The sequence below is a fragment of the Myxocyprinus asiaticus genome, chromosome 46 (assembly GCF_019703515.2).
Source record: "Myxocyprinus asiaticus isolate MX2 ecotype Aquarium Trade chromosome 46, UBuf_Myxa_2, whole genome shotgun sequence".
NCBI lineage: Eukaryota > Metazoa > Chordata > Actinopteri > Cypriniformes > Catostomidae > Myxocyprinus > Myxocyprinus asiaticus.
In genome coordinates, this window is record NC_059389.1 from 19,518,727 (window position 1) to 20,672,159 (window position 1,153,433).

The window sequence follows — 1,153,433 nt, forward strand, 5'->3', positions numbered from 1 at the left end:
ACTCACCCTCATGCCATCCCAGATGTGTATGACTTTCTTTCCTCTGCTGAACACTAATGAAGATTTTTAGAAGAATATCTCAGATCTGTAGGTCCATACAATGCAAGTGAATGGGTGCCAAAATGTTGACGCTCCAAAAAAGCATGTAAAGGCAGCATGAGCAATCCATACGACTCCAGTGGTTAAATCCATATCTTCAGAAGTGATATGATAGGTGTGCGTGAGAAACAGATCAATATTTAAGTCAATTTTTGCTAGACATTCTTCTCCCTGCCCAATAGGTGGCATATGCATGAAGAATGTGAATCGTCAAAAACACAAGAAGAAGAATTAGAAAGTGAAAGTGGAGACTGACTGAGCAGGGAGGAGAATTTATAGTAAACATCAACTAAAATATTGATTTGTTTCTCACCCACACCTATCAAACCGCTTCTGAAGATATGCATTTCACCACTGGAGTCATATGGATTACTTTTATGTTGACCTATGTGATTTTTGGAGCTTCAGAATTTTGGCACCCATTCACTTGCATTGTATGGACCAAAAGAGCTGAGAAATTCTTCTAAAATTCTTCATTTGTGGTCTGCTGAAGAAAGAAAGTCATACACATTCGGGATGGCATAAGGGTAAGTAAATGATGAGAGAATTTTCATTTTTGGGTGAACTATTCCTTTAAGTAAAAGTCTTTATTTGGTCTCTTGCTATCTTCTAGAAAAAACGAAGAAATCTCATTTTAGATTTTTCTTTCCCAATACACTTTTGAAGGGTGACTGCCTCCCATTTTTGAGTCCATAACCACATTATTTATCTCTTATTCCAAGAAACAAGGCACACTTTTAAGTGACATGTTTTAAATACCAGGCCTCAAATCCATCTATGTACAGTATGCAAAGAATGTCTGTCGTAAGTGAACATGCAGCACAGGGAGTTTATTGTCAGTTTGAGACCCTTCTGGCAGATGTTAGACAGGTGACATGTGAGGCAGCTGTTTAGAGCTGTCTCATACTAAATACTTGTGTCTTAGGCTGTGTTCCACAACTGACAGCAACTACTGCAACCGAACAGGACATGCACGTTTTTTTTTTTTACAGGAATCTGTTCCAGTCTCATTAAATTAATCATATGAGACGGCAGACAGTCTAATGTGGGTGTTGTATTGTAGACTGAAACAGCAGCCTAGGGCACTTCTCAAATTACAAGACATTGAGAAAAAACACACACACAGGCACACAAAGATGTAGACACACATGCGCACACCTTGCTTAGAGAAAAACAATAAAAAGAACCACACGGACACTGTTGTTAACAATAAACTAATCTTATTTTGTCTCTTTTTCTCCTTCTATTTACATTGGTACCTAATGTGCAAATTAATAATTTAGTGTAAAACTCTTAAATGAATACAAAATCATATTTTACAATTCTAAGGGGGGGGGGGGGGTGGACAAAGGAAGCAGTGGACATCCTTGGCCAGGAAAGACAAAACACACTCACTGAGACATAGCGTGGGTTACCTGGACATCACCGCACAGCAAAATACAACAAGCGTTGCTCTTACGATAATCTTGACTGTGGAGTACAAAAGCACTTGGTGGGGCCTTTGCTTAGTAGAGGCACACAAAGTGGCTAGTGCGCTTATTGAATCGCACAAAGTTCTGTGGTGTTTTGAGTGGCAGAGTTATGTGTAGCATCCTGATTTCCTAGCACACAATGAGGACTAGTGCTTTTTAACTGTGAAACCATTGTTTGTTTGGTGGATAGTTAGACATTACCCATGAATATAGCTGTTTTGTAAAAACATTTTACACTGCAGTGGTCAATGTTTTATCTATGCGGTCAAAAATAAATGCTAACATGTATCTTTGTACCTTGAAATGCCGAATTTTACATTTGTGTTTGTGGTAATCTGAAGTACAAGGTTAACAATGTGTCCTGACTACGCGGAATGCTAAAAGCCATAAATAAAATGATTTTTCGTTCAAGCAACGCACCCAACAAGGCATTTTGTCAGATGCTTTGTTTCTATTTTTGTTGCAATACACTGGGTAACTTAACCCACAGTGAAATCGAATTGGTCCAAAATACTGCTCTAAATAGTTGTTTATTAAACACCCAGTAGATATGTTCAGATTGGCTATGAATTTTGTCGTGCCACACTGAATTTGGTCACTGGTACCTTGTCACATTACACCTAATTAGGACACTGTGTTAGACTGCTGTGAAAAATGTTATCAGAAATAAATAATGCTTTTAGAATGCTAACCTGTAACAGGTAGATTTGTACCTTGAAATATCCAATTTTGCTAATAAGAGGACAAATGAAATGAGCGACCTTTTTTGACACATGAGAGGCTAGTACGGCAGTGTTAGCATGAGTGCTAGAGAATGTTGATGAACAGTTGCCACTTATAGCCGAACTGTGCCATTAATGAAGGTAATAAACAGCTGACACGTACAAGGTTTAACAAGCTTTCCACCTTTAGTCCACTGCTGAAGCATATAAGGGTTTGCATTTCATACTTATATCCTCAAGTTAGATGTTTTTAAGGTGTAATTTAGAATTTACTAGCATGACTCTGTAATATATTGCAAATACAGACAGCACTGCATGGAAGTCAACTCACTGTATCAGATGTCAAGTAGTACACAATAGTAAGGATTCATTTGATTTCATCATGGAATGCAAACCCTTCTATGAAAAGGCTTTATATTACAATATGCTGCAAGATGGAAAGTCAGTATATATATATATATATATATATATATATATATATATATATATATATATATATATATATATATATATATACCAGAAGGTCAATCTGAAAGCACATTTTGATATGCCACATATTGAGTATTTCCACTATAATGATCTTTTAACAGCAGACCTCTACGAATCCCATCCACATCCAATAGAATTATATGGGTAAAAAGTAGAATATGGCTGATATTATGAATGCATAGATAAAAAAGGAGGAAGGGATTGTGGTTGTTACCAAACTTATTGCTTTCAAAAAAAATTCCAGTGTTAAACAGTAATATAATTACTTCCTTTGTAATTATTTGCAATGCACAGCAAAAATCAACCCTATTCAATATTGAGATTCCAAAGAGCTATGCTGTGAAGTATTGCATTATAATGACCTCTAAAGAGAGTTTTCCCTTCCATGATTTGGGAAACCCCTTTAGAGAGACTGACATATGCTTTAACATCTCTTTCTGCAGGTACAAGGAGTCTTACAACACAGACTGAGCAAAATGCACAGACATGAGCTTTTACTCTAGAACAAGTAAAAGATTGAATTCATCGGACATTAGACAAACAATAACACAATCTCTGGCCAAAGCTGTAAACTGATTCTGGTTGCACTTCTTGTCACTGTAAAGACTAGGGTATACTTCGTTTTTCCGTGTACCGGCCCATTATGTATCTCACACTGTGCTCTAGCCTTTCAAAGTATACGCTTTTAACTGTAAACCTGTACGGACATGCTCGATGCATGCGCACTGCAACAGCTTTGTGATACTATTTAGTACAGTCAACGGGAGGAGCATGCGCAAATGACTGGCACAGATGCATACAGGTATGCAAGGCTAGAAAAACTGGGCTGTACACCAACAGTCCACACAGACTGTGCTGATGCACGCTCTGTGAGTGATACATAGCGGCATCGGAAAAACCAAAGTATACTGTAGCCTTAAAGCAGTGTTTGTTCGCTATTGAGAGTAACGTATCAAGAATACAAGGAGGCCGATCTCAAATATAGTAGGAAAATTTTATGCCAGCTCTTGTATCAATTGCAAAGTGCAAAAAGGTGGTTGTGTTGCCGTTCTTTCACACACACTTGTGGTGGCTGTATATCTGTATGTGTGGGGGGCTATCCGGGCCGGTGCACCTTCAACTCCCTTTCTCTGTGTTTTAGCTCCTCTCTATAACAGTAGGAGCAAAAGTTCTCCGTCTCAGGTCGCCCATAAAAGGTGCAGTTCTCCCTCCTGCAGCGTTTCTGCTGAAAGCAGTACATTGGACAAATGGAGCTCTGCCCTTTGGTTTTGTCTGGCCCAAGCCAGGCGTGGGGCGCCGGGTCCTCGTCTGCAAACTCCAGACAGTCCCGGATGTCACCACTGCTGAAGCCATTTGTGTAAGTGTGGGACTTGTGTTCCCCAGGCATGTTGTATGGGAGGGTGTCTACGGCATTGACGGTACGAATCCCAGACATGCGGGCTGGGCTGTAGCTCTGAGAGGACAGTGAGCGGTTTTGTTGGGGGTAGGTTGCACATGTCTTGAGCATGCCCACCACTGGCTTGTAGGACTTATCCTGGTAGCTGGATGACTGCATATTGACATCCCTCAGGTGGATGACACTGTGCCTCTGGATAGGTGGTGTATGGCTATAGTGAGCTGAAACAGGGACTGGTCCGGGTCTCTTAGCACCATTACTGGGGGAAGAGAAAGGGACAGGGGACATGGGGGTTGGAATGGGTATTAGGATGGGGGAAGCAGCAAGCTTTGGACTTCCCCTTTCTTGGACCATCACAGCCTGTGTAGGATTATGGCTGGGATGCAGTTCTGGTGAGCAGCTTTCAGGTGGAGAGCTATCTGAATGCTCCCTTTGGAAAATGCTCTCTTGTTCAGGTTTCTTCAGTGCCACACCATTGGTCTGAGATTTCTTTTCAGCCTCAGCTTTCCTCTTCTGCTCCTGCTCGGCACTGAAGCGTTCTTGGGCGCTGCTTAAATAGAAGCTGATCATCTCTTCGTGGAACTGGTGTCGGTGGCTGGTCAGCAGCAACCCAGCAAAAATGAATTTTCGCTCACCTTGCATGGCTGCCCGAAGAATGTTCAGGCTCAGTTTTACATCTGTGCTGTACTTCCAGTTGTCCAGAGTCCGGTCACCCGAGTTTTTGCCTGATCCGGACTGTCTCTCGACAGGTGAGCTACCAGAGGCATGGTCTGTAGGAGAGGGGCTGGTTGCCTTCTCTGAGGAGGACGTGCTGGCCGACTGGCCGGACTCCTCTTTGCTCCCTTTTCGTGTTTTAGAGTCCTTTTTCTTAGACTTCTGCTCTCCATTCTCTACCGTCCGACCATTCGTCAAGGTGGACTTGCTGATCTTGCCATGGACAAGTCCTCCAAAGCCACCCATATTCTTCTTAAGTTTGATACCAAGAGTCTTGCTAAAGCTGCCCAACTTGTTAGCCACTGAGTCCACCCGAGTTTTGTCTTTGTCCTTTCTCTGCTTGTCCTTGTCCTTTTCCTTACTTGACTTGCTGTTATTGATGTTGGAGTTACTGCAAACCGACTCCCGGTCCGAATCCATAGATTCTGCTAGAGACTGTACGTCCTCACCTGCAGAGGCAGTGGGCGACTCTGGCTGAGCCAAGGGAGCCTGTAAGACACAAATTAGCCATCAGGGCTCAATCAATCAGCACTGTTCTTTAAAAAAACTATATGGAATAAACCAAAGTAAAACCAATTATCGGTGGCCACTTACCCTTGTTTCAGATGGAATTCGAATCCATGTTACATTCATGTAATTGTGCAGAAGGTTAAGTTTAGCTTCTAGTGACAGAATAAGACTGGAGAGAGAAGACAACATTGTCAAACATCTCATTTCATATAAAAATATTGAATCAGTTTAAGAATATAACCTGCTGCAGAATTAAAACAACAGATGTAGACTTGGATTCCCCTATTTCTTGTCTTCTCCTACATGTCAGTGAAGAAATGGTAGAAATCCCAAACCAATTGAGATATGCAACTAGGAACTCAATCAGTGCATAAATCAAGTCACCAGAGTATGATAGCAATTAGTTTGTATTCTGTATCCCATTATAGAGACAATGGACTCAAGGCCAACTCATTACAGTTATTTCAGCACAGATGTTTGTTTTGGGTCTCTGTTCTTTCTTCTGTAATTCATGGTCTGTGCAGTGCTGCTGCAAATAATCGGGAAAGTTACTCAGTTTTGAAAACATCCTGCATACGTTGTCTTAAACTTATAACTCAATGAAGCAAAGTGTAATACTGATAACCGTTTGTACAATGTTCCTTGGAGTTATATACGTAGGTCTGTACAGGTTTTAAAATGAATAATGTCTGTCAAGAGCAGTTCGACCTCTGTGAGGACAATGTTGCCTATTACCAAGTGCTGGGACCTGCTGGACAGATTTAGCCCAATTAAATCCCTCATATGGTAGGGATAACATATAGATAAAGTCCTTCATATGGCCTTTACTCCACATTACCCATTCAACTACCCCTCATTCAGGCTTGAGTATGCTCACAAGTTATTCATTTACTTTTGCTAAGCTTGCTGTAGGGTTGGGTGGAAGATGAAAGATGATAGAGAGTGTAAGATAGGGGTCTTACTTTGCCAGCTTGGTGTTGTCATTGTCGTCCCTCCCCCACTCCCAGTCCCTCCCAGGGTCCACTGCAAAGTGCAGAGCTAGCAGCTTGTGCTCAGAGTCCGTCAATGGGATGACGGCTGGAAGGGAGGGGCGAAAAGAGAAGATGAGGGATTTAAATGTAATGTTGAGAAGCAGGATGTATTTCATGTAAGAGATGTAAGAGATGAGACAAACCAGACTGCACTCAGTTACAAAACAAATCTCATTTTGTGTTACACAGAGAAAAGAAAGTCATACAGGTCTGAAATAACATGAGGGTGAGTAAATAATGACTTTTCAGTGTGCTACCCCCGATCCTCCACCCCCTCATTACTAGGCATGACTGAAATGTAGATTTTTTTATACTCCAAGTCATGAGGTAAAATTTTGGATTCTGGTAAACTCTGTATATAAATAATACTGTATTTTCCAAGCCTCCAACACCTAATTTCACAGGAAACACATTTCAGCATTAATCAAGGGGCAGGCTACTCATACAAGAACAGGCCTTTTTTGACCCGTACCACTTGGGTGCGGCACTGTTTCCTGAAAAATATCCAGAAAATATCCCCATGCTCACTACTTCCCTGTTTTCCCTCTTACCGTCACTCTATTCATCATTGCACCTGCCTGGTCTATACAAGCCACAGGCAGAGAACTGAATGAGAGCAAAAAGAGAGTGTGGGTTGATAATAAAGAGAGATTTAAAGCGATTCAATCTGCATGACTGTTGGAAAATACAGCATGTTCAAACAGAGGATGTTCCAATCCCTTCTGTCCCTACACATGACAGAACAAACTGTCTTCTCTCCTCATGAACACCCTGCCATTTGCCAGGTGACTGCTGGGTACATCTCATGGTGCACCAATGATGAGCATACTGGTCTTCGATGACTCATTTAAATGACACTATGGGTGCAATCTTCAATGCAGAGTAGGAGTGAGTGACATAGAGTCACTAATGAATGTAAGTGTGTGTGTGTGTGATATAAAGAAAAGGTCAAGGATTGATGGAGTGTGTGTAGACAAGTGTATCATTTAGTTGTCTTCCACAGTAAGTGCACCCTCGAAACTCACTTCCTCCCTGTTGAATTTTCAATCAGCACACGATTTTCCTCCCACCCATGTCTTTTCAATTCACAATCCTGGCAACTGCAAGCGCCAAAAATGCCCAGCTGGTTGACTGAACATTTTTATCATCCAAAATCTCAGTCCACCCTCTAAGTTTTTCCAACTTTTACTCCAGCAGAACATTTTGTCTTGAATGAGCACAAGCCTGCAAACACTCCCTTTAGTTTATGTATGTTTCCACTAAAAAAAAAGGACCATGGTTTTACCATGGTTTTTGGACATAGACAATAGTATTAAATGTTTTTTTGAACACGTACCATGGTATGACCATGGTGTTTGGACATAAACCATGGTACTAGCATGGTATTAGCATGCACAGTAAAATCTTAGAGTAAAAGTGTGCTATTCTCAAAACCCCCTTTTATTTACAGTTGGCTTCGACGTCACTTGATCGATGAAGTTTTAATCCAAAATCTTCCCAGATCAAGTTATAATACTGAAATAAATAATAATTATTGTAGAATCCTTTAGTTATTACATGTTTAATGTATTTACTGTATATATTATGTTTACTGTGTATATACATTTGTGCTCAAAAGTTTGCATACCCTGGCAGAAATTTTGAAATTTTGGCATTGATTTTGAAAATAGGACTGATCATGCAAAAAAGTATAGTGATCATATGAAGCCATTTATTATCACATAGTTGTTTGGCTCCTTTTTAAATCATAATGGTAACAGAAATCACCCAAATGGCCCTGATCAAACATTTACATACCCTTGAATGTTTGGCCTTGTTACAGACACACAAGGTGACACACACAGGTTTAAATGGTAATTAAAGGTTAATTTCCCACACCTGTGGCTTTTTAAATTTCAATTAGTGTCTGTGTATAAATAGTCAATGAGTTTGTTAGCTCTCACGTGGATTCACTGAGCAGGCTAGATACTGAGCCATGGGGAGCAGAAAAGAACTGTCAAAAGACCTGTGTAACAAGGTAATGGAACTTTATAAAGATGGAAAAGGATATAAAAATATATCCAAAGCCTTGAAAATGCCAGTCAGTACTGTTCAATCACTTATTAAGAAGTGGAAAATTTGGGAATCTCTTGATACCAAGCCAAGGTAAGGTAGACCAAGAAAGATTTCAGCCACAACTACCAGAAGAATTGTTCAGGATACAAAGAAAAGCCCACAGGTAACCTCAGGAGAAATACAGGCTGCTCTGGAAAAAGACAGTGTGGTTTGTCCCTCCTCTGACCACTTTTGGTAGGTACTCACCACTGCTGACCGGGAGCATCCCACAAGCCTTGCCATTTCAGAGATGCTCTGACCCAGACATCTGGCCATAACAATTTGGAGCTTGTTAAATTGCTCAGGTCTTTACACCTGCCTTTTTCTCCTGTATTTAACATGTTGACTACGAGAACTGATTGTTCGCTTACCATCTAATCTACCCAGACCTTGACATGTGGTCTTGTTAGGAGATGATCAACATTATTAGCTTCATCTGTGAGTGGTCATAATGTTTTGGCTCATTGGTGTATACTGAATGTGTGTGTGTGTATACACTGATCAGCCACAACATTAAAACCACCTGCCTAATATTGTGTAGGTCCACCTCGTGCTGCCAAAACAACGCTAACCCGCATCTCCACAATTGTACAGAGCGGTTAGTTTCCGTACTTTGTCAGTTCGAACCAGTCTGGCCATACCCTTTGACCTCTCTCATCAACAGGGCGTTTCCGTCCGCAGAACTGCCACTCACTGGATGTTTTTTTGTTTTTGGCACCATTCTGAGTAAATTCTATAGACTGTTGTGTGTGAAAATCCCAGGAGATCAGCAGTTACAGAAATATTTAAACCAGCCCGTCTGGCACCAACTATCATCCATGCGATTATCTAATCTGCCAATCTTGTGGCAGCAGTGCAGTGCATAAAATCATGCAGATACAGGTCAGGAGCTTCAGTTAATGTTCACATCAACCATCAGAATGGGGAAAACTGTGATCTCAGTGATTTGGACCATTGCATGATTGTTGGTGCCAGATGGGCTTGTTTTAGTATTTCTGTAACTACTGATCTCCTGAGATTTTCACGCACAACAGTCTCTAGAATTTACTCCGAATTGTGCCAAAAAAAAAAAAAACATCCAGTGAGCGTCAGTTCTGGTGATGGAAATGCCTTGTTGATGAGATAGTTCAACAGAGAATGGCCAGACTGCTTCGAACTGACAAAGTCTACGGTAACTCAGATAACTGCTCTGTACAATTGTGGTGAGAAGAATATCATCTCAGAATGCTATTCTGAGATGCGGGTTGGCACTGTATTGGCGGCACGGGGTGGACCTACACAATATTAGGCAGGTGGTTTTAATGTTGTGGCTGATCGGTGTATATATAGCATAGGGTGGTCACACCAAAAATTGATTTAGGCTTTTTATGTTTACTGGACTTTTTATGAAGTTGATTGATAAAAATTATTCATGGCCATATTTTTGAAAACATCCTCATTATACATCATTTTTCACAACTGCCTAAAACATTTGCACAGTACTGTATATACCATGATTTTATAGGGATAGGTCAAAGGGTAGATTTAGGATTAGGCTTATGGGTGGGGTTAGGGGCTTGTATACCATTCTTATCAACCTCCCATCGACCAATGATTTTAGGGTAAGGTTGGGCTTACAGATAGGGTAAAGACTATGTTCTTTAATAGGAATGTTGTTCCAGGACCAACAAAAGGTGTTGATCCAGAAACAGATTTAACTTTTTTCACTGATAGCCTATCACTGTCTGGGCATTCAAAACATGACCGCTGACGCACTGGAACACACTGGCAACTTTCATCCAGCATTCTGTGGATCAAATTCTTGTGGAGTCACACCAGGACAAGCAAGAATCCATTCAAAGTCCAAACTGAATGAAATGTAGGTGGAATTTTCAATGCAGAGCACAAACTGTACACAACTGTAAAAAACACACTCTCTCACACACACAATAATACATGTGGGCAATCATACATAAAGCTAACCAACAAATACGCAATTGTACTTTCCCCACGTCACACACTCAGATACAGTTCCCACCACAGCGGGGTCAGACGGTGAATGTGGGGTTGTGTTCCGACTCCTACACTGCAGCTGTCCTCCCCCCCTTGGGCCACCATTCGTACTCACATGGACTCATACACACTCCATGCTTCAGCTTGCACTGTTGTTACCACTTGGGCCAGTTCCAGATCCAAACAACACTGCTGCCAGTTCTACCCTGAGGGACTGGAGCATAATGTATTTTGTATCCCTTCTGGCAATCATGTAGACCTGTCCTTGACTGACCCAACCTGGCTGTATATGCACGGACCATGACGTCAAGGGCCCCGCTCTCAAGGAACAAGGGCCACCAATTCAGTTTATTCCTGGAGTGTTTGTAGAAATGAGTTGTAGAGAATGAGACAGGAAATGGAGGCGGGGAGTGAGACAGATAAAACATAGGGGATTCGGCACCCATATGCTGTCTGTCTGTTGTTATAACTGAACTACTTTGTTGACATGTTGACAGACAACATTGCTCAAATGTGTTACACACCAAGTTTATTCCGTTGGCACGAGGGGGAGGTTGATGTATGTCGAAAGGGTCTGGCTGCACGACATGGCACAGACTCTGGAAATTTAGACAGGCAATGAGCGGGAATATATGTCATGTGATATTATCTTTTCGAGAGTGACTCAAAGCATTAATTCCCAAGCCGGGATCATTGTGGTTTTAGGCTTGATTTACCCCCCTCTGGTGGAAGATATTAATCACTGCAGTTGCACCCACCAAGGAAAACAATTAGTTGGCTTTAATCACACAAACCCTGCTTGTGCTCGATGAGGTGTGAATTCAAGTGTTTGGCATTTCTACCTTCGCAGCAGTGTATTTTACAGCCACTATAAACAATAATCATGTGGCTAAACAATGCGTTGTCCTGGAACTCCCAAACATCAGTAGAAATAAGATTGCCAACATATTTTCCAGCGCCACATTAGAACACACACACTTACGTAAACTGTATACGGAAAACCCTTTCTCGATCAAGTCAGCGCAAATCTGATTGGCTGGTTCCATGAAACTTTTGCAAGTAGACGGACACAGGACATTTTATCAGTCTGCCTGGAAGCAGAGTTGTGTTTACAAGGTTGATAGAATGAGCGCTTTTGAGGACGAAATAATCACAGAATTTGCCCAAGTTTGCCAGCTTAGTGACATCAAATCATTTAAAGATATTCAGAGTTTCGTTTGAGGAACGTAGCAGAAAGTATATCCACGAGCAGAGCTGCATTTTCTGCTTTGTTTACTTAGTTATGTCTCTGAAATTTTCTATGCTGAAATTTTCTGTGCTGTATAAATTATTTTTTCCCCCATGTCTGTCTTTTATTAAGGATACATCTCTGATAACCCCGCCCCTAAACACCCCGTAATGACAAAACCGACTATGATTGGTCTCTTTACATGTCAGTTAGATGGTCTTTCCTGACTAAATGGGTAGTTCTTGGCCAATTGAAGTGGCTACAGACCCCAGACCTATGCCGCAGTCACAGGTCTGGCTACGCGAGACTACGTGTGCCCATAAATTCAACAATACTTCCAGCTTTGGCCTCTGGGGGCAGTGATTTTAATTTTGGGAAGCACTTACTGATTTCAGCAACAAAACTTTTGATCTACTGTCGCTGAATTTACAGTGTGAACTGTCTGGAAACTGCAGATAATATCAGTAAATAGCCACAATAAAACATTATTATCGCTATTGTACCAGCAAACATCTTTACATCAGTGCATCTGTAATAACCTAGAGTGTAAAAGTAGTTAAATAAAATCTAAAAATCCCAGAAGGTCTTTGTAAGGCGTAGGCGTAGGACCAGGTGAAGGATTGGGATATTGCATATGTAATTAATTTAATATAAAAACAACAGAAGCCAATGGGAATTCCACACTATGATAGATAAACCTACGTGTGCATGTGTGAGTTTGAATCTAAGGATTGTTTTAACTTTAAGAAGATTGCGAAGAGCTCACTGTCACATTTCTGTCTCTGACAGAATTCCCCTCTGTAGCTCTCTTGCTTTTCCTCTCTCTTGTGGACACACACACACACACACACAAGAGTCCCAGTGTTCTCGGGAAACCGCTGGCACCTGAACACACATTGGGCAGACGGGCACTCCCTGGCAAACCCGAGCGGAAGATCCGGGGGTGGGTTCACCCACCGAGACAGCCAAACAGAGAGACCCTCTGTTGGAAAGTGAGAAGAGAGGGAGGTGGGTGTTTGGGAGGAGTAGATAACAGCCTAAACCAAATGTGGTGCACAACTGTCAGAGGTAATGCGGTCTCTAATGAGAGAGAGAGAGAGAGAGAGAGAGAGAGAAATAGAAAGAGAAGATAAAGAGTAACTTTCATTGAAAAGGGTTCAAATAAGGGCCTAAAATGGGACTTGCCAGTAATGCCAGTAAGCTTGTCAGAGAGCACATTCTTAACCTTCAGATAGTGTTGACTGTTAACCTCTGGAGGTCAAAATACACATGTATATGAGTTATATATTATATGTAACTATAACTATGTACATAACTATACTAGTTTAATTTTAAATAAGGTTATGCAACCCTGTCACCAAAATGTTGGAACATATCTAAATACAGTTTAAAACCCTGATTCATGTGATGATGTTATTGTCTAGCAATAAACATAAAACAAAAGACAAAATGTAAAAAAAAAAAAAAATGTATATATTAATTAATTAATTAACATGTAATGTGTTTTATCAAAATGAGTCAGAAGTTGCAATGGGACGTTTTTGGGGAAAAACTTTGGTAAAAAATTAGATTTTTCTTTTTTGTAGAATAGGTTTTCTATTTATTTATTTTTTTTAATCTTTCTTATTGTTTCAGTTTTAAAGTTTATTAAACTATTATTTCTGTCTTAATTATTTAATGTATGCTTGAATAAATATTCCAATTCTATCAGATAATGTCTGAAAATGGTCTGGAATCAACAGAGCCCATTTTCTCAAAAGCAAGGTTTTATGACAGCCATTATTTAAATGATTATATCTCGGCAATGGTTTGGGATAAAAACATAAATATTATACCATAAAAAAGCTGAGACATTCCTTTTTTATTTTAGTACATACACTATAACTCAAAATGCAATTCTAGGTCAGAGCTGTAGCCTAGTGGGCTGCGCTCATGACATGTGGTGCTGATGCAATGTGGGCGACCTGAGTTTGAGTCTCAGTTTGTGAGATCCTTTCCTGATCCTATTCCCACTCTTCTCTCTTTCATTTCCTGTCACCTCTCTACTTTCCCTATCCCAGTAAAAATACAATAAACAAAATAAAATTTGATTCTGGGTCAATGAATCAATGTCACATGTATAAAACCTTCACCAGAATGGGTAACAGGGTTCACTCAGTAGAGGGTAGCTAGTTTGGGACCAAATGCTTGACCATTTTTTCTTACAACAACTTTGGTAACATGGTTGAGCTCGACAAATGCAATTAACACTACAACTTAAATTAAATGAGATTATTTACTTGTCTTCATACCATACTGTAGAAAGGGTCCAAATTATCTTTCTTTGTGCCAATTTAAAAGGATGGTACATTTTGTGTAGTGGGGGAATTCATGCAGTAATATCTGATGTTTTTTTAAACTAGCTACTTTTCTGCTAGATTCATTTTAATGTTAAATAATAGTTTATCTAACATATTTAATAGTTTTTAACAAAAACATGGGGGTTGTGCCTCTAATGCTTAAAAAAAATTACTGAGACCAAATTTACCCTATATGTGGAAAGTGTCAAGAAAAGAATCAGGGCAAATGAGTCAGAGGGAGAAGGCCTTTTATATGTGTGTGAGTGGGTGTGCCTTTTGTTATGGAGTAGGGCCTCATGGCTCTAACTGTCTCCAGATGCACGGCAACAGATGACCTCATTCAACTCACCTCCCTACACCACACAAGCAAGAGACACTCCTCTATGGTATATATTTCTCACACATTCTCCACATCAGAACTTACCAATTTCCTGTCTAGGTAAAAAAACACACTCGGCTGAAAGGTGGAGGCATTCCAGACAAGAGCAGAGGAGTCAGTCATTCATATCCTGAAGAAATGTGACTACAGGAGAGGCCTCTAATCTGTCAACAAACTGCTGCTTCAAACCGACCACATGCTTATGGGGTCATTGGGTTTGTGAGGGGATGTGAGGAGGCTTTTCTGTGAAAAAGAGAAGGGAAGCGCACCATCTAGTGGGCCGAAGACTTAACAGTGCTGTTCTTTTTCGAAAGCATCACCCAGACATGTGGATTATTTACATAAACTACAGACAATGGCGTTTATATCAGTTTACACTAGAATCAAACCCATTTGTAGTACAAAAGCACATAAAATACTATCCATTTAACAGAAGACTTTAAAAAACATTAAAAGCAGATTTCTGTGATATGTCCAGAGATATCATGCCTGTCTGTCTATGCCTGGTATCCGTGTATACGTCTTTGCTTAGCAAATGCCCTGACTGAGAGAACTGCAGTGTGTATGTGTTTGTGTGAAGAGAACAGCTTGTACTGTAATGACAGCTTCAGTGTACAAGAGTGGTTGGGAGAGAAAGAGAGAAAAATACCTGGATCTCTGCCCACATATTGTTGCCATTCAGCTTAGACAACATCAACCTGTTGTAGTTTGTTTTACCTGACACTCAAACTGGCAACACTGCAGTGTACAAATAATTCTTTAGAGTTAACTAAGGTAAGTATCATAGTTACTGCTATACTTAAGAGATCTGGACAAACCCCTAACCCCTAAGTACTGAACTTTGGCACGTAATCCATCCCTCACCATATGTGCTACCAGTATAAATACCTCAAATCATGTGGCTTGTTGAGCAGAGATGTACTATTACTTTTCTAAACAATTAGACCTTTGATTTTCGAAAACCTAGACACATCTAGGTACCAGAACTTTTGACTTGGGTCAGTAAGCAACTGCATGACAACAGCCTATCATCATGTCAACAACTTTTATACGGCTAAGTAACAATAACAATTTAATCAGAAAATGTAAAAATGTTGTTTCTATATGAATTTGTGAGAGCAACAGATTTTCCTAAATGTACTACTGACCCATTACACTATTCAATATGGACTACAAGATACAGACAGATACAGACAGGTAGCTAATAATGTCCTTGACTGGAGCCTAACTCTTTGAGAGATACTGTATAGCTGAAGCTGTATATTAAACAGCATAATTCTTTACTTTTTCTGTCTCTGTCTCCGTCTCTCACTCTTGATTGACTGGGTTCTACGAAATGTGCTGTTAATAATTGATCAAAGGTAATAGGATTTCCAGTCTGCATTACTTATTCAGCAAGAGATGGAGTTCATATTGGTTTGTATGAAAATGTAACTCATATACACTAAAGAATGAATGAATGAATTAAGGGGAGGGGTGAACCAGCAAATAAAATAATTGCAAACCTCATTGATTAATAGAACACTGTACACTGCATACACTACAAATGAACTGGAGGTAATTTACAACAAAAATCGTAAAAATATTTTTAACATCGTCATCTACACTTTATTCCATTATTCCATCAGACTGCAAAGTGTTAATACAGGTTTATTCAAAATGACATAAAAAACAAAAAAATCTAAATAGTTCTTGTTCAGAACCTGTTCCATTTTAAAAAATGAACAAATTACTCTTATGCTCTCGAGCACCCCTTTACACCCTCAGTGCACCCTTTGGCTGAGCCCGCATCAGTACGAGCTCCACAGCGGACTAATACCCAACGTTCCCCGCTGCTGATCATCTCAACCAATCACAGCGGACTGGAGTTTCTGAGCCAGTGGAAAAAAACATGGTGGACGAGGCGATGTCAATCATAGATTAAATATTGATTTTGATAATCGATTTTGATAAATCACTTACATCACCAAAGTCTGGACTCGGAGTAAGACCGCAAGGGCTTAGGGTGCCATTTAGTACAGGGCCACACAGTGTGACCAGTAAAGTCAGATTCCTGAACTATTAACTCTTATGAGCCAGTTCTTTTGAATCTAAAGCACACAACATAAAGTGCTACCAGTGTAGTGTGATTTTCCAAATAAATTACTCTTATGAGCCAATTCTTTTAAATCTATAGCGCACAATATACAGCGCTACCAGTGTAGTCTGATTCCTGAATGAGTGAATCTTATGAGCCGGTTCTTTTAAATCTATAGCGCACAACATACAACGCTACCAGTGTAGTACAGTTCCCAAACAAATGACTTTTATGAGCCAGTTCTTTTAAGTGAATCTAAAAACATACAGCGTGACCAGTGTAATGTGATTTCAGAACGAATTACACTTTATTTTTAAGATTTAATTCTTCTTAGTATTAACTTAAAAACAATAGACAACTAGCATTGCTTAAATTTAGTTTTAAAAGTTTCATGGGTCTAATTAGCATCACTGCCAAAAAAGCATCCATCTGGAATGAAACAAATCATCTCATCACTATGATTAGTTGACCATAAAACCTTCTTTATTGGCTTTTCAAGCAACTGATCAAGCCCACTTACAAGGCTATATCATCTCAGTGCTATATCATTGTTTAATTTGCTCCTTTGCTGTGATTGGTTGATGGTGGGGTATAGCGTCTACCTTGCTCTCTCTGCTGGTCTCTCTGCTCCATGGACACTAGGGCGGAGAAGTGGGCCTGGTCGTAGGCCAGCACAAGCGGGGAACAGTGACAGCGGTTGGGAGGCACCTCCAAAGGCAGGTACAGCCCTCCAAAGGGAATGGGTGCAAAAGCTGCAAAGGAACCACAAAAATGGTTGAAATGCAGTAAGAGTTTTTCTTTAAAATGTAATTTCGGGGGGGCCTGGGTAGCTCAGCAAGTAAAGATGCTGACTACCACACCTAGAGTCGCAAGTTCGAATTCAGGGCGTGCTGAGTGACCAGTCAGGCTTCCTAAGCAACCAATTGACCTGGTTGCTAGGGTGGGTAGAATCACATTGGGTTAACCTCCTCATTGTCGCTATAATGTGGTTCTCGCTCTCAGTGGGGCACGTGGTGAGTTGTGCGTGGATGCCGCGGAGAATAGCGTGAGCCACCACACACGCTAGGTCTCTGCGGTAATGCGCTCAACAAGCCACGTGATAAGATGCGTGGATTGACGGTCTCAGGCAACTGAAATTCGTCCTCTGCCACCTGGATTGAGGTGAGTCACTACACCACCAAGAGGCACTTAGAGCGTATTGAGAATTGGGCATTCCAAATTGGGGAGAAAAGGGAAGAAAATCCAAAGAAAAGAAAAAGAAGAAAAAAATATGTAATTTTCAGTCATCCACTCCAAAGTTGGTGAATTCCCCCTCTTTACAAATATAATATTTTTCTAGCCTTATGACTCCGTCATCCTTTTATGTCAAATACTTTCATTTAAACAATTAATAACATTTTAAAATGGTATGTTTCAATAATTACAAAATTGCATGATCTCTACATTGCATAATGTCCATTGTTACTGAATTTGTTTTTCTCTCTCATTCACATATTTCCAAATATTTTGGCTATTGAATTAACAGCCTATAAAACAATTGCACCAGCACAGAAGAGCAGATGACAGCATTTCTCCAGATATGGAATGAGTTTATAAAAAAAAAAACTTAGCAACTCCTTCAAGCCAATTTAATAAAACAATGAACATTAGTCAGAGATTTGTGTCATACATCAAAAGTGGTTAATGTTCTATAAAATTATTATTATATCATTAATAAAGTTTTATTTAAAATCAAGACTATTTAACACATCCAGATATTATTTTTGTTAATATTATTATTAACTACACTGTAGCATTTGGTATTTTTAGCGTGGGAGCACGATACTGAAATGATGCGGAGCGTGAAGAGCGAAGTGCCCATCTGTGCTCGTTTATGGCGCAGGTATCCGTCACTGACTCGGCAACATCTGCATAACGGACGGCATGAAACAAACAATGTTCAGCGAAAATTCAAATGAAGAACACGATGGCTATATTAATTTGAAACTATATCAGATTGCAGGGGAAATTGTTATTTTTTTGCCCTGAGCCCCTGTTAATTTTCGACTCTGGATGGAACTAGATATGGAGATGAGAGATGTAACAGGTGTTTACACATCTCAAAATACACGTTTTTTTATTTGATTTGTTCATCTGTATCTATTGGTTTACTAATTCGCAGCTGCACCGCATTATGAACGTGGAAATTACGGGAATTATGAAAATTGTGTGCAATATCCACAATCCCGTGCCGAATTTCAGGCTCTGCAAACTGATTTATATTAAAATACTAAAGTTGCTCTGGTTCCCATCCTTTATGATTTCATTATACAAAAAAACATTACAATGCAATCTGCTAAATTAATGCAATGAAAAGCTGTCAATAGCATTTTTGTTTTCCATTTTTTTCACTCTTGTCATATAGGTCAAGGCAGGCCAATCAAAGGTCATCACAAGCCAACTTTGGCCCGCAGGCCCTAGTTTGGGAATCTCTGGGCTATAGAGACCTCTATTGGTTCTAGTAACAAACTGCATGTTTGCCAGCTGGGAAAGTGACTGTGGATTGAACTGTCTTGAGATGTGACTGATACCTACCTTCACCTCCAGAGTCTCTGAGCATGGTGTCAGCTATCACCACAATAGGTCTTCTCAGAACGTGAGCCAGAACAAACACATGAAACTCCTCCAAGCTCTCGTAAACTGGGTCTTCCGAGTTATCCACTCTACAGGAAACACATACACAGATTCACATGTTTGTTTTTCTTTCATGATGTGGACTTTGTAATGTCTAGATTTTAATACAGGTTTTAATACTAATCACTACTTACAAACATCTTGTCTTGTTTTTCAGTACAAATACTGTACCTAAACATCAGTAAAACAAGACGCAATATAACAAAAGATAAAAAGACTTGTTTTTAAGGAAATCTAACAAAATGTACTGAGGTTTATGCCTAAAACAAGAAAATACTTTCAATTAAAAATACAACCCCAATTCCGAAAAAGTTGGGACAGTATGAAAAATGCTAATGAAAACAAAAAGGAGTGATTTTTAAATTATATTCACCCTTTGCTGTACTGAAAGCACTACAACTAAACATTATATGATGTTTTACCTTGTGAATTTCATAGTTTTTTTTATGTACAGTAATTTCAAATCAGATGATTGCAACACGCTCCAAAAAGGTGGGACAGTTGAGTGTTTACCACTGTGAAACATCACCATTTCTTCTAATAACATTTATTAAGCATTTAGGCACTGAAGACACAAGTTTGTTAAGTTTAAAAAGTCCATTATGTAAGTCTTCAGCTGTACAATTGTACGGGGTCTTCGTTGCCATATGGTGTGCTTCATATTGTGCCACACATTCTCAATTAGAGATGATCAGGACTGCAGGCAGGCCAATCTAGCACCCACACTCTCTGCTTACACAGCCATGCACTTGTAAACCAGGCAGTATGTGGTTTGAAGTTGTCCTGCTGAAAATGCAGGGACATCCCTGGAAAGGACGGTGCTGGATGGCAATATATGTTGCTCCAAAATTTGTACATATCTGTCTGCATTCATGGTGTTCTCACAGATGTGCGAGTTACCCATGCCGTGGGCACTGACACACCCCTGGCCTATACAGACACTGGCTTTTGGACCTGATGCTGATAACAGCTTGGATGGTCCTTTTCCTCTTTGGCACGGAGAACACGACGGCTGTGTTTTTCAAAAACTATTTGAAATGTGGACTCATCAGACCAAAAAACACGGTTCCACTGTTCTACTTCCCATCTAAGATGAGACAGAGACCAGTGAAATCGGCAGCGCTTCTGGACAGTGTTGATGTAGGGCTTCTGCTTTGCATAGTAAAGTCATAACTTGCATCCGTGGATGCAGCGGCAAATGGTGTTGACTAACAAATGTTTACTAAAGTAATCCCAAGCCCATGTTCATGATATCCATTACAGATCAATGAAGTTTTTTAAGACAGTGATGTCTGAGGGATCAGAGATCACGCACATTCAGAAAAGGTTTTTCGTCTTGCCCTTTACGCACCAAGATTTGACCAGATTCCTTGAATCTTTTAACTATATTGTGCACTGTAGAGGGTGAAAGAATGCAATAATTTGAAAGAATGCAAATCACCAAAAACAAAAGAAGAGTGTGCAAGTGAAAGTGAAAGTGGAGATTTATCTCACCCACACCTATCACATCGCTTCTGAATATATGTATTTAACCACTGGAGTCATATGGTTTACTTTTATGCTGACTTTATTTCCTTTTTGGAGCTTTAAAGGTCTGGCCACCATTCATTTTAAGGACCTACAGAGCTGAGATATTCTTCTAAAGATCTTCATTTGTGTTCTGCAAAAGAAAGAGTCATGCACATCTGGGATGGCATGAGGGTAAATGATGGGAGAATTTTCATTTTTGGGTGAACTATCCCTTTAAGCTGGTATATAAGAAAGTATTTAAATGTTCAAAAAATGACACACTCCAACTTTAAAAGTGACTGATATTTCAATCAATACAGTAGGTCAAACCCAAAAGAGTAGTACTGGGTTTGAAAATGGTATGAGAAGCTCACAAGTCAAAAGGAAGTAGCTCATATTTAGATCTCACTTTTGCAATAACACATGTGAACCTGCTTATAGAGTTGAAAAAAAAAAAAAAAAAAAAGGGGAAACTATTTCTGTGCAATATTTTCCATGCCAGAAGACTTTGAGGCATGACCAAAGACCTGACGGTTGATGCTCTCACCTCCACACTGTATGACTCTCTTCATGTCCAAGAGAGAAGGGAAATGTAAGAGTTAAATTTCCTCTTGATGCAAGATATGGTCGAAACTCTGTCAATTATAATGCTTCAGCTTCAGTTGACACTTCGGAGGGGGGTAACCAAACCATACTAATTTCTGCCAGAACAGAGTTTCCACCACGCTGTAACCTGTGACCTAAAATGTACTGTTCATATTCAGCGTGTAGGTAAAATAGAATGTAATACTGCAGATATGGTCACCAGGTGGCACTGTCCTCATGACAAACACAAAGTGGCTTTTCATTTACCACAAGAGTAATAGGCTCTCTTGCAGCACTGTGAAGGGGCATTGGGTTCTTTTTTGTAGATTATAACAGTCCACTATATAATAAAGTTCTCTGGATGTTGATGGGTTTTCTATTTTGTGTAATGGAAGTGCACCCCTCGAAAGGTCATGCTTTGTGTGTGGCTACTGGATGGAGTTAATCTCTAGTGGCCTTTAATGGCAGTCTGAGTGCACTGTATGTGAGCTTGAGCAAGTCAGCTGTTGACTGGATTTCATAGGTCGCCATCAGTTGGAGTGTACTGCAATCAAAACATTCTTCTACAGTAGACATTATGTCTACTTCTCAATTTGAGATCTTATTTGTGATTTTTCTTCCCCATGGGGTTAGGGTGGATTGCAAAAATAGCAGATGTGTACCATTTGATGTAGTTGTGTTTGTAGTTAAATGGAACATCAACACAGTAGGTAGCAATGGAAAGACAACGAATGTGACATAATACGATGCAATTGTGTGTCTATGTGTAAGAGAGTGTATGTGGGTGAGCATTACCCTCCACTGGAGTTGCCGTTCTTGCTAAAGTGTGTGCGTGGCTCACTGGAGGCCAGCTTCAGCAATTCGTTCCACTCTCTTTCCCATTCCTCCTCAGTGTATACCAGCCCCGACTACAGAAAGAGAACGAGATAGAAAGTATATCATTATGCACACATCACATCTGAAGGAAACACACCCACACAGTTCTATATCCACCACCTCCTCACACTCCTATGTGCACATACACATTTCCATTCCATCCACTGTGCTGCTACTCACTAGGGCTGGGCGATATCACTAAAACAATTATATATCGATATTATTCAGAGTAGATCCCTGTAGCAATATTTTATTGAGCTATTTGCATATTTATACCATGTGCTAAACTACCATAATGAAGAAGCTGGCCATCTACGTAAATCAGCGTAAAATCTGAGGCCAACATTTCTCAGTACAGTCAAAACTGTTTCTATGAAACAGAGTTTGAAAATGCATTGATTTTGCTACCTTTATACATCTCATCCACACTGAAATAGTATTTTCCTCTACTGAAAACAAAGTTTTCTGAAAACACTCTCCATAACCCCATACTTTGGACAACGATGCCATTTTCGGAAAAGTGTGGACGTGGCCTGAACCTGCAGATTCACTCATTCTGTCATAGAAACACTATGAGTCTCTCTCAGTTGTGATCTAATTATGATATCATGATGCATTACGATATATTGAATCGTATCATACGTACAGCCATTCGTATTACGAATCATATCATGAAGTGCTTGGCGATACCCAGCCCTATGAATTTGCACTGAAATGGGTTAAAAAAGGCAAAAGAACCTTCATATTAAACCAAAAGGTCACTGATGCCAAGTAGATTCAGAGTGTGTATTGGAAGAAACTAATCAATATATTAAATCTAGTTGAAAATAATCAAGGCAAAACTAAGAAGTATGATACTTAATCACTTTCATTTATATGCACAAATATAGCAAAATGCTGTAATTAACATCAATATTTACCTACATAATTTTTACTGTTTACAAACAAATCGATGAAGCAGACGATATTTCAAATTTTTATGTGATGTGTATAAATAGGCTTTGAATTAAATATATATAAAAAAACTATATAAAAAACAAAAACAGAAAAATTTATTACGGGGGCATTTTTTGCACCCACATTTTGAATTTCAGGGGCAGTTTTGTCACCTTTGGTGGTATTTTTACCTCAAGCCCCCTTAATTTCTGACCCTGTTACCGACTGAGAGATGCTATTAAAGGGGTCATGACACGCTTTTTTTTATATATATATATATATATATATATATATATATATATATATATATATATATATATATATATATGTGTGTGTGTGTGTGCCTTGAGGTTCACTTATAATATTAGTAAAGGTTTTTGCACCAAAAACGTATTTGTAAAACATGATCATTTTCCATCCTCATTCTGAACCTCAGAAACGCTTGGTTTTGGTGCTGCTTCTCCTTTAAGACTTGACAGTAAACAGCCACTGTTATGATTGGCTCTCTGCTCTTTACTGATCTACTCTCTCTCTCTTTGCCAGTGATTAAAGATAAATTAGGCTTTGATGTGTTGTTGTGGAGGCAGTCAAATGCAAATGTGCACAATGTCCAGATGCACAATGTGGAGGAAGTAGAGAACGCATCGTTTTGGCAGCTTGGTTTCAACAAATTATCTTTTTGCAGTGAGGAGAAAGTTTGAGTTCTGAAACTTTCAGTATGTTTTTGTAGTACAATGACCTCTTATATGTCAAAAGATTTTGATTCCTCATGACATGACCCCTTTAAAACATTTCTGTCTTAATGCAAGGAAGGATTGTGAAACTAATCTAATGACATGTCTTTAGTAAACGTAACAGCCAAAATAAAAAAAATATCCCAATATTCAAAATCGGTACGTTTCCATACACTTTAAAAGTTCTATTTCAGTCGGACTGAAACAATAATTCGTCTTTTTTAAATGTAATATAAATGCTTTTAGCTTAATTGAAATCGCACCATTCCAATTTTTGCAAAGTCGGACTAACAGACCTAGATAATGCGATTGTAGCTCAGCTTCATCCAGCATGTATGCACAATTGGTCTCTGAGTTGTGCATGATCTACAAAAGACAGAGGTGACGCACGACATGCATTACCAGCACGTCCTCAGCTCACGTACTTCCTTCAAATATTTGATTACACATTGTGCCAAGTATACTTAGACAGACAAAGACTGATACCTGACTATGCGAATACTCACTGTAGCTCAATTTACTGCGTATGTAAACGTACTGAATTTTTCTTCAATTTACACTCACCTGCCACTTTATTTGGTACACCTGTACATCTACTTATTCATGCGATTTTCTAATCAGCCAATTGTGTGGCAGCAGTGTAATGTATAAAATCATGCAGATATGGGTCAGAAGCTTCAGTTAATGTTCACATCAACCATCAGAATGGGGAAAATTGTGACCTCAGTGATTTCGACCGTGGCATGATTTTTGGTGCCAGATGGGCTGGTTTGAGTATTTCTGTAACTGCTGATCTCCTGGGATTTTCACGCAAAACAGTCTCTAGAGTGTTTAGAGAATGGTGCGGGAAAAAAAAATATCCAGCGAGTGGCAGTTCTTTGAGCGAAAACGGCTTGTTAATGACAGAAGTGAATGGCCTAACTGGTCCAAACTGACAGGAAGGTGACAGTAACCCAAATCAAAATGCGTTACAACAGTGCTATGCAGAAAAGCATTTCTGGAAATACAACATGTCGAACATTGAGGCGGATGGGCTACAACAGCAGAAGACCCCTCCGGGTACCACTACTGTCAACTTAGAACAGGAAACTGAGGCTGCAGTGGGCACAGGCTCACCAAAACTGGACCAAAAGTAGACGATTGGAAAAACATCGCCTGGTCTGACAAATCTGGATTCCTGCTGAGGTACACAAATGGTAGACCCACTGCAGCCTCAGTTTTCTGTTCTGTGCTGACAGAAGTGGAACCCAACGTGGTCTTCTGCTGTTGTAGCCCATCCGCCTCAAGGATCGACATGTTGTGCATTCTGAGATGCTATTCTGCTCTCTACAATTGTACAGAGTGGTTATCTGAGTTACTATAGCCTTTCTGTCAGCTCGAACCAATCTGGCCATTCTCTGTTTAACTCTCTCATCAATAAAGCGTTTTCATCCACAGAACTGCCGCTTGCTGGATGTTTTTTGTTTTTCGCACCATTCTCTATACACTCTAGAGATTGTTGCGTGTGAAAATCCCAGGATTTGGTTGATTGGTTGATGTGAACATTAACTGAAGCTCCTGACCCATATCTGCATGATTTTATACATTACACTTCTGCCACATAACTGGCTGATTAGATAATCCCATGAATAAGTAGATGTACAGGTGTTCCTAATAAAGTGGCCGGTGAGTGTATATCAGCAGCAAAATTGTTGCAAACATATTGTGAATATTTGATATATCACCCAGCCCTAATTGAGAGTGTGCATCACTACACACACACATTCTAAAGGAAACACACCCACACACATTGTCTCCTCCACCCGCAAAGACTACCATGCACACAAAAACATTTCCACTTCATCCACTGCACTATACACCCACTCATTTTGTACAACTTTAAATCACTGATACTGTTCAGCAGAAGCTGATTCAAGAGCTTTGGGCCTTCAAGACAATGAAAACAGTGCAGCTAATAAAGAATTCAAGGATTTGCAATCGATCAGACTGCTGATTTCCTGTCCTCCGGTATGCTGTTACAGTAATAAGCTCTTACACTTAAAGCTGTGGTGGAAACGCAGTAGCTAATGTTCAGAGGTGTTTATGGGGAGAACCATTATGAAAGACACAGGAACTGTGGAACAATGTTTACACTTACAATTATCCTCCAGACAGATGGCTTCTAACCTAATCTATTTGCATGAACTGCATTTTTTGTGTTTGTAGTTAATATTTTAGCAGGCAGCTAAGGAAACAAGTTGAATACAAAATGAAACATGCCAATGAAGGTAAACACTCCCAACTACAGACCCATAAAACCTTGCGAATGACGTACTCAAATAAAAACAATATGGAAAAAAAGATTATATTTAACCATTGATTTAAAGTAGTTGATTATAAGTAATATAGAAACAAACAAAAACAATACATTTTAGGTTTATTGGTAAATATTCAGATACATACAAATATATAAGTGGTTTGAGAGTGTAGGGAAACCGACTCAGTTGCATCATCCACAATTAGGGCTGCCACTTTTGAAGTTGTAAAATACAAGACACTGTCTAGATTTGTTAAGGGGGGTGCTAAAACACCCTCTACAGTTTTAGCACATTGTAGCACAATGTGTGGACTTTTCAGATGATCTCTTACCCACCGTAGGCAAAATTTCCAATGACTATCAAGGTTAAATGATCTTAGATGATTTCGCCCTGACACCATTGGGCCAGCTTAAATACAGGGTAAATCAAGTCCCGTATTGATTAGATATGGGACGCACCATTTCATCTTTAAATATGGGATGATCCTGTATTTTACAGGATGGGTGGCAACCCTATCCACAATGCTTCATGCTGCAGAGCTCTTTTAATGCGATTTGTATGCCACGATTCTCTGATCATGGGTAGTGTACTTTTTCACCATTAAACAGAATTTTTTTTTTTTTAATTAAGTTGAAATAATGTGAATTGATGGCTTCAACAGAGCAATATCTCATCGATTAACAACATTGAAGCTCACTGTAGGGCTGTTTTCAATGTTTAAAAGTAATCATTAAAAATCAATTAGCCTATTTTGCGAATTTTTACTTCCAGAACCAGATTTTTGTGATCTTAAGGAATGGAAGCATGGAATACTTGAAGGAAGCATGAATGAGGAAACTACTACACTGGTGAAATAAGTAAGGTACAAACAGTGTCCACCCATATGTAAAAAACAAAAAACAAAAAAAAAAAAACAGATCTTAATGTCTAATACTAACAGATTTCCTTTTGGTTGTAAAAGTACCGTTCTAAGCTGTGGACCATTGAAAACTTTAAGTTTTCATCTGTCGGGAGTTATTGACCTCTTTGTTCTGTTGAGTCTGTTGCCACCTCCACCTCCTCTTCAGAGCTTCTCTCTCTGCCCCACTCTTCATCATGGCATACAGACTTTTTCTCAACACCAGATCTCTGTCATGGAAGCCCCACATACCTGGAACACACATTGACAACACATTATTCAGGAACTCACGACAGTGGACTGGAGCATTTATGGCCGGATTTTATAATCAGTGTTTTGCCAATGTATTTCACTACAGCTAGGCCATTTCTAGCTATAAGCCGCCGCTTAGGGCCCCCAAGCCACCCAGGGTTGGGAGGGTTACTTTTGAAATGTATTCCACTACAGATTATAAAATACATGCTGTAAATGTCATTTGTAATGTATTCCGTTAGATTACTCAAGGTCAGTAACGTATTCTAAATACTTTGGATTACTTCTTCAGCACTGGTAGATTTTTTCACTTGTTTTGACTATAAAAACTCTGCAAGTACAGTAAGACAAAATACACATATTAAAAATACATTCACTGAAAAACCTAAATATCTTATGCAGTTTGTTTCTAAAACAACACAAATCAAATTGATCTTTTTTAAGGATTTTTAGATATTTTTACAGGAAAACAATACAAAAATTATTATCAAGAATATGATTTTTGCCCTAATATCAAAGGCCTTACTAGAAGAAAAGAAATTATGATCCAGCATGAATTTTCTTGATAAAAAATATGATCATGCCTGGTAACGTGCATGTAAAATGGCTAGAAATAGCATTTTAGCTTAGCGTAAAGCTAACAATTTACACAAGGTTTATTTCTATTTCTTCTGCTCCAAACTTACTTCAAACTTACTTCTGTGTCTGCTCGTATGAATGTAACACATCAAAAGAAAGTGTTTTACCGCTGTTCAAATGCACTTTGGATCGCATCATTTATATGTATAAATGTTTTCCATCTGAAAGGACTAAATATTAAATGAAACAAACGACAATAAAATGCAAAGTAATCTCTTCAGTAATCAAAATACTTTTTGAATGTAACTGTATTCTAATTACCAATGTATTCTAATTAAATTGTAACTGTAGTGGAATACAGTTACTTATATTTTGTATTTTAAATACGTAATCCCGTTACATGTATTTCGTTACTCCCCAACCCTGAAGCCACCAGGGGGCCCTGCAAAGCAAGGTAGTTTTTTAATAAAAAAACTAAAAACATATATTATTAAATATACTAAAAGCTGTGACTCGCGTCATTCATGGGTGGGCCTAGGAGGACTCCAGGTAGGATTTCGCTTAGGGCCCCATATGCTCAGAAACGGCCCTGACTACAGCTGAAAACAAATCTTAGACTGAGAGGTTATCTTTTGTCCAAGAATACATTTTGGTAACACTTTATAATAAGGTGCCATTTGTTAACATTAACTATGATTTTTATTTATTTATTTATTTTTTTTATTATTAACTAACATTAACAAAGATTAATAAATACTGTAAAAATATATTGTTCATTATTTGTTGATGATACCTAATGCATTTACAAATTTTAAAGAATGGAACCTTATTATAAAGTGTTACCTACATTTATCTAATGTATTAGATAATTTAACCTAATGCACACACAAAAGAGTCACTCCTTAAGTCTTACCTAAAGAAGCTGCATGCAGAAGGCAGTTGCCATCTCCTGTTGTGGCTAGTGGAAGTAGCTTCTTACAGCTGATGCACATGGTGGACCACCAATTCAATCGACCTACGGAACATAAATACACTGTTATTCAAACATGGACTAATGATAAAGAGAATAAAAGAGTGACCTTGCCAAATTTCACAAAAAAGAGATACACGCAATACTATAGAATATATAGCTTAGTTTAGTTTAGTTAGCATGGATAGCTTAGAACATAATCTTCATAACATGCAGTAGAATAAGCAGTCCTCTGTTGTTCTGCCCTGAGGCTGTTTGCACTGGGCACTGACCATTCGCCCACACTTTTCTCTGGAGCTGATGCCGCGATTCCCTTGGGGTAAAATCTTCCTCCCACTGTTTCTGGCCACTGTCTAAAAGCTAAGCCCTACTAGCAGAGCCCTGAGGCAGTGTGACTGCCAAATGTATCATTTAGATTTAGCTATTTAGCATTTAGCTATCTGCTAAAGTCCCTATAAAGGTGCACTCAGTCATTTTTTTAATATGGCATCTTGGACTTACACTGACACCTAGTGGTTTGGATGCAGCATCATTCAAACGCAATAATTTTCAGTTACGAATGTCATTGTAGAAAGTCAGCCATGATTACTTTAATCAATGAATGAAAGTGTCCAATAACATTGAGGTTAATGAGAATAAGCGAGTAGTATTCAGCTGGTCATGTGATTCTAAAATGGCAGCCCCCATTAGGGGACCCTCTCCATGTAGAATAAAACAGCTTTTATAAGGTTACTGATATGACTGGAGTCTTTATCTCATGTGAGTGGTCATGATTTTATACATATATTTCAAAATTACAATTCATTTCTTTAGAAGTAAAACTTTTTTAAATGAGTAAAAAAAATGACTGAATGCACCTTTAAAGGTGCTGTAAGCGATTTCAGCCGTTCTGCTTCCAGACCGCGGACAAATTTTTGTTTGCTATTTACAGAGTCTAGAGCTGTCACAGAGAACAGTGAGATATCTGACAACACTAATTTCATTCATATATTTCAGGGAGTAGGAAATTTCTTTGCATACCTTTCCATGAAAAAAATCGCTTACAGGACCTTTCAGGCAAGTCAGTTAACTCTGAGGCAATCTTGTTTGTAAAGCCTCTAGCTATTTTCTATGTAGGAAGTAGGCATACCTGTAAAAGTACATCTCCTATCTAGTTGAATGTGGAAGAACCGAATTCTCCAAAACTGTTCGTCAAGATTACGATTCAGTAATATTTTTTAAATCTGCAATAAATTTTAGCAATGTTTTATTTTTGATAAAATTGCATTTTTCAGGCTGGTCCAGCTAATGTGTATGCACATTCCAGAATAAACGAACTCAGCTCTTGTGCAACGCAGGACTTCTATGCCTACAGCCACCATAGTGAGATGCCTCCCACTATGGCTGCCAACTGTTATTAAAATATATAAAAATACATATTAGCCAGGAATTCCAGTATGTTGGCCAAAATTAAGTATTTAGTTGGTGAAACGTCCTGTACTGAAGGCATAGTGTCCTGTATTGTGGCGGCGAAATGCTCAATACTTGCAATATTTGCACTTTTGCAAATTCATTTTAGCTGTTTACGGTAAGGGAATTGCGTTAAAATAGTGCTTTGGTATAAACAATCCTAAATGCATACATAAATCCCTTTACGAGTACTTGTAGTTATCCAGAGATTTGCTAAAGCTACGACAAATCCAAGGAATGCTGAGCCACATGGCCCTCTGGGAAATAGGACTTGATGGGCTATTAATCTCTCTGAGACATAGGCAGATGTTAGATAATGTCTTTATCTTTGTCTTAAATCAAAAAGCTTTGTGTTAGCATTAGCTATGTTGCTGTGCTCGTCTGAGATGTCAGCTTGGCTTTGCTGTTGATCCAAGATCAGGGTTTAGTTTTATTCTGTTGTGATGCCTCTACCATTCTAGTTAGTCTTACGTATTCTAAGATGAATCTTTGCTTATCGTCCAGGGTGATCTCATTCGTATTTGTAGATATTCGTATGCAACGTGTAGATGTATGTGCTGTTTCAGTGTTGGATGAGAGGCATAAACGTAACAAAATCAATGATTTTTTCAAACAAAATCGTATTACTTTGTTCGTTGCCTAAAATTTGACAGTGGCACAGCTTTAGAGATGTACAAATCTATATGAATCCTCTGATGGCCGTATGGAACTAAAATTCCCAGAATCTTTACGAGGATATCGAAAAGATGTTTTAACGACATGCAGATGGGACTAATAAAAGTATAATAATCTGCACTCATTGTATGGCTGAATTTAATTATCATTAAGGCTCAACAGGTATGAAATATAAGTGAAACACCATTTATGTTTCTGTGTAACATTAACATGCTCTACTCATTTATTGACAATTGTGTTTGCTGTCAGAATTGTTCCGAAACGTCCAAATCTTTAAACCCCGAAGTATTCGTAAACAGTTGTATGTCTCAAAAGTTGTTCAAATGTGAAATGAGTTTACGTTTTAGATGCTAACTTAAAATAATGTATGTATGACGGAACCACACCTTACGTACGAATATCTACAAAAGCTAATAAAATCATGTTGTATCATCTCTGACTGAAGAATTTTTGTTTCGATTCACTCATGCTCTGAACGGACATCAGCGATGGGACACACCAGCCTGCTCCAGGGCCACCATGGTGGATTGCTCAATGAGGTCACGCTCGATGAAGCAGCGGAAGTCCTCGCTGTACACGCTCAGGTCAGGCAGCTGGAATGTGTAGATGGGCATTTCCAGGGGGAACTGCTCCCTGGCACAATCCCCTGACACCTGCAGCCGGGCCAGAGACATGATGGCAGAGCTGGCATGGGAGATGCCCCGAGACAGACGCTTCTCTGGATTCAGACAGACACATAGAGAGAGAAAGAGAAAGGAGACAGCAGCTTACTAAATGTCTGCAGCTCTTCTTGAGAAATGACCTTACAATATACTGTACATAAAAAAACAACATGAAATCAAAATTGACCCTATATACTTTCTTAAAGAGGTCATTTCCAACACATTTTTAATGATTTTATATAGGTCCACTTATAAAAAAAAAATTGCTCAAAAACAGTCATAGTTTAGTTTTTAAGAGGATAGTTCACCCAAAAATGAAAATTCTCTCATCATTTACTCACCCTCATGTCATCCCAGATGTGTATGACTTTCAGATGTCAAAGTGGAGATTTAGAGTAAAAAAGGACTCTATTGTTCTGTTTCTCACCCACACCTATCATATCACTTCTGAAGACATGGATTTAACCACTGGAGTCGTATGGATTACTTTTATGTTTCCTTTATTTTGTATTGATTTATTCACTTGCAGTTTATGAACCTAGCTGAAATAATTTTCTAAAAATATTTGTTTGTGGACCTGAGTAGCTCAGCGAGTATTGACGCTATGAGTATTGGTCTCAATGGGACATCTGGTGAGTTGTGCGTGGATCACAGAGAGTATCATGAGCCTCCACATGCGGAGTCTCCACAGTGTCATGCACAACGAGCCACGTGATAAGATGTGTGGATTGACGGTCTCAGAAGCGGAGGCAACTGAGACTTGTCCTCCGCCACCCAGACTGAGGTGAGCAACCGCGCCACCACGAGGACCTACTAAGTAGTGGGAATTGGGCATTCCAAATTGGGAGAAAAAAACAAAAACAAAAAAAAACACAGTTTGTGTTCTGCAGAAGAAAGAAAGTCATACACATCTGGGATGGCATGAGGGTGAGTAAATGATGAGAGAATTTTCATATTTGGGTGAATTTTCCATTTAAGACCATTTTATACTCTCAGACGCTTATAATTAAACTTTTTTTGAGTCACGACTTCTAAAGAAAAAACCTATTCCATAATTTTTTTTATAATAATTTATCTAAATATAATACATTTATCCCACTCTGAAATGACTTATAATTTCTGCTGATGTAACCAAGGTTGTGTGGTCGTGGAAAATAATGTTAACCAATGATATCATAGCCTCTATTTTCACACATTATTTCTCATTGAGTATCACTTAAAAATGTCACATTACAAAAGTTAAATGCATTAAGAATGCTTTTCATGCTGTCTTTAATACTAATATGATCTAAAACTAAATGAAAGCATTAAATACTCATTTACAAAACAGCAAATAATCCAAAATAAGAAGAGTTTGCCCTACCTTGAGTGTTTTCCTCTTGTTTCTGTAGGCATTGCTCAGGCTTGCTGATGTGCTGCGGGGTGTTGTTACGCTCTGGCTGCTTGCAGTAACGGCCCTCATTGAAAACGTGGGGCAGGTTGGCAGTGTGGACCTGCCGGAGCTGCTCATAGTCACTCAGAGCGGCGCTTAGGTCCCAGTTTTTACCTGCGTCCACCACAAACACACATACAAACACAGTTAAGGATCATGACACAATGAACTTGGATAAATGTGGCAGAGAGCACAAATTCCAATTAATGTTAGAGATTCTATGAGTCAAATACATTCATGGCTTATTTTTGAATGAAGTCAATCATACACACATATAATTGTTTTTAGAATAAAAAGACACATAAGGCCAAAACATACTCTATGTAAGCACTTGGACCCCGACTCTTCTAGCTACGCAAGCTTGTTTTCGTGCACCTTTGCATTCCGAAATGTGTCAAACCACAATTTATAACACAGCGCAAGTATGCATTGGATTCTAAATGTTGCCACAAGGGGCATTACAGTGGAAATTAGTGTGAATCCGGATCCAATATGTTTATAGCAAGTTACCTGAATAAAAATACATCCAGTTTAATGAAACAGCAGGGGTGGATCTAGAATTGTTTTTTTTATGGGGTGGCAAGGGGGTGGTATAAGCGACTACGAGTGGTGACAACACTAAAGCAAGCACCCATGCGAAGATCTTATGGATTAAGGTACCAAGCTTCATTGCAACAAGTACTAGCTCATTAATTGGAGTCACTATCAAATTATAAATGTCCATGAATTTGCGATACAACTGCATTTCCACAGGAACCACATAGTAACCATTTTGATACTGAATTGCCAACATATAAAAAAATATATATTTTTGCATAATAAAAAATAAGTAACAAAATTTCTATCTCCAGAGCACCAAGACATTGTCTATCACATCAACAAATTCTAGATGTTCCTATGCTTCACATATAGAACCAGCAGTCTAGACTAAATGTCACCACCTTTGTAACAGCTGGAATAATCCATTTGAAAGCGAAGATTAACACAAAGTTAGATCTAAATAAAAATAAACTGTACAGAAAATTGTACTGTGGGGGGCAGTGCTGCAAAACTCATGAATATTAATTATGTTATGCATAGTAAAATATTATTATAAATTACCTGTTTTGATGAACAGTCATTCTTAATGACCGATTCAAGCACTCAAATAAATATTTCACATAATATTTCATCTCTACATTTGCAACTATCAGTCTAGGGATTTTGTTAGTCAGTAGATGAATACATAGATCAGCACTTTGATTAAGAACATGACTGATTGGGATTGGGTAGCTCAGCAAGTAAAGACGCTGACTACTACACCTGGAGTTGCAAGTTCAAATCCAGGGCATGCTAAGTGACTCCAGTCAGGCTTCCTAAGCAACCAATTGGCCTGGTTGCTAGGGTGGGTACAGTCATGTTGGGTTAACCTCCTTGTGGTCGCCATAATGTGGTTCTCGCTCTCAGTGGGGTGCGTGGTGAGTTGTGCTTGGATGCTGTAAAGCCTCCACATGTGCTATGTCTCCACAGTAACACGCTCAACAAGCCATGTGATAAGATGCGCAGACTGACTGTCTCAGACACAGAGGCAACTGAGATTTGTCCTCTGCCACCCGGATTGAGTCACTATGCCACCATGAGGACTTTGCCCAATTCCCAATGTGCTCTTTCCAGAAAAAAAAAAAAGAACATGACTGATTGATCTAGTGGTAAATTTTTGCCTTTAGTTTTTAGAGGGTTTGGATTCTAATTCGTCCAAATATAACTTTTTATTTTAATAAAATAAGATTGCATCTGTATGTCAGTGGATGGGTGTTACACATTAAAAATCAAATGCAATAAAAGATGTGGGGAAACAAGAGTAGCGGAAACACAGACACATTTATTGACAGTTCTGTATATGAAAGAACAGCAAACTCCGAAATTCAGACAGTGACAAACACAAACTCTCCGCTCTGGCAGTGGAAACCCGGAATGCGCCCGAGCGCCCACGAACGAGATGACACAATTCACGAACAACCCTCTCCCATAGCACAACCCAGCCATGAAACACTTACAGGTGCATCTCAATAAATTAGAATGTCGTGGAAAAGTTCATTTATTTCAGTAATTCAACTCAAATTGTGAAACTCGTGTATTAAATAAATTCAGTGCACACAGACTGAAGTAGTTTAAGTCTTTGGTTCTTTTAATTGTGATGATTTTGGCTCACATTTAACAAAAACCCACCAATTCACTATCTCAAAAAATTAGAATACATCATAAGACCATAAAAAAAAAAAACACTTTTAGTGAATTGTTAGCCTTCTGGAAAGTATGTTAATTTACTGTATATGTACTCAATACTTGGTAGGGGCTCCTTTTGCTTTAATTACTGCCTCAATTCGACGTGGCATGAAGGTGATCAGTTTGTGGCACTGCTGAGGTGGCATGGAAGCCCAGGTTTCTTTGACAGTGGCCTTCAGCTCATCTGCATTTTTTTGGTCTCTTGTTTCTCATTTTCCTCTTGACAATACCCCATAGATTCTCTATGGGGTTCAGTTCTGGTGAGTTTGCTGGCCAGTTAAGCACACCAACACCATGGTCATTTAACCAACTTTTGGTGCTTTTGGCAGTGTGGGCAGGTGCCAAATCCTGCTGGAAAATGAAATCAGCATCTTTAAAAAGCTGGTCAGCAGAAGGAAGCATGAAGTGCTCCAAAATTTCTTGGTAAACGGGTGCAGTGACTTTAGTTTTCAAAAAACACAATGGACCAACACCAGCAGATGACATTGCACCCCAAATCATCACAGACTGTGGAAACTTAACACTGGACTTCAAGCAATTGGGCTATGAGCTTCTCCACCCTTCCTCCAGACTCTAGGACCTTGGTTTCCAAATGAAATACAAAACTTGCTCTCATCTGAAAAGAGGACTTTGGACCACTGGGCAACAGTCCAGTTCTTCTCCTTAGCCCAGGTAAGACGCCTCTGATGTTGTCTGTGGTTCAGGAGTGGCTTAACAAGAGGAATACGACAACTGTAGCCAAATTCCTTGCCACGTCTGTGTGTGGTGGCTCTTGATGCCTTGACCCCAGCCTCAGTCCATTCCTTGTGAAGTTCACCCAAATTCTTGAATCAATTTTGCTTGACAATCATAAGGCTGCGGTTCTCTCGGTTGGTTGTGCATCTTTTTCTTCCACACTTTTTCCTTCCACTCAACTTTCTGTTAACATGCTTGGATACAGCACTCTGTGAACAGCCAGCTTCTTTGGCAATGAATGTTTGTGGCTTACCCTCCTTGTGAAGGGTGTCAATGATTGTCTTCTGGACAACTGTCAGATCAGCAGTCTTCCCCATGATTGTGTAGCCTAGTGAACCAAACTGAGAGACCATTTTGAAGGCTCAGGAAACCTTTGCAGGTGTTTTGAGTTGATTAGCTGATTGGCATGTCACCATATTCTAATTTGTTGAGATAGTGAATTGGTGGGTTTTTGTTAAATGTGAGCCAAAATCATCACAATTAAAAGAACCAAAGACTTAACCTACTTCAGTCTGTGTGCATTGAATTTATTTAATACACGAGTTTCACAATTTGAGTTGAATTACTGAAATAAATGAACTTTTCCACGACATTCTAATTTATTGAGATGCACCCGTATATAGGGAGGAAGCATCAACAATCGGCTCACCTGGTTACCACACACCTGAGAGCAATTAAGAGAGAGAGAGAGAAAGAGAAAAAGACAACATGCACAAACACACACATACACACTACATACACACAAACAATACCGTCGAGAAGGCCATCACAATGGGGGACATGGACAAGAGCGCGAGCTGCGGCAAAACTGCTGACCGCTACGCAACGAACACTTATCATAACATTCTAAATAACTCATTCCAGCACCAGATCGCCATTCAAAACACACACAGATGAAATAGAAACTCCAACTCAAGAACTGGAGATGTTTCATCTGGATTATACACATACCTGATGGCAGCTATATCAAAAAGTTGTGAGGACATGTCTCACCCCTCTCAACCCATAACTGACAGTGATGCATCTTATAATCATTCAGTGAATACTTGGAAACAACTGAAAAATACATCTTTTACCTCTTTTTTTTCAGCGTATTTGTCCATGTGGTCATTGTTGTTGAGGAAATAACCTCATCAACCCACGAGAGCCCAAACACTGTACACACGCTGCAATAGTAGGTAGGCAATTGGTCGAAGCTGTGATTGGTTGCTGCTGTAATCAGTCAATGGGTCTGTTGTCATTTGTGTGATTAGTGAGAGTTTAGGCAGTTTGACATGAATAAACCCCTACACAATGTCAAAATCAATGATAATATACTTACATTTATATTTAATCCATTTGGATACTTATGCTGGGGTGGCACTGCTTTTTCTTAGGGTGGCATTTGCCACCCCATGCTACCCCGGTAGATCCGTCCATGTGGTACAGACTTTTGACGCATGTTCAAACAGGCTCCACGCATCTACGTACGCATACTTGTGTAAAGTATTTTTCTGGCCTTACTTTGCATGTTAATTTGCATAACCACTGCAAAGCCCCTTGGGCCGGTAAGCAACCATCTAGCAACTACCAAGCAACCAACCAGAACACCCAGGCAAACCACACAGCAACACATTAAAACCACTGTAAACACCTTAGCAACTGCAAAGCAATGCTCTGGCAACCACCCAAGCATTATGGTGGCCTCTTGTGCATGGGCAAGCACCACTCATTTTTTCTTAAGAAAATGTAAAAATCTAGTCATTTTTAATGTTAAATTAATATTATGGGTTCAATACAAGTTAAGCTCAATCGACAGCATTTGTGGCATAATGTTGATTACCACAAAATATTATTTAGACTCCTTTTCAAAAATCGAGGTTACAGTGAGGCACTTACAATGGAAGTGAATGAGGACAATTTTTGGAGGGTATAAAAGCAGAAATGTGAAGCTTATAATTTTGTAGAAGTACTTACATTAATTCTTCTGTTAAAACTGTTTTATTATTTGAGCTGTAAAGTTGTTTAAATCATTTTTACATTCGTTTTAGTGTTTGTTGACATTACATCATCATGTAAATGAAGCTGTAAAATGTAATATAACTTTACATAGAAAAGGTTAAGTGATTTTACCACACTAAAATCATATTAACACACATATTGTTTACGTCTTGTGGCTATACTTTTGAAACACTGAGTATTTTAACGTTTACTTCAATGATTGGCCCCATTCATTTCCATTGTGTCTCACTGTAACCTCGATTTTTGCTTAATTTTGTTTTTTTTTTAAGAAAAGGAGGACCAAGTCAAATGCTCCCGTCATCAATACAAGATCTTGGCCAAAATTTAATGCAACTCTGGATGGAAATAAATGTTGTGATGTTGCATAAGTTTGCTGAAACAATGCCAAGACAAATGCGCACAGTAATCAAAGCTAAAGATGGTACTGATGATGGGAGAAAATCTTCTCCAGCACATCCCAATGACTTTCAATTGAGTTAAGGTCAGGACTCTGTGGTGGCCAATTCATGTTTGAAAATGATTCCTCATGTTCCCTGAACCACTCTTTCACAATATGAGCCCGATGAATCTTGGCATTGTCATCCTGGAATATGCCCGTGCCGTCAGGGAAGAAAAAATCCATTGATGGGATAACCTGGTCATTCAGTACAAGTCAGCTGACTTCATTTTATTGCTGCATAACATTGCTGAGCCTAGACCTGACCAACTGAAGTAACCCCAGATCATAACACTACCTTAAATCCAAACTGCATTTTTTTAATTTATTTTTTTGGCCAGGCATTGTAAAATTTTCCAGCATTTATTAATCTTGGTTAATGTCAATTTATAAATATACAATTGTTTATTGTTTGTTCATGTTAGTTCATATTGTATTAACTAATGTTAACTTACACAATATAATAATAAAAAAAAAATTAAGTATAAAAACTAAAAACTAGTATATGTTGAAATGAACATTTACTAAGATTATTAAGTATTGTTCATTATCAGTTCATGTTAACTAATGTAGTTAACTAATGTTAACAAATACAACCATAAGTGTTACCCACACAAAATAATAGTTTTAGATAGTTTTAATAGTATAGGACACTGCTGACAATGCCTGAAATTCAATTTCCACGACACACGTAACTGTGTAAATGTTTATTTATAGCAAAAAAATCAACGAAAACAAGAAGTTGTCCAGAATGTGAACACAGCACCTCGAAATATATATTTGTAAACAAATGTAAAGAATAAACATACCTCTTAGAGAGTAGAGATCTTTGCAGATAGTATGGTTTGGTTATCTTTCAGAATAATTGCTCATATACTCTATGTGAGATTTCTGCGTCTTTATAAGGATTTTGTCTGAATTTTTCCTTCCCCAGCAGATATGTTTTGAAAAATATTGCTTTGTGACAATTTGAGTTCTTTAAGGCTTATTTTGTGTAAAGGATAGCAGAAACAGCACTTGACAAATCTCAATTCTTGAGCGTTTTCTCAAGAATAATTTCCTGCGTTTCTGTCAGGCATGCGCATTATTCAGCAAGGTGTGCAATCTGTGTCTAATAATACTGTGAAAAGAAGCCCCGCTCCAGTTCCCAGCAATGCTAAGTGTTATAAATAAATTATGCAGATAAGTGTGTACTGCTTAGCTTTACTTCTTGCCTATTTAGATATACTGCTTGTTGTAACTTTCAGTTAATTGTCTTTTTGTGATTATTCAGAGTTTTTCATTTTCACCGTCATTGTGATTTGTATGTTAAATGATCAGGTCTACGAGCGCTGCACGCTCTCTTGAGAATGTGCGCAATAGAAGCCATTAGACTGCGGAGAATTTCAAAATAAAAGTCATCAATGTTTCTTAATCTTATGACTTATTTATTTACTTTGCACATGTTCGCGGGGCCCCCCAGGCACGTCGGGGCCCTAGGCGGCAGTCTGTTTCACCTGTAGTATAGGCCGGCCCTGTGGACGCTTGTAAATGCCATTCATTCTCAACAGCTGCAATCCGAACAGACCTAAAACCATCCTGCCTGCATGTAGCATGGAACCCATCAATCAATACCAATCTCATCGCAGTTTATGGATTTGTGCATCCTTTGGCCAGCCAGACATTTGAAAAGACATTTTAAGGTTTAATCGAATGACCTCTCGGCACCTCTGATACATGCGCTTTTGCAGTTTAAGCATTAGGCGTCTCAATCACTGTGCATAATGCGAGAGTGGGGAGCTTCCTGACCGTCTCCAGCTCTGTCTGTCCTATAGATCTTCAATTGGATTTTGCAGACATTATCACATATCGTGGACACAGTTTGACCATATAAAGAAAAAAACAATTCTTCTTATCTAAAGGTAGTGCTTTTAAATTCCAGAGCTGGAAGAATTTTCTGGTTCCAAATTCAAACACACCTGATTTCATTAAAAAAGTACCCACTGGGAAATTTTATAGCAAAAGCAAATCTGTTTGCTGGGTTTGAAACAAAAATATCCTGTCTATATTCATAATACGTTTCAGAGTTTAAAACAGCAAATAGCTGTCAGCTAGTGAAGGAAATATGTAATAACAATTAACTGATTCCAGCTGATTGGTATCAGCACTCTTAGTTTGATATACCCAATAAAAGGTTTGATTTACCAAATTATTAAAATGATGGTATTTATTTAGTGTTAGAGGCATTGTATTATTTAGGTTACATATGCTTTGATTAATGTGCATTGGGACTGTCTAGTGTGATTTGATTGATTTTTTTTTATTTGTTTTTTTTAGATTATTTACAGTGAAGTGTGTATAGAATTTCTCTTCTTAACATCAACCTGCCCAGGGAAGGCAGATGAAAATTAGCCATCTTGGCTAAATCTACCACATTTACTGTACATCAACATAATGTTAATTAATGTGTAACTGTCCCTAACAATTAAGTAAAAATTCACAAATGCACCAATACAACACTTTCATAATATCATAATATCTTCAATGCTACAATCAGGCCTGGATGGAATCTGCAGACTTTTAAATTTTTTTTATTTTCAGCACTGATATTGAGTGAAAATATGAGCAATTCTGAAAAATCGTTTTAAATATGGTAAAATACGTTAATCGAAAATTGGCAGGTGAAAGCATTATCATATTAGACAAAAATCTTTCATAAAAGAACTATTTAATATAAGGGTTAGGGATGTGTAAAACTTTGTTAATGATGGTTATGTTATAACAAAAAGTAAATCATAATTTAAAGTAGGGCTGCACAATAAATGACAATAAAATCACGATCTGAGCATGTGCTATTTCTAAACCACAGCAATCTTTTTTCTTTTTTTTTTAGAATTCTGTTGTTTAATTTTCCATACTGATTGGTGCGCATCTTTTTGCACACTGACAAGATCTCGCTAATCAGAACGCTGTGTGCAAAAAAGGCACCAGTGAGAGAACAGAACAGAAATTGGGAAGGTGAATGAAGAATAAAAATAAAAAAAAAGGCATAAAGAAATAACAGACATTATCATCTATCACTTATGCAAAGACAATACCGGAGAAGAACCTCCGATTTAAATTGCACTTGACCCAGACCATTAGTGCTTTGCACATGCAATTTTGCCAAACCCACTTGCGCCTAAACTTAGCGCATGCTTGCATGAAAATACCTAAACTTAATGGCCATACCCACTGACTTTGCATGTATGTCTTACGGCATAGCACTAGTGCTCTTAAAATAAGGCCCGAAATGACCAAAGAAAGAATGGGACTGGACAACTGAACCACTTTTATTCAGGTCTCAGCTGTGACTTGGCTAATGAATGAAAGATGCTCTTTCAGTAATTAACCTTTGCTTCTCTCATTAATCAGCTACTATGCTTTATCTACATTGGGATAAAGATAGAGATAGAGTTGGGATAGAGATTAATATAGTGACATTGTATAAATTGTTGAGCATTCATGTACTATAACATGATGGGATCCACATTTCATAACACAGTGAGCAAAAGTGTCAGAACATGTGGCACATTCAAGTGCTGTATTTGTGAGGTTATGTGAGTGTTAATGGAGTGTCTCTATGTAAAAGACAATGGATATTTTCAGAATGAAATACTTACTGAATACTGCAGAGTATTTACTGTATACTGCCTACTATTTGTTTTAAATAGTATGTAAACACAACCAGTTATGCAATGATAAATATTTCAGACAGCAGTATGCTACAAAGTTGTGACATCACCTCACCATGTTGCATGTCTAATTCAGCAAAATACATCCTCATGCAAATAAAATGGTTATTTGGCTGATTATTTATCCAATTTGTATTAAAATGTCTTGACTCTTCACAGTCTGATTAGATAATAAGTCAAAAAAAAAAAAAAAAAAAAAAAAGATTGCGGTTGATATTACCAGTTCATTTGTCACAGTACAAACATTCGAGTGCATTGTAGGATACAGAACCCAGAATAGTGGGCTCTATTGTATACTGTACATTTTAGCAAATGTAATGGGTCATCAAGGTATTCTATGCATACAGAAAATCGGCATATTATGCACAGTATACATATAACTATACTATACTTTACTGTCCAAATCAAGCATAAAACTTATACAAAAATGTCTGCCAGAGATGGCTGAGTCATTTTTCCCAGAACACCTCTAACCACACACAGGGCCTGTGCAGTGAGATTGTTACAGCTGGGATATGCATCTGAGATGTGACTTCAAGGCCCTTCCCACTTATCTTTCCATAACAACTTCTGTGATGGCGGTTTCACAGGGATCCAGTGGAGGGCGGGAGGCAAATAGACAGTGAGAACAGCCAGGTGAGATGATGTGCTAATGAGGAGTGACACTGACAGCCAGGAAACCATCCTTACCCTGACACTATCTATTAGTCATTCAGCCCTAAACCACAGTCAAGGCTAATCTGAGCCTTATGGCAGATCTTTCAATGGTTCTGAGTATTTTTGAAATCTGTCTTGTTATAACTGTAGCTAGTGATTTGATAAGTGAAAATATCATTGAATAAGATCAGTGAGAAGTTTAGTTCCTGTAGAGCCCCAGATGTTCTAAAACCAGATTGGTGGTTTAGCTTAACAAATATAAGATTGCCCAGCCCTAATATAAAGGTGGACAGCATAAACTTATCGGACACTTTGTGGCTGCAGAATATATTAATCATGCGTGACAAAAAAGAATACAGTATCATTACAAAGTCATTGGCAATCAAAAACGTTTGCTTTCGTGCAATGCTGCATCTACGTCGATAGGTGTCAGTATAAATTCCAAGACCACAAAAACAAAACTGCATTTTTTAAGTAGTTAAACTACAGGTAAGCTGTACTTTTGAAAGAGTAGTTAGCGACACTAAAGTTACTTACAAAAAGTAGCTTATTACATTAATATAACTACAAAATATTAGCTTTTACCTGGCAGTATTCACAAGACACACTTCACAGACAGCATGAGGCATCTCACACTAGGCTATGAGGAGGGTGGTGGGCTGACTGGAACAGCAGTCCAGCAGTGACCTGAGACTGAGTGAAGGCTAATGGGAAGGTGGAGGCCTGACTGGAACAGCAGTCCATCAGTTACCTGAGACTGAGTTAAGGCTAATGGGAGTTAGCTACCTTCAAATCAGCACTCTTGATTTGTGCTTGGTGGAGTACCTTACATGTGCTGCAGTCAGCTTTAAACATGTTTACACCTGCAGCAGCTCACACACCTGCAGAGTCTACATTTCACACTCTCAGAGCTGACCAATAAGTAACACACAACATGGGTAGAGGTGTGGAAACAAATTGAATCATTGCAATATTTTACCACACAATTTTATATAGGTATTCTAACGCCAATAGTCAATGCAATGTAGTTTAATTTTTCATATTTTTATCTTTGGGGAAAAAGAGAGATAGAGCACCACTCAGAGTAAGTGTGTGAGAAAATTAAATGTCAATGAACGGTCAGCAATGAATGATTCACTCAATTATTTCTATTCGACAAAAATGCAAACTCAGAATGAGCTAAGAATATAAGTCTATAAATTATATTTTTTGTTATTTACGTTCAAAGCTTTGAATGGTCTAGCTCCACAGTACTTAAGTGACCTTCTAGCACGCTATACGCATTACGATCACAAAATTCTGTCCTGCTAATAGTTCCTAGAATATCAAAATCCACAAAAGGAGGTAGATCCTTTTCCTATTTGGCTCCTAAACTATGGAATAGTCTCCCTAACACTGTTCTGGATGCAGAAACACTCACTGAGTTTAAGTCTAGAATAAAGACTCATCTATTCAGCCAGGCATACACCTAATTTACACTTCACCTCACAATTAGGCTGCTTTAGTTAGGTCTGCCGGAACCAGAAACATTTATCATGATCGATAACTCTGCAAAAAACTGAATGGCATCTACGCTAATATTATTCTATTTGTTTCCCTGTCTCAACCTCGGGATTCATTTCCCGAGGTTACCAGAGCCGGCCAGATCCAGCACCATTCCTGCTTGGTTTCGGACTCCACTGCTACGTGTCTCTGAGTGATGACAACTAAATGCAACCGGTGCCAGACATCATTTCAGTCTATTATGATGGACTTCAGGGGATGAACTGATGCTAACTCTATGAAAGCTAAAGGCTGTCGCATTGAAAGATTGTACAAAAAAACTGGACTCGTACATTCATTGGTTTATACAGAGCACATACTTAACTACCAAACTGCCCTCACTGCTGCAAGCTGCTCCAATCTCTCGTCAACCATTAAAACTCTAGATGCAGACCTGACGCACTTTTTGCAATGGTATATAAACTCATTAAGCCTCCAGAACATGATGTTTCTGGCTCTGATGAGCTTGTGAATGGCTTTGTTCAATTCTTCACAGACAAATTAAAGTCTATTTCTGAGTCTATTGCCAATGATACACCACATACATGTGCTCTCACACTGAGTCTTTGTCAGTCCACCAAAAAATGTCTCTGTATGCCTTTACTCCTACTACAACTTCTACTATAAGTGAACTAATTATGAAGTCTAATTCTACATCCTGTCAACTTGACCCTGCTCCCACCTCTCTACTTAAAATGTGTATTTATTATTAAATGTGATATTTCACCTACCATCACACATTTGATTAATTGTTGCCTAGCCTCTGCCACAATTCCAGCAGAAATGAAAACCGCTGCTGTTACACCCATTCTTAAGAAACCTGGTCTTGATCATTTAAATTTGAATAATTACAGGCAAATTTCAAATGTACCATTCCTAGCAAAAAAAAATTATACTTTTTAAAAAAAAAAACTGAACAAGTAGTGGCCTCACAATTGCAGTCTTACTTAAATTCTAATGGTCTTTTTGAACATTTCCAGTCTGGTTTCTGTCCATCACACAGCACTGAGACTGCTCTTCTACATGTGGTTAATGACATCCTCCTGTCTATGGATTCTGGGTCTACAAACATCCTAATCCTCTTTGATCTAAATTCTGCTTTTGACACTCTTTGCCATTATATTCTCATTTCTCACCTCTCTGAAATTGGCATCACTGGTTCAGCTCTATCCTGGCTTACTTCTTACCTTACTGACAGAAAATATTTCGTCACTATACACAAATCTACCACTGCTCCTCTAACACAAGATGTTCCCCAGGGTTCAGTTCTTGGACCATTACGGTTTATTATTTACATGCTTCCAATTGGTGACATCATACGTAAACATGGCCTTCAATTTCATTGCAATGCTGATGACATCCAAATTTACCTTATCACCAGCTCTGACTCACCATCTCTTCCTTACTCACTCACTGCATGTATTAGGGACATCAAACTACTGGATGTCCCTGAATTTTCTTAAACTCAATAACAACAAAACTGAAATATTATTAATTGGCTCCACTACTCAAGTAAAAAGAATGGACCTGTGCTTTGATATTGATGGGGTTCATGTTAAGCCCTCCCCTTCTGTCCGAAATCTTGGTGTTTTATTTGACTCCTCTCTCTTTTGATTCTCCTATTTCCTATGTTGTTAAAAACTCTTTCTTCTAATTACGGAATATTGCACGACTCTGGCTGATGCTGAAATCTTGTTACATGCTCTGATCACATCACGCCTTGATTATTGTAATGCCTTGTTTATCGACTTACCCCCCAAAAAACATTGCTAGACTACAGTATGTCCAAAATGCAGCTGCAAGAGTCCTCACCTTCACAAGGCACTCTGCCCATATCACCCCTCTACTGTATGATCTCCACTGGCTACCTGTTGCATCCCTTATTCAATTTAAAATACTAACATTTAAGGCTTTAAACAGACTTGCTCTGGTTTATTTGTCTGATCTATTTCACCTTTATTTGCCTACTCGGTCTCTTAGATCTTCTAAACTTGGCCTTTTGTCTGTTTTTTTTTTTTTTTTTACGTATCTTGTATCGTATATCATGTTATGAAATGTATTTCTGAAATGTACTTATTGTAAAGTGACCTTGAGCTTTGGGAAAGGTGCTATATAAATGAAACTTCTTTTTAAAAGGGAATACATAGACTGTCAATTAATTGCCAACAAAAGCCTTCATCAGCCAACTAACAAGGACAATGCATCTATGTGAACTTCTGCAGTTAATCCAGGATGGACTTCAAAGACATTAGTCATTAATCTTACAGTTCTTACAAAATCTTTGTTTAAGCACTGGCCCTTAACACTAACTTAGTTGACTTATTTTAAACCATGACTCGCACTACACACAAATAACTAATATTGGCATTATATTCATGCTGTTTAGCCAGAGGGGAACTGTCCCTCACAGTGAGCCTGTTTCTCCCAAGGTTATTTTTCTCCATTAACCAACATCTTATGGAGTTTTGTGTTCCTTGCCACAGTTGACTTCGGCTTGCTCGATGGTGTTCTAAATACAATAATTATTTATTTTATTTTTACAATCATATTTAATCAAACTACACAATAATGAATCTAAGACATTATAGATATTACAGTTTCATTTTCTGTTAATGCATGATTTTCTGTAAAGCTGCTTTGAAACGATGTGTGTTGTGAAAAGCACTATAAAAATAAAAACGTCTTGACTTGGCTTGTGTTCATGGCGTTCCAAACTAACATGTAAGAGCAGCGCAGATGTGTAAGAGCAGCTAGATGTGTGAATTTTCAATCATCCCTGTGACATTAAAGATTTGAGCCAGTAGGTAGCGACAAAAGACCGTCTTGTGTGTGCTATGAGCGAGTCAAGCTGACACTGACAAACTGTGTTCTCAGTCAGTGCACAAATTTCTCCGGATGTCTCTCACTCCATGATCGCTCGAATTACTACTACACTATAGCTGAGAAATAGAGTTAAACTAACAGTTTCAGCATTACTGCCAATCACATCTGAGAGTCGCGACAGACAGTGTAATCAAACAGACTCAGGGCACCTACCTGACACCCGCCGAGTTACATTTTCAACACGGCGGACAGAGAGAATTTCAAAATAAGAGTTCCCCAAGAAAACAACAAAACATTTTAATGTGACTGAAATACTCAGAGGATAATTCAGATAGCACGTATGGCAGCATCAATCCACGATCGGAGCAGATTACTATCACACTACAGCTGAGGAATAGAGTTAAACTTAATAGCTGCAGCATTACTGCAAGGTAATCACACACTCAGTCTCTCTCTCTCTCTCTTTCTCTCTCATACACACGTCCTGGTGTCACGGTCCTGTCACCTTATCAGGTTGGGTTTTTGTCTGATGGGACCGTGACATCATCGCCCTATATTCTGTCTTGTGTTTCGTGTATGTTCTTTGTGTGAGCTCACGGGTCCGGTTGTGAGTTACCGCCGTGCACTCTTCAGTCTGTCATGTCCATGTCCGGGCATGGTGTCTGGATCCTGACTTCCTGTCTGGTATGGTTCTGGTCTGTGCTGGGATCTGGACACTCATGCTCCATGTTCTGTTTGTTTTGTTCCAAGCATGTTGACGTTTTCACCCTCATGTGTTTCAGAACCATGATTGTTTCCATGGGAACGCTGATAATGCCAAATTTCAGCTGGCGAGAGGCACCTGCCCCTTGTTTGTTTCTGCCTATTTGAATCCCCTAGTGTGTCATGTCCTCAGCTGGTTTGTTGAATGTTGTTAGATGTAGTTCAGTATTGTTGAATGTAGTCTGTAATGACTGTTACGTGTTACTATTATAGAAAGCTGTTTGGTGTGAAGTAACTAACCTTACTCTCTCTGTCTAGATGGTCCTGTCTCATTTATCTGTTGGTTGTCCGCGTGTCGGGTGTGTGATTGCCTTCCAGTTTTCTGTGTGTCAGCTGGGTTTCCACGGAGGATACCTCTTTTTTGCCCACATGTCAGGAGCCAGATCACCCTTACCTGCTGGGTGTTGTTCTGCACCTCACTATGCTTCAACGGAGGATTCCACTAATCTATTCCTGACTTCCATAATGCACACACTCATTCTACGAACACACTCTTCATGGATTGCCCCTTGCGTGGCCATGGCGCGTGCACTTCTCAGAAATCCGCTCCTGCTGCTACAGCCGGTGCCAGGATCCTCGACATTCACAGTGACTACTCATATTTATTGTAAATAAATCCTTTGAACTGTTCCACTGCTCTTGGATCTGTTTGTCTTGCTGTCACTCGTTACAGAACAATCCAGTCAAGTATGGACCCAGAGGAGGAATCCACTCTTCGCTCCATCCTCTCTAAGCTGGGAGCTTTGCTGGGGCATCAGCAGGATCAAATCTTTGCATCTAACCGGGCTCTGGAGATGGTGGCTTCGCAGCTCACCTAGCTCACCTCTGTTGTGTAGCGGCTCCGCCTATCTCCCGATGCTGGCCCCTCTCAGGAAGCATCTTCACCGGCTCCAACAATTCCCCATGTTTCTGGATGCTCAGAAGCCCGTATTCCCCCTCCAGCCCCGTATTCAGGTGAGGCCGGATCCTGTAGCACATTCCTTTCACAATGCTTGTTGTTTCTTCACATCACAGCCCTCTGCTCTCCTGTCGGAGAGAAAGAAGGTGGCTTACGTAATCCTGCTCCTTACCAGAAGGGCCACTGATTGGGGAACCACCATGTGGGACAATGGACGTCCTTGTTGCGCTTCGTTCTTAGCATTAGCCATGGAGCTCTGCTGAGTGTTTGATCCTGCTCTGCTGCTGCCAACGCCCACGGTCACTGAGGCCGATCCCTTGTCGCTGCCTGCGCCCACGTTGCCACTGTGCGCTCTCCGGTGATGTCACGGTCCTGTCACCTTGTCAGGTTGGGTTTTTGTCTGACGGGACCATGGCATCATTCTCAGAGATCCCCTCCCACTGCTGCAGCTGGTGCCGGGATCCTCAACATTCACAGTGACTACTCATATTTATTGTAAATAAATCCTTTGAACTGTTCCTCTGCTCTTGTGTCTGTTTGTCTCGCTGTTGTTCGTTACACCTGGTTTCTCCAACAACTTGTTAGAAACAGTCCAATTTGTCGTTAATAGTTCTAAAGTGTTGTTTTTTAATTAGTAGCTGAGGCTTGGGTGCATCTTTCAAACTATCTACGGCAGACCTTGTGACATAAGAAAGAAGTTCCACACACTAGAGCGTTTTGTTTTGTAGATATTCCTTAGTTTTTCCCTACTCATGTATTTACTTGTTCGTTGAACTGTTGTATAAAAACAGTATTACACTCGCAATAATGCTGTATCGTTCAACTATCAGTACGGATGTGATAACTGATAGCTGGACATACAATACTCTTGCTTGTGTGATATTGCTTTATTGAATTGCAATACATTAAACAGAAAATATCACAATATTATCCTATCACGACCCAGATGTTGATATAATATTGCATTGCCAAGTCCCTGCTGATTCCCACCCCTAAACGTGTACATGCACCACTTCAACATATACAGAGATGATTGAGTGCATGTGGCCATTACGTAAATATCAGGGCCATTGAATGTTTGTGTGTGTGCGTGATGACTGGGATGCTGTAGTCATCTGGCAGGGTTGGCCCCTGTGGTAAACCTGTGTGCTCTCAGCCAGCCTTTGGATAATAAACCCACTTGATGTGGTCTGTCTCCCTCTCTCTTTCTCTCTCTCTCTATGTTTCCTCTTAATAGCATATCATTTCTGCGTCCTGCACGTATGCGTGGAGAAGATGAAAGTGGCTATGTCCGAAAGCTAAAAAATGCTGCCTTTACAATCCTGTGCATAAGGTTGTGTGGTTGGTGAATAAATAAATAAACAAAAGCAGTATATATTTTTTTATGAAAGTCTTATGATTCAATTTCTAATGAGAAATAAGCATTGTAGTCACAAATATTTGATTGGTTCTGTCTAACACGTGCTGCAATAAGATTCCAGCGACAATTTGTCTGTTCACACTGAATATGAAAGTTCACAATAGTAGCCTACATAAAGAATATGGCCTGCATACACAAAATATTTTAATGTCAATTCTATGAATTGCAATTCATCACAATTACAATATCAATGGAAATAGTAGACAGTTATGATTTTTGTTGTAGTCGTGCAGCTCTAGTTATGAGGAGCAGGATTTTGGACCAATGAGTTAATATTGGACGGGTCTTCCTGGGGCAACAAACAAAATATCCTGTAACTTCCTGCAGCTGGCTCTTTATTGTGCTTTGTCTGGCTAGAACAAAGTGTAAAACTCACTTGAATTTGTTCTAGATCATTAGATGTGACGTTATGTCCTTTCAACACAAAATGCTTGGCAGGTGTTTATCACGTTTACCGTCTCCGCGAACTTCCGAGTGCATATGCGAGATGATAACATTCCTGCCTTTTGCTTTCTGGGAATCGGCTTGCTGCACTAATAAGCTCTGTAGTATACAATAGATTACATAACCACATGCTGGGGGACAATCATCATTTTACTTCCAGACCTAACAAGTCATAAACGTGAAAGACTGAGCTTTTTTCCTGAGCCTATTCTGATACAAAGTACATTATGCTTGACTGAAGCTGGCCCGTTTAGTTTGGATCTCAGGGAGAGAATTGGAGGCACTTTATACCCTTTTCATTCTTAATGACATCTTGTTAGAGGCAAGACTGTTTTCATCAGAGTGAAATGTCAGCAGTGAGGTCATTAAAAAAGCAGACTGATCTCACAGTGAATTCGGAAACAGTAGTTTGACTTTTCTAGAGATAAACTCGGTCTATGCTTACTGAAGCTCGGATAATTTCGGAGCACTGCCCCCAGTGGCAGAAGCGGGAAGTGTTTTTGAATGTAAGGGCACATGTGAGCTCCAGCTTCCAGGTGAAATGTCCGCAGAGGGGTGCCAAAAGCAAGTTGTAAAGCAAGTTTTTTGCTGTAAAGGATGTACTGTAATAGAGTAAAGAGGAAAGCATATTTTATTGCATTTATAATGCTATCTATTAACACAGAGTCCACAGAGAGCAGTTTTAATGTACGTTAGCACAAAGATAGTAGGATTGCTTAACAACATTTAAAATAGCTGGTTCAGTACATTCACTGAGATATTTGACATGATTTATGGAGAATATTTGCTGGATCAGACACAGAAACAGAGCAGACTGCTAAATCTATGGAAATGCATACAAAGTAGCAGTTGACCATCTGGGTTTTGCATTGGTCTATAACGATATCTCAAGAGCAAGTTGGTGGATGGCTGATATACAGTAATGTATATATGTATACATCATACAATATAATGCAATAATACAATAAGAGATGGATGCAAAATTGTTGAAATGAAATTGAAATTAACTAGTGCTAACCAACCAAGTGGGCACTGTTACAGCCAAAAATCTGAGAATGGCCAAATTTCACTTGATCAATCAGTCTGGACAATTGTCACTAATACAGAGCAATATTAAACCGTATTTGGGTTTATTTGAAAGTTACATAGATACAGTGTTGGGTAGTAATGGACTAAATGTAATTTGGATTACATAATAAGATTACAAAATACATTTGTAATTAGATAATATTACTTTTTAAATATGTTATCAGATTACAGATTACAGTACTTTTTATGGATTACATGACTACATATGGATTACTTTATCTATCAGTCTTGACTTTAAAATGTAACAAATAATAAGTAATCCAAAAGTAATCAGATAGATAGATAAATAGGTTACGTAAAAAGGTGTAATCTAAAAGAAGTTACTGATTACAGTAACAGATTACATACATACATATACACACATTTATATTTATGTGTGTGTGTGTGTGTGTGTGTGTATACAGTATATATGCTGTATAATGACACAATTTTCATATGTGCTTGAAATGTGTGATGAGAGGAAGACAAAGGCAGAGGCTTTTCTCTTTACTTAAGCATTCATGCTACTCAATTAGTGTCAAGCTGCTCGGTCTCAAAACAGACAGGTCATTTCATCACGTGTTAATGAGCAGCGGGTGATGAGCCTGGAAACTAGGTGGCCTTGGCTAGTAAGGACGACACTTGCAGCTGGTGCTGAGCGAGGCTTTAGCTGAAGCAGGTGTGTGCTTGTGCGTGTAAGCACACTTACATTCACCCATAACCCCTTAAGTGGCTTAAAAAAGTGGAAATGTCATTTAAAAATTTTTTTTGTCAAGGCATCAGGCAACAGCATTTCCAGACACATTCTTCTCTCTCTTCTTATTTCTGGGCGAGTATGGTACTCTCTCACTCCATCGTTTCTTGAGAGAATATAAACTCCAAAACCTAATAAACTGCCTTACTGTTTTCTGTCTAGTAGCTGTCTGACCTTTTAAGGCAACATCAAACTGAAATGGAACCATATACTGTAAGTGAACTGTCTCAAATGCTCTACTGAACACCCCTGCCTAATTTGAGTAATCCCATTACTCAAATTAATTACTCAATTAACAAATAGGCTGAGTGCTCCCCACATGAAGTGTGAGAGACGTTTTCTTTTTTTTCCTCCTCTTTTCTCCCCAATTTGGAATGCCCAATTCCCAATGCACTCTAAATGGGTTTTTCCACTGCATGGTACGGTCGCTTTTTGGGGGTTTTCCACTGTAGATAGTACCTGGTACCTGGTACTTTTTTTAGTCCCCGCCCCCTTAACTTAACTGATGCCATTGATATGACAATGGGACGAGATTTGGGTTACTCCTATACATTTGAAAGGGGGAAATCGGCACGATAAATATGGCAGCTCTGGTCCCTCCTTACATTTAAAAGAGCGAATTGCCCTTTTGATAGAGGTATCACTACACTGGAAGTCCCACTTTACAGTTAAAAGAGCCAGTCACTTGTGTGTTTTGCTCCAGAATGCGTACAGTATGCGCATTACCTAGATCAGCCTTAGAAATAATTGTTTATATTGTTTACATTTACATTCAAAATACACAATTTATGATACCACTGTTGCAATAGCTGCCTGAATATGTTACCAATATGGCTGCCAAGTAACCTGACTTGCCATAAAATGACTTTGCTCCAATTAGCATGTAGCTAAGCTAACAATGCAATACTCTAGAAAGCGCAAAAAAAAAACAAAAAAAAAAAACAGCACAAACAAATATTGGCTGAAGTAGTGCATTCCTAATTAGAAGCAACTATTCTGTTTTGATACTGTTACATTCTAAATGAAATGGATTTAAAATGGATATTTCCTTTGACTTTGTCAGCCATCTTGGATGAAAATAGTTGCTGAGGTTGTCACAATAAATTCGATGGCCTTATCCGCGAATTATACATACAATGTTCCATTAGACATTGATCCATATGACACATTTGATGTGGACTTACGGTCCCATGGCCTTTACTTGACTGTAGTGTGTCACAATTGTCATTTTATGAAGAAAAGAGCGCTTGAGTGCACCACTTTGTGCCAACAATACATTGAGCTGATGGTGTCATTTGGGACAGGGCCTTAGATTGTGGCCAAAATGAGGCAATTTTTAAGGCAGCATCATTTCACTGCCTTTGCATCCAAATTGCCTATAAAGCTCAAAATGCTGTCTGGATAGGCAGCTCACTAGGACCTGAAACAGAGCCCTGTATTTAATCCTTCTCTTTTATTGAAGGATAAGCTATGCCACTCTTGTTGTTACATCTTTCCTCAAAAGGGTGCGCTCTTTTCTTCCACTAGCTCTATTTTCTGTCCTATTTTGTCTGTAGAGGGCATATTTCTCTTTTCTCAGCCTTGCCTACTTGTTTGTCTTTATGTCTCTCTCTCTCTCTCTCTCTCTCTCTCTCTCTCTCTCTCTTTCTTTGGCCTGTCTCCTCTGGACAGAGTACACCTCTGTGCTGGTGACTGCGGCCCTCCACTCCTCAATGAGTTCCACTCAATGGGCACAAAGGTCTCCCGGGGAACCTGCTCGTAAAGCCATCACACCAAGCTCTAAATCTGCCCCACCGCCCACCACGTGGGCCCTCCCTGCTGCCAATCAGAGCAGAAAGTAGATCAACACAAAACCCTTTTGCAGCAGAAAACCAGAACCCACGGGACCGTCAAGTAAGTTTGGAACGAGACGAAGGCACATGCACCCTAACTTCATATGACAAAAACAAGCCAAAAGAGACAACAGTTTGTAGAATACAGATCTAAGCATAGCACACTGCTATTATTTGGGCAACACAAAGGATAATAATATAATATAATATAATATAATATGGTAATACTTCAAAATAAGGTTGTTTTCATTGATATTAGTTCACTAGTATACTTAGTTAACATGAACTAATAATGAACAATACTTTTACAGCATTTATTAATGTTAATGTTAATTTCTACATATTATAATACATTTTACAGTAATAAAAGTTAAATACCTTAACCTTAGTTAATGCAACATGAAAAAAAGTGAATGAACAATAAAAAAACAATAGTATTTTGATAAATTAATGAAGATTAATAAATGCTGTAAAACTATAGGATTATATTTGTGCCAATTGTTTTGAACGTAACTTTTCAAGAAACTAATAAAAATATAAAATAAGAATGAATAAAAACAATCTGAAACGGAAAAAATAAATAAAATCAAAGTAAAATGTTTAACTTAGTCTTCAAATAAACATCATCCTTTGTTAATGATATTCTCTGCTTGCGTTTTCTGATCAGGATTTACCAATGCACAGCTAGAGTTTTCAGCCACGATTCCAAAGTTTTCAGTTACGCTCCCAGATTTTCATTCACAGTTCTGGCACAAAACTCCCGTATGGGCGGGGCTAACTGAGATGAGTTCTCATTGGTTAGTGAGTTTTTGAGTGACAGCTCTTTGACCTGGAAGAAGAGTTCAGTAAGTGGAAGGCACTCTGGTTCAGTTTTGCGTGTAAAAGTGCAAGAATCTGCAAGCTTCTTCATAATCCATTAATGTTTAGTGATGTATATTTAGGCATTTGCTTTTGTATTATATCTGTATTTTTTTCTCTTAATACTTTGTTGCGATGAGCTTTCAGGAGCAGCGCTGACGAATGCCGTCATCGTCGTCATCATCAGCAGGACACTCGAGGCAGCCTACAGGTAAGTCAGTATAATTAAGAGTAATTATCTTAAAGTCTAATAAAATATATTGCCTTTTCAGTTAAAGAGCTAGTATGAGTCCCTTAGAGACAGGGAGGGATTTTTTGTTTTTTTGGTGGAAACCATGGTTTTACTATAGTAATATTGTAGCAACAATGAATGTAGTAATGTCTCTGGTTAAACATGTTCCCTTGGTTCCCTGAGATGAAGGGAACGAGACATTGCCATAAGCACTATGGGGAAGTCCTTCTAGATGACCTTGTTGAAACCCTTATACAATCACACCAATCCTCTGATTGGCAATGGAGTCTGGGCCCCGCCCCTTCAGGTGCACAGTTGGCCTATATAAGTGGGCGCTCAGTCACCATTTCTTCCGAATTTTCTGACTGAGGGACAAGAGTGAGTCACACGTATTATGAAACTCTGAAGTAGTAGTGTGGCCAGTTTGGCAATGTCTCGCCCCCTTCATCTCAGGAAACCGAGGTTACATGTGTAACCAGAGACGTTCCCTATTGATTAAGTTCACCTGACATTGCCGTAAGCACTATGGGGAACGGTATCCCATCACACTGCACTACAGGACATTACACTCGCAGAGTTATAACACTAAAAATAAATATTCATAAGGAGTCACAGGCCACAGGCCAATGACTTATAAGTCATATTAAAGTGTATATGAATAATCCCACATGGCAAATGAATGTAGTCTGAGATCTTTATGAACCATATAGATATACACAGTATGTTTTATTAACCCTCTCACAACATAGTTGGAAAAGTAGGTTTTATCTCTTATGGGAGTACTTATGACTTTTAAAGGGGCAGTTCAACAGCATATAATTAGGTGGCTGTGTTGATTATAGTCGGTAGCCCGCCCATAACAAGGGCTTGAGCTTACCCGCTTGAATGTAAGAAGCACTCTATACAGAGACAACTTGTGAGGAGATGGATGCCACGTCCAGGTTATAAAAACCCATGAATGTGTTTTGTGAGGACCATCCTACTGCCAAACATATGTCCTGTTTGTCCACACCCATGAAGAGGCCATGCCTCTGGTTCAATGCACTTTGACACCAATAGGGCAAATTGCGCCCTGTGATTCATAAGCGAGGGTGATCGCATCAACGATCCAGTGGGAAAGCCTTTGTTTGGAAATGAACATTCCTTTTGTGCATCCTCCATAACAAATAAAGAGCTGATCCGACAGCCTAAACTGACGGGTGCGCTCAACATACATATGCAATGCCCTCATCATGGTATGCTGAGATAGTCACTACATAAACCTTGAGCATTGATGGGGTAAGACCAGAGTCTAGCTTCTCTTGAAGGAATGTCAAAATCTCAGCTATGGGGCAATTCACCGGGTCTTTACTTGGTGAAGAGCACCAACTTGCAAACACGCACCATTTAAGTGCACAGAGGCATCTCGTGGACGGTGCTCTAAACTGTAAAATGGTGTTCATCACCGACTGAGCCAATTCTGGCTTGTCTGCAGTGCTCCATTCAGAGGTCATAAGTGTAGGCTCCACAGCTCTGGCTGGGGATGCCAAATCGTGCCTTGTGCTTGAGAGAGAAGGTCTCTCCTCAGCTGTATTTCCCATGGAGGGCCGTCCAGTATTTCTATCACCAGGATTGATTGGGCCATTTCGGTGCAATTAACAGAACTATTTCCATGTCCACTCGGACTTTGCTGATGACAGAATGAAGGAGGTGCACCGGGGGAAACGCATACTTGCGTTTCGCCGGCCATTTGTGAGCCAGCGCGTCCACGCCCAGCGGGGCTTGGGACATGGAGTACCAAAGGGGATAGTGGGCATTCTCCGCGGAGGCAAATGAGTCGACTTCCGCTTTGCCGAATATTTCCCAAATCCTCATCACTGTCTGAGGATGAAGTCTCCATTCCCCTATAATGCTCCCTTGCATGACAACAGATCCACTCTGAAATTCAGATGGCCCTGGACATGTGTTGCACACAATGAGAGGAGATGATGCCTGCTCCATTGGAGGAGGCGTTGTGTCATGCTCATTATTTGTGGCGATTGGAGACCGCCCTGGCGATTTATGTACACCACTACTGTTGTGTTGTCCGAACGAATCAGAATGTGGTGATTCACGATGTCGGAATGAAAAGCTCTCAAAGCTAGAAAGACAGTCAGCAGCTCTAGACGGTTGATGTGCCATGCCCGTTTCACACCTGTCCAGGAGCCGAAAGTCGGCGTCCATCGCACACCGTACCTCAACCTGTGTTGGATGCATCTGTGGTCACAACTTTTTTTTGGAAAATTTGACACAGCATAACACCCTGTTGGTAGAAGGCTGGCGCTGTCCATGGTGCTAGAGCAGCCAGACAGCAGTGAGTCACCATGATGCACATGCAACCGAGGCTCCAGGCACGATGTGGAATGTGTCGCTTGAGCCAGTACTGGATCTCATGGTCTCATGTGTAACAGACCTAACGGTATGATGACGGATGCTGCCGGCAAAAAACCCAGCATTCTCTGAAATGGCTTCAGTGGCAATGTTTTCAACAGTTTGAACTGAGACAGATACCGAAGAATGGTCTGTAAACGCTTCTTAGTGAGGTGCACGCACATGCTCGTGAAGTTGGGACAAACTCATAAAAAGGAGATTTGCTGGCTGGGGAAAAGTGTGCTTTTCGCCCAGTTGACATTCAAACCCAGATTTTTGAGATGGCAAATCAGCAAGTCTCTGTGCTCGCCCAGTTGTGCCTCTGATTGGGCTAGTAATAACCAATCGTCAAGGCAATTCAAAACACACACACCGTTCATTTTCAATGGGCTGAGCACCACATCGATACATTTTGTGAACGAGACATACCGAAAGGAAGGACTTTGAATTGATACACAGTTCCCTCAAACACGAATCTCAAAATCCGCCTGTGATGCGGTGCAATTGGTACATAAAAGTACGCATCCTTCAGATCTATTGACACAAACCAGTCCTGAGGACGGATGTGCAATAAGATCTGTTTCTGAGTTAACATTTTGAATGGGTGCTTCGCGAGCATGCTATTCAAGCGTCTCAGATCTAGAATGGGCCAAAGCCCACCATCCTTTTTTGGAATGAGAAAATAACAGCTGTAAATCCTGCTGTGTGTGTCGCAGTCTGGGACAGACTCTATCACATTTTGTGCGAGACTGTGAATCTCTGCACGCAGAGCAGAGCGGACCACAGATTGCAAAATGCTGGTGAAGCAAGGTGGCCGATGTACAAACTGAATCATATAACCGTGCTCGATCATTTTTTAACACCCAGTCTGACACACCTGTGAGGGCTCACCACGCATTTGCGCAGCGGCACAGCGGGCTTATTTATTCACTCACTAAAGGAGATAGAGCGCCGCTCACCATAGGGATGCGGTTGAGCATAATGTGTGGGGTGCATGATACGTGAAGAGGAAATGGCCCTTTTTCTGAGAATGTGTGAGTGTCCCGTGTTTCAACAACGGGCGCTTTTTTCTCTTTGGTGAGAACAATCTCTGTTTGAGTAATACACACAGAAGCAACATTTTGAACAATGTCCCGTTCCCAATGAAGAGTATTGGGGAAGAGGGGAGAAAAACTGTGTGCCTCGAATCAAGCCTTCTTCGGCTCTGGACCATGAATAACGGTGAGCTCTGGGCTCCTCTTCATGGGGCTGGGCATGTCAGGAACGTTTCTGTTGCCCGGCCAGAGTTTTTCCGCCTGCGTGTTTTTCGTGCTGAGACGGCGGGTGCTTACACCTTGGCCATGGTTTGCATGGCTTCTGCTGCATTGGGGCAGCAAGAGATGGATTCTTTGCCAGGCGCTGACCGGAATTAGATCGGGAGCGTGCCGGGAAAGGGGAAGTGCTATTTCTCTTTGGCAGAAAGTGTTTCATCACTTGAGAGTGCTTTTGTGCTGTGATGAAGCGCTCTGAAAAGCCTTCTACGGAATTGCCAAAAAGACCGTCGGGTGACACTGGGGTGTCGAAGAGGGCGGCTTTCTCTGCATCACGCATCTCCGTGAGAGTTAGCCAAATATGCCGATCCAGAACCACCAGGTTGCTCATTGCTTTGCCGATGGCCTGAGCGGTAGCTTTCATGGCTCGCAGCACCAAATCTGTAGTGGTGCGGAGCTCTTTGAACAGCTCTGGATCGGAGTCTTGCTCATTCACTTGTTTAAAGAGCTTAGCTTGAAAAACCTGGAGCACCGACATGCTGTGGAGTGCAGAACCAGCTTGGCACGCTGCTGTATAAGCTCTTCCAGCCAGTGCAAATTGTTGACACGGCAAACAGTTGACATGGCTTGGAGGGGTGGGCGGGGCGGGATTTCCATCCCATGGCAGTGTTATGACAGAGGTGAGCTGCGACCGCCTGTTCCATTTGGGGAAGCTTTGAGTAGTCTTTTTCATTGGCGTGGTCCACTTAAGTGAGGACGGAAGCACCTCCGACCTGAATGCACGAAGAGAAAGGCGCACACCATGTCTTTGTGAGCTCTGCATGGACCTCAGAGAAGAATGGTGCGGTCTTCCGGACCATGGGCTGTTGACGGTGGCCTGTTTTCAAAAAACATTCATCTAGGTGAGATTTTCTGGCTCTTCTAGAGGGGACCACTCATGACCGAGCTCTTAAACCGCCCTCGCGAGGACGCGAAGAAGCTCCTTGTCCATGGCGTGTGCACATTCTTCACCCTCGCTGGGGGAAGAGGCGGCAACATCCTCTGTGAACCACTTGCCTGAAGCTGTGAGTGACACATCATCATCCCCTTCGTCAGAGCCACCAAACATAATAAGGCTGTGCGCTCCAATAGAGGGCCGGAGCTCATCACATGCATATTGCACAGAAGAGGGCATTAGATTGGACGTTCGGGGGGCTCGCAGGGCTTGCACTGGCATGAGATCCTCCCCTAATTCTTCCAGCTCATTCTCACTGCCTGGCCGTGCCTCCTCATGTGGTCCCTCAGGACTTAACACAGATGAGGCGGGTGGGAGGGCACGAGAGGCTGGATCTTCCCTCAGAACGAGGTCGATCCTAGAGCGCAATGTCCGGAGATTCATTCCCTTGCAGTGAGGGTAGTCTGTCTCCATGAGAGCTGCTTGTGCATAAATGTGGACCAGGCAGTGAACACAGCTCTCGTGCTAATCAGGTGGCGGGATGTGCCATTTGCAAAGGAAACACTTGCGGAACAACATCTTTAAAAAGATGCGTATCACGCAAGCGGCTCTTTTTGTTAATATTGTATATATAAAAAGGATACAGTAACTCCAGCAGGAGCACTGTGGGAAGCAGGTAGGAGTCTTCGCTGAAACACCGCGTTGATCAACAACGAGCGTCTGAAGTGAAGAACCTGTTCACCGAGAGCATCTTTGACGGCGATATGGAGAACTCTTCACTGGAACACACAAGGTAGCGGAAACCTCTAGGTGCAGGCGCTGAGCACAGGCGATGAGTCATCCTGTCCGCGCCTCACTAAGAATTCCATCTGCTGTAAGTGTATATCGATGGCGAAGCAGAAAGGGTTCCAAGACGAAGACGAAGTTTGTAGTTTTGACGGAAGAAAATTCGGAAGAAATGGTGACAGAGCGCCCATTTATATAGGCCAACTGCGTGCCTGAAGGGGCGGGGCTCAGTGTAACTATGGTAGTAGTTGTAAAACGTCATGGTTACTGGTGTAACCTCCATTCCCTGATGGAGGGAACGAGACGTTGGTGTCGATGTAGTGACACTAGGGGTCACTCTTGGGAGCCCGAGACACCTCTGGTCTTTGATAAAAGGCCAATGAAAAGGAGCTGGTATGCAACCACTCATTCAGGTTTTACACTGAGGAGCAGATATAAGGTCCAGCCATTTCAGCGGGTAGTTCAGCGTTGTGGCAGGAGGGACCAACGTATCGTTCCCTCCATCAGGGAACGGAGGTTACACCAGTAACCATGACGTTCCCTATCTGTCACTCACTCGATGTTGGTATTGATGTAGTGACACTAGGGGTCCCAATGCAAAACGCCACAAGGCTGAACTGTGTTACGTGAACTGGCGGTGTGTGGTGGGCAGACTTGCTGTGTGCCTCATAGCCAGCACACCAGGTCGACACGTAATCTCCCCCAACATAGTTATGAGTGTCGAACGGCCCTTTTTGGGGACAAGTCGACTACCCAGAGATAGAGACAGGCTTAACCCAGTCGTGGCCTCTTTCCCCTTCTCTTTTTCCACTCCCTAAAAAAGAAGGGGGATTATCCAACTGGGCCGCCAGGTCTAGTCGGGGGGTGTCCCTCCCAAGGGGAGGACACCGCGGAGACCACACCTCGCCCCAAGAGAGGGGGGGATATTTAAGTGGAAGAATACATCACATGGTCTTTCCAACCATGTGGAGAGCCTTCAAGGTAGATCCTGCCCAATGAGGGAGGAGTTACTACAACATGGAGACTGGGGCAGAGGGGCTCTGCCCAAGGAAGACGCAGTTTGCCAGCAGGGAAACGAACTAGTGGAAGATATAGATCACATGGGGTTAGCCTTACAGGGAACCGCCACATGCGGAGCACCTACCCCAGAACCGGGCTCTTAGTTAGCGTGTATACTGGGCCGGCAGCGAGTCTCTCCGAAAACTCGACTGCCACAGGGCTCGGAGGAAGTCAACCAGGGAACAACTTTTGTGAACACTACTGGGAATTAACAGCGCACGTCTTCAGCTCAAAAGGAGGTGGAAGGCGCTATGTGCAAGCGATACACCCGGCCGGCTATCCCGGGCTTATCCGCTTGTGTTGCGTGCCACTACCTGGGACGAAACCGGTTCCACCCGGAGGTTGTAGAACCTTGCAAAGGTGTTGGGTGTTGCCCAGCCCACTGCTCTGCAAATGTCTGTTAGAGAGGCACCTCTGGCCAGGGCCCAAGAAGCCGCTACACCACGGGTAGAATGGGCTCGTAGCCCTACCGGGGGCGGCATGTTTTGGGCGAGATATGCCATAGTTATGGCGTCAATGAGCCAGTGGGCGATCCTCTGCTTGGAGACAGCGCTTCCTTTCCGCTGTGCACCAAAGCAGACAAAGAGCTGCTCAGAGATTCTAAAGCTCTGCGTGCGATCCAAATAGATGCGTAAAGCGCGCACCGGACAAAGCAATGACAGGGCTGGGTCTGGCTCCTCCTGGGGCAGCGCTTGCTGGTTCACCACCTGGTCCCTAAAAGGAGTGGTGGGAACCTTGGGCACATAGCCTGATCGGGGGTCTCAGGATCACGTGAGAATAGCCCGGACCGAACTCCAGGCATGTTTCGCTGACAGAGAACACTTGCAGGTCACCTACCCTCTTGATGGAAGTGAGCGCAGTCAGGAGGGCAGTCTTCAAGGAGAGTGCCTTAAGCCTGCAAGGCTCAAAGGGGGCTCTCTGTAGACCCTGAAAAACTACAGAGGTCCGATGAGGGAACGAGGTGCGGCCTGGAGGGATTCAGCCTCCTGGCGCCTCTTAGGAACCTGATGATCAGATCATGCTTCCCTAAGGACTTACCGTCGACTGCGTCGTGGTGTGCTGCTATGGCAGCAACGTACACCTTCAAGGTGGAAGGGGACAGCCTCCCTTCCAACCTCTCTTGCAGGAAGGAAAGCACTGATCTGACTGCGCACCTCTGGGGGTCTTCCTGACGGGAAGAACACCACTTAGCGAACAGACGCCACTTAAAGGCATACAGGCGCCTCATAGAGGGAGCCCTAGCCTGAGTGAACGTGTCTACCACCGCAGGTGGGAGACAGCTTAGGTCTTCCACGTCCCGTCCAGGGGCCAGACATGGAGATTCCAGAGGTCTGGGCGCGGGTGCTGGATGGTGCCCCTTCCCTGAGAGAGAAGGTCCTTCCTCAGGGGAATTTGCCTGGGGGGAGCTGTCACGAGGAGCGTGAGGTCCGAGCACCACGTCTGGGCAGGCCAGTAGGGTGCTTACCAGGACGACCTTCTCCTCGTCCTCCCTGACCTTGCACAGGGTCTGTGCGAGCCGGCTCACTGGGGGAAAACGCATATTTGCGAATGCCAGGGGACCAGCTGTGTGCCAGCGCATCTATGCCGAGGAAGGCCTCGGTCAGGGCGTACCAGAGCGGGCAGTGGGGAGGATTCTTTGGAGGCGAACAGGTGCACCTGTGCCTGACCGAATCGACTCCAAATCAGCTGGACCACCTGAAGGTGGAGTCTCCACTCTCCCTTGAGGGTAACCTGTTGTGACGGCGCGTCCGCCGAAGTGTTGAGGTTGCCCGAGATGTGAGTGGCTTGCAGCGACTTGGTGCTGCTGACTCCGTTGGAGGAGACGGCGGGCGAGTTATGACATACAGTGGGAGCGCAGACCACCTTGGCGGTTGACATATGCTACCGCTGCCGTGTTGTCTGTCCGAACTAGCACGTGCTTGCCCTGGATCAACGGCCGGAACCTCCGCAGGGCGAGCAGAATTGCCAGTAACTCAAGGCAGTTGATGTGCCAACGCAGCCGCGGACCTGTCCAGAGGCCGGTGGCTGCGTGTCCGTTGCCAACAGCGCCCCAGCCCATTTTGGAGGCGTCTGTCGTGGCCATGACATGCCTGGAGACCAGTTCTAGGGGAACACCTGCTCATAGAAATGAGAGGTCGGTCCAAGGGCTGAAAAGACGGTGACAGACCGACGTAATGGCCACGTGGTGTGTCCCGTGGCGCCATGCCCGTCTCGGGACTCGAGTCTGGAGCCAGTGCTGAAGCGGCCTCATATGCATCAACCCGAGCGGGGTGGCCACTGCCGAGGATGCCATATGCCCCAGGAGCCTCTGAAAAAGTTTCAGTGGAACCGCTGTTTTCTGTTTGAACGCCTTCAAACAGGCTAGCACCGACTGGGTGCGCTTGCTCGCAAGGTGTGCCGTCAAGGAGACTGAGTCCAACTCCAAACCGAGAAAAGAGATGCTCTGAACCGGGAGGAGCTTGCTCTTTTCCCAGTTGACCCGAAGCCCTAGTCGGCTGAGGTGTGAGAGCACCAGGTCCCTGTGTGCACATAACGCATCTCGAGAGTGAGGTAAGATTAGCCAGTCGTCGAGATAGTTGAGAATGCGAATGCCCACCTCCCTTAACGGGGCAAGGGCAGCCTCTGCGATCTTCGTAAAGACGTGAGGAGACAGGGACAGGCCGAAAGGGAGGACTTTGTACTGATACGCCTGACCCTCGAACGCAAACCACAGGAAGGGTCTGTGTCGAGGAAGGATTGAGACGTGAAAGTACGCATCCTTCGGGTCTACCGCCGCGAACCAATCTTGATGCCGGACGCTCGCTAGAATGCGTCTTTGCGTCAGCATCTTGAACTGGAGTCTGTGTAAAGCCCGGTTCAGTACTCGCAGGTCCAAGATTGGCCGCAACCCACCGCCTTTTTTCGGTACAATGAAGTAGGGGCTGTAAAACCCTTTCTTCATCTCGGCTGGAGGGACAGGTTCTATCGCGTCCTTCCGTAGGAGGGTAGCGATGTCCGCGCAAGGTAGCAGCATTTCCGTCTTTCACCAAGGTGAAGTGGACACCGCTGGACCTGGGCGGATGTCCGGCGAAGTGAATCGCACAGCCGAGTCGGACGGTCCGGACCAGCCCTCGTGACGGACTGGAAAGCGCAAGCCATGCGTCCAAGTTCCGCGCAAGGGGGACCAAAGGGACAACGTCATCGGATGTACCGGCAGGTGGGGCCTCGCGGCGGGGCGGAGCTCGAGGTGCCACACCACATCGTGGCCGTGCTGAGTCCGAGGACATCGAAGCACTTAACTGGCTCCTTATGACCACCCCCGGAACAGCCTGGGATGGGGGAGGAAGAGGCTTGTCCTCGTGACCCGTGGAGACTGTCACATCGGGGGTGGATTTGTGCCACAGCTGGGCGCTCAGGGCGGGAGACCGCCGCTGGAGCGCCAACCTGCCAAATGGAGTGGTGGACGGTGGTCGTGATGCCAGCCGTACACACCGGATATGTGACCCAGGGAACAAGGAAACCACTCTTGCTGAGCTCTTGAGTACTGCAGCCACTTGGGCATGCAGTGCAATTAAATGCAAAAGGTAACAAAAAGATGAAGATCTGCTTACCAGCTCCAGAGCAGCGGGTTTCGTTGTCCCTGGGTCGCCCGTCTCAAGGGCGCTTTGAAGCCTTTCACGGGTTCTGGGCGGCCGCGAGATGGGTGGCATCTGCTTCCTGCAGTGGGCTCCACGCCGGGGCCAGGCCGAAGGGGCGGGCTGCGGCGGAGCCGGTGCAGACACCACAGGGGGATGCCCTCGGCGATGAGTAGATGGGGTGCGGGATCTTGAGCCGCGCCGGGGCAGGATAAGCCGGCTAGCATCCATCTACTGCTCTACCATCGAGAACTGCTGGGCAAAGTCCTCGATGGTGTCGCCGAATAGGCCAGCCTGGGAAATGGGGGCAGCAAGGAATCGTGTCCTGTCGGCCTCACCCATCTCGACCAGGTTGAGCCAAAGGTGGCGCTCCTGGACCACTAGTGTGGCCATCATCCGCCCGAGAGACCGCGCCGTGACCTCCGTCGCTCGCCGAGCGCAGTTCCTGCATCAATCCCGGGGCGGAACTACCCTCGTGTAGTTCCTTTAGCGCCTTGGCAGTCTTGCAGGAGAGCCATGGCGTGTAGGGCGGAGGCGGCTTGTCCAGCGGCACCGTAGGCCTTGGCTGTCAGAGACGACGTAAACCTACAGGACTTGGACGGGGGCTTTGGGCACCCGCGCCAGGTGGCGGCGCTCTGCGGGCATAGGTGCACCGCGAGCGCCTTTATCCACCGGGGGATTGCCGAATAACCCTTGGCCGCCCCACCATCGAGGGCAGTGAGAGCGGGGAAGCTGAAAAGATCGGGACCGGGCAGTAAAAAGTGCCTCCCGCGACCTTGTCAGCTCTTCATGCACTTCCGGGAAGAAAGGAACGGGGCGGGGCGTGGCTTTGAGCGGCGCCGCGAGCCCAGGAACCAATCACCGAGCCGCGAGGGTTCAGGGAAGAGCGGTGAAATCCACTCTAACCGATGCTCACGGCTGTCCGGGAAAGCATGTCGTCATCTCCGTGTCAGCCTGTGACTGGGCGATTGACCCCGAAGGGAGGAGCCCAGCTGAGGCTTCCGACTGGACGAGCCCGCTCTCCGATGCTGCGCTCGAGAGCTCATCACTTTCGCGGGCTCCGAATAAGAGGTCGAACTCGCCATGAGATGAGCCGGCGGACTCACCCGGAAGCCCGATCGGGGCAGATGAGCGTGCTGGGGAATGGGAGGTCCACGGGGGGATACCCGGCGGAGGCGGTCCTCTTGGGGTCCCCAAATCGCCCCCAGTGCTGCCGCGCTGGCCTCAAACCCGTGGGTAAAAGGACCGAGGCGGGAGCCTCTGGGGTGGCTCGCTTTCTTACGAAGGCGAGCCGCGACCGCAACGTTGCCATGGACATATTCTCGCAATGAGAACGTGATCATCCACGAACGCTGTCTCCGCGTGAGCAGTGCCCAGACACGAAAGACAGTGATCGTGACCGTTAGAAGGCGAGAGATAACGAGCACAACCAGGAATAACACACAATCGGAAAAGCATCTTTAAAAAGACGCGTCTTTAAAAAGACGTTCCGTGTGTGCGCTCTTTTAGAGAAATATATACTCTTTTAGAGGGGAAAAATGCTCTTTCAGAAAATATACTCTCTAGTTTTTCTGCCGACGCGCCCAGGGGTGTTCTCTGCAGTGCACCAGTGCAGAGGAGGGAGAAGCCGCTGAAATGCGCCGTCAGATCCAGCAGGTGAATGAACAGTAGTATTCAGCTCAGTGAGCATGACCATTCGGCTCCGAAGAGAAAATCTGAATGAGTGGTTGCATACCAGCTCCTTTTATACCCATATGTTCGGGGGAGTGGCATGCAAATACCACTCGCCAATTTTGATTGGCCTTTTATCAAAGACCAGAGGTGTCTCGGGCTCCCAAGAGTGACCCCTAGTGTCACTACATCGACACCAACGTCGAGTGAGTGACAGATAGGGAACCATAGTAACCACAAAATAATTTTAATTACCATATAGTTTTCATTTTCCTATACTATTACTATGGTTTGACTATGAATATCATGGTTAAAATATGGTTATTATAGTAAAACCATGGTAAATGTTAAGATTACTATGGTTTTTCTACAAATACCTTAGTGTGACAAGGTTACTGTTGTAAAACAATTTTTAATTTATTGAAAGGGAACAAAACTATTTCAGAAAAAAGAGAAAAAATTCCCTCCCTGTCTTATAAGGGTCTCCTTAGTGAGCAGAACAGTTTGATCTTGGTTTAGCCTGTTCTTTGATTATATTGTGTTTACTTGTTCATTAGTTGTAAGGACATAGTTATTCTAACACGATTAAGGAATGACTTATATTTGTATGGATTTAGCAAAGGAGAGTTCTGTCATTATTTACTTGTATGACTTTCTTCCATGGAACACAAAAGGCAGAGGTAACACTTTATTTTGATGGTCCCAAACAGATATTTAACTGACTATAAGTGACTTATCTGGCTTGCTATAACTAGTAAACAGTGTTTCAACAAACATTCAGTAGACTTTCAGTAGCCTGTATATAGATCTCTATTAATGACCTACTTACATTTATCAACTGACTTGCTATAGCTAGTAAACCGTGTTTCAACAAACATTCAATAGACTTTCAGTAGCCTGTATATAGATCTCTATTAATGAGCTACTTACATTATTGTTGGGAACATCAGTTCATTAAAAGATCATTAATAAAGATCTATATACAGGCTACTGAAAATCTACTGAACGTTTGTTGAAACACTGTTTACTACCTATAGCAAGTCAGTTGATAAGCTGTTATTTTGCTGCTGTTATACAGGCTATTGAAATTCTACTGAATGTTTGTTGAAACACTGTTTACTAGCTATAGCATGCCAGTTGATAAGTCACTTATAGTCAGTTAAATATCTATTTGGGACCATCAAAATGAAGTGTTACCAAGGCAGAATGTTATAATTCACTTTCAGTACTTTTTTTTTTTTTTGTTATACGTGGAAAGTAAATGGGGACTGAGGCTGTCAGTACCAAACATTCTGCCTAACATTTCCTTTTGTGTTCCATGAAAGAAAGAAAGTTATACATATGGACTTGAAATAAAATTAGGCTGTAATAAGCCATTTCTTTAACAATTTTTTAAGAGTAGCCACATTCACATTCTAGAAAATTGTGTTAGAAGTAATCACAAAACGAATAATATATATATATATATATATATATATATATATATATATATATATATATATATATAAACATTAATCATTTAGATCAGCCATTTGTTACATAGGAGTTCAAAGCAGTTTGTAGTGTTTAACTATAATCTCTTTTCCTTTTCATTTAACAGCACAAACAAAATTCTGATGACCCAGAGGATGGAGTGGTGGTACCAGAGATCCATTGTCCCTTATCATACTAGAATCTTGCTATTCTGCACAGATAAATACATCCCCTGACATCACCTTTGAATGACCTGGAGCTCCAGACACTATTATACTAGGATATTATGCAGACTATGTTCTACTAAATCTGTTTTGAGTTCTTGATTAAAACAAACACAATTCACAAGTACACAAACAGTTACACTTTATTAGACTACACTAGACACTTTACATACACAGTCTGTTCAGATCTGATATCTGCTATATGCAACTGCATTTGTTTTTGTTCCGGACTGGGCAACTGTCCACTATCCATATGATTGTCTATATGACTGTTATGTTACTGTTCTTTATTGTGAAGCATCCTTGAGCTCTGGAAAGGCGCTATATAAATTGAACTTATTATTATTATTATTATTATTATTACTCTCTGACTAGCATTCTGACAAACAAATGAATATTAATGCCTGATATTGCACTCATTACCACATAATATAGAATGCATAACTGTGAAGGAAACTGCTTATGTGACTAATATTCCACTAGGAATGTGCATCAGGCACATCCCACTTCACATTCAGGCTACAGCTGCTTGCCATTTCTTATATTAACATCATTTATGCTTCTGAAAATACCTGAGACCACTTGAAGATTATAGACAAATCAAAATAGTGTATTTGTTGGCTTTAAAAATATATATATATACTGTATATCTGTAAACCTGTCAGCTGTGTAAAGGGTAAGAATACAGAACTTTATCTCTAGACCAGAAACAGGTGAGTTTTATGGATGATAAATTATGACTGACAGCTGATGTCTGAAAATGAACATGAATTATCATTCTCTAGCTTGATTGCACACTTAGTGATGCTTGAGGTGAAGACATGTAAAATGATAAATGATGTAACTTATTAAAAAACAATATGTATATTTTTTGTATTGTGTTTTGTTGTCTGTATATTGTGTACAATGTGTTTATTATGTAATATGGATATTGTGTATTACATGTACATATTGTTCAGTGAATGTTGTGTATTCTGTATATCTTGTAACTAGATGACTGCAATGTTGACGGAACTGCACTAATGAAGTGATTTGATTTCCACAACAATTTTAATCAAGTTTAATCCATTCAAACTTTAAAATCAATCATTAAGCTGGTTTGTTAAGTCACATTTTGAAGCACTATTTAAAATGTCTTTCAACAAAAACATTTGGCTTGAATACCCATGCAATGCTATACCCTTGAAGGTCTACATCCTGTGAAAACAAGCTCCATGCTTGATTGCGATTTTCATAATCTGTTTAAATTCTTGAGAATGAATAATAATAAAAAAGTGGGAATTGTGATGGTTTGGGTGCATGCGCTAACAATGGGGTAATTAAATGTGTTATCGTGGTGATGGCATTCGTCAGTGCTGCTCCTGAAAGCTTATCGCAACAAAGTATTAGGAGAAAAAACAAATACAGATACAGTATAATACAAAAGCAAACGGCTAAATATATATCACTAAACACTAGGGGTGTGATGATACACTTAGCTCACGAGACGATACACGGTACTGGGTTCACGAGAACGAGATGAGACGATATTTTAACACTACCGGTCAAAAGTTTTGAAACACTTACTCATTCTTTATTATAATTTTTTTCACATTTTAAAATAATAGTAAAGTCATTAAAACTATGGAATAACATAAATGGAACTATGGGAATTATGTTGTGACTAAACAAAATCCAAAATAAATCAAAACAATGTTATATTTTAGCATCTTCAAAGTAGTCACCCTTTGCCTAGAATTTGCAGACATGTACTCTTGACATTTTCTCAACCAACTTCTTGAGGTATCACCCTGGGATGCTTTTTAAACAGTATTGAAGGAGTTCCCATCTATGTTGGGCACTTATTGGCTGCTTTTCTTTATTATTTGGTCCAAGTCATCAATTTCAAAAACTTTTTTTTTTATTTTATTACATTTTAGTTTTATAATGAAATAAATGAATATGGTGGCACAATTATATTTTTGTCTACAAAACTAATTTCAAACATTTAAGCATACGCCTTCAGATCAAAAGATTTTTAAGATCATGAGAAACATTTCAGTCAAGTGTTTCAAACTTTTGACCGGTAGTGTATATGACTGGAAAAATAGTCTTTTATTCGACTGAAAGTCACAAAATGCAAAACAATGCAGGTGCATTTTGAAATGTTTTAACTAATCAAATGAAATGAATGTCACTTCAGTTCTACTTTCTGAGTATGAATTATCATATGCAGTAAAAGACAGAACAATATGCAAGCACTGTAAAAGGTTTTGCCACAAACTCAACTGACTGGCTTCTCTCCTGTATGATTTCACATGAGTCTCTTCAGACCTGGTTGATTTTAGTTGAGAGCTGCAGTGGTTCTGTAGGTGTCTTTGCATAGTGCTTGTGTTAGCCGCGGTGTATGGCACTATTTTCTTACAGTGCTTACATATTGGCTGTGTTTTGTTTTGAAGGCTGCGTCCTCCGGAGGTCGCATTTGTTGGCCGCATATGTCATCGAGGCTGTCTCGTTTCATTTTTTTAAATTTATTTATTTTTATTGGGAATGCAAAAAAGGTTAACAATTGTATTGTATAGACAATTGTATTGTATCAATTGTAAGTGCATAGACATAAAAGGCTCTGACAATAGATAAAAATGCGACCTCCGGAGGACGCAGCCTTCCAAACGAGAAACAGCCTTTGTTCGTGTCTTGTCTGTCACTCTGTCGCCGTTTATTGTTTCCACCGGGTACCTAAAATGCTGCCACACAAACGATTTAAAAGTGGCGGGGCATCTTCTATGCTAATTTCACCCTCACACTCCGTCATGCTGATATCGTGAGACAGCTTTTCACCTCACGAGAAATATCACGTTTTAATATTGCGAGATCTCGTGGCACGAGATCTCGTCACACCCCTACTAAACACCAATGAATTATGATGATGCTTGCAGATTCTCGCACTGAACTGAACTGAACCAGAGCACCTTCCACTTACTGAACTCTTCTTCCAGGTCAAAGAGCTGTCACTCAGAAACTCACTAGCCAATGAGAACTCATGTAAGTCAGCCCCGCCCATACAAGAGTTTTGCAACAGAACTCCGAACGTAAATTCCAGGGAGCGTAACTGAAAACTTTGGAATCCTGACTGAAAACTCTAGCAGTGCTTTGATAAATCCTGATCAGCAAATGCAAGCAGAGAATATCGTTAACAAAGGATACTATATATTTGAAGACTGAGTTTAAATTTTGCCTTTGTTTTTATTCATTATTATTTAATATTTTTATTTGTTTCTTGAAAAGTTACATTCAAAACAATTGGCACAAAACTAATTCCATATAAAACATAATTGTTCATACTGTAGTTATTTAGTTTATGAAACCTAATGCATTAACTAATTTTAACAAATAGAACCTTGTTGTAAAGTGCTACATATAATATCATATAAGTAATGCTGTCAGTCGATTAGAATTTTGAATGACGATTAATCGCATATTTTTTTTTAGATAATTGTGATTAATCGCAGATTTTGAAAGTGCTGAAATACGACACTATATATACTTCTTTTCCTGTCTAAATGCATTTATTTTGTATATTAGGAAAGAAAACAATATGTAAAAATATAATGTTTTATTAACATTTTCCAGACTAAGCCTTCCACATTATAAAGATAGAAATGCACTAAAATAGCACCAATTCAATCACATTAGTCCCCACATAGGCTGGATTTTCATTGCAATGGGCATTAAATCTCCACAATATTAATCTGCCAGTAGACTGTGGCTATCTGCTTTGCTACAGCAATTGCGCAGATGCATTCACGATTCGCATCAAGGCGTTAGCACCAGTGTCAAGCGCCGCTTTGAACTCCACATTCTCTTTGAAGACTATCCCAAAAGCAAAATCTAGTAAAGCTCAGCAGAACATCTAACTCAATTAAGAATCAACCTGACAGTGGCCTGGGTAGCTCAGCGAGTTTTGACGCTGACTACCACTCCTGGAGTCGCAAGTTCGAATCCAGTGTGTGCTGAGTGACTCCAGCCAGGTCTCCTAAGCAACCAAATTGGCCCGGTTGCTAGGGAGGGTAGAGTCATGTTGGGTTACCCTCACGCGTGGTGAGTTGTGCGTGGATGCCGCAGAGAATAGCGTGGGCCTCCACACGTGCTACGTCTCCGCAGTAACGTGCTCAACATGCCACATGAGAAGACTGATGGTCTCAGACACGGAGGCAACTGAGATTCATCCTCCGCCACCCGGATTGAGGAGAGTCACTACGCCACCCCGAGGACTTAGAACGCATTGGGAATTGGGCATTCCAAATTGGGGAGAAAAAAAAAAAAAAAGGAATCAACCTGACTACATTAGGTTACGCAAAGGAAATTATTAAAGGGGTCATGTCATGAGAAATCGAATTAGAAATCAAATTAAAATTACTTACATTTTTCAGTGCGTTAGGTGTCATTAACAATGAACAATCATTTTCAACAGCATTTTTTAATCTTGATTTATTACAAGGTTAATTTACAAAAATACAATTTATTCACTCATGTTAGTTCGAAACGCATTAACTAATGTTAGCAAATTCAACTTTTATTAGAATGTTTTTTAGTAAATGTTGAAATTAACCAAGATTATTAAATGCCGTTGAAGTATTGCTCATTGCTAGTTCATATTACCTAATGCAGTTAACTAATATTAACGAATTCAACCTTCATTCTGTATTTTCCACACAAAACCTTGAATAACAAGGAAAAAAAATTTATGATAAAAAAATTATGATTGAAGTAGAAATACTTTAGCATCTTAAGCTAACAATAGCCCATGTTTTTAAAGTGCAGTGCTGTTAAAATTTAGAGTACATTACACAGCTTGTTTAACATACTATAACATTTTCTGCAGTCATTACAGCCATTTTTTGTATTCAAAGCAAGCTCAGCATTAGTATTGTAAATCAAACACACAGTTGGCACTATGAAAATTACTTTAAACAACCCAAGATGTCTTAAAAAAAATGCTGATGATCAAATTAAACACCATTCCAGCATCTAAAACTTAAATGATGTAAGAAACTTGCCAATTGATCTCAGACAAGAGAGAAGCATTACAAATGTGTCATTTTATGTAAAATATTCAATGACAAAGGCCGTATACAGCTGCCCAATACAGATATCGAAGAATATCAGACATTGCAGCAAAAGTAAATTCCGGTTCTAGAGCATCTTTCTAAAGAGTGCAGATCAGGCATCTTACCTTCCAGCAGGTCTCGTGCCAGACCCGGTTCGGCCCCCGTGGAACGAACAAAGTCTGACAGGACCGCGTCCATGTCCAGAGTCATCGAATCATGTGGCTGCGCTGCCTGCCCAGCAGCTTCACACTGTCATCTATATGAATATAAAAGAAAATGCATATAAATCAATACTAAGAATATATTATATTCATCTTCCTAATATAAAACACATTAAAGGGAGTTAAAGTTAAAGGGAGAAAGACAGGGAGAGAACACAAAATTAGGAAATTGCTGTTAAATCCCCTTGAACCCCATGGACCCAAAATAAGTTAACGCTTAAAACGTTAAAGTCCCCGGATACAGAAGTCAGGCATATGTGGTATCATTTAAGCTTAGAGAATACCACCACCATGGCATTTATGTTACGTAAAATAATAAAATAAAGCCTTAAAAAATTTGCGCCGCAAATGAGCACCACCTAGAGGTGATGATGTAAAAATATGCATATGAATATAAAAATGTTTCACATAGCACTTAAATAGACAAGTCATATATCAAATGAAAGCTCTCATCCACAGGAACGTGACTGTATTGTGACTGTTGTCACCCTTACACCACAGTTCAAATGATCTCTGTAAGACAACAAAGACAAACGTCTCATGTGTGCTCAAATCACTGCCTCTGCACACCCCAAAGTAGCCAAAACTCTATATCAGCTTTTACCTTAGAGTTTTTTCTTTAAATTGAGCAGTTTTTTAGTATCTGTGAGCTTGCTTGGTGAAATAATCCAGTGTTATATCTTAGATGTCAAGAGAAATTACAGTACAGCAAATAAAACATAAAAAAAAGAAAAAAAGAAAAAAAAAGAAAGAATTAAACCAAAAATGTGTCTAAATTCAAAGTACACTTCAAACAAAACGAAAATATAATCAAATTAACGAAGTGGTAAAAAAAATAATAATACCAAATCCAAACATTTTACCTTCTCCTTCTTCCACCGGCCCCTTTTGCAGTGACTTAAACATAAAAATAAAATAATAATAATAATAATTGTTTAAAAAATAAAATAAATAATGTACATCATAAGATTGTAAACATATACAATATTATTTATGAATAATTGGAATCATATACACTAATTGTCTGTAAAAATCTTTTATGCAATTAGTCCACTGTACAGTATGCGTGTATGGTGAGCTTTTAAATTTGGGAGTGAAAAATTGCAGGCAGCAGCCAAAAAATGCTGTTGAAGGGGTTATAAACTAATTTTGATGAAAAGATTAATCAGAGATGAATGTAGCCGGAGGAATGAATGATGTGCCCGAGAGGAATGCCTGGAGGCTGATCTCAGAACAGCTGACTGTGTAACACCTGAATATGATTAACTCACTGTAAGGATACGAATACTAACATACTCTCAAACTCCCAAAGATCACAGATAGCGGAGTTACGCCAAAGCTTTGCTGTAGGACACAGCTGTTAGGCATAATATGGCTTTATCAGAAAGAAAGTTGACATGCCATACACTGTGATATGCTATATTCCACTGGTCAAAAAGGGTCACAGGTCTGTCTTAAACGGTGTTGCAGATAAACAGATAATAGAGAAAAAACAATGCTAAATACAAATAATAAAAAACAACTAACCATGTAATCATGCATATAAAAATAAATAGGATTAACAAAGGAAAAAACGCTTCTCATATCTTTTGTTGTTGACATCAAAGGCCTCACCTCCAAACTCTATGGTATTTTTGTTAAAAATGTCTTTCACTTAGTAGAAGGTAGCAAAATTAGGCAGATGCCTACATGGATAGGTTGTGTAACCTGCCCTAATCCTTGAAAACCATAAACACATGTATGCAAGGTCATCGAAAACATAACCCAGACTAGACTGAAAACATGTTCATTGCAATGAGGATAATGGTTTAGTGCCAGTGACAATTTGTTTTGTATAGTGAATAATTGGCTTAATTAATGTAATGAATAATAAGAAAATATGTCAATGTTTTACATTTTTGTTTGTTTTAGTACGATAAGCAATTTTGCTACTGTGTTGACACTTAAACTAAAATCTGCATCCTGAATCCAAACCTATATTTCTATATTTCATTCAAAACTATTTTAAATCATTTAGCTAATTATAAATATTATGCATTCAGCTAATATGACTTCATATTAATTGAGAGATTACATGGAATATTTCTACGTTATCCACTCGTTTCCTGAACAAGAAAGTGTTCCTGTTTTCATTTTCCAGTCTCCAGTGATAATGTAATATTTCATGTATTAAATTGGTCAAAACTGTAATAAAAAAAAAGGGGAAAAAAAGCATGTTGCTCCATACTGTAGTGCTGATACTTTGGAGACTTGCGTCGACCATTTATTGACAATGCCTCACCCTTCAAAGTTTAAGGTATGGGTGGATTACGTGAAGCTATGAACTGACATGAGTTACGTTGATATCATTGTTATAACAGCCGACAACTGCACAAGTTGAGCCTGAACTCAGTTTTACTCCAACTAACACATAAAATGGTTGTTGGTTTACATCTGGAACGCTTATATTGGTAGTTTTCTCTTTTTACAGTAACCATGTTTTACCATGTAACCATCGGGCCAAATGAGGGCATACCAGTGGGTGTCAGGACCAGCTGCATTCCCACTGTCACTTCCAGGGCTTCATCATGCCTCCTCTGGGCTTCCTCGGGGCCAATGTTGTGTATCCATCGCACAACGGTACAGGTAGAAAAGAAAAAGCTTGAAAAGAAATTGTGGGCACATTACTTGAGTTTGCCTCTTGCTTGTGAAGTGGGCAGGGTGTGTGACGTTGGTGTACTAAGGTGTGTTTTAAGGCAATGCTGCGGGGCTATTGGCCTGATGGTGGGAGTGCAGATCAATTTTGGTCTCGCAGATCGAGGTCCGAGGCTATTGGCCCCTGCTGAGCAATTGATAGCCAAGGCTCTCACTGGCCTGATGGCTCACATTGCCCCCCTAGATTTTCCTTGTGCACCCCCAGTTTCGGTTGGATGATGAAAAGATCAAGGGGGCCCCCAATCTGTTCCCAACAACCACTTCCCGACCGTAAAGATAAAAATTTCCCCCAAAGATCGCATCCTAGTACCGGCCTTGCTGCTTTTTGTGGAGACTGGACCTAGAAACAGTCCAGCGGTAATTAGAATCATCATGGTGGCATCAATGGTTAGTCAGGAAAGCTGTGGATACTTAGATTTAAAATGAACTAGTAAAGTAAAAAATTTGAATAAAAATGGTGAAAAAAAGATATACTGTACACTTTCTTACATTTTCTTAAAATTTTGATGATAAACAAACAATAAACAAACTCCATAGGCACATTATGTGTCAACTCCCCAAATAAATATATTTGTGCTTTACTCAGACATTAAGTTGGGGTGGGTCAATAACCTGTTGCTTCTTTAGTAAAGCCAGTGGCATGAGTGTGCATGCGTGTTTGTTTATGGGTGTGTACACGCTGTCACATGGCCATTAGAGTGAGTCAGAGCGATGGACAGTGGACAGGCTGGTGTGATGTTCTCTCTGCCTTATTGCAACATTGTAACCCCATTCCCATTCCAGCTGAAGATGCTGCTTTCCAGCACTCTAATGACAGTATTTCCACTGCATGTGGCATTCTGAGCTATGCTGGCTGTAACATTCTGCTCAAAGCCTTTTTTGTCATTGCCTTATGAAACGTGCCATTGTTTGATGCTGATGAGCTCAGCGCACTCCAAACCAAGTTATGCTGGGCGGAGGGGGCAACACCTACGGGTTGGCTGCAATAATAGAGCACTGTTTATTCGCATGTGTGCGGCGTGTGGTATGTGAGTTGGTCAGGCAGCAGGCCAGTAGCTTCTGCAACTCGCATGGAGTGTGACACAAAAATGAGAGGAATGTCAAGCTGCCCACAGTGGAGAAAATAATCTTAAAATGAGAATTTTGTGGCTTTAAGACCATGTGTGTTAGCTTTGAGGTCATCTATATGCTAGTGTACTACTAAACATTGACAAAAATCACTTTCTTTTTTCATTTTCTCTTTAAGCAAAACAGACCCAAAATATTGATGAATTTGTCCAATCAAATGCTCTTTAGAATGAGAATGACCCTCCCACAATACCAGTCTTTGACTTTCAATTGACCATAGCTAAACAAACATACCACAATGTTAACTTTGCTAATGCTAATCCAAACTGAACAGTGAAACAATACACAGTAATCCACTGCACTTCAAGTAAAATTACAAAACTTGTAGCAATTACATCTGAAACAGCCATAAGTGAAGCCTGATTATCCCTGCAGGATTTAACACTAGAATAGATCATTTACTCTCTGAAAAACAAAGAACATCAACAGTAGAAACTGTATGGCTTCCACCAGTGGGTGGTTTTAATTTTTGTAACCAAAAAACCTTTTTTGATTAGATGACAGAATGACATAATCTCTAAAAGAGACCGTTGACCTTCAGTTGGCCAGTGTGGTTAACTGATAATGCATGAGATTACAAATATCTAACAATTTGAATGTTTTATTGACAACCTAATACGGAATTACAGTGTGTTTAACTTATGTAATGTGACAAATTGTATTTCTCATATTCTTTTTCTTATTAATCAGGATTTGATTGGATCGCTTTATGATATTATTGGTGGTCTCAGCTGGGACAAGAGAAACTATTTAGGAGAGGTGTGCTATTACTTTTTTGAATATCCGTCTGTACATTTTTATGTGGGTTTTGGCACCAAGTCATTATATCAAGATGAGATAATGTTTTTCTTTTCATATCCCTTGCATTATTTATCAGAAAACTCTGCACTTTAGTGGCAGTTTAGCTGACCCAGTTACACGTGTGGTATGAGCAGGGCTGCGTTGGGCCTTACCGTAAGCAAAAGTTTCAGCAAAGCACTCTGACCATTAACACAAAATCCCCAGCCATTCCATATTTAAACCATTAGAATGTACTTGGGTATAAGAGTTTATGAAGCACCTCACCCAAATATAAATTGCAGATCCACTGTCCACTAACTGGCCGATTCGGTAAAATATATAATAACCTTCATCCACTAAAACTCAAACATAAATATGTCAAAAGTCAAACCCTTAGGATTTTGTGATCTCAGCCAATTTTTCAAACTAGCATGTACTTTTAAAGATGGCAAGTCATTGGATACAATGCAATTTATAGGAGTTTACCCAATGATAGACAAGTGACTCAACTACTACAGACTACAGCTGTGGTAGTCATCAACAACGCGTTTCCGTCCACAGAACTGCTGCTCACTGGATGTTTTTTGTTTTTGGCACCATTCGGAGTAAATTCTAGAGGCTGTTGTGCGTGAAAATACCAGGAGATCAGCAGTTACAGAAATACTTAAACCAGCCTATCTGGCACCAACAATCATGACACGGTCCAGATCAATGAGATCACATTTTTTACCCATTCTGATGGTTGATGTGAACATTAACTGAAGCTCCTGACCCATATCTGCATGATTTTATGCACTGCATTGCTGCCACATGATTGGCTGATTAGATAATCGCATGGATGATTGTTGGTCCCAGATGGGCTGGTTTGTGTATTTCTGTAACTGCTGATCTCCTGGGATTTTCACGCACAACAGTCTCTAGAATTTACTCTGAATGGTGCCAAAAACAAAAAACATCCAGTGAGTGGCAGTTCTGTGGATGTAAATGCCTTGTTGATGAGAGAGGTCAACAGAGAATGGCCAGACTAGTTCGAACTGACAAAGTCTACAGTAACTTAGATAACCACTCTGTACAATTGTGGTGAGAAGAATAGCATCTCAGAATGCTATTCTGAGATGCGGGTTGCCGCTGTTTTGGCGGCACGAGAGGGACCTACACAATGTTAGGCAGGTGATTTTAATATTTTGGCATATCACAACAGCATATTTTTGACTAATGTCGTCACAGAGTCTGGGCTGGACTAGAATGCGTTGCATTCTGTCAGGTTAACTCTTTGGTAGTCTCACATGCCAGACTCTTGACTATTGGCATGACGTCTGGTGCATAATGTTGTGTATTTTGGATGAGAACTGCCCAGGGGTGCATTTCCCAAAAGCATCGTTAGCCAACTATGGTCACAAGTTCCATCGTTACCAACATAGTTCAACAATTTGGTGTTTGCCGAAACCGTAGTTCCAACGAACATTCGCAAACAGCATCGCAAAGTTGTGTGGTAGGAACTACAACTCCCCACATGTGGTTAGAAGCACAGTTCCCTGTTAGTTTGCTGTGTGGACATCATTTGACTTCGCCGAGACTTCTATATTGTGCATTCCATATACTGTATTTCTTTAATTCTGTCAAGACTTTGACCACGTTTACATGCACTTAAGAAAACTGTTTATTCCGGGGGTTTTCAAAAAGCAGTGTTCTGAAACGTCACATAAACCATGAATGCAGCCATTTAAGGGATTAAAGGCTGATAATAAAAAAGTACTTTAACACACATGGCTTCTGTCGGAGAACACAGCCTATAAATTCTGTCGGAGAACACTCTTATAGGTTTTTGAAGAGTCGCATGTGCATATGTCCTCAAGTATGTCGGGGGAACCCCAAAGTCTAATGTAAAGGGAAACACCACTATTTCAGTGCAAACAGCTCAATAAATGACAGTAAAGGACAATTCAACTGACACAGTCAGGAAGACATTCTTACTTTCTGTGTTCTCAATGGGAGTTGAGCAACCACCTCACCACCATGGTTATGTCTGAGGTCACACACTCACTAAAACTCAATCCTCTGCTCTAGTCCATGACTGACAGATGAGGAAGACTCAGGGTCAAATCCAGGCCTGCAGAGAGAGAGAGAGAGAGAGAGAGAGAGAGAGAGAGAGAGAGAGAGAGAGAGAGGGGAATGATTAGTGACCAAATCACTAATAAACGCTTATGCCCTAAAACTCAGAGTAATGTTGTATAACTATAGTGTGTCTATCTACATTATGCAACCATGACCCGATATCCCACTAACCCTCTTAAAAACTCTCTTACACTCTTACATCGCTGTTGTTTGTTTAAATATTTCCATATAAACACAGCGCATGAAGAACAGACAATCAGTAATCAGTGTAATTGACCATTTGCTAAGTCCTACCTTTAAAAACGTTGCTGACCAATGCAACCTTAGCAACTGTTACCATCTGCCATATTATCAGACAAGCTTTTATTATTTTTAAAGTAAATCTATATAGTATTCCTTTGTATTTGGATAGTTTTAAACATGATTTTACAACATTTTTCCAAAAATATGGTAAAATGTTGCCAGGGCACTTATAATGCTGAAACAAGTTACCTAAAAACAGTGCAGGGTAGTAATGGATTACATGTAATCTGGATTACATAATCAGATTATAAAACAGGCACATGTAATTGGATTACATTACATTTTATTGTGATCATAATCAGATCAATGTTAATTTTTTTTTGGATTACATGATTACATTCCATTATTTGTGTCAGAGTTTTTTGCTTTAATGTTATATTTTGGCCACTAGAGGCCCTCATTGTGTTTCATTTCAGTTTCCTGCCATTTTATCATGTGTTATTGTTTTCACCTGTGCCTCGTTCTGGGCTGTGTATTTAAGTTGATCACTTCCTTTTGTTTCTTTGCTTGGTTATTGATGTTCCTAGCCAGTTGCTGCCATAAGTCTGCTCTAGTTCTAAGTACTAAACTTTGAATGCCTTTTGGATTGTTTTTTCCCTGTGTTTATTTTTGCTGATTTTTGGTGTCTTTTTCCTGAGTTCTTTGGAGATTATTTTTTCCCTCCTTTTGGATCCTTTTTTGGACGAAAGATTTTTCTGTTTTGTGGTTGTTAGTTAGAAATTACTTTTTGTACCCTTTTTGCTATTTTTGTTAATAAACTCTTCTGAGTCCATTTTAAGAATGCGTCTGACTATTGGGTTCATCTCCCTTCTGTGGCTCAGTGGTGGAAATTAAGACTCTTGTGCCAGAGACTCAAGTTCGAATCCTGGCTCTGACAGAATAACCAAGCCACATTATGAACCCATCAGACGCCTAATGCTCAAAAACTCCTGGCCACAATTGCTCAGCAGGAGTCCACAATCCAACACCATGAGTCAGCACTAGTTCAGCAGGAGACTGTGATGGCTAAACACTCACAAGTACTGTCAGATCTCATGATTTCTGTCCGTCAGATCCTGGACCGGCTGCCCTCTTCTTCAGCTACTGCTTCTACTGCTGCCTCGGTATCCCTTCCGGATTCTCGAGTGCCTTCTCCTCTGATTGAACCTCGCCTACCTCCACCACAACATTTCTCAGGTGATACCAGTGCATGTGATGGGTTCCTGACTCAATGCTCTCTCACATTTGAATTACAACCATCTTCCTTCCCCTCAGATCGGGCCAAGATCGCATATGTTATCACCCTCCTTTCTGGCAAGGCTCTTTCTTGGGCAACAGCGGTCTGGAAGGCACAGGCACCCTTCTGTTCAAGTTATTCTATGTTTGAAAAGGAGTTCAAGTGAGTCTTTGACCACCCCCTCAGTGGCCGGCAAGCCTCTAAGAGACTTCTCACCCTCCGACAAGGTAATGGCGGCGCGGCTGAATATGCCATACAGTTTCGGACAGTTGCAGCAGGGAGCGGCTGGAACGACGAGGCCCTCATGGTGTGCTTCCTGAATGGTCTGTCTGAGGCAATCAAGGATGATATGGCTACCAGAGAACCTGCTCGTGATCTCGAGACCCTCATGGATCAAGCAATCCGGCTGGATAATCGCCTGAGGGAGAGAAGCCTCAACCGGCCATCTGTTTCCACATTGTCTGCCAGTCCAGCACTTGCTCCAATGCTACCAGTGCCCCACGAGTCCTCGGAACCCATGCAATTGGGAAGGACTAGGCTTACCCCGTCAGAATGAGACCGTCGCATGAGAGAGCGCTGTTGTCTATATTGTGGAGTGTATGGTCATTTTCGCTCTGCCTGCCCCGAGCTTTCGGGAAATGCCCAGTCCCGTACAGGCAAGGAAGGACTGTAATGGGAGTTACACGCACAGCTTCACCTTCCAACTCTGCATTGTTCCTTCCCATCACACTCACTTGGGGAGATCAAAAACACCAACTCCAGGCATTGATTGATTCTGGTGCTGCCGGGAATTTCATGGATATTTCCCTTGCCAAAAGTCTCCAGATTCCTATTAATTCCCTTCCTGCCCCCCTAACTGCAACAGCCTTGGATGGAAGACTGTTAGCTCCAGGGAAAATAACCCAACTCACTTCTCTCCTTTGTCTCGTCACTTACCAGCACCAGGAGAGAATGTGCTTTAACCTTATACAGACTCCAGAGTTCCCTATTATCCTTGGTCACCCCTGGCTCCTCCAGCATAACCCACACTTTGACTGGTCCACTGGCACTGTTCTCAGTTGGGGTCCCACCTGTCAGACTACATGCTTGACCCAGAACTCCCCTGATCTTGTTCCCGAGTCCCAAGAAGCCCTAGATCTGTCTCAAGTCCCTGCTCAGTACCACCACCTCAAAGCAGTGTTCAGCAAAAGGAAGGCCACCTCCATACCTCCTCATTGCCCCTATGATTGTGCCATTGAGCTGCTCCCAGGAACCTGTCCCCCCAGAGGTCGTATATTCTCTCTGTCTCTCCCCGAACAAACTGCTATGGACAAATACATTAACGAATCCCTTGTGGCAGGTATCATCCAACCATCCACTTCCCCTGCTGGAGCTGGTTTCTTTTTCGTTGGGAAGAAGGATGGCGGGCTCCGGCCATGTATTGATTACAGGGGCCTTAATAAGATCACTATTCGAAACTGCTTTCCCTTGCCGCTAATTACCACTGCTTTCGAAATTCTGCAAGGAGCCTCCATCTTCACTAAGCTTGACTTGCGCAATGCCTACCATCTCGTGTGCATCAGACAAGGAGATGAATGGAAGACCGCCTTCAACACGCTCACTGGGCACTATGAATATTTAGTTATGCCCTTCAGTCTCACTAATGCTCCTGCAGTATTTCAAGCTCTCATCAATGATGTTCTCAGAGACATGCTCAACCAATTTGTGTTTGTCTACTTAGACGATATCCTCATCTTCTCGAGTTCCCTCCAAGAGCATGTAAAACACGTCAATAAGGTTCTCAGACGTCTTCTTGATAACCATCTTTATGTTAAACCTGAGAAATGTGAGTTCCATGTGACCAAAGTCCAGTTCCTGGGATTCATTATCAAGCCTGGCCAGATACAAATGGACCCTCAAAAGGTTCAAGCAGTTGTGGATTGGCCCTCCCCCTCGTCGGTAAAGGAAGTACAGCGTTTCCTTGGCTACGCCAATTTTTATTCGCAAGTTCATCCGGAATTTCAGTACTGTGGCGGCTCCTTTATCTGCCCTCACCAAGGGGAACACAAACAGCTTTAATTGCGGACATGAAGCAGAGTTGGCCTTCAGCAAACTCAAAAGCCATTTTACCTCTGCACCTATTCTCATTCTCCCTAACCCAGATAAACCCTTCATCGTGGAGGTCGATGCTTCGGACGTAGGGGTTGTAGCTGTGCTGTCCCAAAGGGGGGAGGACAACAAGTTGCATCCATGTGCATTCCTTTCCCACCACCTTACACCGACTGAGATGAACTATCATGTAGGGGATCAAGAGTTTCTGGCAGTTAAGCTAGCGCTTGAAGAGTGGAGGCATTGGCTTGAGGGGGCCAAACACCCATTCCAAGTATTCACGGACCACAAAAATCTGGAATACATTCAGCAGGCAAAGTGACTCAACCCCCGCCAGGCACGTTGGTCCTTATTCTTCAACCGATTCAAGTTCATCTTATCCTACCGTCTCGGCTCTAAGAACCTAAAACCTGATGCTTTGTCCCGAGTATATGTAAACACTCCTCAGGAAGATTCTATTGCATCGAATATCCCCAGTTCCAAGATAATAGCTCCTATCAGGTGGGATCTGGAAAATACTGTAAAACAAGCCCAAGCCCGAGAACCTGACCCAGGAGGGGGGCCAACCCACTGCCTGTTTGTCCCTAAAGCTGTCCGCTCCCAGATCTTCCAGTGGGGACACTCCTCTGCTCTCGCTTGTCATCCTGGTACCTCTCGCACTCCTGAGTTCCTCCAAAGAAGATTTTGGTGGCCAACTATCAAGGAGGATGTGAAAACATTTGTAAACGCATGTCCCACGTGCAACCAAAGTAAGGTCCCTCACCGTTCTCCTCAGGGGCTATTGCATCCTCTCTCCATACCTCATAGACCTTGGTCTCATCTTTCCATGGATTTTATCACTGGACTTCCGCTATAACAAGGCAACACCACTATCATGGTCATAGTTGATAGATTCTCCAAGGCCGCCTGATTTATTCCTCTGCCCAAACTAGCCACCGTTAAAGAAACTGCTGAATTGGTTATAAACCACGTCTTCTGAGTCTTTGGCATCCCACAAGATATCATCTCTGATCGAGGACCCCAATTTTCCTCCTGATTCTGGTGGGCATTTTGTCAATCTCTGGGGGCTACAGTGAGTCTATCTTCTGGGTTCCACCCGGAGTCCAATGGGCAAACGGAGAGGCTTAACCAAGACCTTGAGACTACACTGAGGTGTATGGCAGCTAACAACCCATCCTCTTGGTCTTCCTTCATCATGTGGGCAGAATACACTCACAATACCCTTCGCTCCTCTGCTACAGGAATGTCCCCTTTCGAGAGCCAGTTGGGATACACCCCTCCACTATTCCCTGAGCAAGAAGTAGAGGTTGCAGTTCCCTCTGCTCAACAGTTCATTAAACGTTGCCGCCAGACATGGAAAAAAGCCCGACTCAAGCTCTTGAAGGTCTCTCAGCAGTATCAGCACCAGGCCAATCACAGACGCAGACCTGCCCCCACTCTGCGCCCCAGCCAAAGAGTCTGGCTCTCCACTAAGAACATTCCCTTGCGGGTGGAATCCCGTAAACTTTCCCAGAGGTTCATTGGCCCCTTCAAGATTGCCAGGAAAGTAAACCCAGTTACTTATCGCTTATACTTGCCTAAGTCTTTGAAGATAAATCCCACTTTTCATATCTTCTTGCGACAGGTAAACCTCCCCCTCCTCGTATCATTGGTGGCCAGCCAGCTTACACAATCCGCAGAATACTGGATGCCCATCGAGTATGTGGGTCCCGGCAGTATCTTGTGGATTGGGAAGGCTATGGCCCTGAGGAGCGCTCCTGGGTTCCTGCCAAGGACATCTTGGACCCCAAACTAATTCAAGAATTTCATGCTCGCAAGTCCAGTCATCCGGGAGGGAGGTCAGGAGCCGTTCCTAGAGGGAGGGGTCCTGTCAGAGTTTTTTGCTTTAATGTTATATTTTGGCCACTAGAGGCCCTCATTGTGTTTCATTTCAGTTTCCCGCCATTTTATCATGTGTTATTGTTTTCACCTGTGCCTCGTTCTGGGCTGTGTATTTAAGTTGATCACTTCCTTTTTGTTTCTTTGCTTGGTTATTGATGTTCCTAGCCAGTTGCTGCCGTAAGTCTGCTCTAGTTCTAAGTACTAAACTTTGAATGCCTTTTGGATTGTTTTTTCCCTGTGTTTATTTTTGCTGATTTTTGGTGTCTTTTTCCTGAGTTCTTTGGAGATTATTTTTTCCCTCCTTTTGGATCCTTTTTTGGACGAAAGATTTTTCTGTTTTGTGGTTGTTAGTTAGAAATTACTTTTTGTACCCTTTTTGCTATTTTTATTAATAAACTCTTCTGAGTCCATTTTAAGAACATGTCTGACTATTGGGTTCATCTCCCTTCTGTGGCTCAGTGGTGGAAATTAAGACTCTTGTGCCAGAAACCCAAGTTTGAATCCTGACTCTGACAATTTGATTACATAACATACATTACATACAAGTCTATTGGTGCGTTCACATCATGTCGGAATTACTGTAATTACAAGATTCCGACTTGTAAAAAGCGTTCACGTCTTCGTAGAGCTCGTAATTACAAGTTGTAAACTTGGAATTCTAAGAAAGGTCCAATTTGACATGTGAAAAGAACCAATATGGCAGCAGCCTCAACAGTTAAAGGTAGTGAACAAATTTATGTATAATATGCTATTTTATTAGGCCATTGATGCCCGGATCATTTCTTTTTGTTCTTACACATTTTGCAAAAACAGATAGAGGTGAATTAATGAAATGATAAATATTTTACTGTTATCAACAACAAAGCCATTTTGGCATTATAAGTGTTGCCATAGAAAGGCATAACTTATGATGTCTGAGGACGCGAACGGCTCCGAGTAGAACCTCTGAGTTGCCATCTTGTAATTACAGTAATTTCGACATGATGTGAACGCACAATCCCTATTTCTAATTTCCTATATAACAGTTCTTTTAAACTTAAAATACTAGCATGTTCTTATTGTGTTCTATATGATCATAATCAGATTACTGTTACTTTTTTATTGATTACATGATTACATTCCATTACTTGATTAAATTACAACCATTACATACAAGTCTAATCCCTATTTCCCTAAAAATACAAGTATGTTCTTATTGTCTTCTATTTTGGGTAACATAGAATTATTTTTTATGACCCTTAAGCACTTTACAAATAGCAAGTTTCTGTTTGATTTTATGTTTACTAATGTTTAATCAAAGGAGAGTAAATTGGTGCTTAAAACATTTACATTTAAATTTAGATTTTCATCAGAATATGCAATAAGCAGTGCTGGGTATAATCAAGTTACAAAGTAATTAGTTACTGTAATATAATTACTTTTTAGTCAAAAAAGTAGTTTAATGCATTACATTTTAAATTCTTGTAATCAGATTACAGTTACAGACTGTCAATTAATTTTATTACTTTTAAGTACATTATAGGGTTATGCTTACTATTAATATATTATTTATGTAGAATAGATAAATTATGGCCCCGTAACGAGTCATTGTAAAGGAGGTGCTGTATGTAACAATGAACACAAAAGAAATATAGACATTATTTTTAATTTGTTAAGTGGAAGTGTTTTTGAAAGTGACTTAAAAGTAAAGTAATTAGTAATGTGATTACTTTTCCAATTAAGTAATTATTAAAGTAATCTGATTACAATTTTAGGTAAATAATTAGTCATTTGTAGTAGTAATTTTAAGTAATTTATCCAACACTGGCAATGAGTAATTCAAAAATAATCCAAAATTAATCAGATTAGATTTAATTTCTTATTACAATTCAAATCATGTAATTTGTAATTAGTACCAGATTACATTTCACAAGTAATCTACCCAGCACTGCCTAGAGAAATATGCAGTATTTTTTTCGCATTTCCAAATCGCGAGAAGTTAATTTTATGGATTAAGTCAGCCCTCATTTCTAAATAAACACGTATAACAACATTAGGCATACCTACATTTGCTTAAAGGTTACCAAATTTATGTTAATTGATTTATGTATTGATTCAGGTCCCAGTAGTTCACAGTACCATAGTGAATGTGTTGTAGAAACATTAGGAACAGATCTGTTCTCTGTTCACACGAATGCTGTCAGTTGTAATCACTATCAAATGAGTTTTTTTTTAAACTGTGATAAGCATTTGGATTGATTCTGATAAGCAGACTGTGCAGTTTTTAATCATGTTATTGCATAATTTGATAATTTCTTTAAAGAAAAATGGCAGATAACAATGCTTTGCAATGTGACACTTCATTCCAGCCCACATACAGTAAGAATAATATCTGTTTATTTTATGAGCACATTTCGTGCAAAATCGTGCTGTTCGCGGCAATCTCCCATTCATTCCTGTGGGATGATCTGTAAATCTTGTTTAAGTGAGCAACAGTAACCAAGTGGGACGGAGCGTAGCAAAGGGTCAGTTCGCCCAAAACAGCAGTAGTTATAGCTAATGAAAAGAAAAAAATGTTTATGTTAACATTTGAGAGAACTATTGGCCTTCTACGGTCACTAACTTCCCTAAACATTGACTGGAAGCCCTTGAATAAGCCTGTATTTAGGCTTAAGAGGTGAGATAGACAGGAATGCAGTTAGACACATAGACACAGATGTATAAACATATGCGATCAGGACCTGACAATTAATGCTGTCAACAAACACTCTGACAGACTGCAAAATATCTGATTTCATACGCTTTCAAACATCTTCCACTCTAATGCAGATTTGATCAATGGAGCATTTCAGATGATAGATCAGAGTTAGAGATGGAGAAATGAGATATGAGCGAGAAAGGGGAGTAAAGACAGAAACTTCAGCACAGTAGTCACTGATGTAATGTATTACAGTACATGTGATTTAAACATGTACGAGTTCTCATTTCTCATGAAAGAGGAACAGCTGTGTCCTTTAGGAAAGATGACTTGGCCTGTCAACCATTCAATGATAGATATGAGTCACAATGAATTTGCTAAGGCATCTTTGTGATGGTGGAGTAAGTGTAGTGTACTATACTAGCTATAGGCTACTTCTGGGGACAAAATTGCTAAAGGAAAAACATATCCGCAGGTTGCAACAATAAAAAAATATGAAAACCCTTAGTAAAGGGCCAAGACAAAACATTTTTTATCCATTTCGTTTTTTGTTTTTTTTATGCATTTAAGCAACATTATGTCAAAATGGTACAATCTTACAAAACAAACATTAGTTCAGAAGTAATCCAAAAGTAGCCTAAAGCAATCAGACTAGATTACCTTAAAAATGTAATCCAAGAGATTAAATTACTACCTACAATTTTAGTCATGTAATTTGTAATCTGTACCAGATTACAATTCAGAAGTATTTTACCCAGCACTGACCGCCAGTGATGAGGTTTTAGGTAGTGTGAATCTAACCCTGCACTATATTTGATGCATCAGCAGCCCCAACTATCTCATATGGCAGCGATTTTCATAACAACAGAGCTGCTGTAACCTCAAGAACCAAAAAAACCTGACATACCCCCCTCGCAAAACATAATTCACAGCAGAATCATACAGCGCTCGTCTTCATGAATGTCATGCATTTCATCCAGCCCTTAGTATACCAGCTTACAACTCTGACAAGTCAATTCTACATTATCTGACTCTCATTTCAAAGCATTATACCTGGGAAAAGTGAGAGGCAAAGAGATGGACATCTAAATTAGCTCAAAGATCAAAGGTCATGATTTCCGGGAAGAGACATTGGTAGAAGTGGAGGGGAAATCAAGGGAAAATCCTACCCCTGTCAAATACTAACCTCCATGGAGAGCATGAAATGTTAGTATGCTACTATGCTAGTTTTACAGGCTAATCAATTTGTTATATAATTTTAAAGGAAATTAAAGAAATAGTTCACCCAAAAATGAAAAATTCTGTCATTATTTTAAGTACTCACCCTTCTATTGTTCCATACCTGTATGACAGAATTTTCAGTTTTGGGTGAAGTATCCCTTTAAGAAATTGAAAAACAAGGTATAGGACCTAGGGTATGGGACCTATGAACCACTATTTTTTAAAGCAAACTTTACAAAAGTCAATTTTTTTTTTTTTTTATCCAAATTTGAAAATGTAAAGTAAGGAAAAAGAGAAAAACATTTGGATTTTGAGTAGTGGAACCGTATATGTATACCATGTACTGTATCAGAGATTATTTAGCAGTCAGTGAATGTAGAAAGGAAATCCCGCCTTAAAGGTAAAAGAGCCAATCACCTTTTAGATACAGACATCGCCTGTCAATCAACTTGACAAGTTGCATTAGCTATACAAGCCAAGAAATTTGCATTTTTTAGCGTAATCTGAGGTAAAGGAGCACAATTTATTATTCCAGTGTTGTCAGATTTTATTGCTGATTTGAAATATGTTCTTTGATCGTAATCTTGACCAAACATTTTTGAGAGTAGATAGGAGCTGCACTGTCATGACTGTAAAAAGCCTCCCGAGAGCATTCTAAAGATGGCTGATAGTGGACTGACTTGCTAGAAAGACTTTGACTGTATATAACATATCATTTCCACTCACCAGTACATTGATACATGGACGATAATTGCAGACATTATGCTGTTTACGCACCACACTAATTTCAAGAGTCTGCAGCCTTCTTTTACAGTATTTATGAGCTCACATTACCAACCTAGAAAACATTCACAGAGAATGTGTGAGAGAAAGAGAGAGATCCACACTCTCGCCCACACCTACAATCTCACTTTCCACCTGGCTACAAACACTCACCTCTGTCACACTTCTCACAGTCAACAGAGAAGCCGTTGTAACCATCAACACAGCCACACACTTATTCATCAAATTTCCCTGTTCACCTGCTGATGACCAATGTTTCCACAGCTAAATTAAACAAAGTAACCTTTATAATTGTGCTCAGAGACTTCAAGGTTTATTTTAAGAGTGTGTGTGTGTGTGTGTGTGTGTGTGTGTGTGTGTGTGTGTGGGTGGGTGGGTGGGTGGTTTACGAGGACATTTGTTAGGTTACAAATTGGTAATTACAAGGGTATTATGCTATAAATGTGGTTTATGAGGACATTTCTAGTGTCCCCATAATTATACTAAACAAACATACTAAACAATGTTTTTTTTTTTGTTTGAAAATGTAAAAATGCAGAAAGTTTTTTGAGAGGGTTAGGTTTAGGGGTAGGGTTAATGTTAGGGAATAGAATCCATAGTTCGTACAGTATAAAAATCATTATGTCTATGGAGAGTCCTCATAATGATAGCCGCACCAACGCATGTGCGTGTGTGTGTGTGCAAGCTATTTTGAAATAAGTAAAACACTAAAAAGAGATCAAATACGAATCACTAACAATGTTAGTGCCACCTTTCTAGTTCTACATTTAAATAATAGTGGAATGGTAATGTTCAGTTATTTGAGTTTTTAAAAGTTTAAAAACATTTCTTTGAAAAGGCTTTGTGAAAATAGTTTTTTTTTGCATTTTCTGAAAAATGTGAGTGGCGCTTGCTCGTTTAAAAACTTACCACTACAATGCTAGAGTGTTAAGGGTGTTTACCAGGGCTTTGCTACGTGATTGCTATGGTGTTTTGGTTGGTTGCCAGTGTGTTGCAATGGTGTTTCTAGGGTGTTCTGGGTGGTTGCATTGGTACAGTATGTGCTTTCTAGTGTGTTTTTGTTGGTTTCCAGTGTGTTGTGATGCAGTTTTTAGGTGGTTGCTAGGGCATTGTATGTGGTTGCCAGGGTGTTCTGGGTGGTTGCTAGAGCATTGCTATGTGGTTGCCAAGGTGTTCTGGGTGGTTGCCAGGGTGTTGCTCTCTGGTTGCTAGGGTGTTTTGGTTGGTTGCCAGGGTGTTGCGATGCAGCTGCTAGGGTGTTCTGGGTGATTGCCACATGCCAGGGTCGTGCTATGTGGTTGCTAGGGTGTTTTGGGTGGTTGCCAGGATATGTGGTTGCTAGGGTGTTTTGTTTGGTTGCCAGGGTGTTAAAATGTGGTTCCTAGAATATTCTGGGTGGTTTCTAGGTGGTTGATGGTTGCCCAAGTTGCTATGTTGTTGCTAGGGTGTTTTAATTATTTGACAGTGTATTGTGATGCAGTTTCTATGGTATTATTTGTGGTTGCCAAGGTGTTTCTATGTTGTTTCTAGGGTGTTTTGGGTGGTTGCCAGGGCATTGCTATGTGGTTCCTAGAATGTTTTTATTGGATGCTAGGGCATTGCTACGTGGTTACTAGGGTGTTCTGGGTGGTTTCTAGGTGGTTGATCCTTGCCCAAGTCTCTATGTAGTCGCTAGGGTGTTTTATTTGGTTGCCAGCATGTTGTGATGCAGTTTCTAGGATGTTATGGGTGGTTGCCAGGGCATTGCTTTGTGGTTGCTAGGGTGTTCTGGGTGGTTGTCAGGGCATTGCTCTGTGGTTCCTAGGGTGTTCTGGGTGGTCGCCAGGGCGTTGGCATTTGGTTCCTAGGGTGTTTTTGGTGGTTGCTAGGAAATTGCTAAGTGGTTACTAAGATGTTCTAGATGGTCTCTAGGTGGTTGATACCTGCTCAAGTCACAAAAGGCCACCACAAGTCTCTATTATACTTTAGTTTATAGATATGGCTTGGATCCTCCTTCAATGTAAGTCAATGGGATTTTTCAACATCCGCCACAATTCTTATCCCTTAAAAAAGTAATAGCAAATCTCTCCTCGACAATTCACAAGAATCTAGATATCACTCATGTCCATAGCACCTAAGTATGCCTTAGCAAGCACCACTAAAGAGACAGACTCCACTAAAGCATCCAAGTTATGGACCTTTTCCCTGTGTTTGCAGTGACACAATATTAATTTGCCTTCTGCAGAGATATGCACATGCAACCGACACTGCTGTATAAAATGCGATGAACACACACATACACAATTGAATCCATAATTTATCTATGAATCTTAGATAAAGACAAGTTATAGAGGATTGCTGACACTCTTTGACATAATGAGTAACATCGATTATGCCTTCCAATAGGGACACAACCAGATCAAGCATCTCCGCAAACATCTGTGTATGTGGATGTGTGTGTGTGTGTGTGTGTGTGTTTTAAATTATTTAAGCTTTCCAAACAACACCTTCCACAGGTGTCCTTAAGGCACAGTACATATGCAATACAAACACACACAGGCGCTATTTACACTAAGTCTCTTTATGTGTTTTTAATAGATCGGATTGCTATCCCATTGCCTCATAAAGTCCTGTATGCTGTTGTAGTTACATTTGGGATGAGTTAAGTTCATGTATGTAGCCTGAACAAACAGATACACTTACACTTGGCTGAATCATGTCTTTTACACATCTCTAACCACCCTCAATGCGTCTTAGAGGGTGTTTACGTTTGGTCTTTTCATGATCGGATAGCTATCTGATAAGTAAAAATGCATGAAGTGACAAAGTGTAAATACCCCCACAAACACACACACCTGGATGCGATCCTACACTTTCAGCCTACAACATGCAGCAGTTTTGTGCGATTACCTCATAGACCTGTAAAGCTGAGGCACAGCTGCAGGTCTAGCAGCCCCAAGGAATTCTAGGATACATGCCCAACGATGAAAATAAGACACAGGACAAGTCGTGCAGTGCTCATTCACTCCATGTGTGCTTAACAAGGCCAGACTCACATGGTTTACTGTGCTGCCATCGATATGAGCCCCTCTGTGACTTACATACTAACTGCAAACAAGGAGGTAGGGTTGCAATGGTATGAGATTTTCACGGTATGATAACCATCTCAGAAAATATCACGGTTTCACAGTATCACGGTATACGGTATTACACAATTATTATTATCAGTTACAATGACCCTTAGTGAAAACTTTTTGTTTTTGTTTTTTTTGGTTGAACAAGTGCTTTATTATAATTGAAACTTGAAACCATATTTTTTTTTTTTTTAATGGAAGTATGTGTAAAAAAAAGTCTCCCTTTTGAAAATAAATAAAATAAATAGAATAAATAAAAAAGCTAACAGAATTATAATAATAAACCGAATTATAAACATGATAAAAAAATAGCATGTAACTATAACATGTTATATAACTAAAGCATGTTAATTTACATGTTAGCATAGCATGTTAAATGAACTACTAAATAAAAAATAACATCAGCTGTGTGAGCTTTTAAAGTAATGTCCTATGATTATTAACAATTAACATATACTGTAGGTGAGCGACAGCACAGCCAGACTGCTCCTGTCTGTCCCTTTAACTCAGTGGTTCTCAACTGGTTTTGTTTCAGGACCCAGATTTTACATTGGAAATCAAGTGGCGACACACCATAGAAAAAACGTAACCTGTATTTAATGTATCCTGGTTCACATTTCTTTTTATCTTGCATAGTTTTGTTCATGGTTTTCTAGTATAAGGGCATGCATCAAGTAACATTATTTTTGTTGTTAGGAAGTTTTCTCTCCCCCTTTTGAAAATTGAAGAGCATATTTATTAATAGGTTATGAGACCATTATTATACCGTTTGTTTCCTAATTTCAAACAGAACATACATATTACACAAGAGGAAAGGCTCCTCATAACCATGGTTAGGTCAATGTAGCTAGTCTTAAATAATAGCAATAATAATAACAAATTATACTATTTATGAAAAAATAAATACTAGCTGAAACACATTTTGAAACTTTAACTACAACTGCCACTGTTGATATAAAATTAGGTCTAACAGATTCTACCTTTAGATTATTTCATAAGAAACTATAACATTTTGTCAAAATATAACAGTTACTTTTACTCATGTACAATCGTGAAACAATTTTGTAAAGGTGATGATGCATAATGAAAAAAAAATCAGCGCATAGCACAGTGTTGCTCTTTTCCTCAGTGCTGTTTGGCATGTCAGGGCTGCCTACTGTTTGATGGGTTTGACTTGACTTCCTCCGTAACACTTTAAACTAGAAAAGTCTCACTAGAATTGAAATTGATCACATCAGTTTTGAGGACTGTGCTCCGCAATATCGAGGGAAGCCCGGTTGTTGCACGCGTGCATCAGAGAGCAGAGCAGATCATTAGCACAAGCTGGTTCCGTTACACTCGTGCGAAAGTGCAGATGAGAAGCCTTTAGCTGATTGCGAGATTATCATTAAATCTGCCTCGGCAGTCTAAATAGGCTATCACTTGGATGGCCACCGAAATATCTTCAATGGGAGAACCATGGCATTGTTCTTTCCCTGCTGTCCGCGACCCAGTCCGAATAGACCCGCGACCCACCAGTTGAGAAACACTGCTTTAACTCACACACACACACACTTATATCAGACCCCCTCTCCTCGCTTCTCTCTGACATTTTCTCTGCTGCATGTGTGTGTGTGTGTGTGTGGCGGAAGTTGACGAGTCTGACAGGCAGTCGAGAAGGAAAGGAGATGCGCACGCGCAGGTGAGATTCTCCGTCTGGTTGCATTTTTTTCTCAAAACCGTAGATAAGCAAATGTACATGGTATGATAACCGTCAATTTTCATACCGTGGTATACCGTGAAACCGGTATACCGCTGCAACCCTACGAGGAGGTATTCAAACACTTTCCAGACTCATTTGTAGTTTAATTTGAGTTATTTATCATTAATTGAAAAGTCCATATGAGTAAATATGTCATTAACTGAGTAGTTCAAGAATTATATAACAATACACTGATGAGCCAAAACAATATGACCACTCACAGGTGAAGTGAATAACATTGATCATCTCCTAACAAGGCCACATGTCAAGGTCTGGGCAGATTAGATAGTAATAAAACAATCAGTTCTCATGTTGAATGCAGGACAAATGGGCAGGAGTAAAGACCCGAGTGACTTGTTTACCTGGGGAAGTGATGGTACAAGGATGCACTGTGGGAAGACCACAAGCCGGTGGAGGGAGTTTGATGCTTTGGGCAATGTTCTGCTGGGAAACCCTGGGTCCGGTCATTCATGTGGATGTCAATTTGGCACGTGCTACCTACCTAAACATCGTTACAAACCAGGTACACCCCTTCATGGCAATGGTATTCCCTGATGGCAGTGGCCTCTTTCAGCAGGATAATGCACCCTGCCACACTGCACACATTATTCGGCAATGGTTTGAGGAACATGCTGAAGAGTTCAAGGTGTTGCCCTGGCCTCCAAATTCCCCAGATCTCAATCCGATTGAGCATCTGTGGGAAGTGCTGGACCAACAAGTCCGATCCATGGAGGTTCCACCTCACAGCTTACAGGGCTTGAAGGATCTGCTGCTAATTTCTTGGTGCCAGATACCACAGGACACCTTCAGGGGTTTTGTAGGGTCCATGCCTCGGTGGGTCGGTGCTGTTTTGGTGGCATGTGGAGGACCAATAGCAGATTAGGCAGGTGGTCATAATGTTTTGGCTCATCAGTGTACATACAGTGGCCCCAAAAGTATTTGGACACTTAAACCATTATCCAAACAATTCCTGATGGATAAAATCACACTCCAAATGCTTGTGTTACTGAATATTCTGTTTCACATTACAAAAGTAAAATGGGTTGTGAATGGCATTTCAACATGAACATGACTCTAAGAGTACACTTCAACCACAACCACAGACTCTTCAACAAGCATTACCGTATGTGGAGGAATATAAAACTAATTTATCCAAGACACATTTTTGCACATTATTTCTAGACCAAAAAACGATTTTAAAGCGCCCCAATATTCCTATATGCCTTGTACATTATTGAACACACATTAAACACAGCTATTCTCCATTAAACATGCACATTTTCATCATAAATCACTTATGCAATTGCAGCATAAGAAGAAGATTATGAAGATAAATCATATCAATGGAGTGTAATTATTAGGCACTGTAAATGGCTCCATTGCGGGCTCATTTGGCTCAGTCTCTGATTTAGTGTGTTTTTGTGTAGTGCAGACACTCTGTAGTAAGTTTACTATGTGTAGTGCATAAGTTCAGAGGTTCTCACCCTAAGAAGATCTTTCCTCTGTGTTGAGGCCTAATGCCACAAGAAGAAGGTAGAGAGAGAGAAAGTTAGAAAACGAAAAAAAACAAACAAAAAAAAAAAAACCACAGCAGCCTGTTTAATGTTTGGTAACAGAGAGTAACCAGTCCAGAGGTCATGAAAGACAAAAAGAAGGCACTATAACACCCTGCAAAACATACTTATTATTAGTAGTGCATGCATGCTAGATTATTTTAACCTAGAGGACGATTAAATGGGCGAAAAATATTAAGGAGAGGCTCAATCCATTTCTAGGGACCAGAATATCATAGAAACATTGGGGTGGGCTTGATTTAAGCCAGTAATCTCCTAGCAACCACCCACAACACCCCAGCAACTACATAACAATGCCCTAACAGCCAATCAGAAAACCTTAGCAACTGCATTGTTACACCCTGACAACCACCCACAAAACCTCACCACTCACATTTCATATTTATTCAGATATTCACACACTTATGAATATTCATGATACAGGAGATGTGGCCTACTAATGAGCACAGTTACACATTAACCATTAAAGACACTGTGAAATCGACAGGTGTAGTTTTCTTTGCTGTGTTGATGTATTTCTTATTATAAACAGGAAGTTTGGCCGGGACATATTGTAAGGCTTGTCAGTCTTTTTTTTAAATAGCCAATAGGGCTTTAGTTATGTAACAGCTATGACCATGACTGGCTACTAGTTGCAGGTGATAATTGTTGCAGGTGATATTAAGAGAGGGACATTTTCATTATAGAGGGCATTTGATTGGACAAAATTCTGTGTAGTGCAAGATGAGTCATCGATATATTTGGGCTGTTTTCCTGGAAGAGAAAGATTGCAAATTTTAAATGTGTTAAAAGTGCATTTGGCCAACATGTAGTAATACACTAGCATATAGATGACCTAGGGCTGGGCGATATGGCCAAGAACAAAAAACAAAACAAAAAATCACGATATATTTGTTTCATATCGTTCGATATCGATATTTATCACAATATATATTTAATACCATTAATGGGGGAGGCAATGCATTCCAAATGTTTGGTAGACCTCAAGAAGGAATTATACATAACTTGTTTATTTACAAGTAAACTCCAGATGGTAAGCTAACTTTAAAGTATTCTCAGTTAAGAATTAAATCCTACATAAGGTGTGTTTCGCCAATTTCATCACCTTCAGCTGATGTTTGACTCCACTGAAAGACTTTCTTGTGAAGCTCCACACTCCAGCTAAGTAGGTGACGGTAATACACCATAAGCTGGATTATCACAAGAAGAAGAAATACTTTCTTGCCTGTGACAGCACTATGTATCATGAAAATCATTTTACTAAATAGCACATAAATAAAAAGAAATTATGTTGATGTCAGAGTTGTTGCTGTGTTCAGTCAATAGCTGTATTGCATCATCACTGTAGTCTTGTTCGGTACACAACAATGTTAAATTAGCTGGATAGCTAGCTGCTAGCTAGCGGCTACCGAGCCTCATTGCCTGTTTCTATGCTAACAAGCTGATTTCATGAATGTGATTCAGTTAGCTAGTTGTGTGTATAACTTTGCCGAACTAATTGATATTTTATTCGATTAAATATCTATATCGTTTAATCACCCAGCCCTAAGATGACTTCAAAGCTAACATATATAAATTAAGTAGCCACAAACTCTTTATATATATATATTTCATGGGATCTTTAACATTAACACAGTTGTTCTTTCTAGTTTATCCCAAATCACCTCCTCCTCATGAATATTAACAAATCAGGAGGTGTGGCCTACTAATGAGCACAGTCAATTGTGGACAGTGTTGAAGCTAAAAATCACAAGCACTCCAACTGATAACCGATGAGGAACTTTTTGTTTTCATGATATTCAGGAATATTCTCATGGAGACACATAAAAGGACATGGCCTGATTTGTATCCAGAAGTATGCCTCCAGAGAATGAGGATGTGTGTCAGCAAAAATACGCTTGATTCTGCAGTGGCCACTGGACTCCCTATGGTTACAGTTATCTTTTGCCACTGAGATGCTTCTAGCCCAAAAAGATGCCCTTTACAAAACCATCCAATTAAAATATTACCCTGTAGAATTCAATGGAGACTTGCTTGCATACACTGGCCTGTTAGTCCTAAATATCAAACTAAAAAAATGTGTATATAGTCTGTGATGCTAATTCCTTTAGGTTAGATATATGCAAATAAGTTCAATCCTGATTTGCACAGCAACTACTACTACTAAGTATGAAAAGCATGTACTTTGCTTGTGATGGGGGAAAAAAACCAACTTAAACCAGCAAGGTGGTTTGCTGGTCTTAGCTGGTTTAAAATGGTCTCCCAGCCAGGCCAAGCTGGTGCCACATGGTCAGTAAGAGAGACCAGCTAACCACTTTAGGCTGGTTTAAACTGATTTAAGATGCATACTTCAAAAATCCATTAGAAATAGAGCGCCTGATCCGAGCACCCTTAAAGGAATAGTTCACCCAAAAATGAAAATTCTCTCATCATTTACTCATCCTCATGCCATCTCACGAAAACGAAGATTTTTAGAAGAATATCTCAGCTTTGTAGGTCCATACAATGCAAGTGACTGGTGGTCTGAACTTTGAAACTCAAAAAAGCACATAACGGCAGCATAAAAGTAATCCATATGACTCCAGTGGTTAAATCTATGTCTTCAGATTCAATATGATAGATGTGGGTGAGAAACAGATAAATATTTAAGTCTTTTTTACTATAAATGTCCACTTTCACTTCCGCATTCTTCTTCCTTTATTTTTGGCGATTTGCATTCTTCATACATATTGCCACCTACTGGGCAGGAAGGAGAATTTATAGTAAAAAAGGACATAAATATTGATCTGTTTCTCACTCACCTATCATATGGCTTCTCAAAACATGGATTTAACCACTGGAGTTGGGTGGATTACTTTTATGCTGCCTTTATATGTTTTTTGGAGGTTCAACAGAGCTGACATATTTTTCTAAAAATCTTTTAGGAAATGAGTAAATGATTTAGTTTAAACCAGCCTAAACTGGACTGATGGTCTCCTAGCTTGGTCAAGCTAGTCTGTTGGCTGGTTTTAGACTGGTTTTGGGACGTTTCAGCTGGTCAGGCTGGGAGAACTGATTCCAGCTGGTTCAAGATGGTTTCCCAGCCTGGCCAAGCTGGTGGATCTTAAAACCAGCTAAGACCAGCCTAAACCAGCTAAAACCAACTTAGGGCTTAAAGCTGAAATTCACACTAAATAGTGCACAATAATGTTTAAATAAACAGAATAAAGGCAACAAATGATGACAGAACGAACTAAAAACATCTATTACAAAAGAATGATGAAAACTGAAGTGATTTGGCTGCCTGGTCAGGGTGTAATGAAACAGCCAAGCAGTGAGTTGAGTGTTTGTTGTCATCGTGCCACCCCAGTGGCATCAATCCCCATTTATACGGACAGCACATTGCACAGCCTACCAGCCTTTCACAAAAGATGAGTGGCAGCCTCATCCACGGACGAAAGAAAGTCGTAGCCTACTGGTTTGGAGCGACTTTTGGAGTGATTAGGGTGAATGACAGAATTTTCTTTTTTGGGTGAACTATTCCTTTAATCGTACACCTAATCATATCTTGTTAAACTGCAGGTCGCAATAGGCCTCAGATGTGAACTGAAGGACTGTTTCTATGGACAACACAACCTCATGGGCTCACCTCAGCCCAAGAGGTTTCTGAAACAAGGTAACTGACTCTGCACCTGCACACCTGGGACTGGGTATGTGTTTTTGTTTTGCTGAGTAATATCGACCGACAACCCAGCTGCACAAGAAAGCATCTCAATGTGTCAACTAGTTCAATACAAACAATATATAGTCTACACAGTATTTTCCTCACTTTACAGATGGTCTTTTGTTCTAGAAAAATGATCTCATAAGCTGTTTGTGAATTTTCAGTTGTACATATTCAATAGCAACACATACAATATTCCTATTGTTTGATTTAACAAAACACACACATTGTTCTCCAACATCCCACTGTTTGGAACTGCCAAGTTACAGCTAATAATTAGAAATCAAAGCAACTTTTGATTTGATTGAATGCTTGGCCAACATGTTGAAAATGTGCGGTCCATTTGAACATGCTTAACGTGCATTCTTGTGTTGCAGTGGTGGCAACAAACTCCAGTACTCAAGGGGGCAATAGACTTGCCTTCAAAAGTCTGTGCTATTAAACTGGATGTGTTATTATTCATGTAAGTTAAATATATTGACTTTACCTGACTTGCTCAGCAATATTCTCTTCAAACTGTTGCTCTGTCATGATAGCAGTTGACTTGATAGAGGAAACTCACCGTAGCAGCGGACTGTACACATTATAGAATGTCCGCTAATGCCCTTTGCGGCAGCATTGACAACTCACTTGCGTTGTGTAAAGAATCAGACACATTTCGGAAGGTAACAAAGCACGAAATCGAGCCTGCGTACTTAGAAGCGTCTGCGTTCACGTATTTGCGTAAAGTATGTTTCGGCCTTTATACCTGGCCTATAATCACATTTTTTAGATATTTACATACTTTTTGATGCTTACATTGCAAATCCTTTTAAATAATCATTAATGATGTATATACTTAAAAATTAATTTTATATTTTACTCAATAGCCTTAAAAACAGTTAGCTATAGCTTTACCTTCTTAACTTTAGCATTGGTTAAAGTTAACTTGCAGTATTTTTGCTTAACACATTTTCATGTTTTCAAAAAACATTTTTATATCAAACAACATTTTATGGACTCGCTGCAGTACTGGGTCCGTGGACCTCCTGTTGAAGACCCCTGTTTTCGAAGACGCCAGTGCACTGTTATAGGTGGGACTGGGCAGAGCAATACTATGCAATATTTCGCACAGTGCCCGGATCGGGTGCCAAGCACACCAGATGGAGACTCTAGTAGACTGTACCACACCCCTCTGCTAGTTTGATGCCAGCTTTTCAAACTGGACTCTTATGTGCAATCTAACATGGTGATGTCATTATATGTTCATTTTTTCATTAGTTAGCTACTACTAGGTTTCTGAAGACAAATTAAAAACTAAAAACAATTAGTATAACATCATACCGTTAAGTTCCCTTTGTTTTTAAATGAATTTGGTGCTAAAACTTTTTAAAATAATAATATATATATATATATATATATTTTTTTTTTTATATATATTTCTGAGATTTAGCTACTGTTTACTGTGGTGTATTTTCTTATTTTGTTTTTTATTATTAATTATATATTCAAAATAAATATGATTTATATTTATTAGTATTACAGTGAACAGGTGAAAGAATAGACAGGATCGGGAAATGGCACAAGTCAGAATCAATCTCGGGTCACCCGCATTAGCGCCACCACACAACACATCTGAACATGCATTTCCCCCCCCAAGCCATGTCTGCGACATGCCAGCTTTTTCAATCAAATTAAATAAAAAACATGTTTGTCACAACGAAAAAAACCATCTCATGATGCCAGATTTTTGCATGATGACACATACAGTATGTGGAAAAGGCAAGCCATGCAATATAATCATCTAGTGATGAATAAGCCATGTTGTCTCTGTGACAGTGTTTGGCGTGTCTGCATTCTCAGGAACAGATTGCTCACTAAGTAAGATCATTATAGATACAAGACTCATTCACACATCTTTCATGTGGTTTAACACTTTGCTGCATGTGCCATGACGAAAATAAGGGGTTATCTTTATGGCTTCTATACAGAGAACCAATATTCTTTTGCATATGCACAGTATATGAGCAACGAATGTAAAATAAGTGAGCTGAAACTGGCTCTCACACTGACCCAGGGCCCTCATGCCATCCTTATTGTTAAGCACTGCTATTTTAAATAAAATAAATTAATTGCAGACTTTGGCTTATGAGAATGGGGCCTATGTACTGTAAATTGCTAGACATAAAAACAAATTAACAAGTCATCTCGATTTTAATGGTCACTCAGCAGGAGGCTATTCAGCACCTGTAGTGACCCGACTGGTAACAAATGGATTCAGAAAACAGGCATGCTGGTGAGACAAGTTCACTAGTTTTTAATAGAGATGAAATCATCAATTTACCGTAGTCCTGTGAGCAGTGGCGATTTTAGGGGGTGGCCTGTGGTGGCCTGGGCCACCCCTGAAATCTCATTGGCCACCCTGTGGCCACCCCAGAACTGATTGGTAGTTCATCATGTTCATCAACACGAGAACAAAGAACCAATAGAAACACCTGTCAATCAAAGATGACGTCTCAGGTCATTTGTTGATTCAGAGCCACACTGACCCAGGATCAGTTTTATATTTCTGACCATTAAAGTAGTGGTGGGACTGAAGCTGTGTGAGCTGATCTTTGATCAGTGGGGGGAGGGGCAGGCCGTGGGTGGCCAGGCAGGTGCCGCAGGTCGTGGGCAGCGGGCGCCAGGTCTGGAGTATAATGGTTGGCCAGAAGCACGAAGCTGACATGAGCTAGCGTCTACCTCCAACTTCCAATGAGTTGATGAGGTCGATTTGTGGTCAAAAAGAAAGCTGTTATTTGAGAGGTATGTTCATCTAATCTATCGTTTAATTTATCCCGAATTTCCATGTGAATGTGAAAAAAATTTTTCATTGTTACAGTAGGTAGGTTAAAGAGTAAGCTAGACCCTACACCACGTTCAGTATGTTATCTTTATATTGACATGAAATATGAAATGCCATGTTTTCTGATTTAATGACGGAGGTGTGTAAAGAGTTTTACAGATGTATATGTTCAACAGCTAAAGTTATATAAATGGCTAACCTGTGTGTGAAATGGAAGAGTTTGTGCTGTGACTGCACTTTAAATCTTTACATGAGTTATTTATGAGCTCTTTATGTGTATTATTGGTCAGTCAGAATAAAATCTTCAAAGTTTTTATACCTTATCTGACATTTTAAATATGCAGAGGCAGGGCAAATTGCACTTAAATGCCGCAAATGATTTGACTAACTATTTTATTTGGTAATATTCAAAGTAATTGATGCTATCAGAACATGTGGAAAATAAACCTGAGTATACACTGTAAATAGAGTTTTGTTTTTTACTGTATTCAGAGCTCAATCTGCAATTTTGGGGTTTCCAGACAGACACCTATAATCCCTCGTAGCCAATTTCACACACTGATTTGTACCCAATTTAACAATATTTCTGCTGGACAGTGCAGTTATAGCTAATAAATGAATGAATAGTTGATTGAATGATTGACTGAATTGCACCTCAATCAGTTATCACCTGTACTTGTATCTTTTTATGATTATACACTATACCTGATGTTATACGCAGATTAATTCTCTACAATGAGGATAGCTCTTAAAAATGTGTAAGACTTTTCCTAAACAATTACTGATTTAAAAATGGATGTTATGTTAAAATAACCAGAGATTCCCAGAAACTGTAATAGGTTGAAATAGAACAGGAATAGAAAACTGTCAAATGTCAAAACAACAATCTGATATTGAATACAAGCAATTCAGTGAATGCTAACATGAGTTTAAGAATTCATTTATTCTACATGTGTAGATGTTGAAGCAAAGCAATGTGATATTTACACATTTTGATCATGTGCCATTCATAAAGGTTCTCCCGGTATCGCCACCCCACACTAGGTCTGTGCCCCATCTTGGCCACCCCAGTAAAAATGTCCTGGATACGCCACTGCCTGTGAGTCACGTGTATGTGTGTTTGTTTTTAAGGAGTGGAGTAATAGAAAGTGATTCTGATTCAGATGTCACATCTTGTTCCAGCCTGATATCATAATGTCTGGTCTCTACACATGACTGATGAGGTAAGAGGCTTATCCAGTACATTCAGTCTGAGTTACAGTACATTTGCCAAAGCAGATGCATTCTGAGTCTGTGTACAGCTGTGAATACACCATCTCTTTTGAGGTTCTGTACAAGACAACATTGCAACGACAATGTCACACACACACACACACACACACACACACACACACACACACACACACACACACACAAAAACAATCTCAGAATATACATAAAAATAGAAAATAAATCAAAGCTGTACATTTGTTTAAAAATGTATTCACACTATGGTATGCTAATTTGTTGCCAAATGACCACATTTAATTTAGGGAGTCCAGTTTTCATATGGATATATTTTACATTTTGAATCCATGTTTATGAAAAAAAGGCTAATGACAACCTTTTACAGTCAGATAAAAAAAAGCCAAGAAGGAGAAAAACTGCGACTGATACTACTTCATCACAATAGAAATGGAAGGTCTATTTGAATGCATTCAATTGTGGAATTCAATATTCTATCGCATACTAAACATACTATATGCATACAGAAAATCTGCATACTATGCACAGTACACATATTATATTTTTCAGAAATACTAAGAGTAGTATGCTGTTCAAATCATCTCTGTCATAGTTCACAAATCTCCTGATTTAAAGAGGACAGTAAGAACTAAAAAGAAATTTTCCTCCCTTCCTGTGGGCTCTGAGGAATGTGCTTATTCCGAGATAAAACCATTTTTGTGTTCGTTTAAAGGGAATGAGACAGCAGCTTAAACTATGTGGGCACTACAAGAGAAACACACTGTTCCAGAAGTTGCAAGATGCCGACTCTATTGAAACATTACCCAAATCCTAAACTTCATACAAGATCACGAAGTTAAAGGGACTTTCTTTCTTCTGCTGAACAAAAATGAAGATTTTTAGAAGAATATTTCAGGTAATCAAACCTTTCAAGCTCCAAAAATCACATAAAGGCAGCATAAAAGTAATCCATATGACTCGAGTGGTTAAATCCATATCTTCAGAAGTGATATGATAGGTGTGGGTGAGAAACAGATCAATATTTAAGTCCTTTTTTACTATAAATCTCCAATTTCACTTTCACTTACACATTCTGAAAGTGAAACTGGAGATTTTTATAGTGAAAGTGAAGATTTATAGTAAAAAAAGGACTGAAACATTGCTCTATTTCTCACCCACACCTATCACATCGCTTAAGAAGACATTTAACCACTGTAATCTTATTAATTACTTTTATGCTGCCTTTATGTGATTTTTGGAGATTCAAAGTTTTGGTCACCATTCACTAGCATTGTATGGACCTACAGATCTAAGATATTCTTCTAAAAATCTTAATTTGTGTTCAGCGGAAGAAAGAAAGTCATACACATCTGGGACGGCATGAGGGTGAGTAAATGATGAGAGAATTTTCATTTTTGGGTGAATCTCTTTAAGATGCATTGTTTTCAGGAAAAGTAACAAAACAAAAAGAAACCTAAAACAAGGTTAGACTGTAATATTATTAAAGGAATAGTTCACCCAAAAATTAAAATTTTCTCATGAATGACTCACCTTTAAGCCTTCCCAGATGTATATGTCTCTCCTTCTTCAGCAGAACCGAAATGAAGATTGTTATAAGCACATTTCAGCTCTGTATGTCCACACAATTAAAATGAATTGGTGCCAGCAGGCTGCTGGCTGTTTGAAGGCATATTTAGGCAGCATAAAAGTAATCCACATGACTCCAGTTGATCAGTGAATGTCTTCTTAAGCAAATCGATAGGTTTGTGTAAAAATTAAATTGATAATTAAGGCTTTATTCACTTTTAAAAAACGCTTCCTGCTAGCAGTTGACGCATCACGGAGCTGTCGCATGACGTAAACCTGGTTGCGCATTCATGCGAGAAGTCGGAAGGGTGCATTTTGTTTACAACAGAGGAATGGACTTTGTCAGTTCGAACCAGTCTGGCAAATCTCTGTTGACCTCTCTCATCAAAAAGGCGTTTCCATCCTCAGAACTGCCGCTCAATGGATGTTTTTTGTTTTTGGCACCATTCGGAGTAAATTCTAGAGACTGTTGTGCGTGAAAATCCCAGGAGATCAGCAGTTACAAAAATACTCAAACCAGCCCATCTGGCACCAACAATCATCCATGTGATTATCTAATCAGCCAATCATGTGGCAGCAGTGCAGTGCATAAAATCATGCAGATACATGTCAGGAGCTTCAGTTAATGTTCATATCAACCATCAGAATGGGTAAAAAATGTGATCTCATTGATCTGGACCGTGTCATGATTGTTGGTGCCAGATGGGCTGGTTTGAGTATTTCTGTAACTGCTGATCTCCTGGTATTTTCACGCACAACAGCCTCTAGAATTTACTCCAAATGGTGCCACTGGAAAATATGATTGGTTAGCAAATATCCAATCGCATCTGAAATGAACGTTCTCATTGGTGGATCAGCTTAGTCGGACTGTCTGTCTTGCCAGTACCATCAGTTGCTCTCCCGTCTCCCACCTCCCACAGCTCTGTGCACGTTTAGAGAGAATTTCTGTACACTTTTTAAAATGATAATAATTAAAAACAAAACACACAATTCACTCAACGGCGCAGCGGCAGCGTGTTATTAGATTGAAAATGTTCCGGGTCAAAAACCTACTCGTTGTACTGGCAGCCATACATATCATCATTTATTTTAGGTGGATATACGCAAAATCCTAAGAAAGACAGGTGGGCATACGGCGTATGCCTGCGTAAGCCATAGATTACACTACTGACATCTGGGATAGCTTTAAGGTGAGTCAATCATGAGAGATTTTCATTTTTGGGTAAACTAATCCTTTAAAACTGAAGTGGGTAATTTCTGCAACACTAGTGTCAAAACTCTCCCCGTCTTCCATTGGCTGCACAACAGATAGTTCTGCCTCAAACACTCTGGATGGGCCGTTCAAACAAACAGAGCAATTTTTATAATGCCACAGTGCTTACTGTTTTAGATTAAACCAACCTACGAATGGCTTACTTCTAGTTGTCGCTGCATATTAAGATGGGATACAAGAAATAATTTTTGTTTATGTGTTTAGGCCATTTGTGCTAAATACAATTTGTTTCATTTTTTCTTTTTTTTTTTAAATCAAGGAGGGCCAACAGTGAATTTCAACAAAGCACAAACATAAAATCTGCCCTATTACTTTAAATGTATAGTATTATATGTACATAAGGTACAGCCAAGTATATAGATTGTAATATACACCAAGGAGTACGTTGAAGCTAATGTGATACAGTTACACTGGACACAGAACCGCAGATACAGGAAGTGCCTTCGCTGTCGGAACCTGCTCGTAAGCAGCACAGTCAATGACTGAATTTCAATGCAGGGTAGAAAAGCTCAGCCTATTCAGCCTGCAAATCAATCACTCACTCCCTATCTCTCCTACTTCAGCCACAATGGTAAGCTTGTGTTGCTGGTGTGTGTGTGTGTGTGTGTGTGTGTGTGTGTTTGTGTGTGTGTGTGTGTGTGTGTGTGTGTGTGTGTGTTGGGATGGATGCTAAAAGCCGGACGGAAGTATGGGAAAGAAGATTCGTACCGGATCTGTTGAAGACTCAAGCTATTATCAAGAGCAATTAAATGTGTTTGGTAATAACTCCAGTCATACAAGGGCACCATCTTCAGATATGACCAAACAACTGATTCAACCACTCAGTGTTCACTATTTGACAGCCACTATTATTTGATAATCAGGATTCTATTAACGCAAATAGTAATATTTAAAAGCGAACCGAGCACCTGAGCTGAGCATTCTGAGAGAATGAATAAAAGCCACATCGAAATAAATTATTAACCATTACTAACTGATAAAGCTGCCCATTTGTTTTCTTTTCACAACTGTAGCTTTTACGGATGTGGTTTTATTAATTTTAGATAGGTTTATAATGTTACTTTACCTGACACCCCTGCTGAAAAGACCATCTTAACCAGCATGCAATTCCCATGGTCTAGGCTGGTTTATGCTGGTTAGTGCTGGTTTGGTACTTGTCTAGCTGGTGGACCAGCATAGCAATGCTTTTCACTAGCTAAACCTTGCTGTTGAAGCTTGTTGACCAGCATGGTCTTTCTGATGAAGCTGGTTAAGCTAGTTAAAAAGCCTGGTAGGGACACCAGCACACCAGCATAAGCTGGTGACCAGCAATGCTGGTCTTTTCAGCAGGGACATTACCAACAGGAAGGAAAAATCATAAATGAGATCTCTTTAAAATCTCGAATGTTTCTCCAAGACAGCTATGGAATTATATGAAGAGCAAATCGAGACTTTTACTTATGTCTAAATAAATAAACTATGCTATCCATATTAATTTGATAGCTTGTTAGCATCTTAGCAGCCGTTCACAACTGACACATTTTAGCATTCAAAAATAGCTAGACGCAGCGCACTAGGGGCTCTATTTTCATTCTTGTGTTAAGTGCACCGTTATACATTATGACCGCACGCTACATCTTACCACTTTTCATGAGAGCACTCTAATTAGTAATCTAAGTGCAATTTTCATCACTGAAAGTATGTAAATGTATGGAGTATGTACATAAACAGTGGGTATATTCGCAAAAATAAATATGAGGTCCATGTAAATGAAATGGCACAAAGCCTAGTATGCCTTTTTTGTGAGAAATTATTGCGCTTAAGATGTCTGAGAACCATGGCTATTCTCAGCGCAAAGTCTGAATTCAGTCTGTGCATTTGCAGTTTAGGGATTCCACCAGTAGGTGCAATCAAAGTGCATGCTCAAACTCTAGAATTAAAATGGCACATAAAATTATGTCCCTGACAATTACAGGTAACACAAGTCTAGTGTTGTATATCAGTTGATCACTATGTTTAATTATACTTACATTCTCTTTAATTTAGAAGCCTACATCCAGTTAGCCCTGACAAACACCGCCTTTTCCACATGAGTCATAGAGATATACCAGATGTTCAAGAAGGATGCAGTTACTACGTAAAATACCGTAAGACACAAATGGTCTATATTCCTATTGTTCAGTAGCTACCAACATCTTTATTTACATTGTTTGCACTTTGTGTGCACAATTTCACCAACCCACTTACGCCTAGACTTAGTGCATACTTGCACGAAAATACCAAAACTTCATGGCCATGCCCATTGACTTTGCACGTATGGCGTATTGCATAGCACAGCGCTTAAGACATAGTGGCTCAATTCGTCTTATAAAGCAACGCACATGGCATGAAACACTGAAAAAGAATAAGACGCATCGCTGTGGTCAAAAACATCCAACTAGTGCATGTTTACGTAGCCTAACATGATGAAACAAACAAATCGAACTCGACAAATCGTAACGCTCAAAATGGCAACAGTAGGTGACTGTAGTTCCACCTTTCAGGAGTCATCGGCTGTTTATTTACTCCAGAACACTGTGCGTGCATAGTAGACAGAAAAATACTATTTTTTTTATGTGATTTGAGCAAAATTCTTGACAAACAGGTTTGGAGATTTCAATGTTTTCCCATTAAGGACTGTACTAACTATAGGAGCTGCACTCGTATGTCTATTGCCTACATAGAAAATAGCTGCCCGAAGGCATTACAAAGAAGGCCACTTAGTAAACTTACTTGCCTTAAAGGCACTGTGGATAAGTGGTTTGAGAAAGGTGACAGATGTGGGGAAAAACCTTTTCATCATTCCTCCCCTCCTTCCCTTTCTAACTCAAGTTTATGACGCATCAACCTATGAGCTGCCACGTGATGCATTTTGGCAGTCAGACCTGTCTGGGTGTGAGTCTTTTTTGTTTCTGACAGACAGCTCAAAAATCCAGTTCTCACAGCAGCAGATGGTGCGACCAGCAACAGGTGTGCACACAAGCCTGACAGGAAGTGTGACATGTAAAATATGAAGGTGCCTTTTGGAGCCGGATACCTGCAAATTGGGCCCAGTGTAGTACAGCATAACTGGCTTTGGCTGGCCTGCATTCACTGGGACACTTCCTGTCTATTTTGACCTTAGTATGCCCCAAAAACAAACAAACACCAGTGAGAAACCAAGACAACATGTGCATTAGATATTAATGAGCTTCCGAATGATAGGATATAATGATAAGGTCCATTAAAACTAATGCATTTGGATTGCAATTGATTCAAGTAGGGCAAGAGAATTATACTGTCCAACGAACCAATGAATGAACACATTTTCCTCACACATGGTCAGATACATACTGTAATGATACTGCATTATGGCATTGAGAAAGCAACACTGGACACACCATGAGTCTGCGTTAGGCTGTAACACTACATACAAATATGGCAGCAAGCATGTTACATATTCCTGGGAGGATTAACTGCAATACGAACAGATAGTTTTCTCCAGGTATTGGAAAAAAACTCTTACATTTCTGATGTTGCCATTATAATGGCCCCTTTTATCCAACATAATCAAATGGAAAGTCAACATGTTGCTACCGAATGATCTGGTACCCTGACATCGAACCCATTCTGCTGAGTTAGTGACAAGCGCCATCACCCATCTCACATCTTTTCATCAGTTCAAATGTGTTTACTTTTTCCTTTGGCACTACTAATAGTGTGTTGCGCAATCAGACTCAGAGACATGGTTTCTTGTCCCACGAGAAAAACATTGACATTTCTGATTCAGATGGCAATAAAATCACTAACACCTGTGAATGTCAAAATTACCTCAGGTCCCCACATAAAACAAACACCATCTGAAAAAGTCTAGTGCCAGCAAGAGGACTTGAGTAGCTTTAGCACTATCTCCTGGTCTAGTAAAGGCTCTGTGTTCGGGTCTGGGCTCTCCACTGATTGGCAAAGGAACAGACAGAACCTACATTGCTTTGAACGCAGCGGTAGGGTGGGTCGCTTGCGCCAGAACCGGGTCTCTCCTTTTCTTTCTTTCTTTCTCTCTCTCTCTCTCTCTCTCTCTCTCTCTCTCTCTCTCTCTCTCTCTCTCTTGTTCCTGTCCTACTTTTCAGCTATTTGAACAAGAGATCAGCTGAAACAACATCAGTTGACCTGACTCTAGAGAAGAAAATCTAGGAAGAAAATAACTTCCCTAAGTGATACATAATTTGTTATAGAGTGACATATAGAGCAAGGTGCTGGACAGCAATGCACCCACTCAGTGCAATTTCACAGCTGAATGTCGACACTGAGGTGCCAGGTTGTCTATAGAGGGAAAACGACTTTCGCAAAATGACTCAAATGAAAATAAATTGGGGTTACAGTAAGGCACTTACAATGGAAGTGCATAGGGCCAGTCCATGAACACTAAAATACACATTGTTTCAAAAGCATAGCCCCAAGATGTAAACAATGTGCATGTTTCCATTATTTTAGTGGGATAAAATGTGTAATGTTTACGTGTTGTGGCTATACATTTGAAACAATGTGTATTTTTGCATTTATGGACTTTATAAATGAGGGGCAATTCAAAATAATTTTTTCTGGTAGTCAAAATTAAGCCACAAATGCTGTTGATTGAGCTTAAAGGTGCTATATGTATGATTGACAACAAGCGTTTGAAATGGGTAAAATTCAAAATATTGGAGAGTTGTCTGCCCCACCCCAGACTCAAAGCTCATGCGGGTTGCCAGAATGTTGACATGCAAATTAGCCAACTCAGCATCCATTTTAAAGGATTTCTGGGCTTTAAGCTGTCTCCATCTTCCAAAGGCATCTCCAATATTTATCCTTGTTTTACTATGCCTCTGGTCATGGTGGAGTTTAGACGGATGGCGAGGCTTTTTAGGTCAGGTGGAATCTGTTATCTCTGATCCAGTTCGTTTGCTGGCTTCCATGGCTGCAGCACGCAGTGTTGTTTGCCTGCAAACTTGTTAAAATCTGGGAAAACGGCGGTGTCGAAATACTATTGGTGAGTGGGCAGTGGGCGGGATCACACAGGCCAAAACATAAACAGAAATTCCGGCCCGGAATGGAAAATTCAAAGTAGAATATACTGAATATACTATTGTTATCGGAGAAGCCAGTAGTTCAACTTAGCATGTTTCCTAATTCTCTAATGACATATTATGGTAATTTTTTTGATTTAGTACAGTAAAAATATTACATACAGCACCTTTAACTTATTGTATCAGGAACATTCCTTTAAATTTAAAGTAGTGAGGGGGCCTGGGTAGCTCAGTGCTAAAAGACGTTGGCTACCACCCCTGGAGCTCGCTAGTTCACTAGTTCGAGTGCTGAGTGACTCCAGCCATGTCCCCTAAGCAACCAAATTGGCCCGGTTGCTAGGGAGGGTAGAGTCACATGGGGTAACTTCCTTGTGGTCGCTATAATGTGCTTCGTTCTCGGTGGGGCACATGGTGAGTTGAGCGTAGTTGCCACAGTGGATGGCGTGAAGCCTCCACACACGCTATGTCTCCGTGGCAATGCGCTCTACAAGCGACATGATAAGATGCGCGGGTTGACGGTCTCAGATGCGGAGGCAACTGGGATTCGTCCTCCACCACCTGGACTGAGGCGAATCATTACGCAAACACGAGGACTTAAAAGCACATTGGGAATTGTGCATTCCAAATTGGGAGAAAAAGGGGAAAAAAAGAAATAAAAATTTTTAAAGTAGTGATTTATCGATATATTGAACAGGCCAAAAAATTACATACAGCACCATTAACTTATTGTATTCGGAACATTCCTTTAAATTTAGCCGATATTTGACCATTTTGAGAGTATCGTTGTCAAAATTGAACCTTGATATTGCTTTAATTAAACTGTATTAGTATAAATCACATATATATCTGCATTATATAAGCAATCGGTCACCCTGCTCTCTAGTTATCGATATGTTCATCAGTCATTGAAAACCAATATCAGCTGGCTCTTGATCAGTTTGCTTGTCTGGGCAAACTAACAGTTGTCACTTTTTTCCAGATGTTCAAGGTTTATATTTAGGATAAGAGAGTGTTATCAGTCTTTATCTTTACCCTTGTCGAATTACCATCAACAGCCAAAGCTCAATGCAATCCCTTGAGGTGTTCCTGACAAATAACAGAATATGGATGCTGCTTTTGAGGGCTGTGTGGTGCTTTGATAAGAGCTTGGCTTTTAACCTCAGACAGATTGTATCGTTTGACCTTTTCTTTTCGAAATATTCTTTACCTTACAAACAAGAACTGAATACCTTAAAGGACCAAATATACTTCATACGAAATCGAAGAACAAACGGGTATGACGTCATTTAGAACTAAATCTGGCCAAAAAGACTGTGTTTTTGAATTCGTATTGGTGGTTCATAACAGCTCGCCTGGGCAAACTTTTAGGAAAACTTCTAATCGACTGCTTAACACTGCTTACTGCCATTGGTCCATGTCATTGGTAGTGACCTGAAGCTCCACCTACCTATATGCCAACAGCTCATTCTGTTTATGTTGTTCAGTCAGTCAAAATCAGTCAACAAGAAAACACAGGCGTGTAGAATTATTAGCGAGCTGGTGCAAATTTAGCTACATCTGTAAGATCGTTCATGTAGAGACATTTTCCAAGACCATGTCATGCGATTTCTTTTGTTTTGTTTATTTAGTCTACAAAAGAAGTCAAATCTACTCAAATACTCTAAAGTGCCCATTTACTCATGCGCCATCTGCAGGGAAAGCCATTTACACTTCTGCTCAAAGTAAGCCTATCATCATTCTTTTGTCTTTATTCTGCATATTAACACTTTTATAAACTTTAGCAGTATCAGTGCCATCAAAAATTACAATAACAGGGTGTAATAAGCGCATATTATGGCCATATATAAAAATGTAACTCAAAATGTAAACAAGACCAATGAAACATTTTCTACTGCATATAGTAGTATATTACTTTAAATCATCATCGAGTGGTTAAAACAGCTTCTTTTTCCGACTTCATGTGAATTCTACTCATAGAATGAGGAAAAAGTCATTGATAACATATTTTAATGTCACAATAGTTAAGGTTTTACTGTGCGCCCTCATATTTAAATGTACTTCTAAACTCCTCCCACAGCGGTGTGGCAGGTGTCTGAATGTTTGCAAAAAGTATACTCATGCTAGGCTGTTAAAACTTCTTTTTACCTCTGAATGAAGAACAAATAAGAACTTCTCTGGAAGTATATTGAGGCCTTAAAGGTGAAGTGTGGTTTCCCAAACAATCTCTTTGCACTTTTCAGGCAAATCAACCAACAAATGGTTTACTTATAGCTGGGATAGAGGAAAGTATTTTCACAGCAAAAATCACCATTTAATAATTTAGTGAAATTGATGCTTGGATATGCTTTTTGGTTCATTTTTAACAATAACACTTCACAACCATACCGAATTAAGGACATGCTGCTTCACAAAGACAGTGAAGCTTAAAAGGATAGACTTAAAAGAGCAAAAACTGAAGACAGGCTTGAAATTTCATTTTTGTGTAAGACCCTGTTTACACCTCTTATTAAGATGTTTTGGGTGATCCGATCACGTGTTCAACGCTAAATACAAGTGTAAAAGGGGTCCAAAACATTTTGTGTTCAGATCACAAAAACAACATACGAAGGTAGTCAAAAACGCATGTGACCACATCACATTTGAGGTGTAAACGCTAATCAGTCCTGATGCATCCCAGACAGCAGCGAAGCCCCACTCCTCACCTGTCAACCACTGCACTAAAACAAGTGTTTCAACTTTGACGGTTATGTGTGGTTTAAAAAGGAAATTTGTCCCAACTAAAAATTTGAAAATGTGGATACATACATAAACATGAGAACTTCATAGATCTTCTTCAATGTGTCTATCAACATGCAGGGACACAGATAAGAAGCACACACATTTGAAGCTCTGCTAATAGAGGTACTTGACTAAATGTAGCGTTCAACTGCATCTAGGAGAAACAGCACACCGGTTCTTTCGCACTTTCTTTGTCTTTTATGACTTTTTCCCAGTTTATTATCATGACCTGGTGATTGTCATTATGAATCAGAGACCCTCTTCTTGAACTTCGATCATATGTAGTCATAGGAGACACATTTAAGCTCATTTTAGCCCTCAACTGAAACCCCACAAGCTCAGTTGACAGTTACTTTCCATGGCAACATGGAATGTAAACAGAAGTTAGCCTATGGGTCTGCAGTCTTACATTTTTGTCTTAAATTAGAACGATCTAAGTTTTTATGCAAATGACTGAAAAGGTTAGGACCAAAATTTTAGGCCACTAACTTGTAAGACTAGTCGAAAACAGTTTTATGCAACCAGACCCAGGTGTAAACAGGGTCTAAGAGGTCAGACAGACAACTACTGACCCATTTCTACCTCTTTAATGCATGCCAAAGTGTTGTAAATGTGTGTCATGAAAACAGGTCTGAATGTCTCTATGCCACCTTAGACATTAAAAACTTTAAAATGATCTTGACAGCGCAGCCTAAAACTTCTTTAGTGGCGGATGATGTTTGACTCGCTGACAACATTGCAGAGTCATTCCAGCAAGAAAATGATGGTTGAATCAGTCCTCCACTGACTGTTCTCTAAGTTCTCTCACATCCAGACCATCTAATCAAACTTTACAGATAAGAAATGTCAAATGGTATTGTAAAAAGAGTGAATGAATGTGCCTGACACTGTTGCATGAATGACTTTAATTTCAACATGATTACATGGGAAATCGACATGTTGGTTTCGACTGTTCATATAGCATGAAATCGACCCCATTCTGCCGACTTACTGACAAGTGCCATCTCCCATCAGATATTTTTGCATCATTTCAACTACGATCACCTTTCCACTGGCGCTATCCATAGTATATTGCATGAGCAACCTCTGAGACATGGGTTTGGGTCCTGTGGAAACCAGGAAGTCATTGTGTTCATATAAATAACATTAAGTGCAATTTGGGAGGTTGCATTTTCGCTCTAAAATAACATTTCTACTCCACTGGCGGTTAGGTTTAGGGTTGGGGTTTGGGCTAGGGTGTAGAGTTAATAAATTATGCATTTCTGTTGATCATATTACATCATTTACAACTAAAAATATAGCTCGCTTTTGGCGCAACTCTGTGGACATTTCACAAGGAAACTGGAGCTTACATAGACTCATATTTTCAACAACACTTCCAGCTTTGGCCACTGGGGGCAGCAATTTGAAATTTGGTAAAGACAGACCAATTTCAACAGCAAAACTTTTTACCTACTGTTGAATTCACAGTGTGATTAGTCTGAATTATTGCTTATACTCTGAACAAACACCTAAAATGAAGTATTTAAACCATGGCCTGTTTATGCTATAGACTTGAACGATACCTCAAATTGTGCATCTTATTAAGAAGAGGTGTGAACACATACCTGTATCTAGAGATCAGTATCAAACATGGGAGTTCGTTTTTTACTTCGGCCAGTAAGCAAGCAACCAGATCACCATAGTATTGTGGCAACAAGCTTTGCATGGGCAAGCACCATTTCTGTTTTCTTCAGAAAATGTAAAAATATATTTTTTTAATCATTCCCGTCGAGGAACACATCCACTAGCGCTAACACTCTTATCAACCACCTTATATGTTTATCTTCTAGTTGTAGAGATGGTGTTTTGTAAGAGGTTTCCTCTTCAGCTTTTGTCTTTATTTGACACCAGCAATTCTGTTTTGCAAATCATGGTTTAAGTTTGTGAAGGGTTGTTCTCAGATTAGTTAAAAAAGGAACCTCATACAAAAGCTAAAATGTGCCTTATCAGAGTAGGAGTGGCACTGACTTTGTTTTAGCTATGTCTCGACAACAACTGAGTGAGAAGCAGTTCAAGATGTTGACATTTTCCTGTTGCTATCGGACCGCAGCTGACAAATTTGGGTCATATTGCATTCATGAATTGACATTTGAAACTTGAAGCTCCATAGTTTGTCTACATGTGGACTCAAAAGGTCTTAGGGATTTTTATATTTTTGTTTTCATTTAAAGCTAGAAATAAACAAAAAGTTTGATGATTTTGAAAAATGTAAAACAAAGAAAAGTTATTACGTAAAATTAAGAAGTAATATTTAAGATTCTGCACTATTTATAGGTCACTAATCAAATGTAATCAAATTTGTGACACTGACCATGTAAAGTTCTTCATACAAAAAGTCCAATTTCCTTGCCTCCACTGAAGCTAACAAGACGCTCTTTGGAGCATTCTGGGATAACATGGATATCAGGTTTTGGCCATTAAAGCAAAATGAGGACAAACCAAATACTATGAAATTCTAAAATTCATGTACATATTTCATTTAAACTTTTATACTTTTTTCAAATTGCTTTATGCTGATAATATAATTTGTAATGAAATGTTTTTATTAAATTACACACACACACACACACACACACACACACACACACATATATATATATATATATATATATATATATATATATATATATATATATATATATATATGACCCCAATAGGATGCAAAATACAGCTGTGACTGATGTGATTATCTAATCAGCCAATCATGTGGCAGCAGTACATTGCATAAAATCATGCAGATTAGGGCCAGGAGCTTCAGTTAATATTCACATCAACCATCAGAATGGGGGAAAAATGTGATCTCAGTGATTTCGACTGCAGCATGATTGTTGGTGCCAGATGGGCTGGTTTGAGTATTTCTGTAACTGCTGATCTCCTGGGATTTTCATGCACAACAGTCACTAGAGCAGGGGTAGCCAGTCCTGCTCCTGGAGAGCTACCTTCCTGCAGAGTTTATTTCCAACCCTAATCAAACACACCTGAACCAGCTGATCAAGGTCTTCAGAATTACTTCAGGATTACTTGAAAATTACAGGCAGGTGTGTTGGAGCTGGATGTTTTTTTGTTTTTGTTATCATTCTGAGTAAAGTAAAAGTAAAGTAGTTTAGCCAACCCTGCTCCTGGAGAGTTCACTCAGAATGGTGCCAAAAACAAAAAACATCCAGTAAGCGACAGTTCTGAGGATGGAAATGCCTTGTTGATGAGAGAGGTCAACAGAGAATGGCCAGACTGGTTTGAGCTGACAGAAAGGCTACGGTAACTCTGTATCACTCAGTACAACTGTATTGAGCAGAAGAGCATCTCAGAATGCACAACATGTCGAACCTTGAGGCGGATGGGCTACAACAGCAGAAGGCCACGTCGGGCACTTTATTAGGACCACAGAGTTCATAATAAAGTGGTAAGTGAGTGTACATATATGTGCACACATCAATTACAGTTGTATTTTACCAATACAAACTAACCATACCACTTGAAAATGACTGAAGTTTCTAGATACACTTACAAGGGTGACAAGGTTTATTTCTCAATTAATATAGATTGCAATTCAGATCAATACACTGCAAGGACCCTTCATGATGTCATAAAGGAGGAGCAGGTGGGTGAATAAGTAAACTTTATATATTTCTATACTCACTGGAACAAACTAGGGCATTCCACTACGTTAGGAGAATTTTTGCATGCTTCAACTGGGCAGAAGTAGGACATGAATTAATACAATCTGATGAAACCAATAGCATAGGAGGAAGGAAAGGCAAAAAGAAGAGTATTTATGCAGATGTTTGGATCAGACCGACTCTCAAAAGCAGAGCTACTCAACTTTACAAAGCACAAGTGGCACAAAGCAGGTGTCCTTTAGTCTCAAGGGCAGCACTCCTAATTTTCTTTTTGCTGGAATTTTTAAATGCTGCTGTGGATATATTATGGTACAAGCAGTGTAGCAGAATCTCCTGACACTTGTCTACCGATGCACAGTATATACAGTAATATTGACCAGCCCTGCTCCTTATTAACATGATAAGAAATAAAGATTCTAATCAGTCCTAAGGAAGCCATTCTTTCAGGGTTCTGGTTTCACCTTACCCCAATAGGATGCGTTTCTCATGGGGCGTTTACATGAGATGTGTTCTTGCGTTCAAAAACAGCTAAACAGAGTTCAACAGAATAGAAAAGAATGCAGGGGTCATGAGACGAGTTTTTAAAGTTGGACTATTTTTAACTTTTTGACACATCATCTTAACAATGCAGCGCTCATGGCGAGATACTCAAAATACATTCTGAGATGCGGAATAATGGCAAAAGACATCCAACAGAATGTGTATGGCTGTAGTGCCAGAAATCGTAAGAAATTGTACGTGTTGGCTTGTACAAAAATGTACAACTTTTACTCCCATAGAAAAAATAAACAAACCAAAGAACTCTGTTATTAAGATTTTTCTAATAACAGAGTTATGAGACTAGGGCCCCGTTTCCACCTGGTATTATGATGCGTCTCAGGTGATCCGATCACATGTGGTCAGGTGAGACACATCACTGTTTACATCTGGTCACTTAAATGCGTCTCCTGTGACCACTTGTGATCGGATTTGGAGGGATCTCTGTTTCATGACGACATACATCAATCACTATGTCAATGTGTTACTGCGTGATATTAAAGCGCAACAAAGTCAGAAATGACAAAGAAAGTGCGAAAAACAATGGTGCGCTGTTTCTTCCAGATGCGGTTGAAATTTTATCTAAGCACAAATGCAACGTCAAGCAGAATTATCCATTATTCTACTGAATTGCATGTATTAAAGGTGCTTCAGTCATTCGTGCTTGTCATCTGTGTTGATATCAGACACACTAAAGATCCGTGAAGCTCTCGTGATTGCGTATGTATCCACTTCTTAAAATTTTCTGATCGGATGGTAATTTCCTTTTAAAGCCACTTGTAAACAGCAAAGTTTAAACTCTTGTTTTAGCACAGTGGTTGATTGACAGGTGAAGGGCGGCGCTACACTGCTGCCGGGACGCATACAGGATGGATTATCGTTTACACCTCAAATGTGATCTGGTCACATGCATTTTTGACCACATTTGTATGTTGTTTTTGTGATCCATTCACAAAACTGTTTAGACCCTGTTTAGACCTGTATTTAGGGCTGACCACATGTGATCGGATCACCCAAAACACTTTCTGGTATCTTAATACCAGGTGGAAACAGGGTCAGTGTTGGAAATGTTCAAACTCAGAGCAAGGTACTCAACCCTTTACAAAAATCTGATATATGGCAATACATGTAGAACACATACAATATGCATGTTCATGTTTGTATATACAGTATATACTGTATAATAAAGTGTGTAATAAAGTCCCACCCAGAGTTTACACTTTCCAGCTTTTGTGGCCTTGAGTTGCCTTGAAATCAATACTAACTTTATTTCCACTTTTTATACTAATGCAGACTTCTTGTAAATTCCCGTTAATACCTTATTGTTTAAGAGTCATATGCTCTGTGTCAAGAAATAATAATAATAATATATATATATCAGATTATGTGCATAACCTACCGTATTAAAATGCAAAATCTTCAACAAACCTCTGTAATTTCCAAACCCAGACATGGCACCTTTATGTACTTTCTGTGCTGATTGTGGGGAAAAGCTTGGATGAATTCTGCACAACAGTTTTAAATATGGTAAAACATGTTAAAAAGAGCTGAAAGTACTACACTCTTATTGCTAACTGAAAGCATTATCAAAGTAGCCCAAAATATTGAAATCTATCTACACAGCCTTTATTCAAAACTCTCTCAAAATGAAAATAAAATGAGAAAACACAAATAAAGGGCTGGGATATGTGTGGAATTTTGTAAATGTAAGATATTTGCAATTATGCAAACATTCGCGGACCTTTTGTAGGAATTTTCAAATGACACTATTACTTTCCTTAATTTATTAATGATCCAACCAGGTAGTCCAATTAAAACCAGACATGCGACTTAATCATCACCTGCTGCCATAGAAGTTCTGAGTGAAAGTCACCCTTTTGTGCTGATCTTTTGACCATCAGGCTCAAAACATCAGCCCCAAACAGCCCTCAGGCCTCCATCACAAAAGCTTTTCAAACTGTCCTCAAAATACAGCTAGCCACCTCCAAATTGTTCCTCAACCTTACACAACAGAGTCCTGACATGACCTGACATCAGTCAGATTAAGTGGTATATTTTGCCTGACAGGGTCTCATTCCGAGACCCACTGTTCTTGGTTCAGTCTCCAAGCTGTCGCCCAGATTCCTCACCCCTCTTTGAGTGCTTCCACAGACTGTCAGTCAGAGGCTGAAGTTTGTCTGATGATCTTACTTATGAACCTTATGAGGACAAGCTGATATTTCTTGAGGACACTAGGTAATGCAGCTGGCAAATTCTACCGAAGTCCGTACCAGCTTCATAAAGCTACAGGAATATGGGCAAAAATATATGGACTCCCCCCTTGTAATTGTTTTGCAATTTCAGCCACACCCAATACTAACAGGTGCATAAAATAAATTATACAGCCATGCAGTCTCCTTAGAATGGCACTTGGGTCTGTCGGTCTGTCATGGATGCTTTGCAAAGAATGTGAGCTGCTTGTCAAAGGCAATTTCTGTGGAGAAATGCAACAATAGGAAATGCATTATATCCTTTTGGTTATATCACATAATTTCAACCTTATCATCAGGTCCTGTTAGTCACCATTTCACAAGATTCAGTTAAAAAGGATTGAAGGAAACATTGTGAACATCTTTACATTGTGAATCAGTTACCATGAAAAACTTCTAGTCTGTATAATTTGAGTATTTGGTTTGTAAATGTCTTGTATATCTATGGTTTCATGCTCACAGCAGCCAATAGTTGGATTGGACACTCAACATTTGACATCAGCAACTAAACATACGGGAAGCATTTTCTCCTCCTTTTTTAAAGTTGATAAGCCCATTGATTTTGCTAACCTAAAATTCTTTAAAGCAAATGCCTGCAGGTAAAGCTCACGTGTCATTTTATTTTAGTGCAAGAGTTATAATAAATTTTTTCAAACAGAATGCAAATCATCACACACACAAAGGTCTAAATAAATATTTGAGTTTTGCTAAGTTTTCCTCCCTCGATGTTGTGCTGGGTTTTTCAGAACCGTCGTTCTCAGAATCATCGTTGATTCCCCTGGGATAAAGCAGGAATAAAAACACTGGTTAGTGACCTCATGGATTTCAGTCTTGAAATTTCAGAGATCCACCATGACTAATCAATTCCCTTAACTCTTAAAAGGTCTTTCGGAATGATGCTGGGTTGATTTCCTGATACAGGATTCCCAATTCCGCAACTATAGCTTTGGTATTTTAACAACTAGTGTTGTCACGATACCAAAATTTCAGTAGTCATTACCGATATCAGTCAAATTCCACAATTCTCAATACCAATTTCGATACCACAGAAAAAAAAAATAGGTCATATGCTACTGAACACACTCCTTTAGCCTATTTAAATATTACATTGCAGTGGTAAATACTGTAAATATCTTCTAAAGAAATGAAAAGTAATTTTTAAATATATGTATAAAATCATGACCACTCACATGTGATGAAGACTCAAATCATACCAGTAATTTTATAAAAGTTGTTTTATTCTACATGGAGAGGGTTCCCTTTTGAGGTCTGCCATTTTAGGATGACATGACCAGCTTAAAACTACAGTAACCACCCAGTTTGTGGACACTTTCTTTCATGGTTTAATTTACATTTATGCATTTGGCAGACGCTTTTGTCCAAAGCGAATTACAGTGCCCTTATTACAGGGACAATCCCCCTGGAGCAACCTAGAGTTAAGTGCCTTGCTCAAGGACACAATGGGGGTGGCTGTAGGGATTGAACCAACAGCCTTCTGCTTACCAGTTCAGTGCTTCAGTCCACTACACCACCACCACTCCAATTTAACTATGGCTGACTATTAATAGTGATTTTCTACATTGGCATCAGTGACTGAAAACTACCGCCTTTGAATGATGCTGCATCCACACCGCTAGGTGTCACAGTAAGTCCAAGACGACATACAAAAAAAATTACTGAGTGCACCTTTATTAAACCTTGCTTCAAGTTTTTTAAGTTGGACCCTATGAAATTAGATTTATTTTTTCCAAAATTCCACGATTTCTTTTTTTCTGAATTCCACGTTTTAAAGTTTAACTCAATTTCATTATCAAAACTGTGTCTAATCAAATGAATCCAAATTACTTTTCAACATACCATTGCAATTTTTGCATTATCAAATGAAAAATCCTCACAACTAAATCAAAACATTGGTCTTAAAAAGCATCACATTATAAATGAAAACATTGATGAAAATTTCTATTCAACACAACAGCACTTTGACGCTTGTTTTATATATAATAATAATAATAATAATAATAATAATAAATGTGACTAAATGCTAGAAATATATTTCTATCACAATTTCTTTTATTTTGAATCAAACTTTTATTTTGACGCGAAGGCTTTTCCGGTTCTGCGTTATTGCCGGTACAGACATTAGTTATATGACCCAGTATGATTATTGAAGCACAAAATGCTGCAATTTAATTATATAAATATAAAGTCTGCAGGCGCTGCACGCATCACAGTGAATGAGCACTCTGTCATCTACTACAATAAGCACAGCGCCCAATGCTCAAAAAATGTGGTTTTTTCAGCATCAGTGGCTTCACATATTCACTTTGCAGCACGTAGTACATGCAGACTGTATATTTACTTCATCAAATCTCATCCATTTGCGGTTTAATAATCACACTAGGACATATCACAATTTTAATTTGATTATTTAATTCAATTCAGTGTAAAGGAGTCACAGAACAAGCACTCATAAACGTGTAGCATTTGAAAGCAGCCATCTGTCATCTGTCCAGACCGGACCGAATTGAGTTGGTGCTCGGTACTACAGGTACACTAGAAACACTAGTATCGTTACATCTTTTTTTATTTTAGTATCGACTTGGTACAGAAGTAACGGTACTTTTGACATCACTACAAAAATGTAACAGATAAGGTTAAAATCTTACTCCTGGGCATTTTTATCAGTACTAGGGGTTTAAATATTTACCCTGACAAAGATTTAATCCAGTTACTTTTTTTCCCTATATGATGCAGTCTGGGTCCAAAATTAACACCAAATGTGTGTAGAAATTGGCTTCATGGCAAGCAAATAAACTTTTTATCCAGTGTGCCTAATTTTGTTTTCTCTCCAGAACTCCATGCATAAATATGTGGATGTTTCTAAAAAAACAACAGCAACAAACGAAATACGAGGATATATTATATATTATTAAAAAATGCTAAATATACTTTGAAATGGCCAGTAAAAAATATTTATGGCTGGTAAAATTTCTCTGTTGACCTGCTATTGGCAAGTGTGGCATAATGTTAATTTTGGGTCCTGGATGCGATGCATCATGAAGTCTGAAATTTTGCTAACAATTCAGTTAAATTTGATTCAGTTATTTTAGTCTGACTCATAGTTATTTTCAAAAATATATCACAGGCACAAATGTACAGTAACTGGAAGAACAATTTACACAGTAATGAAAAAATATTGACATAAATAATACATCAGGTTCAATAATTGTAGTTTGGATAAGAAATGAATACGCATTACGCATCAGTTTAGACGGCAAGAGTACAGTGCAATAGAGAGATCGAGAGAATTAATGACAGAGATCATAAGAGGGAAACCTGCCCCATCCGGAAAACTACTCTGTGACCCGGACAACCCATCGTCATTTTCGCCCTCCTCCCTGTATCTTTCAATCACTCTCTCTCTCTCTGAACCATTCCTCCCAACAATCCCTTTCGCCCTCTGGATGACCTCTCCCCGCCTGCAGAGAGACCACTTAACATTGCTTCCCCACCTGTGGAGCCACGAAGGGAGCGGGTAGCACTTTAAAAGGCCGTGCAGTGAATGAGCCCTGATTGCTGTGGACCGCTTGACTCATTTCATCTCATCTCAAGGACTAAAACTTTTGGAGAATGAGGTGGGAGGCAGATGGAATGCTATAGAAAAAAAAAACAGCCAGCTTCTGCTTTGATGGGATGAGCATGCTTTGTAAACCCATTTGAGCAACACTGCAAAGGACTTGATAATCTTTACATAGCCACAAACACTCAAAAGAGGACAACACCAGTCTTTCTCAAGCTAAATGGAGAATACATATTACAGCTGCTATTTAGTTGCTATATTTAAACCACTATCCTTTTCACACTAAATATAGTCTTATCTAAATAAGGCATTCTAAAATGTGAAGCTTGTGATGCTTTATAGCACTAGGGTTTTACATTTTATAAAATGTGTATATGATCATTTGGGTGGCGTTTACCCATGCAAAACTTGCCCCCATGATGCTAAGGTGTTGTGAGTAGTTGCTAAACAACCGGCGTGGTTGTTATCAGTTTGGTACAGTATGTGTGTTCTCGGTGGTTGCTAGGTGGTTGGTTGGGCATTCTGGATGGGGGCTAGGTTGTTGCTAGGGTGTTGCTGCACAGTTGCTAAACAATTGGAGTGGTTGTTAGCAGTTTGGTACAGTATGTGTGTTATGGGTGGTTGCTAGGATGTTGCTTGGGTGTTCTGAGTGGTTGCTTGGGTGTTCTGGTTGGGTTTTACCTGGTTGGTAGGGTGTTCTGGATGGGGGCTAGGTGATTGCTGGGGTGTTGCTGAGCAGTTACTAAACAAATGGAGTGGCTGTTAGCAGATTGGTACAGTATGTGTGTTCTGGGTGGTTACTAGGTGGTTGGTTGGGCATTCTGGATGGGGGCTAGGTCGTTGCTAGGGTGTTGCTACACAGTTGCTAAACAATTGGAGTGGTTGATAGCAGTTTGGTACAGTATGTGTGTTATGGGTGGTTGCTAGGATGTTGCTAGGGTGTTCTGGTTGGGTTTTAGCTGGTTGGTAGGGTGTTCTGGATGGGGCTAGGTGATTGCTGGAGTGTTGCTGAGCAGTTGCTAAACAAACGGAGTGGCTGTTAGCAGGTTGGTACAGTATGTGTGTTCGGGATGATTGCTAGGTGGTTGCTTGGGTGCTCTGAGTGTTTGCATGGGTGTTCTGGTTTGGTGGTAGCTGGTTGGTAGGGTGTTCTGAATGGGGGCTAGATGGTTGCTAGGGTGTTGCTGTGCAGTTGCTAAAAAATCTGAGGGGTTGTTAGCAGGCTGGTACAGTATATGTGTTCTGGTGGATGCTAGGTGGTTGCTCATGTGTTCTAAGTAGTTGCTAGGGTGTTCTGGTTGGGTTATAGGTGGTTGGTAGGGTGTTCTGGATGGGGACTAGGTGGTTGCTAGGGTGTTGCTGTGCAGCTGCTAAACAATCGGAGTGATTGTTAACAAGTTGTTACAGTATGTGTTCTCAGTGAATGCTAGGTTGTTGCTAGGGTGTTCTGGATGGGGGCTAGGTGGTTGCCAGGGTGTTCTGAGTGGGTGCTAGGTGGTTGCTAGGGTGTTCTGGGTGGTTGATAGGGTGTTCTGGATGGGAGCTAGGTGGTTACTGCGCAGTTGCTAAACAATCGGAGAAGTTGTTAACAGGTTGGTACACTATGAGTGTTCTGAGTGGTAGCTTGGGTATTCTGAGTGGTTGCTAGGGTGTTCTGGTTGGGTGGTAGCTGGTTGGTAGGGTGTTCTGGATGGGGGCTAGATGGATACTAGGGTGTTGCTCTGCAGTTGCTATAAAATCAGAGGGGTGGTTCGCAGGTTGGTACAGTATACATGTTCTGGGTGGTTGCTAGGTTGTTGCTCAGGTGTTCTGAGTAGTTGCTAGGGTGTTCTGGTTGGGTGCTCTGGATGGAGGCTCGGTGGTTGCTAGGGTATTGTTGCACAGTTGCTAAACATCTGGAGTGGTTGTTAGCAGGTTGGTACTGTATGTGTGTTCTTGGTGGTTGCTAGGTGGTTGCTCGGGTATTCTGTTTGGGTGCTAGGTGGTTGGTAGGGTGTTTTGGATGGGGGCTATGTGGTTGCTTGGGTGCTACTGTACAGTTGTTAAACTATCAGAGTGGTTGTTAGCAGGTTAGTACAGAATGTGTGTTCTGGGTGGTTGCTAGGTGGTTGCTAGGGTGTTCTAGGTGGTTGTTAGGGTGTTCTGGATAGGTGCTAATTATGGTGTTATGGATGGGTGCTAGGTGGTTGATAGGGTGTTCTGGATGGGTGTTAGGAGGTTGCTAGTGTTTACTGGGTGGTTTATAGGGTGTTCTAGATGGGGGCTAGGTGGTTGCTAGGGTGTTGCTGCGCAGTTGCTAAACAATCAGAGTAGTTGTTAACAGGTTGGTACACTATGAGTGTTCTGAGTGGTAGCTTGGGTATTCTGAGTGGTTGCTAGGGTGTTCTGGTTGGGTGGTAGCTGGTTGGTAGGGTGTTCTGGATGGGGGCTAGATGGTTACTAGGGTGTTGCTGTGCAGTTGTATAAAATCAGAGGGGTGGTTAGCAGGTTAGTACAGAATAAGTGTTCTGGGTGGTTGCTAGGTGGTTGCTAGGGTGTTCTAGGTGGTTGCTAGGGTGTTCTGGATAGGTGCTAATTATGGTGTTCTGGATGGGTGCTAGGAGGTTGCTAGGGTTTACTGGGTGGTTTATAGTGTGTTCTGGATGGGTGCTAGATGATTGCTTGGGTGTTGTGGGTGGTTGCTAGGTGTTTGCTAGGGTGTTGTGGGTGGTAGATAGTGTGTTCTGGGTGCCGAACAACCCCTAGCACCTCCATGTATGCATGTATGTGGCATATTTTTAGGGGTCAAATTGGAATTTTTGAGGAGGGGGAATTTTTGTCTGCAGGACATAAAACAAAGTGACAAACAAACGGCCAATATTTATTTTACATTTTTTAATCGGAGGTGCCCCAATTTAAACCCTGCCTATATGTATCAAATAACGCACAACATGTGTTGTGTCTTTTTTGCATTTTACTAATTTAACAGTTTCATTACAAATTATATTATTATCATAACAGTTTGAGTGAAAAGTTGAACAATATTGAATAATAAATATAAATTCTAACAAAAAACTGATGATCATGTTATGCAGCGTGATTTGAGAATGTTCCAATGATCTTGTGTGCTTCAATTAAAGCAAGACAATCTGACATTTTGTATAAAAGGAGTTAAGTGTGCCAGTGCTGGCACACGTGTCATAGGTTGCCAACACCTGCTCTGTGATATTCTGGTAAGTCTCTATAGGATTTTTGACCATTTTTTCCCATACTATTAATTCTAATAACTTAGAATTAAGTAACATCAGTTCCACTGAACCTTTTAGCTGGTAAAGTGTTTGTGACATGGACAGAATTCCATGTAGCCACTGATCAGTTGCCAAACATTGTGCCCTGGTGCCCCGCCGCACACAGGCCCTCAGTAGCTGTAACAACCCTTGGTTTCCGCTTTGGTGCCTTGCCCTGATTGTTCCATCTGTCTCCAAACCATTTTCCTTTCTCTGTTTTGAAAAGAAAAAAAAAGGCTGGAGTCCTGCAGACTAGGACAAAGGGGGAATGCATCTCAAACAGTCTGGTCAAGGTCATATTTGCTCTTTTATGCCACCCACTTTGGTGAGGCATTTAATAAGATGACACAACAGTCAGAGAGGACTTTCTGCCTTTGAAATAGGGCGGCTTGTCTGTTGCGAATAGCAATGGAGCACAGCCTTATGTTTGTGAGGAAATGCGATGCCTTTCTCGCATCTAGGTGGGACCTGTTTGGTCTTTTTTAATTTCCCCTCTGGGATCAATCAAATTTCTCTTTCTCTATCTATCTTTCTGCCATATCCTAATACTTTGAGTTTAACATCCTACAAGTCCCTGGTAGGATTTATGGCAGTCAGCTCAAATTGTAAATCAATATTTAAGGGATAATTCACCCAATGAGACTCCTGTCATTATTTACTCACCCTCATGTCTTTCCAAACCTTATGACTTTCTCTCTTTTGTGGTATGCAAAAGAATATCCACAATCTTTTCCATATTATGAAAGTGAACAAGGACTTTGGCTGTCAAGCTCCAAAATAACCCAAAGTGTCATAAAAGTAGTCCATGCTACTTGAGTGCTATGTGTTTAGTCTTCTGAAGCCATACGGCTGTGATTGTGTTAGGAACAGGGCAACATTTAAGTCATTTTTCCTGAAAACTTAACATCACCCCTAGATCTAATTGAGAGAAGTAGAAATGTCTGATTTGTGAACAAATCTCTTTTGAGTCAGATCTTTTCAGTGAATCGATTAATCCAAGTCACAAAACTGGTTTGAATGATCCTGTTCTTGAGTTTAATTCTTTGAGGTACTTGGAAGTTCTTTGAGGTACCAGTAGAAGCAGTTAACATCTCACTAGATACAAAGATTATTAGTGAATAACAACTTCAATTTCACTTCTTCCCTTACAAAATCACTAATGTATGGCTTTAGAAAACTTGAAATATAGTCTTTTATAATACTTTTATGGTGCTTTTTTTTGTTTGTTTTTTTATGTCAATTTAGAGCTTAGCCCCAGTCTTGCCACAATATTCTTCAAAGATTCATCTTTTGTGTTTCACATTATAAATTAAGTCATACAGATTTGGAACTATATGACAGTGAGTACATAATGACTTTTTGGGTGAACTATTACTTTAAAAGTTTGCAGGGCCATATTTTTATTGCAGTATTGCAAATAAATATTACTTGATCATTCAGGTGTTTTTTTTTTTTTTTTTTTTTTTTAAATATTGCACAATCACCATGACTGAAGGGTCAAAGACAAAACAAGGAGATGGATAGCATTAACCTATATAAAGCCAGTCTACACAATAGAGGACATTGCCAGAAACGTCTACCTTAGAATGTGTGAAAATCTCCCCTTATAGACAAGCTGTTAATAAGCAAAAGGAAAAAAAAAAAATCAAGGGATTCAGTGTGCCTAGAGGTGTCAGCAAGTCAGCCAATGATCTTGCGGGTGCTGTTTGATGCTAAAACATTTGGACAAGTGCTTGATGAAGGCAAAGTCTAAATTCAGGCCTACGTGTAATAACCTGGTTATGGTTAAGAAACCATAGCAAACAATAATTGGATCATAACATAAGTGATGGTCTATTTTAATCCTAAAATGCATATGTGGTTCAAAAATGGCACAGCCGTCTAATTTTAAGAATTAATTTTACATGAAGTGACCTTTTCATCTGACACTCCAAGTATTCCTCAATTAAAGGTATAGTTCACCTAAAAATGCAAATTCTCTCAAAATGTACTCACCCTCATGCCATACCAGATATGTATGACTTTCTTTCTTCTGCAGAAAACAAATTAAGGTTTTTAGAAGAATATTTCATCTCTGTAGTTCCATACAATGCATGTGAATGGTGACCAAAACTTTGAAGCTCCAAAAAACACATAAAGGCAGCATAAAAGTAATCCAAAAGACTCCAGTGGTTAAATCCATAACTTCTTAAGTGATCCAATCAGTTTTGGGTGAAAAGAGACCAAAATATAACTTAGTTTTCACTATAAATCTTGACATCAGAGTCTCCTTGGTGATCATGATTTCAAGCTCAATTACACTTCCTAGCGCCATCTAGCACTCAAGCACTAGGAAATATAAGAAATAAAAGAAAAAGGAGCCACATTTTGTTCTGTTACTTACCTAAAATAGAATCGATCACTTCAGAAGACATGGATTTAACCAATGGAGTCATGTGGACTACTTTTATGCTGCTTTTATGTGTTTTTTTTTTTGTTTTTTTTGGAGCTTCAAAGTTCTGGTCACCATTCACTTGCATTGTATGGACCTACAGAGTTGAGATATTCTTCTAAAAATCTTCATTTGTGTTCTGCAGAAGAAAGAAAGTTATACACATCTGTGGTGGCATGGGGGTGAGTAAATGGTGAGAGAATTTTCATTTTTGGGTGAACTATTCCTTTAAGGTGTCTTTGGCCATGTAAACTTACTTTTTAAACATTTAGTTAAATATTTTTTTTAATTATAAGAGAGTTTGCATTACTACCCCTAGAATGCATATGTGGGTCATATATATGTTTATGCATTTAACACTGGTATTATACGTGTAATACTTTGTTTTTATTTTCCATCTATTATGTAATTAAATATACAGTATGTTAAATATCATGTTCATCTTCATATTTATGTGCAGTGTAAACATACAGCAAGTTGTCACTCAGCCGATGCTTTTATCCAAAGTGCATGACATTAGACTAATTACATGGACAGTCCCCATTAAGCAACCTGAGGTTAGATGTCTCCTGGACAATAAATGAAATAAAATTATCATTACAGTTATTTTTCCTTATTACTGTTGTTTTATATAAAGAATAAGCATCTAGATTTCACCTGGGTCTTTTTTGACCCACATATGCATTTTATGGGGGTAAAGTAGCAAATGCATTCTAGGATTAGTGACAGAATACCTCCTTACAATGGGTTTTCAAGCCCTGAGGGCTTGTATTGCCTATAGACAGATATATAAAACATATAGGATAGTCTTTCAACACGTTTAAAAAACAACATCTGTTTCAAACTTTATTCTTAAATGTGTGCAAATGCATACATTTATCATTTGTTGAGCATTATGAGGTAATAGAGTTTGATAGTGTTATTAAATAAAGCTGTCATAAAGTGTTACCTTAAAATCTAGCTTTTTTATTAGGGGTCCTTGGGTCTGTAAAGGTTGGAAACCCTTGTACTAGATCATCATAATCATTTGTTATTAAATCCTTATACAAAACTACTTGCTCTTTTGGCCTGCATCAATGCCACAATATTCCTTAAGGCAGGAAAAGGCCACAATATCTCCTAAATCAACTTATAAAAATAAAAAGTAAACACACAGCCCAGCTCAAGGGTCTAAACGCACCATTGGCAGACAGCTCTCTAGGTGGGCTGTTTACAGGCAGCTACAGCACCTACAAAGTAGGCTTTATCTTAAAGGCATCTTTCCTATATAGGTTGAATAACCAAAGAGCCTCCTTGACATATATAAACTAGAGCACGCTGATTTCTGCGTGCGTATAAAAGCAATGAAAGAGAACCAACTATACAAACCGAATAATTTCATCATCCTCTTCTTACAACAAATGTAATATAATTGAGCATTATTTTTAATCCATAAACGGATTTTTCTTGTCAGCGCTGTTACGCAACAGTCACAACCTATACTAATATATAAAGACATATAATATCTACAGACAAGGACCATTTAATTGTCTCGCAAAGCATTTGCTGGTGAAGCACTGGAAAGACGCCCTTACCTCAGATCCACCAAAATATTCGGCATTTTTTTTTTTTTTTTTAAACCCAAGATCCTTTGTTCAAACCGGCCACGATTGGGGGAAAAATAGGCTACTGTATACCCGCAAGATGCGCCGTATAGCGGTCCGGGCACGTCCAGAAATACAGGTGCACCTGCCCCGGGTGCGCAGTGATACAGCTTTATGCGAATATTCTTTACCCCGAGAAAACAGAAAGAGGTGTACTTACTGTTCCTCAGTCAGTCCTTATAGTATTCCTCATCGTCCATATATCAGTACGCTCGCGAGTGGCTTTAAAATCATATACCCGAAACAGCCCCCGTCCGTCTCGCTGTCGCTGTTTTCTCTCACATCCTCATGTCATTCACAGAAGCAGCAGTTGCACCGAAGACACGCCCACCTCCCTCCTGAATGACGTAAAGGAGCAATAGACTCCGCCTAGTTACCGCCATCTCGCTCACGCCTCTTAAATGACGTAATAATGAGATCCAGACTCCGCCCACCGCTCGAAAACAGCTGTCCATCAAGACTGCTGGCTCAGTCTGTTTGACTAGGACTCAAGATGAAATGATTAATTCAATAAATTATTCAAAACTTACAATTAAACGTCCAATTTCTATAAAACACAATTATTATTATAAAAATTTCATTATATGCAAAAACTAGTAGGCTACTCAATTTCATAATAATAATAATAATAATAATAAAATCCAAATGTTGTTTTTTCATTATAATATAGGCTTGGAGAATAGTATGAGTCTCCACATGCTGGGAGTCTCTGCGGTGTGCACAACGAGCCACGTGATAAGATGCACGGATTTACAGTCTCAGAAGTGGAGGCAACTGAGACTTGTCCTCTGCCACCCGGATTGAGGTGAGCAACCGCGCCACCACGAGGACCTACTAAGTAGTGGGAATTGGGCATTCCAAATTGGGAGAAAAGAGGATAAAAAAAATAAAAAAATAAAATAATATAATATAGGCTTTATTTTCTAATAAAACTTTTCAGAATTCTAATTTAACCAAAGAGCTTTTTCTTTTTTCTTTCTTTTCTATTTTTTTTTAATTTATTTATTTTTTTTATCATAATGGAGACTTTTCTCAAACGTCAATCAAAAAGGTTGGAGCTGGTGTGACAGTGAGTGCCATGTTTCTTCCTGTACAAAATAGAAACATTCAAATTAAATGCTTGAATGCATTTTTTTCTCTCCCCTTTTTCTCCCCAATTTGAAATGGCCAATTCCCAATGTGCTCTAAGTCCTTGTGGTGGTGTAGTGATTCGCCTCAATCTGGGTGGCGGAGGATGAGTCTCAGTTGCCTCCGCGTCTGAGACAGTCAGTCCGCGCATCTTATCACGTGGCTTGTTGAGCGCGTTACCGTGGAGATGTAGCTCCATGTGGAGGCTCACGCTATTCTCCGTGGCATATCCACGCCCAATTCACCACATGCCCCACGGATAGCGAGAACCACACATTATAGTGACCACGAGGAGGTTACCCCATGTGACTCTACCCTCCCTAGCAACCTGGCCAATTTTGTTGCTTAGGAGACCTGGCTGGAGTCACTCAGCACGCCCTGGATTTGAACTCGCGACTCCAGGTGTGGTAGTCATCAATACTCGCTGAGCTACCCAGACCCCCTCTTGAATGCATTTATGATTGTTTTTAAACTAAACAACGCCCAAATGAATTATTGATTTATGAAAGCGTCTGACCAGTGGCAATAAAGTGATATTTATATTGACGGCAAGATGATGGCGTCTGGTACTTTCACTGTCACTGCCTTTTACAGCTATTTGTCATTTACTTGAGATAACATTCAAGTTAAAAATGTCCAATATCAATTACCTGTTTGATTCATATTTTTAGAAATTCAAATTAAAGTTTTTTATCTGTGTTGGCTTGTTTACCAATTCGACAATGCAATCATGTGACATTTTATTGAATTCAATACGTTTGGTATTTTGCTACCATTCATCTGAATAAAGCTGTTGATGTTGTAGTCCAAAAACCCGAAACATAATTAGCATTTTTTGAGCCATGGGTTCCCACTGGATTTTCATATGGGTTTTTATACTGGCAGTTTTGGAATTATGAGTAAAATAAGGTCTGTGATTAGCATTACTTTTAGATATTTGGACGTTTTGATCTACAACACAAACTACACAAATTATGTTGCTAATAAGTTGCTAGCAAACAACGGTTTTCTGTTTCGTCAGGCACGTTCAATCACATGTTTGGTATTTGTAGTCCTTTTCTAGCAACTCGTTAGCAACAAGTGTGAAATGTATATTGTAGAAAAAAACGTCCAAGTATCCTCAAGTAATGTTTACCACAGACCTTGTTTTAAATTGACAAACTCCATTATAAAAACCCATTGGAGAATTGACGTTACGGCTGAACAGCTCTAAATCGCCTGTCGTTTGAATACATAGACCTACAGTAAACATTATAATCTACATATTTACAGGCTATTTGGCACGTCATCGTGATTTTCTTCATCTGAGCGTACGTGTCATGATTTTTTGTATTTTAATGGTTTTATTTGGCCAGTATGGCAAACTCTTTGGGAAATTGTCTGTTAAGTATTGTCATCTGTTGATAGGGAAATCATACAATAAAGAAAAGAAAGTTATTGCAATTAAAACAAAGAAGATCCTTTGGATGGAGAGCTCACATTCAGTGCACTCTGACGCTCTCTGCTGGCAATTATGACCTCATAGTTTTTCACTGAGGTCCCTACAGAGTTGATTGTAAATAAACATGATTTCACTCTTTGAAATCTTTTATTGCCTAATCAAATTGTTCTATAAGACACTGTTTATAAAATTGTCTCTTTTTTTTATTTTTATTTTTATTTTTTTTAACTCATTTATACCAAAAAGGTATAATCTTTATTCAGATAGGGCTGGGCCTCAATTCTAAGTGTTGTAACCCATAACAAAACATATGAAACGGAAAACACCATTCCTACATTGAAGTACAATGGCAGCATCTTTTTCATTTTTCAAATGATGTTTCATCATTTTTCACTTTGGAAATATTAGGAGAAGTTAAAACAGATGGATTTCATATACAGAAAATTCCTGGAGGGAAACAAGGGAAATGCAGCAATCTGCAAGAGTACTGGGACTTCTGCAACCCAGACAGCAAAATCCACACTAAAGTGGCTCTACACCAAGAAAATTAGTCCCAGTCAAAGCCCTGTCCTTAATAATCCAGAGAGAGAGAGAGAGAGAGAGAGAGAGAGAGAGAGAGAGAGAGAGAGAATAGAGAGAGATCACAGTTTCACAGTTCCGAAACGATCATCATTTGTTTGCAGATGCTATATGGTTACAGCAATGTCATACATTTATATGTGTAGTTTAAAGGAATATTCTGGGTTCACTACAAGTTAAAGTAATTTTTTCCTCATTAAAAAAGTTTAACTCACAGAGCACTCACATTAAAATGAAGACTCCAGTCATATCAGTAACCTTATAAAAGCTGTTTTATTCTACATGGACAGGGTCCGCACATGGGGGCTGCTATATTAGAATCACATGACCAACCGAATACTACTTGCTTAATCTCAGTAACCACCCTGTCATTTGACACTTTCACTCACTGATTAAAGTAATCATGGCTGACTGTGAATACTACATTTCTACAATGGCATCTGAAACTGTAAACTATTGATTTTAAATGATGCTGCATCCAAGCCACTAGGTGTCAGTGTATGTCAAAAATGACACAAAGACAAAGTTACTGAGTGCACATTTAAGGTTAATGAACAGCATTTGGGTAACAGTGAGGCACTTACAATGGAAGTGAATGGGGCCAATCCGTAAACGTTAAAATACTGTTTCAAAAGTATAGTCACACGACGTATACATATGTGTGTTAACATGATTTTAGTGTCATAAATCACTTAATAACCTTTTCTGTGTAAAGTTTTATCCATTTTACAACTTCGTTGCTATGACGACATTATGCACACAAACCCTGTATCCCCGCAAAAATTACGATTTAAACAACTTAACAGCACAAATAATACACAAGTTTTAACAGAAGAGTGTATGTAAGTGCTTTTATAAATTTAGATGTAGATTTCTGCCTTTAAACCCTCCAACAATTGGCCCCATTCACTTCCACCCTAAGTGCCTCACTGTAACCCAAATCTTTGCTTTTTAAAAGAAAAGGAAGGATGAGTAGAAATTATGTTTTGTGGTAATCAAAACTGTGCCACAACTGCTGTTGACTGAACTTGTATTGAAGCGTTCTGGTACTTCTTGGGGCCAGGGTATAGCCTATGCATGTACAAAATACTCTGTAATGATGTCTGGTTAAAACTCTCATAAATAATCATTATATTGTAACAAAAAGTTATAAAGTGTCAATGGAGGTTATTTACCAATTACAAGAACACTAGCTAAGCTACTGTATTTTAAGTTTGTGTATAAAAGTATTGTTCTTCATTTATATCAAATTCGCTATGGACCACAGAAAAGGGTGGAACCCAAAGTCTTGTTGACCAATCCCCTTGTAACCAACTTGTAGGGCAAGTTTTGTTATTTAGACGGCCCTTTGTCATTGGCAGCGCAGGACTGACCCACTTTGTTGAATGGACTTGTCTTTACACCGCGAATAGATGCGTTCCAGAACATCGCGAACGATGAACGCTGATTTGAGGACTTTGCTTTTATTATCATGCTGTTTCGGTTTTATTCAAGCCAAATCCGTGCTGCCGTCCTGCGCCAGCGGACAGTTCCTTCTTAAAAATCAGTGCGTTTTATGTCATCCAACCTGTGCGGAGTGTGAGGGTCATGAGCTATTCGAGTGCACCGCTTGTGGTTTAGGTAAATGATACTTTATTATTGTGTTCTGTTGCTTGACGCTGAAATGTCTATTGAATCAAACAGGTGCTTCAGTTGGGACCATTCTTAGGGGCCGTTCACGCCGAAAATGTCATTGCACTAAAAATGCTATAGGCAAATAGAGCACGTAGGTTTCTCGAGGCGCGTTTGTAACAGTTGAACGTTCGCTGAATATACAGCGAGACGCGGCGCAGGGTTGATGTTTACGCTGGAGAACAATTCGCGAAAGGATACATAACGAGTTCTGTGTGAACGGCCCTTTAATCCCTGAGCGATCCGCTGCCAGTGCGCATGCGCTGATGAACTGCGCTTCTCTGATTTTTACTTTATACTCAAGGGAACATTGAGACATCTAATGTAATTCAAAACTATAGCAAAATATTCAAGGGAATAGTTTCCGATCCCATCATAATTTAGTCTTCGTGTTATAGTGTAATTACATACGTAAGTAGCCTACTGCGTAATACTGATGAGCTAGATGTAATTAATATGTAATTATTTACTCATTATCATTGTGCCAGTAATATGTATGGACAGTGTAATTGGTGCTATTACAATTGATGTTATATTTAAAATTACTTTCCAAACTGCAGTTTTAAAACTATTTTTTTATTTAATTTGGGCTGGTTTGGTCAACGGATATGTGGCAGCATTGTGCAGGTTCACAAAGGGGTTTTCCAAAAGACAATTGTGAAGGCAAACCTCCCAGTTCTCCCTGCACAGCTGCTGTGGTAAAAAAAAAAAAAAAAAAAACAATGAGGCGGCTCTCCCTATTTATCAAAGTAACAAAGACTGCTTACCTCAAAAGAGAGTTTGCTTAATGACCTCGAACATGAAAGGGTCTTTAGCACTTTTAATTATGAGAAGAGCTGAAACTAATGTCATTTTAAACATGCCATAATTTAATTTACTTGGATTTTGAACAATAATTGAATCGATACTCAAAAATATACTTTAAACAACCATGCATAAGGTAATTTGTATACAGTGAAGTATTCTTCACACTAAATGTGAAGATAAGGTTGTGTTTTAACAAAGTTAAAAAATACCTCAAGTTAACTGATACTTACAACAGTAGCCACTGGCATTAACGTTTCTTTTGTGTATGCCTCAGTCCACACACTGCGAAGAATTCCATAAAAAGAAAGTTTATTTTAAGATTTAAAGGAATATTCTGGGTTCAGTAAAAGTTAAGCTCAGTCAACAGCATTTGTGGCATAATGTTAAATACCACAAAAAATTATTTGGGCTCACCCCTCTTTTATTTAAAAAGTTTTATCGACTTTTATCCCTTTGTATAAGCCATTTCCATCACTTTAATGCGCATTTTAACATTAAAAATGTGAAGGGGGCCTCAGCAGATCAGCGAGCCCATGGGCCCAGAGGTACCTTAAAGCACCCCTGTGGACTGGCCACTGGGGCTGAAACAAGTAGAGCAAGGAAGGCTGGGTAGTTTGATGCACTAACAGCAAGTTAAAGGGATAGTTCACCCAAAAATTTAAATCATCTCATAATTTACTCACCCTCATGCCATCACAGATGTGGATGACTTTCTTTCTTCTGCTGAACACAAACAAAGATTTTTAGAAGAATATCTCATCTCTGTAGGTCCTCACAATGCAATTGAATGGTGGCCAAAACTTTGAAACTCCAAAAAGCACATAAAGGCAGCATAATAGTAATCCTTACGACTCCAGTGGTTAAATTCATATTTTCAGAAGTGATATGATAGGTGAGGGTGAGAGATCAATATTTAAGTCCCTTTTTCCTATAAATCTCAACTTTCACTTTCACATTCTTTTTCTTTTGTTTTTGGCGATTCACATTCTTCCTGCATATCGCCACCTACTGGGCAGGGAGGAGAATTTAGAGTAAAAAAGGACCTTAAATATTGATCTATTTCTAACCCACACCTGTAACATTGCTTCTTAAGATATAGATTTAACTACTAGAGTTGGATGGATTACTTTTATGTTGACTTTATGTGCGGTTTTGAGCTTCAAAGGTCTGGTCACCATTCACTTGCATTGTGAGGACCTACAGAGCTGAGATATTCTTCTAAAAATCTTTGTTTGTGTTCTGTTGAAGAAAGAAAGTCTTACACATCTGGGATAGCATGAAGGTGAGTAAATGATGAAAGAATTTTCATTTTAGGTGAACTATCCCTTTAATAGTAGAAGAAAAATAAGCAAACTTTAGTGGACAGTCCTTAGGAATCCAAGCCCCTCTTTTGAATACTGTTTGGTAAGCGTTCATGGCTGCCATCCCTTCTTTTCAGCCAACTCAAAGAAAAGTGTTGTAATTCTTAATTTCCCTCATTGTTGTCTGATGTGGAGAAGGGGGGAGGCTGTTCACCTCATGCAGCAGTGTGTGACAACTACAATACTGCCAAAAGTCCCCAATCACTCTCAATTGCCCTTGTTTACATGCCCTGTCTTGGCAAAAACCTATCAGTCAGAACCCTGCTTCTGATTCTATTTAAAGAAGAGTTCATGATAGACACAAGCAGATGATGATATCTGTGTTTCATGTATTAGTGTTTTGCATGGGAGACTGAGCATTAGAAAGGCTAATTTATTCTTACTGGGCAAACAGGCTTTGTTTAGTTTGTATCAAAATTATGACTAAAGTTCTAAATGAAAAAATATTTATGTTTTTGTTCTGCTTAGGTCCCATAAGTCTTTGGTTGAACAGATAAACTTTCCTCAAACTCATGCCATTGGTTGAACCAATATTGCTGCGTCAGGCTGATCAGATACTCAGTGCAATGTTTGATAGCATTAGAGCCACAGTGTTACACTTTTTAGGGAAATCAACCTATAAATGGCTTACTTATAGTTGTGTCTGAAGATTAAGGGATGGGAGCGATTATTTTAACATAAAAAAAAAAAATACACTCTTTAGCTTTAAAAAGAAGCCATTGACTCATAAATCCACACCTTAATCTAGACTCTGGTCAATTATATTGATAGTTTGAATGGAGGGGGTTAAAGTCCCATGTTAATTGGATTTTGTGGTTGATTTCAGATGAGGAGGGGAAGGAGCGTTTCCTGTACCAGGGTCATTGCAGACTCTACTGCCCACGAGAGTTTTATCCAGACCGAGACCAGTACACCTGCCATCCATGTATCCCCGACTGTGAGATCTGTGCTGATGCCAACGTGTGTGCCAAATGCAGGGAAGGTTACAAGCTGCAGAGTGGCATCTGTCTGACAGTCCTTTGCGGGGTTGGTAAGTATATATCCTTTTACCATGCACAAATTTCTCTCTTTGTTCTGTACTCATTATGATTTTATAACAGACATTTATTTCTCTGCTAAATATCTCAGGTATTCCACCTTTTAATAAAGATCAAAAGCGACAAGAAACTAGTTAAGTTAAGTAAAGTTTGTCAAGATAAACTTTAATTTGGGCTTGACAAAGCCTTGGCTGAAAGTTTAAACTAGTTTCAAAAGTAGAAGTTTGATGGTTATACAGACATTATAGCTAAGACAAATCGCCAGCTAGCATGCTTGCTAGGTAGTCAGAAAGACCCTGTGTCTGAAACCGCATACCGTCACAGTATGTACTGAATTTGATGAAAGACATACTTCACCTCGGTATGCATGCGAGTAGTCTGAGTAGATTTCGGACATGCTTCATCGGGGAACATGAGCATTGTCCCATGACCTGAATATATGATGTAATGACAACAACTGTGGAAATAATCCACTCTGGTTTTGTTAAACAAGCACCATTTAAGCACAAGAAACAACTTTCTTGGTATACAGTATATAACACTTACAGTTGAAAAGAGCCGTCCGACTCGCAGTTCAACGCCATTTTTTAAATCCAGTGTTTTGAACGTGACGTCTCCTCAGCTCCAAAGGGATTATAGGAATGTAAAGCGTCCAGTCGATCCACACTTCAGAATCTCGGCAGAAATATTAGGTCATCCGGGTATTTCTCGCTTACTGTTTTATGAATACTGTGGATTCAGACATACTACTCCATTGGCATACCGTTTTTAGCATATTATATAGTAGGGAAGTATGGATATATTTGACACAGCAATACTGTAAAATAGATCAGTCAGATAAACCGTCAGATAGACAGAGGGATTGATGAATGGGTGGATGGATGGATGAATGGAAGGATGGATGGATGGATGAATGGGTGGGTGGGTGGATGGATGGATGGATGAAGAGATTGGATGGATGGATGAGAGATTGGATGGATGGATGGTTGGATGGATGGATGAATGGATGGATGAAAGGATGGAGGGATTGGATGGATGGATGAAGAGATTGGATGGAAATATGGATGGATGGATGGAAGGAAGGAAGGATGGATGGATGGATGGAGAGATTGGATGGATAGATGAAGAGATTGGATGGACTGAGAGAGAGAGAGAGAGAGAGAGAGAGAGAGAGAGAGAGAGAGAGAAAGCTATTTAAAGCAGATTCATTGCTTTTTGTAGATTTGTTTACTTTGAAATTTTTTGACAGATGGAATTTTAATTAACGAACATTTCGTTGGCCCATTTGAACATTCCATCAATGTAAATCAATGGGATTTTTATGATTTTTGATAATCCGCTGTACGAAAACTGTTAGTCTGATCAGTTAGAAAAGACATAGGTGCTAGGTGGTTTCAAAAGTCAAAAGAGTCCTCCCCCAAGATTCTTTATTCTGAGTGGGGCCTATAGATAAGACCCTCCTCCAATGTAATTCTATGGGATTTTTGCTTGTTTTATTTTCAGGCATTTTCAGTCTTATTGTTTATATAGCACAACTCTCCTCAAAAAGCCGCACAATTTCAGGCATCATTCATGTCCGTAGCACAAACAGTGTGAGCCGAGTTACACAGCAAAGTTTAATACTACCCTAAGTATGAGCAATAGTAACAGTGATGTTTTCAAGCACCAGTAATTTTTAAAAATTACTATATTTTATATATATGCTTTTGGCATCAGATATTGATATACCTTTGTTTGTACTGCAGGCCAAGTTCAGGATCCGGACACTCGAGAATGTATAGACTGTGGTATTGGCTGTAAAACATGTTCCACAGGTAAATAACATGTACTTTAAACCATTTTTAAAGCTTTTACTTGTTAATTTATGTTAACAGAATAGTTTCTGCCATCATTTACTCACCCTCCTATTGTTTTAAAACCCATATGACTTTCTTTCTTCTACGGAGCACAGAATGTTATGCAGAATGATGGCTTCAGTCACCATTCACTTTCATTGTATGAGAAAAGGATGCAATAAAAGTGACTGGTGACTTACAGTAGACTAACATACTGCCTAGAACATGTCTTTCTGTGTTCCATGCAAAAGGAACGAAGTCATACTTTTAAAGAGGAAAAATAATCGTAAAGTAGTCCAATGAATCATATTGTTATCAGGCACTGGGTTCTTACTTTTATTACTCAGATGTGGAAACCGGTTGTTTTCCTGTTATTTGTCTGTTTTAATATTTATCAGTGGCGTGGGTATAACACTGAATGTTTTATGCCCACAACAGATGACCCGGAGGTTTGTAACAGCTGCACAGATGGCTACTTCCTGTAAGTTTTTATTGTTTTTATCCTATGCTAAAGCCTTTTGGTGCTTCATTTAACCATGGTGCATAGACACTGTGATGAGAACAGAGGTCTGATTGTGTGTTATGGCCTCCAGCTATTGTGTGCATCAGATTTCACTTTTAGTTAAGTCTCGCCCAGATACCTGATATCCACGCTGCTCGACATAAGAGGCAGCTCTTATTAGTTTTTTCCAAGAGCTCACTAAATCCGTCTTCTCTCTTTCTCTCTCTCTCTCTTTGCACTAATTAGAGTTTTTCTGGGTTTATTTTGCACTAATGACTGGCTGGCTGTACATTATCTCACTTATTAGACATCTACTTACCAATTAAATAAATCTATGGACATGAAATATTGACTTGAGTTGAAATCACTTTATTAGCTACTTGTATAGGCCATGAAGTGATACAATACATAACTTAGCTATGCAGAAATAAGATTGCCTGGATCAGTTTTCAGTCAGTGTTGCTATGGAAAATGTTCATTATTCAGCAATATTTGACCAATTAATATTGCAATTGACCAATCAGTATCAAGTATTCCCGAGAGCCATGTAATCTCTTCTCACTAATTTGAGCTCCGGTTCCCTTCGCTCGGTTGAAGCTGAAGGACTTTCTTTGCTCAGAGAGTTTGAGAGTGTTGTAAGAGAGGCTGGATTTGGAGTCCTGACTAATGAATGTCCACTCAGTGAGGAAAAGAGCAATGTTAATCCCCTCTGAAAATTCCACATACTTTCATTGTGCTTGCACGGTTGCCATGGCAGCTGTTGTCTCGCTCAAACATCTTGGTTAAGTGTTCAGTTCCAAAGTGAGGCACCTCTGTGTCTCACACAGAACACTTGATCGGCCATGCTCATCAATGCTGAACTAGACTAAGATGTGTGTTTAACATAGTGCAAATATGTGGTTTACATTGTTTTATACCATTAGTTTTAAGTTTCTTTGATTTTCCTTTTTAAGTTCTAATACATACAACTCAAGTCAAAAGTTTGGACACACCTGCTCAGTTTTTGTTATTACTAGTTTCTACATTTTAGATTAATATTAAAGTCATCAATGCGAATCTTTGATGGATAAATACGAGCAGCAAAACTGCCACAGGTGTGCCATGGTTTTAGACTGGTGTGGGTTGGTTTCTCTGGTTACTGATCACCCAGACTGCCTCTGTCAAAGCAAAACCAACTCATTGCCCTGGGCTGCCATAGTCACAGCTTTCATTATACTCACTACCCTGAAGGAGGAGTTTGGTGAATCAAAGTGTTTCTTTGATCCAAGAGTGAGTTAACAAAGGCAATTGCTACTCAAGTTGCTCTAAAGTCTTTTTTATACGGTAATGCCATAAGCACAGTTGGTTACTCTACTGTAACTTGACGAGTGATAAGACTGAAAACACATTGATTTTGCTACGTTTAAGCCTCTTATCCACAATGGAACAATGTTTTCCTTCACCAAAAATGGAAACATTTGAAAATGCTCTCTAGTCCTTCATACTTTGCGAAACAATGACTTTGGGAAATGGTAAACAGCCGAAAAACTATTAGTGTGAAAACACATTAATTTCCCCACGTTTACGCCTGTCATCCACAGTAGAACACTGTTTTCCTCTAATGAAAATGAAATGTTTAGAAAGCGCTGTCCATTACCACATACTATGGAAAACGGTGACATCAGAAAACAGAAAACAGAGTTTTTCAATGAAAACGAATTAAAGCCAAGTCCACACTTCCATTTGAAAATGCATACATTTTCGCTATGTTTATGCCTCTTACCTACACTTGATCATTGTTTTCCTCCACTAGAAACTGAGCATTTTGAAAATGCTCACCTTTACTGCATACTTTGGGAACTTTTTTATCAGTCGAAAAAGTATTAGTGTGGATGTGTCTGCTCAGTGTTTAAACAATGCATTGAATGTTAACCCTCAGTGTGTGACAACCCGATTGTTCATTATCTCTCTGTGAAGATACAGACACCAGTGTCGTCAGCACTGTCCCCAGAGGACCAATGAGGACCGGGGTAGGGGACTGTGTATCAGCTGCCTAGAGCCCTGTCTAGACTGTCGGAGTGATACACTCTGTCTCACTTGCCAGCCTGGATACTTCCTGAACAGTGTGTATACTGCTTCCTCTGAACGCCTCACTAAAGTTCACTTTAGATTTCCTGTCTGATAGCCATAGCTGTAAACTCACATTACACTGGTTGGTTAAATCTGGCCTAAAGCATTCACAGTAGAGTCCATTCATGAAGTCATTCAAACTCACGTAAGTTTTAACTTAAAATAAAGATATTTTTATGATATTATATTATAAGATCATTTTGTGTGCTTTATAGAGGAATTATTGGTGTGCGTAGCAGCACTGTGTTGCACACTCATTTGAAAGGTAAATGAAGGCCATATTGGTCATTGGATGCAAATATGGTTAATGCAAAATCTGTGAAGATCAGCGCTGTGAATGTTTATGGGATTATATATATTCTGTACTTAGTAACATACTGTAATACATATACACATTTACAGTGGGGGTCCAAATGTCTGAGATTGCCATTGAAAATTATTGCTTTTTTGCATTTCTCTAATTTAAAGGAATATTCTGGGTTCAGTACAAGTTAGGCTCAATCAACAGCATTTGTGGCATAATGTTGATAACACAAAAAATAATATCGAGCTGTTCCTACAATTTTCATTACAAATATGAAGTGAAGCTGGGTTGCAAAATTCATGTACTGTTTTTTTTTTTTTTTTTTAATTTCTTAGTATTTGGTGTATGTCTCTTTTTTTTTAATAACAGCATGCACTTGAGCTGGCATGGACTCCACAAGTTTATGCAAAACCTGATGATCCATGTTGTCCAGCATGATTTGAGACTGTTCTAAAGAGCATCTTGTGTGCTTCAGTTGAAAAAAGGAAATCTGATCTGTCATACAGTGGAGTTAACATGGTCACACATTTGCTTTAATGTTATTAGCTTCTTAGAAATAGTGCAGAATTGTCAAAATCCTAAACCTTTCTAATTTCCAGGTTTAAATTATAGTTGTCAATGTGGTCTCAGATTTTGGACCCCATTGTATATGCTTGTGTGTGTGTTTTATACTATATTTCCATGTAGGCTTCCTCTCTTTTTGCTCTGTCTGCCACTTTCTCTGTCTCTCACTCCATGCCACACATTGTTTAAGATCCAGTTTCTGATCTGGGTCATTAATTCATGCCTGACCAGTCATGTAGAATGTCTAGAGACGGTGGAAGAGAGAGCGATAGATAAATGGAAACATTCACAGAGAAAAGAGATTTATGTGAGATGTTAGATGTGAAAGAAAGTTAAGATGAATTGTTCTAGTGTTTGTTACAGATTAGAGAAAGATTCAACTTTACCATGCTTTTACTGATGACAGCTGAAATGCTGCCACTTTTCATGTCACACTCAAAAATTTAATATACAGTCTGGTAAAGGTGAATTATTTACATGTTAAAATATTTTCTTCTATTTAAGCTTAATAAACCGAGACAACTGTAAGTAAACCATTCATAGGTTGATCTCCCCTAAAGCAGTATTTCCTGTGGCGCTCTGTCGCTACTGAATTTCAAGCGACATGGCAAAGGAAATGTAAGCTTGTTGTTAAAATGTGAGGATATAAAAAGAGGACGTACCGCAAAATTAGTCCAAAACACATATTTCTAATGTGTTGTGTTTGTAGGTTGTGCTCAAAAACGAAGATACAATGCAGTCTGATTCATGAACAAATGACTCCTATAATCTGGTTATTTAAATGAATCAATCCAAACAACTCTTCAGCTGGCAAATTATCGGTTTGAATTCATCTGATGAATCTTTCACTGCAGGCTTTTTCTTAAAGGTGCAGTATGTAACAAGTTTCATGTGATATTCGCCTTTTTTTTTGCCAATGTGTGAATGGCTTGTAACGCAACTTAAAAAAATGAGCCCTTCCCGGACTTCCAAGGTTGCCTATTAAAGCCTGTAGACTGATTTTCATGCAAAGGGAGCGGGTCGCTTTTGCCGGGAAAATCCAAAGGATGTGACGTTTATGCGCGCTCCCGAGAGCCTTGCCTCAGTAATAGCTTCTCTTCCGCTATTAAACAGCGACAACAAACTGCAGCACTAGGTAACGTTATCTTAGAGATGGCATCCAGCAAATGTCCGGCTCCCAGCACAACACCGACTCCTACACAAACTCCGAGTAAGCCAAAAAATAAAAACAACATTTATCTACTGAATCCCGTCTGGCTAAGCGGGAACGTGATCGTGGTCGAGCAAAAACTAGAGTGAACATCGGCAGGGCATTTGATTCCTGGAGGGACCTTCGTTCGGTAGGTATGATCATTAGATAATCCACACGAAACACAGTGTTACATGTGGCCACCAGTACATGACACAGACTTGATGCAGACCCATTGAGTCAAAAGGCACTCATTCTGTGAAATCTCATCTCTAAAATCATGTCTGCAGGTTTGCATGTGTAAATAGTTCTTATGTACAGTTATTATGTTTTATTTGTTTGGAGAGGGTTTTGGACACGTGGAGATGTTTTTGGGCACTATGAAAAAGTATTATTGTAATGCTATAACTTTTGATTGCTTTGTCGTATCAACACAACATTTTTCTCAGATACAGTTGACATGATTGGGAAAAACAAAAGCAGTTTTTTGGAGCCACCTTATTTAAACCCTGAGATATATACTGTAATGTCAAAACAGAAAAATAAGAAAAAATAAAATGTTTGGCTCAGTTGTTTTTGTTGAGATTCTCAGAATGTCAATCATAATCTATATCATTAAAAATTTGAAAAGTTTTCTTTACAGTGATACCAAACACTTGACCCTTCTTGTTCATTTTGTCAAGTCATAAGCCTTTAATTTTGGGAATGCCACTGAAACAGGAAATCTTTAAAAACACCCTCAGAGCTTACAGGTTTGGGGGGTGGGGGGGGGGGTTATTTCTGCACGTTTTTGCACCCAATTTTTCTGAGAAAATGGTATAAAATTAAGTAAAATCTACTTAACTTCATGATATAATATTAATTAAAATATAAAGACTAAAATTAACTTAAACATTTCAGTTAATACAGTACTTAAATAAACTTAGTGAAATTTAAATGAACATTTTATTAGAAAATGTCACCTTTTGAACGTTCCTTGTAATCGCATGTTTAATCATGTACCACATGATATATGAACAATTTATAAATTAAACTAATTTAATTATATTTTAAATCTAATTTATCATGAGTATTTAGATTTAAACTATCATGATAGTACCAGTTTAATTAATTATAAGAAGGATTAAAAAAAGTGAGTCTGTAGAGATATGTTCAAACCTTTCTAATATGTCATACATATAAGAACATTTTATATGTTCTGCCCATCAGATGGCACCTGTGTGAAGGAGTGCCCACCAGACACATTCAGAGACACCAGAGGGTGGCGTTGTCAGCCTTGTCACAGCTCCTGTCAGACCTGCCACGGCCCTGGAGTAAGAGACTGTGACAGATGCAGCGGGTGGAGCCGGCCAGTTTATGGGAAGTGCCCAGTGATCAGCTGCCCGGAGGGCCAATATGTTGATGGTGAGTGGTGGAACTTTAACACCAAAAGTCACAGCAATAATTTCATTTATTTGTCATTTGTTATTAGAACAACAGTTTGTAAACTAGGAAAGTAATTACCTTTTTGCTACTATTCCAAACTTGCTATTTTGTTTCAAGTTATCTAATAAAAAATGCCCTATCCCCAGACTTCCATTGTAAGTGCATTACTGTTAACACAATTTTGGTTTGTTTTTTTTTCATAGTCAGAGACAAGTTTAAATTATTGTATGTGGTAATTGGTGTAAGTCTGCCCTCTTTTGGACACATGGCAGAACTAAACTGTGATAATACTAATCACTGGCTCATGTCCTAAGATTGTGCAGTAGCCAGTTATGACCATGTATTTTTTCTTATTCCGAAGGGGAGAGTCGCACCTGTCGTTATTGTGATGCATCCTGCAAGACATGTTACGGACCCAGGACTCAGAACTGCATCACCTGTGCTACTGGTAATGTATAGGTTAGCTTTCCTCTAACTAGCACCTGATAAAAATATCCAAACTCCTTTTTAATGAGTTCTTGCTTCATAGAACTTGACATTGCCTGACATTGGCTATATGGGAGACCCGGGGCTAGTTGTCACACATGGAAGTTGTCACAAGGGCTATATTGCAGTAATGATAAGGTTTTGAGTCAAATGTCCAATTGCAGAAAAGTGTGTGTTTTCTGAAGTAAGGGTTTAGTGTGTTGGTTTGTAACACATTTCAAAACCCTCAGAATGATTCTTGTAAATTCTATCCTCCAAATTAAAAATACAATATTATATTATTGTAATTGCTGTTGTGTGAACAAGTGGACACAAAACCACACTTGTATATACAGTACAGTACATTCAGGTAAGGGTCAACTATATAATGTAGGTAGATTTTAACTGAAAGGTTGAACTGTGTTCTATATCTAACAACAAGACACTTGCCTGCTGAATTAGTTTGTTTGTTTGTTTGTTTGTTGACATCATTTTTGCAGGTTATATGTTGGAGCAGGAGGCAGTATGTGTAGACCGCTGTCCTCTGGGTTTCTATGGAAACAGCTCCAGTCTACTGTGTGAGAGATGTTCTGCTAACTGTGAGGCCTGTGAGAGCAGAGATGAGTGTGTGAGCTGTACGACAGGCATTTACCAGCTCTATCTGTTTCAGGGCAGCTGCTGGTCAGAGTGTCCAGAGTAAGTGTCCAGGTTTTAACCTTTTTTTGTGCAGAAAGTGATGTGCATCAAGCAATGATTTATTGTGTCTAGAGTGGAAGAACTTGATCTGCACTAAGCCCAAACCTGAACCCCATTGAACACCTTTTGAAAGAATGCCGATTGTGAGCCAGGTCCCATCACACAACATCAGTGCCTCACCTCACTGATGCTCTTGTATCTGAATGGGAAATCCCCACAGCCATGTATAGAGTGAAACTATTAGGGAGGACCAACCCCCTTTGATAGTGGTTTTGAAATTAAATGTTCAGACAAGTACATATGGGTGTGGTCTTTGGGTATCAACATTCTTTTGGACACCTTCTGTTTGTTAGCTAATACAGGGACATTCATACATTTGTAAGTGTGGCTTAAAGGGTTTATACGCCCAAAAATGAAAATTCTCTCACCATTTACTCACCCTCATGTCATCCCAGGTTTGTATGACTTTCTTTCTTCTGCTGAACACAAATGAAGATTTTTAGAAGAATATCTCAGCTCTGTAGATCCATACAATGCAAGTGAATGGTGGCTAGATCTTTGAAGTTCCAAAAAGCACAAAAAGGGCAGCATAAAACTAATCCATAAGACCCAGTGGTTTAATCTATGTCTTCAGAAGTGATATGATAAGTGTATCAATATTAAAGTCCTTTTTCCCTAAAAATTGTTCTTCCTGCCCAATAGGTGGCGATACGCATAAATAATGTGAATCACCAAAAACAAAAGAAGAAGAATGTGAAAGTGGAGATTTATAGTATGTTTCACCCACACCTATCATATTGCTTCAGAAGACATGGATTTAAACACTGGAGTCATATGGATTACTTTTATGTAATTCCAACATAGTTGTTTAAGAAATGAGAAGCTACAGTTGTGGCCAAAAATATTGGCACCCTTGGTAAATATGAGAAAAGAAGGCTGTGAAAAATATATCCTTTTGGTCTTTCATTCAAAATATTCACAAAAATCTATCCTCAAATAGATATCAAACAATTCCAAACACAACACAAGTTTTATCAAAAAACAAATATTTTTGTCAAATGTATGTGTGGCACAATTATTGGCACCCTTTTGTTCAATACTTCTTGCAACCTCCCTTTGCCAAGATAACAGCTCTGAGTCTTCTCTTATAATGCCTAATGAGGTTGGAGAACACATGGCAAGTGATCTGAGACCATTCCTCCATACAGAATCTCCACAAATCCTTCAAATTCAGAGGTCCACACTGGTGGTCTCTCCTCTTCAGTTCACAAGTTTTCTATGGGAATCAGGCCAGGGGACTGGGATGGCCATGACAGAACCTTGATTTTGTGGTCAGTGAACCATTTTTGTGTTGATTTTTATGTGTGTTTTGGATCATTGTCCTGCTGGAAGATCCAACCACAGCCCATTTTAAGCTTTCTGGCAGAGGCAATCAGGTTTAGATTTTTTTATCAGTTGATATTTGATAGAGTCCATGATGCCATGTATCCGAACAAGATGTCCAGGACCTCTGGCATAAAAAGAGCCCCACAACATTAAAGATCCACCACCATATTTAACTGTGGGCATGAGGTACTTTTCCATATGGCTACCTCTCTGTGTGCGCCAAACTCATCTCTGGTGTTTGCTGCCAAAAAGCTCTATTTTTGTTTTATCTGACCATAGAACCCGGTCCCATTTGAAGTTCCAGTAATGTCTGACAAACTGAAGACACTTGGGTTTGTTGTTGGATGAGAGCAGAGGTTTTTTCTTGAAACATCCCAAACAACTTGTTGTGATGTAGGTGGCGTCTGATTGTAGTTTTGGAGATTTTCTGACCCCAAGACCCAACTAATTCCTGCAATTCTCCAGCTGTGATCCTTGGAGAATTTTTGGCCACTTGAACCATCCTGCTCACCATGCGTGGAAACAATATAGACACACATTCTCTTTCTGGCTGATTCATAACATCTCCAGTTGATTGGAACTTGTTCATTATTGCGCTGATGGTGGAAATGGGTATTTTCAATGATTTAGCTATTTTCTTATAGCCACTTCCCATTCTGTGAAGCTCAACAACCTTTTGCCACACTGTCACGGCTCCAGTGAGTTTGTTGGTTTGTTTTGTATGTTTTGTCATTTTCTCACCCCCCTGTCTCGCAGGCACGGCGGGCATGCATGATTGGCGTTTATATGGGAACACTGATTGTTCCCGGGGGAACGCTGATCATGCCACTGATTAGTGTGCCGAGCAACACCTGTTCTCTCCTAATTCACTCCCTTCTTAAGTCTGTCGTGTTCTCAGCGTCTTGGCATTGTTGTTGTTTAAGTCTGTCTAGTTGGTCCTGTCTTGTGTATCTGTTGGTTGCGTGTGTGTCGGGTGTGTAGTTGCCTTCCACTATTGCTCCGTGTCAGCTGGTCTTCCACGGAGGTTACCTTGTCTCTGCCTGTGTGTTGGGAGTGAAGTTCGCTCATCTCTGCTGGGCATTGTTCGGCATCTCATTAGCTTCAACGGAGGATTCTACGAATCTGTTCCTGACTTCCACAATGCACACACTCATCCTACGAACACACTCTTCATGTTTTGCCCCTTGCGCGACTATATGCGCACGCCATTGGAGATCGCTTCCCGCTGCTGCAGCCGGTGTTGGGATTTTCTTCATTCCTCAACCCAGTGACTGCTCATTATTACTGTTAATAAATCCTTTGAACTGCTCCTCTGCTCTTGGGTCTGTTTGTCTTACTATCCTTCGTTACATGCACATCATAACTTTATTCTTTGGTCTTACCCACTGTGATGGATGACTAAAAGAATCTGGCCTGTGTGTACCCATGTAAAACAGGAAGTCATGGCTGAACAATTTCATGTTCCTTGTCACCCAGGTGTGCTAAAAAAATTTAAATATGAATGGGAATATACTTCAGATATATTTTACTCATAAGAATTTCTAGGGGTGCCAATAATTGTGGTAAACGTGTTTTGGAGAAAAATATTTATTTACTTATGAGATTATTCCCACTTTCATTTACTTCAATTAAAGGTTAGATTTTTGTAAAAATCTTGAATGAAAGATCAAAAGGAAAAAAAAATAAAGACATATTTTTCACAGCATTCTTTGCTCATATTTACCAAGGGTGCCAATATTTTTGGCCAATATTGTATGTATGTCTGATTGTGTTTCTGTGACAAGGGCGTGCACCCCTAATTTATCATTGTAAGGGAGAAATGTGAGAAAACGTGCTGATAGTATGACTTGTGTGCAATAATAAACAAGAAGGAAATAATTATGTTAAATTTGTTGAGAGTAGAAGTGTTTTAGAAAGTAACTTAAAAGTAAAGTAATGGGGGCCTGGGTAGCTCAGTGGTAAAGACGCTGGCTACCATCCCTGGAGTTCGCTAGTTCAAATCCCAGGGCGTGCTGAGTGACTCCAGCCAGGCCTCCTAAGCAACCAAATTAGCCCGGTTGCTAGGGAGGGTAAAGTCACATGGGGTAACCTCCTCATGATCGCTATAATGTGGTTCGCTCTTGGTGGGGCACGTGGTGAGTTGAGCGTGGTTGCCGTGCTACGTCTCCACATGTGCTACATCTCTGTGGCAACGCACTCAACAAGCCACATGATAAGATGTGCCAGGTTGACGGTCTCAAACACAGAGGCAACTGGGATTTGTCCTCTGCCACCCGGATTGAGGCGAATCACTACACGACCACAAGGACTTAAAAGCACATTGGGAATTGGGCATTCCAAATTGGGAGAAAAAAGTAAAGTAATAAGTAATGTGATTACTTTTTTGATTAAGTAATATGGAATCTGATTACACTTTTTAGAGAAGTAATTAGTAATTTGCAGTGGATTACTTTTTTATTACTTGCCCAACACTGATAATGACTGCAAGAAGTGTTTGAAATATGCAGCAAGTTAATACTGGAAAATCACCAACTAGTATCTGTTGGCTTTTGTTTCAGAGGCTATTTTGAGACGGAGCTAGGATCATGTGAACCCTGCGATGAACTCTGTCTGACCTGTGATAGCACCAGCACACAGTGTCTTTCGTGTCAAGAAGGCCTTCATCTGGCTAATGGGCAGTGTAGGCAAAATTGCGCTCCCATGAACTATGTGGCGGATGACGGCACTTGCAGACGCTGCAGTCCTCACTGCGATGCATGCACCGATTTTGCCACCTGTACAAGTGAGTGAATGAGATCCTGTGAAAGATTTCACTATCAAAAGAATACCAAAAAGCACCATGGTATTACCATGTTTTTTGGACATGATACCATCAGGGCTCCCTTGGTCTTGGTAACGTGGAAATATTAAGGAATTTTAACCCTGTGTTTTCCAGGCCTTGCTAAGTCATGGAAATTAATCAATATTAAAAGCAGGGCTGTCAGTTGTTTAAAAATTGTAGTCAAATTAATTACATGACATGCCAAATAATTATATTCTTCAGCTCAAAAGGGGGTGCTGTGTCGCGAATTTGTTTTACGCTTAAAATGTTTAAGTCTCTGAATATATAAGTCAGGCATATGTGGTATCGTTTAAAAGCTTAGAATCTGAACTTTTCATAGATAACCTCTTTTATAGATTACGTCTGCATTTATGTTACATAGAATAACAAAATAAGTCCTGAAAACATTCGCATTGAAAATCAGCACCACCTAGAGGTCATGTGGTAGAAATATTTATATGAATATTAAAGTCTTTCAAATAGCATTTAAATATATATATATATATATATATATATATATATATATATATATATATATATATATATATATATCATATGTCAAATGAAAGCTCAAATTCTCAGGACTATGGTTGTACAGTTTATTATGTTAAATCCTAATACCACAGTTCGAAAGATTTTTAAAAGAATCACAAAGTGAAATATATTTTCTGTAAGACATCAAATAAAAACATCTCTTTTATGTGCAGATCACTGCTGCTGTAAGCCCCAAATAGCCAAAACTTTATATCTGCTTTTACCTTAGGCAGTTTTCTTGAAAATTTGCTATTTTTTACTTGTTTGTGAGCTTGCTCACAAGTTTAGGGGGGTCCTAAAATTTTTTACCAAGATTTGGCAGATAGTCAACAATTAGTCTAAATGGTGAGCTTTTAAATTTGAGTGTGAAAAATTGCAAGCAGCAGCCCAAACATGCACCAGAGTTGAAGAGGTTAATCAAATTAATCACAATTAATTGCTTATATAATTATTTGCTTAGAAAGGCCCCCAAATAAAGATAATCCAATATAAATGATACATAATTATTCAAATAATTATAAATATAATATGTAGGGCCATTGGATATTCATTGGTCAAAAATGATGGGAACTGTGTACCATGGTACATGTATATGGTAATTTTCATGGAATACACTTACTTATAAATGTATTTCTTTAATGCACTTTAAGTTACTTTGAATTAGTGTTGTCATGGTACCAAAATGTCAGTAGTCGGTACTGATATCAGTGAAATTTCACGGTTCTCGATACCAATTTCGATACCACAGAAAAAAAATTAGCTTATATGATAATGTGCTATTGACCACACTCCTTTAGCCTATTTAAAGTTAATTTAAATTTCAATGTAATAATAAATTAAAAGATGTTTCCTTCAAGAGTTTCTACTGAAATCTGTTTTATTTTTTCCCCAAATCCTTTTTCCCATTTTTTTATTTATATTTCCAGAATTCCATGTTTTAAAGTTTAATTTAATTTCATTAACAAAATGGTGTCTAATAAAAAAAATTAAAAAATTAAAAAATCCTTTACATTTAAAAACTTTTAACAGGTAAAATAGAACAATTACTTATCAACATACCATTGCAGTTTTTTTACTTTTATTCAGTACAAAAGCACTCTTGCTTGTGATATATTATTTAATTTTTATTATTATGACAATCATTGTTCATTATTAATTATATTATTATTATTATTGTTATTATTATTATTTCTACAGTGAGGATTACATTTTACTATACAGTTATAATATATTTCTGTTGCAATTTCTTCAATTTCAGGTGATTAGCTTTTATTATGAATAGAAAAAAAATATTTTGACATGTATTTTTGCCGGAAGTTTAACTTCGGATAAACAGCTCACTACATGGCTCAGTGTGATCGTTAAAGCGCAAATGCTGTGATTTAATTATATAAATTATATAAAAATAACTAGTGCTCTGCTCTGTCATCTCTCATAAAACGTGAATGATTCTCATAGTCTGTGGAGTTTCCAGTATATGAGTGGTCTGCTTCACACATTCATTTAAAGCTAATGTAGCTCATACAGACTAAGATTGCAGCATTTCGTGGTTTAATAATCACACTAGGACATATCACGACTTTAATTTGATTAGTTGTGCATTGCAGTGTAAAAGGAGTAACAGAGCACATGCTCAAATAAGCGTGTGAGCATTTGAAAGCCGTCTGTCAGTAAGACAGAGTGGGGTACCGAATTAAGTCTGTGTTCGGTACTACCGGTACTGTAGAAACACTGGTATCATTACATCAATTTTATTTTAATACCGACTTGGTACCAAAGTACCGGTACTTTTGAATTAAAGCGTCTGTCAAATGCAGTAAGTATGTCAAATGTAAAACGTAATCATTCAGTACCATGGTATTACTGTCAAATACCTTGAACACTGAACACCTTAACAGAAAGGAATGTAATTTGTTTTCCCACTAATATTATGTGTTATGTAATGAGTTTCTCATTTGCTTTCAGGGTGCAGCTTTCTCTATCTACTCCTGAACGGTGCATGTAAAGCCGTCTGTCCAAAAGGCTACTTTGAGGATTTGGACCAGGGAGTGTGCGTGAGCTGTCATCCCACCTGTGCAACCTGCTCTGGGCCTCTCTCGGATGACTGTGAGACTTGTTCGGCTCTCACCCCAAAACTCTATGAGGGCATGTGTTTGGAAGAATGCCCCGTGGGAACTTATTACCAAACATCTGATAGAGAATGCCAGGGTGAGGTATTAGCTGTATTTATTTAACACTAGCAGATTTCCATTTCCATTTATTCATTTAGCAGACACTTTTATCCAAAGTGAGGAAGGATACAACATTTTCAGCTAGAAATTGTGTTTAATGAGTGCAGTCTCTATAAAATGATAGATATGATACATGGAACCCTGTATGATGTTATAATGTTAATTTCAATGCATGTTTTAATGCATAATAAACATTATTTAAACATGAATAGATTTTAAGTGTTATAATGTATTAAAGTGGTAATTACACTAATTTATGAAAAAATTTTAATCGAATGAATTACTTGGTATGCCGATTAATTAATTGCAATCAATCGCATACATAAAGATTTGCTTAGAAAGTGCCTCAAATAACAATAATTCAATATGTAATGATTAAATAATTATAAATAGTTATATTTAAATTATAAATAATATATATATATATAATTTAAAAAAAATACAGATAATTAAAATGCATTACATTATATTGGCACACGAGGAAAGCACTTAAAAAGACAATACAATAAATGGCTTTAGAAAACAATATATTTTTTATTTCCATATTATTCAACATAAGCCTATCATTGGTCTATGATCAAACCTATCAGAATAAGAGTTCGACACAATTCAGCTCTACTGATGGATTAATCTAATTTTTAATTCAGAACATTAACATTCTTTTGACTGTTGCATATTGATAACAACTCTGATCTCTCACATAAAGCAACAGACAATGGATTTATCCAACAGCCCACCAAATGAACGCAGCAACATATAGCCTATAATGCCACTGCATTACGGTTCTGAGAAAGTATACTTATAGCTAACAATTGTGTAGCCATTGCTGATTTGGCTCAATATCGCTTACTATCAATATCGCTAGCTTATTGCGATTTTTGTTCTCACTAGAATTTTTCTGCTGACAACATGACTATTTTAGACGGTATATGGATGGACTTACTAACCATTAGCAATCATGTTCAAAGAATGAAACATGACTGCCCCCTATAGATCATGCCTGTTATTTGCTGCCTAATACCATATGATGCAAAACATTTTTTGGTCACGCATTCTCAAAAGCCACATCTGTATTGTGTATGGAGCAAATCCATTTGCCATCATATTTTACAATTTCAGCTGCTTTTCAGTAAGCAGAAAACAACCAAGCGAGTGCACAAAGTTTAAAAACAGCATTAGCCAGTAGGCTATTAACTCACTTATGGAAGTCTAGTTATTTATAATGTATAGAAATTTGTGAATTTGTGGTTATGTGTGGTATTTGCATTACATCATTTGTATAATAATCTAAACTGCCTTTTAAAACCAGAGCTATGACATCATAGTGAGTTATTGCCGCTTAAGTTGGTAAGTTGCTGGATAAATCCATTGTGTGGTTGCTTTTGCACAAGAGCAGTGTTGAAATAAATATGATATGAGACTAAAAATGAGATGAATCCATACCGTACAATGCAACAACACGCATGTGCATAATATAAGTATCTATATTGTATCAAATGCTTAATTAAATAGTAGTTAAAGACACCTAATATAAAGTGGGTCCATGTATTTACTTATCTGTTACATTTATTGCACCGTAGAATGTCACCAGACCTGTGCCCGTTGTGAGGGTCCCGAGCCCACCCAGTGTCTACAGTGTGAAAAGGGTCTGGTACTGGACCCCAACACCATGATGTGCGGGGTAACCGGGGATTCGGACTGCCCGCCCAGAACATTCCTCCAAAAAAACCAGTTCACTTGCCAAGCATGTCATCGACTCTGCCAGTCCTGCGATGGCCCTGGACATGGCGAATGCCAGACCTGTGCCCTGCCCAACTACCTAAACAGTACGAATTCCCTGAAGTCAATACTTTCCTTTTAGCTACTGCTTTTCTTTTGTATGCATCTGAATGCATTGAAATAAGGCAAATAATTTCAATGTGTATGAAGTTGGCAATTGTTCCTACTTGGTTAAAGTGCTTCTCAGTTGTGGTTTGCTTTTTTTTTTTTGCTAGGGTTTGCCATTTAATCCCTCTTTTTGATCTACAGTAGGCCTAACATAGAAAGGAAAGACATTGGGTGTGTCTCATCCCACTCTATAGTTCCCTCTGATGTGAATCAGTATATCATGTAATTAAATACGGGCACTAGCAAAGGCTTTGATTCACTAAACACTGGTAAATAATGACTCAATTACCTGCGACATGCATTAAAATGTAGCAGGTATTTATCACTAACATCTCTGTATAACATACTATGACGATATCCTTTTGGTATCATCTTCTTTGTTTATCGTGCATATTCGTTTTAGCTTTTAAAAAGTTCAGTGAAATTTAAGCAATATCACTCAAGCAAGAGTGCTGTTGTGATTGGGCCTGGAATTACAGTTGTGCTGATATTCAGTACAGCAGTACGTTTCAAAGTGTGATTGTGATTTTATAGTTCTAAAAACAAGAATGTTAATATTAAGTAATGTACAGTTGCAGACAAAATTTAGCTAGTAAGTTCATATATTTTTTCCCAGACAATGAACAATGTTCCAAAAGAAGCCTTAGTAGCATCAACCGTTGCCTGTCGTGAAGCAGCAGACAGACCGACAGACGGTTACCAACCTGGGCTCATAGAAACACGTTTCTATACCTACATTTTTACAGTTTTTCTTTTTACGTGGCTCGTTGTACGTATTGCATTAGTTTCAACAACAATGACTTTTAATCACTTTCGCACAAATCATGAGTAAAACGCCATATTTTCAGTTTATAAACACTTACTTTTTGTCCTGTTCCTCACACAATGCTCATCTAAACTCTTTCACTATAGTACATGTTAGGGCTGGGTATTAATACGATTCAAAAGCTCGATGAAAATCGATTCCAATTCTGATTTCAATTTGATTCAATATCAGTTCATATTGGCATTTTATATTTGTATTTGGCATGTCCCTTTTGCTTACATATGAAAGAAATTCTCTCCCAGGCAGCTAATGCTGTAATTATATAGGGGACCTTCTAACTAGGAACATTTCGAAATTATTCATTTTACTAATTATAGTAAAAACAGTCACATTTTGGCTTTTTAAAAATGAACTAATCCATGTATTCATTCAGTATATAAGATATTGTATTTGACATATTATTTTGTGTTAAATGTCTATTGCTTAATTACATAATTTGTACTACTTACAAGTATTTGTTGAACACATGCTAAAACCTTTGTCTCTTTAACAAACCCGGCATTTCTATAAAGAGCGTCTGTAGATAAGTTCATGTTAAGGAGAGAGACTTGAATGGCTTTATCTCATCTGTGCCATGCATGATGCATGTTTTTGATCTACATCTGAGAACAGAAAGGGTATTAAAAGAGACATTATTCAATGACAAATGGGTCGAGTGGTTCTCGTCTTTGGACACACATTACACGGACCAACTTTTACTCGCAACACGCAATGAAAGGATCTCGCTGCTGAATACTCCACCACTATACTACACAATCACTGGTGAGTGAAATCTGAACATTTGCCATATTTGTTACACATAGCATGAAATTTGGTTGCAAATGAGAGTGATTTCCTCGCATTGTAGTGGAGGGCTGCGCAAAGAGTAAACGATCGATCTTGGGATTTAAGAATCGATATCGAGATTGTTCAAACGAAGACCGCAATGGGTTTGTGTAAGAAACAAATCGATAATTAAAACATTTTTAACTTTAAATCATTGTTTCTGCCCACAGCAGTATTGCTGTTTGAAATGACCTAACTCTCACGTGACGTTTGTTTCTCTGTTGTATACAAAGTGCGCAATTCTGACTTCTCACATGAACGTGCCATCAGGCTTATGTCACGCGACAGCTCCGTGATGGGTCGACTGGTAGCAGGAAGCATTTATTAAAAGTTAATAAAGTTTAAATTATCAATTTAATTTTTACACAAACCTATCGATTTGCTTCAGAAGACATTCACTGATCGAGTGGAGTCTTGTGGATTACTTTTATGGATCCTAAATATGCCTTTTGGACCGTCTAACACCCAGCAGCGTCATGGCACCCATTCACTTGCATTGTATGGACATACAGCGCTGAAATGTGTTTATAAAAATCTTAACTTCAGTTCTACTGAAGAAGGAAAGACATACACATTGGGTATAGCTCTAAAGATGAGTAAATCATAAGAGAACTTTCATTTTCGGGTGAACTAATTCTTTAACCTCAAAAACCTCATATGTTTTGCTCTCACATTTGCTTTCTATGACACTACCGGTAAGGTTTTCGGTCAGGTTTAGGTTAAAAAACCTCATCTGTTTGGGAGAACATTTAACTCAGCTTTTAGTGCCATAGAGTGGACATTTCACCTTGGAACTGCTGCGACACATGTCTCCCTGGGCAGTGTACTTACTGCTGAAATACAGTAGGGTGCAGACTGACACATGATGTTTTGTGTAAAATCTATTTAGATTTTCTTCTTATGCAACACCTTTAGCTTACTGGTCTTCATGGGAACCTGTGTTTTTGTGTTGTAGATGGCTCATGTGTAAGCAAGTGTCCAGCGGGTACTTACAGTGCCCATGAAGAGGCTGATGGGGTAGAGCTTGGTTTTTGTATGCCCTGTGATCACGTGTGTACCACCTGCATTGGAGCATCTCCAAGAGACTGTCTGAGCTGTGCACCAGGCTATCTTCACCTTCTCTCTCATCTCTGTGTTAGTCACTGTCCCACAGGGTAAGACCCATTTTGTTAGGCTAACCATCTTGTCAGCCATATGAGCGACTTTTAGTCCACTCTTTTGTACATGTTTCATAATCTTTGGACACACGTCATGGGTTGTAAAATGCAAATGAATAAATACAGAGTCAGCTTTTAAACTTGATGCCACTTATAACCACAGTCAAGGAAGTTAAAGCATGGGGATCATTGGGTGTTGGATGCAGATTAATAAAGTCAACTGTAAACTTGCTGTCACTTATACTGTAACAACAGCCAAGGATGTTAAAACATAGGGGGTTAACAGAGGAAATATATGAAATATATGCTAAAATATATGTTAAATATTTGAAAGCAGCCATTTGAGTAGAATTTCTAATATATGCTGTATATAATGTATATATTTTAGGTGTACCTAATAAAGTGCTCAGTGACTGTATATTCTTCCTCAGGTACTACAGCTCAGGTGAACGCTGTGAGAAGTGTGAAGGTTCCTGTAAGCAGTGCTCAGGTCCAGGGCCGGATGCCTGCAGGGTATGTGCACCTCCTCTGCTGGACCTGCAAGGCACCAGGCAGTGTGTGGAACAATGCCCACAGCGCTTTTACGAGAGCGAACATAGCTGCAAACAGTGCCATACCAGCTGCCAGTCCTGTACAGGTGCTTCCACTCATCCACATGATCTAAAATCGCAGATTTCAAGTCAAGTCTCAAGTTTTATAATTTTGTCAGTCTAAGTCAAGTACTAAATCTCTTTTTGTAACACTTTTTTGTATGCTGCAGATTAGTTATATGAACCAGTTGCAGTACAATTAATTTCATTCAATCAAAAAATGATTCCTAGCTAAAGTAAGATTTAAACAAATGGTTTAAATTAGATTTATTTAAATTTGCTTAAATTTGTATACATATACAATTAGTTAAATTAATACCAAAGCAAATGTAGTTGCTTTGCCATTTTATTTAAGTCTTAAATAAAAAGTCTTTAGTTAAGTTGAGCACGTTACCGCGGAGAACAGCGTGAAGCCTCCACATGCGCTATGTCTCCGTGGTAACGCGCTCAACAAGCCACGTGATAAGATGCGTGGATTGATGGTCTCAGACGTAGAGGCAACTGAGATTCGTCCTCCACCACCCGGAATGAGGCGAGTCACTACGCCACCACGAGGACTTAGGACACGCATTCCAAATTGGGGAGAAAAAGGGGAGAAAATAAAATAAAACAAAAAACAAATGGCGGCTGCCGACTCCTCGCGCTTCTTATTGCTTTGTGTGTCATAGGTTTTTGAACAATCACAGGCTGCAGCACCTCCCACAGTCCCTCTACGCCCCCAAAAGTACCTACCCCAAAGTAAGAGCTAAAAATGTTCCTTAAAACGGCGATATATAATTCCTCAGGTGTGAAAACGACGAAAAGTACTAGCCACGGGGAAAAAGTAACTAAAACGTGCTTTAGACCTGCAGTGGGAAAGGGCCTTATATCTGAATGTGTTCGAAGTGGACAAATCTCAAAACAGTTTGGACCCAGTTAAAGCTGTCTTTAGCGTCGTCCCGTTTATTCAACATGTCAACAAACATGTCAACAAAGCTTATTGGCACCATTTTCACAGGAATTATTTTTTATAAAAACAGCTCAAGACAATAATTATATTCTAATTACTTATTCAATACTTTGCTCTCCTTTTTTAACAAACATGAAAGAACGTGCACATTTTGCACTTATTTGCAAAGGGGAAAAATTAAGTGAAACAGCTGAAAATAATAAAGACAGTGGGTAGGGAGATGTGGGTGAAGTTTTATTTTATTTTCGAATTATTTTTTGTCTTCTGCTTCCCAATATATTGTTCTCCTCTTGAGCTATCTCTGTATTTCATTGGCTGTACCTCATATTCGGTCTCTCACTCGTCAGGACGATGTGCAAACCTGATGACAAGATGTCTAGAGATCAAACTGGTTTGAAATCTGTCGTAGTGTCAGCGACTGGTCTCGGCATGTCGCAGGAGTTGCACACACTACAAGACCATTCGTCGTGAGATCTAATACTTATTGTAGCGGACCAGTTGCAGACTCAAAACATCAGAGGAGACGAGCTTGAGTCGTGTAGTGTAAACTAGGCTTTAGGTGACCAGGATGTCACTTATCCAACCATTTGATAAGTACTATTCCAAATAACTGTCTGATGTAATATCAGAACATCACATCAGGCTCATATATGCGAGAATTGTTTTTACAAGCAATAGGTTATGAGAGGGCGTGCCATAGCGTAAATAGTGTTCCTGTAGTCTTTATGTTTTACAAGGATAAATATTTTTTCAGAATATTGTAATTCTGTTTAGATACAAGGCACTCTCTGTAGCTTTTTGCTACGCATCTTATCACGTGGCTTGTTGACCACGTTACCATGGAGACATAGCGCGTGTGGAGGCTTCACGCTGTTCTCCACGGCATCCACGCACAACTCACCACTTGACCCACCGAGAGCAAACCACATTATAGCAACCATGAGGAGGTTACCCCATGTGACTCTACCCTCCCTAACAACCAAGCCAATTTGGAGACCTGGCTGGAGTCACTCAGCATGCCCTGGATTTGAACTTGTGACTCCAGGGGTGGAAGTCAGCGTCTTTACCCAGACCCTTTACCCGCTGAGCTACCCAGGCCCCAAGCAGCTGCCATTTGTAAACAAACTTGTAGCTGCTAGCCTGCTACTTAGAGGATTGTGCTAATTTTACAATCCCCTTAACAGACATAACATAAAACCAACAAAGTATCCAACTGTAGGTGGGAAAAGTACTGGGACTGTAGGTGGGGTAATTTTGTGCATGCGAATGCAAGACGGAAACGTCTCCTCGGGTGTCCTGTTCCTCTTAAGAGTTCTCATTTGGAAGGTACTATGGGAAAAGTACTGGGACTATAGGTGGGAAAGGGGCTATTGGGCTTGTAGTGCCACATTAGTGGGGCACTGCCTAATAAAACAAGTGTTTAAACTTGTTTTTAAAAGTGTCTGATATCAGCATGCAAGGGCACCGATATGAGAAGCATGCACATAAGAAGATCAGTTACAGATACTGCACTAAAATATCTCAGAATTATGGTCTTTACGTAATGATTGCTTCTAATTATTAAATTAAATTATTAATCAAATTCAAATCAAAAATCAAATCAAATCACTTTATTGTCACACAGCCATATACACAAGTGCAATGGTGTGTGAAATTCTTGGGTGCAGTTCCGATCAACATAGCAGTCGTGACAGTGATGAGACATATACCAATTTACAATAACATCAAATTAACACAGCACAATTTAAACATCTGATATATACATAATTACACTCAATATACAAATAATAACATACACTGTACAGTATACAATATGCACTATATAGATACACATTATTCAATAAAAATAAAAAATAAAAATATATAAAAAAAGTATATATATATATAGAATGTACAGTATTGTACTGTATTGACATTCAGGCTGTCGGTTGATAGTCAGTTGTTAACAGAGAATATAATATAATAATAATATAATTTATGACAGTCCGGTGTGAGATATAAGAGTAAGGGTAATAAAGTGCAGTGCTGATGTATTTGATCGTGGGAGATCAAGAGTCCAGAAGTCTGATTGCTTGGGGGAAGAAGCTGTCATGGAGACGGCTGGTGCGGGTCCTGATGCTGCGATACCGCCTACCTGATGGTAGCAGTGAGAACAGCCCATGGCTCGGGTGGCTGGAGTCTCTGATGATCCTCCGAGCTTTTTTCACACACCGCCTTGTATATATTTCCTGGAGGGAGGGAAGCTCACCTCCGATGATGTGTATGGCAGTTCGCACCACACTTTGCAGTGCTTTGCGGTTGTGGGCGGTGCTACTGCCGTACCAGGCAGAGATACAGCCAGTCAGGATGCTCTCTACAGTGAAGGTGTAGAACCGTGTGAGGATGTGGCGGTTCATTCCAAACTTCCTCAGCCGTCTCAGGAAGAAGAGGCACTGATGAGCCTTCTTCACAACGACTTCAGTGTGGATGGACCATGTGAGTTCCTCAGTGATGTGGACACCCAGGAACTTGAAGCTGCTGACTCTCTCCACTGGTGCTCCATTGATGGTGATGGGACTGTGTTCTCTGTCTTTTCTTCTGAAGTCCACCACAAGCTCCTTTGTCTTACTGACACTGAGGGAGAGGTTGTGCTCCTGACACCAGTGTGTCAGAGTGTGCACCTCCTCTCTGTAGGCTGTTTCATCATTGTCAGTGATCAGACCTACCACCGTCGTGTCATCAGCATACTTAATGATGGCATTGGAGCTATGTGTTGCCACACAGTCATGTGTGTACAGGGAATACAGGAGTGGGCTGAGAACACAGCCCTGTGGGGCTCCAGTGTTGAGGGTCAGTGAGGAGGAGATGTTGCTGCCTATTCTAACCACCTGGCATCTGCTTGACAGGAAGTCCAGGATCCAGCTGCACAGCGAGCTGTTTAAGCCCAGAGCCTGGAGTTTCTCATCTAGCTTGGAGGGCACTATGATGTTGAATGCTGAGCTGTAGTCTACAAACAGCATTCTCACATAAGTGTTCTTTTTTCCAGGTGGGAGAGAGCAGTGTGTATTGTAGATGCAATGGTATCATCAGTGGAGCGGTTGTTGCGGTAAGCAAACTGCAATGGGTCAAGAGAGAGAGGCAATACAGAGCAGATGTAATCTCTGATTAGTCTCTCAAAGCATTTGCTGATGATGGGGGTCAGAGCAACAGGACGCCAGTCATTTAAGCAAGTTATTTTTGATTGTTTTGGAACAGGCACAATGGTGGATGTTTTAAAGCATGTGGGGACTACAGACAAAGAGAGGGAAAGGTTGAAAATGTCCGTAAAAACACCAGCCAGCTGGTTCGCGCACGCTCTGATGACTCGGCCCGGAATGCCGTCTGGGCCCGCAGCTTTGCGGGTATTCACCCGTCGGAAGGATCGGGTTACATCCGCTACAGAGACGGAGAGTGAACTAACCTCTGTAGCTTCAGCCGCGAGAGCTCTCTCCACGAGGGCGGTGTTATTTCCCTCGAAACGAGCTTAAAAAGTATTTAGCTCATCCGGGAGAGAGGCAGCGGTGTTCATGGCGGAGTTTTTATTCCCTTTAAAGTCCGTGATGATGTTAATTCCCTGCCACATGCTTCTAGAGTTGGTGGTGTTAAACTGTCCTTCAATCTTGCTCCTGTACTGGCGTTTTGCGGTTTTTCGGAGGGCATAACTGGCTTGTTTATGCTCCTCTGCGTTCCCGGAATTAAAAGCGGAGGTCCGCACATTAAGTGTCGCGCGAACATCGCTATTAATCCAAGGTTTCTGATTCGGATAGAGCCGTATTGTTCTGGTCGGAACCACGTCCTCTACGCACATTCTGATGAAACACATTACGCTATCAGCATAAAGCTCGATATCGTCATCAGAGGCGGACCGGAACATCTCCCAGTCCATGTGATCAAAACAGTCTTGTAGCGTAGAATCTGATTGGTCCGACCAGCACTGGATCGTTCTGAGGGTGGGTGCTTCCTGTTTCAATTTCTGCCTGTAAGGGGCAGAAGCAGAATGGAAGAGTGGTCCGATTTGCCAAATGGTGGGCGGGGGAGGGATTTGTAGCCATCCCGGAAGGGAGAGTAGCAATGGTCCAAAACCCAGTCCCCTCGTGTGTTGAAACTAATGTTCTGGTGGTATTTTGGTGCGACTGATTTTAAACTGGCTTTATTAAAGTCCCCGGTCACAATGAACGTGGCCTCAGGGTGCACGGTTTCCTGCTCACTTATACTCCCATACAGTTCCTTGAGTGCCCGGTCTGTGTCGGCTTGTGGGGGAATGTACACAGCTGTGATAATGACCGCTGTGAATTCCCTCGGTAGCCAGAATGGTCGACACAGAAGTATAAGAAATTCCAGATCAGGAGAGCAGAAAGACTTGATAGAATGTACGTTCCTCTGATCACACCAGGATTTGTTGATCATAAAACATACACCACCTCCTCTACTTTTACCTGAGAGGTCTTTCGCTCTGTCCGCTCGGTGCACAGAGAACCCTGCGGGTTCAATGGCTGAGTCTGGAATCTCCGCAGACATCCAAGTTTCCGTAAGGCAGATAATGCAGCAGTCCCTCGTCTCTCGTTGGAAAGAGATCCGCGCTTTCAGCTCGCAGAGCCTGTTATCCAGAGACTGAACATTTGCCAGTAGAATAGTGGGTAGCGGGGGTCGATTTGCGCGGCGTCTTACTCTGATGAGGATGCCGGCTCTGTTTCCCCTTTTCCTTTTGCGCAGACAAAGGGCTCCGCTGGCGTGTTTGTAAACAGCGGGTCGGCATTGAGGAATGTGAAGTCCGGTTTACGGTGTGAAATTGCTGAACCAATGTCCAAAAGTGTTTGTCTGTCGTAGACAATAAGTCAGACAACATCCAAGACAAAAAACATAAGAATTGTGAACAAAACACTACTATGTTGTGTCGGAGCTCACAACGCAGCAGCCATACTCGGCGCCATCTTGAGTCCTTAATTCATTATTAAATTAATTAATTATTATAATTAAGAGAAACTGTGTGCCGGTTTTTAGCGCTTTCTTTCTCTTCTTTTGCTTTTTTGTGCTTTATTAACATTCAGTTATACACAGACGTAATGATTGATGTATGTCCTCATGAAAATGGATCTTAATACCAGGTGTAAACGGGGTCAGAGACTCTCCCCTTGAAATCCGAAGACAACTGGTCAAAAGAGATGACCAGGTGTAAGGCCGATAAACCGTTAGACATTCATTTCCAATGGAGAGTCGCACAGGGGCTGCGTGAGGTTCCGACCATCTCTTGGTTAGGGTTGCAAAATTCCAGGAATTTTCAAAGTTGGAAACTTTCCATGGGAATTAACGGGAATATATGGGAATTAATGGGAATATATGGGAATTAATGGGAATAAACAAATAAAATGGCAAGTTAGCCTATAACAGGGAACTTAAATGTAGATTATAAAAAAACATCTTGCAGCATAATCTTGGTTAAAACAACCAGATTTAATACAAATTCAGTTGAATTTCTACCCTGCGCATTCCTCAATCACATGCACACAGCACACTACTTACAGTAGGCTACTTACTACAGCAGGACTATTGAAGCCACACTACTGCATTTGAGCCCAAGGACTACATCCAGTCAAGTAAGTTTTGATGATATTACTAGGGTAAATATATTTGATCTATGGTATTAAAGTTTAACTAGCAAATACTAAATCAAAATGTGTTTATACAGTAGCTAGCTAGCCAGTAAATCAGATATGCTAAATGTAAGCTAGCTAACACCATTTCATTGACAATTTAAGAGGCTAGCTATCATGGTGCTAGCTAGCTCAACTGTGATGCTGTTTCTTCTGCCTTCTGCTAGCCAGTTTTCTGTTATCATACAAGAACATAGGTTATAGTTTGATTAAGCATGCTGATTGAGGAGTGTTCATCAATTCATCTAGCCTATTTGTATTCATTTGTCCTGCATCAATTGTAAAATATTTTTACCATTTAATTATATTCCAATTGTTTAGCTAACTATTTATATATCTGTGCATGGCACTGCATTAGTGTTTTTTACAAGCTCTTTTCTAATCTTTTTCTACAGAACAATGCCACATGCGCCATCTAATGTGTGGATACATTTCACCTCAGCCAATGTAGAAGGAAAGGCTGTGTACATTTGCACATACTGTGCAAAGACCTGTGTTAAGAATGCCACAAAATGCAGCAGCATATAGCCAAGTGCCCAAAGTTTTTTCCAATATTTCCAAAATTCCCCAGCTTAACTTCCTATGGAAAGTTTCTGGAAAGTTTCCGGAAATTTACCAGAAATTTTCCACCCCTTTGCAACCCTACTCCGGATGCAAAATTGGTTGGATCCGATTTGCGTTGAAATATTTCAACTTGTGTGGTTAAATCCATATCTTCAGAAGCGATATTATAGGTGTGGGTGAGAAACAGATTAATATTTAATTTCTTATTTATTATAAATCTCCACTTCAACATTCTTACACATTTTGAAAGTGAACGTGGAGATTTATGGATGTAAATGAATAAATTAATTTAAGCTTGAATAGTCAGTGGTGGATTACAGAAAATTACTTTCAAAGTTTAGAAGTTTAATGTCCTTGAATTTTGTGGAATTTTCGACCTACAGGTGCATCTCAATAAATTAGAATGTCGTGGAAAAGTTCATTTATTTCAGTAATTCAACTCAAATTGTGAAACTCGGGTATTAAATAAATTCAATGCACACAGACTGAAGTAGTTTAAGTCTTTGGTTCTTTTAATTGTGATGGTTTTGGCTCACATTTAACAAAAACCCACCAATTCACCATCTCAAAAAATTAGAATACATCATAAGACCAATAAAAAAAACATTTTTAGTGAATTGTTGGCCTTCTGGAAAGTATGTTCATTTACTGTATATGTACTCAATACTTGGTAGGGGCTCCTTTTTGCTTTAATTACTGCCTCAATTCAGCGTGGCATGGAGGTGATCAGTTTGTGGCACTGCTGAGGTGGTATGGAAGCCCAGGTTTCTTTGACAGTGGCCTTCAGCTCATCTGCACTTTTTGGTCTCTTGTTTCTCATTTTCCTCTTGACAATACCCCATAGATTCTCTATGGGGTTCAGGTCTGGTGAGTTTGCTGGCCAGTCAAGCACACCAACACCATGGTCATTTAACCAACTTTTGGTGCTTTTGGCAGTGTGGGCAGGTGCCAAATCCTGCTGGAAAATGAAATCAGCATCTTTAAAAAGCTGGTCAGCAGAAGGAAGCATGAAGTGCTCCAAAATTTCTTGGTAAATAGGTGCAGTGACTTTGGTTTTCAAAAAACACAATGGACCAACACCAGCAGATGACATTGCACCCCAAATCATCACAGACTGTGGAAACTTAACACTGGACTTCAAGCAACTTGGACTATGAGCTTCTCCACCCTTCCTCCAGACTCCAGGACCTTGGTTTCCAAATGAAATACAAAACTTGCTCTCATCTGAAAAGAGGACTTTGGAACACTGGGCAACAGTCCAGTTCTTCTTCTCCTTAGCCCAGGTAAGACGCCTCTGACTTTGTCTGTGGTTCAGGAGTGGCTTAACAAGAGGAATAAGACAACTGTAGTGTCTGTCTGTGGTGGCTCTTGATGCCTTGACCCCAGCCTCAGTCCATTCCTTGTGAAGTTCACCCAAATTCTTGAATCGATTTTGCTTGACAATCGTAAGGCTGCGGTTCTCTCGGTTGGTTGTGCATCTTTTTCTTCCACACTTTTTCCTTCCACTCAACTTTCTGTTAACACGCTTGGATACAGCACTCTGTCAACAGCCAGCTTCTTTGGCAATGAATGTTTGTGGCTTACCCTCCTTGTGAAGGGTGTCAATGATTGTCTTCTGGACAACTGTCAGATCAGCAGTCTTCCCCATGATTGTGTAGCCTAGTGAACCAAACTGAGAGACCATTTTGAAGGCTCAGGAAACCTTTGCAGGTGTTTTGAGTTGATTAGCTGATTGGCATGTCACCATATTCTAATTTTTTGAGATAGTGAATTGGTGGGTTTTTGTTAAATGTGAGCCAAAATCATCACAATTAAACGAACCAAAGACTTAAACTACTTCAGTCTGTGCATTGAATTTATTTAATACACGAGTTTCACAATTTGAGTTGAATTACTGAAATAAATGAACTTTTCCACGACATTCTAATTTATTGAGATGCACCTGTATGTCCTCCCTCGCCCTCTGTCTTGCCTACACTCCAGAATAACCTCAGATTGTCTTTTTGAAAGAAACAGTGGGTATGTTTCTTCATGTGTTTGTTGTTTGCAGATAACACTCCTCAGGGTTGTGTAATGTGTGACTGGGGCAGCGTCCTGCAGGGCGGGGTGTGTTACCCTCGCTGTGAAGAGAGCCGCTATTACTCACAGAGTGTAAGTGCTAATGTGAGAGTGTGTCTAGGTTTGTCATTGTTCTGTGTATTAATGGGAGTGCCTTATCAATTACTGCTTTTTATAGGGAAAAGTGTCATAAAATGTTATAAAGTTTACAGCTGTTATCAATACTATTTCTTGCAAGATTTCAGATGCCAGTGGCAACAAATGTTTTGTTATCTAATTTTTTATTGATTGATGTCGAAAATATGGATTGCCCTAGAAAATTAAATGGCCAGTGTTCAGCCATGCAACTCTATGTGGTGCAAGCTGATAGGTTCTTTGACTTGTTATCTGTTAGCCAGTTGACTCGCTTACATGTGACATGCTAAGCCAATCGGCTTGCATGGCATAAGCTGATTGGTTCTCTGATTTGTTATCAGGTAGCCAATCATCTTGCGTCTCTCTCCATGTGTATTATTTTAAATGGCTCCATTTTGCAATTTAGCTAGTTTCTCTGCAGCACGCTGTGAGAGTTTTTTTTTTTTTCTCTGAAAATACAATTTGCTCAAGTGGTTTGCTCAGGGTTCCTTTTATCAGCTTGTATGGTCTGCTTTGGCCATGACACATAGAAGTGTGTCTTAATAAGGTAAGCCTTAGCCAAATCTGACTGGCACACATCGTTATCTTAGGTCATTAGATTAAATAAATCCACATATAGCTTGTCAGGTATACATTATGAGTTCGGTCACTAGCGTTTAAGCTATTCAGCTAAGCAGGTTGAGGCACACATAGAAATTTAGTTCATTAACATTACGCCATTAGTCCTCTGGCCTAGGCACACCTAGCTTGCATACACTCTGTGCGCATGTCTCTTCGGAGCAGCAGCAGTACGTAATTTGTTTTGGTGGTAGATCTGCTTGGTTGGGGGGTTTGTTTTTGTTATGCATTTGTGCAGCTTTCCTGCTTTGGGGTTTTGTTTGTCTATTTGTGCAGCAGCATGTAACACATGCTATTTCTGTATGTATGTTTTTTTTTTTTCTAGCAGTAACAAGTCTCTGTACTTGCTCTGCAGCAGCAGCATCGTAGCAGATCTGGTCCACCAAGACCAATATTCTTTCAATATGTCATACCCACATTCACATGCTTTCCGAGAGTCGGCATAAGTGAACTACTAATGGCAAGCATTCTCTAGCAAAATAAAGTGATCATGTTCATTTGGTGACACAATAAAAATTTGAGTGTAATATAACGATATCAGCGATTAAAACATGGATGCATATGCAGTTTCAGTACAGTATGTCGAGTATGACTTTCAAACAAGTAAAACAGAAGTACATAACTGATAACACTCAGAGAACACCTTTGTTTAATAGTCATTACGTATTAATCACTGATTTTGTGCTTTTTAAAGAGAAACAATATCAAAACAGCTGCATTGTATTATATAAGATTCCTATTCATCAGATGTTTAAAGAAACTTTTGTGTACTTATGGCCTTTTCTTTCTATTGGAGCTCTTTCAACACATCTTTGCAAATGACTGGTTTAAACTGGTTCTTCAAACATGCTACTCTTCACAAGAATATCTTCAAGGAAATACAAGGAAAGTACAACATTTAATATCCTGTGTGTCTTGGCAACGAATGTTAAAGAGTGAGCAACAACATCATAATATTGAAGAAACTGACAAACATAAAATCAGACACATAAACCAATTTCAAATTGAACTATTACATATTTGGCACATTTTCATATACAACAAATTTACTGGGGTTATTTACATTATATTTAGTATATAATGTATATATTTTAGGTGATGTGACTATTTTAGGTACTTTTAAAAAAAAATTTAATCACTTTTTAGCTGTTTTGCAGTTCACTTAATAGCTCACAAGTCAAATAGTTTTAGATGAAGTATAGGTGTAATTGTTTATTTAACTTGCATAATGTTGAAAACATTGTAGAGTAGTCAAAGTAATGGAGTTGTACTACTGGTAGTGCTACTTGTATTGTGTTGTCCATTGGCTTTATTGTTTCTGCTTGCACTCATGTTTAAGTCACTTATGTCATGTGGACCGTTTACAGTTGCACCCATATTGTTACATGTCACTGTGTAAATATACAGTATCCCTACAATCAGTCATTTCTGAGGACTTTTTTTTTTTCTAGCAAACAGCAATTTTTAAACAGAGCAACAGAAACATGCATCTCTGTCTTTGTTAGGGGGACTGCGAGCCCTGTGATGAGTCCTGTAAACACTGTTCCGGTGCTGGTCTCCAGAGCTGTCTCACCTGTCACCCAGGTTTCGCCCTACATGCCATTGACCGTCAATGTTTACCCTGTTGCCAGCCTGGGAAGAGGGACAGAAAGTGTTGTCTCTGCGATTCAGGCTCAGGTAGTGGAAAGTTTTTATTTTAAGCCTTTAAAGGAGTTCATTGATTCCTGTGTCAATGTGTGATCTATGAAGTAATGATTAAAGGCATAGTCGATATAAGGAATTTTCAATGTTTAATACAAATTAAAGGTGCACTCAATGTTCATGCTGTCTTGGACATACACCGACACCTAGTGGCTTGGATGCAGCATCATTCAAAATCAATAGTTTTCAGTTACAGATGCCAATGTAAAAATTCAGTCAGCCATTATTAATTTAATCAATGAGTGAAAATGTCCATTAACAGGGCAGCTACTGAGATTAAGCTAGTAGTATTCAGCTGGTTATGTGATTCTAACATGGCAGCCCCCGTGTGCGGACCCCCTCCATATAGAATAAAACTGCTTTTATAAGTTTACTGATTTGACTGGAGACTTCATCTCATGTGAGTGGTAATTATTTTATACATGTTTCAAAGTTACAATTGATTTCTTAAGGAGTACAGCTTTTTTAATGAGGAAAAAATTACTAAGTGCACCTTTATGCTCTATCAACAGCATTTGTGCCATATTTTCAATTACCACAGAAATTAATTTCAAATTATTTTCAGTTTTTCATGGTTACAGCAAGGCACTTACAATGGAAGCCAGTGTTATGGAGGGTTAAAGCTTTTATTTTTGTTAAAGCACACAGGAATTATTCAGTAAAAAATGTATTTCGGCTGTAAATAACACTGATAACACTGAAATCGGTGAAAGTTCTGCTGCCGAAATTGGTCAGTGCTTATTGAAATTTGAATCGCTGCCCCTAGTGGCCTAAGATGGAAGTGCTGACTCCCAGTAAGATGTCCACATAGTGGTGCCAAAAGTGAGTTATTTTTACTTTAATAATGCAGTAGTCAACAGGAATGCATATTTTATAAACTCTATCCCCTAAACGTAACTGTCAGTGGAGTGAAAATGTAATTTTAGAGCAAAAATGACAATTTAAATGACTTAAAAGCTCAAAACATGAGTTTTAACAGAAGAATTAATGTAAGTGCTTTTATAAAATTAGAAGCTTCACATTTCTGCCCTTTAACCCCTCCAAACATTGACCGCATTCACTTCAATTGTAGGTGCCTCACTGTAACCTTGATTTTATTTTATTATTATTTAAGACAAGTCAAAATTATTTTTTTTTGTGGTAATTAACATTATGCCACAAATGCTGTCCACTGACTTGTACTGAACCCAAAATATTCCTTTTAATTTCCTTGAGTGGAGTGCTCCATGTAAAAAAAAAAATAAAATAAAATAAAAACCTGTTCTTGCACATTTCATTCAGCTACTGAGTTTACCGGCATTACGTGGCCTTGACATAAAAGTTGAAAGAGAACTTTACACAGACATGGTTAAGTGATTCTGTCATATTACTCCCATGCCAACACGCAAGTTTAAGCGTTGTAGCTAAAAATGAAGGGACAACTTGAAATTATTGCAGTTTGTTGTATTAAACCAAGAACATTCCTTATATGAAATATTTTATCTTCCAGTAGGGCTGCACAATTAATCGAAAAACGAATGCCGATTACGACGGTCACAATTATGTAATTGTGAAAACTGACGATTATTCAATCTAAGTCTACTGTTGCGTTAATGGTTTCTATTTAGAACGCCCCCGTGGGAGAATAGCTCCCTAGCACCCCCTTGCTGATCATAAGATGGGGCGACTTCTTTGCCCTAAGTTGCAACCTGTGACTGTAGAGAAAGAGGTCCTGGCACTTGAGGAATGTGGGTTGCTGTGGCTCCTTCAGGTCCAACACAGTGCTTTGGCTCTGACTTCACATAGACAGGAGGCTGGAAGGGCCCGGTCCAATCAAACGGCTAGTGAAGACTTGCCCTAAAGGGCGCTGGCTGAGGGTCAATCGAGGAATATGAACTTTGTTCCTTTTGCTCGAGTATATCACACCCGTATCCTTGGTGCATATCCAGAGGATACCCACGGCTCTGTGAATCCCCTTGTTGGACTCCGAGGTGGGTGGGGAGCGGAAGTAATGAAACGAAAATAACAAACATGGCTAACCAAAAAAAAAAAAACCTAAACGACTAAAGTTGGAACAGAATGTGGATGATGACTCTGATACTTCTTGCATGTTCTCCCAAAAAAGTGAAAATTGGCAGAGATTTAGAATCTGTACTACTTGACATGCCTCTGACTAAGCTGTCCCCTTTTGCAATACAAAAAGATATCTCAGGTATAGCAGGGACAGTTAAAGATGTGAAAAAACTACAGTCTGGACAAATACTGGTGGAATGTTCCAAAACAAATTCATGCAGATAATCTAATGCGTGCTAATACGCTGGCCAATGTTCCTATAAAATCCTTGTATCATCCATCTCTAAACAGCAGTAAAGGAGTTATCCGTACCAGAGAGCTACAAGATATGGATGAGGCTGACATAGCATCGGAACTGAACCGACAAGGTGTAACAAATATTAAAAGAATTACGATAAAAAAAGAAGACCAGATGATTAAAACAGGAACTTGCAGAGTGACATTCAACAAACCACAACCACCAGGAAGGATCCAATTTGGATATCTGAGTGTACCTGTCAACATCTTCATTCCAAACCCCCTAAGATGTTTTAATTGTCAAAAATTAGGCCACAGCTCTGCAGGATGTAAAAACAAGTCCGTATGCTGTAATTGTGGAGAGGAAGGACATGAGGCTGTACAAGACTGGCAAAATGCATCAACTACGCAGATGATCACTCAGCCTCATCAAAAGTCTGTCCAGTTTGGATCAAAGAGAAGGAAATCCAGAGAGTAAAGTGTATGGAGAGAGTGAGCTACGTTGAAGCACGCAGATTGGTTGAGGAGTCTCCTGCCTTTAATATAAGGAAATCTTACGCCTCTGTGGTAAAACCAATCAGGAGCACTGCTGAATGCCAGACAGACTTGACCTGGGTGAATAATGACAAACCACAATTCATAAACAAAAATTCTAACTCTGCTAAAAAGAAGACTCGAAGCACCCAAAGCCAAATTACAATAAGTCAGACCCAAGTCACTGAAGAACTAAGTCTGTCAGCTATCTCAGAGGGAAAAAGACACAAAGTAGTAAAAGAACACAATTACCAAAAGTTAATCAAGGAAAAAGATGTCAAAAGACTGAAATTTCAAAGGATATTGAAATGAAAGAGGACATCACTTCTCGTAGCCGTAGCTTATCTCCTAAATGCAGAAGTAAAGGGCATGTATCGGTTTTGCCTACTTGAGAATGAATAATCGCATTATTCAGTGGAACTGCCGAGGGATTAAAATAAATTTTGCTGAACTGCAGCGTTTATCTACTGTTGTTAATCCCATTGCCTCTTGTCTTCAAGAGACTCACTTGGTACCAAGCAGCCCATTGACCAATTAAAGATCTTTCACAAGTTTTCCTTTTGAGTGTAGCCATGACCAGACTGCTTATACATGATGCCGTATTGGTCATTCCAGACTTACTCGTATGTTTTTATTGAAAGGGGAAGTGCCACCAACATGTGGTTTTTGTCAGACACCACTGTCTATAAAACACATTTTATTGAAATGTCCTACATTTAATGCCACTAGGCAATGTTTTTACTCAAAGTTTTTTAGTGGATGTTTTCAAACATGTTTCACCAGGGAACATTTTTAATTGATCAAATATTGAAATGAAAGATCTTTATATAATGTTCATTGTGTATATTACTGTATTATATATCGTGTATATTACCTTTTTAAAACTACCTTGATCTTGCCATGAAAATAGCCAGTGATGCTGACATGGCAATAAAAATAAATAAATCTATTTAGAATTTTTTTACAGCGGTTCAGTTTGAAACCAATCCCAGACGTGTGCGTTGAGCAATGAAATGACAATGGCCAATCAGAGACGCAGTGAGTCTTCAGTCCAATCAGTAATGACAACCAATCCTTATGCGCAAGTTTTAAATGGTCTGAAGTGCAGATGCTTGTTTACAGTATGTTTCATCTCTGTTTACGATGGCACATGTAAATTAGTGCTAAAGAAACATCATCTGACACTCAAAAAGAAGCTGTAGAACAAAGGTGTGCAATTTAATAATTTTCAATTCAGTGTCTCACCTTTTTATTTACCGTAGGTAAACAAACCGCAAACGAGCAACGCAACAAAACTAAAACGATCCCGACCGTTATAATCAAGGTACAGACAAGATCTAAATAATTGACTTACTGTGTTTAAACAGCTATATTTATTATGAGAGCATTTGTGAGTGCAGAACTTTGTCAGTGAGCTCCAGAACTGCAGTGAGTGACAGCTTCAGTCATTCTAAGTTTGAATATTGTTGCATTGCTCTATTTTTGTGTACAATTTATTAAAAAGAATAACAGTTGTATTTATGTATTAAACAGTTATAAAATGGCTTGTTTTGAAGTCAGCTTATTTTGGATGTTTCAGACATAGAAAAAGTCTTGAATGTCATATTTCACGGACCATCTTCGTTATCGCATCTGCCCAAATAAATACCTGTTTGACCCACAACTGCTGTTGGTAGATTGAAATATTAACGAATCACACAAACTCTCAAACTGGCTGATCTTACCTTCCAAAGTGCAACCACTGTGACAGATTTGAGGCCAAATATGATCTAACAATGTTCTTATGCGAACAAGATCACAATACGGGATTTTAGGCAGGGGCAAGGAGCCTACCCCCGTGCAGGACTGGACTCAACCGGTGGCGGTTGGGTGGTGGAGGTTGCTGTGTTAGCACACTGAAACAGCAATGTGATTGAGCAGACTTATAAGGCAATGGCTTACATTTGATTGGCTAGGAGTTACCTAGCTAATGGTGCGATGATGTACAGCTGCTAGTCTTCCCGCTAGAACTACGCTGCGCTTACATTAACATTTAACAAACATTTTTACAGTATGTAATGCTTAAAAGTAACTGCAGCACAGCACATAACCTGCTGTTCTGAAGAAACTGGAAGCGGTTGGCTGCTTAGTGACGTCACAGTAATTTCATCAAATAATCGTCATTAATAATCACGATTACAATATCAAGGGCAATAATCGACAATTATGATTTGTCATAATAGTGCAGCCTTAGCTTCCAGCTTAGCCTTGTATCAAATGGTGCAGTTCATGTGGATTTGCAGTCTTATGCCTTAGTTTGCATGTGTCCTTAAAGTCCAGGAACCATAGGGCATCCTATTTGTCGTTTTAAGGTTCAAAATGGTACTCGCAAGGATCCACAGTGTGCCCTTTTGGCAGTTAATGCACCATTACTTTAGCAAAGTTTGGACATAGATGATGACCACAAGGGCTAAATGCACCACTTAGGACAGGAGCCTTTTCGCATTCATTGTACTGGTGATGTATCTGAGCAGGAAATTAAGGTACACCGTTTATTGCTGAAGTGTGTTTAAACCCTTTCTCATATCCCAGCTTAATATGCAGAGATAAATTAAGATCAAGGCTTGGTCACATTTACCTTTGCACGGCGAAATTCCATGGGCGAAATACAGCAATTTCAATGGGAACATGTGCGATAAGGAATTTTGCTGGGTTAACTTCAGGTGCCAAAGACATTTCCCCACAAAATTTTGCTTGGGGTTCAAGTTTGGTGACCTTTGACATTCCAAATCCCAGCATTGAAGAATAGAAAGTTTCTTGGTTTGGCATTGACCTCTTTGTGGGCAGTGCTTCGTACACAGCTACACTGAATATTTACACTGGACGAGGAAATGCATTTAGCGGTGAGTTTCTTTTACAACTTCACTCTCAAAGTATAAAGTGCTGCATAAAAACAAGCAGCTGCTTAGAATTTAGTTTTTGCGGGTTGCACACTTCTCTTCACATCCGTGCAAAGGTAAATGTGACCGAGCTTTAAGACATTTGTAGGTTGATTTTCTCAAAACATCAACCATGCTATTAAAATATTGCTCTATTTGTCCGAGAACCCAGACCAGCCTGACACAGCAACACTGTCTCAACCGATGGAGTGAGTTTAGGACTATCTGTATGTTTGACCAATGGAAGATGTGTAGGGGTTAGAAAAATTTATTTTTGCAATTACGTTGGATGACGCTAGAAGACCAGAAAATAGACGCTTGAATTTCATGAAGTTTTGAAGTGGAAAATCCCTCTAATGCTCTCCTGTTTTTCACAGCTTTGTGTATTGAGGCCCCTGCATCAAGTGAAAGCCAGGATGAAGTTGTTCTGAGATCCCGAGCGATACAGCATACCACTGCAGCCTTACCTGCTGCTCTCCTGCTAGCTGTAGTGCTGGCACTAGCTGTGTTCGCCCTGGTCCAGGCCCGGGCCAAGAAATGGTTATGCTGGAAACGGAGCTATGAACGACTGAGTGGGGTGGCCAGAGCGCAACCCAACCCTCGGCCTATGCCCCACGGTGTCCCAGAGCCAGAGGACAGCGGAGATGAAGCAGATGTGGTCTACACCAGCCGAGACGGATCTGTGTATCGGCGCTATGGTTTCATCCACGAGCCAGATACAGAAGAGGAACCGGAGGATGAAGACGCTAATGAGAACACACACCTTAACAGAGCCTAAAATGTGGTCACTAAACAATTAAGTTCTACTAATTCTTTACACGCACACTTCTGTGGTCGAAACCCACTGGATTGGAACTCTGTATAATCATTGGTAGCATCTTTTTATTGTTTAATTATGCTTTTATTCATATATACTGTATGTATTTATCTGTCTTTTCAGAATGTTGCCAGCAGTAACGATGTAGATTGTTTGTGCTATTGTAAAATAATTCTTTAAGAGACATTTGGTTACACTTTATGATAACATTCATTAACTAATTTCATCAAGTCATTAACAAACATAATATAATGCTTAACAGATCAGTCCTAGATGTAAACTAAATTTCATGATATGGCTTTTTGAAAGTACATTAATCTTAGGCCTATAACAATAATATAATGCTTGCTAATGTTGTTATTAATGAAGGTTACTGTAAAGTGTTACCAAACATCTGTTATTTTTAGGGCCATATTAAAGGTGACAAATAGTTTATTTAGAGATTCAAGCATATTTTGTTAATAAAGAATAGTCAATCTATTTAAAAAAAATAAAATAAAAAATAAACATTTTGGTCTCTTAATTTGCGGTTTAAATTTGCAATCTCACTACATTTCAAGATCTGTTCACTTCAATTATGTGAATCAGAAACCCAAAAAACTGGAATCAAGTTCATACAAAGAAATTCTGCATTCTGTTGCACCCAAAAGTTCAAGATTGGTGAACTCTGACCTGCAAACGTGTATGACGAGAAGACGTGTGACTAACAGAACATTGAAAGGTCACGCACACTGACCTCTTGGCTTGTACAAAGAATAAATGTTTCAAAGCTGGATGTTTTTTGTTGTTTTAGGCTAGTGAGAAGATGGTGTATTTTGAATATAATGTTATTTGTGATTGTATATTAAAACTAGAAGCCCTGTCGATTATATGTCTGAAGGCAAGTCCACTTGGTGACCATCTTGACCGAAATCTCTAAAATGGCTGGTCCGGATTATGATCAAAGAACATTTCAAATCAGCAGTAAAATCTGACAACACTGGTGTCATAAATTGTACTACTTTAGCTTCGATCACACTTTAAAAAAAAAAAAAAGGTATTTTTCATGATGGCCCAGCTAATGCGCTTGCACGTTCTTAAGTTGACTGACAGGCGATGTCTGTATGTAAAAGCTGATTGGCTCTTTTATCTGTAAGGTGGGACCCCCAAACGCTATACTGGGCATTCCAATTTCTCCAATTCATTTAAACACAAGTGCTCAGTCTCAGGCTAAATAGTCTATGTTTTCAACCGAGTTTGGCTTCCTCTTTTTAACACACACATTATTACCCTAATTCCCATAATGCAAGACAGAAAAGTTTCTTAAATGACACAGGCATGGTCACATAGTCTTAGAGGAAGTATGTCTTTTGCGTTTTGTCTCATTGTGCAGCAACAGCATGTCCACATGATAACGCCATACGTGTGGGGTTTTTTTTCTAGCAGTAGCAAGTCTCTGTACTTGCTCTGCAGCAGCAGCATCATAGCAGATCTAGTCCACCAAGACCAATATCCTATCAATATGTCATACCCACATTCACATGCTTTCCGAGAGTTGGCATGAGTGAACTACTAATGGCAAGCATTCTCTAGCAAAATAAAGTGATCATGTACATTTGGTGACACAATAAACATGTGATGAGTCTGACAGATTTTGCAACCACTCTTGTGTAATATAACGATATCAGCGATTAAAACATGGATGCATATGCAGTTTCAGTACAGTATGTCGAGTAAGACTGTCTTTCAAACAAGTAAACAGGAGAAGTACACTCAGAGAACACATATGAATAATAGTCATTACATATTAATTAATCACTGATATTGTGCTTTTTAAAGAGAAACAATATCAAAACAGCTGCATTGTATTATATAAGATTCCTATTAATCAGATGTTTAAAGAAACTTTTGTGTACTTATGGCCTTTTCTTTCTATTGGAGCTCTTTCAACACATCTTTGCAAATGACTGGTTTAAACTGGTTCTTCAAACATGCTACTCTTCACAAGAATATCTTCAAGGAAATACAAGGAAAGTACAACATTTAATATCCTGTGTGTCTTGGCAACGAATGTTAAAGAGTGAGCAACAACATCATAATATTGAAGAAACTGACAAACATAAAATCAGACACATAAACCAATTTCAAATTGAACTATTACATATTTGGCACATTTTCATATACAACAAATTTACTGGGGTATTTACTTTAGTCAATTTATGTGGTCTGATTTGCATTTATTCTGGTTTATTGGGACTAAGAACATTGTTTGGGTAGTTGTCAAATAACGTCCTTTTCCCCACAATATGCTAATGTACAAAGACAGTATATAATGTATATATTTTAGGTGATGTGACTATTTTAGGTACTTTTCACCTTTTTTAATCACTTTTTAGCTGTTTTGCAGTTCACTTAATAGCTCACAAGTCAAATAGTTTTAGATGAAGTATAGGTGTAATTTTGTTTATTTAATTTGCATAATGTTGAAACCATTGTAGAGTAGTCGAAGTAATGGAGTTGTACTACTGGTAGTGCTACTTGTATTGTGTTGTCCATTGGATTTATTGTTTCTGCTTGCACTCATGTTTAAGTCACTTATGTCATGTGGACCATTTACAGTTGCACCCATATTGTTACATGTCACTGTGTAAATATACAGTATCCCTACAATCAATCATTTCTGAGGAAAAATGTTTTCTTTCAAACAGCAATTTTTAAACAAAGCAACAGAAACATGCATCTCTGTCTTTGTTAGGAGGACTGCGAGCCCTGTGATGAGTCCTGTAAACACTGTTCCGGTGCTGGTCTCCAGAGCTGTCTCACCAGTCAACCAGGTTTCGCCCTACATGCCATTGACCGTCAATGTTTACCCTGTTGCCAGCCTGGGAAGAGGGACAGAAAGTGTTGTCTCTGCGATTCAGGCTCAGGTAGTGGAAAGTTTTTATTTTAAGCCTTTAAAGGAGTTCATTGATTCCTGTGTTAATGTGTTTCCTGTGTCAATGTGTGATCTATGAAGTAATGATTAAAGGCATAGTCAATATAAGGAATTTTCAATGTTTAATACAAATTAAAGGTGCACTCAATGTTCATGTTGTCTTGGACATACACCGACACCTAGTGGCTTGGATGCAGCATCATTCAAAATCAATAGTTTTCAGTTACAGATGCCAATGTAAAAATTCACAATTCACAGTCAGCCATTATTAATTTAATCAATGGGTGAAAGTGTCCAATAACAGGGCGGCTACTGAGATTAAGCGAGTAGTATTCAGCTGGTTATGTGTTTCTAACACGGCAGCCCCCGTGTGCGGACCCCCTCCATATAGAACAAAACTGCTTTTATAAGTTTACTGATTTGACTGGAGACTTCATCTCATGTGAGTGGTAATTATTTTATATACGTTTCAAAGTTACAATTGATTTCTTAAGGAGTACAGCTTTTTTAATGAGGAAAAAATTACTGAGTGCGCCTTTATGCTCTGTGGACAGCATTTGTGGCATATTGTCAGTTACCACAGAAATTAATTTCAAATTGTTTTCAGTTTTTCACGGTTACAGTAAGGCACTTACAGTGGAAGCCAGTGTTATGGAGGGTTAAAGCTTTTATTTTTGTTAAAGCACACAGGAATTATATATATATATATATATAGCTGTATATAATATTTACACATCTATATATATATATATATATATATATATATATATATATATATATTAGAGCATTTGTGAGTGCAGAGCTAGTGCCCGACCGATTTATCGGTAGGCTGATATTAGCCTTTCACAGATATCGGTATCGCCGCATATGTTTTCCGATATGCGCAGATATGAAAACTTTTTTTTCAGAACATATAATGCAGAAAACAATGCTTGGGGTGATTTAGAATTGGTGTCATAACATAGTTTGTCCAGCAGAGCGCACTCCGATTCCATTGTTTACAGAGCTGAGCTGACGTGCTTCTGCAGACAGTGCGGAGTTAAGCAGTGTCTTCACGGTAAATAACTTCAGTCTAAATTGTCTGTTCAGTTTGACTATTTAATATGTAAAATATTATAATTTACTGTATGTGGGCCAATAATTTAAGCAGTAAAGACACATATTACATGTCTGCTGGTAGTTTTTGGTTTTATGCCTCAATGTTCAGGCTTTGGAAGTGTGTTAAATGTGTGAGGATGTGTATACATCCCAAATGTTTACATGTGTATACATGACACACAGGCATATTGACTGAAATTAAAACTGTTTTTGTCAATAGTTAGAAAAGAACCTACATATATTTCTTCACTTTAAACCATAGATGTACCTTTATAATAACATTTAGTAACATTAAACATTATTACAGTATGTAATGCTTAAAAGTAACTGCAGCACAGCCCATAACCTGCTGTTCTGAAGAACCCGGAAGCGTTTGGCTGCTTAGAGACGTCACAGTAATTTAATCAAATAATCGTCATTAATAATCGCGATTACAATATCAAGGGCAATAATGGACAATTGTGATTTTTGTCATAGTCATGCAGACCTAGCTTCCAGCTTAGCCTTGTATCAAATGGTGCAGTTCATGTGGATTTGCAGTCTTATGCCTTAGTTTGCATGTGTCCTTAAAGTCCAGGAACCATAGGGCATCCCATTTGTAATTTTAAGGTTTAAAATGGTACTCGCAAGGATCCACAGTGTGCCCTTTTGGCAGTTAATGCACCATTACTTTAGCAAAGTTTGGACATAGATGATGACCACAAGGGCTAAATGCACCACTTAGGACAGGAGCCTTTTCACGTTCATTGTATTGGAAATGTATCTAAGCAGGAAAAAAGAGTACACCGTTTATTGCTGAAGTGTGTTTAAACCCTTTCTCATATCCCAGCTTAATATGCAGAGATAAATTAAGATCAAGGTTTGGTCACATTTACCTTTGCACGGCGAAATTCCGTGGGCGAAATACAGCCATTTCAATGGGAATATGTGCGATAAGGAATTTTGCTGGATGAACTTCAGGTGCCGAATAAATTTCTCCACAAAATTTTGCTTGGGGTTCAAGTTTGGTGAACTTTGACACTGATTCGCAGCGTTGAACAATACAAAGTTTCTTGGTTTGTCATTGACCTCTTTGTGGGCAGTGCTTTGTACACAGCTACACTGAATATTCACATTGGACGAGGAAATACATTTAGCGGTGAGTTTCTTTATAACTTCACTCTCCAAGTATAAAGTGCTGCATAAAAACAAAAACAAGCAGCTGCTTAGAATTTAGTTTTTGCGGGTTGCACATTTCTCTTCACATCCGTGCAAAGGTAAATGTGACCGAGCTTTAAGACATTTTTAGGTTGATTTTCTCAAAACATCAACCAGGCGTGGATGAAATGAAAAGTAACGTAAAGGGAGGAATAATATTGAATGCGCAAAGAATTAAATCAAATGAGGCAAGAAATAGAAGAGAAACTGAAACAGTAATGATAGAATTTCAAGGGGAAGAAATACCAAAAAAAAGTGATGTTAGGGTTGATGAGTGTGAATGTTACGTGGAAAGGAGGAGGCGGGAGGCAGGTTGCTCTACTCACAGGTTAGGTTTCTTTAATGACCACACTGCTCTCAACTTTACAATAATAACTTCTTCCGTAATAGAATAATAATCTCTGCAACTTAACTATTATAAACTCTTAGCTTCACAAACATAACTCTGGGGACCCAGTCTCTCTCTCCTTGTCTGCTGGCGGTGTGGCTCTTGTATGCCGCTCTCCCCGTGCTCACTGTAATTAGAGACAGGTGTTAGACATAATCTAGCACAGGTGCAAGCGCCCTTACCGCTTTCTCTCTCTCCGGAGAGACGCTTGACCACGCCCCCGCTGCCACAATGAGTTATACTGTGAGAGAATACATGCCAGGGCCAATGAGATGTTTCAATTGCCAAAAGTTCGGACATGTTGCCTCAAGATGTAGAGAAGAACATAGATGTGCATGCTGTGGAGGGAATCATGAATATGGGAAATGTGGGGAGGGAGTGCAACCAAAGTATTCTAACCGTGGAGAGGCCCACAGTGCTGCATATAGAGGATATGAAGTAGTAAAACAGGAAATAGAGATACAGAAAAGGAGAGTAGAGAAAAAAATGACATATGCTGAGGCTGCAAAACAGATTAGAGGACAAGAGATAGGTCAAACTTAAAGCAGAAATGTTGGTAAAAGCATTGGTCCAGATGCAGGGGTCAGGGAACTTAAATGAGGAAGGAAGAAGGAGGGAAATAACAAAGGGGAATAATTTAAAAATACTGGAAAGGAGCGGGGAAATGGAAGATCAGCCAATCAACTTTCCATTTACTCTAGAAGAAATGAAAAGAGCTTTAAGTAAATCAGCCAATACTCGTACATCACCAGGGAAGGATCAAATAGGGTATTTAATGCTGAGACATCTTAAGGATGGGGCAATGAGGAAACGTCCTGGTTACTTTCGTAACCTCCGTTCCCTGATGGAGGGAACGAGATGTTGTGTCGATGTAGTGACACTAGGAGTCACTCTTGGGAGCCCCAAACACCTCTGCTTTTTTGAAAAAAGGCCAATGAGAATTGGTGAGTGGAATTTGCATGCCACTCCCCCGGACATACTGGTATAAAAGGAACTGGTATGCAACCACTCATTCAGGTTTTGTACTGAGGAGCCGAGACCAGGTCCTGGCCATTTCAGCGGGTAGTTCAGCGTTGTGGCAAGAGGGACACAACGTCTCGTTCCCTCCATCAGGGAATGGAGGTTACGAAAGTAACCACGATGTTCCCTATCTGTCACTCACTCGACGTTGTGTCAATGTAGTGACACTAGGGGTCCCTATACAAAATGCCACAACTAGCTGAACTGTGTTACTTGAACTGGCGGTGTGTGATGGGAAGACTGCTGTGTGCCTCGTAGCCAGCGCACCAGGCTGTCACGTAACCTCCCCCAATGCTCTTATGAGCGTGGAATGGTCCATCAGGAACAAGTCGACTGCCCAGCTATAGGGACAGGCTAGCCCAGCCGAGGCCTCTTTTCCTGACTGGGAGCCATAAGTGTCTGCGTCGGGGGGTGTCCCTCCCAAGGGGAAGACACTGCGGAGACCACACCCCACCCAAAAAGAGGGGGGGTATTTTGTGTGGAATGCGTCACATGTTCTTACCGAGTCTTGTCAGAAGTATGTCATGTGGAGAGGTCCCATGGTAGGTCCTACCTGAAGGGGGAGGAGTTTTTACAGAGCATGGCGACCGGGGGCAGAGGGGCCTCTGCCCAAGGAAGATGCAGTTTGCCAACAAGGAAACGATTTTGTGGAAGATATCACATGGGGTCGCCTTCGGGGAACCAGCACATGTGGAGCACCTGCCTCAGTACAGAGGCTCATTAGCGCACGTACTGGGCCGGTCAGCGAGTTTCTCCGCAAACTCAACTGCCAGAGGGCTAAGGAGGAAAGTCATCCAGGGATCACAGTCTGTGAACACGACTGGGAGACAAGAGTGCATGTCTTCACCTCAAGGGAGGGTAAAGGCACTATGCGCAAACGGTACACCCGGCCAGTTGTCCCAGAACTTACCTGCTCGTGCCTGCCAATACACGGGACGAGACCGGCTCAACCTGGAGATCGTAGAACCTCGCAAAGGTGTTGGGTGTTGCCCAGCCCGCTGCTCTGCAGATGTCTGCCAAAGAGGCACCACTGGCCAGGGCCCAGGAGGCCGCCACACTCCTGGTGGAGTGGGCTTGTAACCCCGCAGGGGGTGGCACGTCCTGAGCCTGATATGCGTGATGGCTTCAATGACCCAGTGGGTGATCCTCTGTTAGGAGACAGCGCTCCTTTCCGCTGTCCACCAAATCAGACAAAGAGCTGCTCGGAGCTTCTAAGGCTCTGCGTTCGATCCAAATAGATGCGTAAAGCTGGCACCGGACACAGCAACACCAAGGCTGGGTCTGACTCCTCCTGGGGCAGCGCTTGCAGGTTCACCACCTGATCCCTAAAAGGAGTCATGGGAACCTTGGGCACATAGCCCGGTTGGGGCCTCAGGATCATGTGATAGTAACCCAGACCAAACTCCAGGCACGATTCGCTGACAGAGAACGCCTGCAGGTCCCCTACCATTTTGATGGAAGTGAGCGCAGTCAGGAGGGCAGTCTTTGAAGAGAGTGCCTTAAGCTCAGCTGATTCCAAGGGCTCAAAGGGAGCTCCCTGTAGACCCCGAAGGACTACGGAGAGGTCCCACGAGGGGACGAGGCGCAGTCTGGAGGGATTCAACCTCCTAGAACCTCTCAGGAACCTGATGATCAAGTCGTGCATACCATCTACTGCATCATGATGAGCCTAAATAGCAGCTACATACACCTTCAGGGTGGAGGGGGACAGCCGCCCATCCAGCCTCTCCTGCAGGAAGGAAAGCACTGATCCGACTGCGCATCTATGGGGGTCTTCGCGCCGGGAAGAACACCACTTAGCGAACAGACGGCACTTCAAGGCGTACAGGCACCTCGTAGAGGGAGCCCTAGCCTGAGTGATCGTGTCTACCACTGGTAGGCCACTTAGGTCTTCTGCATCCCGTCCAGGGGCCAGATGTGAAGATTCCAGAGGTCCGGTCGCGGGTGCCAGATGGTGCCCCGTCCCTGAGAAAGAAGGTCCTTCCTCAGGGAGCATGAGATCCGAGAAAAACGTCTGTGTGGGCCAGTGGGTTGCTACTAGGATGACCTGCTCCTCATCCTCCCTGACCTTGCACAGGGTCTGTGCAAGCAGGCTCACTGGGGGAAACGCATATTTGCATAGTCCAGGGGGCCAGCTGTGTTCCAGCGCATTTAAACTGAGGGGTGCCTCGGTCAGGGCATACCAAAGTGGGCAGTGGGAGGATTCCCTGGAAGCAAATAGGTCTACCTGTGCTCAACTGAATCAACTCCAAATCAGCTGGACCACCTGAGGGTGGAGTCTCCACTCTCCCCTGAGGCTAACCTGATGTGACAGCAAGTCCACTGCAGTGTTGAGGTCGCCTGGGATGTGAGTGGCTTGTAGTGACTTGAGGCGCTGCTGACTCCAGAGGAGGAGATGCTGGGCCAGTTGTGACATGCAACAGGAGCGTAGACCGTCTTGACGGTTGATGTACGCTACTGTCGCTGTGTTGTCCATCCGGACCAACACGTGCTTGCCCTGTATCAAAGGTCGAAACCTCCGCAGGTTAAGAAGTACTGCCAACAACTCTTGGCAGTTGATGTGCCAACGCAGCTGCGGGCCAGTCCAGCAGCCAGCGGCTGTGTGCCCGTTGTATTCAGCACCTCAGCCCGTCTTGGAGACGTCTGTTGTAACCACAATGCACCTGGAGACCTGCTCTAGGGGAACCCCTGCCCGTAGTAATGCAAGGTCGGTCCAAGGGCTGAAGAGGTGGCGACAGATCGGCGTGATGGTCACGCGATGTGTCCCGTGGCACCATGCCTGTCTCGGGACTCAAGTCTGAAGCCAGTGCTGAAGCAGTCTCATATGCATCAACCTGAGCGGTGTGGCTGCCGCTGAGGATGCCATATGCTCCTGGAGCCTCTGAAAATGTTTCAGTGGAACCGCTCTCCTCCATCTGAATGCCTTCCTACTGCGCACTCTCATTCGTGAGGCATGCTGTCATCGAGACTGAGTCCAACTCCAAACCGAGAAAAAAGATGCTCTGAACCGGGGAGAGCTTGCTCTTTTCCCAGTTGACCCTGAAGCCCCAGTTGGCTGTGGTGCCAGAGCATGAGCAACTCTCGAGAGTGAGCTAGGATTAGCCAGTCATTGAGATAGTTGAGGATGCGGATGCCCACTTCCCTTAGCGGGGCAAGGGCTGCCTCTGTGACCTTCGTGAAGATGTGAGGGGACAAGGACAGGCTGAAGGGGAGGACCTTGTACTGATACGCCTGACCTTTGAAGGCAAACCGCAGGAAGGGTCTGTGTCGAGGTAAGACCAAGACGTGGCAGTACGTGTCCTTCGGGTCTACCGCTGCGAACCAATCTTGATGCTGGACGCTTGTTAGAGTGAGTTTTTGCGTCAGCATCTTGGACGGGAGTCTGTGCAAAGCCTGGTTTAGTACTCACAGTTCCAGAATTGGTCGCAACCCACTGCCTTTCTTCGGTATGATGAAGTAAGGGCTGTAGAACCCTTTCTTCATCTCGGCTGGAAGGACAGGCTCTATCGCGCCCTTGCGCAGAAGGGTAGTGATTTACGCATGCAAGGTAGCGGCATTCTTGCCCTTCACTGAGGTGAAGCGGATGCCACTGAACCTGGGCGGGCGACTGGCAAACTGAATCGCATAGCCAAGTCGGACATCAGCCATCGCAACGGATTGGAAAGCGCGAGCCATGTGCCCAAACTCCGGGCGAGGGGGACCAAGGGAGTGATCACGTCAGACGTGCCAGCGGATGGGGCCTCACGGTGGGGAAGAGCTGGAGGTGCCACGTCGAGAGGACACGAGCCCCGTGGCCATGCAGAGTCCAGGGACATTGAAACACTTACCTGGCTCCTGCCGCCCATAATAAGATTAGCTGAGGAGGGGAGAGGAGGACTCTCATCCCCGTAGTCCACTGGAACCAATCCCGTGTGGACGTGTTTGTGCCACCTCTGGGCGCACGGGGTGGGGGGTCCACCGCTGGAGCGCCAAACCTGCCAAAATGGGACGGTGGATGATGGTCATGACGACAGCCGTGCGCACCGGATATGTGACCCAGGAGACGAGGGAACCATTCTTTTGTCAGGCTTTTGGGTGCCGCATCTTCCTGGGCATGCAGCGACAAAATATTCTCCTCCCGATCCTCCACCGGGGAGATGGAGTGGTCTGTTGACCAGCCCCAGAAAAGTGGGTCTCCTCGCCCCTGGATCGCCTCGAAGGGGGTGCTTCTAAGCCTTCCTCGAGTTCTTAGCGGCCGGCCGCGAGATGGGTGGCGTCTGCTTCCTGCGGAGGGCTCCACGCCGGAGCCGGGCCATGGGGGTGGGCTGGGGTGGAGCCGCCCTTGTTTCTGCAGGGGGACGCCCTTGATGACGAGCAGACAGGGTGCGGGGTCTTAAGCCGTGCCGGGGCAGGATCGTCTGCTTCTTCACCACCGAGAACTGCTGGGAAAAGTCCTCGACGGCATCGCCAAGCAGGCCAACCTCGGAAATGGGGGCGTCAAGGAACCGTGCCTTGTCCGCCTCTCCCATCTCTACCAAGTTGAGCCAAAAGTGGTGATCCTGGACCACCAGGGTGGACATCGCCTGCCCGAGAGACTGTGCCATGACCTTCGTCGCCCGCACCAGGTGGCGGCGCTCTGCGGACACAAGTGCACCACGAGCGCCTTATCAACCTGGGGGATCACCGAATACCCCCTGGCCACTCCACCATTGAGGGTAGTGAAAGCGGGGGAGCTGAAAGACCAGGACTGGGCAGTAAAAGGTGCCTCCCATGATCTTGTCAGCTCCTCATGCACTTCCAGGAAGAAAGGAACGGGGGCGGGCCATGGCCGGCACCCTGAGCCAGGAACCAATCGTCGAGCCGTGAGTGTTCAGGGGACAGTGGAGGGTTCCACTCTAGCCCGATGCTCACGGCCACCCGGGAAAGCATGTCCATCATTTCCGTGTCGGCGTGAGACTGGGCAACCATTCCTGAAGGAGGAAGCCCAGCCAAAGCCTCTGTGTCAGACTGGACGAGCCCACTCTCCGATGCTGCGCACGATAACTCATCATCTTCCCGAGCTCCAAACGAGAAGCCGAACTCGTGCTGAGACGAGCCGGCGGTCTCGTGCGAGAGCCCGATCGGGGCAATCGAGCATGCTGGGGAATGGGAGGTCCATGGGGGGATACCCGGTGGAGATGGTCCCATTGATATCCCCAAATCGCCCCCAGTGCTAACCAACGCGGCCTCAAACCCGTAGATAGAAGGACCATTGCGGGGAGCCGCTGCAAGCAAGCTGCGACCGCATTGTTGCCATGGTCATGTTCTCGCAATGAGGACATGACTCATCCACGAATGATGTCTCCGCGTGGGCAGCGCCCAGACACGTTAGACAGCGATCGTGGCCGTCAGAAGCAGAGAGATAATGACCGCAACTAGGAATAACACACAAGCGGAAAGACATCTTTAAAAAGACGTTCTGTGTGTGTGCCGCTCTTTTGTGAATGAAAATATACTCTTTTAGAATATACTCTCTTATTTTCACTCTGCTGAAGCGCCCAGGGGCGTTCTCTGCACTCCACGGGTGCAGAGGGGGAGAAAGCCGCTGAAATGCGCCGTAAATCCGGCAGTATTGAGGTGCATCTTTGGGGGGAATTGAATTAAGTGCACTGAATACAACTGCTCGGCTCTGAAGAGAAAATCTGAATGAGTGGTTGCATACCAGCTCCTTTTATACCCATATGTCCGGGGGAGTGGCATGCAAATTCCACTCGCCAATTCTCATTGGCCTTTTAAAAAAAAAGCAGAGGTGTTTGGGGCTCCCAAGAGTGACCCCTAGTGTCACTACAACGTCGTGTGAGTGACAGATAGGGAACTGTTGACACTATATAATAGAGTATGGGAGGAAGGTAGGCTTCCAAAAGCATGGAACGAAGCTATAATAATTCCTATTAGGAAGCCTGGGAAGGATCCATCTAAGCCCACTAATTATAGGCCGATAGCCCTTACTTCGAATATACGTAAAATTATGAAAAGGATGGTCACAGAAAGGTTAACATATTCTTTAGAAAAGTAGAGGACTAATAACAAAATACCAGAGTGGATTTAGAAAAGGAAGAGGAACAATGGATCCTATTGTATGTCTGGAAAATTTAATTAGAAAAGCACAGATAAATAAAGAATCAGTTGTATATTTTTGATGTTGAAAAAGCATATGACATGATGTGGAAAGAGGGACTTCTGATAAAACTAAAAATGATGAATATAGGAGGAAGAATTTTCAAGTGGATAAAGGATTTTATGGGAAATAGGACTATTCAGGTAAGGGAAGCAAATGAAATATCAAATAGACATGAAATAGAAAATGGGACTCCACAAGGAAGTGTAATATGTCCATTAATGATTTCTATAATGATTAATTATGTTTTTTCTCAAGTTCAACCAGATATAGGAAGATCTCTTTTTGCAGATGATGGGGCAATTTGGAAAAGGGGAAGGAACATTTTGCATATAAATAGAAAGATACAAGAAGCAATAATAAAGGTAGAAAAATGGGCGTATGAATGGGGATTTAAATTCTCAGTAGAAAAGACAAATACAGTAGGAAAAGAATTCTCCCAGAAATGAACCTGAAAATGTATGAAAGAACATTGGACAGGGTGAAAGTTTTTAGATTCTTAGGAATCTTATTTGACACAAAAATAACATGGGCAGATCATATAAATAAAATTGTTGGAAAGTGTCAGAAAGTAATAAAAATCATGAGGAGTTTAAGTGGAGTGGAATGGGGCTATATATGTGATAATAATTAGGTATATGATTGATTATGGAAGTATAATATATGGGTCAGCATCAAAAACTTTATTGGATAAAATAAATAAGATACAAGCTCAAGCTCTGAGGCAGTGCAGTGGAGCAGTAAAAACAACATCCATATCAGCTCTGCAAGTTCTGACAGGAGAGATGCCACTAGAAATAAGGAGGAAACAGCTAATGATTAATTACTGGGTCAATCTTAAAGGGCATAAAGAGGAACATCCTACAAAAATGGTGATACAAAAAAGCTGGGAACAAGATGAAAGAAATAGTTTTGAATGGGCTAGTAAAATATATGCAAAAGAAATGGGGATTAATTGAGTCAAGATGAGCCCAACAGTTGAAATCCCAGAAACAGAACCGTGGGTACATAAGACATGCATATGTTGGAAATAAAGAAAACAGGAAGAGGGGAAATAGATTTACCAACAGAATTTTCAATCCATGTCAGTGTTAATTACCCCCAATATATACAAATATTTACAGATGGGTCAAAAGATCCAGAGCATCAGACAACTGGAGCAGCATTTATAGTACCAGAATGGAAAGAAAGTGGAATAAAACAAAGTTCAAACTATTTGGGAGTATATGAAATGCTGGCAATATTCATGGCTTTACAGTGGGTAGAAAAAAACACAAACCAGGATATATTTTAGTATGTTCTGACTCTGTTTCAGAATAATTCGAGAGGGTACAGTAATTAGGTTTATGTGGGTTCCGGCACATGTAGGTATAAAGGGAAATGAGGAGGTGGATAAATTAGCAACTTCCAGCCGTCTCTCGGTTGCTTGGTCGAGTTATAGTGACATTCTTTCATAGGAGCACTAATGCTAATAAAGTTTTCAAAGAAAAACAAATGTTACTGAACGTACCCTGTCGCAAACTTAAAATTGACTTGGTGATCAGGTGGAACAGTGCACTGGATATGCTTGACAGATTTTTGGAACAACAACCACAATCTCAGCTACACTGCTTTCTCCTGACGTCCGCAGGAGCGAAAATGATCTTTGCACCCTGACAGAGGCAGACATAAGGGTGGCAGAGGACATCATGAAAGCTCTTCGGCCAATGAAGGCTGCAACGCTAACGATGTCTGGGGAGAGTGCCACTACCCTATCTGTCATTGCACCATTGCACGCACAGCTACTTGAGGAGATGCGCCAGACTACCAGTGATTCCACCGTCATTAAGGAACTCAAATCTGCCATGCACAACGACTTGAGGTTTAGGTATGTTTACAAAAACAGCTAGTACTATCTATAAAGTGTAACACCTGTGTGACAACAGATTACATATTACATTACTGGTTAGTTGTAAATGTGTGTGTGTGTGTGTGTGTGTGTGTGTGTGTGTGTGTGTGTGTGTGTGTTTGTGTGTGTGTGTGTGTGTGTGCACATGCCGTAATGTAATTCCAATGTGCTTGTGTAATCTTTCAAGATATGCAAATCTGAAAGAGAAGCTGCATGTTGCATCTGCACTTGACCCTCGTTTCAAGACCCTTCCATTTATCTCTGACGAGGACCGTGAGGACACATTCACAAGATTGATTAGTGAGACTGATCACTCTGGAGCAAGTTAAGACACCTGATGTAAGTTGTATAAAGTTTTAAAACTGAAAGTGTAAACAAAACACACAAAATAAATCTTTAATTTTTGCTACGTTTATCTGTTATTCCACAAGGAAAGCTCAGACTGTCATTTATAGACAATTTGGACATTGGCAGATATCCATACTTTGTAAATTGCACATAAATATAGTAAATTAAAGTATAGTAAATTAAATTAAATCAATTTGCTGTATGGTAGAAATGGGCAACACCATTGAATTCCATTGTGAGTAATTTACATTTTCCTTGTTTCTATCAGCAGCAAGGACCTGATAGTGCTGGTATTGGAGGCAGTGCACCTGTACAGGAGCAAAAATCCCTTGGTGATGACCCCTCCCCGCCAAAGAGGTCAAAAGAATCCTGTGCATTGTTGGATCTGCTTGGGGCAGCCTATGCACCAGTGGCTACAGGGACCAGCACTAATGCTGCAGACAGGGCACTGAAAGAAGTCATCAAATACAGGGAAGTTACACCTGAACCTTTCTCAGGAGATCCACTTAAGTGGTGGAGTATGCATGAGGGAGAGTACCTCCTTTTGTCCCACCAGGCAAAATGCTATCTTTGTGTTCTAGGAACCAGTACCCCAGCTGAAACGATCTTCTCCACAGCTGGTGACATTGTAACAGCTCAAAGATGTTGTCTTCTACCAGAGCATGTTGACCAGCTCCTTTTCTTGCAAAAAAGTTACAGTCTCCAAGTGTTAGTTTGACCCAGTTTCCTACAATGTTCATAGGCTTGCAGCCTCCATGTTACAGTTAATGTGTTGAGATTTTATATTTTGATTAATGTAAAGTAACCTGATCCTTTTTGAACATGGCATGTGACTGTTTTGACATGCCCATTTTATTTTCAACTATCATTTTGAATCAAAATTCTGGCTACTCATATTGTATGCTTTTGAAATAGAGACGTGGGTTCTGTTTTAAGGAATATACCCATGTGAACCTGAAATAAAGAGTTTAATATACAGGTCTGTGACTATCTTCATTTATTTTGATTAATTCACCATTTGTAAACTGGTGTTCCCTGTACAGATTTAGAAACATCTCTGCAAATAGTATTACTGAATTTCAGATTTTTATTGAATCTAATTGAATCAAATCAAGAAATCTAATTGAATCGGGGCACCTGTGCTGATACCCAGCCCTAATTGTAATGGCAATAGAAAGACGTCATGTTCTTATTTAACAGATTATTTAAGAAGGCATCCGTGAGTAATGTGACCACGCAGTTTAAAACTTAAATAAATATACCTTAATAAATAATTAAAATATGGTTAACAGAGGAGATTAGAGCGAGAGTGTGCAATGAGAGATTCCCTATCTCTCTCGCTTCATCCTCCTCCTCTTCTTTCTTCCTCCAATGGCTGGTTCAAATCGGCTCGCTTATAGTGTTTTACAAGTCAGTAACAATTTGCACAATGCATAATGGCAGTAAGGCTACAAGTACACAGTACCTTGAACTCTAACCAGATTATCTATTCATATTTAGACAGGTCTATGAGTAGTTCAGTACTGATGCCCATCATTTTAATCCTGTTCTGTGTGCATTTGTTCAGTTTCCAGGTAAAAACTTTAGGCTACATGAGAGCCCCTTATGATTCACATAGCGTACATTCACGTTACATGCATTTATTGCATCACTTTCATTCATCTCTATAATTGAACATCAATACATCTGGAACTCCGTCTTACTAAAGCCATAATTATTTCTTTAATAAATTCTGTAATAGTTAGGTAATAAATGTTGGCGCCTCGACAAGGTTACAAACAACTTCCATGTTTGTCTGTATTTCCATCTTATTTTCATTTTGAGAAGACAAACACCTGGACATACTGACCAAAGTGATCAGCATCTTTGGACTGGACAGTTACCGTACAAAGCACTTAAGTTCAACTTTATAATGAGCGATCTACGCGCTGGTTTGGGAAACAAACATTACTCCATCGTAAAATAACGATGATCATTAAAGCCTAAGTTGCAATGTTATCGTAAAGTGACCTTGAGTTTGAAGAAAGGCGCTATATAAGTATTATTATACTTATTATTATTATTATTATTATTATTATTATCGGGACACCCAGCCCTTGTTAGTCTGTTTCTGCATCTTTGGGTTCTCTTTCCCTTCAAAACAACTCTGGAGCTCTTTCAAACAGACATCAAAAAATGTGTAGAAGAGTTTGACCCTGTAAAATTCCTCCAGTGCGTGTGGCTTATGATCCTCAGCTGCTGATGCTGAGCAGTGCATCAATTTGCAGGTATTTTTTTTCATCTTCCATATCCAGAAATGACATCAGGAACATCAATACCTGCTGCCTCAGCATAACTGGTGGCTCTTTCATAGATGGTCTTGAATTCCTCCCCAGTCCTTAGCTCTCTCTCGGTCAAATGACTATACCACTCAAGGTGGTGTATGCAGCTCCCAAATCCAAGTGAAACATGGATTGGAAGCCATTGCTGTTTCAAGAAAGACAGGAGTTGGCATTTCCAATCAGAGCAAGAATTCAAAGTTGATTGAATGCAGCAGTATTTTTGCTGATTCAAAGGTGGGACTTGTTTTATTAGTTTGGTCAGAATTTCATAACTGCTGGCAGGGTCTTCTCTTAGGTTTTCAAAGCCTTCTCCCTTCATGCCCACAGAATGTATCTCCAATGGACGCTGGTCTGGAAAAACTTCTTTCTGTGTCTTCACAAAAGAAGCATGCTGATTTGAGGAGTTAGCTATCAAAACATAAAGCTTTTCCACCAAAGCAAAAAATCTAGCCAAAATAATTTTTGACTTTGCCGATTCCGTGAGCACTACATTTAGGCAGTGTGCCTGGCAATGGACAAACAGCATTGTTGTTGGATTTACAACTGAAGTCCTTTGTAGTGACCACTCATATTAGCAGCCCCAGCATATCCTTAGCCATATATGTTTTCCACTCTGTGGCCATTCTCATTGAGAACTCTCATGACTGTATTCTCAAGCTCCTCTCCTATTGTGGAAACTACAGGGCACAAGTCAATGAAGTGCTTGTATATTACCATCTGATGCATAAATCTTTCAGCAAATGATGCTTGCTCCGTATGGGAGATGAGAGTTGTTTCATTGAGTAAAACTGATAAAATCTTGGATTTCACTGTGTATGACTTTTTAAATGTACAAATCATGGGCTGATATGATGTCATCACCACAGAAGACTATTCCTTTTTATGCCAGGAAAAATTTATCTACAATTGTACAATTTAATTACATTAAAATAAACGAAACCACAGGTATTGGATTCTCTGTCTTTCCTATTCACTGCCAACCAGCTTTTCTCATCTAAAACAGGTTAAACTGGATAAAATAACTGACAGTTCAGTACAATAAATACAGCTGAGTAATTGGAAATTAACATGAACAGTATGTAATTAATTCAAACAGATGAAGCCACCTTTTTTTTTAAATGGTTAGCTACACAACAAGTTAATAACAATAGGGCCTAACTCCATTGACGCATGATCTTTACATAAATATAAAACAATCAGCATTACACAGCACTTATTATGTAAATAAAATAATTGAAAACATAGTGGTAAACAGCAGTACTTAACAAAATATTCAGCAACAAATAATGTGGAGGGTATTCTGTGTGAAACTCAAAAAATCATTCTTTAAAACAGTTCATTTAAATGAATCATCTGAACAAACCTATTGACTAAAATGAATTGGACTTCCCAATGCTTCATATGAGAGGGACTAGATGGTTCAGGAGAGCTATATATATATATTAATCAATATAAAGAGCAAATTAGGGGAGCCCGTTTGATCAGTTCTTCTCCTTGGATAGTGTGCACATAAACAAAAATTCCGGGACATTTTGCAAATGGAACTTTATTTACGGGTGGCAACTTGACACGAGTGTTCTTTACAGCACACGCAGATATACATGTTTAAAAGCAGCTGTCTGGAAGTCAAACAGTGCGCAGGTACCGAATTGAGTCGATACTCTGTGCTACGGTCCTGTAGAATGAACAAAAAGCATGCAGCCCCCAGTTTGCGAGCTACTGCTATAAATAATCGTTACTATAGTCCAATTAATCGTTAATTTACTTGAATCTTAATTACTTTCCCTTGTGTGCCCCGTTCACACCGCCAGCGACACACAGTAACAGTGACAGGATGTGGGAGTTGCGAGCAACACAACCAAGTAAAGAAAACTGTTACTTTTCTGCAAATGACGAATGACATTCAGGAGTGACTACCAGTGAGAGTGAAGACAGCAGAGCTCATGTCAGGCACGTGCAGAGGGAGTGGCTTTAGGGGCTCGAGCCCCTGCCCTTTTGTTGAGGTGCCTCTCCCAGGTGTTCTAGGGTGTGCAAGTGCCACCCAAAATGAAAGCTTGCATATTATGTATATTACGCTGAAACTTTGATGCATTGATTACAGAATTTAATAATCAATTATTTTGACAATAATAATACCAAATTGAGGTGTAAGGTTTCTCCCTTGTTCGTGCAGACATAACTGAAACATCAGGGAAAAGTCAATCAGCCAATCCAATTCACAGTGAGAACTTCGGTATGTAACCCTGATATTGAAGTACTGTGTCTAAGTTAAAGACCTTTTTATCTTTTGCTGGAGTTTGGAAACATTACAGTATGTGTGGTTAATGTCATTCCATTGGGCAACACAGCAAAAGGTGCGGGCTATATATAGTAAGTTACTGTATCCAACATCAGCTGCAGCGCACACCTAGTGCTCCTGTCTTTATCCTGGGAGACTTCAGTCATTGTAAACTAGAACTAGTAATTTCTGGTTATTAACAGTATGTTAAATGTGCTACCAGCAACAAAAGAGTACTTGACAAATGATAAGGGAACATAAGAGGCTTATATTGCTAGATCAAGGCCTCCTTTAACAAATTCTGACCACAACACTGTTTATTTAATTCCAACATAAGACAATTCTGAAGAGATGTAAACCTATGACCAAAACAGTAAATGTGTGGTCAAAGGACAGTGTAGAATCTCTGAAGGGATGTTTTCTCTGCACTGACTAGGATGTTTTCTATATATATATATATATATATATATATGTGTGTGTGTGTGTGTGTGTGTGTGTGTGTATACACTACTGGTCAAAAGTTTTGAAACACTTGACTGAAATGTTTCTCATGATCTTAAAAATCTTTTGATCTGAAGGCGTATGCTTAAATGTTTGAAATTAGTTTTGTAGACAAAAATATAATTGTGCCACCATATTAATTTATTTCATTATAAAACTAAAATGTAATAAAAAAATTTTAAAAAAGAAAGTTTTTGAAATTGATGACTTGGACCAAATAATAAAGAAAAGCAGCCAATAAGTGCCCAACATAGATGGGAACTCCTTCAATACTGTTTAAAAAGCATCCCAGGGTGATACCTCAAGAAGCTGGTTGAGAAAATGTCAAGAGTACATGTCTGCAAATTCTAGGCAAAGGGTGACTACTTTGAAGATGCTAAAGGTTATTCTAAATGCTAAAGGTTATTCTAAAGAACCTTTAAAGGTTAATCTAAGGTTCTACGTGTTGTGCATTCTGAGATGCTATTCTGCTCACTACAATTGTACAGAGTGGTTATCTGAGTTACCATAGCCTTTCTGTCAACTCGAACTAGTCTGGCTATTCTCCATTGACCTCTCTCATCAACAAGGTGTTTCTGTCCGCAGAACTGCCGCTCACCAGATTTTTTGTTTTTGGCACAATTCTGAGTAAACTCTAGAAGCTGTTGTGCGTGAAAATCCCAGGAGATCAGCAGTTACAGAAATACTCAAGCCAGCCCATCTGGTACCAACAATCATGCCACGGTCCAGATCACTGAGATCACATTTTACCCCATTCTGATGGTTAACATTAACTGAAGCTCCTGACTCGTATCTGCTTGATTTTATGCACTGCACTGGTGTCACACGATTGACTGATTAGATAATCCCATGAAAATGTAGGTGTATAGGTGTTCCTAATAAAGTGCCCACTGACTGTATATATACACCGATCAGCCACAACATTAAAACCACCTGCTTGTGTAGGTCCCCCTCGTGCTGCCAAAACAGTGCCAACCCGCATCTCAGAATAGCATTCTGATATTATATCCTTATCACCACAATAGTACAGAGTGGTTATCTGAGTTACCTTAGATTTTGTTAGATTTTGTTAGCCAGCCCGTCTGGCACCAACAAACATGCCACGCTCCAAATCACTGAGATCATATTTTTTCCCCATTCTGATGGTTGATGTGAACATTAACTGAAGCTCCTGGCCCGTATCTGCAAGATTGTATGCACTGCACTGCACTGATGCCACACAATTGGCTGATTAGATAATTGCATTGATGATTGTTGGTGCCAGACAGGCTGGTTTGAGTGTTTCTGTAACTGCTGATCTCCTGGGATTTTTATACACAGTTTTCAACAGTCTCTAGATTTTACCACGAATGGTGCCAAAAACATCCAGTAAGCTGCAGTTCTGTGGACGGAAACACCTTGTTGATGAGAGAGGTCAGCGGAGAATGACCAGACTGGTTCGAACTGACAAAATCTATGGTAGCTCAGACAACCGCTCTGTACAATTGTGGTGAAAAGAATATAATCTCAGAATGCTATTCTGAGATGCGGGTTGGCGCTGTTTTGGTGGCACAAGGGGGACCTACACAACATTAGGCAGGTGGTTTTAATGTTGTGGCTGTTTATATATTTGAGTTTATTTAATTTTTCATTCTATTATGCCATTCGCAGTACTTCATGGGAGTGTAGTTCATTCCCTTATAAAAGACATGAAGTACACAGTCTTGTACCTTTTCCCTTTGATCTGATTGTACTTTATTAATTCAAATTAAAGCTTGTAATGTGATTCAAATCAGAGCTTTTGTTCATGGCTTTAAACGCTTTTATGAAGACTTCTATGAAATCTCTATGGAAACAATGAATGGGAAAAATACTTCCAGTACAAAGACAGCAGAAAAAGTGTGTGGGCATTGTTGTGCCCAACAATCAACAAAGCGATTCATGTACTTGGAGCATAAAAAACTTCATTAATTTTAATAGAAGTGATCTAGTTTTTCACGTTACTTGCTATATAGATAGATGGAGTGTTACTTTAGGGATTACATGCCATGCTAGATGATCAATATCAGTGCTTCTTAATACTGTTCCTAGAGGTCCAATAGAGCAGCACTTTATAGGTGTCACACCCAATTCAGGTCATTGACTGAATGAGTTCAGTTCAGTCAGGTGTCAGGTGTGTTAGATGGAGATATCTAAAATGTGCAGTGTTTGGGGGATTGAGAGAACACCGATTATGCAAAACAATAGCGGTTGTATGAAAACTTTAGTGTGTCATTCTGCAATTGCTAATAAATCTAGCCCTTTAACAGATTTAAAGAAGTCCACCAGGGTGTCACATCTATACCTAGTCCTAGACATGAACTTCTGATATGATGTGATCATACTGTATGATTATTCCCAGATATGATGAAATCATACAATCCAGCCAAGTGGGATATACACCCTGATCATACTAATGCACACAATATTGATTCAGTCTTTACACACGAAAATCTTTTCATAGACTGGTGGACTCTATAAAACACAAACATTAGAAGCATTTTATCCCGCAGCAGTGCTTAATGAAATCTTTATGTCTATCTCCACAGTAATGAAGTGATGTGCAACCTTGCTCCTCTATTTGTCACCATGGATGATCCAGAGATGGTGGGGGCAGCAGAGAGGCGAAAGCTGTCATTGCAGTTGTTCAAGCACCTATAACCTTTAACTATGACTACTTTATGACTACAAAACTACTTTTAAAGCTCAATACAAAGTACAATACTGACCTTATCAATATTTCTATTTAACTTGCTCCAACAGAAGAAAATAAGAGGATTTTGGTGCAAAACAGATTATACTGTACACTGAATTTCTGCAACTAGAGTCTGTTCACTGATAAATTGGACACATGATAAGCTAAAGGACTGGCTGTTGACCAATAGATTATAAACTTCTCCAATGCAAAGAATGTAAAGGCATACTTTAAACTAAAGCCTTATCTGACTGACTACAAAACTGGTAACATAAAGATAAGATAATCAGCTGCATTTGAAGTCAACCTGAGTTTCAAATAGCAGTTTAAGACACTCTAAGGATTACTGAATTATTTTAAATGACCTTCACCGTTTCATTTTTTATATTCTGTTTCAGAAACACTTATCAAACTTTTTTTTTTTTTTTGCTCTTACTGACCATACAGAGAAAACCACACCTTTCTAGCAGCTAATAACCACACCTCTGCTGAGTGATAATAATTATTATGCACTTTCACAGTGCACAGCCCTTCCCCTCTGTGTTTGATTTGCCTTCTTGCAGTTATTGCCTCACTTCCGTGGTATATGAACCTAGGGCTGTTGCATAGCTCACAGACATTGAGTTTAACTCATCTGACAGGTTTGGCCTTGAGGTTATAATAATCTTAAAGCACTGAAACATGAGATTTCACGAGAAAACTCTGGGATTATTCTCCATCCTTTCTGTGAGTATCATCGTCTCTCTCCTCTTACTGAACTCTTCAAGGAAAAATTGCCCTCAAAAGGCAGAACCAAACTTGAATCACTTACTTAAGCAGGACATTGGAGAACTAAAGGCTTGCTCTGCAATTATCCAAGGAGACATGGATGGAATGGACAACGAAATTTTCAGGAAGCTCCTGGCCTCCAAGAAAAGAACATCACTGCTATTAGAATCATTCTATCTTAATTCAACCAAGAACTGTCAATCCTACATCAGAGACAGAGGGTTTCTGACAGTTCCTCTCAGTAAGGAGGAGAAAGATTTCCCTATTGCCTATTCCATGGTGATCCATGAGAAGATCGAGATGTTTGAAAGGCTACTGAGAGCCATTTACACTCCTCAGAATGTGTACTGCGTTCATGTGGACCAGAAGTCTCCTGAGATCTTTAAAGAAGCAGTTAGGGCCATAGTGTCTTGCCTGCCTAACGTGTTTGTGGCCAGCAAATTGGAAAGTGTGGTCTACGCCTCCTGGTCTCGAGTTCAAGCGGACATCAACTGCATGCAGGATCTGCTCAAGTCACCTGTCCAGTGGAGATATCTGCTCAACACCTGCGGCTCTGATTTTCCCATTAAAACCAATGCAGAAATGGTGTGGTCTTTAAAACATCTGAATGGGAAGAACAGTATGGAGTCTGAGGCCACAAATGATTACAAAAAAAGGCGCTGGCAGTATCATCACAATGTTACAGACTTTGTGATTGAAACCGACGTTAAAAAGTCGCCTCCACCAATAAAGTCCCCCATGTTTTCAGGAAATGCTTACTTTGTAGTTTCAAGAGAGTTTGTGGACCACTTCTTCAAAAGCAAAGAGACTCAGGATTTCATGGAATGGGAGAAAGACACGTACAGTCCAGATGAGCACATGTGGGCTACATTACAGAGGATGCCATCAGTGCCGGGATCAAACCCTCCCAACAGCAAGTACGAGCAATCGGACATGAACGCAATTGCTCGTCTGGTAAAATGGAGCTACCTTGAAGGGGATCTAAAAAATGGGGCTCCCTACTCACCATGCACTGGGGAACATAGACGGGCAGTATGTGTGTATGGAGCTGGGGACTTGAAATGGATTGTGAGGCAACACCATCTCTTAGCAAACAAGTTTGACCCAGAAGTAGACGACATCGCAATCAAATGCATAGAGGCTTTTTTAAAGTACAAAGCTATTTATGGTCAGTCATTACTAACTGTTCAAAAATCAGATATAATTTTATGACGCTTTTACAATATACTGTCTGAATATTTCTATAAATATTGTAAGGCAAGAATCTATTTATTGAATATAATTTAAAACATACTGTATGTGAACATAACTTTTTATACAGACATATTATTGATAGGTTGATGAAAACTGTCCAATAAATTTAAGAAAAAAATAATTTGTGTGGATTAAAAACAATAATAAACAACCATTTCATGTAACAATTTAATATTTAATGTAAGGAACTAATTAAATTAAATATGTCTAATGGCACAAAATGTTTACTCGCAAATTAAATCTCTCAAAAATGTTTAACGGTTAAAAATGGCAGTTGGACATCATCAAAATCCTTATTTCATCTCAGTATCAGTTGTGTGTAAACATTCAGATTAAGTCTGGCTACACTATGGCAATAATAATGAAGAGAGATAGTGTGATCAGTGACAAAACTAGCCTATTGTTCTCACATATACAGAACTGTCCAAAAACATTTGTCAGGTTTTAGAATTAGACCTGAATAATAAAATCACTGATAATTAACATGCAGGTAAACTTTGGGTCATGAAGTAACAAATCCTGAGGCAAGGAAACAAGTAACAGGAGGAAAATACTCAAAGGATTAGTTATAAAATAACTGTGTAACCATTTCCTCAGAATAAATCTTAATATGGACTAAACATAGAAACTTAGTCATGAATATATAAAACTTTTGATAAAATCTCTTCCTTTTCAAACTGCTGCAAACTAATTCATTCATCGAACCAAAACTGTCCAGAATGTTAAAATTCCACTTCCTTACTGTAACAGGTTTACAGCTTGTAAAGGGAAATATACAGAAGTAATAAAATATGTCAAAGCATGCCTTATGGTGCCCTCTATTGGAGTTTTTTTTAAAAAGATTAAAGCCTATATGACTCCAAAGAGAATTTTGAGAATATTGTGCACTGTAGAGGCAGGGCAATCTCATTTGGGAAACGTCACTCTAGAGATTTTTATTCTAAACTTTATTCTCTCTCTTAACCTAAAGCTTGTCAGTCTTCTGATATGATCATTTGTGTGTTTAACTGCAATATTTGTATTATTATATTATGTTATAAAAATACAGTATTAGTATAGTTACATTATATATAGTATTTGTATGTGTGTGTTTTAGCCCAGGCTGGGTGATTCTCATGAAACTAAGCTTGAACCATGTTAATGAGTATTTCTATGTAAAAATCATTATAAAAATTCTAATCATTATAAATTTCTAAACTTGAACACAATAGATATACTTGTGCTTTATTGTGCACATAAAGATTACAAAGGGTTTATTTTAGATTTACAAAGAATTTTCAAGTTCTAGCTTAAAAATGAGGACCATAAATGTAGTATAAACAAAATAATCATTTACAATAACAGTGAATATTTCTCTAATGTGCACACTTTTGGACTAAATGTTCATTGGTTGTTGTTCACTGAAGCCTTCTAGAGAGACAAATCAGCTGGAGTTTACACCACTGTATAGGCACAGTATGTGAATCTTTATAACAGTTTCATTTTCGTGACTCATTTTGATGTTATGAAATGTTGACAAATTAAGAAATTACTGTTGTAGTAAAATTTCTATTGGTAAACAGTGGCCAAATATTGAAGCTGGAGTATTAAACCTTTCTTATGATGTACTATAGTTTGTCACAACCAAGAAGTGCATAGTGATAACATGCAGTAAATGTAAACAATACAGATCATAAGGCCACCAGCGATTTTTGCGTGAGAATGGTTCATGTTTTTGTATCTTATCAATGCTTCACTCGCCTGCTACAATAATGTAATGCATTTTAATTATCTGAATTATTACATTTATAATATATACATTATACTGTAGTTCTAATTATTTAAATATAACTATAATTATTTATCATTATATATTGAATTATTATTATTTGAGGGTCTTTCTCAGCAAATATTTATGTATGCGATTAACTGAGATTAATTTGATTAATTAATTGGCATATAATGTAATTCATTTGTAAAAAATTTAATAAATTGACAGCCCTACTTAAAATATTAAACTTCCCACTTCACCATTCCTATTGCTCAAATGGCCTGACCTGACAATATCAGCCCACAAGTAGACCGGCCCACTGGGAAAAGTCCTGTAGCTCTCTAAGGCCAGTCCTTCCCTGACTAAAGGACAATACACAATACATGGGCGGAAAACAACAACAACAACCTTTCTTTTCTGCTGTATTTCAGTGGAACGAAGTCAACTTCTAATGTTTTCTTTATCCTATTAATTATGTACTTATTTTACCTGTGGTAAAACCTACAAATTAAATCTACTGCAGACATATATGTTTACAACCTATGTGTGATTCAAATGCGTCCCCTCACATCTTTGCAAGATTGCTTGTATAAACTGCACACTGCAAATATATTCCACTATAATCTTAAAACAAGATATATTTACTTTACAAGCAAAATGGCATGAGATATTAAGTCTTGTTTTCAGAGAAATCTGACATAATTTAGTGAACTTTATGCTTAAAACAAGAAAAAATCTGCCAGTGGGTTAAGTTTTCCCTTAAATTTAGTTAGATTTCTCTGAAAACAAGACAAACTATCTTATGCCATTTTGCTTGTCAAGAAAATGTATCTTGTTTAATGTTTAGATTTATGTATATATAAAATACTAATTAAGAAAATATTTTTTTTGGCAGTTTTACCTTCTTTTATTCAATTGGCTGGAGAAAACAACTTGTACTTGACTCGAAACACAACAACTTTTAGGCATGTTTTTCTTTCTAAAAATAACCATATTTATTGGACACGCCTCTTAATTTCCCCCATAGAAATATATGGATGTCTAGTAACCAGGTTTCGTTTCCCCCACGTATAGCCAGTCCCTCCCTTGCCTACTGTCTGTACCTGCCTTCTTGCAGTTATTACCTCATCTCTGTTATTTGAACCTGAGAACCTGACAGTGGTTTCCTCTCCTTCTGACCTAATAAAAAATGGGATTCCACAAAAGGATTCTGAGAATATTCTCCATCCTTTCTGTGAGTATCATAGTCTCTCTCCTCTTACTGAACTCTTCAAGGAAAAATTGCCCTCAAAAGGCAGAACCAGACTTGAATCACTTACTAAAGCAGGATGTTGGAGAACTAAAGGCTTGCTCTGCAATTTTACAAGGAGACATGGATGGAGTGGACAACGAAATCTTCAGGAAGCTCCTGGCCTCCAAGAATAGAACATCCCTGCTATTAGAATCATTATATCTTAATTCAACCAAGAACTGTCAATCCTACATCAGAGACAGAGGGTTTCTGACAGTTCCTCTCAGTAAGGAGGAGAAAGATTTCCCTATTGCCTATTCCATGGTGATCCATGAGAAGATTGAGATATTTGAAAGGCTACTGAGAGCCATTTACACTCCTCAGAATGTGTACTGCATTCATGTGGACCAGAAGTCTCCTGAGATCTTTAAAGAAGCAGTTAGGGCCATAGTGTCTTGCCTGCCTAACGTGTTTGTGGCCAGCAAATTGGAAAGAGTGGTCTACGCCTCCTGGTCTCGAGTTCAAGCGGACATCAACTGCATGCAGGATCTGCTCAAGTCACCTGTCCAGTGGAGATATCTGCTCAACACCTGTGGCTCTGATTTTCCCATTAAAACCAATGCAGAAATGGTGTGGTCTTTAAAACATCTGAATGGGAAGAACAGTATGGAGTCTGAGGCCACAAATGATTACAAAAAAAGGCGCTGGCAGTATCATCACAATGTTACAGACATTGTGATTGAAACCGATGTTAAAAAGTCACCTCCACCAATAAAGTCCCCCATGTTTTCAGGAAGTGCTTACTTTGTAGTTTCAAGAGAGTTTGTGGACCACTTCTTCAAAAGCAAAGAGATTCAGGATTTCATGGAATGGGAGAAAGACACGTACAGTCCAGATGAGCACATGTGGGCTACATTACAGAGGATGCCATCAGTGCCGGGATCAAACCCTCCCAACAGCAAGTACGAGCAATCGGACATGAATGCAATTGTTCGTCTGGTAAAATGGAGCTACCTTGAAGGGGATCTAAAAAATGGGGCTCCCTACTCACCATGCACTGGGGAACATAGACGGGCAGTATGTGTGTATGGAGCTGGGGACTTGAAATGGATTGTGAGGCAACACCATCTCTTAGCAAACAAGTTTGACCCAGAAGTAGACGACATCGCAATCAAATGCATAGAGGCTTTTTTAAAGTACAAAGCTATTTATGGTCAGTCATTACTAACTATTCAAAAATCAGATATAATTTTATGACGCTTTTACATTATACTGTCTGAATATTTCTATAAATATTGTAAGGCAAGAATCTATTTATTGAATATAATTTAAAAGAAAAAAAGAAAAAGAAAATCTGCCAATGGGGTAAGTTTTCCCTTAAATTTAGTTAGATTTCTCTGAAAACAAGACAAACTATCTTATGCCATTTTGCTTGTCAAGAAAATGTAACGTGTTTAATGTTTAGATTTATACATATGGATGTCTAGTAACCAGGTTTTGTTTTCCCCCACGTATAGCCAGTCCCTCCCTTGCCTACTGTCTGTACCTGCCTTCAAATCAAATCAAATCAAATAACTTTATTGTCACACAGCCATATACACAAGTGCAATGGTGTGTGAAATTCTTGGGTGCAGTTCCAATCAACATAGCAGTTGTGACAGTGATGAGACATATACCAATTTACAATAACATCAAATTAACACAACACAATTTAAACATCTGATATACACATAATTACACTCAATATACAAATAATAACATACACTGTACAGTATACAATACGCTGTTTTTGTTTTTGTTTTTTGTTTTTTACTATATAGATACACATTATTCAATAAAAATTAAAAATTAAAATATATATATAAAAAAAGTATATATATATATATATATATATATATATATATATATATATATATATATATATATATATATATAGAATGTACAGTATTGTACTGTATTGACATTCAGGCTGTCGGCTGATAGTCAGTTGTTAAGAGAGAACATAATATAATAATAATAATATAATTTATGACAGTGAGATATAAGAGTAAGGGTAATAAAGTGCGGTGCTGATGTATATTGATCATGAGAGATCAAGAGTTCAGAAGTCTGTTTGCTTGGGGGAAGAAGCTATCATGGAGTTGGCTGGTGTGGGTCCTGATGCTGCAATACCGCCTACCTGATGGTAGCAGTGAGAACAGCCCATGGCTCGGGTGGCTGGAGTCTCTGATGATCCTCCGAGCTTTTTTCACACACCGCCTTGTATATATTTCCTGGAGGGAGGGAAGCTCACCTCCGATGATGTGTTTGGCAGTTCGCACCACCCTTTGCAGTGCTTTGCGGTTGTGGGCGGTGCTATTGCCGTACCAGGTGGAGATACAGCCAGTCAGGATGCTCTCCACAGTGCAGGTGTAGAACCGTGTGAGGATGTGGCGGTTCATTCCAGACTTCCTCAGCCGTCTCAGGAAGAAGAGGCGCTGATGAGCCTTCTTCACAACGGCCTCAGTGTGGACGGACCATGTGAGTTCCTCAGTGATGTGGACACCCAGGAACTTGAAGCTGCTGACTCTCTCCACTGGTGCTCCATTGATGGTGATGGGACTGTGTTCTCTGTCTTTTCTTCTGAAGTCCACCACAAGCTCCTTTGTCTTACTGACGTTGAGGGAGAGGTTGTGCTCCTGACACCAGTGTGTCAGAGTGTGCACCTCCTCTCTGTAGGCTGTTTCATCATTGTCAGTGATCAGACCTACCACCGTCGTGTCATCAGCAAACTTAATGATGGCATTGGAGCTATGTGTTGCCACACAGTCATGTGTGTACAGGGAATACAGTAGTGGGCTGAGAACACAGCCCTGCGGGGCTCCAGTGTTGAGGATCAGCGATGAGGAGATGTTGCTGCCTATTCTAACCACCTGGCGTCTGCTTGACAGGAAGTCCAGGATTCAGCTGCACAGCGAGCTGTTTAAGCCCAGAGCCCGGAGTTTCTCATCTAGCTTGGAGGGCACTATGGTGTTGAATGCTGAGCTGTAGTCTACAAACAGCATTCTCACATAAGTGTTCTTTTTTTCCAGGTGGGAGAGAGCAGTGTGTATTGTAGATGCAATGGCATCATCAGTGGAGCGGTTGTTGCGGTAAGCAAACTGCAGCGGGTCAAGATTGAGTGGCAAGACAGAGCAGATGTAATCTCTGATTAGTCTCTCAAAGCATTTGCTGATGATGGGTGTCAGAGCAACAGGACGCCAGTCATTTAAACAAGTTATTTTTGATTGTTTTGGAACAGGCACAATGGTGGATGTTTTAAAGCATGTGGGGACTACAGACAAAGAGAGGGAAAGGTTGAAAATGTCCGTAAAAACCTCATCTCTGTTATTTGAACCTGAGAGGCTGTTTTAAATCTCACAGACAGTGGTTTCCTCTCCTTCTGACCTAATAAAAAATGGGATTTCACAAAAGGATTCTGAGAATATTCTCCATCCTTTCTGTGAGTATCACCATCTCTCTCCTCTTACTGAACTCTTCAAGGAAAAAATTGCCCTCAAAATGCAGAACTGGACTTAAATCACTTACTAAAGCAGGATGTTGGAGAACTAAAGGCTTGCTCTGCAATTGTTCAAGGAGACATGGATGGAGTGGACAACGAAATCTTCAGGAAGCTCCTGGCCTCCAAGAAAAGAACATCACTGCTATTAGAATCATTCTATCTTAATTCAACCAAGAACTGTCAATCCTACATCAGAGACAGTGTTTGTGTTTGTGGCCAGCAAAATGGAGAGTGTGGCCTAGGCCTCCTGGTCTCGAGTTCAAGCGGACATCAACTATACGCAGGATCTGCTCAAGTCACCTGTCCAGTGGAGATATCTGCTCAACACCTGCAGCTCTGATTTCCCATTAAAACCAATGCAGAAATGGTGTGGTCTTTAAACCTCTGAATGGGAAGAACAGTATGGAGTCTGAGGCCACAAATAATTTTTTTAAAAAAGGCGCTGGCAGTATCATCACAATGTTACAGACTTTGTGAATGAAACTGATGTTAAAAAGTAGCCTCCACCAATAAAGTCCCCCATGTTCTCAGGAAATGCTTACTTTGTAGTTTCAAAAGAGTTTGTGGACCACTTCTTCAAAAGCAAAGAGACTCAGGATTTCATGGAATGGGAGAAAGACACGTACAGTCCAGATGAGCACATGTGGGCTACATTACAGAGGATGCCATCAGTGCCAGGATCAAACCCTCCCAACAGCAAGTACGAGCAATCAGACATGAATGCAATTGCTCGTCTGGTTAAGTGGAGCTTCAATGAGGGGGACGTAAATCATGGGGCTGCTTACCCACCATGCACTGGGGAACATAGACAGGCAGTATGAGTGTATGGAGATGGGGACTTGAAATGGACTATGAGGCAACACCATCTCTTAGCAAACAAGTTAGATCCAGAAGTAGACGATGTAGCAAACAACAAGCATAGAGGCTTTTTTGAGGAACAAAGTTATTTATGGTCGGTAACAAATATACAAAATCTGATATTTTATAATGCTGTTCATAAAATGTTCGATAGCTGTCTGTGTATTTTTGCAAATCTTGTTAGTATGAATCTTTTTTTTTTATTATTATTGAAATTAATTTTGATGTATTTGTAAGGGATTAAATGCATTTTTCTAGTTTCTTACTGGTCAATAAACTGTGCAATAATATAAATCTGTACAACTAAGAGAAGATCAATCCCTCTGTGTCATGTTTACATTTAATGTAAACGAACCTGATTGCATCAGGATATATCTAACAGAAATTGACCTTTAACATAGCCTATTAATTTCATATTTCACAAAATGTTTATTTGTAAATCTACAAATCACATATTTTCACCTCTGCCCATTAGAGTGTGTCAAAACACAAAGTAAATTCATTTATTTGACTCTACTTACCATTATTGTTATAACAAACTTACACTGTGGTCAGGGCTGTAACCAGGGTTTAAAAATGAATGAGGTCCATGGTGGGGAGCCAAGAATTGTACCAAATTACAGTTATGTTTTTTTCAATGACGTTGTGAAACATTAACTACTAAAATGAATGAAATAGCATAGACTTCATCATGGCCAGTGTTCGCATATTTGACATATTTCATACTGTAGTCTGTTTTTACTTTTTTGGACATTTCAGATAATGTCATGATGATCATCAGGGATAGATTTAGACTCCTTAGTGCACCTGGGCATGAAGAAAAATAGTTTTCTAACAGAAGATATATGTTTTTTTTTTATGTGCTATTTTTCACAATTATAAATAGCTCATACTATAGCTGTGTGCCAGCAATTGTGAAACAGTTTCCTTTGAGACACAAAACTTTCTTCCTCCAGGTGGTGCTTGACAGCTCAGAAAACCAAATCCTTCACTGATCCACATTCAAATTTCAGGATGCTTTTATTTCTAATTGGATTTTTTTTTTTTTTTTTTTTTTTTACACTGGATAGTAATGAAAATAAAATAAAAATAAAAAACAAAAAAACAACCAAACATTAATTGCAATGATTCTTACCTGTGGATGGAAAACCCACCGCAGCAGTTTCTCTACAATCATTTCTTAAACTCCTCATCCACCCAGTAATAATAAACAACTGTGACTGGTCCATCCTGACCAGCACTGAGAAAAGTAACAGGTGCCAAGTGACAGTGCCGTCAATGTGCTGCTTTGTTTTTTAATATCATAGCAGATCTTGTACACTGTAATATAGTGTATTGTTTATTTTTTGTGCTCCTAAGATCATCTAATATGATTCATGTTTTATAAAGACACTATCTGTACTACTGATCTTTTGTAGTGTCTAGTAGTGTGTCTGTTTGGATCTGCCATGTAGCATTAAGAGTAAAGGTTTTGACGACACATTTCAGTCAAGAAACTTGGTTAAAATTAAAACAGCAGAATCATACAGTCAGCCTGGTTAGCTATAAAATTAATGATCAGGACACTCTACAAATGGGCAATTTTCAGCTGTTGACATTTAACAAGACACTTCAAGTTTATAACTGCGAGAAAATGACATGAACCTTAAATCACAGTATTCATCATATGGCGTCCATTTCTTTAAAAGTTTGCAGCCTTGGAGCTTATCTGTATGTGCTTGATTCCATGCTCATGAGAGCTGTGACTCTGGTCCCACCCTGATAGTAAAACGAAGTCTGAATTTGCTACGATTGCTCCGAGTAATGTGGCCGTTATCTGATTGGCTTGAATAGACGATGGGTGGAGTCCAAATATTTGTAGATTTGTGTGCACGTCTTGACGCTAGCGTCTCAAACTCCTTTGGCTTGTTTGATTTTACCGTTTATTTTAGCCACACTACGTCACTATTCTGCTGATTCGCAATGACTGGTTGGAAAATGTACCTCTCCACTTCCTGTGAATTGATGTATTAATGTACACTTATTTCCTGTGCCGTTTGAAGTGCCCTACTGAACATGTACGCTCTCTTTGGATTGGAATCGCCCATAAAATGGCTGAATACCATGTGAAGTCCACTTCGCTGGACCCTAACGGTCGATTGGAACGCACCTCTAGTCTCATGCATGTCTCCACTGGAGCGCTACCTACTGGTGTGGCGGTATAATACCATGTGATGAACTAAATTAGAAAAGTTCTAATAATCCAAAATAATATAGGAGGTGTCTGATGTTATATGAAACTTTAATAACGGCTTTTCTTAACCCATTACATATACAATCATTTCTCATCAAGTGATAAAAAACGACTGCGATTCATCCTGGCCAGTGCTGAGAAAAGTAACAGGTGCCACCTGACAGCAGCTTGTATGTGCTGCTTCAGCAGCGGTCTAGACCTCCTGACAGTAGTTTACAGCCAGTTAATGATATAAAAACTCTTTTAAATAAATATTGAATTAAAGATTCAGCACTGTATCGTGAACTTGTCAGAAATGAAATGACCCAAGGCAATTGCAGTTGCGTGTTGTTCAGTTGTAGATACACTCACTGAACACTTCATCAGGAATACTATGGTCTTAATAAAGTGCCCGACGTATTCTTCTGCTGTTGTTGCCCATCCGCCTCAAGGTTCGATGGGTTGTGCATTCTGAAATGCTATTCTGCTCACTACAATTGTACAGAGTGATTATCCGAGTTACCATAGCCTTTCTGTCTGCTCAAACCAGTCTGGCCATTCTCCATTGAATTCCTAACCCTCCTTTTTTAAAGCAGGGACAAGTGCATTATGCCACAAATGCTGTCAATTGAGCTTAACTTGAATTGAACCCTGAATAGGCTATTTATTCATTAAAATGCTTAAAAAGATCAAATAGAAAGTCTTGCTCTTTTTTTCACTGTTCAACATGTTTATAAGGCAGTGTGGTTGGTAAGACAACCCATTTCATTGTACAAATTGCCTTGTAAGGTATTGTTTTGATAGCCTTTATTTACTTTTTAAATATTATAATTCTAGATGTTTAGTCATTGAGTTAGTAGGCTACTCTTTTTTTGTGCGGGACTGTGTGTTGTTATTATTATTGCATTACTAATTTAACCGTAATTAATGACTTCCCTTATGAGAATTTACTTTCTGGGAATATTCACTCAAAGGAGTCTTCTTGCAAACCTTTGAAACTTGCAGGCCAATTACAAGATCGTAAAGTGGCAATATGGCGGCCTCAACTGGTGTCTAATCTAAAAGACAGACACAATATATCTAGATGAATTTTGGGTCAAGGCTATCAGAGCATTAAATTAATTTTAAATTCTGTCACGTTTTACTCAACCTCATGTTGTTCCAAACCCTTACGACTTAATTTCTTACATGAAACACTACAGTCAGAATGTTAAGGAATAACATCCTCACTCATCATTCACTTTAAGTCCACAATGCAGAATATTAATAGCCTAAAAATAATGCACACAATTTCCTATTTTGCTCTAAAGGACTTCATATCGTGATTGTAGATACCCCACTCTGTAAAAATGTCCTGTTTTTCTTTAGAATCAAAGAGTAGCTGCAGAGTGTTTGTAGCGCATTCAGTTGTTTCAGACAGAATGACAATGTGTGGAAGTTTACTTGCAAGAATGTAACATACAAGAACCCCACCCTCCCAAACCATTTAATGAATATGCAATAGTTTCCTCGATCGTTTTGTCTTTGAATCAAGTTTGAATCTTATGTTATATGAGACGTTTAGTGAGCAGATAACAAACAAGGCAGGACTGAGGCACTAAAAATAACAATTCAATCATAAAAATATATTAATCTTTCTCCTTTATCACCTTTTGAATATAAATATAGATATTTAAATGTAAATGTAGAACATGCAACAACTAGTCCAAAAAAACGGAGTGCCTTAACTATGAGCAAGATACAATAGGATCTAGAACAATGTTGACAGGATCTACTTATTGAAATGATACATAAAAGGTTATTAAAACACTTGACGCACAGAAATCAGATGCCATCTGACAGGCGTTTGGCACACAAACACAACATTGTGAGAAAAAAAAAAAAAAAAAAAAAAAAACGGTTCCATAATGTAATAGGCAGTGACGGCCTTAAAGGCACTTTTTTGACATCAAGATCTTGCGTTCTCCAGTTAAAATCCGACACATTCATTTATTCCTCCAGCTCACTCTGGCACTGTAGCCGTGGGAATCTCCACTTTTCCTTGCATGTCCTGGTCAATCCTAGGGGGAAAAGAAAATGTACAATGATAATGTACAGCGCTCAGCTTCAAAACCATGCCAAAATCTACACAAACACTAGCTGACATCAGCCGAAGTTCAGTCGATTTGAAAAGAACTTCAGCTCTGCAATAACGCAACATTGTTTTAAACAATTTAATGACATCATAAAGGGATAACAAAATGGTCTCATGACTTTACACTGAGAGGGTTAGTTGATCATAAAGACATATTTTGATTGAGTTTAAAACATTACTGTACAAACTTAACAAGCAAGGCGAGTATTTTAATCAATTAATGTGGAACAAGTCAGTTGATTCTGCAGTGTTCATTGTACAAACTGGCTTACCAAAACAAACCCCTCTGAAAGTTGATACTCAAATTCAAAAAATTTCACTTGTATTTGAGTCTATAAACCTTGAGCCCATATCCCGTAATTTCTAAATATTAGTTATAATGCACCCAAAAAATTAAAAACTGTCATAATTTACTTTGTCATTTTAAACCTTTCTGACTTTATGCAGAACACAAAAAGTGATGTTTTAATGTAAGTCTCGGTACGTTATTACAACACAATGGCAGTGGATAGTGCTCACTTTAAAACTAAGAAATATGAAATTTAAGTCATTTTTCATTGAAAATCTTGACTTAAGTCAACAATAGAGGCTCATTCACAGTTTAAGTTAATTGTTTTTAGTGCTAAAAGAAGGATCCCTATTAGGGTTGTCAATTGATTCAATATTGTAAATGAATTAACTGCATGAGATACCGATTAATTAATCAAATTAATCATATATATATATATATATATATATCAGTTCTTCCTAAAAAGGTCTCCAAATAAACAATGATATAATAATTTAAGCAATATACACTGGCGGCCAAAAGTTTGGAATAATGTACAGATTTTGCTCTTATGGAAAGAAATTGGTACTTTTATTCACCAAAGTGGCATTCAACTTATCAAAATGTATAGTCAGGACATTTATAATGTGAAAAATTACTATCACAATTTGAAAAAAATTTTACAATTTCAAAAAGTTCATATTAAAAAATCCTGTAGCACTTGCCATAAATGTGGCTGTCTTGTCGGGCACTTCTCATGCACCTTACAGTCTATCCTTTTTGTTTTTCTGTTTCAAAAGTGGCTTTTTCTTTGCAGTTCTTCCCATAAGGCCTGCACCCCTGAGTCTTCTCTTTACTGTTACATGAAACTGGTGTTGAGCGGGTAGAATTCAATGAAGCTGTCAGCTGAGGACATGTGAGGTGTCTATTTCTCAAACTAGAGACTCTGATGTACTGATCCTCTTGTTTAGTTGTACATCTGGCCTTCCACATCCCTTTCTGTCCTTGTTAGAGCCAGTTTTCCGTTGTCTTTGAAGACTGTAGTGTACACCTTTGTAAGAAATCTTCCGTTTTTTGGCAATTTCAAGCATTGTATAGCCTTCATTCCTCAAAACATTGATTGACTGATGAGTTTCTAGAGAAATCTGTTTCTTTTTTGCCATATCTGAATTAATATTGACCTTAAGACATTCCAGTCTATTCATACTGTGGCAACTCAATAACAAAGGCAATGTTAAGCTTCATTTAATGAACCAAATAGCTTTCAACTGTGTTTGATATAATGGCAAGTGATTTTCTAGTACAAATTAGCAATTTAGCATGATTACTCGAGGATAAGTTGTTGGAGTGATGGCTGCTGGAAATGGGGCCTGTCTAGATTTGATTAAAAAAATGACTTTTTTTAAATAGTGATGGGTGCTGTTTTTTTATATCAGTAATGTCCTGACTATACTTTGTGATCAGCTGAATGCCACTTTGGTGAATTGAAGTACCAATTTCCTTCCGAAACAGCAAAATCTGTACATTATTCCAAACGTTTGGCCGCCAGTGTATATACAAATTATATATATATACACACACACACACACACACACACACACACACACACACACACACACACACACACACACACCGATCAGCCACAACATTAATGTTGTACTAATATTGTGTAGGTCCCCCACATGCTGCCAAAACAGGGCCAAACCGCATCTCAGAATGCTATTTTGCTATACCACAACTGTACAAAGCGGTTATCTGAGTTACCGTAGACTTTGCCAGTTCGAACCAGTCTGGCCATTCTCTGTTGACCTCTCATCAACAAGGCGTTTCCATCTGCAGAGCTGCCCCTCACTGGATGTTTTTTGTTTTTGGCACCATTCGGAGTAAACTCTAGAGACTGTGTGTGAAAAGCCCAGGAGATCAGCAGTTACAGAAATACTCAGCCATCTGGCACCAACAATCATCCATGCGATTATCCAGTCAGCCAATCGTGTGACAGCATTGCAGTGCATAAAATCAAGCAGATACAGGTCAGGAGCTTCAGTTAATGTTCACATCAACCATCAGAATGGGGAAAAAATTCATCTCAGTAATTTGGACCGTGGCATGATTGTTGGTGCCAGATGGGCTGGTTTGAGTATTTCTGTAACTGCTGATCTCCTGGGATTTTCATGCACAACAGTCTCTAGCATTAACTCCGAATGGTGCCAAAAACAAAAAACATCCAGTGAGCGGCAGTTCTGTGGACGGAAATGCCTCGTTGATGAGAGGTCAACAGAGAATGGCTAGACTGGTTAAAACTGACAAAGTCTACTGTTACTCAGATAACCGCTCTTTACAACTGTGGTGAGAAGAATGGCATCTCAAAATGCTATTCTGAGATGCGGGTTGGCGCTGTTTTGGCGGTAAAAGGGGGACTTACACAATATTAGGCAGGTGGGTTTTAATGTTGTGGCTGATCGGTGTGTGTGTGTGTGTGTGTATATATATATATATATATATATATTTTTTTTTTTTTCCCAGATAATTCAAAGACATTATATTACTGTGGCAGACATGTAAAGGATAGATTAGACAATACAAAATTTGGCTTTAAAAGTCAATAAATTGTTTAATTAATTGCTGTATCATTGAACATAAATCTATCATTGGTACACAGTCCACAGCAATCCATTTTGCAACTGAGTTCGTCAGTCTGTAGACTTGGGCTGCTTTCACAGGATGTGTTCTTGCATTCCGTCTGTATAAATGCCTAAAAGGGACACTTTTGGAGCATCTCACTGTGGTTGCATAGCATTTCACAGATTTTCAGTGTCTCTAGCTATAAAATGCATTTTTTTGGATGCTGTCAATATAAATGTAGTTTATAAAACTTTTTTTAAAAATGTGTCCCGAGACCTGTGCACTCCGCTCTCTCCAGCAGTCTTCAAAGAGTTGTCGGTTTGTTGCCTGTACAGCTGCGTGTTACCTGTATAGCTGGAGTTGTGCTGACTGCCACCAACAGACTGAGACTCGCAAAAACAGAGTTGGCCTTTCAAGCTTGAATTGTTCAGTTGGTAGGAAAATTCCTTATTATGGAATTTTCGTGCGGTCAGGTAGCATGATTAATTGTGTAAATGTTTTAACACATTTTTTATATAATTAAACACACTGAATTAATGTGTTAAATCAGCAGCCTTAACCACAACATTATTTAAAGCATCTCCTTTTCTGTTCCGCATAAGAAAAATTCATATGGGTTTGGAATGACAGAATTTCTATTTTTGGACAAGCCATTCCTTTACCATAAAAAGAGGTAAATTACATATATTTCTAAAGCTTGAGACACATCTCAAAATATAAATTAAGAGAATCTTCAACATCTTTAAATACAAACACTTCAGGAGTTAAAAGAATGAAATAATCTCATCCCTTATGACCGCTACTGTCACAGATTTACACAAAGAATGCGAATATGTGTAGGGGTGGTCAGTGGTGGAACATGCAGCGAGCAGTGAGAATGTGCATTGGCCAACAATGCATTTCATACAAATCATGTGCTATATGGAAGACAGTCAAGACAGACGTGAACCACCTGTGACTGAAGTCTTAAATTCTACACCATAAAGTCTGAATGTATTAGCATGGTCATACATACCATATTAACAGTAGCGGTACTGAGAGGACAGAACATCAGAATCGAAATCTGGGATGTTCATTTTAAACACATGCAAGTTAGTACATTTGTGCAAAAACAAAGTTCAGTAACAGTGCCACGTTTCAGATTTAGATTCAGTAAATCCTGTTTATTCTATGACACTGATTTTCAGTAGCCTCTTTGGATTTTGTAATGAAAGTTGATTCCAATGTGATGGAACTTTGAAGAGAGTCAAAATGGTTGCTGTTGGAAATTTAGTGTGACAAAACGTGCTCAGCACAAATTTGAAGGTGCACTCAGTGATTTTATTGCTAATTGCTAAACTTTTAAAAGAGAAATGAATAGTTAAAAAATATTTTTTAAATGATTTGCACTCATATGAGATGAAGACTCTAGTCATGTCAGTCTTAGAGAAAAAGCTGCTTCATTGTAAATATATTGCTGTGCGCACATTCATGAGTGCCGCCATGTTGAGATCATATGACCAGATGGAAATCACTCGCTTTATCTTGATATCTCCCCTACAATTGGACGCTTTCACTTGTGGAATGAATTAATCATGGCTGACAGCAAAAAGTGGATTTCTACAATGGCATCGGTAACTAAGAACTTGATTTTGCATGATACTGCATCTACAGCGCTACAGGCTAGGGCAGGAGTGGGCAAAGTTTTTTGGTACAGGGGCCACATCGGGAAATGCGGTACCAATCAAATTTTATTCTTTTGATGAACTTAAAATACAATACATAGAGTTGACTTTTTATCTGACCTGTTACTATACTGAGGCAACGCCACCTCGATGCTCAAGGTTGAATTTCAAACTGCATTAAACTCCCTTGAAGGGCCCTGTTTCAGGAAGGGGAAGCCCCTCGAAAGCTCTATCCAAACGAAAGTGAGAAAATTAATCTTTTCTCGAAGGGCCCTTCCACAAGACTCTTAGCCAAGCATACATTCATTCAGTAATGCAATGTTCCCTTCAGAGTACCCACTTCAAGGGCTCGGAAATTCAAAGCGAGTAGGGCATAGAGAGGATCACTTGCGATTGGAATCCGCCCCGGTATGCCATAGCACACGCTGTTAAAGGCACCGCTTCCTAATTTTCTTTAATACTTTCGTGATTTACAAAGAAATCTCATAATTTCTTTTAAAGTACACTCTTTTGATTGCAAGCCCATACGTACATGTTCGCCGCATGCACACTACGACTGCTTTGTGATACTCTTTTAGTACAGTGGACAGCAGGCGCATGTGGACTGACTGCATGTCTAGAAAAACTGGGCTGCACGTGGACAGTCCAGCATACTGTCCTGATTATCTTTTTGGCAATAATTTAATAAATTCTAAAGTATAAAAAAGTATAATAAATACTTTTGAATCCACAAATTACATTGATTTTGTATAATAAAGAAATTAAGGCAATTTCTCTTAATACATTAGTAATTTTGCTGTTTACTTGGAGAACGACACAGACAAACCCACCAATGCCTAAATATAAATGCAAATCACTATGTAAAGACTATGCCGTAGTTTCAATGCAGAATTATAAACCACCGCAACAAACAGAAGTATTACTGAGTGCACCTTTCACAGTGCAACACCAAATATGAGCTGCATTTGCAACAAATGATAACAGTAAGGATGGCACACAGAAGTAAATGAGCATCTTAAATGGCAATCAAGGTGGAAAAGAAGCTTAAAAAGCTATTTTTTGGTCCAATGACAAAGTGCACACTGAATTCAGTAACACTGAAAAGCCAAACAATCAGTTGTTAGTTTCGTGCAATGCAGATCATGTCTACAGAGATTTTTCAGGAATCTCTGGAGTAAAAATACAGATACCTTTTACGTTTTTTCCTAGTTTTTTCCTCGTCAAACCTTAGAGGAAAGGCAGGGAGAAGGGGTTAGGGCATTGAAAGTTTCTGAAGATATCACAGCCAATAGCAGGTAGCACTTGGGTGCAGATAGGACTTTATCAGTAAACAATTATAAAGATTAAATACTGCTAAGTGAAGAGCATCTGAAGAGGGAATAAAACAAAACTTTTTTTTTTAGTCCAACTGGTTGAGAAAGTTGTTTCAGTGAAAGTTATATACGGTAGAAACTGAGAATTTTCTGCAGAAAAAGGAAGTTGTTCACTAATAGGCAGAGCAAAGATTATGAAGCATATTAAAAGGAAACTTACTGTTTAATGCACTCTGGTATGGAAACATACTCCATGGGGACAAGCTCAGCCAAGTCTGATAGGCTGTACACATACTTGATTTTCTGGCTAAATTTTGAGCTGTAAGTGGAAGAGGTTTTATAAATTTAATAAGGCTGCATTCACTTCAGGAGATCAACAGCTGAAACATACAAGTAACTAGTCATGATCTGACCTTATAAAAGGTTTTGTGAGGGCCAGGAGGGTGCGAATAAACCAGGATGGGTGCACAATTATCAAAGACTTCAAATTCTTCCTTAACCTGTGACACAGAACCATGTTGAGTCAATTACAACTGAATTTATTTTAATAGACAAAACAAGTAGTTTTAAAACAAATAATATGCATCAAATTGTCATTTTTGACCCACATATACACTCACTAAACACTTTATTAGGAACACCTGTACACCTACTTATTCATGCGATGATCTAATCAGCCAATCGTGTAGCAGTAGTGCAATGCATAAAATCATGCAGATACGGGTTAGGAGCTTCAGTTAATGTCCACATCAACCATCAGAATGGGAAAACATTTGATCTCAGTGATTTCGACCGTGACATGATTGTTAGTGCCAGATGGACAGGTTTGAGTATTTCTGTAACTGCTGATCTCCTGGGATTTTCGCGCACAACAGTCTCTAGGGTTCACTCAGAATGGTGCCAAAAACAAAAAACATCCAGTAAGCAGCAGTTCTGTGGACGCAAACACCTTGTTGATGAGAGAGGTCAACGGAGAATGGCCAGACTGGTTCGAGTTTACAGAAAGACTGCGGTAACTCAGGTAACCACTCTGTACAATTGTAGTGAGCAGAATAGCATCTCAGAATGCACAACATGTCGAACCTTGAGGCGGATGGGCTACAACAGCAGAAGTCTCGTCGGGCACTTTATTAGGACCATTGTGTTCCTAATAAAGTGTTCAGTGAGTGTACATACTAGGGGGGAAAAGTTAGCCATGCATTTTGGGTTCAAAAGTCATTCTAACAGTCGCAATTATTGCAAAAGCTACTTAAAAGGTTTGTTATTTTGTACTGTTATAATTTACTCACCCTCATCAGAAATTACATGTTTGGAATGGATTTTTTTAGTGAACTATTCCTTCATTTTTTAAACATGAACTTTAAACTGTGTTGGTAAACACTGACAATGAGATTCTTCAACAAATTTTAAACATTTTCAAAATCAAGACATCAGCGAGTCTCACCTCCGATCGATTTGCTGATAGCACTTCCTGAGCCAGCCCACACTGGGCATCTTCCGGCGTGAAGTGGCTCCATTCAGATATACAATCAAATAGTTCTCAGCTACAAGCATCTCTAGAGTTCCTATGACATACCTGAAAGAGGAACAAGATCCTTTAATGTTTTGAGGCATCAGATGAAGACTTCATTGTTATTTTCAAAGTTGCTTAAAACATAAATTCTGACAACATAGTCTACATACATTTCACCATAATTTATTTGGGGTTGTCTGTTAAACCTCTTTCAGAGACTACTGCATCACTATTAGTGTGGACTATCACTTTGTTTCACGGCAGTTTAATGCTATCTCACCAGTTTAATGTAGTTTCATCTATTTTACCCACCCGTAACATAATCAACTGTACAATAAGGAACAAATTCTGATAGTCAAAGTACTGGTTCTAAAAGAATACTATAATCATACAGTCTCTATTGACACACAGGAGAGGAAGGATTGACAAACTCGATTTCGAAATAACAGATAAAGCAGAACTTACTTGAAAAGATTATCCATGATGTATCTGTAATTTGGTTGATTACTCTCAGGCATGAAGCAAACGGCAAAGATGATGATAGCATTCAGTCCATCACCATAGTAACCTGTAAAAAAAGGGAACCAATTCGATAAAGCTACCAGAAGTCCTCAAGATGAACCTTTCAACATTAGCTTGCAGTTTTATAGCAATTAAACAGGTTGACTCATTCGATCCAACAACTCAGCCTGGAGTCTTTGTAATTGTTCATTGTATAACAGAATGCAAAATGGCTTTTTAAGAATGAAAACAACAGCTGTTAGATTGTGAAAGGGAGGGGGGAGGACTAGAAGAAAAGAGAGACAGATGGTAACCGGCTCTTCTGACTGAGGGATGTTCTGGAAGGGCTTAACCAGCCACTTCTTTAGTCATGACAGGTTTGTGGTGGTATTGCCCCCATCAGTGGACAATAAATACTGCAGTACTACTCTAAAAAAATAACAGGAGGTGCTGTTCTATGTGTAAGCATGCAGCTAAATGCCATCAAAACCATACAAAAGAAAACAAAAATACCGTGGCAGTACCAAGGTACAGTAATGGTATCAAATGATAACATCATACTGCCCTAAAAAACACAAAGCACAGTAACTCCAACACTGAAACCGAGAAAAGTGTCTTCAGCTTTTGACAGTAGCATAATACTATTACCACATTCAATGTACCATATTTGCATGGTACTCTAAAGTTCTTTAAAGCATATCATGCTTCTTCCTTGATATATGTAAGAAAAAAAAAAAAAGTTTTACCACAGAACCATGTCCAAAAAATCTTTTCAAACATGCTTCCTTAAAATAGGAATCGACTTCCTGTATGGTACTAATACAAAATGTCCTTGTGTCTATTGACATTGAAGGTACAGATAACACACAGCATGCATGGGAAAGGAAAGGTGCGGTCACTGACCTCCGTGACTGATAACTCTCTTGTAGGGCTCGATGGCCTTCATGTCCACTTTGTGGTCCTGGTCTCCGATGCGGAATACTCTCCAGCGACGGCCCTCCTCCCGTTCCTCAGGGCTGGAGTACTCCCGCACCGACTCCACTCCTTTACACAGCAACTCTGTGCTTTTAGGCTTTGGGAGGTCATCTGACAAGGAATATGAAAGGGACTTATTAACACTTTGCTTTTGTGTGAATGCGTGCCTGTATTTTGCTCTTTTTTAGGGTGCAGCCTTAACCGTACATGCATTTATATGATTAAGAATGACAGTTTTTGATTTGCTATAAAACAGAAATTCAGATATTATTGTGGCGATCTACTCTGTCAAGTCTTCAAAAAAATCTAAATTGTCCTGTGGTCTTTTGCTGTAGCCAAACAAGAATGACTTCAAATCCTATTACAAGTTGGGATTCACCGATGTATTGATGGCTGATATTTATTGACCAATTATTGACCAAATTAAAACCGTTGGCATATTGGTTATAAGCATGAAAACGCAGATATGAAAAACGAACGGTTTATTAATAATTCATTAGTTACACACTTTGTAAAAACTCAGTGAAATCAAATGCACAATCCAGAAATAATAATCGCCACAATATGTAGAAGGGTTGGCACTCCTAAGAACATGTCATATTTAAAGATTGGCAAGAACTGTCGTATCTTGCAAATCTTTATTAGCTTACAGAATTTCAGTCAAAGATCTTCAGTCATTCTATTCATTTCTCTGAAGATTCTTCAGTTGCATCACTTGCAAGCATAATACTGTTACCATCATGATTTACCTGAGAAGTTTTACCAATGATGCTGGCAATGTGCTCAATTGAACCAGATGGCTAATGTTAAAGGTGGTGGACATCCTCCTGCTGGCATGAACTGAAATTTTTTTACACTAACACTACATATCAAACCACTTTTATTGACCTATTGGACAGTTTGATTCACCAAAGAACCTACGGCAGCCAAAACATGAGATGACATTAAGTTCTTCACTTTCTTTGTGACCACACCAGTGTGTTTGCTAAATCAAAATTCTGTGATTTGAATGCACTTAATTTTAAAAACCCTTTCATTACTGTTCTGCATATCCCTATTCTCATTTACTAGCGAGTCTGGTACCTTTCTTATATGCCGTTTTCATGGGCGTGAATTATGAAAATTGTGAATGAACGTGCACACGCCCCTATTTACGAACGTTTGGAATGCACTAACATACACGTTGAACTAATAAATCTGGGAAGTACGAAGGTTCGTGAATCTGAAGGAAGGTTTTCGTGAAGGTCCATTACTAAGAATTTACGAAAATGACGAATTTAAATATTTACGAAAGATTCATGAATGAGGTAAGTGCTTATAAGCCTGAAGGAGGCAGTTTTAAAATGCCAACAGATGTGCAAAACATTGACACAATAATTCAAAAAGCAACACTCTTCCAATTTTATTTAAAAAAAAAAAGTAATGCTGATCAGGACACCAAAAATGCGCTTGATTAAAAGAATCAGATCTGATGAGATTGGAGGTAAAAACATGCAGAAATCAAAATCCAACCATCGACAACATTTTCCAACACAAAATAGTGGATAATGCCTGATTTGTAGTTGCATTCCATACCATACAAAATGGGTGACATCTCAAAATGAAACCACAACAAATAAAAGAAATCAAGGCTGTTTATTAAGGATTTGATCAGGGTTCGAATGAAAGTAAACAACCATCCATGTAACCTTACCACAAACCGCAGGCCTTTGGCCTGTCGCAAACCAATGAGAAGAAATAATCCTTCCAGCACAGAGAGAGCAGAGCAGAAGGACAGAAATACAAGAACACACAACACTAATTTACTAAGTAAAATAGTACAATGTAAAATTGTAAAATTGTACAATGTCTGACCCATGTCCATGTAATGTTAGTATCTAGCAATGGGGCATCAAAACTAGAGGAACATTTCTACTACTACAGTTTTTACTATAAAAGAGTTTGTGAGTTGACATGACTGTACAAAGGTTACTTGATTAGATTAGTCTGGTTGCTTTTTGGGATTATATAACATTCTGCAGTTTTCTTTAGAGTTGAAATGTTAAACATAATGACACAAAAAGTAAATAAAAACTGAACACCACTGTCATACCTTCCCACTCAAACTCGTTGCTGTTGTCGGAGGGGGTGTCTATACCATCCAGGTCCAGTTCTGTACTGTCATCCAGCTCGTCTGAAAGGACCGATCCCTCACTGTGGTCCAGATTCAGGCTGATGTCCGGGGCCAAAAGTTTCTTTTTGGTTTTCTTAGCACTGTTCAGTCCATAAGATTGCGGAGCTGCAATTAAGGTCAAAGAACAAAAGCTCTACCAGATCATCTACAAAATACACAGAAGATCATAATACAAGTCTAGACCATAAACAAAGCATGAAAGCTTTTTGTGGTCTAAATTACTCATCCTGAAAGTACCAACAAATGTGTATATCATAATGGCCTACCAGGTGCTCCATCAGCAGATCTAGAGAAGAGCTCTTCATCAAGCTGAATATCTTCCTCCTCAGGGAGTGGCCTAGCAACCCAAAGAAAACATGTTCAACATTACAGTATTACCGTAATAATTTGGATAACCACACACTAGGGCTAGGTAGTACGATAGTAGACATCATGTGACAATATGTAGGTGTTTCTTCAAGCACTTTTAGCTATGTGGACTTCTGGAAAGTGGTAAAATATTTTCTTTTTGTTTTTTTCAATTTGTCTACTGACAATGTTCAAAAATGTATGTATATACATCACAGAAGATGCATAAAATTCTCACCACAGTGTCTCACATCTCAAAGTCTGTATAGTATGTATATAATTCCGTGAAGGAAATATGAGTTTTAAAGTTTTTGAAATAAAATTAAGTACCTGCATTTAATTACATTTGTAGTTACACTTTTTTCTATCCCAACCCTTACCCTTAACCTATCCCTACTCCTAAACTTACCTGGTCCTCAACCTCAGTAGCAGCAAATGTGAATCTTCTGATAATTTTGCAGAACAACATGTAGTTACACAATTAACACATTGTTTTGATTATTTAACTCTTTTTTAGATTGTAATAGCTTTAAACATGTCATAATTTGTATTGTAAAATATTGAAAGTCTGAGTCAAGGCTAAAACCTTGATAACCTAAATCAAATCTACACATAAAATGCATCTGAAAAGTACCAGAAATAAATGAAAGCATGGTAAAAGGTTTTTTTACGGTAAAAGGTTTTAATGCGACTTCCTTATAACAAATGAAATGTTGAAATCAATCTGCTGAAAAAATAGAAAATCAATCAAAAATCAACCCCTGGGACATGAAATAAAATAAAAAAAACACCCATATAGTGTCAACTGGAAGAGATTCTGCGATGCCGTTTAAACCACAGTATGTCAGCGGTGCAATTTTAAAACATCCCATTCAAATATGTGGTCACGTGTGCATATATTGGCTATTTTACAATGTTTTTTAACATTGCTCATCCAATCAGATTTTTTAATGTATTACCGTTTTGAGTCTTCTGCTTTGAAGCAGTAATAAATAAATTAAAACAGCTGTTTTAGCCCTGATGCCAGATGACTCATTAATTTGTTATGAATAAACTTATAGTTCAAACTAAAACAACGAGACAATCAAATGAGATGAAGTACTGTATCATTTATTTGTAAAGCATTTCACCAGATTATCAAAAAATAGGCATTGCTACATGGTTATGTAACATATACTGCATATACATAAAAATAAAATACAAATTTAGTTTCCAATAAAATTAACTATATTGTTATATATATATATATATATATATATATATATAATCACTATGATATAAAATTACTCATACGGTGATATTTCGGTCATACTGCCCACCTTTATATGTAAAAATACCTTCCTACCTGGGAAAGTCCTCATCTTGCCACTCCTCCTTTAGCTCCACCCCTTCCATTCTCAGCCGCGCCTCTGTTGTAGCTACCGACTCCTGGTGCTCAAAACTGAAGCAAAAAACAATGAACAAATCCATTAAGCAACCGTTTCAGCTATGAATCACATCTAATTACCTGGGCTGATCGCAATGTATAGCATGTGATTCACTCACTAAAAAATCCAATACATCTGTGTTGAAAAGGGCCAAAAGTACAAGTCCGATATTGGTTGACACTCATTCATTGATGCGGCATTTATCACAAAGCTACAAACACTTGAAGTTACTGCAAATCTACCTCCGAAACAAGTGAAAGGAACTCTGAATTACCAAATAAGACCATTGCTTTAAAGTGTCCGAGACTTTAAGATGCAGTGTATCGTGGCTTATGCCACGATACGCCGCAAGAAATAGTAAGAGTAGTATGCTATTCTGAACACAGCCACATTTTTCTGTGCCAAACACAGCCCAAAACGAGATAGCAAGTAAAATGACATTTTCAGTACTTTAATCAGAAGTCTGGCCTGTTTAATGTTGTGCTGTTTGTTGTGAGTACATAAGGCTGCTATGTCTCATGATTTTAATTAATTAGGCCCAGCAAAAGAAGTTATTCATCCACCAGCTGTTTAGGCATTTCAAAGAAATACTGACACTCAGATGTGAGGGGGAGACATGGACACTGGTTAACTGTGGAAGGGAGCTAATTGCCATGCCATCCATGTGGTAGTCGTCATACTCCTCCAAGGGGACTATTTGCTCCTCTTTATATGCCACCCACCCCTAGCAAGTTGAGTCAAGCTGCAATTCACACTGAACTGTTTGGGAAAGACTGTGTCATCATGGGACACAACAGGGCATGTTCTCTCATGTCACTGACTTAAGTCCTTGGAAAAATAGGCTTTAAACTGTTCTGTTTAGTTTGGGCTTGGATTACAAATCCTAAATGCAATATAATGTAGGTGACTAAAATGTAAATGGGTGATTGGTACTAATATCACATAATCTGACATTACTTCCATATCAATTGTCACACTGGAAATGGTAGGTCAAGGTAGGTTCATTGCATTATGAGATACAGTAGTTTTCCTTGCAAAGTGCTCTGTTGCCTACTGCACATTTTGGATGATGTAGAAGGATAACCAGGTATTCCATACAGAAAGTTGCATACTGGACACACTATATAAATACTACATACACTACACATAGTAAGAGTATAGTGGTGTGCTATTTTGCAGCCACAGCCCTTGAATTTAAATCTAGGCTTTCAGTGCAATTCATGCCATTAAGGAAGCAGTTTCACAATGAATCATACATTACGTGGCAGTCAACTAATAATACCAATTGACATTTTAAAAACACGTCCACGCACGAAAGCCAGAACCAAGGAGGTCTAATACCAAGAAAAAGCTCTCTAATAATATTTGCGATTTAAATTTTGCTTGCAATAAATTTTGTTTCATCAGGATACACGGTTACTTTTCAAAACATGATCTGACACTGAATACTCAAGCAGCCTAATTTACACTTAGAAAACTCCTGATGTTGCTATAACAATACAAAAAGCACTTGCCAATTAGCTTGAAGTGAAAATCAGTCCTCCTTTCCTGTTTAATTAATCAATCGTACGATCATGCAGAACATCTCAGGTTTGTAAATCCATAAGGATCTCTTTCTCAATGGTGATGAGGCAGTGATGACAGCCGACTCGTCAGCAAGATCTCGCGCTCTTTCAAATTGCGTACATCCCTTAAAGCAGGACTGTGTCACTCAAGGCCAGCTAGAAGGCCTGGACTGGGACATATCCTAAAGATCACACCCACCAAGAACAAATAAATCAATCTGATTGGCTGATGAATCTGACAATCTGTCTTTCGATGCCTATTCATTTGCACTGTTGAGGGATTCTGTGGAATTCTGAAGGCCTGACGGGGTGGAGCTCAGACTCACGCGCTGCTTCGGCTAAGGAGCTCGGCTTCAGGCATGTGATTTGTGAAACAGTTGTCACACTTTGCTTGTAAGCATCGAGGAATAAATTCTGATAGGATAAACTTTTTGTTTTTTGCTATTCGTTTGTAGATGAATTAGGTGTGGAAAGCAATTCAAAATACATTTGCAAAAAGGTCAATGACAATGAAAGGATGAAAAAATATTTATTTATTAGGCATATTACGCCAGCAGAGAAGGCTTTGCTGGCCCCGAGAAATCGGCACTGCTATTTTGAATGTAGCCAAAATGTCTAAATCACACACTGCACACTTCTCTCTGAATTAGACTTTATGAGGTATGTCAATTTGAAGTCCCAAAAATGCCAGGTGGTGAATATTTTGTTGAAGCTATACAAATGAACGCAACATCACTCGTATTGCTTGTTCAATACTTGTGTGCAAATTTTTCAGTGTTAAAATACTTTCTCTTATCCCAGCTTAAGATTCACAGACAACTATTCTCTTAGTAAGCCATTCATAGGTTAATTTTCTCAAAAACAGTAAACACTGTGTCTCTGTGGTGCTATGAAAATTTCCATTTGTTTTGAGCAACCCGTCACATGAGACACAACAACACTGACTTCGTCAATAGCTTCAGTTGGGGCGGTGCTATAGCTGTGTTCCAAATGATGCACTATACACTATGCACTTCCAATATACACTATGCACTCTGCCATGTAGTGTATTTCCAACGCACGCGGTGTTGCCGCTAGCTTTAGCGCGTTAGCCAACCTCAGTTCATTACTTGTATCTCAAACAACGCACATATTCACACAGCATGGGGTGACAGTAAAGCATTCAAGCATTTGTAAGGTGCTGTCTTTACTGAAGTTTCGCTAGTTGCTACATTCTCCATTATTTACAATTGTTTTTTCAGACCAGCAACTCCGCTTCTTCCGCTACGTACGGCAAGCCGCAAGCACTGAGTGCATGATGGGTTGAACCATTTTGACAGTTGAGGAAATACATCATCTGGGTAATCATAGTACACTTCTTTTTGTTGCATTTTCAGTTAACATACTACTCACACTCCAAAATGATGCAGAGTAGTGCAGAAGTGTGCGGTTTGGGACACACCTTATCCGTTTGATCAATGGCAATCTGGGGCGATTTCCAATTGGTGGCTCAGAAATTGCACACTTCAGCTTTAAACGGTAGGAATATATGGCCTGCAGGCTTACCTTTTGCATGCCACCACACCCTTGAAAAGGTGACAATAAAAGATGCATAAAAGATAGTGACAGCCAATGGCTGCATCAAAACATAGTGAGCTGCCTACTTAGACATCATTTTGGGGCATAATAGGGCACATGCAGCAAATGCTGTCGAGTGATTCCCTGATCCTATTTTACTCCAAAATCAAAAGAAACAAATAAGAAGTTATATTTTTACATAGAAAATAAAGCTTGTTTTAAGATTTTTTGTAACATTATTTTCAACGACAAATACGCACATTTGACTGCCCAAGTATCATTACCGCAATGCAAAGAAGATGGTCACTATGATATTCTCATTACCACAATGTAAAAAAAAAAAAAAAAAAAAGAGATAAATAATTGAAATTGTAAAGAATTTGTACATCCCATGGTACTGCCTTTTATTTATGCTTATTTTAATATATGCAATAAAACATTGTTTTTTTTACTTTAAAGGCCAGTTCACACCAAACCCCATTTTTTCGGTGTAATTGTTCGTTCCAAACGAGCTTCTGAATGGGAACAATGGATTCCTATGGCACTTTTCACATCTGTCAGACAAATCGGCCATCTATTTTTTTTAGGGAGAGTGGTATGATTTTTGTACACTTTATTTTACAGTGACCTTGTTACACATATTACATGTATTGACTAATGTAATAAAAGTAAATTATGCATAATTACAAGTAACTAACCCTAATCCAAATTCTAACCCTACAGTAAGCACATGTTGTTAATTAATATTACTCAGTACTTACTTGTATAACTACACTGTAACAAGGACACTGTAAAATAAAGTGTAACCCATTTTTTTTTTTCCTTCGGACTGCGATGAAATCTGACAGACCAATGAGATAAGAGCTTATTGCCATTCTTCCAGAGTCACTGCAGCTGCTCAGTCCGGCGCGTTGGTGGTGCTATTATCAACTGGCAAACACCTGCACTGGATGTGCAGCTAATACACACCCCTGAAAATTAAATACTTAAAAATAAATAGTTGCAGTTCATGAAACCTATTTACTGCAAACATAAATCCGGTCTGTTTAAGTCCACTTGTTTTTGTCTTAATGTACATTATTTAATATGTATATCACTGTGCCTGTTATATTCTCATGGCATTAAAAATAGCAGCAAGTGACTCCAGCCAGGTCTCCTAAGCAACCAAATCATCCCGGTTGCTAGGGAGGGTAGAGTCACATGGGGTAACCTCTTCGTGGTTGCTACAATGTGGTTCCCTCTCAGTGGGGCGCTATGTCTCCACGTTAACGCGCTCAACAAGCCACGTGATAAGATGCGCGGATTGACAGTCTCAGACACAGAGGCAACTGAGATTCGTCCTCCGCCACCCGGATTGAGGCGAGTCACTATGCCACCACGAGGACTTAGAGCGCATTGGGAATTGGGCATTCCAAATTGGAGGGAAAAGGGGATAAAAATAAATAAATAAATAAATAAAAAATTGCAGCAAAGTTCAGCAATTCGTTTGCACTAAGCTCGCAGTAAAATATCCCATAAAAGATTTGTTTCATGCAATGTTTTACTGTAGACAAACGAATTGCAGAACCACACTGCTATTTTTATTGCAAGGACAATATAACAAAGTCACTGTTCGAACTGAGGAGGGGTTTGGGCGGTCCTGGACCCCCCATAATAGGGGTGGGAATCACAAGGTAACTGGCGATACGATATATTTGGTATATACTGCGATTCAAAACTACGATATTGTGGTGATGTGGAAGAGTGACATCTGTGGAGAGCGAGGCCGGGAAAGGAAGAACGGTAAGGATTGACACCTGTGGGAAATCACCTCTAAACAGCTGTTTTGTGTTGCATAGAGAGCTGGAGAGGGATAAAAGGGCAGTCCAGACCACCGGAGAGGAGAGAGACGCACGCAGCAGAGTTGATCTGTGCATTTATGTGTTGTGCTGAAAAGCAAACAATTGTTGTAGACTGGAAAGTGTATGAATAAAAAAGATTTACGTTGGATTGTTTGCCCGGCTCCCGCTTCCTCCTTCATAAAAGAGCTAGAAACGTGTCACAGATATATTGCGATATTACACTCAATGTTTCTCATTCGTCTTCATCGGACTTGTCGAAATTGTTTCCAAATCATCAAATGCATTGTTAAATTTATGTAAATGCACCAGTTTACAAAAAAGGCCAGTTTATTTCCTAATATCTATGTACAATGCAAAACCAGAAGCATATAAGAACATAATGGCTCCCTATTTCTGTGGTTATGTCAATGCAGCTAGTCTTTCTAAAAATAAATTATAGTATTTATTAATACAATAGTCACCTAAACACTTCAAAAACATTATTTATTACAACACAGTTTAAATACACAGAAGTATAATAGATTTCACCTAAAAGGCTAGGCTATTTTATATGTTACTAACATTTTTGTCAAAATACCTCAGTTAATGTTACTACTGTAAATCATAATAAATTTTAGCAAGGGAGGGTGATTATGTGTAAAGCATGATAACTGCACCTTCTAAGGGACTGTTGTTCAGTTCCTAGATTGATATGGCAAAGATAGATTTTTCCCTATCACCACAATATTAATGTGGAAAAATGTAAATAATATTCATATTTGACGTGCAAATATTGATACAATATAACAAGGAAAAATATCATGATACTTTAACATATCGATATTTTTTCCCACCTCTACCCCATAAGGCCAAAATAACGTAACTAGCGGGGTCCCCTGATGTTTCACCAAAACTAGAAACATAAAACTAGATTTTTTTTCCCCCCATAATGTTTGCGTTGATACAATGCGTCCAATATCGGTCCCAGTTTTCATAAATAATCCAAACCAGATTTTTTATGTTGGAAAATTCTAAACGCGCTCGAGTGCGCCACACACTGTTTTCTGTTTTTACAGACTGTGACTGAGTGACACCGGCAGAGTGGATCCTCATTTTCATCTCACAATAACAGTAAGGTATAATTCTTTTTTAATATATGATTGTTGGTACTCCTAAATTACAAACATAAAAAAAAATAATAATCTTAGAATTGAACCATCGCTAGAGGTTAATTAATATGCACATAGTTTTGCCAGTATTTTTCAAACACTACATGTTAGCTCAATATCAAACAGCTATCCATTTAATACATGGATGCAATGTGGAGAAATATCTTTGTCCATTTATTATGCTCTGCCAGTGACGAGCGGCGCTGCCTCATTATCTTTAAATATGCAAGTCAGGTGGATAAACGATAGCAACAACAGAGAAAACAATTCAATAAAGCATTTTATAATGTGCAAAAATGAGCTACTTCTTATTTATAACTCTACCATACACTATGCATCTCAGCAACGGTGACCACTATTTAAATTCTAAAAATTATAGTAATTATTGAGCCCAACATCTTACGCTTGTCTTAAAGCTCATTAAAATATCAAAATGACCAAGTTCAAACACTATATTGAATTATTCTATGAATTTTTGGCAAGGATTCATGCAGGTGTTCTCGGGGAATCATGCGTGTGTGCGTCTGATGTGCACGAACGTCCTTTTTTACTATAAGCCTCCACTTTCACATTTTTCTTCTTCTGCTTTTGCTGAATCGCAATCTTTGTGCATACCGCCACCTACTGGACACGAAGGAGAATTTATAGTAAAAAAAGGAGTTAAATATTGATCTGTTCTTGGGGGCTGGGTAGCTCAGCGAGTACTGATGCTGACTACCAAACCTGGAGTCGCGAGTTTGAATCCAGGGCGTGCTGAGTGACTCCAGCCAGGTCTCCTAAGCAAACCAAATAGAGTCACATGGGATAACCTCCTTTTAGTCACTATAATGTGGCTCTTGCTCTTGGTGGGGCGCGTGGTGAGTTGCGCGTGGATGCCGCGGAGAACAGCGTGAAGCCTCTACACGTGCTACGTCTCTGCGGTAGCACACTCAACAAGCCACATGATAAGATGCGCGGATTGACGGTCTCAGATGTGGAGGAAACTGAGATTCGTCCTCCACCACCTGGATTGAGGCGAGTCACTATGCCACCACGAGGACTTACAGCGCATTGGGAATTGGGCATTCCAAATTGGGGAGAAAAAAAATATATATTGATCTGTTGCTCACCAACACTCATCATATCACTTCTGAAGACATGGATTGAAACACTGGAGTCATATGGATTACTTTTATGCTGCCTTTATGTACTTTAGGAGCTTAAAAGTTCAGTTTACCATTCACTTGCATTGTATGGCCCAACAGAGCTGACATATTCTTCTAAAAATATTCGTTTGGGATGGCATGAGGGTGAGTAAATGATGAGAGAATGTTCATTTGTAGGTGAACTATCCCTTTAAACATTCTGTGTAAACTTTAGATGAAGCTTCTGTGCCAGTGTAAAGATGCCTTAAGACGCCCAACAATGTTGCCTAGAAAGTCAGCTCACTGTGTTTTGAGACACATCCAAATGTGATAACGTTACCTTCCATTGTGTTCAACTGAAGAAGAGAGTGTCGGCTGCAGTCGGACTGGAGTTGAAGTCCTTACGCTTGTCGACGCTTGTTTTTGTCCATTGTCTGGAGTTGCTGCTTCCTGTGGCGGATCTCCTGTTATGATCGGACTGTTTCCATTCTGCAGTAAATTCCCTGTTGAGGAGTCCTCAGATATTTCTTCTCCAGAATGAACCGACGACAATGGTGATAAAGGGCTACTTATATTTCTGTTGTCCAGCGTCTCGGATGTCCGATTGGGTGTGTCTGATTCGGGATTACCTTTGTTGGCGTTCATATCTTTTGGGTCTGTCTGGTTTGAGACTTCTTCAGACACTATGACATCTGTGGCCATGATCGATCACGTCAGTGAAGCGATTATATATGTGATCGATCAGCACAAGCACACAAAACAATTCTTTAGCACGAAAAACAAACCTTAATATCCAACTACACAACCAGTCCAGACTTCACATAGTCTTGGGGTTCTCTGATTTGTCTTTACACTAATATAAATGAGATACTGTGGCTATTTTGTAGGTTGATAAACAATCGTGCCCCTTTAACTAATGTTGCCGTGTGTGTTTAGTGGGCCAGCGGTGCGCAGTCTGTCCCTTTTCCTCTCCTGCTTCCTTTTTACTGCTTGACTGTTAGTCAAACAGATATAACGGTGAGAAATAAGTGTCGATCATATCAAAGCCCACAGAGTTAACACTTCAAACGCCGATTACGGTTTAAAGGATAGTTATTACAGCTGACAAACTCCACAATCCCATCTCAACGGATCCTTGCCGGCCGTAAGACTTTTTTTTGGAAGTGTTTGGTGAAGTGGGGTGAAGTGTGACTCAATAATACACGCAACTTCCGGTCAGAAATTTGATCACATTCAAAACAAAAGTGACACATAAGTTTCCTTATTAAAAGTAACGGATGAGTTCAGAATTTCAAACAGCGGCTGTTTGATCGCATGGAAAAATACAGAGACAGCTGTTGAGGACTTAATAACAACTGAATAAAAACATTACATTAAATGCGTCAGATTTATACATATACAAAAATATTTGACGGGTGTTCCTTTTAAACCAGAGAATATTTAGCAGAGACGGGCCACTTCTATTTAAATGAATGGGAGAAATTGGAACGCCCAACGGTCAACGGATGTAGAAAGGAAGTCCCGCATTACAATTAAAATAGCCTATCACCTTTTAGATACAGACATCACCTGTCAATCAACTCTACAACGCGCACGCGCAATAGCTATACAAGGCGGGAAAATTGCGTTTGTTAGCGTAATATGAGAAAAAGAATCGCAATTTATTATATCAGTATTGTCAGATTTTATTGCTGATTTGAAATATGTTCTTTGATCGTAATCTTGGCCAACCGTTTTTTAAATGTTGGTCTTTCTTCATTCAAGTAGATAGGAGCTTCACTGGCATTGTGCCTACTCTAAACTCCCGAGAGCTTTCCAAAGATGGCCGACAGTGGACTGACTTGCTAGAAAGACTCTTTTCACACGTCCGCGTTCGCGAAGCGGAAGTCGTCATAGTTGGGTAAACGTGAACGGGGGACCACAGCAAATTAAATTTTTGCTTGTGAACCCGTTTGCTCCAACAGCAAACGAAAAAAAAAAAAAAAAAAATCAACGGTTACGCTTTCAAGCAGCTTTGCAAATGCAGAAAAAAATATACAGTGCTGGATAACAGCAGTAAGAAGAGAGAAACAGGCCAAAATTTCTGTCACTTCCTTAGCAGCTGTGTTAGAAACCTTATGGCAGGTATTGAAACTGATTTTTTTATAATTATTTTTTTTATTATTTATTATTTATTCCAGGGCACTGGTGTAGAATTGGGAGAGATGTGGGGCACACGTCCATCCCACATAAAGCACATAAATGCAGCATAAAATTAATCCATAAGACTCCAGTGGTTAAATCTCTGTCTTCAAAAGTGACATGATAGATTGTGCTCCCTTTGAAGTCCCCTGCGAAGGCATGATCAGCGACTTCGCAGGGGACTTCAAAGGCAGCACGATCTATGCAGTAGGGTCGTTCCAAACAGATTTTCCAGTAAGAATCGCATAAAGAGTGAGTTCTGATTGACCGTTATTATCTTTCACCCGTCTGAAGCTCTCACAGTGGAGGGTAAGTGTGTGTGTGTGTGGGCTGGTTATGGATTAATGTTGCGTTCGGTTCTCAAGTCTTTAGAAATGCTGGCCGATATTGAGATCGCTTCTCAGTTTTCCCCGGTAAGCGCTCTGACATGAGCAGCATGTTGGAAAGGGGTATGTGTGAGTGTGTGTGGCTGTAAACTAAAGCCTATTGGCGAGTCGTTTGACATGTCCCGCCCCACTTTCTGTTTCAGTAGGAAATAAAACAGTAAGAAAAGTAATCTGGTTTTTAACAATTTTGTATTAGTGTTTAGTAATTTGCAGTGAATTACTTTTTTTTTTTTTTTTAATAATTTGGACAAACAAATGATAACGACTACATCAGTGACTATCAGCGCAAGTCAGTTTAAAAAAATGTAATCGTAAAAATTTCGAGTTTAAATTTAAAAGTATAAACAGTTTAAATGAAAAAAAAAAAAAAGCAGAATTGTGTACATAAAAAATTTACCCTTTTTTAAAAGAAATTTAATTGTGTAATGTTTAACAAAACTAAATTAATAAAACTGAAATGTGTAAACTTTAAAATTATTTTTTGAGTGTAAATAAAAAAAAAATTAATTATCATCTTGAGAAAACAAAGAAAGAAAAACTGTTATTTTAAATGTGTGTGTATGTATGTATATATATATATATATATATATATATATATATATATATATATATATATATATATATATATATACGTTTTGTTAGTCTGATCAATAATGAGTGAAGAAACATAGGCCTACTAAAATCTCATTATTTGATATTACTTCCGGTTAATTTGTCTTATCCACAGACAGGATACAATTTCGAGAGAGAAAGGTTGTATGTAAGTGACATAATGAGGGAAATCGCTGTTTTTGAGGTCATCAATAAAATAATTGTACATTAGATGGCGGCAGAACACTATCAGATGAGATCTTTACAATAAATGTCTGTTCCTCATCTTTGACAAGATGAAACTTCTTTATGTTTGGGAATAAGAAATTATAATGCATTCTAATAGCATATTAAATATTTCTTGCAAGATGAGTGTTTTTATACATTTTAATTGTACATTTTGTTTTATTATTTTATCTTTAACTACTAATATACATAATGGGTCAGTTTATCTTTACAGTAAACTATCCAAAAAAACTGGACAGCTAATAGATAATAATTAACTAATAGACTGTTTACTTATTGCTTACAAAAATGAAGCTGTTTATTCTTAGATCAGTCAGTGATGTGTTAGAATTCTATATGCAGAATCTTAGTCTTCAATATATATATTTACATTTGTTAGACTTTTTACTATTCAAAATCCAACAGTGAATATTGACACTGACAATATCTCATTTTAAGCAATGACAGATGTAACTGTCCTCTATGCACTTTCTATCAGTGGACTGGCAGTAATTAATCCAGTTGTGTGCTCATGTAACATATAATATGAAACCTCTAAAAATGGAGATGGATTTATTTAACATATCTTTCATCTAAAAAAAAAAAAAAAAAAAAAAAAAAACATAAAACAAAAGAGTCGATTATACGTAACATAATATGCAGCACTTCAGGGCAGGGTAAGCAGCATATATTCGCAAAACTAGAATTAAAATACAGCTTTTTTTTTAACCAAAAGTAAGATTTTGAAATATCTAAATAAATAAATAATTACATAAATAAATAAAAATAGTAAAGGGTACCGTAAAGATAATTTCCAAAAATCAAGTCAAGATATCAAATCAAGAAAATGACACAAAAAAAATCTGAATGTTCAAAATTAGCAATTAATGAGGGCAATTAACAATACATTTAAATGTAAATTTATAAAGCCCTTTATTATAAACAATACATATGTAAATCAATTATTAATAATAAAACAAATTATGTGAGTGTAAATATTTTTAGTTTTTTAAACAATATAAACAATTATAATATTAAAAAAATCAATATTCCCCCAGGAAGTGATACAATTAATGATGAAGTCCATGATTTATTAGTCTTGTCTTATTATCAAATGAGGTTACTTCATGCTGCATGATGAGAACGAGCAATTAGTATATGCAAATGAGAGAGGACTCTGAGCTTTCACTAATTTTGTGACAGAACAAAGAAAAATGTGCTAAGGTGACTGCAGCCCTGTATCGAATATAAGGCAAAATAATACATGCTATTATATATGTGGTTACATCACACAAATTTTTGTATGTTGCAGAGGTCTTCAATGCAGCATCAGATTTAAACAGATTTTTCGGTTTATCTAGACATGGATGTTTTAATGTCTTGATTGCTTCTGGCTATGCGAGACTCCCTGATAAATCTGAATGCTGCCCTACAATACCACAGATATCTCAACTGTGTGCACAGGATCACTGAGCATAATCTCTAATTAACATACTGCTATTTGCTCTGTCTGATCGGACGGCCTCATTAAGTTACTGATAATCGCAGAATATTCAAAGTTTACATTACCTTTTGGTTTCTGTTTGCAGAGGCTTTGTGCAGGCGTTATTCACAAATAAAGACCAGATGCTGACTTTGATGTCTGAAATTTTGCACAGATGCGTGTATCCGGCCCATCAGAATTATGTGATGATTGGCCTAACATTTCTCATTAACTGGAGCAAATTTGCTTAATAGGACATTAAATAGGGTTTAAGATGTTGCAAACAAGATATTTTTCTCGTTTTGTACTTTGTCTTCTTTCTTATTTACCTTTCTTTTTATTGAAAAGAAGGTAAAAAAGAATGTCTTATTTTCTTCCTTACTTTTAATCTATATCCTCCAGGGGGCCCGTGGACAGATACATAAAACATACTGCATATTCTTAAAATTATTGTTACTATTATTATTATTATTATTATTATTATTATTATTATTACTAACATAAAATTATTCTATATTTTTATATAATTTCATTTCTAATAATAATTTAAAAAAATCAAATAATTTTAAAATAAAATACATTAATTTAATAATTAAAGAATGTGCACATACTGATCTGTCAAGCATTATATAAGGTAAAAATGTTTGATAATGTTTTTAATTAATGAAAGTTAATCTAAAGTGTTACCAAATAAAATTGATCCAAACTACATACATTTTTAAATTGAACACGTACATTTCTATATTCATTTATTTTCATTATGTTTGTATGGGGGTCCCTGAGTGTGTAAAAGTTGAAAACCCCTGTCTTAAAGCAACAGCCTTAATTAAAAGCATGCTAACAAATTATGTTAAAAGGGTAAAATACATTACAAAAACTAGTGGGATTAATGAAATATTGATTTGCTTGCATGCAGATGAGTTAATACACTAAAATATGCTCATTCTTCACAAATGATGCTTTCTCCCCTCCTCAAACATTTGGAAACCTGTGTGTGATCAGGAGAAACTGACGTGTTTTCAATGGGATTTGATTCAGTTGACAACTGGAGTGAGTATTGGAACCTTTTTCTCTCAGTTAGCGTTGTGAATGTTTCAAAAGCAAACTTTCTTTCCCTGAGTCAGGGCACAAGTTCCACGCCGAGATGATTGATGTTTTCCTCTTGTGAAGCACAGCAAGATGATGTGACTTCTTAATTTACGAGGACATAACAAGGAAACTATTAAGCAAACATATTTCCATGCTTCAGCTGGCATGAAAGAGCTACTCAGGGCGAGAAAGCCAGTGCTTTGGTTTTCAAAAATATAATTGCCTAAATGTATACAAGTTACTCAAAGCAAGAGTATAAATTGCACTAACGGTTGCACTAACAAAGCATCACTCAGTCTGCAAATGTAACGGGCTGTTAAAGATGGCCATATTCCATATAAAGCTACTGTAACAAAAGAAATTAAAAGGGCAACTTGTGTTTTTCTCCACTAATACCAAGAACCAATTTAAGCAATAATATCAGAGGATAGAATATCCAATTTCCACAAGTGGGGCAGTGGGATTTAGGCTAGTTGAAGTACATGTCTTAATGAGAAAAGACAAAAAAGAATTCATGTGCATGATTTATGCAGTCTGTTTCTAGGAGAACATGAATAATTATTTAGGATTGCTGAGCCCAAGAAGGAGGCATGGAGAAAGATGTAGGGAAGAGAAACGGTTAAAATATTTAAAAGAAGTAGTTAAATGAATATTTAAGGGATAATGAAATATTTAGGGGAATCAAATGAGAAAAACATTTAAAACAGCATTATAAATAATAGTGAGAGTTGTAAGAGAAAGTGTATATGATTGCCATAAGGCCTTAAAAATTTGTGCCACATGCGCACTGGTGTCTGATCCCGGCCTTGGCAATTTGTTTTCCATTTGCTGGTCGTTACAGGGGCACGGTCAGTACGTGGCTGGCACGTTGCATGGGGAATATCAACTTTTTGTTGAGAAAGATTCGGATGGATGGCATGGTCTCATACAAGTGGAGGGCAGGACATTGGCATTGACAGGAAGGAGAGATTAAGTTTTATGCCAGAGAACTAACCTCCACCAGAAGAGGACAAATATAAACTCAGAACAGTGTCTGAATAAAATTAACTGGTGTGGTTCTTTTTGATAACGCCATCGCATTGATATCAACACATTGTTGATAGAAAAAATATGTGAAATAGTTTTTTTTTTTTTCTTCTAATTACACTACTTGGATATGGAAATGAAAATGGTGTCATCATTCCAAACCTGTATGGCTTTCTTTACTCTGTGGAACACAAAAGGAGAAGTTTTGAAGAATGTTTCTGCTGCTCTCTGCTGTACAATTAACAGTGTTGGTTTAGTTACTTTAAAAGTAATCCACTACAAATTGCTAATTACTTTTCTAAAAATTGTAATCAGATTACAGTTTACTTAATTGGAAAAGTAATCAAATTACTAATACTTTAATTTTAAATTTTAAGTTTTTCAGCTCAACGAATTCAGAATACTGTCTATATTTCCTCATTGCTGATTCTTGCACACAAGTCATATGCTCAGCACCACGCATTTCACCCTCATAGTGACTCATTAGTGACTCTTCTGCTGTCGCAGAAATTCAAACAGACATATGAACATAACTCAATTTTTAAATGTATTCTACACAAAAAAATACCATTTTAGAAATATGTAACACAAGTACTGAATTTAAAAGTAATTGAAAATCAGTAACTGTAATCTGACTACACGAATTTAAAATGTAATTCATTACACTGCTTTTTTGACAAAGTAATTAGAGTACAGTAATTGATTACTTTGTAATCAGGATACATCCAGTGACCACTGAAAATGAAAAGAATATTCCGGGCTCAATACAAGTTAAGCTTAATCTACAGCACTTGTGGCATAATATTGATTATCACAAAAATTCATTTTGAGTCATTCATCCTTTTCTTTAAAAAAATCAGATATCTGGGTTTCAGTGAGACACTTACAACGGAGGTGAATGGGGCTAATCCGTTAACGTTAAAAAAAGCACTATTTCAGAAGTATAGCCACAAGACAAACAATATGCGTGTTAACTTTATTAAAATTATTTCATAAAATCACTTTTCTGTGTAAAGTTATAGACAATTTTACAACTCTGTTACTATGACGATGTAATGTCAACAAACCCTAAAACGACAGTAAAAAAGTACGATTTAAAGAACTTTACAGCTCAAATAATACATGAGTTTTAACAGAGGAATTAATGTAAGATAAAATTAAAAGCTTCACATTTCTGTCTTTAAACCCTTCAAAAATTTGCCCCATTCACTTCCATTGTAAGTGACTCACTGTTACCTCAACTTTTCCTCTTTTTTCAAGAAAAGAACGGATGAGTTGAAATATTATTTTGTGGGAATCAACATTATGCCACAAATGCTGTCGATTGTGCTGAACTTTTATTGAACCCGGAATGTTCCTTTAAAGTGGATGTGGACTATAGGTCCTGTCAAGCTCAATAAGGAACAAAAAACACCAAAAAGTATCATGATCATAACCAAGTACATACAGCTCATCCCAAGTCTTTTGAGGCCATATTTAAACTTTGAGGATTGATTTATATTAATTATTCACTGAAAATTTTGCAAAGAAGTTTACTTGAATTCTATGGAAAAGAGCAGCTTTGACATTCTGCTTTAAATAACTCCATTTGTATTTCACAGAAGAAAGTCCATTATGCCGCATACCACAAATTCACAGATTATCGCATTATTTTTACTGTATGGTATATTGGCTCGACAATATATTATCGTTTGTCAAATTATAGTAATCTATAGATGTTTTCCTTTATACTTTTTCTCTATTTAGAGAAAGTTCAATGTGACAGTAAGTAGACTGTTCGTATAGGTTGGTCCTGTGTTCAAGATATTGTTTTCTAGTAACAGTCATTTAAATTAAACAGCCTCTTGTTTAATTTCCATTTCCAGAACTGAAAATAATTAAATCGGCAAACAAATAATTAATTGAGTCAATGAGAACAATTAGTTCAAAGATGCCTTTGAGAATTGGCCGTGCATAGTGACTTGGTTAATTATCATACTACAAAATAATTGAGTGGAGGAGCTCTGTGTTAATGTGTGCTTGTCTGTGTGTGCATCACACTCTGATACATTCATGTACATTTTAATATATATATATATAAAATCAATGTTACAATGAGGCACTTACAGTGGAAGTGAATGGGGTCAATTTCTGGAGGGTTTAAGGGCAGAAATGTGAAGCTTATAATTTTATAGAAGCACTTACATAGTAAAGATGTTTAAGTCCTAGTTTTGGTGGGATTACAGGGTTTAAGGCATTACTTCGTCATGGCAACAATGTTGTAAAATTTGAAATAACTTATAGGATATTATACACAGTGTTGTGTGTAATGCATTACTAAGTAATTAAGTAAGGGATTACTCTTAATTTTTCAGTTATATAATTACAGTTACGTCTGATGTAATTGTGTTAAATACTGTATAGACACTTGAACAATTCTATATAAAACAATAGTGAATTTAATTTACTCTAATCATTGCATGTATTGCCGCTGTCCTGCATTGGCCCATGACAAAAGTAATGCAGTGACACCCATGTTAAACTCCATTATAATGGGGGCTGAAGGTTGTGACACTAATCGCACTGGCCTACACAGCCCATACATCAGTGTGTGTCTCTGTGCTGACAGCTGTGCTGTATCTGGGGATCCGGACTGCTGGTGGGGCTGAGTGATCGGAACTGATGCTGTAACCCTGTCCGCAGTCGGAGATCATTACCTCTGTGACTGATGTGTTGGGCAACCCCCAGTGAACGCGTTTCTTTCCCCTATGCTGGGGCGGGTGCCTCGGTCCCATGAGGAGAACAGACACAGCCCTTCACGTTCTGTTAGTGTGCTCGTGGCTTATGCGTAAAATCGGGGCCTGTTAGTGCGCACACGCCTTGGCTTGTTCTTCATCATTATTTCTTGTATCATTCGTCTTCTGTGCCTGGCTAAGGCAGTTGGATACTGCGCTTGAATTAATCAAAGAACATATATATAAAATTCTATATTTTGTCACTTTATACAAAAATAAAAGCTTTAAAGAAATCCAAATTGAAATTTTGTGGCTTTAATCAAAATGTCTGTGAGCTTTGATGCCATCTACGTAAATGCCAGTACACTCCTTACAATGTTTTCTCTTCCTGGAAATGGACCAAAAATATGAATTATTCATCTTGCATTTAAGTAGCCTATTGGCTGTATTAAAAAAGGGACAAACCCTTTGATATGTCCCACTAAACTTTTGGTTTCAATAGGAAATATTTCAACACAGCATAGAAAAGTACTTTTGCCAAGTGATTTCATTCAGCCTTAAAGCGGAAATGTGTAACCTTTTCAGTGTTAAAATACTTTTCCCATACAAGCTAAATATTGCAGAAACTACTGGTAAGCCATTTGTTGGTTAATTTTCTCAAAAACTGTAAACACTGTGTATCTGAGGTGCTATAAAAATTTGATTTGATTGTTTTGAGCAGCCCGTCCAGCCCGACAAAACAACATTGACTCAGCCAATGCAGGAGTCAGTGGGGGGTGGGGCTATAGCTGTGTCCTAAATGACGCACTGTACACTATGCACTTACAGTATACACTATGCACTCAGCCATGTAGTGTATGTATTTGAAAGTGTAGTATTGTCCTAAATGGAACACAACAGTTTTTTACTGCACGGAAACATTTTCCATTTAACAGCTGATGGAAGTGACGTTTCAAATGCATGCAATGTGTTTCCGCTAGCTTTAGCGCGTTAGCCAACCTCAGTTCATTACTTGGATCTCAAACGACGTACATATTTACACAGCGTGGGGTGATGGTAAAGCATTCAACTTACTTTTGTAAGGTGCTGTCTTCACTGAAGTTTTGCTAGTTGCTACATTCTCCACTGTTTACAATTGTTTTGTCAGACCAGCAACATAGCCAGGTAAATCAGCCCCTTCCGCTACGTACAGCAAGCCGCGAGCGCTAAGTTCATGAAGTGTTGAATTGTTTTGACAGATGAATCATTTGGGTAGTCGTAGTACACTTCTTTTTGTTGCATTTTCAGTGCTAACATACTTTGCACAACTTTACAAAAATTTTATTTGCCTCCTTCCATACTAATAACCAGTTATATTCAGAGGTAACCTTTCAAGCCAATCAGCTTCAGTATCAGTTAATGCACCATCGATTAATGGTGACTTAACATGCTATCGAAATGATCGTAAATACAAGTTTCCTACTCGGAATTTGCACATGAACGACCCCTCAAGTCGTAATTACGACTAGGAAACTCTTTTTAATAATTTTGATACCCAAGTTTCTGAAATAGGAGGAGTCATAAACTTTCAAAATGGCGGAGGAGATTGCGGTTTTTGTAGTGAAAAACAAGTTTTATGAATTTTGTAAAATATAGCTAATTGTTAGTCCTTGCTGTTTTGGTCATATTCATGTATGTATGTCAGCAACTATTTGACGCATGTTGTACATTTTTACACTGTGAAAATAGCTTTTCTATTTTTTGTTTTTTTACCAAAATTCAATTATTGTCAGCAAGCTAACTGAGTAAAATGTATTGTGGTGTCAGAATAAAAGTTCCTCAAGAAATATGTATGAATAAACCTGGCAACGTCCATGTTTCCTTTCTTTCCGACAACAGAGCACTTTAATGTGATGTACTTGTAATTACCACTTCAGAAGTGGGAAGTAGGATAATTCCTATAGCACATGAAGGCAGCATAAATCCAAATTACTGAAGGATCTCAAAACAAGTGAATGAACCACAGGGCCATATATAAAAATGCAACAATGAAGGAGCAGAAGATGGAGTTGTTCTACACATAGGTAAGTAGATTTTAGAGCTTTCATTTACGAATAAAATGTTAGTATTGGTCATATATTCTGTAGATGACACTGTGCGATTTGTTCCGTTCCTTTACTATATTGACAAGGGTTGGGTTAGTCATATAATCGTAAAGATTATAATAGCATCCCTAATATAAGGCATTAATAATATCAAGACTATTTTAAGATATCAGGGAGAGATTTTCTATGTACCAAAGCATAATACCAGAAAACCAAAAGTTTTATTATGTTTAGTGCCAGTCAGACACAAGTCTGAGTTGTTGTTCAATGGTGGCCTCAGAGGGCCACAATCCAGACTGTTCCTCTTGCTATGACACTGAATGTAATATAAGGTGAATCTTACAGTAATTTACAGCCTAGGCAGGATATAAACCTTAAGTCAGATTTTACTATTAAGGTGAAGTGAGGCGTTGCATGATACACTGCAAGTGACGGTGTGGTATTTTTTTTAAACGTGCTCATAAAGCAAAATAATAGTAATTTTTCCTCTTAAAGGCGATAGATAGATGACTTGGCAGCACTGTTACAAAACTAATGACCAGAGCAGACCACTGCAGCTCAATTGTCCAACCAAAAAAAAAAGAGAAAAAGAAGAAAAAAAAAATTCTTCATTTCACAGATGTAGCGTTTTTAAAATGCACTATTTAATTTTTCCATTTACAGCCCCATAATTAAAACTTCTGACCCTGTGACCTGAGGGGTCATTTCCTATGATAATGAATTGTATCTGGTCATGAGTTTGGGAAAGATGGCATCCAGATACACCTTTAAAGATAAACTGATAGTGTGTAGTCAGACAAAGAGTCATTTTCGTAAAACGAATAAGAAATATTTAGGATTTTGCACTAGGTCACCAATCATATAAGTAAATTTGTGACATAACTCCTTTGTATGAAAGGACATATATTTTTGCTTCAGTTGAAGAACACAAGATGCTATTTGGAAATTCTTGTTTTACATTTAAACTTTTAACTCATATTGTTATGTAGACATTATAATATAGTGTATAATTTAGTAAAAATAAAAATAAATAAATAGCAAAATAGACAATTTTTCTTATGTAGCCCCAACTGTATTTATTTACCACATAACATCATACCTTTTTTAATTCTATCTGTGGTAAAAGATACATAAAAGTTTTTTTGCAAAACTGACTCAGCCACCAAATACAGGTATGTAATTTAGATGCTTTGAATTGCATTGGTGGGTTCAAAATTGTGGATATAAATCAATGTGATCCTCATTGATGGTTAGTATCACTGGAATATTACCCTCATAATATTAGCTCATCATAAATTTTAGTTATTTTAGTGATTTGACATGGCAAATGCGACGCAAAATGTAATATAAATATGAACATAAATACATAAGAAATGAACGAAGACCCTATGAACAAGATTTGGCAAAAAAAAACATTTGTTCCTCTCCATCTCAGCGATTTGTCTCACTGTCAGAAACTCTGGACGTTTTTGGAGGCTTGTCGAGCATGCTGTCAGCGCCTCCCGTTTGAAGTTTCCTTGCTTTGACTTCAGAATTCTCAGGATATAAGCACAAGCTCTGTTTGAGCTTTTCTGTGTGGGAAAAGCCTATTGACAACCGGCAATCCATTGATCTGTAGCAGGGGACAGAATGTGATGGTGTTGCAGCTAAACTTATAATTGCATTCTCTGCCACCCCTATCATAAATGTTTAACTGATTACCAGTGCATAATGGCAAATAAACAGCATGGGTGAATCCTCAGTTACTACCTCGCTGTCCTGGTTTTCCTGTCTCATAAAGAATTTAGCATATCCTTCACAACCAAACAGCAAATGACTACAAAAATACTTACCCTTTTCTTTCTTTAAAGGAAACAAAGATGAAATAATTTCTCTCTGGTTACTGAGACCTCTCTCAGTATTTCAAGTGATAGTGACCTAAAAAGGTTGATCAAAGCCTGTTGGAACTCAGAAGCCTGCAGCAAGCAATAAATTGGACCATTCGATGTTTTCGCACTGACAAATTATTCTCCTGAGTCCTAACATTCTTGGTAGCAACTCAATTAGCTGGAGACAGATGTAGCAAGTGTTCAACATTTAATGTTTAATAGATTTTTTTTTAAATATTTTAACGTTCCTAGCCCTAGTTAGAATGGAAATGCTCCATTACGTGAAAATAATAACTATTTGCTTATAATTCCCACATAAACGGTGAGTTTGCGTGGTGTACGTGACACCATCATATCAGCCCAAGATGCTTCTCGCTCTGTTTAAATCCCTGCAGGCTATTCTATCGTGCTGAAGTGGCTCACAGCATCTCTCCTTTCATGTGGCTGTTAAAAGACAATATTTCCCCCTTTTTCGTGGAGGATAGACTTTATCCAGACACCATTCCTCCTGCTTTAGGCACAGATAGTCACAAAAAGAAAATTTGACTGAAAGATGAGTGGAACAAACCAAATAATCGCTGAAAAGTCACATTAATTCACATTTGCTGCACTCGGTTGGAGTGCACATATGGCTTTTCTTTAGGTTAATTTGATACACAAAGCAGTTTTGCCAAAACATTGCATTGCATTCACGTATTAAAGGAATAGTTCACCCAAAAATTACAATTTTGTAATTATTTACTTACCCACATGCCATTTCAAACCTGTGTGGCTTTCTTTCTTATGTGGAACATAAAAGGAGAAATGTAAATCGTTATTTCAGTCCATCTTTTTTATTCAGTAGCAGTTAATTGGGACTCACTTTTAAGCTTTAAAGTAAAATAAATAAATACGAATAAAAAAAAAAAAATTATTTCTCGCAACTCATGCGTCATAATCCAAGTCTTCTGAAGACATATGATCTGAATTTAACAACAATTCTGAATTTAAGTAATTTAAGTATTTTTCAGTGAAAATCTTGATGTCCGTTGTGCTTTCAAGAGCGCTAAGAGAGAAGCCACTCATTAGCTACTCATCATTTTCACTAGCCAAAATCCCTTGTCCCACAAAAAGTGATAAAGGTAACTGGAGACTTTAACTGCATGCATTTGTTTGGACATTTGGTCCCACTTTATATTAGGTGTCTTTAACTATTTTGTACTAACATTAAAATACATGCAATACAATGTATTTGAGTAACTACATGTCTCACAAGATTCACATTTGCTGCTACTGAGGTTGAGGTATGGGTAGGTTTAGGGCTAAGATTAGGGTTAAGATTAGGGTTAGGGTTTAGGCATAAGATTAACAGTGTAACTTCAGATGTAATTAATTACAGAAACTTTTAATGTAAGTACAATTTAGCTTCAAATTCTTCAGTACATAGTAGTTAAAAACACCTAATATAAAGTGGGTCCGGAAATATTTTTTTTTTAACGAGAATTATCTGAGTTTAGCAGGACTCTTAGAGATTTAAATCATCTCTTGGAATATCTAAAAGCAAACATGACTAGTCAGAACAGGAGTAGGATAGAACAGGAGGACTTCATACCCCTTGATTCAAAATTGTACAGGATTTGCCCTTATTAGAGTTTACCATTGTTCTTCCATGTTTAACAGTGGCATTTGTAATGATAAGGCCAGAACCACAGGTAAGGTCAATGTAGATAGTCTTCCTTAAAAATAAACTCTAGTGTTTTTATGAAAAAACTAATAGCCTAAAAACATTTAGAAACTTTAACTACAACATTCACAGTTGTAATAAAAATCGAACTGATTCGCCCTAATAGATTTGATATGAATCTGTAACATTTCTGTCATAATACTAATTAATGTTACTACAGTAAAAAACTTGATACATTTTAGTAAGGGTGATGATGTGTAGATTGGAATGTCTTGTGATTTATGTTGGTAAATGCCACAGTGTTGTTTTCCCCTTTTCCTCATCAGTGCTGTTTAATTTCATTTTAAATGTTTGACTTCTTTCAAACTGTAGCTGTAACGTAGATCAGTCTGTGTAACATTTCTAATGGGTTGCATAAGTTTTGTGATTTGCGGCGCAATATCGAGGGAAGCCTAGTTGAAGCCTAGTGTTATCAGCTCTGTGCTATCCCATCTCATCTGTTTTTATTTTGTTTGTTTCTTTTTGGAGCTCGAAAGAAATCTCACAATGAACTGTTGTTGTATGGAAAGGAGCCAGGAGCATGGCCACAAGGGTGTCACGGGTGGCAGCTGCCACCCAAAAAATGAAATTTTAGTAATTTATTTGCACATGAAGAAATTGTTAATATATTAGGAAGAAGGAAATAACAGTACACACAGTAGACCAGCAACCATGGATGGCATGTCCATGTTAGCAATCGCATTTACTCAAAAAATACAGAATCAAACCAATTGTACAATACAGTGCAAAGTGAATAAGACATTTACTTATTGCACACGTGATGCGCTTTTACTTTGAAGTTGCAACAGAGATTATTTAGCAGAGATGGGCCACTTCTATTAAAATGAATGGGAGAAATTAGAATGCCCAACTGCAGCCAACGGTCAATGGATGTAGATAGGAAGTCCCGCCTTACAGGTAAAAGAGACAATCACCTTTTAGGTACAGACATCACCTGTCAATCAACTCGAGAAAAGCTGGGAAAATTTCGTTTTTTAGCGTAATCTGAGGTAAAGAAGCACCAATAATGATACCAGTGTTGTCAGAGTTTACTGATGATTCGAAATATATTCTTTGATCGTAATCTTGACCAACCGTTTTGGAGATTTCAGTCTTTCCACATTCAAGTAGATAGGAGCTGCATTGGCATGACTGGCAATAGCCTCCCGAGTGCGTTCCAAAGATGGCCGACATTGGACTGACTTGCTAGAAAGGTGTTCGGCCATTCGCCCCGTTTCGCAGCTGGTCCACCAGGAAAAGTCCAGGTTCTCCCAATGGCCAGTCGGCCCCTGATGCTAGGCAAATGTTATAGTGTTGAACGTGGCCTAAAAGATGACAGGAATTTTCCTTTAACCAATTAGCTCTTTTGTCCTGAACAGATAATGCATTGTATTATCAGCAGTGCCTGCCTGTCCATTGTCACTGAATTGTGCTAGAGACCGGTATCTTGGAAAGACCTAAATAGATGACATGCTCTCGTTGAATTATGTTGCCACAAAACTAATCACACCAAGATGTATGTGTCCGTATAACATATCTGCATCAACCTGCCCCATCTATCACTTTATCAAAGGGCCAAGGTTCTGCAGTGACAGGAGTATGTGCTTAAACTCTCATTGTTTTGGAGAGGGCATGTCATATTAACCCTGGGAAATGAAGTTGTGCCAGTGAGCTCGCAGCCAGATTTTTAACGGTGACTGATCTAAGTGCTTTTCAAGCATCATTTATCACAAATGGCTGGACGGTCATGTGGTATGGCATAAAGATGTAACTGATCTTCATAACTAGACTAGGCCAGTATGACTGTTATGTGTTAAGACAGATGAACAATTTAAAGTACAGATGTTGATCGAAATAGATAGTATTAAGTTTTATTAGCTGATTATCACCAAAGCGGGATATTCTACTGATATACTAGTATTTAAAAACAAATCTGAATAAAAATAATATATGAACATTTTTGACATAGCACTCTTTCATCAATGAAATGCCCCACAATGATTGCCACACGTAAATGTTGCATTTATGCATTTTATTACCATATCACTAATGAACATTAATTTATTGGACATTATCAATATGTACAAGTTTTTTATTTCCTTACAGACTAACTGTAAAGAGTAAAAGCACATCTGATGTTGCTAACATAAAACAAATGTTAACGAAAACATGTAAAAATTGTCAGCATAGCACACTTTAAACAATTAAATGTCCGAATGATTGCAAAACTTAACTGTTATGCGTTTTATTACCATGTCAAATATAAAAAAATATTTTAGTTTAATAATATGAATATTAATATTGGTGGGCATTATAAATATGTCTAACTTTTTATTGTATTGCAGACTTGTTTTAAATAGATAAAGCAGATCTGATGTTACTAAACTCGTATATCAGTATTAAAAGCAAACGTTAGTCTAAATGTGTTAAAATTGTTGGCATGTCCTACGATGACTGCAAAAATTAAGTGCATTACCATGTCTTATACAGAATGAATTGGAATATTTATATGTTTGGCATTATCAATAAGTATAATTTTTATTGCATTTATGCAGACTAATTATAAAGACTTACAAGCTGTCAGGAAAGGTTATGCATATAAAAGCAGACCTGATACCACTAAACATGAGCACTGCTATTAATGTTAAATGTTGTGTAACAGATGACAGCCTGGGCCTACATGATGCTTTTTATTGAAAAACCTTATCTTTAATTACATTTCAAATGAATTCTCATGGTTTATTTGTTTTAATGTTGGTACTGTACATTTCAAACTTAGGAACATCAATATAAAATGCCAAACTCTGCCTTTCTGGCATAATTTTAAATTTAAGATGTGTCAGCATGTACAAGCGGGAAGCTTTCATTTTTTTTTAAGATTACTAAACCAACATACAAGTCAGTTAAATTACTGAACACAAGACAGAGTCTGAGTGAGTGAACTTTCTAGAAAAATCAGACCTCAAACAACCCATTTATCACCCTGCAACAACATAATAATCCCTCTGTTGCCAGGGTTAAGTGGAAAGCCAATACAATATTGACAAAATGTCAGTCTAGCTCTGGTAGTCCTTGCTCACTGCTTATTTTTCATTTATTTAAGGATACATTGTGCGCAGACAGACACGCAAGTTTATCACTCAAGGTCAAGCCTTCCATTGCCGTGACAGGCTTAAGTTTCATTGATTCATGTTTGACATAACACAGCTTTATACTAACTCGGAAATGTCTTTGTTAGTGGGCAAGATTACTAGTGGCCAAATGTTTGTGTTGTTCATTTTATGCAGTACATATAAGGTACAAATTTAAGTACATATTTATACAGTACATTTTTAAAGATGAAAATCATATTAGTTCATTTTCTGTTATCACAATTTCACAACATACACTACCGGTCAAAAGTTTTGAAGCACTCATTCTTTATTATAATTTTTTTCACATTTTAGAATAATAGTAAAGTCATCAAAACTATGGAATAACATAAATGGAACTATGGGAATTATGTTGTGACTAAACAAAATCCAAATAAATCAAAACTGTGTTGTATTTTAGCATCTTCAAAGTAGTCACCCTTTGCCTAGAATTTGCAGACATGTACTCTTGACATTTTCTCAACCAACTTCTTGAGGTATCACCCTGGGATGCTTTTTAAACTGTATTGAAGGAGTTCCCATCTATGTTGGGCACTTATTGGCTGCTTTTCTTTATTATTTGGTCCAAGTCATCAATTTCAAAAAAAATTTTTTTTTTTTTTTTTTTTGTAATTACATTTTAGTTTTATAATGAAATAAATTAATATGGTGGCACAATTATATTTTTGTCTACAAAACTAATTTCAAACATTTAAGCATACGCCTTCAGATCAAAAGATTTTTAAGATCATGAGAAACATTTCAGTCAAGTGTTTCAAAACTTTTGTCCGGTAGTGTAGGTGATTTCAATTTTAAACAATTTCACTACTTTGGTCTGACCATATGTTAATGAACATTAAAATCTGGAAAATTCTTGAGAAAAATTCAGTGTTTTTATTGTTTAATATTTCAAACATAATGTTTTCTAGGAAAATATTGATTTATTTAGTAAATACAGAGTAATATTAATTAACAACAGTACTTACAATAGGTTTAGGGTTAGAGTTTGGTTTAGGGTAAGTTGCTTGTAAATATGCATAATTGTTGTTATTACTAGTCAACATGGACACTGTAAAAAAAAAGTGTTACCATTTTTGTCTGTGTCTCAATTTCATTTTCCATCCTGTTAATCCTTTATAATAGGTATTTTACTAACACAAGACAGGTCCTTAATGATATATATTTGGCCACACTACAATAAGGTTCCATTCATTAACATTAGTTAATGCATTAATTATCATGAACTAACAATGAACAACATATTTTTTACATAATTTATTAATTTTTGTTCATTTTAGTTATTAAAAATAGTATTGTTCATTGTTACCTAATGTTAACAAATTGAACTTATGACCTTAAAAATGTATTACTGTATGTTGAAATTAACATTAACTAAGATTAATAAATGCGTAATAAGTATTGTTCATTGTTAGTTCATGTTAACTAATGATGTTATCTAATGAAACAAATGAAACCTTATTGTAAAGTGTTACAAAAATGTACGCAATTCACTTTCATAAAAAATTTCCATCAAATTGAATTATGTAATCTTTAACTAAATTAAATGAATAAAACTTAAATTAAATGTTTAGTTTGTTTATTTAATTTTGTGTATGATTACTTATTCCAATAATGAAATTGAAATGCATAAATCTTTAAATAATTTCTTTTGAGTACATGAGCATTTTAAAAATTCATTGATGTTCTGTGATATTAGTTGACATCCTCGTAATCTAACTCTAAAATCCTCAGTGAGCAATGACTAACTTCCGCTCTTTATTCCATCCTTTTAATGTTCTTGTCATTGTGTAAATAATCAAGTTATATTAACAAAGTGCCTGAGCTTGACCGGAGCATATTTTTCTGAAAGTCCTAAAATACTTCCTTAAATTACAACACACAAGTTGCAGAGCTCAAAATGTACTGTATACAGACAATGTTCTGTGAAAGATGACCACACAAAAAAGAAAATTCCTTGTTTTCAATCATTTTTTGACAGGTGAATTCCACAAATAGTGGCTCCTGGAAAACCAACAGTGACCTGAAATTGACCTTTTGTTTTCACACCTCCTCCGTTGTACAAGTGCAGTCTTTAACTCTTTCATTGTTCCATTGTTCATTAAAAAAACGGACCTTTGCCAACTCTCAAAGGTATTTCAGATCTTTCTATTTCTCTTTAGAGAGTTAGTCTGGCTTTAGCAAGGCACATATCCATTGGTTTTAGCGCTGAATGCAGCTGTGAGTGGGAATTGGCAAAAGTATAACAGCTTTTATTGCTATACATTGGCTCAATGGGTTCGAGACTACCACTGTGCATAATTAACGGCCAATGAAATGTTCCCTTGAGTCAATCTGTCTGCTTTATTAACAAAGTAATGTGGTTATGCTTTAATTGGGTCTTTTATTGTTAGCCAAATGAGATCAAATGATAGAACACATGGCTGCAAAGAGGAGACCATTAGTGGTCAGAGGCTCTATAAATAGGTGTTAGGGAAGGTGTAATGTCTTCATATCCTGCCTGATGTGATGGGTTTCTGTTTGTTTGCATGTCTCAAGGTTGTTCCCTGTGAAAGTGACATGTTTGTATATGGCTAGCAAAACTATGGTTTGTTTAAAAGGAGTTTAAGTTTCGGCCGTGAATGCCCATTGGTCAATATAGCTTTTCAGCAATTTAGCAACATCTATAAACTCATTCCCCAGCACAAAATTTTGTCCTTGATAATGTTTTTTTTTTTTTTTTTGCCATTGAAAAACAAAATAGTAATTGCCAATTAATCCATTTAGTAGAAGGAGGTAAAAATGAAATTTGTTACCTATGATTTTGGAGCAAAACTACAGATAAAAAACAAAACAAAAAAAACAATAGAAAGGTGTCAGCATCAATATTTAATGTTTGCACAGAGATAGGTAGGTCTATTACTAAAATCAGTTAACTTCAGCACCCTTTGTTGCATTATATGCCAATGGTGGGAGTCCAAAAATGGGAAAAAATAGCTTTGTTTTGTTATTCCAAAGTTGGAGTGCCTATAACTCCTGAAGTATTGAAGATATCTTGTATCCTTTTAAATTCTGGTTCAGAACAAACCTTTTTTTTGTATCAGGACCTATATGATTCAGTCCCAGAGATATGGGGTTCTCAGTGTGGCTTCATCTGAATTTTTAAATTGTACCCATTTTCAATTATCAAAAACCCATTGCGGGTCACATGGTATGAAGCTACTTATTCTTGTCCAACAAAACAAAGGTCTGAAGCAGTGACGTGCACAGACCTTAACAGGGGCAGGGGTGAAAGGGAATGGACAGAGTGTGAAGAGAAATCTGCCATCAATAGTTGTTGGGGGGTGCTGTAGTACCTCCGCTTAAATCTCCGCACTCTTAGAGGCACCTCCACTTAACACCTTTACATTTGTGAAGGGCACCTTTAGATTTATGAAGGAAAGGGGCAGGGGCTTGTGTCCCTGTAGCCCCCGTTCTGTGCACGTCAGTGTTCTGAAGTACAGATAATGTTGAAAATACCTTTGTTTTTAAAAATAAAAATAAAAATGTCAAAATTTAGATTTTCAAGAGTCTAAAAATACACTATAACTAAAAATAAGCAACACAGTTTTTTCAGTTAGTTACCAATATCTAGTTTTTTTATTTCAGAAAATAACATCTGCAAAGTTCTGGAATGCATCAGTAGGGGTCCATGCACCAAAGGTGCTGAAACCTCATTGTATTTATAAAAATTTTCTTATTATACTGTATTTGCCCTAAAAGTGTCTGGGCATCAGAGACCATAAATTGTAGTGATCTTAAACCTGGTAATTAATTTATGAAAATGAATGAATTTGTTAGTGTGGCTTCTTGCATGTAGTAAGGCATGATACATAATTCAAGTTGGCAAAAGCAATAGCGTGCTGCTCCTTTTTATCACTGCTTCTTACCATAAGGTACAACAAGAGCATTCTGTAATCGATTGCATCAATTCAAGGTCTTTTGTAAACTAACTGAGACGAAAGGCAAACATATTACATCTTCGCAACGACAACTTTGCTCGAGCACGATTAAAAACTGACGTTTGCTATAGCTGAATGTTTTACCTGAGGCAGAACCAGCCCTTACGGCTATAGAATAATGACTGTGTTGTCATTGGGCTGTCAGATTTAAGACTGATTAGTCATATTTCATAGAGCACACAGGAGATTTCTGCTATTTTAACTGATTGCGATGACCCACATAGGACATATTTATCCTTTAAAACATTGTAATTAATCATCATTTTATTTTAATGTACAAAATGTTTTTCTTATACTCATTTGGTGATTGTTTTTTGGATGCGCTGAGGTAGTTGACTCTAAATGTCTGCAGGGCTTTCATTTAATTAAGTCTTTTCAAGTGGAGGAAATGATGTGAAATAATATGAGCACTTAATAGTGAATTGCAAGTCCTATTCTGTGTATGTATTTACTTGGAAAGACTTGGGGAAAGAATTTTTAAGTTTTGCTTAGGTGAAACATTTGGATCATAGATATTTTGATATGGTCATTCGTTGGTCGTTTCCATTTTTATAGCCAAAATCTTTAGCCTCGAATGATCAATCTGCAAACAAACATGGGGTGTATTAGTATAATTGTGAGTAGCATTAAAGAGGCTTGGCCAAGTTCTTCATTCAAGGGTGTAGATAATTAGTATAATTTTGTTTATTCCGAGTTTCCTGCCAAATTTGTAAGAACACCCAGTGGAAAAGAAAACCTGTTGTGAGCGGATAATTATTTACATCTTTCCTGTGGACAACATGTGCTTCTTCTCCTGGCAACACATGTTCAGTCTAAAATGTCACAGAAGTTTCGTGGATTATATTGCTGCGTTTCGGAGGGCCAGTTTTCCACCTGCCCAAACTACTGTTTGCACATGGAAGGCAGCCAGACAAAATCAGCATTTGGAAAATAGCTCCAAAGAATTACCAAGGGGCATCGGTGGAGAGTCTGAAACCATTGCATTATTTAAATGCATGTCCAGAAAAGTTCCAAAAACAGATAGGAACATAAAAGGGCAACTTTTCTATCACAGTATAACTGGAGACATTAGGTCAGTTCCAAACTCTAGTGAGCTGCCTCAATGCCTCAAACCATATGCGTTTTTGCATCCAAAACAATATGCTACCTACATATATATATATATATATATATATATATATATATATATATATATATATATATATATATATATAAAATTATTTTTTATTTTTTATTTTTTTTTGTGCATAATCTGAGGTAAAGAAGCACAATTTATGATTCCAGTTTTGTCTGATTTTACTGCTGATTTGAAACATGTTCTTTGATTGTAATCTTGACCAAACGTTTTGGAGATTTCGGTCTTTCTCCATTCAAGTAGATAGGAGCTGTACTTGTATGCCGCTTGTTTACATAGAAAAATAGCTGTCTGAGAGCATTTCAAAGATGGCCGCTAGTGGACTGACTTGCTAAAAAGACTTTGCTTACAGTTAGGCTATATTCAGCGTCTCGTGCGGAACCGCTGTTTTTTTTTTTAGATGCAATGTCAAATTAAAAAGAACTTTAACTGTTAAAAATGTGTCTCGAGACACCTGCATTCTGTTATATTTGTTGAATTGTGTCTAGCTTTTTTTAGTGCAGGGAGTTCGATGCGAACAGCCTCTAAATGCTGAATTACACTACACAACTTTTAAAATCTGATCTGAAGTAAACAGTGGTAAAAGACATCTAATAAAAAGTGGGTCCAAAGTGGGCATCACACCAAACGACCGGGGATTACACACTATCCGAATGTCAAGTCAATCTAATCCGAACACAGACTCATCTCGTTCTAGGAGATGCATCACAGATGTAAACAAACATGGATAAGGGAACTGGCTACTGAAAATCTGCTTGCGCACCATACAAATAGCACTATTCACAAAAAGTGCACTGGAGATTTAAATCCAATAAAGGTGATGCAAGAAAATCAAAACAATAATAAGCATGCATATACACTCACTAGACGCATTTCCACTCTCAGGCCAAATGAGGGCATGCTAGTGCATACCAGGGCCAGTTGCATTCCCACTGTCACTTCCGGGGATTCATCGTGCCTCCTCTGGGCTTTCTTGGGGCCAATGGCCTTTGGCCCGCCGATTACCCTTGGGCCAAACAAGGCCAACTGGGGATTGAGGCACAGTCAGTGTCAAAGGTGGAGTTTCACCGAATTTGCCAGTTTGTGTCTCCAACGCACCACGGTACAGGTTCAGGAAAATTAATAAATTGCGGGTACAGTACAAATCTATTAAAATGCACAGTGGACAAATCGGTGCCCAAAGATCATGGTTCGAGATCATGGATGGTGTGCTGGGACATCGTCCTGCTGTTAGAGGAGAGACCACTCGGGACACCATGGCAGTTACAGTCAAGAGTTGTCAACACTAACTTATCTTGCTAGCTAGCTAATGTTTACATATGACATTAACTTGATATTCTAGATAACTAGATAACATGATACCTCAGCTTGAGTTTCCCTCTTGCTTGGGAAATGGGCAGGGTGTGTGACACTTGCACCAGGGTGGCATATTTAGAGCAGGTTTTAGGGCATCGAGACTATTGCCCCGGCTGGCTAGTTGATAGCTCTGGCTCACACCGGCTGGATAGTGGAAAAGCGACTACTGAGCACTTTATTAGGAACACTATGGTCCTCATAAAGTGCCCGATGTGGTTTTCTGCTGTTGTAGCCCATTCGCCTCCAGGGTCGACGTGTTGTGCATCCTGAGATGCTTTTCTGCTCACTACGATTGTACAGAGTGGTTATCTGAGTTACCGTAGCCATTCTGTCAACTTGAACCAGTCTGGCCATTCTCCGTTGACCTCTCTGATCAACAAGGCGTTTCCGTCCGCAGAACTGCCACTCACTGAATGTTTTTTTTTTTAATTTGGGGTACCATTCTGGGTTAACTCAGGAGACTATGGAGATCAGCAATTATACAAATACTCAAATCAGCCCATCTGGCACCAACAATCATGCCATGGTCAAAATCACTGAGATCAAATTTTTTTCACATTCTGATAGTTGATGTGAACATTAACTGAAGCTCCTGACCTGTATCTGATGATTTTATGCATTGCACTGCTGGCACACCATTGGCTGATTAGATAATCACTTGATTAGTAGTAGGTGGACAGGTGTTCCTAATAAAGTGCTCAGTGAGTGTAAATGGGCACAAAAGTTTGTTTTTTTTAAGTTTAACTTTACATTTAAGGTTTTGTATCGATACTTTTCAGTACTAAATGAATTACAAGTGTGTTTATAATGGACATTTGTCTTGCTTTGTCTCCCATCTCTGAACATGTCACAATACATTCCTTCTCTGCGAAGGATACATGCAATGCTGCCTTAGAATTTGGCCAAAACGATCTTTGGATGCAGCATAATTTAGTTGCCTACATTGTGGAACAGTCCTTGCTTCCTGAACACGCCAAAGATGCCTTAAAATGCTCTCTCTGTAGGCTGGTTTTGGAACAGAGCAATTTTCTCAGAGCGTAGTTTACCACATGCCTGAAACTGGGCTGCAAGGACATCAAATACACCTTCAAGGGATTCCAGAGGCCCATTTCCTGTGGTCTTTTATTTTTCTGGCATCAACTGAGAATTACCTACATACTAGGTCTCAAACAAGTTAAACCCTCTTCTCCAAAAATAATGCATCATTAGCATCCTGCCAGAGATGGATGGTGACTTTATGCATCAGCTGTTGGTCACCAGAGAGTAGAACCAGGGGGGGTTGCTCTTCTCCGTTCCTTGGCCTGCATGCTGACCTGTCCCTGGTTCTTAATTAACAGTCACAAGGCCATGACCCGAAAAAGAGTGTACAGAGAGACACAATCCAAAAAAAAACCCAAACTTGGCAGTCCCATCGTCCCCAAAGAAATTAGGGCCGGTAATCATTTAGACGTGACCCTACATGAATGGTTAAACGTTATGGATGCATACGGTTCCATCTTCTATCCTGATTCTGCATACCTGCCTGCCCGTGTCAGGACAAAAGGGCCACGGTTGGAAGTGTCCAATTTTAGTGCGTGGCCCTCACGCTTGACAGGTCAAAAGTGACGAATGGCAGCCGTTCCTGATAGAAGGTTACATTTAAACACAGCGCAAGGCAATGAGTGGGAATACTGACTGCTTAATCATTGTCAGGGAAACTAATGATAAGGCATCATAAGACAACAGGATAGCATGACAGATCACGCACAGTCTCGCACACCATAATCACCCGCTGTCTGTCTTCCCTCGCATTCATCTTTATTTTGCAAAGACATGCACATATTCCGTGGCCACTTGAATGGATACATCAGCTTGTCAGTGACAATGTCACACAAAAGCTTTATTTAAATTGTACATAGCAGGGGTCTTTGTTGTGGCCTGGATGATAAATGGAAAAAAAGAATCATGATAAAGAATGTCTCGGCTGCACTGAGCTCAAAAATTGAGAGCCATACTGCACTGCAAAAGAGCAGAAATAAGCTTGCAGTGTGGAGATCTCATTTAGTTGTACACAAGTGAATTTGTTAAAATTCAAATATTGTATTGCTATGTGTTAGCATGACTTTTGACGATTTATAATAGTTTATAAAAAAGGGTCAATGACAAACAAGGATGTCTGAGATGATGAAAAGGAGAAATATTTAAATATTTTTTTTATAAAAGTAAAAAAAAAAAAAATCCCTTAGATCCTGAATGCACTTAAACTCAATAAAGTTTTCAAATATATATATTTTCATGGAGTTACTCCATTAAACATGAACTAACGTAAAACGTCATGAAAATGTCAAAAGTCATGAGGGCCTACAAAATGGTTTCCTGCACGTTCATTGCACCAAATTATGCCAAACTACTGATCACAAAGAATTTCAGCCTTTTATTGAGACTTCTTTCTTCATTGCAATCTCCAAACAGTTACACCACCTAGAGATTTTTTACTTGAAGCCCTACAAAAAATATCAAAATGAGTTTCTAATTCAGAAATTAAAAACATATGTATCATAGAAGAGGTGTATTCAAGTCATTGTCTGTATAAACTGTATTTGTAACAGATCTGGACTAAAACAAATGATAATAAAAATAAAAAATAAAAAAATAAAAACAGATGAAATCAATCTAAAAACACTTTGTTTATTAACTTTGTAAGGACAGATATTGTACAGGACATAATTTTAATTCATGTGGGATTGTCACCAAATGGCTTTAATTAGAAGCAAAACAGCTCTTTTCCTCTCATTTTCAACTAAACATCCAAGACTGCTGTGTTACAAATCTGTCGCACCTGTTGTAGTAATTTCAAAAACACACAAGTGAGAAGAACAAACAGTAAATAGGCAAATATCGCAAGGAGTGATAGTGGCATCTTGACAAGTCTTTAAGTAATCCCTACAAGAACGAACACCCTGGGGCTGCCTGGCTTCATTGCTTAAGTTGTTGAGAGGATAGCATTACAGCACATTATGGCTGCATATGAAAGCTTAGACAGCTGCCTAATCAGTTAATGGCTTAAAAGATAGTGTTTTTGAATAAATGGAACTCTAAAGAAAACTGGTCTCAGATCAGTTCCAGAGACACCTAATTTTCATCCTACCTCCTTATACAGATTCCGAAGGCAACATTTTCCAGCTTTCGGACACAGCCTATGAGAACAGCACATTTTTTGCATGTTGGCGAGCAAGGAAATACAATGGAGATATCAACTTCAACTCTATTAATTTAGTAACTTGCTCAAGAATTGTAAATGCTATTTCAGTTTAGTTGTGTCTCACGGGTATGCCTATTCTGATGGCTTAGAAAATACAAAGTTTACATTTTAACGTTTAAATTTCACATTTTCTTGGAAGAACTAACTGTAAGGCTAAATACCACTGCTTATTGTTATTAGGGATTTGAACAAACCCCTAACCCTGAGTATTAAACTTCAGGATGTTACTTGTGATAAAATCGTCTGGCTTGAGGAGAGGTGTATAATTACTTTTCTAAACAATCAGACATACGATATTCACCTGGTGGACAAAAAAATAAAATAAAAGAAACATACAAATAAATCACTTATACTTACATTAAAGGTGGAACCCGAGTCATATCTATGGCCCAAAATATCAGAGACTTGATGATGGGCTCTTTGGGCCAATAAGCAACCAACAAGCATCCACTTAGCAACCACTCAGAACACCCTAGAAACCTCAAAGGAATGGACTGGCAACTACCCATAACACCCTTGCATAAGGACAATGGCACCTTAAGGGCAAGCACAACTCACATTTTCTTCAGAAAACATGCTGGTTCATGTTTCTCCAACACTGTATTGACAACTCCTCCTCATTAGTAACAGGCCAAGCCACCGACAAAGACAACCTCCACCTAGCTCTAGGTTATGTGGACACCGAATGTCCAGGAACCTCAAGGACATATAACTCTCCCAGATTAAACAATATTCACTCCCTGTCAGACACCCCCATTCCCAAAACTGCCAAGCCAGTGGAAAATGGGCCCCCGCACGGCCCCCTCTCCATGTTTGACAGAAGAGTGGGGGAGATTACTTTGGCCTGAAGGAAAGACCAGATAATGAAATAATCTTTAATCTCTGTCCCTTCCAGGCACTGGCAACACCTGTTATCACTGATGCCATTGTGCAAGAGGGCAGCGCACAGCCCCATTTTAAGACTGGTAATTATTGGACTAATTATTCACATAGGTGCTGGGTGATTACTAACGCTCGTTCAGGTGAATGCGCGTCCTGCGCGGCACCAGATGAGACCAACGCGGCTCTCCGGAACAGTTGCTCCTATTCCGCTTTTCCCCTCCAGATATTTGACCTCTTGTGTTGTTTGCAATCTGCACTCGGGGAGCGAAAAAGCAGGCAAAAACTTTTAATTGCTGAGAAACATCGCTCAAAGACACAAGCTTTTGCCATCTGTTAAGTGTTTAGATAGACTTTTTTTTCTTCTTATGTGATAGCAAAGAGGATATGTTGTTTTTACAAAAACAAAAGAGGAACAGGGTTTGCAACTGTTTTTCCTTTGCAAACAGATGCTTTCTGCGCAGGAAACAACACTTATTTGGATTACACGCATTGACAAGTTGTTTGTGGTAAACTGCGTTGTTGGAAAAGTGGAATTGCTGCAAAGCAAATGCAATGAGTGCTATGTTGCACTCAAGAAGTGCAAAGCTTCCATCATCCTATTAATATTTTATGAATCAAATGATTATTTTTGTGTTTAAAAGACTGTATATTTAATTAGGGCCTGGAAGGAATATGGTGCCTTTAAGCCAGATTTAACTGTCCTCAGACTGAATTTAATTCAATTAATGGTGAGAGACCATAGTCTCCTTATCTTTGTTGAGAGCGACAAAGTATTCATTAATTTTTCATTCTCTTCCACCAGCTTTGAGGCAATTAACCAATAGCCCTACATTTTATTCCATTTTTGTTCTAAAAAATTATTATTATTTTATTTTTATTTTTTACCCAGAAAGATATCCAGTGCTCATTATTGAAGCAGAAATGGGCCTCCTCTTGGCATTATACCTCTTGTATGGCCAAGCATATAAGGACACCCAAACACCACACCAATATGTGCTTGTTGAGCATTTTATTTTAAAGCCCTTTTTGGTCCTCCCTTTGTTACTATAACATCTCTTCTGGGAAGGAATAGTTCACCCAAAATGAAAATTCTGAAAATTTACTCACCCTCATGTCATTTCAAACCTGTATAACTTTCTGTCTTATGCAGAACACAAAAGGAGATATTCTAATTAATATCCCGGTCCGTATTTTCTACAGTACAATGGCAGCTTAAAAAAAAAAAAAACAGGTTACGGATTAGGTAAGTATCATAAAATAGTCCATGTGATTCGTACGTCATATTCCAAGTCTTCAGAAGGCATGTGATTGGTTTTACTGATGAACAACCAAGTAAATTTTCTTTGAAATCTTGATATCCATTGCGTGATCATGAGTGCTATGAGAGAAGCTTGTTTGCAGTGGCTTGTGCTAAAAACAATGCAAGTTCTCATGTGAACATGAAACCTATTGTATGTCTTCTGAAGACTTGGAATATGACGCACGACTACTTTTATGCTACTTTTGGGTCCTTTTTCAAGCTTTAAAGTGAGTCACTATCAACTGCCATCGTATTGAAATGAAGGACCAGGATACTCATTACAACATTTCCTTTTGTGTTCTGCATAAGAAAGAAAGTCAAACAACTTGAAGGTTAGTAAATTTTAACAGAATTAAAATTTTTGGGTGAACTATTCCTTTAACTACTCTCAAAAGTATGTTATCATTGACATTATGGAGTCTTACTACAGCGACTATTGGAAAGTTTTCAATCTACGCAATGCCATTTACTGCATTTTCCATAATTATCAAGAATGATGCCAGTCGGCTATTAGAAGAAACAAATCAGAGGAATTTAATGACCACTTTGAGCCACTACTGTAAGTGTTTGAGCAACATTTGGCAGATCAAAGGTTAAGTGAGAATTAACATTTATCCCTTTAAGACTGCTTGGTGAAAATTTGTTTGACAGCAATAATGTCCTCCCTTCTTTAAAACTCAGATTGTCTGACTTATAAATATGAATGTCTGCATGGCTCGGCCCTCCGCAAATCCCCGGTGGTCACTCTGTCTTCTTGCATGGAGTATGATGAAGCATTCAAACATGGGGAACGTAAGTGACAATGACACTACAAAGCTCAACGATGAAGCAAGACAGTATCTCATTATGAGGCAGGGCTGTTAATGATAAACCATTGCATGACAAATAGGAAAACTTGGGTACACCTAATGTCCTGAAGGAACCAGATCAATATTTTTGCCTTATGCATTTTGGATACTTGCAGTGAATAATTTTTCTTAGAATGGTTGAATTTGTTTTTCTTCTTTTTTTTTTTCCTCTCTGATTTGGAATGCCCAATTCCCAATGTGCTCTAAGTCCTTGTGATGGCATAGTGACTCGCCTCAATCCGGGTGGCGCAGGACGAATCTCAGTTGCCTCTGCGTTTGAAACCGTCAGTCCGCGTGTCTTATCACGTGGCTTGTTGAGTGCGTTACCGCAGAGACGTAGTGCGTGTGGAGGCTTCCCCTCTATTCTCTGCGGCATCCACGCACAACTCACCACGCGCCCCACCGAAAGTGACAACCACACATGATAGCAACCACAAGGAGGTTACCCCATGTGACTCTACCCTCCCTAGCAACTGGGCCAATTTGGTTGCTTATGAGACCTGGCTGGAGTCACTCAACACGCCCTGGATTCGAACTCGCAACTCCAGGGGTGGTATTCAGCGTCAATACTCGCTGTGCTACCCAGGTCCCCTTTTTTTCTTCATTTTTGGCACATTGTGACACAGAAGTTGTATTTTGTGTGTGCCAATACAGCTTTCTTTAAGACCCCATAAAAAAAGATTGACAAGCACAGTTTTATTTCCTGTTAGGGCAGAACATATGGAAGGACTTGTGCCTGTTTTAAAAAAAAAAACAGTTGTAAATTAAAAGCAAACTACGTAAATTTAGCGACAATTTACATGGTTCCTTACACGTATCATGGCAGTTCTGAGGTGAAATGTCCACTGTGTGGCGCTATAGGCAAATTAAAATTTCTCCCAAACAGATGAGGTTTTTTAAGTTACTATAGTGAAAGTTTTAAGATTTCAAAAGATAGCATTGTGTGAGGACCTGGGTGAAAAGTGTTTAAAAACAGTTTTAACTTATGATTTGTGTGAAAGTGAATAAAAGTCATTGTTGTTTTAGCGCCTCTAGTGTTCATTTCACCAGGAAACTGCAGCGATGCGATTCTATGAGAGATAGCAACTATAATGAGAATCATCACTGAGAATTATAAACAACTCAAAAGTAAAACATCTGGATGCATTAATGTAATGGATAATGTGCATGAAAATTAAACGTCACAATGCAACAAATCTTAATGGAGCACAAATTTACTTTCGGCAAAATATACAACATATAATTTCAAATTTTTATCTTTTGATTTTGGGTTGAAATATAACCCAGACATGATTTTGTGGGATTCCCCTGTCTATTATAATTTTTTTTTTTCTGAGATTTTCCTTATTTGATAGGTGGAAGATGAATATCAAAGTTGACAAAAAGAACTCCTTGCCACCCTCTTGCTGCCTAGCTTATAATTATTAGTGAAAGATATTGTCACTTCAGTAAATCAAGCTCATAATCAAGACAAACACAAGACTAAAAGCTCTTCATGTAATGTGCAACTGTACTTGTATGCATGTGTGTATTTGTTCTAGAGGAACAGGGGCAATTCTAAAATGATGGATTTGAATTGAAGCTTCAATAATATTTCATCTTAGTTTTCTTGCTGTATGAATACCGTACATTGTAGATATACAGTACATCACTACTTGCTATCATATCTGTGAAGATGGATGCCCACAATCTGAACTATGAGGTGGGGGTAATGGTTTTACATTGCCGGCCCATTTTTCCACCACAAGCAAATGTTCCCTGCCTTCCCTTTTATGCACACAAACATATACATTAAACACACACTGCAGACACACACTCGCGTGCAAACGTCCACATCCACCCACTCACGCGGACGCACACACATTTTAATGAGTTCATTAGCCCATTGTATCTTCTGCCTCATCTGAGTGGGTCATATCTTGATGAATGGTGTGTGTGGTGCCTTGCTCGGGGGTAGGATTTCAGAGCTTATGTGAGAAGAGAGATAGAGGAACCAAATCTGGATGGAGCTAAGAAAATAAGAAAGAGGGGCAAGGTGTTTGGACCACTAGAGAGTCCCCCCCATCCCCCGCATGAACGCGGCATCAACAGAGACATTAAGAATCTAATGTGCTATTATTCTCCATTGTGCCCTAAGCTTTAAACATCTGTCCTGTGGGTGTCTGCAGTAATAGACAAGGGCTTTAGGACCTGTTTCTGAGACTAGACATCAGCACTCACGAGGGCCCTTGACACGCCGGTGACTTAATCTGCAACTGATTCCACAAAATTGACATTGTCTAGAGAGTAAAGCAATCACCAGAACTGGTGTTATGGAGCATTTATATTTGAGCTGGGCTTCCAAACAGCAAATCTTGACCTTTTCGAGGCACCCCACTGCCAAACTCCATTTTCCTACCCGAGTCTTTCCAAACTTCCTTGAAGAATTATGTTTGTCATTGGACTTGGCTCTTCTTGAGGTGGATTGTGGGTTTAAATGTGCGCTGAGCAATCTGTTTCACCTAATACCCCGGCAGATTTGGGACCTGAAAGAAAAAGATGAAGGATGAAAAGTAGAAAAAGGACTGAAACACTAGAGAGGGGGATATATTTCTGCACTTGAATGATGGAAGGAGAACTTTGGACAGATCTGGTGTGCTGCCGAGTCATTTTGGTATTTGGGACTGAGCTCACAGGATGTCTATTATGACATGTGGCCACTGTCATACAAACAGTCCAAAGGGACCAAGATGGACTCCAAACAAAAATATTGTGCATGTACAGCCATAACATAATGTGATTTCCCCTGCAAATATTTCAAAATTGGAGTTTTATGGCATTTAGTCCATTTCTGCTAGCTTTGAGGCCATCCTCTAGAGTACTCCTAAAAAGTTGATGGCAGCACAATAAATCTTAAGATAACGTATAAATACATGATGTATAAATACTTTCAAATGTTAAAAAAATTATATAATACTATAATATATACAGAATATATACATATATATATATATATATATATATATATATATATATATATATATATATATATATATATATATATATATTCACGATTGTGAGATATAAAGAAATAATTACTTTTTTTGGGGGGGGGGTATCAAGGCACCGATGCAAAATATATAATAATATTAAATTTAAATTAATAGAATAGAATAGAATAAAATAGGCTTTATTTTTTATGCATAAATATATATATATTTTTTTTAATGCACAATAATTTATTTTTTGTTTTCATTTTGGGGTGAAATATGACTTGGACGTGTTTCTGACTGGCTTCGTGAAATTCACCCTGATTTGGCAACACTGAGATCAGCTAACTAAAAGTGAATAAAACACTTTTGCAGGTAAACATGGTGCATTCCACACTTATTTAACTTATCTGTTATTTTACATGCTGTAAGGCTGAATCAGTTCTGTACCCCACCCCCTCCTGCTTCAGAGACCCCCTGCATCCATTACACCCCACTTGGGGCTGGAGATACACCTTCATGTGAAGAGTCCGGGGGGTAATTCAGACTCTAGGCTTAATTAATCTTGTGTCTGATTTGATGAATGGCTCCAAAATAGAGTTGTAATGGTGTGATATCTCTGCGCTCTGAGGCGCTGCTGTTGACAGAGGCTGTGTGAAAGTCAAAACAGGGACTGCTTTTACACAGGGCTTTGTTTGCAAAGTTCCTCCACTCTACAGTCCAACACGTGCACACACAGTCTCAATATACAGCCCTTTGCCCATTTCATGCTGTTACTCGGTTTTGACAAAAAATTATTTGTTGTCTGTCTGTAAAGAAAAAGCATAGAGCCTCAGGGGGTAGACACATTAATGTGAGTAATCTAATGTTGATCTTTCTAATGAGAGGTACTTAAATTATTTTAAACATACTACTCTAGTTACACATTTGGGACACGTGCAGGTTGACTTTACAATGTGTGTAAAGGCATCAGCATAGCAAGGTCTTCATAATGGATGGTTGTTCATTGGTTAATTACCTGTACATCCCACTAATTCCCAAAACTGTATATTTGGTGAATTGTTTCAGGAGTGTTTTGGAGTGTGTTTACAATTTTTCTTACCAAGTTCAATATAAGTTAAACTCTACCAACAGCATCTGCGACATGTTGTCAATTACTACAGAAAATAATTGAATTTGGACATTATATGCATTTTTTTTTTTTTTTTTAGATTGATCATGTACTTACAATGGATGTCTATTGGCAACCCATTGCACTAGGAAAATGCAAAATATTTAGTATTTTTACCTTAAACTAGGCCTTCACAACCCGGTCTCATGACAAGTCATACTAATAGGATGAGATAGCAAAATCTTAAGAAATCGTACGAGTTGGCTAACCCAACCCCCCACCTAAGTAATTATAAAGTCTAACCCATTACCCAAACCCTAAACCTAAGCATGAAAGAAAGAACATCCTGAAAGAAAACATCAGGATTTGAAACGAGACGAGGGAATCTAATTACATGTTCTTGACTCAAGTCACTGAATAAATAAACTTAGTAGAATGATTAACCAAATTTGTACACAGTTTCCTTTCTTATCCTCCTGAGATCCGAGCATGACTGCTGTGAGCATTTTCCATTCCCCTTTTTGATTTGTAACTAGTAGCCCCTAAGAATATATATATGTATATATATTTAGAACAAATAGTTTCCTAAAAATTGATGGGACTAAGTTGTGAAATTTTCAATAATACCAAGCTATAGAAAGTCCGATTGTTTTTCTTTTTCTTTTATTTTTTTTTTTTTAATAAAATTGTTTATTTTGTTTCCAGGAGTGTTGTTTGAGACACTAAAGACATTACATCAGAAATTTGCATTTATAATTCCGATTCAAAGTAATGGCCAGCATCATCCAATCACTGCCAACCATGTTAAAATAAAATTATACATTATAAATTCTGAATCTATGTACTGATTACCATTAACCCATGTCTGTCAAACATGTTGAGTGGTTCAAACAGCTTCTGCAGCCTGAAACTGAACTTTTGACTTGATGTTTGGATTGAATGCACTTAGATGCATAGGAAAGATATAGGATGCTATTTTGCTACCTAATTAGAGAATGACTTAACTTTGAGTGTGCTGTCTGTCTGCACTGGTCTCAGAACAGTTTGAAATGCACCTTATTTTCATCCTAACTCCGTATACAACTTCTGAAAGCAACATTTTCCAGCTTTTGGATGCATCCGTTAATTCTCAATGTGGAAATGCACAGTGAATATATGATATTTTAAGGAAAATTATCCTGTAGTCCATGTACGTGGTGTGCCATTTCTCGATAAATTAATGAAATTTTTTAAATGGCATATCAGATGAAACTAGAGACTCTTCTCTTTTGACTCAAACAGGTTTTAATGTAAAAACTTAATTAGGTTTCTTACCAGATGTAGTTTTGTTGCCGTTTCTCCCAAAGACAAACTCAGCTGAGATCGGCGCCATGTTGTTTTGTCACATGACTCGAAAGTGAATAGTTTATCCCTTCAATGACAGCCCAGAGTCTCCTGAACTGAGATCAGTCAGTTTAAATGAATTTAAATTACGCAAAGCCTATAGCAAAGCCAAAACGTAATGTCCACACATGTGGACACAGGGTCTCAGGAGGTTTAAATACAGTTTTTGATAGGAGGCTAGCTAAAATGTATTGAATCGATTTGAAATTCTGTTTGGTTGGTCTAAAAGTCATACTTTTTTGTAAGAATCAAGTCGTTTAATATCTTACAATTTCAGGGGGCCTGTGTAGCTCAGCGAGTAATGACGCTGGCTACCACCCCTGGAGTCACGAGTTCGAATCCAGGGCGTGCTGAGTGACTCCAGCCAGGTCTCCTAAGCAACCAAATTGGCCTGGTTGCTAGGGAGGGTAGAGTAACATGGGGTAATCTCCTCATGGTTGCGATAATGTGGTTCTCGCTGTCGGTGGGGTGCATGGTGAGTTGTTCGTGGATGCCGCGGAGAATAGCGTGAAGCCTCCACATGTGTTACGTCTCCGCGGTAACACGCTCAACAAGCCATGTGATAAGATGCGCGGATTGACGGTCTCGGACGCAGAGGCAACTGAGATTCATCCTCCGCCACCTGGATTGAGGCAATTCACTACACCACCACGAGGACTTAGAGCACATTGGGAATTAGGCATTCCAAATTGGGGAGAACAAAATATATATCTTACGATTTTGCCATTTTGTACGAATTAATGTTATAAATGATTGAGTTGTCATGAGACTATGTTGGCCTATGAGTAAACAGTGTAATAGAATCGCATACCCAGCTTGTCTGTGCTGTTACATCCACATCTCCTGTTATAACCATGTAAAGACGGCAAACCTGGTAACTTTTGCATTATATGCGCAAGGATCTTTTGCTATTATTTACATAGAGAAAAATCTATCCACAGGAAATATGTGGGTAATGTATAGTCAGACATTTATCTGCCTAGAATAGTACTCCCTCTGCTAAAAGGATGATTTAGAAAATGTTACAGCTCAAATAACACACTTTTGTTTGAAAAAAAAATAATATCATTAAGTGATTTAACTAAAAAAAACTAGCTCTAACCATTCTAGAATTGTAATGATAAGTCAGCGAAATTGAGATCCATGTGCAGCTTTAATCATAATAGATGTAGTAATAGAGACCAGCAACAGTACTATCAAAGGAAATCCAAAGTGGTAGTAAATAAACAGGCAAGAGGTCAGGGCAGGCAGCAGACAATCACGGCAGTAATAGTAGGCAGGCAGCAACGGATCAAGACAGAGTAAATGGACCAGGATGATACACAGATAATACAGAAAACTCAGAGAACGCTTAGAAATGTCAGCCAGGGCAAAACAAGACTTCGCAATGACAGTGAGAGACTTAAATAGCTGAGTGAATTGGAAACAGGTGAACAGGTAATCATTGACAGGTATGGGGATTATGGGAAATGGAGTCCAGAGAGTTAAAGTCAATCTCCAGGTGATGGAGCCCTCTGGTGGTGAGTGGGAGGAACAACAAAGGCGGGATTCATGACAGAGCCCCCCGAGCAGCTCCTGAAGCGAGGAGGCAGGTGACGCTGGGGTCCAAAGAAACCAGGGCAGATCAGGCAGACGGCCAGGAGACCAAGGGAGCCAGAGCAGACCAGGCGAACGGCCATGAGACCAGGGATACCAGAGCAGGTCAGGTGGATGGCGAGGAAACCCAGAAGACCAGAGCGGATCAGGCGGACGGCCATGAGACCAAGGGGACCAGAGCAGATCAGGCAGATGGCCAGAAGACCCAGAAGACCAGAGCGGACCAGGCGGATGGCCATGAGACCAAGGGGACCAGAGCAGATCAGGCGGTTGGCCAGGAGACCCAGGAGGCCAACTCAGGGTATGGACTGGATCAGAAGGCCTGGTTGATGACCACAGAGCTGAAACATGGTCAGGAAGCCTGGGTGGTGACCCCAGATTGGAGACTGGAGCCATGGAAGACTCTGAGGGCGGAGCCGTGGTAGGCGGAGCTGTAGGAGGCTCGAGAGGTGAAGCCATAGAAGGATGAGCCGTGGAAGGCGGAGCCGTAGGAGGCTTGAGGGGCAAAGTTGTAGAAGGCAGAGCCATGGCAGACTTGAAGGGTGAAGCCGTGGAAGGCAGAGCCATGGGAGACTCAAGACTAAGAGTCTAGGATGACTGGGAAATGACCTCAGTGGTCGTGAACATGAGCAGAGTCTCAGGAACGACCTCTGTGGTCATGGGCATGAACAGAGACTTGGAAAGACCTCTGTGGTCGTGAGCATAGACAGAGACTCAGGTATGACCTCTGTGGTTGTGGGCATGGACTGAGACTCAGGAACGACCTTTGTGGTCATGGGCATAGACAGAGACTCGGGTATGACCTCTGAACGGAGTTGAGATCCCTGTGCAGCTTTAATCATAATAGATGTAGTAAAACAGACAGGCAGGGATTCAATCACCAGCAACAGTACTATCAAAGGAAATCCAGAGCGGTAGTAAATAAACAGGCAAGAGGTCAGGGCAGGCGGCAGACAATCAAAGGTTATATCCAGGAATTCAAGGCAGTAATAGTAGGCAGGCAGCAACAGGTCAAAACAGGGTAAACGGACCAGGATCATACACAGATAATACAGAAAACTCAGCGAACGCTTAGAAATGTCACCCAGGGCAAAACAAGACTTTGCAATGACAGCGAGTGAGAGTGAGACTTAAATAGCTGAGTGAATTGGAAACAGGTGAACAGGTCATTTGACAGGTATGGGGATTATGGGAAATGGAGTCCAGAGAGTTAAAGTCAATCTCCAGGTGATGGAGCCCTCTGGTGGTGAGTGGGAGGAACAACAAAGGCGGGATTCATGACAAGAATGCATTGCCCCATAGACTTCCATTGTAGGTGAATTACTGTAAACAAACGTCTTGAGCCAAAATTATTTTCTGTTGCAAAGCTTAACCTTTTTTTTTTTTAACCCAGAACCTGGAGTTCTAAGCTAATTTCAATTTGTAATTCAGCTCTAAACAAAGATGTCATAAAGAGTGTCATCTTCTTGTTCAATTACTTGACAAGAGGATCGTACATTTCCAGTAACCATAAACACTCCTTTCATTTGTCTTTTGTTAAGATGTCTCTGGGAATAGGATCACACAAACAGATGAAAACAATAACAATTACGCAATTTAAAATATAAACCTCACGCATGCATTATTAATCCCCCTGTAAAATACATTTCTGCCCAAATTATTGACAATCTGTTGTGCTGAATGAAGGGTGGGAATATCCCTGACACTGACAGTTGTTGGTTTGGGATAATAAAGTAAAACCCACCTCTTTAATCTTTAATGGGCCCTCAGTAATCCCCTAGTTTAACAGGCAGACCCTAAGGGAGTGTTTCTCTGTCTGCAGTACTATAGTGCAATAGAGAGGCAACACTATCCTTTGATTCTCAGCTTTGATCCGTCCAATGTGATGCTAATTTCAGTCAAATTTCAGCATATGGAAATTTATACTCCTTTTGTATGCTTCTAGTGTGCGAGTTGGTGGGTGGGTGGGTCTCTGCAGGTGGGTTATTGTCTCTGGAATTTACTGATTCGCCTTGCCAAGTATAACATCTTGCTGGCCCATGTGCCTGGTCCAAGAAAGCCATAGCTGTTTTAAAGGTTAAGGGCATCAGTAAGGCTTAAACTGTGGGCTTTTTCTGGCCACATGTAATGATTGAGGGATCAAACTATCATGAGTCACACTACAAATCGTAAAGGCTTTGTGTATATGTGGCAGGAGACATTAATTTATGCTTATGTCTTGGAGTGTGGCTCAATTTGCCTCCTTGTTCAGTAGTTAGCGTACTAACCAGGGAGTCTGCCATTTCAAGGGCTTTGTGCATTGAAACGTTTGCTTCCTAGAAATCACTAGATTTATGCTCAAGGTCATGACACTATGAGATGTTTATTAGAAAGAGAATTTAATTCTGATATTTCTAAAAATGCTCTCTTTTTATTGATCATTTCTTTACTGTGCAAAATCATGATAACAAGGATGTCAAATTAAGAATATCCCCTACTGACAAATAAAAGATAATATAAGATAAAAAGAGGAGACAGTTTCCTGTACTCATAAAGTAATGATGCCAGAGTTTTTTATTTATGGAATTGTATATTATTTTAATAAGGGGGAGTTATGATGGGATAGTGTAGAAACATACAGTGTCTTGTTAACCATAACTGTAAGTCTTTAAAAAATATATTATGTCCACTAAAACATATATATATATATATATATATATATATATATATATATATATATATATATATATTACTAAATACTAGCTTTTTATATACAGTTGTGCTCAAAAGTTTGCATACCCTTGGAGAATTGGTAATATATGAACCATTTAAAGAAAACATGAGTGAGCAGGCACAACACATTTCTTTTATTTCTTATGGGATTCATATTCAACTGTAGGTTATAACAGAATGGCACAATCATAAAACAAAATATGGCAACAAAGAAAAAAATGAAATGACCCCTACTCAAAAGTCTGCATACCCTTAGTTCTTAATACTGTGTATTGCCCCCTTTAGCATCCATGACAGCATGCAGTCTTTTGTAATAGTTGTCTATGAGGCCCCAAATTCTTGCAGGTGGTATAGCTGCCCATTCGTCTTGGCAAAATGCCTTCAGGTCATGCAAAGTCTTTGGTCGTCTTGCATGAACCACACATTTGAGATCTCCCCAGAGTGACTGGATGATATTAAGGTCAGGAGACTGTGATGGCCACTCCAGAACCTTCACCTTTTTCTGCTGTAACCACTGGAGGGTCAACTTGGCCTTGTGCTTAGGGTCATTGTCGTGCTGGAAAGTCCAAGCGCGTCCCATGCGCAACCTTCGTTCAGAAGAATGCAAATTGTCTGCCAGTATTTTCTGATAACATGCTGCATTCATCTTGCCATCAATTTTCACAAGATTCCCCGTGCCTTTAGAGCTCACACACCCCCAAAACATCAGTGAGCCACCACCATGCTTCACAGTGGGGATGGTATTCTTTTCATTATAGGCCTTGTTGACCCCTCTCCAAACATAGAACTTATGGTTGTGAACATAAAGCTCTATTTTGGTCTCGTCACTCCAAATTACAGTGTGCCAGAAGCTGTGAGGCGTGTCAAGGTGTTGTCGGGCATATTGTAACTGGGCTTTTTTGTGGCATTGGCGCAGTAAAGGCTTCTTTCTGGCAACTCGACCATGCAGCTAATTTTTGTTCAAGTATCGTCGTATTTTGCTCCTTGAAACAACCACACCATCTTTTTCCAGAGCAGCCTGTATTTCTCCTGAGGTTACCTGTAGGTTTTTCTTTGTATCCCAAACAATTCTTCTGGCAGTTGTGGCTGAAATCTTTCTTGGTCTACCTGACCTTGGCTTGGTATCAAGAGATCCCCGAAGGGATTGAACACTACTGACTAGCGTTTCCAAGGCTTTGGATATCTTTTTATATCCTTTTCCATCTTTATAAAATTCCATTACCTTGTTACGCAGGTCTTTTGACAGTTCTTTTCTGATCCCCATGGCACAGTATCTAGCCTGCTAGTGCATCCATGTGAGAGCTAACAAACTCATTGACTATTTATACACAGTCACTAATTGAAATTTAAAAAGCCACAGGTGTGGGAAATTAACCTTTAATTGCCATTTAAACCTGTGTGTGTCACCTTGTGTGTCTGTAACAAGGCCAAACATTCAAGGGTATGTAAACTTTTGATCAGGGCCATTTGGGTGATTTCTGTTATCATTATGATTTAAAAAGGAGCCAAACAACTATGTGATAATAAATGGCTTCATATGATCACTATCATTAAATACATTTTTACATGATCAGTCATATTTTCAAAATCAATGATAAAATTTCACAATTTCTGCCAGGGTATGCCAACTTTTGAGCACAACTGTATACTAGGTATACAGTATATACTAAATAGAATAAATACTAAATACTAGCTTTTTATCCACATTTATTAAAAAAAACAAAATCAAAATAATCAAAATTTGCATATTTGCAATACTCAAGGAGAAGTTGGAAACACAGAGCTGGGGACAGACCAAAAGGCATCCTCATAAAAAAAAAAAATAATAATAATAATAATAATAAAAACACTTAAAAATCAAATAAAGTTACTGGATTTTTGCTGATGATTTAAGAAAATTGCCTATAAGAACAAGTCATAAATGTTTGCATTAGCTATTCATTGTTAAAGTCATTGTTTTTGCATGTTAATGAGGGTCACAAAAGGCACCTTTATTGCTTATTATTATTGTAATATATTATTCTTGGTTAATATGAATTTTTACTTATACTAATACAAATACATTTGTTACATTAAAAAGGTGTATATGTTAACGTTAGTTAGCATTATAAACTAACATTAACAAACAATAAATATAGGATTTTGATAAATAAAAATGATCCAAGATGTATAAATGCTGTAAGAAAAATGTCAGTACATGGTGCCTAATGTATTAATTAATGTTAATAGTGCATATTCCTAACAGCACTGAACATTTTAGCGGCTATAACGAAGATGCATGATTGTGTGTCATAAAGCGTTATTTTTGGTAAACATTAGTTTTAATGCGTGACCTCGTAATCGTGGCACAGGTAATTGAGACATCACTGTCACAATGGTGCCTGAATTTGTGTTTTCGATATTCTGATTCACATCACTGGTAACTAGAGAGCAAATGAGACACAGCCTTGGCATGACTAGCATGTAAAGCTAACGAGCTGGTGAATAGAGAGCGCAGGGCTTGATGGCAGATGGGCTCTATGTGTAGAGACGGATGCGTGCGCAGGTTATTGGAGGGGCACAGAGATGAGATTCAGAGGCTTTGCCCAGCCCATAGACTTGATTAAATCTCATCTCTATCAAAGCATCGTGTTGTGAGCGGACATGCCATTATTCATGGGCCTGGGGTAATTATAGCCAAGCGGTCGTTAGGGCCAGGCAGTGGGGGGAGGGTGGGGTTTGGTCAGAGTGATGGGACCCTGATGGGTCCTCTAAGCTCCTGTATCTTCAGGCTACCAGGAAGCCTGCGGCATTGCTTAAATTCACAGGGATCTATGCAAAACTGCTATGGGTGGGCCCCCACCTTCCCTGGACCCATTGAATATGCTATACTAAAGAGGAACTTAGTGGGCCCCCTTGACATAGGGCCTTAGACAATTTTTTTCAAAATAAAAATTATGTGACTGTGGTGACGTTTTTGCTAAATTATAATACGTGGCAGTTCCAAGGTGAAATGTCCACTGTATGGCACTATAAGTGTGACATTTTTTCCCAAACAGATGAGGTTTTTAACGTTAATGCACTATCGAGTTTTAAATCTACAAATCCTACTTCCCTAGCCTAAACCTTAAACCTAAACCTAACCAATAGTGTAATAAAAAGTAAATGTGACATGAAAAACGCAACCACTTTATTTTGTGGTGCTTTTATGACTCTTTCGTCTCACATGTCGACTCATGTGCTCTTTAGGACTCGTACCCCGATCCTCTGCATCAGTTGAGTTACTGCACATTTGACTGCATTTAAACAAACTTGTAAATGCAATGCACTTGTAAATGTTGGTTATTTAATGCAAATGTTAAAATGTATCAGCAGATAACTCATGCACTATAGTAACATTGTTTAGATGTCATAAGATAGCATTGTGTGAGGAACAGGCTGAAAAGTAAGTGTTTATAATTGATAATATGCGGTTTTAATCATGATTTTTGTGAAAGGCAATAAAAGTTGTTGTAGGAGCTCATTTTTTGAAAGGATATGTACAATTTTGCAAAAATGTTACACTCAGTGTAAGCCTGTTTTGGCATTTATTTAAAGAACTATGGTAACACTTTTCAATAAAGTTCCATTTGTTAACATTTTTTAATGCATTAGGTATCATTTTTATTTTATTTTTTTAGAATTTATTAATCTTTGTTAATGTTAGTTAATAAAAACACAATTGTTCATTGTTAGTTCATGTTAGTTAATAGTGCATTAACTAATGTTAACAAACACAACTTTTGATTTTAAAAATGTATTATATGTTGAAATTTACATTTAGAATAATACATGCTTAATAAGTATTGTTCATTGTTAGTTCATGCTAACTAATGTTGTTATCTAATGTTAACAAATGGAACCTTATTGTAAAGTGTTACCAAAACTATGTATAAATGCAAACAAATATTTACAATAGTTCTTGAATAACCAATGTTTACCTGTGGTATTTGTAGTAAGACCATATAAATCACAGGTAAAACCTTAGATCTATGTAGCTATGGTTTCTATAAAACAAACCATGGTATTTGTTATGCACATTTTTACATTTTAAATTGTATAGAAGTGATAGGAAAGTAGTTTAAATACATTTAAGGCAAGGATGTGACACAGTGACTTTATGTGAGGAAGACGTCATTGGCACTGGGCAGAGAGCAGTTGGTTTAAACCCTCAAATGTCAGTCTGTCTTCTGTCTATAGAAAACACTTTATTTTCCTTCCTCTCTCTCTCTCTCTCTCTCTCTCTCTCTCTCTCTCTCTCTCTCTCACACACACACACACACACACACACTCACACCCTGACAAATACACTCCTGCTATGTGATAGATTAATCAAGATGAAGAGCCACTTGTCCTCTTCTGTTCATTCTGACAGTGCTGTCAATCATGTCAAACCTGCTTATCTTGTCTAAAAGAAATCTCAATGTGAGAACATTGGGAAATCTTTGCTTTAATTTTATTAGATAATACATTAAACAAATATAGTAAAAGTGGCCAGGCAGAGAAGATTTACTTCATGTGGGAGGATCAGAATTATTTACTGTGCTGTACACTCTGAGGACAACGAGAGATAATTTATCTGAAAAAAACAAAACATGCATATTGATATGCCACAGTGTTTTTGAGGACATTAAAATTGTTGTGTGTGTGCGTTAAATTGAGAAATGATTTTTTTTTCTTGTTTTCTTTCATTTATCAATTTTAAAATAAATATATACAAACATATTTTTTCTACATCATAAACTAAATACAACATTTATTTATGAAGGTTATCATGATGGGAGTTACACATCTGTATAATATCAAAATGGTTTATGTGTACAGTATACACTGCATATTCTGTATAAGATCAAACATATTCAGGCATTTGTATTTATTTTATTTTTTTATGCAAACTGTATTCATAGCAAACAAGACATTTTTAAAGTGATAGTTCACCCAAAAATGAAAATTCTCTCATCATTTACTCACCCTCATGCCATCAAGGATGTGTATGACTTTCTTTCTTCTGCTGAACACAAAACAAAGATTTTTAGAAGAATATTTCAGCTCTGTATGTCCATTCAGTGCAAGTGAATGGTGAACAGAACTTTGAAGCTCCAAACAGCACATAATGACAGCATAAAAGTAATCCATATGACTCCAGTGGTTAAATCTATATCTTCAGAAGTGATATGATAGGTGTGGGTGAGAAACAGATCAATGTTTTTACTATAAATCTCCACTTTCACTTTCACGGTATTCTTCTTTTGTCCCCTGGGCAGAGAGGATAATTTTATTTGGAGCTTTAAAGTTCTGGCAACCATTCACTTGCATTGAATGGACCTACAGGCTGAAATATTCTTCAGAAAATCTTCATTTTAGCACTATTTTACTTTAATTTCTCCAGGAGAAACAATTATCAGCCTGTTGTCATTTGTATCAAGCTATATGATGCTTTCTTATGGATTACAGCTATTGTCAGAGATAGAGGGTGAGTTCTTCCCCCATGTCAGAGTGTTATATGTGGGGCTGGCTGAAGAGACCCATGGGGTTTCTGCTGCAGGAAGAGGGAGATGATAGGGGAGATGGAAGTAAGTAATTAGATCCTTGGGTGAGAAGAGGTCTCTTAGACATGGCTAGTGTTGTGTTCCTGGCTGTGTGGATCCACTCCAGGCTGTGCTAGCTGGCTCTTTGAGCTTCAATGGCCCACGGTCCTGAGGATGTTTTCCAGAATGACAGCCCGCAGAGCTGGGCCGTCCCTCGAGACCAGCATCCAGTCATTAACAACTGGCCATGGCGAGAATATATGAGAGAAGAAGTTCAATGCAATCAGGTCTAGGAGCATCTGCAAAAAACAGAGCAGAGCATCTCTTTTAGTGTCTGTTTTGGATTGTAGACATACAGCAATAACAAGTTGGCGGTCAAAGGTCAGATTCCTTTGTTTGAGTGGAAGGGAAATGAAAGTATCATCTCAACGTCTTATCATCTCAATGAAGCCCTTAAGCTGGAAAAACAAGTTTGTAAAGCAGCCAAAAGCTGTTATGGGGAGTAAGCCTCACTAGCTTGGATTTTTTTTTTTTGTCTCCCAAGGGATATCTGTATAGAAATGGAAATCAATGAGAAGTGTCAAGAGAAAAAGAAATATGTACCTGAGTTTTGACTGTTTGCAAACTTAGTTTTAGTAGCTTTACACACCGTTTTGATAACATTTTTATGTATGGGTTTTGGTGTACTGAAAAAATGACCTGTAAGGACCTTTTCTCTGGACAAATGGACTGGGTTTCAGATTCATAATCCATATTTCTACAGTCTTAAAAGAATGTTCCAGGTTCAAAACAATTTAACCTCAATTACAAGCATTCATGGCATCATGTATATTACCACAAATAGTAAGTTTGACTCATCCCACATTTATAGTATTTAAAAAAAAGCAAGAATCGTGATTACAGTGAGGCACTTACAATGAAGTGAACAAGGCCAGTCCATTAAAGTTAAAATACACACTGTTTCAAATGTATAGCCACAAAACGTAAACATTATGCATTAACGTGATGTTAATCAGGGACATACCAGCGTTACTGGGTTTACCAGATTACTAGGTTTACCAGCGTTACGTTGTCATGACAACAAAGTTGTAATATTGGATATAACTTTACACAAATATGGTTAGTAAGTGATTTTAATAACATTTATAATGTGTACATCTTGTGTCTATTCTTTTGAAACAGTATTTTAACATTTATGGGCTGGTCCCATTCACGTCCATTGTCTGAGCATTACTTTACCGCAATTATTGCTTTTTGTTTTTAAACAGATGAGGGACAAGTCAAAATTATTTTTTACAAATGCTGTCGATTGAGCTAAACTTGTATTGAACCCAGAACATTACTTTTAACTATTCATTTTTTGGGGCTATTTGCCACTTTTAGTTGATAGTACACTGTAAAAAAAAAAAAAAAAAAAAATACAGTATACAGCATAGAAGAGATAGGAATGCAAAGGATGAAGAGAAAAGGAGAGAACTGAATCGTAAAATGATGCGAGCCAGAGTTGAACTTCAATTGCCTCCTTGAGCACTCCGGCTCAGTGTGTTAGAGCATGGGTGCCAACTAGTGATATACCGACATATCGCCCAGGGGTGCGAAACTCGTACAACTACATAACTCACTGCTTAACCACCACAGTAATATGCATTGTTGAAGAAAAATTAACTAGCTAGTCACGACTGTTTCTGAAAACCGTAGTAATAATGTTGTACATCCATCTTTTGAACAACGTTGGTTCAACAATATAGAGCTGTTGTTAATGATGTTACGCAGGGGGTGGAGTAATAATTTCTGCAAATATTAAATTATAAAAGCTCATCACTACATGTACTCCAGAAAGCCGTTTAATGTGAGAAAGCTGCTGAAGACAGGAAAGCTGCACGCACTGTGTAGATACATATGCTGCAATAGTGGAGTTTCCCTCAGCATCAAACTTTTTGTGTACATCTGATTTGTTTATCGACATTTATATTGGCATTGGCATCGGCCATTGAAAAACCCATATCGGTCGATCACTTGTGCCAACCACTAAGCCAAACTACGACTCAGTTATCTTATTTATAAACATTTCATTATTTAAAGAGTGGGATTTGTACCTGTAATGCAGTATATACTACATATGGTCTGATCTGTTTTGTGTTTTAAACCTTTTTGTGTTCAGCTGTGTAAAAGTATGGAAATACATGTATTTAAAGTCTAGGGGTCGTAATGCTCTCTCGAAGATCTCCATTTATTTTTTACTGGTCTCAGTGGTGCCATTCCAGCCAACTGCTGTGGACTCAGCATCTATTCTAATTCAGTCAAACAAGCACACCATTTCTGGCTATTTGGCCCCTCCATTAAGATGACTTAAGTGATTTTCTCTTTGCGTGTGGCTTAAGTAAATCAAATATGTCTCTCAAGCCCAGTTATTAAAAACAGTGTCCTTTCGTTCGCCCACTCCTGTTCTATCAAAGCACAGTAATCCTGATTTACACAGTTTAAAACCTCCTACCTACCTTCCCAAGGAGAACAAGTAATTAAATTGGTACTTTTTACAAGTCGTACTCAATAAATCTGAATAAATTAACAAGGCATTACTAAGACTGCTACATTAAATTTGCATAGTGTATTTAATGAATATGCAACTGCAAGTAAAAAGGTCTGCTACTGTGAACCCTCAGAATTAGCATAACTACTTCCAGCATGTTTCTTAAATAATGCTCTCATTTGCACATCACTGAGTTGGCTAATTCTAACTTCAGTCAGGGTAGCCTTGTAATTAAGACTCTTGCTTTAATTTTTAATGAAGTTTGTGTTACATCAATCTTGACAGTAATGAGCGGGACATGGAAACAAAAAGGCTTCTAATAATTAAATTCACAAACCAGTTCTAGGGATAATAATTCCTGAGGAGGAATTACATGACTAATTATTAATTAAATATTCATATTGTTGCATGGGCTCACTCACTTAACTGTGCATCTTGTTGCCAGTGATGTCAAGATGTAAACTGTCATTTCTATCGCCACATCGATTCTAAGGTCCCAGATTTTAGTGTATGATTAATCATGTTGACACCGCAGATGAAATGCTTTTTATTGGCCCCATTTATTAAGCCATTTTACCTGAGTTGGTTTAGCTCCTGGTGAGATTAATTATGGAGGTTTAAGTACATAAACAAACCGGCATTGGAATGGGCAGAATATTATTGCTGGAATGATATCAACATCTGTTTACGATGATGCACGCATTAGCATTATTTCCCCTATACTTTGTTGTTCACATCCTGTTTTTCATAGGGACTAGGAAAATTAAAGAATTACCTGCTGAATAAAAAAGTTTAAGATGGTTTGCTGGTCTTAGCTGTTTTAAGCTGGTCGCTGAGCTTGGCCAAGCTGAAAAGTGCACAAAAACCCTCTAAAACCAGCTAACAGACCAGCCTGAACACAATTCTGTAGGTATTTTCCAAATTCAAAGTAATTCCTTTGGTATTACTGAGTGTTCACATCACATTTACCAATTTTACATCAACCTGAGTGCAAATACGATCTTGTGAAGTACAAATCTTCATGCTCTCTTTAAAGCATATAGCATTACCCTTTCAGCCTCATCCATTCGCTCTGCATTTATCTAACAAAAATTTGCAAATGGCTTATTTAACAGTATGTTGTTTTTGACCTTTTCGAATTGGTTATTATCCGCAACACATAGCCGCACTTGATCTCTCTCTGTGGCCTAAAACTGTCCATTTTAACATCATTAAGGTGCTGAAATGGTCTTCACATCTTTGCAGTCTTTGGTCCCAATTGAGGTTTAAAAGCAGAGTCAGATCTCCCCAATTTAAAAGGCAGCGTGGCTAATTAAGCTTGGCTAATCAGCTGGTCTGTGTCAGCCGAGTTTTAGTGTCTGTCTCAGCAGATATTGGTACGAAGTAATGGCGTTAGGCTAATTGCCACAATGAGGATAACTGATGCCTGCTGAAATTTGCTCTGTCTCTCGACTGCCAACGCACATCTATTGACCACAAGAGAGAAAACTGAATCCCTACAGCTACTCGAACACAGATTGGTGTTTGCATATTTAGAGGTCTAGCTTTGTTGAATGTGCAGCTGAAAGCTCAAATTTAGTTTAGGAAAAAGTATAGTTAGTTGCTTTGGATAAAAGCATCTGCTAAATGAATAAATGAATAAATGAAAAGGTATTCTGCTCAGATAAACAGCTTAGCCCAGGAAACCATCTTAGGCCATGTCCACAGTAAGAAGTTTATTTTAAAAACACATCTTTTTCTCTACGTTTTTACTGTGTTTTTGACATTGTAAACTGAGCTTTTCGAAAATTTGAAAACGCTGTCTTCGTGTTGTGGTGTGGACGGGGGAAATGGAGATATATGCAAACGATGACGTATTTGTTGTCATGTGTTGCAGTCATGTGATCTGTTCAACCCAAAACAATCAAGATGGTGGCCAATGTTGTAGTGACGTTGTTGTGTCTGCTATTCACTTTAATAGCGTTGTTAAAGATAATTGTTTCTTTGTACAACCTTCACAATGCGAATTCCTTCAAAGGCAATGGGAAGTTTACACAGAATTGCTGTCCGGCAACGGAACACAAGGACAACTGTGTTTCAGACCGTACATGGAACGGCATTTTTCCGCATGCACGGTAAGAGGATTTAAGAGTTTTTATACATTTCAGTGTGGACAAGCAACTTTTGGAAAATGCTTGAAAACGGCAGTGTGGATGGAGAGCTTTTCGTAAATCGTTTTCAAATATATATACTTTTTTTTTCTTTTCTTTTTTTTGAGTAATGAGTAATGCTAGCCTATGGATTATTTGTTAACATTAGCATCTTCAGTGGTCAGATAACTGAGACTCCATAGTAGGAGGGTTATTATTCTAGTCATGCAGTAGGCCTACCTTTTGAACTCATCATAATATCCATTGCTAATACTTACTGATTGTGCTGTTGTTGTTGTTTTCTCTCCAGAAATGATGTCGCTATCTGAAGGATGATGCCAATAAGAAACTGGCTTCCGTTTGGTAGATGTACATTTCAAAGGAAATGAAATTCAGGACAAAAAACTGACAAATTGATTACCAATTGACTACAACTTTTGGAGATCTGCTACCTGACCCAAGCCCAACAGGTTTTTCAAGTTTAACTTTGGGTTTGAATCGGGTTTCTTATTAATGAAAAAATAAATAGGCCTACGTAACTTGTTTCGTGCATACACTCTCACTCACAGACACGCACTATTGGACAAGTATAGGGGCTGATCACACTGAATGTGCTTTTGCACGCATATGCACTGTTTTTTTAACTGTTTTTCTACGTGCTTCAATACAAGTTTGGCTGCAGTTTCATAGTGAAATGTCCAGTGGGGGGCACCAAAAGTGAGTGAAATTATGTTGTAGTCAGATGAGGTTTTTAATGTGACTATTAGATGGATGTTTTAATAAGTAAAACATACCTCCCTTACCTAAAACTTTAGCCTAAGCCTAACCGATAGTGTACTAAAAGATTAATGAGAGGTGCACAAAACTTACCCTACCCTCTTCTCCTTATCCTAAACCCCATATTTAAAGATACAATGATCTGTCCCGTATTCAAGCTGGTCAGATGGTGTCACGGTGAAATCGTTCCAGATCGCCAATTTACATTGATATAAATTGGAAAATTTGTAAAGGACTGTCTGAAAAGTCCACAAATAGTGGTAAAACTGTGGAGTTTTTTCTATATACAGTGCATCCGGAAAGTATTCACAGCGCTTCACTTTTTCCACATTTTGTTATGTTACAGCCTTATTCCAAAATGGATTAAATTCATTATTTTCCTCAAAATTCTACAAACAACACCCCATAATGACAACATGAAAGAAGTTTGTTTGAAATCTTTGCAAATTTATTAAAAATAAAAAACGAAAAAAATCACATGTACATAAGTATTTACAGCCTTTGCCATGACACTCAAAATTGAGCTCAGGTGCATCCTGTTTCCACTGATCATCCTTGAGATGTTTCTACAACTTCATTGGAGTCTACCTGTGGTAAATTCAGTTGATTGGATATGATTTGGAAAGGCACACACCTGTCTATATAAGGCCCCACAGTTAACAGTGCATGTCAGAGAACAAACCAAGCCATAAAGTCCAAGGAATTGTCTGTAGACCGCCGAGACAGGATTGTATCGAGGCACAGATCTGGGGAAGGGTACAGAAAAATTTCTGCAGCATTGAAGGTCCCAGTGTGCACAGTGGCCTCCATCATCCATAAATGGAAGAAGTTTGGAACCACCAGGACTCTTCCTAGAGCTGGCCGCCTGGCCAAACTGAGCGATCGGCGGAGAAGGGCCTTAGTCAGGGAGGTGACCAAGAACCCGATGGTCACTCTGACAAAGCTCCAGCATTTCTCTGTGGAGAGAGGAGAACCTTCCAGAAGAACAACCAACTCTGCAGCACTCCAACAATCAGACCTGTATGGTAGAGTGGCCAGACGGAAGCCACTCAGTAAAAGGCACATGACAGCCTGCCTGGAGTTTGCCAAAAGGCACCTGAAGGACTCTCAGACCATGAGAAACAAAGATTGAACTCTTTGGCCTGAATGGCAAGCGTCATGTCTGGAGGAAACCAGGCACCGCTCATTACCTGGCCAATACCATCCCTACAGTGAAGCATGGTGGTGGCAGCATCATGCTGTGGGGATGTTTTTCAGCGGCAGGAACTGGGAGACTAGTCAGGATCGAGGGAAAGATGAATGCAGCAATGTACAGAGACATCCTTGATGAAAACCTGTTCCAGAGCGCTCTGGACCTCAGACTGGGGCGAAGGTTCATCTTCCAACAAGACAACGACCCTAAGCACACAGCCAAGATAACAAAGGAGTGGCTCCGGGACAACTCTGTGAATGTCCTTGAGTGGCCCAGCCAGAGTCCAGATTTGAACCCGATTGACAGACCTCTGGAGAGATCTGAAAATGTGCACCGATGCTCCCCATCCAACCTGATGGAGCTTGAGAGGTTATGCAAAGAAGAATGGGAGAAACTGCCCAAAAATAGGTGTGCCAAGCTTGTAGCATCATACTCAAAAAGACATGAGGCTGTAATTGGTGCCAAAGGTGCTTCAACAAAGTATTGAGCAAAGGCTGTGAATACTTATGTACAAGTGATTTTTTTTTTTTTTTTTTATATAAATTTGCAAAGATTTCAAACAAACTTCTTTCACGTTGTCATTATGGGGTATTGTTTGTAGAATTTTGAGGAAAATAATGAATTTAATCCATTTTGGAATAAGGCTGTAACATAACAAAATGTGGAAAAAGTGAAGCGCTGTGAATACTTTCCGGATGCACTGTAAATGTTCAATAAGATCAAACAATGTATGAATACAATCATAAAGACAAGTACAGGTGAAGGAAAAAAATAAACAAATAAAATAAATAAATATTATTAAAAAAAAAATAAAAAATATGTATAAACCATCCAAAATGTATGCATAAATAAGATAAAGAAGACAAATAATCTAAAAAATTAAAATATATTTTTAACATATTAATGATGTATTTATATATATATATATATATATATATATATATATATATATATATATATATATATATATATATATATATGTCATGGGTCAGGAAATTTCTGTTGGGCCTCATGTATTCAGATAGAAGACAAAGGCAGGCCTAACACAGTCGTAAAATCTAACTCAGTCCACCACATACCTAGGTCATAAATTATACTGATAAAAATCGCGCCAAAATCAAACAAAGGGAGTCCAAAACAGACTACAAATCCCATGAAGCCTTGCTCACTAAAGGATCAAACTCTCAACTCCTATTGGATGAGGCACACGACAGAACGCACCTCAACCATGACATCATCAGGAGTAGAAATACCTCTGAAATGCTTCCGGGATTTGCTTCCAGCAACTTTGCTCGCCGTGTGTAGAAGCAGCTCATTGCTGCTGTCAGGTGCAGCCTCATGGCACAAGGAAGTAACGTCCGACTTGAAACTGTGGCCATACAATCTCCATCTCACTGGATGAGTTGAGATTACTCTGTTCCACCGAACACTCTAACGGATCCGAAGGAGACCACCGAGCAATCCGCATCTTCATCCGTTTGCCTGCAGAAGTGAAGAGAAAATATTTCTCTTCCCTCTTCAGTCAAGTCAACGTCGCTGATTTCTCCGCCAGCCCGCCGAGAATCAGCAGCCGTACCGCCCGCCGACAGAGCGAGGAAACGGCCTCCCGTCATCACCCGAGCCTCGAGGAACTGAGTTTGAGTTAAAGAACGGATGAACACACATTCTGCATCCTCATGCGATTCAAGTAAGAGGTTTACGTCTGGGCAGAGATAGAATATTATAGTGTGTTATTCTTGTGTACCAAGGTTATTGCTTGTACAGTTTACGGACCGCCATGTCCGCTCATTGTTAATACTCAGGGTATTAATTATCAAGAATTTGATTTGCTGTATTGTGGTCCAACCACATTGGACTGTTGTGCATTTTCGCCATCGCGGGTGAGACTGGCAAACTGAGTTTATCCATTAAAGAATCAAAGAACGCGGGACGGTTTATGAGCCGTCCACCGCGTCTCTGAGTGATAAACTAACAGCTGCTTTCTCTCCCACGATCGCGAAATCTGCTTTGGGGCCGTCACTTTATTCTCTCTCTCTCTCTTTCTCTCGTACTAACCACACACATACACACACACACACACACACACACACACACACACACACACACACATGCGCGCGATCCCTCACAAACATTCTCGGACACATTTTTGGCTAGTAGATAGCTTTGTGATAAAGCTCAGCTTTGTCCCTAAGCTATCATACAAGCGGATACACGCGGTAACTGGTAGACGCCATTGACTGGTTTCTCTCCGCCCACATTCGCGGCCATATTCTCTGGCCGGAAGTCTCGTGTGACATACTCTCCACGAGAGTCACGTCCGCCATTTTGTGCGCGTCCCTCCTTACACACACACACACACACACACACACACACTCGCTCGCTCTCTCACACACACACACACACACACACCCTCATGTGTTATAGGATTATTTTGATTTCCATATCTAATCATATCACTGTTTAGTTTGTAGCTGTAAGTCGGAAGTTTATTGACTGCATTGTATTAATTATTAATTTATATTACTGCATAAATAAACTCTGTTATATTACAAAGAGAAGGTGTTTTGGTTTGTTTTACATACACCTGTGTCATGCTGACGGGATGTCAGTTCTCGGATTCAAGCCTTCATTCATTGTTTTTTTCCCGAAAATCGATATTCTTCGGATGTCGATTTTCCTAAGAAAACAATCTAATATTGAGACTGTTTTACTATCTGGTTATTAGTCCCTGATTCCAGGGTGGTTCCCCGTCAATGTTAATCCTTATTAATATTCTATTGATTTTTGATAATTGATCATTATCTTTGATGATTGTTGAATTTGAATGATCAATAAGCTAGTGTTAATTTTAATTAATGTTTCATTGATGTTAACAATTAAAGATTATCTTTGATAATTGCTGATTTAAAGGATTAGAAAAAGCTAACATTGATTCTTATCAATGTTCTATTGATTTTAATAATTAATAATTGTCTTTGATAATTATTAATTATTGCTAATAACCAAACCTGCTCCTAAACGTAGCGCACTACATTTACTGGAGCCACATATGAGGTTTTAATGAGTTAGATTCAATTAATTAATTTAAATATTAATTAATAACTAAATAAATAATTATTAATTATTTCTGATAGTAACACTGATCTAAACAACCAGTAAAGCCCTAAATTTCTCATTTTAGCATATAAGAAAGGATATACAATTTTTATTAATAATGCATATTAACTCAATGCATTTATTGCTAAAACTGTGGAGGATGTGGTTAGGGGCCGTGAAGTGTCCCTTATTTTAAAACTTCAAAAGTGGCAACCCTATCTGTAATACAACCATAAAAAAAATATTATTTTTCAGATGATGCATTTGAGTAAAAGTGAAAAATAAGTGTTTATAGTCATAATCAGCCATAGTACATGTGAAATGTGTGAAAGTGAATAAAACACACAGTTGTTGTAGTGCCTCTAGCGTTCATTTCACCAGGAAACTGCACCAAAACAGAGAAAAAAATTTACTTGCTTGAAGAAGAAATTATAAAGAGTGAGAGATTTTGGGTTCGGGTCTGCCTCGGGCCTAAAATTTGACAGTAAATTGCAATATATATCGAAACAGATGTAGTGAAATAATTTAAAATTCATCACCAAGTTCAGTTCAGTTAATTGTGTAAGCTAACTAATATAATTTCCATCTTCATCATTTGTGAGTTGAATGTTTTACCCAGTACATTAAGACATTTATGATGGGGAAATGGAAATGTACTGCGTAGGTAAGATCCTTTCGGGAAAAAAGGGGTTGAAAGGGCATGCTGCTTGATACTTGATACTAAGTGTTTTAAAATATGTTTATGGGGATGTGAAATGTGAAATGAGAATGAGGTGCCATCTTCAGTGAAGAGAATGGTGCTGTTCATATAACCTGCTATTCACTTTGTGTTGTAACCACCCCTCAATATTAACATTTATTACAAAAGTATTGTATATTTCCTTAAGGAGCTTGACTCTTTATGGTGTCATGACATTTGGAGTAGACTATACACAATATACTTCTCTCTCTATTAATTCACACTATTTCATGAATTTAAGTGGATATCTATGGAGACCATTAGTAGAAAACTAGGGTCAAAGTTCACCTAAAGCCATAACTTATGCTTCTGTTCACAATGCAGCTGTGAAATAGGCATTTAGTCAATATTACAAGTCTAGGACATTCAGCTCAGACAATCCTTGTGACCAGCACTTGTCATGTGCATCATTTACACATCACATTAAAGGGAGAGTTCCCCCAAAAATGCTACTTGTCATTATTTACTCATCCTCCTGCCATTCCAAACCCATATGACTTTCTTTCTTCTGTGGAACACAAAAGGAGATGTCTGGAAGGATGACAGCCTCAGTCACCATTCACTTTCATAGGGGCCAAGCACCGAAGGTGCTGAGGCACCTATTGTTTTCGTTGGTTTTCTTATTATTATTAGGTGCCAAGCACCGAAGGTGCATAGCCCCTATTGTATCCATTAGTATTATTATTATTATTATTCTGCTTCTTCTTCTTCCTCTCAATGGGAGTCTATGGCAGCCCATAGAACCATTCATAGGAAAATTATTAAATTTGGCACAATGATAGGGGTGGTCATGAATAGTCCCAATAGCAAATTTGGGACCTCAAGGACAAACTCCATAGCGCCAGTCCAAAAAATTACATTTTCTTTTGCATGTATCTTTTGAACTATTTGTCCTAGAAACAAAATAAAATAAAAAAAATAAATTATCTGATTACTGTCCTCTTAATGATTCAAATGAACCCCCGTTTATTATAACTCCGCCCATTACAGTAGCTGCCATCTTGGATAATGATGTTTACAGTTAAAAAGTTTCAAGTCCTTCAAACTTTGTCCAATTTGTCCAAACAATGGCTCAAAATAATCTCCAGACCAAGCCGCAGAGAAATTATAGTTAAGAATTTTAATTTTCGCCTTTGTTGAAAAGTTACAGCAGTGCAAAATTAACGAGGTCGATGTAAAACTGGATGTGAGGCTGATTTGTCCTATCGAAACAAAACTTAGCATGCTTCATCAGGACCATAATCTAAGGGTACATGCAAAGTTTGGAGACAGTGCCACCTATGGGTCAAAAGAAAAATAGCTATTTTTGCCTGTAACTTGAACCGTCTGTCCTAAAATCATAAGATTCTGTGGGCCATGAAGATTTCAGCAATACCAATTTTTCCCATATCAACTATACTGTCTCTCCACCAAATTGAAATTTATTACAAAATTATATATCTTTTAAATACATTGCAGATTTCAAAGAAAATTGGTATGCATCATCAACATCATTGCCTGATGATACTTGAGCAGTTTGGAGACAGTGGCACCTATATTTCAGAAGATAACCTATACTTGAGTGCTGACTCTAACCTCAGGAAGTCTCTTTGCCACTCAATGGGCATGTCAGCTGAGCAGCTCAGTGTGTTAAAGCACTGATTTATAGTTTGATAGGTTGTGGGTTTGATTACCAGGTGGACCAGTTTTAAAGGGTATATTGTATTGGAGATCTTTGTATTGTTTACTGAATAGTTGCAGGGCTTATCACAGATCATTTCTGTTTGCAGGTATACTTGTTCTGTTTTGTCTTAGTGTTGTTGTTCTGATATACAGTATATGGGAGTGATATCTTTTAAAAGGATTGAGAAGTTTGGAAACATCATCACATGTAGTTCAAAAGAACATGGTCTGTTTAGCATGGTTATCATGCTACATGCTATGATAGCTTAGCATGCTAATCAGTTAGCAAGCTAACTGTTGGGTTTTCTGTCTTAAAAGGCTATTTGATCACAATGCTATCCGTAGGGCAACATTAGCTTAGCATACTAATTGGTTAGCATGCTAATTGGTTAGCATGATTACCAACACATTTGTAAGGTTATTTGATCACAATGCTATCTGTAGACAACATTAATTTAACATGCTAATCAGCTAGCATGTTAATCAGTTAAATGCATCATGACCAGTCTGTTCTTTCTTTCTGCTTTGTTTGATATCAGCCATATCAGCATTTTAAATCGTATTATTTTTTTTATTCAAAATCTGCTGACTCTCAGCTTGGTATGTCTCTTTAGCGCCTGTGAAACTTTTCTGTTTCTGTCAATTTTTTGGTAACTTGTGAAGTAGAGTGGTGTTGCTTTGTGTGTCATATTCATGCAAATTGTTGTGCTTACTATGGTGTAATGCTTGTCATATCTGAGATTTTTTTATTATGTTTAATTAATTGTTGCTGGGCTTTTCCCCAAGCAAATGTTTATTTTCCCTTTTGTTGAAAAGTTACATGAATATGAAGTTGATCATTGTAACAGCTGTGCTCGGCTGTGATTCCTCTACACTTGGTATGTCCTTTTGTTGATTAGTAATTCTGTGTAGTGTAGTGGATAGCACACTGAACTCTAGAACAGAAAGTCATGGGTTCCAATCTGTTGTGGGGTGTTGTAAACTGTGAGATCTTTGGGTTGTGTTTAATGTTGTGCAATGGTTTCCATGGTGGTGCTTGGCCCTGTCATGGCTGCTTGCAGCTATGTTTACATCTGCTTTTCTTAGAAATTAAGAAATGGTAAATTAGGCCTTCAGTCCCTAAGCATTCTGTGTGATCTACAGAAGAAAAAAAATACTTACAGGTTTAAAGCTACAGTGTATAAGTAAATTACAACATCATTTTTGGGTGAACTATTCCTTTAATACGGTTGAAAATCTCCTCATTATTGTGATTTGATTGAAGGTCTAAAATGGACAACAGCATTCTTCAGCCCCATTTCGGCTGTTACAGATCAGTCAGTGATGCATAATGTTAAGCTGAATCAACATTTATTGGTGCTCATGCTTCGATTAGTTTGCCCCTGACACAGTAATGAATCTGAGGCTAAGTGCTTAGTAATCATTCAGTTTAGCACAATTGGCCGTACCAACATTATAGTAATCATGCCAGAATCTGGCTAATTTCTAATCTTCTCCAAAAATTACTCCTCTGATTTTGTAATTAGTGCTCACTTGCCTAACTGACAGTTTAATTGACTTGATTAGGCCAAATTGGGTAATGGTTAAGACAACCTAGTGAACCGTTGGTTGGCACGGTGGCTAATTCTGATCATCTGTGTTGACTGCCCTGCCTGTAGATAACAAGACTAGAATGATTGGCTTTTAACATCTACTCTAGGCCTGTATTTGCATATAAACTTCAGAAAATAATTTACTTATTTGGTATTTTTGTCTTGTTTTTTTCTTTTTCTGTACAAATATCAAAATATTCTTAAAAAAGATAACAAAGCAAAATTACATAAGATATTTGCTTTAAGAGAAACCCAACAAAATTTAGGAACGCTTATACTTATAACAAGAAAATTAACCAATGATGTAAATGAAGAACATGTTTATTTTTCTTACCCCATTGGCAAATAGATTTTGTTCTCGTTTTAAGCATGTTAGATTTCAATTTCTTGTTAGATTTCTCTGAAAATAAGACTTAAATGGATAGTTCACCCAAAATGACTTTATTTCTTCTGCTGAACACATATTTAGATTTTTAGAAAAATATCTCAGATATGTAGTTCCATACAATGCAAGTAAATGGTGGCCAGAACTTTGAAGCTCCAAAAAGCAAATAAAGGCAGCATAAGAGTAATCAACACAACTCCACTGGTTAAATCCATGTCTTCAGATGCTAAATGATAGTTGTGGGTGAGAAACAGGTCAACATTTAAGTCCTTTTTTAACATAAATCTCCACTTTCATATTCTTCTTCTTTTGTTTTTGGCTTTTCCCATTCTTTGTGCATATCGCCACCTACTGGGCAAGGAGGAGAATTTATTTATGTATTATTTAAACACTGGAGTTGTATGGATTACTTTTATGCTGCCTTTATGTGCTTTTTGGACCTTCAAATTTCTGGCCACCATTCAATTGCATTGTATAACCCTACAGAGCTGAGATATTCTTCTAAAAATCTTCGTTTGTGTTCAGCAGAAGAAAAAAGTCATAAATATCTGGGATCGCATGAGGGTGAGTAAATGTTGAGGGAATTTTCATTTGGGGTGAACTATCCCTTTAATAACTCAACTTTTCTTTACATTACAAGGAAAGTGCTGTTGCCTTCAAAAGTGGACTAACCGACTTTATTCATGCCAGCCAACCACCAAGGTGAGCTTACTTTGCATAACCATCCAGCCACTAAAAATAGTTCTATCTCACTCTCTTTTGTTCTGTTTTTCTTACTCTGTTGCTAAGGAAACTGCTTTTTGAAAGTCAATTATTTGGGCTTGTAATGGTTTTTGCCAAGATAGGGGAATTGGGCATTTTCCTAACTTTATGAGTGAGGCCCTTAAAGCTACAATGGTGCAGAAGTCATACGCAGGCATGGATGATTTGTATCATCCAGAGGTACTTGACATTTGTCAGATCTGCACGCTGTGGTTTTTCCTTTATAACCCCAGCACGGCACGCTCCCCCGATGAAGCTCGTCTTCACCGCCTCGACAGCTCTGACAGCAAATGCGATTAGTTTCTTCATTTCTTCTGCATAACAAGCCCACGGTCAAAATTAAAGCATGATAAGAAGGCAATTGAAATTGGATCACAAAGGTGAGCCACCTTGAAGTTGCAAAGAACAGGTGATCGCGAAATGCGAAAATCTTTTTAAATTGTAAATGAAAAGCATATTTTTAGAGAGTGACATGCTAAATTGTTTATGCCATGAAAAGGATTGTGGTCTATTTTCAAGGTTTATCTTTAGAACTTGGTATGACCATTTTTGAAGGTTTTGCGTAACCATTTTGTGCAGAGTTGATATCAAAAACAGGTAAAAGTTATTCTTTTTAGTTCAGCAGTTATAGGAATTCAGCTTAGTGGGTGAATTTATTTTTCCAAAATTTCTGAAGTGCATACAAATGCATGTTTAATAAGAACTGAATTTCAGGGGAATTTGATACACTGGTAGATTGATGCCAACCAGCACATTACATATGCCCCTTCTAACAATAATCCTGTTTTTGTGATGCATTTCATGTGTACAGTATTTCCAATTTAATTTAACATGGCAAACTCTGCTTGTGCCATTAATTCCTAATCTCTGATGTGGTCTGATTTGCACTCCACTGGTTCACCATTGGCTTTCCAGTCAGATCCTCCTGAGAATGTCATTACATGGAATGTAATTAGACGAACAGACCATACGTCATGATTATATTTAAAAGAGAGTAAATCCATTGAACCATAATCTGTGATTGTATTGCACATAAACCATAAATAGAGGAGGTACTGACCTTTAGAATTGTCTATCAGACATGGTCCTTTGTGTCTTTGTCATTTTTATACAGTTTTTTAATACAAGAACCCTGCCACAAGGCATTAAACAGCCTCTAAGGACTAAGAATATCATTCCCGAAAAACAACAATACTCTTCTGGTTCGTTCTTGGAAAACATTTTATGCGATGGTAATTGACTATGTGTGGGGAAAAAAACGTTGTATAGGAAATGAGATCTCTTTAATATTACGTAACTATTGAGATGTCTTTAATATATTTCTCCTAGTCAGCAATGAGATGCCTCAAACAGTCTCAACACTCTCCAAAGTCTACAATCAAAAGTCAGAGATTTCAATATGAACTGTGATAATGTAATTTTGAAGCTCCATACACTCAAAAAAGTTATTGTTAAAGGTACAAAGCCACCACTTGTTTTGGGTACATACAGTATTTGTAGCCTTAAGCAGAAAAAAAGGAACAAAACATATAAATGTACATTTAAAGGTACATAATAGGTCTGTAGGATACAATTATGTACCCACAACATTTTTTAAAAAGTGGTACAAAAAAGATCCCCTTGAGGGTACACCCCAGTGATGGCACTTGTACCCTAAAAATGCAATTGTCTCTTTTTTGTGGAAAACATTTCAAATTTTTCGTCATGTCTCGTTACTGATAATTTTACATTATTTGTTAATATACTATGGATAGTTCACCCAAAAATGATTTTTTTTTCTCCTCATTTTCTCACCCTCATGCCATCCCAGATGTGGATGACTTTCTTTCTTCTGCTGAACACAAATTAAGATTTTTAGGAGAATATTTCAGCTCTGTGGTCCATTCAATGCAAGTGAATTGTGACCAGAACTTTGAAGCTCAAAAAACAAATAAAGGCGGCATAAAAGTAATCCTTATGATTTCGGTGGTTAAATCCATGTCTTCAGAAGTGATATGATAGGTGAGGGTGAGAAACAGATCAATATACAAGTACTTTTTACTATAAATCTCCACATTCACTTTTACATTCTTCTTCTTTTGTTTTTGGTGATCCACATTCTTTGTGCTTATCGCCACCTACTGGGCAGGGAGGAGAATTTATAGTAAAAAAAAAGGACTTAAATATTGATCTGTTTCTCTCCCATACCTATCATATCACCTAAGAAGCCATAGAATAAACAACTGGAGTCGTATGTATTACTTCGTGCTGCCTTTATATGCTTTCTGGTGCTTCAAAGTTCTAGTCACCATTCACTTGCATTGTAAGGACCTACAGAGCTTAGATATTCTTCAAAAAATCTTTGTTTGTGTTCAGCAGTAGAAAGAAAGTCATACACATCTGGGATGGCATGAGGTGAGTAAATGATGACAGAATTTTCCTTTTTGGGTGAACTATCCCTTTAAATACAGTATAGGCTCTTCATTTTTAATTGCATTGCATTGAAATACAAAACAGCACATGAAGAATCTCCCTTAAAGCTTTATGACTATAAAAATGTATATTATCATCAAGATACCTCTGTTTCATTATAACAATGCCTTCAATGGAAACTGTCTGAACTGATGGCACAAGAGCTGGTTATACAGGAGTTAGGTTATATGATTTGTCTCATGGACTGACTCTTTTCTGTTGGTCCCTATGGAGGTTTTTAATACAGGGCTACTCTCCCTGGACACACTCTGTAAGGATCTTCTGTATTATTTATCACACATGAGCTTAGTGGCCTGTCTGATGTCTTAATCATGCTGCTCTCAGGCTACTGAAACATATGGGACTACATGGGACATATATAGTTCTTTAGGACTTTATTTGTATTGTTGGGGACATTTTGAAATATTTTAGTTCTTTGAGTTACCTTTCTTTAAATTTATCAATGAAACATTTCCTCTAAATCATTCCATCCTGAAATATACTTAGCTGAATGTTTACCCCCAAGAGCGCAAACTGGTCGCCGAATCATTAAGTGATGGTATGTTTCACAATGAGGCCAATAAGTGCAGACAGCCACTCATTGACATGCTCACCAGGGGCGCAAAAACAGGCTATACAATATATGCAACGCATAGGGGCACCGAATCCAACATGATCACACAGAACTTGACATGTTGCTCCAGAATGTTCCAGGACCCTGAAATTGACCCCATTCTGCTGTGTTACTGTCAAACAAATCTCCCATCAGACATCTTTGCATCAATTCAAATATATACAGTTAATAAAATATACATTCTGTTGACTGTATTACATCATTCAGAACTAAAAAACAACTCGCTTTTGGTGTCACACTATGTATGTTTCACCCTGAAACTGAAACATAGTTGTGAACATACATTCAACAACACTTTCAGCTTTGGCCACTGGGGGCAGTGGTTCGAATTTCACTAAGCATGGACCGAATTCAGCAGCAGAACTTTCTACCTGCTGTTGCTGAATTCATATAGAGGAACTGGCCGAAGACATCAAGTCAGATGGTGAATCAACCTCCCATCCCCCAAAACACTCAAATGGGTGCCATTGTTTATATTCCACTTTTTATATTGCGGCCACCATTAATGGGAAGTTGTGCCCCTGATGCTCACACTGTTTTTGTAGTACTTTTTAAATTTGCCGTTTCTAGCTATAAGCGGCCGCTTATCGCCCCCGAGCCACCAGGGGGCCCTGCAAAGCAAGGTAGTTTTTTTTATTTTTATATAAAAAATTATTTTTAAACATACCAAAGTCTGCAAGTAAAATTCAGGCAGCCGTTTTGGCTTAATTAGAGAGTTATTGGGGGCCCCCTTGTGGCCTGAGAGAGAAGGGGGAATGTAAATGCAAGGAGAGAGTTGAAGCTAGATGTGACATGCATGCGTACACTTAAAGCATTTTTCATCATCATGAAGCGCACCTAAAAGTCGGGAGCAGAAAAAAGAAATGGAAGAGGAGGAGAAACACAGCCAGAACACTGGTAAGAAATGAATGTAAGCCAGCTACCTGGTTAGATCATTTTTGTTTTTCGTTCGTTGTCATGCATTAAACTGCAACAATTAGTTAGCTAATGTTTTGCAGTAGTGTCCTGTTTTTTAAAGGTACATGCTTTCAGACATTTCTGCTAGCTATAAAACTAAGGTGTAGACAATAGACATACTGCAGTGTAGCTAGCCAAGATTAGCTCACAAACGCAATACTATCTTAATTTCAGTTAGTTAGCTAGCTAGCTGACAGTAGTTGCAGCACAAGATGATTCAGTCAACCAAATTTGTCTTGTCTGCAGTAGTTTCAGCTGCCATATTGAAATATTTAGGGACATCAAAGGGAACTGGGGATTCAGGTACACAAATAAGGAGGACTCCAAGTAGGATTTCACTAAGGGCCTCTATATGCTCAGAAGCAGCACTGTTTTGGAAATTATGGAATACATCAAGCCACAAACAATTATGGAAAAAACATTAAAAGGACTGGATATTATGTGTAGACACATTAATTTTTAGTGATAAGGTATATTTGACTTTCAAAATATCCAGTGCCTTCCATGCAGTAATTCTTCTTCAGGGTGTTACTGTTGTCTTTCCCAAATTAGAGTCAGTAGAGTCCAAATGTAGTGGCCATCACAGTCACCTTGCAGTTCAATTTTCCCATAATCCTATTGCTCTTGATTAGACACTTCTTGGCTTCAATAATTGATGGAAAGCTTTCGATCAACAGTTTTCTTGGAGAAACAACGCAATAGTACCTCCAAACTTTTCTCGTGCCAGTCAAGGGGCTCTTTCGTGTTGTTAGGCAATAGTAGCCACGGGTCTTTGCCGGCATAATTAAACAAGCAAAAATGCCACCGTATATGCTTTCGCCATTAGCATTCTTTAGCAAAAAAGCCAAATATTCCATTACAGCAAATTCCTGCACGAGACGCTTTGCTCTGCCCTTTGATTAGCCATGGATTAATAGTACCATTCCGGCTTCCTCCTATCGCACACTGTTTTCGGCACAGGTTAGCGTGTCTTATTATTAAACAAATGAGTTAGTGCCTGGAAATGTGTCATGCATATTACATTGCAGTAGGAGGTACACAGGGCTGCGAGGAGCTCAGGAAAGCTCTGCCATGCTCAGTTGACTGTTTGCCTGGCCCTATTAACAGCACCATGATTTACTGGGGGCCCCTTGTTTGTGCTCAACAATGGAGATGCTGTTAATTCAGGCTGGTGTAAATCAGGCCCAATTAAAGTATTTGGATGTCTGTGACAGGCCCTAACTGCTTAAAATGATACTCAGCCATAAACAAAGACGCAGGGTGGGCAGGGACGACGGAGGGTGGTCTAACATGAGTTAGCGAGCAGGAGCGCACCACGTCTTAAATATAAAGCCTATTGTGTGTTAAGTGGCTAACCTCATTAACACAATGCAAATGAAAGGCAAAAACGTAAGGGCTTTCTCCATTTGAATTTTTATGGCGTTTGATACGTTGTGTAGCTGAGGTGTCACTCCAATCATCAGAGTACTTCCTGTTATTGTGGCAAGGCCAAGGTTACCCTATGGATAACTGGTTCTTTTCTTGTAAAATACTTTTTTGTGACTTAGAACAAAGCAAGTCTAGGCAGTTTATCTGGACTTGTGTCTGAAATATGTATCCACCCCTCATTATCCCATTACCTGCCCTCAGGTTACACTCCACATTGTCTTGACATTAAAAAAAAGGTGTTGTTGTTTATCAGTGCGGTAAACGCTAATTTAGGCTGGGGTGTATGGCATGCGGCTGTGATCTTTAGCAGTATTAGTGGCGTCCTGGGAGACCGAGTCGTCCCCAGACGCACGAGATGAAAGATAGATGCAATGCCCCTTGTCTGGTCCCAGTTTGCTAAGTGCCTCTCGCTCATTATCAAGGTCTGCATGAACATGTGGGCTGCACCGAGCCGCCCAGCCTCTCCTGATCATATTAAAAGCAGAGCTCATCTGATGACAGCATGCTGTTTACAACTGGAAGTGATATTGAGGAGGTGTGAAGTTGAATGGTTTATAGATGAGGGAGGGTCATGGTTGTATGTCGTTAACCTTAAGTTGTAAATTGAGGTTTTTCTGACAGAATATTATGTGTATGTTGTCATTTGATTATTGTGGGATGCTTCTTTGTGAAATCTTTACTTTACAGGCTAGGCCACCAATTTATAGGTTTTATTATGAAATTACATTATTTCAGAATCTGAATCATCATGTGGATGGCCAACTTTGTATTCAAAGATGAGTAAAGAGAGGGAAAGACATGATGTGGCAAGAAAGGACAGAATGGGATTGGGCGATGTTGTGAGCTGGACTTGAACTGTGTCACCCGTATTAGAACCTCAGCTCAGTGAAAAACCTGTATTAAAAGGATAGTTCACCCAAAAATTAAAATTCTCTCATCATTTACTCACCCTCATGCCATCCCAGATGTGTATGACTTTCTTTCTTCTGCAGAACACAAATGAAGATTTTTAGAAGAATATTTCTGCTCTGTAGGTCCATACAATGCAAGTGAATGGTGGCCAGAACATTGAAGCTCCAAAATCACATAATTTAAAGGGTTTAATCTATATATTTTCAAACAGAACAATAACAGATCATTAAATCTTTTTACTATCAATCTCTGCTTTCACTTTAACATTCTTATTGTTTGTTTTTTGGTGATTCACATTCTTCATGCATATTGCCACCTACTGGGAGGGAGGAGAATTTATGGTAAAAATCGACTTAAAAATTGATCTGTTTCTCACCCACACCTATCATATTGCTTCTGAAGATATATATTTAACCACTGGAGTCTTAGGCATTACTTAGGGATTACAAAGCTGAAATATTCTTCTAAAAATCTTGGTTTTTGTCAGCAGAAGAAAGAAAGTAATACACATCTGAGATGGCATGAGGGTGAGTAAATGATGAGATCATTTTCATCTTTGGGTGAACTATCCCTTTAAGGGTTTATAGGCAAATCAGTAAAATCAGTAATGATGCAAAACTGTAAAACTGACATGCTCACACTGAATTAGCTGGCAGAATGCTGATAAAGGCACAACAAAATCAGAGTAATGGCCAAAAATGTAGGTGCTTTGATTGGGTCCTTCTTAATCCATTTATCACCTTTGCCCGATAACAGAGCAAAGTTTAATCCTTTTATATAACCTTACACTCCGTCAGATTTCAGAATAATCAGTATAATATTGTGTATTTAAATGCACTGCATGCATTAAAGCATGTGCACTAGGCGACAGTTCTGAATACCTTTATTTTAATGATAAATAATAAGGGACTTTGTGTTGATATGTCTCTTTCTTTCAAGGGAATTGAAGACAGATCAACATGACTGAGGACTTTGTCATGTTTCGTGTTATATAATGTGTTTGAATAGACTAAGAAAGTGACTGAAGGTCATAGGGGTCAAAGGTTAAGTGCACTCAAGGGGCTCTCTGTCCTGTTCTGAGTGTTACAGTTCATTTCATTTGACCAGACATATTGATCTATGACATGTTTGCATATTGTATGTGAATGAGTAATGCAGAGTTAATCTCATATGGATCTAAATAACTTCATCAACGCCCACCCTTAAATTCACATTGTGCAGTTTCCCACATTTCAAATCTCAATTTCCCTCATTTTCTCTCAGAATAACCAAGCTAAGTCTGAAAATACCCCTCCAGTTCATACATGAACTCTTTCATCTTCTTTTTCCTGCCTAAATAATTTTGTTTTTCACAAGAATTAACTTTTAATATTTTATAGCACGGATGACTGTGTAGTGCGTAGATAATTGCATTACTTCAACCATGGACATGTTCCACTTCCGGACTAATATATATATATATATATTTTATTTTATTTTATTTTTTTTTTTTTATATAATTCCTTGACTTTGCTCACATATGGTATCCGAACACACACACACACACACACACAAAAATACTGACCATTTTCTTATAATTTTTGTTTTTGTTTGTTTGTTTGTTTTATTTCACATTGTTACACTTGTTGTCTTCCCGGTCAAAAATGACCGGCCATTGGAAATGAATGAATTAGAATACAGAAATATTAAGTGGAGCATCCCAGTCCTTTAGATGAGCACATATGTGGATGTGTGTTTGCAAACACAAAGTCCTTGGTCATGTGCGCGCGCACACACACACACACACACACACACACACACACACACACACACACACAAACACACACAATGTGTGTTGAGTGCCCTTTTGTACATCGTCTTTCCATGTTCACTCTTGGAGGAATATTTCAAGGTCTACTCATCATATACTGTTGTGTTTGGGCTCTTTTGAATCGGGATAGTCTGCTGTAAGTTACGATGTGTCATTGTCATGACATGTCATATGTATGTTTCAGGAAGTTATAAGGAAAAACATGACAAAAAGACACTCCTGTTTATTATATTTATGTGTGTTAGTGGGATTTTCATACACTAATACTCATTGCAATTTGGCCTCTGAGTGAAACAAATTTTGCTCATTGCATTCTTTCCAATGATATATAATGCATGGGTATCTCATCTTTTTTATGGTTTTACCAATATAATTGTTGTGATAACAAATTTGCAAATGATGAGAACAAAACAGTTCTTATTTGTCAGAAAATTAAAAGGCATAATTTATTATGTTTGGTAGGATCAGCTATATGCATTGTAAAATCCAGATTATAAGATTTAAAATGACACGTATTTTGTTCAGATCAAGCAAGTGGTTATAACTTTATTATGTAATTAGAATATTATTATTTTTTCCGCAGGAAGTGCCCCCCACAAGCTGGAATGAGCTCAGTTCAATGAATCCTTCTATCAATAAAAATATATGTATTTTTAAAAACATGTTCAAAAAAGAAATACAAAACCTGTCATAATTACTAAAAAAGAAGTTGCTAAAAAGATCTAATGCAATATCTTGGGATAATATATGCAAAATAAGAAATTGATAAACAATCTTAGTGTGTCGGTCATTTTTGACCGGGAACACAAAATGTGTTAGCACAAAATGAACACAGCACAAGGGTTAAACCAAAAAGGGTCAAACAAATACTTTTGTCTTAATTTTGAAACTGAAATCTATTTTATTATTATAAATTGAAGCCTAACAAAATTTTTGTGAATGTTTTGCTTAAAAAGTGTGCTTGTGCTATATCATTCTTTAAAATAAATAACAGCTGAAATATTTGGTTAACTAATTCAATAACATTCATACATTTTTAATTTTGTGGCTAAGTTGTCCAAATACTTTTGTGCTACTTTTTGTTTTATGATTCAGTCACCTTGTTTTGGTAGTGAATTATTTGGAGGTTTCATACACACACACACACACACTTTCTGGTCACAATCATTGTTCCTGCTGTTCTTCTCCATATGGGCCCAATGAACTGGGGAGAGCTGAGACCCTCCACATCCACATGTTATCACTCACACACATGCACATATGTGCACAAAGACATACAGGGAGATAGACAGGTGTCGTTCATTTTAGTAGTGATAACCAGCTGTGTGTGCCAGATGTCTACCAAACACAGGTGGGAGTGGCAAAGACCTTTACATACACCTTTGACTTTACAGTTTCTTTATTTCTTCTCCACACATATAGTCTAAAACATTCCTGCATATGGTCTTAATTATGTATTGCATTATGTCCATCTGTGCCTATTTTAAATTATATCAAATAATAGTAATCTTTACAGGAGAAGGTGGGCAATGTGGTGAGTGGTGGAACTCTCCATGGTGCTGAAACACCCTTTGATTCTTAATATGCTGCGCAAATGTTTGTAGTACAATGTATTGGTTAGTAGGCTACTGCCTTACCAAGATATAAATCTATATAATATAATTAACAGATGACTTGTCAGATTTTATTTCAAACTTTTTTCAAACTTTTTTTGATGAATGTAAAGAATAATTATGATAACAGAAAAAAATGTGTGCCTGTATTTTTATACTACTAATATTTTAAAGCGAGACTTCAAAACGCAATGCAATGTTATCAAATGTGCATTATAATTTGGTCATAGCTAATGTTATATATCATAGGCAATGTGTTTAGTACAATTTCCCATGGGAAAAAATAGCTCAGTCTTGTTTTTGCAATAATTTGTAAGATTAAACAACATTTTAACAATTTTACACTGTATACATGAAATATGCTCATTATGCTTTAAGCAAAGAAAAATGTTTACATCCAATAATCAGCCTACCTGCATGCTTCCTTATCTTTAAAACAATAAAATAGACAAATAAATAGAATATTATGTCTTCTGTCATTTATCCCTCTCTCTCTCTCTCTCTCTCTCTCTCTCTCTCTCTCTCTCTATATATATATATATATATGTGTGTGTGTGTGTGTGTGTGTGTGTGTGTGTGTGTGTGTGTTATGTTTGAATAATTCCACTTTGTTTTTGAAAAATAATAATAATGACCTGGACAAATGAGTCCTGACCGGCCTTTTAGTAAAACCCCTTTTGATTCCCTTAACGTCCTAACCTACGCTCAATTAAGACATCCTCCACACCTGATGTGCTGTATAATGAATGCTTAATTTATGTAATTAGTCCATTAACTGTAATCCCAGCATATGTTCGGCATGCCCTAAAGGCGTCGTTCTCCCAGGTACTTCTTTTTGATGTCACTGAAAAGCAGCTAATTAATTTTACATGCATACTAATACGGGACTCAGTTAAGAGGCTAACCTATGTATTTATCTCCGTAACCTTTGTGGGAAACAGAAGGAATCCTGCGAATAACAACGGAAACATTGTTCAGTGCGCATTCATGGCAAATATTTATGAATTAAGTATGTCTTAGGCTACTATAGAATTAATGACGATGATAATGTGTAATTATAAGCATTTATAAAATATGTACACATTAATTGCTTGTAATTACTATATAATTACACAATAAAATGAACACTAATGCTAACCACTACCCCTGTATTTTTTTTTTTTTTTAAATACATGTATTAATTTCTTATTGCTTATATAGGCCACAAAGACTCTTGTCAGACCCAGTTCTGTCTGTAGCATACACTTATGCAGTGCAGTGATACCGCTAACAAACCATAAGCCCATAATTAAAACAAAGTCCATCAAGTAAATGAGGGCAGCGTGAGATAATAGCGTTTAACTGGATTGGCGCACGAGCCCCTCCCCTATAGTTTTCCTCGCCACTAAAAGGCTTTTGAGCATCATAATGAGAGCCCTCTCTCTGTTAATTAATTGACATTCTCTTGAATATTCATACGCCGCTTCACAAATACGCTCTTAATTGCACCGTAAAACATCTAGGGGGAAGGAAATCGCCACAGACTTAATTAAAACAATGTTAGTCGGATTAGGATTAGACAAAGGTAAAATGAGTCCGATGAAAAGGTGTCCCTACATGTTACCTGCAACTGTAAATGCTCTCTGTGTTTTCCCTCCCATAGCCATTATGCAATGAAATAATGCATCTCACAATGCGTTTTTAGGATCTGGTGAGCTTTGACTGAATGCTTTCTGAGGGGAATGCGCGATATAGATTTATAGTTGTTTTAAACATTTGTTTGATTGTTCATTAGCTTTTTAATTCCCAGACAAACATATTTAATAATCCTCAAAAGTGGCCACATATACATTATGACCACTAAAAACAAAATTGATTGCTTCGAATCCGATACTGCTTTTCATAAAAATAGTTTAAAGTGAATTATGTTGCATTGTTATTGCACAGTGTCTTAAAATACTAGCTAACTTTAAGATTTTGATTACATGCACGTGTGTACAAATGTTTGTATTAACAATGTCAATTACACCGCCAGCAATTGCAATTTGTTTATTCATTAGTTCTTTGGTAAATCTACATTGCCTGCAGAGAGAGGAGACTAATAATGCGATGAAATACACATTGAGTTTACTGAGAGCTCAGCGGGGTTCGGCTCGACAGCAGGTCTGACATGCACTAAAAAGAGACTAAAGAGTTATGGGGCTTATTATTAATTCTGAATAATAATAATTATAATAATAATAATTATTATTATTATTTTATATTAGTTATAATAATAACAGTAATAATAAAAATATTATTTGTATTATTATTAGTACAATTAAAATAATAATAGTTTTTAATAATAGCTTAAGAACAGAAGCTTATTAATTATCAATTATCAATTATTATTATTATTATTATTATTATTTTATAATAGGCCTAATAATAACAACAATAATAAACATTATTATGATTAATATTATTATTACAAATAAAATAATAATAGCCTAATAAGAACAATAATGTATTAATAATCAATAATAATAATAATAATAATAATAATAATAATAATTTATAATAGGCCTAATAATAACAATAATAATAAACATTATTATGATTAATATGATTATTATTACAAATAAAATAATAATAGCCTAATTAGAACAGCAACAACTTAATAATAATAATTATTATTATTGATTATTAATACGTTGTTGTTCTAATTAGGCTATTATTATTTTATTTGTAATAATAATCATATTAATCATAATAATGTTTATTATTATTGGGATATATATATATATATATATATATATATATATATATATATATATACACACACACACACACACACACACACACACACACACACACACACAAACGTATATTAAAAAAAATAAGAGAAAAAAAACTTGGTAAAGTTATATATATATATATATATATATATATATATATATATATATATATATATATATATATATATATATATTTTTTTTTTTTTTTTTTTTTTTTTTTTTTTATTTGCTAGGCTACTACTTTCTAAAATGTTATATATTCCAACATTCCAACACAGATTTTGGTTGTGATGCCCACTGCTTCCATGGTCGCATAAGGCAGGCCGAATATTTCTTCTCTGTCCCCTGTTTTTTCCTGGGTGGCAGCATATCCCAAAGTTGATTCAGTTTGACAATATTGTTTCGCTATCATTCGTTGCCTTTACAATGAATGGCATCGATCCTCTTTTAACAACATTTGTTTCCTATTGTGCGGCGGAGGGCAGACGTGTGAAAGTGGCTGTTTGATTCTCTTTTTCATCCCAGTGACCTTAGCTTTTGTGTCCCATCACCCTGGGAATGTCACGCCTCACTACTCTACTTTAAGATTCTTCAGAAAGAGCCGTTTTCAGACGCACACAAAATTGTTCTGCCCCCCCAACCCAGCAGTAAAAGATACTTAAGACTAGAGCCCCCGGTTCACAAGTGCAATGCAATTTGGCTTAGACGAACCTTTGTTCAGCTTGTACAAATGACGAAACTCACTCGCACATTATACAGTTGATCTACTGCTGCAGAGACTCAGAAGCCATTCAGGAATCGTGGTGGCATTTTCAGTGCGCCATTCGAGCATGCCCTATCCATAGCGCACTATAGGGCGAGGGAGAGAAGAAAAAGCAGCAATTCTTCTGTGAACAAATACGTGCGGCTCGTCTTCGTCACATTGGTTAACCGTTAAGTTAAGGACAAAGCTGATTTCCATGACAGCTGCCGGAAACTTTATCCGAAATAAAATGGAAAATGTGAAATGAGTTGGGTGGTCTCTCATCACAGGTTGATACTGTGCCATTGTGCGCACGATTAACTGTGAAAACATTTGCCTCCGTGTCTGTGCAGGGTCAGCTGAAGCGCACAAAGGCATGTGCAGGTCATTTGCATAAAACTGCATATTTTACGCGGTACAAATGTAATTAAAAGATTTGGTAACACTTTGCATTACAGTGTTCAGTACATATTACGTGTAAATGGTAGTAAAATAATTACACATTACACTGCTATGATTTTGCATTCACATTCAGTTATTTTGCTTTCCGAGTGCATCCTTTCTTTCCTTGAACCCTTGAAAGTCATATAGTTGTTTTTCATTTGTTGTTGTCTGGGTAAACATTTGGGTAAAGAAATAAATACTTTTTATGAGTGGTAGTCCACGCACACACAAACAAACTCTCACAGAAGGTGTCGGATACTTTATATCACACCATCAGAATGGCACATTTATTGAAGAATACTTGCTCTGTCGCAAAACCTCGGCTTGATCGACGTTTCTTTCCAAAAGACAGCCTCAGAAGAACTCTGGAAAACTTCTGGTGAAAAAAGCCTGGAAAATCGGAATCCTTTGGCCCTTTTCTGTCAATACACAAACAGAGGAATGACAAGTTCAAAGAAGTACTTCATGGCGCAGTGAGAAAAAAAAAATGCTACATAAAAAGGGCCGTTTTGAAGACGCAGCGTGGAGCTGCATGACTTCCTAGCTTGGAAAGAAAGTGTTTTTGAGACGGTGATTGTGTGGCAACCAAGGAAACTATAACGCTTTGCTTGGTACTTTCCTCCTGTTTTGTAAATATTAGCTGCTGCTTTTTTCTTCTTCTCAGGCTCCCCCCCACCCCCCACCCCCCCAAATAGAGCATCTTCCAAATAGGCATTAAAATAAACAATGCATATTGCTCCTAATCACTTGTGTGGTTTATTCTATTCGTGATCCGTCAGAGCAGTCAGGGGTCTCATTGGTGGATTTATGGTGGAAAATTTGCATAAATTATGAGCAAATCCGCGAGAGCGTGTGTGGTCCATGCATTGCAAACTCACCAAGCGGAAAGGTGGCCCTTGGTGAGCCTTGAAAAAAAAAAAAAAAAAAATGGTTGAATGGCCATTGCTCAAAATAGGCTTCCATTTGGTTTTCACATTCACATAATTGACTTATGGATTTTTTATACAGTTTTCACAACGCCGCTCTGAAGGCTTTATTTGCATATCTGAAGTACTTTTCAGTTTGCTTTACATAAACACAAAAGGCCGCCTGGCATCATGAAGTTTCATTTCAAGAAGTTTGTTTTGTTTGTTTGTTTTGTTTAAATGTTTGCGCATTTTCTTATGCACCCTTCAGGTCACGCTGGGTTGGGGGGGGGGGGGGGGGCGACGCTAAAAGAGTTTAACTTTCATTTATCTTACACCTTTGAATTAAATAAAACGTTTAAAAAGCTACGTCTTTTATTTATTTTTATAGCCTGTATTATTTATTTGGCAAGCAAACTTTTAAAGGCAAATGTATTTACAATTTTACTTTATTAGGCTATTCTACATTGACAAATGTTGATATATTTAATATGCTTTTGGTACGCATAGGTCGTGTCTATTTATATTTATCCTTTAGTCTGGATTGTGAAGAGGTTTCTCAAGTATTGCTGTAGGATGTGCTCACGCATTTAAAACTGCAGTAATGAGACTCTCTAATAGTCGGACAACAGATTTGACTACATTTTTTAAAATAATGCGAATATAAATCATTGGCAAAATTAGCTTTGATAATTTGTTCACACTTCACATTAGCGTTTGAGTTAATGTGTATTTGCATAAGTAAGTACCGCGTAATAACGCATTAACTACCTGTAATTAATGTGTAATTATTTTGTAGAGCTGCTTGTAAGTACACTTTATCTTTTTTATTAGCTTAAACATACACTGTAATGTAAAGTGTTACCGATGTTTATTTTTTGTATTTATTTATTTATTTTATTTTATTTTATTTTTATCTACCGCCTTAATGTAGTAAAAATGTGTAGCCTAATATCATCCATGACAACCGCCAGTAGATAATTTCCTTGTTGCTAATAAACATATGCTTATGGAAACAGGCATATGGCTCCCTTGGCTCATTAGATAACGTGGGGCTCTGGTTAGTCCTGTGGAAATACACAAAAATGTGTTATTACACGGTTCAATTTAAAAGGCGCATATTTACGTTAGGGTGCAATTGACATTTTTGCTCTAAAGAGCCCTAACAAAGCAGGCAAAAGTCATATGAACTATGTCATGACAGCAAAACAACAAAAAAGTAACTGTGCCAATACAATGCAAACTGCCAGCAAGTTGCAGCCAATTTCCATGTCAAACATCCCATTGCTCAGTAGCTCCATTTGTACGTGTGAATTGTAGACCAAGCACCCTGCGAAGCACACAGAAAGGTTCACACACATACCTTCACACACTGCTACCGGGTGCCATCGCAGTTCAATTCCGGTTGCCGAGCCTTTTCACCCCTTTGCTCTGTCTTCAAATGGAAATGATTTCTATTGGCCCAAGGTGTCCATGTAAATAGGTGTAAATGAAACCAGATTATGCCTTTCTCCCAGCCCCCCTCCTCCCAAGGCGATTGTCATGTGATAGCAAAGAAGTGGCACATTAATGAAGCGCCTCTACAGGGGTCTTTTCTGCCCATGTCGCCACATAAAACTATCAGATGGTTAGAGGAAGGACATGGAGGCAGCCACTTAAATCGTCTTATCAAGATAGAAGGAGAGAGAGAGAGAGAGAGAGAGAGAGAGAGAGAGAGAGAGAGAGAGAGAGAGAGAGAGAGGGGGGATCTGGTCCATTCAAGCTGGCCTGAGAAGAAGGAAGCTCCACTTCTGCCTTGAGATCATCATTTTATAGGACGAGTCTTGGCGTTCCCTCACAGAAACTGCGGATCGCGCATCAGCATAGGCTACTGAACTTTCATCCCACTGAAACTTGGGCGGGCTGCATATACGGTAAAATCAGCACCATTTTTTTATTTATTTTTATATTTCATGACCTTTTGAAGAATTGTGAAATACTTCTGTTGGACACATAAATAGAACTGCCACTGAATTTGTACAACAGAATTTGGAAAGGATGCCTAGACCCGGGAGAAACACTTATAGCGACCAGAAACCTCCGTACTCCTACATTTCGCTCACCGCTATGGCTATACAGAGTTGTCCGGAGAAGATGCTTCCTCTTAGCGAAATTTACAAGTTCATTATGGATCACTTTCCGTACTACCGAGAGAACACTCAGCGCTGGCAAAATTCCCTCCGCCACAACTTATCCTTCAATGACTGTTTCATTAAAATCCCCCGCCGCCCGGACCAGCCGGGCAAGGGCAGCTTCTGGGCTCTCCATCCCAGCTGCGGCGACATGTTCGAGAACGGAAGTTTTCTGAGACGCCGCAAACGCTTCAAGGTGATGACAGCAGACCACCTGGCACCCAGCAAGCCCTCTGACGCTGCCCACTACCTGCAGCAGCATGCCAAGCTGAGGCTCAGCGCCCTGGCAGCGACGGGCACCCCTCTCCCCCAGATGTCCAGCTACAACTTGGGAGTGTCTCAGCCGTCCACGTTCAAGCACCCCTTCGCTATTGAGAACATCATCGCCCGAGAATACAAAGTGCCAGGGGGACTGGCGTTCTCCACCATGCAGTCCATGTCCGCCGGGTATCCTCTGCACAACCAGCTGACCACAGCTTGGCCCCATATGTACAGCACTAGCGTGATCGACAGCGCGGCGCCCATCACAATGACCAGCAGTGATTACAGTGCCTATGGCGTGCCCATCAAGTCCCTGTGCCACGGGGGACAGACCTTACCAGCGTTCCCAGTCCCGATCAAGCCGACCCCGGCGTCGTTGCCCGGCCTGTCGGCTTTGCCGCACCACATTCCCGCTTTCCTGTCGAACTCTCCTCAGTCGCTGAGCCCGACGTCCCCGCAGACAGCGACCAGCCAAAGCAGCCCCGCCACCCCGAGTGAGACTCTTACGAGTCCCTCGACGCTCGTGTCGGTCGCTGTGCACTGACACAAACAGGTGTCGTTGCCTGAGAACTAGGCCTCTTGGTCAACTCCTACTCCAAAGTTGAATTTTAATTATAGACCTTGAAAACGTATGTCTAAAAAAAAAAAAAAAAAAACTCGCTACAATCAAGGGAAGAGCTATCTATGTTGCTGTGACATTAATTTATGTGTATGTGTTTCATTTGAAGTGTTGCTTTTGATGATTCTAATCACATGGATCGAACACGGATATGTTGTAAAATGGTCATCGTTTTCCAAAATATCAATGTTCAATTGAACTATTCTGAACTATTCTATTTACGTCTTTATTTTATTGGTTGACTGTTGACAAATTCCAAGCAAGCACTGAAATCTGTTACATGTCTAAACTGCAAAAGGCAATTGCTAGTAATTTGACAGATTGTTGTCTATTCAGACCATTTCATTTTTTTTTTCCTTCTTTTTTTTTTTTTTTTTTTTCGTAAATAATTGTACGTTTTCCATTTGGACGAGAATTACATTTGCCGGCTTTAATTGGACGGCTTGGAATGCTCTAATTTTTCTTGACAACTAAACTTTTGTCTCAGTCTGCATACCAAATATAACCTACATGTCCACTTGATTTTAAAACAAACACACACACTGAAACAAGTACAGTATTTGCTACTATATCAAACTTGAAAAACAAAATAGATTTAAAGGATACCTTTATCGCATAAGGCGACGTACATTTGTGAATAACTGCAAATAAGTGATATTGAATTGTGTAAAATGCACTTTTTAGTTAGATGTTTTACATTTTCTCGATTTTGCAGGAAATGTTTTGTGAGCGTTTAATTTAAAGCCGTGGTGACCATGTGTATTAAATGCCGTCCATTTGTACTTTTTGTTCAGATATATGAAGCATGCCTTTTCCAAACTTTGTGTTGTTTTGCTGCAAGCATGCGTGCTTTTGAAAGCTGTGCAAGACGTCTGCATTAAATTATAAACTTGGTCATCAGAATATTTTTTCATTAAAATTGTGTAAACCTATACTTTTTCTCTTGTATTCGTTTGTGAAAGTAGTAAAGGGCTTTTTCATTTTCTCCACACAGACAGCACACAATGTAAACAACGAGAATAAGCAAATTATAATAATTATTATAGGCCTAATTATTAAATCTGAGATAAATATTGGAATACTGAAATACAAACTATAGCCTAAATATAGCTGGACGCCTAGCTATACATATTTATTTGATTTAATTTTTTTCTCTTCGAACTTTATTATAGTAAAACGATATTACATACGTTATTTATTATTATTATTATTATTATTATTATTATTATTATTATTATTATAACGGGAAAAAATATGTGCGTATATCATAGCTTATATTCACTAAGTATCTTTAACTACATAAATTCGTTCGGTAGATCGGGCATGTGAGCACTTTTTTTCCCGATCCAAACACATACGTGCCCCTCGAGGAAAACCCACAACCGACAGACTAAAATAAATGAATGAAACACTTGATTAGGATGCATGAAGTTACTATTCCGCAGTCGCAGCATAGACAAGCAGACTCATTCATCAGCACAGGCACTCATTTTAAGCTTTACAGAGACTCCGACACGTCGAATTTAAACATGTGATTTTTATTTGATCGGATGATGCAACAGATGCATTTCTTAGAGAGAGCGACTTGTTGCAGTAATTCATTTTTTTAATGATTTGTATTAGTTTCATTTTATTTTGGAATTTGACTTAGGCTATTTTACTCTTTCCATCAGTTTATTATTGTACATAATCTATTTAAAATAAACTCTCAATAACTATTTGACCGTAAATGTAAATACACATTCTTACTTTTTAAGATATATATATATATATATATATATATATATATATATATATATATATATATATATATATATATTATTATTATTATTATTATTATTATTATTATTATTTTATTATTTTTTTTATTTATTTATTTTTTGCTTTTATTTTGGTTTAGAATTTCCCAGTATGATTTCACGTTCCTTTTCAACATTTTACCTCCATTTTCCATTTTTACTCTCAGATTTAATGGGGGGGTCCATTCATAAAGGATATGTCGCGGTCATAATGCGAGAAACAGGTGCATTGTTTGCGTCCCCGCACAGAGAGCAACAGCATTCTCTTGGATATTAAGCAAATACATTAGAATTCCGTCACTTTATGCAATTGAGCTGATCAAATAAAGGGTCTCTGGCCACTTCATTCACCCTCATTCACTTGAATAGAAAGTGCAAAGAATTGCAAACTTAGACTGGGCCACCGATGTAGATTTAGTCTTTTTTCAGAAAGACAAAAAGGCCGATTTCTCACAAACACATAGCTGACTGGGGGACTAGGAAACGAGTTCTGAAACCCCTTTGGAATTTAAATCCAACCCCTCCCCCTGAGAGACTGTTTGCACAACACTGCAAGTTTTTTCTCCACTCTTCCTCTTTTTCCTTTTCTTTTCTTATTCCTTTCTTTTCTGACATTGTGTTGCATTGATGTTTACTCTAGGTTATCATATTGATTATACAGAAGTGTATGTTTAGGCAGTCTTTAAAAAAAAAAAAAAAAGTGACAATATGAAGAAACATTTACTTAAACCAGTAAAATAAAGAAATAAGAAAACGGATAAGAGTTTAAATCAAGTCATTTTTAAATAAGAGAAATAAATGAACAAATTTCATAATGAAAAAAAAATAGTTATATTTTAACTTGTATCTGTAAGATATATATAATATATATATATATATATATATATATATATATATATATATATATATATATATATATATATATATATATAGTGAGGTAACTATACTGCATTTTTGGCTACTTATTTTGGGCTACTTCATTACTACTGCCTTTATGTCAGCAACATTTGGTGTACACTTTAATACCAAGATGTTATAGAGGATTACAATTATAATAGATAATTTCATAAAGCAATCCCTACTGAATAAATCACATGAAGCTTACTTTGTTGTAATTTATTTATTTATTTATTTTATTGAGTTTTTGGTGTGGAAGTGTGTGTAACTGGGGAAAAAATTATATATACTAATATATAATAATATTAAAAAATATACAAAATATAATAAAATATAATATAAATAATAATAATAATAATAATATATTACAGTTTATATATATATATATATATATATATATATATATATATATGTGTGTGTGTGTGTGTGTGTGTGTGTGTGTGTGTGTGTATTCCAATTACACAAAGAGAGACAGGAAAAGAGAGACATGTCTTCACTCTGTGCATTTCCATGCTTGCAAATCTGAACACCTGTAATTTCATGTTGGTTGTCTGCCCTCTTCAAATCCACACTGTCACGCAAGTCATCTCTACCATCCCTCTGTTCACCACATTATGCTGGAGAGCAGAAGCATTAGTTGGTTGTGATTCTCGTAATAACGAAGGGCCTCTGTTGTGTTTGAGTGGGTTTTCTCTGTTCATTAACACCAACGTGAACTCTGTTATGTAAGCAAAGACAAAATGATGCCCACCCCACCCATCCACTACATGATCCACTCCTACCAAGAAGAAGGTCATCCTAAGCAGGGGGGATGAAATATAGAGCATGCCATACAATACCACAATGTGGTAGTTTAATTAAAAGAATTCATTACAGTGGGAGCCCAAGGTAATTAGCATGCATAATTTATGATTTGCTTAATGCATGCTGGCCAAGGCGTCAGTAATAAACTCGACTTAACCTCCAGCGGAGAGAGAGATGAAACAAAGGTGTTTATTGTCAAGCAATAAGTCAAATCCAGGAGAAGTGTTTGACAGAACTTTGGTTGATACTTGGCTTTTGCTGAACTCGGATGACTTCATTTGTTTTTGCAGCAAGTGAGAGAGGACTTGCTCGTGAACTTGCGATCAGTCAACAGTAGGTAACACATAAACCATTGGTGTTGTTGTCAGGTACATGCAATGTTGGAACTGGATGCTTTGAGGTGCAAACCAGTTTGTCAACCCAACAATTTCAAATTTACATCACAACACAAAGGGTTAAATCCTTTGAAACTGACAGAATGCAAATCAAAACAAGTCAGAAGTCTGTTAGTTGGCTGAAACTTCTATATGACTTTTCCACAGATAAATCAGTTGCAGAAATACAGACTTGCAGCAAGAAGTCTCATCTGCAATAGCAACACCTTACTTGGAGTTCTCCAAAGGACTTTATTGACAGAATGAGGCCAGGTTTTGGCTCAGTCCACACTCTTTATGTTTCCACTCATATTATGGGCTGTCAAAATACTGTTGGTAAAAGCTTAAAAAAATAATCGACGCTAAGCAAAAGTTGCATCTAGTTTACTCTGCAAATGTGACAAACTCCACTGCTGAAGGAAGAAAGCATGTGCTTTGCTGATGGCTATTGTTCTTTCTACTTTGCAGCCACACACTGATTATTACTAAAAACAACTGCAATAAACAAATATATTTATGCGCTCTTGCAGTGCATTCTTTGCAAAAATGAAAGCATTCAGTGAGGTAGGCACTATTAGATCTGACCTATTCTTATTGGAAGTACTTTATTAGATATATAAATGAAATAATTTTTGGGCAATTTTGATTTTTGAAAGTAACTGTGCAGAATCCATGTGTCATAACTACACATTTTGGCTAATATCATTAAAATACATTGCTTGAGAGTTTTTAAGACTAAGTGGACTGCTCCATTAGAGTTCAGGCAGATCTCAGAAGCCTGTTTCCAGGTACGATGGAAATCGGAGAGAGTGGGGTTGGGACCGAGAGGAAGCATGACTGGGCCGAACACCCATGTGTGCATGAAATTAGAATGTCAACATCTGATTCATGCTGGTGGGCAGTGACTGTGAAACAAATTATGTCAGTGGGAGGTGTCTGCCATTTTTTACTCTGAAGAGGCTATGAGCTGAATGTGGGACAGGCTTGGATTCCTACAGATATAGACAGAAAGAATTGGGTGATTCTCACCAAACCTGTCAAGAACAATGTCCATGCCATATTTACTCTAATCCCAAATCAAAATATACATAAACACAAAAACAAAAATATATACTTTGCTTAAAGAAAATGAAGCCTACATTAAGGACCATTAAGATGTTTTGTAATGTGACATTATTTTCAAGACACTTAAGCACATTTTAACCCATAATTCTCATTACTGTAATGCGTCCAGACATTTTACTTTTACTATGCCCTTTGTTTTCAATGATGATACTTATTACCATAACAATTATTATTATTATTTTTACTGTATAACTGTTTTAAAGTAAAAAATCTGCAAAAAAAGGAAGTACCGAGTGAGGACTACTATGATGTATAAATACATTTTAAATAGTGTTTTTTCACACTGCGGTAATGAGAATATCATAATGACCATCTTTTCTGCACGTTGCGGTAATGAGAATTGGGGGCTAAAATGTGCGTAACTGTCATGAAAATAATTTCACAATTAAAAAAATCTTAATGGCCCTAAAATTAGGCCTAATTTTCTATATGCAAAGTATAATTCCTGATTTGTTTCTTTTGAGTTTGAAGTAAAATAGGACATGGACATGTTTTGACAGGTTTCTTGAGAATCACCCAATCAAAATTCCCATACAGCCATCTGAAATATGGCAATATACAGTACGTAAAACACATATTTGAAATATATGTTCTTACTGTATATGGTTTTCACTTATTTAAAACACTTGTACATATATGGGACATATATTTTAAAAATACTTCGGAAATGTAACGTATTTACCCAAATGCTAGTGGAATTTGAATATGCATACAGTACATACAACCCCAATTCCGAAAAAGTTGGGACAGTATGAAAAATGCAAATAAAAACAAAAAGGAATGATTTGTAAATTATATTCACCCTTTGCTATATTGAAAGCACCACAACTACACATAATATGAAGTTTTACCTTGTGAATTGTATTATTTTTTTGAAAATGTACAGTAATTTCAAATCAGATGATTGCAACAAGCTCCAAAAAAATTGAGACAGGGGCAATTTAAGACTAATAACAATTTGACGAGCTGAAATAACAAGGCGATGTGAAACAGGAGATGTTAAACAGGTGAGGCAATTGTGTCATAGTATATAAGGAGCCTCCAAAAACAGCCTTCAAGAGCAAGGATCGTTCAAGTCTTGTCAATTTGCCAACAGATGCTTCAGCAAATAATCCAGCACTTTGAGAACAATGTTCCCCAAAGACAAATTGGAAGGATTTTGGGCATTTCACCCTCTACAGTGCACAATATGTTTAAAAGATTCAAGGAATCTGGTCAAATCTTGGTGCGTAAAGGGCAAGACGAAAAACCATTTCTGAATGCGCATGATCTCTGAACCCTCAGACATCACTGTCTAAAAAAATATCATTGATCTGTAATGGATATCATGAACATGGGCTTGGGATTACTTTAGTAAACATTTGTTTATCAACACCACTTGCCACTGCATCCACAGATGCAAGTTATGACTTTACTATGCAAAGCAGAAGCCCTACATCAACACTGTCCAGAAGCGCTGCCGATTTCACTGGTCTCTGTCTCATCTTAGATGGGAAGTAGAACAGTGGAACCGTGTTTTTTGGTCCGATGAGTCCACATTTCAAAAAGTTTTTGAAAAACACAGCCGTCGTGTTCTCTGGGACAAAGAGGAAAAGGACCATCCAAGCTGTTATCAGCATCAGGTCCAAAAGCCAGTGTCTGTATAGGCCAGGGGTGTGTCAGTGCCCACGGCATGGGTAACTCGCACATCTGTGAGAACACCATGAATGCAGACAGATATGTACAAATTTTGGAGCAACATATATTGCCATCCAGCACCGTCCTTTCCAGGGATGTCCCTGCATTTTCCAGCAGGACAACTTCAAACCACATACTGGCCGGATTACAAGTGCATGGCTGTGTAAGCAGAGAGTGTGGGTGCTAGATTGGCCTGCCTGCAGTCCTGATCATCTCCAACTGAGAATGTGTGGCGCATTATTAAGCACACCATCCAGAAACGAAGACCCTGTACAATTGTGCAGCTAAAGACCTGCATAATGGATGAATGGGGGAAAATTCCACTTTTTAAACTTAACAAACTTGTGTCTTTAGTGCCTAAATGCTTAATAAATGTTATTAGAAGAAATGGTGATGTTTCACAGTGGTAAACACTTGTCTGTCCCAACTTTTTTGGAGCATGTTGCAATCATCTGGTTTGAAATTACTGTACATAAAAAAAAAACACAATGAAATTCACAAGGTAAAACATAATATAATGTGTAGTTGTAGTGCTTTCAATATAGCAAAAGGTGAATATAATTTACAAATCTCTCCTTTTTGTTTTTATTAGCAATTTTCATACTGTCCCAACCTTTTCGGAATTGGGGTTGTATATGCTCAAATTTTAAATTTGTTTATATGTTCATATCACTGAAAAAAAAAAATTTTGTGGTGAAGTAAATATAGCAGAAAATATGAAGTGCTTTCTAGTAGTGTAGTGCAAGTGTGAACTTGAAAACATTAAGTAAAGTCTACATTTGTACTCAATTTAAAATTGTAAAAATGAATGCTCTTGCTTATAAGTAAATATTATTTATGATTGTTTGTTATCTTACAATGCGTCATCATTTATGAATCCTAGAAAACCATGTCACATTTATTTGCTAATTTGAGTTAATTTCACAGGTAATTAAATAAGTAAATTTTAATGAACTTTTCAAAGCTGGTGTTCACAGCATGCACTGACTTGAATAATGAATAAGCTTGCATGGGTTAACGAAGTTCTTGTCTTGTGAAGTCTGAAGTTCATTTTCTACTCAAAATTACCCATTAATGATCAAAATAATATCTGTTGAAATAACATTGTTTACAATAATGATTTACAGTAGGTTGCTATCACAAGTAGTCTTTCTATTAAATTGATGCTGATTTGCAATCTGGTATAAATAATTTTGAAGTCAAAAAATCAACGTATCTAAACATTAAATAATAATTATAATAATAATTACCTAGCCTCTTTTTTGGATTTTATTTGCTGTCTGTACTTTTTCATTAAATGTAATCAACTGTTCTGCCTCTGAAACAACTTTAAACCTTTTTCAGCTGGCTTATTTTTCAGCTCTGCTTTTCCAACCACACATATAGAGACCACTCTTCTCCATCCAGTTAGTTCCTTATGGATCAGCTCAAATCTCACCCTAGTTTTTTCTTGTTTATTATTCTGTTTCACTCAGAAATATGTCACATAACAGAAGTAAAATAGGTTGATAATACTATTTTATGTGAGTTGTAATATTATATTTAACATCATTATGAAAAAATTATAATTTCAGACTTTTAAGAACAATGACAGATATTATCTAAACCGTTTCTTCCATTCAGGTGCACCTGGTCTCTCAGCTTATTAAGATGTTAAACACATTTCCTCCCTGTTAGTGTTAATGGGGCTAACTTAGAATAGCAGGGGCAGTAAAAGAGGGCCTAATTGTTATTCAAGATACATATGTGTATTGTCTCAGGAAGGTGATAACAGGAACCATTAGCTAGGATCTTAGTTTTTAAAGGTCTCTACTTTCACCTGAGCAGAGGCTGTCCTGTCTTACCAGTTCATGAGGTCAACTGAACGGCAGTCTCAAAGCACATTTGTTTGATTTCACTACTTTGTACCTAATTTATCACAGTGTTGCATCGAAGGCACCTAATAGCATGTCAGCTAGTCTCCTCATGGTAATATTAATTATATCCTCTCTAAGATGCTGCAATATTAGCTGCTGGAAGAGTTTCCTGCAGGACTTCTTTTGAATCCCCAGATGTTTTAGAGAGCTTTGAGGATTGTTGTTTATATGTTCAATTTGAGAACCCATAAATTAACATACACTATATTGCCAAAAGTATTCGCTCATCTGCCTTTAGAGGCATATGAACTTAAGTGACATCCCATTCTTAATCCACAGGGTTTAATATGACGTCGGCCCACCCTTTGCAGCTATAACAGCTTCAACTCTTCTGGGAAGGCTTTCCACAAGGTTTAGGAGTGTGTTTATGGGAATTTTTGGCCATTCTTCTAGAAGTGCATTTGTGAGGTCAGACACTGATGTTGGACGAGAAGGCCTGGCTCGCAGTCTTCGCTCAAATTCATCCCAAAGGTGCTCTATCGGGTTGAGGTCAGGACTCTGTGCAGGCCAGTCAAGTTCTTCCACACCAAACTCGCTCATCCATGTCTTTATGGACCTTGCTTTGTGCACTGGTGCGCAGTCATGTTGGAACAGGAAGGGGCCATCCCCAAACTGTTCCCACAAAGTTGGGAGCATGGAATTGTCCAAAATCTCTTGGTATGCTGAAGCATTCAGAGTTCCTTTCACTGGAACTAAGGGGCCAAGCCCAGCTCCTGAAAAACAACCCCACACCATAATTCCCCCCTCCACCAAACTTCACAGTTGGCACAATGCAGTCAGACAAGTACCGTTCTCCTGGCAACCACCAAACCCAGACTCGTCCATCAGATTGCCAGATGGAGAAGCGTGATTCGTCACTCCAGAGAACGCGTCTCCACTGCTCTAGAGTCCAGTGGCGGTGTGCTTTACACCACTGCATCCGACGCTTTGCATTGCACTTGGTGATGTATGGCTTGGATGCAGCTGCTCGGCCATGGAAACCCATTCCATGAAGCTCTCTACGCAATGTTATTGAGCTAATCTGAAGGCCACATGAACTTTGGAGGTCTGTAGTGATTGACTCTGCAGAAAGTTGGCGACCTCTGCGCACTATGCGCCTCAGCATCCGCTGACCCCGCTCTGTCATTTTACGTGGCCTACCACTTCGTGGCTGAGTTGCTGTCATTCCCAATTGCTTCCACTTTGTTATAATACCACTGACAGTTGACTGTGGAATATTTAGTAGCGAGGAAATTTCACAACTGGACTTGTTGCACAGGTGGCATCATATCACAGTACCACGCTGGAATTCACTGAGCTCCTGAGAGCGGCCCATTCTTTCACAAATGTTTGTAGATGCAGTCTGCATGCCTAGGTGCTTCATTTTATACACCTGTGGCCATGAAAGTGATTGGAACACCTGAATTCAATTATTTGGATGGGTGAGCGAATACTTTTGGCAATATAGTGTATGTTCTGACACTTGCAGGAACATCTAACGTAGTGAAGGCATGCCGAAGCCTTCAGACTCGGCAGGACTGCACAGTTTCAGACAGAACCCAGCATGATTTTATTCCTCGTCCTATTCATCATGCTTCAGGCTTCAGCTCTGTCAGCCTAGGCCTCCAGTCAAAATGCAGAGTGCTTATCCTTATTAAAATATTATACACATCTCGGCTGATTCTGGCCAATGGCCCACAATGTTAAATTCCGGTGACAAGTAATATACATTTTTGATTTTTCATAGTTGTTTTATTCTTTACATTGTGCAAAAAAGCAATGAAATAGTCTATTATACATGTTTAATATATGTACAGAAGGATTTAAGGTACAGTATGTACCTTACTTGGTGATATGTCTGTAATATTCGTTTACATATACACAGCTGTTAACCCCCAAAAATCAGCTTGTTTGAAAAATCTAGTTATTCTCCACTTTTGACATCAAACCTTGAAAAGGCATTCGCACAATACATGCATACATTGGATAAGCCGGTAAGAATGGCAGTAAATGTGTTTACATGCAACACGAAATCGGGGTAATAGGCAAATTTCTACTCGTGTCAAAAACTAAGTTTTCATGGACACCAGAAATCAGCTTATTGCAAGAAAGCAGCATATTGTGAGAAAGCAATAGTGTTCCAGTTTACATGCACAATGAAAGCTGCCTACTCCTTACTCTCGAATACATGCGGCTCCGTCAGTAAGCAGCATTCTCCACAGCAACATAATTTCCTGTAATTGCACTGCAATAGTGGGGTTTCCCTATATTGTTAAACACCGGGATTCCACAAATGTACCAGCATATACACAGTGAGGAACAGAATTATTAAATAGAATTAATTAGAATTACTGAAAAATAAGTTTTGCACCTGTATTATTAAGAATTATTTTTAGAGTTGAGAGTCACTGAACACTGATTAACTTAGTAAGCCGACAATGAGCGTGTTTACATGCACACCAATACGCTGATTACTCCCAAAAATCTGCATATTTAAAAAATCCCACAATGAGTCCATTTACATGTATACCAATAGGCTGATTACTCTCTAAAATCAGCTTATTTAAAAATATCTGACAAGGCAAGAAATCTGAATTTACATGACATTTGAAATGATCACGTTATTCTCTACTTTTAACGTCATACTGTGAAGAGGCATGCGCTCAACACGTGCGCATATTGGATGAAGTGGTAAGAACACAGGGTAAGGTGTTTACATGGCACGCAAAATCGTCGTAATGGGTAAAAATCTACCCGTGTCGACCGGGTTATTCATAAGTCGTTTATGGACTTTATGCCAATAAAGGAACACGGTTTATTGCGTTTACATGTAATAAGCACTCGTTGTTGGCTTATTAAGCATAATTGGTGTAAGAACGTGCATGTAAACGAGCTCAATGCAAAAACCCGGGTTTACATAACATTTGAAATAGTTGCATTATTCTCTGCTTTTGACATCAAACCGTGAAGTGGCATAAGCATAGGGTTGGGGAGTAACGAAATACATGTAACGGAATTATGTATTTAAAATACAAATTATTAGTAACTGTATTCTACTACAGTTACATTTTAAATCGTTGGTAATCAGAATACTGTTACATTCAAAAAGTATTTTGATTACTGAAGAAATTACTTTGCATTTTATAGTCATTTGTTTCATTAAATATTTAGTCTATTCAATTGGAAAACATTTATCCATATAAATAATGTGATCTGAGGAGCGTTTGAACAGCGGTGAAACACTTTCTGATGTGTTAAATTCACACGAGCAGACAGACGGCACTCTCACACTGTTATGAGTGAAAAGGTGGATATGATGTCATTGAGGAACTTTTCCTTTGATAGATCAATAGAGAGAATCCACATACAGTAAGATCAGAAAAAGATGTCATTGTGTAAGCTCTGTGGGGTTTTGAAGTAAGTTTGGAGCAGCTGAAATAGTTAATCATGTGTAAAATGCCATGTGAACATTTAGCTTTATGCTAAGCTAAAATGCTATTTCTAGACCCTTTACATAAACCTGTTACCAGGCACATTTCTGTAATTTTTTTTTTACTATCAAGAAAATAATTTTTTCCCCCTCTAGCTAAACCTTTGATATAAGGGCAAAGATGTACAGAAAAAAAAAAAAAATTATTGTAGAGAATTTTTGTATTATTTTCCTATAAAAATATCTGTTTAAAATTAAAACAGGTGGGGAAAAAATCTGTGCTGAAGAAGTAATCCAAAGTATTTAGATAACATAACTAACCTCGAGTAATCTAACAGAATATGTTAAAAATGACATATTACAGCATTAAAAGTAACCCTCCCAACCCTGCATTCACACAACACGTACATTCACCTTGAATGCCAGTTAAGGTGTATACATGCAACACGAAATCAGTTAAATGTGCAGAAATCTTCTCATGTACTTTTTACATGCAAAGGTAAAATCAGCGTAAAGGTATGGTCACACATACTTTCGCGTGGCGAAATTCCGCTGACGAAATACAGTCATCTCAATGGGAATACACGTGCAACCGTGAAATTCGCACGATGGACTGCTGGTGGAGAAGAATTTCCCCTCACGGATTTTGCATGGAGTTCATGTTTGGTGAACTTTGACAGGTGAATTTGCCACGCTGACCAGTGGGAAGTTGCGTGCTTTTGCAGTGACCTCTGTTTCGGCGGTGCTTCATACATAGTTACACTGAATATTCACAATGGACGAGGGTATCATTTTAGCAGTGAGTTTCTTTTTAACTTAATTCTCAAAGACTATAAAGTGCAGCATGAAATAGAATCTGCTTGACAATTATATTTTGTTTCTGGTTTCACACGCACTTAACGTCCGCCCACGCCATCTTTGGCCACGGAATTTCACCGTGCAAAGGTATTAGGTGTGGCCGTGCTTAATAAGCACAAATCTAAATGTGACGACCTGTTTATTCTGTTTATGATCTTACACTGATAAAGGAAAACTGTTTAATGCATAAATATGACCACTTACGTTGTCAGCTTATTAAGCATAATTGGTGTAGGAACGTGCATGTAAATGCATTCAGTGTATTGTTGTGCGTGTAAACGTGCTTTGTTCATGAGCTCACTTAAATTGTGGAGCGAATTTAATTGAGTTTTTTCATTCTCAGATTAATATACTCAAAAAATATCTGCCACTCTTCTTCTCCCAAATGAAAACACCCTAACCATAGTATTGGTAATAACCCAAACATAATATTCTGTAATTGCTAAAGTCAGAGCAAAATCTTCCTTGAAGTGGGTTGCACTAGAGAGGTAAAATATCTGCTATAGCTTCCTCTCTCTCTCTCTCTCTCTCTCTCTCTCTCTCTCTCTGTCAAAGCTCATTTAACAGCAAACATAAACATCTCCTTTTAATGATGAGAACTAGCAGATTTGGCACGAGGGTGTTTGGGTGCTAAAGGGTCTTCCCTGCGAGGCGTTAAATATGTTAGGACAGTAACAGCCTCTGTGGATTTTGTAGTATCCCTGCTATTTCCCCTGTCGCGACAAGCTAATCTATCACTGTAGATCTGTATCTCTGATTCTGTAGTGGTAACTAACACCCCGCGCAGTCACTTCAAAGGCCAGCTGGGCAGCATAGGTGTGGGAGGGAGGCTGGGAGAGCTGAGGGCTACATCCAGGGGTGGGAAAGGGATGATGCTGATTAGTGGTGTTAGAGCAATCTGCTATGGGGGATTGGGTGGGGCGTGGGGGAGATTTTCCAGGAGAACTGTGGCTGGAGAGGGAGCGCATTGGCTGGGGATTGGGTCCTTGAGGTGTGTGCCTTGACAGAAGCTATCTCCTTATCCTTTTCTTTCCTGCTCTCTTGGTATTTCTTTTCTGCTGTTTCTTCTTTCCTTGCGCTGGATCAAGGCACCACTAGAGCACCAGCGATTCATTGCATATATAGGAAGTCATTGGTAATTGCTACTCAGCAGGGTTTTGGGAAATCCAGCTGCATTGGAGAGGGTCTAACTCTATATCCCAAGCTCTTTTGTAAAATAATGTCAGTTCTGATCTTCTCTGAGTAAAAATGTATGTGGTAAAACTGTGGTTCTCAATTGCTGAGACGTGATCCCCCAAATGCCAGCAGTGTCATGCCCTCATCCTCAAAGACCATGAACAAAACTATGCAAGGTAAAAGAAGATATGATCCAGACTACATTAAATAGAGTTTCACTCACAACTAGGGTTGCCACTGTCCTGTATTAGTGGAAACTTCCCTGCATTTTGCGGCTTGGTCAGATGGTAAAATGCGGCGAAACGTCCCGTGTTGGAGGCACCGTGTTCCGTATTGAAGCTGCAAAAGTCTTAAGGTGGACCATACAATCATTGGCTGCAGAGAGCATGAAACCATTGAAATTCAAGAGATATTTAGAAACTATTTACAAAATATATGACTTTACTTATGAAGCCTATGTTATGTTAAAGGAATATTCCGGGTTCAATACAAGTTAAGCTCAGTTGACAGCAATTGTGGCATAATGTGGATTGCAACAAACATTTATTTTGACTTGTACCTCCTTTTCTTAAAAAAAAAAAAAAAAAGAAAGAAAGAAAGAAACATCTTGTTTACAGTGAGGCTTCTTATAATAGAAGTGAATGGGGCCAATCCGTAAACGTTAAAATACTCACTGTTTTAAAAGTATACCCACAAGACGTAAACAATATGCGTGTTAACATGATTTTAGCATGATAAAATTGCTTACTAACCTTTACTATGTGAAGTTATATCCAATTTTACAACTTTGTTAGAATGACGACATAACTCCGTAAACCCCAAAATTGGCCCCATTCACTTCCATTGTAAATACCTCACTGTTGCTTTTTTTTTTTTTTTTTTTTTTTTTAAGAAAAGGATGGACAAGTTTACATTTATTTTTGTGGTAATCAACATTACGCCAGAAATGCTGCCAACTGGAGCTTAACTTGTATTGAACCCGGAATACTGCTTTTATAATTTTAAATTTTGTTGGGCCTATGCAGTTTGTTGTTATATTACTACATTTATGGAAATTTTTTCTTTTTCTACAAAAAATTATTTTGGTACTGTAGGGTCGCCACTCTGTTAAATTTTTAATCAGGGTCCTGAAGCAAAACCTGAGATCCATCAACTTCTGAGAAACATCCATCAACCCCTGGGCTTCATCATAGCACACTTCAAATCTACACTATTCAATAGCTGAGGAAGCTGATAGTTGACTAAAATGGACATACAGAGGGATTCCTCATGATGTCGAATAACAAGGCCCCATTGTCCCGCTAATGTAACTCCATCGGTCTTTGATCCAATCCCATGTTGTGACGATCAGTGTGAAAATTCCCCGTCAAGAGCACGATCCACTACTTTGTCTTTTGTTATCGTGATAATCTGCCACATTCAAATTCGACTTTGTTCTTTTGTTTCTTTGTCGGCCGAGCACAATGCAGGGTTAATTAGCAGCTGCTGCAGCTCCCTGCGTTCCTCCACTGTTAATCACACTTCAAGTGTCCTCTTCATAGTCAGCGACTCTCATCAATGCTTCACTGCAAACACTGCCAAGGTCTAACTATTATCAAACAAACAAATTAACAAACAGAGTGTCATTAATCCCATCTTGAGGTACAAAAAATCACATCTGTTCATGGTCAGCATGAAAATGTTGTAGTGTAATTATATGTGGATGATATTTAAACCATTGAAATGTAATGCTGAAAAGTATAACAAAACATTTTAATGCAAAAATACATAACTGGAAGGAGCAGTACTGTAAACAATGATTTTTAATGTCAGATGGAAGTTTATGGTTTATGTGTTTGTATTTTGGTAAAACTATGTTCATAGGTAGTTATTTTCTGGAGGCAGGCCAAAGGCCAAGTGCGTTTCCATGTTTGTTGTTTCCGACACTGTGATGTGACCTTTGGTAGTGTCAGCATGTTTATTTAAAGGACTAGTTCACCCAAAATGGAACTTTTGAAATAATTTACGCACCCCCATGTTGTTCCAACCCCATCTCTTTAACACAAAACGAGATGTTGGGGGAATTTTCCAAGTGGCTGTTTTACATACAACAAAAGTGGAAGTGATTTACACTGTTTATCTCCAAAAATTACCCCTTAGTTTAATATAAGCTGTTCATATGATTCATGCACTGTATTTCAAGTCTTCTGAAGACATACGATAGCTTTTTGTGAGGAACAGACCAAAATAAATGGGAAAAACAGTCAAAAACTACCTAAATTCTGGTCTGTTCCTCACACAAAGCTATTTTGTGGCTTCAGAGGATTTGAAGTGTACAGTGAGAGTATATGCTAGTGTTATGGGAATTATATGGTGCTTTTTTTGTCCATTGTGGAGCTTGTAGCCTTTTCTTTTTTTCTTTTTTTTATTTATGGAAAACCTCAAACATTTTGCCTAAAATCTCCTTTTTACAGTATAGGTTAATTTTGGTTTGAGTGACATAAATAAATTCACCCCAATAATAATATTTTCATTATAAGCGCACTATTCTTTTCACATGTGATGTTACATTTGCACTTGTATTTGTGAACAGCATGCGATTTGGAGCGAAGTGGTGCACAATGTATGTACACAATTCATTTTCTGTACTTCATACCTCAGTTCAGAGTTCTCAGTCAGTTCTTATTTGCTTTCTTTCTTTATTTCTTTCTTTCTCACACCGGATGCCAAAGCTTTCCACATATCACATACTTTCTCAATATTACCCTTCTTCAGAGCAAGATATCCACATTCCCTGGTGGTCTAATTTATGTTAAGTCACCAACCTCCCCCATGGCTGTTTTGGAATGTCTGCGAATGGAGACTGCATTGGTTCAGCCTAGCGCTGTGCCGGAGTCCCCGGTGAGATTACTCTCCACGGGGAAAGAGCCACTCACCGAAACCATCTGCAAGTCCATGGGGCAGTTTGGGAGGTTCTCAACCCAGCTTCTTGTGCGAAGCAAGTAATTAATTTTGATTCTGCAGAAGTCAATGGCTGTCCTTGGATCAGTGGCATGTGTAATATGGAAACGGTTCCTCTGAGAATACATTTGTGTTATCCTGGAAGTGGACAGTGAAACTGTATTTTGAAGTTAGGGAACTGCCGTTTCGGTGAGAGAAAAAGGCATGTAACTCTAGTAATATTTGGTTGCAGGTTGTGCTTGTTGCTCAAAACAACTAAAGTTCACCGTAAAAAGTTAAAACATACAGTTTTCACCTTTAGAAGCTATTTCTTTGTAATCTGACCCTTAAAATTACCTTCAGTGGTGTAACCTAATGTAGTCAGGTTGATTCAGACATATTAAACAAAGTCTTTCTAGCAAGTTAGTCCACTGTCGGCCATCTTTGGAATGCTCTCGGGACAGTTCCAGTCATGACAGTGCAGCTCCTATCTACTTGAATGGGGAAAGACCGAAATCTCCAAAACGGTTGGTCAAGATTACGGTCAAAGAACACATTTCAAATCAGCAGTAAAATCTGACAACACTGGAATCATTGTGCCTCTACCTCAGATTACGCTAAAAAACGCTTGTATTGCTAATGTGCATGTGCCTTCTTGAGTTGATTGACAAACAATGTCTGTATCTAAAAGGTGATTGGCTCTTTTATCTATAAGGCGTGACTTCCTTTCAACATCTGTTGACTGTTGGGCGTTCCAATTTCTACCATTCATTTAAATAGAAGTGGCCCATCTGTGCTAAATAGACTCTGTATTAAATCATACAGTCATACAGTTAATTTAGAAGTTTCCATATTTTTAGGTTACCAGACAAAATATTTTTTCTTTCATGATTACTTTCCAAGTAAAAGTAAAAGCAAACTTTATTCTAAAACAAAGCCAATAATATGAATAATAAAATAATCAAATAAACAACCAAAGACAGGCCATCTATATTGTCTAGACCATGATATAACACATGAAATTAATTTTGTTTATCTTCTCTGTATGTGGACCTCGGGGTAATGTGTGTTAGTTACTGTATCTGTTTACACTTCTAGATGCTAATGAAGCTTTAATAAACAAGAAATGGTGCATTCCTGAATTCAATACCAATACACTGCAAATGCAGTCCCAAAGACACAAAGTTCTCCAAGGAGCGTTTTCATACCCCAATCGTAAAAAAAGAATGTAGGTCATTTTAATTAACAAAGGCATAGAATGATGAAATATGATGAAATTAAGAAAAGCCATTAAAAGCAGAAATGCATTTCCAGAGGCCTCACCCGTGTGAATGTATTAATACATTTTATCTGATGCTGGTGGATATTCTGATATTTTTGTCTCTTGTTTCAGTATTTTTCTCAACATGTGATACTAAGATCTTCAAAAGTCAAAAGGGTACTTGACGCCCTTCTCAACATAATTTACATACCCACAAGTTTCTGCACATTCCACAGTTGGATTGACTGGATTGACTAGTCTTTCTCTATTCCTTCTTCAAAGATATCTCTATTTACACAGGTCTGAATCCAACAAGGAGTAATCTACTTGGGTTTTGTTTGAAGTTAACTATTTAAATGTGTAATTGGCAGTTATTGTGTACAAATAGTCTTGTTAAGAGTTGTGAATCTACATCAAATTAAGTACTTTTCTTAGGTGTTTGTGTGGGACATGTTAGGAAATGGGCTGGACAAGTAAAATGAAAAGTGCTTTTAAGTATTGAGCAGTAAAAATGAGACCCTTCATCATGGTTGGTTTGTAATGGAACACATGTAACAGGATTAAGTATTTATAATACAAAATATTAGTAACTGTATTCCACTACAGTTACAATTTAAATCGTTCATAATCAGAATACAGTTAAATAAATTAAAAAAATATGTTGTCTGCTTTGTTGGAATACATCCATATAAATGATGCAATCTGAGGAGCGTTTGAACAGCCGTGAAACACTTTCTTATGATGTTTTACATTCATACGAGCAGAAAGAGGGTGTTTTCACACTTTTACGAGTGAAAAGGTGGATATGATGTTATATGATTAAAAGATGATGTCATTCTGTACACTCTGTGGGGTTTTGAAGTAAGTTTGGAGCAGCAGAAATAGTTAACCTTGTGTAAATTGACGTGAACACTTAGCTTTAAGGTAAAATGCTATTTCTAGCCCTTTTACATGCACCTGTTATCAGGCATGGTTATATTTTTTTCTATCAAAGGAAATCCACATTAGATGACATCAGATTTTTTTTTTTTCTCTAGTAATATAATTTAAATTAGGGCAAAGATGTACTGCCAAAATCTTTATGATAATTGTTTTATTGTTATCTTGTAAAACTATCTAAAAATCCTTAAAACAAGATACATTTACAGTGTTTTATAAGCAACACTGCATGAGATGCTTATTTTTTTTTATTTTTTTCAGAGATTTTTTTATATATATATAAGTGTATTTTGTCTTACTGTACTGGCTTTTTTTACTGTAATTTTTTTCCCCACTTATTAACTTTTTATAGTCAAAACTGTGAAAAATCTGCCAGTGCTGGAAAAGTAATCCAAAGTATTTAGATTACATTACTGACCTTGAATAAAAGTAACCCTCCCAACCCTGCCCTTCACTCAAAAAATATTATATTTTAAGATTAACTCATAATGGGGGGCCTGGGTAGCTCAGTGGTAAAAGACGCTGGCTACCACCCCTGGAGTTTGCTAGTCCTAATCCAGGGTGTGCCGAGTGACTCCAACCAGGTCTCCCAAGGAACCAAATTGACCCAGTCGCTAGGGAGGTTAGAGTCATGTGGGGTAACCTCCAGGTTCATTCTCGGTGGGGCGCGTGGTGAGTTGGGCGTGGATGCCATGGTGGATGGCAGGAAGCCTCCACACACGCTATGTCTTCGTGGCAACGCGCTCAACAAGCCACGTGATAAAATGCGCAGGTTGGCGGTCTCAGACGCAGAGGCAGCTGGGATTTGTCCTCCGCCACCCAGACTGAGGCGAATCACTACTCAACCAGATGACTTAAAAGCACATAGGGAATTGGGCATTCCAAATTGGGTGAAAAAAAAAAGAAGAAAAAAAAAAGGCCTTAAATATGTAAATTTTAAATAAGGAAAAAAAATGAAATAAAAAAATTTCCATGGTTTTACTATAGTAAGACAAACTAGTAGCTATGGTATTTTGGCCATAATCTATGTAATTATTATTAATATGGCCAATGTTTTATATTGTTTTTCATTTTGTATTGTTTTTACACATACAGTAAAAATTATATATTTAAAAAGACAAAACATATATTTTTACTATAAAATGTTGGGAAAAAAAAAAACCGTTTTTTAAATGGTATTAATATAGTGCTATTGCCTTATAATTTGTTGAAAATTTGAATGTATTGGCAATATTATTTTTTGAAAAGTAAAATGAAGAACATACAGTCTCCAAAATGCCATCCCATATTGCCAAAAACATAATTACAGCATTTTTCTCTTGTAAATTTCTGGCACATCAGCCATTTTTTTTTAAATTTATTTTTTTTTTTTAATTAAACATTATGAATATTATTATTGTTATTTATTTATTTATTTTTTAATGAGAAGCCATCCTTGGCTTCAGCTGTGGTTATTATGGTCTTATAACAAATACCACAGCTAAATATGGTTACCATGCATGAACTATTGAACATTTTCATAATGTGGATAAATATTGATCTAAGAATTTCCACACTGCCAATTGTCAACCAGCCAAGAAAGTATGGCAATGCTGTGCCTCCTGTATGTTAGCCAGCCCAGCTCTATGTACAACCAGTGTAAATAACCTCTCAATAACAAACAGAGGAATGTGGGAGACTGTGTTAGTGCGAGTAAGCCTGTACCGGTTCACATTAATGACACTGTCAATGGGGCCAATGCAATACTCTGCTAATTTCTTTTCTTTGGCTTCATTAGGTGGCACTGCAGAAGACAAATAAATCACTGAAGCAAAGTGAGAGAGTGAGAGGCCTGTTGTTTTGTCACCCAGGTCAAAAAAGTCAAACAAAGTCACCTCTCTTGGCCCCATCGAAGACTTCAGCAAACAATGGCCATGGTTCTATTATGCGGGCAATGGATGTTTGGAAAGGATGGTAAAAAAACAGGTAAATCGGACAGTTTGTTTAGGCGTAACAATCCAAATGTTTTTCACCCTGACAGTTCCAAAAATGCAAATAAGAATATTTTTGAACATTTTAACTTTTTTGTTTTTTGAAAGAAGTCTCTATTCCATTCCTTTCCCCCCTGCCCTTTAAAACTCATCATCACCAGGACAGCGACCACAGTGATTTGAAGAAGGGCTCTTGAGCAGGCACAGGGGCTTTGGATTGGCCCCTCTAACACCATGTATCTGGGAGGGGGGCCACTTACTCTTTTGAGCTCTTCTCCGGCGAGGCTGTAAATCGCTGGCCTCTGCAGGCCACAGATCAGCTCCTGAAAGCAGGCATGCATTTTCAAAGGCTGGGCTGACCCTCTATGATATATGGCCCCCGCCGAAAACAAGTTAGCCACGGCCAGTGTCTTTGCACCTGGGCCATTATCAAGCGATCGGGATCATCTCCTCTCACCACACATTCAAATGTACAAGTAGCAGATTAGGCTGACTCAATCTTCTTTCCTTCTGAAGGATAGGGTGAGGGAGAGAGGGAAGGAGAGAGAAAAGAAAACCCCTCAGACTTCAAAAAGAGCTCTCTCCTTCTGTCCTTCCGAGAAAGTGAATGGAGCAGGAGATGAAATCGGAGGGGGTCTTGTGTATTCAGAGAACTAATTCAGAACTGATTCCTCTAATACACTCCTGAAACACTTTTAATTGTGTTAGTTTGCATTCAAAAGGCGCGCTTGCAGCTTTTAATTGAGGGCGCTTTGAAATAATTGAAATGTGTGACTTTGTGGGGGACAACTTAAACAGTTCTAATGTGCTTTGCTGGTAGGTGCTGGCTGCCTTTTATTCCTTCATTCTGACACTGTGTCATTTTGAAGAGGTCTTTGTGCTCTCTTCTCAAAATAAAAAAGCTATCAAGGTTTGGCAGACTGATAGCTACATTGTCTGAAACGATACGATACACTATACCTAGTGATTGCAATTAGTTTTAAACAAAGCTCTCATTGTAATTAAGTGTGAATGACTTTTAAAAACAAGAGGATTGTAGCTTTTAGTTAATGTCTGTTCACATTGAGGTCATCTACATGTATATTAGTGTGCACCTAAAAGTTGACAAAATTCTACTTTTGCAGATATACACATTCAAAATGTATCGTTTGTCTTCCTGGAAAATGGACCAAAAATATTGATGACTCATCTCGAACTCATGGGCGTGTCCATTATATTATCCAATAAAATTCTCTCTAGAAAGAGAATGTCCCTTCTCCTAATACCACCAGCCACTTAAGAGCAATAGTAAGTTGCAAGTCGTGATTCACCGCTGTGATGTAATCAAAAGACTATTTGCTGTTGAAAAATGGAACAAGCCCTTCAATTTTGCTCCACGGCCTTGTGACAACATTAGCCCAACCAATGGTATGAGTCTGGGGGCAGGACTATCTGTTTTAATGAACAATGATAGATGGGGGGAGTGTTTGAGAAACCAGTTTAGTTTTAGCAATTCAGAGATTAGCTCTCATTAAAGTAGATTGTTATCTTGATCTTGACCAAAAAAAAAAAAAAAAAAAAAGAAGTAATATTATTTTATACATTACTTTATATTTTTAATAGGGTTGTCAATCAGGGGCCTGGGTAGCTCAGCGAGTATCGACTCTGACTACCACCCCTGGAGTCATGAGTTCGAATCCAGGGCATGCTGAGTGACTCCAGCTAGGTCTCCAAAGTAACCAAATTGACCTGGTTGCTACAGTGGGTAGAGTCACATGGGGTAACCTCCTCGTGGTCGCTATAATGTGGTTCTCGTACTCAGTGGGGCGCGTGGTGAGTTGTGCGTGGATGGCGCAGGGAATAGCGTGAAGCCTCCACACGCGCTACATCTCCGCGGTAACATGCTCAACAAGCCACGTGATAAGATGCGCGGATTGACGGTCTCAGACGTGGAGGCCACTGAGATTCGTCCTCCTCCACCCGGTTTGAGGCGAGTCACTAAGCCACCATGAGGACTTAAAGCGCATTGGGAATTGGGCATTCCAAATTGGGGAGAAAAAAAAAAATAGGTCTGTCAATCAATTAAAATTTTTTATTCAATTAATTACATAACATGCTAATTAATTAATCTAATTAATCCAAGTAATTGCATATATCAATATTTGCTGAGAAAGGTCCTCAAATAAAGATAATATAAATTATACATATATATATAAAAATTCAGATTAAAATATATTGCATTATTGTGGAAGACAAGTAAAGCATTGATTAGACAGTATAAAAAGTGGTATGTTTAAGTATGTTTTATTCCCATATCATAGAGCATAAGCCTACAGTTGACAGAAATACATTTTGCATTTGAGTTTGTCAATCTGTCCTGTTCTCATAGGACGCATTCTTATGTTCTTTCTGTACTGTTTTTAACTACCGTCAGTGTACATATGCGTTAGATGGACCTCACTGGTTTTCAGCGTAAAAACAGCATGTTTTTAGGATGCTGTGTCAAGTTAAAAGTAATGTAAACTCTGAAAACTGCATCTCACAGTAACTGCATTTGGGTGTACTTCGTCTAGCTGACAAGAACACATCCTGTTTGACTGGCTCTCATTCTGTGGCTGCGCTGCTTTTGAGGTTTGTTGGGGTGCGCTGACTGCACTCTGCTGACATGGCTCGTAAAAACACAAAGTTACATGTTCTTCAAGCTTGAACAGTGTAAACCCTAAAGTTGTCATTACTGGAAATATCAAGTTGTCTAAATTAATTATTACTTGAAATGTCAAGTTTTGGGTTCATTGAACTTATTCATCTAAAAAATCCATAGATTTAAGATTTTAAGTGTTACCAACTCAAAACTTTTGAGTACAATATTGAAGCTATGGGTAGTAAACATAAGCCTTGCACTAGAATTATTTATGTTTCCTTTGTCAAAGGGAACTTATAGGGGCATTCAACTGATCACAAAGTATAGTCAGGACATTACTGATGTAAAAAACAGCACCGTCACTATTTGAAAAAAGTAATTTTTGATCAATCTAGACAGGCCCCTTTTCCAGCAGCCATCACTCCAACACCTTATCCTTGAGTAATTATGCTAAATTGCTAATTTGGTACTAGAAAATCACTTGCCATTATATCAAACATAGTTGAAAGCTATTTGGTTCATTAAATGAAGCTTAACATTGTCTTTGTGTTTGTTTTTGAGTTGTCACAGTATGCAATAGACTGTCATGTCTTAAGGTCAATATTAGGTCAATAATGGCAAAAAAGAAACTGCTTTCTCTAGAAACTCGTCAGTCAATCATTGTTTTGAGGAATGAAGGCTATACAATGATTGAAACTGCAAAAAAAAAAAAAAACCTGAATATTTCATACAAAGGTGTGAACTACAGTCTTCAAAGACAAAGGACAACTGGCTCTAACAAGGACAGAAAGAGATATGGAAGGCCAGATGTACAACTAAACAAGAGGATAAGTACATCAGAGTCTCTAGTTTGAGAAATAGACACTTCGCATGTCCTCAGCTGACAGCTTCATTGAATTCTACCTGCTCAACACCAGTTTCATGTACAACAGTAAAGAGAAGACTCAGGGGTGCAGGACTTATGGGAAGAATTGCAAATAAAAAGGCACTTTTGAAAAACAAAAAGAAAAGGTTAGAGTGGGCAAAGAAACACAGACAATGGACAACAGATAATTGGAAAAGAGTGTTATGGATCTTAACCCCATTGAGCTTTTGTGGGATCAGCTAGACTGTAAGGTGCGTGAGAAGTGCCTGACAAGACAGCCACGTCTATGGCAAGTGCTACAGGAAGCGTGGGGTGAAATGTCACCTGAGTATCTGGACAAACTGGCAACTAGAATGTCAAGGATCTGCAAAGCTGTCATTGCTGCACGTGAAGGAGTTTTTGATGAGAACTCTTTGAAGTAGTTTAAGAAATTCTGAACATTTTTTTTTTTCAAATTGTAATAGTAATTTGACTATACATTGTGATCAGTTGAATGCCACTTTGGTGAATAAAAGTACCAATTTCTTTCCATAAGAGCAAAATATGTACATTATTCCAAACTTTTGGCTGCCAGTTTATATATACTGTAAAATTAATCTCTGAGTTTTTGGAAAGTCAATTTGTTTTCTCTTACCTCGGCAGTAAATCAAGATTTGTTTGAACAACAACCTCACCTCATGTCTTGTGTTAGAGAGCCAAGCTTTGCTCACACTGGCACAGCACTGTGAGCTGTCAATCTTTTCCCACCTCTTTTATGCCTTTTTCTTTTAAAGACTTTTATTTGTCATGGCAAGGTCTGCTGAGTGTGACAGTGTGTTGTAAATCTGTCTTATACTAGGTTACTCATCCACGTTTCAGCCTTATAATGGATCCATGTTGACGGGAGGTGAGTGCGAGGAATATTTTGGTGGATATCGCAAAAGATATTGGTGTATTAATGTATTCTCTGGATTATTATTTGATTCATGCATTTTCTTTTATTTCTAAGCATATTTCAGACATTACACCTTTCAAATGGACATTTTATCCCATTCAAGTCAGTTTATCATGCAGTCTGCTGTTGCACGTTTGCTTCATGTTTCAAAGCAAATCCTTGAAAATGCTCCTTTTCCTCCATGAATCGCTCTTTTTCTCGAGTCATTCTCTTTTGAATCATTTTAATCCTCAGGGGGGCTCAAACTCTGGCTGTCATTTCATCGGCCGGTGCCAACGCTCAGGCTAAGAATAAAACCAACGTAGCGTGAATATCATTCTGTGGCCGCATGAGCTGCCCTGGTGAGCTGTGGGTTTGAAGAGCAAAGCGTCACTGCCCTCCCTCAGAATGCCTGCCATCTACTCAGCAACCCAACAGTGAAAGGACCACCCACTTAGGCTTGAGAGGGGATTTCAGCCTCCATGGCTGTTTTGGGCTTTAGTCCCTTTTTGGACACTATTTGCTGTTCGTCTGATTGTGTTGCGTTTCTTTCACTGTTTTGGTTCTCAATGTCATGCGGCTTAGTTGACGTTGTTTTAAATATTCAGACAAGGGAAGAAATGGAATGAGTGTTTGTGGAGAGATGTCCAAACCTAATGAATTGAAGATAAGATAAAGTCAAGTTTTATGTTCACTTTACGAATTTGGTGTCATAGATAATCCTTGATTTGGTCACCAATTTCAGTTTATCGACCAACGATGTGGAAGCTACATATCCCATTCACATCGGCAAAAACGTTCATTTTCTAATATTCTTTGTAATTGCAAATGAAATACATTAGAGCATGTAGAAATAGATTTTGGAGCACTACTTGCTAGAGGGACCTTATTCTGTAGTTAGTAAAAAGTCCCAGAAGGTGCTCTTTGGTTAGGGTCAGTCATTGCATGTATAAAAAATTATAGTCCAAGGCACTTCTTCTGGTACAAATGTTAAAAAACTGTCCAAACAATTTCTGTATGTGACAAGCCACACTAAAACAAAGGCATATTAATGTTTGTACCACAATAAATGTCCTGGACTATAATTTTTCTACATGAATGCATTGTTTGATGCAATGCATGATATTATTTTTGGTACGCAATATCTTCTGCAGAACCTTGCCTACCAACTTTGCCGTTTTGACTTTATCAACCAACTTTGGGCTTTGAAGTAATTGTGACCCCCTTCCTCTACCAACTAATAACTAACAAGAAATAGATTTTGGAGCACTACTTGCTGAAAGAACCTTGTTCTGGTTGTGAAAAGTCTCAGAACGACCTCCTTGTTTGGGTTTCAATCATTGCATGCAGAAAAATGATAGTCCAAGACACTTTGCCACTTTACAACTTTGCCGTTTTGACTTTATCAACCAACTCAACTTTATTGATCAGCTCTTTCCCCCATAAACAAACATTCATTGTTTAAAATAATTTGCAATTGCAATTTAAAAACATTAATGCACTATATATGCACAGCATGATTGTATATCCTTTGCAGAGTACTGCCCAACTATCCAACTTTGTCTTTTTGGCTTTATCGACCAACTTTAGACATGGAAGTGAATAGAAAAACCCATTCCCGCCACATACAAACTTTAATTAAAAAAAAATAATTTCTTGATTATTGCATTTGAAATACTTTAGGGCATTGTTTGGAACAATTTGATACGCAATATCGTTTGCAGTGCATTTCCCACCAACTTTTCCATTTAGACTTTATTGACCAACTCTTCACGTGTGATTGCAACCCCCCTTCCACCAATCAACAAACTTTTTATTTATTTGCAGTTGCTATTTAAATGGATTGTTTATGTGTTCACAGCATGGCTGTATGCAATATCCTTTGCAAAACAATGCCCAGCAACTTTGTCTTATTGGCTTTATCGACCAACTCTGGACAAATGATTTTAAACTCTTTTCCACCAACAAACTTGACTCTTTTTTAATAATTTGCAATTGCAATTTAAATACAGTACTTTAACGCATTGTTTATGTATCCACAGCATGGCTGTATGCAAAATCTTTTGAAGCGCAATGCCCACAACCTTTGCCTTTTTGGCTTTATCAACCAACTCTGGACATGTAACAACAAAACTCATTCACTAACCGCCACCAACAAACTTAAATTTTCTAAGGTACTCTCCAATTGTAATTCATATTCATTATGCAATGTATATGTATCCGCAACTTTTTCTAGCATGGCTGTTTGAATATCCTCTTCACCATGCTGCCCATCAACTTTGCTTGGCTCGCTATGGGTAATACTCTGTGAGGTCTTGTATGTTTGGATTCCCAAATTCAGCGCTCCACCCTCACACATTTGTTCCCAACTCCCCGTCTTCATTTACAACCTGTTTTAATCAACACTCCTCACAAAGCGCAACAAAACAGGGGGAGGGGAGCGATCTTCCCTGTTGGGGTCTGACATCAGCGGCAACATTGTGCATGAACCCTTCGCTATCTCCATCCCCTAGTGCAATATACAAATAATCATTTCCATATGCAGTGGAAGGGGTCATGGCATTAACAGAGGGAGGAATGCTTTTGGGGGGAAATATTGTTCGGCAATGACACAGAAGTAATTTGGGTCTCGCCGAGTGATTCCATCAGGGCCTTTTGTCGCCTCAAAATGTTTGACCCTGGGGTCTCTGTCACCCCTGTTAATGGTCGCTAGAGTCTTGTGACAGTTGGAGAAAGTAAAACATCTCACAACTAATAGCGGGCCTCAAAAGGCTCCGGCATAAATATTTAAGCGCTCTCAGCTTGTCCCAAATACTAGGGGGTCTCCATGCCTTGTTTGCACATAATGCAAGTTTGAGTGCAAATATGAATGCGTGGAGAGTGCTGCCTTGGCTACACATCACCGATTTGTGAGATTTCAGGATAGTTTTCAGATTTAACCAGTGGAATTTGAGAGACAACAGAATGAAAAACAATACGGTCATTAACTACCCTTCTTTTAATCAACCCGAGATTGGTGAATGGCATTATATGGGTCATACTGAATACAAACATGGTTTTAATCCACTTATGTCTTTGGTCCAAAACTCCAGATAAAGATTTAAGTCTAAAGTAAAACAGATTAGCAATGTGATCTCATTTGCGGCGTGTTGCTCAGATTACATATATCCTTTCCTCATTGTAGACCTCATTCTAGGGACACTCATAAGACTCCATTTCTCAAAGTAAACTTAATTAAATATAGGGGCCGTTGAGATGGTTTGACGTGCCATGAATGATCGTCTTCGTGAACAAAGCAGTTACACAAGCCATCGAATTATCTCTGTCAAACTTTGGTGTAATCTGACCTGATCCTCTTAAAAATATTTAAATGAAGACATTTGCACATCAATGGGCTCCATGGCAACCTTGTGTATATTCTTCTTCGGGGTGCCTCTTTAACATTCAGCTTTAGAAAAGCACATCTCTTCCGTCATGTTTACAAACAACAAAACAAACAATTCCTCAAAGAAGGAGCTGAAGTATTTTAAAACATCATGATGGATGGAGAGAAAAATGTGGATAACTGAAAAGGAGTAAAATAAGACTACTAAGCTGTAGGGGGGAAAAGGAACGCCCTCTCAGCAAAGATGTGAATTCAGTCTGTTTGATATCGTCCTTCAAAGACCCCTGTCTTTTCCCTGATAATTTGTCAGAAAGTGTTTTAGAATATATTTCAGGCATATCAGAAGTATGAGGTAAGGTTGTTTCTCACTGGTCTGTGTTGCTACGTCTAAAAGGGAACAACTCTCCCCCTAGTGGTCAACATAAGTGTCTGCATCCTGTGTTGAACACACTGTACACATGCAGCGTGTCAGTGTGTACAAAAGCTTTCCCCTTTGGAACATGGCCCATATCTTCCTTTCCAAATAAAAAGTTAGATGCAAAAATAAAATAAAAATTCAGGTCAGGAAATACACCCAATGTGCCTGCCTTTGCAACCGCTGCCATAAATATGGAGATATTTGTGAAAATAATAGCACTTCCCCATGTAGTTCATTTCCATACTGGGAAAACTGTTATGTATTAATATAGCTAGAGGCCTAATTGAGTTCTGGGAGAACGGATTAATTAATTTGTGGCTAATAGGCACAAGCATAAGAAAAAAAATCTTTACTTTTTCACTCAGTCAGAGCATAGAATTTTTAAGCAATGAATGTAAATTATGCAGATTGTGTTGATTATACCGACAAGAGAGAGTTCTGTGGGAGGCATCTTAAAAGACGTACTTTTCCTGACATGCAACCAATTGAACATTTCCATAATTAAATCATGTTTTTCTTACATTATGTTCTGTTTGGCTTGAGTCCCTGTCATATATTTATTCAGTTCATAGTGAATCTTTAAACCTTTACACCTTGCTGTACTTTCTTTAAAATAAAGGTGCTTTAATGATTATTCGCAGAACCTTGAACCCTATAAGAACAATGTTTTCTCTATGGAGTTCTTACATAAGTTCTCACTTCATCTGACAGAGGGGGTCCCCCATGGTCTTTTCGTCATACGACTGAGAGGCACAAGGAAAATCTAGGTGAGCAATGACCAAAAGTGAGCTTTACATACCAGAATGGAGCCAAACTTGAACGCGATTTTGAAAATGCAATACTGAAATAGCTATTTGACTGTTGGTTAACATTATATTTAACACTTTACGTTAGTTTTCCCTTTGTTGATGGTTTATAAAGGGGTTTATAAATGACTAATAAGTCATTTACAAATGCATAATAAATCATTTATATGCTGTTATAACAAAATGCATAAAAAGAGCAAGTTTCATCCAATACTTGCCAAATAGTGAGCATTTTAACTTACTTGTTATAAATGCTTAATTAATAGTCTTAATCATGCTTATATTAATCAGAAACAGAAAAATCCCCTAATTCATGATTTATGTCGCAAAATTTAGAATATTGCATGATTTATGTGACAATGTAGCAAAATAGACAATTATAGTGAGATTAAAAGTGAGAATTATGTCATTTTGCTACAGTCCGCTTTGTGTTTATATTAAATACTGTAATGTCTTGACTCAATTGTGTTTACACTTAACTTGTCATACTGATGTCATAAGAATGGTTTTACCTCGTCCTAGTTACCTAAAGTCTTCTGATGAACATAAAACCATACTGAACTTTTGTGTACAGGTTTAGAGTGTTGGCAATTCCTTAATAAATGCTTTTTCACTTTATATTAAGGTACATTTTTATAGATTACTATTGAGTTGATGTTGAGTATGTGTTAATAAGCATTTATAACATGTAAGGTAAAATGGCTCACTATTTTGCAAGTATTGCGTGAGAGTCACCCTTTTGTGCATGTTGTTATAAACGCATATTAATGATTTATAATGCATTTGTAAATATTTTGGGGATAGGCCAATGAAAGCTTGAAATTATGCATACAGAAACATTATAACGCATATAGGTTGCTTAGTAAGACAATTCCCTTCGGTACATCTTGCCGCAGTTCCTATACTTCCAGGGTAGGTTTGACAGGCCTCAGGTTGGCCTTATAACTCTAATTGTAAGTTGATAGCCATACAGAAATAGAGCCAGGGCACTGCCCATCAACACAAAATCTGTCCCAATCAGCAAAATAACAATTAACAAATGGTGATTCAGTGTCACCTTGCCATTTTCTGCAGACATCTCCCCCAACATTTTATTGAAGAAAGATTTAAATACCTACACAAGCTGAGTTAGGAGGGGGCTGTTTATTTATTTTTTTATTTATTTTATTTTTTTATAACACGAGGCGAGAAAATGGAAAGTGTGTCAAAGTGAAAATAAGTCCCAATAAGTGGCATTTTTACTTATTTAATTGCAAAAGCAGCCCAAGCATTTTACAGATAAACCTATTAAATATTAATACCTACTAATGCCAGCCTGTGTAGATATGCATAGGGTTGCATTTCTGGCCTGGCAGCTTCTAAACTCTCTGTGGTCTGTATCCAGCTTCTCTCTGGGCTGTAAATCAGCACATCTCTTCACATGTGATAATTCTCTAAAGTTAAACAGCCATAAAAGCCTAAGGAACTCTGACCTTCAGCATCTAACTAAGCAAGGAAAGCCAATGATGTGTACCGGTCCGCAGTTACGCCGTTTGAGTTATGATAAACTATGGGCCTGTGGTTGCTAAAAAATAACAGTATGTCTTCGTTGACATATATAGGACTGGCAATTCAAAGCGATCCCAATTTATTTAGCACTAAAATATTTTATTATTGGCTATAAAGCATATGGCAGAGGGGAGAGGAGAAGGACGAGTCTTGGCAGTACGGCACCTCTGGCTGCATTGTTCTCAGACGAGGAAGAAGTGTCTAAACTTATAAAGCCACTTTTAGTTATCTGTCAGTTTGTCTGATGTTTAAAATGAGCTCTGGTTTCCTGTATATATTTATTCATATTTTTTACGTCTGAATGTTTGTAATTTTAAAATATTTAAACATTTTATTCCATATTTATTTATGAAAAATTATTAATTATTAACATTCTAATATATATATATATATATATATATATATATATATATATATATATATATATATATATATATATTATATAATTTATTTAAATTTGAAGCAAACACATTGCTTCCTTATTAAAGCATTTTAATAATCAACAGTAAAACTGAATAAGTGTGTATTGTTTTCATTGAGTGGCAAAGCAAAACACTAGGGCTGTGCATCCACTAAACAGTCAGTTATAATGCACATGGCCTCTAGCGTCCTAGTGCTGAGTGTCTCTATTATAGTGTGGGGACATTAACAATCCCATAATGCATGCAGACTGTTAGGAAATAAGCCCTGGCTGCATCCTCTGCCATCTCTGCCCTTCACAGCTGTCATGGCAAGATCATAAACAGCATTTATAACAATCTGGCTTTGGGGTGAGAGAAAGCCCCCCTCCACCCCACAGTAGAGCTTCCATTCAACTACAAAAGTCAGATGGTCAGGCCACAGGCTTTATAAAGATACAGTTTCTCTAGTCAATTGGGCATATTTATCAGGACAAAAATGCCTCCAGATATGACACAAATGCATCCAGAATTCAAAATGTGGGGGCAAAAAAATACTCTCGTAATGTATTATTATTTTTATTGGTATCTGATATAGCCTAGTTCTTAATATTCTATTATATATCTAGTTATACATGTTATGCCATTAAATATAAGGTGATGTTGATTTAAGTTTTAGGGTAAGAAGTAATATTAATTGATTAAAATGAGAACAAATTAATTCATTACATTTATATATTTGACAAAAACGGTTGAGACAATTTGTTTTAGAAAAAAAAAATATGCCCTCATAAAGCTAAAAAAAAAAAAAAAAATGGCTGAAATTCAAATCCAGGGGGCAAATATTATATATACAGCTCTGAAAAAAATTAGGAGACCACTGCAAAATGATCAGTTTCTCTGGATTTACTATTTATAGGTTTGTGTTTGAGCAAAATTAACATTTTCGTTTTATTCTATAAAGTACTGACAACATTTCTCCCAAATTCCAAATAAAAATATTGCCATTTAGAGCATTTATTTGCAGAAAATGCCAACTGGTCAAAATAACAAAAAAGATGCAGTGTTTTCCGATCTTGAATAATGCAAAGAAAACAAGTTCATATTCATTTTAAACAACACAATATTAATGTTTTAACATAGGAAGAGTTCAGAAATCAATATTTGGTAGAATAACCCTGATTTTCAATCCCAGCTTTCATGTGTCTTGGCATGCTCTCTACCAGTCTTTCACATTGCTGTTGGGTGACTTATGCCACTCCTGGTGCAAAAATTCAAGCAGCTCGGCTTTGTTTGATGGCTTAAGGCCATCCATCTTCCTCTTGATCACATTCCAGAGGTTTTCAATGGGGTTCATGTCTGGAGATTGGGCTGGCCATGACAAGGTCTTGATCCGGTGGTCCTCCATCCACACCTTGATTGACCTGGCTGTTGCATGGAGCATTGTGCTGCTGGAAAAAACAATCCCCAGAGTTGGGGAACATTGTCAGAGCAGAAGGAAGCAAGTTTTCTTCCAGGATAACCTTGTTAGTGGCTTGATTAATGCGTCCTTCACAAAGGCGAATCTGCCTGATTCCAGCCTTGCTGAAGCACCCCCAGATCATCACCGATCCTCCACCTGGTCATCTAATGGTTAGACGGAGACCTGGAGAGGCCTTCAAGCCACTGTGTCTCGCACCCACTGTGAAATTTGGTGGAGGATTGGTGATGATCTGGGGATGCTTCAGCAAGGCTGGAATTGGGCAGATTTGTCTTTGTGAAGGACGCAAGAATCAAGTATATACAGTATATACCCACACAAGCACATATATATATATATGTGTGTGTATATATATATATATATTTATATGACTGAAAGCACTAATATATATACACACACACACACATACACACACACACACACACACACACACTTGCAAGCTTCAAAACAAATATGATCTCATCAATATGTCTGTTCAATATTAAAAAATGGTGTAAAACACTGAAGGGAAAATATGTCAAATAATTTCTGATACGAATAAAAAAATATTAAATGTAATCATATAAACTTAATTAACTTATGCATTTTAATATTCAAAAGTGAACAATCTTAAACATTCAAAAATATTACATAATCAGAAAAATATCATGAAAAATGATTTCTATTAAAAATAGTTATTTTTGGGGGCCTGGGTAGCTCTGCAAGTAAAGACACTGAGTACCACACCTGGAGTCGCAAGTTCGAATCCAGGACATGCTGAGTGACTCCTGTCAGGCTTCCTTAGCAACCAATTGGCCTGGTTGCTAGGGTGGGAAGAGTCACATTGGGTTAACCTCCTCGTGGTCGCTATAATGTGGTTCTCACTCTCGGTGGGGCATGTGGTGAGTGCCGCGGAGAATAGTGTGAAGCCTCCACATGCGCTAGGTCTCCGTGGGTAACGTGCTCAACAAGCCACGTGATAAGATGCGTTGATTGACTGTCTCAGACACGGAGGCAACTGAGATTCGTCCTCCGCCACCCAGATTTAGGCGAGTAACTACGCCACCACGAGGACTTAGAGCGCATTGGGAATTGGACATGCCAAATTGGGGAGAAAAGGGGGAGAAAATACAACAACAACAAACAAAAACAAAAAGTACTTACACAAAATCACAGCGCAGGAAAAATTATAGGCCGATGTCATGCTTGAATGTTGATTGTAAAATTAACCAAAAAAATAGTTATTTTTATATAAAAATATATATAAAAATAAACCTGTTATGAATGGCTCAGCATTAAATCATACACTTCTAGTGAAGTGTATGCAAATGAAACCAACTTAACAAATCAATTAATTTATTATTGACATCATATGACTGGTTGACCTGTATGAAATTTCCAAATACACTATTGATTGATTAGTTAACATTTGACTAATTAGTTAACCATAATCCTTTTAGAAGAGGACATAATGCGCATTCCCATATTTATTTGCAAGCTTTTATTCAGCACAATCAGATAAAACGGCACAAGGTTGAGACAACACATTCCCCTCCTAACAAGAATTTAAGAATTTAAACTCAGCAGAGAGAAAATCTTTCTAGGTACACCATTAATCATAATTAAGCGAAATGTGACAGCTTAGAGGCCTCTTTGCCAAACCACCCCCTCTCGTCCTAAAGGAATACTGGCTCATATCTCAATTCACACGGCTCAGGTGAAAAATAAGGTGCATAATATGAGTGAGTTTTAGCATTAGTATGACGGGTGCATGCCGTTTGGCCTTGTATTAAGGCAGATCATCAAGGGTTTTGACCTCTTATAGTGGAGAGCCCAGAGGCTTAAAAGGATGCTGGTGTCTCTAAGTTATCTATGTCAGCTTGGTAAATCTATGACTGTTCTTTGCACAAGGCTAAATACCATTTAATTTAGCCATGCTCCCATATTTATCTTCATCCAGTGATTAATGGACTTTGCACAACTCTGTTTTATTAAAAAAGATTCCTTCTAAATGTGGGAGAATGTTGTTCCTTTTTTTAGCCTGTTAGTAAAAGATAATGTGTTTAACAAGAAAAAAAAAAAGAAATTGTTTAATTTATTTTTAATTTTTTGCTCTGTGGTTGCTAGGGTGTTCCTGGGGTTTTTAGCATGTTGCTATGGGCTTGCTCTGGTGTTTTGAATGATTTTAGCGTGTTGCTATACAGTTGTTCTGGTGTTTTAAACGTTTTATAATGCGATTGAACTCTATCAAATCCAGAGTTTATGGCAAATTTGTAGCAAATTTGCTGCAAATTCGCCACTGATAATTTTCACAGGCAAATGAGCTTTGCGGCAATCTTGCGGCAAATTGTCCATTGTTGCCAAAGGTTTGCCGGAGGTTCACCGCTAAATTTCTGGCAAACATTTGCAGCAAATCAAAAGCTCATTTGCATGTGAAAATAAAGAGTGGCAAATTTCTGAAAATTTGCGGCAAGTTTGCGGCTAGATTAAATTTTTTTGTAAGAGATGTTGCTATGCGATTGCTCTGGTAATTTGGGTGTTTTTAGCATGTTGCTATGTGATTGCTCTGGTGTTTTGAGTGTTTTAGCACATTACCGTGCAGTTGTTTTGGTGTTTTGGGTGTTTTAAACGTGTTGCTATGTGGTTGCTAGGGTGCTTTCTGTGTTTTCAGCATGTTGCTATGTGGTTGCTTTGGTGTTATGGGTATTTGTAGCATGTTGCTGTGTGGTTGCTCTGGTGTTTTTAGCATGTTGCTGTGTGGTTGCTCTGATGTTTTTAGCATGTTGCTATGAGGTTGTTCTGGTGTTCTGGACATTTTTGGCATGTTGCTATCCCTTATAAAAATATAGAGTTCTTGGCAAATTTGCCACTCTTCATTTTCACTTGCAAATGAGCTTGGGATTCACCGCAAATGTGTGCCCGAAGTTTGCAGCTCTTCACCAGTAGTGGTAAAACTGCAGTAAACCTTTGGCAACAATGGACAATTTTCAGCAAGTTTGCCACAAAGCTCATTTGCATGTGAAAATAATCAGTAGCGAATTTGTGGCAAGTTTGCAGAAAATTTGCCAAGAACTCTAGATTTTTGTAAGGGATTCGCTTGGTAGAGTGTTTTTGATGTTTTAGCAAGTTGCAGTGTGGTTGCTCTGGTGTTCTGGGGTGCAACTATGGTCGGAAGTTCCATCATTACCAACGTAGTTCAACAATTTGAAACCATAGTTCCAGCGAACATTTGCAAACAGCATTGCAAAGTTGTGTGGTTGGAACTACAGCCCTCCCCTTAAAAACTCGAGAGTTGCAAACTTGCTGCAAATTTGCAGCATATTTGCCACTCATTATATTCACATGCAAATGAGCTTTGCAGCAAACCCTTCATTGTCGCCAAAGATTTGCTGCAGGTTCACCACTACAGGTGAAGAACTGCAAACTTCTGGTAAACATTTGTGGTGAATTGCAAGCTCATTTGTATGTGAAAATAATGTCAGAACTTTCAATTTTTGTGGTTACAAGCATAATTCCTTCTTAGTTTGCTGTGTGGACATCATTTGACTTAGCTGAGACTTCTATTTTGTGCATTGCATACTGTATATATCTATCATTCTGTCAAGACTTTGACCATGTTAACATGCACTTAAGAAAACTGCTTATTCTGGGGTTTTGCAGAATGTGGCGTTCTGAAACATCACATAAGCACGAATGCAGCCATTTAAGAAATTAAATTATTTTATGAGAAAGCGCTTTTACACACTCTGCCTTTGTCAGAGAACACAGCTTATGTGTCCATTTTAACACATTAGTGGCATTCTTATAGGTTTTTGAAGAGTGCACAATTGTGTATGTGCTCAAGTGCACCATGGGAACCCCAAAGTCTGTTATAAAGGGAAACCGCACTATTGCAGTGCAACGTATCTGTCGCATTTACATAGTGCACGCAACTTTTGTGTCTTCAGCAGCTTTCGCGCATTAAACAGCTTTCTGGTGTATGTGTAAATGAGCTATTATAATTTGATATCCTCAGAAGGTATTACTCCACACACTGCATAGCATCATTAAAAACAGCTCTATATTGTTGAACCAATGTGGTCTGAATGATGGATGTGCATGTGCGACATAGTTACTACAGTTTTGGGAAACAGTTGTAACTAGCTAGTTAATTTCTCCAACAATGCATCAAACTATGATTTGAATGGGAACCGCACCCCTGGGCATTTTTGCCAAGTTGCTATGTGGTTGGTAGTGTATTCTTGGTGTTTTTAGCATGCTGCTAGAGTGTTCTGGGTGTTTTTAGCATGTTGCTATGTGGTTTCTCTGGTTTTCTGGGTGTTTTTGGTGTGTTGCTATGTGGTTGTTAGGGTGTTCTCGGTGCATTTAGGGTCTTGCTTGCGTTTGCTATGGTGTTCCTTATGTTTTTTGCTATGTGTTTACTAAGGTGTTCTAGGTGTTTTAAGTGTGTTGCTCTGTGGTTGTTAGGGTGTTCTTAGTGTTTTAGCATGTTACTATGTGCTTGCTCTGTTTTTTTTTTGGGGGGGGGGGGGGGTGGGCAGGTTGCTATACGGTTGGTAGTGTATTCTTGGTGTTTTTAGCATGCTGCTAGGGTGTTCTGGGTGTTTTTAGTGTGTTGCTATGTGGTTGGTAGGTTGTTCATGGTGGTTTAAGCATGTTGCTGTGTGGTTGCTCTTGAGTTAGCCTATATGCCAAAGTCTTACACTTATGGTTAGGGTTTTGTTCAAATCCCAAACCCAATGTATGAGCAATCACTATACAATAGTGATGCTTGCCTTAAAATCACAGTTTTATTTATGTGCATTCCATTTAGTGTGCTAGGTTTTGTAATCATAATCATATTTACAAGAGGACTGGAAGATTTGTTTATGTGGGGGTATGTTTAACCTGTATTCCAGGCTAAGGAAGAAGATGAATTAGTTAGTATACTGTTATGCCATCATGGGTTCTCTTGGGAGTTCCCACCCGCCTCTCATCTTCCTACCACTGATAGACACAGTAAACAACACATGGATACACAATCTGAATGATGTTTTTAAATCCTATTAATCTTCTTTTTTCAGAGCATCCTCACACTTTCCGAGTGCTAACAATGATGTACGGTTTGTTTAAGTACTGTCTTCATAACAAAATGTACACCAAAAAATTATTTTCATGTCGACATTTTAAGCAAGACATTTAAAACATATAAAATTATTAATTTAATGAATTGACCGTGTCACTGTTAGGAGTTATTTATAGCACTTAAGACAACAGTCAAGTTTCAACTGTGTTTTTAGTAAAATAGTTGTTTAAAGTTCTAGAACGGATCTAGAAAGGGTGCTTTAGGAGGGCAATGACATACAACAGGGGTGCAGGTAGTCGACAGGGGCGGAGGGGGGTGAGGGTTGTTGTACTTGCGAGTGTGTTTCGCGTTTCTTCTTTCTATGCATATCATCCACTCAAGCACATTGTGTTAGGGTTAGGGTTAACGCAATACATTTTGACTGTTTGCTTCACTCGCCCTTGGTTGGGGGGGGGGGGCATAGGGATAATTTGGGGGTGGGTGGGGGCATAGGGATAATCTGGGGGGGGAGCCCACCCCAGCACCCCCCTAGATCTGGCCCTGCAGCCATTTGTAACTGCATAAACTAACCAAATACTTTAATACTGTTATACTGAACTCTGCAAAAAAATAAGGGCTCTAAATATTTTGACAGTAAACGAATGCAGGACATCTGGTTGGCGAGAAAATCTATTTGCCAGATCTCGCAGGAAAAACAAACAAACCGATCTGACAAAACATTTGTTATTGTTTCCACTTTTGTCTCCTGTCTTTTTACTGGCACTTACTACGATCTTCTTCTTGCACTTCTTTGTTAAATCAATGGCTTAATTGTGAGTGTTGCCACCTTGTGGACCCACTAATTAATGCAAATAATTCCATGTGCATACCAGGCCATATGCGTTCAGTGCTGATGATGAAATTTGTGTCACACGTCCTGTGATCGTCCTAAAATTAAATTTGTACTCCACTGACAGTTAGGCTAAGAGTTGGGGTTTGGGTTAATATAATATGCATTTTTGTTTGTTGCATTACATCATTTTCAACAGAAAATACAACTCGCCTTTTGGCGCAAGTAATTCGAATTTCCGTAAGCACAGACCAATTTCAGCAGCTACCTTTCGACTTTCTGTGGCCAAATTCACAGTGTGATGAGCCTGAGAATAACCTGCAAACTGGACCAGAAATTATGCCGAAAGTCAAAAGTCTAGCTATGCGAGACTAACAGAGAATTAACCATTGCCTCTTAAAGTTGGCCTAGAAAACAGACCCTTAAGAACATACATGAAAGTCGTGAGTCATGAAGCACTTGCACCTTCTTACACCAGTGCTAGCTTGGTTTGAAACCCAGACAAAGCTGATGGATAGCAAGCTAAAGGTTACCTCGTGACCTTCAGATGCTGTGAAGAGCTGTTGATAAATGCCCCAAAACATGTTTTTCTCCACTCTTTTTGTTTTCTACTGCCAAATGAGTGTTCTCCATCCTTGGAAAGGGGGACATGTTAATTGCCCTGTGATGCTATAGCGCTGTGAAGCTGGATGACAAAGTGAGCATACCATCTGTAGCAGCTGCTAACTGGAGGCAAATGCCCTGGGAGCCTGCATACTGCATACTGCACTGACACAAGCCCTGCGAGCTCTGAAATGTGTGGGGTGAAACAGGTCCAGCACTCCCACAGGTTAAATAATTCAGCCCTTTAAACTTGCTGCAGACTGTACAAGCCACTCAGAGGCAAAAATCTTCTCGGAGTTTCAGACACAAGACTTGAAAGAGCTACATGTGTTCCAATTAGGTGTTTTGCCAACCAACAAAGCAGATGACTCCATTCATTTGTTGCTGTGACCTGTTAACTAGGCAGGTGTATCTTTGGAGTGGGTGTATAAATTTACTGAAGTCACAAACCAATTGCCATTAGATACTTTAAGCACAGTTCCATTTTATGTGCCTATTTACTTAATTTCAAACTATGTTTAAATTCAAAACTTAATTTTAAACTTTAACAGGGGTTTCTGTAAGTCAACTGGTAGAGCATGGTTCTAACAATGGCAATTCCCCACACATACTGATAAATGTATAGGGGGTCCCCAGCTAATATATATATATATATATATATATATATATATAATTTTTTGACTGGTGTAAGAAATACATAAATTATGGTGAAAACCAAAATATTAAATGTTATGGATCAACATTTACTTAGTAATCCATTATTTTGTAGAGGGTGGTCAAAATGACAGTTTTTGCCTATGCTTTTGGAGCAAAACTACAGGTAAAAAAAAAAATAACCGTTGAAAGTTGGTAGCATCATTATTTTATTTTACACAGAGATAGGAAGGTCTATTAGTAAAATCAGCTGACTATAGCATCCGTTGTTGCATTATGCCAATGGTGTGTGTCCAGAAATTGGAAAAAAACACTTTTTATACTGTTTTCCCCAAGTTAAAGTGTCTAGAAGCCTAGAAACTCCAGAAGTTAGGGGTTAGGGTTATTTTTCAGGCCATATTTGGTTAAATCCCAAAGATATAGGGCTCTCAGTGTGGCTCCATCTGAAAATTGTTAAATTGTACTCATTTTCAATGGTCAAAAACCAAATATGGGTTACATTGTATGAAGCTAGTTTTTCTTGTCCAACAAACCAAAGGTCTGAAGTACGAATGATATTGAAACTAGAAATGTACCATTATTTATTCACACAAAAACTATAATGTAAAAATCTCACCTGTGCTTAAAACGTTCAGAACACTGGTTGTGACTGTTGCATTTCTGTTAAATGGACAAGCACAATCTGTGCTTCTGTCACATTTCTAGAGCATGATATGACACAAAGTGAACAAGAAAATAAGATCCATAAGGAAGTGAAAAGTGATCTCGAAGGAAAGTCCCACATGGCCAACAGCCAGATTCTGTTTGATTTCATAAATAATTTGAGTCATTAGGGACACACATTGTTTTAGGCTTAAACATGTTGTTTACTGATGCCACATGTTTGAGGGACAGACACCACTGTTAGTACACAATAAGAGGCCTTCAGGATTTGTAGAGAGTATCTCACCCTAGGCTGCCATACTTGGCAAAAATATAAAAGACTTCTGGGAGCGCTGGATGTGTTTGTGTCTGCAGTTATTCTTTATGAGTGTCTAGTGTTAGTCCAGAATACCTAGAGGTGTTTTTGGTCCCATCTGATTGATCAGCATCCCCTCAGAACATCATCTTAGATGCATTAATGAGCCACGCCTCCTCAAACGATGTGGGGAATTAATCAATTCTTCAAATATGTCTGTCCCAACTCGACGACACCTGTTCACCCTCTACATGGCTGCTTGGGACATTTAATTATTTAAGCACTTTAGATAAAAAGCCACTGGTTTTCATTAAACATCAAATTTACATAAATCAATGATGCATGGGTCATCTATATGGGTTGGTTTTAAGAAAATTATGTATAATGTTTATTGAAACATGTTATTGTAATTTTATTTATTTATATATATATATATATATATATAATTATTATTATTATTATTATTATTATTATTATTATTATTATTATTTTTATTTTTATTTATTTTTTCCAAATGTAGCAAGCTCATGTATTTGAATTCTGCATACAGTTTTGCAAGACTCAGAGATGGCTTTTGAAAGATTTATAAGTTTTACAGTAAAGTTTCCATGTAATTAGAATAATATTGTCTTTGAACTCAATTCCTGCATTCTAAAATCATTTGATTGACATTTTTGTTTATTTATTTTTCAGAAGAGTAGTTGACATGACAATCAGTGACAGCAGTGTCCTAGTGTGATATGCTAGAGTTCATCTCAAACTATTTTATTTCCCTAATGCTTCTATAATTGTTATACAAGCAGTTTTAACGACCCCATATTTATTGAGAGACTACGTGAAATATTTTTAATTTAAAAAACTTATTTAAAATCACCTAAAAAAATTAAATTAACCTAAGATTAAAATGCACCAGGTGAACACTCAAAAGAAATGTAAACCATAGCACCTAATATGTTATTTTCCATTATACTTGTAAAAATGTAAACTTAAAATCTTAATGTCCATGTTATTTGTCAACTAGTTAGAATTTTTTTTTTTTTTTTGGACTAATTTCTCCTTTTGCTGCAGATGTAGGCTATTTTGTGTCCCCCTAGTGGAGGGTTTATGAAAAAGCAAAACAAATGTTTTTAATTTAATCGTTCACAAGCTAAATGTATTTTATATTCTGCTATAAAAAACAATACACAGGGGTCTGGGTAGCTCAGCGAGTATTGACGCTGAATACCACCCCTGGAGTCGCGAGTTCGAATCCAGGGTGTGCTGAGTGACTCCAGCCAGGTCTCCTAAGCAACCAAATTGGCCTGGTTGCTAGGGAGGATAGAGTCACATGGGGTAACCTCCTCATGGTCATGATTAGGGGTTCTCACTCTCAATGGGGCGTGTGGTAAGTTGTGTGTGGATCGCGGAGAGTAGCATGAGTCTCCACATGCTGGGAGTCTCCGCGGTGTCATGCTCAGCAAGCCACATGATAAGATGCACGGATTGACTGTCTCAGAAGTGGAGGCAACTGAGACTTGTCCTCCACCACTCAGATTGAGGTAAGTAACCGCGCCACCACGAGGACCTACTAAGTAGTGGGAACTGGGCATTCCAAATTGGGAGAAAAGGAGATAAAATAAAAAAATATACACAACTTCATCACCTCACTCAAACAAACTCAAATCTGATTTATTCTGTCGTGTTTGATCAGAATTACATCTATAATCAGAATCTTAGTCAGTGGAGAAAAAGATGAAAGATTTTTATGTCATTGCCAATGGCCATAATCCCACTCCTGCTCTCTCAACAGACTGAAGAACTATATGAAAACAATAAATGTAATTCCATTTCCACTTCACATCCTGTGAGGCATTTGATATGAAAAAAGGAGATCTCATTTGAAAGTGCTGGTTTGATTCAAGCATCACCCTCTCTGTGAGTCTCATGCGAGCTGATGACGGCTCGCATGGCATATTGGGTAAAAATTTAAATAAAAAAAGATAAAAAATTATGTCGTGCAGTGCGCGATTTTTTGCGCGATGGGGCGGGAAGCGCATGCACTGCAATCTTTTCTGTGGTTTTTCCAGGCAGCGTTGTGGCCCTCTCACACAAATATGAAAAAGTAATTATATTTTTCCCAATTTGATGTTCAGCATCCCTGAAAAGAGAGTCACTTCTCAGTAAGTAGACCTAATAAGGGGCTTTTCACACAGGACGTGTTTTTGCGTTCTTTGTGAGGCATTTAATTATTGGTCTATTTAGGCTACATGTTGTCGTTGTTATTATTATAATTTCAGCAGCTCACATGAGCATTGCATTTTTAAGATGCTGCATAAAGTTAAAAGTGCCTGAAACTTCAAGAAACTTGTCTCAAGACCGCTGAGTTCTTTTCCATTTCTTTGCAGCACTCTTTCTAGCTGTTTTTGGATGCAAGAAAGCGTCCTGTGTGTGCAGTTATGTTGTCCCGCGCTTGTAAATAACAGGGTTAAGCTGCCCTGCTCATCCTCTCCACAATACACTTCAACAAATCAGCATGCTGCCAATTAGTAGGCTATGTCTGAAGCAAACATATGCCCCTCCTTTTGTTTAGGATAAAAGTGCATATAGATGGTATATATTGCAGAGGACAAAAGATTGCTGAGTGTTTGTATGTAAATGTTTAATTAACCCGTGTCTAGATGACTGTGATAGTACAGAGCTCGGATATTAATCCGCCTGTGCTGCAGACGGTAGCGCGCAGTATGACATATTAATTGGAAACACGTGTTTTAAATATAATAGCCAGTAATTCACATCATAATGGGACTTGTTTGTGTTTGTGCTTCCTCCAGTTATTCTGGGGCCATAAATTTTACAGCAGGGTGGACATTAAATAAAAACATTTAAGCTTTAATGAAACAAAACATAAATTGACAATAAATAAATAAATAACAGACTAAATTAGTGAGCTAAGCAATTCTTGTATGATTACTATTACACATGTAGTTTTTATTCTCTCTTATTTGAGAGACTACATGGAATATTTATACTTTTAAAAATAATTTGTCACTCTGGGTGTAAAGCAGGGGCGAGGCCAGAAATTTCCAAATGTGTAGACCTTGGTGAAACAAGGTGGACCTCTATTCTGTGCCTAATTTCATCGTGAATATAATGAATCGCGCTCCTTTCCTCAGCCTTTATGAGTCAATATTTGCTCATTTAACTAATACTTACACTGTAAAAAAAAAAATTCTGTTGTTTTTACAAAAAACCAACTGGCAGCTGTGGTTGCCAGAATAATGATGTAAAAAAATACAGTAAAAATTTTAACAACTTTACAGCACAACCTGTAAATTTTACAGTTTAAAACTGTTGTAATTTACATGACCACGCTGGCACTGTAAAGAAGAAAACAAAATTCTGTTAAATTTACAGTAAAACAAAAGTTATAAACTTGATATTAACCTTCTGAAACTGTCAAAATCTGCTTTTTACTTTAGAAGGTATTGTTAATCACTGTAAAAATTACAGAAGAGCACATGATGACATGAAGTTCACCAATAGTGGCTCCTCCAGGAGCAATGGCCAATAAACATATAGAGGCAGTGCTCAGTGTCACTCACACAAACACTAAACACCATCGGGGTAACACATGTGAAATTTAAATAATGCAGTAAACATTAACTAAACTACATCAGATATAGAACAGAACACCCCAATGTATATAACTGATATTATTCCCATAAAATATAATGAAATATGATGGGTCATGCAGCGAATTGTGGATATGCCCGATTTTTGTTTTTTTACTGTAATTTTAACAATAATTTACTGTAAAAAGTGCATGTACTTTCTTGTTAAACAATGCAAATTTGTACAATTAATTATACAGGAATATCATACTTTTTACATCTAAAAAATGCAATTTTTGCAACATTTTATTGTAAAAACTACTGTATTGTCTTTTCAAATATATTTAAAAAAAATGTACTGTATATTTTACAGTTAATACTCATTAATCAATTGAAGTTTTTTTCTGTAGCATTTTTACAGTCTTTTACCGTTAAAATTTCAGACATTTTGTACAGTGTAGAGTTGCATAATTACATGTACAATAACAATAATTATTTGTTTTTTAACAATTATTAATTATTAGAAGTTTGTCTTAATAGGTCATATTGTTGCAATTGTAATGGGGCTGTCTCTGTGTTGTGTTGAATAAAGCACTCGACTGACACCATCGCCTTTGGTGGATTTTATTCTGTTTAAACACATTGAAAAGCGGTGGTCAGTCCCAATAATCATGCTCACGCATGTTCCACCACAACCACTCTCTCGGCTGGCGCAAATCTTAATCTTTATGTATGAACAATATAGAACAGGTATACAATAATTACACATATTATTTCAAATATACACTTAAGTAGTACTTAATCTCTATGGTGCGTTTTTCAAAAGCATCGTTATCTAAGTAAAAACATTTGTATATTTACGAGAGCTTTGAACCACTCTTAAGTCCATTAAGTGCAACTTAAATGTATCTTTCTCACATCTTTCACAGTTTATCAAAGACAAAGGGACATTGAATAAATTCTATTAATATATTTTGATCATTGGAAAGCCATTGTACACTGTTTCAGAGGATAAAAAAGCATTGAAATCAACGGGCAGTCTCCAAAGACTGTGCATGCAACGTGATAGGTCTAAATTAGGTCTAAAGATAAATCAAAATTTACATGACACATAATACAGTATAAGGTTTTATTGGCCTTATTTGATAATCGTAACTATGATAGCAATAGGAAGATTATCTTATTAAACAGACTTCTTTAGACATATGTGATTAAATTGACCCTGCAGTTTAAAATGTAAATAAATAGGCCTAATAAATAAATAAAATACATTTATCAAAGGAGGTTAGAGTGAGTGTGCAATGAGAGATTCCCTTCATTCTGTTTAGAAAGGTCTATGAGGAGTTCAGTACTGATGTCCGTCATTTTAATCCTGTTCTCTGTGCATTTGTTTCCAGCCAAAGAATCAACACAGGCTATGTGAGATCCCCTTATTATGATGTGATGCTCATCGGGTACATTCACATTACATGCACTCCTTGCGTCACTTTTATTAATCTCTATAAGCTGAGCAAGCATCTGAAACCCTGTTTCACCAAAGCCCTAATTATTTATTTAATTGAATTCTATAATAGTTAATACATTTCGGTGCCTCAACAAGGTTACAAACAACTTCCATGTTTGTAAGTATTTCCACCTTATTTTCATTTTGAGAAGACAAACACCTGGACATATTTGCCAAAGTGATCAGCACCTTTGGACCGGACAGCTCCCATAACGAAGCACTTAAGTTCAACTTAATAACGAGCGATCTATGAGCTGGTTTAGGAAACAGGCGTTACTCCATCATAAAATAATGAACGATATCAGTTAAGATGATCGTAAAGGCTTAAGTTGCAACGTTAACAGGAAACCCAGCGTTGGCTATTTCCCCAAAGATAGAATCTTTAAAATCTGACAACTCTCCTTTGGCTTACGTTCTGGACTTCGTGGAGCTGCTACAATGTCGCAAAATATTTATTTTGATTAGTAGTCTATGTAAAATAGGAGGTCTGGTGAAAAACATGAGAGAATCAGATGTTTTATTTAACAGCTGTCCTATAGAATTGGGCGATGTTACATTCAAACGGAGGCTAAAGTGTAGACAAGCACAGAGGAGAAACTTCTTGTTCAAGAACCATTTCTGAGGTTGTAGCTTCTGAATTATGACACATATCTGACAATACACCTGTCGTCCCAATGTCCTTGCATCCTGAGATGGTCCGAGAACATATTCTGTGTTTTCATAGATGACTCTGTTCCTGCAAATTGTTCCCAGATTACGAACAGTGAAGAAATAGTGAGAACTCATCAACCCAATCTCATGAAAATTCTTACATAATTTACAAGTTGGCTATTTTGTATTGTCTCGCACAATGTTGTTCGCATAAACTCGTACGACTTCATCACGTGCAAATTCACGGATGTCTAATGCAGAAGTAAGTGTGAGTTTTTTTGTCCAACAGCGTTTCTTGTCATTTGTCACTCCGAGAAGTTTAAAGGTTAAGGACATACTTATTAATATTATGCCCTTACCCAAACCCCTCATCTAAACTTAACCAATCAGTAGAGTGTGTAAACATGATAGGAAGCTTTTGTGTGTGACAGAAGTAAGTAATAGTATTAGATGGAAACGATGTCTAGCAACATCATTGGCTGTAGTGAAAGTCGGAGGAATTCAAACGAGTGCAGTCGCACGATATCATACGAATTAGCCAAATTTAATAGAAAGTCGTACGAATCCATGATGATTTCGCCGTGAGAGTGTGTTGGAACTCATCATATGCGCATGTTCCGCGAGACACGCTCGCACCAATAAACCTCTAAACACACAGCGAGTCAGAGATGTGCATCGACGGCTTCTCTTTCGTCTGTTTTCCAAAATATGATCAAGCATGCTTCTTGAAACGTGTGTATTTGTGTCTAACAGCGTTTCTTGTCATTTGTCACTCCGAGAAGTTTAAAGGTTGCCTGCCACACAGTTGTGGGTAGATGACGCTAATTTCATACCCTGCCATGTCACCTACAGAAACATATACCTCACTCCCACGTAAAATAATAATAATAAATTAAGTGAGACAAAGCGTGGATACATTAACTTGGTGCTAAGCACAGTAAGCGGATCTGTTTACAGGCATGACTGCAGAGAGCTGCACAGTGCAGAGAAAATGAGCGACTCGGTAATAAGCACGCCGCAACACATTTCAGTTCATCATAATCATATCAAATTGTTTTGTTTTTTTTTAAACACATTTTTCTAACTATATTTATATCAAGAATATGATGATTATCTTGCATGTGAGCTATTTTGCGTGCGACAAAATGCATTTTTTTTTTTATTTGCAAACTGTCCTTATATTCCTGCAGTTTTGATTGGGTGGACCAGCCATCAGTCTGGGTGGTCTAGTGCTACTCTGGCCCTTATGTGGCCTCACGCCTGGCATAAATGTTATTAAAATCACCTAAAATGTACCAGATGAACAGCTTATAAAAAATGGTGACCTGTTACAACACATAAAACAGCACAGCATTTGCCTTGTTAAATAAATAAAATAAATTGACAATAAATAAATAAATAACAGACTACATTAGTGTTCTAAACACCATTGGTGTATTTTAATTAGGCTGATTCTTATTTTTATAAGGACCTAGAATCCTTATTTAGAATATTATCGGGGCCATCACTAAAATTCACATGGCCTGGAATAAACATTTTTTGTGTGGACCCCTCACCCCCCAGGCTAATGTGTAGATAGAGGATCTAAGTTGGTCCCCCCATCATCACAGGGCCCAAAAAACGCTCCCGGTTGTCCCCACCCATTCCCTGAATGATGGCCCTGAATATTATAGGCCTGGATTATGGGATATTGGATATTTTAAGAGCCTAAAGATCTTCTCTAGCAAGATGCATTGACCTGTATTTAATTTACATATGGATGTGTTTTGTTTTATATTAGCTAATAATCACATAAATATCTGGATGTATAAGTGATTACATATAATAACACAGAAGTATTTGAATAAGCTTAAAATAATGTAGGCTAAGTCCTGTTTTAACATCTCATATACCTCCCAAAATCACAAACCGCACGAAGAAGGGCACGAAGACTGCCGTCCCTAAGGAGCGTGTTGTTTTGCCTCCGAGGTATGATTTGGGTTCACTGAGTTTTTTTATTTAATCACTGTGCGTGATGGCATTGTGCACGCATTTGGCGGAGATGGCAATTACAAGCGCCAAAACCTGCCATTCTGTCCGCGCACAGTGACGTGTTCCCCAGGGCAGTTGAAACAGGGGCGCGCGGGGGCAGCCTTTCCCGCCTTGAAAGGGCTGACAGAGATTCCCCTCAAGGAAAATATTCTCCAACTAAAATACAGCAAAATATACGCAATGGATGGATACCAGGTATTTAATGAAGACTGAAGAGGTTTGTAATGGTTATGAGGTTACCTTTACTATTTAAAATAAATCTAAACTGTAAAAAAACTTGAATATAACGCTATAAATTTCCTTGAGACTAATTGTAGTGAATTGGTAGATCTGTACATGCTAGTCTGCTGTATAGGCCCGTTGTCTCTGACAAAAATAATTTTTTTTAAAAGGTCACATACTATTTTGTAGTACACTGCACATTCACTTAAAATTCTGAAACTTTTTGTTGTTTTAAATATTTGCCTCATACGAATAGACAAACACCCTTTGACACATCACACACAATGAAATCCTCATGAATATTTAATGGCATTAAATATAAAGACTCTGCGACTTGTTTCTACTCTTGCTGTTTGCTCCCCTGCAGATAGGGACGTTAAAGCTAACCTCAGCGGCTCACAGAAAACACAGCGCTTTTGAATCCGCTATTCTGAGCGCATCGAGCAGAATAAAAACACCCAACTCTGGAAAACTTCATTTTAAAGTCAACACAGGTATTTAAAGGAACTAAGATAAGTGGATTTAAAATAAAACACGACAAAAAGAGCTAAACAAACTCCTCCCTTATTGAGTAAACATGTGTTGACAATATGTGTCTTTGTGGCTCTCAATCTTGTGCTTTTCAAGGTGGCCTATTTCGCCTCCTCATAATGTCAACAACTTGATAACTATTAAAAAGTGGTTTAATAATTATGAATTGATACATGTGATCAATTATTCATACCTATCATGAACTCTGCCTTCCTAAACAATTATAGTTTTGGCAAATGACAGCATGAGAAGCTGTTCTTGGTATACTTTCTGAGTGCTTAGGGAGACAAGGTGACGTGGGAAGGCACTGTTTGTGGGAGGAAGGATGAACCCCGAGGAGACATTCAGGGAAAGAAATGATATGATCTTTTCACAGCCGTCTCGGAAGTACAGTATGCGAAAGATCATATTGTCAAGTCTTTGCACGTCTTCTTCCCTTGGTTCTTTTGTTTTCTCCACGCATCTAAAATAATCCCCCAAGCCTACAGCAATCACAGCAACACACGTCCGATTCAGACGGGAAGCAACTAGGACGGGGTGGGTCCCTGGTCCCGCGTACCAGGGGAAAGTGACAGGCTGTCTAATTGGCAGTAATCAAGCAACTGAGCGTGTTGAGTGACTGTCGCGATCAGAAAAGACGTGTCATTGACCCACAGAAATAGGTACTGCCGTAGGCTGCATATTAGAGTATATCTACCTGCCTTTGCTAGAGTAGCCTAGTCTCTTTGGTCAATAACAAAAAGGAGAGAGAGAGAGAGAGAGAGAGAGAGAGAGAGAGAGAGAGAGAGAGAGAGAAAAGCCACGCTTGACAACTTTCCCACCACACATAAAAAGGAGCCGTGTTCTGAGGATAATGCTACATTATTCTTTTTTATTCTTTCACTCAGAGCTATTGCTTTGAATTACAGAGGAATCTTTGTTAAAAATAAGAGGGATAGGAATCAAAAAATCATCAGAGGGAGTTCTAGATAGGGTGAGGAGAATGTATTTTTGTGCTGGAACCAACATTTGTGAAAGTTCCATCTCCTTAAGCAATTATTAGCGGTGATAGTTTGACATGCTCAAGAGTTGTCAACAACTGACTTTAAACAAAGTACAAAGCAGAAATAAACAGAGCCCAGGGCAAAATTAATTTGGGGACTTGCCGCCCTATGAATTATAAATGGCTATCTATTACCGCAGCGAATGGTGATACCAGGAGGTCTCGTCAGTGCAGAACACAGTTGCAACGTGTCTTTGCAAAGGGCGTGATGGGGTGAAATAAAGCAGGCATAGAGAAAAGGAGTCAAAGACACCATCTTTTTTGAATTGGCTGCTTGCATGTTGTAATGGTACCAAATGAATGACCCTCCCTGAGAGAATGAACTTTCCATAACTGTGGCCCATTTGAAAATTATGCTGCCACTTCTCAGAATGTAAAATGATGATCAGAGATATTCTGAATATATATATTCTCTGCTGTATTTTAATCAACATTATCACACTGCACACTGCTTCCGAATGATCATATAACCTGAAATCCACCCCAATTCACCTGAATTACATAAGATAAATCCCCCATCAGACTTTTTTTCATCAATTAAATAGTATCCACCTTTTCCTATGCTGCTACTTATAGCGCACCACACCAGCAGTCTCCGAGACACGGGTTCTGGTCCCATGGAAACCAGAAAGAAATCGTGTTCACATAAACAATGATGAGCTTGATTCTGAGGTTCCATTTTTTGCTTTATATTTTTACTCCACTGAAGGTTAGGTTTAGGGTTGGTGTTTGGTTTAGGGGCTAGGGTTACTAAAACATGCATTCCTGTTGACTGTATTACATCATTTACAACTAAAAATACAACTCGCTTTTGGAACCCAGCTGTGGACATTTCACTCGGTCAAAGACACTTCCAACTTCAGACACTGGGGGCAGTGGTTCGAATTTCGTTAAGCACAGACCGATTTCAGCAGCAGAACTTTAAACCTCCTGTTGCCAAATTCACAGTGTGATCAGATTTTAACACTGAGACTTTCTTAACTACGCTGTAAAAAATGGTAAAAAAAAAAAAATTAATATATTTAAAAAGACAATATGTGTAGTTTTACGGTAAAATTTTGTAAAAATATTTTTTTAATGTAAAAAATATGATTTTTCTGTATAATTAACAGTAAAAATGTATATTATGTTTATCAAGACAGTACATGTACTTTTTACGGTAAATTATTGTTAAAATTACGGTAAAAAACAATAATTGGACGTTCCCAGAATTCCCTGCGTGACCCAGATCATTTCATTATATTTTATGGGAATAGTTATGTTTCTTCTTATTTTTAATATCAGTTATGTACATTGGGGTGTTCTGTATTATATTTGCTGTAGTTTATTTAATGTTTATTATGTTATTTTAATTTCACATGTGTTACCTGATGGTGTTTAGTGTTTGTGTGAGTGACACTGAGCACTGTCTCTGCATGTTTATTGGTCATTGCTCCAGGAAGGGCCTCTATTGGTGAACTTCATGTCATCATGTGCCCTTTTGTAATTACTACGGTGATTAGCAATACATTATAAAGTGAAAAGCAGATTTTTACAGTTTCAGAAGGTTACTATATCAAGTTTATTATTTAATAATATAAATGATGGTAATGTAATTTATTAAGTATAAATTAAAAGTTGGGGATTTAAACAAACCTCTAGCCCTAAACATTAAACAGCATGTAATTCTCCCCTGCTACGAACACTAATGATGACTTGAATCGAGCAGCTTGTTGAGGAGAGGTGTACTGTTGCTTTTCTGAGTGATCTTACATATGATTAATGTCTGGTGGATGATAAAACAGCAGAAAAAAAAATTCCCATAGACTTACATTAAAGGCATATCCAGGATCAAGAATATGAGATATATCAGACTTTGGAGGTGGGCTCTTTTGACTTGGGCCAGAAAGTAACCACTCAGCAACCACTGTGTTTCTGCAGTCTCTATGACGAAACATCTTCTCTCTTCTGGAAACCTTCTCTTCATTTGCAGGTTTGACAAGAAAGGTTCCCACCTCTAGAGGTTCAGGATTTATACTGTGAAAAAATACACACCTTCAGAGAAGTTTACTTTCCTTTTATTCTCAGGATACAACAGTGGCACACCGTTGACCCCTGTCAACAAAGAACTGGGAGAACACTCACCTCCCAGAGGTAGTTTTGTTTGAAGACATATGCAAGCCAAGGTGGTCAACATTGATAAAAGCCATCAGCCAGTCTATTTGACAAGGGACTTGTAACTGCAGGACTTTGCGTTGTGCTGTTATCTCTGAGAGGGTAAAATACTTGATTGGCACAAGGGATTGATTCTCGGATAAAACTTAAACTCCCAGATTTCTGTCTCCATAGAACTCCACCAAAGGCATTTTAGGCCAACCAACCACATCCTGAGACATCTTTTTAATGGGAAAAGGAGATACAGGAACTAAGGAGCATGTAGCAGGTACTCCCAACTGGCATGTAGCAGGAGGATTTTTACATAATTTCAAAGTGAAATATTTCATATCAGATATTTTCAATTCAAAAGTGTACGGATTTATTCGGACTGATTGTCTGTGGAGAACGAAGAAACCATCCCTGATGAAAAGGCAAATCTTTTCGCTACACCTCTGCACACTTCAAAAAGGCTGTAAATACAGTCAGTACCAAAACACTTGAGAAAAAAAAGGAAACCTCAGATTTTATTTGAAGTCAGCCCAACATTTGCTCTCAAAGTAATAAAGGATCAACAACGCTATGGTCTGACTACTCGATTGTAGTCATTGTCAGGTCTTGGTAATTACTGGATTTTTCAATATGCGTAGCCTGTAATCGCTGTTGTAATTAAGATGTGTTAACCAGTATATTTATTTAGCATTAATGTGTAGTATGTTTGAAGTGACTTGAAATAGCATTGTTGTGCAAGTGGCACACACCTAAACAACGAACCCTAAAGGTATTAAATATATCTGCAGTTTGTTTTGAATTAAAAGTAGCTGTATCAAAATAAATTGTAGAAGTAAACAACATTAACAATAGGTGAAAGAATTCAGCAGCTTATGAGGCCCCTACAAATCTATTTTTCTATTTATTTATTTATTTTTGTGTGTGGAAAAATCTGAATTATTCATGATAGATTCACCAATGTCTTAATGTCTTTGACAGTGATTAGAAGAAGGTTGGCATGTCATTAAAATATGTTTGAAAAAGAAAGAGACTGTTGAAAGTCAGGCCAAGACAATGGTCAAACCAAAGCCTAACATTAGCCTGAGCATCTTTGAAGCAGCCCTAGTTTTGTAGACACGTGATAGTCTGTTATGCCTCCAAGACACAAAGACGAAAGGTTTGAAGACCAAAAGGCTTGCTTGTGTTTTGCATATGCATCGTCCTACATGATGGGGCCAGTGCAGCAGGGAGGGGCCAAACATGAGTGATCCTTACTCTGACGCCCGTCATCTTGCAGTCATTTTGTTCATTATTAAAATGAACACTTTGTTCCATTATCCATAAGAGACTATCAGTAATGTGTTCATGGACTGCTTCTTTCTTTGGTCAGACCTGTCAGAAGCGTCTCCACACTTGAAGGGATGCCAACTCCACAAAGACTCGAGATCAGGTAATTACCGCTACATACTTCACATCGGTTTTGGCCAGCTCATTGATGTATTTGCATTTTCATGTATAACTGGCACCAAAACATGGCAGTTTGATGTCATGGAGGACTTCAGAGAATGAGTTTGTACAAAGACAGAAGAAGACCACAGGAGGGACAGATGGTGGAATGTCGTACTGAAACATCACACTAAAACATCCCTTCTTCATACATTCCCTTCTTTGCTCGTTCATGATAGCACATGGTGGTGTCGCAGAGCCCTTTTTGATTGATTATTCAAAACAAAACTCCACAGCAAGAAGCCCAGCGTTGAGCCAGTAGAAGAAACCAAATAGCAAAGGAGTGAGGAGGTCTAAGGATGGATACACTTAGATATTTTTTTTTTGAAGAGCTACTTAGTAGCCAACGGCGAGCACATACTTATGCTTTCAGATCCTGTTTTAATCTTGCTTTTAATTATCTGCTTCCTATCCTAAAGTTAAGTTCTCCATATGCCAGAAAGGGCATTACAGAGTGCTTTGAAATAAAATGTAAGCATACATTTATTTTTATAGTTTAAAGGACTCAAGGCCTTGGCAGAAATACTAATTTCAGCACTGGAATTAATAAGCATTGGGACACTTGAGCACCAGCCAAAGAGTTTACAACTAAAAGCTCAATATTTCAGTTGAGACATATCGGTAAATATGTCAGTGATTTTGCTTTCTCGACCTTTCTTGATCACTTTGAATTATTTTATGCTGACTTGTTGCAGAGCCCTTCAAGCTACTGTATGTTTAAGACACTAAACTTAAATTAACAAAATAAACAAACAGAGGTTTGTGGACCTTTGTGTACATATACTCAAGGTAGCAGAAATTACAATAGGAACCACAGTAGATATTTTCCTCTCAAAGCAAGTAGGCCCTACTTTATATAGGTAGTTAATATTAAATACTTTTGGAATGTTGACTTATCCTGCGGTGTGACATAATAGACACATAATAATGCATCAAATATAATTTTTTTCATATTTGCTTGACTTAAAATGGAGAGTTGCATTACAGATGTTTCTTAAACATTTTGTTTAACTATCTTAAATTGTTGCACCTATATTAAGTGATTCGACAGGAAACTGTTGACAAACATCTGTGCAAAAAAATCAGTACAGTCACCCAATTTCCTCACAAGTAGACACCCCTATAGAGCAAATCAATCATACCACTCAACTTCTCTGGAAAAAGAATGAAATATTCAAACTTATTTAAAATTGCAGATATAAAAAAGAATATAAAAAGACCATCAAAAATGAAGAAGAACAGTCACACTGTCTATTAGCTTATTAGCAGCCAAACTTTGAGGCCTGAATATTTAAGCCTTTCTTCTTGATTTTCCTGTGTCCCATACATGCCCACAGAGCTCCAGTCCTCTTAAAACATGTTTATAATGATGTTCATTCATCAGTAATCGGTCTGACATTATTAGCATGTTTGACCTTTTTATCCCACCTGCACCCTCAGGCTCCAAGCACCTGATTTGCTTTATCTCTCTCTCTCTTTCTCTTTGTCTCTCTCTCTCTCTCTCTCTCTCTCTCTCTCTCTCTCTCACTCACCTAGCAATACTTCAAAACTGCATTAGAGTGCGAAAGTTAGCATATTCCAAAAAAAAAAAAAAAAAAAAAAGAAAGAAAAAAGAAGAGACCCCAGCGTAGGCCATGATTAAACACGTGGGGATCACAGTAGGTAGAGCAAGATGAAATTTTTACAAAGCCCATGTCTTGATCTGTGGTGTCATTAGCATTGTTATAAAAAAAAAATTAAAAAACAAGATGAGAGAGAATAGATTGAGATTCACTTGAACTTGAGCGCTGATCATTAGCCAATGATTTCACATTCCAGAAATGACAAATGAATCATTGCTTTCAAGCAGAGCTCTTATAACTATTTAATTACACACAGTTTTGCCACTAAAATCCTTGTCAACATGATCACTGCAGGTTTGAATTGTAACCCACACAAATACAGATATAGATACAGATATAGATGTACATCTAAATGTATATGCATCTATACTGCAGTGGGTTATAGAAAGGCCTCTAATGATGATGCATTAACTACAGTAGTGGAGCAGAAGAGACAAGTGTACGTGTTTGTGCACACGTTTTTTTGTCCTCTTTTTGTGTGGGCATATCATACTGCGTGTTTTTATTTACAATGACTGTTAATTAACATGCCTTTTAAATTCCCTGTTGTAGTTTGTATTTGCAGTGCTGACAGATAGAGTAGTTTAGCTGTGCATACCACTTCGGGACAGGAAAACAAAACTGGTGATGCTTCTGTTTTTTTTTTTTTCTTCCTGTATTTTACCGCTTGTGTGGGATTTGTTGGTTAATTATGAAGCAAGAAAGGCACAATCATAATAATAAAATGGGCACCCAAAAATGAAATTTCTGTCATTATTTACTCACCCTTGTGTCATTTAAAACCTGTATTACTTTCTTTTCCATGGAGCATGTTCCTAGAAGAAGTTTTGAAGAATGCATGTTTCTTTTTTCCATATATAACTATATAGTGACCAACAGGGTGCGAAATGAACTATTTTGCTGCTGTTGAATGCCCAATTTAACCAGCCTCTCTGATTTTTCATTCATATAGTGTAAAGATTATGTTTTGTGTACTATGTATACTAAATATAGTATGTGTGTGACAATATATGTCGCAGACATATTGTGCGGGCGATGCGCACAGGCGATCTCTGGACAGTGGCAGATGTCACAGCGGGGTTGCTGAACAATCTCTTTTGGGCCCCCACTGAAACCCTAACCCACCAAAACGTACCTCCCTACACTAAACCTTAAACCTAAACCTAACCGATAGCATAATAAAAAGCAAAAGTTAGGTGAAAAATTGCTAAAGCAACCACCTTATTTTTTGGTTCTTTTATGACACTTTGACTCACATGTTGACTTGTACTCCGGTCTTTCTTTTCCCAATGCAATGCTCTATCAGTTCAACTACAGCACAATTGAATCAAACAAGCTTTTAAATGTAGTTGGTTATGTAATGTGAATTGCAAGTCATGTAAGTGTTTAGATGTTATAAAATAGCATTGTGTGAGGAACAGGGTGAAAAGTGTTTATGAACTGATAATCTGCCGTTTTACACGTGATGTCAAGGTTCAGCCACTTCTGTTGGTTGTGTTTTTGTTGTTTTGAGTTCTGACACTAATGTTTAGTGTCTTGTCTAGTCTGTGTGAGAACACACGGCTCACCTTTTTGGCATTGTCATACGTTCTCGTCTTGTTGTTTATTGGCACGAGTGCATTGCTCTTATGTCATCCTTGTGGCATGCACTTGTGTCAATTTTTTGTGTCTTTCTCTTGCGACCTCGGGTGCGCTTCGAGTTGCACTTGATTTGTACTGCGCATCCAGGTCGCGATTTTTTGGCATGTTGTGCTGGGGTTCGGCCGCTTCTATCTTGGTGCCTGTTTATTTGTGGCAAAACCCTCGCACAAATTTCCTGTCTCGTCTGTCGTTTGGCATGAGCACATGCTGCCTTGTAGTCTCTGGTGATATGCGCTCATGTCATTTGTGTGTTTGTGTCTGTGAGAGCACGTGGCTTTGTTTAGTTTTTGTATTGCCATGTGTCTCTCAGTCTTGCATCATACACCGCCTCCTTGTCTGCTCATTATTAGTTAATTTGTTTCACCTGCCCCATGTTAACCTGTTTTAATTCTATCCCTGTATTAGCTCCTCGTGTATGCTGTCCTGTGCTGGATTGTTTCGTTCTCATCTGTCATCGAGTGCTCGTGTCTTCTGTATCCCTTCCCTGTCAGTTCAAGTTTGAAGTTTGGTTTTGTTTTTCCTTTTTCTCCATTGTGGGAATTTTTGGTTATGTTTTTTTATTATTTAAATAAAAGCTCATTGTTGCCATCTACATTTGTGTCCTCCCTTCAAACATCCCATTCCGTGACATGTGATTTATGTGAAAATGAAGGTACAAGTGTAGGTATAAATCAAAAATCGTAGAAAGCATGCACATCCAAACAATATAATGAATACAGGTGCATGACCAAAAATGTATGTCCACAAAAACTGCAGGAAAGTCAGCACACTGTTGCTCCCAAATTTATGAGCTCACCACAGAATTGACGAACAATGTGACATTTCAAGCTACATACTCTTCATCAGACTACAAGTGTAGGTATAGTAAAACTATTCTATGAGACCAGGTTTGCGAATTAAAAAAAAAAAGTAACCAATTGGTCATAAAAGTAATAGATCAGTTGCATGCTGAAGTTTAGAACTTTTTTTGGTTTGTTCAAATCCTTAACCCTAAGTTTGAGCAATAGTAATAGTAATAGATGCTTTTCTGAATAAGAAAGTTTTCTTTGTATTTTTCAGGCAGGGGAAAATGGCACCATGCCTGTGCAAATCGACCCCCGCTACCCACTATTCTACTGGCAAATGTTCAGTCTCTGGATAACAAGCTCTGCGAGCTGAAAGTGCGGATCTCTTTCCAACGAGAGACTGCTGCATTATCTGCCTTACGGAAACTTGGATGTCTGCGGAGATTCCAGACTCAGCCATTGAACCCGTGGGGTTCTCCGTGCACCGAGCAGACAGAGCGAAAGACCTCTCAGGTAAAAGCAGAGGTGGTGGTGTATGTTTTATGATCAACAAATCCTGGTTTGATCAGAGGAACGTTCATTCTATCAAGTCTTTCTGCTCTCCTGATCTGGAATTTCTCATGCTTCTGTGTCAACCATTCTGGCTACCGAGGGAATTTACAGCGGTCATTATCACTGCTGTGTACATCCCCCCACAAGCCGACACAGACCGGGCAATCAAGGAACTGTATGGGAGTATAAGTGAGCAGGAAACCACGCACCCTGAGGCCGCGTTCATTGTGACCGGGGACTTTAATAAAGCCAGTTTCAAATCAGTCGCACCAAAATACCACCAGCACATTAGTTTCAACACACGAGGGGACCAGGTTTTGGACCATTGCTACTCTCCCTTCCAGGATGGCTACAAATCCCTCCCCCGCCCACCATTTGGCAAATCGGACCACTCTTCCATTCTGCTTCTGCCCGCTTACAGGCAGAAACTGAAACAGGAAGCACCCACCCTCAGAACGATCCAGTGCTGGTCGGACCAATCAGATTCTACGCTACAAGACTGTTTTGATCACGCGGACTGTTCAACACCATACTGCCCTCCAAGCTAGATGAGAAACTCCGGGCTCTGGGCTTAAACAGCTCGCTGTGCAGCTGGATCCTGGACTTCCTGTCAAGCAGACGCCAGGTGGTTAGAATAGGCAGCAACATCTCCTCATCACTGACCCTCAACACTGGAGCCCCACAGGGCAGTGTTCTCAGCCCACTCTTGTATTCCTTGTACACACATGACTGTGTGGCAACACATAGCTCCAATGCCATCATTAAGTTTGTTGATGATACGACGGTGGAAGGTCTGATCACTGACAATTATGAAACAGCCTACAGAGAGGAGGTGCACACTCTGACACACTGGTGTCAGGAGCACAACCTCTCCCTCAATGTCAGTAAGACAAAGGAGCTTGTGGTGGACTTCAGAAGAAAAGACAGAGAACACAGTCCCATCACCATCAATGGAGCACCAGTGGAGAGAGTCAGCAGCTTCAAGTTCCTGGGTGTCCACATCACTGAGGAACTCACATGGTCCATCCACACTGAAGTCATTGTGAAGAAGGCTCATCAGCGCCTCTTCTTCCTGAGACGGCTGAGGAAGTTTGGAATGAACTGCCACATCCTCACACGGTTCTACACCTGCACTGTAGAGAGCATCCTGACTGGCTGCATCTCCGCCTGGTACGGCAATAGCACCACCCACAACCACAAAGCACTGCAAAGGGTGGTGCGAACTGCCAGACACATCATCGGAGGTGAGCTTCCCTCCCTCCAGGAAATATATACCAGGCGGTGTGTGAAAAAAGCTCGGAGGATTATCAGAGACTCCAGCCACCCGAGCCATGGGCTGTTCTCACTGCTACCATCAGGCAGGTGGTATCGCAGCATCAGGACCCGCACCAGCCGACTCCATGACAGCTTCTTCCCCCAAGCAATCAGACTTTTGAACTCTTGATCTCCCACAATCAAAATACATCAGCACTGCACTTTATTACTCTTACTCATATCTCACACCGGACTGTCATAAATTATATTATTATTATATTATATTCTCTTTTAACAACTTACTATCAACCGACAGCCTGAATGTCAATACAGTACAAAACAACCTACTGTACATTCTATATATACTACTATATATACTTTTTATATATTTTTTATTTTTATTGAATAATGTGTATCTATATTGTGTGTATTGTATACTGTACAGTGTATGTTATTATTTGTATATTGTTGTGTGTAATTATGTGTATATCAGACTTGTGCTGTGTTAATTGATGTTATTGTAAATTGATATATGTCTCATCACTGTCACGACTGCTATGTTGATCGGAACTGCACCCAAGAATTTCACACACCATTGCACTTGTGTATATGGCTGTGTGACAATAAAAGTGATTTGATTTGAAAAAAAAAAAAAAAAAAAAACAGTGAAAAAAGAAGGCAGACAAATCTCTCTCACATGTTTTGCATAATGGTTGTAGGCAAGGTACCATATCTCATGATCTATTTCTGTGCTCATTTGCAATGCTGAAAGCAACATAAGTGTCTGTCCAAACAACATTATGAGTGACCAAGGTGGGTATATGTACTTATATTTTCAATACCATTTCAGTAGTTCACAAGTTAATGTAATCTTGCTTAGAGGATTGTGTAAAATGTTTGTGGCTCACTGTTCTGGATGAAGGGATCGAGGCTTGACCTGAGCACGAATACCCTCCGGACTTAGATTAGTTATTAATAAATAGATAGAAGGAGAATGGGGAGGTGGAGGGATGCCAGAAGACTTGACAGCATGTAGAGGTAAGCAGCTGTGTATATACGCTTACTCTAGCGATGTGATTGGTTGGATTAAATTACCTTGCTTCTCCCGAACCTTGTTTATAAAACTCCATATCAGTAGTTCACAAGTTTATGTAATCCTGGCACTTGCCGAGCCCTGTGAGAGGTGGGCAGAGGTGCCAAGGTATGATAGAACAAGCGGGGGCCACTAGTGGAGGCAGCCTCGCACTAGGGTCCGCTCGGGGGATAGGAAACTGGGAGGTGTAGAATAGGTAGAGATGGAGAATGAAAATAGGCGGAAGCACTGAAGAGACAGTGGTAGTTGCGGCTGCATGGAAATGTACTCTGCGAGAGCTGAAAAGCGCATAAGGGCAGGGTCACTCCTGACAGAGGCGTGAATCTTAGCCACCCGGACCGAACCTTAAATCTCGCTCCAGGCTTGGTGAGTTCGACAGATGGGCCCGTGCAGCTAATGGGCGAACCCCAAGGGATGGAGCACTGCCCCGCTCGAGCAGGCGAGCCCAACCTGCGATCGAATGGAGGATCTCACTGCATTCGACTGAGAGAGTCCTCTGAGCTTTGAACGGGAGAGCCCACGATACAAATAAATGTGAACAGCTCACTCAGCATTCGGAACAGGAGAACCCTCGCTGCGGTTTGAACAGGAGAGCCCTTGATAGATTGTGCTGGAGGAGTTTGACCTGATCGTCCTGAGTGTAGGAGAGAATCCTTGCCGCTTGGAACAACCTCAGCCTCTCCTCCTGACAATGGGGGGGCCCTCACAGCATTCGAATGGGGGAGTCCTCACTGCACTTTGAATGGGGGAGCCTACAATACAAATAAATGTGAGTTAGCTCACCCTGCATTTGAGCGGGAGAACCCCCACTGCGATTCAAACGGTAGAGCCCCTTAGTGCTTAAGATGGGCCCATCCTGCGTTGTGGGATGGGGGGGCTTCTGGACTGGCCAGGGTGGACCCCTGTTGCATCCGAACAGTGGGGCCGGCCCATTGGGAAGTCGAGGATGAAGCAAGTGTCCCCCTGACCCTGAATATGAATGTTGTGGTTAGTTGATTAGGGCTTGATGTGCTTTCCTGATATGAAGAAGGTTGGTTGAGATGTAGCCGAGATATGTGTTGGATGACCAGCGTCCCAGTAATCATATTTGGTGTTCGGGCAGGCCTTTGTGGGCTGCTGTGGTTGTGGCACTGATGTGAAAGAAATGGCTAGTTTATCTGAGATGCCGGAATTGACCAGGACGGATTTGAGGTGTTTTTGGAACCAGAATCGGGATACTGCTCGATTTTTGTCGATGACGAAGAGGGGATCTAGAGGGGTTTTGGTTTGGGATCCTCTGTAATGTCGATAGTGGGCTAGCGATTAGAAGGGCTGGATGGGAGTAGGAAGGTTGAAAATGAAAATTGGGTGCCCTCTTTTGGTTTGGTCTGTTTTGCTTTGTTTGATGAAGTATCTGATGTGTCATTGTCTAGGATGTGGAGGTCCAAAATGGTGGGATGGAGTCTTGGGTCGAATTTTGTCGTGGTGGTGAGTTCAGAGCAATGGAGGAACATGGCGTCTAGTGTTTTTGAGGTGTTTAGAGAAATGTAGCCCTGACAGAGAGTGTTTAGGCAATGAGTTACTAGATCGATAGTAAGTAGTTTTTTGGGGGAGAGGCTTCTTGGGGTGTGAGGCGAAGGAGGATATGGAGAGGAGAGAAAAATCTGGAAATGGCAGATTGTAATTTAGGTGGAAATCTTTGAAGCATTTCCAAGCTGTCCGATATGTTTGTAGGGTTAAGGGGGAAAATTGCTTGAAGAATGGGGTCCTGGGGGGCGTGGAGAAGGTGTCTGAGAGGGTGATTTCTAGGAACTTCAGTTCTGAATGGGGAGGAACTGTGGTTGGTGTCGGGTTCACTTTTAGGGCCAAGGCTTTGGATCTCTGAAAATAAAAGTGAGAAAGAGTCAGAAATATGTTTTTTTGAGCCTGGAATGTGTTCTGCTTTAGTTATGGTTAGCTGAGGAGGGATTTGGGATGAAGTTCGCTTGTGGAGGAAGCCTCGTGCAGAGAACGGTTCCAGAGTAGGAGAGGTTAAAATGGTAGAAGGTTGGGGGATAAAGTGAAGAGGGGAATGGGTCTGGAGCGGGGTTCTCCAGCGGAGGCAGCTTCACATGGGAATCTGCTCTAGTGGCCCATGGATAGGAAGGGATAGAGGGATGGATGTAGGCAGAGAGAAAAGGTTGCGTGGAACAACTAAGGTGTCTGGAACATATGTTAGGCAATGTCAGGATGCGTGCTTGCATGGGCATTTGTGAATGTCAAGAAAATTGCTTGCGTGTGCATACAAACAACGGTATTTAGAGTTGGTTTGTCATGAAATTGGAAGGCACCTGAAACTGAGTGCCCAGATGAATACCGTAGTTTGATGTTTGTTAACTTAAGCGTATGGTTTGGAGCTTTGCCGATTGTTCTCAAATGTAATGCGAGTCATTTCATAACTCTGTATTATTGGCACGGGGTGACTCGTCTCGTTTGACGAGGATGTATGAAATTGTAAGAGTTTGTGCCTGAGAGTTGGATTTAATAGATAATATAAGAGCACAGCTTACAGTAGTGTGATGAATAAAACGATTTGTTTATATTGATGACTTGTAATATATTCTACAGAAAAGCTGAAATATTGGAGTATAAAGCAAGGTGTCAAGCTGAGTCGTTCAGTGTCAATTTAAACCTGTTACTTTAAACTTGGATGTAGCGTAAAATTATGACAGATTATTGAACGCTTTTAAAATCATGCAGCAATTAAGTTGTATGGTCAAGCTTGTAAGTAAAAGTTTGTAATCCAATGATTCGGGCAAAAGTAGAGAAGACTGTCTGTAAAATAAAACGATTTTACCTGCGTGAAGCGTTTGTCCAAATGGGAGGAGGGAAAGTCATATTATAGTGTAGAGCTGAGTGGAAGTTTGTAGCAGCGCTTGCTTCGTGTTATCGAGGCTGCGCTACGAGGCAAGCTCGAATGCTGAGAGGAGACGAGGCGAGTTTGCGGAATGATTATGAATCACACTGCGTGATCCGCCTCTTGCGAGGTAATGAGGCTGACAGGAATCACTTGTGTGGGAGAACCAGATTGTAACGCTGGGGAGCGTTGAAATGGTGATTGAATTAAATAGTTAATCTTTTGTTTCCCTCGTGTTCAAATTAAGCTGTAATAGGGCTCAGGTTGAATGAAGCCAGAGCAGCGCCCGTTCATGGAGGCAGGCTTACACGATGGACCACTCCAGGTGAAAAGTTTAGATAAGAGAACATGAGCAGTCGTAGAGAGGTTTGACATATATACGGAGCCGAAGCAGCCAGTTTGCGGAAGCAACTTCACGCTATAAACTGCTTTGGCAAATGGAGCATAGAACGAAAGACAGAGTAAAATATAACACTTAACGTGGCAGCGGTCAATACTGCAAAAATCAAATGAGCTTCTGTTAAATAATGAGATTGTTTGGATGGAAAACTGTTCTGATGAAGGAGAATGCTTTGCAGCGAAATTGTGTCGGATGACCGAGTCACTGCATGGGTCTGTTCGTAGGCAATGGGCGGGGCAGAATGAACTCGACGCCATGTAGAGGTAAGCGGCTGTTTATGCTTACTCTAGCAATGTGATTGGTCGGATTAAATTACCTTGCTCCCCCTGAAACTTGTTTATAAAACTCCATTAGAATTCATATAACCAAGTGTATATCCGGGACAGATACACTACTGGTCAAATGTTTTGAAACACTTGACTGAAATGTTTCTCATGACCTTAAAAATCTTTTGATCTGAAGGCATATGCTTAAATGTTTGAAATTAGTTTTGTAGACAAAAATATAATTGTGCCAACATATTAATTTATTTCATTATAAAACTAAAATTTAATTAAAAAAGAAAATGGATGACTTGGACCAAATAATAAAGAAAAACAGCCAATAAGTGCCCAACATAGATGAGAACTCCTTCAATACTGTTTAAAAAGCATCCCAGGGACTTTGAAGATGCTAAAATATAACACAGTTTTGATTTATTTGGGATTTTGTTTAGTCACAACATAATTTCCATAGTTCCATTTATGTTATTCCATAGTTTTGATGACTTTACTATTATTCTAAAATGTGAAAAAAATAATAATAATATATATATATATATATATATATTATAAAGAATGAGTAAGTGTTTCAAAACTTTTGACCGGTAGTGTATCTCCAAGATACTCCTGAGCTAAATCAAATCTGCAAAGACTGTAGTGAGCTAAATATGTCTGAAAAACAACTTCAACTGATACAGATATATATTTTTTGTCTCTTCCTGTTTTATCTCACCTCTTGATGTCTCTCTGATATTTCCTTCTTCAAAGCTGCAACCCTCTACTTTGCCCTAGGGTTAATTAACATGCACCAAACTCTGAATGATCAGAGAGAATAAAAAAGCTCAATAGGTTAAGTGTCACAGGGGAAACGTGTTGTCAGCCATGGATTCCTCCAGCCCCAATCCCCTTGTTCTTTTCAAAGTGTTACGATAGGACAGGCAGCAATGGATTAACAGATACTTCTTCAAAACTTTACATTCGCCATGCCAGGCGAAAATTAGGTATTTTTGGTTTCAAACTTTGACATCTTGCCCTTCTGACTTACTGCATGAGAAGACACAGCAGTCCCAATTAACAGAATATTTTCCCAGTTAACCCTTGGAATTGTATAATGGGGCAAATAAACTGATTTTCAGGGGCAGTTTTACTTTTATTTGAGGAAGCAGTACATTTATCAGAATCAGATTTGTTAAATTCATAGATTTTCATATAGCAGAAACCTACACTGTAATAAATGTTTTGTCAGGTAAACTAAAAATGTGATTCATGTGGTAACATCTAAATTAATTGGTTTTATTCAATTTAAAAAAATGTTATCTGATCTGACTAAATTTACCTGACATATTAGGTTAGATCAAGTAGAAATAGATCCTTGACATAACAATTGCAGGCTATCACTTTTTTCAGTGAATACTGATGGACAGAATGAGTCATCCATTTGTGTAAAATACCTCAGTTGAAATACTGATTATTTCAAATATTGAATAATGAAAAAATTATATAATTAATAAAATATAATTAACCCTGTAAAGCTTGAAATATGAAAGAATTGACCAAAAATTATTATTATTATTTTACATTAAACTGTTTTTTGACAAACTGTAAAAAGAAATCGCAAAAAATAAATGTTTGCATGTTTTTTTATTTATTTTTTTATTATGTATCATATTTGGTACATATGGCTTTAAAGGTCATTGTCCTCCTTAGGCCCAGCAATCAATTTTTTGTGTAGGACATTTGTTATTTAAGTTTATTTTAGCCCATACATGCTACAGTGGTAAATCTTGGGGTATTATCAGAGGACTCCCTGAGCTTTTCAGAGATACCAAATCTTTGAGAGTTTGTTCATGACAACTTCCTCTCTTTGGTCTATAAATAAGGATTGAAATTTATCACAGTTCAATTCAGCACATCAAATACAATATAGATAAAATATTCTTTTTTTTTCAATAAACAGTTTTTATCATATGTATTTTATGCACCAAACACTATATTGACATTTTAAAAAGGGAAATTGTAAAACTTTTTTCGCTGGGTCTCAGCAACTTATCGACTCGGTTACTGTCGTAACCTCCGTTCCCTGATGGAGGGAACGAGACGTTGTGTCGATGTAGTGACAATAGGGGTCACTCTTGAGAGCCCCGAACACCTCAAATCTTTCAGAAAAGGCCAATGAGAATTGGCGAGTGGAATTTGCATGCCACTCCCCCGAACATACAGATATAAAAGGAGCTGGCTCGCAACCACTCATTCAGGTTTTGTGCTGAGGAGCCGAGACAGGGTCCCGGCCATTTCAGCGGGTAGTACAGCGTTGTGGCAGGGGGGATACAACGTCTCATTTCCTCCATCAGGAAACGGAGGTTACAACAGTAACCGAGATGTTCCCCTTCTGTCACTCACTTGACGTTGTGTCGATATAGTGACACTAGGGGTCCCTATACAAAACGCCACAATTAGCTGAACCGTGTTACGTGGACTGCCGGTGCCGGTGCCGGTGCAAGCAAGCTGCTGCGTGCGAGGTAGAAGGTGCATCGGTTTGCACGTAGCCTCCCCCAATGCCCCAAAAAACGTTGTGTAGTTCCCCACATCCCTAGGGGGGGAAGAGACGTATCTAGTATGGAAGCAGGCCGTGCCAGCCTTTTCTCTCTATGTTTTTTCTCCACAGAGTATTCAGTTATTCGGCTGGGGCCATTTTAATGCTCAATATATGCGCCGGGGAAGGTGTTCTTTTCCTATTCTATTCTTTCAGGGGGAAAAGACCCCGCGGAGACCACATCCTGCCCAGAGGGGAGGTAACATGTGGCAAGCACGTCATGTGGGCTCAGAGCCGCCCATGGAAGAGGCGTGGTGGTAGGTCCTGCCTGAAAGGGGAGAAGCTCTACAAACATGGCGACTGGGACATAGAGGGCTCTGTTGAAGGGAGACGCAGGTCTGCCGACTGGGAGACCGTACTGCGGAAAATACATCACAGGGGGTTACCGGAGTAACCGGCACCTGTGGAGCACCTACATCAGTAAGGGCATATTAGCACACGTACTGGTTCTGGCTGTGAATTCCTCCGCTGAATTTGCAAGCCACAGGGCTAGGGAGGAAGGACATCCAGGGTTCACGGGTTTGTGAACTCGCATGGGAAAAGAAGCACACATCTTTGCCTCTTTGGAGGGGAAAGGTGCTGTATGCAAGTGATACACCCGGCCAGCTGTCCGTATTCCCGAACTTACCTGTTCGTACCTGAGAGAACATGGGACGAAACCGGCTCAATCCGGAGATTGTAAAATCTCGCGAAGGTATTGGGTGTCGCCCAGCCCGCTGCCCTGCAGATGTCTGCTAGAGAGGTGCCATGGGCCAGTGCCCACGAGGATGCCAGACTCCTTGTGGAATGTGCTCGTATTCCCGATGGGGAGGGCACAGCCTGGGCCTGGTATGCCATAGCGATGGCATCCATGATCCAATGGCCAAGCATCTGTGTGGAAACAGTGCGTCCACTGTGGAATTGAGGTTTCCCGGGATGTGAGTGGCCCGCAGCGACCTCAGTCGCCGCTGACTCCATAGGAGGAGACGTTGGGCAAGTTGCAACGTGAGCGTAAGCTGACTTGGTGATTTATATACGCTACTGTCGCTGTGTTGTCCGTCTGGACCAACACATGCTTGCCCCGGATCAACAGCAAAAGCCTCCACAGGGCGAGCAATACTGCCAGCAATTTGAGGCAGTTGATGTTCCAACACAATCGCAGTTCTGTCCAGGAGCCAGCGGCTGCGTGCCCATTGCACACGGCACCCCAGCCTCGCTTGAAGTTGTCTGTCGTAATGACGACACACCTGGACACTTGCTGTAAGGGAACTCCTGCTCATAGAAATGCAAGGTCTGTCCAAGGGCTGAACAAGTAGTGGCAGATCGGCATGATGGCCACACGATGTGTGCTGCGGCGCCATGCCCATCTCAGGACTCGAGTCTGAAGCCAGTGCTGAAGCGGTCTCGTATGCATCAACCCTGATGGCGTGACTGGTGCCGAGGATGCCATATGCCCCAGGCAGCAGACATCTCGCTCCCTGGGTCGTCCGTCTCAGGGGCGCTTAGTAGCCTTCTGGGTCCTCGTGCCGGCCCGTGAGGTGGGGGGTGTCAGCTTCGCCCTATGCGAGAAGACGGGATACGGGATATTGAGCCGCGCCGGGGCGAGAAGTGTTGTATAGCCTCCATCTGCTTCCTCACTGCCGAGAACTGTTGGCCGAAGTCCTCGACGGTGTCACCGAATAGGCCGATCTGGGAGATGGGGGAAAGCGAACCTTGTCCGCATCCCTCATCTCGACCAGATTCAGCCACAGGTGGCGTTCCTGGATCACGAGGGTAGACATCGCCTGCCCGAGTGCTCGCGCCATGACCTTTGTCGCCCGGAGGGCGAGGTCGTTCGCCGAGCGCAGCTCTTGCATCACATCGGGATCAGGACTACCCATGTGCAGTTCCTTTAGTGCCTTGGCCTGGTGTACTTGCAGGAGGGCCATGGCATGCAGGGCAGAGGTGGCCTGACCAGCGGCGCTGTAGTCTTTGGCTGCACTTTGCGGGCACAGGTGCACCGCAACCGCCTTATCCACCTGAGGGACCTCTGTATACCCGTGGACCGCCCCGCCATCGAGGGTAGTGAGAGCGGACGAGCTGGGAGGTCGGTTTCGGGCAGGAAAAAGGTGCCCTCCACGACCTCGTCAGCTCGTCGTGCACTTCCGGGAAGAAAGGGGCCGGGGGGGCGTGGCTATGAACAGTGCCCCGAACCCAGGAACCAATCATTTAGCTGTGAGGGCTCAGGGGAGGGTGGAAGTTTCCACTCCAACCCGACAAACGCGGCGGCCCGGGCAAGCATGGCGGTCATCTCGCCGTCAGACTCAGACTGGGCAGGCCGACCCGATGGTGGCAGCCCAGTCGAGTCCTCGACATCTGACATTGCCAGTACGCTCTGCGATGCAGCGATCGAGCACTCATCCCGCTCCGGAGCTCCGAAAGGGACACTAAGCTGGCCCTGGGGGGAGCTGGTCTCCTCTCGGAACTCGCCGGGGGCAAACGAGTGTGCTGGGGAATGGGAGGTTCACGGGGATTTACCCGGCAGAGCCACACCCATTGAAGCCCCCAAATCGCCTCCAGCGCCAGCCGGGCCGGCCTCGTACCCGGAGGTAAAAGGCGAGGCGTGGGGGGCGGCTAGAGTGGCTTTCCCCCAGAAGAAGGAAAGCTGCGACCGCAACGTTGCCATGGTCATATTCTCGCAAGGAGAACATGAACCATCCACAAACGCTGCCTCAGTGTGATCACTGCCCAGACACGTGAGGCAGCGCCCGTGGCCGTCGGAAGCGGAGAGATAGCAACCACATCCAGGAATCACACAAAGACGGAAAGGCATCTTTATAAAGACACGTCTTTAAAAAGACGTTCAACGTCAATATGTGTGATTTCATAGAGAAAATATACTCTTTAGCAAGAATATACACTCTTTTAGCACTGTCGAAGCGCCCAGGGGCGAAATCTGCACTCGTCATGCAGAAGGAGAGAAAGTCGCTGGAAATGCGCCGTATATCCAACAGCATACGCTTCTTAAGAGGTGAATGGGACAGCAGTAGTATTCAGCTCACTGATAGTACAACCGCTCGGCTCCGAAGAAAAAATCTGAATGAGTGGTTGCGAGCCAGTTCCTTTTATACCCGTATGTCTGGGGGAGTGGCATGCAAATTCCACTCACCAATTCTCACTGGCCTTTTCTCAAAGATCTGAGGTGTTCAGGGCTCTCAAGAGCGACCCCTAGTATCACTACATTGACACAACGTCGAGTGAGTGACAGAAGGGGAAGGTAAGATTACATCATAATAGATTGTAATATAAAATAATGAGATTTGTATAATGACAGAGCAGACTAAAAAATATTAGTTCACACTTTAAATATATCTTATAAAAAGTATATATCCGTATTTTCAAAGCAAAAAATGTTTTTATTTTTTTATTTTTTTGTCTTTGTAGTGGGCATAAATGGAATGTAATGGTGATTAAGAGATATACCTCAAAAGCCTGTTGTATCATATTTGATACATGGATTTCAACATGCATTTTCAATAAAATAATATACAAAATTTTAACCAGGCACAAGTTGCTTATATTAACCAAAGAGTCATTTTAAAATATCAGTAACAATATAATCATTACTGTCACTTTTACGTCATTAAATTCAGCAAAGATTTAATATAAAAAAAAATTAAAAAAAATTTAAATAAAAAAAAAAACTAGTGCATGCAATAAAAAAGCGGACATTTTTGGAAATTTGTTACAAATATTTTTCCTTCAAAAAATGCCCAGAAACATCTATCAGGTGGTAGCAGATATAGTACATTGCAGACAACAGGATTTTCAGCAAAATTATCATTGTTAATGATGCACAGGCTTTAGAAAATAGCGTATTGAATTTGATACAGGCGGCGTTATAGGGTTAATTTATTTCAAATAAATTCTCAAACTGAACAATTTTGGCTCTTACTTATAAAATTAAATCAACATCAAATTACAACAAAAGTAGCTGTAAATAGTGCATAAAATATCATAAAAAATAAACACACTGCTAGAATACATATTAAATAATTGTTGGATTCTTATGTTAGAATATATATTTTTCTACTGTCTACAATCATAGTAGATTATAGTTTGCAATTTCAAATTTTGGAGTTATTGGGAGTGTATTCTTCACTTTAAGTGTTTTTCAGAACAGATTTGAGCTTTTTTCCCCCATTAAATAACACTTTATTTAGCTGCAAATGTAATAACACTCCCCTCTGACACAGAAAAATACAGATATTTGACAGGTCCCTACAGTGTCTGCTGAGGCCCTAAACCATAACCAAACCCATAATAATAGTAAATATACCAAATGTTAGATAACATAAAAAAATAAATAAAAAAAGAATAGATGAATGCACCACAGGGCATTTTTTGTTTTGCAGATTTTAAACACTGGGGCCATTTTTGTCACTTTCAGAGGCATTTTTGCTCAAAGCCCTGGTTCATTTCCAGACTGATCCCGTTGGAAGTCAGCATCAAGAGGTCAATTTGTTTGCATATTAAAATCAGTCTCTGCTTTTGAATTTCCAAACTGCCTCCCCAGTGGCTGAAGCTGTAACTACAATTGAATGCATGCACACCTTTGCATGATGCGCTGCACAAGTACATGAGCAAACATAATCTGAATGAAACACACGAGTGCACTATACAATAAGGGACAAGGGATGTGACATCTAAGGCACTGCAAGGCAGATTTTTGAGGCATGAACCTTCACCGCATGGTGGCACTTGCCAGAAATTCGGCACAGCGGAGCTGAATTTTGAGGCCAAAATATTCGGAACTAACATGCCGATTTCCTGCAAGATCATGTTGTAATTTTTGACCTTGTTCAAGAGTCATTGCAGATCATTACCAGTATCTTTGAAGATCTTGTAATATGCTACAACTATAACATATTTTCATCCTATTTTGTCTTTAAATGCATTTTTAAACATTTCTTTAAAACATTTCTTTAGAAATTATGCGTATCACAATAGGATCTCATAAGGTAAGTTGGCCTATTTTACGTTCTTAATCTTTTTCCTGTTAAGGACATCAAGGAGATCTGGTTCGTATGTTGTACAGGTAAAAATGTTTTTTCAGTGGACTAATTAATACGCTCTGCTCTTCTCTTTCACTGGCTTGCGGCTGACATTTGGTTCATGCTTGAGTGGATGTGGGCCCGCTTTCCATTTTTTTTGCATGCCGTTAATGCTGTGTGTGTAGTTTAGTGTGTGTGTATTATTGTGGAAATGACGAAGGCACTATAGTGCATGGCCTCACAAGGACACTGGCGACGGGCCTGTCTTCACAAAACGGGATTAAGGTAGCGTGACGATCGTGTATTAAAAGCACTTTGGCAAAATCCGGCTGTATTCCCAGGTTAGGAGTTCAATGGCAGATGGTAAAATTCACAAATACACAAGGGGACTATTGCAGCTGAAAGTGGGAGGTCACGTTCTTTACAAATGTCATTGTGTTTTGGTCAATATATGCAGGGTTCGGTCTTTAATGTTTTTTTTTTTTTTTTGAAAATTATTTTTAATTTAAGATAAACATTCAGAGCACCATTTAGCGTAACATAAATGTTATGCAAAGCATGATTTGTTAAATTAATAGGATTATGTAGGTTATAAAATTGACCTGTGACATTTTGTTACATTTACAGGAGGCAGAAGATTGGACATTAGTTTTTCTATCCATATTCCCTGGCTAAATTATTATATTTATTAAAAATGTAATTGCAGTATTCTTAGAGGTTAAATGTATGATTTATGTGCCACTGTGGCATGAACATTGAATTATCAAAATCAGGAACTGTTTTCAAACAGGACACTCCCCCCATCTTCCATTGGTCAGGCAAACAGATAATAGTCCCACCTAAAACACAAAAATGCCATTGGTTGATACATTTTTGCTAAGTTCAGCTGGAAATCAACATATGTATGGCTTTTCTGAATATTAAGCTATTAGGAGAAAGAACACCGATCAGCCACAACATTAAAACCACCTGCCTAATATTGTGTAGGTCCCCCTTGTGGCACCAAAACTGTGCCAACCTGCATCTCAGAATAGCATTCTGAGATACTATTCTTCTCACCACAATTGTACAGAGCGGTTATCTAAGTTACCATAGACTTTGTCAGTTTGATCCAGTCTGGCCATTCTCTGTTGACCTCTCTCCTCAACATGGCATTTCCATCCATTGAACTGCAGCTTACTGGAAGTTTTTTGTTTTTGGTACCATTCTGAGTAAATTCTAGAGATCAGCAGTTACAGAAATACTCAAACCAGCCCATCTGGTGCCAACAATCATGCCACGCTCCAAATCGCTAAGATCAAATTTTTTCCCCATTCTGATGGTTGATGTGAACATTAACTGAAGCTCCTGACCTGTATCTGCATGATTTTATGCACTGCTGCCACACGATTGGCTGATTAGGTAATCGCATGGATGATTGTTGGTGCCAAACGGGCTGGTTTGAGTCTTTCTGTAACTGTTGATCTCCTGGGATTTTCACACACAACAGTCTCTAGAATTTACTCAAAATAGTGCTAAAAAACAAAAAACATCCAGTGAGGGTCAGTTCTGTGGACAGAAAGGTCAAAGAGAGGTCAGCAGAGAATGACCAGACTGGTTTGAACTGACAAAGTGTACAGTAACTCAGATAACCACACTGTACAATTGTGGTGAGAAGAATATCATCTCAGAAAGCTATTCTGAGATGCAGGTTGGCGCTGTTTTGGCGGCAAGAGGGGGACCTGCACAATATTTGGCAGGTGGTTTTAATGTTGTGGCTGATCAGTGTATATTAAAACTGAAAAAATATACACACTTCACTTTTAAAATAAGGACAGATTTTGAGTTTGAGTCCTAATGTCACATCTATTCAAACAGAAACCATGTGGCTATCTTAAACCCTGTTTCCAGCAGCAATTGCAGATTTTCAGTCTCCGCTCATTAACCCTAAATCACTCAGGAAGAAAAGGCCCCATGAGTTTCATAATGAGTATTAATATGCAACCTCCCGTAATGTTTGCCTTAACCAGTTCTCAGGAAGTTACAATTACAAATATCTTGTCTGTACACACCAAGAATGGAGTCACTGGCTTGTACAAACAAGCCGGAGAGTCGCGGCAGCTGAACAGATGATTAGAGCCACTTCACAAGCAATCATGATTAGTGCCGTTGGCTTTGCGCCACCTTCCCACATACTTAAACACAGACTTCGCCGCATGACCAGTACAGAGGAAATGGAAAAGAAGCCAATGATTTGTGTACCAGGCTAAAATACATTTTTTACAATCTGGCAACTTCTCCCAAAAATATGGAAGTATTCAGGGGAACTGTAATAATCTGAAGAACAATAAATTTTTTTAACATAAAAAGGAAAGCCATGTTGGAAGCAGCATACAAAGTATCAAATGTGTAGATTTGTTTATATATAAATTTTTAGGGGCATGAGTATCTCAGCAAGTGAATACGCTAACTACCACCCCTGGAGTCGCGAGTTCGAATCCAGGGCGTGCTGAGTGACTCCAGCCAGGTCTTCTAAGCAACCAAATTGGCCCAGTTGCTAGGGAGGGTAGAGTCACATGGGGTAACCTCCTCGTGGTCGCTACAATGTGGTTCTTGCTCTCGGTGGGGCGCGTGGTGAGTTGTGCGTGGATGCCGCAGAGAATAACTTGAAGCCTCCACACGCACTGTCTCCATGGTAATGCGCTCAACAAGCCACATTATAAGATGCACGGATTGACGGTCTCAAACGCGGAGGCAACTGAGATTCGTCCTCCACCACCCAGATTGAGGCAAGTATATATACCACCACGAGGACTTAGAGTGCATTGGGAATTGGGCATTCCAAATTGGGGAGAAAATAAAATACAAAAATAAAATTTTAGACACATGGGCAAGTACTTACACAAAAATCACAGCCGCAGGAAAGATTATAGGCCTATGTCATGCTTGAATGTTGATTGCTAATTATTATAGCAAGCTGACAGAAAACAAATCACATACTGGTCATGTAAAGATGCAGCATACAAGAAGTGTAGACTGTGATGGTGAGAGATCAAAAATATAAAACATCTAGTTTATGAGCTATAATTTAGTCACAACTACACCAGAGTTATTATCATTTTAATGTTTGAATTTAGTTTCTGTTTCGATTTCATTTTCTATTTGTCCTTTCGATTTAGATTTGGTTTTATTAGTTTTCGCTCTGTGACTTTAATTTTCATTTTAATTTTAGTATTTTAGGGCCAAAAGTTAACTGGTATAATTAAATATGTTTAATACTGTTCAATTTGTTGTCAAGCGTTCTTGCAAACTGGTGGTTAGAAGACAGGTTGAACAGGATTTTTATTTTATTTATTTTTTTATTATATACTGTGTACTAGTGATGGGAAGATCAGATCATTTTACTGACTTGGATCTTTGAGTCTCGTTCAGCAAAATGAACAAATCTTTATTCAAGTCATTTTGTTCATTTCGTTCATTTGAGCAGAAATAAATAAAAAAAAAAAAATTTTCAATAGCCAAATCCCCCCCAACACGTCTATTTATGCAAACTTTGATTATAGTCCCAATAAGGAAACAATGATAATGCAGCCAAAGACAAATTATAAGAAACAGAAATGATTAGTTTACCTCTGGAATCTTCTTGTCTGAGTCGTTCATTCTTTTGTCACATGAGTGTATAGCGTATACGGCTGTTATGTGACAAAAGAACGAATGACTCGGACCAGATGACTCGAGAGGTGAACTAATCATTTCTGTTTCCTGTGTGCTGTTTCCTGTGTGAGCAATGCATAGCGATTTTGTGCGAGTATATTTACACTGAAAATGCAACAAAAAGAAGTGTACTACGAAAACCCAGATGATGTACTTCTACAACTGAAAAAACTGATTGTGGAATGTTGCACAAATTCATGCACTCAACAGTTGTGGCTTGCCTTACTTAGAGGAAGGGGCGGAGTTACCTGTAGTAAGTAATGGTGACTGTGACAACTAGCGAAACTTCATTGAAGAAAGCACCTTACAAACAGGGTTGGGAGTAACGGAATACATGTAATGGGATTACGTATTTAAAATACAAAAAAATTGTAACTATATTCCATTACAGTTACAATTTAAATAATTGATAATCAGAATACAGTTACATTCAAAAAGTATTTTGATTACTGAAGAGATTAATTTGTATTTTATTGTCAGTTGTTTAATTTAATATTTAGTCTATTCAGCTGGAAAACATTTGCCCATAAAAATGATGCAATCCAAGGAGCTTTTGAACAGCGGGGAAACACTTTCTTATGATTTGGTTCATTCATATGAGCACTTTCACACTGTTGTGAGTGAAAAGGTGGATATGACGTCACACACGGTCTCTCGGGCGGACGATGTCCACATTGGTGGTCCAGGAGTGCCACCTTTGGCTCAACCTGGTCGAGATGGGTGAGGCCGACAGGACACGGTTCCTTGCTGCCCCATCTCCCAGGCTGGCCTATTCGGTGACACCATCAAGGACTTTGCCCAGCAGTTCTCGATGGTGGAGCAGTAGACGGAGGCTATCCGGCATATCCTGCCCCGGTGCGGCTCAAGATCCCGCACCCCATCTGCTCATCGCCAAGGGCGTCCCCCTGCGGTGACTTCACCGGCTCCGCCGCAGCCCGCCCCTTCGGCCCGGCCCCGGCGTGGAGCCCACCACAGGAAGCAGACGCCACCCGTCTCGCAGCCGCCAAGAACCCGTGAAAGGCTTCAAAGCGCCCTTGACGGGAGACCCAGGGACGATGAAACCCGCTGCTCAGGAGCTGGTAATCAGACCTCTCAATCCCCCGGTTGAAGGCCATTTGCATTATCAACTAACTTGACCACTGGCTAATCTTAGCTTACTCTCGGGACATGTTGTGCGCACACATGGACTTGGTGCTCTCACGCCACAGCCGACTAGGGCTTCGGGTCAACTGGGAAAAGAGCAAGCTCCTCCCGGTTCAGAGCATCTCTTTTCTCGGTTTGGAGTGGGACTCAGTCTCTTTGACAGCGCGCCTCATGAACGAACGCGCCCAGTCGGTGTTGGCCTGTTTGAAGGCGTTCAAACAGAAAACAGTGGTTCCACTGAAACTTTTTCAGAGGCTCCTGGGGCATATGGCATCCTCAGCGGTGGCCACCCCGCTCGGGTTGATGCATATGAGACCGCTTCAGCACTGGCTTCAGACTCGAGTCCCGAGATGGGCATGGCACCACGGGACACATCGCATGGTCATCACGGCGGTCTGTCACAGTCTTTTCAGCTCTTGGACCGACCTTTCATTTCTACGGGCAAGTGTTTCCCTAGAACTGGTCTCCAGGTGCGTTGTGGTCACGACAGACGCCTCCAAAACAGGCTGGGGAGCTGTTTGCAACGGGCACGCAGCCGCTGGCTTGTGGACAGGCCCACAACTGCATTGGCACATCAACTGCCTCGAGTTGTTGGCAGTTCTGCTCGCCCTGCGGAGGTTTCGGCCGTTGATCCAGGGCAAGCACGTGTTAGTTCAGACAGACAACACAGCAACGGTAGCATATGTCAACCGCCAAGGCGGTCTGCACTCTTGTGTGTGTCACAACTCGCCCGCCGTCTCCTCCTCTGGAGTCAGCAGCACTTCAAGTCGCTGCGAGCCACTCACATCCCGGGCAACCTCAACACTACAGCGGATGCGCTGTCACAAAAGGTTACCCTCAGGGGAGAGTGGAGGCTCCACCCTCAGTTGGTCCAGCTGATTTGGAGTCGATTCGGACAGGCACAGGTGCACCTATTCGCCTCCCAAGAATCATCCCCACTGCCCGCTCTGGTACGCCCAGAACGAGGCCCCCCTCGGCATAAACGCGCTGGCACACAGCTGGCCACCTGGCATGCGCAAATATGCGTTTCCCCCAGTGAGCCTACTTGCACAGACCCTGTGCAAGGTAAGGGAGGACGAGGAGCAGGTTGTACTGGTAGCACCCTACTGGCCCACCCAGACATGGTTCTCAGACCTCATAATCCTCGCGACAGCCCCCCACCCTTGGAGTATTCCCCTGAGGAAGGACCTTCTTTCTCAGGGACGGGGCACCATCTGGCACCCGCGAACCTCTGGAATCTCCATGTCTGGCCCCTGGACCTGCGGTGGTAGACACGATCACTCAGGCTAGGGCCCCCTCTACGAGGCGCCTGTATGCCTTTAAGTGGCGTCTGTTCGCTAAGTGGTGTTCTTCCCGACGGGAAGACCCCCAGAGATGCGCAGTCGGATCAGTGCTTTCCTTCCTGCAGAAAAGGTTGGAAGGGAGGCTGTCCCCTTCCACCTTGAAGGTGTACTTTGCCGCCATAGCAGCACACCACGATGCAGTCAACGGTAAGTCCTTAGGGAAGCACGACCTGATCATCAGGTTCCTAAGAGGCGCCAGGAGACCGTGCCTCATTCCCTCAGGGGACCTCTCTGTAGTTCTTCAGGGTCTACAGAGAGCCCCCTTTGAGCCTTTGCAGTCAGCCGAGCTTAAGGCACTCTCCTTGAAGACTGCCCTCCTGACTGCGCTCACTTCCATCAAGAGGGTAGGAGACCTGCAAGTGTTCTCTGTCAGCAAAACGTGCCTGGAGTTCGGTCCGGGCTACTCTCACGTGATCCTGAGACCCGACCGGGCTATGTGCCCAAGGTTCCCACAACCCCTTTTAGGGACCAGGTGGTGAACCTGCAAGCGCTGCCTCAGGAGGAGGCAGACCCAGCCCTGTCATTGCTGTGTCCGGTGCACACTTTACATATCTATTTGGATCACACACAGAACTTTAGGATCTCTGAGCAGCTCTTTGTCTGCTTTGGTGCACAGCGGAAAGGAAGCGCTGTCTCCAAGCAGAGGATCGCCCACTGGCTCATTGACACCATAACTATGGCATATCACGCCCAGGACATGCCGCCACCGGTAGGGCTACAAGCTCATTCTACCAGGGGTGTAGTGGCCTCCTGGGCCCTGGCCAGGGGTGCCTCTCTAACAGACATTTGCAGAGCAGCAGGCTGGGCAACACCCAACACCTTTGCAAGGTTCTACAACCTCTGGGTGGAACCGGTTTCATCCCAGGTAGTGGCACGCAATACAAGTGGATAAGCCCGGGATAGCCGGCCGGGTGTATCGCTTGCACACCTCCTTTTGAGCTGAAGACGTGCGCCATTAATTCCCAGTAGTGTTCACAAACTTTGTTCCCTGGTTGACTTCCTCCGAGCCCTGTGGCAGTCAAGTTTTTGGAGAGTCTCGCTGCCGTCTAAGAATCCTGTTCTGAGGTAGGTACTCCGCATGTGGCGGTTCCCTGTAAGGCTAACCCCATGTGATATATATCTTCCGCTAATTCGTTTCCCTGTTGGCAAACTGCGTCTTCCTTGGGCAGAGCCCCTCTGCCCCAGTCTCCATGTTTGTAGTAACTCCTCCCCCGTTGGGTAGGATCTACCTTGAAGACTCTCCACATGGTTGGAAAGACCATGTGACGTATTTTTCCACTTAAATATCCCCCCCCTCTCTTTGGGCAAGATGGTGGTCTCCGCGGTGTCTTCCCCTTGGGAGGGACACCCTCCGATTAGACCTGGCGGCCCAGTCAGATAATCCCCCTTCTTTTTTAGGGAGTGGAAAAAAAGAAGGGGAAAAGAGGCCACAACTGGGTTAGCCTGTCTCTATCTTTTGGGTAGTCAACTTGTCCCCAAAGGGCCATTCGACACTCATAACTATGTTGGGGGAGGTTACGTGTCAACCTGGTGTGCTGGCTATGAGGCACAAAGTGGTCTGCCCACCACACACCGCCAGTTCACATAACACAGTTCAGCCATTTGTGGTGTTTCGTATCGGGACCCCTAGTGTCACTACATCGACACAACGTCGAGTGAGTGACAGATAGGGAACGTCATGGTTACTTGTGTAACCTCCATTCCCTGAATGTGTCCCTCCTGCCACAACGCTGAACTACCCGCTGAAATGGCCGGACCTTGTCTCGGCTCCTCAGCATAAAACCTGAATGAGTGGTTGCATACCAGCTCCTTTTATACCCGTATGTCCGGGGGAGTGGCATGCAAATACTACTCGCCAATTTTCATTGGCCATTTATCAAAGACCAGAGGTGTCTCGGGCTCCCAAGAGTGACCCCTAGTGTCACTACATCGACACAACATGTTGTTCCCTCCATCAGGGAACGGAGGTTACACAAGTAACCATGACGCTTTATGCCAAGATAAAATGCTATTTTTTGCCTTAACATGCATCTGTTATCAGCCGTGATTATATTTTATAATGAATTCTATAAAGAAAATTCACGTTAGATCATAGCTTTTTTCTCTAGTAAGGCCTTTGATATTAGGGAAATATGTGCTGCATACATTTTATTCTTGATGAGAAACATTGTTTTCCTGTAAAAAATATCTAAAAATCCTTTAAACAAAATAAATTTACTTGAGTAGCAAAACTGCATAAGATATTTTGGCTATTTTTCAAAGAATGTATTTTTTTACAGTGAAGTGTATTTTCTTACTTTATTTACTTGTTCATAGACAAAAGTAGTGAAAAAATCTGCCAGTGGTGAAGATGTAATCCAAAGTATTTAGATTACATCACTAACCATGAGTTATCTAATGGAATACGTTACAAATTAAATTTTACAGCATGTATTCTGTAATCTGTAGTGGAATACTTTTTAAAAGTAACCTTCCCAATCCTGCTTACAAATGTGAGTTTATTGCTTTACCATCAATCCCCACTTTGTGAATAATACATCCACTGTACATTATTTGAGATATAAGTGTTGAACTGAGCTTGGCTAGCATGCAAAACTAGCAGCAACGCATCGCGTGCAGCTGAAAAACAAAGAATGCTTGTGTGTAGTAAAAAAAGAGTTAAGTGTACTACACTATGAAAATTCATACACTACATAGCTAAGTGCATATTGTATAGTGTCATTTGGGACAGATAATAAGTCTTCTATTGTTTTGCAAGCTTAATTTTGTCTACATGTCTTCAGTATGCAGCATTGCTTCTATACCTCTGCTTATGGCATAAAAAGAGGCTGAGAGAGAGGGAGCTAGAGTAGGAGAGAGGATGAGCTTAGGCTTTGCCACGGGGAGATCTTAAAGCATCAGCGCACAGGGGAGAAAGAGACGGGGCTCCTCGTAGCAGCCCTAGAACAGACAGGCCTAAAGCATTACATACTGCTGATCACACTCACTGAAGGAATCTGAAGTGCCTGTCCTTTCTTTGTTCAGCGCATCAAGACAAGTTATTGTTTCCAACCGTGTTTTTTTTTTTTTTTTTTGCTGGCTAAAGTACTATAGTTTGATACCCCAGCCCAGTATAAGATATGAATGTCATAGTGCTCCTCACAGGAGACTCGACATGCCATTAATTACAATAGAGTTTGATGTTAGCATGCTGCCAAGCTAATAACACGATACCTATGTATCTTATATTAATAAAAATACAAAGTACACACAAATATTGAGAAATAAATGTGTGCTAAAAAGAGTTTTTGCAGATTTTGTTGATACTTTTCGATACTGAGTGAAATATTTTATATTTAACATTCAACACACACTATTACGCTTTTGTTTTAGAAGCACTGAATATGCTACGTTTACGCTTCTCATCTATATTTGAATGGCGATTTCCTCCGCCGAAAGCGAAGACTTTAGAAAACGTTCTCTAGTACCGCAAACTTTGGAAAACAGTAATGTTAGGAAACAGCAAATGTGGCCTTAGAAGTGGACAGGGCCTTAGAAGGTGGCGTAATGTTTCTGCCTATTGTTTGGAACAACTTTCACATCAGGAGTGCCCATGATACCTTAACATGCTGTCTAGGAAAGTAGCTCACTAGGTTTTTCAACAGAGCTTCTAAATAGAAAGACCTTTACATTTATTCCTTTATCATATGTTTTTATCCACACACACACACACACACACACACACACAAAACTCAAAGGACCCAACAACATTAGACAGAGACAGAGTGTGACTGTTTTTCTGTGTTATTGTTTCAGCCAAAGTCTGTGCCGTGGTGACAGAATGGCACTTAGCAGAGCTTCCTCTGTTGTCTGAGTTTGAGCCTCATTGTCTGAGTCAAGGAAGCTGTCATGACAACACCAAAGGCACCAGCCCCTTCTCCCCATCCAGAGAACGGCCGCTGGAGACACATCTCACCATGTCAGTCCTTCAGCGAAGCCCGTCTGCCCAGAGGGAAGTAGAGAGGCAGGGGTCGGTGTTTACCATACGCACAGCACCGCTAATGAACCCACAAGACAGCCAATACCTCAGAAATATAAAATAATGAGAATAAAGGAAATATTAATCAAACGGGCGTACTCTGAATGCATGTTTTAGGTAGATGGTGAGGATGCGGAGAAGCTCTTCTGGCCTAGCCTGTGGAAATACTGTTTTTTGAACAAGAGAACTGGAAGGCTGCCAGATGGAGACAGACACACACATACACACACATGCACAGGGTAAAAAAATTTACTTTTTGTCTCACCTGCCAATAGTGTGTGAGAACTGAGGAATGTGTATGAATTGGCCATAAATATTTCTTACCAGCCCTGAAACTGTATTTTGAATAATGTTAATTGAAAATTCATATTTTTGTCATTAAGTTGTTTGTTTCCTTGTACTATATTGGGCCATTGTATATAATATAATATAATATAATATAATATAATATAATGTAATATATTTAGGGCTTCAATCGATTAATAAATGTTTTAATCAAATTAATTAAACGAAATACCAAATAATTAATCAAATTAATCGCAATTAATCCCATATACCAATATTTACTGAGGAAGGCCCCCAAATAGGTAAAGTAATTCAGTCTAAACAATACAAAATCATTCAAATAAAAATAATAATAATATATAGGGCCTATAATAAATAAAGAAATTTAAATATTCAGTTTGAAATGCATGAAACGAGTAATGCATTGATTAGAAAATTACAAAAAGTGGCTTTATTGTTTGTTTTTTTCCCATATCACTGAGCAACCCTACAGTCAACAGCAATCCTTTTAGCAATTGAATTCACCAATCTGTCCTTTTCTCACAGGATAAGTTCGAGTTTTGTCAGCACTATTTTTAATTGTCGGTCTATGTATGTATGCATCAGATGGACACATCTGAATCTTGAATTGTTCTGATAGTAGGAAAATACTTACTTTTATTACAGAATTTACATATGGGTCATAGAACATAATAATTTTTTTAATCTTTTTAAAATGTAATTAATAGCAGTAAATTAACACGTTAAATCGACAGACCTAAATATAATAAAATATAGTATAGTATAATATAATCGTTTTGGTGGTTAAAAACAATCACATAAGCTTCCCAGATAATTTACTATCAGTTTTGTCCCCAAGTATTTAGGGTTAATACATATATACTACTTTTATTGCAGACATTTAAAAAAATATATTTACACTCACTGAGCACTTTATAAGGAACACTATGGTCCTAATAATGTGCCCAATGTGGTCTTCTGCTGTTGTAGCCCATCTGTCTCAAGGTTCGACGTGTTCTGACATGCTCTTCTGCTCACTACAATTGTAAAGAGTGGCTATCTGAGTTACCGTAGCCTTTCTGTGAACTCGAATCAGTCTGGCCATCCTCTGTTGACCTCTCTCATCAACAAGGTGTTTCCATCCACAGAACTGCTGCTTACTGGATGTGTTTTGTTTTTGGCACCATTCTGAGTAAACTCTAGGGACTGTTGTGCGTGAAAATCCCAGGAGATCAGCAGTTACAGTAATACTCAAACCAGCCTGTCTGTCACTAACAATCATGCCACGGTCGAAATTACTGCGATCAAATTTTTTCCCCATTCTGGTGGTTGATGTGAACATTAACTGAAGCTCCTGACCTGAATCTGCATGATCTTATGCATTGCACTTCTGCCACACGATTGGCTGATTAGATAATTGCATGAATAAGTAGGTGTACAGGTGTTCCTAATAAAGTGCTCAGTGAGTGTATATATTTAAAAAACAAACATTGCTCCTTTAAATAGCTCCAATGTAATTAGCTACATTTTGTTAGTAGCTTGTAGTGTTGCTGACTACTTTTCTAAAAGAGTAGCTTGACTGTTTTTGATCTACTTTAAAACTGTAGCTTGCCAAGCTGCAAGCTACTCATAATTTAAAGTAGCTTCCCCAACACTGGTGCATACACGTCCTACTATCACAGAGAAGCTCCCTGGCCTAGTCCATAATTAAATACCCAACACTGTACAGGAAGTCAGGCAGGCCATGGGCATCAATACAGAAATCAAGAGGGGACGAAATCTGTAAAATACAGTCCCCTTTTCGAGGAAACTGCCATCTGCCAGTGCCTCAACAGCTGCGCTCTTTTGCTAAATCAAAATACCTATCAGAGTTGAAAAAAAATAATAATAAAAAAATTCAGGATTACAGTGAGGCATTTAAAATGTAAGTGAATGTGGCCAATACGTAAATGTTAAAATACTCACTGTTTCAAAAGTATAGCCACAAGATGAAACAATATGCATGTTAACATGATTTTAGTGTGATGAAATTATTTACTAACCTTTTAAGGGTAAAGTTATATCAAATTTTACAGCTTCGTTGCCATGACAACGTAATGAGGTAAACCATATAACCCTGGTAAACAATGATTTATCACAAGTTTTAACAGAAGAATTCATGTAAGTGCTTTTATAAAATTATAAGCTTCACATTTCTGCCTTTAAACCCTCCAAAAATTGGCCCCATTCACTTCCATTGTAAGTGCCTCACTGTAACCTCCATTTTTGCTTTTTTAAAGAAAAGGAGGGATGAGTTGAAATAATTTTTTGCTGATTTTTTCAGCATATTTTGTTTCTTGGTGATTTTGTGTGACTTAAGAAAACAATGATAGTCTATGGGAAAATCTTGATTTTTAAGCACATTTTGCTTTGGGGTGACTATTGTGTGACTTTAGCAAGCTGTGATAATCAGTGTGCAATTGACTATCCATACTGAATTTTGTCCATATCTATTATATATTTTTTCACTTTAAGATTCACAGACAAATTCCCTGCTCTCAATGCTTAGCTTAATGTAATCATATTTGAACATACTTGACCACTTGCCATTTGAAAACGTCAGTCATTCTCTCTTCCTGTACCGACATGTTTCAGTAAGGCCTCTTCCCATTGCTGTGACTGGCTGTGGTCTCCTTTTGACATTCATGGGCTCTAGGTCTTATCTGAATGATTGAATGCCGGTGTTTGCCGGGGGTAAATTGCATCGTTTCAGTCGGGGAGAGAGTTCCCTCTGGATTCTGGTCCCCGTGGGCCAGCCTTCGAGAAGTACAACATGTTGTACATCCACATAAAAAGGAAAAAATATGAGAGGTACTTTCCTCTTTATGACGCAGAAATTAATCTGTCACTGGAGCTGGGTGTAAATCTCAGGCCTGCTTTGCAAAATACTGTTTTAACCCCCTTTACTCTGTATTTTATATTTTATTGCCAATAAACATAAAACAGCACAAAGGGGTAATGTCCTCATCAATATTATCACAAAATGATAATACATTTTAAGGCTTATAAACTTTAGAAGGAATATCATCCTCAGGTGAAACACAGTGGATCTGAATGTAGGTCTCTAACAATTGTGTCCAAAAGTAATCTGTATCATTAAAGTAGTATAGTACTGTGATTGCAGTGGTCATGATACTGAAATTACAGAAATTTGTGACACATTTTTTCTCCTAGTAACATACAGTTGCCTTCATTTTTGTACCATTTATTTTTTTCCATTTGCTATCTTTATATTTGAAGCATAGATGTATTATATATATTTAGATTTCATAGATTTATTATATATAGCATACATGTATTATTTATAAATAGTTACAATAGTCACAATACTAAAACACATTTTCTATTTTTTTTTTTTAATCCATGCAACAGCTAAAATAGCACTGTTGCACTATACAATTGCAAATTATTTTATTTGGGCAAAAAGTAATATATACAGTTGAAATATAGATTTGTGACCCTATTGGTGTCATTGCAATGGGGCAAAGGTCACAAAACTAAAATTTCATAATCTTTTTTTTTTTTTTTTTAGCATCATCTAAAATTGCTCTCACTATTTGTCCATAGTTCTGTAGTTTTGAACTATATATTTTTCATAATCATAACAAAACTTAGATTTTATTAATTTTTTAAACACTTTTTCCCCCTCCATGCAACAGCTGAAATCGTATCCATTTGTAAACTGTATCATCATGGCTGACAACCCTGATAGCACACGTACATCACCCAGACGTCTATTTGATGTGTGTTTACATCTGGAAGACATTTGTTTTACATTGTTTTCTGCAATACATCAATAAGTATGTCTTGGATGTAAATAAGACATTCAGCAGATGTCTTTGAGACGTTTATGATTTAGAATGTTTGTAAATCTGATCTCTTTAAGATGTTTAGCAGATGTTAATTAGATTGTGATGCTTTCCAGATAAAAAGATCTAAAACAGACATCTCGGAGAAGTACGTGTGCTATCTGGGTTGACAGAAAGCTCTGACTTTGTGAAGATGCGGCAACCTATTTATAATGAAAATTGACATTTTTAAATCCTGTCCTATCCTTCTTGAAAAGTTCCTCTCTCATTAGGTTTCTCTCAATCTCTGAAGGAAGGAATGAGGCCTGTTGGGGCAGTTAGAATGAATTGTCAAATCTTCGGCGGATCACTCACCCTCAGACACCACAAACTAAACAGGAGAACGATCTAGTGGAGAAACCTCATTCTGGTATGCTAATCATGTTAGCTGGAGGTTAAATTAACATTTTTAATTAAAAAATTAGCACCAAACAAACACAGCAAAACACACTAATGATTAAAACATCTAAATAAAGCCGCCTCAATGAAGAATGAGCAGAAGCAGGCAGCGTGAAAACGATTTTATTGCTCCCATAAAACACTTTGAGCAGGAATTCACATCATGGAAATGATTGGGTGTTAAAATACGACACGTGATTCTCTCAAGTATCCAGTTTGTGAAAGAATTTTCTAATTAACGTCTTTATGTAGTTATGTGTAAGTGCAATATATTGAGTTATGTAAAGCATATTTAATTTGATCAAAAGTGGAATATCAAAACATTAGGGGAAATGCTCTCTAATTCGTGAGTTACAACTTTCTAATTTATTTTGGAATTTAGTAATGGATAAAATATGTTAATTTCATTGGAGATCAAACATTAAGTATTTGTTATTAAATGAAAAATAATGATTAAAAGGCAGTAGCAAACATCAAAGTAATCCCAAAGCAAGCCATAGATGGTTTCCGGCGGTTGTCCAGACTTACAGATGCTGTGGCTCATTGCCCTCTAGTGGACAAACATACTAAATGCATGTACACTTTGCAGCTGCCTTATATTTTACCGTGGCCTCCAAACAGTGTTTGGACATGTCATTGCATGAGATAACAAAATATCAAACCAAGTGGCACAAGCATACTTTATCAAGCTTAACATTTCACAAAAAGAAGTTAGCTTTTTTTAATTAGCCTAAAAAAACAATAGAAATACAAATACTGTTCAGAATTAAGTATTCTGTTACTTTCTGGTTGTCAAACCTTAGTGGAACATGTACATAGTTAATGAGATGAGCTTTAGGGAAACTAACTTCATTCCAAATGGCATAAACAATGCCTTCAGAGGACACTTCGAAAAAGAGAACAATCGTTATAGGTCATTCCAAACAGAATTTCCAATACAAATGACTTAAAAAGTGAGTACTGAATGACCATTATTTTTGAGCCAGACACTTTTCAGCCCTCCGAAGCTCTCGTAGTGCATGGTAAAGTCTTCGAAGGGACTAGGGATTATGAATACTTCCAAACAGAACGTGCGCTTTGTGACCATTTTGTTTAAAGTAATTTCTCAATTAATTGACTAAGAAAAGTGAAGTTAGTTCTGAGAAAAGATCACATGTTTACAAATGCCACTTTCTAATGCAATGATATTCATACATTTTAAATACTTTTTAGGTACCACTGTACAATGACCACACTTTAAACCCTAACGCTCAAAACAATTAATTGTTTTTAGTAGGGAAAACATTTAATCATACAAATTAGTTCAAATAAATTAACCTTGATGAGTATTTAGAATGTTCTCTTTCTTTTGAGTTCACTCACTGAGCAATTACTATGCTATTCAAAGCATAGTGTTTCCAATTAGCATGCATTCAGCATGCTAGCATTCACTATGCTAGCTAGTTCTATCTAGTACTAGCAACCCACATGGCAGACGGACTTGGCCCGAGTGTGGCCTCAATCTGGCACTGATGGCCTCACGTCGGGCCAAAGTTGGGCCATGTCTGGCAATGGCGGCTCTGCATACGTGACGGCAAACAACATGAGGGCCGATTGTTGGTGGGAGTAGTGTGGCCCAGATGAATCATGGGCCACATTTGAAAAGTTACATTGATTTTATCTTTTTTTTTTTTTTTAAATGGATTCCTAGATTTGATTATTCTTCTTAGAAATAATAATTTTAATAAATGTTAGAATAATTGATAATCAAAAAATCAAGACATTGTTCATTGTTATAAGTCTTTCGTAAGCCACCTGCATGACCCATGTTTGTATATAATTATTTTTGCCATCACATTTGTTAAATTTGGAAAATGTTTAATATTTACTAAAAATAGGTCAAGGTTGGTCAAGATTACATTCAAAGAACACATTTAAATTCAGCAATATTATCTAACTACAAAGTTATAAATTGTGCTTCTTTAGCTCAGATAAAATAAAAAAATGAAATAAAATAAAAAACTCTGACTGGTTCAGCTAAAGCGCATGCGCGTACACGAGTTGACTGACAGGCGATGTCTGAATCTAAAATGTGATTGGATCTCTTACCTTTAAGGCGGGACTTTCTTTTCTACATCGAGACCCTTGGCAGTTGGGTGTTTAAATTTAAAATGCTGTTCCCGCCAAATGTGAATCAAAACCACAGAGGCATTTGTGTCTGTGTGCCACTTTTTTCTTCCATGAGTGCTGCGAATTAAGCGATGTTTCTGTGATAACACTGCATTGCACTGTGATATTATCCTTGTGTCTTCTTGTAAGTTGTTATTTCTGTAGTCTAATGAGGAACGAGACCACTTTCAGTGTTTTAACGCTATCACACAAGGCCTACCAAACACATTAATTAACTACTAAGTTATTGCGGTGCCTGATATATATTGTAATCATAATGAAACAGTAATCGATTGTATTATTCAGATGTAGTCTGTTGCACCCAACATTGACCATAAGTAACTTTATCTCACATCTCCAGTGATGTAATCAGTTATAATTTACAGTGCTTTATTGTTCAGTTGCTTATCTTCTGATAATGCAGCATGATATAAAAATAACAAGTGCAGAAATGTATATATTTTTTAGTATGCATCTATGTAGTACACCAGACATTATTGTGATTAGAATGGTGATTAATAACTATCAGTGTCTTAAAACAAAACAGTTTAGGGATTTTTAATGTATATCTCTCATTTTCCTTCCCTGCAGGGGCTGTTTTTGGTGTCAATGAAAATTGAAATTGAGACAAACTGACTTCGGTATGGAGAGTAATTGGACTTATAACAGGAGCAACATGAGATGACAAGCATTAAACAAAGTTTAATATATTGTACAAATGAATGTACTGTATGTGTCCACCAAACAAATCAGATGTCGTCAAGGCAATACAAAATGAGGAAGAACCTGGAGAAGGATGGATCCCACACACCACGCTAGAATATTCACATCGGGTCAGTGCAATCTTATCTGTTTATATTGAGCGAATCAAGTGATATCTCTGTGTATTCATTAGTAAACATGTCATGTCCCACACATGTAGAATAATATCTTACATTGACTTATCATAAAGCCATACAGTATAATTTCACATGTTATGTCAGAGTTCTGTCCAACTGATTAATCTGAAATGTTGCTGGTGCAAAACAATGGACTGTATGGGGACAGTCCTTTTTTTGTAGATAATTACAATGAAACAAGGTTAAAGCTACCTGAAGATGTTGAACACACAGACCCTGGGACAGAGGATTCTCCAATAGAAGTCAAACGATGAAGAATGTAAGTTATCTTTATTTTTTTCTGTGTGAGAAAATGTATGATATCCAACCAAAATGTAATAAAGTGCTTCATTAGACCAAAGAACATCCTTTTTCCTGGGGAAGATGAAGTCGAAAATTACTTCTTAAAAGCTAAACAAAGTAAAATGTAGGTTTCTGTAGCTTTTCCTGGTTACATTTTCTGTAAAAAAAAAAATAAATAAATAAAATAAAACATTGATATTATATTTGTTTATCTCTCTCTCTGTATACAGATCACAAAACTGTCTAGTGCACCAAACATCTTTTACTCATTTATTCCTCACTCCCAAGGGTATTTGTTCACCCTTGAAGTATGCCTTGGCAAAAATGAAGCCAAAGAAAATGTAAGTTTCGGTTGCATTTTACTTTTTTTCCTATAAACAATTTATGAAATGTCTATTATATTTGCCTGTCACTCTCTTTCTGTACAGACCAGAAAACCTGTTTAGTGCACCGAAGATCTTACACACATTGGTTCCTGACTTCCAAGGTGATTTCTTCGCTAACAAGAAACCAAAGCCAAGGAAAGCGTAAGTTTCAGTTGCTATGAGTTTGTTTTTCTATAATCAGTTTATAAACTGTCAATTAGATTTCTCTCTCTCTCTCTCTCTCTCTCTCTCTCTCTCTCTCTCTCGTTTAGTGTGCAGACTAGAAAAACTGCCTAGTGAACAGCAGATTTTTCACTCCTCTCTTCCTAACTCTCAAGGGGCTGTCACCACTGAGAAGAATGTCTTGGCAAGACCAAGGAAAACATTAATTATTTATTCAACCTGTAAAATGTTCTGATATGCTTTGTTCTGCAAACCACTCCAGTCACATTTATTTATTAGAGTGAAATCACTTCAGATAATGTTGATTTGTCTGTCATTAACTTGCGACTCGATTCTTTTTTATTTGTTCACCAAAAAGATTGATTCACTGATTCGTTAAGTGACTGTTTTTGTAAAAAAGAGTCTTTAAAGGAATAGTTACCCAAAAATGAAAATTCTCTCATTATTTACTCACGCTCATGCCATCCCAGATGTGTATACCTTTCTGTAGGTCCATACAATGCAAGTGAATGTTGATGAGAACCTTGAAGGTCCAAAAAGGACTTGGAGGCAGCATAAAAGTAATCCATATGACTCCAGTGGTTAAATCCATGTTTTCAGAAGTGAGATGATATGTGGTGAGAAACAGATCAATATTTATGTCCATTTTTACTGTAAATCTACACTTTCACATGCTGGTGTGGAAGTGACTTCCACACATTCAGCCACATACTGGTCGGGGCTGGTCAAAGGTGGAGATTTATTGTAAAAAAAAGGACTTAAATGTTGATCTTTCTCACCCACACCTATCATATCGCTTCTGAAGACATGGATGGAGTCATATGGATTACTTTTATGCTGCCTTTATGTCCTTTTTTAGACCTTCTGAGTTCTGGTCACCATTCACTTGCATTTTATGGACCTACAGAAATTAAATATTCTTCCAAAAACCTTCATTTGTGTTCTGCAGAAGAAAGTAAGTCATACACATTTGGGATGGCGTGAGGGTGAGTAAATGATGAGTTTTCATTTTTCTAACCAACTACCATTTAAGCCATTGACAGCGTACTGAGTTGTTCATGACCGAAACAAGTGTAATTATACTTTATTAATATTTGCGTGTCTACAAATCTACCAAGAGAATTTAGCAGTGTTTAAGCATTATAAGAGTTTTTCCCACAAATCAAAACAAGGCATATCTTTAATTCTGTGAACTGCTGTGTATGACTATACAAAAGAAAACAATATGGCCCAAAAATTATTTGAAGTTCAATTACATCCTGATGAAATTGTCATGTCATAAGTTACTTTTACTCAGAATTTATCCAGCCCCTTTCTCTTGTTAAACAAGATTGCTGAACTAAAAGAACGACAAGCCGTCTCTGCTCGTTCAGTCAGTCAGCAGATCCTGATCTTTGCTCGTCCTGCACTTGACCCTGCTTAAGCACCCCTAAATAGTATCTAGCAATGCCTGTGTTTTAATGGTTTGTATTTATTTATACATTTTGTGTCCTTAGCTGCTGTGAGGAAAAAAATGACCTGACATGCAACACCACCGACCAGGAGGCTGAAGTTAATATAAAGAGATGGCTTCAGTTTGCCCCTGAAAGAGATTGAGGAAGGAGGAAGCGGTTGAGGATAAAAGAAGGGCAGGACACTTTTAACTTGCTAGTTTAGGACAATTCTGACTAGACTCTCTCTCTCTCTCTCTCTCTCTCTCTCTCTCTCTCTCTCTCTCACACACAGACACACACACACACACACACACAAATAAATGCAGCTATTAGGGTGGGCAATAAAATAACTACTGATCATACAAATGTATTGTTTTTTATCTGTTGTTTGATCCCTTTAATTTGTTTAGAATGTGCATATGTATTGCATGAATGCAAGGCTTTCCTTTTGTCCCCTCTGCAAATGTATAACTGTGATTATTGGAAAACATTGAATTTATTGCATTTTACCTGTTGCAGGTGTTAATTTTATTTATTTTAGTTCAGTTTAGTTGGTTTATTTTACTTTTAGTTAAGCTCATTGTAAATGTTTTGTGTATGTGCACTGAACAAAAAACACAAAATTAACAAAATTGTAATTTGTCTAAAGGACCTGTTATACATATATATATAGACACACACACACACAAATAAAACCTTTCATGCAGTAGTTGTTTTGTGGTTTATTCTACATGTATATGATTTAAGGGATATTATGGCTGAGAAGAGATTCTGTGCAGAAATGAGGTTTGGGTGTGGCTCAGTTATGGGGTTTCTGGTTAAAGGCTGGTGTTGATATGGTATACATAAGGCTGAGATTCAGTACTGATATTATACATGTTCTGGCCCAATGCAGGGCTGGTTATGTGCTACTGATCGGCTGAGATTTGGGCCAGTTATGGCCCACGCATGGTCCTTGTCTGAAATCCGGATCTGGGTCACTATAGGGCCGTAATTCATTGCTGTATGTGGGCCGAGCGAAAACAGATTATGTGGGCCGGAGCTGGGCCAGATAAAAATAGCTATGTTCCTCTACTTGGAAGTGTTTAACTTGAGCTTACATGGTTGTTTTAAGTTTAGCCAAATAGTTAAATTTAAAGTTAATTTCCATTAAAATGTATGAGTTAGCTTACTCAAAGAGCAATTAACCTACATGTGTAGTACAAAATCAAAATTAACTTAAACTTGGGAGTTAATTAACATAAAAAAAAAAACCTGATTGCCTCAAATTCTTTCAGTTCTGCTAACTTATTAGGGTTTACAGTGCAGAAGCAATCACATTCCCTAAATCAACTGATATTTAGCTTCTAAACACCACATAGAAATTCACTCCAACACATCTTGTCTGTAACAAACTAAAAAAAAAAAAAAACAGCCCATGGAGAATAATATTGTGTTACTCTTTTATTCCTTAGTAAAGAAAACTCATGTCTGCCCAGAAAAGTACAATGTATATAGTTGTAACAACCAAGTACTTCAGTTAAAATGTGCCAGTATCAGTTCGCTTTATTGCTGATCTGATTAATAAATGAGGTTCAAAACCAGATATGGCACATTTAGATCTTATAAAGGGCAATCGTCCTTAATGGAAAACACTGGTTATTTCCAGTCTAAGTGAGTGCATGTTTACTGATTGCCTGTATCTAAAGCTGCAGCAGGGTAGGGACTATATTCAAGGCCAGGTGCAGGAGATGTATGTCTAGCCCTGCACAGAGCTCAAGTCCTTCTCGTGAGCCTTCCTGGCGACTGCCGGGAGCCGTGATGGTCTGGTTTAGTCGTCTCCTCCACACAGACTCAACAGGGCCCTCTGGTAATCTCCCTTTGTGTGCTCCTGAGAAAATCACAGCACAGAGATGTCAGACATACAATTACGGGTCAAAGGTTTGAACACAAATGTATTTGTTTTTAGGAATTGTTTCCAGGGAATATCTGACCCCCCAGGAAGCAAGGCAATTAGCCACCTAGGCATATAACAATACAGGCCAAGTCACAAAACACCCAGTCATTTGTGTGTTACTGAAACGTACAGCTATGGTTTGGTACAAAGACTTCCCGTGGTGGGCCTTGAACTCTTGTCTGATCTTCTTTAGGTCCACCTCACATCGGGACACCATGATTCGGGTCAGCAACTTTTCCTTTGCACCTTTGCTCTAAAAGACAGAAAGTATGCAATATAGACACTTAAAAGAGTTCCGTGCCTTCTGATGCAACTCTAGCGCAAGCCATCTGCAACATCAGCAGATAGATTACAAACCCATTAAAGCAAAGTTAGTGGATGAAACACATTTTACCTTCATGGCGTCTTGCAGTCTGTTGGCAAAATAGAGCTGCTTGTTTTCAAAGCATTGAACTGCCGGAAAAGAGAACAGAGAGATTAGATTTGGCTATTAGCATTGAAACTCTTAAAAACCCAACTTGACCTTTGATTTTATTAGAATAATATGCATTTAAGGCCATGTCCACACTAATCAGTTTAAGTTGGAAACCTTTGTTTTCAGTTTCCTAACGTCATCGTTTTCCAAAGCATGTGGTTATGGAGAGTGTTCTTTGAAAGTCTTCATTTTTTGTGGTGAAAACGCTGTTCTAGTGTGGATGAGAGGTGCAAACATAGCAAAATCAATGCGTTTTCATTGAATTAGATGCGGGCGTGGCCTGTATCTTAAAAACATTCTCTAGTTTAAAAAAACAGCAAGGAATAGTATCAGAAGAAGAGGAAGATTGCGCTGAGCGGTAGAATGATATCGGTTTCTTATCAAGAAACTTTATATGATACTGTATGCTTTCACATATTCATTTTCACTTAGCATCTAGACAGTTGATAATGTTTACAGTCATGCAGCCATTGTTAGAGCAAAGCCTTACCCAGTGTCAGGAAGGACAACTCTAGATCTCCTTTCACCTCCTTCCGGATGCTCTCCTGCATGTCGTAGGGGCTATAACTCTTGTATCTCTCAAACACTGCAAAAGCAAACATAAACCCACCTTATTTTATGATATATGCAATATGCCCCGCTTTGTGCCTGCCTGTTAGTGTCAGGGGTCTTGTTAGCCTTTCAGGCGGAGCAGTAAGCAGGGCATCATCCACAAATGGACATGGAACATTCATTACGTACACAGTACCATATAACGAGAAAGAAGGAAGGATTAAAAGTCTCAAGAACCTTTCTGGAGGTGAGGAACACTTCTCTCTGACATGATGGAGATCCAGGTCTTCACATCAGTGCCTTTTCTTTTGACTCCAGCATCATACAAGGCCTGCATTGAAGAAGTTAAAATATATACAATATCATCAACAATAATTGTAAATATCAACTGGATGATTGGATGGATGGACGGATGGATGGATGGATGGATGGATGGATGGATGGAAGGATGGATGGGTTAGGTTTGTTTACATTAGAATTTTTGACAGTTTGAGTTTGAAAAGTCTTGGCCCATTAGAACATTCTGTCAATGTAAGTCTACGGGATTTTGGGGATTATTGTGTACTAACGGGAAACCGATCACATTGAAATTTTGCAGCTCTCATCCACACTAGAATGGCGTTTTCCTCCACTGAAAATGGAGCGCTTCGAAAGCACTTTATATTCCGGCATACTTTGGAAAACGATGACATTAAGGCTGGATTACACTACATGACTTTAACATTGATTTTCGCCAGCATTATCAGTCGAGCCGAGTTGGTGCTAGTTGAGGCTAGTCGGCTTCAGTCAGAGTCAACAGATTTAACTGAAAATGATGGTACTGACTCCAATTTTTACCCTCTGACTATGATTCCATCTAGTATGTTTGATATTTTTGAGCTGACTTCCTCATCTACAGAGGAAATCTTGAAGTGTATGATGCCAACGACTCAAATCTGAAGTCATACAGTGAGCAGCCAATGGATATACACCGATCAGCCACAACATTAAAACCACCTGCCTAAAATTGTGTAGGTCCCCCTCGTGCTGCCAAAACAGCGCCAATCCGCATCTCAGAATAGCATTCTGAGATGCTATTCTTCTCACCACAATTGTACAGAGCGGTTATCTGAGTTACCATAGACTTTGTCAGATCGAACCTGTCTGGCCATTCTCTGTTGACCTCTCTCATCAACAAGGCATTTACGTCCACAGAACTGATGCTCACTGGATGTTTTTTGTTTTTGGCACCATTCTGTGTGAATTCTAGAGACTGGGGCGTGTAATCCCAGGAGATCAGCAGTTACAAAAATAAAAACCAGCCCGTCTGGCATCAACAATCATCCATGCGATTATCTAATCAGCCAATCGTGTGGCAGAAGTGCAGTGCATAAAATCATGCAGATACGGGTCAGGAGCTTCAGTTAATGTTCACATCAACCATCGGAATGGAGAAAAAATGTGATTTGGAGCGTGGCATGATTGTTGTTGCTGGTTTGAGTATTTCTGTAACTGCTGATCTCCTGGGATTTTCACACACAACAGTTTCTAGAATTTACTCTGAATGGTTCCAAAAACAAAAAAAACATCCAGTGAGCAGCAGTCCTGTGGACGGAAATGCCTTGTTGATGAGAGAGGTCAACAGTGAATGGCCAGACTGGTTCGAACTGACAAAGTCTACGGTAACTCAGATAACAGCTCTGTACAATTGTGGTGAGAAGAATATCATCTCAGAATGCTATTCTGAGATGCAGGTTGGTGCTGTTTTGGCGGCACGAGGGGGACCTACACAGTATTAGGCAGGTGGTTTTAATGTTGTGGCTGATTGGTGTATATCGTGCAGGGCAATGTCTGGCTGCATCTTTCCACCCAAGAACACACTTAAATGCACCCTTTGCCCATTTCTTTCGCAACTCAGAGTAATGCAGAGTAGCAGCGACAACAACAGCAGCTGTTCCCATAACCATATTTGTGTGTTTCAACTTGAGTTTGTGATCGGTTCGGGTTGGGATTGACAGTTGGTTAGTGTGTGATCCCCAATCGTTTGGTTTGCGATGACCAGTTTTTGTCTGCAGCGATTTTCAAAGTCATTAAGTGTGCGATGCCTAGTATCACTACTTTTTAAATCTGTTCAGCGGCCTAAGTCAGAACAGTGTGAAGGTCTGTGCCGAGTTTGGTGGATGTAACTCTAGAAGTTACAATCGATAACGTTGGTCTTGGTTTAGGGATTTTGGAGAAACCCTTATCCAAGTCTGTAGAGTAATGATATGTTAGATTATAAGAACAGCATGTTAGAGTTCTGATCATTTTTATTAATTTGTCAATGCTATTTTATTGATAATTGTTTACATATTATTTTTAAGTAAGATTCAAGAAAACATAGCTGTTTCTTACTTAATTGATAAAAGCATCTGTTAAATGACTAAATGAGAAAATGACTAAATGTAAATTATAAAGATTGGAGAATATGGCAACAATGTTTGTGTTGTGTAATCAGTCTTTTGGATGGAACTGATGTATGTTGAACCAGCATATTGAATCCAGATGATGATTTGTAAGCTATTTATGAAATGCTGTGTTAGCAAAGAGATTTTAGATATATATTTTATTAAGAACATTACAAATGATACAATCAAAAATACATATAAAAAAACTGTTTCAGAAAACATGTCAGGGTATACGTAAAAAATATAATTAAAATACGAAAGGGATTCAACACAAATGACATGACAGAAAAAGATTTTCCATAGTAAACGGTTGCAGTGTTTGTATTGATTTTCTGATTTTTACTATTGGATATCGTTTCCAAGTATGTACTAATTTCAATTTTAAATAGTTCAAATTCAGGCATTTTTTCCGTCCATTTAACTTTATTTATATAATAAAGAGCATTTTGATAATTAAATCACATATAAATACTACATTTTTATCATTATCAATTGAAATATATTTGAACATAACATGAGATTTTTCAATATTAGCAACAATCTTGGCTTCTTTTTTAGACATATTTTTTTTTTTTTTTACTTTCTCCAGAATACTTGGAGAAACATATAAAGAAGTTTATGGAGAGATATAAATGGCAAAAACTTACTCTAGCATCATCATCGATTTTCTGGTAGTCAACGATAGAGCTGGGACTATCTCTCTTGGTCTGATGTGGAATGTAGTCATGTGTCCATTGTGATTTGGGAAAGTTACAAATGGCACATTAGACAGAAATCATGAAGATCACAACTGACTATTAATTCAAACTTAAATTGTACTTCATGTTCTGTATTTAATTCAATTTATGTCCATCTACATGAGAAGAAATGCTTTGCCCCACCTGAACCAAAGCCAGCAGCAGTTTAGCGAAGTCTCCTGAAGTGTCACCAGCAACGTCCTTCTCCAGGTCCTTCTTGAACACTGTGATGGGACACACAGGTTTATTCCAACAACAAGACCATAGTTGGTACAGTAGAGCTCTGTAGTTACAGAAACGAACACTTACATTCCTTGTAGACTTTCTTAATCTCGATGAGCTCTGCATTGCTTCGAGAGCAGACAATTTCAATCAGGGTCTCTTCATCTGTCCCCAGACCCTGCAAACACACACAACAGTATTATGATTTACAACAGGACATATGCACCGGAACACTCAAACATACACAACAGTTATACTTTACAATTAATTCCCTATAAAACCAGCATAATAAATAGAGTTATACCATTGAAATCATCTTTAATGCTTAGAATACCTTGACAGAGGCTTTGATTTCAGAGGCATCATATTGTGCAGTGCTCTTCATGAGGCCTAGAATTACTGTTTCCAGAGAGCCAGACAGCGCCCCCTTTAGAGCTGAGATCATATCCTGAAGACGTGTGATGAATAACCATTATTACAGGAATTGGAGAGGGATAGATATTGCAGTTGCTAAACACAGAAGGACTGTATGTAGTATATTTCCTGACCTTCTTGGCTCTCCTCTCATATGCAAAGGCGATCTCTCGTCTTTGGTTATATGTCCGTTTGGTGAGGATATCAATTATGGTTTGCTCATCCACCCCTAAAAAAAATTGTCATATTTAAAAAATTCAGATACCAATTTAAGGGATAGCGCATCAATAATTGGGACAATGCACATGTCTTTTAAAAGCAAAGTGTGTCATTTTTGCGTCACTAGTGGCTCCAAACAGAACTGCAAAAATATTGATTGTTTCAAACAGATTTCCCAAGCAATGCCCATTCGGAAAAAAATGGCATTAGATGGACAAACTTCAACAAGTTTTGTTTTCGACAAGTCAATGAAGAAATGGCTTATACATTAAATTTTTTTTTTTTTTTAAAGATACCTTTCCTTTCAATTTATAGATATAATAGTCAGGCAACCTCTGACTGTTTATGGATGTTATTTGAGTGTATACAGCAGAACAGAATATAAAGGGTTGGAGTAGGAGTAATCTGGTTGCTGCAATGAGGCGTTGGCCTGGAAATGTTCCGCATGTGGTTAAATTTCTTCCAGACAGGATGATGACTCACTTCTACCAGTGCTGCTCATTGTGGCCAACTTAGGCTATATTATGGGGCATAGCACACAAAAAAATGGTACAAGTCAAATCTCACAACTAAAACTAAATACCTTTTGTTTTTAATGGCTTTTGATACAAAGACAAGCACAAAAATCTAGCAAACATATGTCTGACCCTTCAACTTTCATCATTATGATGATTTATCCCAACAGTGGGCAGCTATTTAACTTTCTTACCTTTAGTTTTGATAGCAGTCTCAATTCTGGCAGCATCTTTATCAGGGTCAAAATCACCCACTGGCACCACAGTAGGGTAGGTGGGCTCGCCCTAGGTTGGAACATGTTCTAATATTAGAATTTAATTATATACATATATATATATATATATGTATACTGAATTTGATATAAGGTTTATATGAAATTTTATATATAGTTTTGATTATATAGATAGTTTTAATATGGTCATGATATAACTCCCATTTTGCAACATTTTACAGCAAAATAAAGTTTTAGCATTTTCAATATGTAAAATGAGTGTATTAAAACTTACACCTCCCAGATTCAGAGTGAGTTGACCTAAGAACTCAGAAACCAGAGCCATCCCTGATGTCCTGTCAAGAGCAGTTACACCAATTAACTCCAATGATATGTCACTATATTAAATTTTTAGTAACTTCATTTACATACTATATTGCCAATGCAAACCAAGAAAAAATAAATAAAAATAAAATAATAATATTATAAAAGTCAAAATAAAATACATTTAACATGAAATAAATTTTACATTTAATGAATCTGTAATAATTAATCTGAGTAATATCTGGATTACAGTGTGAATTGGTTGATCTATTACATTTGTTTGCTGCAACTTAGGTTGAACTGAGAGCAGACTCAATCTTTATAAAGAAGACTTTGAGTGTCTCACTATCACATGCATTAAGACTTATGTAATGTACAGTTGCAGAAAGCAATGGTCATGCTTGCTCACAAGGAGAACAGCACTTTACTCCATTGCATTAGCTTGTTTTTAAGGAAACCTGAGTCACCTCATTCTGTCATAATGCCATTAATCACCAGACAAAGCTTTTGTAACAAAAATACCTTGTTTTTCATACCCTATCTGAATTCACTGCAATTAACTTTTTTGTAATTTTATTTTTTATTAATATTATTATTTTTTAGACAAAGTTTTCAAGTATGTTTATGGTCAATTCTGCACTTTTGGGGCTTTTATTCTAATAGTAAATTACATAAACTATAAACTTTCAACAACATTATAATTAATGACAGAAAACCCTTGAAAAACTTGTTTGCTGGTTTTCCCTAAAGACATGGAATCTCCCAAAAATGCTATTAGTTATACACAACAATCTTCAGTTGCTAGGCAATAAGACCACAATGGATTCAAAGTAAACTGTAATTAAAAATAAAAGGCATCTGGTGAAAACCAGGCACACCCATGTGAGTGCAAGCTGGGTAATTTCTCAAGCATGTAAGGCAGATCTATGACCATCTATATGTCTCAGTCATGTCTCACAGTCCTAAGGTATGAGTTTTAACAAACATCAGCAGTCTGAGAAGTTAAAAAGGAGTCTATCTTGAGAAGTCTCTTTTATAAGCAAAAAAAAAAAAAAAAAAAAAAAAAAAAAGCAGCACTGTTAAAAGCACAGAAGTTTATCTCAGAGCAATACATCTTATAAACAGATTGTAAGGACTCCCTTCCCTGTTTAAGGAGTACGTTTTAGGTATGCAACTTCTTTTAAAGTAACTTAAAGAAGTTAAAAGTAACCTATTTTCTTACAAGCATTCTTTTACTCACAAAAGGAGCTATAAACTTACCTTGGTGACCAACAGAGCAAAAGTGCAGAATAGTCCCTGCTATGCAGTGTGAGATGGGTGTGGTGGTTAAATACCGGAGGCGGTGCTTATCAACAATGCTAAGATTCTTTTCTCCCTGCCATCAAGCTCAAGTCCCACCCTTCCACTCTGCAAATGGAGGTGGGCTCCTTCTCACTAGGACACACCCCACTCACTCTTTCCACCTCATCATAGTCTGGATAGATTTCACAATGAGTTTATTTAACCTCAGAACAAAAAGCAAATGGGAAACTGCTGCCCATGGATTCTCATTTGAAATGAATGAACTTCAGGATGTGGTGCATACATTGTTACAATAAATGCAATAAAAACAATGGATGTGCTAAAAAAAGACTGGTCAATGTAGGCTATTTTTGAAACCTGAATAATACTGCCTTTGCAGACTGTATACAGAGGTATAACATCCTCTAAACTAAGATGGCTTTATCTGGTCAGGGTTTGAAGGCAACATAGATGTAAAACATGATATCCTACAAAATCCTGTGCCTGCAGTTAAAAATGGCATCTGATGGAGCAGTTCAAATTTTATCAAATAATTTTTTGTTTTCAACTAATGGAAAAACAACAGAAAAAAAGAACACTATTTTTAAACTTTACCCTGCTTTAATTCTGGCAAAGATTATTTCCAAATATACCAAAAAATCTTGGTCTAGCATGCCATTCACAAGCTTTAAGTGTTTTTATAGAGTTAATATAACAGGTAATAATAAGTGCTTTAGAAATGTAACAAACAGGGCAATTACACAAAAAGTTCTCCATGTATCAATGAAAGTTATACAAACAGCAATGTATAAGTTCTTTACAATTCAAGTCCACACATCAAGATGAGGTCCTTTCACTTTCGTTAGTTTGGCTTTTTTTCAAGTCGTTCATCAGCTTGATCCTCATCTTCTCCATCCATTTCTTTCTCTTTTTCTGACGGTTCCCTTTCTTCTTCGGTGCTTGATTCTGATTGGCTGCTCCTGCTTGGCTGGTTTCTTTTGGTGGTCTGATGGCAGTTTTTGTTCCTGGGCCTTGCTGTGGCCCTTTCCCATCTTTTGCCTGTATGAGAATAATAATAATAATAATAGAGTTATATTTAGGGCCGTCAAATTAATGTGCTTATCTACCGTCCGAAATAAAGAATTTTCCTACCATTCAATTCAAGCTTTTCAAGTAGGTAAAGGAGGCAATTCAAGCATTAAGTACCACAGTCATGTCCGCAGTCAGTGCAGCCTTCAGAGTCCCGAAAGCATCTGCTGGACACTGGACACATTCTTGGCGTTTTAAACAGCTAGGCAGAGCGCAAAATAATGGAGCAGAACACAGAACGGTGCAAGATGGCAAGAGTTTCAATTTGCAGAGCTGAGACTCTGGAAACGGCAAGATGCTTTGCAACGGCCATGCGACTGACACACGTGTACATAGAAGAGCAATTAAAACATACTAAATAACTGAATACAACGTGGGTCCTGTATGAATGGCATTTTGTATTGACAATTTGATTAACAAAGTGGATTGCTCTGGACTGTAGGCTTATAATCAATGATATTATAAGCAATATTTTGACTTCTAAAGCCAAGTTTTGTAATGTCTATCGGTGATGTGTTTGAATTACCTTAATTTGGGGATTTTGCACAGCAAAGACTGATATATGCGATTGTGATTAACTATTGTGTAATTAATTTGATTAAAATTTTTTATCATTGACAGCCCTAATTATTTTGATGAGTCATGCCATAACACCAATTGGTGGTTAGCAGCTTTCTTCCAACACCTTAGTTATCAGAAACGGCTAAATCCAATAACGGTTGACCTCTAGAACAAACTGTACGTCTATTTCTTACAGCCTTGTTTTCATTTGAGAAAAACTAAATATGCTTCTGAACTGTCTAGGGTCTATATTACTTGTTACTGGAAAAGCTACAATTTTAAATTGACTTTGATGTGGTCTTCTGCTGTTGTAGCCCATCCACCTCATGGTTCTGATGTGTTGTGCATTCTGAGATGCTATTCTGCTCACTACAATTGTACAAATGGTTATCTGAGTTACCGTAGCCTTTCTGTCAGCTGGAACCAGTCTGGTCATTCTCAGTTTACCTCTCTCATCAACAAGGTGTTTCCATCCAGAGAACTGCTGGTTACTGGATGTTTTTTGTTTTTGGCACAATTCTGAGTAAACTCTAGAGACTGTTGTGCGTGAAAATCCCAGGAGATCAGTAGTTACAGAAATACTCAAACCAGCCCATCTGTCACCAACAATTATGCCATGGTCAAAATCACTGAGATCACGTTTTTTTCCTCATTCTGATGGTTGATGTGAACATTAACTGAAGCTCCTGACCCGTATCTGCACGAATGTATGCACTGCACTGCTGCCACACGATTGATTAGATAATCGCATGAATAAGTAGGTGTACAGGTGTTCCAAGTGCTCAGTGTACATTTAGTCATTTTGTAGACACTTTTATCTAAATTGAATAACATATGAGGAACATAACACAATTTGTCACACCAAAGTCAACAATATCTCTAAATTCAAACAGTAGCTACTAGTCAGGTTAGTTGTGTCACTTTTAAACATACACAGACATTTCCACAAGCAAACCTTTATATTAGAACAGCTTAAGTCACCTGTCTCTACAGGCACGTTTCAACAGGACATTTAGAGCAGTGTGCTCAATGGAATTACACAATCTCTGACACACAACTCCAAGCTTTCGGCAGTTGTAAAGACATACATTTTTTGCCTACTATGATTCAATGAAATTTTAAGAGTCATGTTTCCTCAAGCTGTGCCTCAGTCAGCACCAATGCAATGTAACATGACTCAAGATTGTTACAGAGTGTAGAGGACATTTATGATGTTCAAGACCTGTACCAGCACAAGCCCATGCTGGAGAAATGCTAGACCAGCCCATTAAGACAACAATCACAATCAACACAAATGTCTTGGAAATACCATGTCCTCATCAGACGCAATGATACTTCTTCCATGTAAATCAAAGTTTTTGTCCTAACTAACCGCAACAAGCGACAGGATATTCTGTCATCGCTTTGTTTCTATATCTGCGGAATAGTGCTGGGTAGCCCCGCCCACTGTGAACTCTCATTGGTCCAAAATTACGCTCATAACTGTACATTGAACATCAAATATATTCTGACTGACAGTGATTGTGCTCCATTGTGCAGCAGTTTCATGTTCAGTGTCGAAAGATTGCAGGAAATGCAACAATACTGTATTAAATAATGCATTAATGGAAGCTCAGTATGTTCAAGATATTAGAGACAGTGTAATCAGACAGTGTGAATAAGTGAATAAGATATTAAACATGCAAACCACACAAAGGCAGGTTGCACCATTTTACATTTAGTTACACCACTTGGCATTTTTGCTATTAAATAATTGTTTTTCTTAGAACATTTGCGATCCATCCGGTGGCGATCGCCGCAGGGCCCTAAGGATGGCCCTGTTGCTATGTGGTTGCTTAGGTGTTCTGAGTAGTTGTTAGCACTTTTCAATAGCCGCTTCTCCATTATCGAGCCAGTGTGAGCCAGGGCTGTCAGCTGGCAAGCGGGGGCCAATTGCCTCGCACCTCGAGACCAAATTCAATATGCATTCCCGCCTTCGTGCCAATAGCCCCGCAGTGTTGCATTAAAACCCGCCCTTAACACGCCGCCCTGGTGCCAGCGTCACACAACCTGCCCATTTCCATTGTGTACTTTTTATTTTTCCCAAACCTGTACTGTTGTGTGCTGGATACTCAACATGGCAAGTTCGGCGATCTTGGTGCTGACCCTCTGACCTGACTCAGAGAAACTCCACCTTTGACATTGACCACGCCTCAACCCCCAGTTGGCCTTGTTTGTCCCAAGGATAATCAGTGGGCCAAAAGCAACTGGCCCCAAGGAAGCTCCAAGGAGGCACGATGATGACCTGGAAGTGACAGTGGGAACGCAACTGGCCCTGGCACACACTCATTTGGCCCGATATTGGAAATGCAGCTAATGTGATTGCAAGGGTGTTCTGGAGTTGCTAGCTGACCCAAGTCAAAAGAGCCCATCTCTATGATATTCTGGTCCCTAAATATGGCTTGGGTACCTCCTCCAATCTAAGTCTAAAGGATTTTTTGGCCTGTTTTACTGTCCGCCAGTCAAAAATCGCAAGTCCAATCGATTGGAAAATTAATAGTACACCTTTCCGCAACAAGGCGCGATTCAATATCATTATGTCTAAGTTTAATACTTATGGTTAGGGGTCTGTCAGCAATAGTGATAGAGTCGCTTGTCTTACCAAAACACCCCTATTAACTTGTGCAGTGGCAGAAGCAAAAGCTGGTACAAAAGTTATTTAACTTCTGTTGCACCATCAATTGTTACACCAACTTCTACCTGGCATGACTAAACATAAGCATTCCTGATAGGCAGATGAGGGTGAAAACTCTGTGCAGGAATGTTTTTTTTTAGAAGATCATGGAAAGGTCTCAGCCCAGAGACTGTTTATGTTGGCTGAGGAGGAGTGTTTTTGTGTGTATGGATATCTTTGAATGAAAGGTCTAGCTCTCTTTTAAGCTTTACCAACTATACCATACCACCTCTGGAAACTATTGGGGACTAAGAAGGAGAATCGATTTGAATGTTGCTTGCGTGATTTACACCTAGATCATTCACATTAGCACCATGGTTCAATATCTGGAGCACACATGCTGACCACTGCACCACAGCCAAGTAAAAGAAAAGTAATACCTGAGGGGGTGGGCGTGGAGGGAAGGTGCAGGGTGGTCTGTTGTGTTTCTGGTGGAACGGCAACACATGCAAGGGGTCCAAGGGAACCCAGGGCACACCTGTCGACACAACAGGGGGTCCGCAGTGCACGTTCTGCAGGTGGTAGAGACTGCGAGCGGGCTTGTCTCCATCACTAGCTTTGAAGATGGTCACAAATCCCTCTCGTGGTTTGTGGACCAGCAGGTATCGTCCTTCCTGTAACCTGGGGAAGTGTTAAAAGGCACAAGCACAACCTTATACACATTTGATAGCTTCTTTATAAAATACCACACTGGGAATTTGTAACTGATGACACAAGCTTTCTAACACATTGTTCAGCCTAAATGTTCTGAGCATGTTAATTTCTCCATGCATCAGTATGACAACCTGCCATGAGGGTGTAAACTAACCAATCAGGTTTAAGCAGACAGATCACACCACACAAATGCTGAACTGCAGTTCTTTGGCTGGAACACATACTGTAAATGAATAAATAATATACAAATTTACAAAAGTGAAGGAAAGAGAAAAACTCACGTTGAGACTTTCTTCAGTAAGTGGTAGAGGGTGTTTAAACATCTAGCTGGCCTGAAAAGGAAATACTGAATCATATTAAAAGACATTCAAACTCATTTGGAGAGATAATAATTAGTTATACACTAGTAATAACCTGTAAACAGCAGATATTTAGTCATTTTGAGATTAATCATAACCTTGTCTTTTTGGCAGATTTACAACTTGATTCCGAAAGTACAGTGGCAAGAAAAAGTATGGGAACCTTTTGGAATTACCTGCATTTATGTATAAATTTGTCTTAAAATCTGGTTTGATCTTCATCTAAGTAACAATAATGAACAAACACAATCTGTTTTAACTAATGACACACAAATTAGTGTATTGTTCTTGTACATACTGAATACATCATTCAAACATTCACAGTGTAGGTTGGAAAAGGTATGTGAATCCCTAGTCTAATGATGTCAACAAATGCTAATTAGAGTCAGGAGTTGGTAAACCTGGCATCCAATTAATAAAACAAGAAAGGAGGTGTGGGTTAGAGCTACTTTGACTTATAAAAAGTACTCAAATATTTTGAGTTTGCTATTCAAAAGAAGCATGGACCATGCCTTGCAAACTAAGAGATCTCAGAAAGCCCACAATCAAGAATTGTTGCTATGTATAAAGCAGGGTTACAAAGTTATCAGAATCAGCTTTATTGCCAAGTATGCTAACACATACAAGGAATTTGTCTTGGTGACAGGAGCTTCCAGTGTACAACAATACAAAAACAGCAGCAAGACATAGATAATAATAAAAAATAAAAAAGATTATACACATACGTACACACACACACATACATACATACACATGGGTAGTATCTCGAAGAGCTTAGATATTCATCTGTCCACAGTTAGACAAATGGTCTATTAATGGAGTCATTCAGTACTGTGGCTACTTTCCTTAGAAGTGGCCGTCCAGCCAAGATGACTTAAAGGGCACTCCGCTGAATGCTAAATGAGTTTAAAAATAAATAAATAAAAGGAGCCCTAGAGTGACAGCTAAAGACTTGAAGGAATCATTGGAACTGGTTATCATCTCTGTTCATGAGTCTACTATAAGGAAAACATTAAACAGGCATGGTGTCCATGGCAGGACACCATGAAGGAAGCTGTTGCTTTCCAACAAAAACATTGCTGTGCGACTGAAGTTTGCCAAAGACCACATTGACACATTACAACACTACTGGGAAAATATATTGTGGACTCATGAAACTAAGGTTGAATTGTTTAGGAAGAACACACATCACTATGTACAGTTGTGCTCAAAAGTTTGCATACCCTGGCAGAAATTGTGAAATTGTGAAACCGGGCTTTTGTTGTTTGTTGTGTGGTTGTTTCAAGGAGCACAATACGATGATACTTGAACAAAAATTAGCTCCTTGGTTGAGTTGCCAGAAAGAAGCCAATGCCACAAAAAAGCCTGGTTACAATATGCCCAACAACACTTTGACACACCTCACAGATTCTGGCACACTGTAATTTGGAGTGACAAGACCAAAATAGAGCTTTATGGTCACAACCATAAGCGCTATGTTTGGAGAGGGGTCAACAAGTATTGTGCTCCTTGAAACAACCACACCGTCTTTTTCCAGAGCAGCCTGTATTTCTCCTGAGGTTACCTGTGGGTTTTTCTTTGTATCCCGAACAATTCTTCTGCCAGTTGTGGCTGAAATCTTTCTTGATCTACCTGACCTTGGCTTGGTATCAAGAGATTCCTGAATTCCTTAATAAGTGATTGAACAGTACTGACTAGCATTTTCAAGGCTTTGGATATCTTTTTATATCCTTTTCCATCTTTATAAAGTTCCATTACCTTGTTACGCAGGTCTTTTGACAGTTCTTTTCTGCTCCCCATGGCTCAGTATCTAGCCTGCTCAGTGCATCCACGTGAGAGCTAACAAACTCATTGACTATTTATACACAGACACTAATTGCAATTTAAAAAGCCACAGGTGTGGGAAATTAACCTTTCATTGCCATTGCCTGTGTGTGTCACCTTGTGTGTATGTAACAAGGCCAAACATTCAAGGGTATGTAAACTTTTGATCAGGGCCATTTGGGTGATTTCTGTTATCATTATGATTTAAAAAGGAGCCAAACAACTATGTGATAATAAATGGCTTCATATGATCACTATCCTTAAATAAAAGACAGTATTTTTGCATGATCAGTCATATTTTCAAAATCAATGCCAAAATTTCACAATTTCTGCCAGGGTATGCAATCTTTTAAGCACAACTGTATGGTGTAAAAAGTGCATGCATAACAACATGAAAACATCATCGCAACGGGGAAAAAATTAATTCCCAAGTTTATCAAAATATCCTACAGGATAATGTCAGGGTGGCTGTATGCAAGCTGAAGCTCAGTAGAAGCTGAGTTATGCAGCAGGACAATGACCCTAAACAATTAAGTAATTCCACTACAGAAAGGCTTCAAAAAAAGAAAATCCACCTTTTGGAGTAGCCCAGTCAGAGCCCAGACCTTAACCCAATAGAGATGCTGTGAAATGACCTCAAGAGAGCCGTTCACACCAGACATCCTAAGAATAAGCCTGAGTTAAAGAAGTTCTGTAAGGAAGAATGGTTCAAAATTCCTTTTGAACATTGTGTCAACCAGTTATTGAATCCATGTGTGCACTGTGAATGTTTAATGGAATGTGTTAATCAAAGTTATGGAAGATTATAATTGTTTGTGTGTTGTTAGCTTAAGCACATTGTGTTTGTCTACACTTTTTGTAACTTTGATGAAGATGAGATCACATTTTCTCGTCACTGTATTTCTTTCCATTCATTTTTGTTCCACAGGGATTTAATAAAATCCTGCATAAGAGAGCTCTAAGCCATAAACCAAACCAACCAGCTCCGAGGTGATTCATTGCAAACTTTGATATGAAAATAGTATTTGAAAATCAGACAAAACACAAAAGGTAGAAGACTGTTTACTTATCATCTTTAATGAGGGAATGAACTAAAATCCCAAGAAGCATTGTGAATGACAAATAATTGAAAGTTGTTGATTATAAGTACTGAATATATTGTAATTGTATTGCAAAATATTCAGATATACAAATATATGAGTAGTTTAAGAGTGTAGTGAGACAGACTCGATTGCGTCATTCACAGTGCGTCAGAGCAGTGGGTGGTCGATGTAAAGCTCGTTTGGCACACTTTTTTTGCCATGAATCTGTGATTGGTGGATTGTTTACCTTCAGGATCACAGGTAGTGTAGTTCTTCACCAGAGATTTGGCAATTAACAATGAAGATGAAATAACGCGGACTGATGGCTTAAATAGTAGCATTTACCATCGACTAACAACCTTTGAGCTCATTGTAATTCTGTATTTAAAGGTTTATAAGTTATCATAAAAAATCAGTTGCCCTATGGAGAAAACAAATGCCATTTTAACTAGACTGTTACACCCTATTGTTAATTTCATTTCAGCTATTTTGCGTACATCTCATTTGCTGTCATTACAGTTTAATATGTATTATATTGGCCATCCTGCTCTCTACATATCAGTAACAGCCTTTAAAAAAACATATTAGTCGAATACTTATAAAAATAATATTTCAGAAACTAAATCTAGAAATCTAAAACTAAATGAATTATAAAGGAACAGCCCAAAATGGTCTAAAAGCAGGATTTGCATATTAAAGCTTTACAATTACAAATACACTCTATCTAGGACTGTCTTACACGGGCACTCGAGGTCCACAGACTCACTCACTTGAAGTCACAGGTGATGTTCTGAATCCAGTCATTTTGCAGCTCCTGGATCTGAGCCACTTCTGAAGTATGTGCATTAATGCGACCTACACACACACACACACACACACACACACACACACACACACACACACACACACACACACACACACACACACACACACACACACACACACACACACACACACACACACACACACACACGTCAAAACATTTTTCAAACAGCTAACCTTTACATGCAGATCGTCCCATAGGTAATTGTTAATTAGGATGTGAAGGATTGCTCATTTCCTCTCATAATAATCTTATAATCTATAATTTTTGTAGTCTAATCTGATAATACCTTCATTCATTAGCCATATCGGTTAAGATACATTCCTATTTACTGTAATGCAGCCAAAAGCTAAAGAATTCAGAGCCTTTGACTAGTAACATGTCAACGGGTCCATGCAAATTTGCCATCATACCATGGAAATCCAAACCAAAAAGACACGCCACAACCTGTAGCACAAAATCACTCTGTTAGAAAATGAGAAACTTTCTAATGTTGCAATAGCTGCTCACTAAAACAGTGTCTGTCTATTGCAATCTGTGCCTCATAATTTTTCACACGAACTGTCATTCAGAGTTCATGTTAGAATAAAATGAGCCCCACCCCTGTTTGTTCATCTGATCATGGGAGCCACTGCTCTAGGCCAAAGAACACAAGACGGCATCAAGGAAAAAAAAAAAAGATACACTGAGCTGCTCATCTCTAGTCACCGATGCAGACCTTTAAAATTCAAAGCTCCACCCACAAGCAAAATTGCACTGCCGTTTAACCGCCTTTATGCACGGCTCTCTGAAATACTTGATTCTGATTGGTCAATCACGGCATTCTATGGTCACAAACATTTTTGTATCATGATTGCTAAACTGTATATTTGACCGTTGTCCCGGGCAACTTACATAGCTGTGCTAGTTTCATGTGTCTTATATTACTCTTTCGTCGCACGAAACACAATAATTTAAACTAAAATCAATATTGCATGTCCGTTTATTTATTTATTTGTAATAAACAGGATAATGTAGTCATTACCCAGCAAAATACACCCTTTAGGGTGATACAAGCAGTGTAGATGCAGCATAATGCAAAAACAGAAGTTCTCAATTACCCGTGTTACTGTAAAAATTAAATTACAGCAGATTATTGGGATAAAGTGAGAAATATTCAGCTGGACAAATAATCTCAACATGGCAGCACTAATGAATGTAAGTTATGAATAGCCAGAACCATGTGTAGAACAAAGTAGTTTTTTTTCTGATACTTATATGACTAGAGTCTTCACATATTTTCAGAAACACTACTATTAATATTTCTGTAACAGGACAGGTCGGTATGGGAATGAGGAAGCATGGTTCAGGTATCTTCACACACTTTTATTTATGAGGAATAAATGCTCTTTAACGTAGCTAAACACTCATGCGTCGCACACCTGTGCGTCTCTCTCTCCCTTGACTCTGGAGTGGGCTCCTCTTATCGCTCTCCCTGGATTACTGCAATAAGAAACATCTGCTAGACCTAACTGTCACTCCTGGATGAATCCTTACCGCTTCTTCTCTCCCTGAACGGACACTCACTAACCACGCCCTCACCACAATTGATTTCTGTTTAAGTTTAATCAGAACCGTTTGATTATATACACTATCTCTTATCAGATGAATAGTTGATAGAAACACACTTGTGACTGCATAAGTGCATCCTTTATTAAAAAAATAAATAAAATAAAATAAAATAAAAATTGAAGTCACAGCGAGGCACTTAAAATGGAAGTGAATGAGGGCTAATTTTTGGAGGTTTTAAAAGGCAGAAATGTGAACATAATTTTGTAAAATTACTTGCATTCATTCTTTTGTTAAAACACATGTATTATTTGAGCTGTAAATTTGTTTAAATCATCATTTTTACAGTAATTTTAGGGTTTGTTCACATTACATCATCATGGCAATGAAGTTGTAAAATTGACTATAACTTTACACGTAAAAGGTTAGTAAGTGGTTTTATCACACTATAATCATGTTAACACAAATATTGTTTATGTCTTGTGGTTATACTTTTGAAACGGTGAGTATTGTTTTATTTTTCTCCCCAATTTGGAATGCCCCATTCCCACTACTGAGGTTACTCACCTCAATTTTGCCAGCAGCCATATCATCCTGTAGTTCAAGACTGGTTACCTACTGAAGCTAAGCAGGGCTGAACCTGGTCAGTACCTGGATAGGAGACCTCCTGGGAAAACTAAGGTTGCTGCTGGAAGAGGTATTAGGGAGTCCAGCAGGGGGTGCTCACCCTGCAGTCTGTGTGGGTCCTAATGCCCCAGTATAGTGATGGGGACACTATGCTGTAAAAAGGTGCCGTCCTTCGGATGAGAAGATAAACCGAGGTCCTTACTCTCTGTGGTCATTAAAAATCCCCCCATTGGCCCTTATCAATCATGGCTTCCAAATAATCCCCATCCATTAATTGGTTCTATCACTCCACTCTCTCCACCAATAGCTGGTGTGTGGTGAGTGTACTGGCACACTATGGCTCCCGTCGCATCATCCAGGTGGATGCTACACACTGGTGGTGGGTGAGGAGAGTCCCCTGTTCACTGTGTAAAGCGCTTTGAGTGTAGTGTCAGAAAAGCGCTATATAAATGTAACGTTCATTCGTTCATTCATTCAATGGTGGTGGAGGACAAGTCTCAGTAGCCTCCGCTTCTGAGACAGTCAATCCGCGCATCTTATCACGTGGCTCACTGTGCATGACACCGCAGAGACTCCCAGCATGTGGAGGCTCATGCAACTCTCCGCGATCCACGCACAACTTACCACACGCCTCATTGAGAGCGAGAACCACTAATCGCGACCACGAGGAGGTTACCCCATGTGACTCTACCCTCCCTAGCAACCGGGCTAATTTGGTTGCTTAGGAGACCTGGCTGGAGTCACTCAGCACACCCTGGATTCGAACTTGCAACTCCAGGGGTGGTAGTCAGCGTCAATACTTGCTGAGCTACCCAGGCCCCCAAAACGGTGAGTATTTTAACGTTTACAGATTGGCCCCATTCACCTCCATTGTAAATGCCTCACTGGAACACAGATTTTATTTTATTTTTTTAAAAGGAGGTGCCATCAATATTATGCCACAAATGCTGTCGATTGAGCTTAACTTGTATTGAACCCAGAATATCCCTTTAAGTGGGGCAAGAAATGTTTATTGTAAATATTAATAAGTGTAGTGATTCATTGAACATTGGCGTCTTTTATCATATTGCTGTTGTTGCCATTTTATAAAAGCAATAAGCCACTTTATGTCTTGCGTTTTAGTAATTTTACTATGGTAAAGGTGTGTTATTAGGGATTATTACTGCTTTAATCTGCTTCTAAAAGCTGAATGCAGCCTCGGTTAAATGTTCAGAGACACAAGGCCTTCTCAAACTGAGCAAAAATATGTACAGACTCCCCTATGTGAGGATGCCAGCCCATTCTGTTATCTCTACGGTGTGATCCTGGCCTAGACCCACAGAAAAGACTAGATTCCTTCTCTAAACCTAGAGGAATCTCGAAACAATACGATATGTTAACAGCGAGGCTTCGCTGCATTCTTCTGTGAAGTTATTTTTACCTTCAGGCAGAAACTGCTGTCAAACATATGAGCTTTCATAAAGCAATAGTTTTATCTTATTGCTTCAGAAGACTTGGAATAAAAAGCCAAAGTCGTATGGGCTACTGTTATGATGCATTTATTGTGCTTTGCTGTCCTTTTTGGAGCTTGACAGCCCCTGGTTCCAACGTAGTCTCACAGAAAGAACGTTAATGTTTTACCGCAGTTTCCTGGTGAAATTAACACTAGAGGCACTACAACAACTGTGCTTTTTATTCACTTTCACACAGATCACGGGTACTATGACTTTATAAACACTTATTTTTCGCACTATTACTCACCCACTGCTATGTTATGATCAGTGTTGGGTAAGTTACTCCAAAAAGGTAATTAATTACTAACTAATAATAACATCTTCTCCAGTGTAATTAGATTACTGTACTAATTACTCAGTCTGAAAAGTAACTGCATTACTTATTACTAATTACTTTCTAAAACCCATATCAACCTCGACCAGATGAAAAATATAAGTATAGACATTTGTTCTTTTAATTCTTTCAAATAATTCATATAAAATCTAATGAATTATTCATGAACTGGTCAAAGAATTTAAGGGTGCTGCATTAAATTAGAAAACATACATTTTAACATTAGACATTAAGTTCACTATTGTTTTATATATTTGTTCTATAGTCTATACAGTATTTAACACAATTACATCAAAATTAACTGTAATTAAATTACTGAAAAATTAAGAGTAATCCCTTACTTTACTTTTTTCAATAAAAAAGTAATTTCATTACACTAATTAGTTATTTAGTAATGCATTACACCCAGCACTGGTTATGATATCAAAACACTTTAACTCATCATTTGAAAAACATTATCTTTTAACGCATGTATTTCAGACCCACCTATAATTCCAAATGCGATTATCCTGCACAGTAGCTCACCTAATCGAATGTTGTTGGACTTTGGACTCGAGACTGAGCCTTAAACCTTGCCAAGGACGCTGGTAACAAAAAGGAAAATTAAGCAAAAGTGCCATAGAAGTGATGTGAAATGACATGGTTGCTTCAGTAAATGTGCTTTTAAATGTCGAATTTGCTTTTAAAACACTATCGGTTAGGTTTAGGTGTTGGTTTAGGTTAAGGATGTCTGTTTTGTTCACCACTCATTTATCTTTTAGTACACTATTGGTTAGGTTTAGGTTAAAGTTTTGGGTTATGGAGATACTCGATACTTTTACTCATTAAAACATCAATCTAATATTCACCTTAAAAACCTTGTCTGATTACAACATCATTTCACTCACTTTTGGCACCCCCTGCTGGACATTTCACCAGGAAACTGCAGCCAAACATGTATTGAAGCACGCAATTTTAGTCACAATTTCATGAGATCAGGCTGCCTGGTTCCCATCCATTTTCATTGTATGGAAGAGAGCAGCTCGGACAATCTGCTAAACTTCTCCATTGGTGTTCTCATTAGAAAGTAAGTAATATAACTTGGGAACAACATGAGGGTGAGTAAATTATGACAGCATTTTCATTTTCAGGTACTCTATCCCTTTTAGTCTGTTGTGATGTTATAGACTCTATACTCCAATGAATACAAAGCTTACTGTACAATACATAAACTTCACTTATGATGTTTTTCTAAATGATCTGTGGAGCAGAAACAAGTGTGTCCTTTTTACTCTCACTACTGATCGTGAAATCCACGTTGCCAACACTCTCACTGAGATACCAAACATAAGGTCGCATTCTTTTGCAGCCCTTGCAAAATTGAAATGCTAGTAGCTATGGAAACCCTGGCTCCAAACAGTGAGTCATGAGAGAAGCATGCTGGGAGTTTGTGGGAAGTTCACTTTGTGCTGACTCTCCCTACTGTAACTGACACTCACAGAGAAATATAGATTTGTAAGCCTTTTTTCCCAGATTTTTATTTTATTTTATCTGATTAAAAAGCCAAATAAAACTCATTCTACAGTTTGACTTGGTTGCTGGTAAATATCATGTATCTTTAAATGTGAAGGGTGCCATTTCTGCCATTAATGTCTCGCCAATCCACACACAGATTCAGTCATTATAAAAGTCCTAACCTTTCGGAACAGTTCATATAAATACCTAAAACAAGGTAAAGAGATGTTAGGCAGAAGAGAGAAAAAAAAAAAAAAAATATCAGTTCTCTTACTTATGAAAGACACGGTACTGGAGTGCAGAAGTTTCTCGGCCCACAGCTGACAGGCCTCAGTGTGGGTCAGACTCTCGGCTCCGTAGCACAGCTGATACTCCAGCTTTGTTAAAACATGTACTGGTACGGCCTAGAAGAAAACAGATTCAGGGATTATCAACTCACACACAGCAGTTAAGAGTCACTGTGCTGTTAAAACAGAGATAGACAGTTATTTAAGCGAACAGAAGTGGATTTCAAGATTTTACCATCTTCTGCTTTTAGTGTCAAGAAATTCTGATGTGTGTTTGTGGCACACTGACTGGAAAGAGTCTGTTAATACACTGATAAGCCTTAAAAGCAGTCTACACAGCTCTGCACAGGAAATCAGATTGTTTAAAGAAAGGGAGTGGTGGATGTTACTCAATCCTGGATAAAGTACAAACAAAAAAGCCTGGCATATACGCACACTGACTGTATAATTAAAATCCAATGATTAAGTCAACAAAGGACTTTGAGAAAAAAAAAAATCACTGACAAGGATGACAAATATAAACTAGATAGGTAAAGTTTGTCAAGGCAAATGATGGTTATACAGACATTACTGTAAGACAAACATGGGAGTGATGCAGAAGTGCTAGTTAAACAGAGAGACAGACAGAAGGTAGAATGACAGAGACAGGTAGAATGATAAATAAATAAATAGATAGACAGCCAGACAGATCGATCGACCGACAGACAGATCAACTTAAAGCAGATAAAGGACCTTGTGTCGGTTTGTTTACATTTGAATTTTTGACAGTTGGAGTTTGAATTAGCAAGCATATCGTTGGTCCATTTGAACATTTCATTCCGGAATTAAAAATCCCATTCATTTCTTCCATAGACGAATTGATTTTAAACACTAACTTATAAACCTTTAAATAAAGACCTACCATGAGTTCCGAGGTTATTCATCGATAGTTTATTGCTTCCGTTGAAGCCATCTGTCTGTGAAATTTCAACTTCATCGTTTAAAAATCGTCTTTAATAGCAGAATTCCTGTTGAACAACTACATTACCCATGATCCAGCAGAGAAAGTTTCACCAATCAGAGAATTGCATCCAACAAAGCCAGCGAAATAAGCTCAGAAGCGACCGCCCACTCCCATGACACACTCTGAATGACACAAACGAGTTGGTCACCCTGCACCCTCAAACTACTTAAATATTTGTGTATATTGGAATATTTAGCAAAAAACATCAACTATTTTGTTTCTGTACATAATCAACAACCTAAAAGAAATAGTTTTATATATTTCCAGTTTTATATTGGATTACGTCATTTGAAATGCTTCGTGGGACTGCTGTCCGTGCTCTCATAAAAGACGGTAAATCCAGTCTTGTCTTTTTGTTGGATTTTCAAATACTTTTTTGCCTTAAAACAAAGTCTGTAATGTTGTGTTTCACCTCAGTGCTGGTTGGTTTGGTTCATGCTTTACAACTCTTTTATGGAGGTATAACGGGTAAAAGATGGGCAAGGAGGCGGCGGGAACAAGCAGAACAGTCAACATAAATTTAATTACATAACTGAACTTAAACATAACATAAAACACACAGACAGTGTGGCCGCGTGCATCTCTCTCTCTCTCTCGACCTGGCGTCCCTGGCTCCTCTTTATCCCTCTCCCGCTGATTGGGCTGATTCAGTGCCGGGCGTCCATGGTTTCCTGGTCTTCCCTGCTTTTCTGGAGCCCTGGGAGAGATGAGGGGAGGGAGAGGGAAAGAGCGAGGGGAAGAGAGAGGAGAGAGAAAAACTTGTTCGCCGGTCCCCAGACACACCGTCGCCTCGTCCTCAGCCACACCGTCACCTCGTCCTCAGCCACTCCTCCTCCCTCTGGCGGACGACAGCCGCTCCTCCCCTGGCAGACGGCAGCGAATTCTCTGACCCCTGGCGGACGGAGCAGCTCCTCCCCTTCCAGGCGGAAGGCAGCGGTTCCTCCAACTCCCGGCGGCCAGCAGCGACTCCTCCGTCCCCTGGCAGATGGCCGCGACTTCTCCCCTTCCCGGCAGACGGCAGCAGCGAGGACTCCACGACAGCACATCCCTCCTCCTTCCCGGGTTTCGGCACCAGTGGGGAAGGAGGCGGGAACCGGCTGAACAGTCAACGTAAGTTTTAATAACATAAATTAACTCAAATTAACTTAGACACACACAGCGGCCGCGTGTGTCTCTCTATCTCTCCCGAACTGGCGTCTCCGGCTCCCCTTTATCTCTCTCTCAAGTCCAAGTCTTTAAACAATCAAGTCCGAGTTGAGCCCGAGTCCAAAAGGGGCCGAGTCGGACTCAAGACCGAGTCCATATCATGCGAGTCCGAGTCGAGTACAAATGAATCTGTTCAAGAATCTGAATTAAAATTATAACTATAAACTCAACATCAATATTATAAGCTAATTTTAAATTTCACAACTAAGAAAAACAGTTTGTCAATATAAAAATGTAACAAAAACACCTCTGTTGCATTTCATATATACATTTTATGATTAGTATCCTGCTGAACAGACTTCAAATTGGTTTCAGAGTGAAAGCATATGCTTTAGGTGTATGAAGACAAAACTGTCCTTCAACACCATTCTTATTGCATTCTGTTGACATTTCAATTATTTGTTGCTTTTTCCCCTCCACTCAAACATAGACTAAGTGAAAGCTGCTTTAGTCATTAGAACCAAGGTTATTATGTTTCAAATTTTAATTTCGTTTTTATTTCTACTTCATTTTCAATTTGTCAATTCAATTTAATTTAGTTTTATTTAAAATGATCCCCATCTAAAGAAATAATACAATAGTCTGTACTGAGATTTTTTTCTGAATCTGCCAACTGATTTGGGAAAATACAGTACATACAAATGAGTCAACACAGTAGTAATTAGCACTCGCTGAGAAGTTATGTCTCATGATTTGACTGCAAATGCTACATCCAAAAACACTGGAAAAGCCCACTGATAATATTAGGGCCATGTCGTCATGGACATGATTTTCACTATTATTTTATATAGAACTGTTCTATAGTCTATACAGTATTTAACACAATTACATCAGAAGTAACTGTAATTAAATTAAAGGTTAATTTGCGGGAAACCACACAATGCAGGGCAGTTCTGCGTGCTGCTTGTGTACCTAAATCCCTGATGCGTCCGTGTGCTTCTCACAGAAGCTACCGCAGAAGATAACTGATATTTGCTTAAGCAGCAGCCGCATTGGTCTGCAATCAGTCTGAAATCTTTAAATACCAACCAAATAAAATGTCATTGAGCTCTTCTTTAACCGCAAAAACATGGAGAATAATAATGTCGAGTCATAAATTTAACAGAATTGTCCTTCAAAAGTGTCAGAGATATAGGTTAAAAAAAAGACGTGCATAAGTTACCCGGTGGTTTACAATAAAAATAAACATTTCAAAAAAAGATGTCATAACCAACTAAATTCATCTTGTAACATGAAGTTTAGCTTCATACACAAACTCTGTCATCGAATAATACATTTATTTTATAGTCTGTAATCAAATTATAAACAAAACATTTCACTGCACGAAATATCCTAATATTTTATTGTGAATGGTTGAATGTTGTGAACGGTGGACAAATGCTGTAAAAGAATCAATTTTAAGCAGCTCGTCAATGCTTTGAAAATAGCCAATCATTAATAAATAGGTGCTGTTTATCTGTTTAGAGTTGCTGTCTGCTTTAGCAATAACACTTTTTTTCCGACTATTTAAAAGGTTAAACAGTTGGTTCATCGCGCTATTATGGACCAGTTCAAGCTGACAACACTGCATAGACCACAAGAGACTACAGAAACCTACATATGTAGATACATTACGCCTAAAAAGACTTAATATCCAATATTAATACTATTTTTATGTATTTTTATTTCGATATGCTGTTTTTAGTAAACTGTGAGAGACACGATGTGGGTGACTTGACTCAATCAAGTTCTGGATTTTAAGTTTTTAACCACGATGAAACCGCAATGCGAGCACCGTCTAGGCTGCAAAAACACCTCATGTAATTTTACCAGTGTGTAGGTCCCGTATCATGTGAAACTGCCTTGTTTAGTTTCTATTACATTGGATACATTCCCATCTTTATGTTTTCGTCATGCCAGCCACCTCGTCAGTCGATGTTATACAGTAGTCTCTGTAGTAACATTCAAGCGTATTGGCTGACTGATGAGTGTGTCTGTGCGTTTGTGTGTGTTTGCTTAAACACAGTAAAACAACTCTGGCTACGTCTACGACTTCAGGGGCTAATACAGCTACACGCAGACAGAGATGTGTTCATTAATTTCTGTTTTGTTATTTATTTATTTTTTTCATTGCATCACAAATGTCATGGACTTGGATAAAAAATCCCGAGTCCCAAAGGCTCGAGTCCAAGTCAAGTCCGAGTAAAAATGCATCCGAGTCCCTGACAAGTCCAAGTCCATTAAAACTGGACTCGTTGGAGTCCGAGTCCATACTCAAATACCCCAACTCTACGGAGCACCATCCAGACTGGCTTACTCCCCCCCCGCCACCTCTGGAGGGGAGACACTTCCCTTCCGGCCGTTCCACCAGCCGAAGGTCCACCCCGCCTCCTGGGAACCTGTGGGGGACGAGGGGAGAGAGAGGGAAAGAGCGAGGGGAAGAGGGAGGGAGGGGGGGGGGGGAGAGAGAGAGAGAGAGAGCGAGAGCGGAGTGAGAGAGAAAAACTCGCTCGCCGGTCCCCAGACACGCCATCGCCTGGTCCTCAGCCACTCCTCCGACCCCTGGCAGATGGAATGGCTCCTCCCTTTCCTGGTGGATGGCAGTGGTTCCTCTGACTCCCGGCGGCCAGCAGCGACTCCTCTGTCCCCTGGCGGATGGCCGCGGCTCCTCCCCTTCCCGGCGGATGGCAGAGGCTAGGACTCCACAACAGCACATCCCTCCTCCTTCCCGTGTTTCAGCAACAATGTAATGGGTAAAAGATTGGCAAGGAGGAGGCGGGAACCAGTAGAACAGTCAACATAACTTTAATTACATAACTTAAACATAACATAAAACACACAGACATCGCGGCCATGTGCATCTCTCTCTCTCTCAAACTGGCGTCCCCGGTTCCTCTTTATCCCTCTCCCACTGATTGAGCTGATTCAGCACCAGGTGTCCATCGTTACGGCCCGGCCATGCCCTCCTCCTCGTCACAGGACGATTTTATGAAAATCTATAAAATAAATAAATGGGAAAAATACTTCCGGAACCCAGATGGCTGAAAAAGTTGGCGGGCACTGTTGCACTCTATTACGAGATGGCAACTCGGAGGATCTACTAGGAGCCGTTCACTTCTTGGGAACACAGAAGTTATTGGTTTCTATGATAAAAAAATGGCTTTTTTATTCATAACAAGAAGAATATTTAGTTCTACGTCAATTCATCAACCACCTTGATATGTTGTTGCAAAATGTTTAAGAACAAAGTAAATGTTCCAGGTAACATTAACATAATAAGATGGCATATCAAACAGAAATATGTGCTCACTACCTTGATGGCCACTGCCATATTGGTTATTTTCACATGACATCATGTCTGTCAAGTCAGAGCTTTCAAAGAATTCCAAGTTTACAACTTGTAATTACGAGCTCTACAAAAATGTGACACTTTTTACAAGTCGGAATCTCGTAATTACAGTAATTCCAACATGAAGTGAACGCACCATAAGTCTATGGGATTTGTCTGATTTTTCATCGTCCTCTGTGCAAACAACCTTTGGTCTATTCAGTTAGAAAAGATATAGCACACTATTCCAGAACAGTCTCAAGGTCTATGTTGATTTTGGTGGATGTAGCTTGAAAGATCTAGGAGTTAGTGTTAGAAATATTGGTCTCAGTTTAGGGATTTTAACAAAAGCCGATCCTCGGGTGTATCACTCAACCAGAGCCAAAAATGTTCAGAGAGTCAGACTTGTAGCTTAGACAAACATCATTCATTCATTACTTGGCTCAATAACTCTACTCTCTCCTCTCCACCAATAGCTGGTGTGTGGTGAGCGTACTGGCGCACTATGGCTGCCGTCACATCATCCAGGTGGATGCTGCACACTGGTGGTGGTTGAGGAGAGTCCCCTTTTCACTATGAAAAGCACTTTGAGTGTAATGTCAGAAAAAGCGCTATATAAATGTAACATTCATTCATTCAAATGTAACATTCATCATGTGTCCACCTCACCCTGAAGGTTTCTCTGTCGTGTTTCGGGTGGGCAATGTGCACACTGCTCCGCACCATGAGTAGAACGTCCTGCAGACTGTAGAGTTTGTAAAGAATGCTGCCCTCTGTTGGAGGATCATAGTCCAGTTCATCCTCTGCACTCACCTGAAGATCCTTCTTCAGAAGACCTGCAAGTGAAACAGACACACAGCTTTTAGATCCCTAAAGCCGCAACTGAAGTGGCATATACTACAAAAAAGATGCAGATTTTAGATGTTGCTAATTGTCTTTCATTTACACAGAGCCAAAGCCACATCAGAGCGGATTACTTATTATGGGCACTGACACAGAGGCTACAAAAGTCCAAAATTAACAAAATCCCAGATGCAGTTTATTGTGCAATCAAAATCCCAATAATAACGCTGCTTAACGCAGGACTTTTACAGGAACAGTTCATCCAAAAATGAAAATTGTCATATTATTTACTCACCCTCATGCCATCCCAGATATTTATTACTTTTTTCTTCTGCAGAACACAAATGAAGATTTTTAGAAGAATATCTCAGCTCTGTAGGTCCATACAATACAAGTAAATGGTGGTGAGAAATTTGAAGGTCCGAAAAGCATACTGTATAAAGTCAGCATGAAAGTAATCCATACAACTCCAGTGGTTAAATCCATGTCTTCTGAAGAAATATGATAGGTCTGGGTGAGAAACAGATCAATATTTAAGTCCTTTTTTTCTTTACTTTCACTTTCACATTCTTATTTGTTTTTGGTGATATGCATTCTTTTTGCATACCACCACCTACTGGGCAGGGAGGAGAATTTATGGTAAAAAAGGACTTAAATATTGATCTGCTTCTCACAAACATCTATCATATGGCTTCTGAAGACATGGATTTAACCACTGGAGTCTTATGGATTACTTTTATGCTGCCTTTGTGCATTTTTGGACCTTCAAAGTTCTGGCCACCATTCACTTGCATTGCATGGACCTACAGAGCTGAAATATTCTTCTAAAAATCTTCATAAGCTGCCTTAATAATATTAACAGAAGAAAATAACACTGACTAAAATGCTCAATTGAAATCTTAGTAATCTGATCACTAACGTTTTTTCTGAGTGGCTAAAAGCACAGAAACGGGGGTCGGCATTGTGACGTCCTCGCCCTGACCCTCTTTGGACTCCAGGTATGAAGTGACACACGGTTTGACCAGCGAGTGTGCTCTGTGTTCTGTAGGTCTGTCTTCTGGGACCTGCGGTTTCAGTGGCTCTTGGTTCTTGCTCGGAGTGGGTTTCAACATGGCATCCTGCATCTGCAAAATCTGCCCAAGCTGATCGCACTCCCCGGAAATTCTTTGCCTTTTGACACCTTTTTTTGTTCCTTTGTCCAAAGGGTTTGTTGTGGCTGGGTCTGGTACTTTGGGAGAAGACACTTCTAAAGATGGTTCAACTATCAGGGTTTGGGATCTCTGCGGGGTGCCAATGTGATCTATAACCAGTCGGTCCTCATCAGAGTCCGAATTGTGATCCAACTTGTCTTTCGTCGTCATTCTTCTTGGTCGCTTGGCAGGGGGGCAGTGAACAGAGGGCAGCGCTCCTATCTTCTCTCCTGAACTTTCTTTCACAAGTTCTTTCTCTGAAACAGCACTTTCATCCAGCACACCATTTCCCCCATCAGTCAAAGACAAGTAGGATTCTCCCTGGATTTCAGTCACTGTAGAATCAAGGGGTTCTGCAGGATTGTCTATGGAAGTTGAGTTGTTTTTCATTGGATTTTGAGAATTTGTTAGTTTCTTGGGGCTTGAGGTAAGTTGAGAAGGAGCTTCAGCTGCATTTGTATTGGCTGTTTTTGGTTCATTCTGTTCTTTCACCTTCTTGATGGGCTTGCAGGACTCCCCAAATGACTCTAGGTCAGTTAAATCCACCTCAAAATCCATGCAAGCATCATCAAATGCAACAACATTTCTGGAGCTTTTCTCCTGGGCAAAAAAAAAAATGTAATATTAGTGTTGGGCATACTCTGATTACAAAGTAATTAGTTACTGTAATCTAATTACTTTTTACATTTTAAATTCTTGCAGTCAGATTAAAGTGACTGACTTTTAATTAATTACTTTTAAGTACATGCGTTACACATATTTCTGAAGTAATATGTGAATTCACATGTTTATATGTACGTCCGTTTGCATTTCTGTGACAGCTGAAGGGTGTGAGACAATGAACGAGGAAATATTGACATTATTTTGAACTTGTTGAGCAGAAAAACAAACTTTCCTATGAAAGGTGTTTTAGAAAGTAACATAGTAATTAGTAATCTGATTACTTTTTTCAGATAAAGCCTGGTAATCTAAAGTAATCTGATTATAATTTTAGAGAAGAAATTAGTAATTTGTAGTGGATCACTTATTTTGAGTAACTTACCGAACACTATTAAAAATCTTTTAGAATTTATTTTTTATATATATTTTTATTCTTAAACATTTCACTTACAAAAAATCCCACGGTAACCACAGTTTTATGCCAAAATACCATAGCAACTGCAATTATTGTTCCTGTAAACCTATAATAAATTAATATAGCATCTCCACTCTGTCAGCAAAAGGAAAAAGCAATGTTTATATTTTATGACATTGGTGGCTAATATAAAGATTTAGGGTTAGTTTTTTTTTTTTTTTTTTTTACTGTAGTAATAATAACTGTAGTAACTACAGTGTTTTAGTGGACCCTATGCTTACCATGATAGATTTTTAGCCTTTTTACTTAAATCTACTTACAAGTGAGGAATACTTCAATACAATCGATTGTAAAAATAATTATTATTGTTATTTACTATATGTATTGTGGTCGCAGGAGTGTTCTTTTTACCTTAATGAGTTCATCTTACCACAGGTGGTGGGTCCATTTCATTACAGAGGTCTTCTGATGTGAGGAAAAATATGGGTCGAGAGACTGTCCTCTTGAGTGCCAGTTTCACACTCTCTTCATGGAACAACAAACTTCTCTCTCTCCAGCTCATCTCGGTCACCAGCAGAGGAGGATCTATGTACGCTGTCTTGCTCTGACTGTTGCCTTATTAAAAACCATAATATTTACTGTGATGGGCTGTTCTTGATTACAATAATCTGCAATGACTGAAAATAAAGCGGTCTCTGAAAACCACTAGTGAAATGGGCTTGTTTACAATGGTGTAATGCAGTGTATGATTTTGCATCAGACAACTATGAAGAGTTCAAATTCACCCTTTTTTCTCCATTGAAATTTGGTGGTGCTGTCAATCTAATAAAATTACCTGAAAATCAATGGCTATGAGGCTAATGCAGATTTTGATTCATATTCAAAACTCAAACGAACAGTGCAGTTGGCTTCAGACCACAAACAACATGACCAATACTGACACTTGGTGACCCCTCACCTCTGTTAGGATTCATTTTGACGCAAACGGGCAGCTCCCATGCTTCGCTGAACTTGGAGTCATTGTTCATGAGCCGGATTAAAGCCTCTTTGGATAAACACACATGTGGCTCGTATATAGCGCTGAGTTTTTCTGCATTACTGTCACTGCTGACAGCCTGCAAACAATTAAGAGAGATCAAAATTCAGATTCAAAAACTCTGATTTATTTCCTAAATATGGTAGATTTATTGTATTGTAAATTCTATTAACATTCTATTGTATGCTTTTGTCACAGAGAAGTTAAACTAAGTGCAGCAGTGCCCTCTAGTGGTTGACTGTACGTCTAGCGTTAGTTGCAGGATTGTTTTAACAGTATGCTAGACTGCTCATACAAGCTAACAATTACACATATTATGTTATGTCCAACTAAAAAGAAACTAAAAATTAAATCACATAGTCACAAATACTTACAGCGTGTAAAGAGCTAGCTTTCTTAGCTGGTGGAATAACAGATGAAACGGTCTCATAGTCAACAGCAAGCTTGGTGTTTTCCGGCATCAGTTTTTTCTCTATCATGTCTATTTTACCCTGAGTAGAAAGCACAGTTAAGATAGATGAGATTAACAACTATATACAATATATTACACATTTAAGGGGAAAAACCATAAAAGATACAAAAATAACTACCATTGCAAGAAGTTGTTTCTCAAAGTTGAGAGAGATGTCACATACAAACTTTCCTCCGGTCAAGCTGGTAATTTCTTGTATGCTGTAAACCTGTGGGTAGCCCTTCATATGTTCCAAACAGGCTGTGAAATATTCCTGTGAGCAAAAATGTGCAAAAATATCAGCAATCGCCTACAATTCCAATAACTGCAAAAAAAAAAAAAAAAAAAAAAAAAAAAAAACTGTCTTTAGTACAGACAGAACATAAAAACCCCCAAAATGAAACAAAATGAAAACCAAAAATAAAATGAAAAAAAAAAACAAAAAACAAAGCATTTCTTTGGTATAGACAGAACATCTGCATAGTAAAAAAAAAAAATTTTAAAAAAAGAAATGAAAACCAGAACAAAAAAATAAATAAAAAAAAAATAAAACAAAACAAAAAAACAAAATGCAAAGAACAAAAAAAAAAAAAACACATAGAATGTCAGAATGTCTTTAGTACAGACATAACATTTACATAGTTAAAAAAACAAAAAGAAACAAAATGAAAACAAAAAGATAGAAAACGAAACAAAACAAAAAACAAAAAGCAAAAAACAAAAACAAAAACAAAACACAAAGAATGTCAGGTCTGTGCACTTTTGCGTCCATTCCTTTTTCTTTTTTAACCCAAAAATGAAAAACGAAAAATTTGTTTTTTTTACTTTATTGGTTTTAACACTGATGAACAGAATAAGCAGATACAAATTAATTTTCTGTAGACTATCTCATTTTCTATTTAAAATGGAATAAACGAGATTGGGGGCGGGGGGGAGTCTCAATTTTTGTTTTCCTTCAGTGTTTAAAAAATTAATTTACGCCTTGAATATTTGATACGCACATGTGAGCGGCACTGAAACGCCCCTTTCATCTTTTTGGTCTACTGCCTTCAGCTAGAATTCAAGTTGGGATCGCTCTGCAAATTTGTCTCAATTTTCATTAAATATTGTCCCGAACCACAACTAACTGTAAACTATGCATGGCACAACATGGTGTTGCTGCGAGATATTGCCTCTAATGGACGACGCGTGAGAGATCACAAGCCACATCACTTGGCCATATGCTGACTGGGAGTTGGTCTGTTATATATTATTTTTATTTTTAATAACATTGTATGATTTTGTAGTGACTGTAGTGCCACGTACCATTGATAAATGTAATTTAAAAAAGTTGCGTCACTTTGTATAAAAGCCCCACGAGTTAATATGGGTTAACACAAGTTAATTTATTTTTGACATTTAATAATATATTTACTAAATGTTCATCCAGGCTGAGGCAATTACATCGGCAGCACACTCTATCAGCAATCTACGGCTTGCAGAAATGAACATTGCACTTATGGAGATAGGGATAGTCCTGATTTTACACGCCGTGTCCCACGTCCAGACGGACTTACAGTCAGGACGCCTTGTGTCCAAATCTTAGCTATTAGAATTTTATGTCCTCTGCAATCCATGTTCATGATGCCTAAGCATTAATTTAGCATTTGCTTTTATCCAAAGCAAAATAACACTTTTTTAATTACATTTATCAATGGGACACGAATACACAGGTACTACAAAATCATACAATGTTATTAAAAATAAAAATAATATATAATAGAATAGACCAACTCCCAGTCAGCATATGGCCAAGTGATGTGGCTTGCGATCTCTCACGCATCATCCATTAAAAGGCAACAACACCATGATATGCCAAGCAGCAAGATTCTAATACATATGGCATGCACAGGTTACAGTTAGCGGTGGTTTGGGTCGTGACAATATTTAATGAAAATTGAGACAAATTTGCAAAGCAATCCCAACTCTAATTCTGGCTGATAGGTTTAAGGCAGTACAGAAGACGGGGTGACCAATCAGATAAAAGGGGCGTTTCAGTGCATGTTCAGTTACATGTGCATATCAAATTTTCAAGCCGTAAATTAATTTCTTAAACAATGAAAGAAAACGAAAATCAAGCCATTTTCCCCTTTCTCTTTATTAATTTTTAAATAGAAAATGAAATAATCAACAGAAAATTTGTTTGTATCTGCTTATTCTATTCATCAGTGTTAAAACCACTAAAGAAGAAACCACATTTTTTGTTTTTCATTTTTGGGTTTAAAAAGTAAAAAAGAATGGATGCAAAAGTACACGGACCAATGTCTTTAGTACAGACAGAACATTTACATAGTTAAAAAAAAAAAGAACAAAACAAAAACAATGAATTTCAGAACGTCTTTAGTACAAACAGAACATTTGCATAGTTTAAAAAAAAGAAAGTAAAAAGTCCACAATACCTCCGTGTAGCGAGTGCCACCCGAGGGCATATAGTTGTACCCATTAGCACATGCTCTCGAAACATCTTGCAAGTACTTCATAAACTCTGCCACCTCATTCCTCACACGCTCACACAGCAAATTCTGATGTGTTGCAATGAGAGACAACATTAACCACAAATAGCCTTAAACATCCATGAACCATAATCAAACAAGATCAAGTAAGGCCCATTTTATCACAGTATTATCAGGACATGAGAAGGTGTACTGTACCTTTGAAGTTGTTTGATACATCTTATTCTTTAGTATGCCCAGATATGCTCTTCGGTCCTTTACGTTAAGGGTGGAAAAGCAAGGGTAGGGCATCATGGGCTCAGGGAACGGCTTACTCTCATTAGTCTTCACAGGGTTGGGTTTAACATCACTTTGAGATTGTTTGCTGTCAGAGATGGGCTCAGCTGCTTCATTGCTTTTACTGGTGCTGGGCTCTGAAACTTCTTTCTCACACTTTGGTTCTAATGAGGGTCCATCTGGCTTTTTCTCACTGGTCTCTTCACCCTTTACATCAGGGCTTTGAAGGAAATGATCACAAACAATAAGATACATAATAATAATATATCATTATGGGAAGGCAATTTGCAATTTCAATGTTAGTACTCATAGCTCTCCACACAATAACAACTGATCTCAGTGTCCCTTACCAAATTTCTTATGATTTTACAGTAGTAACGTTAAAGTGGTATTCTGGCAAAATATTGCAGATTCATACGTCTTCTATAATAAGGCATGCCAGTAAATCTACTTAATTAAAAATTACATTTAGATTCTGTTTAGGCTACTATTTTTCAATAAATACCATTGTACACATGGCACTGTGTTCTCTAGGGTCTAACTACAATTACCACAGTTAAACTATGGTTACTACACGAGAACGATCATAAATATGGGCACTGGGCAATCAGTTTTCTCTTACCTTTGTAAAAATGCATACAGTTCCTGGATGGTGGGCGCAAGAGTGAACTTGTCAAAAACATCTCTAGAGAACACAACCGGACTAGGGGCAGGAGCATCATCCCTGATGACAAATAATCACAGTAAAGACACCACTTAAAAGTGAACAGAGCAACCTGACATTATGCTTAATAACCCATAAAAAGGTATAACTATAACAAAGCGTTCTAAACTCTGTTGACTGGTTATTTATATTGTTCCACAGACAACCAAATAAACTCACAGTTAAAAATAAGACGCGTACGCTAACAGAATTGTATCGTCACCTACCATTTTAACTCCATGGCTGCAGATGTATAAAAGTCTTTGATTGTATTTCACATCATGCTGGACAGTAACGGGATTCACTCAGTCCTCTCGCACGTTGACGTTCCTTCATAACAACAATGCGTCAGTACGAATCCTCCGTGTAGAAACAAACCATGACACAAAGGTTCCGCTCTGAATTTGTTTATTTTTTTATTTTTTTTACTTGCCAGTTTAAAAAAATAATTATCACAATATATATTTATTCGCAACCAATCTAAAGGTATTATTACAATAAAACTGTTTTAACGTGGTATGCGCCTCCACCCTCATTAACAAATCTTGACTTATTTTTAACATCCAGCTGTGAAATTTTGTATGGAACTTAAAGGAATAGTTCACCCCAAAATAAAATCATATTTACGTGTTCACGCGAGTCACAAACTTCTCTCATAGGCTCATGAGTGTGCAACGGATGTCGTGGTTTTAACAGAAAATTTTATTTAATTTCTCACCAAAACCAATCATACGGCTTCAGAAATGACACAGGTGACGCATGGACTACTTTTATATCAATTTTGGGTTATCTTTATTTAAAAAATAAGGCACTATCCACTGCTATTGTATTGGACGGCCTGTGACATTCAATAAAACATCACATTTTGTGTTACGCAAGAGACTATTTAGCCCAAGACCACTTTTATTTATTTATTTATTTTTTCTCCCCTTTCTCCCCAATTTGGAATGCCCCATTCCCAATGCACTCTTAAGTCTTCATGGTGGCATAGCGACTAGCCTCAATCCGGGTGGCAGAGGACGAATCTCAGTTGCCTCTGCGTCTGAGACCGTCAATCCACGCATCTTACCATGTGGCTTGTTGAGAGTGTTACCGCTGAGACATAGCGTGTGTGGAGGCTTCATGCTATTCTCCGCGGCATCCACGCACAACTCAACACGCACCCCACCGAGAGCGAGAACCACACATTATAGCGACCACGAGGAGGTTATCCCATGTGACTCTACCGTCTTTAGCAACTGGGCCAATTTGGTTGCTTAGGAGACCTGGCTGGAGTCACTCAATATGCCCTTGATTCGAACTCGCGACTCCAGGGGTGGTAGGCAGCGTCTTTACTGACTTTCCCCATTAAAGTAGATAGGAGCTGTACTTTTATTCTGTTGTTTACATAGAAAATAAGTGAGTGGACTGACTTGCCTTAAAAGGCACTTTGGTTCCACATAAGAAAGAAAGTCACATGGATTTGGAATGACATGGTGTGTAAATTCTGACAAAATTTTCATTTTTGAGTGAACTAATCCTTTTAAAACTATTTGAACAGAGCTCTCTCCAGTTAGATCTCCTTGATTTGAACCTACTGTAGGATTCAGATCATGTATACATGAATTATTGCAATATTTACCTCTCATGAAGGCCTACCATGCTAAAAATGCTGGTCTCCCATCCTGGTCAAGCTGGTGTTGAGTTGATTTAGTCCAACTTGACCAGCTAACAATTGCCCAAAACCCCTCTAAAACCAGAAAACCAGACTAGTCTGTTTTTGTTTATTTTTTTTATAAATTTATTTTTTACAGCAGATCATTTCTATATATTTCTTTAAATGTTTAAATTGCCTCTTTTTCTCATTGTAAAAAGATGTGTAGGCTTGAGCTGGTACTTTTCTCGCTACTATTACACAGCTCTCTGGAATATTCGATTCTGATTGGTCAGTTGCAGCACTCAGCTGTCAGATACTGTAATTCTGAATACAAACTGATGTTTGATCGGTCATCCAGGTATAGTGGGTAATCTTTCCTTGTGTGCTCCTGTTCTCTTGTATCTGGTACGGATAAGCTAATGGAATAAGTAAAGCTCAAATCAATATTTCATGTCCATTTATTTATTTATTTGGTAAGTTGCCATGTAATAAGCGGAATAATGTACAGTCCCACACCACTCCACCTGACCACACTTCCAGGTTTATATTGCAGTAATGACCAGCTGACTGTACATTATCCTCAGAGCTGGGTAGATTACTTCTGAATTGAAATCTGGTACTGATCACAAATTACATGACTAAAATTGTAGTCAGAAATGTAATCTATGTGATTACATTTTTATTTTACAAGTAATCTAATCTGGTTGCTTTTTGATTACTTCTGATCTAATTCTATTTTATTTGATGTCACATACATTTAAGTAGGATAAGCTTGTACCATTTTGACAATGTTGCTTAAATGCATTAAAGAAAGCTTACTTAATAGATCAAAATCAGAAGATCAGATTTATGTTTTATGTGTGTGTGTGTGTGTACAGTATGTGTTGTCTTTTTCTGAGTGACATAAAAATGGAATTTAAATTGTTCAGTCGGATTGTCATTTACATGTAGAATGAAATTCAATCCAGAATTCAAGATTTACCGAACGTATATCAGCTGTAGAAAGGGAACACAAAATTATGAACAATTTACTGCCTTTGCCCGATTAATATTAGATCATGTAATCCATAATAAAGTAACTTTAATCTGATTATGAATACTTTAAAAAGTATTAAATTACTTTAAAATGCAATTTAATTTTATTACATGTACTTTTTGTAATCTGATTACACAATCCAGACTACATGTAATCTATTACTACCCAGCACTGATTGCCCTATACATATCCCATTTGTATTAAAATTTGACATTTTTGTAATTTTATAATATTCTGTTTCTCTTATTCTCTATTCTTATTTCTTTGTCTTCCTTTTTTCCATTTCTTTGAAGGTTGTGTTTGAACTTAAAACAGCTACTTCTAAAACAATATAATCTACATATAGAAGTATGACACACATTGAATAAGAGCCCATTACAAGCGGTAAATTTTATTATGGGATAACAGCACATAAAGCACATCTAAAATCGATGTGACCAATGCACTTTTAATAAAGGTAATATTAAAGGTACAGTTTCTAAGTACAATATAACAACATTCATATTAGAATGAAAAGTATTTAAAAGACAACATTAAATTTCTTATTTTTCTTTACAGCGGTATTTACAAAATGAATCAAAATACTTATTTTCATATTTAAGAATCGGACAAACAGAAGGAGCAAAACCACTATTGAGAGAGACTATCTCCTAAAGAGAGTTCCAAAGAGCTGAATAAAAAGGTACATGATCGACTGTCCCCATTTTAAGATCAGTAGCAAACATGTGACGTAAAAATATGTGACAACCAAAACTGTTCTATGCTTTTCCCCCCGCAGTTGATGATGCCGTGTGAGGAGCACAATCCAACCCGTCCTGCCCAAGCCCTCCCATTCAGCTCATATTAAACAGACAATGGTAAATAGATCCAGATTCGTAGTATGCATAATCTTACATACATAAATGAACACTTCAGTTACATTGCATTAGTCATTTGTTTTGTAATTATCAACTTAAGCCTAATTGGCAGGAGTGAATGGGAGAAAACAGAGTGGATTGCCTATTGTCCATCATTTTGTCTCTGCAAATATCCAAACAGAGTTCTGCCATTCACCCAGACATCCAACCATAGTGCAATTGACTGGACGCAAAAATGCATGTCCCATAACCACGTTTCAGTTGCGTTGTTCGGAGGAGAAGCAAAAAGGAACATCTGAGACAGAGAACTTCGACTGATCTCTGTCGGTAAGAAATACAGGACATTACAGGAGACAATAAAATGCTGTTTCCATGGCTATGAACAAACATGAAATACCTCATTTACACAAAAAGACAGCCATTGAAAAAAAAAAAGTTGGTAACACAAGACAGAAGTCACCTACATGTGCAAACACAGTCATTTGAGTACGTCGAGAGCAGTGAAAAAAATAACAACGAATGAATATAGTTTCTGCATCCTGTACCACTGAGAGGCACTCAGCGTAGTTTGCTCTGTATTATTGCAAGTTTAATCTGCCTTGCTACAAAGAGAAACAGGACGTTTTGCACAAAACCTCATACAACTGCATTTGTCCTGTACAATTTCGTTATAACACTTAACCATTGTGTGTGTATAATGAGACCTTATGAGTGAGTAGATGTTCAATAGAAAAAAAAACGAATGCTTGCAAAGCTAGTCTTTAGAAACTACTGCGTACGAATAACAAAAAAAGAAATGGAGCGAGCCAAAAAGTGGCTAAACATCAAGACAATCCAGTCCTTCCAGCGTCTGATACTAAGTACTGGTAAACGTTTTGTGTGTGCGAACTGGATTAGAAACAGTTCCAGCTACAAGTTTGAACAATCAAAAATAAACACAATACTGCTTCTTTTTTCCATTTTGTTTTTTTTTTCCAAGCATGAACAACCTTCTTCATTGCGAAGATTCAGAAATGCAATGTTTAATAGAAATTTGCTTAGCCGATACTGCTTTTGCTAATAATCTTAAAAGTTAGAAGGAACCTAGCCGCGTCCCAAGACTAGCACACTGATACAGGTACTTGCTTGGTATTAGAAAGCTAAATTTACCACTATCGTTATCTTTATCGTTATCATTATTATCATTAATTATCGAGTCCTAATATCAATAATGCATCAATACTCAGTGAAATGAATGGACTAAGAGGGTGGCCTAGTCTATGAATCCATAATTTTTGTTCACAAACGTAACTTACCTAGCACCACACATCAGTATAACACAAAAATGTATGTCAGCACACCCTACCGCTAATCGAACTAAGTCTAAAATAGAGAAGTGTACTAAAAACAGAGTTATCGTACAGAAAGATGTCTCTGATAAACAGATAAATATTTGCACTGAGCAGGTCTTAGCAGTATTTTCATCTTACCTATACAGACAGAAGTTACAAAGTTAGTTTTATACATGTGATCAATAGAGCATTAAATATCGTGAATTAAAAGCCGAAAGGTGAGGAAGAGAGGTAAATAAAGCTGTACAGTTTACAGGGCATTTGACGTCCGTAGTTCTCCACCCGGGAACAGAACTAGTCAAATATACAAATAAAACAAAAATGACAACCAGAGAGTGGAAAGAAATAAGAGAAAGTGAAAAAACAAACAAATGTGATACATAAGAAATGTATTTACATGCAGATGTTTAAAGTCTATGCACAAAAATGAATAATAATACACCATATATATTATTGCTTGACATTCAATTATGGCTAAAGACTTTTTTCTTTTCTTCTATTACTGTATCTAAACATATTTCACTTTTAATAACATATCAGCTGTGCTTTTGGAAAGAAAACTCTCATTTAAAAAAAAGAAGAAGAAAATAATGCAAATGATTGATGTACATCTTAGTAACACTTTAAACTTCAAATCAAAATGCCACCACAAGCATGACACATTAAATCCGTTGATCGTAAATATCGGAATATTTAAGTGCCTTCGCTAAAGTTTACAGAATTAAAACGGTTTACGTAAAACGTGAGTGCATAGGCCTGTTTGCATAAATCTAATTGAATCGTTAACACTGATGTGCATTGTGTCATGCTTGTTCAGCTATTCAAATGGTTCAAGCTCAGTGCTACTTAAAACATTTTAAATCCTGGGAAAACTTAAGATCTTACATACAATTCACCATCTGACCCTGCTGCATCTTATCTTTTAAAGCCTTGTCTGGGTTTTGACCTTAAGCATACATTACACATAGCACAAACACACACATATCTTGTAAACGCACTCTCGCAACCGCATTCAGACATATATTGCTTCTCACGAGAATAAACAAGAGGAAACCACATATTTAAAAAAAGATAGTTTCCCAATTTACAATAATGAACGATGGAAAAATTATGGATCTTCTACCAATAAAAGAAACATACCACTTTTCTCGTTACAAATCTAAAATACCACAGATCCAGAGATGTTTAAGTACCTTTGCTTGTATTAGAAAAAAAAAAAGTCTAATAAAAACTAACACTGACAAAACATAACATGCAAAAAGTGGCTTCTTCAATAGCTTTTGTGGTGCATCTAGGTGTCGTACAAACTAACTTCAGGACACGTCGATATGAGTAATTGGACAGGAAACAAAATTACAACGATCTGCTGTGCATCAAAGCTTGTTCATTAAAAGGGGACTCCACAGCAGTGGTTACCCTGTAGAAACCCGTATTTGTTACACACGATAGGCAAATTTGCCCATGCGGACGTTTGAAGGTGGAGCAAATCATGAAGAGGTATTTGGCACATAGACTCAAACAATTATGAGTGACAATCCGAACATCCCAATCCAGAGAAAAAACAAAATAACTAGCCAGAAAATAGCGTAGCACATTCGTAGTACGCTTGAGGTGGTTATCTTGCTTTGTTTGATTTTAGGGAATTAGATCTTGGAGCTTGCTGCGTGATGTGATAAACCAGCGGCCTACGGTGCGACTGAATTAAATGACACTTTCGCATTGTTTATGATGTATTACTGTCTTCTTTTGGCCTGACAGCTCTGACGCTAGTGAATAACAGGCTATAACAAAGCATGCAAATGGCAAAAGATGATAATCAGGAGGAAAACTAAAGAGCCACTGAATAGTGGCAGGCATATTCTTAAAGGGATAGTTCACTCAAAAAAGAAAATTCTCTCATAATTTTCTCATTTTCATGCCATCCCAGATGTGTATGAATGTCTTTCTTCTGCCGAACATAAACAGAGATTTTTAGGAAAATATCTCAGCTCTGTAGTTCCATACAATATGAATAAATGGTGACCAGACATTTGAAGTTCCAAAATTTACATGAAGGCAGCATAAAAATAAACCATACGACAGTGGTTTAATATATGTCTTCTGAAGCGATGCAATCACTCTGGGTGAGAAACAGATACATTTTTAAGTTCTTTTTTATTATAAATCTCCCTTTCATTTTCATTTTCAAAATGTGAAAGTGAAAGTGGAGATTAATAGTAAAAAAAGGACTTAAATATTGATCTGTTTCTCACCCACACCTATCATGTCGCTTCTGAAGATATATATATAACCACTGGAGTCGTATGGATTACTTTTATGCTGCCTTGATGTGATACTTGGAGCTTCAAAGTTCTGGTCACCATTTATTTGAATTGTATGGACCTACAGAGCTGAGAAAGAAAGAAAGAAAGTCAAACACATCTGGGATGGCATGAGGGTGAGTAAATGATGAGAGAATTTTCATTTTGGGGTGAACTATCTCTTTAACAGATGAGCTCAATTGGGAGTTTTAACATATCATTAGGTTCTTTAGTCAGCACAAGAACCCAGGTTCTGTTCCAAAACCTAGTAAGCTGCCTTGATGTTTATTATCTACATAGACAGCTACCTTCTAGAGGAGCATGACTGAAATGGAACCTCATAAGTGACTGATTTCTGACTGATTACTCTCCCTAAACCTTGTTGTACAAGGACCTAAACTTGAACCGGGATTGTCGTTCACAGTTGATGATGTACTGTAGTAATCACGACTTTGAGGGATGCAATCAATGAATTTCACAACCAGTAACAAGAATAATATTTTCGTCAACAGTATTCTAATGTAGTACACATAAATATAATAAAAGATATTTTATTAGCTGTACTGACCATGATCATGCTATTGAGATCAAATAGAGCTGGCTAACATAATTAAGTTAGTCAGATCCTTCCCTGAGGAAAATACTTTGTGTCATAGGAAAAACTATGTGATTAGGAAATAAACATAGTGTTTAAAGAAAGATCAGCAAAAATAAAGGCAAGAAGCTACCAAGATCAGTTCAAGGTGTGTCAAAACATCTGTTAGCAGGTCGTTGAAGTTATCAATGAAGTATTTTTTTTCTGGATTATATTGGAATTTGTATTTTTTATTTTTTTTTAAATGCCACAACATCATTTTACTGGAATGTTAAAATAATTTTTTTTTTTTTTTCACTCTAAAAAAGCAGGAAAGACCACTATGGCACATTCAAGAGACTTAAAAACACGCACGACACACAACAGTTAAGTATTCCAAAAAATAGCACTATTACTACCATTGTCTTGTTCTTTGAAAAATCATAAAAAACACACACAAATTCGAATTACTTATTGCAGGATTAAGTGCTAAATCATCCTTCCTTCTTTCCCTTCCGTCTTTCATAGGCTTCATAAGCACTGTACAATGATACAAAAATAGAGGATTTCAACCAGACAAGGCTTTGAATATTTTTTCTTTTCTTCTGTGTTTCACTCTTACGTTCCAGACAAACGTTGTTGCTGGGCAAAGACATTCACAAGAGCCGGTTTGAAAAGAAAATTCGTATGAAAAACACTTTTATCCCAAGTCCAGGTGGAGTAGAGTGTGTATCTAAGAATGGATGAAAGGATGATCAAAAAAGGTTGCCAGATCAACCGTTTATAAACTAGATCAGACTCGTCTACAAGAGTGGTGTAAAATTGTCAAGCTGTGGTCATGTGGCACACCACCACTAGATGGAACCATTGAACAGAGGCTGACGTATTGAAATGGCTGTGCAATTCATACACAGACCCCAAACCCTTTTTGTTTTATAGGAACAAAGGTCCTATAAAACAACTGCATTAAACTGCCATTCACAAACTGATTTATTCGATAGACTGGGTGTGCTTGAACCCTTTAAAGGGATAGTTCACCCAAAAATGAAAATTCTCTCATTATTTACTCAACCTCATGCCATCCCAGATGTGTATGACCTTCTTTCTTCTTCTGAACATAAATGAAGATTTTTATAAGAATATAAAAATTCTAAGTATATAAAAAAAAGTGAATGGTGGTCAGAACTTTGAAGCTCCAAAGAGCATATAAAGGCAGCATGAATGTAATCCATCCATATCTTCAAAATTGATATAAGAATGGGTGAGAAACAGATAAATATTTAAGTTCTTTTTTTTTTTTTTTTTTTTTTTTTTTACTATAAATTATATTCCCTGGCCATTAGGTGGAAATGTGAATCAACAAAAACAAAAGAAAAATGTGAAAGTGAAAGTGGAGATTTATAGTAAAAATTACTTAAATATGAATCTGTTTCTCACCCATATCAAGACCACTAGAGTTGTATGGATTACTTTTATGCTGCCTTTATATGCTTTTTGAACCTTCAAAGTTCTGGCCACCATTCACTTACATTGTATGGACCTGCAGAGCTGAGATATTCTTCTAAAAATCTTCGTTTGTGTTCAGCAAAAGAAAGAAAGTCATACACATCTGGGATTGCATGAGGGTGAGTAAATGATGAGAGAATTTTCATTTTCATATGAACTATCTCTTTAACATGCCTCCCAACAATTTGGTAGTCTACATTTTGAATTTTGATTACATGTTGAAATTGAAACCTTTTTGTGATAAACTCACTTGGATTGAGGCATCTCTACTATGTGGGTGCTGTATGTTAAGCACAAAAAAAATAAAAAAAATAAAAACACTTCTCATGCTGAGTGCCGAAAACGCAGCGCAGATCTAGAAACAGTTTTCCAGCACTGAAGCTGTTTCAAAAATAGCTCCCTCCCAAAATGCTTGTGATCATCCTTTGCCCAGCACCAACCTCCGGCTCGCACAAATAAATACACAAACATGCACACAAACACACACCCATCCTCAGCAGCATTAGGGTTTTCTAGCACTCGTTCTCCATAACCGTGGTATTTATACATGCAACACATCACTAGGTAAATATACAAGTCTTAAATTAAAGAAAGGTGCAAATAAAAGTGCCTTATCCATTTTTCACAATTAAGAATAGTCTAGCTACTAATATCATACATGTTATTTAAAATAGATTCTATAAACATAATTTTTTTTTCTGTATAGTTTATACTTATGACCGTATACCCTGTAACACGTTAGAAAACAGGTGGAATGGACCCTTGCATTGCATGGATGTTGGTGGTCAGACCGTTGCATTACATTAACACCATTCCAGAGAGGGACTTAATAGCAGATGGCCTTAAATGATATCACTAAGCAACTATGGTAGATGGAGTCTCAGACAGCTAAAAGTAATAGCGCTTTTTGCGATGTTTTAACTAGAATTACCAGAATTCTGCCTTCTTTTTTTTCTTTTTTCTTTTTTTTTTGACGATTGTCCATAGAAAGGTGCTGCTTTGCATCACCAAATGGCAACTTGCTCTGCTACACACTCCTTCTCCATTACTCTCCCCTTTATCTCCTGTATTCCTCTCATGTCGTAATCTTCTTTGTTCGCTGCTGGTTTATAGTCTGACATCAAGACTTGTCAAAAAAAAAATCAAGAGCAAAGAAGGAAATTAATGGCTGAGCCAGGACCATGCATACCGTACGGGCCACAAGCTACGTACATTTCTAGGTAGACTTTTCTGAAACGGTTGTGATTATACAAACTTAATTGAATTTCTAAAAAACATTTTTGTTTCATTTTTCTTGGCTTGAAAAGGCCTGTAAATTCTGTTGCTACAACTAAAAATGTTTAAAATGCTGGATTCAGAAGAATGTGCTCTGGGAGTCATTTTCCAATTTGGAAACAAGCCAAAACAATTTATGCTGATCGTGACAAATCGCCATGGGACTGCTCTCGAATCGTATGCATGGACTTTACAGGTTCAGCCAAAGAAAGAGAGAGAGAGGGAGCGTATGAAAAACAAGTGTCTTCATCTTCTCATCCACTCCCCTGGGCTCCAAATCCCAACTATGTCAGTAAAAGGAGGGAACAAACCCCAAAAATAAACCACTGGAGTCAACCCCAGCCCATTACATCCTCCCAAAAAAAAAACAAAAAAAAAAAAAAACACACAAAGAAAAATAGAGAGAAAAGTGTGTGTGTGCAGTGTGTCAGCCGTCCAGGTGTGTGTATGTGCAGGGCACTGGTAAAGTGTCTCAGATTTATGCTTGACATTCCCCTCGGTGTGAATTCCCCTGGGTGGGATGGGCACGGGGAAGCACTACCCATCCACAGGCATGGACTGCTCAAAGTCTGATCCGAACAACTCCTTGTACAATGGGGGGAAGTGGGCACGGACAATGTCTGGATATATTGCTTTGAATGCTGTCAGCTTTTCCGTATGCCTGCTGCACAGAGCACGCAGTGTGGAGACTTTGCATATCAACTGCGGAGAGAGAAAGAGAAAGAGAGAGAGAGAGAGAGAGAGAGAGAGAGAGAGAGAGATCTGTTATTTTAATGTGGTGGACCCTGTGGTACTGGGTCAAAAGGCAACAGGCAGACCCTCTAATCCACAGACACATCACAGATGGTCCCAAGTTTTTACTGATAACATTAGCTAATCTTTAGGTTGCCAGACCAATATAACTTAAATTAATTCATACATTAACCATTTAAGCTCTGAGGGAGTTTTTAAAGATCTAAAGAGGTGTTTGGCATCATTTTAAAGAATATATATATATATATATATATATATATATATATATATATATATATATATATATATATATATATACAGGTGCATCTCAAAAAATTAGAATGTCGTGGAAAAGTTCATTTATTTCAGTAATTCAACTCAAATTGTGAAACTCGTGTATTAAATAAATTCAATGCACACAGACTGAAGTAGTTTAAGTCTTTGGTTCTTTTAATTGTGATGATTTTGGCTCACATTTAACAAAAACCCACCAATTCACTATCTCAAAAAATTAGAATATGGTGACATGCCAATCAGCTAATCAACTCAAAACACCTGCAAAGGTTTCCTGAGCCTTCAAAATGGTCTCTCAGTTTGGTTCACTAGGCTACACAATCATGGGGAAGACTGCTGATCTGACAGTTGTCCAGAAGACAATCATTGACACACTTCACAAGGAGGGTAAGCCATAAACATTCATTGCCAAAGAAGCTGGCTGTTCACAGAGTGCTGTATCCAAGCATGTTAACGGAAAGTTGAGTGGAAGGAAAAAGTGTTGAAGAAAAAGATGCACAACCAACCGAGAGAACCACAGCCTTATGATTGTCCAGCAAAATCGATTCAAGAATTTGGGTGAACTTCACAAGGAATTGACTGAGGCTGGGATCAAGGCATCAAGAGCTACCACACACAGACATGTCAAGGAATTTGGCTACAGTTGTTGTATTCCTCTTGTTAAGCCACTCCTGAACCACATACAACGTCAGAGGCATCTTACCTGGGCTAAGGGGAAGAAGAACTGGACTGTTGCCCAGTGGTCCAAAGTCCTCTTTTCAGATGAGAGCAAGTTTTGTATTTCATTTGGAAACCAAGGTCCTAGAGTCTGGAGGAAGGGTGGAGAAGCTCATAGCCCAAGTTGCTTGAAGTCCAGTGTTAAGTTTCCACAGTCTGTGATGATTTGGGGTGCAATGTCATCTGCTGGTGTTGGTCCATTGTGTTTTTTGAAAAGCAAAGTCACTGCACCCGTTTACCAAGAAATTTTGGAGCACTTCATGCTTCCTTCTGCTGACCAGCTTTTTAAAGATGCTGATTTCATTTTCCAGCAGGATTTGGCACCTGCCCACACTGCCAAAAGCACCAAAAGTTGGTTAAATGACCATGGTGTTGGTGTGCTTGACTGGCCAGTAAACTCACCAGACCTGAACCCCATAGAGAATCTATGGGGTATTGGCAAGAGGAAAATGAGAAACAAGAGACCAAAAAATGCAGATGAGCTGAAGGCCACTGTCAAAGAAACCTGGGCTTCCATACCACCACAGCAGTGCCACAAACTGATCACCTCCATGCCACGCTGAATTGAGGCAGTAATTAAAGCAAAAGGAGCCCCTACCAAGTATTGAGTACATATACAGTAAATGAACATACTTTCCAGAAGGCCAACAATTCACTAAAAATGTTTTTTTTTATTGGTCTTATGATGTATTCTAATTTTTTGAGATAGTGAATTGGTGGGTTTTTGTTAAATGTGAGCCAAAATCATCACAATAAAAAGAACCAAAGACTTAAACTACTAAACTAAACTAGAATTACTGAAATAAATGAACTTTTCCACGGCATTCTAATTTATTGAGATGCACCTGTATGTATATATTTATGATATTGATTATGATAAATTCTGAGAGTCTCTGCCAAAGAAACTTAAAATAATTTATCCTAGTGTCCAAAAATGTCTCCAAGTGTCCAAAAGCCTCTCCAAACAAATAAAACATAATGATTATACATAAGAACTAATTACACATGCAAATACAACAATGACTAAAGATATTCTCTCTCTCCAAAGCATGCAGGCATGAGTAACCAGATCTCATTCAGTTCCATTCTGTGTCATTTGAGCCATCATTGAGTCATGTACTTGGCGCCATCTCCTGGTGGTCATATGTAATTAGAGCAAACAATCCTCCACTTCTGGTTGCAGCGATCTGAATCCTAATACGATTGGTTTAGCATACCATAATGCTGGACAACGCACTACATCATTTCCAATTAAATCTTCTGATCCACGAAAGCTAGTGTGTTTTTAGCCAAATAGCACATTATGTGCTGTGTGCACATTGTGCTTCGAGTGGATTATCTAATTATCTATGCATCTGATTACGTTGTGTGTGGGCTCGTTTTAAAAATAATCGCCTCTTCTAAATAATGGTATGTGATATTGTATGTTATATTTATTTTTATTGAAGTTAAAAGTGAAAACGCAGCATATAAGCAACACCTGTTGATATGTAACTTGTATGTCAAAGACATATACTTAGCTATTACTTGCTATATTTTTGTCTGTGAGTAAAACAAATAAGCTGGTTGTATTCTACTTTTAATTTTTTTATTTTTCGATTATATCCCTTATTCTGTTGTGTTGCAAATGCAAATTTTTGAATGCCGTTTAATGTTGTCTTTAAATTATTAATCCTTAATTTATTAGGAATTGATACATAAGACATTGGTCTAATACCATCATTTGCTGTTTCTTTATGTTTTACCTTTGTCAGTATGCCATCCTCTCTGCGGTTCTTCTGGAGAACATGTTGGAGGGCCAGCTGGATCTTCTGCTGGAGTTTCTCCACCTTCACTTTCTCTTGGAGCCAGGACCGGTCTAAACACAAGTGAGGTTTGTTTTTAAGCCATCATTAAAATAAATTACAGTATATAACTGAACATACTGTTCTGTATATGCTGCTGAAAAGACTACAATAGCTTGCCACCAGTGTATGTTGTGTTTTGAATGCTCAACCACAGCTGTCTTCTTTACTAGCTTAACCAGCAAGACTTTCTTGTGAAAAAAAAAAAAAAAAAACCCAGAAAGAACATTCTCATCAACCAAGTTTTCTGGTTGACTCAATGGCTTTGCTTATCCACCAGATAGATCAGCACTAACCAGCATAAAATGAACCAGTTTGAACATTCAGAAAAAGGTGAAAAGCTTGAATTTAATTACACTATGAACTAAAGTGACCTTTAAGTTGAGTTGGAAATATCGTAATAGTCAGTTATCAGCACATTATTGGAATTCTAGATGATACCCGAGTTGTGATGTTAGAAGAGGTGTGTCGGCATGAAAGATTATGAAACACAACTCTGCAGTTACTGATTTTGTTAAATTTTATGTCAGTGCTTTATTTCAATAATGTTAATTTGTTATATATTTCAAAGATCTTGTAGTCGACTAAAGAAAATCTAATGACTCATCCTTCACAGTTTGCTTGATGCAAATTAATGTATAATTTTTTAGATACTAGGGATTTCCCAAAACCATTTGTTTTTGAGAATGAGTACGAGTACCGTTACTTCCTTTTTGGTACTCACCAATACCAATACCAATACCTGTTTTTTTGTTACATTTTTACTGAATTCAATATCAACAGTTTATTTAAATTTTTTCATCAAAATGGTGTTTAAATAAATGAATTCATTAAAACATTAATTAAATGGAAATTGAAAAATGTATTTTCAACATAATATTACATTATTTTTATCAAATTAAGTGCTTTTATACAGAACCTCTTAGCACAATCCAAAACACAACATTGGAGTTAATTTTTTTTTTTTTTTAAAGTGCTGCATAACAGAACATCACAGATGTGCGATACTGCTTAAATATAATACTGTACAATAACTATTGATTTATTATTATTATTATTAGTAGTAGTAGTAGTATTACAGTGAATATTACATAACTATACAGTAGTGATATATTTCTGTTGTACCTTTTTTTCCCCATTTTAATTGAGCTTTTATTTTGGCGGAAGCTTTTATTTTGAAGCCCTTTGCGATTCTGTGTGTTTTTGACAGTAGCTTCTCACCTCCAAAATAGCAGGTCGCTACTAAACTGCAAAAGGCTGCCATTTAATTAAATACATTTGTAGTCTGTATATGCCTTGTGCTACTAAGTGAATTAGCGCTCTGCTCGCTATCATCTGCTACAAACAGATCATGCAATATTTATTATATGTTAATATTACATTTTATTATATTTATTTAATTAAATGCTCATGATAGTGTTTTCTGTGTATGAACCAAGGAGCTCTAAAAGGTATGATCTCACTAATTCACTGCCTTTGCGGTTTAACAATCACACTAGGACATAACGTGATTTTAATTTGTGCGCTGGATGTTTATGTAATAATATTTGTATGTCAGATGGTATTGGTGGTTTTTGGTATCTGAGCATTTTTATGAGCAAGAGTACAATAATATGAGCGTGGTATCAGACCTGATTCCGATACCAGTAACAGTACTGGGACATCCCTATTAAACACCATGCATTAGGCTTATATTATTCATAACAATGAATGCCCAACTTGGACATAGGAGCTTCCCAGATACACAAGAATGCAGCATAAATGTATGGTGGATTGGCACAATATAAAACTAGTAAATAGGCGGTTGTGTGTAATAGTTTTTAACTTGCTGAGTTGGGCTTACCTGCCGACATCAACACGAAGGCGGAGAACAGGGCAATCTCATCTTCAGAGAGGTGCATAGAACACAAGTTTTTCCCAAACTCGAAGACGGAGCTGATCAAGTCGTCGCAGCCTGTTACCGTGGAGACGAGAGACAGATAGAGAGACAGAGAAGAGTGTGAAAAAACAGACACAGACAGGATCGAGACAAAGCAGGAGACAGCGTTGGGTAGACACTTGCTCTTTTAACATGAGGTGTCGGGATGGCACTAAGTGAAAAAAATTAAATCCTACAGCATTACATAATGCTTTTTCCTGCTACACTATTTTTCATCTGACTAATTGTGCCTTGATGAATGAGAGGGGTTATATAACCACGACAGGGGTCACTAACAAGACCTTCAATAAAACCCATGACCCATGAGTTCACACAAAGACCGAGAGATAGTCTAGAGCCGCTGGCGTTCATTTCACAAAGGCTTGGAGAACAGATGCAAGCTTGTTTAAAGCGACACACAAACGACAGAGGAATAAGATGCGGTTGTTGTAAGGCTGAGGACATCCACACAAATAACATGAGATATGGTTTAACGCTATCCACACACACATCCTTCTTGTATTTAGATTTCTCCTGTTTGGGTTAGATCTGGCATTTGAATAGCTTTCTATCACAAAAGGTTTCGAATGTGCATGAGGAACTACACAGATGGAATTTCACTAATGTCACTACATTCAAACGTAAATGCTATTTTCTTACACAAGCGAAACTCAGCAGCTGGGCTATGGCGGGTTTGATAAAATGCTTCAAGTAGACACTCAGTCTTGCTAAGGCTGTTTCCAGACGCTCGCCATATGCAGCGGCTACAGATGTGGAACTGCAATACTGAGTGCCATTTTCATCAGGGACAGCTTAAATTCAATATGAAATTTTTGTAGGATGGAAACATTGGGAATTGTTTAGATGGTAAAATGTGGTCTACTGTGTATATGACAAGTGGTTGGAAGGGAGGGAATATTTCCCTGGAAAAATGTACACTGATAAATCATTCACAATAAGACAAAGAACATCTATTAAAGAGATAGTTCACCCAAAAATGAAAATTCTCTCATCATTTACTCACCCTCATGCCATCCCAGATGTGTATGACTTTCTTTCTTCTGCTGAACACTAATGAAGATTTTTAGATGAATATTTTAGCTCTGTAGGTCCATTCAATGCATTTGAATGGTGGCCAGAATGTTGCAGCTCCAAAAATCACATAAAGGCAGCTTAAAAGTAATCCATAAGACTCCAGTGGTTAATTTCATATCTTCAGAACTGATATGATAGGTGTTGGTGAGAAACAGATCAATATTTAAGTCCTTTTTTACTACAAATCTTCACTTTCACATTCTGAAACTGAAAGTGGAGACTTATAGTAAAAAAGGACTTAAACATTTATCCGTTTCTCACCCAAAACGATTGCATCGCTTCAGAAGAAACATATTAAACCACTGAAGTCTTATGGGTTACTTTTTAGCTGCCTTTATGTGATTTTTGGAGCTGCAACATTCTGGCCACCATTCAAATGCATTGAATGGACCTACAGAGCTAAAATATTCATCTAAAAATCTTCATTAGTGTTCAGCAGAAGAAAGAAAGTCATACACATCTGGGATGGCATGAAAGCGAGTAAATAATAAGAGACTTTTCATTTTTTGGTGAACTATGCCTTTATTAAAGAGTATAGGTCATTTTTTTTTTTCATTTCATTTTAACTTTAAAGAAATAGTTCACCCTAAAATGAAAATTCTATCTCACCCTTATGTCATTCCAAACTCATATGACATTTTTTCTTATGCAAAAAGGCAATACATATCTCAGTCCTTCTTTTTAATACAATGGTAGTTGATAGTGACTCAGTTTAAAGCTTAAAAAGGGCCCAGAAGTACCATAAAAGTAGTCCATGCAACTTGTTTGTCATATCCCAAGTCTTCTGAAGGCATACGGGCTGTTGCGCGTTTCATGAGCGCTACGAGAAAAGCTTGTACACAGTGACTTGATATGTTCCCATGAGAACGTGCAATATTTAACACACAAAATGTTCCCGCGCAAAAACACCCTTTTTTCCATGACTTTTCCATGACCTTTCCAGGCATTAATGATTTCTGGAAGCAGATTTTCAAAATCATTTAGACCAATTTGTGAACCGTTTCTATTCATTCTTTAGCCGCATTTCCACTCTCGGGCCAAATGAGGGTGTGCTAGTGTGTGCCAAGGTCAGTTGCATTCCCACTGTCACTTCAGGGTCTTCACTGTGCCTCCTCTGGGCTTTCTCGGGGCCAATGGCCTTCACGTTTTCCCATGGGCCAAACAAGGCCAACTGGGGATTGAGGCGGGGTCAATGTCAAAGGCGGAGTTTCGCTGAACTTGCCAGGTTGTGTATCCAGCGCACAAAAGAACAGGTTCGGGAAAAATTTTACAAAATTGCGGGTACAGTAGGCTACAAATCAGTTAAAATGCACAATGAACAAAGAGGCTTTAAGGCAATGCACCGGGGCTATTGGCTCGATGGTGGGAACGCAGATCAATTTTGGTCTTGCGGCTCGAAGTCCGAGGCTATTGGCCCCGGCTGGCCAGTTGATACCTCTGGCTTGCACTGGCCCGATAGTGGAAAAGCGGCTATTGACTCAAAAGTACAATTCACTGACAAATCACTATGGCTTGCAAGTAAGTTTTACTCTAAAGAAACAGCAATTTATAGCACATGAATTATTTTAGAGCATAAAAAACTAGAAAAATGCATATTCGGGGCCTGGGTAGCTCAGCAAGTAAAGACGCTGACTACCACACCTGAAGTCGCAAGTTCAAATCCAGGGCGTGCTGAGTGACTCCAGTCAGGCTTTGGGTAGGTAGAGTCACGTTGGGTTAACCTCCTCGTGGTTGCCATAATGTGGTTCTCGCACTCAGTGGAGCACGTGGTGAGTTGTGCATGGATGCCACGGAGAATAGCATGAAGCCTCCACACGCGCTAGGTCTCCGCGGTAACGCGCTCAACAAGCCACGTGATAAGATGCGCGGAGTGACGTCTCAGACGCGGAGGCAACTGAGATTCGTTCTCCACCACCCGGATTGAGTCACTATGCCACCACGAGGACTTAGAACGCATTGGGAATTGGGCATGCCAAATTGGGGAGAAAAGGGGAGAAAATCCAAAAAGAAAAATGCATATTCACTAAAGAAATTTGCTGTAGAAATTTTCCTATAAAAACATTCCCTGATATTTCCAGGTTTTACATGACCACGGGACCCCTGAAAGTATCATGCGGGATATTCCTTTTTTTTTTTTTTTTTTTTAAACGCATAAGAAAAACAAGTAATATGTGTTTGGAATAACATGAAGTTGAGTAAATTATGACAGAATGTTCACTTATGTAAAATATCCCTTTAACTTCAGGTGTGGCGGATATGGGAAGCTAGTGCCGACCCATTGGCCTTTGTTTGCATCATGTGCATGTGTGCATGTGAAATACAACTCGGACTCCGCCATGGCTTGCAGTTAGGCAAATTGGTTGGGTTCTAACAATATTTGAATGCTGCTGCCACATGTGGTAAGGTGTGGCTCATTCAGTCCTTAACAAAAAGGACGTAAAGAAACTAAACATATAAACATAACATTCCAAACACAAGCAGACTTGGAAAAATCCTTCCCACTTCGCATAACAAACACAGGTTCTTAACTCACCTAATGATTTAAACACATCAGGCCCAGCATACTTTCCGTCGAAATAGACTGTGTTGTTCTGAGGGTCGAAGGCACGGCACATTCTCACGAACACCACCTCCAAAGAGCCTACACGAAAGCGAGAGAGAAGCTTTTATTAACCAGAATTTGCTCGTTCATAGCTTAGGAGACCTAATTGAGCTTTTATTTATGTTGACATATTGTAAAAGTGTGGTGCTATAAAATTAATGTGGAAAGCAAAGCACAGATAATTTAGCTTGAGAATTCAGATTGAAATCTCTGACTTTTGATTGCAGACTTTTACATATCTTGGTAAATTTATGCAAAGTGAGAAGGCCTATTCACACCACATGCAAAACAAGTCGCTAATGGAAGGTCTATTCACACCAAGACTGAAATAAATATTTGTTGGGATAAAATGTAGCTGCTAAATAATAAAAATAATCTATTTCATTCCTGTACAATAATCAAATTTGCTTTCATGTGAATGCTTAATGCATGTGATTAAAACTGTTTACTTATATTAGGAATATAATAAAAATTACCTAAAAGAGCTCTTGGTAACACTTTACAATAATGTTTTATTTATTAACATTAGTTAACACAATAGTTAACATAAACGAACAATGAACAATACTTTTATAACATTTATTAATATTGGTAAATGTTAATTTCTACATACTAATACGTTTTTACATTTATAGTTGTATATGTTTTTTTGTTTGTGATTTAATGCCATGCCAGTTTCCATTGCTATTTGAATGGCAAAAGTTGTACAATTCCTAAGGCATTAAATAATGTTAACAAATATGACCTTACTGTAAAGTTTCCATTATCACGAACAGATAAGTGATATGTTCACCAAGTCAAGAGCAGCATTTGCCAAAACAAATCTGCCTACATTTAAAAAAAAATATGTTGTGTTGTCATTGGTGTTATTGTTGTGAGTGAGAGCAGTAATTCTACAGCAGAGAGCTTTGGTGAGCACAGGCTTAGAGGAAAAAAGCCATGTAATAGAAGCCTTTACGAAGATACCGCTGGTTTAAAATGTCATGTCAGACTAGAGCTCTCACTCAGTATTTTATTCATTTTGGCCGTGTCTGGCACAAACAGAAACACTGAGAGCTGTTGGGATCATGATGGGGACAGTGTGTGTGTGTGTGTGTGTGTGTGTTAGTTTGAAACATTTTGTCCCATCATTTGTGAAGAGACAGTTTGCAATGCTGGATATCATCTCAATAGTGCACTATATTTAAGAGCTGACGGAGTGTCCTGATAAACAATGTTTTCCTGTAGACATACACATATAGATAACAGTCAAGGCACAGTGTTTCCTCGTGTGTAACACAAACTGTGTTTGGAATGGAATACTAGCGTACCCTGAATACTGATGACTATTTTTGAAAAAGTGTGTGAAACAGTATGCAGAATGACAAACATTTAAAACAGCAGTATGCCACATTATATTGCATTTTAATTCAGTGAGTGACTTATGGAAATAAAAATAAAAATTCTAAATGTTTAGTTCAATTTTATGAAATATTTGTCAGTCCAATCAAATAATGAGTGAAGAAAAAATATTTTTTTGTGTTTTGGTTGATATTAATTCCTAATCAATCGTCACGCTAGAAAATTAAGGTCGAGTGCATTGCGTTGTGGAATATACTATGCGCAGTGTGCTCTGGTTTTATATTGCTCATTTTGGCAAATGTAGTTGGCATGAAATGCATAGTAAACATACTGCAGAAATAGTGAGCGTAATAAGGTATGCTATTTTAAACATAGCCACAAACACTGCAGCACAGGATTATTTGTGATTAAGCCCTGTAAAACAAGCAAGGATGGGATGACAGTGATGTAAACACACCACCTGTACCTGCTTTGAGTAGCACTATCTGATCATTCTGACAGAGCTCCATGAAGCCGTCGATGCGCTTGGCAAACTCCACCACATACTGAATGGCCTCTGTGATTTTTATGGCACACAACTGCCACATGACTTCTCTGGGCTAAGGGGAAAACACAGCACAAATATCCTGTTCAGTTTAAATGTCCATTTTCAACTTTTGGCCATATTCTTAACTTTTGTAGCATTTTAGTTTTAACTCGGAAGTCCACTTATAATGTTAGTCCATAAACAGTAAAAATTTAGTTTTCATCACCATTTTTTACCTTCTCTCTGACCCTGTTTTAGTACTGTACCTTTAAAGATTCTATATGTAAATGACCACTGTTATGTCTACATAGTACATCAAACTCTTATTACTGTTTCCATGATATGACCTTTAAGAGAGCCCTCTAGTGGCTGTACTTCCTGTATGTGTAACCAGTAGGACATTTACTATCCCAAAAACATTGGCATTTCAATGTTCCTGCAAGTTTACAGCATTAAGTTGAATACATCTTGGAAGACTTGCCCAAATCTGTTTGTTTGTCTTCAGAAGTGTGTGTGTACCTTGTTCTGGTAACTCTCCACCTCCTCCTGTAGGAAAGCCTGCCAGGTCATTTGCTGAAGCTCTTCTCTCAGGTACTGACATGTCTCCATGTGGGACTTGGAAATGTTCTGGGCCAGATGCTCTGAAACACAACGCACTGTCAAAATCCTCTGTCATGCCTGAATGCATTAACTGTACAGCCATATTGAGCTGGACTAAATATATGCATATACAGTATGTAATATATATATATATATATATATATATATATATATATATATATATATATATATATATATATATGAAGAGGTCGTTCCAAGTTGTGGATTCATTGCTCACAGAAATGCTCAGGAGTAGATCTTTCAATAGATGCAGTGTTTTAATTGAGTCTCCAAACAAGGAGCTGCTTTTTGCGGCTGTTTTTGATTTGTAGTCCATTAAGAAGCTTGTTGACCATTTGCATTCCTATCACCAGTATTAACACTGTGTACTAACAAGTTACAAATTGATAAAAGTATCTCTTCAGTATTAACTAGAGTTATTGTCCAAACCAGATTCTGTCGATCGCAACTTTTTTTCTTTTTTGCTGCGTCATGCCGGGTGGTCCCACCCGCTTCCAGCATCTGTACATCAAATATGTTCTAATTGACTGTGATTGTGCCACGTCGAAAAGCATTATTGCGTTCAGATTGCTTGCCACTGGAATCTTATCGCATTGCGTCTGGTTAAGAGATGGTGTGAGAGACGGAAAGAAAATAGGGCAATACTACAACCTTGATATTAATGTGAGGATAGTGTGTAAATTCATGGAAACAAAGGTCATATTTGTGTTCAGAAGGAAAGAGCAAATGGAGATGAGAGAGTGAAGAAAAACACAAAGTATAAAAATTCAATAATGTTGAAAACACATCTGTTAAAAGAAGTCCCAGAACAGGAGGGGAACCTAAAAAAATGATTTCCCTTGGCGCGTGCCCTGCTGGATCCTGATTGGCCCTAATTAATGGAAACTAATTAGAAAAAAAAGAGGTTCTTTTAATGAGTCTTTGAGATGAGTCTCCAACCTACTGCTATTTTAAGCCACCTTCAGCAACGTTTGCCCCACGGTTGAGTTCTTCCCGTTAGTATACCCTTTCCCCAAAGCTGCTCTACCCCAAATCCTCTGGAATTTTCACTTACCCAGCTCAGCCATGGAGACTGTGGGGGACGTCTCTCCATTAGTGAAGGAACAGTAGGGGAAAAAGCCTGAGCCAGGGGTGAAGTCGCAGATAGGCTCTGGCTTGATGCCGTTGATGTCCAGACCGGACTGGTCGGGTGAGGGTTGGATGTCCAGGTAGAAGCTGCTGACGGCCGAGTCTGGCTTAGTGCCGTCAGGCGTGTGGCCGTTCATGTAGCCGCTCAGGTCGTCATGGAGCTCGGTCAGGCCATTGGTGGAGAGGCCGTAAGTTGGGGTTAAGGGCTCTGCTTCTCCTGGCTGCTGCTGGTGGTCCCGCTGTTGCTGTTGGAGCCGATGTTTCTGCACCTCTGCATACAGGCTGTCCCGCTGTTTCTTCGACATGCGGCCGAACTTCACCGCTGTTATTGAAAGACGATGCATCAAGAATTAAAATCTCTTCTCTCAATTGTGACCACTTTCCCAAAATATGACCAGATGTGGTCAAACAACCCATAAGAAAGACTTATTCAAAAATGAGAACTCTATAATATCTCAACTGTTTCTCCAACACAGCAATGAGATAAAATGGAGACTTTTACTAAAGTCTTTTGCTTCTCAGATTGTTCTCCTGAGAAAAAAAAAAAAAAAAAACAGTAATGTCACATGTCTCTTCGAGAGTTTCAGAACAATGTCTCAAACTGTGTTCAGATTTGTCAAGATACCAAATTCTGCAATCAAAAGATAAAGACACATCAAATTCTTCCAAGACAAAATTATCTAAGCTATGCTATCCACAATTAATTTTATAGCTCTATACTCATACTATGTCAGCAATTGTCTCAGGAGAAACATCTGAGACAGAGTTGATACTTAAATTAAATATATATAATAACTCCATGAAATCTCCTGATCTATGAAAGAGCAACCTCTGAGCAATAACATTTTTCCCAGGGAAGCTATATCTAGGCTGGTGAAATTCGTTTTTTTCCCCCCATGACATTGAATGGTGCCATGAGCTTATTACAAATACAATATTGCTGGTAAAACCTGGGTTATTTAAAAGCACAATGGTGACTCTTGGCTTGCTACATGTTGGGATCAAACCAGCAACCTTTACCAGCCCTGGGCCATAACTACTGCACCAAACCACCACTCTTAAAAGCTATCAAATAGCTAATCAAGTGTTACGTCCCCACAGCCCACTTCTTTCAGAAAATACACAGGAAATAAAAACAACTTTACCCTGTAGCCATTGTTGCTGAAGAAACAACAAAAGACCCAATCTCCTTTCCCTCTAGAATTGCTCTTTGAACAGAAGCTTAATGTACAGTAGAAGCATGCAGAGTACGACTAACTCCGGGGAGCAGGTTTTAATGTCGCTCAGAGGGTATTAACAGTGTATTGGGTCAAAAAAACTGCTCCACTCAGTAATAGCATTAGTTCTTTGCTGCTGTCTACCTGCCAAAATGATCCCAAAAAAAAAAAACAAAAAAAAACAGCAGACCCAACTAGAATGAATCATCAATTTACAAGCACTCACAAAGAGCTACTTGCTCACAGAACCCAGAGGAAACAGCATAGAGACTGTTTTGCTTAAACAGAAAGAGTAGCTGCAGCTTCAGTCTTTGAACTATTGGGGTGTGAAAGGAACAGGGGAGAAGATATAGATTTAAAAAAGGAGATGAAATGTGAGGAGAGGAGACAAGATGGGAGGAGACAAAATAAAATGTGAGGAGACAAAATGAGACATAAGTAAAAGAAAACAAGATAAATGAGGAGAGGAGAGGAGATGAGATGAGATGTGAGGAGAGATGAAAAGATCCAACATGATGAGAGGAGACAAGATGAGACATGAGGAGAGGAGACGATGAGACGTTAGGAGAGGAGATGAGATGAGATGTGAGAAGAGGAGAGGAGAAAATATTAGACATGAGGAGATGAGATGTGTGAAAGGAGACAAGATGAGAGGATGTGAGGAGTGGAGACAAGATAAGATGAGAGGAGACAAGTTGAGACGTAAGAAAGAAGACCAGATGGGGCATGAGGAGAGGAGAGGAGAGGAGAGGAGATGAGATGAGATGTGAGAAGTGAAAAGATGCAACATGAGGAGAGGAGAAATTATGAGACATGACGAGATGAGGCGTGAAAAGAGGAGACCAAATGAAACATGAAGAGAGGAGACAAGATGAGACGTGAGAAAGGAGACAAGATGAGACGTGAGAAAGGAGACAAGGTAAGACATGAGCAGAGTAGACGAGATAAGATGTGAGGAGAGGAGACATAAAGAAAGGAGACGAGATGAGATGTGAGGAGAGGGGACAAGATGAGAGATGAGAACAGGAAACGAGATGCAACATGAGGAGATGATACATGAGGAGAAGATAAATGATGAAACATGAGAAGAGGAGACAAGATGAGACATGAGGAGATAATGCTTGAGGAGAGGAGACAAGATGAGACATGAGGAGAGGAGACCAAATGAGACATAAAGAGAGAAGACCAAATGAGACGTGAGGAGAGGAGACAAGATGAGACATGAGGAGATTGGGCATGAGGAGACAAGATGAGATGTGAGGAGAGGAGACAAGATGAGAAATGAGGACAGAAAACGAGATGCAACATGAGGAGATGAGGCGTGAGGAGAGAAGACAATATGAGACTTGAGGAGAGGAGACAAGATGAGACATGAGGAGAGGAGTGGAGACAAGATGAGACATAAGGAAAAGAGACCAAATGAGACATAAAGAAAGGAGAAGAGATGAGACAAGATGAGAGATGAGGACAGGAATCAAGATGCAACATGAGGAGATGAGATATAAGGAGAAGAGAAAAGATGAAACATGAAGAGGGAAGGCAAGATGGGACATGAGGAGAGGAGACAAGATGAGAAATAAGGAGATGAGGCTTGAGGGGAGGAGACGAGATGAGATATGAGGAGAGGAGACAAGATGAGACATGAGGAGATGAGACAAGATGAGACATGAGGAGAGGAGACAAGATGAGACATGAGGAGATGAGGCGTGAGGAGACGAGATGAGACACGAGGAGAGGAGAGGAGACCAAATGAAACATGAAGAAAGAAGATGAGATGAATTGTGAGGAGAGGAGCCAAGATGAGACATGAGAGGAGGAAATTAGATGCAACGTGAGAAGAGACATGAGGAGAAGAGAAAAGATGAGACAAGAGATGATTTGTGAGGAGAATAGATAAGATGTGAGGAGATGAGATGAGATGAAACATGATGAGAAAAGACTTGATTTGCAGGAAGAGTGAGAAGTAGAGAGTTGGTATGCAACACTGAAAATGAAAATATGCTTGGTGAAGAGTAAGGAGTGCTAGAAACTCTCAAACAAGATTGAGACCAAAAAAGTTTAAAGGCAAAGTAGTTTTGCTCGAATGAGGTGTATAGAAGCAGTGCAGGATTTGCTCTGAGCTTGGGTGGAGGCCTAATGCTATCTCAGACATGTATGTTTGTAATGCACTGTGTTTCTGTGCCCGTGTAAGGAAGGCAGATGGGTACTGGTGAGTGAAGTCAGAAGTCACCTTGCCTGTCCTGGTTGTGTGTGAGAGAGCAGCCCAGTACACTCAGAAGACCTGGCCTGATTTCATTCTCCTGTCACAGGCCGTAGTCACATAGCCCAGCCGGAGGCCCAGCAGGGGGCCTCCACAAATACACACACACACAAACATACTCTCACCTGTGCTCCCATTAATGCTGCTCACCTGCATTGGCTTTAATGTGCCTGTTTTTTTGTTTTATTTAATGATGCTCATTTAATAAAAGCTACTTGCTGACACATTCTCCACCCTGAGTGAGTATGCCCTGCAGTCCACAACTACAACTGCCACTTAAATTCATCTTGACACACGTTTGGAGAAAAATTAATGAGTAATGTGCACTGGCTACAGAACAACTACTTTACTAGATTTATTTGAGATGGCAAGACTGGGGACATTGTAACTTTAAAGAGCCATATTTTACTACACTTTTGTAGCATTTTATTTATTTTTTTCACTAAAGTCCATTTACAATAGTAAAGGTTTCTTACACTAAAACCTGTTTTAATGTAATTTCACATAATGATTTTCTAAAATTTCTTGGAATCAGGTTTTTGCAATGGGACGTTCATACACAGTGCGTTACAGCATTAAAAGCAGCTATACAGAACTAAACAGAAGACATGTTTGTAGGCAGATTGACTCCCATACACTGTTGCTGTTACACACACTCAATTGTCCAAATGTCAAAGACTATCCATATGTAAATATGCTTATTGTGCTCTCAGATTCATCTGATTGGTCTATTGTTTTAAAACTGACAGTGATCCACTGCGCTGTATGTCAAAAGTTGCACTATTTTTAACTTTACACTGTGCTTATAGTGCTACTGACCTGTGACCATCCAGTGCATGCTTACAGCACCTAAGACTTCTATATGTTAATGACCTCTGTTCTGATTGGCTAATTTCCTTTGCATATGAAATAAGTATTTTTTATTTTGCATGCATTTGATGTTCTGTGTATGTGGAGACTCAGTTGTCCCTCTGGTGTCTGCTGCACTGGACATAGACTCACCATCACGTGACATGCCCACGGCCAGACACTTCTGCAGCCTGCAGTGCTGGCAGCGGTTCCGGCTGGTGCGGTCAATCAGGCAGTTCTTCTGACGTGGGCAAGAGTACGCCGCATTGCTCTGCTGACTCCTCCTGAAAAAACCCTACATGCCCGAGAGACAGTTGGTAAAGCCATGCATGTGTCCATACAAAAAAAAAATGTATTTCAAAGTATTGCAATATTTTCAAGGTTCCCATGGTCGTGGAAAACCTGGAAATGACAGGGAGTTTTAAAATTATGATTTCCAGGCCTGGGAAAGTCATGGAAATGAATGTAATCTTAAAAAGTCACGTCCAATTTTATAGTTCATTTTTAGAGAAATTGCACTTTTTTTAGGGCAAAAATTCGAATCCATTGGAAAAGTTGGGGGGCCTGGGTAGCTCAGCAAGTATTGACGCTGACTACCACCCCTTGAGTCGTGAGTTCGAATCCAGTGTGTGCTGAGTGACTCTAGCCAGGTCTCGTAAGCAACCAAATTGTCCAATTGCTAGGGAGGGTAGAGTCACATGTGGTAACCTCCTTGTGGTCGCGATTAGTGGTTCTCGCTCTCAATGGGGCACGTGGTAAGTTGTGCATGGATTGCGGAGAGTAGCACGAGCCTCCACATGCTGGGAGACTCCGTGGTGTCACGCACAATGAGCCATGTGATAAGATGCGCGGATTGACGGTCTCAGAAGCGGAGACAACTGAGACTTGTCCTCCCACACCCGGATTGAGGTGAGTAACCGTGCCATCACGAGGTCCTACTAAGTAGTGGGAATTGGGCATTCCAAATTGGGAGAAAAGTTCAAATTAATTGGTCAAAGAGTTTGAGAACCCTGTATTTTACCTCACATTACTGTATCGATATTCTAGTGTCAAGAATCAATATTTGATTTAAATTTCTCACATTAATATTTTTTGGGGAAAAAGATATTGAGAACCATTCAGAGCAAGTTTTTGATAAGTCTGAAGCGTGAAAAGAAAATCGTGATGTTATCGCATTGTGACCCAATTATTATTGTGTGTATTATCGTGTCGTCAGGTCCCTGCTGATTCCCACCCCTAGTCAGTGCCTTATGGGCACATAATATTACACATAAAAGGCCCATAAAACAACTTTTTTTTCTGTTGGAAAAACAACTGCATAAAACGGTGTTGAGGTAAACGCAATTTCTGAACAGATGGCAGCAATTCTGCGAATGCTTGTCACAGTAATATAGACATGTTTATCTTTTGTCACAATACATCTGAAGAACATACACTTTGCAGACATAACATCTATAAAAAGCAGTTTGAAACAAGCATTTTTTCCTTGTTAACAACTGGCATGGTGAGTTCCGAGGCTGGTGAGAAAGGTATAATGACTAGTTTGTGTGAGGTTATTAATGTTGAACAACAAAGCCGGAACCCAGTGGGTGCTGGAGGGGGATGGAGCGGGCGCCCACGTTGAGTTGATTTCTCATCTCTTTGACTTAATGAATTGATTCCAGCTCGTCATTAACACACCCCATTCCATAGCTCCATACACATATGTCTTAATTAGTTGCTCATTGGCTGTTTAATTACTAGAAAACAGCTGACAGCTGCCAAGTTGCTTTCTAATGGCAGCCATTATGAAAGTGGGGTAGGACTGCCGGTGACAAGCGGCGCTCCTTAATAATGCTATGATTTATGGGCCGGAGCGGTGTGCTCGCACATATCATTAAATGTCTCTCTGCCTCGAGTAATTAGTAACCATTAAAGATACATTTCAGTAGTTTATTCTTCAGGCTTGCGCATTTGCTTTATAGCACAAATTGAGTGACTGAGGGAGATGTTGAGTCTATTGTACGGAAAAACAAATCAAGCATGTTTCGTAGCAGCATTCACCAGTTTATTTCTGCCGAGCCCACTCGCGGAATGCTAACAAGTCTTCCCGGTGACAGGCAGCAAATAATAATACACAATAAGCACAAAATTCCTCTTTGCTGAGTGGACGACGTGTTTGAAAAATGCACTAAAGGGGAAGCTTCAGTGAAAAAGTAGCAAAACTGCTAACGACATGCTGTTATTCAAAGCACTTCCACTTTTGATGGTTTTAATAAAAAAAGAGGCAAGCACAGCTGAGACAACTGCTCCTAGATTTGGTACAAGAAAAACAAGTCATGGGAATCGCATTGTCTCTGTAATTGTGACGCGCTTACCAACATGCTAACTTGACTGACTATAGTATATGAGTGATTAAGAGTGATGTGTTTACAACTTTGAAGCTGTGTGAATTCCTCAATGCATATTAGTAGCATTTATTTTCCCCTTTGAAAGAATGACTAGGGATGTCAAAAGAACTGGTACATTGGTACCAAGTTGATACTAAAATAAAAAAATAGTGTTCACTATGTTTAATTTTTGCAGTGTTGTTAGTAGGATACCGAGTACAGACTCAATTTGTGAACGTTCTCTGTAAAGAGTAGCTTTTGTGAACATGCAAATGAGTAAATTATGATAGAATTTTGATTTTTTTGGTGAACTACAACATTACTGACAAGACAAAAAGAAAACCATTCACTACTCTTAATCTATTTATTTGTTTTTGACTGTTTACTGGAATAATTACATTCAAAACTTGAAGCGAAACTTCAGCTACATGCCACTGTTAAAATTAATATTCTAGGGTCAGTGAATTCAGGGATGAGCCCAGACCTTTGTGTCTGTGGATATAGGGGACCAACCTTTGATGAAATATCGAAATTTAATACTCTTTATAAAAATAAAAAAAAAAACGTTTAAACGATACATCTGTGGGGTGTCATAGTACATCTACACTAATAGGTCACACTAACTTTTGTCTCAGCCTCAGATACGCTCAAAGATCAGAAGTTGCATGCTTTTAACACTATGTACTTTAAAATGTGCTAAAAAAAAATCTTAGTTTGATGTTCATTGTGTACAATTGAAAAAGTAGTTGCAAGATTTGGTAAAGTTTGCAAAGTTCATGACATTGTATCTTAATAAAAGAGTTTTGCAAAAAAACAAAAATGTCCTGGCTCGTGACTTAAAGTTCCTCAAGCCAACTGTATATATTATACTTTTTGTTTTTTTTGGGTTTTGTATCTAAATATTTGGTTTTTCTGGATGGAGCATCTCAACACTCTTTCCAATATCTCACCAAGACAGGTGTTTTGACCGTTCACACACAGCCACAATCACGAGTCGCATGCCCGCACATACGGCTTTTGAGTCTGTATTGAGTTGGTATTTGGTATTATCGATACTGTAGAAACACTGGTATCATTATATATATATATATATATATATATATATATATATATATATATATATATATATATATATATATATATATATATATACACAGTATATGTATATAAAACAAGAGTAAAATAATCAGGGCTTAAGCCCCGTAGCCCACCCTTAGCACCACCCCTGCATTTTAATATTAAAATGTTTAATTAAGTAGAGTGTTCAATAACATATTAGTGTTTGTTGCGATATCGAAATTGGTTCAGAGCACTGATATTGGTATCAACCACTGAAATTTTGTATTGTGACAACTCTACAGTACTAAGGACATTTCACTGCTATTTTCTGAAGTATATTATTTGTTAACTTTTCCCACTTTTTCATTGTCACACACACAGACAGTTTTTATTTTTTTACTTCTTACCTTGCAGCCCTCGCACGTTATCACGCCATAATGGATGCCTGATGATTTGTCTCCACAGATCTTGCAGGGAATTATTTCGATTTGAGCTGCAGAGAAAGAAAAGAGAGAGGATACTGTCAGGATTTTTCACTGTCACCAGTCAGTGTGCAACACCTCCTCCATGGCTGCATGTTGTGACATGAAACTGCACAGAGCTTCAAACGCATCACATCCCTGCCACCCAGCCTCAGCTGTGCCGTGTTTGGAGGAGGCCATCTTGACTTTAAACAGAAAGCACTGCAATCATGATGTCAGCTCGCACCGTTGAAAAACGCACTCTCATAATAAAGCACTGCTCCTTCCTGCAGAGCCTTTGGGTAATAATACAGGCGGAAAAAATGTGTGACAAGGAGCTGCACTTAACCACATGACCAGGCATTTTACACCACTGGAACATCACTTCAAAGCTGCCTGTTAAACTTCAAAGCAACAATACCCCAAACAGAAAGTTTTACTACCAGCGAGACACAGTGGAGTCAAACTGCAGTGTGGATTAGAGGCATAGGGTTGACACTGAGGGTAGACAGTGACACGAAGGCTTGCATTTTTAACGTGATGTCATGAGGATAAGGTGCCCAGAGTGTAATTTTGTAGCAGTAATGTGTTTGTCAAGGGGAAACGCCTATACGCCATATCCCTGGTTTGAAGATTTGAGACTTTTTAAAGGGATAGTTCACCCTAAAATCTCTTATTTACTCACCCTCATGTCGTTTCAAACCTCTATGACTTTCTTTCATCAGTGAAACACCAAAGAAGAAGTTTAGCGAATGTGGGTTATTCTAATTAAACCTTTCAAGAACATTTCCCTGGCCCTATTTTACTCCAACATCAAAATAAACAAATAAGAAATAATATTTTGCATATAGAAAATGGAGCCTATTTTTAGTGGAATTATTATTATTATTATTTGTATTTATTTTTTACATTGTGACAGTATTTTCATGCTAGTTACGCACATTTTACCCGCCCAATTCTTATTACAACAATGCAAAAAAAAAAAAAAAAAAAAAAAAAAAAAATAGATGTAATTTTTATATTTACATGATCACAACATGAAAAACAAAGATAAATTATTTAAATTGTAAAGTGTTCGTACATCATAGTAGTACTCCCTATCACTTTTGCTTATTTCATTTTATATAAATAAGCGTATAACACTTTTTTTTTTACTGTATTTCTTAGATTCAGTAAAAAATAAAAATGTTACAGTAATGAGAGTCATCATTGAAAACAGTGGGAATAGTAAAAGTGAAATGTTCATAAGCATTACGGTAATGAGAGTTGGAGGTAAGATGTGTGCAAAGTGTCGTGAAAATAATGTCACAAAGCAAAACATCTAAATGGGCCTAAATATAGGCTTCATTTTCTTTATGCAAAATATAATTGCATATTTTTTTTGTATTGATTTGGGGTTAAATATGACCATGGCATTTTCTTGACAGGTTTACAATCAGCAATGTCCATGCTGCTCTCTTCCGTACAATGAGACAATGAAAGTGGATGGTGACCAGAGGCTGTCAAGCTCCAAAAATTATTAAAAAAACAAACAAAACAAAACAAATCATTAAAACATCGTAAAAGTAGTCTACATGACTTGTGGATATATTCTAAGTCTTCTAAAGCCATATTACAGCTTTCTGTAAGGAACAAACTGAAATTTCAGTTGTTATTAACTGATATTCACTTCTATTGTATACAAAAGAGCAGCTTGTGATAACTCCTTTTGTGTTCCATGGTAAAAAAAAAAGATGTGATTTCAAAATTACATGTTGTGATTTTTGGGTAGATTATTCCTTTAAGCTTCAAGTCTTTCTGGACATTGCAGGGAAGTGCACTTTCCAGTACAGTAAGTGTAGTTGCTTGGTCGAATCTGCTTGATAAAGTTACCTAAACTAAACCTCTGGCCATTGCAAATAGACCTTACCATGCAAGAGTTTAACTCCATATTTAGCTGGATTAGAGCTGAACAGTCATTGTTTAATGTTGCCTAAGCATTTTATTTCTACTTGACAGAAATCGCTCCCTCTAGTTCTGTTAGATCCTGAGCCAGAGTTCCCCGCAGCTACTTGCCTACCTCCAGCCAAAATACTGTGGCTTGATAATATTTTAGTGAACCTTTTAAATCCAATCGTATGGAATTAAGTTGCTCGCATCAAATTTGCCACCACCGAGCGCCGCATTCACGGCGGCCATGAGCACATTTCATTATCTGCCTGTGAGCTCTTGTTTTGTCATCCGGATAATGTCACTGTCCTCACGGTGTGGCCTGTGGTCTCTCTCTCCCTTTCTTGCTCAGCTCCACACTGCTGATCCACTAACCCTCTATGCTCACAGCCAGTACACTGCCATCCAGTCAACGTGCTCTTGCAGCCTGTAAACAGCATATTAGCCTACATTTCATGTCGACAGCAGAGTGCTCGCTGATATGAACCATTCCCATTCTCAAGAGAGCTTCTTCCACGCGCATTGCCGCGTTCGAGGTTCTCACTCAGCAATGGCTACTGCCAAGGTGCTTTATAATGTAAAATAATATAAAACCCGTACCGATCATATTATTTTATCATTAATTTTTAATGAGGAATGCATAGTTATTTTGCTTCTGTTAAAAAAAAAAAAATGCACGGGCAGTGCACTGTGTTGTTTGTTTTCGTGTTCTCTCGGCATGAGCATTAGCGCGCCAGTGTGTTCCTACTCCTTTAGCATTTTCAGCCTCATTACTTACATAATTTGTTCTGACATGCACTCACAACAATCGAAGCATGCTGTAATTAAGGCTGGCTGTGGTTGAGGGCCAGGAGAGAAGCTGCAGTACCAGGTCCCTTCCAGAAGGTGGCAGTATAAGGCTGTGACTGCGTACTAATCCCAGCCTCCACGTTCTGCCCTACAGGCTGAAAAGGCTTGCGCCTCCACACTGCTGGCATGACACACAGGCCTGTGGGTTTGAACTTGGAGCGCCTATCCATCTGCCTCCCCAGGCACTGCTCCGAGGGCCCCTCATTTTACCCAGAGAGAATCAGGTACTCTCGCTGACAAAGCTCATGCCACATCAGGTGAACATACAGGAAGTGAAGAGGGCATAATGCTGTGCTGGCCGAAGAGATTCGGGTCTGCCTAACTCAAATACTCGCCGCTCTCTCTCGCCAGGCCTCCACATGAAACACTCACAAAGCTCTTTGTCTCCTGCCTGGCTCTCACTGTGGGTTGCCGTGCCGGATTGGTGCTTCCTTTGTCTCCGGAGAGCGCTAAACCAAAATTGTTCTGCTGAAAAAATCCACACAGCAACGGTAGGACGGGGAGCAATTCATTCAGCTCCAGTACAAATACACTCGCATAACACAAACTGAGATATTCAGCATGAATAGTTTTATATTTTTACACTGGATAACTGAATAATTACCCTTACAAAAAATACCATGTTATTTACTGTTTTTTGGACATGGTACCATGGTAATACCATGTGTTTTGAACACTACCATGGTGGAAGTACTTTAAAGTATGTAAATACCATGGTATATGAATATGGTTATCATTCAGTACCATGGTATAACCATCTGATACCATCACTGTACCATGGTACTGCCACAGTACTTTTTGTTAGGAATATTTGGGGTTCACACACCATTTTACCAATAAACTGGTAAACAACATCATTGTGGGAGATTTCACTCACAAAGAGCACTTTCTAGCCAGTGTAGTATGAATGTAATATATTTTTTAGAGTTGAGCATAACTTGGAAACAAATTACATTCACAAAATATTTCTGAAAATGGAAATGATCATCATTTTTTCACCCTCATGTTGTTTTAAACCTGTATGACTTTCTTCTGTTGAACAAAAAAGTTGATTTTAGGTAGAATATCAGGCAGAATATTAGCCTCAGTCACCATTCACTTTCATTGGAAAAAAAGATGCAATTAAAGTGAATAATAAATGAGGCTATTCTGCCTAATATCTGTTTTTTTGTATTGCATAAAAGAAATAAAAGTCATACAGGTTTGGAACAACATGAAAGTGAGTAAAAGATGACAGAATTTGTATTTTGGGTGAACTATCCCTTTAAATGTCCATTGATTTCTATAACTTTGCCAGAAATTACAGTTTTAAAATTCTCTGAATTTTCCCGGTTTTCCATGACCGTGGAAAACCTGAATAAAGCTATTGTGTCTATCAATAATATACATTTTTCTTAATAAAATAAAAAATATTTTAACACCATATACAAAAGGTAGACTGGTGCTACACCACATATTAGCATTATTAAACTGCAAAAGGCTACTATATAAATAAATAAATATGTGGTCTGTATATGACTCGTGCTAAAAAGTGAATTAGTGCTCTGACTGCTGTCATCTGCTACAAACAGAGTATGTGATGCTCATAAATGTTTTCCATGTATGAGCCAAGGATCTCTTAAACGTATAAACAGTTTGTGCAAACTATCTATTTATCTCATTAAATCACAGCTTTTACTGTTAAATAATCTCACTAGGACATGATGTGATTTTAATCTGTGCACTGAATATTTACGTAATGACATTCGTATGTCAGATGGTATCGGTTTTTGGTATCAGAGCATTTTTACGAGTACTAGTACATGACCATGGTATTGGACCCGATTCTGATACCAGTATCGGTGCATCCCTAATTAGCAGGCATGAATGTTACACAGCACCACTAGAAGAGATATCCTCAGCCTACAGGCTACTTCAAAGAGGCCATAAACACCCAGCACACAGTAAAAGGGCACATTGCAGAGGTAAATAGATCAAACCCTGGCACTAAATGACACCCTCAGCGCCTGTATATGTCACTGGGGAAAACAGAACTGTGTGGCAGCAAAGAGCAAATGTGATGCAGCTTGTTAGATTGGCCGCTCTGTTGTGACTTCCTGAAGCCCACTTCAAGGTCACTGAGTCAGAGCCGACAGGGAGAGAGGGCCCTGAGGAGAGAGTGACATGTCACTTTGCTGTCCCCTCTGTCTCCTAATGCTATCTTTTTCTCTGTCTATCGCCCTCCATCCCTCTCTCTCTAAGCCCCAGAAATGAAGAAGAAAAAAGCTATATTTAATTTATTTTAATGTCTTTCCAATTGTACAAACAATGGCCAAAAAACAAATTACTTATTTAAATAGTAATTATATAATTATTTAAATGTATTTTGAATATATTTCAGTTATTTTTGGTACTTTTTTGCATATTTTAAAATCAAAATATATAAATATCGTCCAAAATACATCTTAAACAATTCTCAATGTAAAGACCTGTTTCTTGCCTTTTTAGTACTTTGTTATATATTTTAAAATAACAACAAATTTTATATATTTTAACGTATTTATAATATACTTAATATAATATATTTATATATCAAATAAAATATATTTTCTGTTAAAATAATTATTTTAAACATGCTGTTTTATGTTAAAAAACATTATATAGGGTTTCCGCTAAGAAATTTGGGTGCCAGCCAATGTTTCCAAGACTGATAATGTTTGCCGGACAAATTGGTAAAAATCTGGTATTTTCATTTTGGTGTTTATTTTGCACTGTAACGTGATGGACTATGCATAATAATGTGATATAATAATGACACAGACATTATTATTCTACATTTGTTCTATATAGCTGCTTTTCTGTTTTAAAAAAAGGCTGTCATGGAATTAGCCTCTAATAAAAAAAATAAATAATTAAAAAAAAAACATTCAACAGGAGCAAAAGTGGGCAAAGCAAAAAAAAATAAATAAATAAAAAATAAAATAAAAAGAATTTTCTACATGTCCTTTCGTTAACAAAGAAATATTAAAATAACAAAAATCGTTAGGTCATGTCTAGGGCTGTGCGATATGAATAAAATGCTTCTATCTGACACATGCATCTGTGTTTCATGTAAGTGACACGTGCGCTTTCTCTAGCACGCAAGTGCACGTGAGTCCAGCAGGCTTCCCGAAATTTACAGGAAAACCAGAGCGGGATCACTCGTGCTACTTAATCACTTTTGACCCAGAGAAAGCCCTGAAGAGAAAAAAAAAACATCTCCACAGCAAAAGACAACACCCAAACAAGTCAAGAAAATGAAGAGGAGCTTGCTATTAAAACAGGTGTGACATCAGGTGTGGGTTCAATCTGTTTTACCTCCTCAAAATTTTGGTCATTTATGATTTTACAAGAAGGTTTATAATTATTTGATATTTATTTTCTGCAAGAAGTGTTTACATAATGTTGGTTATTTTCTGCAAGAAGTGCTTATTTTCGTTTTTTTTATAGGCCTATATATATGTTTGTAGCCTATTATTTTCTTTGTTCCATTGCTTTAGGAAGATTTTGAATTTCTTGAGGAAAGTTTTTAATAATAATAATAAGGTCAACAACATATCAGACTGAAATGTGTCATAATGTGAAATTTAGCATTATGGTAATGATTTTAAACTAAGTTGAGTGTTATATATATATATATATATATATATATATATATATATATATATATATATATATTTTTTTTTTTTTTTTTTTTTTTTTTTACTTTGATTATTGTCAAGTCCCAAATAAAGAGAAAATTTAGAGGAAGTATTTAATTCTCTGACTGGATTATCCAAAATATAGGCATTACATTATGGTTATTTAATATATAAACCAATTTTAATTGATTAAAAAATTGGCTATACTCTGTGATATATATCGTTATCGTGATATAAAATTACTCGTATCTCATCTCCAGCATACCCTTTATAGCCCTCAAATCAGATCTCATGGGAGGAAGAAAAAAAAAACTCAGCTCCTGCAGAAGTCCCTCTGTTTCTGCTAACATCAAACACACTTGTCACTTGCTCACCAAATGCGCATTTTAATTGGTCCAGCACATAGTTCATGCACATAAATTCAGACTGAGGCCATATATCATAGCCCACCGTCAGTCGAGACAGGTGGCGACTCTGACTGCTTAGCCATGCTATACTACAGCTAAAAAACACAGCAATAATGTGTCCAGATTAGAGTTGCCAGATCTCACTAGAAAAACATGCAACCTGATCTGACAAAACAAGCACAAAATAAGACTTGCCTCACCAATATAAACCTTAATAAGCAACCCCAGTTTTGTTTAGTTTTTTTTTCTTTTGCGCAGAATGTTAGCCTCAATCGCCATTCAGTTTCATTGTATGGCAATACAATACATAATTTTGTACATTAATTTTGACTTTACTTTTTGTAAAGTCTTCTCAGAAATTAAAAATGCAAAGAATGAAATCAGTAGCAAAACGTGGCTCATCAAAAAGCGGAGACAATAATCATTTCACTGTAACGTGTGCTAACGGCACGGTGCTAACTGTCACAGTTGCTCTGCAGTCTTTGGCGCACCGCTGACATCAGCATCACAAAGGCGCTCATTCTCCGAGCTGAGCACTTTTTCAGCGTGTTTCTTAAATGTGCTTTCGTCTCATTTGTACCTGAGGAGTTTCGTTCAGTGAGTGAGGCAAAAAGTATGATGTTGACACAATATATTGAAGCAGTGTGAAATATTCAAGAACGTTCGCTCGCTAATGGAGGACTCTAGCATTTGGCTAAACGCGTGTGTGGGGGAGGGATGATTGCTAACTGAGTGCTCCTTACTGTCTGCAGATACAAAACAAAGCTTTTTATACTTCTATTCAGCAGTATAACATCTTCCTTGTTTGTCTGATGTGCTGACTAGCAAAGCACCAAAGCGCTAACAACACTTTTGTGCCACATTTCCTCCTATATTCAAATCAGCACAAAATGCCTCTAGTTATTCCCGATCTGGGCTAAAATCTCACTGAATTGTTAGCATAACCTGGGCAACATTTGTCAACTTTTAGGAGTACACTAGCATTTAGACTGCCTCAAAGCTATTATACATGACCTGTATACAGGCAATTCCAATGAACTAAACTGGACTAAAAACTATGTTTTCATGCCGTTTATGGGCTTTCATGGGGTCTTAAAAGCTACATTGTTTAATTTGGCCTTTAATGGAAGATGCAGGGAAATGTTTGAAATTAGTTTGAAAGCAGCCATTATTTTTGCAGTTATGTTTGGTGCCGCCAGAAACGCAGAAATAACACACTGCAGCTTTAAAAGCAGGAATGCCATGGGCCTGCATAACTCTCTGTTTTTCTTTATGTGAGAGAGTGTGTGTGTGTGTGTGTGTGTGTGTGTGTATGGAGGAGGTTACTAATGTGGTTACGTGTTGACAGTTGTCAGTGACCGCATGACGCAAGCCAGTGAGCTCATGTCAGGGGATTATGTAAGTGATTGGACAGCCATGCTGGAATTGCACACAGCGCCACATTACAGCCAGATTAACAACGGTCCTTCGGGCCAGAGAACAGGGACAAACGACAGTTTAATCAAATTCCACTGAAATGTTTCACTGCTGTTCCAGATTGTTTCTGTAAATAACACAGCCCATGTACGTTATCCAAGTGTCCTCTGTGGTACAACACAAACCGCTGGTGCTATTCGGGTGGGTTAAGTATAGGTTTAAGAAAATATGTCAGTAGGAATAACTCCAGTTTAGGAGATCTGGTAGCTTTTCGGTTTGTTTTACGAGATGAGTGATGGTTTTACAAAGAGTAAGAATAGTCTAAAATTGATACTTACTGAGGTTATGTGCCATAATATAAAAGAAGTCAATATATTAAGAGTTTTTAGAAAATGTGAGTGGTGCTGCCATTATGCTAATATGTTGTGGGGGGTTGCCAGGGTGTTGCTATGAGGTTGCTAATGTCTTTTAAATGGTTTTTTAGCATGTTGCTATGCGGTTACAAGGGTATTCTGTTTGATTTCTAGAACATACAGTAAATAGAGCTCACCCCCATGTCTCTATGCTATTCTTGTCCTTAGATATGTCTCAAGTCCCTTCTTCAATGCGAGTTAATGAGATTTTTCACCGCTTTATCATCCTCTGGGCTATAACAGCACAAACAGTACAAGATATGCACTTTAGTTTCATCCTTAGGTTTAAGGGTTTTTCCAAATCCCTAAACATGAGCAATAATCAGCCTGATCTCATGACAGTTACGTGACTATGGGCAAATTTTTGCTAATAAAAATAGCAAAATGCAGTTTCCCAGTGAAATGTCCAGTGGGGGGCGCCAAAAGGGAGTGAAATAGTGTCGTAATCAGACAAGGTTTTTAAGGTGAATGTTAGAGGTTTTAATGAGAAAAACATATTCCCTAACCTAAAACTTTAATCTAAACCTAACTAATAGTGATCTAAAATCAAAAGAGAGGTAGACAAAAAACAGACATCCTTACCATAAACCAACATCTAAACCTAACTGATAGTGTTTTAAAAGCAAATGCGACATTATCAGCACATTTTCTGAAGCAACCACGTCATTTTGTGTCGCTTCTATGACAATTTCGGCTCACCAATCAGCTTGCATACTTGACTAGCATCAAACCGCTGTCTTCCGAGTCCAAAGTACAACACTCTATCAGGTGAGCTAGTACAGAAGTTGAAGTCACACTGGAATAAGAGTGTAAATGTAGGTGGGTCTGTAATACAAGCATTAAAATTTATCATTTTTCAAATGATGCGTTAGAGTAAAAGTGCTCTGGTATCATAACATAGCAGTGTGTGTGTAATAGAGTGAAATATAAGTTAATGAAGTCATAATCAGCCGTTGTAGTTGTGATTTTTGTGAAAGTGAATAAAACGCAAAGTTGTTGTAGAGCCTCTAGTGTTAATTTCACCAGGACACTGCAGCAAAATGTAGAACGTGGCATGTAAAACTCAGTTTGCAAAAATTTAGTAATAGTAACATTCATTCTATGAGACTAGGCTGGCCATAATAATAGTGATACTTGCCTTAGCATCATTGTCTCCTGTTATCTGCCCAAACAATGTCCTGTTGTAACATAACAAAAAAATAGTTTCTCTATACTTTTCTTTCATTCCCATTTGAGCACAAACGAGGGAAGGTTATTTGAATGTTAGATTCACAGGACAGCCATATTCCACAGGCACAGACGGAATCGCATAAATGTGTAATTTGTTTGGGGATTATCCTGTAGCATGTTGGCCTATTACCATGAGACATCAGTGACAGCATGTGCTACACCGGATCTGAGAGATCACACGTGATATCAAATTAACCCTATTTAAACACTATTTATGATCCAGTAAAAAGTCAAAATAAATCTAACATTTTAAAGTAAGGTTCTGTACGTTAACATTAGTTTTTTTGCATTGTCAGATTTTATGAATAAGCTGATTTTTGGAAGCAATCAGCGTTTGGGTGTGCATGGAAATGCACTCATTGTTAGTTCATTTTAACCATTGTTAACTAATGGTAACATATACAACTCTATTATAAAGTGTTATTAAATTTTGCGACCATGTTTTTAAGCATGCAGACTGATGTAAAAAGAGCCATTCGATCACATGGGTTTGTTTGCTTGCAAGCCTGCGTACATGTTTGTTTGCTCTTCTTGCTTAATTCTTCACTTTTAATCACAGTTCGCTGTCATGATCCGCAGACACTAGAGACAGTCTGAGAGCTGAGAAGATCAGATGAGATAAGGATGAGAGAGTGACAGACAGAGACAAGAACTTCTCATTCTTTCACTCTTGTTGCTCCTGTGAATCGCTGAAGTGGTGTGTTGGACCCAGGGCTGGCTGCTTGCCTTTGGGCAGCTTTCAGGAGTGAACTCATGCATGCATCTGTGTGTTTGTTTTTGTGTGAGGCCATTAATTTTTCAGTGCCACACACACAGCTCAAGATCCCTCTCAGCAAACAGCAGCTTGTGTTACCGTACTTCGAGATGTACCCGACTCAGTCAAATGCATTTTGACATGCCATATACAGCAGAGTTCACGAGCGTAGGAGAGTTTCCCAGTCGCAGTATGGAGACATCTTACTTCAAGTGCCTGTTTCTTCTTTATTTATTCTGTGCTGGAGGGAAGTCTCACTATATTCACAATGATTTTGTAGGCAATATAAAATTAAAGAAAGCAAGACTTCACGCAAAAATGAAAATTCTGCAATTATTATCTCACACCCATATGACATTCTTTCTTGTATAGAACACAATAGGAGTTATCTAGCATAATGTCCAACCTTCTCTTTCCCATATAATGAAAGTGAATGGTTACCACTAATGTCCCTGGGCCCTATCCACCTGCACTGTATGGAAAATGCAGGTCTTTTGGAAAAAATACTATGAAAGCTTCAGGCCCAGATGGTGTCTCACCTGCCTGTCTGAAAGTCTGCGCTGACTAACTGGTCCCCATCTTCACAAAGATCTTCAATAGATCACTGGAGCAGTGTGAAGTTCCCTGCTGCTTCAAATGCTCCACCATCATTCCGGTCCCCAAAACAACAAAAATCACTGGACGTAATAACTACAGACCTGTTGCTCTCACGTCTGTGGTCATGAAGTCATTTGAGAGACTGGTTTTGGCCTACCTGAAGGACATCACTGGACCCCTGCTGGACCCCTTTCAGTTAGCCTACTGAGCAAACAGGTCTGTGGATGATGCTGTCAATATGGGACTGCATTATATCCTGCAACAACTCGACAGACCTGGGACTTATGCAAGGATCCTACTTGTGGAATTCAGTTTAGCCTTAAATACCATAATGCCTGATCTTCTCTCAACCAAACTGACCCAGCTCTCCGTGCCCACTCCAATCTGTCGATGGATCACCAGCTTTCTGACAGTTAGGCAGAAGCTAGTGAGACTGGGGAAACTTACATCCGGGACCCTCACTATTAGCACTGGTGCTCCTCAGGGATGCGTTCTTTCTCCACTGCTCTTCTCCCTGTACACGAATGACTGCACTGCAAAAGACTCCATTGTCAAGCTCCTGAAGTTTGCTGACGACACCATGGTCATTGGCCTCATCTGCGACGGTGACGAGTCTATATACAGATGTGAGGTTGATCAGCTGGCTGTCTAGTGCCTAGCTCAACAACCTTGAGCTGAACACATTTAAAAAAATGGAGATGATAGTGGACTTCAGGAGAATTCCTCCACCCACCATCCTGAACAGCACTGTGGCAGCAGTGGAGTCATTCAGGTTCCTGGGCTCTACCATCTCTCAGGACCTGAAGTGGGACACCAACATAGACTCCATTGTGAAGAAGGCTCAGCAGTGGTTGTACTTCCTTCGCCAGCTGAGGAAGTTCAACCTGCCACAGGATCTGCTGACACAGTTCTACTCGGCCATCATTGAGTCTGTCCTGTGTACATCTATAATTGTCTGGTTTGGTTCAGCCACCAAATCAGACAGAAGGAAACTACAACAAGTCAAGACTGCTGAGAGGATTATTGGTGCCCCCCTGCCCACCCTCCAAGACCTGTACTTCTCCAGAGTGAGAAAACGTGCAGGTAGAATCACTCTGGACCCCACTCTTTGAACTGTTGACCTCTGGCCAGCACTACTGAGCACTGAGCGCCAGGACATCCGGGCAGAAGAACAGTTTTTACCCTCAGCCCATAGTGCAATAATGTAAATACATATGTCATGTACATATGTAATTCATATATTTAATTCAATAACTGTACATACCCCTACCTTGCACATACATTACCACTTGCACATGTACATACACTATTCTGTTATATGTCCTATTATTTGTATGTCTATTTATACTCTTACCTTGTTGTATATTCTGTGTCTGTTATGTTTGTACTTGTTTCTCCTATCACCAAAAAAAAAAAAAAAAAAAAAAAACGAATCATTCTGATTCAGATTCTGAACATAACAGCTTTCAGTGATTTTACTGCACATTTCTGGACATTAAGTTTAGAAAATAAAGTGTCATTGGACTATTTTCGTGATCCTTCCACATCTCTCTACTCGCAAGTATGCAAAAACTACGTTAAAGTTGCTGAGTTTGATTCAGTTCAGTGAATCCATTCAAACTGTCTGTTTCAGTGAATCAATTAAAAACTCTGATTCAATGATTCGTTTGTGTCATCACTCAGAAATGTTCATGGAAGTCTCTGCATGGTATGTTTCACATATTAAATGTTTTTGTAAAAATACTTGTAGTTAAATATTGCTGTTTATTACTATTGTTATATTGGTGCAAATTAAAATACATATTGTACTTGTTTGTGATCATTTAGTAAAAACTAGTGTGGGAAACATACCTATTTAATTAACATGATTATTTTAAAAATAATGTACTGTTCTAATATTCTAATCTAGTATTCTAATATTAAACATTTTGGTAACACTTTACAATGAGTTTCCATTCATTAACATTAGTAAATGCATTAGGTATCATGAACAAACAATAAATAATATATTTTTACGTTGTGGCAAAGATTGACGAGCTTTCTGGCTGCGAGTGCGAATGAGAGTGCACTCTTGGGAAAAGAACAAAAGGATGGGGGTTACGCTGCAGACAAGTTGTGCGGAGAGTAGCATGTGTGCAGAACTCTCTCCTCCTCCCTGCCATGACACTTTCACCTGAGATTTCCCCCTTTCTTTTACCTGTTTCTATTTCTCTCTGTCCTCTCCATCTCTTCTGTTCAGTGACAGGCAAAGCACTTCCATTGGAGCAAGGAGCTCTGGAGCCACAGGGCACACCACCTCTAACTGTGGCACTGTGCACCTGGTTCCAAAGGGATGGAGAAACAGGAAAAGGAAAAAAAGAAAGACGGAGCGAGAGGTTCATTTGCAATGCATCATCGTCTCCGCAGTGTTGCTCCGACAAACACAAATCAAACGTGCAAGAACACTCCGCGAGCATAAATATTTATCTCTGATTTGAAAGCAAACCATATTGAAGTCATTACCACAATCGCACAGTACATCAAACATAATTTAGGGCATGATTTTAGCATCTAAATTAGTTATTTGTTCGTAAACTGTCAAAAAACACTCACAACAACTCACCATATTCCGCTAAGTCTCTATATTATTCTCGTCCCTAGATATGGCTCAGGTCCCTACTTCAAAGTAAGTCTAAGAGATTTTTTTCCCATTTTATCATATGCCAGACAAACCCCTAAGTCTGATTGCTTAGAAAAGAAAGGGAAGACCTCTTCTTAACAAGCTGCATTATTCACGTCTATAGCACAAACAGTATGGGATGAGATACACATCAAAGTTTCATAGTTTGAGTTAGAGGTTTGTTTAGGTCTCTAACCAAGAGGTGGAAATGAATTCTTGTGTGCAGTAAAGATTATGCAGCAAGAGCTCACCATATTCTATTTTTGTTTATGAATGCCATGTGTGGCAAAGCTTGACGTTGCACATCGTTGAGACTTCACTGAAGCTGGAACATCAGAAGAGCTCTTTTTGGAGTCATGCTCCCTCTGTTTTATTTTGTGTCGAAAGAGGCTGCTTTTTGTCTGAAACCAGTTTTGCGACTGCTTGCGAATATGAATGGGACATTGCCAGCACACATTTTACCAGTAGCTTTCCATTCAACACCGGAGTGAAGAATGCCCTATGTAATGTTATATTTGAATATTTACGATATATTTGCAATGATTATGTTGACAATATAGCTGGGATAGGCTCCAGCACTACCCGTGACCCTACATAGGACAAGCGGCTATAGAAGATGGATGGGTGGATGGATGGATGATGGCAATATTAAATTAAGCAACATGGTGAATCTTGCGATTATTTCAATATACTTTTTTGGACACTGAATTTTCTAAATACTGTGCCATTAGACTAGTTTCATGATCCGTACTTGTCACGCAACTTGCGAAAAGGGCAAAAACAGAGCTGGCAAGTTTATTTCCATTTGGTTCAAACCATTTCAACGAATTAATTAATATTTCAGATTTAACGATTTGTTAGCATCATCGAAGATTGTGTTACTATATACTGTATATTGAGTTCTATTAAACTTTTTTTTTTTTTGCGAATAAACACAATTTGTCATAGTTAATTGCGATTAATCGCAGATTTCGAAATTTCACTCTATATATGGTTCTTTTCCTGTCAAGATTCACTTATTTCCTTCTCAGGAAAGAAAACAAAACAACATGTAACAATAATAATTTATTAACATTTCTTCCACAGTATAAAGATAGAAATGCCCTAAAATATCACCAATTCAAGTAACATTAAATGTTTCCCAAAGTCTAAGTGGGAGGTTGACTAATTGAAAGAACTATGCATTGCAATAGGCATTAAATCTCTTAAACTCTCATCCTCCACAATATTAATCAGCTGGCAGACTGTGGCTATCCACTTTGTTACAGCATTCGTGAAGCCGCATTCATGATTCGTTTCAGGGCATCAATACCAGCATCAAGCGCCACTTTGAACTCCACATGAAAAGCACTTGTAAAAAACGTCTCATTCTGTATTTTCGTGATTGTTAAGACTTGATGTGCTGACCATCTGGGCTTGTTTTGTACAACAAAAAGTGTTAAGAGGTCCTTTTCCCATCATTTAATCACTGACATGGCTGTTGTGTGTGTTTGTGGTGTGTGGGTCTGTGTAATGACTCTGGGCAGACACACTGTAAAGGTTCCGCCTTTTTCCAGCCAGTGTTTATGCTGGTTTATGCTTTATTAAGGGTAAATGTGTTAACTGTAATTAAGAAAACTTAAAGCGTTAAACTTTTTTAATTGCATGTGCAACACATTAACTTTGACAGCTCTATTCAAACTGGAGAAATGAATATTGTATGTATTGAAAGGTTTGAATATTTATAATTCATAATGATTATTAAAGCAACATAAAGTTAAGCAACATTGTGAATATTGTGATTATTTTAATACCTTTATGGCCATTACGTTTTCTAAATACAGTGCCATTAGACTAGTTTCACGATCCTTCATTGTGGCGCAATTTTCAAATATGCAGAAACAGAGGAGGAAAGTTCATTTCCATGAAGCAGTTCAAACCGTTTCAATAAATTGATTCATAATTACCGATAAGGGATTTTTGAGATGATACGATACAGATTTTAGAGAGGGAAAATTCACAGATTACCAATATGGTGGCCGATATATAAAGTTTTTGAGCTGGAATGAAAACAGACTTTTCTTTGTGGATTTTTCACCGATTTTTGACTATGCAAATGTACTCAGAAGGCTGCTTTCTTAAACAAATATTTTTATCAAAGAATATTTGACATTATTATTATACATTGTCAACAAATTCTAGAAATGAACACTGAGAAAATAAAGAATAAATAAAAATACAATAAATAACTAAATAAACATCAGTACTGTATGTTTAGTATCAGTCAAATGCTGACCATTTAAATAAAGAATAAATTCAAATAAAATAAATAGCTAAATAAACATCAGTACTGTTTAGTATCAGTCAATTACTGGCCATTTAAATAAAGAATAAATAAAAATAAAATAAATAGCTAAATAAACATCAGTACTGTTTAGTATCAGACAAATGCTGACCATTTAAATAAAGAATAAATTCAAATAAAATAAATAGCTAAATAAACATCAGTACTGTTTAGTATCAGTCAAATGCTGACCATTTAAATAAAGAATAAATTCAAATAAAATAAATAGCTAAATAAACATCAGTACTGTTTAGTATCAGACAAATGCTGACCATTTAAAAAAATAATAAATAAAAATAAAATAAATAGCTAAATAAACATCAGTACTGTTTAGTATCAGTCAAATGCTGACTGTATTAAAACTGCCGAGTCAAGAGATAAACAGCGGCAGGCGTATTACACCGTATTCTGCTATACAAGTTCAGGGGAAACTTTCAACGGTGGAAAACCAGACTTTTAAATATTACATTTTATAAATGCTGCGACTGGAATTGTTCAGTTGAAGGGGGTACCAAACTGTGAATCCTGAACAAAACAGTTTGGTGAATACAATCACGTAACATGTTAGCTTCCACTCAGCTGACAACAATGAAAGTAGCTATGTGATTAGCTAGTTAGCTATAAACTCGTTGTCACGGAGAGTAAAAGACAGATGTTGTTTATTTTACTTTCCAGCATTGTCTCACCAACTAGGTAATAACACGTGAAATCAACACTCAACAGACACAATCCACCACCGCACCGTTGTCTGATGAGCTGCAAAAAGATGCTCTGATGTTTACCTTTCAATCTGCTACATTACTGACTGCACTGACAAACTATAGCTGGCTAACAGCAAACATACATGAGTGACATGGTTGTCAGGGACAAGGTTAATGTTATATTAGTTATATTGAAAAGGGAAAATGATAGGGTCATTGTTTATTAAGTTTCCAGTATGTATTTCACAAACTAGTTAACAACTTACCATGATGACACCGCTGAACTCCGCCCTGTCTGCAGAGCCATCGTCAATTCGATATATCGGTCGGGCACTATTTCATATATTAACATGGTTAAGTAAAAACATATTTAGGTAAATACTGATGCTTATTTTTATATTGCTTCATATAAATGGCAATGATTAAATATCACCGTTCCTATAAATCTCCTACAGCTGAGGAGATTTTGCGCTTTTGGTAAACACCAATCAGATCTCACCGAGTTCTCAGGGGAGCCAATTCGACACAATAAATGACAAAACAATAAAAATGGTGGAATGAATATATTTATAATGAAAGGCTAAAAAATAACAGCCAGTGCGATTACACACAGGAAACCTTTGCACAACAACAAAGAGACTTGTACCGTTGCACAGGGGAATTCTCTTTCCATGCGCTGTTGATACATTAGCCCTGTAATTGCTGCATTAGTATGCAATTCCGCGAGAAGCATCTTGGCTGTGGATCTTCACGGAATATGATCTGCACAATAAAACTCCCCCTCCGCACAAAGACATTAATGTAACAACTGCATCACAGGGTGCATGTGTGTCTGTATTGGGTTGTTTAAGTTCTTTAAGGACAGACAGGAAGTGTGAATGTTCACTCATGGAAAGGTAGAAAACAGAATCTGAAATATTCCCTATATAGTGGATGCCACATAGTCCACTAAATAATAATTAAAGTCACCAATAACATTAATTGATATGACTTAGGAAAGAGTGAGCTGTATTCCTAATCCCTAATAATACTATAACCACCCACATACACCAACAACAACACTGATTAACTCAAGCCAGTTGGGAAAACAACTTCTGACTGATTTCTACAGAGAACATTTCCACAGCAGCCAGCAGGGTTTCCTAATGGACATAGTCAATGGGGTAAAGTGAGTCGACCTGTGCTGGGTCTGTAACACCTGACTGCACAATGTTCTATCCACAGCACTGCACGGTTTCCCTTGAACACAGATACACTGTACAGCCAGTAATCATTGTGCAATGAATTAAATACGGGGTAAACATATAAAAGTGTGGTAAAGCAGTTTCAAATATGGCTTGCAGTATGGCATTCATGTGCACTTCTTTGTAGGAAATTTAAATGCGAGACCATTGTTCAAATTTATTCAGATTGATTTCAATACGTTTTGTATAGTGTTGCAATTTATCTCAGTGCCATGGTGATATTGCAACACCCGAACCTCAAAATTCTGGCACTGTGCCACAAACAGTAGTAACCGGCAATACTATGACTACAATAACGTATACAGTTGGAGCTTTTCCCATTTGCATGCAAAGTTATGTTTGCAGTAACATAAAATAACCCAATACAGATTATACTTTACACTTTATAACCCAATGCACTTTATAAGAACTGACATTATTTAGCCATTAAAAATCTTTATATATTGTTTAATAGATCAATAGTTCATGTGCATTAAAATATGAAGTGAATATATAAATGATCATGACATTTCTAACTGCACATATTGTATATTAGCCATCTGTTGTCTATTATTTCAATTGCATATATATAAATCAAGCATAACGTAATAATGCTTAATGTTATTAATGAAAGGTATTATAAAGTATTACTATATATTTTGCCTTTTATTAATATTATATAAAAATAACAATTTCATATAAATATATAATATAACATAATAACTTATGTGTGTGTACAATCAAACTGTTATATAAGTTGTTATTGCACCTTTGTGTAAACTAAAGACATATATATATATATACACACATATATATATATATACACTCTGTGTGTTATTATTTATTTTGTTGTTTTTAAATAGTATTCTTTAAAGTTACAGCGGTTGCTGTGGAGTAGTTAAAAACTGAAGTTCTTTGTAAGCCACACATGGACTGATAGCCTAGGGTCTGTGCTAATCCCGGGTTCAAGACCAGATTTACTTATCTTATTGTCTGTTTGGATACATGTAGAAAGTAAACTACATCCAGCAGATTAACAAAAAGCCATTTTGCACTGTGGCTGCTACTGACACTGTCCTGTAAGATCATTGTTGGTCATTTGTTCATACTATACTGTATATATATTTTACATGATATTTAACCTATATTTGTCACCACGATTGTGTTTTAAAGGTATAATCATTGGAGATACAGTTACATAGGGCGGCAGCATTCATTATTACATGATAAAATTTATTATTCAACTTAATTACATTATACAGTAGCCTACAATAGCGTGAGTGTAGATCACAATAGTGTGGAACATTATTGAATGGGTTCCCTCTCTGTCATTCTCCGGTGTTACGGTTTAACTTGGGCTGAGTTCTAAATAAACTTACTACATAATGTTAGCATCCTTGTACATATGAAAATAAGTGGTATAATTAGCTTGAACAGCAGAATGATGCAAAACAAAACAAAAAACTTACAGAGGCAGGAGACTGGTTAAAAAACAATATGATCAGCACAATTTCACACAGCATTATCAGTTTGAGCTATTAGGCGGCAATAACAGTAACAAGCAGATTTATGTTCAAATTAGGTTTCTTTATTCGGTGTGAAATGGTGCACATTTTGACAGAATGTTAACGGCATGTTAACTTGTGCTTCACGTTCACAATATTATGGTCTTGTCAGATTATGACATTGTATGAAATCTGAACATCTTTTTCTCATTGAAATCAATTGAAATCAATCAGTAATTTAATGAACAACAAACTGCCAGAATTAATAAAGCCATACTGAGTTTGTTTGTTATTAATGCAAATATATTTTTTCAATGTACAGTACTGTGCAAAAGTTTTAGGCACTTGTGAAAAATGTTGCATAGTGAGGATGTCTTCAAAAATAATGAAATGAATAGTTTTCATTTATCACTTAATGTCATACAAAGTCCAGTAAACATAAAAAAAAGCTAAATCAGTATTTGATGTGACCACATTTGCCTTCAAAACAGCACCAATTCTCCTATGTACACCTGGACACAGTTTTTCTTGGTTGTTGGCAGATAGGATGTTCCAAGCCTCTTGGAGAATTTGCCACAGTTTATCTATCTATTTAGGCTGTCTCAATTGACATGACATCTGTTGCAGGGCTCCCTGTTCTTCTAATGTACTCTTTTCTATTTGCAAAAGTAATGTTTGTGAGTCTAACGTTTACATTTCCTACTGACACACTAAAGCTGAAGATATAAATAACCATCTTAAGACAAGTGCTTTTGTGAAACATCTTAAGTGCATAAGACTTTTGCACAGTACTGTATGTTGCTAATGTATTCGATCATGTTCTTGCCTGGCAACATGTGAGTCCCCACTGCACCTTTTTCAGCTCAAACAAAAGATATAAACACCTCCTCCCCCGTCGAGTTCAGGTGTGAATCGCTGAAGCTCTGGGTGTTAAAAACTTCTGTCTGATAAGAAATGTCTAGATAAAAAGTGATAAAGGGTTCTAAAGCCCTAAATAAGGCACTAAACCGATTGAAACACGGATCTGTCCTGACATCCTCTACATATAAAATAACCATAGTATCACCATGGTATTTTGTAGTAAAATAATTGTAACCACAAGATTTAACATGGTTACTATATTAACACCATATTACTGTAGTAACACCATTGTTAATATCATCAAATCTGTTTTCCGCCAAAAAATAGTAATAAAGAAAATATTACGAGTGGAGTCAAGAAACTTCTACGCCAAATGCAGAACAGAACCCTGGTCGTACAGACACTGGCACACTGACGTTACGCTCCAGGCCATTTGAGCAACACTCTCAATGCACTTTGTTGTGTATTTCTGTGTCGCCAATAGACTATTGGGGTTACATCTGAAATCAAATAGTCACTCCGAAAAATAATCAGTATTGTCAAGCTTTGGGGCAACATTTTATTAACTACTAATAAAATACTACGACAGATAATGTATTACAAAGCTCGTAACCTACAGGTTTGAACTGTATATCGTTTCTGGTTATCACATGTGTAGTGTAAAACTCTTAATGCATGTATTGGGACAAACATTATACAAATAATGTGGTCACAATACTTCCAGCCTAATTCATGTAATGGAAAATTGAAATTATTTTTCAAATATTGATACTGTTCACTTTTTCTTTCGTTTTTATTGTCAGGAGAATATAACATAATATGACCCAATGGTATACATATAAATGAATAAATTCACATTTGATAATCCTGATTAAAAAAAGAAAGTATGGGCTAGCCTATTGGCACATTAATAGAAAGCACAGGTTTAGAGTCTTAACAGTTTCTGGAAGTCACAATTGTTTGAATATGCGGTCTAATGATGCTCACTCATAACGTCTGTGCATATGTGTAAAAATACTCACAAATGATAATTCTCTCTAATGAAATGTGAATTAATAAATGCAAACAAATAACTCTCCAATGCGTGGACGTCCTCGTGAACGCTGAATGCTGCAGTAAAGTCTTTATCATGCGTATCCATTACTACGTTTAGCCAGAAAATAAATGTTGTGGTGTTTATAAGTTTGTTGTTCTTCTTCCTTGTCTTTTGTTCTTTTTTATGGCGGTTGGCAAAACAAGTGTAACTTGCCCTTACCGCCTCCAACTTAATGGTCGTTACATTGGCAGAAAGAGCTCTGAGGCATTCAGCTCTGGCCTGTTGAAATTCTATGGTTATAGCACCCCTTAGCGGTTTAGAGCTGCTAATGAGCTGCTAATGACTCATTCACGCCGTGATCGCGGCAGTAGAAAGCCTATTCTGAATGGATACCCACTGTATGTTTAGGGGTAGGGTTAGGATTGGATTTGGGTTAGTGCTTAGTGTAAGGGTTGGGGTTGAGGTAGGGTTAGGTTAACGATTAGGGGTTAAGGTTAACAGAGTAACTACAGATGTAATTAAATGCAGGTACTTTAAATGTAAGTACATTGCAACAGCACGTATGTACATAATAAGTACATTGTATCAAGTGATTAAGTACATAGTAGTTAAAGACACCTAATTTATAGTGGGTCCTATTATTTTAATATTATTATGAGTGGTATTATAAAACTGTTTGGAATCATAATACTTTAGCTGGTATATGGTCATGAGATATGATTATAGTGTTGTGACAACCCCATTAATGTATGTTTTCTACCAAACTATTGCAAGGTGTTTGGTTTCTAGCATTAACTGGTTAAACCATGTCACGCTGCATTTTGTGTATGTGTGTGTAGGCATGCTTGCGTGTGGCTTTGCTGATATAGCTGAGGGATAAAGTGTTCCATTTACCCAGAGACCAGCTCTGCATTTCTGCTCGTTTCAGGGGAATCTGACCAAACACCTGGCCTGCTTCCTTACTCAGCCATTCCGGCCCTATCCAAGTCTGCATTCACACATAAATCATTAGCCAATCTTGTCCTGCCCAAATGTCTAGTAATCCTCAGATTTTTAACCGCCCAACTCACAAGCAGTTCGCGGCTCGTTCTTGTTGTCCTCTTGGGCATACTAGCCAGAGGCGTCTTGCACCTATATTTTTGAGGTGAACTATCCCTTTAATTATCAAACATACACATATTGTTTTTTATTTTATTTTTTATTTTCAAAAAGACATTTCTGATACTAGCCAAATGCTGTCTGATGTGATCGGCATTTGCTAAGACATCATTTCAAACAGGCTGCCTTTGCCTGACTGTCTGCAAGCAGACGGACTTGGCTTTGTGTCTTTCAGCATACAGTAGGGCACACTCATCGCCCCCTGCCCCAGCTGGCCCTGTCTGTCAGCCCCAATAATGTCTCCAGTCCTCTCAGAATGTGTCACCCTGTTAAACATCGTATCAGTTTACATAACAAGCGCTGTGTCCTGGACTTCAAGGTCAAACCCGTTCCAGTAATTGCCTTTAATGTGGCATATAGTGTGGAGCTGACAACCACACCAGGAATGCAATTATTAAATATCAAGCAGAAATGACAAAAACAACTAAAATTACACGCATGCTCATTGAAAGGTGTTGTGGAACTCTGGAATGTGCTGCCTGGCTTCATAGAAACATGATTTCTACAAGATTTTTACATGGCTTGTTGTACGTATCACTGCAGTTTCCTGGTGAAAGACTTTTATTTAATGTTTGCATTACATAAACAACTCGATTTAAAAGCTTGTTCAAATTAGATCAAATTGCACGGTAGCTCAGCTGATCGAGTGTTGCACTTGCGATGCAAAGGATGGGGGTACGAGTTCTGAAGTGTTGACATGTGAGCCAAAAGTTTTTCATGTCACATTTCCTTTTTTGACACTATTGGTTAGGTTTAGGTTTAAGGTTTAGGGTAGGAAGGTAGGTTTTGTTGATTTAAAACTCGATAAAGTATTAACCCTAACCTTATCTGTTTGGGAGAACATTTCACTCGCTTTTAGCACCACACAGTGGACATTTCACCTCGGAACTGCCGTGATATGTGTAAGGAGCCACGTAATATCATTCTGCAAAATGGTCGCCACAGTCATGTTTTTTTTTAATGAGATCAGGCTCAGAGTGTGAGTATATTTCTAACCTAGCAATACATTAGGGACAGAATTGCTGAAAAATCTCCTCAGACTACCAAAACCTCTTTTTTGGGGGGACATACTCAAAATGAAAAGCTGTTCATAGCAGTTTGATCAGTCTTGTGAATAAAACGTAATATATATATATATATATATATATATATATATATATATATATATATATATATATAAAATAGAGTTGGAAATGGATAGGATTATTCGGTAGTAACTAGTAACTACATTTTTACATTTTCTGAAGAAAATGTGAATGGTGCTTGCCCTTGCAAAACTCACCACCACAATGCTAGAGTGTTCTGGGTTGTTTTTAGTGCGTTATGGTGTAGTTGCTAGTGTGTTCTGGATGGTTGCTAGATGTTTACTTATGGGACAAAGTCAAAAGACACCCAAAATGTCTATGATGTTCTAGACTCTAGATATGGCTTAAGTGTATTCTTCAATGTAAGTCTACATAATTTTTTCATCGGTTTTATCATCCGCCAGGCAACAATCGTATGTCCGACTGCATAGGAAACAACAAGCAGCATTATTTGTGGTATATTTTATGTCTGTAGCACAATTGGTGTGGGAAGTTTAATCCTTAGAGTTAGGGGTTTGCTGAAATCCCTTACCCTAAGTATGAGCAATAGTAAAAGTGACACTTCCCTAAGCATTCGCCACTAATTTGCCATAACAAAACAATAAGTCATCAGTATTTTACCATTTGAATAGCTTGGTATAGCATGGTGTGTATTTGTATGTGTGAAATGGTGGGTATTTGTGTGTATAAGGCAATGGATTCAACACTTCTAGCCTTGATGAGAAAGCATTATACCACTTCTCTCTATCTCTCTCTCTCTCTCTCTCTCTCTCTCTCTCTCTCTCTCTCTATCATGCTGTCTTGCTCACCCCTCCAGCTACCTGAGAGTGCTGCTCTCTGTCAGTGCAGGAAAAGAGCAGCCAAGGACAGGCTAGATGAATGACATCCATGGCTTCACCAAGGCACTTGAAAGGATGTGTGACTGAGACAAATGGTCCTTGTTACATTAGAAGGTGATACCGAATCCTGCCATTCTCTGATGGAGCCCTGATAGAGCTGTAACCAGACGCACCCAACCTTTCCACAGATCCACCGTGTCATGGGACCTCCGAAAGGCAGAGTTCTCAGGCATTCAGCTGAGGCGAATGCTATCTCTCTCTTACTTTCTGTCTGTCTCACTCTCTTTTTCTATATCATGCTGAGTCATTAACTGCTGTCTCCCAATGCCTGTTTGCTTAAAGTTCCCAGACCAGTAGGTTTCTTTTGTCATGACAAGTTAAAAGAAAGAAATTGAGACACGTTAGGAATATTAAAGGAATATTCCGGGTTCAATACAAGTTAAGCTCCATCGATAACATTTGTGGCATAATGTTGATTACCACAAAAAATTATTTAGACACATCCCTCCTTTTCTTAAAAAAAGCAAAAATCTGGGTTACAGTGAAGCACTTGGAAGTGGGAATGAATGGGGCCAATCTGTAAACGTTAAAATACTTCATTTTAAAAGGATAGCTACAAGATGTAAACAATACTTTATGTATGTTAACATGGTTTTAGTGTGGTAAATTGCTTACTAATCTTTTCTTCATCAAGTTATATCCAGTTTTACAACTACACTGTCATGACGTCGTAACGCGGAACAGTAGCCCGCTGCAAAAAAACTATTTAAAAATGATTTAACTTTACAGCTCAAATAATATACAATTTTTAAGTGCTTTTATAAAATTATAAGCTTCAAATTTCTGCCTTTAAACCCTCCAAAAATTGGCCCCATTCACTTCCATTGTAAGTGTCTCACTGTAACCTTAATTTTTGCTTTTTTTAAAGAAAAGGAGGGACGAGACAATACAAATTTTTGTGGCGAAATCAACATTACCACTAATGCTGTCGATTGAGCTTCACTTGTATTGAACCTGGAAGATTTTTTTGCATTGTGATATTTATTTTTAATAAAAAATTATGCACATTTATCCCCAAATTCTCATTACTGTAATGCAAAAAAACTCACTGTCATTACTGTAATATGGAATAAAATTTAAATTATCCTAGTAGTATTTGTTGGATTGCCTTAAATGTATGCCGATTGAAAAAAAGAGTAATAGTTTTACAGTAATGACACATTACGGTAATGAGAGTTTTTGGGAGAAAATGTTCTTAATTAATTTTTAAGTCATTAAAGATAATTTCACAATGCTAAAAATCTTAATGTTCCTAAAAATTGGACTCATTTTAATATATATACATATATATATATATATATATATATATATATATATATATATATATAATAAAATGAGGCCTATAAATATATACACTGGCGGCCAAAAGTGTGGAATAATGTACAGATTTTGCTCTTATGGAAAGAAATTGGTACTTTTATTCACCAAAGTGGCATTCAACTGATCACAATGTATAGTCAGGACATTAATAACGTGGAAAAATTACTATTACAATTTGAAAACAATATTCAGAACTTAAACTACTTCAAAGAGTTCTCATCAAAATATCCTCCATGTGCAGCAATGACAGCTTTGCAGATCCTTGGCATTCTAGCTGTCAGTTTGTCCAGATACTCAGGTGACATTTCACCCCACGCTTCCTGTAGCACTTGCCATAGATGTGGCTGTCTTGTCGGGCACTTCTCACGCACCTTACAGTCTAGCTGATCCCACAAAAGCTCAATGGGGTTAAGATCATAACACTCTTTTCCAATTATCTGTTGTCCATTGTCTGTGTTTCTTTGCCCACTCTAACCTTTTCTTTTTGATTTTCTGTTTCAAAAGTGGCGTTTTCTTTGCAATTCTTCCCATAAGGCCTGCACCCCTGAGTCTTCTCTTTACTGTTGTACATGAAACTGGTATTGAGTGGGTAGAATTCAATGAAGCTGTCAGCTGAGGACATGTGATGCATCTATTTCTCAAACTAGAGACTCTGATGTACTTATCCTCTTGTTTAGTTGTACATCTGGCCTTCCACATCTCTTTCTGTCCTTGTTAGAGCCAGTTGTCCTTTGTCTTTGAAGACTGTAATGTTCACCTTTGTATGAAATCTTCAGTTTTTTTGGTAATTTCAAGCATTGTATAGCCTTCATTCCTCAAAACAATGATTGACTGATGAGTTTCCAGAGAAAGCTGCATAAAGTGTATCTGGACTTTATATGCGATCATATGTTGTGCATGTGCTCTTTATATGTACAATAGGGTTTAACCATGGATTTAACAAATAAAAAATATTCATTCTGCATAAAGTGAGATTTTGTCCAATATATATATATACATGTTTAATGATCCCAAAAACAAATAAAAAATATTTAATCCACGAATTACACTACCTTCTTTTAAGAAAAGTGCTTTTTTAATTATTTTTTTATGTAGGCTATAATCATTTATGGCTTTTTTTCTCTGTGCATGAATGCAGCAAGTGATATCGGAAGATGTTATCCGCAACCACTAATCAGTGTCAGTGGTGGTTTTTTTTATGATTCACTAATCATTAAGGTGTTGATTTGCCTTTGGGAAACTGACCAGCAATTTTGTGCCACTTTATCCTAGAGCAGAAATCGAAAGCAACAGGCAGTCGATTAAGTGAGATAATTCCGCTATGAAATTCTCTATGTGAGAGCGGAAATCTTTACCAATCAAATGCTCAATTATACAATGGAGGCATGAAAGCAGAATGCTGCACCTGCAAATTAGGACACATAGATCTGCAAGATCATACATGTTTATTAGTTTTGATGCAGGGATTTTGTATGTGCGCTCGCCGGGATTCAAGGAAATATGCTTTGTCAATGTACAGTATCATTAAGCTAACATATTCAATTGAGGGTGCTCTAACGTTCGCAGCCCTGCAGCCTACTAGCTCACCTTTTGCTGCGCTACCATGTTCTCATAAAACATCCTCATGCTTTCTGGCAATGTGATGCTTAAGATTCCAAAGGGAATCTTTGCTAACTCTCACAGTCTCTCCACTCCCTTTCGATTTCTTCTCCTTCCTCGTTCTTTGCTTTGATTTTTACTTTGCATTTATGTATAAGGTTTGCAAATTCACTAAAACAATGTTTGAACCCCACAACCTCAAGCCTATTGCTTATTTAGCAGATTACCAAACCAGCATATCACAAAGTGCATTCTGGGTTGAGTGAGCGGCACTGAGCGGCCTGAGCGAGTGGAGTGGAATCTTCAAAAAGGCGCTCTCTGTTCAGGTGAAATTATCACAGCTCCACTCACATGCTCTGTTTGGGGGAGGACGGATACATAACTTGAAAACGAATCATTATCTCCCAAAAAATGGGAGAAAATTGTTTTAATTTCATCTTTTCTACACCCCTGTCCCCTAGTTATAACGCTTGCTTCACCCCTAATTGAGAGATAGCTGGGGGAAAGGGAGAGATGAACAATTTATAGGCTGATGAAATGCCTTTGTGTACAATAAAAGACACGTCTAAGTGCTGCCGTTCTTCAGGATAAAGAGCTACTGAAGCATTTACTGCGAGCTTCTACAAACAGATTCACCGCTAATGCGAATCAATCCAATTCAGATTAGTCAATATTTACCTCTTAAAACATAAATAGCCAGGCAAATTCAGGAAACGTTGAGATAATTCACTCTGGAATTTAGACAGATGTCTGTTGTAAAAGCTTATACGTTACCAGTCAAAAGTCCAGACACACTTCACTGAATTTATGTTTCTCATTCTCAAAAACATTCTTAAAAACCATTTGATCAAAGGCATCAGCTTAAATTCTTGAAATTAGCTTTGTAGGCAAATACAGTATAAAATGTGCCTGAGTTGGACGAGATAGTGAAGGAAAAGCAGCCTACAAGATTCCAGCATAAATACGAACTCCATCAATACTGTTTAAAAAGCATCCCAGGTGGCACCTAACCCTAAACTTTGAAGAAGCTAAATTATTGAATATTTTGATTTGTTTGACATTTTTGGTCACTTCATAATTCCTAAACTTCCATATGTGCTATTTAAGAGTTTAAAATACTTTACAGTTATTTAAAAATGTGTAAAATTGTTATAATAAAAAAACACTAGGTCCACATTTTGACTTGTAGTGTATGTGTTTGCATTAAGTGCAGTCACTTGGCTAAATGACAAACATTCCTTGATCTTACAGTGTGAAATGTGGTCTCACACCCTCTGCTGTCAAACAGAGTTCATAGATGTCTTGCAGCACGCAAATCTAGTCCTCAATCTGAGTGTTTTCACAACCATGCAAATGCTGGCCTGGTTCCATTCTGCATGCCAGTATTATATAGCCATAAGAAAAGCATTCTCTAGCAATAAAGGAAGCTCGTGTCAGCCTGGGTTTGTGTTTGAGAATATGTGTGAGTATGCTACCTCTAGCTGAACCTACTGTACCTAAATGTGTTGGGCTGGTGACTGAAGCAGGGAACCCTAATCCCGGCCAGTGAAAAGACACGAGGAGATTAATGACTGCATAAATACAGCACAAATCCTTTGGAATTATACTGAAGCACAGAGCCACATTTTGCAGGTAGGGAAAATGCTATTAGAGTCAGCTGATTCACTGTAAATCCTGGGTACCTGAAAGCTTTCTTGGGCTTTCCCTGACTTGCCTCATTAATATGAGAAAACAGAGTCGTTTGAGGATAGAGGATGCTCAGCGTTGAGGCATTTAGGGAGTTTTAAGATCATGTCATTTGGAAAATGACAGGACAGAAAAAGAGGGGGGTTTAAGATTATGGACTTTATAAAGATATATATGTTTTTTTAATTGCTCCCTCAATATCAAACTCGATTTTTACATTTTCTAAAGAAAATGTGAGTGGTGTTTGACCCTTTAAAATTTTGCTGCCACAATGCTAGAGTGCTGTGAGTGGTTGCTAGGGCGTTGTTATGTGTTGTAAATGTTTTAGGTGCATTCCGATGTGGTTGCTAGGGTGTTCTGGATGGTTGTTTGCTGGCCCAAGTCAAAACAGCCCATACCTAAGTCCCTATGATATTCTGGTCCCTAGATATGGATCAGGTCCTTTTTTAATAGCCACTTTTCCACTATCAACTGGTCAGCCGGGGCCAATAGCCTTGGACCTTGAGCCCAAAATCAAACTGCATTCCCACCATTGGACCAAAAGCCTCGCAGCATTGCCCTAAAACCCACCCTTAATATGCTGCTCTGGTGCCAACGTCAAACACTCCATGCATTTCACAAGCAAAAGGGAAACTTGAGCTGTGGTATCAGACTCTGGAGACTAGCTAGCCCTCGAAATGAACAGATTTGTACTGTGCCCACAATGTGTCCACATCTTAGTCTTGACAGATGCCGTCAATCTGATGTTGTACATTTTCATCAGCCCAAATATTCAGAAGAACCCTTATTTCATCTACTGACCAGTAGTAACGATTGCCCATTCTCAGTTGATCTGTTGAGATAAGCTGGTAGCTAGATTTGAAAAATTGGGAAATTAGTATCTTTGTGCTGACACTCTGACCTGACTCAGTGAAACTTCCCTTTGACATTGACTGTACCTCAATACCCAGTTGGCCTTCTTTGGCCCAAGGGTAATTGGCGAGCCAGAGAGCTTGGCCATTGGCCCTGAGGAAGTCCAGAGGAGGCACGATAAAGCCCCAGAAGTGAACGTGGGAACGCAACTGACCCTGGCATGCACTAGCACGTCCTCATTTGGCCAGATAGTGGAAAAGCTGCTAATGTAAGTCTAAGGGAATTTTTCACCTGTTTATTGTCTGCCAGGCAAATATTGTTAGCCTAATAGCATAGAAAGGTAATAGCTGGTAAAAAGGTAATCTCCTCAACAAGCCATGTGATTTGAGGTCTCTTTACGTTCATAGCACAAGAAGTTTCATGCTTCGTGTTTTTATACCTAACCCTAAATGAGTAATAGGAATAGTGATGCTTGGCAAGGAACTCTAAAAAGTATCTTTGCAAAGCAGCTCCATGGAAGAATATCACTGATAGCGAAAGTACAAGATTAAATCATCACCGCAAATTAAAATCAAACCATTAGCATGTCCTATTGTGCACTAACCACTTTTATTTTAAAATATCCCTGCGCAGCTGAACTCTAAGAGATAAACCAGAGAAATTGGAAAAAATAGGGCCATCCAGCCGTCATATCTATGGGCTTAGGTGGTATATTGAGAGACCCCCCTCCATGCTCCAAGGGGCTGTTCGTCAGCATCAGTACAGAGAACAACCCCATGGCTAATGAGGGGTGACATGGGCCCCTCTCAGAGGGAAGCTCTCCAGGCGGGACCCCTCCAGGCACATTCATTAAGAGATGAAAAGACGTATCCTGGGGCAGCACAACCGTCCGCCCAGATCTGGACATGTTTAATTTGAAAGACCTGTGAAAAATGTCCAGATTGGCCCACAATATGGGGAACAGAGTGCAGAGAGCCAATAGGATATATCATTGAGTTTGATTGGCAGAAGTTATTGGGAGGTCGCCCATGATGAAAGACAACAAAATTCCAAATAAGATCAACAGTGCACCTTAATCAGTAGTGATCGTCATTTTTGTGCTGCATGTTTGCCATTTTCTTCTTTATTTTTCTTTGTTATTGGGAAAAATGGGGAAGAAAGAAATCATTTGAATTTAATTATACAAGAAAAAGACCACGGGCCATTGGAATTGTGCACTGCTAATGAGTCAGGCGCTCTGCATGTAGGCATTGTATCATGTTCCCTACACATCCTTTTATCCAATTGTATTTTCATGTATTATCGTGGAATCTCAGGAACGATGGTGAATATGGTATGTGTTGTTCCCCTAACATACTGTATCTACATTATAATTTATGGGCTGTAGTGTACAGATCCTATGAAATCAAAATTGGAGTTTTGTTGTTTTAATTCATGTCTGTTAGCTTTGAAGATATCTATAAATCGACAAAATTAATCTTTAGCAGACTGCCAGTCTCTCTCCTCTGGCAAAATGGACTAAAAGAGACTGATGGCTCATGTTGCTTTCACTCATTTTGTCCAATAAAATGCTCTCCAGAATGATAATGTCCCTCCTAACGCCACATACTTCTGACTAGCAGTAGCAAGTAGCAAATCATGTTCAAACAAAAACTAAAGTCTATTGGCTAGTTTAAACAAAGGAATAAGAATATATTTATTGCCCCAACTTCTAGTTTCAATAGGAACTACATCAACACAAGAAGCAAACCGCACTCGACAAAAGATTTTATGTGGTCTATGATACCTCATTGGTTCTTGAATCAAATTTGTTCTCATCACAGCTGTTCAACGTTAGCTTTACAAAGTTAATTATTTGTAACCAATGTCTCTTTGTGCTCGTTAGATATGTAGAACCAATTTCAGTCATTAGCTACTCCTAACCTTTGGAGCTTCCAATCCCGGTTGAATTTCAGATTTGTACATCAAAGCTCACTTTTCATATTTAGATGGGTCCTCGAAATTACACTCAGTATTGGGAACCTGCAATTATTTGTATAGCACAGATAGAAACAGCTCTTCTAACTTTTTTCTTTCAGCCAAAATCCCATGGGTTTGCAGTAAAGAAATCCACTCCAGTGCAATCCAAATATAGTTAACACTGCTTCCCAAAAAACTCTAATTCCGTGCCAAGAGACTAGCTGCGCATGGAAAATGCAAATGGCTTTTCCCTTTTTTTTTTTCGCATTGTAGATTAGATTTCTTTGGTGGCTTGACGTACATGCTGAAAGAAGCGTATTGATTGCTACGGGGAATGAAATCAAACGTGCTCGAGTAGAGTGAGCGTGACTGCTTTCTTCCGTCACTAATTGAAAGTTAATTAAACAATCGATGTTCTCTGGCCTGGCCATCTTAGGTCACAGCTTGTCCAGTCCCTTTGTTAATGGGCTCTTGATGTTGGGCGAGTTCTGGCAATTGGAGTCTCATTGCTGTTCAGAATTGAAGAGAATGGATTGTGTAATGATTGTAAAGATGGATGGAGGGAAACAAGGTTTTCACACACTAAGTAGAGGACAGCGCATTGGTAGGATGCAAGCCTGGAGAATTAATTGGCTCTAATGAGGGAATAATTTATGAAGCAGAGATGCTCACTGTGAGAGATAGAATATGGGCGTACAGTGGATCTCACCATGACACATAACCATGTGGTTGCAATGTAGTTTCTTAATGGACCAAATTGACCTTTTTTGTTTAGGGGTTTGTTCAAATTCCTAAGCTGAAGTATGAACGATAGTAACAGTTATGCTTACCATGGCAAGCACCACTAAATTACAAAGTACCTACCTAGCATGACATTGTGCTTTTGTTGCAAACACGCCACATTGCTATGTTGTCCTGATGTTATTTTATGGAAACTAGTGAGCCAAAGAAACATCTAGAATGGCTTAAAACTTAAAATACGGTTTCCGTTTAACAAAGTTTGACACTGTGCTCTTGGGGGGCTGTCCTCTTGTTGTCCCACTGGCTAATGATTAGTTTCAGATAAATAAACAATGACAGTAAGGGGTATTTAAGGGTAAACAGATACTCTGGTGTAAACATGATTCAGAACGGACGATCTCCTTACTTACAATACTGAAAAAAGACACCTCATACAGTCTTACATTACCATGCTAGTAACCCGAATCCTTAATAACCCCCACTGCTAGCACTACAGTCTGTTTCAGATGTGACTCAATGTCATGGAAAATCTGTGACAGCACCAATAGAGATTCATAGCCTTGTCAGGCCTATGTCTTCTTATAGAGAGATTACAGCAAGGACGACTATATCTTCTCAAGACCTCCTCGCACATGGGCCATGGATGTCAGATTTATTGTTTGATAGAAATATAACATATGAAACACTCCAAACGTGGCTTTGAGCGATAGCAATAACCTTGCACGCACCCAAGCGATGATTAATGGTCGCACGCACGGGCGAATCATCGGGGGTGGAACATGCGTGAGACAGTTTGGCTAGCTACTGCGGAGACTGAGAAGATATCCTAGCATTGTAACAAATTGCATTGTCTGTTTATTCCAGTTGGAGTTTATGAAAGAGACAGGCAAACAGGAGTTTGATGTATTGGCCCCATGTCACTATATGGCAAGCACATTCACACATACATTCATCTCTCAGTTTAGAAGCCAAATGATACGTCTAATTTGCTGCAAGGCAACTGTTCCAGCTGTCAGATAATGGAGCTTGACTGTCAGCACTGGTGTGTGTGTGTGTGTGTGTGTGTGTGTTAAAAAGGTTGCACACTTTTTTCAATTTACCCTTCTGTTTGAGTGAATTAGAAAATCCACATTCCATTAGTGGTGATGATTGACATGTCTTTTTTCCTAATCAAAACCAAAAGCAGATGTAAAAAACGGAAGTGAGAAAAGGAAAGAGAGAGGGGAGACAGTTGACTAGGGTCGGAAATGCATCTTTTCCCAACAGCTGTCTAAACTTGACATCCACTCCCTAATAATTACAATGCCATGAATTTGCCTCAAAAAACTTCCTTCAGAATTCACTTGAAAGAAGTCTGTTTCTCTCACTTATTAATTAGATGGAGCAATGCCTTTTTTGTAATATATCACAAGCTTTCTATCTGCCTCATGATGTTATAATGACATTGCTGTCTTTGAATCTCCACACCAGACAAGAGCCAAAGGCTTCGGAACCCACGATGCTTTTTACCTTCGCCCCATGAGACCTAAAATGGGTTAGGTTAGATTCTCAAACAGAGTGTCTCCCACTTTGTCTTTCTTATCCAAACACAAATAAAGACACTCGTGTAAATCCTAATGCTCTGAAAATGCATCCTATTGCATCCTCACCTCATTTGATAGCAGTGTATCATGCAGGCTTTGGGGTAACAGCACTGAGGAGATTTCACCAAAAAGTGAAACATATTTTACATGCACTTTAAAAGTTCTATTTCAGTCAGAATAAAGCAATAATTCATTCATTTGTCTTTTTATAATGTCATGTAAATGCTTTAAGGCTCGATCACATTTACCTCTGCTCTGAGAAATTAGTGGGCGAAATACATTAATTTAATTGGGAATCAGCACAAATTGTTTTTTTTGCCTGATGGACTATTGGTGGCAAAGAATTTCCATATGCAAATTATGTGTGAGGTTCAAGTTTGCTGCACTTTAATATATGAAAATTTGCAGCATTGTAAATATGACCGGATTTTAAGTCCAACTGAAATTGCACCAATACGATTTTTGCGAAGTTGCAAAAACAGACCTACAGTAGATCCAACGATTGTTGCTTGGCTTCATCGAGCATGTAAATACGTTATTTGGACCACAAACAGTCTCTGCATTGAGGCGCAAAAATCATATACGCAATGTATGCAACGCATAGGGGCGCCATATTAAGGGGGGCCTGGTGGCACACCAAGGGAGCGCAATTGGGACCACCCCCTGGAAGGCAGAAACGTTCAAGGGGGAACTCGACAGAGCAAAATATTGTGACAGATAAAGACAGAGAATAAGAAAGTGAGAGAAGGACAGACAGTAGCAAGTAGAGGAGAGCTGGAAGAGAGACAGTCTTGAAAATTCTAGAAAGAAGCTAAGCATGCTCAGGTCTTGAAATACCATGCAGGGATTAAACCGAAACCAGGCTTACAGGTAAGTAAAGTCAAGTGCTCTGCTCAGGTGCTGACCTGAACCCAAAGTTTAGGTAATTCAGGTCCAACCTCACCTCTTTTCTGGTTAACTGCTTACCAGTGCTTGTGTGAGTCTTTGTAATTGGTACCCGGTGAAGAAACATTTCACCTTCTGAGGTTATGATGCAATAGACACCATATGCATTAATATTTCACCCTCAGACAGGACAACCAAATGTCCCAATGTCATACGCCAGGATTCTCTTATGCTCTACACTGCAAGTTACATTTGTATGTTTCACAATGATCCATGACTCTGTGCAAGCCACAAACCTAGTGCATGTAACAACATGACATCATGTCGTGGTTCAGATGGTATGACCTCACAGTGGTGGAATATGAAAAGTGTATGTTCTTGATTATGCCTTTATTTGAGTGCCACTAATCGAAGTCAGATGATAGTTTCTGAAATTCTGAAAGCACGCCAAGGAAAAGTTCTACGTTAAAATTTTCCAGAGGACAGCTGGAACATTTTATTGATGCTAAAGCCATCTGCTTGAGCTTCTGCGCTTGTTTCGTCAACAAGGTAATATTTAAAATCTAATGATTACATTTGTTTTTCAGGAGAAGAAGCCAATGAGAAAAGAGATATGCGTCTATGAAAAAGAGCATTATGTAAAGTCTTTGCAGGACTTTTAAAACACCATGACGGTAATGACATTGTCAAAGAACACTAGTCTGTATACTTAACCAATTTTGGCATGATCAGGCAATGTCAGTAACCACAATGTTATTTACAACGTCTTTTCTGGGCTCTAAAAAAAAAAACACCATATCACAACAATAATAAGCATATGTTGTCAAATATTGCTAGTCCACATTCCTTACCAATTTTGGCATGATAAGGCAATGTCATTAACCAGGCCTTTACAAAAATTGAGAGTTCATGGAAAATGGCCGCAAACTTGCCATAAATTCGCCACTGATTATTTTCACAGGCAAATGAGCTTTGCGGCAAACTAGTGGCAAAATGTTCATTGTTGCCAAAGGTTTGCTGCAGGTTCACAAGTACCAGTGAAGAGCTACAAACGTCTGGCAAACATTTGTGGTGAATCACAAGCTCATTTGCATGTGAAAATAATGAGTGGAAAATTTGCAGCTAGTTTGCCAGAACTCTAGATTTTTTGTAAGGGAAGGGATACATAAAAAGTCTTTTCAAGGCTTTAGAAAAACACCATATAATGACGATAATGAGCATATAATATTAATCTGTATTCTTTAACAATTTTGGCCTGACCAGGCTTTGTCATTAACCATATACACTACCGGTCAAAAGTTTTGAAACACTTGACTGAAATGTTTCTCATGATCTTAAAAATCTTTTGATCTGAAGGCGTATGCTTAAATGTTTGAAATTAGTTTTGTAGACAAAAATATAACTGTGCCACCATATTCATTTATTTCATTATAAAACTAACATTTAATTAAAAAAAATAAAATAAAAGTTTTTGAAATTGATGACTTGGACCAAATAATAAACAAAAGCAGCCAATAAATGCCCAACATAGATGGGAACTCCTTCAATATTGTTTAAAAAGCATCCCAGGGTGATACCTCAAGAAGTTGGTTGAGAAAATGTCAAGAGTACATGTCTGCAAATTCTAGGCAAAGGGTGACTACTTTGAAGATGCTAAAATATATCACAGTTTTGATTTATTTTGGATTTTGTTTAGTCGCCACATAATTCCCATAGTTCCATTTATGTTATTCCATAGTTTGGATGACTTTACTATTATTCTAAAATGTGAAAAAAATTATAATAAAGAATGAGTGTTTCAAAACTTTTGACCAGTAGTGTATGTCATATGTCAACAATTGCCTCAGGCTTATTATTCTTTAAGAAAAATACAAGTGATGTTGTCACGGTCCTGTCACTCTGTCAGTCTGGGTTTTTGTCTGACAGGGCCATGGCATCATCGTCCCATGTCTTGTCTTGTGTTTCATTGTCTGTCTTTGTGTGAGCGCACAGTTTCGTTTGTATTCCTTGCCGTACACACTTCGGTCTGTCTTGTTTCGTGTCTGGAGTATGGTGTCTGGGTCCTGACCTGTCTGGTTCGGTCAGGATCCGGAGACTCATGCTCCATGTCTGTCTATTATTGACATGGGTGCATCACGCTTATGTCATCTTGGCAGCATGAACTCGCATCAATAGTTTATGTCTGTCTCTCACGAACACTCGTGTTGTGCTCACATTGTGTTGCGCGCCCAGGTTGCGAGCTCTCTTCATGTTGTGCAGAGGTTCGGACACTTCGGTCTAAGGTGTCGGGTGTGTGTGTGGCCAAACTCTCGCACAGGTGTCCTGTCTTGTTTTTGCCGCCTGTTGTATGCATTGCATGCCGTTTGTTTCGCAATGTATGCTCAGGTTTCGTTTAGTGTAAGAATGTGTGGCATTGCTTTGTTTGGCGTCGCTACGCATTCTCTCGTCTTATATGTCGGTTGACATGGGCGTATACTGCCTTATTGTCTTGGTGATGTGCGCTCATGACATTCGGGAGTTTTGTTGTCTTGTGAGAGTAGGTGGCTTTGTTTTGTTTCTGTATTGCCGTGTGTCTCTCTGTCTTACGTCATACCCCACCTCCTTGTTTGCCCATTATTAGTTCATGTGTTACACCTGCCCTGCATTAACCTGTTAGATTTCCTTCCCTATTTTATTCTCCCTATGTGTGCTGTCCAGTGCCAGTTTGTCTTGTGTATTCGGTCGGTCCTGTGTTATCCAGTCGGTCTTGTCTGTTGGTTGGTCCCTGTTGGTTGGTCCGTGTTTATGTTTATTCCCTATCCTTACCAGGTCCGGTCGGTCATGCAACCAGTTTCCCCTGCCACAGCCTGGATTGCCTTTTTCCCCTTTGGGGTTGTTTATATGTTTTCCCTCTCATGGGAGTTTGTTAATTTTTACCATTTATTTTCTGTATAAATAAATTCCTGTTTTTTTGTGAACTCTGCGCTTGGGTCCTGAGCCTCTCTCATTCCCTGCATCCTGACAGATGTAGAAAGCATCTAGTGAACATTGGTGAACTTTCCACATATTTGGACCTCCAGTACCCAGGATGTTTCTCCTGGGCCTCAAACCACCATACAACAACACCATATTTATTTCTAAATACTCATTCTATTATGCAGCGACAATTTTGCTCTCTCCTTCACAATCTCAGCATACAAATTGAGTTTGATCAGAGGAAAAAACAAACAACTGGCAACCCCGACACAGACTATCGCGGATTGCTTAGGGAGTTTTTTCGCAGAATAGGCCGTAGCAATGCTGCTCAGCGCTAGTTAAATTACAGAGAGGGCTGCGACAGGGGAGTCCTCCAGCAACAACTGTCGCAATTCTCCCAGTGTGTTTGTCAACAGCGAAGCCTGCCTATAATTGGCATAATTGTCAGGTTAGAGTAAGGAAAACACAAAAGCAGGCTCATTTCGCTCATTTTGGCACGACCAGGCCATTTCATTAACCAGGACCAGGGATTTGGAGGTACTTCCATATAGAAAGAGAGAGAGAGAGGTTGATAAAAATGGCTGCCTCTTATCTCTGCTATGCATATGAAAGGCTTATGCTGTCTCTATGACAGACTATACGCCTCGTCACTGTGGGATTCACTGAGGTAGAGTAAGGCAAAGGACAGAGAGAGAGCGAGAGATGAAATACCATAGGGAAGGCTAGGCTTCATTTTATACGTTTAAGTACATGTGTAGGTGTGTGCAATTGTGCATATGCGTTCACATGTGTGGCTATGCATTCGTGTGGGGGTGTTTAGATAGAGAGAGAGAAAGCGAGCGATAAAAAGGGGGGATAAGAGGAAGAAAAAAACAAGGATGAAAACAGATTTTCTTTTCTTTTATTCATCTTGGCAGAGGTTCAGCCTTTTCAACTATGTTGTCAAAACAGAGGAGTGTGCATTTCTATAACAAGCTCAAATCTGCCCCTTAATCTGTAATGAACACTTAATTCAAGACATAAGATAGCACCTATAATTGCAATAATGAGGAAGGTTATTTGAAGAGCCAATCATTTTCATTTCTATGCACTGTTGTAGTGGTTATTCATCTTATTAATCAACATTCTCAGAGCCTCTTCTTTTGTTTCTTTGCTCATGCTTCATTCCCAAAATAAACAAGACGTCTCTTTGAGCTACAGCTGTATAATTTGTCAGCACAGCAAAGGCATTTATCTATAAATTTATATTCAATTTGAGGCGCACTGGTGTAATGAAAGCCAAATCAAAAGCGGAGAGAGTATTATTTTAATCAAATGCAATGCCGGCTGCCTGGCAGGGTGTGGGAGGATGGGTCATGCCACTATATAGTTCAGGATGGAGGACTATATTCAGCTTGGTCTCATAAACATTACGTGACTGTGGCAACATTTTTCCCAAAATAAATTACATGCCTTATTAAACGTTTTGTTTCCCAGTGAAATGTCCAGTGGGGGGCGCCAAAAGCGAGTGACATTGTGTCGTAATCAGATGAGGTTTTTAAGGTGAAAATTAGATGAAGGTTTTAATGAGTAAAACGTACCTCCCTAACCTAAAACTTTAACCTAAACCTAACTAATAGTGATCAAAAATCAAATGTGAGGTAGACACAAAACAGACATCCTTACCCTTAACCAACACCTAAACCTAACCGACAGTGTCCAAAAACAAAATGAAAAGCACATTTTCTGAAGCAACCACGTCATCTCGCTTACGTGCTTGACTGGTCTTAAACCACGATCTTCCAAGTCCAAAGTCCCATAGTCTATGTGGTGAGCTACCATGGAAGCTAATCACATTGGAATAAGTGTGTAAATGTAGGTGGGTTTGTAATACAAGCGTTAAAATGTATCATTTTTAAAATGATGCATTAGAGTAAAATTGTTTCTATATCAACATAGCAGTGTGTGAGTAATAGTGTGAAAAATAAGTGTTAATAAAGTCATCATCAGCCACTGTCGTCGTGATTTATGTGAAAGTGAATTAAAGGCACAGTTTTTGTAGCACCTCTAGTGTCCATTTAGCCAGGAAAATGTGAAGAAATGTAGAATTCGGCACATAAAAGTCAGTTTGCAAAAATTAATCTGTAGTATTACGTTCCTGTCATGATTCTGATTTGTTAATAATGTGTTCAGTACTGATTGTTTCTGTGTCGTGTCCTCATGGCATAGAGAACATTCTGACATGTCTGTTTTATTACTCTTTAATTGGATCATGTCTAATGTTCCTTTTTTACCTGACACGGCATCTAAAAAACGCGGTGCTCCTCTGTGAGGTGCTGAAAAAAAAACAGCTGGACACTGTGCAAAGGTCAAAGACGTTAGTCTAGAGCATGTTTACATTGATAAACAATGGAAAAAGAGTGCACACCGACACAAAAACACATTCCGTGTGAACAGCCCTTTACTCAGTCTCACCGTTTGTCTTCTTGTCCAGTAAAAATTTCTAAACATCCTTAAAACAAGATATATTTACTTGAGATGCTAAATTTATATGTTACAAAATTACAAGTCAAAACTATTTGCCACTGCGTTAAGAAAAATAGACTTGTTTTAAATTACTCCAATGGCAAAAAGTACCTCACAAAATTTTGTTAAAATTCTCTGAAAATAAGACTTTAAGGTGCTGTAAGCGATTTTTTAATGGAAAGGTGCGCATAACATTTTTCTGCTCCCTGAAAGATATTAATGAAATAAGTGTCCTGAAATATCTCACTGTTCTGGACTCTGTAAACAGCAAACAAAAATGTGTCCACGATCCGCGGACAATGACGCTTTCTACCTGTCAATCATTTTGCGCATTCTCATAGTATTATAGGTGCAGCAATTTACTGAGGCATAATGTGTTTTTATGCCATGTTGTTCATAACAGTTGTCAGTTTAGGGTGCTATTTTACTACTGTTTCTGTTCTCAATAAAATTTATTTTGGTATCTTTGGAGTTCAGGGTTTTGGAAAGAGGGGGCGTGGCTAATCCAACGGCTCAGTGTCATGGAATTAGAACGGCTGAAATCGCTTACAGCACCTTTAATATCTCATGTCAATTTGAAATAAAAATGCATCTTGTTTTAGAGATAGTTTACCCAAAAATGAAAATTCTCTCATCATTTACTCACCCTCATACCATCCCAGATGTGTATCACTTTCTTTCTTCTGCTGAACACAAACGAAGATTTTTAGAAGAATATTTAAGCTCTGTTGGTCCTTACAATGCAAGTGAATGGCGACAAGAAATTTGAAGCTCCAAAAATCACATCAATGTCAAAAAAGTCGTTTTTTACAATAAATCTATAGCTTTGAACACAGGCTCCCTGTCTTTGCTCTTGATGCTCTTTGCTCTGTATCTCTCAAGAAAAAACTAAGACATTTGAACAACATCATCCCCTATGTGAAATCCCATTCTTTAAACCCTGAAATCAGAGGATGACCCATCAAGAGCACTCGGTTTCATTCGGTATAAAGGTGTTACCATAATTTCTGTTCTCTATAGACCTAAAACAAGAGCCACTCATGGGGCTTAGAGACATAGTCTTTAAATCCTGACTTAAACTGACGCCTCTGATCAACCAACCAATCCATTCAATGCTAATTAAAGGAGGCCACTGAAGTGAATCCTCATCTGGCTGAAAACAAGTCCCTTGAAGATACCAGTCCAATGCTTATTCTTTTAAAATGGCATTATGAGGTGTGCTTATTTCTTTCAATCTAAAAGTCTTGATAGAGAGCTGATATACTGATACTACAACCCTACTCCTAAAGGTCCACCTTCCTCCAGACTTTAAGGTTGTGTCTAGATGGTAACTTTTATTATGTGAAAAGTCTTGCAAAATTCACATGCGACATTCATGCACTGTGTTTACTTGGAGTCTGGCATCCATCCTACCCCTAGACCTAAAGGATAATTTATCCTTTTTGGGCAAAAAGACTTCTTTTAGTTTGCCTAAAAATTATGACGAATGGTTTTGCTCTGCTGAGGTGTTTGGGGATATTTTTCCTGTTTGTGTACATCTCTGAAATTCTTGGTCTAGCAGAAGAGCTTAACTAATGATGCATAGTCCGCCCGAAAGCTGACAATCTTCTGTGACGTCACTCTCAACAAACTATATTTAAAACAATGTTGTGTGTATTATAAATGCAAGCTTTGTTAGCCTAGGATGCTTTAGTTCATTCAGGAGAAAAAAGTTGGTCTTCTTCCACTGTATAAATTAGGCTTAACTCTGGAAGCGGCAAATATGAATCTTGCCAGAATTTCACAAAATGTACGTTACCATCTAGACACGATGGTAAATCATTGTAATTTTCAAGTAAATCTAAAGATGATGATTAGCTGGTTCAAGTGTGTTAGAGTTGGAAATAAACTGCAAAAATGTGGACATTCAGGAGTAGCTTTGAGTACCCAGGTTGAAACTCCAAGTCCAAAATCCCAAATTGACCCTTCTGCTAGTATTTGCTAAGCTAAAAGGGAGTCAGATCCATGCCAAGTGCAATGCTATCACCGGGGAGTCAAAACAATTCAGGTAAAATCTGTATTTTCCTTCAACGCCCAGCTAGGCTTTTAGCATCCGCTATCAACAGCAGCTGGTAGGATATTACAGACTGCCATTCATGATACAAAATAATGTTAGAGCATTTTTGCTGGATAAGACGAGCTCTGACTCAGGTATCTCAGTAGGTACACCTTTTGAGTGGTTGATCTGGTCTGTTCAACTAAAGGAATAGTTCACCCAAAAATGAAAATTCTGTCTTTCGTGAAACTGGAGAAATGTTTATGAATATACTGTTTTTTTTTTTTTTTTTACCATGCAAAAACAAATGCTTTCATGCTCCAAAAAAGATGCAAAAACACCATAAAATTATCATAAAAATAAGTCCAAACAACTCATGTATTATATAGGCTATATATATATATATATTAAAAAAAGCCTTCTTAAGCCTTATTATAGATTTGTGAGAGAAAAATTAATTTTTAAGGAATATTCCGTGTTCAATACACGCTTAGCCTTACTGACAGCATTTGTTGCATGATGTTGATTACCACAAAAATTCATTTAGACTCATCCCTCCTTTTTTATTAAAAAAAGGAAAAAAAGAAAAAATTATGCTTACTAATCTGAGCGAATGGGGCCAATTTTTTGAGGGTTTCAAGGCAAAAATGTGAAGCTTATTTTCATTTTATAAAAGCACTTACATTTACTCATATTAAAATGTATGTATTATTTGAGCTGTAAAGTTGTTAAAATCGTTGTTTTTACGGGATTACAGGGTTTACGGCATTATGTCGTCATGGCAACAAAATTATAAATTGAATATAACTTTACAGAAAATAGATTACTAAGCATTTTTTTTTTTCAAACTAAAATTCTGTCAAGGCATATTGTATACGTTTTAGTATTTTAATGGTTATGGATTGGCCCCATTTACTTCCATTGTAAGTGCCTCACTGTACCCAGATTTTTGCTTTTTTTTACAGAAAAGGAGGGAAAAGTCTAAATTAATTTGGTAATAATCAAAATTGTGCAATAAATTCTGTCGACTGAGCTTAAATTTTGAACCCAGAACATTCCTTTAAGTTGTTATTCAATGAAAAATGTGACATCCATATACGCTCTCTGTCCGATTCATGAACAAATTGTTCTTTTGAATTAAATCTTTTTAACAAATCTGCTAAAACAGAAAAAAAAAAATAAATAAAAAATGTTTAAATGATTTGTTCTTGAACATTCTGTAAATGGGTTAGACAGAATGTAAAATTTTTGGGTTAACTATTCCTTTATCTCACAGGATTGTGAAGAGGAAGTGTGATATTTTATTCAGATACTGCCAATAAATGGTGACTGACCAGCCAGGCCAGATACGTAGAATGCTCCCTGCGTTTACTATCACTTTCACACATAAAAGTTATTTACATTGTTCTCCCGCCACCTCCTCCCTCCAGAAATAGTCTCGCAACCACCCTTTTGAGCTCTTTGTTTAATGCATTGGTTTTTGGGGACAAATGGATAAAGGTGGTGCGACTTGTGGCGAAAACATCAATGCAAGGCAGCTGTCCGTCAGGGCTGTGATGTGGCTGACAGAACAGGAAAATGTGCAGTATGCTGATAAATATTTAATGCAAACTAATGCAACGCAGGACTCTTCCCCACTGGCCAGAGGGAGGGGAAATGAGAGCAGGTAATTATTCCAGCGCCCGAAGGCCAAAAATGATGGAGATTGCAGAAAGCAGGGATATTTAGCTCTGCAAATGAAGGCTTGCGTTCTGAGCCTTCTCTCGGTAGGAAGTGGGAGGTGAGTGTGTATCTGTATCTGTGTGTGTGTGTGAAAAAGAGATAGATGGAGCTGGAGAGAGCCTATGCAGGCGGTGGGTCTTGATAAAGAATGATTACATAATGCACTATCCAACATACTGTGTGATAACACTGGAGCTCTCTGCATCCCCGTGCCCCCCAACCCTTTCCTTCTCTGTCCATACAAACCATCACACACACACACACACACACACACACACACACACACACACACATACGCTGGCCTGAGTAGAGAGCAGTGCCTGAGGCAGCAGTCAGTGTAGATTACTGAAAGGAATCCTCGACTAGTGGTTTGAGATCTCTTTTCTTCCTAAAAGTAAGCATAAGTTAGTAAGTTTGTTTTGAGAAATGTAGTTTTGAGATTTGAACCCAAACTCAATCTCATTCTACGTGTACAGTAACAACTGGGGCTGAGCTATATAGCTAAAAAATCTGTAAATCTTTTTCATTTTTTATATGTTTGATATATATTGATATTTATGTAGTAGCTTCTGACATGGCTTAAAATTTTAATTTTTTCCAGGAAGTATCAATTCGTCCAAACATCCATTATTGCCAAAAATATTCAAAATATTTAATAAAATTAGTAAAATACAATACAAATTTAGTTTAAACAAAGATTAAGTGTTCCACACTGTTTTTCACTAAATGAACAATGACAAATTATATTGAATTATTAAAATTTTTTGCAGGGTACATACTGTCAAAAACATTTGAATACATGTAAAAATGCCTAATTGAGACCTCACTGAATTTATTTTTAATGATGATGCAAAGGGATCATTGAATCAGAGTTTGAAACAATTCATTGAAACAGTTTGGACCGATTTACGGAAAGAGATCACACTTTCAAACTCTAACGACATTGTTGCTACTGAAGTTAAATTCAGACCTCTCTGTCTTAACGCTCTCATATTCACAAATTGTGAGAAAAGGAAAGATTGTAAAACTAGTCTAGTGGCATGGTCTTTAGGAAACTTATCTGACAAAACAGCACGTTAAAATCATCGTACAGTTTACAATGTTGCTTAATTTTATATCACCAGCAAAATCTTAGCGAATATATCGTGAATATTCAATACGTCGCCCAGCCCTACTATTAGGGCTGTTATGGTGGCAATATTTTACCACTGCGTTGGTAAAGGATCAATCACCGTTGGTGAACAGTGTCATTAGGTGGTTGAAGGGTGGGGGAGGGAGTGAAATCATGTGTTTATTGTGCATCAAACTTTAACAAGTGCATCATTCAACACAAAATAAAAATGAAACCTTTTGTAAAATATCACAAAATACAAAACGTTTTGGTTTACCGTCTGTTATTGCTCTATACAACCTATCTTAGACGTCAGTAACATGTACACGACAATGGTTAAAAATATTCCAGACTGTAAGATACTCCAACCTGATTTCATAAAAAGTCGTACATAATTTACGAGTTGGCTATTTCGTATGATCTTGCATGATTTTGTTCGCATAAACTCATACGACTTCATCACGTGCAAATTCCCAGATGTCTAATGCGGAAGTAAGCGTGAGTTCTGCGAACGAGGCGTTAAGAACATTATTATTCATATTATGCCTTTACCCAAACCCCTTATCTAAACTTAACCAATCAGAAGAATGTTTAAACATGATAGGAAGCTGTTGTGTGTGACAGAAGCAATTGTCGCGTATTAGATGGAAACAATGTCCAGCGACGTCATTGGCTGTAGTGAAAGTAGGAGGAATTCAAACGAGTGCAGTCGCACGATATCATACGAATTAGCCAAATTTTGAAAAGTCGTATGAATCCTGACGACTTCGCCATGAGAGTGTGTTGATACTCCAATATTCAACACAACTAAATATCACTAAACAGCTGGACAATAATTAAATAGTTCAGTCCAACCTTTGCTGGAAGTTTTTCAATTGTCAGATGCATGATTTTTTGCGAGTTATGATGTTTCCAGCTGCACTGAATACACATCCAGAACACGGTGTTAATCTCGTTAATGAAATTAAACATTCAAACATTGTTGACGAAAATATGACGAGAAATAAACAACACCACAAGATATTACAAATGCACTGACAATGTTTTAGAAGAAGAAAAACCTTGTTGAATAAAACCTTGTTTATTCAAATCATCATTTTTTCAGCTAAAGTGCATGTTGAGAGATGAAAGCACCAACCCCTTGTAAACTTCAGCACTTTTTTAATCACCTATTTTCAAATGCATCATATATATATATAATATAAACAAGCCATCAACAGCATAAATATAATATTACAACTTACATCTGCAATGAAGCGAACGCACAAGGGAGCTTGAACAGCTGAACTTGTAGAGAAAGTATTGAGAGGATTGCCCCATGCACGATCCCTGGTAAACTGAAGCACTTTTAATCACCTATTTTTAAATGCGTCTGATATATATAGCCTATATATATGCCTAATCAGCTATATCAACAATATTAATATACTATTATAACTTCAATCTGAGAATCAATGAAGGCAGCAAATTCACAGCTTGAGTTCTAGATAGAGCGCAAAACGGACGTGAGCCCTTTCTTTCATGTTGTTTGTTGACATGAATAAACTCTCCTGTGCGTGAGTTCATTAAGGCATTTCGAGATTGTAACTCAAGTCGGGGACAAATGGATATGTAGTTGTTATACCTAGTTGTGGTGTGCGTTTGGCTTGAGTTGCGCGCCAAATGCGTATACACCGTTACCATAACAATGCACTCTGTAGCGCAAAATCAAGAAGTCTCTAAAAAATGGAAAATTAATACGACCCTGTCATAAAGAATCCACAACACAGATACTAAAGATCTAATAGTTCATTAATCTTATTAAATGACAGGAATATATTTCAGGTTTTCATAAGGTCTTTTATGTAAATTGATACAGTATGTTTACGTCACGTGCATAACCGCCGGTGGCACTCTTCCACCGTGGTTGGGCGGTTGTCACAGTGATGCTCGCAGCACTACCTACTATCAGTTGATAAAAACTATTGTAGCACTATTCTGAAAAGAAAGTCCTTGTTGAGGATTGTACCATAGTTGTAGATCAGAGTGTACCAAAGTAGTAAAAATTGTCATGTTAGATAAGGATAGGCTATTTCACTACCACCTTCCTCCATTCACTTTCATTGCATTTTCTTTCCATACAATGAAAGTGAATGGTGACTGAGGCTGTCATTGTCCCTAACTCATCTTGTGTTCCACAGATCAAAGTCATACAAGTTTGGAACAACATGAAGATGAGTAAATGATGACAGAATTTTCATTTTTGGATGAACTATGCCTTTAACTTGCCACAAACCAGGCAAACAAAATGTTCTTCCTTAAGCTTGGCTTGTTTAACCTCGCTGTAAGGTCACTCGCATCACCTTTCCCCTCCTGTAGTCCCCAGCATAGGCAAATCATTTCTGCCACTCTACTCGGTTCCTATGAAAATGTAACCATGCCATTTGGATTCACACATGCTCCTTAGCCAGGGCGGCCACGCGCTGGCATTGAAATTCCTAATTTGCCTGTTCGCCCCGGCCGATGAAGGAAATGAACGGTAACAGGATTCTGATTTGCTGGATAACCTTCCACCTCTGGAACCCAGCTTCCTGTCCGGTCAGAGCATTCTTTATCATGTTAATCTGAGAACGTGTGCAGTGTGGATGCTAAGCAGGCATCCCACCTATCCGTAGCCGAGTCTGGTGGCTTTGTTACGACCGAAATGTCAAATCTAATGCATATCAATTACAGATGAAGTAGCTGTTTAGAGGTCAGTATAGAATGTAATGTAAAACAGTAACTAAATTTACTACGGTGGGACTTTGTTAAGTAACCTGAGAGCCGCATTGTGATTACGAAGTTCAAACATTTCTGATAATGTAATGCACAAATACTACAGTCTATTTTTTTGTTACATGGAAGCAATAAAGTAATATCTGTTTAGAAGAACATGAGGGTGAGTAAATGATGAAATTATTTTCATTTTGGGTGAATTATTCCCTTTAAGCTCAAGCAAGAATTGCAGCAGTAGGGAGTAAAGTAAAGAGAGAGAGTGTAACGCATGAGTTGTGGGTTTATGGAATAGGCCTCCCGCTATTAGAGGCAGCAAAGTACAGATCTGTTGTTTGGAGGCAGAGTTAGTGCGGAGAGGGGCACACAAAGGTTCTCTCTCTCTGTTTCCTGTCACCATCGCTGTGTGAACACACGTATTCACACTTGCACACACCTTTCCCGCACAAACTTGTCTGTTTGCTAGCCTGCTGCGCGCTGAATACCACACACAGCTACTATCATTTCACCTTACCCCTCAACAAGTTAACAAACACAGGCACAAACAAACACACACACACAAGCTCCGCAACACTCCACATACACACATGCAAATTCCCGTTTCACATAATTAAATGCATAATTTGGGACTGCGATAATTGCATCCCTGCAGTAGATCTACTGGGCTGCGCAGCATGCTGGTGCGGGAAACAGGGAATTACCCGCCGGGTCCAGCGCTCCTGTCATCGTCGCACTTACAGAGAGCCTGCTAGACTACAACAACATGCTGGGATGTAGACAGCACATACGCACATACTTACCGTATTTTCCAAAAATAAAGTCGCACCTTAATACAAGTCACACCTGGTAAAAATCAGATAAGTCGTACCCATGTATAAGTCGCACTGATAGAGGTTGCATTCGGCAGGCATTTGGATTATTTTTGGGTTTGGTTTAAAGGAGAGCATCTATTTTAATTAATCGTGTGTAACAGTTTTTCATATTCTGTTTATGTTTCATGAAAAAAGCAACAAGTAAGCAACATCTGTATATAACATATGTAACTCTATGCATTGCCTGTGCAAATAAACAGGTTTAAGTCTGTGAGAAAAACAAATATGCTTGTTGTATTCTATTCATTCATTAACCTTAACGACTGTCGATCATGGATATTTCTTATATTTGCAATCATATTTGCTATGCACTAATTGTCTGGTTCACTGACTGAATGTTTTTTAATACAAGTGTGATGAAAGGCAATTTTGTGGGCATGTGAGGAGCTGTGACTGATAGCAGTGTAGAGTTTGTGAGAACTGTAATGTTATGATGGACAGAATATTTAAACTGGTTGCATAAAATACTTTGTAAAGGCAAAATACTCTGAACAGGCTGCTTTAAAATGCTACTACCATATCTATGACTGATGTATTCATCTGTTTGTGTGTAAGCATATGTGCTTTGGTGTGTCTGACCGGCCGACATTAATTACGTTTAAATCATGTAAATAAGTCGCTTTGGACTATAGGACCTTTCAGATGATGACATTTTTTTTTTTACTTGAATCCCAGAAAATATGGAACGTACAGACTCTTGCCCTTTCACACCTGTTATCTAATTGTGAGAAAACAGATTATTCAAAAGATGTGAACGAGTGGAATTATCAGTCGCGGCTTGTTTTACGAATTCTGCTAATGCAAGCGCACACTTGAAAAAAATCAGACCTATAACATTAGTTAATTATTGCATTAATAACATAGTACACTGTATATAAAACCAAGTCTTTTTAATATATACATCCTTAATATTGATATATTAAAAGATTAAATATCCTCCAAATAATTAAAATATTTAATATATGCAACTGAGCAACTTGCTAAAATGAATGAATACATCTCTCTCTCGTGCGCGCATGCACACTGATTACGCATCATTGGGATTGTGGGGGAGCTGCGGCAGACTGATCGCATATAACTTGTATAGGAAAAATATATTTATTTAAAATGACATTTTGTGGAGTAGGTGTGTCAAACTCATTTTTAGCCCAGTGCCTGTTTGGACTAAATGCCACCTAATGCGGGCCGAATTATGTATCTGAAAAAAAAGCATTATCACAAAGTAGGCCTGTGTAGTAATAAAAAAACGGTATGGATAATTTTAAATACTTGTCTGCTTCACCGTCAAACTCCAGCAGTATCAAATCTGTATGAATGCATCATATCTAATAGCTTAATCAGCCAAGAATCAGCAAGTCCCAAAACCACAACCCACAACTACCCATACTTGTTAGCGAATTTATTAAAAAAAACAACAAAAAAAAAAAAACACACAAGGCCCAAGTTGCTTATAAGTATGGACTCTGCATTGGGCAGGCAATAAAATAAAATAATAGTAATAACTTGAGAATAAAATGGTGGGTAAATCAGGTGCAACACAGGCCTGTCCATTGGGAATTCTCCCAGTGCTCCTGATGGCCAATATGGGCCTGCTGGACGATAAATGAGATATTCACGATATAATCACGGTAATTTTGCTGGCGATATAAAATTAAGCAATATCATGAATATCACAATGATTTTAATGCAATTTTTATTTTGCCACTTTGTTTCCAAAAGAATCTGTCATTAGCAGTGTTAAAAGGAATAGTTAATAATTATCGATTTATTTTTTACACAAACGTATCGATTTGTTTCAGAAGACATTCATTGATCGACTGGAGTCGTGTGGATTACTTTATTGCTGCCTAAATATGACTTTTGGACTGTTAAAGTGCTGGCACCCATGTACTTCTATTATAAGGACCTGACAGAGCTCTGTCTTCTTCTAAAAATCTTAATTTGTGTTCTGTTGAAGAAAGACAGTCATACACATCTGGGATGGCATCAGGGTAAGTGAATAATGAATGTTCATTTTTGGGTGAACTATTCCTTTAAGTAAGTTAAGTAATCTACTCAAAAAGTAATCTAATTAGTTATCTTAAATTATAATCAGATTAATTTACTGGTAACTTAATTTAAAAGTAATCACATTACTAATGACTTTAAAGAAACATTATTTTTCCATTCAACGAATTCAAAATGTTCTATATTTCCTCCTTGCTCATTGTCGTACACTATTAAGCTGTCACAGAAACACAAACATACATACATATGAACATATTAATTAATATTAAATGTATTACACATAAATTATATTATTTTAGAAATATTGAACACAAGTAATTTTAAAAGTAATTACCTTAACTGAAAGTCAGTAACTGTAATCAGATTACAATAATTCAAAATGTAATGCTTACACTACTTTTTTCTTAAAAGTAGTTAGATTACAGTTACTAATTCAGTCAAACTATCCAATCACAGTTCATTTGATTAATTTCACAATTCTTTCACGATTACTGACGTTGACAATTAATCAAAATAACATCAAAATATCGTTCTTCCTTGTGTTTATTTAGTGAGTAATTGTGGAAAACATGACTTTTTTAATATGTTTAACTAGATATTTACTTCTACTTGGCAACAATGGCTGTTTGGTTGAAATGATGGTTCCTCTGATTTATATATACAGTATATATATATATATATATATATATATAAGATTTTTAAGCCATTTCAGAGCAAAAACAATTATTGTATCAATATATATTGAATATCGACAATAGGCTGAAAAAAATAAATACATTATTTAACTATATTGCGATAATTACAAAATCATTCTCCTCCCCAATTGAAGATATAATCTTGATTTCTTTTTTGCACACAAGAGCGCATAGCAATGCGAGAGTTAATTCTTGACAACTTGTCAACAAACAACATGGACAAAGGGTTTGCGGAAAAAAGAAAACAATGATCCAAAATGAATCTTTTATTACTTTTTAATTAATTACTTTTTTGGATCCTGGTTTCCAATGAATCACTCTCCTTTTGGTCTCTTTTGCAATTTCACTGGCTGTTGATCATATGCGTACATCTGATGACTGGTCGGACAGACTTCAAACCAGTTTGAAATCAGTTTCACATTTGTTGTAGCACCTGTGAGCTGAGCCAGATGGGGGTGGAGACAGATGTGGCAGATTCGCAGGTGTTATTAATGGCATGCTACCATACCAAACGACCTTGACGGAGCGAGCCACCCACCGCAAGAGCGAAGGCGCATCCGAACTGTATTTAGACAAAAATATGAGGCACCGGGAGGGGGGTGGGGGGATGGGGGAACAGGGTGAGATATCAATGCCACACATATCCCTCTAATCCCATCTCACAGACTCAACAGCAGTTCCGCCAACATTCCCAGAACGTTTCCACAACCAATCAAATTTTACATTGCAATGCTCCATGCTCCAAAAATAGATCCTGCCGCACCAGCACTAATTCCATAAAGCTCAATTTGTTTCCTGCACAATGGGAGCCCTGGACTGAAATTAATCTTTAAACCAATTTTTTTGTGGTTAGTTTGTAAAAGTAAACCTCTAATCTTTGCATGCTTTACTCTCTTTGTTTGTTTGGGGGATGTGCTGTTATGATTTAAAAATCAATGAGGCAGCCTTGAAAACATAACAGACATATTATCTGTTGCCTGTGGAAAATATAATATACACTGTACAAGTAATCTGCCATAATGTAAACACATCCCAAAATAGATAAATAAGACACCATTTTAAAATATATCGGCCGTCCATTTACATCAATGAGACTAAATAACTTCTATTTATAATCATTACATTTCTATAAGAACTACGGTATATAAATGGAGCTCTGAATAAATCCATAATCTATAATCAATAAAGCCAAAATGGGGCTTTCGGTTGTTTGACTGGACTGAACAGGAATTAAGTCCAAACCCGGCCCGTAAACGGGACCTTGTGACCCGACCGGTACTGTCAAATTTTAATACCAAACCTGACCTGAACCTGAGATCTTTCTCTAACTTTTTACATTTCCTCTCCAAGCAAGGAGACCTATATGCACAGATTCTTGCAGCCTTAAAAACTTGATATTTATAATACATTTTTTCCCCTATTAATTACAAATCCAGACGTGATGCTATCCCCAGAGTCGTACATGCAAAACTGACCCAAACCAAGTCTAATACCCAACAGCCTATAGGAGCCCTATTATTAACATAATAATAAAACCAGTGAGTTGTGATTCCCCAGAACATACCTATATTTCTTTCTTTTTTAAGTTATATTTTTTGGGGATTTTACTCGTACTTGGGTCACCCATGATGCTACCATACCATATGTCAGAACACTGCCCAAAAGGCTACGGCTCTAACATCTAATACCACACAAAGTTTAACGCATCATTTTATTTAAAAATATTAATCCTGAATATGAGTCCTACCCTGTGGCCCAGCCACAACAGAAGTATGCTTCATTGAGCTCACTGTGTGAGTTTCACTTTTATTCCTCCATTCGAGAGGCATTTTATATTCTGTGCTTAAAAATGAGGGTAAAACTGTCCCAAGAAGTGTTTAAGAATTCATCATTCTCATACAGTCCCCCTTTCTTTATATTTAAAAGGGAAAAAATGTTTAGGGCTCAATTCATTCAAGTTGGAATTGATCAATAATGCAGCGCCGGCTCTCAGTCTGTCTGCATATGAGAGAATAGAAGGAAAGAGTATATTTTTTATTATCAGCTCAATAATTACCGCAGGGATCGCTAATGAGAACCGCACCGTAAACGAACACAATAGCACGCACTGTTTACTTAAGGTTGCTCAAGCTTGGGAAAACAGAAAAACACACACACACACACACACACACACACAAATCCCTTATGTATAAATTATGAAACTCCCTAAACCTCTAAACCAAGCAACAACACACTCCCTCACAGATCAAAGACTCAGTCTAATCAATGCCTATGAAATATGTCAAAGATCAAAAACGAGACTCCTCGACTCGGCCAGGTGCCCATTACTGCTCTAATGCCTCCCAAAGCATTTTCACACCCTTCTCATCAACAGCTTTGTTTACAATTCATTCTCGCAATTAAAGCTAGCTGGAGTCTCGTGCTAGAGTAGCCATGAGATTCAATCGTAGCAGCGGCGGAGAGAAAATACAGTAGCTGATGTTAAAGGCGATCAGCCTCTGATCTGGTTTAATCTCTGAGATGTTTATAGCACATCACTGTAATGAGCTTCAATGAGCTCCATTTTTTTTTCTTCCCCTCACATGCATTTACACTGGTTTAGAAAGAGCTGGGAAAAAGACAGCGAGGTAAAATGCATTTTATAATAAAGATATTTGTGCATATGCAGATTCTGGTGTCTGTTTCCTTTTGCCATTTACTTGTTAAATCTAAACTGTTAAAAGCACAATACGTGCTGGCGAGATGAGATCAGGCAAACAAACACCCCCACACATGCATATGCAGTGCACAAATGTTTAATTTCTCTATCCTTTCTATGTCTTTCTTTGTGGTCTGCACACATGCACAAACACACACACACACACACACACACACACACACACCGCATGCAAGCCACCACCTACACAAAAGCACTGTGCACATATCTTCTTCTCAACATCTCTTACACATCTTGCGACAAATCTGTGTGTGTGTCACAGACATTGTGGTTACATAGTCACGTCAGGCATGTTTTGTCTCAAAACCTCATAGCGAAACCTCTATCTGTTCTTAGAACTTTTTTACAGTGAAAAATCAAGATCACAGCTTGATTGTCTTGCACACTGGTACCATTTACACCTTGCATTAACATGTGCTCCATATCTGGATAGCATCTGGAGATTCTTTAGCTGGACTGTATTTACACCTTGCAGTCAAATGCATCTACACTGTGATCGGATAGAGATCCGATAAAAAATGGCCACACAAAATGGAAAACGCTACTGTACTTACATACTACATCAGAGGCTATAGTAACACAAAATTCTACATCTTTTGACAAATTTAAAAAATACTGATGGATAATTCAATTCTTTCCATTACTTTAACCTAATGCAACCCCGCGCACATGCGTGGCCGTTGTATTTATACGCAACACACAATTTAAATTCAATTAAACTGACTGATTTCAGTTCAGGAGACTCTAGGCTGTCAGTAAAGTGTTAAACTTTCGACACATGGAGTCATGTGACCAAACAACATGGGCCCGACCACAGCGGAGTTTGTCTTTGGGAGAAACACCAACAAAACACATAATTTAGCCCACATAATGCAGGCAGTCTGTCTGAAAAGAGATTCCACTCTTTGTTAAGACAATATGCCATAATTCACAACTGCCCACATTGTGTAACTGGTAGCGGAGTGATGGTATTCATAGAGTGATACTCTTAGAGGAGTGTTGGTCTGAGAGGCTTTCATAGTGATTCACAACGCTCTCTATGGACAAGTCTCTGTGGACTGTGTCCTTCAGTCGACATATGAGATAAATTAATCCAGCTATCATTGCCGCTCCAGTCCCTCGAAACTATTGATCAAAACAAAACAAAAAGGTCACATGAATAACAAAAAAAAGATATTAGTATCTTTGTCTTGTCTTCCAGCAAAAATATCTTAACATACTTAAAACAAGATAAATTTAGCTGAATTATATTTTCATAAAATATATCTTATCTTGTTTAAGGAATTCTCACCAAGTGTATTTTATCATTTACCTGTTCTAAAATGTATTGATTTGCAATTTAATTATTATAATATTTAGATGTTTTCTTTTATTTTACATTAAATACAATATTAGCATAACATTTTTTATTTAGATTTTAAATACCAATTTATATATTCATTTATGTATTTATCTATTTTAATAATTATTTAATAATGACATTATTAATAATAATAATTTATATTGTTAGAATTATTATTGATTTATTTTATTCCTTACAATCATCATCATCATCATCATTATAATTTTATTCCCTATTTTCCAACAGCCATTTTTTGCAGTGCATTAGGATGCTTCTCAGGATAAGAGAAAGACAGAAGTGTAGATTCCAAGTTCACTGCCTCTGTGCTGATGCGGCTCTTGTTCGGGATGGACAGCTTCACAGTGTGCTTCCAGGCAGAGGAAAAGAAAGAGAGAGAAAGAAAGAGAGAGATAGAGAAAGTGAGCAAACAAGAACCTGTGTTCAGCAGAGGGAGAGCTCTCATCCAGAAAAAAGAAGCCCAAGGGGACCAAAAAAAAAAAAAAAAAAAAAAAAACAACCTTCAAAACAACAACAAAACACCACTGGCTTTCCAGAGCGGACACTGGGTGATTGCCAGAACTCAACATAATCTCTGAGAGAGAAACAGAGAAGAGAGGGAGGAAAGATGGGAGATGTTTAGGTGTTAAAAGAGATATATTAAACAAGAACGTAAAGAGCAAACAGTGAGTTTAAACTAGAGTTTTCTGAAGAAAGGTGAGCAGTGCTAGCCTGTGTGTTTTTGGTGGTTGCTCACTCATTCAAGTCAAAAGAGCCCACACCCAATTCTCTCTGATATTCTCCTCCTTAATATGGCTTAGGTCTATTGTAACAAAATGAGGGTGAGTCAATGATGTCAGAATGTTCATTTTTAAGTAAACTATCCCATTTATACTTCAGATTAGGGGTTTGTTAAAAATCCCTAACCCCATATGAGCGATTGTAATAGTGATGTTTGCCTTGGCGAAAGAGACAGAAATATAGAGACCTGTACAGTCAGTCTGAGCCTCATCGGTTTAGGCATCTCATTCCTAATCGTTGCAGGGTTGGGTAGAATGGATGCTGACATGCAAACTGCTCCACGCAACAGGGAATGAGCTCGTAATCAGTAATCAGACTGTCTGTTTAAACGGTAGGGGCTCTGGGTTTCACTCTGACACAGGTCAAGGGCCTCTTCACAGTCCCTCTCCCCCACTGTGGTAAACCTGTGCATAGCAACAGAGCAAACAGAAACCCTCTCCACCACCCCACAGGGCTCCAACGGGCAAACAATTCCTGTCATCTTCAATATCCTTGTTCTCTTTTGACAAGCAAAGCTATTGCTTCTAATTGATTTTGTTGTGAAATGTTATTTCAAAGGAATGATCCTGTAAAATGAATGCGGATATCGTATTTCCACAGAATTCTGTGTTAATTACACCATTTGCTTGTGTTCCTACTGAATATATTTAGTTCTTTTCAGAACATTTTAAAATGCAAGTTTAACTGGTGATTTTATTGCATGCTTTAAATAAACAAAACTGGAAAAATCCTTTCATCTTCATCATTAAAATGCAGGCATGACTTAATTTCTAATAAATATATGTGCATATAAACATTTCTGAGGTCGGCCTGGAAGAGAATGGTTGGCTTTGTTGTAGTGTTGTGGTTTGTTTACAACACAGCAGGCCTAATCAAAGAAACCTTGAGATACAATTTCACACTTAGGCTGCATGTGGACTTCTCAAAGACAACAAGTCGATGCTTCTCGTGCTATCAACTGCTGACATGTTGCTTTGTGAAAACTCTGATGGTGCGTTTACACTGACAACGATTAAATCGCTGGAGATCACAAAGTACATGCCACTGTTGCTAGAAGGCATTTCTACTCATCTGCGGTCTCCAACTATATCACAAGCCGGATATCATGAGCTTCACTGTCTGCACACGCATTGGTAGTCATCGTGTTATGTTGCTGTGTGTTTGTAGAAACTCTGCTCAACTTGGTCAAATCACCAGTCACTCATGTCTAGAGACAGACCGCTAAAATTTGTTACGCATATCAGTTATCAGACATTTCAACATAAAAATTATCAGTAATGGTATTGGTCATCCTAAAACAACATTGACAATATCGGTCAAATCTACTCGCCTCTAACCGTCAACTCTTATTGAAAATAAATTATTTCTGGTTACTTTATCGCTACCAAAATTGGCATAATACCAGATTCCTTCCCATCAATTTGTGCCATTTCGCTTTCAATTATTATCCAATTTAATTAAAAACAGGTGCTTGATCAAGGGAACATTCTGGATAAGAATGGAACAACAGGACCCTTGATGGCCTCAGCAGGGACCCCTCTAAATCAACTCAATGTTGCTCCTCTCGTTCTGCAATCAAGCCTCCTACTTGAAGCAACTTCTATTGTTCTGCCCTTCCTTCCTCTATTTCCCTCTCTCTCTTCAGTCTTTTTCACTAATCTCATAAAAATTCAGAAGGATACTCCCACATTTTGCTCCTCTCTCTCCTGCCATTCTTGAGAACATTAAAGCTGATCTCCAAGGTGAAGAAGGGAGGATGAACTCCCTGGCTTCTTAAGTATGCACTCTGTGGCACCCTGTGCCTCGCAGTGAACCAAAAACGAGGACTCTTTTTTACATGACATACCGTTTTTGTGTTTCTAATAAAATAAAATATAAAAAAACACCTTTAACTGACTTTAGCCCTTATACCTGAGTTCTAAACCTTTCAATGTGCCATCAAGTACTTAAAAGACCTTTTGATGTATATAGAAATGTACACATTTGTAACGTCAGTCGTAGATTGTCAGTGCAATATGAAAAGGAATAGAGAAAAGACAATAGCTCTAAGAATAGGGATGGGTCATTCTCACGAAACCATTAAAATACCATGGCAGTGATGATTTTAAATATAAAACATGTAATTTAGTAACATATATAAAAATCATAATAAAGATAATCATTTTCTCAACCTTGCACAAAGAGTAATTTCAACATTCAGCATCCAGCTCTGTCTGAATGTATGTTATGTTGTAATTTAAACAGTAAAATGAAAATATTCTGAAAAAAAGAAATGGATGTTCTACTATACAGAATGTTTTCAAATTTCCTCCGCAACATTTTTAAAGGACTGTTTACACACACAGTGAATTTTAAATAAAGTTTGATTTTGAGTGAAGCAACACATCTGCCAGTACCTTCAAGATGGCCACCAGGTAAGCAGATCTCTTTATATTTCTTCAGTTAAACATTCTCTTGTGAGACTGCGTACACGACAGTATTGATTATCATTACCGACACAGGTAGTTTCCACATTTAGAAAAATGTTAGATTTAAACATTTTCTATAAAAATATACTACATTAATGTCTAATTATGTACACTGAGTAAAATGTTGCTTAGTCATCATGGCTTCTTCATTGTTAGCAAAACATTCTAAGGTTCCTCATCCTCCGCAACACCATTCTCCCTTACCAGTACAATTTAAGGCCAGTTGCGATAGAGAGAGCTTCTGTTTCGGTAATGAGAATTTAATCATACAGACTATTTTTAAATATATATTATGAACTATTAATTTAAATATTATTTACTAACTGTTGATATTTTCTTTATGTCCTGTTTTATTTCAGGCAGTCAGCAAGTGACAAAAAGAAAGCTTTAGCGAAGGCTAGGCTGACAAAATTCAGAGAAAAAGTTTACACCAACCCAGAACTGCTGGAAGAGTACAGAAGGAAGGAGAGAGAGAGGTTAGGGGTTGGAGAGGTTACAGCAAGAGTAATCATATATATATATATATATATATATATATATATATATATATATATATATATATATATATACACGTATATATACGTATAGTCTATAGGAAGCCTATGTCCTCATACAGTATCTATAGGAAGTCAGTACCCTTCAGTGTTAGGAAGTCTACACATGCGAGCGCGCACGTCCACACACACATATACACACACACACACACACATGTTGATGCAGATATCCTTATGAGGACTCTCCATAGACATAATGATTTTTATACTGTACGAACTATAAATTCTTTCCCCTAACCCTAACCCTAATGTCTTTAAGCCATTCAGTCCTTATTATAGGATGTGTACACACACACACACACACACACACACACACACACACACACACACACACACACACACACACACACACACAGTTTTTAAGCCATTCAGTCCTTACTATAGGATGTATACACACACACATACACACACACACACACAGAGTCTGTAAGCCATTCAGTCCCTATTGTAGGATGCACAAACACACATACACACACACATGTTGGTGCAGCTATCATTATGAGGACTCTAAATAGACATAATGATGTTTATACTGTACAAACTATAGATTCTATCTCCTAACCCTAACCCTACCCCTAAACCTAACCCTCACAAAAAACTTTCTGCATTTTTACATTTTCAACAAAACATCATTTAGTATGTTAGTATAAACCACATTTATAGCATAATACCCTTGTAATTACCAGTTTATAACCTACAAAAATAAACCACTTAAACCTGCCCACACACACACACACACACACACACGCACACACGCACACACAGAGTCTGTAAGCCATTCAGTCCCTACTATAGGATGTGTGTACACACACACACACACACACACACACACACACACACACACACATGCATGCACAGTCTGTAAGCTATTCAGTCCCTACTATGAGGGAGAAAAAATCTGGTACTACTTTGACGACATAAAAGCCATCATCCCAGAGCCACAACCTGTCACATACTCAGCTCGACACTTCTGTGTGTTGTCTGAGATCTGGGCAAAGTACACAAACAAACATGTGTAAGACACTGGAATTGGAAGGGGGATAGATTCCCAGATTCTACACATCTGCTCTTGTTAGCATGGTTGTTCAGAATTAATGCACTGTGACAAGTATTGACAAATCAGAATGTGGTATTTGTCCTAGGTGGTCTGTAATTTTTCAGTGCCGTGGTAAAATGGTTTACGTCTTTTTAGCATATGTTCTAATGTTGCCCTGTTTAGCCCTGTTCTAATGTTTTTGTATGTGCTGTTTTTATTCTGCTTTTAGCCTATGTATGTTATGTACTTTTGAAGCACTGCAAAATGAAATTGATTGAACTTGAATCCATGATTGTGCCAATATTATCTCATTTATTTTCTATATTAAATGTTATGTTTTTAACCATACCTCAGTCCCAGTATACTTATTATCATTACCGAAATCATCAACCTCATTTCTGAAACGTATGTATCATTACCGCAACAGGTGTTCATTTAATGTTGATTTAATGAATGGAAAAAAATAGTAGTTGGCTTTTAAATGCATGTGCAGAATCTATACACTATGTTCTTTCAGGTTTGCCACATCATTTTGAAAATATGTCAGGTTTCAATAAAATATAAAAAAATATTAGGTTGTAGATTGCGGAAGGTGTTGCGGTAATGAGAAAAAACAGTCAAAATCAAATAAAAATGTTAATTTAAAAATATATATTATTTCAGAGTTTCAAGTAGCTGTGCATGACTGTTAATAATAAATTTTTAAAAATGTGAAAATGTATTAGCTTTCCTAATGGTTCTGACGTTTTCAGACTGTTGCGATAATGAGATTTTTAAGGACTTGTTTTGGAAAACGTGTTCAAAAAGGTGTTCATTTGTCAGTAATTGTTTTTAAATTAACGCTCACAAACACTTCAGACCTTGTTACTAATGCCTAAAAAGGAAATTTGTTGATGCAAGTCTTTTTAAAAATGTCATGTTTGAAATCTTTGAAACCAATCGCTCATATACCTCAGTGGATTCTTTGTACCTGAACTGTGTGTAAAAAACATGCAGAATAATGATCATCAACACATTGTATAACATGATGGTAATTCAATACAAAGGGTGAGAGTCTTACTCATATAGGCAAAATATTATCCACGTCTGCTCAGCAGAGTTCTGACAAACGTTGTTTCTTTCCTGCTCATCTGGGATCGCCATCATACGCTCAAAATGTAACCTTCAATACATTAGGATTGAGATCAAAATTGTTCCCAGATCAGTCCCCATGGGTCAGAAGTAACTTGGCAAGCCCCAGAGGTCTCTGTTTATGTCACAGCAGGGTCATAAATGAGTGAGAAGAGAGGAGACAATCAGATTTCATCTACCTCCTCTGGGTCTCCCTCTGTCTCTCAATTTCTCTCTCTCCAAACACAAACAACCACACTCTTTCATGCATGCCAGCAGTGCAGATAAGATTACCGGCAAACCCTCTGCAACCCTTTCTGACTCTCGTCAGTGAAAACAGGTCAAGACTATGAGCTCAGAAGAAAGTTGACACCAGTCCGAGGGAACCGGGATAAGAGATCTGACATCTTCAGGGGAGAATGAGCAGGTTTGTCTCTGGGTTTATCCTCTAAAATGATTTGATTTACCCAGGGATTAATAGCATAAAAGCACAGGTTTGCAGAGTAGGGCTCCTAGGAGCTCCAGGGAGCAGGGTGGTCGTAGTCGGCACTGGGAGCTTCTGGCTCACCTGTTCAGGGACAAGGAGGCTGCCCAAGCTCTGATCCAATAGACCTGAGTTGCTGTTTCACGCATTTCCATTCTTTTGTTTTTGAGTTTGACAAAACGCAAAATCAATAATGCTTTTTCTCCATTTCCTCTTTGATGCAACTTCAAAAGGCCAGTGGACGGCTCTCAAAGAAGTGTTCAAGAGAAGAAAGAAGGGGCAAGAAAGAAGATAAGGAAAAAGACACCCTCCAGATATAAAAAAAGCAAAGAAAAGAAAAACTGAAGGGGCAAAACATCGTGCTTGGAATTGAAGTTGTAAGAGAAAAGCCCAGTGGATCTGGGAGCACCTTCAATCACTGCTGTGGTTTGCCACGTTGAACCCGTGTGAATGAGAGGAAAGGGCACTGCAATCTTGCACGCCAATCTCATTGCCAGCTGCACCAGGAGGGGTCAGCAGGGTGGGCACAACGCATACACAGCCCTAACACACACATATTGTGCAGTTACTGCTGCATTTATCTCTATACACACAGCTAATAAGCAGCAGTAGTTCAGTCAGGGTGCACCTTTCACCCAGCTCAGTGTTCTAGCACATAGAGCATTTGTGCATGTGTGAATTTCATGTGTGCATGCTCTGTGTGTAGGTGCAGCTGGACCTGTGGTGAATTTGTTATCAGTAAAGTATGTTGAGAAGGAGAATCCTGGCAGGCCTGAAATACATTCTGACAGCCAGCGACATCAAAGGCTTTCTTACGATCATGCTTTTAAATGTGGAGCTGGAGTCAACGTAGAAAATTACTCCAAAGGCGTGAGACGTTTGTCCGTCTGAATATTTACATTGCCTTTTAACAAAAAACAACACCTAGTGCTTCATGAAATCTGCAGAAAATGGTTAACAATTAGAAGAGATATATGAAGCTAGGTTAAAATGTTTATGGTCAACATTAAACAACATTTTCAGCCCACTTTACTTCTGTTATGCAACATTTTTCCTAGTGAAACAGGATATTCAACTGATTTAATCCACATGGTGTTCCATACCAGAGTTTGCAGCAAATTGTGGAGGACTTCTCCCTTCCTTAAACACTGAAAATCATAGTTTGAATCATTGTTTGAATCGTGCATAATAAGCGCAAATTTAATTGTACAGGGACAGAAGCATTTGATGTAACAAGGATGCTTTTTTGGATGTGAGGATGTCTTGCCTGCCAAGACAGTGAAACGAGACTGGCACATGGGATTCATGCCAAACTGTCCGAGGCGCCAGGGCTCAGATGTAGCGTGAGGATGGGTGTGTCCGTGCGTGGCATGGGTAACCAGAAGAAGTGCCAGACTACAATCCTACAGAGAAACTCACTCTCCATCTGTTTTCCACTCTCTCTGTCTCTCTTACCATCTCCAGACAGTCTGGTTACTTGTCTTATTATACACACACACACTTTCTCTTTCTCTCTCTCTCTCTCTCTCTCTCTCTCTAACACACACACCATTGGAGCCAAATCAAAAATCTATGCTCTCAATGGCCAGTCAATATCTCATTAAGCAGTCACCGTGCCCAAGTTGGCAGGTAATGCATTTCACAGCTCGAAAAACACACTCATAGACACCCTTACAGTCTCTCTCTCTGTCTATTTTACTCTCTCTCTCTCTCTCTCTAACACACACACACAAACACACAAACACACGTCACACACTCTAATAACCTGTGGAAATGGCAATCCGTTTCTTTTACAAGTTGTTGTGGTGGAATATGGTTGCTCAAACCCCCCAAGGAAAAGAATGGGAGACAGTGTGTGTACTGTATGTGTGTGTGTGCAGACTCTAAAAATACAAAGCTCACTTCCACACATCCTGGATTGATCCCTTGGTTTCATCCAGTCCTGTCTTTTGGCAGGACTAGACTATGGATTAAACTGTGGATTAAACTTGGGTGCTTTACTGAGCTGCAATGAATAAAAATATTAAAGTAACCTCATTGTGCAAAATTCTGGCATGGTATAGGCCAGAAACATCCCCAAATGTGTTTGTGAAAAAAGTATGCAAACATGAATGCTTAGCAAAAGAATTGCAAGCGTGCAGGTCCCATTTTACATACTTAATTTGTGTTCTTGCTTTAGTGTGATTAATTATATTAAAAATAATGCATTAAAAAAATATATACAATTATCATGCCTCCTGACCCCTACATAAATTCTGAAATAAAAGTATGCATTTTCCTATAATCTGAGTGATTCAAGTTTGAAGTACAACTTGCAGGTTTTTACGAGCTGTGTCAGCAGGGGGCAGTCAGCAAACATCACAAGCAGCACAGTCAGAGACTGAGAGCAGGTCAAACAGACCTTGACAGCTGGATGAAGTAAAACAGAATGCAGGGGTCTCAAGATGTGATTTTCGAAGTTTCAACTACTTTTAATTTGACACAGCGGCCTGAAAAATCACTGTTTATAATGCTGAAAACCAGTGAACACTCCAAAAGCATCCGGTGTATACAAACAGTACAGTATATATATATATATATATATATATATATATATATATATATATATATATATATATATATGTGCCCGAAGCCGAATACCTCATTTGGAAAGGCATGAATAATGACTGCAAATGGAATAACGGATTCATCTGAAAAATATAAAACATATTTGAATGCCTGATTATCCAAAAAGCACAAGGATAAACATTTCCAAAATTACAACGAATTTATGAATCTGTGCAGCCAATATTTCTTAAGTGTAAACTTTATGAACGAAAATTCGCACTTTGTGATTTCAGATTGGTTGGGCGTGGCGTGGAAGTAGAGGCGTGGCCGAGCGCTGGTTTGTGAATGGAGAGCGAGGACAGGAGGAATGAATGGTAAGGACTCACACCTGTGCGTAATTTCTCTGACAGCTGTTCTGTGTTTCAGTGAGCAGGGTTGGAGAAATAAATGGGAGACGAGAAGCTAGGAGGGAGAGAGAGAGACGAACCTGTGTGTGTGCCACTGCTGAAAAGCAAACCGCGTGTGAATTTTAAGTTGTAAAGAAGTGTGAATAAAACTTACCTTAGACTGTTTAGCCGGCTCCCACTTCCTCATTCCTATACCCACAAGAGTGTGTGCTACACGCGGTCTTAACTCGTTTGTGGTCTCTGTTAATTGTGCGCGCCTGGAGTTTGTCAAGTGTAACATTAACTAAGATGCAACATCATATACACTTTCCACTTCTTGAAATATCTATGTTAATGAATCACACGATACAAACATTATTTTCATGTATGTATTTATAGCCTAAACCTGAGCATGATGTTAAATTCCTGACCTGAAGTGATTTAACATCTTTCGTCTTTCTGTCACTTAAAGTTCACCACATTTATATCCACATCAACGATTAATAAAAAATAAAAAAAAAAAGTTAAAATGCTCCATAAAGGTTTAAATGCTGCATAGTTTATTCATCTATTAGGAATATTGCTCCTTATGTAAAACAAAGAAACTGAAACATGCTCTGTCTTTTCTTCTTCTTCTTTAAAATGTGCTACATTTGAAAATGTTAAGTGTTCTTGAATTCTGGTAAGGCGCTATATAAATGTAACATTATTATTATTATTATTATTATTATTATTATTTAAAGAGGCCCTATTATGCTGTTTGGGGTTTTACCTTTCCTTTAGTGTGTAATATAACTGTTTGTGCATGTAAAAGGTCTGCAAAGTTACAAATCACAAAGTCCACACCTAAGGGAGTTACTCTCTTCCACAGAAAACACTGCTCCTGAACTGCCTGAAACGCCTGGTTTGCAGTCCAGCCATTACTTCCATGACATAGCTATGTCACTATGTAACATATTTGCATAATGCCCACCTCAGGAATGCACTGCTCAGGAAGCCTCAGAAGCTAAAACTCGATTATGGTAAGGGGCGTAACATTTCCGACACACACTCTAAGCGGTTGACCAATCACAACAGTCTGGGCCAGCTGACTAATTAGAGCAGACTGGACTTTTCGGAAAGGGGGGCTTTATAGAGACAGGAGCTACAACAGAGCGTTTCATACAGAGGGTGAAAAGAGGTGCTGCAGCAATGTACAGTACGAGAAAAATAATGAGTTTTTTGAACATAAAAGCATGTAAACCTATTCTACTAGACCCCAAAAAATAAATGTACGAACCTTTAAATGAGCATAATATGGGCTCTTTAACTAAATAAAGGTGTTCTGCCATAAAAAGTCCTGATAGACTTACGGGAGTTTCACCTGTTTGTAGGCTATATTGATTTTATTTTCATTTAATTTTATTCAGTGTTTGAATTTGTATTTATTATTCACTGCAAAATGTGTGCTTGACATATCAAATTTTGCTTGACACCTCTTGCCTCCACAATAATGTTGTTATACATGCACAGACAAACGAAAATTCTGTTTCATGCAGATATTAATATCTGAAATACCAGGAAAAACCACAACATATTGTATATACAGCATAAACAGCATACTTAATACAGCATGAATCAGCTTAAACACCGGTTGGAAGGGCGGAACCTTTGTAAGGTGTCCGCCTGGACACACACACCTGAAACACATACAGCAGTGATTCAGTGTCAGTGATAAAGTGATGTGGAAAGGAGCTCTTGACGCTATTTGTTGTACAAAACAAGCCAGATGTTTTTGTCTGCAAGCGCTTTTCACGTGGAGTTCAAAGTGGCGCTTGACGCTGGCTTTAACACCCTGATGCGAATCATGAACGCGGCTTCATGATTGCTGTAACAAACCGGATAGCCACAGCCTGCCAACTGATTAATACTGTGGAGGATGAGAGTTTAAGAGAGTTAATGCCTAGAGACTAGTTCTTGCAATTAATCTTGTTCTTTCAATTAGACTTTGGGAAACGTTTAATGTTACTTGAATTGGTGCTATTTTAATGCATTTTTATCTTTATACTGTGGAAGGCTTTGTTTGGCAAATGTTTATAAAGCATTATATCCGCAATATAATATAATATATATATATATATATACACTGTATATATATCATAATAAAACATTATTGTTTTGTTTTCTTTCCTAAGATTGAAATAAATTCATTTTGACAGGAAAATAAGTATATTTATAGTCAAATCTGAGCACTTTCAAAATTTGTGATTAATCGTGATTAACTATGAAAAATATGTGATTAAAAATGTTAGTCAACTGACAGCACTAATATATTATTATTTATATGCGATTATTGTGATTTATGCGATTAATTATTCGGTATGTCATGAATTAATTCGATCAATAGTCCTAATAAAAAGACAAAAACTGACTACAGATGAAGACAGATGGTAATGCTCATTATAGCGCCCCCTTGCTGCAGCACTAAGAATACATTTACTGAATTGCATTTCACATTTACTGTAGGAACACAAAAATAAACTGAAATTGAGCTTGCATAACTACTTGTGCACTTGTGTTCACGTACTTGCAAAAAGTGTGTTTTAGGCTACAGTCATTAACCATAATGTCTGGTCCACTTTGCATAACAAGAAACGCTTGGTTAACAAACATGTGAAAAGTCTGTTTCAAGCCATCGTCTTTAAACACAAGGCTTGGTCCAAATTGTAGCTTATCCTGGCCAAAAAACTACACTTGGACACGAAAATACCACTGGAGTGACATGTAAAATGACCGACCACAGTTTATTGTTTTAATGTGACAATTATGGTGGTCTTTGGGCATGCTATGTCTGAGGCTGACACTAGTGCTTGTTTAAATGCCGAAACTTTAGGCTGTCGATATGTGTTAAATGTTTCATGTGAACAAATTTTGCGTTCATTAGCGCCATATGCAGTGGCACTTACATATACATAGAAATGACTCCATCCCTCCGTCTACACAACTTTCCTGCAAAATCACAGCAGAAATAGTCCACTTAACACTTCACGCTGGCCAGTAATCTCGCTCTATTTTTAACCCTCGCTGGTGGGCTTTATTTTTCCTTCACCTTAATCTGATTTTGCCTGCGCTCTTTCTGTCCTTTGTGGCTAACTGGATTATAGTCAATCTTGTTAACCTCTGCTGTGCTGTCGAGTTGCCCAGAGAATCACACTAGTCAAGAGCACTCTACATGCCCACAGACTAAAGAGAGAGTGGTAACAAACCACTAACGTTCACTTCAGTATGCAAATGTTATTTGCTTTGAATTTGTTTGTAAAGTACATGCACGTTTATATTCAGTCTGGCCTGGGGTTTTTAAAACACGTGAGGTAAATTCTTGTCATATACGTTAATAAAACTACCATTAACAGATTTCAAAAAGCAATTCTCGAACGCTCTCGCACTTTACCTCTAATTGAAGGGTTAATTACCACCCAGATGAAACAAGCCTGTATTTTTTTTGTACATCAAACAACTTTAATAATGTAATTAATATTTTGAGTTTGCATCTAAATTGTGTGGAGCAGGCTAGCTCATTTGCATAGGGTAATGAGAGGGATGTTTCCATTACAGGTAATTAGGTGCTTGAGAGGCAAAGGTATGGTGAAGAGGCTGGGAAAGAGGAGAAGAAAAAATTCAGTATTGTATGACAGAATAAGGAGGTGTTAGCATCTGTAATGACATGCCTGTCAAATGGCTAGCAAATGCTTAGTAATTGGCAGATATCAAATAAATGTGGTTTCATGGCAAAATCAGTGTTGCAGTCAGTTCAGTGCTTTGAAAATGTGTATTATATTTGTAATATTATTATGAGATTAAGCTCTAGGAAGCTATCTAAACAACATTTTACGAATGCTCTTTCCATTTCCTCGTTATTCAAACCAGCAACTGCTACTGTTCTTGGTCAGATGCAAAACGAGTAGCAGTGTTTGATTTTTCAGAAGAAGAAACCACATCGCCTTCTCAAAGATGCAGTAGATCCATCAAATAACATGCAGGCAAATAGTTAATTATGTAGTAACACAATGGATTACAGCAAGACTATAATATAAAACCAGACGAAAAACAGTAACATTAATTCTATTAAGACATCTATTAAACATCTATTTGAAAAATAAACTTTTGTGACCATTTCCAAATGAAATCATGCACAAATACAAGATGTTCTCGATAGGAAACATCCAATACTACAAGATTCCGGCAAAATATTGTGATTGAGTAAATTAAAACAGTATCAACTGCTCTAAAACTTTAGAATATCAGCGAAGAACGCTGTGAACGTGTTGTGGAAATGTTTTGGTTCTAAGATTGTGGATTCCTCCAGTCTTCCAGATCTCTATTTTCAGTGTATCAGCCTCTCCAGAACAACACACATATCAGACCCGGGGTCAGGGGCTATCTCATACACCTGCTTCAGCTCAAAAACTCACACACACACAGACACACACACACAGACACACACATACACATACACATACACACACACACACACACGTTGGTGCGGCTATCCTAATGAGGACTTTCCATAGACATAATGATTTTTATACTGTACGGACTATAGAGTCTATCCCCTAACCCTACCCCTAAACCTAATCCTCACAAAAACCTTTCTGCATTTTTAAATAAAAAACAAAAAACAAACATCGTTTAGTATGTTTTTTAAGCGATTTGAATTATGGGGACAATAGAAATGTCCTCATAAACCACATTTATAGCATAATACCCTTGTAATTACCAGTTTGTAACCGAATTTTTTTTTTCCTTATAAACTAAACCCAAACCCAATCACCCACCCACCCACACACACACACACACACACACACACACACACACACACACACACACACACACACACACACTTGTATGATCTTACTGTATCTATGGCAGCAGCCTAAAAACCCTCTGTGCATAGGCACTCTAACATCAGAATCAGAATCAGAATCAGAATGAGCTTTATTGCCAAGTATGCTTACACATACAAGGAATTTGTCTTGGTGACAGGAGCTTCCAGTGTACAACAATACAAAAACAATACAAAAACAGCAGGAAGACTTAGATAATAATAAAAAATAAAAAATAATGATACACATACGTACAGACACAAACATACATACATACATACATACACACATACATGCACACACACACTCTCTAACGCATGCAAACACTGAAACCCACACACACATGCTCTGACAAGATGTGCACATTCGGCTTGCTGGTGAAGGTATGAACGAGCACATCTGAACACTGAAAGATCTTAAAACTTGCTCATAAACCGATCATTTACATCATTAGTCTATGCACGTCAACGCACTTGTAATTACTTGCAAAATGAAGTTAGAAAATTTGCATAAATATTTTATTACCCTATATCCACATAAATCTGTGCATATTCATGCCATATCAAAAATGCATTTTGATACGGCATTAAAAAAAACAAAAAAAAAAACATGCATAAACACATAATGTACACATTTGAGTGTATTTAACTGATTTTCTGCACATTGATGGTCGAGTTATGGAGTGGTTCGATGTTTTCGTAATGGAATAACTGGGAGTGCAGTGGAGGTGAACTGTTGAAAAGCTTTCGGAGGGAGATACACAGAGTGTGTGTGATGGAGAGGAGTGGTGTTACCACGGCTCAACACCAACATCCATTGCTTTTTCCACTTTCAACACCTCTCGTCTAATGCAGAATGACAGCTAAGAGTGTATGTGTGTGGAGAGAGAAGAGGGGGTGGGTGGCCGTACAGTGCATGTAAGTATGGAGTGTTAATAGATTTGAGTAAGTGTTTGTTTGGGTGTAATTCTTTTTTTTTTTCTCAGTGTATATGTTAGAAAAAGAGTGACAATTCAAAATAGAAATGAAAGATTAAAGCATGTTACACACATAGACAAAACAAGCTAAATGTTGTGTTTTAGTAAGTGTTTCAGTGTAAATGTGTTTTTCGATGTATATATTTGCAGAATGACAGTACAAAGTACACAAAAAAACCCTAAATGTTTTGTTTTAGTAAGTGTTTCAGTACAAATGTGTTTTTAAATATATATATATATATATATATATATATATATATATATATATATATATATATATATATATATATATATAGTATACATACTGTATACATACTATATATATTTGCAGAATGACAGTACAAAGAAAATATTAAATTTCATTACACAAACAAACAAACAAAATCTTTGTTTTAGTATATGTGCATGAGAGAGAAAAAAGAGAGATGGACCACAAAAGAGCAAGTTATCTGGCCCAGGGGTGGCTTATGTGTGTTTGAATGTGTGTCATGGATGGCGGGGGTTGGGACCGCCGAGAAGGATTACAGAGGAAGAATCAACACAACTATAGTAATGTGGCGCTCTCATCACTGTTCACGACCAAAAAAATAGGTCAGTGGAACATGACACACGCCAACGTCACCCAAACGACCAGCAGCAAATGCGTCCTGCGTCCTGACTCCAACTCTCCAGTACCTTACCTTTGACAACACACATACTCTCGGTCCGTCTCTGACTCGGGGCAAGAAGATTACAAGAAGATTCCCTTGTGTTTTCATGCATAACCAAAAAAGAAAAAAAAAGAGAAGGAAACTTTGACCACCTTAACATCAACAACACCACGTAGAAAGCACAACTAGACCCGTTCTAGGCAGGTTTCCTGCATAAAATGAAATATTCTGTTTGTTTTCCATTTAAGCCAAGAGACTGGGTTGAAAATTATTTATTTTCTGCTCAGGAACAGAAAACCAGAGAGCAGCTTAACAGCATTCTTTTTATATATGTTCAGCAGCTCTCAAACACATATTTCTTATTTCCCTCAATAGCTGGAATAAAATAACTAACCTCATTTCCTTTGCAGAATAGAAATATATGACTGCACAGACAGAGCCAGAACTTAATTCCGCCGTAATAAACACATGCACAAACCAGCAGCACTCTCTCTCTCCCTCTCTTTATCTCTTTTTAAACAAGCCATTCAAACGGAGAGTTGGCTGACTCTGAATAAAGCCCTTTGCAGCTCTACTTGCTTGCAAGAAAAGGAAGTTGGCAAAACCCCAGCATGCTGTCTCCTCTTACCTTTCATAGCTGAAATCACAAAATACATCATTAAGCCCGGCAGTCCATAGGCGAGCTGTTTTGCGAGTGCTAGCACGAACCCTCCACTGCTGTTTCAGCAGCAGCTGGCCAGCATTGCTCTGCCGCTCAGCTGCGCTTGCATGACCACACCAGAATCCATGTGACTCTGACATCAGCGCTCCCTCTCCCTCAGGCCCCGCCCCTGGGATTTGATTGGCAAAGGAGGTGGCCAATGAGAATGGAGGGGCAGGAGGAAGGAGGCTGGCTCTTTTCCTGCGGGCTGCAGTGGATGTAACTGATGGGATAGTTTGGGGGGTCTGTCACCGTCTCTCGCTCTTTATCGCAAGCAAGAGGGAGTCATAACAGTAGCCCAACACCAAACAAGTTTTCCTTTTATGTACCTTCGGACAGGGTGGTAGGGTGACTGCAAGAATGTTTAGTGGAATTCAAAAAAGGAATGACATGGTCAAAAAGGTCAAATGGCAAAGAATGAGTGAATTAAGCTTTTTTATTATGGATAAAATAGTTGGAATTTGTTATAGGCTAGATCTTAGTCAGGGTAGAAACCATATTTAATTTGACATGAAATAAAATGGGTCTGCGAGAAACAGATGTACAGTTTGAAAGACATATTTTCAACTGAACAAGTACAACCTGACTAAGGTCAAAATACTGGTACTATAAAGTGATACTATTTGAGGAAAAATAGCTTTAGCTAAAAAAAAAAAAAAAAAAAAAAAAAGGAAACATTTTAGGCAATTTTCCATCTATTTCCTCTTTGCATTGCACATAGGCTATTTAACATAGGCTGTATTTGAAGTATGCATACAGTTTGAACCAAGTCCATTCTCTCTCATTTGTACCCATACATCGAAAAAGCAAGCTCTGACGCTGATTTACACTACCGGTCAAAAGTTTTGAAACACTCTATTATATATATATATATATTTTTTTTTTTTTACATTTTAGAATAATAGTAAAGTCATCAAAACTATGGAATAACAAATGGAACTATGGGAATTATGTTGTGACTAAACAAAATCCAAAATGAATCAAAACATCTTCAAAGTAGTCACCCTTTGCCTAGAATTTGCAGACATGTACTCTTGACATTTTCTCAACCAGCTTCTTGAGGTATCACCCTGGGATGCTTTTAAACAGTATTGAAGGAGTTCCCATCTATGTTGGGCACTTATTGGCTGTTTTTCTTTATTATTTGGTCCAAGTCATCAATTTCAAAAACTTTTTTTTATTTATTTATTTTTATTACATTTTAGTTTTATAATGAAATAAATGAATATGGTGGCACAAGTATATTTTTGTCAACAAAACTAATTTCAAACATTTAAGCATACGCCTTCAGATCAAAAGATTTTTAAGATCGTGAGAAACATTTCAGTCAAGTGTTTCAAAACTTTTGACCGGTAGTGTATATACACCTATAATGTTGCTATGTTCCTAATGCTTTTGGCCATTTTTTTAATCCATGCCAATAAAGCTTTTGAATCTGAATCTAAATGAAAGGGTAGGTGGATGTGGCATAATAATAATAATAATAATAATGTCTCATCTTGGTGTTGTGGCAGCAATCTCTCTTTTCCTATGTGCCTATTAGACAGGCAGATGAGACTGCAAGCAAAGATGTTTCAGAGAGAGAGAGAGAGAGAGAGAGAGAGAGAGAGAGAGAGAGAGAGAGAGAGAGAGGGATCCTGGTCGTTCCTCTGACCTCCCTCCAGGAGGCTGGTTTCATCCTTTCCTCACTTGCTGCTCTCTGTCCTGCCTGCTGCGAGAGACACTCACACTGGCTGCCCTGGCAGCTGAGCTGCAGAAGATAGCAGGACTGAGAGAGACTCATACTGATCCCTCCACCACACAGTGACTGTCTGATGAGTTTCACTATCTTGCCATCCTTTTCATTTTCTCTCTCCAGTGCTCCGTCGGAGACCCCGTCCCATCCTTCGCCCCCCTTGCGATCTCTCTCTCTCTCTCTCTCTCTCTCTCTCTCTCTCTCTCTCGCTCTCTCTCTCTCTCTCTTTCTCTTTCTAATAATCTGCTCAGGGGTCTCAGCAGCTGGCAGATCATGATTCTGGTCTTAGAGAAAGCTGGATCTGGCCAAAAATCCAGCTCCATTTTGAGTCTAATAAATAAGCCCCTGCTCTTTTCGTCTGCTCTCTGGACTAACGTGAATCTGAGATAGCCTTATTTTAGCCCTCTAATAATATATTTATATTGAACTACTATTATCTTAAAACAATATATTCCATTGTGGCTCTTTTTTATGTATATGTAAATAAAATGTTAATTTCTGCACTAGCTTCTGTATTACTCCAGCTACCATTAGAAATTAACAGTGTGATACTGCGGATATTGTTGGCTTTTGTGTGATGAATTGCTTATGTTCCTCATTTTGAAGGTCGCTTTGGATAAAAGCATCTGCTAAATGACTGCTAAATGTAAATGTGATCATTCTATTACAAAAATGAACCATGGTATCCACAGTTTCCATCAAAATACTGTAGTTACTACAGTCATTTACTATACGAAAACTGTGGTAAGTTGGTATAAGCCACTAGGGGTGGGTAAAAATATAGATTTTCCGATGCATCGCAAACTTTATTTGAACAATCTTGATACGATTCTTATATCCCAATATCGATCTTTTACTCTATGCGCAGCCCTACACTACAATGAGAGGAAATCACTCCCATTTGCAAACCAAATTTCGCGCTATGCAACTAAAATGTATATATTTGGCAACTGGCTGGTAAATGTTCAGATTTCACTCACCAGTGAATGAATTGTGTAGTACAGTGGTGGAGTATTCAGCAGCAAGGTCTTTTCACTGCGTGTTGAGAGTAAAAGTTGTTCCATGTAATGCGTGTCCAAAGAGGAGATCCACGCGACCCATTTGTCATTGAATAATGCTTCTTTTAATACCCATTCTGTTCTCTACAGTCAGTTGTTGATCACAAACAAGAGAAAATAAACATTTAAATCTAATCATGCATGGCACCAAGGAGTCTCTCTCTCAGTAACATGCGCTCGTCTACAGATGCTCTTTACAGAAATGCTGGTTTTGTTAAAGAGACAGTACCGGTTTAAACAACATGTTCAACAAATCATTGTAAATAGCTGAAAATAGTACAAATTATACAATTAAACAAAAAACAGAATTAAACAAAACATAGTAATTTATTGATTGAATACATGGATTTGTTAATTTAAAAAAAAAAGAAATTTGACAAAAATGATGATTTTTTTTTATTTTATTTTTTTTTATAAAATATAATTAGTAAAATTAATATTTTCATAATGTACCTAGTTAGAAGGTCCCCTGTATATTTAACAGCATTAGCTGGGAGATAATTTATTTCATATGTAAGCAAAAGGGACATTATAACTAAAATATACCCATATGAACCGATTTTGAATCAAATCGAAAGATTGTGAATCGGAATCAAATCGATAACCACAGTCAATAAAGTCAACATGAAACTGCATTCACAACGCATTTTACTTCCGCACTGTTACATATTTCTGAGTAACAATACAACGGTATTGAATGAAACAATAAAATATAGGACAGGACTACGGTTGGATAATGAAATGTTGATGATATTATTGATACACTATTTAGCACAACCTAGCTGAAAATATAGGTATAGTTCCAGAGCAAGTTATTACATTTTGATGAAAGATCACGAAGACAACATTTTCTTTTTCTTTAAACATAATGTGTACTGATTAAATGTGCACAATAAAACCAGGAACTTGTATGAAGTAAATGGAGGTCAATTTTGATTTAATGTCGAAGAAAAAAAAGAAAAGAAAAAAGCGAGACGAACATATTCCATTATTATGGTTTTACAATGGTAACAATATCTTTAGTAACTATGGTATTTTTATGAAAACTATAGTTATTACAGTACATTTTTGCAATGGTGTTTTTATTTATTTATTTTTACTATGAAAATTACTATTTACCTGGATGGCTGTGGCTGCTATGCTAATTTAACACTAAATGAGCAGGAATAACTGTGCCATGAATTCCCTGAATAAAAATAAATAAATAAATGCAAATACACCCCATCCGATGCCATAAATCTCCAAAATTAGCATCTGATCATGACCTCTTGCGTGTTCAATTAGGGGCAGGTGAAAATAAATTAACTCATGTTATGTCAAGACTAATCCATCAACGTCTCCACTTAATAAGCAAAATATAATTTGGAGTGGTGGTGGCGTAGTGGACTAAAGCACTGAACTGATAAGCCAAAGCTTGTTGGTTCAATCCCCAGAGCCACCACCATTGTGTCCTTGAGCAAGGCACTTGCTCAGGTTGCTCCAGGGGGATTGTCCCTGTGATAAGGGCACTGTAAGTCACTTTGGATAAAAGCATCTGCCAAATGCATAAATATAAATATAAATAAAATATATAAAGAATTTCCCCACCTTGATTATCAAATGAGGTGTATCATAGCTGAAAATTAGTAGGCGTAAAGTTGCATTAGCAGCTGTTTAGCTTGTGTCACGCTTTGGAGTTAGCATTAGTGTTAGCGGTGGGCTGTTAGGCCTCTTTTAAGCTACTGTGTTTTTGACTGCGTGGTGCTTGCATTCTTTGAATGAGTCAGTCCAACTGCAGCTTGCGGTAAGTTTAAACTGCTTCGCTCTGTTGTGATACTTGAGGTCGACAGGCAAGCAACAGTACTGTGGTTAGAGCAGGAGGTTGCAGACTGCTGAGAGTATGGCTTTTAGAAAACAGCTTGCTGTAGCCTCTGGGCAGTGCAGTTGAGCTGTGCACATTTGTACGCGGAACAGAAAAGGCTACAACTTTGCAAAAACTAATGCAGCGTGTTTTCATCTCCTAAACCTTTAGATCTGAGCAAGATAACCCTAGTTTAGACTACAAGTGAGTTATCAGTAATGGTTAAAAAAAGATCTGTGGTTTCCAGAGAGAGAATAACAGATGAAAAGGAAGGTGGAACGTTTGTCTTATGGTTTATGATGTACTGTGTGTGCACGTGCGCTATTCTACTGTTTGTCTGCAGCTGAGGGTTTCTGTAGCTCATACCATGACTGAATGTTGAAATGGTAATGTTTCTAAACTTTTATTACCACATATACCACCACTACGCCATTGGTTATATAGTTGATAATGGTGAGTATATCAGAAAACAAAAACTGATATACAAAGGCAATGACATTGCTAGGTATGGAAATCAGCAGGGACTTGGCGATATGCTATTATAATGATATCGGAGCTGTGATATGATAATATTGCTATTATTACGATATTGCAACATTTATTCTCATTAATCTTCAAAAGGTATTTGGTGCTTTGCACAAGAAGTGAACTTCCTGCTTTACTTCATTGTAGAATCATATAAACAGCATAGAGTGTAGGTCCGGCAGCGTAGGATAAACAAAAAACAAAACAAACAATACAAAACCAAACAAAGCAAAACAAACAAAACACACAAGAAAACAAAACAAAAGGAAACAAAATGCAACAAAACTAAACTACACAAGATGAAACGAAACAAAACAAAACGAAACTAAACGAGAGAGAGAGAAAAAAGTTAACTTTGGCCTTTACTCTCTCCAAAAGGCAACTTTACCAAGGCATTCCATGGTACAGCATGTCAAACCTCACTCAGTAATTTCCTAGTATGTCCCCAATCAGTCACTGGAAACGTCAGCATCTCAGAGGTGTCAAAAATCAAACTGTGAAGATTTCCAACCAGCACTGGAGGAATTAAGTGGTGTTTATGACAACAGCTGCCACCAGACAAGCCTCATCTTTTCCACTCTGTGCCCAGGAATGCATTCCCTCCCTTCCATTACAGCTTTCATAACCTTGAGCAAACCTGTGGAGTTGGATGTAGAAGATCCATATGTAGAAGATGTCACCTTTTCTCAGTGTTATTATATTGAATGGCTTTATTGTAAGCAGTGACGCTTTATCATCTTTGGCCGAGTTGCACATATTCCTGAACCAACGTCTTTGTCAATCCTCGTATCCTTGCTCATCCTTGTCGCATGTCATTTAAATCACCCTGTTTTGCCTCCATCTTATAATCTGATTCTGTACAAGGTGTTCTAACACATCCAATATTGGGCCAGCATGGGTGTATCACTTCCCAGCGAGGACCAAAGGTGGACTCTGTCAACCCTGTTTCCTGTCTGTCTCTGTATAAACACAACAGCCCTAGTCAAGTGTCTGACTCTCCACCTCCTGATTAATTCAAGCAAATGTATTTATTGTAAACAACCCCTGTGGGATGGAATTCAATTGAGAGGGGATGCAGAGCATCCACTGGTGCCCCCGAGGAGCCAGGCGGAGGACTGCAGCCGATAATGGGCTCATTAGCAGTCTGTCAGTAGCCATCCCACGCACAGGCAGAGCGAACAGCAGCTGATCCTCTAGTCTCTTTAACTCCTGCCTCTCTGAAACACTGAAACTGCTAGCTCCTTAGAGTTTAGAAAGCTTTTTTTCCCATCTTTAGAATCTTTTAACATCTACAGTAGCTAGCATGTCACTGAAGATGACATGAAATCAAAATGTATTCTTTTTACGTTCTTATTAAATGTTCCAGGACTTACTGAGCATAATCCTTCTGTGCATGTTAGTCGAAAGAAACAAAAGTTTATTGTAATAGGCTTTAAAAAATGTCCAACCCAGAATGAACGTTAATAATGTTTTTGCAAACTGAACTCTACGTGCCACATTCTACATTTTGCCGCAGTTTCCTGGTGAAATTAACACTAGAGGCACTTCAGCAACTGAGCGTTTTATTCACCTTCACAAAAATCTTGAGTACAGTGATTTTTACATTATAAACACATATTTTTCACTCTATTGCTTACACACTGCTATGTTGATAAAAAACTTTTACTCAAGTGCATCATTTGAAAAATACATTTTAACGCATGTACTACAGACCCACCAAAATGTACACACTTATTCCAATGTGATTAGCTTCCGTTCTAGCTCACCTGATAGAGTGTTGGACTTTGGACTTGGAAGACCGAGGCTCCAGCACAGCCAAGTACGCATGCTGACACTTGAGCCGGAAGTGTCATAGAAGCGACATGAAATGATGTGGTTGCTTCAGAAAATGTGCTTTTCATGTTGCATTTGCTTTCAGGACACTATTGGTTATGTTTTGGTTAAAGTTTTTATCTAGCATTTTATCTCACCTTAAAAACCTTGTGCGATTAAGACACCATTTCACTCACTTTTGGCGCCACTTGCTGGACAGTTCACTGAGAAACTGCAGTGAAAAGTGTAATGAAGCACATAATTTTGTCTTGCAAAAATGTTGCCACGGTCACGTAATTTTCATGAGATCAGGCTGAAAATGTCACAACTTTCTCCACCTTTTCTGGTGATGTAACCAAGGCTGTGTGACTTCAATTTTAACCAATAATATCACAGCCTAACATTTCAAGAGCCAGTGAAATCCTAATGGATAAAATCAAGTCCTATATTATTTCTAGGGATGTACAAAACTACATATTTCCACTAGTTGGCTAGTTGGTGTCAAGGAAGACCTGTATAACCAGCTGGTTTAGGGTAATTCCCCCAAACACCAATCAGACGCAATTCTTAAAGGTATATGGACCCTTGCTAACAATAACAGTAACTATTGGACTGTCAGTGCAATAAATCCCTCTCTGAGAAGTTTAGTCTCTAAATTCTGTCTGAGGGGTCGTTCACATAGGAAATGACACATTCTTCCGATTGCACTGTTTTTTAATCCTTTGTCTACGTATCCTACAAACTGAATCAGATCGATGCATTTGGAGCATCTAACTTTGGTTACAACACATCATGGGCGGTACTAGGATGCAGTATTTGGATCCTCATTTTGATCCTTAAGGTGCAGTCACACATACCTTTGCACGGCAAAATTCCATAGTAGAAGATGGTGTGGGTGGCTGCTGTGCGCATGTGAAATCACATAACAAAAAACTGCCAAGCTGCCTCTTTTTAATGCTGCACTTCATACTCTCGCAGAGTGAAGCTGAAAAGAAACTTGCCGCTGAAATGATATCCTTGTCCATTCAGTGTAGCTGTTTACAAAGCACCGCACACACAGATGTCACTGCCAAACCAAGCAACTTCCTATTGGTCAACGCAGTGAAAGTTCATCGCAAAGTTCACTCCACGCGAAATCCGCGAGGGGAAATTCTTTGCCACTGGAAGTCCACTGCATGAAATTCGCAATCGCATGGATTCCCATTGAGATGACTAATGCAAATGTATGTGTGACTGTGCCTTTAGGGGTGGGGCACAAATAAATCTAGTGGGGCAATGCCACCCTTATACCAGACCATGCAACACATCTTTCTAGTGTTCATGTTATTTAAAAAAATAACATTTTCATTTTTACATTATTAATCGCATTAAATGTGCTACCTTGACAGCCCTATAGATACAAGATAAATTGATAAATTGCTTTGGATTAAAGCTTCTGCCAAATGAATAAATGTAAATGTACAATAAAGCTATATATATATATAAAAATAAAAAAAAAAACACTAGATAAACTGACTAGTCGACCTAACAAACTAACTCATTGACAATCCTGACCAGGTCAGAAATTAAGTGTGGCTTGGGGCAGAAATGTCACAAAAAATGCTCCTGAAATTCAAAATGTGGGGGCAAAAAAATAAATAAAAAAATGCTCGTAATGACTTTTATCTGATATAGTTCTTAATATTCTATTATAGTCCTAGTTATGCATATTATGGCATAAAATATGAGTTGATTTAATTCATAGGGTAAGCGGTAAGAAAGGTATTTGTGAGAATGTGTATTAACTAATTAATTCAACTGACATATCTGACAAACAAATGAGACACAGTTTTTTTTTAAATGGTTAGAAAACAAATATGCCCTCATAAATGTAAAACAATGCCCCTTAAAATCAAATTCATTGGGAAAATATGGCCCCTTTATATAAAAGTTAATTTCTGACACTGATCCTAATTATTTCCCAGAAATATGTCACATTATAGAAGGTAAATGTGTTGCAAATGTTGTCTTAAACACTATGGTAATGCCTTTTTGCACCCTGATTAGACTACACTGCAACATTGTCACAGTTTGAGGTCCCTTGTACCAAAAGTATCCAGTAATGTACTATGTATTATGTTTCTCAACACCCTACCATCTTATTACAGCACATCTGTGTGCTCCAGTCACCTACACTTTGTTTCAAAATTCATTGTATGTTCCTCTAAAACCAGAGAAAAAGAGAAGAGAATGAACGCTTCACAGAGGTAGATGCCACATACATGACAAGAGCTTCCTATACTAGAGATCAAAGATGGAACTAATATCAGTCTATCAACAACATGCCAACAATAGCATGATCACCGAGTCTTAAGTTACATGCTTTATCTGAATACTGTAAAGCCAAGTGTTTTCTGTCACAGACCACCCTGACTGGAGAGAGGACAGATATATAAAGTGGCACCTTTCTCTCAGTAATTCAGAGAGAGACTGTGGCAGCCAGTTCCTGTAAGCTTCAAACCATTACTGAATTAACAAGTCCCCCCTAAATACACACTGAAAAACTTCAATATAGATCAGTTTAATATATACTCCGAAGAGTGCGGGGGCACAATATCAAACCGTAAGCGCACGAGCCCGTATAAAACAATCATAAACCAATTTAGAGCCATTCCAGGCAATTTCCTGTGGCTTCCATCTGAGAAGAGGACTTCAATAAATCACTCCGACAACAAGGGGAATATCTATTTCCAGGATAAATAGACAAGACTATTGGGCTCCTTTTCTTTGAAAGAGAGGGAGACGTTACAGAGGGAGTTCAAATAAGAGAAACAGTGGAAGGTTTCAGAGATGGTGAAATTGGCATCATGGCACTCAACTGCCTAACATCTCCTTTTGTGTTCCACAGATGAAAGGTCTTACGGATTTGGAACAACTGTAGCCGTAAATGAGTAAAATGGTGAGTAAATGATGAGAGAATTTTCATTTTTAGGTGAACTATCCCTTTAAACAACCCTATATAGCAATATTTCAATCCAGCATTGAAGCTTGCCATGAACAGGAAGTGTTTGGTTTCTGATTTGGTCAGTAGTACTTCATATTCATGGAGAGCTCTGGATGACTGGTTCTTGATCCAAAATACAGAGACGAACATGAATGGATGCCTGAAAACAAAGGTTAAACCCAACATTAATGGCTGTGTCTAGATGGTAAACTGCATTCTGTGTTCTGCGAAACTCTCATGAAATGTGTATTTGCTGCTACCAAGGTTAGGGTTAGGGTTAGGTTTAAGGGTAGGGTTGCTGCGGGACTCCAAATAAACACAATGTATGAATGTTGCATGCAAATGTTGTAACATGTTTTACAGAATGAGGGTTACCATATTGGCACGACCAACATAAAAATAATAAAAAAAAGTGCTCCCACTAGCATCGAACAGAATTAAAAAATGGGCCACTTTCTTCGTTAGCACGGCATATAATGACACTATGCTCCAAAGAATGACTCAGCCTCAGTTTGGCAAGCAATTACCTGAAAATAGGCCAATGAGATTGGTTTCATTTCAAATTTTAGATTTCACTTTGGGAAAAGGTTTAAAATAAATTATTGCCAAATACCCACTTTTATACTAGAACATTCTTAGTCTTCATAAGCTACGTATCAATAAAGTTACATTTTCACTTTTTACTTTTTTAAACGCAGTTGTATGCCCTTTATTAAAATGACACTTCCCCCAAAAAATTCAATTCCGTCTCCTCCAAACCAGTATGCTGTTATATTTCCGTGGACACGATAGGAGTATTTTTGAAGAATCCATACATTTTCGCTGTAGCTCTCAAATATGGCGCCATTAGACATGTCGCAGCAGGTTTGACAATGATATCTGGTCAAGAGACATGAGGAAAAAAATAACAGCATGCAGGTTTGGAATGACATGAGGGTGAATAAATAATGACATCATTTAATTTTTAGGTGAACTATACTTTTAAACGACCCTATACAGCAGCATTCCAGTCCAGGATTGAAGCTGGTCATGAACAGGAAGTGTTTGATTTCTGATGACCCATTTCTTTCATTGGTTGGTCGATAGCAACTCCTTTTTATGTAGAGCTCTGGTTGATCGGTTTCTGATACAAAATACAGACATAAACAAGACTGGACAACTGAAAACAAAGACTAAACCCAACATTAATGCTCGTGTCTAGATGGTTACCCATATTCTGTATAACTCTAATGGAGTATGAATGTCGCATGTGAATCTTGCGAGACTTTTCGCATTGGGGTTACCATATACAGTACATGACCAATACACAACCAATATCAATACCCTTGTAGAGATCTAGACAAACATTGCTCTCACAAGCATCAAAAGAAATCCAAAAATGGGTCACTTTCTTTGATAGCAGAGCGTATGATGACACTATGCTCTTAAGAATGACTCCACCTCAGTTTGTAATATTTGTATCTATTTAGCTACATTACAGTAAGAAAAAAAAAAAAAAAACTATTGTATTTCTTTGACATCAAACCTGATGGGACATGTCTGATAGTGCCATATTTGAATTAAGAACTACAGCTGTGGCCAATATTATCAGTGAATAGCAACTTAAATTTTGGGCTGTTCCTCACATTAAACTATCATATGGCTTCAGAAAACTTGGAATATAGCACACAAATCCTTTAGACTACTTTTAAGCTGCTTTTTTCCCAGTTTGGAGCATGAAAATTCTTCAAAAATAACACCATACAGGTTTGAAACAACATGAGGGTGATTAAATGATGACAGAATTTTCATGTTTGGGTGGACTATCCCTTTAAAACTAGATATAACATAATATATGGTTTCTGACTAAGAAACATTTGCTTTTCCAAAAACACTGTCATTTGTAAAACCATCAAAACGTAATTGTGCTGTAAGCAAAGATTAATAATCAACTAAATCAAAGGAGCCAAGTCATCAGACGTAACGTCTTGAGCAAATACAAACAGACTTGCCAAGAACAAAGTGCAGGGACCAGAGACAGAGAGCTCTGTTTGACGTGTTACTCAAACAAATCCAATCCTCCTCTACACGGAGAGCGTGTTTCCTTCAAATTAAATTTGAGCCCTTCCAGGTATTAATAATATGGAGACATTTGGCAGTAAACAGTTTGATAAGCATTAAACTCCCCTTGTGCTCGGTCTAATTGAAAACATCAGATGGCCCCAAGCGGCTGTTTGCTCGCTGTTTCCATCGATTCCATAAATATACTGTATATATATATTAATGATGCTTAGAGGACCAGGGTGAAAATATATATAAAACAAATGACAATAACTGCTTCACGTACAAGATCTGATTTGAGATAATATCAACCATAAGATTTAACCAAGTGGTGGATTTATGTTTCAGTACAGTAAACGTGTACCGCAATAAAGTTTTAATTGTCTGTTTTAGGACTTATCACAATTATGACAATTAATTGTCATAAAAAAATGGTCATACTTCTTAAGTTGTATATGTGCTTAATACATTTAAATCTTAAGAATTTATGTTTTTCATATTTAAATTGGAATCATATAATATAAAAAGGACATATTCTTTTCTTTAAGGCTTTAAAAACTTGAAAAATATCCTTTAGGGGTAGAATGACATGAAAAATAATCTCTCTTTTTGGTCAACTTTACTCTTGGTCAACTTTACATTTATGCACATTACACTGTTTTTGTTTTTGGAACCCAGCCATTATATTATATTATATTATATTATATTATATTCTTTTATATTATATTATAGATTTCTGTCAAATATTTTTTCACTTTTTATGTTATTTTAAGGTTCTCCAAAATTTTCAAGGCAAGATTTAAAAACAATGTAATTTTCCGTTTGTTCCTGACCAATTTAGCTTCAGAAAAATTGGAATATAGTGCACAAGTCATATGGACTACTTTTATTGTGCATTTTCTTCCTTTTTGGAGAGTAAAAGCCTCAGTCCTTTTACAAAGAGAGCAGCTCAGACATTCTGATAAACTTCTTTGGTGTTCCACGGAAGAAAAGAAGTCATATATGTTTGAAGGTGTGTAAATTAAATTTTAATTTTTGTGTGTACTATATTTAAAGGAAGAAAAAAATTTGTTTTTCTGTGTTAAAAAATATCTCATCTAGGCCAGAAGTGGAAGATCCATCCATAAGCCTTTGGAAAGAGAGTTGAAGAGAAGGAGACACAGAAGACAAGGAGAAGAAGGAAGGGGAGCCTTGCATGGGACATATAACCATGTACCAAGGTCTGAACCATGGCCAGGCAGAGGCGCTCTGCATTCTAATGATCTCTTTCTTCCTCCCTGCGAAGCCACATAAAACTCCCTCTCTCTGAAAAAAGGAAGCAGAGGTGATTGGGAGGGGAACCTCGCCAGCGTCTCTACAGGAAGTAGGGCATGTGTTTTGGGGTGTGATAATTACGGTCATAACTAGGCATGAGGGATAGGTAAATGCCCTTCTTATCCTTCATGTGGAGCGTTGGCAGTCATGGTGACTATCGCGTGCAATGAGCATGATTATGTTTTTTCTTCGTGTACTGCTATGAATACTGTACAAGCCTCAATGACTGTTGAAAAGGGCAGCGGGGGAGCATGGCCTTTGAGGAGGGAAGTTAACGAATGAACTTCATTATTGAGGAGCAAACCGGGGAGACCCCCTGGAGCGTGTGACGTATTACCCCGTGTCAAAAAATGCACAATGCCCTCCCCCAACGCAAACACTTGCTCCTACACATCCTCAATGCCAAACGGCTATATCAACCCTGAAAGAAGGGATGGAAAGTATCAAAGTTTACTTAAGAAAGTGTGTACACAATCAAAGTTACGCAAGAAAATAGCAGCTGTACATAACAACAAAATGGAAAAAGAAAAAAATATCTCTGAAAGAAGGAATTGGTAACTGTTAAAAAGTTATGTGTTTAGTTTTTTCAATGTTAAAATACTGTCTCCTATCCCAGCTTTTCATATAGAGCTATAATTAAGCCATTCGTAGGTTGATTTCCACGAAAACTGTAAACACTGTGGCGCTTTCAAAACATTCTGTTTGTTTGCGCATCCAGACCAGGCCGACATAGCAACACTGGCTCAACCAATGACATTACTTTAGGGCAGGACTACCTGCTTGAAAATAATTTTTCAATTTATCATTATGTTTGCAGTTCCGTTAGGTAATGTTAGTGACACATAAATTACAAACTTTACCTTTATGATGGTGCAAAAAAAATAAAATAATAATAATTATGCAAGAATTTGGAATAATGGAAATCGTCGAAAACCAAAAACAACTCTAAAAGATGGAATGGGTAAACTATAAAAAGTTTACTTAAATGGCACATGAAAAATAAAAGAAGAGAAATGCAAGAAAATGGCTGCTGTACATAATAATAATAAAAAAACAAAAAAAAACAGTGAAAACCAAAAACAACTTTAAAGGAAGAGATAGGTAAACTATAAAACGTTTACTTAGAATTTGGGGTGTAACGACCTATTGATCTGGTTTGATACATTGATCACAAATCCAACAATGCTACGTCATCGATGCAACATGTAAACAGCGATGTATATATTTTTAAGAGGCACTTTTATTTTGACACTCTAATGCCAGTCACGTTCGTACACATTTCCGTCAGGCGATGCAGCAACCTTATGATATTCATCATATTAATTTTTTTTTTAAGTACCTTATTTTGTTGTGGATGTCCCAATGTGGATACTGGATTTGCACTTTGCAGAGAGCTCAATAACATATTCAAATTAAATTTTGATTGCATTTATGAGAAAATAAAATTGTGTAAAATAGGCATATAATATCATAATATCGACCACAGGGCCCTGAATCAAATTGAAATCGCACTGTGGCAGACTTTGAGGTATCGGCAAACATTGTATCACTGGCCAAGATAATCGATATAAGACTGTTTTGTGATTAAACTTGCGACTTAAGATGCCGTGTGAATAAAAAAGAAAGAAAGAAGAGAAACACAAGTAAAGGGCAGCTTTAAAAAAAAGACAAAAAAAAAGACAAATGGCAAAGACCAAAAACAACTCTAAAGAAGAGACGGGTACACAATAAAAAGTTTACTTAAGATGGCGTGTGAAAAAGAAGAGAAATGCAAGAAAATTGCAGGCAGACGTAACATAAAAAACAAACAAAAAAAAAATGCTGAAAAACAAAACCAACTCTAAAAGACGAGATGGGTAAACGATAAAAAAGTTTACTTAAAATGGTGTGTGAAAAAGAAGAGAAATGCAAGAAAATGGCAGCTGTATGTAATGACAAAAAAGAAAAGAAAGGAAAACATAAGTCTGAAAGACGGAATTGGTAAACGAAAAAAGGTTTAGTTAAGATGCCGTTTTAAAAATAAAAGAGGCGTTACAAAAAAAGAGGGCAGCTACAAACCACAAAAACAATGGGAAAAAAACAAGTTTAATTGAACATGCATGTATGTTTGTTGCTACCAAAAGAAAATGAAAGTTCTTTGATGTATGAAAGTACTTTCCTACTTATAAGGTCAAAATGTTTTTCAACCACAACTGTGCCATGGAATGACTTGCATTTGTTTAAAGTCACAGGTGCATCACTCTTCCATTTCTACCACATCACTCTACCATGGAAGTGTGGTCTGCAGAGACCTCCAGTTCTCTGAGTACAAACTGAACTCATTTATTAAGATCTGCATCGTCTTTGGGAGAGTGTAACTTTCCCTCCAACTAAAACATCATTATAGTCATACAAAAGACTGTAGCAATGGGAGAGGCTTTCTCTTCAAGATTGAAGGAGTTCTTGAGGCTACAATACTCCTTGATTTGGGCCAAAACAAAGTCTTTTTCGTACTTTCTCTTTCTTTCTGTTTAAAGCTTCTGGTCAGAGGGCATTTGGCTTTTCTGTTTTACTGTTGACTTATGAGGATGCCAGGGGTATTTGGGAGCTATTTATCACAGGCCTGGCTCATCCTGCACCCTCACACATTAGTAATGTTCTCCACTGAGGAGTAGGCCTGTCATGGCTCTCTTCCCCCGGAAACTTTCAACAAGGTAGGTCATGGCGAGGCTTCACGCCTGCCCCACTTTTAGTCTTTTACAGCCCCTTTAAGTTCGCCCAGGCCCACTGCTGACAGAGCTGGCCTAGGGGTATTGTGAGCAAAGAATGATGCAGAGAGCAACAGTGGGAAAGGATACAGAGCAGTGTTTTCAGTATAGAAGACAGTATAGAAATTCGAATGCCAAATTACTGTTCAAAAAATGTATATTTTGTAGATTTAAATGTATGCATTTTACAGACACTTTTCACATACCGTTCACACAGAAAGCATCCTCACATTCAAAAACAGTTAGACACAGAGCAACATAATGGAACAGAATGCAGGGGTCTAGTGACACATTTTTAAAAGTTGGACTTGACTTCTTTTGGCTTGACACGCCGTCTTAAAAGCACAGCGCTCATTGCACGAGTTAATAAACATAACAATGTCACAATGGTCAACAACTTCCAACTATGTTTACATAGACCAAAAAAGTAAAAAAAAAAAAAAGAAAATAGAGTAGACGGACTAGTCTAGCAAACTAGTCTGTTGAGTCTTGTCGATTTTCTATTTAAATTTACACATTTTGCAGACACTTTTCACATAGCGACCGTCCAAATAGAACACATTTTGCAGTGCAGAGGTATGAAACAGAAAGCAGAATTCTTGATATATGTATTTAAAAGTTAGACTTTTTAACTTTTAAAAAAGTTCGACTTTTAGATAGAGCATCCTCAAAACAGTGCTCATTGTGCGAGGTGATGAAAAAACAGCAAAAGCGTTGCCATGGTCAAAGATTTTTTTTTTTTACAGTTTTAATAATATGAAAAACACAAACTCAATCACCATACATTGTGGATGTTTGTTGGGAAACAAGGTTCCAATAATCAGCAAACAATTGGGCAAACCTCCTTGGGGGAGTTAAATAAACAATGAAGAGATGGTCCGCACTCCGATAGTAAACTGGTAATGCTTTATTACATATCTTTTGGGGGGAAATGGACACAGATGTTTCGCCACTTCCTCAGTGTGTAAAACAATCATCATATTCACCCTCTTTTTATATACAACCCACATCTCTGTAGATTCATTACATGACTTTACTTATTCAATCATGATTTGTCACAAGACAGAATCAATTAAATGATCACCAGGTGCTAACAATAAAATACACACAATTAACTCTCAATAGAATTTATGGACCCAAGTACATCTGAATGCAAATTTACAAAATCACCACAAGTCACACACAAGTAATACAAAATATACATGATTTTATACAATCACTAAACAAGAACAGTCAAATGTGAAAGATCCAATCATTGAAACATCAGGTATACACTGTCATTAATCAATGTTAGTGTTCACATTTTTAATTTCTGTTGATGTCCTATGCCAAAGAATATATATCGTCAATGGAATGTTTAATTATAATTGGATCAAAGGAAAATCGGTAGGTCTAGTTCTTCAAGCAGATTATTCGGGGTAGTGCTTTGAGTGTATAAATCCAGAAAGCTTCACATTTTAACAATTCATTATTTAAATTGCCTCCTCTCCCTTTGAACTTCCTCTTTCCCTATGCATTCCAATTGTTTAATGCTATGACCCATCTTATTAAAATGTCTTGCTACTGGAGACGTTATATCTTGACGTCTAATAGTTGACTTATGTTCATTAATCCTAAATTTTTGTTGTTGTAATGATTTACTGATATATATATATATATATATATTTGGCAGGGGCATCTTAACATATAAATTACATTTTGAGTTGTATTATCAATGACTTGATCTTATAAATTTTTTTTGTTTTTTTTGTTTTTTGTAAAAGGACATATAAAACTCTTTACATTTTATGAAGTTTTGGCAGGCAGCACAATTTCTACATGGAAAACAGCCCTGTATAAATGCTGTATTTTTCTTTCTTTTTAGAACATCTGAACTGATTAACATGTCTGATAAATTTTGTGTAAACAATGGAGAGTTTTGAAATGTATTGTTTAATGATACCTCGGATGATAATATATGCCAATGTTTATAAATAATAGATTTAATCGTATTGGTATTATCATTGTATGTTAATGTACAGTTCACTGAAAAATTGTTCTTCTGTTTGGGGGAAGGTTTTTGTTCAAGCTTTTCTCAAGGGGAGTTGGATGGTAACTATCTGCTGTCAATACTGTATTTTTATTTGTTGGCTTACAAAACATGGTTGTATGTAACGGCTCATTATTAAATAAACAATCATCACCCAACCTTAAGACCACTTCTTATGTCTCTTCCACTTTCAGATTTGTCATTTTATTTTCGGTTTGGAAGACAAATGCTGTTTGAAACCAAACAGGGATTAAAGGATAAAGTTGCTGTGTGTCGACCTTGATTCGGTAATCCAATACAATATGGGTAAATGTACATTTTAAACATACATTTGTCTCAAGCACACAACTCCTCCAGGAGAGTAATCTCTCTGTGTTATGACAGTGTCTTAATGCGGCACACAATGAGATGCGTTTCCTTCTGCAAATCAAACTTAACTTTCCTCCTGAACTACTTGTAATCTGTGAGAGTAAGAAATGCACTACTGAAGAAGTTCACACAAATGAAAATTATGTCATCATTTACTCACAGATTTAGTTCCAAACATGTGTGATTTCCTTCCGTGGAACACAAAAGGTACATTTGGTACATTTCCAATACAGTGAATGTGGACTGAGGCTTTCAAGCATCAAAAACGAAACAGATTCTTGAGTTTTATTTGGCAGTTTTTACACTTTCGTGTTTTGGTCCACAGTGCATATGGCAGGGTGCGACCGATTTGAATTATGCAAGCAGAAATTAGAGAGGCGAGTTCTTTAATGACCATCTGTTGAAAAATGAAGTTGATCTTTGGAGCGAGTCCACCACATCATTAAGGAGTCTGCCACTTAATCAGAATGGATACAAAGCCAGCAAGGTGCTAAGTGTGCAGGTGGAGTCGCACTGACAAGCCGTGATACATTAAAACACACTGTGAGAGAGAGGAGAGCTGGTACAGGTATAGGGAGAATGGAGCAAGCGAGAGGAACAATCTGAAAAAGCACAAAACAGATATAGCAAGATGCATTTTTATTGTAATTTTTTTCTATTTCTATTTCTTTGCCCACTCTCCTTCCTTCCTTCCCTCTGTATTAAAGGAATATTCTGGGTTCAATCCAAGCTCAATGGACAGCATTTGTGTCCTATGTTGCACATGCTGGACTTATCCTTCCTTTTATTTAAAAAAAAAAAAAAGAAGATAAATCCTGGGTTCTACTTACAATGGAAGTGAAGGGGGCCAATCTGTAAACGTTAAAATACTCACTATTTCAAAAGTATAGCCACAAGATATAATCACTGTAACCTCAATTTTTGCTTTTTTTTTTTTTTTTAAGAACAGGATGGACGAGTCGAAATTATTTTTTGTGGTAATCAATATTATGCCAAAAACACTGTTGACTGAACCCCGAATATTCATTTAATGTAATTAGCTGCACTACAAGCGAATCACAAAAAAAGTAGCTGACTACAGAAGCTATTTAAAGGGGTCAACACCTTTTAACCCCTTTAATACCTTTTCAGTACCTCTTGAAACACCACTTTCCTCACAACTATCAATGACTTAATTTACTATTTGCAGTCATAGCAGATAAACAGATAATGGACACAAAAAATAACAGATGAAACTAATCAACACCCTCATTTATGCAACATAGTTATTAGTTATTTCACTGCAAAAAAAGACAACATAAATGTCATGCAGAGACTTCTGTGCAGGAAACTGATGAGTATTTTTTATATTATTATTTATTTTAACCAGTTAATTTACATGAACCATTAAAACGAACAGCTTCACTAAAAGGCAAATGTCTTCCTATGCCTTTAGTGACAAAGAATACTTTCTAGGACAGTGTGTTGGATTATAACTTCAGTTTGCAGCCTGATCTCATAAAATGTAATTGACAATGGCAACATTTTTGCAAACCAAAATTGTGTGCTTCATTACACGTTTGGCGTCATCCAGCGGGGGGCACCATAAGCGAGTGAAATGATATTGTAATCAGATGAGGTTTTAAAGGTGAATTTAGATGGATGTTTTAATGAGTGAAACGTACCTCCCTAACCTAAAACTTTAACCTAAACCTAACCAATATTGTTCAAAAAGACAAATGAGACGTGAACAAAACTGACATCCTTATCCTTAACTAAAGCCTTATCCTAAGCCAATTTGACATGAAAAGCACATTTACTGAAGCAACCACGTAATTTAGTATCGCTTATATGGCAATTTCGCTTCACTTTCACTCAAAGTGTCCTTGGCTGCGCTCGAGCCTCAGTCTTCCGAGTCCAAAGTATTCTATTGGGTGAGCTATCGCGGAAGTTAATCACATTGGAATTAGTGTGTAAATGTAGGTAGGTCTGTAATACAAGCATTAAAATATATAGTTTTTCAAATGATGCATTAGAAAAAAAGTGTTTCAATATCATAACATAGCAGCGTGTGAGTAAGAGAGTGAAAAATTCATATTTCTAAAGTCATAAACAGCCATAGTACTGAAAGTGAATAAAACACACAGTTGTTGTAGTGCCTCTAGTGTTAATTTCACCAGGGAACTGCAGCAAAATGTAGAAAGTGTCACATAAAACTCAATTTGCTAAAATGTAGTTATAGTAACTTTCATTCTATGAGACTAGGTTGTCAGTTTGCCCTAGTGTAAATGTGAGAAGAAAAAAAAAAGAAAGGAAAAAAAAAAATCACTTATGTACTTTTAAACTATGTGGCTACTCACTAGAAAAACATAATGAAAAGCTTTGTTAAGTTAGTAGTCAATACTTTTAGTTAGTTATTCCCCAACACTGTTAAGGTGGATGACATCCAAATGAGAATCTTCCTTTATAATGCTGAGGCATGAAATCCTTATTCCTCGTATCAATTTCATCCTAATCATGCTTCCTCACTGCTCAATAGGTCTAAACCTCAAACACATATAGGATAATAATTCACAAACCTGAATGCACATGCATATCTACTGTAATGGTTATATGATCACTTCCAAAAACTTCCATGGTGTTTTGGACATTTCAACGATGTCATCTTTGAAATAACTTGGAGTAGCATGTAAATGCACGGTATATGAATATTGTTAATATACTGTAGCAGAATAATGTTTGAAAGGGTTACAATATCGGGTCAACCAAGAGTGTAAGCTTTTGGTTGAATCTCATAAAATGGCGTTTGTAACCCAATTTTCTTCTGTTTACAGTGATGCATAATTGATTGGATCATGAAAAGTGGGTGTTTCATAATAGAATACAGCAAACCTAAATGCAGCTTAACAAAAACAATGACTAAATAGCTGTTTGGCTATTGGTTAACTTTATCCAATAGCCTGTGTGGCCTAGATTACATGTGGGATGTGGAATAACGTACTGTACACTGACGAATCAACACACAATAATACCAGGAGAATGTATTAAGAGAGTAAATAGCATCCATTTAGAATTTGCATTGACTTTAAACATCCTTTTTCCATTCTGCTTGACTGATCGAACAAAAATGGCTCCATTCACTCTGAGACAGCTTATGCAGTCTGTTCCGACTATAAAGTGCTTTTCCAATGGTTTCTAAAGTATCTCTAATTCGAAAGAAGGATCTCTCTGAAAATCACAGTCTTTTGCATGGTTTATTCAACAAAATTACAACTGAATAATTTAGAAACAGAAGTTTTACATGATAATTATAGTTCCCATTATTTCAGAAGTGTATAATTGTCTCTTTACTTTTACAGTTATTGCCACTGTAAATCACATAATAAAGATGGTTTGTGAAAAGGCAGAATTTTTGAGGTGGAGGCTGCCAGTTGAGCATAATATCCTTTTTCCTCAGTGACCCAACTCAGACTTGATATAAAAACCCACCCAACAAAGTTCTTATTGGAGGAATCATACAGGCCTGATACATGTGGATGCATGACTGAATGTGTATGGGGCCTGATGTGATAGAGTTTTGTTTGACTCAAATAACAGCAAGTTAACTAGACATTCATGATGAGCATAACTATATATTCCACAGCACATAAAAAACAAAACAAACTGTGGTCAGTTGCTTTACATGTCAGTCAGGCGGTCTCTTCACTCTAAGTAGGCAACTTCAGCTTTAATAAATTAACTTTTGAATTGAAATTCAATTCCTGTCATTTAAATTCAATTTCCAACTCACAAATTGAAAGGGAACCAATTCTAAAATCCAGAATTTTGCTCTGAATGTGTGTGTGCGCCAACATGTCTGCTCACATGCACCTGACCGTAGAAAAAGCTAATGATGGTGCAAGGACATTTCATCAGCACCATCTTAAACATCAGCAGTCATCCTCCATCAGTGGCGTTCATATCTGCTAGAGCCAGATGACCTCCGCTTCTGTCCTGCCCCATGAATCAAAGCCCTTATTTCATGCTGACACGCTGCACTTGTCTGCCACTGGACAGCTGTGCGAGACAAAAAGTGATGAGAAAGTGAGAAAGTGGGGAGTGACGGATAACCCATGTTAGCTCGTACAGGGCCATACTACTTCGCCGAGTGGTGTGCAGGTGTGGCTATGGTGCTGCCCAAGTGATGAACTACATGCCCGGTCAGTGCCAATGAAAGCGCGTAGGGCTGGGCGACAGTGCTATTATCATTAATGTAAACAAAATTAAAACATTTCTGTTAACTGAAAATAAACTATAATTATATCTATAAATAACTATAATTGATTTTATTTTTTAAATACATAGTATTTTATAACATTTGAAGCTTTTGCAACCTACCTTCATTAAACATACAAATGCCATTAGATAGTGATAACCCTTGATGATACTTGACATGTGAGGGTGTTAAACGTTATTATTGTGTATATACTGTGCGATGGTAGAAATGTGCTATACTGTTTATAACATGGTAGACATATTTGCTATCACTGACAGACTCTATTAACACAAAAGATCGACAAATAAACATGGAGTAGGCTAATATGAAAGCGCAGAGTGAAACGCAAGATGACGAGGAAAAACGTCCTGGTTACTTTTGTAACCTCCATTCCCTGATGGAGGGAACGAGATGTTGTGTCGATGTAGTGACACTAGGGGTCGAGCCCCAAACACCTCTGATCTTTGAGAAAAGGCCAATGGGAATTGGCAAGTGGAATTTGCATGCCACTGGTGCGAGACGGGCAAACCATTGCGTGCCTCGTAGCCAGCGCACCTGGCCGTCACTTAACCTCCCCCAACGCTCCTACAAGGGTCGTACGGTCCCCCGCACCTCGGGGACAAGACGACTGCCCAAAATGGGGACAGGCCGCCCCAGCCGTGGTCTCTTTTCTTTTTTCTCCCCAAAAAAGAGTGGAAATCGTTCAGCTGGGGGCCATAAGTGTCCACGTCGAGGGGTTGTCCTTTCCCAAGGGGAAGACACTGCAGAGATCACACCCTGCCCGAAGGAGGCAATTGTGTGGAAATATGTCACATGGTCTTACCGAGTCTTGTCGGCAGTGTCGCATGTGGAGAATTCACCGTGGTAGGTCCTACCCAGAAGGAATGGAGCTCTAAAAACATGGCAAACAGTGGCAGAGGGGGACTCTGCCCAAGGAAGACACGGGTTTACCAATGGGTAAACGTGGAAGATACATCACACGGGGCTACATACAGGCAACCAGCGCATGTGGAGCACCTACCCTTGCACAGGGAACAGGTCCACCTGTACTCGACCAAATTGACTCCAAATCAGCTGGACCACCTGGGGGTGGAGTCTCCACTCTCCCCTGAGCATGACCTGCTCTGACAGCATGTCTGCCGCGCTGTTGAGGTCGCCCGGGATGTGAGTGGCTTGCAACGACTCGAGTCACTGCTGACTCCAGAGGAGGAGACGGGGGGCGAGTTGCGACATGCGACGTGAGCGCAAGCCATTTTACCTCAGTGAAGGGCGAGAACACCGCTGCCCTGTGTGCAGAGATCGCGACCCTTCTGCGGAACGAGCGCAGGGCGAGCAACACTGCCAGCAACTCGAGGCAGTTGATATGCCAACGCAGTCGCGGACCTGTCCAGGAGCCCGTGGCTGTGTGCCCGTTGCACACGGTGCCCCAGCCACGCTCGGAGGCATCTGTCATAACTACGATGTGCCTGGACACTTGCATTAAGGGGACCCTTGCCCGCAGAAATGCAAGGTCCATCCAAGGGCTGAACAAGCGGCGGCAGATCGGCGTGATGACCACGCGATGTGTGCCGCGGTGCCATGCCCATCTCGGGACTCGAGTCTGAAGCCAGTGCTGAAGCAGTCTCATATGCATCAACCCAAGCGGCGTGACCGCAACCAAGGACACCATATGCCACAGGAGCCTCTGAAATTGCTTCAGTGGGACCACCGATCTCCGCCTGAATGACAGGCAGTTTAGCACCGACTCGCTTGCGAGGCGCACCATCATAGAGACTGAGTCTAACTCCAACCCGAGATTCTCTGTACCGGGGAGAGCTTGCTCTTTTCCCAGTTGACCCGAAGCCCCAACCGGCTGAGGTACTTGAGCACCAGGTCCCTGTGTGCACACAACAAGTCTCGATAGTGAGCTAGAATCAGCCAGTTGTCGAGATAGTTGAGAATGCCCACTTCCCTTAGCGGGGCAAGGGCTGCCTCTGCGACTTTCGTGAAGACATGAGCCGACAGGGACAGACCGAAGGGGAGGACCTTGTACTGGTACGCCCGGCCCTCGAAGGCGAATCGCAGAAAGGGCCTGTGCCGAGGTAAAACTGAGACGTGGAAGTACGTGTCCTTCAGGTCTACCGCCGCAAACCAATCATGATGCCGAACGCTCGCTAAAGTGTGTTTCTGTGTCAGCATCTTGAACGGGAGTCTGTGCAAGTCCTGGTCCAGTACTCGCAGGTCCAATATTGGCCACAACCAACCGCCTTTCTTGGGCACGATGAAGTAGGGGCTGTAGAACCCCTTCTTCATCTCAGCTGGAAGGACAGGCTCTATCACGTCGTTCCTCAGAAGGGTCGCGATCTCCACACACAGGGCAGAATCGTTCTCGCCCTTCACTTTAAAAAGATGCTCTCCGTCAGTGCCACTCTTTTAGTAGGAAAATATACTCTTTTATTGGAAGAATATACTCTCTTAGACTGCTGAAGCGCCCAGGGGCGTTCTTTGCACTCAACCGGTGCACGAGGGGGAGAAACCGCTGTAATGCGCTGTAAATCCAACAGCATTCTATCAGAGATGTGTAGGGCTTTACTGGTTGTTTAGATCAGTGTTACTATCAGAAATAATTAATAATTATTTCTTTAGTTATTAATGAATATTTAAATTAAATAATTGAATCTAACTCATTAAAACCTCATATTGGGCTCCAGTAAATGTAGTGTGCTATGTTTAGGAGCAAGTTTGGTTATTAGCAATAATTACTAATTATCAAAGATAATTATTACTTATTAAAATCAATAGAACATTGATGAGAATCAATGTTAGCTTTTTTAAATCCTTTAAATCAACAATTATCAAAGATAATCGTTAATTGTTAACATTGATGAAACATTAATTAAAATTAACACTAGCTTATTGATCATTCAAATTCAATCATCAAAGATAATTAGCAATTATCAAAAATCAATAGAATATTAATAAGGATTAACATTGACGGGGCACCACCCTGGAATCAGGGACTAATAACCAAATAGTAAAACAGTCTCAATATTAGATTGTTTTCTTAGGAAAATCGACATCCGAAGAATATCGATTTTCGGGAAAAAAACAATGAATGAAGGTTTGAATCCGAGCACTGACATCCCATCAGCATGACACAGGCGTATGCAAAACAAACCAAAACACTTCTCTTTGTAATATAAACAAAAGTTTATTTATGCAGTAATATCAATTAATAACTAATACAATGCAGTCAATAAACTTCCGACTTACAACTACAAACTAAACAGTGATATGATTAGATATGGAAATAAAAATAATTCTATAACACATAAGGTGTGTGTGTGTGTGTGTGTGTGTATGGGTGTGGGTGTGTGGTTAGTACGAGAGAGAGAGAGATGACGGCCCTAAAGCCTATTTCGCGATCGTGGGAGAGAAAACAGCTGTCAGTTTATCACTCAGAGACGCGGTGGATGGCTCGTAAAAGTCCCGCGTTATTTGACTCTTTAATGGATGAACTCAGTTGCTGTCTCACCCACAATGGCGAAATTGCACAACAATCCAATTTGGTTGGACCACAATACAGCAAAACAAATTTGTGATAATTAATACCCTGAGTATTAATAATGAGCGGACATGGCGGTCCGTAAACTGTACAAGCAAAAAAACCTTGAAACACAAGAATAGCACACTATAATATTCTATCTCTGCCCAGACGTAAACCTCTTACTTGAATCGCATGAGGACACAGGTAGAATGTGTCCTTTAACTCTGACCTGGTTCCTTGAGGCTCGGGTCATGATGGGAGGCCGTTTCCTCGCTCTGTCGGCGGGCGGTACGGCTGTTGATTCTTGGTGGGCTGGCGGAGAACTCAGAAATGTCGACTTGATTGAAGATGGAAGAGAAATCTTTAATCTCTTCACTTCTGTAGGCAAACGGATGAAGATGCGAATTGCCCGGCGGTCTCCTTCGGATCCGTTAGAGTGTTCGGTTGAACACAGAGTAATCTCAACTCGTCCAGCGAGATGGAGATTGTATGGCTACAGTTTCAAGTCGGACGTTACTTCCTTGTGCCACGAGGTTACACATGAGAGCAGAGTTGAACTGCGTCCACACACTGCAAGCAAAGTCGCTGGAAGCAAATCACGAAAGCATTTCAGAGGTATTTCAACTCCTGATGATGTCATGGTTTGAGGTGACGTTCTGTTGTGTGCCTCATCCAATAGGAGTTGAGAGTTTGATCCTTTAGTGAGCAAGGCTTCATGGGATTTGCAGTCTGTTTTGGACTCCCTTTGTTTGATTTTGGCGCGATTTTTATCAGTAAGATTTACGACTTGGAATGTAGGGGCCTGAGTTAGGTTTTTACGACTGTGTTAGGCCTGCCTTTGTCTTCTATCTGAATACATGAGGCCCAACAGATGAATGGAACGGCAGAGGGATTCAGCTTGCTGAACACAATTGCTCGGCTCCGAAGAAAGAATCTGAATGAGTGGTTGCGAGCCAGCTCATTTTATACCCATATGTCCGGGGTAGTGGCATGCAAATTCCACTCGCCAATTCCCAATGGCCTTTTCTCAAAGGTCAGAGGTGTTTGGGGCTCCCAAGGACGATCCCTAGTGTCACTACATCAACACAACTTCGAGTGAGTGACAGATAGGGAACTTGTTATTAAGGGGTGTTGTTTGGCACAACACAAGGCAAAGTATATTTTGTTTACGGTTGCAGCATTACAATTTGCTCATGAATATAAAATTCAACTGATGTGTGAACACAGGTGTTCGCATATCAATTATATTATAACAGATTCAAATATAGCTCATCAAATTAGAATTACAGACTGATCACACTTTGAATTTGTCAAGAGTAGGACGAAAGTTTTGCTGGTGAAATCAGTCAGTGCTGACCGAAATTCGAACCACTGCCCCCAGTGGCCAATGCTGGAAGTGTTGTTGAACGTATGGGCTCGTGTGAGCTCCAGTTTTCAGGGTGAAATTTCCACAGAGTGGCGCCAAAGGTGAGTTGTATTTTTAGCTGTAAATGATATAATACAGTCAACAGGAATGCATATTTTATTAACTCTAACCCTAAACCCCAACCCTAAACCTAACTGTCAGTGGAGTAAAAGTGTAAAAATAGTTTTTTTGTGTTACATAATTCACTGAATCATTACAAAAATGCATTACCACATACCCAGATAGCACGTACATCTCCAAGATGCCCTTTTTTATCTGGAAAGCATCAAAATATAATTAACATCTGCTAAAGATCTTAAAAAGATCAGATTTAAAAATATTCTAAATCATAAATGTCTCAAAAACATTTGCTAAATTGACATCCGAGACATACTTATTGACACACGCCTTAAAGACATATTGCAGATTAGCAAACAACGTAAAAAATACGTCTTCCAGATGTTAACACACACACATCAAATAGACGTCTGGGTACATCTGCTATCAGGGTAGTTATTTAATATATAAACCATCTTTTGTTGAAACTCCAGTAAAAATAAATACTGCATATTGTGATCCAATACTGTGAAATAAAATTACTTATACCATATACCATTGTTTTAAAAAGTTTGAAGGGGTGTTTGCAGGGGTGGGAAGTAAGACCAAAATCTTATGGTTGTACTTCCCACCACTGCAAACATGCGTCTGTCCAATAACATCCACTGCACTCTTTAAAGTTGTAATCCACCTTAGCAGATGGAGCTCCACATTCTAGCCACAAAAGCAAGCAAGCTTTGTGTGAGTGACACATGCCACTTGCTGTTGTTTTTCCTGGGCTGACATCTCTTCACAACAAAGCCTTTCAGGTTCAGAGGGACACACAAAGGGACAGCACAGCCAGAGAAGTGCTGATGTAGCTGAGGATGGCACAAAGCATGCTCGCCACAGAGGGGAAAGAGATTAAGTGGCTACAAAGAAACTGAAGGGGGTCGAGTACCCATCTCTGAGTGACCCCTACTGTAACAACCCTACGCAAGGCCCCAGACTGGTCTAAAAAGACACAAAAGCAACCGTCATGCCAAACCTCTTTCATTCAGCCTCCCTCAGCCAAAGCAAGTGACTGGAGGGCAAAAAAAAAAAAAAATAAATACAAAAATTTGACACAACTTATGCAGAGAAGTGCATTCACTAAGGTGTATTTGCAATTCGGCAAAATGGCTATCGGTAATGCTTTCGCTGAAAAATGACGAGCTGTCATATTGTGTTGGCGGAAATAAAAGTATAGAGGGAAAGAAAAGAAAATGATAAAAATCATTCTGTCCTAGTTTACGGCAAATAGATGTCTCTATTGATTTCTTTTTTACTGAAGCCACCCATCCTTCTTTGTTGTAAATATATTGACCTATTTCTGATCAATTTTGGCAACCTATTATGGATTAAAGGAAAGTGTCCAAAATAAAAATACTATTTCCATGGCACAAACAAATAAAAAAAGAAAAAAAAAAAAAAAAAAAGATGAAACATAATCCATTGTGAAAACTGTAGAGTGACAATTTGAATGCTCTGCCTTTTTTCCGGCGAGTGTCTGAAGGTGGAAAAACTTGAGTTTCTGAGGCATGCTGAGAACGAAATCGCTTCGTCAGAGAGCGTACTCCCGGGATGCGCTGTCCATTCAAAGCAGTTTCCTGACGAGCTTGTTTTCACTTCATTTACCAAGCACTTAGCCGACTGGAGAAACAAAAAATATACCACTGCATGATGTGGTCATCACTTCTTATAGACGACACATAACAAATTGCTTCCATATGTAAGTCTGTACAAAACAATATGTTGAAGGTTGTGGCATGATGACTTGGCGGGTCTTTTTTCCCCCAAGTCGCTCTTAATTCCGTTCAGTGTTTTATGTCTAAACTTTCCAGCCCTTCATCTGGTAACCATAACCAGTCTTGGGACGAAATCTTTGTATAAATGTCTCCTCTGAGAGGATGTACTAAAAACAAAGATGATTTCAAGTATTTAAACAAATGGTGATTCCAGGGCTACACTGTTCAGCTCTAAATGTTTTGTGTGTGATTTATTCAATGACATTTTTTAAAGGAATTTCTATATTTCTATAGGACATTTTCAGGGCAAATGACATAAACAACATGATTATGTATAATAAATCCATTCAGTGTTAGATTAGCCATAGAAGGCTCTCATCCATGTTCAAGAAAACTACCTCAATTATCAACTTTTAAAGAATGATTCATGACACGCCGTAAAACACTGATGACATGGAAGTTCTGATCATTAATCATACGAATGAGAACCATTTTTTGCAGTATTTATTTAGTATTTTTTTCCTGAAAGAGTAGTTATGCTTTTTTAGTGCATCTGTTTGTTCAGAGTGGTGGCTCTACAGTACTTGCTTAAAGACCCTTTGCTGGTTTAAGCTAGTCTAAGCTGGTTTAATATGGTCTACCAGCCGGTCCAAGCAGGTCTTCAGCTGGTCTCCTGGCCTGACCTGCTAAAAACTACCCAAAACAAAGTTGGGAGACCAGTTAACTTAAGACCAGAAAACCTGCTTATTTTTTTTTTTCAGCAGGGGACACATTTTACTAGCAAATAAACACATTTAATATGCAGTGTTTTTCTTAATTTCTCTACAAAAAACTTTTTTGTCCAATCAAATGCTCTCTAGAATCAAAATGTAAACTATACTAAATGTCTACTGAGAATGTCACTTCTAAAGCCTTAGAAATGTGGCATGTAAATATGAAAACAACCATCAGATATGCAATATGCATCTTTATTGCTAAAATTATTGGTCCACATACAGTAAATTATCATATTTGACTTATTCAATATTAACAATAACAGCCCGTTTCATTTTAACAAGTTACTTACTGCATTCACAATATATACATATTTTAGAAGTATTAGGCCTACACTATTTTTATTTGCATATACTTTATATACTTGATTATACAGTACATGCTGCAATGGTGTAGACAGGGTTTTGTTCGGTTTGTCCCGTTAGATATTATATGGTGGTCTTATTAATATAAGATCATCTTTAGATCATATTTGGCCTCATATCTGTCACAGCGGTTGCACTTTGGAAACTAAAAACAGGTGTTTGCAATCAGTTTGTAGGATTTTGTGTGGAAAATTTAAAATATACCAATAGCAGCTGTGGGGCAGTTGGGTCTTAACAGAACAAATGCTGTAACAATTATGGTGATCCATGAAATATCATAATTTATGTCAAATTCTGAGTTTGTCCTGATCAACTGATCCTGATGGAAATATAAAGAATCCCAAATCTCTAATAATCCTTTGAAAACAGGGTGTTTCAACTCCACAAACAGCACTTTTGGTGCTTTTTAAGCTCAATTTGAATAAAGTGGCCATTGCAAGCTGCTCTATTCTGGGGTGCCAATAGAACCTCTGTAGAGCGTTTGTTTGTTAACAGTAACTCTATCTAAGGCTACATCCACATTAATCTGGATACATCTGAAAATGGTGTTTTCGTTTTCGAAACGCTCTCCATCCACACTGCCGTTTTCAAGCATTTTCCAAAAGTTTAAAGTCTGAAACTTATGAAAATTCTTAAATCCCCTTACTGCGCATGCGAAAAAGCGCCATTCAATGTATGGTCTGAAATGCTATCATCCTCGTGTTCCATCTGGACAGCATTTCTGAGTAAACTTCCTGTCGCATTTGAAGGAATACAATGTGAATATTGTGCAAAGTAACATTTATCTTTAACAATGCTATCAAAGTGGATTTCAGGCACAACAATGCCTCTACAACATGAGCCACCATCTTGATTGTTTTGGGTTGAATGGATCACATGACTGTGTCACATGACAAAAATACGTCACAATTTTAAGATATCTCAATTTTCCCTGTCCACATGTCACCAGTCTTACTCGACTAGCCTTGAGCAGTATTTGAACCGGCGATCCCTGGCATGGGAGTCGGATGCACTAGCAAGGAGGCTATAAAAACCATGGCCTCTACCCTCGGTCGCTAACGCATCTCTTAAGGCCAGTAGAGTGAGGTTTGCACACTGTATCACGTACCAGCTGGCTACCTTTACACCATGTCCTAACCAGAAACAACGCAGCGACATGCGATAAAAGGTATCTCTTCCATGCTAAACAGAGCTTTTGTCCTAACCACCCCCGACACACAGCAAGCGACAGGGCTTTCTATTTTTGAAATGGTTTCTATTTCTGCGATGTCATGCCAGGCAGGACAGTCAACAAATGGGTCTAAAATGATTCTTTTAACAGTATATTACAGCTGGCATCTCACTAGCTGGTATAGAACAACTTGATTTTGGCTGAGGGTGTCACACCTACCGAATGTCGTGCTTGAGGTCTCGTTCTCTTCAGTGTGAGCACACCGGTTCAGAATGGCACAAGGGTGACATACTGGCTTATTCAGACTTTCTCTCCTCTTCCCTGTCATGTGGCGATCAGCAAAATAACAACAGGAGTAACATGTGAACATCAACCATGATAACAGACTGAATTTGGAAACGATGTATAATGCAGCTTTGCTCTGTGTATGTGTGTGGTTGTTTATTTATCCCCTCGGGTTTGCTGTAGAAAGTGTATCGCCATACACAGCTTCAGTGAGAAAATGCATTCAATAAACACACTGTTCCGTCTGTGATTGCTCTGATTTCTAAATTTATTGTCAATTATCCTCATCTTAGTGTATGAATATCATGGTGTATCATCGCGTCTGGTGTGGACAGACAGATAGCTTATCTTATTGCGTCGCATCTGGTTAGGACGAGGTGTTACACACACAAAAATGTGAAGACACATTTTCAAATATACCCACTTGGGTGAGCATTTTCGAAAAGCTCAGTTTTCGCTGTCAAAAAACGCTGTCTGAGTGTGGACGGAAGGCCAAAGCGTAGAGAAAAAGATGCATTTTCAGACAAAAATGTATTAGTGTGGACGTGGCCTAATATTCTATTGGATATTGAAAAAAAAAAAAAAAGGATGAACCGTTTGATATGTCCTGCCAATATTCCTATTTCTACAGGAAATCCTTCAACACCGGACAGAGAATTGCATTTGTCGTGCCATTTCATGTGGTTGCCAGCCCTCAGGCGAGTGGGCATCTTTCATATTGTTAATATTTCAGCAAGGTCAGCCATAATGTCTTAATCATTTGATTGAGATTAGCAAGGTTGCCTCTCTGTGATTCTCTGAGCACCGAATGGAGCAGTAAACAAATGAACAGGCAGGGGAGAGGCCATGTTTCTCAATAAACACTGACACAGGCTGTCCTCGCTATGGAGACAGATAAGCCTTCTCTCAACTCTCTCTCTACCATTCTCTCTCCTTTTTCCCAGACTCCATTTCAATGAATCTGTCTTTCTCTCGCTCCCTCTCTTTATTTATTTCCCCCGCTTCCCTTTTTCTCTCGCACGGTGGATCAGTGACTCAAAGTTCCCGTGGTCATGACTAACCTGCGCAGGACCCAGACGGGCTCTTCTAACACACCGCTACAGCTGTCACTCTCTCTGTGCCGCCCTAAACAAGCAAATACTTCATTTGCTCAATACCTGTCATCCATGACTAACAGCATCATGGCACCACAATGCATTAGGAGAGAATAATTTTTGATAGAATAACAAACCACGGCGTAATACTGAGCCCATTTATCTTCGCCGTTTCAGGCCCGAGCTTCTGACAACTTCGCAATATCACATAAATCTAGGCAGTTTTCCATATTCGTGCAAGCAAATTGATTGTGTGCTTATTATTTGGTGTTCGCCAAGACATTAGAGATGTTCACATGAGAGGATCTGTTTTCTTAAGGACAACATGAAATAAAAAATTGAGTTTTGAGGCCATCTACAGTATATGTACTTGTAAAAGTAGCAGATATACATACAGTGCATTCAGAAAGTATTCAGACCTCTTCATTTTTTTCACATTTTGTTATGTTGCAGCCTTATGCTAAAATGCTTTAAATTATTTTTTTCACATTAATCTACACTCCATACCCCATAATGACAAAGAAAAAAATTTTTTTGATAACTTTGCAAATGTATTAAAAAGAAAAAACTGAAATATCACATTGACATATGTATTCAAGCCCTTTGCTATGACATTTGAAATTTAGCTCAGGTGAATCCCATTTCTGTGGATCATCTTTGAGATGTTTCTACACTTTGATTGGAATCCACCTGTGGCAATTTCAATTCATTGGACATGATTTGGAATGGCACACACCTGTCTATATAAGGTATCATAGCTGAAAATGCATATCAGAGCAAAAACCAAGCCATGAGGTCAAAGGAACTGCCTGCAGAGCTCAGATACAGGATTGTGTCGAGGCACAGGAGGAAGGCTACAAAAATATTTTGGCTGCAATGAAGGTTCCCAAGAGCACAGTGGCCTCCATAATTTTTAAATGGAAGAAGTTTGGAACAACCAGGACTCTTCCTAGAGCTGGCCGCTCAGTCAAACTAAGCAATCGGGGGAGAAGGACCTTAGTAAGAGAGGTGAACAAGAACCTGATGGTCACTCTGGTTGAGCTCCAGAGATCATGTGTGGAGATGGCAGAAACTTGTAGATGGACAACCATCACTGTAACACTCCACCGATCTGGGCTTTATGGCAGAGTGCCCAGACGGAAGACTCCTCAGTGCAAGACACATAAAAAAGCACATAAAGGACTCTCAGACTATGAGAAACAAGATTTTCTGGTCTGATGAAATGAAGATTGAACTGTTTGGCCTCAATTCCAAGCATCATGTCTGGAGGGAACCAGGCACCGCTCATCACCTGTGCAATACCATCCCAACGGTGAAGCATGGTTGTGGTAGCATCATGCTGTGGGTGTGTTTTTCAGCGGCAGGGATTGGGGGACTGGTCAGGGTTGAAGGAAAGCTGAACACAGCAAAATACAGATATATCCTTAATGAAAACCTGGTCCAGAGCGCTAAGGACCTCAGACTAGGCTGAAGGTTCACCTTCCAACAGGACAATGACCCTAAGCACACAGCCAAGACAACGCAAGAGTGGCTTAGGGACAACTCTGTGAATGCCCTTGAGTGGCCCAGCCAGAGCCCGGACTTGAACCCAATCGAACATCTCTGGAGAGAACTGAAAATAGCTGCCCACCGACGGTCCCCATCTAACCTGACAGAGCTTGAGAGGATCTCCAAAAAGAATGGCAGAAAATCTGCAAATCCAGGTGTGCAAAGCAGCATTTTAGCATAAGGCTGCAACATAACAAAATGTGAAAACAATGAAGGGGTCTGAATACTTCCTGAATGCACTGAACCCATAACAAATTGTATAGTGCATTCTCCTTTTGGACTCAATTTATTTACCAATCCAGTGCTGTCTAAAATAGCTAATCATGGTACACAGCTGTGATGTAAACAAAAGCCCATTGGCCATTAAAAAAAAGGGAGTGGGACAGTCCTTTTTCAATAGAAAAAGAAAATTGCATTTGTCAAAACATTTCATTGAGTCTTTAAAGCTGGAGTGTGTAATTGTTTTAATGTTCAAAACACTTTCTCCTATCCCAGTTTAATTTAAAAACTTCACCTTAAAAAGAATAATAAAAAAGAAAAAATTAGCCACACATAAGAATACTGATAGAAGAATATTGTCTGAATTAGCACTACATAAAAAAAAAAAAAAAAATTGTTGATCTGTTTTTTTTGCTTTTTTTGTTGTTATTTTGTTTTTTAGGGGTGGAGCGACTTGGCGAGACAGACAGTTTCTCTGGCCAAGGATCAGCCCTGTGATAGCAGAGCTGGGAGACAAAGACACACATCACATAGATGAAAGATTAAAGCCTAGTCTACTGCCAGTAATCACCTAGTGCATCATTTCAACATGTTCTCTCATCCTCCTAGACAGGTTACAACACTTGCTCATCTCACTGAAGCGGAGACTGGACTCGACTGTAGCCTGAATGTGAATACATGACACAATCGTAACATTCCACAAGTACTTTGAACTTTATATAGATGCAATTATATTAATGTGGCAATAATTAGCAATGTCAAATAACCATATCTAGGGAACAGATTATCATATAAACTTGGCGGTGTACTACCAAGCACCCACCAAAAACACCCTAGCAACAGCATAGCAACATACTAAAAAACACTCTAAACACATTAGTAACCGCACAACAATGCCCTGACCACCACCCACAACACCCTTGAATCATGGTGGTAAGTTTAGCATAAGCAAGCACCACTCACATTTTCTTCAGAAAATATTAAACTCTAGTTATTTTTTCTTATCCAAGAAGCTTAAATAAAATAACTCCCCCATACACACACACACACACACACACACAAAAACTTATGCACTCAAAAGGACCTTTAATGGGACCATTAATAGGATGATATTTTCTTATTTCCTTGGAACACCCTGTTCTTAACATGAGACATCTAAGCACTTAATTCCTGTTGAGTCTTGTGTTTTTCCTCTCAAACAGCTATTAAACGACACTGTTTATCTAAGGAAAATAGTTTGCTGCCAGAATGAACCGCATGGCCTTGCAGTAGCACCATATAAAAAGGCTGGTCATAAAACTGTCAAGTTCAAACGTAAAGTAAAACCATACATGTAGCTGAGCTATAAAACAGAGCTTGTGGGAAGAGTTTTACAGTCACTGTTTATGCCACATTCTAAAATTACTAGAGACCAAGCAATGAAGGGGTCGTTCACAAAAAATGTGTTTTTGCATTCGTCTACACTGTTTTAAAATAATTTTCCTGTATTTTTATATCATACTAGTCAATGCTTTTTCAGCATCTAGTACGATGAGTACAGCATTTTTTAAGCCACTCTCTCAAATTAAAAGGGCTTAGATAGTTGCATTCTGTTCCATTCATTGTGCCACATTTAGATTTTTTTAATATAAGAGCCTGTTCTGTGTGAACAGCCCCCAAGTCATTTCCAGCGATACAAACACCATGCACCATGGCACAATCCGTCAGAGCCTGTTTGTTTACTGCATTTAAATTACAATTACATTTATTCATTTAGCATACGCTTTTATCCAAAGAGACTTACAAATGAGGAATATAACAGAAGTGGTTCATCCTTAGCAGGCAGATACGAGAATTGCTGTTATATTTACATATTTTGTTAAATTGCACAGAGAAGCACAAGAAGAGAGGAAGGTGAGAGACAGTCATAAAAGAATGGATTGAGAATGTTTTGCATTAGTAGGATTGGGTCAAGTGCTTGCGAAAGAGATGTGTCTTTAGATGTTTCTTAAAGGTGGCTAGAGAATCAGCTGCTCAGGTGAAGTTTAGTAGGTCGTTCCATGAGGAACAGTTGAAGTGAAAGTCCGGGAAAGTGATTTTGTGCCTCTGTGAGGTGGCACCAAGAGGCACCACTCACCCGCTGATCGTAAGCTTCTGGAGGGCACAGACCTGAAGTAGTGAGTGTAGATAGGGGGGTGCGGAGCCAGTGGTCGTTCTGTAAGTGAGCATCAATGCCTTGAACTTGACGAGCAACCATTGGCAACCAGGGCAGACAGTAGGCATAAAGTGCGTTTTCTTGGGCTTGCTGAAGTCCAATCGTGCTGCCGTGTTCTGGATCAATTGCAGAGGTTTGACTGTACATGCAGAAAGTCCAGCCAGAAGAGCATTGCAGTAGTCCAGTCTAGATATAACAAGAGTCTGAGCAAGGCCAAACTGCAAGGTCACGGCTCCGAAAAAAACAATGATTGAAATAATTTAATCAATAAAATTATTTGCATTCAATCAATATTGACAGGACGATATATCAGCCAATTTGATAATTAAGCTGCATTTTGGCTGATTAAGTGTTAGTCGTTCCTTGCATTAATTCCAAAATCTTCCGACAGCCTTTTGAACGGCTATTTATTTGTTTGTTTTTTTTTCTGTTTTCAATGTTTTAGTGAATTGTGAGAAAATGTAGTCATTTTTAGGTTGTATTATGTATGTATTGTCATTATGTCGGCCACCCTGCTCTGTAGATATCGGTATTGGCAATAAAAAATAAAAAATAAATAAAAAAAAATAAAAAAAAACATGTCTCTCGACCACTAGCAATTCATCTGTTGTCTTGTTTGAGGTTAAATTCAATCTGAACATTATTTTCTAGCAATAGCACTTGGCTGTAGTTCGGCTTTGTTTCTGTGGCACTTCAGAATGTTATTGAAATTGTCCAAGAGATGGCCGTTATGGCAGGTCATAAAGAGGAGAAGTGAAGTATCTGTTCTCTTCCAGAAAGTTCTGGGGCTTATTAAGGGATAAGCATGCAGCCAGGGAGTGTGTGCCTGCTAGCCATCAGCTACCCTATAATTTATATTGATGATGGGGACCCGTGGCCCGCTTCCATGGTTTTGATCATGCAGGCAAGAGTATGGAGTTGAGCCTGTTGAGTCTGTGTGATATGTGTGTTGTAGGTGAGAGTTTGCAAGGAGTGTGTGGGTCAGGTTTAAGGATAGTAAAAACTGAAATCACCTTCACTGTGGGGGCCAGCCGATGGTCATGATGAGGAAATGGCTTAGTAAACACACTACATTTTTTCATTAAAATGTAAAAATTTAAAAAATGATTTCTGGAAGGTTTGGGAGTAGGGTTAAAGGGATAGAAAATTACATAAGCTCAAAAAAAAAAACAGAAAAAAACAAAAAACAAAAAACAAAAAAAAAACAAAATAATATATATATATATATATATATATATATATATATATATATATATATATATATATATATAGTTGTGCTCAAAAATTTGCATAACCTGGCAGAAATTGTGAAATATTGGCATTGATTTTGAAAATATGACTGATCATGCAAAAAAAAACTGTCTTTTATTTAAGGATAGTGATCATATGAAGCCATTTATTATCACATAGTTGTTTGGCTCCTTTTTAAATCATAATGGTAACAGAAATCACCCAAATGGCCCTGATCAAAAGTTTACATACCCTTGAATGTTTGGCTTTGTTACAGACATACAAGGTGACACACACAGGTTTAAATGGCAATTAAAGGTTAATTTCCCACACCTGTGGCTTTTTAAATTGCAATTAGTGTCTGTGTATAAATAGTCAATGAGTTTGTTAGCTCTCATGTGGATGCACTGAGCAGGCTAGACACTGAGCCATGGGGAGCAGAACAGAAATGTCAAAAGACCTGTATAACAAGGTAATAGAACTTTATAAAGATGGAAAAAGATATAAAAAGATACCCAAAGCCTTGAAAATGTCAGTCAGTACTGTTCAATCACTTATTAAGAAGTGGAAAATTCGGGGATCTCTTGATACCAAGCCACAACTGCCAGAAGAATTGCTCGGAATACAAAGAAAAACCCACAGGTAACCTCAGGAGAAATACAGGCTGCTCTGGAAAAAGACAGTGTGGTTGTTTCAAGGAGCACAATACTTGTTGACCCCTCTCCAAACATAGCACTTATGGTTGTGACCATAAAGCTCTATTTTGGTCTCGTCACTCCAAATTACAGTGTACCAGAAACTGTGAGGCATGTCAATGTGTTGTAGGGCATATTGTAACCGGGCTTTTTTGTGGCATTGGCTTCTTTCTGGCAACTCGACCATGCAGCTCATTTTTGTTCAAGTATCGTTGTATTGTGCTCCTTGAAACAACTACACCATCTTTTGACAGTTCTTTTCTGCTCCCCATGGCTCAGTATCTAGCCTGCTCAGTGCATCCACATGAGAGCTAACAAACACATTGACTATTTATACACAGACACTAACTGCAATTTAAAAAGCCACAGGTGTGGGAAATTAACCTTTAACTGTGTGTGTCACCTTGTGTGTCTGTAACAAGACCAAATATTCAAGGGTATGTAAACTTTTGATCAGGGCCATTTGGGTGATTTCTGTTATCATTATGATTTAAAAAGGAGCCAAACAACAATGTGATAATAAATGGCTTCATATGATCACTATCCTTAAATAAAAGACAGTTGTTTTGCATGATCAGTCATATTTTCAAAATCAATGGCAAAATTTCACAATTTCTGCCAGGGTATGCAAACATTTGAGCACAACTATATATATATATATATATATATATATATATATATATATATATATATATATATATATATATATATATATATATATGTATGTGTATATATACACTACCGGTCAAAAGTTTTGAAACACTTGACTGAACTGTTTCTCATGATCTTAAAAATCTTTTGATCTGAAGGCGTATGCTTAAATGTTTGAAATTAGTTTTGTAGACAAAAATATACTTGTGCCACCATATTAATTTATTTCAATATATAACTACAATTTTATAAAAAAATAAATAAAAAAAAAATAAAAAGTTTTTGAAATTGATGACTTGGACCGAATAATAAAGAAAAGCAGCTAATAAGTGCCCAACATAGATGGGAACTCCTTCAATACTGTTTAAAAGCATCCCAGGGTGATACCTCAAGAAGTTGGTTGAGAAAATGTCAAGAGTACATGTCTGCAAATTCTAGGCAAAGGGTGATTACTTTGAAGATGCTAAAATATTACACAGTTTTGATTTATTTTGGATTTTGTTTAGTCACAACATAATTCCCATAGTTCCATTTATGTTATTCCATAGTTTTGATGACTTTACTATTATTCTAAAATGTAAAAAAAAAAATAAAAATAAAAAAAATAATAATAAATAATGAGTAAGTGTTTCAAAACTTTTGACTGGTAGTGAAAATCAGTTATTATATTCAGCCAATATAAATATATAAAGGCTAATGCCTTTTTAAAATATTGGTCATATTGGACAGATATTGGAAGCATAAAATATAAGGGTCAGTTTATTTACATTTATTACATTTTATTTTCTGCTGAAAATGTTTATTTATTTGATATAAATTTATAGATTTGAGATTTCAGTGTGAACAATTTATTTATTTATTTACTTTTTATTTATTTATTTATTGACTACAGACTAAGCAATACTGATTTATAATATCATTCATATCGATTATTGGCCAAAAATAATTATCAAAAAAAGAATGATCTGCTATTGGTATTAGTCAAAAGTTCTATATCAGTTCATTCCTAGTATATAATATCATGCTTTGGGGGTTAGTCATAGGTGTGTGTGTGTGTGTGTGTGTGTGTGTGTGTGCATGTATATGTAAGCATGTGCAGGAGCACACTCCAGTTCGGTTGCTTCCATAAATCCATTATTGCTACCTATGTGGTCCAGTTGATTGTAAAACACACATTTCCACAAACCCTTCACCCCCAACCCACACTACATATCGCAGAGTACATCCTACAAACCTTCAGCCAATCCCAAATGATCCCTTCATTAAATTTCACATGAAAAGACATTTGAAACCCATTTTCTTTCCACAATGGTATGTATTCTCAAGTTAAACAGGACCTTTAATGAGAAACAAATGTGAAGTACAGCATGTGATTTCTGTGCCACTAGCAGCACCAAACGGAATTGCAATAAAGGTTTTCTGAAAACTCCCCCTATCTTCCATTGGCGAAAAAAAAACAAACAAAAAAACAGATAGTCTTAAATAATGAACTCATTATTCATTCATATTCATTATTCATTATATACTTACTCACTATTGCTGTCTGGCTGGTTGGGATGCTCATGCAAACATAAAGCAATGTTCTGATAGCGCCACAGTGTTTACACTTTTCGGGGAACTCAACCTATGGATGGGTTACTTATAGTTGTCTCTGCACATAAACTGGGATATGATATAGTATTTTACCATTGAAAAATTACACATAAGGTTCATTTTGATGTTATGTTGACTTTTAAAGCCGTCAAAATACATTAGCACATTATGAGCACAATAAAAATGCCAGATTCACTCAAAGCCGGCAGGACTGTTCCTCTATCCATTATGTGTCTTTTGAACCCTCTCTCTGTTGAACAACGCCCCTTTGACCCATGCCCACAGCCTGCTGCATGTCGTTTTCACACTTCAATCTCTAACTCTTTCTCTCCATCTCCCTCTCTCTAGCTCTATCTGACATGCATCATTAGCATTTCTTTCATTGAGATTAAATAGTGAAGTCCGGTCTATGGCTTTGAACCCTCTCACTTGAAACATTCTTTGATTTCGGTTCCCTCAGTTAAGGAGAAGTGATCAGCAGCGTAATTAACATTAGCAATAGGGCCCTGCAAATGGGATGAAAGACCAGCAATCCACCTTTACTTTGGCTGAATGAAGAATTCAGCTATAACTGGCTGATTCTGAAACCTTTCAACAAGTCAAGTCAATGTGGACAGATGAAAAGATGACAAGATGATCTCTCATTAGATACATTTACTGCTGACTAAAACTTAAAACATATGGGACAAATATTGGCCAATGCGAATCGAACAAGTGTCCTTTCATTCTGAAGCTGCTCTGACTGAACTGAGAAATGCTGGTTTCAGATTTTGTGCTTATTTAGATGACCTGCTTCTTCATTAATAAACTGTACAGTAGGAAATTATATGAATACATACATAAATGCATGAAATAAGATTGATACAAGGATCTAAAAACTAAATAAATGTATAAATGCAGTTTTATATATTGCTTTAGAAGCTAAGGTGTGAAAATGAAGCAACCTGCAACGTCAACAAAGGAAACTGAGATGAAGTCACCTGATATAGTTAATCTGTAGGATGCACTGCATCTCGAAAAGGTCACGGATACAACTTGTCTGATCCCTATCTTTCTCAGAGAAAAGCAGCATTTTTAACCTCGCCCACAATGGTCACATGCAGTCTGCATCCTTGTTTTCAAAGTAACAAATCATATGATCCCTATGAAGGATCAAGATTGATCAAATTAACAGTATCAAAGAAAGTACAACATAGATGTTTGCTTTTGCTTTTCTTAGTAACAGCATTAGCTGTAATTAGTCACAATTAAAAAGTACCTAAATAAAAAGTGCCTATTAAAGAGTAAGCAAAGCAAAGCAAAACATAGCAAAGCAAAGCAAAACAATACACACAAAAAAAACAAAACATAGCAAAGCAAAACATAGAAAAGCAAAACAAAGCAAAGCAAGGCAAAGCAAAATATGAAAAACAAAACATAGCTAAACAAAACAAAGCAAAGCAAAGCAAAACAAAACACACAAAAAACAAAACATAGCAAAGCAAAACATAGCAAAACAAAACAAAGCAAAACAAAACATAGCAAAACAAAGCAAAGCAAAAAAACAAACAAAAGAAAAGCACACAAAAAACAAAACAAAACATAGCAAAGCAAAGTGAAGCAAAACAAAACAAAACTGTGGGACAGCTGAATTACCTCTGGTCTTGTTAAATAAACAGTAGCGTACAATGTCGTTCATACAATTTTAGCCTCTTGACCTCACAGAACAAATAATAGCACACTGTAATTATGGCCTAAAAAGAAAATATATGACTCACAAGTGTGTGTCTTCTTGGTTACTGAAATACCTGCAAGAAAGAAATAAAACAGATTAAATACATACAAAAATAATAATAAAACAATAAATAAAAACATATTAAAAATAGTGTGCATATTTTTCAAGATAATGCAGTAATTCTCAAAACTGTACAATAGTCAGGTCATTTTATATAATGCTGAAAGCTATATAAAATACAGAGCAGGCTGACAGCATATTGGAACGGAGATGCTGTAAGCTGTGACATTGACCGAAGGCCAAGAGCTAGCTTCGACTGTGCTAATGCTTCCTCGCACTGCCACAGGCTGTGCCTAAGCAAGGTCAGGCGGGTCAGTATGTTGCTGTCACACCGACCAGCCAGTTGCCTTGCTGTCACAGTTGACCTCTACGTAATGTAAATTAACAGAAAATTGCACACAGAATGCTAAGCATATCTGTGAATATGTTCTGTTGGCGTAGCCCAGAAGCACTGGGTGCAGCTTTATGTCTGACCTTATAAAGCATGACTAATGCCACAGCATCATGGATGAATGTGTGTGTGTGATTTGCCAAAAACTGAGGGTCCCATGTGGACCGAGCACGCTCATGCTCTATGGGCCAGAGCGCACTAATAGATCCCACTTGTCATGCGGAAGCAATGGCTAATTTTTCTACAGCTTGCATTTGAAACTCAAGGGACGTCAAGCTGACATGATTCAATAATTTCACAGAAAATAAAAGGGTCTGGCCAGAGATAACAATGCTTCAGACAATGTTTGAGAGAAAAGGGTATGAGCCAATGAGCAGGCACACATGCAGACAGTCACACCTGAGGACAATTCAACAAAACACAGAATGGGCATACAAGCGATATTTGTTGCATTCCGGTCAAGCTTCAAAGATTGACAATGCTAGCGCCAAAAGTACCTTGTCCGATTACAGCATTACACAAAGACACAAACAAGCAACACATCTCCTGTTAGAAACACCAACAATCAAATCACAAAGCGCTCAGTGTCTGGTTAACAGCAGTTACTGGACTATGATGTCAAACTGGGGCTAATGGTGACATTGGACTATACCCACCTGCCATATTCTATATATATATATATATATATATATATATATATATATATATATATATATATATATATATAAATAGCCAATACCCTTTAGTTTACATCACAGCTGTGAACTAAGATTTGCTTCTTGCTATTGCTAGTCAGACATAGGTGATATTAGGTGGAGGGACATTCTTATTCTAGAGGTAATTTGATTGGACAAAATTTTCAAAGACTGACGTATCCAGTGCAGGATGAGTCATTAATATTTTGGTCTGTTTTCCTAGAGGAGAAAGACTGTGAATTTTAAATTTAAATTTAATTTCTGTCAGCTTTTCAAAGTTTACCAGCATATACATATAGGTGGACTAAAACACTAACACACATGGATTAAAAGCCTCAAAACTCCAACTTTTGATTTCATGGGGTTTTTAAGGGAATATTTTTGGTGTAAAAGTGTGGAATTATAACAAAGAAAGTCCGAGGGAATAAGCCATTTATCCAATCCCTGTTATCTGGGCCAGTTTCTTTCCTGGCTAGCCCTCAAATTTCACAAATGGAGAAAGTGAAGGCTGTAGCTCAAGCCTTCATGCTGTAGTCTTGTTTTAATATCTGTCTGGGAAAGGGTAGAGTCAACAAAACTGGCCATGTTCTAGTGGCCTATTTATTAGCTTTAGGAATGTATTTTGGTTGATTTTGGTTTGGTAATGTTATACCATTTACAGCATTCATAACATTAATACCTTTTTCGCGCAGTGTGGAGTGGCCAATGGAAGGTTTCATTAGTAGATTGGGTGAAAATAGCTCAAACTTGAAACTGAGCTATTTCTTAGGAACACTATGGTCCTAATAAATTTCCCAACATAGTCTGCTGCTGTTGTAGCCCATCCGCCTCGAGGTTCGACGTGTTGTGCATTCTGAGATGCTATTCTGCTCACTGCAATTGTACATCTGTGTGGTTATCTGAGTTACCATAGCCTTTCTGTCAGCTCAAACCAGTCTGGCCATTCTCTGTTGAACTCTCTCATCAACAAGGCATTTCTGTCTTAGTTATTGTATTTTAATGAAAGATTACAAAGACACAATTTTTTTTTTTTTTTTTTTTTTTTTTTTTTTTTTTGTAATAACACACCATTTAATTTTGAACAATAAGATCAGGAACATTAATTAACCAAGTAAATAGGGTCAATTTTGATTTCATGTTGACTTTAAGTCTGAGAGATCCTGACAACAAGATTTAATGTTAGCTTTACAGAGACAGCTTTGAAAATGTGCTGGTGAAAGTATAGCTGAGGAGTAACCACAAAAAAAAAAAAAAAAAAAACGGTACTAGGTAAAAAAACTAAACATATTTGTCACCACCATGTGACAAATGGCCACTCAAAACATACAGCATGAAACAAAACAGGTTGGGCTCTGTTGTTATCAGATGCCTCATGAACTCAAGAAGACTGCAAGGATAACGTCAGTCTTTGATCCAACTTCAGTCACTATCACTCATTCTTGTCCTGTCCTCCCTTTCTCTCCATGCAATCCCCATCCTTATTCTTTAGCAGTATCAGCTATCTGTCTTTGATCCTTCCCAAAACACAACAGCTCTTCTGTCAATGTCACTTAGAGATATGAAAACCAATCTTAACACACACACAAGAAAAATGCACTTGCTCGGAAATCATTACTGTCAAAAAGAGGACGCCGGACTCAGAAAAATGGCCTGTTGCTGGGAGAGAGTGGGGAGGGGTGGAGAGAGAGCCCATTTCCTCCTCTAGGTGTCATTGAGAGGGCTCTGATTGGAGGGTGTAAGGGGAAGGGGCCAGGGAACCAATGGGTGAACAGCATTTGGAGCTGGAAGGGGTCTGGGTCTAGGCCCTAACACCAGTGAAGCCTGCCAGGTTATGTCTACTCCACTGGAAGACAGGGTGATAGGTCAGTTTGGAGGTGAATCCATCCTTGACAGATGGAAAAAGCTTGTCCAGCCTTCTTCAAAGGACAACATCAGGATTGCTGTTACAAAGCACAGTGCAATTATTTCAGATGTGGCTCTGACATAAAAATATGCTTGTTATCAGTCATGGACTTGAAAGTCAACTCAAGGCTAAATACTTACTCATTATAATTTCCACTTTTTGCAACAGCCAACATAAAGGTCATGTTTTCTGATGTGTACATATGAGTCATACAACTGATTTAGTCTACATTCAAATAATTCTATCCATACATTTGCTCAATTATCATATATTGCATTTGCTAACTTGATTACTTTTAAAATAAGTACTTTTGTACAAAATAACAGTATTTCACATATTAATATATATAGTGACTCTCAGGTGCAAACAATACAGTTAAGAAAAAAATATTCTAAGCATGTCCACGGCCATCATTCTTTTTTTTCTTTTTTTCTTTTCCTATTGTAGATTCCATATGCTTAGCACAATGATGACTGTTTGAAGTTAACCTTTTGCACATCTGCCACTGAGGGGCAAACCACCTGCATTTCTGCCAGGTAAAGCTATCTGTATGGCAGATGGGCGACACGTGGTGACAGTGTCACACTGATCTAGGCCCAGCTTCTTCTGGTAGAACCTTGTCATGCTCATTTTTAAGAGAAATTGAAAACTGATCTCAAATCTGCCTAAACAGGCAGGCAGGACCTTTTATTCCTTATCCAAATCCCAGAGTTAAACGATAAGAAACATGACAAAACTAGTCACTGATCAGAACATAAAGCATGTGTGTAGGGTCAAAATTGTTGCCAATGGCATGTAAATTAAGAGAAAGACCATGTCTCCGACCAGCAGACAATATTAACTTTTTTGCATTTTAGCATTTTGCACTCTGGAAGCATTAATTCTTTAGGGCAAGAATAGTAAAATGGTTCTGCCGCCACCCAGCCACCGGCACCCAAGCCCTGTGTCTGCTGGGCAGGCAGTGCATCATAATTCCAGCTTTCTTAGTGCCTGACGGCGAATGATTATCATGGATGGTTATCACCGAGGCCTCTCCGGCAGGGTGCTGATGTGCTGTGCCGGGGTTCGGCACTCTGTGACATTCAAAGTCTCCTTCATGTAATGGAGCTGTCCCCTCACTGAGCTAATGGGAACGATCCATTTAACCTGTGGCAGAAACACACAGACGAGGAAGTTCCTAATGTGAGGCCAGTCCTGTGGGGGGTACTGCTCAACTTTATCAGCTCCCACCCTCCGGCTGCTGCCGGTCAGACTGCTTGATTCATTGACTGCTGCTTCACACTTATCCTCATTCACTGTTCAGTCTATGAAGACTGCGGAGGGGGAAGGACAGTGGCTCTCACAGCCATACAAGGACATGGGCTGGTATAGACACCACCTGACAAGTGACAACTGAGTGGGGGAACATGCCATAGATGGAGATGGGTGAATTGCTTGAGGGTTGGTTGATACCCATTGCAATTCTGTGTTATATTGAAAAAGTGGACCCTCAGTTTAATTTAGGCATCTTAAGATAGTAAGAAACGGTCCTGAACTAAGTGATTTTAGGCCACGACCACACTAATACATTTTTCGGTTGAAAATGCATTGATTTTGCGCCTATCATCCACACTGGAACAATGTTTACCTCCACTGAAAAATTTAAAAAATGCTCTCTAGTAACACACACTTTGAAAAGCGATGACATAAGGAAATGGAAAAGGGATTTTTCAATTGAAAACATATCATTATGGATGTAAGAAGCCTTAATTGAAGAGCAAACCTCCATTTTAGGTACTCATTGTTATATGATAAAAAAACAGTTGCTGTACTCAAAGTCATTCTCTGATATAATAGAAGAGTGCACAATCGGTTTTAGCTAGGCATCGTAAAATGATTAGAACAGATGCTGAACTTAACCTAATTCTATGTTATAATCAAAGAGTTGATCACTGGTTTTTGCTAGGCATCGTAAAATGGCAAGAACATTTGCTGGGCCTAGCTTCTTCTTCTAGTAAAACCTTGTCATTCTCATTTTTAAGAGAAATCGAAAATTGATCCCAAATATGCCTAAACAGGCATTATTAATTTATTTTTATTTTACTTTGCATTATTTTTTAGTAAAACATTGGTTTTAGATAGGCATCATAAAATTACAAGAACAGTTACTGACTGACAATTGCAAGACTTAACATCATTATATGCATTTCTAAGAATGGACCATTAAATTTAGGTAGGCATCGTAAAATGATTAAAACTGTTGCTGGACTCAATGTCATTTTACGATATAATCAAAGAGTGGATCATTGGTTTTAGGTAGGCATCCTAAAATGAAGAGAACAGTTGCTGGACTTAACGCCATTCTATGTTATTTGAAGAGTGGAACATTGGTTTTAGGCAGGCATCGTAAAATGGTAAGAAAAGTTGCTTGATTTAAAGCCATTCTACGTTATTCAAAGAGTGGACCATTGGTTTTAGGTAGGCATTGTAAAATGGTAAGAACAGTTGCTGGATTTAACATTATTTTACATTATTCGAAGAGTGGACCATTGGTTTTAGGTAGGCATTGTAAAATGATAAGAACAGTTGTTGGACTTAACATCATTATATGTAATTCGAAAAGTGGACCATTGGTTTTAGGAAGGCATTGTTAAATGATAAGAACAGTTGCTGGAGTCAATGTCAATATACGATATAATCGAAGAGTGGACCATCGGTTTTAGGTAGGCATAGTAAATTGAAAAGAACAGTTTTCAATGTCAATCTAGAATATAATAAAACATTGGACTACAGTTATTTTTATTTTATAATCTCATAGTGCTAATTTTGCACACAACCACTTTGTACTTATGAGTCATGAGCAATAAGCCTTGTAACAGGTTACAGTAGATGTTACAGGGAAATTCTGATGGACTACAACTGTTAAAAACACAAGCCACATATGACTTGGCACATTTTGAAAGATTTTCCTTCACTTATGTTTGAGTGTGTGGTACAGCATCAACAAAATACATGATTATGCTATTATAGAAAACATTTTGGTCTCACAGACACAGATGTCTTAAATTGGTCATAAAATAACAAGCGGTGCACATTCTTTTGCAGATTACACTTACTTGAGCATGTCTCCATAGCTTGAATAATGCACAGTAAAGTCCTGTCTAAACATACAGTACTTTGCACTGTATGGATAACATCACCTTTCTTCAATAATCAAAAATTTAAAGGGATAATCCACCTAAACAACGAAAACTTAGTCAACAAGTTAATCCAAATCTGTATGACTTTCTTTCTTGCATGGAACACAAAAAGAAGATGTTGGGCAGAATGTTAAGGACTGACAACCTCAGTCCCATTCCCTTTTAATGTATAGAAAATCAGAGGCAACATTCTTCAAAATGTGTATATACACACACATTTTAGTGTTTTGGATAAATGAGTAACAAATACAGTAATATAGTGCTGGCATCCCTGTCGTTTGGCATAAATTATTCTGAAGTCAGGAAATGTATGTGCTATGGCCCATATGATTTTAGTAGGTTATGATATCCTTCACATATGCACACTAATGAATTGCATATACCATGCATTTTTATGCTATACTACCTTCTTACATTGTACATAGAGTTATTCAATCAGAACAGAGGACGGATCTCATCCAAGTTTTGTTCCATCAAAGTCATTCCGACATTCTCTTGCCCATTTTGCTCTGACACACTTAGCCTTATTATACTTCATAAACTTTCAAATGCAAAATGCAATGATTAAAAAAGCTTGATGATTTTCATCATCTCCCCTCCTAATATTCTAAAACACTTAAGGAACTCCGTGGAGAGGCTTTGTGTTCTCCAGGGAGGTTCAAGAGAAAAATGACTTGTTCATCTCCAGGCGCTGTTATTTCTGGTCATTTCTAATTGGTTTTAACTAAAATCAAGCCACCATGGCTAGCTCCACAGGTTCCCACTGAACGATATGCCATCTGACATCTCCACAAATAGCAGATTTACATCCAAATTAGTTTTAGAGGACATAGAAATTAGTCCTAGTCCTAGTGTCATGATGAAAAGGAGAACATGACTAGAAACAGAAGAGCAGAAGTTTGTTGTGGGGAGCGTAAAATAGAAGACCACTGTAAGCAAGTAGAGGCAAATATCTCAAAGGAAATAGGGATCTCAAACTACCAGCCCCTAAGCCAAAATCAGCCTGCAAGATAGTTTCATATTGATCCTCAAGTGTTAATAGTTTATTAATAAATCCGACCCACAAATCTATTTTCATTTTCTGCATTTTTGTAATTACCTGGCCTCCAGGTAATTTAAGCTTGGGAACCCTGATCTAGAGGTCACAGACAATCTGAGAATCAATTTAGATTCAAGAGGTTGAAGATCCAAAACTCCACTCTATCATCCAAAGCAAAGAACTGCTTTATTAGGCTCAGGACTCTCCAGGTAAGTCCCTAATGTTTCCTGGTGGCTGGTGACTAATACATAGCAGCAAAGGGGATTGACGTTGGCCCAGGAAGGGCATATGAACAGCAGGCATGGCTGGCAGGCAGATTGGAAACTCTGATGGAATTTTAATTGTACCGCAGGGAGTCCGGACGATAAGCGGCATTGTTATTGCTAAGATGCAGCACAACATAAGCTCATTCAGCCGAGTGCTTAAACAAACAATGATTACGGCAAAGCGGTCCCACAACGCAGCACAACCATTACAGGCCCAGACGCAGGAGTTTTTAGTGGCACTCATGTGAGAATAGAGTAACCAGCTGATTGCATGGAAATACGGATAATGCATAGTTATTCTTTGGAATGCTGACTCTACGCTTGCTTTGCCAGATTCAAACTAACGAGGGTTTGGTGTTGCAGAGTAAAGTTAAACTCATGACCGTTTTCAACAAAAAATGGTGCTGAAACTCATGCCACAGTCAAAATTCAGACAGGGGATCTGCAAACCTCTCTCAGATATGACTCACGTTTTTACTGACTTGAGAACCAAATGACAAAATACTGTAGCATTATAACGAAACGTAACCAGTCTTACTCCTAGTTACTTAATACTATATATATATATATATATATATATATATATATATATATATATATATATATATATATATATATAATAAAATAAAATAAAATAACATCCAAAATAATGGGCCAATAATGTTAGTGATTCCTTGTTCGAGATCTTGTTGGATGTTTAAAGTTCAAGTACAGAACCAGTTTTTCTGACCCAAAACCACCTGTGGAACAGTTTTAGAATGAGCACTGGTAGAAAAGTGATGTCGGTCAAAAAGGGGTATCAAAATTTCTACTGTGCACAATATTAGTGTCTTTTTCCCACTCAGATGATCAGTTAGCAGTCAGAACTGAAGGGTCGGTGGACCACTGTCCTCTCCCACACTCCACTGTTCCCATTCCTCAGTAATCTGTCTGTGATCCCTGACTGAGATCCACATGAAATCTGAGCCCACCATCATAAACAAAGCTCCTGGCTTCAATAGACCACCCTGAAAAACACACTTGACCGTGGCCTTGGTGACACAAAATGTTCAACTAAAGTCACCAATTGAGCCATATTCGTAAAAGCGAAAAATCCTCAGTCTGTGCTGACACGTTTGGATATTTATCCTTTGCTAATATTTCCCATGCTAAGAAATACATTCCATGTAGCACTTGCATAAAACTCAGAAATGTTTGCTTCACTATGAGAAGCTAAATTTGCCCTTGGGGGAAGGTCAGGACGGGAAGCGTACAAGAGAAAACAAAATAATTGAATGAAATTATTTATCTATTTATTTAACAAACCAAAGTCATCTCCTTGGGTAGAGACTGGGCCTGCATTAAGCAACTGCTGACATGAGAGAGTAAGCAATCTTTCAGTGAGTGTGAGGAAAATTGTGGTGTTGTGGTTTGTGGTTCAGCTAAGGATTTTGAGTTTTATGTCTTCCTCACCAGACTTCACACTCCTTACTGCTCATTAGATTGACTTAACAAAATACCAAACATATATATGGAGGCATATTTACCATTTCGAAGAGCCAAGAGCTATTTCAGATTCCCATTCATCTTGCAAACTAGCCAGCTCTGGGAAAGCATATGTAAGATGTTAGATCAATATATTAGATTTCTTTTAGCTACAACATAGCCAGTCTTTTTACTTTCATATCAATTAAAGGGATAGTTGAGCCAAAAAGAAAAATTCTGTCGCAAGGTCATTGTATGTTATTTGAAGGCTTAGAATATACTGTAGCACTACTTTGGACTATTATACTGTATAATGTATTTTGGACATCTTATACGGGTGACTCGATTTTGTCAAGATGTATTCCTAGATCAACATTTTTGTTGAACAACAAGAGGATATTTAAATGATGACAGAATTTGGGTGAACTATACATTAAAGCAAATTCTTCTCAATTATGCAGATAATATGCATTTTGAGCCAACACAAGCATAGCAGAAAATGAATCATCTGGAAAAAAATGTAATCATCCTGAATAGTAATAATTTATGTATCAGAATGTGCTCGTTTCAGCAATAGCACCCACTGATGTAGTGGAAATTATTTTGTTTGTCAGAACAAACTGTCCTTGCAGGGAAACAACAACAAGAAGCATCCACAGACTGTCTAAAGGAGCCATTGGCTCCTGGGACTGCCAGCAACTTTTGGAGCCCGGTCTTCCCTGCTGAAGAAAAGAGACCAAACCAGCTGATTTGCTGGTCTCTGGTGATGGTTTAGGCTGATCCACCTTGGCGAAGTAGGTGTTCGGGTAGTTTTTCTGGCCGGCAAGTTGGTCTCCCAGCCTGAAAAGTGTCCAAACCCCTTTAAAACCACCAAACAGACCAGCCAGGCCAGACTTGGAGACCAGCTAAGACCACCTTAGGCTTGCTTAAGCTAGTTTTGTCAGCATGGTTTATGAATCATAACAAAGACAAGAAATTTCATCCCAAAGTTTCCTGGGTATGTGAACTGCTGTTGATTCATATCAAAATGTCAGTGTAAAAGCCAAAAAAAATAAAAAATAAATAAATCAGCACATGTATCAATTTAATTTTTGAATGCACCAGTGTGGACTGCAGCTGAAGCACTTGCATATCTTCTCTTTCATCTTTCAAGCTACTGAGTGTGTGAACTCTGAAGCTAACGTCGTCCTGAGGAGAATGGGTCGTCGTACTTTCCAAGGCCAACCACATCTAAAGCAGTGTGTCTACCATGCTTCCTTGAGCATTTCACTTCAAATGTTCGCACATTAATTTCACTTTTTTTTTTCGCCCATCCACATCCTCTCATGCTTTCTGCTCTTCCTCCCTCAGAGACCTTTCCAATGTTGAAGCACACAGAATTTTAAGATAGTGGGTTGAGTGCAAATGAATTAAACATCCCCTATTATCCCGGTCGGTCACTCTGTCTAGTCTGCAATACAATTCCCGCTATCCACAGGGACATTCAAAAGTTGCTGCCTTGATGCTAGGGTGTTGTTTCTATGTAGTTGCTAGTGTTGTGGGTGTTTTCCAGGGTGTTACTATGCAGATTCTAAGTTTGTTTTGTGGGTGTGTTTTTTTTAACTGTGTTGCTATGCGGTTGCTATTAAATTTTGGGTAGTTGCAAGGATGTTGTTAAGTTCTTTTGAATGTTATTTAGAGTGTTTCTATGCTGTTGGTAAAAACATGCAAATTTATGGAGGTGGGAGCAAGAAATGGAAAACCCGGAGTGGAGTTGGAGCGGAGTGGTAACAGAATTGTTTTGTGAGGGGAGGGGAAATTGCTGTCACACCACTCCACTCACATACTCACATACAGCATGCTTTCATTCCGGTCTTAGCTCACTGAATTGGGAAAACGTAATGGTGAAACCAGGAGAAAGAGAGTCTGCTCTGTCCACATCCTGCACCGGCCAATAAAGCTAATTGCCCCGGCAAACCTCTCAGGTAATAAAGCCCCCTATTAGATGAATTACATGTCTGTCAATCCTCTAATTAATGTCACAGAATTACTGCATATCCCCTGGTCCAGGAGCAGGGAGGAAATATCAAAGGATCTCTCAAGATGTTTGCAAGCATACACGGAGGGAAAGGCAGGAGAAATTCTCTCACAACTACTGTACATGGCCGCAGTCATGCCTGGCATATAATCCTGCATCTATCTTTCATGTTTTTCATAATTAAAACCTGAGAGCATGACCAGCTCTCTTCCCAGTGTTCTGTGAAGATCAAAGGGTCTCTTGTTATAGAGGGGAGTTGATCAGAGTAGTCACTTTCCAGCCAACGGGGTTATGTCTTAATGCTTCAATATCCTACAATTATTTGGGCGTATGTGATGTGGGGGGGGGGGGGGGGAGTGAGGTTGATGGCGATCGCACAATACATAAACTTGATCCCCTCTCTAAAAGAATATTGCATGACTGGAACAAGCAACATCCATCTTAAACATCCAAGAAAGACACTGAATGGACAAATTAATGTATAAATAAATGACAAATTTTCTCCAGAAAATGGGTGATGCAAAAGTCACTTTAGCTTTGGTGTTCGGGGTGGTTGTTAATTTGTTTACTGACCCAAGAAAAAAAAAAAAAAAAGTCTCTATGATATTCTTATCCCGAGATATGGCTAGGGTCCTACCTTAAGTGTAAGTCTATGTTTATTTGTATGTGTTTATTCATCTGCCAAATGAAAAAAGAACATCAAAAGTAATAGCACACTGCTCCTAAACAAGCCATAAATTATCTGTGTAGGGTTGCACCAGCTGTACGTAAGTTCTCACGTAATTAGGACGTAAAGTTTACACTAAGGGCTTAGTAACTACTAGTTAGTTTGTAACTAAGTCAGTGCTTAATTTGGTTGCACCACCTGTTATTAAGGCAAGACTTAACTAGTAAGTCGTAAGCTCTCCGTAAAGTAATGCGAAGTCACATAATATGACGTTTACCTGTATTGATCCAATAAACAGCCTTCAAATTTGTGCACAGAAGTGTTAAAAGCTGTGAACTTCACTTTGATCTTGTTACGGTTGATGTTCAAACCTTGTTTACTCATGTAACTGTCAGCTATATTAAATTATATCCCCATTAAAATACGATATGTAATAAAAGTAGATTTGATAAATAGTATATTTGCCCTGTGTAAATAGCAATATATAGGCTAGGAATTGTATATAAAATAAATAAGGAGTGATAAATAAATACTAATACAACAGGCTGGAAAAATAGACATTTATTCATTTTAATATCCTATATATATTTTGAATGTGTTGTAACTTGACACTGAGCGACGCACCCTGAAAACTGCACCGTTAGATAGGTTTCATGCTGAAGAGCCGCTTAAAAGTAAAAAAAAAAAAAAATTCTCTCTCTCTCGTAAATGTAAACGAGTGTAAATGTCAACATCATACTGTATGTTGAAAGGACTGAAGCCTATCATGCCAAACATGAGCTCATTTATGTCATTAAATATCATTCTGCTTTTTTATTCCAACCATAACTCCTGGTCGGAGGCTTCTGTAAATATTTAGTTTATACGTAGGGTTACATCCTACCTAAGTTTAATGGTGCAACGCTCAAATATTTAGTAGTGCGTAAATTGTGACTTAGTGCCCATTTACACCACAACTAGGCTAAGTTGTAACATACGTACAGCTGGTGCAACCGGCCCCTGAAGATTAATTTATGTTTGTAGCACTTATCATAATACTTAAGGTTAGGGGTTTGTTTAAATACCAAACCCTACGTATGCACAAAAATAATAGTGTTGCTTGCGTTAGCCAAGTGTCACTAATCAAAATAATAATTTTATTATAATAAATATATTTCCTAATATATGGTAATCTATGTTCCCAACCCCCCCGAGAGAACAATGAGGTTGAGGAAACACAAGGGCACTAAAATATAAAGAGTCTCCCAATCAGAGAAATGGGGCCATTAATATATTAATTTGTCCCATTGACTCAAAAGAAGCATAAGCCTTTGGGGCTTTCTGAATGAAAGCATTTGCAGAATAAATCTCACTTTCTCTTCTGACAATGACACAAATTCATTCCCACCTCAGGAAATAAGCCTTGGCATCGCTCTAAAACTCAAATTTGTGTTCTGAATATATGACTAGTATTTACTCAGTGAGAGTCAACTCTCAAACATCCACTTTTTCTTAGTAGCCCTATGGCTGTTTTGTGATTTTGTTAAACAGTAACGAAATCTCAAGAGTATCAGAGTCTTAAACCACACATCAATCTAGAACCACTTGCCTCATAAGACATCTAGTCATCTATATGCTATAGTGTACTCCTAAACATTGACGAAATACAGTTTTAGCAGACATTCACATTCAAAATGACCAGCAAGTAGCAAATCATGGGTCATGGCAAACTTGTGGCAAATTGTCTAAAAGGCCATTGGCTTACACAAATCGAGAGTTCATGGCAAACTTGTGGCAAATTGTCCTTTGTTGCCAAAGTTTTGCTGCAGGTTCACCACTACCAGTGAAGAGCTGCAAACTTCTGGCAAACATTTGGGGCAAATCACAAGCTCATTTGCAAAATAATGATGCATTCTAGAGAGCATTTTCTTTGGACAACATTTTTATACGCCTCTGTGTCTCAGTGCGTATGTGTGCTAAAAGTTCATTTGTCAACCAACAGATATTGGGCTCTATTTTCATGAGCGTGCAAAGCACAATTTTCGTGAAAGTGCTAATTCTAAGCACAGTTTTCGTGCCAGCGCGAAGTGCAAATGAGCGTGGGTGGGAGTGTTTGCACTACTCTGGGTGTATGCGTGCAAACTGTGGGTGTACTGTATGTTAATGAAGCGACACAAAGTGCAATTTGCTATTTTCCTGAGAAATAGGTCAGTGTGCTAAGATGTTTCAAAAGCAGGTCTTATCTCAGCGCAAAGTCTAAAGTAAGTTCCTGCATTTGCAGTTTGGAGATTCCACCAGCAGATGGTAACAAAGTTCATGTCCAAACTTTGAAAATATTGTGAAACATGAAATTATGTCCCTGACAATAGCCGTTTTACGAAACCAAAAATGATTAGATTTGTGTTAAACTATTTATAGGTCATGAATTATTATTATTGTTATGTTTATATTTTATGAAATGTTTGGATTTGGTATGATTTCTTGACCATTTCATTTTTTAGTTATATTTTCGTTTAGTTTGAAGTGTAATTTGAATTTAGAAATATTTTTGTTTATTTTTTTTCCAATAAATGAATAACTTTTTTCAAAATACAAATTGACTAGTAGAAGTGAAGTACATGCCGACACAATCACTGTTAATACTAGCCATGATTTGTGTGTCAGTAAATTATTAATGATACTTACATTCTCTATAATTTAATGGAGCGTAAATCCAAATCCTGATGAAAACATCATTTGCCATGCTTATAAAAGGAGCGTGTCACTGTCAAAGAAATATGCCTGACATTCAACAAGGATGCAGTTAATATCACTGGTGCTTGACAGAGAATGGACTATATAATAGGACGCAGATGGTGGAATAACCGGAGAAGAACCTCAGAATTAAATTGCACTTGACCCAGCCCATTAGTGCTCTGCATGCATAATTTCGCCAAACCCACTTGTGCCTAGACTTACCACATACTTGCACAAAATTACCAAAACTTCATGGCCATGTCCACTGACATTTTTACGCTTTATTGACTTAAGGAATAGTGCTGCGCCTAGCGCTAGTGCTTTGAAACTAGGGCCCATTGACTAAAAGCCACAAAACTCCAATCTGAATTTGAATGATGTGTTAAAATCTTTGATAGAAAGAGATTATGCAAATTCTATTACCTATAGTATGTGTTACGCACAAGATTCCAAGGGATAAAACTGTGTCTTTCTGTGGCACAGAGCTTGCAAAACAAACCCAATATGCGTAATCTAGTTTTCTTTTTCCCAGGTCAGTGGGTCCCGAATCTTGTTAATGTTTTATCGTGTACTTTAGCTCACTATGGTACTTTAGGAGGGCGGCTGCATGGCTGATGCCACCTTTTATACTTGTTATTTTATTATTATTTATTTTTTTGTAGGTAAGCAGGCTGCTATTTACATTCATACACCAGCCTCCAATGTAATATGTGTGCTATGTGAAGGGTAAAAATTTCAATGATTAATTATTCATTGAAGACCTAACGAAAGCGATTGACGAGCACCGTTTTCTTTCCTGTGTTGAACCATTTCCTATTGAAACAATAAGTTTACGCTAAACTTTAGTTACATCAAATCAATGACCCATGATTTGCTACTTGCTAGTCTGTGGCAGGTGGGATTCGGGGGAGGGGCATTCTCAATCTAGCATTTGATTGGACAACAATATGTGTAGTGCAAGTAGAGTCACCAATATTTTTGGTTCACTTTCTTACATTTTAAATTCATATATCCAATGAAGGGTAATTTAGTCAACTTTGAGGCATACACTAGCATACAGATAGCTTCAAAACTAATAAACTAAAATGGACTAAAAGACACAAATCTCAAATTTTTGAAGTGTGTATAAATGCATCACTCTACTGACTACCTGGACCTAATGCAAAATTGTTATTTCATTGTGCAGCGATGAGCCAATTGTTGGAGCTGGTACAATGTGAGGTTTTTTGTTTTTTTTTTGGAAATAAATGCAGATACTAAAACTTGAATACACTTGAAATGTTGTTTCAGGATTTCTTTGAATTACATTTAGCAAAAAATAAAAGCAATAGTATGACTCAAGGTAATCTGTTATTGCAAAAAAAAAAAAATATATATATATATATATATATATATATATATATATATATATATATATATATATATATATATATATATATTGTGATTGTGAGTTATTACACACTACCTCTCAAATTATGTCGCCTAAATTGATGTTTACAAGGGCCTATACCAAGAACAGTCATAAAACACTTTTTTTTTTCACATTTTGAAAAGCAGTGCATAGTCATGCTGCGAAAATGCTTACAATGAAGCTTTCAAATATGTGGCGATCTCCAGCTTGTAAGAAAATAAGAGGTTAACCGCAGGACATAGCCATAGAGCAATCCATACGTTTTCCACGACACATAAAGGAAGTAGCCTTGCAGTCCAGTAATTATTAATGACAAAAGTCTATAAGCATTCTATTATGTGCAAGCAGCTGTCATAAACATCTTAATTAATTTACAAAGCAAGCGGCTGGGGAATTACGACAATGTGAAAATCTGCTTCCCTCTGCCGCTCCATAGCACTGGAACAGATCGGGCTTTTAAATTTTTAAACACGTCTTTCATGTTCTCCAGAGCACAAAACAGCCTTTGAACAGTAAAGCTTGTTAGGAGACGCACCTAGCAGTGCCACTAACTTTTGGATTGTCCCATGGTCATTTTTCCATGAAACTGTGATGAGGCTTTTGGGTTCTGGCTCAGTGTGTAAGGTCTCTTTATTTGGCCTTTGGTATAGTGCCAACTTCCTTTTGCCACTAAATACTTTCTAAAGCTTAATCCATCCAATCCATTGTGCTTTCATTTGCAATTTCCTTTTAATGAAAGGCACTCTTTGTGTGTATTATTGTATAAAATTATACTTCATAAGATCTAATAAGCTCTAATTGTTGGTACAGGTTTGTATTGTTACACTCTGTAAACCCCATCAATGACTCAGAAAACAACAAATGAAAGACAAAAAAATCAAAATATAAAAGATGACATTTAATCCTTAAAAACAACAGCTGTCATGGATATGATTGCATAAGAATGCCTTCTCTGGAGAAAAACAGAGAGAGAAGCAGGGGCTGTGTGGACCCCAGGGGACAGGGACCGAGGTGGCACTACCACATTGTCGCACTACGGACTCTCAAATGTATTCCAAATCTTCATCTTACCACAAACAAGACATTTCAAACAGAATTCTAATTATTGTAGTCGAGCTCCTATATTAACTGAAAAGTGTCACAGCATGTCGATGTCAGGCAAACCAAAGAAGTTCTATGAAGTCTAGTGCATGTATAACAGATGTTGCGTATGTACAGTATATATTTTCTTTTAAAGCCGCACATAACGAGCAAAGTTTTAAACCCTTGTTTTAGCAAAATGGTTGATTGACAGGCGAGTAGGCGATCCTTCATTGTTGTCCGGGATGCATCAAGTAAGGAATAATTGATGCCGGGCCACTGAATTATTGAAAAATAATGCACACCCCGAGGTGCTAATGCAGCCACCACGTGCAGCGGAGTCAATTATTCTGCTTATACCACGGTTACCACACCTTAAGACATCGTTCAGGATTTTATATCAAGAAATTTTCTGGTTTTCGTCCCTAAAATGCTCTAGTTAGTGGAACTAGTTTCTTCCTCCATGGATTCAGCGTCTAGCTTTGATACAGCCCGAGACTTCGTTGCTAGTTCGAAACTGTCACTTTAGAACTAGCAACAGAGGATGTGCTGCTTTCAACATTAGAGTAACGTAGCATGTGCATGTGTGTGTGTGTGTGTGTGAGTGTGTGTGTGTGAGTGAGTGAGAAAAACAGAGAAACAGAGAACTTGCGTGTGGAATTACCTGTGTTTGATGCGGCTCTCGTCAGCAATAAGATTGCTTCAAATTGTCAAGATGTAAGTTTAAGTATACTTCTCAGCAGCGATTGTCACCATTCTTGTGTTAAGCTTTTCTGTTGCTAAACAACTGTTTTCACCCCCAAAGTGTCGTAGGGGTGCGCTGACTTTGATCCTGTATATGTTTGTGTGAGAGCGAAAGAGAGGGGAAGGGGGAGCGTGAAGGTGTTTTCCACTATGGGAGGCTGATTAGAGCGAAATACATTGAAACACTTGCACATATTAAAAGTAATTTCGGATAATATAGAAACTGTTGTATTGCTCAAGTCTCAGGGGTGCGGCTCTGTTTGTTGGAAAATAATTGCACACATTAGAATGTCTGTCAACCAATCAGAATCAAGCATTCAACAGACCCGTGGTATAAGACAGATTCATGTTTACACTACAAATGAGATGTGGTCAAATGAGTTTTTGACCATTTACAAATATTGTTTGAGTGATACAATCACAAAATGTTTTGGACTGTACACCTGTATTTAGCACTGACCACTGGTGATTTGATCACCCAAAACAAATGTTAAAGGAATATTCTGGGTTCAATACCAGTTAAGCTCAATCGGCAGCATTTGTGGCATAATGTTGAAAAATTATTTCGACTCGTCCCTTCTTTTCTTAAAAAAAAAAAAAAGCAAAAATTGAGGTTAAAATAAGGCACTTACAATGGAAGTGAATGGGGCCAATTTAAATGCAGAAATGCAATGTGTAATTTTATAAAAGCACTAAAATTATTTTTTTCAGTTAAAACACATGCATTATTTGAGCTGTTAAATTTGTTCAAATCATCATTACCGGGATTATAGGATTTATGGCATTACATCATCATGGCAATGAAGTGGAAAAAATGGATATAACTTTACACAGAAAAGCGATTTTATCACACTAAAATCTTTTAATAATATCGCTTTGTGACTATATTATTGAAAGAGAGTATTTTAATGTTTACCGATTGGCTTCACTTCCTTCAATTCCATTGTAAGTGTCTCCCTGTAATTTTCAGATTTATTTATTTATTTATTTATTTATTTTAAAGAAGGAAAAGTCCAAATAAATGTTTGTGGTTAACAACATTATGCCACAAATGCTGTTGATTGTAGCTTAACTTGTATTGAACCCTGAATATTCCTTTAATACCAGATGTAAACAGGGTCAGAGAGACACGCAGTAGAGGAAGTAGATCCAAAGGACATTTTTTTCATGTTGATTCAAAAGGATGAATTAAACTGGAAGATAGTATTGACTATTAGTATGCTAACACTAGCATCTCATTCTCAAAGACTCTCTCTTTCTCCACCCCCGTATATTTGCGTAACCTACTCGGTGTGACAGTGTTCAATGCTAAAGCACACCCAAGGCTGGTGATCAACGTCAGCATTCAATTCACATTACAATACATTGATTTGACGCTTCCTAACCTTGTGAGTCTTTACTTAATGACTGCTAAAGGATATCCCAGTCCACAACACTTTATGTTACTTCAGGCTGAAAGAAGACTGAGCAATGTGTGTGTGTGTGTGTGTGTGTGTGTGTGTTTGCGCGCATGTGTGATTGCATTATTGCCAGGACCTAAATTGGGGAGGTGCATTTAAGAATGGCATTACCCCACCTATGATTCAAAAACTAAATGCATGATTTACAGTTCGTTAGACTAATCCATTCCATTTCATTTGATTTTTTCCTCCCCAATTTTATGCCATAAGTATCTGCAATGTATCTTATGGTTCCCCCACCTCCAATATCCCAATTTAACTTCTGTTTACTGTCACAAACTGATAACCTTCTGTTAACCCTACAAATGATTCCAGTTTCTAATATTACATAAAATTCTCATTCCAAATATGTTTCCATGTGGATATTTATACAGAGATTGCTTCAATAAGCATGCTTGTTTATATGCTGCAGCTACATTCATCTTGATGTCTGACATCAGGGCAAAGCAAAATCAAAAGCAAACAAAATGAAGAAAAATAAAAAAAGGCCTCAGTGCGAACACTCCAGAAAGGTCACCTCCTTTCCAGCCTTACAGCTCTGTAGCCTCATTCCATAATCATAATCTGATGTAATGAAGACAGAACTGTGTGGCATCTCCCTTCCTGTGTGACCAAGATGGTATCTCCCACTCCACTGTATGCAGTGGGGGAAGGAGGGTGTTTTTTTCTCCGTTTTATGGGGAAAGCCTGTCAAAACGGATCAGCATCGCTGACATGGCACAGTAACACACTGACCCACAACCCGCCGGAGGAGAACGCATGTGTTGCTGTGCGAGAAGAAGAAAAATAAATTAATAATAGTAATAGGAAAAGAAGCTATCGATTTATGTAAGAGTGTTAGTCATTGCACACTGGCAGAGTGGTGTAGGGGCTCTTTAATTATTTCTCAGAAGCCAGACGAAATCAGTGTGGCGTAAAGAGACTACATCGATTTCATCGGCGCTCTACAGCAAAGTACTAGAAAAAAGAAGGAAAGTGTTTTTGTCTTATAACAGAGCTCTGAAACCCAGGGCCACCCAAACAAATAGACTCAAGAGCCAAGTTAAGGAAGCTGAAGTTGGAATAGAGAAATACACTGTCTCAACTGGGGACTGGATAGCAAATGATTTAAAATGTGTGATGGTGCCATGCACAGCAGTGAGCATCAGTGGCATAACCAATATTGACATTGAGGGGGGCATGTCAACCAAAATGGTTTCTCTAATTGTCAATTCTCAAATTATCTTGAATATATGGCTGTATCCTTAGTTAATGCATATTGCCCTGGAATGTCGAGCCGTTCGAGTTTTGCCTGCAACTTGATTCCATTCCTACTCCTTTTTCCCAAAAGGGTCCTGTCACACTCTACTGTCTCTGTATAGGTGTTCAAAAGCTCCCTCCAAAAAACAGCAACCAACATGGTCGGCTTGGATTGTAAACAAAGTGGGAAATCTTAACTTTAGAGCACTTGTTCTTTACCGAAAAGGCCAAACACAAGAGTCATAGACAGTGGCTAATACCTCTGCATCTGATTTATCATTGGAGGATGAGTTGCAAACGCAGTTGTGGTTCACTCTGGGTTGAGGTAGTTGCGCATGTTCTTTTGGGGGCACTCAAATTAGCTCCCTGTGTGTATTTCCTGTCCACAAAACTATCTAGTTTAAACAAGACAACAAACAAACAGCAAAACAACTTTCAACTGGATGGAAAACGGTACTTGTGAACAAGTAGGTGCACTCATTAACATGTTAAATGGCCTTCAAGGTCTTTCATTCAGATCTATATAAAGACCACGAGAAAGAAAATAGCATACTAGTCCTCACTGGCTTGCAGCAGTCAGCTGATCCCATTAACATACAGTAGCACCACACGAGAGCGCGCAACCATGAACCAAGCATAAACTCATTCACCCCGGAGAGTGCTGCAACGTTGCATGCATGCATACATACATTCATGCATGCATTTGCCTTGTCTAGCCAGACAAGTGGTAGAAACCCCTGTTAAAAATGCATTGTAATGGAAAGGGGGGCTCAACTGAGAGCTAGACTAGTGTGAATGCATCTCAGTTTGCTCTGTCCACGACGATCGTGGCACTTCCATAATTTACAAGCGAGGTGCGGAGGCGGAGGGAAAGGCCAGGGGAGTGGGGTGAGTGAGCTCACGGCCAATCAGCTTTGGCCATGTGCACGGAAAAACATCTTTGCAGCCAGTAGGGATGGGTTGACTAGTCCAACACAAGATAAAACTAGATAGAAAAGTTGCGTCTTTAAAATGAACCTCTTTAAAGCACTGCTGCTACAGCCTCACACATCCAAACGGACGCCTTCAGTGGATGATATATTGTGTATATGCATCTTTCATATGTGTTTTCAGTTACAAGTATGTCTTTTTGTTGTTTGACAGATTGAATGAAATCTCTTCAAAGATGCATACAGAGAAATTGCATAATCATTTATAATCCTTCAAGTTGCACAGTTAAACCAGTTTTATACACTAACCTGCAAACTCATCAATGTCACTTTCAGCAGATTTCTGTAGAACACGTGAGTGGTAAATGTCACAGAAACACCACAATATGATATGGTTGTATAAGTTATTGTGTTTATCATATCACATTTGCTTTTTAAGACACTGTCGGTTAGGTTTAGGTTTAGGGTAGGAAGGTAGGTTTTGTTGATTTAAAACTTCATAGACCATTCTCTTTAAAAATCTCAACTGAGCGCCACAGAGTGGACATATCACCTCAAAACTGCCTCAATATGTTTAAGGACCCACATAATATCATTTTGCAAAAATGTCCCCACAGTAACATAGTTTTCAAGAAATCTGGCTGAAATATCCCTAGTGCACCCAATTCCAAGACGTACAATTGCTTGGCTATGGACGGCATCAGGTAACGACGAAAACAGATGAAACAATGGCCTCCTCTCCGTCATTTTACCATGGTAGTGGAGGACTATCCTTGCAGATACAGATGGAATAGTCTCAGCACTTTAGAGTTCTACTGCTTTGAGACCAATGGCATTGTTATTATTCATCAGCTAAGCTCAGCTAAACTCCAACACTGCCGTGCTGAGCGTCTTTATATATACACTGTACCTACACTACAGAGACATAAGCCACTTTTTACCACATTGCTTTGATAAAAAAACATATTACCAGCTATTTTACCAAAGGTAAATGCAACAGAGGCATATCTAACGGTCTGTGATAAACAGCTTGCTCACTAAGCAGCTTATCTAGGGTGGGTGTGTTTTTAATCTAGTTATTAATGCCGTAAATTAGCTCGTATAATTGAATGTTCATATAACATCACATCCTTCCCAAAAGAATTACTATTGGACTGCTTATAATAATATCTTATTTCCCAGATTAATTTAATTGAACTTGAGAATAATTCCATCACTCGGTTAATTCTGGATACAAGAGGGATGGTGTGTATCTTTGATAAGGGGTCTTTGTTTGGTAATAGAAGCACCAGTCATTTGGTACATGTTAAAGACAAGTGTGCATTACAAGACAGAGGGTCATCTTTTAAAGACTCAAAAACTTTTGTTTTCTGTTGCGTTGGTGCGCACTTTATATAACTAATTGCAGTCTAGGTGTCAATTAGAAGAATAATCCACTGATGATTTGCAGTTATTTTAGGACTGATTTGCAGAGAACAGGAGAAATCTGGATGTTTGAAACCAGTTTGAAATTTGACGTAGTGTCTTGCGACAAGTTGCAATGTTTTGCAGACTAGAATAATGTTGTTGTTGATGGCCATTTGCTGCGAACTGGTTATGATCTGGGGCTTTATGCTGCAGGCTTAAAGGTGACATGCCATTTTTTTTAAATGTGTTTCTCCTATCCAACCAATAGCACGTGTTTGGGGGTTGGATATCTGTTTGCTGACTAATGAAAGACAGGGAGATTATTTAGGATACCTATTTTTGCAGTTCCATTCAGTCTCACTAAAGGTCTAGAGAAACACACTTTTCCTTTAAAACACAAGCTTCTGTCTTGTAATGTGTGCCTGGCTTCAACAGTACCTGATTGTCAATTGTAAGAACAAAATGTGTTTTTCTTTAATTCAACTACAGCTATATAAACTTGCCAACCAAACATCACTTAAGAATACAACCCTGTATCAAAATGTTTCTAAAAGTAACCATTTCAAAGGTGTATAGCAAAAAATAAACTGGAGATTTCACTTTTGTGGCCGGCTCTGACATCTCACAGTTGGGGTCTCAGAACATAGAAAAAATGCATTGAAGTTATCAAAATATTTTTCCTTTAAAGCAGGAAGGAATAAACCCGTGGAGACAGTAAAATGGGCAGTAATTCTCTAGAGCACTTCCCCCCTCGGACTAATGTCTGTTTTTGTCGGTGAGGGTAATATAGATGAAAGATGCAACATAACACATTTTCTACGTGGACGCAAAGACAATATGCCTGTCATTATGTATATTTTAGAAGAGGTTACAGAATCAAACTAATTATAAAAATGACTAAAAATTCATTTGTTTCACGATCTCGAAGCTATTTAAGGACGTACAGTCATTGAAGTGTCAGAAACTACATTGCAAATGCGGTGGGTCCTACAAGCCTGAGAACAGTAGTAAAATTTAGTTAAGAAAATGTAGTTAAATATCACTTGTAAGCAAATTATTTTATTTTATTTATTTATTAATTTTGTTTTTGTTTTTTTTGGGCATCATTTCTAGTCAAGCTGTAATTTTGCCAAATTATGCAAAAGGTTATTTATACGTACATATTCATTAATTGTGTGTATTTAGGGTACATAAAATGTCTATGAAATTGGTCCCAAAAATAGTGAAGAATATTAAATATTTCTTGTTCGTTTTACATCATAACATTTCTTGGTTTATATTTGTCAAAATCACACACTTTTCTGTTTATTTCCAGGTTAAATCAGCTATTGAACACCAGATTTCTGTGATTTCAGAATTTTTGACTTTACTCATTTATATTCAGTACACTGAAGAAGATTAAAAAAAAATAATAATAATTGGTTTAACTTTAACTTTTAAATTTTGGACACTCGTTCCACACGAGAGTTTCTTTGAAAATACATTAAACTGAAGGCTCTACTCAAATACTTTGTGTAGCAATAACCTAAATGAATTAAGTCAAGTAAACTAACAACAATTTGATCTGATCAAATAACTCCATTGAACCTTGCAGCTTGTTGCTAGCTAGCAACAAAATCATACAGTACATTACGCATATTGTATACAACCTTTTGTACTGTATAACAAGTATGGTGCTGCTGAGAGTTTACAGATCCCCAATTAGTCATTATACTGATAATCCCTCAGTATTAGCTTCATAAGAAAAAACAATACACACTGACCCAACCTCAACCAAACCATTAGCTCTTCTCCACAATGGAAACCTTAATTTTTTTTTTACCTAACAGAACCTTCTGTAAATCCCAACATTATAGAACATTAAACACTAACAAGTATCCTACTTGTTTCATTTTATGTAGAAATACATTAAAATAACACTTTATTTTAAAATGTACTCTACCAATCAAGTCAAATCAATCAAAGCATTCAGCAATACATTGATGCAACAAATATTATTCACATAGTCCCAACACAATTGGATTAAGTAAACATAGATGGATTGTACACAATGAAATTACGTTTTGTGTAAGAATGTAAGAATTGTGTTGCATTAGCTCATTTTAAATAAGTGCATTGAGCAAGCAGTAAAAATCAAGTTGAGTGAACAACATCTGTTAGAAGTGTGAATCCATTTCATAGCAATGTGATCATATCACTATTTGATGACTGTGTTGATTATCACTTGGACTTTACGCAATATAATTATGTTCTCATCTCAAACATAAATGTGTTAAGTTGATTTCAAATATACTGGTTTAGTATTTTCAATAGAGATGCATTCTCTTTTTTTAGTGTCCCTCCACCAGCTCTGTGATGTGAAAGATTTAGATTTTCTTGGACAGTTTTTTTGTGATGATGCAATAAGAGAAGGAAAAACAAACAGGAAAAAGGAAGAGGAAAAGATGAAAAGGAGGTGGAAGCAAAAAAAGACAAGAAAATAAATGGTGTATATGCCAAATCAGGTCTGATTAATTTATTGACTCCACATGCTTCCGCTGACTCAAAATGCATTTTCGTTGAGATGCAAGAAGCCATCTGAGACAAAAGTGATTAATTTCATAACCGATGAAAACACAAAAAGGCAATCTGAACATGGGAGAAACATGGGAGAAAGATTATTTCATAAAATCTAAATAAATAAATAAATAAAAACATAACACAGAAAATACATTTTCAAAAGAAAATTGCATGGAAACAAATGTGACCATATTATCTGGAGGATTCTTTTTTTTCACCCTTCCTCCACGTCTCCTCTCCCCAGTCTTTAGAAAAGAGAAATTTATTTCTGCCTTCATCTCTAAATTGGATGCAATTTATTGCCTCTCTAAAGCTCATTTTTCACCGGCCGTGGCAGCCAATGTGTATCTGCCTCCTCAGTGTGGCCTCGGGTGCTAATATGCAGAAAGTGGCCGCGGGGAGACGCAACTCGGTGAAGGGGAGAGGGGAGGAAAGTTGGGGGATACAGTCCAAGAATCAATCCATGATCAGAGAGAGAAAGATGAGTGTGTTTGGGCGCCATGTGATGTCAGAAGGGGCGAGAAAAGGTTATGGGTGTTTCTTCAACTTCAGTATCAACACTTTTGGCCCTGCAGACATTTAGAAAATAAACTCCCTTAAAACACACATTTCATAATCTCTCTGGTTTATTAATTTGACTACTAACCATGTCTACAGTGTAATAAAAAACATGTATACATGCATTAAAGGAGAAATCTGTCAATCTTTTTTTTTCCTTTTTTCTTCTGAAAAGTCATAAACATTTCCAAAACAATATTATTTCCACCACATCTCAAATTATGTATTGTGTTTAATAACATTCTGTGGTGGAAATGACATTTTAAACAGTTTTGGAATAAAATGGCTTTTTTGACTTGCTAAGGCTAATTTTGTAGCTAGCATTTTATGTAACGTAAATACACACAAATAATATTTTCACACTTTTAGATTAATCTGACACAATTACAGGTTGATTCAAAATGATGCAGAATAATATTCTGTTACATTATATTGACCATTTGATTTTTCTTCATTTTCTTCACACATTACATTTGTCAAACTTTTAGAAGGGATTCTAACAATTGTTGGTTGTTAAGGAAATTATGCCACAATTGAGGGACAGTTGTAATTTGTGTAAAAATCTACATAAATCATAATTATAAATACATTATTATTTATAATTATTTAATTTATAAATATATAATTTAATGTACTATTATTTATTACTATTATAAATGTATATGATTATTTATATTAATATAATAAATATTTATATGTATTATTTATAAATATTATTTATGTAATATTTAATTATTATTATTATTATTTAAATATAAGAATTAATAATTATGTTATACTATTTACAATGATTATTTATATACATGATTATTTCACCCATTGTGTACATTATCAAAGTTTTAATGGATTTTCATATTTTGAGACTGAAAGTCTGGGTCTTAGATAAGTAAGACTTAAGTAAACCAATAAAATCTACTAGACGCTTTGGATAAAAGTGTCTGCTAAATGTAAATGTAAATGTACACATTAAAATAATTTTAAAAATAGCAAGAGAAAAGATTCAAAGAGTTAAAATCTCTTTCCGTTTTAATAACCTAATTTAAATTTGTCCATAGTTGAAGAAAGACCCTTATATACAGTAACTGTTGGACTGAATCAGAGAAACCCAAGCAAGAAGTGCAAATCAGAGAGGAGGAGAAACAGGAACATCAGCAACAACAACAACAGAACACTGAGTGATCATGGGAGCATCATGCAGTGTTGTTGTGTGATTGTATAGAAGGGCTGATTGTCATGTAGATGGATAAACATGCAGGCAGGACTGACATAAGAGAACAGGTTGCTGTTCAGTGGACCCATCTTGTGCACGTTGTGCGGGCAGAGCATCACATATCAGCCATGCCTGTGTGCTTCTCTTTCACAGGAAAGTCAACATGCAGCAAACAGGAAACACAAAGGCAACTGTCTCTTTTTAACAACAGAGAGTTGTGGGATGTCTACTGTGTCAGCTACTGTGCAACTGAGTCTTACAAAGTGACTTAAATAAAGTGATTTAGCTTCACATGTGAAACTGCAGGGGTCAACACATGGCAAGCAAACAATTCAGAAAGTCACTTACTGATTACTAACTGATAGTAATGACAGTTGTTCTATTAAACTGTTCAACCCTGTGGTCTTTCAAAGTCAGCTAGCATATGAATAAAACACAGGAAATTACATTAGCTTTATTTACTCTGTCAAACCACAGTATTGCACTTTGTATCTCACTCGCCCTCACACTTTCACTCTCTATCTCTGACATTGACATTAAACACACTCCTACTCGCACACTTCCTCTGTTAGCTCAAGGTGCATTCCATCCAGCAACCTTGCTGTGGAACTTCTACACGAGGCGATGAATTAGTATCACATTTCCTTTGCTGACAGCTGACACAGTTGGGCCCAGGTGATATACCAGACATGACAAGTGATTCTAATTAAACGTTAAGGCTGAGGATATAAAATGGCAGGTAGGGAACAAACTCTGTCCGGCCAACCGGCACATGCTAGTCCTAATCTGATGAACCAGGCTTGCCAGGCCCAGCTCATCGGTTCCATCAAACTCAGGCCTGACTCCCAGGGAAAAGTGACAGTTTTCCGCCCAAGGGGAAGACGGTACTTGGCGTACCCCTGCCCATTGCAAACAATAAAAACGAAATGTGAGAGCCAGAGTAATGCGAAACCAGACTGAGCTTCTGGGCTTTGTGAATTTGTCAAACTGTTGTTCTGCTGAATGAAGTACAAATGAAGTGTCGCCACGGTTGTCCCCAGGCTTAGGTAATACCTGTCAGACTTCCACTTGTTTTAAGGCAGAAACTGCAACCTGAACTCACCTGGAGCCAGAATGACAAGAAACATACACATTTAGCTTCTTTCTTGTTTGCAGTGACACTGCAGTGTTTCTCCATTTCTATGCCTCAGCAGAGACGAGGGAGATGTGTTTTGTGTATCTTCTTCAGAAAGAGTACATAAAGTGACAACAGACATTGATTTTCGGAATTCTACGAAAAAAAAAAAAACATTGGCACTTAAGGAAAACACCAACAATGTTTCATTGTGACACTGGACTACACTTCCAAAAATAACTGTGTCTCAAATGAAGCATTATTCACAGTACACTTACACTATATACTTAGCCATCTAGTGTATACATTTTCAAAGAGAAGTATTGTCTTAAATGGAAAACTACACTTTATTTTTTACAACACAGAAGCTGACATATTTTAACTGACTGAAATAACGATTACAATGCTCTGTGTTGCCACTAGCTTTAGCGCATTAGCCATTACACTCAAGGGAACATTTTTCTTTGTTCTTCGCACAGCGCTACAAAGAAAGTAGAAGCAGTTAAGCAAGTGAATACTGTTTGAGAACATTTGGACACCGCCCATGTTTACATTCTACATTCATGTCTCTAATGCTATAGCTAACATGCTGAATGTGGCCATAAAATGCACTGGTTAACATCTGTGGACCAATTTGAAGAAGAAATAAGGTGCTTAAGGCGCTTTCAAACTTGGTCCATTTCAGGGGTCTGAGTGCGGTTCCTGGGATTTTTGGCCCATATGTGAACAATCCAAACAATCTCAGACCTCTTTAAAACTAACCGAACCGAGACCATCTCGGGAGGTGGTCTCAGTACGGTTCGCTTGCATCTTTCTTCAGTGTTCTGTGCAAATGAAGACTCAAGGGTTAGAATGGCATGTGACAGTTAAGAGATTACACTAGGAATGTATTACTATTGTTTTCAATGAATGGATGTTGCCCGAAGCTGTCAATAGATAAAACCATGATCATTAGTATTTTATGTGGGTCATACAACTAATCTACCGTAATACATGATTGAAATTTCTTGAAATTTGCCTTTAAATACAGTATTATTGATATAACAATACAACACACTCAGTTAAATGCATTGTTTTCCCCTCTTAATGTATAAAAACAAGTATGTAATACATGTAATACAGCTCTTTTATGATGCAAAAGATCAATAAAATATGCTTGTACTGTACTCATGCATATTATTCATTAAACATGTTTAATAATCTCACAAGTTAATATGTAGAGCTAACTGTGCTCTTAACACTTAATATCGCCATAACAATACAAATCATTATCCATTTTGTCTTTTAAAAAGGGTTTCACAAAAACAACACAGTGTGAACGCAAAATGGACTGGAGACCCCGTAATGGGTCAAGTGGACCAAAAAGAGATCTGAGCCCACTTTAGAGTTCACGAACAGAGTGAACGCAAAGAGAACTGGATCCTTTTTATCTCGGTTCAATTCTTGGTCCACTTAAAGGGGTCTGAGTTTGGTTATTTTAAAGAGGACCCAAGTGTGAAAACACCCTAAGAGCCGGTACAAAGTTTTCTTGAAAGTTTACACAGGCATAAGTGTTTCGAACCAACACAGCAAACTCAAAAATGCCTTCTTTTTGGCCAGATTTTGTTCAAAATGACCATTCTTTTTTCGATTTCGCTAGAACTATATTGACATCTTTAAGCCACCTTTTCACCATCTCCGACATTTGTGTACGACTAAGGCATTTCCACTGCTAGTGTCAGTCTCGATGAACTTTCAATTAATGGATTGTATTTGTTGAAATGGAGAAGCCTCTCACAAGCACGATGCCAGAGCACCCAGTGTGAGATCAACTTGTAGCACTCTTCTTCTCATTACATTTTTCAGTGTGAACACATTATGAACACTATTTAAACTATGTGTAAAGTGCAAAGACATTTACAATTTGGGATGCAGCTAATGTTCCATGAGCACTATAGCCATCAGGGAGGGTCAGAGTTAACCCAGACACAATTTGTTAAGACTTTTCTCTCCTTTCCCAGAGTAAAGGCTTATCAGCTGATGGCCCATCATCATCAGGGTTGCCAGTGTCACTAGGTGGGGGAGAATGCCAGTTGGCGCTCGTCAGTAGTAGAACGATACTCAGGAGCTCCCCAGGAATCTGTATTTGATCATGTAACTTCACACTCCAATGCCTTCCTCCTCTCCCCCAACCAAGAACAAGCTAACTCAATACATCAGACTTTTTGGCATTGTTGTTTTTAACACTACAACAGTCGGAGCCAATACCTGGCATCCGTAGCTGACTAACTCATTTTAAACAGCAACTAATGAGGGATGTAATGCTTCTGCTTGCGAGTTGTGCTTGTTCTTACAAGCTGAGGGCAATACTGAATTGGTTTATCATTCAATTAGTGTGTTAAGATATGAGCATAAAAGGTAGAATTATTGTGTTATGTTGGCTTGACATAGCCAACACTGTTATTCGACAGACATGGTTTAGGGTTTTTCCAAAATCCCTAAACCAAGACCAAAACTATTTATTGTAACTCCTCCTAGAGCTTTCAATCTACATCTACCAAACCTGGCACAGACCTTCAGACTGTTCTAAACTTAGTGTGCAATTTATTTTTTAACTGATCTGACTTACAGTTTTACCATAGGGGACAATAAAAATAAATAAATTAATTAATTAATAAATAAAAAAAATAAAATAAAACATAGACTAACTTGCTTGCTGCATATTGACTACACATTCGAGAGTGGCGTAAGGGCATTCAAGTGATTGTTCTAGAGCTTGACCCTATCCCAAATGGCGCCCTGAGCCCTCACAGTCCTCTTTGGTGATGCAATATTGAATGGACTGCTAGTTATTGGACCAGTGAGAAGTCTGGATCAATGTAGGATTCACAAATGAGCACTCTGAGGGATCATACTCCATGCTAGAGCTTGTGAGCACCCTTCTGAACAATTAAGTGACACCCTAGATTCTTGTGGACAACATGGACTTGTGAAAACGAATGCCACAAGACTGCAAGTCCACATCAAGAGTGCCATTAGGTCCAGGACCCTTGTTGTGATGTGCTTAGGGGCCAGAGAGTTTCTGCCTGGGTGTGGTACTTTTGATAAATGAATGAAGAAGATTTCATGCAAGTTTTCTTTTTTAGAATGCTTTCAGTCGTCTAGTGAAAAGATGAAAGATCAGAGCTGAGATTCTTTCTCTCATGACAACCCAACTTGCTGAGCTTCAGCTTTGACTGAATATGGAGGGTAAAGATGATTTAACTGAGCAGCCAGGGAATTTTTTTTTCTTTTTTCTGTGCCATCAAGCCAAGCAGCTCTGAAGAGTACATCATGATTTATCATACAATATCAGTTCTCACCCACTGCTATGAGGAACAATTTTACAGCCAAGTAGAGATGAGGGTTTGACAGCAAAGGGGCCTGGTAAGGTGTTTGAAACAGAACCATATCAGAGTGTTTGGTAACACTGCATTAGGCTGATCGAAGGTCAGTTATGCAGTTCCTTTTATATGGCTTGAGCATTGTAAATGTTTAATGTGCCATTGAACTGTTCATTTTGAGCTCCAGACTCCTGCTGGCACTTTTCAGAGAAAACACACTAAAAGCTTCCTGTATTGTCGGGCCCTGAAGGAGGGATGCAGAATGAAACACCACTCTTTAAAACATTTTTTAAATGTTTTTAAATATAACTCAGACAATTAAATATAATTTACATATTTCTGTTATCATTTCCCCCTAATGTCATTTTATTGTATATTAATTGTCCCCTCCCCCATTTTCATTTAAATTTGTAATACTTAGACACTTACATTGTTCTATTTTGTTTTATCTAATTTTATGAATTTACAATATTTCTTATTGTTTATAAATTCTATAAATAAACATTGCATTTTACACATGAAAGTGCTATAAAATGATTTAAAGACTGCATTTTAGGCATAAAAGTGCTATACAAATAATTATTATCAATTTACACATCAAACTCTTAATTCAAAAGACCAAAGACAATGTGTAGGGTCTAATGAAATGCAAATAATATTCTTAAGATATTTTTTGCCAAATAAAGTGCTACACAACAGAGCATCACAGCATACATGAAATATGAAAATGTTGATATACAATATATATATTTGTGTGTGTGAGTGTGTGTGTGTGTGTGTGTTTATGTGTTCGTGTAAGTGATTAATTGAATATAACTATTATTAATATATTATTATTATTGCTGTTGTTTTTGCTATTATTACTATATCGGTTATTAGATTTTACTATATAGTAGTAATTTCTTCAAAATTTCTTCAATTTCTTAACATTAAATGAAGCTTTAATTTTTGGTGAAAAACATCATGGTTACTTGTGTAACCTCCATTCCCTGATGGAGGGAACTAGACGTTGTGTCGATGTAGTGACACTAGGGGTCACTCTTGGGAGCCCGAGACACCTCTGGTCTTTGATAAAAGGCCAATGAAAATTGGCGAGTGGCATTTGCATGCCACTCCCCCAGACATACGGGTATAAAAGGAGCTGGTATGCAACCACTCATTCAGGTTTTATGCTGAGGAGCAGGTATAAGGTCCGGCCATTTCAGCGGGTAGTTCAGCGTTGTGGCAGGAGGGACACAACGTCTCGTTCCCTCCATCAGGGAACAGAGGTTACACAAGTAAACATGACGTTCCCTATCTGTCACTCAATCGACGTTGTGTCGATGTAGTGACACTAGGGGTCCCTATACGAAACGCCACAACTGGCTGAACTGTGTTACATGAACTGGTGGTGTGTGGTGGGCAGACTACTGTGTGCCTCATAGCCAGCACACCAGGTCGACACGTAACCTCCCCCAACATAGTTATGAGTGTCGAACGGCCCTTTTTGGGGACAAGTCGACTACCCAAAAGATAGAGACAGGCTTAACCCAGTCGTGGCCTCTTTTCCCCTTCTTTTTTTCCACTCCCTAAAAAAGAAGGGGGATTATCCAACTGGGCCGCCAGGTCTTGGCCTGTCCAGAGGCCAGTGGCTGCGTGCCCATTGCAAACAGCGCCCCAGCCCATTTTGGAGGCGTCTGTCGTGACCACGATGTGCCTGGAGACCAGTTCTAGAGGAACACCTGCTCGTAGAAACGAGAGGTCGGTCCAAGGGCTGAAAAGACGGTGACAGACTGACGTGATGGCCACGTGATGTGTCCCGTGGCGCCATGCCCATCTCGGGACTCGAGTCTGGAGCCAGTGCTGAAGTGGCCTCATATGCATCAACCCGAGCGGGATGGCCACCGCCGAGGATGCCACATGCCCCAGGAGCCTCTGAAAAAGTCTGAGAGACCGCGCCATGACCTTCGTCGCCCGGAGAGCGAGGTCGGTCGCCGAGCGCAGTTCCTGCATCAAATCTGGGGCGGAACTACCCTTGTGCAGTTCTTTCAGCGCCTTGGCTTGGTGGACCTCCAGGAGAGCCATGGCGTACAGGGCAGAGGCGGCTTGTCCAGCAGCACTGTAGGCTTTAGCTGTCAGGGACGACGTAAACCTACAGGGCTTGGACGGGAGCTTAGGGCGTCTGCTCCAGGTGGCGGCGCTCTGCGGGCATAGGTGCACCACGAGCGCCTTATCCACCGGGGGAATCGCCGTATAGCCCTTGGCCGCCCCACCATCGAGGGTATTGAGAGCGGGGGAACTGCGGAGTCGGGGCTGGGCAGTAAAAGGTGCCTCCCATGACTTTGTCAGCTCCTCATGCTCTTCCGGGAAGAATGGCACTGGAGCGGGGCGTGGCTGCTTTGAGTGGTGCCACGAGCCCAGAAACCAATCATCAAGCCGCGAGGGTTCAGGGGAGAGCGGAGGGTTCCACTCTAACCCGACGCTCGCGGCTGCCTGGGAAAGCATGTCCGTCATTTCGGCATTGGCCTGTGACTGGGCAATCGTCCCCGAAGGGGGAAGCCCAGCTGAGGCTTCTGCGTCCGACTGGACAAGCCCACGCTCGAGAGCTCATCATCTTAGCGGGCTCCGAACAAGAAGCCAGACTCGCCGTGAGACGAGCCGGCGAGCTCATCCGGAAGCCCGATTGGGGCAGACGAGCGTGCTGGGGAATGGGAGGTCCGCGGGGGTATACCCAGCGGAGACGATCCCATTGGGGTCCCCAAATCGCCCCCAGTGCTAGCCGCGCTGGCCTCATACCCGTAGGTAGAAGGAACGAGGTGGGGAGCTGCTGGGGTGGCTTGCTTTGTTACGAAAGTAAGCCGCGACCGCAACATTGCCATGGTCATATTCTTGCAGTGAGAACATGAACCATTCACAAACGCTGCCTCCGTGTGGGTCACGCCCAGACACGAAAGACAGCGATCATGACCATCCGAAGTTGAGAGATAACGACCGCAACCAGGAATAACACACAATCGGAAACGCATCTTTAAAAAGACGCGTCTTTAAAAAAGACGTTCCGTGTGTGCGCTCTTTTAGAGAAATAAATACTCTTTTAGAGGGGAAAAGCTCTTTCAGAAAATATACTCTCTAGTTTTTTCTGCCGAAGCGCCCAGGGGCGTGCTCTGCAGTGCACCAATGCAGAGGAGGGAGAAGCCGCTGAAATGCACCATCAGATCCAGCAGAGGTGAATGAACAGTAGTATTCAGCTCAATGAGCATGACCGTTCGGCTCCGAAGAGAAAATCTGAATGAGTGGTTGCATACCAGCTCCTTTTATACCCATATGTCCGGGGGACTGGCATGCAAATACAACTCGCCAATTTTCATTGGCCTTTTATCAGAGACCAGAGGTGTCTCGGGCTCCCAAGAGTGACCCCTAGTGTCACTACATCAACACAACATCGAGTGAGTGACAGATAGGGAACAGTTTGCTATATGGCCTAATATTGTGAATATTAAACAGAAAAAGGCTGTGATTTAATTAAATAAATACAATATATAATAGTCTGAACATGCTATAAAATGAATGTGCAACAGCTGAACGGTTGAGCCGCTCATATAACCGTATAATGAGCATCACTGTAGGTGTGTAGTAGATGACAGAGTGCAGAGCACTCATTCACTTAGAAGCATGCAGTGTATACAGAATATATATATATATATATATATATATATATACTTAATCAAGGAATTCATAAGGCCCTATATCTAAAATTAGTTCTTTAAGGTAATCTTCTTTGTTCTTTTCTTAGACATTGTTTTATAATGGCTAACTGAAATTCGCTGTGTGTTAATAGCAATGATTAGCCTTTCATAAATAAGCATAAGACAATCATTTCTGCTAAGAGCGCTCTCTGTGATTTTCAACCGTGCACTCTCCTGGCAACATCTCATTCTCTCTCTCCTATGTCCACTTCGGTGTCACTATTTTGGGTGCATTTACAAAGCTGCTGATGTGATTACAGAGGCTGATGATTGCGGTTGCATAACAAAATCAAATTAATTTACTGCCCACAACACGACAGGAAATCACTCTCTCTTTTCTTCCCCTCCTCTCTACTTGGCTTGCTCCTGCAAACAATATTTCCCATCTGAAGCCCCTCCTCCATCCAGCGTGCACATATTCACACCCACATCTACCCTGTCCATACAGTCCATTAAAGTCACATCGAGGAGATTCTGTGCAGAGGCAAACAAACCACGACCACACAGCACCGCCAAACTTGGAAGGCAAGGGGGTGTGGTGCCACATTTGTATCTGCAGACAGAGTGAGGCAGGGGATTGTGTCTGGCAGGGGAAAAGGACTGGAGATGGTGCATTCGTCCAGGCATGGATGGAGGAGGGGTGTGGAAGATCTGGCCTCAGCTCTCTCAAGGGCCCCTGAAGGCTGGGCTGCAGGAAGTGAAGTTGGCATTCAGGCCAGGCACCTCTCCATCACACAGTCTCTCTGTTTTTGTCCTCTCTCCACTGTATCTCTGCCTCTCTATGAAGAAAAGACTGCCTCTTCATGATGAAAAGCACTGGCTGCCTTGGTGTAGCTCCATAGAGTGAGTGCCAACTTCATGCACACACTACTGTTATGGGAGCACTGAAAGACCGTCCTACAGTGTGCACAGCCAAAGTCCTTTTAACCCTCAGGGGTCGACGGACGCGTCGGCGCGTCCTGCTGGATTTGGTCCTCATATCAGTGGAAACAACTTAAAATACTCCATCATTTTTGGGCATACAGATAAGTGTAAGACATCATTAAAGACTATAAAGGGTCTACTTTTAATTGTGTACACTCACATTAACAACAAAACCTTGTGCTTTTGTAAAATAAATAAAATAAACAGGGAGCGCTTTCAGCCGTCTCTGTCTCCACAAGCATCTTTCTGAAACACGTCACAAAAATGAACTGAAACTCAGTGAATACTTATCAGACAAACATGAAACATATCTCTAAAGAAAGCTTAAAATGTCTACTTTTAAATAAAACAATTCAAATGTAAAACAAATATTCTCCTGCAATGTAATCTGTATGAAACAAAGCGATGTACAGTTTCTCCTGGCTCAGCTAATTATCGCTAATGTGATCACACCCACCAGCAGAGCGCGCTATTCATACGGTAATATGCTGAGGCGATCAATGCAAATGGTAAACGCCCCCAACAGTGCCTTAAAAAGCATCAAGTTCATTCACTTTCCAGCGCGTTTGGAAGATGGCACGCTACACAGGTGAGGAAGCTCCTGGATAGTGACGAAGAGTTCACATTTTCCTCAGAAGAAGAGCGGGAATCCGATGAGGAACGTTTGCATTTTGAAGAGCGACTTGATCCAGCCGAGGATACAATTTTGGATGAGTACGTTTTACTTGCATTAGTTGACATGCTATTTTATATAAATATGTACATATTTTACTAGTTGGACTATTTCCAGAGTTGCCAGCCAGTATTCAAAGTATTGAAATTTTAAAAATGTCCTAATAGGCAAGTTTTAGTTACATTTAAATATTGTTTCGGCTAAAACAGGTATTTAAATTGTATGCTGTATGATATAAATATGATATGTAATATGATATAAAAATAATATGAATATTTAGATTATACGTATTTTAACTAGTGTTTATGCTGCCTCATTATCATCAACGAAGCTTGTGCTTGCAAATATCTGTTTGGGTGTAAATGTGTAAAATGTGCTGTAAATATACCCATGTTAGAAAATAATCATATTAGAATGATTTCTGAAGGATCATGTGACACTGAAGACTGCAGTAATGATGCTGAAAATTCAGCTTTGATCGCAGGAATAAATTGCATTTTACAATATATTCAAATAGAAAACAGTTATTTTAAATTGTAAAAATATTTCACAATATATCTGTTTTTGTATTTTGGATCAAATAAATGCAGCCTTGGTGAGCAGAAGAGACTTCTTTTAAAAACATTAAAAAATCTTACCGATCTAAAACTTTTAAACGGTAGTGTAGGTCTAAAATGTTTTAAGTAAAGTCTTTATGTAAAGAAAATGTATAGTCAGATTACTTCTTTTAACTTAAACTTGATTTAAGTCAGAGGAAGGGTCTTTGTCTCCTCAGGTGTGAATCACATCAATATTCATGATCATCCATGCCTCCTCGCATATGGCCTTTCTAACATTAAAAGTGTTACAAAAGTTAAATGACTATATTATTTTGTATGAATGCGTGATCAGGATGGTTTTCACACCATTTTGTAGCAAACAAAGGCTACAAGATCCAGTTCTCAAAAGTCTTGAACAAATGTTTAGTATGTGTTATATGGCCTTATTTCAGTGACTTAAAATTGTTGTTTTTTCAAAAACCATGCATAAACGTTCTTTTCTCAAAAATACAAACATGTACATACATGTCACTCACATATTATTGTAGCCCAGTTTGTGCTGAATACAGTGTTATCAAACTTTAGCCATTAATATGTTTTTAAGCAACTGAAAAAAGCAAAAATGTCAAGGCATGTCAAAACTTCTCCAGGGCCCAAAACACCCTCAGACCCCAGAGGGTTAAGGCAAGCCAGCTTATTTAATCATATACATCAGGGATAATATCTGACAACAATGGTTTAATAAACTATGCTTCTTTATCTTAAATCATACAGAAAATTTGAATTTTTCAGGCGGGTTTAGCTAGTGAGCATGCGTGATCTAGAATAAACAAAGAAGCGATTGCCGCTTTAAATTTCACAATCAAAAAGGCCATTGGCTCTTTTAACTGTAAGGCGAGACAACAGCTACCACATTTAGTGATACAATTTCACCAACACGTCCATATGCACTGAAAAAAAAAATAACTAGTAAGTTTTAATAAAAAATTATTTTGCAAGTTTTTGCACATCGTTTTTCTAAGTACATTTTTATGTTATAAAATAAAAAATAAAATCTACTTAATGACATAATACTGAAACAAAAAGTTTTTTTTTTTATTTAAGTTTATACAGTAAAAAATGTAATGGTACTTAAAATAACAGAGTAAAAATTAAATAAACCATATATACAAATGTTTCACATTTTAGACTTTCCTTTAAAACACTACATAGTCATGCGGTACTGTAGCTTTAATGCATCTGGTGTTTTCTGTGAGGGGACATCACATTGCATCATTGGTGTAAAAAACAAAACATATTTATTTATAAGTCTGGGTCATCTTTGGACAGGATGACACTGATGTTACCACAACCTGCTCCGTAAAACTTCTCTCTCCCTCGCAGAGAAAAATAAAAAAAATTTGAGTCCAGCAAAAAAGAAAGGCAGAGAGGTCTATATTTGTCTAAAGTCCGCCAGCACCTGAGGCCCAGCGCGGACGAAAACCCTACGTTTGAAATGAGTTCCCCTCAGAAGCTCTAAATCATGAGATTTGTTCTTATTGACTTGGCTACACTGTCCTAAAGTGCTTTTTAAATGACACCAGAGGGAATATCTCAGTGCCAGCTACACATAAAAATATATGAAATCTAAATGGAGACCATAAACTCCGGTCTGAAACAGCACTTTATGCTCAATAAATAAGATTCATGGAAAGACAGAGATGGTCATTATCCCGCAATAGTCCCATTGCACAGCTTGTAATGAGCTGAGGGGATCTAGCTGTTGTGATTGGGTGTGATGAGGCCAATGTGTTTATGTGTGTATACATGTTTATATGTATCACTGTATGGTCATCCATCATTAAGTCAATCCACCAATCAGAGTGAATGTAAATAGTTGACAAATGGACATAAATATTTTTGTTTCCAAATCACAAAGTTTTTTTCATGGTAATATTTATAAGAATGTATAAAAGAAAGCATATATTTTAGATGCTGTGGGTGGTCAACATTTCTGTGCAGATTTTCCACAATTTTTAATTACTTTTTTGTTGGTCTGTTAAAGGAATAGCTTACCCAAAAATTTGAATTTTGTCCTCACCAATGCTGTTATGTGTTAAAAATCTTCCCTTCCAATGTAGCTTTTTAAATCTTATTTGTGCTTGTGTATTTTCAAATATGTTGCATTTCAATTGGCAACGAGACACGCAAGAACACATGCTGTTTGACGTCACTGATGTCAAACCTTGCATTACATGTCTTTAGTTACAAAATTTTAATACGTAAGTGGGGATACGACTTGAGAGGGGGAAATTTGTCATATGGACTATATTTGTGAAGATGTTATGTTGCATTTTTGTCCTTTTTGAGGCTTGACAGCTTCTGGTCTGTCTACTTTAATTGGGAAAAATGTTCCTGCAATGCAAAAAATAAATTATTCCAAGTACAGTTATTCCATGTAGTCTCTCAATTAATATGATGAAACTGCATGTGTAGTAATAATAAAAGACTGCATTTTTAATTTTTATTTTTTTTAACTGTTTGCATAATATTTTAATAGTAATAACAATTTGCAATAGGGCTCTATTTGAAAACAATAATAAATGCATTAGATATCATGCACTAACAATAAGCTATATATATATATATATATATATTGTTTTTTTTTTTTTTTTTTTTTTTACAGAATTTAGTAATATTGTTTAACCCATTAAGCTCTGAAGGTGTTTTTAAACTTGTCCAATGCCCAAAATTAAAGGCTTTTAACTCTACAAAAAAAAAAAAAAAAAAAAAAAAATTGTCAATTGTTTATTTTTAATGATATAGATTATAAAAATTTTGAGACTCTCAGCCTAAGAAACTGCTGAAAAATCACAAAAAAGAGCCAAATATTTTTTTTTACATTTATTATTTATAAATATATATATATATATATCAGGGTGTAAACAAGGTAGTTCCAAAAACTGCTTTTGTTTTGCTCCCAATCATATCACCTGTAACTGAGTAAAATGTTGTGTTTATACGACAAAGCAATCAAAAGTTATATCTTTACAAAATATATATCTATATATCCTAGTGTCCAAAAAAATTTCCAAGTGTGCAAAAGCCTCTCCAAACAAATAAAACATTATAACTGGACACAAGAAGTAATTACACATGAAAATACAGCAATGACTAAAGGTATGCTCTCTCTCCAAAGCATGCAGACATGAGTAGCGAGATCTCATTCAGTTCCATTCTGTGTCATTTGAGCCATCTTTGAGTCTGTGTTATGTACTTGGCACCATCTCCTGGTGGCCATATGTAATTAGAGTGAATGATCCTCTCTGCCCATATTTGGATGACTTCCACCTCTTGCTGCAGTGATCTGAATCCTAATACGATTGGTTTAGTTTTCCATGACTCTACACAACCTATTACATAATTTCCGATGAAGTCTTTTGATCCAGGAAATGCCAACGTGTTTTTAGCCAGAAAGCACATTATGTGATGTGTGCACATTGTGCTACGTGTGCATTAGTTAATGATCTATTCATTCGATTATGTTGTGTGTGGGCTCATTTTAACAGGAATACCCTCATCCATGTAATGATAGATGATATTTTGTGTTATTTTTATTTTTTGTAAAGTTATAAGTGAAAACGTGGCTTATAAGCAATACCTGTTTACATGTAATACCTGCAAACTTAGCTATTATTCGCTATATTAGTGCATGTGAGTAAAATAGGTTGTATTGTACTATTTGAGAGCTTTACAATGTCATATGACACATGGCTATTTGATCAGTTTGATATTTTTACCGATTACAATAATACAGGATGCACAGTGCAAAATTATTAATAAATAAATAATCAACATGGAACAATTCTGATTTGTCTGCAAATTTCAAAGCACTTGTTCACTTTTGCCCATATTGCCTACATGCATTGTAAAGTAAAGCTTCTAAGCTTTAAAACGATACCTATTTTGTGTTGGTCAAGACTGTAGTTTCTGAAAATACAATTGTTCATCGTACGTTTATGTTAGTTCTTAATATACAGTAAATTAACTAATTTTAGCATAATTCACTTTCATTTTAAAAATGCATTAGTATATGTTGCAATTAACATTAATCAAGACTAATAAATGCTGTAAAATTATTGTTCATTGTTAGTTCATGTCAACTAGTATTGTTAGCTAATGTTAACAAATACAAACACATTGTAAAGTATTACCAAAATAATTTTAGATGCTGTGACATCTCATGTCTATGCCCGTATGCATGTGAGAATATGTGCAAATTGCTGACACATGTAAACAGTGCATTTTACCTGCCCGGCACTTTTTCTGAATCTATAAAAGAACACAAACGTTACGTTTTCCATATCCTGCAGGTTACGTAACCTTTTACTCCAGCTCTTTCTGAAAGTCTGAAAGCTTAGCTCTGTTTGGTCTGGTTCTCCCTCGTGGCCATGGTGAGTCTGCAAGCAGGAGAAGATCTAACATTTTCTGACAGCAGATATTCCAAACACTTCCAGAAGAAAAACTTTCCTTTCAACATTCATAACCTGCCAGATCCTTCCCCACTCCCCAATCAGAAACCAACTGTTCCAGCACTCTTAATTATTGTGTATTAATGTTACACAGTCTGAACCTCAGCTGACGAGGGCTGACTCTCTTCTTCACACTTGTTTAAATCTTTCTTTTCTCCTTTTACTATATTTTCACTCCTTTTTCTGTGTATAATATTTCTCTAGGAGACAAAATAAACCTATTCAAGCAATTTAAAACAATTACTCTCAACTGTTGTCCAAAGAGAGGCGTATTTGGGGGGCTAACCAAATTAGGCAGATGCCAACATGGACAGGTTGCATGACACCCACTTATCCTTGAAAATCATGAACAAAGCATGAAAATAAACATGGTTTGTGCCGACCACAATGTGTTTTGTGCAGTGAATTGAATTATCCGGAACCTGGGAGTGGTGATAGATGACCAGCTTAACTTCACTGCCCACATCTCATACACCACCCAGTCTTTCAGGTTCATGCTTTACAACATCAGGAAAATCAGACCTTTCCTGTCTGAATATGCTGCACAGCTCCTGGTCCAAGCTCTGGTCATTTCAAGACTGCACTACTGTAATGCTCTGTTGGCCAGATCTCAAACCACATAAAGACATTTGATTTAAAGACTCTAAATCACAAATCTGCTGTTGTTTATGCATTTACAAAATTATCAATTATCCTATTTAGTTTATATAATTAGACATATTGTTGGACCTATGTAGTTAATGGTAATATTAATAATTTCAATATTTTAATGTTAGTTTTCGAAAAACAATTGTAGTACTGTGTTAGGTCGCCACTTGATGTCCAATGTAAAATCCTTGTCCTGAAGAAGAACCGCTGGAGAACCACTAATCTAAATGACAACCACAAAACTAAAACAAGTCTTTAGAAAAAAACTATGGTTATAACTATGTTATGCATGTACACTGCAACAAATATTTTGTGCTTCTGATACTCAAGTTTAGTGCCTCTAATCACTAAAAAAATTAAACTAAGCATTTTTTATTGAAGATGTGATCTTTTCTAGAAAGAACGGACCTAGGCACTGTGCCATCAGGCAAAGAGAGAGATTTCACAAGCCCGTTGAAGCTGTTTGTACTTCAGAAAGAGATGAATGCTATAATTTACAGATGGATGGTTGCAAAGCAACATGCCGCACACAAACACATGTGCGAGAGAAAGAGACGGAGAGAGAGAGAGAAAGAGAGAGAGCAAGAGAGAGAGGGGACCAGATGCTTAGTCCATGAAATGACAGCCATTAACTAATCAGCTACAGTTTATGTAAGTGTTGAACATCTTTCAAAGCAAATTGTGTACATGGGTTATCAACTAAATAAAAGCATTCTCCTGCTCACTGCCTCCCTCTCATTTTATGTTCATTATATCATCATCTGGCAGCCGCTTCACTGCCATCCTTTAGAGTGAAAATAGAGTAAAAGAGAGATAGAGTTATACCCTTAATAATTGGCTTTCAGAGGCTGACTAAAATCAAATCTGACAATGGCTGAAACATTAATAACCACTGGATGCCTCGCTCACTTAAAACTGAAACACAATGCTGATTCAGACCAATGGATTTCTCCCTAGTCTGTCTGACAAAGGAAGCTTAAGTGTTAAGATTAGTGATCGACCGATGAGGGTTATTTAATGGCCGATGTCGATGGCAATATCCAGAGAGCAGGGTGGCCGATAGGCCCATACAATGCTGATATATCACACAATTTAATATAGTAAATAACATAAACATAAAATTGCTAAAAAATGAATGAACTCTTATTAAGCACTATATTTACTCAATTTCACACTAAACATTAACTTTGTAAAAAAGAATCGCTTTTACTTTTAAGTTTCTCTCACGCGCGCATACGGATCCAGCAAAAGCAGCAATCTCCTGACAGTTTAAATGGCCTGACGGACTGACTGTCATAATTTGTGAATCAGAGGAATTTTTGATCCTGATCCTGAAGTTTTGATTCTGGCTGATGGAATACACGCTTCAGAGGAAGATATTAGATGAGCGCTCGACGGGGAGAAAACGCTGGATTTTCGTGAGGTTCGGGAATTACATCTTTTTAAATGAGATATCTGCATATTTTCAGGTGGTATATAATAGAAGTTTTATTGATATTTGCCTTTTATCATTAGAAAAGTTACAGGGAACTCCTGAGGAGAGGCTGATGGGATATGTGCTTCATGAATATGAGGTCAATAAATGAGTGCTCCACAGGATGCTGGATCTGCTGAAGTTGTGTGAGGTTGGTTTATTACATCTGTTTAAATGAGATATGCGCATATTTGCAGATGGTATATATTAGTTTTATTGATATTTGCCTTTTTATCATTAGACAAGACAGTTAAAAGTTACATGGAACTGTTGAGGAGAGAGAGGGAGAATGAAACAGGCAAGCATTTTAACATCATGAGCTCAAACGGCAGTCTATTACTGCAGTAACACAATGGCACGTAACAACAAAACAAACCGTGACTGGTCGTTTACATGTCTCAGTGGCTTCACATGCAAGCAGGCAATTGTCAGCACCCTCAAGAAACAAATTGGCCAAAGGGGAAAATAAAAAAAATCAGAATATCAACAGATTTATTGGCCTTGGTGATATATTGGTTGACCACTAGTTAAGATACATGCCACGCTTCACCTCTGTCTTTGGGAGCATGCACACAACGCCAGTGCCAGCTGTGGTCCGAATAATGTGTATACATACAGGATGAAACCAAGCAACAATCACTTAGACTGTAATATCATTAAGTTATGTAAGTCCGACTTCACTAAAATCAGACCGATTTCAGTCGGACTAAAGCGTTTACATTATAAAAATAATTATTGTTCAGTCTGCCTTAAATCGAACTTTTAAAGTGCATGTAAACATACTGACTGTTAAAATCTGTAAAAATCAAATAGCTTTTCGGAGCCATGCCATAAAAGTTTACACATGCTGTTAAGAGGTTTTGAACAATGCTGCTCATGTGGGTAATAGAGGTTCAGATCTAGCCTGAAACATTTCCCATTACCATTTCAACATCACTGCATAATAAAGAGTCAAAAGCCCCAACAAATATCTCAAATTGTCCATTCTGTTGTCCAAGTCAAATGAGCCCACCCCCCCAATTCTCTTTGATATTTAGGTCCATAGATATTTTGGTCCCTCGTTCACCATGGGATTTTTTCCATCGTTTATCATCCATTATCCATAAAAAAAGGTATGTTCGATTACTTAGAAAAGTAATAGCACAGCTTTCTTCAACAAGCCACATGATTCGAGGTATCATACATGCCCATAGCATAAACGGTGTGGGGACATTTTCCGCCAAAAATCGTGGAAAAAAATATTCAGCCCTACAAAATCTACATGGTAGATGGACAATATCTACATACATGGTAGATACTGTCAAGAGGCCTGAAGTATCAGTGGTATGATATGTCATCTGCATATAGTGTTTAACAGGTAAAGTGCCTAACTGTAGGAAAAATGCATTTCGCTTGAATGTGTTTGTGGCTGAGGACATCCAGAACATTACACCGCTGAGAGCACATCAATGCTTTGTTGAAGATGTATTTCCACCATTGTCACTTACTCTCTAAGAAAACAACACTTGATTTATAACAAAATCTTTCTGCATTCAATCCGATGACTCTATTGAATCTGCAAGACTATTTTTGTGAATGTGTGGGCTTGTTGTTTTTTGAGGGATCTGTTTTTCATGTTAACAACCTTAAATTGATTTTAGCAGCGTGTATGATATCATTGTGGAACATGACTGTCTTCCATTGCACCAAGAAGCATCCCTCATCTATTTAGCCATTCTTAGAATCAGTCAGGCCGAGCGTGTTCTCAGAAAAAAAACATCTCTTTGAATCTAGAAATTGGTGCATAATTGACAAAATTCTGGGGTCTGAGTGTGGTTAGTCATTTCATTACACGATTACTGCAGTCACAGTGATTTTTTTGTGAAAGAATGTAATACACAGGAGGACACAAGGGGTTTCTGTCTGCAAGTGAATTTAACGTGACATAATATCATCAGTCTATGGGTAATGTCATTAACCTCAATGAAATGTCCAAAAGGTTCACCCTAAAAAAAGTGGACCAAACTTAAAATGAATTTCTGGCTGTTTAAACATATTCATAGATAAGAATTAGTGTTTTCGTTCATGCTAAACGGGTGCCATTTGAGGTAATAATACATGGACATTTTATATGTCTTAATACACCAATTACGGAATATTCAGACTGATCACACTGTGAATTCGGCAACAGTAGGTGGAAAGTTCTCCTTTTGAAATTGGTCTATGTTTACCGAAACTCAAACCACTGCCCCCAGTAGCCGAAGCTGGAAATGTTTTTGAACGTATGGGCATGTTTGAGCTTTGGAAGTTTGCAGGTGAAATGTCCACAGAGTGGCACCAAAAGTATTTTTTTTTTTTTTTTTTTTTTGTGAATGATGTAAAACAGTCAACAGGAATGCATTTTTTTTTTTTTTTTAAATATTAACATATTTTATTATGACTTCCTGGTTCTCACATGACCAGATCTCGTGTCGCTCTTAGTAATGCTAGAGGAAAAGGTTTGACAGGTGATTACGCTTGAATTGATGCAAAAATGTCTGATGGCCAATGGCGCTTACTAGTAATTCAGCAGAATAGGGTTTATTTCAAGATACATGAACTTTCAGAATGCCAATTTTCCATGTAATCATGTTGGAATATTAGAGACAACATCTATTGACTGTATGAAAAATTGGTTTCATATTTGGTGCATTACATATTTCTAGTATTGCACCTAAACGAAAAATTCTGAATCTGAAAGGGCTTTTAAATTAACATTTGTGTTAAAATAACACAAATTATTTAAACACCATAACACTTTTTAAAGTGATTACAATAATTCTTTCTTCAGTTGGTCTTACTACAGTAACATAAGCTCCATCAGCTTGTACAACCTCCGTCAATATATCATCATCATCATCATCATCATCATCATTTACATTAGATCTAATTAATTGATAACATGCACACTGTTTTCTACATGTGAAAGATGCTGTTATTAAAAGTTAATTCAATGGTTTCTGTTGGCATTTTTGGCCAAGATATTCGGCTCGTTTTCTCTGTAGGTTGAAAACCGAAAATGGCATTGTATTGCATTCATGGTTAAAATTTCTATGCATCCCTATATAATTCTAAATTTACATTATTTGGTAGATGCTTTTATCCAAAGCAACTTACAGTGCATACAAAGTATACAATTGTATCAGTTTTCATATGTGTTCCATGGGAATCGAAAGTATGACCTTGCTGTTGGTAGAGCCTAGTTCTACCAATTGAGCTATAAAAACAAAACATAAACATGTACGTTCTCATAATGTTGTAGTTGCATTATTGAGGCTTACTGCCATTATTAAGCCATGTTGTTCATAACAGTTGTCTGTTGTGGGCACTATTTTGCTGCTGTTGTGTTAACACTTTTCAATAAAATTGTATTTGTTAGCATTAGTTAACAACATTAGTTAACATGAACTTATGGTCAAAAAATACTTGAACAACATTTATTTATCATATTTAATGTTAAAGGTGCTGTAAGCGAATTTTTTTCTACTCCCTGAAAGATATTAATGAAATAAGTGTTGTACGATATCTCACCTGCAGGGACGTGCTGTCCATAGAAGCAAGGTAAGCAGTGCTTACCTCAGTGTTTCCCAACCACTGTGCCGTGGCACATTAGTGTGCCATGAAAGATTGTCAGGTGTGTCGTGGAAAATGATCAAATTCCACAAAATAAATAAATGCATGAAAAAAAAATAATAATAATTTCAGGGATCCAAACTCCTCACCTTTCGGAGAAATTCGCCGTTTTGAAACCATAATCGGTCACTTTTGTGATTGTGAAAAGCAATTATTAATGTGCAAAAGTGAGTGATATTTATACGTGTTAAGGGTTTTTCACATGACACATCAGCGCTGCAGAATACATTGAAGTCTATGAAGTGACGCCACTTTACACCAAAGTGTTTTTCACACACAGGTTTTTGCTTCACCAATAATGTCTTTGAGAGTACTAAGCAACAAGAAATATTTAAAAACTGTCCAAATTTGTAAAGAGACATTGAATGTCTCTTAATTTTTAATTAAATATTACCTTAACGTTTACGAATATCAGAGACCCTAGTTACTGAACTAATTTAAATTCATCAAGAAAACGCTTAGACCTAAACATAAACTTCATGTCCTTTTATTACTTTCTGCTATCAAAGCAACTGCAAGCTTTTTCCAAATATGTTTCCAATGTTTATTGTGCACACCTCCCACTTTTTTACGTGGCAAACTCGTAAAATCGCCCCTCTATGACGCTTTCTGCAACTCTTGTCATGTGGAGGGCAATGCGGCACTTGATGCTGGCGTTGAACGGAGCATTGACGCCTCGACTCAACTCATGTGAAATGTGCTTTACAATGACGAAAGAACATTACTGAAACTCAATTATTATTATTTGTCTATTATTGTGGTCTTTTCTGATAAAAGCCATGCTCAGCAGTTTAAATAGGCTACTGTAGGAAAATGATACCGTAGATCTGCTTTGTGTTTATAATTCTTATACTGAAGTCAGTAGATTTGTAGCCATGCAAGTTTTAATAAAGGAGAAGGTAAGGATGTTATTGAAACTCACTATTATTAGACTATTATTGTTGTCTTTTTGGATGAAAAATAATGCTCAGACTGAAGGAAGACTATAGATCTTCTTTGTTCTTTTAATGCTTAAACACTATAAAGTCTCTTGGTAGATTTCGGTCATGAACGACTCAAAATGATTCACTGACTCACTCATAGCACATAAGATGCTCATTTGTCGCCACCTAGAGACATTTCCAGAAGGGGTCACTGAACTAATCAGTTAATAAAATTGAACAAATTTGTGAAACAGAGGCAAGCCTCACCAAAATACTCTTTATTTTGCAGCTAATTCTGCACAATTGTAAACTTGAATAAACTTGAATCACTAAAATAGCTGGAATTGGTGCTTTTAGCTTATTCTTTAAAAAAAAAAAATATCCCCAGAACAAATGTCCGTGGACCAGTGATTGTCTTACCTTTTTCGCCCCTCATGAGTTTGCATCCCTGTAATTTGTTGTGGCATTGCAAGAACAAATCTACAAATTATAAAATAAGCAAATTTGTTGTTTTTTCATTACCCATTTAGCGCTCTTGCCACCTGTGACCTCACACAGCGTAGCCTACCCATTGTTTTTATTTATTTATTTTTTTGCATAGCCGAATTTCAAACATTACAAATAAACACGCTACTAAGACGGACAGAAAACATGGACAAGTTCTTGAAAAGGAACAATATTGGTGATGGTTAGCCTATGTGGGATTGTGGTGTGCCGTAGAATTTTTTAGTCGTACAAAGTGTGCCGTGGCAGAAAAAAGGTTGGGAAACACTTTCTTACCTAACAGTAGGGTGAAAAGAAAAATGACAATATTAAATATTTAAATGTAATTGTTAATATAAACTACTGTTTTCGCTCAAATTCGTCATCTTCCATCTCAGTTGAGCAGCACAGACAGTTATTCATTTATTTGCTTAGGTGCCACACTCAGGTATAAGCACTTTATGTTATGCTTTCTCTGATTCAAAACATTGTTTACCGTCCTTTCATTTAACACTGTAGGTTCATTCAAATTGAATCACGCCCGCTACTACAAATGGCCAAGTTAAGCACCAGAATGACTATGCCAATCAGAACGCTCCTTCCGTCAGTCACGCTATCTGATAGGCTAGATTTTTGTTTCGCGTCAACTCTTTCAAGTTCACATAACTAATGCGTTATTAAGCACTAAAATGAATATAGTGTAAGCATCGGTGACCTACCGGGATTTCACAAAGTTGATTTAAATGGAATCGAGAAAGAGAGGCTATTGACTCAACAAGCAGAGACTTTTACAACAAAGTGACGGAGATGTTCATTCGCAAGGAGAGACGCATACATTTTGTGTTCCAGTAAAGCTAAGTGTAACAGTTATGGAAAGGAGGAAGCTGGGGCCAGCTTGACAAAACACATAGACACTTATTGTTGCACTTTTCAGTCGCACACAGCAAGGCCGCTTTTCAGCAGTACACAAAAGGTTTGTTTTTCAGCAACACCATACTGACACGCAGACCCGCACAGACAGCTTTGTGCATCTCTCTCGTCTGCCACTGTCTCCTCTCCATTAATACTCTCCGCCCCTCACTGGAACGCAAGACCGGTGTGGCACACAGGTGGACCTCATTCGCCACTTATCTTCCTGGCCTCACTCTGGCCCAGCCGCCGCTCGACCTGCCATGCTCGCCACAGTAAGTTAATATATTTATTAAAAATCTGTGTTATTGATACTAGGTCATAGATACTAGGTCATTGTTTCTGGTCAGTATGAGGCTATGAAGTGGTGATCTGGCAATCATGTCCTTGTGTTATGGTCTGTATGTTTTATAGTTCTAACGTAAGGGCACAGTGTCTGTTTAAAGAATATTATGGTATTTAGACTGCCTTGTCTATGTTACATTTGCCTTGTGCATTCAGGTTTAGATTGTTGTCTTTGGTGGTCAGATTAGTTAATTGCCACTGTCCATTCCAGTGTTTCTGAACTGTGGGAAGAGTGACGTGTGAGGCCTATGATGAAACTAGTAACTGGAAATCTTTTCTTTTTCTTTTTGTTGTATGTCAAAACAAGCTCTTCTGGCACTATGGTTCATTGTATGATTTAATGGACATAAACATGCTCTGCTCAATATATGAAAACTTTTAATTTGTATGATATGACCAATATTACTGTCCTGAATTTAAAACAATTTGGTCATGAAGTTCGCCACTGTGACATTGTTTCCATTGACTGGTGGGTTCTAAAGTCTCGTACACACATGCAGCGACTTCCAGTGACAAAGCGACCTCATCTCATTCATTGACAAAGAGAGCTGGCGACTTCCAGCGACACGAGCGACAGCAACCTCTGACGACTAGATGTGGGCATGGCGAGCGACACGACAAAATTGAAAAAAGTTTAACTTTATGCAAATGAAGAGTGACTTTTGGGAGCGATGACCAATAGGAGTGAAGAAGGTGTTAGTGGAGCTCATATCGTCTGTCTCCTTTTGAGATAATAGAGTCAAGTGCAAGCAAGACAGAGGAGAAGTTAAAGTTTCTGTGAGCGATTTCTCTGTGCTATATGAGTCATCTGTAACCGCATACATGGATATAATAAAAAATAATGCGTGGAAAAGAAATTGTCGGCAGTCTGACTGAGTTTGATTCGTACATTGATTGTTCTTTCATCTTATTAATGATGATGCAATGAGCACTGCTGCTGTTCATATAAAAACACTCTTTCCTGCAGAATGTGGATTTTAGGGACAAGAAAACTGATTCCTTGTCAAATTAGAATGAAATCGTAATTTTACAAGCATCTGCGATCATATTTTCAGAAGACATGGCCAGACGGGCAGTCCACCAATAAGGTTAGAGCGACAGCAGTAGGAACGTCCACTGGTGACTTCACAATACAGAGACTAGCGGCATCAAGCGATAAAGTCGCTGCATGTGTGTGTACGTGGCTTTAGGCAACAATTTACGTCAATAACATTTCCGTGACGTAACACTCACCCGTACTGTATGTGTTTTTTGGGAACATAGTTAAATAATGTGTATTAAAAATCTTTGATGCTTGACCAGTCTCAAAGCCCATGGCACGTGCCTGCTCAACTGTCTCTGTGACAGCACTAGACTCTGTAAATTGCGAACAAAAATGTGTCCGCGGACAATAACGCTTTTGACCTGTAAATCATTCTCAAAGTGTTGTAGTTGCAGCGATATATTGAGGCTTACTGCCATTTTTAAGCCATGTTGTTCATAACAGTTGCCTGTTGAGGGCGCTATTTTGCTGCTGTTGTTTTAAACAACCGTTTCTGCATGATGTCGCTCTCAATAAAGCTCATTTGGTATCTTTGGGTGGCAGAGATTTGGAAAGAGGGGGTGTGGCAAGTTCAACGGCTCAGTCTCGTCAAAGTAGAACGGCTGAAATTGCTTACAGCACCTTTAATTTCTACATATACTAATTTATTTTACAATAAAAGTTGTATGTTTACATTAATGCAATATGAACTAACATTAACAAACATTGATTTATAGTATTTTGAGAAATTACCATTAACCAAGATTTATAAATTGTTTATAAATTGTTAGTTCATGAAACCCAATTCATTAACCATTGTTAACAAATAGAACATTACTGTAAAGTGTTATCAAAATGTTGAACATTTCTGCCAAATGCATCCAATAAATGTTATATTTTTCTATATTTTCTTTGTTTTCACTTGATCTAAAAGTAAAACACTTAACATATTGGCACATCACTATTCAGACCATCGTTGGCAAGATTAACAAAACTGACCCTCTCAGCAAATGGCTGTGGCAGTGTGAAATTTCTCGGGCTTGTTGGCTGAGGGGATGAAAGTCGATGAAAAGAAAAACAGATGAGATCCACATCCCAAAAAAGAGCCCACTGCTCTAATCTCCACATTGTAAAAGCAAAAAAAATGACTGACTCACATTTACATTACCATTTGTTTGGGCTTTTTCTTTGCCTTTTTTTTACTTCACTCTTTCCTGTTCCTCACAAATTTCCTTTGCTGTTTCCTCTGTCAGTCTTCCCTTCCAGTCTTTCCAAAGATGAAGTGCTTTGGAAATGGGCTCTTTATTTGAAAAGAGTAGGCAGCGAGTCGTGGGGGTGTTTTAATCGCTTGTATAAATATTTGCATTCGCATGGCCTGACCCCCTGAACGGCCTATTACTCTGTCTCTCTCTCTCTCTCATTCTCTCTTTCTTCCCCTCTCGTCTCGGCTCAGGGCAGACACGCTTCTTTACCTCTGCCATTCATCTATTAAGCATCTCCAGGGTTCCCACTCTTTTCAAGGCACAATTTATTTATTTTTTTTCAGGACATTTCTAGAACATTTTATGTGCCCAATGGGTGTAATATTTTAAGCATATACACACAAGAGATCATGATGTATATTCTGGTTATTGGATGCTTATTTTTATCTGAATTCCACATTTGAAATTTTAATTTAAATGTATTATCAAAATGATGTCTAGTCAAATAAATGTATCAAAACTTAAATAAAACAAAAATAGAATTATTTTACTTTTATTTTCAAATTTTTTAACATTGCATTATTTTTATTTTAATAGAATATATTTTATTTTTTACCAAATAAAGTGTTTTTATTCAAAATACTCATAGCACAATCCAAAACAACACTGGAACCCAGAACTATTTTTGTCAAATAAAGTGCTGCACAACAGAATTTCACAGATTTGAGATATTGCTTTAATTTATTATTATTATTATTATTTAATTGCATATACATTAGGCCTAAATTACTATTAAGTAGTAATATATTTGTGTCTTTTTTTTTCCTCAAACATTCGTTTAAATGAAGCTTTTATTTTGCCGTTTCATTTTATTTATTTATTTATTTATTTTAAATATATGTTTATTTTTATTTTATTTTTATTAAAAGTACAAAAATTTTACAAAATTAAATGTGATGGTATTTTATTACATTTAAATGTGTACATTTAAAAATTATTACTTTTTGAGTGTATTTTCCAGGACATTAGTTATTTTTCTCATTATCCATTACTGGAAAATTGCATTGCAAAATTACAGGTTTTCCAGGACGGATAGGAATCCTGATCTGGTTCCCTCCAGTCGTAAGATTACAGAGTTCCTCAACAGCACAGGTCAGCTTTGATCTGACTCACTGTTCATGAGGTACACTGCCTATAAAAAAAAAAAAAAGAATAAATAAATAAATAAAAAAACAATTCATCATACCCCTTTGGAATAGTCCCTTTTTTTTCTTACAGCCTGAAATTAAAACACATTAATAAATTTTGCCTACAAATACATTCAAGTAAAAAAATAAAATAAATAAAAAATAATAATAAGGCTGATGATGGGTAGGTGGTTTACTTTTCAGCACAACAACCCTAAACACATCACCAAAAAAACAACACAGTGGCTTAAGGATAGGAAAGTGAAAGTCCTTGAGTGGCCAAGTCAGAGTCTTAACCTGAATCCGATAGAAAATGTGATGTTTTGTTTTTATTGTTTATTTCAGGTGTTAAGACAAAAAAAAAAAAAAAAAAAAAAAGTGACTATTCCAAAGGGGTATGATCAGTTTATACAGGCACTGTATCTTAGAAGTTGGAGCACAGCTTCCAGATATTTTTTTTCCTCTGTCACAAATAGGACATGTAACTTAGATGTTCATTGAGTATGAATTTCATTGAGTCTGAATTTTCCATTAAACACTGAAGGGTCTGGCTTTGTTGTTACCATTAAACAGATAATTCACCCGAAAATTAAAATTCTGTCATCATTTATCCACCCTCATCCCTCATATTAAGCCAAACCTGTCTAACTTTATTTCTTCCATTTAACAAGGCAGAAGGTTAGCCACAAGTTATCTTTTTTTTTATTTATAATTATTTTATTTATTTATTTTTTATGTTAGAATAGTAGATGTTGTGGACCAAACATAAGTAGTGTTTGGGTGAATTTCCCCGACCATGTTCAGTCCTCCCTGTCTGAGAGCGGTCTCCAAAGAGAGTGCGCATCTTTAATTGTTCGGCGGTAAAAAGACTCATCACAATTATACAGCATTCAGCCAGACTCTGAGCTCATTTAACACGAGTCATCAGGGAGCCAGAATCCACTAAATACAAATTCCACTTCTACCGCTCGAGGGCAAAAATACCCTTCTTCTTTTTTTTTTTTTAAGATTAATAAGATAAGAGATAAAAGAAAATCTTAAAGAAGGAATTAAATTATGATACATTGGTTGAAGGTAGGTATCACTCACAGTAAACAGAGAACAGTTTAACCCTTTATATAGAGCTTCGCTGATGATGGTTTTCTCTAGTTTTGGTGAGATGAATCACTATTATGCTATTTTATGTATTGAAATACATAAGGTTAAACAAGGATAGCTGGAGCTGTGGCCTAGTGGTTGGTACACATATTCCGACACATTAAGTATTGGTGCTCATGAGAGAGATGAAGGTTTGAATCTGGCCCATGTTGCGTCAATGTGTTTCGATCCTCTTCCCCTCTCTTCTGTCCATCATTTCCTGTCATTTTTCCACTTACACTATATCCTGGAGCACGACTGTCCTGTGCATGGTCCATTTCCCTTATTGATTTGTAACTAGTAGCACCTCATAAATATGCAAAAAAAAAAAAACAATGCAGCAAATAGTCCAGAGCAAATAGTTTTCATGTACATAACAATGTAAGTGGACAGCGGGAATAAACTGTGAAATTTTAAATAATTCCAAGCTATAAAATGTCATGTTACAATGCATTTTTCCTACTTTGGCAACAAAATCTCAATGTTCTCTCTTTGCACTGTCAAACAAACAAGTGATAGCCAGTGCTGAAACATTTTACCGATTAGAAATTAGCATAATAACTTTTGATAGGACGTTTGGATTGAAAGCACTTGGTTTCATAGGAAAACTATAGGATGCTCCCTTGCTCCCTATTTAGTGAATTACTTAACCTGCAGTGTGCTGTCTGTCTGCACTGGTCTCAGAATAGTTCGAAATCCACCGTATTTTCATCCTAACTCCATATAAAGCCTCAGAAAGCTTTTTTTTTATTTTTTATGTTAAAATGCACATTAAATATAGGCTTCTAATGAAAACCTTGTGCTATTGTACACAATAGTGTACATTGTGTTTAGCAGAAGAAAGAAGGTCATACACATCTGGAATGGCATGAGGGTGAGTAAATGATGAGATAATTTTAAGTCAACTACTCTCATGGCGGAGTAGTTTTAAAAGAATATTTCTGAGCAAGTGAGGTAAAATCAGTATATTCACTGCAACATAGCTGAATTATAACACATCCAATTTAATGGCACAGACTTTTGAAGGCAACTCTGTTGCCCCCTTGAGAACTGAGGTTTATTTCGGCCACAATAACGCAAGAACGCACGTTTGTTTAACCAGATCGTGCACTGGCCAAGTGCTCGCATCTGGGTACACATATGTGCCTAAAGTGTGTTTCTGGCCTTACTGTTTACTGTGTGAAAGATGTTTAAATTTATGTACAATTTTTTTTTTCATAATGTTCACTGTTGGCTGTTCACAGAAAGCAGACTTCCTTCAGTGAAACTGTGAATTAGTTACAACAGTCACAAATGTCTTCAGAAAATCATGTATTATGAACAGGACATTTTATGATTCTCCAGATATTCAGAAAGATGTTTAGTAAGTCGTGTGACACCTGTGGTTTCCCTCGGTCTCCATAATGCCCTAGAAATCATCACAGAGTTTGACTGTAAATTGAAAGTGCCCACTGACACCATTTCCTTAATTTCATATGAGAGTCATCTGAGAGTCATCTTTCCAGATTTTCTAAAGACTCGACTCCCCCTGCATTGTCGAATGTAAACATAACATTTCACTGTCCTACTGTAAACTAAAGCAATATGCGTAGCAATATGCGTAGCCCCCAGGCAATGTTTACACTCGTACCTGCAACCCTCTGACTGAACTGCCCTCAGACGTTTCTTCCTGTGCATGTCATCCAAACCCTCAATGCCTGGTCTTCAAACAGAGCTCGAGACAAACACAAAGCAAACAAGGGCTTTTTTCTCAAAAAGGACGCACAGGAACTATGAATAATAGAATCAGTCAATCTGGTTCACAACAGGCTACTGGTCTGAATGATTTGTGGTGAATAACAGCTTATATTTTGCTCTGTGCCTCACATAATGCTGTCATATACTGTATCTTCAATCGACTTGGAATGTACCGCACGAGTCATAAGAATAACTTTTTTTTCTCCCAATTTGGAATGCCCAAATCCCAATTTGCTCAGTCCGGGTGGCGGAGGACGAATCCCAGTTGCCTCTGCATCTGAGACTGTCAACCCGCGCATCTTATCACGTGGCTTGTTGAGTGCGCTGCCACGGAGACATAGCGCGTGTGGAGGCTTCACGCCATCCACTGCGGCAACCATGCTCAATTTACCACGTGACCCACCGAGAACAAACCACATTATAGCGATCACGAGGAGGCTACCCCCATGTGACTCTACCCTCCCTAACAACTGGGCCAATTTGGTTGCTTAGGAGACCTGGCTGGAGTCACTCAGCACACTAGCGAACTAGTGAACTCCAGGGGTGGTAGCCAGCATCTTTACCACTGAGCTACCCAGGCCCCCAAGAATCACTTCAATTTTTATGATACTTTTACAGTGATTTAATGTATTTTTTAAAGCTTGAAAGCTTCAGTTCCCATTCATTCATTTGTGTGTTCCACGGAAGAAAGACATATGAGTAATAATAAACTAAATAATAAACTAAGTAAGTTTACAGCAGGGATGCACCGATACCTGATCCCGATCGGACTCCGATACCTGAACTCTCGGTATTGGCTGATACTGATACGATACCAGTGATGTACTTTCCTTAATCAGATTAGAATATCTATATTTCACTGTGTGGAAGTGATTGGGAGTACTCTTTTATGTGTAAAGAAACACAACCCTCTAACTACACATTTATTTTGCGGAAACCTCTAGGAAGAACTTCGAGTGTTTTTTCGTAGACTTCACACAAGTTTAATCCACTTTTCATTCAAAATCTTGTCAATACTCCTCCGGTGCTGTTCTCAATGGATGTAATAAGCGAACTGAACTGGCAAATATCTACATCTGAGATGGAGTTCTTGTTTAGCACTCACATAGTGTGCGTGCTCTGAAAGCTAAAAATAGCAGCACATCACGAGCCCTGCGTGTGCTCGGAGTACGTCAACATTCAGTGAAGGGTTCTGCACATGCAGACTATATATTTATTTATTAAACGTAGTCTTTTGCGATTCACAAAACTATTTTATGTCTTCAAGAGACTTTGAATAAAATGCACGAGCCATATGGCCTACTTTAATGTTACTTTTATGGTTCTTTTATATCACTAGCACATGATAGCGGATTTGGATCGGGGTCACCGGGCCGATACCCGATCCGGTTGAAAACATCAGTATCAGAGCCGATACCAATCCAGGTATAGGATCGGGGTATCCCTAGTTCATACAAACAAGGCACATCTGCAAATTTAAGTGTGCATTCACAGTGTCATTTTCTAACTATTTCTACAGCTAATTTTAGATCTTCCTGAAGACTGGTATCACAGGTTCATATTCCATTGATTCTTTTGGATGGCATCCATGATAATAGCATCATTTATAAACATGAACATCCAGATGGTGACAGGCATCAAAGCCAACCTAACTCCCCTGTAATCTGCACACTGGCTTCCACTGGAAGCACACACCTCCATTAAAATGAATAACATGCTGTTACTGCTGCCCAGCCCTCCCCTCCCCTTCAAAACAAACACTGTAAGTCGCCCACAAGCTCAAGAAGACAGTTTAAAATGATGGTCCATTGGCTTTTGGCCTGTTCAAAACTCTGTCTGTTTAGCAAATAAAGCAAATATGATACTCAGTTTACTGTATACTATTCAAAATATTTTATGTATGTCACTTTATACATCGTTACGGTATACATGTTACAGTAAACATTTTGTGTCAGATGGCCTTTTAATCATCTATCTATAGGTCTTGTCACATTGATTCTCTCTCTTGGATAATGTTCTTATTGTATGCAATCCTCGGGGCGGCAGAGTCATGCTGCCTTTACTCAGAAAAGCAGAGGGAGAGAGAGAGCGAGAGAGAGGACGGGGGGATTAGAGCCTCCGAGCTCCCAGCGCCAACCATCAAATGCTCCTTTAGGCCCCGTATGGGATTGAGGAGTCAGCAACACTGCTATTTCCTGTTACCTGCGGACCACGAAACGCTTGGCCAAGCACATACAAATGTGCTCTATTACGAAGGTCCATGTGATGAATGTATTCTGCTTAAATTTAAAAGAGAATCATGCCTTGTGATTAACCGCACAATAACAACTACTACAATGAGCAGGAGAGCTTATAAATTAGGAGGGCCAAGTGCAAAGCAAAAGAGAAGTGGATGTAAATACAGAGTAAAAAAACAACACATGCTGTTACTCTCATAAATCAGCAAGATACTCATTTGATTTGTGCAATCTCAAATGGAAGGTGTAATTAGTGGTGTTTGCGGTCGTAGCATCAATATTATAACTGCTCATCATTAGGGTTATGGCTTAGAGGAGAGGTTTTAGTACTATTGCTTTCTTAACACTTATGTTTTATGATAAAAACAACCGTTTTGATCAGGTCAAAAAAGGTCCTGTAGAGTACAGTAGATATACAGCACACCTCTCTTTTGGTTATACTGTGCACAAAAAAAAAATAAAAAAAAATCTTAAAAATAATAAAATATCCAAACATTCTTAAAATAAATAAATAAATAAATACATTTAGCGGAGAAGTACAATGACATAAGATAGTAAGTCTTGTTTTCAGACAAATCTAACAAAATTTTGTGGGGTTTTATGCTTAAAAAATATATGCCAATTACATTTTATTTATTTTTTTTACCCTACAAGCAAATAGTATTTTTTTTTTTTTTTTTTTGGTTAAAAGCATATACATTACTAAATTTAGTTAGATTTCTCTGAAAACAAGACAAAATATCTTGTCATTTTGCTTCTCAAGAAATCTTTTCTTGTTTTATATATTTTCTTGAAAGAGCACCACCTATATGTGTCATGACGGCACCGCACCTACGTTTTAATCACTCACACCTGCAGCTCATCTTCACCTTGTTTGGACACGCACTTAAGCCGCACTCTCACCCTCAGTCATCGTTTAGCCTTATTGTAGGCATCATGGACTTTCCCTCGGTTCTGGCAATGTGACATTCATCATCTCTGCAATTCGCCTACCTGTGCTTCGACGCCCTGTTCAGTTTCTCAAGATAAGTGACTTTGTATATACCAAGTGTATGGCATGCTGGCTTTACTAGTATTCACCCCACTTGTGTGTTGATGAACTGCTTGCTCTTACAAGATTAACGATTAACACAAAACAAAGCTTGAGTGAGTCCTACATATTGACATTAATTACTCCTTGTCTGAGTGTTAGTTCCTGGTTACACTTCACCCCGCTATGTCTATGCTGGATATGTGACTTTGTTTACATTGTGTGAACCTCAAGCCTTGTAATTTATACCAACCTCCCTGTTGAATAAAGTAACTCACCTTTATGCCAGCTTGAAGCTTAAGTTCTGTTTTCAGCAAGTGCTGTGTTTTTGTTTCCTGTTATGGATCCGTGCCTACTACCATTGCCCTGTGTTTGACTTAAGTCTATTGTCAAAGATTTTATTCCTATCCTGTGATTCCCTGTATACACAACTTACCTGTTTCTCCTGAGCTTCCTTTTAAACTCCCGCATTTGGTTTCATCACAACTCCCGCGTTGGTGTCATTACAAAATGTCAGAGTGGTACTACTTGTTTACGGTAGATACAGTAAACCCTTCATTTTGAGTGAAAAAACTGACAATTTGAATACTTGCATATTGCATCTGTTAGAAACAAATACAGAATCATGGTTTATATTCTAAAAGACTTATATCAGAATAACGAAAATGAGCAAAAACAAACATTGACTTTTATTAAAAAGGTCCACCACAAATATCTAGCAACCATTTATTAATGCCCAAGCAACCACCTAGCAACACCTCAGTAACCATACAAAATACCCCACATTGCATAAACGTAAACAAATATCAAGCTCAGAAATTACCACCTTAACAGGACCGTTAAGCAGACTTGCAATTTTTGTCTGATGGATGATAAAACAGGAAAATAAATATACAAATAAAATAATCACATCACACAAATCACAGAGACTAAAAAAAAAAAGGACTTAGGCCATATCTAGGGACAAGAATATCCCTGAAATCTGGGGGCTCTTTTAACTTGGAACTAAAGAAGCGGCTAGCTACCACTCAGAACGCCCTTGCAATTGCATAGCAAAGCCCTGATAACAAATCACAACAAAGAGTTTTATACGAGCTCCTCTGCTATGTATAGCTAAAATGTTCCTTGTCGGATAGCAGAAAGACATGCAGCATATAATGTTTTGTAAAATGTATTTTTTTTTTTTTTTAGAATGTATGACAATAAATATTTCCTACACAAATATACTGCTTAATCCCATGCTTTTGCACTCTTTCACAGAGATCCGCTTACTGAGTATCCACTGACCTAGAATAGTCCTCACCCTGCCTTTCCTCATTGGAAACGCTCAACAATAGCAATAAGCCTGATCCAGGATCTTACATGGGCATCTATTTGGTTTTAGAACATGACTTTTGACCTACAGTAGACTGCACTGTGGGCTGGGTAGAGAGAAACCCATTGGTCTATGCGAGACACACAGTGCCTTTAACAGACTGTGAACAGCCCTCACACTCCCTTTGCCTCCTCTGGGGAGTGGACTGGACAGAGGCTAGTCAGCAAGTGCCAGGTCTGTCTAAGGACCAGGGGCTCTTCTGGACACATTGGCCCCCGCTGCTGGGTGAAGACTCAAATATCAGAGCCCTAATGTGGAGAGTCGTTATCTGTACTTCTTGGCTATGACGTTGACCTCATACAGTGAAGGTGGATAATAGGTTATTGGGAAAAAATACCAGCAGGCAAAATTGTGAGCACTCCTATGCCTTGTGCAGTTTCTTCTGGATTTGGACGTATAGCCCTGCTGAAAAAGAAAACCATCTTAGGCTGTTTGCTGGTCTTAGCTGGTTTAAGAATCGAACTGGTCGCCAACCCTGGCCAAAATGGGGTCTAGCTGGATTAGTTGGTCAATCAGCTGGTCTTCCAGCCTGTCCAGTTGACGAGTGCCTAAAACCCCTCAAAACCAACAAACCAGACCAGAATGTTCAGACTGGGAGACCAACTAAGACCAACTCAGGCTAGTTTAAGATGTTTTTTTGTTTTGTTTTTTTTTTAGCAAGGAATCCTAAGTAAAAGTGGAACAAATTAAAACATGTCCACATGCCAGCAAATCCTTATCAGAGATCACGATTTCTTGGGGAGCGATGGAAGACTTCAGCAATCGAAAACTTGGGGAAACAACCCATCATATCTTCCATTAGGAGTCTGATGGTATCAATGTATTTGGCAGTTAATCTGGAGATCAGTGCTCCACAGTGAAAGAGAGATAAGCAGGGAGTTCTGTTTCTGAAAGTCAGAGGGAAAAATTAGTTAACAGCCATTAGACGAAAGCCTTATCCTTCAAAGCCTGAAACAGAGCAAGGCAAGAGGACATAGTGACATACTGAAGACAACATGAAACAGCTTTCACAACAGACTGATAACACTCTGAATTCTGCAACGGTAGGTTGAAAGTTGTACTCTTGAAATTGGTCTGTGGAATTTGAATCACTGCCCCTAGTGGCAGAAGCTGGAAGTGTTGTTGAACACATGGAAATGTGTGAGCTCCAGTTTACGAGTGAAATTACTTATGATGTAATACAGTCAACAGGAATGCATATTTCATTAACCCTACCCCCTAATCCAAACACTTAACCTAACCGTCAGTGGAGTAAAACTGTAATTTTAAAACGAAAAAGCAACCTCCGGATCCTGCTCACCATTGTTTACATAAACATGTCTATTTCCTGGTTCCCACTGGACCAGAACCCATGTCTCGGAGGTTACATGGCAACACGCTATCAGTAGCGCTAGGCTAGAGGGAAATGTGCTCGCACTTAAACTGATGCAAAAATGTCTGATGGGGGATGGCGCTGGTCAGTAATTTGGCTAAATGGGGTTGATTTCAGGGAACATGAACTTGCAAAATGTCGATTTCCTGTGTGATTATGTTGTAAGACTATTTAAAAAAGAGGGTAAATTTTGATTTCATGTTGACTTTGAAGTCAAAAGCATTCAGAAAAAGTGTGATGTGCTACCTAACCATTGAGGGGGGGGAAAAAAAAAAAAAAAAGAGAAAGAAATACTACCCCTTTGGTGTACCTCAGGTGTCTGTTTCAGGCCTGTGCATTTGTCAAACCATAATGGAAAACCCAGAATGATTGCATTAACTTAATAAAAGCATCACCTATTATAACATACTGTAGTGCTGTGGCTCTACTATTAGTACAGTGGTTATTTTATCAGGTATCTGCAGCTCTATTCGTCCCTTACCTCTGCTCCTTTACAGGCATCCTCTGCCGCTCCTTGTGCTGCTTGCTTCCCACACCCCCTCTCTAATTACCTGCTTTACTGTATCTGCAGTCCGATAAAATGCTAATTTTGCAGCGCATTATTTCCTCAAGGCTGAACAATAAGCAACACAAAGCCGTAGCCTTGCTGTCTGGGGGAATGGAGGGAGGAGGGGTGGCAGAGAGATGTAAACTGAGAATAAAGAATGAATAAGAGGGGGAGAGAGAGGATGGTTCTCCCTTAACAGGGCTGTGAAGAGCGCAACATTATGTGGAGGTCAATGTGAAGAAGTAAGAGTTCATTGATTGGCCATTTGAAAAGCAAACAGCAGTGTTGAGAGACGGTAAAGTGATGGTCTATCAGCAGAACATAGAGGCGGCTGGGAGCAGGCAGGGTCAGAGAAGACCCCTGAGACAGTGCTAGCAGACTGCGAGAGACGGGCAGGGTTGCAAGACACTGTATCATTTAAACTGCACCTGTGGAACAGAGAATCGCAAGCCCAAGGGAGATGGACAAATGTCTTTCTTGGTCTGAAATGGCATCAAGTGTGAACCATATGTGCCTGAATCACAGTATGTTTTTGCTATTACATTATAACACTATACTGTGTGTGTGTGTGTGTGTGTGTGTATATTTGTATATTTATATATATATATATATATATACAGGTGCATCTCAATAAATTAGAATGTCATGGAAAAGTTCATTTATTTCAGTAATTCAACTCAAATTGTGAAACTCGTGTATTAAATAAATTCAATGCACACAGACTGAAGTAGTTTAAGTCTCTGGTTCTTTTAATTGTGATGATTTTGGCTCACATTTAACAAAAACCCACCAATTCACTATCTCAAAAAATTAGAATACATCATAAGACCAATAAAAAAAAACATTTTTAGTGAATTGTTGGCCTTCTGGAAAGTATGTTCATTTACTGTATATGTATTCAATACTTGGTAGGGGCTCCTTTTGCTTTAATTACTGCCTCAATTCGGCGTGGCATGGAGGTGATCAGTTTGTGGCACTGCTGAGGTGGTATGGAAGCCCAGGTTTCTTTGACAGTGGCTTTCAGCTCATCTGCATTTTTTGGTCTCTTTTTTCTCATTTTCCTCTTGACAATACCCCATAGATTCTCTATGGGGTTCAGGTCTGGTGAGTTTGCTGGCCAGTCAAGCACACCAACACCATGGTCATTTAACCAACTTTTGGTGCTTTTGGCAGTGTGGGCAGGTGCCAAATCCTGCTGGAAAATTAAATCAGCATCTTTAAAAAGCTGGTCAGCAGAAGGAAGCATGAAGTGCTCCAAAATTTCTTGGTAAACGGGTGCAGTGACTTTGGTTTTCAAAAAACATAATGGACCAACACCAGCAGATGACATTGCACCCCAAATCATCACAGACTGTGGAAACTTAACACTGGACTTCAAGCAACTTGGGCTATGAGCTTCTCCACCCTTCCTCCAGACTCTAGGACCTTGGTTTCCAAATGAAATACAAAACTTGCTCTCATCTGAAAAGAGGACTTTGGAACACTGGGCAACAGTCCAGTTCTTCTTCTCCTTAGCCCAGGTAAGACGCCTCTGACGTTGTCTGTGGTTCAGGAGTGGCTTAACAACAGGAATACGACAACTGTAGCTAAATTCCTTGACATGTCTGTGTCTTGATGCCTTGACCCCAGCCTCAGTCCATTCCTTGTGAAGTTCACCCAAATTCTTGAATCGATTTTGCTTGACAATCATAAGGCTGCGGTTCTCTCGGTTGGTTGTGCATCTTTTTCTTCCACACTTTTTCCTTCCACTCAACTTTCTGTTAACATGCTTGGATACAGCACTCTGTGAACAGCCAGCTTCTTTGGCAATGAATGTTTGTGGCTTACCCTCCTTGTGAAGTGTGTCAATGATTGTCTTCTGGACAACTGTCAGATCAGCAGTCTTCTCCATGATTGTGTAGCCTAGTGAACCAAACTGAGAGACCATTTTGAAGGCTCAGGAAACCTTTGCAGGTGTTTTGAGTTGATTAGCTGATTGGCATGTCACCATATTCTAATTTTTTGAGATAGTGAATTGGTGGGTTTTTGTTAAATGTGAGCCAAAATCATCACAATTAAAAGAACCAAAGACTTAAACTACTTCAGTCTGTGTGCACTGAATTTATTTAATACACGAGTTTCACAATTTGAGTTGAATTACTGAAATAAATGAACTTTTCCACAACATTCTAATTTATTGAGATGCACCTGTATATATATATATATATATATATATATATATATATATATATATATATATATATATATATAACTTTTTTATGGAGTAGGGGTGTGCAGCAAAGCCATGGCTTAAACCGGAAGTGTGTAAAAACTAAATGAAAAGCCCATTTTAAATGTGAATCTATTCCATTTATAGTTTCCATTGGAAAAAAAAAAAAAAAAAAAATATGACTTATATAATTTATAAAATTAGTATTATTATTTCTTCATCTTTTTTGAAGTCATTATTCGTGCCTTTCCCAATAAGGTATTTGGCTTCAGCTACATCCCTAATATAGGATAACACTTTTGAGAGAGTCAAGAAAGTATTCCCATAGAGGCAAATATCATAGCCCTATTCCACCGACATGGTTCTGGGGTTGGTTCCTGCGCCAGTGGAAATTCTCGAACTGTTCTGTGCATTTTCACCACTGTAAAGGTCGTTCCGGGGAGAATCTGGTTCTGCACTGGCCCCAAAAGTGTGCTGGTCACTACACAGAATCCGATTACATCAGAATTTTGTCACCAGGTATTTTTGCAAACAACAACAGTAGCTACAGTCTGCAGCAAGAAGTACTTATTCACTCTATAAGAAAAATAAAAACCCCACAAAAATGTCAGACATCTAAAGCATTCAGGAAACGCGGAGGAAACGAGTGCTCTACTTGTGATATGGTATTCTACAGAGATCCAATATAAACTAGAGATTTCAAAAGGAAAAAAAAAATCTACGGATAGCTCCGGCAAGAAATGACGTATGCGGGCTTCAATCGAACGATTGATCAAATCATAAACAAATGGAAAACTTTAAAGAGAGAACAGGGACCATAAGACAGACCCAAACAAAAGCAGCAGTGGAGGGAGCAACAATGCCTTAGACTCTTTGCTCGGACACCGACAAGCCAGCTAACTAAGCAGGGCATTGAATTCAGTCAGTCTCACTTGAGATAAACACTGAATCACCAGTGTCCACGACATCTGATCTCTGTAATTAATTATATTTGCCAACTATGTTAGCTTTCCTAACACTCTTATTATCTTATTTTGTGCATTGTTTTGTTCAGTAAGGGGACTACTCACTTAGGATGATCACTGCTATCTGTTATGTAAACCGGTGGGATTCTCAATCAAGACGTAAACATAACATGATATGCAATGGCAAAAATCCAAATATAACCATCTGCTACACCAATGTTAATAACGATTCCACTGTTACAGTTTATAGTTCTTAGCAAGATAAGCCACATTAAAAAGTTTATATATAATAATGCAATTACGTTACCTGTCGTCTTGGGAGTAGTATCGTCTCTGGCAATCATGTTCAGCAATGTAACAATTTTGGATTGCATTTCTCTGTATTTTTAAACATGTCCTCAAGACGTGACATCTATGTTTTTGAGGTAGTCCCCTAAAACTACCAAGTAGCCACATAACCTTTTACATCACCATTCGGGTTTCAAGTCAGGGGAAAAGCATGGCCAGTTTGTGATAGGCTCCAGATTGCCCCGGCTGTGAACCAGCCAAGCACAGGCAGGAGAACCATTGTCATTTTGGTGGAAAATTGGCACCAATAGCTGCCTTTGGAACTATTGGTTATCTGCAGAAATCAACGACAATAGTACAGAGAGAGTGTGTCTTTTTTTCTCCCTTTGTTTTTATTAATGGGAGTAGACCCCAACTCCCAATTTGATGGCGAAATAGTTAAGGGCAGACCAAACCAAACCCCCATATTAAAGGTCAAAATGCCCAGCCCCAACATCGCATCCTAATACCGTCCCTACCCATGAACTTGCTGGTGCTAGGGCCATCCTTTACCAGTGAAGCTACGTGAACTCTTAAAAAAACACTGCACCACAGCTCAGATCTTTACTTTTTTTCTTTAATTTATTTGTTCGATCCATTGATCGCTAATTATTTTTTCATTCTTTTCAGCAGTCCTAATCCAAACTTAAACAAGCAAAATAGAAGGACATTACATGCTTCGCTGACAACTTGGGTTTACCATCTTTTATGTTGTGGTCTCTGGATTAGCTGCCAGCTCACATGGCACACTTCAGAAATCAAACAGTTTCATAGTTGAATGACTTTTGCTTTTTAATAGCTTTACTTATGCACCTCATTTATTCCTTTCCAACTCATGATTCACTAATTAACCAAATATGTTTTTTTTTTTTTTCTGGGCCTTCAGGACCACTGGAGGAACTCTTAAACTGGAGGATGCTTGGGTAGTGGAGGTGGAGGTGGAGTTGGAGGGGGTTTAAAGCTCAATAATGACTGCAACACTCTCACTCCTCCTGAAATAGACAGATTTCAGTCGTACTGCTGAGCTTCCCCTTTTTGGTCTGTGATAAGCTAAGCTCTGAAAACTGAATGGTGATCCAAACACACAAATCTCTTACTCTGCTCTGCATATACAACACAGTTCACATTGTACCACCGCACTCGGTATATACATTAGAAGTATGGGTGAACAAACTTGTTAAGAATTGTCTTGACTCATTACAGTATAATGGACATTATAGCGACTTGAATTGTGCATATTAAAGTCAAAGGTGAATAGGAAAGGGAGTTAAACAACCTTATAATCTTTTTAAACCTGTAGAACAGAGTTTGAACCATAAGGAACAATGTGGGAATTCTGTCATTCCAAGAAAACAGAGATTGAAAAGGCATGTGAAACACTGAGCATTTGCAAAATGGTTGGCCTTCATTCAGTTGGATAAAAAAGAATGTTACGTCATCACTCACATTAACCTTCTTGTTCTGGACTTCCTACTGACAATGTCTGTTTCCAGTGAGCCAAGAATGAGGGCGTGGAGGAAGAGGAAAGGTAGGTGTGTACAGATATTTTCACGACGCTGTTGAAAAGAACAACATTTCTGGTCACTAGCATATGCTGTGTTTTGTATGCTGGTTTGCTGATGTCCCTGCCAGGATTCTTACCGACCTTTACAAGAAAGAGTTCCTTGGTCAACAAGCTTCACCAGACAGACCATGCGTAAGTTGGGCCAACCGGAGTTGACAGATTTAAAAGAAAACAGCATAGTATATGATGGGTACCAACTCTTAGACTACAATTCCAAAACCGGAGTATATCAAACATTTTTGATATCTTAGAGCCAACTATCCACAAATACATAGGAAATCTCATATTGTATGATGCTCGGTAAGTCACACAGTAAGCAGCCAATGGAAGTCGAGTGTGCGAGGTGACAAACTTCAAGAAATGAAGATGGTGAACAAGCATTCAAAGTGGAGCTTAACTTTTTACACCACTCACCTCAAACTCTCGTAGCAGTCTCTAGAGGCAATACTGGCAGCGTATTACAACTCAAGACCGCAACCAATTGTGCTTGGCCTGTGCCTTTTGCAACTCTGAATGCAAAGTAGCCCAAACATAAACAGCAAGACTCCCATAAATATTTGTTTACATCTGTCATGCACCTTCTAGAATGGGGAGTGCATGTTTCTGTGTTAGTTTGTTGTGATCTGACTCGAATTGACAATTGGGTAATATGTGTGTGTGTGTGATCCCTAGTTGTTTGGTGTGTGATGGTCAATTTCTATCTGTAGCCATTCACAAAGTCAGTAAGAGTGTGATATCTAGTATTTTAAACAACCTGTTTCAGATTTTAAAAGTTGTGTAGCATATTCAAACCTTAAATCAGATTTTATGTAAATCCAAGTCAAAATTCAAATCCATTTTGGTATTAGCTGTCAATAAACGATAGGTTAGTTTTATAAACATTGACGAAGAACAATCAATTTTATATATTTTGTTGTCCACAAATCTCTATTTTTAGTCTATGGACTTTAGTCAGAGAAGTGCCATATTTAACTTTTGACAAGAAAGAAAACGAGGCTGTGAAAGATAGACTTAAGCACAAAGTATACTTTGGTCAGGATGTACAGAACATGTGACATAAATTTTGTCATCAACAGAGTGCTTGAGCACAGAAAGCATGCAGACTTATTTTTCTAACAGCGCATCAGGGTCAAATGAAGTATGCTTTGAAAGGCTAGCGTTGGACTGTACGCAGACACTAAGCATTTGGGTCAAAATCTATACTTTGTGCTTTACAAGATTTTCAGTTGGTTTCAATGGGTTGTACTGTTCATTAAATTGGTGTTGATTATTCAGCTGACAAAACGTTGACAAGACATATTTCCAAAAAAAAATGTCAGTAATATTTCATTTTCAAAAATAACTTTAAAAAACAAGTTGTAATAATTAGATGTGATCTCTTTATACAGTGTATGCCATTTGAAGAGATTGTAAGTCTATTCCTCACAGCCTCATTTTCATTCCCTTCAAGAATTACTATAAATATGACACTACTCTTAATAAGGTCTATTGTTTATGACACTCAAGTCAATTTATTTGCAACTTAAGTGTGATTAGAGTCTGAATCAAATAGTTCCTATCTCTGGGTGTGTGTGTTTTACACCCTCCAGCAAGCCAACTTCCTCAAGAGGTGTCACTGGTTGGAGAATAACTGTGTAAATCTTTTAAGAGTGGTGCAGGAGGCAGAACAACACGATGTCTGCATATTTAACCCTACCCCTTTAATTTAAAGCAGGGTTTAAGGGTGTGGAGATTTATTGGGTATTACATAATGCACTTGCACTCACTTAACATTGTCAGCCCAGAGAGGGACCGCAAAGAGAGAGCTCTTCAAATTCCTTTCATCTTAAAGAACACCCGTATCTCCTAAAGTGAAAAAAAAAAAAAAAAAAAAAAAAACTGCAGAAATTCTTCACTCTCTTACTCAGCAGAAACACACCAGTTCTGCTTGAAGACTCGAGCCAGAAACTCATGAGAAATGCATTCAAAGGCCTGCAGTAACTTAGTACCACATAATCTGCAGCATAAAAATGCTGGATTTTTCCAAGAACTTCACTTCAGACAAGAAGCACTCAGCTATCTCTTCTCCCTGGGAGGCGTCTCCACCAAAATGTGTTAACGTGGCGGCTGGGGCATGTCTGCTGCTGCATGCGACGGATAATCCAAAGTATTCCTGCAATGTCTGTGAGCTACACCACACTACACATTCTGCATGAATAATCGTGGAAGAGCCGCATAAATTTACATGGTCTTCCATTGCCAAGAAAAGTCAGGAAAACCATTTTGCAAGAGACATGACATCAAATGAAATGTAAACCGCATAAGAGGCAGAGGAATGTTAGGGTGCCAGGAAATGCAGGCATGCATTTATGGAGGTATTCTGCTAATATGTTACAGCATCCACTCACCCATCATAGCCACATTGAAGGAATAGTCAACATAATTGTTCAACAATAAGGACACTACATGTTCAGTAAGGTGAGAATGAAATAAAAGCTCTGTTCCAAAACCTTGTGAGCCACTTACAGCCTACATTGGCAGCAACCTTTTTAAACCCATGTCCACACTAATCTGTTTAAGTTTGAAAACGCATTAATTTAGCTACCTTTATGCCTTTCATCCACACTTGAATGGTGTTTTCTTAGCCCAAAAATGCAGATTTTCTCCATTATCAAACTCATTTGGAAAACAATGATGTTAACACTGTTTCCGCAATTTGGTACGACTGCATTCATATCAACAGCGAACTGTACGAGATTTCACATGAACCATACCCAAGACCATTTAACTCGGGTCCATTTGAAAAGGTGGTCTTGGGTATGGTTCATGTGAACTCTGGTATGGTTCGCTGCGGATATGAATGCAAACGTACCAAATCGCGGAAGTGATCTGCTATTGATGATGTATAATTTGTGTCTTTACAGGCTACCGATCGCAATTATAATGGTAAAATGCATTGCTCATACCTGCTTGTGTCCAAATAAATCGCCTCCAGAAAGCAGCTCACATTCATCACATCTCTAGTGACGCATCTGTGGGTTTGTTGTAGAAAAACGCTAACATTCTTTACATCATTGCACATTCAGTGCATCCGTGGCAGACAAAACAAGTGTCGTTCTTACATTTAAAGTTTTAGTGATAAATACAGAGACGAATACTTCAGTAACACAATGAAGCTGATGTCTTCTTGAGCTGTTACCTAGCTATAGTAGTAAACAGCTGTTGCTTGTACTCATGTTTATGAAGCAATCGGACCGCAGTTCGGACCCAAATAATATGATGTGAACAGAAACCAGCAGGGGCAGAGGGAGGGGGAAGGAAACAAACTGGGGTTTGGTCCAAGCAATCGAACGAAGTGTGAAAGCACCCTTATAATCAACACGTCTCTGTCAGCCTTCTTGGATTTTTTTCTCCACTGTGCTAATCGCAAAGCATTCTCGGATTGTCTTTTCTGCAAAGGATACATGCGTTGTTGTCTTAAAATTGGACTAAAACAAGGTATTTTGGAAGGCAGCATAATTAAAATGCCTACTTTTTGGAACAACTTTCTATGAAGCTTGCCTATGATGCCTTAAAATGCTTCCCTTGTAAGTAGCTCACTGTGTTTTGGAACAGAACAAAGGGGTATGTATAATTAGCACACATTTTTCCAGGGTTACAAATTTTTTTAGATTTTCTAGGTGGAATTTTGAAGTCCTTTTGCCATGTCAAATTCCAGTGAAACTGTTTTCATGAAGGATCTTCCTGATGTGGTATTGCACAATGGCTGTGCAAATGAAATGATCACAGTAATCAAGAATCACAATAACGCTCTACACTTCTCCACTATACTTCCTGATTATTCATGAGAGCTTTTGAGAGGAGATCATATCAGATTTGATGGAGACCCGTCAGAGTCTGACTGACGGGCCACTCCAAGACCTCTAGCTTCCCACTTCACAAACACACTGCCAATTTTTTCTACACAAAGTTCCTTCTGCAATCAGCAACAGACTTGCGTGATCTTGCGCGATCCCCCTTTAATGCCTCCGCCAGACAGCAGACACTGCCCATGCCAACTATCTCTTCCTCCTCTATTCTCGCCTATTGTCTTTTCATTGGCTCTCCTTTTCTTGTCTTTTTTCTTCTCTCCATCTCTCTTCCCCTCTCTTCTATGGATATGTTCAGAAGATAATCCCACCATGCTACTCTTCCTGTTTTTTAAAAAACATATTATTTGATTTGACTGCCAAAAGTTAAACCATTTTACACAAAAATGGAAAGAAAAATACTTAATACCTTAATAAAAGTTTTGGAATTAAATGTATGTAATAAGACCTTGAGACAACAAGGCAACATACCATTTGAAATGTTTCTCATTGCATTTGGTTTCTCATACTATAAAAAAAGAAAAAAAAGTAGACAGTATGCAGTGTATACTGTGCTATATGTAGGAGGCTAGCATTCCATTCTGAACAGTGTTTTTTTATTTTTTATTTTTTTTTTTTTTTTTTTATTTAGCCATAGCTCCTCCCCCTAAAATATCTGCTCCTATCCTCTTCTCTTTTCTCCGTCTGCTATTGCATGTTCTGTGTTAGCCTCCTTGTTTTCCCAACAAAGCTGCTACTGCGTCCACCGTCTGGCACAGCTGTTCAGGCCGGGTCCCTACGGCCTCTTAAAAAAGGCAATAAATCAATCCGGGCACTCAATACAAGCGGGAAATTGACCAAATAAAGTGGCCCAAGATGCTTATGTTCACGCAGATGATTTTACAAATTGGCCATCTATTTAGACTGGGGACTGGCAAATTCACTGGCTGGATTCAGTCCATTAGTGTTTCTCTCTGTCTCTTTCCCTTGCTGGCGGTGCTTTGACACTCACTGGTGTCATTTCACCAGCACAGATCAGCATATTCAGCAACCATACACTGGATTAATATGGATTCCTTGCAATCTCATTTTTAAAACGCCATGCAATTACTTGATGAATGCAGTTTTTTTTATTTTTTTTTATATTTTTTTTCTGTGTTAAAATATTTTTACTATTAAAAAAACAGGAGGTTTGGGTGGGACATGTGTTAATTTAATTTTTATTTATTTTTGTACTTTATTTTTGTAATAGCCAATAGGTTTTAGTTAAGTCACAGCCATGAACAATGAGTTGCAGGTGGTATAAGGGAGAGGGACATTCTCATTCTTTATTAGACAAATATCTGTGTAGTGCAGACTAGGGATGGGCACCTCGGAAGGTTCCTCAGAAGTGACAGCAATGATCGATCATGAAAATAATGATCGAAAATGAAAATGCTTGATGTGACCTTTCACTGAATTCGAAATTCAGTGACAACTACCTGACAACTATACACTACGTATCAAAGAGGGGCCTTATTTTTTTTACATTTTGAGATTGATTACATTGTCATTTTCAGTGGTACCTTGACTGTCAACAGAGACATCTCATAGCAACCAAACTGAAATGTTTGTTTTACAGGTTTACAATAATCAAAAGTAAGTTTAATCCACCATGTTTTGAACATCTGTCTCTGCACACGTTTGCTAAACAGGTTTCATTGTCATATAATGTAGAAACTTTTTGACAGGGGTCATCATGGGCATTCTGACCGGTCAGGAGCTACGCAGCCACTTACAAAGCAGGGTGACATGCACTGTGTGTTGTGACACCTTCCTCCCGTAACCATCATTATCATTTTCTGTGACTTGTTCCACAGTAGAACTTCTGTCGGTTCGGACCAGACGGGATAGCCTTCGTTGCCCTCACACATCGATGAGCCTTGGGCACCCAACACCCTGTCGCAGGTTTGTCCGTCCTCAGACCACTGTCAAAAGGTATCGCCACTGCTGGCCGGAAGCACCCCACAAGCCTTGCCATTTCAGAGATGCTCTGACCCAGTCGTCTGGCAATAACAATTTGGCCCTTGTCAAAGTTGCTCAGGTCTTTACTCCTGCCCATTTCTTGTGCATTCAACGCGTTGACTACGAGAACTGATTGTTCACTTACCATCTAATCTATCCAGACCATGACATGTGGTCTTGTTAGGAGATGATCAATGTTATTTGCTTCACCTGTGAGTGGTCATAATGTTTTGGCTCATCAGTGTATATTGTATTGTAATTTGTACTGTCATTTTAAGATTTTATCAGGTTTTTAATTTTTTTATACAAAACGTCTGCATTTATATTTATTCTTTGTTTTGTTTTTTTAACAGACTATTGGGATGTTGAGCACAATGTTTTTTTCTTTCTTTCTTTCTTTTTTTTAAGTAATGTTCTTTGTCTTTCTCTGTGTTTTAATGTTGATATACTGTGCAATTACAAACATATTATGGCAGCATGAAGTAACTAAAATGAAAATTAGAACTGTATGCTTTATTTGGTAAAACAGTTTTCCATTCATTTGCTTGTAGCCTTCTCTGGATATAACTGACCAGTTGTCCAACACACAGTGGACACAAGTGTCTTCTTGAAAAAAATACTCCTTTTTCTGTTTTTTTTTTGTTGTTGTTGTTGTTGTTGTTTTCACATAAATAACATGTCGAAATTCACGTTTCAAATTCAGAATGTGCCTAGCTATTTACCTGCCCCTATTTTGACACACTAGGGTCATATTTCACCATTTGTAGCATGATTGTTATTGTAAAGCTGATTCCAGACTGCGGACTTCATTTTAGTGTGTTATTTGTGCTGCATTCTGAGTCCGATAACAACCTCGAAGTCAACCAGCCAGCAAATCTGTGATGAAAAATGAGAAATGCTACAGGTGTGCCAGCAGCTGTTTGCAATTTATCTGTGCGCTGCCTTTTTTATGGTGCCTCCAAGAAATTCTTTTTTTTTTTTCTTAACGTGCATGTACGCATGTTTGTGTGCCAAGCCAAAAAATATATCCCTATCTTTTCTTCAATCTCTAGGTAACAATCCAGTTAATAAACTGAGGTACCTTTTAGGTTGTTCTCTCCATATGCTATCTCCAATGACTAACGAAGTGATTGCCCGTTAGTGCTGATCTTCCTCCTCTAGTTCCTTTATCTGATGTCACAGATAAGCATCGGTGAGAAACAGTGCGGTACCCAGAGTTCGAATCTCAATACTGTCATCTGAGAATTTAATTTAAGGTACTATGGCAACTGATAACAACTCCAGTATCTGAACATCATCAGATCTGTTTTCCACTACAACAGCCTTGAGTTCTTCTACAAATAACTCTAAAGAAAAATAAAGTGTCAGAGAAATTCAACAGAAGTGGCTCGAGGAAAACCGGGCCCCGTCCAGCATGCACTGAATCATAAAAGCATGTTTTATTGATGAGAGATCAGCGGTGTGGTTTCTTGCTTAAATATTGAAGGCTGATTGCAAAGATAGGAATGAAAGTCTTAAAACTGGTTCCAGTTCTAATTCCACTGAATGATTCTGGTTCCATAACTGTTCCATTAAAGGAATGTCCCGGGTTCAATACAATTCAAGCTCAATCAACATCATGTACTCTCTCTATATACAGGTGCATCTCAATAAATTAGAATGTCGTGGAAAAGTTCATTTATTTCAGTAATTCAACTCAAATTGTGAAACTCGTGTATTAAATAAATTCAATGCACACAGACTGAAGTAGTTTAAGTCTTTGGTTCTTTTAATTGTGATGATTTTGGCTCACATTTAACAAAAACCCACCAATTCACTATCTCAACAAATTAGAATACATCATAAGACCAATAAAAAAACATTTTTAGTGAATTGTTGGCCTTCTGGAAAGTATGTTCATTTACTGTATATGTACTCAATACTTGGTAGGGGCTCCTTTTGCTTTAATTACTGCCTCAATTCGGCGTGGCATGGAGGTGATCAGTTTGTGGCACTGCTGAGGTGGTATGGAAGCCCAGGTTTCTTTGACAGTGGCCTTCAGCTCATCTGCATTTTTTGGTCTCTTGTTTCTCATTTTCCTCTTGACAATACCCCATAGATTCTCTATGGGGTTCAGGTCTGGTGAGTTTGCTGGCCAGTCAAGCACACCAACACCATGGTCATTTAACCAACTTTTGGTGCTTTTGGCAGTGTGGGCAGGTGCCAAATCCTGCTGGAAAATGAAATCAGCATCTTTAAAAAGCTGGTCAGCAGAAGGAAGCATGAAGTGCTCCACAATTTCTTGGTAAACGGGTGCAGTGACTTTGGTTTTCAAAAAACACAATGGACCAACACCAGCAGATGACATTGCATCCCAAATCATCACAGACTGTGGAAACTTAACACTGGACTTCAAGCAACTTGGGCTATGAGCTTCTCCACCCTTCCTCCAGACTCTAGGACCTTGGTTTCCAAATGAAATACAAAACTTGCTCTCATCTGAAAGGAGGACTTTGGACCACTGGGCAACAGTCCAGTTCTTCTTCTCCTTAGCCCAGGTAAGACGCCCCTGATGTTGTCTGTGATTCAGGAGTGGCTTAACAAGAGGAATACGACAACTGTAGCCAAATTCCTTGACACGTCTGTGTGTGGTGGCTCTTGATGCCTTGACCCCAGCCTCAGTCCATTCCTTGTGAATTCACCCAAATTCTTGAATCGATTTTGCTTGACAATCCTCATAAGGCTGCAGTTCTCTCGGTTGGTTGTGCATCTTTTTCTTCCACACTTTTCCCTTCCACTTAACTTTCTGTTAACATGCTTGGATACAGCACTCTGTGAACAGCCAGCTTCTTTGGCAATGAATGTTTGTGGCTTACCCTCCTTGTGAAGGGTGTCAGTGATTGTCTTCTGGACAACTGTCAGATCAGCAGATTGTGTAGCCTAGTGAACCAAACTGAGAGACCATTTTGAAGGCTCAGGAAACCTTTGCAGGTGTTTTGAGTTGATTAGCTGATTGGCATGTCACCATATTCTAATTTTTTGAGATAGTGAATTGGTGGGTTTTTGTAAAATGTGAGCCAAAATCATCACAATTAAAAGAACCAAAGACTTAAACTACTTCAGTCTGTGTGCACTGAATTTATTTAATACACGAGTTTCACAATTTGAGTTGAATTACTGAAATAAATTAACTTTTCCAAGACATTCTAATTTATTGAGATGCACCTGTATATATGCAACAGAAACTGATACAGTATATATATTAGAGCTATCAGAATTAACACATTAAAGCATGCAATTAATTTAAAAGGTTTAACTTTTTAATGTTTAATGTTCTTTTTAAGGTTTAATTTTTCTTAATCACGATTAACACATTTACTGTTAATACAGCATAAACCAGCATAAACACTGGCTAGAAGGGCAGAATCTTTATTAGGTGTCTGCCCAGAGTCATTACACTAAACCCACAGACCAGTCGTGTCAGTGAACAAATGGACAAAGGAGCTCTTGACGCTATTTGTTGTACAACACAAGCTTAGATGAAATTTGTGACAGAAATAAAATATTTTTTCAGCCTATGTAAGGCACATTTATTTACCACAGAAGCACATCAAGTCTTAACTATCACCAAAATGCAGAAACAGACATTTTTGTCTTTTCATGTTCAAAGTGGCACTGATGCCCTGAGGCGAATCATGAATGCAGCTTCATGACTGCTGTAACAAAGTAGATAGCCACAGTCTGCCGGCTGATTATTATTGTGGAGGATGAGAGTTTAAGAGATTTAATAACCAATGCGATGAATATGCAACCTATGTGTGGACTAGTTCTTTCAATTTGTCAAACTTCCAGTTAGACTTTGGGAAACATTTAATGTTACTTGAACTGGTGATATTTTAGTGCATTTCTATCTTTATACTGTGGAAGGCTTTGTTCCCTATCTGTCACTCACTCGACGTTGTGTCGTGACACCTCTGGTCTTTGATAAAAGGCCAATGAAAATTGGCGAGTGGTATTTGCATACCTCTCTTCCAGACATACGGGTATAAAATGAGCTGGTATGCAACCACTCATTCAGATTTTCTCTTTGGAGCCGAACAGTCGATGCTCACTGAGCTGAATTCCCATGGCTGATCATTCACCTTTGCTGGATCTGACGGCGCATTTCAGCGGCTTCTCCCCCTTCTGCACTGGTGCACCACAGAGAACGCCCCTGGGCGCTTCGGCAGAAATAAAAGAGTATATTTCTCTAAAAGAGCAGCACACACGGAACGTCTTTTTATAGACGCGTCTTTTTAAAGATGACTTTCCGTTTGTGTGTTATTCCTGGTTGCAGTCGTTATCTCTCGCCTTCTGACGGCCACAATCACAGTCTTTCGTGTCTGGATGCTGCCCACACAGAGACAGCGTTCGTGGATGGGTCATGTACTCATTGCGAGAACATGTCCATGGCAACGATGCGGTCGCGGCTTGCCTTCGTAAGAAAGCAAGCCACCCCAGAGGCTCCCCGCCTCGGTCCTTCTACCCATGGGTATGAGGCCAGCACAGCTAGCACTGGGGGCAATTTGAGGACCCCAATGGGACCACCTCCACCGGATATCCCCCCACGGACCTCCCATTCCCCAGCATGCTCGTCTGCCCCGATCGGGCTTCCGGATGAGCCTGCCGGCTCGTCTCACGGCGAGTTCGACCTCTTATTCGGAGCCCGCGAAGGTGATGAGCTCTCGAGCGCAGCATCAGAGAGTGGGCTTGTCCAGTCGGATGCGGAAGCCGTAGCTGGGCTCCTCCCTTCGGGTGCGGTCACCCAGTCACAGGCTGACGCGGAGATGACGGACATGCTTTCCCGGCAGCCGCGAGCGTCGGGCTAGGTTGGAACCATCCGCTCTCCCCTGAACCCTCGCGGCTCGATGATTGGTTACTGGGCTCGCGGCGCCACTCACAGCCACACCCCGCCCCAGTTCCTTTCTTCCCGAAAGTGCATGAGGAGCTGACAAGGTGGTGGGAGGCACCTTTTACTGCCTGGTCCCGATCTTTCAGCTCCCTCACCCTCAATACCCTCGACGGTGGGGCGGCCATGGGACATTCGGCAATCCCCCAGGTGGATAAGGCGCTCGCGGTGTACCAGAGCGCTGCCACCTGGCGTGGGCGCCCAAAGCTCCCATCCAAGGCCTGTAGGTTTACGTCGTCCCTGACGGCCAAAGCCTATGGTGCCGTTGGACAAGCCACCTCCGCCCTGCACGCCATAGCTCTCCTGCAAGTCCACCAAGCCAAGGCGCTAAAGGAAATGCACAAGGGTTGTTACGCCCCGGGATTGATGCAGGAGCTGCGCTCGACGACTGACCTCGCTCTCCGGGCGACGAAGGTCACGGCGCGGTCTCTCGGGCGGCGATGTCCACCTTGGTGGTCCAGGAGCACCACCTTTGGCTCAACCTGGTCGAGATGGGAGAGGCCGACAAGGCACAGTTCCTTGCTGCCCCCATTTCCCAGGTGGTCTGTTCGGCGACACCATCGAGGACTTTGCTCAGCAGTTCTCAGTGGTGAAGCAGCAGACGAAGACTATCTGGCACATCCTGCCCCGGTGCGGCTCAAGATCCCGCATCCTGTCTGCTCGTCGCAAAGGGCGTCACCCTGTGGTGACTGCACCGGCTCCGCTGCAGCCCGCCCCTGCGGCCCTGCCCCGGCATGGAGCCCACCGCAGGATGCAGGTGCCACCCGTCTCACGGTCGGCTTCCAAGAACCCGCGAAAGGCTTCGAGCGACCCAGGGATGATGAAACCCACTGAACTGGAGCTGGTAAGCAGACCACTCCATCCCCCGGTGGAGGGCCGGGAGGAGAATCTTTTGTTATATTTGCATTTAATTGCGCCACATGCCCAAGTGGCTGCGGTACCCAAGAGTTCAGCAAGAGTGGTTTCCTTGTTCCCTGGGTCACACACCCGGTGTGCACGGCTGTCATCACGACTGTCATCAGGACATTTCATTTTTGCAGGTTCGGCACTCCAGCAGCGGTCTCCCCACCTCTGCGTGCCCAGCTGTGGCACAAATCTGCCCCTGATGTGACAGTCTCCACAGCTCACAAGGACAGGCCTCTTCCTCCCCCGTCCCAGGCTGTTCCGGGGGTGGTCACAAGGAGCCAGGTAAGTGCTTTGATGTCCCTGAACTCAGCACGGCCACGACACGGCGTAGCACCTCAGGCTCCGCCCCGCCACGAGGCCCCACCCGCCGGTACATCCGATGAGATAGTGCCCTTGGACCCCTCGTGCAGAGCTTGGACATGTGGCTTGCACTTTCCAACCCATCGCGATGGCTGGTCTGGACTGTCCAACTCGGCTACACAATTCAGTTCACAAGGCATCTGCCCAGGTTCAGCAGCATCCACTTCACCTCGGTGAAGGGCGAAAACACCGCTACCTTGCACACGGAGATCGCTACCCTCCTACGGAAGGATGCAATAGAGCCTGTCCCTCCGGCTGAGATGAAGAGGGGGTTTTATATCCCTTACTTCATTGTACCGAAGAAAGGCGGTGGATTGCGGCCAATCTTGGACCTGCGAGTACTGAACCGGGCTTTACACAGACTCAAGATGCTGACACAAAAGAGCATTCTAGCATTCTAGATTGGGTCGCAGCGGTAGACCTGAAGGACGCAAACTTCCAAGTCTCGATTTTACCTCGACACAGACCCTTCCTGCGGTTTGCATTCTAGGGTCGGGTGAATCAGTACAAGGTCCTCCCTTTCGGCCTGTCCTTGTCCCCTCGCGTCTTCACAAAGGTCGCAGAGGCAGCCCTTGCCCCTAAGGGAAGTGGGCATTTGCATCCTCAACTATCTCGACGATTGGCTAATCCTAGCCCACTCTCGGGATGTGTTGTGTGCACACAGGGACCTGGTGCTCTCGCACTTCAGTCGGCTAAGGCTTCGGGTCAACTGGGAAAAGAGCAAGCTCCTCCCGGTTCAGAGCATCTCTTTTCTCGGCTTGGAGTTGGACTCAGTCTCGTTGATGGCACGCCTCATGAACGAGCGCACACAGTCAGTGCTGACCTGTTTGAAGGCGTTCAGACAGAAGACAGCGGTTCCACTGAAACTCTTTCAGAGGCTCCTGGGGCATATGGCATCCTCAGCGGTGGTCACTCCGCTCAGGTTGATGCATATGAGACCGCTTCAGCACTGGCTTCAGACTCGAGTTCTGAGATGGGCATGGCACCGCGGGACACATCGCGTGCATATCACGCCGATCTGTCACTGCCTCTTCAGCCCTTGGATCGACCTCACATTTCTACGGGCAGGCGTTCCCCTTGAGCAGGTCTCCAGGCACGTCATGGTTACGACAGACGCCTCCAAAACAGGCTGGGTGCTGTATGCAATGGACATGCAGCCGCCGGCTCATGGACAGGCCCACGGCTACGTTGGCACATCAAGTTTCTGACAATTCTGCTCACCCTGAGGAGGTTTCGGCCATTGATGCAGGGCAAGCATGTGTTAGTTCAGACAGACAACACAGCAACGGTAGCATATGTCAACCGTCAAGGAAGTCTGCGCTCCCGTTGTATGTCACAACTTGCCTGCCGTCTCCTCCTCTGGAGTCAGCAACATCTCAATTCGCTGCGGGCCATCCCGGGTGACCTCAACACTGCAGCGGACGTGCTGTCATGGCAGGTAACCCTCAGGGGAGAGTGGAGACTCCACCCTCAGGTGGTCCAGCTGATTTGGAGTCGATTCGGGCAGGCACAGGTAGACCTGTTTGCCTCCCAAGAATCCTCTCACTGCCCGCTCTGGTACACCCTGACCGAGGCACCTCTCGGTATAGACATGCTAGCGCACAGCTGGCCCCCTGGACTTCGAGGAGCACGTCGTCCTGGTAGCACCCTACTGGCCCACCCAGACATGGTTCTCGGACCTCACACTCCTCACAACAGCCCCCCAGCAAATTCCCCTGAGGAAGGACCTTCTTTCTCAGGGACGGGGCACCATCTGGCACCTGCGACCAGACCTCTGGAATCTCCATGTCTGGCCCCTGGACATGACGCAGAAGACTTAAACGGCCTACCACCTGTGGTGGTAGACACAATCACTCAGGCTAGGGCCCCCTCTACGAGGCGCCTGTATACCTTTAAGTGGAGTCTGTTCGCTAAGTGGTGTTATTTCCGATGCGAATACCCCCAGAGATGCGCAGTCAGAGTGGTGCTTTCCTTCCTACAGGAGAGGTTGGAAGGGTGGCTGTCCCCCTCCACCTTGAAGGTGTATGTGGCCGCTATAGTGGCACACCACGACACAGTGGACAGTAAGACCTTAGGGAAGCACAACCTGATCATCAGGTTCCTGAGAGGCGCCAGGAGGTTGAATCCCTTCAGAACGTGCCTCATTTCCTCATAGGACCTCTCTGTAGTTCTTCAGGGTATATGGAGAGCCCCCTTTGAACCCTTCCACTCAGCTGAGCTTAAGGCACTCTCTTTGAAGACTGCCCTCCAGACTGCGCTCACTTCCAGCAAGAGGGTAGAAGACCTGCAAGCGTTCTCAGCACTGAGTTGCTGTGTCCGGTGCACGCTTTACGCATCTATTTGGATCACACGCAGAGCTTTAGAGTCTCTGAGCAGCTCTTTGAAAGGAAAGGAAACGCTGTCTCCAAGCAGAGGATCGCCCACTGGCTCATTGACGCCATAAAAATGGCATACCATGCCCAGGACGTGCTGCCCCCAGCAGGGCTACGAGCCCATTCTACCAGGGGTGTAGCGGCCTCCTGGGCCTTGACCAGTGGTGCCTCTCTAACAGACATTTGCAAAGCAGCGGGCTGGGCAACACCCAACACTTTTGCGAGGTTCTACAATCTCCAGGTGGAACCAGTTTCATCCCGTGTAGTGGCATGCACAAGCAGGTAAGACCGGGACAGCTGAAGACGTGTGCTGTTGACTCCTAGTAGTGTTCACAAACTGTGTTCCCTGGATGATTTCCTCCGAGCCCTGTGACAGACGAGTTCACGGAGAAACTCGCTGCCAGCTCAGTACATGTGCTAACTAAGCCCTGTACTGGGGTAGGTACTCCGAATGTGGTGGTTCCCATAGGTAACCCCATGCGACGTATATATCTTCCACTAATTTGTTTCCCTGTTGGTAAACTGCGTCTTCCTTTGGCAGAGGCCCTCTGCCCCAGTCACCAGGCTCGTAGAAACTCCTCCCCCCGTAGGGTAGGACCTACCATGGGACTTCTCCACATGACATACTTCCGACAAAGCTCGGCAAGACCATGTGACGTATTTCCACTTAAAATACCCCCCTCCCTCTCTAGGTGGGGTGTTTTCTCCGCGGTGTCTTCCCCTTGGGAGTGACCCCCCCCCCCCCCCCCCCCCACCGACGTAGACCTGGTGGCCCCAGTCGGTTAATTCCTTAACACTCATAACAGCGATAGGGGAGGTTACATGTCGGCCTGGTGCACTGACTACGAGGCACACAGTGGTCTGCCCGTCACACACCGCCAGTTCACGTAACACAGTTCAGCCAGTTGTGGCGTTTCGTATAGGGACCCCTAGTGTCACTACATCGACACAACGTCGAGTGAGTGACAGATAGGGAAAGTCCTGGTTACTTGTGTAACCTCCGTTCCCTGATGGAGGGAACGAGATGTTGTGTCCCTCCTGCCACAATGCTGAACTACCCGCTGAAATGGCCGGGACCTTGTCTCGGCTCCTCAGCACAAAACCTGAATGAGTGGTTGCATACCAGCTCCTTTTATTCCCGTATGTCCAGGGGAGAGGTATGCAAATACCACTCGCCAATTTTCATTGGCCTTTTATCAAAGACCAGAGGTGTTTGGGGCTCCCAAGAGTGACCCCTAGTATCACTACATTGACACAACGTCTCGTTCCCTCCATCAGGGAATGGAGGTTATGCAAGTAACCAGGACATTTTGGAAAATGTGGGAAAAAAAAAAAACATTATATTGTTACATTTTGTTTTGTTTTCTTTCTGTAAATAAATGCATTTTGATAGGAAAAGAAGTATATTTATAGAGTTAAATTTCAGCACTTTCAAAATCTGTGATTAATCATGATTAACAATTGTAATTCTATATTTTTCAGATGAACAAGTTGCTAGTCAGAGTTATTTTTTATGGTAATCAACGTTATGCCACAAATGCTGTCGATTGAGCTTAAGAAAGGCAAGCACACTAATACTGTAAATATTAGTGTGCCCGCCTATTTACTTTATAATATGAAATAAAATATTATAAATAATTTTTATTTATTTAATTAATTGTATTGATTATTTACCAAATTTATAAAAAGAATAAAATAATCTGAGTTGCTAATTCGCTAACTGGACTTCACTGATTGCGCTGTATGTTTGTTGTTGTGCCCTGTATTTTATTATTATAATTTTTTTTTAATCACATTCAATTCAGACTGCAGGCTCACGTCTCAGCTAAAATATAAATTATTTTGCCATGATGCTTTAGATTAAGTAGCAGCATATGCAATCAAGTATTTTAGAACAGTATTCCATCCAAACAGGTGGAAGAAATGTCCAAGAACCGTTGTCAAGAAAATTATTTGGCTCCAAAATGGAACCGGATCTGAATAATAACTGGTTTTAGATTCCAAAACCTACACAAAGGGCAACGTTTTAAAAGACATGTGCATGTACTTCAATACAATGAAAAGAGATGTATAAAAGAGGGTGTTCAAAAGCTCAGAGCTGATAAGAAAGACTCCACTTCATATCTATTGTAGGAGTGGAGAAAAGATACAGTCACAATTCGAGGATGCGTGTGAACTTCCACCACCCTGAGACTAATGCATTCTAACCATATGTTTTTTTTTTCTTTCTCTCTTTCCTATGATGTTTTATGATGGTTGCTTCATTAGTTCTGCCCCCCCCCCCCCCCCCAAATATACAATACATATAATCTCAATAGCAGTTGCTCAGCTGGATTGTCTCACCTGAGCTGTAAATGTTATGTGATTAATTAATCACTTGGAGCCACCAGATAACGTCCCAAGCCCATCAAGTGACTATCCTGAGCTGCCACATCAAAGGAAGCAAACAAGGGAAAAAGTCCCTGGCAAATCATCCACTATAATATGATGAAATATTTGCGATGTATACATTGCTTGAAACAAATTTTCTTTTGTAAGAATACACTGCGACAAAACTGAATGGCCATCAATGGAGAAAGACGAATGTTCGTTTATTGCACATTCTGGCTAATTTTATTATGCTTTCAGCTACCATTGACTGTACAGAACTCTGAGCTCTGTATGAAGCATTTTTCCATGTTTAAATCAATTCAATAGATTTTTGCAGACTTTCTCAGTGCAGCAAAATGTAGAAAAGGTCCCCATATTCTGTCTAATTTTGGTAATGAGCAGCACAGCAGAGTCAGGCAACCACTACCCAAAGCTTTTAAGAAGTAGCCGTAACACAAGACCACATTGTCTTCACGTGCGCCTGTTAAGAGATCAGTGCAAATTCCTATTACACACATCTGAGTCAGAGGTTTCTGCTCTGCGGGAGACAATCTCGCACAGTAGGCCCAGCAAATCTGATTTTTTTTTTATTTATTTTTTTTATGTATATATATATATATATATATATATATATATATATATATATATATATATATATATGTAATACAATTTTGAGGGATGTGATTTAAAGCTCTGTTGCACCACTGTAACCTTGTTTTTCCATTTCGACTTATTTGACTTTAATATTTTACCATATTGCATTTTTAGATGCATTTTTTTTCCAACAGTAATTGCGACACTATTACAAATATTTAAATAATACAATAGAGTTCAAGCACTTTCATTTCTGACGCAATCAATTATCTTGTTATTTCTCAATTTCAGCCCGTTAAATATTAATATGACTCTGTAATGAGGCTGAATAGTCCAAATCGTTCACTGTCCCTCGCGGCAGTGCAGTGGTGGACACAAAACCATGATGAATAAAAGCAGCACATTACAGCTCTCTGCTCTGCCCACTCGGGGCTTTTCTGGCTACTTTGTCTTCTGGTTAGTGGTGGGAGAGTGCTTCTGCCTGCAGGTGCTGCGCTTAATAACTGCATTCTTCTGCTGCAGCACACATGGAGCATACTGTCGCGTTGAGTTAGCATGCCACAACACGTCTCAGTCTGTGCATCTGCGTGGGCGGACAGGGGGTTCATCTTCAGGAACATTTCATTCGCTCTGGAAAACATGCATGTTTCCAACCTTTTCGGAGCTGTTATCCTGATCTGTGTTACAATTATGTGCGTTTCTGTTGAGTAGCTGGAGTGCCATTACCGTATTATCATAAAACCAAGTTCATCCACAGCCTCTTAGCCATATAGATGTCTTTATTTTGGGATTTAATGATAAAGACAATAGAGAGGGACAGGAAACTATTTAGGGGAGAGAGATGGAATAGGATTAGGACATGTTGCAGGATGGAATCAAACTTGCATCTCCCACAGCAGCACCACATGCATGTAATCTGGAACATGTAAACTGCAAGGCCTAGTATAGTCAATTTTATGTTTTGTTTTCACTGTAGCACTCCAGAAACCAGACTCTATTATTTTTTTTATTTTTTTATTTTTTTATTTTTTTTACTGCAATAAATAAAAAATAAATAAATACAAAATAAATAATATAAAAAAGACAAATGATTAGAATGGCCATTCTTCAAGTGCATTTCATTAGCTCTGGAAAACTTTGCAAATTTCAATCCTTGTCTAAGCTTTTAACTCTGAGGGTGTTTTGGGCCCTGGAGAAGTTTTGACATGTCTTGACATTTGTGCTTTTTTCAGTTGCTTAAAAACATGTTAATGGCTAATTTCAGATAAAGGAACTAGCAGAGACATGGATGATCATGAATATTGATATGATTCACACCTGAGGAGACAGAGACCCCTCCCCTGAGAGAGAATGAATGTGAGGAGACTTAATGATTGAATGATTGAGATTATTCACAAAATCAAGTTTAAGTTAAAAGTAATCTGACTATACATTTTCTTTACATAAAGACTTTACTTTACTTTAGACCTACACTACCATTTAAACATTTTTAGATCTGTACGATTTTTTAATGTTTTTAAAAGAAGTCTCTTCTGCTCACCAAGGCTGCATTTACAGTGCAAAACAGTGATATTGTGAATGGTGACCAGACCTTTGAAGCTTCAAAAAACACAAAAAGGAACCATAAAAGTAATCCATATGACTCCAGTGGTTAAATCCTGTCCTAAATCTGTCTTCAGAAGTGATATGATGGGTGTGGGTGAGAAACAGATCAATATTTAAGTCATTTTTTACTATAAATCTCCACTTTCACATTCACATTCTGAAAGTAGAGATTTACATAAAAAAAATGTTTTTATAAAAAAGTATTTCTAATAATAATAAATAAAAAATAATAATAATCTGTTTGCTTCTGAAGACAAACATTAAACCACTGGAGTCATATGGATTACTATAATGCTCCCTTTATGTGCTTTTAGAGTTTCAAAGTTCTGGCCACCATTCACTTGCATTGTATGGGCCTACAGAGCTGAGGTATTCTTCTAAAATTCTTAGTTTGTGTTCAGCAGAAGAAAGAAAGTCATACACATCTGGGATGGCATGAGGGTGAGTAAATGATGAGAGAATTTTCATTTTTGGCTGAACTATCACTTTAACCTGATCTGTGACATCTATGTGTGTTTCTTTTAAGTTTTAATTTTTGGTTGTTTTCTTGTTTTGTTTTTTTCCTCCCTTTTTTTTAATTATAGACACAACAGAAAATGCACAGGACATTATTGGGGAAAAGAAAGAGAGGGAATCAAACCTGTGTCTCCCACATCAGCACACAGCTCAACGCATCTAAAGTATGTGCAACTAAGCCACGGAGTAATTTTTTACTAAACAGTACAATATCAGAAACCACACCATTTTACGTCAATAAATAAATAAATAAATAATAATAATAATAAATGATTTGCATTTACGGAAAGAAATAGAAGTGTAGGGCAGCCAATGAATAGTGATAAAATGTTTCTTTGACCAAAATCTAAAACCTAAATTGTAGGTTTATACCATGGGTTCTGTATAAATTAAATAATGCATCTAAGCCACTTTGCCAATGTCAAGATACTGAGAGCGTGTCTTGTGTTCAATCAACAGCCCCATTTAAACCTGGTACTCACTGTACAGTGTAAAGATGGATAAAAATAGGTCTATGCAAAGAAGACAAGACCACATTTCCCAATTAAATATGCAAATACATTTAATAAAGAAGGCCAATTGCAATATAGTATGGAAATACAGTAATATGATGATGTCATCAATGTTGGTTACATTTTGAATGCTGAATATTATATCAATATTTTTGTACAAAAAAACTAAAATACTTAGCACACCTGAGCTCGAAATAATCGAAAAAACTAAGTTTGTATAGTCTGTACTGAACGTTGAGTGGTTCAAACTGAATTAAAGGAATACTGTAGTTCACCCCAAAAATGCATGATTTAAATTTTAAGATTTTAAAAAGATTTTAAAGTCTTTTTTTCATGCACACCGTGTGACTTCAGAAGACTTGGAATATATTTTATGGTGCTTTTTTTTTTTTTTTTCTCAAGGTTGAAGGCCTAAATCCTCTTCATTATATGAAAAATATGCTAAAAAATAAAATCACCTTTTGTGGTCAATATGAGGGTATGTATAATAATAAAATTTTTATTTTTGGGTGAACTGCTCCTTTAATTACAGTGGATCATTATTTTGTGGTTATAAAAAAAAATAAAAACCCTACCCAGAATGTTTCAGGAATATTAATGCAGTTCTGCCTCGCAAGCACTTTAATAACAGCAAATGCTAAAAAGCGAAAAAGACAAATAATTAGAATGGTCATGCTGAGAGCAGAATGAGAAGGAGTTGCGGTGCTATCAGTTTTGATTAGGAAGCAGACGCATCGGCCTCAGCTGTGCAGAGAGTCTTTCAAGTTGAGGACCCCATAAAATGTCTTCTTCCCAATCCAATTAGCCTTCAGTCCTACCAGAGATTAAGCATCTGAAACTGTGTCCGCTAAACGACCGCAGATGAACTGGCCATATCATAGACTCTTCCTCTGCCAAACTGTCACCCCTGCAGTGACCGCACAATTGACTTAACTCTATTTCTAAAGTCAGGCTAAGAGGGTGTGAAATAACCAACAGTTAAACCACTTATAAGAAAATAAGAGAGGGTTATCATAAGGTCCATGCCAAACTCACATGATGAAGTGACCTTTTTTAATGAGGTGTTGCTCTGGTGAACTGCTTATGAATGTGCTTCTGCTAAATGATCAGCAACAATGTTTTGTAATTTATGAGGATGTGGACCTTCAACCAATAGGCTTTTAGGGACTATTTACACTTTTTGCGTCTTGATCGATCGGATGGCTTTATTTTGATTGGGTGTGCACATCTCATTTACAACTTGGCCACTTAAATGTGTCCCCACAAACTGGACAGATATCTATTATTTTGCATTATATGCAAATATAACAAGGTTGTTGGGCAGTGAAAGTTTGCTACATCTGACTCCTAAAAACTCAAAACAGAGGGCAGATAAAATTGCTTTGATGACTACAGTATGCATTTTCTGTCATCTTTGGGCTCCCAAAACACACAATCTCCATCTCGTTTGCAAACAGACAAAAAGACACACATGCACAAAAATGCACTAAGTCAGCAAGGCTTGGCAAGTATCATACACTCATTCATCTTCATCCTTTCTGTTCCCATGGTAACAACTGAAATCTTAATTCCCTCTAGAACTTTGGTAGAGCTATTCCCTAATTTTTTGCCATAACAAATAAGAAAAAGAAGTCCTGTGAAAATGATAGACCATGTGATCAGTATTGTGCTTTAGTTGTCTTTGCCCCTTACTTTAGCAGCTTTCTGTACCAAATTCTATTTGAATGGGGATTGTTACAGATCCACAAGTGCTGAGAAATGTGATTATGCTCTCACTACTGTTTGGGTCAAGCATTCAAGTTGGACTACCCTTTTCTGGTGCCTGAACACCTCCTTTAAAACAGTGCAGCAAATGGGGCAAGTCTGGGTTTAGATACTACCTATATATATATATATATATATATATATATATATATATATATATATATATATATATATATATATATATATATATATTCATTCTTTTTCCTCATTGTTCAACTAGACATGGTAAAATCCAGGTTTCCCACTCCTTTGGCAAATTAATTTAACTGACCTTTCAAGTTGTTTGGGATGATTGGATAATTTTTTTTATTTTTATTTTTATTTTTTTAAATAATTTTATAGCCTCCTGAGACCCCACATCCACATATGTGGACATTACTTTTGATGAAATATTTTAGACCAGAGCTTAAGAAGGCAATTTTGTATTCACTATTGAAATTTCAATGACTTTTCTATGATTTTTAAGATTTTTTTAATTTATGTGACTTTCCCAGACCTGGAAAAAACAATCTTGAAATGATCTAATAATTCCAGGTTTTCTGTGACTGTGGGAACCCTCATGAGAGATTACAAGAAGTCTTTAAGGCACAATGCAGGATGGTTTTTCAGATCAAACTTCTGTGTTGTCCCTCTATTCACCTTCCATCTGAAAGACAATGTACAGGGACCCTTGTATCATCTTAGAGGCAACTGCCATTTTTATGCATATCGCTATATTCAACTACTCCGCCAGCTTCCCTCACCAATATCCCATTGAACTACTGTCTTAAAACTCAATTAAAGCCATGACCTAGTGGTCTGACACATTGAGCTGTAGGGCTCATAGCTTCAGTCTGACTTGTGCCATTTCCTAACCCCTTTTCTTTTCCTGTTCTCTACTATCCCATATAAATAAAAGTGGCAAAAAGGCACAAAAACACACAAATTCAACACAAAACTGGTCTGAAGTTAAATCGAAAGAGCAACTCCCACCAATCCAGACAATTACTCCAATGGTCTGACATCCTTCCCAGTCTGGCCCTTTGCCAGTGGGCTGAAGCCCCATTGTGTGTTCATTGTGTTTCCTCTCTCCAGAACATACATCATGGCTGGACAGAACACTGTGGTGGAAATAAAAGGGACAACCAAGCGGCCGTATTAAGTACAACAGCGTGCCATCCATAACCGTCAGCATTAATAGCCACGCCGGCCATTTAATTTTTCATCTACAGTGAGGCCAATTAGAAAGAGTTGAAACAAGCCTTTGGAAGGATGCCCATAAATTTACAACCCGGTGTCACACAACAATGTGCAGTTTCCTTCCCTAACCGCACATCCTAGAATTAATGGTTTCAGACAACATAATTATCCAGGCTAATTATTTTTGTCCAGGATCTAAAGATGGCGACAGTTTGATGAACAAATGAAGTAAGTTGGTGCTCATCCACGAACCTTGTGTCAATAGTTACACTGAACGTTGCCGTGGAAACTGCAAACAAGGGAAGCACCAGACTTGCATAGTCTTGCAAAGTTTTATAAAGAGTTCTGTCTAGAAAAGCCATGGAAGCTTGGAATACACTGCAAAATTCTGCAAATATTGCAGACAGTAAGGAATATTAATTTTAACTGTGTAGGAATAGATTGTATTGGTCATGATTTAAATTTGTAGGCCAACTCAGATGGCGAATTCAAACACAACTTTTGAAACTGTAGAAACATAAATTCAGAACAACTAGCTATATATGGACTACAACTACCACAAAGATGTGTGTTTGAGTGCTTGACAAATTGGACACCTTTGTATAGTGTTTATGTGGCCAAATATTTTCAAAATCCACATGTGAGGTATGACTGCATTTAATTTAGTTGTAGAACAAAACATGAAAGTCTAACCTCAGATGCTATTTAAATCATAAATCAAAGACTGCTATTCTAAAAATCCTTAGGGACCCATGGCTCAAAAAAAGCATATTCTCTTCTGGGTTTTAGGACTACAAACTGAACAGCTTCATTCGTTCAAAAAATATTTAAGGGGTCATGACATGAGGAAACAAATTTTCCTTGATCTTTTGACATATAAGATGTCATTGTACTATACAAACATTCTGTAAGTTTCAAAACTCAAAAAGTTCTCCTCACTGCAAAAAGAGCATTTGTTGAAACCAAGCTGCCAAAACGACTGTGGTAGACATTTGCATCTGGACACCTCCACAACAACACATCAACACCTACTTTTTTTTTTCTACCCTTTTCACCTCAATTTGGAATGCCCAATTCCCAATGTGCTCTAAGTCCTCGTGGTGGCGTAGTGACTCGCATCAATCCGGGTGGCGGAGGATGAATCTCTGTTGCCTCCGCGTCTGAGACCGTCAATCCGCGCATCTTATCACATGGCTTGTTGAGCGCATTACCGCGGAGACGTAGCGCATGTGGAGGCCCACGCTATTCTCCGCGGCATCCACGCACAACTCACCACGTGCCCCACCGAGAGCGAGAACCACACATTATAGCGACCACAAGGAGGTTACCTCATGTAACTCTACCCTCCCTAGCAACCGGGCCAACTGGTTGCTTAGGAGACCTGGCTGGAATCACTGACAGAGGGTCAGAATAAGGGTGGAAAATGAGCATTTTTTACAAATATATGACTGTTTATTGTGCAAAAAAACTTTACTAATAATATAACTAAACCTTAAGGAACATTTTAAAATAATAAAAAAGGCATGTCATAATCCCTTTAAATGAGAAGAACTTTTTTTTCAGGGTCCTTTAGTGGCCAATATCCAATTTATTTCATAAATTTGAGCTGTATTATTTTATAAATGTATTTAACATGAGTGCTGACACATTCCATTAAGGATAAGCTACAGCTTACTGTAACATGAGCTCAGAAAATAACAAACTTCCCCAAAAACAAGAGTTTGCAAAGCTAGTGGGGAACTTAAGTCCACTACATACAGAAGAAGCAGTTTTTATTTTGCCTTTGTGTTTTAACACAGGATATGTCAAAATGTGCAGGTGCATTAACAGCCTCTCTTTGTCACACCTGCACTGAGAACTGCTTTCGCTCAATCTCTGTACCTGTTGAGTCTTGACCTCTCTGACTGTCGCCACTAGATCTCGCTCACATTAAATATAGAGTCTCTGAGTCTTTGTTTTTGTTCTATTGGAAAATTTTTGGATGAGGTTTTTATTTATTCTCTTTGGTTTTAGGAAAATGAGAACAATCCCCTGATTTCAATACTCTGAAAATTGCTGGCAGGGCAGTTGTTCAGTGGGCACAAGCAGGAATATTGTCCCAGGCCCTCTGATGAGGGGTGCCCCACCAAGGTCCTCTATGGCACAACCTACTCAATGGGCCCAGGGTAGAGGGCACCCACCCATAAAAATGTTGTCATAAGCCTGTGAAATTTAGTGATGCTTCTTCCTGCTGGGAGAGCTGAGATGCTTGCAAAATTGCAGAAAAAAAACAAGAGTGGGATACTTTTAAGATATTAGGGATTGCACCATCTAGTCGATTAGTTCTGCCACTAGCTGTCATGTTGGGTCCGTGTTGATCATTTGAGGACCAGATGATTCAGTTGCACATGCCAGTGTAGCTATACTTATAAGTGTCCTTAGTTTTGTATAAAACCCTATAACAGCCAAATATATTTGGAAAAATAATGTGAAAATCAAGCAAACATGGAGCACAAGTAAAAAAAAAAAAATAAATAAACATGTTAAGAGTGAACTGCGACGCATTAGCAGCGGAGATCGTAGATGGTCTGATGTCTGAGTTCATTACTTGCACACTCTCCGTCAATGCAACACTGAACTTGACAAACACAGCAAAGATCACTGATGTTTAATGTACTGATGCATACATTGAGTCATTTACAGAGGTTAAACATTGACCTGCCTGACTACTCGACCAGTCGAATACTATTCTAGACAATGAATTGACTACTAAAAATGAGTAGTCATGCAAGTCTAAGACACTCAATGCAGCTGAACTAAACAGACTAAGCTTCAATGATAAAATATTTACATTCAAACTGATCAACTACTAAAACTGATTCATTAGCGCTTGACAAATAATGCAAATACCAACAGGAGCAAAAGCTAATGTATTTTCCAGTATTCTGACATGACTGGGCAGACGTAAAGAATCTTAGCCCTGCCAATCGCAAAGCCCATAAGTGTAAGCCAGATGTGGAGGCACATGCCTGTACCCCCCAAAACTAACACTCACAGCCACAACTCTCCACCCACCCCCAGTGCAGATTAGTCTGTCCTGGGGAGAAGAGATAGCACTTGAGGGGGGTGGGTTTCATTTGGCTCCTAGGGCTCCATGACGAGAACAACTCCGCCTGTGCAGTAATCAACAACACAAGTGAAAAACACCCTATTTTGAACAGCGTGGCATCCTAATGTAAAAGTGGCATGTGGGCACATTTGAAGTGGGTTTTGATTGATCCCCAGCTGCTTGGGAAATTGTCCGCCATCCCTGAATTCAGGTCAGTGTGATAAGCATTATGGGTAGGGTCCTTCAGGAGCGCCCCTCTGCGTGCACCACTCCAGGTGTGAGATGTGTTTTGCGGGTGATGTAGGAGTGGTCACGGCATGATTGGAGTGGTAGAAATGCACACTGGCAACTTGTATCGCCGAATTTATGTGTGAATTGTTCAAGAAATCACTTGTAAGGTGATACATTTTAACGTTTACATTACATAACCAACTACATTTACATGCTTGTTTGAGCATGATTAAATTGCGTCATTGTTTAACTGAAAGAGTGTTACATTTGCGATGCAAAGGACCGGTAAAAGTTGCAGAAAAGCACAACAAATGGTTGCATCAGCAACTGTGTTTTTCATGTAACATTTGCTTTTCATGGCACTATCGGTTAGGTTTAGGTTTCAGGTTTAGGGTAGGGAGGTAGGATTTGTTGATTTTAAACTCAACAGAGCATTAACCTTCAAAACCACATCTATTTTTCATGTCACATTTACTTTTATGATACTACTGGTTAGGTTTAAGGCCTTTGCACACCAAAGGCATTGCAATTATGAGAGGCGAATTGCTGATGAATGGCCTTTTCCCATAGTAAGCGAATGTTCGCCATAAACACAGTCGTGCCTTTACAATAGGTGGCGCTAATCGACAAGCAATTTTACTCTAGTACAGTAGGTGGTTAAACATATCTTTGAGCTGGTCCACCCTCTGCCCATCTCCAGGTTAGAAGAAATAACCACTTGACAAGTTTTCAACCAAACAAGATTTTCTCCCCTTTTCTCCCCAATTTGGCATGCCCAATTCCCAATGTGCTAAAGGTCCTAATGGTGGCATAGTGACTTGCCTCAATCTGGGTGGTGGAGGACAAATCTCAGTTGCCTCCGTGTCTGAGACAGTCAATCCGCACATCTTTATCACGTGGCTTGTTGAGTGCATTACCGTGGAGACCTAGCGCATGTGGAGGCTCACGCTATTCTCTGCGGCATCCACGCACAACTCCCCACGCACCCCACCAATAGTGAGAACCACATTATAGTGACCACGAGGAGGTTAACCCAATGTGATTCTACCCACCCTAGCAACCGGGCCAATTGGTTGCTTAGGAAGCCTAACTGGAGTCACTCAGCATGCCCTGGATTCGAACTTGCGACTCCAGGTGTGGTAGTCAGTGTCTTTACTTGCTGAGCTACCCAGGCCCCATGTTAATGACTATTAAAAATAACACAGCAATAACGATTTTGTGGAGACACATCCACGTTTTTGGTATTCAAAGCCACACAGAGTGCACTGCAAGTAACAGCAATAGTATTAATATTATTAATATTTGGCGAATACAAACACTTAAGATTCGTAAAGTTTTTTATTAAAAAAGTGATAAGGCAAAGAAGCAGCGATATACTGTATATTATATTAGAGATATAGGAGAACTCACGTAAAATGAAATGCAAAGGCAAATATGGAATAAATTATTAAGACAATCCACATAAGATCATATCATTATTAAGAGGACGCAAGGCAGTGATGCAGCAATATCATTTACATGTTAAGAGAACCCATATGAGAAAAACATGTTTCAGTTTTAAAGGCATTTCATGCAAATAAACTACACATCCTCACTGCTGGTTCAGGATTTCTTCCTCGAGTTACTTCACCGTTTAATGTAACACAAATGTCTGTGCTTTAGTGCCACCAATTGCTCTGGTTCTGGTAACTTTAACGGCTTCTGACATGTTTTATCTAAAGCTTATATTTTATTGGTCAGGGCATTTCATCATGGGGCAAAGAAAAAAAATAAAAATCAACACACTCACCGTAAAAAAAGTTTTGTGTTGTCGGCGCGATTCGGCGTGAATGTTCACTCCAGGGGAGAATGTATCATAACGAATCAATTGTTTCGATTCATAAATGTTGATTGAGGCAAGAAATCGTGCCGAAAATTGCATTTGGTAAAGGCCTTTAGGTTTAAGGTTTAGGGTAGGGAGGAAGGTTTTGTTGATTTAAAACTCGATAATAATAATTTTCATGAGATCAGGCTGACACTAACAATAAATTCAAACATACATATTATATTTTTAGTCATACCTGCAATGGAACAAAATATTAATTTGGTTAATGACATACATGATAAAGTTTGCAAATTAATGAAATAAAAATACTATTTTTATTTTGTTTAAGGGTAAATCTGAACAAAGACTTATGCTATTAATATTCTTCAAATTAACTTCAGAATGTTAAGGACTTTATTTGTAGATGTTTTATTATTTGAAAGCCACAATTATGAATCCCAAACACACTCATGCTGAAAACAGCAAACGACTTCTGCATGGTGCACACATTTACATCTGTGCCTCCTCCTCTTGTTCTCTTCCAAACCTGGACCATAATCAAAGACTTCCACAGGAGGAGGAGAGAGCAATGACGAAAAATGTAATAAAAACTACATGAGCAGTCATCCATTTCTAATGGAGCTTCTTTAAATCTTGAAAGGGAGACTTTCAAAAGTGCATTAGTCTTTTCCTTTCTTTTTTGTGTCCCTTTAATGCTTTCCCACAGAAATGTATGCAAATCTCTGGATAATACTAACTGCGATGACAAAGAGCCAGTTCCTCCCTGAGTCTGTGCCATCCAGACACAGGACTGCTGGCCAACCCAGACTCTACTCTCAGACGCTTTCACTTTATCTATTCTGTGTGTGTTTAATAAAGTCATCTTAATGTCTGCAGTATGACAGATCAATTTCCTTTTCATAATAGCATACATATTCACAATTTTACACATTTTAACATATTTAACTTTGTTTTGTTATTATTATTTATTTGTTATTATTAAATTATAATTAAATGTTTACACAAAAAACGTAATTAATTGTCTATTTATATTATATTATTAGAGATAAAATATTTGTTTTTTTATAGTAAAATTGTGCATAATGTTATATATAAATATACAGTATATATATATTTCAATGCAATGAGCATTGTAAAATTCTGACAACACTGCTTGATTTAGCCATACACATAATTTGTATGCAAAATATACAAACAATGTATTAGATAATACGTTCATAAAATCGATCTTATCCCAAACACTTCTGGCACAAAAAAGCGAGACATTTTAAGCTAATTAAAATTTTAAGCAAAGCAATCACAAATAAAGGCATAATATTGTATTGCAATGCTAGTTTATATGGGGTGACTTAAGTCAGTGTCTCTGACTTATACCTATAATTTATGTATTTCATACGATGCATAACTGATGCTAAATATAAATCCCAAAGAGATGTTTCTTCGTAGTGTCTGTCTGCTAGAGTGGCATTGTGTGCGTGTTTATGTGTAGGCTGTATACTGTTGTCAATGAGTGATCTGCCTCTGCGTTTGTTCACAAACTACTTTTGATTTCTCCACCCAATCCCTCCTGGCTCTTTCTCTCTCTCTCTCAATCAGAAGAAAAGCCCAGTAAAATCTCCTCACTGGAGTGCAGGAAAAAAAACACCATCATGATCCTCTCTTGAGGGAAATCAGATCTGTATAAAAGAGCCATCCCATTCACTCTAGGATACAGATACAGACCCGCCAATGGACACAGCGACAGGAAATGATAGTATCACATCAAGAGGAATAAAGAGTGGATTATAGCAGGCTAAAGACACTGCAAATAGCATGAAATAAAACTTAGAAATACTGCAGGAACGAAATGCTCCAGTGAAAACAACTAGGGTTGGGAATCGAAAACATTTCATTATAAAAATGGAACTGAATTAATTTAACAACGTTTGGTTCCGTTGGTTCTGGCAAAAGTTTTTAAATTGAACATGATGAGAGAAAAGGAATGGGTGCCATGAAATCAAACAATGAAAAAAACAAATATATATTTCTATTATGTTTTTTTTTCTCAATGGATGTATTTAACAACAATCAAACATATATATATATATATATAAACAAAATGTGCCAGAATTTAATTAATCGTGGAATCAGAGGTGGAATCGGAACCAGAAGTAATTTTTTTTAAGATCTTCATCCCTAAAATCATTCCAAAGAATGTTTCAAACAAAGCCTTCATTACAAGGCGAAGGAAACCACGGCATCCACAGATGAAGGTCTATGGGTGACAAAAGCTGGGTCTCAAAACCTAGAGAGTTACCTACTGTATCTAGACAGCATTTTTGGGCTTGATACCCAAAAATACTGTCTACGTAGTCTGCTCACTAGGTTTTGAGACAGAGGAAATAATACCACTTATAGCGAGCCCTGCCCTTGGTCAAAAACCAGAAAAGTAACTGCTAGAGTTAAAGTTCAGGACATGCACATTTTCCCAGCCTATTTATCCGTAGTGAGTGAACAGGACAACAGGCAAGCCATTTCTTCTTGTCAATACCCACCACATCCATTCTCACCTGGCTGACACCTTTTACTGGTCAAGGGATGAATCAGTCACACTTACTGTTCTCCCCAGGTAGTGTAAACTAAAAAAGCACATCAACATGAAGGAGGACTACAGTGTTTCCCTGTCAGCACCGGCCCAGAGGGTATAGTGAAAAATCACCATCGATAAAATAACATTTTTCAAAGAGTGTCACAGCTCTTTTAATCTCCGTCCGACACAATGGATGGCTTCTGGGATGCGTTTCATTTCATCTGAACACAAACAATCTTTCAAAGGGCTTAATAACAGTTACACAAATGAGCATCATTAATTACCTGCTAATGGAGCAATGACTGTGCCACCTTGTTCCACGCTGTTGTTGCGCTGGGAGATCAGACCAAAAGGCTATACACATTTGTGCATGTGCGTTAAGCTACTGTACTTGCCACTTTTTTGCACTGTAAAATGTAATAATTTTTCTTCTGTTTTTGCACAAAGATATCACATGACTATCACTATGCTAATATTAAGCCAATATTGCGCATTATGGAACGGATAGTTCTGGTCCTGGCTTCTGATTGGTCAACACAGCCTTCCAAAAATGCTAAAATAAACAATTGAGTAACAGCTAAGATATAAAACACCAAGTTCGCCAAGGTTCATTACTGTGTCACTGCTCAGCACCCACAGAGGTCAACTATCAATCTTAGTATATGTTTCAGGGACTATATCTACTAGCGGAAGAATGGCAATTTTGGGAATTTGCATAATAAAATAATGTTTTAATGAAAATTTGCATCCCTAATAATTTTCTAATCTAGTAACCGTTTTATAAAGCAAAAAGGCAAATCCATCCAAGAGCATATGCTCCTGACACATTGAGCAGTCCAGCTTGCAACACGATCAGATTCCTTTCCCTCTCTCTCCCCAATAATGTCCTAATACTCTATATCTGTCCAAAAAAATAAAATAAACACACACAAACACACACACACACACACACATATATATATATGTGTTGTCAGTCGATTATTTTTTTAATTGTGATTAATCGTATAATTTTCATAGTTAATCTTGATTAATCACAGATTTTGAAAGTGCTGAAATTTGACACTACATATACTTTTTCCCCTATCAAAATGATTTTATTTCCTTCTTAGGAAAGAAAACAAATCAATATGTTACAATGTAATGTGTTATTAACATTTTCCAAACAAAGACTTCCACTGTATAAAGATAGAAATGCACTAAAATAGCACAAATTTAAGTAACATTAAACGTTTCCCTAAGATGAAGTTTGACTAATTGAAAGAACTAGTCTCCCCATAGGTTGCATATTCATTGCAATGTGCATTAAATCTCTTAAACTCATCCTCCACAGACTGTCGTTATTCGCTTTGCTACAGCAATCGTGAAGCAACATTTGTGATTTGTGTCAGGGCATCAACGTCAGCGTCAAGTGCCGCATTGAACTCCACATGAAAAGCGCTTGCAAACAACGTCTCGTTCCGCATTTTCATGATTATATATATACAGACAGTCAGGGCTACCCAGTCTGCTTTTGCAAGTTGCACACTGTCTCTCCTGTCTCTGTTTATATCCGTGTCTCCTGCTGAACGCATTTAAATGCACTCTACAATATGGAATAGGCTTTCTGTGGACCACCCTTCCAGTCCGGGCCCCCCTCAAGCCCTGGTCTGGGACAAAAGATCCAGTTGGCCCCCCCTTATCTGCGGCCCTACATAGAGTATCTACAGCAAATTTGCATGTAAAAAAGAAAGCAAAACTCCATTAAGTCTGCAAACACCTTCGATATCTATTTGATATGTATCACCTTTGAATTTGTTGATTTAAAAAAAAAAAAAAAAAAATTGTCTTTTATAATATTAGTGTTGTCAGTTTGTGTAATTTTAAAGTGATTTTACCACAGTTAAAAAGGTCAGTTTGACGCCAGGCCATAGAAAACCCCTCACCTCTGGTAAAATCACTGTAATGCACAGCCTCTCGTGGCTTATTGGTTTAGTAAGCAACATAATTATAATCAAAATTAAACAACAAATACAGCAACACAAAAACAAACAAACCCCTGAAAATAACAAGTATTTACTCGCTAGATAAGACATAATTCACCAACCAACAAATACAGATGAATACACTTGGGGCCGAGTTAACCGTTGATGAATTAAAGACACTGCAAGCCTTCATAAATTTGGACACCCCGGTGTTGTCTGCCTTGTGATAAAGTGTGTCGCTGGATGGGCGCCGCTGCTACTTGTGTATCTTTCAACCACCTGCCACTTTATCTTCTGTATCCTGCAAGATTACATCTCCTGGGTTCAGGTAAGGATCCATCATGGCTATTATTACCTGAAATCACATGCCACATCTATCACCCACTAAGGTTACTGTAACCTCAATATTAAGGGAGGAAAAAGATCCACTGATAAACAGTAGGAGGAAGGGAACGGTGGAAGGTTTCATCTTCCTTTCACTTTTAATAAGCTACTCAGAGGAATAAAGATTACAGGCCATATTTAGCATGCAGAACAAATCAGGGTGTGACTCGCCATGCACACCTGCTAGGAGCTGCTCATTAGGTCCTGGTGGTGATAGTATGGAGACACAACCTGTGATTGAACAATTGTGCAGGAAAACTGCTATGCTCTAGCTAATGCATGGTGTGTCAAAGTAAATTGTAAGTATTGTTTTTACATATATGATTCAACAGTGCTTTCAAACAATGTTTCAGAAAACACATAATTAAGCATGTCAGAGCAATCACAATAGATCACAAACACAAATAGACTCGCAAACACAAGGCATGTTCTCCTGAGGAGGTAGCAATATTAGCAATACAACCATAGCATCGCTGTTAGCGATCAAACGTTTGCAGCTCTTCACCAGTAGTGGTGAACCTGCAGCAAACCTTTGACAAACATTTCCGTTGAATCGCAAGCTCATTTGTATGTGAAAATAATGAATGGGAAATTTGCGGCAAGTTTGTGGCAAATCAGTAGGAACTCTAGATTTTTTGTAAGGGTTCTCATAGGATTCGTATCAGATGGTACATCGACAAAACATGACAAATACTGTCATTGTTTATCACTTTATTATAGATTCACATTTCACAAATATGCCACAAAGATTCTATAGTGTTTTCTTTAAAAATCTTTACTATAGTGGACGTTTGGCAATTTGGGTTGCACACGACAAACCTCAACAGATTGTACTGTTAAAATTAACTATAGAAATTCCTTTAAAAAGAACAGACAATTATCACATCAATGTGAGCTACCCAGACAGCTATCTCCGTGTTTATATCCGCGTCTCCCGCTGAACGCGTTTAGATGCACTATACAATATAGCCTTTCTGTTGACCCCCCTCTACTCCGGGCCCTCCTCAAGCCCACACCCAGGCAAAAGGTCCAGTTGTACCCCCTTAGCCACGGCCCTGGGTGAACCTACTGTAAAATGTACATACTGAACTAACATTAGTGGTTAAAAGTAATAAACATTTGACTGTGAATATCTCTGATGAACAAAGATTTTGTTCCCAGTGGTTGACCGATATATCGGCATCGGCCAATACATTTTCCTGTTTGGGCGATTTGTTTCTTAAGCCGTGACGGCGCCAAAAATCGCCTGCTTGCTAGTGAATGAGCCGTCTGAGACATGTAAGTGACCAGTCACAGTTCATTTTGTTGTTATTTGCCATCGTGTTTCTACAAAATAGACATTTAAACGGTCCCACATATCAGAGCCGCAACAGACACGTATGAACTCATAATGTTAAAGTGCTTGTGCATTTCATTCTCCCTCTCTCTCATCTCAATCCCTGCAACTGTTAATGGTCTAATAATAAAATGCAAATATCAATAAAACTTCTATCATATACCTTCTGTATTTATGGAGATTTAATTAACAAACCTTGCGAAACTTCTTCTTGGGGAGTGCACGTATATATTCCTCTTAAACGCTTTTTTATTATAGCCTGGATCAAAACTGTGTCCCTCTGTCTCACAAATGTTGCATGACTGTCAGTCCGTGACACTCCAAGCAGGCGATCCAGGCCAAGTAAACTGAAAGCGCTCATGAGATTGCTACTCTCGCTGGATCCACAAGTGCGATAGAGCAACTTCAGAGTTAAAGTGCTTCACTTGAACTTTAAGTAATTGTCATACTCACCGTGCAATGTATATACAATAAGTTTGATTCTGTCGTTTTATTAGAAAATGTGGTTGCTAATGCGCACATACCGTCCGTGGTTGCTGGACTACTTTTATTTCCTTCTTCCTAATGTATTAACATTTCTTTATGTGCAAACAAGATTTTATTTTATTTCTTTTAAAAAGTGAAAGTTTTGTGTCAAAATTTTGAGTAAATACGCACACAAAAAAAGGATTTTTGCAGGTTGTTCACTTAACTAAAGCAACACAATTCTAGAACATTTTGTCATAACTTAAATTCATTACGTTAAATTCAATTAAATTTGTAAAATTAAAGTTAACTTAATACATTTGAGTAAGGTTTACATGAATATGTATTGTAGCATTGATGAAACTGGCCAGGGGATTTCCATTACACAGCATGCTTTGCAGGGGACTGGATGGTGTGAACAAATGTTGAAACTAAGTTTTTTTGGCAAGATAAGAACAGGATGAGTTTTGTTCATGTTTACTGTTCTGTTTTATCTTATTTTTTTTTTTTTTTAAAGTAGTGTTTGTTTGTGCTGGAGATTGGGGGTCATCATTGTGGTGAAGACTTGAGCTTGTGCTTTGGTTGAGGATGGACTTGCACTTTCAAGTGATGTTTGATTTGAATGCTTCTTAGCTCTTTAAGCAGTTGTTATCACACTGACAGTGCAACAGTCTCACTGTCCTTACAGTTGCTCACCTGGCATATACTAGCGATTAAAAAATAAATTAATTTGGACCAACATAAGACAATTAATTAAATAAACCTTAGTAAATTAATACAATTAAGTTGGACCAACATAATAAATTAAGCTAGATGAATCTAATAAAGTTGAGCTGAACCAGCTACAGTATACTGCATTGATCTGACCTAATCCAACTAAATTATGTTGGCTCAATTAAACAGTTTTAATTTGAATGATATAGATTAAATAGCTTGTAAAAACTTTCTCAAATGCAATTAAGTAAGGGTAAAGACTTCATTTTTGAGTGTATAACGCTAAATAAAAGTTACTTCATTGTTTAACCAATTTATGTATATGTGTTTCAATATTATGTTTAATTGTGTAATATATCGGCATTGTATCATCCTATCAGCCGTCCAGCTCTCTGGATATCAGCATCGGCCATTAAAACACCCATATCGGTCGACCTCTAGTTCTAACTTTTGATGTTGGGTTGTCAGGTGTAATGGCATGTAAAAATAATGACTGTTTGGTGTGCTGGAAGACATGGCTAATGCTAGAAAAGTGAAAGTGTGTGCGATCGACTGTTACGCAAAAACACCATGTAAAACAAGAGGCAAGAAATGAAAGTGGGTTTAAGTGGCTAAGCCTCTTTCAGGATTACTGGAATTTTGGCGAGGAGGACATCAGGTCAAGAGGTCGAGCAGAATCCAGAGTTTCATGCATGGGTGAACAAGCGAACTTTGCACAGCCAGTCTTTATCTTGCAAAATCATTCATCCACATTCAAATTCATAATAACATAATTCATATGCAATAACACCACACAAGTCCACCCATTTTACCCTTCAAATTACATTTAGATCTGAGCATCAACTCTCATAATACATTCAAAGCAATTAAGTTCAAATATATGCAAAGGATTATTTACTTTGAAACCAGTCTTGTTATTCTGCTGCATATCCAACAACAACACTCATTACCGTGGCTTGGCACCAGCAAAAGTGGAGGGACCATGTAAATATTTAAATCCCCCACAAACATATAAATATTCATTCCAGAATGATTTGATGCGCTAAATAAATAATCCCTTATTAAATAAATGACACCCTAAATAAAACTTTAAAAACAGGATCTGGGGAAATGAAGATGAAATGAATCAGACGGTTGGGAGGGATGGAGAGAAAGAGAGCAAGAGAGAGAGAGAGAGAGAGAGAGAGAGAGAGAGAGAGAGAGAGATATTGGGGGATGTGATGTCAGCTATCACTCCACTGGTTTCAATTCCTGATGGCAGCCATGCAAAAGAGCCAAACAAATTAAACCCGAACCGTCAATTAGATGAGCTTAAGCTGCACCTTTTGAGGGAGGAACCCAAAGAGAGAGACACTTAAGGGAATTGGCCCACTTCAGAGGTGTAGTCCATCTGAAAACTAAGGTCTATCCAAGAAACACACACATACACATTTTTGGACCAATAGAAATGTCCAAAATGATAAAAAAAGATCCAAAAAGGTAAAATGTTGGAGTGACTTGAAATGTTATTAATACCATGATCAATGGAAACATGGGTAAATGCTTCATGCTGCAACCCCCACAATGTTCAAGCAAAAGCTACGCCCTTGCCTAGAACTATCCCAGAGTCTGAACACTTTGTAATGTAAGTCGATGTTTATTGTCTGCTGGATAAAAATCATAAGTCTAATCACTTAGAAAAGTAAAGAGTACAACTCTCCTCAACAAGCCGCATTATTTGAGTTTTCATTCACATCTAGCACAAACGTTGCTGATTGTCTTATGTGCCAAAGTTTAATATGAAGGGTTAGGGATTTAGTCAAATACCTAACTTTAGTCAAATACCTAACTCTAAGGATGAGCAATAGTAATAATGATGCTTGCCTCAGCAAGCGCCACTAACAAGCATCCATGTTGTTCCCTCTCTATTGTTTATGTTAGATCATCTTGTGACTCATCAAACATTCTTTCTCAACACACTTCCAGAGAGATTCACAGGACAGCGCCATCTCTCACCAGATGGGCCTAATCCTGCGGCCAGACTCTGCTGCGGCTACAACTGCTGCACCTTTATAGTGACTAAGCCTGAGCTACAACATAGTGGGGAGACCGCGTCCTTTGTGATGGCCATGATTAGTCTTTTGTGTTCCCTGGAAGAATTAAAGATGAAATTCTACAAGCCAGTCATTGTGCTACTATTTTCAGCATATTCCAAAAGTTATTTCTTTTTCACTTCTGTCTATCTTTTTTGTTCTTTTCATGCCTCTTATTTGAAGGTTTGATATGAAGCCTGCAGGGTCTTGGGAGATAGAGGCTGCTCTGTGGGGAAATAGAGAGTGGAAACACAATAGGAGCAATCTTGTCCTTTAGTAAGCTTTGTACTACGTTGATCCAGGTCTGGTTCACCATTTAGTCCCTTTTTCAACCCTCAGCCAACATTGTCTCCAGGGATGTGCAAAACAACATTTTCGAAAATCATTTCGAAAAAGTCAGTGGGTTAACTGAACGACTAGTCGATAAATTAGTCTTAACTAGGGGTTGCTTCCTGTTTGACTACTTTTCTGGGCGACTAGTCAACTATTGTATAAAATGAGTAGTCATGCAAGTTCTAATCTTAACTCGAAGTCCTGTATAACAAAGCTGGTTCCAGGTTCACCTAACCCCTATCAGACGCACTTCTTGGGGGGTGTAAACATAAGATGCGTTTTTGCGTTCAAAAACAGTTAAAATGAGCACTACAGAATGGAAAAGAATGCAGGGGTCTCGATATACATTTTTTAAAGTGGTCATGACATGAGGAATACATTTTTCCTTGATCTTTTGACATATAAGAGGTCATTGTACTATAAAACACACTGTAAGTTTCAGAACTGAAAACTTCCCCCTTAATATAAAAAGAGAATGTATTTAAATCAAGCTGCAAAAATGGCTCATTTGGAATTCGTGGAAACTGTGACGTCAGAAGGACCAAATACATCTGCATATGACTGCCTCTTCAGCAAGACATCAATGCCTATTTTTCTGTTATTGCACCCTTGGCCTTGCCCACTGATGCTCAGTCAGTCACACAGGTGAAGAGGAAAGAGATAGGCCTTTCATGGTCAATTCATCCAAAGTGGACTTACACAGGACACCTTCATGTGCCTGTCTGGATTTAAATGTTTTTCTACATAAATGTACAAGGCTTTGACAATTATCATACATCTCATGCCACTTTTAAAAGATTTGATGTCAAGTTATAATTCCAAAAAGGATCCCCCATTGTGCTTCATTCAGCTGCCCTGTCTTGCTGTTGTTTTGTTTTGAAGGCATCCTTGACTGCTTTTGCACCCATCTGTGCTATTTTTAATTGTAGGTCTTTTGTAAACATGCATTCGATGTACGTCTTTAATCGTTTTGATGCTTGACATTTACAGCACAACTTTTAAAAATGTGTCTCATTCTGCTGCTGCCACTGACTGGGAGAAACACATTTCGTTCTGTATGTAAACAAACCGGGAAAATGTGAGATGTGAAGACGGTTGAAGCACCCAACATCACCATGGATTGAATAACTTTTGCATATTCAGAAGATTCCAGTGTGGATTGCTTGTGAAACCTCTGCTTTGCAAAGGAGCTGCTATTGAAAGATGGGTCAGTTAAAATTGGACTATTGGACGGAAAACCGTAAGTAACCGATTTTATTCACAAATGTTTTATAAATGTCATGACTGTTTAATTGTTTATGATGTGCTTGAGTGAACAGTTTGATACATTCAGACGAAATGTGTTGGGTGTACATTATGCGTTAACCCTGAAATATAGTTTGACAGTGTTGTGTGGATTTTGTTCATTTTCTTCATTTTTCATTTTTGTTCAATTCTTTGAATTTCAAATATCGGAAGAGCTGCATGATGTTAGCCAATCACAAAAGTGGCCATTTACACTGAAGTCTTAAAGGGCCAGGCAGTTTAAAACTGAGCATTTCAGACAGAGGGCCAAAGACAGGGTGGAAAATTATTATATATGACTAAATTATGAATGTTTTGTGCAAAAAAAAACTTTACTAACATTATAAGTGGACCTCAGGGAAGATAATAAAATTATTTAAAAAAAAAAAAAAAGAGTATGTCATGACCCCTTTAAGACAATTTTTACTTGACAAGTCATCTTAGGTCATGTCCACATTCATCTATTTTCTTTTGTAAAGCACATTGATTTTGCAACATTTGAGTCTCTCATCCATGCTAAATGGAATTTTCCTCCACCAAAAACTGAAACTTTTGAAAATGCTCTCAATAGCCACATACTTTGGAAAATGATTGTGCTAGGAAACTAAAAACATAAAGTTAAGCTTAATTGACAGCATTTCTGGCATTAAGTTAATTACCAAAAAAAATAAATAAAAAAAAATCAAATTAAAATAATAATAATAATAATAATAATAAAATACTCATCAGAAATGTGAAGCCTGTTATTTTATAAAATCACTTACATTAATTCTTCTGTTAAAACATGTATTATTTGAACAGTAAGGATGTTTAAATCGTCATTTTTATAGTCGTTTTACGATTTTAGGTTTTACAGTTACGTCATCATGGCAACAAAGTTGTAAAATTGGATATAACTTTACACAGAAAGGTAAGTAACCGATTTTATCACACTAAAATCACCTTAACACTCAAACTGTTTATGTCTTGTGGCTATACTTTTGATTAACTGGCCCCATTCAATTCCATTGTAAGTGCCTCACTGTAACAATTGTATTTTTATTTTTTTTATTTTAAGTCAAAATAACTTTTTATGGCTATAAACATTATGCCACAAATGCAGTTGATTGAGATTAGCTTGTACTGAACCTGGAATATCCCTCTAAAAATGCAATGTTTGATGAGGGACGATCTAAAAAAAACATGACGCAATGGCAAAATACTTCTGTCTAAATGTGCTAGGTTTTTGCATAGTGCTTTAAAAGGGATACATTTTAAGATGCAACTTGTCCAAAGAGGGTTTATCATGCAAACGGTCTACCAGTACGCAGTCGGCATGCTAATTAAAGCAAATCCACTACAAATATTGAAACTTAAAATATGCAAGAAAAAATCTAGACAACTAATCGACTAGTTGAAAACATTGTGGCTCCACATCCATGGTTCATTCCCACCAAAAGACCACTAGAGCATCAGAAAAGTGCAGACAGCAACATTTACCCACCCTCATTTTGTTCCCAACCCATATGACTTTTTATCTTCTGTGGAACACAAAAGGAGATTTCAGGCACAATGTTAGCAACTGACATCCTCGATTCCCATTAACTTTCATTGTATGGAAAAACGAGCAGGGTCAACATTCTTTAGAATTTCTCTTGCATTCCACATACGAATGTCATATGGGTGTGGAACAAAATGAGGGTGAATAAATGATGACAGAATTTTCATTTTCAACTATCCCTTTAACAAAACAAATTGGTTTCTACGAATTTATTGCACCCTGCTTTCAAAATGCCAGTGCTATGCAAATACAGCACGTGACGAGGGCACGAGATGTGATAATTATGGGCTTATTTGTTAGCTGTCACTTTTCTCATTGCTCAGGGACATCAGGCAAGTTTAAAGGGGATCCCATCAGAGGGGATCTCATGTGCTGGAGCACCAGTGATGATTCAAAGAGAGACAGACACCCATGCAGTTGAATAACTTGTCAATAAACTGTCACCATGACAGCCATGTTCTTCAGAGACCAGCAATGTGTGCCGACTGCTTGGAAATATGTCACTCACAGAGCCAGACAGATTTTTCTATCAGGAACCAGAAAAAAGTGGACTTTTTAATCTGCAAGGCGAATGAAAACACATCGGATATTATATATTTTTTTTCAGTGTTATATATGCTAAAAGTGAAAACAGCTTATCCTAAAAATAAATAAAACAAATGCTCTCCATGAATCCATGTAAAAAATGCTAGGCTAGAATTGTACAAAAATAAGTCTTAAGCCCTATTCAGATGGCAATTATTTTAAATGGGGACGTGAGGTAATTCCAGCATTTACAGGGGGTAGTCAGTGATTTTATTTATTTTTTTTTTTTTTCATTTTTTTTTTTTCTCCCCAATTTGGAATGCCCAATTCCCACTACTTAGTAGGTCCTCGTGGTGGCGCGGTTACTCACCTCAATCTGAGTGGCGGAGGACAAGTCTCAGTTGCCTCCGCTTCAGAGACAGTCAATCCACACATTTTATCACGTGGCTCGTTGTGCATGACACCGTGGCAAGTCTGCAAGTCTCAAGCTGTTTAGTAGATTCTGATCAGTTCCTGCTACTCAGATCCTCACTGACCAATTACCTCGTCACCACACGTCACTGGACTTCCTGTTTCTGTTGCTGACTGCACGCTGCACGAGTGTTTGTAGCCTGCTTAGCATTGATTATTCTTATTCTCATACGTTCGTCTTTTTATCCTTTGTCATTTTACCACGTGTTTCGGGTTTTTCTGCTTTTCTACTGTTTTATCTGTGTGTATTTTACCTGTTGCTGCTGGTGCCTAGCTCGAGTCTGTGTTTGTAGCCTGCTAGGTGTTTTAGCATCGCTTATCTATCTGTTTTCAGTCTTCATTCCTTAACATCTGCCATTTTTCAGCATGCATCGGGTTTTCCCCCACATTATTCTCTTATCGTGATTCAACTGCGTGCATTTTCCACATGCATCCGCTTCCTATTTTTATCGCGATTAAACTGCGTGCATTATACAGCGCGCACCCGTTTTTCTCCTCTGTGTTACACAGATTATTGCATCCATCTCAAAGTATCATTTATCAAGAACAACCATAAAAACAAACAATTGTGTGAGGGATTCACATCGATCTCAAACCCTAACCACTCAGGAACAACCAACTGCAGAAAGTCATGGCATCCGCTCATGTTATTTCTTCCTGCATTGCATGTCACATGTTTACAATAGCCTCTTCTGTCATCAGTGAGGGATTCACATGTGATAAATGTAAGGAATTAGTCAGGCTGACGGAGAAGTTTCATGAGTTAGAGGCATGCATCCGAACGCTAGTGGAGGTCAGTGAGAAAGAGAGGCCGGTAGATACCGTTTCGGATGCAGGCAGTACAGAGAGCAACACACACACTTTGGTTCTGGCTGTAGAGCCCCCGCAGCAGGGCGTTTGGGTGACGTCTCGGCGGCATACTCGCTCAGCAAAGCGACACCACTCTCCCATTCCTGTTAGGGTTTCCAATCGATTCTCCCCACTCAGTGATGCACCCACTGAGAATCATGCAGAAAGAGCCCTTGCTATTGGTGATTCTATTGTAAGGAATGTGGAAATAGAGACTCCAGCCACTATTGTTAAATGCATTTCAGGTGCCAGAGTGTCTGACATCAAATCAAATTTACAAGTGCTGGCAAATGCTAAACTTAGATTTTCTAAAATTGTTATTCATGTCAGCACTAATGATGTCCAGCTTCGCCAGTCGGAAATCACTAAAGATAATGTTAAAGAGGTGTGTCAATTTGCAAAAACGATGTCAGACACTGTAATATGCTCTGGCCCCCTCCCTGCTCGTCGTGGTGATGAAGTTTATAGAAGATCAGTGTCACTGAATGGCTGGATGTCTGAGTGGTGTCTGGAGAATATAATAGGATTTATAGACAATTGGAAGAATTGTTTCAAAATGCAGCAGCCAGAGTGCTGACGAGAACCAAGAAATATGATCATATTAGCCCCATTTTACCATTGTTACATTGGCTACCTGTTAAATTTTGTATTAATTTTAAAATTCTGTTAACTACTCACAAAGCTTTGAATGGTCTAGCTCCGCAGTACATAAGTGACCTTCTACCACGCTATATTCCATCATGTTCATTACGACCGCAAAATTCTGGCCTATTAATAGCTCCCAGAATATCAAAATCCACAAAAGGAGGTAGATCCTTTTCATATTTAGCTCCTAAACTATGGAATAGTCTCCCTAACACTGTTCGAGATGCAAACACACTCACTCAGTTTAAGTCTAGACTAAAGACACATCTATTTAGCCAGGCATACACCTAATTTATCCTTCAACTCACAATTAGGCTGCTTTAGTTAGGTCTGCCAGAACCAGAAACAGTGATCATGATCTGTAACTCTGCAATAAATTGAATGGCATCTAAGCTAATTTTATTTTATTTGTTTCCCTGTCTCAATCTCGGGACTCCTATCCTGAGGTCACCAGAACCGGCCAGATCCAGCTCCATTCCTGCTTGGTGTTGGACTCCACTGCTACGTGTCGCTGTGTGATGATGACTAATAGCAGCCGGTGACAGCCAAACATCACTTCAGTCTATTACGATGGACTTCAGAGGATGAACTGATGCCAACTCCAACCATAAGACATGGGATACATCATATGCCATTGCCTGAACCTTGAAATTAAGATAGACCTCACCGAAATTACCGGCCAGTTTGAACTGCGATGCACCTAACTGATCTCTGCCTGCATCACCTCGGTCTAATGATGGACTACACTCTTGAAATGGAATACATAGACTATCAATTAATTGCCAACAAAACCCTTCATCAGCCAACTAACAAGGACAATTGCATCTATGTGAACTTTTGCAGTTAATCCAGGATGAACTTCAAAGACATTAGTGATTATACAGTTCATACAAAATCTTTGTTTAAACACTGGCCCTTAACACTTACTTAGTTTAATAATTTTAAACCATGACAATACTATGTATTGCACTATACATAATTAAGTAATACTGGCATCATATTCATGATTTTAGCCAGAGGGGAACTCGCCCCCACAATGAGTCTGGTTTCTCCCAAGTTATTTTTCTCCATTAACCAACATCTTATGGAGTTTTTTGTTCCTTGTCACAGTCGCCTTCGGCTTGCTCACTGGGGTTATAAATACAATTATTATTTAATTATTTATTTTTAAACAATTCACAATCGTATTTATCAAACTACACAATTAAGACTCTAAGACATTAGTTTTATCTTCTGTTAATGCCTGATCTTCTGTAAAGCTGCTTTGAAACGATGTGTGTTGTGAAAGGCGCTATACAAATAAAAATGACTTGACCGCGGAGACTCCCAGCATGTGGAGACTCATGCTACTCTCCGCAATCCACGCACAACTTAACATGCGCCCCATTGAGAGCGAGAACCACTAATTGCGACCACAAGAAGGTTACCCCATGTGACTCTACCCTCCCTAGCAACTGGGCCAATTTGGTGTCTTGGAAGACCTGGCTGGAGTCACTCAGCACACCCTGGATTCGAACTTGCGACTCCAGGGGTGGTAGTCAGCGTCAATACTCGCTGAGCTACCCAGGTCTGAGCTATCAGGCCGCCTGAATCCAAAATGTCTATGTTTTTGTCCCACATCCCGCGAGAAAATTCCCGCCCAAATTATCTACTGTTTTTTGACACACATCAAGGTTGTGTGGTTGTGTTAATTACTGTCCGAATCCACATCTCTGAGTTTATAATCCAAAAGCTGTTTTGGAAATAATTTTTCACCACTGCTAAGTGCCATAAGTTGCGCTGCACGTGGTAACAGCTCTGGCCATAATGGACAGTTGTGAAAGTTGGAGGATTGTGCAACAGAAATTTTTTAAATAATTCACAATAATAAAATTATGTCGCCGCTCCACCATAGTGAGTGGGGACTCTTAAGTAGAAGGGAAAGAAAAACGAGAGCCAGATCACGTAAACTTTTGAAATGGTCCATTATTATGGCAGCAATGTAATAAAATTGTAATGTCACATTTTAATGTAGAAGCGTTTACTAAATACATTTATACATAGGGCTTGCATGACTACTCATTTATACGGGTCGAGTAGTCCCAAAAAAAGTTGCCGGAGTTAATGTCTATCTTATTTAAAAGGTTTAATTTCCACCTCCACTTTTTAAACACTGACAGATAATTCCAAATGATGTCCGTCATTTTGATAGATAAAACATAAGAAAACCATTTTTACCAGAGCTCCTCAAATTTCATTTGAACTATCTTTACAGTCCTTGATATGTGCGGCTTCTATATCTCCTTGCTTGCGCTTAGGAGAGAGTGCGCAAGTGGTGCCACTGTAGTGGTGTGGATGATGAAACGTGTACCCCCGTTGACAGATTTATTTGACTGCGTTGATAAACAGTCTTGTCTCTACAGTTTCTTGATTTGTTTAACTGCTCTTCGCAAGAATTTTGGCTTGCTCCTTATGTGAAAATGTACACTGTAAATGTCCGCAGAGCTTTGCAGCACGGTTCCCTCATGTTTTAACATTTTTATTTTCACTTTAGCGTAATTCCAAACATATTTAAATGCAAATACAGTGGACACAGTTTGTAGATTGATCGACAAAAAGTTTTGCTCGTCCCCCATGATTTAATTGTCATCCGAATGCATGAGTTTTATCACAGAGGAACCATGAAAATGTACTTCAGAAACAATTGCCATCCAAATAGGGCTTTAGTAAATAATACATTAAAGTACGGGACGAGTTGTGTGTTGAAGTTTAATTCTTTGAGGTTAGGGGTTTGTAAACACTGTTGGGTAAAAAAGTAATCAACTACAAATTACAAATTACTTCTCTAAAATTGTAATTACATTTCTTTACTTTATTGAAAAAGTAATCACATTACTAATTATTTTTAAGTTACTTTCTAAAACACTTTTTACAGAAAAGTTAGTTTTTTTCACTCAGCAAATTCAAAATAATATCTATATTTCCCCATTCATTGTCGCACACCCTTCAACTGTCACAGAAACGCAAACAGACGCACATTATGAACATTTAAGCATATATTTTCAATTTATTATACATAAATAATAAACATTTTGAAATGTGTAACCCAAGTAATGTACTTAACAGTAATTACTTTATTTGTAAGTCAGAAACTGTAATCGCATTACAAGAATTTAAAATGTAATATAACACACTACTTTTTCACTAGAAAGTAATTAGATTACAGGTAACTAATTGTTTTGTAATCAGATTACACCTAATACTGTTTGTGGAAATACCTACTAATTGTAACATACAGTATCTATTAAAAGGAAACTACATTGACAGACTGAGTGAAAAAAAAAAATCTGATAGCTATAAAAGATTCAGCTGATATAAAATGCTGAAAATATAATTATGTGAATGCATCCTCTGTGTGTGTGTGTGTGGGCGTGTTTGTGTAGTTTACGAGGACATTTTTTTTAGGTTACAAACTGTTAATTACAAGGGTATTATGCTATAAATGTGGTTTATGAGGACATTTCTAGTGTCCCCATAATTAAAATCGTTTAAAAAACATAATAAACAATGATTTTTTGAAAATGTAAAAATGCAGAAAGGTTTTTGTGAGGGTTAGGTTTAGGAGTAGGGTTAGGGAATAGAATCTATAGTTTGTACAGTATAAAAATCATTATGTCTATGGAGAGTCCTTATAAGGATAGCCGCACCAACATGTGTGTGTGTGTCAAACTTATTGTTGCTAATTTTATTCTGCTAAGCCGTCGTTCACCCTTGCTCTAAAAAGCTGTAAAAAATCAACTGTTAAAAGTACATTGTCTACCTTCCATCTTCATTTGCTTGAGTTACCAGGTGTCCGTATAAGCAAAGTACCTGCCACTTAGTGGAGGAACCCTGGAACTGTAGCTCTGTGTGTGTGTGTGTGTGTGTGTGTGTGTGTGTGTGTGTGTGTGTGTGTGTGTGTGTGTAAGAACTGGAAGTACTGGTGTGTGCATCTGGCCAAGAAGTTGCCATCATAACGATCATCATCACATCATACATAAACTATTCTGTTTTCCAAATGTCACTAACAGGTGTGATCTAACAGTCTTGACAAGTTAAGGACCTTTGAGACTGGTTCAATGCCAGGCACAGAAAAAAAAAAAAAAAAGATGCAAACTTTTCACTTTTCACTTTTTGGAGATGTGACAGAAAGAGTTGAGGTAAAACAGAGGTGTTTAGTTCTGACTAGAACAGCTACAGGATTTACAACCTTTATTTTGCATATGTGTCAAATGTACACCTACATTAACTTTATATATATATATATATATATATATATATATATATATATATATATATATATATATATACACACACACCATTGGGACCAGTTGGTTAAAAGTAACTACAAAAATGTCTTGGTTACTTTCGTAAATATATATATATATATATATATATATATATATATATATATATATATATATATATATATATATATATATATATATACACACACCATTGGGACCAGTTGGTTAAAAGTAACTACAAAAATGGCTAGAAAACGTCTTGGTTACTTTCGTATCCTCCGTTCCCTGATGGAGAGAACGAGACATTGTGTTGATGTAGTGACACTAGGGGTCCCTATACGAAACGCCACAACTAGCTGAACTGTGTTACGTGGACTGGCAGTGCGAGATGGGCAGGTCATTGCACGCCTCGTAGCCAGCGCACCTGGCCAACATGTAACCTCCCCCAATGTTCCTACGAGCCTTGTATGGTCCTCTGCATCTCAGGGACAAGTCGACTGCCCACGAATGGGGACAGGCTGCCCCAGCCATGGCCTCTTCTCTTTTTTTCCCCCGTGGTAGGTCCTACGCAGAGGGGAGGAGCTTTACAACACGACGACCGGTGGCAGAGGGAACTCTGCCCAAGGAAGTCGCGGGTTTACCAATGGGGAAACCATCTTGCGGAAGATACATCACAGGAGTTACATACAGGCAACAGGCGCATGTGGAGCACCTACCCCAGCACAGGGCCTATTAGCACATGTGCTGGGCCGGCATCGAGCTTCTCCGCCAACTCGCCTGCCACAGGGTTAAGGAGGAAGGACATCCAGGGTCCACGACTTCGTGAACATGGCTGGGGGGTAAAAGTGCATGTCTCCGCCTCCATGAGGGGGAAGGCGCTATGTGCAAGCGGTACACTCGGCCAGTTGTCCCGTACACTTACCTGTTCGTCCCTGACAATACACGGGACGAAACCAGCTCAACCCGGAGATTGTAGAACCTCGCAAAGGTATTGGGTGTTGCCCAGCCGGCTGCTCTGCAGATGTCTGCTAAATAGCCGCTATTGGTCAGGGCCCAGGAGGCCACCACACTCCTGGTTGAGTGTGCTCATAGCCCCAAGGGGGGCGGCACGTCCTGAAATACCAAGGTGATGGTGTCAATGACCCAGTGGGCGATCCTCTGTTTGGAGACAGCGCTCCCTTTCCGCTGTCCTCCAAAGCAGACAAAGAGCTGCTCAGAGTGTCTAAAGCTCTGTGTGCAGTCCAAATAGATGCGCAAAGCGCACACTGGACACAGTGCCCCTCCTCCTGGGGCAACGCTTGCAGGCTCACCACCTGATCCCGAAACGGGGTCGTGGGAACCTTGGGCACATAACCCGGTCAGGGTCTCAGGACCACATGAGAGTATCCCGGACCGAACTCCAGGCACGTGTCGCTGACAGAGAACGCCTGCAGGTCCTCTACCCTCTTGATGGACGTGAGCGCAGTCAGGAGGGCAGTCTTCAAAGAGAGTGCCTTTAGCTCAACTGACTCCAGGGGCTCAAACGGGGCTTGACCGAATCGACTCCAAATCAGCTGTACCACCTGGGGGTGGAGTCTCCACTCTCCCCTGAGAGTGACCTGCCATGACAGCGCGTCCGCTGCGCTGTTGAGATTGCCCGGGATGTGAATGGCTCCCAACGACTTGAGGCACTGCTGATTCCAGAGGAGGAGACGCCGGGCGAATTGCGACATGCGACAGGAGCGCAAGCCACCTTGGCGGTTGATGTATGCTACCATCGCCGTTCTGTCCGTCCGGACAAACATGTGCTTGCCCTGGATCAACGGCCGAAGCCTCCGCAGGGCTAGCAACACTGCAAGCAACTCGAGGCAGTTGATGTGCCAATGCAGTCGTGGCCCTGTCCAGTGCCCCAGCCTGTGACGATTTCAGGCAGTTCTGCACCGACTGCGCGCGCTCGCTCGTGAGGTGCACCATCATCGAGACTGAGTCTAACTACAACCCGAGAAAAGAGATGCTCTGAACTGGGGAGAGCTTGCTCTTTTCCCAGTTGACCCGAAGCCCCAGCCGGCTGAGGTGCCTGCGCACACAACAAATCCCGAGTGAACTAGGATTAGCCAATCCTCAAGATAGTTGAGGATGCGGATGCCCACTTCCCTTAGCGGGGCAAGGGCTGCCTCAGCGACTTTCGCATCGAGTATATATATATATATATATATATATATATATATATATATTTAAAACTTTATTTTCTAGCCATTTTTTGCAGTTAGTTTTAACCAACTGGTCCCAATGTGATGTTTAGTGGATGTATGAAGTCAGTTCCCCTCAAGTTCACGCAGGTGTCATGTTAGAGTTACCACAGGTTATGGACATGTTCCACTAACGTTTGACAACAAGAATGTGTCCAAATCCTTTTTGTTTTCATTTTGAACTAATTATCTATCAATTGAACTGTATACTTTACATATCAAATAAAACATAACCAACTTGTTTTTGTGAGATGTTTTACTTGCAAAGTGTGTATCTGCTGACCGTCTTTCAAATAAATGTCACTTGGTTTGATATTTTGTTGTCTAATGCAATGCTTAAGTGTTCAAATACTTAATGTGTGCAGCTTTAATCTGAAATTTAAATCACATACCTTTGTGTTGTACAGTTAAATAGTAGGTGAAGACAACACACACCGCATCAGTATGAGCAAAAGAAAGAAAGAGAGAGAGGGGGAAAATCAGTAAAATAAACATTAACATCAAACATAACATTATATATATATATATATATAGAGAGAGAGAGAGAGAGAGAGAGAGAGAGAGAGAGAGAGAGAGAGAGAGAGAGAGAGAGTATTTACTGTATATATAAAGAAAGAAAATGAAACCTACATTATGTTTTCAAACCTTTTTCACATTTGTGACAATGATATATCCCCCCTCCCCCCCCCCGCCACCATTCTCTGCTTCAGAATTATTTTTGCAATTCTCATTATTCTCAATAACAATCCTCATTAGATTCTCATTACAAAATCAACTGTAAAGTATTCATACATTGTGTTTGTGGTGTTTATTGTTTGTTGTATTGTCGTTATGATGAAAATATATAATATAAAAATATTTTGCTGTAATATAGTAAATTACAGTAATAATTATTCTTACAATTTTTTTTTTTTTGGTTGTTTATTTTAAATCAGCATAAGCTAGTACAACAAACACTAACATGATGTATAAATACTCTAAAATGTAAATAAATCATTTTTTAGCATATTAGCAAAGTATTAGCAGGGAATGAGGATAATTGTCATTAAAATAATGCTACAGTGCAAAAAAAGCTTAATAGCTTAAAACAGGCTTAATTTTCTCCAAGCAAAAAAATAAAATTAAAAATTAAAAAGTTAAATATATATTTATTATTATTATTATTATTATTATTATTATTTTATTTATTTATATATATATATATATATATATATATATATATATATATATATATATATATATATTTTATTTTTTATTTTTTTTTTATTATTATTTATTTATGTTGTTTTTAGATTGAAACATGACCCAGAAAGGTTTTGTGAGATTATTGAACAGTAATTGTTATAAAGCTCATATAATGCAGAATGAAAATTCTTATCCACAAACTGATGTGGAATGATCTAAAAATAATGTTTACTTTGGATATTTTCAAACATAGGACAAACCAATAAGTAGTCAAAAACATATATTTCTAATGCAATTAGATTAGATTACACAGTAGTATCAATGTAATTACAGTACTGTATTTTGAGCTCATGATTCATCTTTATGAAACAACACTGTGTTACAGAGCAAGTTAAAAGTGTCACCATAAAAGCTCCTCCACACACACAGAAGTGCATACCTAACATGAAAACAAACTCACACTCATTATCGACACAGGTGGGTGTGCATCTCTCTGTGAGAGCTGTCGAAAAGCTGAATCACATAGAGGCTCTGACGCGGCGTCAAAGGCACCGGCCTCCAGCGGCAGTGAGAGAGATGGATAACGTCGGATGAGCTGTGCGGTGTAATTGAAGTGTAGATTAATATCAGTTGTGTGTTTGCCGGATCAAAACTCCTTAATACACACAGAGTGCTCTCATGGTGTGGGCAGAACTATCAGATTCGCTTGACTCTCTGCCACAACTGAATGTACAGGAAAATGTAACCCATTACACTGATCTGGGATTGGATTTTATACCAATCGTTTTGTAAAAATGAGGATTTGGATTTGCTTTCACCTGAAAACAAATTAGACCTGCCCCCTTTAGGAAAGAAAAGCAGGGATATGGCAGGTTTGGAAGAGAAGAACCCCTACAAAACACTGTGTCATTCTTCACAGTAAAACAATGTTTATTCAGGTAACTTAAAAAGTGGATATGATATAAATATCTGGTTTAATTAAAGTCAAAAATATTATGTAACAAAACTAAATCAAACTGATTACATTAGGTTACACCAATATAAATAAATAAAAAAATACAATAAAATAAATAAATGTAAGGGTCATTTAAGGTAGAAATATTATGCATTATGTCTAAATCAACCTGACTCCATTAGGTTATAACTAAATAAATAAGCAAAAAAATAAATAAACAAAAGTTAAATTTAAGTTAGAAACACTTATTAAAATAACAAAAACTACCTGGCAACATTACACAACAAACAAACAAACAAATCAATAAATAACTTTAAGTGTCATTTAAGGGTGGAATAGCTCCTTAAAGTCAACATGAAATAGTTTCTGAAAAATTCGGGAAAAAAATTATGAAATTAATTTGAAGGTTATTCATTTTCACTAGGCTGATCTGGGTGATTGATTAACCCTATCCCTACACTGTTAACCTTACCGCTAACCCTAAACCTAAACCTACCCCAATCCTTACCCTAAACCCTAAAGGCCCAGGTATGCTTAGTTTTTGCACGTTTCGGATCAGCTCACGCCTGGTCGACTGTGTTGCCTTTGTGAGTATATTCATCTGACCGGGAGCGAATATGAAAGCATTTGACCCACTACAACTTCTTTGTGATGCTCTTTTAGTACATTCAATAGTAGGCGCATGGATCAGTGGCAGGCACAGCCGAGGACTGCATGCGCGGGTCCAAAAAATCTAGGCGGCGTGGTCAAGCTTCGCGGCTGTGCTGTTGACGCAGTTTGTGTCACACTGTACGTGGAGCACCGTGGACACCTGAAGTATTCCTTGGCCTTAACCCTAATCCCTAACCCTTACTCAACTCTTACCCTAAACCTACCTATACCTTAACCTCAGTAGCAACAAATGTGAATCTTGTAAGAATTTTGCAGAACAACATGTAGTTACACAATAAATACATTATATAGTGTGTATTTTAATGTTAGTACATAGTAGTTAAAGACACCTAATATAAAGTGGGGCCCCGAAGTTTAATACTAAGGGTTAGGGGGGCCTGGGTAGCTCAGTGGTAAAAGACTATGGCTACCACCCCTGCAGTTTGCTAGTTCAAATCCCAGGGCATGCTGAGTGACTCCAGCCAGGTCTTCTAAGCAACCAAATTGGCCCGGTTGCTAGGTAGGGTAGAGTCACATGGGATAACCTCCTCGTGGTCGCTATAATGTGGTTCGTTCTTGGTGGGGTGCGTGGGGAGTTGAGCGTGGTTGCCGCGGTGGATGGCGTGAAGCCTCCACACGCGCTATGTCTCCGTGGCAACGCGCTCAACAAGCCACGTGATAAGATGCGCAGGTTGACGGTCTCAGACACGGAGGCAACTGAGATCCGTCCTCCGCCACCCGGACCGAGGCTTATCACTATGCCACCGTGAGGACTTAAAAAAGCGCATTGGGAATTGGGCATTCCAAATTGGGAGAAAAAAAAAAACAAAAAAACTAAGGGTTAGGGGTTTGTCCCAAGTATGAATAGTAATAGTAATGCCTGCTTTAGAAAACAGTACTAATAAGATCAGTCAGAGGGGTAGATCCAAAAAAAAAAAATAATATAGTTTGCTCTGTTATCGAGCTGTTCCTCATTACTGTACCTCAAGCTGCATTTCAATCACCCCTTGAAGTGCTTTGAGTGACTCCTCTCCATGAAAACGAGCAGTGCTAATCCACTTGTTAATTAAGGGTGTTTTTGCACGCTCATGTCTGAAGTGCCCCTTTCTCCTTGGAAGACTCAAGGCCTTGAAAGTAGATTGATATCAAATGGAACCCACTCGATTTTTCACTTGATAAAATTAGAGAACCCATACACTGACAGGCAGAAGGATTTACTTGTGCACTGGATTACACAGGCTGCTTGCGTTGCTTGGTGACAGAATTTTAAATCAGTAGTTCACCCAAAAATGTAAATGGCATAATTATATTTACTCCATCATATTTGTTATGATGTATTACCAAATCATTTGGATTGTTTTCTTTCTTCCTTAAAACACAAAAGGAGATTATGCAGAGTGTCCGAGCAGCTCTTTTCCATTCAACACAAGTCGATGGTGATCTATAATGCCAAACTGCTTTGCATCTCCTTTTGTGTTTCATGAAAGACAGTAAGTCATATGGGCTTGGAGTGACATGAGAGTGAGTAAATGATGACATAATGGAAATTTATGGGTGAACTATTGCTTTAAGAGTTTTCTACTGAAGGAAAGATACAAGAACCCTGATATTCTTCCTTAGAAGCACGTCTTTTTTAAGCATTCTCCGAGCTCTGCAAGGAACTCAGCACCTACAGTGCAATTCCTGGCTCAATGTGATTAAAGCACAATTCCTTCCTTGAACAAAATGAATTAATGCTAAAGGATTTAAAGATGTTTTGGGTTTTTTTCAAGGTTCGAAGGGAAAAATAAACTAAAGGTTGGGATGATATGGGTGGGGGAAGACAGCGTACGGTTGTCCTCAGTTGTTCTTCTGATGAATGTCCTTCGGTTCTTTGGTAAACAGGGGGCAGGCTTGAGAAAGGCAGGCAGAATGCTCTCTCTTTCTCCGAGACCTGAGGGTCTAACCCAGGTGAAGACAGAGGAGATGGGCACTGCACAGCCCACCTAACCCTCCCACCCCCCTACTGTGCCAACAAATCTCCTTTTCTGTTCAATTAATGAAACATAAATAACCCAATGAATGTGTCAAACAGAAATGCAATTTATCATGGCTTTCACCACTACACTTCATGAGCGAGACCACTCATTTGTGACCTCGCTGGTTCGCCCCCAAACAGAGAAACACCCCAAAAACAACAGGGAGGAAGAAGAGAGAAAGAAAAAGATTTATTCCTGCTCGAGTGCTACAGCCTCAAATTTTTCCTGAGCTGGAACCCCTCACAGGTGCAGCGATTTGGAAAATAAGCAAGGATTGGCCAACCGGCTGCCTTTTTTAAGGTATCAGAAGACAGAGCGGCAATAAATTTGGTTAAGAGAGCGACAACAGACTCGCCGGGCTCCTGTGGGGGCTACATATCCTCTCACCGTCTGGGTTATAGATCAATGAGGCAGCTTTGGGTTCTTGACGAAAAAATCAAAACCTATAAGTACATTTTCACATATATGGAAATACATACATTGTTCTAATTCAATACAATATTCATTACAAATGACTTATTTCATTTTAAATCAACCAAATTTCAGAAACTTATCCAGCTGAAATTTTTAATTTTATTAATATTTTTTCGGAATAAATATAAGCATAAATAATAATGTAAACCAAAATATTAAATGCCATGGATCAGTATTTACTGAGCAATCCATTATTATGTAGAGGGCGGTCAAAATAACAATTTTGTTTTTTGCCAAAGTTTTTGGAGCAAAACTACAGAAAAAAATAGAAAAATAATAATATCTTTAGAGAGGTGGCAGTGCTATTATTTTATTTTAACACAGAGTTAGGTACTGTAGGTCTATTACTAAAATGAGTTGACTTCAGTACCCCTTGTTGCATTATATGCCAATGGTGTGAGTCCAAAAATTTGAGGGGATTAATTTTTTTTTTTTTTTTTTTTGGGAGTGCATATAACTTCAGAACTATTACATATATCTTAATATCTTTTCAGATTCTGGTTCAGAACAAACTTTCCTTTTTGTATCTTAATTTCCAAGTCCCTATATATGTAAATCCAAGAGATATGGGGCTCTCAGTGTGGCCCCATGCATAAATTGTTCATTTTTACACATTATCAATGGTTGAAAATGTGGATCCCATGTTATGTCATTTTTCCTGTCCAACAAAACAAAAGTCTGTGTTTTTACTGTGTTACTGTGTTCTTTTTAGTTCCTGTTGCACTCCCTAACATCTCCTTCTGTACTCCCTAACATCTCCTTTAGTTTTCCACTGAAGAAAAAAAAGTCATACGGGTTTGAAACAATATGAGGGTGAATAAATTATTACAAAATGTTCATTTTTGTGTGATCTATCCCTTTAAGAACGATTGGTTGATTTAAAAAAAACATGCTGTTTTAAACATCCCTGCTCTGGACCATTCTCAGAATGTTGTTCATTTAAGCTCGACTGAAAGCACACAGTAGCATGAAGGCAGCATAGTGTTATGCAGAAAAGAAAAAAAAAAGAAAACTCATTGAATAATATATGACAGCTCGGGTTTTGAATTCAACATTAAAAGTGATGACGTGCGTACAATCTCTGCATTACTTTATCTCTAGACCCCCGAATCAAAATCTCAGGGTTTAAAGCAATGTTAAACAGCCTCTCCTCAGAGTGAGATCATTTGCAAAGGAAAAATAATGGAAAGTGGAGAAAATGTAGGAGCTGAATACCTCTGAATATATATATATATATATATATATATATATATATATATATATATATATATATATATATATATTATATTTTTTTTTTTTTTTTTTTTTTTTTTTCAGCCCTGCAAGCTAAGCCGGAACTAGAGTCCCTATGAAATCCTGCTAATTAATGGTTACTGTTAACCCACTCATCTTTGGAGAGGGATTGTCTTTCTCAATAACATAGCAACACTTCCCTTTCTCCGGAATAAGGAAAAGAAGCGATGTGGCCCACACATGCTAGCCGCTGACAAAGGAAACCCAGATTGTAAGCAGGAAGAGAGAGCATCTTTGCCATTGCAGACGTCCTCTTGAGCATCACTGATCCTGCATAACACCTCTGATGCTGAGCTTTTGTCTCACATCTATTGAGCCCCCATATCTTCTGCCATTACATATGCAAAATCACTCACACTGGAAAGAATGCATAGGCTGAATGTATGTATCATCTCGAAACAGACCAATGATGGAAAACATAAGGATCTATCATAGAATATTTTTTACTGTAAATATAAACTTTAAAGATAATGTGTATAATTGGTTCCATGTTAAAAATATTTCTCCTAGCTGATATTAACATGTAGTGATAACCGAAAGTAAGCCATTTATAAGCTGATTCCTCCGAAAAGTGGAAAAACTGTGGCTCTGTGGCGCTATTGTGGCGAAATATTCTGTTTGTTTGAGGATCCCGATCATCCCAACATAGCAAAACTGGCTTAACCAATGGTGTGAATTTTGGGCGGGAAGACAGCAGGTAGTGTTTTTTTGTTTTGTTTTTTTTGCAATAGAGCTGTTTTGGTTCCATTAGCATTTTTTCCCTTTATTTATTTTTTTATTTTTTTTATTGGAATTTCATAAAATCCTTCCTAGAAGAGTTCTAAGCCATGAAGTATACCAACCAGCCCCGAGGAGAATCAATATAGTCCAAATTTGACTGAAAGCAAAAAAGTATTTGAAAATTAGACAAAAAGGTACACAAAAAGGTACAAGACTGGGTTAATTACCTGCTTACAATCCCATGAAGTATTTCAAATGATGCACCGGTAATCAAAATAAAAAAAATAAACAAATTTAAAAAAACAATGGATCATTTTTTGTTTTTTGATTTAAAGTTGCTGATAATAAGTATATAAACAATATATATAAATTGTATTGCAAAATGTTCAGATATTTACACTCAAAAAAATATTTTGAGATTCAAGCATTTCAATTAATAATGGGGTTCAGCTGGACTAGTCACACGCAGGCCTGATTACTGCCAGCCCTGTTCAATCAAATCAACATCTTAATAGAACTTTTTCAGCAGCATGAAGTTGGCTAAAAGGTCTCACCAAGTAGCACACTATGCCAAGGTTGAAAGAAATTTCCAGAAATGATAAGAATAAAGGTGATTAAAATACATCAGTCTGGGAAGGTTACAAAGCTATTTCAAAGGCTCTGGGACTCCAAAGAACCACAGTGAGAGTCATTATCTCCAAATGGAGAAAATCTGGCACAGTAGTGAACCTTCCCAGAAGTGGCCGACCTTCCAAAATTCCTCCAAAAGCACAGCGACGACTCATCCAGGAAGTCACAAAAAAGCCAAGGATAACATCCAACGAACTGCAGGCCTCTCTTGCATCAGTAAAGGTCACTGTTCATGACTCCACTATTAGAAAGACACTGGCCAAAAATGGCATCCATGGAAGTGTGGCGAGGCGAAAACCACTGCTAACCCAGACGAATATTAAGGCTCATCTGAATTTTGCCAAAACACACCTTGAAGATCCTTGCAATAATTGAGGGAAACGTGAATTCTGCTCTCTACCAGAAAATCCTAAAGGAGAGTTGAAGCTCAAGCACAACTGAATTATGCAGCAAGACAATGATCAAAGCATAGGAGTAAGTTCACCTCTTAATGGCTCAAAAGAAGCAAAAATAAAGTTTTGGAGTGGCCTAGCCAAAGTCCTGACTTGAACCTGATTGAGATGCTGTGGCAGGACCTTAAATGGCAGTTCATGCTCGAAAACCCTCCAATGTGGCTGAACTAAAGCAGTTCTGCAAAGCAGAGGGGCAAAAATTCTACTGCAGCATTGTGAAAGACTAATCTCCAGTTATCGGAAGCATTTGGTTGCAGTTGTTGCTGATAAAGGTGGCACAACCAGCTATTAAGTGTAAGGGGGCAGTTAGTTTTTCACATGGGTAATATAGGTGTTGGATAACTTTTTTGCTTCAATAAAAATAAAAATCATTAACACTGATCTGGTGCCAGCTTCCACCATCAAACCCTTGTATTGACACCAATACAACTAATCTGATCCCAGACCAACATTAAAGGGCAGCAGCATTAGGAACAGCTCTGCAAGATAAATGACATTTCCTAAAATCATGCTGACATTTCCAATTATCATGCACTGGCACTGCAAGAGAAGGTTTGTCAGGCTAAGGCAGACTAGCCGGACACCTTATCGCATGAGGAAGAGAGTCCCTTCAAAGAACAGAACAGGGCTTAGGGACACAAATCTGGACCTGATTGGGGTCTGGACACAGGCGGAATTGGATTTGAGGGGTGTTGGGTGAAAACGAGGATAAAGAAGTGGATTTGGGCGGCGCTCGATTTGGCACAAGCTCCTATTCCAACCTGCCGGCTACTTCAGGGGTCTTGGCTCCAGTAAAGATCTTCTATGAAAGCCTAAGGTGAAAGGGCACAGTCTGTGCTGTTTTTTTGTTTTTGTTTTTTTTGTTTGTTTGTTTGCTTATTTATTCATTTTGTGTGTGGTGTAAATGGCCCACATTATGCTCATTTCTTCACAGTAGTTCAAAGAAGAGGCAGTGTGCCTGGTGAGAATTAAGTGGTTTCCATCCACAGTAAGAGAGGCACTCTACCAGCAATCACCAGAAGTAGACACGGGAATTAAATATTTAAAGGTCATAATGACAGAGTTCATTAAAATTAAATTTTAAAAAGAATGTGATGAACATAAATAAGGAAATAATAAAAAAGCTTCAGATCAGGACATTCTGAAAGAGAAAAATACAGAAGAGGACCATCAAAGGGATAATTCACTCAAAAATTTAAATTATGCAATCATTTACTCGCCATTGTGTTTTTCCAAACCCATATGACTTCCTATTTTTCAGCTTAACATGGGGGAGGGGGTGAACTCTCCCTTTAATATCAAATTTAGTAGAAAGGAAAGTTAGAAGAGAAGGAAAGCAGACCAGAATTGGTTTTAGTGGAGTCAGGTAAACCGATCAGCTCAAATTATGCAAAACATGGCGACAAGAACAAGCAAGTGTCTCTACATTTCTCTGCAACTTGTCTACACCACTGCTCTGTCGCTGAAAGGTACAAGCTGAAGTGCTGCCAAAGCTACCGCACCAAAAGAGATGGAAAAGACTCTCCAGGCTTTCAGAGAAACTTCTCTGGGAGTTTTATGATTAAATACATCTGTAGAATACAGACATTGATTTATGTAAATTCAAAGTGCTGTTGAGACTCAGAATATGTACAAATCTGGAAACAATATATTTTTATTTTATTTTATTTTTTATTTTTATTTTTTTTACTGTTCATGACAGAAGAACTTGTCCCATGTGAGATTGCATCAGTCATTCAGTGTGCTGAGGAAAACTGAGATACTCAGAACATCAATTATTTGGCCGAAACATGATCTTGTGATGGCATCCATGACATAATATCCTGTACATACAGTAGTGCTCAGAGACACAAATCTAAATTGAAGAACCTTTCATTAACAAATTTTTTGTTGTGCATTTGGGCAGTTTGACCAAACTATAATGGTATTAAGCAAGGACAGATTAAGACCTGTGAAGCCCATGGGCTGGTACACCGTGGAGGTGCCCCATGACGTGACTACGTTCACTTTTATGTGCTACAAGACGCTTGGCAGATTTGGTTGGATTTTTCAAATAGATGGAAGAAAAGTTTGTAGCAATGTCTGACATGGCCAATTATATGTACTTTGTAATTATGAACCAATTCAAAATCATGCGTTATCAATAGGGATGTGCACGGTATTCAAATATCAAAATCACTATTTGGTTATTCTGCACGTGTTTAGAGGCCTTCAACCCGATCTGAGTCCGACGGTAACCGAAAAACCTACAGGTTTTGGGCCAGGTTCGGGTCAGTTTTTCAAAGCAGGCTATAGGGCGAGTTACGGACTGTTCACACGTGTGTCTGCGCTGTGTTTAAATAGTTTTTTTCTATGTAAACATACACTGAATGGAAGTCTTTGATCATTGTGCCACGCCACAACTCAGTTTAAAAGAACATTTATCAATGCATCTCGAGAGACCTGTGTTCTGTTTCACCATTTGTTTTGATGCATCAAGCTTTTTCAGCACTGGTGTCACAAATCGACATTCTGATGAAGTTCAGGTTGCAAAGAGGACTTAATGTGACTGTTACACATTCCAGATTGTTTTTCACCTGGCAAAGTTTCAGCACTTGTTAAACAGTGAGCCAATGTGTTTTCCCCCTTTTGCTCTGGTGTTCAGACAATAATTACACAAGTTAAATGTTGAATCACTTAAAAATGAAAGCATCCTGAATAAGTCCACATAAACCACAGCGTTCGTTACCTCACGGAAAGTGAACCTTCCCGGGCAGAATTACGCATTTTCCATTTATTAAGAATAGGCCTTCTATGTTGCAGGCAGTGACAGAGATTATTTTTGTTTGACTTTAATGTGATTTTATCATTTGAAGATCTATGTATTGTGGTATTTCAGCTCATAGCTCACTGTGCACTTTATTCCCTGCTAATCTGAGATTGTGTTTGACGCATCCATGGCAATAAATGTTCTTTATTCCCGAGTCCGACTCCCGACAAATAACACAATAACCATTTGTGAACTCTAAAGTCATCTATACTGTTGCATGAATTCTGTTGCTTATATGAATTTAAACCATCAGCTTTGTACACAGCCAGGGTAAACTACACCTTATCTTTGGAAATGTTATGTAAATTAGACGCTGTTCTCTGCAGTCCATCAAATAAACGCGCTGCACCTGTGAGACGCAGATTCCCTGAGCGCGCACTCGAGTGTGCTCGCACTACTGTTGTCCAGCACGTATTTGGCCAAACAAATGGTATTTCACATAAGGCTGACATTTATGTGGATTTATAATACATATCTCAAAATAAATAAATAAATAATTGATTTAGACCTTGGGGCCCTTTGGGTTTAGAGGCCCCTGGGCAACAGCCCAATTGGCCCGGTGGTTAATCAGTCCTTGGTATTAAGCATTTTATATCATGGTAATGTATATAGTTAAAAGCAAAATTAAAAGCAAGTTTTAATCAAAGCAATTTAAGCTTAAAGTACATGTGACTTCAGCAGGGGGCAGTCAGTGCACCTCAACAAAACTTACAGGCAGCGCAGCCACAGAATAAGAGCTGGTTACACAGGATTTGTACTTGACAGCGGGATGAAGCACAACAGAATGCAGAGATCTCAAGGTGCAATTCTGAAGTTTTCAACTACTTTTAATTTGACAAATCATCCTAAAAATTAGACATTTATGATGGCAAAACCAGTGATACACTTTAAAAGTGTCTGTCTGATGCACATGTACAGAAATAATTAAATATAGCGCACACAGAACATAAGAACACATCCTGTCTTGTAAAATGGATTGCTGTCGACTGTAGGCTAATGTTCAGTGAAATGGGAATAAAACTAACAATGTATTGAGTTCTAAAGCCACTTTTTGTATTGTCTAATATGTCAGGGTCATGTACTAATTATTCTCTGTTTTGACACAAGAGGGCCTCACTTATTTGTCATTGCTCTCACCTGTGCCTTGTTTCCCTTTGTGTATTTAAGTCGAGTTTGCTCCATGCTTCTTTGCTTGGTGTTTGGTCTATGTCATGTTTAGTTCCTTGTTTTTCATCTCTGGTTTTTTGCTCTGTGGATATTATGTTTGTATTTTTGCCTTTTCTGGATATTATGTTGTCTAAAGGATTATGACTTGTACTTCTAACTGAAACCTTTGTGGATTATGTGTTTTCCCAATTTTGTGGATATACTCTAGTGTTTTTGCCTTTTTTGGATATTACCTCACCTAAAGGACTATGTTTTACTTTTTGAACTGATACCATTGTGGATTATACCTTTCCTGTTTTTGGGATATCTCTTCTATTCATCTACTTTTTTCAGGTAGAGTCATAGCCTGGGCTACTGCGGTGTGGGAGGTACAGAGTCAATCATGCACCAGCTATTCTTTGTTCACTGAGGAGTTCAAGTGAGTCTTTGATCACCCCGTCAGTGGCCTCGAAGCCTCCAAGCGACTTCTTCATCTTCAGCAAGGTGATTGTAGCATCACCGAGTTTGCCATCCAGTTTTGCATGTTCGCTGCAGGAAGTGGTCGGAACAACGATACACTAATGGTGACTTTCCAGAATGGATTGTCGGAGGCGATTCAAGATGAGCAAGTGACACGCGAACCCACCAACAATCTCGGAGCTCTCAAGGAGATGGCTGTATAATTGGACAACTGTCGCGTAGGTTCCCTGGCACCCCTCAAGCGACTTCCAGTATTCCTGCACGCTCTTGAACCATCGAAAGATCCTTATTCTCCCAAGAGACCCCTGAACCTATGCAGCTGGGAAACACCAGAATATCCCCATCTGAACGTGATCATCGAATGAGAGAACGATTCTGTTTATACTGCGGCCAGCCCAGGCACTACCATTCCACCTGTCCTGAACTTTCAGGAAAAGGCCAGTCCCGTCCAGTGGTGGGAGGACTGTGACAGGCAACACCTTTACCTCCCCAACCACCAACTCTGGTCTCTACCTCTCTGTCATCCTGGGGATATCAGCAGCATTCCCTCCAGGCCTTGGTGGACTCGGGCGCAGCAGGAAATTTAATGGACCTCTCATTATCGAAGAGCCTCAACATTCCCAACAAACTCCTCTCTTCTCCTCTAGTGGTTACTGTGCTGGATGGTCAACCCTTGGGACATGGGAAGGCCTCCTGTCTTAACACCAACCTGCGTATCACTATCCTCCAACACCAGGAGGAATTGAAATTCCACCTCATCCAGACTTCCGAGTTCCCCATCATTCTTGGACACCCTTGGCTTATCCATCACAATCTCCAAATCAACAGGTCCACTGGAACCATCCTTGAGTGGGATCCCACCTGCCATGCTACCTGTATTTTCTCGAGCCTCCTAGACACTGTTCCTATGTCTCTAGATTCTCTAGACCTTTCTTGAGTTCAGCACCAGTACCATGACCTCAAGGAGGTATTTAGCAAACAGAGAGCCACTATCCAGCCCCCACATCATCCTTATGACTGTGCCATTGACCTGTTGCCAGGCACTTCTCCCCTTAGAGGCCACATCTTCTCACTATCATCTCCTGAATGCACAGTTATGGATGAATACATCAAAAATGCCTTAGCAACAGGCTTCATCTGCTCTTCCACTTCCCAGTAGGGACTGGCTTCTTTTTTTCTCAAGCTCAGTCCATGGACACACTGAGCATGTCAGAACTGTTCTCCATCACCTCCTTAGCAACAACCTCTATGCCAAGCCCAAGAAGTGTGAATTCCAGGTCTCTCAAGTCCAGTTCCTGGGACTTATCATAAATCCAGGGAACATCCAGATGGACCCCAGAAAGATCCACGCAGTTATCAACTGGCCCATACCCACTTATATTAAGGATGTACAATGGTTCTTAGGGTTTGGCAACTTTTACCGCAAGTTCATCTGCTGCTTCAGTTCCGTGGTGGCTCCACTCTCAATTCATATTAAAAGCAAGAACTCCAGCTACATGTGAACCTCTGTGGCAGAGTCAGCCTTTAGAGAACTGAAACATTGATTTACCTCCGCTCTTGTCCTGGTTCTCCCTGACCGATCATTTATTGTGGACGTGGAAACCTCTGATGTGGGGATTGATTCTGTCCTGTCCCAAAGGGGAGAGGATGACAAGATTCACCCATGTGCACTCCTATCCCACCGTCTCTCCCCTATAGAGAGAAATTATGATGTGGGAGACCGGGAGTTACTGGCCGTTAAGCTTGCCCTCGAGGAGTGGAGGCATTGGCTGGAGGGAGCTCAGCACCCAGTCCTAGTACTTACGGACCACAAGAACCTGGAGTCCAGCAGGCCAAACAACTTAACCCCTGCCGCTAGTCCCTCTTCTTTAACTGGTTTCAGTTTACCCTATTGTATCACCCAGGCTCCAAAAACAAGAAGCCAGATGTCTTATCCTGGGTGTACTCTTCCTCTAACCAGGAGAGTTCTATCATGCCAATCATTCCCAGCTCTAAAGTGGTGGCTCCTTTCAGATGGGACACTGAAGCTATGGTAAGGCAAGCACACATACGTGAACCTGACCCGGGGGAGGGACCAGCTAACCGTCTGTTTGTGCCTAGATCAGTTCATTCTCAGGTTCTTCAGTGGGGACACTCATCACGACTCACCTGTCACCTAGGCACGGCACGTACTGTCAAGTTTCTACAGCGGTGCTTCTGGTGGCCAACTATGAAGGAGGATGTTTTGACATTTTTGGCAGCCTGCCCCACATGCAATCAAGGGAAGGTGCCTCATCGATCACCTCAGAGTTTGCTCTGCCCACTTCCCATTCCACACCGCCCCTGGTGGCATCTCTCCATGGACTTTATCACCGGACTGTCCCGAAGTAATACTGTTATCCTTGTTATTGTTGATCAGTTCTCTAAGGCTTGCAGATTTATTCCCCTAGCAAAATTACTTACTGCTAAAGAAACTGCTGAATTGCTAGTAAACCATGTTTTTTGAGTCTTTGGCATACCACAGTACATTGTAACTGATCGAAATCTCCAGTTTTCTTCTTTGTTCTGGCGTGCCTTTTGCCAACTCATTGGGGCTAAAACGAGTCTGTCCTCTGGCTACCATCCGGAGTCCAACAGCCAAACTGAGAGGTTGAACCAGGAACTTGAGACAACCCTGATGTGTATGGCTGCCACTAACCCATTCTCCTTGGTATCCCATGTTATGTGGGCTGAGTACACATAACACCCTGCATTCCTCTGCGACTGGACTTTCTCCCATTGAATGTCAGCTGGGATTTCTGCCACCTCTCTTCCTGGACCAAGAGGTCGAAATTGGGGTCCCTTCTGCCCAACGATTCGTCCAACGTTGTCGTCTGACATGGTGGAAGGCCTGACACAATCTTCTCAAAGCATCGCTGCAATATCGAACGCAGGCCAACCGTCGATGCAGACCTGCTCCCAACCTGCATCCAGGATAGAGGATTTGGCTTTCCTCCAAAGAACTTCCCTTGTGGGTTGAGTCCCGCAAACTGACTCCTTGCTACATCAGTCCCTTCAGAGTGGCAAGGAAAGTCAACCCAGTCACTTACCGTTTATACCAAGATCCATGAGAATAAACCCCACATTCCATGTCTCTCTCCTAAAACCTGTTATCTCTTGCCCTTTTACTCTGGCAGGTAGACCTCCCCCTCCACCACTGAGCTGTTCCTAGTGGGGGTGGCGTCCTGTCAGGATCATGGGCTTGTTATTTTCTGTTTTACCACTAGGCCTCAGCAGTCCTCACTAATGTCATTATTTGTCACTGCTCTCACATGTGCCTTGTTTCCCTTTGTGATTTAAGTCGAATTTGTTCAATGATTCTTTGCTTGGTATGTTTAGTTCCTTGTTTTTCGTCTCCTGGTTCTTTGCTCTGTGGATATTATCTTTGTATTTTTGCCTTTTCTGGATATTATGTTGCCTAAAGGATTATGACTTGTACTTCTAACTGAAACCTTTGTGGATTATGTGTTTTCCCAATTTTGTGGATATACTCTTGTGTTTTTGCCTTTTTGGATATTACCTTACCTAAAGGATAGCACTGTGGATTATACCTTTCCTGTTTTTGGGATATCTCTTCTGTTCATCTACTTGGATTATATATATTTTTGTTACTTCATTCTAAGTTGTTAATAAACTTGATTTTTGTTTCCCTGGACATTGTCCATTGTTCTTGTGTCTCTGCACTTTGGGTTCATCACCTCTCTTGTGGCACACTGGTAGAGTGTCTGGCTGTGAAGCCGCCGATCCTGAGTTCGAGCTCCGGCTCTGACACTTATCAATGCTATACAAGTCTGCCACAATAATGCAATATATTTAAATCTGAATGTCTGATTACATGTACTGTATTATATACGTATGCATATTATATTTATAATTAATTGAATTTTTAAGTACTTCTTATATTGAATTATCTCTATTTGGGGGCCTTTTTCAGCAAATATTGATAAGCAAATAATTGTGATTAATTAATTGGCATGTCATGTAATTAATTTGAGAAAAAAAATAATCTATTGACAGCCATAGTTTATATATTAAATCTGATAATGTCTATTTTAAAATACATGAAAGGTACTTAATCTCATTCAGTCATTTTATCTTTTTATCTGGAAGTTAATGGACAAAAAAAGATTTTATTTAATAACAAATTAATGACAGTCGTCAGGTATTAATGGCAAAAAAGCATAAAATTATCGAACACCCTGTCTACACGTTTACTGTTGGTTGCGCTGCGACTTACGCACCCAGTGTAGACAACATCACTGATTATAGTGGGAGTGATTTGCTTTTGTCGTGCCGCTCGCATCTGGTGTAGACAGGGTGTAACACTCAAGTTCAAAACAAAAGACTCAAAACAGTAAAACTAATATTACAATTTATAACAGATTGGACTCTAAATTCTGACTGGATGAGTTGTACAGTATTTGAAGCCATTGTAAAATAGTCAACAGCGCTCCAGACTGTGACTAAAATGGTCGCAAATGTGACCAAAAATAATTTATTGCGATTATAATTTAAAATCCAGACGCAGTCAACCAGTCGGGTTGTGTGCGTTCATATGCGGTTTCATAAGATATCATCTTGTGAGTTATTGAATACATCTATAGAGCACGCACAAGTGTGTCTTGTGCCGCTTTTCACCCGTTCTGTTGTGGTGACGAGCTCGCTGCACTGCACGCAACAACAACAAATCCAGCGGGAGAGAGTTGTGACCAAATGACTCTTTTGAACTGGATGTTTTTCATGAATCACTCGAGAACAACTGAGGGTTTGAACTCAGGGGCACAGGTTAGCAGTCTGAATCAGAATCACTTTCTCAGCGAATCATCCGTCAGTGTGTTCACAACTGGGAGTGCAGACATTTCAAAATAAGAGTTTCTATCTTGTTTTTGAACAGCAATCTAAATCAAGTAATTCTGTGATTTGGCGACTAAAAACAGCCATTTGGCTCCTTAATGTTTCAATTTAGGAGCCAATGGCCAGTATACACACCAGTGGCCACAAATCATTTAAATACTCTTTTTATTTGACAAGTTGTGACAATGTTCAGAAAACTTCTATAACAAAAGGTCACTTTGCATTGAGCCTAACAACATCCCATAAAAAGATCTTTATCTTCACTTGTTTGTGGCACATTCCTCATTTTTGCATTACTCCATGTTTATTTTGAGTAAAGCAGTCCTGCTCACCGTTTTCTGTGCCAGTACAGTATATCTACTGCACTATAAACATTAAAGCAATAACTCTTGCTTGACGGATTTGCAACATTGCACAATATGCATTGTAATACTTGGACAGGGTATTGGCAATTGCCTCACGATATGATATATATCATGATATGTCACGATTCAATACATCGCAATGCATCACAATATAATTGGGCAGTAATTTAAACTGCGCCACATTTAAAATCTCTCTCGCAAATTTCACTTTTGTCAGTAGGGTGCTTAATTGAAACACAGCTTTAAGAGTTTGCACTAATTTGACGACATGCTTTTTTATTAATTGAACTGTCGGAAATGACATTAAAGGACACATAAATAAGAAAAAAAATATTTATACAAGGATCTAAAGTATCACAACAATTTTGTTAGAAAAGAAAAGTGATATATTAATATATGAGTGTATCCACAAACCCAACTTCATGAGGCCCAGCACTATTTTCTGCACACTCGTTTTCGTATAACTGGAGGCTTCTTCACCTTGAATGACTTTTTAAAAGCATCAATCCGCCCATCCAACTATCCATATTCACCACTCTCTCACTTTATTCCGTCCTCTGAACAGTTGGCCCTTCTTCCACTATTATTACCAAGTGTCCTTCAAAGACTTCTTCCAGACGACCATCACTCAAATGAGTCATAAGCTTCACCTCCACTAACGCATGACTTCCCATCATGAAGACGGTCGTATTGAGACATTCCATCAGATCACTGTCAGCAAAATGGAGGCAAATATGCCACAATCATTTGGTAGAACTAAGGATATGGATGCAAGGAGGTGTTTGTTCGTTGGAAGAGGATGTGAGGGGGTGAGTTTTTATTTCAGATTGAAGCTTGAGTCACAACATCAAATCCTTTCTAATCCTGAGTGAGTCACTGAGATGTCTCTGACACAAAAAGGCTGACTTACCTCATTAGGGTGCACATGTTCAAAATCAACAGTGCATCTAGAATTCTAGGAGCAATCAACATGAGTGGTTGCCAAATGGTATTATCACATCATATTGTACGCCACACGGTGACAGATTTCTCTTATAATATGTCATGGGAGGAACTACAAACGTATTTATTAAATTTAGAATATGATGATGGATACAAAACCGATTTTATGATTTACAACCTCATGAGAGCCATAATCACAAATAGAGCGAATTCCTTTCTAAAGTGAGCACCTCTACGAGCATCACTACAAGGCAGAGCTCTTGAGGTGAGTAGAGCTTATTTTAATAATTGTATTTATTTATCACATGTTATACATTTGCACATATACAGTGAAATTCTTTTTTTTTTCACATATCCCAGCTAAGCTGGGGTCAGAGTGCAGGGTCAGCCATGATACAGCGCCCCTGAAGGGAGCAAGGCAGCAAGTACAAGTTTGGTACGCCGTATTTATTAATTTTGACGCATAATGTTACCTTGATAACAGATCAGTTAAATTCAAGTTTATAGCGGCTAAGATTTGCAAATACAACTTTAGTGTTACATTTATTAAAGTTAAAAAAACTTCTTTGTGTCTTTAATTCAGTTATTGTTTTTTTTTTTTTTTTTTTTTTTGTGTAGGGGAGAAAGGTCTGTCTACATCCTGCAAGACTACTACAAGGCACGCTCACTAGAAGTTACCCTCCCCTTCAAAAAAACGGCAACATGCTGAAGTCTGTTGGTAATGGAATCATGTCCGATACTGAGCTCATGTACTTGTACTTGTGCTCGTAAAAATGCTCCAATACCAAAAACCGATTAAAATCAACTTATGTCAGTGTGATTATTAAACCGCAAAGGCTGTGATTTAATGAGATAAATATATAGTCTGCATGTGATGCGCGCTTCAAATGTGAGTGTTTGTGAATGCATGGAGCCGGTGTTGTGCAGACATAAAGACACAAGTGTTCATCCCTTTTAGAGATCCTTGACTCATACACGAAAAACATCATCATGAGCATTGATCGCTTTGTTTTTTTGTTTTTTTTCTAGAAGAAGAATATTGTGCTTTACTCATGTGTAAGCTCATCCTTTGAAATTATAATAATTTACACACACGCACACACACACACACAAAAACAGAATTGTGAATCGTCGCCTTGCGGAAGGCACTAAAACCTCAGCGGAGCAAAAACATCATCTTCTGGTGTTTGTTTGTGTTTAACATGAATCACTTGGATATTGAAAATCAAGACATTTGTGTAGTATATTATGGGCAGAAGAACGAACAATTGTTATGCAAAATGACTTGAATCCAGAGAAAGGCCCCTAGAATTCCTCAACGTCATAAATTGAAGACTCTGCCAAAGATGGTGCCTTTAAGTCTGAATGAATTCTGTGCTAAATAAGATAAGAATGCCCATCTGTGTAACTTAACCATCTTGAGAACAAAAGAAGATCTGTGAATGCAGAAGACCCCTTCTTGTTCCTGTTTTAAATCAGGAAATACCCCCACACTTAATGGTTATGACATGACATCTAACCATCTCGACAAAGAGACCCTAATGGCAGAAGTGATGGTCAATAGAAGACACAGAGTTAAAACAGACTCTCCTTAACACATAAGCTAATACTAAGACTTTTGTTTTTGAACATAACCAATTTTTGTGCTTAAAATTAAACTAAGAGTGATCATGAGACATCGTGATCGTTTCCTGCAAACAGCAGCTAAAAAGGATCTGTGAACCTTGACACAATCGCACAACTAACTTTTCTTGGGTTTTAACAATGCATATACATGTATTATGAACATAACACTATCAGAGGACTCCATTGTATCATTCTACAATGCACAGTGCATTTTTGATAGTAAAGATTTATCTTAGACAAATGATTATAGCCCGATGTAACCTTTAAAATATGTGTAATGATTTGTAATCACTTATAGCTGACAAATTGATGATAATAATCTTTAATCTGGTGGTTTATTCATATCATATTACTAGAATGGTAACCATTCATGATAAAGCACATCATGTTTACTATCGTTGAGAGTCTTTCTGCATTTCAGGAATGTATATGTTAATTAATTTTTGATATATTCATTTGTATCCAAGATATATGAAATGTATGATTAAAACATGTGCTTTTTGAGCAGGAAACAATAGCCCTCACACACAAAGGATCATCATTCACCTTCAGAAGGAGGGACAGAGAAATAATCACGTGGTATCTGAAAAGACACTTCTGATTGGCTCAGGACACCTTTGGAGTGTGGCCAATCTCAACTCAAAACTCTCCTGACAAGGAAGAACTTTCTCTTTTCCGGCTCTTACCTCTCTTCCACTTTCTTTGCAGCTCTTCATCCCCACGCTCTGGCCCTCGTGGCTTGCAGTCTCACTCCGGCGCCCTTCAAGTTCTGCACAATGTAGAGTCCAGGAAGGCTCGGAACGAAGTTCCAAGGAAGCCTTTCTCACTCTCTGCTCTATGATTCACACACGGGAGTTGCAAGTCTTCCATGCAGAAGGCCTCACTTCAAAGCCCCGCCTCATCATCACCGCAACAAACTATCCACGATCTTAACAAGAGGTCCAAAACATCAGTGGAACAACAGAAATTTCTACTGACACATTCTACTGAATAAAAGTAACGCAAGAAAGTACATCTCCAGACATTTGCTGAAAGTGCTGGTGTATTATTTTAATACTTCGGGTAACCCGATTGTAACCCGATTGCAAATCGAGTTAGACTGAATTAAGTATCATTGTCTACAGACTCCATAAAGTTAATTTTCTCTGTACAGATCATTTCATTCACCTTCTGTAATAATTCCCTCACAACCTGTTTTCATGTTTGTCTATATGTTTTAGTTAGTTTTATGTTAGATTAGAAATAAAGTCTTGTTTGTATTCAAAGTTAATTTGTCTGTGGTATATTTTGATAAATAATCTAATCACTTTTTTCAAAGATCTTGCCCTGAAGCTATACCTAAACTATTTGTGATTTTATTTTCAATAAGCCATGAGAATAAAATTACTCCAATAAGTGAATTAGTCATAAATCCTTTATTAAAGCTAATTCCTTACAATAGAAATTGTGAGCAGATACTAGGAGCCGTTGTATTACGATTTTAATGGTGGAGAATTTTATTCAGACAAATAATCTAACTATTTGTCATTTATCTTTCTTATAATGGTTGTCGAACGTGACAAATATCATTATAAATGTCCCTACATAATGATGTAGACAAGAGGCCAGTTTAATTAAATTCCTAACACACATACTTTTCCTTACAATTATTAGCAACACCTCTGAGCGCAAGGCCACATTTGGGGTCTTCAAATAACAGGTAGGACATTTCTTAATAGCTTAATATTATAGCATATTGGTTCATTTTAATGGTTATTTTGTCTGAACAATTATATTTTGTTTTATGCTATTTCTCATTCACACTGACACGACAACACTTTTGAACGTGGTAGAATGTAACTAATGCATTGGCTGACTTAATTGCTGGTGAAAACGTTCCACTGCGTTTTTTTTGTGTGTGTGTGTGTGTGTGTGTGTGTACAGTGATAGGTAGACATGTGGTTCTCTGATGCCCTCGTTGCGTGTGCATGACGTGTAAATCATTCACCTAAACTGCAGCACCCCTTTCAGAAAATATGTTCTTTGCCCAATGACCACCTTACCACTAGGTGGCGACAATAATGAAGATAAAGAGAAGAAGTTGTAACAATGTGTAACTAGCAGGCAAACTGGCTAGCGGTATGCTAAGCTAATAGGCTAACCAGTAAGCTTCTGAGCTAACTGGAGAAAACAGGTCAGTGTACATTAGTTTTTCGTTTTGAAATGAAAAAAACTAAAAATCAATAATGCTTTGAATTTTGTTTTTTCAGTTCAAAAGCAATTGGCAAAAACCTAAAAATGGCTTGTTTTTGGAATATTCGTTTTGTTTAAAAAAAAAAAAAAAAAAAGAAATTAGCTCATTTCTCATGTTTATTGCTCATGGATATCATATGAATGTACAGCTTGAATATTTTATTTGCACATGTGGATGGGTCTGAAACGCGACTGGTCAACCTGCACTGTCATCCATCCTGCCTCAATCAAACCCATCAGAATAAGAGTTCAACACGACACAGCTCTACAGATGGATTCATCTCATTTTTAATTCAGTACGTTAACATTCTTCCAAACGTTAGACTGTTGCATATTTATTACAACTCTGCTGTTGCTTGTAAAGCAACCAGACAATGGATTTATCAAGCAACTTACCAACTTACGTGGCAATAACTCATTATGATGTCATAGCTCTGGTTTTAAAAGGCAGGGTATAGATTATTATACAAATTATGTAATGCAAATACCACACATAACCACAAATTCACAAATTTCTATACATTATAAATAACTAGACTTCCATTAGTGAGTTAATAGCCTACTGGTTAATGCTGTTTTTAAACTTTGTGCACTTGCTCGGTTATTTTCTGCTCACTGTAAAGCAGCTGAAATGTATAAAACATGTCGTATCACATTGCATTAGGCGCCGAAGAACAGACATGATCAGTACGGGGCAGTCATGTTTCATTCTTTGAAAACTGATTGCTAATGGTTAGTCCAACCATATACCGTCTAATAGGGTCTGTCTAAAACAGTCATGTTGTCAGTGGAAAACTGAAGTGAGAACAAAAATCACAAAAAGCTATAGCAAGCGATATAGAGCCAAATCAGCAATGGCAACACACTACACAACTGTTAGCTATAAGTATACTTTCTCAGAACCGTAATGCAGCGGCAGAGCCCGTTAAACATGGGCGAGCTAATTCAAGTTTGTGTGTGTATTGCATTCTAAATAGCTACAGATCTCCAGAGCACTATAGAGAGGAAAATTAAGAAATATCATATTCAAAAACCTGTGTCCTACTTCACCTGTATTATCTATTTAGATGATTTATTTTGTAATTTGCAGCACAACAGTGTATTCTTGTATTCAAGCTACATCATTATATATGTTGCTGCGTTCAGTTGGTGGGCTGTTGGATAAATCCATTGTGTGTGAGAGCAGAGCGGTAATAAATATGCAACTGTCAAACATTTGGAAGAATGGTAATGTTCTGAATTAAAAATTAGATGAATCCATCTGTAGAGCTGTATTGTGTCGAACTCTTATTCTGATGGATTTTATTGAGGCAGGACAGATGACAATGCAGGTTGACCAATCACGTTTCAGACCCACCCACATGTGCAAATCAAATATTCAAACTCTATATTAATTTTATATAAGCAGTAAACATGAGAAATGAGCTAATTTCTTGCTTTTTTATTTTTTAAACAAAACGAATATCAAAAAACAAGACATTTTTTTCCATTTTTGCCTATTGCTTTTGAAATGAAAAACCAAAATTCAAGGCATAATTGATTTTTACACAGACCAAAACAGAACAGAACATTTTTAATTTCACCATTCATACCAATGTTGCTGTATCGGGCTGGAAGGACCTACAACTAAACTAAAACTAACAATCTAAAAGTGAAAACTACAGACAACGAAACTAAAAGGACAACTTGACATGAAATAACAACTAAATAAAAAATCACAATTATAAAAAACCTGCACAGAACAATGCAGATTTTCAAACAACAGTGGCTATTCCTTCAGCTTTCATGCACATTTTATTCTAGGGGTGAGAAAAATCTGATTTGAAGGCACGGGTACTGATTTAATTGTACCAACAGTGTGTTGATGACTCATGATTGATTGAGGGTTTCGAGAATGTCAGTGGGAGGTCCTGAGTGTTGTAACACCTCCCAGGTTTTCCTTCCCCATTAGCTATCAATCTTTTTTTTCCTCTTTTATTTGGGAAATTAATTTTGCGCCACACATAAAACGACACTCAAATCATTGCAAGTGTCCTTTGGCAACCAGGCCAATGCAAAAGCTGCTTTTTTATTACAAATGAAGGCAGATTTGTTTAAACGTCAGAAAGAGAAAGAAAATATGTCTCTCAGAGTGCAGAGAGAGCTTGGAAAAGAAAGAGAAGAGGAGGTGGAGAGAGCCTCAGCCAAGATGGAGAGGCAAACACTTCCATGAGATTGATATCTGCTCACTTCCTGTGTCTCAGAACACTTGATGTGACACAAATGTCCAGCTGTGGAATTTCCCAGAGTTGAAGCGCTATTCTGGAGGAAAAATCTCACATAATACAGACTTAACACAGAATATATTGATCATTCTCATGCACAGCCATAGAGAACAAGACATAACAAAGTGGTCCAAAATTGAGATGCAAAGTGAATCGTTCGAGTCGGTTCACTATTTAGTCACTTTGCAAATATTTTTTCTTTCAAAGACGCCCCCCAAAAGGAGCTTTTTTTTTTCCATTTTCGCTAACTTCTAGGGACATTTTGCAGCAATTTCTGTCCCCAAATGTATAGTTAAGTCAGAAACATCCACCCACACACACATGTATTTGAGAGAGTATTTGATTATAATTGAAAGTGATATTCTTGAATATATACAAGTTGTTTGCCAGTGTCGACTTTCAGAGTGAAATCTACTGACGTAGTTATTACAAAGTGACGGCTCTTTAATGTTCCATTGTGTTGTGTGACTAGTGTAACATCCACTGCAATAAGCGACATTGTTCCCTGCAGCCTTGTGGATTTAATTAGATTTGATAACTTGTTATTTTATGTCAGGAACCGTGGCTCTGGGCACTTTCCCTTAAAAATGTGTTCCCTCTCTTTTACGCTATCCATTTCTCTCCTTTTTCTTTCTCTCTGTGGTGGTTCTGTAGTTTTCCTCCGCTACAAATCCATTATATGCAAAATTACAGCACAATCTTTCATTTCCTTCATATCCCAAAAAAGTGGATTCCATCTACCTTTGCCAACCTGTATGAAACAGCCATATTAATGAAGTTTAAAGCACTTTTTTAATGTTAAAATGCTTTCTCCCATCCCAGGTTAATATGCAGAGACAACTATAAGTAAGCCCCAAAATAAGCAATTAGCAAAAAGAGTCATAGCAACTTTGACTCAATGGCATGAGTTAGGGTGGGACTACCTGTGTGCGGAGTGACAGTTACTGTATGTCTCAATATTTTCTCTGAATATATTAACTGATGCTAAATATTAATTTCAAACACAATAAAATATTTCAAAGGCTTGGCATTTGTCTGTACTACTTTTTAACAGAAATGCACTTTATATTAAGTTTATTAGGTCACTTTATATTAGGTGTCTTTATGTACTAACATTAAAATACATTCAATACAATATACTTACTGAGCAACTACATGTTGTTCTGCAAAATTATCATAAGATTCACATTTGCTGCTACTGAAGTTGAGGTACGGTAAGGTTTCGGGGTAGAGTAAGTATGTGTTAGTTTAGGTCAGGTTAGGTTAGGTTAGGGTTAGGATTAGTGGTTAAATAGGTCATGTCATGAGGAATCAAAATTTCCTTGATCTTTTGACATATAAGAGTTCATTGTACTATAAAAACATACAGAAGTTTTCAGAACTCAAAACTTCCTCCCCAGTCCAAAAAGAGGAATTAGTGACACCAAGCTTCAGTAATGCCTCGTTCTCTACATCTGTATATTTGTGATGTCACAAAGGGTACTCATTAATGCATGATCGCCTCAAAAACAGCACGACATCAACGCCTCTGTGACGAGGAGGAGGGCGGGGCCGGGCCGTGGAGAGGGATAAATGCGGTGGAATGTGGCAGTTCGGGAGAGAGAGAGCCACATGCAGCTGCCATGTGTGTGTTTATGTTGTGTGTCTTTTTGTTCAAGTTCTAATTAAATATTATTATGACTGTTCAGACGGTTCCCGCCTCCTTCTTTCCCAACCGTAACCGTGTTGCATTGGTGCCGAAACCCGGGATCGAGGACCAGGCGACGGCGGGTCTGGGAAACCGGCGAGCAAGTTTTTTTCTCTCTCTCTCTCACTGTCGCTCCGCCTTGCCCTTTCCCTCTCCTCTTTTTTGTATTCGTGTTGTTTTTTCCCTCCCCACGTCCCCCTCCCCAGCCCTAGAGAGGTGGGGAAAAGCCTGCCGGCAGGCGCAGCCAGAAGGGCAACACCCTATGCTCGCACGTTTTCATTTGTTTATTCTAGGAAAAAACTGTTCCACAAGTGGTGTGTGTGTGTGTGTATGTGTGTGTTGGGGGGGGTATCTGCGCTTCAAAAATTTTAGCCAATCATAACACGGTGGCCATGTATGATGAAGTCTTACAGGGTCAGCACAGAAAACTGAGCGTTTCAGACAGAGGGCCAGAGACAGTGTGAAAAAAGGTAATTTAGTACTATACAATGCCTATTTTTGTGCAAAATCCTTTACTGACATTATAAGTGAGCCTCAAGAAAAAAATTAAAATAAAGCATGACATGACCCTTTTAAGGTTAACAGTGTAACTACAGATGTAATTAAATGCAGGTACTTTAAATGTAAGTACAATGCAACAACATGTATGCACATAATGAGTACATTTTATCAAATGACACCTTGCATTATTGCATTGCTCAATGAACTACTCTATCTTAATTGAGAGGAGAGGTGGCAAAAATATGGATGGCACAATTTACTTCAGATAGAGTCACAGATTTAAGATCTCCTCTGCATTCAAATTGAGCGTGCATGTTCACTCCGGCTGATACACACACCGTTAGAGGCAAGAAAGAGTTTGACATGACACATGATTTTGCAAGCGTTGTCATATGAAAATCTTACAACAGTCAAATAAAAAAAGGATTGATGTACAGCAACACATGGTACATACTAAGCGAAAAAAAAAAAAAAAAACTGCAATATATACAGGTGCATCTCAATAAATTAGAATGTCGTGGAAAAGTTCATTTATTTCAGTAATTCAACTCAAATTGTGAAACTCGTGTATTAAATAAATTCAATGCACAGACTGAAGTAGTTTAAGTCTTTTATTCTTTTAATTGTGATGATTTTGGCTCACATTTAACAAAAACCCACCAATTCACTATCTCAAAAAATTAGAATATGGTGACATGCCAATCAGCTAATCAACTCAAAACACCTGCAAAGGTTTCCTGAGCCTTCAAAATGGTCTCTCAGTTTGGTTCACTAGGCTACACAATCATGGGGAAGACTGCTGATCTGACAGTTGTCCAGAAGACAATCATTGACACCCTTCACAAGGAGGGTAAGCCACAAACATTCATTGCCAAAGAAGCTGGCTGTTCACAGAGTGCTGTATCCAAGCATGTAAACAGTAAAAAGTTGAGTGGAAGGAAAAAGATGCACAACCAACCAAGAGAACCGCAGCCTTATGAGGATTGTCAAGCAAAATCGATTCAAGAATTTGGGTGAACTTCACAAGGAATGGACTGAGGCTGGGGTCAAGGCATCAAGAGCCACCACACACAGACATGTCAAGGAATTTGGCTACAGTTGTCGTATTCCTCTTGTTAAGCCACTCCTGAACCACAGACAATGTCAGAGGCGTCTTACCTGGGCTAAGGAGAAGAAGAACTGGACTGTTGCCCAGTGGTCCAAAGTCCTCTTTTCAGATGAGAGCAAGTTTTGTATTTCATTTGGAAACCAAGGTCCTAGAGTCTGGAGGAAGGGTGGAGAAGCTCATAGCCCAAGTTGCTTGAAGTCCAGTGTTAAGTTTCCACAGTCTGTGATGATTTGGGGTGCAATGTCATCTGCTGGTGTTGGTCCATTGTGTTTTTTGAAAACCAAAGTCACTGCACCTGTTTACCAAGAAATTTTGGAGCACTTCATGCTTCCTTCTGCTGACCAGCTTTTTAAAGATGCTGATTTCATTTTCCAGCAGGATTTGGCACCTGCCCACACTGCCAAAAGCACCAAAAGTTGGTTAAATGACCATGGTGTTGGTGTGCTTGACTGGCCAGCAAACTCACCAGACCTGAACCCCATAGAGAATCTATGGGGTATTGTCAAGAGGAAAATGAGAAACAAGAGACCAAAAAATGCAGATGAGCTGAAGGCCACTGTCAAAGAAACCTGGGCTTCCATACCACCTCAGCAGTGCCACAAACTGATCACCTCTATGCCCCGCCGAATTGAGGCAGTAATTAAAGCAAAAGGAGCCCCTACCAAGTATTGAGTACATATACAGTAAATGAACATACTTTCCAGAAGGCCAACAATTCACTAAAAATGTTTTTTTTATTGGTCTTATGATGTATTCTAATTTTTTGAGATAGTGAATTGGTGGGTTTTTGTTAAATGTGAGCAAAATCATCACAATTAAAAGAACCAAAGACTTAAACTACTTCAGTCTGTGTGCACTGAATTTATTTAATACACGAGTTTCACAATTTGAGTTGAATTACTGAAATAAATGAACTTTTCCACGACATTCTAATTTATTGAGATGCACCTGTATATATTGTACTTTGACTTAAGTATTGTAATTTATGCAAAAATGTAACCAAATATTCAGGATTGGGGGAGCCAAGTGTAAATGTTTAAGACTTAGTCATTGAAAAACCTCTATATATATATATATATATATATATATATCATATATATATATATATATATATATATATATATATATATATATATATATATATATATATATATACAGCTCTGGAAAAAAATCAAAAACCACTGCAAAATTATCAGTTTCTCTGGATTTACTATATATATATATATATATATATATATATATATATATATATATATATATATATATATATACATGCTGTTGATATACATGTACAGAAAGAAGGGAGATGTTTTATGTATTTTTTATGGATTTCTGCCTATAGATTGTCAGATGGACAGTAAATGCATCCAAAACACTTTATCATATAAAACCCTTTTACATTCATTTTTCAGAGAGTCACCTGATGCTCCGTATAGGACCACTGATCAATATTTAATCTGAAGAAATAAATTGCACCTGTTTGTCTTTCATCTTACGAGGGAAATGTATGTATTGTGACAACACCAGCAATGCATTAATCAAATAATGGAATAGTGATTTTTGGAGGGACGAGTGAGAGAGATGCCTCACTGCTATATTAAAGGGATAGTTCAACCAAAAATAAAAATTCTGTCATCATTTACTAACCCTCAGGTAGATTTATACCCCTTTTTTTTTCAGGTGAACACAAAAGAAGATTCCAGGCAAACATTTTTTGTGTTCCAAGGAGGAAAGAAAGTAAGACAGGTTTGGAAACACATAAGACTGAGTAAATGATGAACTATCCCTTTAACTGTAACCCAACAATGTTGACGTGATGCATCTCGCGGCCCCGTCTTGCTACCTCCACACGGCTGAACTTCAGCACAGCTCATCTCATCCTTGCGTCGTCAAGAGTCGATGCCAAATTGGGTCTCTAAGAAAAGATGTAGATCCCATGTGTGCATTGTGAATAATATGCTGCAACATGCAAAGATATCACACACTTGTACTTTTGACCTTCCCGTCGCTGACAGAGAGGAACTATTTCAACCCCCCCCTCCCCTCCATTTATTCTCAGGCCCTTGTCTTCGCAATTACCACATTCCAATCTCGCCTTGTCCCCACAGTCACCAACAATACCCAGTAGGATCAGCGATCTTTCTTGTGGTGGAGCAATTACCGCCCCTATCTCCATGAAACAAAAACTTTTAGACTAGGGTATTAGGAAATGTCAAATTCAGGTTAGATTTTCCTTTTCTTGGAAAGCGATGGGTTTCCATACTGGAAGCGTGGCAGTGGCCGTACTACATAATGCATGAAGCACACTGGTTACCCCCTGCAAAACATTGCCTAACTTAAACTCTTTACCGCCAGACAGAACTAGTTTCAAAAGCATAATTTCAGCTGTATGCTAGTTGGTAGCACACAAACTTTGACCAGTGTCAAAAATTTACTGGGGCTTGGGGCAAAAATGCCACCAAAAGTGACAGAAATGCCTTCAAAATTCAAAATGTGGGTGCAAATAATGTTATTTGTAGCATCTGATATATATTTTTTAATATTCTATTTAGGCATAGGTATACATATTACTGTATGAAACATAAGATTTAATTACTCAGATATTTATTGTAAAGTAAATGCCACTTGTTTATATATATTATTATTATTATAAAATGCAAAGTATTTGATCTAAATGTTTAGATATAATTTATGCTCTAAATTAAGTACGGACCAATATTCTTATGTAATTTATTTCACGACTATTTTTTAAAGGAATATCCCTAGACAGACTCATCTATCTAGCGCAGTAAATTCAGCGGGTGAGTCAGTGAGAGTTATATGCATGGACTCTGTAAGTCTTATCAGAGTCCAGCAGGACAGGCTAATCTCACTCTCAACCATCACCTGCGTTACTTTCCTTCCTCCTGCTGCCAAACACCCAACACCACCCCATCGCTGACACTCTATCTCTGAAACTTACAAATCTCTAATTTAACGCTTTGCTGCTCATTTCAGCCGAGTAGCAAGCTCACGAAGTTTGATATGATGTAAAATGTAACTAGCTACTGTACGTGTTTTGTTTTGTGACTGATGACATGGACCTAGCATAATTCAAATGGGGATTCAGAAGTTTGATGTTCGATGAAGCTGCCATATTTATTGTTAGCGTTTTATTAAAAAGTTGAAGATTTGGTGCTTGATGTGCATTGATTTCACTGTAAACATTTTCATAATTTTAACGGAAAAGAATGTGAAAATCCTACATTAAAAAAATCTAATTGATTAACTGGTATTTACCATACCATATCCAAATGATTTTATAACAAGACAATACATGTCATTTTGCTGTAAAATACTGTAAAAATGATGTTTTTATATGTAAAAATTATGAATTACCTTATAGTTAATGCTGAAATTTATTTTATGTTTAACAAGACAATACTTGTACATTTACGGTAAACTATAGTTAAAATTACACATTATAAAATTACGGTGAAAAACAATAATTGGGCGTTCCCAAAAGTCCATGTGTGACATATCACATTTGATTATATTTTATTGAAATATTCATGTTTCTTCTTATTTTTTATATCAGTTGTGAACATTGTGGTGCTTAGTTAATGATGATTGTAATATTTTAGTGACATGTTACCCTGGTGGTGTTTTGTCTTAATGAACTTAAAGTCATCATGTGGCCTTCTGTTTTACCACCTGTGTTACTATGGTGGTTAACAGTACATTTTAATGTATGAAGCAAATTTAGTGTAGTTCCAGCTGGTGGGCATATTAACATTGTGGGCCCTATTTTAAGAGCACTAACGCTAAGCTTAGTGCTATGTCATAAGTCATGACAAGCAAAGTCAATGGACAAGGCCATGAAGTTTTGGTATTTTCGTGCAAACGTGAGCCAAGTCGAGGCGCAAGTGGTTTAGCGAAATTGTGCGTGCGCAAAGCGCTAATGGGCTGGCTCAAGTGCAATTTAATTCTGAGGTTCTTCTCCGGCACCAACTGCATCCTTTTATATAGTGCATTCCTTGTCAAGCACCATCGATATAAACAAAGACAGCACATTCATAAGAAGTTGTTAGTGTAAATGGACTGTATGCAATGCATTAGAAGAATAGAAATATGGACTTTGTGCATTAACTATGTCCCTGTTGAATGTCAGGCACATTTCTATGTGAGTGACACACTCCTTTTATACGCATGGAAAATATGGTTCTCGTCAGGATTTGGATTTAAGCTCTGTTAAATTATAGAGAACTTAATTATTATCTTCATCTACTGACAAATCATGGCTAGTATTAAAAGTGATTGTATCAGAATGCATTTCACTTCTACCGGTCTATTTAGATTTTGAAAAAATACATTAATTTACTAAAATACAAAAAAATTAAAGCAAAAATATTTCTTCATTCAAATGACACAAACAAAACGAAAATATATTCAAAATAACAAAGTGGTCAAAAAAATCATACCAAATCCAAACATTTTATTCTCTCCAACTTCTTCCAACGGCCCCTTTTGCGGTGACTTAAAAATCACTCTGCAACAACAGGTAGAAAAATGCCAATACAAATTAGATCAAATACAATTGTAAATATGAATATAAATATAGCTGCAAGCAGCAAATCCGGGGTCAAGCACACCAAAAGCATGTAAGGAAGTATTACTGATGACTTTAAGAAAAGTAGCATAAAAAACATAGGTAGAATTTCTAAAATGTAAATACTATCTATACTAACTTTGACCAGTAGGTGGCACTGTCACCAAATATACATGGTGAGGTTAGGGTGTGGTCATTATGACACACACAAAGTGTCATGAAAATACAGCAAAGTGTTGCAGAGATACAGCCTCAATGCTTTCTTGGAAACATGCCATCAAATTTGTTGGTACGCTATTCGAGAACCGTTTCTTCTATTGAAAAGCTTTTGATATTTATTTTTGTTGTGATTGTACCTAGATGATACACAACAAATTTTGTGTGAATCGGACAAAAGGGCTAGGAGCAATTTGAAAAAGTATGTTTTCACTTAAATTCAAAATGGCAGACAGGAAGTATGGCAAATTTGGTATCAGAGTATTTGCAATGATCCAATGAATCTAAGGAGACCAGCCTCATAATTTTAGGCCAAACTTCTTATAAGTTATAAGCGAAAATAGAAATTTTTCATAGCTCCTGACCACTGTGGGGAAACGCTGCAGGTACCCTCAAGGCATGCTTGTGATGACATATAGAAAGTGTTGTGTCAATATGCCAAAGCATTGCGTAGTTATAGCCTCATGTCCATTTTGGCATGCTTGCCGTCGAATTTGTTGAAGCGGTATTCGAAAAAAGTTTGGTTTATCAAAAAGATTTTGATGATTTTTTTGTTCCCAGTGTCCCTAGATGATACATGACAAATTTCGAGCGAATCGGACAAACGGTCCAGGAGGAGTTTGAAAAGTACCGAGTGGGCGGACCAAAAATTTATTTGACATAACCAAAGGAATCAGAGGAAAAAAATTATTTTGATTCCCAGCAAAGATCCGAAAAATAATAACGCACAGTGTCAGTAGTCAGTATGGCTTTGAAATGATGTTTTTTTTTGGGGGGGGGGAATAGTTGTTATAACTTTCCAAATTAGAAAATGCAAAAGACTGAATGGACCATTTTTATATTTCCCTAAAGTGAGAATCTAATAACAATAAACTAACTATTTACTTCTTAAAAAATACTGTTTGTATTTTTAAATAAATGGGCTGACTATGAAATAATGGGAACGTTCTCATCAGAAGCAGAGAACTCTACTAGCCAGGCTATCTAATAATTTATATTAATTATAACTAATAATCAGAGATGATGACATACATTTTCACAAAATTAAAACAAAAAACTGTCATGAAAGGTATGTAACATGCTGATTAATAAAGCTAAATTTAGACAGAAAACGACGTTAGTCTAAAAAGGTGACACGTGAACTTGGCCTGTCACAAACCTGCTTTAGCTGAACCGTCCGAGTCATTTATCAGACAGATGAAGATAGTTTCACTTTGCTTTATTCTAATTTTCTGCAGCGTGATTTGGCGAAAGATGCAAGTCTCCATCTACATTGCTGCTCACTGTGTCTCCGCTGCTGTTGTTAAAATAACAGCACCTAGAACTCTACATAGCCTAATCAGGCTTTATGCGACGCCTCGTGTATATCACGCGAGAGAGATGCAACACGCATGGAGCAGGGAATGAAGCGTGTTCGACGCTTGAGAAAAAGATGACATGGCACTGATCGCCCCTTAGTGCTTGTGGTGTGTATAGCTCCGTTGTTTTAACGCACTGCTCACTAAAACTGTAGAAAGGTTAAGATAGGACAACTGTTGTTATTATCTCACAGCCTGGATGGAACCAAGCCGGGGTCCGGGCTCGGACCGCGAGCCGCTAATTGGTGACCAGTTATAGGCCAAAACGTAAGCGAAACTTTGAACAGTTCGTGGTGCTACAGAGTACGAGTTAGAGACTCCAAATTTGGGTCAGATACATTTGAGAGTGTCCTCTATCAGTGTGCCAAATTTCATAACTTTCCTAAGTACGGTTCTATAGGCTTCCATAGACACCATGGCGGAAGAAAAAGAAGAAGAACACTAACGGATACAAAAGGTACCTACGCACTTTCAGTAATTGGCCCCTAATAATAATAATAATTTAAATAAACCATGACCTAAAGATAGTTTAACACAAATCTACTAAATATATGTGTAACATGGTTCAAGTATGCGAAAGGAGGCGGGTACCGGCTGAGCAATCAACGTAAACTTTAATGACTCAAAGGAACTTAAACATAACATAAAACACACAGACATGCACACAGACAGCAGCCGTGTGCGTCTCTCTCTCTCTCTGGAATCCCCGGCCCCTCCTTTATCTCTCTCCCACTGATTAAGCAACTTAGCGCTGGGCGTGCATCCTCATGGCCCGGCCACGCCCTCCCCCTCTTCACAATGTGTTTCACAAAATGGCTACAACAGTGATCATCATGGATATAATTTGATGTTCCACTATATTTTAAGAGTTTGGACATGAACTTTATTACCACCGGCTGGTGGAATCTCCAAGTGCAAATGCAGGAACTGAGTTAAGACTTTGCGTTGCAAACAGACCTGCTTTTGAAATGTCTAAGCGCAATGACCTATTTCTCAGGAAAACAGCAAACTGTGCTTTGCGCCACTTCATTTGCATACACCCCCCAAGTTTGCGCACATACACCCACAGATAGTGCAAACACTCCCAGCAGTAGTGCATAGCGCAGCGCTTTGTGCACTTGTGGAAATAGAGCCCTAGATCACATAATTATTTATACGGTAGTGAACTGTAAAAAATACATGCAACAAAATTGCATCCCATATTTTTTTATTTGTGTGTATGTGTGTGTGAGTGTTACAGTGTATTTTTACAGTGATTTTACAGGTGTTTTTTTTTTTGCTTGACAGACCAGAGTCACTATTCAGTGTCATTAAATGGCCAAGAAACCCAGGAAATACTTGTTCAATGATAATTCCCCTTTTGTGTTTTATAGAAAAAAGACAGTCAAACAGGTTTGGAGTGAGATGAGGGGGAGTAAATAATTACAATTTAAATTTTTTGTGTGAACCACTTCTTTAAGTAAACATCCCCTAAAAAACAGAAACAAACCTAATTATAAAGGGCTTCCTTCAAAGTCATTTTCAAAAATATGTTTTGCACATACCTAATTCTGAATCAGGATAGTGAAAAAGACAAAACAGATATTTTCCAGTTATCTCGTTGTTTAAACAAATGTCGTCTTCAGACGGCAAGAGAAGTGGAAAAGGTTGCAGTAGCTCAGTCTGCTCAGTGTTTGGCCTGGATGAGATATGCATTCTGTGGAGCAGAAAGTGGAAACATCCAGTGATGTAACAGCTGTTAAATGCGGGCATTCCACATCTCCATTTTCCCTTGCTCACAGTTTCCCCACTGAGCTTTCCCTTGGTTTCTCTGCTCTATGTTTCAGCACTCTGATTACAAACACTGACGAGGCAGACCGTCAAGGAGGACTTTTGTTAAACTGTCGGCATGCCAAAAATAGACCTCTTTCCAAGACGAAAGCGTCTGTACAGTGTCTGTTCAAATTGAAAGCCATGGTTATGAAGTCATATCCCTCAATGAATCCTTAACCGGCTAACTGTTATGGCCAATCATCTTGATGGTAGGGGAAAGACTTTCATGGTTGCACAAATGACTGACTCTGAAGAAGGAGAACACCAGACCAGTGATCTAATTCTGAACTTTAGATTGGTCCATCTTGCTGCTGTTTTGCCCAGAATGAGTATTTGGGCAAATACGGTCACTCTTTAAGGTTCTTCAGTGTGTCGTATCTTCTATCATTCTGAATCTAATATGTGATATGCACAAAGTCAGTGGGGATGGCCATTAAGTTTTGGTATTTTTGAGCAAGCATGTGCTAAGTCTATGCGCAAGTGAGTTGGCGAAATTACACGCTAAGTGCTAATGGGCTGGGTCAAGTGCAATTTAATTTGGTGGTTTCTTCTGTTATTGAAGAAACCATTTGTGTCCTTTTATATATTCCATTCCCTGTCAAGCAACGTCAATATAACTGAAAGCAACCTATAAGAATTTGGTAGTGTAAACTGGCTATATGCGGTGCACTAAAAGAATAGAAATATGGACCATTTATGTTTTATGTTCTTTTGCACAATTACTACCTCCTTGCTGTGACTCTACTTTTTTTCTGCCATCGTTCCAGTGCTATGGTGTTTAGCTGTGAAATACTACAGAGGATGGATGTTTGTGTTGTATGTGTTTTAATTTGCTCTCGTCCTGCTTTAAAAACTTTGGTAACACTTTATAATAACTTTTATTAATAAATAATTTACAAACATTAAATATTGTTTAACAGATCATTAGTTAATGTATATTCAGATAGAAATATGAGAAAATGTGCTTGTTAATGTTTACTAATGAATTTAACTAGCATTAACTAATGATCTGTTAAGCAATATGTAAAGTAAATAAAAATTCTTTTTTCTGTTATTGAACTTTCATTCCTATATGACTTTGCACTTTTTAACATATTTAAATGATTTTAACAACAAATGTTACATAATGATTAAAAAGACCATTTGTTAATGTATATTTGAACGCTTACAAATATAATTAAACTTTTTCATAAATGATTTACACAAACTTTGTCACTGTAGCTCAAAGTCCACTGCCCATAAATGTACTAAATAATCATTAGCAAACCTTTATAAACATTTACAATGTATAAATTGTTTCAACTTTAGATTGGATACTGCAAAAATATGAACAAATAATTAATAAATTATTGGTAAAGATGTGTCAATATTAAAAGCATGCTTACATACATTAACAAACAAACAGTATATATGTGGCTTTTAAAGATGTTGGTTACTAATTAGCTGGACATTAATGAATAATTTGTAAACATGAATAGTGTGTGAAGTGGTGAAAATTACTAATCATTTCTGACAACATTTGTAAATGTAAAAAATTGCATGAGCTCATTTATAAATCATTTATGAAAAAGTTGAATGACATTTTAAGCATTTAAATGTACATTAACGGATAATCTGTTAATCATTATATAAAATTTGTTAAAATTGTTTATAGATGTTAAAAAGTGCAAAGTTGTACATAAATGAAAGCTTAATAACATCTGTAAGTACAGTATTTGCATTTACAGTAAATAATGATCTGTTAAGCATTATATAATGTTTGTTAATGATTTATTAATGAAAGTTATTACAAAGTGTTACCAAAACTTTAAACATTTAAAACATGTATTTATTTTTTACCACTAAAAAACATTTAAAGGAGTTTTTTCCTTGCTACAGTCACTTCAGCTTGTTCACTGGGGGCTTTCAAACAACAAGGCATGATTTTCTATAAAGCTGCTTTGAAACTGTGTATTGTGAAAAGTACTATACAAATATAAATGACTAGAGTGTAGACAAACTTATTTTCTCAAGAAAAACTTGAACATTGTGAGTTCATATTAGTTTTTCTCAATAATCAAACAAAATAAATGCAGTGCTGTTGCTTAAGTTACTTAGAGATCTGCATTTTGTCGCCAATATCAGACACTTTTGTGGCATTTATGATTTAAAAGACATTTATGTCAAATCCTTGAATAAGTTTGAGCGAAACATTTGTGGGTGCTCGTATCGTATTGTATCGTATCCTGAGGCTATGCATTGTACCGTATCATATCGTGATATTTGTGTATGGTTACTTGCCTAATATACAGTATATGCAGTATATTATATATATATATATATATATATATATATATATATATATATATATATATATATACTGTATATAACGTATTTGTTGAACTTGAAATGGTCCTCTTATGTAAAATCCTTTTTGGTTGTAAGGGGCCATTCAGATTGAATACGTATAGAGTAACATATAATTGACTGTATCTGTCTCAAGACGTGTTTTTATAAGTTGCCTCTCTTTACAACCAGACATGACATCGACAAACTGTGGTGTTCCTGTGCAAGATGCTGAAAAGACAGCGAGATGTGGCGCAAAGGTCAAAGACGTCCATCTAGTGCATGCTCACATACAAGAAAAAAAATGGAAAAACAGCATGGTTGCTCGCAAAAACACGTGGTGAGAACGGCCCTTTAGTGGAACCTTTCTTTTAGTAAGTTGCTATAGAAACATAACAGGATAGACAACACTGTTAATACACAAGAAGGCCCGTGTCCTCTGTCTTTCCACCCTTTCTATTTGTGTGTCCGAGCTGCATAAACTCAGCAAGACCCAATATCCTGTTTTGGCTGTAAAATAGTTGTTTTAACCTTTCACCTCCCCCTGCCCTATTTGTCAAGGAGAGAATGAACAATATCCCAGTGGCCAAATCCTAATACAGAACAAACTGGCTTGAACTTGAGCTGGAATGTTGGAGAGAGAAGGTCCTATCCCAGTTAAGTTAGCTTCTCTCAAAGTCAAGGTGGACAGATGGTGGTAGGGTGTTGGAGGCAATTTTGTTGTACTTGCCTTTTCGTCTCTCATGTGAGATCATCCAAATGAAACAACTGTCCTTATTATAAACCCAACCTCTCTCAGAGGAACATGCCTTCATGTACCGAATGCAAGCTAACCACCCTCTTAAGTTGTATGATCTGTATAGAGTAGTGCGTATAGAATGAACTATTGCTTTCACATCTATTGTTGCTCCAGATTTGGCAATGTTAAATCAGCAAACGAAAGAACAAAGGCTTGCCGTGACCTGGCCCATGAACCAGGGTAACGTCAGATGACACCGATGTGAGCACATTCAATTAAACAGGCTTCAGAGTGCTGCAGGCACAGGAGGGAGAGCAGAGAGGGTGATGTGACAGAAATTAAGCTTGTTACGAACTAATTTCAACTTCGCTTCATCGAAACTTGCATTACCACTCCTTCTCCCTCTCTCTTTTTCTCTCACTAGAGGCATTTGCATATCCCAGGTAAACTGGGGAATAAAGACAGCGGATCCAATTAATCCTCTTGGGAGCTAATTAGTTACAATTAAATTTATGCTTCACTTGTTGTACCGGAGTGTGCAGTAAACACGTAAAGAATATGTAAAACCGTTTTTTTTCACCCAAAGTATTAATGCATTTTCAAGCAAATAAAAACACTGAACTCACTTTTGGAAAGACAGATGATTATTCTGCACTTTGGGTGGACTCTCATTCTCATTCTTTTTATCATCCGTCATCCAAATTTTAAGAACAGCATATAAAATAATATATCTTGAATGTAAATATACAGAATCAAATGTACTGTAGTTTTGTACAACCAATATAATATGCAGTAATTACAGGAGTGTTTATATTAATAAATCTATACTGACATACAAACAGACAGGTGCATCTTTTATATTGTCATCAGCCATCAACTTTGATTTCTGTGTGTCCCACCATCCTACAATGTGCCACTTCCTGTTATGCCATTCAGAGAGAGAGATCGAGCCAGTGCAGGCCACCCTGTCACACTGGGAGACATAACGAGATGCGGGAAGATGGATGGATACAGAAAGATACAACACATGCATACATTAAAAACAGTGTTAACACTTAACTACTATTAGTCTATTATGACAAACTGAGAAAAATTATAAACACGCTTTAAATAAACACTGGCCATATATTTAAAGTGAATGGTAAATGAGCCTAACATTCTGCATAGCATCTCCTTTTGTGTTCCACAGATGACAGAATTTGTCATTTTGGGTAAACTATCCTTTTAAATATCAAAGTCAATATGAAATCAAAATGTATTCTATTTACTTTCTTAACACATGTTTCTGGTCATATTGAGCATGAGTTCTTTTTATAAAGATTTTTTTAGTTTTGTTTTGCTGTTGGTGCGTGCGTGTGTGTGTGTGTGTGTGTGTGTGTGTGTGTGTGTGTGTGTGTTCATAGTATTTCTGGCTGAAGTTACCTAGGCTAAGAAAGTAGGTATGTCATAAAATTTCGATGTATCGATTATCGATCGGCACGTTATTTTATTGATACATTTTTGAGGCATTGATATATTAACATTAGCCGACATTTAAATTAGAATCCTAATTTGTGTGCTTTCCAATTCACTGTGAGTTGCCTTCCGTTTAATGTAGTTTGATGTAATAGCTTTGGGAGACCACAAGAGGGTGATATAACATTTACTGAAGCCAGTCTCAGGTAGAAAAGGCACAGGCATCACACACAAAGTATGAGCTGATGCGCCGCAGCAGATGGCAGTCCAAAGTTTTGAAGCTTTTTGTACTTCTTCAAGAATTAACAAAGAGATGATGAGTTTTCAGGTTACTGTATGAAAACTGATTAGAAAAGGCAACATTTATTATGCAATTTATCTGTATGTAGATTCCATTCAAGCTGTCAAACCATAAAAATACAAACTTGCAACTGAAAATACATTCTGAAGGCTATAAAAGATACATATACACAATATATCTTCCAGTGATGGCTAGAGTAAATAATCTTAATGACAATAATTTGTGTCGAATTTAAGGAGAACTATGCGAGTTGAGCTCCGTGGCGCTGCAGAATTTTGAGCAGCCTCCGGAGTCGTAGCTCGCCGTCTGTCGACTGTGGTTACCTTCATAGAAAGTAATTGTTTCGAATTTTAGAATGCGCCATGTCTTCCGCTAGACACATCCATTGTGCAACCCCCTTTAACTTATCCTGCCGCTCAACTTTACCAAAGATGTTTTGAGAAATATGTTTAAAAACACAAAGACTATTGTGCAATGAGCAGCCCTATTTATATCTGGAAAAAGTGCTGATATATATCAATAATCACCGGGGAAATTTTCCAATTATCAATGCATGAAAAAGGCATCGATCCCAAGCTTTCCCAAAGGGTATTTAAAAAAAAAATAAAAAAATATGCATTTAAGGCATTGTTATTCTATTGCTTTAGGCAATGCAGTATTTCTGAAACCTTCCAAGTAGTTAATATATTATTTTAATGCCGGTTAACATTATGTTACTAAACTTATGACATTAATAGCAAATAATGCCAGATGGTAAAACATTACCATTGGGATACATCAGTCTTGAGACTGAACTTGACCTGCAACTTTCAAATTTCAGACAAAATCTTCCTCAAAAGTGTTCAGGTCTTGCTCCATTCTTGTATGGAATGCCCACTTTTCACAATTCAGTCAATTTCCAATGGATAAAATCAAGTTGTCTTGTTGAATATTCAGTTTCTCTTGAAAATGTCACATTATGGAAGTACAATGGGTTGTGAATGCCGTTTCATGTTACAACAGTGGGTGGTCGCAGACATCTGATAAAAGTACTGTATCTCTCAGTCATTTAAATGGACAATATGGAGCAAAAATAGACAAAAAAAAAAAAAAAAAAAAGGATTCTGCAGCCAAACGCCACAGTCTGTTAGACACGTGCTGTGTAGATATTATGTAGTCGAGAAGCTCTGACAGGCCATCAAAGTGGGATCTGAAGCCTAGAACTTAGACGATCATGACTCCTTATCAACACCTTATCAGTATGACTAGCCTCTACATCAGAAAGTAGAGGATAAATCTTTCTTTTTTTCCCTCACATAAGGATAGGGCTGATCACTTGGGACAAGGAGACAGTTGACAGTGTGCTTGTTAAGAAAACTGTCACCTTAAATCAATAGGAATTAATTCTATATGGTGGTAATAAGTAAAGAGAGTATTCATAGGGGTTTGGCACAAGTTAATTTGCATGACAGGGCAGTGTCATATTTTATGTCAGAGTAACATAATAATCATGTTCTGCAAGAAAATTGTGCTTAGTGAGTACTTGACATAAGCACAGAGTAATACTAATGAACTACATGTACGTAATGTGTAGGCTAATTATTGTGAGGAGCAGCTTATAATTACACACCGTTGCTTATTTGATTAATATATAATGTGTGTGATATGGGCCCCTTATGAAAACCTTGCTGTTAACATAGGCAGCTGCCTTCTAAGGTAGCATCCTAACTGAAATAGAACCTCATAAATGACTGATTTTGAAAGTTCTGCATATTCATATTCAGTAACTGGAAACTCAACTAACAATTGCCTTCAACTGTATTTAGTCTTAGCATGTTGCTAGGCTAGCAGCGTGATACGCTAAAATCATATAAATTAGTGCTGTCAGTCGATTACAATTTTTAATCAAAATTAGTTGCATTTTTTTTTTTTTAAGTTAATCGTGATTAATCGCAGATTTTAAAAGTGCTGAAATTTGATATTATACAGTACTGTGCAAAAGTCTTAGGCACATAAGATGTTTCACAAAACAATTTTCAGGGAAGCGCTGTCAGAGATTCTTTTATTTACCGAGATAACAACCTCCATGTCTCTATCATAGGAGAGAGTGTAACAGTCAACTAGTGTGCTTAGACAGTTCCGTCTATAGAATGTATATGGGAACGCCGCATTATACTATTTTATGCTAAGCTTACAGGCTGTCCTTGGTAGAAGGGCTCTGGCGCTGTGGCGTGTGCGTCAGTGTAATGACTCCGGGTGGACACATTACAAAGGTTCCGCTCTTCACACCAGTGTTTATGCTGTATTAACGGTAAACGCGTTAATCGCGATTCAGAAAAATTATCATATTAAACTTTTTTATATTAATCGCATGCGTTAACACGTTAATTCTGACAGCTCTAATATAAATAGATAACACACTCAACTATTGGTTTAAATAGTTCATGTGTACTATTTGCATTAATACTTTTACAATGGAATTAATTATATTTATAATAATCAATATTTATTTAGCTTCGTATACCATTTTAAATGGATGTGTACTGAGTTTATCACAAATAATGGGATAGCCTTCTCTGCAAAGGATACATGCAATGCTCGAATAAGGCAGCATAATTATGTTCACTAACAGTCATCGAATCTATGATGCCTTAAAATGCTGCATACGTAGGCAGCTCACTAGGTTTTGTAACAGAGCCATGGACATTGTAATGTAAGGTACACCCTAATTTTATTAGCTTCACTGTTCTAAAGAGACAGCGAGCAAAATAACACAGCCAATTATGAATTTTACCAGGCCCAAAGTGACAGTCAAGCTAAAGTATGCAGATTGTAAGATGATTTCAAAGAAATCCACATGTACAACATTATAGGACACATGAAAGGGAAGATGCCAAAGGCCTGATTGCAAAAAGGTTACATCATCCAAACAAACTGAGACAAACTGAGAAAATTTGCTGCTGCATCAGTATTACGTTAAGACAATGGGCTGTCTCCACCGCTGATCAACGGTTTCAGCAGTCTTGCATGCCGTCCTTTGCTCTCGTGTTAGTTACAGAGACTAAACAGAGGCTGTGGTTTTCAATAGCAGTGGAGAAATTGAAATGACCGACTACAGTACCATACACTGTCATACAGACCAAGACTTACACTTATGCACCGGCTGAACATTTAACACAGCTGCATGGTTCTAATCAGGTGTTCTTAAAACAATCGTTGCTGGAAAAAATAAAAAGTTAGCATGAGAAGTAAAAACTTCAATGCATTACAAATCTTTGCATTGGTTTCAACTGTTCCTGAAAAAGTTGGGGGAAACAATTTCCACATGGGAAAGAAAAAGCTATGAATTTCTGTATATGTAACTACCTACAAAACAACACAACGCAAAACAAAACAAAACAAAACAAAACAAAACAAAACAAAACAGAACAAAACAGAACAAAACAAAATCAAAGCATAACAAAACACAAAACATAAACAGCAAAACTAAAACAAAAAAACTAAAACAAAACAAAAAACAGACAGCCACAGTGAATGTATAATAAAGCAGGGGTTATACCCGCAGGTGCAGCCAATCTCTGAATAAAATCTCAACAATTTTAATTGGCAGATAGCACTTTGTGCTCCGCCTCCTTCGCACGCATTGCGGGCGTATATAACAGCAGTACACAGTGCTATCTCTTCAGAATATTCCACTGAAGGGTGCAATCGATACTCGACCCTTGAAGCGAAGATTCAGTAGCATGGCCAGCTTACGCAGCATTCATTCCCTCATTTCAGGGAACCATGGTTATAGTCGTAACCTTATCGTTCCCTGTCAATTCAGTCAGAATGCTCGCCCCACCACTGTGCCGGTTTGGGAATTGGCGCTTGTGTTAAAAGCACTCATAGGCCCGCTGTTCGAGCCATTGGATTCAGTGAGCTTACGCGTACTCTCATTAAAGACTGCGCTGCTTCTCGTTTTGGCTTCAGTAAAACGTGTTGGGGACCTTAAAGAGCTGTCGGTCAACGACTCCTTCTTAGAGTTTGGACCAGGATTATCAAAAGCCGTTCTTAAACCCAGGAAAGGCTGCGTGCCGAAAGTTTTGACCACTCCCTTGAGGGCGCAGATTATTACCCTTCAGGCTTTCTACCCCCTTCCGTTCGCTTCGGACGAAGCGAAGAGGCTACACACACTTTGTCCTGTAAGAGCAATTTGTACATATATCGACCGCACAAGGCAAATGCGGCTTTCAGATCAGCTCTTTGTCTGCATCACAGGTCGCTTTAAATTGCACTCGCATACGACTGACAAGGCATACAGTGCCCTATTGGAGAAAAAGCTCACTCCACTAGAGGCACGGCATCTTCATGGACATTGTCTAATGGTGTTTCCCTTGAAGATATCTGCCTAGCTGCAAGTTGGGCTTCCCCTAGCACTTCCAACAGATTTTACAAACTGGATGTCTCCTCTCTCTCTTTCCAGGTGCTTAATGTGAAGCAGAGTTAAACTATGTATCCTGCTGCTTACTACCAGTTTATTCATACATGGTCATCCCATATACCGCAGTTAGTGGTCACTTTATATTATTAGTTTTCACTACCCATTTGTTTAGTCCCTTTTTTATACTTATTCACATATGATAGTGATTTAATTAATCTTGCAATGACTACGCTACCTGAACCGGCTAGCGTCATCGCCGTGTATATCCATCCATTCATCATTCTACGCCTCCATTCTCATTGCGATGCAAAGGAGACTCTGTTGATGCTTTTCGCTACCCACTGGCTAGTAGGCATCGTTACACGTGTGAACCAGTAGCACGGCGTGATGGTATACATCCCCCATTGTGTCAGCTATGACGCAGCATTCAAACTGAATTGATAGGGTCGATAAAATTAAGACTGTAACCATGGTTCCCTGAAATAAGGGAATGAATGCTGTGTAAGCTGGCTACTGAAGCTACTAAATCTTCGCTACAAGGGTCGAGTATCGATTGCACACTTCAGTTGAATATTCTGAACAGATAGCACTGTGCACCGCTGTTATATACGCAGTTATATAAGAAGGCGGAGCAAAAAGCGCTATCTGCCAATTAAAATTGGCAGACTTTAAAGAGTTTCAGAGATTGGCTATGCCTGCGAGGATAACCCCCATAGTGTCAGCCAAGGGCGGAGATTTGGCTTGAACATTGGGTGGGTTGCAGTGTGAAGCATTTACATGTTTCCATTGATCATGGTATAAATATTGGGGGGGCTTGTACTTGCATGTTTTGATTATTGGGGGGGGTACACCCCCCCCCAGCTCCCCCACACCCCTGGTGTCAGCTATGACGCAGCATTCATTCCCTCATTTCAGGGAACCATGGTTACAGTCGTAACCTTATCGTTTCTTAAACACAGGTAAAGGAATTACAGTAGGAGGTGGGCTGGTCTTGACCACAACATCTGGCAGAAGGAACTGATGGGAGGGAGAGATGAAAAGTTTAACGAATTAAGTGTTAAAACAAATGTGCTCAAATTGATTATGTGTTCCTTGAGAAGGCACAGAATGGTAAATGTTTTAGTTGGTCAAGAGTTTGCCTGTGGTTAGACAGCTAAAGCTGTCTGAAAATAAAACAAATGATGACAAAACTGAGGAAAGGCAGTGCGTGTGATTACACAACTGTTAGATTTGTGCAGTTGAGGTTGCCTTTTACAAAGGATGCAGACTTTAACTAAATGTGTCTATGAAAAACCATGAACGATCTAAAATGGCACTTTGTTTTAGGCCTTTTATATCCGATCCAGCATCTTAGGGAAATATTTCATTTGCCAATGCATTTTTTAGCTTACTCACTGGAGGGTTTGTATGGCACAATTGTTTTGTAAAACTGCTTTGGAACAATATGTATTGTGAAAAGAGCTATTCAAATAAACTGGATTTAATTAAATTCATGAATAAATATATTAACTATTTCATATATTTCAGAAAATAAAAAAGTAAATTAGATTAGATTTGTATAATTAATATTTATAAAAATATTAATAATAATAATAGTAATAACAATAATTATAATACATTTCTATATTGTTATATTTTATTTAAAAATATTATATTTTATTTTATTAAATAAAATGCATATGATTTTATTAAAAGTTAGACTGAATATAGTAATAATAATAATAATAATAATAATAGTAATCTGATTAAATATTACATAAAATAAAAAATATTTAAGAAAATTTACAAATTTATTGATTAGGGAAATGAATTCATACATAAAAACATGAATATACTGTAAAATCATGCCAGTGATGTTTTATCTTTCTATCTAGAGCTGAAACAGTGTTCAAATGCAATCCAATATCTGTCACATTTCAAACTCATCTTTAAAACGAGCCACGCATTTACAGTTTTACACTGTCAAACCAAAACCAGATCACTGCTTCAAGTAAGGAGCCTCTTCTACACAAAATCTGAGCCTGCAAGGAGACTGGGCAGAACACCCAAGACTGATATATGACAAGAACACACAGAGACCTGGTGGATGAATGACTCATGAAAAAAAAAGTTAGAACGAGTGGAAAGAAGAAAACAGAGAAAGAAGAAAAATGAGCGCCAAACTTTCTTTGTCCTATGCCTTTTCCGTTTGCACAGATTCACGGTGAAGCCAGTGCAGCTGGCTGCCTGACAAATAGGAAAAAATAGTTCAATTTGAGCTGGTCGTTAGCAGTTCGGAGTGCTGCATTCCAGATAAATGAGCGGCTGCCTCAGGTATGGCAGCAGATTCTCTTGGAGCATTCCTGAGAGACCGGGCCTGTATTACAGCACCCCCTTGCCATGCCTTCGATCTGCCCGGCCCGGCCCAGCCTGGCTACAGCAGAGGTGACCTTGCCGCTCCGCTCCTACTGGGGTTCTTATTTTTACTCTTACACCCCCCTTTCTTACACACACACACTTACACTACAAGAATGTTACGCCCTGCTAGCTCAGCTACTAACTTAAAGCATGTTGTACCCTTTAATAGAATTTTATGAAACTCTTGTTTTCCATAATTTATCACTATTAAAACCTTGTTAAAAAAGGACTAGTATGATATAATAGTAGTTTTAAACCAGAACAGAGCACAGAATATGAGAGATTCAAGGAAAGAAGAGAAAAGAAAAGGTGAAAGAGAGAGAGAGCATAGAGACAGAGGTGTAGCGTAATAGCCAGCTCCATCTGCTGTGGCTAGGTGAAGGGTAGAAAGTGTACTCCATTACACACGTCTGAGAGGGGCTGAAAGGAGTCAAATATTCCATGTGGCATTTTGACTCTGAAGTTCCCTCAGTGCAGCTAGACTGTGAGTGTGTTGTCAGGGACACTCTTGCTCTGAGGACATTCTCTGGAGGCATATAGAGAAGTCACAGGACTCCAGCAGGTGAGAATACAGTCTGTACCACTGCCAACCGAGCAAATAAACACTAGCATTTTAGATCCAGCAATTTATTTTATTTTGTTTTTTATTTTTTTTGTGTTGTGTTCGTTTGTGCTAACACCTTTTGTGTTCCCGGTCAGAAATGACCGGCCCACTAAGACTGTTCAAGACTGTATGAATCTCTCATACTGCATATACAGAATTATTCCAAGATATTGCATAATAATAATAATAATAATAATAATTATGGAATAAATAAATAATCACTTGCTTGGTCTGAAGAAAATAGGTTAAAAGGTTTAAAGCTTACAATCTGGACTTTACAGTGCATATAGTTTAAACTACCAATTACTTTTCTGAGAAATTAGAACTGTTCTCATAATTTGCAAATTTGTTATCACAACAATTATATTCAGAGTTTGTAAAAACATAAAAAATATAATTGGAAAGGTCTCAAATGGTAAAATGCAATGAGCAAATTTGTTTCACTCAGAGGCCAAACTGCAGTGAGTATTAGTGTATGAAATTCCCATTGACACACATAAATATAATAAACAGGAGTGTATTTTTGTCACATTTTTCCTAATACTTCCTGAAACATACATATAACATGTCATGACAATGACATATCGTAACTTACAGCAGACTATCCTGAATCAAACGAACCTAAATACAACATAATATGATAAGTAGATCTTGAAATATTCCTCAAAGAGTGTACATGGAAAGATAATGCACAAAAGGGTGCTCAACACACATTGTGTGTGTGTGTGTGTGTGTGTGTGTGTGTGTGTGTGTGTGTGTGTGTGTGTGTGTGTGTGGGTGGGTTTGGGTGGTTTACGAGGACATTTTTTTTAGGTTACAAACTGGTAATTACAAGGGTATTTGTAAATCAAATCGCTTAAAAAACATACTAAACTATGTTTTTTTTTTTTTTTTAAATGTAAAAATGCTGAAAGTTTTTTGTAAGGGTTAGGTTTAGGGGTAGGGTTAGGGGAAATAATTTATAGTTCGTACAGTATAAAAATCATTATGTCTATGGAGAGTCCTCATAAGGATATCTGCATCAACATGTGTGTGTGTGTGTGTGTGTGTGTGTGTGTGTGAGTGTGTGCACATGTCCGACATCCACAATTGTACTAATTTAAAGAATTGGGATGCTCCAGAACTCTTAATATTTCTGTATTTTGTAGTCTAATCCATTCATTTCCAATGGCCGTTCATTTCTGACCATGAACACAACAGGTGTAACAAAGTGAAATAAAACCAATAAAATTTAAAGAAAATGGTACATTTTTTTTGTGTTTTCAGATATCATATGTGTACAAAATCAAGGAATTTTATTCCTATTGGATTAAGTTAAAAAAAATAAAAAAAAATTACAAATTTAACAAAATCGGAAAAAAAGTCATCCGGGTCAAAATGACTGGAACACAACATAAGGGTTCAGACAAAAACTTGAAAAAGTTAAGAATTCAACAAACAAATTAGCATGTGATGTGATCATCAAGCCTCTCGGGAGATGGATGGATGGATGGATGGATGGATGGATGGATGGATGGACGGATGGAGGAATGGATGGATGGATGGACAGAGGGATGGATGGATAAATAGGGTCAATTTTAAATTAATGTTGACTTAAGCGTGATCTGCATCCTACAAAAACATTGCGTCTCAACTCACAGAGTTCAGTGTTCTTTTTTTCTTTTTTTTTACCAGTATTTTATAGCAAGGAGCCTGGAGATATTGTGAATTTTACAGCTGTTCACAAAAAACTCTGATCAGAGGGCTTGAGTTTCACAGCCTGAAAGTGACAGAACACTCATAAGTGGTTACGTAAAGATGACGACCTTTCAATATCCCTTTAATGACTCTTCACAAGACCTCGGCACAGGTTCAGGACATTTTGTTCAGCCACTCAGCCAATAATTCAAGAAACACCACAACCTCACTCTGACTGTCTGCTACTCGGGTGGGGGGAGGCTGTTATCTGGTGGAGAGTCTCGCATAGCCAGTTCTATGACTACAGCAAAGGTTGGGGCTCTAAAGCAGCTTCAATTGGCCAAAAACCACCCATTTAGACAGGAAAAGCCATCTAACTGACAGGTTAAGCGACCAATCGGTTTTATTATGGGATGTTTAGGGGTGAGGTTATCAGAAATGTACTAAACCATAAAAAAGACAGACATGGGGATATAAATAATGTATATAATGGCACGCAAGTCTCCGTGAGTGATTGCACAGAAAACACAAGGGAGAATAGAAAACAATATGTAGAGAGTCTAAGTACAGCACAGAAAACCTCACTACAGAGAATTACAGACATAACTAAGTGAAAAAAGTGCAAAAACCAGTGCGTTATTCCCAGTTTGTCCAGCTAGAAAATTCTAAAGGTGTGGGAGACTTTGTTTTCTGCGTTCCGGATTGGATCGCGCCAGTCGTCTGCGCTGCCTTTCTAAGTATACTCTTTTTATCGTGAGCGAATATTAACACGTTCATTGCATGTGCACTACGACTGCTTTTTGATACTTTTTAGAACAGTCAACTGCTGGCGCATGAGCCGACAATGCCTCAGACGAGGATGAGGACTGTGCGCGTGTAGAGAAAATCCGGGCCGCTCGTAGACAGTCCGCACAAACTGTGCTGATAACTAAATTTGTGTCACGCATACTGTGTGTGGAGCGATCAGCAATGCAGACAACCAAAGTATACTTTGGGCTTTAATCTACACATTTGTACAACCTAGTCTCATGACGAGTCGTAATAATAGTATGAGATGGCTCACCGTACGTTATGGGCGAAGGTGAGCGAGCATTTTCAATTCATTCCTATAGAAGCTGAGCGCCATGCTCACGAGGTGGATTGTGGGATTGACAACGGTGAGGAGAAAGCATTGAGGTTGGTTGAAAGCAAAGATGTCTGTCATAAGCACTTCAACATTTGAAGATACTGCTGAAGTTTCTACCGGATTCAATGCTTTAATCACAAACGGTCTGCAAATGATGATTGCACGCATACATTTTGACAATACTGTGGCTGGGTAAGCAAAAGTGAGACTATAAACAGACTTGACAAATGAAGACTGCATGGATTTTTTGTGAAAATATTGCGGCTGGATAAAAAAGTACAATAAATCAACACAGTCTACTTTCAGCTTTTGGAAATAAAGTTTGCATCACTCTGAATGTAATCATGCATATTCATGAGGATTATATTGACTGTGAACTGAACACAATCATAGGCTGAGTTCGAAATGGCATACTACATATGGACCCACTTTATATTAGGTGGCCTTAACTACTATGTACTTGACCATTTGATACAATGTACTTATTATGTACATACATGTTGTTACATTGTAATTATATTTAAAGTACTTGCATTTAAATACATTTGTAGTTACACTGTTAACTTTACCCCTAACCCAACCTTTACCCCAAAACCTAACTCTAACCCCTAATCCTAACCCAACCCTCACCCCAAAACCTAACTCTAACCCCTAATCCTAACTCTAAACCAACCCGTAGCTCAACCTCAGTAGCAGCAAATGTGGGCATTTGCTGAACAAGTTACGCAGTTAATACATAGTCTTGTATGTATTTAATGTTAGTACACAGTAGTTAAGGCCACCTAATATAAAGTGTGACCCTATATTCTGCTCTTACTATTTCTGCCATAGACTGATGTAGCAGAAGCAGTAAAAGTAGTATGGGTAGTATACCATTGCGAACACATTTTCGCTGTAACATGCCCCAAAGCGGTAGCTCTCTGGCGTTGTGAGTGGCGTTGAGCTGATTGTTTGTACAGTCGTACAAAATGGTATAAATTTTACACCCATAGAGAAAAATAAATGAATCAACAAACAATGTTATTGGGATTTTAACCTAATTGTTTTTGGGAGATTAACCCCTAACCCAAACCTTGTATCTATTTGAAATTTTGTTTGTTGATTAGTTGGTCTATATGGAAATAAAAGTCATACCTTTTTCTATGAGCCAAGTCATAAAACTATGTTGCATTAGTAGAACTGCAATGTTAGTCAAGGTTTCTTGCAATAAAAACATTCGCAATTTAGTTTAACTGTTACTGTAACTTTAAGACATATATATATATATATATATATATATATATATATATATATATATATATATATATATATATGTAAATGACATCGGTTATGATTGGCTAACCTCTGCTTATTGCCATAGGTCTTCATATGCCACACTTCTTCATATGCGCTATAGCTGTCCGTGTGTGTCCGTCCTCGTGAAAGATTAAATCTGCGGCTTCAGTTTCAATCTCTAATGCGATTCTTACCGCACCGAGAAATGCCTTGAGAGTTTACGCCTATTTGGACAACCTCCTTCTTCATTATTAAACTCAAGAACATGATATGAATGCACAAATACATCAACAAAATATAGATACAGTGTTCCAAAATATCAATACAATATTGTAAGAAAAAGTATTGCAATATATCGATATACGATATACTTTATGTATCAGCACAGCCCTATTACACGCACCTTCCCTCACAATACCTAGCAGGCTACTCACCTTCATTATCAGACATCATAGATTAAATCGAATCTCTTTGTCTCTGCGCAGTGCTGATTTCCATTTCCTTTTTTTTTTTTTCACTCAGCTCTAACAACAAACAAGGGCTTTGCTTTAATGCTGATCTGCTTGTTTATTTGGCCTGAGCTAAGCTCTGTACTGGTCTGGGTATACTTTACAAGCCTGGATGTGATACTGGAGTGCATTTGATTTCACATATTCTACAGGAATATTTGTCCACGGTAAGGATGCCGTGGTGTGAGTTTTTGACAGTTAGATTACCACCTGAGAAAAAAAAATCACAGTTAACCAGTTAGTAAACCAGTAGTAACCAGTTATTTGCACATTTTCTTATTATGCAACAGCACTGATGCAAAGAATGCATATCATATAACAATTCAACATCTAAGTGGACGTATTTCTGTGGGATATGTGGGCAATAAGGGAAGCCCTATAATAAAATGATAAATATACACACACACACAAAACTAAATAAATAGGAGGAAAAAAGAGACACTCCAATCTAGGTTACAACATTGTTTATGTGCATCCCGAGCTCAGTTATGTGCGTCAGTGTAACCAGAGTGCTTCAAAAGTGTACATGTAAGATTATTGTGAGTGTGCAACATGTAGTTCACGGCATTAAACTGTTTTTTTCTTCTGCATCAGTTTATCAAAGCAGATACCCCAACATAAAGAATCTCTAAATACTGTCCACAACACCTTACAAATAAACCTGTGGGTTGTACATAATAACGGGAACATTGCTTAAAGCAGGCAATTTAAAGTCTGATCATGACTAAAATTTACATTTATTGTTAAATGCGGTGAATTTGTACAGAAGCAATGCTTCAAATAATGAGGACGATTTAAGACACAACTTTTCAACGTTTACTCACTGATAGTAACTACACATAATGCACCGCACGCTGTCAGCACACTTAAACATTACGAACAGTGGAATCTTTAATTCATCACTTTAAAATCACCACAGCTAAAAATATTAAACATACTAGTTTGTTGTTGGACGACTAGTGGAGCATCCTGTCCAATTTGTAGGATGTGTATCTTTCTACAGTATAACTTCTGTCTGCTTGTTTTACATCCATCGTCTTCAGTCAGTCATTTAAATGCTGCCAAACAGCCGATTTAAGTCACTTTTTTGATGGATATGAGTCTGGTATATCAAATTCCTCTGTTATATTTTGGAATTTGTGTGTTTAAGCTTCAGTTTCACATAAATTGAAAGTTCATGTTCAGTTCGAGACACCTGGCCATTAAAGCACCACGCGGCCACCGTCCGTAACCATAGCAACATCTCCAGTACCCACACAAGAGTTTTTTACATTTAAGCTTAAAAAAAAATCTTAAAATTTTTTTTTAATTATTTTTATTCTTTTTAATTATATAATTATACATTATATCTAATATTTTTTGCCACGTGTAAATAAATCATTTCACGGTTTTTAATATTGGACTCTAAATCCTTACATTTAAATTAACCGTAATAGTTTTAATCGCGGTTAATAGTAAAACTGTATAATCGCGGCATCCCTAGTCCATGGTAAGAGGGGGGCTTAAAACCCATGTTTGGCGGCCCCGCCAGACCGGAGAGAATGAAAGGATGAGACGCAGAGCAGAGTCTCTTTCAGCCAGAGCCAAAGCCTTGCTTTCCTCTGATCTCTCAAGGCTGCCTGCAGTGCTCTATCCTTTTCTCTAGCTCTTTTTCTCTGTACACATGTATTTCATGTTTTATTTTATTTTTTTTTTGGGGGGGGGGTCTTTCTTTGTTCATTAGATCTAGGAAACAAACATTGGGTCTCATTTACGAATAATTGTATACAAGTGTTTTTGCTTTAGTACATAAAAAAATTATTTACAACAGGGGCGTACGAACATAAATTTGTGGCCTCCGTTAATTCTAAATTGTATCCTCAATTTAGAAAAAAATAGTGTGCAAACATATTGATGAATCATCATTTCTGCATAAAAACGTTACTCTAACACAGTTAGTCAATTAGACCTAGTGTGGTTAAATATAAAGAGAATTGATGAAAGGCGTTCATATATCAGAATAACATGATATATTAAATGCCTGCTACCTGATACATTACACACGGTCCATTGCACATAGCAAAAGACAAACATCAGTCACGCCTCGTAAAATCTGCATCCTTTGGATTGGGCAATACATAGCAAGCCTCCAACTCATTATTACAAATGGAATAACTTTAAATGGATTCTTTGATACTTTAGAGGACCGAATCATTTTCTCAATCAAACCCATTTTTCTTTTTAAATTACAATTATTGATTTCCGTGGCTGCAAAAAAATATAAACCTTGATGTGGTTTACGCAGCCCCCTTGTTTTGTTTGTTAAATGCAAAGCTCATTTGGAAAGCAGGGCTCTTTCATGTAAGTAATTGTGTTTCCTTACGGCAATCCAGAGCTGAGACTCAGCCATTTTTGCCATGTGCATACAAAAATTGGAAAAATTGGGTCTCCCCCAGCTGCAAATAAATGGACTGAAATAGACTGAATTGAATCAATTATTGCTTTGAGGTCAGAAACTATTAAAACTGTTTTCCTTCACTAGTCATTGATTATCTGTTTGCCGTGATCTCACTTTTGTATCATAAAATGAAACATGCAATAAATGTAATTACATATTTCAATAATAGAGAGTTCTTAAAAGTGCATGCCTTATGAGTGCATGCAAAAAACAAAAATGTAATCTAGAAGGAAATACCAGTGCTTGCAAAGAAGAAATAGAAATGTGATAAAGTTTTAGGTAAGCTTAGGTTTTAGGCTTTGTAAATAAAATTCTTTGTAAATTAAATACTGCTTCAGAGCAACTTTGCCATTGTCATGACACTCAGCATGAATCTTGTTTTCTCTCGTTTCAACACGTAATAAGATGGTTTCTGTGCCTCTTTTGCAGTGTAAAGGCAGCTCTATATGGTAAAACAGATTCAAGAATAAAACGAACAAAATTCACAGTGCACATAAATCTAAGAAGACTAATTGCAATTTAGTATGCAGATATCAGTATGGGGTAAAAACTATATATTAGAATTTGAATACTGAACATTTTAACAATGCAAAGTCAATTGGAGATTTTCAATAATCGTACATTTCTTATAAAGCCTAAAGTAAAAATAAATAAATAGATAGCACACCTAATGGGCCTTTCAGACTGAATGCATTCTTGAGTTGAAAAAAAAACAAAAAACAGCTAGACACAGCACAACGAATGGAACAGAATGCAGGTGTCTAGAGTGTTTTCAAAAGTTGAAGTTCTTTAAAATTGACGTTGCAACTTCAAAACACGGCGCTCGTGTGAGATGCTGAAGAAACAGCGAGACATGGCACAATGATCAAAGACGTCCATCTAGTGCATGTTTACTCGTTACATTAAAATAATAAAAACAAAACATATAAAACAGGGAAGATGGGTGCAAAAACCCTTGAGAGTGAACAACCCCTGACTCTTAAAATATCTACAGAACAAATTTTGAACAGCATATGTTCATTAAGCTGTTCAAGTTGATTGAATGAACTGCAGAAAAATTAGAGAAGAAAAACACGATAAAGTATGAGTAATTTAAATTCAGTGCTGCCCTGTAAGCACCTTAATGAAATAAGTGTAGTCAGAACTTGTTGAGCTGTGGTGCCCATGTGGGCAATGTAGGTTCGAATCTGGCGTGCAACATTTTCTAGTCCTGTCCCCCCCCCCCCCCCCCCATTTCCTTTCCTCTCTCTACTGTACTATTAATAAAATTGGAAAAAGGTAAAAAACTTATAAAAAAATGGCAGTGCTCACATATGTAATAAACATATACTGTATTTACTGCTTTAGTGGTGGAAAAAGCCACTTAAGGCAATCCATAAGTACTTGTTGTGCATGTTCTTCGATGTGACAATTTTAATAACCATAAATAACCTGCAAAAGCTCCACAGACACTGAGATCTTAAAAAAATATTAGGTGCCTGGACAATCTGGGGACACCTCCAAAGAACTGTCAGATGATCTGTGGAAAAAATGAAGCAAATATTATTCTCATTCTCTCATTTCTTCTCTAATAGGTGCTGCCCTTTCCTGTGGGTCGCCTCCCCAGCCTGGTCCTCTGGTGTCCCTACGGGATGGCGTGAGGTGTCAAGTGTGTGTGCTTCCTGTCAGAGCAGGAACTATTTAGAACTATGAGTTGCAGCAGCACCAGAGGGGCCTGTTCAGCCACCTTACCGTCATGTTAAAAATGCACATCCTGTCAGCTATTGATCGCCCTCTCTATGTTCCCTTTACTCTTCAGAAACTATAAATGAGCCGCTCAGCTACTCCTGCATGTGCTACCACCTTATAATGGCCCACCAAACATCACAGGGGAAATTTGAAGATGTATCCACATTTTTCCTGTCTTTTCTGCTGAATAGCAGATGTTCTTAGCTGGTCTCCCAACATGTTCAGGTTGGTCTGGTTTGCTGGTAAGGTTTTAAAGGGGTTTGGGTCAGTTGGTCAGGTTGGAAGAGCAACTGGCCAACCAGCTAAAACAGCAAAAAAAGTTAAGTCAGGCTGGGAGGCCTGCAGGATCAGCTGAAGACTGGCTTGGCCAGAATGGGAGACAAGCTAGACCAGCTGAAGACCAGTAAGGTCAGGCTGGGAGATCAACTAGACCAGCTGAAGACCAGCTTGGCCAGACTGGGAGACAAGCTAGACCAGCTGAAGGCCAGTAAAGTCAGGCTGGGAGATCAACTAGATCAGCTGAAGACCACCTTGGCCAGGCTGAAAGACCAGCCAGACCAGCCGACGATCACTTTGTTCAATATGGGAGATCAAAAAGACCAGCTGAAGACCAGCTTCGTCAGGCTGGGAAATCCACTAGACCTGCTAAAGACCAGCTTTGCTGGCCGAGAGACCATATAGACCAACTGAAACCAGCTTGGTCAGGCTGGCAGAACAAACAGCCATCTGAAGGTCAGCTTGGCTAGGCTAGGAGACCAGCTTTGCCAGCTGAAGACCACCTTGGCCAGGCTGGGAGATTAACTAGTCCAGCTTAAGACCACCTTGGTCAGCCTGGGAGATCAACTAGACCAGCTGAAGAACAGCTTGGCCAGGCTGGGAGACTTGCTTTGCAAGCTGAAGACCACCTTGGCCAGGCTGGGAGATCAACTAGACCAGCTGAAGTCCAGCTTAATCAGCCTGGGAGATCAACTAGACCAGCTGAAGATCACCTTGGCCAGGCTGGGTGACCAGCTTTGCTAGCTGAAGAACACCTTGGCCAGGCTGGGAGATCAACTAGACCAGCTGAACACCAGCTTGAGCTGCCTGGGAGATCAACAGGTCCAGCTGAAGTACAGCTTGGCCAGGCTGTGAGACCATCTTAAACCACCTTAGACCACCAAAGCAGCTTAGGCTGGTTTAAACTATGGGGTCCTTTTTTCTTTCTCTCTCTCTTTCTTGCTCTTGTCTCTTTCTCTGTCTCAGGGTCGGAAGGTGGAAAACATCTGGGTCATGACCTTTCCCAAGACATGATGAGAATAATTAAATGATACAAAAATATTAACGAAGGCATGCGAAAGAGGAATTCCTGCCCCAATTGCAACCATGGTTCTCTCTGGCTACATGACCTCGGCATATTATTATTATTATTATTTTCATAAGAATTCTACCAATATCTCGTTCCTTTCATCAACAGAGTATTCCATCTTAAAATTTTCATCTGCTCTAGAAAAAATTGTTATTGTAAAAGTAGCTGTTTTCAAAGCCTCTGTTTTTCCATCTCTCCTCAGTCGTATTATGCATTATATAATGCCTGAAATGCTCTAAATGATGGATTCTTTGTTTTTGTCTTTCTCAATGTAACTCAAGAGTAAATGGAAGTAATTACTGGTCAGACAGTTTGTCCATTTCTTCTGCCTTTTTTCACATTTAACCCTTGATGGATCGAAGGACATGTATTCCATTTTGATGGCAATTAAGACAACAACAGCTAGATAACTACAGCCAAGCTAATTGTTTCTATCTCTGAGGTAATTGGCAACCTCAATGACACCATGACAGTGACACACTGCAGCTACAAGAGAAAAGGAGAGTGTTTGGCCGATGAAAGTGTACATCTTTGTTTTGCATCTCAACATCTGTTATGTAAACACCACCTCTATTCTGCATTTGATTACATATATAATGGTTTCAGCAGACCTTAGAATGTTTTTCAAATTTTTTTTAGCCACTCACATGCCTTTAGGCATACTCCAACTAAGATGAGATACGAGTTTTGCCGGTAAAAACTATTTCCATATTTTTCAGTTTCCTCCATCTCTGTCATAGGGGACTGTAACTCCTTTAGAATTACTATAAGCCTCTTGCTGGCCTCTCTTACTATAGCTTTTCGTTCCCAGACACTGTATTCTGGAGGACGGCCAGTTCTGGGGCAGATTCACTTTTGTTCCACCACAACAGTGATGACTGACTTTGCTGGACTGTGCTTTGAGGTATAATGTATTTATTTTTTTATTTAAATGTCTTGATTAGAAGTTTCCAAGAACCTTGTCTCATATTTCTGTGGAATGTTTCTTGACCTTCATGTGGCAGAGTTTCATTGGCCCTGTTTATACCTGGTAATAACATCCCTCTCGGGTGATTTCAAATGCATGTTTAAATGGGGTCATAAATCTTTTGTGATCTGATCACTCAAGCCATATCCGGAGGAAGTCAGAAGTGGTTTGAGGCTGAGGTTAATACCAGGTGTAAACAGAGCCTTTGGAAATGCACTGAGTGGTGAGGAAAGAGACAGGTGTAGGTATTTGGAAATAAAGTGTAAATCTTCAATGGACTCTTGAATCAAACAAATAATTACGTGACTTTTCAGGAGGATCTTTTGTTTCTTTTGTTGTAAATTAAAATTTTTAATCCTACTAGTAATCTCCATGTTTTCCAACTGTAACTGTAATCTGATTATGCTGGGTTTTATGTAACAGATATAATTTTTTTGTATCCTGAATACATAATGCTGTTACAAGTATTCCGTCATTCCCCAAGCCTGTATATAAGTAATATAAATGTAACGCTGTTACAAGTATTCCATTACTCCCCAAGCCTGTATACAGAGGTGGGTAGTAATGCGCTACATTTACTCTGTTACATTTACTTGAATAACTTTTTGGGAAAAAATTACTTTTAGGGTAGGTTTAAAAGTGGGTACTTTTTACTCTCACTCAAGTAAATTTCTAATGAAATTTTTTTACTTTTACTTCTTTACAATGGGTGGCATTACTGTCGTTACATTATTGGGTTTAATTTTAATTAATGCGTAATTTATTGAGAGATTATTGAATGGGACTTTTACGAAAGTGGAAGTTCACACAGCTGCGCGCGCTGAGCCGGTGTCACAGATTGTCACTCAATCACTGCAGCAGCATCAAACTCTTCAAAGTGAAACACTTTCTTCACTCTGCACAGTGAAAAAAGAATAGTTTCGTCATGCAATGCCTTCATTTAACACCACGACAAGCTGATATTTCAAGATTAAAATCACAGCTCCAACTTAAGGCAGCACGCTGAGGTAAATTTTGGCTCTAATCCTAACGTGGGCTTTTCTGTGTAATGAGATGGTAATTTTCAGGTTGATAATGTAACTGGGCTCTTATGACATCAGTTTTTAAGTGTACATTTTTAAATCAGTGCAGCAATATATCAGTGCGCTTTGTCCAGCAGGTCATAAGCAGTATTTATGCATTTACTCCACGCCCTCGTGGGGGTACTGGAAACTATTGCAGCTACTTCAGGCAGATTAACTGTATAAATCCATGTAAACATCCAAGTTAAGTGTAAATCACTGCCATTCGCGTGATCAACAACTGGAGCGCAAACAGACAGCATTTCTGCGCGTGCACAGCCAGGTGCGCGGGGCGCGCGCATGTGAGATGTGCGGGCGCGAAGCAATCATATGGCGAAGAGAGACTGGCTGTGTCTGCAATCGTTCACTCATTCCTATATAGTGAATGGCAGTTAGTGCACTACATCTCAGCATTAAGTAAACAAAATGAGTGAATTCGGACGTGAGTGTCGGAGCTCTGGGGCTGTCGCAGAAAACAACGTCACATATGGCATTTTTAAATACTTGGGCCTTACTTGTTATTCTTATTAAATAATATATTAATACAATAAATCTTCATTTTGTTTGTCATTTTTAATATATACTGTGTGTTAATATTAAGAGTAAGCACATTTTATCAAATAAAGAGTACATTTTAAAATGTATCTGTATGTTTTGTCTCTCTATATGTTATTATGTTATTTTAATCAAGTAATGATTCGTCAAAAAGTAATTTACTACATTCAGCATGAAATAAAATATTGCAGGAGTGAAGGAAGCAGTAAACTCCCAGCTCGTACATCTTCCCCGTGGTGGATTGTGGGAAATTAACCATTGTCAAGTGTACATCAAATGTACACTTGAAATTAGAGTGCATTGTGTGTAAGAATGAGTGCACAAAAGTAGGGAACAAGTGGCTCACTCAGAATTCAGACACTCCTACAAAATAGCGGACACTCGAGATAGTGCACTATATAGTGGATAGGGGGTGGTTTCAGAAACAGCGAGTGTTCCGCGACCGGAGTTGGTGCCTTAGTAGGCTGTGTACTCTGCATTTAGAGTGCGGTGGTACTGCTGTACAGAACTAATGATCTAAATACTTACGACACTGAAAACTGTAACTACACTGAAATAAGAATCCACACAAGACTTTAAAGATATGAAATAGCAAAAGAAGATATTAATAAAGCATGATCTTGCTTTGGTTTATATTTCAGCATTATATATAATGTCGTTGTTTTACATTTTCACGTTTTCACTGTAATAATTACTAGAAATGTTTCCAAACCTCTCTTCTTATTGACAAATTCATCCAGATCTGACAAGAGCCCTTAAAGGGATAGTTCACCCAAAAATTACGATTCTCATTATTCACTCACCCTTTTGCCACCCTAGATGTGTATGAGGTCCATACAATGCAAGTGAACGGGTGGCAAACAAACAAACATAGGTAATCCATAAGACTCTAGTGGTTAAATCAGTATCTTCAGAAGCGATGTGATAGGTGTGGATGAGAAACAGAGAAACAGATAACTTTCACATTCTTCTTCTTGTGGTTTTGGTGATTCACATTCTTCTCTGCATATCGCCCCCTGCTTTCATTCAAAAAATGACACATATTGATCTATTTCTCACCCACACCTATCATATCACTTCTGAATACATGGATTTAACCACTGGAGTCTTATGGATTACTTTTATGCTGCCTTTATGTGTTTTTTGGAGCATCAACTTTTTGGTCTACAGAGCTATAATATTCTTCTAAAAATCTGAATCTGTGCTCTGCAGAAGAAAGGAAGTCATACACATCTGAGATGGCATGAGTGTGAGTAAATCATGAGAGAATTTTCATTTTTGGGTAAACTATCTCTTTAAAGTGATAGCTCAGCCATAATTTAATATTCTGTCATCATTTCTCTTCCCTCATGTTGTTCCAAACCAGCGTGACACTTTGTATTATGTGGAACACAAAATATGTTAGACAGAATGTTAGGGACTGACAGTCATTTGTGAAAGTAACGAGTTACTCACAACTTGAGTACTCTTTTAATTGGATACTTTCTTACTCTTACTCAAGTAATTACTTGAGTAATTATTTTTTGAAGTAACTGTACTTGAGTACAATTTTTGGCTACTCTACCCACCTCTGCCTGTATATATAAGTAATATAAGTTAAATTAGCCAAGTGTGTGTGTTGTCATGTAATGATATATGGAAAAGTCCAAAAGGGTGAATCTGAGTTGGACTCTGTTAAATGACTCCTCTTTTATTGCAGCTATAAGATGACAATGACAGAATTTTGATATGAACACTTCGTCAGTGCAGACGTCTCTGATTTTGACTGAACTGACCTGTGATTATCTCACCAGACATTATCAAGCCTGACAACACAGAGCATAAGGTCTCATGTTTCTGTGGAATGTTTCTTGACTTTACACAGAAATTAAGATTATGATTTTAAGAGCACATGTCAAATATATGAAGAAATATGGCAAATAAACTTTGAAATGTCAAAATCAATTAGGTCTACAGAAAGAAAGAATGAATCAACAGTTCATCTTTAGTTTACTCGGAATTGTATAGAGATCCTTGAGACAGTATTTTTGTATTATGTCTATCTTTGTAGGGGGTGTTCTATATGCCAGCATATGAAGCTCTAAGCCTATATATAAGCATATACTGTAGAACTCACAGTATGTGATCTGACATTGGCTGGAACATGTGTGAGACTAGAGAATTAATTTTCTTACCTGGAGTTGGATGATCAAGGGGTGGAAGCAGAATCAGGAGCAATGGGGAAGTAACAGAGACAGAGAGAGAAAAAGAGAAAAAGAGAAACAGCTATATCAGTTTTCTCACGGTTTGTTTTTCAAACAAAAGATGAGAGAGATATAGAGCTTAATAAATTGTTAGGTCATTCCTGCATGTCAGACTAAAAATAATAACATAAAAAATAAGACAACATAGCTTGTCACATCAAATGACATTATTTTCTCTGTGGTAAATGCTATGCTTAATTTGTCATCACAAGATCCCCGGTAGAGTTTCGTCGGTGTATTTGGCATGACAAATGGTGTTAGTTGAGGAAAAATAAAAGCCCTTCTGGAGACTTCAGCCTAATCTACTAAAGCCAGTTCAATCTCCAAATGCCACCATCTATAAAGGCCTTAGTATTGAAGTAGCTTTTATCTTCATAGACTCTCTATGTCCCACTCCGTCAGGGCATTTACCCTCAATAGATGATTCCACGTCTTGTTCTTTGGACTCACACAGACATAAATTACTCTATTTTACCAGCTAAAGAAACAGAAATGGAAAAACAAAACAAAAAAACAGTAAGGCGTGGAATAGGCTTGTGTCTTGGCTCGTGTCTTTAAATGCATTTTCTTTATAGCACAGACAAACTAGACATGTATGTACATGTCTTGTGCTGTTTTTTGAGTGTCCCGCCATGAGCAATGAGTTTTTAAAACCATGTGTGAGGTAATAAAAATAAATAAAACACTTCTTAAAAACACGTTTCGAGACTCTACATTCTATTCCATTCTGGTGCGCTCTGTCTAGCTATTTTTGAAAGCAGGAACACTAAAGACCAATTAGTTGACTAGTCAATTATGAAAATAAGTAGTTCCTAACATCCTAAGTGCGCAACAGAGAAAGATCTCCACAGACTGTCTGCTTCTACCACAACCTCTTCGCTGTTGTAAGACTGACAGTAGACACTCCCCAGACTATTTTGGTGTATCGCTGAGAAATACCAATGTTCTCTACTTCTGGACCTCTGCTGGGACAGTGGACCTAGTCATATGTATGGTTAAACTCTAGAAACAGTTGTTAGGGGAGTGTGATGGAGTGTCTAGGGGACTGGAAGGGACCCTGGGGAGCTGAAGTCCAGCTTAGTGCATCTAGGTATGAGCTTTACCCAGCTCTTGAATACTGATGTCTATGACTGATTGCCTTGTCTGGAAGATCTAATTTGAAAGGTGGACATTGATGAATGCCTCTTCCTGCGCTCATGGCCTGTCTGATGTATTATGCATCCACGGCCGATCACAGGACCTGATGAGGCGTGGTAAGACGGCATGGTGCTACCAAGGCCGGACGCGTCCAACACACCATGACACTGTTTATATAAATGACCGCATCTCCACCACTCGTACCATTCATGGCTACACAGGGTGTGAATGAAAGCTAATAGGTCTCTGCGTTAATGGGGGATGACTGACTGTAGCTGGCTGCTTGGTGAGTTTGACAAAGTCTCTTAACACAGAGACTAAACTGGTGCCCCCACCAGAGAGAACCGTAACTGTCAGAGACGTGAAAACGATGAAGTGTTGAGCAACTGGCTCCCAAACCTACCAATGTGATCTTACTGTCCATGAGCTTCCATTGTCTCAAACTATCATACATAGTTACAGGGTTATGAGCTCTATTCCTCCACGAAGCTAGAGGTGCACAAGTTCAGTTCTCTGTCTAAATATGGTCATTTAAAACTTATGATTTGACGATTAGAAAAATATATGGTTTGTCTATCATTTTCATGTGGTCTCTGGTATTTGTATATGTTTATTGACAGTTCTAGAGCTGTCACTGCAGAAGAGCTGCACATCTTCCATCAGGTGCATGCTGGATATTTTATAAATAATATGCTTTCTGCCTCATTCTATGAATGGAATCCACACGAGATCAGTAAAAGATGCTGTTATAACAACTCGATTATAATTGAAATATATGCACTACATAATGTGTCATTTGTAATGTTTACAATTCTGCATTCATGGCACTAATGCTAATGGCTAATGATTTACACGCTTAAAGCACTATCCATTAGCATTAGTGCCATAATCACATGATATGGTCTTGGAAAATGTTTCATAAAACTCAGAGTTTTAAAGTTATCATCATAAAATTTGAAATAAAACATTATCAGACTTGTGGCTTTAGCGTCATTGTGTTTATATGGATCTACCAGGTAAGTGTTATATATTGTTTTCAAAAAAATATGTTATGAGAAAAAAATTGCTGATCACTTTATAGAAAATGTTATTTTTTTCTAACAATTAGTTTTTTCATGACTTTTATTAATTCTGACTTTTGGAAAACAAACTTCAAAAAGTTTCTACTTTCAAAAGAGACCACAATTATGCCTGTAATACTTGAGTACGTCATTTTTAGGCTTGTGCTCAAAACAAGGGGGCTCAAGGAATCAGATTAAAAATGTGTTTTAATATGCTGATAACTCAGGAATCATAGGGGCTAGAATAAAAATTCTGAATCCTGAATTCTTGATTTCATTGCCGCCTATAAAAAAATTCTGCGTTTCTGATTTTCTGAAGAAAATTAAAAAATAAAATAAAGGTGCACTCAGTAATTATTTCCTCATCAAAAAAAAAGTTTTACTCCTAAATAAATAAAATTAATTTTGGTATAAAATTATGAGCAGTCACATGAGATGAAAACTCATGTCATATAGTCATATCAGTAACCTTATAAAGCTGTTTTATTCTACATGAAGAGGGTCTCCTCATGTTAGAATCACATGACCAGCCAAATACTACTGGCTTAATCTCAGTAACCACCTTGATATTGGACACTTTCACTCCTGGATTAAACTAATCATGGCTGACAGTGTGTAGTGAATTTCTACAGTGGGATCTGTAACTAAAAACTATTAATTTTGAATGATGCTGCATCCATGCCACTAGGTGTCACTGTAGGTCCAAGATGACACAAACACAAAAGTTACTGAGTGCATCTCCTTGGCTGTCTGTCCGATTTGCATAAAATTTGGCATACATCATCTAGTGACCCTCTTGACCAAACATTGTTCAAATAATTTTTTGCAGCTATATTTAAATACATTTTTATTTTTAATTTGTCATTTCAACTTGGTTTAGTTTTTAATATAATGTTAGTGTATTGTTTAGTTTTAGTATCAGTGTTTTCTAGTTACAGTTCAGGTTATTAAGTCTAGTTATCTAGCTTAATTTCATCAAAATATTTAGTTTATACTGTAGTTGTAGATTTAGTATAAAATGTGCATAAAATGTGTGAACTGATCATTTAATTATGTTTAATAAAGCTGTGCATCAAACACTAAAAATAATTTGTGATCATCTTTTATGTTCTTTTAGTTAATTTCGGAGTGACTGAAATGTATTTTAGTTTATTTTCCATTTTTCCAATTATGTTTTTTTTTTTCAGTAAATGAAAATGTTTTCATTTTGTTTTTGTTAACAATGATAACACATCAAAGTTGTTTTGTCTCTTTCTTGCTTTCTCTCTCTCTCTCTCTCTCTCTCTCTCTCTCTCTCTCTCTCTCTCTCTCTCTCTCCAAAACAGCCACACTGACTCTTATCTGTAGTACGTCACATTTGACCACCTGATGTAGTAGCAGTGGCTTTGATCTCAGAGTAGTGTGCAGCATGTTTTGATGCTGACAACTGCATCTGCAGCCCTACTATTAGCCTGCAGGAGAAAGAGGCAGGAATACTGTATTGGGTTTTGTTCCTCACTTCAGGAAAAAGTAGGGGTAATTGTGCCTCTGATCCTTTGTTTAAGTATCCACCAGGAGAGCAGTTTCTGTCACATCCCTCTGGCTCTTGAGTGACTATCAGCCAGATGCTTTTAATGCACGGCAGCACTATCGACTGCAGCCACTGTGGCGAAAACAACAGCGGGCCCCAGGGGACCCAATGTGGGCCCTAACAAGTTTACCGCTCCCCTTAATTGAGACATTTTCACATCAACATTGGTTTTTGTCAGAAGGGCCCGTTGGTCTCATGCTCTTGGCTAAGAATTACCTCCGTCTTCCACTGTCAGACCTGGAAGAGTAAAAGGTCCATGTTGGCTCAGTAAATCCCAGATATATGGACACAGCCGGCAAGATTCATGGCAGAGAGTGTACACTGGCATTCAAGGGAAAAAATAAGCATCTTTGACAGAGATGCCACAAATAAATAGATGCTAATTTATCAAATATATTTAATTTATCAAATAAAGCACAACACGTGGAAAATGACAGTAGCTGGGTCCCTACGCAGTGTTCCCTGCTCCCTACACACTAGGCAATGAATATCTACAGAAGTTTAGTTCTCATGAATTTTTTTTTACATTTAGAACACCCTGCAAGGCCATCAAAAACACAACACTTGAGTCATGCAGATTAGGCAAAAAATTTGATCTCAGTAATTTCGAACGTGGTACAAGTGTTGGTGCCAGACGTGCTGGTTTGAGTATTTCTGTAACTGTTGATTTCCTGGGATTTTCTCAAGAGTTTACTCAGAATGGTGCCAAAAACATAAAAACATCCAGTGAGCATCAGTTCTGCAGACAGAAACTCCTTGTTGATGAGAGAGTTCAACGGAGAATGAGCTGACAGAAAGGCTACGGTAACTCAGATAACCACTCTGTACAATTGTAGTGAGCAGAATAGCATCTCAACATGCACAACATGTCAAACCTTGAAGCAGATGGGTTACAACAGCAGAAGACCATGCCGGGCACTTTATTAGGACCATTATGTTCATAATAATGTGCTCAGTGAGTGTTTATTAATGTACATACATGCTCTCTTAAAATTGCCAAATGCCCTTTGAAGGCGACTGGAATGTACGCACTTTTAGAAATACTGTATGATACTTTGCCACTTCAGACTTCTATATACAAATTTAGATCATCTGGCTTTAAGTGTCTCTCTCTTTCTTGCCCATTATCTGAAGTCTGCATTAAGCATGACTCTCATTTGTATAAATCTGCATGCAAATGATGCGGCTGCAGTGTTTACTCCAGTTGAGAAAGAGAGGAGGGAAGCCATCTTTAATTCATTAGAAAAACACACGTAGCGGGAAGTTCTCCAGGAGAAAGAGAGGGCTTTACATTATCCAGCGTGTTTAAATGCTTCCTCAGTATGCAGAGGGGGACGCCATTAAAGTACTGGATAACTGGTGCGAAAAGACTCCACCAGTCCTTTATCCAAAGAGTCATTAATTATCACTGAAGGAGGCTGAACGGCGTGTTCAAAAGCTGAGGATTCTTCATTAGTTATCTGAGGAGATGCAACTACTCTTACCACCACACAATTAGTCCCCTCAGACTGCTAACAATGCTATTGTGGCTAAAACTATTGGCTATCAGTATCAGATGACTCACCGAGACAGACCACAAGACGAACGTCCTAATTCCAGTGTCAGTATTTAAGAAGGTCCGATGGTCTCGTCACCCGAGCGCACAGAATATTTTACGTGTCTAATTGCAGAATATCTGCGTGGCTTAATTAACAGATGAGAATAGATTTTAGCAGAAGACACCGCATGTGATCTCATTAGCATTGTATCAAAGGCGCATATCAAAGTTGCAAAAAATGAGCTTTGTTTTGCGTTCCTTTCATCTTTCTGAGAGCTTTCTGTATTTATTGTTCATGTCATTAACCTCGATGAAGACATTAACGAAGCAGAATGTTAATGGCTTCACTGGCATAGCCATTCGATGTTGAGCAACACTGGAAATCTTTTAATGACTCAATTGTCCATGTTGAGTGTCACAAACAGTTCACAAGAGAAAAAGCATACATTTCAGGAAAATCCACTAAAAACACATTTCGACCTTGGACGTTATAGGCTATTTTTATGTACTTTAAATTGTAAAGTATTAAATTTTTTCCCTCTAATCAGGACTATTCAATAGGTTAACAAACAAGCAACTTCAGAACATTACTGATTTTTATTGCGTTTAGTTTACGGCTGGGCGATATATTGAATATTTACAATATTCACACCGATTTTGCTGGCAAAATAAAATAATGCAAAATTATGAACACTGTAATGATGTTAATGCACTTTTTATTTGGCCACTAAGTTTCATTTGGTGACATTAGGTTAGTTTTACAACCCTTTCTTGTCTTTTGACTTGCCTTTAGACAGATGTTTTAATACCATCACTGATTCAAAATACGTTTCAGCTGGTAAGTTCGATTCATTTCTGTAGATCAGTTTTAACTGTCTACTTTGATGAATCGACTCAAAATTCTGATCCAACAAGTTTTTTTGAAGTAGGAAAAAGGCTTTTTTCAGAAAAAAAATACTGTATATAGGCGTTTACTACTGCTTTATTACTGCTGTTTACTACTATGTAATATTATATTGGTGCATATAAATGAAAATGATTAAATATCATTCTTCCTTGTGTTTATTTAATGAAAAAGTACTTGGTTTGATTTAAATGATGCTTCTACGGATTGAAAAAAAAAAAAAAACTTCTAGCAAATACATAAATATTGAAATATATATTGAATATATCTCTTCTGAATCACCTGGAGGTGTTCAGACCGAACAAGTTTTTGCACTAAAACAAACTAGATGCAATGCAATGAATAAAAAAGAATGCAGGTGTTTCGAGACGCGTTTTAAAAATTGCGAGAGATATAAAAAAGTAAAAACTGCAAGACGTAATGGTCAAAGACATCCATCTAGCTTGTGCATGTTTACACAGAATCAGGGCCGTTTCTGAGCCAGGCCAACCCAAGAGTAACATCACAATACAGTCTTCAACAAATTTGAATATATTAACTTGAAATTGGAATATATTAATTATACAAAACGCAAAAAGTGTAATAATAAATTACTTGTAGGTGTGCTTCATGATAACGAAAAACCCTTTGAGTGTGCACGTGTCATATCTAGCTACAACTCTCCTTGCAGTTACATTCTCCCTTCCATCTCGGGCCACAAGGGGGCCCCCTATAACTGTCTAATTGAGCCATAACAGCTGCCTGAGTCTTATTTGCAGCTTTTAGTACATGTAAATAATAATAAAATAAAAAATGACCTTGCTTTGCGGGGCCCCCTGGTGGCTTGGGGGCCCTAAGCAGCCGTTTACACCGCTTATAGCTAGAAATGACCCTGCACAGAATAATAACAGACAAACAACGCAGATGGACGCAAAATCAGTGTAACCCCCCCAGTTACCCAGTATATCCCAGTGGGCACAGGCTCCCAAAACTGGAGAGTTAAAGACTGGAAAAACATAGCCTGGTCTGATGAATCTTGATTTCTGCTGAGGTACACAGACGGTAGGCCCACTGCATCCTCAGCTTTCTGTTCTTGGCTGACAAGTTCTGCTGCTGTAGTCATCCGCCTCAATGTTCAACGAGTTGTGCATTCTGAGATGCTATTCTGCTTACTACTATTGTACAGAGTGATTATCTGAGTTACCATAGCCTTTCTGTCATCTCAAACCAGTCTGGCCATTCTCCGTTGACCTCTCTCATCAACAAGGCATATCCGTCCGCAGAACTGCCGCTCACTAGATGTTTTTTGTTTTTGGCGCCATTCTGAGTAAACTCTAGAGACTGCTATACGTGAAAGTCCCAGGAGATCAGCAGTTGCAGAAATACTCAAACCAGCCCATCTGGCACCAACAAACATGCAACGGTCGAAATCACTGAGATCACATTTTTTCTCATTCTGATGGCTGATGTGAACATTAACTGAAGCTCCTGACCTGTATCTGCATGACTTGCATTGCACTGCTGCCACATGATTAGATAATGGCATGAACAAGTAGGTGTACAGGTGTACCTAATAAAGGGGTCGGTGAGTGAATTTTAAAATGTTTTAGTAAAGATATACTGTATGTAGGTAAGCATTGTTGTTGATTGCTATGCCTTATTATATTGGTGCATAGAAATTAAAATGATTAAATATCATAACTCTTTGTGTTCTTTTAACAAAAAACACTTGGCAAATACTTGGCAAAAACTAAAAAAAGAATTTAAACTGGTGGACAATATATGCCATTGTTCAAGTTGTCAGGTAGAAGAAAAACAAAAGTAGAGGACTCAATAACAGCAAAAAACTTGAATTGTGTCGTGTTTCATCACAAGCAGCTGTGCGCACTTGGTCTGCTTTATTGTTTTTTTAGCATCAACATGATGGGCAAAAATCCAGCTGAAAAAGGTGAGGGAGAGATCTTGCAAATACAGCTGAATCACGCTAATCACTTTTGATAGGAGACATCAGAGAGGTGTGCCTATGACAAACACACAGCAGGAGGGGAGGACGCCGGTGCAGGAAGAGAGCGAGGGAGAAATGCGAGAAGCACACTTGAGAAGTAGGCGACAGGCCTGATCTAAGGAGAGAGTATAATTTTCATATGCACACATACACGGCAAGGTACAACAAACAAGCGCGAAAGTGTAAACACGCGCACACGTGACTCGAGACGCCACTGTTCGCTCTCAGTCCGTTATTTATTTATTTACCCTCCTGTCATAATGCACAGATAAGCCGGAACAAGACAAAAGCTAAGGCAGGGGGGCAAAAACACAAATGATATAGTCATTTACAGGGCTTCTATTTTCAGTCGGGGACAGCTCTCTCTTGCACTCCCGTGATACTGAATTAATCAAATCCAAAGGACATCATCTTCAAACCCGACATTCCCCAAAGGCGAGCGTCTCATTGCCTATGCAGGCAATGAAACTTCACAACAACCTAAAAATACAGCGACTCCTGGCAGAGGTAGAGCTGCCTCTGTAGCAGTCAGAGGGGAAGCAGGAGTAACTAGCAAACATATGGGAATAGGCATTGTGATTAGATGCAAGAAGTCGAGCATTTGTAAACAGCCTCAGCTGCTGAACAAGAGCACATCCTGAGCTCTTTTAGTGCTTACACAAATGCTACTGGAGCTCAAGTCTGGGCGGCTGCCTGGTGATTCCGCAGGTCAAACCAGGGTCAGATGGGCTGGAAGTTTCCAAACTACCTAGACCAAAAACTATAAAAGGGATTTCCAATGATATCAAGGTCTTTCCATATAAACATCACTTCAGACAGAGAAGGAAACCCAGTCTGAAATGACTAGAGTAGGCTAGAACGCAGGCGTCTCGAGACACTTTTTAAAAGCTGAAGTTCTTTTTAACTTGACATGGTGCTCCTCCACGAAATGCCAAGAAAACTGCAAGACGCATTGCAACGGTCAAAGACGTCTGACTAGCACTTTTCTCCCTCATGGGTACATATAAAAACAATAAACTCAGTGCAGATAGATACAGAAACTTGTTCGGTATGAGCGGCCCCTATTTACGCAGTATATCCCAATCTGGCAACATACAAAGTGCTTCCAATGAAGAAAAGGTGGTTCTGGGTGGGAAAAATTGGCTGGCCTCGAACCATGAACCACTGACGTCCAGGGTTGGAGGGGTAGGACAATAACCACTTAAAATTTTCAAAATAATAACAACTTGTCTGGCTGGCTGGTGTTAACAGTACCTACAAAAATGTCCAGCAGCAAAGTTGAGTAGCAATGGTCTGCGATGGAAGACAATGTTTTATTTTTCTGATTTGGTTGTCCACCATTCAGACGGATCACATTCTTGCACTAAAAAAAAGCTAAATGCAGCGCAACAAATAGAACAGAATTCAGGTGTCTCGAGACGTATTTTAAAAGTTGAAGTTCTTTTTAACTTAGCAAAGCGTGTTTATGCAGGAAAAATTGGCTACACATTGGACACTTAAATGTGCTGGTCTCAACCTGGAATCAGTTACTTCCGGGGTTAGAGGGGCAGGATAATAGTTACGTTAAGATTTCAAAATACTCGCCTGGGGCCATTCAAACTGATTTCTTTTTCCGCTAAAACAAGCTTGATGAGAAGCTTTTGATGAATTAGCTAGTAGTTCCAGGTTAAAGGATTACAAATTAAAACTCTTTAAAAAAAATATAGGTATCGGCCACAATGGGCTGTGAATTATCTGTTATCATATTGGCCCAGAAATTCCATATCAGTGAATCCCTATAAAACAGAGCAGACTGACACTTAAACATGTTTAGTGTGAACAGCCTCGTTACCCAGTATATCCCAATTTGGCCATGTTCCACGTGTTTTCACTAGTGCTGTCAGTTGATTAAAATTTTTAATCGCGGTTAATCACTTTTTTTGTGTGTGTGTTAATTATGATTAATTGCAGAAGTGCCGGAATTTTACACTTATTATTTCCTTAAATAAAAAGAGCCAAAAATCCTGAAAAAAAAGAAAAATATCAGTAGAGCAGCAAGCAAATCAATAGCTCTTTTTACCTATTGTAACCTTGTCACTCACCTCTAAATATCAACCCTTCAGTATTAATATCCAATGCTGACTCACTCGTTTGCATGCATACACTCACTTCTGTTAAGCAAATAACTTTATCCAAATGTGATGCAATTTGTTCAAAGGCAAAATAATACTGTTTTTATTTATTTTATTTTTTGTACTGTGCCCTTCATTGTGTATCAGCTCAGCGCTGGTATGGTGCCAGGTTTCCATGGCTACGCGGAATATGACACAACCTGTATTTCAATCTGGGAAGGTAATGAGATTAGACAATTTACTCTACCATCATTCATTGTCAGCGTCCGTTATCAACAAATCTGTCTCACCTTGAGTTAGCGTCTCTGCCAACTGCATGCTTTTTATTACTGCACCATTAGAAATCCCAGCCCTGTAACTTACCAAAGGAAAAAAAAAAAACTGCCAGACAGCAAAGTTGTGAGACAGCAAAGAAAAGGACAGTGTATTACAGAAGTAGAGGAAGATGTTTGTTAATTCGTAACAGACTCTTTAATAAATTCTTGGCAAGAGATTTTTGGATTGTATTATTTGTTTAGATGGGGAGAGGAAGAGTAAATATGTCTCTTGAATAAAAATTGACTTCTTGAAGTTTGCTGAGGATATGTGTAACTCTGCCACCAAAAAATAGTGTGTAGTTGAAGTGTGTAATCTCTGAGGCACTAGTGGCACCAAACAGAATTGCAAAAATAACTAGATTTCTACATTTAAAAAAAAAAAAAAAAAGATCTGAGTGGCTCTTGATGCACAATGTTGCTAGGGTGTTCTGGATGGCTGCTTACTGACCAAAGTCAAAAGACCTCATCCCCAAGTTTCTATGATATCCTGGTCCCAAGAAATGGCTTTGGTCCTTCATTTTATGTTATTCTGTGGGATTTTTTCACCTTTTTTATTGTCTGCCATGTGAAAAGTCTGATCGCTCAGACAAGTGAACACAACTCTCCTCAACAAGCTGCACAATTTGAGGTATAATTCATGTCAGTGGCAAAAATAGTTCAGGACAAGTTACATGACAAAGTTTAATACTTTGAAATAGGCTTTGGCCAATTATCTAACCCTAAGTATGAGCAATAATAATAGCTTGTCGTATCAAGTAGGGCTACAACTAATGATTTTTTATTTTTTTTTATTATTGACTCATAATCAAATCACTATTAGAACGATTATTAAACTATTGAGCCCCCTAAGCAATCAAATTGGCCCGGCTGCTAGGGAGGGTAGAGTCACACGAGGTAACCTCCTGGTCGCAATTAGTGATTCTTGCTCTCAATGGGGCATGTGGTAATTTGTGCATGGATTGCGGAGTTTAGCATGAGTCTCCACATGCTGTGAGTCTCCGTGGTGTCATGTACAGCGAGCCACGTGATAAGATACTCGGATTGACGGTCTCAGAAGCGGAGCCAACTGAGACTTGTCCTCCGCCACCCGGATTGAGGTGAGTAACCGCACCACCACGAGGACCTACTAAAGCAGTGGGAATTGGGCATTCCAAAATTGGGAGAAAGGGGATAAAAAAAATAATAAAATAAATTAAATAAAATAAACTATTGAGCCGATTATTGCAACAATTAATCAGCAGATCTTAACTGACAATTCACCTAGTGCCTTGAGTTTGTATTAAACATGTGCTTTCTAACAATAAAGAAACTAGGATAAAGCCTATAAAGTATTTTAAAAAATAAAAAATAAACTTTAAATGACCCCCACTGAATTTCATGTAAAAAAAAAACAAAAAAACATGAGGTTTACTTTAAAGTTTAATTCAGCAAAAAATATTATTCTTAATAAGTATGTTTGTCTTGTAAAATTAACAAGTATGTTTTGGTAAATTATAAGAATATAATAGTATATAAGAATATGAGTGTATTTTGTCTGGTGGCAAAATAAACAATGTTGTTTTTTGACAACACTGATTCTGTGTATTAAATTTTTCATATTTCCAGACAAACAGATAATCCCACCCCAAATCTAGACATTGGTTGAGCTTGAAGTTGTCAGATCACTTAAACAAATAGTTTTCTACAGAAAAACAAGATTTGATTCATTAAAATGAATGCTGCAATCCAGTTGAGGATTGTTTTTGGTAAAAAATATACACTGATGAGCCAAAACATTATGACCACCTGCCTAAAATGCTGTCGGACCTCCTCTGAAACTGTCCTGTGGTAACTGGTACCAAGACGTTTGCAACAGATCCTTCAAGTTTTATAAGTTGTGAGGTGGATCTGCTGTGGATCAGACTTGTTGGTCCAGCACATCCCACAGATGCTCAATCGGATTGAGATCTGGGGAATCTGGAGGCCAGGGCAACACCTTGAACTCTTCATCATGTTCCTCAAACCATTCCAGAACAATTTGTGCCAATGTCATTATCCGGCTGAAAGAAGCCACTGCCATAAGAGAATACCATTGCCATGAAGGGGTGTACCCGGTCTAGGGATGGGCATGAGTACTCGAGTACTGGGTTACTCGGACATGGCAGCAATGATCGATCATGAAAATGATGATCAACAGTGATCATGCATGATGTGACTTTTCACTTAATTCGAAATCCAGTGAAAATTACCTGACAACTAAACACAACGTGTCAAAGAGGAAGCTTATTTTTAATTTTGAGATTGATTACGTTGTGATTTTGAGGGGTACAATGATTGTCAGAAACGTCTCATAGCAACCAAACTGATACGACGCTGCAATGCTATCATTACTATAATCAAAAGAGAGTGTAATTAACCGTGTTTTGAACACCTGTCTCTGCAAAATGTTTGCTAAACATGTTTTATTATCATTTAATGTAAGAACTTTGACTCGTTAATGGACATTATTTAATAAAAGTGAACGTTTGTCACTGACTGTAAACCTCCCCGCCCTGGGTGGCATCATGTTTGCATGATGTAACACACACCTGCATCTTGACAAAATGAATGAAGATTTCCGCACGAGTTTCTAAGTTAGATGTCCGATATAAAGTGTCATTCCGTTGCACTTTCCCCAGTTGAAAGGTGGAAATTCCGAATCTCCGAGTTGAATGGAATGCTTCATGAATCACAGCAAACACAATACGAGCATCAAGGCTTTCCCCACAAGAGCGAACACACACACACACACACACACACCAGGCAGTATGGCAGCGGACTCAACGCACTGAAGCAACGCATTTACAGCAGGCGAGTGTTTCAAACACTTTGACAGAGTGCAACTAAATGGAACAGAATGCAGCGTCTTCAAAACTGAACTTCAACTTAACACGCATATTAAAAACGCGATGGTTATGGCATCTCCTGATAAGCCAAATGCGATTTGAAAATAGACGGTTCAGACAGTCACTAAAACAACTGGTGCGTGCTTACTAAGGTTACTATAGTAACCTGAAGGAAGAACAGACAGACGTGCATTGTGCACATTCTTTCCGAGCTGGGCAGTGAATCTTCACATAATGACAAAATATGATGCATTATATTTTGATTGTGCAATCTTTTGTACATTTTGTAACATTTTATTTTATAACAGCCTATAATGATGAATAGACAATACACTGGAACAACAAGACACAATGCAGCAGCTATAGACATTTGTCAGACATGTTTTTATATATAAGGTTATGAACATGTCATTGTCACACAAGTACTCGATGAGTACTCGAGTAATTAGTCCGAGTATTCGAGTAGACAAAATGACCAAAATGCCCATCCCTAACCTGGTCTGCGATGATGTTTAGATAGGTGGCACCTGTCAAAGTGCATCATGGTGCCATCACTTCCCCAGGTAAACAGCGCACACGTATATAGCCGTCCACATGATGTAAATGAAAACCGGACTCATCTGACCAGGTGACCTTCTTACACTGCTCCAAGGTCCAGTTCCGATGCTTGCATGCCCATTGTAGGTGCCTTCGATGGTGAACAGGGGTCATCATGGGCACTCTGACCGGTCTGGGGCTGCGCAGCTCCATACGCAGCAGGGTGTGATGCACTGTATGTTGTGACACATAACCATCATTAAAATTTTCTGAGACTTGTGCCACAGTAGACATTCTGTCAGTTCGGACCAGATGGGATAGCCTTCATTGCCCTCACACATCGATGAGCCTTGGGCACCCAGCACCCTGTCACTGATTTGTGGTTTGTCCCTCCTCGGACCACTGTCGGTAGGTACTCACCACTGGTGACCGGGAGCACTCTACAAGCCTTGCTTTTTCAGAGATGATCTGATCCAGTCATCTGGCCATGACAATTTGGCCCATGTCAAAGTTGTTCAGGTCTTTACTACTGCTCATTTCACCTGCATTCAACCACGAGAACTGATCACTTACCAGATAATCTGCCCAGAATCAGAATCAGAATCAGAATGAGCTTTATTGCCAAACATGCTTACACATACATGGAATTTGTCTTGGTGACAGGAGCTTCCAGTGCACAACAATACAAAAACAGCAACAAGACTTTTTAAATATAATTAAAATTGAATACAAAATAGATAAATATCGAAAAGAAAAAAGTATATATAAAATAAACAATAGACAATATATATTATATATATATATATATATATATATATATATATATATATATATATATATATATATATATATATATATATATATATATATATATATACACACACACACACACACATACATACACATACATACATATATATATATATATATATATATATATATATATATATATATATATGTATACATATATATTAATATATATACATACATACACACACATACACATACGTAGTGCAAATCTAAATACAAATCGGTTATATACAGTGCAAGGGAATGTAATGGCAGAAGAGGTAGGATGTGTTGGATAATATAAAAAGACTAAGCTGTGTATTGCACACTCATTATTGTTCAAAGGGGCAGTTTTAACTGTTCATGAGATGGATAGCCTGGGGGAAAAAACTGTTCCTGTGCCTGATGGTTCTGGTGCTCAGAGCTCTGAAGCGTCGGCCAGAAGGCAACAGTTCAAAAAGGTAGTGGGCAGGGTGAGTGGGGTCCAGAGTGATTTTTCCAGCCTTTTTCCTCACTCTGGAAGTGTATAGTTCTTGAAGGGAGGGCAGGGGGCAACCAATAATCCTCTCAGCATTCCGAACTGTCCTTTGTAGTCTTCTGATATATGATTTCGTAGCTGAACCAAACCAGTTATAGAAGTTCAGAGGACAGACTCAATGACTGCTGAGTAGAACTGTATCAGCAGCGCCTGTGGCAGGTTGAACTTCCTCAACTGGCGAAGGAAGTACAACCTCTGCTGGACCTTTTTCGCAATGGAGTCAATGTGGGTCTCCCACTTCAGGTCCTATGAGATGGTAGTGCCCAGGAACCTGAATGACTCCACTGCTGCCACAGTGCTGTTTAGAATGGTGAGGGGGGACAGTGTTGGGGGGTTCCTCCTAAAGTCCACAATCATCTCCACCATTTTGAGCGTGTTCAGCTCAAGGTTGTTTTGACTGCACCAGACAGCCAGCTGTTTAACCTCCCTTCTGTATGCAGACTCATCATCATCTCGGATGAGGCCGATGACAGTGGTGTCATCTGCAAACTTCAGGAGCTTGACAGAGGGGTCCTTGGTGATGCAGTCGTTGGTGTAGAGGGAGAAGAGTAGTGGGGAGAGCACACATCCCTGGGGGGCACCAGTGCTGATTGTACAGGTGCTGGAAGTGAATTTCCCCTGTCTCACAAGCTGCTGCCTGTCTGTCAGAAAGTTGGTAATCCACTGACAGATAGACGTGGGAACAGAGAGTTGGTGTAATTTAGTCCGGAGAATAGCTGGGATGATGGTGTTGAAAGCCGAACTGAAGTCCACAAAAAGGATCCTTGCATATGTCCCTGGTCTGTCCAGATGTTGCAGGATATGATGCAGTCCCATGTTGACTGCATCATCCACAGACCTGTTTGCTCGATAAGCAAATTGAAGGGGATCTAGAAAGGGTCCAGTGATGTCCTTCAGGTGGGCCTACACCAGTCTCTCAAATGACTTCATAACCACAGACGTCAGGGCGACAGGTCTGTAGTCATTAAGTCCTGTAAATTTTGGTTTCTTTGGGATGGGGATGATAGTGGAATGTTTGAAGCAGCATGGGACTTCACACTGCTCCAGTGATCTATTGAAGATCTGTGTGAAGATGGGGGCCAGCTGGTTAGCACAGGATCTAAGACATGCAGGTGAAACGTCATCTGGGCCCTGTGCTTTCCTTATCCTTTGTTTTCGAAAGCCACGGCACACATCATCTTCACAGATCTTAAATGCAGGTTGAGTAGCAGGAGGGGGGAGGAGGGGGGTTGCAGGAGGTGTTGGTGTTTGTGTGAAGTGAAGGTCAGAGTGGGTGTGGGGTGTGAGATTGGGCCTTTCAAATCTACAGTAGAACACATTCAGGTCGTCAGCCAGTTGTTGGTCCACCACAGGGTTGGGGTAGGAGTCCTGTAATTCGTAAGTTGTTTCATGCCACTCCACACTGATGCAGGGTTGTTAGTTGAAAACTTGATTTTCAGCTTCTCAGAGTATCTTCTTTTAGCCACGCTGATTCCCTTATTCAGTGTGTTCCTGGCCTGAATGTACAAGACTTTATCCCCAACTCTGTAAGCATCCTCTTTGGCCTGACGAAGCTGCCTGAGTTCTGCTGTAAACCATGGTTTGTCATTGTAAAATGTTAAATAAGTCCTAGTAGGAATGCACATATCCTCACAGAAACTGATATATGATGTAACAGTATCTGTGAGCTCGTCCAGATTGGTGTCTGCAGCTTCAAAAACACTCCAATCAGTGCAGTCAAAGCAGGCTTGTAGTTCCAGCTCTGCTTCATTGGTCCATCTCTTTACAGTCCTTACTACAGGCTTAGCAGATTTTAATTTTTGTCTGTAGGTTGGAACAAGATGAACCAGAGAGTGATCAGATAGTCCCAAAGCTGTTGTAGGAACAGAGCGATATGCATCCTTTATTGTTGTGTAGCAGTGATCCAGTATATTTCTGTCTCTGGTTGGGCATGCAATGTGCTGTTTGTATTTAGGCAGTTCATGTGTGAGATTTGCTTTGTTAAAATCCCCAAGAATAATAATAACTGAGTCCTAGTATTGTTGTTCCATGTCTGTGATTTGATCAGCCAGCTGTTGCAGCGCTGTGTTCAAACACGCGTTTGGCGCGACATACACACTCACCAGAATAAATGAGGAAAACTCCCGCGGCGAGTAGAAAAGCTTACAGTTAATAAAGAGTGCTTCCAGATTAGGACAGCACATCTTCTTTAACGTTGTTACATCTGTACACCAACTTTCACTGATGTAAAAGCATGTTCCACTGCCTCTCGTTTTCCCCGTTAACTCCGCGATGCTATGCACTCTGAATAGCTGAAAGCCCGGCAGATGTAACGCACTGTCCAGAATGGCTTCACTCAGCCAGGTTTCTGTGAAGCAAAGGGCAGCAGAGGCTGAAAAGTCCTTGTTTGTGCGGGTGAGGAGATGTAGTTCCTCCGTTTTGTTAGAGAGCGGAGATTTGCAAGATGATTGCTCAGCAGCGCTGTTCGAAATCCGCGCCGACACAGCCTGAACAGCGCGCCTGCTCGTCTCCCTCGCCTGCGTCTCATAGCGCGTTTAAACAACACAGCCGCGCCTCAGACTAAAATGTCCAACAAAAAGTCTGAATATTCAAAATCCGGGAAAAGATTGACTGGTTTATGCTGTCGAATGTTCAGCAGTTCGTCTCTGGTAAAACTGACTGGAAAAAGATTACTAAACACAGGACAAACAAACAAAAACAAAACAATAGGAGCGCTCCACACCGAGGCGGCCATCATGATGTAATCTAAAAAAGCTAAAGACCATGACATGTGGCTTTGTTATTAGATGATCAACGTTATTCGCTTCACCAGTGAGTGGTCATAATGTTTTGGCTCATCAGTGTACATTTATTAAAGATTTATTAAAACAATTCTGTGTTGTTCAGCCTGATCTCATGAAAATTATGTGACAGTGGCGACATTACAAAATGATTCTACATAATTCCTTGCATATCACAACATTTCCGAGGTGAAATGTCCACTGCGTGGCACTAAAAGTAAGTTTAATGTTCTCCCAAACAGATGAGGTTTTTAAGGTTAATGCTCCAAACCTAAACCTATCCGATAATGTCATAAAAAGCTAATTCGTTTTTTTTTTTTGTTATGATTTTGCTTAAGCAACCACGTCATTTTGTGGTGCTTCTATGAAATTTTTGGCACACATGTTGACTATTTTCTAAACTCATACCCCGGTCCTTTGTATTGCAAGTGCAATGCTCTATCAGTTAAGCTACTGTGCAATTTGATCACAATACAAGCAAACTTGTAAATGTAGTTGGTTATGTAATACAAATGTTCAAATATATCGCCTTAAAAGTCATGCACTATAGTAAAAGAGTTTAGATGTCATAGGATCTAAACAGGGCAAAAAAGAAAGTGTTTATGAACTGATAATTTGCCCTTTTACTCATAAAGTCAAACTGCCGCAATATATTGAACGAGCCACGTAAAACAACTTTGCAAAATTTATGAATAGTAATGTGTAGCCTGATCTCATGAAATTTATGTGACAATGGCAACATTTTTGCAAACAAAAATTATGTGCTTTATTACACGTTTGGCTGCAGTTTCCCAGTAAAATTGAAATTATGTTGTAATCAGACAAGGTTTTTAAGGTGAATATTAGATGGATGTTTTAATGAGAAAAACATACCTCCCTAACCAATAACCTTAACCTAACCAATAGTGTTCAAGAAGATAAATGAGAGGTGAAAAAAACAGACATCCTTAACCTAAACCAATACCTACACATAACCGATAGTGCTAAAAAAGATAAATGAGAGGTAGATACAAAACAGACAACCTTACCCTAAACCAACACCTAAACCTAACCGATAATGTTAAAAAAGACAAATGAGAGGTAGACACAAAACAGACATCATTACCCTTAACCAATGCCTAAACCTAACCGATAGTGTTTTAAAAGCAAATTCAACATTAAAAGCACATTTACTGAAGCAACCATGTCATTTCGTGTCACTTCTATGGCACTTTCGCTTCACTTTCGCTTTCATTTAGAGCGTCCTTGGCTGGGCTTGAGGTCCAACACTCTATCAGGTGAGCTACCGTGGAAGATAATCACACTGAAATAAGTGTGTAAATGTAGGTGGGTCTGTAATAAAAGCATTAAAATGTATTGTTTTTCAAATGATGCATTGGAGTAAAGGTGTTTTGATATAATGACATAACAGGGTGTGGAATAGAGAGAAAAATAAGTGTTTATAAAGTCATAAACAGCCATAGTACCCCTGGTTTGTGTGAAAGTGAATAAAACACACAGTTGTTGTAGTGCCTCTAGTGTTAATTTCACCAGGAAACTGCAGCAAAACGTAGAAAGCAACACGGAAAACTTAGTTTGCAAAAGTTAATTCTATGAGACTAGGTTGGTAATGTAATTATATGAGTCCAGGTTGGTGTTGTTGCCTTTATCACTTTGACAAAACTCCTTTTGTGTTGTCTCAAAAGTTCCCAGATGTTCACACACCTCCTCTGTCATCTAAAAAAAATGCAGGGATAAACTTCCTGTGCAGGTCCGTTATAAATTGTCTATAGTATTTAATGGAATGCCGGTGCTCGTCTCTGCACTATGAATGAGACACTGAGCTGCCGTGGGGGAGGCGGTGACATGATTGTGATTGGACGAGACACTGAGAATCCAGATCAAAGCAATCTCTAGTGTTTTGGCCCCCAGCACAGTGTAAAGCGGGGCCCACACACACACTTTCTCTCCTTCTCTCTATCTCTACCTCCTTATCTTCCTCACATACATAGTTTTTCTTTTTTTTCCCCACACATTCTCTTTTCCTCCCTCTGTAACTCGCCAGCGTTATCATCCTCTGCAACTGTCTCAGTATCTCTCTCTCTCTCTCACACACACACACCATTCTCTCAAACTTGCCATTCTTATCACTCTGTCTGTGTAAATGTCTCGCTCTCTTCCACACACACTATTTCTCTGTCTTTGTAACATCTCTCACACATTCTCCCATTAGCTCTGTTCCAAAACTTCTTGAGCTGCCTTGCTGTCTACTGTCTACATAGGCAGCTGCCTTATAAGGCAGCATCCAAACTGAAATGGAACCTCATAAATGGCTGATTTGGAACACTACATAGGCAGCATCTCTGCACATATAGCGCTCCTCATTTGACGCACAAGGGAGACTCGATTCACAATTGACTCCAATAGAGTTTGGTGTTAGCTAATGTTGCTAAGCTAATGCCATGATACTTTAAAAAACAAAAAAATTCATAGCACACACACACACAAAATAAATAAATAAATGTATCAATACCTTTTAGTATTGAATGAAATATTGTCAACATTTATCTCACTTTGTTTGCTATCTTGGGTCAATTTTGTTACAGTTAATTCTGGGATTGGCTTCTCCATTAAGCAATGCAGTGCTTAATGTATCCAATGCTGCCAAAAATATGAGGTAAACAATGAGAATGCATACTGTATTATGCCTTAAAATGCAACAGAGCTGATCTGTTCTCAATTGGCAGGAACACACCTATGATGCCTTAAAATGCTGTCTAGGTAGGCAGCTCACTAAATTTTTAAACAGAGCTGATCTTTACTCAGTTGTCAGGAGCACACCTACAGTATGATGCCTTAAAATGCTGTCTACGTAGGCAGCTCACTAGGTTTTGCAACAGATCTTATCTTTAATCATTTGTCAGAAAAACACAGATGATGCCTCAAAATGCTAGGCAGCTCACTTTTTTTTTTTTTTTTTAAATAAAGCTCATTTGGTGGGTGTACGTTTTTGGAAAGAGTGGGCGTGGCTAATCCAATGGCTCAGGTTCTGGGAATTCTAGAAACGGCTAAAATCGCTTACAGCACCTTTAAACACCTTTGGAACAGAGCTCATCTTTTTTCAATCCTTAAGAGCACACCTATAATGCCTATTCACAACAAGAGCGAAAGTTCATTCCAAACAAGCTTTTGAATTGGAACAATGGATTCCTATTCACACCACAATTCGTTCGCCAACAATCCAAAGGTGTTTTTTATGGAGATCAGTCCAATTGTGATGAAAACTGACTGACCAATTAGATAAGAGCTTTTTGTCACTTTTCAGAGTCGCTGCTGCTGCATATTCCAGTGCGTTGGACGTGCAGCTGATACACACCCCCCTGAAAATTACTGAATATACTTAAAAATAAATAGTTGCAGTTTATGACCCTTTGTACTGCAAACACAAACCCGGTCTGTTTTTGAAATTATGTGTCTAATATATGTGCATGTATTATAAATGTTCATAAGCATAGATACTCTGGAGTGTATTCCTGTGCTTTTACTCGTCACATGCACAAAACAATAATATAACAAAGTATTTCTGTAACAGTGCTCTAACTACACTTTTCTAACCATGCATAAGAAACCCTGAATTCAATACAAATATGCAAGTAATACAAATACAGAAAATTATGTGAAACCGTGTTTTCTTTTATAATATTTTAATATTATGCATCATATTTTATACTATAGCTGTTATTCTTAATGTGCATTATTCATTATTCAATCATTAGGACCGCATCTATTATGCCTTAAAATTCTGTCTAGGTAGGCAGCTTACTAGATTTTAAAACAGAACTGATCTTTTCCTAATTGTCAGGAACACAACAATGATGCCTTATAATGCTGTCTAGGTAGCCAGCTCACTAGGTTTTGAAACAGAGCTGAGTTTATCTCAATCTCATAACCAAATGTCACATTACACTCTTTTTAGGTTCCTCTCTTTTGTTTACAATATTCACACACACACACACACACACACACACACACACACATACACACATGCACACACATGTGCACACACGTAGCAGAAGTTGAATGAGAGCTCATTGGTGCCTTCTATCTGACCTTGCCACTGACATCACACTCTCTCTCTCTCTCTCTCTCTCTTTCTCTCTCAACCCTTTTACAGTGAAAATTGCGGTATTAAAATTCTGTGCAGTGATTTCAGTCTTTCCAATGGGGAGCAGACAAACTCACATTTGCATTTCTGCTTCTGTTTATCTGTTACATGGCTAATCTAAATTAAGTGAAGCTACTAAATGCAATTTCCCATTTCATTAACATGTTTGGTTAGCATTTGACCAATCTTTTCCGATTACTCTTAGTTACTTGGTGAAAATGACATATGTATCACTAATTTCACCCACCAGAAAGGATATGCTTTGTCTACACCAATTTAAGCATTAAGCCACAAAAAGCTGTTTCAGTTATTTTACAACAGGTAAGGGGTGTTCTTAGACACAACACAAATAAGGATTTCTTAAAAACCCTGTTTAAATTTGGTAAAATCACTATAACAGTTGGCCTCAAGTGACTTTGTTTGTTTGAGCGTCCCAACAGAGCAACATCAGTTCAACCATCGGCATGATTTTGGCATGAGCATTTTTGCATGATATATGTTTTCCATAAAATAAATTATTTTCGCAATTCCATTTGATGTTGGTGGCACAGAAATGATACACTAAACCTATAAATTAAAGGTAAACCGATATATCGGTTTTACCGATTGCTTTTTAGAACAATCAGTTATCTGCAAAAATCTAAGCCGATACTTGCAGATAGTTTTTTCATAATTTCTTAATTTCAAAATAAGAGACCCTGGTGTGTTTTGTCCATGTTTACACTTAAAAGTCCCTCTTAATGCACCTAATCTCCATTTTTTTCTGGTTATTCTTGTAATTTTGTTTGAACAATAAACTGCATCTGGGATTTTATTAAACTCTTTTTCTTTGCCCGCCATAGTAAAGTAAGAATATGTTTTTTTAAGTTTAGATTCTATCAATCAATTTTAAAAACTATCAGACGATTAATCGGTTATCAGTTATTGTATCAGCAAACCTCTACGATCTCTATTATAAATAAATAGTTACATTTATTACTATTAATAATAATTAAATAAAACACACAATTAATCTGCCATGTAATATACTTCCTTAGTATAAGTTTAGACCATTTACGGTTGCCATGCTTGGTGTATTGATACAGAATCAAACCGATGTGCATTCACAGGTGTGCATTTAGCGACATTTTACAACGCCTTCGAACCAATCAGATTATAGAGTCTACTATCCATTGTATAATGTTTTTTAATTGAGACATAATTTCATGTACAGGGCCATGAATGCTGAACATAATGTTCAGTATCTTTTTTTTCTAGTGTTTCTTTGGTACTCGACTAATTAAAGCAGATTTTCCTTTGTATAATTTGTTCATTCTGCTGCACTGAATGAAAGCCTAGATGAATATGCACACTGTGTTTCATAAGAGAGATCCGAGGCCCCCGTGTTCCTGTTCTTATGTCTCCTGTACCCACTTCAATTTCCACAGATGTAACTGTGTGACGTGGCCAAGGTTTTTAACGGTTTCATTTCGTCGTCTAATTTCTTTTCCATTTGTACACATTCGTGACAAGTCTCTAAGATATCTGAGAGTGGTTTTTGATATCAGCTTTTCCCTCAGACTTTGGCTTTCTGTCAGATTATTTGGTCCTCTCTGTAGTGTGGTGTGATGGCATGCGTAGTTCACACATAAATCCTTGCATACTTGTCCCAGTGTTTTCTGTGCCACTACTGAATCTACAGTGCCACCAAAAACAAAACTAAAATATACCCAAGTATGATTTTTTTTTATTTTTTATGACAGTACACTGTGCTAAGGTTGGGTGATATACCAGTTACAGTGTTGCCAGATTTCACAAGAGACTTATAACCAATACAACCAATTATTAAAAAAAAAAAAAATTATCCACATGTGGGGAAATTATCTTAAGTTACTGGTGTAACCCTGGTTCCCTGAGAGGAGGGAACGAGACGTTACGGTCAGGGGCAACTCCTTGGGAGCAGCTGATCTCTCTGATTTATGTACCATCACACCAATTGACTGGCAGGTGATGTTGCCACCCACGTGTGTGTATAAAGGGAGTAGCAGCATCACCTATACCTCAGGATTCCGACTAAGGAGGCGAGACGGTCCCATGCTCTTCAGCAGCCGTCAGCATTCTGGCCTGCTAACATAATGTCTAGTTCCCTCCTCTCAGAGAACCAGGGTTACACTAGTAACTTAGATGTTCCCTTTCAAGTCGGTCACTTCGACGTAAGAGTCAGGGGTGTATACCACAATACCTTAATGCTGATGTCAGCGATGCCTACCCAAGAGGCTCACTGGAAGTTCCATCTCCGCATAAGGGGAAAAATTATGGGACATAAAGTTGTAAGACACGAAAGTTGGCGAAAGCCAACCACGCGCAATGATATATCTAGCCCACCAGGGGGTAGTATCTAACCAAAGCAGAAAGATGTGAAAATACACAATCTGTGCATTCAACAGACAAGTCCTGTAAGTCTCCAATACGCTTCACTGAAGCCAGTGCAATGAGCAAAGCAGTCTTTAAAGACAGAATGCTTAAGCTCATCAAGTCCAGTGGTTCAAAAGGAGAGACAAACAGAGTTTATAGGACCATGGAGAGGTCCCACACTGGAACTGTGCTCGGGCGTGGCGGCCTCAGACATTTTGCATGTGGTGACCAGCACATGTCTACCCAACGAAATATCCCCAACAGGGGCATGATTTGCTGCTATTGCCGCAACATATACACGAAGCATGGAAGAGGCCAAACCCACATTTAATCACTCCTGTAAGAAGTTCAGTATTGATTTCACTGGACAGTTCACTGGTTCTGTGTCACGTGAAGACCACCAATCAGAAAACACATGCCATTTCTGATCATAAAGCCTCCTCATAGAAGGGGCTCTTGACTGAGATATGGTGTCAATCATCACATGGGACAGCCCCTCTAGTTCACCGAGTGCCGTTCAACGGCCAAACATTAAGGGTACACAGCTCGGGCTGAGGATGCTAGACTGAGCCTCGTACCTGGGACAGTAAATCCTGTCTGAGAGTCATTCTCCAAGGGGAGGTCTCCAATAGCTCCACAAGCTTAGGGAACCAATAACTGTTGGGCCAAAATGGTGCTACTACCAAAACCATCACCCGTTGCGTTCTGATTTTGCATGCTACTTGATGCAGTAGACAGATGGGGGGAAACGCATATAGGCATTTGTCTGGTGGCCACACCTGCACCAACGCATCCACTCCCAGTGGAGCCTGATCTAGTGCAAACCACAGTGGGCAATGTGTGTTGTCTCAGGATGCGAAGAGATCTATCTCTGCTTTCCCAAACATCATCCAGATCTTCATCACTGTTAGGGGGTGAAGTTTCCATTCTCCCTCCCTGACCCCCTGAAGCAAGAGCAAGTCTTCTCCGCAGTTCAGGTGTCCGGGAATGTGCACTGCATGAAAAGACTTCAGGTTCATCTGACACCAAAGGAGGAGATGGCAGGAAAATTTCATTATGCTGCGTGAACATGTCTTACCCTGGCGATTTATGTACGACACCACTGATATGTTGTCCATCCGGAACAACACGTGGTGTCAGTGAAATTTTGTTTGAAAACTATTCAAGGCCAGACTCACCGATAGTAATTCAAGGCAATTTATATGCCAGAATTGTTTTTCACCCCTCTAAATACCAGAATCTGGACGACCATCGCACAGAGCACCCCAACCTGTGCGAGATGCATCCGTTGTCACTTCTTTCCATCTGGTCACCTGGGCCAGTGGGACCCCTTTGAGGTAGAATTCCTTCTTCCTCCAGGGGGTTAATGCTTTCAGACAGCATTGTGTGTCTATAAGGCATAACCGGCTGTGGCATAAGCTGCGCAGCTGAGTTCTTGCACTGATCCACACTTGCAGAGGTCACATGTGGAGCAAAGCCAGTGGCGTGACCACTGCCACTGCGTCCATAAGGTCGAGTGCTCTCTGAAACATTTTCAGAGAGAGCAGGCTTCCATGCTTGAAAGAACTCAAGCGCTGGACAATCGACTGAATGTGTCCGTCTGATAGAAAGGCTTGCATAGTCAATGAGTCTAAATCTATTTCCAAGAACAGAGTTCTTTGTACGGGTGTCAATGAACACTTTGCCCAATTGATTCTGAGACCCATATGGTCCAGATGAAAAAGCACTAACTCTCTGTGCTCGCAAAGCTTTGCTCGTGATTGCACCAGGATTAGCCAATCATCGAGATAATTCAGCACCCTCAAGCCTTTCATCTTAAGCGGTGTGAGAGCCGCTTCTATGCACTTCGTAAATGTGCGTGGCAACAGAGCGAGACCGAAAGGCAGGACATTGTACTGGTATGATACCCCTTCGAAGGCAAATCTGAGAAAGGTCCTGTGACAAGGGGTGATGCTGATGTGAAAATAAGCATCTTTCAGATCCAGAGAGATGAACCAATCTGCCATTTGGATCTGTGTGAAAATTTGTTGTGTGAGCATTTTGAACCAAAATCTGACAAGGCTCTGATTCAAGTGAAGCAAATCCAGTATTGGTTGCATTTTTCCATTTAAAAAAAAAAATAAAATTGGGGGGGAGGGGGACCATAAAGTAGTGGCTGTAAAAGCCCTTTTGAGCATCGCCCGGGGCAACAACCTCTATTGCATCTTTGGTCAATAGAGAATGAATTTTCGCCCCCATAATAAGGGCGTTGCGTTTCAATACTTTTGTCATCACAACTCCATTGAAACGTGGAGGGAATAATTGTCAAATATGCTGAAGAGGTGCTTTAAATAGTCAATGAGAAGAATGTTCTGCAGAGAGACAGAGATCGACTCTGAAGAAGGAATTCTGAGGTATAGGTGATGCTGCTCCTCCCTTTATACCCACACGTGGGTGGGCGGGGATGCACAGCATCACCTGCCAATCAATTGTCATGATGGTATATAAATCAGGGAGATCAGGTGCTCCCAAGGAGATGCCCCTGACTATAACGTCAAAGTGACCGACTTGAAATGGAAATACAGTAAGAATAGTATACAATATAGCCTATATAACATAATGTATTGTCAATCATTGTACTTTTTTGTTTTTTGTTGTTTGTTTGTTTTTTTGTCATTAACATTTTTTACTGATTCCATATTCAAATGAACACAAACAGTACATGAAAACACGGAATCAAAATTTTTCAATATATCTCTGTGCACCACTCCTGAAATGAGGGCATTCCAGCTGACTTCCATCCCTTAAGGATGACCTGCCTGCTGATCATAACACTGGTTAGGACCCAATTTTTTATGAACTTATCCCCTATATTAATGATCGCTCCATCGCCTAAAATACAGAGTCTGGTGCAAAATGAAATTTGAGTGCCCAATACATCACACATAAAATTCTGAACCCTCAACCAAAATTCTTGGATCTTAACACACCACCAAAAAACATGGGTTGTGTCCCCATCTTCTGATTGGCATCGCCAGCAGGTGGGTGTGTCTTCAAGACCAAGCCTATACAATCTAAAGGGGGTCCAATAGAATCAATGCAAAATCTTAAATTGCATAAGGCGCACCTTTGCATCTCTAGATGTAGACTTGATGTTTTTTAGAATCCTAGCCCACACTCCCTCCTCCAATATCAAGTTTAATCTTTCTCCCATAATCTCTTGAGAGAAGTTGAAGCTCCATCCACCAGAGTCTGAATTAGCAGGGAGTAATACACTGAAGCCTCATGGCCTTTTCCAAAATCAGTAATCACGACTTCCAGAGTATCTGCCAATTTAGGGGGGTGTATGCTACTCCCAAAAATAGTACAAAGCATGTGGCGCAGCTGTAAATACCTAAAGAATTGAGACCTGTGAATCCCAATATGTTGAACCATATTTTCAAAGGATCTCAACACTCCACTCTCACATACACTACCGGTCAAACGTTTTGAAACACTTATTCTTTATTATAATTTTTTTTCTTCACATTTTAGAATAATAGTAAAGACATCAAAACTATGGAATAACATAAATGGAACTATGGGAATTACGTTGTGACTAAACAATATCCAAAATAAATCAAAATTGTGTTATATTTTAGCATCTTCAAAGTAGTCACCCTTTACCTAGAATTTGCAGACATGTACTCTTGACATTTTCTCAACCAGCTTCTTGAGGTATCACCCTGGGATGCTTTTTAAACAGTACTGAAGGAGTTCCCATCTATGTTGGGCACTTATTGGCTGCTTTTCTTTATTTTTTGGTCCAAGTCATCCATTTCAAAAACTTTTTTTTTTTTTAATTACATTTTAGTTTTATAATGAAATAAATTAATATGGTGGCACAATTATATTTTTGTCTACAAAACTAATTTCAAACATTTAAGCATACGCCTTGAGATCAAAAGATTTTTAAGATCATGAGAAAAATTTCAGTCAAGTGTTTCAAAACTTTTACCGGTAGTGTAGTTCACCGAGCGTATTAACCTCCCTCACAATCCACTCTTGTCCAGCAGAAAGGGGACTTATTAATACATAACTCTGGATTCAGCCATATGCTCGAAGCAATATTTAAATAAATGTATGAATTAAACACTCTGGACACTTTTGCCCATACCGCGTGCAAATGCGAGATAACGGGTTGTAACTTAACTTCTCCGGTTAGTTTGATAGAGAGGCTTTGCAATGGCGAAATAGGGACAAGAAATTCCTGTTCAATACAAAACCAGTGAGTGGCTCTCTCAGGTGGAAGCGACCGATGAGCGAAATGTCTGAGACCGAATGCATAATAATAAAACAAATCTTGGGTAGGCCTAGCCCACCTTTGTCAATTGGCCTATGCAACTTACTGAAATGTAATCTGTGACGTTTACCATTCCAAATGAAGGACTTCGCTATGCTATCAAATTGCTTGAAATAAGAGAGGGGGACATCTATAGGGACAGACTGTAGCAAGTAGTTGAATTTTGGAATACACTTCATTTTAATAACATTAACCTTCCCAATCATAGATAAATATAATGAAGCCCACCTGCCCACATCGCTCGAAAACCTTTTTTATTAAAGGGTCAAAATTAACTGTAATTAAATCACACAAATTTGCTGGGAATAAAATACTCAAATACTTAATGCCCTGTTTGGGCCACTGGAAGGCGCCTGACTGATAAAGCCATTACCAGGCAGTACGCTGTCAGAGCCACAGCTTTGGATTTAGACCACTTAACTCTGTATCCTGAGAAATTAGAAAAGGAATTAATAATTCTGTGGAGGCAAGGCATAGATCTAGTAGGGTCAGAGACGAATAATAAAATATCATCTGCGTAAAGCAAAAGCTTATGCGCCACACCTCCCACCACCACCCCTGGAAAATCATCCTCCTTTCTTATCGCAGCTGCTAATGGTTCCTGGACAAGACAGAACAATAATGGGGAAAGAGGGCAACCCTGCCGGGTGCCCCTATCCAGAGTAAAATAATCTGAAATTAATCCATTTGTTTGTACCGCCACTACCGAGTGTCTATAAAGTAACTTAATCCATTCAATAAAAGTATTCCCGAACCCATACATTTCCAAAATCTTAAAAAGATAATCCCATTCTACCATATCAAATGCCTTTTTGGCATCAAGTGAGATGGCAGCGACCGAAGCCTGATCATTCGCCAGTGACCACATGATATTGATGAAACGCCTAACGCCATAAGAGCTACGGCCCCGAATAAACCCCACCTGATCTATATGTATAAGAGATGTCATAACTTTACTTAATCGGTTAGCCAAAATATTTGACAATATTTTAATGTCTAGCTGGATCAGGGAAACTGGACGGTAACTCTTACACTCGCTTGGATCTTTGTCCTTTTTAAGAATCAGACTGATCCGGGCTTGTGTCACGGTTGGCGGAAGCTTTCCATTCTTTAATGATTCCATATACACTTCTAGCAAAAGTGGAGCCGGTTCTGTAGCATAAGATCTAAAAAATTCAGCGGCAAAGCCATCTGGCCCCGGAGCCTTGCCTGTAGGCAAGGCCTTAATTACCTCCTCCAAGGTTATCTCAAAATCAAGAGATTTTATTTGCTCAGTCATCAGTTTAGGAAGCTCTAATGGTTCCACAAAGTTTCTAATATCTTCATCAGTAGACGAAAACGTGGAACAATAGAGATCAAGATAGAATTCTTTAAAACCATTATTAATATCAATAGCCGAGGTAAATATTTCACTACCAGCAGATTTCACTGAGGGAATGGTAGAAAAAGACTCTCTCTGTTTTATATATCTAGCCAGAAGCTTCCCTGCTTTGTCCCCCGACTCAAAGTATGACTGTCTTGCCCTAAATAACCAAAACTCCACTTTCCGCAACTAAATAGTATTATATCTGTATTTCAATCAGGTCAATTCTCTGAGGCCAACAGACAACATTCGGCACTTCAGCTCTGCCTCTGTACTTTTAATATTCCCTTCCAACTCCACGAGTTCTCGTGCTTTGGATTTTTTGATGAATGAGGCATACTGTATGATCCGACCCCTAAGAACCACCTTAAGTGCCTCCCAAGCCATGCCCATAGAGGATACTGTGGACAAGTTGGTCTCCATATAGACATTGATTTCGGCTTTTAGCATTTGTTGGAATTCAGGATTTTGCAAAAGGGATACATTAAAGTGCCAACTATATGATTTCTTTTTCTCCGTATGTGGCAACACCTCTAAACACACCAGGGCGTGATCTGAGACTAAAATGTTTCCAATTGAGCAATCAACAACAGATGGAATGAGGGACTTAGATATAAAAAAATAAAATAAAAAAATCTATTCTAGAGTAAATCTTATGGACTGATGAAATAAATTTATAGTCCCTACCAGATGGGTTCAAAAGTCTCCAAATATCTGTAAGACCAAGATTTTTACACATCCTGTGAAGCATCAATGTTGCTCTAGGGGGCTTGCATACTTTTGCTTCACTATGATCAAGGACTGAGTCTATCAAAAGATTAAAGTCTCCTCCCAATATTATATCATGAGGGGTGCCAGCGGCTTGCAACATCCCTTCAAGATCTATAAAAAAGCCCTGATCATCAACGTTAGGTGCATAAATATTAGCCAAAATAAAACTTTGTCCTTGAATTTCAGCTAAAACAGTAATGACTCTTCCTAATTTATCTTTACTCTGTTTGAGACATTTTAATTGTAGATGTTTACTTATCAGTGTAGTGACTCCCCTGCTCTTACTCGAGCCAGCACTATAAAGAAATGCCCACCACATATCTTTCAAAAATTTTCAGCTTCCTGCAGAGAAAGGTGCATTTCTTGAAGAAACACTATATCATATTTCTTACGCTTTAGAAGAGAAATTACCTTCCTTTTTATGGGGTGCCCCAACCCATTCACATTCCACATGGAGAGAGACAATCCACTCATATTAACATTTTACATTTTGACATATAAGAAAAAATAGATTGTGTGTCAAAGACAAGATTATAAAGACCACATTCCAACATTTGTGCAACAATCAAACCCCGAACATCCCCTAGAACAAAAAAAAAAAACAGAAAAAAAGAAAAATGTTCGCATTAACCTCATGCATGACAGCGCCAACTGGTGTCCATCCCTCAAAACTCAAAACGTCCATGCACACCTACGAGAGCCCTCGCGACAACCTTGCCGTCGGATTGCTCAAGTCCAGTGTTTCAATAAAAATTTTGTGAGACAGAATTACACAGCAAAAGATAATCTATAAAACAAACTCCAGCCAACAGGCAGAATAAACACAAAGAGCGTGTAGATTCATCCACAAAACTGTCCTGAAGGTGTGTTATTCTACAAAATAAACTCCAGCCGATAGGCGGCACCAGCACAAAAAAAAAACAATGTGCAGGTTCCTCAAACTGTCAAGCGAATGATCAGTGAGCCGGTCCGCTCAGCTGCAACATGAGTGCAAGAAAATGACTTTCTCCAATGACTTTGCAAGAAATACTCCACAAAATAAACTCCAGCCAATAGGCAGACTAAGCACAAAGAGCGTGTAGATTCATCCACAAAACTGTCCTGAAGGTGTGTTATTCTACAAAATAAACTCCAGCCGCTAGGCGGAACCAGCACAAAAAGAGCGCGCAAATTCTTCAAACAGTCAAGCGAATGTTCAGTGAGCTGGTCCACTCGGCTGCAATGTGAGTACAACAAGATGATTTACTCCATTGACTTAATGAAGGACATCGCTTGCTGTGGGCATGTGAATGTTTTACGGCCATCCTTAGTATCTATTCTCAGTTTGGCTGGGAACATCAGTGCAATAGCAACCTTCCATTGATGTAAAAGTTTCTTGCATTCCTTGAATCAATCACGTTTCTCTCTTGTCGAGTTCACAAAGTCTGTGAACAAGAAAATGCTGTGGTTCTACCAAGAAAGCCTTCCTTTACTCCTCGCCTCACGTAACACAAGATCTTTATCGGATGATCTTAGAAATTTGGCCAGAATTGATCGGGGCCTGTCTCCCTCCGCGGATCGCTGAGCCGGATCCCTGTGAGCTTGCTCGATTTCCAGCTTATGGCCTGCCGTGTCGAGCAGACTCGGAAAGAGCCCATCCAGGAATTCCACCATATCCTGTCCCTCCACTACCTCCGGGACTCCCACGATTCTGCCGGCTATGGTTTTCCATGTCCTCCAACTTCTCCCAGACATGCCCCAAATCCAACTTGGTTGCTAGTGGATTAGCAAGTAATTCCCTCTCCGATGACTCCAGATAATCGATCCGTTTGTCGACATCCCCCACTCTTGTAACCACATCAGTAAACATCGCCTCCATGGCGGTGATCGATCGACGTATCACAGCAAGATCCTCCCAGTCAGCAATGATCTTCGTCAGCATTGCCGATATGTTCAGCATCTCCCGCCGCATTTCCCGCATCTCTCTGACTAAATTGACTCCCAGGCCCGCCACCTGCTCGGGGGGTGTCAGCTTGAGCACATAAGTGTCTTTTAATGACTCCAGAGCCCAAGGATTTTGAATTCTTTGACATATTGTCCTCCTAGAACAGTTATGGAACAGAGTGTATTGAATCTCACCAGTTTATGTCATAAAAAATATTAAAACTAGCAAAGTGCGCGGAGCTCGCCGTTCACACGTCTGATCCTTGCATGGGCGTAACGTGACTCCCCAATCAATGTACTCTTAATTTTAAATATATTTTCAAAAATACCCATCTAAAATTAAAACTAATATTTTTTTTTCTTTTTTTTTCTTTATTTGTTTTATTTGTAGATCTGCTTCTCAGTCAAAACCCTGCAGCATCAAATCTGTATTAATGCATCATACCAAACATAATTCAGTGAAGACTTGGAAACAACTGAGGAATGTACATTTTACCTCTATTTTTCCTTGCATCTGGATTAATCATGCATGTATATATAGTAATTATGTATAGTTGCCAAAAAAGTCTTCAGCATGTCATAGAAGGCTACATCCACAACGTGCAATTAGGCAAAGAAATGTGTAATTCAGCGGGTTTCCTTCAGGATCAAAGCACATGCTTATCATGTTCTACTAAAAAGAATGAAGCCCCATTTTTGGGCAACAGGAAGTGGTGTAATTCTGAATATTTACTGTGATAAACCATTTAGTCTTTGGTTTCATGAAAAAATTGTAGTAACAAAATTAACCTGTTATAAACTGGTTACCAACATTTAAAAATAACTTTTTCACTCAATTGAAAAGGACTTTGTTCCCGTTTTTGGTTATGTTCTGCAAAAAAAAAAAAATTCTATTTAGTTTTCGTTCCTTGAACCTGTTTTAATTTAAAAGCTTACAACTTATTTATAGTGTAATTTAAAAAATAGTTTTAGTAAGGTATGTAGCTAGTTAGTATTCAGCATTCGGATGGTTATTTTTAAAATGTATTCACTACAGATTACAGATTACACGCTGTAAAATGTAATTTGTAATTTATTCTGTTAGATTACTTAAGGGCAGTAACGTAATCTGAATACTTTGGATTATATTTTTCAGCATTGGTAGATTTATTTTCACTTTTTTGACTATAAACATGTTAATAACATAAGTGAAAAAAACAACTACCAGTACAGTAAGACAAAAATACAAAATATGTATATTTAAATTACATTTTCTGAAAAAATCCTAAATATTTTATCCCAAGTAAATGTATCTTGTTTTAAGAATAAAATGTAAAAAAAAAAATACGTATATATATATATATATATATATATATATATATATACAGCCGGGTGAACAGTTCAAGGAAGACTTTAATTAGACCCAGTTTCACTTGGACACAACATAAAACTGCTGTTCAGAACACACTTGCCGGCGCACACACACAGCTCCGTGTGTTGCTCACACTGTTGGCCATCCTTATGGCCTGGCCACGCCCTCCTCGTCACATACCCCCATCGCCCGATTCAGACTTACATCCCCCACCCCATTTCTGGAGGGGAAATGTTGCCCTTCCGGCCGTCCTGCTGCCAGATGGTCTTCCCTGTCTCCTGGGAACATGAGCAGGATGAGGGGAGAGAGAGGGGAGAGAGAAAGAGAGAGCGGGAGAGACCAAGAGAGAGGACAGAGAGAGAAAAGATAAAGAGAAAAAAAAAAAACACGCCGGTCCCCGATCACGCCACCAGTCGGTCCTGAGCCAGCTGCACAGCAGTCCTCAGCGACGCCAGGCGATGGCATTGGACCCCTCAGCCGTCCCTTTCAGCCACCGGCTGACACACTGCTCTAGCGCCACCAAATCGAGCACTCCCTCGGCATCGTGATCCTCCGTCAACGGTGAGATCTGTCTGACGGCACATCTTCCTCCAACTCCCGGGTTTCGGCACCAGTGTGGCAGATCTCTGCCTTCCCTACGAAGAAGCCCAATGCAGAATGCACACGTTCGTTGGCTGCATGCATCTCTCTCTCTCTCACTGGTGTCTCCTGCTCCTCTTTATCCCTCTCCCGGCTGATTGGGGTAATTCAATGCCAGGCATCCATCCCTATATCCCGGCCATGCCCTCCTCGTCACAATATCTTTGCCCTAATATCATAGGTCTTACTAGTGAATACAAAATATATACGTATGTATGACCGAACCTGGATTTTCTTGATGATTTTTTTTCGTGGCTGATAACAAATGCATGTAAAAGGGCAAGAAATAGCATTTTAGCTTAGCATAAATTTAAATGTTCACAAGACAATTTCACAAGGTTGACTATTTCTGCTGCTCCAAACCCCAGAGTGTACAAAACCACATCCTATTTCTCAATGACGTCATATCCACCTTTTCACTCATAACAGTGTGAGAGCGCCTTTTGTCTGCTTGTATAAATGTAATGCATAAGAAAGTGTTTTACCACTGTTCAAACACTCCTCGGATCACATCATTTATATGGATAATTGTTTTCCAACTAAATAGACTAAATATTAAATTAAACAAATGACAAAATGCAAAGTAATCTCTTTACTGATAAAAGTACTTTTTGAAAGTAACTGTATTCTGACAATATAAATATGCAATCCCATTACATGTATTTTGTTTCTCCCCAACCCCGATAGTATGTAGCTAGTAACAATTAAGGGGCTTTCTTACAGCATTCTGCAAAAACAGAATTCTGTAGGATAGACAAACCTGTCCGAATGACGGAAAAGTGCTTGAGAGCCCTTCCCGTCACATCAGCGTTTGTCTGCTTTTAGTACAATAAGGTTCTACTGCGCGTCTCTTTGTCAAGCATTGTTATATTAACGACAATGTGCAGGCAATAACAGGGGAGCGCTTTACACCTCATTACAGTGTACTGTGGCCCTTGCTGTCAAAGAAGGACTGCTGTTTCTTCTCAAAGGAGAGGGACAGACCCTTCAAAAGTGAGAGGCTTTTATCCTGTATCTCTTCTAGCGAGGGAGAGAGAGAGAGAGGGAGTCTCACGCTTGATTCCCAGGGGCGCTCACTGATTTATATCATATGGGTTAAGATTTTCATTTGTGATTTATTTATATTGCAGGAAGGTTCTATAAGGTTATGCATAAAATAACATCAAGTTGATGATTCCAGTTAGCAAAATCTGGTGAACAGCAGAATATGTCACTGTAGAAATTCAATTTAAGAGCCAAAAGAAACACTGATAAAACAATGCAAACATATATGTAACATTTGACGTGCTGTTAATACACATAAACTGCCTTACTGTCATATAAATCTTCATATTTAATCTCCAAGGGTGTGTGCTATCCCTCTGTTACTGTCAAATTATTTTACACAAAGTAAATATCACAGTCTACTTCACTCTTTTCATATTCCATTGTCTAATCTTGTTAATGAATAATTTAGCAGGTGTGAGTACATATAAATGTCTAGTCCAATGGGGAATCTCTGTGTGATATGTATGTTTGTGTCAGGTTTTGATATCTTTGCAGGAACCAAAAACCCAAAACGCTAAATTTTTGGGGTCTTACCTTTCCTTGTGGCCCTCCAGACTGATCTCACGAAAAACTGGCAACAGGAGGTTGAATGGTTTATCTTCTTATTTTGGTGTATGGTCAAATGTCCAAACTGCCACTCCCAGTGGCCAAAGCTGGAAACTGTTAAGTTGTGATGCACTGACTGCATACATGCAAGAACGTCTTTCACAATTCTTAAATTGATGTTATTTGAAAGGCACAGCGTGTCCGATTCTCAGAAATATTTGAGTAGTAATTAAATTAATATACTCCTAATCTGACAGTCCTGAGCCCAAAACAGTGTTCTTTTAAGCCCTAGGTATACTTCCATTTTTACATGAACGCTCAGCATCTGCATACAGTTGAACACGAGCCTCTCAAATTACACTCCATTTAACTGTGCGCACATGCACAGGTGGTTGGCGCATGTGTGCTAAGACTGCTATGAGACACCAGACTATTTATCTTCAGGAGTTTAGATCCATAAAAATATTCCTTCAGACTCGAGTTCTACAAATGCAGGTATCTCCAGACCTCCTCACACACGCCCTCTTGACTTTCACATCCACTATTGTTGTTTTTACCTTCATCTATTGATGTTTAGCGGCAATGACACCTTCTAGTGCTTATTCGTGACATCAATGGCTGAAAATGAAAGTGTTGCCACCTTGTGGACCCACTAATAAGTGCAAAAACTCCAGGCACACGTGTATTCTGCAAGTTCAAAAATGCGCAGTTAAAAAAAAATGGGGCAACGCGTGTTCAGCGCTTGCGCACTCTGTTGATGATGAAATTTGCGTCAAAAAGGAGTTATATTTTGGTCTGTTCTCACCCAAAACCAACTGGATTGCTTCAGAAGACATTAGCTGTGTTTTCACTATCGGGCCAAATGAGGGCGTGCTAATGCGTGCCAGGGATAGTTCCCACAGTCACTTCTGGAGCTTCATCATGCCGTCTTGGGGCTTTCTCGGAGCCAATGGCCTTTGGCCCACTGATTACACTTGGGCCAAACAAGTCCAAATGGGGACTGAGGCAGGGTCAATGTCAAAGACGTAGTTTTGCCGAACTTGCCAGGTTGTGTATCCAGCACACAATGGTATAGGTTTGGGAAAAGTGTAAAAATTGCGGGTACAGTACAAATCTGTTAAAACACACAATGGACAATGTGGTGACAAAAGAAAGAACTTTCCATTGTTCAAGATCATGGACAGTGTGCTGTGACATTGTCCTGCTGTTAGTGTAGAGACCACTCGGGACACCATGACAGTTACAGACAGTGAGCTGTCAACGGTAACTTGTCTTGCTAGCTAGCTATTGTTTACAAATGAATTAAACTTGATATTATAGATTACTAGATAACAAGATACCTCAGCTTAAGCTTCCACTTGCTTGTGAAATGGGCAGGGTGTGCGACATGACGTGACGAACATTATCCAAGATAAATAAATGCTGTAAAATTATATTGTTATTCATTGTTAGCGCATGATAACTAAGGCATTTACTAATTTTAACAAACACAACCTTATTGTCAAGTGTAACCATAATTATTATTATTATTATAAAGAAGTAAAATCATTAAGTGCCATTCTTCTGCTAGAAGATAGTCCCTGATATGTAAATTCGGTAAAACTGATAGACTCAAAAGACTGTAGTAAGGATGGAATATATTTTTATTTATTTATTTATTTTATCGGTACTGCTGACATCCCTAGAGCCCTGTTTTGACCAATCCAGCATTTTTTACAAATCTGTGTGTGCATTGTATGATGATAATGGACCATCTGTGGCAGTGTATGCAGTTTCAAATTCCGATATTATTCTGAATATTATTCCGCATATTCTGAGATTCATGTTGAATTTATGTGCACATTTATATCTAATCTAGTTAACCAGTGTCAGTTTGATGTGCACAAGAAAGACAAGCCTCATTCTAAACCTGCAGACCCTGAACTAAGACCACCTGCAGCAAGTGCACAGGGGGAAGTTTGAATAAATTGCAACGAATGGGCTGTACAGCGAACATGTGTGCAATTATCATACCGTTTGCCTCTCCAGTGATCGTCCACAGGATGTGGGTTTGGGGCCATTCCAGGTATGATTTCTCTGATTCTCTGCCCAAAACCTGAATGACTAGGTCATATTTCATTTTTTTTATTTTTTTATTTTTTATTTTTTATGACAAAATATTTTAGGACCAAAATCCCCACCAGCCAAAGTTTGTTTACTTATAAATGGATGTGGTATTTGCCTACAGTGTAGGCCTTGTGTTTAACTCAGCATCTGGCCGTCATCCACCACCCAACCCTCATTTATTTCCTGCTGAAGCCAACTGGACCAGACCCTGGCTACACAACTTGCACGAAAAACATAAGGACCTCCTGAAAACCGTCTTGAGTGTCGACAGCAAAAACTGACAAGCCGAGTCAAGATGCTTCAACAGTAGTTTTTAACTGGTGAGTCGTAACCCTAAAAAATGGGTCGCATATAACAATACAGTGCAAGTAACTACACTGGCGGCCAAAAGTTTGGAATAATGTACAGATTTTGCTGTTTCGGAAGGAAATTGGTACTTTAATTCGCCAAAGTGGCATTCAACTGATCGCAAAGTATAGTCAGGACATTACTGATGTAAAAAACAGCACCATCACTATTTGAAAAAAGTAATTTTTGATCTAAAGGCCCCATTTCCAGCAGCCATCACTCCAACACCTTATCCTTGAGTAATCATGCTAAATTGCTCATTTGGTACTAGAAAATCACATGCCATTATATCAGACACAGTTGAAAGCTATTTGATTCGTTAAATGGAGCTTAACATTGTCTTTGTGTTGGTCCTTGTGTTTGCCACAGTATGCAATAGACTGGCATGTCTTCAGGTCAATATTAGGTAAAAAATGGCAACAAAAAAGGGGGGGGGTGGGGGGCCTGGGTAGCTCAGCGAGTATTGACGTGAGTTGTGAGTTCGAATCCAGGGCGTGCTGAGTGACTCCAGCCAGGTCTCCTAAGCAAACAAATTGGCCCGGTTGCTAGGGAGGGTAGAGTCACATGGGGTAACCTCCTCACGGTCGCGATTAGGGGTTCTCGCTCTCAATGGGGCGCGTGGTAAGTTGTGCGTGGATCACGGAGAGTAGCATGAGCCTCCCGTGCTGTAAGTCTCCATGGTGTCATGCACAGCGAGCCACGTGGTAAAATGCACGGATTGATTGTCTCAGAAGCGGAGTCAACTGATACTTGTCATCTGCCACCCAGATTGAGGTGAGTAACCGCGCCACCACGAGGACCTACTAAGTAATGGGAATTTGGCATTCCATATTGGGAGAAAAGGGGATAAAAAAATAAAATAAAAATAATGGCAAAAAAGAAACCTAGAAACTCATCAGTCAATCATTGTTTTGAGGAATGAACAGGGCTATACAATGCTTGAAATTGCCAAAAAAAACTGAAGATTTCATACAAAGGTGTACACTGCAGTCTTCAAAGACAAAGGACAACTGGCTCTAACAAGGACAGAAAGAGATATGGAAGGCCAGATGTACAACTAAACAAGAGGATATATACAACAGAGACTCTACTTTGAGAAATAGATGCCTCACAAGTCCTCAGCTGACAGTTTCATTGAATTCTACCCGCTCAACATCAGTTTCATGTACAACAGTACAGAGAAGACTTGGGGGTGCAGGTTTTATGGGAAGAACTGAAAAGAAAAAGCCACTTTTGAAACAGAAAAACAAAAAGAAAAGTTTAGAGTGGGCAAAGAAACAGACATTGGACAACAGATAATTGGAAAAGAGTGTTATGGATCTTAACCCCATTGAGCTTTTGTGGGATCAGCTAGACTGTAAGGTGCGTGAGAAGTGCCTGACAAGACAGCCACATCTATGGCAAGTGCTACAGGAAGCGTGGGGTGAAATGTCACCTCAGTATCTGGACAAACTGATAGCTAGCATGACAAGCATCTGCAAAGCTGTCATTGCTGCACGTGGAGGATTTTTTTATGAGAAATCTTTGAAGTAGTTTAAGTAGGTTTTTTTTTTCAAATTGTAATAGTCATTTTTCACGTTATTAATGTCCTGACTATACATTGTGATCAGCTGAATGCCACTTTGGTGAATAAAAGTATCAATTTCTTTCCATAAGAGCAAAATCTGTACATTATTCCAAACTTTTGGCCACCAGTGTATAAAATCATGTATAGTTATGATATTCACTTGGTTATATGGAAAATAGTAATATGATCTTACACCATTTAAGCTTAATAAGCCGACAGCGTGTAAGGTCATGTGAATACCTTAAATGGCTTTCCTTTATTATAAACGGTTTAAGCAAAAAATCAATCGACACACTTAGATTTTTGCTATTACCCCAATTGTGCCTTGCATGTAATCACCTTCACTGACATTGTTGAACATGCCTGTGTACGTTTTGACGTGTTCGTTTCATGTTTTAGGCTGGAAAAAAAAAGTTTAGTTGTTTAAAGGAAAATTCTGGGTTCAACACAAGTTAAGCTCAATCAACAGCATTTGTGGCATAATGTTGTGGCATAATGTTTAGTGTATAAAATACTTTTATACGCTAAACAATGTTGGTACTGTATTGGGTTGCCACTTTTGTCCAATGTTAAATCTGTCTGGAGAAGCAAAAACAGTTTAGAACCACTGTTCTACAAGTCTAAAAAGGTTATGGCTCGCAGCTATGGCTCGTAAAAGTGTGGTTTGGAAAATTACGTAACAAACACTCACACAAATATAGCGCACCAAACAGACTTTAAAACGTTTTTTTTACGGTTGCCAACTCACAGTGATACATGCGACTAAAGCATCATTAAAAGACCAGTGCATGTGTGAAAAAAGCGAGAACAATAGAGCTGAATACATCTTATTCTCGTTAAAACACATGCATCCACATACACACCGGTTAGTATGTGTGTATGGGTTGGCTAAATGTACGACCAGGAAGACGGGCCGCCCAGAGGCGCTGAGCCAGATAGACTGAGGTCTCTCTCTCTCTCTGTCTCTCTCTCTCATGCTGAGTCAGTTCAGCAGTGTGGTTCATGTCAGGACATGCTTCCCAGCAGCTGGCTCAACAGGGCCTCTTATGCAATAAACAGGGAACAGGACAGAAAGAGAGAGAGAGAGAGACATAGAGAAAGGCAGAGAAAGAGCCTTCTGGGCAAAGAAAGAGGGAAGAGAGGTGAATAGAGCAAAATAGAGGTATGGTTATGATATGCCTGAATCTGAATGTGAAGTTCAGGCCTTAAAGCATTGAGCACAGGACAAAGAGCAGGTGCAATGGCCAGTTTAACAAATTTCGCAAACCCCTTGAAAAACACTTACTTTCATCGTATAAAAAGCTTTTGCCCGGTCATAATGTGCAGTACAGCAGTTTACTGTATATCCAAAGGAACCATTTCACAAGACCTATCTTTAACCATCTAGAGTGTCAGCTAAGCATTACGGTTAACCTGAAAAATCTTAAAGGTGAAAGTCTGAAATTTCTGTACCACTAGTGTTCCCAATCAAAATAGTAAAAATAACGACTGTTAGATTCCCGAAAACTTCCCTTGTCTGCCATTGGTCGTAGTCTGCCCCAAACTCAGGCCATTGGTTGAGCCAATGCTGCTCTGTCAGGCTGGTTAAACAAAAAAGACTTACTTGTAGTTAAAGGATTAGTCCAGCTTTTAAAAAAATACTTTTTATATACTTTTTAAATGGGGGGGGGGGGTGAGGTTGCTACTAATGAATTGCGGCCCCTGGTTATTTGCACACACTGCCTGCGCTGGTTTAGCACCCGATTCGCTAATGGAATCATACAGCTTAGGCAATGACACAAATGTGCCCACAAACTCTGTGCTGAACGCAATTTGCATGCCCAGTTCTGATCTTGCGGGCCGATTATGAGCGCTAAAGCGGAGGATGCAGCATACCACCATTATCTGACACACTTTGGCAGGAGTGAACAGCATCTCTTACTACTGTGATCCTGAATCTATACCATCTGGATATATGCCAAGATATAACGCTCTTCTCCATCATTTGATCATTATATGATGAAATACTGCTCATATTATGATAGAAAATGTACACAAACATCTCTTTTAACCATTAAATGCATGGGCATAAACATTATTACATACCTTGGGTCTTTAGCAACCCGGGACTTATATCTATCACACATGGATCTACAAAATGCCCAGCTAGTGTAAAACTCTCAAAGCATTTTCAAGACAATTAGGGGTTAGGGTAGGTTAGGTTAGGTTAGGTTAAAATAATAGAATAGAATATATTCTGTTAAATTTAGGTGTTTCATTTTTCATATATCAAAGAGATAATGCAACAAATGATAGAACAGGATTCATTGCTTTCACGCTGCAATTTCTGGAGACACTGCTGGCTGTAAAACACATGTAAAGCTACACTTAACACATAAGATACACAGAAGATACATATATATATATTTTCTCAGGCACTTATTGAGTAATTATTATTATTATTATTTTTCTTTTATTTATTTTTTTGCCATTTTGGCTCTTTTTTTATTTATTTTTAAAAAAAAATGATTTATTGTTAGACGATTCATAAGTGGGGGCATAACTCCAAAAAATGGATTAGGTAAATGAGGTGGAATGAGGTCCCGGGTCACTAAAGAACCAAGGTATGCATTTAAAGGTTAAATAAAAAAAGAATATTTTACCTCCTGCTTTCATCTGGTAGTAACAGTGTGATATAATTTCGCCAGGCAATTTTTGTGAATGAAGCAAAATCTATAATGAGCCTGCTTTACATAGAAAGGAGGCATGTTTGTGCAGAAAGGAACGACAATAACAATTTAAATACTCAGACATAGCGCAATTTCAATGTTGATTGTGCCTGCTTAAACTAGATTGTAATGGTAAGTGAATAAGATGCAGCTTTCTGCACGGAAATACCATGTGCTAAAGTGTACAACTGTTTAGTGAATTCGCACCAGAGTATTTTAACGTTTACAAATTGGCCCCATTCACTTCCATTATAAGTGCCTCACTGTAACACTGATTTTTTTTATTTTATTAAAGAAACCAAGGAACAAGTAAACATTTATTTTGTTGTTGTCAACATTATGCCACAAATTCTGTCGATTGAGATTAACTTGTATTGAACACGGAATATTCCTTTAATTTATAATGGCTAACTCAGCATATAAAATTGCTGGGATGGGAGAAAGTCTATTTACAACATAAAAAATAAAGAAACAATAATTGGCAAAAAGTTTCATGCAATAGAGCAGCATCGGAACGATCTTGAAGTGAGAAAAAGCGGTGCTCCAAATTTCCAACTTTTCGATCCATGACTAAATCATGTAAGTCCGCTCCCCATTTCACTAAAATATTCAAAACTTCTAAAAGTGTGAGGGGGCATGTGTCCCACAGTTTTAATGGTTGCTAGACTGCAATGAACTGAAGGATTGATTAGCACTGTCGGTATAACTTTGACAAGCTCAAGGGAATCCTCCAAAGAATCTTGGCCAGTGTCCACCTGTGCAGCTCTGCACCTACAGGCCTTATCATCTCCACACTGTGAACCTGCAGCAGCCACAACGGCAGTCGCAGCTGAAAGCCATCTGCTATGTTTGGAGGCAGCCGGACCGCCTTAACAAGTAGGCAAACTGTCAGGCAGGATTAATGCTCTACCTTAAACCTGAGTTAATAATAAATGAGATGTTTACTCATTCAGGGGGGAGCGCATAGATAACAGACCTCTAGACCCCTCCTTTAAGTGCCAAAAAGATAAATTCTGGTTAAGTGGGATCTGCCTGCCTGCATTATACTGCCCTCCCCCTTTTCCCACACCGTTATTACTAACAAAACAAGGGCTTTAGCCCACTTACTGAAGGGAAAGGTCAAATTACATGCTCTTTTTTGGTTCTCATAATGGATATGCAGCTAGTCGGCAACTATTTCCCAAACCACAGGTGGGGTCAGGCAACAGGGCTGAGCGAAATAACAAAATTTTATTTCAATATTTTCCAGCCTTTTGAACCTATTTTTTTATTTGTATTTTTTTTTTTTCAGTAGAACGTATGGAAATGACGCAAATGAAATGTTGAATCCGAACAATTTAATTGTGGAGTATTGTACAAAACTACACCTTATCAAAATTGACTTGTTGGTGGGTTGCCTAGTTGACTAATTGGTTATATATATCTTATATACCTATAATGTATATATATTTTCATATAATAACTGACATTTTTATATTATAAATATAAAAATGCATGTTTCCTAGGGGACACTGACACAAGATGCATTATCCCGCTCAAAAATAGCTAAAGTAGATGGAGTACAAGTGAATAAAACTGAATGGAGGGGTCTTGAAACACATTCAACCCAATCTCACAAAAAGTTTAGGGAACATTACTAGATAGTAACACCATAAAAAATTACGAAGTGCACAGTTGTGTACAAAAGAAACTGGGTTTTGAAGTAGCATTTTGAAGACTCATCATTAGTTTAACCCTTAACCTAAAAATGTGATGCATGTTTTTATCAATTTGAAAGTGTATTTGTTAATTAGTTAATGTGTGTGTCAGGGACATGCCATCCATATAAGCAAGGTAAGCAGTGCTTAGCTAACAGAAGGGTGAAAATAAAAATGACACTGAAATATTTAAATATAATTGTTAATATAAACTACTGTTTTCGTTCAAATTCATCATCTTTCATCTCAGTTGAGCAGCACAGACAGTTATTCATTTATTCGCTTTGGTGCCACACTCAGGTATAAGCACTTTATGTTATGCTTTCTATGATTCAAAGCTTTGTTGACCACCCTTTCATTTAACACTTTAAGTTCATTCAAACTGAATCACGCCCGCTACAAATGGCCAAGGTAAGCATGCTTACCAAAATGAGTAAGCCAATCAGAAGCTCCTGATAGCTGATAGGTTAGATTTTTGTTTTCAATACATTCAAGTTGAAAAACGTGCATCAACAAGTTCAAGTTCACATAACTAATCTGTTATTAAGCGCTAAATGGATATAATGTAAGCATCGGCGACCTGTTTAAAACACGTTTAAGAAAAAATATCAAGGGATGTAGACTGCAGTATCTATGTTACATGTATCTATGTTACATAAATGTAACATAGATACGGCAGTCTCTGATGCAGACTGCCGTATCTATGTTACATTTGCCTTGTGCATTCAGGTTTAGATTGTTGTCTTTGGTGGTCAGATTAGTTAATTGCCACTGTCCATTCCAGTGTTTCTGAACTGTGGGAAGAGTGACGTGTGAGGCCTATGATGTTGAAACATATGGCCTGCTAGTAACTGGCTATCTTTTTCTTTTTGTCAAAATAAGCTCTTCTGGCACTATGGTTCATTGTATGATTTAATGGACATAAACATGCTCTGCTCAATATATGACAACCTTTGTGTGACATGAGCAATATTACTGCCCTGAATTTAAAATAATTTGGTCATTAAGTTCGCCACTGTAACATAATTGCTTCCATTGACTGGTGGGTTCTAACAATCTACATCTATAACATTTCTGCGACATTACACTCACCCGTATAATGTGTTTTGGGCAAAGCGTTTAATAATGTGTATTAAAACTCTTTGATACTTGCCCAGTCTCAAAGCCCATGGCATGTGCCTGGTGTGTGTGCATAAAAGTTGTACATTTTCATATGAGGAAAATCGTACAATTTCTCCATGTTGTACAAATTATTGTGAATTGTCATGAGACTGTATTGAACATGCATGTAGAAGTTTTTAACTTGACAGCATCTTAAAAACAACTTAAAGGGGATGAATTTAAAGATGTTACTTTTTCTATTGTGTTTTACGGTGCAAACTGTCTAACAGCTAAAGCACAGTACGCTGTCAGAACTTTAATAATTAAAGCACTGCTACTAAAAATATCAAAATTAAATATATATCTAGTACATAAGAAAAAATATAGATAAACTAGTAACCCTCACTAATCGACAAGTCGGGTGTTGGCTGAGAATACGTGACATATCACTAGGGTATATATCATTTTGTTATTTTAAGCAAAAACACTGCAAATTTATCATTAATATTTTATCTATTGCCTAGCCAAAATCAGCGGCATAGACGCAGACAGTACTACGAAGCACTTCGCCTAATTAGTGATTTCAATACCAGGAGCTTGTTTGGAAAAGAGAACCTCTGATACGTGGACAGTGCATCAACGCAGCACCAATGCTCCTAATTCCCCAAAGCCTGGATGATAGCTGCTGACTTTGAGTTGATCAGTCTAAGCTCACCCTGCCATACTCCCACAGTGCTTTGCTCTTAAGGGCAGAAGGGCGGCTTCAGAGGAGCTGCATGGTCGAGGATCAGCCCCTCGGATGCTGCTGATGCAGGCAGAAATTGTGGGAAAGAGATGGAGCAGAGAATGGCATGAACGCCCTGAGAAAGAGTGAGAGTGTTGAAATGTCTAACTCTGGCTGCTTCTTTGCATTCATCCTCGAAGGAGATTGAACTAATGAGCCCTACCGTTCTCCACTGGGTCCTTCCCAAGACAGCCCTTCTCTGCAATTGGTTCCAAAGGGTTTAAAAAAAAAAAAAAAGCCATCTGCGGCGAACCTCCTATCTGTCCGAGAGAATAGAAAGTAATAAAATAGATGGAGGGACAGAAAGGAGGGAAAATGCTGCACATTATTTGCAAAAACTAGAGAGCTGCACTTGTGTGCGGTGATGTAAAGCAACAGTGCTTCACAAATGATGAGATTTATACATGCTTATACATGCTCATTCCTGCAGAAATACGTCAACTGTGACCATTACACAAATGTACATATATATTGTATCTTCTCCTATCCCAACTTAAAATGCAAAGACATGTGTTAACCATCCATAGGCTGGTTCCCCCAAAAAGTGTTATCACTATGGCTTTGTTGCATTATCAAAACATTACTCACATTCTCAGGACTATCTTCTTTTCCTACCAATGGCAAAGTGGACTAGAGTTCAAGAAGTCTGTTTAAAAACAACCATTACTTTTTCAAGTCGACAGTCGCAAAAAAAATTGCACAATTCATTTTTAATATTCAAATAACTTGGAATTTATTTAATTATTGCAGCATATAATGTTGTTTTAGTAATGTGAAGCAGGATGGATCATATTAGTATAATGTCCTTTAAAACTGCATGTTGTGTCTCTAGTACCTAAAAAGCCTAAAAAATTTGGAAATTATAGTGTGCATTTGGTTAGACGCAACACAGCAATAAGATGTAATACTGTACATTTGTATAACCGCTGATCAGGGTGGGGTTCCCTAAAAAGATTCAAGTTTATCCAGGCCAGGTCCATCACCCACAAGTTCAGAGAATTTAGACATTGTCATACCAGTAATAGTTCAATTTGCTTCAAAAGTTTACCCACCAATATCTCTATTAAAACCTGATCATAAGCTGAGAACAGTCAATTGGAAAAACCCTCCCAGAAACAAAGTTGGATTTCCCAGGCTTCATTCACCACAAAATAATTTCAACAATGTCCAACGGGACCCGAAATTGTGAAAGGGCATGCTCTATTCACAATACCACCCCATCCACTAGCAACAGAGTTGTTTTCCTGGCAACCATTCACAAATAAACCATTCAAAGACTGAATCACTCACGGAAAGAGAGAAACAACTTCAGTAAGACTCTTTATTCGTAAATGTAACAGATCAAATCATACTCAACAGTTTTTTTTTTTTTTTTTTTTTGAGGGGAAATAGCTTTGATGAAAGAAACTGACCTAAATTAGATATTTCGACCCATTGTTTTCTGTCCACCCAGTAACGCATGCAGTCGGCATAAGACAAGGTATTTTATACTGTAGTTTTGAAAATTCCACTAGCTTTTATTTATTTTTATTTATTATTAAATAAATAAATAATTATATTATTTTTTAAGATTTTATTGTTTGTAAATATTTTGTTGGTGTCATTGGGGTTAGTTTTAGTTTTGTTTTTATTTTAGATTCATCAACAGTTTAGGTTTTTATCCTTTATACACAGCATTACAAATCATTCCATCTGCCTAACCAACAACACTTTATCGAAAAGTGAACAGTGATTAGCTGTTTTACATTTATATTTTTTGAAAGTTTATATATATATATATATATATATATATATATACACATATACAGTATAGATAGATAGATAGATAGATAGATAGATAGAGTTTTCATTCAGCTTTTAGTGCACGTTCAATGTTTCAGTTTAGTTATTGTTCCTCTGCAAACCTCGGTTTTTACTTTTATTTTAGTTACAAAAAAATACTTTTCTCTGCTAGTTTTTGTCTTCAAAATTGTTTTCAGAATTGTTTTCAATCCTCTGTAAACTTTGGCTTTTTTATTTATTTATTTATTTTATACATTTTTTTTACGAAAAAAATATTTTTCATAGCTACTTTTTAACTTCAAAATAGTTTTCAATGCTAGTTTTTGTCTTCGAAATAGTTTTCAGTATAGTTTCATTCATCTGCAAATTTTGTCTTTTATTTTTATTATTTTATTTGTATCTCTTTCCCCTCCTCATTAGTGTGTGGTCTGTTGAGAAACAATTCTTTTACTTTTATTCTTTTGTGCCCCTCTGAGAGGGAACAGGGGCCTGTGCACCATGCAGATCTGCTTATGCTTTGCCACGCTTCCTCTGTTCTCCAAAACAGCCGTGGCATGCCGCAGTGTGTCTGGCGAGTCTACGGGGACAAAACGCAAGACACTTCTCTAATGACTGCCGTGCTTGGCGCAATGAATCACTTTTTTCCTGAAAACATATCCTCTAGTCCTCCATTTGCCAAACGCTACCAAGTCAACCTGAGACCAAAAGAGCTAATACTCTGAGGTTTACCTGCTGGTATAAATCATTAAAGCACTTCCTCCTCTGAGATAATGGAGCGGTTTGTATATTTCTTAGAGCACAAAGGAAAAGGGATTGTTCCCTCCCTGCCACTTTCACTCGAGTAGTTTTGTTTTAAGCTAGAACTCAACGCCAGACAAATACATGTCTGAATCATCATGAATTAAGGCACAAAAGACAAACTAAAAATATGGTGATGTGAGAATGATAAATAATTTACAGGCTTAAAAGAAATTGTCTGGCCAAAAATTAAAATTATTTCATCATTACTCACAAGTTGCAAATCTGTATCCAAGCTGCTGTTTTCCATACAATTACGATTTGCACCGCCAAGCACCAAAAAGGCAAAAAAGCACCATAAACATGCCCCATGCGGTTTTTGCACTATAAACGAAGTCACCTGAAGCCATTCAAGGTCAATGAGGTCAAACATAATTGGTTATTACATGTTTTGTTACCAATCCTGATGCGTTTGAATGTTTAGAATTGAACACAACCATGAAGGATGGGAAGATTTTCAGTAAAGAAAAAGATCTTGATCTGTTCCTCACACTAGCTATTTTACTGCTTCAGAAGATTAGGAATTAGCACACAAGACCAATGGACTTCTTTTATGGTGATATTTATTTATATTGTCCATTATCATAATATTGAAAAGAGCAGCTTGGACATTAAGCAACATATCTCCTTTAGTGTAACTATGAAAGATAAAAGTTTTATGGGTTTAGAACAACAAAAGGCGGAGTAAGTGTTGGCAAAATTTTATTTTAAGGGTTGAACAAACCCTTTAAATAGGACTAGGTATCGATACAGATTTCACAATTAGATAAATTATGATTCACAAGCTCTTGATTCGATTCTGATTTTAATATGATTTGACTCTATTCTGATTAAGATGGGTATATTTCAGTTGTTTTGTCCATTTTGCTTATATACTGGGAACCTTCTAAACTGGTACATTATGAAAATGTTACATTTAAAAATTAACAGCAGGGCCCAAACTATCCAGTTCAAAGCATAATAACCAATACAGCCAAAACTGAAGTAAACTTTTAAGTAAAAGTAAAAGATCATTCTTGGGATTTTAAGAATCTATTTTAGGATCGTTCAAATGAAGATTGCAATTATCTGAAAATCTATATTTTTACCAAGCCCTTCTTTTCAATAACTTTAAATATGCTTTTAATCACATTTCGCTGCATCATCTCTAAATGCTTATGAAATGTGTGTCACAGGAAGGCATCCCCCACGTTCAGTGACCTCTGTGTTTCTCCCGCATTAAGCGAGCAGTGACTCCTGCCCTCTCTGATGATTTCCCTCCCATTTGATAGATGATCCTACATTTGTCATGAATGCAAAATGCAACTGAAATAAGTTCAGCTCCATGTTAATTAAGTCTAATTTGATTTTAAAAGTCATGAATCATTATACTATGCATGTTTTGATGTCTCGTTCTTTGAGAGACGCTTCATTTCTAAACTCCCAGAGAGCTGTCTGTTTTCTTTCTACAATTTTGTTTGCATTTCATCGTGTGTTTCTGTGAAAAAGCGCATCGGGGCGCAGAGAAAGCAGTTATGCAATTGTAACAACAGTGTGTCTGTGGCAAGACGTTGTGACTAACCAATTAACTCTCTCGCTTTTTCGCCTGCCTCTGTCGACGAGGGCCAGAGAGACTTGGTAGCAGTGATATGACTGGTGTCAGAGAGTACATCAAAGCAGGAGGCCTGGAAGAGGCCCGCTGTTACCTTTGAACATTGGAAGAGGATTGGAGGACCAGCCAGTACTCTGCAGGCTAGACGCAGATCACAGGCTGCGCAGGCAGCCCGGCACATGCTCTTGCACAACGCTATGTTTCAAAGGCACACTAACAATCTGGCTGCGCCGTAATAGATGTCAAGCCAGTGCATGATCTTCTTAGTGTTCTCTTTAGGAGACCTGAAGAGGAGTGGTATGAATAGGTGTTGATAGGAGTTGTCTTTTAAGGCTGATCTGAGATCAGTTATGCAGTTTCCTCCATAATTGGTAAAGGTAGGAGATGTTTTATGGGGGGGGGGGGGCTGATCCACAATGAGGATAATAGGCTGAATTCTGATGCAACTTGGGTTCCATTAAATCATCCATGACCCCACCAGTCTGTCGGAAATACTTGATAATAAATATTAAAGATTGCCCACGACTTTTCCATTACCTTTAAATATTTTATTAATTTCCTTGATTTTTCCAGGCCTGGAAATCACAATTTTAATTAATTCCCTGATATTTCCAATAGTGCTGCAACTAATGATTATTTTGATAATTGATTAATCATTGATAATTTCTTTGATTAGTCGATTAATTAGATTAAAAAAAGCTAAAACAAAAAAAAAAAAACACATTTAAAAATATAAATTTAAGACGTTGTGCATACATTGTGTACAAAAAAAAAATAAAGGTTTCAAATATATACAGTATTTTACAATGTAAATGGCATATAGTTTTTCATAAAAAAAATATTAAAAAAAAAACTGTTTGGAAGCTCCCACTACAATTATTGTTCTTACAAAATATAATTTATTGCATTTAATGTAGCATTTCAATACATTTCAGATATTTAAACCTAAATTTGATGAGCAACAACAAACATTTGATCAAGCTGCATAGTTTAATCAAAATGATTGCACTCCATTTCTCTGTTGCGATCGGTTTGATTGGCACGGATGCACACGCTCGCCCACTCAGTGAAGTGTTTGAAGTTTAATGGAGACTCGTTTGCAGTATAGACAAACGGTTTTGTGAAATGGAAATATGCAAATGACTCTCAATTCATTAATATGTTACAAAATATTGAAAATATCAGTAAAATGTACGTTATGCACTGGAGAGAAACAAAACACAAGCACTCAACGCAACTGAGGTAGCAACCGGCCCACATTAAACTGTATGCTTAAGATTTTCTTGGGTCGTGCCTTTTTTCACTTCAACTCACCATTTTTCAAACTAGTTTTATCATGCAAATGGATTTTTCACTACTTTAAAGTGGCGTCACTGACGGATCTTCTCTGTGCATGGCACACATATTTGTCTAATCGATAATGAAATTTGTTGTCGATTATTTTCATTATCGATTATTTAAAAAAAAAATCTTTAGTTGTTGCAGCACTAATTTTCAGAGTTTCTATGACTGTAGGAACCCTGGAATATGCTTTGACACATTGAGTTTTAATGCTGATGTGGGCAATGTGGGTTTGATTCCAGCTTGCAACATCTCCCAAGCCCATTTCCCTCTCTTCCCCCATAATTTCCTTACTGTGAATAAAAATACCAAAAATACCAAAAAAGGAAAGCCAAGAAGCTCCATTTCAGTATATTCAGTATGTCCTATACAGTGCATCAAGTAATTTCTCAAAGCTAGAAAATTAAGTTACCAACAGTCTGAGTCACTGCAATGCTAGAGTTTGATTTTCCTATTAGAATGAGAAAGTGAAACAAATGTACAGTAAATCCCAAAAATTGCACACTATTCTGTATTACACAGACTTATTAGGTAAGAAGAGGTGTTATGCAGCTCTGTGCACAATATTACCATTGTACATGCAGCCATTATGTTAATTAATATTCAGCAAGTTATTCTAAAATGTGAACTGTCATCAGAAATCTAAATGTTTCTGTAGCGATCCTCTGAAAGACTCAACAAAACATTTTGTTCAAGGCCTACCCACCAAGTACAACTAGGTTTGTTTCTCTAACTTGTAGAACTTTTTGTGAAATAAGTTTTTTCAATTGTTCTGGAACAAATAATTTTCTTCCTTTCCTCGTTTTTCCACTGTAGGTGACTCATGAGACAATTATATCTTGCTTTACCTAAGAGAAAACCAACACATTTAGCATATTCAACATTAGCGCATCCCGCTTGATGATTTCCGATTTTAATTGAAACAGGAGAGAGAAGCAGCTTTTGTGTTACAAAAATCCAAGAAGTAAATCTAATCGTCTTGGCACAACCTGATCTTTTTCTAATCATCCGGCAAATTCCGACAGAAAAAGGCTTAAGTGGGCGAGGGTGTGTGAAACAGTTTATTAGCACGGACGATTATCGAGTTAAGCAGAATCGAGAGAGAGAGAAGTGAAAAAATGAGCTGGCAATTTGCTGGCTCCATAGACTCTCATCTCCTCACATCTTCGTCAAAAGACTGTGGAGAGGACTCCCAGGCTCACAATAAAGGAGAATACTTGCAGTTTGCGCTCGCCAATTAAAAAGATAATTATGCAAATGTAGCATTTACTGAGTCAGCGAGTGGGCAGCCAGCGAGGCAGAGGGGGCGGCGACCAGAGGAGTAGATTTGAGGCAAGTGTGCAGACATAAAAATCTTCAACACAAATGCACGTGGGTAATTCTCGTTCGGTGCAAACACACCTGCCCACCACCTTCGATTACCCTAAACTAAAAAATTAGCATCAACATCCACTGGCATAAACCTACGCTTTGAACACCAGTGGTGGGTTTTAAATGTCAATTAACATGCAAGCCCCACCCACTCTGTCATCTTTGAAAGCGGCGGAAAGAGGCCCTCTGACAGCCAGCACCTACTGCCATTGTTAGTTTTGTAAAGAGGAGGATGCATCGGATTTGGAACATGCAAGCAGCATTTTGTTAGCAATGTCTCGACTGCATTTAACATATCCAAAGTGCTAGATACTTGACAAAGGTCCTACGTGTCCAGCACAGCTTTGATATTTTCATTAATTTGTTGCTTGAAAATGACTAGCTTATTGACAAGCTCGCTATAATGTATTACCAGTAGAAGCACTCTCATTAGCACTGAGCGAGAGTGAAAAGAAATGGTTTTGATTTAAAGTGCTCACCAATCCAAGGATAGTTAAGCTTCAAGTGCAAAAGCTTCAAGTGTCTCAGAACGCTAATCACTCTGAAATGCTAATGAAACAGAAAGAGCTGACAGGATTTCAATCAATACTGTTTAAAGACAGCGAAACAGAAAGGCTTGTGCTTGCTATCATCTTAACTCTCTCAAACAAAGCATGAAAAAGGAGAAGAACAAAGGTAGAAAGGCAGCAACTTAAGAAATAGACATCAATGGCATCAGTTACTGGATGAACTATATTGGGCGTAAAAATACTATTTCATTTTAGTACTGTCTCACTCTTTAGCAATAGTACTAGCGGCAGCCAGGCCAGTGCCATCCCCCTGAAAATTCCAAAAAAACTTTTTAACAAACGGTTTTTGATGTTGGTGTGCTGGTATCCCCACTAAGCTTCTTCATTAGCTTAACCAGCAAAATTTTATTTCAAATCATCATCAAAAAGACCACGCTGGTCGACCTGCTTGGTAACAGCATGGTAAAGCAAGTCCACCAGCTTGACCAGCACTAACCATCATAAACCAGCCTAAGTTACATTAAAATAATATAACTTATCTAAAATCATTTAAAGTCATCTTGCGGCCCCCTTAGAAGTTTAATAAGGCCTCCTTATAAAAGCCTGTTGTTTTAAGGTGTATTATGACCATATAGAGCATGTTAGCGTCTCTAAACACCAGCCCCAATGACATGGGTGGTGTCCGGATTTTTGCAAACAGTATACTGTTGCTCAGCTGTTTTGGCTCTGAGCAAAAAATGAAGACAAACTTTGCAGTGAGTGTATCAGAGCCTTTAAGCAGGGAAGAGTGATTGGAGGCCAGCACCACAGGACATACTCCTCTGAAGCATTACGAGTTGTAGGCAAAGTCTTTCTAACAAGTCAGTCCACTGGCAGCCATCTTTGGAACACTCTCAGGCAGCTATTTTTCTATGTAGACAATCAGCATACAAGTGCAACTCCTATCTACTTAAATGGGGAAAGATCGAAATGCACATGCACATTCTCAAGTTGATTGACAGGTGATGTCTCTATCTAAAAGGTGATTGGCTCTTTTACCTGTAAGGCGGGACTTTCTTTCTACATCCGTTGACCATTGGGAATTCCAGTTTCACCCATTAATTTTAATAGAAGTGGCCCGTCTCTGCTAAATAGTCTCTGGTTGTAGGTGACACTTTTGGATTGGATGGCTCTGTAGAGTAGTGCTACTCAAATAAATACAGATCCGCTAATTGAATTCAGACTCAGTCATCTTTAATGTGTTAAATGACACCCAGCGCTGTTCCACCTTGACATATGGGTCATACATTGAATGTTAGAGGTGGTAATTACATGGAACATTAGGAGTTATTGAGTAACACTTCAAACTGGCATTAGTTTCCACTCCTGTCACAGCACGGCAGAGTGATTATGAAGTGACTTATTTTATGAGAGTGCAGTCTGTGGATGGAGTTATGAAGGATGGTGCACCCTCACCTCACAACTTAAACAATACTGAGTCTTCTTGACTCTAATTAATTTCAACCCTCCTCAGTGGGTGAGAGGGTTTTACATCATTATTGTATGACTATTGTGGGAAAGTGAGGAAATATCGCAGACTGTTTTTTTTCCAGTCTTATAAACTATGGTTGATCAAAACTACATATTTTCAAAATCTACTAGCTGACTAATGGCGAGTTTATACTACACGATTTTAGGCCTGATTTTCACTCGCCGACAGTTTTGTGGAGATCGCTGACAAAAGCCCGAAATCACAGGCAAATCAGAGCTCGCTCCCATGAGTGACGAACGCAATGTATGAATTATCAAAGATGTGATCTGAGAGAAGCGCCGATGCGTCTCCAATATTAGCGAGATATCTAGCATGTTAAATATCTGGACCTGTCTACGATTCCAAATCACACAATGTGAAATGTGTTTTGACTGAATACAACTGCAGCGTTGACCTACAGCCAATGAGAGAGCAAGAAACGGGGCACGGGAAGTTTCAGTGGGAGGAATCCTGATGTACCTGCAACAGAACATCAACTAGCATGGCTGCGATATCAAGAAAGTCTCATTGGACCAAAGAAATGGAGGAAAAATTAGTGGAACATTGGCAGGAGCACCAGTGCCTATTTGATGTTTCTTCTGAACTGTACCACAACCAGGTGGAGAAAGAGAAGAGCTGGAGAGAAACTGCCAATTCTCTTGGACAGTCAAGTAAGCAAATAGGTAGATTTTTCAGTAGGAGGTACTTTTTCATATTGTAACCAATCAAATATATGATGCCTTTACACATTATGTAAAGACGATTAAAAATATACACATCATATTCTTAAATGCATAACATATGATCATGCATTTGTTTTCGTATCTCGTATCACTTCTCACGTGTACTCTGTTGTGAAACATAATTTGGAGTCCAAGCACAGTCGTCAGGGATTCGTCAATAGTGAAATGTTTTGTAATGTGTTCACCCCTGTCTCCGAATCCTCGTGTAATTTGAAAACCCTACGAATTCCATGACAAGAGAGACAGTTGTGTAATATGAATGGTACCACAATCCGACGTCTTTGAAAGTCGTGTAGTGTGTAGGAGGCATAAATGGTCTTAAAGAGGCCCTATATAGTCAGGCTGGGTTTGGATTCACCCAACCCTGATCAGATTTAAAGGAGGTGTTTGCATAAACAAATTCTAGTGTTCAAAACAAGTGAGTCTCGAGAAGTGTTTTTAAAAGTTGGACTACATTTAACTAGACGTTGTCTTAAAAACGCAACGTTTGTGGCGGGATGCTCAAAGAACAGTGTCGGTCGCGATGCAATGGCCAAAGACGTCTCTCTAAAGTGATTGTTTTTCCGAGAGTATTTTACCGTATAAACTGTCTAACAGCTAAAGCAGAGCACACTAATTAAAGCACTTTTGCTGAAATATCACAAAAAAAAAAGCAAAAAATCTAGACAAACTAGTCGACCTCACTATTATAACCAGCATGAGATGTATAACAGATGTTTAAATTGTGTTGTGTTAATTTGATGTTTTAAGTCGAGTTTAATTATGTATAACAGATGTTTAAATTGCGTTGTGTTAATTTGATGTTATTGTAAATTGGTATATGTCTCATCACTGTCACGACTGCTATGTTGATCGGAACTGCACCCAAGAATTTCACACACCATTGCACTTGTGTATATGGCTGTGTGACAATAAAGTGATTTGATTTGATTTGATTTGAGCATGACTATGGTGACATTTTTGCAATATGACATTACATGGTTTAGTACACATATCACGGCAGTTCCGAGGTGGAATGTCTACTGTGTGGCGCTAAAATGTACTTACATGTTCTCCCAAAGAAGTGGAGTTTTGAAGGTTAATGCTGTTTCAAGTTTTAAATCAAGAAAATCTACCTCCCTACCCTAAACCTTAAACCTAAACCAAACCAATAGTATCATAAAAGCAAAAGTGAGATAAAAAAGCGCAATAACTGAAGCAATCATGTCACTTTGTGGTGCTTCTGTGACAATTTTGCCGCACAATTTAGACTTGCATGCTAACCTGGACTCATACCCCAGTCCTTCGCATTGCAAGTACAACACTTGAGTAAGCTTGTAAATGCGGTTGTTTATGTAATGCAAATTCTTAATTGTACAAGTCATGCGTTATAATAAAAGTGTTTTTATGTAAAACAATGTGTGAGGAACATAAGTAATTGTTTGTGAACCTTGATTTGTGCAAAAGTTAAAAATGTCATCATTGCAGCATCTCTAGTGTTTGTTTCATCAGGAAACTGCGACAATATGTACACCAAGCTGTGTAAAAATCATTTTGCAAAAAATGAAGGTTTAGTAACGAAATTCTTTGAGACCAGGTTTATTATAATCATACACATTCTCACCAAGGTGCATAATTTTTTTTACATTTGCTTCTTCCGAAGTGGCACTGTAAAAAACAGAAAGCTGTAATTCTGGCTTCGCATTAAAGACAAGTTTTGAGATCAGCTAGTTCCTCTCTATTCCACGCTGAGGAAGAGCTTACAGATGTCAGCATTACTGCACTCCTTTTTGATGTTCTCTTTTGCTGAGGTTCATATAGGGCACTTAGATCAGCTTCCTGCCTGCTGAGGTGGAATGTTCTAGTACCCTGGCAAACAAGAGAAGGATTGAAGCCGTTTTGAGCATCTGTACAGCAAGCTAATGCGATAATAGCTTGTGGCCTTAAGTTTATGGCCTTTGGATGCACATTGACCTCAAATAAATAAGTCGCTAAACTGTTGGATGCTATTAGACATTCCTATTTGACTCCTGTATCCAGCAATATCAGACGACAGACATATAACGAGTATGCAGACATCATTGGAAGTTGCTGGGGATGGGTCATAACGTCCGATTATTCGTCAAACAACTCACAATTCGATCAGTGAAGTTCTCTAGTTTATCTAGATTTTTTCTTATAGACATTGATTATTTTTTTAATATTTTTAATGGCAGTGCTTTTAATAAGCGTGTTCCCTATCTGTCACTCACTCAACGTTGTGTCGATGTAGTGACACTAGGGGTCGCTCTTGGGAGCCCGAGACACCTCTGGTCTTTGATAAAAGGCAAATGAAAATTGGCGAGTGGTATTTGCATGCCACTCCCCTGGACATTCGGATATAAAAGGAGCTGGTATGATTTTCTCTTCGGAGCCGAACGGTCATGCTCATTGAGCTGAATTCTACTGTTCATTCACCTCTGCTGGATCTGACGGCGCATTTCAGCGGCTTCTCCCTCGAAACGCCCCTGGGCGCTTCGGCAGAAAACAAGAGAGTAAATTTTCTGAAAGAGCTTTTTTCCTCTAAAAGAGTATATATTTCTCTAAAAGAGCAGCACACACGGAACGTCTTTTTAAAGATGCATCTTTTTAAAGATGCCTTTCCGATTGTATGTTATTCCTGGTTGCAGTCGTTATCTCTCAACTTCGGATGGTCATGATCACTGTCTTTCGTGTCTGGGCACGAGGAGGCAGACCCAGCCCTGTCGTTGCTGTGTCCGGTGCACGCTTTACGAATCTATTTGGATCGCACGCAGAGCTTTAGGATCTCTGAGCAGCTCTTTGTCTGCTTTGGTGCACAGCAGAAAGGAAGCGCTGTCTCCAAGCAGAGGATCGCCCACTGGCTCATTGACGCCATAACTATGGCATATCACACCCAGGACATGCCGCCCCCGGTAGGGCTACGAGCCCATTCTTCCAGGGGTGTAGCAGCTTCCTGGGCCCTGGCCAGGGGTGCCTCTCTAACAGACATTTGCAGAGCAGCAGGCTGGTCAACACCCAACACCTTTGCAAGGTTCTACAACCTCCGGGTGGAACCGGTTTCATCCCAGGTAGTGGCATGCAATACAAGCGGATAAGCCTGGGATAGCCGGCCGGGTGTATCGCATGCACATAGTGCCTTCCACCTCCTTTTGAGCTGAAGATGTGCGCCATTAATTCCCAGTAGTATTCACAAGCTTTGTTCCCTGGTTGACTACCTCCGAGCCCTGTGGCAGTCGAGTTTTCGGAGAGACTCACTGCTGGCCCAGTACACGTGCTAACTAAGAGTCCTGTTCTGGGGTAGGTGCTCCGCATGTGGCGGTTCCCTGTAAGGCTTACATCATGCGATATATATCTTCCGCTAATTCGTTTCCCTGTTGGCAAACTGCGTCTTCCTTGGGCAGAGCCCCTCTGCCCCAGTCTCCATGTTTGTAGTAACTCCTCCCCCGTTGGGTAGGATCTACCTTGAAGACTCTCCACATGGTTGGAAAGACCATGTGACATTTTTCCACTTAAATATCCCCCCCTCTCTTTGGGCGAGTTTTGATTTTGAGTTTTATGCATTTGGTTCCATTTCGTAGCACTCTGTCTAGCTGCATTTGAACACAAGACTGTGTCTTGTGTGCACGCCACCTTAAGATGGCGATCATGTCTGTTCAGGTTCAGGTTAAACCGAAATCAGCTAATTATACAGGGCTTCGTTTAGACCGATTAGTTGACTAGTTGTTCAGGCAACCCTCTGAATAGTCTATTTAAGAATTTCATTTTGCACTTCCCTAGTTGTCGCCACACTGAGTTGCTACACAAGAAATGTCTCTGCTCAATTGTGTCACATCTTCTCTGACTCTCATTTTGCCTCAAACTGCCAACTCACATTGAAAATGAATCCAGTCAAGTCACGTTGTTTCTGAAAACCGCTGTTGGTGTGAACAAATCTTAAGTCATTATGTGTGTGTTGTTCATGGTACCACACCAAAACATCCCAGATCCTAGAATCTCTTTTCCTCAGGATGCTTATCTGGGAATTCCACCGAGGTATCTCCACAAATGAGGTTATAACACTGTCTTTGTACCTGCTTTCTTCATCTCTACCACCACAGCACAGCTACATCTCAACATGTCTTCTTTAAAGCTTTAACAGAGGCTCTAGGCTATTGAAGGCTCCAATTACAGCAGCTTTTGCAGTCCCTAATTGAGGCCCTTTGGTGTGAATTTGTTCTATTACCCAGGTCTGATAGGGAAATGAAGACAACATAGTTAAGGAGCCGTGCAGTATTGTACAGAGGGATTTCTGGCATTAATAGCATCTGAGGGTGCGCCCAAGTTCTCGCTCTGAAAATGGCCCCTCCTGGAGTGATAATCCGTATTTTGTTGCAGTGGATGATTATAAAAGCCAACAGTATTGCTCTGAGTCAAGCACCGGCTCTGCCTGACGAGAGAAAGAGAGAAATAGAGTGAAAAAATAAAGTGGCTATTTGAGTCGACTAAGGAGTGTATAAACTACGACCAGTTGAAAGACTGGCACCATGGAAACCTACCTAGAGCCCATAATTTCTGTAAATGTTTTGTGAATGCCATGTTTCAATTAAAGTAATAAGGAGAGTCACTAAATTCATTTTTTGCTCTTTGTTGCTGTACTGATGAAGCATAAAGTAATTTTCTTTCAGTATTATTTAGATATTTTTCTGTATAAATACACAAACATCTTTAAATCCAGAGAATATATATACAGTGTATATACTGTATATATACAGTGTGTGTGTGTGTATATATCACACTGCCGTTCAAAAGTTTAGGGTCACTTACTCATTCTTTTTTTTTTTTTTTACATTTTAGAATAATAGTAAAGTCATCACAACTATTGAATAATAGAAATGGAAATATGGGAATTATGTTGTGACTAAAAAAATCAAAAATAAATCAAAACTATGTTATATTTTAGTATCTTCAAAGTGGCCACACTTTGCCTAGATTTTGTAGAAATGTACTCTTGGCATTTTCTCAACCAACTTGTTGAGGTATCACCCTGGGATGGTTTTTAAACAGTATTGAAGGAGTTCCCATCTATATGCTGGGCACTTAGTGGCTGCTTTCCTTTTATTCGGTTTTAATTATTCGGAATTATTCGGTCCAAGTCATCCATTTCAAATAAGTTTTTTTTTTAAATACAATGTTAGTTTTGTAATTAAATAAATATGTTGGCACAATTATATTTGTATCTACAAAATTAATTTCAAACTTTTAAGCATACACCTTCAGATCAAAAGTTTTTTAAGATCATGAGAAATATTTCAGGCAAGTGACCCCAAACTTTTGAATGGTAGTGTGTATATATATATATATATTCTAATCCTATTAGCAAACTGTTTTTACTTGTTTCAAGCATTAATCTCAATAAAACTTAATAGATTTATGCTTAAAACAGGAAAAAAATTATTGGCCAATAGGGTAAGAACCTTTATTATTTATATGTCTTTATTTCTTAAGCAATTTTGCTTTTCCAGTAAATTAAGGGTTAAAATCTACTAAAATCACCCAAATAAATGAGGCGCAAAATGGAAACCAGGCGTGGTAGTACACAATGATGTCATGCAATAGTCTGGAATGAAGTTACTAATTTGGCCATGATTATGGGCTGCTAAATAATTGAGTGATTACAGTTTAGATTACACTGACTAAAACAAATTAAGCACTCCCTCTAATTTCAGTCACCAGCCTTAGAAGGAACAGGAACTGCCTCATGGAGACTTTTGTTCTGTTCCAAAACCTAGAGAGTGGAGGCAGCATTTTAAGGCAACACATGCATGATTCTGACATGAAGGCTGTTCCAAAAGGTAGGCAACTTTTCCTCCTAAGATACCTTGTTTGACCAAATTCTAAGGCAGCATCGCATATGTCTTCGTAGCAACAAAGTTCCACAAGCTGCAGCAAGATGGCTGATGTGGCATAAGAAAGTTGATTATAAAAAACTTAGATTTCATTAAATACTGAAAAACACAGCTAAAAATAGTTAAGTGTAGTTAAACAATTGAATATTTTACCCAATGTGTGTTTTTCATTTAATTTATTTCATGTCACTTAAAATTCCATGCTTGTTAGAGTACAGAACGGTTAAGGTATGGAGCGCTATTTGCGTGCTGCACAGAGATGTTGCCTATGTAGAATGTCCCAAATTGGTCACTTACATTCACTGAGCACTTTAGTAGGAACATCTGTACACCTACTTATTCATACGATAATCTAATCAGCCAATCGTGTGTCAACCGTGCAATACATAAAATCATGCAGATTTGGGTCAGGAGCTTCAGTTGATGTTCACATCAACCATCAGAATGGGGAAAAAATTTTATTTCAGTGATTTCGACCATGGCATGATTGCTGGTGCTAGACGGGCTGGATTGATTATTTCAGTAACTGCTGATCTCCTGGGATTTTCATGCTCAACACTCTCTAGAGTTTACTCAGAATGGTGTCAAAAATAAAAAAACATCCAGTGAGTGGCAGTTCTGTGGATGGAAATGCCTTGTTGATGAGAGAGGTCAACGGAGAATGGCCAGACTGGTTCGAGCTGACAGAAAAGCTACAGTAACTCAGGTAACCACTCTGTACAATTGTAGTGAGCAGAATAGCATCTCAGAATACACAACACTTCAAACCGTGAGGCAGATGGGCTACAACAGCAGAAGATCACATCGGGCATTTTATTAGGACCATAGTGTTCCTGACGAAGTGCTCAGTGAGTGAACAGTATGAGGTTTCTTAGACAGTAGGCAGCTCACTAGGTTTTGGAACAGAGCTATTGTCTCAAATCTCCCAGATCTGATGCGAGGTGCACCCCAGGTTCCACAGTTCCGGAGCGGGTCAGATCGCACTCTTCCACCCACCATGTGAAATGTTTAAAAACAGCCACCAGACCCTCATTAAGGAAGACCCGCTTTAGAGAGCATGAATTATGCAAGGCTCTGAAAACTGGCCAGCGTCTCAACATCCATCCCTTGCGTTTGATCTCGTCAAGTTTACCAGCACATTTTGCATTTATTTGGTGGCATTTAACTAAGCACTTATTTTTTTCTTCCCAGAATGCACATGGGGGCGCATGAAGCCACAGTGGCTTGATAGGGATAAATATGGAACTGTTTGAAAGAGAACCATAAAGACTAATGTAGCCTGAACTTCTGTGACTGCTTTACTGGTTAATGAGAAGCCAGCACTGGTCTTTGGCATCATAAACATTTTACTAAATATAATCCAAAGCTTGATTGTAAGTGTCAAGGGATCTCTTCTCTGCTCCTCTCCCATGTTCTCGCCTTTGCATCTTGTTACTAGAAGGACAGGGGACAGAACTGCTCAACTTTTGGATAGTGAATCCTGTCTAAATTTCTGTCTAAAATGTTATCAAGCAAAGAAACGTATGTAAAGACTCCATGTAGCCATGCATAGTGCAGATAATAGCAGTGAGCCTTTCTGTGTCCAATCCATTCTCTGAAGAGCAGCACCAAGGCCTGTCAACTCTCATCTGCCATACAAGGAGGGATTTTCGATAGAGCGTTTCTGTGTCATAGAGTAACCTGTCTGAGAGAGGCCAGCCTCGTGCAGTACTGACAGCCATCGAACATCACCTCTCTTATCTCCATCACTCAAAGAAAACCAAAGCCTAAGCTTGTAAAAGTACTCAGCATCGCTGACATAGGTAACTTAACAAGACATTTAAATCGGTGATGGAGATGAAGTTGCAATACCATCTTAAACTGGTATAAAAACTGATACCAAGGTACAAGTTTAGCTCAGTGCTCAAGTCTGGTTGGAATAACCATAGACATATTATACAATGAGCTGTTATTGTCCTTGGATTCATTTCTATGGCATTTTTATGGCAATGTTTACAACTAGTGGGTGACCAAAATGGGTTTTTCGATGGCCGACACCAATAGCAATATTTAGAGGTGGGTGAAAGAGACATTAGTACAATTATATTAATTATAACAATATAATATAAGTATAAGGCTGTCAATTTAACACATTAATTCAGTGCGTATAAAACATTAAAAAATTATGTTAAAAGAAATGCAATTGTTCATGCCCCCTGATCGTACTTACTGCCACCTGCTGGCTGTGACTTGCAAAAATATGTTTTTGCGAATCGCGGCAAAGTCCCTCAAAGCAAGTCAGTCCACTCGCTGCCATACTGGATGGGAAAAGACTGAAATCTCCAAAACGGTTGGTCAAGATTACAATCAAAGAACATTTCAAATCAGCACAAAATCTGACAACAATGGTTTCATAAATGCTTCTTTAGCTCTGAACATGCCAAAAAAACACAACTTGAAACTTCCTTTTCAACATCCGCTATATTGGGTGTTTCAATTTTTCCCATTTATTTTAATAAAAGTGCTCCATACAGGGCTAAATAGTCTATGGTCACAGTCAGCAAAGGGCAGTTAACGCAGCTCCAGCTGTACCGGCAACAAACTGACAGCTGTTCAAAGACAGTTGGACAGAACACAACAGAACACTAGAGTCTCGAGAGTTTTCAAAGTTTCAAACTACATTTAACTTGCCACAGCATCCTAAAAACATGGCGTTTATGGCTAGGGGTTGAAAACAGAACAGTTACAGAAAAACTCAAACCAGCCCATCTGGCACCAACAATCATGTCACGGTCCAAATCACTGAGATCAAATTTTTTCACCATTCTGATGGTTGATGTAAACATTAACTGAAGCTCCTGAACTGTAACTGCATTATTTTATGCACTGCAACGCTGCCACACAATTGGCTGATTAGATAATCGCATGGATGATTGTTGGTGCCAGACGGGCTGGTTTGAGTATTTCTGTAACTGCTGATCTCCTGGGATTTTCACACAACAGTCTCTAGAATTTACTCAGAATAGTGCCAAAAACAAAAAACATTCAGAGAGCGGCAATTCAGCAGATGGAAATGCCTTGTTGATGAGAGAGGTCAACAGAGAATGGCCAGAATGGTTCAAACTGACAAAGTCTACGGTAACTCAGATAACCGCTCTGTATAATTGTGGTGAGAAGAATAACATCTCAGAATGCTATTCTGAGATGCGGGTTGGTGCTGTTTTGGCAGCACGAGGGGCACCTACACAATATTAGGCAGGTGGTTTTAATGTTGTGGCTGATTGGTGTATATATATATATATATAATATAAAAAAATATAACTAAATATAACTATAATTGTTTCATCATTTTATATTTATTATTGTTATTTGAGGGGCTTCTCAGCAAATATTTATATATGCGATTAATGTGATTAATTGCAATTAATTATATTAATTATTCGGCACACCATGTAATTCATTTGATTAAAAATGTTAATCGATTGACAGCTCTAATTATATATATATATATATATAGATTCTTTTGATTACTATATATTTCTTTATTTGGGAGCTTTTTTCAGCAAATATTGGTATAATGTATACATTTCATTGTGATTCATTCGATTAATTAATTGCCATATCATGTAATTAAATCAATTAAAAAAATTTAATCAAGTGGCAGCACTAATAATTTAATTACTGCAATTGAAAAGAACACATATATGCTGAAATAATAAAAAAAAATGTTTTACAAAACATTTTCTTGACATTCCATAACATATTTGAAACACAAATTGTGCATTATCTATAGACAAAGCTGTTGGTTAATTTGTAACCGACACAAGGGAGATCTTATGCTTCTCTTAATCGCCTGGTGTGCTTGGTTTTTCATCCGAATCTGGTAATCGATAATCTCAAATTGGCCAAATATCACTACACATGATGCCAAAATGTATCCATATGCTGCTTTGCTGTTGATGACAGCAAAATACATAGTTAAATATTGAAACATTGAGAAACTAAGAAATCAAATCAGGTAACATATGACTATAAAAAAATGACATATCAAATAAAATGGCATATAAAACTATAATATATGCAGAGTTAGCTCTCAAAAAAGCCATTTCTCAAATAACATTTGTCTATGTGAAATCTTATTTGAACAAAACCAAAAAATTGTTCTCTATTTAATCAAATATTTAGGGAGACAAATTTTATCAAACCTGTTTTAAGAGATTAAATATTACATATTGCCCTTGCAGAAAGCCCACCTTGATCGATTCTGAAAGATCTTGATGCAAAATCAAGGTTAGAACATACATTTATGTCAAATTGAGCCTTACTGAAGGGCAGACTAGCCTACTTGCTGTATGGGCAATCATCCCCTTAAGTCATTTCACTTTAATTTCCACATCTTGATAGCACAAAGAATGGGCCCTGTAATAGGGATAAGCTTAGCATTGGCTGGAGCTAAAAATAATAAGGCTCTTGATGTTAAGAGACCAAGTTTTGTTCTCCCAAGTCATTAGCTGAGATCCCCATTACTGGCTCCATATTCCCTGAAACACAGTAGTGGGGCCGGAGCAATGCTGCACTGGGTGTTCCTCACTTCAAAGTCATTCTCAAGAGTTAGGAGAACCAACCGAACGTCTTTGTTTCCGGGAGCAATTATACCACGGACCTAATATATCAGCCCATACAGCCAAGTTTGAGGAAAACCTCATTTTATTCTTAAAGATGAATTAAATGACTAATTTAAAAAGCAAGATGTGAACCCCCTTTTTTGTCTGTGAGTTGGTTACAATGTATGCAAGTTAGTTCGAAAAAGAAATGTTAATCAGTGCCCTTATATACAGTTGTGACTTTTGCCATATATGAACTTACGTTTTTTCAGATATCACCTGAGCATTACATTTTGTTGCAGCAGGACTATTAAACCAAACATAAAAAACCAATAGCGCGGGAAAGTCTACCCTGGAAGGTTATTTGCGTCTTAAAGGTTAGAGAGCCTTAAAGGTTATTAACTAACATCTTTGCCACCAGCTTATTTTTTGCTACATGCCGAACACTCCATAAACAAGCCTGTCATTTTTCTCTATTGATGGCAGTGAAGCTAAAAAGTTAGCCGCTATAAATGTGATGCATGTGACAGCGGCATTTCATCATTTATTGTAGCGGCATTATTTTACAGAAAGCCAGTGTTGCCCAGCGGAGCCCAGAGGAGTTCCTTTATCTCCATGATAAACTCATCTGGCATGATTTATTAACGAGAGAATCGTGCCACTCAGCCCATGCATGAAGGGAAAAAAGCCTCTGGTACAATGAGATACTTAGAGGAAGGACAGACTATGTCTGGGAAACTTTTTTAAACTCGTTTAAAAACTGTGCTGAAGTGTGTTTGGACGGTACAGTGAAAACTTAGATTTGCAACAGATGTTAAAGATGTTCACCGTTGTTTGATGGTTATGTGGAGAGAAACTTGCATCAAATAATTTAATTCACATATACAAAGGCTTAAGGAGATATACAAAGTCTCATGCAAATGTAGGTGGGTTTTTTTTTTTTTCGATTATAGAAACAGTAGCTGATTTTCATTAAAACTTACAGAAAAGTGTTTTAAGGGAGTTCAACTTTTAAACATAGTCAAAAGAACCTAAAGTATAAACACTCAGGTATGAGGAAGTCCTTAAACATGGCATCTGAATCTAACTACAGGAGTGCAAAGAAAGGCTATGTCATGGGTGGCATCTCATTTATTATATTCTATGGATCAAACTATAGTCATGTAAATCCCTATCTTTGAGAAGTGTCATGTTCCACCCACAATCCCCCGAGACGGTGGTCCTGCACAAAGTGACCTTGCAGGGTCTGTTCTGGGAGCAGTGAAGCAGCTGTCTTCTCACATCAGCTCTGAGCGGCTTTCTTCAGCTCCTCAGAGTCTGACTCTTGCACCTGACTGCACAAAACAACTCCTGCATCATTTCATTTCATGGACTTCCATCTGCTACCACCCCAACTGAGGGGCAGCTTCTTATTTTAACTTCACTTGTGTGTTTTCTGCGTGAGAGTGTATATGTTTGGATACCCTGCCGAAAATATGTTACCTCTCCTTTTTACATTCGGTTACTGTTGTGGACTTCTTTTCAACACATAAAAGACATAAAATGGCCCCAAAAAGGACACTTAAGTCACACCTAGAAATATATGAATGTCTTTGCATTACACTGAAAAAAGGGAAAGCAGCTCTACTGAAAATACTAAATTAGTACACTTGAAATCAGCGTAATACATTTATGTTTAAGATGAAAACATAATTATATTGCGTAAAGTCCAAGTCCAAGATATTCAACACAGTCATAAAAAGTGATATGATCACATTCCTATGAAATGTTCAAATTGATTCACACTTCTAACGGATGGTGTTCACCCAATGTGATTTTTACTGCTTGCTCAGTTCACTTATTTAAAATGAGCTAATGCAACACAATTCTTTAGCATTTGGTCAAAACTTAATCTCATTGTGTGCAATCCATTTAGAGCATGTTCACTATGTTCAGAGTATGTGTTGGGACTATGTGAATATTATTTGTTGCATCAATGTATTGCTGAAACTAGGATGCTTTGCATGGGACTGGATTGGGTGAGTACATTTTAAAATTAAGTGTTATTTAAATGTACTTCTACACAAAATGACAAGTAAGGTACTTGTTAGTGTTTAATGTTCTGTTATGTTATGATTTAGAGGAGTTTCTGTCAGGCTCAACTTTTCATGTTGAGTTATCTGAACAGATCAAATTTAAGTTAGATAACTCAATTCATTTAGGTTTTTGCTACATAAAGTATTTGAGTAGAGCTTACATTTTAATTTCATATCAAAGAAACTCTTTTTATCGTGTGGAACCAATGTCCACAATTGAAATAATTTAAACTAACAAACAAATGTCAGTGTAGATAACACAATATAAAAGGGAGTGCTATTTGTTTTAAAGAAAGACAGCACAAGCTCACATTTCAAGCAGAATATTTCACAAAAATAAGTTTGTGAAAAAAACAATAAAACAATATAAAACAATTGAATGAAGTATTTTTTATTATTATTATTATTTTTATTTTTATTTTGTTTTGGTTTTTTTTTTTGAGGGGGGGTGGTTTTCCCCTTTTTCACCCAATTTGGAATTCACCCAATTCCCAATGCGCTTTTTAAAGTCCTTGTGGTGGCATAGTGACTCGCCTCAATCCGGGTGGCGGAGGATGAATCCTGCCTCCGTGTCTGAGACCGTCTACCCGTGCATCTTATCACGTGGCTTGTTGAGCGCGTTGCCACGGAGACATAGTGCATGTGGAGGCTTCACGCCACCCACCGCGGCATCCACGCTCAACTCACCATGCGCCCCACCGAGAACGAACCACAATATAGCGACCACGAGGATGTTACCCCATGTGACTCTACACTCCCTAGCAACCGGGCCAATTTGGTTGCTTAGGAGACCCGGCTGGAGTCACTCAGCATGCCCTGGGTTTCGAACTAGGTAACTAGCGAACTCCAGGGGTGGTATGAATGAAGTATTTTGACACTTTCTGAGACTACCTTGAGAGCAGATGGTTAAAAGTAATTGCATTAAATAGTTCAAAAAATTAAGTTAGTTCTAAGAAAAAGTCTAGCATCATTTGTTTGTAGATGCCACTTGTTTGTATTTTGTTATCTAATGCAATGACATTCATAAACTTGTGGCTTAAGTGTCAAAATACTTGTTTGTGCCACAAGTTTAAAACAACGTTACTTCAGCCATCAAAACCCACTTTTGCAACAAATTCACCACTTTCAGCAACACTTTCAAGACTATTTCTGTCAGACTTCAAATCACAAACTTCAAATGTTGATTATGTATATTTTTTTTTTGACTTTTTGTTTTGTGCAATAAAAGGTTACAAAAACTATAGAAACGTTAAAGAAGCTAATTGTTTTGTTGAAAATCAGTTAGACAATTAAATTCCTTCAATAAAAGCATTCAGTCTGCGACATTTTTTAATAACTGGACTATGCAGACCAACACATACACATCATGACTCACTGTTTACCGTCATGTACCATTACAGTGTGATTTTAAGTCACGTAAAGTAAATAAAAATAGTTCAACTTTCGAAAAAAGCGTTTCGAGAACCCTGCGTTCTTTAGACCGACAAGTTAACTACTCATTCATACAACTCAATGACTACTCGATATTAGAAAATTTGACACTATTGCACAATTCTAAAACATTCCTCTGCATTGCACTTTTGTCTGAATCTCAGCCAGCTTGTATGAAAGCAGCACTCTATCACACGTTTCACATTATAACATGCTGGCGGGTGAAATATATCAATTATGTAATAATCTTAATGGCCCAAACAGTCTTGCAAACTGCAATATCTAGATCTTGACTCGCTTGTATGCACGCACAAACTGAGCCAGATTATCAATCACCAGATGCAATATGAGAGATGACTGGATGTTGTTATGGAGTGATATGAATTACATCACTAAAGGGAGAGACCACAAAATAATTTCCTCTGTGATTTATAGCACAGAGACAGGTAGGGTTGCAGCGTACATCAAGAACAATATTGTTTTCTCTTAAACATAATTTCGTTATCGTGTATACAAGAGTCAAAATGAGATCTTGTGCAACTGTTTGTGTTCAAGGTGAGATTCAAGTGTCAGATGTTTTTACGATAACTAATTTAGATGCTCAGTACAAATGTGGATATAGCTAATATGGATGTGGTTTTGGTGTAGATTTTTCCCCCTTGTATGGGATTTATTGCACAGCTCCCTATTCGCTGCTTTGACTCATAGCTTGTTTTACTTCATTGGCTGCTTGTCAAGCAAAACCACAACATGTTCTAAAGATGAACAGCTTTCATGGTAAAACATCCATGCTGCACCATGGAGATGCTTTTAACATGACACCCACATTATGTAGTGGAAATGATATATCACAGTCTGTCATATGTTTTGTCACAAAGAAATCTGGATTGCAAATGACAACTTTTGAAGGCCTGTTCAAACCAATGAAACTTCAACAAGAATGATCATAGAAGTATGATTTTGCACAATATATAGCATGTTGTTGCTCCATATTGAATATTATGTAAGCTTTTTAATGAGATGAAAGAAAAACTTTCACTATAAGGGCTTGTAGTCAAAGAACCCATAAATGCAATGTTTGTGTTACTAGCATTACATATTACATACGTACTACATATTACATACGTACTGATGCAAAACTACACATTTTCAAAATCGATTAGTTGGGAGGGTTGCCTGAAAGGCTAGTCAACTAAATGATTTTAAAGGAGCCCCATATAATTAGGTTTATTTTGGGTTCCCCTATCCGCAATTAGACACAACTCATAGGGGGAGTTTTTATGGTTCTTGCGTTCAGAAACAGCCAGACGTAACACAACGCGAACGTAGGGGCATTGAGACGTGTTTTTAAAAGTTGGATTATTTTTAAATTGACACACCATTTTAAAAATGCAATGGTCATGGTGGGATGCTGAAAAGACAGCACAAGACGAAATAGCAAAGACAACGCAACTTTTGCGAGAAGGTTTTACCATGCAAACTGTCACAAGGCTAAAGCACAGCATGCTGTCAGTAATTAAAAAAAAAAAAATAATAATAATAATAAACACAGCTAAAAATATATAACTAAGAAATACAACAAATATTTTTATTATTAACTAGTCAAACTCACTAATCGACTAGTCAGTTGTTGGATAGATTTGTGACCTATCCCTAGATTTTATTAGTCTTTGAACCAAAGAACCCAAAAATGCAATGGTATCGTTGTGTCATCATATGTTCAACAGTGTTGAAACATGCTGCTTATAATTTTAGCACTATGTAACGGGAGTTAAGAGCTGTGTGGACACGTTGACAGCCACTGCAGAACGCATTTCCGCGCAAAGGCTTTTTTTAACCGTCTTGTTGGCTGTGATGATACGAGCATCCGCTGAGCCAAGTCAAGCAGCGGAGGACTGCCAAAGAAGTGTCTGGCACTGGCCGCAGTCCTCTCCTGCTGGATCTGTCACTGCTGCGGAGAAACTAGAACCTCAGGCCATTATTGTACCCCAACACTTCAGTTTGACTTTAGCCTAATCCTCTCCTTACAGGTAAGAGTCACTTTACTTCAAGTAATTCACTTGTATTCAAAAGAGGACTGACTTAAATACAAATTAAAGTTGTAGTGGAAGCTTTCTAGGGCAGTAGCTGCTACCTTGTGGAAGGAAGTGTCAGATTCATACTATATTTACATGAACAAAATATCTTAATTTCTTAGGTCTTTGGCCTAGCAGTTAGCACATATGTTTTTACATGTTGAGCCATAGTGTTCATGCAGTTAATCGGCCTTGGACTTTTTTTGGGATCAGAAATGTCTGTGAGCAATGTAAGTTGTTGGTGCTCAAGTTCGAGTCTAGCTCACATCATTTCCCAATCCCATTCCTCTTCACCCAATTATTTCCTGTCATCATATCAATCAAGTTACAAAAAGTGCAAAAACAATTTAACCTACTAAAATGCATGTGTAAAGCAGTGTTACGTAAGCCTTGGCGTATATTGTATAAGTGTGAAAATATTCACAAACAACAGCTTTTGAGCAATGTACAGAGACAATGATGCTCTCTCAGTTCCCTGAAAGTCTTTCACGGAACAATACGAGGAAAAGTAAGGCATTGGTTTGTTATGGAGGACAGAAATAAAGTCCCCAGAGGAATTGCAAACTTTCTTGTGGCAGCGGCGCGGGTGACCCTCTCCCGCTGTCCTGTCCCCCAGCTGTAGCGGCAGGAGTAATGTTATGAGCGCTTTCCAGCAGTTTAAGAAAAGAACGGCACGTTTCACAATTGTTCTCTGTAGTGAGATTACTCCCCGGGGGCTTAGAAGGCTAACCTCACCACACTTCCCTTTCGAATTTAAAAGACCAGATTAATAAATCATAATCCCCAAGTTACCATGACAACCCAGGACTCAGTCACCTTTTTTTGTGTTGGATCTCAAACCCCTCCCCGGATCCCATGAGGATGGGCACATCCAGGCGTTTAAGAGCTGTACAGGAAAACAAACAGGTGACATAAACCACAACTCTTGCGCAGCTCCGCACTAAGGCTCCTTCACTTTTCTTGTGTCAAACATGGGTTTGAAAGGCTCAGGCACTGTATTCCTTTCTCTCTCTCTCTCTCTCTCAAACCTCCATTCCCTTGCTACGCATGTTTAACTGCCACTGGAAACACTGCTCTAGGTGTTCATTGACTTACATGAAGACAGAGTTAAGTTCTCACACTTCTGCATGCATGCTGGCAAAAGCCTGACGTGAGAGAATCGATCTGTTGTAGTTAATATGCTCACAGCATTCTCTTACCTCAGTGATAACTGCCTCACGCAAAAAAAGAGGGTTCAGAGAGAATGATGTCTGTTTTAATGAGGAACTTCCAATGATTACAGATAAAAGACAGAGATAAATTATTTCAATACGAGGGATTGCAAGGAACTACATATTCTCAAAACTGACTAGTCAGTGGGTTGCTTGAAAACATCCAGGCAGCTCCATAGAGATGCTTTAAACATCTACATTATATTGGAAATGGTACGTATATCAGAATCTGCCATATGTTTTGTCTTGAGGAAATCTGGATCACAGATGACATCTTTTAAAGTCCTGTTCAAAATAATTCTACAAGAATGATCATAGAGGGACAACTTTGTATATGGTGGGGGGGGGGGGGGGTATATAACGGTTAAATCAATATACCGGTAGAAATGTGTCAACTGGTAGAAATCTGAAATATGATTTCTGTTGTGGTTAAGCAAAATGCCACCATATGGTAGGGATTGCGTGTACCATCAGATGTTGCACTACATGAACTTTATTTTATCTATTTTATCTTTTTATTGTCAATATATTATTATATTATTTTTATCCAACATTAGATACTTTTGCTTTATTTTGGCATTAACACACCGATGTATCAGCTGCCAATATTATTGTCAAATTATTGACCACATTAAACCTTCGGCATATCGGTAACAAGCATGAAAACACAGATATAAAAAACAGATGGTTTATTTATAATTAAAAATTAGCACACATTGCAAAAACATTTTGTGAATTCAAATGCACAATTCAGAAATAATAATACCACAATATGTAGAAGGGTTGGCACTCCTAAGAACATGTAATATCGGTAATCGGTGAATTTTCTTCCTCTAAAATCGGTATCAGTCTCAAAAATCACATATCATTCGGACTCTAATCAGAAATTATATATATTGGAAATTATTTATTGTTAGAACAGTAAAAAAAAAAAAAATATTTCTAAGTAAAACTGATCTGATTACAAAATAAGGTAAGTGGCAAAATATTGGTATCAGTATTGGCCTATAGGTTTTTGGTTAAAATCGGCATTGGCAAAAAATGGTCATATCAGTGCATCCCTAATTTTATTAATTAATAAAGTTGTTTCATTGCAATGACAGGTTTATATTGTGTATATCGTGATATATATATTATTATCGACCAAAAATATCAAGTATATCGCAATATTGTTTTTTTTATATCGCCCACCCCATATACTATGCCGTTGCTCTGTATTGAATGTGATATCTGCTTTATTTATGAGATGAAATATAAAATATATGGCACTATAAGGACTTTATAAGCCTTTGAACCAAAGAACCCAACAATGCAACAGTATAGTAACTATGAATGTGCAAGTTAACCTTTCAAAATCGAGTAGTCAGTGAGTTGCCTGAAAGACTAGTCGACTAAACGGTATTAAGGAAGCCCTGTTTAATTAGGCTGGTTCGGTTCAACTGATCCTGACTGTGAACATTTCTTAGGGTGCATTTATATAAGATGTGCTATCGCATTCAACAACAGCACAATGGAATGAAATATAACTCAATGTTGTTACTGCTTTTTTTTTTTTATTTTTTACTTACAATGGAAGTGAAAGGTGACTGAGGCAGTTAGTGCCAAACATTCCATACCATTACCGTTTGAGTGCCACACAAGAAAGAAAGTCATATGTGTTTGGAGCAACATGAGGGTGAGTAAATTACAGAATTTTCATGAAACTATTCCTTTCAAGATTTTTAACCCAAACCCAACCCTAACCCTAATATTTCCGAAAGGGTTTAACTGTGAATTATGCCGCTAAAAATATTAAAACTAAAAAACATAGAAGAAAAAATCAGTTGTAGTCAGTTGTAGGACGAATAGTCGATTTGACAGTCTTGACCCTTCCCTAAAATATATGAGTCAGAGCACGGTGACTGGCTGTGCACCTCAAAGCACTTAGTTTTAACAGAAATAGAAAATGGTGAAAGAAAGAAGAGAGTTGAGAAAGACAGAAAGAGAGAAAGAGAGAGCAGCTTCCTTTGCTCAGGAGCCCACATGGCAGTGCTCGGAGGTGCAGGGCGACAGTGAGGTGCTGTCGTTTTCAAGGACACACTGTATCCCTCGGTACTTGTTGAAGAGGAGGAATTGTATTAACCCTAGTGGCTCGGCCTTCCATTTCTTCATCTTTCCGAAGCAAAAACCGTCAAACCAATATATTACGCCATTGCTTTGAATGGCGAGAGCTAATTTGACTGGGGAGAAATTGCTCTATGCTAGGTCAAGATAATGCCACAACAATAGCAGAAATGGGGCATCGTAAAAATAACTGGATGGGTAGAACAAAACTTTCAGAAACGCAAAGTGCTCCATTTTTTCTGGGACAGCGTACACCGGCTTGACTAGATAGTGTGAGCCCCGCTGTGTATAAAAAAAGCAAATGATCATACTCCATACCAAAGTGAAGTATATGTTTGAAGTTTAGATCCAAAAGTTCTGACATTAACTTTTTCCACATGGAGGTGACTTTATAAAAACATTGGTTTAAAAACATCTGATAAATTTGTTCCTAACACCTACAGTTGAAGTCAGAAATTTACATACACTTAGGTTGAAGTCATTAAAACTCTTTTTTTAACCACTCCACAGATTTCATATTAGCAAACTATAGTTTTGGCAAGTCATTTAGGACATCTACTTTGTGCATGACACAAGTAATGTTTCCAGCAATTGTTTACAGACAGATTGTTTCACTTTTAATTGACTATATCACAATTCCACTGGGTCATAAGTTTACATACGCTAAGTTAACTGTGCCTTTAAGCAGCTTGGAAAATTCCAGAAAATGATGTTAAGCCTTTAGACAATTAGCCAATTAGCTTCTGAGAGGTGGTGTACTGAAATGGAAGTGTACCTGTGGATGTATTTTAAGGTCTACCTTCAAACTCAGTGCCTCTTTGCTTGACATCATGGGAAAATCAAAAGACCTCAGAAATAAATTGTGGACCTCCATAAGTCTGGTTCATCCTTGGGAGCAATTTCCAAATGCCTGAAGGTACCACGTTCATCTTTACTAACAATAGTATGCAAGTATAAACATCATGGGACCATGCAGCCAACATTACCACTCAGGAAGGAGACACATTCTGTCTCCTAGAGATGAACATAGTTTGGTGCAAAAAAAAACAGCAAAGGACCTTGTGAAGATGCTGGAGGAAACAGGCAGACAAGTAGCTATATCCACTAGACAGTCCTATATCGACATAACCTGAAAGGCTGCTCAGCAAGGAAGAAGCCACTGCTCCAAAACTGCCATTAAAAAGCCAGACTACAGTTTGCAAGTGCACATGGGGACAAAGATCTTACTTTTTGGAGAAATTTCCTCTGGTCTAATGAAACAAAAAATTTAACTGTTTGGCCATAATGACCATCGCTATGTTTGGAGGAAAAAGGGTGAGGCTTGCAAGCCGAAGAACACCATCCCAATCATGAAGCACAGGGGGTGGCAGCATCACGTTGTGGGGGTGCTTTCCTGCAGTAGGGACTGGCACACTTCACAAAGTAGATGGCATCATGAGGAAGGAATATTATGTGGATATATTGAAGCAACATCTCAAGACATCAGTCTGGAAGCATGGTCACAAATAGGTCTTCCAAATGGACAATGACCCCAAGCATACCTCCAAAGTTGTGGCAAAAAGGACAACAAAGTCAAGGTATTGGATTGGTCGTCACAAAGCCAAATAACCAAAAAGCACAATTTGAAACAATAATGAAATTTTGTATTTTATTTTATTTAACTTAAAAATTTCTTAGCATTTTAAATATGTTCAAATGTGCATTTTTATTTATTTATATATATATATATATATATATATATATATATATATATATATATATATATATATATATATATATATATATATTTATTTATTTATTTATTTTTTTTATTTTTTTATTTTTTTTTAAATCAAAAGGTACCTTCATAGCTACCGCTCACCCTCTGTCTACCGACAGAAAATGGTCAGAGGGGGAATGCATTCTGGCTTGGGTCACAGAACACAAAAAGGAAGATGAAATATGAAAAATATTAAGCTGCATTAAAATGAAGAAAACAATGCCCAAGTGGATAAAGAGAGATTGGTAGGCTTAACTTATCACTTTATCAATGAAAATCTTAAAGAAAGGCTTGAAGATAACTGAAAGGTACAGATGGCCAGCTAACATAAATATCAATTCATTTCCGAGTATCTTTTCTGTCACAGTTATGCAAAAAGGCACCGTATGTTTGGGAATGGCAGTTCAATCGCTTTACATTTAGAGAGAAAAGCTTGTTAAAAAAAGTTGTTAACTGACCATTTGCCATGTCCAACCCAACTTGGGATCCTCTTACTAACCCTAACTTATGCTGCTGTGTTTCCCTCCTTCACCTGTTGTTGTCTCGCTGTCAAACAGGACATGAGAAACCATTGGATGTGGTGTGAGAAAATTACCTCAGGAATTATTAAAAAACAGCTGAATCAATTATTAACTAAATCCAAAAAATTGGGCAAAGAAATGTGTGATGGAGAGGCATTGCCCTCCTAGAATTTCCTTGTGTCCCCCAGAAACTTCTGAAACCCCCCTCCCAGTCCAATGAAGAGAATACCACTTGCCCACCCTAAAGATTAAAATGCCCCCCTAAAAATCACATCTTAATAACGGCCCTGGTCTTTCCAATCAATAATCGGAAATAAAAACAGAAACTTCATTTTTGGGTGAACTACCCTTAAATAACTGCTGTTCTATTTATCACAAGTTTCCTCATTGCCTTTTGGAATGTGTTATGTTGAGAGTGTACTAAACCTTCGGCTAGGAGACAGTGCCTTTCCTCATGTCTTTGTCGAACAGGACATGGCAATATGACAACATTCTGACAACCCCCTTGCTCTTAGCGATTGACATGGGACTCCAGTGATCCTCTATAATTAACCCTGGTCCGAGTCCAGCCCAGGTAGAGACTGAAAGAGCAGAGACTGCCAGCAAGTCTGCCAGACGGTCCGCGTTCCCAGCGGTCCTCACTGTGCGGGAGACACTTTGACACTCTCCTCTGCGACAGACTCCACAGACAGCTCCATTCCAACATACTCGATCTGCGGCAGTCATTATTAGATCGTCAGCAGGGTGACTCCCCAGTCCTGCTCGGTAGTCTCTTTTTGTAACAGAAATCACATTGGTTAAATAAATAAAGAGCCCATGAAAGCATTTGGCTCCGGTTTAAATATTTGACTTGGGTTTAAAACCGGGCAGAAAACAGTCAGACAAGGGAGACCAAAATGGCCATATCGGAGATGCTCAAGCTCCTCTTTCAGGACGGAGGAGCATGGAAAGGCGCGCAACGAGAAAACAATGACAAGTTAATTATGAAAGACAAAAATGGCACTGAAAGATTAGTTAGTATTCAAATCCGTTTCTGCGTCTGGGGATGAGAAGCACGGAAGGCTTAGCAATGCTTAAAGATCCACGGGCAAAAAATACTTCTGTTTTGCCTCCCCGTATGGATTCCCTCCGAACCAGGGCTGTTTATTTGATATCATCACTATAAATTATGTCTGGGGATGGACAGAGTCCATAAGCTGCTCATTGTCTTTGTTTTGACCAGGTGCTTGGCACCAAAATGCAATTGAAACATTGCCAGCAGCGGTTGGCTTCAATGCAATTCTGAAAATATATCATTCTACACCAGTCCTGTGAAAGCACATTACAAGCAGGTATAACAATAAGGAAGGTGCTGATTTCTGTCAGCTTCTCACATACTTTTGGGGCAAAGAAGATGGATAATGTTTGATTCTGTCTCACTCAAAGTGATTTCAAATGTGAGGCTTCACTCTATTTGCACATCATAATCAACTAGTCAGTGGGTTGTCTGAATGACTAGTCAGTCTTAAGAAAGCCCTGTATAATTAGGTTTAGGGTATATTCAAATAAGTAACATTCTCAATTTTTGATTTATTTTATTCACAAACCTATCGATTTGTTTCAGAAGACATTCACTGATTGAGTGGAGTCATGTGGATTACTTTATACTGCCTAAATATGCCTTTTCGACCATCAAACAGCCAGCAGCCTCATGGCACCCATTCACTTTAATTGTATGGACATACAGAGCTGAAATGTGCTTATAAAACCCTTCATTTCGGTTCTGCTGAAGAAGGAAAGACATACACATCTGGGATGGCCTAAAGGTGAGTCAATCATGAGTCATCATTTTTGGGTGAACTATTCCTTTAATTAAATACAGATTTTCACCAATGTCTTATTTGTATAGCGCCAAATATCCAAACAAATCCCCACTTGCACCCGTGGGACACAAAAATATTACATACAGTACAGTCACAGTACTGTTTCTCTCTTTGGTTTTTCTTTTGGTACAGTGAACTCTTGGTACAGGTAACAGCTTAAAATTCAATAAAATAGCACTAAACAAGATAATAATACAAATCCTACAAAAAGTACAGTGTGCTTGAAGTCAACCATGCGTCTGTGCTCCGACAGGCAGCTAGCTTATTAGCACTACAAGCGCACTATGAATTTAAATATGCTGAGAAGTTGACCTGCATGTGGAGAGGAATCGCTAGACTGTATTATTCTTTACTAACTAACAATCTCAAAATTACTGATAAACAAATTAAAATAATTACATAACGTGGAAGGATGCATGATGGAAAAGACGTATCGGATATACAGTAAATATTTGTTTCTTGATATATACATAACAAAACATGTACCAGACTAAACTGTAACCTTTCTAAATTTCACGGTTCTGTTCATCTTCTAAATCTGATGTTAAATGCTCTTGATATGTAACTCTTTTTTATTGTTTTGAAAGTCCTTGTGAGGATCTTTGTTCTTAATTCCCAGTCATCTTTGTTCTTAAAGCAGTAACACATGGTGAAAAGGTGCGGTCACACATACCTTTGCACGGCGAAACTTCGTGGGCAAAGAAGGTGTGGGCAGACGTTGAGCGTGTGTGAAACCAGCCCAAATATAATTGTCTAGTAGCCTCTTATTAATGCTGCACTTTATAATCTGAGACTTAAGTTTAAAAGAAACTCACTGCTAAAATTATATCCTTGTCCACTGTGAATATTCAGTGTAGCTGTGTACGAAGAAGCTTCTCATTGGTCAACGCCACGAAATTCAGCTGTCAAAGTTCACCAAACAAACTTGAAGGTGAAATTCTTCACCACCGGAAGTCCATCGAACGAAATACCAGTGTTGTTTTTTTGCATAATCAGTTTTGAATATCTTTACATTATTGTGCGGAACTAATTGGGTGTACTCTTTAATATGTAAAGAAACACAAACCTCTAACTACACATTATTTCAATATAAATGTATAGATTATTAAGAAAACTTTACTGTTAACTAGTATACTATATAATGTAGAAGCAAAATTAACTGTAATTCCAGTATAAGTCATCAGTAGAATGACTCAATTTTTGGAGGTTTTTCTTTTTTTTTCAACTTGTATCTGGACTTTAAAGGATTCAGATCTCTTTTTTGTTCAATTCAGTTGTAAGAAATCAGCTCACTTTTCATTCACACAGTTATTTTTTGGAACCATTCAACCATTTGTTAACAAATGATAATAATAATAATATATTATAATAGTAATATATAGTAATTTTTCTCAATCGTGCACCTTTTGTCACAGATCCACCGGTCTCTCTCTCTCTTTCTTTCCTCTCTGCCATCACAGCGCTCACTCTCCCCTGAGGTCTGATTAAACGCACCTGCATATCATTAGCACTATCATTGGCACCAGGCTGCGATTTAAGGAAATTAATAAACAGTCTGCACATGCTGCTCTCTGCGCTTACTGTATGTGGATTCTGCTCCACTGCTCCACTCAGCTGCTGGGCTAAAAGCCACCAAGAGAAACATACTATGCTAAGAATAATTTTTACAGCCAAGCACAACAGTCAATATGATCGACTTAATATTTTATTCATGTAACTTTTCAACAGAGATCAAATTCAGAATTTGATTGTGGAACAGCCCAGCAACCATTCATTAAGACAATACAAAAGTCACCAGAAATTTTACAGAATAACTTAAAGAGGTGGGGATTTGAACCCTTAAAACTATAAACTAGTGCTTTAACATACTGAGCCACTCAATTGACATCCCTACTGATGGCAAAGAGACATCCTGAGGTTAGAGTCATCACACAAGTGTGGGTTATCTTTTGAACTATAAGTGGGGCTGTCTCAAAACTGCTTAAGTATCATCAGGACATAATGTCGATGATGCATACCACTTTTCTTTGAAATCCAACAATGCATGTAAAAGATATATTACTTTTTACTAAATTAAATATGGTTTAGAGACAATATAGCTGATAAGGGGAAAGTTGGTATCATTGAAATCCTCATGAATCACAGAATCCACAAACACCAACCCCATGATATACGACATACGGTTCAAAAGTTAAAAATAGCAGTTTTTCACATCTTTTGACCCATAGAAAGAACTGTTGCGAAACTCTGTATGTGCCCTCAGATTATGGTGCTGATGAAGCATTCCAAGCTTCGTTTCTATAAGACAAAGTGTTTCCGAGTTACAGCCTCAAATCCATTTTCATGGCCACCTCATTAACTATGATTTTGCACAACTTTTCAACAAAGGTAAAAATAAAAATTTGTATTCACTCAATCTGTGCGGCTCAGTCTGGATATTATTTTGAGACCTTGCTTGGCAAAATTGGGTAATGTTTGAAGGAATAGTAGTGAAAAATCGATGAATGACAGAATCCAAGCTGGCGGCCACTGTAATGGGCAGAGTTTTAATATAAGGGGTCCATTTGAATCATCAAGAGGAGAGTAATCAAAAGAAAAGTGAATTTTTTTACATGGTGGTGGTGCTATGTATGTCCTAGAGACCCCAAATTTGGTATGGGTACTATCCATGATGACCCCTATCAGTGTGCCAAATGTCATCATTTTTCTATGTACGGTTCTATAGACTCCCATTGGGGAGGATGAATAATATTAATAATAATAATAATACTAACGGATACAATAGGTGCCTATAACTAAAACCCTATCACAAATACAGGTGCACTGTGGAAAGATTCAATATGATGGTGATATAGAGGTATATTTTTTTATTAACAGTATTTTTTTAGTCTAGTCCTTTTTAAGAGGTCTCAATTGTGAGTATTTCTATTGATAGTAGAGCATGTTTTCCCATGACTTAATTTTGGTCAAAAGGAAACACTTACTATTTTATTTGTATTTTTTATTTTTTTATGTTAATAATCATCTCGCAATTCAAATTGCAATCACAATATTTTTCTAAATAACTGCAATTAGCTTTTTTGTTCAGCCCTAAGTGCCAGTGAACTGATTCTGATGCGTTGGGTCAAAAAAGCCTGAACGTCTAAAAGGAAGGTTATAAATACTCGGTGCACTCTTAATCAGCTATGCACAAAATACCCTTCTGTTCCTCATGTCACCTCCTGGTACCTTCACGCTATGTGGACATATCGGAGCAGGGAGGGGAAGAGGGATGAAGAGAGGAGAAGGGGAGAGATGAGAGGGAGTGGAGGGGGTCCAGGGGGTGAGGGATAAATTAGCCAAACCACTTAGGTGATTTCAACTAAAATTAGACATACTGCCTGTGGGCTCCATCAATTCTCAACTTCCTAAAACTCTGACAAGCATGGGGCAACTTTCTCCCAGCGCCCTATTGAGTCGAAGCACCCTCCTCTTTTCCTCCTCCCATCTGTGGAAGAGTCTCTCCTTCGCAATCAACATTTTACTTTTACCACCATCTACGGATGGGTCAGGGTGGTTGAAAGGTTGACTACTTGCCTGTTTGCTTGAATTTGTGGGGCCAGGAGTCTCATATGAGATGGTGAAACTGGGTTGCACAATACCAAGTCATTACAAAACATACGACTTTTAGACCAACAAATCACATACAGAACATACGGTTGTACATGGGACGTTCATAAGCTTTCCACGTCCACGCCTTACAAGAGGGACAATGGATGGACATGTTTCATTCAGCCCAAACGGCACAGATGTGCCCATAAACCCTCGTCACGGCCCGTCTCGGAAAAATGCACCACGCTGTATTATTAAGGAAGACAAATAGCTGTGAAGAGCTGTTCCCTCTCACCCCGTAATTTAAAGAGACGCTTGAGTGAAAGTGCTCTCTCCGAGACCACACCAATATGTGCCGCACTGCCCCACATGCTCTCCATCTCTCTCTCTCTCTCCCAGGTGTTCATTCCGTCTGTTGACTCATTCGGAGCTTGGAGAACTGAAACCACATGCTTGACTCTCGTCTTGCTTCTACGGCATAGAGATTCCTCAACATTATTTGTTCAAGGCCAGTCAATGGCAGCCACTGTATCAATAGGGGTCGTGCCATCTGTACGTTTACACAGCTGCAAAAAACCTGTACAGACCCAGTATACTGAGTTAGGGATTAGGGATGGAAGAAAAAAATAGATTCTCAAATGCATCGCAATTCATTCTCCAATGATTCTGAATCGATTCTCAAAAATTCTGAGCTCAATTTAAACCATGGCAGCGCAGTGGCGCTTATGTGCGTGCCAGAGCCAGTGAGATGCTATAAACAAACGGTCAGACATGCATATAAAGCCAAGCGCACACTACAGCACTGATCGCAGACTGGATGTATCAACCACACGACCATTCACAAACTCAAGCACATAGCAATGGGTGAGTTCATTCATGATAACACATAAACAAACAAAACGAAACATGGACTCACGCCCGTTATTGCTATGGTTTGCACAGAATGGGAACAGCTTAAAATAATGACAGTGGTTCGGAAGACATGGGTGATGTTTTTACTTTCTAATAATTTTATGTCTCCATGTTCCTACTGCCTTTCTCTCCTCGTGTGCTCTCTGTTTCTTTTTCTGTTGCTCATTGCCAGTCTCTTGCTCATCGTAACAGTGCACATTCGAGATTGATTGATTTCTTAAGCAGCAACCTCACTATCTGTGTCACTTTACTATCACCTGTGGTGTGGAAAGGAGAAGCTGACATTTGCACTCTCACAGAAGCAGATATCTCATGTAGCTATCCTCGACCAGCAACCGATAGTTGTGGATATAGTTATAGACTAGGGATGTGTGTACTGATAAAAAAAACTGGAGGCCAAATTGCATTGTGATGCATCTAGAATCATTTTGTAATCGAATCATTACCCTTTCAATCCTAATCAAATCGTGAGGCCAGTAAAGATTTACACCTCTATTAGGGATGCACTGATATTTACATTTTGTCCGGAACCGATAAAGGCCCAGATATACTTCATACGAAATTGAAGAACGAACGTGTATGACTTAATTTAGAACAAAATCTGGCCAAAAAGGTGTTTTTGCATTCTAAACACCTTGCTGCCATTGGTCCATGTCATCGGTAGGTGTGACCTTAAGCTCCACCTACTACTTTGTTTATGCTTTTCAGTCAGTATTCAACGTGAACACACCGGCGTGCAAGACCATGTCATGCGATTCTTTTTGTTTTGTTTAATTAGTCTACAAAAGGAATCAAATCTACTCAAATACTCTCATGTGCCATCTGCAGCGAAAGCCCTTTACACTTCTGCCCAAAGTAAGATATGCCTCTCTTATCATCATTCTTTTGTTGGTAATTTGCCCATTATTACTCTTTTATACACCCATCTTTGCAGTTGCATCAGTGTCATCATAAATTACAATAACAGAGTGTAATCGGCGCATATTGTGGCAGCATATAGCGTGTTAACGCATTAGCATCATGAATTCAGAATCTGAACGAGACAAATTAAAAAATTTCTACTGCATATATATTACTTTAAAATCATTATCAAGTGGTTAAAACAGCATCTTTTACTGATCTCATGGGAATTCTACTCATAGAATGAGGCATAAAGTCATTGATAACACATTTTTAAGGTTTTACATGTAGTGTCCTCATATTTAAATGTTCCTCTAAATGCATCCTACAGCGGTGTAGCAGATGTCTGAATGTTCGCAAACAGTATACCATTGCTCAGCTGTTTAGAACTTCTTTTTACCCCTGAACGAAGAAAAAGGAAGAACTTCTCCAGAAGTATATCGGGCCCTTAATTGTCTTAATGTTATGGCTGATAACCATTTCTAAGGATGCAAAAATATTAGTGCTTTGGAAATGTCCAAAATTAATACTGAATATCAGTCAACTAAATATTCAATATTGATACAGATAAATAAATAAAAAATCACTAATATCAGCCGATAACCAATATGGTAAAAATGAATCATGCATCCCTATACTGAATCACACTCAATTCTGCAATGTGTCTACTATTAGGTTTTACTGAGAAAAAAAAAAAAAAAATACGATTGATAGGTTTGTCCTTGCCGAATCCATCTTCCCAAAAAAATCAGGTGGCATATGGGGCAACATTTATGCCCACCTGGTTCCCACAGGCGCCCTCTCTCTCTCTCTCTCTCTCTGTCCATACCAAATGGCCAGCCCTAGTCTCTATCTTAGCAGACAGGTGGCCAACCTGCCCTAAAAAATTAATTTCACGTTTATTGTTAGTGTGTGTCAAGCCTCTCTCTGGACAGCTTGTACAACAGGGCCGTATCCCATATGGTGCCCAATGTAAACCAATTCAGCACCAATTCCAGGAAGATAATGATAGCTCAGAATATTCTAATGAATATTATCCTGCTATAATGTTTAATTAAAAGCATGTCCAGGGCTCAACAGTAAGGATGGTCCGATTTTTGCTGGTCCGATTGAGCAAGTATTTCAGATTTGTATTATTGTGTGCACTGCACCCACCACAAAAATAACAATAAAAATAAATAATAATAATACAATTATTATAAAATTATGTTGCCAAAAATTATATATATATATATATATATATATATATATATATATATATTTATTTATTTATTTTTTTGCAAGATAATTTATATGTGTCAAAAGAGATTTATTTATGTTTTATTATTTTACTTTTGTTTTTTTGTTTTTTTACAAAAACAAACAGTTTACAACAAATAATTTATTAGGTTTTTAGCTTCAATAAAAGTTAGAAATTATTCATTCTCTGATTTTCAACAAATTCCATCTATGTTAGCCAGCTAGATAATGTTACCTTAGTGACATATTTTAAAAAGCAACAACAATGTTCAATACATCACAGAAAACCAAATGTTGCTGTAAAAACACAAGCACTTGATCAATGGCTTTGAGAAATGTTAATATTATTATTCAGTGAGCATAAGTGTGAGCAAACACACACACAATCTAACACACAAGCTCCTCAAAACAAACACAAAAAGGCTCTCTATGACATATAATCAGACACGCGTACATGGGTATAAAAAAAATCCGACAGCTTATGTCTCCTGTCTGACTGGCTAACCAGACCCCGAACAGATGAAGATGAAGACATTTCCAATGAGCCACCGTACTGCGCTCAAACCAACTGAGCAGACAAAACTGACCTATTCCTTAATCGCTTTTAATGAAGACAATGTGAGAACTCAGTTCTGCTGAGACCGTGAGCTCTTAAGCGGCTCCCTGATCGGCCCAAGTGAGAGCAGTCACACAAATGAAGCTGATGAATCCTAATTCAGAAATTGTGAATTCTGAATCATTTTTCCTCCCAGTCTACCTTTTCCCCACAGACACCCATATGCATTTGGCCAATTAATGATAATAGTACTCCAATTAAAATGGCACATTTAACATGAATTTCATTTGAGATGAGGATCCATTTATGGGGCTGTTAAATGCTTTAGTGCAGGAAGAACTGCTGCCAAAACCATAATAGTAAAATTGCATGAAATATATATTTTTATTTATGCAATTTAGTGTTATTGAATGTGATAGCTTTGCGAAAACAGCAACCCTAAACAAAACTTCACGCTGTATGTACTGTGCCAGCACTAAAGTGGATGTTAGTTAATTCAATAAAAGTGTACTTAATGAAGTACACATTTGATAACTGATATTTGCAATTAAATACATGTTTGCCAAGTGCCACAAATCCAAAAAGTCTGGCAGACTATGTGTTGGTATACAAGCAAGATATTATATACGTACTGTACATCTATTTTAATATCAATGACAAATAAAGTCAACATGAAACAAGGTTGCCATTCACAAACTATTTAACCTCTATAATGTGACATATTTCACCTAAGATGTTCAAAAAAAACCTATAACAGGACTAGTTTTCTTCCATCAAGAATTGATTGTGATTTTACCAAAAAGGAAAAAAGTTTCAGAGGTGAATAAAAAAAAAAAATAAAGACCTGTACAGCTGTCTACCTGTTTATCCTCTATACCTCTGAAGTGAGATGTTCTCTGTACATCTCTCCAGTCCTAAATGCCATTGAGCACCTGTAATTTGTCAGCAGCAACGTGCAGACAGCCTGCTAGACATACAGGGGGTCAACCTAAATTAAAACCTTTTGATCGCACCGCTGTTCGACATTAGACAGCTCGCTGCTTTTCACCAATTATGCAACTGTCAACATCAGTTTGTTGTTTGCGTTTGGCCTTGAAACTGCAATGTTACACAAGAAAGCCGCCCATCTCAGATCTGGGTCTTAACATACACTGTAAAAATGTTTTGTAATTTTAACGGTAAAAGACTGTAAAAATGCTACAGAAAAAAACTTTAATTGATTAATGAATATTAACAGTAAAATATACAGTAAAAATGTTAATATATTTTAAAAGACAATATAGTAGTTTTAACAATAAAATGTTGTAAAAATTAAATTTTTTAGATGTAAAAAGTATGATTTTCCTGTATAATTAATGGTAAAAATTTGCATTGTTTAACAAGAGAGTACATGCACTTTTTACAGTAAATTATTGTTAAAATTACAGTTAAAAAAAACAATAATCGGGCATTCCCTCAATTCCCTGCATAGCCCATCATATTTCATTATATTTTATGGGAATAAATTATGTTTCTTCTTATTTTTAATATCAGTTATATACATTGGGGTGTTCTGTTCTATATCTGATGCAGTTTAGTTAATGTTTACTGCATTATTTAAATTTCACATGTGTTACCCCGATGGTGTTTAGTGTTTGTGTGAGTGACACTGAGCACTGCCTCTATATGTTTATTGGCCATTGCTCCTGGAGGAGCAACTATTGGTGAACTTCATGTCATCATGTGCTCTTCTGTAATTTTTACAGTGATTAACAATACCTTCTAAAGTAAAAAGCAGATTTTTATAGTTTCAGAAGGTTAATATCAAGTTTATGACATTTTGTTTACTGTAAATTTAAGTTTTTTTTTTTTTTATTTTATTTTTTGTTTTTTTACGGTGTCAGCGTGGCAATCTTTTACTCACTAGTTTGTCATTCATCTTAGTAGAGTGCCTCAGTGCCTGCCTACATTTTCAGTCATCTTGGTTAATTTGTTTTTTTTCCCCATTCATTTCTTCCATAAGGATTTCATAAAATCTTTCATAAAAGAGTTCTATGCCATGAACCAAATCAACCACCAAAAACAGAAAAACACACTGGAAAATCAGACAAAAAGACAAAGGTATAAGAACTGTGTCTTTTATGGAATGAACTACAATCAATTGAGCATAAGGTTCAAGACAAGTTATGCTCAATCAACAGCATTTGTGGCATGATGTTAATTACCACAAAATATATATATATATAATTCTACTCTTACCTCCTTTTCTTTAAAAACATAAAAAAAATCGAGGTTCCAGTGAGGCACTTACAATGGAAGTGAATGGGTGCCAATTCGTAAAAATTAAAATACTCACTGTTTCAAAAGATTAGACAAAAGATGTAAACAATATGTGTATTAACATAATATTAGTGTGATAAAATCACTTACTAACTTTTTCTGTGAAAAGTTATAGCCAATTTTACAACTTTGTTGCCATGATGATGTAATGTCAACAAACCATACAACCCTAAAACGACTGTAAAAATGACGATTTAAACAATTTACATCTCAAATAATACATGAGTTTTAACAGAAGAAAGAATATAAGTGCTTTTATAAAATTATAAGCTTCACATTTCTGCCCTGTAACCTCGATTACTTGTAATTGTTTTTTAAAGAAAAGGAGGGATGATTCAAATTTATTTTTGTGGTAATCAACATTATGCCACAAATGCTGTTGATTAAGCTTAACTTGTATTGAACCCAGAATATTCCTTTAAGCACTGCGAATGACATTATCGATTAAAAACAATGGAAAAATGTAAAACTATTGATTGAAAGTCATTGATTATTAGTATAAATACAATATATGTACAAGGAGTGTAGGGAGACTGACTCAGTTACATAATTCGCAGTGCGTCATGCAAGTAGGTAATCGCTGTTGGGCAAGTTTGGCTCATTTTCTTGGCCTTGAGTCTCTTATTGGTGGATCGTTCTCTGCAGGATCATGGGAAGTGTTCACCAGGAATTTTGCTATTAAACATATAATTTTTAAAAATTAAGTTGAAATAATGTGGACTGATGGCTTCAATAGAGGCATATGCCATTGATTAACAACCTAGGAGATCTGTCCTTAAAGGTTCATAAGTTATAGTTAAAAATCATTTAGCCTGGGGCCTGGGTAGCTCAGCGAGTAAAGACGCTGACTACAACCCCTGGAATCATGAGTTCAAATCCAGGGCATGCTGAGTGACTCCAGCCAGGTCTCCTAAGCAACCAAATTGGCCCAGTTGCTAGGGAGGGTAGAGTCACATGGGGTAACCTCCTCGTGGTTGCTATAATGTGGCTCTCACTCTCGGTGGGGTGTTTGGTGAGTTGTGTGTGGATGCCGCGGAGAATAGCGTGAAGCCTCCACACGTGCTACATCTCTGTGGTAACATGCTCAACAAGCCACGTGATGAGATGTGCAGACTGATGGTCTCAGACGCAGAGGCAACTGAGATTTGTCCTCTGCCACCTGGATTGAGGCAAGTCACTATGCCACCACGAGGACTTAGTGTGCATTGGGAATCAGGCATTCCAAATTGGGGAGAAAAGGGGAGAAAACAAATCAATTAGCCTATGGTGAAAATCAATTGGGATTTTTACTTTCGGAACCTGACTGTTGCGCTCTAATGGGCCTCAGTGCTTTGTGTAACAAGTGCTGATTTCAACATGCAATAGCGTTCGCAACCCATCTTACTTAACCAGAGTGAAACAGAATATTCGATAATAAAAAATTTATGGCAGGACTTTGTCCATAGGGATTTGATTGAATTTTGAAAAGTAGTTTGTAGATGACAGGTAAAAAAAATAAGGGTTGGTGACGTAAGCCGATAAGGAAAGTCGTTTTAGAGGCGGAGCAAGTTATTAAAATTTAATTCAAGATTTGTCTTTTACACCCTTGTATTATTATAATGCAATTCAAAACTGTGATATATTGCAATCTTTTACTCACTTGTTTCTCATTCATCTTCACTGGACTTTGGTGATTTATGTCATCGTAGATACATAGAAGTAGCGTAGACCAAAACAACATGAGGGAATAGCGAAACTATTACAATGTGTTTACTATTACATGAAAATCTTTGCAGTCTAGCTTGGGTGATCTGTCCAAATATCCTTAAATGAAACAAGTTGTAGATTTATATTCTTAGCTTGTTATGAGTTTGCATTTTAGTCGAATAAAAATAATTGAGTGTTTGCTGACCTAATGCCGGAGTACGTTCCCAGTTCGTCCTTTCACACAATTGTTCTGAGTGGTGGTCAATCTCTTTTTTCCCAGAAACATTATTGTGAAAAAAAATAGCTTTTCCCATCACCTCTACCGTCAACATCTGTGTATTTCTGGCATCTTAGCTGTTGGTCTTAAAGCTCCAATGTTATGCAAGAAAGCTGCCCATCTCAGATCTGGGTCTAAACTAAACACTGCAACTTGCCACAAGCAGCATTAACAACAGAACAAACCCCAATCTGATCGTATATGTTAGACAAAAACTAAACCAAGTCTTCGTGGAACAATAGAGCAGCGTTCTATAGTTCCTGCAGGAACAGAGAGTTAACTTCAACATGTATGAAAATAGATTTATTTCCTTGTGACCTCCACTCTCTCCAGCTCGGGCTGAATTGTTTGCAAATGTATGCAGACAAATGTTCCGAAATGTAAGAGGAGCATTCTCTGGGAATAAAACTGCATTTCTTACCTTACATTACATTTCAAGCTTTATTTATTGTTTGTGTCTGACAAGGTGCTCCACTGAATCGGTTGGGTTATTATATAAAAATCAGTGTAATAACCTTCAGCCTACTTTCGAGAGATGGAAAAAAATGAGAGAGAGGGAGAAAGTCGTAAGACAAGGAAGAAGTTACAATGAATAAAAGAGGAGACTTCCAAGGACACGCTGAAATTCCTAATGGAGTCTCCAGGAACGGCAATGTTGGCCCCAGAACGAGGTGAAGAGGACAAACAGAATTCCTGGCCAGGCACGGAGGCCCCTGTCTGACATGTGCAGAAGAACACGGAGGTCAAAGGTCAAGAACATCCCCTTCTAGCACTGCTTTGAGTGAGTAAAGGGAGCGTAACTGATTGAAAATGTGTTATAAAAGAACCACATGTGTGCTCTTATGCTAAATAAGTACAGCACATTTCATTAGCACCAATAAAATCGTGAGACAATGTTTTAGCAAGTCGGGTCATGGCCTAAAGGTGCAACACAGAAAAATCAGCTCTATAATTTCACCAATGATCTGACAACATGGAATTTTTGACGGTTTGTTTTTATCATCTGTACATATGTGTTTTTATATAAAGCTTTAACTTCTAATAATGTGTAGAAATGCACTGTTGTTTTGGCGAGAGGGCTGATGGCTGGGGCTCATGGGAGATTTATGACACTCTTGAAATATATAGCTTGTCAAGTGGAGGCACTTTCAACGGAAAATGCTTATTTTCCCTATTACACCTCTCCAGCGCACTTAAGAAGCACACACACACACACACACACACACACACACACAAACACACACACACACACACACATCAATGGACTACATCAAAAAGCTCCTCGGTGTAATAGAGTGGCAAATGATTCAGTCAGTAGAACTGTAAGTTTACACAGACCTGCCTGGATTGAAGATGAAATACCATAACCATATATGCACAACTCAGATAATTTGCACAATTAAAACAATTGCCGATGTTTGATTCCTGATAAAGTAATATAAAAGTGTAAACCCCAAGTGTAAATGATCCCTCTAGCTTCCTTTTAAAAAAAAAAAAAAAAAAAAAGAATATATATAAAAAAATTAAAAAAAAATAAAAATGGCTATAATATAAAATAAAATGGCTATAACATAGTTTAAATAATGAACTAAAAGGGATCATTTTTTTCACACCTCTAGACCACTTAATTTATAAATGGCCTGCACAGAATTGCGCATACAGAGCCAATCTAAGCACAATTTGTTGCACACTAAAGTTGACAAAGCAGTACAGTATTGGGTAGTATCTCTAGACGGGATATTGTAACACACTGCAATGTGTTTTAGAGCCAAACTTATCACTGACACCCATGACAGAGTTCTGAACATTTCATTGTAATTACTGTTTCAACCAAACTGACGTATACAGTATATAAACCTGAAGTTTTTATTTTTTTCAATGTTAAAATCCTGTCTCCTATCCCAGTTTAATATGCAGAAACAAATATAAGTAAGCCATTTTTAGGTTGATTTTGTGGTGCTATCAAAACATGGCTCTGTTTGAGTGATCCGACCTGTTTGACAGCAAAATTGTTTCAACCGATGGAAGACGTTTAGGGTGGTACTATCTGTTTGGCCGACCAATGTAAGATGGGTAGATTTTGAAATACCTGTTTGAAAAAAATAATTATTTTTTGCAATTCCATTTTGTGATGTGGTGCAGAAATGACACACTCTAGCTTTAATTTGAAATGACTTCCTCCTCTCTTGCTCTTGATCAAGCAGTAGTTCTAGCCTTGAGACAATACTTTTTCCATATGCCTTCATTAGAACCAGAACTCGGGAGCTTTATTGGTAAACCATAAACTTTAATTGTAAGTAAAAACAAATGACAGACATTTGGGCCCCTTTGGCATGAGAGTACGGGCATCACAGCAAAGAAATTCACTTTGACAAAAGCCCGGCCAAACTAAAGCTGGAGAGACGTAAAAGACACTCTTTCTCAAACCAGTGTGCCATTTTTCAAAAGCCCCCTGCCATTACCGCCTCTTCATCAAGACACATGAGAGGCCGGTTTACCCCCAGCGGACCGCCTGGAGCTGCCGACCAGCCCGCGTCCCTGCGAGGAGCAGCCGCGAGGGGAAATGGGGCTTGGACCCGATGGGTCTTCCGAGCCGGGTCCGTGCCGCACGGCTGAGGCCCCTCGCCAATTCCCAGTCCAACTGTCACTGCTGGCATGGGCCTCCAACCCCTTTAAGCAAATAATCTGTGCTCGCATGGCTGTTAAACCCCTCCGCCATCACACACCCTGTCTCCAACACACACATGAGCAACAACAGATAATTGTCTTTGTGTCATCAGATATGAAAGGAAACAAAATAACACTCTAGTGTTTCTTGATCTGTAACAGGAAAACTTTTGCATCTGTCGTCACTTCAGAGTGAATGCGGGTGTGGTTGTTGTTGTGTAGGCTTTTTGGAGAGTTAGTACATTATCACAAATAATAAATAAGGAAAGCCACGCCCATGCAGATGAGAGAGAAGTTCAAAATCAAAAAGCACATAATTTGCTTGGGTTTGCAATAGAAATATAAAGTTGTACAGTCAAATTCTTCCACTGTCATTCTGTAGGCATTTAACAACCATTTAGTTTTGCTCGCCAGTCTTACATAAACAAAGCCTCCCTATTCACCTTATTCAGCCCTGCCCCTTTTCAGCACTCTGCTCTTCCGAATTTTGTAATTTAACTTCCTGATGGATTGAAGCTACTGAGAAGAGTCGATCAAAATGGATTACGAGCACAGAGAGTCTACACCCCTTTACTACGTGAAAGTGCTCGTGAGGTGTTTTTTCTGTCACTGTACATGTTTGTTTTCTGACACCAGCGGAGGTAAATTGGACCTGGCAGATCACATTGATCTGCTATGACACACTGCATTTTTCATGATATGAGCGTTTAATTGCTATACGTGTAATGCTGCTTAAATTTTTAGGGTTTCAACTTTATAATAATTTGTGTTAAAATGTCTAGTTGACATGAAATTTCAAACAGGACAGCTCGTATGTGTGTTTTACATGTAAGTTCATAGCATTAAAGGGAATTATTTGTACTTTTTAAAATAAAGTTTTCACCCCAGATTTTTAAGAGGCTTAAATGTGATTAAAACAGTTGTAAATGCAATATTAAATAAAACCTACACTTTTATATATATATATATATATATATATATATATATACACGTATGTGTGTGTGTGTGTGTGTGTTGATAAATATAGTAGCACCCAGGGCCGTTTCTAGGCATAGGCGAACTTGGCAGTTGCCTAGGGCGTCACCTGCTAGGAGGGCACCAAAGAGGACGCCTCTGCCATACCACCCCCACCCCCACCCCCAATGGGGGCGCCAATAGGGATCTCGCCTAGGGCACCAGAATGGTCTGAAACGGCCCTGGTAGCACCCCTTCCCCTGTTGGGGTATAACACAAAAAATCTGCTCACCTTAACAATAACGTGATGGGAATGACAAGAGAAGATGGTCAGAGATGTCGTGCAGATATATTTTTAATGACTTTATGTTGTCTCTTGGAGTTTCATGAGCACAGAGGCATATAAGTACGTCCACAGTGTGAAGGTAGGATCTTGTTTTAAAATCTCCCCATTCTGCTTTCCATTGTTATGACATCTGCTGAACACTTTAAAATACTCATGATAACTTTTGGCAACTAAATCCACTTCACTAGCTAATTACACTTACACATCAACACCATAGAAATCAATATAGAATACGCTAAACAGGAAGATCAAAGACAACATTTTCAAAATGGCTGCGTGCTAGTTTCTCTGGCGCATAAGGTGACTACTTTGACCGCTAAATTTGACAACAAACATCTAATGCAAAAACAAATCTAAACCAGAGTCAATACAAACTAATATAGGCTTATATGTGAATGCTACAAACTCAGACCCTTCTAAAGCAAACCAAACCAAGTCTTGAGAGGTGGACTGAGTACGGTTTTGCTTTAAGCGTGTGGTGTGGTTTGATCAAAACTTGCATTGTGAACACAAAGACTCACTCACAAGTTCACTTTATTGTCACATTCACGCAATTCCAAACATTTTTGCATTTCTAGTTTAATGGAGATGAACAAATTAGGAGTATATTAAGAATGCTATTGTCAAATACACATAGAAACTTGGTCGTCGTCCTTGGTTTTTATGCGAAAATGGAGGATTGAGGACTTTCACATCAAAGAAATTACGACAGAAAATTTTTACTATTTTTAACAATATTCTACCATTTAGTATTTTATTATTAATAATAAAAAATACTGAAGAATAATTAACATTATAATGAATATAATAGTAGTAGTGGTCCAGATCCCTAAAAGCGAGTGTGAATGGAAACTGGACTGACACCCTATCTAACTAAATTGGATCAGAAAGAGCCACTTTCAAAGGCAGGGACGTGTGAATGCAAAGGGTTAGGTTTTTATGAATTTTTTTCTCAGTTAAATTTTTGTCGACATAAGGCTCTGACACACCCACAGTGAAGTTTTCTTCATTTAAAGCTAAAAACAAGGTCACAACTGTAGAGTGACAATATACTGTTTGCGAACATTTGGATACCGGCCTCGTCGCTGGGGAGCATTTAAGAGGAGCATTTAAATACAAGACTTGCTGTCAGCACACTACATGTAAAACATTAACCAATGTGACATTAAAATGTGTTATCATTTACTACTGCAATAGAAATATAAAGTTGTACAGTCAAATCCTTCCACTGTCATTCTGTAGGCATTTTCCAGTCGAACAAAAACAAAGCCTTTCTGTATTTTAGACCACTACCTTTGACAACAAACTTCAAACACAAGAACAAATCTCATATCAGTAAAAGAGATTAGAGTGAAGAGATCAGTAAAAGCTATTTTAACCACTCGATGATGACTTATGCAGTAGAAAATGAGTAATTTGTCATGTTTACATTCTGCATTAACGGCACAAAATTCTAAAGCTAAAGCCCCGTTCACACTGTCAATGACTCGCAGCCACAAAGCAACAGGAGACCATTAATTTTCAATGAGAGCTGGTGACTTCTGGTGACACAAGTGACAGCGACCATTGGCCACAGGATGTGGGCGTGTCAAGAGATGCAACAAAGTTGAGAAAAGTTTAACTTTATGCAAATGCAGTGCAGTATTGCTCAGCGACTACCAACAGCAGTGAAGACGGTGAAGTTCACGTCATCCATACCCTAAGAAAGACTGGAGTTGAGTGCAGGAAAGATGGAGAAGTTTTTGTCACTTAATGGGCACTTCAGAGTATTTGAGTAGATTTGATTTGTTCTGTAGACTAATCTAAAAAAAAAAAATAATCACATGGCATGGTCTTGGAAAATGTCTAAGCACACGATCGAACAGATGAAGGTAAGTTTGCACCAGTTCGGAAACCCTGCACCTCAGTGTCCGCTTTGACTGGTCTTGACTGTGTGAAGAAATATGCCCAAAAAAAATATGACACGGTGGAGCACCGTGTCACATCTACCGATGATGTTGACCAATGGCAGTAAGAAAGTGTTTAACAGCCAGTACAATGTTTTTCTAAAGGTTCGCGCTGGCAAGCTGTTTCAAACGACTGCAACAAACTCAAAAACCCCTTCTTTTTGGCCAGATTTTTGTTCGAAATGTTGTCAAACCCTGTTCATTCTTCAATTTCACTTGAAGTAAATTGGTGCCTTTAAGGGGCTCTTTTAAAGAGGTCTCAAGTGCATAAACACTCATAATCTACTCTCTCAAAAACTTCCACAATTATACTGCAGTCTCGTACTTAGCACTAACAGCTAGCTGTGAGTTTTAGTTTCAGTGAGATGGCAGTCAAGGTGTCATCCTCCTCCGCCACATCAATCTCAGGACCCACGGAAGGCTTCCCATTGCCATCTCCCTTTACATCTCCCGGTGACAGAGTGCTAATGTTGCACACGTCCAGGTGAGAGCGTGGCGCATGTCAATGAGCAAAAAATGGCCGTGCTCGACATGCTCAGCCATCTCCTTTAATTGGGTAAAACAAAGTAATTTGAGCGCAGCGCAGGGGGGCGTGAGGGGCTAAATGACAGGACAGAAGGTCAACGCTTCTCCCTTACTCCACTGAGTGTCATCCACCAGCACGCCCAGCATGATTTTGAGTTAATATTGAGATCTATTATCCAGCAGCCCTGTGCCATCTGCCCCACACTTGCGCATCGGCTCAGGCAATCAACTGTACATGCTGAGGTAGTCGGCTACAGTGCATTTTTCAGCTACTGTAAGCATACAATGCATTGTGCATCTTTTCAATCTTGTCATGCAGTTAGTAAGAAAACTTTTAGGGATGTGCAAAACTACATAATTAAGTTGCTTAAATGACTTAAATATTGCTCGTACAGTTGAAATGTGTAATTTCTGCACCACTAGCGCCACCAAATGGAATTGCAAAAACAAAAATCATTACAATTGATTATTATTATTATTATTTGTGCTAAATTTAATTTTTGTGTTGCACTGGATGGCCCATTAAAAAAAACTGAGAAATGTTCATAGCACCACGACACAGTGTTTACAGTTTCTGAGAAAATTAACCAATGAATAGCTTAATTATTATTGTCTCAGCATATTAAGCTGGGATAGGAGAAAGTATTAAACATTGAAAAAGGCACACACTTCAGCTATAAGTAACCCCTTTGTATTTAGGCATTTCATCATCACCTGACCCTGATTGTACACTTTTCTCTGGCTATGTCCACATTAATCTGGATAACGTAGAAAATGACATGTTCGTATTCTAAAAGCTCTCCGTCCAAAGTGCTGTTTTCAAATGTTTCCAAAAGTTGCTTGTCCACACTGTAATGTCTACAGGTGGACCAATATATCGGTATAACTGATTAATCGGTGCAGATAGTTGCTTTTTGGAACTATCGGTTATCGGCGAAAATGTTGCCAATTTTTTTATATTCCTCCGTGTTCCTCAATCTTTCATCATTGACATTATTCATTAATATTTTTAATTCCGAGGAAACTTCCCGTCGCCTTTGAAGGAATGCAATGTGAAGATTGTACAAAGTAACATTTATCTTTAACAATGCTATCAAAGTGGGGGTCTGGGTAGCTCAACGAGTAAAGACTAGGGATGCACCGATACCACTTTTTCTCTTCCGATCTGATTCCGATATCTGAAATCTCAGTATCGGCCGATACCGATCCAGTACCAGTGTTGTTTTTTTCATAATCAGTTTAGAATATCTATACCTCACTGAGTGATGCTAATTATATGTAAAGAAACAAACCTTTAACTACACATTATTTCAATATAAATGTACAAACTACTAAGAAAAACTTTATTGTTAACTAGTCTACTGGATAATGCTGCAGCAAAATTAACAGTAATTCCAGTCTAAGTGTTCAGTAGAAAAAAAGGCATTTTTTTTTTTTTTTTGGCAAAAAACATTCAACTTGTATCTGGACTTTAAAGGATCCAGATCTCTTTTTTTGTTCAATTTAGTTGTAAGAAATCAGTTCACTTTTCATTCACAGTTATTTTTTGGAATCCATTAAACTTAAATATTGTTATAATTTGTAAACAAATAATAATAATAATAATAATAAATTATTATTATTATTGTTGACTTTGTGCACCTTTAACTTTAAAACCCTCAGGTTTTTATTTTGACATTCTGAACTCTCCAGGAAGTCCTGTAAGTGTCTGTTTGTAAGTAAGTTCACAGTAGTTTAATTCGCTTCTTTTTCAAATTCTGGTAAAATGCACCTCCGGCACCATTCTAAATGCATATTATAAGTGAAACAAACTACTGAGCATCTATATCTGAGATGTTGTTCGTGAGTAGCGCTCAAATGTTGCGCAACGCGTGAAGGCTAAAAATAGCCGCGAGTGTGTGTGCAAACAGAGCAGCGCCATTCAATAGCGCGCTGGTGTTGTACGTGCATATTATATATTTACTTATAAAACAGCCTTTTGTGATTCACAGATCTATCACACGTCTTCTGGTGGCTTTGAAAAAAATGCACGAGTCATATGAACTACTTTAATTGTGTTTATATGGTTCTTTTATGTCATTTTTGGAGTTTCACAGGAACGAACAAGACTAACACACAGTATCGGATTTGGATCGGGCTCGTCAGACCAATAACCGATCCATCTAAAAACATCAGTATCGGAGCCGATACCGATCCAGGTATCGGATCGGTGCATCCCTAGTAAAGACGCTGAATACCACCCCTGGAGTCGCGAGTTCAAATCCAGGGTGTGCTGAGTGACTCCAGCCAGGTCTCCTAAGCAACCAAATTGGCCAGGTTGCTAGGGAGGGTAGAGTCACATGGGATAACCTCCTTGTGGTCGCTATAATGTGGTTCGCTCTCGGTGGGGCGCGTGGTGAGTTGTGCGTGGATGCCGCGGAGAATAGCGTGAGCCTCCACACGTACTAGGTCTCCGCGGTAATGCGCTCAACAAGCCACGTGATAAGATGCAAGGATTGACGGTCTCAGACGCGGAGGCAACTGAGATTCGTCCTCCGCCACCAGGATTGAGGCGGGTCACTATGCCACCGTGAGGACTTAAAGAGCATTGGGAATTGGGCATTCCAAATTGGGGAGAAAAAAACAAAAACAACGCTATCAAAGTTGTTAGCAGGCACAACAACGCCACTACAACATGGGTGCCATCTTGATTGTTTGGGTTCAATGCATCACATGACTGCGTCACATGACAACAAATACGTCAGCGTTTTGTAATATCTCCATTTTCCCTGTCCACACTACAACGCAAAGACAGCTTCTTGTTTTATTATTTATCCACTTGGGAAACTTTTTTGGAAAGCTCTGTTTTCGCTGGACAAAAACGCTGTCTCAGTGTGGATGGAATGCCAAAACATAGCGAAATTAATGCGTTTTTAAGCAAAAAGGTATTAGTGTGGACGTGGCCTTAGTGGATGTTTACATAATGCGCTTTCTTGTTTTTTAAGCCAATCAATCTTGAGACACGTTTTAAAAAGTTAGACTACTTTTAACTTGAATTTCGGTTCGTTTTTGCAATATAGTCTGGATTGCTTTCACAACAACTACGAGCCGTACAGGTGCCCACGTAAACCGCACCTAGAATCCTCATTTAAGCAGACCTGAGTACAGAAAGCAGCTTTTACACCAATCAAACAAAACTCTGATGTCGAACGTCAGACTCGTTCCGCACCAAAAACTGGAGAGTGAAAGCTCACTAAAAATGTGTTCTGAAGAAAAGCAAAACACACTGACATACAAAAGAACCTTGCTCTTATCGTGTTCAATGGAGTAACAAGCCATTTGTGGTGAAAAGGCAAATGAGTGGTACTCAAGGAACCTTTCCAAGAGCGTTCAGCAAGTGGTCAGGCAGAAAAACAGCAGAACCTGTGGGGAGGTCAAGCTGGTGTATAATGAAAGTATGAAGATTAAACTGCTGTGAGATAACCAGAGCAGTGCCTCAGGTGCACACACTTTACAAACCGGCTTCAACACAGAGCTATTTCCACATTCCTCTGGCCGCTGGCCTGCTCAGATGTTTCAACAAAGCAGCTGTGGTTTTCAATGAAAGGAAGAAATAACAGAGAAAGAAAAATGTTTAGGGGAGTTATTTCAAACAGATTAATACTTCACATACTGCGTCCACCGCCGTGTGCACCAAAGCTATTCAACTTTGACATTTCGCTTTCAAAACTATGTCAAATTTACTTGTAAATGTGGTATAAATTAATGTGAATAACAAAAGACTAAAACTGCAGAGTCTTGGAACATTTGCGTCTCTTTTATTTCAACGAGATGTATTAGTTATCATAGAAAAGGCGCAATAAGGCAAGCAACATCATTACTTTTGCTCATACTTAGTGTTAGAGGTTTGTTTAAATCCATAATCCTAAGTATTAAACTTAAAGCACCATGTGTGTTATGGACATGAATGATAGCTCAAATCATGCAGCTTGTTGAGGAAAGGTGTGCTTTAACAATTCTAAACAATGTGACTTACAATTGGTTGATGATGAAGGATAAATGATGTGATTTTTTGTATGGATCTATTATATAAAAAAAAAATACATTAAAACTGCAATTCACAAAAACAATGACTTTAATATACATATTCTATTATGAACATGTTTTCAATCACTGAGTTTAAAGTCATTTTGATATTTTCTGGGGCTTAAAGTCAGAAAAACTAAAAGTCTCATTAAAAGCTGTAATTCTTGAAAAAAGAAATGCTGGCATGAGTAGAGCAGAATAATCTTTTTATTATTTATTGTAAAAAAATTAATAATAATAATACTATTTGAAAAACCTTTGTCTACCAAATCAAAGTCATGTGGTGTAACTAACAGGTAAGTTGCCAGTTTGTTAAAAAGCATAAAACAGAAAGGACCCCTTTAGATCCTTGTGACTGTGTGTGAAATATTTATTTATTAATTTCTTTTTAATCTGATTTTTTTACATTTTTATGGAAAGGAAACACTTTGTTGAGGTCAGATGGTGTACCCCTGACAAAACTTCTTGATATTCATGACTATAAAAAAATATGTTTTACTTTGAAAACTTTTTTGAAATTAATTATTAAGCTGTGTACACACATGTGTTCAAGGTGTAAGGAAAGCATTTGAACACCTTTTACATGATGGTTACACCACATTAAATGTCTTTTTTTTTATTTTTTAGAAATTTATATAAATGTTTTACAAAATTGTACGAATCCACATTGGACACAAAAATTTTATTTCTACGAACTTGACACATGAGTTTTAAACTAGATTTTTTAAATATTTCTATTTTCTATTTCTATCTTCTATCACCTTGGACAACCTAATTTGTCAATTATGCTAAAACATGTTGAAAAATCTCTTTGACTTAGACTTAAAGAGGGATACTTAAATCCATATCTAGGGACCTGAATATAGAGAGTTGGGGGTGTGCACATTTGACTTGGACCATTACAAACCACCTAGAACGCCCTAACAACCACATAACAATGCACTTTAAACAATGAACAGCAAACGGACAGCAACGCCCATTCACCCAGGAAACCACCCACAACACCCTATATTGTGGCGGCGAGTTTTGCATGTGTAAGCACCATTCACATTTCCACCAAAAAGTAAAAATCTAGTTATCGTGCATGAGTCCATATTTGTCTGTGCACGCATTCCACCAATGCACTTCGCAGTTCCGCTTCAAATGACTGCTTCTGTATACAGTATGTGGGTTTTCTCCCAGGTGTGGCTGATGCTCAGATCAGGAGATGTGCAAAGCTGTAGGCTATGTTGGCACAACCTCCCAGTGAATAATCCGTTAATGTGTCCCATGAATTTGCATGGAGTGTTTTGGGGAGTGAAGGGTATCGCTCACCTATAGCCAAGTGTGTACCACAAGGCTCTGTACTAGGCCCGCTGCCTTTAGGGCTCAATCAGCTGTTATCTGTCTGTTTCAGGACACCACCATCAATCTCTCCCAGTCCACTGTCTCTCCCACGTGGGATCAAATCACCAGCCTCAAGTACATACTTAGGGATCGCATCCCATCTGCCAGCTTTTGTACTCAGATGGTACTTATTTGTCAGTTCTTTGTTACACCGGGTGTTGGTTTCTTGGCTAAGCTGTCTCTGCAGAATGAATCGGTGGTAAAGCTTGTAATAGAAGGCATAAAGGGGCCATCTTATTCAATCAGTGTCATTGGCGGTTTAACAGAGAGTATGGTGCAAATGGGGTATTTGACTTTTTCAGATTTCCTCATCAAACCTTCATCTAGGGCTGAGCGATCCATCAGGTATTCACTATAAATTTGCACTGATTTTATGGTGATATAAAATTAAGCAATGTTGTGATTATTGGTTTTGATGATTTTAATGCAAGTTCTATTTTTATTTTATTATTATTTTTATTCCCAAATACATTGTTTTAGATTTATTTTGTGATGCCTTTCCTGTCTCGCAACAAGTGAGTTTGATAGTGTCAAGACATGTGTTTTAATAGTGTCTCTGATTTAAACCACTGGTCAGCAGCCAAAACAGCAATAGAGTTGGTAAGTTGTATTCATTTCCGTGAATCAGTTGAAAGAGATTTACATTTCAATTTCCTAAAGTTATGCTTCACTGAATCATTTTAAAACACCGAATCAACAATTTGCTTGTGTCATCACTCAAAAATGTTCAGTGAATTTCCCTGCATGGTATTTTTCATTTATTAAAATGTTTTTGAAAAACAAATATGTAGGTAAATGTTGCTGTATAACTATTAGTGCACAAGCAAGAAATGGTTAAATACCAAATACCAAAAGTGAGGAAAACATGCCTTGATTATTTTAGAACAGGTTTTTACTGTAAGCTATTTTAGTTCATTATGCATTTACAAATAACACATTCAGATAATCTCCTTGGCAGCGAGAAAAAAAGAATAATAATATCCGGATATACTGTATATTGATACAAAACCAAAAAAACATATTGAGATTTTTTTGCTTTATCGCCTAGACTTACCTTTACTCTAATGATTTTTGCATGCATATCAGTGGCTCATACCGCAGAGAAGATCTACAGTTTATATCCTACTAATTGTCTAGTTCCTCAATACAGGTGTCACAAACTATAAACCAAACAATTTTGTCAAAACAATGTCAAAATAAGTGCATAACAGTGGGATATCAGAGACTGTGCCAAACAAGTATGCCACATAAAACTGGATAATCCGTGCCAAGCATGACTAGCGTCTGGTCATGCAGAGTATCATTTATATGCAGCACTCATGACTCATTAGCTTTATTGAAGTCGGAGTACATGGGTTCTAGTCTGCGCGAACGACAAGTAATTCAGTCATCTTGACAGAATGGAGTAACGTATCTCTTGTTGAACAACTGCACTGTATGTTTTTGTTCACAGACGTGTTCGTTTTATTTGTTTTTCTCTTTTGCTGCTAAGTAATAAAGCACACGGTGCTGAACATTAGGCCTTAGGCCACTGGGAGGGCGAGAGTGAGCAGGACAGAGCGGGAACCTATACTGACACCTCGCTGGCTCTGTTAATCCGACTTGTGAGTGATGGCTGGGAGTTTGAAAGGCACTTTGTCCAATTAGAACCTTGCCACAAATTTCCACCTGGCCTTGACATTGATGAAGTGGCTCTTGAGAAGATACAGTGGCTTCCAGCCAGGTAAGAGAGAAGTCCAAAGCAGAGATTCTAGTCCATCTAGCAATTAACAAACCTGCCCTCACAGCCCCCTCCTGAAGAGCCCAAATGCAAATTGAAATATAATGAGAATTCACTCTATCAATTAAAATCACAGATTGTCATTCACCTAGGTCCAGCCCAGAAAAAAATGCCACAGACGGTGACAATGCCGCTGCAAAGGGTCAATCACTGTCATGGGGAAAGGACTTTCCGAGCGGTATGTCGCAAATGTTCTCCTGCTGATACAAATGACAGATGTGTCCAATAAATAGTCTGGCACATAATCATTTCAATGCTACCCGTTTTCTTAAAGTGTCTCCGCAGAGCAGACCAGAGGTGTAATTTTAATCGCACAAATGTGAAAAGTCAAACTTTCATTCAACGCTCAGTTTATTCCCTCAGTGACACACAGTAGTGGTGGGCTTTTAAAGTACCAGACAGTGTTGTCAAACTTACGGCATTCAAATGATTCACGTCAGCCAAATTTAAAACTAAATTAATCTTATAAATTAAAGGAATGATTCCTGTTACCAAAGGATGAGATGATTTCATATTTTAACAGAACAGATTCTTGTATAAAGTGTTTACACAGACTTTTTAATTAAGATATTTGGTTCATTCATTGATTTTTATGAAATTCCATAAACTTCCATAAACAAAACTTAAAATGTGTATATTTTACCAACACATTGTCCTATCAAGAGCCATCCCATAGTTACTCTTATTTAAGTTTTACAACCTTTTTAATACACATAACATGGTAACAGTTATTAGTTAATTTCGAGTCGTACATGAAGAAATTAATTACTTTATTTTGCTGTGTATATTCAAATGAATCAACTCACAAGAGTCATTCGTTTGGGAATGGGGCCACACTGATCATGTTGTATGTTTTGTGCTGTAGATTCAAAAGAACCGGCTCACAAGAGTCATTCATTTGGGGACGACTACACTGGTGGCGCTGTATGTTTCGCACTGTTGATTCAAAAGAACCGGCTCACAAGAGTCATTAGTTTGGGAATCGGAATACACTGGTGCTGCTTAATGTTTCACCTTGTTGATTCAAAAGAACTGTCTCACAAGAGTCATTTGTTTGGGAATCAGAATAAACTGGTGGTGCTTTATGTTCCGCGCTGTAGATTCAAAAGAACCGGCTCACAAGAGTCATTAGTTTGGGAATCGGACTACACTGGTGCTGCTTAATGTTTCACCTTGTTGATTCAAAAGAACTGTCTCACAAGAGTCATTTGTTTGGGAATCAGAATAAACTGGTGGTGCTTTATGTTCCACGCTGTAGATTCAAAAGAACCGGCTCACAAGAGTCATTAGTTTGGGAATCGGAATACACTGGTGCTGCTTAATGTTTCACCTTGTTGATTCAAAAGAACTGTCTCACAAGAGTCATTTTTTTTGGGAATCAGAATAAACTGGTGGTGTTTTATGTTCCGCGCTGTAGATTCAAAAGAACCAGCTCACAAGAGTCATTCATTTGGGAATCGGACTACACTGGTGGCGCTTTATGTTTTGTGCTGTATAATCAATAGAACTGGCTCATAAGTCTCATTTGTTTAGGAATTGGCTACACTAGTGGCACTGTATGTTTTGTGTTGTAGATTCAAAAGAACCAGCTCACAAGAGTCATTTGTTTGGGAATCGGACTACACTGGTGGCACTGTATGTTTCGCCCTGTTGATTCAAAAGAACCGGCTCACAAGAGTCATTCATTTGGGAATCGGACTACACTGGTTGCGCTTTATGTTTTGTGCTGTATAATCAATAGAACTCGCTCATAAGACTAATTTGTTTAGGAATTGGAATACACTGGTGGCACTGTATGTTTCGTGTTGTAGATTCAAAAGAACTAGCTCACAAGAGTCATTTGTTTGGGAATCGGACTACACTGGTGGCTCTGTATGTTTCGCCCTGTTGAATCAAAAGAACCGGCTCACAAGAGTCATTCATTTGGGAATCGGACTACACTGGTGGCACTTAATATTTTGCCCTGTTGATTCCAAAGAACTGGCTGACAAGAGTCATTTGTTTGGGAATCTAACTACACTGGTGGTGCTTTATGTTTCATGCTCTAGATTCAAAAGAACCGGCTCACAAGAGTCATTCGTTTGGGAATCGGACAACACTGGTGGCGCTTTATGTTGCGTGATGTAGATTCAAAAGAACCGGCTCAGACAAGTAATTAGTTTGGGAATCGGACTACACTGGTGATGCTTTACGTTTTGCGCTGTAGATTCAAAAGAACCGGCTCACAGAAGTCATTTGTTTGGGAATTGGGCTACATTGTCACGCTGTATGTTTTGGGTTGTTAATTCAAAAGAACCTGTTCATAAGAGTCGTTCATTTAGGAATCAATCTATACTGGTCGCGCTGTATTGTTCTCGCTGAATATCTAAAAAAACAAAAAAATTGTGACTAAAGTAGCATTTCAATCCCAAGTGTTTAAAAGACTTTTGTCGAAATTGGCCCAAAATTGTTTCTATCGTAGTTTATGCACATGTCTTCTCATCGAATAAAAAATGTATTCACCTCAAGGGAGCGTATACGTTTTTTAATGTGCATTTTGGGGGTTTTATTAGCAAAATACAGAGTTACTGTCAGAGTATTTTAGCATGGTGTTGTATCCACATTGGTGAAAGAATGCACATTAAAAAAACATTAACAGAACTGAAAGTTATGAAATTCATTCATTTCTGATATTTAAAAAAAAAAATGAAACAGGTTCTGAATAAGAACTGGTTCTCAGATCCCAATACTACATGTGACTTCAGAAGGCTTGCAAAATAGCACACAAGTCTTGCTTTTATGGTGCCTTTGGTGATCTTTCTTTCCTTAAATGAGAAAAAGTATAAGGAAATTGCAATAGCTTGTGTAACCAAGTTCCTAGGATCAAAGAGTCAGGGACAGTCAGATTATCTGATACAAAAATCTGGCAAATGAACTGTGTTGTGAGTATATCTTATCAAGCTTAGTCAAATTTCATATAACCTTTTCTAACCCACACCCCCCACAAATCGACAGATGTGCTTCAGAAGGACTGTTGGTAGAAAACAATTTCCTCAAACACAGTGGCGCCAGTGTGCTTTTTCTAACATTTTCTTCGTTATAATTCAATCAATTACTATACGTCTTCCAGCAATGTGGCAAAAACTTCAATCTTTTAATATGAAATTAATGCAGCAATTAAAATGAGGTCTCGGGACAGAATCATTTCACATTTCAAAATCCTTGAACATTAACTGATGGCTTCCATCTTCCTATTTCTGCATGTCTATTTCTGTCTGTCACGTAAAAATAGGGTTTTAATAACCTGACATGGGGTTAATTATTGCATCCCAGCACTACATTAGGAAAATAAAGTGGTAAAACACTGATCGATAAGGCAGATAAACTTCGGCCTGAAAATGGAGAGACGTGATTGGTGCAGCCAACGAACGACAGCGGGAGGGTCTGGTTCTCCATCACTGCCCGATCCGTTGGGAACGACGTTCTGAAGGAGGATTGGAGCTCCATCACGTCTCCATCAATTCCTTCCCCTGGTCATCTATCCACAAGCTGTGATTAACTATTCATTAGATAAAAGAGTGATCTCATCTTCTGTTTATGACATCATATGAAAAAGACTTGATCAAGTTAACGTTCAAAAGTTCCCAGTTCAAAAAGTTGATACTAAAATAATAAAAGATGTATCGATAATAGTAATGGTAGCACAATGAACAAATTTAATTCATATGCTACAATATAATACATTTGATTACTTTAGTTGTTGTTTTTTTCTTGCAATTTCTGAATGTTGAATTGAATACTTGATATTGCTGTGTTAGATACAAGAAAGGCAAGCACTGTTTACTTATTTTGTATTGCTGTTCTATTGATTTTAATGCTTGTAATTTGCTTTGTTGTTACAGTTGTTGTTATTTATTATATTACTGACTGTTTAACTGAATAATTACTTTAAAAGCTAAAGAAATGTTAAAGGGATAGTTCACCCAACAAAAACATAATTCTGGGTAAACTAACCCTTTAACATGACAAAACATTAATTGAAGGCTACATGCTATTTTTAATTCAGTTTGTTTATAATTAACATGCAAGTACAGCGGCAAGAAAAATTATGTGAACAGTTTAAGGATGGGCAAGGAGGAGGCGGGAACCAGCTGAACAGTCAACGTAAGTTTAATGTCAAAACTCAAATGTTTGTTAAAACAACATAAAACATACGGACACACATGCAGCGCGGCTGTGTGCATCTCTCTCTCTCTCTTTCTCTCGAACTGGTGTCTCCGGCTCCCCTTTATCTCGCTCTCCCACTGATCAGCTGATTCAGCGCCGGCTGTGCACCATCACGGCCCGGCCACGGCCTCCTCCTCGTCACAGTCCTCCCCCGCCCAATTCAGACCGGGACGCCACCGGTCTGACTAACCCCCCCCATCTCTGTAGGGGAGACGCAACCTTTCCGGCCATTCTGTCAGCTGGTGGTCCACCCTGCCTCCTGTGAACCTGGGGGAGTGACGAGGGGAGGCGTGGGGAGAGGGAAAGGACGGGTGGAGACAGAGAGTGAGAGAGAGAGAGAGGAGCGAGAGAGAGGAACTCGCTGGCTCCCGGACGCGCTGTCCTCAACCACTCCTCAGCCTCTGGCGGACGCCAACTCGCTTCTCCCTTGGCAGATGGCAACGAGTCCTCCGGCCCCTGGTGGACAGAACCACTCCTCCACTTCTTCGGCAGACGGCAGCGGTTCCTCTGGCTCTCAGCGGCCGGCAGCGACCCCTTCCGTCCCCAGGCAGACGGCCTCGGCTGCTCCACTGGCGAATGGCAGCGACGAGGACTCCATGACAGCGCATCCCTCCTCCCTCCTGGGTTTCGGCACCACTGTAACAGTTTAAGGATGGGCAAGGAGGAGGCGGGAACCGGCTGAACAGTCAACATAAGTTTAATGTCAAAACTCAAACTTAAAACAACATAAAACACACGGACACACATGCAGCACGGCCACGTGCCTCTCTCTCTCGAACCGGTGCCTCCGGCTCCCCTTTATCTCGCTCTCCCGCTGATCAGCTGATTCAGCGCGGCCACACCCTCCTCCTCATCACAGTGAACCCTTTGGAATTACCTGCATTTATGTATAAGTTTGTCTTAAAATCTGGTTTAATCTTCGTCTAAGTAACAATAATGAACAAACACAATCTGTTTTAACGAATAACACACAAATTACTGTATTGTTCTTGCACATACTGAATACATTATTCAAACATTCACAGTGTAGGTTGTAAAAAGTATGTAAACCCCTAGGCTAATGACGTCAACAAAAGCTAATTAGAGTCAGGAGTTGGCAAACCTGGCATCCAATTAATGAAACGAGATTGGAAGTGTGGGTTAGAGCTACTTTGATTTATAAAATGTACTCAAACATTTTGAATTTGCAATTCACAAGAGGCATCTGCTGATGTGGACCATGCCTCGCAAAAAAGAGATCTCAGAAGACCTACGGTCGAAAATTGTTGCTTTGCATAAAGCTGGAAAGGGTTACGAAGAGCTTAGATATTCATCTGTCCACAGTGAGACAAACTGTCTATAAGTGGAGACGTTTTAGTACTGTGGCTACTCTCCCTAGAAGTGGCCATCCAGCCAAGATGACTCAAAGGGCACACAGCAGAATGCTAAATGAGGTATAAAAAAGAACCCTAGAGTGACAGCTAATGACTGGGGCCTGGACCACTTGCCATCATTGAGGGAATAATGAATTCCCAAGTTTATCAAGATATCCTACAGGATAATGTCAGGGTGGCTGTGTGCCAGCTGAAGCTCAGTAGAACTTGGGTGATGCAGCAGGACAATGGCCCTAAACATTTAAGTAAATCAACTACAGAATGGCTTCAAAAAAAGAAAATCCACCTTTTGGAGTGGCCCAGTCAGAGCTCAGACCTTAATCCAATAGAGATGCTGTGGAATGACCTTAAGAGAGTCATTCACACCAGACATCCTAAGAATAAGGCTGAGCTAAAGCAGTTCTGTAAGGAAGAATGGTCCAAAATTCCTTCTGAACATTGTGCAGGTCTAATCCGCAGCTACCGTAAACGCTTGGTTGAGGTTATTGCTGCCAAAGGAGGATCAACCAGTTATTAAATCCAAGGGTTAACTCAATTTTTCCAAAGCAATGTGAATGTTTAATGGGATGTGTTCAATAAAGACATGAAAGGTTATAATTTTCTGTGTTTTGTTAGCTTAAGCACATTGTGTTTGTCTATACTTGTGACTTTGTTGAAGATGAGATCACATTTTATGAGAAATGATTGCAGAAAATCAGCTAATTCCAAAGGGTTCACATACTTTTTCTTGCCACTGTATCAAGTATTTATATTAAAGTATCAAAAATGTAAAACATTTCACTGGTATTTGTATTGACTACTGAAATGTTGGTATTAAGACCCTAACAAATACAAAATAAAAAATGCATATGGATTTTTAACTTTAAAAAATGATATAACTGGAAGAATAATGGTAGAATTTTACTGGAATTGGTATAGACTACTGAAACTTGTTATTATTCTTAGCAATACTGAAAAGATTATAAAAAGTGTCCATGCCTTTTTAACATAATTTAACATATAATTGCAAGGATAATGGCAGAGCCGCACACAAAATCACTGTCTGAGAGAGTTAAGTTGAAGGTCAAATAAAGGACCAATCGAGTTCTCTGCGAAACCTTGTCCCCTCCCAACCACTGTAAGACATTTAAATAAGAATGAACTAATGGATTCACATCCAATGTGACTCAACATGATTAATAGTTATGGGCATTGTTTAACCACTCCGGTCCACTGGTTCACTGTAATTGGTGGGGAAAAAAAACTAGAGAGTGGGCCTCCGATATTAATAATTAGCTGGCTGAATCATCACAGGAAGAACAAAGTCTGTCCAAGCCTGCACGATTTTAATCAAAGATTGAAAATAGGAGCTGATTATAATCTGCATTGAAAAGTCACCGGGGGTGTTTGAAGAATATGTCATGCCCGGATGCGAGGATAATTTGATTAAGAGCCTGCCGTACCTGAAGGGGACAGAACTTCTGTCTTTTTTTCGCTGTGCTGGATTAGGCGCTACTTCTTAATCATATACGAATAATCAAGTACATTGAGTGACGCTAATACAAAACACATCTTATCTTTTTGATCAGCCCGATTTTTATTTGATAGGGGACTCGGAATTGTTTTAACGGGAGAAGGATGAGCAGCCACTTAACTTAGTCATCTAAACGTGTGTTAAAATGAGTCCAAATCAATTATACGCTGAAATGGCTGAATAAATGAACATTACAAGCATGAAACATGTATAGGGCTATAAGATCTAAATATTTAATTTGATACGAGATAGTAAAGAATAGATGTTTGCTTAATCCAAAAGACAAAGAAATACTGTTATAAACAAATTAAGACAGACAGATGGGTAGTTAACGTTAAGGTTTCAAATGTATATGAATGTACTGTATAAGAGAGAGAGTGTAATACATCCTGGTTATGATTTTCACCATTTAATCACCTTTTGCCTTCATTTTAAATGGTCCCATGGAGTAAAAATGTATTGAAGTACAAATTCCTTGTAGTCTCTCAAATAATATGAGGTAATAAAAGCTGCATGGGTTTAAAATGTTACATTAAAATGTTGCTTAAGATAGCATGTCACAATAAAGGACGTGTTAACTTCCCAAAAGTATTTCAATCAAACAATATACATGAATTACAAGTCAGACTTTGTGACTTCAATGACTCGGAATTCACATACAAACAGACAGACAAACACATAAACTGAAAAGTCAAGGGAAAGACAAGAAGTTCAGGAAATGGCATACTTTACATGTCCCTACTGTGTCTCCATACTTGCTTTTATGAGCATGGTAAACACATCTTGTGAGGGAACATTTTAAGATGGAAAGCAGACAACATTACACAACCGTTGCGTCCATCACAAAAGAGTAAGACAAACAAATGGAAACAAAAGCAATTACTTTCAGGCTAATGCAAAATTCCATTCGTGCTTCAGGAAGGGAACATATTCAGTTAAGCTAAGACTAGCCTAAAACATGAAAACAACGAGAGAAACAAACTAAAATTACTAAACTATAGGCCTTATTCATAGTAGCGCCATATTTTAATTTGACAGGATTTAAATGAGGCTGTAAAGACTTACAGTCTCTACAATGGCCTGCGTTGTATTAAGCTGTATAAAGCTCCAAGACCTCATCACATCTAGCACCTAATGTTTTCTCAAGTTTTTTGGTAAGATGTTTTTTTTTTTCAATGCTTTGTCAGCAGAATGATCCAAAACACTTTAAACAACAGTACAACCCACTGAAGAGACTGTAAGTCTATCCCTCACAGCTGGCGCTATTGTGAATAAGGTCAGCTTCAATAACATTTGCCTCTAAACTTTGAAACTCTGAACTCTAAAGTTCTTCAAAGTTGTAGGCCAAATGGCATTGTATAACTTTTCGATGTGGAAAAAACTAAGCACTTCCACACTACTCGAGTACTCAGATGATGAATTTCTTCAACTGTCAAAACAGACTGTGGAGGGTGGCCTGGGTAGCTCAGCGAGTAAAGACGCTGACTACAACCCTTGGAGTCGCGAGTTCGAATCCAGGGCGCGCTGAGTGACTCTAGCCAGGTCTCCTAAGCAACCAAATTGGCCCGGTTGCTAGGGAGGGTAGAGTCACATGGGGTAACCTCCTCGTGGTCGCTATAATGTGGTTCTCGCTCTTGGTGGGGTGCATGGTGAGTTGTGTGTGGATGCCGCAGAGAATAGCGTGAAGCCTCTACACATGCTATGTTTCCGAGGTAACGCGCTCAACAAGCCACGTGATAAAATGTGTGGATTGACAGCCTCAGACCACAACTGAGATTCATCCTCCACCACCTGGATTGAGGCGAGTCACTATGCCACCACGAGGACTTAGAGCACATTGGGAATTGGGCATTCCAAATATATAAAAAAAAAAATAACAGACTGTGGAAATCTTTGACACTTCATACACTCAGTGCTTGCGGCTTGCCGTACGTAGCTTAAGAGGTAGAGTTACTGTGTTACTGCTCTGACAAAACAATTGTAAATAATGGAGAATGTAGCAACTACTGAAACTTCAGTGAAGACAGCACCTTACAAATGTAAGTTGAATGCTTTACCATCACCCCACATTGTGTGAATATGTACGTTGCTTGAGATACAAGTGTTGAACTGAGGTTGGCTAACGCGCTAAAGCTAGTGGCAACACATTGCATGTGTTTGAAACATCTTTTCCGTCAGCTGCTAAATGGTGAATGCTTCTGTGTAGTAAAAAAAAGTTAAGTGTTCCATTTGGGACGATACTACGCTTTGACAATTTATACACTACATGACTGAATGCATAGTGTATATTGGAAGTGCATAGTGTATAGTTTGTCATTTGGGACACAGCTTAACACTTATTCTGGGTTCAATACAAATTAAGCTCAATCAACAGCAATTGTGGCATAATGTGGATTACCACAAAAAATTATTTGACTTGTCCCTCCTTTCATAAAATAAATAAATAAATAAATAAAAAACAAGGAAAAAGTGAGGTCTCAGTGAAGCACTTACAATGGAAGTGAATCAGGCCAATCTGTAAAATTTAAAATACTCACTGTAGGCTTCGCACTCTACAACAACTAGCACTTGTTGAACTCCAAACAAATGAATCACATTTTACAAAGCAATACTCTATATGTACACTTTTGGGTGAGATCGACTGTCTTCTTCTAGCTTCAATCTGGATGCTTGAGCTTTCAAGTGTTTTTGTATGCACTAATTCAGCAGTTTACGCTTGCTAACATGATTTGTTAGGGCCTATGGAAATTCCAAAGACAGATCCGTTGACCTTGGTCATCTCCTACATCTCCTGCGAGGCCCCACAGGAGAGGCCCATTTCCAAGCCCCGCTCCTCAGCGTCACAGCCCCCATTACACCACAGGCCTAGTTAGGCCACAACACCGCCACTCAGCAGTAAATTTAGACCTCTTTAAAGCTTTCCCATATGCATCTGGAGTACATTTACTCATTACTATTTAAAAGGTCTATCTCAGATTTGTACTTCTGTAAATGGGACGTAGATCTGAGAGGTCCCCAGCCGCTGGAGAATCTGGTGTTTGTCACCAGCTGAGGGTCTTTTTGCCAGCCCCAGTTTGGCCACTGGTGGCTTGAACTCCAAAATAAGCTCTCCCACCAGGGCAAAACTTTCAAATTTAGTTCAAAGAGGCTCAACTTTGTCTAATTTGGATGCCACAACATTAATAATCCATGAATTATCAATATAGGAGATGTGGGGCACAGTTCTTACTTCTAGTAAACTTCTACCTAAGGTAGCTTAAATCTAAAGATTTTGCACTGAAGGGGAACTTTTTTTGATGGACTTGCCAAGATTTTTGCAGATGATGAAGAACTTTAAAACTTTAAGACCTAGTTTCCTGGATAATATGAGAACTTTTCAAGGGCAAGAAAATTATTATCGCTGCTGCATGCAACAAATGTAGATAAAAATGCAAGTCTTCAAGCTATTGCCACAAATCATGGGTGTCCCATTGTTTAAAAAATTGGTGGGGACAGTTTTGTTTTTTTTCCACGAAATGGAAACTCCTGCTCTAGAACTGGTAGAGACGTATCCCACCCGTCCCTCCAATAAGTGACGCCTATGTCACAAAGTAAATTAAACGAGATATATCAAGGTGCAAATTTTGTTCAATTTTATGTGTTATAGTCGGATGGTATGATTTGAAAAGATTATGTCATTTTCATCCATAAAACAATTTTGAGTCTTATTTACTTATATACAAATGCTTTGTAAACCCATTATTACAGAGTTACCCAACCAACACAGAACACTCCTCTAATGACGTGATTAAACATCGTACATTTCATTTTGCACGACACCATAAGTAAAAGTGTCTTGATATCTATAGATTTACAATATCTTCACTCCAAAGGTAATTTTGAAATGTGTGACTAGACAGACTGGAGTGGACTTTGAGTTTGTTTTATATAACAAATATTTCATGTGAAAATTTGGAGATCCATTTCAGGGCTTCTAAGAGATAAAGATTGTTGTTGTTCTGCTCTGTTTATCTCATATAAACTGCATCAGCGATTAGTCGTTTAAACCAGTACAGCACTTCTCGGGAATTTGACCTCTGTTTGGAGGAAACGTAAGAGCTTTGTTTTGGTAGATCACACACACAATGCATTACTGACACAGCTTAACCTTTGAGCAAACACACTGAATTAACACCCATCTTTAACCATATCATGGTGTGATACATCACACCTCTGATGATCAAAAAAAAGAAGGAGGGGGAGCCATCAATATGTCAGGAGAAAATCTGCCAAACAGTGATCCTCATTTTGGGTCTTCTCTCTAGGATGCTGGCCTGGCTTCTGGCTGGCATCAGAGCACACAACTTGGCTAAATCGGTATTTTCAGCTGATTTGAGACCAGTCTTCCATATGTTAATCTCATGAAACTTTAAGAAATGTCAGGGTCATATTTCACCCCAAAATCAAAAGGAAGAAATGCAAAATTTGGACCTTAAAGTTTTTTCACATTGTGACATTACTTTCATGATAATTTCTATAAGTACTCCTCCTTCATTCTCAATATCATATTGCAAAAAAAATAAATAAAAATGTATTACTGTATTGCAAAAAAAACAAAAACATTCTCATTACCATAATGCAACAAATCTAATTTTCCTTATTGTATTTAAAAAAAAAATTATTTTTATCATTACTGTAATGCAAAAATTCTTTTTTTTCCTTTAATTACATTATTTATTTATTTTTGCAATACAGCAAGTATTTTCTATTAATTCTTGTTTTGCCATATTTATGTTTATATACTGCTGCATCTATTGCTGATTAATTAATATATTTAATAATAATATATATTTTTATTGTAATACTGTAAACAATAACTGTATCACATTAATGAAAACGGTTGGAATGAAAAAATAAAAATAATGTCTGGCTGCATTACAGTAATGAGCATATTTGAAGAAAATATTCTTAATTGTCATGAAAATATTGTTACAATGAAAAATAACTTAATGGTCCTAAAAACAGGCTTAATTTATTTTTTCTTTTCTTTTTTCTTTTTGAGATAAACTTTTTCCAAGATTCACCTTTTTCCTTACTATACCACACTGAAAAAAAATACTAGTAAGATTTAGTTAATTTTTATTTTGCAAGTTTTTGCACAGTTTTTTTAAGTAAATTTTAATGGTATAAAATTAAATAAAATCTACTTAACTTCATGACATAATATTGATTAAAATGAGTGAGTAAATTAACGTAACTTTTCCGCTAATATTTTCTTTTACTTACAAATCGGATGTACGTGGAAATGTTATATATACTTAGTCAAATTTAAATGAACATTTTATTAAAACAACTTCCCTTATAAACAAGTTTAATCTTGTACCACATGACATATGTAAGCCTTCCACAGTGAAAGATAATGCATATTATGTAGTCTATAAGACAATGTCACCCTGCTTCACAGGCCATAGATTAATGATGCAGAGCTGCGCACGCAGACCTCAACACTTGGTGCACAAAACATTAAGGTAACAATCAACAGGTAATTTGTTTTATCATGAACAGGTAATTTTGAGTAGAAAATTAACTTTAGACTACACAAAATAAGAAGTTACTAGATGTAACAACAAAATCAACAATAAAAACTGTGTAAATAAACTTGCAAACACTGAAACCATGCAAGCTCATTTATTATTCAAGCCCACTGCATGCTGGGAACACCAGCTTCATAAAAGTTAAGTAAAATGTACTTATTTTATTTACCAGCAATTTTGGGTGTAATATATTACTAAGTAATTAATTACTGTAAATAAATTACTGTTTGGATGGCGACTGCATCTAGATAAGCACAAAAGGGCGACTTCCTCTACAAGCTTGTTGAAAGCACAGGGAAATCCTAATCAATGCTCTTTAAGAATGTCACAATCACTCCTGAAGACATGGCTGTCAGATAAAGCTACACTAACTCTGGGTTTCGAGAGTACTTTTTCTGGACAGAAACCTTGTTTAGAGGCCTCCGCTCCTTCATGCCCCATCCATCTTCTGTCATTGCTGGGTAAATATACGCCACCACTCCTGCCCGCAAGACCTCGGAGTAAAATAGCACTGGCAGTAACATTAAGAGTCCACAGACTGAGGCCAGTGACGGCAGCCTGTACCACGCTGGGGTTTTCAGCAGCACTGCGCTGACCAGCCAACTAAAACAACTGCCACGACTAGACTACCATTGTGTCTGGTCCATTAAAAGCAGCATGTAACTACAGTATATCCATATCCAGCCAGACATAAGCGATCTTGTTAAAAACCAGGCAGGGCGGTACAACGTTAAATGAGTCAAACAGTGCATGCTAAGCTTGTTGGGCGGTGCGACATTAAATGTCGGTGTCAATGAACAATATCTGTTGGGCTAATTGCAGGGTTTGAATCCAAAGGGCTCAGCTTGGCTCATACAACTGCTAAAATATCCCCCCTGCTGGAGGGAGTCAATAAGCACACGCCTGGTGACAGATTTCCCTATCACGCTCTGACACCGAGGCTGGGAGCAAGCAAAATATTGCTATCTGCCATGCCAACTAATAAGTAATTATAGACTAGTCCTTCACAGATGGCAGACCCCACAGTCATTCCGCTGTCTTCCAATAATGGAGAAATTAAGTTAAGGCGCTGCTCTGCACATGTGCATCCCTAACGCGAACGAGCCTGAGTCTTAACCAGCAGCGGCCGTGCCTAAGAGTGAACAGGAAGCAGCCTATTAAACTGAGCTCATGACACTGCAAATCTACTCAGGCTTGATTGATGTAAAGCCCTTGTTATGTGATTTGAGCACACATGTGTAATTATGGAGATGTGCAATAGACACTGCCACTAAGGGGTTGGGAAAGGATTTTCATTTCAATCCTGTATGCTGGTATTTTTGTCTGTGGAACACAAAAGGAGATTTTTTTTAAGAATTGTCAAGCAGATATTAACCATTTAACAACATTCATAGTGAATATGTCTGTCAAGGTCCAAAAATGACGCCATAAAAGCAGCATAAAGTAGGGCTCCAGATTGCAACTAAAATGGTCGCAAATGCGACCAAAAATAATTGATTGCGACAATAATTTAAAATCTAGTCACCACCGGTGACAGTTGGGTTGTGTGCATTCATATGCGGATTCGTAAGATAACATCTTGTGAGTTATTGAATACATCTTTAGAGTGTGCACCACCAGTGTGTCTCGCACCGCTTTTCACCCGTTCTGTTTCTGACGAGCTCGCTGCACCGCACGCAACAACAAACCCAGCGCGAGAGAGTCGTGAACAAATGACTCTTTTGAACCGGATCTTCTTCATGAATCACCCGAAAAGAACTGAGGGTTTGAACTCAGGAGCTCAGGTTAGCAGTTTGAATCAGAGTCACTTTCTCAGCGAATCATCCATCAGTGTGTTCACAACTGGGAGTGCAGACATTTCAAAATAAGAGTCCCATGTGTATTTTGGGCTTCTTTATAATTAAAGTCCCACAACACTTATACATATATGATATCCAGCTTTTGACACTTAGGACAATTGAGGGACTTTCACACAACTATTACACAAGCTACAAACATTCATTGATGCTCAAGAAGGCAACACACTACTATATGCAATTATGCATACTATACTTTATGTAAATATCTGCTTACTGTATGTAGATTCTGAAGAGCAGTACTAAATTAAAAAAATGTTTTATCTCTTATATTTGAATAAATTATGAAAGGGGCGTGAACACTGATGAGACAAAAGGGGAATGCAAACTTATGTATCTTCTCAACTGTATATACTGTTTATTAAACCTTCGATTAATGGGTTATCAGCTGTCTTCCTTCTGCTTTCTATCTTGCTTCTAAACAATAAAATCAATCAATTATATGATTTGGTGACTAATAACAGCCATTTGGCTCCTTAACGTTTCAGTTAAGGAGACAATGGCTCCTAAGTAATTTGTTTAGTCTGGAGCCCTGATAAAGGTCATCCATACGACCTTTGCGCTATTTTCCAAGTCTTTTGAAGATACTATATGATAGCTTTTTGTGAGGAACGTAAAAATTGTACAATATTATTCACTGAAAAACTTCCCCTAAGCTGAAGCTCTAAAATCTTATTTGCGTCCGTTTTCAGATTTAAAAAAAAAACGTAAATAAACAAATAAATGCTTAAATAGTGATTTAAATTTCAGTCTGTTCCCCACACAAAGCTATCATATTATTTCATAAGACATGGAATATAGCCCACCAGTCCCATGGACTACAATACATTTAAAGTACTTTTATACTGTGTTTCGTTTTCTTTTCTTTTAAACATACGTGGTCAAAATGAACTTGAATCGAAAAGAGCTGCATGGAGATTTTTTTTTTAACTCTCATTTTATGTTCCACAGATTTAAAAAGGCTTGGAATAAAATGTGGTTGAGTTAATATTGACATCATTTTCTTTTTTGGGGGGTGAGTAATTCCTTTAATCTGTTAAAACCATAATAAAACAAATGCTGCTCTGAGATCAGCATAAAAAAGCTTCTACACTGACTAGAAGTGGGTAATGTCAACATGAAATAGAGGTAGACCCATATATCGGTTTTACCTATTAATCGGTACAGACAGTTGCTTTTTGGAACTTTCTGTTATCTGCAAAAATTTATGCCGATGACTGCAGATAGTTTTTCATCATTTTGTCAGTACAAAATAAGTGTTTCAGGCTTGTTTATACATAAAAGTCCTGTGTTATGAGTCCTGTACTAAATAAAAAATTAAAAAAATCTGGTTATTATTGGGATTTTCTTTGCACAATAAACTGCATCTGGGATTTTATTCCTTTTGGACTCTTTGACTTTGCCCGTCAAAGTAAAGAAAGAATACGAAATTTTTTGACATTCAATAAATACATTTTAAAAACTATCAGCTGATTAATCGGCTATCGGTCTTTCCCACCACCTTAGTTATCATAATGGCCAAATCTACCATCGGTCAACCTCTAACATGAAATCAAAATTGACCATATCTACTTTTTTAACCTGAAGGTGGTGCTATATCGCAAAAAATGTTTACGCTTAAAATGCTCATGTCCCCATATACATAAGTCGGGCATATGTGATATCATTTGAAAGCTTAGAATCTGACCTTTTCTTAGATAACCATCACATCAGCATTGATGTTACTTAAAATAACAAAATAATGCCTTAAATCATCACCATCGCAAATAAGCGCCACCTAGTGGTCATGTGGTAGAAATATGAATATGAATATAAAAGTCTTTAAAATAGCACTTAAATAGACAAATCATACATCAAATGAAAGCTCTCATTCTCAGGAACATGACTGTACAGATTATTTTGTTGTACTAATACCACAGTTTAAAAGATTTTCAAACAATCACAAAGTGAAATATGATTTCTGTAAGACATCAAATACAAACGTCTCATTTATGCACTGATAACTGCTGCTGTAACCCTCAAACAGCTAAAAATGTTATATCTGCTTTTACCTTAGGTAGTTCTCTTAAAAATGAGCCATTGTTTACTTGTATGTGAGCTTGCTTGTGTGAATAATCTTAGATGTCTTGAACAAAATATGCAATCACAGGAAAAGCACGCTAAATAAATCATCAGAAATATATGTTATCGACTGTTAATGATAAAAAGTTATACATTAATGCAAAGGGGAGGATCTCAGCTTTTCTAATGACACCTAGATTAAGCTTCTAGTCCATTCAGAGGCCAAGATATTCAATGAAAAAATGGGGGTGGTGCATGAACTGAAATTTAGACTGAATGTCTATGAACGAGCACATCGGTGAGGGCTAAAATACGTTATAATGCCACCTACATTTCAGATTGGCATTTTTTGACGGAAGGTGATAGAGGAAAAAAACATTTCTAGTACTTGTTGCCATCTAGTGGGGTAAACAGAACCAGAATTACATGCTTACAAAGTCAGGACAATAAAAATTATATTCATCATAAGATTGTAAACATATACAGTATTATTTTTTGGGGGGGGGGGGGGGGGGGTCAGTTAGTCCACAGTATGTGTAAATGGTGAGCTTTTAAATTTGAGTGTGAAACATTGCTGGCAGCAGCCCAAAAATGCTTAAGAGCTGAAGGGGCTTTATGGCATGTTCCTGGTCTTATTGTACATTGATTCATCTGTGCATGTTATTCTAAAAAAATTTATCTTGGTAATATTTTACCAAAATGGAATAATTTCCAATCCAACCATGTGCGATTCTTATTTGGGGAATTGTCCCCCTTAAACATACCAAAGACCGCATCCTAGTGCCAGCCCAGATTTCAACTTGCGTCACCAAAACCTGTTATTTTTTTAACCCCTCCCCTCCAACTACCTGTCAGACCACTTTCCACGATTCAATAAATTCCAGAATGATAAAATTAGGTCTTGCCTTCTTCTCACTGAATCCCATTTCACTCAGGAAAACTTTAGATTATGAAAGCAAAATGTGTTGCAAACAGAACTTCACACTGGCCTTAAGGGAGAGTATGTGCAGAAGAAAATACCTTCATTAGCTCCAAAGCTCTAAAGATACTAAACACACAAGCTTTAACCTCAACCACAAAAAATGCACCATTAATATTGATTTCTTTTCAAACTTTCTCTTTGAGTATTGGATGATTCCACATGTCTACTGTATAATAACGGCCTCTCTAAATGATTTAAGCATTTGTGTGCCTGCTTGTCTGACCCTGTGTTATCCTAAGAGCCCCTCTGAAATAAGGCATCAAGTGTCAGCGCTCAGGGTTAAAATATCAAGTGCTGCTCCTCAGCTTGGCCTTTCAAGCTCCTAGAAGGTCAAACCTGATGTTTGACCTACTAAGAGTTCTGTTGTGAATGTGTTCAAAGAGAGGTACCAATAAAAGCAATCAAGCAGGCGAGAAAATAAAGGAATAAAGAAAAAACAGAAGTAAGGTCAAAAGGACAGTGTGTAAAAAAATTTAAAAGGAGAATTTGTTCCATCCATATTTTGGTTTTCAAACTTAAATGCAGTGTCTGAATTATGAACTGTAATTTGGAGAATGCTTTAGATGTTTGACACACACAAAAAAAGTCACTATGGCTGATTGTTTACATTTTTATATAAAATGTTTTTTAGATGTGTGCAATAAACCCAGAATATTTTGTTTTCCTTTTTTTCAAAATAAGATTACATACAATAATTCAATTTCTTAAGTTTGATGTACGTTGTACGGCTCAAAGGATTATATTAATATATAATTTTAGGGTATTTCTTTCATACTAATTAAACAGTATAGGCAAAAAACAGACAACATTTTTTTACCACACATATATTATTTTTATATTTTTACAAAAAGAGTCTATTGCATGACATTAAGGTCAAATGACACTTCCACTACATAAAACATGTTGGAAAATGTCATAGAGACGAAAAGGTACCGTCTACCTTGCGACTCGGAGCATAATTCCTTCCAAGTCAATTTGTAAAAAAAAAATGTGGATGTGGATCAGACCCTAAAACCAAATTTCTCAAGCCTTTCTTTACATACGTTTGTTATATCCTTATATATTTGCCTATTAATTAGCTATATACTTTCTTGGCAGGAACGGTAATAGTGTCATATGGTTTGACTCTTGCTGAACTTGTATGACCTAATGACTTGAATTCAATATCTTGAATAAAATTTGCAAAAGACATTTTTCAATTAAATGAAACAGAGATCTAATAATTTTCTTCATAACTATAACTGGTCACCCTAAATCTTCAAAAAGCCTCAATCATATTCTCGTTTCACATAAGATCAAATTAATGCAGTTGGCTACATTTCGGTAATCCGCTGTAAAGTTGTTAATTCATCCCTGCGCATAGACTGCCTCCGACACCCACAATCACAGTTAATGAAATGAAAGTGCAAAATAAACTCACTGAACATACCACAAGCAAAACCACAAACTGCTTGTAGTTAGCTAATAATAAATCAGTTTCACAAGTGGTATCCTACTGTGCGTAATTATGGAGATCTGAAAAGACCACAATTTTAAAAGTGTTTCAGCAGCCAAAATATGATTAATAGTCTCAGCTGGTAAAGCATGCACTTGAATGTGAAACTGATATTTACCTTGTCCAAACAAATAATTAATTTTAATCCCGGAACATCATACCCCAGCACTAATGTTTCTCAAAAAAGTTTTCACACATGTTAACAATTAGTCTTGCAATATAGCTTACAGTAAATCTAAAATCACATTTGGCCTGTCTTTAATAATAAGAATTACTACTATCTTAATAATAAGATTGCTATTTGTAAAATGTGTTAACTCCTGGGTAACAAAATAATCATTTCAGCCCTTCTTTTCACTCTGAGAGATATTGACTTAGTCTGAGTGTTTGTTACACAAGTCTTGCAAAACCAAAGTGAATTTCAAACACTGCTGAACACAACAGTCCCACTAAACACTTTGTTTCACACCACCCATTCACACAAGGTTACATAACAGGACTAAGGTGTTCTTTCTTTTGCCTTTCTTTCCAGATGCACTTCAGTCCTTTACTGTACAGGGTGGGTACGAGTATTGGTCAGCAGGTTAGGAGTGTTCTCAAAGTCAATCTCCTTTTTTAATAAATAAATAAATGTGGCTTAGACATGCCTAAATCCGGCAAGTGCCGCCCTATACCTGCCTCTACTGACTTCTATTACATAACTGCACAGTGCTGGGAAAGTACCAAGCAAGAAAAGTGAAACAAAGTCCTTGGCCAAAGACAAAGATAAAGTGTAACATTTGGCGTCCAGTTTGCGTTCGAAAGGCTCTCGAGTTCGCGCCAAACGCTGAGGCGATTTCTAACGATTTTCCCTCCTCTCTCGCGCGCTCCTCTCTGTTTATGGCTAAACTTGTTACATAACCAGCTTACATTCCAATTTCACCATATCAGCCTCTAAATATACCCCACCGGCCCAACACATAATAACAACCTGAACAGAGTAACAGTTTAACTTTATATCGCTCCAAATCACTTGGTCAACACTTTTTATATCTCGTCTATAACCGCTGATATCTTTTCCACTTGGAACTTTAATGAGCTGAGTTAAATGTAGACAGTGCAGAGGGGGAGTGGCTAAAAAGCCTACTGTCTCTACTGTAAAACACCAACAACTCCTTATTAATCATATTTCACATTAAATATAAATATTAAATGATTCGTGAGAGTACAAATCCCCTTTAAAATTGTGTATCTATCCGCAAATTAGTCCTTCTGTGCCTCATGCCAGCAGTCAAACGCGCGCAATTGACACGTAAATATGACATCCAATGAATGAAATATAAAATATATTATTATTTAAAATAAATAAATAAAGACTTGCGCGTGTTGTGAACAGCTGCCATTGTCACAGTCAAACAGTTCACTCAAGTTCAGCTGAAGAAATCAACGTGCCATCAGTAAAATCACTGCGCTTTTTGGATATTAGGCTTTTTCACACCATTATTTTACTTTTATGTTTGAATTATTCGACTCTTTAATAAATGTATTCATCCTTACATTGGTTTTTAATCTTCAGTGTCAGTGTCACCTATCCAACAACAATGGTAGATTCTTTCAGTCGCGTATACAATATGAGCAGCGGCAACAGTAACCCTAAATTGTGTTCATTTAGATACATCTAATACAGTAAATGCTTTATACACTTATTTCTAACGAGATTTTCTATGAACACATGCATCTGGAATATTTTTTTACGCACGGCGCGTCATTTAAGTTGATCCTGAAATGAATTTACTTTGAAGTTTTGCGCATCAATATTACGGAGAATCAATATCGAATCGATTCAAAAGAATCAGTGTCTCTCACCTCTGTTGGTACTGGAACAGCTCTGCCTGCGCACCGGGGCTTGGTGTTCAGCTTTGCGGAGGGTCTCCAGGTTTACCGGGGTTTCCCTGACCGGGGTAACCGGCTCTGAGACGCCGTTGCCCGGGTCGCTCGCTGGATCTGGAGGGGACTCCATGTTGTATTTGTAAGATTTCTTTTTGGAGCTATTGCTGGTGTCTCACGATGCGCCGCGATGAGTTTCAGTGCTGAGAGATTTGGTGTAGCAATGTATTTTTCTAGCAGAAGTAAGAAAGAAAAGGCGAGTGTAGACAGAGGTGTGTGTGGGTTTGATTGTCCACTGGCAGCGCTAGAGAGAGCTCCAGTCAAACAGCTGAACAGGGAAAGACTGTCAATAGCGGATGAGTGTGTGTGTGTGTGTGTGTGTGTGTGTGTGTGTGTGTGTGTGGTTTACGAGGACATTTTTTTAGGTTACAAACTGGTAATTACAAGGGTATTATGCTATAAACGTGGTTTATGAGGACATTTCTAGTGTCCCCATAATTCAAATCGCTTTAAGGTCCAAATTAACTATTTCTGACATGATCCTATAAGGTTTGTTTATTCACTGCAAATATTTGAAGTTTTTCATGCATGGTTCAAGGCAAAAAAAAAAAAAAAGAAAAAAAAAAAGAAAAGTGTCTTAATAAATATGTATCTGTAAGTATTTACATATGACATGCATAATCACAGAGATTTATTATTGATTTTAATGCATATAACATATGACTCTCAATTAATTGTAAGATTTGACTTTTATTTAGCATAAGACATGAAAACTGTGTATTATAGGCTTATATATATATATATATATATATATATATATATATATATATATATATATATATATATATATATATATATATATATACACACACACACTACCGGTCAAAAGTTTTGGAACACTTGACTGAAATGTTTCTCATGATCTTCAAAATATTTTGATCTGAAGGCGTATGCTTAAATGTTTGAAATTAGTTTTGTAGACAAAAATATAATTGTGCCACCATATTAATTTATTTCATTATAAAACTAAAATGTAAGTAAAAAATAAAAAGTTTTTGAAATTGATGACTTGGACCAAATAATAAAGAAAAGCAGCTAATAAGTGCCCAACATAGATGGGAACTCCTTCAATACTGTTTAAAAAGCATCCCAGGGTGATACCTCAAGAAGTTGGTTGAGAAAATGTCAAGAGTACATGTCTGCAAATTCTAGGCAAAGGGTGACTACTTTGAAGATGCTAAAATATAACAGAGTTTTGATAAATTTTGGATTTTGTTTATAGTTCCATTTATGTTATTCCATAGTTTTGATGACTTTACTATTATTCTAAAATGTGAAGAAAAACATTATAATAAAGAATGAGTGTTTCAAAACTTTTGAACGGTAGTGTGTGTGTATATATATATATATATATATATATATATATATATATATAAACTTTATATAGCATTAGACAAGAATACTGTGTATTACAGGCTTGTCTTTCTAAATGTATATGCATGAGAGCTGAAATATTGACATTTGACCTGCATAACCACAGTGAGTGGGCAGTTTAGTGATATTTATTATTGATTTGAATGCGTATAACCATAGGTGAATTACGGACCGGGCCAATGGGGCCAGTGCCCAGGGGTCCTTGACTACCAGGGGACCGGGAGGGCACTGGGCTGCAAGGCCTCGCGGCCCATCTACTTTGAAAACTAATATTTAATATAAGCTTGCATATGTGGGCCCCACAGCTTATACAAGGCCCCCTCAATAGGCCCCTGTGATTATGAGGGCCCTCAGTCCTCTTATAGAACCCTTTTGCCTTCCTGTTTATTATTGCATTTTTTGAGCCACTCTTTAACTCTATAATGCCGCTTGTATCATATTTGATACATGACTTTCTAGAGCCTCTACATCATCAACATGATTAAAACGTATGCTGTGTACTAGATGTTTACTGCCTCCTGGTGAAAGATTCCATGCTCTTCTGGAAGTAGAAGACCTAGTGATATATTTTCCAAAATAGCTACCTTCACATTGTGATGCACTCGTCTTTTTGATGTGAAATCTTTGCTTATTTTGATAAAGAAAAAAGTACAATAACGATTAGATTTTTAATGATATTTAAAAATGTGTATTTATTGAATTGAAGCAACATGTGCTCACTTGAAATTTCATTATTTTATAGACAAATTTTTTTGAAAATGTGTGCATCAAATATGATACAACAGGCTTTAGAGGTATATCTCTCAATCATCATTCCATTCCATTCATGTCCACCACAATAAAAAAAAGCTTTTAAAATGATGACTAATTTTTAAAGATATATTTGAAGTGTTATTTATTTGACATATTTAGCTTGCTCTGTCATTATATAGATCTTGTAGTTTTTATACATATATCATGGTTTGTTATTATAATGTGATCTTACTATAAAAAAAAAAAGTTTTACAATTTAACTTTTTTCAAACATAAATATAGTGTTTGGTGTATTAAAACATGATAATTGATTTAAAAAAAAAAAAAAATCATATTGCATTTGAGTTGCTGAATTGCAATGTCATACATTTCTATAGATCAAGAAGAGAAAGTTGTCATGGCCAAACTCCAAAACATTTGGCATCTCTGAAAACCCAGGGTGTCCTCTTAAGATACACAAACTATATACTATTCATTGCTATAACTGCATGTTTGCCCTACATTACAAAAAATAACTTGGCTTAGGTGGTTGGGAAAAATAAGATTTTGATATTTTATTTTGTGTGGTACAAAAGTACTGATTTAACTAGATCCGTAAAGTTTGTCAGGACAAAATATAATGTTGGTTTGACAAAACCTTGTCTTAAAGTTTTAAATGGTTTTAAATAGGGTATAAATAGGGTATAGGGATGATCACTTCTGAATGGAACACTGATGAGTTAGAAAAGATATGGCAGCGCATGCCAGAACTGCCTGATCTCTTTGCCGAGTTTCAGCAAACCCATGCATAGATGCTGTAAGAGCCTATTTTTTAAATTCTTCAATATTTAAAGTGTTTGATGAAGTTCAAATATTTCATAATGTATTGTTGCCCCTTTAAATATATGGACGTTTACACATTTTGTAACATGTTTGTTTGTTGTTTTTTTATTTATTTTTTATATATAATTATATAATTTTTTATAATTTGCATTATTTACAGTATTTACATTGAGTTTACATTGATATGTGTAACAATCGCTAAAATATTACTGTCTCTTTAAGAACAGTGGCTGTTCAGCGAACAGTTCAGCAGTTTCTTAACCACTGGCCCCAGGGCCCTTGCTAGTCATAATCCGCCCCTGTGTATAACATCCTATGGTTCTCAACTAATTGTAAGATTTAAATTTTATATCCACCTTTTTCCTGGGGGTTTTACTGGGGAAACAAATGTGGGTGGGACTTCTGCCAGAAGTCATTCTATAGCATTCCCTAGCTCTGCCTGTGTGCATTTTAGACCCTGTTTACAGCTGCTAATAAGACAAGTTTCGGATGATCCAATCGCAAATGGTCCTAAATATAGTTGTAAATGGGTTGAAAAGTGTTTTGTGATTGGATCACAAAAACATACAGATGCAGTCAAAAACCACATCGCATTTGAGGTTTAAAATGCTGTTCTGCTGCGTCCCGGACGGCAGCGAAGCACCACCTCTCACCTGTCAATCACCCGCCGAACAAAAGTTTAAATTTACGTGTGGATTTAAAAGGAAATAACCGTCCGATCAGAGAGCTTGAAAAAGCAATTACATACCCAAGTATAAGAACTTCACAGCTCTTCCTCAGTGTGTCTGTCTGATTTGAACATGCAGGGTGACAAGATGAAAAGCACACACATCTGAAGCTGAACTAACACAGGTACTCCACTAAAACAACCAATAATTTGCTTGAAATGTTGCATTTGCGCTTAGATTAAATCTCAGTTTCATCTGGGAGAAACAGCACGGCGGTTTTGTTCGTTCTTTCTTTGTATTTATGATTTTTTTGCAGTTTATTATCTTTCAGTAACACACTTATATAGTGATTGATACATGTCGTCACGAAATCAGACACGCTCTCCTCAAAATCCCAACACCACAATGAAAGAATGAATGGATGAACACAGCAACAACAGCTGTGTTTAATTGACAACAGAAGTAACGCCCATATTTCTCGCTAAGCATCACGGGACGTAGGGAAATGGTGGATAGCATAAGACATGAATACTGTGTATTATCAAAATCTTTCTAGCAAGTCAGTCCACTGTCGGCTATCTTTGGAAATCTCTCGAGAGGCTATTTCCAGTTATGCAAGTGCAGCTCCTATGTACTTGAATGGAGAAAGACCAAAATCTCAAAAACGGTTGTTCAAGATTACGATCAAAGAACATATTTTAAATCAGCAATAAAATCTGACAATACTAGTATCATTAATTGTCATTCTTTACCTTATGTTGTGGCAAAAAATTATATTTTTCCAGCGTGTATAGCTATTGTGCATGCACGTTATAGAGTTGATTGACAGGTGATGTCTGTATCTAAAAGTTGATTGGCTCTTTTACCTGTAAGGCGGGACTTCCTTTCTACATCCGTTGACCGTTGGGGGCTCAAAGCTCCTTGGTTGAGTATTCCAATTTCTCCCATTCATTTTAATAGAAGTGATCCGTCCCTGCTAAATAATCTCTGGTATTATCCACAGTATTCCTGACCAACCACTAGGCACTGCCATGATGATTCTAACTGCCTGTTTTGTATTTCTGGTCTTGAGACGGCAAGTAAAAACTGCTAAAACGAGTGATCCAAAGGAGAACAACAATCATATAAGTGTTACCTGGTGTAAAAATGAATTTCAGGCTCAACTTGTGCAGTTGTTGACTGTCATAACAAAACACTTTCAGAGTGAAAACACTGGAGAGTGGTAATTGAAAACAGTCGAAGCGTGGAACACTTCCGCATTCAGGAAAAAGGTGGATATCTAAATATATATGCATGAGAGTTAAAATATTGACATTTGACTGATGTAACCTCTAGGGGTTCCTATAAGAAACACTGCAGGCGCTGAACCGTGTCACAAGGTACAGAGGAGCGGACATGGGCAGGCTGCTGCATGCCTTGCAGCGAGCCCTCGACCACGTCGTGACCTTCCAGCGAGTTAGATAAGGTGTCTCCCTGGTCCCGATAAGGGTGGGAGGAGGCACTTACCCGAGGAGGCTACAGGCGGTGGCCTTTCCTGATTTTTGTATTAAGCAATTTTCCGCCGAGCACCTGCTAGAATAGCGCTGGGGAAGTGCTCTTCCCTCTCCACGAGGGAGAGCACTATGGAGACCACAACCTACCGGAGGGAGGTTAACATGTGGAGAATACTTCACATGGACTTACCGACGGGGAAGTTCACATATGGAAAGATGCCACTGGGAAGCACCCTATCTACGGAGAGGAGAGGGTACATGCCGAGACAGAGCAGAGCTCTGATGAGGGGAAACACAGGGTTCACCTGAGGGGAAACCGAACAGTGGAACACATCATATGGGATTACTGAGGGGGAAATTACCACATATGGAGCACTGAGCCCAAATACACGGGCTCACCTAAAAAAGTACTCACATACCACGAGTACTGGACCTGGCGGCGTTACGCTTCCGCCGAGTTCGCCACCGAATAGTGCTTAAAGAATTATAGAGGCGTCCAGTGTTCACCAGTTGCGGGGAACTGTTGTGGACAAGATAGCGCACATTATCACTTTGAAAAAGGGGAAAGGCGCAAAGCAAGCCATACACCCGACCGGCTGCCCGGCCTACCTACCCTGTAACACTCGGGTCGAAACCGGTTCTATGCGTAGGTTGCAGAACCTTGCAAAGGTATTGGGTGTAGCCCAACCCACTGCTCTGCATATGTCTGCTAGAGAGGCGCCCCTCGCCAGTGCCCAGGAGGACACAACACCTCTGGTGGAGTGCGCCCGGACTCCCAAAGGGCACAGCAGGCCTTGTGATTGGTAAGCCAGAGAAATGGCATCCTCAATCCAATGGGGCAACCTTGTTTGGAGACAGCTTTCCCCTTCTGCTGCCCTCCAAAGCAGACAAAGAGCTGCTCTGAGCATCTAAATCTCTGCAAGCAGTCCAGATAGACGCACAGGTTGCGAACTGGACACAGCAATGACAAGGCCGGGTCTTCCTCCTCTGAAGGGAGCGCTTGTAGGTTCACCAACCGATCCCGGAAGGGAGTGGTGGGAACTTTGGGCACGCAACCGAGCTGGGGTTTCAGGATCACGTGAGAGTGTGCCAGCCTGGACTCCAGGCATTCGCTGGTGAGTGCTGAGCTCGGCCTGCTCCAGGGGCTCAAAGGGGGCTCTCTGTAAGGCAGGTAGGACCACAGAGAGATCCCAAGAGGAAACCAGGCACAGTCTAGGGGGATTCAATCTCCTTGCACCTTTAAGGAACCTGGTGATCAGGTCGTGATGCCGTGAGGGTCTCCCATCCAGTGTATCGTGATATGCTGCTATAGCAGACACGTACACCTCCAGGATAGAGGGAGACAGCCGTCTCTCCAGCCCCTCCTGAGGGACAACACAGACCTGATTGCACATCTCTGTGGATCTTCCCTGCGGGAAGAACACCAATTTGTGAAGAGACGCCACTTCAGAACATACAGCCACCTCATGGAGGGGGCTCTGGCCTGAGTGATCATGTGTGCAACCACTGGCGGAAGGCCTGCAAGGTCCTCTGCGTTCCATCCAGGAGCCATACGTGGAGATTCCAGAGGTCTGGCCACGGGTGCCGGAGCGTGCTCTGCCCCTGAGTGAGAAGGTCTTGCCTCAGGGGAATGCGCCAGGGAGGGGCTACTGCCAGGAGCATCAGGTCTGAGAACCAAGTCCGGTTGGGCCAGTACGGTGCAACCATCAAGACTTGTTGCCCGTCCTCCCTGACTTTGCACAATGTCTGTGCAACGAGGCTCACTTGGGGAAACGCATACTTGCGCAGCCCCCGAGGCCAGCTGTGCGCCAAGACATCCGTGCCGAGGGGAGCCTTGGACAGGGAGTACCAAAGGGGGCAGTGAGAGGACTCTCGGGAGGCGAACAGTCCACCTGCGACTCCCCGAATCTCTCCCAAATTAGCTGGACTGCGCGGGGGTGGAGTCTCCATTCTCCATGGAGCGTTACCTGCTGTGAGAGCACATCCTTTGCATGGTTGAGGACACCCGGGAGGTGAGTGGCTCGCAGAGACTTCAACATCTGCTAACTCCAAAGGAGGAGGCGGCGGGCGAGTTGCGACATGCGACGTGAGCGTACGCCACCCTGGTGGTTTATGTATGCCACAGTCGCTGTGTTGTCCATCTGGACCAACATGTGCTTGCCCTGAATCAATGGCCGAAGCCTCCGCAGGGCCAGCGATACCGCCAGCAACTCTAGGCAGTTGATGTGCCACTGCAGGCAGGGCCCTGTCCAGAGTCCCGATACTGCCTGCCCGTTGCACACGGTGCCCCAGCCCAAATTCGAGGCATCTGTCATGACAAAAATGCACCTCGAGACCTGCTCTAAGGGAACCCCTGCCTGTAGAAATACCAGATCTGAACAAGGACTGAAAGTTTGGTGGCACCGTGGCGTGATAGTCACGTGCCTCACCTCGGGACTCGAGTCTGTAGCCAGTGCTGGAGCGGTCTCATATGCGTCAACCCGAGGGGAAGTACTGCTGCCGAGGATGCCATAAGTCCCAGGAGCCTCTGAAATTTTTTCACCGGGACCGCTACCTTCTGCCTGAAGGCTCTCAGGCAGGCCAGCACCGACTGTGCATGCTCGTTCGTAAGGAGTGCCATCATGGTGACCGAGTCCAACTCCATACCAAGAAAGGAGATGCTCTGTGCAGGGGAGAGCTTGCTCTTTTCCCAGTTGAACTAAAGCCCCAGTCGGACGAGGCGCCGAAGCACAAGATCCCTGTGCGCACACAATAGATCTTGTGAGTGAGCTAGGATCAGCCACTCATAGAGATAATTGAGGATACGAACGCCCTTCTGGCGAACTGGATCGCTTAGCCGAGCTGGATCATCCTGATGAGCCATCACGATTGGCTGGAAAGCGCTAACCAGTCTTCCAGCCTCTGCGCTAATGGCACCAGGGGGACAATAGGATTTATCACACCCAGGGTGGGTGGTTCGTGGCGAGGCAGAGTAGACGACCCATGGGGAAGATCGTCCGGGGGAGGCATGCTGCCCCGCAAGCCCGCAATGGTGGCTGGGGCGGGCGAGCGGCCCTAAGAACCACTGTACTTACCTGTTTGCCGGCATTCCTTCGATGGAAAAAAAGGGAACGTGAGATACTCACATCCCACTCATTGACCAGAGAGACTTCCAGCGCCTGCCATCACGAGCATTGGAGAATGACCCAGGGAATGAGGAAACTGCTCTTTACTGACAAACTGGGTGCCGGGGCCCAGAAGACACCTGGGGATGTTGTGAGGGTACTCACCTCGTGCTGGCCCAGTGGCGGGAGTGGAGCCAGTACACTTACCTGGGTCAGGCCAGTCAGAGACAGCAACCTTGTCCCTGGGTTGCCTGTCCCAGGGCCGCTTCAAAACCCGTCCGGGGTTCCTAGCGGCCGGCTGACGGGCAGGTGGTGCCGTCTCGCTGCGGGAGGATCATCTTCTCAGAGGTCGGCGCGTGGGCTCCGATGGTGGGGGAGCCGGGGCTGACACCGCAGGAGGGCGGCCTTGGTGAGAGGCAGACAGGGCGTGGGACTTCGGAGGCCAGTAGGCGGCCGAGTCGTGCCATGGCAGGATGTGTTTAATGGCCTCCATCTGCTTCTTCACCATCAAGAACTGATGGGCAAAGTCCTCGACAGTGTCGCCAAAGAGCCCCCCTTGGAAGACGGGCACATTGAGAAAGCGGACCTTCTCTGCATCATGCATCTCTGCAAGGTTGAGCCACAAGTGTCGCTCTTGGACCACCAAAGTGGACATCGTCTGACCCAGGGCATGCGCCGTGACTTTTGTCGCTCGTAGAGCGAGGTCAGTCGCGGTGCGCAGTTCCTGCATGAGCCCTGGGTCGGTTCTACCCTCGTGCAGATCTTTAAGCGCCTTGGCCTGGTGAAGCTGCAGGATGGCTATGGCGTGTAGGAAGGAGGCAGCCTGACCCACGGTATTGTAAGCCTTCGCCACTAACGATGAAGAAAACGTACACGCCTGGGAAGGGAGCCTTGGTTGGTTCCTCCAGGTGGCTGCGCCCTGTGGGCACAGGTGCACCACCATGGTGCGCTCGACTTGGGGAAGCTCGACATATCCCTTGACTGCCCCGCCATCGAGGGTAGTTAAGGTGGACGAGCTCGCGAAGTGTGTACGAGCGGAGAAAGATGCCTTCCACAACTTTGCGAGCTCCTCGTGCACTTCCGGGAAGAAAGGCACCGGGGAGAAAGCCCAGAAACCAATCATCTAGCCGCGAACGCTCAGGGCGGGGTGGAGGGTTCCACTCAAGCCTGATGTTTGCAGCCGCCCGGGCAAACACACTGCCAACTCAGCATCCGTTTAGTCCTGAGCTCTACCACCCAAGAGCGGGAGCTCAGTAGACTCGTCCTCTTGCGAAAGCAGGAGTCCACCCTCCGATGCTGCGACCGATAAATCATCCTCGTCGCGAGCCGCGAACGAGACATTAAATCCACCCTGAAGCGGACCACCTGCCTCACTCATGAACTCTACCAGGCAGAACGAGCGTGCTGGGGGATGGGAGGTCCGTGGGAACTGAGCCGGTGGAGAAGCTCCCATATCCACATCCAAATCACCCACGGCAGCCACGGTGGCTCTCTGCTTCACGGAGAAGAAAGAGAGCCGTGACTGCAACGTTCTCATGGGCAAGTTCTCACAGTGAAAACATGACCCATCCACAAAAGCTGCCTCGGCGTGCTGACGACCCATTTCATGACCATCCGGTGGGGAGAGTTAACAGCCACACCCAGTAGCACAAAGCGAAAGGACATCTTTAAAAAGACACCAATCGTTTGTGCAAGCTCTTTTAGAGAAAATATACTCTTTTAAATATACTCTTTTTTTACACCTGTGGCATGTCCACATGGCATGGAGCAGACTCAGGCATGGCTGTGACATGGCATGGAGTAGACTCAGGCGTGGTGGTGACATGGCATGGAGCTGACTCTGGCGTGGCTGTGACATGGCATGGAGCAGACCAAGGCGTGGCTGTGACATGGCATTGATTAGACTCAGGATCCGGGGCAGAAGATGGCACAAGCTTTGCGACCATGACGTGGGACCCTGACTCGGCGACCATGACATAGGACCCTGGCTCGGCGACCATGACGTGGGACCCTGGCTCAGCGAACATGACGTGGGACCCTGGCTGGGCAACCATGATGTGGGACCCTGGCTCAGCGACCATAACGTGGGACTCTGGCTGGACAACCATGACGTGGGACCCTGGCTGGGCTACCATGATGTGGGACTCTGGCTCGGCAGCCACGACGTGGGACTCGGGCTTGGCGGCCATGACGTGGGACTCGGGCTTGGCGGCCATGACGTGGGACTCTGATTTGACGGCTATGACGTGAGACTCCAGCTCGGCATCCGCCTCCCCCACTGTGAACGTAGAACCACTTATCTGCAGGGCAAGGTCGATATACTGAGCCAGATTGAGGGGACTGTGACCGCCGGGCATCAGGGAAGAGATTGGCTCATTCAATCCCACCCGGAAAATGTCCTTGAGGACGACTTTATTAAAGTCCACCTGGTAGGCCAGAGTGCAGAAGTCCTCCACATAATTTTCCAGGGATCGATTCCCCTGGTGAAACGAAGAAGCTGGATTGCTGGGTTCATTTTGGTCGGCCAGGTATTCTGTAACGATGCTGGCAATGATAGGCTGACGATGAAGAGGATGATGTGTGATGAACCCAAGTGCAGTTTATTATCAATTGTGAAATCCAAAAACCGTAACTCCCAACATGAACTTGACTTGACTTGACTTGACTTGACATGAACAATCCAACAAAGTAACATTCACACAATACCTGACAATGGACAATGGCAAACATGAGGCTTAAATACATGGACAAGGGAGAAACATGACAATGATAACCAATGACAAGACAAGACAGAACTGATAACAAGGTAACAAGACAATAAACCAATGAAAGCAAGACACATGAACATGGAGGGAAACATGAAATCACATGACCAGGGTACACATGACTATAAAACAGGAACTAAACTTCCAAAATAAAAGACATTAAAACAAAACATGAACAAAAACACATAAAACCATGACACACTGCCATTGAAACAGACTGCAGCGGAAGTTGGTTAAAGCTACTAAGCGAAGCTTCCGCTCTGCAAACGCGGAAGTGTGATGAAGGCCTATTGCTCCATATCATAAATGCAAGATGTTTTTTAATTCACACAGAAACAATTTGTACACAAATAAAAAAAATGTTTTAATCTATTAATTTTAAGGATTGTACCTGAGAAACAAATTAAATTCTGAAGAAGAATAGGGCCGAAACACGACTCAAGTAAAATGTTATTCTGCAAATTGCGTGCAAATTGATGTCGCTAGAGAGCACAAAGTTACGTAGTGCAGCTTTAATGTTATGTATATACTGTATATATATATTTGGAAAACATGTCTTGAATATTTTAAACTTTCAGATGTTTTTCTGATAAGCAGTGTTACAAGTTCTAAGGCCTTGTTGAATGAATGCCCCTGCCTGTTTAAGTAAAAGAACCTATGATACATGATTTATTTTGAGATTATGTGGGTTTGTTTTGTATGGACATTCAGTATTAATTTTATTTGTTCAGGTCTTAAAAAGCCTTAAATTTGATTTTAAAAACTTTGCAGAATTGAGGGAAATTCAGCGAGAAATGCTGAACATGTTGGCAATGCTGACGAAGGTCGTTGCTGACTTGGAGGATCATGCTGTTGGATTGATTATCTGGAGTCATCAGAGAGGGAATTATCTGTTAATCAGCTATCAACCAAGGTGGATTTGGAGCGTGTCTGGGAGAAATTGGAGACATGGAGAACCGTAGCTGGTGGAATAATGTCCGTATTGTTGGAATTCCTGAGGTCGAAGAGGGTCAGGATACGGTGAAATTCATCATAATTAGGAATTAATAAATCCCCTTTCTGCTGGTCAGAGTGGATTGTGAGGGAGGTGAATATGCTCGGTGAAAAAAGGAACCAAAAGTATCAAAATGTGACAAGTCTAATCCAAGTCTTCTGAAGACAGTATGCAATTGAAGTCATTTTGCAGTGGACATCTTGATGTCTGTTGCATGTTCTTATCATGAGCGCTATTCGAGAACTTGCTTTGTTTTTAGCGCTAAACAACGCTAGTTTTCACGTGAACAGATGTCATTTTCTCACTGAAAATGACTAAACACTTCAGGTTGTTTCTCAACAAACCTATTGTATGCGTTCAGAAGGCTTGGAATATATCGCACGAGACGTATGGACTACTATTATGATACTTTTGGTCTTCCATTGTATTGAAATACGGACCAGTATAGTCAAATTATAGTGTTGTGTTCCACATAAGAAAGAAATTCATATGGGTTTGGAATGACATAAGGGTTAGTAAATTATGACGGAATTTTCATTTCAGTTGAACTATTCCTTTAAGAGGTTATGCACTGAGACAGGTTTGTCGTTAATGATGGCAAATGCCATTGTTTTTTTTTTTGTGTGCAAGCATAAAGCACACCAGATGACCTTTGACCTATGTGACCTTTATTATAATGACCTTTGGTTACCTAACAGTAAAGAACATATACTGTACATATTATACATTTACCAAATCAACACCAAAATAAACATCAAAACAGTAATTTATCACTAAATTTAGGGGTTTCAAGTATAATGAATTATATGATTTATATTATTTTAAAAGCATGATAACATGATATATTTGATATAAATACACTTTTACACAAGTGTTGCCTCTGTTTGATGATGTAGGGATCCCACAAATTTGTATTGAACAAAGTGTGTTATTTTGTATGATCTTGATGTGTTCAATCTTAATGGGTGAAAACAACCCTACATAATCTTTAATAATAATAATAATAATTTTTAATAATTATATTTATTTATCACACATTATACATTTGCACATATACAGTGAAATTATTTTTTTCACATATCCCAGCTAAGCTGGGGTCAGAGTGCAGGGTCAGCCATGATACGGCACCCCTGGAGCTGATAGGGTCAAGGGCTTTGCTCAAGGGCCCAACAGTGGCAACTTGGCAGTGCTGGGGCTTGAACCCCTGACCTTCTGATCAGAAACCCAGAGCCTTAGCCGCTGAGCCACCATTGCATATCAGCGTGTTTCAGATCCATCATAACTCTATGAATATTCTGCACTATGAATCTTGTGCTGAAAACCAATGAAGTTACATGCCTCTCACAAGCTTTAGAGATTATATGTATACACTGAAAATGACCCCAAGCCAAGTAAAACCTAACTTCATATAATGGGCCTGTAAAAGGATCTTAGTTCATGGGCAATGGAGGAGTCAGGAGACATCGAAGCAGGTTCAAGGTCAGTCCTTTTATTCTTCTCCTTAAACACACAATCAACACACAATCAACGGTAACCGTCGATAACAAAGAAATTGTTTTTAAATAAATGAAAGCACTCTAAGTAATAAACACTCTGTTGGTTCGGTGCTATCATGCTCTCTGGTCACTCTCTCCCTCCTCTGATGCTCTGGCGTGCCTTTTCAGGTCTCCCTCCGCCATCATTATAATGAGAGACAGTTGTTAGAGATAATTACGACCCAGGTGACGAGCCTTACCATCTTTTCTCGGGATATTAGAGTTAAAGGGATCTGCCAATCTTTGATAAGTCCAGCGTTGAGTAAAATTGAGCCGTGCCCAACCGATCGAGTAACTTGTCAATTCACAGCATTGGATAAGCATCAAATTTGGACACCATGTTCACTTTCCAGTAGACAACACCGAGTCGTCGCTCTTCGGTACGAGAACTACCGGGCTGGCCCAATCGCTGTGCGACTCCTGTATTACGGCCATTTCAAGCATTGCTTCTAATTCTTCCTGAACAACCATGGGGGATAGCGGAGGGATACAGGGGGAGTAGGAGGGACAGACAAGGGGAAGGGGTTTGGGTGGGGCTCCTCACCACCTCCGAGGAGCCGGAACTGGGCAGGTCTGAGGGGGATGGGGGAGGGGGAAACATGAGTTCATCTCTCCCTCCTCTGACGCTCTGGCGTGCCTTTTCAGGTCTCCCTCCGCCATCACTATAATGAGAGACAGGTGTTAGAGATAATTATGACCCAGGTGACGAGCCTTACCGCTCTCCCTCTCCTGCAGACAGACAGATGACCATGCCCCCATGCCATAGGACCATATACAAAATCAAACTTCAAAGGGCCTCTCTATCACTGTTTTCAGTCAACTCATTTTTACAATAAAGAATCGACTTTGACATGCAGAGTAACATTTCTTTCAGATTGTTTATCTCAGGGAAAAAACAATTGCTTGTTGTGTTTTTCTCTACATACACTAATAAAATAAGGGACATAAAATAACAGGGAAGAAATCTTACATGAAGAACTGTTAGACTTCCAACATGATAAGACAGTATATTTGTGATCCTAAACCATTGGCAATCTGAAGCAACCATTAAGCATCTGAAAACAAATGTTGTTAGAGCTTTCTCAGAGCTAATTTCACTAGCAATTTTTTCAATTATTTTAAACCAACTGGTCTCAATGTAATGTTTAGTGTTACAACAATAGACTGCATTTTCTATACTTTAATTTTAAATTCAATGCAGTATTTTATGGTTGGATTTATTGACTCGTTCATTACATTTATTGATCTGCCCCTGACTTGGGATGACAAAGTGGCTGTTATTTTTTGTCAGTAGCTCCCGGTCTGTAATGCCCAGTCATTTGTTATTTGGGAGTGAAAGTCTGCATTTTAATCAACAAATCATTCTGAATTTGTTCAGCCACAAGCAACTGCTGCATCTGTCATCTAAATTTCATTATCTTTTTTCACTATTATTGTTATCTATTATTACTATTATCTAATGTTTGCTTATTCTTCCCTGGAGATCATCTCTATGTAGTCTGCTTGGCCTTTCAGGTACCTTGATTTAAAAGCGCATTGATGTCTTGGTGTTCTTCGGTATGATTGCTTACATGTTTTCTCATTTACTCTTTATAACAAGCCTGTCAGGCAAATAATGCATCTCATTCCTCCTCATTTAAGGGATCTTAGACAGTTCAGTGGTAACAAAACATAAATCTTCATAGTGTTGTTGTGTGTAATTGTGTTTCTACTACAGATGAACCCTAATGTTCTCTTCAGACCATTTTAGTCTGGTTTGATCCCTATTTTTATTTATAAAAATGGTATCCTTCATCAGAGTGATCTGCATCTTTGTGACTTTTCCTCTTTTTACCATCTAAATCAACAACAACAACAAAAATAAATCCTAAAAAGATCCCATCAAGTTTAGGTGGTTTTACAAAAAACAAAAACAAAAAAACGTAACAATACTGTTCCCGAACAAATTTGCCCGACCCTAGAAATCAATAGGGAAATCAGTGGGAGAGAACAGAACACAGAGACACAACACCAAATAACACACACATAGTAATGAATTGGTGAGACTGTAACACTGCCACAGTGCAGAACACATCCACACCTACAACCACCTACCCACACACACAGACACACAAACACACACACAGACAGAGACAGACAGAAATCAATGGAAATTGATGGGTGAGAATACAACACAGCCACAATGCAGAACACACACACATTACACACACCATCACACACAGATACACAAACACACACTTACAGAACTAAACGTTTGACCCCTCTTTGGGATGAGTTTACCCTTCCAGACTTTATTGAATGATGTTATTGAATGGTGTTTGCGCAAGAAATGGTAGATAACAAAATACTTTTTTAAGTCTTCTCTTTGTAACACCATGGTTAGGTTTGACTGTACATTGAGCACTACATGTGGTATTATTGCAAAAACTGAATATTCAGAGCAAGTAGTTAAAAAAAATCTACACTTTGAAAAATAATTGTCTTTTATAATGCCTAAATATATATCCAAATGTATAACTTGTGATAATATCTATGAATTAACTTACAGCTTTGGGTTACAGGCACCATTTAGCAATGAGGGAAACACAAAGGCCACCTATAGGCTATACTTGACATTGCTATGAAATTGTCAAATGTTTGTCATGATTTTCTTTCCAGCAGATGGCAGCAGACACTAGGAGTGCATGATGCATAGCAGCCTTTTCATAAATATACAACTTTGCTTTGTATTGAATTGAAGGTTAAAAAATTAGCTTATTTTATATAAAAATGTAATGGTGTAATTTGAGCTAATTGAGTTATAAATCCATAAATTCCCCCCCCCCCCCCCCAAAAAAAACAAAAATGCAAAAAAAAAAAAAAAAAAAACTATGAAAGCAGTTAGATTAGAAGTGTGTCAAACAAAATATGTCTATAAATGTGGTATCATGTATTTTGGAAAAGACAGGTTACACGAAATTCCGGGCATTATATCTAGGAACAGTACAAGTGTTACTCCAATATGAACAGAACACAAGTGTTAAGTAGTTAAGAGATGCAAATCAAAGTGAAAATCAAAAAGTCAGAGTCAGATTATTATATTATAATTATTTTATTATGTATTGTGATATACAGTATATTGTTTACACCGCTTTCACTGATGTTGCTATCATATTTCATAATGTAGTAATAGCTCTTGTAAAATATAGGCCTACTAATAAAGATGTAAGCGAGTGACTCGTGGAAACCCCCCCCCCCAAAAAATTAAATAATTGGTTTCACAACCACCACCATCACCTGTAAGGTTGTGTAATTTAGGAGCTCTCCAAACCACATTTCCCCCACTGGGATAATTGGCCCTAAATTACAGCACTGGCCTGGTCACATTTGTTTCTACCTCACATGGCCTTTACTGAATTAGGAGCGGCGAAAAGGGAGGTGTTACAGAACACTGACAAAACAAAACAAAACAATTACATTTACATTGGCTAAAAACACTAAGAGTGTCTACCAGGATGGTCAGTATGGTCATTAATTACATTTACATTGGCTAAAAATACCAAGAGTGTCTATCAGGATGGTCCATTTTTCTGTTACTTCCTCATATTTTTATGTGGGTAGATGTTTTTTTCTCCATTTGGGGAGATAATCAGTGCCAATGGCTTTTACAGTATCTTCAACAGACCAACAATGTGTATTGATTTTGGAGTAATTATGGCTCTCTCATAATTACAGTGAATTTAGAAATGTAATTTTGCATGGGTTCTCACACAGTGTTGCTTTTTTAAGCATATAAACGTAATTTCTCTCTCATATCTTAGTGACACCCCCTTCCTTCTGCCTTTTGAAGGTATTAAACATCCCAATTAGATGTGTGCTTTGTTGGAGATAGTTCACCAAAAAATAAAAAAATTAAATAAAAATCTGCAGTCATTTACCTACCTTATGGGTAAATGACTGCATATAAATGACCATATGACTTTATTTTTTTCCGCAGAACACAAAAGGGGATGTGTTTATGTGACAGGTTATGTAATTGTTTTTTGTTTTTTTCTGTTTGAAGGGTGGGGTTGTTGTTGTTCAAAGGGTGAATCATGATGAAGTACAGGTCAGCTATTGTTACAGTTTGCAATTCTTCATACCTGTTTCAAATATATAGTACACCAAAACAAATACTACTATACTACAGAGTTAGGAATGCTAGTTATACATACCAATAATGTTACACAGAGTGAGATGGAATTTAATGGCATTTGATGACTTATTGTGGGTGGTTGCCAGGGCATTGGCTTTGTGGTTGATGTTCTGAATGGTTTTTAGCATGTTGCTGTGTGGTTGGTAGGGTGTTATGGGTAGCTGCTACTCTTTAATGACAAGTCAAAAGAGCCCTTCCCAAGACTCTATCATATTCTTGTCCCTAGATATGGCTTCTGTCCCTCTTTTTCCACCTGTTTACTATGTGCCAGGTGAAAATTGTAAGTCTAATTGTTTTGAAAAGTAAAAGCACACCACTCATCCATGAGCTACACAATTTGAGGTATCATTCAGGACTGTAGCACAAATGATACGGGATGAGTTACACTTCACATTTTAATAATTGCAGTAAAACAAACCTATAACCCTATAAGTATGAGCAATAATTATAGTTGACATAGCATGCACCGCTAATTTCCAATACATGCACTATAAGAATATGTACAGTACTAAGTGAACCAATAATTAATTTCAATGTAATCTAGTGTTTGTTCAACTTCTGGCCATTTCAAGTCTGACTTGGACAATTTTGCCAGGCCTTCAAAATTTATTTTTGGTACTTTTCAAATGCCTTTTATGTACAGATTTGAGGGTTTTAGCCTTGTCCCAGACCCAGATTTTCAGTATTAAACATGAAAATCCACTATAAATATAATACACTGAGTGAAATACACTGTATTTATTGTGGGAAAATTATTCCTATAAATATTTCAAAAATTACGACTGTCCCTCAGTTGTGGCGTCATTTCCACCACACCAAACTATTTTGCCACTAATATTCTTTTTTTCAAAAGTTACTTTATTTGTTATCCAAGCTGACTAAAGATTCAGTTTGATACAAATGATGTTTAAAAAATGATTTTTATTGGGCGTCATTTCCAATAAAGCTGTAATTTTGACAAAAAAATGCAAACATTTTGAAAATATTATTTAATTGTGTGTATTTAGGGTACATATAATGTTAGTTATAAAATTTGTAAAATTAGCAAGACATATTTCAAAAATGTGAAAAATGTCATTTCCATCACCGTCATTTCCACTATAAAATTCTATTAGAACACAAGACAGAATTTTAAATATGCTGGAAATTACATTGTGGTTGGAAATTTAAATGACTTTTATCAAATATGACATAAATTTCCTGTGATGCATGTACTACATAAACACTTGAACACTGTTAGTATACAAAATATAGAAACTAGAGAGAGTGTGAAAATATCTTTCTAGAGGTCCACAAAATGTTCAAGAAACATCAAATCGTGTGAATTTCTTAGATCATTGTTACCGGTTTTGATACAACATTCAAAACCATTTACGAATGAAACCAATTTTATAATGTACATCGTGAATCATGTGACAGATCCATCCGAGAACTGTTTATTGTGTTGTTCTTTTTGTGCAATCCTTCCACCTCCCTTTGGGAGCGGAGTTTATACATACTTCCAAACATTTGGTCCCATCCACAGTACATAAACAAAATAATGAGGAAATATGACTTTTAATTCCTCTCTATCATCCTTCTTTTCTAGAGGTTTACACAAATCCAAACAGTCTAGGGAGAGATTCAGAGCAAGACGTATTAGCGTAAGGTTCCATTTTCGATATTACACACTCAGCCTTTTTTTTCTCGCATCAAATACACATGATAATTCTCCAAATGTGCACGGCGTGTGCTGTTTTGCTTTATTTATCCGGATGTTTCCATACACCATTAGCAGAAAGTGGCAAGGCCACAAGAATCTGACCAGCTCAAACTTCTCAGTCTATTTCTATAAACTGAAGCAGGAGGCTTAGAGGTCGTAACAGAAGAGGTCGTGAAGATCTTGAGATGCCTGTGGTCTGTTTGGCATATGAGAAGTATATTAAAAATTATTGAACTGCAAAACAATGAAAAAGGATCACAAAAGGGCCATAATGTTGATGGAATATAACAGCCAGGCTTACTGTATGTAGATCAAATGTGGAAACATGAAATGTGTTCTTGAGTGATTTGTGGATGAGTTCATAATGTAGGGGAAAGAGAACTAGAAATGTTACTTCACTTTAATACAACAGTTTAATAAACAGTAGTATACAACTATTTCACATGATCAAACTACAGAAATGAAATCCCATTCATTTTTTCCATATGGGATTTTTTTTTTAATCCAATTGGAATAAAATTCCTTTGTTCACATGTGGTATCTGAAAACACACACACACACACACACACACACACACACACACACACACACATTGGTGCAGCTAGAAACTATAGATTATTTCCCCTAACCCTAACCCTAAACATAACCCTCACAATAAAACTTTCTGCATTTTTACATTTTCAAAAAAACATTGTTTAGTATGTTTTTTAAGTGATTTAATTATGGGGACACTAGAAATATCCTTATAAACCACATTTATAGCATAATACCCTTGTAATTACCAGTTTGTAACCTAAAAAAAGGTCCTCGTAAACCACCCAAACCCCCACACACAGACACACAACATGTGTTGAGTGCCCTTTTGTGCCTCGTCTTTCCATATTTACTCTTTGAGGAATATTTCAAGATCTACTTATCATATTATGTTGTATTTGGGCTCGTTTGAATCGGGATAGTCTGCTGTAAGTTACAATGTCATTGTCTATGTTATATGTATGTTTCAGGAAGTAATAAGGGAAAATGTGACAAAAAGACAATCCTGTTTGTTATATTTATGTGTGTCAGTGGGAATTTCATACACTAATACTCACTGCAGTTTGGCCTCTGAGTGAAACACATTTGCTCATTGCATTTACTAATGGAGACCTTTCCAACGATATATAACACATGGCCCTCTCATCTTTTTTATATAATTGTCATCTGAATATAATTGTTGTGATAACAAATTAGCAGTTGTCAGCAAATTCAAAAGTATTATTTAAGAATTGGTAGGATCAGCTGTATGCATTGTAAAATCCAGATTCTATTAATTTATTCCATAATTATTATTCTTTAATATTTTTTCTGCTGGGAGTGCCCCCCAGAAAATTGTTAGCACAAACGTACACAATACAAGGGTTAAAAACATACCTACCATAAGCTCTCAAGGTTCTTAATCAATGGTATATGCTTCTGTTGAAGTCATCAGTCTGTGTTATTTCAGTGTTTAACCCTCCTATGGTATTCGGTCATTTTTTACCTTAATACAATTTTATCATTTAATAAAAATGGTTTCCTTTATCTGAGCAGTACAAGACTTGGTGACTTTTCCTCCATTTGCCATCTGAACATACAATAAATAAATAAATAAGTAAATTGTTAGCTTGATTCGATAAGTTTAAGTGGTCGTAAAAAAAGCGACACCTTTGGTATTCACGGTCAAAATTGACTGACCATTGAAAATGAATGGAGCAATACATCAATAAGTCAGCCACAATGCAGAAAAGAACAGACAGAAATTGCAGGGTGAGACTCTAAAACATCCTCAGTGCAAAACATACACACCCACTCACACACAAACACAATTACACACAAAAAAATGAACTGGTGAGACTATAACACAGAGGTTTTTTTTTAATTTCACAAAAAGCAAAAACAAAAAAATAATAAATCACTCACAATGCTGAACACACACACACACACACACACACACGCACTCAAAAATGAAGGTTTGAGACATAACACACTCACAATGCAGAACACACACACAGAGAGAGAACCAGGACATCAGTAAGTGGAGCTCTACAGCCATCTTTTGGTCACTGTTGGCATTACAAGTCATCTGTTGTTTTCCAGCTGATGACAGCAGTCTGACTCTCTCTCTCTCTCTCTCTCTCTTTCTCTCTCTCACACACACACACAAACACACACACACACACACACACACAAACACATGTTTGCAAAATAAATTTTTACTATAGAAAGTTTGAAATGTTTATTTTGATTCTTCTGTTTTATACTCTAATTTAATTTTCAGAATTTTGCAGTTAATTTCTGTTTCTTGATGTTAATATTCTTGACATTATTATGCATTTAGTTTGAGTTATACAGTTTTTATGTTTTAAATAAATTATTGGTAGATAAATGCTTATTCTGCATCTTCTCTTTGTAACATCATGGTCAGGTTTGATTGCAAGTTTACAGTAATGACATTAACTGCAAAAACCGGCACTTCAAATCAATTTGAAAATACTACATTTTGACAAATAATAGTTTGATAATGCAATATATATCCAAATGCATATTTTGTGATACAATATATAATTAGGTTACTACAAGCCATCAGACTAAACATTAGGTGGCTACAGCCATTTACTGGCTGTTACTGGTATGACATGGTTTTCAAGTCATGTTATTCATATTTTGTTCACCAAATGGTAGCAATGCCTCCAATTTATGTCATTTATGTTCTTCATGTTTCAATTTATAGAAGTGTAGGTTCTGATTTTTTTCCCCCAAACATTTTCTTATTTGTGTTTGCAAATTAATGGTAAAATTTAGAAATGTACATGTAAATAAGATCAAAATAGCATAAAATCCCAAAAGAAATGCATAATTTTATTGTTCTTACTTCAGAGAAGAATTTGTTTTATCATTATCATCATAAAAAAAGGTATAGTCATCTGACACTTCCGGTCAAAAATGACCGTGAATACCAAAGGGAGGTGTCATTTTTCAATACCATAGGAGGGTTAAAACAAAAATGTATTTAATAGTCAAATTTCTATAAGACTATCCATGATTCTGAAGGGAAACATCCACTATTTAGTGAATCGCGGCAAAGAAATCACACCAAAAGAGCTATGCAGTGAACGTCCACTCTCATGAGACTGAATATCTGAATATTTTGTAACAAACTTATACTTTTAATCAACAACTTAAAATCAGTAGTTTCAATTATGTAATTTGCAATGCTCTGTGTAGGGATTGTAGATCATTCTCTTGTTAAAGACGTTAAGTACTCATGTTAAGTCTCGTACCTTTATCTTTTTGTCTGATTTATACACTTTTTGGCTTTAAATAAACGTTTGTGATGTTCAGATTTACCTCAGAGTTGGCTGGTTTGGTTCATGGCTTAGAACTCTTTAAGGAAGATAAATGGGAAAAATACTTTTTCAAAAACAGTTTTTGCACATGATTGATTTAAATAGAGGTTACATAAAATTTTGTTTGCATTGTCGCAGGGTCCCATTTATCTCTTTCCCCTAAGTTATTGTAACTGGGATGCAGTGTATCTTTCAAATCCTGCAATTAAACACTGATCCAAATGAAACAAGCATTATTTCATCACCATTTGAAATACAATATTAATTGACTTGTACTGCGAACTCTGCCTGCAGTGGAAAATAAACACATTTAGAGTAGCACGGCTGGTTAAGACCTGATGAGGGGCGAGAAATGGAAGTGAAATCAAAGCCTGCATCTATGTTGGGATAATTAGTCCGTAGGGTGACATTTCCCTGCACAAAAAGCAGAGGAGGACGAAACACCAGGGATAATGTGGGGATATCTACAGACCGGTTTTAAACGTAAGTGTATGTGTGTTTAGTTGTGTCGGATTGTAAGATGAAGCAGCAACACAAACCTGTCACGAGTCTTTGACCTACACATGTGTGACCACTGAACATAGACATCTTGAGTCAAGTAAAACAACAAACAAGGCGTTTTTACACTTGGTCACTTTTTTCTCATTCGCATTTTTATTGTCAGGAGAGAAATCCGATCACGAAAACAGCAAGTTTAAATGCCCTCCAAGATGCAATTGAGAGGGATAGCAAGCCAGTCACTGAAGAAGGTGGTCCGGCGGAGATGAGTGGCTTTTTACATCAAGCGAATGCACACTAACGAACTAACAAAAAATTCATTTGAACATTTGCTTGCCGCATCTTGACGTTTGGAAAACCAGAATCATCATCATTAAAAGTAGTGAGCTCTACAGTTTGTTCTTCCACTGTATCAGTTAAAGGACGGGCAAGGAGGAGGTGGGAACCGGCTGAACAGTCAACATAAAGTTTAATGTAAACTCAACATAAAACAAACATCAATAAACATACACACATGCAGCGTGGACACGTGTCTCTCTCTCTCTCAAACTGGCGTCTCCGGCTCCATCCATCTAACCCTAACCCTAACTCCTCTCTCTACCATTTAAGTACTAACTTTTTGGTTTTGAAAATGTAATACTGACGACAAAGAAAAAATATGTGACGGAAGTGAACTCTGTTGTATTTGCATATAGTTGATCGCAATAATATCCATTTTATGGGGGCACTTTTATGTGGCCAAATGAAAATTGAATGCATTCCCAATCAGATAAAACAATCCGATTAAACAAGATGCATGAAGAAACGAAGTGTAAAAAGGCCCCAAGATACCTCAAAGAAGACACCACAGTCTATAGTTGCTTTTCATGGCCTGCCCAAGTAGAACGCCCCACTGACAGCATCAACATGTGATTTAAAATTTAATGTCTGTGTTTATCTGTAGAAAATGGGGTGGCTGCCCCCTCACCTGAATGGCTTCCTCCCCAAACCTGTGGACAATCCCATCGGAGCCCAAATGTATTTGTTGAAAGGACATTGAATAGCATGAGTGTAATTGAGAGCACTTTTAGAAAAGGCCCATTCAAAACTTTACCTCTGAGAATCCAGAGTCCATACTGGACAAATGGAAATGGCTTAATGGAGCACCGTTTCCACTGGGAAAACTTGAGAAGAATTGTACGCTTTCTCAAAATGAGGCCCGTTTCCTCTTTGCTCCCACTCAAGTTGTATGCTAACCCCCGACCTCATGCCATCCTGACCTTTGAACTTCCACGTCCCGCTCTTTCAAAATTCAATGCCGTGTAGTGCCGGAGAGAAGTAGAGCAGAGGAGACAGACAAAGACAAGAGAAAAAGTGCAAGAAAGAAAAAGGGAGCTGAGGGAAAACTCTCCTTTCTTACATCACTGATCATAGCCCGCCGTCGGCCCACCGCCACCTTTCTTGTCAGCCCCCACCCCTGTGTTTAAATCCAAGACGAGGCAAGGACGAGTCTGATACATTTTTTGAGTGATGATGAATTACTGCTGCCGTGCTAGACTGGAGCAGGGAAAGGATGCGGTGGATGTTGGGCGGGAGACACTCCATGCCTGCCTGTGTTTAAAAATGATTGATTAAACTGACACTGGCGCAGGAGTGCAAAGCTGCTCTATTTTTCTCCCTCATTATGTAAGACAATATTTCAAATCAAAAGAGCACTACAAGAGGATAGAGCAGGCCCTAGACAGAACATCCTTCAAATAAAGTTAACAGCAAGATAATGAAAGAATTGAATAATTGAATAGAACAAAAATGCAAACTATTCATAAATGTTGTTGTTTATTTGATTAAAATGGTCTTATCATTCTTGCTCTATGATTTCTTTTGGCTTTGATCACAGATATGCAAAGATTGGAATTCTATGATTTAAAATTAATTTTAACTGGACAATTCAAGCATTTGATTTAATTTTGGTTACTCTGCTGACTGTTAACCGTGATCAAATTGGTTAAATTTGTTCAATCGTGAGCCACAACCTTTTGTTAAATATATGAAAATACATTTTCTACTCTGCTGAGGAAAGATAAGGCATTTCCCTTTTTTTCTGTTTCTGAGGAAGTATTGTTTAATATAAATTTTAGATGTCAAGTCCTCTAAATTAGAACAAAATTCATAATAATCTATGTTGGGTAGATTACTTTTGAAATGTACTGATACTGATTGCAAATTACACAAGAACAATTGTAATCAGTAACATAATCCTTAGATTATCCTTTTTAGGTAATCTAATTTAGTTTGTATGTATTCATTAACATTGGTAAATGCATTAGGTATCATGAACTAACAATGAACAGTCATTTTTACAGCATTTATCTTGGTTAATGTTATTTTTTAAATATACTTTTGTTTATTGTTAGCTCATATTGCATGAACTAATGTTAATATATAGAACATTTGGTAACACTTTACAGTAAGATTTAATTTATTAACATTAGTTAACAACATTAGTTAACATGAACTATCAATGAATAACACTTTTACAACATTTATTCATCTTTGTTTATGCAAAGTAACCTATATTAATACATTTTTAAAATCAAAATTTGTAAATATTAACATTAGTTAATGCTCTATGAACTAACATGAACTAACAATAAACAATTGTATTTTTATTAACTAACATTAACTAAGATTAATAAATACTGTAAAAATATATTGTTCATTGTTAGATCATGATACCTAATGCTTTAACTAATGTTAATGAATGGAAACGTCTTGTGAAGTGTTACCAAACGTTTACTGTAAATGTAACTAACTAGTAATAAACTCGTTATTAATTAGTACATGTAAAATTTGTACTTATTGTTCATTGTTAGTTAATGTTAACTAATGTAGTTATCTAATGTTAACGCATGCAACCTTACTGTAAAGTGTTACCCTTTCGTTAAACATTACATTTATTAATCTTTGTTAATGTAAAGTAACCACAAATAATATATTTTTTTTAAATCGAAAGTTGTGTTTGTTAACAAGAGATAATGCACTATGAACTAACATCAACTTACAATGAACAACTGTATCTGTATTAACTAACATTAACAAAGATTAATAAATGCTTTAAAAATATACTGTTCATTGTTAGTTGATAACACCTAATGCATTAACTAATGTTAACAAATGGAACCTTATTGTAAAATGTTAACAAACTTTTATTGTAAATGTAACTAATTAGTAATAAATTTGAACTTATTGTTAGTTAATGTTAACTAATGTAGTTACCTAATGTTAACACATTCAACCTTATTGTAAAGTGTTACCCTTTAAACATTACTATCATAAAATGAAAATACTATTTGCTATTAGTCAGTCCCTGAGTTCTTCCACGATTACCTTCTCTAATAGGTAATATTATCAACCCATAATCATTTAACCCATTAAATGTAACTGTAATCTGATAACACACAATTAAATTGTAATGCAATCTAATAAAATGTATTTTATTTTTGTAGTATGATTACAAAATCGTTAACACTTTATTTTACAGTGTCCTTATCATACATATTATATGTAATGACTATAATAATAACAGTAAATTATGCATAATTACAAGCAACTAACCCTAAACCAAACCCTAACCCTACAGTAAGTACATGTTGTTAATTAATATTACTCATTATTTACGTGTGTAATAACACTGTAACAAGGACACTGTAAAATAATGTGTAACCACATAATCCATTACATGTACTACTATCCAAAACTGTCATATTATTAATAAAATTCATAATTGTTAGAACTCTAACCCAATCTCCTCATCATTACAGTTAATCACATACTGTATATTTGTCAAAAAAAAAAAGAAAAAAAAAAGTGTATCATCAATTGAATAGTATTAAATTACAGAACAAGTCACAGAATTTAATAACATCTTACAATATTTTTAACATCTAGCTCAATTATAAGGGCCATAGACCACAAAATCCTTCTCATTTCACCCTTACAAATGCAATAAGTCATGGTTGTACTGCCCTATTGTTTCAAAAAAAGTTGAATTTTCTTGTTTTTTCACTCTTTGTACACATGATGATTTTATATTTTCACTGCAAAGAAGTGAGGGGCTGCTGCAGAAAGAGAAACCGAGCGAAGCAGCAACACAGAGCGGCTTGATTGTGTGTAAAATCCTGATCTGATGCACACATCAAACTGAGAAATGGTGTGACACGTTTGTGTTAGTTCAAAGTAATGACTGATGTGCAGCATGGCAGACAGACGTCTGACACACACAAACACACAGACTATCACATCACACTCACAAGTGCACAAACACACACACAAACAGACACATCAAAGGTCTCCTCAGCAAAACATGAGAGCATTTTTCTCTCTAACATTGAGATCCATCAAGTCAAGTTCTCACTGATTACTGTTTTAGCCAAAAAAACTTACTTATAATGTTAACTGACTGAGCCGATGCTACTAACATGCTCAAAACAGAAGAAATAAGGCATAAGGCCATTCCTTAGTGTAGCCAGGCAATGCTACCAAACAGCACCATCTAGCAGCTCTCAAATGCCTAAAGGTGTCAGAAAGGTAGAATAACCAGTGGATTATTTGAATAAATTATGTCGCCTAAAATAGAAAAACACAATGTCAAACATAGATTCTAACGTCTGTAGATGATTTTCATTAAAATCATTATGAAAAAGAAATTAAATGCATACATTTCTCATATGCAATTACAACATATCACAACAATGTCGAGCTCAGTTTATGAAATAAAACAATTAGATGGTAAATGATAAATAAGAATTCCCAGCATGATAAAAAGTAAAAACTTTTTAAAATTCTAGTTTAAAATGCAAGTTTCGAGTTCTTAGAAATGTTTTCATGTTGGTTTTTTCAAAAGTAAGGTCATCTTCAACTAAAGTTTTCACTTGATGACTAAACTTTTCAAATGGTGTAACCATCAAGTACAACTGCACCATAAATACATACTGTACACTCATATATTCAAAAAATGTCAAAAGTGTTTTTTTATGAATATCATGAATTTTTTTAATTATGACTTTTATGACATTTTCTTGGGGTTATACCATTTGACATCGAACAACTTGGACTAACCTTGCTATGTCATGAAAAGGTCAAATTATTTTAAATAAATAAATACATTTTTATTGATAAATTAACCAATTATTAATTATATGACTTTGACACAGAGTCGTGAGGGTCTACAGGGGTCCTTTTTTTGATATCATTTGCTGTTTTAAGGTTTTATTGTCACATGACAATAATTTGGCTTCTTGCACGTTGGTTATTCTGCTGTAGATTTAACAAAATATATAAATATGTATATTTCATATATTTGAGAATGTATGTTTATATTCAAATTCCACTAGTATTTGGAAAACTATACTGAAGTATTTTAAATATATGTTGCATATATTTACAAGAATGTGAATTTTTAATATCAGTGAAGACCATACAGTATATGAACTTTGATTTCATATATGTGTTTTCCATATACTGTATTCCCATATATCAGAGTTCTGAGTGGGTTCTTATTCTTTTTAAGTAATAATAATAATAAAATACTATGCTAAACTACTGAAGTAAAGTTAGTTTAAATACAGTTACAAACTACTTAATAATACATTTTTATTCAAGAATTTAGCCATTTTAATGCAACTCCTTTAATTTGTTATGATCTTTGTTCAGTTCAAGGACATTTATACCACCTTGATATTTTTTACTTTACACCCCATAAAAATATAATTATATTTATATTTTTATTCAAAAATGTACACTAGCGGCCAAAGGTTTGGAATAATGTACAGATTTTGCTGTTTCGGAAGGAAATTGTACTTTAATTCGCCAAAGTCGCATTCAACTGATCATAAAGTATAGTCAGGACATTACTGATGTAAAAAACAGCACCATCACTATTTGAAAAAAAAGTAATTTTTGATCAAATCTAGACAGGCCCCATTTCCAGCAGCCATCAACCCAACAACACCTTATCTAAATTGCTAAATTGTTAATTTGGTACTATAAAATCACTTGCCATTACATCAAACACAGTTGAAAGCTATTTGATTCATTAAATGAAGCTTAACATTGTCTTTGTGTTTGTTTTTAAGTTGCCACAGCATGCAATAGACTGGCATGTCTTAAGGTCAATATTAGGTCAAAAATGGCAAAAAAAGAAACAGCTTTCTCTAGAAACTCATCAGTCAATCATTGTTTTGAGGAATGAAGGCTATACAATGCATGAAATTGCCAAAAAACTGAAGATTTCTTACAAAGGTGTACACTAAAGTCTTCAAAGACAAAGGACAACTGGCTCTAACAAGGACAGAAAGAGACGTGGAAGGCCAGAACTAAACAAGAGGATATGTACATCAGAGTCTCTAGTTTTAGAAATAGATGCCTCACATGTCCTCAGCTGACTGCTTCATTGAATTCTACTCGCTCAACACCAGTTTCATGTACAACAGTAAAGAGAAGACTCAGGGGTGCAGGCCTTATGGGAAGAACTACAAAGAAAAAGCCACTTTTGAAACAGAAAATGTTTGAGTTGGCAAAGAAACACAGACATTGGACAACAGATAATTGGAAAAGAGTGTTATGGATCTTAACCCCATTGAGCTTTTGTGGGATCAGCTAGACTGTAAGGTGCGTGAGAAGTGCCCGACAAGACAGACACATCTATGGCAAGTGCTACAGGAAGCGTGGGGTGAAATGTCACCTGAGTATCTGGACAAACTGACAGCTAGAATGCCAAGGATCTGCAAAGCTCTCATTGCTGCACGTGGAGGATTTTTTGATGAGAACTCTTTGAAGTAGTTTAAGAAGTTCTGAATTTTTTTTTTCAAATTGTAATAGTAATTATTCACGTTATTAATGTCCTGACTATACATTGTGATCAGTTGAATGCCACTTTGGTGAGTAAAAGTACCAATTTCTTTCCATGAGAGCAAAATCTGTACATTATTCCAAACTTTTGGCCGCCAGTGTATGTTTATCATAAAAGAGGTGTATTCTCTCAAAGTGTCCAGAGTCAGAATTGAATCATGGGATGTGTGTAGAGTTCAAATGACTGGGGAGACTTGCGGCGCTCAAAATCAGGAGGTGAAAAATGGCGTGGTTATTTGTACCTGACAGAAGTTAAGAGCCTCTCCCCGCGGCCCAGTCGCTCCCTGCTGACCGCGAGCCTGACTTCTCCTTTAGCTGCAACTCACCTTGCTAGAGACACACACACACACCATCCCAAAAAGTGCATAAGATGGCCTACTATCAGTACTGTGCTCTGCAAATACTAGGCCAGAGGTGTATGGGTCTTGTAGAGGTCGAGGAGTGTGCATGTATTTATGTGGGGTGAGAGGAACGTTTATTGTGTTTGTTTGTGTGTGTATGTTGGCGGAATTTCATATTAATCTCAGGGAATGACTGAATGGAGCCACACTGATGTCACTTAGGGGAACATGGTTTTACACTAGTTTAGTGCATCCTTTTTGAGTGCAATCAACAAAACAGGTCATAAGCATAAAAATATAGGGCTCTATTTTTGTAAAAATGTGCAACATTTTATCCAATTTTCGTGAAAGCACTAATTCTAAGCGCAATTTTCATGCCAGTGCAAAGCGCAAGTGGCTGTGAGTGGGAGTGTTTGCGCTATCTGTGGGTGTATGCATGCAAACTCGGTGTATTGTATGTAAAATAAGTGCCATAATTTGCTATTGTCTTGAGAAATGTGTCATTGCACTAAGATGTTTCAAAAGCACATCTGTTTTCAGTGCAAAGTCTAAACTCAGTTCCTGCATTTGCAGTTTGGAAATGCTAATAGTAGGTAATACTAAAGTTAATGTGCAAACTCTGAAAATATAGTGGAACATCAAATTATTTCCATGCTGTAGCCATTTTATGAAACAAATATTTCTGGGATTTGTGTTAAACAAAAAGATTTGTGCTAAATCTTTAGGTCATGGTTAATTTTTCAATTATTATTATGTTTATATTTACAATAGTATTTATGATTCAGTTTGTATTGGTATTTTTCCATCTGTTGTTGTAGAGTGAGTTTTTGAGTCACTGCAAAAGGGGCCAGTGGAAGAAGTTGGAGAAAGTAAAATGTTTGGATTTGGTTTTGACTTTTTGACCACTTAAATATTTTGATTATATTTTCATTTTGTTTGAAGTATAATTTAAATTTAGAAGTATTTTTGGTTTAATTTTTTCATGTTTCAATAAATACATAAAATTTTTCAAAATCAAAATCGACCAGTAGTGTGTTTCGATACAATCACTGTTAATACTAGCCATGATTTGTGTCAGTAGATGAAAATGATTAATAATACTTGCATTCTCTATAACTGAATGGACAATAAATCAAAATCTATAAAAGGAGCATGTCATTGTCGTAGAAATATGCCTGACATTCAACAATTAGTTAATGCACTAAAGAATCCATAGAGAGTCCATATTTCTATCCCTTTAATTCATTACATACAGTCCATTTACACTACCAACTTCTTATGAATGTGCTGTATTTGTTTATATCGCTGGTGTTTGACAGGGAATGGACTACAAAATAGGATGCAGATGGTGCTGGAGAAGGACCTCAGAATTAAATGACACTTGACCCAGCCCATTAGTGCTTTGTGCTCAAAATTTCACCAAACACAATTGCACCTAGACTTAAGTCTAGTGTACACTACATGACTCAAGCTCGTCTCCTTTGATGTTTTGAGTTGGCAACTGGTCTGCGACAAGAAGTCTCGGATCTCACAGTGAAAGGTATTGTTGTGTGCACACTCCTGCTACAGGCCAAGATGAGTCCCAGATGCTGCGACAGTTTTCAAAACTACTTGATATGTAGACGTCTTGTCTTGTCTTGAGGTGTGCACACTGTCCCGACGAGTGAGAGATGACAATGAGCCAAATCCAATGAAATATGGAGAGAATGCAAGAAGAGGGCAAGGTATTAGGGAGCAGAAGACAAAAAATAATTAGAATATAATAAAATGAAACCTCACCCACATCTCCCTACCCACTGTCTTTATTATTTTCAACTGTATTTCTTAAATGTTTCCTTTTGCATATGGCAAAATGGGTGCGAGCCGTTCTTTCATGTTTGTTGAAATAGGTTTGAGTGGTTTCTTTACCATATCCATGCTGTGTGTTTGAATTAATCTGACTGTAAATAACAGAACAGGTATTAAAGAGACTTAAATCAATGAAAATAGACTGCGTAGATCTCGACATTAAAAGATAATTGGACCGGGGGGGGCCCAAAAAGAAAATTGGCCCCAGGGCCCTTGCTAGTCATAATCCACCACTGGCTTTAGCACATGCTTGCACGAAAATACCAAAACTTCCTGGCCATGCCCACTGACTTTGTATGTATGACTTATGGCTTAGAGCTTTGCTTAGCACTGGTGCTCTTAAAATAAGGCTGTGGTGATGTGGGCGTGGCCAAGCGACGTCTGTGGAGAGCGAGCCGATTGACACCTGTGGGAAATTATCTCTAACAGCTGTTCTGTGTTTCAGTGAGAACTGGAGGGGGATAAAAAGGGTGTCCAGACTGCTGGAGGAGAGACAGACACACACAGCAGAGTCCAGTGTATGCATTTATATATACACTGAAAAGCGAACCTTAGGTTCTTGTACTGAAAAGTGTATCAAATAAAGACTTACGTGGATTTTTTTATACGGCTCCCATTTCCTCCTACACAAACCAGCAAGAGATTAATCACAAAGGCCCTTAATATTAAGTTAATGTAGGTTATAAAAACTATACGATTATTTGATAAAATATCATGCAAATATTGTATCTGCATACTTTGTTGTGTTTTTTAAATATTTTTATGTCTTGGCACCAAACGGACACAGGATCCAGGACTCCTTTTCAAGAATCTTAACCAAACTGAAATTAAATAATAAAAGAAAAAAAAATTCTATCTGAAAGAGTACCATATGCAAATGTTGTCTCAAAATATGAAAATCAGTGAGTTGAGAACATTTATAGATGAATTTTAAATTAGGGATTTGAGTTTAAAGGGATAGTTCACCCAAAAATGAAAATTCTGTTATCATTCAATCACCCTCATGTTATATTAGATTCAATATAACATTATAAGACCCAGATATAGTTATGATGTAGATCTAATACCCACAATCTAAATTTGGTTATACTGTATGTTTGACACACAAGGTTGTGACATCTGATTATCTTCTGTGTGGACTCCTTTCACGCTACCTCAGGATCTGAGTCCCTAAACAAGATTCTAAACCAAATTGTCCATTAACAATGTTTCTAGGGAGCTTCAACCAATGCAAAACACAGACTGAAAGGATGAACTTTGTACATATCTACATTACTTCTGGCTATCTGAGGTTTTACGGAATCGGGGAGCCGGAATGGCGGAGTCGTGTGCTGTTTCCTCCATGATCCTTGACAAATTCGACCCATCAGATATTACCGACCGGTCACTGAAGCTAGGCAAGCAATTAATTTATCCTTTAGCTACACGGAGCTGTATATCACAACACTCAGGAACACTATTATCTGAACACATGTTGCCAGACTGGGGCTTTGAGCGCGAGATTCCTTTAATTGGGTGAACAGGGACCGGGTCCAATCCCAGGCACCCTCGGCGGCGTCTTCCTCACCCTCCTCCACTCTTCTCTTTCTTTCTACATGTTAACAAAAGGCAGGAAGATGAAAAAGACAACATCTTTCCCATCCCTTGCTTTGTGCCATTATAGAATAGACGTGCTGAGGGTAAAAAAGGTACGACGATGAGCTTCAAGGGGGAGAGATTTATATAACTTCCTTTTGAGTTCTTGCCGTGTTTCATGTTTATTTCACTTTGTCTTTTCCACAGCCTCACCGTCTGATTGACACCAGTTTCCTGTGCGCTGTAATAACAATTATTCATTATAGAAACTCACTGCGATCCCACTGATATCTCCTGGATATATTTGTATGAGTTTAGGATCATGTGTTTAAGAATGCCTTAAAGGCAAGAAAAAGCTGAAGCTCTTCCAAATATCTTTGCAATTGCTGTTCATCAGCATTGTGACCTGATGCATTCCCAGTTTTCCACTATCGTGCCTTTGTTAACTAGGTAACTTTTGCTTTTTGGCAGAGGTAATAAAGATCACTTAAGGATATGGAGTCAAAAACACAGTGCATGCAAATGATGGTGGAGACAGAGTGCAAGCAAATGAATGTGAATGTGCATAAGCAGCTGAAATTATGAACACGCACAGAGCTGGTTTCACAGCTAAATTAAACAAGCTCCAGAGAATTTCATTGGCTCCATTAAAACAGTCCTGAGTATATAACTGTAAAATCGAATACATTTTTAAGGCAATCGGTTTGCATGCTTTTTCTAAGTAAACATACTTATTTGGCTTAAGTGAAGTGAACTACATTGTATAAGTACAGTTTACCAGTTATTAAAGTATTGTTGTTTTTATTTAATTATTTAAATTGAGTTATAGCACATCTTTTACAGTATATGGGAAGTTTTGACTGGACTCTCAGTTAGCCATATGGCTCATTGGATTCTTCTCAGTACTTCTTAATGCACATAAATCTGCACTTATGTAAAGTACAATTGAGTAAAGAAGAATGGCTTAAATTTAACAGGCTCCAAGTTCAGCAGAGGCAACACTAATCACTCTAAAGGCCCAGATATACTTCCGGAGAAGTTCTTCTTCATTCTTCGTTCAGAGGTAAAAATAATTTCTAAACAGCTGAGCAACAGTATACTATTTGCAAACATTCTAATACCAGTCATACCGCTATGGGAGGCGTTTAGAAGTACATTTAAAAATGAGGACAGTACATGTAAAACCTTAAAAATGTGTTATCAATGACATTTTGTGTAGTAGAAAATGTTTAATTTGTATTGTTTACACTGTGAATGCATGACACTAATGCTTTAACAAGCTATAAGCGACCATAATATGCGCCGATTACACTCTGTTATTGTAATTTATGGTGACACTGATACAACTGCAAAAATGAATGTATAAAAGAGTGTAAATGTTCATAATACAGACAAAAGAATGGTGATAGAGGCATAGCTTTGGGCAGATGTGTGAATGGCTTTCGCTGCAGATGGCACATGAATTATTGGGTACTGGAGAGTATTTGAGTAGATTTAATTCCTTTTGTAGACTAATTAAACAAACAAAACAAAACAAAACAATGCATGACATGTTCTTGGAAAATGTCTCTATGCGAATGATCGTACTGATTTAGGTACAGTTGCACAAGCTCGCTAATAACTCTGCATGCCAGTGTGTTCATGTTGAATACTGACTGAAGTACGTAAACAAAATAGCCGGTGCAGGTCACACCTTCCGATGTTGTGGACCAATGGCAGTAAGAAGGTGTTTAGCAGCCGGTTAGAAGTTTTCCTAAAAGTTCGCCCAGGTGAGCTGTTACAAACCAAATTAGTTTTAATTAGTTTAATTGATTGTTCTTATAATGACAACTTTAGCGTTTAGAAAGTAACAGTAACTTAATTAAAACTAGAAAGAATAGTTCAAAATAAAGCTTAGTCAACAGTTGAGTCAGCTATCTTTTTTATTTGAGATAACTGTTATTCCAATGGGTAATGCTAGACCCTATTTAGGGGGATTTCCTCTTAGTCTCCCTAAAAACCTGTAATTAGATGTCAGGACCTCTTAAAGGGACAGTTCACCCCAAACTGAATATTTTGTTATTATCTACTCACCCTCATATTATCCCAAACCCATGTGACTTTCTTTCTTCTGTGGAATACAAAAGGAGATGATATACAGAATGACTGGGACTGATAGCCTCTCTCGCCATACACATGTCACTGTACGAAATGGCGAAATTGTAAAAAATTGTAAGAATTGGCTCGTACAGAAATGTTCGAATTTTACTCCCATAAAGAAAAATAAACTAACCGACGAATGATGTTCTTACAATTTTTACTAAGTTTAACCCCTAACTCAATCCTAAACCTAACCATAAAGACTATTGCCTTACCCAAAAAATAAACCTTACCATGATTTTAATAGGAAAATAACTTTTGTGTACCACGGAAGAAAGAAAACTTTGGAGTTTGGAATGAGATAAGGGAAGCGTATTACATGTTAATGACGTACATAATAATTTGTATTGCATAAACAAATATGGAATTAGTAAATCAAATTTGTTAAATGTTTCTTTTTTTTAAATAAAGAGTTCGATAGGAGTTTAACTCAAATTTGATGCCTATATTGTAACGATTTAAAGGCAATGTAAGTAATTTTTTTTAGGTCAAAATACGTTCTACTATCTCAGTTTATTGTTCATTGACAACTATAAGTAAGCCATTCGTGGGTTTACCTCCCCCAAAAGTATAAAAAATGAGCCTTCCAGGCACTATCAAAACATTGATGTTTGGCGGGCCGCTCAGCTTCACCCATTCCTTTTCTAGCTTAACCTATAGTGTGCGTTTGGGGTGTGGCTACTTATAGTAAGCTGTTTAGCCGGGGGAATATGAACATCCATGGCAGACATGTACAAAGGAATATAAATTTAGATGTTAAAGCCAAAATTTGAAGATTTGCTAAAAGACACAGAAACAGAAAATGGAGTAAAACCAGAGTGAACATTGCTGTCACATTTACAAGGTGGAGGACTTTGAGGGAATTTTTGGGGTATGGTGGAGACACCAACTTGCCGAGTTTCTTCTCGACAAGTAAGCTACACTCAAGATATTGCCACACAAGTTAGCTTATCACTGTCGAGCTCCAGATAAATTTGTAAGAAACTCGGAATGTGTATCATTACACTTACTAGTTACCAGAAGAACCATCCTACCTCATGTGCTGGATCCCCAGCACACCTAGCTGCCGTTTAATTTGCCGATGTTATCGGACGATCTATTCCTCTGCCACACTTTCTTTCCGGTGTGTACAGTATATGATATAGTGGTCTTGTTCATTATGATGTTAGTTAGTATGGCCTATTTGTTCATAGGGAATCAGAGAGTGTGAAAGGACATGATGAGTCTAAGGGGTGTTGGCAAAGGTTGTTTGAACACATACTTTATTTTTGTAATTCCATTTGGTGCCACTATAGCGCAGAAATTACATACTTCACCTTTAAATTCTGTTTGTTGATTGTTTGGTCTGTATTGGAATAAAAGTCATATCTTTTCATACAAGCCAAGTCGTACGATATCTTACAATTTCACCATTGTGTTCCAATTATTACAAGTTGTCACTGGATTATGAGTGCAACCAAATACATCTACTGACAAACAGAACCAACTTTAATTTATTTATTTAAAAAATTGTCAGTCGAGCAGGATTCGCAACCTTTTACTTTTAAAGCCAGAAACATTCCTCTGAGCCACAACAGCTCAAGTAAGTGTCTGAGCCAGCTCAAGTAAGTGATCTGAGCCACCCTAAGACTGAAATCCTCGAATCACCCCTGCTCCCTAGATAAAAATACTAACGTTGTGCTATATGATAATCCTATGCTGTTTAGTGGTCTTAATTTCTCTTAGGCATGTGATGGCATGCTTTAATTGTTTTCCTCCGATAGGCTTCCATTTAAATAAAAACTCAAATCCTGCCAGTTTAACCAAACTGAAATTAGCACACTGAAATCAATGTCCATTCACATATTAAGCTCTATGACCTATACAAACCAAAGCATATTTATTTGTTGTGTAGTCACTGAACCATCATGTAAAAAGAGCTAATATGTATGCACATTATTCTATGAATATTATGGACACTCACTACAAATCTATTGATCTCTTGGTCCTATGTTTCCATGTGATTCGTTAAAAGAGGATGGCACAGCGATTTATCAAAAACGCGCTCCACAGCTCCATCTGGTTTCATCTGTTAGTAGTCGGTTTGTGATGCGTTGTCCCTGCCTGCACTAATTAGTGAATCTGGGCATAGAATTACAAAGAGGGCATCGGATAGATTTGGAGAGAGCTTCAATAACCTAGCTCCACAAACTGTCCACTTCTTCCAAATTAATTCATGTTCTCTGAAGTAATTACATAAGTGTGTTTGGTCCATGTGGAGTTTTTCACAATACACATTTTAATTAACGTAATTATTCAGATCAATTTTGCAAGACCTGCTCGCACAAAAGTTTTGTTATTGCACCTTCAATAATAAGAATGGGTTTTATGTTTGAATTCAGCATTTTGGGTTTTTAACAGCCAGCAAACAAAACAATGCATTCATGAAATTACAGTTCAATCTAAAAACAAAGCAAAAATGGTTTTTGGTCTTTTCCAAGAGGATAACAGTTATTTACACACAATAAAAAGATAAAAGAAATTTAAAAAAAAGGCAGGCAGGCCAAAAAATGCACCTCTGAAAGTATCACAAATCTGCAATATACTTTCATAAAAATGTAAAAAAGCATGTATTATATAGTGTAGTTTAAGTTACTCAAAAAGTAATCCACTACAAATGACTACTTACTTCCCAAAAATTGTAATAAGATTACTTTAGAAATTATTTTTCGAAAAGTATTCAATTATTCGTAATTAATAATTACTTTTAAGTTCTTTTCTAAAACACTGTTCAAAAACCTTGATAACTGTCACAAACCCTTCAGCTGTCACAAAACTGAAAACATATTAACATATTAATTCATATTTTAAATGTATTATACTGTACATACATATTATAACTTAGATTATAAATTATATTATAATTTAGAATTTTGTAATTGTAATGTCATTAAAAGTAATTTACCTTAATTGAATGTCAGTAACTGTAATCGGATTACAATAATTTAAAATGTAATGTGTTAAACTACTTTTTGACATAGTAATTAGATTACAGTAATGAATTATTTTGTAATCAGATTACACCAATACTATCTATCTATCTATCTATCTATCTATCTATCTATCTATCTATCACATCTCTCCATCCATCCATCCATCCATCCATCTCTCTCTCTCTCTCTCTCTCTCTCTCTATCTATCTATCTATCTAACTATCATCCATCTCTTTTTCTCTCTCTATCTATCTATCTATCTATCTGTCTGTCTGTCTGTCTGTCTGTCTGTCTGTCTATCTATCTATCTATCTATCTTCACTCCAAATATTACTTTCACCCAAAGTCACCTTTACTTTAGGCCTCTTTTCATTCATCCCTTGTGTTTATCAGTGAAACAAAACATGTCGCCTCAGTCCTGCCTCCACATTTCTCTTCCCCCCTTCCCTCAGTCTCTCTCCCCCAGCCAGACCTCATGGTGAGCTCCAGGCACTGTTTATTGATCAGCTCAAACTCCCAAATAAACGAGCAGAGAATAAGAGCTATGCTCGAGGGAGCCGAGCCCAGTCCCGTCTCCTTGGGCTCCCATCAATTTTAATCACCACCCTAATGAAGAGACTCCTCTCGGCTGGATGTCCATAACTCAGAGCAGCACACCGCTACCTCCGCCAGTGCCACCAGATCAGTCTTCCTGCTCCCCCTTGCCTTCAATACCTGCCTAATGCCTCTTTTTCTAAATAAACTATGCATTAGCTAATGGCTCACAGGAATGATAATAGATAATGGCTGGGGAAATCTCATTTTAAACTGGAAAAGAAAGAGAGAGAGTTTTGTCTTTTTTTGTGTTTAAAGAATATCTTTGAAAAGTCATATACATCACATGTGTCTGTGTAAAAAGTTGGGCTACGGATCAGCAAGGTACAGGAGCATTCCCTGTTGACATCTTACATGAATAACCTTGATAAAACATACTTTTTCTTAACTTTTAGAGATATCTTACAACTATAACCATTCATAAAAGGCATGTCGTTACACAATATATTTTCAGCTGTTCTGACCTCGAAAATTAATATACAAGTCTCTAAAAGCAGTCTTTTAGACTAATATTGAACTGAATTTTAGACATACTGCAAAAACCCTTGTCTTGTTTTCTAGTGTAAATATCTAAACATCCTTAAACAAATTAGGTTTACTTCAGAAGCAAAACTGTGTAAGATAATTAGACTTTTTTTTTTCAAAGAATATATATTGAATTACTGTAAGTTTATTATTTTCTTACCCCATTGCCAAATTTAGTGAATTTATGCTTGAAACAAGAAAAAACTATTGGCCAATGGGATAAAAAAATAAATAAATAAAGTTAACATTTATTCTCTGAAAACAAGTCTTTTAATCTGATAAACAGCATAAATGCAGTAAATGTATCATGTATCTGTTTAAAAAATGTTTAGAGGACTGGTAACACTTTACATGGTAACATTTTACAACAAGGTTCCATTTGTTAACATTAGTTAACAACATCAGTTAGCATGAACTAACAATGAACAATACTTTTACAGCATTTACTAATCTTGGTTAATGTTAATTTCATCATACAGTAATGCATTTTGTAAATCAAAAATTGTGTTTGTTAACATTAGTTCCCTATCTGTCACTCACTCGACGTTGTGTCGATGTAGTAACACTAGGGGTCACTCTTGGGAGCCCCAAACACCTCTGCTTTTTTGAAAAAAGGCCAATGAGAATTGGTGAGTGGAATTTGCATACCACTCCCCCGGACATACGGGTATAAAAGGAGCTGGTATGCAACCACTCATTCAGAATTTCTCTTCGGAGCCGAGCGGTTCTATTAGTTGAAGCTGAATTCATCCACGAAGTTCATTCACCTCATCTGCTGGATTCTACGGCGCATTTCGGCGGCTTCTCCCCCTCTGCACCCGTGGAGTGCAGAGAACGCCCCTGGGCGCTTCGGCAGAAACAACTAAAAGAGTATATTCTAAAAAAAAAAAAAAGAGTATATTTTCTTTCTAAAAGACCGGCACACACAGAACGTCTTTTTAAAGATGCCTTTCCGTCTGTGTGTTATTCCTGGTTGCGGTCGATATCTCTCCGCTTCTGATGGCCACGATCGCTGTCTTTCATATCTGGGTGCTGCCCACACGGAGACATCATTCATGGATGGGTCTTGTCCTCACTGTGAGAACATGACCATGGCAACGTTGCAGTCGCGGCTTGCATTTGTAAGAAAGCAAACCACCCCAGTGGCTCCCCACCTCGGTCCTTCTACCTATGGGTATGAGGCCTTGCCGGTTAGCACTGGGGACGATTTGGGGACCTCAATGGGACCACCTCCGCCGGGTATCCCCCCACGGGCCTCCCATTCCCCAGCACGCTCGCTTGCTCCGGTTGGGCACTCGGACGAGGTAGCTGGCTCGTCTCAGGGTGAGTTCGACATCTCATTCGGAGCCCGGGAAGAAGACGAGTTATCGAGCGCAGCATCGGAGAGCGGGCTCGTCCAGTCAGATGCAGAGGCTTCGACTGGACTTCCTCCTTCAGAAGTGGTCGCCCAGTCCCATGCCGAAGATGGAAATGACGGACATGCTTTCCCGGGCGGCCGCGAGCGTCGGGCTAGAGTGGAACCCTCCACTCTCCCCTGAACCCTCACAGCTTGACAATTGGTTCCTGGGCTCGGGGCACTGCCCACGGCCACGCCCTGCCCCAGTTCCTTTCTTCCCAGAAGTGCATGAGGAGCTGACAAGATTGTGGTAGGCACCTTTTACTGCCGGTCCCGGTCTTTCAGCTCCTCTCGCTCTTGCTACCCTCGATGGCAGAGCGGCCAAGGGGTATTCGGTGATCCCCCAGGTGGATAAGGCACTCGCGGAGCACCTGTGTCCGCAGAGCGTTGCCACCTGGCGTGGGTGCCCGAAACTCCCGTCCAGGGCCTGTAGGTTTACTTCATCCCTGACGGCTAGAGCCTATGGTGCCGCTGGACAAGCCGCCTCTGCCCTGCACGCCATGGCTCTCCTGCAAGGACACCAAGCCAAGGTGCTAAAAGAACTGCACATGGGTAGTTCTGACCCGGGATTGATGCAGGACTGCGCTCGGCGACCAACCTCACTCTCCGGGCAATGAAGGTCACGGCGCGGTCTCTCGGGCAGGCGATGTCCACCCTGGTGGTCCAGGAGCACCACCTTTGGCTCAACTTGGTTGAGATGCGCGAGGCTGACAAGGCACGGTTCCTTGACGCCTCCATCTCCCAGGCTGGCCTATTCGGCGACACCATCGAGGACTTTGCCCAGCAGTTCTCAGCGGTGAAGCAGCAGACGGAGGCCATACAGCATATCCTGCCCCGGCGCGGCTCAAGACCCCGCACCCCATCTGCTCGTCACCAAGGGTGTCCTCCTGCAACTACAACACCGGCTCTGCCGCAGCCCGCCCCCATGGCCCGGCCCCGGCGTGGAGCCCAGTGCAGGAAGCAGATGCCACCCATCTCACGGCCGGCCGCCAAGAACCTGTGGAATGCTTCAAAGCGCCCCTGAGATGGGTGACCAAGGAGCAAGGAGACCCGCTTCTCCAGAGCTGGTGAGCAGACCACTCCATCCCCCAGTGGAGGGCCGGGAGGAGAATCTTTTGTTTCGTTTTCATTTAACTTCGCCGTGTGTCCAAGAGGCTGCGGTACCCAAAAATTCAACAAAAGAACGGTTTTCTTGTTCCCTGGGTCACATGTTCGGTGTGCATGGCCATCGTCACGACCACCGTCCAATCTTTGTAGGTATGGCACCCCGGCGGCGGTCCCCCTGCCCCTGTGTGCCTAGCTGTGGCACACACACTCCCACACGGGATTGGGTCTGGTGGACTACAGGGATGAGACTCCTCCTCCCCCTCCTCGGCCAATCTTATGGTGGGTGGCAGGAGCCAGGTTAGTGCTTCGATGCCCCTGGACTCAGCACGGCCACGGGGCTCGAATCCCCTTGATGTGGCACCTCAAGCTCCCCCCGCCACGAGGCCCCACCCACTGGTACGTCCGACGTGATCATTCCCTTGGTCCCCCTCGCCCAGAGTTTGGACACGTGGCTTGCGTTTTCCAACCTGTCGCGGTGGCTGACCTGGAACGTCCGACTTGGCTACGCGATTCAGTTCACCAGGCGCCTGCCCAGGTTCAGCGGCATCCGCTTCACCTCGGTGAAGGGTGAGAATGCCACTACCTTGCGTGCGGAGATCGCTACCCTTCTGTGCAAGGGCGCGATAGAGCCTGTCCCTCCAGCCGAGATGAAGAAAGGGTTCTACAGCCCTTACTTCATCGTACCGAAGAAAGGCGGTGGGTTGCGACCGATCCTGGACCTGCGACCTTCAAGATGCTGACGCAAAAAATGCATTCTAGCGAGCATCGGGCATCAAGATTGGTTTGCGCCGGTAGACCTGAAGGATGCGTACTTTCATGTCTCGGTCTTACCTCGACACAGACCCTTCCTGCGGTTTGCCTTTAAAGGCCAGGTGTACCAGTACATGGTCCTCCCCTTCAGCTTGTCCCAGTCCCCTTGCGTCTTCACGAAGGGCATCCACATCCTCAACTATCTCGATGACTGGCTAATCCTAGCTCACTCTCTAGAGTTGCTGTGCGAACACAGGGACCTCGTACTCTGGCACCTCAGCCGACTGGGGCTTCAGGTCAACTGGGAAAAGAGCAAGCTCTCCCCGGTTCAGAGCATCACTTTTCTTGGTCTGGAGTTGGACTCAGTCTCGATGACAGCGCGCCTCACGAACAAGCGTGCACAGTCGGTGCTGAACTGTCTGAAGGTGTTCAGATGGAAAGCAGCAGTTCCACTGAAATATTTTCAGAGGCTCCTGGGGCATATGGCATCCTCAGAGGTGGCCACCGCTTGGGTTGATGCATATGAGACCGCTTCAGCACTGGCTTCAGACTCGAGTCCTGAGATGGGCATGGCACCGCGGGACACATCGCATGGCCATCATGCCAATCTATCTCCGCATCTTCAGCCCTTGGACCGACCTTGCATTTCTATGGGCAGGGGTTCCCCTAGAGCAGGTGTGTCGTGATGTGGTTACAACAGATGCCTCCAAGATGGGCTGGGGCGCCATATGCAATGGGCACACAGCCGCCAGCTCCTGGACTGGCCCGTGGCTGCGTTGGCACATCAGCTGCCTAGAGTTGTTGGCAGTACTGCTCGTCCTGCAGAGGTTTCGGCCATTGATCCAGGGCAAGCACGTGTTGGTCCGGATGGACAACACAGCATTGGTAGCGTACATCAACCGCCAAGGCGGTCTACGCTCCCATTGCATGTCACAACTCGCCCACCGTCTCCTCCTCTGGAGTCAGCAGCGCCTCAAGTCACTACGAGCCACTCACATGCCGGGTGACCTCAACACCGCAGCGGACGTGCTGTCAATCAGGTTACCCTTAGGGGAGAGTGGAGACTCCACCCTCAGGTGGTCCAGCTGATTTGGAGTCGATTTGGTCGAGCACAGGTAGACCTGTTTACTTCCTGGGAATTCTCCCACTGCCCACTTTGGTATGCTCTGACCGAGACACCCCTCAGTATAGATGTTCTGGCACACAGCTGGCCCCCTGGACTGTGCAAATATGTGTTTCCCCCAGTGAGTCTACTTGCACAGACCCTGTGCAAGGTCAGGGAGGATGAGGAGCAGGTCATCCTAGTAGCACCCTACTGGCCCACCCAGATGTGGTTCTTGGATCTCACACTCCTCATGACAGCCCCCCCTGGTGAATTCCCCTGAGGAAGGACCTTCTTTCTCAGGGATGGGGCACCATCTGGCACCCGTGACCAGACCTCTGGAATCTCCACATCTGGCCCCTGGATGGGACGAGGAAGGCCTAAGTGGCCTACCACCCACGGTGGTAGACACGATCACTCAGGCTAGGGCTCCCTCTACGAGGCACCTGTATGCCTTGAAGTGGCATCTGTTCGCAAAGTGGTGTTCTTCCCAACGCGAAGACCCCCAGAGATGCGCAGTTGGATCAGTGCTTTCCTTCCTGCAGGAGAGGCTGGAGGGGCGGCTGTCCCCCTCCACCCTGAAGGTGTATGCAGCCATTATTTCGGCGCATCACGATGCAGTAGATGTTAAGTATTTGGGGAAGCACGACTTGATCATCAGGTTCCTGAGAGGCGCTAGGAGGTTGAATCCCTCCTGACCGTGCCTCGTCCCCTCATGGGTCCTCTCTGTAATCCTTCAGGGTCTACAGGGAGCTCCCTTAGAGCCCTTGGAGTCAGCTGAGCTTAAGGCACTCTCTTTGAAGACTGCCCTCCTGACTGTGCTCACTTCCATCAAAAGGTGATCAGGTGGTGAACCTGCAAATGCTCCCCCAGGAGGAGGCAGAACCAGCCTTGGCATTGCTGTGTCCAGTGCGAGCTTTACACATCTATTTGGATCGCACGCAAAGCCTTAGAAGCTCCGAGCAGCTCTTTGTTTGCTTTGGTGGACACCGGAAAGGAAGCGCTGTCTCCAAACAGAGGATCGCCCATTGGGTCATCGACGCCATCACAATGGCATATCAGGATCAGGACGTGCCACCCCCTGCGGGATTACGAGCCCACTCCACCAGGAGTGTGGCGGCCTCCTGGGCCCTGGCCAGTGGCGCCTCTTTGGCAGACATCTGCAGAGCAGTGGGCTGGGCAACACCCAACACCTTTGCGAGGTTCTACAATCTCCGGGTTGAGCCGGTCTCGTCCCGTGTATTGGCAGGCACGAGCAGGTAAGTTCCTGGACAACTGGCCGGGTGTACCGCTTGTGTATAGCGCCTTTCCCCTCCCTTGAGGTGAAGATGTGCGCTTTTGACTCCCGGTTGTGTTCACAGATTGTGATCCCTGGATGACTTTCCTCCTTAGCCCTCTGGCAGCTGCGTTTGCAGAGAAACTCACTGACCAGCCCAGTACACACGCTAATGAGCCCCTGTACTGAGGTAGGTGCTCCACATGTGCTGGTTCCCCGAAGGTGACCCCATGTGATATCTTCCACAAAATTGTTTCCCTGATGGCAAACTGCATCTTCCTTGGTCAGAGGCCCCTATGCCCCCGGTCGCCATGCTCTGTAGAAACTCCTCCCCCTTTGGGTAGGACCTACCATGGGACCTCTCCACATGACATACTTCCAACAAGACTCGGTAAGACCATGTGACGTATTCCACTCAAAATATCCCCCCCTCTTTTTGGGAGGTGTGTGGTCTCCACAGTGTCTTCCCTTTGGGAGGGACACCCCCTGATGCAGACACTTATGGCTCCCAGTCAGTTAACAAATTCCACTCTTTTTGGGGAGAAAAGAGAGGGAAAAGAGGCCTTGGCTGGGCTAGCCTGTCCCTATAGTTGGGCAGTCGACTTGTTCCTGATGGACCGTTTGACGCTCATAAGAGCGTTGGGGGAGGTTACGTAATGGCCTGTTGCGCTGGCTATGAGGCACACAGCAGTCTGCCCATCACACACCGCCAGTTCATGCAACACAGTTCAGCTAGTTGTGGCGTTTTGTATAGGGACCCTTAGTGTCACTACATCGACACAACTTCGAGTGAGTGACAGATAGGGAACGTCATGGTTACTTTCGTAACCTCCATTCCCTGATTGAGGGAACGAGACAATGTGTCCCTCTTGCCACAACGCTGAACTACCTGCTGAAATGGCCGGGACCTAGTCTCGGCTCCTCAGCACAAAACCTGAATGAGTTATTGCATACCAGCTCCTTTTATACCCATATGTCCAGGGGAGTGGCATGCAAATTCACGCGGCAATTCTTATTGGCCTTTTTTAAAAAAAGCAGAGGTGTTTGGGGCTCCCAAGTGTGACCCCTAGTGTCACTACATCGACACAATGTCTCGTTCCCTCCATCAGGGAATGGAGGTTATGAAAGTAACGAGGATGTTAATGCACTATGAACTGACATGAACTAACAATGAACAATTGTATTTTTATAAACTAACATGAATTAAGATGAATAAATACTGTAAAAAAGGGGCCTGGGTAGCTCAGCGATTATTGATGCTGACTACCACCCCTGGAGTCATGAGTTCGAATCCAGGGCGTGCTGAGTGACTCCAGCCAGGTCTTCTAAGCAACCAAATTGACCCGGTTGCTAGGGAGGTGTAGGTTCTACTGGTTGTTTAGATCAGTGTTACTATCAGAAATAATTAATAGTTATTTATTTACTTATTAATTAATATTTAAATTAAATAATAGAATCTAACTCATTAAAATCTCACACGGTGCACCATTAAATGTAGTGCGCCACGTTCAGGAGCAGGTTTGGTTATTAGTAATAATTAATAATTATCAAAGATAATTATCAATTATTAAAATCAATAGAACATTGATGAGAATCAATGTTAGCTTTTTTAATCCTTAAAATCAACAATTATCAAAGATAATTATTAATTATTAACATCGATGAAACATTGATTAAAATTAACACTAGCTTATTGATTCTTCAAATTCAACAATCTTCAAAGATAATTATCAATTATCAAAAATCAATAGAATATTAATAAGGATTAATATCGCCGGGGCACCACCCTGGAATCAGGGACTAATAACCAGAAAGTATAACAGTCTCAATATCAGATTGTTCTCTTAGGAAAATCGACATCCGAAGAATATCGATTTTTGAAAAGAAACAATGAAGACTTGAATCCGAGCACTGACATCCCCTGTCAGAATGACACAGGTGTTTGCAAAACAAACCAAAACACTTCTCTTTGAAATATAACAAAGTTTATTTATGTAGTAATATCAATTAATAGTCAGTACAATGCAGTCAATAAACTTCCGACTTACAACTACAAACTAAACAGTGACATGATTAGATATGGTAACCAAAATAAGCCTATAACACATGAGAGGAAGGTGTGTGTGTGTGAGAGAGAGAATGGGTGTATATGTGTAAGGAGGGACGCACACAAAATGGCGGACGTGACTCTCGTGGAGAGTACGTCACGTGGGATTTCCGGCCAGAGAATATGGCCGCGAATGTGGGCGGAGAGAAGCCGGTCAATGGCGTCTGCCCGTTTACCATGTGTCTTCGCTTGTACGATAACTTAGGGACAAAGCTGAGCTTTATCACGAAGTTATCTACTAGCCAAAACTGTGTGCGAGAATGTTTGTGAGGGGTCGCGTGTGTGTGTGATTAGTACGAGAGAGAGAGAGATTAAAGTGGCGGTACCAAAGCCAGTTTCGCGATCGTGGGAGAGAAAGCAGCAGTTAGTTTATCACTCAGAGACGCGGTGGACAGCTCGTAAACCGTCTCGCGGTCTTTGGTTCTTTAATGGATAAACTCAGTGTGCCGGTCTCACCCGCGATGGCGGAAATACACAACAGTCCAATGTGGTTGGACTACAACACAGCAGATCTCATTCGTGATAACAGTACATTACAGTAATACCTTGAGTATTATTAGCAGCAATGAGCAGACTCGGCGGTCCGTAAACTGTACAAGCAATAACCTTGATACACAAGAATACACACACTATAATATTCTATCTCTGCCCAGACGTAAACCTCTTACTTGAATCGTATGAGGACGTAGAATGTGTGTTCATCCGTCCTTTAACTCCGACTCGGTTCCTCGAGGCTCGGGTGATGATGGGAGGCTGTTTCCTCGCTCTGTCGACGGGCAGTACGGCTGCTGATTCTCAGCGGGCTGGCGGAGAAATCAGCGACGTTGACTTGATTGAAGAGAAATCTTTTTCTCTTCACTTCTGCATGCAAACGGATGAAGATGCGGATTGCTCGGTGGTCTCCTTCGGATCCGGTAGAGTGTTCGGTGGAACACAGAGTAATCTCAACTCGTCCAGCAAGATGGAGATTGTATGGCCACAGTTTCAAGTCGGATGTTACTTCCTTGTGCCACGAGGCTACACCTGAGAGCAGCGATGAGCTGCGTCTACACACAGCGAGCAAAGTTGCTGGAAGCAAATCCTGGAAGCATCTTAGAGATATTTCTACTCTTGATGACATCATAGTTGAGGGCCGTTCTGTTGTGTGCCTCATCCAATAGGAGTTGAGAGTTTGATCCTTTAGTGAGCAAGGCTTCATGGGATTTGTAGACTCCCTTTGTTTGATTTTGACGTGCTTTTTATCAGTAAGATTTATGACGGAGTGCATGGGCCTCAGTTAGGTTTTACGACTGTGTTAGGTCTGCCTTTGTCTTCTATCTGAATACATGAGGCCCAACAGAGGGTAGAGTCACATGGGGTAACCTCCTTGTGGTCGCGATTAGTGGTTCTCGCTCTCAATGGGGCACGTGGTAAGTTGTGCTTGGATCGCAGAGAGTAGCATGAGCCTCCACGTACTGGGAGTCTCCGCGGTGCCATGCAAAGCAAGCCACTTGATAAGATGTGCGGATTGACTGTCTCAGAAGCGGAGGCAACTGAGACTTGTCCTCCGCCACTCAGATTGAAGTGAGAAACCGCGCCACCACGAGGACCTACTAAGTAGTGGGAATTAGACATTCCAAATCGGGAGAAAAGGGGATAAAAATATAAATAAATGCTGTAAAAAATATATATTGTTCATTGTTTGTTCATTATACATATGCTTTGACTAATGTTAATGAATGGTACCTTATTGTAAAGTGTTACCCTTGTACTAAGGTTCCCTTTGTTAAGGGTTTATGAAGGGTTTCAGTAATGACTAATAACTCATTTACAAATTCATTATAAATCACTGAATGTGTTTACATGCACATTCTTACACCGATTATGCTTAATAAGCCGACATTGGCATAAAGGCCATAAACAGTTTATGTATAACCCGGTTGACACGGGTAGATTTTTGCCCATTATGCTGATTACGCGTGCCATCTTACCAGCTCATCCAATGTGCGCATGTGTTGAGCACATATCTCTTCACAGTTTGACATCAAAAGTAGAGAATAACGTGATTATTTCATATGTCATGTAAACATGCCTTGTCAGATTTTTTAAATAAGCTGAATTTAGAGAGTGTTCAGTGTATTGGTGTGCATGCAAACAGGCTCAGTGATTTGATACAAAAAGGGAGATTTTAATGCAGTACTTGCCAAGTAATGAACATTTTAACTTATAATAACATGCTATAAATGCTTAATAACACTTTTTCAAAATTAGTAACCTATAAAAGTGATATTTTGACTGGAAAACAAGGCAAAGATACTGATAAAATGTGTGATTTTGTGTGTGTGTGTGTGTGTGTGTGTGTGTGTGTGTGTGTGTGTGTTTTATTTTTTTAAGTACAACAATCAGTTTCTACTTGCAAGTGATCTTACAGTGGTTATATTTCGTTGGATATGAACTGAATTCTCACATTATCTTGAAAGATCATCCACTATTGTGAGCAGACTTCTCAAGGTAAATCTAACAAAGAGCTCTGACACAGGTCAAGATACTTTCAAACCTTAGAGCAAAGGCCTAGAGATGTCATTTTTCTTTCCACCCCCTCCTCCTCTTCTTAAAGATGTTTCTGAAAACTCTAAAACCCCCCAAACTTTCCTGAGCTGCTAAAGCAAGTGCTCATATTTTACTTCTAGTGATGCCCGGAATCTTTCTCTGGCATCTGGTCCTCTCATGCTGGGTAAGGAGAAGAATCCATCACCTTCCCCCAGGGTTTGCATAATCCTCTCACGTAGGTGAGGTGGCTCTGTTTTGGCTATTCACTACCTCGTCCTGGGATTTCTTCTGTCTGCTCGTATTTGATATGTGAACTCAGCAGAGTACAGACACATATGGGCGGCTCATAAAGCTGTTGTGGTTTATAGAGAGTCCTGACAGAGGTGCTCACTCCAACTCAAACTCAGAGTGAAACAGAGTCTATAGATCTACAACAAAATGTATTGTTCCTTGATGAATTCTGTAAGACTGATGATGAATTTACCTTTTCTTACCAATAATAAATATCCACAAGCTAAATATTTGACTATTTTCTCAGAGGATGGTTATTTCAGAGATATTTGCAAGACATGTTGACTAATAAAAATCATATTTAGTTAATAACCCTGAACCTCTTATAATTGATTTTGAATCTAGTCTACTGCATTGGTAAATCTCATCAGTGTATTGCTACTAAACTGCATTAATTTTTAGCATCTTTTTTTTTGTTGTTGTTCTTACAGATGGTGTGCATGTTGCAAGTAAATTGCATATGAATTTGCATCACAAACTTATTGTATATGCTTATAGAAGTATGTCTGACAAATATTTTTATTACAGGTACAAAACATTGCTGTGGTACAGAGAGAGCATTTCAAATTGCAAAGGTGAATTTGAATTCAATAATTGTATTTACACAAAATGCAAGTTTACAAAATGAATAGTTCTGACTATATAATCTGATTGGATAAGCCACATTTGAAGTTGTTGTACAATAATTGCACACTTTTGACTGCACATTTTAATGTGTTAAGTTGCTGCATTGCTTGGTTACTGTAAATAACCTACAGTTGAACTGATGAACTACTGTATATTACTTGGTGAAAAAAATAGTTTATTCTGATAACTATCACTATTAATAATAAATGTAACTATTTATTGAACATTTAAATATGTCATATTAAATCAATATGTCTTATCATATTGCTGTTGCAACCATTTACATAATACAAGAAGCCACTTGAGGTCTTGCTTTACGTCCACATATGTGGATGTTGTATTTTGGCTTTGCTATACACAACGCATAATTTAAAATATTTTAAACCAACTGAATACTGTTCACAAGACTCTAGACTGCCATTTAAGGTTAAACTTCTGACACACCAAATCACAAGACACAACAGAATGCTGTCGATTTCTGTGAAGTGCTCCCAGATGCAGCGCCAATAAAAGTGTCTCTGGTAAGAAACCTCTTTAAGTTTTTTCATTGAATCCTGTTTGGCTGTAAAGAGCAGAGTCTCTAGTCTTGTTTGATATGCCGCTTTAAAAAATGCATGAATTGTTTGTGTCAGCGCGCTGATGAATATGATGTCCACATATGAGGATTTTCTGACATTATTCCCTCAAAAGTTGAAAAAACATGTTATTTATTTTGAATAACTTTTAGCATTAACACATTTGTGGGTCATTTCACTTCGTTTTAATATAAATTTTGTTATAGTTTATTTTTTTATCACTGTACAATACAGTTGTATTTATTAACATTTGTATATGCATTGCTATATTTACTGTGCATTTTCACATTGAGAATCAATGGGTTCATCCAAAAGCTAAAAAGATTTGCTTTCAGAGGCTGTATATGGAGTTAGGATGAAAATAGGGTGCATTTCGAATTGTTCTGAACCAGTGCAGATAGACAGCACACAGGAGGTTAAGTCATTCACTTAATAGGGAGCAAGAGAGCATCCTATACTTTACTATGCAGCCAAGCGCATTCACTCCACTCCTAAAATCTGACCAAAAGTTCAGTTTCAGGCTGCAGATGATGTTTGGACCACTCAACATGTTTGGCAGACATGGGACAATGGTAATCAGTACATAGATTCAGAATTGTATAATGTATAATTTTATTTTAACATGGTTGGAAGTAATTGGATGATTCTGGCCATTACTTGTATCAGAATTAATTATGCTAATTTTGGATGTAATGTCTGTAACATCTCATGAATAACAAACACTCCTGAAAACATTATAAACAATTTGGTGAAGAAAATCTGACTTTTTATAGCTTGGTATTATTTAAAATTTCACATCTCAGTCCCGCTGTCCACATACAGTATGTGAACATCAATTTATAGGAAAACTATTTGCTCTAGAATTTATTTATTTTTATTTTTTGCATGTTTATTAGGTGCTACTTGTTTCAAATAAAAAATGGAAATGCACACAGCAGTCACACTCGGGTCTCAGAAGGTTAAAGAACACCCTGTTACCTGTGGTTAAATCACTGTAATCACCAGTGTTAACGTGATTGCACTGAATTTTTGGACATGTACCATGGTATTTTTTATGGTATGAAGAAACTTTGCATAACATATACATGCATATACATGTCTAGTTCCATGGTATTAGCATCTGACACCACCACTGGTCCATAGTACCACCACAGTACGACAGTTCTTACTTTCACTCTTTTAATGAACTCAGTAGGTCTGCAGAGGAACAGTAAATCTAAAAGAGCTGAACTTGTAGTTTCTTGTCATGCCAGAATCTTTTGGATCATCTTGTGGTCAAAATGGCCTTTCAGTTTTTAAATTAAAATAATTTCCTGTTGTGCTCTTTGTGGTGATCTGCTACAAAACATAGCAATTTTCTAGAAAACTTGTGGGACTTCCTCTTGACTGAAACATATTAAAGTGGTCATGAAATGGAGAATCACATTTCCTTGATATTTAGACATATAAGAGGTAACTGTACTATATAAACATACTGTAAATTTCAGAACTCAAAACTTCCTCTTCAGTCTAAAAAGAGCATTTATAGTTGCCACTCTGCTGAAACATCTCATTTAGAAATCTGTTTGTTCGTGACATCATGACACATTGCTCATTTGTGTTTACATATCCCACAACATGCATCATCGCACCCTTGGCCCTTCTGACACACCAAGTCACAAGACACAACAGAATACTGTCGATTTCTGTGAAGTGCTCCTAGATGCAGCACCAACAAAAGTGTCTCTGGTAAGAAACCTCTTTAAGTTTTTAAAACTTAAACCTAAACCCACCCACTGGCGTGCAATTCAAGTCCATAGAGCAGGCCTTCCGTGGCTAACTATTCCTAACATAACACCTAAGGGGACCCATCTGGACTATTTTTGATTCTTTTTGAATATATTCATGCACTAGACAGGCATCTTTGATCACTTGATACATATCTTGTGCGCTTTTAAAAGATGCGGTGTCAAGTTACAACTCTGAAAGGGAGTAGCAATTCTCTTTCATTCAGCTGCTGCCTGAGTTGCTTTGAGCACAAACACGTCATGGACACATTCTTTCACCCATCTGCGCTATTTTTAATTGTTGGTGTATGTAAACACAGGACGTCTTTGAAGATGGACATCTTTGATGATGGACGATGGACGTCTTCGACCGTTTCGGTGTGTTTCCGGCGATGTGCGCCTCGGTGTGCCTTCAGTATGTGTGTGTGTAATTTCACAGTTCTTTGGACTACGTATGTATGTGTGTTTTTTTCGGCTCATGTCAGCATGGATTGCTTGTGATCAGACAAAATACAATTCAAGCTTTGCAAAGGAACTGTTATTGAAGAATGGGGCAGTTAAAAACATTTAAAAACTTAAGAAAAACATTTCATTCATGAATATTTCAAATGTCTGTTTAATATGGTGCTGAGTGTTAACAGTTGTGCTTGAGATAAACAGTTTAATATATTCAGATGTTGTGTGTTGAATGTGCGTTATGTGTAAACCCTGAAATTTTGTTTTGTAATTTTCTTCCACTTAGGCCAAAACCGAGCGTTTCAGACTGAGGACCAAAAACAGGGTGGAAAATGATCATATATTACTTTCATTACTTTAAAAAAATAAATAAATAAATAAATAAAAAAAATAAAAAAAACACTTTCATAACATTATCAGTGGACCTCAGGGAAGATAATACAATTATTAAAAATAGCACTTCATGACCCCTTTAACTTCAGTGATTAAACAGCCACTCTGAAACAGAGACAAAGAGAGAAAGAGAGAGAGAGAGAGAGAGAGAGAGAGAGAGAGAGAGAGAGAGAAAATACAGGAATATTGTTTGATCTGTCATTTGTGGCCCTGCACATGGAGCAGCACTTTTTGTGGATGCTGGAATTTGCTGTAGCCCTTAGGCAATGTCTGCTATGTGTGTGTTTGGGTGCATAAGGGCCACTTGCCAAGCAGTCAGCGAACAGAAGAAAGGTGGGTGCACTGCAGCTGGGGTGATTCTCTGATAGTATCACCAGGGAGACTTGTGCACACCCTACATTAAGAGCAGAAGCATCATGCCCATTTAAATTGAGGTGGAATTTGTATTTTTCAAAAATAATTTGCATGTCTATTGTAGGTAACATAAAGTGTTTTCTGTAGACAAAATCACCTATTCACATGTCTACATTTGGCCAGTACAAGCACTATACTGTAGCAAGATCCCCCATGGCAACAAAATTACTGTATACTGTATCTGCCCCAGTGCTAAAATGGTTAACTTCGGCATAGATAATTTTGTTTTACATATATTTACCCCATTTTGTACTTGTTTATTAATCTTACTTATGGTTAATGTTAAATGATTTCATGTTCATGTTTTATAATGATTTATTAATTCTTATAACTATTGCATTATGAATTGAATTATTTGATGCTTGTGTTATTGTAAATAAAAACTATTAAAAATGCTTTACTAAATACTGTTTTATATGGTTATTTACCACTATATACTTTTTTTCTGGTGATATAGTATGTATATAAAATATTTTTAGTCACATATGCATTAAGTGTTCTGGTAATAAAACAAAAACTAAATAAAAACTAAACAAAAAACAAATGTAATGATTCCATGCTTTGAACCCCTAAAAGTTTCTATATAGAACCTTTCATCTGGCTCAAAACCCTTAAGGGTTCTTTTGAACCTTTTAGGGGGTTCCAAATATGAAGCGAGCGATAGAACCCTTTTGGGTTCTATATAGAACCTTTTCTTCTAAGAGTGTGTGGACATGCTGCTGCTGCTGCACAATTAAATACACAAGATATGCTGCAACAATGACATGCTTCTGCACAATTACACATAAATACAATCCCCCAATAAAAAAGGGAATGCTATTATGCCCCTGCCAAGGAACTTGCGACATCTCAGCCAGAATTATGCTGACTAAATGTGGAATAGGTTCTCCTGCATGTCAGATTCCTTGAAAGAGCATGTGTGTGTGTTTCCCTCTCTAGTAAAATGACCTCTCATTTGCTGGTCTCTCTCGGCCTGTCCCAGCCATAGGAAATGTGATTATTTCATTAGAGTGGTCAGGCCCCCTCTAAGGGCTTGGCTGTGTGTGAGCATCTGTGTGGATGGTGTGTGTGTGTGTTGCTCTCCAGAGGAAGTCTTTCATTGGTGTAACAGGCATGAACGACTCAAGTCTCTGCTCATTTAAAGGGCTTTTCCTGCAGTCTGCAGCAGACACCTCTGCCTTAAACCATGATGTGGTTACAATGAAAGTTCCAAATAGTAAATCCTTTCTGTTTGTTCGCCTCTGCTATGTTGGGATGTCTGTCAAAGCCTTAAGACCTCAATCCATTATTTTATATATATATATATATATATATATATATATATATATATATATATATATATATAAAATTTAAACAAACTAAAAAACAAGAAAGTACATACAAAACAAAACAGATTGATAAATGGAAATATTTGCAACACTCTACTACAACAGTGAGCTTTTTTTTTCCTCCCCTTTTCTCCCCAAGTTGGAAGTCCTTGTGGTAGCGTAATGACTCGCTCATTCCAGGTGGCAGAGGATGAATCTCAGTTGCCTCCGCGACCGCCAATCCACGCATCTTATCACGTGGCTTGTTGAGCGCATTACCGCGGAGATGTAGCGTGTGTGAAGGCTTCACGCTATTCTCCGCGGCATCCACACACAACACACCATGCGCCCCACCGAGAGTGAGAACCACATTATAGCGACCAAGAGGAGGTTACCCCGTGTGACTCAACCCTCCCTAGCAACCGGGCCAATTTGGTTGCTTAGGAGACCTGGCTGGAGTCACTCAGCACGCTCTGGATTCGAACTCGCGACCCAGGGGTGGCAGTCAGCATCAATACTCGCTGAGCAAACATTATGACAAAACAAAGAAAAAACAAAACAGATTAATAAATGGACATTTTTGCAACACTCTAGGAAAACATTGAGCTTAAACAAAACAGATTCATGAATGGAAATATTAGCAACACTCTAGGAAAATGACAAAACAAAACAAAACAAGATGAATAAATGATAATAGCATAGCACTCTGGGAAAACACTGTGCTTTTCTATCAAGTCTAACATTTTTGACCCACCAGTTAAATCAGTCTGTACACTGTTAGTAGTTTTTTCTTTGTTTGGACAAGAGAGTGGGCAAACAATACAAACAACAGTGTTTTGATATATATTGTTTTGTTCATCATTTTTGTTTATTATTGATTTCATTTTTAAAATCAATAAAGGTATTATTAAAAAATAAAATAAAAGCAGGTGGCATGGTTTCGGGAAAAGACACGAGCCATATTCAAACTCACATCGCCTACATAAACACCATGGCTTAACATGCCAGAGCATGTGTGCTTTCCACAAGGCCATGTTCCCCACTGCTCCTTAAGTCTTCTGTAGTTTGGATGAATAACAATGATCTTGTATTATTATGGTGAGGTGTCATACTGAGGCATTGGGAGAAAATGCTAACTGCCCTGATAAATGTGCTTTTACCATTCAGCTCTGCCTATTAAACTTGTTTCTGACTGAGGGGGAGAGAAGTCACCTTGATTTAAGCTGTCCATCAATCATTCCCAAAGCCCTCCCTGACCTGACTGACACTGCCAATAGCAGAGACTGGCATTGTGTTCGGGGGGAGGAGCTATCAGGTCTTTGGTGATTAGTGTGATAAAGAGTCAAACATCAGTATATGATAGTGTTTTTTTGGGTGTTTTTTTACTTTGGCCTTACTTTGCAATGGGTTATGTTCACTTTCAGATGGCTTATTACAAAGGTGATACAGGACTGACAAAAGTGATACATGACATTAATAACTCGAATAACATGGTCTGTGCATCCACTCTCCATCCATGGGTACATCAAGGTTTAAAAAATCAAAACAATTTGGCATGAATAAGGTGACTTTTAGTAAAATTTGGCCCTTCATTTAAAATTAGTTTTACACCCCTGCTCTACATAACGTCTTGGTTACTGTCGTAACCTCCGTTCCCTGATGGAGGGAACGACACGTTGTGTCAATGTAGTGACACTAGGGGTCGCTCTTGGGAGCCCCAAACAGTGGAATTTGGCGTGACGCTAGGGGTCCCTATGCCAAAACGCCACAACAGCTGAACTGTATTACGTGAACTGCCGATGCAAGTGCAAGCAAGCTGCTGTGTGCGTAATAGCAGGTGCATCAGTCTGCACGCAGCCTCCCCCAACACCCCAAAAGATGTCATGTACTTCCCCACACCCCTGAGGGGGGGAAGCGACGTAACTAGCATGGGAGCAGGATGTGCCAGCTGTGGCCTTTTCTCTCTGTTTTCTCTCCACAGAGTATTAGATTCGGCTGGGGCCATCTAACACTATTATTCGCACCGGGGAAGGTGTTCTTTTCCTTTCCTATTCTTTCAGGGGGAAAGACCCCACGGAGACCACATCCTGCCCGATGGGGAGGTCACATGTGGCAATACGTCATGTGGACTCACCAGCCACACATGGAAGAGGCGCGGTGGTAGGTCCTGCCTCAAAGGGGAGGAGCTCTACAAACACAGAGATGGGGGGCAGAGAGAGCTCTGCCCAAGGGAGATGTGGGTCTCCAGAAAATACATCACAGGGGGTTACCGGAGTAACCGGCACCTATGGAGCACCTATCCCAGTACAGGGCATATTAGCACACCTACTGGGTCTGGCTATGAATTCCTCCGCTGAATTCGCAAGCCACAGGGCTAGGGAGTTCACATCCAGGGTTCACGGGTTCGTGAACTTGCATGGGAGAAGAGCGCACATCTTCGCCACACGGAGGGGAAAGGCGCTATATGCAAGCGATACACCCGGCCAGCTGTTCCGTAATTCCCAAACTTACCTGTTCGTACCTGACAAAACATGGGACAAAACCAGCTTAACCCGGAGATTGTAAAATCTCATAAAGGTATTGGGTGTTGCCCAGCCTGCTGCTCTGCAGACATCTGCTAGAGAAGTGCCATTGGCCAGTGCCCACAAGGATGCCACACTCCTTGTAGAGTGTGCTCATATTCCCAAAGGGGCGGGCACAGCCTGGGCCTGGTATGCCAGAGCGATGGCATCCATGATCCAGTGGGCAAGCCTCTGTTTGGAGACAGCATTCCCTTTCTGCTGTCTGCTGAAGCAGACAAAGAGCTGCTCAGAGCATCTAAAGCTCTGCGTGCGATCCAAGTAGATGTGCAAAGCATGCACCGGACATAGCAACGACAGGACTGGGTCTGCCTCCTCCTGGGTCAGTGCTTGCAGGCTCACCACCAGATCCCTGAAGGGGGTCGTGGGAACCTTGGGCACATAGCCCGGTCGGGGTCTCAGGATCACGTGAGAGTCTACCGGACCGAACTCCAGGCAAGTATCGCTGACAGAGAATGCCTGCAGATCCCCAACCCTCTTGATGGAGGTGAGTGCAGTCAGGAGGACTGTCTTCAAGAAGAGGGCTTTCAGCTCGACTGACTCTAGATGCTCAAACGGGACTCTCCAAAGGCACAGGAAGACCACGGAGAGATCCCATGAGGGGAAGAGGTGTGGCCTAGGAGGATTCAGCCTCCGGGCGCCTCTGAGGTACCTGATGATCAGGTCGTTCTTCCCTAGGGAAACACCCTCCACTGCATCATGGTGTGCCGCTATGGCGGCCACATACACCTTCAAGGTGGGGGGGACAGCCGCCCCTCCAGCCTCCTCCAGCATCTGTCCTGAGGGGGGCTCCCATCAGGGAATATCAGAGCGGGCAGTGGGAGGATTCCCGGGAAGTAAACAGGTCCACCTGCGCTTTGCCAAATCGACTCCAAATCAGCTGGACCACCTGGGGGTGGAGTCTCCACTCTCCGCTGAGCATCGCCTGCCATGACAGTGCGTCCGCTGTGGCATTGAGGCTGCCCGGGATGTGAGTGGCCCGCAGCAACCTCAGTCATTGCTGACTCCAGAGGAGAAGATGGCGGGCGAGTTGCGACATGCGACGACAACATAAGCCGCCTTGGTGATTTATATATGCTATCATCGCTGCATGTGCTTGCCCCGGATCAATGACATTAGCCTCCGCAGGGCAAGTAGTACAGCCAGCAACTCGAGGCAGTTGATGTGCCAACACAGCCACGGTCCTGTACAGGAGCCAGTGGCTGCATGCCTGTTGCACATGGCACTCCAGCCTAACTTGGAAGCATCTGTCATGACCACGACACGCCTGGACACTTGCTGTAGGGGGACTCCTGCCCGCAGAAACGCAAGTTCTGTCCAAGGGCTGAACAAGTGGTGGCAGACCGGCGTGATAGCAATGCAATGTGTACTGTGGCACCATGCCCTTCTCAGGACTTGAGTTTGAAGCCAGTGCTGAAGCAGTCTCATATGCATCAACCTGAACGGCGTGACCGCCACCGAGGATGTCATATGCCCCAGGAGCCTCTGAAAGTGTTTCAGCGGAACCACTGTCCTCTGCCTGAATGACTTCAGGCAGTTCAGCACTAACTGCATGCGCTCGATTGTGATGGGCGCTATCATCGAGACCGAGTCTAACTCCATGCTGAGAAAAGAGATGCTCTGAACTGGGGAGAGCTTGCTCTTTTCCCAGTTGATGCGAAGCCCTAGATGGCTGAGGTGCGTGAGCACCAGGTCCTTGTGTGCACACAGCAACTCTCGAGAGTCTGCTAGAATCAGCCAGTTGTCGAGGTAGTTGAGTATGCGGACGCTCACTTCCCTTAACAGGGCAAGAGCTGCCTCTGTGACCTTCGTGAAGATGCGAGGGGACAGGGACTGGCTGAAGGGAAGGACCTTGTACTGATATGCCCAGCCATCGAAAGCAAACCGTAGGAAGGGTCTGTGTCGAGGTAAAACCAAAACGTGAAAGTACGCATCCTTCAGGTCTACAGCCACGAACCAGTCTTGACACCAGACGCATGCCAAAATGCGCTTCTGCATCAGCATCTTGAACGAGAGTCTGTGTAAGGCCCGGTTCAGAACTCGCAGGTCCAAGATTGGCCGCAACCCACTGCCTTTCTTTGGCACGATGAAGTAAGGGCTGTAGAACCCTTTCCTCATCTCGGCTGGAGGGACAGGCTCTATCTCACCCTGCACTGAGGTGAAGCGGATGCCACTGAGGGGACAATCACGTCTGATGTACCTGGGGGTGAGGCCTCGCGGCGGGAGGGAGCAGCGCCCAAAACCCAGGAAACAATCATCTAGCTGCGAGGGCTCAGGGGAGGGTGGAGGGTTCCAGTCCAACCTGACAGACTCAGACTGGGTAGGCAGACCCGAAGGTGGCAGCCCAGTCGAGTCCTCGGCATCCAACTTTGCAAGCGCGCTCTCCGATGCAGCGATCGAGGACTCATCCTGCTCACGAGCCCCGAAAGAGACGTTAAGCTGGCCTTGAGGTGAGCTGGTCTCATCTCGGAACTCGACAGGGGGCAAATGAGCGTGCTGGGGAATGGGAGGTCTATGGGGATTTACCCGGCGAGACCGCGCCCATTGGAATTACCAGATCGCCTCCAGCGCCAGCCGGGCTGGCCTCGTACCCATTGGTTGAAGGCCCAGCGTGGGGGGCGGCTGGAGTGGCTTTCCCCCGGAGGAAGAAAAGCTGCGACTGCAACGTTGCCATGATCATGTTCTCACAATGAGAACATGAGCCATCCATGAACGCTGCCTCAGTGTGATTGCGGCCCAGATACATGAGGCAGCGCCCGTGGCCGTCAGACATGGAGAGATAACGAAAGCCGCTGGAATGTGCCGTATATCCAACAGCATACGCTTCTTCAAGGTAAATGGACCGGCAGCGGAATTCAACTTGCTGACACACAACCGCTCGGCTCCGAAGAAAGAATCTGAATGAGTGGTTGCGAGCCAGCTTTTTATATACCTGTATTTCCGGGGGAGTGGCATGCAAATTCCACTCGCCAATTCTCACTGGCCTTTTCTCAAAGATAAGAGGTGTTTGGGGCTCCCAAGAGCGACCCCTAGTGTCACTACATCGACACAACTTCGAGTGAGTGACAGAAGGGGAACTAGTCTTTATTTAACACGTAGTTTGTTTTTCTTTTTGTCCCATGTTTTGACTTTCCCAGCCCATACCCCAATGATGCTTTATAAGTGTGATCTATTCATTGAAATCAGATTGCCAGTTCTATAAATTACAATATATTTGTGAATTCTATCAGGGATAATCACATGAATGTTCACATGAATCCTATGTCACTGGTTTAATAGCAGGTGACACTGTGACAGCTTATCCCTTTTGGGGAAAAAGGTCAACCTGAAGCCAAGACTTCAATGTATGTGGTTATAGAGGTATATGTATAAACCTACCACCTTGTATGAAAAATATTTAGCTACTGGAGTAAAAAATGTAACAACTAGCATTGGTCAAGATGAGGAATATTTAAGATCTGTTGATGTGTTTAACAGATAATGTCTTGGTGCTCTGGAGATTAATATTTTGTTATTTATTATTAATGTTATGTAAGAATGCAAAAATTACCTTACAATTATTTTAATGTAAGCAAAACAGTAGCAAAATGATTACTTTGTGGCCTATTTGTGGAAATGCAATCCATTAGAACTATGCATGGGTGCTTACTTTGGTGTTGCCATCCCTCATAGTCCTCATGCCACCCCATCCCATTATGCCTCTGCTCTCTTTTCCTCTCTCAATATCCTTCTGAACACATACTGACTAGAAAAATAGAGGCTTGTTGAAAATAAATGTGCTTGGTGAATGGCTATGCTAGCTCCCCTTCTAGACACAGTATTACCATAATACAGAAATCTACCATGAAAAATTAGTCAAGAATGGAAGTCTAAGGAGCTCAGAGATTGCTTAAACCCAAATCCTGGGGTTCAAAAAAGCCCAAAGTTCAAAATGTGGGCATAAGAGTGTGCGTGGAAATTTTGCTTGCCTTTCCGGAAATGCTTTGTTTGCATAGTAAATGAACATCAGATACAATTTAAAATGTCATTACTAAAGACATTTTAAATGGCATTTGAAGAACCTTTTATTTGTTGTGCACTTTTTATTTATTCAAGTGCAGTCTCGGTTTTTAGCGATCAACAGGAAATATTCTCCTATCATTCCTGGCATTTGCACTGATGAGAAGAGGCTGTTGTTCTCCTACACAAAACAACAGCTGCCATACAGTTGTTAAAACAAGCATACTACATACACAAGTAAACATAACCTTGAGGCATGGCCTGGCAAGACAGGATGTGGAGGGTGGCCTGGCGAGACAGGACATGGAGTGTGGCCTGGCGAGACAGAACATAGGGCGTGGCCTGACGAGACAGGGCGTGAAGCATGGCCTGGCGAGGCAGGGCGTGATGCATGGCCTGGCGAGACAGGCCATGAGGCAGGAGACCAGGGCGGAGCCAGTGGCCAGCGAAGTGGCTTCCAGGAAGAGAGCGGGCCTGGCAGTTTGGGTTGCGACTCCAGAAAGGGAGCAGAGTCAAGAGACTTGGGAGGTGGCCACAGGACAGGGACAGGGTCAGGAGGCCTGGGGGGCAGCCACAGGACAGGGTCAGGGCCAGGAGGCCTGGGAGGTGGCCACAGGACATGGTCTGGAGGCCTGGGAGGCAGCCACAGGACAGGGTCCGGAGGCTAAGGAGGTGGTCACAGGACATGGTCAGGAGGCCTGGGAGGCAGCCACAGGACAGGGACAGGGTCAGGAGGCGGAGGCTCAGGGGACAGAGCCGTGGAAGTCTCAGGGATTGGCCACAATAGGGGAACATTCTTGGTGGCTGTGAGCACAGGCAGTGGAAGGGTAACAGTCTCCATGTTCGTGAGCATGTGCAGCGACAGGAGAATGGCCTTTGTGGTCATGAGTGCTGGCAGAGACTGGGGAATGACCTCCATGGTCGTGAACATGGGCAGAGACTGGGAAACGGCCTTCATGGTCGTGAGTATGGGCCGTGACAGGGGAACGACCTCTGTGGTCATGAGCACTGGCAGAGACTGGGGAACGACCTCCTGGTCATGAGCAAGGGCAGATACAAAGGAACAACATCTGTGGTCGTGAGCACTGGCAGAGACAGGGGAATGACCTCTGTGGTCGTTAGCACTGACAGAGACTGGGAAAAGGCCTTCGTGGTCATGAGCATGTGCCGTGTCAGGGGAGTAGGAGCCCTAGTTCTCTTCTTCCACTTCCGGACTGCCGTGTTAGGCTCAGAGGTAGACATGGGAACATGGCAATGTGGGGCTGCTTGTCTAGGCATGGCAGGCATAGTGGCTTGGCTTGACATGGCTGGTGGGACAGCATGGCATGATGAGGCAGACGTGGCAACATGGCATGATGTGGCAGTAGTGGCAACATGGCATGATGTTGCAGGCATGGCAACAGGGCATGACGAGGTAGGAATGGCAGGCGTAGCAACATGGCATGACGTGGCAGACATGGCAGCATGGCATGACGAGGTAGGAATGGCAGGTGTGGCAACATGGCATGACGTGGCCGCTGAGGCTTGCAACGCTGGCTCTGGGATGGATGAGGCTTGCAACATGGGCTCTGGGACAGACGAGGCTTGCAACGCGGGCTCTGGGACAGATGAGGCTTGCAACATGGGCTCTGGGACAGATGAGGCTTGCAACGTGGGCTCTGGGAAGGACGAGGCCTGCAACGCTGGCTCTGGGATGAACGAGGCTTGCAACACTGGCTCATTGGCCATGGCAGGCATGGGCGCTGGCTCGTTGGCCGTGGCAGGCGTGGGCGTTGGTTCGTTGGCTGTGGCAGGCGTGGGCATTGGCTCGTTGGCCGTGGCAGGCGTGGGCGTTGGCTCGTTGGCCATGCAAGATGAGCATTATTTCATTGGCTGTGGCAGGCGTGGGTGCTGGCCTGTGGAACATGGTGGGCTTGGTGGGCTTGGCGGCCATGACAGGGGACTCTGGCTTGGCAGCCATGAAGGAGGACTCTGGCTTGGCGGCCACTGTAGGAGTGCATAGTTCCTCATCAGCCTCTCCTACAGTGAAAGATGAACCACTCATCCACAGGGCAAAGTCAATGCATTGAGCCAGATTGAAGGTACTCTGACCACCAGGCATCAAGGAGAAGACCAGCTCATACAAGCCTGCACGTAAAAAGTATTTGAGGGCGATCTCATTAAAACCAACCTTGTAGGCCAGAGTGCAGAAGTCCTCCACATATTCTTCAATGGAAACTTTTCCTTGGCGTAGACATAGTAGCTGATCTGCCGGGTTCATTTTGTAGGGTCAAGTATTCTGTAATGTGTAGGCAGGCTGAATACACAGGAGCAGACTAAGACGATGAAGTGTGAGAACCCAAATGCAGTTTATTTACATAAGTGATATCCAAAAACATGAATCCAAAACAAAACAAACATAAACAACTTGACTAGACTAGACTTGACACAATGTTACAATAAAACACGAAAACGTGACAGATATAGGAAATTAAAACTTGTTTTCAGAGAAATCTAACACAATTTGGTAACTAAAATGTTTGCTGTTTCAGAACCCTTTGGGCTTAAGGCATAATTTTACATAAAAAAGCAATAAGTTAGAAAAGTCAAATTACTGATGAAAATATGAAAATAATTTTTTTGCAGTGAAGAAACCACAGGGAGTGTAAATACAGTAGTCCCCTCTGTGTGTTCAAACATGGTCAAAGGCTGATTCTGTTGCACTAGTTGGATTTCATCTTCGGTCGCCAGGATTGCATATTCTTCAACTACTCCAGTGCCTTCAACACCATTTTTCACCATTCTGACTCTATAATACTTTTCTGATCCAACAATTCACAGTTGTGGCTCAAAAATAACTCCATAACAACACTATCTCTGAATCTCTTAATTCTTTTAATGTGCAAACATTACATACATCAACTTCACAAAAATTACAATTCACAATAATTTGGCTTATTTGATAATGCATAGAGTAACCATTAAACAAGTAGCACTCTCAGATCAGTTCAGCATGTTATACATAACCAACCACATTTACAAGCTTGTTCGAGTGCAAGTACATTGTGCAGTAGCTGAACTGATATAGCATTGCACTTGCAGGACTGGCGTACGAGTCCTGAAGTGCATTCAAGTCGACACGTGAGCCGAAAATGTCCAAGAAGCACCACAAAATGATGTGGTTGCTTCAGTGATTGCATTGTTCATGTAACATAAGCTTTTAATGGCACCATCAATTAGGTTAAGGTTTAAGACCTTGGGTCACCAGGATTGCATGTTCTTCAACTACTCCAGTGCCTTCAATGCCATTTTTCCTCAACAACACAATTCTGACTCTTCAATACTTTCTTTCTGTCCCAACAACACTATTCTGAACCTCCAACGCCATTAATGTCTCAACAATGTCACTTTACTTCAACAACACCATTCTGACTCTCTTGGATTTCATACAACTATAACAACTGGAAATCCATAATGTTCCAGGACTGTGCATTGAAAATGGTGGTTAGCAAAGCAATGTAGGCCAGAGGTCTGTCTTGGCTCTTTTCTGTTCACCTTCTTCATGATTGATTCTTAGTATAATGCCAGTTTATGCCACCAGCAGAGTAAGGTTGAGTTAGTAATTGAGTATAGTCAGAGTAGAGGAACATGGAATAGAGGATAGCTTAGCTGACATTACATATAACAGAAGATATAAGCCATTTACAATATAATGCACAAATCATTATTGTTACCAATATACACTCACTGAGCACTTTATTAGGTACACCTGTACACCTAACTATTCATGCGATTATCTAATCAGACAAATCATGTAGATACGGGTCAGAAGCTTCAGTTAATGTTCACATCAACCATTAGAATGGGGAAAAAATGTGAAATGTGACTCAGTGATTTCGACCGTGGCATGATTGTTGGTGCCAGAAGGGCTGGTTTGAGTATTTCTGTAACTGCTGATCTCCTGGGATTTTCACACACAACAGTCTCTAGAGTTTACAACAGAGAATGGCCAGACTGGTTCGAGCTGACAGAAAGGCTACGGTAACTCAGATAACCACTCTATACAACTGTAGTGAGCAGAATAACATCTCAGAATGCACAACATGTCGAACCTTGTGGCGGATGGGCTACAGCAGATGACACACGTCAAGCACTTTATTAGGACCATAGTGTTCATATTAAAGTGCTAAGTGAGTGTAAATATTTCCATGAATTCCATAAAAGGTTACATGAATGTTATTTATGTGGATATAATGCAAAAAAAGGCACAATCACTTGTAGGTTGAACAAACTGAATAAAATGTACATGACCTGTAAATGGCATACATATTGTGCTTAGAAAGCATGTGAAAAGATCAAATTTGTCAAACTAGAACCTAGTAACATGTTGATGTATATTTTAAGCTAGAATAATGAAGTTATCAAAAATAACACAGAAAACCAAAGCAAAATCCACCATCAGTCTTCTCCCGACACTGCTGTTCTCAGTTAAAGGTCAATGACTTATCCATGTGGTTCCTGCAGCTCTCCTCTTGTTCTCCAGCCACTCTCCAATCAGGAAGATGTGAGGAAATAATTTGCCCAACACCTGGTCTGGGATCATGCTGGAACACACTAGGCCTACACTCGCTCGGGTCGCAGCCGTATTGGAGCTCTCACCGCTTCCAGAAGTTTCTGTACTGTTAAAAGACATATGGCTGGGCGCGGTTTTGAGTAACCTCTTTCAGCCCTTACCATCTGCCCGCAGGCCCAGGTGTGCACGGTCTGGCAGGCTTCACCTCAGCTTCCTCACACCACTGGAGTTCTGTCATTCACTGCTGCACTACAACTGATCTCAGGCCTGTTCCAAACATTACATCATTAAGAGCATAGCAGGCAATTGGCAACAATTAAATCAAGCTCTCTCAGCTCAGTTTAACATGTTTTACACAACCAACCACGTTTACAAGCTTGTTCAAGTGTGATCAAATAGAGCAGTAGCTTAACTTATAGAGCATTGCACTTGTGTTGCAAAGGACCAGTGTACGAGTCCTGAAGAACACACAGGTTGACAAGTGAGCTGAAAGTGTCAAAGAAGCACCTCAAATTCTGTTTTTCATGTCACATTTGCTTTTTATGACAATATCAGTTAGGTTTATGTTCAAGGTTTAGGGTAGGGAGGTACTTTATTGATTTAAAACTCAATAGGGCATTAACCTTACAAACCTCATCTGTTTTTCATCTCACATTTGCATATATGACACTATTGGTTAGGTTTAGGTTGAAGGCTTAGGGGTTTGTATGACTGGATATTATATTGTTTCTGTTCTCTTTGTTTTAACATCATGCATTGGTGCAACACAACACAACGAACAGTCATTCCAAGAAAGGTTCAAATGTGTCATAATTGAAGTCCCAGACTCGGCTAGCGCGTTTTCTATTGGGTGACCAGATTTTAAATGTCTCAAACTGGGACACCTGGGGGGGGGGTGGTGTTGAGATATGTACTGTGTGTGTGTGTGTGTGTGTGTGTATATATATATATATATATATATATATATATATATATATATATATATATATATATATATATTTACTGTATATATATATATATATATATATATATATATATATATATATATATATATATATATATATTTACTGTATATATATATATATATATATATATATACATACATTGTATTAAAATATGTAGCTAAATTCAATATAACATCTTTTAGCATGTGAAATGTTATTTTATTTTATTATATATTGTTTTATACGATTTTAACCACTTTATAGATATTTGTAAAATATACAAATCCCATATCGCCTATTCTATCCATATGATGTCATATTGCATGTGTAATAATGATATGACTTGTCAGTGCTTGAAATTTGTTGTCAGCTACACATTTTTACAAAAAATTTGTAACATTGGAACTTAAATGTTAAAATACAATTCCACATTTCCACAGTTAAGTGCTTGTACTATTAAAAAAATATATAGCTGTATGAGTATGACCTACAGTCTCTTATTTAATACTGTGGCCATGGGAAAGTGAACATTTACAGTGACAGCAAAACATTTCAATTCCATTTTCACGTGATGTGCAAAGAAATAAATCGACTTCTTTCAGCTTGTTGAACATGCATTTTCATTTGGGCATTTCTAATTGGTGTTGGATGATGACAGAGAGCAGCAGAGAGCGCCAAGCGCATGAGTCTTTGTCATGGTAACCAGATAGATTCTGAGCAGATTGCTGCGGATTGATAGAATGAAAGTATCGTCAAATCATCGTGCAATGCAATAAAATATCTTCCCTTTCTTGCAATCGATACCAGACACGATACCAAGAAGGACGATGAAGATTTTTTAATTTCAAACAAAAAAAATCAGTGAGCCTACCAGCTGAAGCTGGGACATTATCCAGTTTTTTAGAGAAATGACAGGACGCCGGGACACACCTCGTAAAACCGGGGCCGACTTCTGGTCACCCTAGTTTTCTAACTGCTTTGCTTCTCTCCATGATGTACTGTAGTGATTCCCTCCCGCTCTGTCTTTGCTAATGTAATGAGGGCAATAGGCCATCTGCTTGTGCTATCGCTGCCTAATGGCATCTTCATGTTAAGGTGACAGTGGGTTTAAAAACCTGTCGCAACAAAAACTAACACTAAATATTTTTTACGATTATTTTTATATTTATTTAGATTTTTCAGAGCCATGAAAATGTATTTTAGTTTATTTTCAGTTTTTCTAATTATGTTTATTTTTATTTTTATTTCAGTTTACAAAAATGTTTTTTACATTTAGTTTTCGTTTTCGTTTTAGTTTACGATAATAACCTTGGTAGGGAGGTACATTTTGCTGATTAAAAACTTGATAGAGCATTAACCGTAAAAACCTCCTCTGTTTGGGAGAACATTTCACTTGCTTTTAGCACCATCTAGTGTAGAGATGTGCCCGAAGCCAAATACCTTATTCAGAAAATGCACAAATAATGACTTCAAAATGAATAACGGATTCATCCGAATAATATAAAAAATATTCTTATGACTGATTATCCAAGAAGCACAAGGATGAAGCAACATTTTAAATAAATATATCACTTCTTGAAATGTCTGTGTTAATGTATCACACAATTCGCACGTGATTACCATGTATTCATTTATAGCCTAAACCTGAGCACGATGTTATATTCCTGACCTGAAGTGATGATTTCAAGTCGGAGCTCATCTATCCATCTTTTAAAGTTGACCACATTTATGTATGTCCATATCGTCATGGTTACTTGTGTAACCTCCGTTCCCTGATGGAGGGAATGAGACGTTGTGTCGATGTAGTGACATTAGGGGTCACTCTTGGGAGCCCGAGACACCTCTGGTCTTTGATAAAAGGCCAATGAAAATTGGCGAGTGGTATTTGCATGCCACTCCCCCGGACATACGGATATAAAAGGAGCTGGTATGCAACCACTCATTCAGGTTTTATGCTGAGGAGCCAATATAAGGTCCGGCCATTTCAGCGGGTAGTTCAGCATTGTGGCAGGAGGGACACAAAGTCTTGTTCCCTCCATCAGGGAACGGAGGTTACACAAGTAACCATGACGTTCCCTATCTGTCACTCACTCGACGTTGTGTCGATGTAGTGACACTAGGGGTCCCTATACGAAATGCCACAATTGGCTGAACTGGGTTACATGAACTGGCGGTGTGTGGTGGGCAGACTACTGTGTGCCTCATAGCCAGCACACCAAGTCGACACGTAACCTCCCCAACATAGTTATGAGTGTCGAAAGGTCCTTTTTGGGGACAAGTCAACTACCCAAGAGATAGAGACAGGCTTAACCCAGTCGTGGCCTCTTTTCCCCTTCTCTTTTTTCCACTCCCTAAAAGAGAAGGGGGATTATCCGACTGGGCTGCCAGGTCTAGTCGGGGGGTGTCACTCCCAAGGGGAAGACACAGCGGAGACCACACCTCGCCCAAAGAGAGGGGGGATATTTAATTGGAAGGATACATCACATGGTCTTTCCAACCATGTGGAGAGTCTTCAAGGTAGATCCTGCCCAATGGGGGAGGAGTTACTACAAACATGGAGACTGGGGCAGAGGGGCTCTGCTCAAGGAAGACGCAGTTTGCCAACAGGGAAAAGAAATAGCGGAAGATATATATCATATGGGGTTAGCCTTACAGGGAACCACCACATGCAGAGCACCTACCCCAGAACAGGACTCTTAGTTAGCACGTGTACTGGGCCGGCAGCGAATCTCTCTGAAAACTCGACTGCCACAGGGCTCGGAGGAAGTCAACCAGGGAACAAACTTGTGTACACTACTGGGAATTAATGGCACACGTCTTCAGCTCAAAAGAAGGTGGAAGGCGCTATATGCAAGCGATACACCCGGCCGGCTATCCCGAGCTTATCCGCTTGTGTTGCGTGCCACTACCTGGGATGAAACTGGTTCCACCCGGAGGTTGTAGAACCTTGCAAAGGTGTTGGGTGTTGCCCAGCCCGCTGCTCTGCAAATGTCTGTTAGAGAGGAACCTCTGGCCAGGGCCTAGGAAGCCGCTACACCCCTGGTAGAATGGGCTCGTAGCCCTACTGGGGGCAGCATGTCCTGGGCGAGATATGCCATAGTTATGGCATCAATGAGCCAGTGGGTGATCCTCTGCTTGGAGACAGCGCTTCCTTTCCGCTGTGCACCAAAGCAGACAAAGAGCTGCTCAGAGATTCTAAAGCTCTGCGTGTGATCCAAATAGATGCGTAAAGCGTGCACCGGACACAGCAACAACAGGGTTGGGTCTGCCTCCTCCTGGGGCAGCGCTTGCAGGTTCACCATCTGGTCCTTAAAAGGGGTGGTGGGAACCTTGGGCACATAGCCCGGTCAGGGTAACCCAGACCAAACTCCAGGCACATTTCGCTGACAGAGACCCTGAAGAACTACAGAGAGGTCCCATAAGGGAACAAGGCACGGTCTGGAGGGATTCAGCCTCCTGGCGCCTCTTAGGAACCTGATGATCAGGTTGTGCTTCCCTAAGGACTTACCATCAACTGCGTCATGGTGTGCTGCTTGGCGGCAATGTACAACTTCAAGGTGGAAGGGGACAGCCTCCCTTCCAACCTCTCCTGCAGGAAGGAAAGCACTGATCCGACTGCGCATCTCTGGGGGTCTTCGCATCGGGAAGAACACCACTTAGCGAACAGATGCCACTTAAAAGCATACATGCGCCTCGTAGAGGGGGCCCTAGCCTGAGTGATCGTGTCTACCACGTCCTGTCCAGGACTCCAACGGGAGTCTGTGTAAGGCTCAGTTCAGTACACGCAGGTCCAAGATTGGCTGCAACCCACTGCCTTTTTTCAGTACGATGAAGTAGGGGCTGTAAAACCCCTTCTTCATTTTGGATGGAGGGACAGGTTCTATCGCACCCTTCCATAGGAGGGTAGCAATCTCCGCGCGGAAGGTAGCAGTGTTTTCACTCTTGATCAAGGTGAAGTGAATACCGCTGAACCTGGGCGGGTGCCTGGCAAACTGAATCGCATAGCTGAGTTGGACGGTCCGGATCAGCCATCGCGACGAATTGGAAAGGGCAAGCCACGTGTCCAAGTTCCACACAAGGGGGACCAAGGGGACAACGTTGTCGGATGTACCGGCAGGTGGGGCCTCGAGGCGGGGCAGAGCTCGAGGTGTCACACCACATCGTGGCTGTGCTGAGTCTAGGGACATCGAAGCACTTAACTGGCTCCTTGTGACCACCCCCGGAACAGCCTGGGATGGGGGAGGAAGAGGCCTGTCCTCGTAATCCGTGGAGACTGCCACATCGGGGCGGCTGTGTACCACAGCTGGGCGCTCAGGGGCGGAAAGGCCACTACCCATGGACGGTAGTCATGGTTACGACCATGCACACCGGGTATGTGACCCAGGGAGGAAGGAAGCCGCTCTTTTGCTGAACTGTTGGGTACCGCAGCCACTTGGGCATGCAGAGAAATCAAACAAAAAGGCAACAAAAGATTTTCCGTGGTGGTCTTTTTACCAGCTCCAGGTGAGTGGGTTCCCTCGTCTCTGGGTCACCCATCTCAGGGGTGCTTTGACGACCTCCGGGGGTTCTTAGGTGCCGGCTGTGAGACGGGTGGCGTCTGCTTCCTGCGGTGGGCTCCACACCGGGGCTGGGCCGAAGGGGCGGGCTGCGGAGCCAGTGCAGTCACCACAGGGGGACACCCTTGGCGACGAGCAGATGGGGTGCAGGATCTTGAGCCGCACCGTGACAGGATGTGCCAGATTGCCTCCGTCTGCTGCTTCACCGCCGAGAACTGCTGGGCAAAGTCCTTGACGGTGTCGCCGAATAGGCCAGCCTGGGAAATGGGGGCAGCAAGGAACCGTGTCTTGTCGGCCTCGCCCATCTCGACCAGTTTGAGCCATAGGTGGCGCTCCTGGACCACTAGTGTGGCCATCGTCTGCCCGAGAGACCGCGCCGTGACCTTCCTCGCTCGGAGAGTGAGGTCAGTTGCCGAGCGCAGTTCCTGCATCAAATCTGGGGCGGAACTACCCTCATGCAGTTCTTTCAATGCCTTGGCTTGGTGGACCTGCAGGAGAGCCATGGCATGCAGGGCAGAGGCAGCTTGTTCAGCAGCACTGTAGGCTTTAGCCGTCAGAGATGACGTGAGCCTACAGGGCCTGGATGGGAGCTTAGGGTGTCCACGCCAGGTGGCGGCGCTCTGCGGGCATAGGTGCACCGCGAGCGCCTTATCTACCGGGGGAATTGCCGTATAGCCCCTGGCCGCCCCGCCATCGAGGGTAGTGAGAGCGGGGGAAATGCGGAATCGGGGCCGGGCAGTAAAAGGTGCCTCCCACGATTTCGTCAGCTCCTCGTGCACTTCTGGGAAGAATGGCACTGGAGCAGGGCGTGGCTGCTTTGAGCGGCGCCGCGAGCCAAGGAACCAATCATCAAGCCGCGAGGGTTCAGGGGAGAGCGGAGGGTTCCACTCTAACCCGACACTCGCGCCGCCCGAGAAAGCATGTCCGTCATTTCAGCATCGGCTTGTGACTGGGCATTCGTCCCCGAAGGGGGAAGCCCAGATGAGGCTTCTGCGTCCGACTGGACAAGCCCGCTCTCTGATGCTGTGCTCGAGAGCTCATCATCTTCACAGGCTTCAAACAAGAAGCCAGACTCGCCGTGAGATGAGCCGGCGAACACATCCGGAAGGCCGATTGAGGCAGACGAGTGTGCTGGGGAATGGGAGGTCCGTGGGGGGATACCCGGCGGAGACAATCCCACTGGGGTCCCCAAATCGCCCCCCAGTGCTAGCCGCGCTGGCCTCATACCCGTAGGTAGAAGGACTGAGGCGGGGAGCCGCTGGGGTGGCTTGCTTTTGTAAGAAAATGTTCTCGCAATGAGAACATGAACCATCCACAAATGCTGCCTCCGTGTGGGTCGTGCCCAGACACGAAAGACAGCGATCATGACCATCCGAAGTTGAGAGATAACGACCGCAACCAGGAATAACACACAATCGGAAAGGCATCTTTAAAAAGACACGTCTTTAAAAAGACGTTCCGTGTGTGCTGCTCTTTTAGAGAAATATATACTCTTTTAGAGGAAAAAAGCTCTCAGAAAATATACTCTCTTGTTTTTCTGCCGAAGTGCCCAGGGGCGTTCTCTGCAGTGCACCAGTGCAGAGGAGGGAGAAGCCACTGAAATGCGCCATCAGATCCAGCAGAGGTGAATGAACAGTAGGATTCAGCTCAATGAGCATGACAGTTTGGCTCCGAAGAGAAAATCTGAATGAGTGGTTGCATACCAGTTCCTTTTATACCCATATGTCCGGGGGAGTGGCATGCAAATACCACTCGCCAATTTTCATTGGCCTTTTATCAAAGACCAGAGGTGTCTCGGGCTCCCAAGAGTGACCCCTAGTGTCACTACATCGACACAACGTCGAGTGAGTGACAGATAGGGAACAGTGATTAAGGAAATTATCTGGTTAAAACTTTATTCTGAAAAAAAAAAAAAAAAAAAAAAAAGTTAAAATGCTCCATAAAGGTTTAAATGCTCCATTGAGTATTCATTTATTAGGAATATATCTCCTTATGTAAAACGAAGAAACTGAAACATGCTCCGTCTTTTTTTTCTTCTTTAAACTGTGCTACATCTGGTAAGGCGCTATATAAATGTAACATTATTATTATTATTATTATTATTATTATTATTATTATTATTATTATTATTATTAGGGGTCAAGCCCTGAAAGGGTGAAGACCCCTATTGTAATCGTTAGTGTTCTTCTTCTTCTTATTATTATTATTAAACTAAGTAATGGTGTCTTATCGTAAAAATTCCTGATAGACTTACGGGATATTCATCTGTTTGTAGGCTATATTGATTTTATTTTCATTTATTTTATTGTTTGAATTTGTATTTATTATTTACTGAAAAATATGTGCTTGAAATTCACATTTTGCTTGACACCTCCTGCCTTCAGAATAATGCTGTTATACATGCACAGACAAATGAAAATTTCATGCAGTTTAATATCAGAAATACCAGGAGAAACCACAACATATTCCACAGTTAATGTAGCCTACAAATTCAGCTTCATCTGGTAAGAAAAAAAAAAGAATAAAATAATACTTTTTTAAATAATAGTTGTATAATATAATAATAATAATAATAATTATTATTATTATTATCATTATAAGGCTATTATTAAGAAAAGGCATATACATGGCATATGTTATATATATATACTATAAATCTAAGAGTAACATTTAAAAATGGGCATTTAGTTTTGACGCACTTCTGGTTTAAGCCCCGTCCACACCTGGTTCTATTCGAATACAGTGACAGATACAGATAATTTTGTCATATGAACAGATACAGATACAAATATAGACAATGGGTTCGCTGCACACCCCTTATATAGTGGACATTTCACCTCAATACAGAACTGCCACAATACATTTAAAGAGCTATGTAATATCATTTTGCAAAACAATTCGCCACATAATGTTATGAAGATCAGGCTGTACTCTACAGATTTATCCCAACAATCAGCAGAGAAAATGAGACAGAGTTTGCAGATTCTATGTACTGTAGGTCTAACTATTACTATAGGTTAAAAAACGACCAAAGATAGCTTAGTTGTGAGTTCAACATCACATTGTCTAGCTTTTTAACCCATGAATGACCCCCCTGACCGCCAGTATTCAGATTGTGTTGGAGGCCTTCTTCTCATTTTGTTGCTTCATTTCAAAACTCATGCATACAGTCCCTTTATGCACTCATGAAAACACATTTGTTTACATATATTGCAAAGGCATGTTCTGTCATGTCCTCTTCAGTAACTTGAAGGTCCTCACTGTGCCACCTGTGGTCAAGCAGGCAAGTCCTTTGTTGTATTTCACGCCATTTGTAGCCAGTTTGGAGTAACTGTTGTGATTCACACATTACATACATAGCTTTTAGCTCAACATATTTTTGCTCAACAAAGGCAACAATTTTTTCTTTGTGGCCAACAGTGTTTATACATGTATCATAGGAGAACTCTGTTATTTTTGTTATATTTTCTCAAAGTTATGAAAATTTTTACCGTCACTTCTAGCACATTTTAAATTATGTATTGTGTTTGACACAGTAGCATTCTGTGGTGAAAATGACGTTGGTGGAAATGCAACTTCATACCCAGTATTTTATGCAGCCTGGTCTCATAAACATTACGTGACTGTGAACGAAACAAAATTACATGCTTCATTACACGTTTAGCTGCAGTTTCCTTGTAAAATGTTCAGCGGGGGGTGCCAAAAGCGAGTGAAATATTGTTGTAATCAGATGAGGGTTTTCAAGTTAAAATTAGTCGGGGGTTTTAATGAGTAAAATGTACCTCCCTAACCTAAAACTTTAACCCAAACCTAACCAAACAGTGTTTTAAATAAGCAAATGAGAGGTGAACAAAACAGACATCCTTACCCTAAACCAACATCTAAACCTAAGCGAATGATGTAAAATGAAATATGACATGAAAAGCACATTTACTGAAGCAACCACGTCATCTCGTGTCACTTCTATGACACTCTTATCTCATGTGTCAGCTTGCGTGATTGACTGGTCTTGAACAACGATCTTCCGAGTCCAAAGCCCAACACTAAACACAATCAGGTGAGCTAGAGCGGAAGCTAATCACATTATATATATATATATATATATATATATATATATATATATATATATATATATATATATACATATATATAAATAAAATATATGTAGCACCTCTAGTGTTCATTTTACCAGGAAACTGCGATGAAACGTTGAATTCCGCACATAAAAGTCAGTTTGCAAAAATGTTGTTATATTAATGTTCATTCTATGAAACTAGGTTGATTTTATGTGTAAAAATAATTAATATTTTCACTTTTAGCACAAAATTGCAGTTTGATTAGAAATGGCACACAACAAAATAACTGTTCACTCTGTTAGTCATATACCTTGATTTGTCTTTGTTTTCTTCGCATATCATATGTCTCATATTACATATCAAGCATGCTCCTCAATGATACTGTAGTCTCCTTGGTAAACAAGTACACCAAGATATTTGAGGTGGAATTTGGTGTGGCTGAAATGATACCACAAATGTTGGTCAGTTGTTTATGCAAAGTTGAAATAAAAAATTTTGACACAATAAATACTAAAATGGTTTATATACATGTTATAAATCTTTAAACATTGAACTTTCATAGTTTAATGTTGAAAGCCTGGGTTTTGGACAAGGGTAACATAATAAAATCTAATCTAATAAAATATATTTGAAAAGTAGCAAAAATAAATGATGAAAAACAGTAAAAAGTTTCAATGTTTTAATGAGACCTTAAAGTTGAAATCTGTTAGTTTTAATACACTGTAAATCAATATAAAAGTGCCTGTAGATGAAGAAAACCCCGGCATACAAGCTTCTGATGGGGGATTTTGTAAATGTTGAGTGTAGGAACATTCCTGTAACTTGGCCTGATGATTTATCATCCGAGAGAAGAGTACAAGGAAGAGCACACATAAGGATCGCAGGGAGAGGAAAGCCGGCGTTTGATCACTCATCAGATGTCAGCCACGGCTCCGAAATATGGAATTGCAGAACGGGGGTTGCTGCTCTTCTTTGTGCTTTGCTCACCGCTCTTTAAAGTGCCCCTGTGGCTCGCCAGCGCTCATTTAAAAGGGAAAGTTTCTTTCAAATTTTCTAGTGTTGTTACTGGATGATCCCGTTGACACAGTACAGTTTCCTGTGGAAAGAAACAACACACAGATATGCATCTATTTCTTTCTTTAATCCTTTTCCATTTTTTCCCCCACCCTGCCCTCTTCTCTTGCTCATGTTTGTGAGGATGATTAATGGCCAGATCTGAGATGCAGAACAGAGGTTATCAAAGGATTTGAGCTGTTCTACAGCACCACATTAATTACAACACACGGCAGGGAATGTGGCGATATTAGGGAGCACGACAAACATGGTTTGGTTTACACATAAGCTGTATTTTAGTGGGTATATATTAGAAAATTTACTTAATTCACAACCAGCTGCCTTATGGCCACTCAAACTGCACTTGCTACCTCAGAATTTTAAATCAAGTTGATTTTGAGTGCAACTTCCAAAAAATAAAAATAATATGTATTGTTTTTAAATAAGTTGATAATTAATAGGTCTCCTGCAGTCATGGACAACCTGGAAATATTTTTTAACCTGGAATAGTCTTGGAATTTAATAAAATCTCAAAACGTCATGAAAATGTCATGGGAATTTCTTGTGAATATTTTCTAGTGAATATGTATATACTTACTGCATATATACAGTCGTAAGGAATTTTTAAAATAATTTGTTTCGAGATTGCAGGTAAAATATTTGAGCTAAATATATCTCAAATATTTTATCTGTAATCTCTATAAAATGATTAAAAAAATTCCTTAAGATGAACGACTGGATATGTCTTGGAAATTCAATGGTCAATACTCTTTTTCATACAACAAACATGCTTTATGATCACTGGCTGCCAATTTTGCTTGGCTTATTACAATTGTGAGTTAGGTTGGGATTTGAACCCGGATCCCCTTGCACACAATATCAAGTTTATAACTTTTTTTTACTGTGCCAGTGTGGTCATGTAAATTACAACAGTTTTAAACTGTAAAATGTACAGGTTGTTCTGTATGTTGTTTACATTTTTAATGTATTTTTTACATAATTATTCTGGCAACCACAGCTGTAAAAATAACAGGATCTTTTTTTTACAGTGAAGCCTCACAAAAAAACAAAAAAGTGTTGCCTCTGTTCACAATGACACCCATGTGTCCCTAATAAGGAAGAGATTGTCAACTCAGTCTTAGCCCCTTATGAGGAAACTAAAAAGACGGAAAACCCCGCCCGTTCGTAAAGCAAAAGCCCCAACACCCTTCAAGAGACAACCTTAACTTCTCAAGTTAACTTTAACGAAAAAGAAAAGAATCAAATCTCTGTATATATGTGGAGATGGTAAATGTTAGCCCGCCTGCTGCATCCTACTCCATATCACTTGGCCCGTTATGAAAAATAGTTTGCTATTTTGGAACCCCCTGGCAGCCATAGTGGATCACCACAGACCCCAAGCTCATTTATCTTTTGTCAGAGATGAAGCCAAACTAACGCCATCTCCCGAAGCGGCTAAAGAATGAGGAGGGGAGAAGTGGGGTAAAAATAAACCGCCGGCACACAGGTAACGACACGGAGAAGTCACTTTACAAGTATTGTGTGGCTTTTTAAAAGTGGAACTATGTCGTTTCATTAGGACATTAAACACTTTTGTTCCCAGGCAACCTGATTAGAACAGTCTTTCCCTGGCAGAAAGTTTGGGAAGAAACAAGACAATGAAGGAGCAAAATAAGAGGAGTATTTTGCTGACAGATGAATGACTTGCTCAATGTTTTGAAACTTGCTCAATGTTCCCGATGGAATCAGCTCAAATTGAGGAATGGTAAAACTGCAGAGCAACTCTATGAACTAATTATGCCCATTTTTGTCACTTTCTGCCTGTATTTTAACCTTGGAATGTAAAATTGTTTATTATTGTTTAAATACAATGTTGTATATTTGTAATAACATTTTATATTTATAATTTTGTTTCAAATGTTTATTTTTTATATTTTTTATTTTTTATTTTATTTATTTTTATTTTATCATAAGAAGGATGTTTTTATCATCAAACAGTGTTTTATATGAAAACACTATTTTACAATGTCTCTACTAAACACAATACATGTTACTATAATGTTTATATTACAGCAATAAAAATAACACTATGTATTTACATGTAGCACCATACACTCATTATTCCAAGTACATGTAATCACTTCAACTTACTTTAAGTAATAAAGTAATATATGAACCAACCATGCCCATTTTTATGTCACTTTCTGTCTTTTAACCCTAGAATGTATAAATACAATGCAACATATTTGTAATAACATTGTATTTAATATTTAGTTTCACTTTTTTTTTTTTTACATATAAAGGACATTTTTGCCATCAAAGAGTAGTTTATTTGGAATCACTTTTGTACAGTGTCTGTGTCACATATTACATGTAACTATATTTTTTTACAATATAGTAATAACAATAACACTACACAGTCTGTTTATATGTGGCTCCATGCAATCATTATTACAAGTACATGTAAACACTTCGTTACTTCTAGCAATAAAGTAATATATGAACCAATAATTTCTTTATTATGGTATAAATACCATATTATATATTTGTAATAACATTGTATTTACTATTTTGCTTCACAGTTTTTTTTTTTATTTTACCATATAAAGTATGTTTTTGCCATCAAAGGGTAGTTAATGTGGAAACATTTATTTTTACAGTGTCTGTGTCACACATATTACATGTTACTATATTTTTTATATTATAGTAATAACAATGATGCTTTATATTTACATGTGGATCCAAACTCTCATTGTTACAAGTACATGTTATCACTTCAAGCTACACAGAGTAACAAAGTACTATATGAACCAATTATGATCATTTTTGTGACTCTCTCTCTCTCTCGCTCTCTCTCTCTCTTTCTCTCTCTCTCTCTCTCTCTATTTTAACTGTAGAATTTAAAAAGGTTATTATTGTATAATTACAGTATTATATATTTGTAATTACATTGTTTTTCCCATTTTGTGGCACAGATTTGGTATATTGTATCATATAAAGTAAATGTTTGCTATCAAAGTGTAGTTTATGTGGAAACTTAATTTTGCAATGTCTGTGTTACACATATTATATAGTACTATATATTTTACACTACAGTAATAACAATAACACTATATATTTACATGTGACTCCATACAGTTATTATTAAAAGTATATGTAGTTACTTAAAATCAAGTCACCTCAAGTAATAAAGTACATATTGTTCGTTATTATTACCCAATACAGAGTAACATAAAGCTGTAATATAAAGTGTGACTGTTTATGCTACTGCTACTGGGTTTATTTCTACTTAAATTAGAAAATATATGAAAACAAATCAAAAGTTTTGGTTTTTATTACCACTTATCAGGCTGATTAAACTCTAATGTTTAATTTGAAACTTATGTGAAAATTGCATTTTTAGCTCTCGTCTTATAACTCTATAAATGATTACGGAATTTTAATTTGTTTGGAAGTTGAATACTGGCTGCTACAATGACAGTAAATCTCAGAATATCCTGGAATTCATAATTTTTGTATGTCTCTACCCCTCTCTCTCTCTCTCTCTCTCTCTCTCTCTCTCTCTCTCTTACATTCTTTTTCTTGCCTGAGGTCATGTGATTGCCCATCACTTCAAGGTCTGTGGCTCCATGCACGACTGAATGCGCCCGCTATGCGATAAGCCAGCAGTCTCTGAATGACACATCTGCCTGACAGGGCAATGATCAGCCCGCTCTCTTGTCTCTGTTAAATAATCGGTCGGGGGTTCTGTGCCACAGGTCTCGCCACCTAGGTATCAGTGTTTATGATTTTTACTCAGGCATAGTGCAGGATGAGACAACAATCCTTGCTCATGTGCTCAGTGTTGCAACCGGCTGCCTTGACACGACAAAGTCCCTATGACTGACTCCTTCTTCTTAGTCCCAACAACAATCACAAATACACATCAACTCACACTAACAAACACCCCAGGGGAGTTCTGACACAGTTTCAGTGCCATCAGTCCAGAGATATAAACACTCTCGACCAATACTGTATGTCTGAAACTGTCACTGGTATTATAAATAAATAAATACTGTATATGGCCGGTCCATTGTGATTGCCTCATCATGCCTGATGTGGCATAGTGATGGCACCAGATAACACGTCGGAGATGAGCACCTGATACGTTTTTGCTATCAAAGAGTAGTTCATGTGAAAACCTTATTTTACAGTGTCTGTGTTACACATGTTGCTATGTGATTTAGGGTTAGGATTAGGTTACAATAATATATCACAAAAAATTTTTATATATCCAGGCAAATTTATGAGGCTGTGGGTATTTGTCACACTTTTTACTTATACTAATAACAATAACACTATATATTAACATGTGGCTCCATACACTCATTACAAGTTCATGTAATCATTTCAAGCTACTTTGAGTAAAAAAATACTGTATGATGATAATTTTTGTTACATTCTCTCTCTATTTTAACCGTAGAATGTAAAAAAAAAAGTTATTATTGTATAATTACAATGTTATATATTTGTAATTACATTGTTTTTTCCAATTTTGTTGCACAGGTTTTTTTTATTTTTATATTTGAACGAATGACATTTTTGATTTCAAATAGTAGTTCATGTGAAAACCTTATTTTACAAGTCAAGACAAATTTATTTATATAACGCTTTTCACAACAGACATTGTTTCAAAGCAGCTGTACATGAAATTATGATATAACAGAAAATGAATGAATATAATGCCAATATTAGTTATTTATGTTTAGAACTATTAGTGGTTAAAATGAGTAAACTAAGTAAGTTTTGTGGGTCAATGATTAAAGAGAATGATTTTATATTAACTATAAGTTTTAGTGTTTAAGTCCTTGAAGTCATCCTGAATTAACTGAGGAAATACCTTGGGATAAAATTAGTGTAGATGCCATTCAATTTAAAACAGGGTTAAAGAATAAGAGAAGTGTTTTCAGTTCCGGCAGATCTAACTAAAGCAGCATAGCTATGAATTGAGGGATAAATTAGGTATATGCCTGGCTGAATAGATACGTTTTTAGTCTAGACTTAAACTAAGAGAGTGTGTCTGAGTTCTGAACACTGCCTAGAGGACTATTCCATAGTTTAGGATCCAAATATGAAAATGATCTCCCTCCTTTTGTGGATTTTTATATTCTCGGTATTGTTATCAGGCCAGAGTTTGTGATCATAATGAGCGCGATGGATTATAGCATGACAGTAAGTCACTTAAGTACTTCGGAGCTAGACCATTCAAAGCTTTGTAGGTAATTAAAATAATTTTAAAATTAATGCAAAACTTAACAGGTAGCCAATGTAACGCTGATAAAATTAGGCTAATATGATCATATTTCTTGGTTCTAGTTAGCACTCTAGCTGCTGCATTTTGAACCAACTGAAGTTTATTTATTAAACCTACAGGACATCCACCAAGTAATGCATTACAATAATCTAGTCTTGAGGTCATGAACGCACAAATTTGTTTTTCAGCATCAGAAACAGATAACGTGTCATAACTTGCCAATATTGCTGAGGTGGAAGAATGCAGTTCTACAAATATTGGAAATTAGTTTTTCAAAGGTTAGATTGCTATCAAATATAACACCTAAATTTTTTGTTGTGGAAAGTGACGTTACTGTACATCCATCAAGAGTAAGATTATATTTTAGCATCTTATTTTTTGAGGTTTTTGTTCCAATAATTAGTACTTCTGTTTTATCAGAATTGAGTAGAAGGAAATTCCTAGCCATCCACACTTTGAAATCATTTATACACTCTGTTAATTTGGAAAATTGTAAAATTTCGTCGGGTTTCGAAAAAATATAAAGTTGTGTATTGTCGGCATAACAATGAAAACTAATTCCATGATTCCTGATAATGTCTCCCAGGGGGAGCATATATAGGATGAAAAGCAGAGGCCCTAAAACTGATCCCTGTGGCACTCCATACTTAACTTTAATTTGATCTGACAGTTCCTCATTTACAATGACAAAGTGGTAGCGGTCAGAGTGACAGGACCTAAACCAAGCTAATGCCTGTCCACAAATGCCATCATAATTCTCAAGCCTATCCAAGAGAATGTCATGATCTATGGTGTCGAAAGAAGCACTAAGATCTAAAAGCACTAGAAGAGAAATGCAGCCACGATCAGATGATAAGAGCAAGTCATTTGTAACTCTGATAAGTGCAGTCTCTGTACTATGATGGGGCCTAAATCCTGACTGAAATTCTTCATATATACCATTTCTCTGTAGAAATGACCATAATTGGGTGGTCGCTACCTTTTCTAGTATTTTTGACATAAATGGGAAATTTGAAATCGGTCTATAATTAGCCAATTCTCCTGGATCATGCTGTGGTTTCTTGATAAGTGGTTTGATAACTGCCAGTTTAAAGTTTCTTGGGGCATGCCTTAAGGATAATGAGGAGTTAATAATATTACAGTTTTTCTCAATCATTTTGGCTCATTTTTTAAACAGTCTTAACATTCTCTAAACTGTAAGTGCGATTGTCACAACTGTTTTATGGGACATCACAATTCTATTGCATGTCTGCAAAATGTAATAATTCACCCAAAACATTTCATTCATGCTTCAAAACATAGTTATTGTGTCAGTAAATTGGCCAATGCCACCAAAATGAAAAGTTTTTTTTGTCATCGTGTGAGCTGTACTGGACAAAATGTTTAGATGTTTTTTAACCATGGCAGTCAACCCAGGAAATGTTTGTTATATACAAATTTCATTTTTGTTCTACTTTTTTGCTGACATTGACTGCTTACTGTACTATACAAGAATGTTAGTTTTGTCTAGCTGAATGCTATTGTTTATCACACTGAGCTTTTTAGATACTGATTTCAACAGTAGGTAAAAGTTTACTGGGAAAAGTCAATACTTTACAATACTGTAGTACACAGAAAAAGGATATGCACATTTGTATGTATACAGTACATTTATTTTGTAGCAATGTGTTACACGTAAACAGAAAATTCACATTTGCATGTCCATTTTTACACATTTTTTACATGTAAAGTCATATATAGTGAACAGAAAATTGCCACAAAATGACATCCATGAAAAACATAAATAAATAAATTAATAATAAGAAATAAAAAAAACACAACAATGAAAAAACCTGCAGTAGTTCTGTAAAAAACAATAAATTGTACCTCCTCACAGTATGTAACACTACAAGTTCCCATCTTCTTGGCGTACATCCTGTCACTCTTGTTGATATGGCCAGAGATTTAGCAGACATCACAAACATTCCACGTCATAGATATTTATGGAATATACAGATTTTTTTCAGATGTCTGACAGATTTTGATAATTGAATGGATCATTTTGCATGTGATGGCTCACATGATGAAAGAATGTTTAAAAGTTGTGAAGAGTATGACAGTTTCACTGAGAATGAACTCATCAGTTTTGATCAGCAAGCCATGTGCATTTAGTTATTGTGCAAATTGTAGACAGTTGTACTTATTCTTTTGCACACGTGCCAAAACGCATGCAATTTGCTTAAATGAATAACAAATTCAAATCTGGTATGAACAAGAATCTAATTGTTAAGAGATTTGAACTTATTGTTTTGAAAAAAAAATAAAAAATATATATATATATATATATATATATATATATATATATATATATATATATATATATATATATTCTCATTCGAGAATTGAGCCAAAGCAATTGAGAAAAACTGCAACATAAGGTTCTGAGATTACAGGAAACACGTCTTTTTAGAGTTTAGTCAGTATTGGGTCTAACATACATGTTGCTGATTTTGATGTTTTGATCATTTTTGTTAGCTCTTCCTGACCTATAACAGCGAAGGATTTTAGTTGCTCATAGGGAATAATTTTAGTCTTCTGGGGTGCTGTGGCAGATGGATGCGTAATTCTAATTTTGTTTCTGATGATTTCGATTATATCAGTAAAGAAATTCATAAAGTCATTACTACAATGCTGCGATGGAATATCTGGTTCAATAGAAGTTTTATTCCTAACCAATTTAGCCACAGTACTGAATAAACACTTAGGATTGTTGTGGTTATTTTCTATGAGTTTGCTCAAATATACAGGTCTGGCAGTTTTTAGAGCCTGTCTGTAGTTAGAGACACTATCCTTCCATGCACTGCAAAATACCTCTAATTTTGTATACTTCCACTTATGCTCCATTTTCTGAGCTGCTCTCTTGAGAGCATGAGTGTAATCATTGTACCACGGTGCAGGATTTTTCCTTGAAACTTTCTTTAATCGAAGGGGGGCAACACTATCTAGAGTGCTAGAGAAGACTGTAGCCATATTTTCTGTGAAAACATCAAGTTCTTCTGAAATTTTTGGCATACTGAGTATTTGAGACAAGTCTGGAAGATTATTAGTGAAGCTATCTTTAGTAGTTGAAAGAATAGTTCTACCTGAAAGATAACATTGCATAGATTGAGTTACCTTTGCTAAGTGCAGAATACAAGAGACGAGGTAATTGTAACGTGTGCTGGCTGCTGGCAATGATGATGAAGATGAAGATGACGAGAACCCAAGTGCAGTTTTAATTACAGAACGTGAAATCCAAAAACCCTAACTAAATATAAACATGAACATGGCTTGACTAAAAACTTGACTTGACAAAAACTTGACTTGACAATAAACGTGGCCTGACATAAACTTCTACACTCACATGCAATACTTGACCACCAGACAATGAAAACATGAGGGCTTAAATACAAGACATGGGAGAACATAAACCAATGAACAAACAGAACTCATAACAAGCTAATTAAACAATAAACCAATGAAAACATGACACATGAACATGGAGGGAAAACAGAAATCACATGACAAGGGAAACAGGAACACATGACATGAAACAGGCACTAGAATTTCAAAATAAAAGACATGAATCAACAAAATACACCTGACATATCCCCCCCACTAAGGGGTGGCTCCTGACACCCCAACACATAAACAAAACACGTAAAACATGACATAAATTCAAAGTTCTGTAGGGAGCTGGGGGGGGGGTGTCTTGAGGTGTGGGGCGTGGCATGGCGAGAAAGGGCGAGGGGCATGGGACCAAGGCAAAGTCCGTGGGGGGTGGAGCAACGAGAGGCTCGAGGGGCGGAGCCATGGAACATGGTGCCCGGAGAGTAGCCAAAGACTCGAAGGGCCAGGGTGGAGCTGATGGCAGGGAGGACCAAGGGCAGTGCTGGAGGCTCGGAGGAGCAAGGCGGAGCTGAGGGATCGGAAGACTGAGGTGGAGCCGGTGGGACTGAGGACTAAGGTGGAGCCGTAGGGAAGCAGGTCCCCAGTGAAGCTGACAGATCGGAGGGACAAGGCGCAGCCAGAGGATCGGAGAGCCAAAGCGGAGCCAGGTGACCGACAGACCAAGGAGGAGCCGGAGGGACGAGGGACCCCGGCACAGCCGACAGGCTGAAGGACCGTAGTGGAGTCGAGGGAACGCCGAGCTGAGGCAATGTCGAGGGACCAACAGGCCAAGGCGAAGTCCAGGGCTCAGAGGGTCCAGGCGGGGTCGGAGGGCCGAAAGTTCCCCTTGCCTGCTCAGGAGAACTAAGGGAGGGTATAAGGGTGGGAACCATCTCCAGGTCCCACTGCTCAGGTGTGGCTGTGACATGGCATGGAGCAGGCTGAGGCATTGCTGTGACGTGGCATGGAGCAGGCTGAGGCGTTGCTGTGACGTGGCATGGAGCAGGCTGAGGCGTTGCTGTGACGTGGCATGGAGCAGGCTGTGGCGTTGCTGTGACGTGGCATGGAGCAGGCTGAGGCGTTGCTGTGACGTGGCATGGAGCAGGCTGAGGCGTTGCTGTGAACTCTGGCTTGGCGGCCATGACATGAAACTCTGGTTCGGCGGCGGCCATGTCGTGGACCTCTGGCTCGACCTGGTTGGACCTGTCTCATTTTGTCTAACCCTTACAGAGATGAGAATATCAATAAATGCTAATCCCAGTGTATCATTTTCATTATCTATGTGGGTGTTGAAGTCACTGATATTTTAAAGCTCTATCCACAGCAACCACTGGATCTGACAGAAAATCAGCAAATTCTTGAAGGAATTCAGAATATGGCCCTGGTGGTCTATATACTGTTGCAAGCACAAAAGACGTGTGCATGGAGCAGGCTGAGGCGTTGCTGTGACGTGGCATGGAGCAGGCTGAGGCGTTGCTGTGAACTCTGGCTTGGCGGCCATGACATGAAACTCTGGTTCGGCGGCGGCCATGTCGTGGACCTCTGGCTCGGCGGCAGCCATGACGTGGAACTCTGGCTCGGCGGCGGCCATGTCGTGGACCTCTGGCTCGGCGGCGGCCATGACGTGGACCTCTGGCTCGGCGGCGGCCATGACGTGGAACTCTGGCTCGGCGGCGGCCATGACGTGGAACTCTGGCTCGGCGGCGGCCATGACGTGGAACTCTGGCTTGGCGGCCATGTTGTGGAACTCTGGCTCGGCATCCGCCTCCCCCACAGTGAACGGGGAACCAATGAACCGTAGGGCTTGGTCGATATATTGAGCCAGGCTGAGGGAACTGCGACCGCTAGGCATCAAAAAAGAAATGGACTCATTCAGTCCAAATCTAAAACAGTCTTTGAAGTCTCATTAAAGTCCATCTGGAAAGCCAGATCGCAAAAGTCCTCCACATAGTCCTCCAGGGGACGATTCCCCTGACATAGGCGCAGAAGCCGAACTGCTGGGTTCATGATTGGGTCAAGTATTCTGTAACGTGTGCTGGCTGCTGGCAATGATGATGAAGACGAAGATGATGAGAACCCAAGTGCAGTTTTAATTACAGAACGTGAAATCCAAAAACCCTAACTAAATATAAACATGAACATGGCTTGACTCAAAAATTGACTTGACAAAAACTTGACTTGACAATAAACGTGGCCTGACATAAACTTCTACACTCACATTCAATACTTGACCACCAGACAATGAAAACATGAATCAACAAAATACACCTGACAGTAATGATCTGAGATATGAGATCTGCTCTGCAGCAGAATTTCTATATTATCAACATCAATTCCATATGACAAAATCAGATATAGCGTATGATTTTGGCGATGGGTTGGACCTGTCTCATTTTGTCTAACCCTTACAGAGATGAGAATATCAATAAATGCTAATCCCAGTGTATCATTTTCATTATCTATGTGGGTGTTGAAGTCACTGATATTTTAAAGCTCTATCCACAGCAACCACTGGATCTGACAGAAAATCAGCAAATTCTTGAAGGAATTCAGAATATGGCCCTGGTGGTCTATATACTGTTGCAAGCACAAAAGATGACAAAGATTTTTTTTATTTATATCTGAAAATGTTGCATTATGGATTATCAGTTCAAAAGAATGAAACTTATATCCAGACCTTTGAGCAACACTGAAAATGTCACTGTTAATTGTAGCAACACCTCCTCCTCCTCCTTTAATCCAGGTTTCAGTCAAACAAAGCAAATCCAAATTATGATGTGTAATAATTTCATTTACAATTAGTGATTTGGATGAAAGCCATCTAATGTTTAGTAGTCCTACATTTATATGATGTTTATCTTCAGTTTTTTTTTTTGTTATTTTCAAGTTTGACATCAATAAAAACTTTTCTAAACAGCTTAATGAGGGATTTGTGTTTGGTAGTTCGTGGAACAGACAAAGTCTCTAAATTATATATAAGTGATTCATTCTCTATGTGTTGTAGTTTATGTGACCTTTGTGATGTCTCAAGGCAGCTAGCAGATGTTCGGATTAGCCAGTTTGTCTGCTTCCTGACCTGGGCCACAGTTAGTCAAATACTATCACTATTAAGACTATGAGCCATTTTACTTGAGAGGAGAGCTGCATCTTCCCTGTAGGGATGGAGTCCGTCTCTCTTTAGTAGGTCAGGTCTTCTCCAAAAACTCTTCCAATTGTCTATAAATCCTATACTGTTCTCTGGACAACACTCAGACATCCAGCCATTCAGTGAGACTAATCTACTATAAACCTCATCACCATGACGAGCAGGGAGGTGTCCAGAGCATATTACAGTGTCTGACATCATTTTTGCAAGTTTACACTCCTCTTTAACATTATATTTAGTGAACTCCGACTGGCGAAGCCGGACATCGTTAGTGCCGACATGAATAATTATCTTAGAAAATCTACTTTTAGCATTAGCCAGCACTTGTAAATTTGATCTGATATCAGACACTCTGGCACCGGAAATGCTTTTAACAATAGTGTCTGGAGTCTCTATTTCCACATTCCTTACAACAAAGTCACCATTAACAAGGGTGCTTTCAAAATGATTCTCAGTGGGTGCATCACTGAGTGGGAAGAATTGATTGGAAATCCTAACAGGAATGGGAGAGTGGTCTCGCTTTGCCCTACGTGTATGCTGCTGAGAGGTCACGCAAACGCCCTGCTGCGAGGGCTCTGCAGCTGGAACCAAAGTGTGTGTGTTGCTCACTGTACTAACCGCATCTGAAACAGTGTCTACCGGCTTCTCTTTCTCACTGTTCTCTGCTAGCGTTTGGATGCGTGTCTCTAACACATTAAACTTCTCTGTCGGCCTTACTAATTCCTTACATTTATCACATATGAATCCCTCACTGCTGATGGAAGAAGCTATAGTAAACATGTGGCATGCAATGCATGAAGCGATATATGAGCGGATGCCGTTATTGTTTGTTGTTGCTGTGGTGATGGTTTTTGATCAGCGGGGGTTTGAGATCGATGTGAATCCCCACGTAATTATTGTTGTTGAGGTGGTTCTTGCTTACCAGTGGTTTGAGATTGATGCAATGATCCGTGTAAATTTTTTTAATTGCGCTAAATGTGGAAAGGCGGGTGTTAAAATGCACATAGTTGTATCACGTTAAAAAGCAAAAAAGCGGGGGAAACAATGCATGCGAAAAAATGGGAGAGATTAAAGATTAAACACTGAAAAAAGAAAGATAAGCAATGCTAAGCAAGCTAGCAGGCTACAAACACGAGCGCTAGCAGAAACAGGAAACAGCGTTACCAACAGCGTCACCAAATCTCAGCAGTTGAATGTACTGTTTACATTATCTGTGTTACACATGTTACTATGTGATTTAGGGTTAGGTTAGGTTACAATAATATATCACAAAAATGTATATATTCATGCAAATCTATGAGCGTGTGGCTAGTTGTCACACTTTTTTTCTCCAGGGAATATTTTTTTGGTTTATTTTTGAAAGTCAATTTCTGTATAGGCACATACCATAAAGTCTCAGCTAAAAAAAAAAAAAATCTATTGAGCATTTCCACTGTTGTTGCCCAGGGGGAAAAAAAAACAGTTTACCGTCAACATGTTGACTTTCAAGTTGCAAGTTGTCACATGTGTTTTAATGGGTTGTCACATATATACAATAATTGTTGGCCAAAACACTGTTTCAATATTTTTATATGCTACCTTTTCTATTTTTGCTGTTTAATGAATCATTTTGAGTCATTTAGAGTCTAAAATTTAGCTGAAAAGCCTTTAAGAGACTGTTTAATGCATGTGTAGATTCAAAGAGAGGTGCAAATTTTGTTCCCTATCTGTCACTCACTCGACGTTGTGTCGATGTGTCGTGACACTAGGTATAACATCAAACATACACATCTGAAATAACAATAGAATCATTTGGTACTTAAGGAAGGATGGCAGAGGAGCTCTTGGAATCTGTAAGCCAGATCTCCCATGCTTATCGCTGCGTGTCACTTTCTATTGCCAGGTATGCTACTTTGACTTGTCTTTTATTTTTAGAAATGTTTGTTTATTCTGATCATGTGTGAAATTGGCTTTGATTGATTTTGTAACTTATGTTTTATATCCTACCTGGCAAATAAATTGTTATTATTTGATTTATTCTGAATTTCTCTGAAATAATTTGTGACTGGTAGATTGTGTTAAGATACTGTTTGTTACCGCAAGTATGAGACCAGGATAAGACCATTACTGAAGCTTAATGATAGGAGAATCCATGTAAGACTTCAGTCACTGCTTATCGTCCGTCATAGCAAGTTGTGTGTACGTGTCTAAGCGATGGTATCATCTGATTATGAGAGAAACCAAATCAGATGATATTTAGATTACCCTACAACCTCTGACTATGAACTGAACTGGCTCGCTTTTGACATGAGATCCTTGCAATTGAAATAACGGCTGGCGAGAGACTCTAAGCGACATTCAAGTATTGATCGAAAGGACAAATGAAAATTAAGATGATTCAGAGTAATCAATAACTTAAAAAGATCAAATTAAAAGAATGATCAGAAATTAAATAGAGCTTAAATATAAATTAGAGGTCAACTTAAAATTGGAGTCAGACTAATATGAAATTGGAGTCAGATAAAATTAATAACAAAATCAATTTGTAAAGTGTAAATTAACAATAATTGCTTTACTTCAGCGCTCAGAAAAGACAGAACGACGCAGAGACCTTCAAAGGGCAATTTATTGAAGTTCCACTCCATGAACCGATAGAAAATTATCCCTTTTTACACTAGGGGTCACTCTTGGGAGCCCGAGACACCTCTGGTTTTTGATAAAAGGCCAATGGTATTTGCATTCCACTCCCCCAGACATACGGCTATAAAAGGAGCTGGTATGCAACCACTCATTCAGATTTTCTCTTCGGAGCCGAAAGGTCGATGTTTACTGAGCTGAATGTTCATTCACCTCTGCTGGATCTGACGGCGCATATCAGCGGCTTCTCCCTCCTCTGCACTGGTGCACTGCAGAGAACGCCACTGGGCACTTCGGCAGAAATAGGAGAGTATATTTTTCTAAAAGAATATATTTCACTAAAAGAGCGGCACACACGGAACGTCTTTTTAAAGATGTGTCTTTTTAAAGATGCCTTTCCGTTTGTGTGTTATTCCTGGTTGCGGTCGTTATCTCTCAACTTCTGACAGTCACGATCGCTGTCTTTCGTGTCTGGGTGCGACCCACGCGGAGACAGCGTTCGTGGATGAATAATGTACTCATTGCGAGAACATGACCATGGCAACATTGCGGTCGCAGCTTGCATTCGTAGGGCCCGCCTCGGTCCTTCTACCTACGGGTATGAGGCCAGAGCGGCTAGCACTGGGGGTGATTTGGGGATTCCAATGGGACCATCTCCGCCGGGTATCCCCCCACGGACCTCCCATTCCCCAGCACGCTCGTCTGCCCCGATCGGGCTTCCGGATGAGTACGCCGGCTCGTCTCACGGCGAGTTCAAACTCTTGTTCGTCCAGTCGGATGCAGAAGCCTCAGCTGGGCTCCCCCCCTCGGGTACGGCCGCCCAGTCACATGCTGACACGGAAATGACGGACATACTTTCCCGGGTAGCCGCGAGTGTCGGGCTAGAGTGGAACCCTCTGCCCTCCCCTGAACCCTCGCGGCTTGATGATTGGTTCCTGGGCTCGCGGCACTGCTCACAGCCATGCCCCGCTCCAGTTACTTTATACCCGAAAGTGCACGAGGAGCTGACAAGGTAATGGGAGGCACCTTTTACTGCCCGGTCCCGATCTTTCAGCTCCCCCGCCCTCACTACCCTCGATGGTGGGGTGGCCAGGGGCTATTCTGCGATTCCCCCAGTGGATAAGGCGTTCGCGGTGCACCTATGCCCGCAGAGCACCGCCATCTGGCGTGGGCGCCCAAAGCTCCCGTCCAAGGCCTGTAGGTTTACGTCGTCCCTGATGGCCAAAGCCTACAGTGCCGCTTGACAAGCCACCTCCGCCCTGCACGCCATGGCTCTCCTGCAAGTCCACCAAGCCAAGGCGCTAAAGGAACTGCACGAGGGTAGTTCCACCCCAGATTTGATGCAGGAGCTGCGCTCGGCGACCGACCTTGCTTTCCGGGCGACGAAGGTCACGGCGTGTTCTCTCGGGCGGGCGATGTCCACCCTGGTGGTCCAGGAGCACCACCTTTGGCTCAACCTGGTCGAGATGGGAGAGGCCGACAAGGCACGGTTCCTTGCTGCCCCCATTTCCCAGGTTGGCCTATTCGGCGACACCGTCGAGGACTTTGCCCAGCAGTTCTCGACGGTGAAGCAGCAGACGGAGGCTATCCGGCACAGCCCGCCCCTTCGGCCCTGCCTTGGCGTGAAGCCCACCGCAGGAAGCAGATGCCACCCGTCTCACGGCCGGCTGCCAAGAACCCGCGAAAGGCTTCGAAGCGCCCCTGAGACGGGCAACCCAGGGATGACGAAACCCACTGCCTTTGAGCTGGTAAGCAGACCACTCCATCCCCCGGTGGAGGGCCGGGAGGAGAATCTTTTGTTGCCTTTTCATTTAATTTCGCTGCATGCCCAAGTGGCTGCGGTACCCAACAGTTCAGCAAAAGAGCGGTTTCCTTGTTCTCGGGGTCACATACCCGGTGTGCACGGCCATCATCACGACCACCGTCCACCATTCCATTTTGGCAGGTTTGGTGCTCCAGCGGTGGTCTCCCCGCCCCTGTTTGCCCAGCTGTGGCACAAATCCGCCCCCGATGTGACAGTCTCCACGGGTCACGAGGACAGGCCTCTTCCTCCCCCGTCCAAGGCTGTTCTGGGGGTGGTCACAAGGAGCCAAGTAAGTGCTTTGATGTCCCTGAACTCAGCACGGCCACAACATGGCGTGGCACCTCAGGCTCCGCCCCGCCGTGGGGCCCCACCCGCCGGTATGTCCAACGAGATTGTCCCCTTGGTCCCCCTCGCCCCTGAACTTAGACGCGTGGCTTGCGCTTTCCAATCCGTCGCGATGGCTGATCCGGACTGTCCGACTCGGTTACATGATTCAGTTCACCAGGTGACCTTGCTACCTTGCGTGCGGAGATCGCTACCCTCCTACAGAACGATGCGATAGAGCCTGTCCCTCCAGCCGAGATGAAGAAGGGATTTTACAGCTGCTACTTCATTGTACCGAAAAAAGGCGGTGGGTTGTGGCCAATCTTGGTTCTGTGAGTACTGAACCGGGCTTTACACAGACTCCCGTTCAAGATGCTGACGCAAAAACGCATCCTAGCGAGCGTCCGGCATCAAGATTGGTTCGCGGCGGTAGACCTGAAGGATGTGTACTTCCACGTCTTGATTCTACCTCGACACAGACCCTTCCTGCAGTTTGCATTCGAGGGTCGGGCGTATCAGTACAAGGTCCTCCCTTTCGGCCTGTCTTTGTCCCCTCACGTCTTCACGAAGGTCGCATAGGCAGCCCTTGCCCCGCTAAGGGAAGTGGGCATTCGCATCCTCAACTATCTCGACGATTGTCTAATCCTAGCTCACTCTCAGGATGTGTTGTGTGCACACAGGGACCTGGTGCTCTCGCACCTCAGCCGACTAGGGCTTCGGGTCAACTGGGAAAAGAGCAAGCTCCTCCCGGTTCAGAGCATCTCTTTTCTCGGCTTGGAGTTGGACTCAGTCTCGTTGAAAGCGTGCCTCACGAACAGTCGGTGCTGACCTGTTTGAAGGCATTCAGACAGAAGACACTGAAACTCTTTCAGAGGCTCTTGGGGCATATAGCATCCTCAGCGGTGGCCACTCCGCTCAGGATGATGCATATGAGACCGCTTCAGCACTGGCTTCAGACTCGAGTCCCGAGATGGGCATGGCGCCACGGGACACATCGCGTGCCCATCACGCCGATCTGTCACCGCCTCTTCAGCCCTTGGACCAACCTCACGTTTCTACGGGCAGGCGTTCCCCTAGAGAAGAGCTCCAGGCGCTTTGTGGTTACGACAGATGCCTCCAAAAAGGGCTGGGGCGCTGTATGCAACGGGCACACAGCCGCCGGCTTATGGACAGGCCTGCGGCTGCGTTGGCACATCAACTGCCTTGAGTTGCTGGCAATTCTGCTCGCCCTGCGGAAGTTTTGGCCGTTGATCCAGGGCAAGCATGTGTTAGTTCGGACAGACAACATGGCAATGGTAGCATATGTCAACCGTCAAGGCGGTCTGCGCTCCCGTTGTATGTCACAACTCACCCGCCGTCTCCTCCTCTGGAGTCAGCAGCACCTCAAGTCACTGCGAGACACTCACATCCTGGGCAACCTCAACACTGCAGCGGACACGCTGTCACAGCAGGTTACCCTCAGGGGAGAGTGGAGACTCCACCCTCAGGTGGTCCAGCTGATTTGGAGTCGATTCGGGCAGGCACAGGTAGACCTGTTCGCCTCCCAAGAATCCTCCCACTGCCCGCTCTGGTATGCCCTGACCGAGGCACCTCTCGGTATAGACACGCTGGCACACAGATGGCCCCCTGGACTTTACAAATATGCGTTTCCCCCAGTGAGCCTACTTGCACAGACCCTGTGCAAGGTCAGGGAGGATGAGGAGCAGGTCGTCCTGGTAGCACCCTACTGGCCCACCAAGATGTGGTTCTCACACCTCACACTCCTCGCGACAGCCCCCCGGCAAATTCCCCTGAGGAAGGACCTTCTTTCTCAGGGACGGGGCACCATCTGGACAGGACGCGGAAGACCTAAGCGGCCTACCACCCGCGGTGGTAGACACGATCACTCAGGATAGGGCCCCCTCTATGAGGCGCCTGTATGCCTTTAAGTGGCGTCTGTTCACTAAGTGGGTGTTCTTCCCAATGCGAAGACCCCCAGAGATGCGCAGTTGGATCAGTGCTTTCCTTCCTGCAGGAGAGGTTGGAAGGGCAACTGTCCCCCTCCACCTTGAAGGTGTATGTAGCCGCTATACTGGCACACCACAACACAGTGGATGGTAAGTCCTTAGGGAAGCACGACCTGATCATCAGGTTCCTGAGAGGTGCCAGGTCTACGGAAAGCCCCCTTTGAGCCCTTGCAGTCAGCTGAGCTTAAGGCACTCTCTTTGAAGACTGCCCTCCTGACTGCACTCACTTCCATCAAGAGGGTAGGAGAACTGGAAGCGTTCTCTGTCAGCGAAGCGTGCCTGGAGTTCGGTCCAGGCTACTCTCACGTGATCCTGAGACCCCGACCGGGCTATGTGCCCAAGGTTCCCACGACCCCTTTTAGGGACCAGGTGTTGAACCTGCAAGCGCTGCCCCAGGAGGAGGCAGACCCAGCCCTGACGTTGCTGTGTCTGGTGCACGCTTTACGCATCTATTTGGATCGCACGCAGATCTTTAGAGTCTCTGAGCAGCTCTTTGTCTGCTTTGGTGGACAGCAGAAAGGAAACGCTGTCTCCAAGCAGAGGATCACCCACTGGCTCATTGATGCCATAACAATGGCATATCACGCCCAGGACGTGCCGCCCCCGGTAGGGCTACGAGCCCATTCTACCAGGGGTGTAGCGGCCTCCTGGGCCTTGACCAGTGGTGCCTCTCTAACAGACATTTGCAGAGCAGCAGGCTGGGCAATACCCAACACCTTTGCGAGGTTCTACAATCTCCGGGTGGAACCGGTTTCGTCCCGTGTAGTGGCACGCACAAGCAGGTAAGTCCGGGACAGCTGGCCAGGTGTATCACTTGCGCATAGTGCCTTTCACCTCCCCTGAGCTGAAGACGTGTGCTGTTGACTCCCAGTAGTGTTCACAAACTGTGTTCCCTGGATGATTTCCTCCGAGCCCTGTGGCAGACGAGTTTGCGGAGAAACTTGCTGCTGGCTCAGTACATGTGCTAACTAAGCCCTGTACTGGGGTAGGTGCTCCGCATGTGGTGGTTCCCCGTAGGTAACCCCATATGACGTATATCTTCCACTAATTCGTTTCCCTGTTGGTAAACTGCATCTTCCTTGGGCAGAGGCCCCTCTGCCCCAGTCACCATGCTTGTAGAAACTCCTCCCCTAGAGGGTAGGACCTACCATGGGACGTTTCCACATGACATACTTCCGACAAAGCTCGGCAAGACCATGTGACGTATTTCCACTCAAAATACCCCCTCCCCTCTCTTTGGGTGGGGTGTGGTCTCCGCGGTGTCTTCTCCTTGGGAGTGACACCCCTACGAATAGACCTGGTGGTCCCAGTCAGTTAATTCCTTTTTTTGGGGGAGAGGAAAAAAAAGAGGATAAGAGGCCACGAATGGGCTAGCCTGTCTCTATCTTTTGGGCAGTCTACTTGTCACCAAAGGGCCATTCGACACTCATAAAAATGTTGGGGGAGGTTACGTGTCGGCCTGGTGCGCTGGCTACGAGGCACACAGTGTCTGCCCATCACACACTGCCAGTTCACATAACAAAGTTCAGCCAGTTGCGACATTTCGTATAGGGACCACTAGTGTCACTACATCGACACAACATCGAGTGAGTGACAGATAGGGAATGTCCTGGTTACTTGCGTAACCTCCGTTCCCTGATGGAGGGAATGAGACGTTGTGTCCCTCCTGCCAAAATGCTGAACTACCCGCTGAAATGGCCGGGACCTTGTCTCGGCTCCTCAGCACAAAACCTGAATAAGTGGTTGCATACCAGCTCCTTTTATACCCGTATGTCCGGGGGAGTGTTATGCAAATACCACTCGCCAATTTTCATTGGCATTTTCTCAAAGACCAGAGGTGTCTCGGGCTCCCAAGAGTGACCCCTAGTGTCACTACATCGACACAACATCTCGTTTCCTCCATCAGGGAATGGAGGTTACGCAAGTAACCAGGACATTTTGGTGGGGCTGATGGTAGAGACATGTTTCCCCATCACCACTATTGGGGCATGTTGTCACAAAAGGTCAATTTGTATTTAATGAACTGTATCGTTTTCCGGAGCACTATTGGTAAAATACTGTTGTAACCAAGATTTCACGGTATGTGACCATGCAGAAATTGACTTTCAAAAATAAATCTACCTACCTGTAAAAAGTGTGACAACTAGCCCTGGTCTCCCATTTATACTATTTAATGGGCTTTCAGCAACATTAAAGCAGTAAAACAATTATGAAACAGCAAAATAATGGAAGGTAACACACTATATATATATATATATATATATATATATATATATATACACTTCCGGTCAAAAGTTTTAAAACACTTACTCATTCTTTATTATAATTTTTTTCTCACATTTTAGAATAATAGTAAAGTCATCAAAACTATGGAATAACATAAATGGAACTATGGGAATTATGTTGTGACTAAACAAAATCCAAAATAAATCAAAACTGTGTTATATTTTAGCATCTTCAAAGTAGTCGCCCTTTGCCTAGAATTTGCAGACATGTACTCTTGACATTTTCTCAACCAACTTCTTGAGGTATCACCCTGGGATGCTTTTTAAACAGTATTAAAGGAGTTCCCATCTATGTTGGGCACTTATTGGCTGCTTTTCTTTATTATTTGGTCCAAGACATCAATTTAAAAAACTTTTTTTTTTTAATTAAATTTGAGTTTTATGATGAAATAAATTAATATGGTGGCACAATTATATTTTTGTCTACAAAACTAATTTCAAACATTTAAGCATACGCCTTCAGATCAAAAGATTTTTAAGACCATGAGAAACATTTCAGTCAAGTGTTTCAAAACTTTTGACTGGTGGTGTATATATAATAATTATTAAATTGTATAAAATTCCAATAAAATTGCTCCATGTGAAATTTATTATCTGTTAAATTCTGCCTTCATTATAGTGTACAATGAAACCTTATCTTAATGTATCCAAATTTTGTTTTATTGTGTTCATTTGTGTACCCAATGGCTATAACAAAAATCTGGTGATATAAACATTTTGGAGAATAGAATAAAAAAAAACAAAATGCTAATTTTAACTAGATGTTTGAAACCAATACCAAAACCTCTGCTAGAGAAAGCGCACATTTGTGCTATTGGACTTTTCACTGAAATCCTTATAGTTACTTGTAACAACTTCCCTGTTTGACCTCAGTCTCCCTATATATTAAAGTGCCCATTCTCTTGACTTTGATCCTTACTTGTCTTTTAATCAAATTCAAGTGTATCTTCAGCTATTTGTTCAATGAACTGTGATATAATATGACTTCCCGGTAATGGTCTCTCTCCCATTGCACTGGATCGTATTTTGAGTCATTTGCTGCTGGGCATGTTACTTGGTAAAATTGGAATTCCAATTTGAGTCCACTGCCTAGCTAACTTATTTTTGAAAGCAGTCTATCCGCAGACTTGCACACTGGATGTTCGTGCAGGCCTTTTTTTATTTTTTATTTTAGTGTCTTTGTTGTGTACAAAAGTTTTAAAGGGGAGGGGGGAAAAGTAATACCGCTCCCTTTGGGAGGGGTACATGTTGGCCTCGTTCGGCTTTGGCCTGCTTTCTTTGTTTTATCCTATTCTGGTAACCGTTTTTTTGACACCAACCTGGTAAAGTTGTGAAATGCCCATTGTTCTCATGACAACAGGAGTTGCGGGGGTTGAATCCTTTGACATGAACCCAGAGGAGCGCTCATGATAAGTTATTGAGCTTGTGTAACCCAGGCCACTATTGCATCTGGCTTTGTTTTCTTCTTTTTTTTCTGTTTTAATACCATACTCTAAAGCATTTTCATAGAGTCATATTTATCATGGAAACAATTGAATCTACTCAAAAGTTTCATGGTAAATTATGTAGTATCTTCATACTTAAATTATGTTTAGGGGAGTTCGGGGCTAGTCATCACATTTTTGACACCAGTGAATATTTCTCATGATAGGTTGATTTTTGAAAGTCATTTTACGTACAGCACATACCTTAAAATTTTGGCTACAAAAATATTTTTAATATATAAATCGGTATAAAAGATACAATTCACTTTTTTTAAAAGCAGGGTATGTTGTCACCAGTGTTGGGTGTAATCTGATTGCAAAGTAATTAGTTACTGTAAACTAATTACTTTTAAAGTATGTCACTGGATATAATGTAGGGTAAACATTGTATTTCACAGCTATATATCAGCAGTGTTAAGTAACTTGTATATTTCAGGACAACTCTCGGAGATAGATTAAAGATTTTTATTGATGATATTGACAGTGAAGTAAGCTTAGTTTTGGTGGACTAGATCTGCTTTAGACATGCTGATGCTTGACATGAGTCAATATGATGCTGCTGAGACAGAAGAGACATGCTGCTGCTACTGTACCAACATCAAGATAAAGCCCCTGTAAAATAGATCTTGACAAGTGGTGCTGGGGAGGTGGAGGGATAAAGCTACACATACTGCGCTGCTGTAGCCATTTCCCAGTGTATTGTGTGAGGTGAGTAGTAGCTTTTATATTTTGACATGAGGGAAAAGTTTCTGATTTGGCTGTGTAGGACGAGGTGCACCTGTTCGACCTATCAGCCCGTGCCATGTAGAGTTTCCTTACTGAACTTGATTGTCATTTTGTTGTTATGAGAAGGCATGATCTAATCGTTTCAGTGGTGCTTTTGTTCACAAATTCAAAAGTATGAATGCTGTGGAAAAAGTAAGTGAACCCTTGGATTTAATAACTGGTCGATCCTCCTTTGGCAGCAATAACCTCAACCAAGCATTTCTGGTAGCTGTGGATTAGACCTGATCAATGTACAGAAGAAATTTTGGACCATTCTTTCTTATAGAACTGTTTCAGCACAGCCACATTCTTAGGATGTCTGGTGTGAACGGCTCTCTTGAGGTCATTCCACAGCATCTACAGTCTGAGCTCTGACTGGGCCACTCCAAAAGGTGGATTTTCTTTTTTTGAAGCCATTCTGTAGTGGATTTACTTTGATGTTTAGAGTCATTGTCCTGCTGCATCTCCCAACTTCTATTGAGCTTCAGCTGGTGCACAGCCACTCTGACATTATCCTGTAGGACATCCTGATAAACTTGGGAATTCAATTTTCCTTCGATGATGGCAAGCAGTCCAGGCCCTGAAACAGCAAAGTAGCCCCAAATCATGATGCTCCCCCCACCGTACTTCACCGTTAGGATGATGTTTTCATGTTGGTATGTGGTGCACTTTTTATGCAATACATAGTGCTTTGTGTTCTTCCAAAACAATTCAACCTTAGATTTATCAGTCCACAAAACATTTTACCATTAGCATTGTAGAGTGTCAAGGTGGTCTTTGGCAAACTTCAGGCACGCAGCAATGTTTTTGTTGGAAAGCAGCTGCTTTCTTCATTGTGTCCTGCCATGGACACCATGCCTGTTTAATATTGTCCATATAGTAAACTCATGAACAGAGATGTTAACCAGTTACAATGATTCCTTCAAGTCTTTAGCTGTCACTCTAAGGTTCTTTTTTACCTCACTGAGCATTCAGCAGAGTGCACTTTGAGTCATCTTGGCTGGACGGCCACTTCTAGGGAGAGTAGCCACAGTACTAAATCATCTCCATTTATACACAATTTGTCTAACTGTGGATAGATGAATATCTAAGTGCTTCGAGATAACTTTGTAGCCCGTTTCCAGCTTTATGCAAAGCAACAATTCTTCATCATAAGTCTTCTGAGATCTCTTTTTGCAAGGCATTGTCCACATCAGCAGATGCTTCTTGTGAATAGAAACTCAAAATGTTTGAGTGCTTTTTATCTAACCCACACCTCAAATCTCGTTTCATTAATTGGATGCCAGGTTTGCCAACTCCTGAATCTAATTAGTTTTTGTTAATGTCATTAGCCTAGGGGTTTACATTACTTTTTGTAAGTGTAAAAATATGAAGTAGTTGCATGTTTCCCCTGTGATGTCCCTGAGTTTTACATGCATTTCTTGTTGGAGAGTTTCTGAAATTATGGACAGGTGCCACGGGGCACGTTAAACAAACATAGTATTACTCCAGAAATGCTGGCACTACAAACACCATACATGTGTGCCAACAGACCCAGGGATGTGCACAGGGTGGTGGCTGCAGTTGCCCAAGCCACTGCACCTTTGCCCTCCTGGGCTGAGATGCCCCTCTGGAGAAAGTAATTTAATTCGCATATATTCATTTTGCAGACGCTTTTTATAGTGTCAAAGCAATGAATATATAATGAATGGTACCACACTGATTTAAAAACAAATTTTGGATTATGGTATCATACACTAGACAGCAGTCTTTGGCTGATGCGGCATGTATCTTTTTTCGCAGAGCAGCAGATCAGGAATGGAGGAGGAGAGGGTCCTAAGTGGGTTCAATGCTTGACACTTAAGTGGGTCTAAGTGCGTCAAAAACTTAAATTAATTAGTATTGACATTGCTTGAGTGGCCCCAAATGTGTTAAAAACATGCATTAGTTCATAAGGTGTATGGTCAGACCACAGAGCTAATGTGAGACAGGTATCAAAATCTACTTGTGTGTTGCACACTGTTTACAGTGCCATGCCTTCACAAAAAAGAAGAGAAAGAGCTGAGGGAGGAGTGTTTCTTTGTAAACTTGATTCAAAGCACCAGCAAGCAAGGCGGTGAATCATGATGAAAATATAAAGCAAAATATATTTTATTCATATATTTAGATCATGTCTGTGCACGGCCCTGATCAGACCAGTTATATTTGTGAATAAACGTCACAAAAAGGGTCTCAAAATGATCACAAATGCGAAAGTGCATTCATTTACATTTTTGAAGCAGAGTACAAAAGCAATTTGTGAAACTAAAACTAACTTTACCACACTTATGGAATCATTTCAGCATTTATGTGTGGATTACTTTGTGAATATGAAATGACGCATATTTGTGCATTTTAATGCATTTGTTGGACAAAACCATTCCAAAGAAATAGGGACAGATTGTTATATGACACACAGTGATAATTCAAATAATAATTAAAATGTGTTCATCCGAAGTTCGTTAGAAACGCAGTGTAAAGTGGAGAAAACATGCAAGCACACCTCAAATGTTTCTTTAGATTTGATGTGGAATCGTTTGCAGTGGAGAGGATATTTAATTTCGGAAGACAGAGTTTACATTGCACAGAAATTTTGCCCTGTGTCTCTTTAAAAGTTAATTGATTTTTGTAAATCCTGTGGTCAAATGTTGAGTGAGACCACTCCATCTTCAGTGTAATTACAGTCACCAGGCTAGTGTCAAGCATCAGGTGTGTGTGTCACGGTCCTGTCACTCTGTCAGTCTGGGTTTTTGTCTGACAGGTCCACGGCATTATCATCCTATGTCTGTCTTGTGTTTCGTTGTCTATCTTTGCTCTTCGGTCTGTCTTGATTCATGTTAGGAGCATGGTGTCTGGATCTTGACTTCCTGTCTGGTTCGGTTTCGGTCTGTATCGGAATCTGGACACTCGTGCTCCATGTCTGTCTGTTATTGACGTGGGTGCATCGCGCTTATGTCATCTTTATGTCATGTCCTTGGAATCCAATTATGTAATCCAGATTATATGTAATTACTACCCAGCACTGTGTATAATACATAGAAAATATAAATTAATGTGTGTAACAGGTAAAGTTTGGGCAGGGAGGAGGCAGGAACCGGCTGAACAGTCAACATAAAGTTTTAATATCAAACTCATCCTAAAACCAGCATAAACAAACATGCTCTTTCTCTTGAACCGGCGTCTCCGGCCACCCCATATTTTCGCTCTCCCACTGATCAGCTGATTCAGTGCTGGCTGTGCTCCATCACAGTCCGGCCACACCCTCCTCTTCCTCACAATGTGTTCATACGTAAGTGTATGAGAATGAACAAGAAGGAAATATAGACATTATTTTGAATTTGTTGAGCGGAAAAACAAAATCATTTGTGTGAAAAGTGTTTTTCAAAGGAACTTAAAAGTTGTTAGAATTTGTAGTAGATTGCTTTTTTGAGTCACTTACCCAACACTGGTTGTAACAATCCCGGTATCCCCCATATGCAATAACAGAATTAGATTGAAGCACAAGCTGTTCCATTTTTTCAACACTGAACTGAAGGCAAAATTCTGAATTGAGCCTCTAGACATTGGAAAACAGTGTGGAAGAAACATAAGGCGTGGGATAGAGAACCCTAACAGAACTCCTCATTAGCCGAGCTGGTGGAAAAAGGCAAGAAACAAGTACATGACCAGTGGTCCTTAAAAAAAATAAAATAAATAAATAAATAAAAAAAACTTTGATAAATCTGTTTCAAACACTGGTTATCACTTGCAAACCATAATAATACTCATTAGAGGCTTAATGAAAATATATTTTCATGTGCAAACCCAGAGTTAATAAAGTTATGTTGTCAAGGAGTTTAGCCTGAAATTATATTAGTATTTGGAAAATTATAGTTAAAGTATTAAATTATAAAACATTGTGTCATTATAATTGGGGTTTGCAATAGAATACAAACCTTTGTTTACTGCTAGTTGCTTTCATTGTGAATTACATTAAGTGTACAAACTGAGCAAATGGAAAAAATAAAAATAGCACATTTATTTTTAAATAATATATATTTTGAAATAATTTGAAAACTTTACCAACTGTGTATTGAAATCCTTTAAAACAGCCTAGCAGAGAGCAAGGTAATATTTGGAACATTGTGCCTGGAGCATGTTACAAGTTCTATAAAATATAGATATAGAGGAACATCCATAATATGAAAAATCCTTCCTAGTTAAGAGGCATATTGTTCATGAGTAAGGTTATGCACATGAAACACACAAAATTATTATCTATATTTATGACATTGTGACACAGATTTAAAAAAAGAAAGACAAAACATATTGCAGATAAAGGTTTTTTTAGACAAAAGAAAGAGGTTTCTATTCAATGTCTACAACCAGGAAGGAATGATAAAAATCTTTCCCCGAGTTATTTCTATCTCTTTACACAGGGCTTGTCACTATAACTTCCCATGTTTTTCATGCAATCAAATTGTGATGGTAATTATAGTTGGATATAACCATCTTTGTTCACACAAAACAATATATTGTACAGTTAAAGCTGAAAGACAGATAGATAGATAGACAGACAGACAGACAGACAGACAGACAGACAGCAACCTGAGTCAGAACAGGCTGTATGTCTGTGCCGAGTTTGCTGGATGGAGCTTGAAAGATTGGATGAGAGGCTTTCCATGAGTGCTGATGTTGTAAGCTATCAGCACTCATGGAAAAAGCTTCTCATCCAATCTTTCAAGCTCCATCCAGCAAACTTGGCACAGACCTACAGCCTGTTCTGACTCAGGTTGCAGTATTGCTCCATTTATGTTCGTTGTGTTCTAAACTAAAGTGTAAGAGCAGTGTAGATGTCTAAAAGAAAAATAATTTTCATTCATCCCTGTAACATTAAAGATTTTAGCCAGCAGGTGGCGAGAAAAGACTATTTTTTAGCCAGTTGAGTTGACGTTCCTTGAGTCAGCAATGTCAGTCAGCAAGTGGGTATCTTTGAAGTCAACAGCATTGTCTCTCACTCCATGATCGCTCGGATTACTACTACACTACAGCTGGGAAATGGAGTGAAACTAACAGCTTCAGCATAAGGCTTATCACTGCTGAGAGACACAAAAGTCTGAGTAATCATACATACTCAGGGCGCTTACTGATAGCGGAGTTTCAGTGTTGGGAGGAGATTTCAACATTCAACATGGCGGAGGAGAGTACGGTTTATGTAGTGAATGACTCTTGTGAACCAGCAACTGCGAAATATTCAGGGGGGATCCCTACTTGGACAGCTATTTTAACACAGAGAATGTATGTATTTGAAAAAAAAATTCTGTTTAACAAGTCAAGTCAATTCGTTTTTATTTGTATAGCACCTTTTACAACACACATCGTTTCAAAGCAGCTTTACAGAAAATCATGCATTAACAGATAATGAAACTGTAATATCTATAATGTCTTAGAGTCATCATTGTGTATTTTGACAAAATACAATTGTAAATTGTGTTTAAAAATAAGTAATTAAATAATAATTGTATTTAGAAACCCAGTGAGCAAGACGAAGGGGACTGTGGCAAGGAAAACAAAACTCCATAAGATGTTGGTCAATAGAGAAAAATAACCTTGGGAGAAACCAGGTTCACTGTGGAGGCCGGTTCCCCTCTGGCTAACATCATGAATATAATGCCAGTATTACTTAATTATGTACAGTGCAAGTCATGGTTTAAAATTATTAAACTAAGTAAGTGTTAAGGGTCAGTATTTAAACAAAGATTTTGTAAGAACTGTAAGATTAATGATTAATATCTTTGAAGTCCATCCTGGATTAACTGCAGAAGTTCACATAGATGCATTGTCCTTTGTTAGTTGGCTGATGAAGGCTTTTGTTGGCAATTAATTGATAGTCTATGTATTCCATTATAAGTGTGTAGTCCAACATTAGACCAAGGTGATGCAGGCAGAGATCAGTGAGGTGCATCGCAGTTCAACCGGCTGGTAATTTTGGTGAGGTCTATCCTAAGTCCAAGGTTCAGGCAATGGCATATGATGTATCCCATGTCATATGGTTGGAGTTGGCATCAGTTCATTCTCTGAAGTCCATCGTAATAGACTGAAGTGATGTTTGGCTGGCACCGGCTGCATTTAGTCATCATCACTCAGAGACACATAGCAGTGGAGTCCAACACAAAGCAGGAATTGAGCCGGATCCAGCCGGTTCTGGTGACCTCAGGATAGTAGTCCCGAGGATGAGACATGGAAACAAATAGAATAATATTAGCATAGATGCCATTCAATTTATTGCAGAGTTATAGGTCATGATCAATGTTTCTGGTCACTGGTTCCGGCAGACCTAACTAAAGCAGCCTAATTGTTAGTTGAAGGATAAATTAGGTGTATGCCTGGCTGAATAGTTGAGTCTTTTGTCTAGACTTAAACTCAGTGAGTGTGTCTGCATCCCGAACAGTGTTAGGGAGACTATTCCATAGTTTAGGAGCCAAATATGAAAAGGATCTGCCTCCTTTTGTGGATTTTGATATTCTAGGAATTATTAACAGGCCAGAATTGTGCGATCGTAATGAACGTGATGGAGTATAGCGTGGTAGAAGGTCACTTAAGTACTGTGGAGCTAGACCATTCAAAGCTTTGTACGTAGTTAACAGAATTTAAAAATTAATACGAAATTTTACAGGTAGCCAATGTAATGACGATAAAATGGGGCTAATATGATAATATTTCTTGGTTCTAATCAGCACTCTGTCTGCTGCATTTTGAACCAACTGAAGTTTATTTATTGATCTTGCTGGACATACTCCCAGTAATGCATTACAATAATCTAGTCTTGAGGTCATGAACGCATTATTTAGTTTTTCGGCATCAGCAACAGAGAGCATGTGTCGTAATTTAGCAATATTTCTTAGGTGGAAGAATGCTGTTCTACAAACACTTGTAATTTGATTTTCAAAGGACAGATTGGTATCAAATAGAACACGTTCTTCGCTGTAGAAGATGATGTAACAGTACATCCATCGAGAGTAAATTATATTTTAGTGGCTTGTTTTTAGAGGTTTTTGTTCCAATAATTAGTACTTATATTTTGTTGGAATTGAGTAGAAGGAAATTTCTGGCCATCCAATCTTTGATTTCATTGATACACTCTGCTAATTTGGAGAATTGTGAAATTTCGTCAGGTTTTGAAGAAATATAAAGTTAGGTATAGTCAGCATAACAGTGGAAATTTTGATGTTTCGATAAGTTTTGTTAGCATTTCATGACCTATGACAGTGAAGGATTGAAGTTGCATGTGAGGAAAATTATGAGATACTGCTTTCTGAGGTACTGTGACAGATGATTGCATAATTATTTCTGATTATTTCAATTTTATCAGTAAAGAAATTCATGAAGTCATTACTAGTGCTGCGATGGAATATCTGGCTCAACTGAGGCTTTATTCCTAACCAATTTAGCCACAGTAATGAATAAACACCTAGGATTGTTGTGGTTATATTCTATGAGTTTGCTAAAATATGCTGACCAGGCAGCTTTTAGTGCCTGTCTGTATTTACAGACACAATCCTTCCATGCACCCTGAAATACCTCTAATTTTGTATTCTTCCACTTGCGCTCCATTTTCCGAGCTGCTCTCTTGAGAGCATGAGTGTTTTCTTTAATTTTCTTTAATTGAAGGAAGGCGACACTATCAAGAGTGCTAGAGAAGACTATTTATATTTTCTGTTATTTCACCAAGTTCTTCTAGACTTTGGGGCTTATTGAGTGTATGAGATAGATCTGGAAGATTATTAGTGAAGCTATCTTTAATGGTCGAAAGAATAGTTCTACCTGAACAATAGCATGGTGTAGATTGAGTAACATTATCTGATCGCAGCATACTAGAGACGAGGTAATGATCTGAGATGTCATCGCTCTGCGGAATAATTTCTATAGTATCAACATCAACTCCATATGACAGAATTAAATCTAGCATATGATTATGGTGATGAGTTGGTCCTGTCACATTTTGTCTGACTCCAAGAGAGTTGAGAATATCGATAAATGCTAATCCCAATGTGTCATTTTCATTATCTATGTGAATGTTGAAGTCACCAACAATTAAAGCTCTATCTATAGTAACTACAAGATCTGATAAAAAAATTTGCAAATTCACCAAGTAAATCAGAATAAGGTGATCTATATACTATAGCAAAGGCAAAAGACGACAGAGATTTTTTTATTTACGTATATCTGATGGTGTCACATTAAGCATTATTAGTTCAAAAGACTTAAACTTATATCCTGTCCTCTGAGTAATACCTAAAACTTCACTGTAAATTGTAGCAACACCTCCTCCTCAACCCTTCAGACGAGGCTCATGTTTATAACAATAACATGGGGATAGATTCATGTAATATATTCATCTGGTTTAAGCCAGGTTTCAGTCAAACAGAGCACATCCAAACAATTATCTTTAATAATTTCATTTACAATTAGTGCTTTGGTAGAAAGAGATCTAATGTTTATTTGCCCTACCTTCATATGATGTTGAAGTTTGACCTTAATAAAAAAAATTCTAAATGATTTAGTGAGAGTTTTGTGTTTGGTAGTTCAGGGAACAGACACAGTCTCAATGTGCTATCTAGGTGATACAGTCTCTATGTGTTGTAGTTTATGATGACCTGTGCAGACGTTCAACTTACCCAGTTTGTCTGCTTCCTGACCTGGGCCCCAGTTAGTCAGATACTATCATTATTAAGACTATGAGCCAAACACTACACTACAGCTGAGGAATAGAGTTAAACATAACTGCTTTGGAGTCACGACAGATGCAGGTAATTGCACATGCTCAATTGTGCTCTCTCTCTCTCAAACACACACACACACACACACACACACACACAAACACACACACACACATCCTTGCATATCTAATAACTTGTTAGAAACAGCCTAAGCAAATGTTACTAGCTCTAAAGTGACGTTTTCGAATTAGCAACAGAGGATTGGGTGCACCTTTTGAACTAGCAACGGCAGATCCTGATCCGTTCCGTAAGAAAGTAGTTCCACAAACAAGTGCATTTTTTTTTTTTTTTTTTTTTTTTGTGGCAGTCCTTAGTTTTCCTCATTTATTTATTTACTTTTTTTAACTGTTGTACAAAAGCAATATCACACTCGCAATCATGCATTATGTCCCAATATCAGCACGGCTGTGATCACAGCGCTCTTGCGTGTGTGATATTGCTTAACTACTTATTACACTATAAAATATATTGATAGTATAATTTGAAATATTGATGTTCCCAAGACATAGAAATTATCAAATTTGGTTGTGGAGTCAAAGTGATTGTCTATATGATTTTTTGGAGTCTGGAATTTGGTTAATCATTCAGGACAAAGCCTTAATGATAAAAAACAAAACATGGGCTCAGATTGTGAATGCGAGTCTGTGTGCTACAGCATCCAGGAATGGTGTGAATAATGAAGAATGTTGTTAGTGAGCATGCATGAGTGTGTCTTTGCTTGAATCCATATGTAAACACACACACACACACACCCAGCCAACTGGCAGTCACATCCAGCTGGGTTACAGGCCTGACTGGGGCTGACTGGCTAATGAAAGTCTCTTCTCAGTCTGTCTCTCTGCCTCTTTCATACCCTAGAGAACCCTTTGCAACCCTTTTAAGCTGTACACTCTATAAAGTGCGGAGGGGGTTTCTGGCTTTGCATGCTCTCATACACTACACCCCCCCCCCCCCCCCCACACACACACACACACACACACACACACACACACACACACACACACAAAACAGCAGGAGGTACACACAAAAATACAAACACACACACACTGGCTGAGGGTGCATCATCGTGTTTACATCATGAAACACGTCAATACCACTACTCCTACTGTGTATCAAAAGACACAATAATAACCTATTTAAAAACAACAGGAAGCATTTATATTGCACGGGAAAGTCTAAAGCAACACTTTCAGTCGAATGCTGAGTTGAACATAAAAATGATGGGATATCAAATGGCTGGACATGAAACTGCTATTTGAAAAGATCTGTATTGATTTTTCTCTGATGACGTCAATACATGCACTTTATTCAAGCTGACATGTGCTCCTTAGGGAGTCTTTTACATATAGACTTACTCTAAATGTGTACAGTATGATGTCCAATAGAACAGAATAAAACATTTAGGTATAATACTCAGGTACAGAGGAAATTATTACTGCTCAAAAGTAATATAGTAGACTTAAAGTTCACCCGAAAGTGAAAATTCTCTTGCGTGTATGACTTTCTTTCTTCTGCTGAACACAAACAAAGATTTTTAGAAGAATATCTCAGCTTTGTAGGTTCATACAGTGCAAGTGAATGGTGGCCAGAATTTTGAAGGTCCAAAAGCATATAAAGGCAGCATAAAGGTAATTTATATGACTACAGTGATTAAATCCATGTCTTCAGAAGTGATATGATAGGTGTGGATGAGAAACAGATCAATATTTTAGTCCTTTTTTTTTTACTATAATTCTCCACTTTCAAATTCTTCTTTTGTTTTTGGTGATTCACATTCTACGTGCATACCACCACTTACTGGGCATTGAGGAGAAGTTATTGTAAAAAATTGTAAATATTGATCTGTTTCTCACCCACACCTATCATATCACTGCAGAAGACATGGATTTAACAACTAGAGTCATATGGATTACTTTTATGCTTCCTTTATATGCTTTTTGGACCTTCAAGGTTCTGGCCACCATTCACTTGCATTGTACAGAGCTGAGATAATTTAATAAAAATCTTTGTTTGTGTTCTGCAGAAAAAAGAAAGTCATACACATCTGGGATGGCATGTAAGTGATTTTTGGGTGAAATATCCTTTTAATAGACTTAAAGTTCTTACTTTGATTTGATTTAATTATAATCAAATATAATTAAATATTAATTATATTTGAAAACAAAATTGTTTCACTTCTTATTTTTTAAAGGTACAATAATAAATGTTTATTACAAACTACTCAAGCCAACATGTTTTGTTTGTTTGTTTTTTCCAAGAATATTAGCTTTTAAAGAGACTTTCTTTTTTTACTGTCTCTGGATGATTGCACCACATGAATTTTTTTTACTTTACACCCCATAAAAATAACAATAATAAAAAAAAAACAATATATATATATATATCAAAATGACTTTGAACTCAGTAACTGAAAACATGTTCATCATAGAATGTTCATCATAGTTACAACAACGATACAAAATAAGCATTTTGAAAGTATCAATACTTTTGAATCGATCTGTCCATCCCTACCTACCGTATTAAAGAAATCTTCCTGTCAGAGACTATTGTAAAGACACTGGCTATGTCTCTATGTGCACCTTCTCGGTGCTCTGAAACATTCTGCTTAAATGGCCTTTGCTCTGTGGGCCTATCCATCCAGGCAGTTCCTGCTGCCAAGAACCCTGTTGTCCTAACAGCCATGATGTCTAATAAAAGGTTCTCACTGAAACGAGCGTGAGTGAGCGAGCTCCTCAGTAGGGGTCAGAGAAGAAAAGGGCAACGGTTCTTCACTGCGCCCCGTTTCCATTAGCACTGCTCCCCTGTGTGTAATGACTAGACCCCACTCAACCAGGCGAATGCTTTTCCCAGCATAAGAAATAAATAGATTGAGCCCCTGCCTCAAATGGCATGGTTAGAGTGACTCAGGAAATAAAGGTCTGGAAGCAACTGAATGCTCATTAAGAATGGACTGATGCAGAAGAGCAAAGCTAATGCAGTGAGTCAAACGGATTTGCTCACTCTTTCTCACACTAGTCCTCTATCACTCATTATTTCTCATCCTGTCTCTCTCTCTCTCTCTCTCTCTCTCTCTCTCTGCTTGCTTTTTCTCCCTCTAAATAATTCCTCTCATCCCCTTCTGAAAACGAGAGGGTGCACTTTGCCCATTTAGAAAGACTCTTGAATGAAAATATTTAAGCAGTCTACTCAAACACCTTGTGGAGAGTTTGAGCCTGTAGAGGCTAGTAAAATGGGGCCTTGAGCCAGGGACCAGTTGCTGAGAATAAATGATTAGGGGCCTTCACTCCTCGCCAAGCATCACACTGCCAAAGTGGCTTTGGTTTACAGGGGCGTTATCGATAATTTATTGGATCATCTGCTTTCTCTCGCAAAGCCAAGATAAAGTGGAGTTAGGGTTGTCAACAGAAACCAGCTTTCAAGCTAGCATCACCATATCGGATGGTTCGAGAGACATCTTCGAGATATTTGCATTAACAGATGGGATTTAGCCTTGTGACTGCATTGTAACGCTCTTGTATCAAGAGAGCAGAGTACAATTAAACAGTTTGAAGTTTTCTTCTCCGTAGAGGAACTCGAAATTGGCCAACTGGTTGTGCAATGCATTAAAAGAATAATCCACACATTAATGAAAATTCTGTTATAATTTATGTCGTCCCAAACCCAAACCCAAAATCAGAATCAGAATGAGCTTTATTGCCAAGGATGCTTACACATACAAGGAATTTGTCATGGTGACAGAAGCTTCCAGTGCAAGAGAATGCAACATATATATATAGATACAAACAAACATATACATTTAAACATATATACATATAGTGACATAAAAAAAATTTAAAAAAGAGAAATATACAATAGCACAATAATATTGTTAGAATATTGTATATACAGATATACAGTGATGTGCAGGTGATGTAATGTATTGAAGAAGAGGTAGGATATGTTAAAGAATATAATGAAATATGGATATAAGTAGGAATGGATGGATTGAAAATTGCACATGGTTGTTGTGGAGGTGGGGGCATGGTGCAGTGTTCGTCCGGAGAGAAAGTGGTAAGGGTGCACACACCTGAGCGCTATATGTCTAACACCTGTTTCTGATTGCAGTGAGCAATGGGGAGAGCGATTTAAGGAGGAATCATGCCAGAGACTGAGAGAGAGAGAGAGAGAGAGAGTTGTACTTTAAACAGCAAGTTAATGTGTTTATGTGTTGAAGCTGAGAAACTGTTTGAGTTACTTTTTATTAAAACCCTATCTTTCATCCATCCTTTGAACCCCGTTACACTGGTGCCAACACCTGGGATTTTGGAGGAAATATACGTTGGCATGGAGTCCTCACCGTTGGCGGAAGTTATCCAGTCCCTTGCCAGCATGCATCATGCTTAACATCAGGCTCTGCTTGAGCTGTGCCAGGACCAGATGATGTCTAATAAAAGGTTCTCGCTGAAGCGAGCATGAGTGAGCTCCTCAGTAGGGGTGAGAGAAGAAAAGGGCAATGGTTCTTCACTGCGCCCCGTTTCCATTAGCGCTGCTCCCCTGTGTGTAATGACTAGACCCCACTTGACCAGGCGAATGCTTTTCCCAGCATAAGAAATAAATAGATTGAGCCCCTGCCTCAAATGGCATGGTTAGAGTGACTCAGGAAATAAAGGTCTGGAAGCAACTGAATGCTCATTAAGAATGGACTGATGCAGAAGAGCAAAGCTAATGCAGTGAGTCAAACGGATTTGCTCACTCTTTCTCACACTAGTCCTCTATTGCTCATTATTTCTCATCCTGTCTCTCTCTCTCTCTCTCTCTCTCGCTTGCTTTTTCTCCCTCTAAATTATTCCTCTCATCCCCTTCTAATCTGAAAATGAGAGGGTGCACTTTGCCCATTTAGAAAGACTCTTGAATGAAATATTTAAGCAGTCTACTCAAACACCTTGTGGAGAGTTTGAGCCTGTAGAGGCTAGCAAAACGGGGCCTTGAGCCAGGGACCAGTTGCTGAGAATAAATGATTAGGGGCCTTCACTCCTCGCCAAGCATCACACTGCCAAAGTGGCTTTGGTTTACAGAGAGAGAGTCGTGCTTCAAACAGCAAGTTAATGTGTTTATGTGTTGAAGCTGAGAAACTGTTTGAGTTACTTGTTATTAAAATTCATCCATCCTTTGAACCCTGTTACACTGGTGCTGACACCTGGGATTTTAGAGGAAATACAAGTCGGCATGGAGTACTCATCGTTGGCGGAAGTTATCCAGTACCTTGCCAGCATGCATCATGCTCAACTTCAGGCCATGCTTGAGCTGCACCAGGACCAAGATCGGCGATTCCAGGAGGTGCTCCGGGTTCAAGCAGAGGACCAGCAGGCGATTCGGAGTTTACTGCACTGGGAGAAAGCCCCGGCCGCGACCCTGGACACAGCAGCCCCCATGCCCCTGGTGACCCTAATGAAAATGGGGGCAGAAGATGATCCAGAGGCATTCATAGACCTCTTCAAGAGGATGGCCAAGATCTGGAGCTGGCCGCATGCGCAGTGGGCTGCCAGACTCATCCCACTGTTGTCCGGGGAAGCCCAGCTCGCGGCACATCAACTACTGGCGGCAAGTATCCTAGTGTATGATGACCTGAAGAAGTCCATCTTGCAGTGGGTCAGTTGCAGCCCCGAACAGCACCGACAACACTTCTGTTCAATGAAGATGGATACACGCGGCCACCCGTTTGCCTTCATGCAACAGCTCTGTGACACCCGCCAGAAGTGGCTGCTGGCTGAGGACCATGACGCCGAGGCAGTCATAGATCTTGTGGTGCTGGAATAGCTGATCCATCGTCTACCGAAAGGAACGGCGGAGTGTGTCCAGTGCCACCGCCTGGCGTCGCTGGCGGAGGCCGTCCAATTGGCTGAGGACCTTATGATGGCGTATCAGAGGGCGGAGCCACGGAGCCCTCCCTCTCTCTCTCTTTCCTCTCCCTCTTTTGCCCCCCCTTCTCTCCTCTCTCACTCTGTCACTTTTATACAGCCCATCCCGGTCCCCCGACAGCGAGGAAGTGTACCGCAGAAGCTGGCTCCCTGTTCACGGAGGGTTTCCCTGCAGCTGGTGGCCCCGATGTCTCTTCGCTCTCCCCCTCAGGTGGTTGAACCCGTTGTCGCAAGTGCAGGTGAGGTGTGTGCATGGGGATATTCACAATTATCCTGTAGTGACACTCATTATTATATTTCGGGGATAAAAGCATAGAGTGGAGGCTGCGGTTAGTTCCTGCCTCACCCATCAACTAATTTTGGGAACTAATTGGCCAGAATTTGAGACACTATTAAAAGGAATATGCATCGATGGGTCCTGCAACAAGGTGTTTTGGTGTGTAGTATGCAATGCGCTGGCTTTGGAGGCGGAGCCAGGGCCATCTATGTCAGCTTTGCATCAGGATGACGCAAGGGAGAGGGAATTCTCAGCTTCCCCAGCCCTTAGAGTATTCCCTGCAGGGGATTTCACTCTGGAGCAGACGCAAGACGAAACCCTTAGGCACGCCTTCGACTGAGTGAAAGTAATTGATGGTCACTGTCTTCAGCCAGACATTGCACTCTCATATCCATATTTTTCTATTATAATTGATCGGTTGTATCGAGTGAAGCAGGATGCTCAGATAAAAGAAGATACAACCCAGTTGTTGATACCGAAGAGCCGTCGGGAAATGCTATTCCAGACAGCTCATCATAATCTGATGGTGGGTCACTTAGAGCGAGAAAAAAATCTAAACTATCTAATGGCCCGTTTCTATTGGCCGGGCATTCACGGGGATGTTTGCAGATGGTGTGCGGCATGCCATGAATGTTCAGCTGGTGAATCCACCGGCCACCCCAAGAGCACCATTGAACCCGATTCCTTTGGAAAGAATTGGCATGGACCTCATCAGGCCATTAGAACGGACCGCACATGGGCATCGCTTTGTATTAGTTCTGGTGGACTATGCAATGCAATATCTGGAAGCAAAGCCAATCATGTCACACTTGCGGGGATCACCTCTCATCATCTCATGTCACAGAGGTTGCCAAGTTTGCAGAAAGAATTTGCAGACATGTTCTCGCCTCTGCCGGGTCGTACAAACCTCATACAGCACCACATCTAAACTATGTCCAGGGTAGTGGTACGTAGCCATCCCTACTGGCTTCCTGAGCACAAGAAAAAAGTAGTTTGGGAAGAATTAGATGCAATGCCCGAGATGGGAGTAATAGAACTCGATCGGTTGGGCACAGCTTGCTTTTATTCAATGCTGGATTTGACAAAGGGTTTTTGGCAGATCCCCTTAATACTGATGTCCTGTGAAAAAACTGCCTTCTCCACACCATTTGGCTTACACCAATTCGGGACAGTTCTGTTCGGTTTGTTCGGGGCCCCAGCTATGTTTCAGCGCCTTATGGACCGAGTTCTCAGACCACACTCGGCTTACACCACTGCCAATCTGGATGACATCATCATATACAGTCACTATTGGCAGCGGCTTATGCAGCATCTGAGGGCTGTTCTGAGGTCGCTGTGACGAGCAGGACTCACGGCAAACTCCAAGAAGTGCGCAGTTGGATGGGTGGAGGTACGGTATCTGGGGTTCCACTTGGGTCATGGGCACATGCATCCCCAAATTGATAAGACTGCAGCAATTGCGACCTGCCCAAGACCTAAAAGGAGGTAAGACAGTTCCTGGGGCTGGCTGGCTATTATAGAAGGTTTGTGCCTAATTATTCAGATGTCACCAGCCCACTGACTGATCTCACTAGAAAGGGAGCTCCAGACCCGGTCCAGTGGACGGAGCAGTGTCAACAGGCGTTTACACAGGTGAAAGCTGCAATTTGCGGTCGGCCGCTTTTACATGCACCTAATTTCTCTCTCCCATTTGTTTTACAGACGTACGCTTCAGACATGGGGCTGGGGGTGGTAGAGAAGGAGGAGTGGCCGGTGCTGTACATTAGTCGCAAGCTATCGCTGAGAGAGACTAAGTACAGCACCATTGAAAAGAAATGTCTGGCCATCAAATGGGCTGTTCTCACCCTCCGATACTATCTGTTGGGGCGGGTCTTCACCCTCTATTCTGACCACGCACCACTCCAGTGGCTCCACCACATGAAGGATTCTAATGCGTGGATCACCCGTTGGTATCTGGTTTTACAGCCTTTTTAAGTTTGAGGTGGTCCACAGACCGGGGGTGTGGATGTCTGTTGCTGACTTTCTCTCCAGAAATGGGAGGGAGTGGGGGACAGGCCTGATGGCTCCATGGCCTGAGTCGGGTGGTGGAGGTATGTGGAGGTGGGGGCATGGGGGCGTGGTGGAGCGTTCCTCCGGAGAGAGAAAGTGGTAAGGGTGCACACACCTGAGCGCTATATGTCTAACACCTGTTTCTGATTGCAGTGAGCAATGGGGAGAGCGATATAAGGAGGAACCATGCCAGAAACTGAGAGAGAGAGAGTTGCGCTTCAAAAAGCTAGTTAATGTGTTTATGTGTGGAAGCTGAGAACTTGTTATTTGTTATTAAAACCCTACCTTTTGAGTTGAAGCCCACGTTTTCCCATTTCCTCCTTTCATCCATCCTTTGAACCCCGTTACAGCTGTATTGACCAAAGGAAAGTATTTGGGGGAAGTTTGAACTGTTCATGAGGTGGATGGCCAGAGAGAAAAACTGTTCCTGTGCCTGTCTGTTTTGGTGCTCAGTACTCTGTAGCGAGGGCCAGAGGGCAACAGTTTGAAAAGGAAGTGTGCTGGGTGAATGGGGTCAAGAGTGATTTTACCAGGATGTGTACAGTTTTTGGAGGGTGGGTAGGGGAGCGCCAATAATCCTCTCAGCAGTCCGAACTATCCTTTGAAGTCTTCTGATGTCTGACTTGGTAGTTAAACCAAACCAGACAGTTATAGAAGTACAGAGGACTGACCTTTCAGGCCTCTCCACACTGATGCAGGGTCGTTAGCTGAAAACTGGTTTTTCAGCTTTTCAGAATAGCTTTTTTTAGCCACTCTAATCTGCTTTGTCAGTCTGTATTTGGCCTGATTGTACAAGATTTTATCCCCACTTCTGTAAGCATCCTGTGGCAAGTAGAAAGGCTTACAGTTTATGAAGAACTCCTCTAGCACATCTTCTTCAGCATTGTTACATCTGTACACCAACATATGCTAACGTAAAACACATTCCACCACCTCTCGTTTTCCCCGTAAACTCAAACAAACTCAAACAAAAACAGCAAAAGAACTGGAGAGCTCCATACCGAGGCGGCCATCCGTGGCGCCATCTTAGATGTATTAGTGTGTTAGTGAATGATGAGATGTTTTAGAGAATTTCTTGGTGAATTTCTTAGTCCATCTTTTCAATACAATGGCTGTTGATACAGTCTCACTTTAAAGTTGAAAAAATGATTCAAATGTATCATAAAAGTAGTTCATGCAACTCATATGTCTTCTGGAGGCATACGACCTGACACTGAAATCATTTTTCAGTGAAAATCTTGATGTCTGTTGCACGTTCATGAATGCTATGAGAGAAGCTTGTTCACAGTGGAAGCACTGCTCCCTCAGTGGTGCTTTACCTTAATTTAATTTTAATTTTATATACAGTATACACTATATATACTTATATATAAAGTATTTGAAAGTGCATCTATTTTTACCCAATAATATTCTTATTCCACTGTGTCTGAATTCTGAAGTTCAACATAGACTCATGCTTGATTACATATTATGATATCACATTTAACTTAGGTTAACATTTATAAAATGGATTACATTCACCAAATTTGCAGGTTTATGTTACATATAACACTCAAATATACAAACCCTTGAACTCTATGAATCCACCAGAGAGTCCAAAAGGGGGTGCTATATCGCAAAATAAGTTTACGCTTAAAACGTTAAGGTCCCCGGATACATGAGTCAGGCATGTGAAGTATCATTTGAAAGCCTAAAATATGAACTTTTCATAGAACACCATCACATGTCCATTTATGTTACAACAAATAACAAAATTAGGGCTGAAAACATCCGCCTTGCAAATAAGCACCACCTAGAGGTAATGTGATAGAAATATTTATATATGAAAATAAAAGTTCTCCACATAGCACCAACATGGACAAACAAATTAATATATCAAATAATCAAATTAATATATAAAATGAAAGCTCTCTTTCTAAGGAATGTGACTACACAGTTTATTTTGTTGCCCTAATACCACAATTCAAAAGATTTTCAAAAGAATAACAAAGTAAAATATTATTACTGTACAAATACACTGCTGCTGTAAGCCCCAAGTAGAAAAAAAAAAAAAAAAAAACATTATATCTGGTTTTACCTTAGGCAGTTTTCTACAAAATTAGCTAATTTTTATTTTTTTATAATTCAATGTTATATCTTAAATGTCCAGAACAATAAATGCAGTCCTACAGGACAGGCATGCTAAACAAATCATCGTAAAAATATATTATCAACTATTGGTGATAAAATGTTATATATTATCGAATATTGCATATATCATAGGAAGGATCTCATCTTTCTAATGACATCTAGATTGAGCTTCTAGTCCACTCAGAGGCTAAGATATTTGATGAAACAATGGTGGTGGTGCATGAACTGAAAATTAGACTGAATGTCCATGGACGAACACATCTGTGAGGGCTGAAATGCGTTAGCTCGCCACCTACATTTCAGATCAGCATATTGTGACAGAATTGAAAGAGGAAAATCTTATTTTTCCTAGTACTTGCTGCCATCTAGTGGAATAACATAAGACTTTTTAAAGAGAGATAGAGAATTACATGCTTACGAAGTAAGGACAAAATAAATGCTGCAAACATTATTGCGTAAATCATATACTCTTATGATTAATAAGAATTTTAAAACTTGACTGTTTTTAAATAAATTGCATAAAGTTGCATAAACTCATGAACATGAATTATTATATGACCATATTAATCTGTAAATAAACTAATCATGTTTTGTCAGTTCTGTGAAATATGTCAGTACTTTTTAAATGCACCAAAATTATGATAATAATGGTTTAACTCTGTAAATTATTATTTTAATGCACAAGAATGACATTATAATGATTTTTCCCCAGCATACCACACAAGCATGTTCAAGCTAGCACTTGCATTGTTTTTAGCACTAAACTAAACTTTAGCATTGTTTTGTGATTCTTTTGGGTCATGTTTTAAGCTTTCAAGAGGCACTTTCTACTGCTATTGTATTGAACAGACAGACTGAGATATTCATTAAAACATCTCCTTTTATGATGTCCACATACGTAAGAAAGAAAGTCATATGGGTTTAGAACAACATGAGGGTGAGGAAATGTCATGTTTGGGTAAACTATTCCTTTAAGATGATTGAGGTTTTGGAATGTTTTGCCATCGTAAAGTCTCTTTTATTTCTACTGCATATTACAGTACAGCAATTTTTAAAATGCATTCAATCCTTTGCTCCCCAAGTCAGTGGCTGAATTTTTTAATGATAGAGCCTCTTCATTATTTCGCCAATGAGTGGCTAGTGTCTTGAGCTCAACACACAGCCATATATGCAAACATGCTTTTAACTCAATAATTCATAATCGTGGAGGGATGTTGAATAATTGAACTGAACTTGAATGCTTTCTGCACAGTGGAGCTTTTACATTGGGACTGATGTATCAGAGGCTGGAAGAGGGAATGAAAGAGAGAAGGATTTGGGGGACATAGTAGTATGCTGTGTTTTCACCACAAGTTTCACTGATCAAAAATTTTGTGAGGCCCTTTGAGTGGGACCGGTGCTCCCCAAAAAGACTCTAAACCAGTGACTCAAGCCATTGCTGCTTGGGAAGCTTGAATGTACCATGAGAGCACATATAATGAACTGAGGCCTGGTGAAGACAAGGAGAGAGTGAAGTTTAAACAGTATGCAAATGCTCTTTTGAGGGGGTTTGAATCCATACTGAATACTAAAGTTACAGATGCAATTTGAAGACATTGATTATGGTTCCTGTGATCTTGGTTTGCAGACAAATAGACATGGGCATCACAGAGAGTGTTACCCATTTAAATTTCAACCAGACCATATTTTGAAGCTTGCATCATATTTGCGCTCACCTCAATTTTCTTTTTAACACACTTTAAAATGCATTTCAACTTATTTCACTGCTAAGACCAGAATCGCTGATCACCAGCACATGTTGTGTTTTCAATTCTGGTCCCCAGCTTGGGATACTGGTGTTCTGTTGTTCAAACCAGCTTGTTTAGCTTTCTTTACCAGCAAAATTTCCTTCACCAGAAAGACCATGCTGGTCAACCACCATCACTAGTTGGGTTACAAATTGAGAACAGGTTCTTATTCAGAACAAATTACTCTTCTGAGCCACTTCTAATGTATCTATAGTGCAAAATATATAACACAACCATTGTAGTTCTATTCCTGAACTGACTCTTACAAGCTGGTTCTTAGGAATCTACAGTGAAAATCATTGAGCGCAACAAGTATATGCGGTTCCCATACGAATGAGTCTTATTCAGCAGTTTTTTTAATCTACCAGCCTTAAAATAAAGGAAAGCCAGTGTAGTCTGAATCCCAAACAAATTGCTCTTCTGAGCCTTTTTTTGGTTAATCTGCAGTATAGCATGAAACATACAACCCAACCAGTGTACTCTGATTTCCGAGCAGATGACTCTTTGGAGCCGTTTCTTTTAAATCTACAGCATAAAAAACATACAGTGTGACCAGTGTACTCTGATTCCCAATATGGATGTTTACAAGTAATCGAGTACTTGTTCGGCACCAGCTAGTCAACTATAAAAACACTACTTGTATATTGCAAAATGTACTTTTATTTGCACATTTGCCTGCCGTGAGCAGCACTGAATGCTGTACCTTCCTGTCTGGATCTCTCACCAAACCTTACAGTCACAATTGAGTCCACTGGGGGGTGCTGTGGATGTGTCATCGAGGTGTTGTATAAGAGAAGAAGATATAATGATGTCTGTGCTTTTTAAAGCAAAGCCTAGTGGTGTAATATTTTAATTCTTTTTAAATTCTACTATATTGGTATTTGGTACCTGTCAAAGTCATGTATACCAACCGGCTGAACAGTCAACATAAAGGTTTAATGATATAAATGAACTGAAAACAACATAAGACAAACACAGACACACATTCAGCACAGCCGCGTATGTCTCTCTCTCACGAACTGGCGCCTCCGCCTCGTATTTATCCCCCTCCAGGCTGATTAGCCTGATTTAGGGCCGGCCACGTGTCCTCCTCATCACAACACCATTTGCAAAAATCTGTTTTGTTAAAATGTAAAATCATAAATATGAAATCATCATTTGGAAACAGACTGCTGAGTGGATTGAATCCGATAAAAAATGAATTTCCTATTTCCAAATATTTCTCCCTCAAAAGTTCTAAAAGAATCATTAATGGGCCCATTAAGGAACCGGAATCGTTAAACGGAATTGGAACCAGAATAGTTTAGTTGTTTACGATTTCCATCCCTAATCACCAGTAGGTAGATCAGTTAGACCAGCACAAAACCAACAATAACCAGTTTAAAACAGCTTGAAAAGTCATGCTAGTTAAAGCTAGTTTTAATAGGGTTTTCACAGAAAATTCAAGAAAACAGTCTAGATTAGAGTTCAAGAAAAGTTCAAGAAAGAAAGCATCATACTCTACCTGATACAGAAAGACACAGAGAGCATTCCTGTCTGCTGGAGAGCACACACCATGGGGCCAAAGACAGGGATAGTTTGTTATTCTCACCTGGCCCATGGGATTATTCAAACATTGTTCAAAGCTCAAACCAAGACAAGCAAAAATACGCCCGAGGTTATGAGCAACCCTCACAGCTAAGAATCTGAATACGATGATATCTCCCCCATTTAGAGGTCAAGCTGGGCATTGTCTGATTTGATTTATGATACAGATACTCACCTAGGACTATTGAGGAAAATACATGTCATCCTGTGTTGCTTGCTTAGAAAAACACTGTCTGATCACCAGTGATAGATGGTTCTGGTGGTAGCTGGAGCATGTGGAGATGAAGACAGGCAGAACATGTTTGAGACAGTTGTGGTTAATCGCCTTCTGCAGTCAGAGGTCCTGTGTGTCCCCTCAAGTTCATGTTTTTCTGTATTGATTAAAACCTGCTGGACGGGACCCCTGTTTTGAGAGGGAAAATGTTCTTCTGAGATGAGTTTCTGAAGTGAACTGACTTACCTCCATTGTTCAGGCATTGGATAAATGGCTCATCCCACAGGAAAGAAGAAACATAAAGGAGATCTCTTTAAAATGTGAATAGTTTCTCCTAGACAGCAATGAGAAGATTGGCCTTACCAAGGTCTCCATTTGCTTTTTCAATGATGCTCATTGATATCTACACTGGCGGCCAAAATTTGGAATAATGTACAGATTTTGCTCTTATGGAAAGAAATTGGTACTTTTATTCACCAAAGTGGCAGTCAACTGATCACAATGTATAGTCAGGACATTAATAACGTGAATAATTACTATTACAATTTGAACAAAATGTTCAGAACATCTTAAACTACTTCAAAGAGTTCTCATCAAAAGATCCTCCATGTGCAGCAATGAGAGCTTTGCAGATCCTTGGAGATTCAGTTTGTCCAGATACTCAGGTGACATTTCACCCCACGCTTCCTGTAGCACTTGCCATAGATGTGGCTGTCTTGTCGGGCACTTCTCATGCACCTTACAGTCTAGCTGATCCCACTAAAGCTCAATGGGGTTAAGATCCATAATGCTCTTTTCCAATTATCTGTTGTCCAATGTCTGTGTTCCCACTCTAACCTTTTCTTTTTGATTGTCTGTTTCAAAAGTGGCTTTTTCTTTGCAATTCTTCCCATAAGGCCTGCACCCCTGAGTCTTCTCTTTACTGTTGTACATGAAACTGGTGTTGAGTGGGTAGAGTTCAATGAAGCTGTCAGCTGAGGACATGTGATGCATCTATTTCTCAAACTAGAGACTCTGATGTACTTATCCTCTTGTTTAGTTGTACATCTGGCCTTCCACATCTCTTTCAGTACTTGTTAGAGCCAGTTGTCCTTTGTCTTTGAAGACTGTAGTGTACACTTTTGTATGAAATCTTCAGTTTATTTTTGGCAATTTCAAGCATTGTATAGCCTTCATTCCTCAAACAATGATTGACTGATGAGTTTCTAGGGAAAGCTGTTTCTTTTTTTGCCATTTTTGACCTAATATTGACCTTAAAACATGCCAGTCTATTGCATACTGTGGTAACTCAAAACAAACACAAAGACAATGTTAAGCTTCATTTAATGAACCAAATAGCTTACTGTGTTTGATGTAATGGCAAGTGATTTTCTAGTACCAAATTAGCAATTTAGCATGATTACTCAAGGATAAGGTGTTGGAGTGATGGCTGCTGGAAATTACTTTTTTCAAATAGTAATGGTGTTGTTTTTTACATCAGTAATGTCCTGACTATATTGTGATCAGTTGAATGCCACTTTGGTGAATTCGGTCAATTTTCTTCTGAAACAGCAAAATCTGTACATTATTCCAAACGTTTGGCCGTCAGTGTATAAGAAACAGTTAAGATATTAATGAGATCTGATTGGTGTATTGTAATCCGCCCAATAAAAATATTTAATCAAATATGCAAAATTAGCTGAGCAGTTTACTGTATACTGAGTGCCAAGCCAACATTAAGCACTCTACACTGCCTTTCACTATTCTTTAAAAACACAGACATGGCTGGGAATCAAAAGACTTCAAGTGTCCCCCCAGCCCCACGGGAAAGGGCTACAGTGTCTCTCCACTCGTCTTTTGTCCTTCCTTCAGTAGACAAAAAGACAACAATGGCTGCTCAAACGAGGCACATAATCATGCAGGTTTTATCTCCACCTGTGTTCTGCATGATGGCAACAAGCACTTAATTTGTGGTTAGGCCTTTATAGTGAGGTGTGCTTATCCCCACAGGAGTTCATTATATCCACAGGCCTGCTTCATTGTGCTCTCCCCCCTCGACACACTCCTCTTGTGGGGTGATTTAATGCAAGTGTCTCAGTAATAAACAACTGAAGTGCATGACCACAAACACGCCGCATATATTAGTCTCTTGTTTTTTCCACTCTGGAAGGTTATTCTATCATGTAAATGAGTCTGTGCCAAAACATATTTTTTAGCTGCTGATATTATTCTAGCAGAGTATTATTTTCAGTCAAGAATGTGATTTTTGTTGCTTTTCAGAGGACTATTATAGATTATTTTATCATGCAATAGTAAGGCCTGCAGAAATGATATGAAGATGACATTAAAACGTCAAAGGGAGGGAAAATCATTTTTAAAATGTCATAAAAGCATTCAAATTAAATTGTCTTTTTGAAGTTATAGCTGAATCAACAGCACAAATACACATTAATGCTAACAAAATTTATTTAAAAGATTGAAAAATAACATTTAATATTTTTTTACATTTTACATATGCTGTATGTATAAGATAGAGTCTATATATTAGGTCCTGTGATTGGTCACCATTTTTAATGACCTTTTTGCATTCACTAATTCATTTCAAACAGTCATACGATATGACAAATACATTTTTAAAAGTACATTTAATTTAAGGTCATGAAAACTGCATGTACATTAGTAATAGAACAGGTAAATCATTTGTTAATAGGGATAGTTCACCCTAAAACGAAAATTCGGTCATCATTTATTCAGCCTCATGTTGTTCCAACCCCCTATAACTTTTTATCTTTCTTTCTTTCTTCTTTCTTTCTTTCTTTCTTTCTTCCGTGGAACACAAGAGGAGAAATTATGAAGAATGCTGATGCAGTTCTTTTCTCATATAATGAAATGAATAAATAGAATGAATGTTTTTCATGAAACATTTTGGGTTTGGAACAAGGTTATTATAGTTTTGCATTTTTTTATTTTTATTTTAATACTGTTTTCAAATTTGCTATATATTTCAGTTTATTTTTGAATAATTTATATTTCAGTTTATTTTTAGTTTCAGTAATGGTTTTGTTAAGTTGTGTTTATTTTTTATTTTATGGACACATTTGTATTTCATTTTTATATATTTTAGTTTCAGTTTTAAGTTTAGTAATTATAGCTTAGGAAATTAACAGAAAACTTCCAGAGTTAATTATATCTAAAATAAGCAAGAACCTAAAATTTAAGATCATTTGGCTTTTGATTTTTTTAATACACTTTATATTAGGTGGCCTTAACTACTATGTACTAACATTAAATACATACAAGACTATGTATTTACTGTGTAACTACAGGTTGTTCTGCAAAATTCCAACATTTACGGCTACTGAGGTTGAGGTACGGGTAGGTTAGAAGTAAGGGTAGGGTTAGGATTAGGGGTTAGAGTTAGGTTTTGGGGTAAGGGTTGGGTTAGTGGTAAAGTTAACAGTGTAACTACAATTGTAATTAAATGCAAGTACTTTAAATATAATTACAATGCAACAACATGCATGTACAAAATAAGTACATTGTTCCAAATAGTTAAGTACATAGTAGTTAAGGCCACCTAATATAAAGTGAAATGATTTGATATTATGAGAAAAAAGGCAACACCAACAAAAGTAAAAGACGCACACACACACACACACAAAAAAGTAATATAATTGATATAATTATTGAACAACTCAGTTCAGTTGATCAGCATCTGTGGAGAACATAAAGAACTTGCACTGGTGCAGTCAGTATTTTCACAAAGTTTCAATAGTTTTCATTACTTTTAGTTTATGAAAATAACCCTGGTTTGGAACATCATGAGGGTGAGTAAATGATGACAGAATTTTCATTTTTGGGTGAACTATCCCTTTAAAACTGTTTTTATTAAACTGATAAATTATAGCATGTCAAACCACCAGATACTGCTGAAATTATTATTATTATTATTATTACCCAACTACCCAAACATTTCCAATATCAAAGTGATTCCCAAAGTGATAAAATCAAACAAATTAAAAGGTAAGATGACATAAAAACTCATTGATTTTAAAGGAATATTCTGGGTTCAGTACAAGTTGAGTTTAATCAACAGTATTTAGCTATAATGTTGATTTTCACACAAATTAATTTAGACTAATCCCTCCTTGTCTTTAAAAAAAAAAAAAATTAAAAAAAAAAAGGAGGCCAATTTTTGGAGGGTTTAAGAGCAAAAACATAAAGTTTATAATTAAAAAAGAACTTACAAAATATGTTCTGTTAAAACACGTGCATTATTTGAGCTATCAAGTTGTTTAAATCAGCGTCTTTGCGGGATTACAGGGTTTATGGCATAATGGCGTCATGGCAACGTAGTTATAAAATGTTATATAACTTTGCTCAGAAAAGGATAGCAAGTGATTTTATCACACTGAAATTATTTAAAAATGAATACTGTTTTTGGGGCCTGGGTAGCTCAGCAAATAAAGACTCTAACTACCACACCTGGAGTCGCAAATTCGAATCCAGGCCATGCTGAGTGACTCCAGCCAGGTCTCCTAAGCAACCAATTGGCCCGGTTGCTAGGGTGGGTAGAGTCACTTCAACCTCCTCGTGGTCGCTATAGTGTGGTTCTCACTCTCGGTGGGGCACGTGGTGAATTGTGCTCACTGAGATTTGTCCTCCGCCACCCGGATTGAGGTGAGTCAGTTCGCCACCATGAGGACTTAGAGCGCATTGGGAAATGGGCATTCCAAATTGGGGAGAAAAGGGGAGAAAAAAAACATGCATATTGTTTATGTCTTGTGGCTATACTTTTAAAAATTTTTGTATTTTAACGTTTACAGATTTGCCCTAGTCACTTCCATGGTAAGTGCTTCACTGGAACCCAGTTTTTTTGCTTTTTTTAAAGAAAAGGAGGGATGAGTCAAAATAATTTTTTGTGGTAACCAACATTATGCCACAAATCCTGTCGATTTAACTGAACTTGTATTGAACCCGGAACATTCCTTTAAGCTTTCTTTGTGCTCAGAGTGTTGCTTTGTTTGTGTCTCTGCAAGCCTTGGAGAACAATTTAACACACACATACACACACAGCTGCTACAGTACAGCATCTGAATATGCATTCTATTATGTACAGTGTGTTTCGATTCCTCGGTTCAAGCATTCATTTTTAAACCTTCGCTTTGAGCGGCGGCAACTGCAGACCATCTGTGGTTAGGAGGGGACAACTGTTGCTAACTAAATTAGCCAGCTCCATCATCTTGATACATCAGTGAAGTACCTGGGCTCTCGGTGACCTTTCTCTCAGCCTGCACCCAGCCCTCTGTCCTCACTAATATAGATGCAAACAGAACTGGGTCAAGCTCCAGGTATAAATCTTCCTTGGCAAGGCACAGCGCTGTCTGCCACGTCTCCACCGCGGGCATGTTTGATGACAGAGAGAAAGAGAAAGAGAGGGAGTGGATGGGGATCAGGGCTGGAGGCACAGGTGGCATCATCACTGCCCGTGGGTGAAGAGCAGGCCGTTTGGTGCCCGAAAGGCCTGCCTCCCGCTCAGCAACCAGTTGGTCTCTACCGTGTGTTTCTAAGAAATCGGCAGGGTGTGTGTTAGCAAAGGAGGGCTGACCAAGCATTTATTTGCTGTGTCTTAGAAGTCGGCATAATATTGTTTAAACCGTTGAGTGTGTTTCTGAGTTAAATAGAATGGAAAGGATTTAATAGGCAGCAAGTAAATTTGAAAATATGACTGATTGCATTGTTGCTCATTTAAGATACATTTCCTGCAGTGAAAAAGGGATGGTTAATCCAAAAAATGGGGATACTGTTACTGAAAAAAAAAAAAAAAAAAAACATGTTAGCAAATTTTACGTATTGGGTATTATGTTCAAAATAGATTTGTACATTTTTTGAAGAATTCACGAAAAACTCTTGACCACAGTGTTGTGGGTTGTAGCCAGAGAGTTGCTATGTGGTATTAGCATGTTGCTATGTGGTTGCTAGAGTGCTCTGGAAAGTCCCTCCTTCTTCGTAAGAAATAGCACACCTCTCCTTAACAAGCCAGATGATTTGAGGTATCTTTCACATCCATAGCACAAATGATGCAGGACAAGTTACACAGCAAAATGTAATACTTATGGTTAGGGGCTTTAAAAAAAACCACTCTAAGTATGGGTAACATTAACTGTGAAGCTTACCTTAGCAAACACCCATAAAATAATTACAAAATACTTTTCAAAGAGCAGGGTTTCCCAAACTTTTTGTCAGCTGAACCACTTTGACCTAAATTATTTATTTGAAGTACCCCCTGATAATTTAAGTAATGTTAACTTTTTGAAATATAATTAATGTTACATCTTTGCACTATATTTGTCATATTATTGATATATTTGAATGAACCTTTATTACATCTATTATGCTTTCCTTATAATATTTATATATTTCATTTAATTTAATTCACCATTTCCATTTCTAACCCAATCAGAGATTGCACTACATTCCATAAAATTCACACACACACACACACACACACACACACACAAAGGGAAAAAAAATCTTGTCAAATGGTCTGTTCCCTATCTGTCACTCACTCGAAGTCACCCTTGGGAGCCCCAAACACCTCTGATCTTTAAGAAAAGGCCAATGGGAATTGGCAAGTGGAATTTGCATGCCACTCCCCCGGAAATACGGGTATAAAAGGAGCTGGCTTGCAACCACTCATTCAGTTTTCTCTTCAGAGCCGATTGGTTGTGTTCAGCGAGCTGACTTACTCTGCCGATCCATTCATCTCTGATATCCAGTGAAGCTGTTGGATTTACGGCGCATTACAGCGGTTTCTCCCCCTCTTGCACCGTCATTGTGCAGAGAACGCCCCTGGGACCTTCAGCAAATAAAAAGTATATTCTTTCCTCAAAAAAAGTATATTTTCCTACTAAAAGAGTGGCACTTACAAAGCGTCTTTTTCAAGATGCCTTTTCGATTGTGTATTATTCCTGGTTTGCACCTTGAAGGTGTATGTAGCTGCTATATTGGCACATCACGATGCAGTAGACGGTAAGTATTTGGGGAAGCACGACTTGATCATCAGGATCCTGAGAGGCACTAGGAGGTTGAATCCACCCAGATTGTGCCTCATCCCCTCGTGGGACCTCTCTGTGGTCCTTCGGGGCCTACAGCGAGCTCCATTCGAGCCCCTGGAGTCAGTTGAGCTAAAGGCACTCTCTTTGAAGACTGCCCTCCTGACTGCGCTCACTTCCATCAAGAGGGTAGAGGTACTCTCACGTGATCCTGAGACCCTGACCGCGCTATGTGCCCAAAGTTCCCACGACCCTGTTTAGGGATCAGGTGGTGAACCTGCAAGCGCTGCCCCAGGAGGGGGCAGATCCAGCCTTGGCATTGCTGTGTCTGGTGCGTGCTTTACGCATCTATTTGGATTGCACGCAAAGCCTTAGAAGCTCTGAGCAGCTCTTTGTCTGCTTTGGTGGACAGCGGAAAGGGAGCGCTGTCTCCAAACAGAGGATCGCCCACTGGGTCATTGACGCCATCGCTATGGCATATCACATCCAGGATGTGCCGCCCCTCTTAGGGCTACGAGCCCACTCTACTAGGAGTGTGGTGGCTTCCTGGGCCCTGACCAATGGTGCCTCTTTAGCAGATATCTGCAGAACAGTGGGCTGGGCAACACCCAACACCTTTGTGAGGTTTTACAATCTCTGGGTTGAGCCGGTCTCGTCCCGTGTGTTGTCAGGCATGAGCAGGTAAGTTCCGGGACAGCTGGCAGGGTGTACTGCTTGCGCATAGTGCTTTTCCCCTCCCTGAAGTGAAGACGTGCGCTTTGACTCCCAGTCGTGTTCACAAAGTTGTGGATGACCTTCCTCCTTAGCCCTGTGGCAGGCGGGTTTTCTGAGAAACTCGCTGCCAGCCCAGTACATGTGCTAACTAGGCCCTGTGCTGGGGTAGGTGCTCCACATGTGTTGGTTGCCCGTAGGTAACCCCGTGTGATGTATCTTCTGCAAAATAGTTTCCCTGTTGGTAAACCGCGTCTTCCTTGGTCACCGTGTTTGTAGAGCTCCTCCCCCCTCGGGTAGGACCTACCACGGGGCTTCTCCACATGAGATACTTCCGACAAAACTCGGTAAGACCATGTGACGTATTTCCACTCAAATACCCCCCCCCCCTCCGGGTGGGGTGTGGTCTCCGCGGTGTCCTCCCCTTCGGAGGGACACCCCCCCCAACACAGGCCACTATATGGCCCCCAGCTGAACAATTTCCGCGGCTGGGTCAGCTGGTCCCTATTTTTGGGCATTCAACCCATCCCCAAGGTGCAGGGGACCGTGTGACGCTTGTAAGAGCGTTGGGGGAGGTTACGTGACGGCCGGGTGCGCTGGCTACGAGGCATGCAAGGTCTGCCCGTCTCACACCGCCAGGCCACATAACACAGGTCAGTTAGTCGTGCCGTTTTGTATAGGGACCCCTAGTGTCACTACATCGACAAAACGTCGAGTGAGTGACAGATAGGGAACGTCCTGGTTACTTTTGTAACCTCCATTCCCTGATGGAGGGAATGAGACGTTGTGTCCCTCCTGCCACAACACTGAACTACCTGCTGAAATGGCTGGGACCTTGTCTCGGCTCCTCAGCACAAAACCTGAATGAGTGGTTGCAAGCCAGCTCCTTTTATACCCGTATGTCTGGGGGAGTGGCATGCAAATTCCACTCGCCAATTCCCATTGGCATTTTCTCAAAGAATAGAGGTGTTTGGGGCTCCCAAGGGTGACCCTTAGTGTCACTACATTGACACAACATCTCGTTCCCTCCATCAGGGAATGGAGGTTATGAAAGTAACCAGGATGTTTTTATCTGTCTTTGTCTAATGGTCTGTTTTATTTCTTTATTTATTTGTTTTAATTTCCCTGAAAATGTTATGAATCAATGCCATTTAATTGGTGTATGTAGCCTACATTTGATATCTTGATATGATATAGCCAATTTTTTTTTTTTTTTTTTTTTTAAATAATTAAAAATGTCTTTTCATTGAAGTAACAAAGCCAGGGCTGTAACAAACCATTATAACCTAGGGTGGGGGAACATGTCCCCCTTACTTCTAGAAATATTTTTAGGAAATGAAACATTATATTTATATTTTTTTATGAAATTATACATGATTAGCCTATATTTTAAGTTTCAGCTGCTGTGCAAGGAAATAGTGGGCGGCCGCCTAATTTACACCTTTGAGAACCATTAGAAGCCTCCGTCAAACAGTCGGTTTGGTAGTGAACAGAACCAGTGCACAAGCTGTTAACAGTACGGGCAAGTAGGTACAATCATCACCTATTGCTTTCCAGGACTACACTGCAAACAATGAGTCAGGTTAATGAAGGTTGTTTTACTTTTAAAACATGATTGCGTTGCTGATGATGAAAGTAATTAGGCTACATCATAACTGTTTATGGAGAGTAGCGTGTAATTTACTTTTGCATTCAAAATTTCCATTTCTCACCATTAATCCATTGCATGAGAGCATGCACTCTCACAAACACACACACACACACATATGCAGCACTCTCATCTAATTGAGGTAAGAAATTTGCACTGAAGCCATAGACACAAGTTAGGTTTAAAGGAAAATTGGACACACTTGGTTTAAGTTGTGTTCTTGTTTTTTATTTGTTAAATGGTGGACAACCTTGGAATCATCTGTTTTTAGAAATCTGTAAATGACGGATATATTTTCGTATGCAGTCTCTACTCTCACGAACCCCTTGGAGTTCCCTCATGAACCCCCCAGGGGTTTCCCGTTTGGGAAACCCTGCACTAGATGATCACACTGTTAATTTGGAGACAGTAGGTTGAAAGTTCTGCTGCTGAAATTTATCTGTGCTAACTGAAATGCGAACCACTGCCCCTAGTGGCTGAAGCTGGAAGTATTTTTGAGATGAAATGTCCACAGGGTGGCATCAAAAGTGAGTATTTTTAGTTGTAAATTATGTGTAATACTGTCATCAGGAATGCATATTTTATTAACCCTAGTCCCTAACCCAAACCCCAACCCTAAATCTAACCATCAAAAGGCAAATATCAATAAACTAATATCATATATACTGTCTGCAAATATGCGCAAATCATGTTTAAACATATGTAATAAACCAACCTCACACAACTCAGCAGATCCAGCGTCCTGTGGAATGATCATTTATTTACCTCTAAAGCACATATTCTATCAGCCTCTCCTCAACAGTTCCCTGTAACTTTTCTAATGATAAAAGGCAAATATCAATAAAACTTTTATTATATACCATCTGCAAACATGCAGATATCTCATTTAAAAAGATGTAATTCACAAACCCCTCGAAAATCCAGTGTTTTCTTCCCGTCGAGCACTCATCTAATATCTTCCTCTGAAGCGCGTATTCTATCAGCCAGAATCAAAACTTCAGGATCAGGATCAAAAGTTCCTCTCATTCACACATCATGACGGTCCGTCTGTAACAATCCAAGTAAGCAATCCAGGCCGTTTAAACTGTCTGGTGATTGAGGCTCACAGTAGATCCACACGAGCGTGTGAGTCAACTTCAAGGCTGCGTCTGACACCAGAAAAATCTTACCTCTGGAGGCTGTATATGGAGGTACAATGAAAATAAGATGCTTTTCAAAACAGGTGTCAGTTAAGCCATTAACTGATTAGGCAGCAAGGTAGCAAGTCAGCTGCCTACGTTTTCTGATGCAGCCCAAGGTAAAAGCGCTTCACGTGCGCTATGAGTAAATGTCTTATTCACTATGCACTGTATGTACAATTGGTTTGATTCTGTATTTTTTGAGTAAATGAGATTGCTACAGTTAAAGTTAAAGTTACAGAGAACTGTTAAGGAGAGAGAGGGAGAATGAAACAGGCAAGCACTTTAATATTATGAGCTCAAACGCATCTGCCATGGCTCTGAAATGCAGACCATTTAAATGAGACCGTGTTGCACACCGGTCTATTATTATAGTAACACGATGGCAAGTATCAACAAAACGAACTGTGACTGGTCGTTTACGTCTCAGATGCTTCACATGCAAGCAGGCGATTTTCGGCACCATCAAGAAAAAAATCGTCCAAACGTGAAAATGTATTGGCCGATGTGATAATTACAAAAGTCAGAATATCGGCCAATTTATCACCTCAGCAATATATCGGCTGCCCTCTAGTAAAAACGCAACCTCCAAATCATGCTTTCCATTGTTTATGTGAATGCGATTACTTCCTGTTTCCACGGGACCAGAACCCATGTCTCTGATGTTGCTATCAGTACCCTTACAAGTTCTGACAAACTTGCCGCAACTTGCTGCAAACTTGCCGAAAGATTCCCACTCTTTATTTTCACATGCAAATGAGCTTTTGATTCGCCGCAAATGTCTGCCAGAAGTTTGCAGCTCTTCACCGAAGTGGTGAACCTACAGCAAACCTTAGGCGGCAATTAAGTGTTTGCTACAAAGCTCATTTTGTGGCAAATTTGCAGCATGCTTGCCAGAACTCTCGATTTTTGTAAGGGTAAGGGAAAGGTAAACATATTTGGACTGATGGAAAAATGACTGATGAGGTATGCCGCTTGTTAGTAAATCGGCTAAATGAGGTCGATTTCAGGGTACAGGAACATTAGGAACCACCATGTTGATTTCCCCTGTGATCATGTTGCAAACACGACAGACATTTTGTTCCTCATTAAAATTATGAAAATATTCCTGGCATTCGCTGTTCTTTTCCAAATGAAATTGTGTCTGCATGGCGAAAACATGTTTTGGTATAAATGTTTCAATCACATTGCGCAAAAGTGACAATCGTTTTTCCGTAAATTGTGTCACAGCCATGGCATACAGACTTAGCAAAATTAAATCATCACTTCAAAATTACATCTGTATGAAATCATATCTCAGGTTTGATAGAACACAGGCCTAGTCTGCACAACAGTCCTAATCAGTTTAACAGCTGTCTTGTGGCACAGCGCAGGTATAATGACAAATAAGTAGCTACAAATCCAAACCATGACAAAACCATGAGTGACTAGTGACTGTTGTTTTCTAAAATCAGAGTGGCTTTATTACCTTAACGTCTGTTTGAGCTTCACACACTCAATATTTACAGTCGGGTGCAGAAGTGATGACATGATTTAAGTGGACATTTGCTGAGGCAGTTTTTTATGTGAAGGCTTTTAGGAGCTGTCTTTTTCATGGCAAAGACGGGTTGTTCCATTCCACCATTCCACAGGGGTGTTGTTTGGAGATATTCCTTGGAATAGTGCCATTTTAACCTAGATATCCTTATTCCACAGGCTTCCAGAGAGCTTCATGCTCCAATGTACACACACCTGGGACTGATACGTTCTATCCTTTGAGCTTCTCTGTTTACATAAGGGCCTCTGGGTGCTATGAGGTAATGTGGGTTGAAAGCTTACTGTCTGTGTGTCACGTATTCCCTATGTTTTTGCTTAGACTTTTATGTTGAAATTCTTGTTTAGTTCCTGTTTCCTGTGGTTTTGTAGTCCTTTGTAGTTTTTTTCATGATTGGTTCTCTCTGATTGTTTCCCCATGTGTTCCTCGTTCTCTGATTGTTTCCCCAGGTGTTCCTTGTCTTCCCTTGTGTATTTAAGCCCTTGTTTCCCCTGGTTAGTTTGTCAGTCTTCACATGTGTTGTCACGTTCTGTGCCTCGTTTCCTTTCGTTTCCTTTCGTTTCCTTTCGTTTCCTTTCGTTTCCTTTCGTTTCCTTTCGTTTCCTTTCGTTTTATTCTGAGTACTTTGTTTATCTTTGATTTCCATTAAAAGCTGCATTTAGATCCTCATTCCTTGCCTGCCTCCTTACAGAAAGACTGACCAAAAAATGGATCTAGCAGCCATGTTCACTCATTTAAGCCGGGCAGATTTACCCATTAGGGAATACTCCCATTTTTTCTGCGCCATTGCCCAGCCTCACAGGTTTTGAGGACTCCCATCTCAAGGCAATATACCGAATAGGTTTAACCTATTATCAGTGGAGGGAATTGCCTGAGATGGGAGACTGCGCATGGAGGGAATATGTGAGGTTAACCCATGACACTCTGGAATCTGAGGATCCTCCTCTCCCTACGCTGACCCCGGCTTCAGTGGTCTTAAAGCCTGCCACGGCCAACGAGCCAGCGCCCATGCCTGCCACGGCCAATAAGCCAACGCCAACGCCCACGCCTGCCACGGCCAACTAGCCAATGCCCACGCCTACCACGGCCGATGAGCTAGAAGCCTCGTCCGTCCCAGAGCCTGCATTGCCAGCCTCGTCCATCCCAGAGACAGCGTTGTCAACATCGGCCATCCGGAGTAGGAGAAGGAGAAGAAAGGTTTCTGTTCCCGAGTCTCCGCCCATGCCCACGACCACAGAGGTCGTTCCTGAGTCTCTGCCCATGCCCACGACCACAGAGGTCGTTCCCGAGTCTCTGCCCATGCCCATTCTTCCTGCAGCTCCGCCCGCTCCCGCAGAGACCATTCTTCCTGCGGCTCCGCCCGCTCCCGCAGAGACCATTCTTCCTGTGGCACCGCCCGCTCCCCCAGAGACTCTTCCTACAGCGGCTCTGCCTCATGACCCTGTCTCGGCCCTGCGGCCACCTCCCAGGACTCCTGACCCAGTCCCCACCTTGAGGTCATCTCCTTGGTCTCCTGGCAGTCCGCCTGATCTGCTCTGGTTTCCCTGGTCTCCCGGTTGTCCACCTGATCTTCTCTGGTCTCCCTGGTCTCCTGGCCACCTGCCTGAACTACTCTGGTCTACTTGGTCCTCCGAGCCTGCAGCGTCACCCTGGCTCTCCATCCCTCCAGCTCCGCCTTAGTTCCAAGCCTCCCTGACTTTGCCTTGTTCCTCTTCTCCCCTTGTCGCTTGTGCCCCCCTGAACTACCTGTTTTCCCCCACACCCCATGGACAATTTGTTTTTTTGTTTTTGGAGCATCTGGAATCTGCTCCTTAAAAGGGGGGCTCTGTCACGTATTCCCTGTGTTTTTGCTTAGACTTTTATGTTGAAATTCTTCTTTAGTTCCTGTTTCCTGTGGTTTTGAAGTCCTTTGTAGTTTTTTCATGATTGGTTCTCTCTGATTGTTTCCCCATGTGTTCCTCATTCTCTGATTGTTTCCCCAGGTGTTCCTTGTCTTCCATTGTGTATTTAAGCCCTTGTTTCCCCTGGTTAGTTTGTCAGTCTTCACATGTGTTGTCACGTTCTGTGCCTGGTTTCCCGTGTTTTGTTTCGTTTTATTGTTTATACTTTGTTTATCTTTGATTTCCATTTAAAAGCTGCATTTAGATCCTCATTCCTCGCCTGCCTCCTTACACTGTGCTTGTGTTGTGGAGTATCTACACTAGCACCTCCTGCCACACAATACTCGTCATTCACTGGTACTGTAACTCTGTCACTGCCAGAGCAAAGGTTAATAAGTTACCTACTGAATGAGATATCTAAAATACACCTTTTAAAGTTAGCAAGTAAATAGAGAAGTATGCCATCTTAACACTGCGATGTGGCACAGAGGCTGCATTGGAAGTGGCATATATACCACAAAATGTTTTAGATTGTTTGATGCTGCACATTCTAATACCTTTAGTATCTTAAGAATTGTGCATGTATAAGTATATTTCAAATTGTGTATTTTAAGTGCATTTTAAAATATTTCTCAAATAAAGTAAACCATGTCTTGTTTGTCTGAGAATTTCAGTCTTAAGATGGCATAAGAGAAGAAGAAACATTAAAACATTAAAAAGTTTTTTTTTTTTTTCTCAACAACTGATATAGCTGATTCTCATTGGAGTACAGTGATCAAAGAACAAAAGCTTCAAAATCAAGTTGATTCAGTCAACCAACTAAAGCCCACAACATAGTTAATTTAGACCTTTATAAACTCAGCAAAACAGAAATATTCTTGACCTTAATTTTAGATATGATAAGCAGTATTTAAAACCTTCACCAGATTTTGGGGACTTAGACTGATGATGTATTTAAATTTGACAAAAAAAAAAAATGCAGCTAAGCTTGCATTAATGTTCACCAATAATTAGGTTGGGTGTAGACTCGTTCTTAAGAAGAAAGCGTTGCTTTCACATTTACATCATTAGCACACACTAAAAATCTTCTATTGCATCATAAAGGCAGAATGAAAGAGAATTCGAAATAAATCATATTGATATGGCATACTTTCCCTTTGAGTTGTTTAGCATACTTCAAAACAACTGCAAAAGTGGGAAGAGTAAAAAGTGCCAGAAGATAAACTACAGTAGAGAACAAACAGAAGAAATAAATGGTTATGGAGGGTTATTACCCACAGCAAGTGCTGAACACCAGCTGATTTTGTGGGCTGGGAGCTTCAGGCAGGTTCTGCCACAAGCTCCTCATTTCCAGTGGATCTCAACTGGTGGGTTATGAATCTCGCAACCCAAAATGGGTTGAAGGTATATTCTGATAGGGTCATGCAAAGCAGGAAAAAACATTGCTTAAAGAGGCCTATTATGCTTTTTGGGATTTTACCTTTCCTTTAGTGTGTAATATAGCTGTTTGTGCATGTTAAAGGTCTGCAAAGTTACAAAGCACAAAGTCCACGCCAAAGGGAGTTACTCTCTCCCACAGAAAACACTGCTCCTGAACTGCCTGAAACGCCTGGTTTGCAGTCCAGTCATTACTTCTGTGACATAGCTACGTCACTATGTAACATATTTGCATAATGCCCACTTCAGGAATGCACTGCTCAGGAAGCCTCGGGAGCTGAAACTCGGTTATGGTAAAGGGTGTTACATTTCCGACACACGCTCTAAGCAGTTGACCAATCACAACAGACTGGGCCAGCTGACCAATCAGAGCAGACTGGATTTTCAGAAAGAGGGGCTTTAAAGAGACAGGAGCTACAACAGAGTGTTTCAGACAGAGGGTGAAAAGAGGTGCTGCAGCAATGTAAAGTACAACAAAAAATAATGTTAATTTTTTTTTTACATTAAAGCATGTAAATTTATTCAAGTAGACCCCCAAAATACAATTATGAACCTGTAAATGAGCATAATATTGGCTCTTTAATGTAAATAATAGGGCTGTCAATGTAATGTGTTCATTTAGTTTGATTAATTATATAACAATAATGTGTTAGAAAAAATTTACACAATCATGCCTACTGACCCATACAGAAATTTCTTAATAAAAGTATGTACAGTATTTTCCTACCATAGGAGCAATTCAAGCTTGAATACAGGTAACTTCGTGTTTTTATGAGCCGCGTCAGCAGGGGGAAGTCAGCGCACTCCAACAAACTTCACAAGCAGCACAGCCACAGAATAAAAGCTGGTCACACAGGATGCATTCTTGACAGTTGGACAAAGCACTACAGAATGTATCAATCTTGAGATGTGATTTTCAAAGTTTTAGATACTTTAAATTGACAAAACTTCCTAAAAATTGCTGCATTAATGATGCTGAAAACAAGTGAGATGCTCCAAAATCATCTTTCTGACATATGTACTACATAGATGACAATATCATTGAAAATAGCGCAGACAGAACATTAGAACACGTCTTGTGAGAACAGGACAGATTGACGAACACAATGCAAAATGGATTGCTGTCGACTGTAGGCTTATGTTTAATGATATAGGAATAAAACAAACTATACAGTTACTTATTTTATTATTATGCATTCAGTCTTAGACATTTGGCTCATTGGTCGCTTCCACCTGAGAGAGCCCCTCCCTGGTTTTGTATTGAACAGGAAGTTCTTGCCCCAATTTCGCCATTGCAAAGTCTTTCTATCAAACTAACTGGAGAAGTTAAGTTACACCCCGTTATCTCGCATTTGCACTCTGTATGGACAAAAGTGTCCAGAGTGTTAAATTCAGACATTTATATAAATGTTGCTTCGAGCATATGGCTGAACCCAAAATTATGTATTAATAAGTCCCCTTTCTGCTGGTCAGAGTGGATTGTGAGTGAGGTTAATACACTCATTGACCTATATGAGAGTGGAGTGTTGAGATCCTTTGAAAATATGGTACAACATTTTGGGATCCCCGGGTCTCAAGTCTTTAGGTATTTACAGCTGCGCCACCTGCTTTGTACTATTTTTGGGAGTAGCATACACCCCCCTAAAGCGGCAGATACTCTGGGAGTGGTGATTACTGCTTTTGGAAAAGGTCATGAGGCATCAGTGTATTACTCCTTGCTAATTCAGAGTCTGGGGGACAGCACTTCAACTTCTCTCAAGAGATTATGGGAGAAAGATTTAAACTTGGTATTGGAGGAGGGAGTGAGGGCTAGGATTCTAAAAAAAATCAAGTCTACATCTAGAGATGCAAGGGTGCGCCTTATGCAATTTAAGATTTTACATTGATTTTATTGGACCCCCTCTAGATTGTATAGGCTTGGTCTTAAAGACACACCCACCTGCTGGCGATGCCAATCAGAAGATGGGGACACAACCCACGTTTTTTGGTGATGTGTTAAGATCCAAGATTTTTGGTTGAGGGTTCAGAGTTTTATGTGTGACGTATTGGGCACTCAAATTTCATTTTGCCCCAGACTCTGTATTTTAGGCAATGGGGCGTTCATTAATATAGGGGATAAATATATAAAACATTGGGTCCTAGCCAGTGTTATAATCGGCAGGCAGGTCATCCTTAGGGGATGGAAGTCGGCTGGAGTGCCCTCATTTCAGGAGTGGTGCATAGAGATGGGCAGGGTGGCGGTATTCGAAGAAATGTCATATAGAAGGCAGGGAAACTTGGATTTATTTAACAAAAAAATGGGGCAGCTGTTTGGCATTTTTGGAAGGCTCTCAGGGAGGGGAAGTGGAGAGAGATGTGTAGTTTTAAATGTGTGTTATATATATATATATATATATATATATATATATATATATATATATATATATATATATAATTTTTATTCATTTATTTATTTATTTTGTATTCTCAAGTTGGACCACAGGGATATTTGTTGAGGGTCAGGGTGGGGGTGGGGATTGGGAGGAGGATGGGAATAATGGGGGTTAAATGTTAATTCGGTGTATATATGTTTGCTTGTCTGTTTCATTTGTCTGAACCAATAAAAGTGTTAATTGGAAAAAACAATACAGTTACTTAGCACTTTATTAGGAACACTGTGGTCCTAATGAAGTGCCTGAAGTGGTCTTCTGCTGTTGTAGCCCATCTGCCTCAAGGTTCAACGAGTTGTGCATTCTGAGATGCTTTTCTGCTCACTACAATTTTATGCATTGCACTGCTGCCACACAATTGACTGATTAGATAATCACATGAATAAGGTGTACAGGTGTTCCTAGTAAAGTGCTCAGTGAGTGTCTACTGACTTCTAAAGCCACTTTTTGGATCTAATCATCTAAGCATCTAATCAATGCTTTACACGTCTGCCACAATAATGCATATTTAAATCTGCATATCTGAATTATTATATTTATTATATGTATATATAATATCTGTTATATTTATTTGAATTATTATGCATTATTTATTAAAAATTAGGCCAATGCACAGGTTGCATGACATACCCTCATCGTCAAAAACCATGAACAAGACTTACATTTACATTTACATTAATTCATTTGGCAGACGCTTTTATCCAAAGCGACTTACAAAAGAGGACTTTTGTAAGCAAACAACCCAAACAACATTAATACAGGTTCACTTGCTGAGAGTATTAATATGGTTTGTGCTGACTACAAAGTATATTGTGAAGTGAATTGTTGGCTGCCAAAAGCATTAAACCATCAAAACTATAAAGAAAAGCCTAAAACAATATTTGGCCCAGTGTTTGTTTCATGTGTTAGGCTGATAAATCACACTGATCTTAAACCCATATTGCTGATTAGATAACTGATGCTGACTTTTCAAGCATAGGGGAAGCTACTCCAAGATCAGCATAAAATGACACCCACCCTGGGGTTCTAGCAGGGGCTAAAAAATACACCTGCATGAGTGCATGCATCAGGCGGACTCTAGGCCACTTGGCAGATAAATCGTGGTCTCTCCGACCAGGAGAGTGCCAGCCTCCAGGTGCTCCTGCTACTCGGAGTGATATTTCTGTTCAGCTTGTTGCAGGGCTGTGGCACTGCTCGGGGAGCAGCCAGACTAAATGAAACACGGCGCTGTATGCGTTTCCAATCAAAATTTCCATAATTCATTTTCACGGCATTTGTTTCCTGGAGTGCATACTGGAGGGCGGTTTGAACAGAAAAACCCCAATACACTGTCTCAGGGAATGAGAATATTCTCATGGGCTGCCGGAAGAAACTGCAATGAATTAAAAAAAAAAACAAAAACAAAAAAACTACCTGGTATCAAGTTAAATCAATTGATGGCTCAAACTAGCTGACTTTTCATGGACACTTGGTATGGTCAAAGTCCCTTTAAAGGGATAGGTCACCCAAAAATGAAAATTCTCTCATCATTTACTCACCCTCATGCCATCAGATGTATATGACTTTAAATAAAGATAAAGATTTTTAGAAAGATTTTCACCACAACGCCTCAGCCTGCTCCATGCCATGTCACAGCCACACCTGAGCAGTGGGACCTGGAGATGGTTCCCACCCTTATACCCACCCTTAGTTCTCCTGAGCAGGCAAGGGGAACTTTCGGCCCTCCGATCCCGCCTGGACCCTCTGAGCCCTGGACTTCACCTTGGCCTGTCGGTCCCTCGACATTGCCTCAGCTCGGCGTTCCCTCGGCTCCACTACGGTCCTTCAGCCTGTCGGCTGTACCGGGGTCCCTCGTCCCTCCGGCTCCTCCTTGGTCTGTCGGTCACCTGGCTCTGCTTTGGCAGATCCTCTGGCTGCGCCTCGTCCCTCCGATCTGTCAGCTTCACCAGGGACCTCCTTCCCTACGGCTCCACCTTGGTCCTCAGTCCCTCCGGCTCCACCTCAGTCTTCCGATCCCTCAGCTCCGCCTTGCTCCTCCGAGCCTCTAGCACCGCGTTGGTCCTCCCTGCCATCGACTCCACCCTGGCCCTTCGAGTCTTCGGCTACTCTCCGGGCACCACGTTCCATGGCTCCGCCCCTCGAGCCTCTCACGGCTCCACCTTCCATGGCTCCACCCCTCGAGCCTCTCATGGCTTCACCCCCCACGGACTTTGCCCTGGTCCCATGCCCCTCGCCCTTTCTCGCCACGCCACGCCCCACGCCTCAAGACACCCCCCCTGCTCCCTACAGAACTTTGAATTTATGTCATGTTTTACGTGTTTTGTTTGTGTTGGGGTGTTGGGAGCCACCCCTTAGTGGGGGGGATATGTCATGTGTATTCTGTTGATTCATGTCTTTTATTTTGAAATTCTAGTTCCTGTTTCATGTCATGTTTTCCTGTTTCCCTTGTCATGTGATTTCTGTTTTCCCTCCATGTTCATGTGTCATGTTTTCATTAGTTTATTGTTTAATTAGCTTGTTATGAGTTCAGTTTGTTCATTGGTTTATGTTCTCCCATGTCTTGTATTTAAGCCCTCATGTTTGCATTGTCTAGTTGTCAAGTATTGGATGTGAATGTTGTTTTGAAGTCAAGTCATAGTCAAGTCTCGTTTATGTCAAGTTCATGTTTTTGTTAGATCACGTTTATGGTTAGGGTTTTTGGATTTCACTTATATAATAAACTGCACTTGGGTTCTTCTCATCATCGTCTTCTTCATAGTCATTGCCAGCAGCCAACAATGTTACACTTTATTAGATTTTTAGAGATTCAAAGTTCTGGCCACCATTAACTTGCATTGTATGGACTTACAGAGCTGAGATATTCTTCTAAAATTCTTTGTTTCTGTTCAGCAGAGAAGAAAGTCATACACATCTGGGATGTTATGAGGCTGAGTAAATGATGAGAAAATGTAAATTTTTGGGTGAACTTTCTGGTTAATGCAATTAAGTTCACTTGCTATATTGGCAACAAACTCAGGCAGATATTTCTATGTAGGCAATAAACTACAAACATCTTAAATGATGGCCTATTCACGGTACCAAATTATTGTACTTGATCGTATGCAAGTAATCGAACAATTTTTAAAAAATGTCTTAGGCGTGACACAACTTCTAAATGCCTCTGCAGCTTCTTAATTTTTTACATTTCAAAGCTACTTCTTCACAGTTGTTTCTCACCTTATCAGTAAATTAAGTATCTCTCTCTTTTCTCTCCTTTCCTCTAACTGTTTCTCTTCATATTTTTTTAACTGTCTTGTCTTGGGGCTAATCTAAAGAGCAGCAGCTATTCTCTTTGTCTGTACGGTATGCAGTTTGTTTTGTGTTTTTCCCTCGCACTCTCCCCCAAAACCATTTTTCCCATTTTGTTTTATCTGAATGGGTCCCAAAACGACTAGCCAAGCAGATAAACACTTCTGATCAGGACGTCTTTGTTCTTTATTTTTTGTATTTCCTAAAAATACAAAAGCGACTCAGTCAACCATCCATAACACATGCACACACATTCACAAACACGCACTTACACATGCGCATGTTGCTATGGTGATGTGATTAAAGTTTAACTGTGCTCTCAAACCAGACTTTTCAGATCCTTCATCTTCGCTGTACTTCCACCTTTAAATTGTTTATGTCTCCTTTACATATCATTTATTATACATTTTATTTACGGTTTTGTCAAGAAGCTTTTAATTAGAACTGGCAAAGGAGTGCATTTAGGAGCTCACAACAAACCAGAAATGCAGCCAACTCGTAATCCAAGCATGAGAGTGAAATGTTCCTCCTGTAGTCTATCTCTCTCTCTCCCTCTCTCTCTCTCTCTCTCTCTCTCTCTCTCTCTGTCTGTTGAAAAAGCCTGGACACCAGGTGCTCATGTAGATGTAGAGCATTTTTCCCTGTGGCGTGATAAATTGGTCCACGTAAAGAGGGTATTCATCCAAAAAACTACAGTCTGCCTCTCATAGTCCTGTGTAGAGAAAAAATAGACATATAAAGCTAAAGATATCACTTAATCAGTCAACATACAGCTCGCAGTATTTGCCATACTGCCCACAGGGTGGACTGACTGATGTTTTTATTTTGGCACTTTTTAAAACATTTGTTTACACCACCTAAAATGCTTTCTGATTTTTAATAAATTGAAAGGAGCGAAGCAGGCCTTAAAAGAATATTTTAATGAAATTAAAATTTTAATATTCCATTACAGGAATACATTAAATACAATTTAAGATCAATCAGCAGCATCTGGAGCCTGAATAATAATTTTGATGTGTCCATCAGATTGTGAAAACAAAAGAAAAATGTGCATACAGTTATACACTTATGATGGAAGCCATTCGTATTAAAGGAGTAGTTCACCTCAAAAGAAAAATTCTATCATTATTTACTTACATCACGTCATTCCAAACTCAAGTGATGTTGCTTCTGTGGAATAAAAATGGAGAAATTTTCTTGCAGCTCTTTAAAAATAGTTCCTAGTGACCATGTAAAGCTCCAAAAGGGACCACAAAGTGCAATAAAAGTACCAAAAAATAGGTTTGAAACAACATGAGGGTGAGTAAATAAAATAACATTCAAATATCAGACAGAATTTTAATTTTTGGGGGGAACTATTTCTTTAAGGAAACAGTATAGTTTCAAAGAATGCCTAAAAGCAAATGTACAGTACCATGATAGATTGATGTGCTCTCCCTGAAATTGTCCCTATGCGGAGTTCTTTTAGTGGAATCTTGCTTGCTAAAGCTTTTCTTTGTACGCCGTTACATGAGATTACAAAGATAGTATCGTCACACATTTGACAATATCGGCACAATAAGCAGGACAACAAAAAAGAGTTTACTTTCTTCCAACTCAGTTATCAGACAAGATAAAGGGGAGTAGAGGGAGAAGACGGAAGAAAGAAGACAAAGAAAAAAGGTGAATCCTCAGGGGGAGACATCGCCTGAGGTAAGACACAGGTGGATGGAGCTGGGCGAAGGGTCACGGTAAAGATTTATATTATGTACAAAGTAAAGAACGAGAAGAAAAATGGCCGTCTGTGGAGCATTCCAGTGAAGCGAGTGAACCAGCTGTTTGTGGAGCACAGGGGGAAGTGGTCAGGTAACACAGAGGCCTGGAAATAATAATCATAAGCCCATCTGCTGACCTGAGACTGCATTGCCCCAGGGCCCCAGGCACACGGCCCTCCGTATGGAGCTTATCGCCCCAACATGGGTAACGTATTCAGCCTAGGCATGGGCGTGAAGGGGCCTCTGACACACAGCCACATGCTCCCATTTTGTGTTTGTTCCCAATACTTTGCTGAAACAATGAGCAGGTTGCTAAATGCCACAGTGTACAATGCACAGATAGAGTGGGTTTCAAAAGTCTGAGTATAGTTGTGAAAATGCTTTTATTAGTATTTTTTAATCATTTAAAGGTGACGTGTATAATTTCTGCACCACTAGCATCACCAAACGGAATTCCAAAAATAATGGCTCTTTTCAAACAGGTATCTCAAACACAACTGGATGAATGAACAGATAGTCCCATCCCAAACTCTTTCCACTGGTTGAGACAATGTTGCTGGTCAGGATGCTTAAAAAATAAACATAAGTACAAATAAACAATTTGAGTGAAAAGTTGAAATGAAAAAATAACTAATTTGTAGGGCTGTCAATCAATACATTTTTAAATAAATTTAATTACATGAGATGCTGATTAATTAATTACATTGATCTCAATTAATCACATTTACTGTATCAATATTCGCATGATAAAGTCTCACAAATAAAGATAAATTCAATATTTAATAATCAAAACAATTGTAAATATAATATATACAGTATATATATATATATATATATATATATATACAGTGCATAGCATATTGATATGCTATCAATCAATTCGTTTTTTTAATCACGATTAATTGCATGATATTTTGTAGTTAATCACGATTAATTGCAGATTTTGAAAGTGCTGAATTTTGACACTATATATACTTCTTTTCCTGTCAAAATTCATTTATTTCCAACTTACGAAAGAAAAGAAAAGAAAATGTAACAATATAATTCATTATTTACATTTCCCAAACAAAGCCTTTCACAGTATAAAGATACAAATATTCTAAAATAGCACCAATTCAAGTAACATTAAACATTTCCCAAAGTCTAAGTGAGAGTTTGACTAACTGAAAGAACTAGTCCACACATTGGTTGTATATTCATTGTAATGGGCATTCAGTCTCTTAAACTCAGATCCTCCACAATATTAATCTGCCGGTAGACTGTATCTGCTTTCCTACAGCAGTCATAAAGCCGCACTCATGATTCGCATAGGCAGTGTATAAAGACCCATTTATACTGTTTAATAAAAATAGTAAACATGATATCATAAAGACAGTATGTTGTTTGCAAAATTAAATAACTGGATTTTATAATGTCATTTTACAAAAGCCCCCAAAAATTATTAAAACATAATCTGGAAAATATTTAATATGTATAAACTTGGGCACAGATCTTTTTTATACCTACTATTAGAGTTATATACACTGTTAGAAAAATATTTTCAATTTAATTGAAATGTGTAGTTCTTAGAAAACAGAATTAAACATTATAATGTCAAATTTGGTAAATGTTTAATATTTTTATACATTTTTTACCCTTTTTTTTTTTGGTCTCTTTTTTTCCCACTGACACTCTAGCACCCCCCTGAGGCCCCAGTTTAAAAAAAAAACACTGGATTAGACAATACAAAGACCATACGTCCATCATTGGCCTACAGTCCACAGCAATCCATTTTGCAATTGAGTTTGTCAATCTGTCTGAGGTAGACTTATTGGATGCTTTCACAGGATGCGTTACTGTGTTGCGTCTCCCATATTTTTGTTTGTTTATGAACACACACTGTAGTTGTGGTCACTGTTGTAGTTGTGGTCAATGTGGTTGCATCAGGTTTCACTTGTTTTCAGCATCTTGCGCATAAATGCAAAATTTTTAGGAAACTAACTGTCCCCTGCTGACTTTGAGTAGCATAAACATGAAGGCGGTACTGCAAGCTTGAATTGCTCTATCAATATGAAAATTCCTTATTACAGAATTTACGTATGGTCAGGGGCATGATTAATTGTGCAAATGTTTTGACACATTATTATTGTTTAGCCTATATGATAAATTGCACTAAATTAAAACATTAACTTGACAGCATTGCAGTTTTGAATGTAAATTTGGTACGTCTCCTTTTTGCTTTTGTACAAAAGAGTTTACATGGTCAATGTCACAAATTTGATCACTGACCTAGAAATGCAGAATCTTACAAATAATTTATTAAAATATGATTTAATTTTTTCATAATAATTTTATGTTTCATTATTCACAAATACCCTAAAACGTTCTTTTTATTTCCATGTCCACATTCGATTTTGAATCACAGTTTTTTAATTTGGACTCCATTTGAAGCCCATGGTATATTGCCGGCATTTCCACACAAGGGTAACACCTGCATATCCGGGGGAAAAAAATAAAAAATAGAACCCTGTTGTCATTCTGTTTATACAGAGTGATTACTTTAGATCTGCACGTTCATCTAATAGCTGTTATCCCAAAGCAAGTGTGATGATTTATCAGACTTGTTTTAAATGTGATGAATTTCACGCCACAGAATAATACACAGAGGGCGCTTTTCAACATCAAAGCCGAAATGCCCAGAGAAAGCCACTCCAGGAGCTCATATGTCTAAAAGCCAAACTAGTTTAATTTAACCATTAATTTGGCAGTTAATAGCAGCTTGAGATGGCACATTAACCAAACTTGGGATTAAAACATTTATCATATTAGAGTGCTTATAGCTGATTTCAAGCTCGTGCATCCATAATGGCCTCTCTTGGAACAAATCAATAGTGTGTTATACCGTAATTGACCGATTAGAAGGCTGAGATGAGTAAAAAGTCGAATAATAATTATATCTGATAAAAATGATGGGTTGGAGGAAGAACGTGAGGGGAAGTCACAACGATAGGCCCAAATCCAAAGGCCCGTTTTCTCACGAAGCCATTTAAGTAAATTAGCAAAAGGTCTGGTGCATACTGCAGCTTATTTTGACCAAGAACAGCCCACTTAGACAGGAAGAGACTGTCTGAATGGCAGCTACAATCTCACGGAGCACTTCTCCGAGCCACTATGCTCTCCCTTTGAACCCACTTAACAGACTGCATTGACAGCCGCTGACTCTTCAACACTGCCCCGGCTGCTAATTACAAGCGTCGGGGCTCCGCAAAGAACAGGCTTTTTAAGCTGAACCCTAGCATCTGCTGCAAGAGCATACTTATCATTGACACAGAGAACACGGGGCTTTGCTACTGTCGGGAACTGAGCCCTGGTCCAACATATGAAGAACACACAAGTCATAAATCACCCCAGTTCAGGACAGGTGCATGGGCCATAGAAGAGACGCTGGAGGAGGGATGTGCTGGAGTAGACCATACGGAATATCTATTGAGATAAGTAAATATATACTTAACGACCAAGGCCTTTGACTCAGAATGCAGGAGAGGGCTTGGTGTGGTCACATATGGGCTTTTCACACTTGAAATTGCCCATAAAAAAAAAACTATTAAAAAAGCTATACAGCCTGAATAATACACAATTTTTAACAGAAAAATGTTTGTAAGTGTTTTTATAAAATTATAAGATTCACTTTTCTGCCTTTAAACCCTCCATAAATTGTCTCCAATTCACTTCCACTTCCAGGAATATTCTTTAAAGTTAATTTCCAATCCAATAAAGTTCAGGTGGGTGGGGGTGGCAGGGGGTCCCATCAGTTTGTTTTGCACTGGGGCCCATAAGATGGCACAGTGGATAGTGTGACGCTCATGACATTTAATCTTGTGTGACCCCATGTACACGTGTTGTATTTTGGCTTCACTATACGCAATGCATAATTTAAAGTAATTTAAACCGACTGAATACAGTTTACAAAACTCTAGACTGTCATTTAAGGTGTAAACTTCTGACGCACTGAGTCACGTGACACAACAGCATGACGTCGATTTCCGTGAAGTGCTTCTATGGGCACAGTGCCAACAAAAGTGCCTCTGGTAAGAAATCTCTTTAAGTTTTTTTATTGAAACCTGTTTGGGTGTAAAGAGTAGCATCTCTAGTTTCATTTGATATGCCGCTTTAAATGTTGTTGTTTTTTTGTACATCAGCGCGTTGATAAACATGATGTACACATACGTGGATTTTCGGACATTATTCCCTCAAAAGCTTTAACAACAGTTTAGTTATTTTGAATAACTTTACACATTAACAAATCTGTGGGTTATTTCGCTTCATTTTAATATAAATTTTGTTATATTTTATTTAGTTATAACTGTACTATACGGTTCTATCTATTTACATGAGTAAATGCATTCCTATACTCACTGTGCATTTTCACATTGAGAATCAATGAGTTCATCCAAAAGCTGAAAAATGTTGCTTCCAGAGGCTTTATATGGAGTTAGGATGAAATTAAGGTGCATTTCAAACTGCTCTGAGACCCGTGCAAACAGACAGCACACTGGAGGTTAAGTCATTTACTAAATAGGGAGCAAGGGAGCAAGGGGACATCCTATAGCTCTCTATGCAGCTATACCATATAGTCATATTTTCACTCCTAAAATCCGACCAAAAGTTCAGTTTCAGGCTGCAGATGATGTTTGGACCACTCAACATGTTTGGCAGACATGGGACAATGGTAATAAGTACATAGATTCAGAATTTAGAATGTATAATTTTATTATAACATGGTTATCAGTGATTGGATGATGCTGGCCATTACTTTGAATCAGAAATAATTATGCTAATTTCTGACGAAATGTCTGTAACGTCCCAAAAACATGAATAACCAACACTCCAGGAAACATAATAAACAGTTTGATGAAAGAAAAAAAGTAATGGTTACTGGTGTAACCTCCATTCCTTGATGGAGGGAACGAGATGTTGTGTCGATGTAGTGACACTAGGGGTCACTCTTGGGAGCCCGAGACACCTCTGGTCTTTGATAAAAGGCCAATGAAAATTGGCGAGTGGTATTTGCATGCCACTCCCCTGGACATACGGGTATAAAAGGAGCTGGTATGCAACCACTCATTCAGGTTTTATGCTGAGGAGCCGATATAAGGTCCGGCCATTTCAGCGGGTAGTTCAGCGTTGTGGCAGGAGGGACACAATGTCTCGTTCCCTCCATCAGGGAACGGAGGTTACACCAGTAACCATGACGTTCCCTATCTGTCACTCACTCGGCGTTGTGTCGATGTAGTGACACTAGGGGTCCCTATACGAAATGCCACAACTGGCTGAACTGTGTTACATGAACTGGCGGTGTGTGGTGGGCAGACTGCTGTGTGCCTCATAGCCAGCACACCAGGTTGACATGTAACCTCCCCCAACATAGTTATGAGTGTCGAACGGCCCTTTTTGGGCTAAGTCGACTACCCAAAGATAGAGACAGGCTTAACCCAGGTCTAGTCGAGGGGTGTCCCTCCCAAGGGGAAGAAACCACGGAGACCACACCTCGCCAAAAGAGAGGGGGGATATTTAAGTGGAAGAATACATCACATGGTCTTTCCAACCATGTGGAGAGCCTTCAAGGTAGATCCTGCCCAATGGGGGAGGAGTTACTACAAACATGGAGACTGGGGCAGAGGGGTTCTGCCCAAGGAAGACGCAGTTTGCCAGCAGGGAAACGAACTAGCGGAAGATATATATTGCATGGGGTTAGCCTTACAGGGAACCGCCACATGCAGAGCACCTACCCCAGAACAGGGCTCTTAGTTAGCGCGTGTACTGGGCCGGCAGCGAGTCTCTCAGAAAACTCGACTGTCACAGGGCTCGGAGGAAGTCAACCAGGGAACAAAGTTTGTGAACACTACTGGGAATTAACGGCGCACGTCTTCAGCACCAAGGAACGTGGAAGGTGCTATGTGCAAGTGATACACCCGGCCGGCTATCCCAGGCTTATCCGCTTGTGTTGCGTGCCACTACCTGGGACGAAACCGGTTCCACCCGGAGGTTGTAAAACCTTGCAAAGGTGTTGGGTGTTGCCCAGCCCGCTGCTCTGCAAATGTCTGTTAGAGAGGCACCTCAGGTACAATGGGCTCATAGCCCTACCGGGGGCTGCATGTTCTGGGCAAGATATCCCATAGTTATGGTGTCAACGAGTCAGTGGGCAATCCTCTGCTTGGAGACAGCGCTTCCTTTCCGCTGTGCACCAAAGCAGACAAAGAGCTGCTCAGAGATTCTAAAGCTCTGCGTGCGATCCAAATAGATGCGTAAAGCGTGCACTGGACACAGCAATGACAGGGCTGGGCCTGGCTCCTCCTGGGGCAGCGCTTGCAGGTTCACCACCTGGTCCCTAAAAGGGGTGGTGGGAACCTTGGGCATATAGCCCGGTCGGGGTCTCAGCATCACGTGAGAGTAACCCGGACCGAAATCCAGGCACGTTTTGCTGACAGAGAACGATTGCAGGTCTCCTACCCTCTTGATGGAAGTGAGCGCAGTGAACTGCAAAGGCTCAAAGGGGGCTCTCTGTAGACCCTGAAGAACTATGGAGAGATCCCATGAGGGAACGAGGCACGGTCTGGAGGGATTCAGCCTTCTGGCGCCTCTTAGGAACCTGATGATCAGGTCGTGCTTCCCTAAGGACTTACTGTCGACTGCGTCGTGGTGTGCTGCTATGGCGGTAACGTACACCTTCAAGGTGGAAGGGGACAGCCTCCCTTCCAACCTCTCCTGCAGGAAGGAAAGCACTGATCCGACTGCGCATCTCTGGGGATCTTCGTGTCGGGAAGAACACCACTTAGTGAATAGATGCCACGTAAAGGCATTCAGGCGCCTCATAGAGGGGGCCCTAGCCTAAGTGATCGTGTCTACCACCGCATGTGGTAGACCGCTTAGGTCTTCCGTGTCCCGTCCAGGGACCAGACGTGGAGATTCCAGAGGTCTGGGCACAGGTGCCAGAGGGTGCCTCGTCCCTGAGAAAGAAGGTCCTTCCTCAGGGGAATTCGCCAGGGGGGAGCTGTCGTGAGGAGCGTGAGGTCCGAGAACCACGTCTGGGTGGGCCAGTAGGGTGCTACCAGGACGAACTGCTCCTCGTCCTCCCTGACCTTGCACAGGGTCTGTGCAAGCAGGCTCACTGGGGGAAACGCATATTTGCGTAGGCCAGGGGGCCAGCTGTGTGCCAGCACGTCTATGCCGAGGGGAGCCTCGGTGAGGGCGTACCAGAGCGGGCAGTGGGAGGATTCTTGGGAGGCGAACAGGTCCACCTGTGCCCATCCGAATCGACTCCAAATCAGCTGGACCACCTGAGGGTGGAGTCTCCACTCTCCCCTGAGGGAAACCTGCTGTGACAGCGCATCTGCTGTAGTGTTGAGGTGCCCGGGATGTGAGTGGCTCGCAGCGACTTGAAGTGCTGCTGACTCCGGAGGAGGAGATGGCGGGCGAGTTGTGACATACAACGTGAGCACAGACCACCTTGGCTTTTGACATATGCTACCGCTGCCGTGCTGTCCATCCAAACTAACACGTGCTTGCCCTGGATCAACGGCCGGAACCTCCACAGGGCGAGCAGAATTGCCAATAACTCGAGGCAGTTGATGTGCCAATGCAGTCGCGGGCCCATCCAGAGGCAGTGTTTTTGCCCTTGACCAAGGTGAAGTGAATACCGCTGAACTGAATCGCGTAGCCGAGTCGGACGGTCCGGATCAGCCACCGCAACGGATTGGAAAGCGTGAGCCACGCGTCCAAATTCCGCACGAGGGGGACCAAGGGGACAACGTCGTCGGACGTACCGGCAGGTGGGGCCTTGCGGCAGGGCAGACTGCGAGGTGCCACAGCATGTCATGGCCATGCTGAGTCTAGGGACATCGAAGCACTTACCTGGCTCCTTGTGACCACCCCCGGAACAGCCTGGGATGGGGGAGGAAGAGGCCTGTCCTCGTAATCCGTGGAGGCTACCACATCGGGTGCCTCAGGGGTGGAAAAGGCACCGCTGGAGCGCCAATCCTGCAAGAAAAAGCCCGTGGGTGGTAGTCGTGGTGACGACCGTACGCACCGGGTATGTGACCCAGGGAGGAAGGAAGCTGTTCTTTTGCTGAACTGTTGAGTACCACAGCCACCTGGGCGTGCGGTGAAATCAAACAAAAAGGCAACAAAAGATTTTCCACCCGGCCCTCCACCAGGGGATGGAGTGGTCTTTCTACCAGCTCCACATGAGTGGGTTCCCTCGTCTCGGGGTTGCCCATCTCAGGGGCGCTTCGAGGACCTCCGTGGGTTCTTCGGCGCCGGCTGTGAGATGGGTGGCGTCGGCTTCCTGTGGTGGGCTCTACGCAGGGGCCGGGCCGAAGGGGTGGGCTGCGGCGGAGCCTGTGCAGTCACCGCAGGGGTACGCCCTTGGCAACAAGTAGACGGGGTGCGGGATCTTGAGCCGCGCCGGGTCAGGATGTGCTGGATTGCCTCCGTCTGCTGCTTCACCGTCGAGAACTGCTGGGCAAAGTTCTCGACGGTGTCGCCGAATAGGCCCGCCTGGGAAATGGGGGCAGCAAGGAACCGTGTCTTGTCGGCCTCGCCCATCTCGACCAGGTTGAGCCAAAGGTGGCGCTCCTGGACCACTAGTGTGGCCATCATATGCCTGAGAGACTGCACCGTGACCTTCGTCACCTGGTGGGCGAGGTCGGTCGCCAAGCGCAGTTCCTGCATCAAATCTGGGGCGGAACTACCCTCGTGCAGTTCTTTCAGCGCCTTGGATTGGTGGACCTGCAGGAGAGCCATGGTGTGCAGGGCAGAGGCGGCTTGTCCAGCAGCACTGTAGGCTTTAGCTGTCAGAGACGACGTGAACCTACAGGGCTTGGACGGGAGCTTAGGGCATCCACGCCAGGTGGCGGCACTCTGCGGGCATAGGTGCACCACGAGCGCCTTATCCACCGGGAGAATCACCGTATAGCCCTTAGCCGCCCCACCATCGAGGGTAGTGAGAGCGGGGGAACTGCGGAGTCGGGGCCGGGCAGTGAAAGGTGCCTCCCACGACTTCGTCAGCTCCTCATGCACTTCCAGGAAGAATGGCACTGGAGCGGGGAGCAGCTGCTTTGAGCGGCGCCACGAGCCCAGAAACCAATCAAGCCGCGAGGGTTCCACTCTAACCCAACGCTCGTGGCCGCCCGGGAAAGCATGTCCATCATTTCGGCATCGGCCTTAGACTGGGCGATCGTCCCCAAAGGGGGAAGCCCAGCTGAGGCTTTGCGTCCGACTGGACAAGCCCGCTCTCCGATGCTGAGCTCGAGAGCTCATCATCTTCGCGAGCTCCGAACAAGAAGCCAGACTCGCCGTGACCGCAACGTTGCCATGGTCATGTTCTAGCAGTAAGAACATGAACCATTCACAAAGGCTGCTTCCGTGTGGGTTGCGCCCAGACACGAAAGACAGCGATCATGACCATCCGAAGTTGAGAGATAACGGCCGCAACCAGGAATAACACACAATCGGAAAGGCATCTTTGAAAAGACGTGTCTTTAAAAAGACATTCCGTGTGTGCGCTCTTTTAGAGAAATATATACTCTTTTAGAGGGGAAAAATGCTCTTTCAGAAAATATACTCTCTAGTTTTTCTGCCGAAGTGCCCAGGGGCGTTCTCTGCAGTGCACCAGTGCAGAGGAGGGAGAAGCCGCTGAAATGCGCCGTCAGATCCAGCAGAGGTGAATGAACAGTGATATTGAGCATGACTGTTCGGCTCCGAAGAGAAAATCTGAATGAGTGGTTGCATACCAGCTCCTTTTATACCAGTATGTCCGGGGGAGTGGCATGCAAATACCACTCGCCAATTTTCATTGGCCTTTTATCAAAGACAAGAGGTGTCTCGGGCTCCCAAGAGTGACCCTTAGTGTCACTACATCGACACAACGTCGAGTGAGTGACAGATAGGGAACTGACTTTCTTTAGCTTTGTATTATTAGAAATTTCCCAACTTAGTCCCACTGTCCACATAGGTGGACATATATTTATAGGAAACCTATTTGCTCTAGAAATTATTTATTTATTTGCTTGTTTAATAGGTGCTACTAGTTACTAGGGCTGAAACGATTAGTCAACGTTATCGACAATGTTGACAAGAAAAAATTGTCGACAAAATATTTTGTTGTCCAATAGTCGTTTGATCTCATTTAACTTAACACGAGATCACATTAAACTCTAATGATGATGCACGAGAGCAGCGCTGCAGTTCGCACCTGACTGAGGAGAGCAAGAATTACACAGCTCACAGTCCAGATGCACTGTAAACTTTCCAAACTGCTTCAGGTGATGTAGTTCGCAAAGTATGACGAAATGATAATGCAAAAATACAAAGTAAGTAAATACAGAAGCACTCTCGTTATGGAATAAGTGGAGCCGGAGCTGCCACTCCGCTGAAGCAAAACTTGCATGTCAAGCGTCTTTAAAGGAAACACACTGGCATTAAATCTTTAATTCAGTTATATTTAATGTGTTATAGCTTTATTAAAGCTCAAATAATATGGAAGCAGATCATGTAAATAACTACAAACTCCAAAACATTTCTCTGTGTGGTCAACGCCTCTTCTATGAGTTGCGCGAAGTGTCCCGATCTAAGGGGGAGAGACTGAAACAGCACCCGGCTGATGCACACACTGTCACGGGGATGCTTGTCCCTTGAGCACGCGCGCTTGCTCCAGCTAGATTATAACGTGATGGCTTGCGACTTATTGAACCACAATATATGCATCACTGTGCATTTCTTATCTTGAAGAAAATTGATAATACGCTGCTTTATTAATAAGAGAGAGTTTGATTTTTGTGAGTTAAAGATGGATTAAAGTGAAAAGAAAGGTGAGAAAGGTTGTCTTCACCCCATTATACACTGCAACAAAATACGTTTTTGATTTGTTTTGGTTTGTTTTCCTATATAAATATCTAAAACCCTTTTAAAACAACGTAATTTTCTTTAGCAGCCATACTGCAGAAGAAAAAATTGTTATCTGAGAATGTTGAATATAATATAAAAAATACAAATATTTTAAAATATCTAAAAATCCTTTAAAAAAGATGCATTCACCTTAGAAGCAGCATATATAATATTTAGACTTGCTTTTAGAGAATAGATCTTGAATATAAGTATATTTTGTCTTTACTGCAATTGTAGAAGTATAACCAAGTGAAAAAATACATGTATATACAAAATGCACTTATATTTAAGATACATTCTCTTAAAGCAAGTCTAAATATCTTATAGACAAAACTAGACATTTAAAAAAAAAATTAAGAAATGTGATGCACAGTATACAGTAGGTCTAAGGTTCTGCTAGGTGAAAGTTATAGACAAGTTATAACACACCTCTCATCATGATTTGCGGTAACATTCATGTATATATACTTTGGAATTAGCTGGTTTTCTGCATTAATTGCTCATAAAATGTGATCTTATCTTCATTAAAGTCACACGTGTAGACAAAGCACAATGTTGTTAAGCTAATAACACACCAACAATTATAATCTTTCATGTATTTACTGAAAAAATCCCATTAAACATTAACAGTGCTGTGGAAAAATTAAGTGAACCCCTAGGCTAAAGATGACAAAAAAAGCTAATTAGAGGCAGGAGTTGGCAAACCTGACATCTAATTAATGAAACGAGATTGGAGGTGTGTGTTAGAGCTACTTTGACTTTTAAAAAGCACTCAAACATTTAGAGTTTGCTATTCACAAGAAGTATCTACAGACATGGACCATCCCAAAACAGAGATCTCAGAAGACCTACAATCAAGAACTGTTGCTTTGCATAAAGCTGGAAAGGTTACAAAGTTATTTTGAAAAGCTTATGTATTCATCTGTCCACAGTTAGACAGATTTTCTATAAATGGAGACGATTTAGTACTGTGGCTACTTTCCCCAGAAGTGGCCGTCCAGCCAAGATGACTCAAAGAGCACACTGCAGAATGCTCAGTGAGGTAAAAAAGAGCCTTAGAGTGACAGCTGAAGACTTGAAGGAATCATTGGAACTGGTTAACATCTCTATTCATGAGTCTACTATATGGAAAACATTATACAGCCATGGTGTCCATGGCAGGATACCACGAAGGAAGCTGCTGATTTACAACAAAAACATTGCTGTGCGCCTGAACTTTGTCAAAGACCACATTGACACTCCACAACGCTACTGGGAAATTGTTTTGTGGACTGATGAAACTATTGTTTAATTGTTTGGGAAGAATATGCAGCACTACATATTGCATAAAAAGGGCACCGCATACCAACATGAAAACATCATTCTAACAGTAAAGTACAGTGGAGGGAGCATCACGATTTGGGGCTGCTTTGCTGCTTCAGGGCCTGGACTGCTTGCCATCATCGAGGGAAAAATTAATTCCCAAGTTTATCAAGATATCCTACAGGATAATGTCAGGATGGCTGTGCGCCAGCTGAAGCTCAGTAAAAGTTGGGTGATGCAGCAGGACAATGACCGTAAACATCTAAGTAAATTCACTAGAGAATGGCTTCAGAAAATCCACCTATTGGAGCGGCCCAGTCAGAGCCCAGACCTTAACCACATAGAGATGCTGTGGATTGGCTCTCTTGAGCTGAAGCAGTTCTGCAAGGAAGAATGGTCCAAAATTTCTTCTGAACATTGTGCAGGTCTAAGCCGCAGCTACCAGAAACGCTTGGTTGAGGTTATTGCTGCCAAAGGAAGATTAGACCAGTTATTATATTCTTGGCTTCACTTACTTTTTCCACAGCACTGTGAATGTTTAAGGGGTGTGTTCAATAAAGAAATGAAATATTATAATTGTTTGTGTGTTGTTAGCTTAAGCACATTGTGTTTGTCTATACTTGTGATTTTGATGAAGATGAGATCAAATTTTATGAGTCATTATTGCAGAAAACCAGCTAATTCCAAAGGGTACACATACTTTTTCTTGCCGCTGTGTGTGTGTGTATATATATATATATATATATATACAGTACATATATGCTATAGCACAAACAGTGCAAACTAACTAATAATGCAATTTCCTGTTATCGCTAACCATCTGAGAGTCAAATCTTCTCAACAAAATGGAAAAACTTTTCTTGCCAATCTTTCAAAGGAGGGCAACCCACCGAAAGTGCACAAGATTATTGTGTAAATGTATACACTCTCACAAAAACTCATACACACAGCCAAGTCAGAGCTCCTTGACATGCATTCAATATGGATAACACAAAAGCAACCTTTATTGGCTCTGATGGAGAGAGGTAAACAGATCATCTCCCCATCACAGCCGTCATATTGCTGACCTAAACAGATGTTTTGTCTTACAGACAGCAGCCAGTGAAGTTCGCAAGCAGGCTGTCAGTGATGATAGTATTGATGCAATTTTGAGGGCTGAAGAAAACAAGAACTTTGCTGAGGTTCCACTTTGAAGCGAGAAGGAGATCCACAAAGCGGAGGCAAATTTTAATTACATCGATTCAGCTCTCCGAAATGTAGAATTCTTCCACCCAGTCAGCACAGTCTGTGTTTCTCTCGCTGCCGAGGGGCTATGGTGTGCTTTGTAAAGCCTTGCACTTCACGCAGTCAATACACAAAAACCAGCAACACAAAAGCTCAGAGATGCCGCTATCAACATAATATGTGAAAGTTCTGTGACAGAGGTGGCAAAACATAATCACACACATTATTCAAAAGCCCCACTTAAAAAATTATCACCCTCGCAAAATTCAAACAGACAGGGAAGAATATGAATTATGTGCCAGATATTTCATGACATATGGTGATGATAATACTATATTAGGAAGAAGTGAGATGTTTGTTGTTTACCTCACAGTAACTAATTTCATATTTTATTAACAGTTCTGTTTTCTTGCAATAGGCGCATGACAATCTATCAAAAGGCAACATGTCAAAGCTACCAATTATATCTACCATAACTCCATGATTTTGCAAGAAGATGATTTTTCTCTGATATATAGTTTTTTGCACAAATGTAACCTGTTACTGTCAGCAAGATGTCACAGAAGAAATGCTAATTAGAAATATTCAATTCAACACTCAGGAAAAGAGGAAAGATGCCAATTCTCTTGTTTCATGTTATGGCTTTCTACCTATAAACCAAAGGTTGCACTTTATTTTACAGTAAGTGTACTTTCAGTATACTTACAGTGTACTTACCCAAGAAAGTACTGAGTAGTATTAGGTAACTACATGTACTTAATTTGGGTTAAGGTTAGGGTTAGGATTAGGGTTAGTACCTAGTAAATACTATAGTTGTTCTAATTATATAGTATGTAAATTTAGAACAGTACTGTAAAATAAAGTGCTACCAATACATATTAGCCTATGTAATTTTAGCATCTCTCTCTGCTGTCTTGTCTTGAATTGCCTGTATTTGATTTTTTATTCAATTAAAAAATAAAGCATAAGAGGCCATGCTATATACAGTCTAGGCTGAAGGCCGTTGTTAGGAACGACACAAAGTGGAGTATAGCAGACTATATTCACAACGACATAGCCTCGAGTGCCTTATTGCTTTTATAAAATGGTCACCACATACAAAAATATTAAGGAAACAAATGTTCATTAAAATTTTATATTTTGTAAGTAAATTCATTAAATATCATCCTTCCACCAGAAAATATAGTCCCTGGCAATAGACCGAACACTGCTAGGCAATGGCATCCAGGACTGGAACTATCTGTTTTATAATTCTTGTGTAGCTGCAACACAAATTTTTCTATTGGACATACAGTATGCTATATATATATATTTTAGGGGTGTAAAAAAAATATTGTATCGAATTGCATCATGCAATACAACATTCACTATTCTGTACCATACCATATGTATCGTACGATACATAAACAAACACATTATAGTGTAATTAAAACCAGCCAGCACAACATTGAGAGCTGCAGAACAGTGGAGAGGTGGCACTGAGCACTCACAGGAAAACAGAGCAACACACAGTACATAGGTGAGAAGATCGATGATAAACGCCAAGTAGCTTGTACTGTAGCGGTGTCATGTCCTGGTCCTACAGTACATCAAACATGTTGTTTTATTTATGCTGACATCACAGTGCAAATCTGTATATTTGTGAGGCAGAAACAGCAGCAGTAAGTTTAACAGCCACCTCTCCCAGCCGACACTGAGCGTGACAAAACAGCTAATAGTGGTGGTAAAGTTTACATTCAAAGTAAAACGGGGAAGAGGACAAAACAAAATTGTGTGTCAATCGATTTTTGCTTAAGCCGCTAAATAATATTGGATTATGTTCATTCATCGTAAAACCAGAGGTCAGGTTCCTCTCAAGTTTTTTTTTTTTTTCACCACTAAATTACATTGAAAGGAGGTTTTTCCTTGCTACAGTCACTTCAGCTTGTTCACTGGGGGCTTGATTTTCTATAAAGCTGCTTTGAAACTGTATTATGAAAAGTGCTATACAAATATAAATGACTAGTGTAATGTTGGTTCAAGGATTGGAAGAGAGGAGACGCAGGAGTCACTTTTCAAACTTTTAATAGTAGTCGCTGGAGTGGAACAAATACAAGGAATAATCAAGAAAACTCACTGGAGTGGAACAAACTATAAAGCTAAACATCACAACATAACAATTCAATGAAACACTTCAAGAACTGACAAAGGATGGACAAAACTAGAGGATATTTATACAAAAGTTGCTAATGAGGAAATGGAGGACAGGTGAGGAAGATAAGGAACAGACGTTAATGATGAGGGCAGTGAATTATGGGAAGTGTAGTCCGGGGGAAACTAAGGAGGGATGACAAAACCAATTCAAAATAAGAGTCCATAGAACAAAACGGTGAATAACTGTGACAACTAGAGTGCAGACAAACTTATTTTCTCAAGGAAAACATGAAAATTGTGAGTTCATATTCATTTTTCTCAATAATCAAACAAAATAAATGCAGTGCTGTTGCTTAAGTTACTTAGAGCTCTGCTTTTTGTCACCAATGTCAGACACTTTTGTGACATTTATTCTGAATCCTTCAATAAGTTTGAGTGACACATTTGTGGGTGCTCGTATCATATGGTATCATATCATACCATGAGGCTATGCATTAAAAAATTACTATTACAATTTGAAAAAAAATAACTACTTCAAAGAGTTCTCATCAAAAAATCCTCCACGTGCAGCAATGACAGCTTTGCAGATCCTTGGCATTCTAGCTGTCAGTTTGTCCAGATACTCAGGTGACATTTTACCCCACGCTTCCTGTACCACTTGACATAGATGTGGCTGTCTTGTCGGGCACTTCTCACGCACCTTACAGTTTAGCTGATCCCTCAAAAGCTCAATGGAGTTAAGATCCATAACACTCTTTTCCAATTATGTGTTGTCCAATGTCTGTGTTTCTTTGCCCACTCTAACCTTTTATTTTTGTTTTTCTGTTTCAAAAGTGGCTTTTTCTTTGCAATTCTTCTCATAAGGCCTGCACCCCTGAGTCTTCTCTTTACTGTTGTACATGAAACTGGTGTTGAGCGGGTAGAATTCAATGAAACTGTCAGCTGAGGACATGAGAGGCATCTATTTCTCAAACCAGAGACTCTGATGTACTTATCCTCTTGTTTAGTTGTACATCTGGCATTCCACATCTCTTTCTGTCCTTGTTAGAGCCAGTTGTCTTCTGTCTTTGAAGACTGTAGTGTACAACTTTGTATGAAATCTTCTGTTTTTTGGCAGTTTCAAGCATTGTATAGCCTTTATTCCTCAAAACATTGATTGACTGCTGAGTTTCTAGAGAAAGCTGTTTCTTTTTTTGCCATTTTTGACCAAATATTGACCTTAAGACATGCCAGTCTATTGCATACTGTGGCAACTCAAAAACAAACACAAAGACAATGTTAAGCTTCATTTAATGAACATAGCTTATAAACATCCATCCAGACCTAAAATAAACTATATGATGACACCCCAAAATAATAATAATAAAAATAAATTGTATTTTGCATAGAGTGTAATGTTGGGGTCTCAGAGAAGAGTGGGAGGATCTAAGTGCATGCTTTTAATAATAATAAAGAAATCCACAAGAACACTAGAAACATATGAACAAACCAACAAAGCAGTCTGAACAGAACACAAACAAAAGACACAGAGAACACAAGGGCAATATATACACAAGAACAAACAAGTTTAACAAGACTAAAACAACACAGCTGAAAACAATCGAGGTAGGGAACAGAGACAAGACAAGAACCCGAAACTAAATTTTAAAATAAAAGTTCACAAAAAAGATCACCAATACATTACAGAAGCCTACCTCCTTATAGGTGGCTCCTGATGCCTAAAACACAGGAAATAAAGAGAGTCCAGACAAGCAAGAAGCAGGAGACCATGTGGGAGCCTATGGAGGAGCAGGAAACAATGAGGGGCTAGGAGTGGGTGTAGACTTCCAGGAACCAGGAATGGGTGGAATAGCAGAAAATCAGGGTGGAGCCAAAGAGCAAATAGGAGAACAGGGCAGAGCTAGAGACCAGAGCGAGGCCGGTGGTGTACCGGTGAACCAGATGAGGCAGCAGGAGACCACTGGGGAACCAGCGGATGGCCAGGATACCAGGGCGGACCAGACGAGGCTGCAGGTGACCACTGGGGACCTGGAAGACAGCCAGGAGACCAGGGCAGACCAGTCGAGGCAGACCAGAGGAGAAAATAGCAGGGAAGCAAGAAACAGCCAAGCCACTGGGGACACAGTGGGCAGAGTCACTGGGAGGGCTCTAAGTTCAAGGCAGCAGGGACTTAGAGGGCTTGGAGATCAAGGCAGCTAGGGACTCTGAGGGCTCGGAGATCAAGGCAGCTAGGGACACAGAAGGCTCGGATGTTAAGGCAGCTGGAGATGCAGATGGCGGAGCCACTGAGGACTACTGGAGCGATGTCAAGGCACTAGGGAACTCAGAGGTCAAGGCACTAGGGGGCACAGAGGTCATGGAACTAAGGGACACAGAGGTCTTGGCACAAGGGGACACAGAGGTCACGGCACTACGGGCCTCGGGTGGCAAGATCAAGGCACTAGGGGACTCTGGCGGGGAGGTCAAGGCACTAGGGGACCCAGGCGGCGAGTTCAAGGCAGCTTGAGACTCAGGCGGCAAGGTCAAGGCAGCTGTGACCACCGAGTATGAGACCACTGAGGCTGAGACCACTGAGGCTGAGACCACTGAGTTTGGGACCACCAAGGCAGCGCTGGGTGCCCCAGTGGGAGTATTGCTATACCTGACTGTGTATGAAGAGAGAGTGATCCTCAAAATGTAATAAATATATTCAGTCAAAGAGAGCTCACACCTACCACCTGGCAGACAGGACCTCATGGGTTTGTTGAGCCCAAACTTATATATGTCCTTGAGCTTGAGGTCACCCCAGTTCGTACAGCTCGCCAGCACACAGAAAAGCTCTGTGTATTCCTCAGTGGGTCCGTGTCTTGCCGAAGAAACAAAATATTCCAAAGCCTATAGACCCACGTTTTGGTTGGTTCTTCTGTAATGTTGCTTTGCTTTTAATAATGCTTTTAATAATAATAAAGAAATCCAGAAGAACTCTAGAAACATAGGAACAAACCAACAAAGCAGCCTTAACAGAACAAGAACCAACAAAGACACAGAGAACACAAGGACAATATATACACAAGAACAAATGAGGTTAACAAGACTAAAACAACACAGCTGGAAACAATCAAGTGAGGGAACCAGGAACAGAGACAAGACAAGAACCCGAAACTACATTTAATATTAAAAGTCCACACAAAAGATCACAAATACATTGCATATATAAAGTTTAGCCTATTTGTAGGATTATTTTGTATTATAACATTATTTTCATGACAACCCCACTTTTTGTTTAATGAGAATTTTATTCACTGTAGTGAGAATTTGGGGAGGAAATGTGCTTAATTGTCATGAAAATAATTCACAATGCAAAAAGTCTTAATGGTACAACAGATAGGCTTTATTTTACATTTACTTTTATGCAATTGGCAGACACTTTCATCCAATGTGACACAATTGCTAGCACAATGCTGTACCAGTTGACCTACAAGAACTATAGCTAAATATAATTTGTTTTGATTTTGCAGTCAGATAATGACCCGGACATGTTCTTGACAGGTTTTGTGTTATTCACTCATTTTGGACTGTATGGATTCTACATTTCAATGTATGACTGTGTGAGTGTGTATGTAGCCCTGTAGAACTTATGGTACTGCTTCCTGTATTACATACAAATCGATCTATTTCAACACTGCATGCCCAGCTTACAGTCAAAAAGGAAGAAAACAGGCAAGGAGAAATGATCTGTGTTCTACAGATCGCCTCGGGCATGAATTAGTTTCCACCTGCCCTCCTCTGTTATGCACTTAGCACCCTCTTTCTCTCCGTAATGGCAGTTGGCAAAAGCCAGAGGCTAAAAAAAAATACTCTTTATGTTCACTGGTTTGTTTTGAAGGCTGAGTGTGGAGATTGCCATGGATATTTTCATTGGGTTAACTACTCTGACCTAAAGGTAAGTGTCATAAAAAAGTGCTGTTATATGTTCTTTACATCTCCCCTTCTGTGTCTTTCTCTAGTGTGTCTGATGGTGCTGCTGAAAAAGGACAAGATGAGAAACCAACCAGCCAAAACTAGCTGTAAATGGCATTCACAGTTCCACACAGAACTTTAAGAAATGTCCAATAGTGACAATTTTTTCAAAATATGTGTAAGCTGCTCTTCTCCATACAACAGTAGATGATTTATACTGTAATGCTCCAAACAGGACAAATAAATAAATAAATAAATAGGCTACTCCATATTAGTCATTTGCTATTTTACTGATTTCTATTTCATGTGTATGTGAAGCCATATGATACCTTTGTGTGAGGAACAGACCAAAATATAAGTCGTTATGTACTGAAATATCTTAAAATGGCACCTTGAGGATCTGAGTTTGTACTGAAAAAATATTCTCAACATCTAATTTTATCTCTGTGACTGAACAAACAACCCATGATGCAGAAAAAACAAATCTGCAATAAAAACCTCTATGTAATTCTCAATGACTCCTAATATCTCAGGCCAGTAAATGTCCAGTGTTGGGTGTAATCTGAATAAAAAGTATTTTTTTTACTGTAATCTAATTACTTTTTAGTCAAAAGTAGTGTACAAATTACATTTTTAACTAGAAAAATAAAGTTTGTCAAGACAAAGTTTGATGCTGGCTTGAAAAAGCCTAGCCTGAAAGGTTAAACAGTTTAAAAGCTTGTGGTTTGAAGGTTTTACAGGTCTAGCAATCAGACAGACACAGAAAAGCAATCACATAGACAGATGAATAGATGGAAGCCTTGCGCATATTTGTGTGTGACAGTTTTGACATTTGGAGTTTGAAATCATGGAGATTCTGTGAGAGAGTCTTGGCCCATTTGAACAGCCTATTTATGGGATTTTATGCCTCTTTGAATTTCTGTTACAGGAAAATCGTAAGTCTGATCAGTTAGAAAAGATAAAGCACAGTAAATTAGAACAGGCTGAAGGTCTGTGCAAAGTTTGGTGGATGTAGCTTGAAAGCTCTAGGAGGAGGTAAATAGAGTTAGAAATGTATGGTTTAGGGATTTTGGAAAAACCTTAAACAACGTTTGTAGAATAACATAATTAAACTTGTAATCATATTACAGTTACTGACATTCAGTTAAGTATCAAGTATATTTCTTGGGTTAAACATATTTTACAAAATAATATTATTTATGTAGAATGCATTCAAAACACGATTTATATTCATATGTACGCCTGTTTGTGTTTTTTCGTGACAGATTAAGGGTATGCGTCCCCCTTAATGAATTACTGTAAGGGAGAAACATGAGAAAATGTGTGTATGACATGCGTGTGACAATAAATAAGGAGGAAATATAGATATAATTTTTCTTGAATTTCGGTAAGCGGAAAAACAAACACTTGAAATGTGAGCGGAAAAACAAACACTTGAAAAGTGTCTTAATTAGCAATTTTATTACTTTTATAAATTAATTAGTAAAGTAATCAGACTACAATTTTAGAGAAGTAATTCGTTATTTGTAGTGGATTACTTTTGAATAATTTATCCAACACTATAAACATCTAAAGGCGGTCGCACACCTGTTGTGAAACGCCACATCGCATCCTGGGTAGGACACGGCACAGGTATCAAATACAGGGCATGTCGATGCAGTTCAGGTGGCAGACAGTACACACAAAAGTTGCCAAGGTTTTTCCCTTCTTCAAGAATGAACAAAGCGTTGTTGATGAGTTTGCAGGTTAGTGTATGAAACTGGTGTAACTGCGCAAACTGAACAATTAGAAATGGCTACACTAATTATGCTAATAATGCAATTACTCAAGCACTGAATGTGCTTCATTCAATCTGTCAAACCACAAATGACATACTTGTAACTGAAAAAAAAAAAACACTGTGTAAGCTATATGAAAGAAACATATACACAATATATCATCCAGTGATGGCTAGAGTAAAAAATAATCTATGTCCTTTGATAATGATTTGGGTGGAATTTAATGGAAAATATGCGAGATGCTCTCTGTGACGCAGCAGAAATTTGAGCAGCCTCTGGAGTCAGAGCTGGGTGCCACCGACAGATGCTGAGTGGTGGCAGCGGTGTGCGTACATATATAGAAAACAATTGTTTTGAACTTTAGAACGTGCCATGTCATCCGTCAGATGCGTCAGGTGTGCGACCACCTTAGGGCCACGTCCACACTAATCCAATGGTGCTGAAAACTCCTTTTTCAGTTTCCTAATTCCATAATTTTATTAAGTATGTAGTTATGGGGGAGCGTTTTCGAAAAGCGCCGTTGGAGGAAAACACCATTTTAGTGTGGATGAGAGGTGCAAAATGTAGCGAAATCTATGCGTTTTCAAACAAAAACATATTAGCATGGAAATGACCAAATTATATCGTATAGCTTGCACATCTGTCCACGAGTTCCACCATGTTTGAGAATCCCGCAACATTGCTTGAACCATGGCCTCTTAAAGCACCAGTAATTGCAAGAAGGAATTTGGATGTGAAGCCCAATGTGAGATACAGACAGGGCTGCTTGAATTAGCGACTGGCTGAACTGATGTTTCAACTCGCTGAAGCCTTGACAGTGCTTTGTACTGAATGATTGTTCTCCAGACAGCTGAGCGAGATAGCGCGCTCGCACTCCGTGTTGTTTGAAAGCCCAAAAGGATATGCTGCACTATCATCAAAGTCCAGCACGCCTTCCATGTGTCAGCCTAGCCTTAATCTCTCCCTCCAAGGGCAACAACTCTGATCACTCTATTCAATCGATGGTGTTTGAATAAAGAATATAAGAGATCTGGTTTGTGAGATTTCAGCGCCGTAGAGTTATGGAAGTGTATTGGGTTGTTTTACGGCTTTACCTATGACAGATGCTATCAATCACTAGTTCTACCCACTCATATGCAAAATAACATTGATAATAACCTAAATAGGACACATCTGTTTTTGTTAGTTGAGTCAAAGTTTAATGAATTCTCAGGTTGTTTTTATTTTTAGTTTTGCTGGTTTTATTTATTGCCATACAGTAATGAGGTTGAATAATGGAAATGTGTTGCTCTGCAGTTAGCCAGAGTATACCAGTGTGATCTCATTCATTTTCATAGCAAGTACACATGTTTTTTTGTACTTTTATATAGACAATGAAACATAAAATGTCATAGAATGGGTTTAGAAAAACATGAAGATGAGTAAATAATGATAAATTTTTATTTTGGGGTGAACTGTCCCTTTATTTTCATTTATTACAAATATAAAAAATAAATATAATATAAATATGTTTACAATGCTGCCATACATTCATATTGTACTTTTCAACGTCAATCCAAAGGTGTAAAAATGTATGTGTACAAATACCTACAACTACTAATGAGATCCCTTTGCATAAGCAAAACTGTAAGAAACAAACTTGCCTTCTGCTTAAACCCCACTTTGTACCTTCTTTGTCTTTCACCTCAAGACTCTCGCTTACACCGGAGAATCGCTGGAGGATCATTTTTTCAACAACTTTTTAAAGAGAAAATTAGTCTTCTCCCCTCCAGCGGAGTTCAAGGACAGGTCTACACAACCCCGAGAAACACACAGCAGCTAAGACCTTGACTTCAGATGCGAGCAGTATCTGGGGACCATTTCATGCCTGGATTGAGCTTAGACAGAGCCGTAACCTTAAGCCTTTAGCTTCCTAGATCAATAGGATTTGAACCAGAGCAAGTGCTTTGTCTTTATTACTCTCTTTCCCAACATCTAAGGCCCTGTCTTTGTGTTAGCTTCAGCAAGTCACCAGTTTAAGCAAATGGGCAACATTAGCATGGCATTGGGAGTGCTAAAAACAGGGTCCAAAACAGTTTCAGAAATTAACTTTTGCATTAATGGGCGATATATTTTATCCTTTATAGAAAGCAACAGTGCCCACCATTTTTTCAGCTGTCTTGGTTCCGGAAGTATTTTCCCCATTCATTTCTAACATAGACTTTTTATAAAATCCATCATAAAAGAGTTGTAAGCCATGAACCAAACCAACCAGCTCCGAGGAGAATCACAACATCAAAAACTTTGATTTGAGGCAAAAAAGAATATGAAAATCGGACATAAAGAAAAGGGTACAAGGCTGTGTACTTGCCGTCTTTCATGAAGGTACGAACTACAATCCCATAAAGCATTTCGAATGATGTCATTGAATAAAAAGCTACAAGAATTTATAAAACTATTAATTTGAGGTTTTTGATTATAAGTATAGAAACAATATTTTTTATGTTTATTGCAATATATTCAGATAAGTACAAATATATAAATAGTTTAAGGGTGAAGGGAGACCAACTCAATTACGTCATTCAAAGTGCGTGCAGTCGTGCAGAGGAATGTTTTGCGGGTTTCGTTAGTTCTGTGATTGGTGGATCTTTCTCTGCTGTACCAAGGGTAATGTAGTTGTTTACCATGAATTCCTCTATCAAACACAATTTTTAAACAACGAAGTTGAAATAACGCAGATGAATTGCTTCAAAAAAAGCATATTCCATCGATGAACAACCTCGTAGCTCACGTTAGGTTTGTCTTTAAAGGTTTATAAGTAATCATTGAAAATCAATTTGTCTATGGGATAAATTAATGGGATTTTTAGACTATTGCGCTCTATAGGGGTTTATTTTTTCTAACACACAGCAAATCATTCAAACATTTAAACTGAAAAAAATTAATTGGAATGGTCACCTTTATATGATGTCTAAACCCATAGCTGGATATTATGAAATATATAAAATGTTAGATAACAGATGAAAAACAGAGGATTTCTGTAAAGTGTGCATTAAAAAAATTGTGTAGCATCTGCATTCACATAGAGTACTTGCATAGAGCATGTTTCTGCCTTTTAACCATTGCACTGCATCTTGTTGTTTTTTTGGCAGAAGCGCCACATTTTTAAGATGTCATCTCAGTTTAAAAGAACTTCAACTTTTAAAAAGACACCTGCATTCTATTTCATTCATTGTGCTGTGTCAAGCTTTTTTAATTTAAGAACGTGTTCAGCCTGTATGAAAAAAGTACCCATGATGTTCCCTATCTGTCACTCACTCAACGTTGTGTTGATGTAGTGACACTAGGGGTCCCTATACAAAACGCCACAACTATCTGAACTGTGTTACATGAACTGGCGGTGCGTGATGGGCAGACCACTGTGTGCCTCGTAGCCAGCGCACCAGGCCATCACGTAACCTCTTATGAGCGTCGAACGGTCCTTCAGGAACAAGTCAACTGCTTAACAATAGGAACAGGCTAGCCCAGCCGAGGCCTCTTTTCCCCTTTTTTCTCCCCAAAAAGAGTGGAATTTGTTTACTGACTGGGAGCCATAAGTGTCTACATCGGGGGGTGTCCCTCCCAAGGGGAAGACACCACGGAGACCACACCCCACCCAAAAAGGGGAGGGGGGGGTATTTTGAGTGGAATAGGTCACATGGTCTTACCGAGTCTTGTCAGAAGTATGTCATGTGGAGAGGTCCCATGCTAGGTCCTACCCAAATGGTGAGGAGTTTCTATAAAGCATGGCGACTGGGGGCAGAGGGGCCTCTGCCCAAGGAAGACGCAGTTTACTGACAGGTAAAGGATTTTGCGGAAGATATCACATGGGGTCATCTTCGGGGAACCAGCACATGTGGAGCACTTACCTCAGTACAGGGCCTCATTAGCACACATACTGTGCCGACAGCGAGTTTCTCTGCAAACTCAACTGCCAGAGGGCTAAGGAGGAAAGTCATCCAGGGATCACTTTCAAGGGAGGGGAAAGGCGCTATGCGCAAGCGGTACACCTGGCCAGGTGTCCCGGAACTTACCTGCTTGTGCCTGCCAATACACGGGACGAGACCGGCTCAACCCGGAGATTGTAGAACCTCGCAAAGGTGTTGGGTGCTGCCCAGCCCGCTGCTCTGCAGATGTCTGCCAAAGAGGCACCACTGGCCAGGGCCCAGGAGGCCACCACACTCCTGGTAGAGTGGGCTCGTAACCCCACAGGGGGTGGCACATCCTGAGCCTGATATGCCATCGCGATGGCGTCAATGACCCAGTGGGCGATCCTCTGTTTGGAGACAGCGCTTCCTTTCCGCTGTCCACCAAAGCAGACAAAGAGCTGCGTGCAATCCAAATAGATGCCTAAAGCTCGCACCGGACACAGCAACGCCAAGGCTGGGTCTGCCTCCTCGTGGGGCAGTGCTTGCAGGTTCACCACCTGATCCCTAAAAGGGTTCATGGGAACCTTGGGCACATAGCCCAGTCAGGGTCTCAGGATCACGTGAGAGTAACCCGGACCGAACTCCAGGCAGGATTCGCTGACAGAGAATGCCTGCAGGTCCCCTACCCTCTTGATGGAAGTGAGCGCAGTCAGGAGGGCAGTCTTCAAAGAGAGTGCCTTAAGCTCAGCTGACTCCAAGGGCTCAAAGGGGGCTCCCTGTAGACCCCAAAGGACTACAGGGAGGTCCCACGAGGGGACGAGGCATGGTCTGGAGGGATTCAACCTCCTAGAGCCTCTCAGGAACCTGATGATCAAGTCATGCTTCCCCAAGTACTTACCATCTACTGCATCGTGATGAGCCGAAATAGCGGCTACATACACCTTCAAGATGGAGGGGGACAGTGTGAGATCCGAGAACCATGTCTGGGTGGGCCAGTAGGGTGCTACTAGGACGATCTACTCCTTGTCCTCCCTGACCATGCACAGGGTCTGTGCAAGCAGGCTCAGTGGGGGAAATGCGTATTTGCATAGTCCAGGGGGCCAGCTGTGTGCCAGCATGTCTATACCGAGGGGTGCCTCGGTCAGGGCGTACCAAAGCGGGCAGTGGGAGGATTCCCGGGAAGCAAACTGGTCTACCTGTGCTCGACAGAATCGACTCCAAATCAGCTGGACCACCTGGGGGTGGAGTCTCCACTCTCCCCTGAAGGTAACCTGTTGAGACAGCACGTCCGCTGCAGTGTTGAGGTCGTCCGGGATGTGAGTGGCTCGTAGTGACTTGAGGCACTGCTGACTCCAGAGGAGGAGACAGTGGGCGAGTTGTGACATGTAACGGGAGCGTAGACTGCCTTGACAGTTGATGTACGCTACCATTGCTGTGTTGTCCATCCGGACCAATACGTGCTTTCCCTGGATCAACGGCCGGAACCTCCGCAGGGTGAGCAGTACTGCCAACAACTCTAGGCAGTTTATGTACTAACGCAGCTGTGGGCCAGTCCAGGAGGTAACCACGACATGCCTGGAGACCTGCTCTAGGGGAACCCCTGCCTGTAGAAATGCAAGGTCGGTCCAAGGACTGAAGAGGAGGTGACAGATCGGCGTGATGGCCACGCGATGTGTTCCGCAGCGCCATGCCCATCTTGGGACTCGAGTCTGAAGCCAGTGCTGAAGCGGTCTCATATGCATCAACCCGAGCGGTGTGGCCGCCGCTGAGGATGCCGTATGCCCCTGGAGCCTCTCAAAAAGTTTCAGTGGAACCGCTGTCCTCCATCTGAACACCTTCAGACAGTTCAGCACCAACTGTGTGTGATCGTTTGTGAGGCGTGCCGTCATCGAGACTGAGTCCAACTCCAAACCTAGAAAAGAGATGCTCTGAACCGGGGAGAGCTTGCTCTTTTTCCAGTTGATCCGAAGCCCCAGTCGGCTGAGGTGCCGGAGCACGAGGTCCCTGTGTGCGCACAGCAACTCTTGAGAGTGAGCTAGGATTAGCCAGTCATCAAGATAGTTGAGGATGAGGATGCCCACTTCCCTTAGCAGGGCAAGGGCTGCCTCTGCGACCTTCGTGAAGATGCGAGGGGACAAGGACAGGCCGAAGGGGAGGACCTTGTACTGGTACGCCTGGCCTTCGAAGGCAAACCGCACAGAAGGGTCGTGATCTCCGCATGCAAGGTAGCGGCATTCTCGCCCTTCACCGAGGTGAAGCGGATGCCGCTGAATCTGAGCGGGCGCCTGGCGAGCTGAATCACGTAGCTGAGATGGACGGTCTGGGTCAGCCATCGCAACGGGTTGGAAAGCGCGAGCCATGTGCCCAAACTCCAGGTGAGGGGGACCAAGGGAATCATCACGTTGGACGTACCGGCGGGTGGGGCCTCACGGCGGGGCGGAGCTCGAGGTGCCACATCGAGGGGACTCAAGCCCCATGGCCATGCTGAGTCCAGGGACATCGAAGCACTTACCTGGCTCCTGCCGCCCACCATAAGATTGCCCAGACACACAGCGATCTTGGCCATCAGAAGCAGAGAGATAACGACCGCAACCAGGAATAACACACAAACGGAAATTCATCTTTAAAAAGACATTCCGTGTGTGCCACTCTTTTTGTGAATGAAAATATACTCTTTTAGAATATACTCTCTTTTTCGCTCTGCCGAAGCGCCCAGGGGTGTTCTCTGCACTCCACAGGTGCAGAGGGGGAGAAGCCACTGAAATGCACCGTAAATCCAGCAGTTTTGAGGTGCGTCTTTGGAGGGAAATTGAATTCAGTGCACTGAATACAACCGCTCAGCTCCGAAGAGAAAATCTGAATGAGTGGTTGCATACCAGCTCCTTTTGTATCCATATGTCCGGGGGAGTGGCATGCAAATTCCACTCGCCAATTCCCATTGGCCTTTTTTCAAAAAAGCAGAGGTGTTTGGGGCTCCCAAGAGTGACCCCTAGTGTCACTACATTGACATAACATCGAGTGATTGACAGATAGGGAACTACATTTAACATTCAACAAACCAGCCAAGGACATGACACACGAGGGGATTAATAAAGGCATGAACAAACAAGGGGCAAAAAAGTTGAAAGTTGGCATGATCAGCATTCCCATGGAAACAATCAGGGTTCCCATGGAAATGCTGATTCCACATGCCAGCGGCACCTGAAACACATGAGGGCGAAAACGTCAACATGCTTGGAACAAAACAAACAGAGCATGGAGCATGAGTGTCTGGATCCCGACACAGACCAAAACCGACCCAGACAGGAAGTCAGGATCCAGACACCATGCCCGGACACGAACAAGACAGACCGAAGCGCGCACAGCGGAAACTCACAACCGGACCCATCCGCTCACACAAAGAACGTACACACAACACAAGACAGACAGGGAAAGATGATGCCAAAGTCTCGTCAGACAAAAACCCAACCTGACAAGGTGACAGGACCTTGACATAAAGGTTCTTTATCAGCATGCATGGTTCCATGAAGAACCTTTAATATTAATGGAACCTTCACATTGCACAAAATGTTTTTTGTAGTGGAAAAAGGTTCTTCAAAATGTTTATTTTAAGAACCTTTTACTGAAAGGTTCTTTGGGGAACCAAAAATGGTTCTTCTATGGCATCGCTGCGAAACACCCTTTTTGGAACCTTTAACTTGCAAAGCAAATTTGTACCTGCTACAAACTGTAAAAATGTGTTATTTTTGGTTCCTGGATAAAAACTTCACCTATCATGTTCCACAGTAGAATATGACGGCAATAAACTTGTGTCTTACAAGACACAATTTTTCTATAATTAGCCTAGCATAAAAAGTTCTTTCCCTGGTCAGATGGTCAATGCTGGAGGACAATGTGTTATATCGTGAGGGTGCAAAAGCTAGCCAAATAATAAGCTTATGGAGGACCAGGTGCAACGGCGGAAACATTTTGGCTAGAGTCTACCAATTATAGGGCGATGCTAGGCTAAGCGTGGACTGCCAGGCTGCTAGCATCTTAAGAGGTTGTAGAGTCTGTACCCTTCACCATCATGGACTTAATGGCGCTCTTTGTTCATACAGGACAGCGGTTCAATTTAAGGAACTAAATGCGCTTGAATGACTCTGGAAAGTTACAAAATGAAAGGGACTGAGTGAGGGAGAAGTTAATGTCTAACAAAGCTGAGAAATCAACTATGAATCTTTGTAATAAGGTCCAATGTTACATCTTAAGCCCTGTTTTGGCTGTGGAACTAAAAAATGAGGTTTGTCTCAGTAATGATGTATTTGAGCGGAGTGCTCCATGCAAGGCCAAGACCCTAATCTGTCTTCATCTGTCTGACTGCATGAACTCAACTCAGTGCTTTTTGGTAGACATGGGCAGCATTTTGGACATCTAATATATTATACTCTGCTGCATGTAAACAATAACATCGGTTGACAAATCAGTCGTTTTCTACAAATAATAAAAATAAAAAATAAATCTGTCTCCAGTTATGAAGTAAGCTCTGCCTTTGTGCTTATAATGCATGCTAAACTGGTTTCAAAGAACAAATAATTTTACCAGAGAACAAATATTTCATAACTGTGTACAATATATGACAGTTTTAAAGTGCTTGGCCATTGTCTGTCTTCCCAGAAATTGACCCTCCGCTGACTTCTCACATAATTCTGCTTCGAGTAATCTTCTCACCTTTTCTTCCACAGGGTATTCACACCATCATACACACAAATATGGCATTGTTTAAAGGAACAGTCACCCAAATATAAAAATTCGGTCAACATTATCCTCAAGTCGATCCCAACCCATATGACCTCCTTTCTTTCAAAAAGAGATTTTTTTTCTTCTTTTCTTTTTTCTGTGCAATGAAAGTGAATAGTGACCACAAATGTCATGCAAGATTTTGAAGGCAAGATTTCTGGTAAATAATGGCTTAAATTCAGTCTCTCAAACAAAGCTATCAAAAATCTTCAGAAGACTTGGAATATGGTGCTTTTTTTTGTCATTTTTGGAGCTTGACAGCCATTGGCCCCTATCTACCTCTTACCTGTAAGTTATATACCATGTTGGTTTGGAAAAATATGAGGGTGAGTAAATGATGGCAGAATTAACTATTCCTTTAAGATACTTACAGTACATACATTACATTATATATATGAACTCTGATACACTTAAGAACGTAACATAAAATCCCTACACAAAAGAGGGTGTTAAGTAAGCTAAATGATGTAATGAATGACAAAATGGCAGTATACAGTATGCTTCATAGGCAGTATATCCTAGATATTTCATGCAAAATCATTAAAACAGCCCCCAATATTTATGGCTGGCAGCTTTCTGAGAACAAAGAATGAACGTTAATAGATAGTATACCTTTAACATTGAGAACTGTTTCTTTTACTTTTCTTGGGGAAGATTTGATCAATGAATATGATACCAGTTCCAACCACCACAATAAAACAAAAAGAAAAGTCTGAAAGTCTGGAGTTAATGCTAGTTATCTGTTTCTTGCTTGAAGTTTTTGGGTTAGGATAAAGGAGTGCGGTGTCCTTGTAGAATATGGATGATAAATTGTCCTTGCTGTATTGATACTGTGGTTATGAATCTTTCAAGGTAGACGGAAACTGAGAAAAAAGGCAACAGAGAATAAACATTAATGATGGGTCAATTGTTTGCGACTGCCAGATCAATGCATAAATAAATAATTATCATTCAGTAAATTGTATTGATCATTCTCTAATGTGAGGCAAATAGGTAATATTTGGGTATATCAGGTTATTTATCATGTTTGTAAACACGTATAATTAGATGAACAGCATCTTGGCACCTGTTAAACACTACTTAGTCTTAGACAGCAAGTAAGTGGTCACAGTTTTTCAGCCTAGATGATCATATTCTGATGGAGTGCTGTACTATCTGATCTATTATATACAAAAAAGATCCAACGTGATTTTATTTTAATTTGTAGGTATTTATAAATGTTCTTTCATTTGGATAGACACTGAAACATACAATATCAACATTTTGACAGCATATAAAATATAAACCCTTTTATGTATCAAAAACTTTAGACAAAATATTGTAAATGGTAACACTTCACAATAAGGTTGTATTCGTTAACATTAGCTAATGTGATAGTAATAATGAACAATAGTTTTTCAGCACTTATTCATCTTGGTAAATGTAATTGCTTCATATACTAACACTACAGTATACTAACACATTTTTACATTAAAATCAGTATGTTAACATGAATTAACGCATTATGAACTGACATGAATTAAAAATGAACAATTGTATTTTGATAAATTAACATTAATAAATCAATTCTCATTATTAGTTCATTATATCTAATTCATGAAGTAATGTTATCAAATAGAACCTTTTTGTAAGTGTTACCAAATAAATATTTACAAATTCTTTAAGATTAGTAGAATATTGAATTTACAGAATTCATAGGTTGATTTATTGTATTTAAAATAAATGAGATTCCTAAAATATTGTTTAACAAATTTCATTTAACACATTTAAAGGAATAGTTCACCCCAAAATGAAAATTCTCTTATCATTTACTCACCCTCATGCCATCCCAGATGTGTATGACTTTCTTTCTTCTGCTGACTACTAGAAGAATACTTGAGCTCTGTAGGTCCATACAATGCAAGTGAATGGTGACCAGAACCTCCAAAGAGCACATAATGGAAGCATAAAAGTTCATGAAGATTTGTAAAGTATCTCTATATTTATTTATTTATTTATATGTATTTATTTAGTTATGTGTAGATGCTCTTAATTCACTTACATTGTGCATTTCAGTGTTTGTCCAATGTACAAACATTTACAAGATTCTGGTCTGGAAGGTCCTAAGTGAGTCTTTTATGGGCAGAGACTGGAGCCCAGCAGCCCAGCAACAGGGCAAACATCAGTATGGGCCCTTGGTGAGCATAACGGGTCACAACCTCTTTACTCACAGCCCCTTGGAGCCCTGGGTCAGTACACAACTGAACCCTACCCCTCGCACTGGGTATGTGGGCACACAGCCACTGAACCAGCCTGACCCGCACTCCACACTCTAACTCCTTAGAGACTTCACAAACACTGGAGACACAAACTGGCTGTTTGCTAACATATAATTCATCGTTTCCAGCCAGCCAGGGGAGCTATAGACAGAGATGAATGTATAAGAAGCTACTTAGTTTATAGATAATAGATATGCACCAATTTATATGCAGGATTTGAAGCTCTAATTAGCAGTTTTTATCTATTGCTGCCATAGTCGGAATGATCGAATGTACACATGAATGTCACCACAATGTCGTAATTACTAGTGGGAAAGTCTGGATTTTCGTTGAGCCCCAACTTTCCAAGTTTCAATTAAAGAATCATGTGAGAAGCAAAATAGTTTTGTTTTCATTGCGAATGTTGAATATACAATTTCACTTCTAGGAATTTGTGTGTTATGAAGAACAGAAGAGACACAGAAAATACTGCTCATTTAACTTGCGACAGGCTTGTACCACAAAACTATATTTTCCATAATTCTCTGTGCAGCATAACAATGATTAAATAACTGAACAACAAATATGAATTTGTCCAAAATGTCAATATTATTCCAAACAAAATCACTTGAATGAACATCATGTACACTGAATGGCAGCATACAGAGGCCCTGAAATGTATTTGGGCACTTAAAGCACACATGTATGGATTGCATTAGGCTATATTAGATGCAAAATATCAAACCAAGTGGTATCTGCAAGCAAATGATTCTAAACATTTTCTCAGAACTAACTTTGTTTTTTTGCAATGACTTTTGAGTTCACACAGGTGTCCTAGCAGAGTAACCACAGGTGTAGTTTATCACATAACTACAGTATGGACATGCTCCACTAATGTCTTGCAACCAGATAGTTTCACAATATGTTCATTTGAACAGCATATCTATTGTTTTATCATTTAAAAACTTTACTAACTTTTTTTTGTGAACAGTGTTGCTTTAAAAGTGTGTGTGCGCTTCTTTCTTTAAAATAAACGCCATTAGATTAGATATTTTGTAATCTAATACAGAGTCTAAAGTGTCAGCATACTTTCTGGGGCCACTGTATCACTTTCCATTAAGTCAGACCACTAAAAATCAGGCTGAATTTTGGTCAATATCACCATCTTGTGGACATGAAACTGTCCTTACCCAAGGTGCCTCAAAACAGAGGAAACACTCAAAGACATTACATTTACATCTACAAAACATGTTTTCAAAAGATGGATCTGTTAATGATCAGTGTATTATAGTGTTTTATGGTAAAATACACATACATAATCAAAAGTATGTGGAAACCCATAAACAAGCTTGGCTAAGTCCCATAATTCCAGTAAATCTTAATCTTGCAGTACACAATGACATTCTAGAGAATTTGTTCTTCCAACTTTGTGTCAACAATATAGGGTGGGTCCTTTTCTGTTCCAGTATGACCAAGTCCTTGTACACAAAGCAATGTCCATAAAAAAATGTCTGGTGTGGAAGAAATTGACATCTTAACATCTTTGAGATGAATTGGAACACTGTTTGCGAGCCATTTCCAAACCTGACCTCACTGATATTCTTGTGTTTGAATGGGAGCAAATCCACAACATCTAGCAAAAAGCCTTCCCAGAAGAGAGGAAGCTGTTATAGCAGCAAAAAAGGGGAAAACTCCCTATTATTGCCCATGGTTTTGAAATTAAATGCTCAACAAGCACATATAGGCGTGAAGTTTGGGTGTCTACATACTTGTGGCCATATAGTGTATGAAGAATCAGTGGATCTGAACTAGTTTTAGGCAATCAAGGAACCTTAAAAAATGATTTTCAAACGAAGAGAGGAAGGAGTAACTGGCAAAAGAAGAAAAGCGGTAAACAAGACACTCTCATGAGTGAAGCCATTTGTCCACATCTTCACTTGCTCAGGGTCATACAGAAAATGGGATGACTTCATCATTGTTGTCACTTTGTCTTTGGTTGGTTAGGCAGCTTCCTCTCATGGATTGGCTTCGCGGATGATGGCGCAGGTGAGTCCCACCGAGAGATCCCCCACCTCTCTCCCTCTTCCTCAAAGAGCCCCACTTTTTAATATGCAACATCTGTGCTGGGGAGAGCGTTCCAAAATGGCTGCTCCTTGGAGGATGACAGCGAAGTCTGCTTAGAACTTGGGCAGGGGGCGTTTGTTACTGCGAGGTTATACACAGATGTTAGTGATGTTCACAATGTCACTTTGTCCTTTGTTACAATGGCCCGGGGAGGACTATTTTTGGGAGAGCGGTTCTTTGCTTTTACTTTCCAAAGAGGTCTGCTGTCCACCCTCCATGTAATGATCCCACGCTTGGCTTAGTTTGGGTCAAAGTAGTCTCGCTTTGCCAGATTTTTGACTAAACTTAAAAATGTCTGGTCGACATTGCAGCTTAGGCCCTGTTTATACTATACCTGGTATTAAGAAACGTTATGGGTTATCCGATCACAAGTGGACAAGCCAGACACATCACCATTTACACCTGTTCATAATATGCATTTGACTACTTGTGTTTGGATTTTGAGCATAGGGTCAATGATTTCATGAAAACATACATTATGTCAGTTTGTAACTGCATGATAATAAAGAGCAAAAAAGTGAAATAAAACAGCAGACTGTCTCCCAATTATATTTGCATTTAGTCTAAGCACATTAAGAACAGAATTCTTAGTTAATTTAGTGGAGTACATGTATTAATTGAGCTTCAGATGTGTTTTTTTTTTTTGTTTGTTTTTTATCATCTGTGTCATTGCATGTTTATATCAGGCACACTGAAGAAGTTATGTTGAGTTCTTGTGCACGTATTTTTATGCCCTTTTTAAAATTTTCAGATCAGATGGCTATTTTCTTTTAAAGCCACACGTAACCAGAGACTATTTAGCAGAGATGGGCCACTTCTATTTAAATGAATGGGAGAAATTGGAGTGCCCAGTGGTCAACAGATGTAGAAAAGAAGTCCCACCTTACAGATAAAAGAGTCAATCACCTTTTAGATACAGACATCGCCTGTCACTCAACTCAAGAACGTGCATGCGCATTAGCTATACATTAGCTTTTTATTTTTTTTATTTTATTTTATTATAATTTATGATACCATTTTTGTTAGATTTTACTGCTGATTTGAAATATGTTATTTGATCGTAATCTTGACCAACTGTTTTGGAGATTTCAGTCTTTCCCCATTCATGTAGATAGGAGCTGCACTTTCAAAAGTGGAAATAGCTTACCGAGAGCTGGCCAAAGATGGCCCCCAGTGGACTTACTTGCTAAAAGTCTTGTTTAAGCGCAGTGGTTGAGTGACAGGTGAGTAGATGGTGCTTCACTGCTATTCGAACACTTTCGAAGGAATTAATGTTATGACAATACCAATCCAATGTTGTTTTCAACAACATTTGAACACAGTGGACAAATGTCAAAACATTTGGAACCCTTTTTTTGTCGTCCCATTTCAAACAGATCACCCAAAATGCATATTAATACCAGGTGTAGTATAATAACAGACAGGAAGAGAAAGTCTGACCTACATGTAAAGTGACCAACCACAGTTTGTTTAGTTTTTATGGGCCATTTAGTGGCGGGTTTGTCTTAAATGGATTATACCACAATAAGAGATCAGTGTGAAAACAAATGAAAATAAATAGGTGTGGCAGTCTCTGAGAACGGTTGTACAGAAACACAGTAAAAAGTTGTGTGTGTGTGAAAATGTGTGTAGATCAGGGTCAGAACTTAATGGGGGCTTCAGCAATCTCATAAAATTACATGACTGCGGCAACAATTAAAAAAAAAAAAAAAAAAAAAAAAAGAGTAAAATGGTGTTGTAATCAGACGAGGTTTTTAAGGTTAATGTTAGATGGAGGCTTAAATGAGTAAAACGTACTTCCCTAACCTAAAACTTTAACCTAAACCTAACCAATAAAGCAAATGCGACAAGAAAAGCAAATTTTCTGAAGCAACCACGTCATTTCGTGTTGCTTCTACAGCAATTCCGGCTCACGTGTCAGCTTGTGTACTTGTCTGGGCTTGAACCTCGGACTTCTGAGTTCTTCCGAACACTCTATCAGGTGAGCTACCGTGAAAGTTAATCACACTGGAATAAATGTGTAAATGTAGGTGGGTCTGTAATATAAGTGTTAAAATGTATAGTTTTTCAAACGATGCGTTAGAATAAAAGTGTTTTGATATTAACATAGCAGTGTGTGAGTAATAGAGCAAAAAATAAGTGTTTATAAAGTCATAATTAGCCATTGTATTTGTGATTTGGGTGAAAGTGAATAAAAGGCACAGTTTTTGTAGCACCTCTAGTTAATTTCACCAGGAAACTGGCGAAACAGAGCGCGGCACATAAAACTTATTTGCAAACTGCCACTAAAATTTAAAATGTGGTGGGGAAAAAACACCCCTGTAATTAATTTTTCTGTTTTTATTTGTAACATCTGATATATTTCTTAATATTATATTCTAAGCCAAGTTAATTTTATTTTAAAATAAAATGAGTTTATCCATATTTATTGGTAACAAATTTAAATGAATTCTCAATTTGAATAATGATTTTAATTGACATATTTGGCATAAAATAGATGAAAAACAGTATTTTTATTTGGCTAGACAAAAATGCCCTCATAAATGTTGAAAATGCCCCTGAAAATAAACTCCAGGCGGCAAATATCGCCCTATAAAGGGAAAAGTTAATTTCTGACACTGGTGTAGACTGTGATCATAATTTTTGCGTTTCCAAAAGTACAGTCAATTTCACATACATAACTCAAAAAACAAAGTATACAGTTATGACTGTGGATATCTAGTTACATTTGAAGAAGTGCCTAACAACAAAACTCTAAATACTGTATCTTTCAAAAATGCTACTAAGTTTTTATCCTCAAAAGCATTAATATGAATACCTTGTTAACACTACTTTGTTTTCAGATGTACCAATAAACATCCTGTGTAACCTAACTTGCATAAATCCAGCCAATCTCTCACGCAAAGTGAGAGCTCGAGACTCGATAGAGCTTCCGTGTGAAAGAGGATGTACCGAGAAAAAGAGTGCCAGGGCTTCTCTGAAATCTTAAGAATGTGAGTGAGGAGGTTTTTGCACCTGCTGCTCCTCTGGGATCTGTGGATCTTTGAGAGGGAGGCCTGGGGACTTGTTAGGAATCACAGGGATGCTGGAGATGGAGGGGGAAGCGTCTGTGTGTGACTGCCTGTGTATCTTGTTGAGCAGACCATTTCTCTGTAGACACTCGAGGATGCACAAAACAAAAAAAAAACAAAAAAAAAAAAAAACAGTGAGAATGATGAGCTAGCCCTGAAAAAAGACAACTGGAATGTGTGCAGTGACAGTTGTAGATTAACAAGTATATAACCTGCACATGTACTTGTACTGTATGCCCACTGCATACAGTTATACCTGTACTGTACATATATTTCTGTTTCCTATGTTGTTACAATGTGTGATTAGTGGTGCTTGCTGTGGCTGTTACTATACTCATATCGTGAGGCTTTTCAGAGAGAAGCATGCTATTACTTTTCTAGTGATCAAATTTTTGTATAGACGTATAGAAATTTAAGGGCGGGCTCATTTAATTTGGGCCAATAAGCAACCACCCAGAATACCCTAATGACACCCTTACAACCACTCATAACCCCAAACACTGTTACACAAAAAAACATTAAAAAAAATACATTAAAAAAACATGCGGAAACATTGTACCTTTCGGGGGTAAAACAGCACTTAAGGTACTATTATGTATCCTTTAGGGACAGAGAAGGTATAAATACATTCTGACTGACATGTAAAGGGTACAATGGGTGTAGATTTGAGGGTACTGCACCAGTGACAAATTTTGTGTATTGTGGGTTTTAAATTAGGTAATGGATTATTTAATAAAAAGTGTAAATAGACAGTGTTCGGAAGATTACTTCTGAAATGTAGTCTGGTACTGATTACAAATGACACAACTAAAATTCTAATCAATAATGTAATCTTTTAGATTACACCTTTTAGGTGATCTAATTTGATTACTTGTTGCATGCTGGAAATCTAATTTTAAGTGTACAGCAGTTTGCTTGTTGTCAGTCCTGGAAATTTATAGAGGATTCTGTGCATGCATGAACACATACAATCCTGGTCAATGACATGATGTTCTTTTTTTGACCTTTTTTTTTTTTTTTTTTTTTTTTTTGCTCTATTAAGATATTCCAAAATAGAATAAATTAAATTCACAAAAACAATGTCTTGAATACACCTCTTCTATAATGAATTAATTTTCAATTACAGAGTTCAAAGTCATATTGATATTTATTCTGGTGCCTAAAGTAAAAAATGTCATGTATCTATGTAACTATCCGGAGAGAGTAAAACAAATAAATAAATATTTGGTAGCATGAGTAATGCAGAATAATCTTTTATTATTATTTCTTAAAAAAAAAAAAAAAAGAACTGAATCAATTTTTTATATATTATTAATATTTGTGATTATTTGTAATTTTTTATATTAGCAATTCATATTTGTAGGTTTCCATTTAGTTTAAAAAAATAAAATAAATAAAAACAGAGAGGACCACTTAAGACCCTTTAGACTGTGTGTGAAGTTAGAAACAATATTTGATATTTTCACATTTTTATGGAAAAGTGATATTTGTTACCACCTTTTGGAGATATCTGTAAAAGGAAAATATTTACCTCGAAAAATATGTTTGAAAACTTTTTTGAAAATAAGGCAGAGGCTATTTGCACAAAGTTAACTTGATTAAGTTGTGTTCACTCTAATGTAGGTATTCAAGGTGCAAGTATAATTCCTTATACTTGATGGTGACACCACATGACATTTTTAAACTCATTAAATCAATTAAATCAATACTACAAATGGGACACAAAGATTACATTTCTACACTGAAATTTTTTTTAATACAAATATTTTGTAATTGAGTAGATATCACAGAAAAGATTAAGTACTTTCTACATTCATTAAGTTAAATTGTGAACTTGAAAATCTTAAGTAAATTCTACATTTATACTCAATTCAAACACATAAAAATGAATGTTCTATCTTATAAGTAAAAATAATTTATGATTGTTTGTTATCTTCACAATGCGTCATCATGTACCAGTCCTAAAGTTTAAAACCTTGTCATATTTATTAGCTTCTTTGAGTAAATTTCACTGGTAAATAAAATAAGTAAATTTTACTTAACTTTTCAAAGCTGGTGTTCACAGCATTCACCATTCTTGAATAATTAATGAGCTTGCATAGTTTGACTGTTTGAAAGTTTATTTACACAATTTTTATTGTTGATTTTGTTGCTTCTTTTTGTTTTGTGAAGTCTGGATTTCATTTTCTACTCAAAATTAACAGTTCATGATAAACAAAAAAATCTGTCACCGTGTTTTGTGCACCACATGTTGAGGTCTGTGCGCACAGCTCTTTATCTTGTTTGTATTGCCAGTAATGCAAGGTAATGTTGTCTAATAGACTACACAGAATGCAATAAGCTTCCCCGTGGAAGGATTTTGTATGTCATGTGGTACATAATTAAACGTGTTTATAAGAAAAGTTCAAAATGTGAAATATTCATACAAAATGTTCATTTAAATTTCACTAAATTTATTTAAGTACCATGTACATCAGATTTGTAAGTAAATTTGACTGTATTAACTGAAATATTTAAGTTAAATGTACTCACTCATTTTAATCAATATTATGTCATGAAGTTAAGTAGATTTTACTTAATTTTATACCATTAAAATTTACTTAGAAAAACTGTGGCAAAAACTTGCGAAATAAAATGTAAGTAAATCTTACTAGCAGGTTTTTTTATTTTTTATTATTATTATTATTTATTTTTTTTATTGTAGGAGCTTAACATATATGTTTTAAATTATATTTGAAAAGATTTCTCATTTTTATCACCTGACCCAAGTATCATTAACAGTATAAGTCATGAGAAGTCAAAACTACTGATTACATTGGCTCTGAGTATTACAGCATCCATCTCTGCTACAGTGGGTAACATTCTAATTCTACTCCTAAAGAAAATGAAGAATTCAGCACATTGGTTATGATCTAAAAGGGGTATAATATTACAGTATACATGAATATATAAGTATGATTTAAGTATTATATTAATATATACATATTATTTACTTTTAATATTTGTAGTATTTTAAATATTCAAGTATTGCAAAATAATTGCAAAATTAGCTGCAAAAATAAAGTGCATCTTGTGGAGCACTTCTGTTTCACATGCGACAATAAAATACTGAGCACAAGTTGGTCCTGAATAAAAATATTTAATCAGTCACATTAATGACAATTGTGCATGTGCAGAATTTTATTTTTTTACTCTGTGCATGTGCATTGTGGGATTTAAATCCAAGTGGCTCGAGTAGTTTGACTATGTTCACCATAATTCGTTTAGATCCAAATCAGTGATCAAAAGAAAATTGTAATTCTTTAAAATTTGTATGTCTACAGATCTACAAAGAGACTTTAGTAGAGGTTTTAAGAATTATAAGAACAAAGCAAATCTATAATTTCCCTACAGTTTGTGAGCAGCTGAGCATGACTTTGATCAAAATACAACAATAATAGTCTTATAATAATTATGAGTTTCAATAACGTCCGTACATTTTCATGTATAAGAAAGTGTGTCTACATGTCTATTCACTTCATTAAAATGCCTAAGTGTTCTAAGAACACAGCAGATCTATCTTTGTCCTCCAGTTTGTTGACTGCACACCAACATAAAGGTAAAAAACAGGAGCTGATATTAAAAACAGCTTTACATATTTAACACAGATCTAGTAATCTGCTTAAATTGGCAAAAAGAACCGATCAAACTATTACCATACAAACATAATGTAAAAAGCATAACTTAATGAAGACTCATGCGCTGATATAAACTCCACTTACAATGTGTGCTTTAAAGAAGGATTGTCCTTTGTTTTCTTTCTGCAGAGCATTTCACGAAATTCTGCCAATCAAGAATGATATGCCAATAAATAACTCTCATTTGTGTGTTCCTCATCTCGAGATTATTAATTTAGATCAACATCAGTGGTAAGGGTTGTTTCGGCTCTTGAAACTCACCTGTGATTGGCTGGATGGTCACTCAATCAGCCCAAAGTAACAAAACGCAAAGAATACTATATACAAAACCACCGTTTGGACTCGGTATGGGTTTAGCTTGGAAAAGAGCAGGGGACAAAAATCACCTTTTTAAAAAGTTTGGGGGACATGTCTCCCACGTCCCCCACGGCTGCTACGCCTTTGGGAGATAGCAAATGAGAGAGAGAAAGAAAGAGTGGTGAGCTTGATTCTTTTTTCATGCTTACAAACACATTCATATTTAATGTTCATCATCAGGGGCTGCGTATGAGCATTGGAAGATGCCATCGCTATTTTTCACACACCCCTTGAGCCAACTCATTATGACAGCGCTCCGCTCCATCCCAGCAAATCATCTGCATGAGCTACCGCAAACAAAAACATCCCAGCGTGAGCGAAGTGCGGCCGGACCGTCACCGAGGAGGATGTACGCTGTTTTGCAACTGGAGAGGTGGGGGGTGGTCATCAGGCACGTCATTTTACATCAGTGATCTCCCTGTACTTCGCATCATCTAAGTTAGAGGATGAATACAGAGGAGGGGAAGTCGAGAAAGAATAACAGCTGCTGATGCTGTGGAGGAGAGAGATAATGCGGCCATATGTGGAGAATGACGTGAGATAAGTAGCTGCTGAAACACTGAGGTGGCTCAAATGAGGCCTTTGTTTGTAGAGAGATGTGAGTTGACTACTGGTCTGAGTTCTCTGTCACAGAGAAGACTTGCTGGCACTCTGACATGCTGGGTGTCTCTCGGATTTAACTTGTTCTCTGTGATGCCATAACAGATTACATGATGTGAAGGCCTATAGACATGCATACATAGGCTAACACATATGTAAATTGGCATAAAATATAGCTGGATATCAACATCTAAGCTTCTGTAGATGCTGAAATTCAAAAGCATAGTATTTTGTGTGTCTATGAAGCATAATTTAATTAATAAAATAATTGGCTTGGCAAGGTTACAACACTAACTAGTTTTATTTATTTATTTATTTATTTTGTTTAGTTCAGGAGCACTTTCACTGAAAATAATGACTTGAAGATTACTTAATTTTTTTGCACACAGTTTATTGTTTCAAAGTGAATTTTAATGGTTTAAAATGAAGTAAACGTCCTGGTTACTTTCATAACCTCCATTCCCTGATGGAGGGAATGAGACGTTTTGTCGATGTAGTGACACTAGGGGTCACTCTTGGGAGCCCCAAACACCTCTGATTTTGAAAAAAGGCCAATGGGAATTGGTGACATACAGGTATAAAAGGAGGACATACAGGTATAAAAGGAGCTGGCTCGCAACCACTCATTCAGGTTTTGTGCTGAGAAGCCATGACAAGGTCCCGGCCATTTCAGTGGGTAGTTCAGTATTGTGGCAAGAGGGACACAACGTCTCGTTCCCTGAGGTTACGAAAATAACCATGACATTCCCTATCTGTCACTCACTCGAAGCTGTGTCGATGTAGTGACACTAGGGGTCCCTATAAGAAATGCCACAATAAGCTGAACTGTGTTACGTGGATTGGTGGTGTGAGACAGGCAGACCGCTGTGTGCCTCGTAGCCAGCGCACCAGGCCATCACGTAACCTCCCCCAACACTCTTATAAGTGTCGAACGGTCCTTTGGGAACAAGTCGACTTGCCCAACAAATAGGGACAGGCTTGCCCAGCCGTGGCCTCTTTTCCTCTTTTTTCTCCTCAAAAAGAGTGGAATCTTGTTTACCGGCTGGAGGCTATAAGTGTCTATGTCAGGGGAGTGTCACTCCCAAGGGGAAGACACCACACCCCGCCTGGAGGTATTTTGAGTGGAAATACATCACATGGCCTTACCGAGTCTTGTCGGAAGTATGTCATGTGGAGAAGTCCCATGGTAGGTCCTACCCAAAGGGGGAGGAGCTCTACAAACACGGTGACTGGGGCAGAGGAACCTCTGCCCAAGGAAGACGCAGTTTACCGACAGGGAAACGATTTAGCAGAAGATATTTCACATGGGGTCACCTATGGGGAACCATCACATGTGGAGCACTTACCCAGAGAGGGCTTAGCACATGTACTGGGCCGGCAGTGAGTTTCTCCGCAAGCACGTCTGCCACAGGGCTAAGGAGGAAAGTCATCCAGGGATCACAACTTGTCAACATGACTGGGAGTAAAAAATGCAGGTTCACCACCTGATCCTTAAAGGGGTCATGGGAACCTTGGGCATATAGCCCGGTCGGGGTCCCAGGATCACGTGAGAGTAGCCCGGACCGAACTCCAGGCACGTTTTGCTGACAGAGAACACCTGCAGGTCCCCTACCCTCTTGATGGAAGTGAGCGCAGTCAGGAGGGCAGTCTTCAAAGAGAGTGCCTTAAGCTCAACTGACTCCAGGGGCTTGAAGGAAGCTCCCTGTAGACCCCAAAAGACTACAGAGAGGTCCCATGAGGGGATGAGGTGCGGTCTGGAGGGATTCAACCTCCTAGCATCTCTCAGGAACCTGATGATCAAGTCGTGCTTCCCCAAATACTTACCATCAACTGCATCGTGATGTGCCAAAATGGTGGCTACATACACCTTCAAAGTGGAGGGGGACAGCCGCCCCTCCAGCCTCTCCTACAGGAAGGAAAGCACCGATCCGACTGCGCATCTCTGGGGGTCTTCGCATCGGGAAGAACACCACTTAGCAAACAGACGCCACTTCAAAGCATACAGGCACCTCATAGAGGGAGCCCTAGCCATAGAGTGATCGTGTCTACCACCGCGGGTGATAGGCCACTTAGGTCTCCCACGTCCCATACAAGGGCCAGACGTGGAGATTCCAGAGGTCTGGTCACGGGTGCCAGATGGTGCCCCATCCCTGAGAAAGAAGGTCCTCAACCCGGAGGAATTCACCGGGGGGGGGCTGTCGCGAGGAGTGTGAGGTCCGAGAACCACATCTGGGTGCGCCAGTAGGGTGCTACTAGGACAACCTGCTCCTCGTCCTCCCTGACCTTGCATAGGGTCTGTGCAAGTAGGCTCACTGGGGGAAATGCATATTTGCATAGTCCTGGGGGCCAGCTGTGTGCCAGCGCGTCTATACCGAGGGGTGCCTTGGTCAGGGCATACCAAAGTGGGCAGTGGGAAGATTCCCGGGAAGCAAAACAGGTCTACATGTGCTCCAAATCAGCTGGACCACCTGAGGGTGGAGTCTCCACTCTCCCCTGAGCGTAACCTGTCATGACAGCACATCCACTGCAGTGTTGAGGTCGCCGGGATGTGAGTGGCTCGCAGAAACTTGAGGCTCTGCTGACTCCAGAGGAGGAGATGGCGGGTGAGTTCTTTATGGGATAGTGTTGCCATATGGCAACCATTTCTTTCTTTCACTTTCTTACATTTCAGAAAAATGTTACAACATAATTGTTGGAAATGAAATGGCAGTCTTTAAAGTAACCAATAATATGCTGTTTTAAAGCCACAGGACAGGGGAGACACCTGCTGAATTACTCCATAAATTGCTCTTTTAAACACATTTCAGTAGTTCGTAAGTAAATGTAATTCTGCATTGAGGATAGTGTAAACGTGTGGCTCGCTGTCCTGGGCGAAAGGGCATCAAGGCCCGAGCTCGAATAGTGTGAGGAGGGCAGAGGTGCCAAAATATGATAGAATGAGTGGGGGCCACTAGTGGAGGCAGCCTTGCACTAGGGTCCGCTCGGGGGATAGGAAACTGGGAGGTGTAGAAAAGGTGGAGATGGAGAATAAAAATAGGCTGAAGCACTGAAGAGACAGTGGCGATTGCAGCCACATGGAAATGAGCTCTGCGAGAGCTGAAAAGTTCTGGAGGCACTGTTCCACCCAAACACGGGGGACACGAGGTGTGAATCCTAGCCACTCGGGCAGATCACCCCAAGTGTAGATGTGAATCCTAGGTGCTCGGAAATGACCTAAGCCTCTCCTTCTGACAATGGGGGCCCTCACGGCATTCAAACGGGTGAGTCCTTGCTGCACTTCAAACGGGGGATCCCACAATACAAGTTAGCTCACACTACATTCGAACAGGAGAGCCCTTGAGTGTTTGAGGAGTGCCCGTCCAGCAATTTGAGATGGGGGGGGGGGGGGGGGGGGCTCATGGACTGGCCAGGAAGGCCCCTGCAGCATCTAAATGGCGGAGCCGGCCTATTGAACAGACGAGGATGAAGCAAGCGTCCCTCTGACCCCAATTATGAACGTTGTGATTAGTTAATCAGGGCTTTTTGTGCTTTCCTTATATGGAGACGGATGGTGCAGATGTAGCCGAGATATGCGTTGAATGACCAGCGGGCCAGTAATCGTATTTGGTGCTTAGGCAGGCCTTTGTGGGCTGCTGTGCTTGCAGCACCGATGCGAAAGGAATGGCTTGTAGTATAGTTTATCTGATATGCCAGAATTGAGCAGGACGGATTTGAGGTGTTTTTGGAACCAGAATCGGGAAACTGCTTGGTTTTTGTCATCTACGAAATGTGGATCGAGAGGGGTTCTGGTTAGGGACCCTCTGTAATGGAGATAGTGTGCTAATGATTGAAAGTGCTGGATGGGAGTTGGCAGATTGAAAATGAAAATTGAATGCCCTTTTTGGTCTGATCTGTTTGGCTTTGTTTGATAAGGTATCTGATTGTCTTGTTGTCTGTGATATGGAGGTCCTGAAATGGTGGGATGGATACTTTGGTTGAATTTAGCCATGGTAGTGAGATCTGAACAGCGAAGGAAGCCAAAGAAGGCGAGGATGAACATTGCGTCTAGTGTTTTTGAGGTGTTTGGAGAAATGTAGCCCTGTCGGAGAGTATTTAAGCATTGGATTAGCAGATCGATGGTGAGGGGAAGCCTGGTATCGGTCCTGGTGGGTAGGGATTTGAAGTGAGATCTGGGGTGGCTTATTGTGGAGGAGTTTTTGCTGAAAATTAATTTATAGAAGAAATGAATGCCGCTTAGGTAACCTTTGATGGTTCCTGGATGGAGGTTTTGGATTGATTGAGGTGTGAGGCCAAGGAGAATGTGGAGAGGGGAGAAAAATTAGGAAATGAAAGACCCTGTGTCTTTGTGTGAAAAGTTACGCAGCTTATGAGTAAGAACTCACCCTGCAATATGAAAGGTTTGGTCATCGAGCACAGCATTCAACATGAGGGCATATAGAAGGCTATATTCTAATGAAATTAATTGATACGGAGATGTGGCTTGTGTTGAACTGTTTAGGGAAGACCTAAAATGGCCCGATTGTTGTTGATCATCAGGTGGGTAATGGTTCATTTGGAAGGAATGCCATAATATGGGTCACAGAGACATGTAAGCTTAGACGCATGGCCTGAAAGACGTGCTGTGGTTGTGGCATGTAAACGATGCATTGCGCTGTTTGCAGTGTAGTGGGAGTTTGTCGCATGGCCCGAAAGACGCCACAGTTGTGGCACCTGGACAGCACATTTGTGTTGCTTAGGAATGTATTGAGCCAATAGAAAACATGGTAAACATAGCGTCTGCGGATGCCTGAACATAATTGTTTGCTAGATTAAATGTCGGGAACATATGTGAAACAATGTCAGGGAACATGCTTGTGTGTGTAGATGAACAACGTCATTTAAAGTTGGTTTGTCATGAAATTAGAAGGCACCTGAAACTTAGTGCCCAAATGAATACCGTAGTCTGATGTTTATTAACTTAAGCGTATGATTTGGAGCTTTGTAGATTGAGATGTAGAATGGTCATTTGGAAGGAGTTTGCTTGTTGCATAATGCCCCTGTGTACCGAATGGAATAAATCACACTCCGAAGGGCGCTTTGAAGGGAGAACAATCGTGATAGTCATGTTGGAAGAAACGGAATCACTGAATCGCGGCGAGGTAATGAGGCTGACAGGAATCACCTGTGTGGGAGAACCAGACTGAAATGCTGGGCAGCGCTGGAATGATGCTTGAATTAAATAGTTAATCTTTTGTTTTCCTTGCGTTCAAATGAAGCTGTGATAGAGCTCAAGTGGCATGAAGCTGGAGCAGCGCCCGTTCACGGAGGCAGGCTTACGTGATGGACCGCTCCGGGTGGGAAGTTTAGATAGGAAGTGAACAGCTTCGTAGGGAGCTTCTTCACATGTTTATGGCGCCAAAGCGGTTGCCAGCTCCACGCAACGGACCGCTCCAGGTGGAAAGTTTAGATCAGAGAACATGAACAGTCTTAGAGAGATGTTTGACATGTATACAGTGCCGAAGTAGCCAGTTTGCGGAAGCAACTTCACGCTATAATCTGCTTCGGCGAATAGAGAATAGAAAGAAAGACAGAATAAAATATAACACTTAACGTGGTAGCGGTCAATACTGCAAAAACAAATGAGCTGCTGTGGCAGCTTCTGTTGAATAACGAGATTGTTTGGATGGAAGAGCTGTTCTGATGAAGGTGAATGCTTTGCAGCAAATTTGCATCCGATGATCCCAGTCACTTGCATGGGTCTGTTCGTGGACAATGGGCGGGGCTGAATGCCAGAAGACTCAATGCCATGTAGAGGTAAGCAGCAGTTTATATACTCTTACTCTGGCAGTGTGATTGGTCGATTAAATGACTTGCTCCTCCCAAAACTTGTTAAATGAAACTCCATTTCATTCTACACCTATGTTTGTTGCTGCATCTTTTATAAGTTAATTAGATGTTGTTGTTTACTGATAAACCTTATCTAACATAGTTTTACAGAAAATTTTGAAAATATGAACATTGTCATATGGCAAAGCTGTACCACAATGGAAAAATAGCTGTGTTGTCATTTGGCAACTCTGTACCACAATGGAACTACTGCATTTTCTTATTGGCAATTTTTTAGAGATAGTGGCATCAATTATATTATTGTATTTATTATTTTCAGACAAAAATGACCACAGAAATGTTTTATGGAAAGCGCAAGAGTGCATGGTTAGCTCTTCCAAATGACAACAGGATGAGCTAGGCTTTAGTGACAGTGAAAATGATCAACATTATTGAAAAATTAATGATAATGATTCATTCAATTTGAGTTTTTAGGAGTTCCAATTGTATAAATGCATCAATTCATTAAAGAAATGTGAATTATATCATTATTAAGAAAAACTAGTTTGTTTGTTTTTTGGACCACTTTCCATTGTACAGAGTTGCCGTATGGTAACATTTCAGTTAACTAAACAGTAACTGGATACTTTTATTTTTACTTCATGGGAGGCCTGTGACCCAGTACTGCTGAAAGACTAGAAATGCCACTTAGTTATTCTAAATACTTTGAACAAGAACTAAACAAAAAAAAAAAAGAAGAAGAGGAAAAATAATAAATGAACACTTTACAGTACACAGTAGCCTGTGCAGTATTATGCACTATAATGCACTTGTAATGACTTCATATTTATTCATGGTTATACATAGATATACATAAATAGTATAATGCATTAAAACAACACCAAATTTGTGTTATATCATGTGTTAAAATGCATTATACTCTTTAAAGGTGTAGCTATAAGTATTACAATGTATAACTCTCCTTACAACATGTATGTATAATAGTAAACTGTGAATACCTGTTTAATTCATTAATACTATCTTTGTAATACATTATATACAGTACACAGACTGTGTTAGGCTATCCCAAAAATTAACATTTAGGCTATAAAATATTTTGCTTTCATTTCTAAAATAATAATATATTTTTGGTTAATTTCTAATTTTAAATGACCAACAAGGTGCATGAAAAATCAGACTGTAGGACAGTGTTGACCTGTTCACTGAGCAATCTATAGAGATCTAATATTATGTAAAAAAAAATTCCTCATTCCTCAGTAGAGCTTCAGTTAAAGGAGTGTTTATGTAGAGCACAACAGCACTCTCTCCTGCTCAGTACTGTTATAACATGCTGAGATGAGGAGTTCTCTTTGACCACTGGTCCACTGAGACTTGATTAGTAAATCATCTCTCTTCTGGCCTCCTTCTCAAGGATATGCCTTGACGCCGAAGGAGACTTGAAAAATTGACTATCGTAAAAATAAACTTGTCTTCGAAGATACATGCTCACCAAGCCCCAAATTGGCCCAAATTTAAAGCTACATACATAGACATCCCTTCAATTATACTGGCTCAAAGTACATAGAGGACAGAGAAAAGTTGTTACAGAACTCAAAGCCTGGTTCTTTTTGATTTATGCATGACAACGAAGCCATTTTTTAATTGACGCATAAATACAATAAATCAAAGTTGTGAATCAGGGTGTTCAATTAAAAGCAGCTCACATCAATTATAAATGAATAATGAGTTTTACACATACTCTGTCTGAATAACCTAAGCATGACAGCTCTAGTTTTTTAAAACCAGTTTACTGACATTCAAAATCTTTGACAGAGAAAAGACAAATACATAGAGGCACAATGTAATACATTTTATGAGGAATTTTTTGTTTGATTTGTACTGAGCTGTATACATTTGCTAGAATTAGTACTATGGATTTGTTAGAAAGCTAAATCCTGCAAAAATGTAATCCTTTTGTGCAAGGTTTTGAGCGTACCGCTGTCACTTCTCAGTTCGAACAAACAATGCATGCAGAATGTGTCTTCTAATTGCTGTAATGGAAGACTTCTTGTTGATGATTTATGAAAGGTGCACACACACGTTACCTGCAAGCATGTTTGTGTTTTTGTTACATATTTTTTGCTCAAAACCACATTCAGCAGCACAGCACGCCATCCATATTCATGCAATATTAGCTGGGAGGCATTTTTGTGTCTCCTAAAAATAGCACGTGGAAGAAAAAGAGCCTCACAAAGCCACATTGCTGCATTCATACGAACGCTCTGGAAAAATACCGGGTAAACAAATGTCTTCTCTGCTCAATTGGCAGTGTAAACAAGAGTAAATTACTTGCAAGGTCACTTTAAGGTAAAGTTAAGGGTGTCGATGCATGGGATGTGATGAAATAATGTGCTTTGTGCCTCTCAGGTCTGACACTTTTTTCCGTATTTCAATGTGGCGTCTTAAAAGCCCATAACTCATGTCACAAAACTTGTGGCTGCCTATATGACTGTTTAGTCAAATAGCAAAATTATGGAATGTGTTTAGTGTTGTGATGACAGATTTACATATTGGCTTGTGAATATATTGGCTACTGTGATTTGTATGATTGATGGAATTCTTAGTTTTTTTTTTTTTTTAAATGTCACAGGTGCTTAGATAGGGAGTAAAAACACTTCTTGTTCACACTGTGCATCATGACTTTAGAAATGTTTAAAAAACATTATTCATTCCTTATAATATAAAAATATTAGCAATTTGAAACTGCAGATATACATAGTAAAGTGATATTCCAATTTATCAGTTAAATTCAGCCACAGATAGAAACGATTTCTTAAAAATGTCTTATTTTTGACCAATTAAAGTGTGTATACTATCAGTAAAAAATAACGACACAACAAAGGTCAGGTCAATACAAAGCAACCCTTATTTGCAGCCTGGTCTCATGAAATTACATGAGCATTGCAACGTTTTTGGAAAACTGAAATTATATGTTTCATAACATGTTTGGCTGCACTTTTCAAGTGAAATGTCCAGCAGGGGGCACCAAAACTGAGTGAAATTAGGCTGTAATTAGACTAGGTTTTTTAGGTGTATTTTAGAACCTCCCTAACCTAAAACTTTACCCTAAACTTAACCAATAGTGTCCGAAACAAGAAATGAGAGTTTAACAAAACCTTTATCCTTAACCAACACCTAACCTTATTCGATAGTGTTTTAAAATGCAGAAGTGAAATGAAAAGCACATTTTCTGAAGCAACCATGTCATTTCATGTCGTTTCTATGTCTCTGTTGTGTCAGCTTGAGTTCTTGTCTGGTTTTGAGCCATGGTCTTCAGAGTCCAAAGTCCAACACTCTATGAGGTGCGCTAACGTGCAAGCTAATCACTTTGGAATAAGTGTATATATGTAGGTGGGTCTGTAATTCAAGCGTTAAAATGTATAATTTTTCAAAAGATGTGTTAGAGTAAAAGTGTGTCGATATCATAACATAGCAGGGTCTGAGTAATAGAGAGAAAAATAAGTGTCACAATCAAGTGTCAAGTCATAATCGGCCACTGAAGTCATGATTTGAGTGAAAGTGATACAACACAGTTGTTGTAGCACCTTTAGTGTTCATTTCACCTGGAAACTGCAGGGAATTGTACCCGGAGACACATATAACAAGTTTTGCAAAAATTTATATTGAGTCACAATTTCACTATGAGACCAGGTTGCTTATTTGTCTTTAATTAAAAAGGAATTTTCAAATTCTGTAATCATTTACTCACCTTCATGTCATCCCAAACCCGTATGACTAACTTTCGTCTGTGGAACACAAAAAGAGATGTTTTGAAGAATGCTCATGCTTTTCCATACAATGAAAGTTTATGGGGAGGGCTGTAAAGCTCTAAAATAATGATATTCTGGTCTGCTCCTCACACAATTGGCTTTAGAAGATTTAGAATGTAGCGCAGAAGTCATATGTACTACTTTTATGGTACTTTGTGCTATTTTTTAGCTTAACAGCTCCAGTCCCCTTCCATTTTCATAGCAAGAGCAGCATGAGCATTTTGCTAAACATCTGCTTTTGTGTTCCACAGAAGAAAGAAAAACATATGGTTTGGAACGACTCATGAGGGTTAGGACAGAATTATTATTATTATTATTATTTTATTTTTTTGGGTGAACTATCCCTTTAATATAATGTCTATCGAGTGGAATTTTTAAGCCCCATTACTGTGCAGTGCTATTTAAAGGTTCAACTCAGGGGTGGTTCTGGGGGGGGGGGGGGCTGGGTTGAGCTACGGCCCTCCCAGACAGAATCGTTATATATTGAATTATAGTTATTTGAGGGTTTTTCTCAGCAAATATTTATGTATGCGATTAATTCGATTAATTAATCAGCATACCATGTAATTAATTAGATTACAATTTTTAATCAATTGACAGCCCTAATTTTCAGGTAAATCAGAGTAATTTGTTCAGAGAAATTATGTACATTTCCGTTGATGCAAAGAATTGTGGGTTGTGAGTGCCAACGAAGGATACACCTTTTGCATCCTCCAAATTCCTGTGAAAGAAGGTCACATTCAAAGGCTGCATTTGGAGTGTCCTATTAGCTTTTCTGAAACAAGAAAGAGTCTGTGACGAATGCGGCCAACAAATGCGACCTCCGGAGCACACAGCCTTCGAAACAAGGTATGTTCACAGAAAACAAAAAAATAAAATAAAATCTTGCTATGAGGAAGAATGTGTTCCAAATTTTAAATGACTAAAGGAACATTTGTCTGTATTGAGCTTGAATTGAAAGTGTAAAGGGGCACTCCATTTACTCTCATTCAAACACGCAGGTGACCGAAAATGCAAGCTCATTCGAAAAACCTTTGTGTTTAGTGAACTCTGTACTGCGAAGTTTGGTAAAGTCTGAACTGTGAATCTGGATGATGAGAAGATGTGTGACGAATAGAAGATTTGTTAGAATATATGTTTTTTATGCATTGAGGAGGAAGTTTTGAGTTGTGAAACTCACAGTATGTTTTTATAGTACCATGAATGTCAAAAGATCAATATGTCACACACTGACCTCTTGGATCAGTTTAAAGAATACATATTTCAAAGCTGCTTGTTTTTATTGTTGCTGGAAAGTGAGTCGACTGTATATTCTAACATTTTGAGCATAATTTTATTTGTTATTTGTGATTTATAAATTATTAAAACCAGAGGCCCTGGTGCTTGACATCATATCCTGGTCTATTGTGATGTCCAGCTTAACATGTGTTAAAGACTCCTGTGATAAAGCAGGGCATTAAACCTTAATTTTTAATACCAGAAATATAAATATGCAAGAGAAATAAACAGTAACAATGATAGAGCAGCATTTATATAGTTCTCCAACCCTTGATGTCCATCATCCATCTATTGTCCACCTACCTTTTTCTGAGCTCTCTAAACAGCAGGTTTTCATGGTCACCAGTAGAGGACAGCACTCACCTAGACTTTACAATTCACAACTTCTTTACATCACAAATGAATGATATTTGTTGTCTACAATACTAAAAATATCTTGTATTCTCTATTGCTTCAGAAACTGAAAACAACACACTGATATCTCACTAGATCTACAAATCCACAGGAAATCTTGGACTTTGATATTCAAATACTGCATACATCACAGAATACTTACGTAACCAACCTTTATTGGCTGGATGAAATAGATACATTTCCTTGTGACACTCAAAGAATCTGAAATATACTTCAATGATCATGTATCTTTATCTCATTCACTTTTTTGTTAAGTGTTCTATTCGGTTTGTTCACTTGTTCGCCTCTGTTCATTTGTTATGCATGCTTCTGGTTTGTGGCAAAGCTCCCAGGTTAAATTAACTGCATTACTTTTTTTTTCTTCTTTTTTTTATCACCCACTGCATCCGTTTTGGCCGTATAGTGTTTCCGATCAGGGGCATGTCCTGAAACTAATGGTTACTTTTAATGTTTAAAAGGTTAAAAACTGTGTCCGGTTGGAAAAGCTAATTTCTGGAAAGCTGGAAATAGGTACCAAGCCTGAGGCTATGCTCTTAAACGTTTGTCTACACACACACACATTTAAAAATGGTGACAGATCTGCAACTGCGAATGTAACATGGAGGCCATTGATCCAAATGTGACCCAGATTCACAAATCAACATCTGAACAACAGATATGATAAGGTAGGCATCATCATAGTGGATGATGTTTGCTTGATTTTTAGTTAATGCCTATGGCCTTAAGAGAACAGAGAATAAAATATAAAGAATACTCCACACAATTGCACTATTATCATTATGACTCACATTAGCTTAAATCTTCTGTAATGACTCAACTGGCATTCCATATACAGTATATAACACAATACTGTGCATAACCATTCACCATGTACATGTGCATTATGCATCATTGTAGTTGACGTTCATTGTGATATTATTCATTAATATTTAACTTATCCCTGCTGATGTCATCAAAATCAAGAGCATCAGGTCGAGATTCTACCTTTTAGTTGATTTGAAATGGGCCACAAAGGGTCATATTACAAGTACAGCATGCAATCTGTTTTAATAACTGCTTGTCAGTCTATGGAAATTTTTGTTTTCATTTAAGAGTGAACTATCCCTTTAACCCAGGGATAATAGCAGACTGACCACACTGTGATTTTGAAGACTGGAGGTCAAAAGTGCTGCTGCTAAATTCAGTCTGTGCTTTCTGATATCTGAAACCACTGTCCCTAGTGGCCGAAGCTGGAACTGTTGAGGTGGAAATGTCCAAAAGGTGATGCCAAAAGCGAGTTGTATTTTTAGTTGTAAATTACGTAATACATTTAACAAGAATGCATATTTTATTAACTCTACCCCCTAACCCAAACCATTGAACACACTTAAACCTAACCGTCAGCAAAGTTGAAATGTAATTTAAGACCGAAAATACAACCTCTGAATCGCTCGGTTTCCACGTTTACTTCTTGGTTTCCATTGGACCAGAATCCGTGTCTTGAAGTGAAAGCGATTACTTCCTGGTTTGCACAGGATCAGAACCCATGTTGTGAAGTGAAAGCATTTACTTCTTGGTTTCCATTGGACCAAAATCCATGTCTTGAAGTGAAAGCAATTATTTCTCAGTTTCCATGGGACCAGAACCCATGTCTCAAAGTGAAAGCAATTATTTTCTGGTTTTCACAGGACCAGAATCCGTATCTCAAAGTCAAAGCGATTACTTCCCAGTTTCTACAGGACCAGAACCCATGTCTTGAGGGGGAAGCGATTACTTCCCAGTTTCCACAGGACCAGAACCCATGTCTTGAGGTGGAAACGATTACTTCCTGATTTCCACAGGACCAGAACCCGTGTCAGAGTACATGAACATTCAGAAGTATCATGTCAATGTCCTGTGTGACCATGTTGATAAAAGTGGCCTTAACCCAGTGTTTAAAAAAGATTTGAACACGAGGTGAAGCGCAATGTGAAATCAAATTTACAAAGTTATTTCACACTGTTTACTGTCAGTCAGGGATATAATTTCAGAATAATGAGAAAACGTGCTGGATCTCTTTTCATTGGCAGGTGACACTGTCCATATAAGCCTGGCTGTTGACAGCATGTGGGGCAATTAAAACTGAACCATACACTCCACAGTTTACCCCTCTATAAGCCGTACAGATGCCAGGGGCTACAATGAGCTGTCAACCTGTATGATGTTTCTACAGGTACCTGTCACACACACAATCACACACACATCCAACCTGTCATCGCTTCTATCATTAAAGAGTGACATGTGTACAAACAGCCCCATGCTACGGCATCTTTGAAGCACACCCACACAGAGAGGGGAATGCATGTGGATTGTGACCTTGAAGGCAGGAATCACATGTGCATTGTCATGTTTTTGAGCAGGTAACCATGCAGAGACATGTTTTTAACATGCACACATATACTGTATAATGGCGATTCTTCAATAAGGGGAACTTTTCTGTCCCCTAGGATGATTTTAAAGAAATAATGCTTTGTTTAAGGTAAAAAGGGAGAAAAATGATTTAAAAAAAAAAAAACATTCTAATTTTAAAGGATAGATTATAATAGTTCAAAACCTTTTATTATGTCTCGTTAATAACTTTTTCTGATTTATAATTGTCGAAAGGTTAAATTTGCCAGATTATCTCTTTTTTGGGCTTCCAAAATCTGGTTCTGCCCAACAATAAATGTATCAAAGAATATTTAAACCAGGGAGATTTTTCTTTGCAGTTTTCTCAAAGACCTTCCCAAAGAAAAAAACACATATTTGAATTTTATTGGGTAGTTATGTGCACAATAGATAATTTTTTATAACAAAAAATGCTTTTCCCAAAACTGCTGTCATTACCATCATATATATATATATATACTGTATGGGTGTTTCTTCAACTTTGAATGTTTAGCTCTGTGGATAGCTCTGTTTCTAGAATGTAAAGTCTCATTAAAACATTTTTCACGCTCTCACACTAGCTTGTTTAATTTGTATATTAATAATCTCCAACTGTGTATGTACATGAATCAGAAGATTTATGTCTTTTTTCTTTTTCTTTTTATGAAAGTCATATAAATTCACACTATAGTGTCATTGTGGTGGAGGAAAATGTTTATGTTTTTTTTATTTTTTTTTTATAAAACGTCTGACTACTTTATCTCGTTAAGGCTATTTTTATAGCTAACATTTAATGTATCTTAAATACAATTAAAAAATATTTAGTGTTTTAATTTTTGCATAATTTGCATAAAATGTCCTTAATTGGAAGTGACACCCAATAAAAATATTCTGCTCACAATTTATATTAACCTTGACTTTTCTTTTTCTTCAAACATCTCTTATCTCATATTTCATCACAAGCATTCTCTTCAATGACACTTTGAGCTGAGTTGAGTTGAGTTTACTTTATTGTTCAGCCATGGCTGAAAATTAGTCTTTGGTCTTGTCATACACACAAAACATTGCACACACTCCACTCCAGCAACAGTATGAAGAATACAGAATTCCATGCACAGCATGAAATAATCAAGCATAGGAGCATATAAAACAACAACAACAAAAATAACCGCTGGTTTGCTTTTTTACAAATGAGGTCCACATTTCCTGAAAAAGTTAGCTTGCTGTCAATCAAAATCCCTAGGTACCACTTGACCACATAGTGTAATTGCCGAAAGGGGTTCTGGATGACCTAAAATCAATTCCTGTTTTTTTCAGCATTTATTTGCAGTAAATTCGACTCACTCCATTGTTCCAACTTGTGATGTGCTCATAGTACTTATTATTAAGAGAGTTCCTATTTAAAGTGCAACTAGTGCCATATCAACTTTTTTTTTTACTTGGTTAACAATATATATATATATATATACTGTATGTACACTGATGAGCTGAAACATTATGACCACCTGCCTAATATGCTGTAATATTCCGACTCGCTGAGGCATGGACTCTACAAGACCCCTGAAGGTGTTCTGTAATATCTGGCACCAAGACATTAGCAGCAGATCTTTCAAGTCCTGTAAATTGCGAGGTGGAGCCGCCATGGATCAGACTTGTTGGTCCATTACATTCCACAGATGCTCAATTGGATTGAGATCTGGGGAATTTAGAGGCCAGGGCAACATCTTGAACTCTTCATCATGTTCCTCAAACCATTCCCAAACAATGTGTGCAGTGTGGCAGGGCGCATTATCCTGCTGAAAGAGGCTACTGCCATCAGGGAATACCATTGCTGTGAAGGGGTGTACCTGGTCTGCAATGATGTTTAGGTAGGTGGCACATGTCAAATTGACATCCACATGAATGCCCGGACCCAGGGTTTCCCAGCAGAGCATTGCCCAGAGCATCACACTCACTCCACTGGCTTGTCGTCTTTCCACAGTGCATCCTGGTGCCATCACTTCCCCAGGTAGTACATGTACACGACCATCCACGTAATGTAAAAGAAACGGGACTCATCGGACCAGGTGACCTTCTTCCACTGCTCCAAGTTCCAGTTCCAACGCTCGCGTGCCCATTGTATGTTCTTTCGACGGTGGACAGGGGTCATCATGGGCACTCTGACCGGTCTGTGGCTACGCAGCTCCATACGCAGCAAGGTGTGATGCACTGTGTTTTGTGACACATTCCTCCTGTAACCATCATTAAAAAAAATTCTGTGACTTGTGCCACAGTAGACCTTCTGTCAGTTCGAACCAGACGGGATAGCCTTTGTTGCCCTTGTGCATCGATGAGCCTTGGGCGTCCAACAGCCTGTCACTGGTTTGTGGTTTGTCTCTCCTCGGACCACTGTTATTATATATATATTATATACCCATATAAACTCAGCAAAAAAATAAATGTCCCTTTATCAGGACACTGTATTTTAAAGGTAATTTTGTAAAAATCCAAATAACTTTACAGATCTTTATTATAAAGGGTTTAAACAATGTTTTCTATGCTTGTTCAATGAACCATTATCAATTAATGAATATGCAACTGTGGAACGGTCATTAAGACGCTAACAGCTTACAGACGGTAGGTAATTAAGGTCACAGTTATAAAAAATTAGGACACTAAAGAAACCTTTCTACTGACTCTGAAAAACACCAAAAGAAAAATGCCCAGGGTCCCTGCTCATCTGCATGAACGTGCCTTAGGCATGCTGCTTGGAGGCATGAGGACTGCAGATGTGGCCAGGGCAATAAATTGCAATGTCCGTACTGTGAGACACCTAAGACAGCGCTACAGGAAGGACAGCTGATCATTCCCGCAGTGGCAGATCATGTGTAACAACACCTGTGGGACAGATACAGGATGGCAACAACAACTGCCCGAGTTACACCAGGAATGCATAATCCCTCCATCAGTGCTCAGACTGTCCGCAATAGGCTGAGAGAGGCTGGACTGAGGGCTTGAAGGCCTGTTGTAAGGCAGGTCCTTACCAGACATCACCAGCAACAACGTCACCTATGGGCACAAACCTACCTTCGCTGGACCAGACATGACTGGCAAAAGTGCTCTTCACTGATGAGTTGCAGTTTTGTCTCACCAGGGGTGATGGTTGGACTCGAAGGAATGAGCGTTACACCGAGGCCTGTACTCTGGAGCGGGATCGATTTGGAGGTGGAGGGTCTGTCATGGTCTGGGGCGGTGTGTCACAGCATCATCGGAATGAGCTTGTTGGCATTGCAGGCAATCTCAATGCTGCGCGTTACAGGGAAGACATCCTCCTCTCCTCATGTGGTACCCTTCCTGCAGGCTCATCCTGACATGACCCTCCAGCATGACAATGCCACCAGCCATACTGCTCGTTCTGTGTGTGATTTCCTGCAAGACAGGAATGTCAGTGTTCTGCCATGGCCAGCGAAAAGCCCGGATCTCAATCCCATTGAGCACATCTGGGACCTGTTGGATCGGAGGGTGAGGGCTAGGGCCATTCCCTCCAGAAATGTCTATGAACTTGCAAGTGCCTTGGTGGAAGTGTGGGGTAACATCTCACAGCAAAAACTGGCAAATCTGGTGCAGTCCATGAGGAGGAGATGCACTGCAGTACTTAATTCAGCTGGTGGCCACACCAGATACTGAATGTTACTTTTGATTTTGACACCCCCTGTTTATGTCTTAGTTGTTGAAACTTTTTATGTTCATACAAATATTTACACATGTTAAGTTTGCTGAAAATAAAAGCAGTTGAAAGTGAGAGGACGTTTCTTTTTTTGCTGAGTTTATATAAATAAATACACATGTATAACTGTTTAAGATTAAAATGTATTGGGGCCTGGGTAGCTCAGCGAGTACTGACGCTGACTACCACCCCTGAAGTCACGAGTTCGAATTCAGGGTGCGCTGAGTGACTCCAGCCAGGTCTCCAAAGCAACCAAATTGGCCCGGTTGCTAGGGAGGGTAGAGTCACATGGGGTAACCTCCTCGTGGTCATGATTAGTGGTTCTTGCTCTCAATGGGGCACGTGGTAAGTTGTGCGTGGATCGCGGAGAGTTTCATGAGCCTCCACATGCTGGGAGTCTCCGTGGTGTCATGCACAATGAGCCACGTGATAAGATGCGTGGATTGACTGTCTCAGAAGTGGAGGCAACTGGGACTTGTCCTCTGCCACCTGGATTGAGGTGAGTAACCGCATCACCACGAGGACCTACTAAGTAGTGGGAATTGGGCATTCCAAATTGGGGAGAAAAGGGGATAAAAAAAAAATAAAAAGATTAAAATGTATTTTAAGATTTCTACATGATATCAGAGTAGCTTCATTAGGTGTCATTACCAAAGTTCAGTATTTGAGAATTTTAATTCAGAAACATTTCTTTTTATCTTTATAATTTTCAAATGAATTGACTGTGAGCTAACTTTTTGTATTATCAAGCCAAGGTTTATTCAACCTTCTTTTTAAAAAAAAGTGATTTCATTACAAAATTTCATTACCATCACACACAATATTATTAATCAACACAATCACCCATTATACCGCACTTGAAGGCAGCTCAAGGACATGATCAGATCCTTATTCCAGGACATGTGATAAATGTTTGAACATAGATGATAATATTTAATTTTTATGTGATCACCCATAAATGTGTCAATCTAAATTTTCATTTTGTTTCATAGAAACACGAAGGCCTCTTATATCTCACACATGACTGTTGTATGCAGCCAGAAAGACATGTCTATCATGGTGCGATCTGAGCTGCTTGGCCTTTTACTGCCATGTTTGACTGCAACAACAGAAACACATTTACAAACCAAATCAGTCCTAGCAGAGCTCTGGCCATTCACTGCTCGAAACAGACACAGCTCATGCATTCAACCAGCAAGGAGAGTCTAGACAATGGATGAAATCTCTGAAACATGTCATTTTAAAATCTAAAATTAATTTAAGCAAAGCCAAATTTATTGTACAAACTTGGGTTAGGGTTTTATCTGTCAGTCTAGTAAACTCATACTGTAGCAACACCTTAACCACCCAGAACAAGTTACTGTAGCTACCACCCAGTAATACCCTGGCAACCACTCAGAGCACCTGAGCAACCAAATAGTATGCCCTAACAAACATGGCTTTGTCATGCCAACATTCAAAGTTTGTCTAGTCCTTTTCTAGTTTTAATTCTGTTGGCTTCTACAACACTGGGTAGTTCATCAAAACTTGTAGTTCTTTGCATGCTTGAAAGGATGTTGAGAGGAAAAACAAACACATCTGTATCACGATTCTGGCTGGCTCAGTGGAATATTCAACGTTGTTAATGGTAGGCAGTATTTTTCCACAACACATCAATGACCAACGAGAAGCAGGAACCCTCTCTGACGAGATTAATTGATTGATCACTTCAAAAGATGCTTTAAAAATACTGAGCCAGCATGAAAGGACTTTGTGCTATCAGAGGGCTTGCACCAGACAGCAACCAACAATACTGATGTCTTTGAAAAGCCGTGGTAACTGAATATCCAGAATCCGGGCTACAGAACTGGGCCATTTTAACTGTCTCTACCACAGCTGAAGTGAAATGAGTTTTATAATGAATCTTATAGTTTTTCATTTTTATTGATTTTTCCTTTCTATTTTAATTTCAATTTGTCTTTTCAATTTAGTTGAGTTTTTTTAAGTGTAGTTTATAAAAAATGAAAAACTTAATTAGGCTTGTGGTCATTTTTATGCAGGATGAGATACATGTCAAAGTTTAATACTTAGGGTTTGGGGGTGGGGGGAGCTGACTACCACACCTGCAGTCGCAAGTTCGAATCCAGGGTGTGCTGAGTGAGTTCAGTCAGGCTTCCTAAGCAACCAATTGGCCCGGTTGCTAGGGTGGGTAGAGTCACGTTGGGTTAACCTCCTTGTGGTCGCTATAATGTGGTTCTCGCTCTCGGTGGGGCATGTGGTGAGTTGTGTGTGGATGCCGCAGAGAATAGCGTAAAGCCCCCATACGCACTAGGTCTCCACGGTAATGCGCTCAACAAGCCACGTGATAAAATGCGTGGACTGACGGTCTCAGACGCGGAGGCAACTGAGATTCGTCCTCCACCACCCAGATTGAGGCGAGTCACTACGCCACCACAAGGACATAGAGCGCATTGGGAATTAGGCATTCCAAATTGGGGAGAAAATTAAAAATAAAATAAAATACTTAGGGTTTGGGGTTCGTTCAAATCCCTAACCCTACATTTTAGCAAACAAAAGTAATGAGAGAGAGTCTCAAAAGATTGTCAAAATATGGCTAATGAAGATGAAAATGAATGTCAGGTTAGACGGGATGTAGACTGCCCTACATACGCAGTGTTACCTTTATTAAACTGTGACATTTATAGGAGTCGTTCACCTGTTTTACCCAGGCAGGTTATGAAAGTTCTTCTCCAGATCAGACAGGCCAGACATTCATTATTAACACTCATTATGTTTAACTGCCGTTCAACCCAATAGTGTTCAATGTATGATTAATTCAGTAAATGTTTCATACATGCTGTCTTTCCTCATTTAGGTTCTCCCACTGAAGTGCTAAATATTTAATGTTCATCAGAGCTCTGTCATCTCACCTGAGAATATGTCTACTGTATGTTCGGAATAGCATAGTGTCATACTGTTCTTACTATTGCTGCAGTATAGGCTATAGCACATACAGTATAATGTGCACAGTATGCACATTTTCTGTACATTGTAAAAAAAAAATCCTGTTGTTTTTACACACACACACACACACACACACAAAACTGACAGCTCTGGTTGCCAGAATAATTATGTAAAAAATACAGTAAAAATGTAAACAACTTTACAGAACAACCAGTACATTTTACAGTTTAAAACTGTTGTAATTTACATGATCATGATGGCACTGTAAAAAACAATATAATTGTTAACAATATAACAATATAATCTTCTGAAACGTTAAAAATCTGCTTTTTATTTTATAAGGTATTTTTGATCACCGTAAAAAATACAGAAGGTCAAATGATGACATGAAGTTCACCAATAGTTGCTCCTCCAGAAGCAATGACCAATAAACATATAGAGGCAGTGCTCAGTGTCACTCACACAAACATTAAACACCATCGGGGTAACTCATGTGAAATTTAAATAATGCAGTAAACATTAACTAAACTACATCAGATATAGAACAGAACACCCCAATGTATATAACTGATATTAAAAATAAGAAGTAACATAACTATTCCCATATAATATAATGAATTATGATGGGTCATGCAGGGAATTCTGGGAACGTCCAATTATTGTTTTTTTTACTGTAATTTTAACAATAATTTACGGTAAAAAGTACATGTAATCTCTTGTTAAACATAATGTAAATTTTTACCATTAATTATACAGGAAAATCATACTTTTTACATCTAAAAAATTTAATTTTTACAAACCTTATTGTTAAAACTACTGTGTTGTCTTTTAAAATATATATAAAAAATTTACTGTATATTTTACAGTTAATATTCGTTAATCAATTAACGTTTTTTTTTTCTGTAGCATTTTTACAGTCTTTTAATGTTACAATTACAGACATTTTTTACAGTGTATACATAGATGACCAATAAATTTGCTAAAATGTGAAGTATACAACGTCTAGTAGCCAGATGACCTAGTACATTTGCCAAAAGATGCAGTATACAGAGCCTGAACCTGCTGTAATCTCTATCTTGACTCATCTGATTGGACTGCCAAATGTAGACATTTTTTACAATTACATTTTACTGGATTAAAAATGCAAAATCCCCAAGATGGTAAATGGACACTACTCACTGATTTAAACATGCAGCATTATAAAGTCAGATGTTGTGTTAATATTATTATATTAATACTGTGTTGGTTAAGCTTAGCTAAGTGTGGCAGAATGGTAGGCTACAGTGATAGTATCAGATATACCATGGTATTTATTTACAGTGGTATTGAACGATTATCATGTTAATGTAGCTACCATCATATATGGACAAGAAACACATTAATGTGGTGCTTTACATGTTTTCGTGTACTGCTTTGATACTCTTTTTGTTTGAAAATGTCTTAGCTTGCAGTACAGAGTCATTTATAAGCTGCACACATGTTGAACTCAATGAAAACCTTCTTTACCGCTGCCAAACGAAACGATAGTATGCATTTGCAGGTTATCTATCAATATCACACAAGCCGCAGGTAACCACAGCCGTGCTGACATATGGACAATACAGCATGATTGCGAGTGTGATATTGTTTTTATACAACAGTTCAACAAACAAGTAAATAAATAATGACAGATAATCTATATAAGGACTTTCCCAAAAAAATGCATTTGTGTGTGGAACTACTTTCTTACACCACGGATTCAGGATCTGCCGTTGTTTGTTCAAAAGATGCGCCCAAGCCTCCATTACGAATTCGAAAACCACACTTTTGAACTAGTGATGACAGCTTGGGCTGTTTCTTACAAGTTCTTGGAGAAACAAGGAACAAGGAGAGAGAGAGAGAGTGAGAGAGAGAGAGAGAGAGAGAGAGATTGAGAGTGACTGAGCATGTGATTACCAGCATCTGTTAGTTTAATTCTATTCCTTAGCAGTAGTGTAATAATAATCTGCTCCAGTCATGGATTGATGCTGCCATACATGCTATCGGAATTATCCTACTAGTATTTCACTCACGTTCAAGTGTTTTGTTGGTGGAGGGAAAACATGGTGGATGCCCGTTTCATTCTTGTATATTTCTTGGGGAACTCTTATTTTGACACCAACACATAAAATGTTCTCTTCTCTGCCATTTTGAAAGTTGACTTCTTCTCCTAAATTGGAAACTTGTATCAGGTAGGCGCCCTGAGCGTGTTGGATTACTCTGTCGCAACTCTCAGCTGTGATCGGCAGTGATGCTGAAGCTGTTAGTTTAGTAGCTCTATTTCTCAGCTATAGTTACAGTAAGAAGTAATCTGAGCAATCATGGAGTGAGAGACAATTTCGGACAACTTCAAAGAAATTTGCACATTGACTGACACAGTTTGTCAACATCAGCTTAACTTACTCATAACACACACAAGACAGTATTTTGTCATCACCTGCTGGTTTAAACCTTTAATGTCACAGGGATGAATAAAAATTCACACATCTGCTCTGCTCTTACCCATCTGCACTGCTCGTACATGTTAGTTTGGAACACCACGAACACAAGCAGTGATACAAACAGTTAAGTGTCCCAATGCTGATGGTGTGAGCTATCAGCACTCTTGGAACGTGTCTTGTCCAATCAGATTCGAGGACCAGAACTAACTGTTGTATAAACGTAAAAATCTACTTCATTCAGCGATCTGTTTGTTTTCCGTGTTCTAAAGTATCCCGTTACTGTTTAACTAAATGATAATCACTTCACTCGCTCCAAATGATTCAGTGCTTCACTGCAATATCCAAATGATTTAGTCTAGGCTGACCAGATGACCATGACATAAAATTGGAACATATGAGACATCTTTTTTTTCTGGGCAGACGGACAGCAACAGTGGTGGGATGGGGCAGAGGTGAGAGAAGTTTAGCGAAGTGGGCTGCTTGGAGAAAGTTACCCCACTGAAATTTGTTACTCTTTGCTGATTTATCATGACAGAAAAAGCACAAAGCCCAGCCATGTCAATTTAAAAATGCTTATTTAAAGTAATCAAACTATAGCTAAAACTAATTATCGGTACAAAAGGCGTCCCTTACTGTAACTGCGTTGGGATGCAACTTGTAAAATTGGGACTGTCCCGGTTTATCAGGAGGTATGTATACCATAATATAGACTGAATCGCGAACTGATTTGCTAAGCCGTTTGGCTAATTCTTTGAACAGAATCAACAGAATTCATTTGTGAATGGGATTTAGTTCTGACTCTAAACAGCTAACAGAAAATACCGGACATAGGGCTTGGCTAAATTCAGCTAAACTTGCATACTATCATACTACTCTTACTATTTATGTTGTATTTAGTATGGCAGTGATTCCGAATTTAGCACATTTACTGTATGTGCTGTCATCAGCGCCACCTGTAGTTTAGTTCTAGGATTGTTCAACCGAATATGAAGATGGAAGTCCATTGTGACCACAGGAAATGGCATATTGTAGTATGAATTGAATGAACAGACCTAAGCATGCATGGAAAAGAAAATGTTTAGGTGTGACGCACAAAAAATTAAAACAAACAAAACATTTATTATTATTCAGTTGGGGCCACACCTGTGACTTTGTAGCAGACAACACTAACAAACTAAATTTGACATGTTCTAACATTGCTTGCCTTAGCAATAACTACTAAAAATACAAAAAGTTCCATGGTACTTCGATGGTCATTTCAAAATTGTAACATGTCCAATGTTTTTTTTTTTTTTTTTTCTTGGAGATGAACCATGGCAATGCTATAGTCTTTTGAACATGTGCCATGGAAGTCCCATGGTATTCTTTAACATTAAAATATATAGGAGTACAGTGTAAATTCCTCATTCTCATTCAGTTCCATGGTACAGTACAGTATCAAAGCACCAAAGGTATTACCATTTGATACATCACTGTACCATGGTACTGCCACAGTACTTTTTTGTAAGGAAGGCAAATATTTTGAATAGGGCAAACAAGCCAAGCAATATACAGTGCCTCGCAAAAGAAAACAGTGCTTCAGCCAGTTTTATCAAAGACATTTTTCCCAGGCAAGAAATGGCTTCTTTTGTGCCTCCTCAGCCAGAGTTATTCAGAGCTCTTGACAGCAGTCTAACCTATCAAGAGCTCTGAGCTGCTGCACCTTTATTCTGCTTTCAGCTACTGAATTCTGTAGCTCCTTTAAAGTGATTGTTGGCCTGTCTGTGGCTTCCTTCACAAGTCTCATTCCTGGCCATGTAGAGAGTTTTGAAGGACAGCATTTTCTAGTCAGATTGAGGGAGTTTTTGTATAGTTTCCACTTCCTGATAACTGAACATACTGTACAATGCCCACTGGGGCATCCAAACACTAGAATATAGTTCTTACTCTTTTCCTAATCCATACATTTGTTTTACTTTATTTGGGGTTTTTGTAATATGTGGCAATAATTGTACTGGTGATTCACAAAAAAAAAACTGTGCTCTAATTGGGGCAATTTGTTTTCATCTGTTTGAACTTCTACAATACAGGGACTGAATACATTAGCTACACTGTTAAAAAAAATTGTCAGGTAACCAAAAATGTGCTTAATGTGGTATCTAAAATAACTGGTTTTATTTAAATCAAAAATTTTATTTAATATGAATGAATCAACTGGAATGCATTAGGTTACACCAGCAAAAGTCATTTTAAAGGTTAGGTCAGGTTGAAATAACTCCTTAAGCTAACATCTGCCCATATTTACTTTTTACAGTGTACTTGGCTTAATAAATGGAAATAGACAGCAAAACAGCCAATGCGTGCATAATGCTTTTATGCAGCATTTAATGAGTTTAAACGATAATTGTAGGAGAAGCCACAGAAACTTTCTTTTCATGCCAGTGAAAGCCTTTACCTCCTCATTTAAAAGAGTGTTATGTTCTCAGTGAGGTCTAAATTACATTAATTGCAGTAATTGAAAAGCCTTTTCAGACATGGGAAGCATGGATTCCACCCTCTTGTTACGTCTTTCACTGAAAGCATAGTCATAACGATGGCTTAGACTGTGTGTGGGGTGGGTGGGTGTTTTGGCTAGTTGACTTGCAATAAGTTTCTATTCCCACACACTGATTTATAGAGGGTGTACATATAAAGTAGTCCATAAAACATCTATCTATCTATCTATCTGTCTGTCTGTCTGTCCGTCCGCCCGTCCATCCATCCATCTAAACTAGTAAGACTGAATAAAGTCAGAGATTTTTTTCTAATTCTTTTGTGTATGTGTGCTTGAGTAAATGTGTGTGGGGGGTATCAGTCAGCAAGGAAAAGGCTAGAAATTCAGCTATATCCATCAATTCAGAAATGTTTTCAATTGGATATGGCAAAAAAAAAAAAAAAAAAAGGACCTGAATGCAGTAACATTAGGGACCACTTGTGATAAACACAACCCTTTTACTGAAAACAGCATCCTACTCCGTAAAAGGTTTTTAGGATCACTGCGCACACAGTACCCATGAGTCAACTCACTTACCATTAAGACATCATGAGCAACAAGTAAACAACCCATCAGAGACTAAGCTTAGAATGGGCTTAGCATCTTTGATCAACTAGATATTTCAATCTCTACATGTAATGTGATTTCTCCACATCATGTAATTGTAAAATGACACAAATCAAGAGGTTTATAAGCTCTGTTTATTGTTAATACCAACATTTCCACTTTTAAAAGTACTCTTCTTGTTCGGGACACTTAGATATTTTCCCTTTATTCAAGTTGGTCCTATTAGTAGCTAACATTAAAACAAATATGTACTACATAAATGCATGAATAATATGCTAAATATGGTTATTTGTCAATGACATCAGTGTCTCTGTCAGATCTTCTGTCTGAAAATGGTGACAATTCAAATGATTGAGCTCACAGTAAGTTTGGAACACTTGTGTATTCTCAATGTATTCTTAATCGAAGTGAATTTATAATAAATACTTGAATTTATGCATGATAAATATTAATATATGAAAAAATGATAGAAGCAGGAGGGTGCACAAAAAATGGGGGTGAATACCTTTGAAGATGTCTTGCAGTTTTATCCAAAATATTCCACGTATTCAGCCGAAATAGAATGTTGGCAAGCAACATGTAATTTATATGTGTTTCTACACTCCAACTGAAGTGTTGCTGTTTCAGTGTAAAGAACTGGCTCATAAGATTAATTTGTTTAGGATTCGGACTACACTGGTCACGCTGTATGTTTCAAGCTATAGATTCAAAAGAACCAGCTTACTGAGCACTTTATTTAACACCTACAAATTCATGCGATTATCTAGTCAGCCAATCACGTGGCAGCAGTGCAACGCATAAAATCATACAGATACGGGTCAGGAGCTTCAGCTAATGTTCACATAAACCATCAGAATGATGAGAAAACGTGATCTCAGTGATTTCGACCATGGCATAATTGTTGGTGCCAGACAGGCTGGTTTGAATATTTCTGTAACTGCTGATCTCCTGGGATTTTCACGCACTATAGTCTCTAGAGTTTACTCAGAATGGTGCCAGAAACAAAAAACATCCAGTGAGCAGCAGTTCTGCAGATGGAAATGCCTTGTTGATGAGAGAGGTCAATGGAGAATGGCTAGACTAGTTCGAGCTGTCAGAAAGGCTACGGTAACTCAGATAAACACTCTGCACAATTGTAGTGAGCAGAATAGCATCTCAGAATGAACAACACGTCGAACCGTGAGGCAGATGGGCTACAACAGCAGATCACGTCGGGCACTTTATTAGGACCAAAGTGTTCCTAATAAAGTGCTCAGTGTGTATATAAGAAACATTCATTTGGGAACCGAATTACTCGCACTGTATGTTTCATGCTGTAGATTCCAAAGAGCCGGCTCATGAGGGTCATTTATTTGGGAATCAGACTACACTGCTCATGCTGTTTTTAGCAGTGTAGATTCAAAAGAATCAGCTCATAGGAGACATTGGTTTGGGAATTGGACTACACTGGTCGCACTGTATGTTTCGCACTGTTGATTCAAAAGAACTGGCTCATAACAGTCATTCGTTCTGTTACCACACTACACTGGTCGCGCTGTATATTTCACGCTGTAGATTCAAAAGAACCGGCTCATAAGAATCATTCATTTGGGAACCGGACTACACCAGTTGCGCTGTATGTTGCTGTCGATTCAAAATAACCATTTTGATAGTTGATGTGAACTTGAAGGTCCTGACCCATATCTGCATGATTTTATGCATTGCCATGCTGCCACGTGATTGGCTGATTAGATAATCACATGAATAACTAGGTCTGCAGGTGTACCTAATAAAATGGTTAGTGAGTGTACAGTTCCTATATTTAAAAACAATGAAAGAATAGTTCTTGGATCCCAACCCTACATATTAATCACAAATTTTACATTACATTATATTTTATATTATATGTTTCCCTGTCAGCTGCATTTGAAATCCCAGCTTGGGACTGTGCAACTTCTTCTGGAGCCATCAAAAGATGTTGTCATGATGCCATGTTTTGCGTGGCAGGAATAGTAAAAGTGGTATGGTAGTATGCCATTCCGAACTCAGCCTGAGTGCCTATGCACAAATATGGTAGATTTCAAATCATGCACTTCCAGGGGGTCTTGCGCCAGCCAAGCAACTGCCATTGAGATGAATGGTAATGCTAATGGTTGGCTCTGTCCAGGTATTATAGACAATCTTGCTTTTGTCGAAGTACTCAAGAATATGTGTGCCATTAATTCTATAGTCCAATATGCAAGGAGATGATTTTTCATGTTCGATTTAAAAACTGTGGTCTTTCCATATAGCATGAAATCATACACAGCTAATTTTATCAACCTTCTTTATGTCCAGTTCTCAATCTGGCATTATGTAACATGGTGAAGTCCATGAATCATGTACACAGAGAAGAATACTGTAGAACCAAACAGAGTGTGTCGGTTTGGAAACCACAGAGGGCAAAATAAGGCTGAGGTGAATTTCTAGCCTTTGAGTTCTCAGCTTGAGTCCTGGGAAAGACACTTTAAAGCACTTCACGTACTGTGGCCCCACTGTGAGCCTTTCTATGCCTCTCTGAGCACCTGATTACCCTAAGAGATGCTACTTTAGACTGACACATTGTCAAACAAATATCAGGATGTTGTCAGCACATCTTCCTTGGTTTATTTCTGACATCTCCAATAATAGCTTCCACTCAAGCTTCAATGATGCTTATATGAGCACTTCCTTTAACAGCACTTTGGCGGTCTACTCATGCATAGTAGGGTGTGCGTGTGTGTGTGTGTGTGTGTGTATATGAGTCAGATCAAAAGGGTATGGGTTTCATATGCTTCCCTGCTGAGATGGACAGAGTACAAAAATAAGACAAGCATAAATACATGTAAATATTGTTTTTCTGTGCAAAGATCAATGAAGGAGGTAAACATTGGATTTAATACAGTTCTCTGCTTACAAAATATTTTTTTAAACTCTCATTGAAATAATAATGGTCTTTTACTTTCAGTGAGATGTTAAATTAATTAAAACAAAGCAATTAAAAACATATAAACCATCTTTCTGTTTCTACACATATCTCCTCCTATTCTCATCTTGCTCAAAAATGCATAAAGTTTAATTTTACCATTCGTTCACTCCATCCAGTCCCATTCAAAGCATCTGATTTCATTAATACTACATTAACACCACAAATAGTATTCATGTAGTTCCAACTCAAATGGATTAAGTAAATATATTAAGTAAAATTGAAATGGATAGAACCCAAAGATGTTGTGAAGTTGTGAAGTTTATTTTTAATGAAAGAACTTGAACAAGCGCAAAAATCATACACAACTACTTTTATAAACCTTCTTTAGATCCAGTTCTCAGTCTGGCATTATGTAACATGGTGAAATCCATAAATCATGTACATAGAGAAGAATACTGTAGAACCAAACAGAGTGTGTCAGTTTGGAATGTCTGCCCAATTCCAGCCTTGAAGCACCACCAGATCATCGCCAATCCTACACCAAATTTCACAAAGGGTGCGAGATACTGTGGCTTGAAGGCCTCGCCAGGTCTCCATCTAACCATTAGACGACCAGGTGGAGGATCGATGATGATCTGGAGGTGCATCAGCAAGGCTGGAATCGGGCAGATTCATCTTTGTGAAGGATGCATGAATCAAGCCACATACAAGGTTGTCTTGCTTCCTTCTGCTCTGACAACGTTTCCCAACTCTGAGGATTGGTTTTTCCAACAGAATAATGCTCCATGCCACACAGACAGGTCAATCAAGGTGTGGATGAAGGACCACCGGATCAAGACCCTGTCATGGCTAGCCCAATCTCCAGACCTGAACACCACTGAAAATTTCTGGAATGTGATCAATAGGAAGATGGATGGCCACAAGACTGGTAGAGAGCATGCAAGACACATGAAAGCTGTGATTGAATATCAGGATTATTCCACCAAATATTGATTTCTGAACTCTTCCTAAGTTAAAACATTAGTATTGTGTTAAAAAATGAATATGAACTAGTTTTCTTTGCATTATTCGAGGTCTGAAAACACTGCATCTTTTGACCATTGTCATTTTCTGCAAATAAATGCTCTAAATGACATTTTTATTTGGGAGAAGTGTTGTCAGTACTTTATAGAATAAAACAAAAATGTTCATTTTACTCAAAGCACAAACCTATCAATAGTAATTCTTTGCAGTGGTCTTAATTTTTTCCAGAACTGTGCGTGTGTACATATATATATATATATATATTAGTTGGAGTGCCTGTATCAGTCACGCTACGATGTAGAGAGCCGAGGACTCAAGCTTCAATGGGCTTTATTAAGCTTTTTTTTTTTTTTTTTTTTTTTTTTAAAAAAACAACCCCATAGGGGAGAAACAAATATACCACAAACAGAATGGATCCGGGTTGGCTGGGCAGGAGAAGGGAGAGCCTCTGGATCAGGCTCATACAGGATTCTCCAGAACCTGCAGCTCAGACAGAAAGACCAGAGACAGGACAAGTAGACCATCCACATGAACATAAAATAATGAACTAGAACAGGACAGAGAACTCAGGGAGGTTAAATGGGGAAGGAATTGAGGAGCGTAAAGAGGGAAGGCAGGTGAGGCAAATTAACTGTTAACAATGTAACAAGGGGGGCGGGGTATCACGCATGACTGAACTGACACGAGTGCACATGACAATGAGAAAACACAAAGCCAAGTGCACTCACACAACAAATGACAAAGACACAAGAACACATGGCAATGAAAACCAATCAAAGCCATGTGTTCACACAACATGTCACAAAACATGAGTGTTAGAATTCAGTCACAAAAAGTATAAACAAAACCAACAGAAGTGGCGAACCCTGACAGTATCTCCAGAAGTATCAAAGATACCTTTATTCTTTTAGATTCTGGACAGAACAAACAATCCTTTTTTGAATCATTTCTTTTATTTATAAATTATGAAATCCAAAAATGCATATTGCAAGAGCCACATGTGTCGCTTATTCTTTATAATAGTGTATTTTTGAAAACTGACATGAAATATGACAATATTGTTAATAATAAACATTATTTGTACTTCAGAACTGTTTTGTAGGACAAGAAAAACTAGATTCATATCATGTGATGATCATTTGGTTTTCAACCATTCAAAATGGGTACAATTTTACATATGAAGCCACAAAGAGAGCCCTATTTCTCTAGTATTTAACTATACAACAACAACAACAACAACACTAAAGTGTTTTTTACTATTTCTGGACTCACTGTTGGCATATAATGAAACAAGGGGTACAAATGTTAACTGATTTTAGTAATAGACCTACCTGTAATAATAACATTTATGTGTTAAACACTTGTGTTCTTTAAAATGGATTCAGTTTTCCAGAAATAGCCATTAATTAATTTCATATTTGCCGTAAAATTGGCTGTATTAATAATGATAACTAGTAGTCATGTTTTAACCATACCTGTATTTCTTCTAAATATATTCGAAATAACTTCCATTCCCTGTAGGGGTCACCATTATCCATTCTTTGACATTAAATCGCCTGAGCTAGAGAGGTAAAAAAAGGGAGTGCTTTTATTTTTAAGTCCTCTATAAAGAAGCTGATAAGGCCATTATAATGAAATAAACAATTTATACTCCCATACAATATAAGACACTTAGAATTTGACAGTATTGACAATATGACTTAAAAGGTTAATGCACCCAAAATAAAATCCTGGTATTATTTACTCATATTCATGTAGTCCCAAACAAAAACATTTATTTATTTTTTTTCTTCAGTGGAACACAAAAGAAGATTTTCACTTTTCACTTTTATTGCATCTTTTTTTCCCACACACTGAAAGTGAATAGTGACTGAGGCAAATATTCTGCCTAGCATCTCCTTTTGTGTTCCACTGAACATACATGGAACAACATGAGGGTAAGTAATATTCATTATTGGGTGAACTATCCCTTTAATTAAATTAATTAAAAACACCCTTTCACTGAAGGTTTTAATCCATCATAAGTGTTTCTCATACCTAAAAGGAGGTTATTTTGAATTCATGAATTTCACCAGCTAAGTGACACCAGCCACACTTAGTCCTCTTGAATATTTCATTAGGACGCCATTTTAGGTATTCTCTCACCATAAGTGGGATTTCATTTAATTTTAGCTGTAGAACCAGTGTTACAAGGAACAGAAAACGAACAAGATTAACACCTATTGAGATTATTACTGCTAAAAATGTGCGTGCATACACCCAACAGTGTTGCCAATGTCCATTTGCATTGTTACACAAGAACAAAATTCAGCCTGATTTTGTGTTACACAGAAAACCATTTCAAACCACATGGAGTCCTTTCACTCAATGTGGGATGAAATATCCCTCCCAATGCTTTTTATTTTATTTTTATTTTTTGTATTTTTTGAGAAGACCAAGGATACTAAACAATGCTATTACAGCTAATCATTAAGCTAAAGCTATTTGGAGAGCCTGAAGTGTTACTAAATCAATAAGCGAAGCGAAGTAACTGTAACAACAAACTGAGTGCATCTCACTAAATAAGGTATTGTTGGTTTTTAGTGAGTTGGCAATCATTTTACTCGTTTTGCCTAGGGGGATGATGGAGGTCATTCATTTAGAAGCACAGGGATCAGATGTCAGCCACCTGGATGTAAGTGAGTCAGACACACTATTTGGCTTTGTCTTTGGCCTTGTCCAAGAGACACAGTGTATTGAGAGTTTAGAAACAAGGCCAAGAAGAAAGAGATTGAGGAGCCTACCTCTAATGCTGTGGAATCTCTTTGAAGACTATGCAAAAAATACATCATTCACAAAGCTTAGCTGAGTGACATTCTTTGTGGAGCTCTGATAATACATTTATAAAAATCACATATAATGTGTATACACTACACTGGTTCCATTACATGTATTCAATTAGTCAGTGGCAGGCCATGCATTTACAGCCTAGGCCTTCAGTGTGATTCATGCCATTAAGAAAACACAGTTTCACAATGAATAAGACACCCTATGCCTTTGGGCATCATACATTATGGCGCAGCTAACTAGTAATACCAATTGACATTTTAAAAACACATCCACGCACGAAAGCCAGAACTTGAAATGATACCTAATTTTAACTGCAGCATGACTGTTTTTTTAAATGAACGTCTTCCGAACAGACATTCAAAAATCATAATTTTTCATATGAATCTACCAAGGAGGTCTATAATATCTAGAAAAATCTATCTAATAATATTTGCGATTTAAATGTTGCTTGCAATAAATTTCATTTTGTCAGGGTACACGGTTATGCTGCGTTCCATTCAAGTTGGATGTGGGATATTCCTACTTGATATCTCCGACCATAAATGCATTCCATTCCCCGATATTCAGAAGATGACGTTTAAGGAAACAAAACTGCAATGCTCCCGTTAGCTTAGCAGGGGTTTGATTCTCATTAGATGTCTCCTAGCAACCCAACTGATAAACAATGCTGCAGCGCTAGTATTTGTGCTTCAGGTGTACGATTATCAAAAGAGATTATAATGTTTTATACACCTGTTTCTGCAGGCGTTTGTTAAACAAGCTTTAATATCATGTAATGTGGAAACAAACTCATTTATCAATATTACTTAATAAAGTGAATGTTTATTACTTACTTTGTATATCTCCCTGAGTGTCGACATGTTTGTGTGACCTCGTGCCCCTGCATCTCGGCGAAATCTGAGTTGAGAATTTCTGCACGAGCCTACAAGTTGTAATTCTGACTTCAAGATGCATTCCATTGCACTTTTCCTAGTAGGAAGTTGAAAAATCCGACTTTCCGAGTTGAATGGAACGCAGCACTACTTTTCAAAACTTGATCCGACACTGAATGCTCCAGCAGCCTAATTTACACTTAGAAAACTCCTGATGTTACTATAACAATGCAAAAAGCACTTACCAATTTACTTGAAGTGAAAATCAGCCCTCCTTTCCTGTTTAATTAATCAATCGCACGATCATGCAGAACATCTCCTGTTTTTAAATCCATAAGGATCTCTTTCTCAACGGCAATAACAGCAGTGACAGCCGACTCGTCAAAAAGCTTGATCTTACGCTTTTCGCTCTTGAATTACGAATATCACTTAAAGCGTGATTGTGCCACTCAAGGCCAGCTAGAAGGCCTCGACCGGGACATATCCTAAAGATCACACCCACCAAGAACAAATAAATCAATCTGATTGGCTGATGAATCTGACAATTTGACTTTAGTTGCCCATTCATTTGCACTGTTGAGGGATTCTGAAGAAATTCTGAAGGCCTGAAGGGGTGGAGCTCAAACTCACGTGCTGCTTCAGATTCGGGCATGCTTCGGGCAAGTTGTCACACTTTGCTTGTAAGCATCAAGGAATAAATTCTGACTGGATAAACTTTTTGTTTTTCTCTATTTACTTGTAGATTAATTAAGAGTGGTAAGCGATTAAAAATACATAGGCAAAAAGGTGATTGAGAATGAAAGGATGAAAAATATTTATTTATTTGGCATGTTTGGCCAGCAGAGAAGGCTTTGCTATCTTCACTATCCCCAAAGTGTAATACTCAGGGTTAAGGGTCTTGTTTTAACCCCTAACCCTAAGTATGCACAATAGTAGTAGCCTAGAGATTATTACAAAAATTGGTTGATTCTCATTATATATAAATATGGCCAGGACATTTAAGAAAATGTCCTGGCCATATTTATAGGGATAGCTCACCAAAAAATGAAAATGTTCTCATCATTTACTCAACCTCATGCCATCACAAATGTGTATGACTTTCTTTCTTCTGCTGAACACATTTTTTTAGGAGAATATCTCAGCTCTGTAGGTCCATACAATGCAAGTGAAAGGGAATCAAAATTCTGAAGCTCCAAATGCACATTAAGGCAGCATAAAAGTAATCCATGTGACTCCAGTGGTTTAATCCATGTCTTCAGAAGCGATATTATAGGTGTGGGTGAGAAACAGATCAATACTGAAGTCCTTTTTTACTATAAATCTCCACTTTCACTTTCACATTCTTCTTCTTTTGTTTTTGGCAATTCACATTCTTTGTGCATGTCGCCACCTACTGGGCAGGGAGGAGAATGTTGAGTTAATATTTACTTTAAAATGTATCTCGTTCTCACCCACACCTATCATATCACTTCTGAAAACATGGATTAAACCACTGGAAACTTACTTTTATGCTGCATTATATGCTTTTTTGAACTTCAAAATGTTGGTCACCATTCACTTGCATTGTATGGACCTACAGAGCTGAAATGTTCTTTTAAAAATCTTCATTTGTATTCAGCAGAAGAATGTCATTTACATTTGGGATGGCATGAGGGTGAGTGAATGATGAAAGAATTTTCATTTTTGGGTGAACTATCCCTTTAACCCTAAATCAACACACACACACACACACACACACACACACACACACACAAAGAAAAAGAAAAGAAAGAAATAAAGAAATATTTTTTTCTTCGTTTAACATCCATTATTTTATTTTTTTTACATATATGGTACATAAATAGGATTTAGAAAGAAATACAGAAAATGAAGCCTAAATTTAGAACTATTTTTTTTTTTTTTTGCCTCCCAATTTGGAATGCCCAATTCCCAATATGCTTTTAAGTCCTCATGGATGCATAGTGATTCGCCTCAGTCCGGGTGGCGGAGGACGAATCCCAGTTGCCTCTGTGTCTGAGATTGTCAACCCCTGCATTTTATCACGTGGCTTTTTGAGCGTGTTGCCATGGAGACATAGTGCATGTGGAGGCTTCACGCCATCCACCGCAGCAACCAGACTCAACTTACCACTCGCCCCACCGAGAATGAACCACATTATAGCGACCATGAGGAGGTTACCCCATGTGACTCTACCCTCCCTAGCAACTGGGCCAATTTGGCTGCTTAGGAGACCTGGCTTGAGTCACTCAGCACGCCCTGGGATTTGAACTAGCGAGCTAGCGAACTGCCAGCGTCTTTACCACTGAGCTACCCAGGCCCCCCTCTAAATTTAGAACTATTAAGATTTTTTGCATTGTGACATTTTCAGGACACTTAATAACATTTTACACTTTTACTCTTCCATTGTTTTCAATGATGATTCACATTACCGTAACACATTCATTGTTTTTACTGTAAAACAGATGCTGTTGTTCAATGACTTTTTTCAATTAAAATTAGTGAAACTTGAAGGCTATACCAAGGGAGTATTACTTTAATGTACTGTAAAAATACTTAATTAAAAAAATATATCCTATTTTTTTTTCCGTATTGCGGCAGTAAGAATGTAATAATGACCATATTTTTTTCACATTAATTATACTTGTGAGGTAAAATGTGCGTAACTGTCACCAAAATAATATCACAGTGTAAAAAATCTTAATGGCCCTGAAATAGGCTTCATTTTCTACATGAAAAATATTATTTCTTATTTGCTTCTTTTTGGAGTAAAATAGGACCAGGACATTTTCTTGACAGGTTGCAACAATAATAATAAAGATAAATAACATGTAGGCCCATAGAAAACCTGGCCCCATAACGTACTATTAATTCAGTGTTGTGTATGTCTAAAGGACCTTTTTTAAGGTATTAAGTGAAACATTTCAAATTGTTTTCTCTTTTATCACTCCATGATGAATATTTTAGAATAAATATAAAATTTTCAGTCACATTTCATCAGAATCAGATTGGAATAATTTGTTTCTGAACCATGTAAAATGTCTGAACCACTAATTAAAATGCTTGCATCGCCTTGCAATAAAATCACGTCCTTCAGAAAAAAAAAAACACCACATTAAATGATCAAATGATTAAATATTTTAGATTAGAATAGAAAAAAGCTTTTTGAACCATGCATTTCTGTGATTATAGCCTAGAGCTTTTAATCATGTTGTGCATAAGCCAGAAAGTCAGAGTTTGCAGCTACATCTAATCTTGTTGGCATCTTAATGCATGACAGGTCTGTTCTGGCAGGGCAGATTAAGATGCATCTGATGTTCGGCCTCACGTGAGGGCTGTGGCACATGTAAAGCTGATGGTTTGGATTCGACGGGCACTGATGCATAAATGCGTGAATGCAACCTGGCCCTGGAAGTGAGTCTGTCTTACCAGTTATGTCCGGTCCATCAATAGGATGATGGAGGAAAGATCATTTAGAAGTGGCACTTACATCAAATATAGCCATTTAATTTCCATCGCTTAGTGGACAGACTAATTTACATTAAAGGCATTTATTATATGATCTAATCCAGACCGACTGATCTCACAGTGAAATCGGAAACAGTAGGTTGACTTTACTTTAGCTAAAATTGGTCTGTGCTTACCGAAATTCAAACACTGCCCCCAGGTGGCCAAAGCGGTAAATGTTGTTGGGCGTATGGGCACATGTGAGCTCCATTTTCCGGAAGTTATGTCCACGGAGGGGCGCCAAAAGTGAGTTTTAAAGTGAGTTGTTTTTAAAATGTAAAGGCTGTAATACAGTGAAGAGGAATATATATTTTATAAAATAGACCCCTAAACCCAAACCAAACCCCAAACCTAAACCTACATATCAGTGGAGTAAAAATGTAACATTAGAGGGAAAAAATGTGCTTCCGGTGGTGCCACAAGGTAAGGTGAACACACTTGAGCCGATGCATAAATAGCTGGAATCTAAACAGGTTTATATATTTTTTTTTTTTTTTCAGGTTTTAGCCTATAGTTTTACTTGCATACTAAACATTTGAAAAACCCCATGCTGATATTGATGTTCAGTGTGGGTGTGTGGATAAAAGCCCCTCTCAGATGAAAGGCAGGATCCCAGTCTTTCCATGTTGCCATGGATGAGAGAGAAAGCTTTACAGGGGAGAGAAAAGATGTCCGGCCACAATGCCTCTATTGTAATGCAAATTTCGGCCGATTTTCTTATCATGCTCTATTTGCTTTATTGATGAGCTGTGTCTGCCTGTTTGCAACTGTTGGTGATAGCTACTGTCTAGCAGTTTTAATTTAATAATGATATCTAACATGAAAATTGGGATAATCAGGACATTTTGCTCATTTAATTAATATTTTTATGAGCAAATCTAGCATTCAGCTTTTCTACAGATATAATAGCCGACACGTCAATAATATCAAACCTCATTGGTTCTTGCACATCTTATGACCAAATGTCATGATGCCAATGAGGTTTGATGTTATTGACATATCGAAATATTGGAGATATGCACTGGTAACATGAGTTTACAATGATTTGATTTGATTTAATTTGAGAGTAAATAACAATTTACATTTTGGTCTGTTCATCATACAAAGTGATCGTATGCTTTCAGAAGACTTGGTATATGCACAAGTCATATGAACTATAATGTAAGCAATGTAAGCATCATAACAAAGCAAGTAAATAAATGATTATTTACACATGATTACTCTTTATGTTTTGAGCCTTAGATTTTACTGTAATCTCATGCAGTCCTCTGTCTTTGCAGTGAGCCCTCAGTCAACATGAGTTTTTCGTCATCCAGGGATTCAGCCATCGTACCATGATATATAACCATCAGTGATAGGGCTTATCCCAGGACTACCAGCAGATTATGTTTGTAGTCTGCCTAATGGCTATTAAGAAAATATTATGTAACGTCCTGCCCAATAATTAACCAGGGCACCAACAGTCACCTGTTCTACTATGATGGGGCTTGCAGAGCCTGGACATGGTATCTATTGTATGCCCTGACCCCAGAAAAACTCAGCGGTAAACATTGCATTAAGGGCCAGGTTCCACCAATAGGGTAAAAGGCTAAAAGTTCTAAGGAACACTGATAGGAGAGGAAACATAAGGTCATATCCATAGTGCCATTTACAGTATCTCTCACACATACTGTTCAGATAAAAGCAGGGGTTTTCAATATTTACAGACCCATGGGCCCAACATTCAGATTCTCATTCTGCAAATTTTGATACAAAGAATGTGTTCTGCTCTCCAGGTATTTAAAATTGTACACACTTTTTATCAGTAATGCACTATTCCCCCTGCAGACTGTCAATATCTATGTAATTTTGGTGCCACGTTGAAAACAAAAGCGAAAGTTTCGAGATTAAAGTCTTACCATTACGAGAATAAAGTTGTAATGTTTTGAGAATATTCTTTTTAAAGGCCTTTTGAGAGAATAAAGTTGTAACATTACAAGATTAAGGTAATAATATTTTGAAAATAAAGCCAAAATTAGAAGATTGAAGTTGTAACCTTACGTGAATTAAGTCGTAATGTTTTAAGGATAATCTCATTATGGGCATTTTATGAGAATAAAGTTATAAAGTTTCAAGAATCAAGTCATATCATTACAAGATTCAAGTAGTAATATTTTGAGAATAAAGTCAAAATGAGGAGATTAAAGTCATAACATTATGAGATTAATATTAGGAGAAAAAAGTTATAAAGTTTTGAGTATATTCTCCTAATAGACCTTTTAAGAGAATGTTGTAGATTGAAGTAGTAATATTTTGATAATAAAGTCCAAATTATGAGATTAAAGTTGTAACTTTATGAGAATAAAGTCGTACTGTTTTGAGAATAATCTCATATTAGAACATTTACGAGAATAAAGTTATAAAGTATCAAGGATAAAGTCGTAACATAAGAAGATTAAAGTAGTAATATTTAGAGAAACAATTCCAAATTAAGAGATTAAAGTTGTAAAATTATGAGATTAAAGTTGTAACCTAACGCGAATAAAGTTGTAATGTTTTGAGAATAATCTCAAAATAAGCCTTTTACAAGAATAAAGTCAAAGTTTCAAGAAAAAAGTCATACATAACAAGATTAAGAAGTAATATTTTGAGAATAAAGTCAAAATTTGGAGATTAAAGTCATAACATTATGAAATTAGAGTCTTAGCATTACGAGAATAAAGTTACAATGTTTTGAATATATTCTCATAATAGACCTTTCAAGAGAGCAAAGTCATAAAGTAACAAGGATAAAGTCATAACAAGATTGAAGTAGTAATATTTTGAGAATAAAGTCAAAATTATGAGATTAAAATTGTAACATTATGAGAATAAAGTCGTAATGTTTTGAGAATAATCTCATAATAGGCCTTTTATGAGAATAAGTCATAAAGTTTTAAGGATAAAGTCGTAAATTTATGAGATTGAAGTCGTAACCTTACAAGATTAAAGTAATAATATTTTGAGAATAAAGTCAGAATTATGAGATTAAAGTGGTAAAATTATGAGATTAAAGTTATAACTTTATGAGAATAAAGTCGTAATGTTTTGAGAATAATCTCATAATAGGCCTTTTATGAGAATAAATCATAAAGTTTCAAGGATAAAGTCGTAATATAACAATATTAAAGAAGTAATATTGTGAAAATAAAGTCAAAAGTAGGAGATTAAAGTCGTAAAATTATGAGATTAAAGTTATAACGTTTTGAATATATTTTCAAAATAGACCTTTTATGAGAATAAAGTCAAAGTATCAAGAATAAATTCATAACAACAAGATTTTAAGTAGTAATATTTTTAGAATAAAGTCCAAATTAGGAGATTTAAGTCATAAAATTATGAGATTAAAGTTGCAAACTTTACGAGAATAAAGTAATAATGTTTTTAGAATAATATCATAATAGGCCTTTAATGAGAATTAATGAGAAGTTTCAAGAAAAAAGTCATACATAACAACATTAAAGAAGTAATATTTTGAGAATAAAGTCAAAATTAGGAGATTAAAGTTGTAACTTTACAAGAATAAAATAGTAATATTTTGAGAATAATCAAAATATTTGTCAATATTATTGGGGACTAGCTGCTGTTTGCATGAACTGTATTATAATGTCATTATGTTTTATCTGTCATTTTAAGTCATTGGGTTTGATAAAACTTTATCAGCTGGGGATTTTTGTAACATCAAACATGGGGACAGGCAGGAAAAAAAGTCACACTTTTCAGTCACATACTTGTCATTTGAAGATGATATAGTTTTTGTTGTTTTATGTCATATATACTCATCCGTAATTGACTCTGAATATTGACCTGAACATGAAATCTTCACTGTGTAAATCTTTAGTTTAACAAAATAAAATGCCACACATAAAGTGTCACTCATAGCCCATATTTTTCCATTGTACATTTGTTCAGTTAAATATTATTAAAGCAGATGTGTGTAATTTTTCATTGTTACAATTTTCTCTCATATCCCAGCTTTATATGCAAGGTCAACAACAGGTAAGCCATAATTAAGTTAATTTCACCTAAAAGTGTAACACTGTGGCTCCTCTGGTTGTTTGGATAAAACATCCAGCAGTGCGTTTCCCATACAAAGACGTAATGCACTTCTTAACCACCATAGTGCAATGTATCGATGGAAAAATTAACTAGTCACGACTGTTTTCCGAAACCGTAGTAACTACGTCGCACATCCATCGTTTGAACCACATTGGTTCAAAAATACAGAGCTGTCATTATGCAGGGGGTGGAGTAATAACTTCTGTGGATATTAAATTATAATAGCTCATTTACATGTACTCCAGAAAGCTGTTTAATGTGTGAAAGCTGCTGAAGACACGAAACCTGTGTGAAATATGTAAATGCGACAGATTCATTGTGCTGCAATAGTGGGGTTTCTCTTTACATCAGACTTTGGGGTTCCCCCGACACACTTGAACACATAGGCACAAAACATATAAGAACTTCACTTATGCATTAACATGGACATATACGCCATGTTCTCTGACAGAAACCACATTAATGTGCTTTCTCTTAACAGCCTTTAATTCCCTTATATGGCTGCATTCGTGTTTACCTGACATTTCAGAAAGCCGCTTTCAGCACGACCCCAGAATAAGCAGTTTTCTTAAGTGCATGTAAACGGTGTCAAAGTCTTGACAGACTGAAAAATGTACAGTATATGGAATAAAAGATATAGAAGCCTCAGTGAAGTCAAATGATGTCCACGCAGAAAACTAACAGGGAACTATGCTTCTAACCACAGGTGGAGAGCTTTAGTTAGTTCTAAACACACAACATTGCAATGCTGTTTGCGAATGTTCGTTGGAACTACGGTTTCGGGAAACACCAAATCGTTGAACTATGTTGGTAACGATGGAACTTGTGACCATGGTTGGCTAACGAGGCTTTTGGGAACACACCCCAGGCTGACACAGAAACGCTGGATCAAGCAAAGGTGTAAGTTTGGGCGGGACTATCTGTTTGTACAACCAGTGGATGATGGGGCGAGTTTTCTCGAATCTGTTTGAAAACAGTGATTATGTTAGCAATTCTGTTTCGTGATGCTAGTAAATGATTTTAATCAAGCCAGTTTTTTTCACTGCTGGGACTGCATAGTGCCCGTAGTTACAGAATCTGCCCATATCTGTTTGTTCTTTGTGAACACCAGGTTGTGGAAGTCAAGGCTATTAAAAGAAACTTGAACTCACATTTGTTCACACATGGATCATGTCTAAAAGCTGTATCCTGTTTATGTTGCTATAATCAGATCTAGCTAAGTACAATCAGCAACTTGACATGGTTATTATACACAGAGCCGGTCATGGTTGATGTCACCTCCATAGTGTGTATGTGTGTGTAGACACGTTTGTGTCTGGATTTTAGTGGCTACATAACCCAGGGCAAGTGCAGTTGTCTCCAGACAGATCTAGTACGTGCAAGACTCAGACGTGACCAACAAACCTAATGACCCCTTTTACTTTTTACTGTAGCAGCAGTGAATTAAGGGCTTCTGGGTTTGACATCTGCAAAGAGAGAACCTTACCTTAAAGGGATATTTCAGGTTGAAAGAAGAATTTCAAAAGCTCGGAACCGTGCAGAGGCTTTACTTTTCCAACCACCTCCTGTAAGTTTAGGAAAATCAATTGACTGGGGATATGTGCAGTGTGTAAGTCATCAAGCCATAAACATGACAAAAGAACATTGTGACCTGCAAGCAAAACAAACATAATAATCAGTCTAGCAAAGGTTCACTGCTAACACTGGCACGGTGTAATACAAACCTGCTCCATAATTGATGAGGTGTTAATCATAGCAGAGATGTTCAGCAGAGTTTTTGAATAACATCCCAGTGTGAAAAGTGTTTGTTTTTGTTTTTGTTGTAAGATTAAACAAATATGAACATTTAAGAACTAGTAAGGGATCAGATTCAAGCACATCATTGCTGTGCATAATTATTATACTGTAAGTGGTGCATGCTTATGATTTCCATGTGGTGGACAAAAAAAAAAAATGGATGAAAAAGATTTACAAAGGATAAACTCTAGGTACAAGAATATCACAGATAGGACCTAGGAACTAAAATATTATAGAATCTCAAAAAGTAGGTTATTTTGATGTGGGCTGGTAAGCAACCACTTAGCAACCACCCAAAACACCCTAGCAACTGCATAACATTACACGAAAAACTCAGCCGTACCTAAGGTAACCATCTGGCTGGGGACAGTCTTGTGAAAGTCGCATCCGACATTCATACACTGTGTTTATTGTGACCCTACACCTACCCCGACCCCTTATCTTTACCCTAACACCTAAGTCTAACCCTAACTCTAACTTTAGTAAAAAAAAAAAGATGAGACTTTTGCGATACTTTCCCAGCCAGACAGTTACCTTCTATACACCCAGAACACCCTAGCAACAGCATAACAGCCATGGCAACCAACTTCAACACTCTAGCATTGTGGTAACAAATATTGAAGGCAAGCACCTCTCACATTTTCTTCAGAATATTATAAAAATCTACCCGATCCAGGGACAAGAATTGTGGCGGTATGTTTTTATGAATGGACTTGGTCAAAAAACCCATTTAATAACGTGATGAGTGGAGTTTTATTTTCTTTGTTGACATTTTTTCTGTAACAGGAAATTTGAGCTGAACATCCCAGTGGGCTTACTCCCTTCTTTTTTTAAATTTCTTTAAAAATCCAATAGGACTGATGTACATAACCGCCATAAGCCATGATTTGTGACTTGCTAGTCAGTTCCAGTTGGAACAAGGGGGAGGTACATTGTTATTCTAGAGATCATTTGATTTGATTTGACTGTTTTCCAAAAGAAAACAAGTTTGGGCCCTATTTTAAGAATGCTAGCGCTAAGTGCAGCACTATGCCATAAGTCATACATGCAAAGTCAGTGGGCATAACCATGAAATTTTGGTATTGTCGTGCAAGCGAGCGCTAAATCTATGCGCAAGTGGGTTTGGCGAAATTACGCTTGCAAAGCGCTGGGTTAAGTGCAATTTAATTTTGAGGTTTTTCTGCGGCACCATCTGTGTCCTTTTATATAGTCAATTCCCTGTCAAGCACCGTGATATAAACAAAGCACATTCATAAGAAGTTGGTAGTGTAAATGGACTGCATGCAATGCATTTGAAGAATAGAAATATGGACTTACTTTATTTTGTGTGTTAACTGCATCCTTGAATCTCAGGCATATTTCTAAGACAGTCACACGCTCTTTTTATACACATGAAAAATGTGGTTCTCATCAGAATGAATCCGTTAAATTATAGAGAATGTAAGTATATATTAATCATTTTCATCTTCAGACACACAATTAATGGCTAGTATTTACAGTGATTGTATCAGACGCACTTCACTACAACCAGTTGATTTTAATTTTGAAAAATGTAATTCATTATTTAAAAAACAAAACAATAATAATAATTAAAAAACAAATTACACTGAAATTACACAACAATTTTTTTTAAAAATTTTATATATATATATATATATATATATATATATATATATATATATACAGGTGCATCTCAATAAATTAGAATGTCGTGGAAAAGTTCATTTATTTCAGTAATTCAACTCAAATTGTGAAACTCGTGTATTAAATAAATTCAATGCACATAGACTGAAGTAGTTTAAGTCTTTGGTTCTTTTAATTGTGATGATTTTGGCTCACATTTAACAAAAACCCACCAATTCACTATCTCAACAAATTAGAATATGGTGACATGCCAATCAGCTAATCAACTCAAAACACCTGCAAAGGTTTCCTGAGCCTTCAAAATGGTCTCTCAGTTTGGTTCACTAGGCTACACAATCATGGGGAAGACTGCTGATCTGACAGTTGTCCAGAAGACAATCATTGGCACCCTTCACAAAGAAGGTAAGCCACAAACATTCATTGCCAAAGAAGCTGGCTGTTCACAGAGTGCTGTATCCAAGCATGTTAACAGAAAGTTCAGTGGAAGGAAAAAGTGTGGAAGAAAAAGATGCACAACCAACCGAGAGAACCGCAGCCTTATGAGGATTGTCAAGCAAAATCGATTCAAGAATTTGGCTGAACTTCACAAGGAATGGACTGAGGCTGGGGTCAAGGCATCAAGAGCCACCACACACAGACGTGTCAAGGAATTTGGCTACAGTTGTTGTATTCCTCTTGTTAAGCCACTCCTGAACCACAGACAACGTCAGAGGCGTCTTACCTGGGCTAAGGAGAAGAACTGGACTGTTGCCCAGTGTTCCAAAGTCCTCTTTTCAGATGAGAGCAAGTTTTGTACTTCATTTGGAAACCAAGGTCCTAGAGTCTGGAGGAAGGGTGGAGAAGCTCATAGCCCAAGTTGCTTGAAGTCCAGTGTTAAGTTTCCACAGTCTGTGATGATTTGGGGTGCAATGTCATCTGCTGGTGTTGGTCCATTGCGTTTTTTGAAAACCAAAGTCACTGTACCCGTTTACCAAGAAATTTTGGAGCACTTCATGCTTCCTTCTGCTGACCAGCTTTTTAAAGATGCTGATTTCATTTTCCAGCAGGATTTGGCACCTGCCCACACTGCCAAAAGCACCAAAAGTTGGTTAAATGACCATGGTGTTGGTGTGCTTGACTGGCCAGCAAACTCACCAGACCTGAACCCCATAGAGAATCTATGGGGTATTGTCAAGAGGAAAATGAGAAACAAGAGACCAAAAAATGCAGATGAGCTGAAGGCCACTGTCAAAGAAACCTGGGCTTCCATACCACCTCAGCAGTGCCACAAACTGATCACCTCCAAACCACGCCAAATTGAGGCAGTAATTTAAAGCAAAAGGAGCCTCTCCCAAGTATTGAGTACATATACAGTAAATGAACATACTTTCCAGAAGGCCAACAATTCACTAAAAATATTTTTTTTTTATTGGTCTTATGATGTATTCTAATTTTTTGAGATAGTGAATTGGTGGGTTTTTGTTAAATGTGAGCCAAAATCATCACAATTAAAAGAACCAAAGACTTAAACTACTTCAGTCTATGTGCATTGAATTTATTTAATACACGAGTTTCACAATTTGAGTTGAATTACTGAAATAAATGAACTTTTCCACGACATTCTAATTTATTGAGATGCACCTGTATATAATCAAAATAATTAAGTGGTCAAAAATCATACCAAATCCAAACATTTCAGCCTTTACAACTTCTTCCACCAGCCACTTTTGCAGACTCAAAAATCACTCTACAACAAGTAGTAAAATACCAAAATAAATGAGATCATATACAATTGTAAATATAATAATTATTGAAAAATAAACCATGACCTAGAGATAGTTTAACACATATCTCATAAATATTTTTTTCTCTCCATAAAACAGCTACAGCAGTGATCGTCATGGACATAATTTGATGTTCCACTGTATTTTCAGAGTTTGGACATTAACTTTATTACCACCTGCTGGTGGAATCTCCAAACTGCAAATGCAGGTAACAGATGTGGTATTGATTCATCTTGGCACAATTACCTATTTCTCAAGAGAATAGCAAATTGCTTTTTGCGGCACTTCGTTTACAAACAGTACAGCCCCAGTTTGTGCGCGCACACACACCCACATAGCGCAAACACTCCCACTCACGGCAACTTGCGCTGTGCGCTGGCATGAAAATTGCACTTAGAATTAGCCGTTGTGCACGGTCGTGGTGTGTAGCCTGTGCTTAGTGCACTCACGAAAATAAAGCCCTATATTTTTAAATGCAGAAGTTTTTTCAAGAACACTACCTAATAGATGGCTTTAAAGCTAAAAGTCATAAAATAAAAATACTCCAAATTATGATTTCATGGGGTCTTTAAGAGATGGAGAGCCTGGCGCAGGATGCCATGTTGAAGTGTTTGTTTGTTTTTTTTTTTGTTTTTTTTTGAAAATGTGCCACTCTCCAGACGAGCACCGTGCATGACTGCAGCAATTCATTTTCCCATCCAGTGACGCAGGAGCATGATGCTGCAATCCTATCAGTGGCCCAATGATTACTCATAATGACTCTCGCTCGCTGACTCAATATACAGAAGCCCGACAATTTAAATCAACTTCAAATGTACTGCAAACACATGACTAGGCTAACATGACAGGAAAATGAATTGATGTTAATTTGCAGTGAAGTCTTGCTTTTACCTTGCTGGGAAACAAGGCCTGCAGAGGCAACGGTCAGGATTTTTAGGGTCTAAAATCCAACCAAATGTGGGCCAAAAAGAGAACCCATTCCATAAAATGTTCTCACTATTGTTGAGAAAGAAAGAGAGCCATTCTAAGAAAGTCATTTTACACCTGCAGTCATGGAGAGTCTAAATGTAATGGACAACCAAACCGAGTCATGCCTAAATATGCTATGTTTGATACTATTTAATAGTGGTTTCACTGTGATGCTGTTGTATAATGCATGTAGCACCTAGTGATCTTTGGTGTTTTTACAGGGAGTTGCGTAGGGTAAATCCGTGTTTTGTATTGCAGCCCTTTCCCAGCACATGAAGAAAAATAATTACAGTTTACAAGAACCGCAAAGAACTGTGCAAACAAGTCTGTGAAAGGAACTTTCATTTTGCATTTGCCAAACTAAGCCATTTATAATGAGGAATATACACAACTGATGAACATAAACATGCATAAACATGCCCTCCAAGTGGGATTTTGCTTATGGCCCACATATGCTCAGAAACGGCCCTGACTGTAAGTAACACAAATTAAAGATTCTTTCATGGCAAAATAGCAATGCCCAGGGATTTGGACAAACCCCTAACCCTACGTTTTAGACTTCGGCAAGTAACTTTCCCTATAAGCCACACCATTTGTGCTCCTGACATGAATTATATCTCAAATCATATGGTTTATTGAAGGCAGGTGTGAAATTAGTTTTCTAACATTTGATTACTCAGATTTTTATCACTAATTATTTGTTCTTTCAAATTATCTTCTTTCCAACCTGACCTGGAGTAGGGAAAATAAACTTCCCCATGGCTTCATCATGTGAAAAGACTTAATGATCAGTTCTCAAATATTTTCTTGACCGCAATGACAACATACAAACCAAACTCAAACATAAACTAGCTTTTTAATTGGCTAGCCAAGCAAAGAGCCTGTCAAAATGCAAACAGACGATAAGGAAAACTTGTATCACCTCCACTGTTGGAACCACATGGAACGAAGCCAAAAAAGATAAACAAAGCTGAGGCACTTTTACTGTAAATGGTTGTTTTTACTTTATCTATTGGAGGAAGTGTCACTCCAAAAAGACATTTTGGGAAACGATCATTCATTAAACATCCAAATAAATTGCCATCTGTAACTTTTATTCCTCTTGATGATGCGATTATGACTATATACGTGACACCTGGGCTAGTTTTTGCAGAGAAGCCTACACTGATGAGCCAAAACATTATGACCACCTGGCTAATATGCTGTTGGTCCTCCGCGTGCCGCCAAAACAGCGCAGACCCTCCGAGGCATGGACTCTACAAGACCTCTGAAGGTGTCCTGTGTTATCTGGCACCAAGACATTAGCAGCAGATCCTTCAAGTCCTGTAAGTTGCGAGGTGGAGCAACCATGTATTGGACTTGTTGGTCCAGCACATCCCACAAATGCTCAATCGGATTGAGATCTGGGAAATTTGGAAGCCAGAGAGACACCTTTAACTCTTCATCATGTTCCTCAAACCATTCCCGAACAATGTGTGCGGTGTGGCAGGGTGCATTATCCTGCTGAAAGAGGTCACTGCCATCAGGGAATACCATTGCCATGAAGGGGTGTACCTGGTCTGCAATGATGTTTAGGTAGGTGGCACGTGTCAAATTGACAACCACATTAATCGCCAGTCCCTAAAGAGATAACTAGGTCTTCGGGATGTGCCATCTGCAAAAAGAAACATCATAGGAGACGGGGCCGTAGGGCTGGCGATTTCACGAGAGCGAAGAGAGACTGCGCTGTTTTTTCCTCCATGAACAGATCTGGTGCAGGGGCTGATTCTGGGGTTGGAGAGTCTCTTGCCTGCGTCCTATCTTTCCGACTTCTTGGACTTATTCTCCAAGGCTTTTTACTGCAAAGCTGCAGTGGCGCTGTTATGGTGCTGTGGTTTACAATCATTTATGCCAGCTTAAGTTGTCAAAAGCATGTGGTGGATCTCCAGCATCTACAGAGGAAAGTGGTTTGGTAAGGATGGCATTAGTAAATGCTAGATCCCTTTTGAACAAAATTTTCATTCTGAATGACTTTTTCTCTTCCCATGATTTTGAATTTTTATTTATTTCTGAAACTTGGCTGAATGCTGCAGATGTCATTCCTCTAGTTGAATTGTCTCTGATTGGAGGTGACTTTTTAAACACCCCTAGATTTGCTGGTTGGGGTGGGGGGATTGCTACAGTGTTTGACAAGCTCTTTAAGAACCGGTTGCTCCCGTCTGTAAATTATCTGAATTTTGAAGCTCAGCTGATGATGATGGTTATACAGATTCTGGTGCTCTCTGTGGTTGTTTACAGCCCACCTAAATACAACAAAGACTTAATTAAGGACTTTTCAGATTTTTTGTCCTACATTGTACCTTTGTCAGATAACATTTTAATTCTTGGTGATTTTAGTATACTTGTTTGTTGTCCGGCGAAACAACTGGTGGCCGAATTTTTTAGAATTGGTGGACTCATTTAATTTTAGTTTGGATTTCTCAAATGCGTACATTGCCTCATCTGTAACTGCTTGTATTGAGTCTTCTGCACCGTCTGCTGACCCAGAGGTGTTATGTACTCTGTATAATTCTGTATGTTCTGACATTATTGACTTAGTTGCTCCGTATAAATTGAGGAACAGAAAGTAAAACCTCAACCTTGGTTTAATGAGCAAACTCACACTCTTAGGCAGGAGTGTAGAAAAGCAGAAAGAACGTGGAAGAAAGACAAGCTACAAGTGTCCTTGCAAATTTTAAGAGAAACTTTGTCAAATTATCAAAATGCTGTGAAATATCAATGAACAATGTATTTTTCCAATTTAATCACTCACAAATCCCCTAGTGTTTTGTTTCGCACTATTAACCAAATTTTTAATCCAGCTCATAAACTGGGCTTGACCCCTCTACAGAAACATGTGATTTGTTTATATGAAATAATTAATGAGATTAAGTTTTTCCTCCATAATTTATGACGCTGTGTTGATGACATCAAATGGCGAGAGTTTTTGTCAGTTTATATTAGTTTCTTTATCACAGATTACAGAAATCATAGTTCATTTAAAGACTTCTTTATGCCCAAGTGATGCCATTTCACTTTGTCTTATTATTAAGATGGTGGATATTGTTAGTCCAAGTGTCCTTGCGATTGTGAATAGTAGTTTGCAAAATGGCATAGTCCCTTCATGTCATAAGCAAGCGATTGTGCAGCCACTTCTGAAAAAACCCAATTTGGAGCCATTGAATCTAAAGAACTTTCGGCCTATTTCAAAATTACCTTTTTTTGTCAAAAATTTTAGAGAAGGTAGTTCTTGGCCAGTTGAATTCTGTTTTAACTAACAATAATATTTTGGACAAATTTCAGTCTGGATTTAGAGTGGGCCACAGAGCAGAATCGGCATTATTAAGGGTTGTATATGACCTTCTGTTAATTGGAGACTCTGGAGATCATGCTGCTTTAGTTTTATTGGATCTTACCTTGGCTTTTGAAACTACTGACCATGGTATTTTTATTACCCACTTAATGCAGTTGGTTGGTGTGCAGGGCACTGCTTTAAAATGGTTTTCTTCATATTTGGAGAACAGATCTTTTACAGTGATGGTTGGAGACTATTCATCGTTCACTGCACCCGTTACTTCTGGAGTCCTGCAGGGATCAATTTTGGGCCCAGTTCTATTTTCATTGTATATGCTCCCCTTGGGTTCAATTCTTAGGAAATATGGCATTTCGTATCATTTATATGCAGACGATACACAGATCTTTCTGTCTTTGAGGCCAGGTGATAAAAGCTCTAGTGATCTGCTGAAGAGTTGTTTGAAAGAATTTAAAGATTGGATTGCTCAAAATCTTCTTCAGCTAGATGAAAAGAAAACTGAGATTTTGATCTTTGGACAAGCTGTAAGCAGTATGGCTACAGAAGTTGGGCTGGGTGCCTGGGCTGGAAATATGCAAAATCAAGTCAAAAGCCTAGGTGTAGTTTTTGATTCATCACTGAAATTTGATAAACAGATAAAAGCAGTGGTGCAAAGTTGTTTTTTTTTTTTTCATTTTAGGATTATTTCTAAACTTAAATCGATTCTCTCTATAAATGATTTAGAAAAGGTTATTCATGCTCTTATCTTTTCGCAGTTGAATTATTGTAATGTTATTTAAAATGGGATATGTCAGGCATCAATCTCAAGACTTCAGCTGGTACAGAATGCTGTGGTGAGGATACTCTTGAATGCCAAAAAGAGAGATCACGTTACACCATTATTACTCTCTCTTCACTGGCTACCTGTCCAGTACAGGGTCCAGTTTAAGGTTTTAGTTTATGTTTTTAAGGCTGTTCATGGTATGGCACCAGATTATGTTAAAGAACTGATTAAACCATGTAATTCGGGTTGGACACTACGATCAACCAATAAATTGCTTCTAAACATTCCTAGGATGCGTCTTAAGCAAAAAGTTGATCGTGCATTCTCCATTGCTGGTCCGAGGTTATGAAATAGTTTACCTGGGGAAATTAGAGCCACTGCATCCATTGCCGTTTTTAAAGGTCGCTTAAAGTCTTATCTGCTTTCTGTGGCCTTCAGTATGTCTCATTTTTAATATGGGCTTGCTTGTTTTATTTTCTTTATTAATTTATTTTTGTATATTGTGTATGTTGTATCTTTGGGACTACTGTGTAGGGTAAAAAGTGCTCTATAAATTAATGAAATGAATGGTCGGACCAAGGGTTTCCCAGCAGAGCATTGCCCAGAGCATCACACTCCCTCCACTGGCTTGTCGTCTTCCCACAGTGCATCCTGGTGCCAACACTTCCCCAGGTAAACAGCGCACATGTACACGGCCGTCCACGTGATGTAAAAATAAATTGGACTCATTGGACCAGGCGACCTTCTTCCACTGCTCCAAGGTCCAGTTCCAACGCTCATGTGCCCATAGTGAGCGCTTTCGATGGTGGACAGGGGTCATCATGGGGAATCTGACAGGTCTGTGGCAATGCAGCCCCATATGCAGCAAGGTGCAATGCACTGTGTGTTGTGACACATTCTTCCCGTAACCATCATTAAAATTTTCCGTGAATTGTGCCACAGTAGACCTTTTGTCGGTTTGGGCCAGATGGGATATCCTTCATTGCCCTCGTGCATCGATGAGCCTTGGGCGCCCAACACCCTGTCACCATTTTGTGGTTTGTCCCTCCTCGGACCACTGTCGTAGGTACTCACCTCTGCTGACCGGGAGCACCCCACAAGCCTTGCCATTTCAGAGATTCTCTGACCCGGTTGTCTGGCCATAACAATTTAGCCCTTGTCAGAGTCGCTCAGGTCTTTACTCCTGCCCATTTCTCCTGCATTCAACACGTTGACTACGAGAACTGATAGTTCGCTTACCATCTAATCTACCAAGACCTTGACATGTGGCCTTGATAGGAGATTATCAATGTTATTTGCTTCACCTGTGTGTGGTCATAATGTTTTGGCTCATCTGTGCATAATATAATAATATAGTGTGACAATGTACTCCATATAGTATGGGTCAGCATGTGTTCAATGAACTTAATCTTTTTTCCTAGGCAATAACTGTGGAAATGTTCAATGGCTTCTTTGTAGCCAAAATATTGAGGTATGTGCCTTCCTACAAAATGACTTTCAAAAATAAACCTACCCTGAGAAATATTCACTGAAGTAAAAAAAGTGTGACAACTTTTCCCTGGTTTCCTTAAAACATAATGCACTGGGGGGCCTGGGATGCTCAGTGGTAAAGACACTGGCTACCACCCCTGGAGTTCGCTAGTTCGCTAGTTGGAATCCCAGGGCGTGCTGAGTGACTCCAGCCAGGTCTCCTAAGCAACCAAATTGGCCCAATTGCTAGGGAGGGTAGAGTCACATGGGGTAACCTCCTCGTGGTCGCTATAATGTGGTCCGTTCTAGGTGAGACACGTGGCGAGTTGAGCGTGGTTGCCGCGGTGGATGGTGTGAAGCCTCCACACGTGCTATGTCTCCGTGGCAACGCGCTCAACAAGGCACGTGATAAGATGCGCGGATTGACGGTCTCAGATGCAGAGGCAACTGGGATTTGTCCGCCACCCGGATTGAGGCAAATCACTACGCAACCACAAGGACTTAAAAGCACATTGGGAATTGGGCATTCCAAATTGAAAAAACAAAAAAACAAAAATAAAAATAAAATAACAGAATGCACTGTTCTATCTTTAGTACCAAAATGACCTAGGCCAATAGCAATAGTAGAACGCTGGGGTTGTCAGATGCATGATGTCATGGCCAGTACAGAGAGGTCTCTGAGTACGGGAAGTGAATTTGTCAGTTGTCAATTGCTGTCCATGTTGACTTTCTGAAAGCGCAAATACAGACAGATGTTGACGATGATGATGTAGACTATAAATAAACATTGCTCTCACGCATAACTGATACCAATGACTAATAACCCCCTTATGATCAAGATATGTTCATTTAATATATATAAGTTCATATAGTAATGGGGTGGACAGCTGATCTCCAATAAAAGCAAACACAGCTATTGATCACTGATAGTTTTGTTTTCAAATTACAGTGGCGTTGCCATGCATTACGTAAATCATCAAGTAGAGATTATGTATTAAAATTTGGGTCAAGTCTCTAGCCTCGAGCCCTCGGCCAGGGATAGCAAGCCAAACACGTTTACACTATCCTCACTGCAGGATTATATTAACTAGTGAACCGCTGAACAACATGCAGGTACACACATAAATACATTGTATTGTATGTATTTTAATGTTGGTACATAGTAGTTAAAGACATGTAATATAAAGTTGGACCCATAATTTTTTCAGAGTATCACTAATATCATCAAATAGCATCTGAAATATTGCTCTGGTTATTCTGAAATGACAAAGCCAGTGCCTGTCATCAAAATTATTGGCTAGTATTACCTCCCAGAAAGGTCTGACACACTTTTCGCTGAATGCAGGAAAACATGGAGCTTGTCAGAGCGTTTTGTCTGCGTGCTCTAAATTGAAAGTAATTAATTACATTTAATAAAATAGCCATAGTTGTTTCAACATTCCATTTTATTTTATTTTACGCCGGTTTCCTCAGAAGTTTTCTTGAACACATGGGATGGAAATGCTGCTGTATTTGCAAATAGTTTTTAAAATATTCTGATTTTGTGCATAAATTAAATGTGTTACTTGGATGGAAATATGACTACTTATTATTATACAAGACATTTCTCGTAGCTACTTGTCTCAGAATAAACAGACAGATCACACTGTAAAGTCAGCACCAGTAGGTCAAATGTTTTGATGCTAAAATCAGTCTGTGCTTACCAAAATTCGAAGCACTGCCCCCAAAGCTGGAAATGTTGTTGAATGTATGGGCACATGAGTTGTATTTTTAGTTGTTAATGATGTAATACAGTCAATAGAAATGCATACTTTATAAATCCTACCCCCTAACTCAAATCCTAAACCTAACTATCAGTGGAGTAAATAATTCATTTTAGAGTGAAAATGCAACCCCCGAATCACACTCACCATTGTTTATGTGAACGCGATAACTTCTTGGATTCCATGGGACATTAGAGCCACAGAAAAAAGTGATAACAGCTGAATTTATGCAAAAATGTCTGGTGGGGAATGGAGCTTTTTAGTAAATATGGAATATGGGGTTGAATTCATGGCACATGAACATTTAGAAGCAACATATCCATTTCCAGTGTGGTCACAGGACTGTCCCCTCCACTTTTTAAAACAAACACACAGGGTTCTTCCTGTTGAAGCTCAGATAAGACTAAAAAATTTTCTGCCGCTTGCCTGTTCCACATGTTCTTTTCTTACTGAAAAATAGACTAAAGATAATGTTTAAATCCAAACTGTCCTGGTTTTATGGTTGTAACTGTAACTTTAGTAATGGCCATGGAAAAAAATGTGTTACTGTGCTTGTGTTGGTCATATCCAGATATTACCCAGTGTCATTAGAGTGCCTAACCAGGCAGGCAGAACATTCCAGCCAGGAATACCATCTCCCTGGAGAGGCCTGTTTAGTCATCACTACTGTCAAGCACAAAGTTACACAGCTGTGTGCCTGGCACAAAGAGATTACAACATGTTCATTTGCTAGAAAGTGTATGATATTTCCAGCTACTTCGATGGGTTCAGCGAAGATTTCTTTGTATTCCCTGCTGTAAAGGCAAGCTTAGACTGGTATCAGTTTCCATGTTGGTCCATGGACAAAAAAAAAATAATAATAAAATAACAACAATAATAATAATCTGTTTCTATCTCCCACTCTAGCTTCTGTGCTACTCTAGCTACTATAGGACCCTGGCAGTGCAATGTTACAGAAATTGTTGACTTTTCTATGACAAATTGCTTATTCTATTCCTCATTTTTAAGTCAACTTTGGATAAAAGTATCTGCTAAATGACTTAAAGTAAGTATAAATGCCCAGGTTGGTTTACACTGGTTAGTGCTGGTCTGGTGTTGATTTAGCAGGTGAATCTGAAGTTGGAATGTCTTATTAATGGTTGTCTCTGCATATTAAGCTGGTATAGGAGAAAGTATTTTAACATCTAAAAAGGTACATACTTCCACTTTAACTCTCACATGTCATCTTGTGACCTTTCTTGGCATGAATGATTGTAGCTACTTGATGTTGATGATGAGACCAGTGCTAAATGAAAGTTGTATGATTTTCTTTTTAGAATGTTATATTCCTCTTTGTTCAGGAAAAAACACAGAGGAGCACCTGTGTAACCAAGCAACACCTCTCGCTGGACACCAGGGTTTTTTCTGTCTCTTAAAGTTCCACCTCCCTGTTCACAGAAAAGATACCCTTGGCACATATTCATATGAATCCAGCATCTTCTGCAAAGCCCCAGAAAGATCCAGACAACATAAAATATACTCCATGCAAAAGCCCAGGTTCCTCAACTATTTTTGCTTAAACACTGAATGATGTAAACACTTAATATTATGTTATTTATATTATAAAGTTCATATGTTCATATGTAAACTATACTTATATAATAGAATTAAATAAAGTATTATGAAAGTAATAATAAAGTAGGTATATACTGTTTATATTTACTGTGTGTGGATTACTTGTGAATTGTAATCAGGTACTGATTACAAATTACGGGACAAAAAATGCAATCAGTAATGTAATTTCATTGATTACATTTTTGGGGTAATCTAATCTGATTACTTTTGGATTACTTTCAACCTAATTGTTTTTTATTTTGTCAGATGCATTTGAGTAGGATAATAATTTTAACATAAAAGTACAAAGAGGAAGAAAATATATTCCATTCTGTATTACTAACAAAAAGAGCCACACAAAAAGAGCTCCTTATGACATTTTTAAAAAGTGCATTAAACATTACATGAATGAAATAAACATTAAATCTTACAGCAATGACACTGCATGGCCAAAGTTTAAAATAGTAATTATGTGAACAGGTTTCATATTTGTTTTATATACAGGCTTCATAGAAAGTATTAGCAAAATATTTCTTTTTAACATACAATGATGCAATTACTGATAACTCTGACAAACTTTGCACAACAGTTTGATATGTAACACAGTCCAACATATGGCAATCAGCAGTCAACAGGCAGTGGGAATCACCTGTAAATCCCCATTTGTAAAACAAGCATGTCAGCTGAATCAACAAGAATGGGCGATATATCTGTTCCCACACAGACATTAGCAATGGCCTGTTAAGCCATAAACGTAGATCAGATCTATGTGTAAAGGTAGCGGTGGGTGCAGTAGCTGACGGTAACCCAGACAGAGAAAACTCACTCCACAAAGAACCCTGAGCAATCAATACAACAACAGTGGGCAACCCCAGTCCTTCTCTTTTTTGTCGTCGTGAGAGGGGGATAGCATGTACGTCACTACCAGAAAATATGCGAGGAGGCTTTCTCACACAACGTCATTAGGAATTGTTCAAGAACAAAGGATCATGCAATGACAACATTGTGAAGTGTGTTCGTTAAAACTAATTACTGACCAAATGCTTTCATATTTGTCTTAGTTATTTGCATTTTCATACCACACTTCTCAGTTCTTTATAGTGCTCATCAACAGAGCCAGGCTAAGAGCTTTCAGCTTAATATTTACAGATATCACTAACTCAGAATAGCAACAGATTCTCTTAATGATACTTTAGCGCTGCACAAAGCAGCAGATATTCATTAGCAAAAACTGTTTTATGGTCTTGTCTCCTTTGGTTAGAAACAACCCCTGGAAACTCTGTGATAACAAACCCATATGACTTTCTTTCTTTCGTATAGCACAAAAGGAGTTGTTAGGCAGTATGTTAGCCTAGGACGCAACAGACTTTCATTGCATATTTTTTTCCATAAAGTGATATGGTGACTGCATACTGTCATTCTGCATAACATCTCATTTTGTGTTCCGTAGAAATAAAGTCTTATGTGTTTGGAGCAACGTGGGGTGAGTAAATTATGACACAATTTTCCTTTTTGAGTGAAATAACCTCTTACTCTCAACATGCAAACCACTGTGAACAAGCTTCTCTTGTAGTGCTAATGAATGAGCAACGGATGCCAAGATGTTCACTGGAAAATGACTTAAATTGTGTGTTGTTTCTCACCAAAACCTATCGTATGTTTTCAGAACACTTGGAGTAGTCGCATGGACTACTTTTATTATAATTTTACACCCATTTTGAAGCTTGAAAGTGAATCACTATGTACTGCCATTGTATTGGAGAGACAGACCAGGATATTTATTCAAATGTATCCTTTTGTTCTTTTGTGTATTTTCATTTTTTGGTGACTATTCATTTAAAGGAATAGTCCACCCAAAATTCAAATCTTCGCATCATTTACTCATCCCTATGCCATCCCAGATGTGTATAACTTTCTTTCTTCTGTTGAACACAAACTAAGATTTTTAAAACAATATTTCAGTTCTGCAGGTGAATAGTGGCCAGATCTTTGAAGTTTCAAAAAGCACATACAGGCAGCATAAAAGTAATCCATAAGACTCAAGTGTCTAAAAACATATCTTCAGAAGCAATATGATATGTGTGGGTGAGAAACAGATCTATATTTATTTTTTACTATAAATTCTCCTCCCTGCCCAGTAGGTGGTGATATGCACAAAGAATGTGAATCGCCAAAATCAAAAGAATGATGTGAAAGTGAAAGTGGAGATTTATAGTAATAAAAGAACTTAAGGACTTATCATATCACTTCTGAAGACATGGATTTAACCACTGGAGTTATATGGATTACTTTTATGCTGCCTTTATATGTTTTTTGGAGCTTCAAAGTTCTGGCCACCATTCACTTGCATTGTATGGACAAATAAAGTTGGAATATTCTTTTAAAAATCTTAATTTGTGTTCAGCAGAAGAAAGAAAGTCATACACATCTGGGATGGCATAGGGATGAGTAAATGATGAGAGAATATTCTTTTTTGGGTTAACTATGCCTGTAAGGATCTATTTCTACATGATCTGACCCATAAAAATACTTTCATTGGTGTAACCTAATTTAGTCAGGTTGATACAGTCCTGCTTTTAAATAATATTTTTAATTTAAATAGGTAAGGTGAGTTTATTTATACAGCACATTTCATATACAAGGGTAATTCAAGTGCTTCATATAATTAAGAGAAAGAAAAAAATAAAGACATGTAAAAGTATATTTGAAGATCATAAAATGAAAAAGGAAATAAAAATAAAATAACATATTAATTTACTGTAAATAATAAAAGGGGCTTCATAATACCAGTTAGTTTAGATGTTACCGTATGAAAAACCTTTTTGGGTTACCTTAAAAAATTTTTTTACAGTAAGTAGAGCCAAAGAGATTACACTGACTAAAGAAACAAAGATTAAAAGCAACAGATTTAAGCAACAAACAGCTAATTTTGTGGGTGTATTTAGCAAATAATGTGGTCACACCGATGTTTTTGTCTGTCACTGTTTCTGATAGGTCAGTTATTTTCTAGAATGAAGAGCTGAACAGTTTCATTTATTGTTTGATTGATGCCAAAGCAGATGAGCCCAGCCAGGCTGGCTGCTCATAAATGAAATGATTAATTTAATTTGATGTGAGTAGATAATAAAAATATTACTGACAAATTATTACAAAATGTTCTCTGTTCTACAGCAGGAACAGCAAAGAACAGTTAATTCATCTGGAAGCCTGAACGAATAGCAGTGATGGCTGTTGACAGTGTCTAACTGTGCAGAGCTCAACATGGCAAGACTAGGCCTAACCATGCTGAAACGAGTTGCCTGGCAACCATTAGGTCTCTCTCTCTCTCTCTCTCTCTCTCTCTCTCTTTCTTCTACAGTTAGACTGGACCTATTAGAATAACGTGAATAAAGTATGAGTACCATGTCTCTATAGAGGACTTGTGCAGTTATCACAGTCAGTCACGAATCACAATTCAGGGTGTCATTTCTTGAGCTAACAACACCCTAGTAACCACCTACCAAAGTCCTAGCAACACCACTCAGATTTTCTTTAGAGAATGTACAAATCTAGTTCATAATTCAGTAAACATTAAAAATGCATATTTCATATCTAAAATCATTTGGTCACTTATATCTTTGCCTCTCTATTGTGATTTGGACAACCCACATTAGTCACACTTGTGATTTATTGATTTATGTATAAACCATGACTCTTATCATCACTTGATGCAAACAGTCATCCAATGACCATCTGTTATACATTTTATGAATATACTGATGGTTATGGATTTGTGTGCTCTTTATGTATACAATACATATACATATTATGAATAAGAGTGGTCATAGTAACCCAGAGCAGGCTGTACGCTGTTTTGTTTTGAAGTTCAGTATTACTGCACTCCTCATACATGCATAAATGTGACAGTTCTGCCAGTGAAGCACATGAAAACCCCATGTGCTTTAGGCTGTTGTGTGATCAAAGTGTTTTATTCGCATTTTGCACAAGAAGAGCGCTTTATATAATAACGGATGTAGGGTGAATTTGATGCATCCGGTTGTTGCAGTTATTGCAATCTCTTAACTGTTTTCTGTGACTGCTCAACACACTCTCACAGTGAAATCGTCAGGATTCCTACAACTTTTCTAAATTTGGCTAATTCATATGATATTGTTCGACTGCACTCGTTTGAATTCCTACGACTTTCACTACAGCCAATAATTATTTTCTTGTGTGGTGGGATCAAGGCATCTCTATCCACCATTAGAAAGCTATTAAAAGGGACTGTCTGAATATTTAAATAAAACACCGGGTAGCCCCCACGATTGCCATGATTCCCCGTGAATGCCCCCTTTTTTCTCTGCAATGAGTGCGCATTCACAGGAAAAAAATACACTATAAATTGTCAGACGATATGCAGTCTGGAGAGGGCATATACTGTATAGTTTGATAGATGATTCTACTGACGGATAACAGAAATTCCCAATTCATCCACATTAAACAGTTTCATTTTGCCTGTTGCCAGAGAGCGCAGAGTTTTTAAAACCTTAGTTTCAGTTGTTGGGAGAGGTAACTGCATCTCTAACTAAGTTTACAATAATAAAAACACCCTCGTGATTCAGGCAGTACCTTTTTTAAAGGTCAATGTCAACATTATAATATTTGTAATATTTATAATATTATAATGTTATATTATTCAAATACATCGATTCATGTGATTCATGCGATACCTTTTTAAAAGGTCATTGTCATAATAATATTTTAATATATAGTTTTTAATGTGGATTGACGCAAGCAGCATGCTTCGGATCGTTTGTAAGTCACTCTTAGGGACTTAGAAGTCCTCAGGAGGACTTCTATGCTGTCGTGGGTTTAGGAGCTACTTTTAGCATTAAAATGTTTCATGAATTACTCTTAGATGAAGAGTGACACGGCCCTAATTTTTAAAAGTTGCTCCTAAATTTCTACGTTAGGTGCTACTTTTGGCCTTAAGATTTTTTGTGAATACGGGCCCAGGTCAGTAATTGGGATTGACTGGTTTTAGATCAGTGGAAAATCGGAACCTTCCTTCTACTCACGTTAAATGCTTGCCTAGTTGGCAAGCCTTGGTCTAGTCAGCAAACCTGTTTGAAAAATATAAATAAATAAATAGATGTTTTAATGTGAATGGCCATCTACGTCTCAAGTTACCCTGCATATTTATAATCCCTGCAAAGGTCAGCAGGAAACAACAGGCTTAGAGGAAATAAGAGAAGGTGACTTCTTTTTCAATCAGTGGTCTACCGATAATGAGGTAGGCTTGTTATTATTTACCTCCTCTAAAGAAGGATCAGTGAATGGTAAGCCCAGCCATTTAGGAATACTGACGTCTTATATCACCCAGCACTCTTTTTAAGTTTAGCTCTGAGGAAGCACAACATATAGCCAGCTGTAGGTACCTTAGTTTCAGACCCCAATCACAGGCCTTCTCTTTAGCAGAATGAGCTTCTATGAAAACCGGCCTAATTCAAGAATTTTGGTTGAGGGTTCAGAGTTTTATGTGTGACGTATTGGGCACTCAAATTTCATTTTGCCCTAGACTCTGAATTTTAGGCGATGGGGCAGTCATTAATATAGGGGATAAGTACATTAAAAAATTGGGTCCTAGCTAGTGTTATGATCAGCAGACAGGTCATCCTTAGGGGATGGAACTCGGCTGGAGCGTCCTCATTTCAGGAGTGGTGCACAGAGATGGGCAGGGTGGCGGCATTTGAGGAGGTGTCGTATAGAAGGCTAGGCAACCGGGAGTTGTTTGATAAAAAGTGGGGCAGCTATTTGGCATTTTTGGAGGGCTCTCAGGGAGGGGCAGTGGAGAGGGACTTAAATGTGTATGTTTATTATTATAATTGTGTATATATATATATATATATATATATATATATATATATATATATATATATATATATATATATATATAATTTATTTATTTATTTTTAATTATTATTATTTTTATTTTTTATTTATGGGGTTTGGGAGGGGGGAAGGGAAATAATGGGGGGATAATGATTAAGGGGGGTAATGGGGGGAAGGGAAATAATGGGGGGATAATGGTTAAGGGGGGTAATGGTTGACTCTGTACATGAATGTTTTGCTTTATTATATGCCATGCTTGAGGAGCAACCAATACAAATGTTAATCTGAAAACCGGCCTATTTCTATTTCTATTAGTT

The 1,153,433-nt window shown here is 39.0% G+C and overlaps 10 protein-coding genes and 1 pseudogene across 15 annotated transcripts; 6 read left to right on the forward strand and 5 right to left on the reverse strand.

Annotated features, from left to right (window-relative positions):
• Positions 1 to 665: 665 nt before the first annotated feature.
• On the reverse strand, positions 666 to 133,625 carry LOC127436325 (OTU domain-containing protein 7A-like). Of its 2 annotated transcripts, XM_051690416.1 has the most exons (13): positions 133,508 to 133,625; positions 80,796 to 80,931; positions 74,124 to 74,254; positions 33,001 to 33,183; positions 31,475 to 31,693; positions 28,795 to 28,896; positions 27,175 to 27,302; positions 22,105 to 22,217; positions 19,117 to 19,244; positions 17,145 to 17,294; positions 6,365 to 6,479; positions 5,487 to 5,571; positions 666 to 5,381 (listed from the first exon to the last, which is right to left on the reverse strand). In XM_051690416.1, the coding sequence occupies exons 3-13, from the start codon at positions 74,206 to 74,208 to the stop codon at positions 3,879 to 3,881; spliced, it is 2,811 nt and encodes a 936-aa protein (XP_051546376.1). In that variant the 5' UTR covers positions 74,209 to 74,254; positions 80,796 to 80,931; positions 133,508 to 133,625; the 3' UTR covers positions 666 to 3,878. The 2 variants fall into 2 exon arrangements, with proteins under 2 accessions (XP_051546376.1, XP_051546377.1); XM_051690417.1 differs by lacking the exon at positions 80,796 to 80,931 and having other exon boundaries at positions 133,508 to 133,616.
• A 4,219-nt stretch (positions 133,626 to 137,844) lies between these two features.
• Positions 137,845 to 181,742, forward strand: LOC127436324 (proprotein convertase subtilisin/kexin type 5-like). The gene is made up of 16 exons (XM_051690415.1): positions 137,845 to 138,115; positions 141,161 to 141,364; positions 143,117 to 143,185; positions 143,645 to 143,687; positions 145,665 to 145,810; positions 149,084 to 149,278; positions 149,661 to 149,747; positions 150,265 to 150,460; positions 154,405 to 154,628; positions 157,167 to 157,409; positions 159,013 to 159,258; positions 161,926 to 162,124; positions 162,559 to 162,764; positions 171,950 to 172,050; positions 174,216 to 174,387; positions 180,530 to 181,742. The coding sequence occupies exons 1-16, from the start codon at positions 137,908 to 137,910 to the stop codon at positions 180,928 to 180,930; spliced, it is 2,940 nt and encodes a 979-aa protein (XP_051546375.1). The 5' UTR covers positions 137,845 to 137,907; the 3' UTR covers positions 180,931 to 181,742.
• A 1,077-nt stretch (positions 181,743 to 182,819) lies between these two features.
• Positions 182,820 to 196,910, forward strand: LOC127436332 (E3 SUMO-protein ligase ZBED1-like). 2 transcript variants are annotated; one of them, XM_051690426.1, is made up of 4 exons: positions 182,820 to 183,875; positions 195,353 to 195,589; positions 195,798 to 195,949; positions 196,227 to 196,910. In XM_051690426.1, exons 1-3 carry the CDS (start codon positions 183,811 to 183,813, stop codon positions 195,937 to 195,939), a joined length of 444 nt encoding a protein of 147 aa, XP_051546386.1. In that variant the 5' UTR covers positions 182,820 to 183,810; the 3' UTR covers positions 195,940 to 195,949; positions 196,227 to 196,910. The 2 variants fall into 2 exon arrangements, with proteins under 2 accessions (XP_051546386.1, XP_051546387.1); XM_051690427.1 differs by having other exon boundaries at positions 196,230 to 196,910.
• Positions 196,911 to 204,361: 7,451 nt separating this feature from the next.
• LOC127436328 (beta-1,3-galactosyl-O-glycosyl-glycoprotein beta-1,6-N-acetylglucosaminyltransferase 3-like) lies at positions 204,362 to 206,595 on the forward strand. The gene has a single exon (XM_051690422.1). The coding sequence runs from the start codon at positions 204,453 to 204,455 to the stop codon at positions 205,749 to 205,751; it is 1,299 nt and encodes a 432-aa protein (XP_051546382.1). The 5' UTR covers positions 204,362 to 204,452; the 3' UTR covers positions 205,752 to 206,595.
• Positions 206,596 to 206,743: 148 nt separating this feature from the next.
• On the forward strand, positions 206,744 to 212,595 carry LOC127436326 (beta-1,3-galactosyl-O-glycosyl-glycoprotein beta-1,6-N-acetylglucosaminyltransferase 3-like). 2 transcript variants are annotated; one of them, XM_051690419.1, is made up of 2 exons: positions 206,744 to 209,987; positions 211,846 to 212,595. In XM_051690419.1, the coding sequence occupies exons 1-2, from the start codon at positions 208,733 to 208,735 to the stop codon at positions 211,869 to 211,871; spliced, it is 1,281 nt and encodes a 426-aa protein (XP_051546379.1). In that variant the 5' UTR covers positions 206,744 to 208,732; the 3' UTR covers positions 211,872 to 212,595. The 2 variants fall into 2 exon arrangements, with proteins under 2 accessions (XP_051546379.1, XP_051546378.1); XM_051690418.1 differs by lacking the exon at positions 211,846 to 212,595 and adding an exon at positions 210,292 to 210,622.
• Positions 212,211 to 215,300, forward strand: LOC127435712 (beta-1,3-galactosyl-O-glycosyl-glycoprotein beta-1,6-N-acetylglucosaminyltransferase 3-like; annotated as a pseudogene).
• A 1,507-nt stretch (positions 215,301 to 216,807) lies between these two features.
• Positions 216,808 to 238,750, reverse strand: LOC127436327 (BCL2/adenovirus E1B 19 kDa protein-interacting protein 2-like). 2 transcript variants are annotated; one of them, XM_051690420.1, is made up of 11 exons: positions 237,899 to 238,750; positions 230,242 to 230,337; positions 228,815 to 228,885; positions 228,468 to 228,653; positions 226,304 to 226,486; positions 225,365 to 225,467; positions 224,831 to 224,962; positions 223,800 to 223,886; positions 223,607 to 223,705; positions 223,264 to 223,299; positions 216,808 to 217,445 (listed from the first exon to the last, which is right to left on the reverse strand). In XM_051690420.1, the coding sequence occupies exons 1-11, from the start codon at positions 238,258 to 238,260 to the stop codon at positions 217,388 to 217,390; spliced, it is 1,413 nt and encodes a 470-aa protein (XP_051546380.1). In that variant the 5' UTR covers positions 238,261 to 238,750; the 3' UTR covers positions 216,808 to 217,387. The 2 variants fall into 2 exon arrangements, with proteins under 2 accessions (XP_051546380.1, XP_051546381.1); XM_051690421.1 differs by lacking the exon at positions 223,264 to 223,299.
• A 76,718-nt stretch (positions 238,751 to 315,468) lies between these two features.
• Positions 315,469 to 318,400, forward strand: LOC127436329 (forkhead box protein B1-like). The gene is made up of 2 exons (XM_051690423.1): positions 315,469 to 315,544; positions 315,657 to 318,400. The coding sequence occupies exon 2, from the start codon at positions 315,669 to 315,671 to the stop codon at positions 316,605 to 316,607; it is 939 nt and encodes a 312-aa protein (XP_051546383.1). The 5' UTR covers positions 315,469 to 315,544; positions 315,657 to 315,668; the 3' UTR covers positions 316,608 to 318,400.
• Positions 318,401 to 411,123: 92,723 nt separating this feature from the next.
• Positions 411,124 to 419,074, reverse strand: LOC127435786 (annexin A2-like). Its single transcript, XM_051689480.1, has 13 exons — positions 418,986 to 419,074; positions 417,697 to 417,757; positions 417,384 to 417,474; positions 416,590 to 416,684; positions 416,376 to 416,489; positions 416,129 to 416,219; positions 415,964 to 416,043; positions 415,730 to 415,789; positions 412,894 to 412,987; positions 412,595 to 412,690; positions 412,024 to 412,082; positions 411,760 to 411,882; positions 411,124 to 411,563 (listed from the first exon to the last, which is right to left on the reverse strand). Exons 2-13 carry the CDS (start codon positions 417,745 to 417,747, stop codon positions 411,504 to 411,506), a joined length of 1,014 nt encoding a protein of 337 aa, XP_051545440.1. The 5' UTR covers positions 417,748 to 417,757; positions 418,986 to 419,074; the 3' UTR covers positions 411,124 to 411,503.
• A 110-nt stretch (positions 419,075 to 419,184) lies between these two features.
• On the reverse strand, positions 419,185 to 447,836 carry ice2 (interactor of little elongator complex ELL subunit 2). Its single transcript, XM_051689479.1, has 15 exons — positions 447,704 to 447,836; positions 447,396 to 447,497; positions 446,696 to 446,993; positions 446,444 to 446,566; positions 444,145 to 444,279; positions 443,929 to 444,045; positions 443,477 to 443,633; positions 442,949 to 443,133; positions 441,173 to 442,043; positions 440,080 to 440,246; positions 433,882 to 434,011; positions 428,059 to 428,143; positions 424,305 to 424,355; positions 423,750 to 423,990; positions 419,185 to 420,065 (listed from the first exon to the last, which is right to left on the reverse strand). The coding sequence occupies exons 1-15, from the start codon at positions 447,715 to 447,717 to the stop codon at positions 419,844 to 419,846; spliced, it is 2,898 nt and encodes a 965-aa protein (XP_051545439.1). The 5' UTR covers positions 447,718 to 447,836; the 3' UTR covers positions 419,185 to 419,843.
• Positions 447,837 to 450,519: 2,683 nt separating this feature from the next.
• LOC127436156 (nuclear receptor ROR-alpha A) lies at positions 450,520 to 902,487 on the reverse strand. Of its 2 annotated transcripts, XM_051690117.1 has the most exons (11): positions 902,186 to 902,487; positions 594,652 to 594,681; positions 478,971 to 479,056; positions 475,289 to 475,430; positions 470,736 to 471,131; positions 469,580 to 469,701; positions 469,001 to 469,133; positions 467,125 to 467,232; positions 463,422 to 463,532; positions 461,480 to 461,592; positions 450,520 to 458,693 (listed from the first exon to the last, which is right to left on the reverse strand). In XM_051690117.1, exons 1-11 carry the CDS (start codon positions 902,337 to 902,339, stop codon positions 458,529 to 458,531), a joined length of 1,560 nt encoding a protein of 519 aa, XP_051546077.1. In that variant the 5' UTR covers positions 902,340 to 902,487; the 3' UTR covers positions 450,520 to 458,528. The 2 variants fall into 2 exon arrangements, with proteins under 2 accessions (XP_051546077.1, XP_051546078.1); XM_051690118.1 differs by lacking the exons at positions 594,652 to 594,681; positions 902,186 to 902,487 and adding an exon at positions 551,564 to 551,704.
• Positions 902,488 to 1,153,433: the final 250,946 nt, after the last annotated feature.

What these genes read in the sequence shown, in the direction of transcription:
- LOC127436325 (XM_051690416.1), bottom strand. Translation starts at nt 74,208, where the DNA reads ATGACTCTGGACATGGACGCGGTCCTGTCAGACTTTGTTCGTTCCACG. An exon ending in AGACTCAACAGAACAAAGAG is followed by an intron (nt 22,218 to 27,174) that starts GTCAATAACTCC and finishes CTCTTTCTGTAG; the next exon opens with TCGGGGCTGGTATACACTGA. An exon ending in AGACCAGCAGAGAGAGCAAG is followed by an intron (nt 6,480 to 17,144) that starts GTAGACGCTATA and finishes CCTCCCTTCCAG; the next exon opens with CCGTCATCCCATTGACGGAC.
- LOC127436324 (XM_051690415.1), top strand. Translation starts at nt 137,908, where the DNA reads ATGCGTTCCAGAACATCGCGAACGATGAACGCTGATTTGAGGACTTTG. An exon ending in TGCTGGTCAGAGTGTCCAGA is followed by an intron (nt 150,461 to 154,404) that starts GTAAGTGTCCAG and finishes CTTTTGTTTCAG; the next exon opens with AGGCTATTTTGAGACGGAGC. An exon ending in CGATTTTGCCACCTGTACAA is followed by an intron (nt 154,629 to 157,166) that starts GTGAGTGAATGA and finishes ATTTGCTTTCAG; the next exon opens with GGTGCAGCTTTCTCTATCTA.
- LOC127436332 (XM_051690426.1), top strand. Translation starts at nt 183,811, where the DNA reads ATGTTTACCCTGTTGCCAGCCTGGGAAGAGGGACAGAAAGTGTTGTCT. An exon ending in TCTCTGCGATTCAGGCTCAG is followed by an intron (nt 183,876 to 195,352) that starts GTAGTGGAAAGT and finishes TGACGTCCGCAG; the next exon opens with GAGCGAAAATGATCTTTGCA. An exon ending in CACAACGACTTGAGGTTTAG is followed by an intron (nt 195,590 to 195,797) that starts GTATGTTTACAA and finishes TAATCTTTCAAG; the next exon opens with ATATGCAAATCTGAAAGAGA.
- LOC127436328 (XM_051690422.1), top strand. Translation starts at nt 204,453, where the DNA reads ATGAGATTTCACGAGAAAACTCTGGGATTATTCTCCATCCTTTCTGTG.
- LOC127436326 (XM_051690418.1), top strand. Translation starts at nt 208,733, where the DNA reads ATGGGATTCCACAAAAGGATTCTGAGAATATTCTCCATCCTTTCTGTG. An exon ending in AAAGTACAAAGCTATTTATG is followed by an intron (nt 209,988 to 210,291) that starts GTCAGTCATTAC and finishes CCCCACGTATAG; the next exon opens with CCAGTCCCTCCCTTGCCTAC.
- LOC127436327 (XM_051690420.1), bottom strand. Translation starts at nt 238,260, where the DNA reads ATGGCCACAGATGTCATAGTGTCTGAAGAAGTCTCAAACCAGACAGAC. An exon ending in ATCTGCTGATGGAGCACCTG is followed by an intron (nt 228,654 to 228,814) that starts GTAGGCCATTAT and finishes CCTTAATTGCAG; the next exon opens with CTCCGCAATCTTATGGACTG. An exon ending in CTCACAAAACCTTTTATAAG is followed by an intron (nt 223,706 to 223,799) that starts GTCAGATCATGA and finishes TTCCACTTACAG; the next exon opens with CTCAAAATTTAGCCAGAAAA.
- LOC127436329 (XM_051690423.1), top strand. Translation starts at nt 315,669, where the DNA reads ATGCCTAGACCCGGGAGAAACACTTATAGCGACCAGAAACCTCCGTAC.
- LOC127435786 (XM_051689480.1), bottom strand. Translation starts at nt 417,747, where the DNA reads ATGGCTCTGGTTTCTGAGTTCTTAGGTCAACTCACTCTGAATCTGGGA. An exon ending in AAATCGATGATGATGCTAGA is followed by an intron (nt 412,988 to 415,729) that starts GTAAGTTTTTGC and finishes TCTTCAATGCAG; the next exon opens with GCCTTGTATGATGCTGGAGT. An exon ending in GACTGCAAGACGCCATGAAG is followed by an intron (nt 411,883 to 412,023) that starts GTAAAATGTGTT and finishes TCTGTCTTTTAG; the next exon opens with AGCAAAGGTGCAAAGGAAAA.
- ice2 (XM_051689479.1), bottom strand. An exon ending in AAGCTAGCTCTTTACACGCT is followed by an intron (nt 443,634 to 443,928) that starts GTAAGTATTTGT and finishes AATTGTTTGCAG; the next exon opens with GCTGTCAGCAGTGACAGTAA. An exon ending in TTTAGCCACTCAGAAAAAAC is followed by an intron (nt 440,247 to 441,172) that starts GTTAGTGATCAG and finishes TTTCACTTGCAG; the next exon opens with GTCTTCTGAAGAAGGATCTT.
- LOC127436156 (XM_051690117.1), bottom strand. Translation starts at nt 902,339, where the DNA reads ATGGAGTCCCCTCCAGATCCAGCGAGCGACCCGGGCAACGGCGTCTCA. An exon ending in TAACGTGCGAGGGCTGCAAG is followed by an intron (nt 475,431 to 478,970) that starts GTAAGAAGTAAA and finishes TCGGGCATGTAG; the next exon opens with GGTTTTTTCAGGAGGAGTCA. An exon ending in CGTGGGCATGTCACGTGATG is followed by an intron (nt 471,132 to 475,288) that starts GTGAGTCTATGT and finishes TTTCAATAACAG; the next exon opens with CGGTGAAGTTCGGCCGCATG.